General features: G+C 39.9%; 18 protein-coding genes across 51 annotated transcripts in view; 9 read left to right on the plus strand and 9 right to left on the minus strand.

Annotated features, from left to right (window-relative positions):
• Positions 1-7,154: 7,154 nt before the first annotated feature.
• On the plus strand, positions 7,155-304,704 carry RELN (reelin). Of its 2 annotated transcripts, none has more exons than XM_075081418.1 (64): positions 7,155-7,648; positions 55,984-56,094; positions 89,201-89,336; positions 127,450-127,520; positions 137,381-137,413; positions 138,618-138,696; positions 146,549-146,645; positions 151,968-152,019; positions 167,818-167,914; positions 170,695-170,935; positions 184,579-184,724; positions 188,989-189,140; positions 192,146-192,258; positions 193,798-194,006; positions 197,477-197,605; positions 198,746-198,855; positions 201,837-201,903; positions 202,837-203,070; positions 203,658-203,819; positions 208,047-208,283; positions 213,978-214,170; positions 216,810-216,922; positions 224,362-224,499; positions 225,077-225,263; positions 229,362-229,567; positions 231,243-231,414; positions 231,795-231,995; positions 234,115-234,350; positions 236,429-236,586; positions 237,466-237,673; positions 243,250-243,326; positions 244,836-244,994; positions 246,910-247,098; positions 247,325-247,598; positions 249,043-249,183; positions 249,279-249,456; positions 250,933-251,017; positions 254,400-254,582; positions 256,003-256,174; positions 256,260-256,362; positions 258,903-259,132; positions 261,917-262,137; positions 263,156-263,303; positions 267,121-267,379; positions 268,626-268,875; positions 271,055-271,223; positions 275,405-275,545; positions 276,909-277,086; positions 278,318-278,511; positions 279,595-279,851; positions 280,586-280,740; positions 282,441-282,655; positions 283,334-283,511; positions 284,854-285,029; positions 286,333-286,439; positions 286,850-287,092; positions 287,616-287,791; positions 289,389-289,462; positions 290,271-290,432; positions 290,770-290,927; positions 291,761-291,980; positions 292,987-293,184; positions 293,585-293,683; positions 303,566-304,704. In XM_075081418.1, the coding sequence occupies exons 1-64, from the start codon at positions 7,420-7,422 to the stop codon at positions 303,660-303,662; spliced, it is 10,383 nt and encodes a 3,460-aa protein (XP_074937519.1). In that variant the 5' UTR covers positions 7,155-7,419; the 3' UTR covers positions 303,663-304,704. The 2 variants fall into 2 exon arrangements, with proteins under 2 accessions (XP_074937519.1, XP_074937520.1); XM_075081419.1 differs by lacking the exon at positions 303,566-304,704 and adding an exon at positions 298,536-298,680 and having other exon boundaries at positions 7,330-7,648.
• An 11,846-nt stretch (positions 304,705-316,550) lies between these two features.
• SLC26A5 (solute carrier family 26 member 5) lies at positions 316,551-356,022 on the plus strand. 10 transcript variants are annotated; one of them, XM_075081420.1, is made up of 22 exons: positions 316,551-316,640; positions 317,344-317,431; positions 317,882-317,921; positions 330,379-330,604; positions 330,967-331,180; positions 332,933-333,072; positions 338,383-338,493; positions 339,022-339,203; positions 339,742-339,906; positions 342,690-342,842; positions 344,085-344,167; positions 344,262-344,409; positions 346,149-346,262; positions 346,575-346,652; positions 347,533-347,628; positions 348,411-348,517; positions 349,704-349,773; positions 351,126-351,218; positions 352,161-352,283; positions 353,144-353,356; positions 353,624-353,678; positions 354,225-356,022. In XM_075081420.1, exons 4-22 carry the CDS (start codon positions 330,589-330,591, stop codon positions 354,365-354,367), a joined length of 2,304 nt encoding a protein of 767 aa, XP_074937521.1. In that variant the 5' UTR covers positions 316,551-316,640; positions 317,344-317,431; positions 317,882-317,921; positions 330,379-330,588; the 3' UTR covers positions 354,368-356,022. The 10 variants fall into 10 exon arrangements, with proteins under 10 accessions (XP_074937521.1, XP_074937532.1, XP_074937531.1 ...); XM_075081431.1 differs by lacking the exon at positions 330,379-330,604 and having other exon boundaries at positions 317,882-317,955; XM_075081430.1 differs by lacking the exon at positions 330,379-330,604.
• A 3,389-nt stretch (positions 356,023-359,411) lies between these two features.
• PSMC2 (proteasome 26S subunit, ATPase 2) lies at positions 359,412-368,762 on the minus strand. The gene is made up of 12 exons (XM_075081438.1): positions 368,400-368,762; positions 366,208-366,245; positions 364,879-364,960; positions 363,720-363,819; positions 363,278-363,409; positions 362,586-362,658; positions 362,361-362,456; positions 361,939-362,103; positions 361,371-361,458; positions 360,392-360,594; positions 359,778-359,874; positions 359,412-359,691 (listed from the first exon to the last, which is right to left on the minus strand). The coding sequence occupies exons 1-12, from the start codon at positions 368,467-368,469 to the stop codon at positions 359,534-359,536; spliced, it is 1,302 nt and encodes a 433-aa protein (XP_074937539.1). The 5' UTR covers positions 368,470-368,762; the 3' UTR covers positions 359,412-359,533.
• On the plus strand, positions 368,746-386,001 carry DNAJC2 (DnaJ heat shock protein family (Hsp40) member C2). 2 transcript variants are annotated; one of them, XM_075081433.1, is made up of 17 exons: positions 368,746-369,031; positions 369,790-369,891; positions 370,501-370,576; positions 372,781-372,879; positions 375,160-375,301; positions 376,524-376,604; positions 377,338-377,403; positions 379,103-379,194; positions 379,297-379,418; positions 380,289-380,438; positions 380,736-380,824; positions 380,911-380,980; positions 382,557-382,741; positions 383,498-383,598; positions 384,390-384,497; positions 385,236-385,390; positions 385,881-386,001. In XM_075081433.1, the coding sequence occupies exons 2-17, from the start codon at positions 369,859-369,861 to the stop codon at positions 385,953-385,955; spliced, it is 1,644 nt and encodes a 547-aa protein (XP_074937534.1). In that variant the 5' UTR covers positions 368,746-369,031; positions 369,790-369,858; the 3' UTR covers positions 385,956-386,001. The 2 variants fall into 2 exon arrangements, with proteins under 2 accessions (XP_074937534.1, XP_074937533.1); XM_075081432.1 differs by having other exon boundaries at positions 368,848-369,031; positions 369,701-369,891.
• PMPCB (peptidase, mitochondrial processing subunit beta) lies at positions 385,953-396,155 on the minus strand. Of its 4 annotated transcripts, none has more exons than XM_075081435.1 (13): positions 395,762-396,155; positions 392,837-392,977; positions 392,422-392,508; positions 391,819-391,948; positions 391,227-391,425; positions 390,478-390,557; positions 389,775-389,887; positions 388,957-389,100; positions 388,230-388,390; positions 386,785-386,870; positions 386,620-386,708; positions 386,332-386,407; positions 385,953-386,238 (listed from the first exon to the last, which is right to left on the minus strand). In XM_075081435.1, exons 1-13 carry the CDS (start codon positions 395,849-395,851, stop codon positions 386,174-386,176), a joined length of 1,461 nt encoding a protein of 486 aa, XP_074937536.1. In that variant the 5' UTR covers positions 395,852-396,155; the 3' UTR covers positions 385,953-386,173. The 4 variants fall into 4 exon arrangements, with proteins under 4 accessions (XP_074937536.1, XP_074937535.1, XP_074937538.1 ...); XM_075081434.1 differs by having other exon boundaries at positions 388,230-388,393; positions 395,762-395,914; XM_075081437.1 differs by lacking the exon at positions 392,422-392,508 and having other exon boundaries at positions 395,762-395,914.
• Positions 396,156-414,860: 18,705 nt separating this feature from the next.
• NAPEPLD (N-acyl phosphatidylethanolamine phospholipase D) lies at positions 414,861-438,051 on the plus strand. 7 transcript variants are annotated; one of them, XM_075081444.1, is made up of 6 exons: positions 415,477-415,533; positions 422,481-422,600; positions 426,877-427,189; positions 433,828-434,474; positions 435,516-435,630; positions 436,892-438,051. In XM_075081444.1, exons 3-6 carry the CDS (start codon positions 426,893-426,895, stop codon positions 437,015-437,017), a joined length of 1,185 nt encoding a protein of 394 aa, XP_074937545.1. In that variant the 5' UTR covers positions 415,477-415,533; positions 422,481-422,600; positions 426,877-426,892; the 3' UTR covers positions 437,018-438,051. The 7 variants fall into 7 exon arrangements, with proteins under 7 accessions (XP_074937540.1, XP_074937545.1, XP_074937547.1 ...); XM_075081443.1 differs by lacking the exon at positions 415,477-415,533 and adding an exon at positions 419,575-419,716; XM_075081440.1 differs by lacking the exons at positions 415,477-415,533; positions 422,481-422,600 and adding exons at positions 419,627-419,716; positions 423,364-423,553.
• A 1,402-nt stretch (positions 438,052-439,453) lies between these two features.
• Positions 439,454-448,265, minus strand: ARMC10 (armadillo repeat containing 10). Of its 2 annotated transcripts, none has more exons than XM_075081448.1 (6): positions 448,133-448,265; positions 446,449-446,594; positions 445,243-445,377; positions 443,753-443,929; positions 442,619-442,690; positions 439,454-441,337 (listed from the first exon to the last, which is right to left on the minus strand). In XM_075081448.1, exons 1-6 carry the CDS (start codon positions 448,248-448,250, stop codon positions 441,083-441,085), a joined length of 903 nt encoding a protein of 300 aa, XP_074937549.1. In that variant the 5' UTR covers positions 448,251-448,265; the 3' UTR covers positions 439,454-441,082. The 2 variants fall into 2 exon arrangements, with proteins under 2 accessions (XP_074937549.1, XP_074937548.1); XM_075081447.1 differs by lacking the exon at positions 448,133-448,265 and adding an exon at positions 447,813-447,981.
• Positions 448,266-449,247: 982 nt separating this feature from the next.
• Positions 449,248-542,451, plus strand: FBXL13 (F-box and leucine rich repeat protein 13). The gene is given in 22 exon segments (XM_075092549.1): positions 449,248-449,366; positions 455,736-455,839; positions 458,467-458,560; positions 459,951-460,018; positions 462,711-462,865; positions 465,442-465,551; positions 466,858-466,953; positions 475,523-475,618; positions 478,184-478,319; positions 494,590-494,642; positions 498,732-498,832; positions 502,192-502,318; positions 511,243-511,341; positions 511,933-512,050; positions 512,190-512,352; positions 517,230-517,349; positions 518,472-518,598; positions 525,853-525,936; positions 531,702-531,836; positions 535,202-535,365; positions 542,297-542,393; positions 542,395-542,451. Coding segments are annotated over 22 exon segments (2,379 nt in total). The 5' UTR covers positions 449,248-449,291.
• On the minus strand, positions 485,335-502,349 carry LRRC17 (leucine rich repeat containing 17). Its single transcript, XM_075081455.1, has 4 exons — positions 502,259-502,349; positions 490,692-491,566; positions 487,496-487,651; positions 485,335-486,262 (listed from the first exon to the last, which is right to left on the minus strand). Exons 2-4 carry the CDS (start codon positions 491,446-491,448, stop codon positions 485,859-485,861), a joined length of 1,317 nt encoding a protein of 438 aa, XP_074937556.1. The 5' UTR covers positions 491,449-491,566; positions 502,259-502,349; the 3' UTR covers positions 485,335-485,858.
• A 2,334-nt stretch (positions 542,452-544,785) lies between the features above and the next one.
• FAM185A (family with sequence similarity 185 member A) lies at positions 544,786-593,047 on the minus strand. Its single transcript, XM_075081454.1, has 8 exons — positions 592,520-593,047; positions 583,169-583,278; positions 577,877-577,969; positions 571,800-571,938; positions 567,003-567,044; positions 556,959-557,054; positions 553,916-554,050; positions 544,786-545,399 (listed from the first exon to the last, which is right to left on the minus strand). Exons 1-8 carry the CDS (start codon positions 592,917-592,919, stop codon positions 545,284-545,286), a joined length of 1,131 nt encoding a protein of 376 aa, XP_074937555.1. The 5' UTR covers positions 592,920-593,047; the 3' UTR covers positions 544,786-545,283.
• A 128-nt stretch (positions 593,048-593,175) lies between these two features.
• On the plus strand, positions 593,176-675,259 carry CCDC146 (coiled-coil domain containing 146). The gene is made up of 19 exons (XM_075081451.1): positions 593,176-593,269; positions 603,317-603,483; positions 634,530-634,612; positions 639,460-639,669; positions 647,920-647,977; positions 648,522-648,698; positions 649,305-649,378; positions 651,432-651,659; positions 652,592-652,778; positions 656,505-656,600; positions 657,760-657,930; positions 659,267-659,355; positions 659,475-659,639; positions 662,043-662,267; positions 662,905-663,133; positions 669,530-669,658; positions 671,138-671,275; positions 672,687-672,935; positions 674,141-675,259. Exons 1-19 carry the CDS (start codon positions 593,245-593,247, stop codon positions 674,342-674,344), a joined length of 2,904 nt encoding a protein of 967 aa, XP_074937552.1. The 5' UTR covers positions 593,176-593,244; the 3' UTR covers positions 674,345-675,259.
• Positions 613,259-619,285, minus strand: FGL2 (fibrinogen like 2). The gene is made up of 2 exons (XM_075081449.1): positions 618,538-619,285; positions 613,259-616,265 (listed from the first exon to the last, which is right to left on the minus strand). Exons 1-2 carry the CDS (start codon positions 619,283-619,285, stop codon positions 615,559-615,561), a joined length of 1,455 nt encoding a protein of 484 aa, XP_074937550.1. The 3' UTR covers positions 613,259-615,558.
• A 372-nt stretch (positions 675,260-675,631) lies between the features above and the next one.
• GSAP (gamma-secretase activating protein) lies at positions 675,632-724,835 on the minus strand. 2 transcript variants are annotated; one of them, XM_075081452.1, is made up of 31 exons: positions 724,657-724,835; positions 719,973-720,046; positions 715,469-715,525; positions 714,703-714,772; positions 714,235-714,291; positions 714,014-714,102; positions 713,531-713,600; positions 712,382-712,428; positions 710,976-711,080; positions 710,000-710,059; positions 709,274-709,317; positions 707,586-707,671; positions 702,907-702,984; positions 700,573-700,650; positions 700,005-700,097; positions 698,499-698,716; positions 698,144-698,213; positions 696,429-696,511; positions 695,706-695,759; positions 691,662-691,787; positions 691,184-691,239; positions 690,719-690,750; positions 689,015-689,076; positions 687,375-687,470; positions 682,765-682,835; positions 682,084-682,178; positions 680,842-680,961; positions 679,622-679,683; positions 677,449-677,553; positions 677,220-677,313; positions 675,632-676,192 (listed from the first exon to the last, which is right to left on the minus strand). In XM_075081452.1, the coding sequence occupies exons 1-31, from the start codon at positions 724,739-724,741 to the stop codon at positions 676,092-676,094; spliced, it is 2,538 nt and encodes an 845-aa protein (XP_074937553.1). In that variant the 5' UTR covers positions 724,742-724,835; the 3' UTR covers positions 675,632-676,091. The 2 variants fall into 2 exon arrangements, with proteins under 2 accessions (XP_074937553.1, XP_074937554.1); XM_075081453.1 differs by lacking the exons at positions 714,703-714,772; positions 715,469-715,525; positions 719,973-720,046; positions 724,657-724,835 and having other exon boundaries at positions 714,257-714,285.
• Positions 724,836-760,516: 35,681 nt separating this feature from the next.
• Positions 760,517-843,583, plus strand: PTPN12 (protein tyrosine phosphatase non-receptor type 12). Its single transcript, XM_075081456.1, has 18 exons — positions 760,517-760,736; positions 794,869-794,977; positions 798,637-798,713; positions 799,681-799,776; positions 800,809-800,847; positions 801,639-801,710; positions 805,537-805,596; positions 809,079-809,221; positions 810,691-810,757; positions 811,391-811,468; positions 811,568-811,666; positions 822,730-822,815; positions 833,207-834,171; positions 837,749-837,826; positions 839,165-839,244; positions 840,223-840,253; positions 841,627-841,743; positions 842,281-843,583. The coding sequence occupies exons 1-18, from the start codon at positions 760,638-760,640 to the stop codon at positions 842,340-842,342; spliced, it is 2,358 nt and encodes a 785-aa protein (XP_074937557.1). The 5' UTR covers positions 760,517-760,637; the 3' UTR covers positions 842,343-843,583.
• Positions 843,584-863,100: 19,517 nt separating this feature from the next.
• On the plus strand, positions 863,101-915,933 carry RSBN1L (round spermatid basic protein 1 like). 2 transcript variants are annotated; one of them, XM_075081458.1, is made up of 9 exons: positions 863,101-863,781; positions 877,213-877,326; positions 890,844-891,104; positions 891,423-891,487; positions 901,098-901,235; positions 901,433-901,575; positions 904,682-904,849; positions 911,291-911,399; positions 911,482-915,933. In XM_075081458.1, the coding sequence occupies exons 1-9, from the start codon at positions 863,157-863,159 to the stop codon at positions 912,136-912,138; spliced, it is 2,280 nt and encodes a 759-aa protein (XP_074937559.1). In that variant the 5' UTR covers positions 863,101-863,156; the 3' UTR covers positions 912,139-915,933. The 2 variants fall into 2 exon arrangements, with proteins under 2 accessions (XP_074937559.1, XP_074937558.1); XM_075081457.1 differs by having other exon boundaries at positions 890,844-891,487.
• A 5,643-nt stretch (positions 915,934-921,576) lies between these two features.
• On the minus strand, positions 921,577-925,300 carry TMEM60 (transmembrane protein 60). 2 transcript variants are annotated; one of them, XM_075081460.1, is made up of 2 exons: positions 925,162-925,300; positions 921,577-922,242 (listed from the first exon to the last, which is right to left on the minus strand). In XM_075081460.1, the coding sequence occupies exon 2, from the start codon at positions 922,198-922,200 to the stop codon at positions 921,796-921,798; it is 405 nt and encodes a 134-aa protein (XP_074937561.1). In that variant the 5' UTR covers positions 922,201-922,242; positions 925,162-925,300; the 3' UTR covers positions 921,577-921,795. The 2 variants fall into 2 exon arrangements, with proteins under 2 accessions (XP_074937561.1, XP_074937562.1); XM_075081461.1 differs by lacking the exon at positions 925,162-925,300 and adding an exon at positions 924,447-924,549.
• Positions 925,301-925,704: 404 nt separating this feature from the next.
• PHTF2 (putative homeodomain transcription factor 2) lies at positions 925,705-1,001,110 on the plus strand. 5 transcript variants are annotated; one of them, XM_075081462.1, is made up of 18 exons: positions 925,705-925,902; positions 942,741-942,817; positions 958,311-958,367; positions 962,100-962,169; positions 964,731-964,889; positions 969,943-970,108; positions 970,801-970,965; positions 976,015-976,216; positions 977,773-977,931; positions 981,432-981,650; positions 983,949-984,077; positions 985,245-985,517; positions 986,541-986,672; positions 989,203-989,289; positions 990,344-990,499; positions 993,936-994,031; positions 997,876-998,001; positions 998,769-1,001,110. In XM_075081462.1, exons 2-18 carry the CDS (start codon positions 942,773-942,775, stop codon positions 998,787-998,789), a joined length of 2,262 nt encoding a protein of 753 aa, XP_074937563.1. In that variant the 5' UTR covers positions 925,705-925,902; positions 942,741-942,772; the 3' UTR covers positions 998,790-1,001,110. The 5 variants fall into 5 exon arrangements, with proteins under 5 accessions (XP_074937563.1, XP_074937566.1, XP_074937567.1 ...); XM_075081464.1 differs by lacking the exon at positions 925,705-925,902 and adding an exon at positions 926,066-926,304; XM_075081463.1 differs by lacking the exon at positions 925,705-925,902 and adding an exon at positions 933,560-933,709.
• A 32,535-nt stretch (positions 1,001,111-1,033,645) lies between these two features.
• MAGI2 (membrane associated guanylate kinase, WW and PDZ domain containing 2) overlaps positions 1,033,646-1,153,433 on the minus strand; it is a 762,823-nt gene continuing 643,035 nt past the window's right edge. For 2 of the 6 annotated variants that reach the window (XM_075081468.1, XM_075081470.1), the window contains 11 exons: positions 1,126,103-1,126,134; positions 1,121,005-1,121,194; positions 1,104,955-1,105,046; positions 1,098,986-1,099,178; positions 1,095,606-1,095,854; positions 1,083,623-1,083,808; positions 1,080,695-1,080,869; positions 1,077,520-1,077,760; positions 1,075,667-1,075,810; positions 1,056,811-1,056,949; positions 1,033,646-1,036,635 (listed from right to left, as the gene is read on the minus strand). In XM_075081468.1, the coding sequence (XP_074937569.1) occupies positions 1,035,836-1,036,635; positions 1,056,811-1,056,949; positions 1,075,667-1,075,810; positions 1,077,520-1,077,760; positions 1,080,695-1,080,869; positions 1,083,623-1,083,808; positions 1,095,606-1,095,854; positions 1,098,986-1,099,178; positions 1,104,955-1,105,046; positions 1,121,005-1,121,194; positions 1,126,103-1,126,134 (2,441 nt within the window). In that variant the 3' untranslated portion in view covers positions 1,033,646-1,035,835. Of the gene's footprint in view, positions 1,036,636-1,056,810; positions 1,056,950-1,075,666; positions 1,075,811-1,077,519; positions 1,077,761-1,080,694; positions 1,080,885-1,083,622; positions 1,083,809-1,095,605; positions 1,095,855-1,097,862; positions 1,097,950-1,098,985; positions 1,099,179-1,104,954; positions 1,105,047-1,110,523; positions 1,110,566-1,121,004; positions 1,121,195-1,126,102; positions 1,126,135-1,153,433 lie in introns of all 6 variants that reach the window. The other 4 variants (XM_075081471.1, XM_075081469.1, XM_075081472.1 and 1 more) reach the window with 4 other exon arrangements.

A 1,153,433-nucleotide genomic window follows, 5' to 3' on the forward strand; every position in this document is an offset into this window, starting at 1 on the left:
AAAAGAAAATAATAAAAAAAAAAAAAGAAAGAAAAAAGAAAAAGGAAAAAGAATTTAATGTAGTGCATAAATGCAGTGACTCAGTGAGGGTGGCCAATGCATTAACCCCTATGTTGATGGGCTGAAAAAATGAATCTGAGCGTCTGGTGGCCCCGGTGCCTGGGTCTCACATAAGTTACAAGCTTTGACACCCCTATGTACATGCCGCGCTGGGCTGGGGGTCAGGGAGCATGGGGGTGGTGGGACAGATCCTGCAGCCTGGTCACTGCCCAGGGATGCCCTCCTCCTGCATGCCCCAGCCTGTCGGTGGGGTCCCAGCTTACCCTCATGGTTTGCACAAATCTGCGGGTATTTTAAATAGCTTTGATGCAACCACCGTTCAGTTTTTTGCTCGGATCATATTTGCACCAGCAGCTAGAAGGTTTCTGCAGTAGATGGTAGGCAAACAGAATATATCCTTGCAACGTGCTTGCGGCCCCGCGGGCTGCAGTTGTGTGCCTTAGATAAAAGTGTTGAATCTTGGATCTCCGTGCACAGGTCCACTGGCACTTAATCACACAAGTTGTATATTTTAGACATGTTTTAAATGCAGAGATGATAAGAGAAAACTCTCAAAACCTGCAGTAAAATGTATTTCCAGGTCTCTGCAAGTTTAGTGATCATTAAATAAAAAAGAAGGAATATCTTTTCCAGATCTGTGAAAGTTTAGTGATCATTAAATAAAACAGAAGGGATATCTTTCATAGACTTCCTCAGGATTTACATCCTGCTTTCCTTCACAAAGTAAACTGTTAAAACTGTCCTGGCCTGTTAGCCCTGTATACTTTGGGCCCTTGGGGTTATTCAAGTTAGAATAGTGAAGTGGAGAGATAAATTAGGTTGTAAAATGGACTAAGCATTTCTTTTGTGGCCACTGACATTTAAAAAATTCTTCAGATAAAGGCTACCCATGATAAATATTTGCAAGTTAATGAAAGCCTTGGAAACTTGAGTATGCAGATGTAACACGGGTAAATACCCAGCATTTCTTCATGGAAATCCAGAGCAGTGAATGGATAGTAGGAAACAATAATCATGGGCATGAACTCTTGTTGCAGGAGATGCCTCTTTATATAAGACATGTTTATTTAAAGTACGTTGAAAATGAGATTTACAAAACAAGATTGAACATTAGAATTGTAAATAACAGGAGTCAAGTGGAATTTCCTTAAATATACTTAGGTACGCTCCTCATGCGGTGCTAATAGGGCACAGCAGGAAAGTGGATCAGAAACAGAAAAAAGTATATTCTTATGCCTGTGTTGCATCCAAAATCATACATTAAAGGAAAGATCATCCAAATTAGGTACATATAAAAGTGACAACCATAATGGCTGTTGTGTATTTGTCTTCAGCAATTTTTATTTTTATGAATAATAGATATTCAGAATAATTTTAAGTTTAATGCCTTCCCACTACCTTCTTTTCTAAGCATAAGCATAGTTTATTGGCATTGGAGATTTAAATCTTTAAAGCAATTTCATAAAAATAAAATATATAAGGTATCAAAGCATAAAATCTTTCTACCCTTTGAAAGTATTCGCCCTTAAATTCTGTTATTAAGCCAGACCATAGAAAGTTGTTAATACTCGTTCTCTGGTCTGGAGGTTTTTTTAACCTTATATTCTTTTTTAACGGCTAAAGATCAATAGTATATTTAAGGGTTTAGGCTCACCTATTTGATAGCATCAACAGTGTTTGTAAAGAAATGCCTTTCTGAAAAAGAAAAGACTTTTAATATTCTCTTTTATTTTCATACCTCATTAAAGTTAATAAGCAATAAATAAAGTTTAAACCCATTTGAATGAAATGCAATGTAAGAGAGAGAAAAATGTGTACAGTTAAACACTCTATTTTCAGACAAAATGATGAGATGTCAGTTTACAGAAGATGCATATTGTGCCAGACCCCTGGAAAACGGAGCAGCCAAACAGCTGCTATTGTTCCTACCCTAGAAAAATTAAAATCTCGTAATAACATAGGCATGGAAGTTGCCTATAATTTCACATTTAGGCCTTTGTTTAGAAATGACTTGGGCTTTACTTACGAGCAAAGTTCATGTAACTGGCAAGGCAAGACTGCATTATTATCTGACTGTGACAAGTCCTGTGCACAAAAAAGGGATTCATCCCAAAGGGTTATTTGGCATGGCCCAGGCAGCTCTGGAGCGTCAGTTCTCTCTGGTAAGTCACTGCATAAATTGGAGAAGAAAACAAGGAGGCTTCATGAACAGAAGACACTGTTTTGGAAGAAGAGGCGAGATCAATTAGCTACTAATTGCTTCTGACTTTCCTGTCCAGCATTCACAGGGCAGATGCTTCAACTTTGCTTAAGGCAAACTTTACTGACACTGAAGCAACAACTTCACTGACAGCCCCAAGACATGCAGTTCATCTCACTTTGGCATGGCCAGACCCATCCTCCCCATTTATTTCCCTGATTGGGATTATGAAGAGACCCTGTACAACTTGTGATGACTGAGGAAGGGCCTTCAAGCCTGCAGCTGAAGTGCATCAATGGTGTTGATGGCCCACATATTGGGGTGGGCAGAAGAGGTCCACCTCAACAATTTGTATTTTTTCTAGTCTACATGTGGGACAAGAACATATAGGGTAGGATGGGATGGGATGGGGTGGGACACTGGCCCCAAGTAGCTCAGTCTGGTTGTGTGCTGCAGTTTCAGTGCAAGTATTTGCTGAAGACCTTCTGTTCCCCATCTCTAGAACACCAGCTGCTGGGCAGGTAAACTCATCCCTTATGTGTCAGGATGACAAAAACATGCCTGAGTTACAGTGCCTGCTGGGCCCAGGGGTAACACTACCACCAGTAACGTGGCAATGCTTCTTCAAGGGTGAAGTCATGGGCAATTCATCCCTTTTATCAGCTGCAAAGATTGTTTCTTCTGCACATCTGTCACATCATTCTCCTCTGGTCTGCTTTCTGTGTCTGTCTGAAGCTCAAGAGGAAACACATACAGAGAAAACACTGTGTGCTTGCATGGATCAGCAGGAAATAAACACACTTGGTGGAAATATCTCACTTTGGAAAGTCCACTTTATAGTCTTTATTAATGCAAGAAAGTCAAAAGTGTTTAACTTGCTGTCCTGTTTTCAGATGTTACATGCTATACCACAGTCACTAAGTAGTACTTACAACGTGGTGCTCCATAGCTCTCTTATTTGCACATGATTATGCAGAAGGTCTAGGCAGTTTCCTGAAATTTTGTAATAGAAAGTTGCTAAAAGCTGGGAAAAGATGTGTATCAGGACTCTCCACATGGTGGTGGTGACACAAGTGTTTTTCTACATTCTTCCATGAAAGCCTTTACCCAGACCCAAGGAGCTTGGGCAAAGCTCCTTATTGCCTACCCTGACCCTTGCAAAATCAACTGCTGTGGCCACATTAATAAAGCAACTACTCACCTTTTAATGTGCTTTTCAACTCTACTATTGGGATGGGAGCTTTCTTCCTGAATGAAGTGAGCAGCTCCACTGCCAGAATAATCACTGCCATAAATTAATATGGACTGCAGCCACATCCATCTGTGCTGTGATTTCGCTCCACCACCCATGCTTGGAAGGGGCCTGTACCTCCTAAGTAATTCTTTACATTCCACTTACTGCATTCTCCATTGCAGTCTGTACTAATTTCTCATCTTGTTTTACTCCCTGTTGTCTTCTGTGTTAAAAAAATATTGCACAAGGGCTGAAAACCTGTGGTAACCTCTGTACTGCAGCGTTAGGTGCTTTCTGCCTTTAACAGGGAATAGTTGTAACTTACATGAAGAATCTTGGATCAGAGGACTGTGAAAATAGAGATTATTATGATTTTTACAAGCTTTTATTTGGATACAGGCAGGTTGGTCTTAGTCACTTTTCTTAAATAAGCTCGTTTGTTGTTATTAATAATAATATCTTGGCCTTGCTGTCAGTGGGAGAAGGATGAATGAGAAATCCTGGCCAAAGACATTGCATAAACCCATCATCTTAAAACACCAGGTACCGTATTTACCCAGAGCAGCAAGGAGATATGAAGGCAATGCAAAAACCCACCCAGGGACCGGCACATGCCTGTGGGTGGCTGGTGGCCCCCTGCAAGCCAGTGGGGACAGCCTGGTGGGAGGCTCCCTCCTCGCCCTGCCGCACTGGAGGCTGCTCACAGGCAGGGGCAGGGAATGCTCCTGGTCGTAACAAAACCTTTCAGACCAGATAAGGTTTGGGGTGAGTTATGGGTAAAACATGCTTGTATGAGTGAGACCATACAGGAGCTGGGACCAGGAAGAAATTTTCGTTTAGGCAAAGACTGGCTGGAACTGGAAGCTTCTTTTCCTTCCTTCCCTCTAAGGTGTGGGTCTTGGTCATCGCCTTGGCTCCCTGCAAATATATTCAGTCTCCCTGCTGTTGTAGGGACATGCAAAATTGTAGGTTTTGTGTTTTTTTAAATACTCTGGGTCCCCCTGTTTTGCTGATGGGCACCATTAGCATCGCTCTTCTATGCAAAGATGAGCCTGAAATGTGCAGAAGAGTTTTGGGAAGCACATTTTGACCTAGATGGGTAGGGTCCGAGAAGGTGGGTATCTTGTCTGGACTAAAAGTCTATTACACTATTTCTGGTGGGTGCAAGAAATGGGGTTTGAGGTCCCAAACGGTCCCTTTGAGTCCTGTGTCTTTGAATATCTACTGTCTGGTGTCTCTGCTGGATTCCCCGCCAACAGAGTCTGGATGGGGTGGCAGGCCATGACTGTGGGACTTCCCTATGAAGAAGAGGTTAGAGGTCTTGTGAAAGAGTAAGAAACAAAGGAGACAGAGAGGCATGACAAGCGTAAGAGAAAGAAATGGAAGAAGGAGGTGACTAAGGTCAGGCTTCCAAGTGGAGACATTACCTTTTTTGCTGTCCTTTACTGCATGTCCCCTTGTTGGTAAGTGACACACACAGCTTGTAGAGGAAAGGCGTGCACTGGCTGCACTAACAGTCCTGGCTGCTCTGGATACTAAGCAGCTGGAAACAAAGAAAATTGCCTAAAATTCACCAGCATGGTCCCTATCCAAATCCCAGCAACTTCAGAGCATGCTAGCCTGAGGCCCGAAATCCACTGACAGATTAGCTACCCCTACACTCCCAAGCTTATTTAGGGAATTATCTCTTGGAGATTAAAAAAGTGAAGAGGCACTGCTGGCAACTGGTACAGCAGCAAGGCAGCAGAGGCAGCCGGCATCCCCTCCTCTCACAGTGGTGGGAGCCCATCACCCCCTTCCCCTGCCACCTTCTTTCTTCTAAAGTAAGAGAGCTGGCTACATCTGGCAGCCCCCCAAAACCAACTGGCTGACTTTCCATGGATGCTGGGCAGAGGAGGCATGAGCCGAGGTGTGTTTGCTCCTCCAAAGCCCCTCTGGCACGGCTGGCGAGCTCTCCATGAAGGGAAGCAGGAGCGCATGTCCTGTTGGCAGCAGTTTTGCCAGCGAGCCTGCACAGCTTTTGCCTGCATGAGATTTTGGCATGAGGGAATTATATTATTAGTTCGTCACTTTTACAAGCACTGAAATTTATGGAGGAGGCACAGATGTTAAAAAAACCCAAAACAAACAAATATCCAAAGCTGAAAAATAAATAACCCAGCTAAAAAGGAAGCCTTGGAGCCAGACTGACTCCTCGGCAGCCGCTGCGGAGCTCAGTTTCCACAGCAGTGGTGCAGGATCCCGCCAGCCGGAGTGACGGTGGGAGCTGCCCTGTCCCCCATGCCACGCACCGCTGATCCCTTTCGTCTTTACAGCAGGATCATGTCACCGTACGTCTCTCCATCGAAGCCAATGAGGGACATGGCCTCGTTCCACCCCTAGTGAGGCACAACCCAGTAACACGGGACACTGCAGCAAAGTTTTGCTGGTGGCAGTGAATTCGGGCTCGGTGCAGAGCCAGTGGAAAAGGCAGGTTGGGCAGATGGCAAGGATGTCCCCTGGGCCACCACGCACGGGCTCTCTGTCAGCTGGGTGGGAGGTGGGCCAGCAAAGCAGCCTGCACAGACATAGGGCAGCTGCGTGGTGCCGTCCATGTGGCTCACACCTCCATGGAGGGAACCTTTCCCTCTGGCACTGAAACCAATCCAGGAGGGAGCCCCTGGACAGTGCCAGTTTTGCACTTCAAAAATGCTGGCAGGTAGGCTCTGCTTTCTGATTACATCATGTCACTACCGCTCACTGGGGCCGTCTCTGAGCATTGGTTGGGATCCAGCAGCAGCGTGGTAGATGCTTTAAACCCTGGTAGATTTGCTCCTGTCTCCTGAGGCTTTGGTCCCTCTGCCAGACCTGCTTTGTTAAAAATGTATGTTTTTATGAATTATTCTACTTTCCAGTGTTGAGTGTTCAGCTGCTTGTTCCCCTTGTGATCCTCACTGAGTTTGCTCCTCTTTCTGGGGTGAAGGATCTGAGCACACACTCCTGGGAGGATGAAGTCCCCTCCTAGGGACCTGCCCTCCCCAGGGACCCTCACACTGTCCTCCCTAAGCTGCAGAACCCACCTCCATAGAGTACACACAGAGGTGTGTGCATGTGTATTGTTTTGAAGATGGTGGAGGAGAAGGTTTAAGTAAAAATCTCACTTTTCCCCAGCAGTAGTTGCAGGTAGAGCAGAGGCAGGGACCAGGTCAGAGGGGTAGGGTCTGGGGCAAAAGGGCAGGGGCTGGAGCAGAGGGACAGAGGGATGGGGCAAAAGGATGGATGGAGCGATAGAAGCAGCGCGACAAGGACTGGGGCCGAGGGACGGAGGGAGCAGGGGCAGGGACTCAGGTGTTGGGGCGGGGAGCGGGAGCCGGGGCCGGCACAGTGGCAGTGGCAGGGGCTGGGGCCCGGGAGCAGGGACAAGGGTAGTAGCCCTGGCGAGGACGCAGGGGCAGGGACGCGGCAGGGGTCGGGAGCCGGCGGCAGACAAAGGGCGGGCGGCAGAGCCCCGCTCGCCGCCCGCGTCCCCGCAGCGGCAGCACCGCACCCCGGCGCGCAGAGCGACGAGCGGGAGGAGCGGGCGGCGGCGGCGGAGGAGGCGGAGGAGGAGGAGGAGGGGAGGGACCTTCCCCTCCCTCCCACCCCGACACCGGGGGAAATAAATTATTCCCAGCCCTCGCACTCCCAGCTCCGTGCCCCGCACCCCGGCAGCGGCAGGCGGGGACGGCGCAGCCTTCGGCGGGCGCGGAGGGGCCGCCCCTGCCCGCGCTCGCCCCGCTCCGCGCCCCGCGCCCGCCTCCCCACGAACTCCCGCGGGCCGCGGCGGGGGGCAGCGCCCGCCCCGGCCCGTCCCGCCCCGGCCCGCCCCGTCCCGCGCGGAGCGGAGCGGAGCGGCGCGGCGGCCCCGCCGTGCCCTGGATGCCCCAGCGGCGCCGGCGGCAGCAGCATGGAGCGGCGGCGGGGCGTCCCCGGGGGCTGGCCCTGCCTGCTGGCCGCCCTGGGTGCCCTGCTGGCGGCGGGCCGGGCGGCCGCCCCCCGCGCCCGCTTCTCGCCCTTCTTCTTCCTCTGCACCCACCACGGCGAGCTGGAGGGCGACGGCGAGCAGGGCGAGGTGCTCATCGCCCTGCACATCGCGGGCAGCCCCGCCGCCTACGTGCCCGGCCAGGAGTACCACGGTAGGTGCAGCTGCCCCGCCGTGCTCGGCGCTGCGCTTCCCGCTGCGGCTGGCGGCCCCGGGCGCGGGGCGAGGGGCGGGGGGGGGGGGGGGTCCCACACCCCAGAGCGGCACCGGGGCCCCGCAGCCGCGCAGGGAGCGGGGCCGGGGGCGGGGAGCGCCCCTGGACGGGGAAGCGCGCGGCCGTGTGCCGTGCCCCAGGCCGTCCGCCCCGGCGAAGGGCTCCTCGGGGCTCCCCGGCCGTGCGGGACCGCCCGCACCTGCCCCGGGGTCGGGGAGCCCTGCAGACCCCTGCCCGGCGCGGCTCCTGCGGGGCGCAGCCCCGAGCCGGAGAAAATTCCGAGTCCCCTCTCCTTAACGGGCCCGGGGCCGGACCCAGAACCTCCCAAGTTGCGGAAAGTCCGCCCCTTTCCCGCTCCATCGGCTTTCGGAGCCGGCTGGCAGCGAGCGCATCCCCCGCTCCTGGGCGGCCGTGGGGTGCCGCAGCTGGCGGCTGCCGCTGCCAGCAAGACGCGTCCCCGCAAGGCCGGGCCGGGCCGGGCCGCCGGCACAGCCGCTCCCCGCGGGGGGACGGGGGAGCCGCGACGGGAGCGTGGGCCAGGCGCTCGCAGGCGGCCTTGAGGGTGGGAAGGTCGTGCCCAGAAATAAGAAACCACCTGCTTTCTGTAAACGCCCAGGCTGACGAGAATTAAACGGGGTAGGCGAAGTTGTTCACGCAGGTAGGGGCTTCGCCTTCGTGCTGTGTTGGGCGACGGGCACGGCCCAGGGCTCGCCGCGGCCTCGCGGGCAGGTGCGGGGCTCCTGCCGTGGGAAAGAAACCGCGTCCGGCTGCGGAGTGCCCCTGTAAACCAGCAACCGTGTGTTCCACAGCCTTATCACCATTCCTCTGCATAGAAAACTTTCATGTGTGAAACATTTTTAAATTCATCACCGTGGAAGACCACTTAAAGGTATATTCACTAACCCTTCTCTCTTTGTGTCTGCTTCAAGTTTCGCGGTGCTACGTAGTAACAGCTAATTCTGCAGTAAACATTAAAAAGTCAGGAAAATTAGAAAGAAATATTATTTAAGCACCTTGCTCGCAAAAAGACTCTATGTAACGGTCCCTGGCTAAAGATGGAATTAAATTTCAGACTTTGATACATTCCAGCTCAGAATTTAAGTTTTAGGTAAATCATAGAATCGTTGAGTCCATGTGAATATTCTGATTGTTTTTTAGTTATAAAGACAGCAAAAACCAAACGCATCAAATATTCATTTTCACAAGGTCTAAGGGGTGCTGAAGTTTTTGTCTATGTAAAACCTTTAACAATGTAGTTTTACCAAATTCATATGAAAGTTTTGTTTTCAAAAGATTCGTGTCATTTTTAACAAAGCATATATGTAAATTGTATGACTTGACCAGATGAATTTTTTTCCTTAGAGCCCCATATCTTCCGGCCTGTAATACATGCCCAGATCAGTTAAATTGCGTTCAACCTGCTGAACCACAAATCTGCAGAGGAAAAAGAGAAGCTGGAATTTCCATCTTGCACAATTTTAAATGCTGGATTTTTAAAAATATGGTTCAGACTCATAAATAACAGAATCGCCCCCTTTCCTCGCTGCTGCCGCGTTTTCCAGCCTGCAGCCAGTGTTTAAGCCCCGTTGCTGGTCTGGAGAGAGGGGGTTGTGGTGGGCGCGGGAGGGCTGCGGGCGGGCTGCGGGCAGGGCTGCCCGGCTGCCTCTGTCCTGCAGGGTGAGGAGCAGAGGGGTGTGCGTTTCTCCGGGGATGCTCCTCTGCCTCTCGCCCTCTAAAAATGGTTTTTGAACTTTAATATATCAACCTGCAGAGCAACACCCCAGATGCGCGCCAGACCTTCCCGGTAGCCACGGGTGGATTTTCCGTCGCTGTTTTTGCACCTGACAGAGCAAACCGCCGGGCTTTGAATATACCTCTGTGCCTCGTGGGTTCTTTTTTACCTACCCGCTCTCACGGGGCGCCCGCAGATTTTGGCGGAGCCGCTGCCGCCCCTGCGCCCCCGCGCAGCCGCTGCGCGCTGCGGAGTCCCCCTGCGCTCTTCCCCGCCGCCAGCCCGCTCAGGAAGGTTGAGGTGGGCGGCGGCGGCCCGGCGGGCTCGCCCGGGCGCCGCGGGCAGCTCCATCGACCCCGGTGGCTCTGTTGGTCCCCCCGCCCGTCTGAAATTTGCAGCGCGGTCGCGCTTTTCCGCCTGGAAGCAGGCAGGGTCGGCACGGCTCTGCCCCCAGCACCGCCGCCGACAGAGGCCGGCATCAGCCCCGGGGGGTGCAAGCAGCGCTTTGCGGGGTGCCTCTTAAAGCCACTAAGTTAGGAAAGAATAAACAAACCGGACGCATTCAAAGGCCCGTACTAATTTTTAGGAACGCAGAAGAAAGTCTACAGGCTGAACCTGAAAACTGATTTGTTTACGCAGTGCAAGGTGTAGGTACACCCCGGCGCGAGCCTGCCTCGTATCTTATTTCTACCTTGCAATGGTAATTTTTTTTTCAGTTTTGTGCATTGATTAAACACTTACCTGTGCCAAAACAAGGCAAGAAGCACTGCCTGTTTGCTATGCACGGCGCGGCAGGCATCGCTTGAGCTAAGCACACTTACTCAGTCAGATATTTTGAAATATCTCATTTGAATATTTTAAAATGACAATTACCAATATTAAATATAGCACAAGAAAAAACCCAAAGTATACAATCTAAAGAAATAATTTGAAGCAACCTGGACTTTCACAAAGTGCAGTTGAATGTTACTAAAAAATGCCAGTCTGCACTGGTTGAGCATTTATCGTTTAAAAATCAAACTTTAAAGGTGGTCTTGTGGGGACACAGAGGTGGAGATTTGAGTTGCAGTACCGGAGCACAGGACAAAGGGAGATCTGCATATGTACCATGCCAAGTCACCTGCTCAGAGAGCATATTAAAATACACTGCTCCAACTCTTCACAAGTTCCAATGAGGCCCTGTTTTACACTCACTGCCCCTTCACTCAACAGGGACAGGTGACAGCTGCATCCAAGAGCATCAAATTCAAACAGGAGTGAATTGGACGAAACTGTACGCCAAGGGCTGGACGGGAAAAAAATCTTGATTAAAAAACCCCAGCCAGCAACTTTCTGTCAATTTAACTGTTTCTTTGGACTCTCAGGGTGGGAATCAAACCGCTGCACAGCCAGTGGAGCTGTGACACTGGTTCTCAACTGTTCGCCCAACTGTCCCTTGCACTGCCCTGCACCCCAGAAGGGTGGTATCTGGTGCAAAAGACATTTGCCTGGGAAACAGTCGAGCACAGGAGCTTCTGCAAGTGGCTTCTCTGACACACTGGATCTGGCACTTTATTTCCCTGTGCCTCTGAATTTCATAAGAAGTAAAATGAAGGCAATAATATTCCCTACTTTGCATAGTTAAATTAGATACTTTGGAATTTAGCACTTCTTCCCTAACCCTTGAAAATACTCCAGATTTGGCCCTATTCCTGCAATCAGTAAATATTTAAAAATGCATTCACTGATTGAATAGGACCAGACCTACACTGCATATAAATATGCTCTTTTATACACAGGACTGACTTGATAAATTGGTAAACAATTTTATTACCTTTGGCAGACTTTTATTCCTTGAATTAGCTTATTTCAAATTTAATTAAGTCCTTGAGCTGGCAAAGCACTTAAGCACTTGCTCAAATGCAAACTGACAAAGTGTGCACTGGTTTAATGTAGGCACCTGCTCAGCTTCCTTCCAGCCAAGCGGCGGTCGTGTGTTTGGAGAGCTGCTTGGCTTGCTTGTAGCTATGCTGCTAGATAGCACTGATCCCGTTTTGTTTTTCTCCTGGGCTTTCCACTGTAATTTCTCCAGGAAAAAACTCCAACAACAGTATATATAGAATTTTTTTGGTGTAAGTTCTTTTGGGTTTATTTCCAATCTGCGGTCAGTTTCGATGATCCATGCCAACTCGCCTTCAGTGCTGAGAGCATGTACTATCATTTATGGGCAGATAAGTACACTGGAAAGGCATAAAGAAAGTACACGTCTAAAGGATAAACTTGTCTGAACATTGAGTCTTCGCTGCCCTGAATCACAAAAAACCCTAGAAATGGTCAGGTTTGTAGTGTTTATAAAATACAAACGGATTACCTTCATGCCATATTTTTTCCTACCCCTCAAACCTGTTTTTGCTGCCACTGCAAACAGTGCCTTTTTCCCAAGGTTTCAAATTTAGATCTTTTAGGAACAAGTCTGAACTGTTTTCCCATGATTGATGTTAAAACTCATAATTCTGCCCTTAAAATAGTTTTCTTTAATGAGACTTGAGTTTCTATTTCACTCTCCATTGTTCCTTTTTTTTTTTTTCCAGAACAGATTAACCTTCAGTCCCCAAATGTTATCAGTTTCCACCAATAACTGTTACTATTCTTAGATATACTGTATATTGTCTGGGACCATTGCTTTGATAGGTTGTAAAAAAAAAAAGTTTTCAACTATTTTAAGTGGTAGTTACACACTCTTTCAGCACTGATAAAAAGTCATTTAAAGTCTGGCCAATTCCACCTTCGTTATTAACCACTGTTAAGAAATACAGGTTGTGACATAGTATCTATTTTCATTAGGGTTACTTACATTTCTGGTACCTGCTTGGTCTGGTGGGTATTTTCATTGTAAATTCTTATTCAGAGTAATTAAAAATAAAAAAGTGTTGAAGATCAAAGCGAGGGAGGGGAAGAGAGAAAATAACTGGAGAGTAGGTAGTGATGCTGCCTGAGGTATAAACAGCATTACAACAGAGTCGCAGAAACGCAGTTACGGAGGCTTCCTCCACCAGGTATGCTGAAGTGTAGAAAGCTTTTTGTGAGCCAGTAGAAGTAAAGAGTGCACAAGAGGTGATGTTAATGCTGGTTGGTGGATTGGTGACAGAAGAGCTGATTTCAGTCTGTGTTTTCCAGCATCAGCCTGCGAAGCAGGTCAGCTTCTTGAGTCTCTTGCAGGGTATTCCCTCAAAAACTTTCATCACTTATGTCCTCCTCTGATCTTTCAAAGAATGGAGACTTCCATAATTTTTTGTTTTAAATTAAAGAGGTGTGTAAAGACTTTTGCTCATGGGGGTCTGGTTAGCTCCAGGGATTATTCTATAACTCTTAAGGGACACTTAAATTAAAAATGTGAGGCTGGCAGTAGGTAGCAATGCAGAGGGAGTTATTAAGAATGGGGAAGACCCTTGGTCTTCAAGTCTCCTCTTTCCTCTGTGGTCCCTAGCAATAACTTGCAGCTGCATAAGGGTTTCCTAGCACACAAAAATTTCATCTGGGCTCAGCATTTGCTAAAAATGTCCTCATCCACCAAAGCCACCAGAGTGCACCCTGACTGTTCTCTGCTGTATTTAGGATTTTCTTGCATAAACTGAACTTTGCAAAAGCAAGGCTGATTTCTGAATACTGTGGCCTGTTCTTTAGATGGCCTGTTTGAATTTGTCAGAGCTGGGCCTTACATAGTGCATTTTTGAGTGATGTGTGTTTCTAAATCTTGATGTTGGCCAATGGATCGTCTATATTTCTGAAGCTCTTGTCTGGCCCCAGAGTTCATGTGGTCTGTCTTTGCAAATTTTAAAAACTTATGCTTTTAAGATCTCTTGACCAGAAACTGATGAAGGATGCCAACCTTAAAAGAAAAGGGTAGGCAAGGTCACAGCTGACAGCCTCTTAAAAACCATGTTTTGCTAGGGATGATGTTAAATTTCCATGGGTTCAGCTGTCATCACTCTAATGCGTGGGCCAAATAAGCAGTCAGCAGATGGCTCAGCCAAAGATATGGTCAGGCATAGGATTGATGAAAGGAGGTAGAGGTCCACAAAAGCCTAAATGAGCCTTTCTTGCAAATTTGCAGAAGAGATGTAATCTCTGGTTAAATCCTTTCTCCCCCCATCAGGGGGCCGGTCCCCCCTGCAAAGGAGACTTGATTGCCCCAAATAACAGAAATCAAAGTCAGCACGGCGTGCTGGCATGACCCACATTTGTCAGGTGACATCTGACTGTAGGACAGAAACGGTATTGTTGGTATTATGGGTCTGTGTAGGGCAGACTATGCTGGGCTTGTCTGTATACATTAAAAAATTGATCTCTGCCTCAGTGAGTTCACTGGCCAAGGCCCAGAGCTCAGTGTGGGGGCTGGTGTGCATGCACAGACCTTTCCCATAGCACATCAGCCAGTACTGAAGTCAAGGAGGAAAAGAAGCCTATAAATGGTGAAAGGGTGCAAAAACACTGTTTCAGTGGGAATATTGCACATATTTCCTGCTTTCTGAGTTTAACTGAGATATTTTTTAATATCTATAATTTATCTGTGGAATTCATTGCTAAAATCTGTCCATACTAACTCTTTTTAAGTAGAAATTTAAAAAAAAAGAGATTTTTTTCTTATAAATAATTAATAGTTGTAATTAGGTACATATATATATATATATATGTAAAACAAGACATAAACCCTGTGCTTCAAGACCTAAGGTGACCAGTAAATGATTTGTAAGTAGGTTACTATGCCATGGTAGCATGTAGTATGTTTCTCCAATGTTTCCCACATTGATTATTCCACCAAATCTGTGTTGGTTCATTAAGTAGAACAGGGCGAGACTGTCAGACCGGTGACATTTCTCATTTTCCTTGTTGTTCCCTTGATCTCGATTTTTGAAGGCCACTGCTTTTGAAATAGCATTTTATTATGGTACAATACTACAATATTTGCATATTGACTGGTTGAAATATGATTTTCAATCTGGTAATAGCTGTGGTGATACAACTGAGATGGAGTCGGATGCAACCTTTATTTGCTTTGTGTCTCATGCCCTACAGCTGTAGTTTAGATTTGTCATGAGTGTTTGCTGCATGGAGAGGGAAGGAAATGGCACTGTCTTACCTCTGAGAATAAGCAACCTTTCATACCAGCCCTTGTTATGAAAATTTCAATAGTCTCTGATGAAAGGTTCAGTCTCTTTAACATGCTTCCTTTCTTTGTGTTAACATTTCCTGCTTTTTCATCGGGCATGAAAGGTGCACAGAGTGCAAATGTGTCTGGAATATTTGTGTAATTGCCACTTTTTTCCCCCCAGTTGTGACTAGTCTCTGGGATAAACATAAGACAAACTCTGACAGTGCAACTTTTAACATCTGTCAAAGCCCAAGAACAGATTGCTTGTGGAACAGACCTTCCCAGTTTGTCAAATGATGCCTTCTTGTTAGGCGAGTGTTCTTCCTCCATTCCCCCTCCCCTCAGGTCACTCCTGGAAAATGGAAGTCATAGCATGTGTCTGTCATGCAGTTTGTGCAGCGCAAGCTGGGCTGTGCCAGTGGGCGGTGGTGTCATGGGGCGGAGATCCCCCTGGTCCATGGCTGGGGGACCTTGTCCGGGTCCCTCCTGGTGCTCAGATTCCTCCCACAGGTGACACTTTTTTTACTGTTTTCCTAAAGGGAAGAGCAGGGTCATGGAGGTGGGTTTCTATGAAGACTCTGTTTTGTTTGAATATATCTTTCACTAAGCATTTGTCTTAAATAAGCAATGTCAGAGAAGTGTACATCCTGCTTGGAGTGGGAGAACCGGGGTTTGTGAGGGGCATTAGGGTTTGTGCTCATTTATTCCACAGTCCAGGACCAGGCATTGCTCTGTCCTGCAGCTGGAGAGGTCCTGGCTGGGGCTGGAGGCAGCACCCAACGGCCGGGCACGGGGCCACAGGCTCCCTGCCATCATCTCCTGCAGCCGTCTGGAGCTGATGTCTCTGGGGCACCACAGCATTTCCCGGGCAGCTGGGTTCAGCTTAGTTCCAGGCAGAGGCACCTGTGAGCTTGTTCTCCATCCCTGTGTGTCTCCAAACTCCCTTTGGTGCAGCTGTTGTCTATTCTCCCTTGTCCTGCTGCTGCCAGTATGGCTTTCTGTTTGGGGAGACTGGTTGGTGTATGTGGTTTTTGCATGCTGGTAGCAACCTCCAGAAAGCTCCTCTCCTCCACCCCAGTGGGATCCTTGGTCTTCCTGGGGAATCAGGACATCCCTGACTGCTACTTTGTAGAGTTTCCTCGTGACCTCTTGTAGGCAATGCCCGTTATGTGAACATCTCGGGCTAGAAAGCAGGAGGTGTCTGGGGGGCTGGATGCAAGTGGCTTGTGAAAGTGGCAGGGGAGCAGGTGAGGAGTTCAGACGCTTTCCCAAAGGCTTTTATTGCAAAGAGGAGGCTGGTTTTTGCAGTCTTTGTAAGCCCTCCCTTGCCATAGTTTTTCATCCTAGGAACAAAACAGAGGAGGCTGTTCCCTGGTCCTCTCTAGGCACTTTGATATTAATATTGGTTGTGAGTTTCACAAGAGTCTCCTCAGGGGGTGAAATCAATGGCGCTTTTTCAGCCCACATCTGTTGAAGTTCAAACTGCAAGAGCCCTGAGTGGCAGCGGGCGACAAATCCATCTTCCTTCAGGTGCAACCTTCACCCTGCACTACTCTAAGTTTTAAAAAAACCCCCTTCTTTCAGACTTCTACATTGACCTTCTTCCTAAAACTGTGTGTGCTGCAGGTTTCTCTCCAACCTGTGCAAGTGCTTCAGTGCTGTGTCCAAGTGTTGCCCCAGTTTCCCATGTCCCAGGGTGACAAACCCCACAGGGTGTATCCTGTCCTGCAGTGGGACCGGTGAACCCCACAGACCCTCTCTGGGGGGATGCCTTGCCCTGCTCCCTGAGAGGGAGGTTGTGTGCTAACCGGGGGGACAGCCTGTCCCCACCTCCTTGATGAAGGGCTGGGTGCCAGCAGAGGAGGAGCATCAGATGGATGGTGGCCCCACATGGTCCCGGCCCCGGCCCCTCCTCCTCTTCTCCTCTCTGCCTACTCAGAGGAGGGAGCAGCTCCAGGGGAGAGTTCAGAGTATTTGACTGAGGTGCCCGGAGTAAAATTTTATTTAGGTTTTGTGGATGAGAAGTCTTATTAATAAGCCCAGCCTTCTGGGTGTAGGGGTTCACTAGGTGTTGGAAATATTTGTGAAGCCGAGTGTAAAACTATCGCTGTGTCTCCTCCTGAGGCAGAAGCCTTAGGACATGCAAAAGTGCAGGGTGGTCACTGGTTTGTCTCTTTGGTTTTGCAAGACAAAGCACAGGGGGAACTGGCAGTGCCCTGGCTCTCATTTAGTCAGAGTGAGCAGATTAATCATCAGAGGTGGGCTGCACATCTGCGTGTGTTCCCCCAATGTCACCTACTCACATGCACATGACTGTGGCTGCTTGTTTCCCACAGGAGGCAAGGTTGTACACGTCAGGCTGAGTGGATCAAGTTATAAACCAGACCAAGACGAAACGCTAAAAGCTCTTACACCACACTTAGCAAAATCATGATTGCCTCAGATTAGCCAGAGTTATTTATTCCTCCCCATGTCTGCTTGAAAGATGGTTTTGTAAATAAAAGGGTATGAGCTCACAGAGCCGAAAGACAAGAAAAGGGTCTGCCTGCCAACCCCAGCTCCGGCTGTAGCTGTGCCTCCTACTGTCTGGCTCATCATGCCTTGCAGCCATGGGTGGTTGGACGCTGGCAACCCATCCTTTGGCACTCTCCAGCACCTGGATGTTGTGTGGCTGAATGCAGAGTGGTCCAGCTGGTGAAAAACACACAGTGTAAGGGGCCTCACCTTTTCCCTCTTTCCATTCCCCTGGTTGCCATTTTTGAGAGTGCAGTTAGATGATCAAAAGTTGGCAAAGAGAAAAAACCCCAGTTCACAGAGGGAAATCCATCAAGTAAGCTCCCTTTCATGCACAGGCTTACATCCAGGAGCAAATGCTGTTTTCCCCTCCTCATCCTGCCACATCGCATCTACAGGCTGTTCCTGGTCTGCCCCAGCTTGGGTTTGAAGCGATTTGTATGCTGGTTGCCCATGGGTAGCATAGCTAGGATGTCCCCTGTTGAACATATGGGGAGATTGTGAAAGTTGATGGTCTGTCTATATGTTGTGCACGTCGTAACAGAGAGGAGGGAAGGAAAAGGGAAAAGAGAGAGCACACAACAATTGCTATCCAGAAGACTTAGAGAAATCTGGGAATATTCTTCCCTCTGTGGCTGAGAGGTACTTCATGATCACAGCATTCAATCTGTCTGGAAGAATATTCATAAATGTGTTAGCAAGGACATAGAAAATAGTTTTCCTGTGCTCTTGCAGAGGAATACCTTATAGCAAAGCTGGGTCTGACCATGCAGGTCCTGCACTGGGACAGCTCTGCCTGCACTAGGAATGAAAGCAATGAGTAGGTGATCGGCCTTTTTAACATCTGAAAACAGCAGCACGACCCTCTGTGGCCTCTCTTCGTGTCAGGCCCTGGGATGTGAGAAGTCATTCATCACATCATGGGGTTTGGCAAGGTTTTTGCCATTTGCCTTCCACTTTTCCCACTGCTTCCCAGGACAATACAATTGATAGGGAAGAACAAGAAATATAGATAATATTTATCTTTCTGGCTAAACAAGCTGTGGTTTCCAGGCCACATTAACCTTTCAGTGTTCCTATCTTGTGGGGGAAATGCACTGCTAGAAAAAAACAACCCTCCTTCCAGAATTAGACTCATTCGTCTGGACGCTGGATGATATTATTATCAATACCAAGAACTGCAGAGACAAACAAAACAGCACAAGTGGCCAAGGCAAAGATCCTGGTTTAACAATGTGCTGGCCAGCCTTTCAGTGAAGCAGTTTGTGGGGATACCAGGCACTGAAATTAAAGAATCAGCACTGTAAAGTGATGTAAAAATACCCCTTCCTAGTACATTTGAAAGTAGGGATCTCTGGCTAAACATTTTTGTAAAGCAATTCTGACTCTGGCCCAAAAAGTCTGTAGCCTTCAGAACTTCATTCTGGTTAGTACCAAGATCAAAAACCTCTGGCAAATATTTTTATGCTTTCCAATTATTATAGTCGATTTGCTGATGACTGATACCCCATCAGGTAGGTTTTCAAGTGGATAGTATTCCTGCACGGGACACAGGACTTTATAATTGATTCAGCTGGAGTTGCCATGTTTGTAGTGAATTCATTTAAAATCTGGCTTTGTGAAGGAAAAAAACTGATCATGTATTTGAGTAGGACTTGGTAAATGTTTTAATGGAAAATGGGAGAAAGTGAAGCATTTGAAATATGCTACTGATATTTCCAAAACAAAGTTTTGATTCTTGTTTTTGAAAAGTATCTTAATTGTGAAACTGACTGTGAAAAAAAAAAGTTAGCTGCATGATGAGAAAATGAAATGAGACTTTTCTGCTTGAACAAAATTCTTTATCTAATTTTTTGGGTTCATTGAAGATTTTCATATTGACCTAACCGATATTTTAATTTATTTTTTTGTGCTAAACCCCTCAGTACTTCTCCTTTTATGTTAACCCAAGCTGATCTCTTTTTCTTTCTTTTTCTTTTCATTTTGGTCACTGAACCAAAAATCGAACAGTTCTACTTCTGACAAGTTGACCATTTAATTTCCGGCCACTGAACAGATCTGATTCAGACAAGTAACCCTCACCACTCTCCTCGCGTTTGTTCCCAAAGTAAATTACAGAATAATAATTCGCTCTTTAAGGCACAAAAGTGCAGTTTGTAGCAATACTGACATTTCCAAGGTAACAAACTCATGTTTTCTATAATGACACCTGTGGTTGCTCTGCGGCCTCTGATGTATACGTTGATCACATTTTCCTTTACATCTAGTCATTGATCAGTTTTCTTTTTCAGCAGAAATCTTTTCCCTGTTTCAGTGTTCAGTAAAAAAGACTTACAGGAGATCTGTGACTTGGCTTCTTTTGGGTGTGTACAGTTAAAGGATATTTCTGCTTCCAGACTTGAAAACCTGTTGTAGTGCATCTATAGAATTGGCATTCATTTATAGACAGATAGGCCCTCATGTCTCTAGAATTATAATTCTTTTTTCAAGGAATAATATTTACAGGGCTGCCCACCTGAAATAGAAAGGAACTGCTCACAGCAGATGTGGAAATTGGCTTTGAGAGATGCGGGTTCAGGGAAATGATCCCCTATGTTCTTCATTGCTGTGCTTTTCCTTCAACATAGAGTTAATGCAGAGTGAAAATTATGGAGTTTCAGCAGAGCTGTGATGTTTGCAGTATTTTCCTCAACAAGTGGAGATAAAAAGGTACGGGTTTGGTCGGGGCTGGCAGCACCAGTCCCTCCCCAGCCTCAGGCAGCCCAGATTACTCCAGTGAGCATCTGTGGGCCTTTTCACTCAAAGAGATGTAAGTTTTGTTTCATCAAGTGGTAGCAGATGCTAGGGAGCTTTCATGCCATTCATCACTGAGGGAAAGCCAATGCGATGGCATCTGGCTGTTTTCTTAGTACAAATTGTTATTTTAAACTCTAAACTGTCTTTGAGCAGAGGTGGTGGTGTATTATACCCTGGCTCCTCTTCTTCTGGGGCCTTGCCTGAAACCCCAATGTCTAGCTCCCCCTAAGCGCCTTTTTCCCAATTAGTGAGATTACAGCAAAGAACAAATTCTACTGCTATTTGCAACATTTTCCATTTGAGAAAACACATTGTAAAATTAATTGCAGTACAATATTTCTTCTGACTGCACATCACAAACTGCTAAGAAACACTACTGAGTGACTTGCACTGTAATGATTAACTTTTCATTCCAGATTTACAAAGCCTGCACTTGTTGCAGTTACCAAGTATTCTCTATGTGCAAACAGTCAGAAACAGGGAACACTTTTTTTTCTAATTGACACATTTTCTCTAGAGCATGTAGATTTTTTGTGAGGTGCAGAACTCATACAGGCACTAGTACGCATAGTACCTTGAATCTTTAGGCTGGCTGAATCACTGACAAAACAAAAATTGCATGTTCTGTCTGACACCTTGGAGCACTCTAGTTTTTAATGCGCCAGGGAGGAGAAGAACTATGGTCCCCATGAAAGAGGATCAGTGCCAGCAAAGCCCATAGCTCCTTGGTGCATCGTGTCATACCAGTGATGAGACAAGACCTTTGGGCAACAGGACAATCTTTAACTCTACTCTCTTCTTGAAAATTTTACTAATTTACTCCTCAAGATGAACACCTGGATGGCAGTTTCCATCCCTCTTGGGGCAGCGCTGCGTCGGGGCAAGCCCGACCCCAGCGTGCAGAAAGGTGAGGCAGAAGGGATGACCATGCATGAGGGAGCAGTCAGAGTTTCAGTTTACCAGACTATTCCCCTCTTCCATGCTTTTCAAAGGGCTGAGCTCATTGCTTGGAGAACATAGCCGGATCGACAGCTTCTGTCTAGGAACTTCCCCCAAAACTGCTAGGGAGATGTATCGGTAGGAAAAGAATGCCCCAGTCAAATGATCTGGATGATGTTCCAGCTGTGTGCCAGTTCAGTTTTCATCTCTTCTGCTGAGTTTAACATGTGCTTATTATGTTTAGCATGCAGAGTGGTTGTAATGAATTTGAATTAGAGGGGAATCATCTTCTTTGAGCTTTTTTTATGTTAAGAACACTGTGCTCTGGTATAAAGAGAGATTGATGCCTTTGTAATTAGCTTACCAGAATGTGATGGCTTTTTTAGTTTTGAGTTTTACTTGCTGGTACCTTGTATAGGTATTTACCATTGAGGCAAACCAGAAGTTAATATAATAACACATTATATTTCCTCTATTCCTCTTGAACAACTTGTAAATGTTTAGATATAATGAAAGTATAATAATAAATTTATTTTAGTTATACACTTACGAGCGTATTCCATGATATCCTTTGTTACATACCTGGCTGTTTTGTTGCTTCTGGAGGTTTTCTGTTGCAGGGAATCAGATTGCTGCTGGGATAAATAGTTATGCATGTTGGGTGGCTAATCATTTAATGTGCTCTTAAGAATCAGAAGAGGTGCAACAAGGAAATATATGTGAGTGGGTTGGCAGAGAACTTAATATATATTCCAGGATCCTGGGTATTTAGAAGCTATTTATTATGCTTACGGTCTGTGTCATGACAGGCCTAATGTAATTCCTATCGTATGCCAAAAGATAGCCCAACTGCCTGGTGTCTTGAAAATCCCCTTTTAATATCTCCCAGGAAGACCACATTTCTGTGGCTTAGATCTGGCTTAGGTTTTGTATTGGCAGAAGCACCTTTTATGTGGTACAAAGCTGGTAATATATTGGGCAGGAATTAGGAATTACTGGGAGATCGCCCCGTTCTGCTTAAAGAAAAGAAGGAGTCCTGTGATATGCTTAAATATAAACTTACTTAAATGCACCCAAAGACTCAGGCTTATTCTTAGTTTCCAAGAACACAAAGCTGTGGAAGGACGCAAACAATTTAAGTTTTTGTGACTTGTTCACTGTAGGGAATACCTTTTGTTGAATTTGTAGCCTGCAATATCCTGTGTTATTTAAAAAGCTACAAACTGGAACATTTCCCTGTGAGAAATGGAGGAAGAAAGAAATGTTTCTCAAACTTAAAGCAGGATTTTTACATATTAACTATAAATATCTTGCAACTGTATAATTTGCTTTTAAATAAAATAAAGCCGCTTGCTGTCTCTGCAGAAATGAATTGGGGAAAGGGATTTATCCTGGTTAATTCAGTCAGATGAATGGAGAGATATGTCCATCACCACTAGCGTGATGGTTATTCCTTCTAAATATAAACTGATAATATTGTATATTAGAGGCTTGATTATACCGTTAAGAAGATTAGTACATTTAAACATAAAATAAAGGCTTATGTGTCCTAAATGTGAAACTAAAAGGAGAGGGTTTTATATGGCAGTATCACAGCATTCAGTACTTTTGAACAAGGTATTTTCCCCATGAAAATACTTGTAAGGAATAATCACTGCAAGCTGCCTCTGGGAACACGTGGGCTGCCTTAAATCTAATCTCTTTCAAAGTGGTAATTTAAACATATGCAGGTATTAATCATGGCATATTTGGGTGTGTTTATTGGAGTAGGCATAATGATTGCATGCAATCATGTCCACAAGGACGGTTTTCCGGCTCATCCGTTTCTATAAATGTTTGGGCCATCTTTTAATCGCAGAAACTGTGGCACATCTATAAAAGAATGTGATGGGGAAAAAGTGGTTGATGATGCCTCTGTGATATTTCTGTGAATCAGACCTATGAATTTAAAATATTTAACACATATTAAAGATTTCAGTGTCTTTTAATATTGTACTTGACTTACACAGTACCGTCGCTAAGGACATACTAGCTGAATCTTTTGATGGTATTGAATTTATGACATTGAATTTAAGACTTTTGTGCTCATGTCATGAAGCTTGTTAGGTAGTGTTTAACATGTCTCCTTTTTCATTTTTATTTTTTGAAATTCTTGTTCTTTATAGCCTAGTAGTTCTTCTCAGTGAAAGATTTATGGCGAGGATGGGGGAAGACCTGATCCTTTTACAGTTATCTTTCTGATAGATAGCATTCCTTGATTTCCTTTTATGTACCTCTCAAATTAGATATTCTGCACCTTAATCACAACACCATCTTACTTTATATTTTAAGAGTGAAAACGTTACGATTATAAATTAACTCAGAAATATTATAAGATCTTCTGCCTCAAGGCTTGTCTTTTTTTCCGACCCAAGTGTTGCTCCCTGGCCAAGTCCTGTTCAGAGAAAAAAGCCCCTTAATTGAACCTAGTGGAGGCTGCAGTGTGAAACGGCTGGTCTGTCCTGAGGCAGAGCTTGAGCTGGTGTTAGCCCACAGCATGTTCCTGACATGGGCTGGACACGGGCTAACTCCACAAGAGCCTGCGGCCGTGCCAGTGGTGCAAGGTACCACACAGGCACCAAAAGTGCTGTGCAGGTCAAAATTAAATGCTTGCACTTCAGAGGGCAAATCAAGGAGATATGGACACCCATGTATGTTGAGTGTTGGCTTTTCCACCCAATGGTTTCTCAGGATGTCATGCAGAGGGGTACCAGTCCCCCTGAGCCTGTCTGGCCACAGATAGCGTGCCCACATGCCTGGCGCTGACAATGCTTGCTCTGGAAGGGGAGGTCGGGTCTGGGCTGGGCTGAAGTGCTCTGAATTTTCTGCCCTGCTTCCCCATTGAGCTGGTCAGAGCCACAAGGAAGGGCTGCTTGGCTACCCCTCTCCTAGGGGACAGGCTGGGGACACAGCCTTGCCTGTCCCTCCTTCAGGGCTGGAAGATCAATGTACAACCTGGCCCTTCCTGGGGCTGTGTATGCTTTTTGCACTACCCAGTTAAATTCTTCAAACCCATGTTCTCTAAAATATATATATATATAAAGAACTTTCCTAGCTTTTACATATCTGCAAAAGCTGCCATTCTTTAGATACCTAAACTTCACTTTACTTATGTTATTAGGTCCACTGCATAGTAATGTCCATAATATTAAAATCTCCCTATGTATTTATTGCTTCTGTTTCTTTGGTGCTATTTTCATTGGCAAGCAAGTCGTGGTAGACCAATATGCTAAATAAATGTTCTTCACGTTGCTGTGGTGTGGTTGCCTTTTCTGCATCTTATGCTTGAAAATAAATGTATTTGTCCCTGAAGCAAATGTATGTGAAAAGGCTCTTTCTCAGGCACTCTCAGTACACCGTCTGTCCTCCTTTTTGAACGTGTAGGTTAACTTCAATTAAAAGTAACATAGGGATACAGGTCTCAAAGATGCTAAATACCTGAAAGCTTGATGGAAATCAGGAGCCAGCAGAGGGAAAAGACCCAGGGTAATGCCTTCACCGAAACTGAAGACGGTCAGGTAAGCTCAGCTATTTATTAACCCCAGGAGAACTCATGCAGAGAGGGACCTTGCACATGCCTCAGGCACAGAAATGCCTCATTAAGACTCTACTATACCCCACAGATACTGGGAGATTTAGCGGTGAGGCACTGGTCCCCAACAAACCCAGTTTTTATGTCCCTGCTGAAAATAAAGAACTACTCTACTACAGCACCTCCTGTGGATCCCAGCGATGGGTATGTAGGCCATCAGGGTCTGGCTGTCCTGGGGGTTGGTTCATGTTCCAGATGGCCCGGGGGCTCCTGAGCTGTGTGGTCCTGTCCAGGCTGAGCAGAAGTTGGCAGTGATGGGGAGAGAGGCCCCCTCCATTAGGGTGGCCATGGATGAAGGACATTGGGGGTCCTTGGGTAGGTGGGGGTGCCCCAGCACAGGGCTGCCTCTGCACCCACCCTTGCAGCAAAGCCCTTTGGAACAGCAGGTTTTAGGTTTCTAGTCATATCTGGGAGATAATTTGTTGGCATGGACACATAACTGGTTCTTCTGGTGGCTGTCAGAAGTCAGTGGCTCTTAAGCCAAAGGTTAGTCTAGTCTCTGAAGTTCTAATTTGGCTCCCGATTAAAGAGGAGCTTTCTGTAAAGGGCAGCCTCTGCAGCTGCAAAGAAAGGGTGTGGTGGTCCCCATGGGAATAAAGTCTCAGAAGAAATAGGATGAAGGCTGTAACACAAACCCTCTGGAGACCTGTAGAGCCAAACTGTAGTTTGGTGTGTGTAAGATGGGTGGAAGGTCGCTGAGGGTGCTTGTTTGTCCCCTTGTCTGAAGCCATCCCTGGGGCAAAGCCCTTCCTGGGCACTGGCCCCGGCAGAGGCGAGTCTGGGGCCGGGTACAGTGAGACATGGGGGAATCGCAGCCATAAATAGGTTATTTCTTTGCTTTCAATGAGATTTTTATTTTTGTTAGGAAAATTCTTCCTGCTAGGTCTTAACTTTTGTGCTGTGCTCTACCCAACTGCATTTAAATACTAAGTGATTTATTTCTATATTTTCATTTGTCCTCCATGGGAATAACAAGGGTTTTAATGTAGTACAGAAAATTCTTTGAGATCTTCAAATTAGAAAAGCCCTACTGAAGTAGAGAGTCCTTTTTTTAAAACACAAAATGATTTGTTTATGACTATAATTGATTATATGCTTATGAATTGAATCCCTGAGTTAAATAAAGTGAATCAGGTAAACAGAGTACTTAGTCTTGCTCTTATGCATTCTTGCAAAAACAGAGTGAAACATGCCTGTAAAGTAATTAATCTTAATTAGTTTTACCAAAAAGAAACACTTTACTGGAATACATTATTTAAACTTTGTGTATCATCCTGGAATCACTTTACATTTAATTTAATTTTCGCATGAAATTTGCATTTGGGTCATATCCTGTCCTGGCGGAAATGGGATCATGACTCCAATGGGTGAAATGTTATCAAAATGGTCCTGATGAGTGGAGAATTTGGCCTTCAATCGAGTCGTTATGATATCAGGCAACACCTAATGCAATTGTAACAGTATTTTTAGGCCAAAGAAGTGATACCACAGAAGCACGCTGGCTTAGGTAATATTGAATACTTCAAGTCCAATGCTGATCAAGACACCACTTTCCAATTTCTCTTCCTGCAATCTGCCTGCCCTCTGCCAACCACTGGTGTGTGATTAATTGACTGACACGAAGTCTGTTATTTACATTGCAGATATATTGTAAGTAGACTCCAGGTGAAGCTCACAGCATGCTGCATATTTACCACCATATGTTCAGGAGGTTGTGAACAGAAAAAAGTAAGTCTAAAGCCAGAGGAGGTATTAGAGGACACAATAGAAAAGCTAATTATAAAAGCCTTCAAAAGCAGTCCCTGCTTCACGGTTTGATGTCCCAATATGTAATTACAGAGAACTAGGAAATAAGGGAAGATAATAAAAGGAAGATAATAAAGGGAAGATATAAAAAACAGGACATGGTAGTTTGTGAGGGAAGAGGAAAACAGAGCTTCTAACCCATTTCTTCTTCTTTAGCTGTTGGAAATGAGGGAAGGTTGTAAAAAGGGTATGGAGATGGCAGCTGTCCTGGTCAGTATGGACAGGGGAGGTGTGAGCTCAGGGGGAATGGGCAAACTTTGTCAGTGCCGTTTTTCCAGTACAGACTGATGTTTCACCTTCCTGAGGGGACTTTTCACCAGGTCGGATGGCCAGAAAGGGAGCACTGAAGGTGGCAGCAGTATCGTCCCTATTGGCAAGCAATAATTTCCTCCCTTCAAGCAAGCACAGCATGGGATGAAACCACCCCACAGTACACCACCCTTATTTTAAATCCCCTAGTGGGCTGCTTGGGCAAGTAGAAACTCCCTCCATTTGTTACTCTAGTCAGCATCAATGTATGTATTTTCCTTGCTATTTATATCACTTGTGAGTTAGGCTTCCTCTATGAGAATCACAGTGTGTCTCCTGTTGTTTTATAGAGTGGCTGGTAAGAGTAGTTTAGTGAGGGTTATAATTGTCAATAAAATAGAAGAAAAATATGTATCTACATCTTAGCTTCAAATCTACATGTATACTAAATCAATATTTCTTAGAAAGATAAAAGCACCCTGCTATTCTGTTAGCTACACACGCAGTAGGGAGTTGGGAGGTCAGGATACTCTTGGGCAAACAAAGCAGCTTCTGGCTGGCTGGTGCAGGGAGGTGCAGGCAACGTGGGGGGCTGGAAATGACAGCTCTAATTTTGCTTTGGGGCTGGAGAGAGGATGTCTTCACTCATGCCTCAAAGGGCCTTCCCCAACACACAGCTCAATTATTTGGACGGTAAGCTGATTAGAGGATTTGAAACCAATCATCCAAAAATGGTTGACGCCAACCTCCAACTGACACATCAACTTATTCTCAGTGAGGGCTGTGTGCAAAGATGAGATACATTTCAAATTACGATTCTGTATAAGTGTTTAAAAACATCTTCAGAAGGTGTTATGCAGCAAACTGGGTGGGCAGTTGGCAAATGGCTCTTTAATATACCTTTGCATCTGTTCAAGTTGATGTTGGAGGCTCGCATGGTGCCAAGTGGTGCTTGTGTGCTGAGCCTGCTCACACGCTGTCCTGGTGTGTAGCTGGGCTCGGGGGGCTGGAGCCCCATAGCTCCCGTGGGACAGCACGGCTGCAGCTCTCCTGTGCAGGAGGGAAGAAAGGTGTTCATTTGGGAAGAGAAATTGGAAAAGTGGATCATGTTGGCTCAATGAGAGGACAACTTGGAAAAGGTGCCAAGAATATTGGACACTTAGAGTATCTACTCATCTACTCCCTGCTTTCCTTTAAAGAAACCCCCAACATTTGCAACTAAAAAAATTCCAAATTGCCTTTTCAAAACCTAATTCTTTGCAAAATTTCAGTTTCTTAGCAAATTTCCAGCCTGACTTTGCAACAATGATTTTCACAAGTAATCGTGGATTTTACTGAAGCAACTAGAGTCAATAAGGTTGACATGTGAATAGAAATTCACAGAACCTAAAACATAAAAATTCCACAACTTTTTTTTATAGCATTATGCTCTGAACCATTACCAGATGATTACATATATATTTGTCCACGGTACATGGACAGATTAATGTTTAAAGCATATATGTACATTTCCTTACATTTATAATTACATTCTTAATGGCAAATTTGCATTGATAAAATCTTATTTAAATGTATCCACTATTGCTGAAATTAATATGCGTATTATTTTATTTATTGCCCAGTAAACTTCAAAAGCATTTTTCAATTGTTAACAAAGATGCGTTAGAGAAAGCACATAAAACTGCAAAGGCTACAAAAAGGCTAGCCATGAGGAGAAGGGCTCAAGTCAGCAGCCTGGTACCCCTCAGCCCAGCCACAGAGGTGGTTGGTTTGGAGACAAAGAGCTCTTTCGCTTACTGCTAGCAAGGTGCTAAGCACTTACGTATGCAGTTATCCATTTCTGCTTTAACCTTGCAAAAAGCTGTGGTTCAGCTTCCTTCTCTGTTCCTGCAGGGAGTGATCCATTTCCTAGACCCCAGTCTGTGTAAAAGTGCCGGGTGATCTGCACTGCCTCAGATTTTAAACGTCCATCACATGGGATGACAACATATTAAAAGGTTTCCAGCATACACAAGTGCAGATGAAGTTAATGGTGCTCAAAATCTTGGCAAAGTTCAGATTTTAGATATTTCTAGATGGAGACTTAAAAGTTACAGCCCTGAAGATGGAAAACAATTTATAGAATGTAGATCCTAATTTCTCCTGCCTTTGCATACAGCACACACTGAGAAAGTGTTTGTAACAGACCTCTGCTCTTCTTATATGAAAGCAGTTTCAGCTGCCACTGTGTTTTGATTGAACTCAGCTTCCGTAAGACACAGTGTTTTCTGTAAATACAGTAACTCTCCATTCACCTCAGTGAAGTTTTCCTACATCTCAGTTGTTTCATAAACACATTATTACAAGTCTGTGGAGTCTATTTTATAATGGCAAGTTCAGCATGGAAAGCAGTGCCGTACGTTTAAATTCAGGTGCCTTAGAAACATTACAAAGTCAAATGCAAGAAAACTACAACAGCTTAAGTCTGTACAGACTTTGTTACAAATACAAAATGAACATGGTGCGTGATATATCACCATTTAGAGGCTGAAGAAGTTAAGCCAAAACCCAGGGACAGCGAGATAAACCCAGTGTAGTAAGACATGCTACGTTGCTCACTCCTGCACCCAGGAATTGTACCCACTGCAGCAGAACCAGAATATAAAAAGCAGCTAAAATACATTCATAAAAACTGTATTTCACAATGTAGGTGTCTGTGCTTTCCTTCCAACTGCGTTGCAATCTGCAGGGCACCTTCCAATCTGCCTTGTAGGATGGAGGGTTTATATGGATTTGTTGTGACCTAAAACTTAGTGAACAAGGAAACAACAAAGAATCTCAAGGTGTAAAAAAGGGGCACAAATCTTGTGCCATCACGCCAGGGGCTTCCTCATCTTCCTTGGATTGTGGGTTGAGGAGAGAGATTTAATTCACACAGAGAACTTCTAGGGGATGCTGGAAACCTGCTGGTGGGTGAAGTACCAGCAATGTCTGATACAGCAGGAGCTGTAATTTTGAGACCCCTCAGGTAGTTTTTATTTTCTTTAGATCCACTTATGGGCAGGAACCTTCTGTTTACAGGAAAAAAAAATATTTTTTTGAGTATTCTTCTCAGAAAGCTCCACTGCTGCTTGCGGTTCTTCCTCCCTTCTGAGGGAGGAGACTGATAGTATGTGAATTTCTCCTAGAATTTCCGTAAATGCTTCTGACCTACAATGGGATGAAAGTCAAAAGATGACTCACTTTTACATCAGAATAAAACCTCTGATCTAGAGAATCCTGAATGTACAGCTGAGACCTGCATGGGCCTAACCTGCTCCAGGAGACCTCTTGCAACATGGGGTACATTCCACACCTCCTTTCTCTTTTATTCCAATCCCTGTCTTCTTGATGATGCAGTGGGGTTTTTATTACATATAGTACCTACATAATTTGAGCTTTTATCCTTTTTGGGATGAGAAAGTATTTGCAAGGCACAGCATAAATTTGTGGATTTTTCCCCCAGAAATTAGAATACAATTTTATTTGTGAACAACAACAACAAAAACTTGTACTTGCTTCTATTCACAGTATTATTATTACTTTTAAAGAATAGCCCATGTTTGCCTAGATAGTTTCATGTATGATATTCATAACTGTGTAGAATAGTGAGTTCTTAAGTGTTTATGTCAGGATGCTACTGGTTAAAGCAAAGGGTTGTCCATTACCAACAAAAAGAAAAATTGGAAACAACCCCACAAACTGCCCCCTTCTCCCGGCAGTCCACTGAGGGGAACTTAAGAGGTTGGTTCCCTGTGGCTTTGTGTCTTGAGCTGGGATTAGTCGGCCTCTGATAAGGCACAAGCTGTGAACGGGGCTTTTCCTGCAGCTGGAGCACACATAATGTCTTGTGCCATGTGGGTTGTCTGGTGTCTACTAATGTGGCTGTGACAACCTTCCCCTCCCTGGGGAATGAAGGTGACGACGTGCCTTTCTTGCATCACTGACTTTTCAGGAGATTTACAGAAGCACAGTACTTTTTGGATGTTTACCCTTTTGTCATATTTAGTAAAAATCAGCTAGTGGGATCAACAGTTAGTGAGAGAGGTGTCGGGGAAACACACTTGGGGTTCTGTTATGATGTTTTCTGAATGGAAGTCAGACTTACCCAGTACGAAATGTTCCTTGCTTGACTCCCTTCTCTTAAATGAGAGGAAGCAGAATAGGAGTGGAAAAAACTCACGTTCAGATCTAGAAGGAAGCTACAAGGGTAGGTAAATAAAACAGCCAATTTCAAATATGAATGTGTTCTGATGGAACATACAGAAAGCTAAGGTTGGGCAAGGAAAGAGGAAGAAAAACATGTGATCTACAAATTACCTTGAAGCCAATAGATACATAAAGAGAGATGTTAAAGACCTTAATGAAAATCTGTGTCCCAAAGTATAACTTGTATAACTTTTACTTGTGCATCTCACAGGAGGGCACTGACGTAATTTGCTATATTGCTAAACATTTAGTTGTCTGGTGGGAGTAAATGGAAGAGCAAGGTCATTCTATCAGAAAAATTGCCATGAAAATTTGCCAGCTCAGATAGAAAATCTACCTCCCTTGTCCTTTACCATGATGACTTATGGTAATGAAAAAACTAATAATATTTTGCTCAGCTGTCAAATGACCCTGGGCAAGTGGCTGAGTAGAGCTTTACGGGCCTGGGTAGAGAATACTGAAAAGCAACAACTCTTTCATATAAGAAGCAAAACTATGATCATCGGCGGGGGTGGGGGAAAGAGAGAGAGAGACCAGGGGAGAAAAAGAGGATGAGAATTTGGCCATACAGGATGGCTTTATATATTTAAATGTGTTCTCTGAGGTGCCTGTGTGCCTGTAGTGTGATGGATATATTTACTAGTAAAATTGTGGTTATAATAACTGCCCTTCATAAAAAACTGACTGAGCTACCTGGTATTTTAAAATGTATTGAGGCCATTTTAGGACACTTCTCCACATTTTGTAAAACTATATTCTGAGCACTTGTACCAGAGTGCAAATAATTCCACATCCATTGGAATTATTATTTATTTCAGTATGAAACTTTTAAAGTGCATTTTAGTTTTAACATTGACTTGTCTGAATTTTAGAGGCACTTCGTCCTTAGAAGTAGCTAAACTGGTAAACCAGTTAACTGCAGGTGGTTACATTTGCTAATCAGATGGGTAATTATTATACACTGGTAAAAGAAAGACAGCTGCAATTGCTATAAAAGATTGTTAGGAGTTTTTTAGCATAACAATGAGCTGCAGCACCTGCCTTTCCAATATGCTTTATAATTACACTACAAGTATTATTTCCTTGACCCCCCCCCCCCCAATAGCACAGAAGGATCTATGCTTCTAGCTTTAGCTAGAAGACAGTTTAATTTCAAATGTCTCTTTGGATTTGTTTATAACTTTCCAATAACCTTACCTTTTTCATCAATGTTTTTTAAGCGTTTGCTTTCATTAAAATGGTGCACAGATGTTTGGCAGGCTTGTGTATGGCTATTTTATAATTACTGCTTGATTTAAAAAGATATTAACTTGCTGAAAGAAAAACAGGTTTCAAATCACTATTTTAAATTTGTGCAGTTTTCAACTCCGTTCTGCGCATGTGTAACTTACAGACTCCCTGTTGGGGCCTGCAGGTTTCCTCCCTTTTATGATTAGATCTATGATAAATTCGAAGGAATTTGGTTCGCAAGCAAGACACTTAGTTATGTATAAATCACTAGAATGGCATAGGTATGTCTTTGTCTTGCTATGTATGTGGTACTTATTTCCATATTTGACTTATATATGTGCACATCAGACTCTTCCCATTCTCCCTTAATTTAATTTCTGCTGATCCCTGCCTTAGGATATCCTCTAGATACAGCAATCTAGCCAAGAAATGCTGCTTGTGTCACCCCTCACACATGGCAGGTGTAAAGCAACATCTGTCAATGCAAATTGGTGAGGATTTGTCTGTGAAAGCTGTGCTTTCCTTGCTGTTTGGATCTAATTCCAGTGGCTGTTTACCATTCTTCAGGTCAATTTGGAGAAAGTGCACTGAACATGCTGTAATACCCAGGGTATTTACCCATGTTAAAAGGTAAGAAGCCTTTAAAGTATATTCATTTAGCTCTCTGTGCTTCACAGAAAGCTGATTCTCCATACTTCTTCTCTACAGCTTATCAGTGTGGTGTGATTGATGCAATATAGTTTCTTATTTACGATTCTTGGTTTGGAGAGTGAATCCTGATGCTCACAGAAAACTACCTGCTGCTTCTTGCTTAAATGTAAAACCACTAGGCTGGGACAAGTGCATGAGAGGTCTGACACCCTGCTTTGTCCTTACAGCTTTCCCACACTAGCATTTCCTACATCCACTCTTTTACCTTTACAACCACAATTCCCATTTTTATTATCTGTAGTTTTTCAGCAACAGTTTGCAAATGCATGGACTGCTGTCTCAAATGCACTGAAATTTTAGCAGCTAAAATTACCCTGAGATCCTGGGCCTCTGAAGATGGTTTAGCCACTCCTTACCCTTCTCTTGCTGCCTTTATGTTTCTGCCTGGGGAAGCACAAGACCACTGCTCACAACAGCCAATTGCTTAAGGGTCTTGAGGAGCTACATCTCAACACAATTTACTTTTAATACATTTGGCTTTTATTCTCATATAAGGATTTGGTGGAGTTTTTGCCATCAAACCTGAACAGGCTATTAGATGTGCCCTTTCTTAACTGTCTGAATCTTTTTCTCAGACTCTTATTGGTTCAAATCAAATCCTGTTTTCCCACATTTCAAGGAGACAAGTAATCTCCCCAGCATTGTCAGCAACATACACAGCCAATTAGGGGTTCACTTTCCAGCTTTTTTCCTCTGTCTATTGAAACAATACAGATGTCCATGCCAGTATCCACCATTCTTTCATTTGTAGTCCATATTACATACTGGAAAACTTCCTTTCTCTGATATTGGTCTGCAAGTCCAAGTTCACCTGTGTAGATTCAAGTGTTGTTCCATAATAATTTGGTTTTTGACTCCATATTTATGCTCTGATACACCAGGAACAGAACTTTCTTCAGGCTGTCTGTAATGCACAACTGCTATTTTCTTTTCCTCTCCTCCTACTGCTGGACTGTGTCTGGCCAACTCAGACTGGTGGCCTTCTAGGACTTGTGTGGGGGTACTGATATTCACATCCACATGTGGCACACTGTCCAGAGAAACATGTACCTAAGAAACACAACGAAATTCATATCCAGGGTTCTTTTTTCCTAACACAACCACTTCTGGGGTTCTGGAAATTTTGTTTATCTTTTCACATGTAGACATTCTTTTGAATGGATCCAAACTGATCTGAGCTCATGGGCTTCCCACTAAAGATTATTCTATAATTTATATGGGATACCCAGAGATTTCCATTCTGGGGCAGCTGCATGTGCAGTCAGGGAAGAAAAATGTGGTGGATGTATACTGTTAGAGAAATCTTTGGTTGATCCAACTCAGCACCTAGGTGGCTGGTGTCCTTGTGGTTTGTAATTCTTTCATCTTTTTCTCAAAATGGTTGCTCATCTCTTCAGGTCTGCATTAGAGTTTTTCTTAGTATATTCCAAGTTAGTCCACGTTTTCCTACCCTCCTGTTTTTGGGAAAAACTTAGTCTGTGCAGACAGGTCAAGCTGCTAATTGGTTAATTAATTCACCATTCTGATCTGAAAATGTGTTTCCCCCAGTCTGGTATGGCTGTTTCAGTAAGAATCTCATCTATCTTCAAGGCATTCCCTGACTTTTCTGGAAAAAAATCAGAAGTTTCTAGAAATTCTTTTATGACAGTTTTGGTTCATCATTTTGATTTGGTTTTAAACTCTCTCTGAACTCTTGGTCACGGTCACTTTCACGTCACGTATCCCTCTGTGAACGTTATGACTCATCTGTTACTTCCACCTTTTTGATGCAATGGTAGTAACACCTCTGCATTGATAGTAGATCTCACTGAGGTTACCTCTTTTCATGATCATATGAATCACTTGCAGGAGAAAAAAAAGTTGGTAACTCCCATTTTTCCTTTGATAAGCTCCTCCTTACTCTAATGAAGTCTTGTTTCCTTGAGTGCAGGGGGACATGAGATGGTCTCAGAATTATTTCCTTGGCAACCTGAAGGAGTCTGGCCTTTCCATCAGCTGAGTAAGTGTGTTGGTCTCATGGCTGTGCTCAGCACAGTTGTTCAGATTGTGTCCTTGCATTTTCTTTCATGCCATTTCTCTTACCTCCCCCATACCTCTGTTCTTCATAGAAACGCAACACTTCACAAAGCAACAGCCAGCAGTACTGTTTCACATGTGTACGTCTGCCCTTGGACAATGATGTTCAGCATTGGGAATGAAGGACCCGCTTTTGTTTTAACTGGTCTGTAAAGGACCCTGGATGCTGCTTAGAAGCATCTCATTAGAGGACAGACTTATTGCTATTTTTTCAGTTCACTTGCCAGAAATATTGTGAAAGTAGCAAAGGGTAATCTCAGAGGCAGGGGTTTTTGTGTGTGGAAGCTTTGGTTGTTTGAGGTCTCTGGGTGTGACTGTGGGTTAGCAGGAGCAGAGAGTGATGCAAGGACTGAAGTGGAGCTCTTCTGTTTCATCTGCCCCGTGTAAACGTTTCTGGCAGATGTGGTTACTAGAAGGAATGATGTTAAAGGATGGTGTTTATTTTTCCTCAAAGATAAATGGAGAATAAAGGTTTGAGATCTCTTCTTAATTTTGTTTTTTGGTTGTTTTTGGGGGATGTTTTATTGAGTTTGTTGTTTTTAACAATAGCTGATATGGGGGGCTGGCTGTGTCTTGGCTAATGACCTACATATACTGATTTTTACGAGTTATAGCTCCAGTGATAGGGTATTCCTGATAGGTATGGTTCTCTCTGAACTTACCAGTAGTATTAGGTTTATAGTATGGTAATTTCAGTTTTGTGGTCTATAATGAAAATGCAGGCAAATCCAGGTAGAACGATAGCTATATATTGAATTTACACTGACTGACAGGGGGCAAAGAGATGTTGCAGGAGTTCAGGTGTTGCAGAATCTGAACTCCAAGCTGTCAGTCCAAGTGTTTTGAAACTGAGCATATGTTCACAGCATTGGCTTTACACTTTTTGTTCTCCTCTTACAATTTCCACTAAACTACAACTGTTTTGTAGTGTTGTTTTTGTAGTGTTTTATCTAGGAATTTTCCAAGGAATTTTTACTTCATTCAGAAGTAATAAAGTAGAGGATCTCAGAAATATATTTATAATCAAAGCAAGAAATATATTTATAATCAAGTAATAATGGAATCAGCATCATATATGACTTGTTCTCTTCTAAAGAATGCCTTTGTGTCTTCGTTTTCAACTTTACTGTGTTTTGAAACACTGTATTTTAAAAGTACTCATAAATGACTATAACGGTTCTTATACATTAAATTTAAAATTACCATTACTGGCAGCAGTGAGGGCAAATTTCAGTGTTTGCTTTTTAAACTGAAGGAATTTCTGGACAGATGAATATCTATATGTCTATATATTTTTGCTTACCACAGCTGGTGTTTTGGGGAAGATTTACTATACTAACACACTAACACTAATACGCTATGGTATCTAAAATGCCTTTGGCATGCCATTTACACTCATCTGAGAGATTTCATGAAAGTATGATATTAGTAAGCCTTCATGAGTAATCCATCATGCCTAGGAGACTTAATCAGATTGCACATGTACTTACCCCTGGCTTAATAATTGTTATTTTCATTATTACTGTCCTTATTCCTGTTTCATGTGTGGTGAAAATGTTGAGAATTTCAGTTATAGTTCAATACATTATAATCATGGTTGTCCACAAAACACAGCCCAGCACAAAACCTACAGCCACAATTCAAATGTTATGTGTAGTAAAATCTCTTGCTATTCCTTTTAAAGGACTGTACAAAAGTTTAATATTTCTGCAGGACTGTTAAGGTAGCAGCATTAAATATTAAAACTTTTAAATGTGCAGAACTGATTAATTCAGAGTATATCAGAGCTGCTCATAAATGTTTAATATTTGTATTTTGCCTGATTGGATATAATTTAAGCTATGTGCTTCTTCCAGCACTGTAGGACCAGATACTCATCTTTTATTTCTAGGAATGGTTTAAACATGATTCCTTTTATTACAGGTTAATATTAATGCCTGGACCTTCCGCTGTTATTGTTCATTCTTTCATAAAACCCACTTCAGAATTAATCACTTAAAGTCTATCTGAGAGCAACTGTTAAAGTTCTTTTTAAGTGTACCTTCCACAAAAATACAGTTCAGTTAAAATTAGTACAAACTCAGTAGGTTGAAAGCTGAAATTTTGTCTTTGCTTAACTTACACATTTCCTTAGAAATGCAGAAATATTCTGGGGGGGGATTGGGACTAATCGTGTCCTGGATTTAGGTGAAGTTAAACTTGGATCAGTTTGGAGTTGTGTTATTTCACAGTGAATAAATGGCACTAAAAATTGAAGAATGAACCTTAGTATCTTGGGGGGAGGCAGGATAGACCTGGCAGGCAGGTTGGCATGTGGCGCTGAACCCCAAATAGATTAAAAAAAATTGCTGTAGAGGTGAGCAAGCCAAAGGATTGATGGTGGAGAAAGAGTTTCTTTTTTAAGACTTTGAAAAAGTTCAAAACTTTCTAACAAGATGCTCTTCATTAAGTCTGGTTATGCCTATGGCCTATGCCTAGAAAAGCTCCCCTCCTGTGTTCCACAAAATTCACATCAGATCCCAAAAGAAACAACTTTACCACATGCAGAGACCACATTCCCACATTCCCACATGGGAAAGGCACCCTAAGTACAGCACTGCCAGCTGGTAGGGCTGAAAGTGGCATCAGTCAGGTTGGGTTTAGCTTTATAAAGCTGTAAATTGTTTACTGTTGAAGTTTCCGTTGAATTGTCCACCTTGTTGGGTCATTCTTTGGCAGGACAAACGGCAGCAGAAGTCAGCAGGGGGATGTGGAGAATACACTCCCCCCCACTGGTCCTGGGTTTGACGGTCCTTGTCCTTCCTGGCCTGCAAGGGCCCAGAGTTATTAACTGCTTCCCAATGCTTCATCCTGTGTTAGCAGCACTCTATGTTGTCCATCTACATGTTTCTTTCCTGAGACTTCTCTTCTGCAGCGTAACAGCTCAGACAGCTTCATTCATTTAAGTGTGGTGTATGGAAGGTAAAGATCTATATGGAAGGCTATAGATCTATTTGAAATTTAGCTCTAAGCCCAGTCTGACCCCCCCAGATGCCTGTATCATTCATCTTCCAATTTACTACCTTAGTGCTCTTAAAACTTACAGCAAATGAATCAGCAAATCCCTTACAGGCAAACTCTTGACCACATGTTTTTATTCCCCCCAAAGCTACTTTCTGCAGCAATGCTCTGCCTGGAAGTGTTTCCTCCACTGGGGCTGGTATAATGAGGAAGGAGGGATGGACCTCATCTTCTAGCCGTTCATTCTGCTGTAACATGGCAGGGCCTCCTCCAGGGCAGTGGTCCACCAGGCCGGAAGAAAAACAAAACCCTGTAGGAGCATCTGTCCCAAGGCATATATGGTCCTCCAGCACTCAACAGGAAGCACACTTAGCATAGAGCATTGCTAATGCCTTTTCATTTTCTTGCTTAACATGTTTTAAATTATCTTCATTGCATTTAGTGCTTTATCCTGATCTCTCTGAAGTTAATAGCTAAAGCTCCATTGCCTGTAATGAGGCCCAGCTGCCTGAGAATGCCTCGAGTATAATAACAGGCTAGACAAGCAATTTGCTGTGGTCCAAGGTAGAAATCTTGCTTTGATGCAGTCCTTTTCTCTTTTGAAGAGTGCTTCTCTACAGCATGATACATAATTCTTCTTGCTGCAAAAAGCAAACCTGAAGCTCAACGGAGAAGAGAATGAGCACAGCAGTGCTACAGGTTATCACATTGGTGTGCATTCATAAATACCAGTTCCAAGAGAGTTTGCTTGAATTAAACCTATCTTGAATTTTTTGCTCTCTAACTTTCTGAGGTAGTTAGATGCAGTCTGCCCCTGTAGCATGTATTTCTCCTTGCCCTTGGAGAACTGTGGGAACATGAAGGAGAGGAGGTTACGCACTCTCCATCTCATTACCAGGATGAAGGTTCAAGCCCTTGGGAGTTGTCCTTGGATGAAAGTTGAAGCCTAAAACCAGTGTAAATCACATAAAATTACCTTTTGCTAGGGATTTTGGAGGGAAATTGTGTCTTGAACTCTGAGGCATGTCCTGAAGCTCTATGCTAGTCTGCTCAGAGACGTTGCCTAGTGACAGCTTAGTTTCATTTTGACTTTGTTCTTTGGGACTTGAGAAAGTGCCAAGTTCTCCCTGTTTTCAACAGGTTAATATAAACAGCAAAATAAATACATTGCCCCACCTACTTTTGCATGCAAGTTCACAGGAAAACTGTGTTTAGTCATGTTTATTTCAGTGTTGGCAATAAGGAAAAATATGTCAGATGTAAAAAAGAAAAAAAATCATAAGGAAGCATTACAATACATTCGGGAGAGGCAAAGTATACCTTTGCTCTTCAGGAAATGGAATAAAAACAGTTATAGAAGGAATGATTTATAATAGAAAACATGGCTTTTGTAGAATGAAAACTTTTCTTGGAAAAAATCCTCTACTTTTCTTGACACTTTTTAAATTTGGAAAACAAAATCTTTTAAGGAGGGGGTGACTCTAGTAAAAACAGTTTTTGCATTTTTTTTTCCAAATTCATTTAACACATTTTGTTCTTTGTCACCTCAAGATTAAATTGCATTTTCTTGTTTTGGTATGTAGTGTCACAAAGTCTGTGGTTAGGATCTTACTGCCTTTACTCTGTCAGTAGGTTGGATGTGTTAATTAGGCTGTGAAACCTGAAGCATAATGAAGTGCCCCACTCCTGGGTGAAGGGAGTACCCAGCACAAAGTGTTTGGGAAGGACACTTAAATGTTAATGTAAATAAAAATTAAACTTTTTGATTCAGTTCAACAAAATGGACTGAAGTATTCAATTCTAAGCTGAAACGACACTTGGGAAGATGAAAGTATTTTTTTTTCGTTGAAAAAAGACATAGTATGAATGTTTTATCCTTTATGAATTTTTAAGCATTTCAGTCTCCTAAAATCCCTTCATTATTTCACCTTTTCATATTTGAGATAACCATAAATGTTCAAATAATATTGGCACTGCACTAATTATTGCTAATATTCATGGAAAAGTCTTATTTAGCAAAAGTGCAAAGTCCAAGTTTCTTAGGATTTTGGGTTGGAGAATGTGCATTTACCTCTGAGCCAATGTGGTGAAAGATGTACAGAAGTGGATTCCTAGAACTTTTTTTTTTTTAACGTATTTCAGTGCAGTCTTGTTAAATTCTATCTATGAAATACTTTGCAAGTGTACTGTACAGTGCATCCCAACAGATGCCTAGACCACACTCATATACTCGAGGTATATCTTTCTGTACCAACCTCTGCTTATCTGATTCTCCTTACTCATTCTTCCATGTGCAACACTGAGAGGATTAGACAGATGTCAGAGTCATTCTTTGAATCAACTGTAGAATTTCAAAGACTGAAGTGCAAGAGAGTATTGAATATATGGTTTCCCAGATGCATGTAACTTATATTTATCAATACCTAATTAATTCCTTTATAGATAGATCTTTATGACGTATGAAGTGGCATGACTACTTTTAATGGTGTCTGGCCATTCCTCTGCGCTTTAATTATTAAATTCAAGGAAGACATTAAAGATTAACCAGAGACTTCTGCCATTTTTTCTCAAAAGGCGTGACTGCTCAAAGAGTCCAACTTCAAACATCTGCAGTTAAACCAAAGTAGAGTTGTCACCTAAGTAGAAAGTTTCTCTGATTTTACTCAAGGTAGTACAGATTCAGAATGACCTTGCTTGGTGAGTCAGGACTGGGCAGAATGGTAGATGTTTCTCTTCCACATTCAGGCACATGTTTCTTCTCACCAGTTGCTCAGAATTTGCTTCCCAGTATGGGCATCTGCTGGTGATAACACAGTGGAGTATTTTCTCCTGCTAGTTGTTCTGAGGGAAGGGATGTTGGGATTTAGACCCGTCACTGCATATTGGTGACACTTCTACCTTGACCTTAGTAATCCCTGACGAGAAGCTGATTGAAGTGCCTTTATTTTTGCACTGGAACAGGGGCTTGGAAGGAAAGCTTAAACATTTAGGTAAGATGTGGACCAGCTATGCTTGCAGTAACAGCCTATCTTATTATGGGTGGCTGGTGTCCCTGGGAGCTTATTTGATAACCCAAGTTATTCAGAAGAGATGCCACAGAACAGGGGACAGAATGACTGATCAGGTTCTATGGACTGAACCGCATTCCCAGTGTTATGTTGTGTTTGTCCAGTCCATGATCTTTGCCCGACTGTTGACTAACTTTGCCACTTTGCCACATAGTAACAGAAGATGCCACATGATATCCTACCCATCTGCCATATTTGTCTCAGTCCTCTTCAAACCCTTTACTGCCAAAGAGCACAAGTTTAATGCTCCCAGCAGCAAGGCCCTTAAATATGAGTATGCCATAGCTCCATTCCACCCAACTGACTCATGTCCCTGCCTAAGGGGTATCTGCTCTGAGCACTATCACTATGACATGAAGTTGCTCTGCTTATTCCTTGCATGGAAACTATCAAGGCTACATTGAAACATTAGGGTTAGCGTATTTACCGTTTTAGCCCTTGCCACCCTCCTATAATAATATGAGGAACATCAGTTACTCTGGAGGTACTTCTTAGTAATTGTCTCCTGTGGGACATGAAGACCTCTGTGACACAACAGCTCTCACAACATGGGGAGCCATAGGCTTGCAGCAAATGAAGGCAGGCGGCAGGGGGATTTTTTTTCCAGAGAGCCAAGTGCCTGTTTCTGTTCTAACAAGATATGAGTCATAGCAGGGACATGTCTGTGAATACTTATCTCTTTCACTGGGATATGCAGAGCAGAAAGAATTTCAGCATGGAAAGAGGACATGAACTGATTTGTTAAAAATCTGTTAGTTGCTTGGGGAATTTGTACTGGTATTATCTGGGATAGTTGTGCACACCAGGGACAAGAACCATCCTGTTCTGGTTTGTTTTTTTTTTTTTTTTTAACAACAGAAAGTGACTCTTTGGGAATTAGCTGTGTATATAAAGTATTTAACAAGCAACTGAATGATAAGGACAAGTTCATCCAACAAAAGTCGTTGTGCTGCAGTTATTTTTTTTCTGTGTGTGCATGTCTTGTTGCTTTATCAGAATGTTGGGCTCAGATTTTTTGTGAGCGTTTAAAGGTGGCAAAGCATCTGTTAGGAAGTGTCTAGAAACAGAGGTCTGGAAGGGACCCTTGTTATCTTCAGATCCAACTCTTTGCCCAAGCAAAATAGAGAGAAGGCACTTTGTGGATTTTCCCCCAGAGCCCTGCCAAATGTTTCCTAATCACAACCTGCCGCAGTCCTGCTGTTCCAGCTCTCGGTCTTTCTTGCTCAGTAGCTCACCATTATAACAAACCTAACAAAAAGAGCAAACCGCTCACCATAGAATGATATACCTGCAGTCAAACCCTTAGTGAGGTAGCCATCAATTACTTGGCGTGCTTAGCCTTTACAAACCACACCGTAAAGAATTACAATGTAAAGGATAAGCATATGTATTTTATTACTGTGACCATCTCTGGCTCTGACCCATTTAGCCACATATCCATAAAGACAACACAAACAAATAAGACTGAGCTTTAATATTGCTCTTATTTTAGGAATTTCTTTCTTAAGCACATTGTTTTCATTACTTTGACTCAATTTTCATTAGGTGTGTTTTTTAAATGTCAAGGGACTAGTGAATGTTCTTACATTTTTTCAGATTCTTTTCCATGTTATTCTGGTTTGAACATTCAGAAATAAGGATTTTTCATTGATTAGACCTTGCTATATTGATATACCATGTATGGTCAAAGGACTGTATTAACATTTGTTACAGCCCAGTCATCATTCCTATGCCAGAATTCAGTATAAATACTACTTTATATTTACAATAAACCCTACTATATTTTTCCCATATGAATCCTCATTTGCTCTATCCTGTCTACTTTAACTTAAAATGTCAGTCAATCTCTAGGCTATTTTGTACTTTTGTTCCAATTTATAGTTGTGGGTTGTCTAGCTTTTTTTTAATAATAGCATTCTGCACTAACTAAATAAGGGACTGTGCTTAAGCAGAATTATTTTGTTGCATGAATCACACATACAAAATGAAATCTCATTTTTAAACCCTTGTGCCCTGTTCCCATAATAAACAGCATCATGTATTTTGGTCCTACTCCTTCTGCTCATGGTACTCGACAATTCTCAGTGCATTTCAGTCTTTTTTTTTCTGTACTCATTTGCTTTACTTTCACCGTTCTAATCAGGACTCTTGTGCACTCTCAGCCCCTTGCTCCCCAGGGAGCTATAGCCAGCTCTCCCAGAACCTGACTCGGTATCTACTTTGGGGCTGGACAGGCTGCGACACAGATACTGCTGACTCTGCTGGGTAGATCTCTTGTATAGAAAGGACTCTAGGGCGAGCAGTTTAGGTGACGAGGATGATGTTCTGCACACTTATGTCCAGGCAGATGAATCCCCAGTCTGGTATTTAAATAAAAAATCTGCGTGTCCAATGTGCAGCTGCTATATTGGATTGCTAATGACTTAGACTGCAAAGCACCAGGTTATTTAAGGTCTCTTATTACTGCAGTCCATTAAGCAATCATGTTAAGCTCTGGTTTAAGGAAGACAAGCACAAATATTTTAAAAATAAATGGAGTCAGAAACTTTATTGCTCACTCTTGTTCATGATCTAAACTATAAGAGTATGCCAGCCTCCACCCGAATTATACCACACAAGGAATCTACTGCAAGGAGGGAGGCCTGAGGTGGATGCAGAATTGTCATTGTCATGACTTGATGCCTGAAGTTAACAGTGGTCAAAATGATCATGGGGGCTTAACAGCAAGGTAACAACATCATATACCATCCTGTTCGAAGTAGTCAAATATAAGGCTAACTGTGTTACTATTAAAAAGAAGTGGGGGGGGGGGTGTGTGTCTGTAGAAACACAAGGAAAAATAGTGCAGAATGGGTGGGACAGGATATTAGGAGTGAATCTCAAAATATATCATCTCAATGCTAAGCATGAGTCAAAAAAAAAGGTCAAATTGAACCTTAGGAATTACTGGGAAAGGACTGAAGAGTAAAATGGCCAGCATCATTTTGCCACTGGGTGTGCAGTACAATGATATGCCCAGATTTCAGGGTTATGGGCAGATCTGATTGGCTCTGCTTGGAAAACTCATAGAAAAAGTAGGTAATGAGAGAGGAGAAACGCCTCCCTGTGTTTCGGGAAACTTACTTTAGTTTGCTCAAGTGGGAAAATGAATGCTGTTAGTAAAGCAAAAATGTTTCACCGTTACTTAAAATGCAAGAATTTACAGAAAAGACAACTTAAAAAATAAAGGGAAAACAACTTCACAGATTATATCATTAAATCATGGAGCTCCTTGCCACCTGAAGCTGTAAAAGTACAAATACAATTATTTAAATGAGCACTTAATGGTTCACTGATGATTATTATATGCCACAACTCAGCGCACCTAGAAATGAGAGCTTACGCAGAGGGGATATGGGGCTCATTCACTGCACACCCCATTTCCTGTACTCTCAAAGCATCTGCAGCTGGCTCTGGTCAGGACAGCTAGGCTGAAAGGGACTTTTGGCCAGCTCAATGGGATAGTTCAGTTACCTAAATACATATGTAAGAAGTGCTGTTTGTAATAGTGTACAGCATCCCTGGCTCCTGCCTGCCAGTCCACACGGGTGGGAGCTTGCCACTTGTCACTTGTCACTTGGCTTGTGCTGTACCTGCTGCCTTCCTGTGTTCTCCTCTGAGTGCCCCAAGAGGCACTTGTCTTTAAGCAGCCGAAGTGAATTTTAGCATCTGAACTCTTGTACTTCACACTAGCTAAAGATGCTCAGCAATTCAGAATTTCTGCTCTCTAGAACATGTTAAAAGAATCCAGTGTTGAAAGCTTTTGAAAGTAGTCAACACAGGTTGCGTGCATTTGCAACCACTGTCACACTTGCACTGGTGCTGGAAAGCAGGTATTAAATTTTATAATGTACCAATATACTTGCAGTACATTAAGACTTGGATAAACATTATTTAAATACTTTGAGAGTAACAAGCAGGCCTTCAGTGGGCTGTGTTTAAGGTCTCAACATGTTTCTAGGGCAAATTAAAGAAGTTCTAAAGCAAGGAAGAAGCTAGCCTGTTTTATTGTTTTTTAATCTGTAAAAATGTATTTGGAGGATACAAGCTGTAGGACGTTTCTTTCAGGATGTTTAGGAAAAGCTAGACCTATTGTCTTATATTTATCTAGGGCTATATTTTACATTCCAGATGAGCCGTTATGGAAGAACCCTGCATGTGTGTATTTTGATTTGAAGATGTTTTCCTGTTCTCCAGTATCACTCAAACTCATACACTTCACTATATTTGCTTATCATAATCATAATGTATGTGTCTATAAGAGGATTTGGTTTTTAGCCTGAGATAAACATGTTCAACAGCCTGGTTTTAGTTGGTGTGCTTCTGTAGCTAAAATTAAGACAAAAGCTCTTGCAAATATTTAGATAATACTATTATAACAACAAACTTCCAGTAGATAATGATACTCTCTTCCAAGCCAGCCTTCATTTTATTTTTTAATGCTACTGTTAGTTGGGTATTGAGTAGTTGTTTGTCTTTTGAAGACAGCAGAATAAAAGGATCTACCAAAGTCTCCTGAAAATCTGAACACTACAGAAATATTCAGACCTTCTAAATAATTTACTGAGAGCACAGCCAAAAATATGAAATTTTCATGTATGGGTATCAAACAGGCAACCTCACATAAACTTGAAAGGCATGAAAAATAAGGTTAGGCTTCCAAATGGAGGTCAATATTCTCAGACTTAGCGTAATATAAGGGTAATCACAATAATTTTTAATCTGTTTTTAAGAAAAACCTTATGTTGGTGTATTTCATAGAACCATGACAAAATTCGAATTTCAAACTTAATAAGGTTGGCCGTTGCTGAGTAAGTACACAAAACTGTTCCAACATAGAGCAGCAACCAGGCTTGCTTCATACCCTTTGTAGCTGGTGAGGTCTAGGAATGACCCTGGTACTCTTCCCATCTGCTTCTGGGGATTTGGATAAAAGAAATAATATACTATGACTGGCAAAACATGTTTCACTATCTTTTAAGTCTAACCATCATGTACATACTGTTAAAGCATATGTTGCCAGCTGTTATGTTATGCTACTAACTCTTGTACTAAAAATATTTTGTTGCACAGAGGTGAAATTTAACAAATTACATGATTGGGTTTGTGTTACATAAACTGAAACTATAAGTGGCCATCCTCATTATTCATTGTAGGAAATAGTGATCATTCTTGTTTTGGCTATAGTATGCAATATAATTCAGCAGTTGAATTTTGACTGTTGGCGGCTTCTGCTAGGCACCATTTTTAGAGGCATAGCTTAAAATTAGTTTATGCTGTTCAGGGCTCTGTGAGTTAACAAATGGAGCAACAGACATTTCTTGATATCCTTTGGAGCTTCTCGGTACTACAACAGTGCTCGCTAAGTTGCTAATGATATATTTGGCATGGCACAAGAAAGAAGATAAAGATAGTCATTGCCTCTAATGTCCTTGGGTGAGCTCTGGGTGCCGGGATGTTTAATTCCTGCTCAGCTCCCTCTGATGTGGGTAATAGTTGAACATCTAAATAGAAGCTGGATAATTAAGTTATTATCTTTGTGTGGCTTTTGGTGGGATTCACCTCAGTTTGGACATCTTCAGTGTTGACTTCTACAGCTGAGCTTTACAGTCTAGGCTCCCTTTATTATCAGTGGGGACAATCAGGCATTTCTTGAGTGTGATTCATCTGGCCTGTTTTAGACATCAACTTTAGGGTGAGATTTACAGGCTAAATGGGGTGACATAAATAGTTATGATGTTCCCAGGAGCTTTATATAGCAGTAGCACATATTCACTGGGCCACTGACTGAAACCTTCATCTCCTCCTTCCAAGAAGGCTGCCCCAGCCACGGGAACAGAGAACAAGTCCCTCTCCGTGCTATCTGGTATCACTTTACCCGTACAAATGCAGTGCCTGCAGCTGAGAGACAGTGGCCGGGACACACAGACACTGGGGTTGAAAACATTTTGGGATACTTGCTTGGGAAATTCAGGTTTGAATACTCTAACGTAGATGAGAGCCTTAATTACCCATCTGTTGATCAGGAAGCAGGCTGCTATGACAGGGGCCGGTCCTAACCCTCCTCTGTCAGGTCTCTGGGCTGTGCCAGCATGTTTGGTGATGCCAGCTGGAATGAAGTACTTCGCTGCTCAACGTGGCCAAGTTTCCGGTGGCTTTGGGTATGGTCAGAAACATGTTTAAGTTACAGATTTTGATGCATGAGAAGTCAAGCTCTTGGGTCTAATTTTGGAATCATGCACCTGTTTTAGGTGGCTGAGTCTGTTCACAGATCTAAGCATTGGACTGTTCAATTTTAGTGAGATGCAGGCTCTGAAGCATCTCAGAGCTTATTAAAAAATGTGACCAATCCTTTGTAGTTTAGGAATATAAGAATAAACCTTGGTTATATTGCTGCTGATGTCATTATCACTGTCTTGTTACGGACTTTCAAAAAGATGTTATAAGTAGTGTCTCTGCAAATGGTTCTTTTACAAGGCTGATAGGCTACTCTCTGCATCAATGACAAATGATGTCTCTGTATATCATATTACTGACATCTTGCCACACATCTGCAATCTATTTTCAGTTCTCTGCTGCTCATTACCAATTTAGGAAAGGAACTGAAAAGCTATGGAGACAAAGAGATTTGATGGAGCATGGGGCAGAACCACTGAAACTAGTACTGTAACGCAAAGCAACACCAGATCTGATTTTATGCCGTCTAGAGCAAGGTTCAAAACTTGTACTTTTTAACTTCCCTCCTCCCAAGAGCTATTGGTAAATGGAGTTACTGGTGAAGGCATCACAGCGTAGAGACTGTGCTGTTCAACGTGCCATCAGTCTTCCTGCAAGAAAAGTTCACCAATGTGCTGTTTTGAGTCTAGTGCTTTGGTGTGGGCTTTAGAAAACCATTACTCAAGTGAGAACATTTTCAGTTGTAAGAGAGCTGTCATTTGCCCATGTCTGTGTGTTCAACCATGCTGAAATGTCTTTAATTTTTGTTTTCTCCAGCCTACCTAAGGAAAATCAAACCCAGTATGATTAAGAATCCCATGGATTTTCTGCTTTTGTTTTTGCTGGATGAGGTGTAGACCTGCAATTCACACAGTTCTTGGGTGTCTGTCTGACATTTGCCCTTGAAATTGCTGCATAACTATGAATTCCTGGATTTTGGTTTCTTCTGGAAGCAAAATGTTTCTGTGAGCAGCAAATGTTAGTTTGATGTCAACATGTATGTTACTATTTCTTAAAAATTCCTTCTTTTTTACTAATAATGTTCTGCGTGCAATTAAGTGTATACAGTTTCTGTATTCTTGTAACAACAGGCACTCCACCATTAATTTACAAATACATTTATCAGCACACTATTTTGGATGCATACCTCTAAAACTCTCTTTGGGTATTTATAGATTGCCTGTCACTGTGGTGTCTAAACAGTGCACCTTTAAATAAAGCATCAACACTTATTCTCTTCTTACTAGTGATTTCACCTGTAGTTGGCATTTCAGGGGTGATGGGGTATTTTAAGGATTTGGGCTTAGTATTATCTGTGCCCTGTAAGACAACACTACCTGCCAGGATGGTTTTACACTTGGGCCACTTACATTTGGTGTTGCATGATGGTAGCATAAGGACACCATTGCCTAAAAGAGGGGACCAGTTTGGGAAGGAATGAAGAACATCTTCCATGTGTTGGTTCAGCTTTTCCACAAACCCTTCCCAACTTGCTGGGACTGCAGGTAATGAGTCCAGAAATCTACTCTGGGGACACCACTTCATGTCTATTTTTAAAGCCTACGTGGGCAAAGCCAGAGGGGGAAAATTCAGAACAGAAGGGGCCCAGTGCAGGCTTTTGATCAGGTCATGTTGGCCAAGAGATGCTGAGATCCAGACGGCCATGGCACTTGCCCCTGCTGGAGCTCCTTGTGCTCGCTGGTCTGCTGTTTGGTCCCCCATCCCAGCTCCATCTCTGGGCCAGCAAGGATGGTGCTGGGGCAGCGTGAGATCCTATTGAGGGGTGACCTCTCACCAGTTCTGGTGGTGTGGTGGCAATGGCAGAGGTGTCTCTGCTCTGCCTACTGCAATGAGCTGGTCTCTCTCTCGGCTGCGAAGAGAATGTACAGGTGAGAATTCTGGCACGAGCACACTATATACCAGGTGTTTTTGAACAGTAGCTGTGACCACTTCCAGCTGCTAGTCAGAGATGATGTTTAGGAGAAGATGTATTAGCCCTGGTGTGCCTGTTGTCATCCTCCTGGCATGCCGTGTGCCCAGTGTCTACAGGAATAACATGGGTAGACTTTAACCAGACTCAGTATTTTACGATGAGGCAACAGAAAATGAGACTCAGAGGATGGACTGTCTCTGTGCTGGTGTCCTGGGCGAATTTATTCAGGAGTGAGTTCTTCCTGATCTTCTGAGCTGTATAAGGGAAGTCAGTGTTTGCACACAAGCATGTGAGCTTGGGTGGTCCCAAGTCCACTGTCTTTGCATTGCATTCCCACTGCTGGCTGTTTTAAGGAGTGTTAAGCTTTGCTGGCTCTGAATGTAGTGTGATGTTAATAGCCTTTGCTGTATTTGATGTTAGTCTCCATTTCTTCTAGCAGTCTCCTGTGAAAGCTATAATGCTGTGAAGGAACATAGGCCTCTCTGACCAGTGCTGTTGAACACCTGACTTGCATTGCTTAGAGACTGATATATTTTTTGAGGAGTCAAGCAAAAAAAACCCCAAATGACTTCAGTATAAGTAATTTGTGTCCTAAAAGGAAGGTTTCCAGCTATGGCTCAGGTGTGCAATGATGCAATGTTATGGTATTACAAGGAACTGGCTTCAAACTTGAGAAGAACCTAAAAAAATGCCTGTCCTTGCTTTGATGCAGGAAAATCTCATTTTGGGAAGTTTGCTGTCTGTGCAAATGTACCCATTTCATGTACCAAACTTATCTGCTATTTTCTCCATGGTATACAAAAGTGCACTTTTACACTGTCATTATTTGTCTTGACTCACATAAACAGTATATAGGGCTTAAAAGATTTTTGCCTTTATTAATCATTTCTTGAACTCTGTTAAATCTCTACTGCTGTTTCATGTGTCATAGCTGTATCTCTACATTAAGTTTTTTGACTTGGTGTCATCAACAGCAGCTGTAAATTCCATGGAATTTTTGTATATATCAGCACTCTTGGTGATATTTACCTGATGCTGAAGAGCAGCCAGATTTGGTAAGACCTGTCAGTGGCAAGTATCTCCTGAGATGATCCTCTTCGTCCACCTGGCAGTTTTTCTGCCTTTACAGTTTAGATGCGGGAACTGTACTGCTTTGACTATTTCGAGTATCAGTCAAAATGCAGTTGTCTTTTCAGAGGGTAAATCAGTCCTTCAAGAGAACATAAGGTAAATTTTATGCAATTACTTACACAGATTAATGGATTTCTATAACATTGTATATATTGTACGTAGCATGTAACACTGGAAACAGTGAAAATGATGTTCATAAGAATAGCATGAGTTTCTCAGAAATATCTGAAAATAACTACAGTTCAAAACCTATTTTTCTGTTATGCTGCTACCTCCACCTTCAGCAGCATCCTTGCCATTGTCCTTCTTCCCAACCCGCTTCCTCCTCCTTGAGGTGTGTCAGCTCCCAGCGTCATCCCATGGGAGGCATCAACTCCCGGGCTCTCACAAAAACCTGTCCTGGGAAGCGTGAATCGTCTCTGAAGAGAGGCTGCCACATCCCCTCTGTTCCACAAGGAAATAACACCAAAGCTCCCTGGAGATGCATGGCATTGGCAGGATGAAGCCAGCCTGCCTGCTCGCTTAGCCGGTCTCTGTAGTGACTCGAGGCGAGCACAACAGTGTGCACGCGCTAAGCGTGCAGGGAGCTGCAGCCAGCAACTCTCCACATTTGTTTTTTTGGGGGGCAGAGATGGGACGGGACAGGATGGGAACTGAACTGAACTGATGGTTCTCAGAAATACAGTTGTTTCAAAAAGGTTTATGGGTCCACAACCATTGTACAGAAAGAAGGGTAGGGCAAAGTGGCTTTGGAGGCTACTTCTGTGGTATTTCCCAGCCCTGATACAATTTTTATCATGGAGCCATTTCCTAGGCTTTTACAAAGTTATCCACCTAACACATTTATTCATATTGTCATGATTTGTGGAGAGGAAGGTTTCACATCCGTCATGGAAACACTGTTCACTTGATTCAGAAGGTGGAGTAAGAGATCATAGTGGGTTGCTATCTGGATGTCAATCAGCATGTGAGGATGACCCAAACTTTGCTGTTGTCTTTTACAGGTGCTTTTGCACCTAGTCTCTCTCCCTGGTCACTGTGCGAGTCCCTTGTACTGAATATCTCCTCCAGGGTTCCCAGCTGTACATCCTGTCTCCTCCTTTCCATCACCTTCTATCTGCTGCTTTGCCCAGGGTAGCCTCCTCTTCCCCATTGCTTCCCAGTTCTTCTCCAAAAAGTCTCTCTTCCCCTATTCATTGTATTGGTTTCAGTGTCACTACCTTCCCCATCCCAGTTCACTCACTGTCCCCTTGCCCTCAGATCTGCTTCTGTGTCTCCTCGTTTTAAGTCATTGGGGTGGTGTTGGTCAAATTTTAGGAGCAACTTCATTTTTGTGACATTTTGCACATTTTGCAGCTTTTTGAGAATTGAGATTCTGCTGGACTGATGTTTTCTCATCAGAAGGCTTAGACACTTGACTAAGATCCATTCCCTTCCAACCAGCAGACATGACTTCCTGCTTTGAAACACTGAGAAACTTCCCAGATCAAAGCATAATCAGGACTGATATCTCCGTGAAGCACTTCTGCTCAGGAAAGTGGTATAGCTGGCCTAAAACATAGTTCATGGGACTTTTTTCAGTAAGCTCTATTTGTCAGAGAGTGCTCTAAGAGTGCTAAACGAGGACAGAATCCCCGGAAATATTTAGTTGCTAAAAATTAAAATCTCTGTTGAGTATGTGTGAACTCTGTTGGTTTTTTTTTTTTATTATTTTATTTTTGTGTGTCTATATATACACACACATAATAAAATTTGTCCAAACTTGGTGGACAGCTCTCACACTTCAGAGTGGAAGAGCTGTTGAAAGCAAAAAACACTGGAATTTTTCAGCCAGGGCAACACAACATGTTCCTTTAACCTCATCTCAGAAATGAATGAAGTGTTTTGACTGAAATTCCTTCTTCCTTAAATAATTAAATCAGTCTGAGGCAGACAGTATGAAAAAAAGAAACCCTAAACCAAAAAAAACCAAGAGTGTAAAAATTGTCAAAGATCTCAGGAACTGAAAATAGAAAGAAATGTTAGGCAACTTTTAAAGTAGCTGTAATATTTGCAACATGCTGTTGCCTGATCAGTAGGTTGTTCCCAGTGCAGCCCTCCTGCGTTTCTTGGGAAGAAGTTCTCAGTCCCTCTCGCTCGACTATTTCAATGCAGCTGAGGGTTTCCTACTTACTGTGCCATGGCCTCCCTTCTCCCACAGGCTGTCTCACAAGCTACCTTACCACCCCCAGCATGAGGGGTGACACAAGGTAAGCCGGGGCTCCCCACTTGCCCCAGTGCAGCATCCAGAAGGGCTGGCCATGGGGTGCTGCTCTGTGGGGGGTGGCAGGGTCCCGTATCCCACCTGCCCAGCTGAGCAGTCCTCAGGGCTGGGAAGGACTCCTCCCTTCTTCGCTCACCCAAATTCTCCTCCCAGGGAAGGGTGTTGCGGAGGATGGAGCAGAGCCTGGTTAGACTTGTTGTAGATGAGATTCACTGCTGTGTTGCCCATTGGTTGCCGCGGGGCAGGTGGTGGGTCTGTGCCAGGGCCCCCCTTTCCTGCCCAGCCCTGGGTGCTACATGCAGCTGTGCCCCTCCAGATGTTTTCCAAGGTTCAGGTGGGTCTTGGCTTCAGCCCTCACTCCTGAAGCTTTGGATCTTTGGCATCAATTGCATATGGCATGAGCCAGTGTAAAGGCAGACACAAAGCCTGGCAGAGGGGCTCTTGGAAGATTCTTATTGGAAGGGGAAGCTGAGAGCCATCAGTAACCAGCCCTAGTCCCAGCAAAAAATCACAGTCCTGTTGCTGGGCTGTCCATTAGCACAGCTTTCCTGTTCTTGGTCATTAACACTTGGCATGGTGTGTGTTTTCTTCTATTTTATGGGGATTTGATGTATTTCACCACTGGATAGAGAAAAAAATAATCACTGAGAATGTCATGATTAATTTTTTTCCTCTTGAAGAACTATGAAATTATTCTGAAATGTATGACACGTGTATAATAACAGCCCAGTGCTCTGTTTTTAAAAAAATGTGCTAGAGGCATTGTGCAGTTTCCCAGAGGCTTAATGAGGGAGCCATACTGTGTTGGAAATTTTTCAACAATAAAAATTCATCTATTACATGCTCATGTAAAACGAGGGTTGACAATCACACAAATATGTCCAAAATCAAATACAGGCATTGTAAAATATCACTTCTTTCCCAGAGAGAAACTGGTCACCTGTTCACAGTAGGATTTTGCATTATATCCTATTCAGTAAAGAATAAGATGCTTCCCCACAGGGAAAAAAAATGGCAGCACAGTACTGGCCCAGTGCCCTTCTATCAATGCTTTTCACTGACTGTTTTGCCAAGTCTTCAAAAATAACACATAGGCATATTTTTTCAACATATGTTTTGCCTCTTTGTTGTTTTAAAAGCACAAAGGGAAGAAAAGGTTCTGCGTTACTCGTTATTTCATCATCAAATGCAGGAAGTATTCATTGGTTGCTTTTTTGATTTTCTTTTTCTCTCCATAATTCTTATTTTATTTTTAAAAAACCTTGTCTCTTTTGCTGTTCTTTTAAGATATATCCCAGAAGCAGCTTCCTCTTAAAAATTGAGCATATGACTCTGAACCTGCGGCTGTATTCAGGGAAATGTCTATTGCAAAACACTGAAACTTGGAGCCGTGGGAGTAGAAAAGTTGGATTTAGGAATTATTCAGTATACTATTGAATAATCAAAGAAAGGAAGATGATTAAAGAGTTGAAGAATTAATTAAACATGTAAATATTGCTCCTCTGCACAGAACAGATTAAGCCACTGTCAAAGTTTGCATGTTCTTTAGATATTTCATAGTAAGTTTAAGCCAATGTGTACCCCAGATGAAACAAAGAATGACTGTTGGGATTAAAAAAAAACCCCAACTGTTTCAGGGCTGAATGTGTATCACCGGTGAATGTACCAGTAGTCACCTTGCAGTACCTTGCTTCAGTTCCATGGCCAGTCACTGGCTCATGATGTTTCCAGCAAGGGAGAGCAAATATGAGGAGGTGGAACATGATGCAGGAGAGATCAGAGTTTATCAGCAATCCCTGTCAAGCACGGATCTCTATGTGTGAAGAGGGTGGAAAAGAGGATTAAAGTATGAAAACAGAACCAGTGTGGTAACTAAGGCCTTGATTAATCTTCAGTGTATGAGACTACAGGTATTGAGACTCTTCTTCAGCAGGGAGATATTTTTGTGTGGATCTCCTTGCAGGTTCTTTGCTCTTCATAATGCAGTTTAAAAAAAAGAAAAAAAAAAGTTGTATATGGTAAGCCATAGATTTGCAATGCAGTTTATCCACATTTAAATAAATATGGGCAAAGATTGTAGAAAAGGATTATATTAGACAGACATTAGATGTAAAAAAGGATGATATTAGACAGACAAAGGTGAGGAGAGAAAGAGAAGAAAATTTACCTCATTGTAAAGCTAATTCATTCATTTTTTACAAAATTTCCTAGTTATGATTTTTAATTCAGAGGTATACAACCTAATGTTAGAATATTAAATTAAAAAAATGGACAGGAGATTATTATGGAGCAAAGAAGGTTTCATGCAGCTGTAGGATTAAAGAAGTCATTCCAGCCATAGAGGATATTGCATTTATATAATGGGAGAAACCTAAACCTGTCACTTAATAATTTAGGTCTTTCCAAGGTAGGACCACTGAAGCTGATGATAAGCATACAGTGATACAATCTGAAAGACACCAAAGTAAAAATGTGAGAATTAGTGTTTGTAAGAAGTAAATAAATATTATAAGATTTGTCAATTCTAATAGAGAATATATAGATTTCAGTGTTATTTGTAGTCACTATTTGGATTATCACTTTACTGTTAACATCTAAGAATCTCTTAAAAATACATTAATGAGTTGTTTAAATACATATAATCTGTAATGACCCAGCTGCCCATATAACTTAAGTGTATAATACTGTAATATGGATTGTAGGGGAATAGACAGGGATCGGCGACCGGAAGATCACGGGATGTGACGGAAAGGTAGACTCCTCCCCGTAGGAGTGGCAGGAACAGGAAGCGCAAGAGCTATATACGCGTGTGACCCAGCTAAATAAACGGACATTTTGTATCCATCACATTGATGTCTGTGCATCACTGTCCCCAGGGTGGGTAGAGCCCTGTGTCCCGGAGATATGCGGCCCAAGATAAGTTCTCCCGTAGAAGCGTACAGCAACAATGGATGATGACCATAACCTAGCACTCTGTTCAAGTCCAGAAAGGACAATAGCATAATCCTGGTTATTTCACCACTTTTACTATGTTCTAATGTACTGACAATTACTCACAAGCCATATATTTCAATGCTACTGTTGACTAATTCATTGTGCATTTAGTGTATAGCATAGTTTTGTGCTTCTAGCAAAGGCATCTTCCCAAGCAGAGATGGCCATGACCACCTTTTTGATGTTTGTTTCAGATCCTGTTGTAATGCTCAATTTGTGTCTGGTACATGGCTTATGATTCATTTAGGAATAGAAGCTGAGTCAAACACCAATAAATGGCAGTTGTTTACCTCGAAAACAGTCCATTTTCTTTAAGTAAACCCTGAGGAAGTTCTACAGGCACAAATTGAAACTTGGCACACACATCTTGAACACTGAACAGGTTGTTTGGGGAAATTACATGGGAAAGCCAATTTCAAGTCACTGAAGTATCAAATGTATTAGGGGAATTCAGAGGAATTCACTGTACTGAATGATGGGATCTCACTCAAGTGCAACAGTCTACTCTTGTATAGGATCTCCTGTATAGTATATAGGATCTTATGTACTGCTTATAAATGATTACAGGTATTTTATTCTCTAATTTCAGTGACTATTTCAACAAGTACCTTCTTTGATGGCTTACTGGTAACTGGGCTCTACACCTCTACCAGTGTGCAGGCTTCCCAGAGCGTTGGTGGTTCCAGTGCTTTTGGATTTGGTAAGTCCAGTGTAATTTAAGTTCTGCAACCCAGGGTAATGAATACTTGGTTGTACAGAGGACATCAATAAGAACACAGTTATTGAAACAGGTTAATTTATGCTGAGTAATCAACAATACATGGAAGTCAGTGGAAGTCAACGAGTTAAGGCAGTGGTGGCTTTTAGACAGCTTTTATTTCCTCCTCCACTTTCTTGTCTTTGGTCAGCCTGGTATTGGTATACTGAATTATATGAATTTTAAGAGAGAAAAGCCTCAGCAACAAAATTGATTAAAATAGCCAGTTCTAAATGGTGTGACATTCAGTATAAACTAAAGCATTCAGTCAAAGGCATCTAACTGTTCTTGGGCTGAAAAACAGATTCCTTTGAGCTTATGTCAACCTTCTTTTTCCATTCACTTAACAATGGTGAATTCCTTAAAACCAGTGGTTAAGGTATTTTATATAACCAATTATAACCAGAATTGTAGTAAAAGGGGTAGGACAGGTTTTGCAGAATTATTGTATATTTCAAGTTCTGCTGTTGCATTCAGCAATAACAGCCAAGCCAGCTGTGATAAGGACAAGTGCTTTTGAAAAGTCTTTTCTAAATTTGTGCAAATAATCTACAGCTATATCTTCTGCAGTTTGTTATTTGGTAGAATTTTTTATATCCTTACAAATAATTCTAAGAATTTTGTTCCTCCAACTGGAGGAACTCAGTGAACCCTAACAAGCAACCTGAAGTGAAGGTACAGAAATAGGTACCAGTTGTATGGGACACCAGCTGCAATGCATTTGCAGCAGCATGTTGAAATGTTCATTTGTCTGTTAGGGTTAAATTTCAGTACTTTCTTCACAATAATCTTTCGTAGTAATTATCTCTGTTATAATGCGTGTGAAACTCAAGTGTCCTGGGCCTGTAAATGTCATACAGCAGACATACTTTGGCTGGTAAATGAAATAATGCAACATAAATAGCACAATATTTAAAACCATACTGAGGAATAATTTGAGAAGGACTTTGCTTCTGTGCATAGTCCCACCGATTGACTGCAAACCTTTTGCTCGGTCTTTCAAAGGGAAGAGTGCAGCTGCTGCAGGTATTTCATGTTTTACATAAAATGCACCGAAAGATCCACTTTTCTGGAAGAGGTAATACTGTAGTTTCTCCTCTCCCACTGAACTCGTTACAAGATGAACAGGATCTGATGGAGTGAGAATCAATGTGAATTTTTTTGAATGTTCAAGTTACTGGCAAGCTATTTTCCTGCCATAAAATAGGTGTTTGTATCATGTCATTGGTGAGATCATGGCCCCGTACGGCAAGCTCACTGGGCAAAGTATACAAGCCATGTTTAATCACATCTAAATATTTAAAAATGGAAATTAAGCAAAATTTTAAGATCATGAATAGCTTTCTGCATTTACAAAGTATGTCTGTATTTTTTGCTAGATTTATATCTTCATCTATAGAACCGGGCTGGTATGGTGGATGTCTCACTGAGTCAGATGTTAAGGTGAGACGTTTGACAGGAAAAAAGACGTGGCCTTTTTTTACTTGCCAAAGGTCATTTTCTACCTCTTGATGTGCTACTTTGACCATTCAGTTGCTGGTAAGATAACCAATGATTAAACTGGTGACACATGCATTCTGTAGACAAAAACAAGAGCCAAGCCTACAGGCTGGGAAAATACAGAAGCCAAAGAGATGCAAAAGCAGTCACGCATGGTTGGAGCTACCTCATTTTGCTTGTCAATACGAATTCTCAAACGTCGTGCCCAGGGGAGGCCTTCTGCTCTGTCTCTAGCATGCCTCCATCCATGTCAGAGAGAAACTGCTGCCATCTATGACCTTTCTTTTGAACTTTCTGCAGGCAAACTGTAGGGCCAGTTGTGTTACGGTTGTTAGTTATGCAACATTTTAAATAAAAATCTAATTTTGCTGGGGTTTTTTTTGCTAACTCCTAAGCTTGCATATAGATTGAAAAAAAACAATCTGAATGATTCAGAAGAGCTCTCGTGCAGTGTCTTTGCAGTCACAGTAAAATGTAAACAGTGAAGGAAAAATGGCAATGGCTTTTAAACTTAATTTTATATGAATACTCAATGATGTATTGATGATTCCCAGGACGAGGACTACACAAACATTTCTGTTCTCTACTCCGCAGTGAGACATGAGAAGGCTGGCCTCTTTCAAAGATCATTTAACATGTGAATGATATACTTTTTAAAATAATTTGGTAGTTTTAAAAATTAGCAATATTTAAAAATCTACAATCTGCAGTAGAAAAAGAGACTAGTCTCCACAGTATTTAGTGTATTGTTTAATAAAATAGTAGATGGGAATGGCATTGTTTTGTTTTCTGAATAAAACATAAAGTGCTTTCTTCAGAAACCCTGGATCCATCTGTTGTGTCATCATTTCCGTTTAGCAAAGAAGGTGCTCCTCCTTTTCACAAGTAGTGCCATTCAGGTTAGATTTAGCTTGCTGGAAATTATTGCTTTAAAAATGTCAAGGACTATGTCAGGTTCAGAGAACTCCATTCAAAGATTTATGTGGTTTATCATGGAATAGATGGGGGGGCAAAACTGGGCCTTTAAAACCTGAAGATAGCAATATTCTGAAATTGTGTTGATAGTGGTTGCCTATGAAGCAGGGAAGAATATTTTTTTCTCCCTTGCAATATTACCATTGAAATGCTCTTGTCTGCAACACATAGGGTGTCACGCTAGATTATCATAATCTTCCAGTCTGCCCCGACAATATGAAGTCTTCCCAACATAAACATATCTGTCTTTTGTGCCATAAGTTACTGTATTGTGGCTACAACCATCTTTTAGTTACCCAGTTTAGGAGGTCACTTCATGGAGACATAATCATTTTCAGTTATCACAGCTAGTTAAACATGTCAAGAAGAAGAAAAAAGATAAAATATGTTAGTGATAACAGAGTTAATTCTAAGGGTTATGTTTTCTTTCTTTTTCAGTATGTATCATGTAGCCAAAGAAATAGTTCCTGGTTTCCTTTGTGGAATGTTAGAGACATGAAACTTGCTGAAATTTTTATTGGGAAACCTAACATTTTTAGGGAGAAATGAGTGAGCTTTAGGGGATTAAACTTAATAGTGGTTGTAAAGAGTCTTCTTTTGTCCCAGGCTGAACCATCGTCTGCGTTCAGATAAAGTTAAAACTAAAACTGTAAAGCTAAAATTAGAACTGGGATAAAACATAAATGTGTACTTGAAACCTCACTAAGCACGCTGTGAGGATCCTTTAGCAAAGAATAATACTTAAATTGAGCTTTGAAGAATAGCTTTGTAATAGCCCATTATACAATGATACCCTAAGTTGCATCCCTCCAGTATCATTTCCACTCTCCTTTCCTGACAAGTGCAGTGCATACCTGGGACTCATTTCCACATCCTTCAGCATTGCCTGCTGAAGGCTGAAGAGTAATCCCGCTCTTCATCTCCCCCTTTCTCAAGCCACACTAATACCCCACAGTGTCATTCACAGCCCATTTCCTGGAGATGCGTTTTGGACTCCCACGGGATCTCTGCAACCCCCTGTGTCCTTTGCTTCTTCTGCTTTTCATTCTTAGGGTCATTGTCAGCATTTGACATCTTTTTGATAGCTTGGGGCATCTGCTGGCCATGCTCTGGGGTTTATCAGCCCACCAAGGATACCCTCCCATACAGCCAGGATTTACATGTGGTTATTTAGGTGCTCTCACTCCTTGACTTATTCTGAATATGTGGAAGAAAAGTGAGAGACAGAAGTACTAAAAAAACATGTTAGAAAGTTACAAATGTGGTGGAGGGTTTGATGGGAATGATGTCTTGCAAATGAGTTTGGTGGGTGGTAGGGGTACCAGCCTGTAACTTGGGATAAGTAGGAAGATCCAGCTCAGCTCCTCCAAAGCCATGTGCACTGGAAAGCAAGAAACACAGTACCATTTCTGCAATTAAAGGAGAAGATTACAGCGTAATCCCTCAGCAGCGATAAGAAGTGCTGTGTGCTGAGGACCTGAATCTGTCTCATTACACGGGATCGTCCTGGCTGACAGGCTGGTTGAGCAGACAGACATGCTGGGCTGTGCACATCAAAGCCTGCCTTTGACCTGCCAGTCATAGTGCATCTCCATGCATTCGGACTCTTCCCAAAGCTTTCTGGCTCTCCAGTAGATTTTCACATCATGCATACATGACAAATTATTTAAAATTTAAGTTTGGCATAATTAGTTTCTTACAAACTACAGCGGAAAATGTAAGCCTTTATAATTAAGCCCCCCCCCCCCCAGTTTTATGCAAAATCATAACTATTCCACTGGCATTTACCTTTTAATAAATGCAGAATAAACAAGTAGTTTCATTATAATAATTGTATATTCATTAACCTTTCAACCTAAATTGAAAGGTCCTTTTGAAAGTCCATAGGTTCTATTATGGTAGAGACAGTGGATTCAAAGCTCTCATCACACTGGAAATTATTGCCATGGGTCTAATTGGCTAACAGAAAATTTTTGGTTTATTTTGTGTGTAGGCTTATACAACTTGTTATTTACTATCCTTTAAAACAGATGTCTCCTTTCTACTGTGAGGTCGTAAACTGCTGGTGAATTTTAGGTTTTGTTTAACTCTGTGGGCTACTTTGCAAGAAGCTATGAGAGTGATGTTACCTGGAAACATTTTAGTGCCTGAACAGGGGAATTGCATCTGCTAGAAAGCAAAAGATAGAATATGGAAGATCATCTTGCAGTCTTTCCTCTTTTGCAATTCTTTTTTTCTATACCATGAAGGTGATCATACCTACTGTAATACACTGAGTCTCTGGGATTTAAAATATTAATAGTTACAAATATTCCTTAAAATGTGGTGAATAATAAATTTCCTAGAGGAAATCCTGGGAAGAGCAATCACCAGAAATAATTTTCTTGGCATTACATCTTATCTTATACTCTTTTCTTTTTAAATTACTATATTTCCTTTTGACAGGATTAAGGCAGCCTTCACATAATCCTCTGCACGGTATTTTGGTTACATACGTGTTTGCATAGCAGACCAAAGCCAAAAACCCCTTTCAATTTATAGATGAAGGATCATTTTGATCTGGTTCTGTATGAGTTGGGAACTGTGGAAAAGGATAAAAGCAGTCTTAGGGCAGATTGAATGTAGGTGGATGTCATTGGTGATGCTGCTGGTTTCATCCCCAGAGGAAGAAGGGCAAAGCGGGTGCCTGGGTGGCTGAAGGGCATCCACAGTGTTGTCGCCAAGAGAGTACTGCAAAAAATGCTCTGGTTGTGCTCCCTAGCTCTGCTGGTGCATTGGTCTGGATAGAGCATTGGAGGCACACGAAGCTCCCGCCGCTCCTGGATGGGGCATGTGGTTTTGAGCCCTCAGAGGCTTGGTTTTAGCATCAGTTTATGCTCAAACACTGATGGTTCTGAGGTAATGTTTTGCTTTCAGATTTTGACAGATAAAGGGAAAATATCCCCCACTAACTTTGTGAGATGGAAAAAGGCCAACTGTTGGATTTTTATTGTTAGGTGAGCCTATAAAATTGATCCCTCCTGCTCAGTCTTTGCCTCGCTGTGGCAAAGCTTGTTCACAGCTTTAAAAAGTAAGGAATAACTGGTAAATGCCAACTCTTAAATAAAAGTTTTCAGCTATGTATATGCTACCACTCTTGAAGTGCAGTTTTGTAACTTACTGAAATTGCTGTAGATCCCTGCTTTACTTTGTGACAAGCCAAATGGGCTCCAGGACCCTCCCTTCACACCAGAGATATTTGCCAGAAACCAAACAGATGGTAAACTAGGAAGAAATGACCCTCGGCATTCTCATTAGAACAGTTGGGGAAATTTTAATAGGCCCCCATTTGCCTTGTGCTGTATCTAATACCCTTTGAACTGCCACTTTTTTTTTTGTTTGTTTGCTACAAGTCAACTACTGCCATGTAATTTTAATAGGGATTATCAAATACAATTTGCCCAGAAGATGTACCAGCCCTCTGCTGCTAATTAGCAAAGTTTAAATAATCACTGAGTTCTGGAATAATTGGAAAGAAACACTGTTTTTCCTGCCAATGCATAATTACCAATTAACAGGAAGATAAAATATCTGTATAGCAGTCATATCTTGGAGAACTTGTTAACAGTCAATTAAATAGTGAGTTGGTACCAAACTGACATTGGTCAAGAAAGTTTATATTTGAGTTTAGTTTTAAGATACCTCCCCCTGCAAATGGTATGTAACAAAGCCATAATGATGGCAAAATTTTCAGTTTGTGTGTCATAATGTTTAATTACTACTTAAATGTCTTTATGGCCAGAAGTTGACTGTTCTACAGGTGGTTGACTATCATATATGCCTTAGAGAAAGGGTTTCAGTTTCATTAATACAACACCTTTTCGTTATCATGGCATAGACAGTAATTACCCAGGCTTACCCAACAAGGAACTGTCCCCTCCAAGTATTTTACCTGCTGAGGAGGAAAATTCCCCACATTTAACTGGGTAATGCCCCAAGGCTGGAGGAAGAAGCTAGCCACAGATGGTGCCTACACAGAAAACACTTAAACTGGCCTAGTTTGAGTCTAGCTTGACCCAGTCCCGTAAGCCTGAACATTTTCACCTATTTCTGCAAGTAATCTTGTACTTGTCAGGTTTACCTTTACCTGACCCTCTGCTCCGCTCTGGTGAGACCCCACCTGCAGTGCTGCGTCCAGCTCTGGAGCCCTCAGCACAGCAAGGACATGGACCTGTTGGAGCGGGTCCAGAGGAGGCCACAAAAATGGTCCGAGGGCTGGAACACCTCTCCTATGAGGACAGGCTGAGAGAGTTGGGGCTGTTCAGCCTGGAGAAGAGAAGGCTGCGGGGAGACCTTATTGTGGCCTTCCAGTACTTGAAGGGGGACTATAGGAAGGATGGGGGCAACCTCTTTAGCAGGGTCTGTTGTGACAGGACAAGGATTAATGGTTTTAAACTAAAGGAGGGCAGATTTAGACTGGATATAATGAAGAAATACTTTTACGATGACGGTGGTGAAACACTGGGACAGGTTACCCAGAGAGGTGGCAGATGCCCCATCCCTGGAAACATTCAAGGTCAGGTTGGACAGGGCTCTGAGCAACCTGATCTAGTTGAAGATGTCCCTGCTCAGTGCAGGGGGGTTGGGCTAGGTGGCCTCTAAAGGTCCCTTCCAACCCAAAGCATTCTATGATTCTGCCATAAGACCCTGTCACAGCAGCAGCAGCTCTTGGACATCAAAATCCAATTTTACCTAATCTGCTGAGAAGCCCTGAGTTACTCCACAATTTAACATTCATAAAAGTGAGTGATGGTGTCTGCTCCATAATTTATTTCAAACCTCTCTGGAGCATTATAAAGATGTCAGTAACATAACTCAGGCTTTTGACCTTTCAAATAAACCTGTAGCTCCTGCTAGTATCGGTGTGGTCAAGGTTGAAAAGGAGAATGAACCTCTGTAGAAGTGTGGCACATGTAACATTGCTTGTATTTGTTAATTCTGAATAGTGGATGTAGGTAGGTGTTTAATGCTAAAGGCAACACTTAACGCTTTGTGGATGAGATGAGAGGTGGTCACTGCACTGGAGATGCAGAGGAATATTTTCCAGTGTGGCAGTGCTTGTAAAGGGGCCCTGGAGTTTTTAAACAAGAAAATTCCTTTAGACACAATTTTACATAGCCAAAACCAAAGTGCTAATTGATGTGTTGGGACCAAATTTGTCCAATTTAGTAAGTACATTTATCCAGTAGTGATGTTTTTTTCTCATCTTATATACATCTGTTTTTTTCCCCTGGGTGGCCAGAAAATGGTATGGGGAAAAATTAGAGCATAACTGAATTTTAATGTGATTTTTAAAATTGCATTTTAATTTTTAATAGAATGCATGTAGTAGAAAAACTGATATAAAGCTTTGTGAACTGACCAGATCAGGTTTTTTGCTACCTCATACCTCTGAGAGGATTCTGATCCCAATAAGGATTTCACTAAAAATATATTAAGAGATTAAAGTATTCATTGTGACATGCTAGTAACTTTTATCTATACTAATACTTACTGAAAGTAGTAGGTAATGTTTTCTGAAGTGTGCAAATTTAGGTAATTTTAATAATGGAAAATAATGTTTATATAAATGTATGTATTTGTTCCTCACTCTCCTTTTTTTCATCCTAATTTCAAATACTATGTTCAGTTGGTGCACTTTGAATGCTGTTAACCAGCATATTCAAAATTTTTATTTTTTGTAAAAAGCATATACAGTAGGGCTTGTGGCATTATGTCCATTTTACCAACAGTAAATTAGAACTAATGCTTGAGACCAGAAGTATCCCACAAGTTTGGTATCCACTTTGAGAAGCCTGTAAGCTGACTTTCAGAGCACTGCATAGCAATTTGTATGTTGAAAATCTCCTGTTAATGCTGTTGTGGGTTGAGCATGCTCAGCCTTTCCACATATATGCCCCTATGTAATAAAAATTGCACCTGGAAAATGAGAGAGACCTCAGTGGTGACCATGTGGAAAAACATGGTACCTAAATTCTGCTGTGACCAAGAGACAGGCAAGTAGCCCCAGCATAACTGCTAGAACCTGTTCTACCAGATTCGCTGGAGTTCTCTTAATACAGCACTGAATTCTGTAAAAATCAGACAAACAAAAGACAGTTGGAAGAGAAGGACATGGAGGATAACCAGATACATGGAGTTGGTCTGACTATTTTCTTGCATAATAGACTGGCAATTAAAATACTTGTAGAGTCTGAGGCCTTAAACTGCCCGCTCTTCTACCCCAGGAGGCCCTGAAGGGAGTAGCCAGGACGCAAGCCATGTACCTCTGACTGATTCTCCATGGTGCCCTCTGTGAGTGGGGAAGTGTGTGGAAGTTTGCTGAGCTGCTTGTTCTCACTGAAATCTTACCTTAAAATCCATCTTCTCTTTTTTATGGGTAAATCATTCCTGGTTGCCATCGGCTAGAGAAATGTCAATGTATGACTAAATTATCTTTTGTTATTCTTTTATTTTCTTATTCGTCTTATTTGATCACCAGTTAGAGCATGATCTCTAAAGCAAGGACTTTCTTCTTTATTATTCTGTAGAGACATGCTGGCACAATAAAACATGATCTTTAACTGCTCATGACTGTTATTATAATGTGTATAATAGTGCAAAAAATTCAAGGAAAAATTAATTAAGCCTTCATTGATAGGGGCAACGATAACGAAATACTCTCCCTTTTAAAAGACGGCGTCATTTTGCTTTGAGAGCTACATTCAGCGGGATTGACAAGCTGAAGTTGCATGGTAATTCGTAGTAACAGAGAAGTATCTTTAATAAAGTAGGGGAAAAAAGGCCCTCATCTAGAAATTTAGGGACATCTTAAAATTTCGTTCTGTGTATGTGCCTCAAGAATATATTAAGCAAATGTTCCCATGGCTGCATGAACTTCACACTGCCAATGTGCCTGCCTGTGTTGCTTCTTATCCCGAGCCTGTTTCCGTGATGCCTGATTGTCATGTGTTGTGCTGCGACAGTCAGTCGGAGCCCCTCTCCACAACTTTCCCGTTGTGCCAGGCCTATTATTTTCCTTGCATTTTGTGTTTATCAGGATGTGATCGCATATTCAGGCTGAAATTACTGGGCTCTTGGACTTCATCAATTAAGATGCATTGAAGCCTCTTGCAAATGCGGAATGATATTGGGAAACAGTTATTATTGTAATTTCGAAGACAAGTTTGTAAACTAATTTCTGGCATATTATGACAAACAAATGTTGTGATCAGACTGCTTCCCCCATATCTGCCAATTTGTTATACTTCAAAGTGGAGTTGATTATATGTGGTGAAAAATCAGGCTTATAGGAAAACGGAGCTCAAGGGCCCTCTGTCAAGATCCTGATCATCACCTGTCCAACCAGTTGATTTCACTGTTTGCTTGCCTGTCATCAGTGTTGTGACTGATAATCATTTGCCTGTTTTCAGAGATGGTTCACAAGAAAAATCTGCTCCAGGTCTTGTAAAATGAATAATCCAATCTTCAAGAATATACCAATGAAAGTGAATTGCTGTTTGTAGGGAATGACTGGTGTAGTTGCATCTTTATCAGATGCTAAAATACATGAACTAGAGAAAGCTATCAGCCCATTCTGCTGTGCGGCATGGTAGGAGCAAGGCCAGCTCCCTGCTCTCTTGGTGCACAAAGGGAAGGGTAGAGAGTGTACGTGCTGTTCCCACTCAGCTGTCGCCAGCAGTGTTAGGAGGAGAGAAGAGATTATGCCTTTGCATGGGCACAAGTTCATGCTCACAGTTTATGCCACAGCAAAAAGAGGTTTTTACTGATTACAGTATGTTGCTGACTGTACTGAAATGAGAAAATCTGAGGTTAGACTGAGGTGAAAATTGTGAAGTTACTAAAAGGCACTTCTTCATATGTGACATCACAACGCAAGAGCCTGAGTCAGTCCTAGTGGTTTCAGTCTGCTCATTCTTGCTACAAAATCCTCAGCAAGGAAAAGTGCAGTCCTTCACATGAAGTACTTACTCCTTGAGGTAGGGTTGTTCCTCAGTTCTGATCAGCTGGATTTTATTACTGAATGAAATTGGTTATTCCAGGGTTATCAGGTCAATCCAGTGGTGACTTGGCACCTTATTTTATAAAGTTCTTGAAAGTGAAGGAGAAAGAATGATGATATTTAGTTTATTTAACAAAAGATATGTGTTCACATTTTATTAGTTTATCAGCTGCTTGAGTTTGATTACTTTTGGTGACCTACTGGACCTACTGTCATATGAACACTGACTTTTACCTCTGAAAAGGAAGAAAGTATGCCTTTTACTTCAAAACTATAACCACAAGATATTAAAAGCCTTAAACCAGGGTTTTTCTACATTTATCAAATGGATCAATATACTGTAATTCTTGCCTCATTTCAACCCTTAGGAAAAATAATATAATTACTAAAATCAGTGCAGTTTGTAACCAAAGCAGTTGTCTTTTCATAAGCCTAATCTTGAGTTGGTTCAGTGCTTGAAGGAAACAAACCTTCAGGAGAAATCCAGGTGATACATAAGTACAATATGAAACCTCATTGGAGGAAAGTAAAGATGCTTTACAGCTGTGTGAGAATGTGGGTTTTTTTCTGGATAACAGCAAATTAAATAGCTGAATGTTGAAAGACCTTGTGGTGTTTTAGGAAGATGTGACATTGGTCGAAACACCCTAGCTGACTTCTAGTTTATTTAAATAACACTATTTAAATAATTACTTGACAATGCTGTTTTGGCAGCATTACAGGAAGACGAAACATTTTACATAGGAGATTATTAATAAAGTCAGTATTTTGCTCCTCTAACACTCTGAGATTTGCTATATGTCTGTTTCTGGATAAACAACTGACACAAATATTTTGTAACACTAAAATTATACCCCAGTCATATGGCATCACAGCCACCTTGATGTTCTCTGACATGCTGGAAAGATGATGTAATTATTAAAAGTCTGAATCAATAAATGCTGACAGCATTAGCTGTTAAGATGAAGAATATGACCATTAATGAAGTCTAGATTAAAAAAAAAATCTTTAAAAGCTGTTTTATCTTAACTTTTAGGAAGATTAAGTTTATTTTTTCAATTTTTATATAAATAGTGAATTTTTTGAAATATGCCATCTGCTTACTAAGCATGTGTATACATTGAGCTCATTATTTTCTCCCTCTTAATGAAACTTTACTATTTTTAGATTCCATAATAAAGGTCTTGGTAGAGATTTCTCCTTATTAACTACCTACTTAAATTTATCACTGAACATGTACTAAGTAGTATCACAGGCAGTAGTGACCACCCAGTAGTCATAATTCACTCAAACAGGCAGCTTTGTGATAACCTTTGCTTAAGGGCAAAGATGTAATGAACTCTTTAAAAAAAATCTTTAGTCATAATCTGCCATAAATTCAGCCAAAATAAACTGAGATGTTCTTTAGCTGCGGTTTTCCCTGAGACTATCAGAGGTGTATGCTAGCTTCTAATCAAAGTTTGGCTAAAGAATTAGCATGAATACAGAGTTCAGATTTGCTGTGAAGAATTTATCAAATATGTGTGATAATCTAAAGGACATTTTGCTTAGCATGGAACAAACAAATGTTTATTTATTCTTCACTGGAATATGCTGGGCAAGATAAGTAAAATTCAAGAACATTTTCTATCCTGAGAAATATTTCTGAGGAATTGAGTTACTGAATTTTTCACTTTTTTAAAACCAGGAACGTGTAGGGTTTTCTTCTGTGTTTTGCTCCTAGATGGATCTCTTAATCTTATTTCTGAGGATCCTTTCATTAGGTACCTCATCTTTGCTGTGCATAACATGGGGAACTTGGCTGGCTGGCTGAGGCATTCACACACAGATGTGCCTTGAGGTGCCCTGTTTTCCAAGGACCGACACTGAAATGCAAAGTATTGCGGAAGATGTCATTTTCTGACACTTGCTGCTGTTCATCCAGAAGAATTTTGAAAGATGTCTGTCATATTCAGTTATGGTGGGAGGTTGTGGCCAGCAGCTCAGCTGGTCCCCCTCCTTCCTGCTCTAGGGAGAGAGACTGGCACTTTGGGGACATAGGTCATCTTACCCTGTAGTAGCCATCTGAACTAGTCAGATGACTTGTCTTCAGAACTACTGATTTCTTCATGCTGATTTTACTAGGAACAAGGTGAGTAGCTTAGCTCTGGACCTCAACACAAAAAGTTATGGATCCCATTTTCTTCTTTATTTGATGGAACAATATAAGACTATAAAACATATAAAGCATGGGTAATGCAAGTGCTGCAAGGACAACTATAGACTATTACAACATGGTATCAAGTTCAATAGTCCACTGGAAAAAAGCTGTCTACTTCAAGTAGGTTACAAGAATATTAAAGGTTTAATCCAGAGGAGTCAGTGGCAAAGTGTCTCTGGCCCATAGCAGAGGATTTCCACCTGGTAAATTTACTTTGATTAATATACAAAGCATAAATTTACAAATCAGCCAGAAGAAATGGACTATGGTGTTTGTCCTTTAAATAAAATGCCAACAAAACTCTGACCCTCTTGTAAGAGCCCTTCCTATTCTTTCCCCAAAAATGAGGTAAGGTTAGCTTACAGCTGGTTAATTTTCTTTGGCTTCTCTGTGACTGAGCTTTACAACATTGTCATTTGTCAGTAAAACATGGAGAATTAAACTGTGTTTTTATGAAAAATTGCTTAGGGAATTTTGGTATAGTTCCAACTTAGATTAATTTGAGTGTAAAGCAATCATTGAAATACAGATTTTCGCACTTAAAAAGAAAATACAGAATTTTGTCTTCTGAGATAAACTATTTGCAAACAAAAATGTTGGGACTTGTACAAACTCCTGATCTCTTCCCTTTCAGCCTTGTCTTTAGCAAGGTGGATACTGCCTAATTACAGTCCCAAGCAAAAATGTCACCATAGAGAGATTTAAAAATGCTGGCTGGGCCAGGATGTACATTCACACACCTCAGAGTAGGAATATCCACTGCAGCCCCCTTTATGCTCAGTCTAGGGCCAGATTCAGCTGCCCATACCTGGACACCTAGAACAAGTCGAGGTTCCCTTAGCCATCACTCAGCTTCCAGCACCTGCCAGAGGTGGTCCCCATTAGGTCTTGTATCTTTGGCATGCCTCAAGCATCTCAGGTGTCATTAGACATCACTGTGCAGTTGATACAGCCAGTGACATGTAGGCAGTTAGTGTCCTAAGGCAGACGGGTGTCCCACGTCCTGGGCTGACCAGACCACCACTGGCTGCAAGGAGCCGAGACTCCTCACTCATGCGCAGGCACGTCTACGTTGTCTCCATATGGAGCCGAGTCCCACCCTGGCTTTTCTCCTTCAGAGACTCAGGGTATTGTCTGGTTTTGGTAACAAGCCACTTCATAGTTCAGCCTGGGTAATAGCTGAAGTGCAGCTATGGTTTCCTTTAAGCATAGCTTAAAAATTACAGAAAGCAACTGTTTTTATTTAATAAGTAAATTAATTTAAGTGCAATTCTATCTAATTTCACCTTGCTGGTACAGGGTAAGAAAAAGGGAGAAAGGTTACTGTTAACAGAGTCTGGTTTTACCCTGGCTGTGGAATTTGTGCTATTGCAAACTCTCTGAAGTGCTTTCTCAAAAGCTGGTGTAGAAGACTCTTGCCAGGACAAGTGGTTTTTCATGCATTGTTTTATTGACTCACATTTGATGGTTTCCCATGTGTATTTAAAGGCTGAATTCCAGTCCCTAGTGAATGACTCAGAAAACATTTAATTTTGAGCTGAATTCATTTGCAATTTCCAATAGAGGCATCTACTGACCAGTTATGAGAGGGTACAGGTTCTTGAGTCCTACCTATTGTAATCTTGTGGCATGTTTTATTTTAAGCCTTCTGCGCTTATCCTAGATATTTCTTTATAAATGAGTGAAATGAAATATAATTAGCTTCAAAAAACAATGCCAGTTATTTTAAAAATCCCACTTATATCAAAACATGTTAAAATCTCATTCAGCTAGTGCTTGCTTTCATGAATCACAGTCTGACACAAGAATGTGTGTCTTTATCTTCATTGTCTCTTTTACTTGACAAAATTTTTCCTCCTTGTTTTACTAGTAAAAGAAAATGTACAGTATTCCCTCTACCGTATTTGTCACAAAACAAAATGAAACATCTTCAAGGCAGGTAGTTGTACCACAGAAAAAAACATGAATTCTGGAACTGATAAAAATGGGATACTGTCAAGTGGATATTTTCAGGGGAAATAATCATAGGCATAGTTTTGTGAGTTCCACAAGCCACAAGAAAAAAAATACCTTGTTTCACAAAGCTTTAATAATTCTAAACATGGAGGGACTTGCACTTTAACATTAAATCGTCATCCATTTTATTTGCAGTCTGTTTCTTGAGGTATTTTAAAAAATGTATAGTTCTACTGTTTTCAGAATAACAAAGTGAGAAACTATCAATCTAATTAGAGCAGCCATGGCATTCAAGAAAGAAAAACCAATAACAAGGTAGGAAGCTATAAGTAGTTTAAAAATTATTCTAATCAAGGGAAAAGAGCTTGGAGTCTTCATAAGCAGATTTTGTATTTTTTTGTGCCCTGAGGACAAATAATAAATCTGAAGTGTTTCAGGAAGCCAATGTAATGAAATGACCTTTTTTAAAAAACTGAGTTTTCTGGGAGAAAATATATGATCATACTGCAGCTAGATTGCTAGTCAAGTAAAGCACTGCTTCACCACTTCATATGCAACAAGAAAGGTACCTGCAGCAACATTTATTTAATAGAGTCAGACAACATTACATTGAGCTACTGTTAATAAATGGTAATCTGCCTTTTAGTGGCTGAAGCAGTGCTTCCTACTCCTGTGAAGTACAAGAGAAATAGTGAATTTGTTGGATATCCAGGTAATTCTTATTTCTGGCAGCCTGATTTAAAAACTACTTATCTGTACGTGAACCTTGGTATGAGTCCATTTAACCATTTAACCATTTGAGCTTTGCTTGAAAAAAATAAATGAATGATTAGTGCAAGTTTCTAAAAGTGAATTTCTGACATTGACAAACAGCCTGGAAACTATGCTGCTTTTAAGATATAATTTTCTTTTTTTGAGAGAAGTTAGTAAGATAGGACTTATCAAAATTTAAGCTCAATGCTTGTTTCAGCAGGCCCTGCAGTTTTTGGGTAGTTGGCCTGTTTTGACACCTGACCCCTGTGGTGCTGGTGAACCAATCCCAGGAAAGGACCTTTCACTTTGGCCGTCCGGTGCTGTAGGAGCCCTGACAATGATGCTGTAGCTTGAACGGATGTGGATTTAAGCTCTGTCTTAAATCTGGTTAGAGTCGTTTATCTCCCAAATTCCTATTGCAAAATTGTTTCAATGCTTCATTTGCCTAGTGATTAAAAAGGATCTAAATTACAGTAAATTTATTCAAGTCCAGTTTCCACCCTTTGTTCTTATACCATCATTGTCCTTTGGCTTAAAATGCTCCTTTACAACCCTGTTATATTTAGCGATAGCAGTCATCCTCTCACTAAACAAGACAAGCTTTTTCCCTCTCTTTTTATGACATATTTTATATTCTTCTCATTATCCTAGTAGTCCTGCTCTGCAGCTGCTCCAGCCTAAGTTAATCTTTTCTGAACACAAGCGTTCATAATTGCGCCCAATAATTGATGTCTTAGCAATGCTTTACCAGTACAATACTAATACTTCCTCTATCGTTACTAGAAATAATTGATACATTCTAGGGCAGTGTTTGCGTTTTTTCACATCGGTAGCTTGTTGTCAGACTGTGATTGATTCATGTGGATTGAGCTTTCTCCTCGGTCATTTCTAGCTTAAAGCTGAAAGTTTCTTGTTATTATCTAAAGTGCCTGACCTTACACTTTCTACAAGAGGCAAAGAATCCACTTTGTATACTTTTTTCCAGTTGTTATTCATAGTCTGTCTAAAACAGTGCATATTTTCTAATTTTAATGTGTCTCGTTTGAACTTCCAGAGGTTGGTTCTTGCTATGCCTTTTATGGTGTGTCTGAAACTCCTTTAACAGGTGATATTTTCTTTGTCAGGACACATCTGCAGAAATTAAATCACTTCTCAATTTCAAGAAATAAATTATAACCTATAGATATTGAACACTAAATTTTTAGTGTAAGGAATCTTTTTTTATATGTAAGCAGAAGGTATAAGGCATATTAGCTTTCCTCCAGACTGTAGCAATTTTCAGCTTCCTTCTAAAAATGTGAACCCCAGCAACAGGTATTCTTGTAGCCTCAAATCCTTGTCCCTACAGGACTGTGGGGTATCTGTTTTGGTTTGCTTTTTTTTTTTAAGGTAGACTTGCTTTACCAAAGACTCTGTTTATCATATTCTATATGACTAACCTGACTCAGGATTTGTTCCCACTTGGCCAACGTTTGTATCACACAGTGTGTCGCACTTGGTGATTTCATATCTGCTTCCAGGTGACTGATGAAAATGCTGACTAACAGCAACACTCATGAAAGTGCTATTTAATGGTGATTGATAAGGGACAGCTGGCCTAAGTGATTCAAGCAGCTAATGCCATAAATGTATGGTATGATATTGTTTTGGACTATTTTTGAACATAGGGATATTGCGTTTTTTAAATAAAATGCCTCAGGAAAAACTAAAAATGGTACTCTGAAACTAAGTGAATCAGAGTTGACAATTAAAATAAAAAGTTTCAGAATATTCTGGATACAAAAGTATTTTTTCAATTAAAACAGATTCCATCATTTTCCTATTATGCTAATTAACAATGGGGAAGAGTAGTTATTATGTGAAATTCAGGCAGTTCAACAAAAATTCACTTGATTAATACATGCAGAATAATACATGTTAGTCAAATGCTGTTTTCCTCTGAGATCCCATTAAAAATTTGATCAAAGTTTAATTACAACATAGGCCAGTTATGTTTAGATGACACTGAAAACATCAAGGCCCTTCAAATAATGGGAATGAAACAAAGGGAACCAACAATTGTCATGAACCAAACTGGAAGTCTGCAGATTTCATTTTCAGCCAAATGGCGGCACAATATAGAGAAGAGTGCTCTTTCAGTGGTGGCACATTGCAGTGAAAGGATATCTTTCGTTATTTGTGGGTAATTTTAGCTCCAGAAGTTGCCTGAGGATTTGACAGGCATGTACAGGAGCTCTTGGGTTTTGTGAGCACACCGTTCTGAGGAGACTGGTGACAGAGAAACCCCTGACCCATGTACACTGGATTTCATGAGCCTCGATGGTTTGCTTTGGAATTAGCTGTTTGATATTTTCTTAGGTCTACTTCGTCTCAAGAAAGAATGTGAAGATAGCACCGTTCTGCAGGTCTTTAGTGAGGATTATCATCTGAGCGCTACTTTAGGAAATAGGTTGAAGGGATGGGTTGTAGAGCCTATCCAAACAGGGATATTTGAGGTCTACAGAAAGTGCGGATGCAGGTAGAGTAGGAAGAACGGGATGGTGGAGAGGTTGACCAGGAGGTTTGCTGAAGCAATGGGAGTGAGGGAGAAGTAAGCGTGAGAACAGAGGAACTAACAAAGATGAAGCTGTTCAAATCAAAGTGTATCTGCTTCTTCCTTGTGAAAAAATTAATCCAAGAACTCAGATATTGGGTTAGGGGGAGTCAGAACAAAAGATTTGTACAAAATGCATGAAAGAGTGTAAGTTAGCCTTCAATTCAGGGTCAACATAGGAATTCCTGGAATGTGCTGCAATATGTGGCATAACTGTGTTTTTAAATTTAACGTAACACAATCCATTGGTGGTCCTTCAGGAAGGAGTGAAGAATGGGATGTTCTTTCTTTGAGTAGTTATGGGGAAGAACCACATAACCACATCATAGCTCAGTAAAGCTCCATGGGAAAAATATAAGCCTCAACACAGAAGTACTGCTATTCCTGCTTAGGACATCAGACCAAAGAAAGGCTTTCCTTCAGGAAACCTCATCTGGACAGAAGTCACAGAAGCTCTAAAATAAGGTTTTCTATGACATACTGGATTTTAAGACGTATTTTGCACACAAAAAATTGTACTGATGTAACAACAGGAGCTCTAGGAAGGGAGCTATGTTCAAACTGGTATATTCTCTAGCAGAGATCCAATTCTAACAGCATAAAGATGTCTTGTCCTGTAGTAGCTTATACATTTTCCCTGCAGAAGGACCTATACTGGTATGAAGCCACATATCTACAGCTATATTTGTAGAGATGTGGTTATTTAACTAGTACTTTCTTGTTCAAATGCTCTGAGGCATTTCAGGATCCTCTTTTAATACAGCCATACATTCATTTTTATGAATAATGCATCACATTAAAAAGATCCACTTTAGCAGCAAAGATTTGTTTCATAGGGTATTTGTCTTAAAGATTATTTTCAGCTTTTCTGTATTAATACAGAATCTTTTGTTACCTTCACGATTTCAAAGTAACCTAGAGACAGCACCAAAAGACCCTGCCTCACTCATCACTACTTCTCGAAAATTTATGATGACCTCTCTTCACTTCAGCCTTTTTTTGCTGTCTTTAATGTTCTTCTTTAAACAATCCTTCAGTAACTCTTACTTTTTTCCTACTTCAAAAAGTGAGGTAGCTTTCCCTAATAGTATGATTCTCCTAAAAGGATCCACCCATATTACATGTCTCTGAAAATTGCCATTTGCACAGGGTGAGAAGAATTAGCTATAAAAAGATTTCAAATCTCTGAATGCCATGTCTGCAGTGAATACTGGGAATTGTTTTGGCTCATAGACAGTGATCCTTAACAAAAGTCTTTTTTTTTTTTTTATATAGTTGGTGCAAAAGAAAAGGTGCCTGCTAGCAAGAAAAAGATTTCTTCATTTTATTGGAAATAGCTGTATTGTAGGGCTAGCTAAGGGGAATCACAATCTCTTTTTGTTGCATATTTTTTTTTTGTGCTCCATAATCCTTATTATCAAGCAATGCTTGAAATTTTTGTACAACTGAATGGGACACAAGTTATAGGTAGCTTTGTGTGGAACCCATCACAGGCACCTATCTCTCCATGTTGTTTATAAAAGGAGTGTAATCATTTACTGTGTGATGACTGGCTCATTAAGCATCGGTTCAAGTGGTCTGGACCATTCCTGTGGGAGTTATCACAGGCTAACCTCCCAAGTGTTTACTCAGTTTTTGTAAAAGTTTTTCAACTTTATATATTCTTATCAGTAGCTGACTTAGGCAGCTGAAAGCTAATTTGGAGATGTCCACATAAGTCTAATTATTCAGAGAAGTGATCTCAGCATAGCCAAACTTAATAGTAAGACAGGTCATGTGGTACAAGTTGCTGATATGGATTGGATAGATCTAGGCTTAGGTCACACAATGTGAGGGTCTGTGTATTTGCGTGCAAAAAAATGCTTTACTTCCCTTATTTAGTATTAAAAAAAATCTTAGATGCATAATTTAAGAAGAAACAAGGAAAAAAGAAGCTTTCAAAAGTTTGAAAATAATATTGCATGGTTTTGGTCTTTCCATTGTTATTATTTCTGTATGGCTATCAAAATATGGCTATCTATTTTAAGCTTAGATGTAATTTCTGAGGAGCTATCTGTACTTTGTACTACACTGCATGGAGCTGTGTAAGTAATAACAACCTGCATGTATCTCCAAAAAAAGAAATCCCCTATACACCTATAGGGAGAGTATTGACAGCCCTTGAGCTTTTGACATATTGCTAGGACAACCCGCAGCTCTAGTTGTGCACTGCTGGCATTTCAAAATATTTACAGGAAAATAAATGGAAAACTAATTATGGAAATTATTTCAAAGTGAAATATGGTGATTCACTGAGATAAATTGCAACATAAAGATCAGGAAGTGTTATAAACATAGAGTATATAAGATTTATTACAGATGTAATTAGTGATCACAAATGTTCTACCATGAATATTTTTTGAACAATTGGGGCACAGGGACATTCCCCACTCCCCCATGTCTTTGCTCACTTGTAGACATGGAGCAGCTTCCCCAGGAGGCCTCTGTGGTGCTGTCTTCAGCCTCACTCCAGAATGGCTCTGTCGCTGTTTGGATTCACTCTTATGGAAGTAGGATCCAATCTACCCAAGAATCAGCATATTCAATATGATCTCCTTCCTCAATGAGGATTTGGGCACTGCACTAAATAATACTCTGTTAGCCAGCTTTAGGCCCCCCCCGTTTTTCCAGGTCAGACTGTCTGGCATGTTTGTAGATCAGTTGGAAACTCTTGAATCTACTCAGATTTGGCAGGGTTTATCTATCAATGGTGAACAAGATCCTGAAGCACTAACTCAACTCATAAATTAATAGACCTCTTCCAACAAAAGCATCAGTATCAGAATAGAGAACACGGACATGTGGAGAAGGGCTGATATTTGTGAGAGCTGATGTTATAATGTGAGACAGCAAAGTTACAACTGCAAAGTATCTGGAAGTCCTAGCAAGAAAACAATTCGCATACATGGCAGGGCTGAGATTAATGTAAATTAGGAAACCTACTCATTTTCTGAAATGCTAATCTGCCTTGAAAAGAAAAAATATAGTTCAGGCCTAGAGAAGGAAAGTCAAATTTCTCCCTTTGTGACACACACAGTTTCCTATTGATTTTGTCGTATTGCAAAATGATAACGAAGGGGGGAACTTCACTGTAGGGATGCAGCTCTTTGAGATATTTTTCTTTTTAGGACAGATTAGCAGGTCAAAAACCAGAGCCATGTTTTGATCTTCATATTTTCAGCCTTCTTTTTATATGTTAATGGGACTGCTGTTCCCTGGTCTAAGTCCCTTGGGTCTTACTTTGACTTATCGTATTTTTTAAACTCTTTTTCAAACTGCAGTAAAATCTTGGAACGTTTATCCTTCTACAGCCACAGTGGGGGTTGTTTGCTCAGAGAGGCAGGCTTTCAGCTAAGTGTCCATTCATGGAACTGAATCAAGCAAATTTTAAGATTAAGTTCAAGCATCTGCTTTGAATACCAGCAGCAGGAGCACCCAGGATGTTCTGCTCCCACTCCCCACATGTCACAGCCTGGAGCCCAAATATTTTTCCCACTTCTGTTGCAGATCCTGAAATGCAGCTCAGACCTCTTACAGGTGATCATTTGCTTGTTTTTTACCTCATATTGCAATAGCTCTGGATAAAGCTTTCTTCTTTCCAGCAAAGCTGTGGGTCGGTTTGGAGGCCATGTAGTGGAGCCCCCCCATTTCTGTAGCGCACACATTTTTGCACACATTGTGGCATTAGTTGCTATCACATGAACACTGACCAGGCTTCAGATGTGAATATTGGTTTCTGATTTAATTTTTTTTCCCCATAAGTGCATTGGACACCAACCACAGAGGGGGCTGAAGCTTGCCCAGGTCCGTGGAGCAGTGTGTGCTGTCCTGGGGGATATGGCTCAGCCCTGCAACTGCACCAACTCAACAACAGCTTCATTGCAGCACTCCCAGGACAATATTTTAAGATCCTGTATTGAACATGAAATGACTGCAGAAGATTAGCCTTTAAGATTTAGTCATAAAGTGCTCTTTCAAGGACAAAGACTTCAATAACAGCAGTCTTTTTTCCCCAGATTACTGTTTACATTGACTGATAGTTTACAAGAGGGTTACTGTTCTTGGTAGCTTGCTTTTATTTGCCTTTCTTATATCTGATCTGGAAGTGCTGTTGCATATTTGGGATTGATAATGTTTTGTCTAGAAGAAGTAAGTTTCAGGCAAAGGAATGAAATGCAGAATTACTGTGTTCTCTGCTTTCTTGCAACTCTCAACTGACAGTATGTGTTGTCAGATAGAAATAAAAGTGTGGTGTTACAATTTTGTGTCTGTGGTATGTAAGTCTTAATATATACCATATGGCTGGGGGGAATTGCAGCAGATTTTTCTCATGAGTGATTTTTTTCTCACTAGTTAAAAGTAGTAATATGGAAATGAATGAGTAAAATAATTTGCTCTCCCTCTGGGCTTGTTGGCTGTGATTATTCTTGCTTATTTTGGTGCATAAAGTTTTGTATTTAGTTTCCTGAAAGTTTTGCTGCTGTTCATGTTTATTAGCTTGTAATGTGTTTTCTGAAGAGTTTTCTTCTTACTGGGTACCGTTCATTGGGCAGAAATTCAGACTGCTGGGCATGCTGCTTTTCTCTTTAGTAACTGCTTAGTGAAACACCTCAGCATTATAGTCTGCTGCTGGTTAGTGGGGGAGATGCAGCATGAATTTGCAAAGAGTAGGATCATTGTGGTATTTAAGATAGAACAGGAGGCAAAGTAAACTATTGCCCATTTCACAAGGGAAAGGGAACAACTGCCAAACTTTGCAGTGACCAAGTTCCAGTTCTTTGTTTTGTTTTGTAGTAATCATAAAAACAAGATGTTAAAGATGCATAAAGAATTGCTTTTTGGGTTGCAAAAAAAAAAAAAAAGCTGGGAAACTGTTTGGGTGTTCATAGAAAAGGAATTTTTCTTTTTTGTCAAAAATACCACAGAAGTCTGCAAATTGCAACTGATATTTCTGCTTTGGTGATGAAAGAAAGTGTGAGATGTGTAACAGGGAAACACTTTGATTTTCAAACTCCAGCTTTACAGAGTACCTGAATACCCCCATCTCCCATCTCACTGTTGGTACACAGCACCTGCCTGAGCACAAGCGCACCCTCAAAGGGATGCTTTAATCCCAGGCCTAAAGTCTTGTCACCACTGCCAGCCTGCCAGCCAGAGCATCCCCAGTTCAGTTCTGCTATGCTATAAAAGCTGTAAACATAATAGATTTGTGGTTACAGAGAAGGCAAATCCAGCAGGTTTTATCCTGATACACCAGAACATCTGTGGAGCATACAGGCGCAGTGTACAGGACTGTGCTTCCATCCACCACTCATGTAATCTGGACAGAGATACTGGTCGTTTTTAGCAAGTGGTGTTGAATTTCAGCATAGTTTCAAAAAAAGGACTTCTCAAGATTGAAGATTTAATTGCAATTCCTCCATTCAACCCACAAAACTATTTTTCCTTCCCCACTTTTCCCTTACCTCTCCCACCAACTTGTTTGGTAGTTTCTCAGCTCCCTTCGTCCCTTTGCAGAGGCTGAGAATGACCATGGTGCCCATAAAACAGCTTTACTTACAGTTCTAAGTTTTTTATATTTATGAATCCTGATGAATTTGAAACTCTTTCCTCAACTCCCAAAAAGGCAAACCAGTGCTCCTGTGACACCAGTATCAACTGCCGAAAAAATGCAAAAATCTTCACTCCTGAACACAGTGCTACAGACACTATAACTAGTGTTTACAAACTGCACATGTTGTAGTGGCTGGCCATGTTTAAATGCATGAAGATAAAACCGTGTTCTGTCATTGCCACAGCTGGCTTTTCCCTCACAGATGCGTAGCTCCTGCACGCAATCTTGTCTGACCAGATAGGAAAGGCTTTTATGAGACACCCCTGCCCCAGAAATCTCCCAGAGGCTCTGGGACTGGCCGTGCTGCAGGTCAGTTCAGTGTCCCAGCAAGGGAACATGGGGCCATAGGAGGCCTTACGCAGCTCACCTAAACACAGGCATCACTGAGGCTGCTGTAAGCTTAGCCATGGGGAGGGCATCAGGAGACCTGGGGCACCTCCAGAACTGCTCCTCTGGATAGAAACTGCCTCCTGTCTCCAGTCCTGTGGATACGTTGCAGCCGGCACTGGTGAGGGACAAACCGCGGCTTCTGTACACAATACATGGTTTCATAGTTGGCTTTCAGATCATCTGAGGTAAGGAATTAGGGAATAGGACAGAATAACTTTCATAACAGCATCACTCCAACACAGGAAGAGGTGTCTGTAAATGATAAATGATTCATCTGGAAAAAGATTTCCATGCAAGTCCCTCTGGTTTCATTATATAGTCATCCTTATTGATTGGTTTGACTGACTTAATTTGCTTTGGAGGAAACCATCAATTTTGAAACATCAGAGTTCACCAATAATGTCTACAACAGAGATTTTAAGTATAATTAGGGACAGTGGAAGTTCAAGGAAGATACCAGGTGCTAAGTGCACCCTTCAGTGACTGAGGCAGTGACGGCAATGCGGGCAAATGCAAAATACGTCTGCAGGCGAAGGATCAAACTAGAGGAAATGTGTTACAAGGCAGACTGCTGCCAGAAACCATTAAGTTCATTTAAAATAAATTAAAGAGAGACTTAGGGTTTTGTAGGTAAAGCCTTGAAGCCGTTTTCCCAATTAGTCATACTAGGCTATAGAAGAGCAAACAGGATATCGGGACATATCACCAGTGCCAGTATAGCCAAGAAGGGGTGTTGTCAGTACGCAAACCACTCAGCCAGCACAGCTAGAGTCTGGGCTGGAGATCAGTTAATTAAAAAAATTGTTTTGGAAGCTAGTGCCTTGGAAAGGATACTTTATAGGTCCAATCAGGATGTATGTATGTTACAGATGAGTATTGGACAGTTACAATTTTATTGGGCTGTGTCGTTGTTTTCTAGTTTTTGCACAGCAATGTTTCATTTGATGTTACTTGTGCTGGTAGGCAGGGAGGTTGGTTTGGTTCATGGCTCTGTTTAATTGAGCAGGTCAGTATGGATTTGTCAGCTAATACTGCTGGTTTGCAGTTTCACCTCTACCAAAGCAAATTCAGGGCAATTCCAGGGGCTCCAGTGCTGCCTTGGTGAATTGTCACTGCCGTAAGAAGGAGGATGTAGCTACTGCTGGCCTGAGAATGAGTCTGGTGGAAGCAGACATCTGGTATGGTACAGGATGGTCCTTTGTCACATTTGTCACTGGTATAAAACCTATCAAGCAGTGTGTCCTATGTTTGGCTCCTGGGACACGTATCAAGGTTTGTGAAGTGGAAAGATTCAGAACAATGCAATATTTTTGGGAAGTTGTACAAGAGTTGCTCCTATGGATGAGACACTCACCAGCCAAGTACAATAACAGTAAAAAAAAAAAAATAGGTAAGTAAATGCAAACCAGGGACATATGCTTTTCTGCAAGAGAGTAGACTGGCATGCATTGCAAAAGTAGACCTATGAAAAGCTAATACAGAATGAAGGCATCAGCCTAACAGGTTTCTATAAAGAAAAATATATAAATTGCTATTATATAACATTCTGGGGCTGTTAGGAAAACATTTAACATGGATTTTGGCTCAAGCCTTTGAAAATAAATTTTTTTCTGCTTCTATATTTCAGCAACAGAGTACCTTATTAGCATTTTCTATTTATATTACTGCTGGTCCCTCTTCACTGTTACTAAATCTACTTGCCTTGCAGCACTTAGTGACATGTTGCTCTCTATGGATCACTTAGACTTCAGCTGTAAATTGTCCTCTCATCCTTCCTGACAATGGCCACCCTAAAACCACCAACACACTGCAGACCAGGGTCTCACCACCCCCATCCCCCTGACTCATACAGCCATATCACACATTACACAAGGGGCTCATTCAGTGTCTTGGGGAATTATGCAAATGAAAGGGGATATTCTCCTCCCCATGCACCACAATTTCCATATGTGTAACTCCTGTTAGGTTTAATGAGACCGGCACTCATAAATCCCCGAGATGAAATTATACCCCTAAGTGGGTTGTAACAAAAGGCTGCTCAAAAGTTTTGATTAACAATCCCTTAAAAGTAGAACATTAAAAGAGAGATTAAGCAAAAAATTATTCTCTTTTTCAGAGCTAATTTTCATAAATCTGTACATTAGGCGTTCATTCCTGCAAACCTGTATTTCTAGTGAAGTGCTTGCTTTAATAAGTATTCAAAAAATGTGAACATAAAGCACCACTCTTGTTAGCCCCTAAATGCCCTAACCTGACCTGCTTCATACCTGGATCCCAAACTGTAAATATAATTCAAATGTGAACTTGCAATAAAGTGTTGTTTTCAGAACTATAAAGAAAACACATCTGAATTTTATATATGTTGCAGAAGTCTATAAAACCTGTACTTCTTGTCCCAAGTCTGAGTCACTTCAGCACAGCGGGTACCCCCACAGGAATCAGACTGCTGTATTCAGGCTCTAGTTGGCTCCTGAACACAAAAGGAGTTGTGGATTTTAGTGACAGACTTTATTAAGTCGTTATACACTTATCTGTTCTTTTTCTACAGTTCTTATTAGGCTGTAGATGATATTTTCCCCAATATTGCATAAGCTGAAAGGATCTATTATTTAATAATGAAGCTGTAATAATAATAGTGAAGCAAACACATGGCTTCAAGAAGGATAAAGGTAATATATTGTTGGGTGGGAGAATGTATCTGATAGTTGCTGGTGTTTTCTTTCTTCATACTATTTAATAATTTATCAAACTGTCCTGACCCTTAATTGATCACAAGGGCCACCAAGTGCTTTAGCAGTCTGTTACATTCTATCAAAGAAGATGTGTTTTTCCTGTGAAGCAGAATGAAATCATCCCCCCAAAATCAATCAGGAGCAGCTTATTTTAGCTGGGTGGATGCAGTTCACTTAGGGCCAGATTCTGCACCTTTACTCACTTTGAAAGGAACTTGCAAGGGTAATTCAGTTGCCCTTAACTGGCTACTTGCTTGAGTAGAAACTGCACGAGCTCATAATTGTACATCTGTGTTTGTGTTTTAGAAATGATAGTTACCAGCTCCCAATATTTCTTTACTTCCAACAGTCCTTTTTAACACAGTCTACTGACGTTTTTCTTAAACATATATCTGTTGTTTTTTTGGGGAAAAAAAACCACAAAGAGAAAGAAACTTAATTTTCTTCCTACCACTAGTTCTCCTCAGAATTTTGACTTACATTTCAGAGTCCTGAGAGGGGTTCATAACAGTTTGAGGATGTTGCTCAAATATTCTTCCAGTAACTAAAAATAAACCATTATTTCACTCCCTATAGCATTCAGGGCAAACATGTATTTCATTTTTATACGTGCTTACAGATAATGCTCAAAAAGGTTCTTTAAATGTCCGAAGAGACCTAGGACAAAGGGAGGTGCCTAGCTCTGAAAATGTGGTCTGAAAGCTGCAGCTCCAGCACCTGTAAAATGCACTTGGTGTCTATATACATTCAGTGAATAGATTTTAGCCTAAAAACTTCCTTAAAGCCTGCACTTGGATTTCTGTGAATTCATATCTTGCCTGCTACCTGCCCAACTGTGCCACAGCTTCTGCTGCTCCTCAAGCAATGTGGGGAGGCACATTGCTTTCCCTTAACTTGCTGGAGATCTGTCCTACAGGGACTTTACTAAAAAAGCCAGGCTCCTTATTAGTAGCCACCAAGCTATGTCACATGTCCCAGCACTCTGGCATCTGAGTAATGTGGTCTTATATGCAACAGGAGAGTGGGAGTACCTCTATATACAATCTTCAACTTCATAGAAAGGATATGCTTCTGAGAAGAAGAGACTGTGGACATAAGCTCTCTGCCAAAGTGATTGCTTTAAATGATAGATTATTATAAAAAATGTGACTAACAGCATCTCTCAGTTTTGAAAAGAATGAATTGTCCTACTTCCGCTCTCAGAACTAGTCCCTGGTACTGCATGGGAGAAGCAAGCTGCAGGCTTTGGTTTGGCCACTTTAGTGTGGGATTCAGCATGGGAGGTGTGTTCTGGCACAGTCCCATTTGCATCACTCCCTGCTTTGTAACACTAGGCAGAACTGTGCTTAGTTTGTGGGTTTTTGAATCATGCCTTGGGATGCTAAAGCCTCAGTGGAGAACATAGATTCCCAGCTCTGTTTCCTAAGGGAAAAGACTGTTCCTAGGGCTAGGTTCTTCATTTTAACATAATGGAAAATCTAATTTGAAGTTGTCTGTTTCTGACTTGAATTTATTACCTACTAATGAGGAATGATTACTTTCCCAAAAATGCCAGAGTAATTTGGTTACTTACAGCTTTATTTTATTGGTATTTTATCAATATTTTATGTCTGGCATCTTGCTGACACTCATGCACAACTTTGAATATGGAAGCATGTAGCAGATAATCACTTTACAGGCAGCAAAACCAAAATGTGGTCATTCATTTTACACCCGTATTTAACATTAACCCTCTCCTTTAACATCATACTCAATTAATACAATAAATAGGAAATGGTAGACCACCTACCAACTGGTTCAGTGCTGGAAAGTCTATTGAGACTTAGCATCGATGAAGGATTTACCGAGGACCTTGGTGTGCAGATGAGCTCTTTGTATAAAACTATGGTTTAGGAAACTGTTTTCTAAGGAGGATAAATAAGGACGAGACATCATGCTGTAATAAGGAATATTATGTAGTTACCATGTGTAAGTTAGGACTATTACAGATCCACATTTCTCAGACTGAGAAAGCAGAAGATGATGTGAATCCTACTGCATTTATCCACACCATTAAATGCTTCCCAAGCTCTGCCAGTAGAAAATATCACCTTTCGCCTTCCAGGGGCCCAGCTGGGAGAATAGTTCCTATCCTCTATAGCTCTCCCTTTTGGAGAAGTTACACAATGAGGTGAAAGTAATAAGGAGTTCAGGAACTGCACTTGCGCTTGGCCATTCATGGACCACCTAAACCAGCATCTTCAGATCTCGCTTGCCTTCCTGTATGCCACCTTATAAAAGAGTCAAAATATTTCCCTGCATTAGCTGCTACACCCCTATTAGTGATTCTGATTATCATTAAACATAATTTTCCACATGTAAAGATTGAAGCTATGTATTTGTCATCTGATGTTACCTAAGATTTTCCATTCGATAACTTTTCTCTATCCCTGGATTTCTTGTACTTGATCTATCTCTTGAAATCTACCTCTTTACATAGAAGCTATTTGATTCAGTGACTATATATAGTGCATGGAATAGGACTAAGCACCTTTTAAAAAGTTTACACAACAAAAACAGGTGCTGAGGTAAATCTTGTGAGGGAGTGAGCATGTCTATGCCCTCTCCTAGCAGTGCTGCTGGCAGGTACAAAGCATATATGGGACTTGAATGATTAAACTCAGACTCCTAAAGCGTTAGAAATTTTAGAGCATGGAGAATCTAGAAAGTGCAGGTGCCTGAAACATGTCAGTATGATGAGTGCACAGTGCAAAAAACAAGAGGCAAGTAGTTCAGGGAGATACTAATGGCATCTTTGCATGTAGCATATTTTAGGGCTGTGGATGTGCAGCTGTCAGACCTTTGAACATTTCAGTATTCAGTAAGTCACATGGAAAAACTTGATTATTAGCAAAAATACAAAGACACATCTTAAAATTTTACCTTAAGATTATTACTTTTGTAAACACTAGACCTGAACATATATAGTTGCACTGGTCTGCAGGACATGAGAGGGGAGGCCTGTAGAACAATGTTGACTTAAGCCAAGCATCTGAAACGAAGGCATGCTCTGTCTTTGAAGCTGTCTGAGGTACATACAGGATACAATTTTGTTCTGAGAGCTGCTATATATTGTATTCATTTTATTTTTTGCAACAGAATGCTGTTTCACATTTGTCCTTCAATTTGTTATGGGGCAAACATTCAGTCCGGGAAGCAGCTTTCCAGGTCGGAGAGGGGATGGTAGAGAAGGGAAGAGTTGCCTGCCATAGTAGGGGACTGCAAAAAGCCTGGAAGCAAGAGGGGGAAACAACATTCTTTATCCTTAACTTAGTGAGTTCTTAGTATCAGTTGCATTGCTCCATTTTTTGGCAATTTTATTATTTTTATGTTCACATTTTCATTAGAAAACTTTGGGGTTAAGCATCATAAAGTCTTTTTTAATACCACTATCACTCACTGGACTTTCAGTACTTAATTATTGTGAAACATTCCGAAGACTCTGAACTCCAAAATGGAGTTGATGTACCTAGTAAAGGTCCAGCAGGATGAGAAGTGGTTGTCTTTTTTGTAAAAAATCAAAATAATTTATTAATAAAATATAAAGATATAATGGTTATAAAATTATAAAATGGGAATTTTGAATATTCTCTGTGTAATTCATTGACTCTTTTCTGCAAAAAAATTGAATGAGTTATTTTTTTCATTGTTTAGAATTTATTCTAGTCACTGCAAAGTTGTTCTTTTTTAAAAATGTAAATCAAAGGAAAAAGAAATTCTCCACAGATGTTGTATGTGTTTGATGTATTAGACACATTTTTGCTGTCTACCGCCTGAAACCTAGGGAATTCATTAACTCACAAGCTGCTGCCAGGGAGGGAAGCGGTCACACTTCCCAGGCTGGCATGCCTGTCCCCTGGCTGGGGCATGTGGTAGGGCAGCCTTTGTCCTGCCTTGTATTTGGCTGGCTGTGAAGAAAGGGAGATTTCTTCAAACTGAAGGGCTGTTCCTGTTTCTCCCATGACAGTGTCTGTTATTTCATTAACCTGATAAAGTCTGTAGCTCACTCTGTTTCCCACTGTGCAGCCAGAGATTATGACAGATGAGAGCTGGTGGTCCACATCAGTCCCAGAGAACCCCATCCCACATCACTGAAGTCACTGGCTTTAGCACAAACTTCAAAGAGAGAGGGACAAGACCCACAACTTGGGGAAAGACTTTCACCCTCAGCAAAGCAAAGCTGTTGCCTACATACCACTCACCCTGCAAGAGACCTCTCTGGGCGTATTTTTCAACATATCTGTCTCAGCAGGGCACCACTGGGTAGCAGTGAGACCAGGGCAGCGAGCCTGGACACTGGTCAAGTAGGTTTCTTTGAGGATGTCAATGCCATCCCTCCCAATTAGCCAAGGAAGGCAAAAAAAGACTTAAAATGACAGTACAGCATGGCAAGAGATGGCCAAACCTCATCTGCATCTAGTGTCTTGCAATAAACAAGTCAGTAAAATACCATCTCCCTGGATTTCCCTACTACTGCTCCCCAGAAAAGAGGCTCCACCCGGGGGACCCTGAGCCTTCTCTGTGGCCATCCTGGCCCAACAGGATTTAGCATTGCTTGGGGAGTCAAGCTGAAAGGTGTAACTGTGCTGGAAAAAAAACCCTTGTGTATGCTTCAGTGGGGAACTAAGTGGAAAACCCTGAATGAGAAGGTTGTGGTTGTTTGTAAAAGATACAGGCATCACTGCCATCCCCCACTGCCTCTTGTCATTCCTGGGATAGATTCCTTAAACCCACCATGTCTTCATTCTCCTCCCAAAAACTGGAAGCTGGTTTAGAGTTTAATAACCCTCGGCATAAATAACTTATAAATAACCCTGAGCTATAGTCTGTGATCCTTACTAGTACCTGAATGGCATTTCAGATGTTGCTTTTGATCTATAAATACTAAATGGTTTGCTTGTGAGAGGGCCCCCTCCCTGCACCGTGCTGCTGGCATGGCAGTCCCTGGAGAGGCACCAGGTTGAGCAGCATGTTTGCATCAGAAAGGATTCGTCCCCTCCTTACTGGAAATCTCTGGCTGGCAAACTCCTTCCACCTCTGGACCAGTGAGGGGTTAAGAGAGATTGCTGGGTTCACATTTCAGAAGAATTGCTGTCAAAAACAGTTGTAGAGGATTCTGAGAGGCAGAGATAGGTTTTATTTCTCTGTTGTTGTTTGAATTGCAATAAGTAAATATAAGAAATATCAACCACTATAAATTTTCTGAGATACAATCACCTAACAACTAACAGTGACCTTGTTGAGCACAGAGGTACCTGTTACCCTTTCCTTTTCCTTGTGATCCTCTTAGTAATGTTTCAGCCCATGTCACTGTTTTCTGAACTGAAGGTTCAATATTTGAAGTAACCTGGAACAAGGCATTTCCTCCTGATAAGCACATTGAATAGTTTCAACATTTACTGTTTAATGTACTAGGATTAAAGGTGTAGTAATCCACTCAAGTAAGATTGCCTTACTTTAAGCCTAAAGGTGTTAAACAAACAACCCAGTTTACACTAATTTGTAGGAAACTACTGAGGGGACGTTATAGGGGAGAAGGCTGCTGTCTGATATTGGTTTTTTGTTAAAAGATAGAGTTCTTTTGTCTAATGATGAACTGCAGTGAATTCCAGAGGGAGGGATTAATAGGTGACATTTACGTTTCTCCATGTAATAAAGGCTGATTCAAAAAAAATCAAAGGAATGTATACTGGTAAAACTGCTGAAGGTTGCCGCTTTTATTTAACATCAGAAGAAGAGTTCGTGAATCCAAAGCTCATCTGCTTTTGCAAGTAGATGTGCCTGTCTACTAGAAAATAACACCTTTCTCTAAAAGCTTCATTTTGCCTCTTAAAACAGCATTTTTCCTTCAGGTTTTATTTTCTTTTAGGTCTGTAATGGGTGTAAATCACATAATGGAATATCACTGATTTAGAGCAGCTGTGATCCAGCTGCCTCTTTAAAAATGCAAATAATTCCTCTGGTATTGGTCTCATGAAGGGTAACGGTAGTAAATACATGGAGCCTTGTAGTAAACACAAAGTCAGCTTTGGCTCAAGCAGAGGCCAGCTCCAGTGTTTTCACTGGCATTAATTCTAATTACTCAGTGGTATACTCTTGGGCTTTTTCACTCTCTGTTGCCATCATGAAACACATGGCAGACGTATTTCTCTGTTAGCACCTTGCAGTGAGCCATTAACATGTGTTACTGTTTATCTCCCCTGTGTCTTTCTTGTAGGAATTATGTCTGACCACCAGTTTGGAAACCAGTTTATGTGCAGCGTGGTTGCATCACACGTGAGCCATCTCCCGACTACAAACCTCAGTTTTGTTTGGATTGCTCCACCTGCGGGGACAGGCTGTGTCAACTTCATGTACGTATATGTGCAATGCCTATGTGAAGATAATCATTATGGACATAATGAAATGATCTAACCTGCTTGCACTAGGACCTCATGGATCAAGGAGTCAGTCTTGCAAAGTGAGGGTTTTAATAAGAAGTGAGAATATTGCATTCTTCCTGGCTGAAGAGTTTATGCGCATGCGTGCATGTTAGGACTTTATATTTCATAGTATGTAAGAAGGAGGTAGTGTTCTGTAATGAAGCATGCCATCAGAGAAATAATGTACAAATGCATCAAGCCCAGCATTTCAGGAGAAATTGACTCCTTTTAGAAATTAATCTTATCATTGATCCTTTCAGTGTACAGCACGTTTGCACTGACCTGATTTTTTATCTGTTGCATTTAATAAGTAGAACATCACACAGACATATTATTCAGATTGTAAGCATCAAGACAAAATACAGCTGTTCAAGAGTAGTCATACTCAAATATTTACTCTTCCTAATAATAAACACTTAACTTGTGCTTAATTCAGCTGGTTTACAACCTAGAAAAAGCCAGGAGGTTATTCTTACAGTTTTTCTGGTAATTTGTTTTAAAGACTTAAGTCATCATTTGATTATTTAGTACCGTATAAGTTGCCAACAAAATACACAGCTCAACGTAGGTTATTAGAATATATATTACCATATTTTACCTTAAAGTTATTTCTAATTATTTGTCCCAAAATTTTGGTACATCAGTTTTGAGAGAGAAAATACACCTAGAGTGGAGTTAAAAGTAGAAAATATATCAAGTTTGACTCATTCATGGAAAAAACAGCCAGACTGCTCCCTAGTTACATACGTGAACTGTTGCAAGATTTCTGTGTGAGATCTTTCTAGTGTTCCTGTGACTCTCCTGTTTGTCAAAACAAATTTTGCTCTGGGTATTATTCCCTTTCTGTCTATACTGGGGAGCTGCAGGTAAGTGCCCTACATAATCAAGTTGTTTTACTGTTTAACATGTTGTAAAAAGTAAAAAGAGTGTGACTGATGTCTTTGAGAATACAGGTTGCTGATTGTGAACATGGTACCTGTTGATTGACTGATCTGTGTCGTTAATATTGCCCTTTTCCTATATAAGGCACATTTTTTGTGCTAATACTGTTACAATACATTACTTATGAGCTGCAAAGACTATGTCAACACATTTTTATTTCTAGCTCTCTCTTTCTTCTACATGTGTAACAGAAAATTGGGGAAAAAATAGTTTTCGGGAGTGGTAACTAACTTCTGAGAGTGTATTTGTTTCTCGTTAACTTCTACAATGTACCAGAGAAGCTGTTTACAATATTTAAGATTCCTATTCACTATTTGACAAAGGTCAAATCTGATTAAGTTTTTGAGGAAATACTGCCACAGTTTTATTAAATTCTGTGTCAGAAAAGTTAGCCTCACAAAGTAGTTGTATATACCTTGAGGAAATCTGTGAACTCTGTTTTTTCTGTGGAAAATCTATGAATTTTACACTTCTTTTAATTCCTCTCTAAAAATTGTGGATCAAGTTGTACCAGCTAAATTTTGTTCTTTGAGCGGCCAGAGAAAAATGAGATACAAGATACTGTGTTCCAGATCTTCTCTGCATACTCTTGCTCACTCCCTTTCTTTCTCGGATTTTTGTTTTTCCTGGTATTCAAGAAATAATTGTTGTCTTAGTTTGCACAGTGACTGTGAAGGTATTTATTTATATGAGACATGAACCTCCACTGTGAGTTCTGAGGTCAGTTTATAAACAATTAATTTTCCTGTGACTGATTTTTTTTGTCTGTGGTTTTGTATTGTGTTTTTTTGTTCATGTTTGTCATTATTGAAGAAGAGCTGACAAACAGCTCTATAGAAATACAAATACTACTATGACTGCTGATTACCATTTAAGTGAAATTAAAGGGACATTTTCTAAGGGAGTGAGTGCTTGCCTATCTTGAAATCAATGGAATGTTCATCATTGGCTCCAGTGGAAACACAGGTAGGGCAGCACCAAACTATTTTGGAAATCCAACCTGTAATTCCCTGTTTCTATAAGCCATAATGTGCATTAGCACCTCTTCACAAATGGTGTTGTTTGCACTATGTTAGTAAAGCCCTTAGCCATGCTGCAGTGTGCAGAACATACATAGCAGAAATCTGAATTTATTCTTGTCTATGTAATCTGCTGCATGGATGTGTACCTACGTAAGTCAGTAGTCCAGGTGCAGAGACACCAAAACTGTATTTCCTTGCCACCCATGAAACTGGCAGGCCTGAGAGATCTGATCCTGCACTGACAAGCCCAGTAGCAGAGCTGCTGCCAGGGCCCCTGGCCCAGGTGTCCATCAGTCTCAGTGGCTTTACAGACTACCGCACCCTATGGTATAAGGATGCTCCATGGGTGATGCTCGTTCATCTTTGAGGATGAGCAAACCAGTGCAGTTTATATGAACTTGGTGTCCTGTAGGACAAATTTAGACAAGAGCAGAAAGGCTCAGCTTCTCTGAAGTCTGTGTTTACTCTAAAATCGCACTTGGCTGCAGGACTTCTGGGGAAATGTGATCATCAGATAAAGGATCTTCTTCCTCAATTTTTCCTCAGCTTCCCACACTTTCTTGCCTCAGCTGTTGTTTCCCCTGCCTACTAATTCACAAGTTGCAGCAAACAAAGCTATTTTTTTGGTGCAGTGTTAGTCTGCCTGCCTTACCCAGTTCTCCAGCTTCAGGATTTCCAGAGAGTTGACTCTACCTTGTTCATCTCCATTTGCTGCTCTATAGCAAATAATTAACTTAAACAAGATTTTTTTTACACTTGAGACTAACTACCAGTCTACTTTAAATTTAATATAAATTAAAGTTTTTTAAGTTTAATTTAATATAAATTAAAAATATTTACAAAACGTAGCTGAATTTATAGACTCTGTCAACAGTGCAACAGAGATAAGAGTTTCCTACACTGTTACCAGTGTGCCTGTGATTCAGATCAGCTCATTAGTCTTTGACCTCTCTGGGGATGGATAATAAGGTTATTAATTAGCACCAGCTTCGGTGGTGCAATTTTTGCAGTGTTGATACCTCTCCCTGGACACTTCTCAGGAGGGACTGGGCAAGGGTCACCAGGCAGATTCCTCACAGGACACTGCATGGCTAGCTTCTATTAACTGCTCATACTATTGACCTGCTTATTCTTCTGGGAGCATGGACATGAAACACAGAAGTCATGGCCCCGTAGATGTCATGGACTAAATTCCCTTTCACTTCATCTGTGTGTTTTGGTGTGCTCTTTCAGAGTTCAGTCCTGAAAAAGACTGAACCCATAAGAACGAGATTTGTGTGGTCATGCTGTCAGTCCATCCTCCCCATAGCTCTTATATGCATTGGTAACAAAGCAAACATGGCAAAGGGGTTGAGATGTCAAGATACTAAGTTTCATAAAAATCAGCAGCCAGGTAGAGCATTTATACCAGTAAATTTGGGCATTCCCAGCAACAGTCCTTCTTGCTACATCATGATTGTCTATAAACTGCCAGAAATTTTCCTGGAATAAATTTGGCAGTTTTCAGCTACCAGCCCACCATGCATTTCCCAAGCATGGCTAAGGAGGGAGGATGGCTCCTGGCCATGTTTATTTATTGGCACAGCCAGCCATGGACACCCAAAGTATTGCTGCTGTTGCTGCTGTGGGAAAGGACGGTAGTGAATCTTTCATACTCTGAGATGAGGGGAACTGGGCATGCTGTGGGGAGGGACGTGGGGGTCTGTCCTGCAGGGGGTCCTGCAAGGAAGATGGGCTTATTCCTGGGGGTGGGAGATGCAGTGATGCAGCAAACAGGGATTCACACCTTGTACAGCAGCTTGCCAGCACAGCACTCAGTTTCTTTCCTTCCTCACTGGAAAATTCCTCATCTCTACAATTTGATGTAGTCCAGTTATTGATGTTGTACACAGCACTGTGTCACTGCTGAATCTAAATAACATTTTGCCTGATAAAGCCACGCATTTTTCCTTGGCTCGGTATTTCATTTGGCAAGCTCCCTCCCCAGTTTCACCAGGGCAAGGGATGGTGAAGAGCCCTGTGTTCCATGGAGGAAGGCTGCTGGAGCCAACCTGCCTATATGCAAAATCAGGCAACAGCCATTTTTTTACACTGACTGTGTGCAAACTGTTGCTTGTTGTCTTCCTTTTTTTTTTTTTTTTGTCCAGGTACCTTACTATGGCTAATAAATAAATATTTAGAACCACCCTTTTATAAAATACCCTTCTAAGAGAAAACCAGAAAGCCACTGCTGTCCCTGTAGTACATCTCAGTGTAGTCCTTCAGTATTTTTTCACCATTGATATGTCAAGATGATCTGAGGAAATAAAAGCTAAAATGCATCATTTATTGCAGAATAGTTTTCTTAGCAGTAACTTAGGTCTGTTTTAAACAAGGTGTTGAGCACCATGAGCTCCTATGCAAATTTCAGGATCTGTAAATGCTGTTTACCACCAAAAATTGCAGCTCCTCCTTTACGCTAATGAGTTGTTTCTCTGATTGTGTGCAAATATTTAAAACATTATCTTCATAATCCTTCAGCTGTGTTTCACTTTTGTAATTTCTGCTCTAAGCTCATACTATCCTGGTTAAAGCTCAGCCCATCAGTGGGACAATAATGGATCTTAAGCAGGGTGGCATACTGAGATCTAAGCTTGTTAAGCCTGTAGTTTTATAGATGGCTTAACTTACTGGTTTATAAAAGTGATAAAGCTGCCCTAAATTGCAGAAGCATATTGTGTTTTGACTGTCAGCACGGTTTATTGCAGAAGTTCCAGTTATAAAATAGGTTGCTACAGAAATGACTTTGGAAAATAGGTATTTTTCTTATAGAGCAATTTTTGCTAGTCATAGAACGGGTGTCCTGCAATTCTGATTGTGACTGTTCATATATGCACTATAAGCTCTATTAATAGTGGACAGATTTCAAAATACATTTATCAGTTTGCAACGTTTTAATTCTGCACTGTATAATTATTTAGGTATTTTCTGATCATTAAAACACTGTTTAAAGGCTGCTTATCAAAGCTGGACTGGACTTCTGTAATGCTGTCTGCCTGAGTCTGTAGGCAGTGTCTAATAACCCATGTAAGAGATGTGACCCATCACAACTGATCTTAAAATTCTGTACATTGAGAAGTCTTTGAAAGTACTAAAAGGCCTAATTGTGTATTATCTGACACCTAATTAGCAATTATCACAGTTTATGGTACAAATGGCTAAAGGGGGACAGGAATAGCTGTGGTCGTGTCACCCTATGAAGACAAAGGTAAGAGAGCTGTAGTTGCTGAGGCAGGGCACTGGTGCATCACTTCTCCTGAAGCAGGAGCAACTGGTTCCCAGCACCGCTCCTGGAAAAAGTTTGGGGCTGAATGCTGAGGCAGACAGCTGGGTGACTGAAAGACACTTGGAAGAAACTTTCAAGAAAGGAGATGTGTTTTTCACTGAGAGTATGCCTTTTACCATGATCACCTAATGATACAGTGCCTTTCTGGGAAATTTGAAGTACTGTGTTCCAGAACTGGTCTTTTCATGCCCATGCACTTAAGCCTGTTTCTAGGAACTGGCAACAGTGTTAATGTATGAACTTGAAATATCATGCTGTATGAACACTACAAACCATAAAGACTGTGATTGAGAGGCTTGGTTACCTATTTAAAACATTTATAGAAAACCCATGATAAGAATTATGGAAATATTGAATAAACATCCAACAAGATCACATGGTATGCTATATTAGTCCTCCAGTCAGGGTGGGAAAGGGCTATATTGTCTGAAGGAACCACATTCCCCTGGTAAACCACTTAGCTAAACTGTCATTTAAGACACTGTTTGCTGGTTTTTTTTCATTTGTTTGAAAGAAATATAGAGGAATAGCTTCAAGATTAAGTACACAATTATATTTACTCTATACACAATGATAATACACACAAATATTGAAACTGGAAACTAAACAGAAACTAGCAAATATCAAAACTAAGGTCCCTTGGGTGCCTGGTATTTATATATAATTACTCAGCTCCTAATTATATGGTCATACAAGTTTTTATCCCTCATGTTCTTACAATGAAACAGAATTGAACAATGAAATAAATTGTTGTTTGTAGCACCCTAGCTGGTGCTATGATTTGCAGTTTTTGCAATTGGTTGAAGAGTGTGGCACACGGAACCATTGATGTGTGGACAGGCTTGGCTTTGGGCTTCTGGGAAGCACCAGGTCCCTGCTGCAGTTAGGTGCTGCCCTTCTCTTCCTACTCTTTATTGCAAGGGAAGAGTGAAGCAGGATATTTCTTATTATTGGTGTGAACTCTGAGACAACGGCTGTAAAGGCACCAAATAAGATGTGGTCCTTGTTTACAGTCAGGGTTGTTCTGGCATTAGCCCACTGTTGCAGTCATTTTATTTTTCCCTATTGCTTATAACTTACGCCTTGTGAAAAAAAAATCATTAGTAATTGTTCTTTGTTGGTGTGCCTGTTTAAAGGAACGACGAAGAAAAATTACTCCTTTGCTTCGTTTCCCACTTCCCTGGGTAGAGGCATTGTTGTACTGTCAATCAGCATTATGTGTAACATTCTGAAAATCATGAGCCAATATTTGATTCAGATCTTGGCTCTGCTCTCATGTCCCATTTTGGTGTGGTGCCCAGATTGCCTCCTTCGCCTTCTGTGTTTGTTAATTTTCCAGTGAACTGCAAACACCGTGCACAGAATCATTGTGGCTCCTCTAAGTATGACCCCAAGCAGCATAGACTCAAATGACTCTGCTGTTAATTTTGTCTTAGTTTTGTGTATTTTGACTGGTCGTAAAGCAAACAGAGATGACCAATGAGGAATTCTGGGTGTTTTCTGAAACATTGTTAGCAGAAGATGGTAGCACAAAATGTACTGTGATGGCAGAATATTCAGGAATGTTCAGAGCAAAGGAAGAAAGCCATGAGGAAGGATGGAAGTCGATTGTACCTGATTTTCCACTCCTCAAAGGGATTTTAAGTTGATTTCAACTGGAGATAGGATATGCAGATACCTCCAGGTAGGTATTTATGTGTGAGCTATGAGCCCGTAAACTCCCTTGAGAGTTAATGGGGGTGCAGTCTGGTTCTATAGACATCTAGGGCCTGACATTCAATTCTACATCTAGAGAGAGGTATCTGCAGGTCTAGAAGGTCTCTGTAGCTCTACTGGTTTCCTCAGGACATTCAAAATTATTTTAGATATATTTTTGCAGCTGAATCAAACCCTAGGTCTCCACTGACCAAAGTGGATCCCTAGCTAACTAGTTCCCATGTAGACCTTTATATAGGCACCTATTTTAAGCTTTTTAAACTCTGGATCTGAATCCCACCCAGACAGACTCAGGTGCCTAAACATAAGCACCATGTGCCAAATCATGAAAATGAATTTTTCATTCCCACCACCCTCAACAGTCAGTAGCTTTGTCTGTGTCAAGACTTTCCAATGAGCGGGCTGCTCAACAGTTGAAATTTGCTGAAGGGTGTGACTAAAAAAGGCAACTTTCTAAAGTTGATAAAATCTTGCAATTTTTTTTTCCTTTTTCCTTTGAGGTAAAGCCTGTTGTCCAATATTCTCTTAGACATCTGATACTCCTACTAAAAGCCCAGTTTAATGAGAGGAATGTTCAGTTTTTAATGTTTTCTCCGAGTTTGCAGGCAACAGGCCATTTGCTATTTTAGGCTCCTCATGCTGTGTAGGTGCAAGAAAAGCAGAACCAACAAAGCCAGGAAGAACGGGTGTGTGAACATTCATTAACAGTAAAAGCACATCAAAATTCTATTGATAAGTTAGTTGGACTTAATTCAAAAGATGAGCAAAAAGCATAACTTTTGTCAACATTGTGTAACGCCAGAATAGGAGCTGCAAGATGATACAATATTAGGACAGTTTCTTTTCTTTGCATGGTACAAACTTAATATATCACATAGCAGAAGGCAGCTCAATATAGCCTTTGGCTACTCTGTTAAGATCTTGGCATGGTTCCATATAGGACTCTGGCACCTCCTGCATGAAATAAAATGAAATTCAGTCATTATCAACTGGTATTATCTAAATAATAAAACAATCATGGTGAGAATTACTTCCGTTCTTACAAATGTTCATTTGGCAATTCTAGAAGCAGAGATTAGGTTTTACTTTCTTCCATTTCTGAGCAATGTACTCATTATTTTTGTGCATGAGACCATCAATTCACAATCTGCAGTACAGTTAGTAGTAGTTATGTTTAAAATTCCTTGACTTTGTCTTTCTCTCTCTGAAATTTAACCTCAGGGTTATTTTTCAGGGCATATTTTAGTTCATCAGCAGCATAAATCTTTGTTTCATTCAAAGAGGTGCTTTGTATTCCCCTTTTCCCAAGACGGCTTAATTTTGAAAACATGACTAGATTATAAAATTTATTACACACACTCCAACAGTTTGATTCCACGAGGAGGTTTTCCTGTGTCACAGAGGAATTGAACGAAATATCTTTTGGCTTCTAATAATTGCTCGATAACAAACCTCTCAAAATGACATCCTAGAAGAACTATGCTTAATGAAATATGCATGAAATAGGTTTTGTGAATCCTTTTTTGAAGTGTTGGTTATATGAAGAGTAAGCAATAAATACACATGGAACCATTCTGTAGGGGTAAACGTATAGGACATAAGAACACTAGTACAAGCAAAGGCAGAGGACAATCGTAAGAGATGTTTTCGGAGGCTAAATTTCACCACTGCAGACAGACAACTGGACATTGTCTCCACATGGAAGCCCTTTGTAGCTCTGGAATGTTCCCCTGGTTGACTGAGAGAGTCTAATCATTTCAGTGCCGTCTCCCAAGTGGATAATACAACAAGTGTCCAGTGCATGAATGAGTTTGAGATAAGTGTATTGTCTGTATACTTCTTTGGGAAGCACTTCACTTCTTGCAAGGGGCTACTACTAAATAACTTTGTGAAGAGCTCAGAACTACAGGATGCTGAGCACTGACTGGCCTTGATCCAGTAGGGCAATCATGCGCGTCCACACTGTCACCAAAAGCACAGGCAACACTCCTTGTATTTTTTAAAATTCATGCCTTCAGATCTCTTGTTTGAAATTTTGCTTTGTTTGTGTACTCAGACGAGGACATGCAAGGATGCTTTGTCCATATTCTCAGTTCACACAAGTTAACTTACTTTTCTTGCCTGGTTTGTTTGGATGAACTTTAATAGAGTGATCTGCAAAGTATTACATAGACATGCAGTAATATTCAGCAAGACTTCATGTATGTGTATAAAATGTGAAAACTTAGTTGTGATGAATGTGAAAATCCAATAAGAGAAAAAAATCTCCCTTTTTCTCTACTAAGATGGTCTCCTCACATCTAGTTCTAGCAAAAGTTTAAAAACAAAAGAGAAAGAAATCTTATACTTGAAGATATAAAAAACATTAGATCAACTTTTGCTGCCCACATGCTGGGAAAATTTGGATTTGCGTATTCAGAATGACCATGACCTCAAACTAGCTGACAGAGTGAACTCTAAAACATCTCTCATAATTACTGTTTAAACTGTACTTAACAGTAGGGTGTATCCTTCCCTTGTCAGTTTGAGAAACTCAAATCTATTATTAATATTTAGCTAATTATAATCTGTGGATATAGAATTAAATATAATTTAATATGTTTATAATTATAAATTATAAAATATCATAATAGTATTATATAAAAAACATTACATAATAAATAAAACATAATAATCCTTCTATAACGTCAGTATATACATTATACAAATATAATCAGAATGAAATTGTGCTAGGAAAATATTTGGTAATATCTGTCTTTATCTGATTGTTTTACAGTATTCACAAATGACAGTTAATTCTTTTGATGTATTTCAGAATACAAACATTGCTTATATGCAGTGGTCTGTATATGATCATATTGTGGTCTATATGTGTTCATGAGTGCTGTCCGGCAGAACCAAAGACCCCTGAGGTCAAGAGAGTTCCAAAGCTTGCAGAGGATTCTAGCACAATCATTGTTTGGCAGGTAAAAGAGAAAATACATTGAAGTAAATGAAATAGTAAATAATAATTATTTCTTTTTTTTTTCCTCCATTCTTGACAATAGAGACATTTAAAACAGAATCTTTTAATAGCTCTCTCTTTTTTTTCTCCATTGTCTTGCACTATTTGTCCTCTGGAAAAATGGGAGTCATTCCTGCATGACTCCTGAGTGGGAGACTCATTCCTGAATCCAGTGTGGCACATCTGTCTTGTCTCCTGTTCTCTTATGGCCAGGAATATACCCTTTTTTGAAAATCCCTTAATAAGTGGCACCATCATCAGATGCACACAGCCATCTCCCAGCTGAGCACCCTCCCTCCTCTACCATGGCAGCATGGCTCCTTCAGTCAGTAGCCCACATGGCGTCAATCTGTGTGATGAGAGTGCCATCAGATTTTAATGGGTGTCTACTGCTAACCCGTACAACAGTGCACTGGAAAATTCTGTCCATTGTGGAAGTAAAAACGGTAATCCAGAAGAGAGATGCACAACACTGACTTTCAGAATTAATAAACGGTGCATCCATTTCCCAAGTCATCTGTCTTAATCGCCTTGTTAAAAGGTCAGGATGGCAATATTAGTGTGTTACATTATTTGCATCTTACTAGGTGTGATTACTTAGACTGTGGCTGTGATATATTGGGGGCCTGTGAGCTGTTTGGGGCAGGGACAGCACCTCAGCAGGAGGTTTTAGTCCAGCCAACATTCGCACATTGGCTGCTCAGCAGTTCCTGGTGGGCAGCAGCTCAGTCATGGGAGCAGAAGTCTCAGAGAGGTATCAGGATGGTACCTGCTCTCATAATGATGACACAGTGATGTTGTAATGGTGGATGCCATAATGACATCGTGATAACAGGATCATCATCACAGCAGTTCTCAGTGAGAGCTCTGTTCTGTTCTGTTGTGATACAGAAGTTATCACCTAGGAGAAGGCTTGGAGATCCTACACTAATTCAGATAATCGTAAATAACATTTTAAAAGCAAATTATTGGAGTATTTCACATGCCATTTTCTGGCCTTTGTTTCTGATTAATGGCTGTTCCCATAACATATATTTTAAAGATACAATACCACCATAGCGTTATGAAATAGGGTTTTCCCAACATGGCATAGTTTTCCTTATTGCTCTCGGGCAGCTTGGATCTTTTAGTTCTTATTAAAAATGTAAGAAATACAACATTTTTTCTTACAGCCTTCTAAATATCCCTCTTAGCTCAACATAAGCTGTTTAACCCAAGTAGTAATGTATATTTACTTGAGACATTTTCTGTGAAAAATGCATTTTTGAAGTCTTAAACACTAAGCTCCAGCAATCTCTATGATTTCGCACCCATGTAGGGAAGAGTTCAAAACTGCAAGTTTGAAGAAATGAATAAGGGAAGAAAGTCAAACACTCTGTCTTCGTTTTTCAGTACTTCACTAGTCTGAGGTCAAATTCTGCCCACATATGACACATCAGTTGCAGTCAGGAGCCAAAAACATACTCCATAAACTCACCCAGCTCCTATTAGCATTAGTGTTTATGCAAAGGATTATAACTGATATGAACAAATCACTTTGTAGAACCTACTTACAGATTCAAAAAGCAGTGTCCTAAACATCCTAGAATACAAAAGATAAACAGTAGAAATGCTTCCAATCAATATCACAGACTGTTTTGCAAAACAGTGAAGATGTTAGTGCCATAGTTTTAATAAGCAAATAGAGAGAGAATATGTATGGTGAGTTAAGCTGCATAAAGCCTTTCTTCTAAATCCAGATGTAGGCATTAACTCGCATATTTGAGATGGCATGCTTATTTGCTAAGTGCAAAGATGGTTAGAAAAAGGCTTTCCTGACTGAAGATAAAAGCTGGAGTACTCCTTAATTTTGGTTACTGCCAAGCTTATTTCAACAACCACAATAGTTTCTTGGCTTCATACCAAAAAGTGGCTATACAGTACTTACATGTCTATGGATCAAAATTAGATGAAAAATTGCTGTTTCTCATCTCCAAAGCCATTTGCCGCACATTTTATAGGCCTCAAGATGCCTTTTGTAATACGTGATAACAGAGCCAACTGAGGCATCTGCCTGGGAAGAGATTACTTTAATTATGGACTCAATGTCCTATTTTCTGCAAGTGTTCCCCAGAGAATTTCTTACTGCTGGATGAGAGGTGTTATGATGCACATTAAAACCTACAAGTCAAACAAAAGAGGTTGTAAAAGTGAGACGAGGACACCCATAAAGTCTCCAGTCTTGTATTCAGTGGCGAAAAAATATCCCTGAATTCTGTGAAGACAGCTTTTAAAATAATTTAACACCTGTTAAGACAAATTTCCAATAATGCAGAGAAAAAAAAGAATGTTAAAAAAAACTTATCCTTTTTCCCTAATCCTATTATATTGTAAATTGATCTATAAAAGTCTTTAAAATTCTCATGTTTTCCTTTTCATTTTTCAACATAGTAATAGTTACTAATGATGTAATTTGAAAAATGCAGCAGAGAGGTTTCTTGTTAGCTTCTATTTTTGTAACATGCCAAGTTTGTCATTAAGAATTCATTTGCTTTCTGCTGTAGTATCATTGATCACAATTAACTCACTTGATATTAAAGTGGATGTGCTGTATGCTCCTATAGAAATTCTGTGTAAATCACCATTGATTTAGCACAGTTTACTGGCTACTTAAAATATTTGTCATTTTCTCTTTATCAGTTAGAAGAAAGACTAGAGATCTTCATTAGCAGCTGTGCAATGATGAGCTAAAAGTTTTTCTTTACACAAAATATGATGGAAGAGCTGTAAAGATGGCTTGAAAGTGCTGTGACAGCATGTGAGATACTGGGAAACTTCCCTGAATTTTGTAAGATTGCCAAAATTAAAAGAGAAAATGACATGTCCAGGAAATACTGAAGTTTTGGGTTTTTTTTAAAAGAAACCTATTTGAAGTGCATTTAAATCAGAGAGCCATATCCAATAGCATTTGAGAATACTGCCTCTTCAGTCCTGTACAACTCTTAGAGAGGTTTACTCTCATAAAATAGTAGAGTAAAAGCAAAGCTCATCCTCTGTAAATAACATCAACTAACATTAGGGATTTTTCAGTTTGCTAATCTTACAGTAACTGTCTTTACTGAAGCAAAATCAAGTCTGAAAAGGGTGTTACATAGTCAGTACGTCCCTGTCTGAGTGAAGGTAGTATGGAGATTTCATAGCTTAGCAAATGGAAGAATTTAGCTGGCCATGCAGCCTCCAGACCCCAGAGGAGCTCCTTTCTGAGGGGAACTGAGCATGTTGGGTAGGGATCACATGTGTCTCTACATGGTTTCTAACACCTTATCAGGTGCCTGGGGAATACCTGCCCCAAGCTTGGTCTCTGCTGTCACATAGCCTAAGCTTGTAAACCTGGTCACGGCATGACGTGCTGATGAGCGTGGCTCAGAGATACCTGGTCTGCATCTGCTGGATTGAGTCTGGGTTCGGAGGTGGTAGCACCTGTTCTGTCTGGGCTGTGGGTATAGTCATTAATTCACACAGCATAAACCTGAGGCAGTGGATGGAGAAAGCTGAAATACTGAAGGTGACTTTTCATGGAGCTATCCTGAGCTAGGAGGAGCTCAGCTCTCTGCTGTGTATGACATGGCCTGACGTCTTGAAGTCTGTGGGCTGGAACAGGTGCCTGCGCAGAGACATATGGACTCCAACCCCATGGAATAATTAAGGGTTAAAACTCAGATCCCTTGTCTATCTGTTAGGCTCGTCCTTACTAATCTTTTTCTGACTCCTTCCTCTGGCTTTAAGAAGCTGCACAGCATCAAGGTTTAATGGAAGTTTTTAGCTTATAAGTGAGAGAGGAAAGCTCTGTGAAGGGAGATCCTTGGACCAAGGTGGGAACTGAGGTAGTATCAACCATTTCCAGGCTCACTGCTTTGCCTTTTGGTCTGTTACTGAAAAGATGGAGGGAAGGGTCTCTAACATCCATGGTTTACTGAAAGTGACTGAGGCCACGTCTCTTGGAGCTGGATTCAGGATGTTGTTGAGAGGTAGATGTGCAGGAGCATGTCTGGTCAGACACCGATGTCCCTTCTGGGAGTTTGGGAGAGACCCTCAGCCTTCATCAGGCTGTGGGTCATGTGCCTGACTCCATATGCCTGTGAAACTTTCGTTGAGGCACCCTGGTGCATCTGGACCTAGGGTCCCTGGGCAGCTCTCCCAGGGTCTTGTGCCCTACCAGATCCCCATGCGGCATTCAAGTAATGCTGAAAGTCATGCAAAAAATTTCAACTGTGATGACTGCAAAGGCAAACATTTCAGCTGTGACACTTTTCCTTGCCAGCAGCCATGAAATCTGTTTGGGTATTTTCCTGCTTGCCAGGGAGAGCTGACCTTTTCTTTGGGTGAAGTGCTCTGCTTTGGAGCTACTGTCCCTGTGCTCCCAGAGCTGACACTGCTCTGTGGGTCACCAATGGTTTTAGCCAGAGCTTTGTGTTTTAAATAGTATGGGCAATTGCAATTAGGTCCTCATTCCAATTATCTATGTACAAATTTTTGTCTTTTTTTTGTTTTAAGGAGTCTATTTTGGAATGACCTCCACACAAAAAAGGTTCCAAGAGGCTGGACATCCATTGTTACTTAACATGATGAAAACATCCTTACTTTCGAGAATGGGGTTGTGTCTCTCAGTGGCTTTGTTTGAACAATGGATTTCTTACTCTGTGGAGCCTTTCACTTAGGAGACTGGGTTTTTTTTCTGGTTGTTCTCAGCAAACAAGAGCCCTAGAGTCAAGTGAATCAAGGAATGGAAAAGACAGCTCTGTTTCTGACTCACTCTTTGCACTATTGGTTAATGTTGTTGGCTGTAGCTCATGTCCCTGTCCTGCTCACTTAGCCTGCCTGTGACGGTCACTGCTGGGAGGTCTTTGTCCATATGGACAGGAGGTAATAACTGCGCTGTGGTGGCTCCTGCATCCTCCACCAGCAGAGATCTGCAGCTTGGAGTGCCAGGGAAGGGGAGGAAACAGTGTCCCAATCTCCTGTCGTACCTTGCAAAGCCATGTGATGTGTCTCTTGACTGGGTACAACTAGCCTAGCGCTGTAAGCAGTAGTCTCTGACAGATGAGCAACATCAGCTTTATTTCTTACGGGGGGAAGAGCAAATAGATCTGAAATCAGTGATGACTCTGTCTTTGTTCTGAAGAAAACTGAGAATACATTTTATTTTTTCAAGCGCATGCAAGGATTTCAGTACCTTTTACTGGGGAATACGAAATGTGTTCTTGCAAATATTTCTCTCTATGTGGTGTTTTCCTTAATGTATAATTTTTCCTCCCCCACCCACAAATAGTGGACAGATAATCCTTCTCAGCCTTTTCTCCTTCTTAGGAGGCTCATTTGTAGATCTCCTGTGATAGCAACATATCTGGCAATAGTGGAAAATTTCACAATCCTAGCAGAGCATTGTGGTCACTGGAAGTCATGCTTCAGAAAAGCGCATAGTTTTTAATGTTACCTTTCTGAAAATGGATACATTCCTCATGTGTCTATTATTACATTTATTTGTGCCTTTAAAGAGATGATCATTGTGATATTGAAGACAAATTTAAATCTTACTTTGCAGTGCCATATGGCACAACCTGTAGACACTAAGACTGGGTGTTCATGTGTTAGATTGCCAGACTGTTGTGGTGGATAAGTAGATTGTCATAAAAGTCATTAGTTTCAGCACATATTGATTGCACTTGGCCTTTTTTGTAGTTAAGCTTTTAAGGGTTGATCTTTTAATGCTTTGTTGTGATGCAGAAACAAAGCATCTCAGGAGGACACTTTATGGTGACGAGTTGTTAGTATGTTTTAGCTGAATGAAATAAAAATAACAAAAAGATGTCAATCTTGCTAGTGTTTAGGATATGTCAGGAATGTTTGTTTATCTTTGTAAGGATATTTCCATAGTTGATTTGTAACCCACCAGGGATCTAACTAGTAGCTAGGATTACTGTTTGTGACTATATTCATAGCTCTGGAATTCTTTTGGCCACAAGTGGACTAGAGAAATAAGTAAATAAAATCATAAGCAAGTATTTCTGAGGTTGACAGATGTTCTGTAATGGGATATAGATGACTACTGGATGACTACTACATTTGTCAGTAAAATTATCACAGAATCACACAGAATCACAGAATCACAGGTTGGAAGGGACCTCAGGGATCATCTAGTCCAACCTTTCTAGGAAGAGCACAGTCTAGACAAGATGGCCCAGCACCCTGTCCAGACGACTCTTGAAGGTGTCCAACATGGCCGAGTCAACCACTTCCCTGGGGAGATTATTCCAATGGTGACTGTCCTCACTGTGAAAAATTTCCCTCTGGTGTCCAATCAGAGTGTCCTCAAGAGCAACTTGTGCCCATTCCCCCTTGTCCTCTCCATGGGACTCCATGTATAAAGGGAGTCTCCATCATCTTTGTAGCTACCCCTTAAGTACTGGTACATGGTGATGAGGTCCCCTCTGAGCCTCCTTTCCTCAAGGCTGAACAGACCCAGGTCTCCCAGCCTACCCTCATATGGCAGCTTCCCAGTCCTTTGACCATCTTGGTGGCCTTTCTCTGGACCCCTCCCAGCCTGTCCACATCTTTTTTGTGTATTGGGGACCAGAACTGCACACAGTACTCCAGGTGTGGCCTGACAAGTGCTGAGTTTAGTTCCAGTAGTTCAGTTTGGTAAAGGTAGTTTATTTGCATCAGCAACTCACAGCTGTCAATCTGCATCTGTCCTAGGTAGTTAAGCTGGATTTTAGATCTGGGTTTTTGTCCCATTTTTGGCAGCAAGACTTTTCTGTGACTTGTGAATTCCCAGCTAAAGCTATCAAGGAGTGCCAAACCCTGGAGAGAGTAGTTAACCCTTCCCAAGGATGATCCCTTTTACCTGGGAGCCAGTGCTGGAGCCGCACACAAGGGCTGTGGCATGTGTCTTTGGGCTCTCAGCTGCATGGAGGTTTTGGTGTGTAGCTAGTAGGTTCAGGAGCTCTGAACGCTCGGTGACAGAGGGAAAGGGGGCAAATCAAACCTCAGCCAAAACACAAACATTAAGCCAAGTGTCTGAAGTTTTCACTAGCTTCATTAGGTTTTCAGATAGTAACAAAATCATAAGGCAAGAGAAACTCAGCATTTGACAGTGCTGGAAGATTTGTATTACTCTGTTTAGCAGTGTTTTAATAATACTGGTAAACTTTCGGATTATATTTGAAAAATGAATACATAGACTTTTAATAAACCTTGTTTCCTTTTTAATTTAAATTGGCAAAATAATAATGTCATTAGGACTTATTCTTTGTGTGAAAGTGTGAGTGCAGAATACATTTCATGGTTGATTTATGAGCCCCTTGAAAATATGGTTTATAATGAAATTCTAACAGACCCTTAACAAAATTAGCATAACAAATAGCAATGTAATAATACCTTTCATGCCTGTGCATTCCTGCAAATTCATTCTCACTAAGTACTTGCCAAAGGCTGAGAGCACTTCCAGCCAGGGCTGGGCAGCACACCGCGGAGAATGCACCCCCTGAAAGCTGACTGCCTTCTGCACGTATGTGAAGTTATGCATTCAGGGAGTCTGCATGGGTGAAGTTAAATCAGCAGTAGTGTTACCAAAATAGCATCAAACTAAGAATAGCTGCCTTCAGCTACAGAGTGATTGCTGGTCTACTAAGGCAAAACATGAAAAGTGTAACTTCTGCTGCTGGCAGTACTTAATTTTAGGGTTTTGCTGGAATGAGGAAATATAGCTGAAATAGTAGCTAGAAAAACTATAATGACTTGGGCTGTCATTGTACATATAAGAAGTCTATATTTATCTTTATATTTTAAAGCTTTATTTTCATTAATTTTACAGCTGAGCCAGGTGTCTACAGAATGAACTCCTTATGCTTTGCCCTTATCTAATGCTTGCAATATATGAGATTAGATTCTGCTGCTATGTTTCTTTGGGAACATTTTCTTTTGTATAGAATAACCTGTGCCAAAGTGGGATAACTGGGTCAGAGTCAGGATTTTATACGTGGAAAAGCCTGGGCTATGGCCATCTCAGATTTAATGTACATAACACCAGCGGTTTGCCACCAGGAATTTTGAGGGCATTACACTGACCTCAATCTGCTCACGCAATCACTGAAACAAATTAAAGACCAAAAATACTATGCAGCTGTTAGTATGTAAAGGGCTGTTGGAGGTAGTTGAGATAATAAGCAAGGGGAAGAGCTACAGCAGATAGCATAATCTTTGGTCTCCCAGTAACTGATACACAGTTTAGGATGGATGAAGCTAAATTTTAGCATTGAAGTTCATGTATGTAGAGTATAATTACATTTTTATTCTAAAAACAGCTAAAACAATGTTAGACTAAGTGGTTTCTTTTCAAAGGGAAAGTTGAAATGGGAGATATAATTCCAGATGGGATAGTTAGAAAGAACTGTTCACTGTGTTTCCCATTGGCAAATCGTTAGGGTTATTTTGGGAAATACAAAAATGGGCAGGAACAGAAAAAACAGCTTGTGGTGAGACCGTGAAGCTCATGGTGGTGCAGGCTAACTCAGTCCTTGGAAGAATCTGTGCAGAAAGAGCACCCTGCCTACAGAAATTTTGGAAGAAGTAGAAACCATTGAGTGACTACTTCCTTCTTCTTCCAGAGCTGTGTGGTTTTTTTAGTTTTGCTGGCATGTCTGTGCCTATCGCAGTCCTCAAATCTCCACTATCAAAATGTCAGATCCTGAGGTAACTCAGTACTGGTTTACTGAGGTGAGGAGCAGAGATGGAGGAGCCAGAACAGTTTGGGGAAGCCTAAACCAAGGCTCAATACAGACCCTGTTTTACTGATCTCAACACAGAGCTCAATACAGCCTGTTCTAATAATTCAAGCAATTTTATTTCCCTTTTTTTTAAGCACTGTTTGGTAACTAAGGTAAAAAGTGATCATGAAAAGATTTTATCATAACCTGTATGAAATGGGGACAGTGTCCATCTCCTGCACTCAGCCTCATCCCTCAGCTTCCTCACTGTGATTTTTAACAGCGGAATTTGTCCTTTGTGTTAACAGACTTACGAAGGAGTAAAACAGCCGCCCTGAGTGCAATAGCATACAAATTGTCAGACTGCTATTTTTCCCTTTTTTGTCTAGCCAGGCTAAGTATCCTGAAAGAGCTATATTTGGGCTTCAGCCAGCGTAGTGGGATGCATGGTCCATTAACCAGATTTCTTAGGCTTACAATCTTGCTCTTTTGAGCACAAATACTTTTTTCTGGTTGTGTCCTCTGTAGCAGATCCAAAAAGGAGGGAGAACTGTTTGTGCACAATTTTATAAGACGGGCTTCCCTGTTGGTGTCATGCATCAGGACTATGCTGCTGTTTCTAGGGAAGTAAACTTCTTTTGTGGTTGTTATATCCATGACACTACTCATGACCTACACAACGGGGTCATAATCCAGCTTTACAGTTGCTACCTCACAAATTGTACAGCATATGAAATTGGATCTCTAAAGGATTAAAAAACTTATAACTAATAAGTATAATTGGAGGTCGTTTAACTATTTAGCAGACACAGACAAAAAGATATATAACTTATGCTGAGTAATTGCAGAAAAGCCAACACTTGAAATTAAATTCCCCAAAATACTAGAAAGTAAGCCATAAGAAACAAATTAGCTGGTTTCCCTGCCAAAGACTCTCAACCTTAACAACTCTTAACTATCTTTATGCCAGATGATTTGTAAATTAATCATTCATTGCCCTCTATTAATTTTCTTAAGGAAAATGTTTCCTAATCTCTGCCAGACCAGATTCTTCTATTTTAAATCATATGGTACAGGATGGTACTGCATGAGTAGTGAGCCTCACTAAGCGTAGTGTGAGTATTGGCATACACAAGCGACATGAGATCTTCTCATGAGATAAGGTGCTGGTAAGGTGAGTGAGCTGTCAGGACCTGGCTCTTTGTACTTAACTGAAGAGCTGCACCAGCACTACTAGTAGTTGGGGTAGATGCCTACACAGTCAAGTCAGTTACTCGTAGAAGCAGGTGGATAATTCAGAAATGCAGATATTGGAAGTGGTCTGGCACACGGGGTTGTTGGAATGTATATAACATCAAGGACGACATAGCTGAAATATTTTCTTTACCATTTGCTTCTTGTTTTAAAGAAATAAGGTCTAAGCCAAAAATTAATCCGGAGTCTGATGTGATTTGATAAAATGTCTTGGTCAGAAGTTTCAAATTTTTACCAGAAATGGCAGGTATTTATAATTTGTTGCACAACTAGTTTAAGTATTTTAGCATAATTTAGAGTGAACTAATGGCTTGTTATTTATTGCCTAATGCAATAAATCATATAAATCACTCATAGGAGTGATTTATAAAGCCATGCTCTGCACTGCTTGTTACTTTGTATTCTCTGTGTTAGAGGTATCATCAATATCATTAAATGAATTCACAGTGACATTGCTCTGGAACTATGGTTTTTGATACAAGGGTAACTGAACATAAATCAAGAATTATGTTTAATTCATAAGAGGCACCAGTCTCTCATTTGGGTGTAGGCTGGGCTGGAAGGTGTCAAAAATATGCTTTACAATGCCTCTTCTGATTGCATTTCAGCCTCTCTCTATATGCCCTTATGTTCTGTGTGAGAATAATATATAGCAATACAGTGCAGTTTGTCAAGTGAATAACATTTGTGTTTTTATTTATTTGGGTACAAATGGTATCATTATTTTTACCACAAGCCAAAAAGGAATATATTTACATGAATATACTTAAAATGGTTCTTAAGGGAATCTATAAATTTAAAGATAAGTCTTGCTTATTCTGTGCAATAAATACTATTGTTGATTATTTAAACTACACTTTAAAATCTTTCTAGTATTTCTTACAGTTATTTTTACTTTTCTCCCTGCAGAAATATAAATAAACCCTCTCTTCATTTTAGTCTTTATCTTCTTACATCTCTAAATTCCTCTTGAATTAGTGCATTGAAATCCAGAGCATCAAAAAGCCTATATGAATATTTATCTAGTATCTGTTCACTTTTTATTAATTGTCTGTAAATATTTCTGTCCCCTTTAGCTTTTGTAAAAAAATTATTCTTACAAATCCTAAATTTAGGATCAGCACTGACTTGAAAATGTGCTTTTACCTCAATATTATTCCGAGTGTATATGAACTCTTGACAGTATCATTCACATATAATATTAATTTTGAAGCAAGAAGATTTAACTCTTCGTGCTGCTGATGCAGTTTATTGGAAGTGTTAATTATGCAAGATCAATGGATGACTCCAGGGCTGTCATTCGCTACAAGTTTGTTCACTGCCTAGCTGTAAGAAGCGGGACATGTCTTATTTGACATTTCTTGGAGTTACCAAAACAGTCATCATGTATTTTAAATGTATGCCTGAAAGGAGTTACATTCATGGGAGAATAGTAATGTTTACACCTAAATCAAAACTAGAAAAAAACACGTTTTGTGAAAATGAAGGAATACTTCTTGTTCACTATTTTAAACTTTTGTTCTCAGTGGAAACAAAGTACTATAAAACAAATAGCATATCACTGGACAGAGTGAAAAATCAGACTTCAGGCTTCTTATGTCACAGTTTTCAAGGCCTCTCCTGTGTGAATATAAATTTGGAATAAGCATGGGTCGGTGCGGAAAAGAGTTATATCCCCTGTATTCCTCGCCGCAGCTTGCTATCACAGCTGCCTGTCCTTGGGTTGGAGCGGTGGAGGCAGGACACATCCCATGGCCCTTCTGCCCCACTGACGCTAGGGCTGTGCTGCCCATGCCGTGGGGACAGCAGTTCTCTTCCCTGCAGCCCTGGGGCGAATGGCAAACAGAAGCAGAGTGGCAGTAGGAAGTCTGAGAAGATGGTTATATTTTTCCTCCCTAAATGACTTTTCTTTTTAAAATTATCACAAAGTATATCCTACGTTGTAATGAAAGACATGAAAATTCAAATAAAATATTTTATTTGCTTTAAGTCATGCTTTTATTGTTTCATTTGGTGAAAATTTCAGAGTGTCTGGATTTCTTTCTGAGATGCAAAGGAAGCACATTTCAGAGTCCTGACATGCCTCCCAAAGTGGGGATTTCTTTCTTTTTTCAGGCCCAGCTAAAAGGCTAGGGCCACAAAGAATCAAAAGCTAAAATCTTTATTAACAGACAATATTTGACCTTTCACTAAGATTAGAAGAACATTTGTGTTAGAATGAGGGAAAAATCAATTTAAATATATGATAAAATTTTGTACACAAATCCAGAAGAGATTTTTTTTTTTTATTTTCACTTATATGCTGGAAGGGAATGTTTTGGCTTAATATTATCTTTTTACCTCAGTTTTGCAATTCAAAATTTTATCCAATTTGTAAACAAGACTTAGACACTCCTCTAGGACAAAAAGCATCTATATGTGAAAATCAGAAATTCCCTTTAGTATTTTATTGGTCCCAAATCTTAAAAAAAATCTTTATCCTGAACACCTCATGAGCTCATCCTCCCCTCTGCAACGATGGCTTGTTGGCCACCTGACAGCTAGCAGCCTTTCCTCTCACCAGGGGCTGGGTGATGTTAAGGATGTGATTGGTGAGGTCTGGGAAGATCTATGAACCCTTAAGGATCTCCTGGTCTCACACGTGGTTGTGGCCCACAGATTTCCAGGTCTTCCTTACAGCACCCTGGGCATCCCTCCCACCTCTGCTGGCAGCCAGCACCCAAACTACAGGAGACCAGTTTGGGGCATCTTCTCCTCAGTTTTGCAAAGAAAACGGATGTCCTCTTAGTTGTGGCATCCTTAGGCAGAGCATAACGGTGCTCCGTAAAGAGCTATCATGTACCTACTTAATGACTTTAATGTGTTCAAGACCACGGAGCTCCTTTAGGATCAGAGGTTAACAGTGCAATAACTAACTGCAAGCTCATTTAATCTTCTAGTAGTTCTGAAATAACAGTGACTAGGGTAATTTTTCTTCATTATGTTGTGTGTCCTTTGATTAGGAAGGTTATGTTTTAAAATGGGTAACTGCTGTGCATGGTGACATAGTACAGACCCATTTCCTGGGCAACTGTCCAGTTTTCAGACAGTCACTGAGTAATATTAAAGTTTTCTGTCACCAGCGTTAAAAGGTGCCTGTGCCAGCTAAACACAAGAAGAGAAAACGTGCAGGGAAATTCAGTTTAATTTAGCCTAAGATATATTCCCGGAGTGATAAAGCTGTCTGTCCATCCCTTTTTCACCCTACACTAATTATTTTTGAACTTGCAGGTCTATTCCAATGAAAGCTGGCCACAGCTTAAGTGTCTTAAGTATATTATCTTGGGTGTTTGAATATAGAGGACCATGCTGAAGGAAACAATGAGCAAGGATTATTATATACAAGAGGATCACAGGGAGAAAATTTGCGGCAGCTCATGCTTGGCAAGGAGCTCCAGCTGGGCACAGGTTTTATCAAACTCCTCCTCAGCCAGAAGGATTTTGAGTTGAGAGACCAAGAGAAAGACGATACTAATTCAGCTCCAAGTGATGAGCTTTCTGTGGCTTAGAAATCACTGCTCCTTACTTCAGCTGGGGAATGGCTGTGTGCACACTCCCAATGCATGGCAGTGCGCTGGCAAACACAATACGTTAAACCGCTACCCAATAAACTCATCGTAAAATCACAAAGCAATGTGGTATGGCATACCTGGCATCAGGAATGCAGCTGTGGGTTTCTGACTTCAGGAATGCAAGGCTTTGAACAGGATCTTTTTTTTTAAAGTGAGTTCTCAAAAATTAAAGTGGGATTTTCAAATATTTTACAAATCAAATGTGTTTTGATACACATTCCAGAGTGTTAATCCACATAAATATTTTTTCAAAGCATGAATAGAGTGTAAAGTAGACTGTTAAGAAATACAGGTGCAGTTCCTTTAAAATATAATTCAACAGGGCCAATATTTATGCTCTAGAAAATAAACCTTAGCATTTGAAAAACAAATACTTTCTGAAATTTAATGTATTTTGTTGTGCATAATGAAGCAAATGAAGTAGTCTAGAGGAAAAAAAGAGCAGTTTCAGTCATGCTTCCTAAAACCAACAGATCAAAATTATTTACAATGTTCTTACTGGTAAACTCTTTGAAAGACCAAATATCAGTTTGGAAAATATTGAAGAACAATTTTCCACAACACTACTAACAGCAGCATAAAAATAAGGTATTTTCCTACAGCTAGACAACATGACAATTTTTGTAGCAAGTGTAGATGAAAAGGTTTGTGAATGGAAACTTGGATAAGTTCATGTTCTGGTTGACTAAATGTATCTAACATATTTATGACGTCTTCTATTTCTCTTAGTTCAGGAATTCAGATAATTTTTCATAAAATTTTATACACAGTCAGTAATAGAGGCAGAACAATGTTTAGGTGCAATATATATTGAGAAATAGAAATAAATAGATCACTTGAAATTCTAAAGCTAAAAGGTACATGTGAACATGTGTCCATTGAGTATTATTAATATATTAACCCAGATCTTCAGTTTAAATGCAAGGGATTGGCCTCAGGTCAACAAAATAACAAAGGAGATGAGCAGCAATGTCATGCAAGTAATCCAAACTTATTATGAGCTGTTTGATTGAGTGGTCCTCAGAAATGGATACACCTGGAAGCGAACAGAATAGATCAACAGATGTATTTTAAAACATTTTATTTGTTGTTTGCAATATATTGTTTTTCACAGTCTTCCTACTAGAATAACATAGCAGAGTTGTCTTTGCCACTGAATGAAGTCTGCCTGTTTCCTCAGCATGTGCCAAACAAGTGGTACTGCATAGTTAGTGCTGCTATTTTTACAGCATTGTTTTTAGATGCTGTTCTCGGTTATGTCTTATTTTCTTCTAAATTGGTAATTGTATCTCTGTCATCCATACGCCTTTACCAGTCAACAGTTTACTTCTATTCCTTCCCTCTGTCTGATGGGTCTTACTTCAAGTCTTTTGACTCACAGACACATCCATCCCATCCATAGGGACAAGGTACCTTCTAGCTTGTGGTGTATTGGTTTTTCACTGTAGTTTTTCAAGATTTCAGCCATCCTCTGTGCAGACATGGGACTTTTTTTTTTTCCCCAGAGGTAAACAGGTGTTTGGTGACCATTCAAAATGGGAAACTGCCATTTAAAATGGGAAATAATCATGGTACCCTTATGTGACTTTCCATCAAATGTGGTATCTGTTATGCATCCATCTGTAACAGTGATGCTCAGACATCTGGCCAGTTTTACATAGAGTGCAAGGGATGATTTATCTTAGGGATGGGATGTCACTACTTTCCATTGCCAGGGGACTCTGTCTGGAGCCACTACTTTGGATATTTTTGCCAAAGGCAGTGCTCAGAAGGACCAAGATTTTAGAAAACCTCTCTGATTTACCCTGACACACTCCTGAATTTATCCTGAGCAGCTTATGGGAACTGTCTCTTCCCTAATGGTACAGGGTACTAAATGCAGTTCCTTAGTTGAAGAGGAAAGATTCACAAGAACAAACTCACACTTTTTGTTGTTTATTTGATGTAGTTTTTAAAAAAATCTTAAAAACTGTGACACTCTGAAAACTCCATTAGAATACCAGTTTTGAAGAGAGGTCTTCTTTTATCATTGTTAGCTCAAATTTGCCATTTTATTAATCAACCATAAACTTCCTAACTATACAAACTACAGATGAATTTGCCTAATTTCCAGCACCACTCTACTGTGTAAATCACCAGATGTGCAAGCCTCCAATGAATGCCTTCACCTGGAATACTTGGTATTTGGGATTCCAGACATGGGAATTTGAGCTCCCAAGCAATATTTCATGTAACAGAGCAATAATTATTTGTGTGTATTTGAAAAGTTCACCTTTCTGGAAACATCACTGAACTGAATTCCCAATGTAGTCCTTTCGATTGGAAACTGTCATTAGTAAATAAATGGAGTCAAAATCTGGTTACATTTCACCCAATTCTGCCATTTTTTTCTTCATTGGGACCGAGGGAGTCCAGTGTTGGGACTGTGCTAAAGAGTCTGAGAACATCAGTAGGATATTTTCCTAGAAAGATTCATTCTAGTGTTGTTCTCATTCTGCCAAAGATTTCTGAAAACGAGTCTGTGCTTAGAGGAAAAATGAATCAGTAACAAAGAATTGAGACCAACCATCTATCCTGGAAGTACTTACATTATTGCTTAGATTCTCTGTTACTTTGGTTTCTTTCAAGGCTGTAGTTATAAATCTCTTCATTAATACTTTACTTTAAGAGAAGAGTTTTTATAGTTTGATTTTTTTTAATAATAGGCTTAAAGAATTATTATCAACACAGTGTCAAAAGGAGATATTATGGCAATGTAGCTTAGTGGGTAATTTTTTTCTGAGCGAGATAAATCACGGATTGTTTCCTAGTGAGAAACATGGGTTCAAACTCATTATTGTTGGAACAGTATATTATATGGGAGGCTCCTGTCCAAATGAGTTGTAAATTGAGAGTATTTATGCCTGTGTCAAGTGGCTGATCAATTCAAGCTAAAGTTCACACAGCAGTTTTTGTTTAACATAATCTTGATAACCCTAGCAGTATTTTATTACGCAAAATCATTCACAGATACCAGAACTGTGAGCCTGGACAAGCTGTTGGGCAACGTGGCAAAAGGCATAGCAGGGCTGTATGTGTTTGATTAGTGTAGCTGACCCTGCTTTGAGCAGGAGGTTGATCTGAAGACCTCCTGAGGTCCCTTCCAACCTGGATTTTCTTGTGATCCTATGAGTCTCTCTGGGGTGTGAAGAGAAGTCTGTGTGGGCAGGCCATGGTATCCTGGGTGGAGGAAGAAAAAATTCTGCCTGTGGCTCTGAAACAGCTGAATTCACCCATTTTGGAGCTGGCAGCTGGGGGAGAAGTTGGTTCCTGACCACAGCTTCCAGCTCGCAGAAGCAGAGCTCCCATCCACCACACAAGTGGAGGCCAGCACTGAGGGATGCTGGGCCATTGCTAACACCCTGCAAGGGGAGCACAGGGGCTTTGCTCAGCCCTAACAGCTCAGCCCTCAGCTGAAAGTTGCTAGTTTGGAAAGCAGGGCTGAAGGACAGGACCTATAGTGGAAGGACACAGAGAACAGATTGTTCTCTTTTAAATTTGTTTTTATTTGATGTCTCTGACTAAAGTGGGAGAGGTTGGATACAATTTAGCTAATTCAAGTCTCTGAGTGTCTCTTAATCCAAACCTTAAGACATTACTCAAGTGAGTATCTCTGAAACAAACCTCTTTGTTGAAGAAATGCCTAACTATGCCGTGAGCAGCGGGATCCATGAAGCTGTTTCCTACATCTTTGGGCAGTAGGTCACCATAGCACCCACACCACAGTACTCCCAGGTGCCCTCACACCACGTCTCAGCCTTGCCTGCAATACCTCCAGGCTCCTGAATAGCCTCCTACCCTTCCCCAGTACATCCAGCTCCTGCTATTGATGCCAGACCTCCTCACCACGGTCTCTCCAGTTTATGTCATGTTCCTGATGCTGTTCCACCTGCTTCTTTTGGCTGGAGTTCTGTGATACTTAACAAATTTGTCATTTTTTTCCGTGGCTGATGGAATTAATTATTCTTCTAAGGAAATATTTCACTTGCCTATTTCTATTTGTAGCCTGGTATGGTCTTAAGGGATATATGTTTTCTTCCAACACATAAATCTGGCTGAAATTAAAAGCCATGCAGGAGAAATAACTGTCCCTTGTATGACTGGTGACCCTGCATATTTTTTCAAGAGGATCACCGTGTTCCCAGCATGCAGGAGGCAAGTGAGAATGGGGAGAGCATTGCAGTTCTTTAGTAACAATTGTAGCAAGCTCTTCCTTAGTTTCATTTTTTATCAGTCTGTGAAAGGTTTGTATACTTAATTTGTCTTTCAGTCCTCTGAAAGTGTTTAGGACAGTGGGAAGAGTACAAAGAAACATTAAACAAGGAGTGTAATATTTCAGTGTTCAGTGAAGCCTTAGGAAGCAGAAACCTGCCCCATGTGCTCTGGGGTGCAGCCTGTGGATATTTTGGTATTTGGTGGAATATTTTCTATCTTCAGACTAAAGAGACAGTTTTTATCTTTTCTTTGTAAGCTGCTTTTCACATTGTGGCTGCACCAGTAGCATCTCTGTAATTAATATTGAAATGAGTATTTGTAAAGAAATAGGGTTAATTTGGCTATTTGAGGATTTCTCTGTGCTGATAGTAAAGCAAATACAGGGGATGAGGCTGCAGATTCTCATATAGCCCACCTCATCCACAGCTGCTGGCAACATTCTTTGGGAAAAGAGTGGGCAGCTAAAGCAGGTTAGCAGGCTGCTCAAATCTTAACTGGGAAAAAAACAGCGATACAGATGGCATGAGAGCAGTGAACTGAAAAGGTGGCCTTAAAGTCATCATTTTCTGTTATTTACAAACTTGTAAAAGTAATGTTGTTTTCACCATAGGATGTTATATGCTGTTTCAGATTTTACTCTTTTAGATTTTAAGTGGTTTTGAGTTTCCACTGCACTAAACAATAGCTGGATTTTATGTACAAATTTATCACATCAGAAAACCCAGAGCATCAACTACCTGGAAACTCTTGATTTTCTGGAATCATGCAAACCCCTTGGCACTTCCGGAAGATATTCTGAAATGCACAGCCATAAACTCAAAGACAGGGAAAATCAATATTACAGTATGTACACAACTTGTTGGACATAATGAACTGGTTAATTCTATGCTATGAAAAGCAGTTCTCAATAAGTGTTGGTTAATCTGATTAGATGCAAACCTTGCTTTCCTTTCTTTGCTTTTACCTGACATGCAGAACCTTAGAATCATGGGACTGCAGGATAATGCAGACTGTAAGGGACCTCAGGAGGTCTCTAGTCCAACATCCTGCTCAAAGCAGGGTCAGACCAGGTTGCTCAGGGCTTTAATCCAGTTGGGTCTTGACATACAGCAGCAACAGAAAGGTACTGCACAACCTCCCTTGGCTGGCTGCTGTCAGGTCCGCCCAGAGTTATCTCTCCCCCAGGCTGAATGAGCCCTAGTCCCTCAGCCTGTCCTCGCAGGGACCAGCCCCAACCACCTCAGTGCCCCTTGCTGAACTCACCCCAACTGCTCAGCAGTGTCAAACTTGATTAGTATGCATTGTTAAGAAAAGGACCATACTCATTGTAGAAGCATGTAGGAAATAACTATGTCCTGCAGGTCCATTTACTTAATACCTGTATTAGAGGTATTCAGGTAATTTGAAAACCCACAGTAAGCTGTAATATTTTTTTCTGTGATCCAGGCAAAGACAAAGACTTTTTTATTCTTGAAGGATAATCTAGGTGATTGAATGACTTCTTGATTGAATATAGGGTTTAGAAGACTACACAAGCAAAATTTGGGAAAACAGTATTTTTTATATATAAAAAAAGATGTAATAAATTCATTAGCTTAGGGCTAAATATAGATTATAAATACTCAATACATTAAAAACCTGAAATCCATACAATCGATGTTTCGCTAGATAATAAACTGCAATAGACTGCAACCTAAGACAAGGGCAGCACCCTCTCCCAAACATTGAAAAAGGTGCAAAACAGAGACCTAGTTGTTGGCACTTTGTCAGTACAGAGACAATGGATGCTTGTTCTATTATTTATATGAGCTGACTGCTTGGCAGATGCCACTGCAATAACCCTTTATTTAAACTGTAGAAAAAAGAGAATTTGCTTTCCTTTATAATCACACAATGTAAAATACTAATGAAAATGTTGGATTTCCTCTAGCTGAGAAGAATCTGCCTTCAGTCAGCAAGAAGCTCTAATCATTCTAGTCACATAAAACTATACAGAATTTTTTTAAAAAAGGACAAACAAACCAAAAGATCATTTTTATTCTCTGATACAAGGGAAAGGAGGGTGAAAATGTTTATCTACAGTTTAAAATGGTAATTCTTACTTTTTTCATTTTTCATAGTGCATATTTACTGTTCTATTTCATCCCTGTTTTGTAATCACACCTTGTAACCAAATAAAAGTTTGGTGGCTTTTAAGACTACAAAAGAAAGTTCTTACAAAACTGTAAAGTTTAGGGGCCAGAGCTGCCTGTGCACCCTTCTGCTTCCAGTGCTGTAGACCCATTCTCTGTAATACAGGCTACAGTTATATGTTCATCTTATTTATTTTTCTAATTGAGGACATTTGTGTTATTCAGATCTTGGTTAAATAAAGCACTTACATGGGTGCTTAAGTCAATCCCTAATTAGACCAGCACTTCCTAAGGGTACACAGCCATAAAACCTTAAATCCGTTTCACCTTGGGCTGACATTAACATTTAACATTCCTCCTCTTATGTCTACCCCAAATCATCATAGTGTCTCTCAAGTATATATTTTTTTAAAATGCCAAAGAGCAACAACAAAATCTGTCTTATGTCTTATAAGTGTCTTGTAATTGTGCGCTGGACCATGTATACAGTTGAAAATGTACACATCAGGCCAATACACAGGAGTGTGCACGGACCACTGGACACATTATAAGTGCATCGTTTGAAGTGGGGTTGGAGTTGTAGGTTTAAAAATAGATGTTTTGCATGGGTTGCACTGAATGAGATAAAAGTTCTGCAAAACCAGATGGATGTAGGTTGGGTCTAGCAACACTGAAAGAGTTACAGTTAGCATTTTAGAGTGCATAGATCGTGTGTAGGAGGGAGAAATAGCCCATATCTGCACATAGCATGTTTTATCCCAACCCAGTGACAGCTTCTTCCAGCCCTGTCAATGTTTTGGTACACGCTTCATCAATGGCATTGTGGTCTCAGGGAGAGCTAGTCGATATGGGTACACATGCGCTCACTTCCAGAAGGCAGAAATGCACACATATGGTTTTAAATGTTGGTTTAATACTAAAGATATTTGCAAAAGGAGACTTTGATTTCTTTCCTTGGGGCTTATTGGCTTTTCACAGAATCATAGAACTGTTAAGGTTGGAAAAGACCCTTAAGATCATGGAGTCCAACTGCTAACCTATCACTGCCAAGCCCACCACTGAACCACATCCTCAAGCACCACATCTACCCTTCTTTTAAATAACTCCAGGGATGGAGACTCCACCACCTCCCTGGGCAGCCTGTTCCAGTGCTTGACAACCCTTTTTGTGAAGAAGATTCTTCTAATGTCCAACCTAAACTTCCCCTGGCGCAGCTTGAGGCCATTTCCTCTCATCCTATCGCTTGTTACTAGGGAGAAGAGACCAACGCCTGCCTCGCTACAACCTCCTTTCAGGTAGCTGTAGAGAGCAATAAGGTCTCCCCTCAGCCTCCTCTTCTCTCTTTTGCTGAGAAGGCTTTTGACATTGGCTCTGCATTTTCTGTCTCTAAGACTTTATTATTATTTTCAAAAAAATTTTAAACAAAATTTTAATTTTAATATGGCTATTCAGCATGCCCTTAGGTTGACTTTTGAGTACCTTTCCCGACATGGGCAGTCCCCAGGATACATTCAGAGGTGAGAGTAAGTGAGGTGTCTCTTATTTCTCTTGCATTTATTCTAGATGAAGGCAAAGGAGTCTTAACTCACCCATGAAATAAGTCAGGAGCAGAGTTTATAGTTTATAATTTATAGTTTGGCACAAACTTTAGCCCGGGACAGCTGCCCCAAATTAAGTGATTGCTCTTTGCCCTCTAATCCATACCCTATCTTTTTCTGGCCATTTTAATCCTTTCCCTCTGAAGTCTTTTCACCTCTGATTGAGGCTTTTAGGGCAAGCGTGCTAATTCCAGTCTCCTGAACAAATATTACATAAATAATTACACCTTACTTGCCAAATTTGCCTGGCAGTTTCAGCTGAATATGGTCAAGACAGATGACTGAAACTGAAAAAACGACATAGAGGCATTTAACCAGTACATGAAAACCTTCCACCCAAGCACCTACCTTCTGGACCAACAGCCACAAGTGCTCTGTGCATTTTCCCTGCTGGCCCTGATGCCAATGCTGTCTCCCGGTCAGGTTTAATAAGTTGGTCTTGGCTGCTGTTGGAAGAAATTGTCACTGGAGGTTTCAGCCACGGTAAGAGACACAGGCTGAAATGCATGCCAGCCTGGCCTCTCCTCCCGCTGCGCACAGTAAATGGTCGATAAACAGCATTTGCAGATTAATGTGTTTCACACTCCCACCAAGAAGGACTGGACACACCTGCCCTGTGCACCTAATCTCCAGAAGGCTTATTCCTCATCTTGCTTTTGAATTTATTTTATTTGGAGTCCTCTTAACTAGACAGTATTTGGGAGGTGGTGGTGTATTTTTTTTAAAAAAAGACAGCAAATAATCCAGGACAAGCAGAGATGTTCATACAGATTTAATAATGCATTAAAGCCCACGTAGTTTGTTTGCCTAAAGAGGGCAGATATCTACCCTGGTGTGCTGGTTTTGTCTGGGATAGAGTTAATTCTCTTCAATGTAGCTGGTAAAGTGCCAACAGCATATTGATGCTTTAGTTGCTGTTAAGTAGCGGCTCAGTGTCGCTTCCCCTGCTCTGCCACGTGGGCAGGAGGCCGGGAGGGGCGGGGCCACGGCTGGGACAGCTGACCCCGACTGGCCAATGGGGTGTTCCTTCCGCACCATGTGACACCATGACAACAACAGTCGTGGCTTGGGGACTGATGGTGTTGGGTTGGTGGGTGGCTGCATTATGTGCTGTTGGTTTTGGTTGTTCATTCCCCTTTGCCCCTGGCCTGGGTTTCACCTCTCTCTTGTTATTCTCCTTTTCATTACATTACTGTTGTTGTTATTATTGTTTTATTTTAATTATTAAACTGTCTTTTTCTCAACCTAAGAGCTTTCTCACTTTTACCTTTCTGATCCTCTCCCTCATCCTGCTGGTGGGGGAGTGAGCGAGTGGCTGTGTGGGGCTGAGTTGCTGGCTAAACCACAACACCTGGCCTCCAGACAGTGCTGCTGTGCATCCTTTGCACATGGGGTGCAGGCAGCACACGCTGCGTCCATGAGTGTCTCAGTCCCATGTACCCTCCTGCCCTGCTGTGCTCTCCCAAGTGGACCACTTGCTTTAATATGCAGCTTGTTATTTCAAGTGTGTTAGCAATGCATGTGATTCCAATGTGAAATACAAAATACCTCAATATAAAGCCATGCAGGAATTACTGGGTGTGCATTGCTTTGTTTTCCATTGCAGTCCAGGCTCGTCAGATGCCCAGCATCGATCATCTCCCCTGCAGTGGCAGGGAGGGCGCACAGTCTGTGCTGTCTGTGGATCAGACCTGGTTTGGGGAGACAGATCTATGGGGTTTGGGAGGAACAATCTCAGCTTAGTATAGTCAGTCACTGATTTCCCTGGAGCTGGCATTGTGGATGCCACCCTAAATTTCCTCCAGTGGAAGCAGTCACAAACCATTGCATACACATATGCAGTGCAGCTGCAAGCAGCAGGTACAGGGTTAAACTCTGCTAGTGCAAGTAAAAAATAACTTAGTTTTCCTTGGTCCTGTTGAAAACCTCTTTGGAGATGTCATGAGATGGGGTATTTTACTGTAGGAAACTCGAGTCTTTTCCCAGCTCCCTCCCAAATGAATTTGCCCCAGTGCCTTCCCTTCCCAGGGAAAGGCACAGATATCAAACACCCCTGTAAGGGCAGAGTGAGGGTCAGGTGTGTGAATCCCAGAGCACAACCACATGTTGACAACTTCAGGGGAAGACGCAGGACAGGTCCTCTGCTCCTGGGAGCACAGCTCAGCATGCTGCATCTAATCAACAGGAGGCTGGAGGGATCTCTGTCTACAGGTTCATGAATGTATGCAAGTGTCTCTGCATTTTTTTTTCCAAATCACCTGGAACAATCTGTGTCATCACATAGGACAAATTGATGCTACATAGGCTATGTTCAGAGGAGTAGGCAGCACTGCACTCGAATAAAGCGTTTTAAAGCTTGTTAGTATTTGAGCAGGGTGGCACTTCAAGTCCTCTTTCACAGGTGAGAGATTATATATATTTAGAGAATCAGTAAGTTGTATTTCTTTTTTTGCTTTTCAGTGACAGACAATCTAAAAGTCCTTATTGGCACCCGATTTCAACTTGAATACTTGTGGTTTAGGAAGGAAAACTCTTTAAAGAATTGCTGTAATTGAAATGTGGAGATAGTAATGCCTTGAACTGACAGTGAGATATAATAACCTGATATAATCTTCTTGTGTTCAGACCCCTTTCTTCTTCTGTCAGCAGTTTATCTCCTCTCGCTATGTTTAAAAACACATTTTCCTCTCTTGCATAGCCCCAAGTGGACAAACGCATCTAGGCTAATAAAAGTGTGAAGTTAATATAAAGAGGAACCTTATTACCTCTAAGTTGTGCTTCCTTCCAAGGTCTCACTTACCATGTCAGGATTTTCCTGTTCCCTCCGATTTTTCTTTTATTTCTCACCCCTTTGGAAAGATTAGTTCCTAGTGAGGAATTACCTCTGGGGACACACAGACCATACATCTTACCTTTTGGCTGACTGACAGGTTAGATTTGATTAGTCACTTGCCCTTTATCTGGAAATAAATAGCATACAACGACAGAGTGGGACTATAGACTGGTGTGGAGTAACACTGATGAATAGTTAGTAAGTAGCCCCCACCTAAGCAATATTTAACTACATTAAAGACTGTACAGAAACTTTTGAAAAACAGCACAGATATCAGCTAATGAATATACAGGTCAATTCTGTTTCTCTAGTACAGTCTTTTTCAGGCATTGCCAATATTATTTTTATTACAATTACCATAAATATAATGTAGTTTTTGTACTTGAGCGTCAACATAGGGATGGATATATTCCTAGATATGCTACATATTTTTAAAAGAGAAAAATCCAAATTCACGATCCTATTCCATTAATCTCACCTGTTAGGTAGGAACAGCACCAACAATGTTCAATACCAAAAAGGTATATTTTGCACTTCTTTCTAAAAGTAGCTTAGCTCATGCATAATTGCACTGCATTATTGTCACTTTCTCCATGAATAAAGCATAAATATAGAGAGAAAACCAAGCAGATACTGGTAAACTGACAGTAGCGATACCCTTCATGATTCTCTGAAGCTGCAACGGCCAGTGCAGAACTCATGCAAATGTCCATTGCAAAACCCATGCTAATGTGAGCATATGCTGTAGGAAGCGGCGCCCTTACTGTACAGCACTGCTGTCTCCAGGGCGCAGAGCGCTCCTGCTATGGAGCAGCAATATTTGGCTCCTAGTCTGCATTATCAAGCAAGAGATGACAGACACAGGAAGATGCAGATCATTCAGCTGGCTGCTGGCTCTCTCCCCAAATCCCCCTTTTCTCACACGCATGCAGAGATCCAGTAAACAGTACACAGTTTGGTATTATTGGTATTACTTGGTCTTTGTTTGCATTCAGACATATACTTCAGCTGCCCTCTGCATGTGGTCCATGTTTTGAGAGTTTGCTCCTATCTGCCTGATAAAGGAATTTTTCGTTGCCATCGTTGTTGCGCACATCCTGAATTGTACCCTGCGCTGTTGCATAAACAGCACCTCTGAGGTCCCAGTCCACTGCTAACATAAGTTTTCCTTCTCGCTGTCTGCAAAGAGCTTTCCCTTCCACCCTGCCAGTCTGGGGAGGGGTATAAATGCTGTACAAAATACCTTCTGTGCCTTAGGTGTGGTGTTTTCTTATATGTGCCCACGACCATGGTGAGCCAGGTTTTTGCTGAAAACACGGAATTTCCACAATGGAACGTATTTGAAAAACATGTCTGTTGGTGCTGCCTTGGACCCAAAGGTGGCTGAGGGATCACCTGCCATTTCTTCTGCTGGAGGAAGTCACCAAATCTGGACCTTTTAAAGAGGCTTGGGCATGTGTTTGATTTTGGAGATTGCTTGGTCCCATTCTGACTTGTGTGCCCACATATGCCTGTAAGGAAATTTGCAGAAACCTATGTATTGATCATGGTTTCTCGCATATCCACCACAAGAGAGCTTTAAGAAATATTTTAGTTCATACTTTTAAATGAGACTTAAAGTCTCCACTGTCCTGCCTTTCTTTATGCACTGTGGCAATGTAGTTGTTTTTATGTTACTTTGTACTCAGTTTGGTCACTGGCCATGACAGCAGATGAAGAAATGCAAATGAAGAACTGTGGCATGAAGTTTTGCTGTATTTACAGAAATGTTGGAAATCCTAAAATAGTTTCCATGATGCACGTGGTAGGGACTACAAGCAAAACCTCACACTAGTAACGTGATCCTGGGACTGTGGCAAAAATACTATCACTACCAGGTGAGGCAAGGCTCCAGATTTATGTATACCTCTGAAAGTCCAAGAAGATGGAGAAAGCAACACAGCTGCTTTTCCGCAAACAGAGGAAGGGAGTGTCCTAAAAGCCCTAGGAGCATCAGGTGGCCATAGTTTTGCATTTCTGGACACACACATTGGTGTAAATAGATCTTTTCTAAATGAGCATGAAGCAAATTAGATCCCAGAGAAGTCTTAATTTACTCGTGTTTGTACTCTGACAGTTTGCAGATGGATTTTACCTTGAGGAGCCTCCATATATGAAAAATTTAATATTAGATGGTCTAGCAGCCAAGAAAAAAATTATATAATTTGACTTACAGACCATTCCTTTCTGATCTTTCCTGTCGTTTTCATAAGTAAATGAGGCATCATCCATCAGAGAGGGCACACAGCTGGCTGAAAAAACACACTCATAAAGTAGCTTTCAATGTCATACTGTTGAACTGAGAGGCTATTTCAAGGAGTTCATAGCGATCTACCTTGAGCCCATTAATACTAATTATTTTCATTACTGACTTGGAGAAAGGGTATAGAACCCTTACAAAGAGTGTGTATGGATCTAGACAGATATTCGAAGAACTTTGGCTGCAAGAATTCAGACTTCAACGGCAACGCTGGCAAATACTGAAAGATTTTGAAATCTCTGAGATAAAACTGAAGTTGTGAAGTACCACACTTAGAAAAGGGGGAAGAAATGAGCAATTTGGAATAAAGAATAACTAGCACTGTTAGCATGTCAGCTCTGTAAGGGAAAAACAAATCAAATTGCATTGTATTTGTAGCTGATTATCAGAACACAAAATGACAAATCTTTCTCCATGGTACATTAGCTGCTTTGTTAGCTGTGTGTCATTAATGGGAAATAATTATTCTTTAGACAAATCTGGTGAGACCTCAAGTATAGAAACTCTATGTACAGCTATAGGCATATCAACTCCTCAGACTGAGACCAGAGGGGACCAAGAAAACAGTACATTGGTCAGAAAGTGAATGGTTCGAAGACAGGTAATGTTAAGCTACTGAGCTTCTTACTTTGAGGGGAAAAAAAAAAAGAGAGAGAGAATTATGATTTTTTAAAAAAGAAAAAAAAAGAGAGAAGGTGATCTACTTCAGCTTGTCTGGACAATAAGTGAAATAAAAAGAATGACTTAATTGGCAGCAAACCCCAATGCAGCATACAAAGAAATTTTGTAGGGTCTCTTTTTTTTTGAGATGTTTGACAGGGGTCTGGGGCAGAGAGTTTATTTGTCTTTCCCTTTGTTTCCAGAGAGGATTTCTGGACACCCATTCAAGCTCTACATTTCTATCAGTAGCATTTAACAGTACTGTCATTGCTATGGCCTATTGGATTGTGTGACTATTAATTTCACAGAGCAGCAGCTCTGCAACCATTTCTTCTGTTCTGCACTGAGACAGGTATGCTTTCTCAGGCAGAGTGATGTGCTTGGCTTACTTTTCCTCATGGCCTTCACTGATTCCCTGTGCCAGTGCTTTTTATTACCAACTGAGCCATTTTGGTTTAGGACCTTTTCTTTTGCTATGCAGAGGAACAATGCCTACAAATTATTCTATGAATTTAAAAGAGCGTAGAAAGAAGAACACAGGAAGAAACAGAATGGGACTTCTGATTTGATTAGTCATGCATATAGATGTACATATGCATATATAAATCAGTACACTACATTATTTATTGTTGTCTTTTTTATGTTCACAGGGCTACAGCTACTCACAGGGGCCAAGTTATATTCAAGGATGCCTTAGCACAACAGCTGTGTGAACAGGGAGGTAAGACCCACCATCATATTAAAAATATCTGGCAAATGTGGATGTCCATTGTACTAGCACGCCAATGCTGCTCATCACAAAAGCTATTTTGTAGAAAACATAGTACCAGGATCTTATTTATATTCTTAAAACTGGTACTTTCTTTGGTTTCATACTTCCCATTAGCTATCTGGGAAGCTGTTCTGTCCTCTCTGCTAAACATTGGGGAACATATAAAAGTAAGAGAAAATCCTGTTGTGTTATACACTTACCTGAAATCACCCTGTAACAACAAACATTTGCTTTTTGTCAAAACCAGAAGCTGAGTTTTAACTCTCAATGTATTAACTATAAGCAAAAAATGCAATATGCCTTCAGCAAAAGCTTTGTTTGCCATCTAGCTCACACATATCTCTGTGACAAACCTGCCTTCCCATTTTTTGAAAGTAGGCCATCAAATTTTTTCCTATCACCTGCAACATTTGATCATTTTTATAGCTAAACAAAATGTTTGACTTACACAAACTTTAAAAACCTAATTGTTTCCACAGCTTATCATATATATCCTTTTGATGAATAACCTAAAAATAAATGTCCTGTTGTCAGCTGTTGTCTACAAACAGTATGCTGCTTTGAACCTGCTTCATTAAAACAGTGGGAAGTAGAGAAGGTATCCATCATTTTTGCTACAGGAGAGAAAGGAATTTCTGTGCTGATCCAGTTTTCTCTGCAGAATTCCAGTGATATTTCCATGTGAAAAGAGACATGGGCCAAACAGTCTAAAATAATTATTTCAGTATTAACAAACAAAAGAATATCCCCCAAAATACATCTTTTTGGGACATTAGAACTACAGGGTTTTTTTCCTATGAGTTGGGAGTATCTGTGCAATGGCTTTTGCAACTAGAAGCGGTTGAGCATTATGTCAGGGGCATATATTGTTATTCATATAAGGTATGAATAGTGCCTCCATGATAATAAGGGAAAAGTATTTAATTTTCTCATTTCAGTATTTGAGTTTTCAGTATTTTAAAATTTCAGTGGAAAGTAGGAAGGGGGATGCAGAGAGTTCCCTGAAGGTGTTACCTAGCAAGCTAGGAAGTTAGTTATATTTTGAATTAAGTAGAAAATCAGAAGGGAGTCTTATAATGACCTGGATGGAAGGTGATTGGGCCAGGCATGTATCAGTATTTTTGCTCTATAGAAGTCAAAAACATTTGGAGAAATTACCAAAATGCATTTTGTATTCAGAACAGGAGATAAATTGTACCCCCATAATGTGGGTGTGGAAGAGTAGTGTTTTGGTGACTGGTATAGGCAGTTTGGGAACAGAAGTACTGTCAGGAACACCGTTTGGGATGTTCTAAGGAGGATGGTGAGGATATCTCACACAGGCTACTCACTGGATGGACACAGGTCAAGAATGGAAAAATCAATATGCAGAGTCATCAGCATAAAATGGGAAAAAGCTGCATAAGCAGATGAAACTCTCCAAAGCATGGCTGCGTGGTGAGCGCACCACGGCCAAAGGCAGTCTGTGGTGGCCAGAACAGGCAAGGAAAGGAGAAGGAAGTAAAAGATATATTGATGACAGAGTGATAGAGAGCCAGGCAGCTGGCAGTGACCAGCCCAATGAAAGCTACATGCAAGCAAGCTGAAAAGAAATATATGACTATCAGTGTCAGAACTGGCAGCATGGTCAAGGAGAATATGGGCAAAGCAACAAGATTTCTCCATGCTAGAAGAACATACCTTGATAAGCAGAGACTAGTGAGTAGAAATCCATCCATACAGTCCTTTCTTCAGACATGCTGTACCAGGATTTCTTAGTAGGATACTTGGCAGCAGGAATTGTAGTTCTTTCACCCTTTTCTCCTTTACATTTCTCCAACTTCGGAGCGTAAGCTAACCTCAAATCACCATTTTAGCAATACTTATGTTGGTTAGACCAAAAAGTCATTATGCTACTGTGTGCTATTCCTGAGTTCACAGGGACTCTAAGAAAATGGCATTTGTGTATCAGTTGTGTGTAGAGAATAAAAGGCTCTGAGATGTGCCACCCCTGGGCCTTCACTGGCTGCTCAGCCATGACAGTCCCTTTGCCTTCTCCTCCCACTCAACCACTGATAGCCACGTCCTGCACTGCTTCCCTGAAATGACTTCCAGCTTCCCCACCTTGTTGCAGTCTCCTGTATCCTCATGACTTTTGTGTTACCTGTGATTGTCCCATCAGTTGTCTTTGCTTTATACAGTCAATTCAGACTTTGTGGATTTGTGTCTTCTAAAATATTTGATGTCATTGTGGTAACTCTGCAAACATCAGGTTTGACTTAGTCAAGGATCAAGAGGTACTGTTTTATAAGCAGTTCACAGTGTATGACAACCATGTAATTAATCATCATATTTCCCTATAATACTGATGTGCAAGCTTCTCAGAGGCTCTCTTGGTCCTTCTCTGTGCTTTACTGTGTTCAGTTTTGGGTCCCTCAGTACAAGAAGGACATTGAGGTGTTGGAGTGTGTCCAGAGAAGGGCAACAAAGCTGGTGAAGGGTCTGGAGCACAAGTCTGATGAGGAGCGGCTGAGGGAAGTGGGTTTGTTTAGCCTGGAGAAAAGGATGCTGAGGGGAGACCTTATCGTGCTCTACAGCTACCTGAAAGGTTGTAGTGAGGTGGATGTTGGTCTCTTCTCCCAAGTAACAAGTGACAGGACAAACGGAAATGGCCTCAAGGTGTGCCACAGGAGGTTTAGATTGGATATTAGGAAAAATTTCTTCACCAGAAGGGTTGTCAAGCACTGGAACAGGCTGCCCAGGGAAGTGGTTGAGTCACCATCCCTGGAGGTATTTTAAAGATGTAGATGTGGCGCTTGAGGATATGGTTTAGTGGGTGACTTGGCAATGCTACATTAACGGTTGGACTTGATGACCTTAAAGGTCTTTTCCAACCTAAATGATTCTATGATTCTGTGATTCTCCCAGATTTTTATCCTCAACAAGGCTTCTCTCCCCTTAGTTTCCTAGATTGGCCGCAGTTTTCCTGACCCAGATAGTCAACCACTCTATTGCCTATTGCCCTTCGTCCTGTCCATTCCAGCACCAGGCTCTCCTCTGCCCTTTTGTTCTTATTTCTTCAGCAGACAATGTGCATTGCGTTACTCCCCCTAACCAGTGCGTACTATTATAGCTCTTATACTGTTAGGATTAATTTTCCTATTCAAATAAAAGATGCTTTCTTGAAGCAAACCTCACTTTTATTCCATGAAGACAATCACAGTTTCATCAATACTATTAATGTAAACAAAGGATTCTTTCAGAAAGAATTAGTGAATGTATTTAGGAGTAAATATCATATTAAGATATACACAAAAGAGCAAGACAGATTGACATACATGAGGTTTTATGGTCTGTTTATAGCCCTAAATATCACTATACTGAAATACTATGGTAAATGATGTGACATATTAAGTAAAGAAAATAAAACCACAGGGCAACTTCATAGATTTATTACAGGATATCTTTTTATTAAGTATATTAACTGGAGATGATATCAGACTTCATAATAACTAGTACAAAGGATATACATGGAGCAAGGAATCTCAGAAATCATATTCACTGTGGCTGTCCACCCTCAGATGTGTATTAGTAAATCCTAATAGAGTTAATGGGATCTGTGAAGTGAAAGGAAAGTGTAGTTCTTATTTTGAAAAGAATTAGAGGATGATGAAGGGCAGCATTAAGGGATGGCAATGCCAAACAAGCAGCCCTATGTATAATGTAATGGAATAAGGAATGATGCCATAGGGAAAGACCAAGGAAAGTAAAATAATTGCTCCAAAAGCTGTGTGTTCAGCATATAATAAATATTTTAGGAAGTTAGAGAGATCCGTGAGAATTTAGGTAAACTTTAAAATTTATAAGAATTTTATTTGATATTGAAGAAAGGAGACAAAGTTATCATCCAGCATAACTAGCCAAGAAAACAGAAACTGTATAAACTAAGAGAGAAAAAATAGATGTCTTATAGATACTTTTAAGGACAAATAAAGATGTTAATGACTGATGGTATTCTTGCCATTAATATCTTTAATTAGCAATATCTTTAACTTGTTGACTTAATAGCAAAATAAATGGAAAATAAGGTAAACTTATTATTGTGCAGATTGATTCATGTTTATTCCTGGCTTGAGTAGAACTAAAATCATACATTAATAAACAGTAGCATACTTGAAATGGAGCTGGCAGACCCAGCTGCATTGCACTGTAGAACTCAAGAGTTTAGCTTTGTATGAAAACAGCAATGCTGCTGGGAGGAACAGCTCGTGGTGCAGCTGACACTCATGTCTCACAACCCCGCCTGCCTTTACTGCATCAAGTAGTTTTAAAGGGTTAAAGAGACCATGTTCCTGGTACATTCTGTAACTTTGGACCAGTGCTAATGTTCTTTGGAATAAAGACCATACTGGGAGATTTGTGAGCACGTAATCTGGTTCTGACTGACCCGAGAAGAATCTCTGAACAGTAAAACCTAAGAGACGGAAAAGATGAAGGATATTGTTCCCTCATAATGCAAAATCATTCCTTCAGCATAGTTCCCAGAATTTTATATCATCTCATACTCAATGCCACAAATTATAGTATTTGGATTCCTTTCTTAAGAAACCACTCTATGGTCTGACAGATGTCTCCGTATGAAAATTCCTCAGAATTGGCCCAGTCTCTCTTTTATTTGATAGCTTCTGCCCAAATGTTTGTGGAAGACCTTTTATGCGTATTTTATACCTTGTAAATGTGGATTTAAGACCACTCTGAAAAAAATGCAAAACAGATTGCAGGCTCTCAGGCTTGAGCAGAGCAGTATTTTACAGAACAGAAGACTGGAGTTCAGAGCTGACGTATTGTTCCCTGGCTTATGTGTCAGTGAGAATAATGCAGCCCTCGGGCAACACACTGCCTCTCTCTAGGGGGATGTTCAGCCTCTATCATTCAATAGCAATTTTGTTTACTCATATAAAGAAAGTATTGGCAGGAGTCTAAATAAAAGCATTAATTTTCTTTTTCATCTTCATCTGGCTGCTAATGACAAGGAGATTAGACTTTTTCATAATCTGCAAAATAGAATATACCTCTCTCCACATCTCATTTGCAATGAATTGATGAGCAACAGCTAATGGATGCTGGCTGTTGAACTCTGAGCAAGGTGTTTGTCTGGAAGCATTTGAGCATTTGTGTTTCTGTAATTCAGTTTTCCTTTATATTAAAAAAAAAGTTCAGAGTTCTGAGAAGAAAAGAAAAACTAGTCTATTTATTTTCCAGTGCATTTTAAGAATATTTTCTTATGCTGTATTCCCTACCTATCCCTGTACACTGGCTTGACTCCACAGATCTATGGAATATGGGTGTTATGCTTGCATTATGCTAGCTCTTTTTAACTGAATGGAGACTAGTTTTGCTTAACAGTTAACTACTACCATGCTTAATGATTTTGGTTCTTATTTTCCCACTGACATCAGGACCATCACCAAATCTTGTTTCCCTCCTCATATTCCAGCTCCTCTATCTGAAGATGACATTCCCTTCCCACTTCTCTCGTATTTCCCTCCCTTCCAGTTTAATCAAAATGGCATATTTTTCTATTGGTTTAACCTTTCAGTAGCCTTACTTCATCCACAGAAAATTTTAACCTTTTACTCCAAAAGATGCCTTCATTCTCCCTCATCCCATTGACACAGAGGCCCACAATGACCCCATTGACTTCTGAATTCCCTATTACTTTCCTCAAGTTTCTCACGCTTCCAGTTTGACTGTGGCCTTTCTCTCTCTGAATTACTCTGTATTGTGTACTTTATTCTGTGCTTTTTCTTACCAAAGGGATTGCCTTGTCTTACAAGGCAAGCATCCTACATTTCCTTACATTTTCTCGTATTGTATTTGCTCATGCCTCTTAGATGGTGAACTCTGTTGAGCTCTGTTTCCATTCTTTGCTTAGTACAATTTATCTCTTGTAAGGCTCTATATACCCAGGGTGCTAGTTAAAAAATCAAAAAATAAATTCATTTAATTTACTTCTTTAAAAATAAATTACATTCTTATTCAAGCTACAATGCATTTTGGAGCCTCACAAATACTGATTTTAAATTTAAAACCATCCCAACCAGTGCCTAAGGAACATCTAAGAAAGTGAACCATAGTTTAAATATGAACGAAGATGGCCTTTTTTTTCCCCTCTTACTCTGAAGTTTTGTATAATTCTTTTTAATTGTAAATGTTTTATATCTTTCCCTTGTATAGCTACTCTGCAGCATAACTTTTTTTTAACTTTACCATGTTATGCAAGGAAGCTTTGTTTGACTTCAGCCATACTGTATGGCCTACAGTACAATTCATATTGTCTTAAAACAAGTAGTTCTGTAAATTGATAAAAAAGGTACATCTGAAAATATTTCAAAACTGCTGAAGTTGTTTTCATGTGATGTTCTAAATTTCTATTATTTCTATTATTCTGGGGACCTTAACCACAATACTTGAAGATCAACACAGGGCTGTTTTGCAATGAAATATAAAATGTGATACAGAGATTATACATAAGAAGATTAAAGTCTAGGTTTGTCACTTATTAAATGGTACCTTCACAGTCTTTTGTCATATTCAGCTGTGGAATTTGAATTACAAAATTAGATTAAGGAATACCTGAGGCAAAAATGCTTGGGCTTCTCAGATCCTATAGAGATTTGGGAAACATAACCCCTCCTCAACATAAAGTCTTTATTTATAAGAACAACCTTTTGTCCAAAATTAAGTGTTTGCTTAAGTCCACCTTTAGTATTTTTAAAATGAGTGATCAGTAGCACTAGTATGTATCTTAGAATCACAGAATCATAGAATAGTTTAGGTTGGAAGGCACCTTTAGAGGCCACCTAGTCCAACCCCCCTGCTGTGAGCAGGGACATCTTCAACTAGATCAGGTTGCTCGGAGCCCCGTCCAACCTGACCTTGAATGTTTCCAGGGTTGGGGCATCTGCCACCTCTCTGGGCAACCTGTGCCAGTGTTTCACCACCCTCATTGTAAAAAATTTCTTCCTTATATCTAGTCTGAATCAATCTTTTTTCAGTTTAAAACCATTACCCCTTGTCCTATCAAAACAGGTCCTACTAAAACTTTTGTCTCCATCTTTATTATAAGTCCCCTTCAAGTACTGAAAGGCTGCAGTAAGGTCTCCCTGGTATCTGCACAATTTCCTTCATTTCAGTCCATTGGTAAGCAGCTTTGCTTTGCACAACACCATGCATACAACTGAAGAGGTGTTTTAGGAAAAATTCTTGGATCCCAATTTCCTTTAATCAAATAAACAGCTGTTATATAAAAAATGTTGAAGTCAAAGGAGTCTGCAAATTTAAAGACTCCAAGTTTGTGCTATACCTGTGCCTTTTGGCTGAATGCTGAAATTTTGCATAAAAACTTCAGAAAGTATCATTAGTGATTGTGTGTATCCTGGGCTGGACTGCCTTCCACAGAAATCCTCTTCCACAGAGCAATGCCAAGTGACCTGGGAGGAACGACAATCTTGTCTTTTGTTTTCATTTCAGTCCTGAACTGCTCCTGTTGGAGAGGAAGGTCTCTTTCAGTTGAGTTACTTTCAAGGGCTAATGAACTTTGCTTGGCAAACTAATGAGTCTGCCCATGGTGTGGCCTGACGTGACCATCGTCCTCATAGATGAGCACTAGACAAGTGGCTTTCAGCCACACCTGTCCTTGCAGCGGGTCATCCCTTAGTGATGATCTGGAGCTAACAAAAAGGGGTAATGCAGAGCAACAGAGACAAATGTCTTATTTTAAGCTTAACCTCTTTCGACACCAGGAATATTTCAAATCCCATGCCATAATGTACTTCTCCTACAGGCAAAATCCAGAACAACCTGCATTGCTTGATCTGGGAAACAATTCAGTTAATACAACTTAATCCATTTCTTCTGTGCAAGGAGTCTGTAAAAGTCTTCTAGAGAAATTTATACAAGCCTCCATAAAGAAAAACAATGCTTGGACTGCAAGGGACAAATGCAGTCTTTCCCTGTGTAGTACCCACCAGTGCAGCCCAGCGTTATCCTGGATGCAGTGCCAAGCTTGATGTGCAACTGGAGTTGTATTACTCCAGATTTGGTACTGTCATGATGAGAGGCCTTGGCCATTGCTTAAGTCATTATTGGCATTTCTTCTGGGGAAGACAAGACGGCATTGGTAAGTTTCTTGTATGAAAATGCAGCAAGTTAGCTACATAAAGAAAAAAAAACCATTTAATATTTCTGCATGTCTGAAATATCTATTTAGCATCAAACTCTCGAGAGTGCCTTTGCTCTTTGCTGCAGTAAAGTTTTCAGTGGTTCTGTGGTTGTTTTCGGTGTTGTCTATATATGTATAAGGTTACTGGATGGAGTAAAAGCTGATAGTTTTCTAAATTGTAAGTCAGTTAAATTAAAGGTTCCTGTCTAAGCTAAATCCAGACTGCTTGCCATTCTTTTCTGTTCTGTAGATACCTCAGTTGTTTCTTGCTCAGTCTTTTTAATCACCAACTTCCCCATGAAACACTGCAGTTTCATTACAGAATGTCATGCCTCCATGCAAACCCAGTGCTAAAGGAGACAGCAGGAAGAGAAAAACTAAAGTCTTGAGATTTGTGTTGGACTTTCTATTCAAATGACTATGTGTGAGGGCTCTACACAGATTGCTGCATTCATTTTTATGTTTATTTTTAATCTATTTTTCGTTTGTCAGATGTTATGACAGAAATTGCAGTACTTCAGCAATTTTTTGCGAATATGCTGAAGAAATCAGGAGTACTTATACAATTTAGGTCACTGCCCAACAAGAAACACAGAATCATCAAAAGAATCCTAGCTTAAAAAATTCTCTTTTTTTGGTCTTCTATTTACTAAAGTAAAAAATACAGCTAGAAATATAGCTGCACAGGTAATGTACTGAGAGGAAGAAGAGGTAGCTGTTCCCCAGGAGCTTACTTAAATGCACTCTTTTTGCCTCTGTGAACAAAGTGTAACTTACTCTGGATTTAAGATCAGGCAAGGCTATGGATGTGGTAGCTACCATGGACTATCTAGCGTACTGTGTAGCTTCCTGCTAGGCTTCCCCATATTTCTTATGTAGCTGGGCCCTTTCAGATCCATTCTGTTTTCATTTGTGTAATGTTACACTGAGACTCCTGTTGCAAAGTGTTAGGAGAAGACTATTTAATAAAGATTTTTCATTTCACACACATGCCCCTCATGCTTTGTCATTACAATATTCTACTGTTTCTTGGAAGACAAAGACCTACTGGGGAATTGATTCAGCAATGCGTGTAAAAACGTGCTTTAGAATAAGTGTTTGATTCAGTGATTTGTGGAGTCAATCTGTTACTTGTTGCCCTTGGAATATTAGGATTTTTTTTCTCCCAACAATATACCCAGTAAAATGTTGTCCAGTGCAGTATAAATGGTCAAAATGTGGCTTTTTTGCCTCACCTAGACTATTTCTTTTGTTCAGCCTAATTCCGACTGTCTGTCAATCACTGAATTACTGAATCTTAATCCAAATAATTTCTCATAATATCTCATAATCTTAGGCTAGAAGTAATCTTTCTTACCTGGCTGTACAGCCATTTCTGTCTTTCATTTATTATTGATGCTTATTTTAATTAAAGAATTTTTTTTTTCTTTCCTATTATATTTGTATAACTTTCAGTGTGTATCACAGTTTTCCTATTATCTGTAGGGATAGTTAACTAAGAGAACATGTACTGTACAATCTGTTTTATGCTGAATCGATTTTTAATGCTGCAGTTAAGCCCTGATCATCAAGATATTCATGCATTGTGTGTCTTTGTTCTCCGCAGCCCCGACAGAAGCTCCCTTACATCCTCACCTAGGTAGGTGATTTGTCATTTTTATTACTAAAACTCAGAATCACTAACTTTATTATAATATAAACAATCTATAAGGCCATATGAAACTAGCTCTGGGGAATTCAAATAAAAATGAGACTCATATAAAATGAATCAAATTATGTCTAATTCTGATTAGTTGTTTTTCAATTGTGATTTTTATTGCTGTTTATTTATTACCTTTGAGCCCTTGCAGTGTGGGTATATCATGCTGCGGAGCTTTTCTTCCTAGCTATGTATTAGAGCATCTGTTTGCACGAGGACCTGTAACCCCCAGAGAAGGACAGCACCGTCACACCAGTGCTGAATTGCTGGGAGGAAGGTTTTGTCCCAGTGCACCTCTAAGACACACCCAGGAGCAGGGCACTGCTCCAGCTCTCCAAGCTGGGCACGGAGCAAGCAGCAAAGCCCCAGCCCTGCACCCACCAACCCATGCGTTGCAAGTTGATTAGTCCAGAACAGATTCTGGCATCTTTGCCTAATTTGAATAGCAGGTGGCAGTCACTGCGCTCATTTAAAGGAAGTATCTGTAGAGAAGGTCTAATACAAACGCAGGTGCCAAAGTTTTGGGATTTGGGTTTCTTTTGGTCCTCGTACATGAAAGATACAGCAAGTCTTCGTGGAAAGTTGGATTCCAGAGCTTGCAGACCAGTGGTTAAAAACATTTGTATAACATAACTCACAGTTTGTATTCCTTAAATGAGCTGGCCTTTACTAACAGCTCCACTGATAGCAGCAGAGAAGTTCCAATGAGCTCATGGATTTTTGCTTTTGAGTTATCCAAATGAACCCCCTGACTGGTACACTCACTAGGGCATCTCATCCCTCCTTGGGCCAGTGCTTCCAAAATCTGGATTTGGAGGGATTTTTTTCTGAACGCTCAGAGCAACGAACAAGGTGGAACAAAATATCTTAAAACATTTAGGATGTACTCGATGACTGCATCTTTTCGTAGCCATCACATTTTGGTAACAGATTAGGAGGTAGCTTAATTTTATGTAGTACTATGATCCAGAGTAAGCAAAAAAAGCCGTCACTGAGAAAACCCTGCTTTTGTAACTAGAACACTTTAAAAAGCTGATTTCCCCATTTTACAATGCATTATTTTAGCTTTAGGTGAGGCAACACTTAGAAAGCCCTGGATGATTACACTGGATTTTTTTCATATAATGCTTTCTTTTCTTTGTAGCTGAAATGCACAGTGACAGCATTATCCTACGAGATGACTTTGACTCTTACCATCAGCAAGAATTGAATCCTACCATGTGGTGAGTTTCAGACTTCTGCTTTCCCTTATATACATTTGAGCAAATTAAAACATTTTGGTTATTATAGTGAAGCATTTGTATTATATTAATTCCTAGACACCTCAGCTCACATTGGTGTAAGCTTATGTGTGTCTTTGCTCCATTAGGACCTGAATATATTCATTTATTAATTAATTGATTAATGAGTGATTGAGAAATTCTAATCCCATTGAATGACAAATTCTCATTTATTTCAGATTTTGAATTCATCAAAAAATAGAAAGTCAGAATAAAACTAGAATTAAATACTTCCATCTAATTTTCAGCTGCTGAAAATGTTTATGGTTGAATTTTTTCTTTTTTTTATAGAAGGCAAATTTTCAAAACTTTTGTATTGTATAGGAAAGAAAACCCTTTCCTTCCCAGCTTTGCACAGCAACTCCCAATTGCTAGGTTTTTCTCATTCAACAGGATCCCTGAGTAGGGTCGTTCGTATTATCACAGTTTATGTCTGAAACAGCAAGCACAGGTTGTTATCATTCTTTAACTGGTTGATGCTGTTGGAGAAGCTCAGGACACCACATGCATAATAGGCAAGTACGATTTAGGATAGGTCAGGCTGAAGATTTATTAACTATGACCATGGTGAGAGAGCACTTGGACAGCATCTCCCCCTTTGCTCCTACGTTCTCTGCCAAGTGATTGCGGAGGTCCAACCCATACACTGTTTCAGAAAAGAAAGAAAGAGGGGAGGTTAAACAATAATTTCAAAGTTAATAAAGCCAAGTACCCATCCTTGGGAGGGATGGACTCCTGAAGCTGCTGCCACAGTTCCAAGGACTCCAACAGTAAATAAAAGGACAATATGGAGAGATGGCTGTTGGTGGAGCCTATGGGAGTGGCACACCCACTGTTACCTTAGCTCAGAAGTGGGGAGTCGGAAGACTCCAACAGACTGTTAGCTTTTAGTCAAAAAGAATGTTCTTTTAGCAAAGACAGCCGTTAGCCAGACCTCTCAGTCTTAAATATTAATAATTTTACTACCACAACGATCACAATGATAGATTACCATTTCATATGATATATATATGTACATCACAAAAGAGGAAGTCATAGGTCTCTTGTACAAACTGATTCTGTTCTGTACAGTTCTGTACAGAACATTTCTACTGGTCATACTGTACCCAGATAAACACATCTATCAGTCTTAACATGAAGTTTTGAAGGTTGGAGTCTCCTTTTTTTTATATATGTTTGTTACTGAGTTTTCTATTCCTTCCAATCCTATTTCAAAAATATAACTGATTTTATTGACTTAATTCATACAAGACAGAAATATTTTACTGCATTAGTTTATCTTGTTCAAACAAATTCTTGATGAGCATTTAGCAGTTACCTGCATTTTTTTTTGTTAGGAATACACACATTATGTGAAATCTGACTTAATTTTCCTTTTTATTAAGGCCTGTCACAGTTTTCCATCTGTGCAAGTCTTTCACAGTTTCACAATCTTACATAAAAAGATTATGGTTTATGGAATTTTATGGATATTTTTCTTTTGCACATACTTACTGTAATATGTGCCTACTATTTCTCCTCCTTTTGTTCCTTCTGTATCATCTCTTTAAATGTTTTTCTGGATGGATGCATTAAGGACCTGGAATACTGTTATATTAAAAAAACCTCTTTCTTTATGGGAATGAATAGATCAAGGACTCTTAATGGGTTACAGAATAGCTGCCAAGGTAGATAGCTTTAGCAGCAGTGTGTTAAATGGACTTGAGTGGAAAGAAATGAGAGGAGGCATTATTTCTCTGCAGATGACTCATAACTCACAGAGGGCCTGTCTGCTGGGAGCCTCCGTAATTTATTTATCCATTGCTCTGTTATCTTTAAATTCATCCTTGCTTTATAGAAGTCTCAAAGAGGAATTTCAGACTAAAAGAGCCTCCAGTTTCTTGCTCCTTTTGTCCCCAAGATTTGGATTTGGTCCCCCTGGAATAACTTTGACCCACCTTGGTTGGTGGGTCAGTGCACTGAGGTGTGTACTGGGAGAGGAAGTCCCAAAACTGACCGCACCCAGATTTTCCTGTAATAGCAGCAGAAAGCCGATATCTTCAGCAACGCTAAATAAAAGTGGAGCACAATAATGAGGTGTCATGAGCTTTTCTGCATAAAGTATTTCTACAGTAGCTCTGCCTCCAGTGAAGACACACTTAGTGACAGAAAGCTCATTCTCATTTGATTGTCAAGTGGGAGTTAAATCAGGGATTAATAGCAGTTTACGCCATCCACCCTAAAATTGCATTTTTTCCCCTGGCAGCTGCTAAAATCCCATCTTTACCACAAACAATTGTGGTAACTGATAGAGCAATATTTCCAGCCCTGCTCAGTCGCTGGTCTGCTGTGCTCAGAGTGTGCGGTAGCAGCTGCCTTGTGTGCACCGATACTCCAGCAGTGCTGTGTCACCAGGGGCCAGTTAGACTAAGCCACTCTAAATAATTTCTGAAATAATTATTTCTGTAAAGATGAAAAGAGAAGTGTTTGCATTTTTCTATGATCTTTTCTTCCCAAATCCTATATAACTCTGGCTTGGATGTGATTAGCATTGTCCCACGCCTCCTGATCCCCTTTCTGGCATGTGCAGCTCTGGCAGAGACGTACAGTCCAAGTGCACAAGCAAAGCATTTTATAGCTTCTGTGTGTGTCTAATGTTATGAGTCTCAGCAGAGCCCATGTGTCACTCCATTGCTGGGAGAGGCCTCACATCAAATAACTATTTTGCACAAGGGCACTGTATGATTTCGAGAGCAACTGCCTGGTTTTTATGGATTTCTGCTCTTTCAAATGCATTAAAAGACACATCCTACCCAGCAACCATCTGTTTCTTTGGAGGCTCAGGAGCAGGGAAGGAGTGGCTACGAGTGTTTCTGGAGCTGCAAGGAAAGAGAAAGGGAAGGTTGGGCTGGGGTTTTTTGTAAACAGAAAAATCACAGCGCCTGGGAATGGGTTTCTGACCTAAATCACAGTTTGGTGATCAAAAGGAAACAGGAGAAAATGCTAAAGTGGGAAAGGACAAGGAAAGGAGAAGGCAGCAGGAGAGGTCATAAATGGAGAAGGAAACAGGGAGGATTTCTGTGCTGGGAATGCAGGAATGGGAGCACGTGTCAGCTCTCTTATTTTCTTGGGACTCAGCTACCATGCTGATTTTCTTGTGTGGTGTGTCCAACTAATTTTTATATTCTTTTCTTCCAGCATCCAACCATGTCAGAATATGACTATTTCCAAAGTCCCCACCTCTTAGGTGCAAGCCTGCTTACTTAAGCAAAGATTTCTTCATTTCTTGGGTCTCATTTGTTACCAACTTTACAAAGATCTCTTTGGCTTGTGAAATAAATATGCTTCACACATTCATAAATGTCCAATGTATTTTATGTCTAACATGTATTAGCTGTGGTCATTAAGGTAGGTAAGTGGCTCCCACTCCATGGTAAAGGTAGCACCAATGGCCGAGCTAAGCGGTTCACAGCTGACTTGCGGAACTAATTAGACAGTAATGTTTTGTTTAGTGCATTTTTCAATTACAAGTCTAATGGCACAAGCGATTGGTGGTCCATGAGACTTGCTGAAAACTGGCAGGAGTATGTATGTTCAGAAAGTTCAGGGACTATGGAAGTAATTGATTTCCTCTGTAGGGAAGGGGAATCTGCACCATGTACTCCTTGCCAGGGAAGGGCCAGGGAACAGCTGGATGAAAGAGGTCCAATATGGGTGGTGTCTGGAAGACTGTCTAGGTCATTGAGGACCTGTATCTGTGACCAACTTGTTTGGATGTAATCTCATAGAATTGCAGAGGAGAGTATAAAAAAGGTGCTGTGTAAGAACTAAAACAGGTCAAATAAGAACAAATCTAGAAAAAATATTTTGTTTAATCCTATGATAAATGATTTAACATTGAGACAAAAAGGAGGGAAAAAGAAGATGCATAAATTAGTGAAGAAGAGATGCTGGCATTAATGTATGTTTCTATATTAAAAACTTACTTTAACAGTACAGCTGTAGAAAACAGGGGATTCAGTACATTTAAAAAAGAAAGACTCTGTACAGAAGCTTGTTTGATGGCTAAACTCTTCTTCCCAACTTGATGCCATGTTTCACCTCAAAGCCTATCAGCAGTCCAAACAGCAGTCATTTACAGAAGTCATACACTTCAAAGATGACATGAAGAAAAGCTGAGCACATAAAATCAATCAATAAGAAACAGGTTCCATCACTTCTTCATGGCATATGAGAAATGAAGAGGTACAGTGATATTTCCAGTGGCAAAGAGGTGGAGGAAAGCTTTGTGACAGGAGAGAGAAGTCCTAAAGTGGTTTCAAAATTGCACTAAAACTGTGGGATTAAACTTCAGAAAGATTTATGTTTAAAAATCTCTTGGCAGCTTGAGATGTTTATCTTCTTTGTAGTCCAGACATCACAAAAGACATCAGTCAATATAATGTCCACAAACTCAGGTATAGTAGAGGGAAATGAGATGACAAATAGTGATGAGGAAACAGCAGATGTTTCCCCTTCAGCAAAGTGAAGAACAATAGCAGAGAGAGGTGGGAATCTCTAAGCCAGAGATGAGAACGATGGCAGGTCTGCAGAGAAGACATCTAGATGAATATGACACACATCAACAGTGGCAGTGAGTACCAGCTGTGAAGAGAAAACTGAAGTGATTTTAATGTGCAAAGATTTTAGACCAGGCAGGTGAGAAAGATAATGTAAAAGGCTGCATGCAGCCAGGGCAATTAATACTGTCTTCTGTTTGTATAAATGGAAAAGAAATTAACCTTCCTGCCTGCACCAGGAATGGAACAAATTGGATCATTTCTAAACATGTAGTACTACGTTGATGATCTGAGGAACAGCAGATCAATTATCCTACTCTTCATGCATTCCTGTCAAGCTAGTGAGCAATTTATTGTCAGAGGTAATGCATTTCAAAGAGACTACAAAGGTTTGAATCAGGATTACCAACAGCCATCCAATTTCTTATGAGAGGAGTCATCCTAGAAAAGAGGAGTGATGATGAAACAGCTGTATTAGGACAGTGTTTCTGGATTTCCAGACAGTATTTCATAGACCACATTATAGAATTATAATAGACGAACAGCTGAATCACTTTGTATTCATTGAACTATGAGAACTACAAAATTAAAATATCCCTTGGATGATGTAGCCTGACCTTTCACGAGGGACTAAGTGGTCCTTATGTAGTATTTACAGGCCTGCCATATCTGTCTCTCCCTGCATGTGTCAGGGGTTCAGGCAGATACTCCACTATAAAACTCCAAAATGTAGGGGAAGATAATGAAAATAACGCTCTTAAACACCCAGAATCCTACACAATTCCAGGTATTCTTCTAGTTCTTGTCCCTCTGTTCTTCAGCTGTCAGAGTTTAGGGGACAAGCAAAATTTAGATAGCAACAAAACATGTCCTTCATGAACTCTGTTTCTTTACTTTCTCTTAAAGTACAATTTTGTTTACTCACATGCTCTCTTCTTGCCTTACATTGAGAAATAAAATTATGGACTGACTGTGGCTTCTATAAGTAAATATTAACTCACTGAAGTCAATAGGAACTACATTATTTTATTAGAAGATTCAATTTTGCTGCTTAAATTCAAAATTCTAAATGCTATTGATGTGAATTGCTGAACTACTCTATCAACATGCTCATACAGGAAAAAAACTCTAGGATTTCTTATGTCTGACTTTGTTTCAGGAAGTGGAGCTGAAACTGACCTTTAATAAAATCTCAGAATGAGTGAGAGATCTGGAAAGTAGGAACAAAGCATTCATCTTTGACTTCTTTAATGGACTTGGGCATAAGAAAGCCAGTCCTGTGCTGAATTCACCCAGGACCAACTGAAAAGATCTAAAATAACAAGTACAATCAATTATTCACCACATCTATGCATCTGAAAACCTAACATCTATTGCTCAGCTGAGCTTAGCACTCACAGACCTGCAGGGTATTGTGCAGGGCGTCGTACGCTGCCCAGAGTTAACACATTCTGCCGAAAGTTACCCACACTTTGCTGCCCTGGGAAGCCAAGGGAGTGGTGAGGAGCCCCAGCCTGCTGCAGGAGCAGACCAGGTGGTAGCTCCATTTAGTTAAACAAGTACTTTAAGAATTATTTTAAACATTATTTCTAATCACTACCTAGCTTCACAGCAGCCCATCCTCCCTTGCTCACACCTTTTGGATGCATGGCCTCTGCAGGGAAAAGCTGTCCCAGCCTCTTCCTTGCAATGCAGCTGGAGATTTCATTTGCCCTGTCCAGGACCATGGTGGGTTGATGGTTTTCAGATACTCAGGAATAGAAAAATCCTGCTCCAAGCCATTTACAGGAAGACTTGAAGAGTTTTAACACAACACTTATTGATGAAAAGATAAACAAGCAACATAAATTAGGAAAAGAGATGAAAAAAACCCAAGGAAATTCGTATAGGAATCTACTATACATTGATAACATGTATCAATTATCTATGAACAACTACAATCGTTGAAAACTCTGTCATATATGTTGACAGCAAGTCCCTATCTCCTTGGGATTTCTTCCTTTCCATCTGATTTCCTGTGAGATCTGCCATCCAGAAATTAGTTGGAAAATGAAAAAAAAAAACAAAACAGAAGAGAACCAAACCTTTTCATGCTACTAAACTAGATCTGGGCTGTGTATACGGGAATGTGTATTTTGGTGGCATCATACATCAGAAAGGGTTGCCAAATCTGAGGCACTCTGTGTGAGAGAAGACAAAGAAAAAACAGCCTAAACCCCCCTTACATATAAGTCCATTGCACTTAAAACTCTAAAAATACTAGTTATCAAAGTACAGACAAAAATCACAAAAAATTAAGGTTTGGAGTGATTTCACCCTTGCTTACAATAGAGTTGCTCCAGGAGCAAAAGGTTGCCTGTAGGTTTGATGTTAAAGCTGAGCTTTGGATGCCCAAAGGCAATGTTGGTCAGCCCCATCACAGGCAGTTTGTCGGGGGCTGGGAGCATCTCCAAACTCTTTTTTAAAAATCTGCTGCTCATGCCAGGAGCCGATACCATGACCCTTGAAGGTGAGGGAGAGGCACCTTTCCCTCTGCTCCGCAGTCAGGTGCCCACAAAGTCTTTTATATTAAATTAAGAAATATCTGGACAGGTGCTATTAGTTGGCTCAGCAGCACTTACCAGGCTCTCTGAGACTTTCTTCATACTTTTTCCCCTAAAAGGTGAACAGAGTGGCAACTCCGTTACTAGGATCATGGGATATGACAAATACAGATAGAAAGCAACAGCAAGACCCATGTTACAGCAGCTGGGCTTAGGAGCCTCTTAGTGCTCAGTTTTGGGTAGGGTCTTCAGCCTTGAGTCTGCCCTTTGGTGTAAATAACTGTGGACTGGAGGGGTGCTGGTGCTATTCTGAGCTGTTCTGTACGGGAACTCCATGATGGTGGGTTAATATATGGTATCTCAAACGTGCAGTAAGGATTTTGGAAGAAGAGTAACTTTAGGGTAAATTATAAATGTAAGAGTTCAGCTTGGTTTCCCATGGTGTGACGTTTTGCAGTCGATGAGCAGGGACACTCCTTTTGCAGGGGCGCAGTGTGCAGAGCGCAAGTACTTATTCGCAGGGGGCTTTTTCCAGAGGCAGCACTAGTGCATCATATGTACAGTTGCTCTTTACATTCAGCACCATGATAACAAAACAGTCCAATCTGTCTAAGCACCAATATATAATGGTCTTATTTTACAGTTTACAAGCCCGATGAGGTCTCAAATGAATGGTTCCTTTTCCACTTTGAACATGATGTGTTCTTCCTGTAGGTCTGAATGCAGTAGCTGCGAGGTTGGAGAGCAGTGCGGTGTGATAATGCATGGCAATGCCGTCACTTTCTGTGAGCCATATGGTCCCAGAGAACTGGTAAGTGAAAGCTGGCTCATCTGCCGGGGCTGGGACTGCAGGCTATGAATCGAGGCTGCCTCAGCTGCAGAGACGTCGGTGTGCTTTGAAAGTTTAGTGTTCAGTGGAGAGGCTGTTAAGCAAGGCAATAGGGCCAAAGAGCACCCCAGGAACATCCCAATGTTTTGAACTATAGATGCTAAGCAAAGGTTATTGCAATAGCTTGCAAGGGAGTCTTATGATCTGGTGTGCATCCAAGTTATTTAAAGTATCTATAAAGACTGGAAAGGCAAGGAAATAGAACTGTGTTGTCAAACTGGCATCATTCTCTTTTTATTTCTGACAATGAAAAATAGACAAGGTTCATTTTTCTTCTTCTATTTTATTAGCTGTGTCCTCTTTTTTCTGTTTGCTGTTGACAAATGTTAATTTGGTTGTAAACATGACTTGTGAACAATGCATCTTAAAGACTTAAATGCAGCCTGGAGCAAGCACCTGCCAGTCTCAGGAAAGTGTACGTAACAGAGTCATGATGAAGGTGACAGAATTCATTTCACTGGGGAGTAGTTCGGTCATAAAATTGCTGTAAGAAACAACATGCTGCAATTTGCATTAACTTGGGATCACCTGGGTGTGGAAAATGAACGGAAAGATATTTAACCAATGCCCACATGCTGACGCTGGGCTAGCTAGCTTTAACGATATACATAAAATGGGAATTTTGGAAAGAACCAAAAAACTGAAAGACCAACTCAAAGCCTGTGTAATTCAAAATCAATTTTTCATGTTTTCAACAGTCTTCTGAGTGGAGGGAGAGGCTGATTAGAGCTATTCGAAGAGCATAATTGGAAGAGGGCCATAAAACAGAAGTGGTTTTGGCCAGGCATCTTCTTTTCATTTTAGACACTGACAATTCTTTTAACAGGGTTAATTTTACATCCTTAACTGAGACCAGGATTCCATAAATGCAGTGTAGATATTGGTGGTGTGGTGACTGAAAGTCATAAACTCTAATAAAACTTATTCAGAGGATTTACAGATAAAGGAGAATTTCAGTCATTTCCCTCACAGCCAGCTCCAGCCTCAGAATCCTGACAGGGATGCTAAATTGCCTCTCTGCTACTTTGAATCCTATTCGGACGTACCATGCTTCATTAACTGCCTTGAGAGAGATGCATGGTTTTATGTCCTGTGCAAAAATGAAGTCACACCACTAGGATATTCTTCCCCTTTTTTAAACTCATTTTTGGTTGCAGTATTGAGCATAGGTAACACTCCTTGAAAAACAATCCATTTATGACATTTAGCAAACCCAGAGCCCCAGCTATGTGGGTTTTGAAATGTCATTAATGAGCTGCCTTCTCCCTGCTGATATGTAATTTAGACTATCCTTAGTAATCAGACATTGGCTTCAAAATGCAGTGTTGGATTGTATTTGTCATTTTACCATGTGGTAAAATATGACTAGCATGGCATCAGGAACTTGGAAAAATTGATCATAATGCCAAAGCGGTGTGATTAAATAATCAGCTGAAAAAAATCATCATGCTTATAAAGAGTTAGCAGCTTAATAATGAAAGTGTTTATAAATATTATGGTAGTGTTACAGAAAGATCAAAATCTTAAGAAGGAACGTGCTAAGGTTTACCATTTTGGATGAGCACAGGCTAGTGTCCATGCCAGAGGTCGGAGTTAGCTTTAATTTTGAATTTGGATATAGATTTAAATCCCTACTTTCTGAGAACCCACCGGTTTCTGATTTGTAGTCATGTTTAGGTGACTTCATAACATATCTTCTTGTCACAAATTTTAAAACCTCTTTATTTTCTCCAACCATTATGCATTTTTATTCTATCACTTTTACTATTTGAATCCTATTCTGTCCCTGCTTGAAATGGCCTTTGAAATCTCTATTTCTGTGCCTGACTCCTAGTGCCACAGTATTGCTTTGAAATACTTTGTCAAGGATAGTTTAATTTGCAAAATGTATTGCATCAACAGCGGTGACAGTTGCTGGTTTGCTTCCTTGACCTCCCTCTCTCCTCCTGACTCCTAGCAGCTGCCTGTTACTGCAGGCAGAGGGTTTTTTAATGCCAACTGTCTATGTCTACTGGTGAGAATTTATAACTGACAAATTCCTGGAAAGATGTATAGCGTCAGAGATGTTGCAAGCAAAGGAAAATAGCTACTAAAGGCTCTGTACCAGCCTCTCTGCAGCATCTGAACTTAGTAGTCCTTTGCAGAACTTTGCAAAAAGTTTTTAGCATGTCTAGCACTTTTTTTAAAGCATTACTGAAATTACTTACAACATAGTTTATTTTAAGTCTACGTGAATACCTCTTCTGTGATAACTGATACATTTAATTTCTTGGTGATATGGGCCACGGAATATTGATAAAGGGTTTCGTTTTCAAATTAGAACTTACATAACATAATTAATTAAATATAAACTAATAGAATACATATCATAACTCAAGTCAGAAAGCACTTAATTATTTGGCATGATAAATGTGATACTTAATACTGAGTTGATCCTGATAGAATGGAATTAAATAAGGGTGTGACTGTATTTTTAAAGGAGTTATACAAATGCAGCTGATCTGTTGTTGTTTAAAGAGTAAAATTACCTCTTAGGAATGTTCCAAAGAGAGGAAAACTGTATTTTAAGTAACTCTTTTGTACAGAAACTGCTACATTTTCAGGTAGCTTTAAAGTTGCTGTTTGAGATGATCATGAAGCCTTGGGAATCTGCCCCACTGAAACTGTCTTAATTCACAGAGCATTAATAGCTGTGATAAATTTCCTAAATTCCCATGCACCCTCCTAAAGCACATGTAGTCTTATTATCAGCTAATCTTCAGTGCATTTCAGTGAAGATCCCATTCTTTAATATTTATAAGAAGTTCCTCTCCATATGTAACATGTATGTAGGAAAGAAACAAAACACACCAAAAATTCATGCCAACTCATGCAGGTCTCCACCTATTATTTTCAAAGGCATAATTTCACTAATAACTCAACATGCCTGGAAGAAGGCCGGTCCCTTTTGCTCTTCTGCACAATTGCCTGTCCCCTCCCACTGGGGCAGGAAGAGGGTATCTGTACGAGCATTGGTGGGCTGCGTGGGGAACCACACCTAGCAAATGAATGCAGATTAAAACTAACTTGCAAAGGAAAAATACTAATAGTTTAACAGAAGTCAGCTATCTGAGCTGATTGAGCATGCAGCTACCCAAAAGCTGATCTTAGGTCATGGACGGGAGTGGAGGGAGCTCTCACCTAGGAATTTGTTAATCATATACATTTGCAAATGCGTATATATTCTGAATATGCATTTGCAAAGAGATGGAAATACCTTTCATAGTCTCTAAAGAGAGAAAAGCCAATACAGGTGACTGAGAGATAACATTTGATCTGTGTCAATGGAGTCCTAAATAACAGTCAGAAAACATCTGCATTTAGGACTTGCTTTTGTTCAGTGTCATGCAGTGGTGCACAGGGCAATAAGGGACATGAAAGAGATCTCTCTCACCAGTTTTCATGTTTATCTGCATAGCAGATAATTAAAAAGCACAAGAATACCTGATAACATAAGAATCTCTGCTTTTACCATGTTACTCAGGGAAATTATGCAGAAGTTGTACTGTTTATCATTTTAAAATGCTAATAAAATTGCCTTTGTAATGCTGCCATAATTAATGGGTGCTTGAAAGAATGTAGTATCTTCCAAGTCATTGAGTCTAAGCTTTACTTGGGTACTGGCTTTTTTAGAAAATGACAGTTTAGTGTCCATGAGCTCAAATGTTTCTCTATATTTTGCTTTTTTTCATTTCACTTTTTTCCATTCTTATACCATTTGGTTTCCTCTACATCACTCATACAAACAAAGCAGGAGGATCATTCAAGTCCTCCAGGTGCCCCACTTGGAGCTGCCTCCCTGCAGATTCCCAGCTGGGCTCTGGAAGCCAAAGCCTAGTAGCCCTAGGACCTTACTTCTGGGGCTGAATTTGCTCAGAAGTTTGACTTCTTTGTGGCATATCTACAATATGACATGGTGTATGGATGCAGATCACAAGGAGCACACCCAATGGAAGAGTCTGTTACTGTTCTCATGTGAAATTAGATGAATTATTGGTGCATAGGGTCTGACGTGGGAGGACAATTCCAAGGTCTTGAAATCTAGGATGCAAGCATCACTGGCAACAATATCAGATGAATTTCTTTGTGTTTGCTGTCCCTGTTCTTCTGATTAGATTACTTTTATGATTGTGTAAACTTACTGTATGGCCAGACCATACCTTTTAACATTTTCTCTTTTGATCTAATGTTGCCATTGTCTTTCAGCTTGTACATTTCTCCTTCTTCAATGTAGCCTCTAAAATCTGCTTATAATGATAAATTATATCTTTGTTGGGTCTTTTGCTAAAGTGAATGAACCCAACTTTGAGTCTCCTCTTTCTGGGGTGACCCACTGCTTGGTCTTTGTGCTTGCTAAACCGGTGCAATGGTTTTTCAGATCTTTGACAAAATAGCTAGATCAGGCAGTGTTTTTAGGCAGTGCTTCTGCCTTGCTTGTTATGTAGCAGTATTCTTTGATCTAACTTTCAAAATGAATTGAAAATAAATAGATGTCCTTCACAACGCTCTTTTCTCTTACAGCATTTTCAGGAAAATAGTCCTAATTTGACCTACTGAGATATGGGGACATTGAAAGAAGGGAGAAAGGAAGGCATCAAAAGAGGGTGGTGTGCTGAATACAGAGCAAGCTCCTCAGTGTTTTCTGCCTGTTTCTAGGTCTTAGCTGGATGTCAAAATTGTGTAGCTATTACTACAAAATTTTGTTGTAAATATTATGCAGTATCACCGAGGGTTTTTAAAATTTGCTGTTATTCCCTCCTAATATTTTATTTTATTATTTTAGTTTTAATTATTGTTATTATTTATTTATCATCATTTTTGGTTCTTGTTCTGTGCTGGGAGAAGTAAGTGAAAACCATTCTGTATGTACAGATTTATACTAAGCTGACCATAGACCACAGGGTTCACTTTTTCAATCTCCTAAACACTGGTCAAGTGCCAGTGTTTCATATAAATGTGCTCAGCTTGCAGACTTTAATACAGAAAAAGAAAAAAAATCCAGCTTTGGCATAAGAGGTGATACCAATAATCAAAATGACATAACAGAAATGTCCGTGATCGATCAACCTGAAAGGGTTGGTGATTAATAATTTTATCCACTAGAGATCTAGGTATCCAGACAGTTTCCATGCTTTCAAAGAAAAACAAGTGATGAATGTATTGTTTTGCTGATCTAATACAACCTCTTTGCTTTTCTTCCTGTAGACCACCACTGGCCTTAACACAACTACTGCATCTGTCCTTCAATTTTCCCTTGGTAAGTTTAGCTCACTCTTTCACCTGAGAAAGTGTAAAAAGTCATTGCTGCAAAGGAAAGCAGCCCTTGAGTTCAGGTTTAGCTTTCTGGTTGATGTCCCACTCCACATGAGGGATTAAAAAAATATATTAAAAACTGCAGCACATTTATTCATCTCCTTATCTAGAGCTCCGAATCTAAACTTTGGAAAGGAGTGACTCCAGTGGATACTCTGATGATGGAAGGTGTAGTCATGTTTGGGTTTTGGTTTTTCCCACTTATTTTATAACCTGATGGATAACATTATAATCTCTTGCTCTTTCTCCGAAGTGTGATTAGTTTTTCTAAAAAATGAACTTTTTAAACATTTTAAACCCTTGATATACTCCAAGTTACAGCCAGGTAGTGCTGTTTTTAACACATCTGTACAAACAGAATAGATAGGGCAGACTAAAACTAAATGCTATTTAGTTTCTATTATCAACAGTGTGGTTGTACTCTGTGTTACTTACAATACCTGTTGTAAGTTATTGCACATTTTCACTGTGTTGTTGTGGCTATAAGTTATGGCAGAAGTTGTAGCTGGGGCTGAGGGCGTATTGGGAACACACTTAATTTGTTAACTCATGTCTCAGTGTTCAAAATATGAAGGAAAAATCATTCTATGATACAAATGGTTCAGTAAAAAGAGCAAACAGGAAATGTAGCCTGCTTCCTCTGCGGACCTCTGGATATGTGTTTCTAAATCGTATTCCTATTTTTAAAAAAGTAATTCTCCAAAAGTATCTCAGCAGAGGTGTGATTAAACTCTGGAAATCTCAGCTAGAAATAAAAGCTATCAGGTAGCTTGGCAAGCAGCTTGGTTTTTTTAAAGGATCAGGAACCAAAACCCTAGAAGGCTCAGAAATATGTAATTTAAATTTATTTTTACCTGAAGTTGTCCATTTGACTATCTGAGGTCATCATCTGTCATCCTGCAATTGACTGCAATGTTTATAGTTCTAAGGATCGGTATTTATCCTTTTATTTTGAATTACTGTTTTTAAAAAGCCAGCAAAATGTATCCAGCCCTAAACTGAATTATTGCGTATGTATTGGCCACCTCCAAAGAAAACCAGCCTGGAGCTACCCTGCAATTTCGTTCAGCCAGCAAAAGGGGGACAGCTCACTTGATCTGCTAGGACGTGTCGCTCACCCGCAGAAGCCCTCCCACCCTTGGCTGTGCCCGAGGATAGGTGACTTCTATAATGCTGCAAGTCTGTGACAATGGAGGAATTTTGTTTCTCAGAAAAATTTACAATAATCTACAGATTATTCTCACAGTGACCGAGTGGTTAACGGCCATATAACCTGAAGGTATTGGTAGGTAAACATTTGCTGTCATACTCGGTGGCTGGTGTCTGCTGCAGGTGAAGCGAAGAAGGGTGCAGGCTCCCAGAAGTTTCAGAATTAGACTTCAGATTTCACTAGTAGCCTTTATTCCTATCATCTGGGGAAGGTCAAAAAAAAAAAAAAAAGGGTAAGAACAGGCCGAGTAGGAAATACTCTATATGACAGTGAGAATACCTTAACCTGTACCAGTAGGAACCAGAACGAGAAAGGTGGATGCACATCTGAGTAAATCAAATTACAGCCTGAAGTTCAAAATGTATCACATTTCCCCATGTGCCTATGTTAGGCTTGAAATACAGTGCAGATTGGTTTTGTGACTGATAAAAACTGGTGTGAGCCGGGGGACTGCTGCTGAGCTCAGCATTACTTGGCTTTTGAATCATAAATCTAAACTAGGCATTTGCCAGTTTTCACCTTATTCCCAAATGTCTGATTTAATCATAACCCTATTTAGAGATTCATCCAAGGGAATTGCCTTCTTTTAAAGAATGTTTAAGGCTTTCTATTGACCGCGGAATAGCTTAAGCTGTAATCTTTTGGGGATATCTTTATATTAAATTCATCACCTAGCTTTGGCCCCATTAAAGTACATATCCTTTGATTTCTCTCACCACTGATTATCAGATGGAATTTTGTATTTGCAGGTATGTAAGTAGATGAGCATTGTGAAATGAACCAAAAAAATGGTCCTGATTTCACCATAAATCCCAGATCCTTTTAAACTGTGCCGTCAGGAAGGGTAACAACCTAAAGAATTTTTCATTAGTTGATATTCTGTGTAGTTTCCTTCATGTACCAGCTATTTGGTAGTCTTGCCCTTTAAAGGGCAACAGGGTTGAAAAGGAGCACTTACGATAAGGCTTAATTAGGAAAAGAGGTAATTAGTGAGGCATATTCAGCACATAGGACAACATTAATGGGCAGTATCCTTTCCGAGTGAGAGCAGCTTGCCTGCCATGCAGCATTCACTCGGAGCCACCTGGAGCTGGGGGCATTGCCTTTTGATCCAGGGCTGGGGTGATGTTTACATTCATGCACTCTGCCCAGATGTCCAGCAAATGTCATTTACTTCAGATGTCTTAATCATCCATGACTACATTTCTCCAAGACCAAACACTGACATGTGAAAGACAAAGTCTAGCAGTTTTTATAATGTTCAGTGGGATTGTTAATTGAGATATTTAAAGCAATGCCTTTGGGCTCTCTCAGGCCAGAACATATAATTCAATAGCTTGGGATTGCAGGATATTGCACAAAAGCCTCCGGACTCAGCTGCCACACAGTGTTATTCTGATTCATTAGCTGAAATATTCTGTTTCTCACTCCAAAGCTCAAGCTTTTCCCCTTAGCTAGATCCCTGAACTTCTCCAGGGATGAACATGATCTGTCATTTGCATAGGCCACTATGATGGAAGGTGACTCACAGTACTGAGAGATTAGCAACTGAGCTAAGCACAGGAAGAAAGAGACCCATGAAACCCCATAAAGAGAAGAGGAAAGGCTTTAAGGGAGCAATGCCAAGGCATGAGGTGTGCAAGCAGTTCTGCTTATGTGTTGGTCCTTGGGTGTTCTCTTCAAGCATATGCTCCCATGGCTGTGGTGTATGTGGGTTGTGCATGCTCTGTGTGGGGCGTTCAGCATTGGCAGGCTCTTTCCATCCCTCCTTCCTCCACAGTGCCTCTGAATCAAACACCAAGATGAAGCCGAAGGCACTGTGATCAGCACCAACACTCAGCCTGGCCTCCAGGGCAGGTGCTCCTCGGAGCGGTGTATGTCACAACGTGAAAATGGGTAATGGAAAATACTACATTACCTTGAAAAACTTTGTTTCATAGCTCTCTCCTTACATCTTAATATTGCTAGATCACTTTCAGATGTTAAACAATATTTGAAAATAGGAATAACTTGACAAGGAAAGCTCCCACTCTTCAGCTTTGCTGTGTAAAATTCTTCAACACTCCTCTGAGAGCAGGATGACTTTGAGAGTATCGCGTACTGGATAAATACAAAATGCTTGATAGGCCGGATACTACTTTAAAATCGCTTTCCCTTCAACTTCTATGCCATTATCACAAAGATCCTCTGTGATTACTACAGCAAATTAGCAATTCTCTCCCCCCCTCATTTTCTAAACAAAAATCTAAACCCTCTACTATTTTATATGGAACCAAAATTTATTTTGGGGGGAAAAGCTTTCTTTTAGGTTAAAAAATATCTTCTGAGAGGGAACATGTCTTCAAATATTTCTAAGATTTGTCACTTCAGCTCCATTTTTTTAAAGATCAAGCCATCCATCTTGCAAACAAAGAACTAGCCAAAGGTCCAAAAGGTTTTTTTTTTTGCTTTATTTGGAGAAAAAGCTTGGGCTTGGACTCTCCCTTCCAAAAAGCCATAATAAAGAACTTTTGGGAAAGTTGAGTTCCCAAATCTGATTTTACTTTGATTTAGAAAGTAGGATTAACCCCTACTTTCAGTCAACCCCAAAACTACCTTTCTAGGCAAATATGTGATTTGCAATATTTTCAATTTGGTTTAATCATAAACCATCTTTTCCTAATTGATTTTAGCTGAGTTATGGTCATTTCATACATGTATTATAGGCTTTGACTTCATGCAAAAGAGAATTTGAAATGAAATGCAAAGGGTGCCACTTAATATGGTACTAAAAGAAAAAAAATTACATGAATGCCTAAGAATGAAACCTCTCTTCACCTCACTGTTATCGGTTCTGCGCACTGCTGTCTGATACACAGGACAGCACATTTTGACACGAGTGATTTGCTTTCTTATTCATTGCGATCTTGTGATGGAATTGCTACTTTTATATAAGCATCATTTAGTTATCCTACAAAGTACTACAGTGAACTTAAGATACAGCTAATATAAAAAGGAAATTGTAGAAGTATGTAAAATCTTATTTAGAAATGAAGAAATGTGAGGTAAAACTTGAAATCCATCAGTGCCCATGCCTGTGCCATATCAAGAAAAGTTAACTGAAATCTTTCTTTTGTTTTATGTTTAATGCAGTCTTCTAAAAAGCCTTTCTGTTATCTTAGTGGTGATCATGCCAGAATTGCTGGTGTGAAGAAAAGGATATAAAGTCTGTGACAGCTACCTGTTGTCTAGGACTTGCCACAATTTTTATACTTCAGATTTAAAGTGGCAAGACCATGCCATCCTTTGAAAAGTTGGAGTGTATGTTCACCCTGGCAAATGAAACATCTTATAAGAAACTCAGTATGATGCAGAATAACTCTGCCTGCAATAAATAAAATAATAAAACTCTGTCCCTAAAGTTCTGGTGGGCACTGAGAGTACTACTCAGCTGGCAAAGAAGGTGTCTCTCTCTTAGAGCATTATTCACTGTAAACATGAAAGACTTGGAAGATGCAGGATGCCTGAGCAAAGGTGATGTTCAGTGCCCAGGCAACTAACAGTCTTGACACTGGAAATTCCTTAGGTATTTTTGCTGGATCATATGGTTAGTCCCTGCTATTGCTAGAAAGCAGACTTGGCATGAGGCAAACATGATCTAGCACATCAATCTTCACTAAAACCACAGTTTTCAGTGTGGGGTTTTAGTAGTGGGTATTAATCTGGGAGAGTGCTTTCTGATTTTGCCAGATGGATTCTGTCTGTCCTGTCAGGAAAATCCCGGTAGGTATTATGCAAAAGATGGGTCATTAATGTTATGACCTACACATTGGTCTGGAACCAGAAGCATTTGGACCTTACTCATAGAGTAGGAATGACCCTTTTCTCCTGCTGCTTCTGGGTAGCTTCTTTGCATTGCTTACTCACTTCTCTGCCATGTGTTGCTATTGCCCCTTCCAATTTTTTCCAGCTTATTTGTCTAAACATCCATCAGACGACCAAGTTTAATGATGATTTACCTTACAATATTTAACAGGGATAAAACCTACAGGGGCCCATATGGATAAAACTAATTTAATACAGTCACAAAAAATACTTACCTGCAGTTTATCAATCTCCTTTAATATCTTTCTAATGGAACCCTATAGCAAGGGTAAATGTGCGTACCTATTGTTTTAATACGGTTGAAGTATTATTGAAAAAAGATTATTATTGGTATTCAACTGTTCAGGACTTTTCACTAAGAACAAACCCCCACTAATTCAGGGTGCAGAGCCATTACTCAGGTGATCTTCTTTCAGTGGTACCCCCTTTGTCCCTATATTCTATCTTCCCCAAAAAGAAGTATGCTAAACTTTCTGCTTTTACATGCATAAATATTTATTTTACAATCTTATCATATAATCATTAAAACCAGTGACAAAACGAATAATTTCTCCAACCTTGTTCAACACACTTTCCACTCTTACAACTTTGTTTTCTGATTGAGTAATCACCCCTATCTTCACTTCACTTTCTTGAGCTTTCTAAATCTATCAGATGATCAGCTGTACTTAACTGAAGAGTAATTGTATTACCTGTGATGACTTCATATTTATAGTGTCATTGTTTTTAAGAGGTGAGGTGCATGTGCAATGCACATACCAGCTTCCTTGTGTCTTAGTTTATTTACAGTCTTTTCTTAATGCTGGCTGACTCCACAGTCCTCTGTAAGTGTAATGGAGAAAATTATTTAAAATATGTTATTGATTCCTCTTGATTAACATATGGGTCATTGATATGGATGCAGTTCTTTAACATAATGGTTCCAAAAGGGTTTTCATGTCATGCCGTGCCTCATCCTAAGACATCAGGTTAGTGAATCATTAATCCAGCAGTCTCTATTACTCTTCCTGAACTACCAAGGTCGCTAGGGTTTTCATGAGAGCTGTTTTACTCAGCAAATGTGTGGGCTAAGGGTCTCTGATGTTTGTTGAAGACAAAGCATAGGTAGTGTTTATCACTTTTAGCAAAAAAAATGTATATTTTTCAGGCTTAAGTTTTTCCCTTCATTTTTCTAGTGGCAACTTGACTTTGTTACCAGTGTGTCTTACAGAATTAAATTATAAAATGCAATTGGTTGTGTAGATAATTGAAATATTTCTTTTTTTCCTGATGCATATTCAAACTACAGATTGTTATGGTGGTGGTGGTGGTGGTGGTGTTAATCAGAATTGTTGAATGTGCCCTTTGGGTTAGTCCTTACCTGCCAAGTTTCTATGCTTCAGAAAATATATTTACTTCCCTATTAACCTCAGCAAAGTCCTTGATGGACAAAAAATATCTTACAAAAATTACCTAATTGTATAAATAGTGCACCTGATTCACTGACCTCCATGTATTTCTGTGGAGGAAACAGCAGTCTTTCTGGGCCGTCCTCTAGAGCAGCATCTGGAGAGTTCTGCAGAGCATCTGCATGGGACAGCATTCCTTCTCCTTCCCACCAGGAACATCCCAGCTGCACTTGTCTCAGCTGCATGAACAACAATGACTGCATTTGACCCCATGCAACTGTCTGAAGACACTTATCATTTATGTTTTTATCATGCTTTAATTCAGTTCTGGTGGCAGCTGTTCTATACACAGTCGTCTATTTATCCTCTGGATTCAGACCACTTGATAGAAATTCACACATCCAACTCGGCCATAGCTTTGGCTGAGAGGAACCATTGCTGATCATTTTCTCTTAATCTCCAATTTTGTTTAGTCAGTTTTACAATTAGCAGAATCTATCAGATGACTGACAAATGCTATAACAGCCATTTCATGAGCTATCACTGGGCTTGCCCGCAGCAGAACAGGACAGAGATGAGCAATTCCCTTCAGAATTGCTATGGAAATTCACTCATGTGTCTCTAGAGAAATACCAAAGTGAAAAATAAGCCTCTTCTGAATTCAGCATGGAAGAGTATTTGATCTTTTAAGTCCCTCACTATCTTGTTAGCTGAACACAAAACCACTCATGGAAGAAACAGTGGTATCAAATGTTTTGGGCTTGTTGAGCTACCTCCTTCACTTTAGTGTCCTGCATGGATGATTTCCTTCAGTCACCCAGATTTCTCTGGCTCAGATGCCTTCCAGGAAGCACCAGGTTTACTGTGAGGGTGTGGCACATCCATAAAGTTGTGTTGATATTGGTACCAACAGGGAAGAGGCTGGCCAGTTCTGGCGGCCTGGTGGCCACAGGACAGATACTGTCTTGCATTAGGCAAATGTGGAGCACTTTTGGGCTGGCATGAGGTTCTGAAGGATTTTATTGCCAGGAAACTGGCTAATAAAATTGTGTTAGAACCCTGCCTGAACTGAGCTTAAAAATCGCATAAAACCAGTTTTTACAAAAGGTAATTCAAAGCAATAATATCCATAAGAAATTAAGATTATGACATGAAGCTTGATAGTTGCTATATGCATATCCAGTCCATTCTAAGCAACGAGAACAGAGCACTGAGTGTATCTGAACCCCCAAGCTGTTTTGTCCAAATTTATTTCCTATACATTTGGGAAAAGCTTGAGAATTTTATATGATTAAATGCCAAAATTGGTGTAATTCACCATTCTGCATTTCTTCTACTTGCTTCATTTCCCATTTTCCCCCTGACAAAACAATATTAACATTTTTGACTGTCCACCCAAATTGCTGTTGCCTGACATCAAATCTACTAGTTTCACCTTCCTGGCAGAGAAGTCCTTTGTGTAGATGCATAGGTTATATATTATATCTAATGTGAAAGAATAAGACAGGTAAGTAACATCATCTAGCACACTTCACATAGCATGTGGAAATGTTAGGTGGTGTTTATTGATTTTGCTGAGTTATACAAGAGGAATTGCCCAGATAATGCCTAGATTGAAACCAGGGTTTAAAGTTAATGCTGTATTTGAAAGACATTTTAATGGCCTTGGGGCGAAATGATTTGTGTTGTTTTGGCTAGCCCAAGGTTACAATGAAATACTGTCTTTATTACTTCCATACCAGGGCTTCTTTGCCATAGTTAGGAATTAAAATGTGAGCCTTACAGATTTACTATACAGAGAAAAGCAGAAAAGATAAAGAGAGCCTCAGGATTCAGAGCCAGGGCAGGTGGCTGAGCCACCGCCTCACAGTCGAACGCAGGCCATAACTGAATTGCTTGCTGCAAATAATAAATGCTGGATTACAGACTGACTTTCATCTTAATCCTGCTCATATCATTGTATGAGGATAACACTTTTGTATGATTAAAATTGTCCATTTTTGAATTAACTCAGACAACAAAGCATCTGTATTTCCCAGGGCAGGGGGGAAACAGAGAAGCCCCCAGCTCAGCAAAACACTCCTGGGTCTCCCTCCAGTTGGGGAGGGAGGGAGTTTCCATGAAAGCAAAAGCAGATAAAAATAGACAAGTCCATCAGAAATTACAAACAAAAGCTTTTGCCAAATCAATTATTATCTACCCACATATAAAGTTAAAGGCAGGCAATCAGTTTTATAGGGTGGTTTCAGAAACGAGGGACACCTCAGCTCAGGTCTTGGCTTCAGAAAAGGTATTTCCCAGATTTTCTTGGTGATGGGAATTTCACTAAAGCAGGCAAGGAGACTACTTTCAAATCTTCATATTCAAGATATCCCCTTTTACACAGCAGTTCTTGGGACCAGTGTGTGTTTTCTGTATTGCCTCTCTAGAATGGACTGGCTGTAGCGATCTAAGTAAAACATCATTTAACTTCCTGCAGTATTTTGATACCCTTATCAGCACCTTATGGTGTTCATTTTCTTGATTACTGACCTTCACAGCTGACCCAGGCTGCTAAACAGAGCAAACAAAATATCTCTGTCTACTTATCAATACAGATTACTGTACTACTGTACTACTGAACTACTTTAAGTTTAAAATGTTATAATTTAAATCTTACCCAGCTTCATTTTAAGGTCACCTTCTCACTCAGAGGATCTTCACATAATCTGAATTAAGCATTTAATGGCAATAACGTTGAAGCGTACAATATGAGTATACAAGTAGAAAACGCTTACTGAGCACAGGGCCTACTACTTGGTCAGACATTCAAGAACCACTCTAAGAGTATTTCTGGGGTGTTAATGATATTATTGTTTCAGTAGCTGTAATTACTGGGTGTCACTCCCTTCTCCCTCAACAAGGCACACTTAAGAATGTGGTTAAATTTAGAAGCATCATTTAATTGTTTATTTGGCAACAGACACATTACCGAAGCACACACCTGCTGGCTATATCTCAGAAAGATATACTATAAATAGCTGAGCATATTTACATCAGAATAAATTGGAAACGGCATAAGGGAAATACAGTTTTCTGCCTGGTATATTTTTCTCTCTTTAATGTTTTCAGCACAAAAAGAAATATGAATTGTGACCTGATCTTGTTCTTAGAAAAGAACAAATTTGTGTGGGTGCAGGAAGCCCATCATATCTTTGAATATAAAAAGACTAAGAGGAAGTTAAGTCAGATAAGTATTTCCTCAGAATTTACTTCCCACCTAAAGGAAATTAGCTGCATTAATTCATAAAAATTAGTTCACTGATATTGGGATTCCCAGAAGGAGGTGGGTGAGAAGCGACCACGGGAGGTGACCTGTTCAGCCAGTGCTTCCTGCCATGCTCCAACCAGGACCACCCTCTGGGCAAGGGCAGCTTGCTCAGGGCCCTGTCCACTTGTGGACTGACCTCCAATTAATTTTTAGAACTTCAATTCTGAAGACCTTCTGATTAATTTTTATCAAATGCATTTACTAATTATTCTTCTCATCTTTTACAGTTTTGTGATGGAGGATTTTAGCATGCTTGACAACTCTTTATTTTTTTTTACACATAACTTCCCAGTATTTCCAAAATGGAACAGCATAAAGCTGCCAGTGGAAAAAAGTTATCTGCTCTCTGAAACCTGCTGAAAATAAACAGTTGAGACTTTGCATTTCAAAATTCATAATTCTCACTAAAACTGGGGTTGAACTGATTTTTACCAAAGGCAAATACCAATGACATTTTTGTCTTCTAGTGTCAGGTATTTATTTCAGATTGTTTGTCAGAACATATACAGGGGTGTAGATACCCAAAATGCTCTTCTCACAAGGGAGAAAAACGCAGCCAGCAATAAAAATATTTAATCCTTCCCATAAAAAGGTAGACTGAAATTACAAAATAGAATACAATTCTTATATTTTTTAATTTGAAGATTTTTTACACTTAAAAGACTAATTTATACTCTGACCTTGCTCTATAAACAAAGACAAACTAAAAAAAAAGTCTAAAGATCTAAAATGTGTCATAATTAAAAATCATACTTGTAACTAAATTCAAAGTTGGGGCTTCAAGGAAAAATTAAAATGCTTTTGTGATCTTCTCTTGAGGAAGTTTTCAGAGGCAGAATGGGAGGAACAGTGAGCATCACATTTTTGTACCAGTGCTTCTGGCATATCCAGCACAAACTATTCCATGTTTTAACATGGTTAAAATCATCTGATTCTTGATTAAAAGCCATTATAAATATACACCTAAAAAAACTAGGATCTGCAGAGCGTTCATTATACCAGACCGTATAGTTCATTACTTTGGAAAAAAACTATTAGCAAGCCAGCCAAATTTGACCACTAGTAATTTATACTGTCCAGTTTGGCTTAATTCAAATGATACCAGCAAATCGTAATCCTTAGCAAACCCTAACCATTATTCATCACATTAGCGAAACGAATCAAAGCAATCTTCTAGCATTAGATAAACACAATTCTTTTCAGCTCCCTTTGTTTTTCAGGCCACAGTCAGGGTGCAATTCAAACCCTTCTACAATTTTTTAATGTGAATTTTTCTTGCACAGTTCCACATTAGGCTCATTCTTCTTAAAGCCAGCATTAGATATCTCATCTGCTTATCCACGGAAGCACTTGCAGGAACTATCAAGAGGTTGTCAAGAGGCGGAGGACGTCACAGTCTATAAGGAGCAAAATATTGCTTCCCTTGCAGATGGCTCCCAGTTTTATCTCAGCAAAACACCAGCTTCTAATCAATGTTGTTAAGAAATCTTAGACACGAACAGCCATATGACTTGGGTTTCTGTAAATCTGACACAGTTGGAGGCAAAGCCATAGTGAGAATTAATTTTGCCTGCCATTGTCAGCCTTGATACAAATAACTGAATACCTGGATACAAATACCTGAAATGAAGTGCCTTCATAACATCTCTCCTGAAATACTGTGCTCTTAGTACTTCTACCTACACGATATTTTAAAAAATCAGGTGTAAAATAGTCATTAGTGTTTTAGATGACATTTAAAGAAACCAAGATCAGCTTAATGAGACTTACAAAAAATGGTAAAAAAGTCATGACCATCTCAGCTGGCCATGTGGCGGCTGGTCAGTGCTGGTCAGGTCCTGGCTATGGGTTATCAATCCTCCAAAACAAGCAGCAAAAAAATTGAGAAATGTAATTTTGTTTCCTTTTTCTATTATTCCTGTTCAGTTTAAGTAGAATTAACAAAGCAGCAGTCAGAGCTGTTTAGCATTCCCACACATTGCAAGTCAGAACCCTCCCCTATTAGCACTGGTGTCTGGATTCAACTTGGAGCAAATTTTATTTTATTGAAATTTGCCTTGGGGCAAAATCCAAGCACGTAAAGCAGAAACCAAATAAATTAATGTTCCAGAACAGTCAGTATATGAAAACAGCTGGGTTTTATAACATAAGCTGCTCATTGTTTTTGATAACAGATCAAATTGCTGTTTGAGCTTCAAATGTATAATTTAAAATTAAGCCCGTGAAGGTTGCCTCTACTTCAGCTTTTTTTCAAAAATTTTAGAAGTCTATGAACTTCTAGCTAGAAGTCTATGAGAAGGAGTAAAATAACTCCAAAGGAGAAAAGTACTTTGTTCCTGAAACCCAAGGACAAGCTTGACTCTATATATGTAGAGAAAAATATTAGGCTATTCTTGCTTGGGGGGTGGTTTTGTCCACCTTCTCCCCCTCCCCTGCCCAAATAGATAATTACACATGCAAGCCCTTAATACTGAAAGTATAATCCTAACTCTTAGTCAGACTTAGCTAGTAGTAACCTCACCAAGGCATCAGGTTTGCTGTGACATACTCAGCTTAAGGAAGAAAGAGCATTTTTCTCTAATGCAGTAACCTACTAATGTAGACTTCTTTATGGTAATCATTGGGCATGCTTTATTACCCATTTTCACAGCTAATTCAAAGCCTGGGCACTCTTGATATAAAACAAGCCTATTCTAATCTCATTCAAAAGGTTTTTATGTCACCTTGTACGCTTTTTCTTTGGAGGATGGGAGGGTATGAAGATTTACAGCATGACATCCTGCCCCTGCTGCTCTGCTCCGAGCTGTTTATTACCATCTCTGGAAGCAGGGTGAAGGACACCTCCCTTCCCAGGCTGAATCTGCCCTCAGTTCCTCCTGTGCTACTGCCTGAATTTTGATCATCTAATTTTTTTGCAAAGTCAGAGTATAGCTTTGCTGGTCAAGGTAGAGACAAACACCCAAACTGCTGGTTTCTATTTTAAATAATCCTAGTTTAGGATTACTGAAATAATAGTAATATGGAGTAATAGCAATAGTATTAAGTAAAAATAATATTGAAAGTAATACTGAAGATTGTATTGAAAGCCAGTGGCTTTCAATACCATCTCAGTAAACCCTGTCCTGGAGTGCAGTTGTATGTTGACCTTCCTCCCTTTTCTTGGGAAGAAACTCTTAATGTAAGCTAGGATGAATATTGGTTTTGTGAAAGACACAAGCACCAGATCCATGTGCTTCTTGTATATCTAAAAAAGGTTATTCAAATGGCAAAGAATAATGCCTGGACCTTTTTGATGAATTTTTCAAGTAGTTGAATTTCATTCTTTCGTCTTTTTTGTCGATTCAATTTTTACAGACTTAGATACTTAGCAAGTTTATAATTTATCTTATGATTTTGAGTCAAGAACACAAAACCACATTTCTCATCACAGCCAGTAACTGCTACTTACGCTGACCTTGAGGACTTTCCCAAAATAAGTCTTAATACAACCTGTCCTGCTTATTAAAATAATACTAAAACCCGGCACTTGTCTCTCCCCTTTTCATTCTGTCTCCACCACTATCTCTCCAATAACACAAGTGAAATACCATTTCTACTTTGCAAAGCCCTTTTTGTGGCTCCATTTCTTTTAAGCAATAACTTTGATCTTCATTGCATAGTTTGAGGGTGTTCAAATTCAACAGACAACATTTTTCATATTGATTGTACTGGCAGGGAACACTCATTTCCTATCGTCTTTACAGTATGGGGAGAAAATATCATCTTCTCCAATGTTTTAGCAGCATATTTGGACTTGGTTTTGCTTAAAAGTACTGTACCAAAAGTTGATGGTAACACTAACCAAAATGGCATGTGTTATAAAGTCTATATTGCTGGTTGTTTTTACTGTTTATGTTCCTTTAATTTCTGTCTAACAGAAAACTCAGTATGTTGCTGTTCTGCCTCACAGCCTCTGGTCAGCCAAAGTGGTTAAACTGGCTGAAGTTCACTGATTTTTTAACTGAATTCCCCTGAAATAAAATGAACAAGTGTGATTAAGGGTTGGAACTCCTAAATGCCAGAGAAGTAAGAACTGACAGCAGATGTCACTCGGTGAAGTAGACCATCTCAGCAGATGGGCAAAAATGAAACATAAAGGCTTTTTCTGACATCATTGGGGTTTAATATGATAGAAATAAAATGCCTTGTCAGTAAAATACAACCAGACAGTTGCTTTGTAGTCATTTGGGGTACGTGGCTGGTAATTCAAAAGTCTGCTGCCTTTGCAGTATTAATTACTCTGTGCCTCGTTACAGCAAAGAATACATGTCAGACCAGCTGAACGTGCCACACGCAGCTGGAGTGGCTCAGAAGTATCTGTTCCTCTATTTACAATTTAATATTAGTAAAAGATACAACAAAACAACTTTGTGGGTCATTTCCAGGATGCTAGCGGATGTACCAGGCAAAATTATAGAGACAGGATTTCATCCCATGTTTTGGGGTGTTTTTCCCCCTGCAGAGGTATGTGATGTGTATCTCAGAGTAGAAAAACAGTTCTGTAGAGCCGAGAGCTGTGAACATGAGCTGCCTCAGGGGAGCTGCGGCTGCAGCAGTGTACTTAATGACATATGTTCCCATTAAAATGTGTAAGCTGTTCTCTTGTACAAGTGGTTAACACCTTTTTAATCAGGCCATTTATTTCATTACAAAAATAAGTACCCTGAGTTGGAAAATGATAGTATTTTATAGTCAGCAGTTTCCACATCTATGTATATATATTTACACACACACACACACACACATATATGTATATACACAGTTATTAGCGTGACTGAACATATCTGAAGCACACATAAACATAACATTTTACTCCTTACACACATAATACAGACTCCTACTCTGAGCAAAGCTGTGGTACTCAGTAGTATCCTGATGCCAGCAGAGGTGCTGTTTAATTGAGAGCTGCTTCCCTTAAATATGGAAGGTAACTGATGTCTGCTGCTTCGAATCTCATATTTCAACCTAATTATGAAGTAGAAATTTTGATCTTTGGAACATAGGTTAGGATTTTTCTGTTTCACTGGGTGTTCACTTCTCTGAGATGGGTGAATTAGCTGGTGTCTGAGGAAAAATAGTATTTTTAGTGTATTTAATTATCACTAAGGTTGTTTATCATGTTTTCTAGGTTGAATTTTTCAGCCCTGGTATCTGTTATTTTGACTGTCTCCTTTATTAATTGTTAAGTTCATCTAATCTTTTGTGATAACACCCAGAAGGCACCCTTCTATAAATCAAAAGTAAATATATTACCCTACCTTGCAGGGTGCCAGAAGGCTCAATTAGTTCACTTTTGTAAAGTGTTCGGAGATTCCCAGATCAGCATCAAATGTTTATTATTAATTATAGGGTCTAGTGAGTATACTGGATGATTTCTTGATTTAATTCTCTTCAGGTGTCCTTAAAATAACTAATTTTGTAATATCTTTCTTCTTTTAAATTCCTAAAGTATATTTGCTCTTGGTTCAAGTAATTCCATATATATTTTCCTATCACTCGCTGTTTTTTTAGTTCTGGATTTTTTTTTTCTGCATACTAATATGAAAAAGTCTTTTACTCTTTCCCTATCAATTCTGTTATGTGGATTGTTCTCTAATAAGAAGGTTTTGTTTAAACATTATATGGTGGTTGGTTTTTTTTCCTGCAGTGGGGCGTGTTAAGTAATTTACTTGGCCTCCCTTGGGAAATTTGCAGAGATTACACAGCACTGCTGTGATTTATCATTTCTACTTTATTTCTGACTCATAAAGCAGGCATTATATTGTGTTTACCTTCAGCAACAGATCACAGGAAATTTCATCATCAATCAAAGCACTTTAAAATCAGGAGAAGGGATGATGTGACAAAGGCACAGTCAGCAACTGCGGTTATTGGAGGATCATTTATTGCTTCATTGTGTCGTAACACTTCTCATTTTATTGCTTTTCCCAGGATCAGGTTCATGCCGCTTCAGTTACTCAGATCCCAAGATCACTGTGTCCTACAGTAAGAACAGCTCTGCAGATTGGACTCAGCTGGAGAAAATTAGGTTTGTTACAGCTTTTTAATAATTTTCATGGTTTCTGACTGAGCAGGTGGTGTTTAAACCTAGCTTTTTAAAACTTGTTTTAATTGTTAACTTTTCAGTTCTCACTTCTTCATACAGGTTAAAAGATGAGGGGTGAAATTATGGTCACTAAAGCTAAATGCAGAACTGCCTCTGGTTTTGGCAAATTACAGTTTCATCTACTGATTATGTGGGAAGTAAGGAAGAAAATTACTTAAGAGTTAAAATACAACTCCAATAACCAACAGGTTCAGGTGCCTGAAAAACCAAAACTTTGATGACTTTTGCACTTTAGCACCTCCTCTAATGTCAGCAAGAGCCATAATTTATATTGTTACAAGTTTCTACTTTAGTAGAATAAAAAGGTTCAATAAATATAGTTTATAGTTTGATATGAACACTTGGCCCTTAATACTCTTATAGTAACAACATTATGGTGAATTATGCTTTTTTTTTAAGCAAACTGGTTTATATGAAAGCATGAAATATTATGACTGGGGATTTTGAAATATTTTATTGCAATATGCACACCTCAAGGCAGAATCAGTATCGGGAACGGATTTTTCTAACAGAGCAGACCAACATTTTATTAAATAATATTGGGAAAGATATTTTGTTCATTGGCATGTGTACCAAGTTATAGAAGTACAACTGGGGAAGAAAAAAATGTTATTTATTTGTGGTGTCCTCATAGTGTCTCAGTCTGCCTTCCTGCATTACCTTAGTGTCTCTGGCATATGGGTGATTTGCGTGAGCCTATCTTCACTCCATTGAGACAATTTGCAGAGCAAAAGGCCACTTAATTTCTGATAAGTAAGCAAAACTCTAGCTGCAGGGCTGTGGATTTCAGTATCTTATCCTCCCGCTCCTTGTGGGAGTGGGATTACAATTTCATTGACAAAGGTACCAATTATGAACAATTTTAGTAAATCAAATAGTGCTAATTCTTTTCTCAGAAAAATATAAAGCAAGGGTAACTTCACTGCAGCCACTGGAGTTGCCTCACAGTAACCATACAATACCTTTTTTTTTCTCTCCCATTGATGCAAAATTGTATGCCTAGTTCAGTTACCTTCATAGCTCCACAAGACACTAAACTCAAGAGTTGTGATGGTACAAACACAAGCCCTTGAAACCCAAATTTTTTTGAAGTTAATGCATATACAGTTTGTCTGTGCTGCTTTAACTTTGCTGGAGCCAGCAATAGAAAACAGGTGGTTAGAGCAATGTGGTACAAAGCAGAGAGGATGAATTATGAAAGGATGCTCGTTTCTCCTGTGAACCATATGACTTAGAGTGTTTATTTCAATGTGCTTAAGTGGCTTTCACTGTGCTATGTGCAGCTCCAGGGAACAGTGGGAGAAGGGGGAGAGGGGGGACCGGAGGGCAGCTGTGAAGGGGAGGTGTTCTGTCGGTGGGTGTTGCATCAGTGGGATTTCAGGTTTGAACTCCTGGGGAGGGAGGGGAAGGATGTCTCTTGGGGAAGCCAGGTGCTCTGTGTGGGCTCAGGGAGAAGCGAGGCCAACATCTCAGAGCAGCATTACACTGGACTGTGAAAGACATAACATTTAGTAAGTGCAGGGTGATTTGTGGGTGCAGGTTCTGGGTGTGAATATGGGCCAAATACAATTGCTTTTTCAACATTTCACTACACACTAATATTTTGCTTTACATAAAGAAGGTCCTCTATATTCTCCCATAGAAGCAAACTATTCATGCCTTTTTTCCCTAAAAGCTCTGGATTGTCTCTGACAAACTATTAACCCACCAAAGCATCATTACTAAGGCAGCGGCAAGGTTGAATACCTGACATCTTGCAAATCCCAATTTTGTACCTCCTTGCAGCCTGAGGTTTTAATGTAGCTAATTCTCTTGCTGGATGATTAATAAAACAAAAATAATAATTCTAAGCACCCCTTCCTTGCACACAGAGCTCAATCCTTTCATTGCTAGTAGCAATGTAAGGACGTTCACCCAGGGCTCAGGGTGAACCTCAGCCCTGTCACAGCTCTGAGAACAGCTCTGGGAAGCAGAGCTCAAGGCCCTGATCATTGCCTAATATTAACACTCCAGGTCTGCCTCTCCTCCTCATATTTTCCATTTTCAGCAGCAAGAGAGAGGAAAAATGGGTCATTTCTTCTGTATTGTTCTTGAAGCAGAACATGGGAAGAAAGGCAGCCTGGCCCTCCGCATCCACAGAATTATCCTGACAGCATGGGGGTGGGATTGGAAGGATATGTTTGTCAGAGAAACTTCCCAGCTTTTCCCTCTGGCCATTCTGCTCTATCCAGATCTATGAGGGAGTGAGGCACCAGAAGTCAGGAGTTTCTTTTGGTGAAAGCTTATGCAAAAATCACATTGTGGGAGACCTTTTTTTGTAAAGTGTGTTCTTAACATTTCCTTTTGGCCATACCTGCAAAATACCTGACAAAGCCCAGTTACCTAGGATCTGTGACCAGCATAGAGTATGAATGTTGCCCTGCTCTTTCTTCCTGCTCTCAAAACATCTGCATTGATCTGTTATTTATTGCCTTAGCTTGCACTTTCTTTGAAGCAAGGCTGTCTGTTCAGCCTGTATGTGCACCGCCTGGCACAGTGGGACTCTGCCTCAGGGCAGGTATTTTCTGATCTCCATAGAATATTTATCAGCATGCAAGGGGCATCAGCACAACTGTGTCACACCTAGTAAATGTGTTAAATGAGGGGAAAGTGTTTCCAGCTATGGCTTAATTTTGGTCTAACTCCACATCATTGTTTTTCAGCGCCCCTTCCAATGTCAGCACAATCATCCACATCTTGTACCTTCCCGAGGATGCTAAAGGGGAGAACATGCATTTTCAGTGGAAACAGGATTATGTTCATGCTGGTGATGTGTATGAAGCCTGTTGGGCATTGGACAACATCCTGATCATAAATGCTGCTCACAGAAAAGTTGTGTTAGAGGATAATCTTGATCCTGTGGATACTGGCAACTGGCTTTTCTTTCCCGGAGCCACAGTTAAGGTTAGTCTGATTTCCTGTGGTTTAATGTTATTATTACTCTTGTATGTGGAAGACAGTAACATCTAACCAAACTATGAACACACATGAGTGTTTAGGCCACTCCATCTGCTTCTAGAATTGGGCTTTTTTTCACTTTGTTTTTACTTTATCTCTGTCCCGTCAGGGCTTTGTAGAGCAACACAACTTCTCTGCCATGACCAAAACCAAATGACAGTTTATACTGTCATGTCAAAGATCATGCAACAGAAAATGTGAAACAGCTTCCTTTTAACAAAACAGTACAATATTTTTGAAACAAATTTAAGTCTTTCTGTTGGATATTTTGAAATCTACCTGCTTGTTTATCTTGGTGCGCTTTGGCTACCACTACTCGCTTCATCACAAACCATCACAAAAAACTATGCTTTCCCACTTTTTCTGACGGTGAATGTCACATCTCTGTTGCAGCATGTATTCAGGTAGTGGCTGCTCCTTAAGAGTCTCTTTTTCATTAAGATCCTGTTTTAATATATGAGAATCCAGCAAGATCGTACAACCTTGGGAAAAACTCTAAGGAGCCCTACAAGATCTCTGTGCACAAAGTTCCTTCAAATGCAGAGTTGTTCAACATCTGGAAATCAGTTGGATTCTTGCTTTCTATGTTTCCAAGCCGTGAGAAACAGAACAGCAAATGACTTTTTGTTTCCATCCTATTTTTCATTCACAAAAAAAAGGCAGTTTTGATGTCAAGGTTCATTTATTATGCTGGTAATGATTTTGGCAATTGCACAGGAAACAGGTGTAGAATACTGAGGGCAGTAAGAGGTTGGTTATGGCCTGATCCTTTTCGCACAGAACCCGATATGAATGGCTTCAGATTAATCTTTTTAGAAATAAATACTCCCACTAATCTACCGTAGTACCTGCATATTGACTTTTTTTACTCCATTAAGACCATTTAAACTACAAAGTTTTTCTGTGAGATTTTAGAATCAAATAATGTCGTGTGTATTTAATGAAGTAATTTTCTGTGATCAGTTCACATTTGTTGTGTCGTCAGTCCTACCTCTGGATTTTAAAATCCAGCCCGCTCATGTGACGGTGTGAAAGCGAACCAAGGATGTGCCATAGGCGCAGTTACTTCTCAGCTGGCCAAGCCTAAACACTGCTTGGTCCTTCTGAAACATGTACAAATGGCATCTAAACTTTAGCAAGTAAACCTCTTTTTTTCTTTTTTCTTCTTTTTTTTTCTATTTTAACTATGGTTACATGTAAGATGAGTGAGCTAAGCACAGCGATCGCTTAGTGTTTCTAGACAGAAATCCTTTTCAAGATCAAGCCTTATACGAGACACGAGTGAGGATTCACCAACCTGACATTCCTCCAAGGTTGTCTTCTGTTTTAGGGACAAGTGAAATGTTCATCTGTCTGTTCCCAGCTGACATTTAGCTATGTGTAGCCACTTACACCATGTTAAGGGAAAGTGAAGGGCTGTGGTGTAGCCACACTGGATTAAGGATATGAGTGACGCAGGGCTTTTATTATTCATGGAACCCTGTAGTAATTTCAGACAGTTTTAGTGTATCTAGTTAGTTTTTAGTGCACTCTTTTACTCAAATTTCATTTTTAAGGGGTTTGCTCCAGTTTTTCTCAAATTTTCAGGAACAATCTTGCCAAATATGATTTGAACACGTTTTGCAATGCGAATTTCATGTTATGTCAAAAGTAAAATTATAAATTGGGTCAAGATTTACATCAGATTCAGCATAGACCCTGTCGTAGCATTATAATGCCAAGAACAATTTTTTTGACAAAGTTTTTATGCTTTTCAGGATTGGAACATTATATAAAACGTCACAACTTCCAATATTTTATTTAAAACATTTAGCATATGTCTATTCTCAGTTCATCACAAACACACTATTCTGTAAAAGTAGAAAGGCGAGAATCATTGTGCTAATGACATTACATCACATTTTAAATGTAACCACATCAGTCAACTCTGTTTCAAGCAACATTTCACAGCAGTCAGATAACTTAGCCGGTATAATGGCAGAATGACAGCAGCAAGGGGTGGTATGTCTTCACAGGATTCCCAATATTGTTAATGCTTTCAGGCTGCAAGCATTCATAGACAGTGGGGGAATCTTTTAGGAGATTTCTCTATCACAGCCAAAGGCATTGGTGTGCCAAATAATGTTGGAGAAAACCTGACAGTGCTACAGGGATAGCTTGCATCAAAGATAATGAGACCTTTACTCTGCCATCCAAGCCTGTTTGTGCCATACAGGTTTCAATTCATATCCTCATGTCCTTTGTCAATTAGTATTTCAGATAAACTGACCTTAAAAATCTTTCTTGAAATTTGTGTTAACTTCTTCACTGGCTTCCTTCAGTGCTTTTCCTTATGAGTTTCCCTGACAATGCCAATGAACAGTCACATTTCTGGATGTTATTTGTTGCTAACTTAGTTTTGATTAGTATCTACAAAACTGTAAGTCTTTTCCTAAATTGTGCCATAAAGATAAGTATTTTTATTCAACCAAGGGAATGAAATATTAATAAAAACTAAAAGAAAACAAAAATTAGCTTTCTAAATTTCTTCCATTTACTGGGGTTATTTTCTGTATTTACCCTTTCTTGCTCACCACCTTTCACCACCCAGAATGATTGGGTATTGCATATTTCTTGGGTGGAAGGGCAGTGCCAGTCTGAGATAGCTCATCCAGCTGGCAGTCAGAACTGAAAGAAGAGGAAAAAAATACATACTTATTTCTGGTATAAAAAGAAGTAGAAACAGTCTTTCTTTAAGTGTTTACTTTTTCTCTAAGTATTTACTTCTGGATCACTCCAGCAGGTGTTGCTTAGCTGGTGAAACCTTCTCCTTGAAGGCCCTGTGGCACATCAGGGTAGCGAATGAAGCAAACAAGGGTACAAACATAAGCCCATGATCTTGCACGCCTTAGTTTTTACAACAATCCCCTTGCTTGGCTTTGGTTTGTGGAATCTCCCAGGCATTATCTTCAAGGGTTGTACCCTTATGTATGGACCTGAGACTGTTTCCAGTAAACCTCAGGGATGACACCACTCTCCTAGGAGGAGAGAGATTGCCCAGGTGAATGCAAACTCTGCTGTGTAATTTGCTGTCGAGGCCAGAGAATGGTCCCTAGCCTAATTAGGTTACCATTATCGTCCTAGCACATTAGAACTTCCCATCCCACCCATCCCTTCAGCCACCCCAAATCTTTTAAGGGAATTCTCATTAAATACCATTTTGTTGCCTTAGTCGGTTACTCTGTTAGTAAAGACAGGGATTAAGATACAGTCTGTTGGTAATTTAGAATAAATGTTGCTGTTGCTCACATAGTTAGATGTGGTTCAGCAAGTTCTTGCCCAACATTTGCTCAGGAGGTGACTTTTAGAATTGCTCATTATACCTGGTACATGCTCTTGTTGGATGCTTATCACGTTGCAAAGAAAGTATATTTTTTTCTGTAGAATGTTTACTTTGGTAGTACTTGAGGCCTACTAAAATAAATAGCAAAAATTACAAATCCAGGAGTTTTGCTGGTGAAAGTGCTCAGATTAATAGCTGCTTAGATTAATAAGGTAAAAAGACAGCTGAAACAAAGAAAAGTACTACCATGAAGACTGTCGTCTGGGTCCTGGATTAGATTCTGTGGTGGATTCAATCACTGGAGTGGACAATGCAAGCATTAATGGTAATTATGCACCGATGCCTTCACTTCAGTTTGGTGGATTTGGACAGCGTGTTCTCAATAAGAACTTGCAGGAACTTCCCTGTGCCCAGCTTGGGAAGCGATTTCTCCTCCTCTCCCAGTCTGCTTTTGCTTGGACCAGGAATTTCATTAAGTTTCTTGCTGCGCTCAGGAGCAGTTGCTACTCATTTGAAAGCACATGGCTCGTTGCAGACGCAGCTGGAGCTGGCTACTGAGATGGGAAGCAAGCTGAGAGATAAGCCACTGAATTTGTGTGTTTTGGTTCCAAAGAAGAGAGCAAAAGACAAGAAAGACGCTGTTAGCAAGGCCAAGCAACCCTTAGGAGATTAATTGGATCCACTGGAACATATTTATCTGTGTTGGACTGTGTAGAGGGGTGTTGAACAGGATAAATTTCTGACTGCATTTCAATATTTCCAGTGACAGCTCTGAGTGTGAGCACAGCCTTGCAATCGAGCATAGTTAGGATGTTGCACTGGTGGTTGAGATTGCTGAAACACATGAAGCAGTGCTATGGTCTGAGAGCTGTTAAAGGTCTGTGAACCTGAAGACTTCATAGCTAATTGGGGAGAAAGATGAAATCTTACTTCAGTAATGCTTCTTGGATCCCTACTCCTATAGAAAAGAAAAGTTATCTCATCTTTCAGAGGACACTTCATATGTCTTGTGTATTTGACCAGAAATCGTTGTGTTCAGAGTACAACATCCGCCAAGTTTTTTAGTTTTCTCTGATTGCCCTGGTCCAAGATTGAATGCACAAGCTCAAAGCCTGAGGTTGAGAAGGGAGACAACCTCAGCAGTTCATGTCTCTGCAGTTCTTTGATTACATAAAAATAACATCGAGACCAAACCACTTGCCTCTGGAATTTTTCCACAACTGGACAAAAACAGTATAGGACATTACAGACACTAGAGCGGTGATGTACACAGTCATGATGTGTTAACCCAGTGATGCTTCTCACCTTTGAGAAGAGTCCAGTTAGAGAATTGCTGTCTCACAGTAGTTGCAGCTGCTCTTCACTTGGTGGCTGAAGATCGCAGTCCAGATGGTCAGCGTTGTTTGGTCTGCAGGACGTGGGGACTACACCTGAGCTTATTTGTGCTGCCAAGCTCTAAGCATGCAGCCTGGCATAGCGTGGGATGGGGCAAGGAGGAAAGGTCTGTGCCAGCCTCACTGAGCAGCTGGGTTTAGGATCCGGGAATGGTACCTGATGCATGTTATTCACTGCTCTGGAAATGACCAATAAATCCTGAAAATATCCCGATCCCAATATCCTGATACAATAAGACCCTTAAGTTAATAGTTCATCACCATCCAGCTCATTTTCATTTCCCCGAAATGCATGACAGCTTAGCAGAAGAGAAAGCTATATAAGTAGAGATTGGGAGAACTGTCCACACACACTCAGAAAAAATATGCTGAAAATGTGTCTGTAAAACTCCATGACCTTTAACCACACCCTGAGCAGAGCAGGGCTATGCACATCCTAGATCTGCGAGTCCTTCCTGAACCTGTGTTGTTGTGTGTCACTGAGCAGAGACGACATGCACGCAGGCCTAGGAATTTGGCAAAAAGAAAGGCTGATTAAGCTATTCCACCTGTCCCAGTTCCAGAGCAGATTTCCAAATCTCTGAATACTCTGTTAATTAGTAGGAATGGCATTGGATAGTCTTCTTTCAAAACAAACATCCTGACATTCCATATATATCTTTGTCAGATTTAATTGTTTTTGCTGAAATGAATAAATTTTTTGCCATTTTTTGGTTTTAAATATTTGTTTAAAAATGGTTGAGGTACCCATTGTCTGAATCAGATCAAATATATTTGTTTGCAGGAGGAAAGGTGATGCTCTAGGTATGCCAGTGAGAAAAGGGCAGTCTGAAATTGCTATGACCTTATAATGTACAAAATTACACAGATATAGATGCTTCTGACAAGACTTTTGTTTTTTGAATAAGATATAGCAAGGCAGTATTTGGTCTGTGGGCCAAACCCAGCCTTCTAGCCAGCTGCATTGCCTCGCAGGAGCCCTTATCCACCACATCGTCCTGGGAAGAGGTGAGCAGGCTTCCTGCTGTACCTCATCTGAGAGCCAAGCATGCTTCTCTGTGGGTGGAAGGGATAGTGTGAGAGGGGAGGAGAGGTGAAGGAAGTGGAGCAGGGTGTGGAGAACCCGTTGATCGGCTCCCTTTAGTGAGAATGTGGGCACTCTGAGCTGTGCCCATGAGGAGGTATCTGTATATCCGTAGGGCTGGATCTAGCCCATGCATGGAATTGCTTTTGCTTTTTTTTTTTTTTGTTAATAATCGCAATTTCAGTTAAAATAATAATACTTAGTTACAATGCCTAGGGGGTCATTGGAACTGATAGGTGGTTGACTGTGGTGCAGTGAGTTGTTTGGGCAGCTGAGAATTGCTGTCAGGCAGCAATGCTGAACCTGCACCTTTCTCCATGCCAATTCCCCATGGCTCGGAAGTGTGGTGGGGTGTGGCAGGGAGCCAGTGCTAGCTCTGAGCTGGTGTCAAAGCACCAGGGGTCTTTCCTGCCTCCTAGTAGTAAAGAGTCTTTGCAGGTCACTGTGAGATGCACATTAATAAAAACAACATGAATTGACCCATTAGATGCCAAAGAGTAGAAACTACTTTGGTTGACTCTTTCTCACTCCAATTTTATAGTGGTGTAAATACACATAATTACTTTCAGAAGAACAGATGAGGTTTAATCATGTTCACTGCAGAGTACTAGAAACATCAATAGTTCCCAATAACATAGAGGAATAGTTCAGTTCATGCCAGTGAATGACTCATTAAGGAAATTGGTCATCGCCAGAATGACTGATGTTGTACAAACAACATGAAATGTGCTAGAAAATTAAAAACCATACAAATCACTCATAAACAAAGTGTTTTGAGCACTAGCCTTTGAATAACAGTCTAAAATGGGAAATGATGAGTGAAAACACACTTTATAAACTGTTACTGTGTCATAGGACAAGTTTCATCCCATTGTTTTGGAAAGGGAAGGTGCACTATAACCCTCCGTGCACCTGGCCTGCTTGCGCAGCCAAGGTTTTCGTTCTGTAACCTACATTAAATGATGTAAAAATGTAGCACGTGGGAAATATTAAAACCCCATTTATCTCATGGGAAAGTATTCTAGTTACATTGTGGTTTTCCCTTTGGTTAAAGAAGGACTTCAGGCCAGAAGTATCAACAGCCAAATCCACGGAATTTAGAATTTAGGATCTTTCCAAAATTCTGTCATCGTACCTTTGCTGGCTAAGACATTGCTTATAGAATATGATTTTATCAAGACTGAATCTATCCTTGTACCTGCTATCATGTCAAAATCTAAACATTTTTAAAACCTGTGTGACTCATTCCCAGAAAGACACAATATCTAATTTATGGCTCCATTGACAATGCTGCTTTAATTAATTTTCTTCATCTTTTTTCTTGTTCCACTGCTTCTCCTATCTCATCTGTTTGCATTGCCTAGATTTTAATTAAAAAAACCTCTCCTCTCTAAGGAGCAATCTGAAGTGGCAAAAATAATCACTTAAAATATTACAGTCATTAAAAAATTGGCTGCGGTCAAAGCCATGCATTTTCAATTTGCCGACAAACGATATTTTCATTTCCTTTTAAAGTGCATTTTGTATTTGAATAGCATACGCCAGCCAGCCTGACTATCAGAGATGCTCCTCCAGCTGGGTGGGCTGCGTGACAACTCCTTAATGGGGGAAATTGATGGCCCTCTGCTTGTGTAGAGGTGAAGGCATACTGGGCAGATTTCTTTCCATCTGCCATCAGCCCTTTGCAAGCTGGCACTGCCCAAATGCCCAACACATTCATTCCAATGCAAGAAATGATGCCAAAAAAAAAAAAAATTGTGAGGCTACAGCTGTCTGAAAGAATCATCGGGGCCATTAGGCCCAGGAGAGATAATATGAAGAAGTGCATCAGTGTTCGTCTCTGATAAAAAACTAATTAAATGATGGTAAAGATGACTGTGGGTACTTTAAAGGCACAGAGGTGAACAACATTTTCACGGGGAGTGTGGGGATGAACCTCGGGAAGATGATATGCAGCACCTCAGCCAAAAATCTGTTACACTGAGGAATTTCACACTACTGTTTCCTGTTGATGCTTCTCTGAATGGCACAGTTGCATCATCTAGTTGCCCCCTGTTCTGCTCTCCAAGTAAAGAAATCCCATACTGTAAAGCCAAGACGTATTTATTGATTCACAAGTTTGACTTGAACAACTGGGACAGAAGCTGGTTTAGATGAACTTCAGTGCTTCTGTTTACATTCCCAATCTTTGTCCTTTGAGCTTCTAAAAATCTTCAGGGCTGTGTCCTTAGCTGCAACTGTGGCATAGGCTGATCTAGTTGACGCTTCTCTACCTCACATGGCAGGGTGAATGAGAGACCTCCAGAGGTCCCTCCCAGCCAAGATGTCATGCTGATGGTAGCAGATGTCTCCTCATGTGGTGTTCTCATGTAAGTCTCTAAAAATACAGAGATTGTTCAAGCATGCTACAAGATGTAGGATCCCAGATTTTACTTGGGAGTCTTAAGCCATTTAAATGCTATGGAAAGTTTGTCATTATTTATTTATGAAAACATAAATAGGTCCAGTTGAAAAGTACATGCTTCACCAAATCTGGTTTCCCTGCTTTTGCTGACCAATGGTTTTGAGCAGTCCTAAGTGAAACCCTCCTGCATCTCAGATGGTCGAGAAGCTTTCCTAAAAGTACCTGCCAATAAAAGGTGAACGCTGTAGGTAGAAGATGTAAAACATAAAGAGTATAGAGTAGGACAAAGAGAGTGAAAGAATCCTGACAAAAGTTTGATTCTGAAACCATGCACTACTCTCTCCCATAGTCTGTATCTTCAAATTATTAGCTAATGCCCTCATAATGTACAACAGAAAGCTCACCTGAATTAATAAGACTTGCTGGCTGTCATAGACAACTTGGCTAAGAACTGTACTCATAGACTAGAAATACTCATAGATAACAGCAATTTTAGCATTAAAATGTATTTTTTGTAGCAGTGGTACCATTGTATCATCAAAGAGCCCTGAGCAAGGAAGGCAGCACTGCTGCATCTTCAGGCACAAACCAAAAACATAGCCTGTGTTCCAGGAAATTGCCATCCTTTTATAAAACAGGAGATAAGCTGGGGCTGGGGAGGTGTGGGTGTGAAAGGAAATACTGCAAGAAGGGAGAGTGCTCGTCTTGGTAAGCAGTGCATTCTTCAGTGTAACCAGTGACAAGGCTTGTTGAGAGAAGCACTAAGTGTCTGAGGGACATCATCTTAGGGGGAATTTGCCAAGCATGGTGGGCAGAATGGGCAAGGGCATGCAAATTTGGTCATCTCACCAGCAGACGTAGTAGCAAGCACTGGCAGCCAAGGAAAAGCAAGCTATGAGATGGTGCATATGGGAGATGGTGGCAGCAGGTGAGGATGAGCCATACAGGGCCTTGAAAGTAGTGAAAAAGCAGTGATACGATAACTGTAGATAAACTTCAGAAAGAAAATTCAGAGAGAAGATTAGACTGAAAGCAAATCCAAGCATGCTCAGATATGGGAATGCATCTGGCCAATTTTCATTTTGCCCTATTCATGCAAACCAATAGCTTAACAATTGCAGCTAGTGAATAATGGTATCGGTAGTGCCAGATTAAATTAAACTGGGTTTTTTTTTCCCTTTGCGATGACCAAAGTCTTTGAACGGAACGTGGCTTCTTTCCATTTGGCAACAAGCAGGGGTTGTTTACTTAGGAATACAACAGTTTACCTACGGCAGGCTTATAGTTCCACTCCAGTTTCAAACAATGGGAAATAGCTACTGTTGGGAAGTGGCTCCATTCAAGTGCCTGCAAGTGTCCTATGATCTATTATGTAGCTGATTTGGGAGAAAACTTTGTTATCAGATTTGTCAAAGGATTTATTCTCTAAATTATTTTTTTCTCACAAATTAGTTAACTTTTCAGTGTTGTAATTGGTGCAAGGACACACTAAATGTTCCACAGGCTTTTAATCCCCTTTAAATAAAATGAAACTCTGCTTTAGTTCCAGACGTACAGCTTATGATTCCATGGTAACAAGGAGAAATATCCTACAAGTTGCTGTCATTTGGCCTTTTTAGTTACAAAATTTGCACAACAAGTTGATTTGGTCTTATATTATAAATCATTTAAGTGTAAATAAAAATGAAACAGAGAACATATTTAATCTGGAATTTGTAAAAGAGAACTCTACATCTACATGAAGAGATCTGCAGTATCTCCAGTTTAGGGATAACTTAGTCCAGTTAGCTTCAAAACACAGTGCATACTCATTCCACATTTTTTATCACTTTAGAATGACCAAAAAACCAAAGAGCTGTAAAATTCAGTCCTTAAATACTGGAAGTATATAGACTCCCACTGCAAGTGTAAAGTCTTTAATTTGAGCAAGAGGCACCACAGTACATAAATTGCACTTTAGTTCTTTGTTTCCGAAGGCTTGGATTTGAATCCTGGGTTGAACCTAAGAGAAAACGAGTCTGATGGTTTCAATTCAGTCTCTAATCTGTTCAAGACCTGTTACAAAACCACAAAATAATTCAACACAGTCAGCAGCCTCCTGGATGTTGAACAAGACTGACAAGGGGGTGATGCTGGTGAGGGACCATCTCCTGTGGAGCTTCTTTTGCTCCTGGAAAATTTGGCTGAGTGCTCTTTGGGGTTATTCACCCCTCAGCAGCCCACCAGATTAAAAAAAAAAAAGCAGTAAAAGCAGAGACAGATAGCAACCACTTGGAAATTGAAAAGAAAAATATGGAAGCTAAGTGTGAACTGGGGGTGATGATTATACAGGCGAGGGAAATGTGGCAGGGGAGAGGACAAGATCATGAGCACAGGAGCCCTGGCCCTTGCTGGGGCAGCATGGCTTATGCAAATGGGGCTAGTCCTCATATGCTTCTCCCATGGGCATGTGTCCAGGGTCCCAAACAGTGGCACTGGGGGAAAAAGGTACCAGAAAATTATGGTCCTCCCTCAGAACTTCTTTAAAAGCTGTACCTGTGTGTTTTGAGTATCTTTCTTACTCTCTTAAAGATAATGAGCTTCTATTACTGGTTTCATAGCTATGTAGAATAACAGAAGGAGTTAAATCCCAGTCTGAACTTCTGCAAAGCTGTTTCACATGAGATTCAAAGCTAACATGAGCAGAGGTTGATTTGAGCCATACGTTGTGTGGTTCATTAACACATAAAATATGCATGAAATACATATTCATAGATACTGTGTAGCTGTGTACAAAAGCATAAGGATAGTTTTCTAGAACTAATGAAATAAATTATGCTTTTGAGCTTTCCTAAAGCGTTGATCATACACACTGTATACATAATTATTTATTCACCCCATCGCCATTTATTTATCTTGACAACCTAAATGGAAACTCCGTCAGATGTACTTCAGTAAATATTCTGTTAGACAGCAGAAGGACATACAAATGTTAAATGATAATGGGGTTGTATCTAGTCCATGTTTATTTTAATAGGTGACTTTCATCAGGCAAGAGACTACTAATTACATACCTCACTGTAAAGTATATACTTACCTATAACTTAGCACCTGAGAAATAAGGAAAGCTTATAAAGGATTTTCCAAAGCTTTTATGCAATTGTAATAACTAGCTCAGTAGGATCTATGTGTCTATTTGTTTCCTAAGAGATGAAAGGTTACATATAAATTTCAATTCAGTTTTAGACAGAATATTTATTTTTAGTGTATTTACTCGACTGCCTGCAGATGATGGGAGTTTTGTGACAGACTGATTGACACATAAAGGATACTTCAATTCTGTTCAGCAAATGAAGAAAATGCTGAAAAGCAAGAAGCAAAATAAGCAAATTACTCTTAAAATTTTGATGTTAGCAATACCTGTGAGCATGAAGGATAAAATCAGTGAAGAAAAGCCATTTCTCAGTCAATTACAAACAGTACAAACAGTGTTTTCCAAAGAGAAGGAAAATATAAAACTGCTTCATTAATTTCTGCAAGTTATACAATATTTTATGTGTAAATTATTCTGCCTTTTCAGTGGCAGTGGCTGCATATATGGTGTCCTGCATATATGGTGCATTAAGAGAGCAAGGAGACTTGTGACAAAATATCTTTAATTTCTTTGATAAATTACCAACACTTCAGAATCTTTCTATTGCTTTGACCTTTCTTTGGAAGAAAAACACTTTAACAGCAATTTGTTTATTTTAGAAGTTGAAACATTCTTTACATTTTTATACTGTTTATTTCTTTGTGTGATATTTAATCAACATTAATAAGCATAGAGCTGTTGTCATTAACTATAGATCAGAAAGACTCTATACAAAAATCAGGCTTCAGGTACTCAGACTTCTTCTAACAATGTGTAGGCACCTCTAGAAACGTAGTCACAAATTACATTCCTAAATATAAATTAATTGCTAAGTTATTGGTAACCGTACTTGAATATCATCAACAAAAGAACTTCTATTATGTCTTTTTTTAATTATTATTATTACACTGATAAATTAAGGAAGAGTTGTAGAATATGACAAAATGTGTTATTTTGTACTTTGCTAATAAAATCCCATCAACAAAGATGTACTGGACAGTTTTCATTTCTTGCCACATCCTCCTTTTTACAAAAAATTTAATTATTCACTTCTATGGCACTACCATGACCTTTTTAAATGCAGAAGAGGTGATTGCCATACTTTCCCTTGGCACGTTATGAACAGGTTCAGAGACAAGAGGGCACTACATAGATGGTACTGAAAAGGTCAATGCAATTTGGCATTATTGTGTCTCTTTTTCAGATGTTGAACTGTGGGAAGAATGCAGAATTATTCTAATTATTCATTTCTTATTTCAGCTTTCACTTTTAATACAACCAATATTTTTTTTAAAAAGTGTTTGAGCTAATTATTACTCTTATCAATATTTGTTTTAATATGAACAATCCAATAAAATGCCAAGTTATCAATTTGCGTTAAGGCCAGGTAGATATTCTTTAGAAGCTTAGACTATCTGCTTCAGCCACACAGTTTTTGCAGACTTTTGCCATTTTATCAGACACACAAGAGGTCAAAAGCAGGATGGGAGAAAGAAGAAAACCTGTACTGTAACCTCCATGTGCTCCTCACAGACAACTCTTTCCAGGTCGATGTGCCTGGAAAGTCATGATAGTTGAGGCACGTTGGGGCAGATACGTGGCTTCATTTAATGCTGCTGAGGTGATATATACAGAAATGCAATAGGAAAAGCAGACATGTTGGGTGTGGGGGCAGTATCAGGAGCCCTGAGACTGCTGTATCACAAGAGCTAGTGGCCTATAGAGTTATTTGTTATGTTATTTGAATTAAATATAACAAATAGCATTTTCACTCATACGCTTCAGGCCCAAAGCTTACTGTAGTGCAATGCATGGCAATTTTAAACACAAACACCCCTGCTGGCAAAAATTCAGGCATGGAAATCTGATGTGTTTCACAGCATGAAACTCTTATGCCGACAAAGTATCTATAGCAATATTTGATATACCACTAGAGTTATTTGCACACACAGTCGTGTATGTGCCAGACATAATGGCAATACTTTAAAATAGAAATAAACACACAAAGGTATAGTACATATCTTTTCCATGAAAACACAGTTTTGCAACATTCTGAAGTACATTTGTAAGGAAGCAGGTACAAGACTAGGACATAATAATCGCTGGGGTGCTCCGAGGAAGATAAAAGACGACCATCCATTTTTTATTTTTATTTTGTTTCAGGCATCTGTGAGTCGTTAGATAACACGGAGCTCATACTGAGCTCTGCTGGCGCATGCGCAGGACAACTGCCCTTGCAAACCCAATGTAATGTCACCTCCTTTTGTCCACAGCATAGCTGCCAGTCAGATGGAAACTCCATCTACTTCCACGGGACGGAAGGCAGCGAGTTCAATTTCGCCACAACCCGGGATGTGGACCTCTCCACGGAGGACGCCCAGGAGCAGTGGGCAGAAGAATTTGAGAACCAGCCTAAAGGGTGAGTGCCCCTGCACCTAAGCAGGCGTGCAGCATCATGCCAAGGACCAGGAAACTGGGTAAACAGAGATCTGCATTTTGTCTTTGCTGTGCTGTCAGGGAAGACTGTGACTGGGATAAATAGCAATACAATAAATAACAGGCAATTGCAGATTTTAGGAAGGAGCAGGTCCAGAGCTCAGGAGGAGCAGTCTGTCTCCAGACCATTCTGTCACCAAAGCTTTTAATAAAAAAAGTTGTGCTTGTAAATTATATAGTCATTCTGAAGAAACAAGTGATGTTGATTTTTTTTTCATTCTGTCACACTTGAGTATTTTTAACAAACTCATATCCATATGAAATCAAATTCCTTGAAAAATTCATCCCCCTCTGGATCCCTGCTGTGAGCCACGCTTTGCCATGAGAGGGCTCCTGCTTGTGCAGAAGGCTGCAGGTGCCAGAGCAGGAGGAGGTGGAGGCAGGACAGCTGAATCAGTAGCCTGCTCTTACCTTCCAGCACCAAGAGCACAGCCATACCTGCCATGCCAGAGCTGAGGATCTGGCTGATAATTTACTATTTTTACTTTAAATATATAGAGGAATTCAAAGAGTATCTGTAAAGCTAGATCCAGCAGGGACTGCTGCAATGGCAAAGAAAGTAAAGAAACCAGGAAAATTACTGCTCTTACAAAAAAAAAAAAAAAGTGTCCTGGTAAAGAAGTATCATTTTGTATAACTCAGTGTATAAATGCTGACAAAAAGAAAATAACCAACAATGTGGCCTTCGTTCTTTTTTATTAAAAAAAAAAACAACAACAAACAAACCAAAAACAAACCCAAAGAATTTCATTAGTTGCTGTAACCCCAGGGAAATGAGAAACATACACTGTTAATTTATGGGCCTCTACTGAATGTTTATTTTAACCTACAAAGTGCTTCAGATCATTAGCAACTGATTCAAATGCTGCCTATGCTGTTCTGAAGATAAAGAGCATCTCTTAAGAAATACATGCTAATGTGTCCTGTGGACACGTGGTTTATTCGGGGCTTACAGAAAAAATACTCATTGTGAACTCTGTCCCAGTTTGAATAATCAACCCATGGCATAGCGGGTACTCTTTCAGACAAAGGAAAGAAAATGAGTGTGTGTGTGTTGTGTGCTAGGTGACCATGTGGGATACATTTGAGATGTTCTCATAGTCTCCTTTCCATCCTGAAAAAACAGGATGGGAGTGTTACCTGGGGACGTCTGTCCCGTCTGTAGATCCTGTCTCTGCTGGACCAGGTGTTTAGTTGAGCTAAGTCAGGCCAGACCCCGCATCGTCAGCTGTTCTAATCCGGACACCTCCTTCTTAGATAATGAGTAAACTCTTAAAAAATAATTACAATAGTAAACGCTGCAGTGAGTAAGACTATGGACATAAAATGCTTATACCATACCCTGGTTCGCAAATGCACAATTTCTTCTGAATGAGGAACATTACATTTTCACTGTCACACAGCATCTAACTCCAATCTGCAGGAGCTAGGAGCGAGGCAGGGTGCAGGCAGCAGGTGCACTTTGCACTCCCATCCTGCGTGCAGTCCCAGGAACCAGGTCCTGATCTGCCCGCCGCATGTAAAATCTTGGTGGTGCAGCAGCCTGCCCTAGCAGGGGGTAACTTCGCTTTCCAAGGCACTAAGCGGCCAGCCCACACCCTCATAGCTTTTTCTTTTTTTGTTGTTTTATTTTTTTGCTTTTCAGATTTTATACTGTGTTAGAAACTTCCTGCTTTGAATTGTTGCTACAAGAATGGAGGTTTGAATTGCATGCAGCTGTGAATACCCACTGAGCTTGGGTGATGTTATGGACTACCTCTCCATCATATAAAATTGTTACCACCAATATCCCTTAGCAACATTTCTGTGGATCTTTGCTTTGGGAATTGTATGCAACTGCAAATAGATGAGCTTCCTTAATTCCTTCTCAGAGAAATGTTTTTGAATTTTATTTGAACTATATTTGAACTATTGTTTTACTGTATTCAAAGAGCCACAGAAACACTTTATACCTGAGGCAGAGTTTGCAGGAAGTTCTCAGGCTCCCCTTTGCAACATCAGATGGAGCTGGTCAGCTCTCAGGAAAGGCAAAAGCCTCCTTCATAAGGAAGAGCAACAGGAAGCTCACACGTAGGGGTCACTGTCACCTTCCTCTGTGCCAAATCCTCTCGGAGGTGAGGCGTCTGAATGAACTCAACAGTGAAGGCAGAGGAGGTTCTGGTTGTTCACAATAAGCAGTTTATTGGTAATTTTCCAATGTCCCACCTGGAGCTGCTAGCTGCATGGATAGGGGTTCCTGCTGTTAGTACCACGCGTCTTCCCACTGTCATTCTATTTCTCTTTAATTGCATAAATTTGTGCCTGAGCCTAAAAGTGATCCTCACATCAGGCTGCCTCTGGCCTCTCTAGCAGATACACTGCAGCTTTGGGCCTCCATGTCCAGTAGACGTAATTTAGATCCATATGTCATTCTATCATCTGTTTTGTAAAGAAGAATTTTAAGAGTGTGAGGGATAAATGAATCCAAATGTAATGTTTAATCAAGAATATCTACATCTCTGTCATGACGTCACCCAGGTTCCTTATCTATTTATCCTTACAGACAGTGTTTTGATGCATTTTTGTTAAAGTGACAGTTTTTTAATGTTGAAGAACTTTCTGGTTTTCATTTCTAATGCTGCCTAAAAGGAGAGAATCCCTGGAAACATCCATGATCTGCATCATTCATGACTCTGGAGTTGTTTTGTGGGTCGCTACAGAGAGTGTTTTAATTGAGCTAAATAGAGCATACAAAAGATCAATGGAGCATTGTGAGATTTTGTTGTGTAAGTTAAAGCAGGCACAACTGCTTAATTCAGTACTTGCTTTCAACCCAAAAGACACATTTTCAAAATTGTATTTTGATTATATTGCACATTACCTTTAAAAAGTCTGCACAACTAAAATACTTCCCTCAGAATTAGGGTTAGGTTAAACCTTGCTTCCATTAACATACTTGTATTTATATCAAAAAAAGCTTTTCAGTGATGCTAAGCTTGCTAATTCCTGTGTAAAAAGCTAACAATTTTAAAGCAGGATTTCCAAACAGGCACATTCCTGGTCTGTCACAGCTTACGTCAATAGGGAAACTGGCAGCTTTTAAGAAGATCCTAGAAATTAATTTTGAAATAGTTGGAATGGTTAAACTGATAAATCGACCGTTAAGTTCTTGAAATGACAGTTTTTGAAATTGTCATACAGCACATCGCTGCTACAGATTGTTTCTGTTGGAAGTGGTCAGGAAAAGGCTCTGCCTTCCCTCAAAGGTTTCTGAACTTCAGTGTTTTCTCATTCATCCTGAATCATGCTGGCTAGTTAAATGATTGGATTATCATGACTTAATGATTCTAAATAATTTCATTGCTTTATCAGCCTTATATTTTTAAAATACTGTATTATGAATTAATTAAGACTTCAGCACGAATAATAATGTATCAGACCAAAACAATGTACGAGTTTTCAACAGTTTTTAATCTTTCAAAATATTTTAATCAACTTTTGAAGAAGCCAGTGCTTTCATGATGAAAACATATTTTCAATAAAAATATTTAATTGAAAATTCTGCAACAGCTCTTTTAATTAGCACTGAATAAAAAATAAGAGAAAATGTTGCACAGAAAAACTGAGAAAGATTGTATCATCACATATTAAAAACACAGCAGTCTTTTTTCATACTCTGTGTGTTAGTTAAAAACTGTTATCCTAAATGCTCACAAAGATGAAAAGAGAGCATTTACAGCTATTACCTACATAGTTAATGAAGGTATAGCAGATATGGTGGACATGCAGCTTTTCAAGTTTCATTGATCTCTAAACCTTAGATTATATTAAATGAAAGAGAATGCAATTATATTTTAAACATTTTTATGCCAGAAAGATAATGAAGGTGATACAACAACACAACATTAAATATTTGGTAATAGCACTCATTAAAAGCCTAATTTTTTTAATAATACATGCTTTTCTGCCAATGTATTTAAAACATTTATGTTTAATTTGCTTTATTTGAGCCAACAGAGTTTAAAAACTAGTATTGAATATGTAAGTAGTGTCTTGGGAACCATATTTGAAGCACTGCATTTTGTTGCCCTCTGTAAGAGTAGCAGCAGTTACTTCTGTATGTACAAATGAACTTCTAGAACCTGTTTTGTATAAATTTATTAGTAACGTGCCTCTGCACATTCTCTGCTCACTGTTGAACTCTCCAGGTGGGACATATTTGGAGCCGTCATTGGTACTGAATGTGGGACACTGGAATCTGGTTCAGCTATGGTATTTCTCAGAGACGGAGAAAGAAAAATATGCACTCCCTACATGGACACCACAGGTTATGGGAACTTAAGATTTTATTTCAGTATGGGTGAGTATATATTCCTAATATAATACAACATATGGAGCATGTGAGATTTAAACTGCGCAGTGTTCATATAACTATTTTAAATACTCCTCAGAAGAGGATAGCGCTGATTCGTGGCTGTGACACCTATGAGGATGTAAGACTGACTGCTCTCAGTCAGATCAAGAGTCCACCCTTCTGGGTGACCACACAGGTGTACAAACATGGTGGGCACATAAATAGGCCTCCCAGAAATATTGTCCCAGATAGCACTGACTTGCAGATTAAAATCTTTTTGAACCAAATAGGGCATTCTGGGTTTAGTAGCGCTTGGTGGGCATTGCTCCCATGGATTTATCCAGCCTTTTTTTTTTTTTGGCTGATATAAACATTTAGCCCCAGGTTAAAACAGTTTAATATAGAAGGTACATGAAGGTGTATCCATATAAGGTTCATGTCTAAACTTCCCTTATAGAAAGAGGAGTTGTGTTCAGTACCATTGCTGGAAAAACCCATTCAGCTCACCCTGAGGTACCTGTGCTAGACCAGCTGAGCAGCTCCCTGGACTCCACTGACAGCATGGATTAGATCTCCTGGTATAAAGGAAGGTTAAGCACCTGGTGCACACATAGGTGTGGGTTCACTCTTGATCAGTCCTCAGGCAAGGTTCATTACAGAAGCACAGGTCCTTGTTGCCGCTTGAGGTGTCCAAGCATATCAGCACAAGACTATCAGATATAACCCAGGGTTTGTGGAAGTGGCACAGCCTGCTGGAGTAGCGGATAGGCCAGGCAAGTCCCTCTACAGTGTCTAAAATAAACCTTGGTACTAGTTTTTATCAACTGAACCCACCTGCTGTGCCCATAAGACCCTGTGGCCACTCCACAGTTAAACAGTTCTTCATGTGAAGTATCTCATCTTGTACCTTCTAATTTCATTCAATGCCCCTTGCTTCTTATATTAGAAGAGATGGTCATATCTTTGTCATCCTCACCACACCATAGACCTTTTTTTCAGGTACCTGACATCTCCTCCTACCGTCATATTCATGTGGAACCTGGTGTTAATCCACCAGAGTGAACAGAGTTGCATCCAAGGATGAAAGAGTAGCACAGAGGTGGGACTGCCTTACTTGGCTGGACCGACAGAATAGTTTCTGCTCAAAAGCTCTTATTATATTCATAAACATTTTCCTCTGCTAATGTATTGGCCCAGGGTGAGATTCACACAGAGTATGCTACAGTGTGCTACAGTCTTGGAGGAGGTATGGCCTACAAATGGCATCCCTAGTGAAAAGCACTGATGTGGTGTTAGCATCATCTGTGGACCTTCCCTGCTGGGACAAAGTGCAATCTCAGTGATTTACCAGAGCTAAGAAAGCAGCCAAGAACAAACCTGTCCTGCCACTTCCCCTCCCCACTGCTGTTGTCAGTGCAACTGCATTAGTTTGGTGTTGCAACAGACTAAAATTCCTATAAACATCGTGGTTATCATGCAGCAGCTCACAGTGTTTTTCCAGAGCTTTTAATTTGCACATAAAGGAAATTGCATGAGGTTATTCTCTCAACACCAGGTTTAGAGGAGGTGAGGGGTTTTGCTTAAAAGTAGAGAATAGAATAATAAAGGAGGAAGCAGAGACTAAACTTGTGACCTCCACAAGCAACCTTCTGAATCAACAAGAAATAACACCTTTTATTTAATGAGTGGAAGACCTCATGTTGTTGTCCTAAATTGTCACACATCTCCTCCGTGTTACATGAATTACCAATAAAGCACAGGAAAAAGAGGATGCTTTTTCCCAGTTCTTCCAAGCATTACACCACCTGCAAGAGAAACAGGAAAGAAATTTGTTTAACCTTCTGAACTTAGGGGAGAAGTTGTCAACACATGCAGGCACAGAGGACAGTGGGATATCACTTGAAAAATTTATTCTGTACATACTTGAAAATTGAATAAATAATAATTTCAATATTCAGGCAAGCAGAAGATTTGAAAGGACACAGGGGTGTTCCTTATTACAGTATAATACACATCAAAGATGCACATCCTATTAGCTCTCTGGACTGCTTTGCCTATTTCATTCCAAGAACCAGCCATCTGTAGTGAAAATAGCAGAGAAAGTGTTTCATATATGCAACCTTTCTACCTTACAGACTTTTCAAAGAAGCTTCCTCATCCTGTTTTCTTCTGGGTTTGTTGGGTTTTTTTTTTAATACCTGCAATACCCATAGTGTACAGGGAAGCAATATTTCCTGTTTCATTACAACTACTTTGTTTTAAAAACTTTTTCCAGAAAGCCAAACTAATGTGATGATGTCCATCTCATAACTATATGCAGAGCTTAATGCTCAAATTTGCCAATAAGTCTGCTCTCTTGGAGAAGGTTAATAAGTATTTTGGGTTCTACCAATATGAAGATATTTCAAATGCTGCCCTATTCCAGTGAGGCAACTACGACACATGTTTTGTGCAATACAAGAGACTCCATCCATCCCTTTTATGGTATGGTGTAGACACCAGAAGAAGCAGCACAATGAAAAAGGTACACAGCAGCCTTCCTCATTTCCTACTAAGAGCAAATTCTCAGCTGCCAAACTATCACCTGAGAAGTATTTAAGAGGTCCTCACATATGATCTGCGTGGCTGCACAGAGCATGACTACTAAATAGCAGTTTGCTGATGAGATCTCAAAAAGCAGAGCATTTCTATGTAAATAGGATTTAAAGGATACAGATGGAAGTATTGCTTTGGGCACAGCATTTTGTATTAAAATTATTTTGATAAGTTGATTAAGAGAGTTACTTCTGGTTTTCATAATTGTCAACCCCCTTGATCTCTGGCACTGTGTATCCGATCAAATAGTTCATATACATCGTACCCTTAGGGCTGGTGTTCTTTTGCTTCATATCGTAAGTTAAATAGCATCTGGTTGCAATTATTTTTGTAATTATGGCTGCATAATACGATTCCACTTTCCAATAACAAGGACTTCAATTAATTTTTTTCTCTCTCAAATGTGTGTTATACAGGGGGAACTTGTGATTCTGGAGAATCCCATGAAAATGATGTCATACTTTATGCCAAGGTTGAAGGCAGGAGGGAACACATACCTCTTGATACTCTGACCTATGCTGCTTACAAGGTAAATCGTCTTAGACAAAGTAGGTGGATGGGATGGGTAGATCAATCTATTTTTAAGTCATCACAACAATGTTGTATATTGCATTCCACAGGGGCAGTCAAACATGATCTTCCCAAGCACATAAATCATGTGCAGATTTCAAAATGATAGGGTGCCTTTGTGACATGACTCTGCAGTTATTGCTGATTACTCCACCCCAGAGCAGGACTGTGGCATTGGCTAGTGTTAGGATAACAGGCAAATGGACAGCAGGCAAAAATTTTCAGCCATCGACTGAAAACTTTGGTAATAATGCCTCCTCACAAATAATTACTCCTGGCTCCAGCCAAGCTCCTGCTAGCCATGGTTTGATACTCAGAAGCTATGAACTCAGTCATAGGATGTTGTTGCTGGCAGCGTGCGCAGGCAGCTTCTCCTCTGCTGTTAGTGCAGCCTCCTTCCAACTACATCTAACACCCAGGCAGAACAATAAGGACCTCGAGCTTGCTGTCAGGATCCTTCCTGTCTAGGGCAAGGAAGCACTTAGACCACATCTACCCTGAGTAACCCAGCCCTAAGGCGTCCTTACTCTGCTGCTGTAAAAAAGAGCAAAAATTGATACATAATACATATACACACAGATGCATTAGAGATTGAAATGCAGTACGCTTATACAGTATGTAGGAAATTTGGTGGTAAAGATGCAGCTGATTTCAAGCACAGGTCTGTGTGCATTTTCACTGTAGCTATCATTCAGAGAGCAAATATTTACAGTTGAGTTTGGCCTGGGTTTGGTTGAGTCACTTGCATTGTTTCATTGTGCATGGCTTCCCCCTCTCGCCTGCTTCTGTGTGAAAGATGGGGTAGAACTTTTTTAAAACTAAGGAAACTGTAATTGTAAAATAATAAAAAATTAATTGGGGAATGCAGAGAGAGATAGGATCTGAAATTACACTGACTTCATTGTGGAGTTTTTTTTTTAAACAAGCAATTTTAAAGCTGACATCCTTTTTTGACATAATAAAGGTCTAATGACGTTGCTCTAGGACAAAGGCTAAGCTTTGTAAAGCAGTGTTTTCATTTATTTCCACAACATAACATCCTCCCTATATATGCCTGTGAACTTGTGCTGTTATTCCATTCTCATGTATTCAAACTAGACATACCATTACCTTGTTTCTGTGAGCTGAAAGGCTGCAGGACAAATACCGTCTTCCATTACCAACTGAGCACTGACAAAATAAATTAGTATTTTTCAGAATGCAAAGGTACAGTCTTTTCTACAGTGTCTTTACAATGAACCAAACTGATCCCACTAAGGTGGTAAGCAGCACTGGTATCCAGAGTGTTAATAATAATGCACATAATATGAAATATTTTTATTTGGGATCTTCTGTGGAAAAAGGTGGCTAAAAAAATTTAACAGACTTGAAACAAGGAGAGAGAAAAGTACATGTTTGATTCAGCACATTTGAAGTTGCATTTCTATTTTAAATAGTTCCTTGTGACCTTTTAAAATATTATCTGTTTTATTTAAGCCTGATTTAATTTCTTTTAAAGGTTCCATCTTTGGTTTCTGTTGTCATTGGTCCGGACCTGCAGACTCCAGCAACCAAGTTTTGCCTGAAGCAAAAGAGTCACCAAGGCCACAACAGGAACGTCTGGGCTGTAGATTACTTCCACGTCCTTCCAGTGCTCCCTTCCACGGTCACTCACATGATCCAGTTTTCCATCAACTTGGGTTGTGGAACTTATCAACCTGGTAACAGGTACAACAGACGAGGTTTCTCTTTTGATTATCAGCTTTCTAGCACATTTTGGTTTATAACATCTATACAAGTATTTTTTTTTTCTCAGAAAGAATGAAAAGGATTAGTAATGACAGATAAAAGCTGCTCAAAAGCTAATGTTTCTCCTGATCTCCAGAGGCCCAGGTTCATATACCTGATATGCAATAAGGAGTCTATTAAATAGCTTTCCAGGTCAAAACTTGCTTTTCTTAGTCCGTCATTCTGAAATATGCTCATGATTTCAGAGTGACTTTTGTTCCTGTTTCTGATGGATATGAGATTTACCTTTTAATACTGTGTAAAGGGGAAAGTATTAAAGGCAGTGGCAGAAACCAGCCCTACCGACGTCCCAAGATTACTGATGCCAAAAGCATAACTAATTCTTGTGAGACTGGTGATAAATGGCCCTCATCTTGATGACCACCAATGTGAGTACTTCACTGCCTGTACACTGACCACAGAACTCTTTTGCTGGCTTCACTTCATTGGGACATTCAACATTATATTTTCCATGGAGTTAAGGGGGAGAAAAAGGGAAGAAGGGAGTCATTTTCTCCTCCACATTTTGCAGAATATTAGAAATGTTGGTTGGAAGGGACCTTCAGAGGTTATCTAGTGAAACCTGTTGCTGCAGGTGGGGTTGTTAGCAGCATAAGTCAGGTCAGACACGCCTTTACCTATCCATGACTTGAAAACCTCCATGGACAGAGGTTGTGTTACCTCTCTGGGTGACCTGGTCAAGTGAAGAAGTGTTTCCTAACGTGCAGTCCAAAACTCTGAAGCCATGTCTTTGTGGCCATTGCCCTTTCTACTGTGGGCAGTACTGAGAAGAGTTTGGTTCTGCCCCACTTGTGAGTGCCCTCTGCACCATCACAGGCTGCCATAGCTCACCCCACCTCACCAGGCTGAGCAAGCTGGCTCCCCAGCCCCTCCTAGATCAGTGCTTGAGGCCATGGACATCTTGGTCATCCTCTGCCCCACCTCTCCAGTTTCTTAACATCCTTCTTCAAATAGGGAACCCAAAACAAAACTGTCCACAGTCCCTCTTTCCTTATGTACAAATGAGACTGTTTACCCTGATATTTTATGAGGATTAAGCTACTTTATATTTTTTGAGAGTCAAGAGGTTAAAATAAGAGACTGTAAATGCTTCCACATCCACGTTCTGTGGCATCTACTTCCAACTGGAAAGAGTTGCATTAGCACTGACAGTCCTAGCAGCCATGCTAGGCAGCGGAATTCAAGGGGCTGCAAAAATCAAGGAAGGGAAGGCAGCAACATTTTTTTTACATGGAAAGTGAAAACTGCCTGTAATCATTCCTGGCATGTAAACATGTGTTACGTAAATTCTCTGTCTCGGTCTGTTATCTGATGGGGCTTAGTACATATTTTGAAAGATTAATATTCTTCCTTCATGTAAACTATTTCTGAAGCAGAAGTCAGCTTCTTCATAACAAAAGAAGCACTAGGTCCCCATTACCCCTATTTGTATCTCCCAAATACAGCAGCATTTCCCATCTCCTGGTCTACAGCATTATTCATAATGCTTTCATTACGGCAAATGTGAAAGCCTCACACTGAATATCACAGAATCACAGAATCCCAGGTTGGAAGGGACCTCAGGGATCATCTAGTCCAACCTTTCTAGGAAGAGCAGAGTCTAAACAAGATGGCCCAGCACCCTGTCCAGACGACTCTTGAAGGTGTCCAACGTGGCCGAGTCAACCACTTCCCATGGGAGATTATTCCAATGGTTGACTGGCCTCACTGTGAAAAATTTCCCTCTTGTGTCCAATCAGAACGTCCCCAAGAGCAACTTGTGCCCATTCCCCCTTGTCCTCTCCATGGGACTCCATGTAAAAAGGGAGTCTCCATCTTCTTTGTAACTACCCCTTAAGTACTGGTACATGGTGATGAGATCCCCTCTGAGCCTCCTTTTCTCAAGGCTGAACAAACCCAGCTCTCCCAGCCTACCCTCATATGGCAGGCTTCCCAGTCCTTTGACCATCTTGGTGGCCCTTCTCTGGATCCCTTCCAGCCTGTCCACATCCTTTTTGTATAGTGGGGACCAGAACTGCACACAGTACTCCAGGTGTGGCCTGACAAGCGCTGAGTAGAGTGGGAACAAGCACGGAGTAGAGTGGGAAATATATGCAGTAAATATGATCCTCCAAGGTATCAGTACAGTTATATCTGAAATAAATTAGTCAAAACCTCCATAAACCATTTTAATACACATTTACAATATCACAGGGATGGTACATTTAAATAAAGTAATATTGTCAGCAAATTATACTAAGTAATATTGTCAGCAAATTATAATGAAAAGAAAAAGTTATAATCCAATAATTTAGTATTGAGGTGATGAATTATGACTTCTATAATGTTCCATTGATGTTACTTAAAGTAAAACAGAATATTACAAGTTAATTTTATGGAGGTATTTACAAGAGTATTTCAGTAAAGTACTAAGTCCTTAATAAATCAAGCACTTTCTATATTAAATTTTCAAGGTCCTCAGAATGTAAAAGATCTAAGGATCTTACACTCTTAGATTATAAACAGTGTTTTTTTAACTATGCAGTGAAACAAGGAAGGAAAAAATTCTAGTAATAGCTAGACTCAGTGGATAATCTCATAGAGTTTCAGTTCTCTTATGTCACTATCTGCACATGGATGGTATAGTTTACCTCTAGTCAATTAAACCAGAGAAGAGCAACCTTTTTCCAGGCAAATCTGAGTTTTTGCATATGGTTATGTCCCTACAACTCACAAAATTCACCACGGAGCACTCCAGGCTCTGTGAAGTGGGTGGAAGCCTCCAAAGACCACCATGGCTGGGCAGCACAGAGACTCCCATGGCTCCAGGGGACTCTGCCTGCTACAGGGGCTCTCTGAAGGGCGCCCTTCCCCAGATACCCTGCACCCACTGCAGTCCTCAGTGGGGGCTGGACATTTTCACTGTTCCGTAGTGGGTTTCTGATCTCCATTTAGGCACAATGGGTGGAGGAGGCAGACGACTGAGGAGTCCAATAGCTGGCAGTTATAAGTGTCCTCTGCTCACATGATGCTGTACAGCTCTGATGAATCCAGGTTTTCTCCTCATTATTTTTGAAACCATTTCTAGCTGAAATACAAGAATAATATCAGCTCATTTAACAGCAACAGCATAAAAACGCCAGCTAGATGGTGGCCAAAGAAGGACTAGGTGTTTAGATAATCCTCAGTCTATAGGCTACCCTTTGGGTTTTTAAACACTCAGATTTGTTTCATGTTTGTGTTTTCAGGACTTTTTGTATTCAGAGTCTGCTTAAAATTATTTCATGTTTCAGCATCAGTTATTAGGAATAACAGATTTGGTGGTTTCTCAGCGTTGGTACTTCTACATTCATATCTATGCCAGGTAGGCTCATGGTGTCTTTCTCCTTTCTTTCCTTCACTGTTATCAGCGTCAGCTTGGAGTTTTCAACCAACCATGGTCGCTCCTGGTCCCTACTCCACACCGAGTGTTTGCCTGAGATATGTGCTGGGCCTCACCTCCCCCACAGCACTGTCTATGCCTCTGAAAATTACAGCGGGTGAGTGTTCTCTGCAAAGCTAACTGAGATGCAAGATTAGAGAACTGAATTATAGGTGACAGAAGAAAGCAGCAAAGCACACAACCCTGTGTCATCTTTTATTTTTTACTAGCTAAGGACAGCAAGGAAGGAGTGTTCTGGTCTCCCTGGCTGCCCAGTAATGAAATCTGAAATATATGGGGCTGCCTCTGCGGTATAATATTATTTGTTTGATTTTAAAGATAAATTACAAAAAAAATACATGTGGACAGCATGCTGGTAATTAAAAGAAAATATATACCTTGTCAAAGCCACAAAAAATTTCTTCTTAGTCAGAAGAACCATCAGTCAAAGCCATATTTACAACCTCAGACACTTTTACATGCTTGGACTCCCAATATTGGGTTACAATGAAGCACATCCTCTGTATTTCTGCAGATGGAGATGGTTGTTACTGTCACGTTCTTATATCAGCCCTTCTCTTTATTAAGTCTCTTCAGTACTGTTCTGACCATAAAATGAATGGTGATATCTTGTGGCATAAAGGAAATCCCATGGCTCTGTATCCCGCTGTATCTGTATCCCACAGACACTTCAGAGCAGCAGGTGTGACCATGGGAAGAGAGGGTGGTTGAAGCATTGCTATGATCTGGTGATCCCCATTTCCGTACTATTGTCATAGGAACTATTACCCCGGTGCGTAGCCACCACGGATGACATGAGAATGATGGCCCAGACAACAGCAGGCCAAATCCTCTGTGCCCCTCTTCTTACCCCCAAGGGTTTCCACCAAACAGAGCTCAGTCATACTGAAAGGTTTAATGCAGTATGCAATTATATTCACTGTGATGGAGGAGCTGCTGTAGCAAAGCAGGTTAAGATCTTTGCTGACTTCATGCACTCATACAGGGAAAAAAAATGGCTGTGTTTTATAATGGAATAATTAACATTCATATATTGTATGAAAATATCATGGGCCATGTTCTTTTTTCTTCATTTATATTTTCAAAAGCTGCAGTAAATTCACTGCTTAATTTCAGCAGATTTTAGAATCAAAACTTCTCACGAAGCTTCCAGGATATGTAAGCACATCTGCAAAACATACAGTTGCTTAACAACTATCAGTTTAAAATGTTAGTATTTGTGTTATATGTGTTTCAGGTGGAACCGAATAACTATTCCCCTTCCTAATGCGGCGTTAACAAGTGACACCAGGATTCGATGGAGGCAAACAGGACCAATCCTTGGAAATATGTGGGCAATCGATAATAGTTAGTATTCTTATCCATTATCATGATACGTCAGAAGAGTAAATATTTTATGCTGCCCCAATTAAATGTATTTTCCAGAGGTCAAAGGATTTGCAGTTTGTTAAATTCTTTTTCTTCATATCTGCACTTGGTAGCAAGTGCATTTTGAAGCTAGAGAGGAATTCTGTCATTTGAAAAGACTATAGCCTAGTAGATTACTCCTTTTTTTTTCTTTTTAAGTGAACACTTTCCAGGAAAATATATTGGTGGCAAGGGCTTAATATAACATTTCCTCTCACTGCTTAGTCCTAATTACATAAATAGGTACCACACTGCGCTGTTAAGGACAGGTACTGCACCAGCCTCAGCAACAGTTACAGTATCTGGGACATAGTTTTCCTTCTGGACATAGAAGACCTTCATAAAGCAATGCTGCTACCGAACACTAACAAAACTTTCACATTGTTTACAATATCTTCAGGGAGGAAGTACCATCTGTTTCAGGGAACTATTCTTTTAGGAATTTCTTTTTCACCTACCTGTTCCTTAAATGGATGTGAAAAACTGGGAGAAGCTTATACTGACTCGTATAATTATAAAACTTAGTGCAGGGGATAACCAGAGCCAGTCTTGAAAGGAAATACTTTAAAGCACAGAAAAAAAAAATATTTAAGAACACAGGATAAAATAGATATATGGTATGAAATGCAGAAATAAATATGATTGAAAGGGCTAACTATGAGAAGGTGCAAATTTTTTAGCTTTGCTCATTAGTCTTAGATGTTTTGGGACTAAGTAAACTACATGCAGAATTCTTTTTGTTAGATATATGAAGTATGTAATTTAAAGGTTTACAGTGATGTAAATTTTGTAGTGATTCCTAGTAAGGTTTGATATGGAACCTGGGAATGGTAAATAGTTACATTTTGCAAAATTCTTAAAATAGATTACTGCCTAGTTTTGAAAAGAAGCTTCTTCATGGTGTCTTGATAGTGTAATGCTGCAAATGAAAGTTTTTCACAAAACGTTATGGAAATAGGTCTCTTAAGTAGCATCACCTTGACATTCTGGATAGAACATTCATGCTTGTCTTTAAAGATGATGGTTTGCCTCAAAAAGGAAGTAAAATTAAGGGAAAATTGGGTATATATACATAAGAAGATGTCTGAGAGTATCTGCAAAGATGAGTTGTTACCTAGCAAAATGCAGACTGTATGTGTTGGAGATGCTTACAGAAGTCCACAGAAATAAGAGCAAGGTAAAATCAATGCAAGGATCCAAATTCTTTACAACAGAACAAAACAACAAGATTTTGAAAATTAATGGACAATTCATATATCTAGCCTACCTTTGCAACTATGATTGCAAATTGCAACCACTGCGCCTTAGTACAATTTCATCAAAGGATGCTGCATGCTTCACTCTTTACCATCTCAAAAGCAATTTTACCAATCCTCTGTCTAAAAACTGCCTGTTCTGAAATTTGTTTGAGGCGTAGAACGGTGACATGGGAATCAAGTCTTAAAGGTGAATGTGTTTACAAGGTTTTGTATGCCTCCTTTGTTAGATACTAGTGGAACTGAAGCTTTGCACTTCAGTATTGTGGGGAAAGACTTATAAATATTGGCAAGCCACTTGAATTCTTGAAGAGAGGAAGATTTTCAAGGATTCAACACTCTGACTTTTAGCTTCACAACTGTTTCTTATGTGAATTAATTTTTAAATGAAATCTGGAAGCTGGCCATCTTTTAGAAACACTGGAAAACTGCCAATTTTCATAAAGTTTTTTTCATTTTGAATGACATCATTATATCTTTAACCCTTCTACTTTTAGCACCCCTCAAAAAGGCCTCGAAAGAAACAAATAAATCAAACAGGCAGAACAGAATTTTTGCACTCTGAAAAGTGAGAAAACCTAGAAATCACATGAAGTCCGACTGGGAGTTAGTTACAGGGAATAGCTAACAGGGGTTTAGAGTGTGTCTGCCAGGGAGTACTGACACACTGCTACGATGGGCAACATCATAAAACTAAGAGAGGGAATGAGTACTGCTTGTTACAGATTATTTCAAATTGGTGCTACTTGGATGATATTCCAAAAGTCACAGTGCAAGTGGATAACTCCAAGTAATAGACATTCTTTATCAGAAAAGATGACACTATTCATGGTTGAGGCATGTTTATCATATTGTGTTCAAAGAACATTGCCCACAGACTTTGGGCTACGCTCGGATTAATGCATTTGGTCGATACCCAGATTAACGATTTTCTTTACAGTAGTGCAATGACATGTAGATTATACTAAGATTTGCTCATCTTCCCATCGTTCATATCCTTCACAAAATATCAACAATGTCACTTAGGAGTCACTGGAGAAAGATGAAGTAAAGTAGCAAAACAACTCTTGGGTATTTTTGAGTGCATATTATTTGGAGTTTTGTTCCTTTTGAATGAATCAGTGAAATTGTACAATATTTAATAGTTACTTAAGACATATCAAGGAAGATTCTAATTCCAATAAGTCCAGTGAAGTTAAATATGTGGATTTCACTGAGAAAAGCAGCAATACATTATAAAAATCTACAAGACTGCTATTGGAATGTACTAATATATATATTGAATTACATCTCTGAAATAAGGTGAAGAAAAGGGAAGGCAAGAAAATGGTCAATGCATAGCAAATCATCTGATCTCATTCACAGTCTTAGGAAAATCAGGTACATTAATTAAAACATCACTAGTGTCTCAAGCCACAGATAGATATTACCCATTAAATAATAAATTATCCATGGCTGTCTTTGACACAGAGCAAAACTCCATTACTCAGTTCTACAGAAGGATACATTTAAATGCATTTTATCGTTTTGTAGATGTCTTCCAGCTAGTCAGATTAAGATAAATACAATAACTGTATGATCAGGTCTATATACTTTCTTTTATTTGTTATATTCTGTTTATCAATTACCACAACCCTTCATTTAACTGATTTCTTTTCTCTGCAGTTTATATTGGTCCGTCTTGCCTCAAATTCTGCTCAGGGAGAGGACAGTGTACTAGAAATGGCTGCAAGTAAGAGTTATAATTCAGTACTTGTATTCAATTTCTGTCACATAGTTCACTTGATGATCTGAAAGTTGAAGTGATTTTCATTTCAGCCCTTGCTTTTTGAGATGACTAAATATAAAACTAGCGTAGCCCCCAGAATGCATAAAGCTCACTGGAGAGCTAAAGATCAATCTTTCTAAACAGCAGCATATTTAATATTTTTCTAGAATTTTCTTTTGGGAGAGCATCTTCCAGTTCATCTTAAAATGTGCTACAGAGCACACTGAAATGTCAGTGATGCATGCTTTATACTGGTTTTAGAGGTGACTTGGGACTGTATCACTTCATATTAGATTTTGGGAAAGAATCACAATTTTCATAGTTCTAATATCCCATAGCCTAACACATGTCAAGGACAGAAGGTCAGCGCTCTACTTCTTCTGAAAGGCTGGCTTGTTAAAAGTATTCCAGCCTAAGAAGGTACTTACTCAAAATCAGTAAGCACATTCAAAATATTGGTGTAACTATTCTTAGGTATTAACAAGAACATGACCCAGGGGTGTTCTGTTTCGTTACTCAATTTCTTGTAATCACATCTGTCGTACTACAGATAAAAAAAAGTAATAATTTTACATATGAACATCTGCAAATTATGTTGGCAGTATTTTTGTTCCAAAAACAAATAAAAACATTTCTGTATTGGGTGTCATATGTAGATTGGTGGGGTGTTCATAACTATGATTTTTTTAAACTGGAAAAATAAGTACTAGCTAAAAGAAAGTCATTGGCTATGCAATACTTAAATAAAGTTTAAAGATGTTCTTGGTCCTTAGATTTGGGAGAGACTTTGTAGGCATCGTCAGTTCAAGAGCAACTGCAGCCACTATGTTGGTTTGCCAACCAACCACAGGAGAAGATGGGTCATTAATTACACTGTTCAATCTTCCTCACCCGCAGGTGTGACCCCGGCTTTTCAGGGCCGGCGTGTGAGATGGCATCGCAGACCTTCCCCATGTTCATCTCAGAGAGCTTCACCAGCTCCCGCCTCTCCTCCTACCACAATTTTTACTCCATCCGAGGGGCTGAGGTCAGCTTTGGCTGCGGGGTCCTGGCCAGTGGCAAGGCCCTGGTCTTCAACAAGGATGGGAGGCGCCAGCTTATCACCTCCTTCCTTGACAGCTCCCAGTCCAGGTGAGACGGAGAGAGCAGTAATGTGAGGCAAAGAAATTGGACCCCTCCCCTTCCATCTACAACATTGTGTGTTATTAAGGCAATTGGTTTAGCAGGAGGAAATGTTGTTTTAAAGAACTCCTAGTCCATACTTGAATGGTGATTTCCTAGCCTTGCCTTTTTGCCTCCTGCTTTGTAAACAAAAGAACCCAAAACAGACAGGAGGGAAGTTATTGTACATCTTGGATGGAAAATATGAAATGTTAATATCAAACCTGAGTGCCAAAGCCAAGTGCTAATTAATTATTTATAAGGTTGTGTTTATTTGACAGCTAGTGGCAGCTGATTAGATCCATTCACTATCTCTCCCTCCCCTTCAGTGCCTAATAAATAATTAAATGCTGTAATGATTGGCATTTTTTAACTGGATATGCCACATTGCATTACTTGACAGTAAAAACAAATTGCACGTACAAACCCCCTTAACTGATACTTATCAAAATTTGTCTAGATTGAGAAGATCTGAAAACAAACTGGTTAGGGAAAAAAAACACAACAAACCACTATGCATATGGTACCCTATAAATATTTGTATAATCCTGATCCAGGTTCCTGCAGTTCACACTACGCCTGGGCAGCAAGTCAGTGCTGAGCACTTGCAAAGCACCTGACCAGCCCGGGGAAGGAGTGCTGCTGCACTACTCCTACGACAACGGGATTACCTGGAAACTACTGGAACACTATTCTTATCTCAACTACCACGAGCCAAGGTATATGCATAAATATTAGGAGGAATGTTGTCTGCATGCAGTTGATGCTGGTAGTGTTAGTCACTGCAATGCAGAGGGTAAGTACATCTGCCCACGTGGTATGGGAGTGAGTGAAGATCTTTTACTGCACACTGAAAGTTACCACTTTTCCTTAAAATTTTGCAGCTGTTCTGGGCACTTCCCATTTTTGCCTGCCTCTGTGAAAATGAACACATGGATTTAATGGCATCTGAGTCTCAGGTGATGTGACAGAACAAGCCAAGGCAGTGCAGGACAAGCGGGAAAAAATATACTTGTGGGAAATAGGGGCATGTCTCTTCCCATGGAAGCAGCCAATTGTAAAGATAAATTAACATAAATTACTTGTAGCTTTGAAGCCACAGATACCTTCACTACACCATCCTCTGAGATTAGGCATTTGCAGGCAGTGCAGAACAGCTGAGACAAAATCTGACCGTGAGGTTCTCTCCGGGTCAGCAGGGAAGTTGCGCCTGCTCCTGCTATGAAGGGGATTACACGATTTTGTGTGCCCGTGGGCTGGACTCTGGGAAGTTCTGCCAGTGACCACGCCTCAGAGTCGTGCAAATCTTGAAGAAGCTGAACAAATAGCTCATCTCGTCTAGCAGCACCTGTGTTTGGTGTCAGCTTAGAGATGAATGTATCTGATATATTTAGAGAAGAAGGTATTACTTACTGTTACATTTGTGAGACCATCCACCAATTTTAATAAAGCACATGCAAAATCAGGGGTCTCCATGAGCACACCTATATCGCAACCCAGAACAATCCGGGCTGCCTCTGTGCAAACCCTCTCAGACCTGGAAGCATCCACCTTCCCAGGGTGCTGAAGCTGAACCAATAAATCCTGATCAAAGGAGATACTCTGTGAGGGGGCACACGAGAGGCAGAGCTGACGGTAGCATCGCGGGTCCCGTCCCAGCTGGTCCATTTCTGCTCAAGGGTGGCTTTGCCCTGTATCCTCTTCTCTGCCCCTCCATCCAACTCCAGGATAATGGCTGAGTCAGCCCCAGGGGTGGGACTATAGGTACATCTGCAAGTCACTTTAGCTACATATAACTTTCATGATTTATAGATATTGAGCAGAGCTTATTTAAAAACAAAAATTAGATTTCCTCGTCTTGTTAATAACTCAATACAAAATTACAATACACAAAAATGTTTAAGAATATTCTAATGGAAAAAAAAACTTGTAACATTACATATATTTCCTCAGAACTTTAAGAAATACTCAAAAATCTGAGAGGAATAGCTGTACCTGGTAGAAGTATACTGCATGTGGGCTTTAATTTCCAAAGCTTTGAATGTTTCCAAAGGAAAGATCCTATGAACTGGAACACTCATAAGTCTTCTTCAAAACTTCCTTCCCTGTCCTTTATTATAGTCACATATATATTTTATACGGCCCTGTTTCTAACTCAAGATTACCACTGTAGGAATTGTATTTCCATAAAGGTTTTTAATATATAGCACTATGAAATTTTTATAACAAAAAGGAAAATACACATTCTGGTGACTGATTTTAATGAAGTTTAAGATAGAAATGCTGTAAATTATACTGATGCCAGAGATCTTTTTTTGCTTTTTGAGATTAAGTATGAAACACTTAATTTCTGTTGTTCTGACAGGGCAAAGAGCTAAGCACAACATACACAGGTTAGAAAGGTTTTGCCATGGGATATGTATACTCCATTCTGGGTAGATAGAAAAATGATAGACATACAAACCTGAAGACAATGCTGGCAATAATTATGATGAAGAACATGAAGAAAGCTTCACCTTTTCATATTATGTTGTCTGAAAATATCAGCGTTTTTGGTAACATAGATGGACTGCTGCAAAGTTTGGCAATCAATCTGTATCCAGAAATTTAATTAATCTTCAGTCATACAAAAAATAATTACACATTTAATGTTCTGCTGAAAAGGTGCATTTAATCTGCTAACATTTGACAGCTGCATTTTTCTTCTGAGCAGAACAGCGGTGGCTTTTCAATATTAGGTATGCGCATAGCTTGAAAGAATGAGATCAGAGCAAAGGTCTCCCAGCTGGTTTTTAAGAAATCTAATGGTAGCTGGTAATATTAGTAGGAACACTTTTCTTTTCTGCAGCAGAAAAGTCATTAGCAAGAATCTCCCTCCCTCTCCATCTATCTCGAGCAAATCAAAGCCAGACAGGAGAAGCTGTTATAACTGGAGATGTAGTCAGGTTCTGCATACTAACGTAGGTGCCATATACAGTGGTTTACACCAATGTTTTTAAATTGTGTTTGCTTAATCCTCTGGGATGAGAAATTTATTCTAACATGTGTTAAATACTTTTACATCCAATAGATGTATCAGTGGTGTATGTCATGATTTAGGATTTTCTGTAAATTACTGTCAGTGAGAATTAGTGTCCACATGGCCAAGCTCATGAGAGTTAAGAGTAAAAGGGAAGGTGCAGGCATCAGAGACAGCCACCAGCAGATAAATATGCCCAGGATTATAATAGAGCATTAGCTCACACAAGTGCATAATCTGGATGCAGTTCTCCTCCTAGCCAGGCTACCAGCTTTCCTCAGGTTCGCCCTAGTGAACCATGGAAGACCACTGCTGCCTTTTAGCATCACTAGTGATTTTGTGGCATTTTTGCCTTTAAAAATTGACCCAAAAAGTTGTAGAGTTGATGCTTATTAGGGAACCTTTGGTAGAAAGAAAGTCCTTGCAGTTTATTCACGTGCCAGAGAGTAATGGAGCTTGGTCTTTCTCTTAGAAGAGCATGAGATCATTCAAGCATGTTTATTTGAGCAGAAAAAGAAACGTATCTGCCATATATAGTACTGCTGGTCCCTTGCCACAGGGACACAGCAGCCATCACCTCTGGCTGTCCCTCGATGCTGCTTTCTCCAGCCTGTGATAGGCAGAAAGAGGCTCCTAGAAATGCCAGCCAGGACTTTTTAAGTGCTTCCCCCTTGTTTAGCCAAGCTGTTTGACTTTTTCTTGCTAATGGATTAATATACTCTTATTTAAAATTAATTGACATTAAACAGCAGTATTATAGATTTACACTTTACAAGGACAGTTTGGCAAGTCATTTTTAAGAGTGTGGTTTTGCACTGAGTGCTGCTAGCAGAAGACTGTTTCATACACACAGAACAAAACATTACAGCAGGCAGCTTAGAAAGCCTTAAATCTGGAAAAAAAACCTTGGTGCTAAAGTATAAAATGATGTTTCCAGTTTACCTGATTTGTTATTTTATCCACATTTCCTCTAAGAGAGAAAGAAAAATATTAGCTACATAATGAGCTTGCTGAAAACTCTTCTGCCAGCCAGTAGTTGTACACCAATGGAGACAAATGTCCCTGTTGTCAGTCTGTTTCACAGCTCACGTGTGTTGCGTGGGGCACCATGGTCCTGGTGATTTATGGAGCTTTCAAGAAAGTGGTGTTGCTGTGGCAATTAATGCATGCTCCCTGCTGCTGTAAATGATAATTGCTCCTGGTAATTAGATATTGCTCTTGATTTTTTTTGCAGTTTGCCAATTATAGCTTTGTTGACGTAGCTGCCATGACAAATCAGGTGACCTTGCATACCAGGAGAGGTGCCTGGGACCCACCTCCAGTTGCATCTCTATGCAATGGCAGAAGTGTGTGCCATAAGACACTGCACATAATCTCTCTGTCTGACAAGATGAATCTTTCCCACTTTGAACGTGGCAATTTAGAAGGATGGGTCCTTCTAGAACAAGAGCAACACGGGCATGATGTCAGAGCTGTGCAGAAACAAGCACAGATGATAAGATGCAGCTCCAGATCAGGATAAAATTCACTGAGTTTGACAAAGTGGAGCTGGAATTTGTAAATCTTTGTCAGCTGATCATCCCTTTGGCAGTCTAAGCCCCTGGCCTACAGCTGGGTTTCAGATGGAGAGCATTCAGGTTTCTTCTGGCAAGCAAAAGCAACTATAAAATTTACCGAGAGCTCCACAGTAGCAGCAAAGTTTACAATAATGGTGCCTTTTGCACACAACTGTCTTTCAATAAATACATTGACTATTCCCATGTCCCTGTCACTGGTACAAGCTATACCAGTAAGTGCTAAGGTATTTGTGGGCTGAATTTAGCCCATGATTTTTAGGATCAGTAAGAAAAAGATAACCATAAAATACATACCTGTGGAATTATACAAACAGTGGAACTTTCAATAATAATTTTGTTTTGTTTTCCAGGATAATTTCAGTGGAGCTGCCTGAAGACGCAAGACAGATTGGCATTCAGTTCAGATGGTGGCAACCGTATCACTCTTCTCAAGGCGAAGACGTGTGGGCGATCGATGAAATTATCATGACCTCTGTGCTTTTCAATAGCATCAGTCTGGACTTCACCAACCTAGTTGAAGTCACACAGTCTCTGGGATTCTACCTGGGAAATGTTCAGCCCTACTGTGGACATGACTGGACTCTTTGGTGAGAAACATGTATTGATTTCTGTTCTACTTTTATTTTCTTTGTCTATTCATCCTCCTACGAGCCAAGTGATTTCTGCAAATGAGTCTTTCTGGCAGCTATTCAGAATAACTGTGTCTCTTCCTCACATTATGAACAAAAATACAGTCACTAATCTAATTGCAATTAGCAGTAAGTTTTTACACCCCACTGCACAGAGATTCTTTCCCCAGAAAATATTTAAAGAATACCCTAATAGAAACAATTTAGAAAATGTTCATAATCTTCACTTAAAATTCAGTCAGGTTAATATGGGTATACAGGTTATGAAATAATCTGTTAAGTAGAGACTGAATATTTTGTAAGTGATGTTCCGTTCTGTTTACATAGCATTAGATTACACTCCAAAAGGGAAAGGCAGCAGAATGTTGGTAGAACAATATTAGTCATTTGTAGTTATTTTGCCTGGGACTGTATCCATTTAGTCATTTACACCATGATCAGCATTATAACATACTGCAATTATGCCTAAAATGTGCTGTGTATTTAGAAACAAAAGCAAGAAAACATCACTGGCCCCAAAGCAAAAAAAAAAAAAAAAGGCAAGAAAAGAAAAATAAGTGGAAAAAAAAGAAAAATAAAATTTTGTTAGGACTGTGTAGAAATAAGCTCTTTTAGTAAAATGTTAACCTGCTTCAAAAAAGTTAAATTCTGGGGTACATAAGTGTAACATTTGGAATTAATACAAGGGAAGATCAATTTAATCTCTATGTTTTGATTAAAACTAAATAACAGTTTCACAGTAGTCTGATCAACGTATAAACCCAGTATGGCTTTAATTGGCATAGATATATTTATTTGGAGAAAGTACAATCACAGTAATTATAGAAAACCTCAAGAAAATATAAATAATTTTAGCGTCCCCATGGGCACTCAGAGAAACACTGCTGGAATTTTATTAACAAGTATCTCTGAGCAACCTGATTTGACTTTCTGATCATCTGTCAAACTAAAAGGAGTTGGCTTAGCGGTAGGAACAACACCAAATGTGTTCTAGTGGTGATAATGAGGCACTAGAAGCACCATTAACCACTTTAATAAGGACAAGGAAGGTACTCGCTGCTCATTAAAATGAGACAACATGTTAGGGCTCAGAGTGTTTGCATCTTCTTCATCAAAGAGTTGGAATGAAAGCTCTTTAATGACATTTTTTTCCCTCTGTTCTTGCAGGACCAGTTTATCATGGGGAGGCAGGTAGATTATTTAAGATAGCAGAGGTTCCTCTTTTCCTATGACTTCAGACCAGGATCAAAATAATAAACACTAAGCTAAATTCTTCATCCCATATATTGGCCAGGATTTGTAGTTATAGTACAAATGTTGAACTTTCCATGCATCAAATAAAGAACTGAAGCCTTTGAAATATTTCCTTGCTATTTATGTGTAAGTATTTTTCATTATCACTGGAAGACATGAACTCTATCCTTCACTGACCTTGTTTCTCTCAAGGGAAATTTTTAAACTTACACAAAGTCTGTACAAATGGCTGCTAGTTAAATTAATTATTGTTGGCTTTTCCCAGCTGTGAGTCCATTTGGTTCTCATTTTCTAACTCATGACTTTCTATGAGCAGAGTTTCCAGTAGCACTGACACCATCCTCTTGAGAGAAGCCTGACAACTGCTTTTTCATTAGTAGAACTATGGTAACTATGCTATAAATCATTTTACAGGGTGTCATCCCAAGGCCCATTTTCACTGAATTGCCTTTAATTGTCTATTAGGCCTCCATTTCTGCCTCAGAATCTGAAATATTTATCCTTAAAATTGGGGAAAACTGATGAAGGAGATTTTTATTTTTGAAGAAGGATGTTGTTCTTTCCAATATCTGACTACATTAAGAAAAGAGAGGTTTGTTGACATACATATGTTTTGAGTTAAGGTGGTTTTTGAGTGGCTCATAATAGTCTATATCAGGAACAGTCACTTGATTTGATTGTAATCATCAACATTTGGTTTCAGATTGGTTCTTAAACTTTATTACAGCAAGTCTATTGAGTATACTGAAAGGACTGCAGAACACTTTTTAAAGGAAGTGTTTGATGATGTACTTTAATTCATCACTTCTCCAAAACGCTCATACACAGGCAAGGTTTTGACCCACATGCTTCCGGAGTGCTATTTACAGCCACTTGCTGAAATGCATTTAAGTATTGATAAGGACACTAAAACTTTTTTCTTTTAAATATTCATCTGGACACAAATAAAAGAGCGTTATATAAATAAACTGTCTTCAGTCAGATTATGACATTATGATCTAACTGAATGTTACGGACAATAGTGTCCTACTGTTCCTGGAGCAGCCTGGGGGAAGACTGTAAATTTGGCACATAACAAACTATACTTATGGAGCAATATAACAGTTGCCCTACATCAGCTTGATAGTTTACCCATGCTTATAAAATGTTTTATCTTTTAGTTTAATTATTACTCTGTATCATGCAGAAAGTTTCTTTCAGGTAATTGACTTAATTAAAATTTATTAATATGTTTAGGAATTATTTACTGAAGTAGGTATGATGTGATGTATAAAGACATAAACATCCTGCCTTTGATGGAAGTGGAGCTGGGGCTGGCATGAGCGTTTGGCCATCACATCAATATTCTCAATCAATGCAACATCACAAAATTGTCTGCATCCATGTGGCTTTTCAGTATTCCTGAATGTACCGGCCTTGAAAACATGGTAACTCTGGGGATCCCAGAGCAGTTTGGAGCAGCGCATATTGGCTGACTTTGGCTGTGATATCATTCCCAGAAGTACCAATTAGCTGGCAGTGCTTAGAGGGAGAGCGATTGTTCTGAGGGCACCTATGGGTATTGTGTTCCTGCGCCTCTGCAGGTCTAATTATATATGCGGTAGAAACCAGCTCACAGCTACGTATTTATACAAAAATGTAGCCTTTGCATTCTCATTTCTGAAGATTTTTTAGTTAATTATTGTTATGCCAGGGACATTAGTCTGTCTTTTAAAAAATCTGGAAACATATTCCTGATGCGTGACTCCCAGAACAAAGAAAATATTTGGTATTCCACGAGAAGAGCATACCCCTAAACCACATACACAGGAGAGCTGGAAAGTGAAGAAGGAGCAAGGAAGGTGGAGCCCCCACCTTTAATGCTACCCTTGTTCAGCTGGAGGCAATTTGTGGACGATAAAGGATTTTGTGAACCCATAATGTGATTTCCTCCCCTTAAAAGAGTTTCTTATGGAGCATCACAGATCATCTTCATCTCCTCACTAGCTTCCTTTTTCACATTTCTTTAATATCCATTTTAAAGAGCTGTTTTGACTTTAAAACAATGCTTGTTTAATGTACTGTGTACAATATCCAGTGGCTAAGTTATTAGATGAAAATGAATACTAAAAGTGTTTTAATCATGACCTGAATGCCATCAGTAAAAAAGATCTGAGCTTAAGATTCTTTCTGATTTTACACCAGTAATATTGAAAAGAGGGAAATTTTGTGGAGACAAAGGCAGAATGAAACATTCAATTCTTTGCACATACGCTGAGCACCAGTCCTTCACTTTTCTTCCATCACTTTGGGGAAGACATCTTCTGGGCATATGCTTCATCAGACTGTTTATTTTCAATTCTTTTATTCTGTTCAGATGAGCTTTAGGTAACTGTGATGTGTTGTGCCTGGGTTTCTGTGTGCAATGCCAAATCATTTCCAAATCATTGCTTCCTATAACTTTCAGCTGATTATACTGCACATGGCTGACTGATACCTGAAGAGCCTAGTTATACTGGCACAGATTTCCCAAGAGGGCTTCAGTAAAACTTTGATTTCCCACATCAGCCTTGAAATTTCAAGCTACATTGCAGAAATTAAAACTACGTTAAACCAAGTCAGCTTTAACTTTTAAATTCGCTGGGTTTTGTAATTTTGAAAAGTACAAGATAAAGTTTGGGAGAAAAATAAATTTGGACATTATCCAAACAAATTCTTCTGAGGTGCATTCAGTTCTAATCATGAAGCCACAAACTGACTGCTGACAAGTGTACATTATACCCTCTGCTCAACTTAAAATTATCCTTCCCATTGAGAAGAAAAACACTGACAGCAGTGACTGAAAGAGCAAACAGCTGAGATACATTTTTCCAAAGCAATGTGCTGCCTTCTGGTCCAGTTGTCCATGACAGTGCCCCAGCAGCAAAGGGAATGTCCATCCACAGTCTGTTCATGGTGCTGATTGACATAGACTAGGTAGTTTCATATGGTGCCATGAGTTGGATCATCCCTTAGGAAATGAAGTCACAGAGAGCAAGGTCAGAGAGTAAAAAGGAGCCTGGACCTTAACTTGTGCCAAGTAACAGCAATATGATGTTAGCTTTCAGTAATTTCTTCTAAAGCTTTAAGGTAGGATGCTGAAATTTATAGCTTAACTGCTCTCTCTGGAAAGGACACTGTAGAAGACAGTGTGGGTCAGGGAATTAATTTAAAAGCGTGCTAAGTAGCATTGACTTGTATTCCTAGTCCTTCCAGTGACTTCATCATGACCTTGAATTTTACAGGTGTAGAAGCTAATGTGTTTTATTGTAGAGTATTGAAAGATTAGGATTTCTTATGATGATAAACTGTAACTCCCTTGACCATAAGGGCAACCTTGAACTAGATTATTCTCTTCATCACCACTGTACTGAATGTAGCTTTTTATTTTTGCATGATTTGCAGTGATTCTCTTTAAAAAGATGCAACCCCTATCCTAAATTGTTCACATTTAAGAACAGTCTTAGCAAATGTTGAAGCTGAAAGGACTATAGTACTTCTGAAGACACTAACTAAACATCTCAAACTAAGGAGAGGGAGGCAATTTTCATGCTACGTGAACTTTAAAACATTCTGCTTTGAAAGCTGGTGTGCAGGATTCAAAGTTTAAGCTGTTATTACTTTCTCCTTATACCTCTCCTGAATTTGATTTTTTTTCCTTTTGAATATTGCATAGAAGAAAAACCTGCATTTTAACTGAAAGAACCTTGTAATTTCAGACTATATATTGTGTTACCATGTATGTGATAACTGGGTACCTTGTATCATATATGAAGATTGGTGTGTTCCAAACATTAACACTGATTAAACTATCTTCTCCAGTCCACTGGATAATATAACTCTTATATCAGTACATCCTGCAGAAAAGAAGCTGAGGATAGGCGATATAAATTCTGAAACAGTCAAAAGTCAGTGAATGCATTGCATATAGAATCACTTGAAAAATCAATGGAATGAAAAGTAACAAGAATATTTTAAACTAAATGCAGTGTATCTTTACTGTCCAGTGTTTGAATGAAATTACAGCTGTTACTGTGACATGACCTTAGGCAATGGACACACCTGGGGGATGAACCTTCTTTTTATTGTTTTTTTTCCTGTGTTATCCTTTGCTTGATCCTATCGTGATCCTTAATACAAAGAGTATATAGTAAGAACTAACAGAATAATTCAGTGTTTCACACTCTGAGATACTTCAAGGCCTTCCTGGTAATTTGCAGATGTACCAAGAGAAAGATGCTTCTGTGCATGGTCTCATCCCATGTGCTGATCTGCAGAACAGAGAAAGAAGCATCACTGTATTTAACCCAGAACCATTCATAACATTCCTTTCTGAGTTGTTCTGGGGATGGATCCTGATTCTTTCCTTACATTTCTCAGTTTTACAGGAGATTCAAAGTTAGCGTCTAGCATGCGCTATGTGGAGACTCAGTCTATGCAGATCGGAGCTTCATATATGATACAGTTCAACTTGGTGATGGGCTGCGGTCAGGCATTTACTCCTCATATGGACAACCAGGTGAAACTGGACTACTCCACCAACCATGGCCTCACGTGGCATCTTGTTCAGGAGGTGAGACTGGCAGCGAGGACTTTTGTCTTCCATAAACTCTGTTCATACAAAGATCATCTGAGATATACTTGTGACATTGGACAAAGGTGGATGTTTTCCTCATTCCCGTTTCTATAAATTAATTCTCAGTTGGAATCAGTCAAAATGGCAAATAGAAGTATTTAAACTGTTTTTCATTATATTTGGAAGAAAGGTATCTGAGACCCTGAAACAGAAAATTGTGACAGGAATGGACCAAGTCTGAGAAAAGAACTGGGGCACAGTTAGACAGAGCTAGAGAGTAATGGCTGAGATCTTTCCTGTGCTATTGCTTTGTTTTTCAAAGCAAAATGCGTCTACTGTTTCCTGGCATTTAAATGGATAGAAATTCTTTCTGCCCTTGTGCGCAGCCATTTCATAAATGGAAAGTGCATTCCTCTGGGGGTTTGTAATGTAGAGCCTTTCATCTCCCATCCCTGGTTCAAACACAGTCCAGGGCTGTAATGACTAGCTGTTTCCCCGTCTCTGCTAGAAGTGCAAATAGCAGTGTTGGCTGCTATTTCCCCACGTGGCTCAGCCCTGTCTCAGCACAAATGCGAATAGCACGTTTGGCCGTAATTTGTGCTTTTGTTTTCCCTCTTGGATGGCAAGCTGGACTTCCCCTGGCCTCAGGGTGAACTAACCAAGGTCCTTTGTCTGCCTCCAAGCAGGTTCAGAGGGAGTCAGGGAACTTGCCCTGGTGCCTTTTCATTGCCTGCTCTGTAGGTTCTCAGATGGATTTGAAAATCCAGTCCCGCATCTTCTATGAGCAATGAAAGTATTGCCCTCTTACCTTTTGCCATGTTGTGTTTCACCATGTTTACTTTGGTGGGCAGAGTAGAGAAATAGCAATAACTGAATTCTTAAACTGTACAAATCCAAGTAATGCTTTCTTTACCTTAAACAGAATTCAGAGGAAAGCTATAAATACTGTATTTCAAATGATGTTCATGTCTTTTATATCTAGCAGGCATCATCATGGTGTCCAAGAATAGTTCCTAGTGGTGGGTGCTTGGGGTTTGTCAGTCAGTGGAAGATCAGTTGACTTCCGATTTTAGTGCTCCTTTCCGTTCTCCGTGGAGCTGAGTTCAGAAAGAAGAACTTGCAGCCAAATGATTTTTCTTACACCACCCATGTTGCTGTGATAAAAGAGCAATAGAGGTTATTTGTAGTATATTTCAAGGATGTAATCTGGCAAATACACAAAACTTTGATTAAAATGTTTGAAAGTTTTGTTTGCTTCTCATGGACTGATCAGATCCCATTTTATAAAATCTTTTGGGGGAGATGAATCTATGAAAAATGCTTGAAAACTGCTGGAAAGAAATTAAGCTTTTAGAAAATCTACTGAAAAAAATAAAACTGAATAAGCTATCAGATTTTCATTTAATATTCTTAGATATTTGAGCAATAAATTTCTCTGTAAAATAATATATTCTGCCCTTCCTATTTAATATATAACTATTACTACATAATTTAAGTATATTAATATTCTTAGTTGTTTTAACTACTGTATAGTATCAATGCTTTATTTTAGTTTCATCGCAGTCAAAATATGCTACTTGCATGGGCAAGTGTCTGTCCCAAAGGTCCCCCATGTGCCTGACAATCTAGATGGGGATGAGCACAGCAGTGAACACCAAAAGACTCTTGGAGAGGTGGGGACAGTCAGTCGGAGCCATGTTGGGGCATTAGTGGCAGAAGGGACTCTCTGAATGGGTAGCTAGAAAAGGAACGTATAGGTTGGTATTAATGTTCAAGCTCTTTACTAATACCTTATTAAAACCATGGCACAGAAGTTTTGGGTGCTCTTCGAGCAATATATAAATAAATGAATGGAGTATTGCAAAAAATGGAGTAACATGGGAAAGGCAGGTCCAGAAAACTGTATGAGGCTGGGAAAATGGACTGTGTTTGTATTTAATATAAAAATGTGACAACAATCAGATTTTCTGAAAAGAAAAAAAGAAAATTTTGGGAATAGACTTCTCTAGGAATCTGAGTTAAATACAGGAAGAATCACAGAAGCAGGAAGGAGGAATCTACACCACTTGCTGTAGGTGTCAAAGGTAGTACAGCTGCAGAGCATAGTAAGGGCCTCTGGAGGCAACTTCAGTAGACCGTGTTTGGGTGCTCCTGCATGGCTCTGGCCATTCCTACTGCTGCTCCCCACTGCAGATGGAGGGAGTGGGGAGAGCCAACACCCCCAGGCCTCACAAGTAGTTCTTTAAAATTACTGGTATAATGGTCTGGAGGTCACTTTTTTAGACTTATTCCTCAGTGGCCTTGTAGACTTACTCCATAGTCAGCACTAGATTCTGGGGTGAGAACAGTAAAAGAATGAGCTAGACATCCTCATGGAGGGCAACAAAAAATTACTAGTCACTAATGCCAAACATACCTCTTTAAATGAGTCATATGGTTTTCTCCTATCCTGAATTGTACTACTGTTAGTTTTCTGAGAAAGTTTTTTGATCATACCAGGGTTTTTCTGCTTCTGGGTCTTTTACTGCAACATCTGGACCTAGGTGAGCTCCTGGTTCCATGAATGTTTAACTCTCACTTCTGTTCCCAGCTTTGCCTCAACATTAAATCTGTTTTCTGAAATATTTTACTTCAAGGAATGTCTTCCCAGTATGCCAAGCTGTCAGGAGTTTACATCAGCAAGTATTTACCACTCCAGTGAATTTATTCAGTGGAGGAGAATCACCGTCCTTTTACCACAGAAGACTTGGTGAGCAATTTTTTTATTTTTTTTTAGGGTGCAGATAGTTCATCTACTTTGATATTACTATGACAGAGATCAAGTCCTCTGTAGAGGACTCTGTACTCAAGCCAGTTGGTGAGGGGTGCCAGCATACCGGGGCTGACCCAGTTGCAGGTATTTAACATAAGAGGCCTACCTTACATAACTAGAGAGTAAAATGTTGGTGAAGTCACCAGAAACTATTGTTTAGGATTGTTTTTAATACACTCTGTGACTCTTCTAATAAAGTTCAGACCTTTTCAAAAATAGTGGTGCTTGTCTGTAAATGGCCCACTGGAGGAAGCCTTTATTTGGATTGTTAATTTTTATTTTGCACATTCCTTATTGTTTACATCTTCAGACCAAAGCCTTGTATAAACAATAACTAGTGATTCATTTCTGGGAATTTTTTACCTCTTGTTTCTTTTTATAGCATGTCTTCAAAAATAACATTCTCTTCTGCAAAAAACAGCAACAAAAATTATCAGAAAGCACTACCCTATTCATCTTATTCTAATCAAACTTGTTTTGCCTGCCCTAACATTTTTTACTAGATTATTTCTTCCATTGTTTATTTTAAAAGCTTTATTATAACATACAAATAAAGAGTCGTCATAAATCTCAAGAATCTTAAGGGCTTCCTTCATTTTAGAATTAAAGTTTTCCAATTAGAGTTACACCTTGCTTATGTTTGACCTGAATCCATCACAGCAACTGCAATGAAAGCTTGCTCAGATTAACTTATCATTGTATTTTCCTGACTTTCTTCATTTTTCTGCACTCTCCATGGCTTCAACACAACCTGTTTCTATCAAACACCTCAGGATCATACCTTCTTGCAACATACTGGCCATTTTTACTGTACAGACAATATTGAGAATTTCATATTTCCAGGCAAAATATCGGGGCAGATATTGAATCCTTAAAGTGTATCAGGTCAGATAATACCAAATGGCACAAGTAAGTCTATGAATAGCTGCTTTGTAGTTAGATTATAATGTACTAAATGCCGTTATGTGCCACCAGCTGTAAAAGCTGTGTCTTACAGAGGCACTTAGGAGCTTAAAAAGCGTCTACAGTTTTGCAGGATATACTCCAAAGTAGGCTGTTATTTTAAAATTTATTTATAAGATATATACTGTATTCAAAATTATTATTATACACTGTATAAATTATGTTAATACCAATTTGTGGGGTTTTTTTTCTTTAGGGTCTAATAATTTTCCTCAGCATATGAGGTGACAGAAGCAAATAATTCCATTTTAATGTAGGAGACTGTGGGGAAAAATTATGATGAAATAATAACTGGGTTCCTGTTTTATGCTGTGCACAAATCGTAAATATTTCCCAATCTTGTATCTGAAGGGATTCCCGTCTGTTAGCAGAGTTTTGTTTGCAATTAAGGCACAAATTATCACTGAACATTACTTTGCTCTGCATAAAACACTTCTTCAGTATGACTGTGTAGCGCTGCAGAATAATTGGGGTGAAGAGGAAGGATGGCTGCATGTTCCCCTCCAAAAGCAATCCAACACACCACACATCTCAGCTGCTCTCCTTCTTTTTTCCCCTTTCCACCAGCGAGGAGCAGACTGAGAGCTCAGTCGCTCCTTTGGGTTGAGATTGGGAGGGGATTTTTTTCACATTTTTAAAGCACACATACCAATAGGGGGCAAGTTTCTGCCTTTAGAAACCTGGGGGTTACTGGTGAACATTTGACATGCAGAGCTCCTCCCCCGGGCTGGCCACACAGAGGGGATCATCCTGGGGGCTGGTAGCAAGTATGGTCCATAGGGCTCCTCCCTCCCTCACCCACACTGTGCTGCAACAATCACCCATGGGTGAAAACTTAGTAATGACCAGGAAAACCAATGCAGAGGGTGAGAGGCAGGTCTGCCTTCCCAAAACCAGGGTGAGGGGTAGGGCACTCCGGGGCCCTTCCTTCTGACTCAGCCCCACAAGACAAGGGCTGCCAAAAATACAGCCCACCTTGAACTTAGAGCTCAGGGAAACAAACCACTTAAACGAGGACTCAGGACCAGGGCCTGAGGGCTTGTTAGACTTGCTCTGGCCCTTGGTAGCCTCAACATGCCCTCACACCCCTGCACACCCGTGTTAGGATTGCCAGAGCTTTTATCCCTGCGTGCACAGCCCTTTGCTGAGGGTTTGCACCTTGGGTGCATAGGTAGTGGCAGGCTGTATTACTGTGCTCATGCAGCCAAAAAATTGTTCATAACAGCACCTATTTCTCTTGTAAAACTTTCTGGGTGTGCTGGTATTTCTGCACATCTGTAGACGATCTGCATCTGGCAAGCATGAGTATACAAGATCCCTGTGTTATCAGGATTTGGGGTGTTAGGAAATATGCTGCAACAGTGAGACTTGTATTGGAGAAATGAAATGTATGCACCTGCTTGCTGAAATTGTATTGTACTTGAACTGAACATTCCTAACACTGATGAAAATTAATTTCAATTTTATGGGAGTCATTTACATATGAACAGGCCTTAATGAGATACAAGCAGCTGTCAGTTGCTGACTTCATAAACAAATCAACACCTAATGACTGAATAAGAGTTTCAGGATAATTGGGTAAATGTAATTATGGTAACTCAGAAAGTAGCAAATATAATTTTATCAGCTACAAATTTGCATTAGATCGTTAGGTTTTTTAATAGCAGGAGAGAAGAAAATGATTTTATTTTAAATCACATATCTGAAAAATTTTATAACAGAAGGAACATCATTTAACTCACTGTACATCTGGGACTCACCATGATTTCCTTGTGCTTATATAAAATGTCACAGAACAACAGTGACTTTTATTTGACATCAACCTGACTTAGATATAATGTGATCAGAAAGCCAGATTGCCTTCCAGTAGCATAAAAAGAAAGGAAGAAATACAAGGAACTGGGGAGGTTTATTTTGCTTCTAGTAAAACAGTTTGATAACTCCTTGATACTGCACTTCCCATTTGACTAGATGTCCAAATGGTGACTGTCCAGAAAGCCAGTATTTTATCACTGAGAATGCAGCTGACACTCAGCTCCTTATTCTCTTTTCTTAATTAACATGGCTTTTTAAAATTGTTGATTACCATTTTTAACAGCATAATCCTCTTAAGCTGTTGTTACCTTGAGGTGCAGAGCAGCCTTGGAAAGCTTTCAAAAACAGCAAGCAGGACTGGCTCTTCAGTGGTGTTGCTTTTGCAATTGCAAATTCAGCCTAAGTTGCATTTTCCCTCACCCAGAGAGGAATCTGAATCTAAAAGGAATCACAGGTGGTTGCCTGACGCCGTGTGATAGTGGCCCCGTTTTCCACATGCCCACCATGACCTCTCTGACGGGTGGGAAGGCGAGGGCAGCCCCTCGCCCTGCTGCAGCTCAGGGGGCGTGGGATTCCCACAGCAGCAAAGCTGTCCCCAGGGGAGAGATCTCATTGTATTCAGCTGAAAATAACCCTGCCTGCTAGGATGTGGCTCCCTGGGGACTGTCCCCAGCCGTCCGGCTGATGCACACACCTCCGTTTTAGCCGCATGTTCATCTTCTGTCGGCAATGCGGCTCCTCCCTTCCTCCCCTCCCCTTAAATGAGGGAAACAAATCTCCTGCCATCACTGCATTCATCTGGGGAAGCTTCTAAGTAACAAGCGGAGCTGAGGTCACCCTTAGCTTGACATGCAGCCAACATCTGAAACTCAAGGAGGAAGACGGAGCTGCCCCAGCAGCATGCAGCTCTGTGCTCTGCTGCTTGCAGGGTGACAGTCCTTCACAGCCAGGCAGCTCCCTGCATCAGGAGGAGGACGATGAGCTTATCCAGGGAAATATTTTGCTCAGGTGGAACCCATGCAAGCCCCTGTGTCAGCTCTGTGCCTTGCAGTGTGGGCCCAGCCCTGGGAACAGCCCCACAGCAGTGCTGCAAGGGAGTCTTCTCAGCAGGGTTTCAGGTGCAGTGCTCCCCTGGGCAGAGAGGTGTACCTTGTTAGTACCCAGGGGTGGGCTCTCCCCACTGTTTGTGTAGGGTGGGTGTGAGCCCCATGCCCCAAAACCAGCTGTGATGCACCCACACGGCAGCTCTGCAGGGATGTTTGCACCCAGTAGTGGTTGGGGAAATGTCCAAGCAGCACCAGGAGTTGTGCTCAGGGGGCACCACCACTTGTTGGGCACCAAGGGACTTCCACGGGATGTCCAAATGTCCCCTGTATCACTGTAAATCCCCCCCTAATTTGCTGTAAACACCCCTGGAGCTGCAGACTCGCACACCTCACCTCTACCCACACACCTCTCTAACAAAAACCATAGCAGCCTGGTCGTGATGCTTTCCCTCCTGTCACCTGGACAAACAACATGACACAATTTTATTGTGCTGAGAGGTCATGGGGGTTTTTTTGTCTGCTATAAAAGCTTTCCTTGGTTTCACTATTGTTATTTTCCTCAGTGCACATGAGAGTTAACACCAGTCATTACTGTTTTTCTGAAGCACACAGTCTGTCAGGGTTCTCTGTGGTGCCATTGATGCTCTGTAGCGAACGTGAACACCACCACTGAGGTGATGCGCTGGCTTCAGAGCACTCAGAAAATAAACAGTAAATAATTGTGGTGAATTGTGATAGGCACTGTCCATTGTGCCTATGCGAAGTCTGCGTGCAGATTACTGGCATTGTGCACTTCTAATGGATAATTCATAGCTCTTGTAATATAACCCATCAATACATTATATCCTCAGGGAGTATTTAATCGGCAGATCTGCCCCCACAGATTAGTTCTGCATGCTGTAAAAATGCTTACAGTATTTTCAATATAAAGCAGATATTTAAAACAGACAACAAGGATCATTTCAATTAAAAATCAATTCCTTAGGCAGCGTCACTTGTTTTTTTAAAGAAATTAAAAATTGCTATTCTAAAAATTTCTCCAAGCATGTGCTAAACCAAACTTTGTATGCTTGCAGCATGCAACTGGATGTTTAAGTGCACTGCTGTACTGTCCATTTTAGCTGCACAGACCATCTCTATACATTTTTCCACTTCCATACATGTGAGCAGGTGGCTCAGCCACCTTTACAGTATTCATTTTAAGAGGTCATTCTACAATTTTTTGGAGGGGAAGGATTGTTTCTTAAATTAGAGTAATAGCATTTTATCCCATGCTATCGTACTGTAGCCATGTGGCTCAGAAACAAGCTCCTACTTCTTGTAGCCACCTCCTGCTTCTCATCCTTAGCCCACCCAGATGGCCCTTGGCCAGGCACAGATCTGCCCCAGTTTAACACCTGATTTTTAATTCTCTGCAGTCAGCCTTGCTTTCCCTGTCCATCCCCTCCACAGCTCTGTGACCCAGCCTCAGTGCCCACATTGCCCACACCACCCCTTTGCTCCCAGACTCGTCACCCAGCCGACACAGCATCTTTTGCTCCAGCGCAATTAATGATTTCTTTGTTTCACTTCACATGCAGTATTTTTTTCTTAATCTTATTCTAGCATGAGCATGGAGTGGAGGGTCCCTGCGCCCACGAGCTGGGTGCTGCCACTAGCCCACGCCTGTAACCTGTTGGATGTGCATGGGTTACAGGGCAGCTTGGAAAGGCTGGACAGTGACAAAAATTATTCTTCTCATGATTCAGTTTCTTCTTGGGCCTTGCTTTCTGAATGTGGTAGATGTCAGGCTAGGTTTGGCTAGCAGGAGTCACTCAGCATGGACAATGTCGATATCACATTGGACAATCTCCTAGAGGGTCAACATCAAGCAATTTTTTAATAGATAATGTTACCTGACCCCACCATAATAAAGAAAAATAAAGCTGTTGAAGAGGAACTAACTAACTGACTAGAAAGGAGAAACTACAGCAAGGTTTTCTGCTTGAAGAATATTACAAACACTGAAGACTATTACAATCGAGGTTTAACAAGGCCAAGTGCCGCGTCCTGCACTTGGGTCACAACAACCCCATGCAACGCTACAGGCTTGGGGAAGAGTGGCTGGAGAGCTGTCTGGAGGAAAAGGACCAGGGGGTGCTGGCTGACAGCTGCTGAACATGAGCCAGCAGTGTGCCCAGGTGGCCAAGAAGGCCAACAGCATCATGGCTTGTATCAGGAATAGTGTGGCCAGCAGGAGCAGGGCAGTGATCGTGCCCATGTATTCGGCACTGGTGAGGCCACACCTCAAATATTGTGTTCAGTTTTGGGCCCCTCACTACAAGAAGGACATTGAGGGGCTGCAGCGTGTCCAGAGAAGGGCAATGAAGATGGTGAAGGGTCTGGAGAGCAGGTCTGATGAGGAACAGCTGAGGGAGATGTGGTTGTTTAGTTTGGCAAGGAGGAGGCTGAGGGGAGACCTTATTGCTCCCTACAACTACCTGAAAGGAGGTTGTAGTGAGGTGGGTGTTGGTCTCTTCTCCCAAGTGACAAGCGATAGGATGAGAGGAAATGGCCTCAAGGTGTACCAGGGGAGGTTTAGTTTGGATATTAGGAAAGATTTATTTGCTGAAAGAGTGGTCAGGCATTGGAACAGGCTGCCCAGGGAGACTCCCGGTGGTGGACTTGCCATTCCTGGAGGTGTTCCAAAAACATGTAGATGTGGCACTTCAGGGCATGGTTTAGGAGACATGGTGGTGGTGTGTTGATGGTTGGACTTGATCTTAGAGGTTTTTTTCCAACCTTAATGAGTCTATATCCAGAGCTTATTTATCTATAGGTAAGTAATCTAATCCAATGATTCCCTGCCACAAACCTTGGGTGTTATGGATTTTGTCTGAGTAGCTGGCCAAGAGCAAGTTATTTGCAATATGGGAAGAAATAGGTGCTATGAAACAGGATCTTTGTCAAAAACTGATGATCTTAATGTCACCAGTGATATGTAAGCAAAATCTATTTTAGAATCATCCTGACAAAAACAAATTTCTGTATCCAGAAAAACCCAGTCACCTACTGAATGCAAATAACCAGTATTCAAAGGGGAGAAATGCTTACTCTCAAGAACTTTATTTTAATAGAATTGACTTTTTAAAATAATAAATATCAGAAGAAAGTTTTTTACACAACTTATAGCCTGTTAACTGTGACCAAAATATAAAAATCAAAGTCACACTGTAGGGCCATCTTTCTAGTTTTCCATCCTTGCATCCTCAAAGACTTGGCACACAATAAAAATCTAATAATATACATTGCAGTTTATCTTAAAATAATGCACTAAGTCCCTGTAACACCCCTGCAGCCTTCCTCATAAATGTCATTAATGACTGGAAAGTCCATTATATAGCCCTGTGCACCTAGTGGCATCATCTAGAAAGTTAATTTGGTTGTGACAGTCTTTGCAGGCTGGCCTGTGATTGTGGTATCAACTTGCTTTATTTTTTACAGTTACATTTGATCTTTTTTCTTACAGTTGTGTAAAGAACCATAAATTAAAGCATTGTTATTGGTTTTAAGGTCCAGTGCCACACGTTTCCGCTGGAGTCAGTGCTACTACACAGCCCAGGATGAATGGGCTTTAGACAACATCTACATCGGACAGCAGTGTCCCAACATGTGCAGCGGACACGGCTGGTGCGACCATGGTGTTTGCAGGTATAAAGCATTTGCCAGTTCCTCTTAAAAATGGTCTTCCAATACCTCAGGTATCCTATTATTCTGCACACTATTTTTTTCTGTTGTTCTTATTTTTAGATTAAACATTAAAAAATAAAAGCTCTGTGAGGGGTTAGGCCATTCAAGCAACATTAAGAGCCGGTTGCTCCACACCTCTCTGTGGGTGAATCCATACCCCTGGCAGATCCAGGCACAGGAAGAGCTTTCAGTGGCACAGAGCTGCCCTGCTGCAGGTGTCCTGGTGGGCCCTCCAGGCCTTTGCACAAGGACCCAGGGACCCAGTCAGCACTGCTTGGCACCTGCTGATTAGGGGTAATGCCAAGGGCACAGACTACTGCCTGCCAGCTTTCTGGACACCACAGGGTTTTTTCAGAAATAAGATATAGCTTTTTTCCATTATCCAGTTATTCGAATTTGTTTCCAGGATCCAAAAATTCCAATCCCAGAATGATTTGTTATTTCACATCTAATTTTAAAAGGTCAGTGCACCACCTTAAGTAATTGCCTGTGTCAAATAATGCCTTTAAAAGCTTGTTATGTTTATGCTTCCTTCCAGGTGTGACTCAGGGTTTCGGGGTACTGAATGTCAGCCTGAAAATCCCCTTCCTTCGACTGTCATGTCTGATTTTGAAAACCCAGACAGCCTGAAAACAGAGTGGCAGGAAATTATTGGGGGAGAGATCGTCAAGCCTGAAGAAGGCTGTGGGGTCATCTCATCTGGCTCCTCACTCTACTTCAGCAAGGTACTAATGAGGGATGGGAGACTGAGAAAGGCACGTAATGTGGGCTTGAATGGAGCATGATGTAGTTACACGGCAAAGAAAAGGAAGGTGGCAGAAAGCAGCACACAGTGTAAGTGCATTAAACTGCACAGCTGTGCTCCGCAGGTAAATAACAAAGCAATCAAAAGACCTACGGAGGGACACATGCATTATGTATTCAAGGAATATGAGCTGAAATAGAAGGAAGTAAATCGCCAGTGTGCTGGGAAGTGTGTACCTTCATACTGTCTTAATTGTGCATTTTCTGTTTTGAGACTCTGTTCTTTCTCAGCAATCTCCAGTTCTTATTTGTTTGTTCTGTACTGTTCTCTGTGAGGGATGGAGAAAGGTCGGCTTTCCAGGGGACAAGCAGCTTAATTTGAGGTCACAGGACAAAAACTAGTGAAAATCCCTCCAGACTTTTATAAAGTGGTTAGCCTGTGGGAGGATACTCTTTTGTATAAATTGGATACTCTGCAGACAAAAATAATAGAGCAGGGAAAAGATATAGGGAATTCTGCTAATTAATAGCAATTATAACTAAAATAAAAAGAGATCTTTATGACCAGATGTAAGATTATGGGTTGTAATCACAGATTTTTTTATTATTATTGTTGCTCCTCATGTCCAGTACTGGGTTTTGTTTTCTTCTTAATTGGAAGGAATAGTATAAATGCAGCTATGTGCTTCTCTTTTAAAGGTTTGATCAAACTGCCACTGCTGTCATGAGAGCCAGATTAGTCCCAGAAGAATAACTCAATATGCAACGCTGTGTAATTGTGTGTTGTTTACCTCATTACAAAAATCTAACCCATCAAATAATTTTCAGCACTCCTACATAGTCTCACATCCAGCTCCCCTGGAAATGCAGCTCTGCACTGAAAATTTCATAATAGACTAATCAGTATAACTAGCTAATTGTGATAATTGGATTTTTTTATATAATTGTCTTCTCTGTTCTTTCCTTCTGGCTCAGTACCTTATGCCAAGTTTCTCAAAGTAGTTTGCTAAATTAGAATTAACCTGCTATGATCTTTCTTCTGATTTCTGCTAAGGAGGAGTGAAAACCTAATTTAGAAATTCTTAGCTTCTTTCCATTGATCTCTAAGGGTTAGGTTATCATTCATTTCTTGAGTAGAAGCAGTCTGCGTGCCATCAACAGAAGGTGACTTATTTAATTTCTGTTCAGATCTTTTTCAAGGCATCTAGTGGCCATGCTGCTAGGAAATAAAAAATTATTTTTATAGTTGCCCAACAGTTCTGTATTGTTTTGGGAGCTCATATTCACAGGCTCAATTTCTATGCATTTGCTCAAATAGCCACTTTTTATTTGGATGTCTGATGTTTACTGCCATAATCAATTACTACTGCCAGAATTAATGTCGGCTTTATTCTGCCAACCCTCTATCTTTTGGTTTACAACTCATTTTAATCAATTGTAGGTGTGTTTGCAATACAGAGAGCTTTCAATTACCCCCTGCAGTTCCTCTGGGGTTTTATGTCACTCATGTCCTTTCTCAATTAACCTGGTTCTGTAGTTAACCCTTTGGCAGGCACAGCTGCTGTGGGGTGGAGGCACGGAAAACCTACCTGGAACAGTTTTACAGTCAGACCTTGATCCACTGTGGGTCAGTATGTTGGGTATCCTCAGCCAGACAGGACCTACCTGCCCCTGGGACACCAAGAGTGTTTGCAACTTTATTATCCATTACTACTTTGATTTGATGATCATCATTTAAAATTGCTGTGGTCTCCAAAAGAAGCTGTGGAAACAAACTGCCAAGAGATTATCAGTGTCACCCTGGCCAGAATTATCCATGTGGGGCTGCACTGGGAAGCTTGGGGCTGCACCCAAGACTGAGCCCATCTCACTGTCACAGCACCTTCCAGGAGGGCTTTACTTGGCTGGGGACAAACTAACAAATAAACCAAAACAGCAGGCATAATTCAATAGGACTCTAACCTAAGTGAGATTTTTGAGGGTCAAAGGTTCATGTATCATCTTACTAAAAAAGATAGATCATATTTTAAATTTCAGCTCATAAATCTTGATACTTATGTCCAATTAGATCATGCCACTTGCTTATCTCAAATTTGTCTGGAAGTTTGTCAGGAGGATTGTGGATGTACAAGTGAGAGACAGGGAAAAACATAAATTTTACTTAAAACATAAGCATCATTTTATAACTTAGCCAACGTTTTTCTTTTTGATACATTTTTTGCTTGGAGGTGGTCAGAAACCCATGACATTTTAGGGAATTAAAACCAGTAGGTGTGGTGCCAGTTCTGCTCCATTTTGGGGGGCGGTGCCAGATTGCAGCTACTTTTAATGAATGCAGAGGTATGATTCATGCGTTCCCTCTCCAGCTGCACTTATGTGGCTTTGCCCTACCTATAACAGCACGGCGCTGTGCTGGGGCAGGGCTGTGCCAGGCATGGGACACGTGGGTCACCTCTGCGGGGACACTGCTCTCGCCCCATGTCCTGCCTTGCTGCAGGCAGCTTCATATCACATATCAGCATCTTGTAGGCTTGTTGATGTGCAAGCCCACAAGCTTGGCCTCAAGCAGCAGGACACACTGGGAAGAGGGGAATAGGATAATTCCAATTACAATAAAAGGCTCCTAAACCTTAAAACTTTTTTTAGCTGAATATGCTCCGCCTTCCTTTGCCAACATGCACAAAGTGACCATGTTACCCACAGTGTCAGAGTCCAAGAGCTCTTTCCTTCTAGAAAGCGAAAACATCCTTTGAAAAGGTGTTCACTAAATTTTATAAAGCTATTTTTTTCTCTCAGCCATGCTCAGGCAAACATGAAACCAAATCCTCAGGTTTTAGCTGAGAGACTCCTGATTTACAAGGCTTACTAGAAAAAGAGGATAGTATTGTGTAGAAACAAATCCTATTCAGGTGAGGTATGAAAGGAAAATGCCTCTCCCTTGTTCTCATGTAGGAGATGGGCTTCAAGCAACAGGTATTATAGGGGCAATAATTTCAGATGACCAGGAAACCCTACACAGTGCAAGATTTGACTGGGGAAATGAGACATCAGAAATGTCTTTTTGCTGCTTTATGCTTTATCATTAAAAAGCTGAATGCTTAACAACTTAGCCCCAGCTGGTTCTGGATACCCAGAGTCTGCTCTTTGCCTTCCAAAGGTGCTTGGCACTTGAAGGAATGAGATTAAATAGTAGTGTTGAAACTGTGCTGTGAAGTAACACTGTGTGTTGAAATGTAGTAATAAAACTGCTTGTGGAATCACACCAGAGTGATTATGACATAAAATATGGACAAGCAAAATCACTGAAAGACAAAAAAAGTCATGTTAACACAACATTTGACGTCCTCCATGTTGTGCAATTTTCTACGCAATATTCATCTGTGCTTGACTTTATGTCTATTCATAGTGAAGGTGTCATAATGAAGTCCAACAGCATCATGGCTTGTATCAGGAATAGTGTGGCCAGCAGGAGCAGGGCAGTGACCATGCCCATGTATTCGGCACTGGTGAGGCCACACCTCAAATATTGTGTTCAGTTTTGGGCCCCTCACTACAAGAAGGACATTGAGGGGCTGCAGCGTGTGCAGAGAAGGGCAATGAAGATGGTGAAGGGTCTGGGGAGCAGGTCTGATGAGGAACAGCTGAGGGAGATGTGGTTGTTTAGTTTGGCAAGGAGGAGGCTGAGGGGAGGCCTTATTGCTCCCTACAACTACCTGAAAGGAGGTTGTAGTGAGGTGGGTGTTGGTCTCTTCTCCCAAGTGACAAGCGATAGGATGAGAGGAAATGGCCTCAAGGTGTACCAGGGGAGGTTTAGATTGGATATTAGGAAAAATTTCTTTACTTGAAAGGGTTGTCAGGCATTGGAACAGGCTGCCCAGGGAGACTCCCGGTGGAGTCACCATCTCTGGAGGTATTTAAAAGACATTTGGATGTGGTGCTTAGGGACACAGTTTAGTGGTGGACTTGGAAGTGCTAGGTTAATGGTTGGACTCAATGATCTTAAAGGTCTTCTCCAACCTAAATATTTCTGTGATTCTATATTTAATATTATTTTCCCCCCTCTGTTCTTTGTATTGTAGGCTGGAAAAAGACAGTTGGTAAGCTGGGATTTGGACACTACTTGGGTGGATTTTGTCCAGTTTTACATCCAGATAGGAGGAGACAGTTCTTCATGCAATAAACCAGACAGCAGAGAAGAAGGTGTGCTGCTGCAGTACAGCAATAATGGCGGTATCAACTGGCAGCTACTAGCAGAAATGTATTTCTCTGACTTCAGCAAACCCAGGTATAATTTTGGTCTAAATTAAATCCATACTGCATCAGCTCTTTAAAGGAAACTATTTCTCAATTTATGAAAACATGAATAATATTTTCAAGTTATAATACTTAAAAGCCATCATTACGTGGAAGCTTTTCCAGGCTGCTACAGTAAACCTCTGTCACCAGGAATGAAAAATCTAGTGAAAGCAAGCCTTGAAAAAACTGCAGAAAAATATAAAGTTTCCAATCACTCACCTCCCATGTGAAACATGACAAAAATGCACAAAAGATGAGCAAGCAAACACAGAACTTGTGCAAAAGAGATGTAGATATCTGCCATTTCCTCTGACTCTTGTTTCAGACCTGATGTCACACACAATGAAAACTCCTTTAAAGAAATTTTTAAGGAGAAGAAATCATGTTCAGCATCTCATATTTGCTGCAAGATAGCTTGTTAGTGAAAAGTTTAATTACATTTGTCTGCATAGGTATTAACATGATTTCTATTACCTGCAGTTCATGTCTTTCTATATGTAAATAATTTTATCTTCCCATCTTGTCATTTTTTGCATTGCAATGAACAACATTTTCAGAAGGACTTCTGTAACTCAGCAAACTGTCCTTTTCTGAAGGTGATCTAAGCACTTGAAAGTATAAAGACATTGAACTTTGTTTAGCCTCTACTTTGTAAAAATTACAGGACATATCCAACAAAGAAGCTACATTCTGATGAAGCTACAGCTTCATCACTGGGACGATCTAATACATTATTTTTAGACAAAACATTTGCCTTTCTGAGTAACCAAGAGTGATGATCCTTACTGAATACGGTCCAGATCTTATTTTCCAATTCCTTATTTTCCAACACATAGATCTAGGAATCCTCTGGAAAAGAAGGTTCCCTGTAGCCCTGAACAATTCCTCCACCTCTCTCTGCCTAACCAGCAAGTGAAGCAGGGTCTGTGGTACAAAACACGTGGTATAAAGAAAGAGTACACAAAGAAATATATGCATAAATGCATACATGTAAGATGCCTGAAATAGGACTGAACCAGTAACTAAATATTGTTCTTTTTAGCATAAGTATGATTAGGTTTGAAACTTTAACTTTTATTTAACATCATTTTTGTAAGGTGTTTCCTAAGTTGAACACAAAGCAAACTATCTGAGAAGACCTGAAGTTCTTTTATGAAGATCCATAGATGCGAGGGCTGAAATATTTTTATCCACAGCAGAAAACTCTGCTACAGAATCTATGGCATTGTAATAGAAGGATGCTTTTGTCTACAAATAAGACCAACCAGCAGAAGAGAATGAGAAATTAATTTTGCCAGCATATTTCACTATTACTTGCTGGCATCCGAAGAACATTAAGACTTGCTGAACATGGATCAGCTGAACAGCTTAATTCAAAGCTGAAGAGTTCAAATCAGTTCCTTATTGTGCTAGGCAATATACTAATAGAGAGTAAAAATAGTCATTGTCTTAAAGAGTTTACATTCTCCACAGACAAGAAGGACAAAGAAGGCTTCTTGATATGCAGTGTATAAATAGGTATCCAGATACGTAGAGGATTTCTGAGAACTTCTACATGTACGATAGATACTGGCTTTCCTGCCTCTTTTGCCTGTTCAGGGGCATTTCTCCCATTTCTCCACAAACTGTGTTCCCTAAAGTTCTTCTGAATTTCTGTTTTTCAGGTTTGTCTATCTGGAGCTGCCAGCTGCAGCCAGGACACCTTGCACAAGGTTTCGCTGGTGGCAGCCTGTGTTTTCAGGGGAAGGGTATGATCAGTGGGCCATTGATGACATCATCATTTTGTCAGAGAAGCAGAAGCACATCATTCCCATTGTTAATCCCACTTTACCACAGGTAATAACAAAAGCAAGCTGTGGCCATCCCCCCCCAAAACAGGAACCATCCTCTCTGTTAGTAGACTTTTCTTTGAATGTAATTTTCTTTGAAAATATTGCATGCATTTAAAGAAACACCTGTAGTGTTTGTAGCTGTGCCTCTCTGGGTGGGGATAACCTGGATCTTATCACAAAACCATCAGGCTCCTAATCTTTGTGACAGAGGATGTAATTATGTATCTCCTCAAAAAGTCAAGACAGAAATTTTGGAAATTACATTTTTTTGAAAATGACAGAAAATACAATTTACAACATTTGAAAGTTGATAGTTTTGGAAATTATTCTGAAGTCACACTTCAAGGTGATAGTACTTGTTGTTTTTCTTTTCCTTTCTAACAGAACTTTTATGAAAAGCCAGCATTTGATTACCCTATGAACCAGCTGAGTGTGTGGTTAATGTTGGCCAATGAAGGGATGGCCAAAAATGAAAGTTTCTGCTCTGCCACCCCCTCCGCCATGCTCTTTGGTAAATCAGATGGAGACCGGTTTGCAGTGACTCGAGACTTAACTCTGAAGCCTGGATACGTCCTGCAGTTCAAGGTATTCCTTAAAGATAAATCCCTGCAGAATATCACTAAAACTGCCCTTTGTTAATGCTTGCAAGATATCACTGGGGTCATGGTTCAAAACAAGGTGATAAATTATGCATAAAAATATGTGAAAAGCAGAAGTGTGAATTCATACAGCATAAAATATCATAGTGCTTTCTAAAAGGAGAGCCAAAACCTTGGTACAGGTGAGTCTTTTTTACCCCTCTGGATATATTTTAAAGCTTGTTGTTCTTCAGCGCATTTCAGAAGTGGGTTGAAGTGACTGTCATTATATTCAAGTCGGTACTAGGAAATGCTACTGCACCGTCAAGACAAAAAGGATTTATCCCATCTGGGGCTCTGTGACTACAAAAGCTCCGATGTGGTTTCTGTACATTTTTTGTATTTTAAACTATTTAAGGACTTACAAGCTGCTCGGTACTCCAGTGTGAGTTTTTCATATAATTTACTTTTATTGTGTCAATGAATATAGGCTCCAATTAGCATTCCCTTCTTTAAAAGGCTTACAAAAATTTCAGTGGTCTGACAATACATCAGAATATGGGCTCCAAAGAAAGTGTATTTGCTTTGACAAGCTCTTGTTTCTGAACCCTAATCAAAATTTTATTGAGTTTATAATGAAATCCCATTGGTGAATTCTGGAGGTTGGTTGCAATGCAATTTTAATGAGCTCACCACAAATACATGGTCCTTACGTAATTGGTGGATACAGACACTGAATAATTTACAAGTGGAATTATTAAAGAGATCAGATGTTTACAGGCAGCTTTTCCAATATAATTCCCACAGTTCTATAAATAGGAAAGTTAGTTAGAAATAATGGGATTTGTAAAATATTCTCATTTCATCTAAAAGTTATGCTAATGAAATGCTATACAAACTGAGGGATTGCAGTACAATTTCTGAGTGAGTGCTGATTGTAGTTTTGTACTTTAAACTGTCTAAAACCCCAAAATATTTCAATATATAAATACCATTTAGCCTGGACAAGATGCTATTTGCCTCTTGACCACTTCCCTCTACTTCAGTGACTCAGTCTCCACTCTGTAGGTCTGATGATCAACAGCATTTCAAAAATTGTTTAGTCTAAAAAAGCAGTACTTAAAAGTATTTCATACACCTTCCACCTCTGAAACACTTGGCAATGTAACATAAATACACAAAACACAAACAATATGTATCAGAGAACAGTGAGTTCTTCTTTATAAAGTCTGTTATTTAAGGCCCGATTTTATACTCCTTTCTTTTTTGGAAAGCTTTTAAACTGGCCTGCGCATAAATGTATTATTCCTATTTGTACGCTTTAATTTTAAACATATGGTTAAATACTTTCCTGAGTTTGTGAAATTTCCATTTTAAATAGCTGCCTGGAATAATTTCGCATTGATAAACTCAAAGACAGCAATTTGTCAAAATTATTTCATTTTACATGAATTAATTTGGTTTACATTTTACATTCTACAGCTCAAGTAGAATATCTGCAATAAAATAATGAAAACTAACATTTCTTTGATAGCTTGAAAAATGAAACTGAAAACCTCAAATCAACAGTTGATTTTTGTCTCGGTTACATTCTCATTTCACATTTTAACATGCATTTTTCTACTTCATCCCATTTTGCTCTATTCTGGAGGCCCAAACTGCAGTGCCAACTCCCAGATATCATTCCTGGGAGGTCAGAGCTGTGGTCAGAGCTTGCAGCCCAGGGCAGGGGGGACGTGGGAGTCAGGCTGATCCTCTGGGCACATTAGAGTGGACTGTAGAAGGGATGGGTCTCAGAGGATACAGCTCTTCTCACTCCTCCTGGGCATGAAGGTGCCTGCACAGTTTGCTGTTTGTGGCCTGCTGTGCACCAAGATCTTTGAAAAGTTCTTTACACATCTTGGTGTGCTGAAACCAGCAGCCTCAATGAAGGGATAGTGGGAATTTTTACTGAGAAATGTCATATACACGTAGGAAACGTACTCCAAGCATCAGTCACTGTTTGCCAGCAGGGTTCAAAGCAAGAGTTCACAGTGCTAAGCCTCCCAACCTGAAAAGTCAAAGGTGGTTTGCAGCTGATGAGTACCAATAACAGCACTTGTATCTGTTGCTCTGGTTTTTTGCAGCTGAACATTGGTTGCACTAGCCAGTACAGCAGCTCTGCTCCCGTTCTGCTCCAGTACTCTCACGATGCTGGGCTCTTCTGGTCACTCGTGAAGGAGGGCTGCTACCCTGCGTCTCCGGGCACGAAAGGATGTGAGGGAAGCTCCCGGGAGCTGAGTGAGCCGACTGTGTATCACACAGGAGACTTTGAGGACTGGACAAGAATTACTATTGTTATCCCCAGGTCACTTGCAGCCAGGTACTGTACATTGTAAACCAGTGATGCCAGTGGTACCTGTGAATTAGCTGCCTCTTCTTTGACTCTACGTTAGGAAAAAATTACAAGCTGTGAATAAAAGTGGTGTTAAAAATGGGCAGATCTGGGGAAAATATATTGTGCTCTCAAAAAGAGGGAGAAACTTTCCATTTTAAAGGTGTCAGAATGGTCTATAAAATTAAATTACAAAGCAACAAAGAACCCAGAACATTTTGACATCAATTCCTTCATCACGGAGCTCTCTGTCTTTACACATATCAGTAAGGTCAGAGGCACTGGCAAGAGAGTAGTAAGTCACTTGAATCAAATAAGCCATTCAAACAGGATTAATTTTAGGGTTACCACTGGGCAAAGAAACCCTAGAATGGTATTTGAGCTGCTGCGCAATGTGCTGTGTCACTGAAGGCAGCCAGGACAGCCGAAGTCAAAGGCGGGAGGAACGATAGGTGTGCTCCTCTGTGAACGCAACCTCAGCATTGGGTTAATACAGTGAGAATCAGATGGTGGAAGATGCAAATAAGCCTTGAAATCAGGAGGGTTTTCTCAGTCTTACTGGGATTTGGATGAAGTTTCTCACTCCCCTTGCTTGCAGTCTCACACTGTCAGTACACCTCCCTGGTCTGATTTGCTGCCTGCACCAAGCTCTGCCAGCACAGCCGGCAGTCTTCTCCCCCTCTGAGCCCCTGGCTGTGCCCCTGCTGCCTCCTGCCTCTCTCCCCCCAGGCAGCCGCTCTAGTGCTGCCCCCGGGTTTCAGTTCCATCCTCCTGCTGCAGGGTCTTCATCCTCAAGCCCCAGCACAGATTTTGAGTATGTGGCATATTGTGTAGCCGGGGAGCTGGTGCCTTTGCTGCAAGGAGCTGAAATAGCAGCATGTACCCTAACAAGTTTGTCTTTTCTTCAGTAATTAGCCAATAAAAGTAGGTGCCAAATTGCACAGATCTGACACCAGCTGATTTGATTTACCCAAAACAAGCAATGCAGAATCAATATCAGCAATCTGTTTGGCATTATGTTCAGTTATGTGTTCAGGAGTAAGAAGCTCATGCTAATACATTAAAAATGTAAGTATTGTGAGTATGATGAGAGTCTCAGCGTTGTGGGTCTCTAGAAATTATGGTTCATGGGTTATCTGGAGAACAACAAAGCAGTAGCACGATGATCACCTACTTACCAAATCCCAGTGCATAGCAGAAAAAAAAGCAATAGGTTTATTACAAGGAGGATCCTAGTTAATCCACTGGATTGGCAATGGGATTTTAAATTCATTCCCCCTTCTGGAGCTCCTATAAAACATACAGAATCACAGGTTGGAAGGGACCTCAGGGATCATCTAGTCCAAACAATTCAGCTAAAAGTTAAAGACTGAAAATTAAAAACCAAAATATTTTTTCTTCAACAGATTTGCTATGCTGTGGGTCAGCTGGAATAATTTAGTGCAGGCTCACCAAAGTCCCCAGAGCAGTTTCGGTTATCCAGGCTAAGGATTAGATCACTGTTTTCCAGGAATTTCATGTTACCATCCAAGAATAAAAACTTTGTATTTCCGTCCACATCTCCTGTAGGATGCATTATTTGCCATTGTTTTTATGCAGTGGATGATTTTTCTTGTATCCAAATTACTTGAAAGTTTTTTACTCAGAATTACACGATCCTATAATAAACTCTGCATCCCTGCCATATATAAGTACCATAAGAAATAGACTTCTAGGATTTTAAAATTGAATTAGCCATTCAGGTTGAACTGAGTAGTGAAAGGTGTCTTCAGAGTCATGTCTAATCATTCATTCTGGTTGATAAAACCGTGTATCTGTACTTTGCATCACACCAATGGATATGGGCCAGAGAATTCAAAATACATTAAAAAAAAAAATCCATAAGTGAAGTCGCACAAACTGTAGGATGTCAGAAATATTTTCTGGGCACCCATTTGCATCTTATTTGCAAACGGCTAATTTAGGAAAAGCTCCTTTTATTCTTAAACAAAGAGCACATAAAGTATACAGTAGGTATTGAAGCTGGCAATGGTAATATTGTGCCTTTTGCCATTGTCTCTCTACAGCAAGACTCGATTCCGCTGGATCCAGGAGAGCAGCTCCCACAAGAGCGTGCCTCCTTTCGGCTTAGATGGTGTTTACATTTCTGAGCCTTGCCCCAACTACTGCAACGGTCATGGGGACTGTGTCTCGGGGGTCTGCTTCTGTGATCTGGGCTACACAGGTAAGATAGGTGGGATTACAGAAAGTGTTGGCTCAGTTAAAGCTGTAAAACTAGCATCTTGGTTTTCTGGAAAAATATATGATGACATAAATTTCTTGGGCTGCCAGCAAGAATCTTTTCATTTTGTTAAATAAAATTCAGCACAGGCAGAACAGAGCAGCTGAAGGCAGCTGACACTGGTGATGTTTCTGGCAACTGCAGTCTTTGAACATCACCGTCTGTATGAACGGGGAAGGGACTAGTGATAGAAGAGAAAACAAAATAAAATATTATAAACTAAAAAGTCTGCTTAAAAGCCTTTGGATCATCTTCAAAAGAATTGCTGCTGGTTTTGAGTCTCCTGGCCATCAGATGGCATGGGACCAGGAGGGAACATATGTTCTGACAGGCCCTTCTGTGGAAAATTCTGCTCACTTGTGGTTTCAAGGGCTTTTATGCTGAAAGAAAAAGAAAAAACCCAAACCCAAAGAAAAAAAACCCAGTGATTGACACAACCAGTTGCATGCTGCACTCTTCAACCCTCTATACCAACAAAGCAATAAGCTAACATCTTTTGTTCAATTTGTTTAAAATGAAATAAAAGGATGGAATATTTCTGTTCACATAAAATGCCTTATCAGTTTAAAGCACGGCCGATTTTCACCTAGTGAAATAAGCCAGTTTAGAGTTTAGAGGAAGAAGGCTTATTCTGCCTATGAAAATTTATAAAGAGTGTTAAAAAAGGTACAATTCTGTCATCAGGGTATTCTCTTAGAAAAGCCCGGTACTTTCTAATATGTGATGCAACAAAACCGTCAGCCAATGTACTGTATCTGACCTTCACTCTGTTCAGCACAGTTTCACCAAAGCATCTCCCATATATTTTGTTTTTCCCTCAAGCATCACATGGAACCTGTGTGTCTAATGTGCCTAATCACAGTGAGATGTTCGACAGGTTTGAGAGGAAGCTAAGCCCTCTCTGGTACAAGATAACAGGAGGTCAGGTTGGGACAGGCTGTGGTGTGCTCAGTGACGGAAAATCTCTGTACTTCAATGGACCTGGCAAAAGGGAGGCAAGGACCGTTCCCCTGGACACCACAAATATCAGGTCAGTTCTCAGTGCTGCTTCTCACAACTTTCTGTGTATTCATGTTGTCTCCTCTCTGCTATGACAACTGTAGATGTGAGGAGGTGTGAAATGTTCTTCTGGTAATCACAACTTATATAAGAAATCTTAAAGCCAGATAAATTACTTTTTTGTTCATTGTGGTGTACTACCTCATTTTTTGAGAGGGAATATTTACATTAGAAAAGAAATAGAATAGCAGGATAGGAAATATGAACTGCTTATCTTCTGAGAAGATGGTTTGCATTGTATTCTAGATGGACAGGCAGAAGATGTGTTCTTGGGACTGCACAAAACTTAAGATTCTGCCCATAGCTGGACAGAAAAACTCCCCTTCCCCTGACTGAGCTGAATTGCAGGCACACCGATGGTGTAGCAATGAGCTGTTGCTTACTTGACAGATGTTGTAAATTAGTCCACTTGTCAGAAGTGCAAAAAAACAGAATGTGAATTGCTTCTGTGTAGTCAAGACGCTAACAAGCCTTCACCTCTTTCCCCACTACCACTGAATCTTGCTCTGCTGGTAGCAATTATCCTATTTCTCTAAAATTGTCTAATTGATTAATGTAATTAGGGTAAACAAAGGGCTGTTAATTCTAACCATTTTTTAGCCTGGAGTTTGCTGCTGCCTTGTCCAGTCTCATGAGTGATCACGCACCTGAAACCTTGTCTACCCCACAGTTATATCAGTTAGCTTAATAAAATATATTTCTCCTGACAAATACCACTCCAAAAGTAAGTAATGCTATGATGTGCTGCATTAATTAATTTGTGGGATTATTCAGCAAAGATTGGCCACATGTTACCACTACTGCCCTCCAGCTCAGGCAAGTGGTGCTCCTTAGGGCAGTGTGGGTGCTGCAGGTTTTGGGGCTTCCTTAGCTGCTCCCTGCACTGAGCAGCACGTGCCTTTCCTCTGTCCCCTGCATGTCTGACATACTCTCCTCTGACAAATATGTGAATCATTTATATAATTATGTAAATTACTTAATAATTAAAGTAATTAATTGTTTGACAAATATGCTTTAGACAAGTGCGTGTTTTGCACTGGAACTCTGGGAAACTATGAACACTTCCTTTCTGTTCCACCATCTTTTTAAATCTCATGTTATTAATCCTGTGAAGCATAATATTGGAAGTAACCACCTTATCAAGAGGTCTGTGTTCTAAATGGTATTTCTGAGCTCTTCCTTCTTTCCTGGAGAAATCTTTTTATAAAAGACAAGGATTTTCCTTAGCTTTAAGATTACTTTGAAACCACTTTTAACACCAGATATACATATTTATAACTTCCAATTTTTATAGAGTTTGAACCATTCTAAAAGCTAAAATAAGTTTTAAAATACCGAGCAGTGCTCTTTCTTGACTTTTTAACTCTATCACTACTTCAGTTTTACGAGAAAACATGGTCATCTAATGTCTCAAAACTGCCCCAAGAATGTCAATGGCCAGAGGGACAGCTGATATAGAGCAACTAAGAGCCCTCTTCTGACCATGTGCTCACCATGTGAGCCACTCTCCTGCTGCGACTGACCATTTTGTCAGAAAAAAACAGCACTGATTTTTTTTTATAAGCATCACAGTGAGCAGTTCAACTTCCTTGAACAAGTGAAGTTTGACACCACATTCCTGGGCTGTCTGCTAAACAGGGCAAAAGCACCGGTCATCTCAAACACAAACGGAACTAGCATGGATTTTTTCCGTTTCTTCAGCCACACATCTGCTGAAGGATAGGATTCTTCTCATGCAGCTTGACCAGAACATGGACTCATTAGACTACAGCAATTACTCAGGCTGCTTTTATGCTCAAAGGAAAGGAATAACTACCTCAAAAGGGCAAGGCAACTCATCTTAAAGGAAGGTTAGCTAAGGCCAGTGCTTTGTCACCTGGAAACATGTATTTTTGTCATTAATTATAAGGGAATCTGGGTTGATCATGTAAGACTTAGACACCCAGCCTTCAGACACTTTGCTTAGAACAGGTGCACCTCACTTTAATGTTTGAGACCATCTGTAACAATAACTGGGTCCTTCTTCCTGGGAGCAAAGGCAGACGACATTTGTGAGAGCCTGAAGGGTTAACTGAAAGACCCATACCCTAAAAAGAAAATAATTCCTCAGCTAGAATTTTTTTTCCATTATTGGAGCTGAAACTAATGTCACTTGAAAAAGGAGATTAGAGGGAAGCACTTTTTCCCATTTTGGTGTTATTTTTTGCATTCAGTAATGCTTTGCATAGAATTCAGTTATCTTATTAGGGGTCATCTTACTCCCTGCACAGTTATCTTTTATTTGTGCATGAGTTCTTTGGTTGGGGTTTTTTGGTGACTGAGTAAACAGCAGGAAAATATGCCTTGAAAGACATACTGTTAGATATGTGGATTGAGGGTTGTGAATAGGAAGGCTGAAACTCCTGCAGTAGATTTTTAAGCTTCTTATTTTTCAGGTTAATAATGTTTTCCCAGACCTTTTAAGATGTTGTTTCATTAAATCAGGCATGGAATAGCAAAAAACCTGAAAAATATTGCAAGATATTAAAGTTATATTTTCATTCTGAATTCCTGCAGATCTACCTGTGCATATTCTGTATCATCTTGCTTCAGTTACAGCTTTTTGTATGTAAAGTGTAAATTTTACATACGGAATGTAAAGAAATTTTGTTCTTTTTTGTAAGAAGCACAAAGACCCTTCTCCTCCCCACCTTCCCCTCCCAGAGGAGCGGGGTCTGTGTTTTCCCAGTCTCTCCTGGTTCGTTCTGCTCCGAAGGGGTTGAGATTTACCAGCCCAAGATTCGTGGTGCTGCTCAGGGAAACAGCCCAACAGGGCACTGCCAAACTCAAGTTTCATGTTTAGACCATTTAAAACTAACGCTTGCTCCCTGAAGCCAATGACTGTAAACAAGCACTCAATGTTTAGCATGTACATTAAGTGCAATCATGGTCTTAGCTTTGTTTGTCCTATCGTCTCCTCATTCCTTTATATGATTTACACTTTTTTTCACAGACATTAGGAGAACGTCTCATAGCACTAAGAGAGCTGTAAGTGTCAAAATTCATCTCACCCAAACCATTTTTTGTCCTACACTTCAGAAACCCCCTGGAGTCTCTCAATTTCTTCCCTTTTTTATGACCCAGTGCGCCAAAAGCACAATTTCACCTCCTGACTGACAATACAAAACCTGGATGCATTTTGGTTACTGATGAGCTACTGCCTCCCGTTTTGATGGCATGTCCCTTATGACACTCTTCACTATCTGTTCAGGGAGAGCATTTGCACACAGTGCCCTACCTGGCAGCTAGATAAAAATCACAGAATATATATATTTTTTTCCAAGTGGTGACATCTGGCTTGTTAGCTGACTTGGCTCCCGTCTGCATTACAGACTCCATTGCTAATGACTGTGCAACCATCCCAGAGAGCTGTTCTGGGTCCAACGTTTATGGATTAGATAGGATGATTCTCCCTTCTGCAGAGAGGGGGTTTATTGTCTTTTGTTTCTGCTTTTTACGGATCTTTACATTTGGCAAGCATAAAAGATAATTTCATCACGGACCTGTAAATCTTTTCACCTCTGAGACCACTGCCTAGTGTTTTATTGCCTGAATATTGTCTCAGACACCAGAGCTGCAGCAAATAATAGGACCTACCTGGCTAAATAGTATAATACTGTTGGCCTATCTATTCTTGAGCCATCTATGGAGTTATATTAGGAATGAGACTGATGAGTATATTCTGGCTTGTCCTAGTCCCTATGGATATACAAAACATCTCAGATAGGAGATACCGATTTTGATAACAGAACTGAAGTTGGTTGGAACTGGTTGGTTTTAGAATCAGCAGAGGATCATGAAATTGTCTGTGTAGCAGTGAGTGAGGGAAATTTGAGTCCTATCTGTGTTGTACTGGCTCTGGCTCTAGTCCTGTGGCTTGTCTGTGATTTTACTGATGCCACTACAAATTAGGACCAAATCACCTAAAAGGAAAAAAAATTATCCTTGTGGGTAGTTATTTGAGTAACAAATCAAGCCTTGTTTCTTCACACAGAGACAAAAATTCATCTCAAAAATAAGTATATATAATAAAAAATGTTATCTACAAGCAGTAAAATTAATGAAGCCTGGTTTCCCTTAGATTTGTATTCTTTTTTCCTCCAAAACCTCTGCTTGGCAATGACCCCATCTCTCCCTATGCATGCCACGAGGACAGCCACAGCACAAGGGCACAAGGGACAAGCAGTTGCTTCCCAAAAACATCACATCAGCGAGTACTCCAATAGTTGTAACACAACAGGCAGGAATGATCCTAAGTCAAAAATTGGCTAGGAAACAAGGAAAATGGCATTGCCAACTTTCAGTATGCAAAAGCTCGGTGCAGAGACAAGTCCAGGTTCCCCGCTCTGTTCAGACGCAGTTTTGGGTGTGCATTGCAGGCAATCTGTGCAGAAGTCATAGATGAGGGGGCAATGGCATTCTCAGTCATCTCAGTGATCACGATGTTAGTTATGACCAGATAAGACTGAGACAAATGTCAGAGACATGCAATGAAATTTGGTGAATGAGCAGCAGGATATTAATTAAAACAAATTGCTCTTACATAGCACAATAGTATACATCTTAAGAAGAAATGTAAACTACTCTGGTGTCACAAAGTCACAATGAAAAATATCAGTTCAGCAAGGGTATCAGGGCATCACTGTACATTGGGGAAAAAAATTGACAGTATTTTGGAGCACAAGGATGGGAAAATTATTAATTCAAATATAGCTAGATAGGGATGTTGCAGGCTTAGCCAAAGTTCTGTCAATAAAACCAGCAACACTGTCTCAAAGGGATGTTGCAGCTTTAGAAGGGTTGCAGAAAATGGTTACTGGAAAAATCAAGGGCATAGGAAAACTTTCTATGGTTTACCATAGAAAGGAGGAGGAGAAGGTAGGAAAGCGATAAAAGGACCAACTACAGCGAAGGTTGCAAGAAAGGAAGATCAGGAACATCTTTTTCCCCATCTCATGACATAAGAGCAAAAGGATGTTCGATGAAATCAAAATGTATAGGTTCAAAATCGAAGGTTCTACTTCACAAAATGTCCCATGAACCCTTTTCACTAAAAATTGTTTACATCAAGAACCTAAGGACCAAAAAGGGATTAGCGGTTTACTGAGGATAAAATAATTTTATTAAAACTCTAATATTGTATTTTAAAGCTTAAACCAATTTCCAGTTACAAGAGACCAAGGTCAGATCTGATGTAAGGAGTGCATTTGCCTGCTTTGGAGTTTTGCATCTTTCTATGAAAGAAGGAACTGCTAAATCTGCTGCTCAGTCCAACAGTACATTTATTAGGCACAGGATCAATAAACCACATCACCTTCTTCTGTCTTTGGTCCTCCACTGTTTACTATGGCAATGCTTGATTTCACTGGGAACATTACCTGATCAGTAAGTCTGGAATAATGACCTAATTGAAAATGCCACATTAGTTAAGAAAGGAGAGTCATCCTAACTGATCTTGTGCTATCAGAAGATAATTACACTTCTCTTCTACCCTGATTTTTTTAACAGGCTAGTTCAATTTTATATACAAATTGGAAGCAAGGCTATTGGTAACTCCTGCAATAGACCAAGGGCCAGGAATGAAGGTAAAGACTATTTTCCTTATAATGAGCTTTTTGTATTATGGGTCTTCTACAGTGTTTTTGCCTTTTACTGCTGTTACAAAATCAAAGATTGTTTTATTTTTAACATAAATCGATTACCTCTTCAGCTTTCATAAATGGTGAAGAAAACTGTTTACTTTTGTTCTACATTTGTATTTATACTTATTTCCACCAAACCTAATGGCGATCTCTCAGTAGGGGTAAATTTGTTGGACCTGTGATGGTTTAAGACAACATTTACAAGAAGCAGTGTAATAGCTTTTATTAAAGTACTTCATAGTGATGGAAAACAGGTAAATTTACAAGTACAGAGGACTTTCTTCAGGTCTAAAATAAAAGGAATAAACTCAAGTTCAGGATAAAGTGGGCAACCTCCATTTATGACCTGAAGAAGAGTTGTGTGCCTGAAAACTTGTTCAGCTTCTCAGCTGCACCAGTGGGTCTAACTAAAGAATGTCTTCCAACCAAGCTCATGCATGATTTACCTGAAATGGAAAATTATAAAGCTGCAGCTGAAAATATATTTAGTCTAAATAAATTAATATGTCCTCTCTTATTTTACACACATGCTTAGAGTTATTGGGGTAGGGGGCTGATACTTGTGTCTGGGAAGGATTGGCAGAGTTTTGAGAGCAGAATCCCCACGTAACATGGTCTAGTTGCATGAAGACAGATCACTGACATCTGATAGATGAGAAAACCTCATTTTCCTCTCAGTATAAATCATTTAACATCAGTGGACTCTTTCCTGATGCGTGGCATTTACATTGATACTGACTCAGAACTATCATCTTTCAGCAACAATTACACTGAGGGTTTGATTCTCCTCTCATTGGCACCAGTATAAGACACAAGAAAATCCATTATCTTTGAATGTACTCCAGTACAAAAGAGTTTTAAGAAATACACGAGAAGTGCTTCTTTCTTCTATTATTCCCTGTGATGAGCTTATAAGTGACTTCACAATTCTGCTATGTCGTAATATTTGTCATTCTGTGTGTAAGATAAGAAGACTATTTTAAATTATCTAAATGTTATGATAATTAACTTTTAAGGATGCTGTGAGCTTACATAGGTAGCATGAGCATTGTGAACTACCCATATTGGGTATCAGAATTACAACTTAGTGTCCCACACAAACTGCAAGGATATCCAATATGAAATAAGTACTGACTATATTAAGAAAGTCACATTATTTGTATGGTTTCTGTGGTACAACCAGTAGTTTCGCTGAGGTGGTAAAAGATTTGATCCTCTGAGTTTGGTGAAGACATGCAAGATAATGTGTGGGAGCTGGTGAGCCCTTGTCACCTTTGCAATAGGACTTTGTCCACAAAATCCTCCTGGACCAGGACATGCCAAAAGGATTGGGGAGATGCCACAAGCGGTGTACACTGGGTTGGGGTTGGCAGCTCCTGAGTACAGGCTGAAGAGTTGCCCCTCTTCAATCTGTACAGTCAGACTAACTGCCTTTCTTAATTTTAAACACAGGGCTTGTCGTTCAATACACAAACGATAACGGGATCACCTGGCATTTGCTGCGAGAGCTGGACTTCATGTCATACCTGGAGCCCCAGGTTATTTCGATAGACTTACCTCGGGAGGCCAAAACCCCTGCCACCACTTTCCGCTGGTGGCAGCCACAGCACGGTAAGCAATGCCATCCTAAAAATCCATTAAGCAGCTTTACACAACCCACATGTCAGTGCTTCTCAGTATGGACATGTTCTGCAGAAACCTCAGCTTACCAAAAATACAGTATGGTGAACAGTTTGGGTGCTGTAAGAGCATATTTAAGCTTTCCTCAGTCACACTGCAGACATGATTTTCTTTTATAGCACCAAGCGGAATAGTGGGCATAAGAGTAAATTTGTTTAAGAGCTAAGTTTGAACCCGAGATGCTGAGAGATAAGAGAGGGAAGGGGAAAAGAATATTAGATAAAAGAAGCCTAAATAAGATTAGAGGATTTACCCGAGTACAGAGTGACCTGGGATGCAAAATGGCTTACAAATTTTATCTCACTTTTTCTGTGTTTTGGAGAGGAGGCATAACTTGGCCTTGACTCTGCCTACCTGGTAGCTCCCATCTCACTATTTCAATATCTCCACACTCCAAAACAGGACCCCCACCTTCTGCCATTCCTGGTGTCCCAGCACCCTGCTTCTCTTCTGCCTGTCTTCTGCTGCACCTCCAAAGCCCACTCAGCCACTTCCTACATCCTCAGCTGAAAGTAAAACCCTGGTGCTGATTGATGCCTACAGCCACTGTGAGAGCTCCCACCCTGTGGGGGGGCACGTTACCATGATTAGAAGTGTCCTGATTAAGTGTCTTGTCTTTGTGCAAGGCAGCAGCTCCTGTATCTAGGCAGGAAATGTAAGGTGATATTCAGAAATATAGCGAAGTACATTTTAACAGCAATTCCCTGGGGAGGAAAGCACACAGCTTACATTCAGGTAATTACTGTATGCAGCTTCTTGGATATCATTTATCATTTTGATGGCTGTTTTTTATTTGTACACTTTCTTACAATGTATGTGCTGGTGTTAATTGTCCTTACTAAGCAAGAGAGTAGACAAGGCAAGAGGGGTGTGATTTAGTTAAGAAGCCAGTTCATTTGGGAAAAATGCCAAGCAGCACCTGGTGCACCACTGACCATCATTCTACCATGGTCGTTCGTACTGGTGAGTGGTGCGATGTCAGAGCTGTTGCTCCCTATCTGTGTCCTGCCTGTGGCCGCTCACTCTGGGGGACACCTGGATGACACCTGTCCCTGCTGAGAATGGTCACTCTAAGACTACCTGATTGCAGACCTGTGGCTCCCAGTAAGAGGAAGAGTTTATCACTGGAGGTTGAAATACCACCTTCCATACCAGCATCCATAGGTGACAACCGCTCCTCATTACAGATATTACAGATACAGTCATTACAGACTCCTTTATAGACTGTCCTCTGTCTGCCATAGCTCAGTGAAGAGTGGCCCTCTTCACTGGCCATGACCCACGTTCCTCGTTAGTGGCAAGACGAAAGTCCTGGCACATCACTGTGAGCTCACAATTTATTGTTGAGACTTTCCTTCCTCTGTGAGGGCAGTGATTGTACAGTAAGGTGACATTTTCAGCATGCCAGTAGAAAGGTGAATTGAAAAAAAGGGCTGGAGAAATGGGCTGCGAGATGATGGTGATTTGTGTACTATACTCTTCCATACAAAAGGTACTTCGGGAACAAGACAGAGAGCTTTCTGATTTAGTGTGGGGAATGGCAGGAAGGCTGTGACCCATAAAATGAAAATCCCCAATTAGGGGTGCAGGGAGTGTCTCATTCAAACACAGGGAAGGCATATGATGACGAAGGCACTGAAGCTTGAGAAATTAAGAGGGAAATACCTGTGTTTATCTGAAATAAAAACATACTCTAGAGTCCAGGTTCATCCTTGAGCAATGTTTTAGTCTTGTTTATAGTTCTCAGTCTACATGACTGCGCACTGCTCACTGGGTGATCGCAGAATGTGGGCATTAAAAATAACTGACACGGACTCCACTAATCTGCATGTTCTGCTTTTTACAGGGAAGCATTCAGCTCAGTGGGCTTTGGACGATGTCCTTATAGGGATGAATGACAGCTCTCAGACGGGCTTCCAGGATAAATTTGATGGAACTGTGGATTTACAAGCAAGCTGGTACAGAATACAAGGAGGTCAAGTGGACATCGACTGCCTGTCTATGGATACAGCTCTGATGTTCGGAGAAAACATTGGTATGTGTCACCAAACATTGCTACACTTGTATGTGCCCATTTTAGAATTTACTTATGGGTCAAGTTTTTACAAGATGGGAGGTATACACAAATTCAAGTATATAATAATGTCCAGGGAAGAGAAGGCTGAAAAAAGGTGAAAATATGGATAAAATGTTTGAATGACAGTAGTGAAAATACATGCATAAGGTATACTTTTTGTTGTTGTTTTTCTCTCTTTTCTTAGGAAAACCTCGTTATGCTGAGACTTGGGACTTCCATGTATCAGCTTCCACCTTCTTGCAGTTTGAGCTGAGCATGGGTTGCAGCAAGCCATACAGCAATTCCCATAGCATTCACCTGCAGTATTCTTTAAACAACGGGAGAGACTGGCACCTGGTGATGGAGGAGTGCGTCCCTCCAACCATCGGCTGTCAGCACTACACCGAGAGCTCCATCTACACTTCAGAAAGATTCCAAAACTGGAAGAGAGTTACAGTCTACCTCCCACCCTCAACCAAGTGAGCACTGCTCTTCTGGCTGTTTAGCGTGATATAGATTTTGCTGATCTAATTTGAGTAAACATCCCCCACCTTGGGAATTTTCTGCATGTCTTTTAAATTATTAAATGTGTGTTGTCACGCCACTGGAATTTTAGATTTCACTTCAAAATATTTCATCAGATATAATGTGAACTGCAGGAACTGAAGGAAGTAACATCTTCAGATGAGTGAATTCTTAAGTCTTGCCTATAATCTATGGCAGCAAGACCAGGAATGCTAAACCAACCTTTTCTAACTTTTACCCAATAAAAAGCAATAATTAATGACACTCACCCATCTTTTCATATAAAAGTATTTTCTGTCATTGCACATGTTATTTGTCATCCAAGATTTAGGCATGTTAATTACAATATTCAGCAAGCCAAAACATATGTTACTGGATGTGCTACCTTCACCCTTTTGACCAGGAGGAGAGTTCTGCCTGCCTCCTAGTGATATCACATGGTTGTAAATGGATGTGGCAGGTATGCTGGCATCCATTTCTCTGAATAAAACCATGCCCTAATTTAGAAATAGTAGATGCCAATGATATTGCTTATTATGAATAGTTCTGTAATTCATCAAAGCACCCTACACAGTACCTCTGTGAATTCCATCACCCAGAATATACAGTGGTAAAAATGGACACACAGTAAATGAATTAGGATTGGGGTTCACATCTTGGTTACTAATTCCATAGTTCCCTCCAGAGGACCATGTATCTTCTTCCAAAGAATTTTCTTCAAAAATATAATGATATCCTGATTTTGTCAAAGTCAGACAGCAATTCTCTGCAGTTTTCCAGGATGGGCTCCACAGTACATTCCCTACCTGAACAAATCCAAGATCATCTAACCAAAAGCATCTTGACAGATTTTGTTTTCCAAAATACTTTCCTCACCTGAGGATAACAAGGCAGTCAGCAATTACAGCACTGTGTATATATGTGCATGTTTGTACGTACATAGTCAAACACTGTTGTACTTATATATACTGACATATGTAATCATTGTTTTTTCTTTATGCAACACTTAGTATAAATGAACTTCCATTACTTCTTAGCTTACTGAAGAAGTTATACTGTTTTAACTCGCTGGCAACACATGGAGCTGTTGAATGCTAATGTAGCTAATAGCTTCTGCTCAACTACTTTGCTGACCAGCAAGAGTCACAGCAATGTTGACTTTCTTGGTTTTCACTTTGGGCACCTTCCTTTAGAGTCTGCTGGAATTTTGCCTGAAAACTATCCTGAGAAATTGAAATTTAAAGTTTCAGCTGGAATATGAGTCTTTTCCAAATACAGACAGTCATGCTTATTAATATGCTCTTGTTCTCCTGAAGTCTATGGGATTTTCTTTATTATTTAGCACTTTGTGGAGCAGACATTTTGAACCCTAAAATACATTCACTCTGTTTTTTCTAGCTCTCCCAGAACACGGTTCAGATGGATTCAGTACAACTATGCTTCTGGTGTTGATTCTTGGGCTATTGATAATGTGGTCCTGGCTACAGGGTGCCCCTGGATGTGCTCAGGCCATGGCATCTGTGATGCAGGTCGTTGTGTGTAAGTAGCAACCTGACTAACCTGCTTTGTAAAAAGGATGTTGTGCTTTACCTAGGCCATACGGATAACACCTTTTCCTCCCAATTTGTTGCCAGGTGTGACAGAGGCTTTGGTGGTCCATACTGTGTCCCTGTCATTCCTCTGCCATCTGTCTTGAAGGATGATTTCAACGGTAACTTGCATCCAGACCTTTGGCCTGAGGTTTATGGTGCTGAGAGGGGAAACCTGAATGGTGACACCATCAAGTCTGGAACAGCTCTCATTTTTAAAGGGGTCAGAGATTACTTACATTGAAAAAAAATAATAACAACCAGTACAGTTAAAAACAGAAAGTAAATTTTTTGTTGTGTCCCCCCCATGTGTTTATGTCGAAGTCTTTAGGCTAAAATTTGACATTTTCATTTTTCTTGTATTTTCCTGCCCTAAATATGCACCATGTTTGTCACAGTTGATTTGCATGAACCAACGGGTTTTGTCTGTTTGTTGGCTATTACTTTCCTTTGTGGTATAAATTCCTCCCTAACCACCAAAGGAAAAGAATGAAACCCTGTGCTGAGATTCTTGAGGCCAAGTGAGTGATTGGAAATATGGTACACATTACAGTGAATGGGGTTTGTGTCTTGGAATTCCCTGATTGGCTTTTGAGTATTTTGAATAATACAGATTAGACAGGACTGTAGTCTATGTAATCAATGTTTATGTAGTTAGCTTGTGTTTTACTTAATTCTATCATTTCAAAGTTTTCTAGCTCTTTAAGGATTTTTTATTGTTGTTAATTACAGGTTTAAAAAGGCCAGGAAATATAATTTTTTCTGAATTTCTCAATTCTTCAACAAAACACATAAATAGGAAGACTTTTGTTCACAGAAGCACATAAATTTTAGGGTCATACATGAGGCTTAATTTGACACTGTGAATTCAGGTGCCCTGAAAAAGCAAAGTTTAATAACTTTGGGTATAGAAATTAATTCTTTAGAAATAGTTCTTTACAAAACCTTGACTCCAGTTCAAGCTCATTAGATCATCTAAATTACAAATCACAGAATGTGAACTGTCTAAAATTTGGATTGGTTGTTCCTGCAGGTTGTTCCCCTAGGGGAATGGGTCTGAGAAAGAGGGAAGCTCTGTGAGATGGATTTTGCCTGACCTCTGCAGAATGGGGACCGTCTCTGGCCCCAGGATCCACACAACATTGGCCTCGTCTATAGAGATGGACAGGATCTGAGGGGTCAATATGAGATTTCCTGTCTGCTCCCCTTCCATACTGCTCTAAGTCAAGAGGTTGCCCCAGAAGAGGATATTAGTACAAAATATTTTTTGAGGCACAGAAAAAAGCTCCTAGAGAGGAGTCTTTGTGTCTGCAAATTAGGGTGCTTGGCTACCATACAATTTGCCAAAAAAATGGCTATACTAGCTTGGATTCAATATCTGAGTAAGTCAGCTACAGTGCTTGCAGATCAGTTCACATCCCAGTGGTTCAGATCATGAACTGAGTAAGTTGTACCTGCGTCTGCACCTGATCATGTAGCTGTGCCCCTGGTGGTGACACCCCCCCACACCTAGACCTTTCCATTACTATGGCTCACTTTGCCAAGGCTATCACTATCCCCATTTTCTGCCTGGGAGGAGGTGTGGGACAGAGAGCAACCTCTCACACTGCCACCGGCAGTCAGTAACAGACAACAGTAAGCTGCAGAGCATCTTCGATAATGGGAACTGAGATTCACATTAAGTGTTCTGTATTTGCAGGAAGGACTGAGAATGCTTGTTTCAAGAGATCTAGATTGCACTAATACCGTGTACATCCAGTTTTCATTTAAATTTCTTGCCAAAGGTAAGATGATTATTTATTTCCTATTACTTCTCTAGCTTTATTCATACATAGTAGCATCACAGAAAAGAATATGGATTTACATTTTCAACTTCAGTGTACATGATCATCAGTTTATGATAGATAATATGGGGACTTGTTTGAGATTCTGCATTACCCCTACCTTGCTACCAGTCTACATGGTTGTCTGTGCAGCAGAAGAGTAAACTGTGGTGATACTGAAAACAGCAGAGCTAGTACAGTCTTTGAGCAGGAGAGAAACAAAATAGCTCAAGATTTTTAGAGATTTTGCCGTATGTTGAGGAAAATTAATTTGCCAGGTTTTAAAGCCATAAAATGGTGTCTATAGTAGATTACTTATGGGACAGATAAGGAACTACAGAGTTTTTCATTTTCAAGTTTCAGTCCACTGCATTAAAAGCTCTTACTATTTGGCTTTCTAGTAGGTATCATAGATGTGAATAAAACCCCATAATTCTATTTAACCGTGTATGAAGAGTACTCAGACTTTTCAAGCCAAGTTTACCAGTTGGGGTAACAAGCCCGAGACAGTCTCTCTAGTATGAGCATGTTCAAGCCAATGATATGTTCTTACCCTGCTCCAAGCCCCCACCATCTCTGGCCTTGCAAAATAATTTTATCCCAGTCAGGAGTGACATGGTGGAGAAACGCTAATCTGGTTGAACATTTGAGTCACTCCCATGCAGTCTCAGAAGTTTTTCCCATCATTGCTTGTAGAAATGGTGCTTCAAGACTGAACTTTTAACATGCAAAAAAACCCCTCCCTTTGGTGGAGGGTTTTTATAGCTTCTGCAGGAAGCTCAGCACTCTGGTACTGGACTTGCTATTTGCCAAAGGACAGCATAAAAATAGTTTTGATAAATATCTTAGCCAGATCTCTGTATGGGCAAGTAAAAATGTAGCTCTTTCTGAATTAAGTTTGATCCCCTCTAATAGGCATTTAATTACATATATTTGGCTATTTATTACTATTGTTTAAATACTTTATGGATAAGAGAGAAAACAGTAACAGCCAAAAACGTAACATGCCCAAAAAAAATAACATGTCCAATACTTCATGTTTAAAAGCAAGATCTTTGTGAAGACTTCTTTTATAAAACTATGCCTTGGAAATATTTCTACATATGATCCTTGCCAAAATATTAAAAAATATGATGAGTAAAAATATCATTCTGAAAGGTAGGAATAGCTGAAGGCTCAAGGCTGGATTTTGATACCTGCCCGAAAAGAGGTAAAACAGTGAAACTCCAGAAGAAATCTCTTTTCATTAAATCTATATACCTTGCTAGCTGTAGGTCTGGATCCAGAACTTAATCCCAACAAACTCCCTAATGTTGAATGCAAATTAACATAGACAAGCACATCTCACCTGTAAGCATTAAGAGCAGTGTGTTCTTTACTGTTACTTGCCACAGATAAGCTGAAATCAGCTCTTGACTGCAAATGTCTCCTCCCTGCCCTGTTCCACGTGGTAGTTGAAAAGAGACTTGTTGCTGGAGCAGAGTAGTGCAGCAGTATGCACAGCAGGTGCCTTTGCTTCTGCAAATTTGGTTAATTTAAGAGCAGGACATGGGAGAAACATGCGCAGTAATGCACAGTGAGATAGGGATTAAGAAACTGTCCCTTAGCCCTTCTCTGCTGCTAGTTCCTGCCCTCATAATGAGTTTTTGGGGAACTGCCATCACTGTTCCTGTGTTATGAGGAGAGTGGAGACTGTAATTTTGTCTGAGTGAGAACCCAGCTCAGAGATACCATCACTCATAGAATCATAGAATCATTAAGGTTGGAAAAGGCCTCTAGGATCATCAAGTCCAACTGTCAACCCGGCACTACCATGTCTCCTAAACCATGCCCTGAAGTGCCACGTCTACACGTGTTTTAAATACCTCCAGGGATGGCAAATCTACCACCTCTCTGGGCAGCCTGTTCCAATGTCTGACCACTCTTTCAGTGAAGAAATTTTTCCTAATATGCTATCTAAACCTCCCCTGGTACACCTTGAGGCTGTTTCCTCTTGTTCTATCACTAGTGACCTGGGAGAAGAGACCAACACGCACCTCGCTACAACCTCCTCTCAGGTGGTTGTAGAGAGTGATAAGGTCTCCCCTCAGCCTCCTCTTCTCCACACTAAACAAACCCACTTCCGTCAACTGCTCCTCATCAGACCTGCTCTCCAGACCCTTTACCATCTTCATTGCCCTTCTCTGGACATGCTGCAGCCCCTCAATGTCCTTCTTGTAGTGAGGGGCCCAAAGCTGAACACAGTATTCGAGGTGCGGCCTCACCAGTGCCGAGTACAGGGGCACAGTCACTGCCCTGCTCCTGCTGGCCTCACTATTCCTGATACAAGCCACGATGCTGTTGGCCTTCTTGGCCACCTGGGCACACTGCTGGCTCATGTTCAGCCGGCTGTAGACCAACACTTCCAGATCCTTTTCCACCAGGCAGCTCTCCAGCCGCTCCTCCCCAAGCCTGTAGCATTGCATGGGGTTGTTGTGACCCAAGTGCAGGACCCAGCACTTGGCCTTGTTAAACCAAAGACGCTGATGTTTCTGTTCAGCAGGTCAGGCACAGGCCAAACACACACTGGGGATAGAGCTTGTGCAAGGTAACCAGCGTTAAGTGCTTGTGCAGGGCTCTAATCAGCATATGTTAATACATAGGGCTGTATAGAACCTTTATTGACTCTTTAAAGCTTTAAGTAAAATAGGAGGAACTGTTAGCCAGAAAATGTAAATTTTACTCTCAGTTCCACTACCAATTTTTAGTCCCAGTTTAAAGCACAGATTATTGCTTTGCTGTTGTTGTTAAAACTCGCTAACAAAGATCTTCAGCGCTTTACACCAAATTATATGATTTCTGGGCATGAATACGCTCATCTCAGTGTCTGCAGAGCCATGGACTATAAATTTGTGAGGATAAGGACTGTCTCTTTATCTGTGGGTGCTACAGATGATGATGATAATGTCTGGTACCTGGGAACAACAAGCAAATAAATACTGAATTACTGAAAGTGTCTGTGGTAGAAGAAGCTGGCTTATTCTCGTCTAAATAATCATAACACTGAGATAGCTTCTCATCTAAGTAAATTAACTGTGACCATATATATAATGAACAGCAATGTGAATTTAGTCCCTAATTTATTAGCATTTTGCAGACAGACAAGCAAGGGAAAGCACAGGAGGATGTATATGTATAGTACACATATAACCTTTCAACAGCTTAAGTTGTTGTTAAAGCAAGCCCATACTCTGTAATAGATGTCAAAGTAACCTAATTGTATTTACACTTGAAGAACTGGTTCTGAGCTAGTGATTTTAAAAAACATTATAATGAACGTAAATGCATGTCATCTCTGCTCTAGGCACCCCTGAGAGGTCTCATTCCATCCTGCTGCAATATTCTGTCAACGGTGGCATCACTTGGCACCTGATAGATGAGTTTTACTTCACGCAGACGACGGATGTCCTCTTTATTAACGTTCCTCTGCCCTACGCAGCCCAAAGCAATGCCACGCGGTTCAGGCTCTGGCAACCTTACAACAATGGTAAGGAAAAGACACCCATGGGACTCCAGGTGCACACTTGCACAGCTCTGCATCTGTAAGACACTAGATTTTTGAATTCAACAATAATAGAGACTTTTAAATCATGTCGTCTTATATTTGAACTCCTTCAATTAAAATTATCACAGGATCATGTTTACTGCTCTTACAAAGCTGCTGTATGCTTTAAAGTGAAACTGCCTTAACGTAATACCCCTTGGCTGCGTGCAGAAGACTATAAGCTTTGGTCCTGGAGGAACTGGGAAATCAAGCAACACTGATCAAGTTAACTTCACTCAGGTTCTTCTCATTATTTTTAATGGACCTGGTTCTCGTTTACACTGAGGCCCCATTAGAATGCTCCAATTATACAAAAGTGTCCCAAGTGTAAATGGGAACTGGGCCTACCTTGCTCAGAATTAACTAGGCATTAAAAACCCATTTAGAAAGAGTATGTAGGGAGCAGTTAATCTTTTGATTAAATAGTAAGGGACTGTAGAAAACCACAAGGGAAATGCAGCTCTTTCCTCCTGATTACAGATATGCCAGCTGAAGAAAGCTCTCCTCTGCTCAGATACTCTGAGCACATCTCTTGCAGGAGCTGACATTAAGGGTTCTAAAGAATTCCAGTGATCATTTAGACACAGTGATACAGCAAAGATTTTTTCCACACAGGCAAGTAAGTGCCTAGTGCACCTCTAATGAAAAAGTAAATTCAAATCCAGTCCTAAGAATCCAGTTCCAGTTCATTATTATGATGGGTCCTGCCAAAAACATTTAACAACTTTTCTTGCAGACTTTATCCTTAAGTAGGAATTTCATTTAAAAGAAGCCATTTAACTTTCTCTGATCAACACAAAGGCTTTTAGATAGATTAAAAAAGCAGTTACACAAGAGATGTGGCAATCTAATCCTTCCTCTGCAGTTCAAAAGCACCATTTTTGCGACACATTTGAATTCATAATCCATTGGAGAGGAGGTCACTCAGAGTTTCCTTCTCTCTCAACGAACTTCTGCCAGGCAAACACAGGCTGCTGAGTGCAAGGAAAAAGGTGCAGAATGAAATAATACCGTTAGGCTGCTTGGGCTTTACAGTAACTGTTCATTTAGATGATTCTTAATTAAAGAAGACATTGATGCTAGAGTTTCAAACTAAATGTGATTTAAACAGAAGATACTTGTTCAACACAGATTTTTTACTCTTCCTTTTGCTGTGACTTCTGTAAATTTTAGAGGAATAAAAGTTAATTCTGTAGAGCCAGACTGCAGAACAGTATGGGTACTATTTTAATGGAAAACAAAGATAGTGAAGCCACTCTTTCAGCACCATCTTCTCAGTGTAATCCATAAATACTGGCTACTATTCTGCTCTCTCATAGTGATATATTAGGTCTTAATAGGAACGTTTCCCTTTTCTTTGCAGGCAAAAAAGAAGAAATCTGGATTATTGATGACTTCATAATTGATGGGCATAACCTGAAGAATCCCACAATACTTTTGGACACGTTTGACTTTGGTCCCAAAGAGGACAACTGGTTTTTCTATCCTGGTGGAAACATTGGGCTTTATTGCCCATATTCATCTAAGGGAGCCCCGTAAGCATCTCTCAGCAATACATTAGAAAAAAAGTGACTGTGTAATAAACTGAGTCTAAAGTACCTCTTTCTCTTTTTTTTACAGGGAAGAAGATTCAGCTATGGTATTTGTTTCAAATGAAGTTGGAGAACACTCCATCACGACTAGGGACCTGAGTGTAAACGAAAACACTATAATCCAGTTTGAGGTACTTGTCCTCAGAAAGTTACTTTGCCTTTTGCTTGGAGAGTTCTGTTCTTTCAGGTTCTGCTCTTTGGTATATTAGCCCAGCTGTTACAATTGCCAAGCAGAGAAGCCTGTCTAATTGCCCCTGTAATTGCTTTGATATTACTTTCCCCCATGTGGGTGTATCAGGAAGATTTTAACACAGAGATAAGGGAAATTTCTGCTTCAAAGTCTTCTATGTTCTTGCGTAGATTACTACTTTGCCCATTCATATATTCTTGCACTGAAAGCATTAAAGCCCATGTCCTATGAGTTGGAGAGTCACCACTGGCAGACAAGATGATAAGCACCAAAATATAATGAAGGTCTAGATTGTCACTTCACAACCTGCTCAGGACAACTGTGCATCATTTGCACAAGCTGATGCAGTGGAGAGCTATGACTTCACCTGTGACAACAGAGATTCATTTTTCCTGCATGCTGGCTTAACTGCCCTGGTTGTACTTTCTGAGAGCACCAAGGCTCTGCTTTCCTTTTTCATCTGCCCATGCTTTTATAGAGGCTCTAGTGGAAGCTGTTCTTTGCCCATGATGGCCTGAATTCATCCCATCTTAGGGAGTTATCTAAAGCTCATGCATAAGGAGCGCATTTTTTTTGTACTCCTCAAATAGTCAGTGGAAACAGGAACCCCAATGACAACACATACTCTAAACTAAACTGTGTTTCTCGTTCATCTGCAAATCTAAACTGTGCATTGGCTAGGGCAGCTACTGATGGGAGTAACCATTTAGCCTAGTATGTATTAGTATAGAGGGATCATTATATTGTCATTAAGAAATTGTAAAGGAATCTTTCATGTCAGTTGCCATGCCACAAGTACCAGGCTGCTTTTAACAAAGATATAGCATACTGTAGCATTAAACAGCAAATGATACTGGTTTATAAAACAGTTACTCAAATGATACTAGGGTTTTCCAAGAAAACTAGGTTTAGCTGTGTACTCATGCATGCTTCAGTTTGTCATGCAACTAATTCATAAATTATTGAATGCAAACCATTTTCTGTTTTAAAATATAGATTACACCCTGTAGAACAAAAATGTTTGAGGTCACTTTAAGATACTCATAAGCCTTCAGAGCATTAACCTCATAAAATCTACATGCTTACTTCCATATGTGGCAAGAACATTGTTTTCAGCTCACGTTTTTGAGGACATCAGTATAAATGAAGAAGTTATGTATAATGCAGTGGAGTTTCTCTCTGTGTCTCAAGAGTCAAAAACTATATTGGGTCAAGCATCTCTCTAAGCTTCCAGAAGAGTAGACAACCCTTCTAGTCAAATGTAGGTTGATGAGACTCATGTGCACTGAAGAGTGATGAAGAAAATTTGACATAGGATACATTTTCAACATTCATGCACAGTTCTAAGTATTACTGGGTTTTAGAAATAAATAGATTTTCATTACAGAAAGGTATGTGGGAAAGACACTTATTTTCCACTACAAAGATATGTAAAAACCCAAAAATGTTTCATGGTTTTAGTACAGGCTTTGTGTTTCATTGGTAATGCGTTTTTATTTATTGCATAGTAAGTACAGTACATCTTATTTTATATGACAGAGTCATCCTGTAAGGGAAGTAATTCCTATTCCTTTATATAAGCAATATGAAACTAAAAGAACACTTTAATATCAGTGAGAAAGAAAAGCAGACTAATTTGCACCTGGAGCATGCAAAAAATATGTCTTAAGAGGTCTCAGAGTCTGTACAAAACACAATTTCATGCTTTTTTCAGCAGTAGAACTGCTGTTCATTTAGGTTTTCTGCCTTTTCTACTGTGCTCTACATCAGCAATCTTGAAAGAACACCTTGATAAGTTTGACATTGCCAGACTATGTTTTGGTGTGAGGTTGGATCTAAATCCAATCCAGCTATGATATACTCTTACTGCTGTCTCCTCAGGCTTTGCCACTATATGTGAGCAAATGGGTAGTGAGTATGAAAGGTGAAGAACATATTGAAGTGATACAACACGCACCTTGTGGCATAAGCTTTTTTGGGGGGGAAGTGTAACATAAAAGAGGACCATAGTGCAGCTGAGCAATTTAACAGGAATTTTGTTTGCACATTTTGGTTTAATATTTCTGGTTTTAAAAATGCATAATTTTTTGGTGCTGTGACTACTTCAGTCCCTGCCAGACGACTGCAAAAACGGATGCATTTTCTCCAGCAACATTAGCAACTCTCCTTTGGGATTTTGTCTGATTAATTTTACAATTTTCTCTTAGAGAAGTAGTTAGGGGTTTCATATTATATTAATCTTGTGATAAGCCAGAGTGTGATATGCCCATGGATAGGTAGGGCAATGTGCGTGTTCACATTCATGTTCACGTGCATGTCCTGAGTACATCATCCCAGGTCTTAAGTGAGTTCCCAGATCACCATTTTCCTGGGCTAATTAAATACCATACTAAATGGGGCAGCCTGACTAAGATGAAGAGTGATTAGGTGTCCCACAGCCTGCCCTATCTCATCTTCTGCATTTCATGTCTTGGCCCCCAGATCAATATCGGCTGCACCACTGATAGCTCCTCTGCTGACCCGGTAAAGCTGGAGTTCTCACGAGATCTGGGGGCAACCTGGCACCTGCTGCTCCCCTTGTGCTACAGCAGCAGCAGCCACCTCAGCTCCCTGTGCTCCACTGAGCATCACCCAAGTAGCACCTACTATGCAGGCACCACCCAGGGCTGGAGAAGGGAGGTTATTCACTTTGGAAAACTGCACCTCTGTGGGTAAGTGTCCCACTCCTATTCCTGCCCAGCTGCTTGTTTGTTTGTTTTCATTTCTGTTTTCCACCCAAAATGTTCTCCCAGCACAAGAGTAGCCTGTAAGGACTGTGGCACTAGAGCAGACCAGATGAGTAGTTTTTCTCTGCTTTTTGTCCAGAGTGTCAGTTAGTGTTCAGATGATTCCCAAAAATACATTGTGCCTAGTGCTAATGTAGAATAACACAGATAATTTCCTATTTATCCATATATCTAATCAGTGACATTTTTATGGAAGTGGGTTGCATAGTAAAATGAATGCAAATCTTACTATTGTTAAAGCTCCTTCAATGCTCTTTATGGCAGTGCATTAGCCATTTGAATTCATCAGGGATATTCTTGCATGAAACTTGACATTCATCAGAAAATGCAGTAAAATGTGAGTTAGTATAAACTTGATTCTGCTTCATTGTAAGGAAATGGACTGATCTAAATACTGAAGGTCTCTTGTAGATGCAAAGTTCCCTCATTGTAAGAAATTAACTGCTGCAGTCACTCAAACTTAAAGCTTGTGGAACAAATCAGGTCAGATGATAACAGATACATATAATAGAAAACTAGTATATGCTAGCTGGCATAATAATATGTAACTTTTTGAAGTATAAAACAGTACTGCTTACTTTTTCAGGGAAAACTGTCTCCTAGCATAAACTCAGTTTATATAAAAGATCACATCATGAGGGATGTAGCACATATGAATGAAAATGAGCTATGCAACTATGAGACTTTATGAGTATATGCAACTATGAGACTGAGTATTTATGAAACTACTGCACGCAATAAGCCCTCCACTAAGTGGCCCCATATGTGCCTCTAAAAGTATGAAAAGACCTGTATAAAGATGAGAACCAAGTCTGGAAAGCATGGATGTTTAATAATTTAAGAATATGTTTCAATTTTAAACTTTAATTTTCTGGTTTATGACAGTTAATATTTCAAGCATGGAACAGGTAACCCATCACCTGCAGCAGCTCATTTGTCCTTCTGGTTTTGTCCAAAAGAATTATTTGACCCTTTACCCAACTATCAATGCATCCCTCCAAATGAAAATTTTGATTACGCAGACTCCTAAATTCATTAAAACTTTACAGTTATTTCAATTCAGTCCTCTGTTCCTGAGTGTTTCTGTCCCATTTGTCTGCTTTCACTCCTATTCCTTCCCCAACACACAAGGCCAGAAGCCAATTGCTGATAGCCAGCCAAACTCAGCATGCAGAGCAGCTTCCATGGAGCATTTGGTGCCATGAAATTCTTAGGCCAGAGGGGTGAAGGGGGATTTTCTCCACCAGAATCCACTGGAATACCAAGAAAAAAGCTCCAAGCCTGACTTCTTGTGTAATTCTAAAAAAAAAAAAAAAAAACCAGCCTTTTTGTCCCCAGAGTGTCAAGTGATTATATTTAAATGAAGACATTTTTAGTTATTTCCACTATGTATGTTATTTTTGAATTTAATATATGTTCTCAGCAGGTAGCTGTAACTTCAAATTAGTATTCCAGTTATTTTCTGAAGGAAAAGCCCAGGGCCTGTTAAGTCAGTGTAAAAACACCTACCGACTTCAGCAGGTATTTCACCCTGCTTCAGACACCAGTCACACTTCACCCACGCCTGAGAGAAGGAGCTGACGTGCCACAGGGGTGGAATGAATCCTACCCGTGGGGCTCCTCTGATGAGCTTACAGCACCTCCAGCCTCACACTTGTGCCCTTCACCTCAGGACACACTAAAAATCAATGTCTTTGACTTCCAGCAGGACTCTAATTCTTAGGTATCTTTCTTGAAACTGTTAGTAGTGTCCCCACCCATCAGCTATACATGATAACCTGAATCCCCTCTTAAAAATTCCTTTTTAGCAAATCAAGATGAAAAAACTTGTCATCTACCTGTGCTATTGATTCACCTGCTTCATTTAGATATCTCTAACAAGACACATTAAACATGCAATGCAATTAAGTCACTTTCGCCTTCTCATTCTTCTGGTTTCCTTCCTCATTTAAACATTAAGTGTTAAAATGTTTATAATTTTTTCTCATTGGGGAATAAAATCAATCTCTCAAGTGTTTTTCCCCTGCTTGGTTTGTTTTCAGTTCCTCTTTACATGTAGCATTGATGCAAGTAGCACTTAGGAAACAAATTAAAAGTGACAGGACAGCACCCAAAAAGGAATATAGTTTAAATTAACAACATGAAATATCAGCCTGCTTTAAAATTAAGCCACCTGAAAGCAAGCTGAATACCTGGCAACATGGCAGATAATGTTTTATTCCCACGTAACTGAGGGTGAGATCTTACCACCCCAGTTCCACAGGCGGTCTCCCTGGGGGCAGGGTGGAAACCTGAAGCAGGATTTCACTCTCCAGAAGAGGGAGAAAGTGGTCTGGTCTGACCCAGACACTGCACACTAAAGCAGAAGGAAATCCATCAGACCACAGCCATTCATCCTCCTCACAAACAATGGAGAGAAAAGTGGTTAGATTTCAATTCCTATTTTCAAGTCCATCATTCAGGTTTGGTATTACAACTAACGAATAGTGTTATTTTTATTTCTGTCAGTACTTGGGCTGAATGTCAGCATAAAGGCACCTGAGTTACTGAAGGAATTAGATATAGCAGTCAGTTTCTAGAATTAAGCTATTTATCAAGCCAATTCCAACAAAAAGTGTACACTATATATACATAGTATGGTGTATATATATGGAACACAAAAAAGATGGAACTATTCTTTAAGGTAAGTACACTTTACACCTTTTCCAGGTTGGCAAGGTTCAGATGGTACCAAGGATTTTACCCTGCTGGATCCCAGCCTGTGACTTGGGCCATTGACAACGTGTACATCGGCCCGCAGTGCGAGGAGATGTGCAGTGGGCACGGCAGCTGTATCAATGGCACAAAGTGCATCTGCGACCCCGGGTACTCTGGGCCAACCTGCAGAATAAGTACCAAGAACTCTGACTTCCTTAAGGATGATTTTGAAGGTATCTCTTCCCTTTTTTTGGTCTAAATTCTGCCTGTCCATCTTAGTAGAACCCAGGGCTCAAGGGATGAAACTGCAAAGTCTTCCTCACCTCTACAGCTTCCAAATTTAATTTATGCTGTGGGACTATTCCCATGAACCAAGTAGTTTAGATTTCATTTTCAAGCATGGCTTGTGAATGTCTGATGCCATCAGTTGTCTGGTTTGGAGTGTCTGACTCTGTGAAGTTGTTAATGCTGGAATACAAAATCTTCACCAAAATAGAATTTCCTGAAACTGCATGTAGAAAATAATTTTGGAAGAAAATGGTGGTTTGATGGTAGTTTGACTTCAGCAAAGACAGAATGCATGCGAGGCAAACAACAGAGGGCTTTAAGGCTGTGTCATTTCTCACCACAAGGGAAATCTAAGTGGCCTTACTACAGCAAATATCATTTCAGAGCAGACCGTGTGTCTCAGTGGTGAGGGCCGCCGCTCAGCAGTCACGGCAGGTCCCAGGCGGGCGATGCCAGGAGGGAACTCAAAGCCTGGGCACACACAGCATCCGCACACACAACTCCAAAACCACCTCCAGGTTCCCCCAGCTAGTAAGCATGGCAAGAAGAGCACATTTTGAACAAAGATAAATAAAATTTAAAACACCTGTGAAGCAAACTCATCCCTTCATAGGTGCTGCTGTTCATTTTAAATTTTGCCAGCCCTTGCTACATGCTACAACATGGCTCTCAAAGTTTCTTTACAGAACTGGGTACTTTGTTGTTATCTTAAGAAAAATGAAGAAAAGTGGAAAATCCTGTGAATAACTGGAGACTAGGATCCCAAATTTCATACTTATGGATTTATTTTGTTTATTTTGTTTTGATTCATGACAGTGTTCTAAAAGGCATTGCATTGGAAACACTGAATATTTATTTACTCTGCATGTAATGTTTAATTTAGCTCTCTTCCTCTGGAAATAGTACTCTTGTAGTAGAAACACTTCGGAGTAAATCATAAATATGTATTTACTATGTATTCAGGTCAGCTGGAGTCTAATAGATTCCTACTTGTGAGTGGTGGAAAGCCATCAAGGAAATGTGGCATCATGTCTGGAGGAAACAACCTTTTCTTTAACGAAGAAGGCTTACGTATGCTGATGACTCGAGATCTAGACTTGTCACAAGCCAGGTAATATGGTTTGAAAGTTCTTTCAGGATTTCACTGAAGAAATAATATACTGAAGAATAATACATATTTGATACTTCTGTGGTAAAGGCAAACTGATATATTCTGTGGTCCTTACTATAGCAAATATTCCGTTTTAACCAGTGTTACCAATTTAAATGAAATGTAACTTGAACTTTAATGGGATTAACCATTCCAATGTTACTTTTTTTCCTTGAACTAGAAGTTCAGGATCTGATGCCTCACCTTCAGTAGTTTATACTAGTTTTTATTTCTTAAACGCATAAAATGAGAAATCGATTGCACGCCACATGCTCTGTTTGTCTTACAGTTTCATGTATTATGAGCCATTGCTGAAACAGAAGTACCTGCTGCCAGTATAACTCTTACATTCATCATCTCATAATTCTTTCATTTCTTATTGTGCTCATTTGTTTCCAATAATTTACTGAGAAATTCCCATCAAGCTGTCACCAGCTACACTGAGCACAGCAATTGAAAACCAAATATTTTTAGTGTATTTAGAGATTATGTTGTATCATTACAGCCTGCAGAGGAGATACTTGATAAGTGAGACATGCTAAGCAAGGCACATTAAAGAAATTTATACTAATATAAATTCAACCACATCCTAACTGCATGCATGCTAACAAATAGGTAGTGTTTTCTAACTTGTTTGGTATCTTAGCTTATATCCTTATATTATTACTTTGGAGACATTGCATTTTCTCCAAGACTTTTCTCCGCAGGTCTCTTGTAAACACCCTACTCCTCTCTAATGCTCTCTGGGAAATGCTTTAATAGGCACTTTATCTCTTTTTGACTTGTCTTCATTAGCATTGTATCTTTAAATAACAGTTTAATTGCAGAGCATCATAGTCAATGGAGATGCCTAATTTCTAACCATTGAATTTTTTAGATAAAAAAATCGGTTAGCCCTCAGTGAGGCGTAATATTAGAGGTTCTGGTACTGAATTTGTGAGATTATTCACAGCAAACTTTTTTCAGAACTTTCAATACTCTTCACTAATTTGATTTCCTAGACTGTTCTGAAATTAAAAGATTGCTTAACAAAGATACAAGAGATCTTGTAAGTTGCTCCATTAGACTAAATGACATGTTTTCCTTATTGCTTATGTTCAAAGAACCATCATTTATCTCTTCTCCATGGTAGTCTGTAGATGGATTTGCATATATTGACCTCCAGGTGTTATATGGAGATAAATGACTTCTGTCTTAGTAAAAGGAAAACAAAGCAGTGCGTTTAATTTCTTATATATGCTTATGAAAAATAACTGTTATCAACAAATAACTGTGTGCTCTCTTCTGAACAGCAATGCAGACTGCAACAGTGTTGCTGGGGACTGCTTTTTAGCAACCTAAAGTTATTGCAATGGGATTTTCTTAATTTCCAGGCTGACTCTATCAGCCACCTGCAAAGCTCAACAGATCTGGGGAGAGGTTTCAATTTATGCCAGGAATCATGAGAACCAGCATTTCTAATAGATCTTTTAAAGGGTAGTACACCCAGTAGCGATACCGAAACCTCCCCTTTTCTTCTGAGACCCCCTGAAGTACGAAGGCAAGCAGGTGCTGCAAGCCACACTTAGGACCTGGGGATTGTAAGTGCACTCTGCAATCCACTCTCCACTCCTGTCACATCTATATTTTAAAGAAATTAACACAGGGAACAGTATACTGGTGGGGCTGCACCTCAAATACTGTTTTGGGCCCCTCACTACAAGAAGGACATTGAGGTGCTGGAGCGTGTCCAGAGAAGGGCAACGAATCTGGTGAAGGGTCTGGAGAACAAGTCCTATGAGGAGCGGCTGAGGGAACTGGGGTTGTTTAGTGTGGAGAAGAGGAGGCTGAGGGGAGACCTTATCACTCTCTACAACTACCTGAAAGGAGGTTGCAGCGAGGTGAGTGTTGGTCTCCCCTCCCAAGTGACAAGTGACAGGATGAGAGGAAATGGCTTCAAGCTGCGTCAGGGGAGGTTCAGATTGGATATTATGAAAAATTTTTTTACTTGAAAGGGTTGTCAAGCATTGGAACAGGCTGCCCAGGGAGGTGGTGGAGTCTCCATCCCTGGAGGTATTTAAAAGACGTTTGGATGTGGTGCTTAGGGACACAGTTTAGTGGTGGACTTGGAAGTGCTAGGTTAATGGTTGGACTTGATTATCTTAAAGGCCTTTTTCAAACCTGAATGATTCTATGATTCTGTGATCATGGTGATACTGGTAGCTGAAACTCCACAGCAGGAAATACCAGTAGGCACTGCATATTTTAGGTATTGCATCTGATAAAATACTTTCAATTCTGAATTACTAGAAAAATATCCACACATTTTAGTGTTACTAGATCTACAAGAAAATTTTATTTTTCCATTTCAAAATAGGCAGAGCCTTTGCAAAGTATCTGTGGGGTGAGAAGAGAGATATTTAAAATTACTTAATGTTTTAATCTGCTAGACATTATGCTACCTATATTTGAGTGGGTTATTACTATATTAGTAAAAATTCAGATAAAAGAAGAGCAATCCACAGAGAGCAGATTCCACAGAGACAAGGTCACCCGGGCTGATTTCTTTTGAATTATGTGGTGAATGTTGGAGTAAATCTGAGGAGGCACAAAGACTTGCCAGCAGTGGATCCAATCCATTACAGTTGATATGTTGGTCCATCAGGGTCCCCCAGTGCCCCCTTACAGCACGAGCAATATTTTATGTCTGGGATGTGGAGGTGGATGTAATCTATAGTGAAAGAAGTTATATATATAGTAGCAAGAGGAACTGTGAGTCACAGCGAGGACTAGAATTAATTGACTTGCAGGTCTGATGTTTTATTGAAGCTTTGTCTGCCCAGCACCTCTGCAGCCTCCACTCCCAGTGGATCTACCTGCAGATCAAACCAGAGCAAGACTTTTGATACAAAATTTCTTTTGCATGGTTTCATTTAACCATGAGCCAGGCAGCCCTAATGCAATAATAATTAGAACAGATACGACACTTTAAAGCTGTGCAAAAGCTGTGCAAACATGAATTAATACTTGTAATATCCCTGCAAGTCCCATAGGTAAATATCATTACAGCAGCAGTTCCCTCCACTCCAAGTGCCTAGTAGAGCTATTTATAAGCATCGGCTAACAGGAAGAATTTCACAGTTTGATCCAAGTCTATTGTGCTGCTTTGGAGAAGCCAATTAAATAGGGGATGAAAGCGCTGGTATCCCTGGGTGGCTTGGGCTGGCTTCAGGAAAGCCAGCACATTTAAGTGGTGTGATTTAGACAAATTTCCTAGGCTGACTAAATGGACAAAATGATCCCTGAAAGTGAAACACACTTTGTTCTCCTGTCCAGATTTTCCCTAGTCTATACCAATGGAAAACCAGGATGCATATTTTGAATTTAAGCATTTCAGCAAATTCATAGCAAATTATGATCTACTTAGGGCACTGTTGCTTTTCTGCCACTAGAATCTCTACTCATGGGCTACAGGGATAAATATTTCACCAAGGATTATGTTTCTGATATTTGCAACACCATCTGCTATGCAGACAAAAGCTCCAAATATAAATGACCAGCTTTGTTCAGCCTCTTCTGGCTGGCAAACTACCTCACAGTCAAAATGAATTTTTGTCATCTCACCTGTCTGTCTACTTATATTCTGGAGGCTTTGAAAAGGAAATCATAAGATCTCCTTAAAGCTGACTCTTAAAGCAAGAAATCATAGGGCTAGTCAATAGACAAAGTCCAGGTCTCTCTAGTTGCTTATGTAGGGTGTTGCAGAAAATAAATCTTTCCAGTAATTTCTCCCCGTTAGATTTGTGCAGTTCTTCATGAGACTGGGATGTGGCAAGGGGGTGCCAGACCCCAGGAGCCAGCCTGTGCTGCTGCAGTATTCGCTCAATGGAGGCCTCACATGGAACCTTCTCCAGGAGTTCCTCTTCAGTAATTCCAGCAATGTGGGACGATACATTGCCCTGGAAATTCCCTTGAAGGCCCGTTCCAGCTCCACTCGGCTTCGCTGGTGGCAACCATCTGAGAATGGGCATTTCTATAGTCCCTGGGTAATCGACCAGGTAAGGAATCCTCTGGGTTTGTTTTTTTTAATGGAACTTTGGTCTGTTTCCAGTCATAATGTTTCCCTTTTGTTGGCATATGTCATTTCACTGAGTCAAGCAAAAATGTTTTATATAAAGAAATTCCAGAATTATAATAATCTAACAAAATAATAGAGTACAATCACTGTTTGCCAATCTTGTGGTTTTAATGCACCGTTTCCATACGGGGTACTGAACTCCCACTTTGGAGCCAGGAAAGTCCCATACATGAGTAGAACCACATGTTCATATTGCTGAAGGCCTCACCATGTAACATGAAAGTCTGAGTTCAAACCTCAAAAACCTTCATTTAAAATCTATCCCAATATGTAATTGGCTTGGTAGAACGTAATAGGAAAAACATTGATCTATATCCGTCTTCTAATTTTGAAAACAAAGTTTTGTTTCAGATTTGGGATTTGCTTCTACAAAGATTATTATATGGCTTTGTATGACTTGGTATAACTCTCAAGAAGCCCCACTAAAGTGATTGCACTCTAAGTAGTGTTACTGGGCTGTCTAAGTTTAACTTGCTTAAATATTTATTAAAGTTTTTTTACAGGAGTTAGTTCAGGTCCTTAAGAGAAACCCAGAAACCAAACTACCAAGCCATGTTTAATGATGTGGTTACAAAATTTTACTTCCTCTCCCACCATTTAAAAATGAAAAAATCCTCATTCTTTCATTCCTATACCTTCATTGAATGTAGTTACATTAGTTCAGAACAATCAGCAACTGAATTCAGAATCACAAATGAAAATTAACCCTACCTTGCTTGCTGATGAATAGTAAAATGCTGATGCCTTACAGTCATTGGCAAAACAGAGACTATGTCTCCAGTTCTATCAGAGGATACAATCTGATAGTAGTGCACCAATTTATAGTAGAGCTGAACAGTCAGTAGGAAAAATGACAGTGTAATCACTTTTCTCCTGCCAACATTTATTTTTGTGAGCAGTTTTACTTCATCCAGGATGGAGTTCACCTCCTTGAACTTTGCATAGCTGAGCCGATCTTTTTAGGACCCCTTTATAGGAAAAAGATATTCCTCTTCCTCATAACCTAAGCTCTTTACAAAGTAGTTTGTCCATTTTGGACCAGCAGAATATATATGCATAGATCAGTAAATCTCTTCCTCCTCCAGGATGCTATGTCACATGTATGTTTATGAAGACTTCTAGACATTTTTTTCTTTTCAATAACAATTTTTTTCCTAATGTTCCAGATTCTTATTGGAGGAAACATCTCTGGCAATACAGTATTAGAAGATGATTTCACCACACTGGATAGCAGAAAGTGGCTGCTCCATCCTGGTGGAACAAAGATGCCAGTCTGTGGCTCCACCGGGGATGCTCTAGTGTTCATTGAGAAAGCTAGCACCCGCTATGTTGTCACCACTGACATTGTTGTCAATGAAGACTCTTTCTTGCAAATAGATTTTGCAGCATCCTGCTCTGTCACAGACTCCTGTTATGGTAATGACTTCTTAGTAAATCTTGCCATTCCTCTTCCTCTCCTGTACAGGAACATTCATTTGTTTTCTGGTTCCATTATTCATCGTAACAAGAACTGAGAAAGAAAAGAAAGCTTCATGTCTCTGTTAGGAATTCTAATATCAGCTTTTTCATTCTAGGTGTCTGAAGCCTAAGATAAACTAAAGTATATTATTCCCTCTGAACACTTAAGCTACAGTTCAATTAATTTAAGAAAAAGACTAACAACTGTCTTACCATATACTGGTAAATGGATTTGAGTATCCACTGCATAGGATGATGCTGTGGTTCTAATAATAAGCAGCTAGGTGTTTCCAGCATGTTTCTTGGTCTGTGGTTTTGCATTTTTGGTGAAGTAAGTCTCAGTTCAGACCTCACTTGCACCTGTATAACTGAGAAATCATTTCTATCAGTATACATCTGACACATGCTAAGTCCACATCAACTGCAAAAATTCATATCGTCCATATGAAATAATCAACATGCAGATATATGTGTGTATGTATGCCTGTAGGAACGTGTACATAGATATATGATACAATTTTTAATCACCTAGCTTCCTTTTTTTCCATATGATGTGTATTCAGTGCAGAGCATGCTTTTATGTGTGTGTATGTACGTACACACAGACATATACACATATAAATAAAAGCATGCTCTGCATTCAATACACATCGCATGGAAATTAAAAATTGGTTCGTTATGTGAATTCTAAGATGCACAAGAAATAGGTCTTCCTAACTTCTGAATGCTTTTTTATACATCTTAAATTACATTCTTTTAGTGTAGGGTTTTGGGGTATAGATGGTTTTTATGAGGAGGAGAATACAATATGTTGCAGCATGTAGCATGTGATAATTGACTGGGTTGCTGACTATTCCTCTAGAATTTTGTATAAAAATGGAAGAAGATTTTACAGGAAGTCCCAGAAGTGGCTTCTGTGACTTTGCTATTCTGAAGCCAATGGAAGTAACTGAAATATTTTATTCACATGCTTAACAATATTTTTTTCTTTCGGTATTAGAAAGACTGCGGCATCCTAAGAACATGTCTTACAAGTTTGTGTTTTAGCAGTTTAGCTATATATATTGGCAAAGAAACAGTTCCTTTTTTTGTTTCTTTGTCTCCTACGCTTGCCATTATCTTAACTTAGTATTAAATGAGCAAAGAATTTCATTTTGGTGATGGAGATTTAAAACTAAAAACTCACTCTTGTGTGTATCCACTTGTCCTTGTATTTCTATAGCACTGTCTTCTGTGCTTAGACATCAGGTGGGACTGATTGGGTGATTAAGGATCATTCTCTGTGCTTGAGGGCAGGAGAAATGGGTCTGTAGTAATCAAAAGACCACAGATTTACCGCCCCTGTCACTGCAGCCACGCTCCATGTTTTACACAGCCAGAATGCCTGGCAGCTGGAACATTTATTTCAAGTTACAGTTCTGTGCCTATTATTATTTACTTTTTAATGACTGCATAAAAGTTTAACTTGAAGTATTTAGTGAGCTTGACTAACCTTTACTGTTCATAATAAAAGTTTATAAGCCATAAACATCAAAACAATTAAATTGCTGATTTTTGCTGAGAAATGAATACGTTAGTTTAATGTGGCTAGACTGTGTTTGAACAAAAACAAGCTCTTCGACTAACAAACTCATTTTAAAATTGTTTATGCTGGATAATGAAATGAGCTGGTCTGGAGCAGGGGGAATAGTGACTAAACCATCTTGTGACAGAGCCAAAAGTTTGAATTTGAGTGTTGCTCTGCCTTATACAACAATTACATCTGGCTGAATCTCATCCTTCAGCCTGAAAAAAAAAGTTGCTGGTCATGATGCTGTCACATCACTTTCTTACATGCTGCACCTACAGAAATTGGCTTGACTTAATCCTGGCAACTTGACAGGTAACTCTGTCTTCGCACCTGTGGTCCCTTGAGTCAGGTGGCAGATGCAGAGGTGTACTGCAGCCTTCTCCTGAGCTATACCTGCTCAGCAACAGGTAACATATCCCCCAGCACTGCCACCAAGTGAAGCTTTGTGCTTCTGACACAAGGGTTTGAAAAGTTTTGAGTGGTTATTTTGTCAGCGTAGACTTGTGACACTACTGTAGACCTATAGATGTAAGTCTCTAAATTAACTAACTCTCTTTCCACCCTTAGCTATTGAACTGGAATATTCAGTGGACCTTGGGCTGACCTGGCATCCGATTTTGAGAGACTGTCTTCCCACTAATGTGGAATGCAACAAGTACCATCTCCAAAGGATTCTCATTTCAGACACTTTCAACAAGTGGACCCGTGTTACTTTGCCTCTGCCTCCCTATACTAGGTATATCCCTCTGCTTTTCTGCAGAATAAATCTAAATGCATAACTATGTATTGATGCATGATACCTTATAGCGTTAAAATAATTGTACCTTGCGTTTTTGTTTGGTTCATGCATATAATGATAAATAAGTGTAAATAAATGAAACACCATCCTGTGCATAAAAATGGCAAAGCTCCTATGTACATTTACTTATCTTAGTTATTCAAAGAAAGGAAATTCTTGTCCATCTTGTCCCACGGAGAGACAGGGAGAATGTTTTAAGGAATCTCATGTTATCATTTGCCTCACTAAATTCTGGTTGTTTTGGTGGCTGATTGGACTGGCTGAATCCCCACTGCACCTTCTGCTTTCTGTTGTTGGCTATGAGTTAGTGTTTTAAATGTAGTGCTTTTCAGGCTTCTTGTTTTTCTGTGCATTCTTTGTACACTTTGTCTCTCTCTCAGCTTTGATGCTCTCATCCTTGTTTCTACATATGCCCCATTTTCACCTCCTCTTCCTTTTCCTACATTCTTTTGTCTCTGAGGGAAGCAAAATTGTGGGATTTGTTGGGAGGTTGCAGTGAAAGGAGCTGTTTGGTACTGACAGTGCCATTGGGAGCGCTGCCATACAGTTCTCTACAATGCCCTGAAAACTGCTGGATTTTTATTTTGTTTGTCAAAAAGATCCATCTAGGGACAGCTGGGTAGTTCAGCCTTCCAGTTTGTGTCCTTCTTGATGTGCTGTTTTGCAGGGATAGCTCTGACTGTCCCCTGTGCAGTCATACCTGATAAAGCCGGCGTAGACCTAGCCCACAGTAAAGCCCTGCAAACACAGGCAGCGTGGACATCAGGCGCTCAGCACAACTTGACTCTACAGCTTTTCCCCTATTGCAGAGCCCAGTCTCCTCACACAGGCATAGCTAACTGCAGGCACACGAGTACCACAGCACAGGCAGAGCCTATGCCTGTTTGAGAAGGTTGTTATGAAATATGCCAGCTAATGCACATATGACTTTGAAAACAGAAACCTTTAGTTTCTAGCAATTGTGCTGAGAGCACCTATACAGTTGCCACACATTTTGAAACTAGTAGTGGAAAAGTCCATGTTCTATTACTAATGATTTGGGGCATCTAGACTCTTCCCTATCTTTAGTGCATTACTTCATTACTTCATATCAAATAATAGTACTTTTTATGACTTATTTTCAGCATTGATATCCTCTGCTTCCTCTTTTGTACTGCTTCACTACGTATTGTCTGTAAAATCCGTTACCCCAACAGTTCTTGTATAAAGTCCATAAATTTGTGTTCAGGAGAGGTTTTCTGGGGCTGAATAGGATAAATCAGGACTGGTTTTGATGCTCCAAACCAATTGAATTTGGACCTGAAAGGAACCTACCATCCAAGATAAACTCAGGTTTATAAATAACTGTTATTTTAAGACTGAAGTTTTTTGAGCAATATATATCAAAAGAAGTCTGATGCCCTACTGAGGCAGAGATTCCTCTTCTGTCCTATCCAATAACTATATTTGTTGGCTTAAGTAATATAATTTCCCAAAGATATTAAGATAGGGATTACATGAGAGAGTTTATTATAACCTTAGCTCACAAGCAAAGGAGATGTTAAGCTTTAGAATAAGGAATAGGGCAGCTAATAGGCCTTTTAGTCTAGATGTGATATAAATTTTATGCTGCTTTATTATTTCAAGCTGAGTAAAAGCAAGTGTGTGTCTCCAATTGTTTGTGCCTGTAAGCTTTAGGAACATGGAGGCTACTTAGTCAACAGCTTGGCCTAGCGCACAGCACTTACACTGACATAGTCTTTTAGGGTTTGCGTACCCCAGAGTGCTATCTAACCTCTGGCCTGTAGAAGGACATGAAGTTTTAACTTAGAGATTATTTTAAAAAGCAAATGCAAATACCAAGCTTCTCCCAGGAGCATCAGCTCCATAAACTGTTAATGAAGTGCCAAACCTAAAGCAGGCAGTGTAAGATATGGATGTTTGTCTTCCTAAAGGACTTCCTCACAATTTATGCATTTCTTTTTAAAAAATGCTATTTGCTGAGAAGCTAGACAGCACAGCAGTAGATTTCTCTTCGGATAAACTTGTTATTCATTCACTTCATGTAACATGTTTATCAAGAAAAATTCACAGGATAACATTGACCTTACCATAAAAGGTCTATCTTTACACTGAATAAATGTGGGGAATTTTGCTGTTTATTTGTTTTGGTGTTTACAGCAACTGTGATTTCTCTGAGTTTCAAAAGAACACAGACTACACAAAGTTCAATGCTGCCATCTAGTGCTGTATAGCATAACACGGACCAGCTTGAATTTAAAATGGTGTTTTTGATAAGTTACACAAATTCATCTACTCACAGCTATTCATATATAGGTGTCTACTGCTGCATGAGCTGAACAGCTATTTGGTGTCCTCTGACTGTTTCATCTAGGTTTTCATCATTTATCTTGGGAGCTGAGACACTTAACTCACATATAGCTACATGAAAGCACGGTGTTGAATAGGGAGCTAAGCCAGCTTTAATGAATAAAATGAAAATTATATATCGAAAGGAGCTAGAAACACACCATAGATCATTTCTTAACATTTCCAGCCAAGCCCTGGATGGAGGAGAGGGAGGAAACTGCAAAACCAGGGTCACACCGCAAGCCCTGCATGGGTGCTCTCACCTTGTCATCTGTAGATTTATAAATAGCAGCACCTTGCCTAGGAGCCAGCCCACTCCTGAGAGCTGCTCTTAGTTAAGTGTAGTTGGAAGAATTCATAGAGAAAAAGTTGAGTTAGTTTGTTGACTTGGACTGAAGCAATAAATCTCAGGCTCAGTGTGAAACTTGGATTTAGAATCATAGAATTATTAAAGTTGGAAAAGACCTCTAGGATCATCAAGTCCAACTGTCAACCCAGCACTACCATGTCTCCTAAACCATGCCCTGAAGTGCCACGTCTACACGTGTTTTAAATACCTCCAGGGATGGCAAATCTACCACCTCTCTGGGCAGCCTGTTCCAATGTCTGAGCCCTCAGCAAAGAAATTTTTCCTAATATCCAATCTAAACCTCCCCTGATGCAGCTTGAAGCCGTTTCCTCTTGTTCTATCGCTAGTGACCTGGGAGAAGACCAACCCCCACCTCACTACAACCTACTTCCATGTAGTTGTAGAGAGCGATAAGGTCTCCCCTCAGCCTCCTCTTCTCCACACTAAACAAACCCACTTCCCTCAGCTGCTCCTCGTAAGACCTGCTCTCCAGACCCTTCACCATCTTCATTGCCCTTCTCTGGACACACTCCAGCACCTCAGTGTCCTTCTTGCAGTGAGGGGCCCAAAACTGAACACAATATTTGAGGTGCGGCCTCACCAGTGCCGAGTACAGGGGCACGATCACCTTCCTACTGCTGCCGGCCACACGATTTCTGATACAAGCCACGAGGCTGTTGGCCTTCTTGGCCACCTGGGCACACTGCTGGCTCATGTTGAGCAGGCTGTCAAACAACACCCCCAGGTCCTTCTCCAACCAGGCACCTTTCCAGCCGCTCCTCCCCAAGCCTGCAGCGTTGCATGGGGTTGTTGTGACCCAAGTGCAGGACCTCGCACTTGGCCTTGTTGAGCCTTGTATAATTGGCCTTGGCCCATTGATCCAGCCTGTGCAGGTCCCTCTGCAGAGCCTTCCTGCCCTCGAGCAGATCAACACTCCCGCCCAACTTCATGTCGTCTGCAAACTTACTAAGGGTGCACTAGATCCCCTCATCCAGATCATTGATAAAGATTTGGGTGATTGTGGCCTGATCCAGCTCCCAGCTATCCGTCAAGTTTGGATTTGTGCTGGGATGTGGTTATGACTGGTCTGAGCTTCCCTTTGGGCGTACCACCTTCTTCCTACCCTCTTCTCCACTGCACCAACCACAGCCCACTTCCTTTGCTCTTACTGGCAATCCCTTTCCCACCTCCCACACTCTCAGCATGCTATTGAGTACCTGTGCTCTGTCCTGCTCTCAAAATGTGGGCACCCTGTTCTTGGCTTTCCAGGGACCTTGTCAGGAATCAGCCCTGGGTTGTGCTGACATCAAACAAATCTTCCAGTATCAATCTAGTGTCAAGACTGATATTTCCTATCAGTCAAAATAAAGATTAGTCTAACTAGAAATATTACCTTTCTGTTTTTCTTTCTCTTCCAAAGGTCTCAAGCAACTCGTTTCCGCTGGCATCAGCCTGCTCCTTTCGATAAGCAGCAAACATGGGCAATCGATAACGTCTACATTGGGGATGGTTGCATAGACATGTGCAGTGGTCATGGGAAGTGCACACAAGACAACTGTGTGTAAGTGCCATTTGTTCCCTGTCCTGCCCAGCACTGTAACATTTCACTCCTCCTCTGTCTTTTAATGAGCTTTCAGGAAAGACTTTGATACAACTTTTAAAAGGAAGGTAGATTTTGCTGTTAAAACTGAGCAGGGCATCGGGATCATTTGGGAATAGAAATAATAAGATGGAGAGTAAGTGTGGGGGCTGCCTCTGCTAGACCTCTGCTTGTTCACACATCGTGGGCATTGCTGCCAGTCCTTTCCTCAGTGGCAATGCATCGCCTCTGCTGTTGCCTGTGCTGCATCTTGGCTCCCCTCCCACCTGGCAGGGAAAAGGGACCCCTTGAGTTTATATACCCTTCTAGGGACATACACTCATGGAACTTCCAAGAAGATGTCATCCTTATTCCCAAGGGTTTTCATGCCATGTCCCTGTGCCCTCATCCTGGCACTGGGTCCAGAGGACCTGGGCTGGAAGTGGGACATATCCACAACCAGAAGGATACACGCCAGTTCTTCACAAGGCCATATTTTGCCTGGGGACAGGTGTTGGCTTGATGCCTCTGCTCTGTGGTACGGTTTGCTGGTGGAGGCAGACTGGCTTGAACCTTAAACTGTCTGTATAACAGCCCACATACAGCCATGCAAAGCCAACAGACAACAACCAGATCTCCCCAGATTTGTCTGTCTGGCAACAGAGAATACCTTCCAGATGGATGTATTGCTTTTTTCCAGCCACAAATGGCAACAAAAATAGGAGAATGGTTGTATAATTGGCCTGTGACTATGTTTGTTAGAAATATATTCCTCTGCAGAATAGACATATTATTGTGTTGTCCTCTATCCTGACAGCACTGAAGTACCAAGGCACGATGTCCCTGGTGAAATCTGCATAGTAGCAGAACACATTTCCATGCTGTTATCCAATCTTTGACACATATAAGAAGGTTTTTCAGAGGAGAAAAAAAAGGAGGGGACACTATATAAAGAAACAACAGGGAAGTACCCATCCACTAAAAATTTACAGAAACTTACTTAAAATTCGACATTAGCAGGACGTTCTTAGGCTCAGAACATTCTCTTAGGCTTACCTACCCAAGCACAATGTATTTTACTGATTTTACTCTGTGCTGGAGTGTACTCCATATTAGCAGCTTGAATGATATATAATACTACCCTTCCTAAAGTCATTTTTGTTTCCTATTAACTACAAAAAGTGGCAGATGTTGAAACCCCCATACACTAGTTGTGCACTAATAAATGATGCAGACAGCCTCTACACAGCATAAGATGGCATATTAATGTGGAATAACACGGCACTGACTAATCCTCCATGCAGAGCCTTTGCCAGCTGAATTTTGCATTTGTTTTCCTCTGCAGCTGCGATGAGCACTGGGGTGGGCTGTACTGCGACGAGCCAGAGACCCCACTTCCGACACAACTGAAAGATAACTTCAATCGCTCGCCATCGAACCAGAACTGGCTGACAGTGAATGGGGGCAAACTGAGCACAGTCTGCGGGGCGGTAGCCTCTGGGATGGCTCTTCACTTCAGTGGGGTGTGTGTTCAGCATGGGGGCCAACTCACTCCAGTATAAATGGGACTGATATCAGCATAACATATTAAACATATAACACATAAAAAAAACTTACATCCTTTGCCTAGCTGAAGGTCAAAGTCAGACAGGTCCTACAGACTAGGGCCAGCCAGAAACACTCCGGGAAAGCAGATACCATGTTCCTGGCTATGCTGTAGCCAGTAAAGTGAGATATAGTGTGTGTGCCTCCTGGAGGGAGCCGTAGAGGGGCCTTTGGAGGTGGAGCGGATAAAGCACAGCCCAAGTATGTAGCCATTCAGTTCCACTCACTCATAATAGCCTCCTCAGAGCACTTAGAACTTCCAGAAACCAGAGTTTGGTGTGGCTTCTAATCAGACCACAGAGGTAAATTAGTAACTAGGTATTGGCATGTGTATAACGTGCACTTGGTCCTTGAAAATACATCCATGTGTAGCCTCATCCTTCAGATAGTTCATTGTTGCATTTTTTCAGAGTAAGCAGAGTAAAATTTCTTGGTTTAGCTACATACATAGGCAGGTAATCCAGATTGCTTCTGAATTACAGTTTGCTTACAACCTCAGGATTATAAAAATGACAAAACATGATTTTAGAAACATATGAAACTTATGCCTGTCAGTCTCCACCATGCAGATTTATAACTAGGTTCAAACTGATGCAAGTTTTCTAAAATAAACTAACAGAAGCATTAGCATTATATTTCCACTTCTTTCCAGTAGGACTAAGTAGGCTCCACTAAATAATAGGCTAAACAATGTGAAATATGTAAGGGATTATGGGAAAACACACATATTAAAATTGCTGTGCCGTTTGATGGCTTGCATTAATTCTTAATGAATTAATTCATTAATTCTGCCTGGAAAACCTCATGTGTTACACTGGAGGTATGGATTTTTGTAACTCTTGTATTCAGAAGAAAGGTGAGTACAATTCTTGATACTGAATGTTGTAAAGCTGTAGATACAAGTAGCAACGTGTATGAATACATAACAGGAATTTTTAAGATGAAACATAACTGAAATTATGTCCTCAGGGAAGAACATTTACTGTTCTGTTGTAGCTTCACCTTTGTTATAATTAGTATAATTTTGTACAATTTTGAAGGTTTTACAACATGAAGTTATATTAACAGTGACTGCATAGTCTAACACTTTTTACGTTCATAAGTTTTGCAAGCCAACACCAGCCAACTTATTTTTTCATTGATTTTAAGGGCTGCAGCCGTATGTTAGTTACAGTGGACTTGAACCTCACCAGTGCAGAATTCATCCAGTTTTATTTCATGTATGGATGTCTGATAACTCCTAATAACCGCAACCAAGGAGTGCTGCTGGAGTATTCTGTGAATGGTGGAATCACCTGGAGTCTCTTAATGGAAATTTTCTATGATCAGTTCAGCAAGCCTGGGTTTGTAGATACCTTCTTCTGCCTATATAGTTTCCTGTACTAAAGTAAGGTGGTCTTGAATGTTTTATAAAAACCTGTGGGACGTATTACTGCTGTGGTTTGGATGTCAGATCTTTAAGAGTTCAGCCTGTCCAGTCCTGCAAGCATTTATGAATGGCCTTAATGCATGTGCTTGAGCATCAGCATTTGTGCAGCTCCTAGGCCAGAAATACAAGGGTAGTAAGGAGCCTGTAGCAGTCTGGTAGATTTGTAAATGGTTGCAGGAAGATAAATGAATAGATACTGTAATGATGTCCATCTTGTTCTTTAAGACACTTTCATTTGCGATCTAGTTTCTTACGGATAAGAGCAGAAAGTCACTGCTTGAACTAGTTAGAAAATGGTGTGTAGAGGAGAAACTGAATTTCTGCAGATATCCATCAAAAGGATGGATTCACTCAAGCGTCATTTTCAGATATTTGTGACATTCAAATCATGTGTAGATATGGATGGACCTTTTCCTTACTGGCTAATTTAAAAGATCTATAGAAAATGGGGCTGGGAGGTACCTGTTATTTGTTATTTCATTTGAACACATGAAGAAATCACTAGCACTTTCATTGGATAAGACATTTAAGTGTACTATCATCTACTGTTGTAATGGAATAAGAAAATTGTACTAGAACATTGCTATCTGCTGAATGGCTCCAGGTTGAAATTAGCAATTTTAATTTTACCTCAACATTCTCATTCTTAACACTTCCCTCAGTTAGGACCTTATGGTCATACCCTGCTAGCCTAGACCATTGCATCTGCACAGTTAGAGAATGTGAGTTTGCTCAAACCATGCCACAGTCTGGCTACTGGTCTTTCCCACCTCACTCTGAGCCCCTGTCCCACTGGGAGTGGCCAGGAAGGTTTTTGTTTCAGCAGTCTCCCATGGGGAAACATAAGCTAGATCACCCAGTCTTCTCCTTCTTTCCCAACTTCCACATACTCTAGGAAACCATGGGAGTGGACCTGGTCAAAGCACCCGGCACAGCGCATTGAGAAGCGTCTTCCTCCTGTGGCTCTCCTACAATTAATTTCCACTTTTTCTTTCAGCTTTGTGAACATCCTCCTTCCTTACGATGCCAAAACTATTGGGACACGCTTCCGCTGGTGGCAGCCTAAACATGATGGCCTGGACCAGAATGACTGGGCTATCGACAACGTGTTGATCTCTGGCTCAGCTGACCAGCGGACTGTGATGCTCGACACCTTCAGCAGTGCTCCCCTGCCACAGCATGAGCGCTCCCCTGCCGACGCAGGGCCCACCGGGAGGATCGCCTACGACATGTTCATGGAAGACAAAACTACAGGTAAAGGTTTCGGGTGGATCAGAATTAAAGAGCAAGAAATCAGTGCAGCGATTTCCAAATCCTGCTGAGCCTCTGAATCTTCATCTCACTGTGATGGATATCACAGCCAATCTCATAACTATAGGGGTCTTGTCCTTTGGTTTTAGAGTTTTTTTACTGCATGAATTTACTTAGAAGATTAATTTCTTTTCGAAGAAAGAAAAAAAGATTAAAAGTGCCAGGTTATTCTAAGCAGATTTCTTAACCTGAGTATCTGTTTCCTATTTCCTAACTTTTAAAAACATTCTTTAGTGAAGTTAAGTTACATTTTACAATTAAACTTTGTAGAGGATGCATTTCTGGATGTCTACAAGGCTTAACAGCTAACAGTGCTGGGGTACCATTTCTGCAGATATGTAGGCCACACCAATTAAAAAGTTCTCCCATAATGTCCAGTGCAACAGAAGTTTATATTTTGTGTAAGTCTCAGATCCTTACCTCTTGAACATTGAAAAAGAATGCTATAATACTTACATAAAAGAGTAGTAAGAGGTGCTTTGAGCAATAAATATGACAAATATAAGAAATATGTACATGGGAAAGATGGGCTACTGATATTCTCAGGAGCAATACTAAATAATTCTCATGTAGGCTGAAAAATAAACCATGGATCATCTTTAGTGGTTAACACTAATCCCTGTTTTCTTTAATTTATATTTTCATTGTATATTACTGACAAACCATTTATTTTCAAGTGAATGAACACTGGTTATTCCATGACGATTGCTTGATTGAGAGGTTTTGTGATTCTCCTGATGGCGTCATGATCTGTGGGAGCCATGATGGAAGAGAGGTCTACGCAGTCACCCATGACCTGACTCCTACAGAAGGGTGGATTATGCAGTTCAAGGTAAAATCTCTGTCTGAAATATAATTATTCAATTTTGCTCCAGGTCTAAGTAGATTTTCAGGAGGTAGGTTGATGTATAGGCCTACACATAAGCCATTTCCTGCAGGGAAAAGTGTTGTTATTAGGCCATCCTAATTTTTCTCACCTACTTCGTATTGGTCAGCTTTAATACCACAGGTTGTTCTCAGAGGTGACATGCTCTCCTCTTCCAGCACAGCAGTTGCATGGAGATCATGTAGTAAGGATATTACACAAATACGAGGTGCCTATTTTGTTGCAGCTGCTTGGTGAGGGAAAAGCAGTTTACAAAGTAGTCCACACCACTCCTGTGTTGTCATGTATTTGCATCAAACCTGTACCTAAACTGCCCTTCATAGACCCCTTCATCTAAATTAAACAAGTAAGCCAGTGTTGCTGTACGCTTCTATGGGAGAACTTATCTTGGGCCGCATATCTCCGGGACACAGGGCTCTACCCACCCTAGGGACAGTGATGCACAGACATCAATGTGATGGATACAAAATGTCTGTTTATTTAGCTGCGTCACACGCTTATATAGCTCTTGCGCTTCCTGTTCCTGCCACTCCTATGGGGAGGAGTCTATCTTTCCGTCACATCCCGTGATCTTCCGGTCACCGATCCCTGTCTATTCCCCTACAAGACAGCAATATATGGAAGTTGTACAAGCCCTTTGCACGTCTTTCATAAAGACAGTCCACCTAACATAACCAAGCTGGGTGGCCCCCTCTGAAATATTCAAATCTTAGGTTGTGTGGGAGAAGAGATTATTAGTTATGGGGTACTGGAGTACAAGGCACATGTGTCAAAACCTGTAAATCTAGAAATGTGAGCTAACTGGAAGAAAATGAAGCTCAGAATATGGTTCCTGTTCTTCGTCTTGGAAATATTGATGAGATCTGCAGATGACAGCATTGATACTGAGGTTCTTACAAACAAACTAGTCACGACAACTAATGATCTAAACAAATTAGAACATCCTTTACAATCTTCTCTTTCAGCTCTGGGAAACAACCAATGGCTTTTATCAGATAGATTGCCTTAGTGGGGAAAGGTAAATGAGAAAGACCACCAGTTGATTACAGATGCACTTGGTGCCGCCCAAAATAATGCTTCTCTAGCTCTTAGTTGTACCCAAGCTCAACTGTGGATAGAATCTATAGTTTCTGCAATTGTACGAGAAGGTGAGAGAGGCACTCTGCGCACTGAAATTCGAAAGATAATTTGGTCACCAAAAGGACGGCAAAAGTATGATGGATGGTTAGCCCTGGGTAGCAAATATGTAGCATACCAGCTCCATGATACCTCGAGTTCTCACTTATCACAGAGCCTGGAAGCGATGCCTCCACACCGCTCCACCCTCCGGACAACTCCTCTTAGAGTCAGTATGCCAAGTTCTCCTGGTATTGCCGACATCTAAGGTTACTAGGGAACTTCCATGGAATGGACTCCTCACGTATCAGCTGCACTTCACCCTGACAGCTTCTTCAATGCTGTACCTTTTCTAAAAACATAAGTTTAATTTCTAAGTCACCTCCAGCGATTATTCCACACCATGCAAGCACTGTTACTGCCACTATTTGAAGCAAAATTCTGCAGTCAGTTTTCAGGTTCAAATATTTTTTAAACTCTAACCACCACCACAATTAATTCTAATTTACTTATGCTTTCTTCTTTATTAGGTTTCTGTTGGATGTAAAACCTCAGAAAAACTTGCACAAAATCAGGTCCACGTGCAGTATTCCACTGACTTTGGCGTTAGCTGGAGCTACTTAGTACCTCAGTGTTTACCAGCTGATCCGAAGTGTTCTGGGGGTGTTTCGCAGCCATCTGTCTTCTTTCCCACAAAAGGATGGAAAAGAGTAACTTACTCACTGCCTGAAAACCTTGTGGGCAAGTAAGTATGAATTTGCTACTCATTTTGTCTTGGATTCAGTACCTTCTGAGAAACACAACAGGGGATACATCTGCCTATTCATTTTCTTTCAAGGAAAGTGCAGACTAGCAGTGTTCACATTGATTACATACGCTGCATAATTTTATTTCCTATCAGTCAAGACTGACCATGACTTCTAGTCTGAACAACCAGCAAAGTTATCCTTGTTTCTTTGCAGTCTGCTCCAGTACAGCATGTTCTGCTCTGTTCAGGCAGCTGTGATCAATTAGAGAGTAGATTTATGATGTTACTGAGTGGAAAAGTTGCCCTTATTGTCTGCAGTAGTCCACACATATGCAAACCATTTGTCGCCTTCTGCAAAACTAAAATCTCTTATATTCTTGGAGTAATCTGCTCAGGAAGTATAACCGAAATTGGAATTCTCTTCCAAGAAGCCAGAATAGCTTCTTCTGGCTCCAGCAGTGTCTGGAATCCATCCGTATATCATACGTAGTATATATGTGAAGAAGATACAGATATGCATAAAATCCATTTCAACAGATGCTGCCAGATATTAATTACTTTTGGAAGCTTGGAGGATAGTAGAGTCATAAGTATATTGTGTTTCACCCACCTTTTTTCAGTTCAGCAAAGTTGTTTTATACATATGTCTGTTTTTCTTCATTCCCTTATATCTAGTCCTGTGAGGTTTCGGTTCTACCAGAAATACTCAGATATGCAGTGGGCCATCGATAATTTCTATCTGGGCCCTGGTTGTCTAGAAAACTGTAGAGGTCATGGAGACTGCCTGAATGAGCAATGCATCTGTGATCCTGGGTATTCGGGACCAAACTGCTATCTGACCCAAACACTGAAGGTAATTATACTGCATGTTTTAAAGCATTAATTTTGCCATGCATTTGGCTGGGAAAGAGAGAGAGAGAGAGAGAAGAAGATCAATCCCTCTGGAAATTTAGCTTTGATTCCTGTCAGCCTGAAGATACTCAAATCCATTTTCAGCCCTATTATCATTTTTCAAAAAAATTATTACTGCAGTATCCAAGAACAATTGTGTTCCTTTGCAAATAACACTGCCCAATAAAGCTGTGAAGTTCACTGTTCATCCTTAGATCATCATTATATGATCTAAATCACCCTTGCACATATGATTATATTTGATCAAGACCTGTAGAAAGATTGTCTTTATCATGAAAGAGCTTACTGAAGTAGGGAATACAAGAAAATTACATAAAATTACATTAAGTTAATTCACCTAGGTGTTGTTAGTGTTACCCTATAAAAAGTGAGTGAAATATAGATACATATTGCTAATTTAAAAGTTAAAATATTTTTAAAACTTAACATATTTAGAAAAGAATATGTAAGGAACCCCAAATTAGTTTAAAATGCAGCATTTATCATCCCTTCTTTTTCTACATAAAATAAGAACAGAATAAGTATGTGCTCCACAGAAACAAGAGGTTAAGAAGCATTCTGTCTAAAGAGAATATAACTAACTTTTCAGTTATCATGTCATTTGAATTATTATAAGCTTCTGTTTTTCATCTGAGATACTAATTACATGAACAAATATCATTATCTGTTTGCAATTTTTAATTAGTAATGTATTCTTCACATTAAGGACATTTGGGATAAAATCCTAGCAATTTTAGGGGAGTTTTGCTACTGTGTAATGCCAGGAATTCAACCATGGCATTGCTTTCACTGCACACCTGTATGTAAGTGGAAATCAGAGATATATTCTAGATGGTTTTCTCTACAACTATTTGTGCAGACAGCTGCATAAATACATATTCACTACAATAAAATTAAAATTTCATTGCAGTACTGGTTTTGCTGGGAAAAAATATGGACTAGCATTTTCTGCCATACACACTAGATATGTACTGGAGTGGTGTTACACAGTCTTAAATAACCAGTTATGAATCAGACCCATTCATTTGCACAAGTTTTAGTGTGCTGGATTACCTCTCAAGTATGTTAAAATCTAGCCCTAACATATTTTCACATTTAGCCAAGTCAGTTCAAGTGGCTAAATGTTCAGCCAAAAGTGATTATGTTCAGTCACCCTGAAAAAAAATTTTTATAATGTTCATGAGCCCTGAAAACCTGTTTAGGTCAGTTCCAGATATGGTCATCAGAAAGGCTTAATTAACATCATAATTACCTGTACTTTATATTAAACACCTTACTTACAGACTTTCCTGAAAGAGCGCTTTGACAATGAAGAAATTAAACCAGATTTATGGATGTCCTTAGAAGGTGGAAATACCTGTACTGAGTGTGGGATTCTCGCAGAAGACACAACTCTGTATTTTGGAGGTGCAACTGTGAGGCAGGCTGTCACTCAAGATCTGGACTTGCGGGGGGCAAAGTAGGTCATGATCCATGTCATTTTAATGTGGAACGCTGTTAAATGCTGACAAAGAAGCAGATGACATAGCTTGTAGCTCAGGGAATTCCTAGGTCCTCACATGCATAGCGTTATCTCAGGTAGACACTAATTAGATTACGATTCTCAAGGCACCGATGCTTTCACATGAGTCGCAGATAGGAAGGTTCATCCTAGCACAGTGGAAGGGGTCTGCCATGCCTTGGTGAAGCAGCAGGTCTCCTTCCATAGGAATGTCCTGAAGTCAGCAACAGCTGTCCTGCAAAGAGGTGAGATACTGCAGTCTCCTGGGCACCACTGTCTCTACCCTGGAGGCACCAGCTGTGTCTTCTACTGAGATCAGAACATAACCTCTGCTGGTTGTCCTCCCATGGGTGCCCGTACAAGACACACTCCACTCACATGCTGTAGAAAAGGATGACTTAACTGGAGAGCAATGGAATTATGTCAATTTAGACAAGCTAAGGACATGATGTAGACGACAACTTCACCATCATTTCCCTTGGGTGTATGGCTTTAATAAAGCCACACACTCTCACTTCTGTAATTCAGCAAGAGTTTACTGAATCACACAACCTTTCAGGAAGGAAGGGGCCTCAAGGAGTCTCTAGTCCAACCTCATGCTCAAAGCCAGCTCAACACTGAATTCAGACCAGGTTGCTCAGGGCTTTAACTCATTGCATCCTGAAAACCTCCTGGAACAGAGATCCCACAGTCTCTCTGGACAGCTTGTTCCACTGTTGAGTTATCCTTACAGTGAGTTTTTTTCCCCTCCTGTTATATCCAGTCAGAACTTCCCTTGTTTCAATTTATGACCACTGTCTCCCAGTCCCTGCCATCTTCTCCAGGCTGAACCAGCCCTGGTCCCTCAACCACTCCTCGCAGGTCACGTGCTGCAGACCCAACCATTTCAGTGGCCTCCACCCACCTTGCCTCAGTTTATCAACTTCTTTTATGTCCTTTACTGCTGCGAGGGCACCTTGTTAACTCATGTTAACCCCCTTTCCACCAGGACTCTTAGCAAAGTGGCTCCCAGCCAGTCAGTCCCCAGCTGGTACAATTGCAAGGGGTTAGTCCCTCCCAGGGGCAGGACTTTGCTGAATTTCATGAGATTCCCACGGGAAGTACTAGGTAATGCTTCTGGAAACCTTTGTTTTACTTGTACATTGACGTTACTTGCTTAAAAATGCTGGCATTTTGAACATTTGCACATCTCCTAACAGAAAGCAAACGTCTCAATTTGTGCAGATCTTTAACAGATGTAAACTTACACATTTACTCTTAGATTTCTACAGTACTGGGGAAGAATTGGGAGTGAAAACAACATGACAACATGTCACAGACCAACTTGCAGAAAGGAAGGAGTGCTGCTAGACTATTCCATTGATGGAGGCAAGTACACCTTGTAGTTTCAGCTAAGCTACAGCCTTGTTCCATATTCAAGCACCATGAATACCTGAGAAGTTGTCAGAGAGATCAAAAATAATACGAGAATTTTTAATTGTTAAGTTATTTTTGTCCTTGTAAAGTTTTTTCCCCACCTAAAATTTCCATCTATTGCTCAGGAGTTTTCCATAATCCTCCTGCCTGATTTCAGTAATGAGTGGCTTCCAGCCAATTTGATTCCTTTATAGGATTATAAGATTACTCTTGCAATGAGAAGCAGTTGCCAACTACCCTTAGATTTGTCTATCAGAAGAGCATAGCTATTATTTTTTGTTTCCTATTATCTCCCTTTAATCTTTTAGACTATTCTACCATATGCTTGTTTTTATTACTAAACCTGCATCTTTTCATTCTAGGGATATCCTGGACTTTGCTTCATGAGATGGATTACCAAAAATACATCTCAGTCAGGCATGACTACATCCTCCTCCCCGAACGTGCTCTGACCAATACAACCCGCTTGCGCTGGTGGCAACCTTTTTCCATCAGCAACGGGATTGTGGTTTCAGGCCCCGACCGGGCGCAGTGGGCGCTAGATAACATCCTGATCGGAGGAGCAGAGATCAACCCCAGCCAGCTGGTAGATACATTTGATGACGGTAAGGCAGGCTGTGACAGCTAATATGTTGTCTGGTGTTATCTCAGCGAAGATAAGCCCTGTGAGCTTGCAAGCACAATTTTTCTTTTTTTTAACTCAGCAAGTTTTTCACTTTGTAGAGTAATGCTGTTTATATATTATTCTTCATGCTACTAATCAGGGTGTGTAAATATATATACACATGTATATTCAGGTATGTATGTATGTCTGTATATATAGGTATATACCTATAAGAAAGACAAAAATTTTATTTCAGTCCAACCCATTTCATTTAAATTCCTGTGTAGGAAAGTTTTATTTAATCATATTTTTTAAAAATACTATTATTTAAACATTTTAATTATGTCTCTGGAGATAATGTTTTTATTATGTCTGTTAGTAGCTTATGTATTGTGTCATGACAGATAGCATCACTTCAGTGCTTATATCACTAAAACACTGTATCTAGTGATTCTGTGGATTCATTACTAAGCCTTGATGTTTACTGAGACAATGCAGTAATTGTATTCAACTCATCTTAATAGAAGGCACCTCTCATGAAGAAAACTGGAGTTTTTACCCTAATGCAGTCAGGACTGCAGGGTTCTGTGGAAATCCATCATTCCATCTCTACTGGCCAAATAAGAAAAAGGACAAAACACACAACATCCTGTCCTCCAGGGAGCTCATTATACAGCCAGGATACATGATGCAGTTTAAAGTAAGAAATGTTCTCTCTCTCCAAAGTAAAGTATGCAATGAAAAATCATCTAATGTGTCTCCAGAAATTTGTCTTCTTCCAACCAGGATGCCCAATTGGATGAATAATTAATAATGACTTTTTATTAGAATTTAAAGGAAATTCTGAAATGTAGGGAATAGGAAGGTTGCATGAATGTTAAAGTCAAGTAAATCTGACTATGCTTTGGGAGTTACTGAGAAGGATCAAAGTCTAATCCCTTTCTCATGAAACTACTGGGTCATCAGATACAGTAGGAATGCAGGAATATCAGATATAGTGAGAATACAGGGGAAGCAGAATATGCCATTTCCTCCTACCCAATGAATATGCAGAAAAGGCAAGGTAGAGGCAAGCTGGAGAAGAGTGGCATCTTGACGATGCAAGTGGTCAAGTAGAAATACCCCTTCTACTTACCTGTGCCATGGCAAACTATCTAAATAGTCAGAGAAATATTTCTGAATGTTTTATTTTGTTTTAAGGTAGAACTATGCATGGGCCAGAGACAACATGCAGTTGTTGCCTAGAAATGTTCTAGGCCTTTTCCCAAGCACCACATCTTAAAAGCTTGAACTAATATGAAAGCCAGGTTATCAAAATGGCCATCTATTTTCTTGTTATGGTTTTTTTCTTGCTCTTCTGTTTGACAAGACAGCTCCAGAATTTTCCATTTTCCACTAATCAATATTTTCATCTTTTCTCAACATCATTGTCTATTTTGTATTGACTGTCTAATATGGTCCCTCAAAGCACTGCTTCCCCGACTCACACAGCATGCCATCTCTGAAGAAATTACATGAGGAGTCAGACATGCTTTTTACTACTGAATCCAAGACCCCCCAGACTATCTTCTAACTTGTTCCTCAATTTTAAGGGCAGAAACTATGATAACCCTTCAGCATTTAATAGTTCATATTACTAAGCTCTCATTGCAAAGGGTTTTTTCTTCTCTCTCCTCCTTTTTCTTCATTGGTCACAGCAAAGATTTTATTTCTAAACTAAGAACTCAGCTCTAGTGCATGGCTGCCATTTGGTTTTGAAGCTCTTAAATTTTAGCTTTCTATTACCTACTCAGTAGTGTACATTGGGTACTGTAACCTTTCCACTCTAACATGACACAAAAATGCTTATTGTTTAAAATATTCAGAATAATTCTGTTTTTAAACTGGATTGACTTCAAGTTTATACCCACATTTTTATTATTACAAAGTATAAATTTCATAGGAAATTAACAGAGTCAGGTACTTCACTTTCTGAAATTCCAAGGAGCTACCACATCTTCATGTTTCAGAAACAATGCTTGTTTAGCTATTTAATTTGAACATTAGGCACTTAGTGTTAGGATTCTGTTTGAAAATAACAATAGCAATGAAGTAAAATTCATTAAGTAAAACCAGTATCTGAAAACAGTGTCGTTTGTTTTCCATCCACTTTTGATGGATTTTGTCCAAGATCTAAGTTGGCAATCTCTTTTACACACCCTGTAAAGAAAAAAAAAAAAGGAGAGCAAGACTTCATTTTATCTCACATTAAATGTTCACCTGACTTGTTATAGCAGCCAATTTTATTTGTGCTATAGATCGTGGTGGGCTGTGAGGCAACTTCTTGTGGAGACCTCCACTCTGTGATGCTGGAGTATACAAAGGATGCCAGGTAAATGACAGCAGAATACATAGACCTAAAAAACAGTATGATATTAAAAACGTAGAGAGCTTTTATTCATTAAAGAAATTACTTTGATATTCATCTTGAAACAGGATCTGAACAAAGCCCATTTGCAAGCACTGAGAGTTATCTACATAACTCCCATAAATTCTCTCTATAATTTATCCCAGATGTTGACAAATTCATGGCATTGAGCTTGCAGTTACAGTCATGAGCATGCTCCTTGTAAAATGTGCTCACAGAAAACCACATTCACAGTAAACTGTTATCTTAGTACAATAGAAGACTGTTTAGGACTAAGCTGTAATGAAGTGGAGGTTACTTAATTCCGATTTGGTCTTTAACTAGCAAACAATAACACTGTGTCCTGTGCTGCAGTATAGTAGTGCGTTACAATTTGTAAAAGTGAAGGTATATTCTGTCCTCATATGACTGTGGGTAAACATGGAGTAAATAATGTTAGACTCTTTTCTGAACACTGTAAGAGAGAGATTAAGGAGCAGACACCTAAGTAAGTACTTCTGTCACGCCAGCCCAGAGGAGCTCTGGGTTGGACTCCGTACCACCACCAAGGGATTCACGGCACTCAAACCTGGTGCCAGAAAGTCCTCTCTGTGGCACCAGGGTTTCAGTCTCTCACCTCTTGTCTCTCTGTGGCTACAGAGCATGGCAACTATTGCTGACAATCTCTTGGGTTTCCTTATTAAGACAGGCAATGCTATGACCCTTAGAAATCACCTGTTTCCCTTTCATTATTCTTTCAGTTGTTCTAAAACACTTTTTCTGTTTCCCATAGGACAGATTCATGGCAGCTCGTCCAGACTCACTGTCTTCCTTCCTCATCTAATAGCATTGGCTGCTCCCCATTTCAGTTCCACGAAGCTACCATCTATAACTCTGTCAACAGCTCCATGTGGAGAAGAATAACTATCCAGCTGCCTGATCACATCTCATCCAGGTAGGTTACCAAAAGATCAGCTCACTGTGGGCCTATAAAATGTCAGCTGTCTTGCTGGCACTGTTCATTTGGAACAACTGATGAATTAAAAAGGCTTCTTTATTGCTGGATTTAGATATGATACGTAATTAATGTTTTTCAGAAAGCTTTTTGTTAATAGAAGTGGCTGCTGTTGATGACGTAGCAGCCACTCATTCAGGGTGGGTATTTCCAGTTATTGACATCACAACCCCTTCATAGCACATTACATCTACTGCTGGCGTATTTGAACATCACTGTACAGACGTGTTCAATTGCTAGATGTTGTAATATGGTGTTCGGATTTTGATATTTACAGTGCAACTCAGTTCAGGTGGATTCAGAAGGGAGAAGAGCTAGAGAAGCAAAGCTGGGCCATTGACCACGTGTACATTGGGGAAGCATGTCCTAAGCTCTGCAGTGGTCATGGATATTGCACGACCGGAGCCATTTGCATTTGTGATGAAGGATACCAAGGTTTGTTTTCTTCTTATACATCTCCTGCAGTCTAATCTAGCTCAAGATTAAACAAAAAGATAAAGACAGAGTGACGTAACATGTCTAAATTCATCATTGGAATGCTTGAGTAACAGCTTATAAATTAATAATTTGACAGAGCTGCATATAACAGCTCTTCCCTCCCGTTACTCTTTCTGGATTGAATCAGTAGCCTCTGCTATCTGGCACTGTTTGTAAAGCCCATTCAACATTCACTGAAGGCAGAACATAACTACCTGCTTACCCAGAAAGTGCTTCCACCCCTGTACTCCTTCCAAGGGCGCACCCACTCCCAGGGATGTGTAACATGGCATCCAGATGTTGGTGACTGGCCCCAGGACAGAGTGCTCTGCTCTAATCCCACAATGCAGCTAAGCACATGCCTAATGGTACCTGAGCACCCTTGTGAATTTTAAGTGCCAAATTTAAGTGGAGCCAGTGTTTGATGTCCTCCAGGACAGAGTCTCATAATTTCATAACTCATAACTTCATAAGATCAGATCCCTTCCCTGTTTTAGACACATTTCCCTTCAGCCGGCAATTTGAGGTTTCTCCTATTGGCATCAGTGCAAAATAGGACAAACTGTATTGTTATACTGCTGTAAAAAATAAGACTTGCAGCCTCAATTTTCTAAAAATGAATGCTGTACAGCAATGTGCACATTATTAATGGATCTGCTGAAATATATTCAGCCTGTAGTGACCCTGTATATTAGGCTACAACCTTGAAAGGAATTACAATGAACTGTAACTCAATTTTCTAAATTCTTTTCATTTTTGCATGGTTTTTGACTTCACTGTGTCATTTCTAGGTGATGACTGCTCTGTTTTTAGCCATGACCTCCCCAGTTATATTAAAGATAATTTTGAATCTGAAAGAGTCACTGAAATAAACTGGGAAACCATTCAGGGGGGAGTGATAGGGAATGGATGTGGACAGCTGGCACCCTACGCCCATGGAGATTCGCTGTATTTTAATGGATGTCAAATACGACAAGCTGTGACTAAGCCTCTGGATCTCACCCGAGCAAGGTAATACTTTGAGCCTAAAATGCTCCTTTAGCAGCTCATGAGAAAGGAAATTTTTCAAATGTACGTGCAGCTATGTGGGCCAGTATCGATCAGGATGGACTGACCTGGCTCTACTATGCAGTCAGATGTGGCTGGCAGATAAACATTAGGGTTGGCAAAACGCTTTGTGACTTCCATTTGGGAGACAGAGAGTGAGGAGGAAGCAATGTCAGATGAAAAGGTCAGATGTTTTTGTCATGCCCAACAGAGCACTCTCTAGTAAGCCAGCACTGACAATGAAGCCGTTGGCAAAGACTGGACACCAGACTGTCTGGACCAGTGCCTGATCTGATAAGACAAATCCCATGCCTGTATGTGCCTCCACGATGGTCATGACTAAAGATGCTATTAGTAATTACAGACTCATTTTCCTGTTTCTGTTGTCAAATAGAATTATATTCACCTGGCAATGAACAGGAGTATCTTTTTCATCTATTGAGCCTCTTTGGCCATGGAAAAATTAATGCAACCAGCCTGTGCTGGCTGTTAACAGAATGACAGCTTTCTGGACTCGTTTGTGTGTAGTTGTTCTGAAGCAAGATTAGAAACAGGATGAATTGGCAAATGGGCCAGATATAAATCAGCCTTGCTCTTTCTTATTTGAACACCCAGGGAGAACATGATAAACCTTTTATGCACTATATTATATTCAACCTTTATTTGCCCTTTTTTAGCTTTTCATATGCTCATTTGCATGTTTATATTGCTTATGTATCTCAGGTTTGTGCAGATACATTGTAAAATTGGGTCTGTTGCTTCCAACTATATAGGGATATGTTATACATAGTAAACTATTACTTTGAAAGGGGAGCTGTGTTTTAGAGATGTGAGGACAGTTTATTTTGCATGTTAAAAGTAGTGATTCTTGAAGATGCTCAAAGGTAACTGCAATAAACCTGGAAATGTTATTGTTCCTGTTTGAATACTTTTTGCATATTGAAATACCTTTTCTCTCTGTGTTTTACAGCAAAATCATGTTTGTTTTGCAAATTGGAAGTATTTCACAAACAGACAGTTGCAATACCAATCTGAGTGATCCTAACACTGTAGACAAGGCAGTCCTCCTCCAGTACAGTGTAAATAATGGAATTACATGGCAAGTAATTGCACAGCATCAGCCAAAGGACTTTATACAAGCCCAAAGAGTGTCTTATAATGTTCCTCTGTGAGTACTCAGTCACATTTCATTACCTCTAAGTTCACAAGATATATTTCTGCTAAGAAAGAATCTGATTTTGCATCACTGTGGAAGAAAACAGGCTGATGAGAGGGCAAGCAAAGAAGAAAACTTAAGGGGAAGGGCTATTAAGAAATTCCAGCCTAGTGTTTATCAATATACTTGAAAGAAAAACAGGATACTTATTATAAAGATATGAGGGGAAAAAAATTTCTCCTTATCTGTGCTCATTTTTCACCATTAAACGTTTTGCACATACGGTGTGCTGATGTTCAGGGCTGTAGAAATAACTCTGACTTTGCTCTCAGTTCCTGTTGGGGGATAGATAGGGATGCGCAAACGAACGACAGTCTGGAGCTCTCATAGGCTCTTGCATTTGTAATGACAGGGAGGCACGAATGAAAGGAGTCTTACTGCGCTGGTGGCAGCCCCGTCACAATGGAACAGGTCATGATCAGTGGGCTTTGGACCACGTAGAAGTCGTCCTGTGAGTATCAGCTTCACCTCATCCCACCCCATCTCAGAAAGCACTGAAATTCCTCCAGCATGGCACGAGTATTAAGCTCAGCAGGAAGCGTTGTGGCCCAGGGATACCTTTGAGAACCAGTCTTTCCTAATGCTCTGCCCTGACTGCAACCATCAGCGGTTAAGACGGCCATGAAATAAGTGGCAGAGCAGGGGTATGTGTTGTGCATCATGGAAAAACACAGGAGGGAAAGCGGGGCTTTATCACCACCGAGCATTGGTGAGGTCCTGTCATGCAGCAATGCCTGCAAAATGTATTGTGCTGGGACTTAAAGGATACTTCTGTTGGGCACTGTGCTGTCATGTAAGGCTGATTTATATCCTTTCAACGATACAAAAGACTCTGCTGTATTGCTCTTTGCACAAAGTAATGTTGTTGTGCCTCTGAAAAAATTGTGTTAGCAACTAATGCCTTATTCATTTCCTTTTTTTAGTAAGAAGGATACTGTTCAGAAACAGGGTTCACTATATCAGGTTCCTATGGTCCAAGCTGTATATTCATCCCCTTGTCAAGATTTTACCAAGTGTCTGCACCCTCCTGATTCTCCCATTCTTGACATGGGTTTCACTGGCAGCTAACCCATTTGTCCTGTGTTACATCACGAAGAGATGACCTGCTTTTTCTCTAGCAATTTAGTTCCAGTAGAAGTGAAATGCTAGTGGCTTCACAGGCGGGAACTCATCGCTGGCAGTGGTTGGCAGAGAGAGGTGTGCCTGCTCCATAGATAGGTTCAAACATTCCTTTTATTGAACAATTTAAAAAACAGCAATGAAGAAATTAGGCTTGGATAACCTCTAGACTGTGTAATTATAACCATGAGGTTTCTGAATTAGCAGAGACACTGCAAGTAATGTTTTGTAATGGTAGCAAAGTGAATTAACTGATTGCTAGTTAGCCCTGTTCTTTCCAACGAGAAGCACCACCTTGCATGGCACTCATCAACACCACAACAAATTGGTCCCAACGCTAAGTAACTGTACACGCTCTGCTGCTTTTACACACCTTGCTGAGCTCTGCTTCCATAACATTAAGCTTAAAGCTTGAAGGAACAGAGGGACAGATGTGATTCCTGGCTTAGTTAATCAATGGTATACAATGCTGCATCGGGAAAAATATAAAGACTATGAACCTGCAGGAGGTTCACAGTGTTTAGGAAACCATGGAAAAGGGAACTGGTAGTTCTGAAATATTCCCATGTCTTTCTGCCTTGCAATTAAAAAAATAAAAAAGAAAAAGAAAAAATCAGTCAGGAAAAAAAATAGCATAATATAATCTGTCAATCCAAGCATTGAATTAGTAAGTATAAGTCGGAATAATAAAGACAGATCTTTTAAAATGGATTCTTAGGCTGAATTATGGAGAACTTCCTTGACAATGAGATCTGCCAGGTTTTAGATTAGACACAGAAGTTGAGTCGTGACAAGTCAGTTGTATGAGATATGTTATACTAGAATAGAGACAGCAATAGGAATGCTACAGCAAGTAATCACACCTTGCCTAGAGAAGGAACCTGATGGACAGACAACACTTTTTCCCTTCTCTTCTTTTTCTCCTGTTAACAAAGCTTTAAAGCTCTTCTGAATATTGGCCAAAATTTCAAGCTAGAGACAGACAGTTTCCATCCTGTTCAACTGACACTTAGAATCATTGAATCATAGAATCATTTAGGTTGGAAAAGACCTGGTACAACCCACAGAGGAAGACAGACCAAACCAGACAGATTTCTCCCTTACCAAGTACTGTGAAATGCAGTGCCATGGCAGCATACTTCCCAAAGGACCGATGGGGAGTTCCAGCCCCTGCTACCTACAACACATGAGATGTGCTGCTCTCAGGAAAGGCAGAATTACATGCTGCGGCGCATCTGGTTCATATGCCGGCATGTGCTCCGACCTGACTGGTGGCTTTGACCCTGATGTTTTGCTTAAGTTCTATCTGCACCTTCTAATTCATCAAAATATTCTGTAAGCTTTTTAAATTTTATTTGCAAGCAACCCACAGAGGGTTCAATAAGGCGTTTGGAAGGCTTTCTGAAGGGAAGCATGCTGTTCCTGGTCAATAGATACTCCTACCTGGGTTTTCCTTTAGCTCTGCTGTTTCAGTCTGCCACTTCACACGGGTCCCTTTGCCCTCCAGCACTTCAGTTTCTTCACCTGTAAAATGATGAAAACACTCGGTCACCTCCACAGAGTGCTTCCAGGCATACAGAATTCCTGGGTCAATGTCTGTTAGCACTAACCCTGGATAATCTTGCACACAGCATGGCTACCAGGATTCATACCATGAATACTAGGGATAGGACTTAGCTTTAATTCTTAGTATTCGTTCATGTTCCAATGAAGGGCACAGAAACCCTGCCTGCCCCTGGGGAGAGCAAGCCACCTTGCCCGGGCAGCTCTCCAGTGAGTGGCAAGGAGGCAGTGTCCCTCGGGTGCTCTGGCCCTCCACTGAGATTGCCAGAGGAGAGCTCTGCGGGCGATAGCCACTCCAGGCTCTCTGGCACAGCTGCAGAGAGGCATGGCCTGAACTAAAACGGTTCACCAGAGTGCTGTCATTACCTCTTCCCATTAATTCTATATTCACTGGAGAATATATTCATTGGAGAATTGGAGTCATTGGAGAGTCAGCAGGCCTCTGCCTGGCTTATTCCCTAGTCTGTGTCTAATGCAGTCTGTGCTTGGTCCTCTTATAACCCTGCTCTCCACCACCCACCTTAATGAGACTCCCTACACCCCCATGGGCACCATCAAAATTATCCCCACTGGCCGTGGTTCACATCCTAGATTTTCATGTTTGTTTGTGATCTGTGTACCCACGTTGCTGCAGCAGGCAAGTCCCTAGCTTGTGAGGTGTTACAGCAAGAAGCCAACCTATACTACAAGGTGTGGCTTGGGATGTACAGAAATTCCTGCCTTTCCACACATCTCGTCTTGTGTTTCCTCCACTACCCTGTGGGCTGACAAAGAGACCTGATTTTCCCAAATGCCCTAGGTGTTGGCTTGGCTGCCTGCAGCCCCAGGTGTGCACCTAGGTGCTGTGCCAGCTTTTCCTCAGCCCCTGGGCAAGTGAGCCATGCTCTCTTTGAGCAGACTAAGGGCTGGAGGAAGAGGGCAAGCAGGGAAAGCACCTGTGTGCAGGGAGAGCTGGTCTGTAGGGAGGTAGCACAACAAAGGATTTTCTTGATTTTATTTCCCATCCAACATGGGGGATGTCCCTGTTCCTCCTTACAGTGCTCACCCCAGGGACAAAACTGTGAATATCTGCTTTCGTGGCTCAACTCTTCCCAGCAATCCAAAGATGTGAAATTAATTCTGTCACAGGCCCAGCTGCCAAGTCATAGCGCAGATACCACTTACAGCTGATGCACAGTCAGTGTCATGACACTCTGTTCAGTCTAATTGATTTCTGAGTGAAGGGCCATCACCCTCTTGCCAGCAAACACATTTTCAGGATGCAATTTCTTTGCTTCCTTTTTGCTCCCGAGACAGTTTTCTGGGGAAAAAAATTAACCTGCAGATTATATTGCATGCAAAATACCTGATGGTGATAAGAAAGGCCAAAGGCGGATGTTTTCGTATGTTACTTAGGATCATTCCATTTCTGAATGGATTATTTGAATCACTCATTGAAAAGCAGTACTGTTAAGGCTGTGATGCAGCTGCAAATGGCACTCAAACTCAGCACCTCTTTCAAACAGGTGAAATGCAATACCTGCTTTGAATATGTTATACATTAAATTGCTCTTGCAACTTGCCAACTTATTTTAACAATGGTTGACATCTGTCCTGTGGTGGGGAGAGGATATTAGTTATCAGGTTGTCCAGTTCCTTTTAAAGCTAGCGCTGATTATTCCTCATTAGTGCAGCATTTTTTCTCTCCGTTCATAAAGAAAGCTTTGGGCACAACTCCCACATGTTCCACGTGGCTCTTCTTAGGATGAAAAAGTATTTTACCCCAGACCTAAGTAAGAGCGCTTTTTGGTGCCCATGTACTTCTTCTGCCCTAAGAAGAGCCCATGTCCAACCCAGCATTTCATTTGCACATTGTTTTTTCTTGAAGCACAGCTCTCAGCCTGTCTGCTGCACAGACACCACGCACTTCTTTGCATGTGCATTTGGAACTGCCATTTTTTTGTGTAGAGGGCAGGCCCTTATTGACCTCTTATAAACTCAATCCTGGTCAAAGGTATTGAGAAATAAAGGGCAATGATAAGGTGAACACTAAGGGTCTGATGTTGCTTTCTTTGCACCCCAAAACTCGTCATGTGGTCCAAGGGAATTTAAGTTGTGCAAGATTTGCAAGAAATATTATCCCCACCTACTATATTATGGTTAACTGTTGGATAACAGAACAAATCCCTCCATAGCCATCACTCCATGCTCTTCATTGTCAAGATATTCTCATGTTTTTGGCACAAATGATTTAGTGAGAACTTATGTTCCATTTGGTACAAAGAATGTTCATCCTTTTGCAACATTAAAATACAAAATATATATTGCATCTCTAACAAAGAGTGCTCATGTGGAAAAGCACTTTCATCTGCTTCATTTTTTTAGTAAAAAGCAACGATTTGAAAAATGCACTTCAATTCAAGTATCAATATATTTATAATAAAGAACAGAAATAGTTCAAACATTAGGTAATTATCTGAATTTCATGACATTTATGCCAAATTTAATATGATGCAGTCTGTGCTTTTACGACATTTGTATTATGTTTCTTAAAAGTGCATGCTGAATTTTATAGAAAATAAAATTATAAACATTGATTTGAAATATCAGGAAATAATTTTTTCAATTTTTATTTTCAAAAGAGATGAAAAGTCCTATATTGCCTCTAAACCTCATCAGGGTTTTATGACTAATCACAGTGCTGCATGCATTGAAAGGCATTTTCTAACTTGTGTTGTATTTCATTGTTTGCTGTCACTGGTTTTACACTAGAATAAGGTAAGTACTTTCCCTTAATCAATATTGACTGTATGTTGCTGTTACAGCTACAGTTCTTGCACAATTTTGTCAATAATGGGTCAGTGGAAAATTGTTTGTACTCTCTGAGATGTTCTACGTAGCTCTTGAGGGTCCTGATCCTGCAGCTCTTCCCCAGACAGCATTGGGAGAACTTAAACTTAGCAGGAAGTGTCTGGCGGCTCACCCTGTACCACAGTGGGAATTTCACTGAGGCTGCGGGGAGAAGGGCTTCTCCTTCTTCTGCAGTGCAATGAGACCTGCCAATGGAGGGCACCCAGCATGTTGCATGGGTGATCTCTCAGCTCCAAGGGGGAATTCCCTCTTTCTTCTGTAATTAATGACCACAGAGCTGAACCCGCAGCCACAGTGTATGTCAGGGAATCTGCATGGTGTCATAGCCACGCATGGCCCTTACACATGCAGCGTCTCCCGGGTAGTTCTTTTGTTTCTTGTAACTCTGCTGTTTTGCACTGTCGCAGTTATTAGATACCACTAACCAACATAGTTACTGAGCTCTGGGGTTAAACCTTGACCTCATTGGAGCCAAAGAACGTTTATCATTGAGATGAGCCATCAGGACTTCAGTCAGAGACCATCACTTTTCTCATTATAGTACCTAGTGCCTAACAAAGCATTTGTAAGTCAGCCTCAAAATTTACCCCAAGCCTAGTCCTGAGAGACATGCCATTGTCGTTTTCTAAGGCTTTGTTCATGCTTCATTTTGCTACCCAAATATTTTTGTTTTTATCTGGTTCCTATTGTGCCCTGTCAATTAAAAATAAGACCACAGAAATAATGAATGACATTAGTATACTGGGGGGGTGTGTGTGTGTGTGTGTGTGTGTGTGTTACTGCATATTTTTCATTCCATTTGGCTGTGTTCTATTTTCATAAATTTTAAATTGCAGACTTCTTGTTCAAACTGTGCTTTAGGAAACCTGAAATAGCCAGAATCCTCTATTAAAGACTAAATGCTCTATTAAAGACTAAAGAACGGGGCGGGGCATCTATTCCTAATATAGCTTGATGCTGTCTGGCACATTTTGGGTCCTCCAAACAAAAAAAACAAAACAACAGCAAAAGTATGGTAAAGCCTTTTATCAGTCTGTAATAATACGAATGAAATTTGTTATTAATAGTACTGAAAGCATTCTTAAACCCACCAAATGCAAGAAATACATAAGTACTCTGCAAAATATATTATATAATCCTCATTGTGATCTTATAAAGCACTATTGGTCTCTATTATACAGTGCTTACCTCCTACCAATATACAGAATTAATTCAGAAAACTAAATATAGACCTATTCTCATCTTGTGGATACCAGACTACACATACTATACAATATGATATGATACTATAATATACAGGATGTACCTACTGACCTATATCAAGAGTTAAAATCATACCATTTTCTATAGCAGGCATGAAGTTTTTCTTTACGAGGGTTTTTTTGGCGTCCAAACAGCAGTTGAAAATCCCATATCAGACATCGGTGAGAACAAGTTTGAACCATGTCAGTGCAAGTTAAAAAAAAAAAGCATCTAGTTCTTAGGAATTCAGATTTCTCTTATTTTTGACACACTGCGCTGCTCTGGTGTTCAGTGTAAGATAGGGAATATATGTATTTTCTTTGTAACACCCTGACCATCTTATAAGATAACAAAACAAAATGATATACATATAAAATAAGAAAATCCCTTCTAAGTTATTAGGGAACCCCTTCTTTGTTCCTTTTTCCAATTCTTTTTCCTTTCTTTTTCTCCCCCCCCCCCCCCTTTTTTTTCATTGTTTTAAACATCAGTTTTAATGGCAGATAGAAAATGGTTCAAGTGACCTTTGAAGTGAAATACAGGCCTAGCAACGTCCAAAACAGGTCCTGAAAATCTCTGCCAAACTGCTGCTGAATATGAGCAGACCAAAGGCAGGAGGGAGACGGGAACATGAAGGCCCCCAGGCCAAGAACTGCAGCTCAGCATGTGCCCTGGCTGCCCAACTCATGCCCAAGCTGAGGATCTCACAGCCAAGCTCAGTCCTAAATTTAACCAGGTGCAGAAACAGCAATTTTTTCAGCCAAACATATTGACATGGTCCCATGTAGCTAGAGTGAGGCCACTCGGAGTTGGGTAGTGCTTTCTCCCAGGCCCCCATCTCCTGCATTTTGGCTGCAGAGCAGCCTTCTCCCAGCACAGGGTGCTCCATCCTCACTTCATGGTTAGGATGCTCTCCTGAGAGATGGGATGTTGCCTTGAAGGCCTTGTGTCTAAGGAACCACCCACTTCCCAGGCAATAAGGGAAGGAAAGATAAGACCTCCTTCAAGCCTCATGACCAACAGCAGCCACTTTCAGGAGTGGGTTTGGGGGTCGTGATTTCCCTCCTGCCTTCCTCAGTGAGGCACTTGGCATTGCAGTGAGGGTGATGTTCCAGAGATGAGTAAGGGACCAGATTAAAGACGGATCTTCAATGCTTCTCTGCACTTGAGCTACCAAGTGGCATTAAAACTATATAGACTCACCGCTGTTATGCTCTCACATAAAGCTCCTACAAATTAGCACAGACCTTTTCACTAGAAGAAATCTGGATGAATCAGTCTCAAATATCAACTCCTCTCCTACTTGCCAAATGCTCTAGAGTGCTGTTTTACTCTGAAAGCACCAAAAGTTGCGCTGGGTCTAGATCTGTTTGCATTCATTGTCACCAGGAGCTGGATTTTATTTCATTCATGCATGCACATCCCAGGGCGTGGGGGGGGAAGAAGTAATTTTTCTGTAAAATTGGGTGAAGAAATTTGCAAAGCCTTGGAAAACTAGTTGGGAATTAACTTGGACTTGCTTAGGGGTTACATCCTATATTTTGACACAACTGCTTTTATTCGATTTAGTCAATCACATTCTGGATCAGCTGTTGAAAAGGGTGTAGTTTTGTTATACACATTTTTTTAGATGAAGTTAATATACTACAGCAAAAGCTATCTTTCCCTCTGGAGGATCATACATATTTTGCAAAGCATGCAATTACTTCTTTTTCCTAAGGGCCACATTCACTAAAAATAAGCTTATGCACTAGAGAGGAAAGTGTGACTGATTCAGTATGAGTATTTACAGTTTACTCACAGAGAAAACTCACAATTGAAAACCGGCCCTGGGAGATTTGTTGACTGTAATGTCTACTGCAGGCCTTTACTTCACAGATCACCTTTAAAATCTGATGGACTTCTTGGTTTGGAGGCTCCTGGTAACATTCAGTCCTTTGAAATAAAGGCACTTAGGCCACGCATCCTTCTTCCACTTCAGGAAGAAGCTAGAAAGCACAAGGTCCTAAGTGGACAGGGAGGATTAGGAGAAGGACTCGGCCTGAGACCACATAGATTCACTGACTTTGCAGCAACTTTCCCCTGGAAACCAAAAATTTGGCCACACAGTCACCAGCAGTTCTTCCTGGGTGAAGCTCTTTATGTCTGTTGGAGTTGCCCTCAGGGTCTGCATGGTTAATGCTGTGCTCCAATTCTTAAAGAAACTGCAACTTCTGACTGCATCCATGGGGGTATTTTGTATGCCATTTTTGCATGCAGAGAGAGGGGCTTGCAGGTGGTTCTAAAATCTAGTCTGGCTGCAGTATGTGATACTATTTTTATTTTTAAAAGTAGTTCTCCAATCAAAAGGTCTTTCCCATACCTGGGGACTCTACAGACCAGTGTGCAAGACTGACTGACTGTCTCTCTTATAGCCACATCTCAGCTGCTCTATATGGCTGGCCAAGTGCTCTACAAGTAGTAGATCTGAGAGGAGACATTCTGTGCCAGAACTACAGAGTACACAAATCTTTTCATTCTTATGTAATTCTGAATGTCATTTGGCTGTAGCTTTGTGTAGACCTGTATTTGTGTGTATGCACCAGGGGTACGGATATGTATATAAAGGGACCAAAAAGAGGCATGGCCAGACGAAGCTCTGTGGCTCTTCTGCAGTCCCCTGCCACAGCAGAGGCAGTAGGATGTAGAGGCTTTGTGGTGCTGCACATGTAGTTCTGTGCCATGAGTAGGCTCACAAGGATGCACCACAGATGTTACAGCTCCATTTCCAAAGCTGCTGAAATTTGGAAACTGAAGGTGGGATCCAGCCCTTAGGAGTTAGATGAGTTTCAGGTACCAAAGTCCCATACAGCCATCTTGTCCACTGCTGCCCTTTCATGATTCTTTCTTCCCTCAATGAAAGAAGTAGAAACCTATGTTAGGTGGGATTGGTCTTGTCCGCCAGGTAGGTCTTCCAAACAAGTGTCCCTTCTATTAATGAGTCTGCAGTCAGGTTGCCTCTTGACTGGTCTCCTCCCAGATGTGATGATGCTTTTTTCCTAGATATTCCTTTAATTTTGGGTGGGAGTGTATAGGGGAAGAAAATGTTAAGTCTGCGTAAGTGTTGTACTTCACTTCCTATATAGTAAAAGTGGAAGGTAAAGAAGTGGAGTAAAGCTTTTCTTCTGTTCTCAAGATAAAGCAGTTAATGATCTAAGACAGAAGGATAACTAGGGTATAAAACCACTGTAGAGAAATGCCCTATATTGAGAGGGTATGAAGTGCATACAGCTTTAGTGAATCTGGTCCTAGGCAGCACAAGTTTCCATTAGCTGAAAGCTCTTAACCTTTCCATAAGATAATAAATTGTAAATAAAAGCAAAGTGGGACAGATTCTCAATTGCCTTGCACCTTGCTGCTGTCCAAAGGGTGCAATACACATCACTTTATGTGGGGTTGAAAGGCCGTGCAAGGAAAAAGGAGACTCTGTCCCACTAACTCACTGCTCTGAAAGACTTTAAACTACATATAAAAAACTGACACTCTTCTCTTCCTCCCCCCAACCCTTTGATTTTAACAGCACTCGCAAACAAAATTACATGATGAATTTTTCACGGCAACATGGGCTCAGGCATTTCTACAACAGAAGACGAAGGTCACTTAGACGATATCCATGAAGAAACGAGAAATTTATTTTTTTTTCCTCCCAACATGTGATGTGTTGCTTTCCATTCTTTAAAACTAGCACTGCATCTGGTATCAGGACTTTTCTGCAACTGGCTTGATGAATAACTGAAAGCCTTTCTCAAGACAGAGTGTACACCACTTTTTTCGCACTGTGAACTAATGAGAAGTGACTTATTTTCTCATAGGTAAATGTTTCAATGTTGATGTGTCTGTGAAAATTGTGATCTGTTGTAATATCAGTTACAGTGGCAGTATTGGAAGTAAGAAACTAATTATGTTTAACAGGAGAAAAAGTTTAAGCACAAAGACTTTTCAGATTTCATGTTTAAAAAAACCTACGTACTAAGTACAGAATTTAACATTCTTTGTCACATAGATATTTAAGTGCACTGTATTTCAGCTCTGTGTCATTTTATATGATTAAGTTATCATTCTTTGTCCTCTTTGTATTCTCTTCTACAACATGACACATTGGCACTGTATTTACTTGTTTTGTTGTTGTAATATTTTTGCTGCTGATTTTTGGGCTATTTACCTTCTGACAACATGCATTAAAAAAAATCAAAGTACCTAATTAAGAAGATAATTGCAAAAGTAGTTGTAAAGCCGTTTATATCCTTCAGTCTTATTCTTTGATATGTCTGTTGGTTAGCATTGTTTTGTGGATAAGAAAGAATGCTTGACATTAAACTTTTTTCTACTAAGCAATTGTGGATGAAGCCCCAAACAGAAGTTCCCAATTCCCTGTCTAAATGTAGTCAGTTCTCTGCAACTGATTTACTTACAGTAACTGCCATTTGGTGTCTGTAGTAATGAAGTGATTTGTAAACAGTGAACGTTTCATGGTGTTCTCTTTGGTGTTTGATTCTATTGCGGGTCATGTTTGTATCTTCTGACAAAGTTGTATCTACACCAGCAACGTTATAATGCCCTTATAGCCCTAAACTGTCTATTATCGTAAATAAAATGCTTCACCTTATGGTGAACCAAGCTAAAGATCAATGCTTCAATAAAAATAATGTCAACAAACAATTCTGACGTTAGACTTTTCAAGCCATGCAGGCTTTATATGAAACCATAAACCAAATTCTTTTACTAAATACTTAGATTCTAATGCAAACATCAATGGTATTTTTTAACATTTAGTACACCACACTTAACAGCATTTTGCAAAGAAAACAAAGAGATCTTCCCATTCCCACCTGTGGGCATAACATGGTTGTTGGAACAGGTCCTGGTGCAAGGAATGAAACAATGGAACAGGACCACAGACCAACGCACACTCTCACTTGTCTTTATCTGCAAACCCAATATGCAAAGTGCGAATCAGCATTTCCAAGCTCTGAGGACTACGGTGCATCACATAAGGAACCTGGTTCAAAACAGAGAAAGTTGCTAATTCTTAGAATCATAGAATCATTTAGGTTGAAAAAGACCTTTAAGATCATTAAGTCCAACCATTAACCTAGCACTGCCAAGTCCACCACTAAACCATGTCCCTAAGCACCACATCCAAATGTCTTTTAAATGCCTCCAGGGATGGTGACTCCACCGCTTCCCTGGGCAGCCTGTTCCAATGCCTGACAACCCTTTCGGTGAAGAAATTTTTCCTAATATCCAATCTAAACCTGCCCTGGTACACCTTGAGGCCATTTCCTCTCATCCTATCGCTTGTCACTTGGGAGAAGAGACCAACACCCACCTTGCTACAACCTCCTTCCATGTAGTTGCAGAGAGCAATAAGGTCTCTCCTCAGCCTACTTTTCTCCAGGCTAAACAACCACAGTTCCCTCAGCCACTCCTCATCAGAGAGAATTATCATATATACCTGCTATGCTCTTACATCATGCACATCTGCTTCTGACACTATACTGGTCTAAACCAGAATGGTGTTTGTTACACATCCATGCTCAGCCACCTAAAAAGTGTTTAATTTTTAAGACGTTTTTAAGCAAAGGTACCTGAGCATTGCAGGAAGAAAGGACATCATTTAGTGACTAACTAGTCAAAACCTTGGCTTGGTCAAAATTACGCAACAGACCTTTGACAGACTTGGAAACTTACTGCAACAGCCCAGCCTCCTGCAGCTGCAAACTCAACTGTACTGTTCCAGAGAGCAGTGTGTGCCCTTTCAATCCTTGAAACAAGATAAAGGATCTATTCAGAGAAAGACCAGGAAGAAGAAAAATGATGTTATTAATGAATATAATAACTTAATGTTTGGGCAAGAGATTTTAAAATATTTTAATAGACGTTTTGCCCATTGAACAAACAAAAATGTAAGATATAAACATTCCTATTTTTAAAGATAATTTTATTTACCCTAATATGTTAATAGATGGGTGATATTTCAATCTAAAATGTGTGTGCAGCTAGTATGTTGCTAAGGAATTAATTTATTTTAAAGTCTTTAGACACAATGAGGCACTTAATCTGACTTCTTTTTCCAGGTAAGAGACCAGCATAATCAGAGAAGCTGCTTTTCACATTTGTGAGGGTCCTTGAAATACCCTCTCCTGAGGTAGTCTATGCCAAGGATGCACGGAGCCTCTGGGCCAGTCACAATGGGGTGCTTCTGCCACTCATTGCCAGTTAGGCTCACTTCGGCCTCCAATACAGTTAGCTCTTGGGATCCCCCTGTCACTCCAGCAATGCTGACGGGTTCTGCCCCTATATACTTTGATGGCACTAAGGTGCACTGTGCGCCGGTGTCCACTAAAGCTTTATACTCCTGTGGGTCAGATGTGCCGGGCCATCGGATCCACACAGTCCAGTAAACCCGGTTATCCCTTTCCTCCACCTGGCTGGAGGCAGGGCCCCCCTAGTCCTGATCATAGTATTCGTTACTCACTTCCGGTAAATATGAATCACAAGTGTCTCTGTTAAGATCAGAAATAAAATCAGTGCCTCTACTCTTCTGTCTGGGGAATTGCTTACTGGAAACTAGAGCAGCAGCTTTCCTGGAGGAACCCCCTTGAGTGATTGTTTTTCCTTGCAGCTCACGTACCTGTGCCTCTAGGGTCAAGGTAAGTTTTCCATTCCACTTCCTCATGTCCTCTCCGTGGTCATGCAGGTAACACCATAGGGTGCCCCGTCGTGTGTATTCTTTCTCTTGAGCAAAGGGACTCTTACTCCTAATGGCTGAGATACCGGTCCGTACTGGTGGGGAGTAGGACATATCTTCTTTGAATTGCTGGAACTCCCGGGACAGTTTCTCCACAGCTGAGACAAGGAATGAAGAGAGATTTGCTTTGTAATCCCGGAGTCTATCAATCACCTCCGCCACCGTTGGTGCCTCGTCATCTTTCCAGGACATTATTGCCAATGAGTTCCCATGTGTCGATGGTGCGCTCCATACAAACTTCTGCCACATAGGTCGTGTGCACTCGGCTTCACCTGGATCTTTGGATGACTGTTGATCATCCAGGTCACTATAAATCACCTCAAGCGCGGCTAGTTCCCTCAGGTACTGGATACCTTTCTCCATGGTCATCCATTTCCCTAGGTGATATACAATATCTTCCTTGAAGGGATACCTTTCTCTCACACTGGACAGGAGTCACCTCCAGAGGCTGAGGGCTTGTGTTTGTTTTCCAATTGCTTTGTCAATGCCCCCTTCCCTAGGAAGGGATCCCAGTTGTTCGGCTTCCTTCCCCTCTAATTCCAGACTGCTGGTCCCTTTATCCCAGCATCGGAGCAGCCAGGTGACAGTGTGCTCACCTGAACGACGGCCAGAATCTTTTCTTATATTCCACTACTCACTGAAGGATAGGGATCAGGTGGTCCCGTTTCTTCTACAAGTTCTTCCTCTTCCTCCTCCTCTCCTCATGGTGGCCCTGATCTTCCATCATCTCTTTCTAAACAAGTTGACTTTCTCTTCCAAGATTTCTTCTTGTGTATAGGGGCAACTGATACTGGCACAGGTTGGTCCTCTGATTCAGCTGCAACACTTGTCACCGGGGTTGCAGTAGCTGCAGCATCTGTCACAGGGGTTTGAGTGGCTGCAGTGCTTCTCGCTTTCCTTGTCCTTTTAGATCCAGAGGCCTTCTCTTTCCCTTGGGGGTACTGAATAGTGTAAAAAAGGGATTGGTAGGTATGGGCCAGGCCCCAGCACATTGCAGTGATTTGTATCTCTCTGGAATTGCCAGGGTGACAACATACTTCCTCCAAATATTCTACTAATTTTTCAGGATTCTGCACTTGTTCAGGGGTGAAGTCCCACAACACTGGGGGTGCCCACTGTCTTAGGCATTTGCCCATACTCTCCCACATACCCTGCCACACAAAGCTATTGAGCCTTGGGGCAGATCTCTGGGTGATATTCTTAAACTGCTTATTAACCTTAGACAGAACTGAAATCGTCTGCCAAAGCAATACCAACAGATGTATCTTAACTACCCAAGGATGTTCAAGATACTGAAAAGTTGTTGTAATGAAGGAGAAGGCATTATATAAGATGGAAGCTAAGGTGCCACTCTGTATTTCCTCCATAAAAAAACTCTCAGAGGAGGAGGTATAATTGCTAATTGTCTCCATGAGGTGGTACCTGAAGTACAGTAAAGGCTTCCACAGAAGACCCAAATAACCAATAACTCTCAAGGCCAGAGTTTTAATAACAAATCTCCGAGGCAAAACATCTCTAATCACTGCAGAGCACAGCAAACTACAAAAACTAACAGCAATTTTTAACGTGTACTTCAAAATCAGCATGGTGTAGATTGGACAAACTAATATTGAGAACAGATGAATCAATGCTGTGACCAGCAACTGTTATTATCTCAAACCCTTTGTGCCCCACGTTGGGTGCCAAAAAGGAGTGTCATGGTTCAGCCCCAGTCGGCAACTAAGCACCAGACAGCCGCTCACTCCCTCCACCCACCCCTGTGGGATGTGGGAGAGAATCAGAAGAGCATAAGAAAAAAAAAAAACACTTGTGGGTTGAGATAAGAAGAGTTTAATAATGAAAATAAATTTATAATTATAATAATAATGATTATGTTAATAATAACAATAATGATAATATAGTAAAAAAGTAAAAGGGAAAAAGGGGAAAAAAACCAAAAACACAAACGATACAATGGCTCACCACACACCGACCGACACTGCCGGTCCCCAAGCTGTGATTGCCACTTCCCTCCCCCGGGCAGCTCCTCCCAGTTAACATACTGGGCATGACGTTACATGATATGGATTGTCCCTTTGGCCAGTTTGAATCTGCTCTCTTAGCTGTGCCCCCTCCCCTCCCGGCTTCTTGTGCACCCGGCAGAGCATGGGAAGCTAGAAGAGCCCTTGACTAGTACAAACACTACCCAGCAACAACTAAAACATCTGTGTGTTATCTCAACATTATTTTCATACTAAGTCCAAAGCACAGCACTATGCCAGCTGCAGTGAAGAAAATTAACTCTATCCCAGCTAAAACCTTGACAATAATGCATGCGGTTATGACTACTGAGGAATTCCCTGAGGCATTTCACCAGAACTCACTACAAACTGGGTGCAGGCTTTTCTCAAGAAAATCATCTTTGCTGGTAGATTTCCAAGTGATCTTATCATTTTCTCATCCAGATTCCAGGAACCTCTTCCTTACATTTTTTCCATTCCTACAGCACACAAGGTAGTGTACATATATGGCATGCTCAGGGTACATACTGTTTTATTTTTCCTCCCATATGACTGAAAACAATGAGTCATCTGACATTAAATAGTTGTTAAAATAGCAAAGGGGACACAGCACATAATCAATGGCAATAAAACAGTGACAGTGCTATAAAACGTACTAAGCTTATCTACCGGTATAAAACTTTGGGAGGCATAACTATTGAAACTGATGCTTTTAGTATACCTTATATCTTCCTCATTGGTCCTATCAGCTAACTAACCCATGTTCCAGTAGAATAAGGAGAACATAAAAGAAATGAAATAAAAATACAGGAATACAAAGCTCTGACCTGCTGGAGTTCCTGGAACAACGAACACCTGAAGTTCGCACAGTTTTGCCTGAATGTTCTTCTCTTAGCTTGCTTCATCCACAGGTGATTATCTCAGTGAGAGGAAGTGAGTGTAGCACAAGTATTTTGAAGGACCAAATTAGGCTTTGCATAGAAATGAAATAACACAGCAAATACACTAAAGGACAAGGCATCGTCAAAGAGCAAGGTACCAGCACACAAAGTGGGTAAATATCTGGCTAGGCAGCAAAACCATAGGAAGAGAATCAACAGCATAAAGCCTTTTAAAAACCTGCCATTTTGCATTATATCAATAGAAGTGTTTATGGTAAAACACGGTAAATATATATATACAGCTGTCAGTGGTGGTAAAGTAGAGGGCAGTTGTCAGCTGTTGAGCCCTTCGCTTAAATGCAGAAGTAAACAAGTTAGAGAGATTGCAGAGTACACCAGCAAAAACAAGACTCTTAAAACAATGAGCTTCCAAGGAGAGTTAGTTTGTTTAGTCTAGATAGGAAAACATTTGGAAAGAGACATGACAACAGCCATAAACATGGACCTATGTTTCATTAACATGCTAACCCTTCAGGGCAAATGTCACTGGGTGGAAATGCTGCCACAGCATCACCTCATCGTTTATCCATCAGTGGGGAATGAGGTTTGGTTATTATCCAAGCAGGATGCCAGTACAAGGCTCTGTAAGCCCCGCTGATGGATGCGCAAAGGGCCACACACAAGTAGCAGGGTACAACAGATAAACCCTGTTCAATTCAGCTCTGTAGCAAGGCTTAACTTAGCACAACTCAACACTGGAGTAACAGGAACAAGGTAGCTGTAGAGGGGAGCTCTCTTAATCCTGAGCTGGTGAGGGAGCCCCAAAACCAACCTGATCAGCAAAAGGGTTTGTCTACCCTAAGCATGACCCTGAAGAGCTCTTTGAGGGCTGTTAGCAATCTGGAGCAGCTGAGACCATGCGACCACTCGCAGCACATCTCCTGTGAGGGAGCAGATGGAGCATCTACCATCTGCAGGCAGCGCCTTTGCTCCTGGAAGAAACGACAGTGAGATATGAGGCTGCAAAAGTTGTATAGGTGACACATGGATGAACTGCCTAGTGTTCTCCTGTGTTACTGATGCTTTATCACTGTTGCCTTTGTCTTCCTCATGCCTTCTTGATTCAGCTGAAGGGAGCAACGTGGCAGCAAGCCTAAGGACTTTGGCACATGCATGGCTAATTATCCCAGAGCCTTATGGGGAAAGTTTGAGCCAGCACCCAGCAAGGCAGGGCCCAGTAAAAATGGTATTCCAGGGATGGAGTACTGTGCCGGAGGGCACTGATTAATGCTGGGTTTATAGTTTGAATCTGTACTTGTTTTGAAAGAAAACAAGTTTGTTAAGCTTTAGGAAAAAAGAAGAGTATGTGGTTGTGCTTTTGAGCTGTACTGCTCAGGGAAGATCTGTGGAAGAGTTAGTGGCAAAGAAGCTATTTCAGATGGCTCAGCTGCTTCCTTGATTGCCTCTGGGCCAAAGGTGGGACTGAGGGAGGTACTGGACAGTACACACAGTACACACAGGTTTTGGGGCCGCTTCTGCATTAGGATGCTATTGCTGATACCATGAGAGCTGGTTGATAGCCCCAGGTCCCTTTTTCCCTGTACACTGACTGTGCACATACACATGAGCCTTCTGCTGATACCATATTGCTCCAGGTGTGCTAGAAACAGCATGTGCAAAGCCATTCGACTGGTTTATATTCATGACTGAACACCCAACTTAGCTCATTTAAAATCACACTCTTTCCAAGGGACATTTTAAAAGATTTGAGTTCAACAGCTTTCAAGGAACTTCACATGGTAAAAAGGAAAATGTCCCAATGTTTGGACCTGAGCTAGAATAATTGTGCTATATGGACAATAATAAAGCTTGACATAACTAGTGTATCTGTATAGGATGTGAGTAGTAACTTATTAACAGGAGCAATTTGAGAACCAAGCCACTGAAATCAGTGGGAAAATCCCTGCAAATTTAAACACTTTTCACTTCAATCTGGAAATGTCCACCTCAGCTTTACTAACTTGGCTGGTTTAACGCGTCTTAGGACAGGGTCTAGGTCAAGGCTCCATGTTCAAATACATTCAGGGGTTTTTTTCTGCCTTAGAAAACTGTTTCACTGTTAAGAGAACTCTAAGTGTAGTTAGGGAGCAGCTGGGAGTGACTAGTGATGGAGCCCATCCAACACAGTTTGCTAATTTGGGAAGTCCCATATGGGATGTCCACACCAATGAGACAACCAGAAGCATCAGCAGTCTCCCCACTCCCCAGTCCCTCAGCTAGCTTCTGTGCCCATACTCACTCTCAGCGGTTGTTTGAGGAAGTTGAGAACTAAACAGCCTGACAACTGGAGCTCTAACCAGCTAGTGAGTACCAGATCTGGCCTTTGATTGTGCCTCACAGCTTTTCTTATGCTGCTGGGGAGCAATGGCTTCTGTTGCTCCATCCCCCATGAGCCAGATGAGCTCTCAAGGCTCACGCTGGGCTCTCTGTCAGCACACAGTTCCAGCGGTGTATGTGCCATTAACTAATTTCCCCCAATTATTCTCCAAAGGAGTCTTTTTAGTCTTTCCATTGTCCATATTGTTTATTCTTTACTAACTTCCCCTCCCTTTTTTTGTTTTGACCAAAAATCCTCTTTTCATCTTGTTCCTACTGAGTTCAGCACTATATTAATCCCTACCCTCCTCTCAGAGCTGAAGAACTGAAGCATCTTTTACCATTTTAGACAATGCTGGAAAGAAGCAATAAAAAGAACTATTAACCTCCCCAGTAGGTCATGCTAAAATGTACACCAGAAATTAAAAACAGCTTCAGTTCATGTATTTAAATGCAACCATTGTCACAATTAGTGTAACATAATCCACAGTGTGGATTACTGTAACATTCAAAATGATTTATACCTTTGTGGATTTTTCTAGCAGGAAATCTGCTATTCACCTGTTTGTTTCAGGCTTTCTCCTCTCCCTCCTCTTTGTGCAGGGTGTAAAAGCAGAGCTCTGCCTGTGGTATGTTACTGCAATACACACTTTGCTGGTAATAAAGCATTTCAGAATTTCAGTCTGTCAGAGGTGACACAACACTTTCATAAGGTGATTGGTTCTAACACAAGCTACAGATGCCCAAGTTCAGAAAAAAATAGCTTTTTGGATAAATAAATATGAATCAAAAAAGACGTCTTTCCCAAAGTATTTCAATTTACCCAGTTCTGTATAACACTGGTATCCAGTACCGTTGCACATGAGGTTTGATGTATGTGGTGTATCTAATATATCACTCTGAAATTGTTCATCAGAATGCCTTTTTGCCTATTTTGGCTAAAACCAGTTATAACAAACCTCTTATTAAAAATGCAACTTTTTAAATGTTTTGACCCTGAAATTTCTCAGTTTGACAACACTGGAATTTTAAGTACTGTATTTCAGCTTGAATTATTTTAAATTTTATTTAAATCACTCTTAATTACTCTTAAATTACTCTTAAACACAAGATGGGGACCGGGGGGGTAAAGCCCCTCCCACTGTAAGGGAAGACCAGGTTCGTGACCACCTCAGGAACCTGGACATACACAAGTCTATGGAACCTGACGAGATGCATCCCAGAGTCCTGAGGGAATTGGCTGATGTAGTTGCCAAGCCACTCTCTGCGATACTTGAAAAGTCATGGCAGTCAGATGAAGTCCCTGGGGACTGGAAGAAGGGAAATGTTGTGCTCATCTTTAAAAAGGGTAGAAAGGAGGACCCAGGGAACTACTGACCCATCAGGCTCACCTCTGTGCCTGGGAAGATCATGGAACAGATCCTCCTAGAAGCTGTGCTAAGGCACATGGAGGGGAGGGAGGTGCTTTGAGTCAGCCCGCATGGCTTCACCAAGGGCAAGTCCTGCCTCACCAACCTAGTGGCCTTCTATGATGGAGTGTCTGCATCAGTGGACAAGGGAAGAGCAACAGATGTCATCTGTCTGGACTTCTGTAAGGCCTTTGACACAGTCCCCCACAGCACCCTTCTCTCTAAATTGGGGAGATACAGATTTGATGGGTGGACAGTTCAGTGGATAAGGAATTGGTTGGATAGTCGCATCCAGATGGTAGTGGTCAATGGCTCAATGTCCACATGGAGACCGGTGACAAGTGGTGTCCCTCAGGGGTCCGTATTGGGACCAGTGTTGTTTAATATCTTCATCAATGACTTAGACAGCAATACCATGTGCACCCTCAGCAAGTCTGCAGACAACACCAAGCTGAGCGGTGCAGTTGACACACCAGAAGGACAGGATGTCATCCAGAGAGACCTGGACAAGCTGGAGAGACAAGCCTGTGAGAACCTCATGAGGTTCAACAAGGCCAAGTGCAAGGTCCTGCACCTGGGTCGGGGCAACCCCTGATACCAATACAGGCTGTGGGATGAAGGGAATGAGAGCAGCCCTGCAGAGAAGGACTTGGGGGTACTGGTGAACAAAAACCTGGACGTGAGTCAGCAATGTGTGCTTGCAGCCCAGAAGGTCAACTGTATCCTGGGCTGCATCACAAGAAGTAGGTCGAGGGAGGTTATTCTGCCCCTCTGCTCCGCTGTGGTGAGACCCCACCTGCAGTGCTGTGTCCAGCTCTGGGGTCCTCAACTCAGAAAAGACATGGACGTATTGGAGCGGGTCCAGAGGAGGCCACAAAAATGATCCAAGGGCTGGAGCACCTCTCCTACGAGGACAGGCTGAGAGAGTTGGGGTTGTCCAGCCTGGAGAAGAGAAGGCTGCAGGGAGACCTTATTGTGGCCTTCCAGTACTTGAAGGGGGACTATAGGAAAGATGAGGGCAACCTCTTTGGCAAGGCCTGTTTTGACAGGACAAGGATTAATGGTTTTAAACTAAAGGAGGGTAGATTTAGACTGGATATAAGGAAGAAATTTTTATGATGAGGGTGGTGAAACACTGGGACAGGTTGCCCAGAGAGGTGTCAGATGCCCCATCCCTGGAAACATTTAAGGTCAGGTTGGACGGGGCTCTGAGCAACCTGATCTAGTTGAAGATGTCCCTACTCACTGCAGGGGGGTTGTACTAGATGGCCTCTAAAGGTCCCTTCCAACCCAAACCATTCTATGATTCTGTGATTCTAGAAAAAAAAAACCCCAAACCTCTAACAAGGGCTAACTTGTCAAGGAATCATTTTCCAGTTTTCAAAATAATAAATTCCAGTAGACACCAGTTTTAAAATGCTTTCATCATCTCAGTGAGTAAGAATTTTGTATGTTTCTTTCCTACCAGTTCTAAATACAAAAACAAATCTCTAAGAATCTGAGAGTCGGGAAAACATTTTCTCCTGGGCAAGAGAGAGAGATACTGTTATTGTCATGGTTTAGCCCCAGCCGGCAACTCAGCCCCACACAGTCACTCACTCACTCCCCCCCATGGGATGGGGGAAAGAATCAGAAGGGTTAAAGTGAGAAAACCTGTGGGTTGAGATAAAGACAGTTTCGTAGGTAAAGCAAAACAGTAATGGTAATAATAACAATAACAATATAATGAAAAGGAAAAGCAAAACCGTGCACACAAGCAAAGCAAAACAAGGCATTCATTCACTCCTTCCCATGGGCAGGCAGGTGCTCAGCCATCTCCAGGAAAGCCGGGCTCCATCACACCTAACAGTTACCTGGGAAGACAAACGCCGTAATTCCAAATGTCTCCCCCTTCCTTCTTCTTCCCCAGCTTTATATGCTGAGCATGGTGTCATTTGGTGTGGGATATCCCTTGGGTCAGTTGGGGTCAGCTGTCCCGGCTGTGCCCCCTCCCCTCCTGGCTTCTTGTGAAACAGAGCACGGGAAGCTGGAAAAGTCCTTGACTAGTATAGGCACTACTCAGGGACTCTTAGCCACTACTTAACAACAACTAAAACATCAGTATGCTGTCAGCACTATTCTCATACCAAATCCAAAACACACTATACCAGCTACAGCGGAGAAAATTAACTCTATCCCAGCCAAAACCAGCACAGTTATGTTGGAAAACATTTATAAATCAAGAACTGAAAGCTGTATTAAGACATTTCGCTACTAATTCCTGCACATTCACAAGGAAATTGATACCTACGTATCCTTTGCCTCCCTAAATAGGAAACTACATCATCACTTGTGTGACCAACCACTCCCAGGCCCAGGCTGACAAGTGTGTTTCTCAGACAGCAGAGGTGACAAAAATATGCACCTCATTATAAAAGAAAAAAAAATTATTTTAAGTAAGGCTCTTGTGGTGTTCAATCAGCTAAATCTTTCAGAAACTTGGATTTTTAGGCATATGTCCATGTCTGACGCCGGCTGTACATATACCACATTTCTTCAAGGACAGAGCATTGATGCATACTTTTTCAAACTAATTTTAGACACTAAATCCTGAGGCTTCTTCACTGGCATTCCGGGACAACCCAACCGGGGTTTATTTAACAAACACCAGGCTTACCGCCGCACTGTGCACACCAGCGCGACAGAGGCAACCGGGCCCTGCCCTGCATATCGCGTCGCTGCTAGCCAGTGCCCTCCCCAGCTCCCAGGTGTATGTCTATAATTAAATTAGAAATGGCGTACATTTATGTGATAATTTTATATTTCGTGAGTGCGCCTAGGCACCCGCCCCCCCGGGCGGCGGCGCGCAGCGGGGCCGCGCACCAGTCCTGAGCACACGCGCGCCGGGCGAGCTGCCCCGCGGCATTCTGGGACTTGTAGGCGGCGGCGGGTGCGCGCCCGGCGGGTGTTGCGGGGGGGACTACGAGTCCCAGCCGCGCCCGCGCCCGCGCCCGCCCGCGGCCGGCGGGGGAGGGAGGGGGGGAGGGAGGAGGCGGGGGCTGGCGGCCCGCCGCCGCCGCCGCCGCCCGCCCCGCACCCCCGGCGCTCACCTTGACCGCGAAGGGGAGGGGAGGGGAGAGGTGTGCGGCTGTCGTCGTGGGTGACTCGCCGCCGTGCTGGAAAGAGGCAGCCCCTGGAGGTGAGCGGAGCGCGGCTTGCGGGGCCGGCCGTGGAGGGGTCCCTGCTGAGGGGGGGCGAGCCTCGCCCTGCGGAGCGCCGGGCGGCGGTCGCGCTCTCCCGGTGCCCGCGGCTCTCGCTCGGCCATCCTGGGGCGGCGGCTGGTCTGGGCCGGGGTGGTCTCTCGCGGTGCTCCCGCTTCTCCCCGCGCCTTCCCCGCTCCCTTCGCCCCCTCTCCCCGCCTCCCCCGCCGCCTCCCCCCGCGCCCACCCTGCCGGCCCTCGGCGGCGCTGCCGGAGCTTCGTGGGCGACGGGAGCGGTGTAAAAGGCACTTGTCGCGGGCGCGGTGCTGCCCCGGCGGCGGCTCACCGCGCCCCCCGGAGCCCGCGGGCTGCCCGGGCACCCGCGCTGCTCCCAGCTGCGGGGTACGCGCAAGGCACCCGGGCTAGCTTGCAACGTTAAAATGAAAGGGGAAACCAGAGGAAGGCTGAGAGATCAGTCATTTCCTCACCTAGTGACTGCAACCCTCTGGTTTAACCTACGGGCTGGCAGTTTAGGTCAGAGCGACTGCAGACAGTCTTGTAATAACAAGAAATAACCGGTTTGCGCTTTGTTGCTAGCTTCAACCCAAAGATCTTCGAAACCTTTCAAAAACCTTGATTGAACTGTTCCCCCTGCTGCGAGTTTTCTGGCAAAGAGTAAGATTGTGGATTTCCCTGTGTCAGTGTTTTTCAACTTCTGGTCAACTGTGGGAACATTTTGAACTCCTCAGAAGGGATCAGTGAAAGCAACAAGGAAAAGCCAGCCAAAAAAGTAAGTAGGCTTAAATTTGCCGTGCTGATGCCCATACTGCTATTGCAAAACTTTTGGTTGTCTGAACGTTGAAATATAGTTGAAAGCTGTTTTCAGGATGCTTCAACATTTCAGATAACTCAAATGGCTGTTGCAGCAGGCATTTAGAGATACTCCAGTAGTAAGAAAAAGGAAAAAAAAATGTTAAAAGTTACTGCCATTATTTCTGCTGATGACTCAGCAGAAGGTACATTCATAGTTCGTCATATCTATCCTAGTAACATAGTTGCACAGTATTTGTTTGGGTGGGGATGACTGACAGTCTTAACAAAGGTCTGGCCACTGGAATTTTTTTGGCCAAAGCTTTCGCAAAGGAAGACTAAAATTTTCAGACAGACTTGTAAAATGTCTTCTACTACATGTGCAAGAGAATGTATTCTGGATTAACAGGTATCTTGATTTATATTATAGATTTTCCCTAAGTGAGATGCTGTAGAAATGGGAAATTAAGGTAATTAACTGTACAGTGTCAGAAGGAATCACAGGTAGGTGACTTGCACTGAATTAACACTCTGTGGGGATGACCTCTCACATTGGCTTTCCTCACTTTGAAATACTTGGTTTATGGCAATTCCAGGCCTTTTCAGGACACGATAGGTGTTCCAGGTCTGCATTTAGCAGTATTCCTGAACTGAAGTATTACTTGTCTTGCAATGTACTGTGAAATACCTCTGAAATGGAATGGGGAAAGGGTATATGTAGGAAGAGAACAGTTTCACCCAGGCAAAGCTGCAGCTGGTAGCTGATAAAGCATATTCGTTTCTGATAGCATATACTCCCTCGTATAGACATGAGGGCCTTAAACTCAGCAGTCTCATGTGAAAAGCTTCCCTGTGCTTAAAGGTATGTTTGTGGGTGGAGCTGGGACAATATTGAGTTATAACCAGAATCGCATATCAGTGAAGGAAAGCTCTAAGTCCAACAAGAAAAAACCTGCTGCTACTTCCAGGCTTGGGTTCTGATGAGCAAACTGTATTTCCTCTGCCTAAGTAATCTGTCCAGAGTTGATGTGTTTTTTTGATGGTACTGTACAAACTGCGTGTAGGGTAACAGTTTGCCTAAAGCCTGACGTACTTGAAATTGTGAAGTGAGGATGGCTGAGCGTGATCCTGGGACAAAGGACCTAAGGCAAGGCAAAGGCTTTAGCCTCTGCCACAAACTGAGTCCAGTTTTCTGAGCTGAGTGCTTCCTGAAGTGCTCTGTTGGGTTTAGCCATCAGATCTTAAGACTTGGGGCACTATTTTTGTGGTTTCTAGACCATTACGGTAGTTCAAATTATATCTTTAGCACATGGCTCTTCATAGGTATAGTAGTCTGTCCCCAAGGAGGCAGTGTTTTTAGACCTTAAATATTCCAAAACCACATGGAAATTTAGTTATTATTTAACATGACACTAAAAGCATGCAATCCAGCACATGGCTGCAACACCCTTGTTCTTTTGCTAGCAACTTAAGAAGAATTGAGCGTGTGCTTATCTGCTTTGCCTATTATTATAGTATAGGCAGACTGTCACTGTCTTCAGCAACAGTCCAAATAAATAGTAGTTTTAGCCTCTGTAAATGTGACCAACACTTTTGTGCAGCCCATGGGTTGCCTAGAGAAGCACAGAGTCCTTTGAGCTCCTCTGCCTTTCTTGGTTTGGCTGATCATCTGCTAAAGTCAACCTTGTTGGGGAGCTACAAGGGAATTTGTCACTCTGGACCCTGCTGCTTTTCTTGTGTCTTGAGGAAGTTTCTGCCTGGAGAAGACAAGCCTCCACTCTGTGTTTTGGTGGGGTTTTTTTGTTCCGTTTTCTCTGTGTCAGCCCTCCCCTATGCAGGCTGTCCTAGCCCTTCTGGTTTGCTCAGCTTTAACTTTGGTTACGCCAGTTGTTACCAAGCTAGAGGTCGGTGTGGTAGTAGCAGCTACAAGTAAGGTTGTAAACTTGACAGGATTGGGCTGCAGCCAGAAATAATTAGGCCCAGACTGTGTCTGATTTAATAGGCAGCTGGCAAGGCTTAATGTATCATTGTCCCCTAGTTCCCAGTTTGAATGCACACGGACTGAAGCATTTACATTATGGTAACTATCCTAGCAACTTCTTAAAGGTATCCAGTTTCTCAAATCGTTGTCCTACATGGTAGCATCAGACATCTAGGCTGAATAATGGAAGGACAGCAGATCTCAGAGAATAATGAAATTACAATGACACTGTATCTGTGCATGTACATTAGAAGTCAAGCTGATAATTAAAACAGTGTGCTAAATTCCTAAGAGCTGGTGTTACCTCAGCTAACATGTGCTACCATTAGCACATGGGAGAAAGCCAGAAAGTCATTCATTCTTGTCTACTAATTATGCCATCTTCTCCAACATTGAAACGGGTTGCTTTAATTCGCAACTTGAGGTTCAGTAGTTTTTGTGGGTTCCTCGTTTCTTCATACTGGTCACTTTTTTTTCTGACTAGCTTTACACAAGTGTCTTTTGGCATCTGTCAGGCACTTCCCCAAGATCCAGCACTTACTTCCTTCTGCATCTGATGAAGATGAACTGCTGACTGCTATTTTTTCTTCTGTTTCATTGCTTGTATAAATTTTCTGTAAGAACTGGTTTTCTAAAGCATGTGTCCTTCTGTCTTGATTATTTGGTAGATCTATAACTTTTAGCCCAAGAAGACCATGATGAAGCTAAAATTCTCAAGTTCAAATTAGCCTATTGATTTCCCAGTTAAGTTTAATTAAATGCCTTCCTCATCCCGGTGTATTTCCTTCGCTAGATCTGTTAGCCAGCATAATGTTGTCCTGCTGGATGGTATTTCTTGATTGTCCTTCTGGATAATATTAATATGGCTACAAGACTTGCCAGTGCTATTATTTTATAGGTAGTTAACGTTTTGCTCTTCAGAAGTATAAGCAGCAGCAAAGTCCAGGTCTTGTAGTTATTTTCCATGTGCCCACGTAATGAGAAAGCTACAGACAGGCAATGTCAGGTATTTGCATAGGTATGAAGATATGGCCGTAAGTTTGCACAGGCAGTTGAAAGGGTTTTTTAAGTCAGTTGCATTGTTAAGATTTAGATTTTATTAATGATCATAAGAGTACATATATTAATAACTGGCCTATGCAGGAGCTGGGGTTACTATTCTCAAATTAACTGTTTCTTCTGGTTTTTGCAGTAGCAAGCTGGGAAGATCTTCTATGTGACAAACAAGTGTGATTGCATTTTGGGTGTTCTTTGACAATGAATCTGTATTTTCACTGGCTGGGTGGAGTCCCTCCAGTCTTCACGGAAGAATTCTTACCAGTTTGGCATAGGCAGTGGATCAATTTTTGCTGCTCTGCTTTTGACTGTTGCCTGCCATTTTGTATGTGTAATTCTGTTTGCGTTCCTGTGTTGTTCTGGGTTCTTTGGGGTTGTGGTTTTGGTTTGTTTTTTTAGCTAATTAAATATATTTTAATCTATTAATTGAAAACCTGAGATTCTGATACCTAGAGCTAAGGTCAAATTGTTCACTTCCATTTATTTTATGGTAATCAGGTCCTGAGGCAGGGCTGGGACTTTTGAGAACTCTCATAACTAAAACATGGACAGAATTTTCCAGTCCAAATCAAAGATTGCAGTGTCTGTCATTTGAAACATCCTTGTTGGAGTTCAGTCTAGTAGGGCCAGATCAAATTAAGGATTGAGCTGATTAGGCATTACGAAACTTCAATTTTGGGCACCAGGTTTTCATGGAGCAGAATGCAAAACTCCGTATACCATCTAGGAGAGAACTTGGATTGCTACTCAGAGGTGCCCACAGGGAACTGCCTGTTACTGTTCACACAGAGCCTGCTAAGCTTGGGCATGTCTGAAGAGTAGAGTCAGGAGCAAAACCACAGATCTTTCATAGATACAGGCATCTGTAATATCTTCTCTGAATACTGAAGTTTTGCTGCTGCTGTCATAACTTTATGGTGTAACATGGTTAAAGTCCTTTCCCAGAGAAAGCTAGATGTGAGTTCACTTACCATTTCAGTGTGTTGGGATTTAACCCTGCATCTCCTGCTTTACTGGGATAGTGCCAGAGCTACACAGCTTTGCCACAACATTGTTTTCTAAGCCCTTTCTCTTTCTTTCTGGTTTACTGTTTCTTTATCTTCTGTCTCTGGTCCATTTAATTGTTCAGTTTGGAATTTTGCACTAGTTTTCTTGCTTTCAATTCTGTATTATGTGTTTCTGGTTTTATTTCTTTGCCAGTTTCATGTTTAGAATTGATGCTTAAGATCTTTTTTCACTGTGGCATTGCAATGCTGTAGATGATGCTGTATTTGTGTCCCTATAGCTGAACAGGTGACCTGAGTCTTTAACTTACTACAGATGTAGTGAGTCTGATTTTCTTTTCCCTACTTTCTGGTGACATTTGTTTCTTTTGCATACATGTTTCTGAGGAAGGAAGGTTCTTGCAAGAAGTAGTCCCCAGAATATTACTCAATGAACCTTTCTCCATTTAATTTGATGATCCTCAGCCCAGACACCCTTGTGCCTCTCCTTCATTATGGCACCCTGTTTTATCATCAGCTGTTGCAGGACTCCATTCATACTGGGTTGTTCTGCCAAACACACTTGAAGAGTCAGTTGGAGAACTCTTTGCTCCTACAGACCTGTTTGAACTAAACTCTGTGACTGACATCTTTACAAATCTGGTATAGATGATGTTTTGGTAGATGGATTCTTAGCTTTACTGCATGCTTGGATGATGAACACCACTACTCTCTTAGAGCTTTTCACAGAATATACTTCAGTTCTACCTAATAAATGTCACTGATTTATGAAGAACAGACCAACAAATCTGAAAGTCCTCTGCTTCAGTAGGCTAGTAAAAGTAAAGTATAACTGAAAGGACATGAGCCTGGTAGGTTGTTTTATCATTCCTACTCTGTAGCACAGAACCTTCAATGTATGAACATGTTCAGCACCAACCGGTAACTAGTGTCAGTCCAAAGCAATTTCAGTATATTCTCCATCTTGATTGCTCTGTTTGGGATTGTGGATTCATTTCTTTAGCTGTATGAAGGTTAATCTTTTTACCTGTGTAGTTAAGAACAGACACAGGGCTGTCTCACGTTAAGATGTGAGTTCTGCCACAGAAGAGATACAAAGCCATGAAGTGAATCTGTGAATAAAGCAGGGGGTTGCTGTGAAATACTTATCAGAGAAACTCCTCTACATGTTCATTTTGCTTCCTATGAATTTTAAATGTTTCAAGGAAAAGCAGTATTGGCCTGGGTTTGCTGCTCACTCAAGGCCTTTATGTGTAACCTCATCATCAAGATGTTGAGGAAGGTCATTCCCACTGGCTGGCAATCACCTTCAGAACATGAAGCAACACCCTTAAGTACACAGGATACAGGAAAACACTATTGCTTGGATGGTATAATCTTAACCAAGCAGCAGTTGCATAAATGGAGACAGGATCTGTCACAAGTCCTATCCTACTCACTGCTCATGTAGGATTTGGTTTAATGCCAAACACACAGAAGACGTGTGTTATAAAGTAGCTGCCAAGAACTAAATGTTTTTTCCAAATGTAGATCCTAACATGGAAAGGGAAGTTGAACTTCTCTCTCAAAACTAGCAGGAGGAGACTTGCAGCTTCGATAAATAGTTACTGTTACTACCTTCCTAGAGAGTGTCTGCCCTATGCTGACAGAAGCAACAGTTCTTCAGGAATTTCTTCAGGCACATCAATGGCTGTAGCCTGTCCTGCAGAGGGGCAAATCCTTTCTGAAGCTGGTAGGAAGAGAGCCTTGCAAAGGATCCTTAGAGGCATTTCAAAACCTCATATTGGTTAAGTAAGGTAATTACTTCATACCTTGTTTTCAGGAGGGAAACTGGAATATAAATTTATAATCCCATCCTAAACCCCCTCTTCTTCCTTCCCCCTACCCCAGTCATTTCTCCCTGTGATCACACTGTGTTTTACTATCCTTCAGCTTCCCGTGTGGCTTGAGAGGTTTGCACTGGAAACGTGATGACTGAAGTGACTCTAGTTATAAGTAACCTTCTGCTTTTTTTTGTTTTGTTTATTTTTAGCTTGATGCAGCACTTGAGAGGCTAGTGATGTGTGTGAACAGGGTTGATGAAGCATATACTCTTTTGGTGGCCTCTCTGCTGAGGGAAGTGCTTCCCCCTTTTGCAGAGGCACTTGTTTGATGTCCGCTTGTTCCACTTTGCCAGAAAAGATGAACCAGCTGCTGGAGGTCGTTGGTGCACTGAGATCACATGAACTCCTAGAAATTATTCGGAGTTAGCTTGGTGAATGTGCATGATCTTATGTTCTCTCCTCTGGTCATCAACTGGAGCTTTACGATGAAGACTGCTCCAGAAAAGTTTTTGGCAGTGGATTGCCTCTGGAAAAATGAAGCTAGCTAATGATTATCTGTCTCTGAGGGGATGTACGTCCTTATCAGTTGGCTTAAGCATGACAAAGGGGTCAGCAGCCATGGTACCATTCTGATTAACTTATCTGATTCCACTATCACTAGCTACTGGTTTTGGATTTCAGAAGGGGTGAGGATGGCAGATTCAGACCCAGGGTCACTAAAGCCACAGAAAGCAGGAATAAGAATGATCATATTTCCATGGTTTTCGTGGTCATTAGTGTGTTTACACTGGAAACAGAAGCCATCTCTTATCTGTATCTGAGAGGGAAGGAGACCAATGTTCTGCTGTTCAAAGTGCTCCAGGTATTTGTTTTGTGTGGAATTGATTGGACAGCTCAATCATCATAATGGGTTCCTGAAAGATTGCCTTGTTGAAAACAAACATAAGATTACTGGTTGATAAGAGATACCATTAAGAGATTAATGAATTCATAGTCCATGGAGTAAATCTTTAGATGCTAAAGTATTTTTAGCAAGGGGTATTTCATATTCCTTATTAATTACATAATATTTTCTTTAATGCAGGTCTAATTTGTTAACATTTTCTGAGTCGAGGATCTCTGTGCCTCACATGTTGCTATTATGCTCTTTTCAGTGGATAAGAACAGTTTATTAGAGGAAAATACATCATACTGAATACATCAGCCTGAGGAAGGCAAGGCTGCTGCTGCTGCTCCATATCCCCAGGTCCTACCAGTATCAAGGCTGAAGATGTGTGCTATCAGGGGGACACACAGAGAACATATATACACAACATATTTACATATATACATGGCAAGTCACACAAATTAGGCAACACCAGCAGTCTCATCTTCCTGCTCTCTGGCTAGGCAGGACGGAAGTCCAATAGTGAGAATATACATACATATATAGAGATACACACACATATGTATGTACAAGGTGGATCCCTCCAGCAACTAGGCTCAGGCACTTAATCTGCCCAGTAGCTAGCTTCTGCATCCCAGTCTCGCCAGTTGCTGGCAGCGGGGCGTATAAGCCTTCAAGGCTGTAGCCCCATTCCAGTTACTGGTAGAGACCATCACATGCGTGCACACATGGCTGGCCAGGACTTCCCAGGTCCCAGCAGCTGCCCCCTCTTAGAGATATGGCTCTTAGAGATACGTAGATGCTCTCACACCCAGGGCTGGCAGGGACTCCCGTGGTCCCGTAGCTGACCCTCCTGTGCTGCTCTGAACTGCCGGAGATGAGCCTTTGACAGGCTGACGACTCCTGTGACGGACCTGGGAGTAGCCCAGCAAGGTATTATCCAGGCTCTCCGTCCTGCCATTGTCCCTCTGAGTAACTCTGTGAATGTGCGAGGGGCTTTTATCACACAATCCAACACAGTTTATGTAGCCATCTCACCTGTCTATGTGGAGCAGAGTAGAAATTTTACCTGTCTAAAAGCTATATAGGAATTCAAGGTCCTGATTTTTTTATTTTTATTTTTTTTTCCCCAGAAGTTCACTCCTGAAATGCATTTCCTAGCTTAGGACCCACACAAGGAAAATTGTTTGCTTAACAAGTTATTTCTAAATCTGCAAAGCTTCACGTGAAGGCTACAGGTGGATTTAGTGGGAGTAGTGAAGGAGGAATGAGGATGATAAGCACAGTCCAAGAAAACTAAAGCTCATACCTTGTGACCCCACCCAGTCATTTTACACCTTAGTCCTTGTTTTAAAAAACCTTCTGTTCCGGCTTGGTCTACTTTTATACATATCACTCAAGTTGATAAGTGGAAGGGCATAGGGCACTGGGGAATGAGGCCAGAGAGGAAAGAAATGAGAGGACATGTGGTTCCTAAAATTGCCTCAGATTTTGTGTGTAGCCTCTGCAGACAATAGGAACAGACCTTGCAATAAGTCTGCTTTTCAGTGTACATTTGGGAGAACATATTTTGCATAGAGTGGCAGTATTTCTACTAGCCCTTTGACTGATGGTAGTCACCAGTATTTGTAAGCTTAAAGATGTAAAATACTTTGTAGACTTTGCAGTTCATGATCAGACTTGGAATTCCCCAGCACAGATGTGTGTCTCTACTATAATGCTGTGCTAGTACTGTCCACCTGTTCTTTTCCACTATTTAAAGCAACTCTGTGCTTATCTGCCAGAAGAAGGGTTTTCTGCTCTTTTAAAACAGGCAAGTCAATGGATCTGTCCCTGACCCCTCACTGTTACATTAGGTAGTTCAGATACATTCGGTTAGATACATAAACCTAGGAGCAGAAGTGCCTAATTTTGTAACTATAAGCCTATTATTAGTCACACAGGATGATATTCTTCATGTCTCCAGCTTTCCCCCCCCCCCATAGTCATATTTTGAATCTAAGGAACAGCAGCCAAATCACGATCCTTATAAATTTTATGGCTGCATCCTAGTTCATGTGGATTGGATCAAAAATGATTGACCTCTACAAGAATCAGTGTAGGTGGCTTGACAGCCCTCCTTTATCGTCTAAGATTGCAAAGAAAAAGTACTTAATTATTAGTGATAGTGTTATAAAGTGATGTTTGCATCACTTTTTTTTTTTTATTTAGCACCTTTGATTTGATAATAGCAGTAAAGGCATAAGACAGGCCTTTATCAGTCCGATAAAGAATTGCCAACTCTTAAGTTTTTTGCATACAGCTTTTAAGTACTTCAGCTCAACTCTTATCTGGCTGATAAGATTAATGGCAGTGTTTCTTATAGATTTTTAATTATATTCTTGCCATGAAGTTCAAAGGTTGTCCGAGAGCAGTATTCCACTATTAATTAAGACTCAGATGCCCAGAGATTGCTTTTCTCTTCCTTTGGATAAAGGTCTGGGAATTCTCAACAATCATAGCAGTAAGCTTTGTCCCTATGAAAATGACAGTATACCTGCTTTTGCTGCTCCTTGAGCATGCTCTGAGTGAAGGGCAAGGCTGAATTTCCAAGCCTTGGATATCTCTGGCAGTTTGTCATACTGCTGTTCAGCAAAACACTTGGAGAGACACTTCAACCAGTCACGAAATGCTGGTATTTTGCTACTCTGTGGACAACGCGTATCATCTGTTGTAAACACAAGCATCTCAATCCTTGCCCTGCGTGTGTTTTTGAAAAACAGATGGATTATATTAAGGACTTTCATCTTTATTGTTTTATCTACAGCTTAGTGTTCAAAATGATCATCAGAGAACATGGTTATGTAGGGCTGTTAAGATGAAGTTGGTAACATGACATGGAATACAGAAATTTATGCATCCAGCTTTGGGGGTAGATTTGTTCCCTGTGTTCTGGTATCCACTGTGAATCATAGCTAAACCCAAGATCCTATTGTATCCTCCCTTAGGTTTACTCTTGTGTTAGGTGGTTCTTGTGATTCAGTGCAGTATAACTTCCTTGTTCGAACAGAATCAGAAATGCTCTATCTACAGTTTAAAGCCCTTCAGACTTAGTGATGGCGAAACCTGGGTTGTGACATCTGGCAATATTTCAGACTAACACTTGCCATCATCTGAATAACTGATTTAGAGTTGAGTCCTGTTCAGTTAGTCAAATACATCTGTGTCATTTATTTCACCATGACAAACAGAGGCAAGACTGAACTTCTGTTGTTCTCTGCATAGTACCTGAAAGAATCTAGCATGTGTACAGAGATGAGAAAGGAACTGGAGATCTTAAGACCTCTCCATGTCTAGATTTACATTACAAACCTGTGTGGCTCTTCCAAATATTAACCAATCTACCTGAAGCTTAACAAACCTCAATGTGGAAAGTATGTATCCCAATCAGGGCCTGAGTTGTTTGGGGTTAGCAAGGGGCTGTTTTGTGTTGCAGTGTTTTTTGGAACAGGAAGAAGGGGTGCATGTTTTTAAAACCTTAGGTAGCAACGTTTTTATATTCTGTTCTCATTTTATTGGAACAGTTTGGCCAAAACCAAGCCTCTGAACTGATGCCTTTTGCATGCAGCTGTAATTTTTGTTTGTTCTGATTTGTTTTAGTGGGTTTTCTGTTTAAGACTGACTAGAAATACTTCTTAATTTGTAAATGAGTCTGAAGTTGCCAGAACACACCAATTAATTGCCAGAAAACATACATTCTATGTGTATAATGACATAAGGGACCATTATGGAATCACAGAATGATCTCCAGAGGTCCCTTCAAGCCTCAACCAGAGTACCACCCCCCTGCTCAAGCAGGGTCACCTAGATCAGGTTGCCCAAAACTGTGCCTAGTCAGCTTATGAATATCTCCAAGGATGGAAACTCCACAGCCTCTGTGGGCAACCTGTTCCAGTGTTTGATCGTGCTTGCAGTAACTTTTTCCTTATATTTAATCAGAATTTCTTGTATTTCAGTTTGTGCCCATTGCCTATTTACTCCCTGCTGCATCAGGTGTTTATATCTGTTGATAAAATTTCCCCACCCTCTCCTCTCCAGGCTGAACAATCACAGCTTTCTCAGCCACTCCTCATATGTCAGGTGCTCCAATTTCTTAACCATCTTTGTGGCCCTTTGCTAGATCCTCTCCAGAATGCTTTCCAGGATTCCCATGTCTTTCTAGCACTGAACTGGACCCAGCACAAGTGCCTCACCAGTGCTGAGGAGAGGGGAAGAATCACCTCCCCCAGCCTGCTGGCTTTGCTCTGTGTAACGCAGCCTAGGATGCCGCTCACCACCTTTGCCAGAAGGGCATGTTGCTGGCTTATGTTCAAATTTTTGGTCCACAGACCCACAGGTCTTTTTCTAGACAGCCGCTTTCTGGAAGATTGAACCCCTCTCTTCCTGCATCATCTGTCCTTGCTGCCACCTCTTAAATGCTTCTTTTTCATGTATGAATTTTCTTGGGAGCTCCTTGTTAATCTTCACAGGCCTCTTACCACTCTTCATTGAATTCCTGTTACTTAGGTGGACCATTCTTGAGTCTGGAGGTAGTTCTTGAAAATCAGCCAGCTCTCCTGGACCCTTCTTCTCTTCAGGACCATATCCCATGGGATTCTTCTGAACAGGTCCCTGAACAGGCTAAAGTCGGCTTTCCTGACGTCTGGGATTGTAAGCCTGCTACGTGTTTTGTTTCTCTCAGGATCCTGAACTCCACCCTCTCATGGTCACTGCAGCCACCCAAGCTTCATATTCCTGACCAGATCTTCCTTGTTGATAAGTATCAGCTCCAGAAGAGCATGTCTCCCTGTCAGGTCCACCATCGCCTGTGACAGGAAGCTATCCTCACTGCACCTCAGAAGGCTCCTGAATTGCTTGTGCCCTGCTGTGCTGCCCTTCCAGCAGACGCTAGGGTAGTTAAAGTTTCAGTTTCACTGAGCAGAAGTTAATACGCTAGGATTCATGGGTAGCTCACTGTCTGTGACAGGGCAAGCTGTGAAGTAGGAAGTAGTATTTGTGGGGAGGTCAATGTTGATGTGGAAAAAAATGTGCTACAGACGTTAGTGGCCAAACATACATCTTGGAGTGGATGGCATTGTTATAAATATGAAATAAGATACCTGTGATAATATGGAGGTCTGAAAAAAGCCAGAGGGCTGTTCAGATTGGAAATGCTGATAGAACAATCCTATTCTAATGTTGACTGGATCAAAATCTGCAGGTAGGGGAAAAAGATTGTAATGCTGAGAGTTACAATTTGCTAAACAATAACATGAGAAAACAGTTCATAAAATGCCATTCAGGTTTCTCGGTGAATCGAAACTATGGAAAGATGTAAAAGAAGCTTCAGATGTGTTTCAGGAGTACAGAGGTAACGAGCTCTGATAGCACCCTTGATACTGTTCTTACAAGTTTTAGATATCTTATTACATGCGATAAAGCTGAAGTAAGTCTTGAATGTGATGTAATTAAAAAAACTATAATTTTGGTAAAAATATCCTTTTATGACTGGCTATGTAGAAAAAAAATGTTGCTTACAAAATAATGAGAACTGAAAAGGTGCTAGGCTGTGTCTGTCGTAGGAGATAAAGGACTGCGAGCCCCGAGTGGAAAATTTCAGCACCTTCATCAGACTGAAGACTTATGTGGCAATACTTTGCTTCTGGGCAGACTGTATTTGCTGGATCAGAACATCGGACCAATCATGGTTAGCTTTGTCTGAGTGTTTAGGTAGCAGTTTGTTTAATTTCTGCATCGTAACCCTTTCCTAGAAAAGTACTGTACAGCTGAAAACTAAACACCTCTGGGTTAGCTCCCTTGGTTGAAGGCAAACACATGCTTAAGTGACTTGCTGGACTTGAGCCCAAAGGCCTTGTTCACAATTATGGCTCTGTTTCCCATTGCACTCATGTTCTGTCATCAAATGTAGCGCTAGCCAGCATCTCTGCTTAACGATACAGCAATCCTGTCATTTTGCTCATAATTTGGAGTTATGTTTCTTGCCCCATATTTCTAGAAGTAGCCAACACAGGGCAAAGGAATTAAGAGAGTATCTCCTAAACATGTTAAGATGTTTATGGCAATGACTCAGAGGAAATGATGTTTAGAAACCTTCTGGCTAGTTTTAAAATTGTCTGTATCTCCTGACTCTTGTTTTAGTGGGCACAGGACTGAGAATAGCAGGAAGTGGCATATCCTTTGAAAGAAGAGCTTTTTGAAAGTAGTGAATTGTGCACCCTTGCGATGCTGTGTGGAAAAAGAAGCCTCTGAAATGGATGAGAAAGCAGGTGGATGGATGCAGGAAGGAACTGGCTATTTGGGTGAAAGAAGTGTCTTTCTCTGTTTAAATCGGAGTTCTGCCTTTTGGAGATGGATGTGACGGGTTGTGAGTAAGAAGGAAGTAACTCAGCAATAAAGTAATCTCCCTTCTACACTGACATTTCCTTTAGAAACTGAGGAGGGAAAACCGAGATAAGCATTACTATAACCTTCCAATTTGTTTCTGCAATTATTTACAAAGTAATTAATGCAAAAGCTGTCTTTACCTAAGAGAAGCATAGATTAGTGGCTTCCATACGGTGAAGATTGTGAGTGTGGTTTATTTACTTACTGCTGTTACAGACAGACTAATTGGTGCTTTTAAACTGCATTCACAGTTCTTGTCTCTAGCTTGTCAAAATACATTCTTTGAAAGGAAATGCCAGGTCCAAGGTTAAAAAATAACCAAACCTATTTTGTCTGCAACAGGTTTTTCAGTGGAGACTGTGGAACTGTTCTTCCTTGGCTCCTGCTCTGTGAGATCAACTATGGAACACGCTCAAGAACATGAAGCATGTCTTGAGCAAATCCAGAGGTATTGTGTGGAGAGACCAATATATAACCAAGAGCTCTTGCAAGGACAGCTGCACAGGCGAGAGAGAACACCTCAAACTTTAAGGCAGAAGATTTCACATTCTTGTCGGTAGGGTTTTTTGTCTCATTTTATTGCTTAGAAATATTCTAATTCTTAATTGATTCATGCACATAGCTGATAATCGCTTCCAAGAAACCTAAGAGATAAAAGCACTAGTTCTGCTTGATTATTCAGCAAGATTGTGATGAAGTTGTATGTGCGTTTTTATATGTTGATACATAACTGTATTACAAAATGTTGGATAAATTAGTAGAATTGCCTTCATCAAAGTGCAAAGGAAAAATATACAGCATAGGAATGCGAAGTGTTAGCCAAATCATGTGACATGAATTCATAAGACCCAGAAAAATATCTGTCCTTCTTACATGGAAATATTTATGGCCAAATTTGTCTTCACATGATCCTTTCACAGAAGAAGAATGGAGATGTACGACAGCTGTGTAGGAATCTAAATGATTAGTCTAATAAGGACTTGACAGAGGCGTTCTGTAGCTTTTAAGTAACTGCCTTGGAATCTAAGTAGCATCTGATTAGATAGGAAATGTCTTTAACTGTGTAACTCTTGCTCTGTGGTACCAGAGGATAGTGAAGAGAAACTTAGTCTAGTTAAGTTCTCATTAGCTTTACACTTATCCATGCTTCACTTGCAGATTTGATTCAATTTCTTGCTAGAACCTTGTTCTGCAAGACAACATATGATTTCTACCTTACTGATTGTCTGTGAAATATTCCTGTTCACATGATTTGACAGTTGGAGACTTGCTTTGGTTAATGGAATGACCGTTCTAATGGTCATGGCACCTAATTCCACCTCAAACTTTATCTGCCCTGAGTAAAAGATATGTGGATCAAAACCCTCCTGAGTTATGACTACTTGTGAGTCAATCTGCTTAAGCATGGAGAAATGTGGATGACTCTAGTTCCTCTCTCACTTGTAGCGATAAGCTTCTTCACTATGCAATTTATTCCCATGAGAATTCAGAAATGTTAACAAATCTCTGTAGTTTTTTTGTGGTTCCTGCACATAGAAAAGCATTTATATAATCCCAGTGTTACATTTTTGCCCAAGGTTAAGCTTTCTTACCACAGTACAACCAAAGCATGATGCGTGGCAATACTGCATAGAGATATTTATTTCGTGGCTCTACTCATTTGTCATGAGTCAGGGTTTCAAAAGGTTAATAACTCTGTTAAGAGACACAAGGATCAGTGTTGCTGGCTTCAGTATCTTTCCTTTCAGGGTAGATAAGGGTTATGTTCTCAAATAGCATTAAAGTTAGCCTATCAGTACCAGTGATAGTAAAAAGCATTAGTAAGGTAATAGTTTAAAAAAAAAAGCATAACAATATAAAATGTTATCATCAAAAAAGTGTAAAGCATGCAAATAGTAAATAAAAGTAGGAGAAAACATTGCAAAGTACTTAGAGTGAAAACCACTATCAGAAAGCAAGTTATCCTCAGGGCATTGTTACTAGGAATGATCTCGGCAAATTGTTGTGTGACTGCGCAATCACCCATGGACTTGAACAGTTTCACCTCCCACTGACCTCCAGCCTCACAAGACACTGATTCTCTTCTCCAGTTCTGTAAGGCTTGTGAACAGTAACTAGCATGTGATAAAGGGCTAAATTAACTGGAGTTGTAGTTATTTGTGCTTAAGCTTTGTCCAGAAATTACTGTCACCAGGGTCTGAGCCTGCCTTTAATGGAGCTGTTTCCCTGTGTAGGGATGAAGGGCAATTTTTTAAACCTGTATTCCCCTGCTAGTGTCTAACTTTTTCTTTCTGCTTTGTATTTTCAGTTGTTCATCTAAGAAAGCCAAGTCTCATCTTTACAGTTTATTACCAATTTTAAAATGGCTTCCCCGTTACCCAGTGAAGGAATACTTATTAGGAGACATCATCTCAGGTATAAGCACTGGGGTTATGCAGCTTCCTCAAGGTGAGTGTCTCTCTGGATTTATTTATCCTCCTCTTTGCTTTTTCTGTGTGTGCTTTTATGGTAGTGCCTGGCTTCTTGAACAGGTGCTCATGAGAATAGGATGTGTATTTCAGGTGTGTGTGTGGAGGTCAGTACAGCATTCTGCAGGCCCTTAAGATGATTCCTTTAAAACTGCAAGTCAGTGATATGCAGCAGACTCTGAAAGAAGCTTACCTCTCTGATCAATGCCAACAGCTCTCAATGACAGAACAACTTTTCCCAGTTGAAGTGCATGTCTAAACCTTTGCTGAATGCACCCAATTATTTTTTGATCTCGTCATCCTGAAAGTTGTAGCAAATTTCCTACAGAGGTAGCAGTGTTCAACAGACACGAGACAAGCTTCCTACCCTGGCACGGCCCTCAGATTACTATGCAGTATTGATTTTTCAGGTAGGCAGCGATGAAGTTGCAACAAGAAGTCCAAGGGCAATCAAGAGAGACTTCAGGGCCTTTGGATGGTTGGTTAGGGGATCAAGAGCACAAGTAGTGTTCTCCTCAATCCTTCCATTTGCAGAAAATGATGAGGGAAGAAACAGGAAGAGCCAGCAGATCAATACCTGACTCTGAGCCTGGTGTCACGAGCAGAATTTTGGGTTTTTTGATCATGGTCCGGTCTATGCAACACAAGGCCTGCTGGCAACAGGTGGGGTATACCTGTCTCAAAGGGGGAAGAGTGTCTTTGCACAGGAGTTAGAAGGGCAAATCTAGTTTAAAGCTCTTTAAATTAGAAAGGGAAAAGAGATAAAACCAGGCTCACTAGAGATAAGCCTGGGGGCAGCACACCAGTGTTTAAGGGACAGTGTGATAGTGAGGTCCTTTGGTCTGCCGTCTCAGTGGAGGTAGGCAATGGAGATCCATGCAGCCACAAAGACACAAGGCTTATGGATGTGTTAGAAACCATGAAGCACCCGAGAATGGTCACATAGGAATTAGGGTTTCTCCTCTCAAAAAGGTGGCAGGATCAATAGCCGAACTGAAGGGCGTCTACACCAACACACACAGCATGGGCAACAAACAGGAAGAGCTGAAATCCGTGGTGCAGCAGGAAAATTGTGATATAGTTGCCATCACAGAAACATGGTGACATGTCTCGCACAACTGAAGTGCTGCAGTGGATGGCTATAAATTCTTCAGAAGGAATAGGCAAGGAAGGAGAGGCAGTGGGTAGCTCTGTATGTGCCATCACACAGCACATACAGGACAACCAGGTGACCAGACCCAGTCAGCATGGGTTTATAAAAGGCAGGTCCTGCTTGACCAACCTGATCTCCTTCTATGACAAGGTGACCCACATAGTGAATGAGGGGAAGGCTGTGGATGTTGTCTACCTAGACTTTAGTAAACCCTTTGACACTATTTCCCGCAGCATTCTTCTGGAGAAACTGGCTGCTCATGGCTTGGATGGGCATACTCTGCACTGGGTAAAACACTGGCTGGGTGGCCAAGCCCAGAGAGTTGTGGTGAGTGGAGTTAAATGCAGTTGGTGGCCAGTCACAAGTGGTGTTCTCCAGGGCTCAGTTTTGGGGCCAGTCTTGTTTAATGTCTTTATCAATGATCTGGATGAGGGGATATAGTGCACCCTTAGTAAGTTTGCAGATGACACCAAATTGGGCGGGAGTGTTGATCTGCTCGAGGGCAGGAAGGCCCTACAGAGGGACCTGCACAGGCTGGATCAATGGGCTGAGGCCAGCTGTATGAGATTCAACGAGGCCAAGTGCTGGGTCCTGCACTTGGGTCACAACAACCCCATGCAATGCTACAGGCTTGGGGAGGAGTGGCTGGAGAGCTGCCCGGTGGAGAAGGACCTGGGGGTGTTCGTTGACAGCCAGCTGAACATGAGCCAGCAGTGTGCCCAGGTGGCCAAGAAGGCCAACAGCATCCTGGCTTGTATCAGGAATAGTGTGGCCGGCAGGAGCAGGGCAGTGATTGTGCCCCTGTACTCGGCACTGGTGAGGCCGCACCTCAAACACTGTGTTCAGCTTTGGGCCCCTCACTACAAGAAGGACATTGAGGGGCTGGCGTGTGTCCAGAGAAGGGCAATGAAGCTGGTGAAGGGTCTGGAGAGCAGGTCTTACGAGGAGCGGTTGAGGGAAGTAGGTTGGTTTAGTGTGGAGAAGAGGAGGCTGAGGGGAGACCTTATTGCTCCCTACAACCACCTGAGAAGAGGTTGTAGTGAGGTGGGGGTTGGTCTCTTCTCCCAGGTCACTAGCGATAGGATGAGAGGAAATGGCCTCAGGTTGCACCAGGGGAGGTTTAGATTGGATATTAGGAAAGATTTCTTCACCGAAAGGGTTGTCAAGCACTGGAACAGGCTGCCCAGAGAGGTGGTGGAGTCACCATCCCTTGAGGTCTTTAAAACACGTGTAGATATGGTGCTTAGGGACATGGTTTAGTGGTTGACTTGACAGCGCTAGGTTAATGGTTGGACTTGATCTTAAAGGTCTTTTCCAACCTAAACAATTCTATGATTCTGTAATGTTTCAGGATAGCAACTGTTGCAAAGAAATGACACTAAATTCAACCAGACAAGAATGTGCATGAAATCAGAGACCGATCCCTGTTTTTCTCTTAAGGCTAGAATTCACCAGTTTAAGCTGGAACCATAGTAGTGGACAGTGGCTTGGTGGAAATAAATCAAAAGTATCTTCTATAGCAAGAATGAAAATCTGGAGTTTCTATTAAATTACTTGGAAGTTTCACCCCAGGTGGAGCCTGGCCCTGAAGCAGGAGCAGGTTCTGTGGAAGATGAAGAGAAAGCCAGTGTTCACTGTTCTGGTCAGCTCTTGGTGACATAACCAGTGGAATATTTTGTTCAGCCTGACACCTTACAATCAGTGATTTCATAACTGCTGTGGGGTTAGAAAGTGACAGCATTTTTACAGCAGTATCGTGGAGTGCCATCACTGCTCTGAAAATGGCAGCTTCACGACAGCCGCCACAGTTCCAGTAGATTTCCCCAGGAGGTCTTGGAGTAGAGGGAGTTCTTGAATTTGTGCAGAGCCTAGTCCATAGAAGTCCTCATGCTAAGGTTAATGTAATTAAGTACCTGTAAGTCTACTTGCATTTGGGCTTATTTCATATTTCCACCTCACTCGTTCCACTTTAGTCTGATTTAATCTGTGAATTCAAGAAGCCTGGATTTTAATAGGCTGTAACATACTAAAGCAATGGAATATCCTATCTTAGTCTGTGCAGTTGACTTTATTTCTGTAGTTTCCCAGTTTTGTGCAATTTTTTATAATTAAGGATATATTTTCTTACACAAATATATACATCAGCTTATCTTAAACTGGTAAGTAATGTGGTTAACTGTCAGGCAAATTTGTCATATACTAGACACAAACATGACCAGATAAGGACGCTAAATTTTAAGTGGTCAGCAGTGAACTTTATACTTGATTTTGTGACTTTGTTTTAAACTAAATATTATTCTTTCCTTCAGTGACTGCAGACAAGCTCTTAACTGCTCCTTTCTAAAAAGACAGAAGTTGAACTTGTGTTTTTCTGGAATAGATGTAGTTATAGCAAGCATGAGTTCAAAGAAGCCTGGGAATCATTCCAGAAAGAACTACAGTGACCAGGGTGTTGAAGCCGTGAACTCCTGTCATGTCAATATCTCCTTATTTCCTTGGCACTGACAACCTTTAAAAATGCTGCCAGTGCAAATCAAAAGGAATAAAAGGGTATTCAGGACAGAAACTTCACACAGACCCACCCTTCCATTTTTGAAACCATTGAATTTTAGTTCTGGCCACTTGTACTGTTACGTTCATCACTGTATTTAAGGCCAGGCTGTAATAGCACAGGATGTTCTGCTGATACTCTTGGCCTGAGAGGTAGCCCCTGAGGCAGAGAATATATGTGGGATGAGTTTCAGAAGTACTTAATGAAAAGCTCATTGCTGCAGTACACTAAACCATATCATCAGTCCAGGTCTGACAGGAATATGAATTCTTGGTTAGGACTCGCTCATGCCCTAAGCAATGTCTAAGGCAAGGCCGTGTGAGCTATTACACTGCGCAAGAGTGCTTGGGTAACACAGAAGTTCCCGTCCTGTTTTTGTTCTTTTGTTGTAGCCTGATGCTTTTCTCTCAATTTAAAAATAAATTAATAGGGAGAGGTGTTTTCAAGTATCACTAGCTCTCCATGGTGGGTTAACCATTGCTTCCTTTTGTAATTTGCACTGGACCGTTAAGCTTTTCAGTCCTAACTTGGACCAGTTTGCCCAAGTGCAATAATGACACACAGCTTCCTCAGGTGCCGTGAGTCTGCACTTGTGAAGGTGAATTGGAGAACCAAGACAAGCCAGGATACAGTGTTTTCTTCTCGAGGCCCATTTGTTCAGTGCTGGTGTTTAATTCTCATTAATGCAAGACATGTAGAACTGTTGATTTTGCTGGAACCGCTGGGGACAGTTGTGCACCACATCACATGGCGCACACGATCTGCTTGTGAGCCTGGTCCCATGATAAGCACACGCTCAGTCACACAGAGGGGGAGGACCACAGGAGGTGTCCCTGCCTGGCATCCCTTAGAGCTGTTCCCCACAGCTCCATTGCCATGTTTGCCAGCCCCCCCCTACAAACAGGAATGGTGTGGATTGCAATTCCACTGCGTGGAACTGACAAGGCTTAATAACAAAAAGGACTTCGTTTATGGGAAGAATATCAGACTGCATAAACTCTATGACCTTACAGATTGTAAGCAATGATTCTCTGCTTATTTTACATTTTGGAGCATGTTTTGCAGAAATGTAAACTGTTATGCCATCCCACTCATTCTGGGGTGAGGGAGGAGGGAAGTGTTTAATCAGTCATAGACTACCATGAAGATTGTGTCTGATGAGGCAAGAAGGAGAAAAATCAAGTGTGTCCCACTGGTTATGGCATTTTGGATGTTTCTAATTACATTCTCTGACAGATGAAAACAAAAGCAACAAAAAGTCTTGGCTATTAAGAATTACTTCCAGCCACAAAGGCAAAAGAGGAGTGCACAGATGTACATGCAAACATGTGCGTGCACACCTACAGTGCCTGTAACTAAAGACCTCTGGTTTTCTGACTCAAACTGTCAGGTTTCTAGGCACTGCCCTAGAGTATTATACATGTTGAAGAGTATTTCCTGCAAGACTTCTTGTATTTTTTTTAAAACCTGTGATATGTCACTAGATTTCATATTAGGTGAGTTCAATTTTAGTAGGCTTAAATCAACTTGGTTCAGATGGCTTCTTTGTTGTTTACCTAACATAAATATTTGTGTCTGCTTTCTAGGTTTAGCCTATGCTTTGCTGGCAGCCGTTCCCCCAGTGTTTGGCCTATATTCTTCATTTTATCCTGTCTTTCTATATACATTTTTTGGAACCTCCAAGCACATATCAATAGGTATATCTGTATGGATAACTGAAAGTCTGTGTGTGTGTGGTTAATAAAGTTGTAAAAAATAAAACTGGAGAAATAGAAAGTGTAGTTGTTTTCCATAAATTCAGATTTAAGTGAATAGGAGAAACACAATTGTGTCAAACATTAACAGTAATTTTTATTGTTAATTTATCCATCCTACTTAGGAAGGGCATCTTTTATCGGATTAGGTCTAGAAATGTGTGCTGTGAAGTCCTGAACTGTAATTTCATCACTGCAGTCAACTATCCTTGTGGCCAGGATGAATCTTTAAGTTGCATAATAGAAACTGAGATAGAAGAAAATTATGGTGTTTACTTACTGTAGAGGTGTATGTTCACCATCGAACTGGCTTTAATGGTGCTGAGTACTGGAGCAGATTTTGGGACTAAAAAATACAATATTTAGAAAACTATTATAGTTTAAGTCCACATATCTCTTAATAAGAGCCACTCCTAATAAAACAACCTGTGAGGATTTAAACCAATTATTTTTGTTTCCCTCTTATTTCAGGCACCTTTGCTGTCATTAGTATGATGGTTGGCGGTGTTGCTGTGAGACAAGTGCCTGAAGAAATTATTTCTGTAGGCTATAATTCTACTAATATTACAGACTCCCTTGAATATTACCACGCTAGGGATACCAAGAGGGTACAGGTAGCTGTGACCCTCGCTTTTCTTTCAGGAATTATCCAGGTACGTACTTGCAGTTTGCTGTAAGGGCAACTTCAGATGCTGCTGTTAGACTTGCAGTTGCGAGGGGCGCTGGGTCATGGTGGATACCCCATCAATAGACTTGTGCTTCAGCACTGCATCACGTAGAATACAGGCTGCTTTGGGGCAGCCACGTAACAGGAGTGGGGGGGGATACATTGGAGGCAGGTCTTTGTCTGGCATCTTGGCTTGACTGGGAAATATGGGACCTCCCTCCTTTCATTTTTTTTTTTCCAATCCCATCAGACAATCTCAACCTGATGTTCTCTAATCTGTCCATAAATACATACAAACACATATGTTTACCCCTAACCCACATTGCACCTGCCAGCAGCATCAAAGAGTTGGTGCATTGATGGCTGCTTACTGAACTGTGGCTTTAGAAAGGCCAAGTTCAGGTTTGCCTGATCTGGCTTGGGCATTGAGGTAAGAAGGGGTGTCCTGTGGCCTGTCTTCTATATGGTGCTTATGTTCAGGCTACAGTGGGAATCACATGGTTATAATTTCTCTTCTTTGTTAGTTGTGTTTAGGTCTCCTTCGATTTGGATTTGTAGCCATCTACCTAACAGAGCCTCTGGTGCGAGGATTTACTACTGCTGCTGCAGTTCATGTCTTTACTTCTCAATTAAAGTATCTCCTTGGCATTAAGACTAACCGATACAGCGGACCCCTCTCAGTTGTATACGTGAGTAACCGCATGTAATAAACATGCAAATTCTGCATTGTCTGGATCTAGTACTTATGCCTGTTTGGGTTTTTTTTGACACTGGGTATGAGCTCTGTCACAATCCATTGTTGGGTTGAAGAGTTTGGCAGATGTTAAACCCCCTTGCTTTCCAACCGACCTCAGATAATTCTGGGAGGTTGGGGGTGGCTGGGCTTAACTTCTGATTAACTCCAATGTGTTATCGTGACTAGGTTCCTTTTACATTCTCGGAAACAGAATTAAGACTCAAAACAGAGTCAAGTGCCAAGTCACTTTATTTGGCCAGAAACAGATACAGGAGAGAAAAGCAAAGAGAGAGAGAAGAAAGGTGAAAAAGGGAACGAGTGGGAGAGAGGGAGGGAGAGAGGGGGACTGTAGCAATAGCTATCACCACGGATCTGTGGCAGTTCGTCCAGTCGGGGGGTGGGGGGGTGTGGAGTCTGGGTCTGATGCATCTTTGAAGCCGGTGGAGGGGGAGATGTTCCAGAACACGCATCTGTTGTCTCCGCTGGTTTCCCCTTTTATAAGGTTGCTCTCTTGCGTAGTCAATAACTGTTCTGCATACCCCTGCCTCCCACTCAGTGGTGGGGCGCATGCCCAGTACTGTCACTAGAGGGTGCTTGAAAGTTCTAGAAGGTTTGAGCCTCCCCCCTCTATATGTTGCCTGTCGGCCTTGAGCCCAGGCATATGCGTGGAGGATGTGTACCCTGAGATAAGGGGCACACATTCCTGTCGGGTCGACCTTGGTGATTAAACTGTTCCGTCCGGCTGCCATAGTGATCAGGCTTTGGTAGTGAAACTTGCCTGCCAACAACGTTGAGACAAGTTTCTAGTCCCTGACAAGGCTTTTAAGTGCCATAGCAATATATGAGCATCTTCAAGTGCAGTCTGGATGCGACTTGATAGATCAGCATGGTCTGAGATGGGTGGATTTCAGGATTCTGATAAATGTAGTTCTGTAATATGAATAGATAATGTTCATTGAAGCAAGTCTCTTGTACATTGTGGGAAAGTGGGCTATGAGAATGCTTCACTTGTAGACCAGACATATTTTGGAAAGCTAGGAAATGTTATTCTCAGAACCTTGCCCGGTCTGTATTTCTTTAATTTCACACACAATTCCTGATGGGAATATTCTTCATTTCCTGTTTGTAAGCTGTTTTGTAGTGTGGTTGGACACAAAGTGCTGTGTCATCATAAACGACCTGTTCTTTAGAGTAGTGGGGAAAAACTAGTTTGAAATAAGGACACACAGTGTAAAACACCACTATTGATCAAAGACCCTAAGCATTAAAACATTGTTCAGAGCGTGTAGGGATGCAGTATTTGGCATAGCTCATAACCTAATCTTCCATTCACCTTCTAACACACAGAGATGTGAGAAGACAAAAGAAAAACCATGCAGTGTAAAGCTATGATTTGATTAGTATGGCTTATGTAAAACCAAAAGTTCTTGCTTACTGGAACTTAAAATTGACAGTTGTGCTCTGAAAAAAAGTAATGGATACCATGCAGCGAATTACTTGTTTAAAGGGACATTTCTAATTGAAATCACAACCAAAGCTTTTAAATTTTTTATGAGCATTACTTTTCTTGCTGTTATGAACAAGCAGAGTTGAAATGCATCTGAATCTGATTAGCCTGCCAGTCTAGGAAGCCCCGAGTTGTTATCACAAAATCAATGCTCTGATTTTGCAGAATAGATCTCCTGAGTGGAAGAATGGGGAAGATCTCAGATACCTGAAAACCCAAGCTTTTGGGCAGATTGATGGCTCAGCAATAATGAAGTTTCAGGATTTTGACTACATGGAGGCTATAGAAAAATACTTTGTGGGAATCTTTCTTGTGTATTGGTGCAGATATAACAAACCTTTTGGAAACAAGGCTGCGCTATTGATTAATTCCTAAATTTGCTGTTTAGTTCACTAATCCAGAAAGCAGACATCCTGACTACCAGTCAAATAGGAGGGAAGGTATACATTCAAGATGTACTGCCAGGACAGCTTGGATGTATAATATCCTGATAGTTGCTGTAATTTTTCTTCAGTCTAAAGAAGGGTATGTACACCTTCTTTCAAATACCTCTGCAGAGGTCATTTATTTATTTCTATTTTTTTAAATGCAGTGGAAGGAGGAGAAGTAATTGGTAGGGAAATCATTTACCATCTAGCAACCTGTGTGTTCCAGCAAGCTTTCTTTTCTGACACCCTTTTAATAACATTTTCAACTAAAAGATCTTTGGAAGAATGGCCAGTTCAGCAGTGTTGCAAGATCACTGTTATTTAATCATATTGCGATGGTAACCTTAATGGTTGTATCAGCAGCTTTATCGTTTTAGAGTGGTTGATACAGCTTTAAGTAGATGTGACTTGCCAAAGAATATATTAAGGTATTAGAGGGAGTTTGCATTTGTTGCTTTCAGGTAGCTGCCAGCATGAAATATGTTTGAAAATGTTGCGGATAAGAGGTGTGGTTTAGTTTAGAATTTTTTCCCCATTATAGTTTTTTCTCCAAAGTTTTGCCCCATTTGAGGAAGACTGATATTGTAAATGGTTGCAAGTGCATCTCCCTCACTGAAATACTCTGAACTTCTGTGTTTTGTGGGAACAATGGGGAATTTGGTGAGGCACTGATTCACTGTGGTTATAAATGCAGAATAAAAGCACAGCTGAATGGCAGTGTATAATTTCCTCTTTTGTAGCAAATCTTCATGAAGATTGTATTTTCTTTGGAATAATTGTGATACTTCTGTTGTGTTACAGAGCATAGCTGCTGTGCTTTCAAAAATAACAACGACCAATATTGCTGCATTGATTGTTGGATTAACATGCATTGTTCTATTGTTGATTGGCAAGGAAATCAATGTCCGGTTTAAGAAGAAACTCCCAGTTCCTATTCCTATGGAGATCATTGTGGTAAGCCAGTTGTGAAATTCTATGGCTAGATTATATAACTACTCTAAAGCTGTAGAAACTATCTCATTTTCTATCAAGTCTTACTGAGCTTTAGAATAACTTATGTTGAACATTATTCATTTGAGTCTTGATCCAGTTGACGGTTTGGATACTCACAAGGTTAGGGACTGACATGCCCAAGTTTTAGGCGTGAAGTCCCAAAGGAGAATTGAAAACCCAGTTAAACACTCATAGTCCGGTATGGCAATGGGTAGGTAGCGATTTGTTGTAAAACCCACTCTGTCCTGGAGTTTTGGTATCTGAATGATCCTCTGCAAGGCATGCCTCTGAGTGGTGTTCCCCACCTGGAGTCCAAGAGCTCAGAACCCCCTCCTGAAGGAAGGTGCTCACAGATACCTGTTTCAGAGGTTCTGCAGGGCTTGCTTGCTTTTTAAAATGCAGTGGTAGAAAGAAGAGCAGGAACCAGTGGGACTTACTACTTAACCTTCCTTTCTCTGTTTCTGAGACTGACTGCAGCATTGATTCTGTTTCAAATGACTACTCTGAAATACATGGATAAAAAAGACTATCGTAATACACAAAAAGCCCACATCTCAGATAACCTTTCACCTTTAAAAGTGGTTGGATTTAAAAATGAGTTATCAGTTAACTAAAGCTCTCAAACAACCTGCACAAAATCAGAGCCAAGGAAGGGAATAACTGAAGGTATGGGTACAGTCTAGGTAGAAGGAACAAAGAAAGGGGATGCCGTTGAGGGATGATGGGAGGCAGTGTAATAGGGTATTTGATAGTAAGGCAATAGCAAAACTATCTTACACCTGTTCCTTTCACTGCTGCTGCACCAGTTCTGTTTACAAATAGCACACAGGTTAAGGACATGAAAATAAGGCAGTGCAAACATCCTTGGCCTGTCCTTGTATTTAATTTCCCAGTACGCTATGCTGCCTGAGATTGGGTCCAGCAAAGGGAATTTGGGATATTCAGATCATACCATAGCATGTTGCATCTAACTGTTCCCAAGAAAAAATAATAAAACCAGTGGAGGTTGAACATGATCAAGGGAAAATTGTGATACTTCCTCCTTTTTATCTGCTTCTTTACCCCCTAACTCTTACAAAAACTTACTGACAAATAAAGTAATCCCTTGTGTGTTTTATTCATAATCAGCTAACTATTGTTAGTCCTTCAGGTGGCTTCATCTCTTTCTAGCTGATGTTCACAAATGTGTTTGTGGTTTTTTAGGTAATTATTGGCACAGGAGTTTCAGCTGGAATGAATCTGAGTGAGTCATACAAAGTGGATATTGTTGGGAATATTCCTCAAGGGTAGGGATGATTTATTCTTATTCAAACTATACCTTTTCCTTATGGTATGTAGCTTTTATTATAGTAACTTGTAAATATTTATTTCATCTCCAAGGTTGTGTGCACCTGCAGTTCCTGAGATTCAGCTCATCCCAGCAATATTTGTAGATGCAATAGCAATAGCAATAGTTGGATTTTCAATGGCTGTATCAATGGCCAAGATCTTTGCCCTTAAACACGGTTACACCATTGACGGGAATCAGGTAAAAGTATTGGGGTTGCTTTGCTAAATAGTCTCAGTAGCACCTTTGTTACATTGTTAAAGTAGAATGGGATATTGGGCAAAAACGAGTTTTTCTTTTGTAGCGGAATCAGTATCAGGGTTTTGACAGCCTACCCATTTAAATGGCAAGAATTATTTTAAGTTTTTCTTCTGGCTGTGTTTTAATAACCAATTGCACTTTTAGCTTCATTTTGGGAAACTTGCTTCTGTTAGGCTTGGACATATGCATGACTATTAATTGTTGGGGCAGACGTTACTTAGCCTACTGTCCTGATGGGCAGCTACTTTATCTCCGCTTTCTGTAACAGAGCAAAGCATAGAGTTCCGATATGATAAATACAATGCCTTATGTGTCAAAGAACTATTATCTAAGGTTTAGAAATCCCAATTATGTTTTATAGTTTCTTTTTATTCCCACCCATTGCGAATAGGCAGCTCATCATTTTCTAGGGCAGCAATTGGCCCTGTCCGTGGTTAGCATTCTGATGATTATTTGAGTGATAAAGGCTGTGGTTAGGGACTCTCTAAAACTAAAATGATATGTCATCCTCACCTCCTCTGTCCTTCCTGTGCAGTTTAGACTCAATATTGCAATTAGATTATTGGCTGATATCATTGTGGTGTTAAGGGAGACAGAGTTCATATGCTGTAACTCATTTCCTACAGCAAGCATCTGACAGGGCACAGATCAGCTATTCCCTCTTCTCAAATGACTGTCTCACTCTAAGAGTAAATGGAGTTTAAATTACTTTTACCTACAGACTGTTACATCTAGTCAGACGAACCTCATCCTTCACATTGTTTTCTGTTACCCAAAAGAGAAGAGGACAAATCCGTAGCTGCATGAATGGAATCAGCACTATTTACGTTAGTTAAAGTCATCACCATGGACCTGAGTTAAGCATCTAGAGCTTTTTCCTCAGGAGGTGCCAGATGCCTCTTCACCTAGATGTTAAACTCCCTGTCACCTGATGCAACGCATGCTGAGCGTTTAAATGAATCAAAAAAAGGATTGTACAAATGCAAAGAGAAAAAAGTAATTGAGAACTATTGAAAAACGTATAAATCAAATCGCTTTAGTTACAAGTAGTAGGGTGCAGAGTAATCTGGGGAGGCTTCATTACAAACAAATACTTTCTTAGGTGTCAGAAACACAGAACGGAGGCAGATGGAGCTCTGATCACACTCACAATAACAGTTCTCGTGGGATCTTCCTGACAAAACAGTGGGCACACATTGTTTTTTTCATGTATAGCAAGGGATTACCACCCATGGAAACACAGCAAAAGCTGCTTTTGCTTCTAATAGTACGAAATTGATAGTTTAGAGTGGGAAGCAAAGAACAGTATTTGTATGAGAAACCATTTTCCATGTATATTCAGTGTTAAAATTCAAGTTATCCTGAGGCTGAAGAAATCTTCAAAACAAGCAATGCTGTCATTCATTTTAGTTTTCAGTGTGACTCATTACAGTAACATTTAAGGATGGGAAATGTCTCAAAGTATCTGATGAAGTGTTCAACAGATGATTTAACATGCATCATCTTGCACGTGTGTGAGAACCAGAAGTATAAGCTACAATAAGGTTGCTTACTCTCTACGATAAGGTTCCTAGAAAGCACTGTAAATAAGATGTGGTTATTAACATGTATGGATAGCTCCAGCTTTGTACAGTTGCTAGGTATAACTGCCTTTTGTTTCACTCTGTTGTTTAATGCAGGAACTTATTGCCTTGGGAATATGCAACTCTGTGGGGTCATTTTTCCAAAGCTTTTCAATCACTTGCTCTATGTCTCGGAGTCTTGTTCAGGAAAGCACCGGTGGGAAAACTCAGGTATGTAAACCCAAATTTTGAGTCAAAGCATGCTTTTTGGAGCTCCAAAGCTGAAGTCTGAAGCCTCACTAGATTGCGAGATTTCTCTGCCTGGGCCAGAAGGAATAACTGGAGTTTCCCATGTTCAAATCCAGGTTGGGCCAGGATAGCAGACTGCGAGACAGTAAAAATGATGAACTGAGTGGGAGAGATCAAAAGCCACTTGTGCTTTCCACAAGGCTGGTTGTTCAAGAGGGGTTAGCTAATCAGTAGTATTGCCTGTTGGGGGCACTTGTTGATGCTCTGACATCATTTCTTGCTGCTTTTGTTCAGATTGCAGGTGCACTCTCTTCAATTATTGTTCTGTTGGTACTTGTGGCTATTGGATACCTCTTTGAACCACTTCCACAGGTAAGGGAGTTTTGCTTGGCAGGCATTGCATCATCAGTGAACAGAGGCCAGTGAGTATTGTTTAAAATGGAGATTGCAGAATCATTAGTAAACAAACAGGCCTTGATCCTGAAACCTTTAAATTTTGTATGCATTTTTGCTGTAAGTTAGACTAGAAATTCATAATATTTTGAAGGATCTCCATGCTTTGTTGTTGTTGTTTTTAATAATGGGCATTCTGGACTCTGTCTTTGGAACGTTAAAATGATACCTTCAGACAATTCCCCTTTGCAGCATAGGAATTATGGGAAGAGGTTAAAAAGTTACTTTCTCTTAAAGTAACAGCTCAGCTGGGAAAGGCTAGTTGATGGCTCAGCAGGGGTTGGTTTTGGTGCACTTTTACTTGTATAAAAATATATTTACATGAATAAACATATTCTCACTTTAAAAGAAAAAAAGGTTGGTTGTGGGGCATGCATAGGATGATATGCAATTCCTGAGTGGTTTTTTTTATAGGAGATGTACCTTGGGTTACACCTATATGACACTTGAGGAAATGTTGCAGGATATTGTAGAGGAACTTGAATACGAGATTATAGCCGAGCCGCTTCAGGCACTACAGGCACTGTAATTGCATGGAGTTCAGGAATATGTGATTTCTCTTGGCCAGGAAAGAGAAGTCAAACTGTACTGGCTCTGGCTTGCCATTTCTGCAGCTCCAGTAAAAGCATATCTCCACTGAACTACTTGAAAGGTTCATGTTCTAAGTGGACCATCTGTTCAGTAGACTTATATCGGTTACACAAAGCACAGAAGTATGGTTATTTGTGATGATTTGAAGTTTTTATATGGCACTGGATTTATTTTGCCTCTGAAAATTGTATTTGTGTAATATTCCTAGACAGTGCTAGCTGCAATTGTAATGGTGAACCTGAAAGGAATGTTTAAACAGTTTGGAGATGTCGCGCACTTCTGGAGAACCAGTAAGATTGAACTGGTGAGTAATACACAGCTCGGTTTGTATATTTTACTGTATTAAATTCGCTGTTCCTCTTCTTCCTAACCCCCAAAACAGGGTGGAAACTTATCAAGGAGTTATAAATTGGGTGTTGCATTGCAGATGAACAGAAGACACAGACCTGTAAGTACCCTAGGAGAGTGATCTGTGGCAGACCAGAATGTTTTTGTTGTTGTTGAACAACCTTTAACTCAGGTCAGAAGTAGTTTGGTTGCAGTAAAAGCAAAGCTTTTGCAGTGTTGCTATAGGAACTGCACTGGAGACTGTGGGAATGTCTGAGAAGAATTTGAAATACAGAGTAACAAAGGAAACTACTTGAAGGTATTTGCCATCTTTAAGACAATCCAAAAACCTGGCTGGAGTGGGCCGGAACTAAGAGAGTATTGCAGGGAACAATTTAGTGGCATTTTTTTCCTGGATAAACTGGCTAATGAAGTAGGAGAGAGCTGCTTACAGGCCTTGCTTTTTTTTTGTTTTGTTTTTAATCCTAAGGTATTCGGAGTCCGATAGTTACGTAGGATTCCTTGGAGAACAGGACCTAAGATGTTACTACGTGATAGTTTGTCAGATGTTATGTTAGCGCTCCTTGAGCTCTTATGCCCTTCTGAAAGGTTAAGGCAATTACAGTCTGCAGTCATGATGGATTACATTATAGCCTATTCCTGAACAGAAGTGATACATAGGTTTTAAGGCTGAATTATGCTGGTTTTGCTGTTAACTGAAGAGGATGCATAATAATTCAGAGCTTTTCTTTGTTTTAGGCCATCTGGGTGGTAGCTTTTGTGGCTTCTCTTTTCCTGGGACTAGACTACGGTTTGCTTACTGCAGTAGCATTTGCGATGATAACCATTATTTACAGAACACAAAGGTCAGATTTCTTTTTTATCATATTAGTATTTGCTGATCTTCTATGTGGTTTTGTTTGTTTAAAGGCTGCAAATAAGCAGGAGACCTTTCTAACCTCTTCAACTGCATGCAGTATAGAATCTGCTTCATAATGTAGATCATGCCCTGTGGCTCTGATCCAGGGTTCACATTTCATTTTTCTGAGAACAAAATTTCTAGATCGCATGAAGCTTGGAATTCCAACAGTAAACAGAAGAATCCCAATTTCTTATTGGTTAATCTTGTTTACTTTTTTTAATGCCTAGAGTTCAGAAATTCAAATCCGTTTGATGGTTTCACTAAATGATTACATTTTGTGCGCACTAATTGTCACAGTCAAGCAGAAGCTTTGTTAGGTTATCACTGGATGAATGTTTAGGTATTTTATAAGAAAGTTCTAATTCATCAGGAAATTTTGCCTGCCCTTCTAGTTTTTCAAATCACTTCTCACCTCTCCCCATTCAAATTGACAAAGTTTTTACTGTGAAGGTTTCCAGTTCTACAGCAAAATGATTTCTTGCATGTGTGGATAGGGCTATTATGTGAGGCTTCTAGGCTCAAGGTCTGGGATAGCTTGGTGGAAAATATATAAAAGTGCTGGTTTCAGTCTGCATTGGAATGAAACCAAATTCTGAGATCTCCGCTTTGCATAAATAAGAGTATTTTTCTGCCATCTCTATACGGTTTTGTTCTTGCAAACAGAAACGTAATGTACTTTGCTGTCATGCTGCTTGTGAGTTTGGAATATTCATCTTCTCAGGCACTGTCTGGGGAGGAGAGCAGCTCTTTGAAATTGCAGCATGTTTTCTGCTGGTATGAGTTTCCATATTTGCAAGATGGTTGATGGAGTTGCACAAGTTCATGCCAAAGAGAACTTGCCCTGTACCTTTGCATGCTTTGGCCCATGCTTTTCAGAAAATGATGTTACAGTGCTAAGTTTCTGTGTTGTTTTTTGCACCAACATAAGCAAACTTGTCTAGTCACTACATGGCCCCTTTATCATGCTCCTGCCACAAAACTGCCCACTGTATTTGACCACATTTAGACAAGCCTGTACCAGATGAGCACTGCAGAATGACCATTTAAAATAAGTTTCAATCTGTACTGAGTACTCACTTTTCCACTTTACAAGGGATAATACTGTAACATTTGCTTCCACTTCTCTGTAGCCCTCAATACAGAATCCTGGGTCAGATTCCTGACACTGACATCTACTGTGACGTGGAAGAGTATGAAGAGGTAGGAGTGTATTCCTCTTCACTGAAGAGTTTTATGTAGTATAGCAAAGACAACAGTGGCATTTTGCTGCTTAGCCCTACCATTCTGCACATACAGTGCTGCCTGCCTGGCATTCACCTGTGCTGAAGGGGAGGAAAATAAATTTAATTTTAGTAGTAAAAGCTATTGTGTTCAAAATGCTAGCTTTTTATACTGCACATATATTTGACAAGGATGTATCAAAAGTAACCTTTATACTAGTTTATACAAGTGCATGCAAGGCGACCTTCTTTACTTGTGTGGCAGTATTGCATGAAATCCATGGAACCTAGAACCCAGACTGATCTCCTCTTCAGAACTGCACAAACAGTTCATAATAGCATCTCCCTGCCTCCACCCATTCTCCCACTCGTTAAATATACATGATTAATGGCCCAATTGCTCACCATGCACTTAGCTCCTTATAAATGCCATTTCGTTCAACCAAGAGTCAGTGAAAGCAGTACATTTTGTCAATATAATGGATTCTAAATGTGCTATATTTATTCACAAACAGCAACTACAATTTTCTGCGCTCTCTGCCATGTTCTCAGAGCCTGCTTCAGCTGCCCTGAAGGCCTCATCCCTCTTTACTAAGGAACCAGTCTGTAAAAATCTGTGTGAAAGCATTCTCTCACCAGCAGCTCTGCTTTGAATATGATACAAAGCAGAAGTATATGTGAGCATGTTTATAGCTGTATGCAAAGAAGAGGAGACTCCATTTTCGTTATACTGAATGCAGTTAGCATTTCCTCCTCCTGTATAAAGATGGGGTTGGCAGCATATGGCAGGCTGGGTGTCTGCTGCTGGCCGGGTCATGTGCATGTAAAATGTCAGAGTGCACCCTGTTTAAAGGCGACTTCACTTAAAGTGAAGAAGTGATATTGAGACCTTACTGAAGGCCTTTTAAAAATGGAAGAAAAGAAAGCAGAGACAAGAAAGAGAGAAGTCAGTCATACCTGTAGGAAGGGAGCGTAAAAGGAAGCATTCCTAGATCTCCATGATTTCCTAATGTTAACGCGAGCTGCAGATAGCAACATCAGTGAACTGCAAATATTTAATTCCTTTTTATGGCTGTACGTGTCATTGTTATAAAGAAGGAAAAATGTTACATGGCATTGATTGTGTGCAACATTACACTGGGAAAGGTGGAAGTTCTGATCTTCTGATTGTCTTTGCTCACAACAGTGCCGACCTTCTTTGTTTGACACATGCTGATAGCCATTCAGGGTTGGCTGTTGGGCTGCATGTTCATGTGTCTTGTGATCACACGGGTGCTTTTCTTCTGGTGCAGGCAATACTTAACTGTGCACACCCAATATTCTTTTCCTTAGGTTAAAGAGTATCCCGGAATAAAAATATTCCAAGCTAACGCATCACTTTATTTTGCCAATAGTGAGTCATATACAAGTGCACTGAAGAAAAAGGTGAGTCAAGTGAATTCTTTAATGTCTGTGTCTTGCAAATTCAGACTGGCTTCTGAAATATGCTCATCTTTCAGCCCCTTGAGAGCAGCCCCTAGCACAGTGTTTCTCACCCTGTGTCCCCTGGTGATCACTAAAATATGAGGAAGTGACCCTCCAGCAAACTGCAAATCATCTGAGGAAGCAACAACGTGGTGGGAGGGAATAAATGGACAAAGTGTAGCTTAATACTAACCGCTTGTGAATGGACGGTGTGGTGGTCGCAGAGCACAAACTGGTCAAACACATTGGTTTTTCAGAAGGAAATAAGTAGTTGCTGAACTGAAAACAAAATGTCTGGGAGTAAAAGCTATCTTCTTGGGTGACAAACTTTACTGGAGTGTAAGACTGTAGAATACTGTGGGCACTTAACGCCTCTCATGAGCAACAAATTACCTGCACACGGAGTATGCCTCACCTCCTGTCTAACCCATGTTTGACTGGGTGGGAAGGGCAATAACAGAACTAGCTAAGGGCAGAACATCCTGACCCAGTAGTGACTGCACCCTTACTAACTTCTGAAAAATTTTTCTGTAGCTCCCATGGTGAGTTTTATACTAAACAGGTGGGTGGTACTTATCTTCACAAAGCCAGAGGTAGTCGTGATTTATGTCCAAATGCACTTCTCTCCCCTTTGTTCTCTGCACTCGAATCAGCATTCAGTTGAAACATGGCACACTGATTTCAAGAAAATATTGTGATGCATCTCTTCCTCATCTTGTTAACACAGTGCTTGCCAAGATTATTCCTTCTTACTTTACACTGTTCTCACCCCCACCAATGGAAGCTGAACAATGCAGGCTTGCGTTTTAAATTTACGACAGTGATGAATTCAGTGCTAACAGGATGACATTGCAGGACCAAACAAGCTGAATCTCCTCTGACCATGCTTTCTTTTCATGACAGACTGGAGTGGACCCTTGTGCCATCTTAGCAGCAAGGAGAAAAGCTGAGAAGAGGCATGCCAGGGAAATAAAGGCAGCAAATGAACTCAGAAAGAAAGCTGTACTGAAACTAGTGAATTCTTCGGTAAATATTTACCTCTGCTTTATCAGCTAACATGCTGCATTCTGGTGTTACCCTTCTTGTTTATACAAGGTGCAGAGTGCTACTCGGGTAGGAAGGCTTAGGGAGCAAGTGCCGTGCAGTGTGGTCAGGCTACTGAGAGAATAGCGTTATGGATCAGAGGCTCGTGGCTGGACTGGGTCATTGTGTTGAACCTTGATTACATTCAGGTAGTGCAGAGCCTTTCCACGCTGTCTCAGCAGTGGTGTAGGCAGAAATTGGAGGGAACCTACCTCTCTACCCCTCCTCACACTCGTGGAATAATCATGCAGAAATAGGATATAAAAAAGTTAATTCAAATTAGCAGGTCCTGTAGTAAAAAGGTGCCATCTGCACTGCTCGTCCTGGGGTGGTTAGGTGAGGGTTGTTTGAAACGTGCTTGTGCTTTTGTGCACGTTTGAATTCACTCCCATGTTGGGAGCTGATGTGTGTTTTTTACCACGGGGAACCAATCAAACGCCTAGCCAAAGAGCCCGATTGCTTCTTTTGAATATATAGGCCTTGACAGGATCAGCAGGGGTAAGGCAAGGAAATGGAAGAAAAAGCATATGAACAGGTGTCAGTGTTTGAAGGAAATGGGTAATTCCCTCCTCAGATAATGGCTTTAAGCTGCCTGCATGTGACTGTAGAAAGGCTGGGCATAAGAGAATAAACCTTCATGTACATAAGACATAGAAGTATGTGTGCATGTAAAGCCAGTTTCTGTAGTGCGTGGGAGCTGTACACCTTTTACAGGCTAAAAGAACAGATGAGTATGGGGAGGAAGGGGTTCTACACTAAAAAAGCTTTAGCTGTCATTAAGCTTTATTTATGTTCTCTCCCAGACTAACGATGTGGAAGCAAGTGTAAAACACGAGATAGCAAGTGATGAGCTATCTGTAAATGGAAAATTTGCATCTGCAGATGCTAGTGTACAAGACATGTCTCCTGATGAGCATGAACACTTTGTGGAGCCCAAAACAAACATCCACTCTTTAATTCTGGATTTCACCCCAGTGAACTTCGTGGATTCAGTTGGAGCAAAAACGTTAAAATCAGTAAGTAGGGCTTTTTCCCAAAAAAAACCCCATAGAAAACTTGTGAGATACCTAATAGGGAACCTGTTGGACGAGACATAAATGCCAGCTCAAATACAGTCCAGTATCTGACCTAATCATGGTTTTAATTCTGCAGCTCTGTAAGTTTTAACTGAATACTGGGGAGTGTGGACTGTGCAGCTTTCACAGTAATTGGCTTGCGTATTCCAGAACTGCGATGTGTACAATGATATACCTGTGTTTAACTTCAGTTTAACTCTGTTGCAGATTATAAAAGAATACAAAGAAGTTGGTGTTCGTGTCTGTATTGCCAGCTGTAGTGGTGAGTTGAGGGTTTGGGGGTTTTTTGTGACCTTTATGGGAGAGACTGTGTTTTATCTCTTTCCCTCTAGCCCCAAGCTTTCTGCTGCCAGGTGCCTCAGTAGTATCAGCATAAAGTACTTCACTTAAAACTGGATTTGAGGAAAAGCAAGCCCATGTACATTAGAGCCTTCATTTTAGTGAAAGTAGAGCACCGATGTAAAGAGTTCTGTGAGGACTAGATCCTGCCCTCATTAATTCCAGCTAGCAAATTGTAAATGCCACATCAAACTTCCTGTCTTGAAATTGCTACAAAATGTAGTAAGGAGAAAAGCCTGCAATGTTCCAAGTTTCTGATGTTAGGGATTGTAGCATCTTCTGCCAAGAACAGGCCTCTCTGTACGCCTGCATAAGAGGATTACCCGTTTGGAGTAGAAGTAGCATGTGATCCACCTGGCTATTTTAAATGTTTTAAGAGAACAAGTTGTCATCTTCCTGAGATATCGTTGTCTTCCATCTTTGTGCTTTACTTTATGCTCTGATACCATGTTTGGGTTTTATTTTGTAGGCCCTGTTATGAATGAGCTGACAAGACTGAATTTTTTTGATAACACGGTAACGAGAGAGTTGCTGTTTCACGGTGTTCATGATGCTGTCCTTGCTTGCCAAGCGGAAGATGGGTCTGCTTCACAGACCAACTTGGACCTCTGAAGAGTGGCATCAAGCAGAATGGGAGCCAGATTTATGCTGGTGGAGACTTTTTCTGAATATTTAATTTGCACAGTTTAAAGAGAACCTGAGGCTATTTGTATCTACGGGTACAGGGTAGTGCTTATTTTCGGTAGGAAGAGTGGATGAGGAACTGGAAGCCTTCATGCTCTTGAATTTTTCCCTTCAATCAGGGTATGGCCTCCCAGCACCATACAAGCACAAAATTATGCAAGACAAGAAAATTCAGTGTATTCTGCTACAGTTGGAATCTGATAGGCAAAGTGACATTCCTATTCCTGTTGAGAAAATGGGCACTTTAACTCACTACGAGGTGAGATCTTGCAGGAAATAGCTCTTCTGCAATTTCAGTGCACTGTACCAGTGTCTTTAAAGAACTTTCTTAGATGACATTTAACGCCTGATGTCAACATCCGCATACAACAGTCACATAAATTATAATCTGCCAGCTGGATTAATGAATTCACACTGGTGGCATTTAGCTGCTGCTCTTTTTAAGCCTGGATGGTACAGTTATTTTTTTAATATATCTAAACTGTCTCAACTATACTCAACTCTCCATTGCCTGAACATTTTCACTCTCAGTGAACCTCAAATTAGAAACTCATTGTTTAATTATTGCATTATCAATATGTACTAGCTATGTCTTCTGGAAAAGAATATGGTTGATTTTGAGCTGAGATCAATTTAGCTTCAAAGTCTGAAGACAAAACTGGTTTAAGGCAGGAGTAAAGCATATTAAAATTAAGAACTGCTGGCCTATATGCAGTCTCTTTAAGCTGCAATAAAAATGTAGACAAGATCTAAAGTCTCAGTGGTCAAAAAACATGTACTTTTCTATTGCCCAAGAGATCTTCCTACCAGCAGTGCTGCTTCTGCTCAGCTTTTAAATGCTTTGAGAAATAGATTTCAGTAAAATTTAAAAATGTTGTGTTTGGGCTTTTTCAAAAGAAACACTGTTGCAGGCTTTTTTTCTCTTGTCTTTGCTTAACTTCAGGTGTGTGACAGAAACTGTGGAAATGTAGTTCAAGCAAAAGAATAAAATCTTCAATGCCTGTATTTCCCTAACAGCAATCACTAACGATCTGAGCAGAAGTAGGAACCTAAAATGTCTCTGTGGGTCATTTTGACAGCACAGGAGACGTAGAGCATCAGTGACATTTCATTTGGTGCCCTCAAATCAAAGGTCCTGTGCATAAGGGTATTCAAATTATTTTTTTTCTCTTCTGTATGCAGAACTTGATACTTTAATTTTGCCTCAAGCTCTGTTGCCACTGGGGCTTGCTTCAGGTAAACCAAGTTTCCCAAGGGCTGGGGCCAGTCGGGGAAGATGTTTCCCTTCCACAGGCTCCCCTGCCAATAGGGGTAGGAAGCTTTCTGCATCAGAAATTAGCACATAGCTGGAGCTCAAAGGATGAACTGAATACACGTTAACACATTGTGCGTGTTTGTGTAAACAACTTTTGGTACATTTTGTAACGTTAACTAGTTTAGCAAGGCTTTCTATCTACATACAGTATATTTTTCTACTTTCAGCTTGTTGCAGCTTTGGTTTTTAACTATGTAGTCTCCCCAGTTCACGTCAGAATACTGTCAGCTTCTGAAATAAAGTGATGATTATGACTTGTTGAAATTTTCCACTTTGTCATGGTGAGACTCTGTATGTGGGACAAGCGAAGGTCCCTGATGGAAGTGTCTGTGCCAAGGGCTGGTCTGGGAAAGGTGACCACCTCTGTGGAGGTCCTTTCTGCTGCTCAAGTTCCTGCTCCTCGCCCTCCTGGCCTCCCCACCTGCATGAAGCCCTTTCCATGCCAGGCCTCACAGTGGTGGAATTAATGCTGTGCTTCCCATCCTGGCAGCAACAGCTGCACTTCCTGTGGAGCTGCTGAAATGCTGGAGTGACAGCCTTTGCCCAAGAAAGCCCTAGATCCCAGCCTGTGTGGCACTAGGGCTGTGCAGCCTGCTCCTGGGCACTACCAGCGCAGCTGGTAACTAACTCATACAGACCAATAAAATCCAGCAGCTTTTGACCAGCCTTTTCCTGTGCTTTGCTGCCACCAGCTGAAGCTCTGCTTGTTCCTCCCCAGCCTAGGTTATCTACTGAAAAGTAAACTGACTTCCTCTTCTGACTGCTATCTAAACATTTAAATCCTACCTTAGGCTTGTCAGTGCTAGATTAAACAAACCCGCCCCCTTTAAACTCTTAACAGGGCTCATCTCCTTCCCCTCTCCAGTTTGGCTGCACTGACTGGGTAGCGCCTCTACCCCCTCGCTGTTGAAGTCCCACCGCAGCATGTGTGGGTAGCCTAAGCCCAGTTGGAAACCCCTTAATGATCAGGATAGCATTCCTCTCTGCCTCTTTTGCAAAAGCACTGGTGAAAATTCAGGATACCTGTAAGATCCAAACTCTTTTTACATATTTCAGCTATCCTTCTGAAGTAAAAGGTACGCTTCAAGTGCTGCAATCAGTAAATACAGAGATGCTCTGTCAGTGCTGCTTTCTGGACTCAAAATGAAAAAACAACTGTCCCACCAATAAACTCACATCCCTCCCCAAAATGTTCTTACCAAAATAAGATCAGTTTTTCAAGCCCGTGTGGGCAAAAACATGGGATTGCCTGAATCTTGCTTATTAAGAGCCTGGCCCTGGCCAAAATCCTACCAAAGCTTGTGTGCCACCCACACGCTTTCCCTATGCCTTCAAGCTCTTCCCCCCCCAGTTTAGAAAAGAACAGGCTGCTGCTTTTCCTTGACCAAACCACCCAGCTCTGTAGGAACGCATTAGATGAATGAAGAGCAACCTTAATTTCATGTTGCCTGCTGCCAACAACTTGACTCCTGCCCAACAACAGCGCATCAGGACCCTAGCAGGGTCATCCTCTCTGCATAGTAGCAGCTTGGACAAGGAATACGATGTATCAAAGTGCTCACTAGTGGACTTTTAGACTGATGTCAAACAATGTTTTTTAGAGCAGGAACAGGAGAAAGGAGTCTCCCTTCCCTTAGTGCTTAGAAATTACACATACTTCTTCCTCCCTCTTGACCCACTTACTTACATTTCGTTAACAAAGATCTCATCAAAAGGTATGAATAAAAACCACTGAAGAAAAAAACCAAGTTATGGTACCAAAGCATCTGCCCAGGGAGAGAACACATATCAATGACCTGGATGAGGGGATCAAGTGTGCCCTCAGTAAGTTTGCAGATGACACCAAATTGGGCAGTAGTGTCACTCTGCTGGAGGCCAGGAAGGCCCTGCAGAGGGACCTGCACAGGCTGGATCAATCGGCCGAGGCCAGCTGTATGAGATTCAACAAGGCCAAGTGCCGGGTCCTGCCCTTGGGTCACAACAACCCCATGCAATGCTACAGGCTTGGGGAGGAGTGGCTGGAGAGCTGCCTGGAGGAAAAGGACCAGGGGGTGTTGGCTGGCAGCCGGCTGAACATGAACCAGCAGTATGCTCAGGTAGCCAAGAAGGCCAACAACATCCTGGCTTGTATCAGGAATAGTGTGGGCAGCAGGAGCAGGGCAGTGACTGTGCCCCTGTACTCGGCACTGGTGAGGCAGCACCTCAGATCCTGTGTTCAGCTTTGGGCCCCTCACTACAAGAAGGACATTGAGGGGCTGGCGTGTGTCCAGAGAAGGGCAACGAAGATGGTGAAGGGTCTGGAGAGCAGGTCTTATGGGGAGAGGTTGAGGGAGCTGGGGTTGTTTAGTCTGGAGGAGGCTGAGGGGAGACCTTATCACTCCCTACAACCACCTGAGAAGAGGTTGTAGTGAGGTGGGTGTTGGTCTCTTCTTCCAGGTCACTGGCAATAGACCAAAAAGAAACAGCCTCAAGGTGTACCAGGGGAGGTTTAGATTGGATATTAGGAAAAATTTCTTCACTGAAAGAGTGGTCAGGTGTTGGAACAGGCTGCCCAGAGAGGTGGTGGAATCCCCATCTCTGGAGGTATTTAAAAGACATGTAGACGCAGCACTTCAGGGCACAGTTTAGGAGACATGGTGGTGGTGTGTTGACGGTTGGACTTGATCCTAGAGGTCTTTTCCAACCTTAATGATTCTATGATTCCCTAAGCTGGGCAGGAACTCACCCCAGCAGGCACCTGCGCGCAGCTACATACGCCTCCTCCACAGTGCTTTTCCCCTGCGGTTCCTGAGTTTTCTTGGGACACACCTACACCTTGCTGCTGAGCGTCACACAAGTACCTCTGAGCACACCCAGAAACCCTGCAGGCACCTAGGGAATCTTGCAGCACCTCCACAGCCGAGATGGTACGTTTTGGGGTGTACATGGTGACTAGGGATATGAACTTGGGATTTCTAACATTGCCCAGGTTATCTGATTGTCCTGGTTTCAGCTGGGTTAATTTTCTTCATAGTGGCCAGTATGGGACCATGTTTTGGATTTGTGCTGGAAAAAGTGTTGGTAATACAGGGATGGTTTAGTTGCTGAGCAGGGCTTACGCAGGTCAAGGACTTCTTCAGCTTCCCATGCTCTGCTGGGTGCACAAGGAGCTGGGAGGGGACACGGCAGGGACAGCCGACCCCAACGACCCAAGGGATATCCCACACCATATGATGTCATGTTCAGCATATAAAGCTGGGGGAAGAAGAAGGAAGTGGGGGACGTTCAGAGTTACAGCATTTTGTCTTCCCAAGTAACGGTTACGTGTGATGGAGCCCGGCTTTCCTGGAGATGGCTGAGCACCTGCCTGCCCATGGGAAGGAGTGAATGAATTCCTTGGTTTTCTTTGCTTATGCTCGCAGCTTTTGCTTTACCTGTTAAACTGTCTTTATCCCAACCCATGAATTGTCTCACTTTTACTCCTCCAATTCTCTCCCCCCTCCCATCATGGGGGAGTCAGCAAGGGGCTGTGTGGGGCCGAGTTGCCAGCTGGGGCTAAACCACAGCACTGATTTTAAAATATCTCCCTGGTTTAGGCTGTGTTATTAGAACCTCACTGAGACTTCTTTCCTACAGCAGCAATGTTCCACTAGTACAGAACACACTCACAATGAACTCGCACCCCGTTTGGAATACTCCATTTATTTCTAGCTTCCGAGAGCAAGGCCTGAAATACTACACTTGGATTTTTGTTTCACAGGAAGTTTTAACAACAGGAGCAGGAAAAACATTCCAGGATATTAGTTGTAGGTCATGTAGCGAGGGGTAGCACTGAATTTTGCGTACGATTTAATGACTTTGTTCACTGCTTCTAAGAAGTCTTTCTCTGTTGCGATTTTTCGACGTGCTCGGATAGCAAACATGCCTGCCTCTGTGCAGACACTGCGAATCTCAGCACCTTTAAAAGAATGGGATAAACGAATTCAGCACTGACCACCAGTGGAGACGAAGTGTACACAGTATTGTTTAAAAAAATCAGCTTACCTGTGCTATTAGGACACAGGCGAGCCAACAGCTCAAATCTTATGTCTCTTTCGACACTCATCGAACGAGCGTGTATCTTGAATATGTGAGTTCGCCCCTGAAAAGAGAGCGGAGGATAGAAGTGTTCATGCTATGAAAGAGGTGATGACTCTCAGAGTGCAGCTGTCTGCATCCAGAGCAAGGGCAGATGGAAAATAAACCCTTTATTTGCTGCCCAGCTATGATTTCCTAGGTCTGGACTGGCATGTTTCTGTGAGAAAATAACTTTCAAAAGAGCTCTAATGGTAGAAGTACCTTAAGAGATCTCTCTCAAAAGAACCAAACAAAACACATTCCAACTTAAGAACTAAATCACAGATCTGGTTAAAGGATTCTTTATCTGTTGAGTCAGGAATATACAGTGAATATGGGTCTCTACCACAGCCAGGGACAGAATCTGTGTCATGTGGGAAAACCTTTTTGGCACATCCAAACCCCAAGTTTCCATGTAGTTTCACGTAAGTCAAGAGTGCTGCTTTTGTTAACTCTCCTAAACCGCTTCCAGATAACAGTGCCCTAACTGGAGAAGCACTCCAGTATCAGAATATACTTGCTGTGAAAGAAAGCATTCTCACCTCAAGATCAGGCAAGCTAAACTCTATCTTCCTGTCCAGCCTGCCAGGCCTCATCAGGGCTGGATCCAGCGTATCGGGTCTGTTTGTAGCCATCAGCACTTTGATGTTGCCTCGCGGATCAAAACCATCCAACTGGTTGATCAGCTCCAGCATAGTACGTTGCACTTCGTTGTCACCCCCGGCCCCATCATCGAAGCGAGCACCTGGAGAAAGGAGACATGCATGTTTCACAAAGTGAGAGAGGGCCCTTCCCAGCACGGAGGAGGGGTTACAGCTGCTACACAGAGGACATCTGGAAAAATAATTTTAAATTATACACAAATATTTGTGTTGAGTTTAAAAAACGTGTGCGGGGGTTGGGGGTGGGCTGTGTGTATTTGAAAATTACACAGTTCAAAAAACGACTGAGTGCTGCTGTCTGTTGGTTACAGGAAGCACTGTATCTTCAGTCTTAGCATGAAAGGGCCTGTCTCCCTGCCTAGTAGCTGGCCAAGCTGCTGAAATTTATAAATGTTGTTTGTCTGGTTGGTTGTTTTGCCTCCCCTCAACAAAAATCTGCCCCTCAACCCTTATCTGTGTAAAAACTGTTCTGCTTTCAAAGAACCCAAGTACTTCCTTTGGGGGAAAAACATCATTTAGTTTTCAGGCAGTAATAAAGATGTAGTATGTAGTCCAGAAGCTGATGGCGGTTTAACAGTTACTTTTTGCAAACACAATACAGAGATTCTTCACTAAAGTTCAAATAATCTGGGTGTTGCATACATGCAAAAATGACTTCTCATCTGGGCTAAGTATGTTCAGATTATATAAACCACTTCTTGGTAGCTTCCCGGGCGTGGGACGTGCTGGTAGTCGTTTTGCTCAATAGGTATTTACAAGCACATTTCCTGAAATGCAGCAACCCACATAAGGAATTACAACCTGGTAAGAACCCGAAAGTTCTCATATGAGATCAGAGCTACACATACTACAAACATACCTCCAATGGCATCAATTTCATCAAAGAATATAAGACAAGCTTTTTTAGTTCTGGCCATTTCAAAGAGTTCACGAACCATTCGAGCTCCCTGAAAGCAAAAATCATTATTTTGTTGAAGATTCAAGACACATTAAAGACAAACGATCACAATTAAACTTTCTGTGCTTCCAAACACTTCTAAGTTTACAATGATAAAACTCTTTTATTTGTATGCATATATATAACAGAACATTCATAAATCTAAAAGCAATTTATAAAGGAGAGACAAATAACTACCCTTAAAATCAGAAGTACAGGTGAAGACATTTGCCTCAGGGCCAAGTGAAAATAAGTGGCAGAGCTGGGAACAGAATCCTGACTCTGCACTGCAAAATCCATTTCACCAACAACAGCACAGTGCAGATCTTACAACCGACTGCCTGATCTGCAGGGATTTCTTTGGCTGTTCCTCCCCTCTCCTCATACCTCCAGCACACAAGCACACCACCCACCAGACCCACTACAGCACCTGGTCCCCACAACTGAAATCTGCAAATTGCTCCACACTCCATCACCTCTTTGCTCTCACCTCTCCCACATACTTCTGCACCAATTCAGATCCAATTACTCTGATGAAGCAGGCATCCGTCCGGTTAGCAACAGCTCGGGCACAAAGTGTTTTGCCTGTACCAGGTGGCCCAAACAAAAGTACTCCTTTGGGAGGCTCAATTCCAAGGTTAACAAATCTTTCAGGCTGTAACAGTAGGAAACAGAAGGGAAGGTTACGTGCAAATTAAAGATTACATGCATCAAAGAGTATATGCAAATTAAGAAAATAATCAGTGAAGAGCGATACAAACCAGGCTAGGCTGGATTTCACTTGTTAAAACTAGACCTCCCTCGCTTAGGTGTTCACATTCAGCTACATTACCGTTTCTTGTTTTTTCAAATGCTAACAGATGACCAGAATACTTTCAAAATAGTAGAAGTTTCAATCTGGAGGTTACTTACATGAAGCAGAGGGGTTTCGACCACCTCCCTCAGCTTTTCAATCTGCTCTTTACAACCACCAACATCACTGTAAGTGACGTCTGGTTTTTCTTCTACCTGCACAACAAAAAGGTGAGCGAGCAGTTAACAGCCCGATGCTGCATCTCCCTCCAGGCTCTCAGGAGCCCAGAACAAAATCTGGCCAAAGTAATTGCAATTACAAGACAAAGCAATGTCAGTTCTCACTTGCATCATGGTGACTGTGGGATCAATCTTTGGAGGCAAGGGGATATGGATTTGGTACTTGTTTCTGTCCACCCTGGTGAGAAAGCACGAAGACTATTATTTTAACACCAGTTAATTAAGCTGTCATGTAGCAACAACTCTGTAAATTAGAAGCTGAATTCTGAAACTGTTCTTTCCTCTGGCATCAAGACAGCCCAGCCCTGAAAGCTAATAATCAGATGGACTAGAACTGGAACTCTTTCCACAGAGAAGTTTAAGGTTTCCAAAAATATGAATTCCAAAGTATTTTGAAAACCAAACTTCAAAACATCCTGACAAAATATTGATTCTAAAAGTAACTGGCTTCACCTCCTCGGTGAACATTTCCTGTCGCCACTGTGTGTGTAACTGTGCAGGCTGCCAAAGAGGGAGGGAGCAGGCCACACAGGCTTCCTGAAACCTGGGACTGCTGGGAACCAAACTGGAAGGTTTCAGTCCGTGAGGTGTGGTTCTCATCAGAATGACATCAAAATCAAAAGATTCCAGGAGAGTGTCCAGGTGAGTTACGGTCTTCCAACAGAAAGGCATTAGCGTTATAATTTCAACTACCACAAATATATGAACCAATGGTTGTTGACCTGTCAAACTAACGGATTGGATGAGAAAGCTTCAGCCTGCTGGAAAACTCGTAAGAACATAAAGATTTTGCTTACCCAACTCTCATGCCCTCTTCTATGTCAGTAGGTGCCACCTGGTCACTGAGATCCACCACAAATTTGGCAAACTGCTTGACGTTGATGATGTACTTGGGATCCTCCGAGTCCGCATTGATTATCTTTGTACACCTAATACAGAACACAGTTAACACCACCGGGCAGACAAACGCACCGGCCTGCTAGCTGATAAGCTTCAAGATGAGAGTCATATTTTCCAGATGCACTGAAACAGCTGTTGTATTTGTGATTCTATTACTATGCATCCTACAATCATTACAGGAATAAGTACAAGCATCGCCAAGCAGAGCACAGTTCCTCTCTGACACAATGGCGAAAAGCACTTTCAACAGGCACAACAAGTGAACCTTATTTTGTAAAAAGATCTACACCTAAGCTATAAATCACATTTTTACACTAATCAGCCCCACTGCACACCCACCTTGCAACTTGTAATGGTTGCTCGCTTTGGAGAGTTTGCTTATCCGCAGCCAGATCCCACAGGGCCGGAGGAGCCAGGCCAGTGTCGGATTCCTTGATCCCTATGGACAACACAGCCAAGCTGAGGGGAAGCAGCTGACTGGTACGTCAGCAATCCTTCACACACCAAGAACCTCACACGTCAGCCTGCAGGAAGCTTGCTGAGATCTCTAAAGCACATGCACACACACACCTTTGATGGAATTCCTAAAAAGCAAGTTTCCTAAATAAATGAGGCCTATGTGACTGCACCAGCTAAACAGGCAAACACCAGCCCAGCCATCCTGGAATATGGCTGTGCAATCTGTGGACAATTACAATGAAGCTTGACAGAGATATCAGAGATAAGCAATTTTCTAAAAGTTTCAGGAAAGGAGCAAAACTCTGCAAGTGCTTTCACTGAGGGAAAGCTTTAGCTCAAGAGATCAGAAGCTAAGGGATTCACAGAGGTGAAAAACCTTATAGATCTTCCAAAACATGGATATAAAAAGTACCATCTCCATGACATATTTGAAAGAATCAAGGATTTTACTGGAAAAGAGAAGCTGTTCCTGGCAGAACTGAGGGCCACGAGAGGATTAGCAACAGGGCAACAAACATATATCAGTGAAACAAACAAAGCAAAATTAGGGAACAAATCAATTCTTATTGTAACTGCCATAACTGGCCAGCTGATTTGAAATGCTAACTGCTCTGATACGCACTGCTTCATTTTACAAGGACTGGTACTGCTATTCCATGATAATGCATTAGGTTTTTGCAGTCTACGGAAGTTCACTCACTATTCAAATGCAGCTCGACACAAATCACAACAAATGGTCTGGTGGCAGAAAGGGGCATTTGTTTCATGCCACTGTAATATATATAAAAATTAGAGTTTTGAATAAAAATGTGTTAAACTACAAAATTACATAATCCTATGCACAGACTAGCCCTGCCCAATCAAAAAGACCATCACGTACCAAGCAAAAATCTCAAGTTACCAAATAAAGAATTGTATTATTTTGAGAAAAATAACAGTAATAAACCAATGCAGAAGTCATTTAAAACCAGCTTCTTAAAACACTCATTTTGGTGTATGTGGCTCTTCTATCAAAAGTTATCTTAAAAAAGAAAGATACCTGTGAGCTCATTGATTTTCTTAAGCAGTTGTTGAATATCATCTTCTACTTGCTTGATCTGCCTTGAGTATGTGCTCTGCCCCTGGAAAAGAAATATCACATAGATTTTGTAACTCAAATGATTTTCTGTTTGGGAAAAAATGCCAATAGCCGCTGAGCATCAAGATGTTCAATAGGTGGTCTCAGTGTAACAGCCAACTATTGATCACAGCCAAAAAGGACAGTATTAAGTTCCAGTAACAATATTTCTGGTCACAAAAACAAGAGTGCAGCTACACACAACTGACCAATTGCGTAAGTGGAAGTTTTTCACATTTGTAAACCTCAAGGATTTGTTTTTCTTTTAAACCTATTCAGCCTTACGTTTTTAAACTCTTTTTTTCCCTAAGGTTTAAAAAAAAAGACTTAGTAAAAATTATAAACAGACAGAATTCTGTATACATTGTCTGAAAATCGTCTGTACGAGTACTTTAAATACCTTACCCACCCTTTCTATCATCCACAGAAGACAGCAGAAAGATCACGCGGCAAATCAGAAGCTAGATTATGGCTTGTGATAAAACGCTTCGCTACCTTGCCCTGCCTAACGCGGACAGATCTGGATCTGGATTTCCTTTATGAGATCTCCTTCATATCAACTTGGCAACAAAAAAGAAGCTGCAGTGGGCATGAGCCATATTTCAGACCTTCATAAAGGAGTCTCAGTGTTAACAAAATTCAGGCTTCTGGCAAACGTATCCAAAGCCAGTCGTACGCCAAGCTGCAGGTTTCACTTCTCAAGAGCTCTTTCACAGACCCTCTCTGCGTTCTGGAGGAGAGGGGAGACTGGCATTTTAGGCCATATTGTCCACAGAAAACCCCTCCTGAGATTACATCCTTTTTGAAAACGTCCATGTATCCCTCGCTACTAGTTTTTTAACATGATCACTAAAAGCAAGTAAATTTGATGGGAGAAGGGGTCTTAAAGTTATTGTTCTTTATAAAGCAAAACTGGTTAGTGAAAAGGCCCTAGCAGAGCCCTAGCTGTTAGACCACTATGACAATCAGCTATGACATACAGAACAAAAACAGAGGGAAAAGAACACCCAAACCACCTTCACTACTTTCAAGCTAACAAAGCTACTGGATTGTCTTTAGGGTTGTGGGTTGGGTTTGGGGCTTTCTCGTTGGAAGGCAGAAAGGGAGTGAAGATTTTGGCAGGAGAGAAAACCATTAGGAGAAGCAGGTTTACTAACTACTCACTAGGTACACATCCCTCTACCCTTGCACTCAATTCCTAACAGGACTTGCTTTTTGACTTTAACACTCTTGTATACATATGCTACTTACATATGTTTTCAGCAAGGCAATATCTCCTTCATCCAGAGCTGAAACAAGACAGGAAAGACTTAGCTTCCAATATTAAAAACAAAACCATCAGAATCAATTCCGCTTCTAAAAGATGAAAACAAATATTTTAAAGGGATCCTTTTGAGTTTCTACTTTTTCACTAAACCAAAGTAGAACAAAAGAGCATCAGACATTCAAGAAAAACAAAACAGCATCTCCAGCTACTCTCTGCTGGAGGAAGGCACTGAAGATGGCAAAATTCCTCTTTTTAACTTTTTGTTTCTGAACGTTTAAGAAAACATCAATGAAAAACTGCCACCATCAGTGATGTCTCTTTCCAAAATGCCCGGCATGAGCAGGGAACAGCAACCAAATCTAAGCTGGTCTCAGTAACAAAAAACTACCATAAACTATAAACAGCCTGGAATTGATAACTAATATAATGGTGAGTTTTAATACTGTGAAACAGAAAACACAGGAATGGTCGTACTAGAGGAGATGAACAGCTAGGTCCAATGTCCCTTCTCCAACAGGAAGGTCTATGGACATGGCAAACACAGAGAGTTCCCACTCCTGGGTCACACCTTTTTATTAACAGCCCTTACAAAATTTTCCTGATGTAATACTTGTGTCAGTTTTCTGAATCCCTGAAAGCTTTCAACACCTTTAAGCAAAACACGCAGGGAGGAAGCGCCCAATTTAAATCAGCATTACGCTTCCCTTTACTTGACACAAACTTGGAATCTAAAAATTGTACTTGGGCCTCAGAACTAAGAAAAATGTAACAGTCCATCACCCCTTCTTTACTTGCACATCACTTGTCATTTAACAGAACTTTAACATTCCCTATCCCTTCCCCCAAAAGCTATCTCTTTTCCCAACCAAATGAATCTCCACCTTAAGCATCCCTGGCCCTCTGTTTGTCTCTCTTTTGTAATTCCACTGTATCTTTTTACGATAGAGGGACCCCAAACCACACGGTATTAAAGATCTGGGTGCAGCATGTATTACATGGTATTTTGAGAGGATTTTTTTTTGTGTCGATCTTTATTTCTTTCCTGATTATTTGTATTACCCTGTTGATCCTCTGATGTCTACTAAACATACTAGACTTCAGCCTGGAGAAGAGGAGGCTGAGGGGAGACCTTATCACTCTCTACAACTGCCTGAAAGGAGGTTGTAGTGAGGTGGGTGTTCGACTCTTCTCCCAAGTAACAAGCAATAGGACAAGAGGAAATGGCCTCAAGCTGTGACACGGGAGGTTCAGACTGGATATTAGGAAAATCGTCGTTACTGAGTGGTCAGGCACTGGAACATGCTGCCCAGAGAGGTGCTTGTGTCACCATCCCTGGAGGTGTTCAAAACAAGATAAGGCACTTCAGCACATGCTTTAGGAGACATGGCGGTATTGGGTTGACGGTTGGACTTGGTGATCCTAGAGGTCTTTTCCAACTTTAATAATGCTGTGATTCTATGAAATTCTATGGCGTTGTAACTAAAAAAATCTTTCTTGAGTGTGAACGGTTCAAAGTCCATCACTGGTTGCACGCAGTACTGATTTTGTCTCCAGATGCATTATTTAGCACTCACTAGCACGACGCAGCGGCAAGCGCAGCCCGCCCGTGCGGAGCGGGGACGTTCACCCTGCGCCGGCGCCACACGGGCCGCTCGCCCCCGCGCGCTGCGGCTCCCGCTGAGGCGGCGACAGGCGGGCTTGGACAGCCGCCTCCGCGGGAGGGAAGGGGAGCGATCGGGCGCCAGGCGGCCGATCTTCCAAGTAACCATTAAACCGCGAAAGGCCTTCCGTGTTACGAAAAGCAGGCCGGGCTTCTGGGGAGCCTTGTGCGAGAGAACCCCGCGGGGCCCATGCGGCGTCCGTCGCCCACCCCCCGGCCAGCCCTGCCTCGGCGTGACTTTCCTCAGTTTTCGCTCAAAATCTGCTAAAACCGGGCCGATGTTCACGTCTGACGACCACCCCCACCGCGGGCCGCCCCCGCCGGGGCCGCCGAGCCGAGCCCACGGCCGGGCCCGGGCCCCGTCCGAAGCCGCGCCCCAGCCGGTTTTAACTCCTTTTTTTTGTTGTTTTTCCTCCTCCAGCCGCGCTCCCGCCGCCCCCGGCCGAGGCGCTGCCCGGGCCGGTTCGCCGTCACGGACCGAGGGTCCGAGGCGGCCTCGCCCGCAGCGCCTCTCACCACGGATGGGTTTATCCTCCTTCTCCTCTTCCTTGGTCTTCCTCTGATCGGCGCCCAGGTAGTCCGGCATCCCGGCGAGCCGCTCCGACCGACCCGGCACGACCCGGACGCGTTACGCAGCACCGAAAGCGGCTTCCGGCGGGGGCGGGCCGGGGGGACAGCAAAGGAGGGTGCACCGCCCCGTGTGCTCCGCAGCCCCCGCGCAACCGGCATCTCCTTCCCTCCCGGCACCACTACCGCCGCTGAAAGAGTTCCGCCCGCCACAGCGCGCAGGTTGAACCCGCGCCGCCCTGATCCGCGGCCCCGGGCTCGGTCGTGATCTGCCTCTGGGGCCGGCTGGGCCCCACCGCCGGCGCCGGCCCCGGTGCGGGGAGGCGGGGCGGAGCGGGCAGCTGGGCGGCGGCGGCGAGTGGTGTCCAGGCCCCGCCGGGCCGCTTATCCCGCCGCACGCTGCCGCCGCCCCGGAAGCGCTGTGCGGGCGCCTCCATGCGCCGGGTGGCGGCCAGCGGCGGGGAGAGGCGAGGCGAGCCCGGCGGGCAGGCCCCAGGCGCGCTCCGGGCCGCCGCCCGCCGCCATGCTGCGGGGGGCTCGGGACGGGGAGGCCACGGCCCTCGCCAGGCCACTCTCTGCCGGTAGGTACCGACCGGCCGCGGGACGCGGGGGGGTGAATACGGGAGAGCAGGGCGCGGGTGGCGGGGCCCCCGGGGCTGGGGGCTCCCCCCGGGGCTTCCCGGGTTTGAGCGGGGACGGACCGGGGCGGGCAGCCCGCCCCCCGCACCACCGGCGGCGGCGGGCCCGGGAAGCCCTCTGGTTGCGTTCGACCTCGGCGCCGTCTCGCCGCCGGCTGCTCCTGCCGCCGAGCCTGTCCCCGGCGGGCGGGCGAGCAACAGCCCGGGCTTCGCCGCTGCCGGCGGGGGGCGGGGCGCGGAGGGGAGCGGCCCCGTTCGGTGCTTCTGCCGCTGTTCGTTGTCTCCTCCGTTACCGGAGCGAGGGAGGCGTTAAGCGCCGTTTAGCGCGTGCGCTGCCGTAACGTGCAAGCACCTGCCGAGGTCTGAGGACAAGAGCGAAGCCTCTGGAGGATCCCGCCCGACGGGCGCGCGCTCCGGTCCCGCAGCAGTTTGGGGCTTCTGGAGCCAACTACGAGACGCGGCAACGCGTAGCCCTGAGGGGGTGCGGGACTCCTGAGGGCTCTGGTGGGTTTAATTTAAAAAAAAAACCAAACCCAAGCAAAAGACCGAAAAAAAAGAAAAACCACAGTAAGTCACAGAAGATGAAGAATGCTTTTATGTTTTTGCTTATAGCATCAGTACTCTGTCAAGTGGAACCTGTGGGAAGATGGTTTGAAGCATTTATTAAGAGGAGAAACATAAATGTTTCTGCCTCTTTCCAGGAGCTAGAAGATGAGAAGGAACTTTCTGAAGAATCAGGGGATGAAGAATTGCAGCTTGAAGAATTTCCTATGTTGAAAACCCTTGACCCAAAGGACTGGAAGGTATGCACTTGATACAGACCGGCGTTAATTATTTTTGCTGGAAATCTCCTGTGAAAGTTATCTGCTGTTCCCAGTCACTAAAGATCCTCTTCCTCCTCCCCTCCCACCCCCACCTGCACGGGTTTGCGTCCCTTGGTGCTGTACCTGGGTTTGTATTTTCCACCCATAACCAGTTGAGGAGGGCAAGCTCAAACACACATCAGGACAAGACCTTAGTCCTGAACTGCTGGTTTCTGTGTTCCTGCCTGTAGGCCCTAAAAGTGTCTCTTCTCCCTGTTACTGCCTCCTTTATTCTGGAATTTCATTAGTGGTCTTAATATTGAAGACAGCAATTCAATTTTCTAGTAATTGAACTTTCGAGGATTCAGTACTTTAATCTAGATCAAGCTACTTGAATGTCTATGACAGTGGCTTAATTTAGTGATATTTGGGTATTCAGTAATTATGGCCTTTGTGACAATTGTTCTTTTTCTAATGTTTAGTGAGAGAGGGAAGAGTTCTGCCTCTTGCTTTTAAAAAATGGGGAGGAGAACTGTTTTTCTGCATGTGTTGTGGCTTTTTAGGTCACATTTATCAGTGTTTATTAGGGTTCTTTTTTTGTCTTCTCAGAATCAAGACCATTATGCAGTTCTTGGGCTAGGAAATATACGATACAGGGCTACTCAGAAACAAATCAAAGCAGCTCGTAAGTACCTTTCCTTCATAAGCGTACCTTTCTTTCAGATGTACATAATGGTTTTCCACATGAGAACATGTACATGTCATGAACAAGCTTTTTACTGTTTCACAGACCTACAAACACCCCCTCTTTGATTTGTGTTACCTACCAGCCTTCTAAATTCACATCACAGCTCCAAAATCCACAGGCCTAAAGCTAGGGAATTCAAAAATTTCACCAAGTTCACATCTCGGCTTTCTCGCCTGTGTTCTTTGTCAACAATCTTGAGACTGTACCTGCACCTTTCTGCGTTTTTGAGTCTGTAGCCAGGCTCAGTGAAAGGCAGACAAATACAACTAGCCCTGCCCTGTGTGTTTCAACAGGCTGGTGCTGGGAAGCCCCTTACAAGGGGTAGCTGCCACATTAAGGCTAGTGACTAAGAAGTGCGCTGCTGTTATCATTCTGATTAGACTGAGCATTGCCCAGGAACGGAGCCATAGCTGTTGAATTTTCAGTTGTTCAAGTAACTAAAGTTACTTCGGCCACCAAGAAGCTTGGGTTTGCTCGTCTTTGGTCATTTTACCGTGTGAAAACTGTAGAGTTCTTGTGGCTGGATCTCTGGGATGTTACCATGCCATTAAAAATGTTGTCTTGTGAGGTTAAGTTTCCGTGACGTTTTGGGTAAGTAAATGATAGAAGTTAAACTACCACTGCGCTGCTTAATGATGTCGTGGGCCTGTGTCTTAAATCATGGCGTGGTTCAGAAGTACATACGGGTTGACTAGGGGTCTCTTATGGTACTTGCATATGAAGCAACAACATGTTGCACTTAGAACTTTTTTCCTAGAAAGCAATGAGACCAAGAGTTGACTTTGCAAGAAGGATGCCAGTATTCAGTGGAGAAAGATTTAAAAAGTACTCTGAAGTTTGTTTGGTAGCCTTTATGAAATAAGCTGATGGTTTTGTGAATTGACCTTGCAAGCAATTGCCTGTGTAACTGAACTGGTGTGAGTAAAATTGCTGTCCCCAGTAAAACCACAGATTAAGCTTAAATTACTCCCAAGTGAAAATGGGTTTAAACTAGCAAATTACCAGTTTGCAGAGGAAATTGTGTTGCCTCAGGTACGCGTCGCTTAGCAGCGCCATTGCGGCGCACATGCTAATACAGCACAGAGCAGCACCTGCTCCGGTGATGATTAGTGGTCTCACTAATCTTGTTGAGCAAGAACTGGGGCACCTCTCCAGGTTCCTAACAGCATGCTATTCTTACATGGTGGTATAGAGACATGAGTCTTCCTCACCAGTATATACTGTGCTTTTCCTGTTTTTAACAAGGATTCTGATTTGTTTCTCAAAAGGCAGGCTGCTGTGACTACTTGATTGGTATCTTCTCTCTGGAATTTTTTAGTGAGCCAAGAAGGCACATCTTACGTTGTGTGACAATATGGCTAGACCTTTTAGCAAAGAAGTCAGTTTAAAATCTGGTTTTACTGTTTAAACACTAAGACAACCTTGGGAGCAACTTTAGGAGATACTCTGTGTGTGCTAGTTAAATCTTAGGATTTAAGGGCTAAGTAGAGAGAGAGCGCTGGCCACAAAGCCTGTGCGCATGCTTAATGTTATCCGTGGGTAAGTGCAGCGGTCTTCACAGGCTTGTGGCTGTAGTTCCCTTGTGACATTTAATTTTGGGTTGTGTTCAGACCTTGAGTAAAGGGATAGAACACAGTTTTTATTTTATCTCAACTAATTTGCTTTTCATTAGAAATAACAACTAAAACGACATTGATTATTTTTCTTTATTTTTTCAGTATGATTGCACAGGGAATTGTACAATCTTGCACCGTTCAGGTCCTGAAACTGCATTATGCTCAAACTGTGCACGTAGAGTTACCAAAGTGCTTTGCTATATGTAATGTTAGAGTGAGTCCCAGAAAATCAGTGCTGCTTCAGCTGATGAAGGTGGAATAGAGTTTCTGAGTTGTGATTATTTTGTGACCCAGCAAAGATGAAATAACTTTAATTCTGACAATAGTGTTAAATCAAAGAAAGTTCATGAACTTGTATCTGTTTTCTTTTTTCTTCCCAATGTTTTGGGGGGTTTGTTATTCCTAATTTATTTTAAGTATCTATTTAGAGGAATGTCAGTTGGAATTATTGCATTACTTTGTAGTTTGTGAGTAATAAATTGTTGATGATGAAGCATTTCTAAACCTAATGCATCTATTTTCTAGATAAATCCATGGTTTTGAAACATCATCCAGACAAGCGAAAAGCTGCAGGGGAACAGATAGGAGAAGGTGATAATGATTATTTTACGTGCATAACTAAAGGTAAGCAATTGATCTCTTTTTATTAGATACTCTCTCAATCTACTTGATTATCTGAAACATATTTGTGGTGCTTTATTGGGCTTTTCAGGAATTGCCAGTTAGTAAAAAGCCAGAGGAGTTCTTTTGCATTTTAGAAAACTGCCTTAATAAACAGAGATTGCATTAATATAACTTCCCTCTAGGTAGAAGCAGGATGGGAGTGCAACGGACAGACGTTAGTCTGCTGTGCCTATTGGCGATAAAATGCGAACGCTTGTAGCAGCACGTGCTGAACCACTAGAGGTAGCCACATACCTGGGATAAACTGGTGTGCTATCGAGTAGTTTCCCTGAGGCATCAACGGCTATTGGAAAATCTGAATTCTAGTGCACTTATGCTGCCAGCAGAGCATCTGTTGATTTGAGGCAGGACATCAGTTTCTTCAACTGCCCTTTTTTTTGCCCAGAGATGACTAAACGAACTCAATTGAGTAACATTTCCTTTCTTGCCTGTGGTGACCCAGAACACCGCTGCTGGCCGATTCCAGAACCAGAGGGAGTGTTCTAGGTCTGACTTATGTCTTTAGGCATGCTTTGGAGTTTGGCTTTTTTGTTCACTTTAAACAATTTTTTTTGACTCAGTAAGGTTGGGGCAGGGAAGAAATCTTGGAATTTGCATGTTCTGAACTTTCTTCTTTTGGGTGTCTTCTTACAACACTAGATAAAATGTTAGGTGATACGTTAGAGAAGCTAATGATGTTTTCAGCCTCCCTTAGAGTTGCCAAAAGGAAAAAAGTTGCCAAAGGAATTTTTTTTCCCATAGTTGCAGTCCTGTCAGAAACTGGCAAGTATTTATAATAAAACAACTTGCACCTGAATTCAGGAATATGCTCTGTGTTCTATACACGAGGAGCAAAATATCTTTCCCCTGAACTGCGTACAATCTAAGTTTAAGCATAAACAGAAAGGAAGGAACAAAGTGGCGTGGAAGAGGGGTAATGCTTCCAGGCGGCACCCTGGAGGAAGGAAATGCAGTGGTAGGGAAGGGGGATCTGGAGTAGGAGCAAGAGGTAATGGAAGGGAAGGAAGAAACTTGGAAAGGCAGGAGTATGTAGGTGGGACTCAGAGCCAGGTATGACAAAGGAATGGGTGGGAGATACAGTGCCGGGGGAACGGAGTATGTGAAGTAGAAATGGGGATCTGTACGGAAGGGATATCTCTTAAGCAGAAGAGGAACCAACGGATGTGCACAGAATTTCTTGCATCAGGAAAATGGTATAAGGGTTACCGAAGCTCCCAGCTTGCAATGTAGAGGATAACAGGGATCACTCAGAGTATTGGCAGAGGGAAGTGCTTTCCCAGAGGGAAGAGAGGACTGGCAGGCAGCAGCTCGGTGGTGGTCCCTTGCATTCCTTCCTCTCTGCATTAACATCTGCAGTGAGATGAGTTTACAGAACCAGAGTGCCATGGTCTCCTCCAGCTTATCACCTTCTAGATCTGACCTTCCTGGTGCAGTGATCTCTGCCCAGGGGTGCAGTCAGAGAAGCCCACAAATGATGGCAACATGGATTTGATTCCTTTGATGACTTTTCACTCTTATTGAAAAATAGTGGGTATTGTAGAACTGACAGACAAAATAATTCTACACTTCCTTGAGAGAAAACAAGAGTTTACTGAAGCTACAGTGTCTGTGTGATTTCCAGGGTATAAGATTCAGTAATGTGGTGCTCCCCAGCTGCACGGCTGTAAGAACAGGGAGACTGGGAGCGGGAGCGTGTGCATGTTTTGGCTAGTAGCTATGTGGTGTTTTATACTCTTCCCAAGTCTCAGTATATCATGAGCGGCAAAAATTCTGATGAATGGCTCCTGTTCTGGACAGTTCTGACATGTTATTAACTCGGGGACCATTTTTACTCTGTGATTGTCTTTGTAGACTGGTTTTTGTCAATTTATCTGCAAGGATCAGGTGTAGGACAAAAGCCTGAAGATGTCATGCCCAAACTCCCAGTGCCTGACCGAACGTACTGCTATAAAATTATTTTAAATATAATCTGGTTTGTTACATCGTAATGGTTAAACGTCTTGTTTTTCATAAACATTTTCCTTCTACTTAGTTTATGAGGAGTTGACAGCAACGCTATTGGTGTCACTTAAATAATTCAGTATCAAGCTGTACAGAGTGATAGATCCAACACAGATCTGAGAGCATCTTTTTGAACATTTGGAACCTTCCCTATAACATTCCCACCTTCTGGGGAAGACTCGCTTTAGTCTCACATTTTGTCTGGTAACTTTTTTTCAGCTTATGAAATATTATCTGACCCTGTGAAACGACGAGCATTTAACAGCATAGATCCTACTTTTGATAACTCTGTACCTTCCAAAAGTGAAGCAAAAGAAAACTTCTTTGAAGTTTTTTCACCAGTTTTTGAAAGAAATGCCAGGTAAGCGATGTCAGACTGCCTTTGCTGTTGCGGGAGAATCAGCGTTTGCGAATTCTTAGGGAAGTGTGTTTGTAACAGGTGTGATTTTCAGGGATGCTGGGAGATGCATTAATTTGCTAGAAATGTATTACAAGTGAAACAGGGCATTCTCCATTATTCCATATTAAAATAATCTGAAGTGTCACACTGGTGGCATTGAGTTTTACCCATGAGATTTTAAAAATAAAATTTAAAAGTTTGTTTTCAGCTCCATATTATTTACTGTCCTTGTTGCACAACACATTGTTTCATCTTCAAATTACTTACTATAACAAGTGTGTGTATGCTACCGACTAAAAATTCCTTTTTCTGTGATTTTCTTATGGGGGTGAGACATTGACAGAAGACAGTAGTTATGTTTCACAATTTAGCTGGTTAAAAGAGAAGATAAATGTAACTACCGTAACTACCAATATTTGGTGGTTCTCTCTTAAGGTGTGTGACACTTTTTCTGCATTTGATTCATGCTTGCCAATTAACTTTGTGTTAAGGCTGTCACTATAGAAGTCTACTTCGCTTTTTACCTGTATGAAAGAAGTCTTTTGTCGCGTGAGGCACTTTACAACATATTCTGAACAACCCGCTGATTATTTAAAGTAGATTTATTGAATCTTTTACTGAGTATTCGAGCACCTCAGACCCAGATCTATGGTTGTCAGATGGGTTGTTCCCTTCTCAGTTTGGAAACGGATGCTGTGTCGTGGAGTAACAAATTCTAGAGCCTATGGAAGGTTTCCCTCTTTGTAGGGAAAAAAGGGCATGGAGGCAGATCATGCATCATTCCTTCGTACTCCATTAGAATACATGGGAAACGTCCTGTAGCCTACTACAGAGCCGAGTTATTCACAGAGCACCTTCTTTCTGCTTTCTGTAAGCTTCTCCAATGGAGACTGTGTGTGGAGAATTGAACATCTTCAAAGATAACTTGTGCTCTATCAGGTCTCCTTGCAAGCATGCCAAACTTGGGCAGGAGGAGTTTGCTTTTCTGGAGGAGCTCCCCAGAAAAGGCCCATCTGGAGGATGTTTAGAAGGAACTCTCTTGTTCTTGTCCTCTTCCCTGGTGCCTCTCTGTGTTGGAAGGAGGGAGCCTCTGATTTGGTATTTTGATTCTGTACCTAAGAAGTGCCATGTTATGAAGTAAGATTATATATGTCATTTCTTCAATATATCCATTTATTTTCAGGTGGTCAAATAAGAAAAATGTTCCTAAACTTGGGGACATGAACTCATCATTTGAAGAGGTAGACGCATTCTATTCATTTTGGTAAGTTAGCTGGTACCTCCGTTTCTAGTCACAGTGTTCAAGCTGTGCGATATAAAGGGCTTGCAGACTCTTTTGCACGTAGGTTGTTGGCTGTGGTCTGTTCTGACCTAGTGGTGTCACAAAATTACCCCACAGCTGTTTGGTGCCTTCCACGAACTGAGCTGGCTTTCTCCTAGCTAATGCATCCACGTTGTGAATTCACAGTTAGAGCAGGAGCTTCTAACAGTTCTGTGACCACAGTGGCTGCAAACCGAGTTGACCCACAGACTAGAGGTGGGATTCATCTCACCCAGCTTGTGTTTTCAGTGGAGGTGCCTACTAGGTATTGAAGCTCCCCTAGTTAAAGGAGGTCTCTCTAGTCTAATAAAGTCAGTAGAGTTTATGGCTTGACTCATCTGCTAAATGTGGATGCTTACATAAAGATTAAACTAAATTTCTCTCTGAACTCTACAGACTGCACTACATCTCCACCACTGTAGACATTTAGAGATGGTGAGGCTGGTACCTTCCTGAAATACACTCTGTCCTACAGTGCAGATAGATGTAAACTGTTACTTTCAATAGCATCTTGCATTTTGACTTAATACGGTGGAATCATTGTAGGTGCAGTATAGTTGTAAATTATGTATTATTAACTGTAAATAACAGTATAATTGCCTACAAAAACTTAATAGTAAAAAAGGTAAATTATTTGTAATAGTTTTGCTGATTTCTTATTTATTTTTTACTTTAGGTATAATTTTGATTCCTGGAGAGAGTTTTCCTATTTAGACGAAGAGGAAAAAGAAAAAGCAGAATGGTATGTAATTAAAAATAATTTGACAGGAGACCAAGAGATAGAGCAAAATTTTCCAACTTTCTGTTAGACTGTAAGTCATAGGAAGAATGGTAGCCTAAGACCAAATTCCACTCTTCCAGCTTAGCAGTCAGTCACTGACTTGAACTGGACTGACTGTGGGCGCCTCTTTGCCTTATTTGCATAATTGGAACAGTTCTTGCTTGCATCACAGAGATGTTTCTGAGGTGGTTTGAAACATGTGTTCGTTTATGTTCAGACTTGCAGTTCCAGCAAGTCCCAAACCCAGGTTGAACCTGGAGCCGGCACAGAGTGGATGAGTAAGCAGGTATCTTTTCTCTCTCTCCAACTCTTTATTAAACTGTACTGAGACAAGTGATACTTTCTAGAATGTAGAAAGAATAGTTCTGATGGCTTGATGTTAATAAAAATTGTGTATTTGTTGATGTAGTGATAGTGGCTGAATTACTCGGAACATGTTGCCATTGGAAAATATGCTCTATTTTTCTCCTTCCTACAGTTATAAACACAAAATGTTGATGTTAGAGCATCGAACCATTTAGTCTAGCACTTATTTCACAGGACACAACCTTTTACTTAGTCATCCTTGTATAACTGTAACTGGCACTGTATGAACCTCCTCTTCCAAGTTTGAATAGAAATCGATTTTGTAGTTAGATTCAGTGGTTAGCTTGCTTTGTGGCTAAAAACTGTGCTGTATTTAGGCTGTAGCTAGGCACTTGTTCTTCGTCTCTTATGCCTTTTCCCGCTATTAAATTTTTTGAGCTTCTCTGGACCCAGTGTTCTCTCTCCTGTGAAGTTTCTCTGAAGGCACTGTAATCAATTCCATATCACTTGTATTTCTGATAAATTACACAGATTGAGCCCTAGCCTCTTCAATTATTTGTGTAGCAATTTTTTGTCGTTCTTCCTGTCGTTTGTCTCCTTTTAAAAAAAAAAAAAAAGCATTTCAGTGAGTGGTACACAGTATGCTCTACTTCAGAGAGAGAACTGTTCCAGCTTCTGTTCAGATGGTCATGATTCTTGTTATCCCTTCTTGACATTGCTTGTGTTTTAAACTTTCAGTCTACTTGTAGTAGTTTCCTCCTCTGTTTTGGGGATCATCTTGTCTGTTCTGAGGAATATTGTTCTGCATTTGGTTGTGTGGATGAGGATATAGACCCCCACTAAAAATTTGCCTTTCTTGACAGCACTGACAAATACTTTGAGATTATTCAGTCAGCCAATTTTTAATCTATTTAACCTGAGCTGTATTTTACTGGAGTAAATCCAGTGTGATTTCAGTGGAGTGTCATGGTACTTCAAACAGTGATCTTTCTGTGCAGGTGATCTATGTTCTGTAAAATGGAGATAATTTACATTGATTATATTGCTGCTTTTTAATTAAATTATATTGCAGTGTTTCAGTTGTTTTGCTTGGATTTAATGTTAGGTTAACAAGTGGATTGCATTGTAAAAATGAAGTCCATGATCTCATTCCCTGCAATGACAGAGGGGCAGCTTGTTTTGTCAGGTGTTTTGAAGGTTTATGTAATTGTGTAATTTGAAGTCTGGTTTTTGAGGTATTCGGAGAAGAACATCTGTGTGGGGAAACTTTTTTTAAAAAAGTTTGTCGTTGAATTTCTAACAGGCTGACACTGTAGAGTATTAGCACTGAACTAACTGTGCTTTCCCTTTTTAGTCGAGATGAAAGGAGGTGGATTGAAAAGCAGAACAGAGCTGCCAGAGCATTGAGAAAAAAAGAAGAAATGAACAGAATTAGGACACTTGTTGGTGAGCATGCAAACTGCTGGGTTTTTAAAGAGATTTGTTAACTAACAGTGGAAACCTCCTCCTGTTTTTCTTCTGTACATGATGCATCCTTTCTTCTGCCAGATAATGCATACAGCTGTGATCCTAGGATAAAGAAATTTAAGGAGGAAGAAAAGGCAAAGAAAGAAGCAGAGAAGAAAGCAAAGGTAGAAGCAAAACGAAAAGAACAGGAGGCAAAAGAAAAAGTAAGTTAACTACTTCATTTGGGATGAAAAGCCCTGGTTCATTCACACCTGATCCATGGCTTCAGCGTCTAGGTGTGTCAGAAAGCTACTGTTAGAATTATATTGGGGTTTAAAGACGTGTTTGTTGTCTTTGATCCCTGTGTGACAGGCAGTGCAAGACTGACAGCCTTTTGAGAATAACATGAAAACAAGGAGCACTGAACTGGAACAAAAAACCTTCTAAAATTGTGTTCTGTTGTTGCATACACTTCCTCTGGTTTAGAGGCAGTCGCTAAGTTCTGTGGCCTACCTCCCTTTTTCATAAAATGGATACAGCCGTTTGCCGTGTGCGTACAGTCTGAGAGTGGCTGGTTGATATGAAACACTGAGGTGACATATTTGATTAATATCAACAGTTTGGGAAAGGTGGCTCTGAAAAAAATACCAGGAATGAAAGGGAACTGTAAGGTGCTAAAAAGTGACTTAAAGGACAATTCTGGAGCACTGCAAGATATTATGTTAGTAACGATGCAGGAGAAATATTGGACCACTGCATTTTTCCAAGCTTATACTCTTGGGGCAGGCATAGGAAATCTCATACAGTTTTGTATCTTCCTTGTAAAGGAAGTCAGGATTTATAAACTAGAGGTCCTCACAGTGAGTATGTGAATTAATGCCAACTGGTATATCCTTCATCACCTCCCTCAGAATTCTTGGAAAACCAAACATTAAAGTACTGGGGGGGGGGGGGGGGGGGGGGCCGGGACACGACACCAACCAAAAAACCAAAACCACCACCAAACCCAGAAACAGCACATTTTAATACTGAATGACCCAATAACAGTGTGACTTTGAGGTTTTTTGGTCTGTTTTTTTTCTTTTTGATTGCAGCAAAGACAAGCAGAATTAGAAGCAGCACGGATAGCAAAAGAAAAGGAAGAAGAAGAAGTCAGGCAACAAGCATTAGTAGCAAAAAGGGAAAAAGAGATACAGAAAAAAGCAATCAAGAAAGAAAGGCAAAAACTGAGAACGACATGCAAGGTATTTGAATATTATTACAGTGAAATACAAGTTACATCAGTGGTATTACTGTGTTGGCTTAGATCAGACCCTATCACATGCTTGTTCTTATGGCTGGAGATGGGTACAGAAAGTGGGTTTACTAAAAAGCAAAATACTAAAACACACACTTATCGTATGGTTTTGAGCTATGAGTAAAGCTGACCAAATAGGTCCAAAAACAACAGTGGCTGAAGAATGCTGTGTGTTAAGCCTTTGTCTGAAGGAACAGGACAATCAAGTTCAAGAACTTTGTAGAACATGTATTTCTGCTTCCAGAACTGGAATTACTTTTCTGATAATGAGGCAGATTGTGTTAAAATGATGGAGGAGGTGGAAAAGCTTTGTGATCGTCTTGAGCTAGCAAGGTAAGTCTTCCTGCTGCTGAATTCTGCTCGCTTTGATACCCATCTTTCTACTAGCTATCCGTTGTAACTTAATAATTTATTTTTAGTCTGCAATGCTTGAATGAAGCACTTACATCCACAACAAGGGAAGGAGGAAAGGCGGCTGTAGTAAAACAGGTAATTATGCTGAGCGTCAAATCAAAATAACAGAATAACTTGATTTGTGAAATCTACATGACTGAATTGAAGTAAGATAACGACATAGCTGCTGTGGAATCCCGCCTGTTAGACCTGAGTTTCAAAGTCCCCAGGCAGACGTGATCTGCTCCATTTTACATAGTGCAGTTCATGGCTGGTGAAAGGCCAGCTGAGAAAAAATATACACCTTTTTAATTAGTAAAGGACACAAAACCTACCATTAGTACACTATACAGAAACAGTAGAGGAATTTAATTTTGCCCAGCAATGGGTAGCAGTTACCTGGAGGAGTAGGAGAGCAGTCTTAATCTATTCTGTTACTCAAGAAAAATCCTAGTCTAGGATCTGTGACCTGGGGCCAGATCCACATAAGGACTTCAGTAGGTACAGCCTGCAGCATTTGAAGGGCCAGTGGGTTGGATACCAAAGTATGAGAAAAGCAAGACACTTGTGATCCAGATATACAAAACTCAGCAAGGATCTGCCTAAATCTGGCAGCAGGGAAAAGCCATTTGTACTAATAAGGCACATCCTGCAGTGAGAACTTTCTCTCATGTGCTTTGCATTCACAGCTGTGAACTTTCTTTCCTGCCAGGAAAGATGATCTGTCCCCATCCCAGGGGCAGGTTTACTCATCAGACAACTTAAGACTCAAATCCCTCATGTTCTACAATCTCCCAGTCTCCAGGAGGGTGTTCCAAACACAGGACAGTCACCTTTCTGTTTCTGTGTTAAAACTGTTCCACTTTTGCATTAATAAAAAATATCTGTCAGATAACTTCCCTTTTCCCAGGAAGATTTTTATTATGAGATAGACAGCAAGAAACCTATTTTGAGCATCCTGCCAACAGGTGCAAGTGCATAGCTTTTTTTGTATTGCCAAGACTGGACTGGGCATACTCAGAAGCAAATATGTTAAAGATACATCACACCACAGTCTCAAGACGTGATTACAGTTCACAGAGATGTGTGATGGATAACTTAAGTTCTGCGGAATTGCTTGCTAACAAACTACACATGGCCATCTAACCCTTAGTTACTAAGTGAACTGAAGTCTGGGTTGTTGCAGTTAATGCTACCTTAGTGCAACCATAGTAACTGAGAATTTCTGGCATAACCAGGCTCAGGTAGCAGTTAAATTGGAAAATTTGGGAATCAGCATATCTACATGGATGTTTAACTGCCCTGACTAGTCACTTTAGGTTCCTAATACTTTTGTGGATCTGTCCCTATAAGTCAGGGGTTAGTCTGGACATACACACTGAATTCAGAGGTTTTGCCTTAATCCTGGGAGTGTTCATTTAATTTCCTAGTGAACTTGTGATGGCTTCTTGCTGTAGCTCCTAATCTGGGATGGCCAAATTTACACAGGGGATGAGGGGAAATAATGCTGGAGCAGATGAGCTCCTCCATTTCCTTATGTGTAATGTACAGAACAGAAACTAAGGAAAACTCAAGGCTCAAAGCAATTCCAGACAGAGGGGTTGTGTCACCGTAAAACATAAAAAAAAAACCCCACCAAACAAATAAATAATGCTTGTTTACAATCCTCCAGATAGAAGAAATAAATGAACAAATAAGGCGAGAGAAAGAAGAGGCAGAAGCTCGTATGCGCCAAGCAACAAAGAGTTCAGAAAAGTCAACCACTGGTGGTGGAGGGGGAAGCAAAAATTGGCCAGAAGACGATTTACAGTTGTTAATTAAAGCTGTGAACCTCTTCCCAGCAGGGACTAACTCAAGGTACTTCTCAGGTTTGGTGTTAAAAGCTCTACAAACAATTTTTAATAACAAGCATAATACAGCTTGTTTTCAGACCATCTTAAGTATGATGTCAGTATAAGGGCTCCCTAAACTTCTTCCTTTTCCTTGACTGCTGAGCAGCCTGTGGTTTGTCTTCTCTTAGTACAATGTTCTACATGTCCTGGAGTTAACTCTGGCCCCGTATCTTGTTTCCCCCCAGACTTGGGACTCAGTCCATCAGCAGTATTGAGCCAAGGTGCACATTTGCACAGGGCTTACTACAGGATAGGCTCCAGTCATTAAAGCAGAGAACAGAACTGGAACAGTGACTAGGATGGAGCTGGGTAGGAATACAAGCATGTAAGCTACTTCCAGTAGCTCCGCAATGAATGTGAGGCTGGTTTCTCCTCTACACAGTAGGATGAAAGCAGCCACAGATAGGAATTAAGCGCCCTAGCTCTCTTTAGGGGAGAGCCGGGGGAAAGCTGAGCTTCACAGAAAGCAGCGCTGGCAGTCCTCCTTCTGTATCAGAAGCCATATGTCAGCTCACCTAAGCTAACTAAATTATTAGCAGGAACTTGTTCAGTTAGTGACTGAAAGCTTTCCAGGATAGCTACCATGACAGTTTATATGCATTAAAGTATTATTAGACTGACTTAGGAGTTTATATAAATGTGTACCAGAGCTTGTAAGTAACTTGTATGAAGGTAAGCTATTATCTGATATGCTGGTTTACCCTTTCTGTTCTTGTTTCAGGTGGGAAGTTATTGCCAATTACATGAACTTGCACTCTACTACTGGAATAAAACGAACAGCAAAAGATGTCATCAATAAAGCAAAGAGCCTCCAAAAGCTTGGTATCTATATTATTTTTGTAATAATATGGTCTACATGCTTCTCTTCAGCTTGATTTTTCTTTGAGTGGCGTTATGTTTCTATTATGAGAAAATCCTCTCTGTGTAACCTCAGTATATCCCCAAAAGAAATATAGTTCAGATGGCAGATTTAGAGGAGCATTTATGTGACTCGGTATTTTCAGCCTAATAGCTATTGCATAAGTCACCACCTCATGAGTGAATCTCAGGAATTCTTTTAATCTAACTTGATATGCAGATGTCAAGACGACAGGCATTGCCTAGGCTTCTCTACACTCAGAAACAAACTGGCCTCTGAAAAAGCTCTCTACAAAGTAAGGCATCTAGAAAAATGAAATTCATGAAGCTACAGAGGTACTTCAGAAAGATGAATGGGATTCATCAGCAGACTCGGACACCTGAATTCATGTGGCTCACCTGCTCTTGTTGTAAATGGAGCCTAGAGAGCTGGGATACTGAGAGGAGGCTCTTGAGCAAGTTCTTAATGAAAATCAAAAGCCTCAAAAAAAAAAAAAACCCAAAGTTTAAGAAATTTTTCCATTCCAATACATGCACAAGAAGGACCCAGGCTTTGCTGGTGTTCCTGACTGCCCCTCAGACACACTGGTACTCTGGGTAATATGCAATTAAGCTCTTTACCATCATTTTAAAGTAAATAAGAATTAGGTCTTTTGATTCTGTGATTATTAGTTTACAATAATTGCTACACGATGTTTTTATCCAGCTTTAATTTTGTTGCAATAATTATTCTATTCAATGTCTGTTGCTCATAGACCCTCATCAAAAAGATGATATAAACAAGAAAGCGTTTGACAAATTTAAAAAAGAACACGGTGTGGTGCCTCAGATGGACAGTGCTGCCCCCTCGGAACGATTTGAAGGTAAAGGTGAAAAGGGAGCCCTCCTTGCAAAGTTGTCTCCCCTGTGCATCTTAGTACAAAAGTAATCCAGAACGTGAGTGAGTTTGTAAGCAAGTCCTAGGTGGCAAGAAGGTGATCCAGGCTCTGTTAGTGGATTTGAGGGTTTCTGGAACACTCGGTACAAACGACAGTTTAACTACATAGTGACAATTTGAAGTCCTTCCTGGTGAGGCAACAGGTGAAGTCTGATGCTGAGATTACCTGTTCCTCAGAGGGGTGCTACATTTTCGATAAGAGTAGGCCTGAGGGGATGTGCTTGAGATCCAGCATCACCCTGCAGTTAAGCTTTGGTCTCCTGTTAAACCCCAAACACCAAATTTTGCACGCACTTGCAGGAGGCTTTGTTTCCCTACAAAGTGTTCCTTACTGAAATGCAAAAGAAAAAGCTACATTGCTGCCCTAGCACTGTGGCTTCAAGGGTGGCTAGTGATCTGACACCCAGCTGACAACAAAAGATGTTACCTTCTAACTTCTCTGTCCTTTAGTTAAGCACCCCAAGGGACCTTGTCCAGTCAGTTTCAGGGTTGGATCTTTTTTGGCTTTCAGGTTTTTAGTACTGGGTAGCCCTTAGGTCAGACTAGTTCTATCACAAAACTGCAAGGATAATAAATCAACTATAATAGACTTTAACATTTAATAAGGAGTCCGTGAGAAACTTAGAAAATATGGTATTTTCTTAATTTTTGCATTTAAAAACAGGATCAGCTTTAGATTTGTCCCCTTGGACTACAGAAGAACAAAAGCTTTTAGAACAAGCACTGAAGACTTATCCTGTAAATACTCCTGAAAGATGGGAGAAAATAGCAGCAGCTGTTCCAGGCCGGTCAAAAAAAGACTGCATGAAGCGATATAAGGTACCTCACCTCCTTCTAGTACTGTAATTAGACCAGGTCTTATTAGAATCCTTTGCTTTTACTCTTGCTTTCCCTGCCAGAGACAGTATCTGACAAGAGCAAACTAGCACAAGATGGAGCCTTATGGAGAAACTTTTTTTGTGTGTGTGTAACTCAACCCCAAAAGAGCAGTAAGGACTAAGCTTTCCTCAGTGAAAGTAGCAGCTCTGGAAGCTGGGAAGGGAAGTCTGTCTCATGAAATCTGCCTTACAATTTCACAGCAAGCTCTTGTAGATGGTAAAGTTCCTCCTACAGGGACAGTAGATGAGCACTGATCTTCCATTAATTTATTTGTTTCTAAGAAAAGTTGTTTTAGGGTATTAAACTGTAGATTTCTCACTAGTTCTCAACATAGAGTGTTTCAGGCTGCATATATGTAGTGTTTGAAACCACAGCATTGTTAACAAGTTCCACATTTAGATAAGTATCCTTTTTTCCCCCAACCCTCCAGGAACTCGTTGAAATGGTCAAGGCCAAGAAAGCTGCTCAAGAACAAGTGATGAATGCTACTAAAGTCAAGAAATGACTCTTACTGACAATCTTTGTTTTATAATAAAAATGCAAATACTGTACATGTTTTCATTCCTTAATTATACAGATACACAGGACTGGCTGGTTCTTGAGTTTTAATCTTCTCAAATGCACTTCTCCAACTCTAAAGCTTTCAACAGGGGTGTAGTAGGTTTTTTCTCTTTTTGTTTTGCTTTTTAAAAGCTCAAGCATACTGAAAGTTCTTATTATTCACTACTCACAAAGCCAATACATGCCACTGCAGATTTTTTTATACTCTGGAAGTTGTTCAACTGGACCTGGAAGTTAAAGAAAGTTGGCCATGACACATGCTAAACTGATACCAATTGGCATGGAGGGGGTATGGGAGGGCAGGGAAACATACAACGTACCCACAGCAGCAACTGCAGGATGCTTATCACAGATGTACTTTGCGCAAACTTCTCTAATAGTCTGGGCATCAATAGCCTAAAAAGGGTAAAGAGACATCTGTTACCAATCCCATCTAAAAAAGTGTTAAGAGCCAGTGATCTTGATTTTGTATAACCCAGGGGAAAAGGCAACAAAACAGTTGCAAGTTTTCTCAGTTGGAAACAGTCTGACTTTGGTATTGTTATTTCCCATAACAATTAAATCCCTTGAGGACTGAATTTAAAAGTTGCAACATGACTGCCACTTACCTCAATCCGTGCCTCAAGTTCTGGAATTGGGATTCGGCGCTTATAACACAGCATTTGTCTTCCAATGTCTTCACAGATTGGTGTGGACCCTGAAATAGGGGAAAATATGCTTCAGTTATCAGCACACAACTCCACTAAGAATAAAATGCTCTCGTTAAGTCTCACCATCAAGTTGTAGCAGCATATTGGTCTTCAGTAGATTTTTTGCTCGAGCTACTTCATTTTCTGTAACACTTGTGCAAAGTCTTGTCCTGAAAAATAGTTTCAATCCAAAGGCATTAAATAGTGGTAACCTGTAGCACACAAGATTGCCTGTGATGAAGAGGTGCATATACATTAGTACACCCACCAGGCATGTCTTTTCCATAGATGGAGCCGGTAGGAGAATTTGGTGTGGAAACAAGCCACAGGATGCAAAGGAGCAGCACAAGAGTAGGGTTTTTTGGAAGCATATCAATATACCCAAGAGCAAGTTTTTCCCCTTAGAAGAGCTGTATTTCATTTTATTAAAGGAATATTTTGAGCCAAGTGTAGTCCATACTTGCTCTCTGGAGAATAGCTGTTGCTCAGATAGTGGGAGCCAAACAATTAGAGGTAATTAGCCCAGAAAGCAATCCATTATGTCCTGGCTCTCGGTGAGATGATGATTCACCACACTGCTTAAGGAACATTTCACTAGGACAGGGGGATGCATTATGTATCTTAACATATCCTTGTCACAGGAATGGTTCATATCTTTGCCGGTGCCAAGCTGCAGCAAATGGACAGCTAAAATGACACCATTTTTCTCCACAAGTCCTTTACAAAGACCTCACAGAATAATGGTATATGAGAAGCAATCTACCTGATTACAGAAACTCATTTTCAAGTTTTCTTTCAACTTCTGTTTCAACTTCACCCACTTCAAATCAGTGCTCTTAAATCACATATGTGATTTGTTTCTAATCACGTCTGCAGTTCAAACATGAGTTGCACCTATGGACATCTTTTCGATTTAGATGTAAGCCTTAGATGAATTAATATTATCTAGAATCACAGGCTTCAAAATTCCATATATAAGAGCTCACCTACCTTACATTTCATTTCCCCATGTACTCACTAAAGCTCTACATACCACTACAAACTGGATAACTACTAACAGTGTTAGTAGGTCACTGCATATTTGTTATTCTCATTCATGAATATTTACTCTTTCAGTTGGCAACCATGCAGTTCCTGGGCACAGTATACTGACTTAATAGTATTCTGAAAGGTCTGACACATTTTCATAACTCCTGCTGCTTGCAAGTCAAAAGAAAACAAAACAAAAAACACTGCCTTATTTTCTTGTACAAGAAATGCTATTATATTAACTACAGTTACTATTTATTCTTCCAGGGCAGAAAAAGAAAACCAAACGTAAATCTTAAGCTATTCACTCCAAGTAAGGCTGCCAGAAACTGGCTGTTGGGACTCTGCATTGAACATCAAAGTTTAGAACCTGAGGCATTTGTTTCTTCCAGGCAAGCCAAAGCAGAGAAACAAAAATATTCTCTTTAAATGATTGCTATTTTTAAAATTGTATTCCTCCCCTGAAAATACTCCTTTTAGAGGAACAGTTGTTAGCTTACCATTCTGTCTGAACAAAGTGCACCATGTCCTGTATAGTGGATGGCTCACAGACCATATAGATTCCCCACAGCCCTGTATCAGTGTAGCAGGTGTTGAAGGACTGGAAACTGTGACACAGGTTACCGTGGCAGGCAATCTGAGCAAGTTTACTGGATAAATTCTGCTAAGGCAAAAGAAAAATATGAAGTTTTTTGAAAGCCTACTAGTCACCTCCATGGTCTCCTGTTTTCATTTCAATGACAGAACTTGCAGTAGTATTACAGGCTCCAGCAGAAGCTACAAGGTTAATGATCAGCTCTTCATCTCAACAGTTTCTTTCCTTGCACACAATCTCACATTTCCAAGTAACAGCCCAGATTTAAGCCAAAATCAGAAAGCTACTTAGGTTCAAGAAAGGGACAGTTACTGATACCCACAGGTTCTGATGACATACAGGTATGAAACATCCTACTTTCCACGAGGGCTGGCAGACCTCATGTCACCTCTACTTTGGTGGCTTAGAACCACTTCCTAAGATTTTCCTAGATCTTGGGCAACAAATTCTGTCAGACTCACGACTGGATCCTTCTCCCACTCCAAAAACGGGCCATCAGAAATAGCCATGAAGTAGCAGTACCGCCATCAGATAGGTTTGAATGGGTCTGTACTGGCAGTACCCGAGTCAGAGAGATCTCACCAGCCCACCAGCCTCACTGAGAGCAGGAAGGTGCTTGCAGGTTCACTCACCATGCCTCCTCCAAAGGAACGATCCCAGTTACCTATCAGAGTATTCGCTACCATAAGTGGGATTGTATCTGGGTGCGACCAGCCAGCTGCTTCAACAGCTATCGCAATGTGTGCCAAGGGCATCTTGTCATCTCTAATACGAATCTGAGGGAACATAACAAAAGCAGCTGTAGTACAACCTGTACACGGTAATGTGTATGGCAATTTAAATATCAGGAAACAGACATTTCCATCATATCTGGATCATAAAGTATGCACAGAGAGAACCAAAAATTAAAGCATATGAAGCTTTATTTAACATAGGCCTTAACAAGTCTTCCCTGTGGCAATCTCAGAGCACACTGCCAACAGCAAGCCTAATGCCAGGATGCCAGGTACACAGGGCATTACAAGTCATTTTAAGACAAACCACAGCAGAGAAAGCTGGTGACTTTTTCAAAACCTGGACAGAGCTGGAAGCAGAACACAGATGTCTTGGTTCTCTGCCATACCCTTTAAATTAGCGATTCCCAACAAGTGGAAATGCTCCAACGCTGTAGGCAAAGGGACAAAAGGAAAGCAGCAGCAGGGGTAAGGGAGATATTCCTCCAGCAACTGATGATGAGGCAGAAAAAGTGGCAGCAGTAAGGCTTGTCCAAGAAAGGTTGAGAAGTACTGCTTTGGAAAGCAGCTGCTCCACTGTCTTCACTGGGGGCAAGAAACCTTTTAACCTGCTGAGTCTGTGGCTGGGAAGCCATCTCTCCTCAGCAGAGAGCGTGTCAGTTGTGCTCACAGGGTATGATCAAAAGGCCAGTGCAAAAAGCCATCTAACAGTTTACCTCACTGCCTGTGAATCTACAAGGTGGCAGGGGTGGCAGTCCTCCTTCCGGAGCAGATGGCAAGTTACCGAAGTGGCACTTTGCTAGGTCAAGTAGCTCATCATGAGAGACCCCTGAACAAAGATATTTCACATACTTCGTAATTTAAATTGCTGTGCAGTTTAAAGACTCAGCCAAGCAATAATTTATTGTTCCCCACCTTTAATGCCACACTTTCAGATTCCTCACATCTCCCCATTATACAAAGCAAGATCATCATTATTGCCCTCCTTAATTCTCTTCAATAGCCTTCTATTAGTATTACACCAAATCAAGCTGTTTGCTCTCAATTTCAAGCCACAATGTTATTTCTCCTTCCCGACTTTCCTTGCCACTCCCCTTTGCACACTGAACCCTTTCTAGGCCCCTCTTTTCCTGCCCACATGAAAGAACGACCTTGGCATCCAATGTACTTCTAGTTACTGGTTTAAGAATGTTTCTGGAATGTTACTATTCTGGAATATTATTATTCTGGAAAAGGAAACAAATGTTCAAAGGGTATGAAGGCACAAAACACTCAGGGCTAACAATGAATTTCCAGAACCTACTGAACAACAGGTAATTCAGCGTGCTCTTCCCAGAAACTCAGCATGTTCGTCCCAGAAACAAGACCATGGTTTTAAGCACAGTTTCACATGAGCCAGGGTGGATATCTCATACTAACCTCCAGCAGCAGCCAGGACCATTCTGGGTCCTTTGTAATGTGTTGTTATGTATTCCACTAAGTCGTTACGGTTTATGGATCTAGAAACAGTGAAGCAAACATCGCTACTGTGTCAGTACAGTTTATTACAGTGAGAAGAGCTAAATGTATAGAACTATACAATACAACATAATTTTAAGTTCTACCAATGCATAGAGCTGTGCATAGAGGCAGAAAGATAAAACAAAGGTGACTTCCTAAAAAGAAAATAGGAACTTGACACATTTTGCCTTTCAAAGCTCTGCTAGCTTCCTGAGAAGGAATAAGAATTACAACTCAGTCAGGTGGAGACAGGATCCACTGATGATCTCATGCCAATTTGAAAACAGCACTTTTAGCAGTCTCCTGGTCTGCACTGGTACAAATGCTGCAAGAGCAGTGCAGACACAGTTGTATTTACAATAATGCCCAACACCTGATGAATGGGAAAAAGGAGCATTTCCAATTTTGTGTCAGATGAATTTTACAAACAGGAGAAAAATATAGCAAATAATGAAGACACGCAGTGGACATCTGAAGTTCACGTACCCTTTGATGCCTGCATACAGGGGAATTGAGGCAATAAGGGAATTCTTACTATTATGTCCAGTGCAATTTCAGCTACCTTCCAGATAAAAACAAAAACTGATGCTGTTCCCTACAGCTTCAGATGAGTCTTTTCAATATGTAAGTTACCACACAATTAAAGACAGCCACAAATTTGGACATACTTGATGTTTTCAGTGGGTCCTAAAATTGTCCGTCCTAGGGCTGTCTTCTGATAGGCTGTAGCATGGAGGTAATCAAAGACAACTTCTTGCAAATTGGTTTCAACCTCTTGCATCTCTCGAAGTATAACTCCTCGCTCACGCTCAATCTCTGCTTCTCCCAGGGTACTGTTCTGAATTATGTCAGCAAGAATTTCCACAGCTAATTGAAAACAGAGGTGGGAATGCAAAGCGTAATTTCAGACTACCAGAAAAATCTAGTTCCAAAAGTAAAACCCACCCCAAAGATCAAGTGGCTCAAAATTTGCTAATAAGATTAACCAGGGGACAAAATACTTGGCTCTGCAGAAAGGGAGAAGTCCAAGAGGTATTTTTGGGGGGGAATCTAGAGACAAAAATGTTTCAAATACCAGTTTCCCTGCTCGCACTCTCCTCTCCAAACATGCATTCTCACATTCCTGTGAAGTTCAAGAAAGGACTTTTCACCCAGGAAGGAAGGGACTGTTACACTGCAAAAGCATCATTCTGTGTTTCTCATCAGGAGCGCCATAAGCACTTCATTTTTTGCTGCTTTTCTGATTAATGAAAGCATTACCTCTTGGTAAGTCTTTTGAAAAAGCCTTTGCATAATACACGGTTTGTTCTCTGGATGTATACGCATTCAGATGAGCTCCCATGTTCTCAATCTCTAGTTCAAGGTCTAACTGAGATCTCTTTTTTGTTCCCTGAAATAAAACAATATGGAAATCAAATTAGACCCTTTAATTTACCCACTCATCATTACTACTTCTTGTCTGGAAAAGTCAAGGGCAAGAGAAAGTGTCTTCTGGAAGGAAAACTGGCATACTGATCTCTCCAAGCTTGAAAGTCAGATATAAATCCTACTGTGCTCCCACACAAAAATAAAAAGCTGGCAAACAATGGACTATGTGTCTTCTAAGACTATTACAAGAAGTTAAAGGTGAGTTAAAATTAGACCCGTGTTACTAATCTATAGTTGTGTGTCAGAATCACAGAACTGGGACTTTAGCTCTGTTTTCTGATGGAAACCATAGTCTTAAATTGTCCACTTTTTCTCCGCCCTACCTTGATTTGGAAAACCTATTTCTAGAATTCTGACAAAGTTCTTATCATTGATCTTTAAAGATAAAAAACTTATAAATCCATTGTAAACCTCTGCATCAATACTGAAACTCACCTTGAAAGCCATATGCTCAAGGAAGTGAGCAGTTCCATTGTTCTTCTCATTTTCATACCTGCTTCCAGCATCAATCCAAAGTCCAACCTCATGGGGGGGGGGTGGAGGAGAAAAAAGTTATTTTACCAGCTAACAATGCAGCTTTGCTGGTTTTATGTATGAACTACACTTGGATCTTCAAGACCAATTTTAAATGGCTTTTCCCTTAAACAAAGCAGGTTTTCAAGAAAAATTAAGTTTTGATCTTCACAAAAAAATCTAATCACAAATCACTTACAAAAGCCTTAATACTTCTACTGACTAGCTTAAGTTTCAAGAACAACTGTTAATAAATATTGAAAGAATGCATTTTAGTTCCACAAGGAAATGAACACACATGAACAGTCACCAAAAAAACCCTTTACAGGTTACCTACTGTGCATGTTGAGAGTCCAGAGTCTTCAGAAGCTACTTGCAAGCCGTTTTCCAGAGGACTCACCCTAGTTTCAGGAACATTTAAGATTACTTCTGTTGCTGCTTTGGAAGCTCTGAGCCTGCCTGTTCCAACATGAACACACTGTAAGGAAAAAGCATCAGTCACACTCGGATTGTCAAATTATATCCTAGTATGCTCTGCTGAAAAATATATTCCTGAATATCAATATTAAACTTTGTGGATCTTTTTTAAAGCATGCATTTAAACAGAAAAAATTCAGCACTGATTTATTCACCACTACTTCACATCAGGGATGCATTAACCTGACTCAGAAGAAAAATGTGAAGCATGTCCAGAGAAAGGCAACGAAGCCGGTGAAAGGTCTGGAACACAAGTCCTATGAGGAGAGGTTGAGGGAACTGGGGTTGTTTAGTCTGGAGAAAAGGAGACTCAGGGGAGACCTTATCGCTCTCTACAACTACACAGAAGGAGGTTGTAGCGAGGTGGGTGTTGGTCTCTTCTCCCAAGTTAACAAGCAGAAATGGTCTCAGGTTGCACCAGGGGAGGTTTAGATTGGATATTAGCAAAGATTTCTTCACTGAAAGGGTTGTCAAGCATTGGAACACGTTGCCCAGGGAAGTGGTTGAGGAGGTATTTCATGGTATCCCTGGAGGTATTTAGAAGACATGTAGATGTGGTGCTTAGGGACACGGTTTATTGGTGGACTTGGCAGTGTTAGGTTAACGGTTGAACTTGATGATCCTAAAGGTCTTTTCCAACCTGAACAATTCTATGACATGATCTGACAGAAAAAGCATGTTACTATCATCAGCCAGCCACCCCGAGAGCCACACTAGTTTCCCAGTTCTATCATCAAGAGCCTGCAGGATCTTGAATATATCACTTAAGATCCAGAATTCTTTTGGGTACCTGCTGTCTAAAGTGAAGGGAGATAAAGTCTGAGGGCCTCTGTCCAGGACTGCAAGTCACAGTCACCCATTGTTCAGAACAGGGACAGATATTGAAATGGCCACCTTTTATACAATAATCTGGCAGTTAAAGGACATTAAATCAGAATGGGGTAGAAAAGAAGGGAAGATGGAGGTTAAAAAATCATTAAATCAGAATGGGGTAGAAAAGAAGGGAAGATGGAGGTTAAAAAATCATTAAATCAGAATGGGGTAGAAAAGAAGGGAAGACGGAGGTTAAAAAATAAAAGGTTTATTGCACTTTTTCAACATCAAGAAATTTAAGTATGTATCCCAAATGCATGCTTTGAGCAATAAGTGATTCCAAAATTTTTAAATATATCAAATAAACAAAAGATTTCTCTCACCATGTGACTGCCCTAAACATTAAAGTACAAAATCCAGCTCTCATCTGCTCTCCTCCTGGAATACCAATAGGTTGGATCTCTCAAAATTCATGTATTTTAGGATCATAGCACAATTCAAGTTTGAAGGGACCTCAGGAGGTCTCTAGTCCAACCTCATGCTACAAGCAGGATCAGCTGTGGGGTCAGAATAGTTTGCCCAGGATGGTGAGAAACTGCACAGCCCCTCTGGGCAGCCTGCTCCACTGCTTGACTGCCTCATGGGAGAAAAAGCTTTTCATATGTCCGTTTTGCCTCTCTTATTTCAGCTTATGCCCATTGCTCCCTCATTCTGCCACCATGTCACACTGTGAAGAGCCTGACTCTGTCTTCCTGACAACCTTCTCACAACTAGCAAGTTGCTGTTAGGTCCAACCAAAGGTGTGTCTTCTCTGGGCTGAGCAAGTCCCAGACCCTCAGCCTCTCCTCATAGGGCACATCCTCCAGCCCACAAACATCTTGCTGGCCCTCTGCTGAACACACTCCAGTTCACTAACATCCTCCTTACACTGAGGAGCCCAAAACCAGCTGTCATACTCTAACCACCTGACAAGGGCAAACTGATCACTTCCTTTGATCTACAGCCGTGCTCCTGTTTGTTCAGCCCAGGCTGCTGCTGGCCTGCTCAGCTGCCAGACACACAGCTTGCCCTCACGCTGGCTGCTGTCCTCTGTAGTCCCAGGCCTCTTCCATAGCTGCTCCCCTGACACTCAGACCCTGACCCGGGTTGTTGCAAGGGCTCATTTTCACTGCTAGTCTGCATTACAGGGAAAGAAAAAAACTGTTTTTGAAAATAAAATCTCCCTCTCCTGTTTTCAGGCAGAAAAGCTTAGGTTCTAAACTGGGAGGCTGGGGAAAAGGACAGAAGGGGAGTGCTCTGGGATCAGGGCCTCCGGGCAACCCCCAGCCAACCACGGGAGTGAACTAGGGTTTGTCTTTCTCCGAGCTCCCCTGGGGTGAGCACGACAGGCCCTGGCCGGGCTGGAGACTGCTGCCGCCCCTCCCCGAGGCATCACGCCCCATCCTCACACTGCACCGCTCCGCTCCCGGAAGCCGCACCAGTGCCGAGCCTCGGCACAGCGCAGCGGGGGGACGATGTGGGGTGACAGCGGCCCCAGGAGCTGGCTGCAAACCCCGGGCCCTGCGGCACCGTGGCTCGTCCCTAGATCGCCGCGTCCCGCCGAGGGGTGGCCGCCGCCTTCCCTTAGCCGGGTAGAGACTACAACTGCCGCCATGCACCGCGGCGTGCACCGCGCCGCCGGCCCCCCCTCACCCCCACCCCATGGCGGCAGCTCGGGCTCCCCGCAGCCCCCATCCCATCCCATCCCTTCCCATCCCATCCCATCCCATCCCATCCCTTCCCATCCCATCCCTTCCCATCCCATCCCTTCCCATCCCATCCCTTCCCATCCCATCCCTTCCCATCCCATCCCTTCCCATCCCATCCCTTCCCATCCCTTCCCATCCCTTCCCATCCCTTCCCATCCCTTCCCATCCCTTCCCATCCCTTCCCATCCCTTCCCATCCCTTCCCATCCCTTCCCCGCCACATACCCGGCCCCCCGAGCCGGACACTCGCGCCAGGCGAGTAGACCAAGGCAGGAATAGCCGCCGTGCCGCTAAACGAGCCGCAGGCGCTGCCATCTTGACGAGTGGGTGGGCGGGGCGATGCTGACTTCCGGCGCGCTGCGCGCAGGCGCAGAGACGATGCCGCGCCGCTACGTTCTTCCCGCTTCAGGGCGGGCGGCTCCCGGCGGTCCCCCCCCAGCCCCGGCGCTGACCCTGGAGCTGCCCACTGGCCGCTGCCCCCTGAGGAAAAGGCGTCACCAGCCGCCGCGGTAGCCTCTCCTCCGGAGCGCCTTGCGGTGCTGCCGCTGTCCGAGGCCTCGGGAGGGGGTTGACCCGTCGGTGGAGAAACACCGGGGCCTTGGCCAAGCTTCAGCGGCGTGGGCGGGCCCAGCAGTGGGAGCGAGGCCCCGAACCTGGTCGGGGCTGTGGAAAGTTCATATTCCTCACAAACCGCTGCTCCCCCTGTAACTCGTGTTTTCAGTGAGGTGCTCCAACAAACCACAGTCAAACCGAGGTATTCCGGAGCTGGCTAATTATAAACTGCAAAACAGGTCTAGGTTTTAATCACCCTGCTGTCCGAACTGCTCCCGGGAATGCTGCAATTCAGCAAAGCCAGCTTTCCTCTCAATAAACCATTATTGCCAGTTTCAGTAACCACGAAGTCCTGCATTTCTTCAGTCAGTTTGTGAATGGCTGCGGGCAGAGCTGCTCACCCACTGAGGCTCTTTTGGCCGTGTGTTTTCACGCAGTGCTGAAATAGGGTATTTTGGCACTGGTAGTTGAGGGCACCGTGCTTCCTGTGAGACAGAACCACCCCAACTGGGGAAATCACGAGACTGAAACAAGACAATAATCTAAAATCTTGTTTTAAGAAGCATTCTGAGCACCTGCAACGCATCTAAGAGACTGGGCTGTTAGGGGTAGGAAGGCTTCATCCACACCAGTAAATTCAATGCTCCACTGCAGCCAGCTGGCAGGGAACTGCCCGTGCCAACTTTGGGGAACTCCCTCAGCTCCCAGCACAGGATGGCCCTGTGCAAACCACTGGGAACAGTCCCTCCCAGCTGCCAGGGGCTGGGAAAGGCTTGCAGGAATGGTGCTTGATGAAAGCCAAATTTGGGCTGGCAAAAGTTCTGGCAAGATACCAGTACAGGCAACTTCCTTTCGGTGCCAAAGATTCCTGAGCATGTTTGGAGTGTGTGGCTGTAGATAAATAGGTATAGACATGCAGAAAACAGAGCTGTCAGTTTTTACTTCCTGTTCAAAATTTTTACTTTTTTTCCTGGAGTTAGAAGCTTTTCACTTGGCTAATGAAGTATTATCTCAAAAATGAGGGAAAATCAGAGGTGAAATTCTATTATCTGACCAAGTCCAACAGTGTGTTAACTGTGACAGAATACAAAGAAACAAAATGCTATTTTAAAAAATCTGTACTACATATGCTGAAGGGAAGTCACGGGGTTTTGGCATTTGTTATTTTCCTAACACAGTAACTCCCCTCTGCCTCAGACTGTAGCACAGTACTTCTGGCATCCTCTGCCTCAATACAGATACTACAAATCTTCCTGCTTGCTGCCTTGCTGTGCTCCAAAAAGAGGGAAAGCTGGGCTCTCAGCAGATGATCAGAAGGAAGAGGCTTTTGGGCCCCAGATGTGGTATCGGCTTTTCCCCAGGCCCTTAAGCACCTGCCTTCTGTGCCCCCCATGCCTTCCTTTTTAATAGGTACAGCCAGTTTCAGAAGGAGCTCAGTGCTGAGTTGATGAGTACCTTCAGTCGCTCCATCTCTTGCTCTGGGCTTTGCTTCCACGCTGGATCTTGAAAATGGTGGGAATTGAGAATCCTTCTGCTCAGTGTGAGCTGCCTCCTACAGCTGCCAACATCCTGTTACTCAGAGTTGATTCACAAAAGCTGTCAGAACTGGTGCTCCCTTCCCCAAAAAATGTTATCAGTCACAAAGAGATTTTATGTGACAAAACTACTGTGACTCACAAATGACAGTGACTGTTGGTAGAAGTTCCTGAGCTGTCTCAGAGCTTTGTGTGTGTAGGCAAGTTGTTATTCCCCTTGGAGTTCAGAATGAAAATGTACTGACTGCCCTAAAAAGTTTGCAGTGCCTCTCCATCTGCTGTGTGCTTAAACAGCAGCTTTAATCCTGCAGCAGGGCCTGTCCAGTTTCTGTCGCAAGGACTGTAATCGCACAAAAATAGTAAACCACAAAAGCATGATATACCGCATACACTTAAAAATAAAAGAGGAAACTGTTGTTAACACAGTAGTTAAAATACAAACCCAAATGCCAAGAAACCATATGCTACCTCATTTGACAAGGACTCCTTGACTGCATATGTAACCATAGATCTCTGTGACTGAAATTATTGTTACTTTTATTTTGCTGCCTGTACTATTTTAGTGCCCATATAACCTATGCAAAAAGCATCTTATAGCTGCAAAGTAGGCACATCCTTTCACCAGAAAATTTACATTGGAGGCAAATTAGTTTCTGTGGAATAGAAAATCTAATCTTACATGAAGATAGATACTTCTCTTTTTTTTTTTTTTAGTTTAGTTTCTCCCTTTTAGCTTTTGCATATTCAAAAGATCAATCCAGTTCCAGCATTTGTAATTTCAGATATATCTCTGTCAAGTTGTAAACTAAAAAAACAAAGCACCAAACTGTGCATTTGAAAATTAAAATCAAGCTTCTCTTCCATTTTACAGTTAGATCTAACTGATCTCATTATGCTGGGATTTATCTCAAAGATGTTTTACCAGACTTCACTAAGCCATTAGCCATTCTCCATCCTAGAAATTTGAATCCTTGCTAGACAGAGAATTACAGCTTAAGATAAACTGATTATCCTTGTAATATGTCTCCTACTTAACAAAATAGCAGTGTCTCATATGTAAATGTGATCTAGAATTTAGCGTTCAACAAAGGTCATTAGAGAAATGCAACTTTAAATCAAAAAATGTTATTATTCAGCTAAAAAATGCAGTAAAATAAAACAAATACTGGTGTTCTAACAGTACGAGCTGGATATATAAACATTCACCACTAAACTCTTACGAAACACTACTTTTTAGATGGTCTTAACAATCTCTTTTTACAATGAGGCTATTATAACAATGAATGCTTCCAATATCCCTCTGGTTTAGGTAAACAGTATTATCTGCAGTTTCCAGATAGAGAAAATGAGACCTTTCTTCATAGTTCTTACGGGCCCAGTCTCAAGTGACAAAGAAGTAGAAGGGCCAGGATTAGTGGGGAGGAGAGTTGTACATAAACAATGTCCTTGTCATTTATCCTGCAGTCATCAGCATGATACATAAATAGTTGCCTGCCAAGTTCAGGATGCCACGGAGCCTATTGAAATGGGTAGATGATATAGGTGAGATTATCAGGATGGCAATCTGGTTCCTTCAAATCCAGACTCCAGATTTCACCCTAAGTATGGAGAGCTTTGTATTTTACACTAAGTAGCAATTTTAGATTAGCGTCCCTGGTAAACAGGTTTCTGGAAAATGACCAAATGGCATTTTTGGTTTTTAAGCAGGCTTTACCCTTCAAACTCACCAGGAACTCCACCAAAAGCAGCAGTAATATAGAGTCTGAGTTATACAATCCCAACTGGTTTTCTGAGGAAATGAGGTTTCCATGCTCATTACTGTACAACATCAACGAAGCTTGACACAGAGATAAGGGCATTCCTATGTCTCATGAAAATGAGCAGCCAGGAACCACCGGCTGAGAAGGTGGCTGCGGTATCAGCTCACACACTTGGGCAGAGACTCTACAAATACCCAATATGAAACAAGATTCAGCTGGTTCCAGCACTCATAGATCTAGCTGGTTGCTTCCAGAGTAACACTTCTACTTTATAAAACAATTCCACAGAGTAGCAGTGAAAGTGATATAAATTAGAAATCTGCATGTACACACCTGATGCGTATATAGCCATGTGTCAGCGTAGGGGCTGAACACAATACTTCAAAATCAGCACTTCTGTAACCTGGAACTAGAATGACAATCTTGATATGAGCAAAGAAAGCACAATCACATTGAAAGGTTTTTCTTTCCATTGTATAGATAAAATATTTCTTCTGAAATAAAGAAAAAGTTCCTATCAGCAAGACACACGATCATGATCGGGTTACTACAGAAATAGTCTGGAAAAGCTGTTCTGAATTACGGGTTGATTCAACCCCAGACAAGAGGCCGCAGCAACCGAGCATCAGAACAGCACTACTCAGGAAAAAGACCTTCAAAACTGCTGAAAGCAGCACACAGTAAAAGCATTAACAATTTAAATTGCCTTCGGCTAAACTACTGTTTAGTGCTGTGTTGGCTTTTTGTAGAGTCATTGTGTTTGCTGCTTACTTACAATCCACTACGTTTTTAAAGCAATGATATAGTATTGCACTTAATGAATATGCCGAAATCCTGCTGCCAGGAATTGGCTTTAGCTTAGCCAAGCAAGCATAATTCAAATGAGTCTAAAAACATGGGCTCAAGAAATCATACTTTTTTTTTCAGAGGAGCATTTTTTTGTGAATAAAGCTGTCTTGAGAATACAAACCAAACTTTATGGACACTGCATTGTCCAATTTTCACGCCAGCTGCTCACTGGCATCTAGCTGCTTGTTTTTATCAGTATTACCTATAGGTTATCCTCCAGCTAATTAAATTGCAGATAGCTTTTCTTTTCCATAGTTAATCACTGGGCAGCAACTGCAAAGGCCTACAGGCCACTGACACTGGTCTTTTGTACTGTTGAGCTGCAAGGAAGACTGTCTAAATTAAACATAAAGGCTGTTGGCTGAATTTATAACATTGCAGTTGCTCATCAACAGAGCACTCTTTTGAAGCTGCTGATTAAAAACATTCTTCAGGGAATATTATAGTATTCTGTCTGCATGCGGTTCTTTTTCTCATAGGTATTTGTGCACTGAACTGAGAAAGAGGGACCTGCCGGTAAGTCCCAAACAATTTATTACCTGACTTCTGAAGACTTTTCTCAGAAAGATAGGTGGAAGAAGTTTGGGTAGTTCATAACAATTTTCGAGAAGATGCAGTAACTCAATAGCAAATTCCTGTGGGCAAGTTCATCTGATCTAGCAAACAGATAGGTTTCTCCTGTCTTCTGGTAGGCTTACTACAGAACAAGGATCTTAGAAACTGGTCCTTTTTATTGCTTTTGTTGGCATTCAATACAAGTGTCATTTCCATATCTTCCTTTGACTATAACCATATACAGGTGTGTTGTTTTATATTATTATTCTGATCTGATGGTGGATGAGTTCCCAAAACTGCAACATTTACTTCAAACTTTGGCTCATTTTAAGAAGAGGTCACTTTAGCAAAATATTTTCTCCAGAAAATAATTCAAAGGTCACCCAAGTCTCTAGTATAATTCAATAGAAAGTAACACAGTTAGTGAAAACTGAAATTAATGCAGTTACTGAAAATATTAGAATTTGGCATCTGATCAGGCAGCCAAGACAGATTCTTTGATGCTGTGATTCATTCTTCCTCTGTTCAGACATTGTTCAGGTAGCAATGTTGTGAGCAGCTTTTCTTAACAATCTACGGAAGGAGAGTAAATCTTTCATCACACAAAAATGCTGTTAATGCTACTTGTCTCAGCTTATAATATAGTAAATGTACAGTTACCTGCTATTCTAATATCCAGAGAACTGAGTTTTATCTCCCCTCTTAAACCCTGTTTTCTCAATCTCTAATTCCTATGATCTCAGTAATGCTTAAGTAAGCATTAGCAAACACAAACCACAGACCATGTTGTTTTATACAGATATTAGTACAGTGTGAGCATAGACTTACCCAAAATAGTCATTGATCCAGGGCATTTTTTGTTCAGCTACCATGGTTCCCCACTGCAGTTTAACTGTGGAGGCAATGTACACAAGCATTCAGCTCTACAGCTCTATCCGGCTGCTTAGCTGGTTTTATAGCCTGGACTGACTGCCATGATGTTGTAGACTCTTCAGGTCTGCTATTACAAACTGGCCAAATTCAAGTCCTGGCACATCTCTGTGTGCTGTAGGCCTAGCTGTGCTCAAGGTACTAAAATGGTAGCACTCATCACACTTAGAGTATAAAACTAGTTCTCTGCACTCTTTCAATAGTCAGCAGAGGGAAAGAGGCACCTTCAAAACATGAGTTATCTGTTGTACTCTGGACACCTCTCTTAGCATGATTACTAAGGAGTGTCTCCTCGTAGTACTTCTCTGTCCCAGTGAATGCAGAGGAACAAATGAGTAGTTTGGCAGACTAAAGATACCCAACTTACAGGCAACTACCTTCAGGCAAGACAAGTGTTATCACAGAATCACAGAATCACAGAGTGGTCGGGGTTGGAAGGGACCTCTGGAGGGGATCTCGTCCCACCCCCCTGCTTGAGCAGGGACACCCAGAGCAGGGGCACAGGAACGCGTCAAGGGGGAGTTTTGAATGTCTCAAGGGAAGGAGACTCCACAACCTCTCTTGGCAGCCTGTTCCGCTGCTCTGTCCTGAGCTTCAGGATAGTAGCTCATCCCAGGCTTCCCTTATCTAAAGATCAGATCCATATATTTTAGAGGATATTACACAGATTATAAATGCATTTACTCAAAGGCACAATAAGTGGATCTTATATCCTGTGAGGACCGCCAGCATTTTAATGCAACAGCCTGGAAATTCTGCAGTGTCTTTACTTAAATACTGAATTCTTGTCATTAATTAAATACAAATAAAGCAATCATTTGAGTATTCCTTGTATTATTGTAAGTTTATTTTTTCATGGTTGAACATATTCAGAGTTCAAGACTCTGTAGCAACTGTATTTTGTGCTGATTTTTCTGCAACAAATGGCCACACTGTAGAACTTATCAAGGGAAAGGCTAGGAACATTGACAGATGGCTGGCAAAGAGAAAGTTGGGGATGTGATAAACTGAGAAACCAGCAGAAGGAGTTTGGGAATGTGGAGTAACACTAGTTGGATATTTCTGCTCACATAAGCAGCTAACTTGTGAAAGTTGATATTTAAACTTTTGAATTTCAAGTTAACAATCTGATTGCACTGAGTTTAGTGGTGCATATCACTAAAGATCTTTTTTCAGACTGATTTCAGATTCACTGGCCTTTTTTTATAGTCCTCTGAATGAAACAATTTCTGGAGTTTCTCAAACCCACTGTGTTCCATGACCCAGACTGATGCCTTTCTCAAATCCTATTATAGCCCAGAGTGCCAGACCTACCTTTTTTTTTTTTTTTTGTGGGAGACAGCTGCTTTTGCTGGTCATTTTCTTCCCTACCACTTTTCTACATTTTTCTACTAACTTCCAGATGTTTGGCAGCTAGTGCAGAGCAGTAACTCCAGGCAGGCTGCCCAACACCTACTAATCCCAAACACTGTGCATGCACAGGTCTTCTCTGTAATTGATTTGCACTGTGATGCTTCTCCTTCACAAAAGCCAAGCAACTCAAGCCACGTATGCTCAGAAAATCATCAGGTTTGCAATGCAAGAATTTCAGTGCATACACATTAATGAGTTGGACTGTAAACAAGCAGTAAGTTTGAAATGTCCAGAACACATTCAAGTTGACATGCACGCATCTGGATCTTTATCCAGTATGCCTTAAACATGTTTGCTTCCACATTTGACTCTGGAACTTCATATACCGACAGGGGGGCATGAGAATACCTGTGTACCTTTGGAATATATATATTTTTTTCTTTGAAAATCCCATTTAACTAAGTATATACGGAAGAACTGGGTTAATATGAGGGGCTTAAGAGATCTACCTAAGAGGCATTTTCAAACACGACGTGGTCTTCATAGCAGATGAGCTGTAGTATGTCAAACGAAAGGAGGTTTGGAATAGGAATCCAAGTCACTACTACTAAGTAGATTCAACAGAATTAGGGGATGGGCAGTTACTCTCCAGCTGGTTGCAGTTAGTACATCGATGGTATTGCATAGCGGTTGCACTACTTCCAGCATTAGCCATAATCTCATGTGTTTCTAGCTGTGCTTATCAGTCATCCTGCCAGTCTATTAATGCTGGCAGATCTGCTTTTTGTACTGTGTAATGTATTTATTTTATCCTGAAATATTTTTCCCAAATCAGGTATAAAAAATAAAACCAGAAAGCTTCAGAACTTACTGCCAGCTGCACAATGCACAAATCTCACAGCTATTCCTTTTGACTTTCCCACTTTTTTGGTTTGGTTTTGGTTTGGTTTTATTTTTGTTGGTTGGGTTGGTTGTTTTTTGTGGGTCTTTTTTTGAGGAGTTGCTATAATAACCTGTATTTTCTAGTCTTGGCTTTCTACCAGTGAAATTATTTACATCTCAGTCTTTTCTTTTTGAATTACAATTTAAGCACTAGGAGTAATGTATAGTATCATTATACACATAAATTGATCATGAGAGGTTGATAGAGAAATTCTAAACTCCCCAAAGCTTCTTGAAACTATCCCTTTTTACTGTTTTTCAAAGTTTTCAGCAACCTCTGGATAAATACAAGAAAGAATATGTGACATTTACCTGCAATTTTTATTTCATCCATGTAAGGTCCTGATAAATTTCTCAGAAATGTATGGATTGACTCTCTCTGCCTACATACAATCTATCCCAAATCATGTATATTTGAATAAAGAAAACCCATCTACACAGTTTGCAATAAAGCAGCAGGAACTATGTGTGTAGTTAAGACTTGCTATCTGATCTTTACAAGCAAAGACTCTAAAAGCCTGAATCAAAGTTCAGCACAGTCAACGAGACACTCTGATTTAATCAAAGTACCTGTCTTCAAAAAGCTGACTTGAGTTGCATGAAATGGTGGCTGCCACTCACAAGCAGAATAGGGAATGGAATGGAACGGAATGGAATGGAATGGAACGGAACGGAATGGAATGGAATGGAACAGAATGGAACGGAATAGAATGGAATATTTCAGTTGTAAGGGACCTACAATGATCATCTAGTCCAACTGCCTGACCACTTCAGGGCTGACCAAAAGTTGAAGCATGTTGTTAAGGGCACTGTCCAAATACCTCTTAAACACTGGCAGGCTTGGGGCATCGACCAGCTTTCCAGGAAACCTGTTCCAGGGTTTGACCACCCTCTTGGTAAATAAATGTTTCCTAATGTCTCTTTTTTTACCTCCTTGCTTTGACTTCTGCAAATCATAGAATCATAGAATAGTTTGGGTTGGAAGGGACCTTAAAGATCATGTAGTTCCAACCCTGCTGCTCTGTCAGGGGCACCTTCCACTAGACCAGGTTGCTCAAAGCCCCATCCAACCTGGCCTTGAACACTTCCAGGGATGGGGCATCCATAACTTATGATGCCTTGCTTTGAATTGTAAATTAGAGAAGGGAATAAAACTTCCAGATAGAAAGGGGAAAGAACAGATAAAGACAACTTAGATATATTAAATATTCTGAATTGTGTCAGCCTGATATAACTCCCTTAACCATTTTCTACTAGTTCTCAAAAGTAACTGCTTAATTCCCTCTCTAAATAGGGAATGTGTAAGTTAAATGAGAAAGGAAATGGTCAAGCATACAAATGGAAAAAAGGCAGAATCCAAAACTCAGGAATTCAGGAAAGGCAATGTTTTGCCTTTTAGTTCCTTTTGTCAAATAATAGAAAAAAATTAAGTATTCCTAAGCATCTATGCAAAAGCAAAGAGAAGATTATCAAGAAGATGGAGCCAGACTCTTCAAAGAGCTTTGTGGTGGGAGGATGACAGGTGATGGGCGTAAGTTGAAATGAGAGGTTCAAACTGGATTTAAGGGAAAACATTTTAACCATGAGGCAGTCAAGCTATGGAACTGATTGCCCAGAGAGCTTGTGAAGTCTACACTCTTGCAGGTTTTCAAAATCCAACAGGATAAAGTCTGATCTGAACTCAGCTGACCCTGCTTTGAGCAGGGGGTTGGACTGGAGACCTCCTGAGGTCTCTTTCCAACTAAATTATCCTGTAATCCTATGGCGATAAGAAACAGGTAATGTGGTTTTAGGAGAAAACAACCTATTAAAAGCAACATTCCAGAACTAGGACATAGGCCTTCAGATTAAGGAGAAGCAATAGATGCTTCATATGTTGACTGTAATAAGGCTCTTAACTCTGGACCTATCTAGGGACCAGATTAAATTCTCTATGGAAGTTCCCCTCTCTTGCCCTATTCACCTTCTTCTTTTCCTGAGTGCCACACGGAAGTGGGCAGGGAGTGGTCATGGCATGCATAAATTGTGCTAGTTCTGCCCCATGACACTTTCCTAAAGGAGGGGTGCATGGCCTTTCCTCAGGAGAGAGGAAAGTGAATCTGTCACGTGGTCTTAATGCAGTGGCCTAAGCAGTATGAGTGCACATGTACACCCTGCCATAGGATAAACATCAGAATAAAAAATGGTAACAAACCAGAGAAATGGTCTGAAAAAATAGGATGTTGTTTAAGATGGAAGGATGTCAGGTATTCATTTTAAGAATAATCAGCTGCACAGGAAGGTGATGGAGTGTTATTTGTAAGTAGTACACCCCTCAGAAAAGCATCTAGGGGTAGTATTGCATCATAAACTGCACAAGCCAGTGCTGTCATACTGCTGCAAAATAAACAGACTTCACACTGGGGTGTATAAACAGCTCAATAAAAGACACATGAAGCAAGGTTCTGTTCAAATCAGCACCGATAAGACCTCAGCTGGAGAACAACATCCATTTTTGGGTACCTCACCTGAAGAAAGACCAATAAAGAAACCATGGTAGAGCCACATAATTTTCAGTCGTATAGAAAATGTGACCAATGAGGTAAGATTGAAACAATTCATTTGTTTAGTCTAGCAATGAGAGGATTGAGGGAAGATATGTCAGTTCTCAAACACATGAAAAGTATTGCAGAGATACAAACTGTTCTTCGTGTCTACTGGTACGGCAAGAAGTAATAGCCTTAAACTGCAACTTGAAGATTTAAGTTGTATTTTACAAAAAGTTTTTGAAAGGTAAGGAACATTATGCCGTAGCTCACTGTGGAGAGGTCTGCAGAATCAGCATGACTGCAAATTTTCAAGGTCAGGTTGAACAAATATCTGTCAGAAGCTCATTAGATAGAGTGGATTCTGATCTGAAGCAGGAGGATGAACTGGAAAACCCTTTCAGATCTTTTTTTTTAATCATGTCTAAAGAAGCAACTCATTACTAAATTGGCATGGAAAAGGAGAAAAAAAATGTACCGGTGTCACCTCTCCAAGTTTTCTTAAGTTATGCCAAGTGGTTTTTTTCCTACTTGTTAAATTAGGGTACCTCTGGTAGAAGAACACTACAGCATACATGAAACTGGAAAATTATTTTTATTAAGGTTGTTCTATTTTGTGTTTTGTAAATACTTTTTAAACTTAAATCATGTGAGTAGCTGGGATAAAAGAACCCTTTGATTTGTAACTGCTCATTTTGTTTAAATGACAAGAATGGCAGGGACAAGAGAAGAACTCTTTGTTTAGCTTTATCAGTGACAGAGAACATGTCTTGCAATTGCTCTGTAAACCACCATTTTGTCTATGTCTTTTTTACACTGACTTTCTAAACTCCCCAAAGTTATCCTAGTGACACAGGCAGACAGACACCAAGACCTTTCAGCTACGCTTGAAAACATGCTCATGATCAAACGTTTTCATTTCAACTCTGAAGAAACTTACTCCTACCTTTGTAGAGGTCATGGAGAAACTAGGGGAATCCCACTTGACATTTCCACGAATTCTATGACTAAACAGAAACAGTGGTGTTAAACATCAAGTAAGAGAACACCAATCCCTCACTTCATTTGCTGCAAAGGAGCAAGTCACTTGTTCTTTATCTACCCGAAAATCCATAAAAGTTGTGGTTTCTAAAAGCTTCTATCCCAGGAAGCAGGAAGCTTAGATGCAAATTTCTTTTTTTTTTTCATTTTAGAGGTAGTTTTATCCTCTGCTTATGTTAAGTACTTTTAATAACAATTATCTTTTATTAATTAACACCATTATGTTGTTATCTGACTCCAAAAGCATTTTCTATGGAAGAAGCTTACCACTGTGAAGCGCTGTGCTGTACGCTTGAGTCATCTATCGTTATTATTTCTTTGAAGAAAAACTATCTATAACAGAATACTTTAAAAAGCATCAGTCATTTCCCAAGTTATAAATAGCATACATGATAATTACGTCCCCTTTGAAAAAGACAATGACACTAATAGTTACCTTGAAAAAAATCTTTTTTACCTTCATAGAGTTTACATTGTCAATAAACCACCATTAACAATTATTTATGCGTTTTAAGTAACAGTTGTGCAGTTCTGCTTTAGTTTTTCGAAAATGAAGGCTCAGTTCAGATGCGTCTGTTTTCCAGTGACATCTACGCTTGGTTTCTTTCCTTGAACCAGCTGTGTTGACTGATGTCTGAGAAATCAAGTCCACTCCCAGAATAATTCCATTGTAGTCAATTTAGTTGCAGCAAGGACCAATTTGACCCATGGAGCTCAGTATATTCTAGAAGGTCATGCAGCCTGTCAGTAGCTCAGACAGGATTTAATAGAGGATCCTCATGAATCCCAATTCAAATGAGCCTCTTTTGACATCATCACGGCGTCTATACATTCAAAGTGACATTTTGTCAAATGCTACTTGGAGCATTGCTCATCTGTTGGCATACTAAAAAGTGACCTTCACGGCTTTAGTCACATGCCCTCATTCTTTATTTCCATTTATTTATAACTCTTTCATCTATTCAGTGCCAGCTGTTAAAACCAAAGTGGATTTCCTTTCCCTCTCCCTCCCGGGAGCTGTGGATGAAGAAGAGGTTTCAGGCTCATTTCAGGAGGGTGGTAGCAGGGTGCTGAGGTCAGCCTGGGAACCCAGCAGTTTCCATTAGTGCCAGAGCAGCAGCTTAGCAGCTGCAAGCAGCTTCATGCAGCACCCAGCATGCCTGCATGGGTGCCGACAGTTACAATAATACTCCGATTATGAAATACCCTCACTGAATGCAGCGGTTTGGACTGCGGGATTCCTTAAAGCCCCTTCTAGCCCTGCACTTCTATTATCCTTGTATAATAAAGCTACAAAAACAGTTTGTGCAGGCAAAGAAAAGGATGGTACATGATTCTGAATATTTACAATCAATCACAAGGAGGCTCTGACTTACCTCGTTGTTATGTACCTTCTTTCTTATTCATTACTATTTCCCTATGGTAACTTTACCTGATTTAAAAAGGCATTATTTTTTCTTGTTTTTCATTTCAAAATGCATTTTTCATTGTAATCTAAAAACTAACTTATTTGAAATTATGCAGAAGTTCTTGTTTACAATACCACCAGCATTATCTGATTTTCACAAGGTTTCTTGGGAAACCATGCTCTGTGCCTTTCTGTCAAACTAATCAGATATTTGAAAGAAGGAAAGAAATTTCAAGGCCTTTCTGTGGATTAGGAAATCTTAGAGCATTCCCCCATTTCTCAGTAAAGGTGGACAGCTCAGCTACATCCCAGTTCACACTGTAAAGAAACCTGGGTATGCATCTGTCCTTTTCCCTGCAGCCTGGTTTTCACAGGAAGTAAACATTAAAAATTTGTGTTTGATGGTATCTAAATGATGCTCCAAAGGCATCTGTGCTGGTCAGTCAAGGGACCAAGGCCTCGGAGCATGTAATAGCACACGCCTGAAGTAAGCCTAATACAGCCCAAAGTAATTAAGTCCCTATAATTATTTTTAACACCAGTATCTGGATATAGGAAGGAGACTCAAATTAGTTCCCCAAGTATGGGAAAAAAAGGTAGAACATGGCAGCATGTATTTCCTTAGCATGAGGCAGTGGGCAGTGGATATGTGCATTTGCTGGCCAGTCTGCATGCACATACAACTAACTGGATTAACCACAGCACACGCTGGCTCATGCCCAAACAGGTGTTATGGAAGGCATGGAGAGAAGTGGGCTTGGATTATCATGCTGGGAGGGTGAAACTACAGAGCAGTGAATAGAAATGATCAGGACACCAAGCTTGCTTAGTTTCATCCTTTCTGAAAGAGCCTATTTATATATGATTGTGTGTTTCTTATGTGGCATTGTCTTTCCATATGCACTCTGAAAGTATAGGAGTAAACAACAGCCCCAGTTCTTCCCTGAGCATTGCTGGTTTTATTCTGCATTGTTGTCAGAGGTATTACGACCAACTTTAAGTTCAAAAACGAGACAGACCATGAATTCAAATAAGTTTTTCCAATCCTAGGACCTCCGAAAGGGTATGTCCCTGTTTAACAGGAAATAAACAGCTATGAACCTCCAACATTGTCTGTCTGTAAGACTTCAAAGGTGTTATGTTCAAACATGAGAAGGAAGAGACGGTTTTAACACTCTGCAGCTTTATAGACAGCTCCTATAAAGCATGTAGAATAAATAGTTGAGCTGGCCTGTAACACTCCCATGATCAGCTCATCACTATATTGGTATACCCCCAAAATCATTCAGAGAGCAACCTATTTGGGACACTGCTGGTGAAAACCCAGGCCTGTGCACCCTTTCAGCATCCTCTTCAGGCAGCCTAGATACTCCTGCAGATGTATGCAGCCCAGAAGATCCCCAGCCAGCATATTCCACCGTGAAGTACTTAAGAGTATGTTCTTCCATACTCTCAACCATGCCTCCTTCCCATTTTACGGAGCTGAGTCTTGTCCCTCTCCAAGCACTCTGTAGTACTGCCAGTGCAGCAGCCCTCTCATTTTGCAGGCTGACCGTATGCCAAACAAGCAAGCCGTGTCTTGGCAGGATGAATTTTCCTCCCACATTCCAGAGGACTCACAACAGGCATTCCCTGCTGAAGGGCCATTCACTGCCATGAAGGCAGCCAGACCACCTTAAAGACCCACTAAGATGCAGCATTGGGGTTCTCAGATGAGGCGTGTCTGCCTCACAGTAACCCACTTGCTCTGTGGTGAATAAAAGTACAGAGTTGGGGCCAAATACTTCTTCAAACCACAAAGAATGAAACCACAGAGATATAAATGGCATGTGAATAACGTTCATTACATATACAGACAGCGATCTGGTCATATCAGAAATTGAACTAGAGGGTATAGTTAGGATCTTAGCAATTGCCAAAGTTCACATCCAAGCCATGGCACTATGTGTAAGAAATGCTCCCTTAAATAAAGGATAGTCACAAATATGATCCCTTTTAGTATACGTCTAAAATTATTGTTAGAGGGACACATTTCAGTAATTCATTTAGACACAAAGAAACGGTTTGTCGTCAACTTGCCTGCAGTGAAAGCAGCACAATGTTCTACCGTTTCTAATTCACAATTAAAGATCAAGACACAACAACCTAACCATGTTAGGAGATGCCCTACATATTATTTTTTTCTCCTTTGTACATGCAGAATGTCTTTTTCCTATTTAGTAAACCTGTTACTGTATCTTGTGCCCAATTACAAACTCAATTGCAAAAGGGCAGGGATTTTTCTTTCTACACAGTGCCACTCACAAAGGAACCTGGGTCTGATCAGGCCTTTTAGACACTGTAATCTAATTTCCTAAATAAATCTTAATGATAGTAATTTTGTAAAACGTTATGCAATATTACAATACATAATCAGGTACTGACTGTAACAGCATCATCTCACAGTAATGCTTGTTCACAAAAACACTGCCAAGCGTCACTGATTTTGGAAACAAACGTAACAACTTTAATTTCCCCTGAGATCCATGGTTAACTCTCAGAATCAGGTGTTGTCCAAGGCTAGATGCGTTCCAGTGAACAAGCATGCTGTGGGACTAGCACGGGTCAGGGAAGACTTCCAACAGCAATTTTGATACAGCCACCTGCTCTTCAGGGCTAGGAAGGTTTATCTGTATGAAAATACATACATTTACAATTCGGTGTCAGGGCTGGAGAATGCTCGTGGCCCCTTACTGGTACAAAAGAGCCTAAATGTCCCCGTTATGGTTCCTGTTTATTGTCTCCCCCAATTTTGTCCCCTAAGTAGAGGTTAAAGAGATACCAGCTAGGCACCAGCGAGTATTTAACATAATATTTAGACGCACATTTTGGTTTGTTTTAACTGTAGTTCATAAGTTCCTTCTTTGTAGTCCCAAAGACTGTAAAATTCTTTATCATGTAAGAGGTTTGGATTAGTAATGTAAACATTATATTTACAGTCATTTCATTAAGTACTGTATATTGATTATATATCAATTTTGTAATGAAGGCAATTTAATGTTTTGATTAAACATTACTGTGAAGCATTTTGTACCTATATATATATATAATCTATATTAGCTGGTTGTGTAAACCTCTTTCACAGGGTAACTTAACATCCAACATGATTTGAAACTCTGCTTGCCTCTGCCTGCAACAGGTGCCAAAAAACTTTTCTCCCTTGACTTCTTTCCAAAGCAGTGTGGATACCATAAGGTGGTTTACTCTCCAAGCTGTAATTAGAAGGCTAGGTTAGGCTTTTTTGTTATGTCCCAACATGGGCCGATTTTGCCAGAGAGGCTTTTAATAGCCTAGCAGAATTTCTTTTGGTGCAAAATCTGTATACTAGTAAAAATTTCAGTATGGTTAATATTAGAGCAGTGAAAAACTTCTTTGCTAGGATAGTTTATTTCACTCAGAGATCCAGCACAAACTGTTCCAGCAAGCATGCGTTTTTGCTGTGATAAACTGCACCTGCACTATAGCAGTAAGCATTGCCTAGTATATAGCAGGGCTAAGCTTAAAGGGATTTTGGACTATGGCTTGATATTCTAAGATGGCATGAGAGATGGTATAACATTTTCCTATTTTGTTACCTAGAAGGATTTTCAATCAAGTTAAAACAGCTCAGTTATAAAGCTATAAAGATTTTAACTATCAGAATTTTTACTTTTTCCTACTTTAGATGGTGCTTCAGTTACTGCCCAAGACAATGAGTATCTTGCTCTGATACAGCTCATGTCAACCGACTAAATGAAACTTTGTGAAAAAGATATTCTATACTTTAGAGATCTAAACAAAATGCTGATAAACTTTAATTGCACAGAAGGCTAAATCCTTTATCAAAAGAAGTTGTATAATCAAGCTAGTTGAGCTGTCCTGTCCATGATTAATGCACACGCTATCTCCAAGGGAAAGACACCACTGTGGATACAATTCATGAAACACTAACTGTGTGATTCTAATTAAGATGTAGGTTGTTGCATTAATTAGATTAAGCTACATTAAGGAACTCATCCTTCCAAGTGGTTAATGAAATGGCATACCCCAAAAACTTCTCCAGTAAAAAAGGATTCTGTTTCAGCTGTTAAATTTTACTGTGAGGAAATAAAATGGTCTGACCCCAAAATAACCCCGCGTTGCTATTCCTCAGTGTCTGTGCCTCTCTGCAGTACAAAGAAGCTCCCAAATATTTTCATTTCCATATATTGTGGACAATATATAGGGCCAGTCTGAGTGGTAAAAATGCCAGGAACGCATGCCACTGAATAAAATAAAATTATTAAAACTCCCTTTCTTAGGTCTAGGTGCCAAGCAAAAAAACTATTACCTCTTGGACAGATGGCTGGTATCTTCCCATCTGTTAGTAACTTTGGGCCTCCAACTTCTCCAGGATCCTAACATCAGTCCTCTAAGCATATTAGCATGTCTGGGGTCTATTAAGAGTCAGAGATCTCTGGTATGGGTTTACACAACTATTTGAGCACAGATGTCCCATTGGGACTTTTCCTCAGTTTAAATGTGTTTGTGTGCCTAAGGCATTGAAAGATCAAAACCTACCCAAAGCACTAGGACTAGGTTGAGATCTTAGTTGGCTCATGGGAATGCTGAAACAGGAAACTAATTTAAAAATCCGGTTCAGTTGAAGAGCACCTCTGAAGTTGAATTTTCTCATGTTGTGCACACTGGCGTGGCAGAGTAGATAATAGGTGCTCATACAGACTTCCAGCAGCATCAGAAATTACTTGAAAAACCATATAATTCTTCACCAGTTGTTATACTAGTAAAGATGTTTCCCTTTCAAACTGAAAACTGCATGCTGCACAGATTCCAGTTGTCTTTACTTACAGCCTCCAAATATTGACATCTATATTTGTAGTACAGACAAAATGCATTTACTAAAGCAAAGCCTCCTGAACTGTGGCTTTTGCAGCACTGGTGACATACAAACTACTTCCAAATGACATGTGGAGGCAGGTCAGCCTACCAGGAGATACTCTGAAGTGTAGGATGAGCATCTCAAATCCACTACTGTTGGCAATCAGTTACTGCCAGCCAGGAGGCCCTTAGCTAGCGGCTTATACAAATTTCTATACATAGGCACTAATAATTACTAACTGTTAATGGGCATTGGTCAGAGCTATAGAGAGCAGCTTTATTATCTAATTCATTTAGTAGGTCTTAGATTCCATACAGTAATAGTAGAAATAACTTAGATCAATATAGATTTGTGTTTACTAATGTATAAGTAAAAGTCAGTGCTACTATAAGGCCAATTTAGCATTAGATTTAGCATTAGATGTACTGATGGGAGAAATGATCAGGAAATGTCAAATGAGAAGAAATAAATTAGGATTTTCTGCTGGGAAAGGTCAGCAAGTCTGCCTGACAATAAGCAACCAATACATACCAGTCTTCCCTCGTATGGAAAAAGACGACTTGGTAATATTATCCTTCCTCTGCCTTACAGAGGATAAGAGAATGACAGATTAATGATAGGAAGAGTAAGGCTCATGTTTCTAGCCTCACAAGACCTACTCTGAGAGCTCGGCCTCTGAATACCAGTAAGGTTTCTTCACTAATACACTGGACATCCATTCCTGAGCTTCAAGATAAAATGTACATAAATGCATTATCAGAGCTCCAAATAGTCTTAGATTTAATGTTGCTGCTATATAGGACTTTTTTTCTTTTTTTCATATCACAGCTGCATAGCTTCGTTCTTTATCTTCCGTTGTATTATGTGCTTTGCGAGGTAAGGGAAGATTTAAAAACTACATATTTATTTCTGAGGACCTAATTTGTCTAGATGGGGTGCCCCGAAACCGCTCACTTCCCAGCCCGTTGGTTGGAGTCGCCTGTGAGCTGCCCACGGGCAGTGCGGAGGCCATGGCTGCAGTCCAGCACGTGAGGGAATCTGGGCACGCGTTTTACCCTCCTAACGCGGGGGAAGTGCCCGCGGGGTGCTGGGGCCGGGCGGTGGCCGCGCACCTGCCGGTGCCCCCGGCCGTGGCGGCACCGCTGCGGGTCCCTCAGAAAACCGACTCAGGGAAACTTTCCGCCGCAGCATCCGGTGGCGGGAGCCGGCTCGTACTCTGGATCGGGACTGCGGGCACCGTTTAGCAGCCACCGGAGCCAGACGAGAGCAGAACTAAGTGCTTCCCGTCCCCCGTGACGTCCAACAGCAGCCTCGGCGCTGCCCGTCCGCGCCCCCGGGCCCCAGGGCGTCCGCCCGCCGACGCTCCCTCAGCGGCGGCCCCCCCGCGCCGCCATCTTGCGAAGGCGCCGCCAGGCGGGCTGCCGCCGCTGCGAGGCCGCGCCGCGCCATGGTGAGGAGCAGGGCGCTGTGGAGCTGCTGCCTGCAGCTCGCCGCGCTCCCCTCGGCGGCGGGCCGGTCAGGTGGAAAGCCGCAGCCGTTCAACGGCTCCTGCTGGAGAGCCGCGGAGCCGCCGCGGAGGGGGTGGAGCGGCACCATGGAGATGGAGGAGGAGGAGGACGAGACGACTCAGGGGCAGCAGCCGCCCGGGAGGTGAGCGGCTCTCTGGCGCAGGCAGCGCTGCGGGAGCGGGGGTCGCTGCCCCCGCGCCTTGCTCTGGGCAGGGAGGGGCCGAAGCGAGCGCCGGCACCTGCCCGACCTGCCGCCTAGCAAAGCCCGGCTTGGCGGCTGGGAGCTGGAGCAGCGCGGCGCCGCGCACCGGCTCTGAGCGCGGTAGCGGGTCTCTCTAGGCGTACGGTACCGGGGTCCCGACAGGGGTGAGCGGGCTCAGGCGCTGCGGGAGGCGGTGGGGAGCGGGGCCGGGGCGAGAGCCCCGCCGGCGGCAGCGGGGCAGGGAAAACGCGGCCGTCCGCTCGGAGAAGTTCGGGGGTGGGCGAGGTGCAGGGGCGGCGGAGCCTGGCCGGCGGGAAGCGGAGCGGTGCGAGGCGGCACCGTCCGGCGCCCGCCGGGCTCCCAGGCGGGCGTCGTGTGGCCGCGGGGCCGGGGCTGCCGCTGCCCCGGGGGACGCCGATGTCGCGGTGGGCAGCGGCAAATCGCGGCTGGTGCCGGCTCCAGAAACGGTCGGGATGGGGCGATGCGTTCGTGCCGGTGACAGAAATCCTGGAAGGAAAAGTCCTGCCGCCTCCCCTCGCAGCAGCAACGCTTCCGTTTCCCCGAAGTTGTCAGTAGAACGTGCTGCAGGAGGGCTGGACGGAGACGAGTTACACAACCGCCTGTAGAAAACCCGCTTGACGGCGTTGACGGTTCAGTGGATGCAGGGGAGGCACGAACGGATGTTTATCCGCCAGCGTTTCTCTTGCGTTCCGCAATGTCAATGCGAAGTGGAAGGTATTAGCAAAGTCGCTTAATGTAATTAGTTCAGTCAAATATTCCCAAGGATCGGCAATTACCTCTAGTAAGGATTTAGGGGAAGCGTTTGTTGAATGTCTTGACGGCATGCAGTTAAGTTCGTATTAAACTTCTGCAGAAATAGCTTTTCTAGTGATGATTATGGTTTCTTACTCTTCCATTTGCCAAATGGTGATTATGAAGCAAGTTTTCGATTTTAAATGAAAGTAGTATTTGTACTTAGGTATCTCTTCTTTATTTGTCAAACTACGCCGACTAAAGTGACATCGAAAACCAAGGATAGTGACAGGAAAATCACCTCAGTTTTCTGGCAAAGATCCTTGAAGAGGCTCATGTATGTTTAATTCATAGTAGCAGCTTTATCAGTTAATAAAGTAAGAAGCCTGATTCATTTTATAGGTAAGATTTTCAGGAAGATGAGAAGAAATAAATTTTTTATCTTATTAATGCAAGAATTATTGCAATAGTTGTTTTAGAAATGCCCAAAATGATCTGAAATTGAAATACCTATTATAAAAAGATAATTGGAATTCTGAATACGTGGAGATTGGAAAACCCTGTGTGATTCACTTGTGATGGACAGGATGAAGTAAGGGAGGGTAGTGAAATTGTTCAAATATAAGTACCAGTTAATTGGGCTTCAGCTTGGTCCAAATCAAGAGAGATCTGCAGCCTTTTAAAAGGGAAGCAATCAATTATTATTATCAGTTGTATTAATTAGGTAGATTTGAGGAATTACCTCAGCAGAAAATCTGATATTTCCTCAGCCTTCATAAAATCAAGATTGAACCAAACCTGCTAATTCTCTATTCAGAAATAGCTTTTAAGTGTGGTTTTTTTCTGCAAATGGGAAAGCAATTGTTTTGTCTGTGATGAGAAAAATTGACATGTTGCCATATTACTTAGTGTAATATGTACCTGCTGTGAAAATATTTTTTTCCTTTGGTCAAATCTATAAATCCCTTCCTGATCTCACTTTTTTTTTTTTCAGTCAATTGCTGCAAGTTTGTAGCTTGCAGTATGATGGCTAGCACTGGAATCAGTGCTAGCTTCTTCTAGTTCGCTTCTGCTTAGCATACTTCTAATATGCTCAGAGCCAGGGCCGTGGTAAATCACTTGGTCATCTTGTGTCTAAACGCAGCTTTGAGTAAAAAGGATTTTTCTGTAAATGAAATGTTGCACTTGGCTTGAATATTCTTAGAAAATCTAGGGAAGAAATTACATTTTATTTACTCTTTGCTTGTAGTATCTTAGTATTTAGCAGCTGTGTAAAGAAGGGATGATTTGGGTTTGAATAGCATACAACTGTGCTCAAGTAGATAAACCTTACAAAGCTGTTCATTGCCAAGTGACGCTATGAAAACATTTTGCTGCCATTGTGTCCCTACCCTGAAAAACAGGGTTCAATAAGACATTGTGCAAGTGAAAAGTCAAGTGGTAGAGAATGTATATGAAGATGTATATCAAGAGATTTTTCTTGTGTAAGACCTGTTGCCATGGTTGGAGCTGGTAGCGCTACTGTCTGCTGAGTAAGACTTATAATAAGATTTCAGTTTTTATTGCTTATAATATTTGGAAATAGTTTCAGTTAGGTGGAAATCTCTGATGCTGTGGACTGGTTTTTGAGAGAGGGTTTCAGAGAGGTTCAGCCGTTTCTGATAATGAGATTGTGGCAGTAACAAGTTGTATGTGTCTGTTCAGGTGTGTTTCATTTAAACACTTTGTCTCCTTAAAACACCTACATATTTAGGATGGTGCCTCGAAAATAACTAGATGGCTCACATTTGTGTTGGAAATGTGCCTTGACTCTTCCATAAGAAAAAAACAAACCAAACAACTTTAATATTAACACTTTTGTTGTTGACTAACAACCAAAGCACTTTGCATTTCATTTAGAGTACATGAAGAGACATCATCATCTAGAGTCGTGGGGGTAGAGTAGAAGGCTGGTTATATGTAGGAAAAAGAGTTGTCATGAAAAATGTTTATGTGTTGTGATGGTTCCAGTTTCCTTGGATATTTGTGTTTTGCTGTGTCTGGCGTTCTACCATTTGTAATTTCTTTTAATGGTTGTGTTTCAGTTAAAGAACCATAAGGGTGCTGTATCGCATATGCTTTCTGGCTTTCCAGAATGAAGTTTTGGAGAGTCAAAACTTTTATATTCAGAAAGGCTGATAATTTTCTAGCTTAACTCGTGTGAAAGATGATTTTTGAACTGTTGCATTCAAGAAAAACACTTTTTCAACAAAGAGAAATGGCTGTTTTCCTTGTCTTAACTGATATGGAAATTATTTTTTTTTATTTTGATACATTTGAGGTCAAATGTTATAAACAGTTCTATAAAATCCATATATGTATGTGGGGTGTACATACACAGAGAGAGAAAATGTTGGGACAAACAAAAGTTGAGCTTATGTTGAAATCTAAGGAGATTTAGAAAGAATTTAGGGAACTCTATTGCAGAGAAATCACATTGGGTCCTGTGTGCTTGGACTTTGAACTGAAGAAAGGACATCAAATAGAAAAGCATTTCAGTATGTATATAAACGAAATTGTACGACTGCTTATTAAGTTAAAAACTAGTTTAGTGCTTGGGTATTGCTGCACTTCCTGGACAACTGAGGTTTTGTAGGGTTTTAAAGGATTACTCTCGGTGTGAGTCTAGAGAAAGTTTGCATAGGAGTTTGTTCCTTTCTGGCACAGAGACAAAAGGAAAAAGAAAATTAAAAGGCTTAGTAAATGAGGTGGAGATAGCAATTGCGCAGTTGCAGACATGAAAGTGCCAGAGTTGTTTATAAATGAAATGCATCAGATCCTGCTTTGCCACGTGGATCCTACGGATCAAGGTTTTAACATTTCTATCCATTTTATGAAAACAGTTCTCACCTTGCCTCTATGGCTGTGTGCTACAACGGAAGTCAGATTTCTACCATAGTACGTTCAAGTGGAGCCTTAGTTTCATTATGTGTAGTAGTATTTATTTTTAGTGACACCTGACTGATGTAAGATATTAGGTGGGAAGCCTTTACCCTCAGGACAGAGTGCAAGCTTGTAATACTTTAAAACTTCATTTTAGTTTAGAAAAAACTGCGCTAACAGCTTCACTGTTGCATAAAAACTTAAAATACTACACCCAAGATGCATAGGCTGTTAATGCATGGGAGTGGCTAAAGTGTGTTTGTAAATGATAACCTGTAAAGTTTGTTTTTTCTAACAGTAAGCCCCATCCTGGAAAGGTTTGGCTCTTATTAACTCTAGTCACATCAGTAGCCCAACTGAAACTAATGAATTACTTGTTTGCATAAATACTTACAGGAGTGGAGCTGGTGCCAGAACACTGAAGTTGGGGTCCAGATCCTGTAGCTGGGTTGGTACAAGTTTTGTGTTTGCTCTTTTGGAAAAGGCTTATTAAAATTCTGTACAAGTGTGAAGGGCCATTCATGGAGATTATTGTTGCTGTTGGAATCCACTGTTTATCTGTCCAGCTGTGTGCATGTGTTATCTTCTCATATTTTTCTGTTGGTTTTAAAAACTGTCTGCATTTGATTTGTAATGCAGTTATTCTCATGTGTACCGTAACGCAGCTGTAATGCACAAACCTTGCTTCTGTACGTTGTCAGCCTGAGTCCTGCAGAGCAGGTGAGAAAACTCTCATCCCAGCTCTTGTGCTTTCAGCATTCTTCCCTACACATGAAGTAGTTGTATGAAATTAGTTGTTTAGGGAGAGCAAAGGAAAGCACTTCCCGCTCTGCTGTATGGAAAATTGACTCCTGCTTTCCTTTGGTGACTGTTTCAGCAACAGCACAGAATGACACTGCTCTTGTGCTTAATCATAATGATAGTCTAGGCTGCTCTTTTAAATGTGATGGCCACATTAGCCAACTTTTGGATACTTTTATTCAAGACTGCAGTAAAAGATGAGGGTAGAGAGGGAGATAACTTACCTTAAAGGGCTGTGTAGCTAAAGAAATTGGCTACTGGGTCTGTCATCTCTGTTAATATGCATGGCTTCTATGGACAACTACTGTCATAATGGGGATCATAGTCTAAACAGATTATGCATGCAACAGAAGACTTCTGTAATATTAAATACAGTTCATAAACATGTTTGGGGATTACAGAGTGCTTGTATTGGACAGGGACAGTCAGCTGGGGAGCATGGAAGCAAAGGGAAAATAGTTATATATTGTCCCAGTTCCAGGAAGAGGCATCTTTATGCAGTTGATATAATGCTCATAGCTGATCAGGTTTAACTCTGGGTTGAGAAATAGCTGGCTCCAGGTACTACTGATGGAGCTGACTCTAAAGGCCGTTTGCGTTTGTATCCAGAGACCTATACAGGTGTAGCTGACAGGCACTCCAAATGACTAGGAATAACTTTCTGTTGGTTTAGTTCCCCTAATGAAGGCCAGGAAAGTAGAGGTCAGAATGTGTAGTAAGGGGAGCAGGCTGCCCTTTGGGTGGTAGGCAGCTATTGAATTTGCTTGGTTATAATATGAAACATCACTCTTGAAGGAGGCAGCCAGAGAGTTTAAGCAGCATCAGTAGTTAAGTGCAAAACCTTGGATGGGGAATACATCAAAAATGAAGTCTTTTAGGGGTAGGAGGAATCACTGAACCTGACTTGGTTGTGTATGTAACTGAGCTACCCTGAGATAATGGAAGGTATTTAATAAATTACTTTTTTGCTAGCAGCACTGGCATAAGCAGGTTTTGTTTACAACAGTATATTCCTGTTCTCATCCTTCCCTGTCCTAGCCAGTTTGTTGGTGTAAACACTTGCGTGGTTACACAGTGATGCAGGTGAAAAATAAGTACCTATCTAGGGGATGGGAAGGTAAGAAGGGACTATCGGCTAGATCAGTTTCTTGAGCTAATTCACCACGTGGACACAAATGTTTATTTTGGCAAGCCTGGGGGAGTAATGAGGGCAGAAATGGGTTGGCTCATGGTGATGGTTGCTTAAGTAATACAGCTGTTGGAAGAATATGCCTAACAACAGATGACTGTGGGTAGATGCTTCAGAGTTGTTTTATTTGTAACTGAAACTTTTATTTAGATACCAAGAGAAAAAAATTTGCATTGTTTTTCTGTTGATCCTCAAAACTAGATAAGAATGGCAAAGCATCCATCCTAATCCTATGAGGTTGTTTTTGGAGAAAGCTATTTCTGTTTCTGTTATCAATTCAGTGAATCATCTTTCTTTAACAGTAAACAAGATCACTGTAGAGTCAGGAAACTTACAGATCTGTTGAGAACAAATTTGTAACTGGGCTGGCAACTGATAGCTGTGCTATGAAATGGTTGCATCCAAGAATGGAAGAAGGCTGTATTAGCATGGATTTTTTTGCTTTGTGGATGCTTGGAAAATATGGAAATAGGACATCACACAGAATCCCAAGCTGGCTGTTAAAATATCAAATAATTTGAATGAAAATTTCTGCACCGCTTGTTCCTGCTTGCAACTTCTAATGGGGAATCTCAAATAATAAAAGTATTTATAGATCAGCTAGTTGCAAACTTGAGAGATCTTCTTTGTGTGAAATCCTAAGGCCAAGAGTGTCTGGAATAATTGCTGCTGCAACTGCCGTTCCAGTCATAAAAAAATGATGTATAGTGAAAGAAAACTTCCAAGTTGCGTAGCAGTATACAGTTTGCAGAAAGCTCAGGTTCTTGCTTGGATAAGGCTACAGTGATATGATGAACAGCCTGAAGTACTGCACAATAAAAGTTTAAATGCATACAGAATTTTCCAGTCTCAAACTGTTCATTAATTAAAGCAGACAATTTCAGACCTGAAGGAAAAATAAAAGCACAGCCAAAACTTAGCTGGCAGTTGTTTGATAGTTGAGTGGGCGGGAAGCTTTTTTCAAAAAAGTACTTTATGCTCCCTAGTGTTTGCAAATATCTTACCTTTCAGCTGAAATCCTTTTTTTAATTTTGTTAAGTTTCAAGTCAAAAGGTGTGCTTTGTGCAGTCTCAAAAAATATGTATGTTGGAAGAAAACTTCTGAGTTGTGTAGCTGTACGTGTCTTGCAGAAAGCTCAGATTCATGCTTTGATAAGGCTACAGTGGCACGATGAAGCACAAACCAAATGAGTTTGCTAGGAATTGTGTGCTGTCCCTTTTAGGTGATATGTAGTGGAGCCAGTTCTGGATGTAGTCTATACAGAGACACAGCAGTTAGAAATGAACCAAACTCATTGCTTCAAAAATAGAGAAAACTAAGGATATTTGGAAAGCTGTAGAAGGTAAGTGTGAAGCTTTGTGAACATTCTTGGGATCCAGTAAACTGTAGCTTCATAGTAACTCTTTCTTAAACTTTCTGGCTTATGAATTTGTTAAATAAGGACCACATTTCTGTGTAGGAAAGAACGATAAATCTGTTCTGGCAGACCTCACAGTTAGTAGCATGGCTCTACGTTTAGTATGGAGAACTACATCCATTTCAGTTGTGGAGTAGCTGGTTGTTAGAGGAGACTGGGTAGAAAAGGTGACAACTCACACAACAGATTTTATGTCGATGCATTTCTTCAAATAAAGTTAAAATAATTAGGCTTGAAGCTCTGCTGTGTTTAAAAGACTATTTGAAAAAAAAAAGAGTGCTACTTGTGATGTTAATGCATCCTGTTTTCAACCTTCTTTTGGAACAGGAGAAGGACTAAAATGTTTAACTAAAATTTTGATTATTTTCCTAAGTAAACAAAAGACTCAAGGCCAAAATGTTTGTATCCCAGTTTTCAGTTGTATAAGCAATGCTAAGATAAACAGTTGACCCTAAACCTATTGTCCTAAGGGCTGTATCTGGTTTACAGGTGTAAGCCTGTTTACCGTGACATAAGACATGGTTTTCCATGCCATGTCCTGCCTGATCTACAACTTCTCTCATGCTTTGTAGATTGCTAGGGGCCTCTTAGTATTTGGTGCTGGAAAACCAGTTCTGTGAGCTCTGTGTTTTGACTCATGTTAGGCTTCATCCTATTCATCAGAGTGGTGTTCTTCCCCTCTGTCTAGAGTACCTTCTGCCCTCATGGATTCGGCATGACTAATGGTATCCTTTACTGGTTTGTCTATCTTGGTCCATTTCCTTTTCTGAACTCAGTTGGAGCAGTAAAGCACCTCTGAGTGTGGAGAGGATGGTTGCATTGCGCCTTGCCTGAACCCCTCTTATGGATGGTGACAATCCACTTGCCCTTATTTGTGGGTAAGTCACCTCATCCTGAAGGATGGATTCTATTTGTTAAGAAAGCAGTTTAATGCTTTTAAGTAGAATAGTAGTTTTCCTTCTTTATTAAAAAGTGCGGAAAATAGAAGATTTCTTGTGGAAACTTACAATAATGAATATTCACTGAGGATGTGACCCCTTCCCCCTGCGCCTCCCAGGTGAACACAACTCTACTCCGGTTTGATTTTTGGTGTCTCTATCACTCATAATTTGGCCGGCAATCCGGTGCTTAAATTTATTTCTCAAGTGTCAAACTATTATTTTTCTTCGGGAAGACTTCAGGAAAGCTGAATGAAAAATCATCTCCTTTCTGATGGGGTATTTTGTAATATTTAAAATATACATGCCAAATCTCCTTGTCTGTAGAGGCTTTCTTTTGCAGAAGGGTAAGAATCTCCTTAGACTAATAACTGGTTGAGTTTTAGTTTAAGCTAATGATTGCTGGCTTTCAAGAAGTGATCATCTACCCTTTTTTTAAGTAAGAAAATTAGATTTCTTTCACAGTATTCCATGAATATTCTAGGATATATGTTACCAGTTTAAATGGATCAGAAATGAACTGGCAAGATGGATACTTCAAAGGAATCTACATTTCATCAGGGATACTTCCTCAGTTAATTGTTTGCAAATGTGTCCCTTTCTTATGCATGTAAAAAGTATTCTGTGAGCACCAAGGTCTTTTTTTGCTTTCAGCTGCTTATGGAATACTAATGAAAGTAATGTATGCACATCATGTGGAAAATATGTTGGCAGACAGATACCTGCAGTGCCTAAATGCTTTGGCATTGTCTTTCTTTAATCAGCATAGCTGATCCCTACTTCCCCTAGAGGTTTATACTTTCAGAATAAGATCAAAGGTTTGTATGAAAATTTAAGCAAAAGCAGAATTGACCTATTTTAGAGATGAATGACTAGATAAACAGAAGCTTAAAAATAAAACCTTAGGCACTCTGGTCTCTAATATAAAATGTCTTGTAGGAACAATAATTACAGTAGTCATATATATTTAAAAATCAGACATCTGAGATGTTAACAGAAGAATTTCCTTGACTTAAGTACCTATCTGATTAAACTTTTGTGATTTATTTTCATGATGCTTTCTAGAAGAGTAGATGTTTTATGCCCTGTCTGTGTGCTTTGCTAAGTTAATAAGCTGACTTGGCATTGAAAATGCTCTTTGAGGAATGCCAAAAAAACCCAAACCCTCTTACGTTAAAGTAACATTTAAAATATCCATTACAATTTTTTGGGTATCCTGTCTGACTTTTCATGGCACTGATTCTTTTTGTTACCATTTATATCTGCTTAAATTGGTATAGAGCAAGTTGGGTGGCTGTTCCATTGGAGGCTGATGCCAGTAAATGTTTAGTGGAATAGAGAAAAAAGCCTAGGATTATCAACAGTTCAATTACAATTATGATGCGGATGGGGTATATTATTGCTAAATAGAAAATACATAAATGGAGTGGTTTCCGTAAAACTATAGGGAAACTAGAATACAAAGCAATTACATTAAACAAGGTTATGACCAATGGTAGTATTTATCAAAAAATTATATCAGCAATGTTTTCTGAATATTGTTCATGCTTCTTTATCAGACATGAATTTTGACATGTTAATATTTTATCCCTACTGTATGGCAAAATAATGGTTATTTTGTTACGAAAAATTCACAATATTTATAAATTTTCGTATCTTTCAACTGACACCACACTTTCTGTTTAGTTATCGGTTGCTGCTGAAATAGCAGGAACGGACTTTGCATTTGAAGTTAGAGCATCACCAGTCAATGCATTTGGGTTCAATTTGATGACACTTATATTTCTGTAAAATCTTAGCTGTAATGTTGCAGTGACAATATTTTTTTTTCCCCTGTAATTCTGAGCTTATGAGGGGCATGGTGAGTTATGCATACCCAGCTACTTAGAAAATATCTCATTTAACAAGTAATTTCTAAGAGAACTGAGGGCTTTAAACCTGTTCTGAAACTGAGTGGACTGGGTTTGGTACATCAGCCCAGTGCTTCCCATATGAGTTTACAGCTAAAGTTTGAGTATCTGAGTAAATGAAATAGTAGATAGTCTAAAACATGTGGTGGAGAGTTTTCCACAGGACGAACTTCAAAATTTTTAATTAAAAAAATTATTGCTGCACCTAAGCAGTTTATCATGCTCTCTGTTCATTACTGGTTATCTACCAGTTTTTTTCAGTTAGAGCTTATAAGTACCAGAAAGTTGTGCACTCTTGAGAATAGCAACCTATTTAAAAAAAAAACAACAAACTGTCAGAACAGTATATTTGCTTTCTACTGAAATGTTGAAAGTAAATATAGAAACTGAAGCATTTAGCTTCAACTGAATTCCTTTGGCAACTTTTAAAATAAAATAGGCATATTTGTCTTTTTTCTACCTCGCATATAATGAGATCACTATGACTCCATATTCCTAAGCTCTGCCACACTTTCGTGCAGTTTGGAATAAGACACTCTGACTTCTGAGTTTGCAGTTTTCTGAGAAATGTGCCAGAATGTTGACTTTATAGAAATAAGCTTGTCTTAGTTATTTTCTCACTTTTTTTTACGTTTCACAGTGGAATTAAGAACAGACATTGCAGCCCTGATTTATTTGTGACACTCCAATTTTCTGTGGCCTTTCATTAGTCAGTTCAGTTAAATTTGTATGAAAATTGTGTTTGAAACTGTTCCTTCTACTGTTATTACAATAGGCTTTTCCTTTATATTGGACAAAATAGGAAATAGGACCAAATATCTTCTGTGTCTGACTTTTCTGCATGTATGTGCAGCTGGTCAGTAGAAGTAATGTGTTATGAATGCTACATGAGGCTGCTGCTCTTACTACAAAAAAAAGTTACTATATAGGCAAATCCTAAGGTACCGTATAGTTCCAGTAGCTCTTGGTCAGGTTTGCAGGATCCTATTACATCAGGTGCTAAATCTCGTAAGTTTCAGGAGGAACTCCCTACTCTTCCAAAATGTAAATTAAGTAACCCTTCCCCCTCACTCTTGCAGTTGGTAGATAATAGTGTTAGTATCTGAAGCTGTGCATACCGGGGAGTAAAATTCTGCCTGAACTACAAAGAGATCTCATGTCTACTTGCCACAGCATGTTTTTTTAAGTCCTTTGTGTAATAGCAACTTTAAAAGCATATTTTGTTGAGGAAAAAATACAGTAGATTATAAAATGACAGGGGCAGGCTTATTTCTAATGCATGTGAGAACATTCAATCTTCTGTATGTTCATGTTAGTCCAAGAAAAGATTGATTAATTTAAAATTTATTTTAGTTCTCCTCAAAAAGATATGGATAAGAAAATGGGTGAAGAGCAGCCTTTGACTGTGTGTAGTCAGTACCCTAAAGAAGCAGTGAGGAAACGTCAGAACTCGGGTCGAGGTTCTCGGGGCAGCGATTCTTCCAGGACCTCCAGGAAGAGCTTCAGGCTGGACTACAGATTAGAAGAGGACGTCACTAAATCAAAGAGGGGCAAAGATGGGAAATTTGTCAACCCGTGGCCAACATGGAAATCACCAACCTTGCCAAATATTTTGAAATGGTCTCTCATGGAAAAAAATAACAGCAACGTGCCATGCTCAAAGCAGGTAAATACTTGCATGTTTTCTGTTCTTGATTTAGACTGCTTTTACTTCTGCTCTAATCAATAAAATAGGAGAGTTTCTACCTAATACGTATTAGGTGTCTTTTGGAGATTTTTCTAAGTGTTATTTTTCTGATTTTTTCATTATCACTTTGTTCTTTTTAAAAGGAGGGTTACTACTTTCTGCCTCTCTAATTTTTTTTCGCCTTTCTCTTAGTTCCACACCCTTTGATTTATAAAGCTTGGTTTATATTTACAAAAACAACAAAAATAGTCCCTTAGCTCAGTCATAAACTATAGTTGCACTCTTTCCTTTTTAAAAGGAGTTGTCTTATGAAGCATGCTGCTAATATTACTAATATTGAATGAAACAGCCATGGAATATCTAATTTTTAAAATTTTGCCTTTTTTTTTTTCCAGACCACCAGACAACATTACATCTTTTTCATAAAAATATAATAAGTAGTTGCTGCCATTCACTTATGAAAGTGTTTGCAAATCTATGTATTTCTGTTCCAGTACACCAGGATAAAAAACGGCATATGTTAAAACTAACCTGAGCAAGTATTTGTACTGAAATACTAAAGGTCCAGTGCCAGTTTACTGGGAAGCACCATTATTTGTTCTTGGTGTATTGCTTCTGTCAGATATTGTATATAAAGGAAGAGGTAGGGAAAGCAACTTCTCAGTTTACTTCAGATTACTTCTCAGTGTGTTTTCTAATGTGTTGACTGCACTGGAGAAAAGCTGTGCTGAAGGGTGCACAACCAGGGAAAGCGTTTTTGAACAAATAGGTGTTAGTAATGCTTTTAAGCATCTAAGAAGGCAAGCGTAAGCTATAAATCTCACAGTATTTAGCAAAGAGCTTATGCTTTTCATTTTTACCTTATGTGAATTAACTGTGAAGGAGCGAATTCAATCAGCTTTACAGACAGGAAGGCTGTGTTACTTCTTAACACACGATGGCCAGAAGTTTGGGGTGTTTTTTTTTTAAGGATGTGTGTCATGGAATAAATTTAAGGGAGAAATAATCTTGGCTGTAATTTTTGTATAATAATAAGAGTTTGACTTCAGAAGGAAGTGCAACAACAAACCTATTTTGGTCTTGGGATCCCTTCCAGCAATTTACTGTTTTAAATTTGGTGTCTTGCTTCTAGACATTGTCTGCACCTTGTAGTAGTTAACAGTGGTTGTGTTTCCGTACGTACAGCTTTCTAAGCCGTGTGCTGCATTATGATACTTTGGCCACGTTTTGTGTGAAATTCACATCTTTGCTTTTTCAATTGCCTTTGACCAGTGCCCCATTCTGTGTGTGTACAGTAGGCTTCTTATTTTGCCAGAAAGTCAGTTAGTGACCAAAGTACCTAGTGGTAAGTGCTAAGGTGTATTAGAGAGTACAGAATATAGAGCTCTGATGGCAGTGGAGAACTACAGCACTCCCCTGTAATTTACAGATTATCCCTGCAATAAAGGATGATTACAAAGAAATCTACACTGTATCAGTTGTAAAGCTCTCTTTACCAAGCTCTCCCCAAATCAGCTGGGATTCATGTTGGACTAATTTTATTGCTTTGTATCTGAAACTTTTTAATTAAGTGCCTGCAATTATGCAGCAGCTCAGTGAAATGAATCGGAAATAGAAGAACCTAGGTGGGGATCAATGAAATGCACTTCTTGGGGCCTTAGTCATTTTGGTGCTTGTTCCAGCTATGTTTGCTCCACACCTAAATCAACCTGTAAAGCACTCTGCGCTTGTTCCAAATTCAAACTAAGGGCTCCATACTTTATTTAGCACTGCTAGATAGCTTATCCTTCGAGCAGACTCCTACTTCAGTTTCCACATTGAGGGTGCCTAGTGATGCCCTACTGCACTGGGTAGGTTCAGTTTATCTCTACCAAGTGCTTTGCATACACAACAAAAGCGTATTATCCAGGATAGGTACTTGATGGTGTAAAAGCTATATGTGTTATAATCATGCCTTCACAACAAGGCTCCACCATTATCCAGAATGCATAGACTTCTCAAGCTTTCATTACAGGTTTTATTAACAACTTTTTTTCAGTGCTGTTGAAGTGTCTTTCATTGATGGATCAACAATTCCAATTGTTCTCATTTCTGTAAAATCCAGTGGTATTCCAGTATGTACTAAGCGCCAAAAATCCTAAGCTAATTAGTTAGTCTTACCAAAGCCCATCATGTGTTTCTCCTTGCTTTGCATTAGGAAGGAAAGAAGAATGTGGGAGGGGGGAAGGGGCACAGCAGGAGGAATTTTTGTGTTACTCCAGTGACAAAGATAAGACAATATTAGGCACATTTTGCTTATGTTGGTAGCTGATTTGACATTAATGCCATATTTCAAAGATGTTATAATTCTTGTAGTATTAATGTTTCTGGTTAGTCTGACAGAGAACAAAATGTACTATAGCAGGATAAAGGTTCCATAAGATTGTGTGTGTCGTTCATTATGTTGTTTTATCCTGTTTTATGAGTTTTAGGAATTTCATATGACACATACTGCCAGTAGACCTTGTGTTGTAGTTTGAAATCTTATGAGTTGAGTAATGAGTCCTTATTGCTTTAAAAGGTAGTTTGGGGGATTTTAATGTACTTTTGTAAAATATTTAAAAAAACCCAAACCAACAAATGCAAAACCACAAAAAAAACCCCAAACCCCCTGCACTGAGAAGTAATTGTGATTTACTAAGTGAGTCCATGGGAGATGAGATGTAAATCACTGATTTGGATCAGATGTCTGTGTATCACAAACCTGTAGATCTCATAGAGAGTCAGTGCTTTCCAGGTTACATTGCCTTTGTGCTCTTGGTTTGCCTTGAAGTTTTGTTCACAGAATTTTGTTTAAAGAAGTTAGGGTACTAGTTGTTTGAACTGTGCTACCCTTTATCAATCTTCCTGTCTGTATGTCCTTTACGAATGCCTTTTATAGTCATTAGTTTCACCTTTAAATCAACCGTTCAAAATATTTAATAGTGTCTGTCCTAGTGACATCCCTGTAAAGCCTTTAATAGGGCAAATGTGTCATGGTTTAACCCCACCCGGCAACTCAGCCCCACACAGCCGCTCGCTCACTCACTCACCCCTGGTGGGATGGGGAGAGAATCGGAAGAGTAAAAGTGAGAGAACTTGTGGGTTGAGATAAACACAGTTTAATAGGTAAAGCAAAAACCACTCATGTAAGCAAAGCAAAACAAGGAATTCATTCACTCCTTCCCAAGGGCAGGCAGGTGTTCAGCCATCTCCAGGAAAGCAGGGCTCCAACATGCAGAATGGTTACTTGGGAAGACAAAATGCCATCATTCTGAATGTCCCCCCCTTCCTTCCTTCTTCCCTCAGCTTTATATGCTGAACAGGATGTCACATGGTGTGGGATATCCCTTGGGTCGGTTGGAGGGAACACAGCCGGGACAGCTGACCCCCAGCTTCTCATGCACCCCCAGCTTACTGGCTTTGACGCTGTGTAAGCACTGTTCAGCAATACATAAAACATCAGTCTGTTATCAACACCGCTTTGGTCACAAATCCAAAATGTGGCACCATATTGAGCTACTGGGAATAAAATTAACTCTATCCCAGCCAAAACCAATACAATATGTTTCAATCCCAGTTAAGAACTCATTGTTCACATTTCCAATTAGCTGGTCCTTAATCTATTTAGTATTGTTTGTTAATGTTGCATGATACTAACTTTGAAAACTATTTTGTGTCAAATGTTGGCAAAAATAAAGTGGATTCCTTTAGAGTTCTCAGAATAATTTGTAGTCTACCTTTATCAACAACTACTTAAAAGAGCTTTTTCCATTTAAAAAAATGTACTTACTGACATAAATTGAATTACGACAATTAATTATCAAATTCAGTATCTGAGTTTAACTTCCTTGAAATAATCTGATTTGTTGACTTAACCACATGTAATTTGGTGGGTTGTCCTAATTTCCATTTTTGAGTATTTTGTTAGTTTTGTGGGTGGTCTTTTTAAAAATTTTTAAAATTGAATTTTATTCAGTTGAATTATTTTAAATAAAGTATTGAATTTTAATTGAAGTGTCACAATATAAAACACTCTGGTTCAGATTTCTCCTGTCAGTGGCGTTCCCATGTCCTTAGAATGAAATAGAGATAAGAAAGTGATGTTTCCTTCTTGGAGAAGAAGCAATTAGGCTCAGTCTAATAATCACAGAATAACAGGCTGGAAGGGACCTCAGAGATCATCTAGTCCAACCTTTCTAGGAAGAGCAGAGTCTAAACAAGATGGCCCAGCACCCCGTCCAGATGACTCTTGAAGGTGTCCAACATGGCCGAGTCAACCCCTTCCCTGGGGAGATTATTCCAATGGTTGACTGTCCTCACTGTGAAAAATTTCCCTCTGGTGTCCAATCGGAATCTCCCCAAGAGCAACTTGTGTCCATTCCCCCTTGTCCTCTCCATGTGACTCCGTGTAAAAAGGGAGTCTCCATCTTCTTTGTAGCTACCCCTTAAGTACTGGTACATGGTGATGAGATCCCCTCTGAGCCTCCTTTTCTCAAGGCTGAACAAACCCAGCTCTCCCAGCCTACCCTCATATGGCAGCTTCCCAGTCCTTTGAACATCTTGGTGGCCCTTCTCTGGACCCCTTCCAGCCTGTCCACATCCTTTTTGTATAGCGGGGACCAGAACTGCACACAGTACTCCAGGTGTGGCCTGACAAGCACTGAGTAGAGTGGGCTGATGACTTCTTTCTCTCTGCTGGCGATGCCCTTTTTGATGCAACCCAGCATCCTGTTGGCCTTCTTGGCCATACTCCTACTTTTGTTCTTGTCTGAATTAAGGGATTGTATTGTACTAATGTTATATTCAGCTTTATAGAAGGTTATCTCTTTCCTGGAGGCAGTAATGAAACTTTTTCAGTAGTCATATCTTGTCCATTAGCTCTCAGAAGAAGCACTTTCATTAATATTTTATTATTCAGAGTAGGATTGCAAGGGTGTGGGGGTGTTTTTTCCCAGTATATGCCCTCCAAATCAATAAAATATTGTGGAGAAAGTAACTTTCCTGAAGGTGTCAGGACTGTTTTAGCAAGGGAAATCCTAGATTCCTCAACTGTCACAGCATCAGCTGGGCTTTTAAGGGAGCAGGAGGTTAGCTCTGTCTAAGGTCACTGATAGCACTAATCTGCTATCCTAGACCTAGAGAATGAGAGCAGCAACCATGATAGGGAGACTCTGACTAGGAACCAGAAGTACTGGGACATCCATGATTACCAGGGAGAGAAGAGTGTCAGGAGTCTGTAGAAGGTGCCTAACAGAAAAATTCTTCTGAAGTGATGTGAGGAATTCAGACCAGAACTGTTTGTGAGGAGCGCTTTAGCCACACTGTGGCAGAGCTGGAGATGGTCTGGAGTCCTGAGAAGACTTGTTGGTTGGTTGGTTTTTTAATAGGAAGACTCTTTATTACAAAAAAAAAAAAAAAAAACCAAACCACAAACTTCTGCAGAAGCATCTCAACCAAACTGCAGTGAAGAACGTATTTCCTGTTCAAAATGAGCGAACGAGCAGTGGTTTGATGATGTGTTTCAGCAGATAATGTACAGCCATGGCCTCCTTTGTGCCAGCTGTCCTCTTGAGGCTGCACATAGGGTCAAATTTGGAAGCCAATCAAGCCGAAAGCTGTTTTCCTCCTCTGGATTAATGTTCGGCTTTTCAGAAAAGTTCTTTGACTTGCAGACTTGAGTGGGGACTGCAGAAGCATTGAGGCTGGAATAAGAGGGCAGGTGGGGGAAAGTTCCCATAACTTTGTTACACACAGAAGCATGGGATTTAGGTCGATTTAAGTCGTTCTTGGGATGGCATCCTGAACATACAGAGATCAGTATTGTGACTTTTTCAGTAATAATTAAACTTCAATTACCTGGAAGGCTTCAATAAAACATCACAAGAAGCATAGCTAAGTGCCTAAAGGACCATCTTAAAAATGAGATCTGAGTTTTAGTTTGTGTTTTATGAATGTTCATTGAATTATTGGCAGGATGGAAAGAGAGAATGGTAAAAGCTACCATTAGTCAATGAGGTTAACCTCCATGTGCTGCTTCTATACGTAATGGGAGAGAGGGTCTGCTAAAGGCAAATAGAGCTTTTGCGGAATGCTGTTGGGAACACCGCATTCTCTTTCATTTGAGGATCTGTGACTTATTTGTATTAAGACTTAGGGGATGCTTCATTTAGTTGCACAAGCTAAACCTGAGCATTTGCTACAGTCCAGGGTGTGTACATATTCTTTTCTGGGTCAGGAAGATGATCGCAAAGCATTTCCCAGGATGTTAGTCCTTGCTGTGCTTTCATTGCAATGCTTTCAGACTTTCTTTCTCTTGCTCAGGTAGGTCTCCTGGCCTCATGGGATACTCTGGAGCTCTCCTCTCTCTTGACAGAGAAGTGAAAATGTAATAAAAACGTAAGATGAAATTAGGAAGAAGTAGCTGGGGAAGATGGTAATTTAAAAGGCATCCGTTCCATGTTGCAGTTTTCTGGTCACCTAGAAATATAACCAAACCCAAGTCTTGACTGTCATGATTTGTGCCTTGTATGCAATTTTTGTTCTGCGGCCAAGTACATTCTGAAATCTCTCATGTGTATTGTGTTTTTTTTTGCTAGGAACTCGATAAAGAGCTTCCAGTGTTAAAACCTTACTTTGTTCAAAAGCCGGAACTTGCTGGGAAGACGGGAACTGGTATGCGAGTCACATGGTTAGGACATGCCTCCGTTATGGTGGAAATGGATGAACTTATATTTCTCACTGACCCGATCTTCAGCCAGCGAGCTTCCCCTACTCAGCTGGTGGGTCCCAAGCGCTTCCGAGGACCTCCGTGCACAGTAGAGCAGCTCCCCAAAATAGATGCAGTCGTGATCAGCCACACCCATTATGATCATTTGGACTACAACACTGTAATGAGTTTAAACGAACGCTTTGGGAGTGAACTGCGCTGGTTTGTGCCTCTGGGGCTCTTGGACTGGATGCAGAGATGTGGTTGTGAGAATGTGATTGAACTGGATTGGTGGGAAGAGAACTGTGTCCCTGGTCATGATGCAGTAACTTTTGTCTTCACCCCTTCTCAACATTGGTGCAAAAGGACTGCGACAGACGATAACAAGGTTCTTTGGGGCAGCTGGTCTGTCTTGGGACCTTGCAATAGGTTTTTCTTTTCAGGAGATACTGGATACTGTGTTGCTTTTGAACAGATAGGAAAAAGGTTTGGACCTTTTGATCTTGCAGCCATCCCCATTGGAGCTTATGAGCCAAGGTATGAAAATCAAAGTTTGATCAAAATACATAAAAGAAATTATATTCTGATGACCAAAAAATGCACCCAAAAGCAAAAACTGTAGGTATAGTAAGATTTTACAACAGAACACAGAGGTGTAAGAAGGGAATTGCTGAATGACAAAAAAAAGAAAAGCAGGCAGACGGACGATGGAGCTGAAGTGTCTGGGATACTTGCCCGTGTATGTGTGGTGTTCTTGGGGTTTGGTTTTTTTTTTCTTCAGCCTTAAGCACAGCAAGGATGACTTGTCTTACTTTCTTCCATGAAAAATGTAGAATTACTTTGTGCTTTTTCTTTTAAGTAGCGTCACTTAATCCAACCCATTTAGATGTGTGCAGTTTGCAGCATTTTTCTCTTGCTTCAGTCCTTATGCTGTTTTTGCAACTTATCTGGAGATAAAGATGAATCCTTTGTAGAGTGTGAAAGATCTGTTTGTTTAAGTACCTGTATCCTACTTATGAGAGGCTATCTTAACTTTTAGATGGTAACACTCGTGTAACGCTGGAAGCAGAGCATGTATAGACTAGGAAAAGAACATAGAATAACGTGGTAACAATCCGGTATCTTTCAGGAATTGCCAGACTCTCTCTCTGCTTTACCCCTGGTTCCCCCAGGCTATCTTCTGGAGCACACACTTCGTGGTTGTATGCTGCTAGCGTGAATTTTTTTCAGGGATGGATTTAAATCTATGGCTTTAATGCCTCAAGGCACCAGTAATACATCCTTATATTATACTAAGAAAAAAATGTTTGAAAAGAGAGGCGAAATACATGAACTGCTGTTTTGTGGGCGTGTTGGTATATTCCAGCTTGCTGCTTTTTGAGTGTTCTGTATGTTGTTCAGGCATAGATGCTTCATAATTTTTTTAAATTAGGTGAGCATTTTGGGTTTGGTTTTTTTGGGTGGTTTGTGGGCTTTTTTTTTTTTTTTTTAAGATTCTTTGCAGCTAACCCAATGAAAGTAAAGAAGTCTTGCACTGAATTAGGTGACACAGAAACATTTACTTTTGTGTTTTGGCAGGTGGTTTATGAAATACCAGCACGTGGATCCTGAAGAAGCAGTAAGAATCCATATTGATGTTCAGGCAAAGAAGTCTGTAGCAATTCACTGGGGGACCTTTGCTTTAGCAAATGAGGTAAATTTCACCACTGTACCTGAGTTCAGATTTCCTGAGCACACAGTCAGTAATGAAGCTTTGCTCTTGCAGTTTAACCTACATATTTGTACCTGTATACTTAAAATGTAAACTTTATATAACTGAAAAGTTGTTACTATCTATACTCCAGTTAAAAACAATGCTTAGCTTTTCATAACCAATTACATAAAATATTGAACATCAGAGTTATTGAAACAAACGTGGAGGATTTCCGATATCCAAAAGTTGAGGAACCTGAAAAGTCGGGACTCGTGCAATAATAAAAGTAAACTCAGCAGAGCTTCACTTGGAGACAGTAAGAATTGCGTGCTTGTAGGTCAGTACAGTATTTATTAATCTGTCTAGTAAAAAAATTGAACAGTATTTTTCATAGTTGGTTCATAGTTGAATACCAGCAACAATATGAAAAACTGAGTTATTCCGAGTTGCTGATTTTTTGTTTATTTTCTTTATACCTCCTCCTCCCCCTGCCAAGTCCACAGCTCTAATGAGGTTACCCAGGTACCTTAGTAGGGACGAAAAATTCAGCAAAAGGGAAGTAGCTACATCTACCTTGATACTCCTTGTCCGATAGCTGTTTTTCAACTTTACCTTTGCATCAGTTGCACCACTTTATCTTACAACTCAGTCCTGATGCTGTTAGCTATGTTCACCTGATATGCCATGTTTTCTTCAACTTGCATATAACATTTTCTATCCATGATGCTTCTAATAAGTTGTGTCACTAGTGCCCATGGTACAAATGCTGTTGTGTATTTAGCAGCACAAAAAGATGGATGATTTCTCCCTGATGATGCCTTTTGTGAAATGTAACAAATACATTGATGTAATTTCGGGGGACCTCACTGAAATGGCACTAGTTTTTAAGCATTAAAGCTGACAACTATGTTTTACTAAATGAGATAAAGCGCCATCTGCTGACCTGCTAACCCTTGCTCCTCAGTGCTAGCGGTAAGGAATCATCTGATTTCTGCTTCTGAGAGATCTGGTTCAATACATTGAAGACGACTGGCTTCTGGGTGATAGCTTGTGCCTTGCTAGTTACTCTGCAACTGTAAATCAGCATTCTTACTGCTTAAAAACTGAGAATGAAACAAAAGATTTTAATTTGATAAACATATTCCCCTCTTCTTAGATAACGTTTAAAAAGCAAATAATTTCTTGTTTAGAGCAATGATAATCTTTTTTCTCCCAAATGCTGCAGTGGTATCTTTTCCCTCATATTGTTCTTATTTTCCAGTATTACTTGGATCCTCCAGCTAAACTGAATGAGGCTCTTGAAAGATACGGCTTGAAAAAAGATGACTTCTTCGTCTTAAACCATGGAGAATCACGGGACTTGAGTACCAATGATGCATTTGAATAATGAAACAGTAGGAGTTCCTTGTAAGCCTCATTTGGTTTGAACTAGCAATTAATGTTACAGATATTAATATGATGTACTTACAAAGTAGAGTGGATTTTTAGATGCCAGGTTTGTCAGTTTCAGAACTAAAACCTGCATACCAATTTCACGATAAATTTACTAGTTATGTGGTTTATAAATTTTGAGAGGTGACCTAAAAACTGGTTAGTATATAAGCTATTGTCTGGGAATAACTTGCTGCTTCCACTCTTATGTACACACACCACTGACAAATTACTGTGGTTTTTTTTGTTTTTTGGCTTTTTTTAAACTCTTCATCTTTCCTGCAACAGCAATAATAACCTCAGCACAGGACATATTCTTAAAATTAATGGCTGACTTGAATTCATCATTGTTAAAATGTCATCTCCCACGTTTTAGTCATTAATCTTCAGGTTATGCCCTGTACCTTGAAAGCTTCACTGTGTTTTGTGGTGTGGAGTCTTCCAACAAAGCTGTGTTGTTAAAGCACAAGCACAGTAAAATAATTATTTTACTCAGTGCTGCTACATCTTCATATATAGATGAACCACAAAAGCTGAATTTTACAATGATCTAAAGAAATGTGCCTTTTAAAGAGAGAGATAATTTAATATTGCATCAGTGATGTGTAAAATTTACTGCTGGCCAGAGTATCTGCACAATTGCATTGTTTTGTCAGTATTTTTAAGTTAGGCCTGAATGTGTCTAAAATAACCTTCTTGTCAAATGCAGTACATGAAATTGAAGAGTCCTTCAATAGCGCTTGTCTTTGCATTGACTCAGTATATTATTAAGTACTTTTTGTTTTGTTTTTTTTAAGTGAAAAGTCTTAAGCAAGGGCTGTGGTATTTTTTTCTTATAGCTTCCCTATAATTTTAAAGTTGAATGAGAGATTACAACATTGTTCAGTATTGTAAAACTTGGCTAAATATATCTGTATCAAGTTGCCATGCTAATTTACAGAATTAAAGCCTATTGTTGCCAATAAAATGGGTTGTTATTCTCCTTCATAATTCATTGGCAAATCTTTTTGTTGTTGTTGTTCATGATTTGTTTTGGTCTAAGGGATACATGTATTTTTTTTTGCTTTTGCTGTGCTTTACATTTTATGTTCATACTCCATGAAGATAAATAACACACACACCCCTCATTACTTCCCTGCAATTTAAAGACATGAACTTCTGGCAACTAATTAAAACCACTTAATGAGATTTCATGCTAGGAATGAACTGAAGTAATCTTTGAACTGTTGACAGTTATCTTTTAAAAATCTGTGTCAGTAGGTCCTAGAAGTCTTAAAGGTCTTAACATCAACAAAGAACAGCACAAAAAGGCTAAGATTAGTTAGTCCAAGTTCATGCTGAGGAAGGGTTCTGGGACAGAGGATTATACTTACATGTAAGAAAAAAGTAGCTTCCATTCCTTTGGTAGGATTCATATTTGACAAAGATTTCTTACAATTCTAGTATGGTCTAGATGTATTCACTAGAATGTATTCAAAACCAGTTTAAATCTACTCTCAGTCATTCCGTGTTGATTTTGGGGAGGGTATTTCAGATGAAGTCTCTGTTGGGCCTCATTTTTACACAATAGCTTCAGTAACGATTTTGATAACATAATGCATATTACACATCCATAACATTGTGGAGGACACCAAGCTGCAGGATGTTTTGAGTACTTTGAAGGACATGGTTGAAACTGAAATTGGGTTTGAGGTGGTTTTTTTTAGCTTTCAAAATCATCAATAGACTCTTCAGTAAAATTCTGTACTTTAGAAAGAGTGAAACTGAAATACAGACTACCTAGATAAGCAGCTGTGCAGCAGAGAAGTACTGACTTGCAACGATCAGAGACTACGTGTCAGTAATGGCATACGTTTTGTTTTGGATCTATTAATTCACAGCATTTGTGTATCGAAGGGTGACTGTTACGCTTTACTCTGATGATAAGATTCCATCTAGGGTGTGGGATAAAAAAAATTACACACTTGTGTGAGGACACTTGAGAGTCTCTCATGATTTCAAAACATCTCAATAGCATTGCTCTATGATGGAAGCATTTAAAAACAGCTCTTTCTAGACCAGAAGATGACTGAACACACTGTAACAAGTTTTCAAGTATTTTTAGAAAAGGGGACAATGGTTATTTGTTTCTGTCAGCTATCAAAGGGTAAGAGATCAACTTCAATTATAAAAAAGATTATGTTTGAAAAGCTTATTTTTAGGTTGGAGAACATGGATGGGGACATCTAGAATCTCCATTGCTGAGATTAAGAAAACATATCTCTCTCTGATAGACTACGCTGTTCTAGGTGTAAGTTCTGTTGAAAGAGGAAGGTAAATTCTTAAGTGTCTGACCTAACCTTTATTTTTCTTTGTTAAATACAGAAGCAGAAAAAACTTGATCTACAAAAAGTGGCAAAACATTAAGTGATTTTAATGTAATTTGCTTATTACAAAATGAACAGTGGCTTTGGAACAGTGGGAAGGAGAAAGGGAAGTTCACTGTCAATATAGTTGTTGTCAGGGTTCTGACTGGGAATCATGCCATCTTCTATTTCTGCCTTAATTGCATTCCTGAGGTGTTAAAACTAACTATGTAGAGAAATTAGATACATGTAGCTTTACCCTGGTATTGATCAGGGGTATTGTATTGTTGCATTTTCAAGCCTGCATTTTTCTTGCAGTTGTAGCTATTTGCAAAGTTGCCTACTGAAAATAAGTATCTCTTGAATTACAGAAAGGGAAGAGTGTACTATTTTATTAAGAGTGGGTATGTTAAAAAGATGAAACATCTGATAACAGTTTAGGTAATACAGCTGTCTTATATGGTATAAGGTGGAAAACTTTTTCTAACCTTTACATCTGGTGCTTTTTTTACTTTCTCTATGATGCAGTGTTCAGGAAGTTTTAGTAGTCTCATTTTAGTGTATAAAGTGTTTTCTACTATGTTTTATATTAATCGGTGAAGCTTCCTTCAGGTTTTTTACAACGATGTTTGTATGTATTCCATTTCATTTTGAATTAACGCTGCATTGTTGACTAAAACTGTACAGGGCTAACTCAACAGAAGCACTTATTCCAATGACATCCCAGTTGCAGAGGAAAAGGAGCAAAGCTCTCCAATCAAAGCAGGCTCGAGGGCTGCTACAGAACAGGAAGCCTTTGTAAAAATGTGGATGATACTGCTCTTGTAGACCTTATAAAAAAAAGATGAGGATGTTGAGCTGTAGTTGCAGCAAATCTTTGACTCATAATAAAATACTTTGAAAAATACATATGCTTTCCTTAAAGTGACAATTTTAAAGCAAGATAAAAAAATATTTTTTTTTTCAAGTTTGGAAACTTTGCATGGTTGTGGTTAACTGCACGGCAGTTTGGCTACATGGAATACATGTATTAAGCGTATGATAATGTGATTTTAGAACATATTCTGTGCAGGTGAAAAAACATAGGCTGGGTAACTTCAATATGCAGCTCTCATTGGAAATACCGATTTTGTAGAAAGCCAGTAACAGTTTGGTATTGTTTTTATTTAATATTTTCTAAGATTTGGCTGCACCCATTTAGCAGGTATCAGATTAATAAATGTAAATGCCTAAACTCTAATTCCTAAACCTTCAATGCACCATTCTATAGAGTTATTTATTCAACAGCTGTAAATATTTAAAGTAACAAAAGTTCTTTGATATTGAGAAGAATATTTCAGTTGACTTAATTGGATGAGTGAAAGTGTTCACACATGAAAGTTTTCATGTTTTAAACTATTCCTCCCCGTTTGTGTACAGGTACCAGTGGTACAGTGGTTTCTCAGTACTAATTAAGCTATTGCTTTTATCTTGCTTGTAAACGAAATCTGTTATGCCCTCTATATTTAATACATTGCATTCTCTTTTGTAGGAACTGATTTGTGCCTAGTCATATGGTAGTAGCCAGCAATTTTTGGTTGGTTTTTTTGGTTGGTTGGTGGGGTTTTTTTTAGCATAGCATTCTTAAGATCAGATATTTTCATCAGGTCAGTCTGTTTATTTTTTTAAAAAAATCACTATTGTGTTAGTATTCTCACAACTTGCTCTTTCACTTCTCTATCGGGGTGGTGCAATAAAGATGCCAGTTTCCAAGCAAACTGGGGAGAGTCACTGCAGAGCGTAAAGAAAATGGAGTCTTCACTATATTGGTCCTGAATCATGGTGACGTCTTCATTGTTCATGTTCTTTTTTAAGTTTGCTGCAAATGCCAGGGCTCTAAGCAGAATATCTCTGTTTATACAGGTGTCAAAAAGTAACAGTATCGATGGCACCTAGGATAATAAAGAAATAATCCATCCTTAATCACCTGCAGTAAGTACATGTAACTAAATTTAACTTAAAAAAAAAAGGGGGGGGGAGGGGGAAAGCTGCACCTACCCCCCTAAAACAGAAACCCTATGAAATACCAGACCTCGGTATGCTGTGAAAGCATGCTAGAAACTGCACAGCATGCACATTTCTGCTTCAGAAAAGACTGGCTTGTGCATTACAGGCCAATAAATGCTTTGTACTTTCAGTCTCCAAAATGTGGCTGTCTGGAAAATTCCCATTTGGAAGAGAGGGTCTGCTTTCCTTCTCAGTAGTGTTGCTTTTGCCCTCTGCACTGATCTGAATGGTATGTTACCACCTCTGATAAACAAGAAAGGGATACACTTTTAACAGAGAACTGAATATTTAGCTACCCTAATCTTGTTTTAATAATGATAAGCCAACAAAATCTAGACTAGCTTTGCTCATGGCATGTAGCTCAAAAATAAAAGCTGCTGCATGTTTTAAGAAACTTCATTTGGGGAGGGGGAGGAGAATGCAGGACCACTCTAGTCCCCAACTCTTTGTTGTGGTGTGAGGAAAGGATATGACCAAAATAAACCTGTATGCCAAGGCCAGCAACAGCAAATGTCCAGTGAAGTTCTCCACGAAGATGTAAGTAAATGCACAGGGAAAGTTCACTTGTAGGCCTGAGACACAACAGTTTTATGGCTGCATTTGAGTAAAGGGGTGGGGATTGCAGTGGCACTTGGTCATCTTGGGTACAGTATGTTAGCTATAGAAACAGCTGTTGAGAATGATCATTTACAGTACTGATTGTATCTGATGTTTGTACCTGGTCTTCAATCTATGTACTGACTGCGTGTCTGGAAATGAGGCTTTGGGATTGGTTTTGAAACTTATCGGGGTACCTTATATATGTTACATACAAAAGTCCACAGTACTACCCAGTTGGTGGAAAGGGAAGGTGGGAACAGGCTTCTGCAAGTTGCCACTGATTATGTGGAACAGTACATAGGAAGTATGGCCAACTGTCTTCAAGGGCACAGGCCCTGTGACTCTCCCTCTCCAAGTACGGTGTCTATATTACACTACGCTCTGGAAGAAAGCTAGCCTTTGAAAGAATGTACACTTCTAGCTACTGATTTTTAACCAGGTACTGCCTAGAATTTTACTCTGGAGTTGCATACATACTTCTAACACATTAGATTTCTTCTAATGCATGCACGTATCTACACACACGTATAAATGCTAAAAATGTAATGAAAGAGCAAGAACCTTACTTGAGCTCTGAGAAGATGTCTTGTCATGGCTGGATTTGCAGACAAATTCACAAGTACTTTCAAAACTTGAATCTGAAATGAGGAACACACAAGTTCATTGCAAGCTCCAAAACAGTAAGTACAGCAGAAACGGGCATCAATAATGTCAGTGCTGACTTGGAGAGGAAAAGGTCAACTAACATCTTGAGTTGTGCACTCCAGTCTTTGGTGTAGGAAAAGCCAGAGCTTGTGGAGTCACTAGCATGTATGTACTAAGTATAGATATTTTAGAAGCAAGTTCAGTTTACCTTAAACATCAAAATAAGGCAATATCTGTATACAACTCGCAGTAGGCAGAATACAGAACAATTTTTAAATATACAGATGTACTGTATTTAAAATGTGATCATACAGAAATAGCATTAAAAAATACACCTTTGTACTTTCCTGGACCTTGTGACACTAATCTTTTAACTAAACACTAAGAAAAGACCAAATGCTGTTTATTGTACTTAAGTAAAATAGGTCTGCTAAGTTTAGTGGAAATTTGTGTTTTCGAAAACTAGTTTCAATCTGTTAAGAGCAACCGAGTACAGTGCTATTGATGGCACTGTGATGTCTTGTAAAAACACTCAATTTGGTGCCCATTTGAAGCTTTTCTCTTCTTTCAACATTACAGTAACTACAAAAGAGCACAATTTCCCATTGTAGTCACTAGCACTGCAAGAGATGCAATAAGCACAAGGGACCACAAATCTGTAACTGCAGTTATCACTGCTTGGCATGTTTCCCTAGAGAGATTCATGCATCAGTAAAGCCTTTCACAGGCAGATCCTCCTTGCTCTGTGATGCAGCAGCAATGTTCAGCAAGCAGAAGAGAATTCTGGAGTTGCTACAGCAAAGGCCTAGGACAATAGCAGTGCAAACATCACTGGCCTGGTGGAGTTCTAGCCTGATGGTCCAATATCCCTTCCTCACCTCTTTCTGAATTTATATTGAGAAAGTAATACAGATCCATATTTTTACATATTTTATGCACTACCTGCTATCATTAATGAATATTTGATTTTCTAAGCACAGCCTAAACTATTTTAGAGAAACAGGAAAAAGGAGGTGAGCTTCATAAATGGTTTGTAACCATACGCTACCCAGTACCTGTGTCCTTTCAGTCCCTTCTGAAAGCAAATGAAGAAAGCATGGAATTGAGTTTATCATCTTATGGTGGTAGTCACTGGTAACAGACATATTTGTCAACAGCCTGAGCCCAGCTAGCTGTAGATCAGAGTTCTGGGGAGCTGACTCAATGTTCCTACAGACTTGAGTAATATATACCTGGGGGGAAAAGAGAAGGAGATAGAAAGAGAAGACATTTTTTGATACAAGCAGATCTTCTATTCACAAATAGTATTGATGGCCCAGCCACAGTGGCGTAAATACCTCTTGAACACTGCTGGCTGAATACGTAACCTGATCGATGTTCCTGGAAACAAGTACTTTTTTGTTCTGTTTTGAATATATTCAAACACTCTATTGGCATAATAGAAGCAGAGGTTACAGAGTTATGCTCACTAACCTTCCTGACACATAAATTGCTCTGGAAACCCAAATTGCTTTGACTCCATCTCAGAAGTAGCACATTTGCTTTAAGGAGTTATTTAAAAAAAACCAAACACAAAAAAACCTTACAGCAACTGACATTGTCTTAGATGTAGAGAATAAACTAAGGACAAGTCTTGGAACGAAAACTTTTCTTCCAACCATGTGGCCCATTCATTGTAGTACTCAGGAACAGTGATGACAACTGACATGAGCAACTATTTTGTACCAAATTTTCTTCTGGATGTCAGGGTACAACAAATCTTGGAGAACTAACTGAGAAAAAAATTACTTTGCCTTTACCAAAAGAGTTCTACCTATATGCCTATATAAATACCTGCTGTTGGCAAGCACTACTTTAAAAAAAGTTGCTTAGTGCTAAAGATGCTGCAAATTACCACGTACAGTCAAACTGCCTTTTTATCAAGCTAATGAAAAAAAGTAGTAAAAATCTTCAAATCTGCGTCAGCTCACTGCTCGGACACTTCTTGAGCTATTGATTAATCTGATCATTTCAAAAGTGGCTGCTCTTTTGATGGTTGGTCCTTTCACATCCGTACCATCTACTCTTGTTATCATTATTACAGACTCTTAAGATTAAAGTATCACCCTGAAAAATTGGTCTCGTACAAACGCAGGGGATCAATTACTGTTTTTTCTCCCTTGCCTAAGTCATGCTGAGTTCAGCCTGCAATCCTATTAAACAACCACTGCTGATGTTCTAGACATGTTTGGAAATCATCTTGCCTCTGATAATTTCACTATAAATTTAGCAGCACTATCTGTGTTTAATAGCATTTGGTAGAAACTGAGCACAAACTGCCTGGCTTCCTAACTGCTTTTTACAAAAAAAAGTGTCTGTGATGCAGCGCCTTTTTAAGTTATCCTTTCAGCCTTGGGATGCACAGATCATCTAGGTCTGTCTGCTCACTCTTATGTCCAACCTCAAAACATTTTGGCATCCTGACTTGTATTTGACAAATAGGCTGAAAGCCCTGGACTCTCTTCAGTGTCTCGATTACTTTGATTTTTCCCTTTAAGAAACTTACCTGTATCTCTTCCTGATTTTTAATATTCATACTCAAATTATTAAGTGCATTTAGTGCTTTTTCTTTAACTTTGGGAACACAGTCTGACAGCATCCCTCCAATAACAGAAAGACCATCCAAATTGCAGATTATATCCTGAAATATAAAACAAGATATTTAATAAAATTATTAAAAAATTAAATGCTGAAGGCTTTCCTCCTTTCCATTTTAATTTCCATTTTAATGCACATGGAATGTGTGAATGAAGGCTTCTGGAGCAGACTACTCTGTTAGCAGGTATTGCTTTATTGCTTCCACTGAAATTAAGAATAGTCCTGTTTAGGGCCAAAGTATTATTTGCCATTACTTGACAATGGCGCACCACCTTTACTTTTAAAATTTGGCCTCCAAGGCATGCTTAAAGCATTTTAGATTATAAAGAATCAAAGGTAATTATTGCATAATCAGTTTATAGAATAGCTGAACTGGGTCACAGTACCTAAAACTCCTGACTGAACAGAACACAATTTCAAGATGCAGCTTTATATTGTTATGAGCGGAAGTTCTAAAACTTTATCTTTCTTTCCATTGCACTTGATTTTTTTAAAAAATCTTTTCTCACTTAGACTCTAACCATCAACAAAAACCCAATGTACTGTTTTCAAGAAAATGAAAAATGGGGCCATGGGCCTTGGGATTCAGTTACATACTGTTCTGAGAGATTTATATTAAGGAAACAGCTTTGAGAAGCTGGAATAGGCAGCTGTTGTAAGTACCATACTAAAAGGAAAAGGAAAAAAAAAAAAAAGGATCCTGGAGGTTAAACCTTTACACAGGCATAAAAATCTGCATCCAGCTCAAAGTTTTTCTGTTTAAATTATCTCAGTAAATTTCAGATCTGAGCCTGAAAGTATGTAACCCTTCTCCAGTTCAACCCTTTCACTAACATTACATAACTGTAAGCAAGAAAAGATATATTTACAGCACTTTGAACATACAGAACTCTGTACAGACTTTAAGTTGCACAAACATTAAGCTTAGATAAATTTTGTGAGGCTGGTAAATTATTTGGGCTAGCAGAAATTAAAGCATAAACATAAGATGGATTTTAGAACACAAGGTGTAGTAGCTGTCAGTCCTGTGTCAGCACCCCTTCCTCAGCAAAACAGCACCTCTCCGCACTGACTGGTATTGAAACACTGTTGTTTTCTACAGAACAATACTCACTTGATTTACAGAGAAGGCAGCACTGTTGCTGAGAGTGATTAAAGCTTGCTCTTGAATTAATGGATCATCTGTGGCCTGGAGCAAATGAATAAGTTTCTGCAGAGCATCCGCATCCATGGTATGGGCTGCCACTGGAGGACTGTTCTCTGTCAGTGTTTAAAAATGAAATACTTGATACCAAGTTTGAGACATTTCACTTAGTTACCACTTAACGTTTTATACAGAGCTGAGGCTTAGCTCTCAGTTTTAGGACACACTGTTTTTAAGTTTGATTGTACCCAGCCATTGTATGGCAAAAAGATTGTGTTTTACAACGGCCAGACTGCAGTCCTTTTACCCCGAGTCCTCCGACTACCTCATTTCCAAGAAGAAAATACAAGGAATACATAATAAGAGCTTGGGGTACGTTACTATTTGGTTAACCAACGACAAACATCCCCTTCAAAATTATTAGGAATATTCACCCAACATGGTAACCTTTTTCCCTGAAATCCATTGCCTGAAATGAAGCGTGGAAATCTATCTGGATGCTGTAGGAAAAGAAAACAAAACTGCCGACTCTCAGACTACTGCTTCCAGAAATTATAATAATGTTTTGCTGGTACCTTTGACAAACTAACAGCCACAATGTTAAGAACAGCATCATGCGGCCAACTGAGGAAAGCTGTTTCTGAGTCAGAATGATGTTATGGAGTACCTGGCTTTCATAAAAGGGTGACACAAATACCATCCAAGACTATTTTTGGCCTGGTTGGAGGCAGAACTATTTAGCTAGCTGAATAGCCTAAAGACCTAATCTGTGACTACTGGACTGGTCATAGATGACTCAAAATTACTTTTGAGAAGCTAACCAGTCCTTTATAATTCCACCTGTTTGCTGCCACCAGCCAAATGCCACAGTATTCTTTGGGGGGTGGGGGTGGGGAGGGGTGTCGAAGTTAATTATGATAATCCAAGGGCTTGAAAACCAAAATTGCTTTCTATCTTGCTCTCACCGTCACCTGAACTCTCTTTAGCTTTGACGGACGGGAACATAAATAACTGTCATAGAATAATAGTAAATCGGCCCATTAAGTAAATAGACTCATTGGACATATGATTTAGGGGCCTTAAAACCGCAACAGGCTTTTTTTTAAAAATGAAACCTGCTCTAGAGCCATTTAGAACCGCCGGAGGGCTCCGGCCCGGCCGCCTCGGGGGCAGCGGGAGCAGCTGCCCCTCGCAGGCCACAGGCGGCCGCGGCCGCGCTCCAGAAGGGCTGGAGACCCCCCAGCGGGGGCTGGAATCCGCCTCGGGCCCCGCCGCTGCCGTGCTGGGCCTCCCCCGCCTTCCCTCGGCATGCAGCCTCCCCGCCCGCGCCTCACCTGCGGGCGGGCCCGGGGCGGCCCCGGCCGCGGCGCGCTGCCCCCGCCGCCATCGCGCCGCCGCCAGCCGCCATAGGCAGTAGCAGGCGCCCGCCCCGAGCAGCACCACCGCCGCTCTCACCGCCGCCCCCCTCCGCTCCCCCATTTCGGCTGCCCGCGGAAGCCCCCGCCCCATCCGGCGCCGCTCCGCGCCTGCCTCTTCCCGCCGGCAGCCGGGCCCTGGTGAGGGACGGCAGGGGGTGCCGAGCCCGGCGCCGCTGTGCCCGGCACGGGGGCGGGGGTTCCTCGGCCCGCCGGGGCGCAGCCCAGCGCGAACCTACCTGGCGACGACGCCGTGCAGTTCTGCTGATAAAGGGCAGAAATAGCCCGCGTCCCTAAGGCAGCCTGGGCAGCTGCGCCCGCTCCCAGCCGGGCTTCCCCTTCGGGAGGGCTGCACATACATACGCATTCAACTGTGTGAATACCTTGTAGCGTCTCGGTGGGGTGTGCTAGCTTTGTGGAGCTACCACCTAGCACCCATCTTTGCGCAAAAATGAATAAGGCACCTGCACTCTGTGTGTAGTTTGGCGTTTTGCACACTGGGTGAACGAACCTGCTTTTTGGGAAGACTGCCCTTTCGGGCACCTGCGGTCTGCAAACATGCCGGGCCTCGGCAGTGTGCGCTGGTGGCGGCAGCAAACAGCGGCAGCGCTTGGCTTGGCCAAAAACCAGGGTAGGGTGGATAGCTGAAGTGTGGGCAAGGACATCCACAGGAGGGACACAAAAATGATCCGAGGGCTGGAGCACCTCTCCTACGAGGACAGGCTGAGAGAGTTGGGGTTGTTCAGCCTGGAGAAGAGAAGGCTGCGGGGAGACCTTATTGCGGCCTTCCAGTGCTTAAAGAGGGACTATAGGAAAGATGGGGACAACTTCTTTGGGAAGGCCTGTTGTGACAGGACAAGGATTAATGGTTTTAAACTAAAGGAGGGTAGATTTAGACTGGATATAAGGAAGACATTTTTTACAATGAGGGTGGTGAAACACTGGGACAGGTTGCCCAGAGAGGTGGTAGGTGCCCCATCCCTGGAAACATTTAAGGTCAGGTTGCACGGGGCTCTGAGCAACCTGATCTAGTTGGAGATGTCCCTGCTCAGTGCAGGGGCTTGGACTAGGTGGCTTCTAAAGGTCGCTTCCAACCTAAACCATTCTATGATCCCATGATCCCGGCGGTGCAGGGCTGGGGGGGCTCCCTGGGACCCCTCAGCAGTAACCGGCGGGTGCTCTTCTCTGCCTCGCCGAACGTGCGAGTCCTTCCACCGCTCCGTGCCCGCCCGGCGGGGGCGCGGGAGCCGGCCGGGGCGGGAGCTGCCCGGGGAGCCGGGCCCGGGCGCCTGCCCCCGCCGGCCGCAGGAGCGGGGGCGGCGGCACCTCGGCCCGGGCGGCTGCGGGCCGCGGGCCCGTTGCTACGCGACGGCCGCCGTAGCCGGGCCCGTTGCCGCCATGGCGTCCGTCCGGGCCGCCAGCCCCGAGCTCCGAGATTACTTCAGCCGCCACAACCTCCTCGGCGTCTACGAGGTAACGGCGGCAGAGCCCGCGAAGGCGGCACCGCCGTCCGTCGCTACAGCGAGCGGAGGGAACCGCCACCTCCCGGGCCCCCGTCACCAGGCCGGCCGTCCAGCTGGCCGGCAGCCGGCTCCCCGCCGCCTGGAGCCGGGGGACCGCGGGCTCCCTCGGGAGCATCCGTGGGAGGGAGGCGACCCGCCCCCGCCCCGCGAAGGGCCTCCCTCTGCCCTCAGCCGCGCCCCGGTATCGGCTCGCTGGGTCCCTCAGCGGTGCCGGGGCGTTTCACACCCCTAACGCTGTCGTCTGTTGGTGCGGGGCGCGTCTTTGTTCTCATTTCGGTAATAGCTTGCTTCAAGCAATTGATGAAAACTTTAGAAACCAGATGGAACAAGGTAATTCTGCTTCTTAATCCGCATTTAAACGATGACTGAAATGAAGGCAGGCGAGTGAACTGCTCCGGCACCTTCCCTAGGTTTGCTCAAGTCCTTCAGTTCTGATCACAGAAGTACCTCTAGATCTCATCCGGACATCTCCCTCCTTCCTGAGCGCTGCGGGTACAATCTGTCGTTTTTAATGGCCTGTCAAAGGTAGAGGTGGTGGTGGGCCACGTTTCACATATTGGTGCATTAGTTATTTATTAGCCCAAGAGTAAATAAACTTCCACGAAACGTTAGAGTGTAACACTGTCACAACGTGAAGGACTTGGCGGTGGGGAGACAGAGTTGGTGGGTTTGCCTTTAGGATTCTTACCTGATTTTCTAAATTTCTTTAGTTTCCTCCCTGTTTATCTCTGTCATATTCACCTCTGCCTGTTTCAAAATCTGCGGCAGCTGCTTTTCAATTTCCTTGAAACAAAGACAGGCACAGTGCACAAATACAAGTTTAAGGCACATCCCGATACTTTTAAACTACCAAAAATAGGCCCCATTTGCAAGCAGCTATTACAGCCAGGATTTCTATGGAAACACCAATACAGAAATCTTGAGCCAATTAGAATAATTATAGAGCCGCACTGCCACGCAGACTGAGTACCTCTCCTGGCAGCCTGTCTCTTGATCATTCTCTGGTTTTTTTAAGTGCAGAAAAACAAAAGGTAAGATGTATCTTCACGAGGTGTATTTCTTGATTCAGCACTTCAAAAATAACTCATATTTACATTTCCAAGCAAAAGTTATAAATGCCTGTATAGCAACAGTGGCATTAAATTAATAAGCTAAAGATGAAACAGTTAAGGTTAAGATTAAAGGGAGTTTCTTAAAAGAAAACCAGTTAAAAATTAGCCTGTGTAAGATTTTTTTTTCCTTGTTTCTTAGAGGTTGGCGTTTGCTGATATCTAGACATATTTTTTATTTCATTTGATTAGATTTTAATTTCTTTATGAAATTACAGTATGCTTGGTGTGAAGATAAATGAGATGATACTGGTCCCTGTATTAAGGAATATCAAAGCTAAGCCGAGACCTATGAACATTTATACACATTTTCTCAAAAGTAAGGATATAGAGTCCTAAAATGGTCATTTGCTTAAGTCTTTTTATGATTGGGTTGTGGTTTGGACATGGTCCAAACACAGCTGGAATCCAAATCATTGTGTCCAAATAATTCGGGATTCCCTGCTGCGTCTGAGTCTTTCATTCCTGTCTGATTTCTCTCTTTCAGTTCCCATCCTGTACTTCAAAACAGCATCCATAAAAAGTCAGGCAAACTGTAATCCTGCAAACACTCTGCGTATGATGACTTTCACTGCTGTTAGTATCCATATTCTTACAATGTTAAAATTAATTATGGATGCAGAGCTAGCTTAAGATTTTTCTGCTGTATGACCCAAATGAGTTTTGCCTAACGTGGTAGGAACAGGAATGGGGTTATGGCTGGAAGAGAGAAGCCTTTGAGAGAAGCGGGCTTTCTACTCTGGGTTAGCGGTAGGCTGAAACTCATGGCCAGTCCTGGCCTCATTATGTGTTTTGCACACCCACCTCTTTTCCTCCTCTCCATCTCACAGGAATAGCAGCAGCAGACCAGACTTTCTGGGTTTCCAGAAGAGACAAAACTGAGAAGTGTTTTGTCACTGTTTTGCGTCAGTTTTGTTATCAGTGTTAATTGGCTGCTTTGGGCTGCTGCCCGCCTTGCTCTAACTCCTCCTGGGGATGGCAGGCTTTTACTGTCTTTGCAAAATGCATCTGGTTTTAGGGTATAGTCTCTTACTGAGGGTAGACATGAAATAATATTTCATATTTATAACACTGCATTGGCATTTAAGCAAGGTGTTGTGGAACAGCTAAAATGTATAAGCAGTAATGTAATTTGAATATACAGCGAATGGCACATCTTCAGCACTGGGAGCACGAGGCTGGGAAATAACACACATTTGTAGCAACAAATCAAGACAACAAAATTTGTATTTTTCTTAGTAAATTTTTTTTGTATATTGATCTCATACTACTTCTTGTAATAGTTGTCATCATCGTAATTCTTAGAAACAGGTAATGACTCAGGACATTGTGCTAGGTGCTGTACATTTATCAAAAGATGTTCCCTGCCCGAGTGCCTCATAAGCTGATGCGAATCAGCAAATGGACATAAGAAGCACAAATGGGCATGAAAAACACAAAGACACAGTGAGATTTTTATGGGTGAGCAGGGAAAGGCAGTAGTCACAATACATCAAAACCAACCATGGTCAAGGGCTTTTATTCAAGCTTCACAGAAAAGAGAGTCTTTGTGGAACCTATTTGGTTCATGTTTTGATATTTCACAGGAAAACATACAGTCCTTTGATTTTAGTAGATGCTTCTGGAAAAGCACTGCACATTATGCGGGTTTGCAAGAAAACAACAGGAGTTTTTAACAAAACTACATCAGGCATCTACTGATTCTGGATAGCTTATGGGGTTTGGGAGAATCATTAAGGTTACAGCTTGTTATATCTCTAATAAATTACTATTGGGTAGTTAATTTAGGTGTTGATTTGTCCGGGAATAGGAGTAAGGAAAAATGATGAAAATATACCACTGTTAAGATTTTTTGGTAAAAATGGGTGTGTTGTGTTTAGATTACCTGATTTTTGAGGCATAGAACTTAGATCTTGAAACCTTTTGCTTTTGAAAACTTTATAGACAAGACATGGATGTTTCTTCATCCTGTTAGGGAATATTTTTTAGGTCACAGCTAATCATCATCATCCATGCCACCCAGTCATGCTGTCTATTTGATGTTGGAAATTAATGGAAGTTACTGTTTAGAAGACCACTGTTAACATCAACAAAACTATTGCTCTGTGTACTGAGGTCATTTCAATGATGAAAAAATGTTATAGCTGAAGAGTCTGAAAAATTTGTTGGATATCAGTATCAAATATTTTATTTTATTCACACGAATATGCTGGTTCTCAGGAGCTCTCTTTCACACATGAATAAGGAATAAGAATATACATATATGTAGGTATGCATGTATTTTTAACAGTTCCTAAATACACACAAGAAGGGAGGCTAAAAATGGTTCTTCCGTTACTGAGCTTTAAACTGAATGCTTCATGATTTTAAGACTTTTCCTCTGTGAACTTTTAAACAACAGATGGGCTTTCTCAGATTGATGAATAGAAGCAGTTCATATAAAAGCCGACCTAAATATTTAATTCTAGCCCGATAACTTAGTTGCACTGTAGCAGTTCTGTTGATTTTTTTTTTTTAATACTTGCTTGGTAGTTGGTTAGTTGGGGGTTGTGATGAAATGTGACTAATGATCACTTGGTGTGTGAGTGCACTTTTAGTTGTTTAATGTTATGAATAAATAAAATTTATAGGCTGAGAAAAATTGTAGGTGGACTCTTTTCCGACTGCTGAGACTCTTGTAGAAGTCTAATAGAAATAGCCAGACTTGTACAGATTCAGCTTAATTGTTTTGGCTTTTACACCTGGCCCAAGCATCACTGAAGAGTGCCTGAATGAGGACTGTAATACCAGGTGTTACAATTCCTTCCTTATTTAAGTTTTATAAAGGAATTCTCAAATGTTAACCAGAGGCCTTGCACTCCAGTATATGGTTGTACAGTTTGGAATTCCTATGCTGGAGACCTTTCAGAACATCCAAAGGAAAAAGAAGTTGTTTGTGTTTGTTTGAAACGGGGGGTGGGGTGGGGGTAATAAAACTTGAAATAATAAGAAATGGCATTAATGTGGCAGACACATACGAGCTTAATCCAGCAGAGGGAGTAGCCGACCAATGTTGGGATTGGCTTTGGGAAATCTGTCCATAGGAAAATTTGTGATGAAAGCCACTTAGATGCCTGTGAATTATTTAAAATTACATTATTTTTCAGGACTTAAAATGATAAGTGATGGTTTTATATTTTCTTAAGATTGTCAACCATCAAGCTATACCTTGCAAATTACATTTTTGTTAATAAGATTGAGGAGGTGCCAAGGCTGGAATCAGAGTGTTCATTAGTGTTACAAATACTCAAAAAGTCTGAACTGAAGACAGTTGCCTTTTGTTGTGTCTGTGCATAAGGAAATATTTTTCTTTGCATTTTCATATTGATCTTAACTTAGAATCAAAGAATCATGGAATCATAGAATGGTTTGGGTTGGAAGGAACCATCAAAGTTTGTCTAGTCCAGCCCCCCTGCCATGGCCAGGGACATCTTTCACTAGATCACGTTACTCAAAGTCCTGTCCAGCCTGACTTTGAACACTTCCAATGACAGGGCACCCACAACTTCTGTTCAACAACCTTCAGACATCCCTTCCAATTTACATTATTGCCTGATTCTGTTTCTACATAGCATACTGATTAGCATGTGGAAGGCCTCTCTAGCGTGCAGAAGTTCCCAGGCTGCTCCCTGTACCCGCCTGCCTTGTTCTCTGCCTCTGCAGACTGAGGGCCCACTTCACAGCATGCCTTTTCTTGCCTCTGTGTTGCGTGTGGCTTTGCTCTGTATCCATATCATGGCTTTGATTCAGAACCTTCCTCTTTTCCCTTGTCCTCCCACCATGCTTCCTGAAAAGGATTCAAGTACAGGCTCCACATTAATTTAATAATTGCAAGAGGCCATGTCTTGAAAAAAAAAGTACTATTGCATCATTTGAGTTTGTACAGTGAGTAAACCATTATATTCTTGTATTGTCTCGATCCATCAAACATGTAGCAGTTGCTTCAGATATTTCCTTGTTTTAAAATTTAGTTCTATATCTATATAGATCGGTGATATTACAGTAATAGCAAGTCAGAATCAATATGGATGTTAGAAAATGAAGAAAGTATTTCTACCCACAGAGTGCATAGGTGAAAGGCCATAGTCTGGGAAAATTAAACATAAGTGGATGGTGAGATTGCATACTCAGAATTCTGGTGATGAGCTTACAGAAGCCACAGCAGACTCTGAATGGCAAAATTCAGACATCCAGCTGCACTGTGGAGAGTGGTGGTAGTGAAAAGTGGGCAGAGGCAAAGAAAAACAGGTCTCTAAGTGTCAGGGTTGGAAGAAAATCTAAAAACTCAGATGTTGTTTTTGTGATGACTAATAAAAACTAGTTTCTTTATAACAGACAGAAATATAAGCAAGAGAGCGTGTCCCAGGACAGCATCTTTTGCATTAATATAGATTAACATCTAGTTAAAGATACACAGTCATCTTTTGAAATTTTTACGAGGCACAAAAACTTCTAGTTTATAGTTTCCAATAAATATTCACTTAAATAACCGCAATTTGCCTATATACTTTTACAACATACTTTGGACATTCTTGCTGTATGTGAGCTCACAATCCAAAAATAAATGATCTATGTCCTCTAGGTGAAGACGGCTAAAGGACAAATAAGAAAAATGGTTCATTAGTTATTGTGCATTATTATTATAAGATAGTCATGATAACAAAGTAGTGTGGTAAAGTGTGATAGCAAAGTAGTGTGATTACAAAGTAATGTGATAACACAATCCTGAAAAGCAGATATTTTTTTAAACTGCATTTTGTTTTCAGTACTGGCCATGCTTCCCATTCAACACACTCTTTACTACACAGGATTAATCTTGTTTTAAATTCTGGTTTTCATTAAGTAAACAAGATTATCCAGTCTTCTCTATATTCTTTCTTTAATGCACATTAAAAGCAATTAAATTCTTCATCAGAATTGTTAAAGAAATACCACACATTTTATTACTATCCTAAACCCAGTGCTTTGAAGTCTAGCAATTGAAATACACTGATACATACAATATTATCTTTAAAAATTGAATGAAAGGGAAGGTAAGTGATAAAAAGAAATGCCTCTATTTTACAGTAGTTTAAAAGATTCTGGTAAATTTTTGTTTATTTTAACAGTTTTATATCTAGATACTACTTTGTTTTAACACAAAGGCATTAATTTGCAGTTTCTTTTTGCAGGTGCTGCTTTGTGGTATAATTGTTATTCATCCAGAAGATCCACTTACATTTTTAGAAGAAAAGCTCAGAGAAATAATGGAAAAGGGATTAGATGCTGTCTTATGGTACATTTTAAATGTTTGTGTGTGTGCTATGTGGTTTTTAATACTGAACTTGAACTTTTGAAACATGCTAACAGCACAGCATCTACTGTGTAGACTGCAAGTTAAATGTTAATATTGCTTTTTTGCAAATATCAATGGCATATATTGCAACTACAGTAAGACAATATCTTGTAAAAACACAGAAAATATTTTTCTTTTGATATCTATGGAGTTTTTTTGCCTACAGAATATCTGATGAATATAACCTTTGCTGAATGAACCTCTTTGTTAAATTAATATATTAAACCCTTACTTTTGTGGCAATCAAAACTGAGGTAGTGTTACTCATTATAATGTCATTGCTGTCCATGGTACATTTACCTATGTGAACCAAGGATGCGTCCTTCAATGACTGAATCATTAATTGTAGTTTTTCTCATTTTTAATCTTCTCTGTGTGTTCTTTCACCCTTTGAAGTCATCACAACGTGAGATAAAAAAGACTTAGGATTTAGTTCTGTTTCCACTGGGATCTTAGAGAATACTGTGATTGACTTAAATGGGAGCAGGCTTTGGTCTTTAATATATGTGCAACTTCTATAGGCTAAAAGTGCCATCTGAATTTTTAAAAATAAGTTTCACAGCAAGTGCTTTCTCTTGTTAGTGCTTTTTACCCACTGTTAGAAAAAAAAGCCCTTGATTAATTTATAGTTAGTCGGTACCTGACAAAAGAGAGAAAGTGTGTATGTGTATTCTTAGCTTATTGTGCAGGAAACAAGATGCAGGGTTTTGCCCTGGTCTTGAATATTGTGAGATCATATGTTCTTGCCTTATTCTAAAGCATTTTCATTACTGTTGGTGCAGCTCCTGTAAAAGTTACTTCCTCTCCTGCTTTAACTTGCACATATAATTAAGTGATTTCATGGTTCAGGTATGTTTCAGAAAAGCTGGGTTTTGTAAATACGCCATCTTTGAGGTTTATAAAGTCTGGTCCACTGAAGGTTTTGAATATCAGGAAGAAAACTTCAGCTGGGGCAGGGAGAAGAGCAACAAGCTGTAATGGTATTTGCATTGACATGAATCCCTAAGAAGATGGAGTACCCTCTTTTTTTTACTCGCTGGACAATCCAAGAATGTAGTTTCATTTGTAGCTGTCACAGGTGTGCAATAATCAAGCCTGATGTCTTAGGATATCATCAGGATTAAGCTGCAAGAAAACTTTAAATATTGAGAAGAACTTCTGCTGAGATCATAGTGTAAGGGAATAAGAAGGTAAGAAAAAAGAACAACAAAACTTCATAACAATAAGGATGTCTGGAAGCAAAAACTCTACTGGGGAGTGAAAGAACTTCATACAGGAAGGAGGTGGAAAGTGTTAATTCAATATGAATTAAATTGTGTGTTACGATTAAAGTCTATACAATATTATTTTTTAGAGTTCAGGTTAAGTAGGTGTGCTGTCACTGGTACAACTTTTTAGTAAGAGACTGTTCAGCTGAGATACTGAGCTCTGTATAATGCCTCATTGTTGTCAGAAAATTGCCGTGTTCATCACAGGATTAGAACTGACCTCAAAAGACGCTACTGATCTATTTAGACAGGAGCTAGAAAAACCTAGAGAATGAGAGTTGGAAAAAAGAGGGAAGAGAATATAATGGACAAAGTTGTGGTTAATGCCAGGAAAATAGGCATCTTTTGCAATGTGAAGAAGCTGTCATTTCAAAGGACTAGCCAGGGAGGTACTTACCTCCTTTCATATTCTGTACAATTGTCACTTCTGACTGAAGTAGGAGGTGCATAATAAATCCTTAATCTTTGGACCCGCTCAAGCAGAGACCTCCGGAGGTGTCTGGGCCCCCAGACACTCTGGATGCACTCATAGACTGACGTAGGTACATTGTGGTAGCACGTAGGGTCATTACAGTGGGTGATGCAGATTTGTGCCTTTATGGTGTCCTTTCCCTGGGGTTCTCCATGGGATAACACAGTTCCTCATATCATGGGGTACACAAACAGCCTGAACCATAATGATGAGATTTTATTATTTTACATTATTTATTATGTCTTTCCTAGAAGTTGAAACTGACTTGATTTCTCTTTCGATTTTGGCTCTCTTAGATACTTTTTATTTCCATATTTTTCATGGAAGCATAATGCAGCATAGTCTTTTCTGATTTATTTGGCTCTTGTAGTGTGTCTGTTTTTTTTTTTTTTTGTAATGAAAACAAAACAGCATACCTACCTCAACATGGCATGGCCTATCTGCAACAGCAGCAAACATTGCTCCATCTACTGAAAATTTTAAATGGCTGTTCAGTCAATATTAAGATGAGAAACAAAATAGTATAATCTGATAGGAAATGTCCGAGACAGATACTACATGGAATGTATCAAACATAGATGTACACAGTATTTCAACATAGCTCTAAGAGTCACAATAAAACATGATAATCTGTTTTCATATTTTGCAAACACATTTAAAAAATGGCTGCTGTAGGTATTTGTAATGAAAGTGATATAGGTCGTAATCTTTTAATAAAAACATTATAATACCATAACATGTAACTATAATCTATTTGGTACAGAGAAAAGATGCATTTTCTTTTGGGGATGCTAATATGGTTAATATAATTTACTTCTCTTTTAAAGGTCTATGTGTATTGATCTGTCTTTACACCCAAAATTAAAGAAGATTTCAGAAACTTACCTGAACACTCTTTTCGGACTAGATGGTGAACAACTGGTAAAAATCATTGAACATTTGCATTAACTATATGCTGTGAACAAATCTTCTAATACAGAATACTCATATTCTCTTTTTAAAGTTTTGTCATGTTACTCTTCTATAGCTAATGTGAGGAATATGATACTTTGCAATTCTTTCTGTTGATACTGATTTGCATCCAAAAACTAACGTCATCAGAGGTGATCATAACACTGAGGTGTATGGTAGGGAACAAGTAGTTCCTGATTCATATTTGGTCATAATTTTAAATAGAGTTCCACATGAATATGAATCAGTTTCAATAACATATTTTTCTATGCATTATTTAGTTTTACTTAGGCTGATTCCTAAAATTACACTTAAACCGATAAATTTTCAAAGTGCTATCAATGCTAATAATAGTTGCAGTTGAATGCAGTATTAATGTGCTTAAAACAATAAGGAGGTAAACATTTTGGTTTTACTGATCAAAAAAAGTCACCTTAGAGAAGAAAAACTGTTATTTAAACCATTCAGAGAAGGAGAAAGTTGCTGTTTGACCATGTGAGGAAGCAGTCTGAGCAATTTTGTCAGGAAGCTGGCATGCCATGTGACCAGATTTTTTTCTTAGTCACCTCTGTATAACTGTGCTCAATTTTGTCTTCTCTCAGTACATTGTACTGAGTGTTTAATGCAATTTCATTTTGGCTGTTTCCTCTTTTACCAACCACTCAAATATTATATTAATCAGTCTGAAAGTGGAATGGTTGATTTATACAGTATATGTATAAATATACAAATATGTTGCCATCAAATCCTCTCATAGATTTTCTTAGGAGTAAGAACAATAAATGAGATATAAAAATAGTATTTTCTAAGGCCCAATTGCTCTTTGCACATTCAAAGGACCATATTTTCTTTTACAGGGACATTCTTAGCCTGTAGTCCTACACAATTTTGATTTAGTACAAGTTCAAAGAGGTTTATTAAAATACCTATGAATTAGAAGTGTGTGATGAATGGTTTACATAGTAATGGGTCATGAAAAGATTTTTGCAAAGAGTAACTAAAGTATTTGTTTAGTATGCTTAATTGCTGGATACAGCTGATCAATAAAAGAGCAGATATGAGGGGTAAAAACTGCATTTCAGTTATTGAGCTTTACCTCAAGCATGCATATTTGTTCTGTTTCATATGCTAATTTAGGTTTCCCTTTAACTTCTGTGTGTAAAACAGAGGTTTAATTTGGTAGTAAAGTACTTCTCACTATACACAGAAAATTACACTTGAAGATATGTCTCTTTAAAATAGATACTTTAATTTGCAGCAATGCACATGGAAAAGAAAAAATTTAATATTTTTGTCTGATTTTTAAATATTCATAATACAGACCTGTTTTGTGTACTAATGTCATAAATAATTTGTTTAGGTGACTGAAGAATTATGTACCAAAGCATGGGACTTTTACAGCAGAAACTTAATGAAGCTGTATTTTGGGTAAGTATATGCATTTTATATATGCCTCAGGAATATCTTAGGGAAAATCTTTTACCAAACCAATATTTATGTAGTTCCTTTGAGGGAGGAAGGAGTTTTCATTTTAATAGAACAATGTGAAGAAAGGTTAGAAACTTACATTTGGCTTTATTTTTCTTCAGTGATGTTATTCTATGTTAAAACTAGTCAGTTCTGAGTTTCTCCCTGTTCCAGACTTGAACAAAGTCCTTTGACATTTCTGTACTTTAATGAGCTCTGTTTGCCAGGAATATGTTAGTATACACAGGAAAAAAAGGATAATTTGCACTTGGGTCTGAAAGTAAAAGATCTGGGTTCTCCTCTGCGCTTTCTTTGGTTTCCTTTATGCTTGGGATTAGGTAACATACTTTACGTAATCCAACTTCTCCTTTTAAAAATGGGGATAATATGTATATATGTTTTAAAATATGATAATCACAATGAACAAACATGTTCACTGATTTCTTTGTTATAAGCATGTGTCCCAAAATGTAATGATCCTCCATTTAGAGTAGATAAGTTTGGGCTATTTTGTTATGAAAAGCATACAATGCTAATTACGTAGGAGGTACAACTCTGTTAGGAACACTGGTGTAAATCCTTACTAAGAATCACAGGATTGGTAGGTAGGTGAAGATGGTAGTGGTCAATGGCTCAATGTCCAGATGGAGACCAGTGATGAGTGGTGTCCCTCAGGGGTCTGTACTGGAACTGGTACTATTTAGTATCTTCATCAATGACACAGACAGCGGGATCGAGTGCACCCTCAGCAAGTCTGCAGATGACACCAAGCTGAGCGGTGCAGTTGACACACCAGAAGGACGGGATGTCATCCAGAGAGACCTGGACAAGCTGGAGAGACAAGCCTGTGAGAACCTCATGAGGTTCAACAAGGCCAAGTGCAAGGTCCTGCACCCGATACCAATACAGGCTGTGGGATGAAGGGAATGAGAGCAGCCCTGCAGAGAAGGACTTGGGGGTACTGGTGAACAAAAACCTGGACATGAGTCAGCAATGTGTGCTTGCAGCCCAGAAGGTCAACTGTATCCTGGGCTGCATCACAAGAAGTAGGTCGAGGGAGGTTATTCTGCCCCTCTGCTCCGCTGTGGTGAGACCCCACCTGCAGTGCTGTGTCCAGCTCTGGGGTCCTCAACTCAGAAAAGACATGGACGTATTGGAGCGGGTCCAGAGGAGGCCACAAAAATGATCCAAGGGCTGGAGCACCTCTCCTACGAGGACAGGCTGAGAGAGTTGGGGTTGTCCAGCCTGGAGAAGAGAAGGCTGCAGGGAGACCTTATTGTGGCCTTCCAGTACTTGAAGGGGGACTATAGGAAAGATGGGGCAGCCTCTTTGGGAAGGCCTGTTGTGACAGGACAAGGATTAATGGTTTTAAACTAAAGGAGGGTAGATTTAGACTGGATATAAGGAAGACATTTTTTACAATGAGGGTGGTGAAACACTGGGACAGGTTGCCCAGAGAGGTGGTAGGTGCCCCATCCCTGGAAACATTTAAGGTCAGGTTGGACGGGGCTCTGAGCAACCTGATCTAGTTGAAGATGTCCCTGCTCAGTGCAGGGGGGTTGGACTAGGTGGCTTCTAAAGGTCGCTTCCAACCCCCACCATGATTCTATGATTTCCAAGCTATACTGTGGTTAGCTGGGGTGAATATTTGTCTAGGCTGTTTTTATTCATCTTAAAATCGCAGGTGTTGGAGACATGACAGTCTCTGCAGGCAGTTTATTCTAATGCTTCATAATTCTTTCTACTAGAAATATTTTCCTAATACCTAAGTCTTGCTTGCTGCAAGAGAAACCCATTTTTTTTCTTTTTGTCTTATACACCAGAGACATGGAAGATTATTCCTTTGTCCTTTACAACAGCATTTTGAAAATTGTCTGAACTAACAGTTTTGTTTAATTTTCACAGAAGTTGGACTGGAACACTAGAATGTTCCATTTATAATTGCTCCCAACTATATGAAATGAAATTCTTTTTTTTTGTTTATTATTTGAAATGAGAGATTTTAGTAAATTAAAATAGTAATATAAAGTCTAATTTATTCAGTAGTCTTTCCAGCAAATCAGAATCAGAGAGATAGTATATTTTGATATATCAGCAACATATGATTAATTTGAAATACATTTTTTGTTCTGAACCTAATTATTTCTTATTACTTAGCTTAGAAGAGAAATAGTATTTTTAAAGGGTAAAATTGTTAAGATATAAATTGAATTTGTATTCTATTATATTAATTTTATTTGTATTGCCAAGAAATTTTAAATAGCGCTTAGGTAAATGCATGCATCTAGCACTTCTAAGTTATTTTGTATAAACACTCAAATGTTTTTCCATAAATACAGATCTGTACACTGAAGTATAGCTGACAGCAGCAGGCATATATGATGATGGAATAGAGCAAGTTTTTATTGCTCAATACTGTAGAATAGTAAGAACAAGTAGAAATTTTGTTAAAATGAGTGAATGAATTACTACTGAAAATTTTATCAATGCATATATTATTTAAATGACAAGTAATGAACATCAGTTCTATTCAGAAATTTATATTGTTGAGCTTGACTGCTTTCTATTTTACAGTAAATTGCAGAGTTTTATAGTTTTTACTTCACTCAGGTTGGGAACCATATTAAATTACTCATTCTATTTTAAAATTCAGAGGATGGATAAAATATAATCTGCTGAGAAAGGACAAGAGAAAAAAGGCAAAGCAGAAGATGGATCTAGCAGTCATCCATTATAATATCCAAATATTAAGAGTAATTATACAGAAGTGGAGCATGTGGGTGCAGATTCACAAGGAAAAAATTACATGTAAGTCTATATAGCTGCTTTGCATAAGACAAAAAATACATGTTATATAAAAGAAAATTATGCTGTATAAATTAAATATGCTTGCTCCAACAGTTTATCTAGCTATCTTTTTTGCAGGATGCCATTCATTGGTTGACCCGTGGCAACCTGGTACCATGAATACTGTGAGAGGCAGTTCCCTATATTCTTTGCTAGGACAGATGGTGCTGGTAATCTTCTCTAAAGACTGTGCAGTGATGCTGATGCAAAGCAGGCCTGGGAGGTGTTAGGGAAATGGAGTGTATGTCAGAAGTACACGGTAGAGTGAGTTGGGATGCTTTTCTGGGAGATGAAGAGTAAAGTGATAGGGATAAACAGGAGGGATCACAGAGTTGGAGTCTTGGCTTCCGTTAGAGGGAATGCATGGTGAGAGGTGAGGAAGGAGTGAAGATCAAAATAAAATTCAAAAAGTCAGAAGACAGAAAAAATAAATACTTTGTTCATTATGTCTGAGACTCTGTGTTCCTGTGGGTGTAGGTTTTTTTAAATGTCTCCATACAGCAGCAGCTGTGAACATAGACTTTGTTAACCTGAGTCTACCCAGACAGAAGTTTCATAAAAGTAAAGAATGGGCCAAAAGCATTACCTATAGCTTTGAGTTTGAGCTCAGGAGGTTATGTATGACTCAGACATTGCTCTTACAGAGCTAGACGCCCAAGCTGTTGTCTCACTCCCCTAGGCAGTTTTCAGAGACTTCCCGTTCTTTTTTATTACTTACTGTTATATTCTCTTCTAAATTTTACTTTCAGCCAAGACAACTTTTGTTAATCTTAAATTCAGAGAAGCAGAGGAGGAGACACCTGGAAGGCACAGTTACACAATGTATTTCCTTCCATGACAAAGCTGGCATATGGAGAAGCGCCATTCAGTCATTCTTGGCTGTGTGACTCTGTTTCTTGACTCTTGTTAGTACCAGTGTAACTGTTTGTGGGATTGCACTGTATATAATGTTGCTGGAATGATTGAGAGTTAAAAAAAAAGAAAAAAAGGCTTTTTTTTCTTAAATAAAATATGATGACTTTGGGGATCTGCTTATCATAGAATTGTACTATGAACAAACCCATGAAGGAACGATCTGTGGAAAAACTTCAAGAACAGAGCGTTGCAAAAAAGAATTAAAGGGGCAGGACAGTGGGCTGTTAGATCCTGATTGATGAAAGTCAGAGCAAATTAATGTAGATGCAGTTTAGACTTTTCTTGCAATCCTGCGAGTTTTTGCCTTCCTCCCTGTGTCTTTTGGGCAATGAAAATGTGGCATTATTTTGTAGGCATTAGCTTTGCAAATATTTCTAGTTTCTGTACCTGACTGGTTTTAGAGACTACAAAGTTGTTAAAGTTTGTAATTAAAGTGTGAAGTGTACACTTATTATAAGTGTATAATTAAGTAATATCACACAATATGTTTCCTAGAACACATAGTGTTTGAGCATGACTCAGGTAACAGAAAACAAACTTAGGTGTATACTGGCAATATTGCATCTCTTGCCAGATTTGAGACACATGGATTTTTTTTCACAAACAAGAATGAATCTTAAATGTACCTTTATGATAATTTATTTCAGTTTAATTTCAAGACACCTTATAGTTAAAAAAACAGTAGATAAGTGATTCTATAGCATGCATTTAATATATCAAAATTTACATTTTAATCCTTTTGATAATGAAGACTGCATGTCACACTAATCAAGCTTAATCCTTGTCTATGAGGTAGGATTATATAGGGCTAAGCTACTTAAACAGCTGTATGTTTTTGAAAGTCACAAGAAGTCTTTCAGCCCCCTTTGTAGCTTATTGCAGTTTTTTTACAAAGTTAACGGACAAAAAAATTTGAATGGTAACTTAAGTTTTTATAGAAATTTGCATTTATTTCCTCCTGTTTTTATTTCAGTGGCTGTGAAGAGTGTTTTATTTTGATTGCATTTGTAACACCTTTTACTTGTAGAAGGACAGTTATGGTATTCCCCATGCTTTTTCTGTGCTGCACTAAAGAGAATTAAATTCCTTCAAACATTTGTTAAAAGTAATTTTTTTTAATGTTTATGTTAATTCATAACAAACATGATCTTTCATAAGTGGCTTTACTGTTCTTTCTACACTTAACACTGGTGTAACACTCAGCACTTGACTTTACTGAATTTATTCTTATGACTTCTGACTTCTATGCCACCTGAAACATTGTTCAAGTTTTGTTATTGTATTTTATTTCACTGAGGTCTGTATACATCTTGCAGCTCCAAGCTCTGTGAAATTATGGGTAATTTAGTAGATCAAACTGTAGATCAGTAATATCTTATGTGCAACTGATAAATTGGAAATATGTCATGTTTATGCCTTGCCTGCTAACTTGAAATCCTGTTGCAATGGTCTTAATTATATCTATTGTACAAAGTTGTTATTTATTTCCTCAGAGAAGCTGTATTGAATAGCTATTTTATAGAAGTGTAATTTGATAGACAGTCATTCATCTAAAGCATTTAAATGAGACACTTGTTCTTACTTGTGGTCTTCAAATTGGTTAAAATGCTGTTTATTTTCAGTGGCAGCGAAGAGACTGCAACAGATCTTTAACAAAATATATTTAAATGCCGTTATGAAAGCTTGGCATGCAGAGGCCCTCAGTTCTTTGAAAACCAAAGCATATTTTGAGGTATGCAGTATAATACTTTAAATATAGTAAGCTCCATGATTAACTCCATTAATTCCAACTGTTATGGAAAAACAGCTCTATCAATATTAAAAGGAGTATTTTAGCATACTACTACTAATACTGCTATTTAGTACTTATGGTGTTAGGGGAAGCAGATCATTGTCTCTATATTCTACAAGTAAAAGTTTGGTCCTTTCTTAAGCAGCAAAAGGGGTTGAGTGTTATTGCGTATTATCAGTGATCTAGCTGGCTTGGATCAGGTGGCCGATGTCTTAGGGGTAGTATTACTAGCTGAGATGATAATCTAAAGATGGTGCCCCTGATCCCTACCACCAGAACCCAAGAGGTGTAGATTCCTGCAGAGTGAGGAGAAGCCTCAGCAACCTCCTCTCCTCCCCAAAAGTGTGGGATAACCAAAACTGTTATCACCTGAGAGTAGGTAACACATGGACAGCCCCATAACCCCCACTGCCAGCAGCCCTGTCTGGTCTCACTGTGAAAAACAGGGCACTTCTCATTTCTGGGAAAGTTTCTCCTGCCAAGGAAGAGAATGCCATAGCTTGGTGGGATGCTCATATTCTTAAATTCTTCCCATTCTTAATAGCAGTTGCAAGGATTGGTTTGACTTCCATAATTAGATTAGAATACATATAGCAAAGCGTAAAACTGAATAATTTTTTGATTGCGTACTTCTGTAATGTGTACTCTTTTGTAGTGCATTTTGGGTGCAACTAAGTCACCTAAATATAGGTTTCTGGTGTAAGTCAGAATGCCTTGGGATATCTCAGGCAAGGCTAGACAAGACAGGCCTCCAGTTTAAAGCTCAAGAAGTGCAAGAATCATCTGCCAGTCCCATGTTGTATCTGCCAGTCTTTTGTTGATATCTTGGATAATCCAAGGCATCTGAGATGACATTGATTGATTTTAAAATGCAGAATTAAACCGTCAATGATTATAATATGTAATAAACTTAACAGGCTGGAAGAACTTGCATTGCTACAGTATGTTTCTGTCATGTTGAGTGCACAAACTAGTGTACACAGTGTTTTAGTTTGGAAATGCAGATGGTCTCCTATGCTTCTATGTTGTATTGTTACTATGCAAATCATGAGACGCACCCTAAAACTAAGACTATTCTCAGTAATAGCAGTGACAAATGTTCATAGATGTGTAACTACATGGGGATTTGAAAATACCTAGTTAAGTTTAGCAAATTTTATTTAATTTTTTGAATATTTAATGTATTTGAAACTTCAAACCTGCAGTTAAGATAAAATTGTACTTCTCTTGAACCATCTTTTTTCAGAGTTTGGCAAAGGAAAGTGAGAAAGGCTTTTGTGAATCAAATGATCTTACTGTCAGACATAAGACATCCCATTTACGAGAAGAGGCTTTGTTACAGGTTTGTGATAGTTGGCATTCTTCCTAATTTTTAATATGTATATTTCATAAATGGTATATATCATGTTTTGTTGAAAAGGACATGTTGGTGTGATGGAAAGGACGGTTCCTGATGGCATTATTCACTATGAGGCAGGTGGAATCCTTTGAAGGATGGTAATGCTATTCCTTCCTTCAGTGGCACCTGGTCATATTCTGCATGCCCTAACCTGACATCCAGAAGCTTCTCCGAGCTGAGACTGAGGGAGAAAGAGGGAGGCTCAAAAACGGAGAACAAGAAATTAGGAAATACGTAGGATAAGTAAAGAGTGGAACTCCTGAAAGAAGTGAAGGGGTTTGCTTGCAGTGAATAGAAGCTCATAAGCCAAGTCCCAAACGTGATAGGTAGCAGTTTAATTTTCTTAAAAATATAGAGACGACTGTTTGGTCATTATGCAGCTCCTTAAGACAGAAGAAACTGCTAGGCCAGAAAGCAAGAGGAGAGGAGGAGAGGAATATACAGCAAGGGCACAGTGGGAAGGGAGAGGTTTCTTTCCAAACATTTTTATTCCATTTGTTTAAATTTATTTGCTTGTTTAAAAGGTTGCTTTGTTCTGGTATTTTTGTATCCTTACAAAATATAACTCTAGAGAGTGTATGCTTGTTAATATGCTAACTTCTAGAAGAGAAGGTAGTTGTACCCAGAAGCAGGAAGATTTGTCTGAGGCAGTATTTTAGAAAAAGAACAGATTTTTTTAAACTACTGGTTGTGAGGCCTGCAGTTGTAGAGGCCAGTTTAACTAAATCATAGGTTGGTTACTGAAAATAATTGCCATTGAGGGATACATTGGAACTACTGCTAAATTTTTTTTCATTTATCTTCTTATTTTTAAGCTTTAATTTGTCCTATTATGTTTTTCCATTAATTTCACCATTGCAACGTTAAAGTGGTATTTCAGAAAAACATGGTGTGTTTTTTTTTTAAATATATGGACTATAGTAAACACAAAATTCAGCTTTGGTCCAATGAAGTCTAAAACCCAAATGCAGATACTTAATTTTAAGCATGTGCATAATACCACTGACATCACAGGAAACTTGAATGTGTACGCTAAATCACGTACATAGTTTACAGACCTTACTCACTAAAAATACAGCATGCTTTAATTCTTCTTGATGTTATCTATAGGGATTCCACTGATGGTGCAAACAGTCTTCATGGATGTGAGACTGGTTTATTTTGACCTAGGTCCATCAGTGGAGTTTAGTCCGTGCTGTTTTCTTAATACTGGCTCATGCAGTAACCAGAGAACTTCTGCCATCAAATGATTCAGATATGGGCCCCTTGCAGCAGCAGTAGTATCTCTCCTAAAGGATTTGGGAGTCACAATACTCATACCTCTGATTACTAAGTCATTGATACAAGTCAAGGAAGAATCTCTGGTATGAACCTCTTCTTCAAAAGTGCACTCAAAAGAAAATGTTCTTCCCATACAAGTGTAAACACCACTAAAACAGAGAGAGATATTAATTTACTGTATGAGTAAAGTGAGTATCAGTGAAGAAATTTTTCCTAATATCTAATGTAAACCTCCCCTGATGCAGCTTGAAGCCGTTTCCTCTTGTTCTATCGCTAGTAACTTGGGAGAAGAGACCGAACCCACATTGCTACAATGTCCTTTCAGGAAGTTGTAGAGAGTGATAAGGTCTCCCCTCAGCCTCCTCTTCTCCACACTAAACAACCTCAGTTCTCTCAACCTCTCCTCATCAGACCTGCTCTCCAGACCCTTCACCAGCTTCATTGCCCTCCTCTGGACACGCTGCAGCACCTCAATGTCCTTCTTGTAGTGAGGGACCCAAAACTGAACACTGTATTCAAGGTGCAGCCTCACCAGTGCTGAGTACAGGGGCACAGTCACTGCCCTGCTCTAACTTGTTGTACCTATAAATAAATAATAATTCAAGTTTTCAGGAATCATGATGTCTGTACTAGCATCTTTTCTTCATTAAAAACCCTGAAATAGCACAATCTTTCTGGTAGTTCTATAACAAAAATATTGACAGTATAATTCCTTTTTTGTAGCTTGGGACAAATCTGTTTATTTATCTTAATCCATTAGCCTTGTTTTTTGGACATCCAAACCATGAGCTCAAACTGTAGTGATATTTTAAGCTATCCTCGTAGGCTGCCCTTTTTCGAGGTCACATCGAAAGTTACACGTGCCACTGTCACAAAGAATCAGATCTCACATACATAAAGACTATGCATGTGAAAACCAGAATCCAGCTATTAACATCTCAAAAAGAATGACAGCTGTTCTGATGTATGTAGCCATAATTTTTGATTAAGGCTACAGAGCAGCTGTAAAAATACATAATATAATTTTTCTTTTCTGTTTATATAGAAACATAATTTTATAGCCTATATAAATCAAATATACTGTCAAGTTCTACTTTAGTGGCTTAGCAGAAAACATTAATTTCTTCCATTTCTAGAGCAATTCCAACTCTGAGGTCTGGAGCTGAAAAGCAAGGTAGTTTGCCAGTTTAGACTTGGGTCCCATCATAATGTATATTTTAATGTGCATTTATGAGGAGAATGAAGTAGGAAGTGAGAATTCTACTGATTTGAACAGGAAATAATAACCTAAAGAATAAGAAAGAAGAAAATTGCATAATCAACACAGATTTCAAGCCATATTTCTGAAATCCATATATAAATATGTCATTGTAGGAAGATAATTTTTTTTCTCTTTATTTAAATAGCATTTGCATATCTAAAATCCAACTACAAAAGCTAGAGCTAAGGAAATTGTATGTCATTAAAGAAATCAAAACTAATTATATCACTGCAGTGAAACAACCTAAGAGGTAATAAAATGAAAGCCAACAATAGGGTAAGGTGAATATGTTAGGGAATGTTTTTCAAAACTCCATTGTAGTAATGACGATGTTGAGTTTTTCACCAGAGAGTGATCCATATCTGTTGGATTTTCAGGAAACAATAAATAACAATAACATTTTCTGAATATTTTCAAATCTGCTGATTAATGAAAAAGATGTTTAACTAGGAGTATGCCCATTCAGGAATATACCTTTTTCTGTCATAGTTCTTTTCTTCTGACTGAGCACACAAGTGAAAATAAAGAAATGTAAAGATCCTGCATCTTAAGCAGTATATGTATTGTATAGCTTTGTATTCCTAAAGACAAGTTGTACAAACCAGTTTCTGTACACCTTTTCTTGTGTTCCTATAGGGGATATCTGCCTGTTCACTAAACTGAACTCAATGTAGTTTTCTTATTCTTATTTATATGTAGTAAATACTTTTAAAATATTTTTTTTTTCAGTCCTGTTTTCTTATGGTTGAGCCCCGTTATTTCCCCTTCTTTACAGCACAGGAAAATAAAAAGCTTTTAATATGTAACAAAATATTCTTTCTGGGAGGAACCTATGCTCCAGTTCACTAAAGGACTTAAAAACGTAAAATGAGCTTAGGCAGCAGTTTATCACCAAGATCTAAAATAGAGATCCTTAAAATGATCATTCAGTATCGTTTCACTGTGCAAATGCTGAAGGTTTCAATATTCAAGTTCCTCACTACCTGAAGTTTTGCTGAGGATCTTGGACTCACACTTTAATTGGAGGGAAGCTGTCCCAACTTTCCTATTATTCCCACTTGACCCAGTACTGTTCTCCCCTTCATGTTCATTCCAGTAATTTATATGAAACACATCAGGGAGAAGATCTGTCTGAAAACTTTTCTTCCATTTTCTTCTTTTACTGAATTGGTTGACAGTTGGATCAATTCCTTAACTCAGCTCATTGTGTGGCTGCACAAAGAGTTATTTGGGTACAGAGGAGGAGATGGAGAACATGTGGGGGAGGTGGGTGAAGCAAGAGTGGATCTGACTGATTTTGCAGGTGTAGGTTGTTCACTGAACTACAGTGCCTCAAGGCTAAGCTTGTTGGGATCTGTCAGTGAAACAGGTCTCGGCCTTTCTAGCCTGAGAATCCACAGGCAGTTTTAGAGCATACAGGCTGTAGCAGGTGCCATTGTTTTTCTTCAAAGTGTCATCGGGAAAGGAAATATTGCTGCCTTCCTTTTAGGCATAATATAAAGTGTTGGTCCTTTTACCATCTGTGGGGAGATGTGAGTTAAATTCTCACCTTTACCAAAGAGGTTCAAACCCGTCACTGCTCTGAAGGCTGCGCTGGCCACAGAGCTGTAAGCTGGCTGTTTTCACGTGGAGAGTAAGGAGGAGGTAGGAGCAGGTCTTTCTGGGAAGCCTCCTCATACACTCTAGGAGGAGAAATAAGCCTCCCCAGAATTTCATCCAGTCCATCCTGTCCCCTCTTTTCTTGCTGGTTCCCTCCCACTGCCCGCCCTACCCCCCGCCAGCCCCCCCACCCCCCAAAAAAAAACCAAAACAGAGTTCCGTCTTTAACAGAATGAATAGGATAACATTATTTTGAGAGAGTGAGGCCAGAGGTTTGGGATATAGATGAAGTCAGTAGCCCAGACAAGAAGAGAGGGTTTTTGTGCTTAACTGTCTGGTGTACTAGATGGTGTTTGCCACCTCCCTTCTTTTTTTGTGTGCAGTGGTGAGGCAAACTGAGCTGTGGAGGGGTGTGCTGTGGTTGCTGTCATGCATGGGGGTGCAGCATGTTTTCCTAGGGACCTATCCCAAGAGAGGTTGGGCCGCAGGGGATGGGAGCTGATTCTCTTGGGTTATGTTGGGGTAGGAAGGGTTGAGGACTTCGATCAATAAAAAGATGAGAGCAGCAGTGCAGGGATTTGGAGGGGGCGGTGCATGGAGGGGCATGGAAGTGTGTGGGGCTGGGGAGCAGTGCATGGAGGGTCTCCTTCAGGGCAAGTGACAGAGAACAGCCTGAACCAGCTGTACCAAAAGTATTTCTGCAAGTATTTTTTGTGTATGTAGGATAAGTTGTAAAAGTTATTACATATGTGGGCTGGAAGCTAGAGCTGTGGATCCTTGGGGCAAGCCAGAAAATAATGACTTTATTTATGTGTAAAGTGCGGAGGGAAAAAAAAAAATCATTGCAGACAAGCAGGAAGCCTCCTGAAATGCTTCCATTTCATATTTAAAAAGAATGCAGCTCCCTTGATCCAGAGAGAAGTGCAAATCCGTGTGGCTGTCACCTGGTTTCTTTTTCTTGAGCTGTCACTATTTTAATCAGTACAGAAAGAGCACTTCTGTTTACTGGCACAGAGCAGAGCCTCCCAGTAGCTGAGTGCCTAATCATTTGCTGCAGAAAGACAGAGCTTTCTTCCTTTCCTTCTTCCTCTCTTGCTTTCTCACTTTCTCGCTTCCTTTCTCTTTTCCTTCCCCTCTGCAAACCCTTATGCTCTTTTTGGTGGATCTGGTATGTAGATACAATCTTCTTCAACAGAAGATAGTTACTGGGTGCTGTCTCCTCTAGGCTCTATGTTTGCTCTGAGCATTCACAGACTGTGGAAGATAAGGCATGCCTGGGCTTCTCAAAGTTTTGGAACTTATGATAAGGAACCTTCATTGTCTCTGGCACTGTAGATGATATTTGGCAGTGGATCATTCCAAAATCACAGGATATTTAGTAAATATCATTATTAGTATGCTATCATTTATCACAGCTTTCTGTTCTGCTCCTGTGCAAAAATGTATCTGTCAGTTTGACAAGATCTGTCCTCAGGGCCAGCTGGAAACCATTTGCTTTGTAAATTACAGTTTACTAAAAAAGTCAGTGATGCCACAGTACCCTAATGTTGAGTTACTGACAGAAAATTATGTCTGTGCTTTAAAGCTGGCTACTGTGGTCTTGACCTAACATGAAATAAATGTTTCAACAGACCTTTTCAGAACTGAAAATTCAAAAGGTTACTAGCAAGAGAGTGTCAAATTAAAAGCCTTGCTTTTGTTCTTCTAATATGAGACTAAACCCTATTAATGAATAATAATACAGTCAACATTTTCTTTCTCATTCTAACAAGTCATATGGTTCCATTTATTCAAATGCTTTTTGTGAGTTGTGCCAAAATTCCTTAGTTTTTTTAAATTAGATTGAGTTTTGAAGTTGAGGAAATAATCCACATGTCCAAATTAAACAGACTTTTGGTTAGAGAAGCCTGTGATGGATCCAACTAGAATTATCATGGGACACAAGCCTTTGAAGGGATGGGGTGTACAGAAGGAATTTTCTATTAAAAAGGGTCTACACATTTCTGTACTTTAGAAAATCTTTGTAAGTCCCCAACTGCATTCTGAACTACCTAAATATCTTTAAAATGAGAAATGAAAAATATTGCTATAGCAAGATCCCAACATTCCAGAATAAAAACATAAAGCCAGAAAACCTGATTTTTAAAAATTGTTTTAAGTAGTGTATATGAAGTGAATACAGACAGCCTGTCAGCAGCATATTTTGAGGAGCAGGCAAATTGGTTGAATGTATTACCTATGTGATTAAATGCTAGTGGTAAAAGCACATTATCAATGATTTTCCTAGGTAATTTGTCCTTTTCTTGCTGAAGAAATTATAGCCTTTGGACAGTTTCTATAGGTTGAAACAGAAAATCTTTATGAATCTTGGTAGAATACTCTTGATATTTCTGCTTGTTTCTTTGAACTGAACTTTGTCTGATAAAAATGGGTTCTAGTCAATATGTTATCCAATCCTGTTCGTTTCAGTAGAACTGCACAGAGTATAAATCAGGATAAAAGTTTCTCTTAAGGAAGGAATATTTCCTTTAGTGAAACATCTTTTTTATTAGAACATCCCTTTCTGATTCTAACAGGGTTTTTTTTAGCGACTTTATTATAAAGCATATTTCAGTATAACCAAGATCACCTGCACTTTGGTAATCCACACATTCTACACTTACACAGGTAGTCACTCTTTCTTCACTTCTTACCTATGTTGATTACCGGAAGTGAAACAAAATTTGCCATTATTTCCATACTTTTACAAAGGTTTTTCATGTATTGCTTCCAAGTACAACACTCATTTCAGTTTCAAAGCCTCTATTTGACTCAAGATTTCTCTTGTGCCTGTGTAGTTCGAGCAAGCTGGGTACTATGTATACATTAATTTTTCTGGAGCATATTTCAAATCATACTCATATAACGCTATAATGAAGAACAGGTTTTATTGTATACATTATTGTATGGAAACTTGAATAACTAATATGGAAATACTCTTCCTTAAAACACACTGGCATCTTTGCTATGTTTTCACTCTGACATCTTTCTATTAAGGTACATACCTTAAGTGCTAAGCTCTTTGAAAATGTATATTAATAAGAAAAATTTCTTTCAGTGACAGGTTATGGACTAAAATTGGAAAGTTCTTTTTGTATTTTTGCTATCATCCAATTACCATAGCAGGTTTAAACCATTGCCATTGGTGTATTATTGTGCAGTTAGGAAAGTAATTACATTAAAAGCATAAAGTTTTTGTTATATAAAAGTTGCTTTAGGAAGAATTATGGGGGATTTTATTAACTCTCTTCCTTTCAGCTGGTTTCTTTTTCATACTTAGAACCACACACTTTAAGTGTTGCATTCCATATCAGGTATTTATATTTCAGCGTAAGATGTAGTAATTCAGTTTTGCAAATGATTATGGCTATGGGAGTTTTTTGTATGTAAATAATCCAGCTGTCTTATATAAAATTCTGCATATGCTCTTTGTCTTTGAGTCTTAAATGCATCTTATATTTTCAGATGGTTATAATAAGTGTATTTGCTTCTATAGCAAAGACAGTAAATTTCACCATATTTTCCCTCATTTCATTTTACCAACTTTCTTCTAAGATGAAACAGCATTCCGTTGGCAGAAATACTGTTTGACACTTGGTCACAAAAATGGCAGGTGAGGAGCGATGGCAGAAGCTTGCCAAATGTTATCTTCGTTCATTCTCTTACTTTTATGGCCTGAGATTGCTGTATCTACAGTTATTTACCAGGACACGATATTTTTGGAATGCTATAATTTAATTTTTTCAAAATGTTGGTTTCTGGTAGCAGTATATTTTAAAAAATTTAACTTTATAAAATGAACTATCGGTATAGCTTTCATATTTTTCTACCATAATACAACACATTGACTTTAATATTCTGATATTAAAGATTTATAGATAAATTTAGCAAATTAAAATAGTTAAATTAAAAAGAACTCTGAGGTAGAAAGGACAAAAACCTCTTAATAGGTAATTTTCAGTGGAATTTAAAAGTACTATATTTAATCTACAAACCTTTAGGTTTAGGAGAGGTGTTTTAACAAGGGGTGTTTTAATATAGGTGAAATGAAACTCTTCATAGTGCATGAAGAACGTTCAGTTTTGAAACATAGCTGTAATTCTCCATCACAGCTTGAATTTATGAGCTTTTAAGCAAAGCCATCTTGTCATACTCTCTGTTAAGAATGTTAATAATTATTGACATTCTGCTATAAAAGGTGTGTTCAAACTTCTAAGAAGTATTTGATTTGAAAATAGCTCTTCTTAAGACAGTGAATATGTACCATTTAATACAGCAATGCTTCTTATTGAATCGTTTTTAATATCATGTATGTCTATTTTTCTGACATAGGTTTTCCATTATGTAAATTTAGTTGATCTGGCAAGATGTGCTCAGGTTAGCCAAACATGGATGCTACTAACTCAGAACAGTTCATTATGGAGTGATGTAAGTAAGATAATAAATTTCAGGTTTTTTTTCAATTTTATTTATTTAAAACAAGAAGAGAGGCAGGGAGGTAAGTTACTTTAAGAATGCTAAATATCTGGGATAAAAGTTTTATCCCAGAATGTGACGTGTTCTACTCAGCTACATGAATAAAAAAAAAAAGAGCAACTCAAATGAAGTTGTCTGAGGTATATCATTATAATATCAGTGGAACTGGAAGAGAATTGGCCACTAAGACTTGGCTATAGCTCACTAAATTTAAACAGTTAAGTGAGGTGTCTTAGTCTCCCTCTGTAATCTAAACAGGCACTATATGACAGCTGAGGAAGGAGAACATAAACTCAATTACAGATACTCTGAGACTACTTGTATTTGCTCTAGGGAGACTCCTGTCATCCCTGGAATAAGTGGTGCAGACCAGCTCAATTCCAACTCATGAACTCTCAGAGTTGTTGAGGTGGTCACTGTGTCTCCAGAGCACGTATCAGTGTCCAGGGTACTGCGTTGCTTCTTCTACCCGAGCAGCCCAATTCCCTAGTGCATGCATTTTGGTCAACTTGCCTTCTAATGCACTATTGTGTGACCAAGGTAGTGTGGTCTGTTTGGGGCCACACCAGAAATAGTTACTCCTGTCTTTGCCTTGAACTTAAAAATACAATCACACTGCTCATTGCTAGTGTCTTCAGAGGTGCTGATGAGGCTTCAGGTGTGAAGGACTACCTCAAGGCTCCCGAGGCAGTGGCTTAAGACTAGCCATGGCACCTCAACCAGTATCACTGTTGCTTCTGTATTGTTGCCTCACCTGTAGCTGTTTATCTGCAGTACAAAGAAAAAGTAAGGCCAAATTTTTAAGAGTGTGGTCACTTCAAACATGGTATAGTCATATTTTAGGCCTTCACATCTGAAACTGCAATCCAAAATACTCTGTGCATCTTCTGCATAATCCTGGAGATGTCTAACCTGATAAGCATGTCCTTTTTGGACATAAAAGTTCATGATGATCATGGTGATGAAGAAGGTGATTGTTTTTCTCTTGTCTCCAAGAACTGCATGACCTGGGGATCTTAGTATGAGGAAGCAGCAGGGCTGTTCTACAAGGCAAGGTGAGCTGGGAGCCAAAGGTGCTCAAAGGGCAGGCTGGGGCAGTGCCCCCCCACTGACAAGGAGCACGGTCCCCCAGGACCTGAGCAATAAAAGCAGAGTGGGTCCAGGTACAGTAACCAGGGTCAGACGCCCACCAGAGACTGCCAGTCAGCCCTGTTGTGAAGAGGCATCTCCAAGGTCTAGTCAGGAAGTGAAGTCCATGAGTAAGGTTCAGGGTGAGCCAGGCACGTGGCTGGACACAGACATGCCTAGAATGTGGTTCAAGCAAAGACTCAGGGCAAGGGCATAAACTTAAAGGCAGCTCATGACCCAGGAGGGGAAACCCCTAATGAGGCTTCTCCAGCTCTTTCACACGATGGACTGGCTTTGCAGCGGTCTTACCCAGGGTCATTTTGCTGCAACATTTGGGAGCTGACCTTGGACTCTGGGACCTTTCCCTGGGGAAGGAAGAGGTTGCAGAGCCTGTTGGTGTACCCAGGGCCCTGACACTAGGCACCTCTCTCCCATTTAAGGAGATCCATTTGAGGTCTGGAAGGTGAACAGAGTTGTGCCTTGTGAGGCTGAGGAGAGATCTGAACTTGGATCTACCAAATACACTGTTCTGTCCCTTGAGTGGGACACAGGCTCTAGTTCTCAGGTAGCTGGAGGCCTATATCTGCCTTCCCAACTGAGGTAAAGAAGTTCTGGACGGCTCAACAATGCTGCAAACATGTCCTACTGTCTGGTGCTAGGCAGCTGCCTGTTCTCTGTGCGAGTGTCTTTAAATTGACCTTCTGATGTACTTAGCTGTCACGTACTTTTGTAGAGTCTCTGCTCAGATCTGAGTTGTGGAATCTACCCTGGGCACCAACACCTAGAAGACACTGCAATGCTCAGCTTGTAGGTGCCTGGAACCTTCATTTTAACAGATACTAAGAAAAATAATATTTTTAGTCAAAGATCTAGGTATCCCCAGCCTGCAGCTTAAATCACTTAAGGATTCTTCTACTAAAGCTAAGACGGTAGGTTACTTATTCTGGCTATCTTGAAGTATCATTGGTCCATTAATTAGGGGAAAAAAAATCTTTAGCAACTTCAGGATTTTATAAATCTTAAAGTGAAAAAAAAAATATTAAAGTCTGACAATGTTCTTTGTACATAATATTCTGACATGTCATATTTTCATAGTTCAAGGCTTGCCTCAGCTCCATAAATACTGTAGGCACATGCTTCCTCTACATCTAAGTATTTTTAGTCTAAATTTTTATTTTAATAACAATTTTTATTTTAAAATTTTTATTTATCCAGCTGCCTAAAATTTGTATAGATGTAATATACAGACACTTCTGTGTTTCCCAGACTATTGATTCAGTGTTTACATAGAACTTCATATATTTGCTAGTTATTTTCATAATGATGTGTATTTTGTATGTACTACCTATTTTTAGTATTGAACTATGTATCAATTGTTTAAATTTTTAGATAAATTTTTCATCAGTAAAGCATAAAGTTCAGGACCAAATAGCAGTAAATATTTTGCAGAAGTGGCGTCCATATGTATTGCGGTTGAATCTGAGAGGTTGCTATTCTCTTCACTGGCCTAGCTTTAAAAGTATCAGTAAGTATTACATGTATTTTTAAAATTTTAGTTCTCTCTTTAAACTGTGTATTCACTTTGTGCTTCGCTATTGTCCCATTTTACTGCCAAAATCCTTCTCTATATGTCCAGCCATAATGAAGCAATGTGAGTATGACATCTGTAAAATTACTTTAAATGTGGCCCCCTCTTCCTTCATTCCTCCAGGCCCAGCGATATCCATATGACTGAACATTGTTAGAATGCCATAGAATGGTTTATATTATGTGTGAAATGCTGTAATATGACAAATAAGATTGGAATGCAAACATGTGCTTAAATATAGCGGAATGCCAGAATCCAACTCTACTGAGATAATTATCACAGAATCACAGAATGGTTGAGGTGGGAAGGGACATCTGGAATTCATCTGGTCCAACCCCCCTGCTTGAGCAGGGCCACCTAGAGCTGGCTGGCCAGGACCATGTCCAGATGGCTTCTGAATATCTTCAAGGAGGGAGACTCCACAGCCTTCCTGGGCTGCCTGTGCTCAGTCACCCTCATAGTGAGAAAGTGTTCCCTGATGTTCAGACAGCACCTCCTGTGTTTCAGTTTGTCCCTGTTGCCTTTTGTTCTGTCTGTCACTGGGCATCACTGAAAAAGCCTGGCACCATCTTCTGTGCACCTGCCCTTCGGGTATTTATATACCTTGGTAAGAGCCCCCTGAGCTTTCTCTTCCCCAGCTGAACATTCCCAGCTCTCTCAGCTGTTCGTAATAGGAAATATGTTCCAGTCCCTTAATCATCTCTTTGCCCTTTGTTGGACTCTCTCCAGTATGTCCATGTCTCTCTTGTACAGGGGAGCCCAGAACTGGACATGGTACTCCAGGTGTGGCCTCACTAGTGCTAAGTAGAGGGGAAAGATCACCTCCCTTGAACTTCTGGCAACACTCCTGCTAATGCAGTCCACCTCCTTTGTGGTAAAGGGCATGTCACTGGCACATGTTCAACCTGGTGTCCACTAGGACCACCAGGTCCTTTTCTGCCAAGCTGCTTTCCAGCTGGGCTGCCCCCAGCATGTATTGGCACCTGGGGATGTTCCTCCCCAGGTGCAGGATTTTGCAGTTCACCTTGTTGAACTTCATGGGATTCTTGCAAGCCCATTTCTCCAGCCTGTCAAGGCCCCTCTGGATGGCAGCACGACCCTCTGGTGTATCAGCCGCTGCTCCCAGTTTGGTGTTATCTGCAAACTTGCTGAGGGTACACTCTATCTCATAGTCCAGATCATTAATGAAGATGTTAAACAGGACTGGACCCAGTACTGACCCTGGAATTTGCCACTCGTTACTGGCCTCCAACAAGAGGCTCACAGAGAAGAAAAAAGAAAAAGAAAGAGACAATCCAAGTATGGTACAAGATATTAATGTGGTGTTCAAATGTTTGCACAAATAATAGGTACTTGATTCTACTCTACTGCCAAAGCAGAGTCTCTCTGGATGTAGAAAAGCATCTTAGTCCTTCCGGATAATATGTGTGAAAGTACATGTGACCATGTGATCAGAGGTTAATTCCCTTTGTGACAGCATTTTGCAATAGTTTCAGGTCAGTCATCTTTTTCACAATGCAATTGTATGCTGAATGAACCAGAGAAGTGGGCAGGAAAAATGAAATCCTTTATGATCAGTGTTAGAGGTTCGGTGCTACTCTGAAAGTGTACTTGATTTGTTAGGAATTACCTGCATCCTAACTGTTATTCAGCCATTTTATCATGAAGAGTGTTAAAACTTCTTGGTACTGTTTTCATGAGAAAAAACTCTTCTGCTACAACTAGGCAAGATCCCAAGAAATGTTTTTGATTCCTGGCACAGCTTGATTTCAGTATTTCTCAAGCAGGAGAACATTACTGATTGACTCTTTTCTAGCCTACACTTTAATTGAATGCATGTGCATAAAAAGGAAAAGGAAAATATTTTATTTTCCAAATAAAAAGTATATTTTGATATTTTGAGACTCTAATGCATTTACTATTTAATCAGATAATACATGATTGAAATTGTTCATGCAGGTTATCGATTTCAGTGTCTTTTGTTTTAGAAAGTGACTGTGTAGTTATGGGTGAGAACAATTTGCTCTCTAGAGTGGTGACGGAAAAGAACAATTGGCCAAGAATAAAAAGTATATTTGGTCATGGTCTTGGCTTTTAAATCACAGGATAAGATAACATTCTCAGTGATATCAGCAAGTTGTTTAGTGAAATAATTTAATTTAATACTTTAATGGACTTTGGCAGCTAATAAAGAAAGCAAGCCAAAATAAATCATACACAGCCACGTCGCTTCCATTATGGGGCCTGTACTTAGACATGTTAAATCCTTTATGATTTTTTTTCCTATGTATTTGAGTACAAAACTAAAACCACAGTAATGTTTATTGTGTTTAAACCTAAACACATGTAAAGAACATGTAAAGAACATAGAATTAAATTTTATATATACAGCGCCTTTTCTATCAGATTGTTTAACTGATTTGTATCTAGCTAAAATAATTTAACTTAGAAGTATCAGCATGTTGGTTTTATCAGCTGGAATATCAGTATGTTGGTTGCCACCCATTTCCATTTATCTTGCATATCAAAGACATTAAATTCAATCTGTGTATCTACAATCTATATATTTTCCATTTTTTCTGACAATCTATGTTTTCCGTAGGCTCAAAATAAAAGATTTTGTCCATCTACCCAGTGCTATTAATTTTAAACTAATTGTGATGAATAATGTATGATGGGCCACAGGGGCTTTTAGAAAACATTGATTTATAAAGCTGTTTCTTCTAATTTTGAAGATGTCCAGTAATTCTTTTTAAGAACGAAACACGTTTATGTCAGTGTTTGCTATTTAGCAAACACTTCTATTTGTCTTTTATTTGTCTGTTAAAACTCATTGATAATGAACATACAGCTTCCTTGTGGCATTCTTTTGAAGCTCTGGTGGATGGTTTAAAATTGCTGCAAAACTATTTCTCTATCTTTTTTTAGCGATTGAAAATCATATTGAAATTCTCTCCCTTTGACATTTCTTCAGCTAACAAACTGCGTTGAACTGTCTGTTCAGTTACAGGCTACAGATGTGATGAACCTTTCCATTCAAATCTCCCTGAGCTACAGTTCTGACCTCATCTTTCCAAATAAATCCAATATTACAAAGGTTTTGGCAACACTCTTTTATTGTTAGTGGTAAAACAACAATGATATTAACTGGGGTTGAGGTCTGTTTGACTGGCTAATAGTGTTAGTATTTTTTTGTAAATGAATTAGCTGCAGTTTTTAAAAATTATTTTTATGTACTGCAACTTTGGTATGTGGTGTATGCATGAAATAGTAGTCATTTGATGTCTACATACAAATGTTATATGATTCCAGCTCAGACTGTCTTTGGCAAATGAATGTGTTACTGTGCCAAAGAAAAATGAGTATATGAGATGCATGGATTACAGCTCAGCTGTTTGTGGTATTAGTCCACCCACTCAATGATCTTAGAGAATCATTTGACTTCCATGTGTGACTGGGAATTGCATTTAAAAGCTGCTGTTCATATTCATAGTGCAGGAGCTAAAATTTCCTCAGAAGCTTTTGAAGTGTTTTATTCCCAGTAGTTGTCACAGTTTTGACAGACCTGTCCATTTTTCCTGCACGCTGTCATGGCAAAACATGGCACAAAATAATCTTTCCTGTGTTTCATGCAGAGAGGGGCACTGCTTCTATAGAGTACTGTAGTTTATTCCTTAAGACAGCACTCCTAGTACATGTATTGCAGATTGGGAAGAAAATGCACTGTCATGCAATTATTTCCTGGATATGGACAGAGAAAGAAGGGGAATCAAGAGAGAAATTACTGAAAGAAAGGACTTAAAAAGCATATAAAGGAAGAGGAAGGCCCACGATTTTCTTTTAGGCATGGAAGTGCTTCTGGGACTTCTGTGATTAAATAGTACAGAAACAAAGAAATGTCAACATTAAGTTGTGGTTTGTGGCTGTGGTGTTTCATAGAGGGTGTACTTTAGCTTGCAGTACATTTTGGAGCAGCTCAGAGAAATAGCAATTTACCCTGTAATGCTGAAGTTTTTATCAACTGTTAGTCATTTCCCCCATATGTGTGTTTTTCAAACATATTTTTGTATTTTTCTTGGGCTGCCTCCTTCTTCATTGTTCCTGTATGCTTTTCCTGCTGATACGGTCTTTTCTCGAATTTGCTGCTAGGCACTGTCAGGAGAACATACTAGCCTGTATTACCCTTGTGCCAGTCTAGTATTTCCATTCTTGTGTTATATTATTTGTAATTGCAGTTACTGTCTATTCTGCCACATCCACAGTATGGGTGTCTGAAAATGCCAACATGCAGAAAACCCCAATGGCTTCCGGATAGTTTTTCAAGGAGGGCTTCTCCCTCACACCTTTTTTTTTTTTAATTATAGGAAACTAAATCACCACTTGAATACTCCTATAACTATTTTAAAACGAGTCTCTAGTACTGTTGCAAAAACTGAAATACACAATAGCTTTAGACAGTAAGGAATAAAGTTATAGTACATTGTAGTTAAAAGAACAGAACTTCTAGCTACTCCTTAGAAGCTCCATAGGCCATCTAAGGAAAACAGTAGCAAGGACAATCCAGCATTCAAAACTTCAGTCTGTTCTCTTGACTGCTAGAAGTCTTTTCATTTGTTGATTCTCAGAGGTTTAGACACATCTGCTCTTATATTTCGTTTTGGTGTTATTGCACAAGTGTTTCTTTCATGAAGGTGCTGAGATGACACTGGTGTCAGAAGTTCACACTGAAACCTGTATTTGCAGGATAGTTGTTGAACCTTGTTCCTCTAGAGTGTCCTTGTTGTTATGTCCCTCACTTACAGATTTCACACTTAATAGCTGTCACCAAACAGCTTGTGCTGTGAGATACAGGCAGCGTGTTCATCTTATCAACCCCCTTGAACCTTCAGCAGATGCAACACTTTCTGGTGCCACTCTTTGAAAACCCTTGGTGATCACACACCCCCCTCCTTAACTCTGGCTTCTACTGAGCAATTGTCCTATTTATCACTGCAACCCCCAGGTTTTAGCCTTCACCCTTTGAGGGCCATTTTGTGATCTGTTTAGGAATCCCCAGGGCCTTTCAACTTGTTATTTACAACAACTAGGCCACAGCTTGTGGTCCTCAGTCTTATTCCACTGCTTTTGCAAATGGTAACCTTTTGCTGACCGCAGTGATCAGAGACCTCTCACCCAGCTTTTATCCTATATTCCTTTCCTGGACTTTCTTTTCTACCCAGACTTTAGCCTACCTCAAGCTAGTTTTTTTTCTTAACACTGACTTTTTGCAGAAATTAACCTAACATGGTTTACAAATTCATTTTTTCCTACTCAGCTTTTCTCCATTGGCTGTGCTGCCAATAACAGATGTTCTGCTGTGGTTCCATTGTCTGTCCTTTTCAATCATTCCCAGTAGTTCCATTCTGTACTGAAAGAATCCTCCAGAATTTTAGAGGAGGAGGAGTACTTCACATAATGCTGGCTACTACTAATGGCAGATTTTTTTTTCTTACAGCACTTCTAAGTTTCTAGAAAATGCCCTCTTTAGTGAATATCACTGGCTGGATGGGATTTTCATCTGTGTTCCAACTTATCAGGATTAACCTTTAATAATTAAGATAATGCTTAAGATATTCCCAGAAGCATGGGTCAGTCAGATACTGTTGCATTTGCTAGAAAGTTTTAAAAAGATTTTGTGGAAGAAATGGCTAAATTATTCGGTTTATCAGTAAAGCACCATTAAATATATTCATAATCTGAACAATGGAGGACATGAAGGAATGCACTTAATAGCAGGATGTGTTTTCTTAAGGATTCTTTGGCATTCCTAGCACCCTTAATAATTTCTGAATTTCTCCTTTATGTTGTTCTTTTATTTCATGTTAGCATAAAAGTGCTGAGTGCTTTGTAGTGCACTTCTAAAACAAAATGTGTGACCTTTTGGGCTTGTGGCTAAAGCACCAGAGGAATCCGGAAACACTGTAACTGTGTGCAGATCTTTAAGGGAGAAAATTTTCTCCCTGGGGATGTTCCAGAACTTCTTCCATGATAGCCAAAACGTATTTAAAGTTTTATTCCTGAATCTGTATCCTGCACATGTGTGTTTCTGACTGATCTAAGAGCAGGAGGTTGGTCTAGGGCTTGAGCTGGGAATACTGAAGTTTTAACCCAGCATCTCCTACTTGTCCACCATATGAGCTTGGGGAGTTACTTATCCTTTCTGTGTGTAAAAAAGGGTTTTTAATATCTTTCTTTAAGAGGCACTAGTTCTGCTAGTTCAATATTAACTGATGCAGAAATTAAAAAATCAAAACTATTATGTAAAAGCTAAGAATAGTCATTCAGTAAAACCATCTTTTTTGTAAAAGAACTTTTAGCCAGTATATTACATAGCAAGTAGTTTTATATTTAGAGGTATTGTGTACTTAGCTTGGGCATTTGTACGGCTCTGTTACCATAGTATTAGAATAATCACAGTTTTAGTGAATGCATATTCATACAGACAGTTGTGTGATAAGGAGGTGCTATAATGTGTGGTTTACAAATGAGCTGGGGGAAAGGCATTTGAGAATGTCCCACCCTTTTAGTGCGCACTCAAAAGCATACTTACCTTCAGCTGGGATGGGCACTGGCAGGTAGGGTGCAGACTACAGCAGCCTTCATGTGGTCCTCTTCACCTAGAAGTGATGCCATGTAGTCTGTGTCAGTCTGACACGGTAACCTGAAATACGTCCTAGAAAGACTTCAGCTCTGCCTACTGCAAAAACCAAACAAGGCAAATATGAGCATGTGGAGCTGGATCTTGGGAACCAACCGTGGCTTGGCTACTCAGGCAGCTCAGGTACGGAACAGGCAGAGGCTGAGTTATTCACTCAAGACTGAGCAGGAACAGTGGTAGTAGACACGACAGTACACAGCAAGTAGAACCCAACTTCTGGGTTTGAATCCTAATTGGTATAACAACTGCCATTCCTGTTTTTCTAGAACTGTATTTAAGGTTAGTCTTCAGTTTGATTTTTTCGTATACAATAAAGCAACAGGAAGCTGATACAAAAATCTTAGAAATGTTTTCTGGGAATATTTCAGGAAACTCATAGATACAGAGAACTGTCAATACATTCAAGAAAAATGTGTCTTGGTCACAATCCTGCAGAAAGTTCCATGTAAACACATAAGCTGTGTTCATACATAAAACAGCTCCTCCCCACCACATTATGTACATTTTTGTCTATTGATTTCTACTGTATAGTTTCAAATATTTGCCAAAATATTTCACAAGAATGTCCAGAACAAATTGTCGGAAACAATTACTTGATGAAGGATGCTGTATAACTAATGCCATTCTGTAATTATTAGCGGCAATAAACAGAAATCTTTGTAGGCAGATCGTCCTACAATCACTATAATTAACAGAAAATGTAAACAGCATGTTTTCCTTTGTCAAAGTATCAAATATTTGAATGTACTAAAAAAAAGGGGGGGGGGGGGATTCCCTTACTAGCCTATCACAGTGACAATTACACCGTGCTTCTTTACTGTTTGAACTGATTGTTCTTTGTGTCGTTCCCATTCCTCATCATCTTTGTCAAGATCAAAAGTTTCTGGATAAATGGGCAGCTTGTCTTTTGGGCACTCCTCATAATAACTTCGAACATATTTTCCAACAGACCATCCTTTGTATTCCTCAGGCGTTTTGCATTCTAGGCCATTGTAGTGAACATTGTAATGATGCTTCAACCAGTAGAAAAGATAATGAATGTTGTAATCGCATCTCCAAGGATTCTCTCTCAGCCACAGTATTTTCAGAAAGTAAAGATCTTCCAGTACTCCATATTCAAAATTCTGCAAGCTGTTGTTTGATAGATCCAGCTCCTCTAAGTTATTGAGGCTTGCGAAAGCAGCTGGTCAACAGAAAAATAGTTATTGGTACCTTATAAAGGTAAGTTAGTAAAAAACCATGCGTATCTGAGATGGGAAAACCTTTTTCATAATTATACATTTATTAATCTTTTTTGGCTAAAGGCTATAAAAAAGATGTTTCAAAAACCGAACTTTAAAGTATGGCTTGTGCCTTGAGAAGTGACATATTGGTATAAATATGTCGACATTAGAGGAGTTGTACTGCTGGTAAAGTTATAAAACACTTAATTAGCATGCATGAGTGTAGAATAGGGACAGTGAAGGTGAATGAATGCTTGATTTGCTCATACATGTCGACTGTTATTGCCATGATACAGAAGTAGAAATATGGAAATTGATTATGTATTAGACAATGTGCAGAGCTAGTAGTTTCTGTATGTATATATGTATGTGTGTGTGTCTGTATAGAACCTTTAAATATCTTAAGATATGGCAGAAAATAAAAATGGAGCTTCATAATAATGCTTCTGAGTCACATCTCTGAGAGTAGTTAATGCTTTTTGCAAGTATTCTGTTTTATTTAACACCAGAACTCTTAATTTAAATAAACCTGCTATGTGTAATGTTAAACCAGGTAAGTATCATGTTACTGATATTACCACTTTCTACTGCTGTTTAACTTCGAAGATGCTACAAGAGAAGGCTCTTTTTGCTTCATACTTTCCATCTCTCTCTCCTTGTGTCTGCTTTTGTAATTAAAACCCAAATACACATAGGCGATAAGCAAATTGCCAACAAGGCCACTTGAGTTCTAATAATATATAACTTAAGAGCAATTATATGTAGTGATTTTCAACCCAAGAGAGTATAAATCCTTTTGGTTTGTCTATTACTTTGTTGTCCAATATAATTTAAAAGCAGCCTTATTATATGACAAGTTTTCTTAGATTTGGTAAAGATATTTAGAAAATCATTAAACTTTTTAGCATTTTGGGAAACGATTAGCCTTCAGTCTGCAGAATTAAATTTTTGCACTTCATTGGTTTAGTATTAAGAAAGGGCAGCTGAAATCAGACTCTCTTCATTGACTTCCATGATGAACACATTTGAGTGCAAACCTTTAAGAATTGAGTGGTACAAAAGGTAAAATTTGCACCAACTTCTAGATTTTTAAATCCTTTTCCCCCATGTTTATATCTGACAGAGATATTATCAAAGTTTACAATTAATAAAACACAAATCACTTTAAAATGAATATTTAAAATTGTTCTTACCAGGATCAATGTAAGCTATTCCATTACTGTTTAGGTTTAATATCTTCAGTTCACTGACATCTTCAAACTCTTTGGCTCGTAGTTGTCTAATTTTGTTGTTGGACAAATCAAGTTTAACTATATCTGGAGGTATGTTACCTGGAACTTTCTTTAAATCTTAAAAAATGAAAAAGACATAGCTTGTGTCAGCTTTAGATTATTCTTACTGCTTAGATATCACAGTTGCGTACCACCAAGAGTTTTGTCAGTCTAGCATTGTTTTTTTCTTTCCTGTTTGTCCCCACTACTAGCGTCAACATGTTTTTTCAACTTCTGAATTTCATTGCTTTGTTCACTTGTATCTTTACATTTCATGTGAAAATTGCTCTCTTCATTAGTGCTTATTCTAATGCCTCTTGCTGTGTTTTATATTTTTATTTTAATAGAACTGTACTATTCATTCACATAGGGATACAGTAGGAAGTGAAAGGCTTGATCATTAAAAGAAGCAAATCATAGTAACTATAAAAAAAAAAAGTTCATTGGTATGTGAACATCTTCCACAATCAAATTTTAATCAAATTATAGAGTGCTGTCTTACATCCTTTGTTTTGTGTTGCCAAAAGTTGAAACGTTCCAAATTTCATTAGCCATAAAAATGCTAGTTGGTATAATATTTGTAGTAAAATATATAGTTATAATTATAGTTCTGTAGTTACAGTTATGTAGTGTTTTAGTAATATTTAAGACTCTATATTTGTTACGATACTTACAGTTATTTTATGTCCAGGCAGCACAGTGGCATTCTGCCTTTCTACCTCTCTGTCTTACTTGTATCACTGGCATTACCAAAGTAGCCACGCACCTCTTGGTCATCTGTGTACGTATCCTTACAACGTTCCTTGCAAGAGTTCCAGAAAGAACAGCTTCTAGTCTAGTAGTAAGGGCACAATCTTGAGAAGTGCAAACCGTAGTTTGAATCCTCTCAGGATAATGTTAATAAACCTGCTCTCCAGGATTATGTTTACTTGATGAGTGTTCTGATCCTGAGCTGTTCTTACAAGAAAATGAGCGGTATCTCTTATATTTGACCATCTTTGAATGAAAGCAGGTAGTTTCTGTATCTGTGCTGAAATCTCGGTTGTCAGTGTACTTCTGAAGTTCTGAAGGTGTCTAACGCTTCAGGTGTTCTTGAGACTAAGGCAACATATCAGAGTCTGCCTGCCTTATATCTGATTTTGAGCATAACTTTGGTGTGATAAATACATAAATATTATAACTACTCCAGCCTTTCTGGTTGGAGTGCTTCCTGCCTGTGCAGATGTCAAAGTTTCAGGGCCTATTTATCACTAAATGAATGCAAAAAATGCTTGGATTGAGACTCTTGGAGAGTTTGGCTGTACTAGAAAGCAGATTTTTTCAACTGCTCTTGCAAATACAAATTTTTTTGTGGAAAAGTCCCTGTACCCTCTAGTACAGTCATGTAAAGGTTGAAGTAACTTTATTCCTTCATTATTAGTACTAAAGACAGTAAACCTTTTTTTTTAATACCATAAAAGCCTGTGAAACTCCCATGAAGAGCAGACCACATTGAATATTTCTGTGAACTTAGAGAAAAAAGTAAAATTTTTCTTGCCAAATGTTTTTGAGTATATTCATGTATTTAGCTCATCTCTTTGGTACCACTAAATGGGGAGAGTTGGAAAGTCAGTCTTTCTTATATTAAGATTTATAATATATGCCTGGGTTTTTTTTTCAGTAGCACAGTTTAATGGTGTCATAAGATAATAATGATATAATTAAAATCCTATGAAGGATAATTAAGATTGTAATCTGTAATCTAATATTAAGAGCCTATCTACAAGGAAAGGTAAGGTATGTGAAGGTTAAGGAATTAATAAATGTTAGCCAGTAAAAAAGCATAAATCATTAATAAAAAAGACGTAGTAGCTGCATGGTAAAGCAGAAAAAAGAGAAAAGTGAGCCATAGGAAGAAGAAAGGTATTTAACAGGGTGGAAAAAACCAAAAATGTTTACCATTTTTTATGCCATACATAGTAGATAAACCAGGTAATCAAATACTGAAATTGTTATTTCTTTATATTTAGGTTATCATATCCTTATACTGACTTCTGAGCTTGTCTTTTGCATTAACATCCAAGAATAAGGGCACACAGAGTTGCTGCATAAATTTAAGTCACTGTTAAAGCAAATAGAAGTTTAGCAAACACATTGCAAGGTACAAGTGGGCAAAACACGCTGCAGTGGTCTGATATTGCAGGCTATGCTTCGCAGTAGTTGGGAAAAAGTCCTCCTAATTTTGGCTACTTCTAGTAATGCTTTTTATGTCAGATTTGTAATGTTAAAGAATTACTCCCTTCTGATTTGTTTTGTTGTTTGCTTTGTATCATCATAGGATAAAATATGGGAAATATAAAGCACAAATAAATGTGCACTTTTGTGTTGATATGTGCCCCAGCTGGTTTACCCTTAAGGCTTAACTGTGGCTTTTAGGAGCCTGAGAAAGATTTAGGAATGGAATGGATCCAAGTGTCTGAAAAACACTTCTTGAAAGCCCTTCTACTTTGAAATGTTTGCTGGGTGCTGGGGGGAAGAAGGCAGAAGATGTATTTCTTTATGAACAAAGGCATACAATTTCTTTCCTGAGTAGAAGAAATCTTGCTCAGAAAATGTGAGGATTCAATGGCTCTCCTTTGCAGTTGGGTTCCTTTGGGCATTGTAAGCACAGCTGGCTGCTCCAGTCCTGCTTCACAGCTCGCTTTTGTCAAAGTTGTTGCTATCTTTGTGTTTGTATACGGTAAAGAGGACAAGACACACTGTGCTTTTCTCTATCAGTACAACAATTTCAGCACTGCTGTAATTTGACTGATCAGTATGTTTATAGTTGTAAAATCGGACTAGTGAGGTGCTGGTCCTTCAGTTAAGCATGTACTTAATTTTATTCCTGTTGATTTTTGTTTGATATCTTGTAGTAGAGCACTAAAGAAAATCTGTAGAATTGAGGCTGCAGGGTAGAGGCAAAATGCAGAAGGAATTCCTACTTATTGCTTGTAGTTATGAGAGAAAAATATTAACAGTATTAGGTAAAGCAAGGCAAGTACTGGTATGATACTCGTTTTCTATAAAATGTGAAGAAATGTAGTAAGGGAGCTAGAATATTAAAATAATTAATTCATTTATATGGACATATACAAACCTTTCCTTCTGCAATTCAGAGTTGGTACAGGAAACACATACATGTGGCACAAAGAGGAATCAAATTCTGGTTTGGCAGCTTCAGGCTTCTCCTGTTTTATATTTTGGGGGTCCTGTCTGTCCTCTTCACCACATAGCTGTTCAGCTTTTATCTGCTTTAGCTTCTGATTTTTCAGTTCTATTGGGTGCACACACTTGGCATAATTTCCCAAATTCCTGTTTGTTGGAACCTGAAGCATTGTAACAAAAGTTTCTAGTTCACAGTTGCAATGCCAGGGATTATCATAAAGACGTAGGTAGTTTAGACTGGGCATATAAATAAAAATCTCCTCAGATAAACTCTTAATTTGGTTATGCTGAAGTAAGAGTGTGGTAAGCTTATTCAAACCAAAAAAAGCCTCGCTCTCAATTTTTGATATATCATTCTGTTGTAAATCCAGACTTTTCAGTACTTTGTACTTGGAAAACATATTATTCTTCAATTTACGAATCCTGTTTCTTGCTAGCAGCATGTGTTTTAAATCCTCAGGCCAATCAGGTGCCACAAAAATCAATTTTCTTTCCTGACAATCTAGGTATTTCTCATGAAGATAAGTGTATATATCACATGGTAGGCTTTGGGCATTCCGCTTAACAGTGCTAGATGCTTTCCTTAAGATGTTTTCCCTCTCATTGTTTCTCAAACTCCTATTCCTTGTCTTCCTACAGTCAGATGTCTTACAAAGAAGAAGTAGTAGTATAATAGTAACTACTTGCATCCTGTCATTCAGCTGGCCCCAGTTATTTCCTGTGACAGCTGGAACAGTTGAAATTTTTGGATAGTCTTAATCAGTGTTGTACAGATCTGAGGAGGTGCAGCTGGGCTATGTGGAATCCCTGTGTTGGAAGAAAAGTAAAACATTAGAACAGATGTAACAGGCATTTTCATGGAGGCGTGTACATCCAGTCAAGTACTCAATCATCACACTACTCAGAGCTTCACAAATACTTTGAAGGCTTAATGTCCTATCTTTTTTTTGTTGTTTTTACAGTCTCTGGTCTACTGTTCATTTTGATTAAGTGTGAGAAACTATATGGGCCAATTTCTAACTGGTCTTTGTTAGAAGGTTCTCATGTATTCAGGAAAACGGCATCAGGCTGAATCGTCTTTGAATTTAAGTTCATCTTGGAAGCTCAGCTTGAAAAAGGAGTTTGAAGCTGATATTTTCCAGCTTTCTGGGTGTTGCCCCACTACAACACATACAGAGCCAGACCAAGAAAAGTCATCCAGTGCCTATCAAACCCCCAGCTTTAGACTGTGCTCAAGTGTGGACTTGTTTTCAGGTTAATTCCCAATTTATCAAAACTAGTCCTGCTACTACCAGGTGCTTCACATGGCCCATGACATGTAGACAAATCTGGCTGGACTGCTCCGAGAAGGATAAAAAATATAATCTTTTGCAAGAGCCCATGAGGCTGTCATTTTGAGTGTAAGGCAGAATGCAAAGAGAACCTGGCCATGGCCTGCTTCAAACCACTTCCAGGTCCGGCCACCTGAGGAGGTAAGCCAAGAGCTTTTGCCTTTCCAAGAAAGCCCAACATTATCATTAGGAATTATTATTAGGGGAAGACAAGGACTCATCCCTGCAACCATGTCCAAAATTGCCTGAGTATATTCAGTAATTTTTTGGCCTGTGTTCCCTCTTGAATATCCCATAGTACTCCTGTGAACTGCCCTTTTCCCTCATTTCCAGTGAAGTTTGGCTACAAGGTTGCATTTCCTTAGCAACATTTTAACCCCTCAGGTTTTTGTATTTTCTAACTTTTTTCCACCTTACAAATTTCCTAGTTTTGCTAGTCAGTATCATTCTTTCTGAAACTTTAAAAAAAATTTTTCACTGTTTGGCTTAAATACTTTTTCTCTATGACTGTGGACATCTTTGCGTTATCCTCAGTCCTTTTTGAACTTAGCACCTGGGAAGGTGTTGAATCCCAATTCTGAGTGCAGATCATTGCACTGATGTTCTGTTTCTAAAACACCATTGTTTTGGGCTCAAAAACCTTGTTTTTTTCTAGAGGAAAGTTGGTGCAATAAATCAACTAATACCATGTTGAATAAATCAAACTAATACAAAAAATTCTTTTGAAAACAAAGAAATTTTTCATTTTTAAACAAATTGGTAGATCAGTTTAAGCCACATCTTGGCTGTAGGGCATTCTCAGTATTCGTACAGTTCTTACTCACTAGAGAGATGGAGCGGTCCTGTCTATGCATCCCTCTAATCCGTGTGGCCAGTTGTTAATATTACCTTTGAAAATGGATTCACTGGTTTCTCCGTTTTGTTCCTGTAGGTGCCAGTTGTCTCTCTGCATTCAGATTCTGTTAGTTGACAGTGTGAATGAATGTTTGCATTGGCAACTTTACCCCTTACATGAAAAATGTAATTTTATTTGCTACTTTTCGGCGGCTATATGCTAGTTAGTGTAAAATGATCACTTGTTTTAATAACTTGAATCAACCGGGTTCCTCTCTGTTGTTTTGAACTGTTCACCGTCCTCATAATGTGATAGCTCATTCTATTCAGGAGAGTTCAGAAATAGAAAAAGAACTTGGGGGAGGAAAGGTAATAAACAATTACAGAGATGTTATTTCCTCTTCCTTTCCATCTCCTGGGTCTGAACTGGGATTTTTTACTAGTATTACATTCTGTCTGCTAACTAAATTATACTCAGCTGTAATACCAAAATGAACAGCTGCTTTCAGTAGCATGTACAGGTTCACCTGTAAAATTATAACTGTGCCTCATTGAGTTCTAGGGCAAAAAACATATCAGTACATATTTTCTTTGGCATAGCCAACTTAAGGATGATTTTAATTGATTAAGTTCTTTTGAGTTGTGCAATCCCTCTCAGTATTGTCCCACTCTTCAAAAAGGCAATGAGTTAGATGGAATTACAGGATATCAGTGAAGTCACAGTCCCTGTAGAAAAGAATGTACAGATCTGTTGTACTAATGCTTGATTGCAATTGAAAACATATATTTGGCTTACCATGTGAAAATGTGTTTTTAAAGATTTTAAAAATGTATTTCTTTTAACTATATAAACCTTTCATACTGTATTTTCCATATTAAGTATCTGTATCAGGCCTATTTTTTCCATTTCAGTTTAGACAGATCAGTTATTTTTGAAGATTAGATTAAGGCAAAAAGTATTACTATGTTTAATAGGAGTTTTTGCATCTTTACCTTGGAGGATAGACTTAACATTTGGCAGAAGAGTGGCTGAAGGGATGTGTAGGTGTTGCTTCTAGTGCCAGATATCTATCTTTCATTATTTTGTAAGAATTGCAACAACCTCTGCAAAATAGGAGTTTCTAAAAATAATAGATTATATGCACACAGAAGAGACTGTTTCAGGCAGCTAAATTTTCTGAAATTCCATACCTGCAGAAGATAATCAGGGCTTTTCCTACAGTTGGTCTGATTGCTGTACTTCTACTTTCAGAGGGAAAAAATTGTTCATGTACATAATTAGATACTGATGTCATAATATATGAGTGGGAGGGACAGATAACCCTATGTGGAAAACTGAATTCTGGCATTTCCTAACACCAATTGCTTAATTAGGTTAATTTCTTGTCCTTTGGTAACATAAGACAGAAAACAGCTTGATTCCTAAACCAGCCATTCATTGATGAAGTGTAAGAAGAGACATTTCGTCAGGACATCTTACTTCACCTTTGTATTCTGCTTTTGGTTTTTCATGCTTTCTTCTCAGTAATATGCTGTGGCCATTGTTTCAGGGAGGATATTGGCCTAGATGGACCGAACCTGTCATATGAATTCTTACGTTTGTGCTGTACACTGAGAATTTGAACTGTTTGCCTTTAGTATGACATTTTAAAAATTATTTTTTAGGTGAATGTAGGAATTTGCAAGACTTAAATCTCTCGGAATGCCAGGGATTAAATGTAAGTACTACAGACTTTTTCCATGAACTCTAACTTATACCAAGAAGGAAGCCTAAGACGTGCTATGGTTATTTGGGAACACAAATCTTCCTGACAAAAAGTAGAGACTTGTTTTTCTTAAGTGCTTTGAAAATGGAGTTTAGTAGGAATCAGAGACACTCAGTGAAGTTCTCATTTGTTTTCTACAGCGCCAGGGTAAAATGATATATTCAATCTCAATGATTTTAATCAACAGGCTTCAAAACTTCACCAGTATGGGGAGAGGTTTTTTATTATTTTAAGTTTGGAGTTGTCAACAATACGTTTTAATCCTGTATTGTTTCCAAGTTCCTTTAGTCCTTCATTCGGTAGTACATCTGGGCTCTAAAAATGTCTCACTAAATTTCTAGATATTTGTGAGAGTCGTTATTTGAAAGGTGTCTAAGTATGCATTTGTCCATTCTTTTTCCTTTAACATTTTCAGTTTTATCTTGCTTCCATTAATTCTCTTTAATGTTTTTTTTCATTGCTCTTCTCTGATGGAAAAACAATGTTTGTCTCTGCTTTAATTAATAATTTCTTAGAAATGACACTGATATGTGCAAATTTTTCTAATAGTGAAGTCTAAAATAAAATTTTTTTTTTTAGAAATTATGGTTCTTAATAGATTCATATATTGTATACATCCATTTATACACTATTTATAGTGTTACAAATATAAACAAATAATTCGTTATAGTTAGTTGTCTTCAGAGTGAAGTGTACATCCAAGGGTCTAGCTGAGACACATGCCAATATTTACACACAATGTTTCAAAAATTAACATGGATAAACTACAGCTTATGAACTTCATACAAAAATGGCATATGATGATGGCTGAGTCAGAGAGGCAAGAGCTGCAGAGAATCATGAGGTTCTAATTTATAATACTCTGTTTTGGTTCTGCTTTGCATATATCATCATCTTTGCCCTGTATTGATGTTAGCTTTATTGCCTAATATCTTGTTCTCACCATTCTCACAGTTTATATAATTTTCTTTGCTCTACCAGCTACAAGGAAGGGATAAAGGTATATTATACTCTGTTATGAAGTTCCTTGAGTAACACCGTAGAATCATCTTGCTACATAACATAATACTTGCTATATGGCATTATAATTACAGTGTAATATTAGAGGTTGTATGCTTCTCAAGGGTTGTGTTGATTGTAGGTTCCTGCATGAAGGCAATGTTAAAGAGGGCCAGGGCTTGCTAAATTGTAGGCTCAAACACTGTTTCACAACTGTCTGTTCTGTTTGGTTGTTAGCATGCTTGCTAATACACATTTGGTATGTACCAGCAAGCACATCACTAGGTGATGCCAGGGCCTGGTTCATGGGATAGCAGGGACTTGCTGATTACACTGTTGTCAACACAGCCTACTATGCAGTTGGCCACCTTTTTCATAAGAGCACCCTGTTGACGTACACTGAAATTTTTATTGACCAGGACTCTCAGGTCAGCGTGTTTGATAGCTGCTTTCTGTCCAGTGTCTAGACTGTACTGATGCATGGGGTTATTCCATCCCAGATGCAGGACTTTGCATTTGCCTTTATTGAACTTCATGGGGTTTCTGTAAGCCCTTTTTTCCAGACTAAATCTCTCTAAATAGCAGTTCTAGCCTCCAGTGTATTGACATTCCCCCCGGTTTGGAATAATCTGTGAATTTGCTGAGAATGTACTTTGTTCCTATCATCCCAACCATTTATAAAGGCATTTAACAGTGCTGGCCCCAATATTGACCCTTGAGCAATGCCACCACAAAAAGGATACTGTAGCCTGTGTGGAAGGCCTTGCTGAATTCAAGATACGCAACAGCCACTCTTCTCCCTGTATCCATAGATCCAGTAATTTCATCATAAAAAACTATCACCTTAGTGAGGAATGCTTTGCCCTTGCTAAATCCACACTGGCTGTTCACTATCACTTTTTCATCCTTCATGTGCGTGGACAGGAGTATTTGCTACATAACCTTCCTAGGGACTCGGGTGAGGCTGGCTGGCCTGTAGTTTCATGGATCCTCCTTATTCCATTTCCTGAAAATGGATGTGACATTTCCTGTCTTCCAGTCATCAGGAATCTCCTCTGATTGCCATGACCTTTCAAAAATGAGTGAGGCCTCTCAGTGAAAGGAGCCGGCTTTCTTAGTACTCTTGGATGCATCCTTTCTTGTCCCATTTCCTCAGGTGCTCCCTGACATTTTCTTCTTCTACCATGGGTATGCTTCACTCCCACAGAGTCTGCTAGTAGGCTCCCAGAAGGCACCTGGGAAGCCTTAAGGCAAGGCTTAGCAGGAAAAACTGAGGCAAAAGTCACTGAGTACCTTGGCCTTGAAGATCAACCAGCTCTCCTGGGTCCCTTTGCCCTCCAGGGCTGTCTACCATGAAATCCTGTTAAGCAGATTCTTAAACAAGCCAAAATCTGCTCTCAAGTTCAGGCTTTTTCTTTAGAATTTGTCCAATTTTCTTCTCTCAGGATTTTAAACTCCTCATTTTCATGGTTGCAAGAACCAAAGCCACTCTAGTTCTTCATATCCTTGACGAGTTTTTCCTTGTTTGTGAAATGAGTCCAGAAGAACATGTTCCTTAGACCACTCATCAGTCACCTGAATCACAAATTGTCTTCTGCACACTCTAGAAGTCTCCTGGATTGTTTCTGCCCAGCCATATTGTTCTTCCAGCTGATAGCAGAATGGTTAAAGTCTCTCATGAGTAACTAGGATAGGCAGCTGTAAGGCTTCCTTCAGCTGCCTAAAGAAGGTTCCATCTACCTTCTTTTCTTGATCAAGCAGTCTGTAGCAGATACCTACCACAATGTAATCCTAATAGGTCTAATCTCTAATCCTTTCAAATAAGCTCTTGACTAACTTGTCGCCCATTCCAATGCAAAGGTCCATGCATTTAAGCATACCTTTGCATAGAGTGAAACCTGTCCTTACCTTCCTGGGCTGTTATTCCTAAGTATTCTATAACCATTCATTGCAGCCCTCCAGTTGTGTGTGCTACTCCTTTGCATCTCTGGAATCCCAATGAAATCATAGCTCTGCGCCTGTGTGTGGACTTTGAACCCTGCTGATTGGTTCCCTTGCTATAAGTGTTTGCATTCAGACACTTGAGATAGACCCTGGTTGTGCTGCTTTCACATGGAAGGTTTCAGAGTTTTCTGTAACATGCTATCCCCGCAACGCTTTCTCACCACTCCCTATGCCTTCAGTTTTCTTCAGGTTCTGGTTGTCTTCTGTCACCATACCTATTTTTACTGATATCACCTCTCTCAAATCCTTTGTTGCAGGAATATATTCCAAAACCACAAACTGTCCTCTTTAAAGTTTATTAGTATTGAATTTCCAGCTATCTTGATGGTCCTGTTGTGTGATAACTGAAATAGTAAAAAGGTGACCACAATATGGAAAAAGATACACACTCAACTATTACATTTCCATGTATAGGTGCTGACTTTTTGCCTTTCTAATATACTGGCATTTATTGTGAAACATTCTTCATACTGAGAGATTTGTTCCCATTTTATTCTATTGGAATGATCTATAGAACAATATAGGTAGTACCACTTTTGCAGGTCAATAAAACATGGAAGCCCTATAATTACTCAAATCTAATGTTCTACCTAGAGGGTAGAACTAAACAGGAAGCATTTTGTAAATTATATTACTGGTTAGAGAAGCGTACCAGAGTTTATGGAGAAAATTCACCAGTGGTTTTCGATACCAGGACTGGCTAGCAAGAATCTTGGTTTAGCAAAGTACGTAAACATGTGCTAACCTTCAATCACATGAAAAGTGCCCCGTGCTTTGTAGAACTGTGTAGTGTATAATGTTTCCTTGAACTGGAATGTTAACATTACCCTACTTCAGGTGAGCAAGAGCAGCATCATGTGTGTCTCTCAGTATTCTACTTTGAGGCTTCCAAAGAAACTGGCTTTGATGTATAAAAGCTAATATGATGATTTAAAGATACTTGTTCATTGTTTTTTCCTGTTACTCTGTATAAAAATGTAAGATAAATTAATACAAATATAATTTTAATGTACTTCTGCGATTATTTTTGTTTTTCAGGACGAATCGATGAGACTCATATCAGGAGGTTGCAGAGCTCTTCTCTATTTAAATTTGTCATATACAGATATTACTAATGGAACACTACGACTATTGTCAAGGTAAAATGGAACAGAAATACAAAAGTGTGTTTGTTTTATCTTGCAGAAAGTTTAGAAAGTTACAGGATTCTGTCTGCTATACAAAATGAAAAAAATGCCCCATACATTTGACTTAGGAGTTCTTTTCTCTGATTCACTTTTTAGTAGGATTTAAAATATACACTAGATTACCCTATATATTCCACAGAGTTTTACAGAAACTTTTAAAAGAACATGCTAGCATGTCCAGTTACTTATGATGATGCAAGAAGTTTGCAAGTTAGATGTGTTCTTAAAAATATTTTTTTGCAAGAGAAGATTATGGATAGGTGTGTTGTGTGAGCCAAGTCCTTGTGACAAATGCAAAAGAAAGAGTTATTCCAAACTCTTATTTGGAATATCAGTGAGCTGGAGGCAGAGAATGTACATTCTTACAGGCGTCTGCCATTCCTGTTTTAGATGTATCCCTCCATGAGACTCAAAGTCTGCCTGGTAGGTAGAATTGCTGCGTTAAAAGCTGCCATGAAGGAAAAGAGGCATGCTGGTCCAAGATAGCAGCCATCACAAAGATGTATATGGATTTGAAGATAGCTGTACATTATTTCTCTCTCCCATGAGGAAAACTAATATCTTCTTTTCAACAGCAGCCCCACAAAGTCCAGAAACATGTTTTTCTTTGGCATTTTCCTAATACATTTCTACTTTGGTTTTTCTTAGTCTGTAATGCCATATCCTCATATTACTAACATTTGTTTTGGCAAAGTTTTCCATTTAGTGTCTCCAATCTTACAGCCCATCTCTTCATCAGTATTATTCTTATAATAATCTGTGTTTTCTCCATGTTGGCTGATATTTTGTCTTTTTAAATTTCCATATATTTATGTTGGAGTTTGGAACAGCTGTTCTATAGGTAATCTCAGCATATGTTGTTCTGGTTACTTGAGCATCCTGTTCCCACCAGAAGTCAGAATCATTCATATCTTTTGATGCATAAATAACACTTACTCAATAAAGAATTCTCCGGAGTAGGCGAAGCTTTCAATGCAATAAAATGTTTAAAACAAAAAGAAAAATTACTACTGACAAAATATATTTTGCAGTTAACTTGTACCTCATTAATAAGAATTTTTCCCAGTCACACATGATGCTTCTGATTTAAAACCATAAGATACCCCTGTTTTTATTGACAATTTTTGGACAAAAAGCAAAGCTCATTGTTTCTGAGATTACAAGGGTATACAAAAAGTTGCTGTCCTGTGAAGACTTTGATAGCAGACAAATTTCATAAACATTTCACACGCCACCTCAAATGCATTAGCTCACCACAGGTCCTGTGTAAGAAGGTAACTAATTCAAAGTTCTTAGAGGTGGCAGTATTGTGTTTCGTAATACTTCACATGAAGTTTGCTATTGTGTAGCAGATGTCTGTTATTGGAATGAGGAGCAAGTGAAGTGTAGGCTGAGTGTGCTCAAAGCTGTTTGGTCATTTTTTATTCTCTCCTGCCATTGCACACAAGCTTTTTAACCTCTGTATTATACAACACAGATCATCAGCTACAATTTCCATCTGAAATGTTCTGTTGCATGTGGCAGAATGAATATTGTCTATCAGGAATAAATGTCAGAAGGTCATCTTTTCAGGTTGCTTTAAAACAATGATCTTGAGATTGCTGATGCCAAAATTAATTGAAAAATCAGTATGACAGAATTCCTGCAGAATTTAGCTGCAACACGAAACAAGGATTTTTAGTAGTCTGTGTGCTCAAGCCTAAGTTTTAAGAAAGCTGTCACTTCAAAAATGGCAGAAGAAAACGTGTTAAAATTCTCAGATCACAAAAATGGGTCATATGACCTGTAAAGAAAACCAGTGCCTCTTCAAGAGTGTTGGAAGGTTTCGAGCACAGTCTTCAAAATGTAGTGACAGGCTTTCCTGTGTCTTAAGTTGTGCAACCTTGGAGTAACATATACTTTAAAAAGACTCAGAACTGCCGAAGTTTAAAAAAATCTCTTAATTTATTATCTATTTTGTCAGATAAGTTTGGAACTGTACTCTCTCTGAGTTTGATTTCCCCACTCATTTCTGTGGAATATGTCACTAAAATGCGAAAGGCTTATGCTTCTACGAAGAAGGGTACTTATGTTTCTGTATTTAATATTAATTAAATGTTTCCATTTTAAAAAATATACCACGGACACATGCCCTTATATGCTAATATCTGGTTCTAATGCACGTTATCTGCCTTTTATTTCCCCCCTGAAACGTAATCTTATGTTTAATGTCTTAATATTTTTTTGTTATCCTTTTTTAATGATAACATTCTTTTCCAGCTTCCTATCCCTTCTTTTTTTTTTGGTGTTCAGTTCAAATTAGCGTGTTTCCCCACTCTATATTGAAAGTGTAAAGTCAGTTCCAAAAATGTATGCCACTCCTTAAGTAGTCAACTCCTCAGTGGGTGTTCCCATCTTTCTTCAAAATGCCTACATTTGCTGACTTGCAGAACTGCATGACTATAGCCCTACAACTAAATGTCTACCAGAGCAGTAGGTCCTAATTCTAGGTTTTTATTTTCTGCATGCTTTCATTTGTGGTGCTTGTGGCAATTGTTATTTATTCCAGTTAGAAATGTAGTTCAGTAAAATGAATAGTTTTCAGTATGTTATAAACCAAAGCTGCAGATGGAAAATTAAGTATATTCAGAGTATAGATTCTTGCTTTTACAGAGTGCTGTTGATTAACATTTTCCATTTATAGTGTTTGCTTTCTTTTAACTAATATTTAGAATAAAGAAATATTTTCCAAAAGAACTGATCAAAACCTAAAATTGGATGGTTCACTTTTAGATAATTCCCTATTGTATTTCTTTCAATTTTTCAGATTCTTTTTATAGTACTCTTCTAAATAATGATATGACCAGAGAAACTCTAACTGTACCTTTATGCTTTTAACGTCCTTTGATAGAGTTCTGGTTTTCATTTCCAGCAGGCACTGCTTGTAAAATCAATGGCAAAGGCAGTCCAGCAAACTTATACTGAAAAGTCTATTAGCTTTCAAAGTATGCACACAAAAATCCCAGTTAGTTAAAAAAGTATGCCTTTGCAGTTATTCGAAATAACTTTAAAATGATACTGTTTTCATATGGTAAAATACAGTCTGTGCTAGTGCTATTCCCCAGTAATTTGCAATGCAAGGAGCAGAGGAAAAAGTGCAGCAGAAGAAAGGGACTTTCAAACTTCAGCAAGGAGACAATTCTATTTCATGTCTAACTCTAACATCTTTTCTTTACAGTGATTTTCAGAATACTTAACTATGGTACTTTATGTTCTTTTGATTCTTTAACATACCCTTATAATATTTGGTCTCTGTTTTTTTTGCAAAGCAGCTTCCCCAATTTACAGTATCTGAGCTTAGCTCACTGCAGAAAATTCACAGACAAAGGTTTACTGTACCTGGGCTCTGGAAAAGGCTGTCACAAGCTCATCTATTTGGACCTTTCAGGTTGCATTCAGGTTTGTAGTTCACGTCTTTCTCTCATTCTGTGAAGAAGAGAATCCTTTATATGACTGGCTGCATCCTGCATTCATGGTATACTGAAGTAGAACAAGCACTGCAGCAGACTTCCAGGGTTTTGAATTACATGACTACAGCTGTTTAAATTTTACTAAGGAATAATAGCACTATAGGTTTGGATCACTGCCAACAAACTGTCAGATCTGTAAACAGCTAGTACTTACTGCATAATGAGAACAAGGCTTGCTTTTTGTAGCCATAAATAGACTAATTCTATGTCATGATTAGTTAGGATTTTAAATCAGGACCTTTGAAAATGCAGTTTTTACTAAGATACCGAAAAACATAGATGCCACTCTGCACTATAAAAATACGATTTTACACTTGGTTTCCTGAGAAACAAATTAGTTAAAAAGTGGACCTTTGTTACTATTTTATATTAGTTTAAAATATAAATTGAAGTAGTATTTATATCTGCAATCTAAAAATAGTTAATGTTTTGGATTATTTTAGTCTCCTACTAAACTTCTAAAGAAAATCAAGGTTTTAGAATCTGGTACTATTTTAGAAACTTTCAAAAATATATGTATCTTGAAACATACTTCAAAAGCAATATGAAGTATTATTGCCAAAATATGAGGCAATAAAAGTCTGCCAATGTTTTAATAAAGTCTCCCACATATATTTCTTTATACACTGAGAAGATTCTCCAAATTACAAAATACATGTGAAATGATAAAGACATTGAATTTGAGGAATAATGGTTTAACTTTCCACCTAACAAAACCTTTTCAGAATCCAGGATGAAAGCAGGTAGGGCAACAGTCTTGTTCTGACTGCTCTTTACTGTGAGCATCTGTTTCTTATTCCTGAGAATCATGCTGAGACTCTTGTGCGGTGACAGTGTGAAATTTGAAATGAGGGCTGAGGTTAGAGGAAAGTTAAGAACTACCTACCTCTGAGTTACTTTTTCAAAATGCCAGTAATTGATTACTTTTTCCAAAAGCAACATTCCTGCTTGTTCAGAGAAGTAATCATGAGCTGTAAGGGTCTGCCTTTAGAAAGCATGATCTAATAGCAGTCAGAGAGAAGTGATCATCATCAAACTGGGAAAACCACAATCCTCCCCTTTCCAGAGGAAATGGGGTTTGCTCACCAGTGTATTTGAGAGCTCTTAAAGGGATTCCACAGCTTCCTTCATTTTGGGTTTCCCCACGATTCTGGAACAGTGCTTAATGATTATGACTGAGTACTTAAGTAAACGGTTAAAACCAAAAAGAGCATCAAATTGCATCACTGTTGCAGTAAGCATTTTAATACAGTAGAATTCTTTTTTGTTTCCCTCATTGGATGAACTAAACCAAAGGGAACTTCTGTAAGGCTAATGTTTCAGAATTAATTAGAAAAATGTAGTAAAACTATAGTATAAACATTCAAATTATGCTAAAAAGTGTTCTATAGAACAGGATATATATTCTAAAGAATACATACTTTTCCTGGTTTTTACTTAATTTTAACATTACAGTTCTTTTTATATGAGTTCTTGTATTACCATTACTACTGTCGGATTTGAATGTCTATTTAGAAAGTCCATCTGTAAAATGGGTGATTATGCTAATGATTTTGCGAGTGGCGACTTGAGAACCAGGGCATTTAAACAGCTTGTTTGTGTAAAACATAGGCAGAAAACTGGGAATTAAGCACACTTTTTCTAGGCTGTTGTCATAAAGCAAGGCAGTCTTTCCTTTGACTGCTATATTAATACGTGGTAATAATACTGGATGAATTGTAGGTATGGCTCTTTTGCATAAAATCTCAGTGATTAATGTTTTATTTTTATGACACGGTAAGTATTTTCATTACTGAGTTTCAAGATATTTTCATAAATATATAGAGATTCTCTTGTGTCCTGCTTAAAAGGTGTTCTATCACACCATTGATATTCTCAGAGAATTACCTAGAAAGCATAAAATTTCTTTGTTCTGCTTCTGAACCTGAACAGTATAGGTGGAAAATTTTCTGATTTTAGACACAAAACTGAAAAGACAGAAGGGTATAAAGCAATTGCATGTCATTTACCAACATATTTAATTGAGATTATACTACTAGAACAGTTTGGTGAGAGATATTTTCAGGTAAATTAGAAACATGGAGATTTTTAAAGAAATTGACTTTTTATTTTTGGTGCCAACATTTATGGCTGATTTTTGGACTGGAACTACTCTGGCCCCAGATGTAATAGAGACATCTATCAATTGCTGTAGTTTGCAACAGCTGAATAAGAGATCACACACAAGCCCCGGGAAAAAGAAATCTGACCCTTTCATTTCTTGATGTTCTGCAGTGTTTGTGGGGATGTCAGAGAAGCTATTGGCAAATGTGTAGGCTTCACCAGTTTTCACCATCAGAGTTCCTCCTGCTCTGGCTTCATTGGGAGAATTGGCAGCTACTGTCAAATTCTGGCATCTTCAGGTGTATCAAGCAGCAAAAAGGGGCCATCACCTGGGGAGAAAATCTGACCCATGTGCCTTATTTATTGAAGAAGAGGAGTCATTGCTTACATTTCCTGAGTACAAACTCATGTAACTGAAGAATACTTTATTATAAGTTACACACGCACTATTCTGTATTTTTAGAAATACAGGAGTATGTTAATACAAAGTTTTTTTGGGCAGTGGAAAATGAAAAGGAAAATAACATGTGGAGGCAAGCCATCAATGTAATGTGCCAAACATCTGAAAGGATGTCACAATTCATATTATCATTCTTGACACACAGAATAATAAAAAAAAGACAGCCCCTTGTGCACCACAAGAGTACTTTCTCAATCCTGAACACTGATTTTCAAGTTTCTGCACTCACAGTGCATTGACAATACTAGAATCATAGAAAAGTGTTTCAAAATCCCTTCTGTGCTGTAGGCAGCATTCTGCCTTGCAGGGTGGATTCCACATTGGTTCAGGGGGAGAAAGAAGGAATTTGAAAGCAGCAGTGTATGTGTAGCAAGTAAGCTGTAAATCTGAATAAAAATTCTGTGTATTTTTACATTTTTACAAGCATTTCATAATTTCACTACATTTATTGTCTAAATCTATGGGGACAAATCTTTGGCTGTGGCTTGCACCATGTTTGCTCTGATGCACTTTCATTTCAGATCACAGTATACTAGCATACAGTTAAGAAAAAAACCAGATCAGTCACATACATATTAGACTGAAAGTTCCTCACAGTCAGGGAATTATATTTTATATATGATCATTGCATTGACTTCTGATCCTGTACATACAAGCGAATAATACATTTATAAAATGACCTTACTGAGTCATGCAGGAAAAGTCTGGTTTGCAGAATTTTATACGATCTAAGGCTCATAATAACCTCCAAAGTATCCTCCCTCACAATTGATTTGAAGAAGGAGGTTTAAGTAGGATTTTACTGATCCAGGGCAAAGAATGCAGTATGAAATTCCATATGTATCATAACATTGATTCTCAGGTCAAGCTGTTTGCTCTTGAGGCAATCTATTAAACACTGAAATTCCAAGTTAAGAAAGCAATTGTTTTACTAAAATGTGCACAAAATTTCTGCACCTTATCATCAAGAGTACCTGAAGTTTCACAGATAATCCATAGGGGCTTAGAAAAGAAATTAAAGATGAAGATTTATTGTTCTAGGAGTAAAGAAAAATAAGACAAATACATATGATATTGCAGCAGCATCTAAATGTTGACTAACTTAGTTGAATCTTATGTGAACACGTTTCACACTGAAACTCTCTCAGCCTGATATCCATATCCAGCTTTAAGTTAAAAAACAGTTCACATGAAAAAATTTTGAAACAATTTGTGCAGGAGTATTATTAGCTTTTTTCAGTATAATTGTTTTTGGCTTGCATGGAGGAAAACACTAAATTGCTGTTAGTTGTGGTATCAAATGTCTATGTTAAGCAAACTGTTTTTCCAGACAAAGATATTAAAAGTCCTTTAGACTGCAGTTAACATTATGCAATCATTACTGAATTCCAGAAACAGATATGCTACTTCTGTCCCCCAACACTGTTGAGTTTGATCGTATGACCTGCTACCTACTATCTACCCTTTTGAGAATGGGATTTTAAATTAATTTTAGGCATCTAACCTAAGGTAGCACCTAGAAAATTACCTTAATTTATCTGTATACCAGTTAGAGAGGGAGAGAGGTCTCTAGAGGTGATTCAGACTTTTTCAGGTCTGACATGTCTTGGGATCATTCTTGCTCTTTGTTTGCTATATGGAGATGCCAGTTTTCATAATTGTCTAACATAGACACCTCAGTTATATTCCTAATTTCAGTGGAGTAAACAAAGGCTTTAGTATTTGCAGTCTATTTTGTTAAATCATCGTCATCAATATTATTGGCACTTTCTTGACTTAGCATTTTTCCTACCTGTTTCCCTGATTTTAAAGTTCTCTTAACTGTGATTCCTCTTCTACAATTATCAGAACAACCTGTAATTCTCACAAGTATTTATCTTACTGCTCAGTTAAATGGCTAACATTTGCAAAGTCGGGAGCTTAAAACTAGGCTCCTGAGTCTGCATTTAGTTTTTTCAGTGATATTTTTTAAATCTTGGCCAAAGCAACAAGTAATATAACTAAGATCCATCATTTAATTGTATTTGCATCTGAATTTTAGGTACCTAGACATGAGGTATATTCCTACTCTCTGTATCTAACTGTGATCACCAGTCTAGGTTGGTACTCTTAACAGTTAGCAATGTGTTCATGATAAAAAAAAAGTACCAAGAATAATTGGCAGCAGGCCCCATGAAGCCCCATACTTTTCATTGATTAGCAGTCACAGGAGTGAGTTGGAGTTGGTTACGACTGATGCCTGCATTTGAACTGAGTCTTACAGCATAGACTCACAGAATCACAGAATGGTAGAGGCTGGAAGGGACCTCTGGAGATCATCTGGTCCACCCCGCCACTTGAGCAGGCACACCCAGAGCAGGGGGCACAGGAATGCATTGAGGCAGGTTTTAAATGTCTCCAGGGAAGGAGACTCCACAACTCCTCTGGGCAGCCTGTGCCATTGCTCTGCCACCTTCAGAGTAAGAAATTTTTTCCCATGTTTAGCTGGAACTTCCTGTGTTCCAACCTGTGCCCATTGCCCCTTGTCCTGTCATTGGGCACCACTGAAAAGAGTCCAGTCCCATTGTCCTGACACCCACCCTTCAGATATTTATAAGTACTGATGACATCCTGCCTCAGTCTTCTCTTCTCCAGGCTGAACAAACCCAGGTCTCTCAGCCTTTCCTCATAAGGGAGATGCTCCAGCCCCCTGATCATCTTGGTAGCTCTCCGCTGGACTTGCTCAAGGAGTTCCACATCCTTCTTAATCTGGGGGACCCAAAACTGGACACAGTACTCCAGATATGGTCTCACTAGGGCAGAGTAGAGGGGGAGGATAACCTCCCTTGATCTGCTGGCCACACTCCTTTTAATGCATCCCAGGATATTGTTGTCCTTCCTGGCCACAAGGGCACATTGCTGGCCCATGGTTGGCTTGCTGCCCACCAGCACTCCCAGGTCCTTCTCAACAGAGCCACTTTCCAGTAGTTCAGCCCCCAGCCTGTACTGGTGCATCGGGTTGTTCCTCCTCCGGTGCAGGGCCTTGCACTTGCTCTTGTTGAATTTCATGAGGGTCCCCTCGGCCCAGCTCTCCAGCCTGTCCACATTTGAACAATAAGCATAGCTGAATACAGCATGTTCTGCATGACCTCAGCCTTTGAGTGACTGTTCCCTGGGAGCAGAGTTATTCCTTCTCATTACAGCAGATCTGCTCAGCAGTTACAAGGGGAATTCCTACTGTCATAACAGCTAAAGCATACTCAAACTGCTTAACAAACTGGTTGATTTTTTAGCGGAGTGGAAACCTCAGCCTTCTTTTGAAAAGGCATCATGTTCAGATTATAATGGACAGTGTTACTAGCATGTATTACAACAAACTGTATGATGTAACATACCCTCCCTTTCTTGGGAATGGTTTGCTCTTTGTAGTATATGGACCAAGAACAAGATTTAATTACCAGAAATTCACCTCTCAAACTGAAAATTCTAGGGGGTAATTTGTTTCACTTTAACATATTAAACTACTTGGTGTGTGTTGTAGAAATGTGCTGTCTTCTATTGTTGTGCTGCTTCAGAGCCAACAATGAGGAGCCCTGGTGCAGGGTTAGGTAAACTCTTACTTGAATGAATTGGTCATGCCATGTTAAAGCAATTAGTGCTTCCTGACTGCCAGAGAATGGAGATTTGCCAATACCTCCCTCAGGCGGCTCCTTGCGTGATGTTCACAATTTAAACTAATCCCTTTCATACAGACTGAAGGTTTTGAGCTGAGGAAACTGGAGATGGGATTACATTGTCCTACATTACACATACCAATAGTGAGTACAAAACTGTAGAATTTGGACAATTGGATTTCATATTCTGTCCTGAGAACTAGCACCCATCTTTCCATGCCGACATTTTACCTTCTGGTGATCGCTACCAGTTGAAAAGAGGATTGCCTTTGCCATAGTAGCCCTACAGTAGTACTTACAGTAGTACTGGTTGTTTTGCAGTCTTTTGGAGTGGGCAAATTCAACCTCTCCATGATGACAGGTGAGATCTGCAGTACTATCTTCAGATCCTCACTGATGTGTTTCTCACATCACTGACGTTCCCAAAGTCATGGTGTCCTTTTGTCCAGCAGATGTGTCTCAGCTGGAGGGTGTGTGAGAGCCTGGAGTGCACCAAAAGGCTCTACATGCTCTGACTAGCTCATGCTTACAAGATAGTTATCTTTCTGTATAATCCTTTTCTGCATCCTTCCCTCCTGCCTCCCAAGGTTTTGCTCTTTTCCTTCTTCAGCTTTTTCTTACAGTATAACTGTTTTCAGAGAAGCCTGATCCAGGGTTACACAGCTTCACCATATCAGACCTGACCTTGAACACAGGCAGCTGACAGAGGGTAGCTGATGGGATTTATATTGCCGTGCATTACCTGTAAAATGCTTCCTATAGTTGTTTTGATGGTAAGGTTTTCACTCTGTCATTTTGCAGGCTTTTACAGACCTACTTTAGGAAAAACATTCATGCTGCACTTGTCCTGAGCTTGCAACACATTGGACTGTTTGCATCCACAGTGCTAACAGTGCCAGTGAGTGTCATGAACCACACCAGTTTCTGTCTGTGCGGACATGAGACCTGCACAAACACTTTAAGCCTAAGAACACATGTGACAGACACGTAGCCAGTTCCCCTCTCACCCCCCTGCACAAGGGAAAAAGTGCAATGAGTGCCACAGTCCCTTATGAAGGAGAGACAAGACATTTAACATCAAAATATTTAGAACAATTTATAAAGAATTTGTTTAAAAGGTCACTCCAGCCTGAAAATAGAGTGCCATAAGATAAAAGGTTGGGCATTATGCCAGAAAAGAAAAGACAGTCTGCCTCGGTTACAACTGAAAGTCAGATACTCCATACCTGAAACAAAATCGCACATGCAAAAAAACCCCAAAGGTTAAGTTTGTAAAAAGAAGAGGCTGAAACCCAATGTGTTAACCCCCTCACTCAATGCTGGAGTGGAAGGAAATCAGACTCGAGCCGTGTTTCCACTGATAAGTAGTTGTGGTGAGCAGTCAGGGGTGCTACAAAGGCTGGAGGCTGCAAGTGCATCTTCTGCTACCATACTGATGGGCGATTAGCTGCTTTTTAGTTTCTGGCTTGCTTTTCTTTGAGTATCTCCTGTCTGCTAACAGTGTCCCCTGTAAGACAACATATATACCCTAAGCAAAGCCTGTGTTTTACACTGCTGCTCCCCTTGAGCAAGGTAATTAAGCAAATCAGGCTTCTGCAACAGCTGGAGAGGTGGGGCACAGCAAGGTTCCCTCCCTGTATTCTTTGTCTTCCAAGTTTTCCCCTGTGGATTCCTGTCTCTACAGGCCTTATTTGGTACCCAAGAGGACATGCCAGACTGATTTTTTTTTCTAGGATGTTTTGCAAACGAATTTCTATGCAGAGCGTGCCTGTAGTCTGAGCTGCCCAAGATTATTATATTATACAACTTCAAAAACCTGGGAAATAGTGAGATCTCTACATGCAAATATCAGGGGGAACTATTTCATGGGGAGGAATGGTTCACATCCATGTTGTCTGTAGAACATGGAGCTAAAAGAAAACTGTCCTTTACTTTACACAGGATTTATATGTCGAAGGAACTACTTTGTATGTCCAAGAGAAAACTGACATCTACTGAATTTGGGCAGTTGAAGAACTGACTCCCTGGAGTGAAAAAGGGAATAAACTGAATTGACAGATCCATCTGTCCATTCATAATTTCACTGAATATTGCTCTGTTAGAGTACGCAGAGTAGGTGATGCGGGCCTACATGAAGGATTCTGTAAATGAGCTCTATGTTATCATGATTGTACAGGGTCTTTCTTTGTATCCTGCCTGAATGCAACACATTTAACTATGGATCTGGAAAAAACAATGAAGATATTTTACTACATTCAAACCTTGCGTCAAGCTTGATGTGAGCATGTGCTGTCTGTGAATACCTCATAAGGTTGGGAAAACAACAGTAGAAGGATGTGACAATGACACTCGGCTACTCCCATAAGTGGTGTTGACTGTAGAAATTGTCGTGCCTTATGCTTGCTTGCTTAGTAGACACATTTTTGGAACAGATCCTGGATTTGGATTGTGTTGTTAAAATTTCAGAATAATATGTATACCTCATGGGTCTGTTTTTCTTTTAATGGGATTAATGCATTTCTTGTTATAGTGATCATCTAGGTACATATGATTTTAAAGTATTGAAAAGATCTCAAGCCTTTCCTGTAATGTTTTTGTTAGGCTTGCTAAGACATAAATATTTTATTTCTTACTTAGATTTCAGTTGATGGCTTCAGAAATATTGCCAATGGCTGCAGTGGGATTCAAGATTTGCTAATCAACAAAATGCCAACTCTTACAGACAGATGTATTCAAGTAAGAAATTGAAATCTGTACTTTGAGAAACTTTCTGATGTTGGAACCGGGTTATCCTCTCAACTGACTTTGAATAAAGTTATACAGATACCGTTTAAGAGGGAAATTTCTCCCCAAAATTTTTTTAAAAAACTATTATCTTATTATGTTTATAAATCTTGCTCACTTGCAGTCACTTTCAGAAACTTCCAATTGTCTTCTTTTGCTGCATGGGTATGGCGGAATTATGGTCTTCCAGTTTATAAATGAGAGTTATTCAGTTTTTTCACAGTTAAAGCAAATATGGGAACAGCATTCTCCTACTGATTTTGCCCATCAAAAAAAAATAATTTTCAGGCCTCTGCAAAAGTGATTGTTAATTAGATCACTGTCTGGGGTGTCTGCCATGCTTCATGTCTCCGGTCGCTTCTTTCTGAATTTGAATTGGAGCGGTTATGTACTACTCACTTTCTAGAAGTTGCTGTTAAAACAGATTATAACTATTTGTTTGAAATTGTACCATTTGGTATTATACGCAGAATATTTACGGATCTTATGTTACGTGACAGCATAGGTATATGAATATTTTAATTCACCTTTTTCTCTTTGAAGGCTCTGGTTGAAAAATGCCAACAGATAATGTCTGTTGTCTTTCTTGACTCTCCACATCTTTCTGATACAACTTTTAAAGCCCTTGCTGAATGTAAACTTGTCAAGGTCAGCATCGAAGGTTAGTATAATAATTCACAAAATTATTAGGTATATGTATTTTTAAAATTCATCCAGATAATTTGAAATAAATCTTTCAGCTGATTTCAGCCCTTAATGTATGTCAGATGTGTAACCCATATCTTTATATATTTCAACAGGGAATAACCAAATTACTGATTTAAGTTTCAAGTTGATGGGTAAATGCTGCCCATACCTCAGGCACATTCATATGGCTGATTGCCAGAAGATTACAGATGCTGGTCTTAAGATGATTTCACCATTGAAGCATATTCATGTACTGAATGTAGCAGACTGCGTAAGGTACTATGTCACATCCAGATTTCTATAAACCATTGCAAAGGAATTTTAGTAAAGTTAATTATAATAAGTCCTGCTAACACATCTTCAGTTTTAAAAATAAATTTTTAGAACGTTAATACGTCTCTTAATATTTTAGAAAATATTTTATACAAGTAGGTTTTTTTGTTGCTGAATCGTGTTTTCAAAAATCCATTCATTATTACTCAGTTCAAGAAAAGAAATTAATTGTAGATGTAATACTACTTAACAGCCATGGCATATTTTAGTGCTGGAATGTGGCTATGAAGAAGATGAAAATGATAACCAAAGACAATTCCAGTTCCACAAGTCACAACTCTATTAAAATTTTGATATTGATTAATTTTGTGAATATTAAAATAATACTTTATTTTAACTATCTAGTACTAAGTTATAAACAGAACTATCAATTTTTTACAATTACTGAGACAACACTGTAATTTATGTAGTAGAGTAAGGATATATTTTATCCGAAGACTGCTTTCCACTTCAGGTGTGTCACGTATCAATAGGAACAGAGACAAATGAAAGGACTTCCAAAGTTGCACACTTGTTCCCTGTTTTGTGGCATGGTGATGGAGTCAAGGGTGGGAGGGCACAGGGAAGGCAAAACCTCCAAATATTTCAAAATCAACAGACCTATAAAATAATACAAAGAAGCTAGAATTGCTGATTATCTTAAAATTTCTGACACCGTGTGAAGTTTTAGGGATTCTGCTTTAATATAACTGAAGTACTTTTTGTGCCTCTTGATGTTGTATAAAAATCTGATAACATTGCATAGAGATGGACTGAGAATGCTGGAGTAATACCATGTCTTCATGCTGGTAGCTCAGCTGGGCGGATGGGACAGCTGTCTGCATTTTCTGCTTGAACATTTAAAAGGCTGGATTTTCCAGTCTGTTAGCCAAATCTTGGGCTGTGAGTGTGTTTGCACATGTTTCTACTGTCTCTACTGCTGAAGAATTGCTGAATTACCTTAACAAAACTTTTTAATCAGTTGTAAAGCTATTGTGAAATGCTGTACTTATTTTATTGCTTTTGCAGACACTTGTAAAATTTTCAGCATTAACAAAGCTATAGACTGTAACACATCTAAGCTTGTGTGGTGGGTTGGCCCTGGCTGGATGCCAGGTGCCCACCAAAGCTGCTCTATCGCTCCCCTCCTCAGCTGGACAGGGGGAGAAATATAATGAAAGGCTCATGGGTTGAGATGAGGACAGGGAGAGATCACTCAGCAGTTACTGTCGCATGCAAAACAGACTTGACTCAAGGAAATTAATTTTTTACCACTCAAATCAGAGTAGGATAATGAGAAATAAAAACTAAAACTAAAACTAAACCTTCCCCCCACCCTTCCTTTCTTCCCAGGCTCAACTTCACTCCCAATTTCTCTACCTCCTCCCTGCAAGCGGCTCAGGGGGATGGGGAATGGGGGTTGTGGTCAGTTAATCACACCTTTCTGCCGCTCCTTCCTTCTCACGGGGAGGGCTCCTCACACTCTTCCCCAGCTCCAGCGTGGGGTCCCTCCCATGGGAGACAGTCCTCCATGAACTTCTCCAGTGTGGGTCCTTCCCATGGGCTGCAGTTCTTCACAAACTGCTCCAGGGTGGGCCCCTTCCCCTGGGTGCCGTCCTTCAGGAACAGACTGCTCCTGCGTGGGTCCCCCATGGGGCCACAGGTCCTGCCAGAAAACCTGCTCCAGCATGGGCTACACCCTCTCTCTGTAGGTCCACAGGTCCTGCCAGGAGCCTCTTCCAGCATGGGCTTCCCACGGGATCACAGACTCCTTTGGGCATTGACCTGCTCTGGTGTGGGTCCACCAGGGGCTGCAGGTGGTATCTGCTCCACCGTAACCTCCATGGGATGCAGGGGACAGCCTGCCTCACCATGGTCTTCACCAGGGGCTGCAGGGGAATCTCTGCTCCGGTGCCTGGAGCACCTCCTCCTCCTCCTTCTTCACTGACCTTGGTGTCTGCAGTGTTGTTCCTCTCACATATTCTCGCTCCTGTCTGGCTGCTGTTGCTCTTGCACAGGAACTTTTTCCCCTTCTTAAATATGTTATCCCAGAGGCCCTACCATCGTTGCTGAGGGGCTCAGCCTTGGCCAGCAGCAGGTCCATCGTGGAACTCTATGGGACACAGGGGAAGTTTCTAGCAGCTTCTCACAGAAGGCACCCTATAGCCCCCCACTACAAAAACCTTGCCATGCAAATCCAACGTAACTTGGTAAAGAGTTTCTGTCAAGAGATATGAAACAACAAATGGGGAATTGTTAGAATTTAGGTTTCTCTTATATGAACAGTGTATTGCTATAAAAGTCCATGTTATAAGTTCAAAATATTTTGGGATTTCTCATAGATTCAAGGGGAGTGCCATGCTTGTGGTAGAATCTTAACAGGTTTTGAAATGCTTAGCCATCTCAGTGCTATTAATCAGTTTCCTTTTTTCATTGACCTTTTTGCTTAGTCTAAGAGTCCGAGTTTTTATAACTTAATTATATGGACAATTTTTAGAGAAATGAAAAGGGCAGAAAGGCAAATCTAACAATTCAGAATTCTTAAATTACAGGAAGTATTTGACTACATGTGCAAAATGAGGAAAGAAAATTAACTGATCATGATTTTTAGAATTAGAAATAATAGAGACGTGAGTAAAAAAGTGGCTAAAAACGTACACAGGCAATGTGGTCGCTCATACCCTTGGCATATTTTTCCAGTTTACTGTTTTCATGCATGATAAAGCAGTGTGTGGCCTGTGTTCCTATACACTTAATCAGCTGACTAGAGAAACTTAGCATGTGTATTCACAGCACAATTATTTAAAAAGTTATAAGGTGGCTATTTCAGCCTCAGCCTCCCTGCTGAGGGAGCTGGCGGATGTTCTTGCCAAACCACTCTCCATCAACTTTGAAAGGTCATGGAGGGCCCCAGAGGTGCCCAAGGACTGGAGGGTAGCCAGTGTCACTCCAATCTTCAAAAAGGGCAAGAAGGAGAACCTGGGGAACTATAGGCCAGTCAGCCTCACCTCCATCCCCGGAAAGGTGATGGAGCAGTTCATCCTGGAGGTCATCTCCAGGCATGTAGAGGAAAAGAAGGTTATCAGAAACAGTCAACATAGATTCACCAAGGGAAGATCGTGCCTGACCAACCTGATAGCCTTCTACGATGCATTAAAAGGAGTGTGGCCAGCCAGTCAAGGCAGGTTATCCTCCCCCTCTACTCTGCCCTAGTGAGACCATATCTGGAGTGCTGTGTTCAGTTTAAGAAGGACAGGGAACTGCTTAAGCAAGTCCAGCAGAGAGGTACCAAGATGATCAGGGGACTGGAGCATCTCCCTTATGAGGAAAGGCTGAGACACCTGGGTTTGCTCAGCCTGGAGAAGAGAAGACTGAAGCAGGATGTCATCAATACTTATAAATATCTGAAGGGTGGGTGTCAGGATGATGGGACTGGACTCTTTTCAGTGGTGCCCAATGACAGGACAAGGGGCAATGGGCACAAGTTTCCTGTGAGGGTGCCAGAGCAGTGGCACAGGCTGCCCAGGGGGGATGTGGAGTCTCCTTCCCTGGAGACATTCAAAAGCCACCTGGACACGTTCCTGTGCCCCCTCTCTGGGTGTGCCTGCTCAAGCAGGGGGTTGGGCAAGATGATCTCCAGAGGTCCCTTCCAACCCCTGCCATTCTGTGATTCTGTGATTCTGTAAAGCCCAGTGTGGTTACAGAATATCGTTTTTTTTTTTCCTTTTTTTTTTAAATTCAGTTGCCTATATTGCCAGGCTCTGTATTCCTTACAGACTGTGTAAGTTAATTATTCTGAAGATCTATTTCTTAGATTTATCTATCTTGAATGAAAAACAACTGAACTGTGAAATAACACCAAAACTACCACAGTGTTTGAATTATTGCAGAATGATTGCTTTAACACTTTATGATTTATAGCTTTATGTGTAATTTGTGGTCACACAATGAGGCTCTGTTCAGGTTATCGTTTTATTTGTAGTACTATCCTTACCCATATGTTTCTGGGACTTTGGAGTTTGCAGTGATTCTTTGTGCTGCAACAAACTGTACAAGGCAAAATAGGATTCTGTTCTACAGAATTCTGGGAATAATTTTTCATTCATCAGGGAACACAAAAGAAATACTGGGAATGCACTGGAAAGCTAAGTGTACAGTAATGTTAAACATACCAGAGATTTGAATTGTACCGAACACCCGAGTTGTAGTCAGCTCTCCAACTCTTCTCAACTTGGCTGAAAGATTTTCTACTTACTTAATTTTTATAACCTTTGTGTATATTATAAGTTCACGATTAATGTGTGAGATATTAAATTCATTAAGTGAAATGCTCTAAGGAAGAACTCAGGTTAACTCTTCATGCAGGTGTACAGAACAGCTACTGCATACATATACCACCTATGACTTTTGCTTTGTGCTAGAAGATAATTTTTCCTTTAAATTATTTCAGTTCCTTAAATTAACAAAGATAGTAATACAAATGTTTAAATTATTTATACAAATGTTTAAACAGGTTTGGATACTTTCTAATGTGCTTTCCAAGCTGTGTCTTTTGGCATGCTATCATACCTGAGTGTTGGAACTAATGGAAGTTCTTATAACCACCGACAGATTTTTTTTTTTCCAGAAAGTTCTGGGTTTCAACATTTCCAAAAAGGAGCATCTTTCTGATTGAGGCATTAATTATTCTGCCACCTTCTGGGGTTTAAAATGCTATTTAAAAAATACCATTATTAATTTCTGCTTATCTGCAATGTAGGCTGCTGAATGCAAACTGTATAGTGACTTGTATGGAGTAGGAAAGATATGTATTAAAAGTATCACCTACGTTTCTCTTTTAGAATCAGTGATGGAGGTATAAGGCCATTTGTACAAGGTTCTTCAGGAGCTAAGCTAAGAGAGCTGAATCTGACTAATTGTGTTCATGTCACTGATGCTTCTGTCACAGAAATAGCACAAAGGTACCGCTGTCCAGTACAACATTTTTCTAGTGTGGTTAGACTTGCCGTAAGTTTCTAATGTTAAAGTTCTTAATGTGTTAATAAATGGGTAAAATTATACAGGCAATTGTATATAGAAAATGATATTAGATAAATGACTAGTCCCTTTTGACACAGTGAATCTCTTAAAAAACCTGAGAAGTCTTAATGTTAGGAGGGAAAAAGTGCTTAAATTATGATTGTCAGTGACAAAACTGCATTAAAAGATTAGTATGTATAAGTCACGCTTTGTAAACTCAGTAAACACCCATGTCTGCATAAACAAAAAGGACTCTATTGCTAAACTACTTCAATTCCAGTTCTTTAGAAGGCGTATTGGTATTGACAATCAAAAGATAATTTTCAAATGTCCAGAGAAGACTGGAGTCAGTCTGTCCACTCCTTACTAGGTCTCTTAGCAGGCTCCTCTTTATGCTTTTGTAAGAGTAGCTGTGAATAATTGTAGCATGCTTGCTGGTAAGCTAGGGAATGCCTTCTGTGTTTTAATGATGGAATGTTACCCACTGAGGCCTGAGCATGGATGTGCTGCTTTAGGAGTCACATTTCTTAGGTCTTCTGGTTTGGTTATGGGAAGATGCGGTTTATGGTGCTTACTTACGCAGTAAAATTCAGTTTTCCATGTACGGTCAGAGTGCTGATTTGCAGAACCTGGCAATGTCTTCACCTGCTGCGTACTGTTATTTGTATAGCTGTAGCTGGCAATAGGTACAGCCATGGGGTCCTGAATTCTGTTGTTCCAGTGAGTTTTGAAGTTCTGGTGTAAGATAGAGGACATTTGGAGATGGGGAAAAGCCAAGGATGAAATTAATTTAAAATTATTTTAATGCAAAACAGCTCCTTGATTTCCATATTTTGATTTCATTTGATTGCCGTTCATGATTTGAAACATTTGTGATGCTTATGCGTTAAGAGTGGAATCCTTGGAAGTGTCTACGTAAGCTAGGTATCAAAAGTCTAGAGTGCGTATTTTCATAGATCCTCTGAAAAAACCTTAGTAATGGTGATTACAAAAATGTACTTGCTATACAACATTTCTGTAACAGAAGTGGGAAACTGACAGTTCTGGTTTTTTATTTAATTTAGATGTCATGAACTGACCTACCTAAATCTGCGTCACTGTGAAAATGTGACTGATGCTGGAATTGAAGCCTTGGGAAATATGTCGTCATTGATATCTGTCGATATCTCTGGAACCAGCGTCTCAGATACGGTATATATATGATTAAAGAATAAAGAATGTGTTTACTATTTATCTGTGCTTTCTGAAAAATGCATTAAAAATCCATTCATTTAAAAACCTGCATGGATATGAAGCAGTGGAATTGCAGAGGTGTTAAAACATATTTTAGAAATGTGTATAGTTCCGTATTAGCCCATGTATAGGCAGTAACAAATAAAAGGTAATTCTTAAGTTGAACAATTCTTACATTTGAAAGAGAGAAACAGGAAGTGTGGCTGCTGTGCAGCTGATCTGAAAAGAATGTTTATTAAGCAGAATTTTTTTTGCTCCAGGATTATTAGGCCTGAGGAAAAGTGAAAAAATAGTGAGCGTAGGAGCCAGGTTAAACACCGCAGCCTCGACATTAGGTGTTCTCAGGAGGTCCTGCCTTGTGTGCAGGGTTCAGAGCTGGTTCTATTTCTTTTACTTTTGGGACAAACTCTTTTCACTGAACACAGAAATCTAGGAGAAACCTCGTCAAGAAAACTTGCCATAGAGACTATTCACCCAGTCACTGTTCAAACAGAATTCTGAACAAGAACTTTATTTGGCTAACACAGAGTTTGTACAAAAGTACTTAAAATGTGAAAAAGTAATTAAATTGCTGGTATCTTTTATGGAGGCCTGAAAATAAAAAGCAAAATTAAGCTAAATAAAAAGGGTTGGGAAATCCAAGAAGAATTCATTTAATGTGATAATTTAAAATATAATAAAATTATATCTGAATGAAATTTATGCTGCCTTGAATTACAGTCCCACAATGTTTCAACATAAATGTTTTCTTTCTCCTTGCCTGCCACAGCTATTCTTTTCAAATGCTGTTTTGCTTCTTACTCTAGTTTTCACTTAGCACAGCCCATGACCTCGGCAATAAGCCAAGCTCCTTTGCTTACACTGCATTTCTAAGGATTTCAGTTTCCTCTCTCCTACAAGACAGATAAATCAACCCAGAAATTGACCATTTATTATTTTTGCAATTTCTGATCTGATTGCTAATACTAGCTACAAAGCTGTTATGGGTTTTGCTCTATTTAAGTATATAACATTCATGCATGTATAATAAATACATTTTTTAGTCTCAAACATTATTTAATAAAGGAAAATCTAGCAGTCTGCTTTGTAACAAGCTACTATTTGTATGCTTTGACTTTATATTATGCATTTTATTGGCATGTAGAGGAAGTTAAGTGTTAAGATCTCTTTCATTTTAGACTTTGTATGTATTGCTTTAAAAATGTAGCAGGGTGCACAATGTTTTATGAGCAGTAATAAACACCATTACACTGTGCTTATAAATAAAAATTTCAAGGCTCATATGCTTTCTGCAGTCCGTGCAGTAGATCTCTGTTGCTTTTGCTGTCTTTCTATTTAGTGGAAAAATGTAGATTGTGCAACATAGATTTGCACTATGCAAGAGAATTTTCCTTTCTGTTTTTTCAAATGACAGCAGACTCGTTCTGCTTATCAAAGCAGAGCAGAATTTACTGCAATAAGGATGACAAATACTTAAGGGAAGGATAGGGGAGAAAAGATACAGTAAGTCAGATTTTCTTACAGATTTGGGTCTCAGCTATGACTGACTTAATCAAAATGGAATTTTTTTCCACTGTTGGTGCCTTCCTCTTCTGTAGTTACTCTGATGCCAAAAGTGAATGTTCCTGTTGTGAGCTGTCTTTCATTCAGGGAAATTGTTGCATTTGGAAGAAATATATTGACTCTTAGAATTGCCCCTGACGAGAGATCTTGTTAATAAAAAAATAAAATTACAGTACCCTGTAGACTCACAGAAATTAAAAAATGTAGTGCTAATAAGGAATACATTAAAAGTCTCTCTCAGGTTTGGAGAGGTTTTCCTGAGTTGATTCCTCAACAGAAAGACTGGAAATTCAATAGAAATAATCATTGCATATATTCAGATTTTGGTAGTGTATAGGAACTTATGCATTTTACATAGAGAGAAGATGCCTAGGCAAACTTCTAAACACAGGCTTGAATAAGGCAAGTAATTCATCGCATGACATATTTAAGTTGAATGTAAGTGTCTTGCTAAGTAAGTCAAAGACCATTGATTAACAAAACTAAATACCATCCAATGAAGAGGATGCCAACTTGATGCATATGAGAAACTCGTGGCATATCAAAGAAGTTACTGTACTTTTCTCATTAGGGCTTTGACTATTGCTCACTCTCATAAAATATATAGCATTAACTAACAGCCCCCCAATTACATTTTAAATATTATTTTATTCACTCGTCATTTTAGCATTCATCCTTTCACATTTCAGAAAAAAATTTCCTTCTTCATTCAAAATTTATTTTTTTAAAACAATGCACATATTTAAGCCTCAATAATATTTTTTAATACTGGGAAGGACATTTGTTCTGTTCTTGTCATTCTTGAAGTACTAGAAATTGGTTTCTTGGAGTTATAAACTTAAAAGAGACCTAGAAATGAGAACATTTGCAACTTAGTGACAGCATTTTTTTTTTTAATCCCACAATGGCAGAGCGAAGATGTTGAGTTCTTGGAAAAAACTCCCTTTACTTTCTTGCTAGCCTCCCATCCCTCATTGTTTCCCCTCATGTTTTGCTCTTCTAAACTCCCTGGAATAGAGACTGTAGTGTTTTAAATTGTGAGTATGGAGAACATGTTCATAAATGCACAGATAATATCACAAGTCGTTTTTGATATCATTGTAAAGGTATTTACAATATATGTAAGGTTTTTAAGCTTCTATTATGGAGCTGGAAACATTAGCATTTAGGACTAAAACCTATTTGTCTTCCTTATAAAAGCAGACTCAGTGGAAATGCTTCCAGAAGTTAGAGAAGCAGTTTTTAGCTCTAAGCTTTAGTCTCATACTCTCCATATTTTTGCCTTGAACTTTTCCTGGTGTCTATACCACACAGCTTTGGCAGCTTTGCTCCAAGTGTGAGAGTCTGAAAGCATGCAGCTGCCTAGCTTTTCTTATTCTGACACAAGCTGCTGATGCATATGGCCTGGACCACCCATCTTCTTGGACATAAAACAAAATAAGTATAGAAGTGTCAGGACATTTGAAGAAAGTGTCTTAAGTCAAGCAGGATTTAGACAGAAAAAGCATAGCACAGAATAATAAAAGAAATTGTTAAAGAAATGCAGCGTAACAATGAGGGAGAAAAAATAGCCTAAAACAAAAAATATGTAAAATACTTTAAAAATGGGAAGAACCTTGATAGACTCCTGAAATCAAAGACAAAAAGGAAATATAAAGTATACAGAGAAATATTCTCTGCATCTGCACTTTCTTCTGCAATGGCTGTCATGCATGAAATTTTCTTTCATAAGAATCTAAAGCCCCATTCTCTCTTCTGGCTGAAATGCCTCCTCAAGAATTATCTGTGGCATCAAGTCAGCTAATCAGTCACAGATTTTTTGCATGCTATGTGTAGGTAGTCATGAAAGATGAGGATAATTTGTAATCATTGGGAACTCTGGAGCAGTGGTTATATGGATGTATAAACAGTTAGCTCAACTTTCTTTTCTTACGTGTTTGTACTTAGTCATCTTCAGATCCTGGCTGGTCCTGAAGGCCAGGCTGCAATGTAAATATTTACTAATATTTTAATCATAAATTTCTTAATGGGGGAAAAAAAAACCCAAAAGTGGCATTTTGTCTTTCCACAGTGATCTAGAGTAACTTCTTTGCACTATTAGTGGGATTCTGAATCTACGGTGACTTGAATCCATGGCCCAGCTCCACATGTTGTTCTGTTAGAATATTAGGCCAGCAGGACAGAGGAAGAACTTGTAAATGTTAAGAAAAAAATATTATCAGGTCTAGTAGGTATAACCAGCAACGGACTGCAAATAAATTAGTTGCATTTGATTTCCAACAGAAAGGACGTATCAGATCACATGCATTCCCAAGGCAGGGAAAAGGGAATGTTACCATATATTGAAGTGGCTCCAAATTCGACGTTAGCGCTCCAGTTTGCTTGGGAGAAGAGAGAAAGAGAGCACTTGACCTGGAGGCTTAGAAACCTAATTCTGCATAGAAATAGCAAAAACTAACACAGGGAGTCATTATAATTGATGCCAGATGTGCTAGCACCTCGAGTCCCAGTGCAAATCAGTACGAATTAAAGGTATTTAGCAATGTTGAAAATTGGGCTTGATATTTTTACAGGACATTTTGTTACAATGGAGGCCCTGTCGTCTGGATTTAGTGTCAGAAACATTGGCAACTGTATTTCATAAGCTATGATGTGCTCTAAATGCAAATGGTATTAGGTACAGAAATTAAATTTTATGGCTTGCATTATACATGTTCATACAGGGGGACATCCACAGTGCAAGAAAAATGTCACTAACATTCCTGTAAACAGATCTGACCCACCTTTATATTAGCTCAGGTATTGGAAACAGTGTGGCTACGTTGGCTTAAGAACTTCCCAATTTTCCAGAAGTTATTTGCTATCTGAAACTGAACTTTGTTCTGCCACATGTGTATCATTATTAGCAAAATGAGACTGCATGATAGGAGTTAAATTCTCCTCTTCTACTAAGTGTTTTATCCATGAAACTGGTGCCTGACTGGCCAATCTGTGCAGAAATCCGAGCTTTTTAGAGGCTAAACTGAGTCATTTAATATTAAATGACTCAGAAACGGAAGGTGGGAGATACCTCTTAAGAGCTGTCTTCCTTCCAAGATTGGAGTCACTTTGAGGTCAATCTGGTTTGGGGTATGAACAGGAAGTAACATCTGTATATCTCTGGAACATAAAGATACACTACAGATGCTGACCTTTAAGGTTACAAAGAGATAAGTGAACAGAAATCTCCGAAGAAGTTGAAAATAGCGTAGCACATGGTTGTTATTAGAGACGGTACATTCATTGCAGCCTGCAGTTGAAAGGCAGAGACTTGCAGCTTGTGAATATAAATAATAAAAGAGTTGTCTTTGGTATGCCATAGCCTCGGATGACTTTTGTCTCTAGCAAGAGAATACCATCACCAGCTGGTACAGTCAATACTTATTGTCTCATCTACAAAAGCCTTGGTGAAATAATAATAAATGATGTTCTGCAACTGTGTGTAGGCCTCACATAATGAAGTAAATGAAACAGAGCAAAAATGTAAAAATTGCTTGAAAAGAACAGCTGTTGGAGAAAAATAGCAAGTTTCTTTTAAAGTTGATTTCTAAATGGAAATGGTAATATACAGGCTATACAAGAGATGCAGGACAAAGTCTTCCCTTTTTCCATGGCAACAGAAGGTTGTTCCAAGATACATGGGGTGATTTCTTTATGTTAAAGGATAAATATGTTTTTGGAAACATGTAGAGTGGGTGAGCCTAGCCTGTATGCTGCACAGTATCTGTTTTGCTAGCATCTATTTCCAGGAGTTCCAATATCTTTCAAAAATGTCTGGAGGCTTAGTATAGAACATAAAAGTCTCTAGAAATAGGTTAGTATCCTGTATGGGGATCTCTGATGTTATTTATCAGGGAATACTAGTGAATAAAACAAAGTCTTATAAAACTAGTGATAACTCGCTCATTTGTATATATGTTAGATACAAAAATAAGTTAAAAATTTCATATAGATTAGACTTCCTGTGTAGAGCTTGTTTGAAGCGGTTTAGTTTTGGAAACATACAGGTTTTGTAGTTTTCCTATGTAATAGATATTTCCTAATGACATTCCTTGTCTTCCATGTCTTCACTCTTTCCCTTCTCAAATCTGGAATTATTAATGAAACACCTCAAAGCTGACCTTGACTTTCACTGAAAAAAAAAAATTGTTCTGTGATTCAATGTCACTCTAGTCATATAAAATGATTACAAATATTCTTTGAAGTCATAGCATCATTAGTTGTCATGTAGCAGAAAAATATCTGTAATATTCTTTAGTATTTCATTAACAAGTACCTTAAAGTGGTGCCACTTTTAAATAAAGGAAAATGCAAGAAGAATTATGTCCATAAGGTCACACCTATGGCTGTCAGTCTCTGGTGTAAGGAATTCCAGATCTGACATGAACCTGGTTTTGGTTTAAGTACATAATTGGTTTTTGTCTTGAATAGGAGTGCTCTGGTCAACAAAAATTCGAAATCTGTAAATTTTCATGAAGCTGTTGAAAGTAATGGTCACCCCATAACTGCGTCTGCTGAGAAAAATGCAAATTTCTTTATTTTCCTAAGTAGCCAGGATTGGAAATCTCTTTCATTGTTCCATTTTTTGTTTCTATTCAGCCTGTGAGATTTCAGGAATTTGCAAAATTTGCACTCCAGCCGCACTCTTCCAGCATTATCATGACAGCGTCCACATCTGGATTCCAGACACTATTTGCATGTGCTTGTTTTTTCAAGATGATATTTCCTCTATGTGCAGTGCTGTTTGCTGCCTAATTGTAGATAATATATTAACCATATGGAACAAAGAGATAACTTTGTTTTTCAGTAAAGTTTACTTTATTGATATGAAGCACAGAGATATTCTGTTGTGACTATCAAAATACATTTTACAAAACCAGCATTTAAGTTTCCTTCAGATTAGAGAGTTTAGGATGAGAACATGGTCCTGTTCCCTGGTGTACAAGCAGTAAAAATCACAAAGCATCTTTGGATCCTTTTGCACTCCTAAAATAGGAATTTACCAAAGTTTTCACCTCCCTGTTGTCTTGAATATGTCAAGAATATGTCTTGAATATGAGTATGCACCTTTGAGTGTGACTGCACCATTTCAAATGTTGTGTTGTACCATAGCTGTAGCCATAAAACCCTTTCTGGTAAGCAAATCATAAAGGCAGCAATTTTAACATATTATTTGGTTGTAGGAAACAGTGTTTTGTTCTTCCAACAAAAAAAATTGTAAAAAGTTCTTTCAAAACCAAATTTGGAGGGAGAGCTGTAAATGTCTGTTGCTTTATGAGTCCTGGCCTGTGTCCTGTGTTAGTATTTCACATCACGCTGCTTTTATCTTCAGTTTCTTTCTTTCTGAACAGGTAGGAATATCTAATTTTTTTTGCTCTCTCAATTGAATTATTTCTGCAAAGAATTCTTAACCCTTGTACCTCAAGCAAAAATCAGAGGATAAACTATATGCATTCTGCTGAAGAGAATGTCTTAAAAGGTGCTGTAATTCTTAGACAGAAGCTTTAATATACAGACATTGGATATTAGTGACCACCTTAATGTATTAAATGTAATTACATATAACTGCATGTATTGATTTTTAAGATTAATTTTTCTGGAATTTTATAGGGCTTGAGAGCCCTTGGCCGCCATGGAAGAATAAAGGAACTTTCTATATCAGAATGCAAAACCATCAGTGATACTGGGATTCAGGTAAAACTTCACCTCTTTTCTTGGTGTTTCTTGGAAGCCTCTCTATTTCTTCAAATTAACCATGTCCAAAACTGATCTTATTTTACTCTGGATGTCATCATTCATCCTTCATTACACCATTCTACACTCTCACTCTTATAAATTATTCTCCCCTTTTATTCCTTTCCATTTTTTCTTTTTTTCATTCCTTCCATGAATTTTAATGAGTCTTGAATTCTGCCCTCTGTTTGACTCTGAAATTCACTCCACAAGAGCATTATTTTCTACTGAATTGTACTGTGCAAACTGCAATCTAAATTGCTGGTACTTTTATTTCTTCCTTGCTCTACAAATCTTTCACCAATTTCTATCAAAAACATACTTTTCCCATTGTAAGTGTGGGCTTTCAGGTCTTGCTTTCTGCTTCTTTAGTCAGTCATTTGTTAAATGTCATATTTAGATGACTTAGCATGCCTAGCTCAATGGAAAAGTTTAATTTCTTTTAGTCTGTTACACTTGGTTCCTCATGTGCTGCTGATATATTGCTACATATCGTTATCTCTTAGTGACACAAAAATATGTCTCAATATACCTCTAAATGCATATTCCTTAACAGTGTAAATGATACGATTAGAAATAACAAATTATATTTCATTAAGTACTGCATGTGCATCTTTTCCAGACTGTATAGATGCCTTAGCTGGTTTATGGAGAAAACAGCACAAATAGCACTGTGTCTTTATTTGAACAAAACCTTTAAAAATGTCCTATGAAAACATCAAATGCATAATTTATACCTATCTAATGATGAAACTAATTTGCTAGAAAATGGACTAAATGTATTTTAAGCTGGATGTTTGAAATACTGACTTCTTAGTCTAAAGATCTCATTGCGCTCACAGCAAGGCATCTATTGAATTGCACTGAACTTCGTTTTTTCCATTGTTTTTCTTTTTTAAATTATTATTATTATATACTTTGGTTTTGAAATTTAAGTATTGGATTTGGGCAATATAGAGCTAGATAGTCTTCTTAAAATAAAAAAACTAGGTTAAAACATTTATTGTTTAGTGTTCTGATCTCAAACTTAGCCTACGAACTTAGAAATTTGCCAGGGTCAATAATCTTTATAAAGTAATCAGAGAGGAAATTATTTAATTTGTAGAAAGACAACTTACAAATTGAAGTTGCCACAAAGGCAGTTATTTACATTGATGATAAGTTATGAAGTTACACAGTGAGAAACTACTTTCTCTTTTGAATAATCAGCAATTATCATAGAAATATTCATGCTAATACAGTATTTATATTTCAGTTTGCAATGCTTATAATTTTTTTATCTTTATGATTTACTGACTCTTGCTTTTTTTCATGAATGTCAGCAATGACACTTGCCATCCAAATATTTATTAGACTTACACTATCATCACAGCAGTAACTAGATAATGAATTCTGATTTGTTAGTACTCATTGTCTTGTTTTGGTAAAATCAGTTACTTGGTATTACTTTTTATGGGTAAAGCATTGCAATGGAAACTGGAAAAGATTCAGAGAATTCAGAGAGGGTAATAGGGATGATCAGAGGTATAGAACCATCTCCATAAAAGGAACAGATAAGTAAGCAAGGAACCTACAGTCTGGAAAGGAGATGGCTGAGGGTGTATGACGGCAATCTGTTCAACCGCAAGTGGCATGAAAAGGATGGATTAGAGTCAACTTTTAGCTGTTTACTTCCACACATAATCTAGTGAGCGTGAAATGAACCTAGGTTGAAATTTCAGAATGAAGAAAAGAAGATGACTGTTTCCAAAATGTATAGTTAAACTGTGAAATTCCTTATCACAGGTTGCTTGACGTTTACCTAAGTCCTTGTGGAAATTGGACAAATTCAACATGATTGCATTTACCGTTTTGTGTTTCAGAACAATTTTAGAAAAAAACACTAGTTGGTAACTTTACCGTAGAAAAAAGAACCATCCATCCTGTTAGGGAGGAGAGAGTATTTACATCCAAATAAGAGCACATTTTTCTGTAACTGAGCATTGTTTCTAACCATATGTAACAGAAATGCTTAAATCATGTTTTCTAATGGAATCAGTTTCATGCCCATAAAGAGTTGCAGATCGTAAGGCTGCAGGTAAAGGCAATGCCATCACGTAATCCCAGTCTTCAGCTTCTACATTTTTTCCATTATAAAGCTCCAACATCCATAATTTTATAGCCATATATTGTAAGAATGAGTCAGTTGTTGCTGTACCACAAGGGATGCATCTGGATTGAATCATGTTAGCCAACATACACGTCAGGCCATTAGGATTTGCTTCTTTAGGAAAAATTCTGACTTGTCTTTCATGAATGTTCTGTGTGAAGATCCATGTTTGTAACCAAAACAATGGCCGAGTATGTACATCTCGTGTACCTCACGGAGAGTCACGTAGTGCCAGTGCTGCTGCTTCCAGAGGAGAATATTCCCTCCTGCCTTGTGCAGAACTGGCTAAGAAGCTATTTCAGTTGTCTCACTACACAGAGTAAGCTCAAAAAAGACTGTGAAGAAAGAAGTGTTTATGCTTTCCTTGTCTGCCATATGAATTTGAACTTTTTGAGGAAGAAGGCAGTAGCAGGGAGTACACATAGGAGCTACAGAAACCATGTTATCATGGATCTAGGGAGGGCAGGAGAAAAAAGAGGTAACGTAGTAACCCATAATGAAACGGCAAGTCCTTTTTTGTAAGTTGAATCTAAGGGTATTATGGAAACTTTGTAGAGGGTAACCTAATTGCATGCCACACATCTTGGTTATCTTTGATTACATAAAGTATTTTTAAATTATGTGAAAACAAAATAGGTATTAAGAGGGCTTTACTAACACTGCTAAGGTAAATTGCTGAAAGTTAACAAAAGCCAAAAATAATGTGACTGTACAGTTTAATTCATTTACTTATTCCCAGGCTTTATAACAGTATGTAAATGCTTATGTGATCACGTATTTTATGAATAGGATCTTTGCTCATTCATAACTCAGATGATGCTCACTTAATGAGCAGCAGTTTAGTCTTTTATGTTTTCATTGATGCTTGTGTGTGTCCTCAGGTCTTATTTACACAGAATTAAAATTGTGCAAATAAGTTAGGAAATGATATTTCCTTCGTATGGTATTCAATTCTTTGTCGTGTCTAAGTGTTTTGCAAACATTATTTGTCTTTACAACCTCTTCTGTTATTTTCTTTCTAGGCATAGCACCAGGGATACAGAGATGAAGAGAGCAAACAAAGCTCCATTTCTGTTGATTGCAAATATAATTTTAGTGCTATTTGCAAAATAATATAGGGGTAGACATAAAGTTATGAGCAAATTCAGAACCTAATTTTGAAGGATATTTTAAATATGTATGTAGATAAACTATGCCAGTAAAAACAAGATAGTGGTATCTCACAGGCGTTGAAAACTTGGCTTCAGCTTGTGCTACATACCCTAGCTGAGAATGTAGTGATTAAGTCATCACATCTGAGGCCTAATCCTGATGGGGGTGCAGTTTCTCCTACACACAGATCAAAAACATTCAGTTACTGGGTTTAGAATATTTCTGTATTGCAGGTAACAGCCTGTAAAGCTAGGACCGAAACAGGAAAGGTACAGAAGTAAATTTTTATAAATTCTGAATTGTCCACTCTAACCAGTCCCAAGTTAAAGCATTTGCATCCTGATATGTGTAAAATAAAACAAGCCCAAGAAGCACTGCCTTGCTACAGCCGTACTGATAGATAGAAAAGATAGAGTGAGGACACAGAAAAAAATTCTAAAAATCTGATCTATGAAACAAATTTCAGACTTAATAAGCCTATTTTCATCTGTTTAGGTAAGACATGAAAATCACACAAAATCACATACCTTTTGGTCATCAGAGAGCTAACGTTTACCAGCGATCAACCATATGTTAGTGCCTTAGTTCCTGTTTTACATAAGGAAAAACAGCTATGTGTCAAAGGCAATAGGCTGATTGCCATGGATTTTTTTCAGAATGATAAATGTGTAATATTTGTACATGATAAATATGTGCATTTGTGTGTTTCTGTGCGCATGCACATGTGCTATTTCTCCATGTAGCCTTTAGTCTGTTTATGTCAGGACTGATTATTGAAAGTTTTGAAAAGCTTCATGCAACCAGTGTTTTTTATTCAATCTACTACATAAGTATTTCCTTATTTCCCTGCAGAGGTAGAATTTCCATTCCAGTAAATGACAGATTACACTGGCCTTAGGCCAAGATAGCAGATCTGGAAGATCAGCTCAAATTTAAGACATCTCACCATGATTCTGGGCTGGGCATCACAGAAGATGAGAGATTCTCACTGAAGCTAAAGCTTTGCTTGAGCCACAAAATATTCTGTGATGCTCGTATCATGGGCACCATTAGGTGAAGAAATGCGATTTTAGTTTGTTTGGTTCCTGAGTTAAAAAATCTGCAGGCTCTTCAAGAGAAGGTTTCTGCAAACACAAATTATGGTCTACCTTCTCCTTCTCTTTGTAGGCCTAGAAGTGATATTTTCAAGTTTGAAAAAGATTCAGGCCAAAAGGTAAACAAAGTTTTAGAGTGCAAAGGAGAAAAGTATATTTTATGAATCTATGTGACCTTTCATAGGAGTTTCACTGCAGACAATAAATGTGCACGGTATGCCAAAATTGTAACTACCCATGTTCCATGAGAAACAAAGTTTTATGTGGGGTTCTCTGATGCTATTTAAAATATACACTTTAACATGTATATTGCAAAAAAAATTTCATTCATACGATCACCTGCCAGAGGTGCAAGTATCAAATATAAGACAAAAAATACATGAACACATTGAGTTGGTCAAATTGTCCCTTTGGTCATTTCAATTGGCTTTGTAGAAGAGAACATGGGAAAGGCATGCATGCAAAAATTAAAAACCTCATGTAGAAGCTGGAATGTCTTGATAGTAATAGTAGTAATAATAATACCTTACACCTCTTTATCACTTGCCATCTGTAGGTCACCAAAATGTTTCGTAAAGTGCTCCTGCATTTTCGTAATGTGTGAAGTTAGCTCCACTCCATTTTATAAGCTGGTTTTGGTCTGTTATTTTCCAGAATGATCTGTTTTACAGGGTGTATGAAAAAGCTAATACCTGAGTTACGAAGGTGCTGGAACTGAAGTCAGTAGGATCTGCAGGTGCTTATTTGTTCTAAAAATGAGGATAGAAATCGTAGTAAAGAGGTATCACAGCAGGAATTACATGGCACTTCAGCCACAGTTAACTGGTCTGAGCTACACAGAGCAAATCAGAACCCAGAACTCCCAAGTGACAGTCCTGAGATTCTTACCCATTCCTTTCCAAGAAAATAATGTAATTTATACATATACATTAGTTTGTTCATTTTTGGAAAAAAAAATAAAAGTTAATACACACAAAAACAGGCATTTGCAGAGAGTAGAGGAATAAATGTATTTGGGGCTGCTCCTTTAAGCACAAACCTTTAGGTTCTGGATTGTGTTCAATTCAAAGAACTCCAATTCAACATATTTTAATATATACAGTGGAACTTACATGAATGTTAGTCTAACGAACACACAGTATAATAGTATAAGCAATGGAAAATAGCCTCTTAATGCACCACAGCTGAATGACTTCACTACTAATAAAGGATACCTAGAAAACTGAAGTGCCTGAAGTGGATCAAAGGATTGATGCAAATGTATCATGAACTGAGAAAAACAGAGTATGCGTGTCACCTCAGAATGACTGTTATGTTTGTCGCTCTTTCAGGAGTTCTGCAAGGGCACAAAACCCCTGGAATACTGCCACGTCTCTTACTGCCCTCAGCTGACGGATGAAGCTGTGAAAGCAATGGCATTTCACTGCCACACACTGACATCTGTCAACATAGCGGGTTGCCCAAAGGTTTGTATAAGAAATGGGGCAATAGTTCTGGGATTCCTATTGCAAAGAAGTGCTTAGTATTTCATTCAGAAATTTGACCTGCTGGCATCTGTGTCTTGTCACAATTCTACAACATGCTCAACTAGTTTAGAAATCAGAGCTTAAGTTCAGCTGACTTCCATGAGTTTTAAGTTCTGAGACTTGGCTCTTGAGAGTGTTTGGTGTTCCTCTGATGGTTGCAGTTACAGCATAAAGGTGCCCATGCTGGATCAGGTAAAAGGTTGTCTCTCTGGGGTTGATGTTTAGGGAAGGGTGAAGAGAGAAGGGCTTTTAGCAATACTTCCTGCAAATACTCTCTCGGCTTCTGGTGTTTTGGGTGCTTGCAAAGGGTGGTGTCTTTGTTTTAATAACTCCTGTTTTCATTCATGGAAAAAAGTTGTTATAGTGTTGTTCCATCACTGTCAAGTGCACTATACTAATCTATTACTATTTTTGGGAAAGTTCATCTTGAACTACCCTTTAAAAGTTCATCATACTTCTTGGACCAGTTTCCCCCTTTTTTCCTACTGAAGTGCCTATGTCCTATTTCCTTCCACAGTCAGTCTGCAGCCACCGCTTGTCCCTGCCTTCCTCCTCTCCAACACCCACCTCCATAACCCTTCACTATCCTTTCAGCCCTCCACACAGTCCTCACGAACTCTTACTCGCTGCAGTGGCTGCACACCTTAGCCTCTTGGCCAGCTAGTTTGAGCTGACCCACCCCTAAATTATATATATTCTGATTTGTTCATTAGCCTTCCAAAAGTTCATAAGTTTCTCAGCCTCTAGGCCGAAACGCACAGGCTGTCTCTCATCTATGGCAGGCCAAGGAAGTTGCTCTGTGTCTTGTAATAGCCCTTGATTTATATCTTACAGATACCTACTCTAAAGCATTAATTAGTATATACATACATGGGTCTCAGTCTCCTGTATCCTTTGCTTTTAGACAGATATTAAGCTATTTTTCCATAATAACAGTGATAATAGAAATTATGCATGGAGATCTTCCCAATGTAGCTGAAGTTAAGTAGTTTTGCAATAAGTCTTCTCTGCCATGCTTTCCACTACACCTTATAGACTACTACAAGAAAAAAAATCAAACCAAACCAAACCAAACAAAAAAACACAAAACAAACAAAAAAAAACCCCAAACCCTATCAAATGGCAGGCTGGAAATTGGGAGAGTGTTTCTGATTAGCAGAGCAATGAATTGTAAAACAGCATCCTGGGAAGGGAGACAGGGTTAAAGTATTAAGAAATGTTAGGATGGCTCTCGATAAGGGAATGAACTGGGTCATATTTTGCAGTTCCTTCAAATGGGAACAAGTAGATTCAGTGACCTAGTAATCCCCTTCCAACGCTTTGTTCCTAGATGGTATCTTTTCTTTAAACAGTTATAAAGCCAATCTGTTAACTGCTAATACCCTACTATTTTCAGAAAAGAACATCAAGACTCTTTCAAATAAACCTACCCATAAGTTTACAAGTCTTTTTTTTGCCTTGAATCCAACTTGTAACTCCATAAAATGAGATGGGTACACCTGTGGATGTTAAAACTAATGCGTCTTTCAAATCCTTTGGCAATGTCTAGTGTAAATTGAGGGGATCCAGCTGCTAAGTAAGGAAATATTTTCCACTCAGACACTCTTTAAAAGTTGTCCAGAGATTAAAGTAAGAATGAACCTGTTCCAAAGGATATATGTTCATATGTCTGACAGTCAAGTCCATCAGCTATATTATATATAATATTATATATAATGTTATATATAAAAAAAAAGAATTTAAAAAAATCATAGCAAGAGAACATGGGAAAAACCAATATACAAATACACGTCCATTAAGAATGTTTTGGCCTGTGCTATGCAGGTTACTCTAAAATTACAAGAGCTTATCACTTTAATCATATCTACCAGTGCAAATGAATTGTCTTTGAACAAACCCCACTGGCTTCAGTGAAAGTGCAGTGAGCCTCCCTGTCACAGTTCCGTATGCCTAGGACAGGTACAGGTCATTTTGCAAATGCTAATACTAAAATATTCAGCAGTGCAGTTCTGAGTCTTACTCAAGGAATGAGCCTGATTCAAGCGTAATTCTTATTTCATAGGAAAAAAATGAAGTTGCTGTGGGAAACATATCCTACCCATGAAAAAATACAGCAAGAACTGAAAAGAAATCTCTGGTTAAATGAATGAATCAGTTGCTTAAATAGCAAAGTTCTGAAGACATGGTTCAATGGTAAATGAATTCTGTAATTCAGTCCTCTAAAGGGAATAGGATTGAGTGTATGATGAATGTAGATCTCTCTTGAATGCATCTGCTATCGATTACTGAGTTCAGTCAGCAACTTTGGTTTCTTTCAATACTCTCAATTTACTAATATTTTACTTTAGTTATTAAACTATTATGGATCTAATACTGAGCATATGGCTAAATCTGGAATAAGCAAAGCACAGAATTACCTCTATAGTGCAGGAGCACTCTATCCTGAGATAGTGTGCTAATTTTCTGTTCTAGAACCCAAGGTCCCAGCTTCATCTTGCCTACTTGTCCCTTTTAGATTTTCATGAGATCAGCTTTTTAGTACAAGTGAAACCCTCATCTCTCTTTCCACCACCCCACTCCACTGATTTTAATAAAGTGTCTTTTGTCCCGTCTTGATTTTTGGTCCCGACTGAACAATATAATTAAAGTATGTATATAATTGGTTCTTGACTACTTCCACTGAAGACAGCGGGGCAATTAAGTAGCTTGCATGACTGCTTATGTACCTTAAAGACTCTGTCTCATGTGTTTCTCAAATGCAACATCCAGCATTAATGGGAATGATTTCTAGTTTAGAAAAATGGAATTGTGGGGTGGAACTAAGCAGCTCTACTTCAGAGCTAAAGAAAAAGAACTATACATTAAAAAGGTCTTGGTGTGAGACACTCGTGTAATAGAGAGCAGAGCCACAAAACTGATATAACTAAACCGTAAGTGCAGACTAATAGTTTGGAGAGAACAATGCAATCACAGGTCAGGCTAAAGGCTTATATGTGCTACATACAGAATTATGAGGTTGGGAAAGTTAAACCATTCTGATTAGGTGAAAACAATCCCACAATACTTTAGACTGTACTGGAATCACAGTTAACGAATATCTAATATGTTCCTGATATTTAAGTGATGGTTCCTGTAGAGCTTCTTGTGGAGACTGAGAATTCTGCTGTGCCAGAAATTTTACTTCCATGAAGTATTTTATAATATGGCTTTCCCACAAATCAGACACTAAAATTGTGCTCTGTGTTTTTTATTTCAACTATTCAATAACCTTCTAACTTCTGTGTGTCTTGTTGCTTCATTTACAGATAACTGATACCTCTATCCAGTACCTGGCTGCAGCCTGCCGTTATCTCCACTTTTTGGATGTCTCAGGTTGCATTCATCTTACTGACAAAGCACTGAAATATCTTTGGAAAGGTTGTAAGCAGCTCCAGATTCTCAAGATGTTGTACTGTAGAAATATTACCAGGTAAGAGGATATTTCCTAATCTTAATTCAGAGATGGCTGTAAACCCCAAAACATGAGGGTTTTTTTCTTCACTGGCATCACGTTGCCGTGCTAGGTATCTGGCTTGAGCCATGTTGCTCCTGTATCTAGGGGATGTCCACATTGCTGCCTCAGGATTCCTCTAGCTCGGTGTGAGTATCTACATATTCCAGCATCAGATGGAAATGAAGGGAAATAGGGACTGCATCTATCTTTATGGCGGATAATGTCCTGGTAGGGAAATCTCTGCAGACACAGAATATCACCTCAAAGGCATGTGGGAACACGAGGGAGGAAAACAGACGGCCTAATGCTCTCAGCCATCGCACTGTGTACTTGAGCTCACTCTGAGGCTTTGTGGGAGCCTGTTTCCCAGGTACTGCAAGTCAGTATATGGCAGAAGCAGATCTGGGCATCGATGTGGGCCTGTGCTCAGCATGGTTACAGCAAATGAGTCAAGGTATCATAAGCATAGTTTCATGAAGTACAAGGGAAGCGTACTTGTATATCTACAGTTGGAAAAAACCAGGTCATATACCACAAAGTAATCCAACTTCCCTACTGGTGTAAATGGACCCAGCCTCTTGATTCCCCATGGCATTTAAAAGCCAGTCAGTTCTGGCCAGGTTTAGAGCTGAGTTTTTAGCTCTGTGTCTCCGAGATGCAGATCCAATGTCTGTCACCCTTCCATGGGGGTTCAAAGCATCCCAGACCAGGCACTGCACACCTAGAACTGCACAGTGGCCAGACACACCACAGGGACTGAAGCTGTTTGAAAAAGAACTAAAGTTTAAGCGTGGTTGATATATCTGAGTACATAACTTAACCAAACTTTATTACTTCTGTAGGAGTGAGAAATATATAATACTATACTGTATAGAGAGTATCCATACTAGGAGAGCTCTAACACCACTCTAACAGGACCACTGTAGAACAGCGCACTCTTCGCTAAATCATTCCAGGCTTTAACAGTTGCTTTAGAGACCACAAGACCAATGCAGATGCTTAGTAACTTAAAAGATATTTCCAGTGTGCTTCATGTTTTCCAAACCCTCCTTGGTTTACTTCCCTCTAACTGTCTCACCACAAGCAATTCTGCTGTCATTATTTTTATTTTCTTTACTGCTCTCTGACTTAGTTTTCTTAATGTCATCTCAGAACTTCCATCTCAAAACCTCTACTTCTAATTAAACACTTGTTAGATACAGAAAGTGTTTTCAAGGACTGGTATGCAAGAGTATGAACTGAAAACAATATTCTAAATAAACTACACAGTTCATTCTGAAAAAAAGATATTTCAAATATGATTAGTTTCCTCATAACTTTCTGATTTAGAGTTTTCTCATATTAAGCCTCAAGGGATTTTCTCCTACCCCTGAATTACTGTTGTTGACTTGCTTTTTCTGTGCCTTTGTATCTCTGTTTAGAGCACTGAACAGTCTGTCATGCCTTTTGGGCTCTGGTTGCTTACACATCTTCCCGTAGAAGTGAGATGTAGTAGGAACAGAAACTTGGGTTGAGTTCCAATTTATGTTGGAGTAGCCATGATCAAAGAGCTGAACTCTGACTTCTCAGAGAACCATCTGCATTATTGTAGCCTTTGCAGGACGACCCAGGATTACGCCTCTGCCTCAGAGTCCCGTATGCTATGGGTTCTCCAAACATCTTTGTTAAAATCTTCTGACTCAGCCAAAGAATTTCCCAACCAGTTATTTTTTACTGTAAAGAAAGCCCTGGAGACTTATAGATCTTTACAAAACAAAAAAGCAACTGAGACACACATCTCCACCCAGTGTTATCTTTGCCCTTTTTGTGATCTTTAGACCTATGCAAACTGCCAATTTTACTTTCTTGAGCCTGATTTTCTGGTATGCAACAGTGGATGGCTCTTTTCTTTGCCAGCCGCAGACTCCAACCCTTTGTACCATATGTTCAATGATAGGAAACTCTTACCCCGTGCCATTTGAGTCAGGGACAAATGCCATCAGGTGGATCGATCTTGTAGAACAATTCAGCACTACAGATTTTTTGCTTGTTCTTTCCAAGACATCTGAAGAGCCTCCCTGGACCTGGGCAGGCTGCAGAACAGACTGACCACATCAAGATCACAGTGGTTTTTCAATGCAGCCTCTAAAATTGTCATTAGATAGATGATATTCAGAAAATAAAGATGTTCACAGCTAGATTCAGATACATTCTGCATCCTGTATTTGTTCAAAGAATGTTCTTTATTGTAGTTTAAGGCCAATATTGCAAAGATGATAAAAAACATTTGTTTTTCTGCCAATAACTACATCAAAAGCACAGAAAAATATGGCAGTGATGCTACACTGTTAGTCATCTTGCAGCAGATTTGCAGTAATGACATCAAAAGCAATGACAGTACTGTCACTTGTATGTCACAATATTTTTTGATAGAACTATGTCTTTCATTCACAACCTGTATGTTTTTAGTAATAAATAATAAGCAACAGATTGACAGAAAAATGAACAGGGCCTCGTTCTTTGTTTTCAGACTAACTCTTACAACCTTATTTAGGTTCCAAGATTTTCATATAACGTAGAGGAAAAGGCTGTAATTTACATTCTACTGGGTGTGAAACACACATTTCAGAGACATTTAATTCCCCGACTAAGGAGATGGAAGAGGACATCTATGTAAAAGTCAGATTAATCTGGAGAACTAAGCATGCTAGCGACTTAGGTTCTAAATAAGCAATAGATGAAATATGGTTTTAGTTTAAAGTTGCCCTACGAAATCTATAAATCATGTATTTTGCCAAAGGAATTCCCCATTATTTATTATGAAACACTAACCAGTCCTAGCAGACGTCTCTTAGTAGACTGAGCTTTGCAAATATTGAGGCATATCTCTTGTATTGTGTCACACTCTTTTTCAAAGTTTTATTTTTACTGTTTTGTTAGATTAAAATAGAAAACATATGGAGCCACAAAGTTCTTCAAGCCTCAGTCCAATGCAGCTTCATAGGAAACAGTTATGAGCATATAAATTGTCCATTCTTTCCAGTATCAGGTAGCATTCAAGACTGTATTTGCCAACATACTAGCCTGGTTCCAGGTTTATTAAATGTTAGAAGAAAAAAAAAATCTATGGCCTGATCTCTTGCTGCATATTTCTGTATCCAGAGGCTAATCACCTTTCAACTAATCCTGTTTCTAAATGCCATAAAGAATCATCGATAACCTACCTGTGGGAGTAAATGGCCCTGGCACAATTGATTTCTTCTACCAGAGGAAAAGAAAGCGAACTAACTGCTTTTTAAAATGTGGCTTCTGTAGGAAAAGGTTGTATCAGTTGTGATTCACTTGGGACTAATCGTACAAGAAATAACGCACTGGCATCCTTAGAGAAACTCTTCTGTTCCCTGTAAAACGTATTCCTTAAACTTCAAAGGACAAATACCATTTGAAGTCAGCTGCAGTGCTGAGGAAGGTGTGGCGCTCTGTTACCATTTCTGGGTGCAAAACGAGACAGGCAATCTGCCATTGCCCGAGGAGGCAGCCAGCCGCGTGCCCTCACCAAACCGCATCTCGTCTGTAACAGTTTGGTTCCACCAAAAGCTGTTCCTTGAGAGCAAAATTAAATGCTTCCTTCTTTCTTGTCTGCACTAATAAGAAACCAGTTACATTTCTTTTAAACTCTGAGTACTCTGTTAACAAGTGATTCATCAACAAATACTATTACGATTTTTGCCTTTTATATGGAAATTACATTGGGTCTCAACAGCTACAATACATCTGACATTTGGAGAACATTCTAATCTCGGGGGTTTTTGTTTGGTTGGTTTGGGGTTTTTTGTTGTTGTTGTGTTTTCTGATGGTTGCTTTTCGCTAGAAAAGAGATTGCAAGCACTCTGTTTTCTTGAAGAAGCAGAATTTCTTAGGTATTATCCAAATATTTAGGTCTCAAGGCAGGAAGGATTTGGGAGTCCCAACACACATGTAATCAGGAATGAAGACAGCCTACACATGATTTGGTGAAGGACTAAGGGTAATTCTCTTAAGTTTTCTCTTGAAGAAACAACAAAAACTTCATGGTACTGTCTTTTCACTGACTGTAAATCGCTCTTCAGAAGTGACATGGAGGCTCCTGGAGTGCCATGTTTCAGCTGTCATGTTCACTTGAACTGGATGCCATAAAATGATGCAACTACTGCAGGTGACATAGAGCTCAGAACACTTCAGATTTTATGTAGTCTTATCACTGTTTGTAAACTGGAGCAGGTTGCTTGCAGGATGCTTTCTGCTTTTCCCATTAGCTGCCCACTTGCCCCTTCGGCTTAATTTCCCCTGCATTTGCACTATAAACATTTCTCCCATGTTTAAGATGTTATTTTCCATCACTTTTTACTCTGGATTGCTTGTTTGTAACCTCATCTCAAAGAGTCTTTTACAAAAACCTCTGCTTTTTATTATGATGGACCCAGTCAAACATTTCTGAATTTTGGAATGGCTCAGGATTCAGGCCGTGATGCAGAACCGTATTTCCTAGCTACCCCCTTCTAGTAAAAGGGATTGAAACTTTGGGTAAGGAGTCAATTATATATTCCAGTGCTGCTCAAGCCATGTGTTTGGGCCAGTACTTTTGTCTGACTTATATCAAGAAATACTTGCTTTGCCAAAGATAATTGTAATTATTTGCTGAAATGCTTTTATTCATCAATGTGCTCATTTAAGATACTATAAATAAGTGCCTCTATCGTAGTACAGTATATCTTAAATAAATGATCTATTTTGCCATGTGTTGATGATTAATGAATGGCTCTTTCTGGCAAACTAATCAACTGTAGCTCCAGGCATGGGACAGCATAAATTTCCAAAAACATAGTAACAGCTCCCCTTATACATGCTTCAGACAGCCGCCATACATTGAGTTTCCATGAAAAACAGGAATTTGGACTTGGATGAGTTGATTTTTATTTTATAGCTTAGAGCTTATAGCTCATATAAATTGCGCACACATTCCTCAACAGCACAGGCCTCCCTAATATAAAAACAGACACAGCCTTGTGTTCATGTGGTTCATACAGTGTGTCAGTGTTAGGTTTTAAAAAAAAGTACCCCACACTGGTTGAAAAGCTCTCCTTGCTTCACTAATTTCTTGCTTCACTAATTTTGCCCCTCTTCCACCCTTCCCTGCTTCCCCTTTCTTGCTGTGGTGGCACAAGCATTACAGCTGTGCATGTCTGACTCTTTTGAAACCCTCTTCAGCACTTTCACTTTGGGAAAGAAAGTACTGCAGTAGCATTACTGGCAGATAACAGACTGCTTTTATTTGAATTTTTTCCTAGTATTGCCTAGATGCCACATCTTATCTTGTTACAGAGCTTAGGAAATTGTCCAGCAGGGAGAAAGGCTACCTTGCTGTGGCTGCGACACACCAGATCAGGTTGAATCTTCTGAAGAGGATGGGAGATGTCAAGAGCTGGCTCTTCCCCAACGAGCACATGAGCACGCTCAGCCCAGAGGGGCTTTCTGGAGCACAAGAGCCAGCGATGGGGGGAGGCGGCTGCTCTGCGCAGCTGGGAGCGGGCTGGCAGCCAAGTCGCAGAAGTGATGGAAAGAAAGAGACATTCAAAAGACTGAAAGTGGCGCATTAAATTTCTTCAGCTCAGGAAGGCAATGAAAGTTGCTGGACTGATGCTGCCTGGGAAGGAGGGAGAGGAGAGAGTTGCTCATCCACTTCTTTTCAGGGTGTCTCAGTCAGCAGGCCTGATGGACTACTATTTCTGTGTCATTTTGCTCTAGTTCATTGTTTTTGTGTTCTAATGCGGCAAAGGGGCAGCAGCCACAAAATGCCAAGGAGATCACAGGGATCGCAGGTGGTTTTGGACATCATAAGCAATTCTCTTCTGGTTCAGCTATCACAGAAGCTGCAAAAAACAGCCTTGGGACGAGCTTGGGGCCAGTGCACGTAACAGTAAGGCTCTGTAACACTGCCCGTTGCATATTCAGCTCAGTTTCAGAAGAAATACACTTTTAAAAAGAGGTGGGTGACAGAAGGTAACTACAAGTGGAGAGGTTAGGCCAAAAGAAAGCAGAAGGTGTATCAGGGAGGGGTAAAAATACAAAAAAAACCCAAAAAAACCCAAAGAGATAAGGACCTGCACAGTTACTGTAGCCTTCCTATATAGCTATGAAAAACTACTCTGGAGACTCTGTGATATCCTTTGATGGAACTGCTTTATTTGCCTTGTTTGGTGTTACGTTTTCTTCCAAACCCAATGCTTTTACTCCAATGGCATCGCCTGCTCAGTCCCAAGGATCTGTGTTTTAGGCTCCCCAGCCAAGACAGACACTGAGACACTAGAGCGAGTGCAGACGAGGGGGACCATGACCATTAGAGGGCTGGAGCATGTGATGTGTAAAGAGAGGCTGAAAGAAGTACTTTGCTCAGTCCCAAGAAGAGAGGGCTCAGGCTGGGGGAGACCTTATTGCTGTCTACAACTCTGATCAGAGAATACAGAAGAGAAGGCATGGCCAGTCTTTCCTCAAAGGTAAACTGACAGGACAAGCGGCATATGTAAAGTCCTGATTACATACAAGGAAACTATTTTTTTATCAGGAGGCTGGTCAAACACTTGAACAGGATCCCAGAGAGGTTCTGCAATCTTCATCCCTAGAGATATTCAGAACTCAGCTGGCAAATCCATTTAGAGCAAGACCAGGATTAAATGATCTCCAGAGGCCCAACCTAATTTATTCTGTGACTCTATGGCCTAACCAATTATTTTCTTTTTTAATTTCCACAACACCTCTTATAATGCTGATAGCTTCAGTGAAAACAAGGAACTTTCACTCATTAAACAGCTTTTAGCATTCTTTGTAGAATCAGCCTCTGCCCATTTTTTTTACTTTTGTCTTTTTTTTTTTTTTTTAACTCTTGTTGCAGACAAGCTGTCTTGAAATACACAGCCAAACTGGAGAAACAAGAACATAATGACGCTGACCCTCCTTCCTGGCTTGGATATGACCAGGATGGTAACATACTCACCTTCATCAAAAAACACACATCAGAGCCTGAATAAACAAATTCTTCAAAAATAAAAGATGAAGAAATTGCACAACATCTTCTACAGTTCAAGGGTTTTTCACTAGAGCATAAAAAGAACACTATATTGTTTTTCTTAAAAGTAATCATACTTTAAAAGGCTGTTTGTTGAACTTGTAAGGCAGCATTATGAATCTCTCTCACAGGAGCGTGTACACCTTCAAGCAAGACAGCCGCACTGAAACAACATTGCTGACTTTCAGATCTTGATTCAGGCTGCCTTCATCTTCCAATAATGAAGAGTTTGTGTAGTCCCATGCAGAGTAAGCAATAAATAAATCTGCGTATGTTTGGGGTTCTTGTTTGCCATGAAGGCCCCCTCTAGGACGTAAACATTCTGACTTCCCACAGAACTTAACACTCAACACGGCTAGTACTCATCAAGCCCATTGTTACTGAGCAACAAAGAACGGGGACTAGGTAGTGACTGCCGATTCCTTAGCACACAGCTATCCTTGCACATGTAAGCACAGCTCTCTACTGCTCAACAGTCACTTGTGCACCCAGAGCCCCAGTGCTCGTATAAGCCTCTCGGGCTGAATTCAACTCTCTAAGCAAGCTGATGTTTACATTTGCAGATCCGACCTGCGGGCTAGCTGGCAGCTGACAGAGTCAGGAGAAGCAAATGAAAAGAAGCACAGATGAGAAAAGTGTTAAAGGACACATTTTCTTATAAGAATGTGTCTTCTCATCAAATGGACAAAAAAAAAAAGCACACATGGGATTTGTCATTCAAGTCCTAATTACTGATAACCCACTAATCTTTCCTTGTCTAGAGAAAAATATAAAGTTTCACCTCATTGTAGCAGAACAAGACATGACTCAAATGCCTTTGGGGAAACTCCCAAATACTTGTCTGTCTTCAGCTCACTCTTGACCTTTATGTTAAAGTTTTAGCAGGCCTCAACATTTATTAGCTTAGAGAGAATATAATCAAAGTAGCTTTAGTGGTAGCACAATTTTTCTGATCACTTATTTAAACTTCTTTAAGCAAATTACTACCAATCCTAATATTTAATTCCAGCTAGGTTTAGAATGTGAATGCCTTAGCTTGCTTACTTTTGAACATGTAAGAAAAAACATGTTTTCTTACCCTAGCCTCCCTTAAATTGCTGATGCAGCAGTTCCAAAAAGCATGACCTTCATCACAGAGGCTGACAGGCTTTGTAGTCCGAGTGAGTAATGGAACCATTAAATGGACTCAGTTCTGTGAAATATCTACTACACTTTTTATTTTCAATGCAGCGTGAATTTAGAGGTGCTTCTTTCACTTTGTCTGCAGCAGTACAGACATCATGAGCTTCAACAATTTTTCAGGAAATCTAAAACTATTACACATTTATTGTCTCTTTTAAAAGTAGTAGAATAATAATAAGTAGTAATATCATATTGCTTTCAGTAATAATATTCGTAATGTTTTATATTTTAGTGTTTATATTAAAAAATATATATAATTTGGACACATCAGTGTCCACCTCATCCAAACAAACAGTACACACAATGGCAAAAAGAATGTGAGGTTTTTAACCACCCTGAATTATAGTAAAAATGCTGCCCTTGACTACTGAAGTCCATTAGCCAAGGGCAATTATAGCTCTTGGGGAATTCTGTGGGAAAAGTTCATTTCATAAGGTACCTAAAGTACATAAGCACATACACACAACTTAAAACCTGAGCTGACACTGAACTCTTCTTTGCTACTCTCCATCTACTCATTTGGCAGGAATTCTTACATGTTGGTTACAAGACACAGATTTCTGTCCTTTTTTTTATAAAAGGGTATATCTATATATCTATATATGGAAAGGTTTTTAAAAGCTCCATTTATTTTACTGTGTGTTTATATTACGGTAACCTAAAATCCTCCACAAAAATAATGTATGCCCTTGCGCAGGGCTCACACATTTCCCTCATCGCCCTCCTCCACCTTTCTGCCTCAAAGAGTTTACAGTCCTGTCATGCAAGGCTGACAGTAAGTCACTGGAAATGCAGAAAATAAACAGATCACAGTTCTCATTCATTAGGCCAATACTTCCATTCTTTGGTAGCTTTTACTTTAGGGGAATGCTCATGTGGACCCCAGCTGGTGGAATGTTCCTCCTTGAAATCAGCCAGACCCATTGCACTTTTGAGTATTTATTTTAAAAGCTCTTCTTTGCAGATGAACAGTGGTAGACAGAGCTAGAGTTGTTACTTCTATCCATAAATAAGTGGAGGATGACATGGAGCAAGTTCTGTCATTTCATAAGTGGTTTCACACATACGGTACCCATTGACAAGGCAGAAACTGAGTAGGGGTCAAACAGCAAATGAGAAGATCAAATAAGAACTATAGTTCTGAAAGTGGTTTTATCCTCTCCACAATACAATTTGGCTGAAGAAAATTCTCTGCATTTTGCACAAGCCAGCAGAATTCCCACAGTACTGAGACATTGAATTTAAAAACACAAAATAGCTTGCAAAGCATGTAATCTTGGAACAAAATTTTCATATTTTCAAATACCAGATGTGGAAAATGCTTTTTATTTTTAAATGACAGCTCCAAACATTTGTTTGAAAGTTACCAGGTTTTAAAATGACAGGGTAAGTGCGCAAAGGTATACAAATTCTGAATATGTAAGATCTTGTTGTTCCTAAAAGGCACTAAAAGTAAACCCGACCTGTTAAGCACCAGCCACTGTCACTTGCAAATCTTGGGTTAAAACACCCTCATCATTTTTAATATTGCTTCTCTCTTATATTAAGAATATGCATCAACAAAGTTTCATAATTTTACAGAAATGTTGCTTTACAATTTCTTGATTTAATCTCTTTGGCCTATTTCACCTTTAAGAACTCTTCAGCTTGACAGACTGGATCCAGCTTTGGCTTTTAAGACTCACTTTGCCATTTTGTGTGTCAGCCTTAATCCATTTGTCAGTTTCATTCCTCTGATTCATGTGACCTGGAAAAGAGAGTTCTGCTTAGTTTAGTTTGACACACAGTAAGCATATCATCTTCACACTGCCTTTTTCCTAGCTCCCTGGAAATACATATAAGACTTATTTGGTAGAGTTTATATGTTTTAAACAGGGGCTTCTGACATTTCATTCTTGATAGTTTTTTGCATTGATCTCATTCCCCATAATATGCTATTACAATAAAGTTGTTGGTTTTTATTATTTAGTACCATAGTTTTTATTATAGGCTAGGAAATACATCTACATTAGACATTAATCTGGCTAAGTGATTTGAAGAGTTTTAATCTTTATTGTAAACATGGAAAAGAGACACGGGTAAGACCTGATTTTCCAGCTGACCAGACATGTTGCTACTATTACTCCTTTCTTATGATGGACTTAAAAAAACCCAACAACAACAACAAAAAAAACAACAAACCCCACCCTGATATGTCTGTCTTCTTACATGTTTCATGTAAACTTAGTTCATTGTGTAACAGACAGCAGAGAAAGTTCAACTCACCCTCATTTAACAATTAAGAAAGTGAGGCCAAGAGAGACTAAGTGACCTTCCAAATTTATACAGAAGATTTATGACCAAATTGGGAATTCAACTGGGATCCTTCAAGTCCCAAACAGTGCCTTTGTCACAAGATCAACCTTCACTTTGGTTAATCTCTACAAAGCATCTTTTATTATTACTTTAGTGTTCGTGTGACCAACTGAGTTCTAAGTTTAGAACTAATCTGAGCCTGGAATAGCACGAGGGATGGCAGGGAAGCAGATTCTGAAGCAACTTTGCAAACATGCTCTGCTCTGACCTGTAACACAGCTGAAGTTAAATTTTGGCCACGTCAAAAACTGTGGCGAAACTCCAGCTGACATCACTGCGTCGGTTTCCACAACTCAAGACTATGTGCCAGAACTTTTCAATAGCATTTCAGCATTTTGGTACTTCTAAATGGGATTAATTTAAGGATATGGGCCAAACCCATAGCAATTCACTAGCAGGCTGAGGTACTGTTTAGAAGTACAGGATTTGCAGAGGAGTCCAACACTGACGAGTTCTCCCACTGAATGAAGAGGTATTTTGGTGTCCTTATCAGACTACAACATCACTTCACAGATCTCCTTGTGGATGTCCGAGTACAATTTATGCACTCCTGATTGCTCCAGGCAGCAGTCCCCATCAACCTCAGTCTCAATATCATTCCTACTGTAAGGCAGAATCCAGAGTTCTGCTCCCCATCTAACTTAAATCTATGATGATCATCACGAAGTTGGGCAAACGAGTTGTACTTGAAATCTGTTAAAATCTGAAACTTCCATTCCTCAGAAAGCTTTCCTGAATCATTGATTTGCAACAGTATTGTATCAGAGAATACAGAACAGAAATGAAAACAAAGTCTATCTTTTAAGTTGAGGCAGCCCTTACAACATCAGATCAGTCTGAATTTTAAACAGGTAATAGCCTCCAGGTGTCAAAAAAATGAACCGACAAAGTAGTGTAAAGGAAAATGTCAGTTGATCCCTTAACAGAATTGTAGAGCACTGAAAAATACAACTTTTTTCCTAAGGGGAGAGGACACAATGAACGTAGGGCAGAGATATATTTCCAGACAGTGCGTACTGGAGTGCTTGGTCCCAGTTCCTCTCTTATGTTTTTGTCACTATGGCTTGTACTTCTGTAGAAGGAACAGCCGCTGAAGCACAGAATCAGCCCCGTAAATGAAGAGTTGCGTGCGCTGCTTACTCCTTGCTACACTTTTGCTAAAAAGTTAAAGACGAGTTTTGAAGAAACACAGAAAATAATTAACGAGAGTTATTTTAAAGCTCTGTTGTTTTCTGAGCTGTTTCTCATTTTGCATTTGCTATGTGAACTTCAAAAAATGTTTTGATCCCTATGCTTCTTTTGGAGATTTGCCTGTGAAGGGAATGCAGAAAATATCAAACTGCCCGCAGGAAAGTGAGTGTCAAGTTCCACTCCCTAGGGATAGAGATCTTCAAACTATTTTAAGGCTATTGAGCCTATCACCAGTAGCAGGTTCAAATCAAGCTTAAGATATTTAAATAGCTTTGTGTATGAGGCACTAATCAAGCAACAAGGTTTAGTTGGAGACCTTTTGATGATAGTTTGGTCTTAACTGTACTCACTGCCTGTACTCTGAATACTGTGGGAACATAAGTGGATTTTGAGGATGACTTTGCTAGTCTGATTAAATCACAAAAGCCAACAGCCTGCTGAATTGAGAATAAGGAAAGGAGGGGGAAAAAATAATTTTCATTTCAAAACCCACCAGTCAAGAAAACAACATGAGCTCAGGAGAAGGCAGATGCACCAGTATGCTCTATGGCCACTTTTTCAATATAATGCCCAGGAAAAAGTTTCTTTCCCATGTGCGTCTAAAGGCAGAGAACACCTCTGCAGAACATTATGCAGTGAAGTACTGACTGTTTAACTTCTCCAGCCTCCAGGAAGGCAAGTGAAGAGAGCTCTATGCGATCATAAAACACATGAAGATGAGCCTATTTCAAATGTTTTTCACTGGTATTGCTAGGACTGTGGTGTATCTCAAAAAGGCTGTGAACAGCTTGAGTTAAATGCAAGCTGAAACCAATTAAATCTGTAGGATAGCATCTCATCTAATGTGTTTTATAGAAGTTGGATGAACTTTCTATTTAACTTGAAGGAATGTAATCTTTTCCAGATACAACCTGGGTCTTTGTTTATTTTTTGAAATACTGCTGAAGGATCAAGGCTTCACAGAGGGACAGTGTTTACAGGGACACTGTAAAACTGTAAACTAAAGCTCTTCTAGTGGCAAAGAGTCAATAAAAATTGCTTCTAGGAAGAAGGAAAGTTTTGAAGAAGTGCCTTGAGAACAGACAAAACAGGGAGGGACACAGCAGTGGATAGTGTAACTCCTGGGATCAGAACTGTAACTCTGAATGCAACAGACCCAGGTCAGCTCCTCAGGGGTACGAGGGGTGCTATACTCAGGCAGCTGTTAAATTTCAGAAGAAACTTAAGTTTCAGCAGACTTCCATAATAGAAGGTCTTTCAGTTATTTCCCTTTTAAAGGCAAGTTGCTTGCCTCACATTATTCAGTGCCCCTTCAGCTGTGTTTGTGTTTAACCCTGGAACTCCATGCAGCTAAAACCACAGAAATGACCTTAAAGTAAACAATACAGAATTTCTGATAACAAAAGCAGTTAAACACACCCGTAAAGCCGTGTACGCAGCGTATGAGCCTCCTGCAGTCAGCTCTCTCCTTTCACACTGGCTCTGAAGCAATCCCACAGGGTAAGTCCCCAGCACCTCATAGGCCGCCCTCCCAGTACTACTGGATGAGGAGCGGACACTGAGGTAGGGAACACCTACCTAAATCCCCTATGTTCCAGAGGGGAATCCAGATCTAACCTCATGCAGACATGAAAGCCTTCTGATTTCAGTGCACGCCTGAGCAAATGATTGTTGTAAGGAGAAAGGTGCTTCTCACCAGAATCTACTTGGAGAACCAAACAGTGAAAAGACTTGAAGCTACCAAAAGAAACCCAGAAAATCAGAGATAGGACAGTGGTATCAATGCCCATGTTTTCAAGGGAATCTGATAATTAGACAGGCTGACTCTCTCCAGAGGCACATGAGGAAAAAGGCCATCTAAGGATTTCAAGTGATCAAAAGAATAATTGGATGCTGGATCAACTCAAAAGGTAGAGACAACATCTATTTGGAAACTTTCACAGGAAAAAGAGGGTTAGAGGAGACAACAGAAGACTCCTCTCCATCCCCAGGTCAGATATCTGAGGGAAGGTGTAAGTTAACATGAAAGACAGCACCCTATTACCTGTGTGCATGGTCACCAGAAGACATAGCTCTGAGAGGAACACTGTTCAGATGTGGCTTAGCAACGCCTAGTGCTGTAGATGGGGTGGATTAGTACCAAAGGCTGAAAATCCTGTTAACTGCTGCAACTGTTGTCACGCTGGATGAAATAGGGGCAGGAGTGTCTTGACTTGGAAGAAGACAATCATTCCCAAAGGGTATGTTCTTTGTGAGAGGATGGAAAAATATGAAGACATTGGTTTGTGAACTTGAGAAATTAAGAATAGGGAGACAAAATAACCTACAAAGACAAACATCCACAACCTCTGAGAAGCACCTGTGACACTGTGGGACTTTTACCAAGAAAACTCAGGCAAGCTGAAAACCAGATGAAGTAAGTGACTGCCAAAGTTAAAAGCTCACTCGGCACCAAGCAGATGGATGGCATCAGGTCAAAGGTTGCAGCTGAATATGAATTTAGCACTAGAACTGGGGCCAGGGATGGAGAAAGATCTGAACTCAGATGAGTCCCTGGCACCACTCAGAGGTAGAAGGTTTACATGTTTGGGTTTTTTTTTTTCTTTTTTTAAAAGGGGTGTGTGTGTGTGTTGTTTTATTCCAGACAATTAGATTTGGAAATTGGCACCATCAGCTGCATGGATCCAAAGAAAGTCTCTGAATAATTGCACGACTTTTTCCAGCAAGCTTACAGTTGTCAGCACGCAAGCTGGCAATGGAAGTGGGTGGAAGCGTGCCCACTGGCTGCATTCGTTTAGTCCCCAAATTTATCCATCCACATGTCTCATAACCTTCCTTTGGAGTGGGTGGGTGCAGATGGTCACATCAACTTAAGACAAGAGAAAACAGGGCTGAAAGCAACCTCCCTAGGACACGCTGTATTTAACCTGACATGCTTGCCTAGCAGGTCCTTCACAATCTGCAGTATTGACAGCCCTATGGCCTCACCAGACAAGTCCTTACTACCAGAAAGTTTATCTTACTATTTAGCTAAGTTTTCTTTACCATAAGGTCAAATCATAATTTCAAGTCCTATCACCAGTGGACATAGAACAATTTTTCTTTCATCTCTGCATCAATTTCTTATGTACTGGAAAAATGCATCTCATCCTCTCTCAGCCTTTTCTTTAGACAAAACCACTTTTTTCAGTCTTCCCTCATAAATAATTTTTTTAGGCCTTTGATCACGTATTCTCCTTCAGAGTTTCTACGGTTGTGCACATCCTTTTTGAAGCACAGTACTCAAAACTGGACACCTTCCAGCAAAGTATTACTAATGCCATGTAAAGCCAAGGGATTATTTTGAGTTTTACAGAACAGTTATGTTAATACACTGTTTATTTTTTGCAAGTGTGTAACATTATTGCTTCCTGCTTACTGATGTTTTTATTGAAATACTCCTCCTTGAACTTAAAAGGACTTATTGGAAAAAATGGCCTAAAAAGCATATAAATCAAGATTATTTGAATTTTAACCCTGCCCTTCAACATGTTTGTAACTCCTTTGGTATGACAGTCTCCTAAGCTCCTTTCATGCTTGAAAATTCGACACTTTTTAGCCTGGTACCCCTCCTCTTACCATACATAGTTCCAGATACAGTTAGTAATCTCTACAGGCTTGTTAAATCAGCTGATTTAAGAATACAGGCAGACCTGGAAACACACAGAAGGCACAAACATTGAGCAGCAAGGGCTAAGCAGAATTCTCTCTTCCAACCCCCTTTGCCATGGAAAGGAAAAGAATGCCTTGACATGATGGCCATCAGAAATTACCGGAGTTACTCAAGCACTCTCAAACTGGACAGCCAAACACTTTTGCAGATGGAAGCTGGACCAGTGCTTAGCATGAAAAGTCTGGGTTTTGTAACAGATTTCATTATATCATACATACTACTTCTAAGAGTGCCTACTGATGTCAATGGAAGCAGATGTCTTATCCCTGCAAATTACTCTGAAGAGTAAACTTGCTGGCACTGCTCTCTAGTTCCTTCCCTTTGTCAGGAAGTGTCCCAATTTTGCAGGAAAGTCCCTTCCTCTTCTAAAAGAGCAAAACACCTTTTCACACTCTCATCACTCTGCCTTTAGAGCACTCACTCCAGGCTTTCATCTTCTTGCTTTGATTAAATCCCACTCTATTCCTTGGCTAACTTGTAAAAGCTTGGATGTGACTGCTTGTGGGACTGTAGTGTACTGACTTCCTCACTCAGCATGGCAGTGTGAGCCATGAAGCAAGGCGATGATGTACATCATAGCTCCTGTAACGGCAGTTGGGAAGGCTTGCCTAGAGCAGGTGACAGATCAGGTGCATGTTTAACCGAGTCACAGAACTCTACCCTGTCCTCCCACTGGAGAGCTTCCCCTCTAACATCTCTCACAATATTCTCAGAGGCAAGTAAAGCTTCCTAAAAGCAGCCGGTTCCTCTGTTATGCGCATGAGAACTGGCTGGTTTCTGAAAAATCATCTATTTTTAAACTAACCTTTGAGCTCAGAAGCATAAAAACCTAAACTTCCATGCTCTTGTGATACAGAGTTTTCTTCCACTTGGCAAAACTCCTCTTTTCCCTCCATTTTACATTTCTTTAGCTGCAGCAGAAGGACAGCTATAGACTCCGTACCTAAAACTTCAACAGTGGATAAAGTTTTCATGATATGGAAACAGTATTAAATGATTTTTAATTATTTCAGAATCTATTTGTACAAGAAAATTCTCAATTATCAACTTTAAGAAGAAGAGATTGTTGAGAATGAGGGGACAAGTGCTTGGCCTGCAGAAAGAAAACATTGTCCCCATGGGATAAGGTAAAGAGAAGGAGAAGCAGGAGGCATCTCCTATGCCATGCCAAAGGAATTTTACTGACTTGGCAAAGAAAGGGACAGCGCCATTTTCACAAGGGTAAGAAAATGAGCAATGCACAGGTTAAAACCAATGACTTCATCTCCCTTTAGGTTTGTTGCTTCTTAATCACCAGTGAAGAAGAGGGAGGAGAGAGCTGCTATAAATCATTGGTTACATTATGTGAGAAAACAGTCAAAGCTAAATGCCAGGTAAAAAGACAGATATGTTACTCTGGGCCAGCAGTAGTTTAGCTGAATTGTATCCTGCAGAAAATCCATTCCAGGGTATATTTTTCATTCACCTGTACTATGATCAATTTAGATCTAGGTTAATAAATTTATTGTGCAATGCTGTAACCTCTTTAAACAATTGATAATTAGCAGCCTAATGCTGTTGCCTGTGCATAATTCTTGCTGATTTCCATTACTTTGGGATACGTGTATTTGAGGGTTAACTAATTAGAGCTGCTTTTGGCCTCAACTGCCAAGATCACTTCCATACAGAATGGTGGATTGAAAAATTGCTTCTGCTTCAGTGATGACTGTCCTACATAAACACTGACCGGGCTGCGAAACCAGAGAAGCCATTCAGCTGCGTATATTCGAAACACCATTCTTATCTTTAATGTTGCCAGAATAACAAGATGATTGACCGGCCAGTGTTCCTCCCTCACTGGGACACGTGTTGTTTCACTGCCTCAGGCAATTCATTCCACAGAGCCTTGCTGGAATCTGGGGTCCCTCCACAGTTTTCTAGCATGAGAACTTCTAACCATGTTTTTTTTAAAAATTGTATTTAATAACCACTAGTATATTTAAATTATAGTTACTGTTCAAGACAGGAAGAGATACACCTATACATTTCAAGACTACTATTTTATATTTGCAGGCTACATATTAGAATTATGTACATACACTTCTAACATTTCCTGACTGAGATTACCATCTTACGTGGGGGAGGAAAAGAAGTTTTGTGCATATTTTCTTAGGCTTAAAACCAAAGAGAAACTCAAAGCCTCACCCGGTCTGCTATCATAGCAGGTCATACTGACATAACACACTCAAAAACAAAGCTGGAGCCTTCAGACACATTACATTAATGTTTCCTCTTGAGCAAACTGAGTAATCGGTAACAGCAACAGCCTTAACTTCTAGATAGACACATCTGGAAAGGAGGAGAGAAATACACACCCTGACAATGAATTGTACAACTGTCTTCTAAAGCAGGAAACAGCAAGACTTGGGATTCCCGAGTTCAATTTTAAATGCATTAAAAGTTTTTTCCAGTAATTGCAGGCACCTTTCCATGTACTGTCTTCGTCCATGCTCCAGCTTCCTCTGCTCTTCTTCTAGCTACCTCCCACCCACCATTTCTCAGCCTACCCTTCACTGTAACATTTACACGGTACATTTATAAATATGCCATATACCCTTTTTACTTCCCCCTCCCACCCACCCAACAGAGACACACAGAGAAAACTTTTCATTACGTTTCTAACAGACATTCCCTCACAATTTATTGTATGTGACTGTCTAAGCCAACAAAGCAATGGGTCAAATTCAGCCCTGGATTACCTCCCACAAATTCACTGGAATAATGCTGAGAACATGCTTGGCTCTAAGACTTTTGTTAGAGAAGCAGTTGTTTGCATTCACAAGTCATTTACCAAACAAAATTAAAAAGTCACCTAGTGACATGGGGAGTACAATGGCACAAGCAGATATTTGAACCTGAAACAGATGAAACAAGAAGCCAAGGACAATAAACTCATAAGGAAACGTGGATGCCTTTGACTAAGGCCAGACAGACATTTATTGGAAGCCAAGATTAGTAAGCCTTACCACTTATAGTTACGTGATCATCTTTGGAGGCACTCTGTGTTTCTTTTAACTGGATCTCTGAGCTCACATCCACTTTTCTTCCAGACAACTGTAAATAGGCTTTGAGAGAGGCAGGTACCTTGACTGTTATAGAACCTGGTTTAAATTTAAATGAAAACTAGTTAGTTTAACATTGAGATCAAAGCACGAAACAGGCAATTATTTAGCTAACTTGATCCACATCATTGTTTGGGTTTGTTTGCTGTTGTGTTTTTTGCCTTTTTTTTTTTTTTTTTAAGAGCCTTCAGACACAGGAACCTCTGAAAGGAAAAATCAGGATATCTTCATTTATCATAACCAGAATACTGTATGTTGCAGTATTTCCTTGGCCAACATGAAAATTAACATTGACATACACTGCTAGCAATGGCTCTTGGTAGGGGATCTTATTAAAGGAATAATCCAGGGAAGCAAATCTAATAGATCTCACAAGTATTATAACTTTAGTTTCATCTTCTAGTTGCACATTTACACTCCAAAGCAAGGACAGGAGATCGGATTTGATGATTAATCTAGCCACTGCATGACACATTATGAAAGAACTGCACCTCTAGAATGATGAGATGCTGCTTACATACTCTTAACATTAGCAATTGTCTTTGCTTTACTGCATAGGGCCAGCTGTTCCCATCCTCAAACAGATGCAGTCTCAAAAATGACTAATCAGTTTAGACTAGCGTGCTGGTTTTGGCTGGGATAGAGTTAATTTTCCTCGTAGTAACTGGTATGAGGTCATGTTTTGGATTTGTGCTGGAAACAGTGTTGATAACACAGGGATGTGTTAGTTACTGCTGAGCTGGGCTTACGCAGAGTCAAGACCTTTTCTGCCTCTCACCCCACCCCACCCCACCAGTGAGTGGGCTGGGGCTGCAAAAGGAGCTGGGAGGGGACATGGCTGGGACAGCTGACCCCAACTGGCCCAAGGGTTGTCCCACACCATATGATGTCATGCTCAGCATATAGAGCTGGGGGAAGAAGAAGGAAGTGGGGGGCATTCAGAGTGATGGCATTTGTCTTCCCAAGTAACTGTTACACGTGATGGAGCCCTGCTTTCCTAGAGATGGCTGAGCACCCACCTGCCCATGGGAAGGTGTGAATGAATTCCTTGTTTTGCTTTGCTTGTGAGTGCGGCTTTTGCTTTACCAATAGGTAAACTGTCTTTATCTCAACCCACAGGTTTTTTCACTTTTACTCCTCTGATTCTCTCCCCCATCCCATCATGGGGGCTGAGTTGCTGGCTGGGGTTAAACCACAACAACTATGTATCACTAAAATGTAAACTACTAGCAAAGTTCCAGCTTTGGTGGCCTGAATAATTCTATCCTTGTTTTCTCTGAAACAGATAACAGCCTGCCCCGGTTACCTCTCATAATGGAGTCGCTTGGGATTAAAAACAGAAATTCTGACTTCTGCTTCCCCTAAATATATATTTCTATGCATCAGACTAAAGGCAGGTGATGGGCCCCCAACATGCCCATATTAGTCATATTTGGAATTACTCAGTCATGATGTTTAAAAGCTGCACCCTACCCATTAAAACAAAAACCTACCAAAATTCATATCTGTATACGTGCTCCTTAGTTTTTGCCCAATTCCAGCATTCACTTTAGAAAAAAACATATAGAAGTTTCTTTAAATACAGCCCAAAAGCTGAAGCAGCACGCAATAAGAAAACTGATGTTATAACAACTAAGTAACAGTCAGAAAGCAACCCTAGCTATGCAATTTAAATTCAGCAGAACCACTTGCCTGTGATAGTCCTGATGAACAAATAACTGTCAGTATAATTTAGGCCTAAATTTTGCTGGATTCACAAAAGCCTTAGGATAAGAAAGGGAACCGATCTTCATCTCTGGGTGCTCCTTGGGGAGTTGCTCAGTGATGTGACTCATAAAATCCAACACACATGCAGCTAATTTATCACGAATGGGACATTTTCTACACTGCAGCTGTCAGCAGTTGCTCTGAATTTATGGGGTAAATAAAAACAGAACTTCATCAACTTTGCCTTTACTAAACTGTGCTGCCAGAAGAGATGTCAGGCAATGTTTTGAAAATAACATAAATTAGCTTTTATTGAATACATTCCTCTTTGCTACTAATTCAAAGAGACCTAACTTAATACTAAGTGATTCAAAAGGTAACTAGGAAATAATATAAAAATAAATTTATTTGCACCAATGGAACCAGAATAGCTTGTAGAAAGAGAATGGCACACAAGTGATTTCAATGCAGTTCCTTCATTATTCCCCCCTTCTGAGTAACTGCTAGGTTTTAACAGGGCACAGGCATTGTCTCATAGTCAAGAGAAGGATACCAAATACCACATTCATTTAAACCACCTGAAGTGCCTGACATGATGTTAAAGTCAACTATAGAAATGCTGTAGCAGGTTTTTTTGCAAAACTAGAACTACAAAGACGTATTCAGGGCTTTGATATTTGCCATACAGAAGACATGATACTGAAAAACTATTAATCCAACTTTAGGAGTGAGCTTTTAATTAAGAAGTGAAATTCTAGTGAGTAATCAGGAGAAAAAAGGAAGAATGGTAGTGTAAGGCCCTCTCATCTTTGTTTTTCTGCCCTCCAGTTTCAATGATTGGACATTTCACCAGAAAAAGACAGGAAAAAAATGTAAACGTGTGATGGGTGTCACTCTGTACATACATACACAGCAGCATGGAGCGAACTGTGCTCAAGGCAGAGTAAGACTGTAATCGAAGTCAATTCAGCAGAATTCTGCTGGGTAGATTGCCAGGAAAAGGAAGAAAGTATTGAAAAATAAAAAATATCTGTAATCTATTTTAACTATCATTGCCCCTTATGGAGTTGACTGTGTTGTAAGTATTTATACACATTTTCTAACAATGAGGTAAAAAAGAATGTGGATAACCAACAACCATAAACTCATTTTTTCCACACAGATAAACAAAAAAACCCCTTACCCCCTTTTCTTTTACATCATAAGCTGCCACAAAAATTATTTGTTTTAGTTTGCTAACCTTTCTGGGATTTCAGATCCACTTTTCTTAACTGACTGACATAAACATCTATTGACCCATGATGTGTAGAAGCTTTTAGACTTCCATCCGATGAATCTAAAAAAGAAAAAAAGAAAAAGAAAATATAAGAACTTGATGTATCATTCACTTTTAAAAAATAAAAATTTGCTAGTCCCTTTCTTTGTACTTCAAACTGATTTTACAATTTCTTTTGTGTTTGAGAAGTATCTTATATTAATTTACTGAATATCAGACTTCTCTTATCAAAAACAGGTTTCTGAACAAAACTTCCTCCACAGTCCAGAACTGCGGCATACACTGCTGCCAAGGCCATAGCCCTGCAGTTGTTACTGGACTTGCAGCATCTGCAAGGCCTCAACAACACTCTCTTCTTTCTGCAAGGATGAAGTCATCTCCATGCAAAGATCAAGCACGAAATTTAACACTAAGATCTATTTTAGTTTACGAAAGGGTTCATTTGCTCTGACTCTGCAGAGGGAGAACTTTACCCAGGAAAGCTACCCCATGCATACAACAAGCAGTTGTGCATTGAAACATATTGTTGCACAGAACTGTGTTATCAGGCTTCGTAAAGTCTGATACGCTACATCAGGATTTTAAACAAATGTTTGAGATAACTATTGCACTTTAATATACATAGGAAAACAGCATTCATTCTTTGCCCTGGAATAGAGACACCTACATTTTCTTCTATACCTTATTAGCTGAAATTTGTGATAACAAAACTTTCTGAAGAAACCTTTTTACAAATAGAAAACCTTTAAGAAGCCTTAATTGTATACTTCAAAAGTAGTCGTTAATTATTTGCAGTGCATTCCAGTTTTAAATACATGAATTTCCACAATATTGCAGTGAAGTCCTAGAGAGCTAACTTTTGAACCACTGAAGAGACCTATAGCTCATAAAAATTGCAAAGAAATTATGAAGCAACTTAAGAAGCATAAAAAAATTTACATATGTACATATGCATAAGGCAGCTAGTGAAATGTCTTTTTAAATATACTACTAGAAATGAAAGTATTGGCAAGAAATCTTGAAATACTGATAGAGACTGATTTTCTTAGTTTCTGGATGTGCACAGAAAAAGAAACACAGTCAAACTTTCAGAACTAGCTAAAATAACAAAAACAAACCCAAATGAAACTTCTTAGTTTAAAAGTAAAAACATTAATGAGAGAATGAGTTGATTAATCATAACAAGGATGTCTAGCATTAATGCCTTAAGCTTACCATACAGTTTTAGCTTTAAATACACTCATCTGGAGCTTTTCTGATGGCAGATCTCAAGCACAGATGTGGAAGATCAGTGTATTACATACAGAAGTAAAAACATAGAAAGGGATTATTATCCCACAGCTAAAACTAATTTCTTTGGAGAGGAAAGTAATTAAAAAAAAAAAAAGTAGCCAATCCATATTAGTCAGCTGAGAAGATGAGACTGTCTTTGACTAACAAGAAAACAGTAATGACTAGAACTGGATGAGAATGTTTTTCCCATCTCAGTAGACTGAGTTAAAGAAGTTCTGTTCCAAATCTGAAGGAAAAAAATGAACTCTTCGTTAACTGAGATTAATGAACTGGGAAAAAAGTTTTTGCTTACGTAAGTCACAACGAAACATTTTACTGATAACTTCTTAAAACGTTCGTAAGTTTGAAAACGAAAGTCATTGAAACAGAAGAGTTTTATATGAATCAATCTTTCTCATGAATTTTTTTTGTAGTGATTAAACAACATTTTCATGTAAAAGCTATTTTTGCAGATACACCAAATCAAATTTAGTAACAGCCAATCACTGAGACTCCACATAGCCTTGACAGAGATTTTGTTGGCCACAGATAAGGAAATATCCAGCCTCTGACTCTTCTGCTTTAAACAAAACATGCAATTAGTTCCTTTATCTGCACCAGGAAGAAAGAAGAGTCTCCTGTGATACAGCAGCCCTCTCCAGGGAGAACAATTGCTAACAGTCTATACAACACCACCAGCTGAGGGTACTTCACAGGGACCAATGTTTATTCAGTGAAGCCTTCCTCTTCCCACTCTTCAAATGCAAAAGCAGCTCTCCTGAGGTTCTTCACAGTGCAAAGATGCCTTTTGCAAATCTATTTGCCCCACTTCAGGACCGAACAGAGAGTTCCTTTCTCGATTTTCAGTTTTATACATATGTACGTATATATGTAAAAAAACCCAAACCTCTAATTTCTTGAGAGAGACCAGATTCTGTTTGCAGAAGGCATAAACAGAATAAAGGAAGCAGGAAGAGGGCAGTAGGCATAGCTTCACCAAGGCACAGATTTACCTGGAAAGTTAAAAAAAACAACCAACAAAAAACCCCAAACAAGCCAAAAAACAAACCCCCCAAAAAACCACCAAACCAAAACCAAAAAACAACCACAAAAACGCAACTTGAATAAAAGTGGAACTCTGGGGAGGATGACTTGCCAAATTTTGACTCCTGGAGTACACCACTGAACAGAAGCTTCTCACAGCAGAAGAAAATACAGCAAAGTTTCAAAAACACTGATAACCTCGGCAGCACTAACCCAACACTCAAGCTGACATTACAATACCTGTTTAGTTTTGATCTATGGAAATAACATGAAATACATTTTATAGAAACAGCTTAATATAATTTATGGAAAGAGTTTTATGGATATATTAAATACAAATGCTTAGATACAAATAAGAATGCCAAGAGACTTAAAGTTGTTAATCACTTCTGCAAAGTCCATTAAAGACCCTGTTTAAGTTTTGCGTCTCTAACTCTAAACAAATGAGAATGGGGAAAAGTGGAAATGGATTAAAAACAGCAAAGATGAGGTTATATAACCAAAAAGGCCAAATATAAACAGGAGTTGGACTCAATGATCCTTGCGGGTCCCTTCCCACTCAGGACATTCTATGATTCTATGAAATAAATATTTCAACAAGAAAAAATTACCCTATATTAAGTAACACAATCTGGTAGGACAAAATACATAACTGAAATAATAATGGAGACAATACACGTTTTACAGTTCTACCAGAACAAAACTAAGGCAATTTATTTTTAAATATACACTCAGTGTTAGCTGAGATCAATGTGAATAACCAAAGGTAAAACCAAGAAAAAAGTGCATAGTTTAAATTCAGCATTTGCTAAGGACTGACAGCTCAGGGGGAAATACAGGATGAGTTGTTCAACTGGAAACAGAACAGATGGTCACTCTTGAGCAACTTCAGCTATTTAAGAATTTACTAGTACAGAAAAAATAAAGGCTGGAGGAAGCAGTGAAGGAAGATGTCCTTGACAGAGTTTTTGTTAAGAATTTTCAAAAATAAGTACAGCTTGAAGAATAAGACCTAAGTCACATAACTTGAGAAAGACTGTACAAGTGAAGATCACTGAAAGGCCCACAAAGGTGACAAAACTGAGACATCATTCGTAACATGTAGTATTTCTTCTTGCTTCATTTTATAAAGCCAAGTGATAAAGGATTAAATGTAAGTGTTCTCTCCTTAAGTCTAAGCAAAAAATCTTTATTTTCCTAATAGCACGACTGACGTTGCTCATGTTAAAATCAGTGACAAAACTGATTTCAATAGGAAAACACAAAATATTTACTAAGATTAGGTTAAAGATAGGAGGAAGTATAAGATTTGAACATATCTGAAGTGTAGGGGGATATTTAATTCCTACTTGACTGGCAATTGTTTCGTTTGTTGATAAAGAATAGTCAGTTTTCTTGTTTAAGTACATTGTTCTAAAACTGTCACATGAAAAATATAATGTATGCATTTCAGTTTCTCATAAAATAGACTAATTGCACATACTATTACAAAAATCATTAGCAGTCCTTACCATACTTACCATCCAGACCTGGCAAAACAAATTATGTAACACAGAAAGCAAAGAAATCTCTCAGTAAAACGATTCCTTTGCTAACTGAATTGTCCAGATTATCCTTTACCTCTAAATGATCTATTTTCTACCTAGATTTTACAGCTATATTCATTGGTTTTAAAGGCCGTAGTCTCTTTTGGGTAAATTAGAACCATAGAATGCCCTGAGTGGAAGGGACCTGTAAGGATCATTGAGTCCAACTTATTCTGTTCCAAAAAAAAAAATCATTACATGCCTTAGTCCTCCACCATAATACAATGTGCCAAGTACAACTTCACCTTGGCAAGCCTCTGACCCTACTGTCGATCAAATGGTATCTCCCTCTTAGAATACCTTTCCACACTGTCCGTATCTATGCATCTTCTTCCACAAACTATACCATACTGTGTTAATCATCACTGCAAACCAATTAGCTATAGATCTCTACTACCTTAAATGTTTAAGAGACTAATGGGATAGAAGCAACTTCTGAAAAGATATTTGTATCTAGTCAGGAATGTGATTGTTAATAATACAAAATCCCACAAAACCTCCTGTGGGAGTTTTAATAAATTATGTAAACCTGCTCATCTGTGAGTCTTGAGTTGGAGGCCAGCTGGAAAGCAGTTTGGCAGAAAAGGACGTGAGGGTCCTGGTGGACACCAGGTTGAACATCAACCAGCAATGTGCCTGCGCCGCAAAGGCGGCAAATGGTGTCCGGGCTGCATTAGACAAATTGTTGCCCGCAGGTCAAGGAAGGTGATCCTTCCCCTTTATTCAGCACTGCTGAGGCCACACCTGGAGTATTGTGGTGAGTTCCAGGCTCCCCAGTAAAAGAGAGACATGGACATACTGGAGAGAGTCCAACAAAAGGCACAAAAATGATTATGAGCCTGGAACCTCTCCTACGAGGAAAGGATGAGACAGCTGGGACTGCTCAGCCTGGAGAAGAGAAGGCTCAGGGGGAGGATCTTGTATGTACCTTGGTATACTGCCATATCCTTGGAGATATTCAAAAGCTGTCTAGCCAATGTGCTGGGCAACCTAGTCTAGCTGATGCTGCTTGGAGGGAGGACCAGATAACCTCCAGAGGTCATGCTGATTAAACACTATGCAGTCTTTTCTAGGACTTACTTTTTATTACAGATCAAAACATAACTGCCTCTTTTAACATAATTTCAGGATTTCGTTTTCACAGGTTCAAAATTCATAGCTTATAACACTTGTAAAGGAGTAGTAAGAAAATGTTAGCCTTCATTTTAGTATGTTTAAGGAGAATGCTGACCTACCAAGGAAAAAAATCCTCAAAGTAGAGAGTGATTTATTCAGCATAAATGGTACTTTATCCCAACAGGAAAAGCACCGTGGGTTTTGCATTCCAGATCTAATAAATAAATAAATAAATAAATAAATAAATACTATTCTACAATACTAAACACAGCCCTGTATTTTAATATGCATGAGACGTGCAGTTCTGATATCACTGCTGCTTCTCTCCAAGACGGACGAACACAATCTAGCTCTGCATAGATTCAGACTTTCAGATTTGTTCTCTTGATGTAAATCCATGGAAATTATATCCTCACCTACAAAAATTTGGCTAATGAAGAGTGGCACACATGGGAAACATGTTTGAATTATAACAAACAAGCTTGATATTTATAGGATACATTAGGCACATTTTAAGAAAGGTAGGATATCAAATATTAGTGATAGTACTTAAGGACCCGTAAGAGTATTTTGGATTCCATTATCAAGAGCTTTCAGTGCACCTCATCTAGTAAGGGAAGGAAACAATTTTTCAGAAAAATCAATTATTTTTCTACTTGTGGCATCCTATGAAAGACTTTCAGACATCCTATCTGTAGGAAAATAGTGCCTGTTATAAGTTATTAGAATTGGATCATACTTGGATGTCTAATTGTATTTCTACTGTCTGGAATGTTGACTGCTTAGCTCTATACTGGAACGGAAGTATCCATTTGTGGATTAAATGGGTGGTATAGACCTTTATTTTTCTGCTACAAACAACTAGGTATTGACAACTGTAGCAAGATATACAGTCTACAAGTATACAAATATATATCTTATCAAGAGTAAAAAAAGAATTGCTCCAAAACCTATATAAACTTAAGTACTACTGTAACATCCAGAATCTTCAGCACCGTTATATGAGATGCTATAAAACACACATCATGTAACATCACCAAAATTGTTTATTGCCTAATAGAACATGCACAGAAGTAAAAAAAAGTTTATTTGTTTAAGCTGAAAGGGAAACCCTATTGTTCTCAGGCAGCAGCTTCTTTTTCAGTATGGTCCAATTCTAGTCAGTTTCTCCAGGACATAAGCTCTGTCCAGAACACGATATAATCTATGTTCAGAGGGACACAAAGAGAGGGAAGGAGAGCCTGGAAACAAAGACTGATGATACAACCAGGTAGTAACTCAGTAGATATTAACTCATAGTGGACTACTTTTAAAAAACTTTTATTTCTCATAACCTGACATCTGAGGGATAAGAAAAAGCAGCTGATTCCAACATGCCCAGAGAGCACACATACCCTTAGTATTGGATGGTGTGGAAGAAAGCATGGGAACAATTGGAAAAAGCATTACAGGTCTGTCATCAGCAGAATGCAGAAGGTGGTCAAGTTCTGAGATACAAGGGTGGAAGATTAAGAACACTTAAAATGAGAGCCAGAACATTAACATACTTCAGGCAGCTGACAAAGACTAGATCAATACAACTAATTGCTATTAAGAGACAAGTTGAGTGCACGGGTATATTTTTTTTTTAAGTACTTAAGAGCTGTACTTTAAGAAGTACAATAAGTGCCTTCAATGGAATTCAGAAACGTTTTTAATTTAAAAATTCCCTAGATCATGTATTAAAAGCTGAACCCTCAAGACAAAACTCACATATGCAGCATTACTCCGTATTACACCAAGTTGCTTATTGTTTTATTTTGTAGTTATCCAAAACTATCTTAAATACCATAATTGTTTTTCATAACTGATTCCCTTCTTAAAATAAAACGTTGATGTTTTGTCTCAGTACTAGCAAATTGCCTTATGACAACACTCTTTCATCACCACAGAGAATCTCAGACACCTCAGTTCACTGTCATGTCAAGACCATACTAGAATTTATGGTTTTGAGAAAGTTGAAAATGTTCTTAATTGTTAGGTTTCAGTTGATTTAAGACAGTGAGCATCACAGCAGGTCACCTGAAGCCTCTAGGTCACCTAGTGTGGGTTACTGAAGAAAGAAATTAGCAGAATAAGGCAAACTGACACTGACATATTTACAACAACAAAAGAGTTTCTTGGATCTCAGAGTTTTCCTTGCCAGAATAAGTCCCTGCTGCACGTAAGCTGGTTAAGGTTGTTTCCTCCCCTCTGACTGAAACAAAACGACCACCATAAGCTTTGTAATTTCTGACTATACCAAACACATAACATTCATTTCTTCAGTGAGTAACTGGGTTAAACGTAAGTAATTCAGTAAGGAAAAACAATTTTTTTTTTTTTTTGAGCTGGTAGGGGAAAATTTGGCTTGGCTGCAGAGCAGAGAATACATAACCAGACCATACCAATAACATTGAAAAAGCAAATTATAGCAGGACTGAACATAAGCCAGCAGTGTGCCCTGGCAGAAAAGAAGTCCAACAGTATCCTTGGCAGTATTAACTGGAGCACGGCCATCAAGGGAAGAGATTAACTCCCCTCTACTCAGCGCTCATTAGAGCACACCTAGAATCCAGCATCAAGTGTTTGGGCTCCCAAGAGAAGGGAGATATCAATAAACTGGAGTGAATTCAGCAAAGAAGCACCAAGATAGTCAGAACATGGAACACCTTCCCCATCAGGAGAGGCTGAGGGATGAGGGCTTGCTCAGCCTGGAGAACAGACTGCTTCAGGACCTGACAGCAGACCCCTAGTATCTGCAAGGAGGTGATCAAGACAACAAAGCCAGGCTCTTCAGAGTGGCGCATGATGAGAGCACAACAGATAACAGACATAAGTTGGAAAAAAGAGAGAGTTTCAGTCTGGATAGAAGGAGAACATTTTTCACCCTGAGGACAGTCAAGTAGTGGAACAGTTTGCCCAGAGAGGCCGGACAGTCTGTATCCTTGGAGGTTTTCAGTACCACAGGATAAAACCCTGAGCAACCTCACAGCTGGCATAGCTTTGAGCAGGAAGTTGGAGACCAGAGACTGCTTGAGCAGGGGGCTGGACAAGATGACCTCCAGAAGTCGCTTCCAACCTCAAACATTCTGTGATTCTGCAACTTCCCAAGGTCTCTTCCAACCTGAGTTTTCCTATGGATTTACTGAACAAAAATTTAAAAGATTAAGCGAGTTGTAAAACCAAAGTACTCCATTACTTCTCCCTCATAAGATTATTCAGATTTCTAATGACTATTTTAAGTAATAACTTAAACTAGAAATAAAAATAGGTCTGGCTGGTTTAATAAGTCATTCAAACCCCATAGAACATCGGTTAGAAGTAGGAAGCTTCTAGTATAGGGTTGGAAAACAATTTGTTGGTGACTAACAAAGCTCACAATATAGGAAAAAAAGGGAGTAATCCCTACTTTCATATTTTAACAATGTCAGTGTGAAACACTGCCACATTGCAGACACTTAAAATCAGACTGAATTTTGGATAGTGTTCAAAAAACAAATAGATTTACACAAAGAAATAACAAAATAAAAAAAAAAAACAAATAAAACTATTCTATAAATAATTAAAAAACCCAGAAAATTAAAGGGACGAGAGACATCAGCAGTGGTTTCCTGCTTTAATGCAGAATTATACAAGAATAAGAAACCATCAATACAGTTGCTTATATTTTCCCAAAAATATTTTGGAAAAAATCCAGCTTTCTCAACTATGCTTTAGTTTGACTTGTAAATATACCTCTCAAAAGCCAAGGATACATCCCCAAAACTTAGAGATGAGTGCATTTTTTTTAGTTAGCTGATAAAATTCTGCCTCCAGTGGAATAACTACATCCCTATGAAAATGCAGTAATAAGTTGGAAGATCTGAGTTGTTCTTCATATTTCCATCAGCAAATCCATGTCAGGTCTCTGGCAATCCAAACAACTATCCTGTGGTGTAAATTTCTCATATGCAAAAACCTTTCACTTAAGACTTTACATTTTCTTTCTCAACTTTTTAGACTTGAACCACTGGATCTTAAAAGTCATTTGCCTTTGGAAAAATCCATTAAAGTCTAAAGGATGTTTAATGATCTTTAGGAAAAGATTAAGTCTAACCACTGCTTTCAGAATGGGAATCTGAAAAATAAATTTTATTCAAATGTAAGATGTCTTTAATGTTTAAGCTGAACCTGGTTAATTAAGGAAAATAATCATCGTCTGTTGCTGGGAAAAAAGCTGCCTCCTGTGTTAAAAAAACCTTTATTTCAACACTCTTCAAATCCTATGAGTTTATTTAACAAAGGAAAAACAGACTAGCAAGCTTAATTTAATTCTGTGGTTTAATGACTAATAAGAATGTGTATTGCATTTATTTTCCAGGAATGTTAATATAGATCGTTTAGACACATAAGAAGAGTTGTAACAGCACAGCTCATCCCTGAACAATGCTCAGTGAGTGACTGTGGTTACTACCATTAGCAGAAGTCTTTGAGATTTGGGCCTGTAACTAAGTTTATTTACAGATGGGAAAATCCTTCTATGTACATTCAAGAGACGCTGAGCCTTATCTATGATTTTGTTACTTCAATCTTCTGCCATATAAAGTAAGCAGAATCTGAGTTTCTTACTTTTGTGTTGATGTACTATAAAAAAGTCAAAAAAGGGGCCCTAATATTTTCCTAGAATAGTGCAACTGATACAATGTGTACCGTAACTGATAACTCTGAGTTACCCTGCTGTATAAAAGCTCAGGTTCCTGAAAGAAAATTTATGCGCTTTTTTTATTTCTGAAGCTAGACAGCGTGCCTTGCCAGTCAAAAAGAAGAAAAGATCTGCTTCAGCTACACAGCTATCAGTCCTACTCCTGAAGAGGGCGGAAACATCTGTGAGAAATCACCCCCTTTGTACTTTCTCTGCAAATATTTAGCTTTTAGAAAGAAAATGGGAAGAGTGAGAAGAGAGATGTGTCAGTGAGAAGGTAGAACCTACCTACTGTGATACTCCCTGTTTTGGTCTGAAGGCTGGTGTTACCTGTTAGGAAAAGAAAAGGGGAAAAACATGGTAAAAGCATATTCTTTAACTGGTTTCTGAAATCATAACAAAGACTAAAGTAATGTGATCCTATACAAGAGCATTATAGCTGTAGTAATATATATAATTTGCATATAAAAGCAAAATAGAATAAAACCCACTTATATTGCTTGAATATTACCACTTTACAAACAAATATCCCAACACATGGGTAATAATGAAGTGATTCCAGAGAAGAAGAACACTGAGTAAAGCTTAAAGGCACAGACTGGATGTTGGGGGGTGGACAGGGAAGCAGAGGTATTGCAAGGCCAAAGCACAAGATTTTCTTACTTTATTTTGGGCCAAATTTTTAATTTTTTAAATTGTTCTGATGCCTGCAACATCACTATGGATGATTTAAGTAGTTCAGTAGGATGAGCCACAAAAGCTGTTTCTATTTTCCTTTTTTATATACATACATATGTACATGCCCCTTCCCTCTGGAGGTTTTTTTTCCTTTATGCTCAAAGGCTACTTCCTGGACAATTGCTTAAAAAAAAAAAATGAAAAAAAAATCACTGAACATTATCTAGTCCCTCCAAGCTTATTCTTATGTGCATGATGACCCATTGCCAAGTTTTCATTGGATTCACCAAGATCTGAGTGTGTTGGGCAAACTGGAGAATACCAGACAGTGTATAAAGCATAAGACATAGAATGGTCTCCTACTGACCCTGCATTACTTTGAACAGGTACTGGTGTTTTATCCTTAAATCTCAAAACACATACTCTTCCCCATTACCTATGGTATCAAGAAAATCTGGAAGGAGGACTGACGTACCTCGTAACAGAAAAGCCGTCTATGCTGCTAACAGTCTAACAAAGTTGGTAGAAAATTCCATAGTTCTATGTATGTTACATGTAGAATTGACTCCCAAAAAATGATTTAAATTAAAAAACTAAACCACAACATGTCATTCCTGCCACTCCTTCATTCTCCCAGGAGTATAACAAATTGAAAAATATGGTTGATCACAGTAATTTAGTAATACACAGTATTCACAATAACTTTCAGGTTTTTTGGGAGGGGCCTTTAAAATTTGCAAATGGATCAAGATCTGCTCCCATCTTCTGTAATTACACAGCAGTGAGCAGCCGTTAGGGCAGGATGCATTCCACTGAGTATGACCTGTAGTGTTTTTCTTAGCAGTCCATGAGCTGAAAGCTAGGAAAGAAGCCTACCATCAACAGTCTTAAATCCATCATTTCAAGCACATACTGCACAAAAATACTTAGGGGTTCTGAAAATCAGAGTTGAAACAAACCCATAATTCAATGAGCTTGAAAGACGTTTGGCTTTACTGTTTGCTGTTTTTAAAAGGCATACTATAATTATTCCCCCCTTTTCCCCATTTTATCACGATTAATACTTATTCTTGTACAAGCTACAAAAAAAGCCTAGGGTTCTGTCAGGTAGCAACTCCGATGGAGCTGAAGCTAGATTATACTCTGTCTGAATATGGCCCCTGGGACTTGTGGATTTACTGGTCTGTTCTTTGTTTTTCTGGAGTTTTTCTTTTCTGTTTGCTAGGAAGGTCCTTGAAAAATATTAAACATTAAGAAATCAGACTCCTATTAACCACAAACTTATATGGCAGATACAACTAATGTTGTGTAATGCAAACATACTAGTGTGATAGGCTCACTTCAAACATTTAGCTAGAACAAAATTGCTTTTAAAGCAGACAGGAATGTCCCACTGTGTTGTGACCTGCACTGTCTACAGACAGTGCACAGAAGTGTACTTTTGGTAATGTACTTCTTCCATGAAGGCCAACAATTAATGTACAGTTTTTAAGTTAGCCAAGGGCAAAGAGAGAAAGACTTGACTAGAGGTAATCACTAGGTCAACTAGAAAGCTCAATGACACCTGACAGCTGTAATGCCAGTGACAGAAACTGATTAAAATGACTCAAAACCAATTTCTTCAAATTAATGCATTATTAATTTGCCATAAAACAATGAATCATGCAGAAGAGCAATTAAGAATTCCTACATGCATATCCTCTTACCTTTACCTTTTTTTAATTTGCAAGACTGGTTAGATTCAATAAGGATCATTTACTCCCTTCCCTTCAGTCGTGGGTTGGACTACAGAAAAAATCGTGTTTACCCACTGGTATTTCCATAGGGATCTTAATCCCCCATTCCAAAGGCATCTTAAATATTTTAGTGACTTCAGATACATACAGTGGGATCAGCCCAGTTCTGGACATTTCAATCTAGCTGTCTTATCAGATCTATGAATTACTTAGATTTTACATTAAAAGGTGCCTGCAAAATGCAAGCTATTCTGTTATTTTAAGACAGCATTTCTCAAATTTCCTTTAGTGTGAGTAAAATTTACACCTTTTCAGAGATAGTATTTTTTAATATGAAAATGTTTAAGAAAGATACCTTTAAGTAAAATCTTAAACTCTATCTATTAAGTTTTTAAATTACTCGTAAAGTAGAAACACAACATTATGCACTGAAAGGAATTAAATCTAGACAACATTAAAAAGTGATATAAACTCAAGTTAAATTAAGTATCAAATATTCAAACTACCACTGCTATTCGCCCTGCTAACACTGACACAGGTGTTCTATTAAAAAAAAGCATGACAGTAATTTTTATTTCATAACAAAAATAGCAGTTTCAACGACATTAAATACATGGTGCACATAATATACACTCACCTTCTTTAAAAATAAAAGGATCAGACAATCTTTTGTCTTTTGCTTAAGGACTGCAGTACAGAATCGCTACAGTGTTCTACACAGTCAGTTTTAGTCTTTCAGGTCCTGATTTTAATTCCATTCAGGCCCTTCCTGAGCCAAGTTTGCACTCAAGCCTGGGCACTGACAGTGTTGGAATCGTACAGCCCAAGTTCAACTACAAAATGGGTCTCAGGAAGGTTTGTAAAGTTTGTGTTGCCCTGAGTTCAAAGTTCTCTGTGCAAAAGCAATGAGGTCTAGCTCAGTTTTGTGCACAGATGTGCTGATTTTATGCCAACTGTCATAACAGCATACCGTCAGCTATAGCAAAATAGTGGGCTTAATTGCCCAAGAAACAATCTGTCCAAGTGTTTACAAATAAAGCTACTACTAAAATTGAGCTACCTCATAAGCAAAGACTAGAAGTGAAAGCGACCAACTTTCTTCTAACATAAAATTATAATCCGAGTTTATATTTTCTACTTTTGTGTGTGTACACAATAAAATAATTTAAAAGACTTGAAAATGTATTTGCTTTTACTATCAAAACATGACTGAGCATGATATTTTGCAGAAAATATTTTTCTGAAAAAACAGAATACAAGGATCAAGCAAACGTTAACGTGCAATTGTTTTTAAAAGAAACAGCTAAAGTAATGTCAGAGGTGTTCCAGTCCCATTTAGTAGAGAGCTCATGAAAATAACCCTGAAGTAACATAAGAAGTGTCTGTGTAATCTGGATACAATTCTATTTGTTTTCACATTGTTCTTCAGCTAAGCGATAATGAGGCATTACTAAGGAAGAAAGTCACTAACCTCAGCAGTTATCATTTCATTTTTTTTTCCCAAGAAAACAAAAATAAACTTTTGGATGTGCACAGAGGCAAGAACATGCTTATAAACTGGTCCTTCCATAGTATCATCATATCAGGTTGAAGTTTGGGGGGGAAAAAAAACCCAACTGAAACAAAACAGCTTATCAGACAGAAGTACCAGTAACAAGTCTACATGTTAGAAGAATACAATAACAAGAAGAAGAAGAATTAAAAAAAAACCCCAAACTTACTTCAGCCTATGCATGCTGAAGTGAACCTTACCTAACAGGTTTAGAAACCAGTCTTAAATTTACTATAAATGGACAAAGGACTTGCTCCTTTAAGGAAGAAACGAGAGTCATTTCTCAAGCAAGATGACATGACACCACAGAATTAGTAAGAAATTTCAGAAAATTGTTTATAAGGCATATGGCTAGAAATCTAGAACTTTGACTGTCCTGAGTGTAATCTTCACTCTTTGTACATCCTCCAGTTTGTTTTACTCAAGGTCAAATCACCACAAACTCATTACAGCACAGTCAGAATTCAGTGGGAATTTTGTTAAAATAGAAATGCACAACAGATTCCAGCCCTGACTGCTGTTTATATAAAACACACTCAGGTTAATTAGTTTTAGTTCTAGGCAAAGGACACTAAAGGGTGGATGGATTAGAGACTTTTTTTCCCAATCAAAGAAGAGAAACTGTCACCACTCTATTAGCACAGGGTGCCAACACACACACAGAGACCATTTTTACTGAAGACTTGAAAATATGGTCAAGTTCTACCATAGTTCTTAGTAGGTGCTGTAAGAGTTAACTTCTCCTGTGAAGAAAATAAAGGGTGAGGAGAGGGGAAGAGAAGCTTTTTTATTACTTTTAGTATAATTTTTATTGCTGAATTTTAAAATATTTTGACAACCTTAGTATGTGTGATATGTATCTTTCCTATAATATATACTTGTCACTATTTCACAAGTGCACTTATAAAATTGTTTTTAAAAACACAGTATGCTATATGGCAAGTTAATTCTCATCAATTCGGCCTCTAACAAATACAGAACAGTTTTGCTCATATACTGTGCGCAGTTGATTTAGTGACAGTCTATAACATGAGTCCATTTGTTGCTGTGAACATTATGTATACTTTCAAAGCACTAAAACTTTTGTTTCCCTAACCATGTGACAGTATTTCTTCTTACCATGAATACTTCCCAGCAGAATATCACCAGCAACTGAAGACAGAGATGATGATTCTGCATAGAGATACTTAGTTTTCAGCAGCCCATCTTCAGTAGATATGTTGATGGATGTCCCCTGCAGCTTCTCTATATTCACACTCTAAGAGAAATAAACTTAAATAAGCATAACAGAAAACTTGTCATCACAGTTTGAAAAGGCAGAAGGAAACAACACTATTAAGAGGCAAAACAAATGGAAAGCAGTTGTTGGTGCAGAACAAGCAGAATCAAGTTCTTAGTTAAAAGCTACACAAGACAGAACAAAAAACTTGTTCATCCAAGAGCTCTGACCAACAAGTTAATAATTCTTTGCAACATTCCTATGATTCATTACATCCATCATACAGGTGAAGACCCCAAGTAATCAAGCAGTTGAAAGAAAAATTTATTTTTAAAAACCAAGATAAAGCATTTTGAAAAGAAAAAAGATGAGTTTTAATAGTGAAGACTTAACTTTCATATGGCATGATGACACTTTCATATGGCATTATGACACTTGAATCATTGATACCACCAGATACATAAACACCCACTGTCTTGGTTACATACAGCTATTTATGCAGATTTTTAATTGGCTCACTTTGTAGACACAGCTTTGGTGAAGATTTGGAAAAACCACAGTTGCTCTTTTTCTCCGTATAATTGTTCCTATCACCTCAGCTATTCAGGCCTCTATTCTTGAACTTAAGTCTCAAGCTCTACAAAGCCTTGGAACACGAGGGATAAGATCTCCATTTCTACTTCTTTCCAATAGAAATGGAGAGAAATGGTAAGATTTGAAAAGTTGCACTACGGATAGATTTGGGGAATAAGAGGTGATAGATGAGATTATCTACATACAAGTAACCAGCCGTGTGACACAAACTATGACTACCTGAACAAAAAACAGAACAAATCACATGCTTGCACAACTACCACATGAATTTAATTCTATTCTTCCTCAGTTAAACTTGATTTATGATGGAATCATGCAATAGCTCATACTTTACCCCCATTCAATTTGGTTTTATTTTGCTTACGCAGACTTTAAGTAAATTACACAAAATCCTTATTCATTACATGAAATGATATACGGCCTTCTAGAACAAACTGTGCCTTATGTCAATTTATCTTTAAATCCACTTTTTCATTTTAACGTTGTCATCTTGTGGAAAAAAGTTAATACAAGAAAATAAGCCTGCTGACCCTTCCAGTGTTATATTACATAAAGAATAATCTATGGATGAAGTAAGAGGTATTCTGACAAACAGCAGCTAGTGTTGCACAAACTCCATGCTTACGTCCCAAGAAGGAAGCTGAAGAGGCTGGTTCAGTATGGACTATATGACAGTGTCATGGTTTTAGCTGGGATAGAGTTAATTTTCTTCACTGCAGCTGGCATAGTGCTGTGCTTTGGACTTAGTATGAAAATAATGTTGAGATAACACACAGATGTTTTAGTTGTTGCTGGGTAGTGTTTGTACTAGTCAAGGGCTCTTCTAGCTTCCCATGCTCTGCCGGGTGCACAAGAAGCCGGGAGGGGAGGGGGCACAGCTAAGAGAGCAGATTCAAATTGGCCAAAGGGACAATCCATATCATGTAACGCCATGCCCAGTATGTTAACTGGGAGGAACTGGCCGGGGGAGGGAAGCAGCAATCGTAGCTCAGGGACCGGCAGCATTGGTAGGCGGGTGGTGAGTGGTTGTATTGTTTGTGGTTTTGTTTTTTTTCCCTTTTTCCCTTTTCCTTTTTATTATACTATTGTTACTGTAATTATAATAAAATAATTATTACTATAATAATAATTATTTTATTTAAATTATTAAACTGTTCTTATCTCAACCCACAAGTGTTTTCCTTTTTGCTTTTGCTCTTCCAATTCTCTCCCCCATCCCAGAGGGGTGGGGGAAGTGAGCAAGCGGCTCCTTGGTGTTTAGTTGCTGACAGACAGGCAAATTATACTGTGCCTTTACCAATCCACACATACTGAGCTTTACATCAGATTTACACCTGAAGTCATAAGATTACAGAATGGACTCTTGTCTTAAGACTTTTGACATGATGCTACACTACACAGTAGGTCTCCAAGTCTGTAACAAGATACATTAACCTTTAAGACAATCTGGTGATCAAAGCGCTGTGCTAGAATTAGAGATATGGGACAGTCAATACCTACAACCTGCACATGATGCTGCTTAGAACTATGCTACAGAATCTAAGCACCAACAGCAAACAAAACCAATGATATTAGGGCATAATTTGTCACTACCAAAAGTGACAGCAGTTCAGCTTTTCAGTGCTTCTAAAAAAAACTCTGACAAACAGAGACCTTAATAAATATGTCTACATTGCATCTGTCCTAGCAATGTTTCCCGCAGAGTACTCCACTACTCCCTCACCCAGGAGGGCAAAGCGTAAACCTGCTGTGGCACATGGCCAAAGCAACAAGAGAAAAGCCACTGTCATTTTAGGGTCTATGACCTAAACCTGAATTGTATTAAATTAATTGAATTAAATGACTTGCAGACATTTCCAGTTTTAGCAGGGCCATCATTGCTATCAGCACAATGAAAACAGAGGGAGGTACACTTTAACGGGGGGAATAAAATAAAAATATCTGCATAGTTTGGATGCAAACTGGCTGCCTTGTGGCATTCCTGAATGGTAAAATAAAAGCCCAAAGAGCACACCATAGTAACAGATGTAGCAAGTTTTGACTCTGTTTAGATATTTATCTTATTTAAATATTATGAAGCGCTTTATTATAAACAAGCTCACATACCAACTCATTTTATTTATCAGCCTCAATTACCTCTCCTAAAAATGCATAGCAATAGCGTTGTCTCAGCACATGATAAAATACTTAGTCAGCTAGTTACTATAAAAAAATAAAATGAAAACTACCAATACAATGCACATTTGTTTCAGAATAACCCAAATTGCAGGGTGGAGAGTCAGGCTGCTCAAGTATAAGACTGAAAAAGGTATCCTAGATAGGAAAAGCATGAAGGAAAAAAATAGGATTGTTTTTTACTGAGACTAAGTAGGTTTTCAGTCCCAAATTGTTTTGGGACTCTCATGAACTTTTGGCAGAACATAGATGTTTGGCTCTGCTAAATAAGTGTTATAGAAGAAGCCCCATGGCACAGATTATCTAATGACTCCCCAGTCAAACGAATTTATTTTTGTCCATTGAACCACCAGGTTTTCTGGAAAAATTCCCTCCCTTGAGAGTAGAACGTTGGGAGTCACAGTTACTGAGACTGACCACATGCTCAAGTTCCATCAGCTTCCTACACTTTAAAGCAAAAACATCAGTCTATCTTTGTAAATCAGACTGAGAATGTTTTTGCACCTGAACACATTTTCAATACAAAAACTAACACCTTGCTATGTTTAAATACGAGATAAATGACTCCTTCCCCACACATTCCTCCTCTTGTCCTTCCTTTTTGTGCTATCCTTGCTCAAATGTTTTACGAGCGTCTTCTCCATCTTCCCCCTTTAAAAATATTCTGTGTTTCTCAAGTGCCTAGTGCCTTTTACCAGAGCCTTTCCCTCCCCACCTCCAGGAGGCGGCTGGAAATGCTGACAGAGCCATAATTACATAATGATGACCACAACTGATGGAAGAAACATCTCATACAAATACACACAGGAGATGTAAGGCTGATGTAACAGAAGTGGCCAACTGAGAAATCTCACACTGTCCTTCCTAACTACACAGCAAAGTTTAAAGAGTATTTCAGTAACATAAGCCAAAATATTGTTCCATAGCTGTAAATTTCTGTTAAAATGACCCACTTTACTCAAGGTACTACAGCTCTACAACTGAAAGAGTGGCTTCTAGCAACATTACAAACTACAAAAATATTGATGTTCATAAAGAAGTACTTCAACTTAATCTGCATGAAGTTTGTTTTGTTATTTCAGAAGGACAGTGTCTGAAAAAAAGTGAGATTTTTAATCAGCATTTAAAGACTCAAAGCAAAACAATTATTTCATTAATGATATTTTCACATAGATATAAATGTAATTATTTTTCTACCATCCATGTGTTTTGATCAACACCAGCAAGATGCTAGCTGAAATGAACACCATGGACTGCACTGGTGTAGCAAACTAGTTTGGGAGCAGCACAACTCTGAAGACCACCATGTTGTGCACAGCAGGAATTCACAGCAGTCAAAGCACTTCCTAAACTGCACTCAATCTTCTTCACTGGTAGAAGGCAAGGATTCGTTTTCAGATCCTTCCAAAAGAAGCCCTCTGCAGGAAGACAGATGACATATCAAGAAAGCTGTAAACTACCTCCGCCCCGTTCTGCTCCCTGTGGCTGCTAGTGCCTTAGGATGGACCCTAACTCCACTAACAGTCCCAAGGGAACTGCCAATTGATTAGCACTGATCATGCAACTGTGGCATTAACAGAGCATGTCACAGTCAGACCTTAACCATTCTGCTTTATGCTGGGAGGTCTTGCTGGGGTAAAATAAAGTCCATGAAGAAATATCAGTCATAGAAACATTTAGGTTGGAAAAGACCTTTAAGATCATCGAATCCAACTGTTAACCTAGCACTGCCAAGCCCACCACTAAACCATGTTCTTAAGCACCACATCTATATGTATTTTAAAGGCCTCCAGGGACGGTGACTCAACCACTTCCCTGGGCAGCTTGTTCCAGTGCTTGTCAACCCTTTTGGTGAAGAATTTTTTCCTGATATCCAACCTAAACCTCCCTCGGTGCATTTTGAGGCCACTTCCTCTCATCATATTGCTTGTTACTTGGGAGAAGAGATTGACACCTGCCTCACTACAACCCATTTTCAGGTAGTTGTAGAGAGCAATAAGGCCTCCTCTCTGCCTCCTTTTCTTCAGCCTAAACAACCCCCAACAATAGGACAGCTACAGCAGCCTCTGGGCTCTTTTGTACACAAAAGGCAGGCTAGGATCCACTACAAAGAAATGCAGGTAATTTAATGTTGACAGGTTTTGGAAAAATCCAGTGGCATGTTGCTTAGTTTACAGCAGGACATTAAGAACAGCTCACAGCTGACTATGTAAGTGAACATATACACCTTGTAGATTGGGTTCTGACGTAACAGTGCCAAATGGCACTTCACAGGGGTGATTTTGTACTTGTAGAACTTAATAGCTCAGTCTCAATTCTGTTCTTGGCTAGGGAGAGCTACCTGCACTCTTTCTGATTCTTCCAAGTGCTGCTGGTTTTAAGGGTACCTAATGATTCTGATAGAGTACTGCATGCATCCAAGCTATATCCAGTCTTGGCTTCGCTCCCCATGTTCATATAGCAATGATTCAGCTCTAATGGAGCCTAATGCAACCAGTTGCATGGACATTATGATGCCTAAACATTCAAGCTGAGCCTAAAAATCAGACTGGGTGTGAGAAGTGTAGTATTATGTAAGGGAGCCTAGCTCTACATTATTTTAAATAATGGAGAATGGAGTATGGCAAAAACAAAACTAGATTAGAGTAGTGTGATGTCTGTCTCATACTGCCACCTGCTGAAAAAAAGCAAGCTACTTCTCTAGGAAACTAATCTTGTTATGACATGTAATTATATTTCCTCAGATACAAGGAAACCCACAAAACCTTCTACTCTTCCATTCTCACAATCATATTACGCTGGAAGTGTACAGCATGTACAGATATCAAGCCACTATTCATGAGACACTAAAACTCATGGGTCTATTGCAGAATCCAGGATATCTTAGATATCAGCCAAGTAAGAAGTTTAAGTGTGTTGTGAAGGTCTACACAGGTAAAGCTAACAAGCTGTATCAGCTAACACAACCTTTGTGCTGATGGAATGATCGTGTGCTTATTACTGCTCTTTCTGTGGACCTAGTTTACTAATCCAAATCAAGCATAAGATAAGATAGTTTAATTAAACAGACAAGTATAAGTTAACAGTGAATTGACAATTGACCAATGAGGGTCATTCAATATTCTTCAGCACATTCTTCAAAATTTAGTCATTTTTCAACAGACAAGCTGAATAAGCCATTTAAGAGAAAGTTTTATTTCTTACTTACACCCTTCTCCATTGCACATATATCTGTGTTTCCATAAAGTGTTCCAAGACCAATTACTTTGCCACCATCTGTCCGTATATCAATTTTATGACTCTGAAAAAAAGGTTTAAAAATCATATGGTTAGGATAATCATAATTAGAAAACAAGGTACCTTGTTCTTCAGGCTGTACCACAATAACCACCTTGGATGACAAACTTCCATTTTACTGTGCAGAATTCTTCCCAAGATATTGCCAAATGTGCTGTTTTGAGTTTGACTCCACTGGAAATAAACAAGTCACCTTTCTTTGTAACCAGAAACACAAGGGAAAATGACGAAAAGAAACCCTTTATTCTCAATACAGGTGGAGGGTTTTTTGTTTTGTTGTGGTTTTTTTTTTTAAACTAGAAAAACATTCATTCAGTGTATATTAAAATGAGCAGCAGGGAAAGACGGATCTTTGTGTTTCATTTATGCTCCATCCAGAAACCAAGGTATGCATATACCTGGTGCTGCAGCAGATGAGGAACACAAGCTGGCAGTGAGAAATGAACTTGCAAACTGGAGCCTTTCAGTGACTGGAAAACTACAGCGTCACTGAAGTCTGTAGGATAACCATATATATACACACATGAACACACCACAGAGCTACTTATGCTTGGAGTAGTATGTATAGCCATGAACTTCCGTGGATGGATACCAGTACATACCTTAGGTCTACAAGTAGAATGAGATCTACAGTATTTCACTCCAATCAGATTCAAATTCAAATTAGGAATTTTGCACACATCTGCATTACAGTCTTAAGTTTTTCACAAAGAAACCAGGTTTCAAGTAAAAAAAATGCTATAGCCCTTATACCTTTCAGCTGCTGCTGCATACAACTCACAAGAATGTACAGAAATACACACAAACTAATCTTAGAAAGACAAAAATAATAATAAAAAAACAGGCCTTGAGAGTAAAAACCAACCATTAGTATGAGGGGAGATGGGAAAAAAAATTTAAAATCAGATTTAAATAATGAAAATGTATTCATAAGCTGCAACATCAACAAATCTGACTTTAAGAAGTCTACAGATCTCAACAGCAAAGCTCTTTTGTTTAATTTCACTAGCATGAACATTGGAATAACGCTGAATTAAAAAAATATTCTGCATTTTTTATACTTAAAGCTAGATAAGCTTCCCGCACACACATTCCCCCGCCTTCATTTTCCCATACCACCACCTCCATTTTCAGATATACTTGTTTCTGTTGCAAAGAGTATTATTCCTGCAGATGGTATTTAATTTAGGATGCCATCCATTATATTTGACAATCAAGCATATAAGAAATATTCAAGATCTTTAGATTAAACACCTGTCTGGATAAGCCATAATAAATTGCATTAGCTAGATCTAATCAGATGGCAACAAGATTAAGGAGTTTTTAGAATATATATATATTCATTCTAAAAAAATACATGAAATCAAGTTTCCTATATGGAAAACATGGACTCATACTGCTCTGACACATTTCTGATGAAACATCAAGAACCAGAAGTTTCATGGGGTTTCATAACACAGGAGGACCTCTAGAGCAGTGTTTCTTAATTTGTGTCCCAAGTCTTCCTTTCTCCTCTTCGTTTAAGAGACACCCCCACAGTAAAATGCAATGCCCGTAGCTTGAGACTACAGTAGTGCCTCAGACCTTATAAAGGTTGTAAATAACTCGGCTGTTCAGTTAAGCTTCTACACAAATATAGTAGACGATTCTCTCCAGATACAGTAAACAGGATTACAGGATTAAGTTAAATTAGATGCTTCAGCCAGACATTACAGTTCCTCTGAGGCAGCTACATTAGGTACGTTATCAGAATAATGGTTGAAGAGGAAATCCTCCAAGCGTATAACTTGAGGAAAATACCACAACTCATATGATTAGAAGAATTAATGTATAGCAATGACTGACTTACCAGCATTGCTACTGATAGTTAAGTAAAATAAAACCATGACATACAGACTTATTTCCTCAATCTTTTTTTTACTCTATCATTTTTGAGATAGAAAAATCTTTGATAAGACACAGGTCCCTCAACTTTTTTCCCCAGAATTATTAGACTATCCCTACCCTCTTAAAAAACAGCCTTTAAGAGGTAGGTATCAATAGAGGCATCTAACAGACCGCAGCATTTGCTGAGAGAGGAAGCAAGTTATAGTGGTCAAGTAGCTTTTTCATTAAGCAGGAATATTCCACTAGCTGAAAGAAAGAAGCACCAGTTTGTCATAGGGCTTCTTCTAGCAAGGAAGAAAGGTTTGAGTAAGGAAAAGGTAAAAGGCTGTCAAGGCCATGACAGATGCTAAAAGAAAAACAGAAGAATGTGTTCAGTTCAAAGAAAGGAAGGACAGTGGTACAGGACTTTTAACAGAACAGACTCAGACATGGTGTGTCATTAGGAAGCGTGGCAGGTCTTCCACTGATTGTGCATGAGACAACTGGAAATTCTTGTTATCACTGGCACAGTCAAGGAGTCAGAAGTAATCATTGAGCATAGAAAGAAAATGAAAGGACCTTCTTGGTCCCACTGCTAAGTTGATGAACTGTAGTAAGAAGCGGGGGAAAAAAATTAAAAAGAAGCAGCACTGCTTTCTCAATAAAGAATTTGGGAATAATTTATGATCTGAAGAAGACCTAGAAGCCATAAATGTATTTTGGAATTACTGCTGCTATCTGTTGACCTAGAGACTTGGAAGAAGAACAACCACCACCAAAAAAAATATAGATCTCAGTAAAACAGCCCTCAAGACATCTCACTGGCTGGGTAATGCCTACCACACCAAAAGTGCCAGTCAAAATCCATTAAAAACACTCATGGAATACTCTGTTCAATTACTAGCATGCATGATTAAGGAAAGTAGGCGTCAAATTTCTAGGTGTTCTGTAAAGACACCATATAATATACCAAAAATCTGCAAGTCTCTTGAATTACAAGTTATCCAAACAACTTCTTGCAGTCTGTGGCAAGTTAAAAGAATTAGCAGTTGTGAAGCTGTTTGCTGGTGCTCTTGAATAACCCCCACATGACCACATTTTTTTATTTATTTAAAGCCATTGATCAACAATCTTTTGCTCTCTCCTCTAAAGAAAGGGTCTCCTGCTTTGCTTGTCAATGAGGTTTGTGGACAGCATGACAGTGAAGTAACATTAAACAGCTCTTTAATCTATCCAGGGGAGGGCAGTATCACTTCAGTTTGCTCAGTAAAGCACATTCCCTAAAGGGGAATCAGCTCCTGTGCTGCACTACAGAATCTAGTCTGTAAGATGTTCAGCAGCTTTGAAAAAACCCAAAAGGTTAATAGTTCTGCTTCTCTGCTAATACAGATTATAATTCCTGAACCTATATTAGAAAAGTTGAGTTACACCTGCCTTACTAGAACTACAGTGCTTCTTAAAAACAACATTAGACTAAAAACTGATTGTACGGCTAAGAGATACTGTAACTGAACAATTGTTTGCTCTTGCAAACACATACATCACTGGTAATTTCAATTCAAAACCTTCATCTCACTACTTCAGAGTCAACAAAACCAAGAGTGGTAACATACTTTTTCTAATACTGTAATGTAGAAGCCATCACAGAAACCAGAATAAAGACAAACAATCACCACTCACAACCCAAAAGAATACTTAATGTAACTATTTTGATTAAAAAAAGCCAAAGCTTTATAATCTACCAAAGCTTTGTTTTAACAGGAGTTTCATTTGAAATCTGCAGTTCCTTCTGGATACTTAAAATTTTAAATGCCTTCTGGGACAAGGCCACTCCTCATCTGAGGCTTAAGGGAGCAAAGAAGCTTCCTGTCACCACCAACGTAGTGGACACACTGAGACACGTGCACAAGGAAAGGATCATCTTTTATACTTGTAGTTTTCCTGACATTTTTTGTCAATCAGACAAGGCTCAAAGTTGACAGAGGAAAAAAGCAACACCAAGCTCTTCTAAATTATGATGAGGCTGTGGAGGAGTTGGTCTCAGAGGCCCTAAACTGGTGATTTTCAGCTGCCTTTTCAGTTCATTAGAGAGTACTGTTTCATTGCTACTTGAAATCTCAAGGAAAATAGAACTTTTTCCCTTTTAAAATGCAACATTTTCACATCTCAGATTGTATATGACAAAAAAATGCCCACAAAATAAGTTAGCCGTCTTTCCTCAAAATCCTCTTTTTCCATGACATCACAAAAAATTCTTGACAATCGTGATGGCATGCTGTGATTACTGTCACTATTGTTGGCCCAAACTACCTTGTTTTCTCATATGATGTAGTTTCTCATGTACTGCTGTTATTATTACATGAGTAATTTTTAACCAAAGCTTTAGACATCAGTAACACATATAGTAGTTAACTTTGTCAGATTTTTAGTTACCTTTTTAAGAGTAATACGGTCAATTACACAGAATGTGGAAGACACAACTTGTCTGTAGTTCACTGAACATGGAGTAAACTTACCTATATTGTATATTAAATGTCCCTTTCAGTTCAGTTTCCCATATGTGCACTATAAAATTTTCTCCTACCATGGTAGAGAAAAATGTTGAAAGATTTTTCATACCTCAAAAGTGCTCAAACTTAGGAATTACCCTATTTGAAAAGCCCTCCTTTTGAACTTTGACCAATTCCTGCAGGTATAATCCCAATTGTTCAAGTGAATTTGATTCTAAACAGCACCTCAGATATACTTTGATTATTTCTACAAAAGCCTAAGTCAGCAAACCTGAAGCCTTAAGACTGAAAGAACAAGGTCATGACCATGATATATACACTATTTATCAGATATATTTCAGTCAGGTATTTTGGACATGTAATGTGTAATTTACAATTGAAAATTAACCTAAAGAGTTTGTTAACAGCACTGATAGATTAGAATTATTTAAAAAAAAAAACAAACCACAGGAAAAACCATGAGCAGCGTACTGCAAAGTACTGACTGAGCAAGCATAACTATTAACCTTGACAGAAAATCCCAGTCTGGTTTTTGGGGTTTTTTTTGAGGGGTGGGAAGGGCAGATATCAGGCTTACTGCTGTCATTGTTTCTGCTGGCTTTGGCTATCATCAAAGGTACCTGGACTTCTGACTCCACATTATTTAGTGTATTGACTTTGTGTCATAACTGTATGCAATAAATAAAGGTGAGATGCTACACACATAGTAACACTTAGAAATATCAGAGTACTTCTCACCTCCAGAACTAGTATTTAAACTTCTATACTATATTCCACCACACAATCCCTTTTATAACATTGATGGAGTGAGGGAGGGTTCTTTGTACCTTTATTGACTGCAAGACACTAGTCCCCTTCTCCGTTTCTACGTTGCAGTTGTCACATTCTATTTTCTGAATCTTCACACAGCCAGTCCCTGATGTTTTGATATCCAAATCTGGAATTAAAAGATTTTTATTAATAACAAAATGAGAAGAGTCAGATCTATTTAACATAGTACTTGATCACTTTATTTAGTGGCTACATATAGTAGGGAGAAAAAGCTTCTTTGTCATTAAAGAACCCTCTTGCAAAGTTTGGACACATACTTTCAATTGCATGACCAGTCAACATCAAGAATTGACACTGAAAATTTTGTAAGTCTGTGTATAGTCATCCAGCTTCAGGAGAGAACATTAAATGGCAGCAAAGTGACTGTGACATCTGGCAAGGAATCAGCAGGGTGTGGTCCTTTAGTGAAGTTTTGGGTTGGGTTTTTTTTTGGGGGGGATGGGATGGGGGGACAGGATGGGACACACAGACACTGGTTTTTTTTGTTTTTTAAACCCTCTCCCAAACTGCACCTCCATCTCAACGCCACCCGAGTCATCAATTTTGTTAGCAATTCTACTGAGACATTTGGGTGCCCTGACATGGGTATTGGGGTGGAAAGGTTGGCAGGTTGTTTGAGGCCACACATAGAGTAATAAGATTCAACAGGACAAATAGAGAGGTCTTGCTTAGACCTATGCTGCTTCAGCTAGCAAGAAGTGTAACACAAAAACAGGAACACAAGAGCTTGCATGTGTCATTCTTCCCTAGTCTTCTGGAAGGCCTGACTTACTCCCCTGGCATGAAGAAGCATGTTTGCCTCAAGTATCACCTCACCTTATTACTGTCCATAGGCTCCTGCAAAGAAATGTGACTAGGTCTTATAGATAACTTATCAAGGGAGTAATTTGTGGGCTCATAGCGCTTCACGCAGGAGCAGCAAAAGCATTTTTCTGCCACTTGAGTTCACCCAACTTCCAAAAAAAAGGTATCGTGAACAAGATTTTAATCAAACCATATGTTTCTTAAATTTAAGTAAACTCTAAGATAGGTTTTGAGGCATGTAAAAGCGCAAACACAGTTGGTGACTATCATCAGAGGCCTGAGAGCCAGCATCACAAGGTTTTATGTTGGTAAAGCTTAGACAGTTTCACCAGACTAAAAATATCTGAGTGGTATCTGAGCTATTTCAGTTTGATCGATGCTGATCGACAGGTTCTGAAGTCAAGACAAAACTTTTCCATAAAGTTTTACTTCTCAGGGAGCAGTTGGATTATTTAAATGTAGTTCCCAGAGAGACACAAATAGAGGCATTCTCCAAACATCTATGTCTGAAACAGTATGTCCCTGCACAGCACAAACCTGGAGAGTTCAAAAAGAAAGCAATATTTTTGAATACAAGCTGTCTTGCTCAAAACTGCTCAATTCACCCACTGGAAAACTGCATTGTCCTTGAGAGGATCTACATCCAAGACTTCTGCTATTTTCCCTTCTGAGAAGGGAAACCAGGGCACTAAAGCAAGCTTCTGGCCAACAGAACCTGGTCCTGATGGGTGACTTCAACTACCCAGACATCTGCTGGAAGAATAATATGGCAGCTCACAATGTCATCCATCAAGTTCCTGGAATGTATAGAGGACTGTTTCCTGATACAAATGTTAGATGTGCCAACCAGAAATGAGGCACTGCTGGACTTGCTATTCACAAACTGAGAAAACCTGCTTTGTAATATCTCGGTTAGTGATAGCCTTGGCTGCAGTGACCACAACATTGTGGAGTTCGGGATCCTGGTGACTGTGCTGAAGGTGACCTCTAAAACAAGGGTTCTGGATTTTAGAAGAGCAAACTTCAGCTCATTCAGGACTCAGTTGGGAGGGATTCGATGGGAAGCTTCCATGCGAGACAAAGGAGCTAGTGAGAGCTGGCAGTTCTTCAAGAACTCTCTATTGGAAGCACAACGCCAGTTTATCTCCTACAAAGGAAAGGGAAGTAAGGAGAGCAAGAGGCCCCCTTAGCTCAACCATGACCTCCTGGGTCTACTCAAATACAAAAGGGAAGCATACCAGAGGTGGAGAAGTGGAGGATTATCCATCGAGAGCTACAAGGGCATTGCCAGAGCGTGCAGAGATGCAGTTAGAAAAGCAAAAGCTCAGCTCGAATTGAAACTGGCTGTAGATGTCAAAAATAACAAGAAAGGTTTCTTCAGGTATGTCAACCATAAGCAGAAAAAGAAGGAAAACATAGGCCCACTGTTAAATAGAAAAGGAGAGTCAATCACCAATGATGTTGAAAAGGCAGAGGTCCTCAACACCTTCTTCACCTCTGTCTTTACCAGCACTGTTGGGTCGCAGGTTTTGGGAACAAAATTGCCGGTTGATCCAAACACCGACCCACCATCAATGAAGGAAGAGTTAGTACATGAATCACTACAGGAGCTTGACTCCTACAAATCAATGGGCCCTGATGCCATCCACCCAAGGGTGTTGAGAGAGCTGGCTGACATCATTGCAAGGCCACTCTCCATAATCTTTGAGAAGTCATGGAGAACGGGGGATGTCCCACAGGACTGGAGGAAAGCAAATGTTACCCCTATCTGTAAGAAAGGCTCGAGGGAGGATCCAGGTAACTATAGGCCCATCAGCCTTACTTCAATCCCTGGGAAAGTTATGGAACAAATCCTCCTGGGGGCCATCAAAAGTCAAATGGAGCACATGATTGGGAAAAGCCAACATGGCTTCACTAAAGGCAGATCGTACTTGACAAACCTGGTGGCCTTCTATGACAAAGTGACTTGCCTGGCTGACATGGGGCGGGCGGTGGACATTGTCTACCTGGACTTCTCCAAGGCCTTTGATACTGTCCCCCACAGTCTCCTCCTGGAGAAATTACTGTGTTGTGGCCTAGACAAGTGGTCTGTGCAGTGGGTGGGGAACTGGCTGACAGGCCACACCCAAAGGGTGGTGGTAAATAGCTCCTTTTCTAACTGGCAACCTGTCACTAGTGGAGTCCCCCAGGGATCGATATTGGGCCCAATGTTATTCAATATCTTTATAAGTGATCTGGATAATGGCATCAAGTGTAGCCTGATGAAGTTTGCTGATGACAGCAAGTTGAGTGGGGAAGTAGACACTCCAGAAGGGAGAGCTGCTCTGCATGGAGATCTGGATAGGCTGGAGTAGGCCAGCAAGAACCTTATGAAGTTCAACAAGGACAAGTGTAAGGTCATGCACCTGGGAAAACATAACCCGGGAGTGCAGTACAGACTGGGATCCACCTGGCTGGAGAGCAGCTCTGTCAAAAGGGACCTGGGGGTCCTGGTGGACAGGAAGCTCAACATGAGCGAACAGTGTGCTGCTACGGCCAAGAAGGCCAACAGGATGCTGGGCTGCATCAAAAAGGGCATCATCAGCAGAGATGAAGAAGTCATTATCCCCATCTACTCAGCGCTTGTCAGGCCACACCTGGAGTACTGTGTGCAGTTCTGGTCCCCACTGTACAAAAAGGATGTGGACAGGCTGGAAGGGGGCCAGAGAAGGGTCACCAAGATGATCAAAGGACTGGGAAGCTGCCATACAAGGATAGGCTGGGAGAACTGGGTTTGTTCAGCCTTGAGAAAAGGAGGCTCAGAGGGGATCTCATCACCATGTACCAGTACTTAAGGGGTAGTTACAAAGAAGATGGAGACTCCTTTTTTACAAGGAGTCCCATGGAGAGGACAAGGGGGAATGGACACAAGTTGCTCTTGGGGACATTCTGGTTGGACATGAGAGGGAAATTTTTCACAGTAAGGATAGTCACCATTGGAATAATCTCCCCAGGGAACTGGTTGACTCGGCCACGTTGGACACCTTCAAGAGTCGTCTGGACAGGGTGCTGGGCCATCTTGTTTAGACTCTACTCTTCCTAGAAAGGTTGGACTAGATGATCCCTGAGGTCCCTTCCAACCTGTGATTCTGTGTGTGATTTATAAGAATAACGTTACTAAAAACTTCTGATCCTGTAGGGCATATTATAGCCATCATTTGAAAGACAGATTAGTAGTGCAATCCTAGCTGTATCAAAGACGGGTGCCAAAAGAGGACACAGAAGCCTGGGGATTCATGAGCATGCTGCTGAGAAATACCAGGGATTCCTGGAAATATACTTTGTGTCTTGATCCTCTGCAGTCACAGCGCTTTGCTAGCCTTGTTATATCGAAAATTAGTGGGCAAGGAATGGAGCCCCTCTGTCTTACAAATAGGCTTCCTGAAGCAAGAATAAATGACTCCACAAAGAGACAGGCCAAAAGCTGGATTACATTGCTAACAAAACTTCAACAAGGAAGGAGGGACAGGATACAATCTGTTTCAGTGCCAAAGCTCCAAAAATAGCTAGTTTGATTCCTCCTTAGCAAAGATGAGGGCTGAAGCCAACTTCGGCCACAAAAACCTCGAAGAATGCATGAAGATCTTTGAGGTGCAAAGGCCCTGTACTGGAAATAAAGGTACATAGGGAAAAATAACTTTGGTATCAGAATGTAGGCAGGGGTACCACAGAAACATCACGTTAAGCTATATTTGAAATAGACTGAAAAATTACTTCTTTTAAAGTGACTCAGCAGCCCTGAACTTCATGATGATCCACTTCTCTGCTTGTAGAGGAAGCTTACCAGTAAGTGAGTATGAATGTAAAATGATTCAGTCCAGGAAAAGCTATTTATTGAGGGCATCAGACTATAGTATTTTCTACTCTGAGGCTGTAAGTCTGCCACACTTAGGAGTAGACATTGATGATCTTTTTTCCAACTTGTTAACATGCTAACACTTCAGAAAACTACACTGTTGAAAACATTCACATTTGCTTCCCACTAATATTTAAGAAAAATAAGAAGCAGAAACAGGCAGTTCATGAGGTTAGGTTCTCCCCTCATATAAGCAGGCAGAAAAATTGTTTAAGAAAAATTATGATTTTGGTAATTCATAGAAACATTCAAGACCCATACATTCATTCAGTTTGCTTAGTTAGTTCCACAAGAATCTACAGTATTTAGCCAAAAAGCTAAGTGATCTCATGGACTTAAATAAGATTAATATGGAAGAGTTAAGTTTGCCCAAGGAGAGAACAGATAATAAAATCAAACAAATAAAAAATTAAAAAATCCATCCTGACTTACAAGTGGGCCTAGACCAGGAGTGCTTGATCCTGCATCAGACGGGACAGAGCTTTCGTATTCTACTCTGTGATGCTTGGCTACCATTTCAACAGTCATGGTTCTCCTCCTTGACTTTGGCATAGAAGCCTCTGCTCTTTTCACCAGAGTATAACACGAAAAAAAAGCATTGGAAGAGTTGGCCGAAGGAGGTTGTGTAGTCTTCCTTCTTGGACGTTTTTGAAACCAGACTGGATAAAGCCCCGAGCAGCCTCCTCTGACCTTGGAGTTGTCCCTGCTTTGAGCAGGAGGTTGAACTAGAAACTTTCTGAGGTCCCCTCCAACCCACATTATCCTATGTTTCTAACATAATATGTACGCACTAAAGCAAAATATAAGAACCACATGGTAAGACAGGACAGATGAGTCTCAAATTCTGGTTATGCAAGACCTCTGTTGTGTTTACTTCTGAGTACTCAGTCAATGTACAGTAACCAAAAATTGGAGAGCTGGTTTCAGGTTTAGTTAGCCACACGTGGTTTGACAGGCCGAGACACAGGGTTCTCCTTATGTGCTGAGCAGACTCCAAACCTATAGCCATATGCCTACACCATCCCTGGAATAAATAGTTATCGTATACGTATGACCTGAAAGAAAAATAAAGAAGCTAGAGAAATTCATTGACATCCATAATCTATGAAGGTTAAATGTATCACAGAGGATTATCAGATTGTGTATGATATTTAAAGACTACAGCATGAAACTAGACACATTAAGACAGAAATAGAGGATCCTTTAGCACTTGCCCTACTGGGCTGCTTACAAGTTGCCTTTGGTTTAAAATGCATTCTTAAGCTCATCATCTAGCATCTGCTGCACATGCTCTTCAGGGTCTAAGGAGTTTTAGCCAACTTGGAGCTTCCTGGATAAGCTCCAACCTATACTGCGAAAGCTGTTATGAAATGTCACAGCTTCCAAAACCAAGAAAGAACCTAGAATACTGTAAAGACATTCACATCAACTTCTCAACTTCTTACAGCTAAGTGACAGAAAGAGAGTTCAGATAAAACAATCTAAGCAGAACAGAGTTAATACCCTCCTCATGCATTTGAGGAAGGCCAGAAAAAAGCCAAAGTGCTTGAAGAGCAACAACAGTTTCTTTCTGGTTTGAGATGTATTTTTACGAAGGATAAGATCTTTTGCTTATGCAGTGATGTTTAATAGCTAATTTTTTCTTAAGTAAAGAAAAGGAACAACCCAAACACAAACTACTACTCAGAGAACCCAAAAACCAAACCAGAGCTGAAAGGACACTTACCGTAGAACCTCACTGGCAAGTAGCAATTCTACCCAAGTACAAAAAAATATTTATGTTTTAGGAAATGTATCTCTGGATATGCCTGGATAACAGTATGAACAGAAAATACTAACATCACGCTAATTATGGGGTGACAAACAGCAACTAATGGAAGGGGATTATAATCCACAGGCTGTCCAAGGAACCTGAATTGCATGAGCTTACCACAAACCCAAGTGGAACATCTTAGAAACCTACCAACTAATAAAACCTATTTCAAGAAGCAAGGCTATAAGGCAGTCTGCAGGGTTGTCTGATATTCAGAATATAATAAGAATCTCAAGGACAGGACAAAAGCTAAATTATTTTTTGTCCATCAATCAGGATTCATTATTGAGACCTTTAGGAAGGTTCCCCACATTGAAACTCTTTATAAAGGTTGAGATTCTACAGATATTAATACAATGAATTCTACCCCCCAGAGCATAACCAAGTCTGGAATAACAACAATAGTCACTCATGAGGTCCTGGAGAAACCGAAATATTAAATTACTAACAGCTACAGTAAACAGACACACCTGGTACCAGAGCAGTGAAGGGTAATAAATGGGATACTGGGTTTCAGTTTGACTGCTTGCAGTCCTGGGATGGACTCTGTGAATGTATGAGCCAAAGTAATCTTTGCACTTGCCAAACAGGAAAAAAAAACCACAAACCTGTAATAATACAACTGACAATTCTTAGGGAGGAGTCAAAACTACAAAAGTCTCTTGGAGAAGACAGTCCTGGTAAAGTTCAGTGAAAGAGTCAATTAATATACAGGCAACAGCTGATCTCTGTAAGAGAATTAACTTGAATTTTCAGATGTCTTAGACAATAACCGCAGTCCTGTACTGTCTTTTAGCTATAAACTATGCATCATCTTTACCACTACATGAATTTGGAAATCAGCACAAATACCAAGGTTGAAAGGTTTCATCAATGACACTGAGTTATTCAGACTAGTTTAAAACTCACTGACAAATTGCAGAAAGATCTTGGAATACTGCATACTCAGATGATAAAATAACAGGAAATTGAATGGATGGTATGTCTTGTGGGACTCTTTGCCAATAGTCATGGAGTTTGCCAGGAAGCTCTCACCCTGGAACTGCTTACACGTGTAAGTGGACACTCAGAAGACAGACCCACTGAGGGGCTGAGCTGTGTCAGGCTCAGAAAATCCCACGAGCTGAAAACAGCTGACAGCTAAGAGAACACTTAGATGAAATATCATTTATGTTTGTCCTGTTCTTACTGTTCCCTGAGCACCTGTTTACGACTACTGCTAGAGACAGGGCGGTAGGCTAGCTGCACTCATGGTACAAATCAGTATGCCATTCTAACAAAGTAAAGCACACTGAGGGCAGGTAGGGCGAGAAGCCCCTGGTTTTATTTACAGGATGTTTGCCTCTATAGTAGTTGTTAGGAAACAAAAGAGATTGTAAGTTTTTGTAAAAATATTTAAGAAACACCCCTTCAGTTTTCAACAGTGTTCCAAGAAAATTAAAAAAAAGTAAAATATAGGGATGAGTCTGACTAGAAAATGAAGAGAATGCTGCTACAATAAATCCTCAGCACTTCTTCATTTTTGAATGGTATACAGTCCAGGTCCTTCTAAATGAAAACAAGAGCAGAAAAAAACCCAAAACCCAGGCACAGCAGAATTCAAGACACAGGGGAAAAAAGAAAAAAACATAAGAGAAGATAAAGGGTGCAGAATGTCTTTGCTGTAAGGGTTTGAAAAAGTGGTAACCATGAGACTATAACACTGTGCTCTATAAAAGTCACAGATGACATGTATGAAGCATAAGTAGAATGAGATTATTCACCATTTCTCATACCACAATTGTGGCAGAGCATCAAATGAAATAAAGCAGCAGTCTTGAACGACAACTCGAAGCAAACCAAAGGACCGGATTTTTTGTACACTGAAGTTTTTCCAGCATGGTGAAGCTTACTCTGCACTGTATAGGCAACTGCACAAATCTATAGGAGAAAAACCGTAACAATGACTAAAGACAATTCTCACTGGGTCAGGTACTCCCTACACCTCAGCTCACTGAGGGCAATTAGCCTAGCAAGCTTGCCTTTCTCCTTCCGGAAGCTTAGAGTCACTGCCTGTATTTCAGTACAGCACAGATGTTTATTGGTTTCAGCCACTACCACTGCTCTCCTAAGATGTTTGTAGGTTCCGTACCAGAAATCCTGCACAGATTTTTGCCTTGTGCCAAAAAAGATAATGCAAGACTTGTACTAGACAGGGGAGCCCTTCTCAGCATTTCACCTGTATTGTTACCTTCCAGACTTTTTTGAGCCCTGTGGATGGCCACTCAGTGTAACAACTGCTAATGGAGCTGGTAGGAGGTGGTGGATCCCACAAGCGTACAGGCAACAACCCCTGAGCTGCAGGTGAGCACAGCACATGCCAAGGACTGTTGTCTCCCAGCTGAGATGCAGTTATGTGTTTTCTGGAACGCCAGCTGTCAGAGCAAAAGTAAAAGCATGCATTGCAGCCACCACTTAATAGCGTAACTTCCAGCGATAACTATTGCTGACGAACAGGTCAGGGAAAAGTCTTGTATCCAAACACCCAGGAAATCAGGCAACACGGCAAAACCAGGACGTTTTGAGGCTCCTTGACGAGAGGGGGCACGATGCCGTGTCCGAACGCCCGCGGCCAGCGGCAGCAGCGCCAGCAGAGTCCCCGGTGAGCGGGTGATCCCGCCGCCCTCGGGCTCCGTCGGGACAGAGGGCGGGCGGGCGGGCGGGCGGGCGGGCGGGGGGGCGGGCGGGCGGGGGGGTGGGCCGGCGGGCGGGCGGGCGGGCGGGCGGGGGGGTGGGCCGGCGGCCGGGCCTGCAGCCGCCCAGGGCGCGAGGGGACCCCGTCCCCGCTGCACCCACCGAACTTCACCGGCGTCCTGACTTCCACGGCGGCCTTGCTGTCCACGCCGTCCGCGACGATCGCCACCTGCCCCAGCGCCTCGTCGTACTCCACCCGCAGGGGGTCCCGCTGCCGGCCGCGGGGCTGGGGGCTGCCGCCGGCGCCACTAAGGGCCACCAGCACGCGGTCGGCGCTCGGGTAGCGCTGCGGGTCCAGCGGGCGGACACTCACCTGGCAGGGCAGCCGCACCCGCAGCCGCCCCCGCGGGCTGACAGCCAGCGCCCACTCCCGGAGCGGCCGCGGGCCGCCGGCCTCGGCAGAGCCGCTGCAGCCGCGGCGGGGGGCGGGCGGCCGCAAACACAGCCACCCGCCCGCCGCCCGCGCCGCCAGGGGCCCCCAGCGCGGGGGCAGCGCCCTCATGCCGCCCGGCGGGGCCGCCGGCCCCGGGAGCCGCGGAAGGAGCCCCGCGAGGCGGGGCGGGACGGGACGGGACACGGAGCCGCTCCTCGCGGCGGACGGCTATTACCCCCACCGGGTCACGTGCCGCGGCTGCACGCGCGCCGAGGCGGCGGGGCGGCTGGTAAACAGGCGGCGGCCGCTGGCGCGCGCCCTGGCAGCGACGGGCGGCGGCCCCGCCCAGCCCCGCCGCAGAGTCTCCTGGGAGCCGTAGTTCGCCAGCGCCAGGAAGGAACTACAGCCGGGCAGAGTGTTTCTGTGATCTGCTCCTATTGGGCGGCGGGGCGGTATGCCAGAGCCAATTAGAGGCGATGGTGAGGCCCGAGGGCAGCTGTGGTAGGCCGAAGGAGGGTGGGCCAGCGTCGCCATGGGAACGGTGTACGCCGCGGGGCGGGGCAGGGCGAGGCCGGCGGTGGCCCGGAGGGACTTGCGGCGGCTGGGAGCGGGGCTGGGGGAGGTAGGGTCTAGGCCCCAGCGTGGAGGTGGGAAGGGAGCCCTGCGGCGCCGGGGCCGCCTCCGCCCCGTCGGAGGAGCGCCGGGTGTGCTGGGTCCGGCTTCTCCGCCCGCCGCCCCGGGCGCCGGGGCCTCCCGCCTCCTGTCCCCGGCGGTACCGTCGCCTGCGTGACCCAGCCAGGTACCCCGCAGCGACACGGCCCCTCCCGCGTCCCCCAGGACGGCCGCACTGCAGCGGGCGTTGGGCTCCGATGGCGGAGCCGCATGGGCTGGCGTTCCGCCCGCTCAGCTCCCTGGTGCTGTGGCCTCTGCAGCCGCAGGACCCAACACCTGCGGGCGGGGGGAGGAGAGGAGCGAGTGGGAGGGGGAGCGGCGGGGCTTTGGGGGCAGCCTGGTCTTCGTTACGCTTAAGCCTGCAGTGGGACTGCACGTGTTGAAAAGTCCTCGGTCAGGGGGTAACGAAGCGGTTTGGCAGGTGTGCTGGAAAAAGTTTTGTCACAAGTGGTATTGCGGAGCTCCAAGGTTGCTCTCTGTCAGGTGGCTTGGCTGGTGCGTTATTTAGCGTGGCTGTTCTCTAGCCGTTAACATTCAGCCTAGCAGTTCTAAAGCCAGCTGAAGAAATACTTTCCCGAGTTCTGTACAAATCTGTCGTGAGACAGTTGTCCTTACTGGGTTTACAAACAAGTGAGGAATTCAGTTACAAAGACTTTTATGGACTTCACGGCCCCCATTATCATTGTATTATCATTAAAAAAATGAGATGGGGGTTGTGAGCAGGGATATGTGAAGTCAGGGGCTGCATTCTTGTCATAGATGTAGTTTACTGCCAATAATGAGAGTGAAACCTGCCTAGAAAGGTGCATTGTTTTAGCTACATTGCAGCACAAGAAACAGTGACATCTGGGGCTGTTACTTTATTGGTTTTCTCCCTTTTGCACTCCATGTGGATTTTTTCTTCCTTTCCAAAAATAACTGTGCAATCCACATGATATATTTGGTCATCAAGCTCTTTTCATCTCATTAGCCTCATTTCCATTTTTATTGCTGTCTGGCACTGATTATTTGTGAATCTGAAATGAGGTCTGAGTGTCCAAGAGGAAAGAAGATGGCCCTAGCTTTTTGGTCTGTCTGACTTTCACCGTGGGAAGTTTGATAAAGGTTCATATTTATCAATAAAGCCCTTCAAGTTAAATTATTTCTTTGGTTTACATTATTCAATCTCAAAAATCACAGTGAACCACAAAAAGGGGCCAGCCTGCCATATGATAGTTTAGCATAGAAAAAAAAGAGTTCTAGAAAGACAAAAATGTATCAAGAAATACCTTGGGACATGATGGAAGGTAGGAGTTATTTTTTTTCAAGTCTTCAGAAATAGTTGATTTTGGGAAAAAAACTATAAAATTCTTACTCTTGAGACCAAATACCAAAATTAAATGTTACATAATTTGTCAGGGAACCAGTTACAGACCTGTAAGAAGTGTGCTGCAATGTGCTATATTTCCGCTAGATGACAGCCAATTCAACAAATAACTCTGTTAACCACTGCTCAAAGGGAATGCCATCTGTGGATAGGTGGGGCTTACTGCTGCCACCCCTTTCCCCCTGAAGTCAGTGTTGCTGTTCCTTCTTGTCCTCTCCTACCTCCTCTTAAAGGCTAGTGCTGCTTTCCCACTGCCCGCTTTTCCTCCAGCGTCTTAGTATTTGATGCTCCTCGGGTAGGCAGAGGTTTATCAGGTTGGGCTTTGTACTATGCTATGCATCATCTTTAATATTGTTGAATTTTATGTAATTGAGAACTTTGTTCAACAAACCATTCAAAGATGCTTAAGTCATAGCTATGTATATATTTCATTGTGTTGCTTTCTCATTAGATACAATCTAAGCATGCTTATTTGGTTAAAAATACTGAAGAAACCAGATAAAAAGTAATTGCTAGGAAGAAGTTCTTCTTTCTCCATACATATGATACCTCGTGTTTTTAATGTTTTACTTATGCCATCTATATTTTGGCTATAATATTGATTCAGTTTCATTGTCATGCCCTTGATTGAATTCCAGCTGATCCCATATCAGCTGGTATGGCACGTAGCAGAGTCCAACAGTAAAATCAGATTTATTTTCATCTTTAATTTTCTGACTTGTCACTTGCAGGAAAAGAAAACTATATCAAATTTATAAATGAAGATTTAATTACAGCTCCATTTTCAAGATGCCTGCGTGATTCCTTAGTGAATTACAATGCTTATTAGCCGTTTTGCCAGATATTTCCTTACAGCGTTGTTGTAAGCCAAAGAACATTCTGTATTTCATGCAAAATATTACAAAAGCTAGACCTCATAAAGTGATATAAAATAGATTTAAAAGCCAAAGCATTACTAGAGGTGCTTTTAGGCTAAGGTAAGTGAGTGAGAGACGTCAAGGGAAGAGGAGTTAAATAAAAAGGTTATACACGAAAGGCTGTAGGAAGGATAAATTTTTCTAACTTTTGTATTTGGAATTAACCACAGAATAGAATCACACTGCTTCAGGTACCCGCAGGGTATAAACTTAGTCTGCCTGGGCAGGGTTAAGTTCACCCATTTGCAGTAATTGTAGTAAAAAAATGATGTGACTTCACTGCTCAGAAAAACAGGGCCTCCCTGCGGGAGTGTTCTTGCTGGTGTTACGCTCATGCTGAGGCTCCTGCCTACAGGTGCAAGAACACGTCTTTTCAAGTTAACATCCAGCGTCTGGGCAAGGTTCACTGCACACAGGGCTAGCTTCTTATCAGTGTTCCTCCGTATCATAAGGCTTAAGAACTTTGTGGTCAGGATATTTTTTCCAAGCATATTAAAATTTCTTATGTGTTTCTATTATGAAATAGCTGTATTACATTATTTTCGTTCCTTTATTTGTATTTTGTAATTTGTATTTTTTCAGTGATATATTTCTAAACTGCTTCCTTGAGCCTTCTTAGTTCTCAAGGCGTGTCTAGATTTCAGTGGGTAGGCAAAGCATGTTTTGTTTGTTTTCCCCTTGGTGTTTTTGTGTGTGTGTAGTGATGGTAACCATTTCGTCTTGGAGGTGGCAGAGAGAGACAGTCTCCAAAGCACACAATGGTTTCGATTTCAGGGATTTTTTTGTTTGTCATGCTACTAGAAATTTTCTGAGGAAATTTAATTCCTCATGGAAACCACATGAAAAGGGAGTGGCAAATCTGATCATTCAAATTCTCCTATCTCAGCCATATCTAATTAGAACTCCAGCAGATAAAGTCTGTGTGTGGCTCAGGGTGATTCCATCCCAAACAGGAGAGACTTGAAAACAAGGGGAAACAACAGAACTTATAACAGAAGTTGTTGAGCAGTTTAGGTATGCAGTGAGCTCTTGTTTCCCTGAAGTTGGAGTCAGCTAGTTGTCTATGAGGTTGTACAGCCTAATCAAACAAACCATTCTGAATTACATGCATATTATAATGCCCTATTGTACATTATGTAATTTTAATTTTAATGATGATTTAATGTTGGCATAGCTTTGTTGTTTAAAGACACATCCCTTCATGCTGAAACACAAGCTCTGCCCAGTTAAAACAGAAGGTATGCTGCTTACAAGACTGTAAGCTTAAACTTTAGGAAAGAAGCATTAGGAAATAGAATTTTAGGGGATGAAAAAATGATTACTGTGTGATTGAATAAATCCATGGTACTCCTATGTTGTTAATACTAGCTGTAGCTCTCATCTCTTCCCTTCTCCTTGAAGATGGTATGGCAGAACTGGAAAAGTTTTGGAGAAGGATGAGGACAGTGGGAAGCAGAGAAGGGCTTTCATGCCAGTGACAGCAAATAGATTGGCTTCTTCAGCCTAGAAGAAGGATTATCAAATGAAGATACAGCATTAGAAAAAACCTAGTGGCATAGGACGGTTGTGATTATTCAGTGGCTGTTCCAGTAAAGAAACTAGGTGGCATCAAGCAGCCAGATTCAAACTCACAAAACCCACTGGTTACCCACGTCATGCAGAGATAAGATGAAAATCTCCATTCCCCTGGATTTTGCAGATACTGAAAATTTTGCATGAGTTCAAGGGGAGAGGGATGGGTTCAGGGAAGCATCACCACACTGTGATTCTTCTGTCCCTCCCCAGGCACCTGGTGTTGGCTGGAAGTATACAGAGCATACATGCAGACCGAAATTACTCAGACTTCCATAGCTGATTTTGCCTGAGAAAGTAGTCATAAAGCTGTTCCTCTTGCAGATCAGTGTTGAGGAGGAAGGTATCTCCTCTGCAAGAGAAGGAAATAATACATAGCATACATGGATGCAGTGAAAGGAGATCTATGTCTATGGCCTCAGCTCAACTTAATGTGAATTTATACCTATTTGTTTAAACTTGGCTAAACCTTAGACTTGTGTTGTATAAAACAAGAAAATCTTTTGTGAGTTGGAGCATTTACATGTCAGTTTACATCAGTTTAACTAAGCCAGCTTTAACTGAAACAGATCAGATTTGTGTGGCAACAAAGAATGAGGGAGAGAATGTATGAGACACTGATAATTTCCATCAGGAAGGAAGGTAACACATGTCAATGTATAATGTACCATCTATAAATCCAGTTGTGAACCTGCACGTAATACTAGTAATTAGCTACTTCCATAAATATTTCCACTAGAGTTAATCAGACTACTTACACAAATAACTGCTCATTGTTTTAATTTACTTCACAAACTTCCCAGTCTGGCCTGATGTTATCATACTGAAATTATAAATTACTTGGACTCTACATTCTACAAAAATTTTAATAAAATAATTGATAATATATTGTTTTAACACATACTTTTCAACATAGAATAGTTTTTGCCTCAAGAAATAGCAGTGTATATAGTTTAATATTATTCTAACAATGAATTAATATCTTCAATTCTGTAACAATGGCAAAGAAGAATAATATGCTTAATGATATTTTTCCCCCCTTTGTGCTTAAAATTAAAAAAGCATGTTCAAATTGGACTTAAAAAACAAGACTGTATAACTGGTATCAAAATCTTACTGACACTTCTCTGAACCTGAATCTTTTTCTAATTATTGGCTCAGTATTGGGGCCAGTTCTCTTTAATAGCTTTATCAATGATCTGGACAAGTGGATCGAGTACACCGTCAGTAAGTTTGCACATTACACCAAATTGGGCAGGAGTGTTGATCTGCTCAAGTTTAGGAAGGCCCTGCAGAGGGACCTGCACAGGCTGGTTCAATGGGCCAAGGCCAACTGTATGACGTTCAACAAGGCCAAGTGTCGGGTCCTGCACTTGGGTCACAACAACCCCATGCAACACTACAGGCTTGGGGAGGAGTGACTGGAGAGCTGCCTGGAGGAAAAGGAACTAGGGGTGTTGACTGACAGCTGGCTGGACATGAGCCAGCAGTGTGCCCAGGTGGCCAAGAAGGCCAATGGCATCCTGGCTTGTATCAGGAATAGTGTGGGCAGCAGGAGCAGGGCAGTGATTGTGCCCCTGTACTCGGCACTGGTGAGGCCGCACCTCGAATCCTGTGTTCAGTTTTGGGCCCCTCACTACAAGAAGGACATTGAGGTGCTGGAGTGTGTCCAGAGAAGGGCAATGAAGCTGGTGAAGGGTCTGGAGAGCAGGTCTTATGGGGAGAGGTTGAGGGAAGTGGGTTTGTTTAGTGTGGAGAAGAGGAGGCTGAGGGGAGACCTTATCGCTCTCTACAACTACCTGAAAGGAGGTTGTAGTGAGGTGGGGGTCAGACTCTTCTCCAAAGTAACAAGTAATAGGACAAGAGGAAAAGGCCTTAAGCTGTGCCAGGGGAAGTTTAGGTTGGATATTAGGAAAAACTTATTCACTGAAAGGGTTGTCAAGCCCTGGCACAGGCTGCCTAGGGAAGTGGTGGAGTCTCCATCCCTGGAGGTCTTTAAAAGACATGTAGATGTGGTGCTTAGGGACACAGTTTATTGGTGGACTTGGCAGTGTTAGGTTAATGGTTGGAATTGATGATCTTAAAGGCCTTTTCCAACCTAAATGATTCTGTGGTTTTTTTATTTTATAAATATAAGGGATTAAGATGAAGTTTAAAGGGGTTCATCAGTATATGTTAATGAAGTTGATCACTTGAAGTGTAATTCCTTCAACAGAGATTTTTATAATTAATCTAATTGATGCATCTTCATACTTGGAGCTTCATCTCTTCATGTTCATAATGAAATTTTACTACTTTTTGCTTCTGTCACCCTGGAAAGAGTGAATGCAGCTAAGTGTCACCTATTTGGATTCTGGACTGTCTTGTTTATGAACATTGCTGTTTGCTAGAGAGATATTGAAGTAAAGGTGCTGGCTTTAGTCTTTGGAATCTGAGTTCAGACTTTTATTATTATTGCTGTCCTTAAGCTCTTTCACAAGACCGTTCTCAGCCTGATTTGGCCCAGGTTCCAAAACAGACTTGTAATTCCCTTTCTCTGCAATTCTGTGTGTTGGATCAAGGCTATGATATTATTTGCAGTTCTACAGCTTGAAAACATTCATATTTGTTGAACTAGTCTGTAAATTTAGAAATCATGCCAACTTTCATTTCTATTTGAACTAGACTATTTATCAAATACTGCAAAAATACAAATTTTCCACTTTGCTTTTTGAACTTTATATATCCAATTTTGTATAAGCTGAATTTATAACTTAATTTTGTAGGAGGTAATTGAAGAATGCTAAACTTATTTTAAAATCCCATAATAATACGTATCTTTTGTTACATTCTGTCCCTTTCCCTCTTACAAAGGGGTGGAGGATAGTGCTTATCACACTAGATAAGGCTGTCTAATTGTTTTCGTCTGTCTCAGCTGTCTATAGTTGTGTCTTAACATAAGATTATAAATTTTTCAGATTCAGAAGGTTGTTTTTGATCCCTCCCTGCCTAGCAAATTGGATTCTTGGTGAGGACTCTTTTTTTACTACCATACTGAAAGGAAGTGTATTTTTTGACTGCCTTCCACTGTATGTTTCACATACAAGTATCGACAAAAATGTCTACACCTATGAAGCTCTCAGGTTTTGGCATTGTTCTGCTTGGAGTTTCTGCCACTGCGCTTTTTCCTCTCTAAATTCTTCCAATATGTTTAGAGGAACAAATAAAGCAGCAGCAGCAGCCACAGCCATAAACATGAAATGCATTTGGTTAAATATTCAGCAGTTCTTTATAGATGAAAAATTGCTCTCTATTTATAAATGTGTATACATATTTATGTACAGTATTTCAGAGTTTATTGCTTGGCCTCTATGATGTTTACAGTTGTTTCACAATGTTTTGACTCCTCCAGGAGAGATCATGAAATTGCTTTTTTTTATCATCAGCAAATATAGCTGCTGAAATCTCTCTAAAAGTCAAAATGTTCCTGAAGGAATTCCAGACAGCACTGAAGAAAGTCATAACCTTGCCAGTTTACATTTCACCACCTTTATAGACAAGTTACTTTTCAAAAGGTGGATACACACAACACAACATTTCTATATCCATTTTCCCACCACAATTATAAAAAGAAATTATATTTTTCTTAACTCTCAGCTTTCTGGCCTTGGAATGCAAAATTGGTCTGGTTGTTTCATTGGAGAAATCTGGTATATACTATCGAAGTATTCTCAAAATTTCTCAGTTTTATTGCAGTTTTAATTTTGATTGTCCTTGATGTATAATAAAAAGTGCTCTTTTAAAAGAGAAAGGTCTCCCATATATTACATGAAAGGCTGAATGATGTCAAGAATGACTGATTTGAGGTGGATTTTGCATCTTTGGCAGCTGATATGGGGTTTATAATGATTTTTGTCCTATAGCAGAATACAATGTTCTCTGCATAATAGTTATACTGCATAATAATTAATCTGCTGGTGTCAGGTGAATGCCTGCAGAAGTTGGCAATATTTCTCTCCTATTTGAGCTAAAACAGTGTGATACTCATCTGTCTATTCATTTCATCTACAGCCAACTTCAGTGACCTTGTGAAGGAATTCTTGAATTCCTTCACGTGTGCTCCATCTCCACTTTCTGCTGTGCTTTGCTCTGCAAATGCTCTATGGCTCTCCTATCTCACTATGTCTTGGCAAGATTTCTGTGGGCCTCAGAAGTCCTTCTTCCCTGCTCCTCCCTTTGTAAGATGCTTATTGCATCTCTTTAATCATCCCATCTCTCTCATATCTTCCTCCTGAAATGTTTGTCTTGTTTCATGCTGCCTTCATGCAAAAGGTCAATATTTTGAAACTCTTTGAATATACAACATTCCTAAGATGCTGTTATGCCAGAAGATGTTTTTGGCAGCTATTAATTTGCGTTTGATGTAATGACAAGTACAAACCTGATGGACATTGCTGGGGACCATTGATGGACCCCATTGCTTATCACGGTACCAGGAGCATTGTATCCCCTTGTATTCCACCTCCTGTTTCCCTCTTCCATCTCGGCATTTTCACAGACGTCAGACAGTTCTGATGATTGATGCCTGGGAACATAATTCTCAAGTGCTGGACTGAGATAGCAGAGACAAAGTTACATGAAGTTGTAGTAACTTGATGACATTAGGTCTCATCTTGCTCAGAAGCAATTATTAAATGTCCTTGATCTAGCTGTTGCTAACGCAAGATTCTTAGAGGTTTCTATTCCTAAATGAGAGATATGAAAGTGGGATTTTCTCAGGTATAATTGGAGGAAAGTTACCTTTTCCCACAACCCTACTTTTTCCAGCTTTCTTTTATTTCTCTCTTTGTGTATTTATCAAAAAACTGTGTTTCCTGGTTTGAAAAAGAGCTTTCTTCAGGGTAAAGCTTATACCAAGTTATGACTGTAAAAATTGGATTTTAGCCTCTTTTAAAGCTCCTTCTTTTGGAGAAGTTAAAAAAAGGGATTCCTCTACTGTACTAGGGATCAAAATACAGTGTGAATCCTGTCAGTTTTATTATTACTCTTGAATTGGTTCACTTAGATATTTTTCAGGGTCATATTATTTTAGCAGAGGTCACAGATACTAAAAATGTAACCTGGTACATAACTGAAATGTTATTACTACATAGGAGCTCTGTTATGAGGAGATCTCAGAATAATTATTTTTTCCCATATTTTTCTACCTCATGTTCTCAGATTTTATGTGATGTTTTCTCATTTTGTATGGTTTCGGGTTTTATTTGTTTGGTCTGGGTTTTTTTAAGTATGGCCATGCAATGACTTACAGACATGAATAACTTTAACGATGTTACTCACACAAGTTAAACCAGTTCTTGTGCTCAGGATCTCTATGTTCTGTGAAGGGCTTCTTTTTCTATGTAATTACAAGCAAGGTCAAGGGGCACTGTGAAGGGTGGGTTTATGTTGCATGGAGAGAAGGGTAACATGTTCTTGGATTAGTACTGTGGAAAAGACAGAGAAAAGTTCATTGCAGGTATACCCATCCACTTGGGGATTTCCTTTATAAGGACCTGTCTGGAGGCAATGGCTGGCATCCCCAGCTTAACAGATTTTTAAAACTCATCTGGTCCAAGCCCTAATCAAGTCAGCTTAGTTTTGAAGTTAGCCGTGCTTTGAGCAGGAGATTGAACTAGATGACCCCAGAGGCCTTTTCAAGCTTAAATCTGTTATTCAATTACTGTTCTTCAAGAAATATTGTTTTACATGTTGCCTAACATTTACATGGTGGCAACATAGCCAGCTATTAGAGGATTTTAAAAATACTCAAACAATGACAGAGTGAGAGTGCAACCTCTTATAAGTCTTTCATGAAGTTGTAACTGTAGACCCACCTAGTTTGCTCACATTGTGACTTTTATTGTTTGAACGTGGGTCTTACATGTCAATATGTTCTTTACACTACACATTTATCTTGCACAGTCAAATATATCCCTGGATCTAAATAACTGTATCTTGGTATTTTTGTTACTTCCTAGAACTTCAAACAATGAGTCAGTCTGGTGAAGAAAGTTCCAGTGCCAGTGACACAGAATTGGAAATTGAGAAGGAGCAACCTATCTGTGCTCTAGCTCCAACAGTTCAGAGCCAAGATGAGGGATCCACTGATGTAACAGCAAGTCCTGCATTTCAGTGTTTAGATGAGGTACCATGTACCCCAGCTTTCTCTGTCTATAACAGTGCATATTGTGTCCAAATCAATTAGTCTGAAACGTATATTTTGTTGTTAGTATTTGATGGTTGTTACCATAGGCTATCTGTAGCTTCCTTATTTCTTCTCTGATTTTTTTTTCTAACTGGTAAGAATATTTTGTGAAGCAGAAACATATATGGGGCATATTCTTACTGGGGATGGTGTGCTTAATAGATAACCACATTATTTTTTTAAGTGATCACGGCCTTAAGGGGAATGAGAATAAAGAGGTCTTGTTTTTGTAGTATTCCAGCTGTAGAGGTAATTGCATCATGACTTTTAGAAAGGCTCAATAGCTGCAGGAAAAATCCAAGGTAAGTGTCTCCTGAGGCACTAATAACTGATGATGGTAGAAGAAACAGTTTCTTTTGCAGAATTTTCTGTCTAAAGGAAACTTTTAGAATACTAGGAATATTTTAGACTTTAAGATATCAAACACATATCAAATGGAATCCTTAAAAATGTAATGCCGGAAGAGATGGTACAACATCATCTAGTCTAAAATTTACATCTAAGTAGATTGTCTGCAGGTATTTGTCTAATTTGTTCTTTAAAACTTTAATTGATGGAGATAGCTATTTGGGTATCCTTTTCCAGCATTTCATCATTGCTGAAGCTTAAAAAAAAATTTTTTTCCTAAATCCCAGTTTAAATTTTATTTGGAGTGAATAATGCCACTTTCTTCTAGGCTTTTCCACATTGACAATGTACCTCTCTCTCACATCCTAAGCAGGCTTTGTTAATATTTCTCATTTTTCTTAAAGTTCTTAAATTAAGTTTCTTTACCGTGGGCTCTTTCCAGTTTTGATCTGTCAGATAGGTTTGCTAGTGCAGCTCTCTCTGCCTTGGACCTAAGGTCAGTAGAAAGGAAGGGTCGAGAATTTGTAGTGGAGAGGCAAATAGGACTGCTCCTTTCCTATCCCACTATTAGATCATACTGAACATTAGCATGAAGTGTCACAGTCAGTCTCTCTCTAACTTCTTGTGCTTTCAAGTGAAGAATACAGGAGACAGAGAGATTCTCACTTTCAGTCCAGTGCCAGTATAAGGTGAGCCCACAGCTTCCATTATTGTTGTAGCACAAAAACCTTTTCTTCTCAATCCAAGGCAGCTGCAGAAGCCCAGGACAGCTCAACTCTCAAAGAGTTGACCTCTCACCTTAGAGAAATGCTCCTGTCTAATGAAAGTTTAAAAGCTGCACTTTGGAGTTCTCTATTTTCCAGCTAGATTTTCGGTTTTGGTAGAATTTTTGATATGTCAACAAGAAGTATACGCCTAGTACAAGATGTCTTTACCCCTCACTCTTCCCCAAATAAAATAAAACTGAAATATATAACATTCAAAAATATATTCTACATTTCTGCTTTATTTTCCTTATTTTTAATCATGGTAAAAACTTATTTTTCTAGACTTATTCTAGAAAATGATCAGATAATTTGAGTGTTTTGGTTTTTTCCCCCCCCTCCACAAGATCTTTCCAAAGAGGTTTTTCTGCATGTCAAATTTAAGGCCAACTTGTTTAACTCTGATAACATTGTAAATCATTGATGGGATATGTAGAGAAACCTCTAGAAGTTGTTCCCAACTCAGGAAAAAAACATGCGGTGGAAAACGGAAGTAAGCGATTTGCATAAGATTTCATAAATTAGGTCTTTCAGTCATTTTGTCAGTTTTTGAAAGGGAACTATGACTCATTTATTCTTACTATAATTTTTAACAGTTTGTACTTGTACTTTATGGGTCAATTTGATTTTCAGCACTTATTCATATTTCTCCTCTTCCACTGACGTGTTTGTTTTCCTTTGTTGAATGTTATGCATAATTCAGAGATAAATATATGACCGGTCACCGTAGAGGTCGTTGCATTGACACTGGCTTCAGCTTTCTGGAATAGCTTTCAGAATTTTTCCACAGAATTGTATTATATTACCTCTGGTTTACTGGCTAGTCATTTATGCCTGCATAGCAGCAAATACTTATCAGAAGAGACACCTTTTGCTATTATAAGGTTTATTGGAGAACAGATATATCCCTTCTAGCAGTAAACCTTCCAGTCAAGCCAGTCTTGCTTTTCTCATGTAAACAGCAGACAGTCATATAATAGCAAGAAGTCAAACATGCACACTCTCCTTCATTTTTAATAACTCATAGTAACATTGTTGAGCCTTGTGGGTCAGATAAAAATATCAAAAACTGGACAGAGGTTTGAACAAAAGCCACTCAGTCCATCATGACTTGCTTCTTTTCACCAAGTGGTTTTATTTATTACCAAGTTGACATCAGCCTAACTCAGTACTTCCACTGCTGTTGGTTAGAGGACTGTCATACGTTCACAAAATGAACTTTCCGTTTCTTTTGTCCTTTGTTATGTCTTTGAAATAAAGGCCTTTGCTCTAACACTTCTAAATGAATTTCTTGACTTGTGAATCTTTCCTCATATCCTGTTCTCTTCTAGTGTATGCCGTTAGAAATAAATCAATCTATCTGCATCATGTTAATAACTTCCATGGAAAACTACATAGTCTAGTACCTGTGTGATGAGATAAATATTACTTGGGTAAATGCTACATTAAGTTGCAATAAATTCGTCTGTTTTCTTTTTTAATTTAGTGCATTATAGACCATCTATGTGATTTGATTCTTAAAAGGCAGCAAAAAAATTAATTTAATGTGATGGATGTTATCTAGATTTCAAGAGCTATCAATTTTATAGAATGAATATTTTACTAGTAGCTAGCTTCAGCAAAATGGTATGAATTTACACTCACCTTTTGCATACAACTTTATGATTTTTTTTGCAACAGATGGCAATATAATACATTTTACCTCTCCCTTTATCCTTATATCATACTTGTTACAGCACTACTATTACTACTACAGCAGCACAGGACATACTGAAATTGCCATTTGAATAGAAAAACAACAGAACATGACATGATAATGAATTAAATGCTCAAAGTGACAAGATTAGGCAGAATGAAAAAAAAGAAAAGACCAATTAACAAATTAGCTCCTGCCCACTCTCATCATTTTTGTACCCGTAATTTTTCCCTTTCTCTGCACTGTATAGTAGCATTCTTCCCCTCTGGACACTCAAGTTTTTCTTTCCTTTCGTCCTCTGATCTAGGCTTTCCCATTTTAATAGGAACATAAATAAATAAAATATCAGTTGTCATACTGATGCTGTTGTTTATTTTGTTATCTATTATAGTCTTCAAATCCTTTTCTGTTGCTTAATTTTTGTTTTGTTACCCAAATCACAATTAATCCCAGACACAAAAAATACCCCTACTCTATACATCTGTCCACTTTGACAGTGAACCATTAACCGCTACGCTCCAGGAACAGTTTTCCATCCACTTTATCTTAGCAAATTTTTGAAGATTTAATAGGTTGATGAATTGCTCACAGAATCTATTGGTTCATCGCTTTGATTCAAGAGACTATCCAAAAACTAGTATTGTTCAGGTTCTTTCAGTTAGAAGGAGAAACCAGACGTGGAGCCTAGTATCTTTTTATTCTGTTTGCTTAGTTCTGTTTGTGTATAAATTAGGTACAAGCTCTTCTTTTTTCTGGGGAAAAAAAAGGAAAAATCAAATGGTGGGAGGGTGGCTTCTCCCAGTTTGAGGTCTTTTTAGTTAGTATTATATTAGGAGTTCTTGTTAGGCTTTACTCAAGAGTGATGTCTCTGAGCTTTTCTATGCTGTGCTTTTTCTTTCTTTTCCTTTTGTTAGTATGTTCTTGGGTTAGAAGGATCCTTGTTAGTTGATTCAAATGTGTACATCTATTTTTAAAACAATACCAGAAAAAGGATTCAGCAACTTTTTTCTTGCATGTCTTTGTAGTGGATGCTAATAGAAGGAGCTATTAATTCCATCAAATAGTGCACGTGTGAATGAAAAGTGCTTTACTGTTTATGAGATTCAGTGAGCGGGTACCTTGTTTGGAAGGTACCATAATAACCCCTTTCTGCTAATGAACATTGTCGTTTATGTGTTAAATCTAAACCTGAAGAAGCATAAACTCCTTTGGGAGATTTCTCTGATTGGTCTAATGCAGACAGTTGCTCTCTGTATCCTATAAGATAAAATGGACTGTGCCCCCTACCTGATACCAGCACCAAATCTTTCATTTGCACTGCCTTTTTTTTTTTTTTTTTTTTTTTGAATGGAAATTGTCACTATCATGCTACATTTCTTTTTGCTGGTGTCCAAGCATCCTGTTGCCACCATCCATCAGGAAGCAGAAAGAACCTTTCATGAATATTTTTCTTGACATTTTTGAAACTTGGAGTCTTCCTGAGTTTAGTGAACTTCTTACCCTTGACTGCCAAAAGTGTTTGAACTGCTAATAAATGTTAACCGAAATCCTGGTTCTACTGGAAATACAGAGCAAAATTTCCATGTTTACCAAAAAACGAACAGTATAGTGGCAGACACTTCTCAAGCAAATTTCACTTCTGCTGGTCTGACGCTGATTCATGTGGTTATGTTAGCTGTAAAAGCTTTAAAGTCATGGAGTGATGCATGTGTCCTGTGTCTGAGTGTGGTTTAAGGAAAGGTACTTCTCATTTTTCTCTTTTTTCTCATCTGCACTGCAAGAAAGAAGAGAAAGTCACATAAAGGTTGGCTACAGCTTTCATATATGAATACTAAGAATCAGTATTTCATATATTTCTTCAGTGGCATTCGGGCATCTAACAATGCCACTTTAGAAAATATAGCCTTTTCCAATTTCTTTTGCTGACAAGCAGTTTTTATTTCTCTCCAAAATAAGGCTAAATGGTAGGTGTAAACCACTTTACTTTTTTTTTTTTAAAAAAAGTTGATACATCTTTAAATGAAAACGTCCCTAGAAAAGCTAGCTCGGTAGACTGAGCTAGAAATTTAATTTTTTTAGATGAGCACCAATTTAATTTCTGTTCACCTATATATACTGTAGTGTGCTTTCTACTCTTATAAAGTATGATCATCAGTATATTTTTGCATGGTAACCATAGCAGTGGACAATTTGTTTCAGTACTCTCCAAACATGTATATCCTCTATCAAAGATGTAAAAATCTTAACAGAGCTGTTGAGTGCAAATAACATTTTCAAACTTAAGCTGAAACCAACACGCTCCACATTACACACTTAAAAGGCTCCTGCACAACAAAAAAGCTGAATAAATCTGTTGGCACAAGACAGCAAAGACAGATGTTGCCTCTACCTCCACCCATAGGAATCTGACTGCTAGTTAAATAAACCTTTTTTAACTTTGTTGATGCGGTCATTTGGGAAGTCAGCTAGGGATGATAATGTGTCTGTAAGCCAGAGTCTGGTTTTTTTTGCAAAAGCTTTCAGCAAGCAAGCAAGCAGGAGTTTGCATAGTGAATATTAAACCGATGGGTCATTGCAATATGTAAGTTGATTGTTCTAATTGGTGGTACCTCCTATAAAAAGCTGTAGAGGAGTGGGGTGATTTTACAGATGCTTTAAACAGCAGGAGTGGGAATGGAGCCAGTGTAATATGCTCTTTCTATTGAGAGATTCTTTTTACCACTTGCAGGTGACATTGTGAGGAAACAAGGCCAGGAAGCTGTTGCATGTGTGCATATTACCACAAATCAGGTGGTATTTCTGTTTATTTCTGAAAAGCATGTTTGAAAGCATTTATAAGATGTTATTTCTTCTATGCTGTTACAAAGTGAAGTGTATATTTCATGCCACACAGAGGAAACTCAGGTGCCTAAAGCTGCAAGACTAGGAGAAGGAATAATCTTTAACTGCAGCATCTTCTTGCATTTTGGCCCTTTCTCAACAATTTCTGAGACTTAAAAAGACGAGCATATTGCTGTCTTATGTTCTAGAGCTATCTCCCTCTTCCCCTTTTCTCACCCAAAATATGTATTTGAGATCTGATATTCCAAAACAGGGTGATCTTGAACTAAAATTGTGAGTTTACCTGGCCTTGGCTTATGATGTTACCATCAGCCACAACCATGGGGTGAGGAAGCCAGAGCGTTGTTAACCAAACATATATTTGATAAAAATGTCCAGTAGTGGAGGATCATCTGTTACACAGATTAGGTTACTTTAAATGTTAAAAGGTGATTTCTGGTTTCCTATTCAAAAATCCTGTGTCCAAATACTCCTTAATGAACAGATTCTTAAAGGTTTGCATGAGAGAGAATCCTTGTCATTGGGTTTAGCATATAGAGGTTGAGCTGCAGAGGTAAGCAGAGGGCCTTTTATATTATGTCCCAAGAGAGAATTTCTGTTTCTCAGAGTGGATCCTACTTCTCCATAAATATCATTGACTCCGTGTAATTGCTTAAAAATAAGTGTGTAAAACATACTTACTATTTTCTACTCTATCATTCTAAATGTTGGTGTAGTATTTCAGTAGAGGTGTGATATTAATTAGACTTACAGTGTGTCTTGATTATATGAACATAATCAGGTAACTGGGCATATTTTTTCCAGTTATTTTCCAAATGGGTTATTTTTTTACTGAGATCAGAACAATTAATGAACGGGGACATCAGCAGTGAAAGGAAGGCTGGGGATACAGTGGGCCCACTGCTGAACAAGGAAGGGGCCCTGGCTACGCAGGATGCAGAGAAGGCAGAGTCACTGAATGCCTTCTTTGCCTTGGTCTTTACTGCTAAGGCTGGCCCTCAGGCACCCCAGCCCCCAGAGAAAAGAGGAAAAATATGGAGAAAGGAAGACTTACCATCAGTTGAGAAGGATTGGGTAGAGATCACATATGCAAACTGGATCCTTGCAAATCCACGGGCCCCGGTGGGATGGACCTGCGAGTGCTGAGAGAGCTGGTGGATGTTCTTGCTAAGCCACTCTCCATCATCTTTGAAAGGTCATGGAGGACCCCAGAGGTGCCCGAGGACTGAAGGAAAGCAAATGTCACTACAATCTTCAAAAAGGGCGAGAGGGAGGACCTGGGGAACTATAGGCCAGTCAGCCTCACCTCCATCCCCAGAAAGGTGTTGGAGTAGATCATCCTGGAGGTCATCTCCAGGCATGTAGAGGAAAAGAAGGTTATCAAAAACAGTCAACATAGATTCACCAAGGAAAGATCATGCTTGACCAACCTGATAGCCTTCTACAATGGCATGACTGGCTGGGTAGATGAAGGGAGGGCAATGGGTGTTGTCTGTCTTGACTTCAGTAAGGCATTCAACACTGTCTCCCATAAGATCCTCATGGGTAAGCTTAGAAAGTGTGGGTTGGATGAGTGGACAGTGAGGTGGATAGAGAACTGGCTCAACAACAGAACTCAGAGGGTTGTGATCAATGGAGCAGAGTCTGGATGGAGGCCTGTCACCAGTGGTGTTCCCCAGGGGCCTGTGCTGGGTCCAGTCCTGTTCAACATATTCATCAATGACCTGGATGATGGGATAGAGTGTAACCTCAGCAAGTTCACTGATGATACAAAGCTGGGAGGAGTGGCTGATACACCAGAAGGCTGTGCTGCCATGTAACAAGACCCAGACAGGCTGGAGAGCTGGGCTGAGGGGAACCTGGTGAAATTCAGCAAGAGCAAGTGCAAGGCCCTGCACCAGGGGAGGAACAACCCGATGCACCAGTTCAGGCTGGGGGCTGAACTACTGGAAAGTGGCTCTGTTGAGAAGGACCTGGGAGTGCTGGTGGGCAGCAAGCCAACCATGGGCCAGCAATGTGCCCTTGTGGCCAGGAAGGACAACAATATCCTGGGATGCATTAAAAGGAGTGTGGCCAGCAGGGCAAGGGAGGTTATCCTCCCCCTCTACTCTGCCCTAGTGAGACCATATCTGGAGTACTGTGTCCAGTTTTGGGTCCCCCAGATTAAGAAGGATGTGGAACTCCTTGAGCAAGTCCAGCGGAGAGCTACCAAGATGATCAGGGGGCTGGAGCATCTCCCTTATGAGGAAAGGCTGAGAGACTTGGGTTTGTTCAGCCTGGAGAAGAGAAGACTGAGGGGGGATTTCATAAATACCTACAAATATCTAAAGGGTGGGTGTCAGCATGATGGGACTGGACTCTTTTCAATAGTGCCCAATGACAGGACAAGGGCCAACGGGTACAAGTTGGAACACAGGAAGTTCCACCTCAATATGAGAAAAAAATTCTTCCCTCTGAAGGTGACAGAGCAGTGGAATAGGCTGCGGAGTCTCCTTCCCTGGAGACATTCAAAACCCACCTGGACGCGTTCCTGTGCCCCCTCTCTGGGTGTGCCTGCTCAAGCAGGCGGGTTGGGCAAGATGATCTCCAGCGGTCCCTTCCAACCCCTACCATTCTGTGATTCTAAGACTTAAAAAATCATATCCTGTTCTCATGACTTGTGTGACGGTTGGATTTGACACATCATCTTAAAACATTGTTTTCTGGTTTTGGTTACCGTTGAGGGTGACGGCCAAATTCACTTCTGGCAGAAGTATTTTAACTCCATAAAAGCTTCATAAAAGCTGTAAATGAAATAGATCAGTTTACTAAGTGGAATGTTTGCATTTAGCAGGGCTGTGTATGGTATTGCTCAGCCATTTTTCTTTGAAACTTATGTCAATGTCTTCAGGCCCATATACACCATATTATTTTTCTCTTATCTCTTGAAAAAAGAGCACAGAATGCGTTTATAAACATACATTTCAAATCTCTTTCTTGGTAGGCCAGTATTTAGTTCTTATCTTTTTTCTCTGTGAAAACTTGAAGTCACATCCTTCCTGTTTTGTTTTTCTTATGACATGTAAGTCACAGAAACTAAGGAAATTTGGCATGGTCTTTTTGTTTGATTTTGGTTTAAGTTATAAACACAGTGTTCTAAGTATGGAGTAAGAACCATCTTAATTTCCTTTGAAAATAATCACATAAACGCCAGTTTATTTTCCACCAAATTGTCAAACTACCTGTTGTTCACCAGTCACTCTCTGAGTTTGACTGCAGTGTTTCCCAAAAAACACCATAAAGGAAACAGATATTTGCATTTAAAAGGGAAGAAAAAAATCAAGAATTATTGCTTTCAGACCTTCTTTTCATGTCTTCTCTGGTTTTTTTCTGATTTTTTTTTTTTTGTCTAAGCAATGCATAGAAGCCAAGACATTACAGTCTGTTTGGCTGATCACGTTGGACAGATGGGTTTGTGCCTTTACTTTTTGGAAACAACCCATAGGAATTTTGCTAGCAAACCTGCTGTTAGTAATCTTCTTCACTAAAATGCACAATTTAAATATTATCAAGATAAAACCACAAGTGTTTTCATATGATAATCAGTGTTACGGAGATGTTTTCTGTAAATTGAAAGGCATGTTTTGAATTATTAAGCCTTAAGCAGAGACCAAATGCTTTAGTTTGTATAAAAAATTGTATGCTTTAATTTGGGGTATTATTTCTATTCACATGCTTTGATGAAACTTGAATGTGATCTGAAAGGTTATGTGTAATACAAAAAACAGAGGAGTTTGTTTCTCCTCTTTCATGTTAAAGTTGCAGGTTGTGTAAACTCTTCCAAAATATGAATAGTTTCAAAAAGATGTCTGAGATTTCAGCCTTGGTATTATCTGGCAGCTGAAGTGTCATAAAATGGATTTCTTAATAGCTATCATTACTAGCAGTTACTCTCCGGGCTCGTCTTTTGTTGGCCATCTCAAGTTATCTGTGTTTTCTTGTTGCTTCACTTTTTACAGAAAATAAATAAAGCAATTTATGAGAATTTTTTTATAGTCCCCATAAGCATCTATGACATTAGTACAGCTTTAACAGTGTCACTTAATTTTATTACACCAAGGAAAAACAAAAATAATGCTTGCAACAAGTAGATAGGGTTACACTTTGTAAAACTAGTACATATTGATAGAGATTCAGCTACAACAGTTCCAGGCAGGTAACATTCAGATTTGTGTAACAACATTCCACATTCTTTTTCCTTTTTCTTTTTTCTTTTTTTTTTTCTTTAAGACATCAGTCGAGGCTTTTGTAGGTGATACTAGTCACATTTGCTTATCCTGTTAAAATTTCTGTGTTTTACAAAGTTCCCTTTAAACAGGGTTAAAAAAGGACCGTTTCTCTTCTAACAACTTAGCAGGAAAGAGACATTTTCAAGTAGAAGCTTGTAGATACTGTAAGTCATACTTAGCTAGTTACTGTGTAACAAATAGGAGCAAATTGTGCATTTAATGCAAAATGATTAAATATACTCATATGCAATTAGTATTTGCTCTTCTAACCAATATTTCATAAGTTGCTTTTTTTTTGTTTAGACAATCCTTTTATTATCCCAAAATAAATATTCTATAGCTTCAAAACATGTTCTCAAGCAAAGATTATACATCTTGCAATCAAAATTTTCCATTACTCTTTAAAATTGAAATAAAATAAACCAAATTACACTTCACACTGAAATATCTTTCAAAGTATATACTTCTTTAAAATATATATTAATATTTTACAATTTAGCAATTGCCACTGTTGCTCATTTGCATAACTTGTAACCATAATAGTTATCATTATCACTTTAAAAAACAGTAAAGGTCATATTTGTAAAGTTTAAGTCAGGTGTATACTTGGGGTTTTTTTTGGTATGACTCTTTTAACCAAAAAGGCTATGCCAGCAAAGGCCACACTTCATACAGTCATAGTATAGTTTATCTGCATCTCAAGATTGGCATAAGCAATATAGCAAAATAGCCTCTTGCTAAGATAAACTCCATCTCTGCTCAGAATGTTAGTCACCGTAATTATAGAGACATGGCCTTTCTAGGGTGGGCAATACATACGTGTAGTCAAATTTGTGCTTGCTATCTACAGTATGAGCTTTAATAGTAGTATCTCTAATTTGCACTTCCTGAAGTATTTGAAAATTTGATTGTTTCGTTTGTTACATTTTAGAAGAAAAGTCTTTCATGTATTCTTTTTTCTGTTTATAATTGCCAGTGGGTTGTTCAGGTTTCTGTGGCCACAAAAGGGGTACTCAGAAAATGGGGAGAACAGAGTCTTTCTGTGTCTTACAAAATATTAATAATCTTTCTTATAATTTTAAGATCTAATGGTACCTAGAGTGAGAAGTAGTTAAATGAGAGCTTGAGCCTCTACAAGAGTCATCTTGTAACATTTGGCTTACCTATAAGATTCAGGAGAAAGCAAAATGGTGCTGGAAACTCTTTTTGCATATATGTAGACGCATTTAAGCAAAGACATGGATTCTTCTTGATGTGTCTTGTTCCTGTCTGTCTACCTGCCTATATAAATGTGCAAGAAGCTACATAATGGCACCTTTCTCCCACAAATGACAAATAGGACCTTGAGCTTGAATGGAGGAACCCAAGTAAGCAAGAAATAGTCTTTCATTACACGCTCTCTACATTTTTCCCACTTGCTTTTATTCAATTCCTTCAGCAACTTCTTAGAATAATCTTTGATAAAGGGGATAAGATTTGAGGAGTCATCTTCATTTTCAAAGTCTTCTTCAAGGCTTTTTTGTGTCTTAGGGCAAACCATGTGGCCCTCTGTTTCCTAGTACTTTAAAAATAATAATTTGTAGTACATTTCCTAATTTATGTTGATATTGCCATGGTCTACCTTTGAAGTTCTGAAGGATAGATGATACAAAAAGTCAGGCTGTTTCAGGGAGACTAATTTTCATTCTAAGTGTTGACAAATTTATATGTTATCAGTTATACTTCACATTTATTTTCAGGTTAAAATGTAGGTATTCATTCAGACACAATTTGTAGCCCATTTAAAATTTTTAACTCATAAAATCTGGTGTATCACAGTCAGTAAAAGCACCAAAAGCAATGTTTAGAATATTTACATAATGATACCAAGACTTAACGTGTGCTAAGTTTTAGCAATGGCTATTCAGAAACATTCATGCTGTTTTTAATATATTATATGGGTCAAACCACATCTGAAAATTTATGTGGAAGTGTGCTGTTTTGTCTAGAACTATTTTATGCCAAACATAACTGAATACTTGCATTCTGAGTATAATACTGAGTAAGTATGATTTTGAGTGCAATCCAAATGCAAACTAGTTAAGAGAAAGGTGCAGAATTACTGCACAAAACTTTTGGGTCTGATCATAATTTTTACTGATTTAAAGGCTTGCCTATATCCACTGGGAATACCATCAGAAATACCATGCCATGTACCCCAGAAAATGCCATTGCGAACACCTTTGTATTTCTTGTGGTAATACTTGCCATTGAGGTTGGCAGACAAGCATGCGTCAAACCACCAGCCAGAGCTGTAGTATGCTCCACAGTTTCCTGAAGGGTACCTGTCATTGTCCTTGTCCGGAGTTGTAAAGAACTTTTGATCGTGGTTGTAATGCCTGCTGTAGTGAAGGGCATCTCCTGCTGTGCCACTATAGCCATGAACACTTAGACGGTACTTTAGATATTCGTTGGCCACGTAGAAGTGTTCATATTTTGCATACTCTCTGATGCCATTGAAATCTTCAAGTTCAATTCTCAGTTGCATTTCCTGGCTCTTTGTCAGGAGGTGAATTTTGTCATTCCCTAGCCAAAACTCCCTGCTGAGGTTTCCAAAGCCATTTTTGTAGTCGTTCCAGGTTCTGTTAAAGTTAGTGCTACCATCCTGACGCCGTTGCAGCACTGTCCAGCCGCCTCCATGTGTTTGCATGTCACAGTAAACTTCAAAGCTATCGTTTCTGGGGTCAGGCCTAATCCTGTAGATTCCATTACTCCTTTTGCCTGCTGTGTAATGGTCAGCACAGTCTCTCTGCATTATTTGTATAACTGATGGAAGAACAGATAGTGTTAGAATAAACATAATTTCACTTTAGAAATAAAATTTTTAGCCAGACTGGTGTAACATACAGAACTGGCTCAGAAAGGCTTCTACATAGGAAACTGTTATAGCAATTTCAGCTCTAGGGAGAAACGGTTTTTTTCGTCAGGTTTACTCTATAATAGATGCCACCTAGGAGCTCTGCATCAGATAGCTGTCCAAAACAACCCCATTTAAATGACTCTTTATATCAAACCTGCCTAATATAGGGGCATTTTGGTCGTCTATTTTCCCTTTTCTCCTTTTCTCTACTCTTCAGTTTATCCTTTCATTAACTTCAGTAAATTCAACCTGATTTCTTCAGTCCATATTTCTAATGCTTCGTGTTTACACACTTGCTGCTTTTTGTATTTAAATATATACCATCACACCCTGTCTATAATTTAAATCTTCACCTGGCAGTATTTCTGAGAAAAGTCTTTGTCCATATGGGAATGACTTTAGCCTGGCTATTGTTCTGGTGACATCGTTTGATACAGAACATAACATCATTAGGGAAGTTTCCTGTGTTCATGTTGACTGTACTTTAGGAAGCAGGAAAAAAGTAATAAAATTGTCTCATCTATTGTAGTAATACTCTGATTCCTAGAAAGATGAAGCTAGAAAAGTGACAATGCTTTCCTGTGTATATGGCACTGTTGGCTTTACAGTAAGGAAAAGTTTTAGCATCTACCGTTAACACAGCTTTTTCCCACCGATGGGTGATGTATGTTATTCAGAAGAAAACTACCCCCAGATTTTTCCTGCAGAGTGAAAATCTGTTTTTCATTCACAATGTCACCCAGTTAATGACATTGTGTTAACAGCATGATATTATAATTCCATGTTATTAAGTGATACAGAGAGCTCTCAGAAGTTCTGAATTAAGAGTCAAAATCATAATGTTCATTCCTACTGCAGATTTGAATTTATGGGCATGTTCATTTGCAGGCTTGAATTGCATATTTTTCCTAGAAAATTCTAAACAATTAAACTACTTCTTGGAGGGGGGGAGTGTTCTCAGGCTGCAGCAGGCAATAAGACTCAGGACTCCTTGTCTGCCAGGAAACTGGACATCTATGAAAGCACAAACTATAGGAATCAAAGGCTTAAAAGCCAAACCTAAAGCCAGACTTAAGCTGATTGTTGATATGGTAAAAGCATTACCTTTATTATTATTCATTTGATCATTTCACACCTTCAAGAATCTCAGCTGTACACACACTGTACCGTCTGCAGATCCTTCAGTTTTCAATATGGGTAGTCAGAAGAACAGTTTTATTTCAAACTTGAATGCTGAGCAACAGAGCCTTAAAAACTGTATTGCAGCCTGATCTGTCTCTGCTTTAGCTCTAGAAAGCCCTGTCTTCATACGTATGAGTGGTAGAATACACTGACAATCTAGTGAATATTTCTTGTTTTCAAAGATTCATATATGTAATATAAAAACTTTACGACTTTAAAAAAAACCACTTCAATCTTCCCTTAGTAACAGTCAATATTAGAAAGAAATTATTAGTTCTATTTCTTGATTTTAATTAGGACAATTAAAGTTTTAAAAAAGTATTTGCCAGTGATAACACCTATTTCCTGTTTCACATTGTATATTAGATTCATGCTAAGGGTTTAGTATTAAAATTATGTACATCTCTTACCCACTTGAGAAGTACTGTTAATAAGCTTTTTTAGCTGAGCCTTTCAGATGTTTGTTGTGATGATAGAAAAATTAGTTTATTATCTATCTGTTAAAAATAAGCATTTTACTAGATTCACTTGATGTTTAACAATGTCTTGTGGACGTTTTTAGAATAGTTGCCATTTCACATTGAAAAAAACTATGCAGTTTTCTAAGGCTCACCTAGAGAAAATTTACCCCTTCTCATCCAAGGAGAAAATATATGTAGCTCACTGATACTTAATATCCTTAATGAAGGGTAGTATGGTGTAAAATAAGGTTAATATTTCATGTTTACTAATTGAATTGCAAAAAGAAGTCCTGTGAAGATTCATGTTTTAAATCCCAATATGAAGTCCAATTCTAGGACTGAACACCTGCAGCTCTCAGTAACCCTCTAGTGGTGGATGAAGTTTTACAGGAGTATAAATAAACAGTAAAAGAGCAAATACTTGTGAAGTTAACAACATAGCTATTTCGTTAAAATATGCTTAAAATTGATAAGCTAACATTTGTAAAATGCACAGAAAGCTTATACTGGCAGTAAAAATTAACAGGTTACATACCAGGTCTTGGCTGCATTGCTGGACATTTAGAAGAACATTTGTTATCAAGGCTGTTCACAACAAACGTCAAATTAGCAACTTTGCTGTCAACATAATGTTCTACATTGTTCATATTTATGAGGCTCATCTTCTCTAAACGACCCTGCAGTGTCTGAATCTGGCTTTTTGCATTTTTTAAGCTGGTTGCCATTCTGTTAACTTTGCTTTGCAGTTCCTTTACTCTGTTATCTTGGATTTTGCTGTTTTCTTCTGGAGTTTCTGCTTTAGGTAGCAGGAATTCATTACTGCTGTCTCTTTCTTGGTTGTCATCTGCCTGCAGCTTGCAATCTTGGCAGCATTTCTTCAGCTTGTTTACTGCTTCTTTAAGGGTCTGTACTTCTTTGACAGTCTTCTCAAGGAGTCTGAATTCTTTGGGTAACTGGATGGTCATCACAGGCAGATTTATCTGATATGGACAATCCTCTCCTTCATCACATTTCTTATTAGTTTTGAGCTTTACAGGACAAGTGTCAGTAACTTTTTCTTCTTTAGCATCCTCTTTATCTTCTAACACAACTGCAAAGACATTTGTTAAAGTGAGGAGACATGTCTTCAGCAAGACTAAGTAAACAAGCAGCTTCATCTTCTCAGAGAAACTAGCAGTATGAGGAAGTATGCAAAAGTGTAGCAACCTTATAAGGGCAGCTTGAAGTCTGTGAGTTATTAGACTGCCTACACTGTTCTCAGAAATGGGTGGGAGTGCTTGCATCACGAGTGATTGATAGCAGAGCAAAGTAGGTAGTGCTTGCAAGGGTGGCATGTTTCAGTGTATTCCTGACTGAGAACTAGTGTATGTAAGCAAAATGCTGAAATGCATGTGTGCTGATCACTTATGCAGTTTAATTTCATTCCTTGTTGTACGTGGATTTTCTTTCTGGGGAAAAAATCACTTAGCTTTGCATTATAATAGTCTACTATCATCTGTTTCTTAACATTTGAGTGTTCTAAAACTGCTTTTGAAAACCAGACTATAGTTTTACCACAACAGGTGGAAAAGGTGAAAAACAGTCCCTTTCCCAGTTTGAGGTTTATCACATACCTTCACTCACACTCAGTCCCTTTCTTCCTAAAACTTTTTAACTGAATAGATGAATTCATAAAAATTATTTAAATCCCAAAGCATATTTGAAACACACATACAGTTTTCATTCCAAACATTTTTCAGGATAGAGTCATAAACTAAGGAGGGCAAGCATGACCTTTCTTCTTCCTATTTTGCCTAGCACTGCTGGAATATTCATGATTTCTATGGCACATCACAGTTAAAATTCACTGTTATCTGATTCTGAGTACTTTACTGAACCTTTCTAAGTGAAGGGAAGGGAACTTAAGGACTCCCCCCGCAACACTTCAGTGCATGGGATGCTAACTGTTGGATTGGTTGCCCAGAAAACCCAAAGGAAAGCCTGGTGTTCTGAATAATGTCCTGAATTCTAAATCTAAAGCAAGTCAGGGAGCTAGGGAAGAAGCTCTCATGGGACCATCAGTTTGAGGTATCTTTTCCGTATTCCTAATTTTTGGTTCCTGCTTTTCTTTTTATTGTGCCTTGTATCAGCCTTAAAAGTTAATCATGTACTTTGCAGCTAATCACACCAAATGGAATACTTCAGCTCTAGGTGACAATTGCCATGTACTTCCTCACTTTTATTCTACAGCCACCTTTGCCATTCTCACGTGGTGCCTATGTAGTTTTAATGACCTGTGTCATTTTCCGTGTGCCCCAAAGCAAGGCCACGTGGGCGTGTCTTTGTGCATACGCGGCTCAGTCCAGAGCCACATAACATGCATGAGTAAAGGATTTTTACACCAGTTCTTGTTTAATTAGTCCAATCTGAACAATTTATTCCCCTAAACCCTATTTGAAATTACTCATAATACAGATTAAACATTAAACAGACATTAGTCACACACGTACTCCATAAACTCGTGGTCTCTGGAATGTTACTAGCTTTTGCAGAGACCACAGGCTTGTATTGATAGTACAGCTTGGTTAAAAACTTACTTGTCTAACCTGCTGCAATAATTCCTTCAGATTCCTGCATAGCACAATGGTCTGGGCACTTTCTTGGGAAATGGGTTTTGAATCTACCTTTCCCATACTCTAAATGAACACCCCAGAAACTGCCATGGTGCTTTTATTTATGTAGCAAAACTGTGTATCCCTTCCTTTCAGATCATGATAGTTCCCCAGCAATGAGGTGAAGGACCCTCCCCCAGACTGCAACTTGTCTGTAAGACATTGACATCACTTTGGTTTGTTAAAAATGCATCAAGACTGAAATGTTTGTAACAGATGAGATGTATGATTTTAATTTGTGAGTAAAATTTTAATTTTTTTTCATTTGATTAATAGGATCCTAAATTTTTTTTCTGTCGGTCTAGTATAAGGTGTTTACAGTAGCGCCTTGTCCTCCTGTATGGCTGCCTTGTTTGAGGGGCTTTAAAATATAGTAGAGTTCCTAAATCCTTGTTATTTGGGAAGCCACATTCCCCCCACACTGTTGTTTGTTCAGTTTACAAGGAACTCTGCTATCTGCTTTGTGAATTTTGATTGGACAAAATATTCTATATCTTTAAAATTAATAATAATTATCCTTGGTAGACCTCATCTTGTGAATTGCCTTGAAACATTCAAATGCATATCAAATGTTGTTATAATTCTTTGCTGTTGTGCTGCATTGAAAGCCTAAACTATCATTAGAACTGAGTGACTTCAAGAAGGGCAGAAATTTCTAGTAATGCTGAATGTCAAAGAAAAGAAAGTGCAGAGAGTAACATGAGCTTTTTAGGAATTTATTTTTCCTTCTGTGGAATGAAGAGCTATCTTAATCTTACAGACATATCTTCCTAAAGATAAAGGAAATAACTGAGAGCAATGATATTCTTAAATTCTACAGAAGATTTTAATTCTGTTCCCAGAACTACCCAGTGGTTGCAAGGTTAAAGAAGTAATATGTTTTGGTTTAGCAGACTTGTCTTAGGACTGTTTATTCGAAGTTTATCAAAAGCAGCATGAACGATTTCCCATGATTTTTTAGAGCAAGGGGTTTTTTTCTGGCAGATAATGGAATGTAGGTCAAAGAAAAAAAACAAAGTTAAGACTGTAGGCAGATGTTAACTAGTGACTATGGCAATTTAAAACACAACAGCTTGCCCACTCTTTGATTTCTGGCTTTGTGCTGGGAGTTAACATCTCCTGCAGCAGACTTGCTGCAAAACATCCAGGTTTGTGTAAGCAGTTTGAATGGTTGGTATGAACAAACCTGAAGCACATCTGGACTCATTCATGTAAACCATTCTGGTGGCAGAGGTGGGATGTGTTCAGATTCAACTGCTGCAGTAATACTTTTGATGTTTCCGTAGACTTCACTGATTCTGTTATGTTTTGGCTGAGAAAGTGGTCGAAAAGTAATTAGATTAATCTTCAGTTTTTCCCACACTGTGGAATATGTACCAAAAGTCCATACTAGAACCAAAGTCTGATTTAGGATTCTTTTCGATTAATTCAATTGTTTTCTTTTTTAATTCAGTAGTCATTCTTCATGCAGTCTTTATGTTGTCCGCTGGATCATGGGACTGCCAGTTCAATTTCCTCATGTGTCTATGATTCTATATAGGAGCACAAAAAGGAAGGCAGTCCTATTCCATTTGATTTTAATTGTTAATATTCTTACTGAGATACAGATTACATAGAACTAGTAGCCATGTGGATTCCCTATCTGTTTAAATTGGTCTGTGCTTTATTTATAAATTCTGACAACAGGTGGAAAGGCAACACTGACATAGAGCATATAAGTAGTAGATAACATATTTAAATAAGCAATTGTAAATGTAATATATATTACAAAATTCTTGTGGTCAAAGAATATCACTGCTGTTGAGGTGAGGGCCATATTTGTAAAGAGAGAGATCAATGAAACTAAGTTCCTATTCGTTCTGTTTCTCCCATGACATCTGAAGATCTGCCTGCTCAAAATCTAGAATTTACTGCTGAATATTTCCTTTATCTACAGCCACAGAAGGGCCTGTAGTTGTCCAAGAACATGGAAAAAATAAGCCAGAATGCACACGTAAGAACGACAACATACCAAATGCAAAAGCCTCTCCCTCCTATGTCTTTTTGGGAAAATTCCTTTTTGATTCCTGCAAACCCTGCTCCATTGAAACCAGCTGGTGAAAGACTACTGGATATTCAGTATCCTCCTTTCGAGGTTCATGGCCAAACAGGTGATAGCAGGAAAGCCGAAATTCCTATCTTACCGATCTCTTAGCCCTGTTTTTACTGAGCCATGCAAGACACAATTGGCTGCCAGATGCAGTATTTTCCTACCCATTGTATCATCCTGATGGTGGCTGATTTTGATAATTTCCATGTAGGGACTGCTTTTTCCTATGACCTGGGGGACAAATCTGCAGTTATGAACTATTATGTCTTGGGAAAGAATTAATGATATTATTTTTTCTAGTTGTTATTTGTTAGTTTTAGAAAGCTTTCAACAGTTTATTTTTCATTAAAGAGTGCCTAGCCGATCCATCTGTAATTAAAAAAGTAAAATTGTAGAAATTCTGCATAAGGCAATATAGTGCTGGATCTCCTGTAAGGAGGTAGATTAATGTTTCTCATGTATGCCTTTACTTTACCCCCACTCTCAGTTTTGTCTTGTTTATGAAGCATCATCTGCACATAGCTTTTTTATGTGAAATACTTTGTAGTAGTCTATGACTTTCAGTGGTATATAGGTATAAAAGACTCCATATCAAAATAAAGAGAATAGATATTAATAATTCTTCTGGCTAATTTTTTTAGTGTTTTACTTTTGTCTTCTGAGTTACTGGCTTGTTGTGTGTGGAACCAATGCAGCCAAGTCACTTTCCTTTAGACAGCAAAGTTCAAGGAACCATACACCTTATGCCCTCACTTTGTGAAATAATGATATGCTGTATTTAAAAAGTGCATGCTGTCTTCTTATTTATTATACTTATGGTTTTCTTGGAATAGGAAAGAGGGCAAAATAATTTGTGAAGCACTTCATGAAATACAGAAAATCTCTTTGTTAAATTATTTATTTTAGCTTCCAAATAGAAATGGCTTAGAAAGGTGATTTTTTTCCCCTGTAAAAATAGCACTTTTAAGGGGAAACCAATTTACATAAATATGTGTTTTTATACAAATGTACTTGTTACTTTGTTTTAATTTTGCTCACCACAAACATCAGCAGAGGAATGACTGACTGCATGTGTGCAACCAACAGCCACGTGGTTTCAGGTATATTTGTTTATCACCTAAATTAAAAATTGAGAAAACTCAGTGACAAGTATTTTTCTGCTTGAAAGGCTAATAAACAGGCTTTTCCTGGGGACTTCCCATGCTTATCCTAAACAATCTGTTGCCTATCAGTGTGCATGTAGTTACAGATGAGAGATTCTACTGTATTGGTTAACTGCAATGACAGCATTAATTTAAAAATCATACCACATTTTTCTTTACCTTCTACCGTCATAGCCTTCCTCTGGATTAATGACTTATTACTTAAACAAGGTATATCCTTTCCTAAATATCTGCAGTGTAGCTATTCCTGTCTGTACTTTAAACGTTTCCCAGTCTACAAAACGGAATGCAGAATTGCACTGGAATACTGATAAATACAGTTTATGATGTAACTAAATATTTAGAGTATTACTGTAGTGATTTTTATCTTCTTGTCTTAAAATACTTTGAACTATGTGCTGAAGCCTGAAATATTGTTGAGTAGAAAAATCTGAGATGACTTTAGAAGTGTTAGTCTTCTATAACTCTGTATAAATAATTGAGGCATGTTGAAAAACGAGAGATGTAAATGACTGAATAAAAAGTGTAATGAAAACTCTGGAAAATGCAAAGAATTACCACTTTTTAGTATGTCGGGACTCTGCACAGATTAGAGGAAAAAAAGAGATTGAAGTAATTGTTTTCATTCTTTGCCATTTAAACTTTACAAATGACCTGGAATTTATGTGGAAAAATCCTACCCTATATGGCAAAATAGCCTGTTACACTATTTACTCTACCCAGAAAACTGTCGTCTAATTTGGTATGATTTGAAAAGACTTTGACGTCAACTTTGTGTTGCAGAAGAATATTTCGGGAGAAATCCTAGCCTAGCTGAAAGGGAACAGATTTCCTTATAGAAGTTCAGGAAAATTTTCACTGTGTTTTCCTAAACTGGACCAAATTTCATTGTTGTAAAAAGTAAGGCCGTTTGGTAAATAGATGTAGTCTAATTTACATTAGTCTTTATCCATCTTCCTAAATTGAGTTATAAAACAAAAAGCTTGGAAGGTTTAATGGGAACAATTCCAGTTGGTTTTTAATCTATTTTTTAATTTAGCAAGCCTTGAAATAATTATATTCATTTGTTTGTCAACAGCATTCAGAGCTAAGTGGTTCTGGCTCTAACTGACTTAGGGCTCATCCCTATTCCAAAGTAAGTGGGAATTTTCTCACTGGCTGACTCCAGTAATGTTTTGTGTTCTAAGAAATTGTCGCATCTTATGGTATTGAAGTGCATGCTTCAAACCCTGTAGCAAATGTGGTGAAAAAAGTAAAAACTGTCCTGTGTATTGTTTGGGAAACCAGATTAAATTGTCACAGAAGTCCTTAAGACCATTAAATTCTCTGGCATCAGGACTGGTAGTTTTTAGAGCAGTTTTTTGGTTGTTTTTTCCCTTTTTTTTTAGATAAATCCATTGCTACGCAGATTATAAATACTGCCTCTGTAGGTTTTTAATTGTTGTTCCTTCATTTTTGTGTGTCCCATCTTGATGTAGCCAGGACATGACCTTCAGATGTAATAAGTCATAGAAATTCTCAGAAATTGAGAACAATGTAAACCATTATATTTAGCCACTTAGAAGCCAAGTTAGTATACTGTATTTTTCTTCATTTTACTGTTAGCATATCACTCTCAGTTCTGGTTGATGGCACCAGTGATGCTAAGGACCTGGAGCAGATGCTCCTTGTTTTCCATTTCTGGGTAGACAGTCCTGCACTCTTCTAGCAAAAGTGCAAGCTCAGTTATGAACTGAGTTATGAACTCAGCAGTGGGCTGAACTTGAGGAGAAAGTGGCAGTTCCCTTAGTGCATTATCATGGGTCCAAACTTTCAAGCCAAACACCAGCAGATATCCCTAGCTCACCTCTTCTAAAGGATGAAAGGGATTCTGTGGAGTCTTACAGCCAGCAATACGGATAGAAATGCAAGAGTCACAGCATGGGTTCAGCATGCTTGCACCTGTTGCCTCCTTGCAATGTACACATAACCCTTGAAAAGTCAACACGAGATGGTGTTGGCTTGTCCCTGGACTAAGAAGCACTTGAGCTGTGTGGTAAGTGTCCAAACAGTGTGGACACAGTAAGGGTTTTCCCAGAAGATACAGAGCTTTCTGTTCAAAGAGAAGCATTTATTCTTTTTCTTCGCTGAATGTTTAAACATTTGAATATTATCCAGAAGAGGTTAGAAAACCTTTTCAAATAAACAGAGAAAATTACAAACCTCACATAGCAGACTGACCAGAAGAGCCATTTGCCAAGTGGCTAATACTATACTGAAATCTTGAGTATATACAAACTATGAAATATATTAATGCCTTGATATTTTTCTGTTGTCTCCTATTATGAGACAAAAGAGTTGTTGGATGAGACCTTTCAGATGTTTGAAATAAGCAACATTAATATAAAACGTTGGATTAGTCTATGTGTTAAAATAACATTAAGTGTAGCCACAATGTCTTATAATTACAAAACCTACAGCTTAGAATGATGATGTGGAAAGTTATTATTCCATTCGAGCTTAGAACACATTTTAGTTACTTTGCAGTATCTGCAAACATAATTAGAAACACATGTCAGCTCCATCATTCCTCCAGAATGCAGAGATTCTAGGAACTGTTGAAATTAAGTCTTTCATAGGAAGCCTTCAAAAGTCTCATAGTGGTTATGAGTAATTGATGTTAATCAGGTTTTTTTTTTTGTGGTGGCTATATATATATCTTCCATGCTTTTATTGATGCTTTTTATCAAAAGAATGTGAGGAGTTCATCCAATATTCAGATTGCATCATCTTTTTAAGTTTAAAATTTGGCTTAGTTTTATTCATTTCTGGAGAGTATCGAAAGAAGCCTTAAAATCCTTAAAATTCAAAATGGGGAATGTCAAAGTTCTTAGAGTTCTTATTTACATCACATTTGAGTTACAGAAAACTTGTTTTGAAATTCCAGATGAGTCACTTAGTGTATTGCTTTGAGCTGACTGTCAGAAAGGATTGAATATAGTCTGTTAAAATGGAGAATGTAAAAGCAGACTGCACTTAACCCTTGGGTGAGGAGGTGTTGCTGTGGTTAGGGCCAGATTTCACTAGTTTTGCTCACATGGAAAAGTATCTTATTTATGAGGTGGGTCCTTCATGGTTTTAATTCCCATTCGTATTCTGACATCATCTCTTTCTTACCAACATCTCATCTACATCCACCTTCCAGCCTCAGAGAAACTACTGTGGTCCAATGTCAAGGGGCTAGTGGACCTGCAGTCAAGCTGGAAGGATATACAAGAGTATAACCTCAGATTGTGCTCACTTTTTCTTGGTATTTTCTTCAGGAGATTTTGAAGAGAGCTCTGATGGGGAGCTGTTGGTAGCAAGTGAATATGAATTTATTACTGGTATGGGTATAGAGAAAAGTTATGCAGGTGTACCAAACACCTATCTGAGCATAAGTATTCTTCTGTTTTACTCATTGATTCCTATATTTAAAAAGTTCCTGCCCAGAGCCAGAAAATCCACCTTTTCCTGCTAGAAAAATATGAAGGATATGCCCTTCCCTTCCCCCTTTTCAGCAAAATCTTCCTCCACAGTCTTTATCATAGGACAGGATTATCTAGTACTTTATTTCATGGGACTTTTCACTGACTGAAGGAAACAAATTTGCTTTGGAATTTAGGTTTGGGTTTGGGTTTGGTTTGGTTTTGTTATGTTTTGTTTTTCTGGTAGAATAGCCAAGCTTCAGATAGCAAGGTAAAATGAAAAAATGTGAGAAAGTTAGAAAATTACACTCATGTTAATCACTTAAAGATGAGTGTAAAGTAGAAGAAAGGGTAACTTAATAGCATAAAATAAACATAACAGAAATTTTAAATTAAAAGGGAAAGATACAAGTAAATCTAGTAATGACACATACTTCCATACTTTTAAAGTAATTACATTTATGGGAGTACAGGGAAAAAGAAAGCAAAAAGTTGCCAAGCAACCATCCGTTACCAGCCAAATCTTCATCCAACTTTCCAGTAATTCTCCATTTAGATAAGGAAAATTTATTTTAGTTTATTCAGATGATCTATGAATTTTGAGTGTGTTTAAAAGTATATAGTGTCCCAGTTCATTGTATAATGAGAAAGAAAAGCTGAAAAAAGCAAAATATAGTTAAGTAAAAATGACATGGAAAGGGACTGGAAGACTTAACAGTTTAAGAAAATTTACCCAATTTGTGACTGCCTGTATAACAAAAAGATCTTGGTTCTTTCCAGGGCTTATAGTTAACACAGGACTGAAAAAAGGCAACTTCAGTTGCTATTCACAAGCTATTTTTTTTTCCCCTCACCATCTCCTTACTCATTCTTTTCAGTGTAACAACATAATTAGTTGAACTAAGGAGAACTACCATTTTACTTACCCTAGCAGTGTGAGAGCATCCAAGCAATAAAATGAACTATGAGTGCGTCTTGCAGGGAATGGGGAGGAGTGAAATGTAACTTCTCCTTTAAACTTGGGATATCAGTCTTGTACATGGATTTTTTAATAGAAATGTGGCTAATACAGATCCAATGGACCAGAAGAAAATTATCACAAGTCTTCATTTACAATTGCTAAGTTTGTGTGTGTATACATATGTAAATACTGTTGGCTATTTTATCATAAGTTGTTTTATATGTGTGTTCTTGGATGATGACTTTTCTTGAACCAACTTGCAAGCTTACTTCCTTAAGGTTGAAATTTGGAAGCTCTAATACTCATTATAGTCACTGCTGCCAAAGTATACTGTTTTTCGAATTAACCCAGAGCTTGCTCAAACATATGTTGCTTAAACGTGAGTGTTTTTACCAGTAATAAACCAAGTTAGTGAGTGAGCCAACTAGTGAAGGCACCCCACTGGACCTGTTGATTGTGAACAGAGGACTTTTGGGTGATGTGACAGTTGGAGGCCATCTTGGGCATAGCGATCATGAAATGGCAGAGTTTTTGTTTCTCAGAGAAGTAAGGAGGAGGGTCAGCAGAACTGCCATCTTGGACTTCCAGAGGGCAGAGTTCAGCCTGTTTAGGAGACTGGTTGACAGAGAGTGCACCATCAGTAAGTTTGCACATTACACCAAATTGGGCAGGAGTGTTGATCTGCTCAAGTTTAGGAAGGCCCTGCAGAGGGACCTGCACAGGCTGGTTCAATGGGCCAAGGCCAACTGTATGATGTTCAACAAGGCCAAGTGTCGGGTCCTGCACTTGGGTCACAACAACCCCATGCAACACTACAGGCTTGGGGAGGAGTGACTGGAAAGCTGCCTGGAGGAAAAGGAACTGGGGGTGTTGATTGACAGCTGGCTGGACATGAGCCAGCAGTGTGCCCAGGTGGCCAAGAAGGCCAATGGCATCCTGGCTTGTATCAGGAATAGTGTGGGCAGCAGGAGCAGGGCAGTGATTGTGCCCCTGTACTCGGCACTGGTGAGGCCGCACCTCAGATCCTGTGTTCAGTTTTGGGCCCCTCACTACAAGAAGGACATTGAGGTGCTGGAGTGTGTCCAGAGAAGGGCAATGAAGCTGGTGAAGGGTCTGGAGAGCAGGTCTTATGGGGAGAGGTTGAGGGAAGTGGGTTTGTTTAGTGTGGAGAAGAGGAGGCTGAGGGGAGACCTTATCGCTCTCTACAACTACCTGAAAGGAGGTTGTAGTGAGGTGGGGGTCAGACTCTTCTCCAAAGTAACAAGTAATAGGACAAGAGGAAAAGGCCTTAAGCTGTGCCAGGGGAAGTTTAGGTTGGATATTAGGAAAAACTTATTCACTGAAAGGGTTGTCAAGCCCTGGCACAGGCTGCCTAGGGAAGTAGTTGAGTCTCCATCCCTGGAGGTCTTTAAAAGACATGTAGACGTGGTGCTTAGGGACACAGTTTATTGGTGGACTTGGCAGTGTTAGGTTAATGGTTGGACTTGATGATCTTAAAGGCCTTTTTCCAACCTAAATGATTCTATGATGCTGTAAGTTAGGACTATTGTCTATTGCTCACTTTGGATTTCCATGTTACAATTTTTAGGAATTAGAGTATCTCGCATTAATCAGTAGAGTCTTGTTTGACATGTGCAAGATGGGCCATTTTGGGGTTTGTTTTTTGGGGGTTTTTTTGAGTGATCTTTGCGAGACTCTTGGCACTGGACTTCATAGTAATCTACTGACCCTTATACAGACATTAATGATCTCTGGCAAGCATCTCTTCTGAAGGTCTGAGGTACCTTGTACAAGATATCTCCTTCCATACAGCCTTCTGTCATGCATATTTATAATATGCCTGCAAAATCAAATTTGTTCTGGAAGAGGTGAAAAGCATCAACCTAATTCAAATTAGACAGAAGCTCAAAGGAAAATATGACTCATCTATTGTGCACGTTCAGAAATAGAGGTAAAAAGAAATATTTATGAATTCCAGTTCCAATTTAGCCTGTGATATTTATAAAAAGAAATCTAATACTGAACTTGAGTAATAAAGCTGTATTAGTGTTTTATATCATGGCATCTGGTTACAAAAAATTTTATATACTTCTCTGTTAAATCTGACATCCAAATGCAAAAAACCTGTAGTTTAGAGATGCAACTGGCATCGAGAAATTCAATATACATGTTTAATGTTCCTCGTTGATTTTTCACTGTTTACACCAATGTAAGTGACTTAGGAATAATTATTATAATATACTATAGTGCTTTATAGGTCCTATTAGAAATATTACCTATTTCCCTAATTTCAGAATAGACCTAAGTCTGTGAGCCCATAGAAGGAGGACTATTTAGTTGCTGGAGCATGTCCAAAGAAGGGCAACAAAGCTGGTGAAGGGTATATAGAGCAAGTATTATGAGAAGTTGAGAGAACTGGGGTTGTTTAGCCTGGAGAAGAGGAGGCTGAGGGGAGACGTTATTACTCTCTACAGCTACCTGAAAGGAGGTTGTAGCGAGGTGGGGGTCGGTCTCTTCTCCCAGGTCACTAGTGATAGAACGAGAGGAAATGGCTTCAAGCTGCAGAGGGGAGGTTTAGATTGGTTATTAGGAAAAACTTCTTTACTGAAAGAGTGGCCAGACATTGGAACAGGCTGCCCAGAGAGGTGGTAGAGCCACAGTCCCTGGAGGTATTTAAAAGACGTGTAGATGTGGCACTTCATAGGAGACATGGTAGTGTTGGGTTGCTTGTTGGACTTGATGATCCTGGAGGTCTTTTCCAACCTTAATGATTCTATGATTCTATGATTTACACCACATTAACATGTAGATAAGAGCATATCGGGACTTAAGGCATTGCCTATAATGTATTTCTTATAGTCGTATACTGGCTAAGCAGTTCAGAACCTTACATTTCAGCTAAATTAGTCTAATTAATTTTTCACTGTTGATAACTGTATTAGCTATAACAGATATTTTTAAAAATGGGTAAATAGACCCAGAATCCCCATTAGATAGTATCTACCATTCAGGACAAAATTCATTGTAAGCACAGACACATAAAATCATTGACAAGGTTTCATTTCTGATTCCAACAGATTCTTCTAAAGTCAAATAGTGGTAAACAAAAACAGCAAAAGGTGAATTACTATGTGTTTTGCTCTGAAGGTTGTATGGTAAAGCTTAATGTTTCAGCCATTCGTTAAGGAAATAATGCTCATTCTTGCAACTATCCCTATTTAAATCAGTTTATATAAATGAAAAATTATCCTCATGAGTAAAGATTTGTTCTGGATTGTTGCCCTTAGATTACAGTTTTCCCGATGCTATTTTGATGGCTAAAGGGAAACTGAGTAGCTAATATTGTTCTCCACCAGAAGATGTTTGTCCTTGTAAACAAAAATATATAAAAGGTATGTGAGGAGATGATCTGGAAAGGAACATCAGAGGCAGAAGCATATCTTCATGGATAGGGGATAGGCAAGGCTACAAGCTAAGAAGGCTGAATGTGCTTATTTCCACGCTATGGAATAAAGTGTAAAATATTCTGAGGAGAGACTATACAAGAAAAATAGTTTAAATAGTTGCTGTAATTTGCCATTGAGCTGGAGGTTGTCCATGGTCACAAGAGGTGGTTTGCTTCAGGACTGTGAATAGCTTTTTCAGAAGATGGAAGGACAATCAATTTCTTGGCTTTAATTCCATTCTAGATAGTTGTAAGAACCAAAGTCATCTCAGCTGGAAAACTCTTTACTTCTCAGCCCACCTGATGGCAAAGAAGACAGACTCTGTCCTTTATACTGTCCACTAACTAGCGGCTCTAAAAGAAGGTAACCCCTACCCATTTTCAGTATCTTTTGCAAAAAGCTGTTACTCCTTTTCTGCTGACTGTGCACAACCATAGTTCCAGGTCCAAGTGGGTACCTACTGTCATTCCAGTCCAATCCCTTATTTTTGTTGTCAATAAGCAGTGTATTCAGGGACTGGAAATCTGCTATTCTTCAGCGTGATATAAGTGTGTAAGGAAAACCATTGCTGGCACTGTTCTAGGCATTCAGTGAGTTTCTTGGAAGCATCATTTGATTAAGTTAACATAGCTTCTGAGGTTCACTTCATTTACACATCACCCAGTATCACATATGTGGGAAAGGCAGCCTTGAAAGCATTATATATCTGTAAATTAGGGGCATCATACCTCATCTGGTTTTATGACCACAAATAATACAATATTTCTACAGTATGCTCATGCTTTTCCTCCCTTCTTCCACAACTATCTATTTCTTCCCCTCAAGCTGTTGCCTCTTTCCCTTCTTTCCCTTCTGCTTTCCCAAGGATCTTGGACGAAACAGTGTGCTGGGCTTTAATAACAAATCATGGGATCAGGGTACCCCAGTGCTGATTCTCTGATGGCTCTCCAAATAAAGTTGCAGTAACAGGAACTATCTGGTGATGATACCTTTCACAGAAGTCTCGCTCCCTTTGACATGCTGGTTATACTATCTGTACAGTCTGTCTTATGTAATCCTCAAAGCTACATGTCTTCACATTATATAGAACCAGCCTCATTGAAATAGAGCTCTTAGCTCTGAACTGAACTGAGAAATTCAGTGTAAAATGTGTAAAAACCTTATGGATATAAAGAAGAAGACATAGTCTCCAGGACAAATAAGTTTATTTCTGCAGAAACATTGTCAAACATGGCCTAGGTCTGCAGTGATAAGCTAAGTAGGTATAGATCAGACAAGCAGGGAGAAAGGACAATAGTGAGGTACCGCCCAAACAGGACAGCTATACTTACATATGAGGCTAAGAAATAAATGGGTTGAAATAGGGAAATATTTTCTTTCCCACAGAAGAGCTAGTTGGTATTGTGAACTTAAGTGAACAGTATCTTTGGATCATAGAGGATGCCAAAATAAATATTTGACAGCTGCTTATCTTTAATCTTATGCAAACAAATGAAAGACAGATCTACTTTCCTTTTTTCAGGGCTGCAGACAACAAAGGTTGTCTTTGCTACTATGAAATAATTTGCAGCGGATCTTAAAAAAATATACATAAATCAAACAGCTATCCACAAAATGTATGCTTCCTTTGGCATATTCACTTGGGTTCTGCTTCTTGACCTATGACTGGTTCTGGATGGTTTCTCCTGGATATTCAAGAAAGGGGCATCTACAGAATAACGCACATATGAATCTCTTAAATGACCCTTAGTTCAGCTTAGAGAAAGGCCTTTCCCTGGAGGCTTGTCAAACATAATGGTTGAAGTATGACTTCTGGGATTTTCCTGGTGCTCTAGAAATTTTGTACTTATTTCAGGAGATATGCACAACCACATTTCTTGGCAGGTTCCCATAAAAGATGCAGATTTGACTTGCTGCCACAGAAGGCTAGATATGGACTTTTATCAGTCCAGATCACCTTACATTTTTTACCTGGATTTAAGCTGGGAGTCCTCACCTGTAACCAAAAGAGGGGAAGAAAATATTTTCTAAAGAAATATCCCAGGAGATACTATTGTATTACTGCTGTGATATTTCCCAGTGGCAAAATTTGGCTCCTGGTCCTATTTCCTATTTATATTAAGAGGTACTGGCTCATTTCCCCAAATTACTGCCCTCAGGACACCTGAGGAGTCACCCAATAGATGGGTACGCTGCGTCACACACATACGGGTTTTTTAGTACTGAATACATGGAGTGGTTTGCTCTTGGTGTTTGCCAAAGGGCTGCCCAGGCATGTAAGGTAATGTGTTTTGTGGCCGGGAGATGATCTAGCTTGACCCCAGCTCCTCTTTTTTGCAACCATATGCCTGCGGACACAACACTTTAGCACAAGCTGGACTTCAAGCATCAGTTTCATCAGGACAGCTGCTATGTACCAAAACTGAACCAGTTAACCAATGTGGAAAACAGGTGACTCAGCATGAGTTCGAAGTCAAGACAGAATTATCACGAAATATTAAAACACACAGAAAATCAGAGAAGAAATGGTGGTGCAGGTACCACTGTAGCTGTGACAGACACATTCTTCATATTCTTATATTTATGCTTTGAATTGTTATGTAAATAACCATTTTTTCTTCTGTATATTTGATTTTATTCTGTATTTTATTTGGTACATTACCAAAGACTGTATAAACTAAAAGGCTGCCACTTATAGTTATAAAAAGTTGCAACAGAATGAAAATATTAGTGCTTAGGAGATTTCTTAACTGTCTGTTTCCCGTCCATAGCTATTTTCTGCTGGAAAAATCACAGGCACCAGAGTAGCTGAGCTGAAGGGAAAGTATACCCTGCTGCATAAGACTGTGATAAGGTACAATATTGCTTTTTAGACTTTGTTTAAGTAGCCAAAGCATTACATATTTAGAGTAATCATCTGCTGATGCTGAAGCCTAATTATCATTTAAGGCTTTCTTATAGTTATTATTCATGAAGAGGAAGCAAGAATGCAAGGTTGAAAACCAGTATTATTTAATAGGAAGTTTCAAGGTAACTTGGGATATTTAAATACTTGTTTGAACAACTTTGTTTTTAATATAAACATAACAATAATGACAATGGAGGGAAGGACAAACCGCAAAAGACAATATACAAGTTTAAAATAAAGATATATTTGAAGATCATGTAGCCAGAATTTTAACATATGAAAACACTCTGACCTGCTGAGCTAACATGATAGAGGGCAGCTCCAGAAACTAAAAACTCATTTCTAGGAAGGAAAATGAGAGTCTATCACACCTAAATAGGCATGAATTTTACCCTCAGAGAATATTCACAGTCACATTAGACAGGACTGCTAATAAATTTAGAAGGTTAGAACCTTAAGCTTTGAAGTAAAAAACTTGAAAGTTAGGCGTAGTAGTTGTGAGTGCCCTGCTCTGGTACTTGCTGGAGGAGAGAGAAGAGATCTTGCTTATAGCCCAATGCAGGTTTGAGCAGGGCAAGTGTGACTGGAAGGAAGATAAAATGGAGGGACAAAGTGGGACGAGAGTACAGTTGTACTGAGTGAACAGCGTGTCACAGAACAGAGCAGACCTATTGCAAATATTTCAATACTACATTAGTATTTGAGACTAATAATTCTGATATTACTTATGGTATACCCATAATTATCAGTAAAATCAGCATCATAATACTCCTGTTACATTTCTGCAATAGGTATCATAATATCCACCAGATTAACAATACTTTTGCCCAATTTCCCTGACAGTCCACATCAAAACCTTTATGGCAGTTCTGCTTATAAGAGAACCATGGCTGTTCCGTCCCTGAAGCTAATGCCTAATTTGAGGATTGTAAAACTTACTCAAGTCATACCTGCTTCCTGGGCTTATGCTGGAATTTGGTGTGCCGCTTGGCAATCTGAAGAGCAGTAAGTGCTAAGTAATGTAAAGTCATTTGAAAAGGGGTTCCCAAAGTCCTGAAAACACAGTTTTTCTTGGGGTTAGCTGAGTCTTCTAGTTTCATCTTAATAAAATGGGGAGTAAGAACATGGCCCGTACTCGGTAAAAAGTCACCTGACTTTATTCAGATTACTGCATAGCAAATATTTTTGGGAAGCAAAATTAAAAACAGCACTCCTAAAACAGTTCAACTCCCTAGAAGATGCAAGCACCATTCTCTTAATGCTCAGAACTCAACATATTACGTGGGTTTTGGATTAATTGATGGAGAAGGCTTCTACCACATTGATGTTCACTGAACTGAAGTAGAAATCCAGTACCTGCTAAACTTGATTGACTTTTAACTGGTGTTGGTTTGAAACCAGTCTTTGGTTGGAAAAATACAAGCATATTATAACATATTTTTTATATAGCATTTTTGCTATACATATTTATATAGCATTCTTTTATATAGAACATTCTTTTATGTAAAGGCAATTCCTTTGTATGTATAATAAGTGGAATTTGGCCTGAGAGAAAACAGGACTCAGCTGTCTCTTCTGTCACAGATAAAACTACTGTAAATACCATGTACCAAAAGCATGAAAATGTCAGATGGTAGATTACATCTCTCATTCTTTCCGTGGTTCTCGTAGGAGTACAAAATTGCCATACTACTGTAAGAAAGTCAATTGGAGAGAATCATGTCACATTCTTTACGTCATGTGTCATGTAGATGTAGTCATGTGTCAAAGCAAAATGCCAACGTGTGAACAAGTACTAATTCCCACAGATAAATTTCTCTTACTGCTAAAAGAAAGCAAGGGGAATTAATTATAAAAATTGATTGTGATCTCCAGTATACTTTACAGACTTTTCAGACATCAGAAGTGGGATTCACCTGTGCATATGTTACCATCATGGGCATGCATGTCTAAACTAGGTATCTAGAGTCCCTTAATAGTCAATACAAAGAAATAGGGACCACCTCCTTATACGGACATCTGCCAGCATCTGGTTTTCTCTGTTGGCTATAAGGAGAGTCCTGATGATAGGTTCACTGCATGTGTATACTCTTTTCCTGCAATGAACTATTGACAGAATCAATACCATGTTTTAATTTTTAGTTCTTCACTCTTACATGTGCAGTACAGTTCTGTGGATCAAGAACTTATTTTTTCACTTATTACAGTTGAATTTAATCTCTTTCCCAACTAATCCCTATCTGTCCCAGTGCTGTTACAATGCCACGTGGAAAAAAATGACACTGGATGAGGTCTTCAAGCTGTGTGTGTTCTTTCCTTTAGTTGCATACAAAAATCTCAAGGGGAAAGTCTTATGCATCTTAAGCAGCGTAGATCCCTGTGACAGCTATGCCAAACAATTGCAATTGATCTCTCTGATATGCAGTAAAAATCTGTTTAATAGGATGATTGTAACTAGTCTGTATGCAGATAATTTCCAAGGCTGTTGCTAAACTACACAGGGTTATAAGTTTATAGTGGGGTCCTCTGTTTAGTGATAAATACTCCTTTACTTCTTGGTTTCACTTTTGCTCAACCTGGCATTCTGGAAAGCTGAGAGATTGTCACCTGGCAGATAACATCTTCGATACATTTCTTCAAAGCATTATGCAATTTTAAATTTATGTTTCCTGCGCAGCTGCAATTCTGGGTGCAGGCTGTCAGCCCATTCTGGTGCTGTCTCACCCATCCACTTTGGAGTGAGGCTGCACCTAAAGCTGATGTATCCGAGTTCATATTTGGCCCCTGAAAACCCATCTGGTCACACAATCATGTAGCCAGATTGTAAATATTTATTTTTATTATCTCAATTTAGGAACCTAACATGAATATTCTGATACACCAAGCTGTAAGAAAATCAGGTAATAATGATAGTTCACTGACCATTTGGGAATCTTGTCTACTTAAGTCTATGTTAAATTATTAATAACTTCACAAATTAAAAAACTGCCACATCAGACTTGGCAAGCCTACTGTTGCACTCATGTGATTCTAGATGTGTACATTGTATAGATGTCCAGTTATTTCTTCATTGTCTTTAAGTAAATTTAAATGTTCACATGAAAAAATTACTGTTGGCAACTATAGTGAGCAAGAGCTGGTCTAGACTCAACACTCAGTTCTTGTTTCTATTTTTATCTTTTTATTATCTTCAAAAAATCAATACCAAGAATTTAGGTTTTATGGAAAGACTTACGTTTTTATGCAATTTTATGTAAAATTTATGTTTTATGTAACAATTATGTTTGAAATGAATGTGTATTACTGCAACCAATTATATTTTCTCCTAAAACAGCATACATTCCGTTGGACTTAAAGAAGATCTAAATATTGTATAGGATCTTGGATCAATAAGTCAATTTATTTTTCCCTTAAAAAGTTATGATGTAAATACATCACACATGAAGTTATTTGTTCGTGATAAAAGCACGCTCTTGTTTCCTGTTAATGTCTGTGATTTTCTCACTTTCTGGTTTAAAAAGGAAGTGGTTATCTAAGTAGAATTTTTACATAAAACAAAATAACTTCTGCTCCATTATTTCAGCTATGTTTATGCAGTATAGTCAGTTGTATATTTTGTTTCTATAGTTACTATATCAACTCTATTCCTCACTGTGATATATACTTTTTTTTGTTGCTAAGCCATAAATGTCACCTTTGAGCTAATATTTATGTATAGATTTCTTCAATATGGCAGATTCTAAATTCCTTTGTTTTAAAAATATTAAATGCATTACATTTTTAATTAATAAAAGCAAGTGATGATAGTTCTTTATTCTTCCACATCATTTATGGCTAATTTTAGTATACCATTATAGAAAAGTTATAATGCAGTAATATTGAGAAGGCATACACAATGATTTCTATAGCATAAATAATAGGTTTATATGTTGTGCATTGTATATGATTTTCATACTATAATTCCCTTTAAAACTTTTCCGTAACGATCAATGTATTTTACTAACAGCCCTTAAGAACTGTTATTCAGCTATCACCATGTAGGTTCCTAAGCATATTATGAATACCAGTCTCTTAACATTGACAGAATATTACAGGTCATTGTTTCTGTGAAGCTAGACTTTGGTGATACAAGTCAGATCAGATAATTATTCATGTCTACAAGCCTTATAATAAGCTTCCACAGAAGTTCACAAATGTATTTTCAGCTTGTGTATCATTATATGAGTTACTTCACATACTGGTAACACTACAGCAATAGCAACATGCAAATCACCACTGGGTAGGTGTCCTGGTATTTACTAAGAACTTAAAGGTGTCATATAGCCCACACTGGGCCTTGTCTTGGTGAATACTTCCCTGTTACTTGTCCCCACACTGATTCATATCTAGCCTTCGGCACTTCTTAGGATAAAATGGATTCCCTGTCTTTTCAATGGTTCTAGAAGGTACTAGACAAATAAATTAGACTAACTAACCATCTTTCATCTTATTAAAATTAGATGAGATGAATCCCACTCCAACTCTACATAGGCAGAAAAAAACCCTCACATCAGATTCTACTGCTTTCATGGTATCATAGGATCATTCAGGTTTGGACAGACCTCAGGAGGTCTCTGGTCCAACCTCCTGTTCAAGGCAGGGTCAACTAAGAGGTCAGACCAGATTATTCAGGAGTAAATCTCATCTCATCTCATCTCGAAAACCTTGAATTAAATATTATAGGTAGGTAAAGAAGTATAATACAAAGCTTATGCTTCTCATTGCCTAGTTCTAATTTTTTCTATTTAATGTAGTTTACAGGAATCTGAGATCCATCTGTTGCAGGAAGCCAAACGCCTCAGTGTAGAACTGGAACAACAGCAACATGAACTGGAAAAAGCAGAACAGTTCCCTGAAGAATCTTCCAGTGAAGTTTCCCGAATAAGGCAACAACTTCTTAGTTGCCAAAATGAATACAATGCTATTAAAGAAAGAGAGTATGAAGTTCAATTCAAGATGGAATGGTAGGTGATAGTGGTCAAACGCTGCTAATCTTATCATAGCTTATCTAAAAGATAATAACATAGAATATAATTCAATCTCCTGTCTGTCTTACATGGACACATTTCCTGATGGCTGTTGTTAAACAAATTCCTACAAACTTTCCCTAGTAGCAGCAACATTTCACTGATGAATAAAAATGCCCTGGTGCGAGATTTGTAAATTATTTTCGTATTAGAACATGTGTCGTGTCGTTCGAAATGTTGTTTAAAATTTGCTACATTGTATGATTGATGTTTAGGTAGGCAAAATTAACAGGAACAATTCTAGTCTAAGACACCTTTAATACAAATTCTTAAAGTGTCTCAGAGACCCAGTGACTGGGATTTTATGGAAACAGTGTCATAAATAGACCCAATGCTATTTTTAACATCAGAAGCACAGTTTATTCAAGTTTTTCTGTTCAGGTATTTAAAGGAGGAGAAGTACTTGTATGCTCTCATGTCAGAAAAATGAGAAATTTGCTGTGAAAGGAGTGACTACTTGCCATTTGTATAAAAGGAAAAAAGCCCAGAATAAGCTTGATATTGTATAATTTTTAATTATCTGCATATATGAGTGTATTGTACTTCGAAGCTTTTATAGTAAAATTACCTATTGCATTTTAAAAAATACTATTGCATTTTAAAAAATAGGTACCTATGGAAACATACCACATTTTTGTTTTGTGGGGTGCTTGCTATTTTTACCCATCTTCAGTCCAGCTGTAGTGTAGTTGGTGTATATAAATCCAAATACAGAATGTCAGCAGCTCAGCAGTTAAAACTATTTTTCTGCAAGGAGAGCAGGGGCACTGTACAAACTGCATAGAGCAGATTTTTCTGGCAGTTCTTTCTTGATTTTTTTTTAGAGCCAAATGTTTGCTCTAAGAGACAAAGAAACTTGAGAAAGAAGCAAATTGGGAGTGGGAGAAATAAAGAAACATGGAAAGCATCTGGAAAAAATTATTTGCTATGAGATAACTAAGCAACATGAAGTTTCCTGAAATAATTATTAAATACAGAATATATTACAATTTCCGAGCAATCCAGAAATGGGCTCTTCAATATATCATGCTTGTTACCCATTTGTCCTCATATCTTACGAACATTTTTCACTGATTTGGCATCACTTTTCCAAAAATGGATGGGGTTTTGTATATTATGGGGATATTTACTCATACTCTATTTTCTACCTAAGCCAAAAGGAGGTTTCTATCCTACACAAAATGCAGTTTAGGTATTGTTTCGATTACCCTTGCATATTTACTGCATTAATAATTATATATAGATTGAATATCCTATCTTGCAGATTAAAAAGACACTTTTTGCATCAGTCATGCTGTGAAAAATGTTCTTTCACTTTAATAAGACACTTCCTCTGTTTGGTCTTATGTATTGCATGAGATCAAAACCAGCTGTACAGTATGACCAGAGGTCCATATGGCGCAGTATCTAACGACAACCAGAAATGCAGTCCACAGCCATTTGTGATGCAGCGATTTCATGAGCCAAATAGAGTCCTCTGTACTTAGGAATCCTCAGCTGACCCCTCTCATGAGAAGTTGAACTTTTCCTGTCTCCTCCTCAACTATATAAACTTCTGGCACTGCAACACCCTGGGCAACGAGTTCCACAGATTAACTACACATGAACTGCCACCTCCTTTCTTTTTTGAATCTGACTCCTACCAGCTTCATTTCATGCCCTGGAGTTCTTGTATTGAATGAGATAGTGAACATTTGATGCTCTCTTCATTTTCACTGCTGCAGGATGGTTTGATAGATCTCTTCTGTATCCTCCTCCCTTAGTTTGTCAACTTTATAAATTGAAGAGCTACAGATTATTTAATTGTTCCTTGTTTGGAATCTGTTTCATGTCTGGTGGTAGCATTGGGTCTTATGTGTGTTGTGGGTGTGGAGTGAGGAGGATGTGCCTTGGCTATGTATGGATTTGTTTACTGGGAGAGAAGATACTGCTTTCCAGAAATGAGAAGGAATTTAATGTTGGAGTAGTGTAGCATGAACAGGACTGGCAGAATACTTATTTATGTGGGGAACGGAGGCGTGAATGTAGTGGGGAAATGAAGAATGAGCTATGAAGAAAAACAGATAATGGATGTGAATACACACATATGAAGAAGGGATCGGTTTGGTGCCTGTGGAAGGCAGTGAGAATGAATGTCCAGAAAAGAGTTGTGAGTAGCAGGTGATCTAATAGTAATACCGATGTAAAATGGAGATCTGTATGCCTGATGGCTTTATACAAATAATAAAGCAATGTCTTCTGAAATATCTGTGTGCACGGGCAGTGTCACAGACAGAGGGGAAGCTGCATCAAAGGTATTACAAGTTCGCTGTTAGGTGACTGCTTGGTTTCCTTCATTTCCCAGAAGTTCCAACCTCTCTTGGCCCTTGATCTCTCTGGAGCAGTTTCCCTTGTTGTCCAACTGTGTTAATACAGTCCCAGCTGTGCTTGGCACTTACAAGTAAACTTCTCTTTGGGAAATATGACTAATGGCTGTTTAGTCTGAAAACAAACATAATGCTTATTTACCTTCTTATGTATAGCAGGCGGGGAACTTGGAGGGGAAAAGCTTTTGAAGGGACTATCTGTGTCTCTTATCTACTGCTTTATCCTTTTCTTAGAAGTCTTGGATCTTGTCTTACTCAGAAATACTGCTCAGCTGGAAGTGAGAGAGAGCCTCTGCAGATCTGCTTCCCTGTTTCTGTAAGCCTTTCGTTCTCTGAAGCATCTCGTGCCTTTAATTCCTGCCTCAATTCACTTTGATAGCTAAGGGGCCTTAGTACCCTTTTGACACTCAGATTCAAATCTGACAACAGTAAACTTTTTCTCTGGAAGAGTCATATAGGTATACCATAACATTAGTAAAGTTATTTTTTGTCTCAAGGAGACTTAGTATGCTATGCTTTCTTTTCCATATTTAATTTTCTTTTTGCTTGCCTCTGTAAACAATTTTTTTTCCAGATCAGATACCATTTTCATCAGCTGAAGGTGATAATTAATCTTCTGTTTTAATTCTTTATTGTTCCAATGAGTATTCTACATTCCAATAGTAAATTTAAATTGCTTTCAGCACTATAGAATCAGCAGGTTTTCAGAAATTTTGTGACTTATTTCATAGCACGAATAGGTACATGAGGTATTCAGAAGCAGCTCTGATGCACTTTAGCTGTCAGGGAAGTCACCCTGAGGGTGGCTGCATGGGCGTGGTGTACCCCCACTGTCGGTGTGTCCTTCCTCTCTGGTTTGTATTTCTGTTTGTTGGACAGTTGTGCTGGGTTCATTGCTAGTGCATCTGCCCGAGTGCTCAGCACAGAGGGGAGCAACAGTTGGAAGGATTTTACTGAGGTTATAATGTTTGAGTCACTGCCCTGAAGTCAGGGCTGACTCCAGGAGTATTCTTCCTCTCAAAAATTATTAGGCAAGTGTAATAAAGTAAGAGGAAAAACAGTGATCCCAATTCAGTTCTGGTACAATTGCATTCAGAGCCATGAAGTTTCTTCTTATAACTGGGACTGAATGTGCCTCAGTAAATAAGAATATAGATCAAAAAATCAGATCAGTACAAGAACAAGGAAAGGGTCAACGTGGTCAGCAAGGAGTTGTTCTTGCTTGAGGGAACTTTTAATTTTGATGTCCATGTGAGGCTTAGAGTCCTGGTTTGTGAGACAAAATACAGAAGAGCTGCTTTTCTTTATCAGGCAATAGTATGGACAATAGTTTATTATTGAGAAATAATAAATGTATCGTCTAAATTAATTTATCATCTAAACTATATATTTTAAAGTAAGCAATTATTTGAAATGAAATTATCTATAGCAAGACTTCGTGAGGTTAAAGGTGCCTGATTCTTGAAAACAATTATGTTTTAAAGCCTAGGTCCAATCTACAGCCCTTACAGTCATTTGTGCAGGTAGCAAAATGGCTATTCACTGAAGCAGTACATGCTATTGCATGCAAATTAGGATTGCAAAACCAAGTTTGTCCTTGTAGAAGCATTGCAAATATGGAAAATTATTTCAATGCTTCTAATTATTTCAGGATTAGTCACTTGATAATTAAAAAGTGAAAAGTTGAGCTTTTGTCCATAGTTTTTCTAATAAAGAATTACAAGTCATAAGTAAAATAAACTGAATTACAGTTGAAGCTGTTATCAGCTAGACTCGTGACTGCGTTCTCCAGTACATGCAAATGAAGCACAGCGAAGAGCCTTACAGGAATCTCATGCTGGCAGCTTGTCAGCTGTGGTATCTTCCACTTGTGGTCACTAGATTTTAGTTGTGACGTGCTGAACACCTTCTATGGATTCCTCAGTAATCCCAGCTATGTGTCAGAGTAGCTGAAGGAGTTTGCTTTCTTGCATGATGGGATTCATAATGATAACAGCATTCTGGCTATTTTGCAAGCTGAGGACCTGAAATGGACCTCTGTTGACAACTACCACTACATTTCTTAATCTCTCTGACTTAATTTTTTTATTTCTGTGTCAGTTTGCAGCTGTAGACATCTCTCAGGGAAAAGTCTGGAATGCATTTTTCATTAATGGTCCGATTTTCCAAGTCCTTTTTTTTTTAACTCATTATATCTGCAACCATGACAGCTTTTCATGTACTGCTATAAATAAATAAGTAAATATATTTATAATTATAAATAAATAAGTAAAGCAATGTGAGAAACATTTACAATCACTAATGCTTAAACTTAAGAGTTTCTTCTTTTCATTATTTATGTTGTTACAGGTATAATAATGATACTCATAAAAACCACAGGATGTTGAAAAGATACTCATTAAAGAAGGGCTATAAAACAATGGGGGTTATAAGTGCCTAATAACAATTGCTGCTATTTTGTTAGTTGTTGTGATTGATGTCTAAGTATTTTATAGGCAGTCTTAGGCTGATGTCCATATATCACAGATTACAAGATTCAAATGCTAAGTAGAAAGACCAGATTTTCTCTGCTTACCTTACATTAAGCTTCTGTGTGCATATAGCTATTAAATCAGAGACTGAACTTAAAATCTTTGGAAAATCTTATTTGATTTCTTAATCTGAGTTAATCATCCCAGTCTCCCTTTCCAGTCAATGGAAAGAAATATGTTATCTTCAACCAGTAATTTATCGCTTCCTAAAATAGATACCTGGGATGTCAGGTGACCTGCCCTTTGGTGGTTCTTGTTTTTAGCCCTGACAGTAAGAAAGCCTGGTGAAGTTAGCACAGGGGTATCTGTCTGTCCAATTTTTGGATATGGGCAGCTGGACCAAACTCATTGCTCAAAAGGGAGAGATTTAATTTCTTTCTTTTATCCCCTTTATCTTTTCACACTTTCACTGATTTTTGTGTGGGAGTAGTTGGTCTGCCAGCTCTTAAGGTAACTTAACTTGGTGCTTGCCGTTCAGTGTTGCCTTTGTTTATGTCACAGAAAATGAGGTGTTCAAATCGCTTTACAAGTCTTTGATGTGAAACTGGAATGGTTCCACAGGAATCTGTCCTCATGAGTGAGGAATGTGACTAAAGAAAAACAGTGTCAACTTTGTTCTCCCTCCTGATTTTTGGGATTGCTCTTTTGATTGTCTGGCATGATATTAACGAGGACACAGCACGGACTGATGACAAGCAATGTAGTAACTCTTTAATGTTGCATAGGACTTTATCTGTTTTTGTGGCAGTCAAACAGTTATGGGTATTTGTGCTTGGATTCATTGTGCTTGGCGTGGATTCATTAAAATTAGTCTGGTTACGCCAGTTCCAAGGAGGTCAACTAGGAATCCTGCCAAAATGTTTTGGGAATATGAATTGTCCTTATTAACTTATTTATACATTCAGATAACCTGTTAAAAGAGAAAATACTTTGTTTGACCTGCATGTCATTCCAACACAATATATTAGGACTCAGTTGTAGCTTATGGGCACTGTACACAGGAGCAGACCAAAGCTGCTATCACCGAATCAAAGTAGCTCAGTTTTCAGTGCAGTTCAATCCATGTGCTCTCTCTCATTGACTTTAAACATTGGAATATAAAAGGAGTAGTTCCTGAGCACCATCACAGCAAAGATGAAATCACTTTATGGTGTTTCCTTCTACTCAGATGCACTTGTACTGTACACCTGCAAAATAGTCCTGTGCCTGTGTTCACTCTTCTGTGCAATTTCTGAAGTTATAATAGATTTTGCAATAGAACTTTTTTTATATAATTAATTTTACTGGTTTTTGAGGAAGGCTGATCTAAATTCAGCTTTTTTCTGTGAAAGAATTTTTGTACACTCATTTACTTTGTGAGTGTTCAAACACTCTGACATTCAAATTAAATTTTAGACTTACCCGTTCCCATAGACACATACTTGTTGTCTGCCCGTATAAATATACATACATGCTGTAGATCAACATCTACTCTGTGCCTTTATTTTGTCTTTGTTGTTCATCAGAGCCAGAGCTTATTCTTCATGACTTTTGGGGTTGGTTTGGTTTTTTTTTTTTTGATTGCAACACCACCAACCCAGTTATCTTTTTTGACTGTTTTCTTCCTTTGACTGGAAAGATGTCACCTGAGGCTTCCAGGTGTAAGCTTTGCTCCTTTTGTTAGAGGACAAGAAACAATTTATTGGAGGGGGGAGGAACCTTAAATCAGCACTGATAAAGAATTGAGCACAAGATCCTAGGGAGGATCCTCCATGAGGCTGGCTGATAGGAGACTGATCTCGCTCTTTCTCCATGAACACCACCTTCTGAAACCTGAACCACCACCATGCGAAGTCTTAGGCTGCCACTGAAAACTTTCAGATAAAAAAAAAATCAATCAGCTGCCTCTCTTCTGTATCAACCACATTCAGACACAACTGTAATAGCTGCTTTGGGTAGGTGGAGCTGCCCGAGGACTCCCTTGCTGTAGTTTATAGCTCTGACACAGCTATTTCATGAAAGCCTGTCGTCTTCTGTTAATACTCCCCTTATTTAGAGTTTTTTATTCTAACAAACCACCCTGAGTCTCAAGGAAGCCTGACCAGCACATCCTCAGCTGGAGTTACAAACACAGAATTCATTGCTGAAGTTGATTGTTTGCTATATCTGGGACAGAGGATTTGGCTGTTCCACCCATTCCCTAGCTGCAGTCGTTACTCCTTTATAGCCTGAGACTCAGAAGTGTCATCATAGGTACTAATTACATTGCAAGAACCTGCCTCCTTGTTCCCTATCAATAGCACAAGGACTTTAAGTTCAGTTTGGTTGTGACGGCATGCAGGCTGCAGTAACCTATTTACCTCCTATAGGCGCAGAATTGTTCTGTGCATGCACTGGGGAAGTATTGTTGCATTTGTTCACTAGGGTGAATTTTTTATATCTGGCAGTATTTATCTACCTGCTACCAAGAAGCTCCCTATGGTAAATCTAACAAGCTTGTTGGTTCAGCTTCTCTTTTGTAGTCACTCCTTCATCTTTCTCAGGGGAACATTACTAAAAATACACCCAGCAGATTTAAGAGCTTTCCTATTTTTTCCTTTTCTTCTCCTTCCCTCCTTTGGCCTCAGACTCTATTGTTGCCTGAAATTAAATTGCAACATAGTTTTGGATATAGGTTAAGATCAACACGGCTATTTGGTTTAGTTTTCTGCTGTACCCCATTGACTTAGTCTACATCCCCTGTCACATTTCAGGAGGTTTTTTCCACAGGAATCTGTTCAGATTTGAGGAGCTCCCTTACCGTTGTTTACAGTGTGAATGTGTGCATGAGCAATCACTCAGAGGAAGAAGAAAGTTTCTCACTGGCAACTGCACTTTCTTTGATGTGTGATGGGTGTCTGGGTATTTATAACCTGCATCCTCTTTCCTTTTGCCTCAGTTCCACGTTAAAATTTTGTTTTCTGAGGTTGGGAGGAGCTGTGGGTGTAGGGTGCTGTATAAAGACAGGGGTGAATGAGGCATAAATGCATCCCTGCAGGAGGTGGTAAAACTATACAGAACCAGGTTCAAAAGTTTAAATACATGCACTGTAGAAAAAACCTGCATATGTAAGGCCTGTCTTTCAGGACTTCCAGTTACTAGCCAGCAACCTTTCTTTAAATGTAGACACCTTTCAGTTGTCCCTTGTGATAATTCACCATATATTCTAGTGTAACACAAGATAGGCTTCTGTACTTTTTTACCATTTACTATAGTATAGTAATATTCATTATATTACTAATATATTTAATTCTGTTTTGATTTTCCTGGAGTTTGCAAGAAGAAAAAAGGCTTCTGGAAAATGAATATGAAAGAATTCCAAAACAGAGGGTAAGTACAAAACGTGAGGAAAGACATGTTTTATGTTCTGTCAGCTAACATATAAAAACATCAATGAAAATGTTTTCACAGTGTGTAGCTCTAGAGTTTATTTAAAATCTGGGATACATAGAAAAGCCAAGAGGCAGATTTTATAGGAAAGGCTATGTTATATCATTCAGGTTTGATAACTCTAGGGCAAGCAATGAATAACTGATTCAGAAAAGATCTGGATTTTCTTCAGTTTACTCAAGAACTTTTTTTAGTGCAAATGGCTACTGCATGCAAAGATAGATGCAGGGTTTTTTTGTTCTAGGATGTGAGTATGGAAATATATTTAAAGTCATAAATCCTGATGAATGTATGTGGTTTTGTTGGAAATAAAATTCTGCAGGTCATTGATAGAAGAAACACACAGCTGGTAAAAAATCATAGTTCATACCTTGTTGTAAAATTGTTTATCATCATTCAATGTTAATGATGCTGTAATATCACAAGCTTGCAAAATATAAAAGGGAAAATAAAATTAATCTGATCTTTTGCTTCATTTTTAAAGGAATCAGATAAGAAAATTAAACAGCTGAAAGAAAACTGTGATGAGCTCTGCAAAGAAGTAATCCAAAGGAAAGCAGAAATTAATGCAATGAAAGAAGATATTTCATCCAAGCAAAAGCTTAAATTAATAGATAAGAAGGAAATGGAAAGACTTCTGGAGAAGCAGGCTAATTTAAAAGTAATACAAAATTAATTGTGTGTATGTATATCTCTGTGTGTGTGTGCATATATGTGTATATGGGTACCTGCTTTGTCCAAGGAAACACTGAATCTTCTGGATGTTGTTTGTTGTTTCAAATTTATTAGATGGCATTACATTATTACGTTATTTTTCAATAGGTGTGAAACATGCTATGCCATACCATTATTATTCCTTTAGGAAATAATAGTTATGGTTTTGATTTAAAAATCGTTTCTATAATGACACGGTTGCTATGTTGTGTTATTGTAGGCTGTTCTAACATATGCTCAGACCCGAGTTAATACAGATTTATGCTGAGAATTAAAAAAACATGCCCAGGTCTTCTCCACTTTTCTTTCCATGATATAGGTAGCATACTCAGATTAATAATATTCAAGCATAATTTTAATCTTGCAGACATAATGAAATGGTAATTATCAATATTTAGTTTCAAAGTAGCAGCTACAATTCCCTGGGACAAGCTCAAGTAACTCAAAAATATGTTTCCTGCCCATTTTCACAGCAGTTCTAGGTGAATATTACTTCTATGAAATCTCACCAGATTTTAAGGCTATTAATCTAACCTTTCTGTTTTGTCGCTAGGATGAGCTAGTTAAGATCCTTGGTGTTCCGGCACAACTTGGAAAAGAAACTGAGAAGATGAATTGGAAAAAAATGTATGTTTTTAATAAATAATTAATTTTTTTATATATCTCCCTATAACTTATTTTCATCCATTTGTTACAGAGACAGTTTAGTGTAGTTGTTGATTAAAATTAGGATCAACAATTTAAAAAGCATCTATAATCCACTTAAAATCCATGCACTGTACTGAGAAATATATTATATGCAGTGAAACATTGTAAATTTAAGTACAACAAAGAAAAATTTAGAAGAAAACTTGTTAAAAAATTGCTTAACCATCTTACTGTGCTGCGTTACTATATATCATCAGATCTACTTAGTAAGTTTTTAATGGAAAATAGTCTTACTGTGTAATCTAATGATGAGGCTTTTTTACAGTTTCTAGTCCTCAGTGACTGTGTATTAGCCTGTCGGCCTCAGTGAAACTAGCAGCTTCCACAGCTAACAGTCTGGCCTGAGCTAAACAGTCATTCTCCCTTGATGCTTCTGTCCCAGTTTTTTAGTCAGAGGTGCTTTGCTGTAAGCTCCTCATGTGAATTCTGGGCTCTAATATTTCAGCTGGGAAAACGTAAGCCAGTAGCCAGCCTTTTCTTTCTCTGTTTTGCATAGCTGGGTTTTTACTTCCCTGAAGCATGAATTGCTGCTTTCTGATTGTGCAAAATCTAATTACCACCTTGCAGTTTTAGCCAAGTCACAGATCCAAGTGCCTTCCAGATGAATGATGGTGCTTTTGTACCCTATTCAGGCACAGGGTTTCACTGAAGTTTCTGTGTCTCCTGCTTGCAGTCCCTATTTGCAATATAGAAATTACAGAGAATCACAGAATCACGGGTTGGAAGGGACCTCAGGGATCATCTAGTCCAACCTTTCTGGGAAGAGCAGAGTCTAAACAAGATGGCCCAGCACCCTGTCCAGATGACTCTTGAAGGTGTCCAACGTGGCCGAGTCAACCACTTCCCTGGGGAGATTATTCCAATGGTGACTGTCCTCACTGTGAAAAATTTCCCTCTCGTGTTCAACCAGAATCTCCCCAAGAGCAACTTGTGTCCATTGCCCCTTGTCCTCTCCATGGGACTCCTTGTAAAAAGGGAGTCTCCATCTTCTTTGTAACTACCCCTTAAGTACTGGTACATGGTGATGAGATCCCCTCTGAGCCTCCTTTTCTCAAGGCTGAACAAACCCAGCCTATCCTCATATGGCAGCTTCCCAGTCCTTTGATCATCTTGGTGGCCCTTCTCTGGACCCCTTCCAGCCTGTCCACATCCTTTTTGTATAGCGGGGACCAGAACTGCACACAGTACTCCAGGTGTGGCCTGACAAGCGCTGAGTAGATGGGGATAATGACTTCTTTCTCTCTGCTGGCGATGCCCTTTTTGATGCAGCCCAGCACCCTGTTGGCCTTCTTGGCTGCAGCAGCACACTGTTCGCTCATGTTGAGCTTCCTGTCCACCAGGACCCCCAGGTCCCTTTTGACAGAGCTGCTCTCCAGCCAGGTGGATCCCAGTCTGTGCTGCACTCCCGGGTTATGTTTTCCCAGGTGCATGACCTTACACTTGTCCTTGCTGAACTTCATAAGGTTGTTTGACTATGTTAAATTTCTCTATTTTAAAACCTATATAATGGTTGCCTTCTACGTTTTCCTCACTGCTCTGCTCAATGCAACTCAGCTATTATAAATATAAGAAGTTTCTCCGATAGTGTTACAGAGAAACAATTTTAAAAAGCTACTACATTGTATAGGTTATTATTAATGAAGCATGTAAATGAGTCTTTCTACTTGTGTTGCTTTGCCGTATGACTAACTAGAGTTTCCAGCCTTGGGACTAATATTTAGAAGTGTCATACCCATGTACCTAGTAATTTGACAGAAATCAGTTTACTAGAAGTCTTTCCAATACTGTCACGGTGCTAAGCTCCCTGTTAGTCCCATGGCCATTTTCAATTTTATTGCTGAACTACTAGAGTAGGTAGTTATGGGGTTAAAATGGTTTTGTGTGTCCATGGAAACTAGCAACTTATATTTTGCCATTTAAATATGCATGTGGAAATGTGAACCCCTACTCTTTTATTAAAATATATCCACAGTGATGCAGAGAAGAAGAAAGAGGCCCTTAATGACCAAATAGAAGACTTGAATGGTACACTGAAAGCCATTGAAAAAAGGACTGAAGAGATTTTGCAAGAAAAAGAAGATGTAATGAAGGAATTGGATGGGAAACAAATTTTGCTAGAAAGCAAAGAACGAGAATGCATTACTTTGACAAAACTACTAGAAATTAGCAGAGAGAAAGAATCAGCAGTCCTATCAGAAAGGTTAGAGTAGAAGACATAAACCATGAGTATGCGTGAACAATTCTCTTCTTTTTTCTGCTGTATCGCTTATGTTTTCAAGTTTTAAACTGCAACCAGTGCGGATTAGAAATTATCAGGCTTGGTTTGGACTTTTAAATTGTTTATATAAACTGCTGGAATCTAGGATCTGGCTTCAAGAAGAACATCAAAAATCATAAGCATTTCATAAAATCCTGGGAGAGTGAAAATTGATTTTGCTCTGAAAGGGAAATCTTTTAGAGGGTTTCTCTCTCCAGTGAACATACATTTTTTTTCTGTGTAACCCACAGAAAGTAAACGGAGCAGGAAAAAAGTATATCGGTATTTTCATTTTCAAATGGGCATCATAGATTTCTGTGCCCATGTACTCCTGAATTTCAGTGGGGACTGGTTATTAATCTCTTTAATATTCCCCTGAATTATGAGCTTATATATACTTGGTAAAGTAAAATGAACTGTTAGGTTGATTGCAAACTTTAAATGATTCTTTCTTTGCAGAGGAAGATATATAGTTGTAATTGTGGCCATACGCTCAGCAGCACTGCTTTTGCCTTTAAAGTTTTGTATTAAAGGATAGTGGCACTTTAAGTTGAAATATTTGAGTGAAACAAACATATAAATATTTCCTCATACTAAAAAATGTGCATTGTTCTTAAAAGTAATAATTTCTCTGGAATTTTTAGCATATTTAGAACAGACTGTGAGACCTCATTGTCATCATTAGGAATATTAAAATTGATTCAAGTAATAAAAATGCTACCGTTCTAGGTAATTTGTGTCAGTAGTCTATGAGTTTGTCTTGCTGCTTAGCCATAATGATGCAGTACTCAAAACCCATTTAAAGGATCATGTCTGTTTGCATACATATCTTGGTCAAGTTACCTGTTTCTAAAATTCTCTGTCTATCTATATAGAGAAGCTCTGGAAGATAATTTAAATGAATGTGTCTTGGAGAAAAAAAAGCAACATGATATTCTCATTCACAAGCAAACACAGAAGGATAAAGAACTGAGAAATTTTAAAAAGATGGAGTTACAACTGAGTATGATTTACCATTCCTTGGAACAAGAGAAGTCACAGCATAACAGACTCAAACTAGAGGTCTGTATGAATACATTGATCATAAGAATTTTAAATTTTCTTGTAAGAAATCTGTCTATGAAATCTTTTGACTGGTCCTGAAAGGGGGAAGGGGAGAAAAGTGTCAACAAACCTACAACTAACAAAGAAACCTCGAGGTGCTCTGGCTGTAATAAAAATACTGCATCAAGATATATTTGGGCTATTCTTAAGAAATGGATTTTAGGGTAGGAGCATCCTATCAAGGAGAACTGGGAGATTATATTGACACTGTGGCATCATGTCTTCCTTTAAAGCACTGTGGGATTGTGGTCATTTTATGAGTGACATAATATAGCGACTTGCCCATTGGCACCAAAGAGATTTGTAGCAGACAGTAAAGCCACGTGCTGCCTGACTCTCAGATGATGAAAAGATATATCTTTTTAAAATTCGAAGGTTGGTTGTGCATTACTGTAAACAATTTATATAGTATTTAATTTATTCCAGGGGACAGGAAACCAGCATTACATAAAGTTTGGTAATGAATGATATGACATAATTCCCTATGGTCTCTTCTGTTCCACTCAAATTTCATCTTCCTCATTTCCTCCCTGCATTGGTATTTCACCCATTCCTCCTTCCATACTGATTTAATCTTTTCTGTTTTATTTGTGCCTTTTGCTATGCTGATTTCAAAGGGCAGTCTAATTCTGCTTGTTTATTCAAAACATTTCCTTTCTTTTCTCCTTCCGAATATCTCTTAACAATTTACTTTGTCTATAACTTTTTGGTATTCTCTTCATCTCATCACTGGTTCTTCCATTCTCTCTTTCTTAAGCTTTTCTCCTATACTAGATCCTTACTTAGTCTAAGTTGCAAGTCAGTGTTATAAAATTAATCTTGCTTCATCAGGTGAATATTTTTTCACAGGAGAATATCCATTATGTAAGTTAAAAGCACAAGGACTTGATGTTTCCTACCTAGATACACAGTGTCATTGACATTTCTCTTGGTCCTTCTAGGCAATTCAGGGCAGAAAAGAAGTCTTATTTATATTACTGTAAAGTGTTAAAAAATAACTATCTGATATCAAAACCCACACATACTTAGCTTTACTATTTAAACAACTCTAAACATTACTCAATATTTAATATTATTAAGTCATAGAAATTTTTTTTCTCTCTCCTGTGAAATTCCTCCTGAATTCACATGTGTATTAATTACCCGGTAATATAAGCCCACCTGGGAGGAGTGAGGAAAGCTTTATAGCTACACAGAAAACTTATAGATTGAATTTCCTGAAATACTGATTAAAGCACTGGCTCATATTCCAGACTTTGATCTTAAAGTTCCTACTGACTTTCTGTTCAGTATCAGCTAAGAGAATCTGGGAAACGGTATTTTTTTCCTGTGTTCCTATTGAAGAAATATGCCTGACGGGAGAATCACAATAGTTCTAAAATCAAATGCCATAACTCACTGACAGCTCTGGTTAGAGTTCACTGTAGAGTCTCACTGTTTGGTGAGATCCAAACCCAGCCCAACCCAACCCCTTTACACTGTGTGAAAGGGTAAGAGACCTGTTATGAGACCCTTAAAGTTTAAGGTGCGTTGCAAAATATTCCCTCAGTGCTAACACTAGGTTGTCCTATAGGCTTGTATGTGTCCTGCAAGTAGCATCATCATGAGGAGTGGGGGAAAGGGAATGCCAGCAGAGATAGTAGTGAAATTCTATGCAGGATTTTATTTCAGAAGTTGCAGGATGCTATCCTAACACAAACAGGCCATGGCAAGATAGTTGTTTTAGCCTGTCCTCCCATGCTCTGTTTTTTCTCTGATTGCATTCTTGACTCTTTTAGAAAAGCAAATGTGAAATCACCACTTCTCTGCAGCATGGTCCATTCAAATGCAGCACAGGAGTGGCAAGCTTGATTCTGCTTGGCTTTTGGTGTCTTGAGGCTATTTTAATTTGGAAGACTTAGGAGCACACCTAAGAAAAGTTATATTATTTTAAGTAGTTAAAGTTCCTTGAACTACTTAAGAAGCCAGATTTTTATTTATTCAGTGTGATTCCAAGTGAAAAAAATCACAATAATTAATTGCTAGTGCAAAAATGCTATTGCAGAAGCAGCAGTACATCAATGTGTGTCCCCAGATTTCTCCTACTTTAAGCCAAGTTCTAAGCAGCACGACTGTTTTGTAGAACAAGGAAGTTACAGGAACACTTCCTTCAAACGTGTTTTCCTTCTTAATAAGTTGTGAAAGGTCAGCTATTGCTAAACACCAACATTCTGTGTGAAAGAGAACTGGCTGCTCCAGCTACTGCCAGCCCAGAGCAGGACTGCTGTTCCTCTGCATGCATGCCTTCGTTTTGGTCAGGCCAATGCAGAGGTGGCCAAAAGTGCCTAAGTTTAGTCATGGCTTATGTGAACAAAAGTCCTTAATAGATTAAAGAAAGATGTTTATATGAGCTTTCTACTTTTAGACTCTAGAACTTGATGGCATCTTTAGAATCCCATCTTCAAAATGTGGAAATGCCTACTTACAGCCACTACAGCCTTTTACACAGCAGAAGTGGTAACTAATATTTGCTCCACATAAAGGCTGTGTTTGCCTCTTCTACAACAGTGAAAGCAACTGGCTAAGAATAGGTTTTATTGCCCTTTTAACAAATCTGAGTCAAACCAAATCAGAGTTGGCAGCTGAAACCAAAGTAACTCCAAAGGTTGGTCTTTACTGTGCCTCTTGTTTTCCTTTCCCTTAATGCACGTAAACAACATCTAATTTTATAACAGTATCACAGAAGTGAAAACCATAAGTGCAACATCTCATTATTTATATTGAGGTATAGTGTTTTGAACTCTAACATCTGGTTGAGATCTGAGGGAGATACCAGGGGGTTGCATGTTTTATCTTTGAATAGCTTCCAGATGTGTCATTCAATGTCATTTTTCCCCCCACCTGTATGAATTCCAGTTAGGGACAAGTAACATATGCCTGCATAGTTAGCCTGCTGTATTTATTTCTTACTTACTTATAAGCATAAAGAATTTTTAAGTCACTGTGAGGCCAAGACAATGTTTCACCTCATCAGTTATATCACACAAGTAGTTGTAGTGGGATTGTTCAGATATATTTTAATCAGAAAGTAGTTTCTAATGTATCTTCCTTCACACATTTTAATTTTAAAATCTGACTGAATAAACAAATTTTCCCATATCGTACAGGAAAAAATAATACATAACTGTTGTTGTTAGTTTTGACTTTCTAGAGCCTAAGGAGGAAAAAAAAATCTTACTTTAATAACTAAAAGCAAAAACTATGATATCAAATGTACACAGATGTGAAATATTGACCCTATTAAAATCAGCGGTAAATCTGTTTTTTCCTTCACTAAGGTCAGAATTTAACTCAGAAAATCTTTTGTGCATTTAGAAGGTGTGACATCTTTGCATAGTCCCTCTTTGGGATTATTTTTTTTAATGATGGTTTAGTTGCTCAAAAACATAACCCTTATAAACTCAGTACTTAAACAGGACTCTGTAAAGTTTAGTGTTTACAGTTAAATTCTTAAAAGATAAACTTGAGAAACTTGAACATGTTGCTGAGGAGCTCTACTCAGCAAAGAACTCTTGGACTAGCTTTTGTAACAAGACAGAAAATTCATTTCTTAATGTGTGTAACTACTTCAAGTAGATTATCTGCAGTTTACATTTTTCACATCACTTGTTTGCATCACTGAATGTGCTTGGTTTATTTTTGTAGGCAGAAGCCATCCCTAAAAGTAATAGAGTATTATTAGAAAGACGACGAGAACTGCAGAAGGAAATTGAAATGATCAAGAGAAGTTTAGCTGAACAGGTGCTGAATTCTGCTTTCTCATACTTTTTCATTATAGTAGTTGGTTTTCAATCATGAGAATAAAGGGACCGTTTGAAGAAAATATGTTGGGAGCTTCTAGTTGCAGCTTTCTGGTGACAAAACATGCGATAGTAATTTTTTCCATTTTAAAGACCACTTGTCATATTTTAAAAAATTGTTTTGGTGTTACTGGTCACATATTGGAAAGCAGAAAGCAAATCTACTTTCTAGATTAAGTCTTTCTGAGTATCATTAACTGCATTACAGCTAGAAAAATGATGCGTATAAATTTCCTTTGGGTATGGCACAGTGTCTTCTTGAAACAAGGACAATTCAGCATTTGTACATAATTTTTCATCTTCATGGTTTTGTCATTTGTGGATGTGTGTCTGTACTCAGCACAGCCATACATAGTGTGGAAATGCAGGTCTCAGTTATTAGAGCATTAGTACTTGCTACTATATAAATGACTTCATATGAAGCAGTTTATTTCTTCAGATCATACCTCCTTATCTTCTTACCCTTAGATCCTTTCTCTTTTTGTGCTGTCTTTGCATTTGTTAGCATTATCAGGTGGGATTCAGCTTGTGTCTGAATACATATATGTTCAGTATTTACATGTCACTATTTGTGTATGGGATATGTATCTAACGTGCCACGATCATCAATAACAATCTAGTCGTATTCAGTGGAGCCTAGGAAGCCATCTATCCACCTCCTCCTAAAGAGGTGAGCCTACGCTCGGTAGATCAAATAGCTCTTTAAAGGTCACTGACTGTATTGACTGAATCTCCAACAAGTCTAGGCTATTAGATACTTTGCTCCATTTTAAATGTCTAAATTTGGTTTCTTAATGTGAAAGCTCAGTGTCTTCCATCGATGTGAAGACCTGACAGTAAACTTATTTAAAGATTATATGGCTATAAGGAACCATTCTGCCCAGTGGGCAATAGCTGAAAGACATGCTAGACTGAGGAACAGAAATGCTTCTAGGTGATAAAATATTTTCATGTGTTATTATAGGGATCGTTCATGGTGTTTCAGCTGGTCTTTTAAAGCAATATTTTCTTTTTAATCCATGTAGTGTGTATATATGTGTATTTGCAGCTTTGGGTTTCCCAACACTGATGCACGAGGAATTGAATTTAATTTTCTTTAGGAAATGATGTCAGGTATGGATGCCCACATATTAGAAGAATGTATCGCTGAAGAAGGCCGGCTTTTCAAAGAACAGGAAAAATGCAGAGATGAGTTATCCAGACTTGTACATCTGACTTGGCTCAAAGTTGAAGAGAGGGAACAGAAATCTAGGGATGTTCAGAAAGCCCAGGTAAAAAAAGATCTCATATAATTGGAAGACTCTTCTAGAGTCAAAGCTGATATATGGAGGAACTAAATTACTAGTGAGGAGAGCCTTATGGACCCTCATTTCCCACATTACTTTAAAGTTCCATCATAGCACAGGTAGCTCACAATACTGTGTAGTTTTATTACAAATTAAGGTACAGCACAATAGTATATTAAAGTATCATGCCACAATTGAAACAAGGCATTTGAAAGGACATTTTCTTTCAAGCCTATGGAATAAAGAGGCAGAAAAGCAGATAGCTTCAACTGAGATTCTTGGAAATACAGCTGTTTTATTTTACAAATATATGGGCATTCAAAGATAAACAGAACTGCCACTCATTCCAAGGAGAGGCAGTGATTTTTGTTTCCCTGACACATTTCCAGGTGTAAATTGTTATATTACTGTGAAGAGAGATGGAAAGAAAACTCTTCCTATGGTCACAGAAACTAGGACTATTCATTGGATTTGCTGCTTGCAGTTTGCTGGCATTATAATATCATATATGTGCTGTGATGTTGCACAGTTTATACTAACTACTGGGTTTGTATATGGGGACAAACCATTTATGCTTCCACAATGTATGTCTGTATTCAAATAAATTATATAAGCTAGCCTTCTATCACTTTGGGAAACTTTGTCTATAAAAATTGGGGTAAACAAACCTGTCAGGCTTTACACCTTCAGTAAAAATCAGTCCATAAACAGTACAAAGTAATGAACACACACATGCCCAGAGTTGCAACCCAACATCCATCAGCTTTTTTAATACCAGTCTCCTGCTCCTGATACCAATGGGAGGTGAGAAAAGGCCTGTTCATTGGAGGTTAATGACACAGGCTATTAAAGACTGAACATGACTGAAATCAAAAGGTCCAGAGCCATAACAAAATGTAAATGTATCATTCCACTCAAGCATCAGTGATTGCTTAAAATCCAGACAAGAGTAAAAAGAAAATTTTATTTGAAAAGGTACAATTTCAGTGGTGCATATGCCAAATAATTATATAGAGATTGAACCAAGAGGCTGATTAATAGAAACTGTAGAACTCCAGCTACAAGGGAACAAGCATTTTAAGATGCAGCATCAAATCATCTACATTAATAACGGTTGTTGTAAGCTTAATATACATAGAAAGGCTGTGTTTTTTAATGTTGTTAGAGTAAAAGCATTTCATTGTAATTAGAATAAATTCTTAGAATAATCTCTCTTCACTGTCTTTTCCTCATGTAAGAGGAATAGCTGTTCTGAGTCATTTATTTGAAGATACTTCTTTGATTTACCTGAAGTGCTCACTGAATTCTATTTCAATTTCAGATACAACTCCAAAATATTGTTAAAGAGATAAAAAGAAAGGATCTTGAAATAAGAGAGCATAAAAAGAGGAAAAGAGAAATCCAAAACCAGTAAGAAAACAATAATAAGAATATATTAGCTAAAAAATGCTTTTTAAAACAATTTTTATCCAAGTAATGTATGCATCAAATTATAATAATTATTTCTTTCACACTTGTCGTTTTTTCAGACTCCAAAGGTTTGCTAAAATGTATGATGTTATCCAAAAGGAAAGGAATAAATGTATAAATTTGGTGCATGCTGCTCAGCAGAAAGCAAGTGAAATTAAAAACCGGGTAAAATTGCTAGGAAATGAAATAGAAAATTTAAGGAATACTCTTATAACCAAGGAAAGGTGAGTTTTAAGTAAGCTGTAGATCACAATTATAGAAATGTAAGATTACAAAGAATCTTGACAATGTAGTCCAATTTCAACTATGCCTATATCATCCTTGATCATCCTGATTTAAAAATAATCCTGATTTTAAAAACCTGATTCAAAGGCCTTTAGCAACAGCCTTATATAATCTGTTCCAATTTCCTGGCACCCTAACCCTTCAAAATTATCTCGAGCATCACTGCTTGGCATTAAGCGTTCTTGATGTTTGTCTGGCTACTCTCTCACTTTCCTGTCCTTTGAAGAGATAAATTGTCATTACATTTCCTTTATATCACAGTCCTCAAGCTTCTAGTATCTGCATTATCATGCTGTTTCTTTCAATATGAACAACACTGTTGTACTCACACTTGCTTATCCTCAGACAGAAAGAGGTCCAACACATATGTGATTCCACAAGAGACTAGTGCATGGTACTGTTAAATGAGTCACTAGCTAGTAGTGCGGCTGTCTAATTATTAAATTAGAACAAACTGGGTTTCTTAGTTCAAACTCAAATTGAAGTTTATTGGGTAACATTTTTTTCAGATTAAACAAAACATGGTTTCAATTTCCAGGCAATCCTAGTCTAAACGAAAGGTAACAGTCACATCAAAGAGGATGAGACAGAAAGTGGATGCAAGTGGCTCTTTTTTTCTCCAGACCATTATTCAGTGGCAATGTCTTTTGGCCATCTTTTTTTCACCCTAGTGATGATATTCTGCAATATAGGGAGGACAACAATGTCTCTGAAATCAGTTGTCAGGAAAGTAGGAAGCTAGTGAACAGTTAACTGTGTATGCAAAATTGCACAGCCAAAACTGGGCAGTTTAAAAATAATTTGATTTCCACAAACCTTATTTTTTTGGGTGCCAAAAAATTGCACAGCCAGGCTGAAGAATGCATTCAGGATACATTCACTCAAACTCTATTGTGAATCTCCAAGTAGCTTGATTTCAAAGTCATGCTGGAGGTAGCTAGAAAAGAAGGGGAACTTCAGTGATTTAAGTTATTCTGTCAAGATGCACAAGCTGACTTTGTGCTAACATTTTTGAGGCCTTCCCTATTAATTACTGGTGAAAGGAGGGGGGAAAAGGCTGACTGTTACATATTTCCTGGATAACTCCTAGTCTAGAAACATCTAAGTATGTCAATGACCCTACTCCAGTAAAGATCCAACAGGCATTTTGATCTCTGCAAACCTAGATTTAAAACTAGCAAGAGGGACTGAGTTATCAGTAACTCTTTTGCCTATGGAAAATATTTTTAATCCCAGTAGTAGACCTTAGTATCATGGTATCACTGACTTAACTGCAACCTACACAATTTGGAGGACAGACAGAGTATCAGTCCAAATAAGAGAAAGGTTTTTCAGAAAATATTTAATAACGCATTGCATTTCTGCAATACTGTCATGCTTTCAGTCTGAAACTTGTTTTACAGAAGCTTAATGCAAGTCAGTAACACCCTGTGGATCTGGAAAGTGTTAGACACATGGGGGAAATGAACCGGAAAGAAACTCACCGCTTTGTCCAGAGCAATTCAGCAATGCACTGGTGGAGCCCAGGAGGGGAGGCAGGATATTTCATCTGCAGTTCTGTATTTTAACAGGAGACTCTGCTTCTTCTTTCACTACCCCTTTTGTACATTGACATGAATGTCTGCCCAGTGTAGATAAAGTAGCGATACTTGATCAAGAAGTGATACTTACCACAATCAAATGCTGTAACTCTAAGTTCCGTGTTGTGAGCAAATGAAAGATCCATGTGGCAACAAGAATTTGTACTTTAAGTGAGGGACCATCATCCAGTGGCCAGCAAGGTCGCTGGAAATAATGAGTTGTGTTCTTCACTTTCACGGGTCCATAACATGATCTTATCACTAACCTTTCACTGTGATTTTTTTTTCTCGTCTGTCGAACAGGGAAACTGATAATTTTCTCTCTTCTGTGAACACTGTGATACATGGTTTTATAAACAAGACCTTTGAATTGTAACCACAAGATTATTTAAATTGGCTCTTTTAAATAGAAGGGCAGGATTTCAACACATTAAGACCTTGCATCCCAATTTATGCTTCTGCTCTTGAACTTTTCTTGTTATGTTGCCTTGGGCTACCCAGTGGAGAAGAAAAGAGCTGTAGTGCAGTGCTCCATTTATAGCATTTTTGGGGGCCATAACCCAGTTCTTTTCAAGCTGGAAAGAGCTTGCAGAGAGAAGCTCTTCTCAGAGAACTTTCTACTTGTAATGCTTTTGTGAAGCAGAGTGACATAGAAGATCCTTTGTGTATTTGAGGAATTAGTTTAAACTCTGCTTTTAGTTGCTGAAATTGCTTTCAAATTGAAAGGACTAAGAATTTTCCTACTTTTCTGTTATCTTAAAGAAAATTGCAGAAACAACATTTGAAGAATACAAATAATGTAGCGATTACAGAGAGTCTCAAAAATGATTATTGCAAAATTGTACAAATCGTGCATGAGATGAAAGAAAAGAAAAAGCAACGGTGTCTTGATCTTGAGAAGCTTACCAATATGGTCACCTGCATTGAAGAGGAAACTCTGCAGCTACACAAAAAATATGAAAGGGCTATTCAGCAACAAAATGAGAGGTATTCTATTCCTGTAAATTTGATCAAATATAGTGTTTAATTCTGAAATTCATGAATCAACGGTGTTTTTCAACTTAGGAGCACTAGAAGTTAGGAATACTAAAAGGCTGCCTCTCTACAATGTTTCACTAAACAGGCTGCCTCACTGCAATGTAATGCTTTGCACTACACAGATGTATTTTTCCATTGATGAAGTTGTTAATTCTTCAGAACTGTTATTAAAAAAATATGGTGGATTGGCTAGTGAATGCCTTGAGAGCTTCCTTTCAAGCTTTCTGCTCTGTTTGTGCTTTGTGAGCATAGAATGCAGAAGATGAAATCCAGCAATATGGAAGATGTAAAGCTCCCTGATCATGGTACTCCATTTTTAAACGAATGCTGTGGAAGGCCAGAAGAGCTTTTAAAATTAAATGAGAGACTAGATCAACCTTTGCAATTGTTTGTTCTCTGATTTTCACATTGTAATTATTTTCTTACCTATTTAAAATGTTGTCATGTTTTTAAAATAATATTTGTTAGATCTCTGTACGTTTTCCCAGATTATTTCAAGCCTGCCAGATATGTTCTTGAATGGAATACACTGAATATAAGTAAATTTTTAAAAAAATGTTACATTTTCATTTTGGGTTTATTGCAGTGGTCTTATGCTAAGAAATCGAGAAGAAGAACTATGCATTTTATATGAAAAAATAAACATGCAAGAGATGTTGTGTAGAAATGGAGATATTGAGATGCAAGTTATGGATGAAAAGATCAGATTTCTGAAGCTGAAGGTAGCTGAGAAAAAGAGACAGATTAAACTGTGGTTGAAAGCACTCCCAGTAAAGAATGCCTTGGACGCACATCTGGTAGTACTTCAGATACAGGTTGGTGGGGAAGCAAGCTGGTTTTTTGTTCGTATTGCTCTGTATTTTAAAACTTAAGGTAATTTTATAGGAGAAAAAAATGTCTGCATGTATAAGGTTTGTTAAAACAGAAAGTTCAGTAGCACACCTCTCTAACAAGGCACTGATGTTTGTAACTTCAGATATGTGAGTTTCTATGCTTTTGTGTTAATGGCTGGTACACTTGGATATGCACATGCCAAATATTTCCTGGATATGGAATCCCAGCTAACCTTCGCCTTAGCCTGAAATGTCAGTATGACTAAACTGGAGAATGGGAGTCATGGGGGAAAAATGGGAACGTAGATAAAATTTGTTAAAACTGTATTGATGGAGGTAGGTGGAGGGGTGGGAGATATACTTAGCTCTTCAAATTTCTAAAATAATAACTCAATTCACAGTTGACCCTGAGCCTACTCTGGAAACTCTGCTGCCTACAGTGATATAATCCACATACATTTTCTTCTACACAAATACAGTGTAAGTTTTAGTTCTAGTTACAACATGACATTAAACAACTAACAAACTGCAGTGTTCATCGTTGTTTGGGACATTCTTTCCTTGCTTTCTGAAATGGCTTATTTACTTTTGACCTTATCTCCAGATGGTAATTTTTTCCGTACATACTCTCTTAGTGTCTGCACAAAATCATAAATTAGGGTGTACCATTGGCATTTGTAATTGCATCGATGGGAGCCGTGACTCACTGTTAAATAGTGCTTGCACTTTTCTGTTACTTCTGGTCTTTTAAAGAAATTGCATGCTCTGCTAAAAGAATAAAATGTTGCATGATACCTTATGCAAATTGTACCCCGAAGAACTTTACCATGCTGTTAAAGGTTTAATTCATGAACAGAGGGAGTATGAAAAAAAGATGATAGACTAAAAGGGAAAAAAAGATATTTTCAGGTCAGATTTAGAGTGAGACTGAAAGTCACTGAGTCAAATACAGTAACAAAATGCAGATGATTTTTGTGAACTGACAGAGTTCACAAAACTGACATGAAACTTTGATTTTTCTGTTCTGCATTTCAAAAACTTTCTTCTTAGTGATGGTGGGTCACGTGAAGCCTGAAGTCACCACTAAAGGGAGGCTATTTTTACAGGTATTTTGAATCTTTTTTCAATATTGACATAAAATTAAAAAGTAGGAAAATACAGAGTGGCGTGATATTACACATGGCATAATCTTAATAAATGTTCCCAAGTCAGAGATTTTCCAGTGAACAATGGCAAATAACCTGTTATCAGCCTTTAAAACGTAACTAGATACTGTGATTATCGAATATTATATAGTTCAAACTGGCCGTTAACCCAGCCATCTCCTTAAGCTCAACCGTTCTAGCATTAATACTCTTCCTTCCACTGCCAATAGCCATTATGTCTAGTGAGGAACAGTTTCAAATTGTTTGGCTTTATCTTTATAATTTAAATGAAAGCCGTAAGACTGCGTCTGAATTCTGGTGTTGGTTGCCAAATTCAGAATGCTAATTCCCATACCAGTTACAAATCTGGCCCAATGTTGAAATCCGACCCCACATCTGTTCAGTTATGCAAAGGATCTTACAATAATGATCATTTGCACAAGACTTTGACTTGAGGTGGTGAATACAGACCTAAATCACTTGTGTTGTCTGTGAAACCAGCCTCTGACACCAACCTGAAGTCTGAAGAGGTGGTACCAGGAGCCGCCTTTTGACTACCATTCGTCAATCTTTCAATTTAGATAATTATAAATGTTCAGAGAGAGGATCAGTGCACCACAGGACTGTGAACCCCTGATTTCTATCAGAGACCCTTAGACCTCCTGTAATGGAGCCTGTAAATCTCTCCTGTGGGTTTTTATTTCTTCATTCTGTTTCATTTTCATTTCTTCATTCTGTTGTGCCCTTGTGGAGCCTTGTAGGAGCCAGCGTGCTCAACCTTAATTTCCTGTTAGGAGCCCACAGAACAAATGTAGTGGTACCCAAGTGGTACCCATTGGGAAGGGGAAAGCACAGGTCAGGGCTGTGTGCCAATTCAGGAAGAACAAAAAATTCACCTGAGTCTCCTATACTCCTGTACTCCCCTAATCTGACAGAAAAAAATACCTGGTGAGAATCTAAGGTGGTTTCTCCTGGGCATAAAACTACGTAACTTTTAATTGGGCCAGCACCTGAAGGGACTGTTGCCGCTGACTGAAATGACCCATGAAAACTAAGCTGCCTTCATGCATCAATGAGAAATACTTAGCATTAATCATTAATTAGTCCAACACGTAGACCTGCTGAGCTGTCAAGATGCTGTAGGTGCGACTGCCATGCCTCAGAGTTCAACTAACATAACAGGGACCGACAGTTTCGTTGAGGCATTTGGCATCAACTTTTTTCCAGGTTTTAACATAATCCCATGAAATCTCCAGACTACATCATCACGGTCATAGAAAAATGGGGCTTGTAGAGAGGCAGGGTTTATCTAGGCAGTCCTGTGCCTACTCCAGCACAGGACTACCTGTTGTTCCTGAAAGGGCTAAGCTGTGCTTTAAAACTGCCACTGGGAATCTCCAGTTTCCCCAGCAAGCACTCCGACAGCTTCCTTAACAGCGGGAAGATTTTCTTAACGTTAGCCTGCATATTTCTTGCTGCAGTGTAAGCCTATTGATTTGTATTCTGGCCACCAGGGACATGACAAACAGATCATTCTCTTCCTCCCTGCAACAACATTTCGTGTTACTGGAAGACAGTTAACCATGTTCCTCTCCCATTCTTTTGCTAGGCTACACAACCCTGTTCTTTAATTCAGCCCTTACAGATTTTTCTTAGATCATTCTTTTTTTGCATTTCTTTTATTTCTGGCAACTTGGTGTTTATTTTTCCTGAGGCGCAGTGCCTCAGGTCAGTGGCTGAGAGTGAAAGGATTAATTCAGAAATCTTGCAGGTTACATTCCTGCTTATGTGTCCAGGTACGATGGTAGCCTTTGTTGCAACATGACATATTGATTCATCTGCGTGTAAATTTGTGTAACAACCAGCCCCTTTTTAAAGAAAGAGTATCAGTTGACCTTGATTCTGTATTTGTACAGGTAAATTTTCCTGTCCACATGTAGCACCTTGCACTTTTGTTCAGACGTTTTTTCAGATCAAGGTAATTTTGAATTTGAATCTTCTCCTCCAAAAAGTATTTGCAGTCTCTCTGAGCTTAACCTCATTCTACTGATGTAGTACTTACCTTATGTTTTCATCAAGACTCTGTTTCCTTAGCTTGTTTATGAGAATATCATCTGAAAGTATATCGAAGCCATGTAAAAACCAGTATGTGTGATACCTACTATTTGTCAGCCACACAAATGTTAAATTATCATAGTAGGAAATTGGGCTGGTTTGGCATTACTCAACACGCAACACAATAATTGGCTGTTAGTCACACCCTTTATCTTTTCTAGCTACCTACAAAAAAACCCCTTAATCATTTCTTCCAGATTTATTCTTCAGAAAGTGAAGATTAGTTATCTATAGTTTGATAGCTCCTTTTCCCCCATTTTTAAAAATAGGTATGATATTTGCCTTTTTCCAGTGTGTTATGTACCTTGTCTACCTTCTTTGACATTTCCAAAGTAAGCAGCAGGCCTCCCCTTGTTCAGACCGGTCCCTTTGTCTGGGCACGTGTTCCCTCTCAGCTGTTCACCCTTCCACACTTCCTCCTGACTGTTTACAATCAAATGTAGAGAAGCCTCTTTTGTAGAGCCTCTTCCTATCCCCTGTATCAAATCCACTCCAAGAAGGGGTTCTTTTTAGTTTTAAGACTCAGGATCTCTCAGAACTCAATTAAACACTGCAAATTAGGAGGAAATAAACATGCCTATAGTCACATCACTTCAGCAAACACACACACAGCGTGTTTATTTCTAAACGTGCTTTGTTTTCCACACTTTTGGATTAGCCTGCATCTAATCACTCCCAATTCATATTACATTTAAAAGTAAGTCAAGTATTTAACATGAAACTTTTCATGGATTTTTTTTTTTCTGGTTCAGACAGTGTTTTTTCTGCTAGTCCTTCTTCTTTAAGGTAAAAATTCAAACCTGCAAAATTTTCCTTGGTGAGCTGCTTCCTAATCTCTTTAAGGTACCACTGCCTCCAACAAGACATTTTCACCTGAGTTAGTGTTTGAGACATTTGGCCCCAGAGCTGAACCATTACTGGAAGCATGGCTGCATCCTGTTTGTGCTGGTCCTGCTCTTACATTCTTCCGCTCTGTGTATTATCGGGATTGCGTTTTAGTTGTTTATGATTAAAATAAGTAAATCTTTCAGTACCCCTGAAACTAGTTACGCACTGAATGGCATTCATTTTAAACTGAATCATGACTTGAGAAAGAAATTGTTCATTACAGTTATTTAAGGTTTTTACTTTGCCAGCTCTCAGACAAAGTGCAAAAGAAAGAGTTGCATGATGCTGTTTTTTTAATGAGAAAAAGAAGTGTTTAAGACAAATATTCTGGTAATGTTCCATTATCACCCAAGATCTGTCAGTTTTCCTTTTTCCAGTTAAACATGACTTGTTAAATTCCAGTGAACAAACCCCACCCCTGTAGCAACATCTAAACATTTACGTTGTCTTTTTGCTGACTGTTCACAACTTTAAGAGCCAGTGACCACTTATTTCCATAATAATATCATCACCAGCAATTGCTAGTTAGCATTTATAGCAACCTACCTGGGTTATGTTACATCAGTGCTAATAGATCAAGGTTGGGGAGACAATGCGCTGATGGATGGCCAGGTGCATAAAAAAGCACAAAACCCCAACACTGTCAGTCCTGATTAAATGGTGATTTTATGGTGATTAAATGGTCCCAGTCACTCCTTCAGTGATTATTTATGGGAAGCACAGATGTCCATCTAGTGTATTCTCGGAAGTGTTATTCCATGGAAAGGTCTCACATTGAAAAGGTCAGGGAACACCTGCCTCTGTGGGTTCCCGGGGCACCACATTGCTCAGTGTCACCACTGAGTCACTTCAGGACAGTCACAGAACATAGAAAACTTGGATGCCTACAGCAATGAGACCTTCAGCGCTAACCAGTGGGAAGAAGGACTTTCAGATTTAACTTGCAACCAAACTGTCAGGCACTTGCATCCTTCCTACGTCCCTAAATGGATCCTGCAGGTCAAACAGAAGATTGTAGGAGAAGATAAAGGAAGACCTCCCACCTCAAAAGTTTGGTGTATTCCTGAGGATAAAAAAGGTATCCTGAAGACAAAGCAGCAGGTGGGACCCAGTTTCTGGCAGACAGCAGGGTTTGCTTCCACCCTGCAACTGTCACACCCTTGCCTCCTTAAAAAAAAAATATTTAAAAAAAATTAAAGTGGTTCATAATCCTTAGCATTAACCCTCTCTGCTCCAGCACAAGGAAACCTTGTCTGTTAGCACTAAGTATGTCTGCGAGATCAAACTCTAAGGGGTGAGATAGGCAGGGACGTGCTCTGGCGGTGAGTCCCAGAGGAGCCCCAGGCGCCCACCGCTGCCCCAGCACAGCCACAGGAGGTGCCAGCTCGGCCAGGCTGCAGAGACCTGGGCAGGGGCGAAGGAAGTGGGCACCAGTGGGGGCTCCCACCCTTCCTGGTGCTCCTCTTCCTCCTCAGGACAGAGGCGCAGCTGTGACAGGTCTCAGCAGCTGTACTCCATCCCCCCACCTGCTAACAGCAGCTCTAGAGGGTGGCCCTGAGCCCACCTCACTGGGGCCCACAGGACGTGATTTGGTACAAACCACCTGCAGCTTTTCCTCCAGGCCAAGAGGGAAACCGAAGAGGGTATTGGCCCATGGGACAGCCTCATGCTGACTTTCCAAACGTGATGAAAATTATCTTCCAGCCAGGGCTCTTGTCGAGGTACCTGGTGGCTCAGAGAAAAAGCCTCTTGCATGTGGCAGCACTATGTATACACAGTTTCAGGTGGTTGTGTTGCATGTAGAGAAGGAGCCAAGGGAACAGGCATTCAAGACAGTTAAACCATTAATAAGATGAAGCTGATTTGTATTTGTACATTATAGGGATGACCTTCTGCGACACAATCTACTGTTTTTTCAAATTCCCGCGCATTAGCAATAGAACAGGAGAATGACGTACGTCCACCTCTGGTTTCGTACAGCAATGTTTCTGTGTTTGACCAGCATGGTTTTGCTTAGTCTTACGCCACCCGAGCATCCCAAACATCTCCCAGCAAGGCCGGAGACTTGCTTTGATGCACAGGAGTTGGCAGTGCAGCCACCCCAGCCGCTTTAGTGCAGTTCCCCTGGTGTAACGAGACACTGAGACCTTCCACCTCTGGTCATCTAGTAATAATGGGGCTTTTGGCGTCTTGTGTGCAAAAATAACCATTGCGGAATTTTGTTTGCTAGTATTCCCAGTGCAAGGACAGGATTAAACAGATGGAGGAAATCTTTGCTGACCCTTTGAATGAGAGTAGAAAGCGAGAGTTGGGAGGGAAGGACCCATCTCCACCTGAGCTGCTAAAAAAGATTGAGCAGGTAACATCACTTCTCACCTCTCAAGCTCTCACGCTATGATTGACCTCATTTCTAAAAAGCAGATGGTATCTTTTCTTTTTAAAATAAACTTTGTGTAAAAGGAATTAGGTTAATTCTGATTGGCTAATGGGAACCCCAGCCCAGCATCCACCTTCTAAGACAACTGGGTATGGGACGTCTTGACTTCTTCCAGCAGAGGCTGGTGAGCAGGAGCAAAACACGGGCTCCATGCAGTAAACCTGGCTCTGCAGCATCCACTGCTAGCTGGTCCCTTCGCATCGTTGGCGCTTCAATGCAGACCGTCCTGCTTCACTGCGGGAAGGCACAGAACAGGCAGCAGAGCAAAATAAATGCAAAATAATAACAAACTTGTTCCTCTGGAACTGGCTCAGGCTGCGAGCCGGCGGCAGTCTCACCACCCTCTTAACAAAGTCTGCGTACGGGACATAGGATCAAGCAAACATCCTTCTCGGGCTTTGGATTTGCTGCTTAATTTTCATGCTAAGCAGGGAGCTGCAGAACAGATCTTCATGGAAGAGGCAGCCCAGCCAGAGGAGGCTTCAAAATGAAGCATTAGGTCCAATATAAAAGCCTATTTCAGGGCACCTCCTGTACGGTGTATGGGGCAGAGGTAAAGGAACGGAATGAGCAACCATGATGTTTTCTTAGATATTTTTACCTGTTCCATTTACAGGGGCACAAACCTCCCCCACTGTATTTAGTGCCTGGGGAGGATTCACATGGGGCTGTGAAGGTATTAGGGTCGGGGTGAGCTCAGAGGAGTACACGCCTATGTCCTCCTTTTGAAATCAAGTTTGTAAGGATTTACCATGAACACTTCTGTGTGAATTACTTCAGCTTTTTGCTTTACTGTCCCACATTCTTTTGCAGGAGGGAGCTCTGCATAGCCAAGCAGGCTAGAACACAGCCTGCTACTACCAACCCGTGCATTAGAAAGCTCGATTTCTTGGGGTTGTGAGATAAGTTTAAATGTTCTTTTTCAGTCTCCTTGTGATTTTAAAGTGCTTTTAGTTGCACAGTACTTTCTTTCTTAGTCTTTGGAGCCCCTGCTTTTGGGTTTTTTTAGCAGCAGGAGGGAAAAGGCATTTAAAAGCAAGAGCTGAAACCTCATTATGGCATAACTTAAGGAACTAGAAGATTAAAAAAAAAATTCACTAGAAAACCCCCATTGTTTTCAAGAAAAGCACAGCAAGGCGGTAATAAATGTTGTAACCCCCTGCCCCCAAAAGGGCCCAGTCTGACATGGAAGGACTGCATGACTGACAGCAACCAACCGAACCAACTTTGGCCTGATACTTGGCAGAAAGGGTGAAAATTTTGAGAAAACTAATGATGAAGTGATTATTTATGGCTGTTCACTGGTATTATTTCAGCAGCTCTCAAAGCAATCACAGCAACACCTTGTGTTGCAACTTCCCCGTCATTTACCTACACCCTGTGTACTCCTTCTCGCTGCAGCTAGAGGTAGAGCTGGTGCAGAAGGAGGAGAAGTTGCTGGAGACAGACTTTCTCTACAAGCACGTTTCCCGGCTGATGGACAGAATCCGTGCCGTGGCTGAGAACGAGAAGCAGGACACATTGCTTTTAGCTAAAAGGGTAAGAAGGGCATTGCACGCTTTGCTTGCTGGCCCAAACAAAATGAATCATATCTGGGCAAGAGGTAAGATGACTCACTTGCAAATTACAAAACTAGTGGCTGGAAATATTGGTAGGCAAATCATACGTTAGACTTCAGAAATTGTAGACATTTAGTAATAACAGTAATAGAGACATAGCAAGAGCTTTAGGTGACCGTACTTTCTTTTTGAAAGAAAGTTGCATCATTAATGGTACCTTTCACCAAAATATAGGATAAGTTATTTTTCGGCTTGAGTGCTTATTAACTTGGGACAATCCTCCTTTTGCGTGTGTACTTCACAGCCCTTCCACCACGAACACGTTATGGATAAAAAGAAATAGGGAAAAGCCAGGTGAGTTCTATATCCCTCCAACACAGAAAAAGATAAACTCAATAGCTGGCTCAAAGTTTCTTTTTTATTTAGGTAGGGAGAACCACACACAAAAGAAATATCATTTTCAGTACAGTTACTGCTATACAGTTACAGCTATTTCCTTTTAACTGCCAGTAATATTGTTTGGGGAAGAGCAAAAATCTCCTCACCCCTGCCTCCTTAATGAAAGAGCTCCAAATAGAGCAGAGCTGAGTGAAAGACAGAAAAAAAATGCTAAGCAATTAATGTAAAACACGGGCAGGGTTGATTTTTTCCCCTTAGGCACTAGGTTTGGCACTCAGAAAGGCTTAAAACAGAACACATCTTTATAGCAAATCTTCAATTTTCCACAGAGAAATAACATGGCTGTTATTTGGGTTTGTGAAATCATAGCCATGGGCTAATAAACTATGGTAAAAATGGCAGCGTGCCAGAAGTTACGTTCAAATGCTCTGACTCTCCCAACTCCCTGTTAGGCACTTAAAAAAGAGTATTTGAGTTTTGTTGGGTATTTGAGGTTTTTTTGTTTAAATCATCCCCAGTCAGACTCAAGGATTCCTGTCCCGTTCCTTTTCTGTTCGTCCCCCTGCCAAGGATAACTTCACAACTCGCAGCCCCACTGTGTCCACGTTATCACTTAATTATCTGGTAAGGATCGGGCCTATTACACCGTTACTACAAAGCTCATTGTGCACAAGGTCACCGAGAATCAGGGCACCAGGCCTTTGAGGGCAGTGGGAGCTTTGCTGCTCAGCTGAAAAGGGAGGAGGTAATTACAAACCTGCTTTTCGGGATCTTGGAGTAAATGCGACTTTTTACATTGCCAGTTTCTGTAGTTCCGAGTGTACACAGAAACACACGTCCTGTTTCATTAAGTCATTTTCAAGTACAGAACTATTTTTTAAAACCGAGCCAAGCTGGACTTGTTGTCAGGTAACTAATGCTTACCTAAGTGTCACACCCAGCAAGTGTTTAAAGGGAAGCCCTAACTAAAATGTAGTTTTTACTTATTCCAGACAAACGAACTGCAGAAGATGATAAAGGACAGAACCCAGAAGATGATGGCTCTTGTTGCAGAGCTATCCATGAAGCAAGCGCTTGCCATTAAACTCCAGCAGGAAATGAGAGACAAAGAACGATTTTTGATGACTGTTTCATCAAGGGTTGATCAAGGCCTTCCCCCTCCCAAAGAAACAGAAAATGAATGGTTGAAGGTATTGCGCAATGAGAAGATGCAAAAAGCAGCAGCTGAAGCCAGAGCTAAAGTAAGTTTTTGCGTATGCTGCAATTAGATCTTCAGCCCCATCTTCCCACTGCTCTAGCTTGTCTTTCGGGAAGAGCCGTGCTGGCTCACTGCGCAGCTCTTCGCTCCAGGAGGCAGTGGAGACGATAGTGCAGCTACTAAAGCAGTACGCTGCGGGGTGGTGGAGCTTTAACTGCAGCCTGGCACGCCGCTTAGAAGCGGTCATTGAATCTTAGGCAGAGAGCACATTACACTAGAAGGAAGACTTACCTTCAATTATTAAAGTAAGTTGTGTGACCATGTTTGGGGATGACGGGTAGGATAGCCCTCGGTGAGGTATTGCTTTCCATCTCATTTCAGGGAAAACTGCAGAAGATGGGGTGTGGGGTTCAGCAAAAATAAGTTTAGCACCTTCCACATACCAGATGCAGCAAATATCAGATCAGAATTAGCATGAAATCAGATTGCTGGGCAAGGCAGCCTCAAATAGTGCTTCAAACTCTACCCTGTGGGATACTATGCCTCCTTAGTTGAGACCATCAGCAAGCCCCGAGCAGAGAGCTCCCAGAGAAGCAAAAGTAATATAAAAATGAGCTTTGTAGACTGAGGGAACTCTTGCTGATGGGAAATAAACTTTGCTACATGAATGTTTTAGTTGATCACTCCAAGGGAATCTGAAAGGAGCACAAAGCTGGGAGAGGAACACACTGTGCATACACTTGAAGAACTTGAAGTCACTCAGAAGTGCTGCAGCAAACCTGGTTTAGAAAAAGAAACTTCTCTGTCACTAACACTTCTCCTCATGCTATGACTCAGTTTCCTTTCAGTGCTACAGATACAAGCCCACTGCAGTAACTGTATTCTTGAACAGCTGCTGCCAGCATAAATACAGCTATGTTCTGAAGCATCAGAACAATTATCCCGTTCCCGAGATGTTCTGTGCACACTTACTACAACTTTTTTAAGTTCATCTAATCTGTTTTCTTCACACATAACATGAGCATTACAGTCTCAGCTGTATGTTATTTAAAAGGACAAACTCACAGCTATGTGGTCAGTAACATGCTTTTCTTTCAGTGAACACATAGTACCCCTCTGGGCTTCCTGATCTGCAAAGGATTAGACCAACGGTGCTTCCGCTGTTAGGCATCTGTACGCTGGCTCAGGAGTGTACTGGAGTTCTAAAGCATGTAAGCACTATGTGTTCAAAATGCATTTCCTTCACAGCGTGCTGCCGAGGAGGAACACGCTGCAGCGCCCGGCTGTGTGCACACGACAGCTGAACAACGCCCGACCGCCTATGTCCCAGACGACGAGCACAGTCTCCCCTTGCCACGGCCCTACGGCGCTCTGGCTCCTTTCAAACCAAGTGAACCCGGTTCAAACATGAGACATTTCAGAAAACCTGCTGTAAAGCCAATTGAAATCTGAACAGACAGCACCTAAAGCAGGAGAAGCTGTTACCGGTTGCTGAATCGTGAGAGTCAACAGCACCGAAGGAACACCCGTTCACGTTTAGCCGAATTCCATATAGAAAACAAATAGTTGTTAATGCCAGAAGCGTAGCTAAGTAGCCAGTGATACAAGTTCCCTCCTCCTGGCTAGGAGGGGCTGGGTATCCCAAATGCAGTGCAGTATTTTAAACTGTTAAGAAAAATAAGTCATCACCATCCTACACTTTTGTTTTCAAGGTAAAGTTTTATTGCATCTGATTATATTTTATAATACATTTCATGAAAAGGCTAGAAAATCTTCTTGTTATTAATATAATACAAAGTCCCCACAGCTTATACAAATACACCAGCAGAGCTTTCTGCAGTCTGGGACTGGGGTTGATGCTTGCCAGACAAGTTTTAATTATATTGAGAAAAATGTTCCTTCCCTCCGTGCAGTTACTGAGAAAGCTAAATCTCTTGCTGCACTGATGGCAATGACAAGGGAATGGCCGCGACCTTGCCAAGCCACTCCTGAGAATCAGATCTTTTTGACTCACTGGGTGGGAACAGGAAGCATCAGTGGGAACTGCTCAGAGAGAATATCAGAGGCTGCTGTTGAAAACCTCCAAAATCTATCAAATTGTCAATGAGTTTCACTAGTTTAATAGTCTGAAACTTTGACAGACTTGTTTTTAAATCCAATAGACTGCAGAAATCCTCCACGTCCAAACTTGAGATTTCCTCTGCATAACAAATCACTATATTAAATTAATGTCACAGTTGAGAACCTAAAAAAGAAAAAACCAAACCAACCAAAACAAAACAAAAAACCCAAACTAAAACAAAAAAACCCCACCCAAACCAAATAACACTGGTTCAGTTATATATAAATAAATGTTGAAAATGAAGGAAAACCAACGCTCATAATTTCTTTCTGAAGGTGAGGTTTGAACTGTAACACTAACAGCTGTAAGGAAAGGTTTAAGTAAAACTCTGTCCAAGTCACCGTTAAGGTAAATTTCTAAAGAACTTTTTTCTTATCCTGTGTTGCTTACAATATATTATATGTATCTTAAAAAAAAAAGGAACAAAACCCTGTCACATGCACTTTAAGAAGATTATATTTTGGACTAATTACAGAACCAAATGTATTAGAATCCGACTCCAAAGGCAGAAGCACGTAAGATAACACCTGACCACCACAAGGCATTACTGATGCATTATATACAGAGACTGATTCATCATTTGTTATTCTTACCTGCTTTACATAAACACAAAAAGAAATCCTTTCATTAATCTAAATGAGTAAACAGTTACTGGTTTCTTGTTACAGTACAATACAGCTGGACTACCTCTTTCAGGATTGCCTATCTTGTTAAAAGAATTTACATTAATACCAATTTTCACAGTGTGTTTTGATACCCGCTGTAGTTCCAGTTATTTGACCACTTCAACATGAAACAACGAAACCACAGATACCTTCCATCAGAAACCTGGGTTTGTGTCAGACAAATTTCTCTAGGATTTATCTAGAAGTCAGTGATTTCAGCTTTAACACGTTGCACCAAACACTATTTTGAGCAGCTTATGTCAGTAACGGTGGCTACACAAAACTGCAGGTTATTTTGGAAACAACATGACATTTAAGTTTCAAGCAAAGACAGAAAACAAGCTGCTTGCACACTTCTGTGTGAATACTTTTATGTAAGAGCACCAGTTAGCTTCTTCAACATCACATTATTTCAGGAATATTTGAGGCCCAAAAGCGTCACAGTGTGTTTGAGTGCTGTTTCCTCTACAAATCTTACATTAACATGATCTTGTTTTTCATATGGATGCACACCTAGGAAAAAATTGCGAGGAAGTTAGTACTGACAAAGTCATAAGTGTTCTTCTACGCTTAGTCCCGCAGTCTACTAAACATCTTCATCTACGATACTGGAAGGTAAGGTAATAGATGGAACTGTGTTTTCATTTACATAAAATATCTGCAGCTTTCAGTGGAGTAATTTAGATGCTCATCCATGGCAGAAACTCTCCCGTTAGTGGGACATAAGTAAACGACAGACCATCTCTGGAGGCCACTAGGGATTTCCATAGTAATTCTACACTGGAGATCCAAAGCAAGATTCAAGCACAGTGGCTGTTTGTGCTAGTACATAAAATGCACCACAGCACATTCTTGTATGCTTCTTTATGCTTAAACTCTTTTTCCTCCCTGAATGGGATGAAATCCATACATGGACAATCCTGGTTTAGCATTCAGGTCCTTATCCTGACTTTGTTTTGTTTATTAGTGTAGGCATAGCCAGTAATGTTAAAAAGTTTAACGCTTCCTTTAATGCACCTTGCTCTTTCAGTGGAATTCAAAATCTTCAGATGCTTGGGGTCACTGTATGAAGGAAGGGCCCTAAAAAATTTGAATTTAATTTCAAAAAAAGGATAAGTGTTGCAATTTTAAAAAGTGCCTGTTACTTCAGAGCACCTTCTAACACGTTTCTGAGGTGGAAGATCTGATTCTGGTTGCCTCTTAAGCCACCACACTGTATAAATAAGGAACGAGCCCTTCTCCCCATTCAAATACAGAATAACAGCTACCACCATGCTGTCATGAACCATGTTTCACTACATGTGTTCTGAAAAATTCAAGTTTGCCAACTGGGTTCAAGACAGAAAGGGTTTGGATTAAAGGATGTGCAGTGAAGAAGCCCCCTGACAATTCCCCTCAGCAGAAAAGATGAACCAACCTGTGTGTTCAGCCATCACTGGAGTTTTAGAACTCAGTTATGTCAATATAGTCAGGATACAGTGGAGCGTGACCATCAAAGGGTAACAATTACTGGTCTTCCAAAGTACAGAATTAACATTACCTTGATTCTCTATCTCTGCCAGCGTGTTAGTCAGGTAGTTAAGTGGCAAAAACTCTACGGGGACTGAGTGTCTCTCAGGGATAGGCCTGCTACACTGTAAGGGAGAATATTTCAGGTTAGTTCACAAAGTCGCACAGTGCCAAGTTTCAGTGGCACAGTCTACAGAAAGGTCAGGAATTTCAACACTGTCAAAGCAAAAGATTTAGAAAAACGGCCTGCGCGCTCTTACCTGCCTGTTCCCCAGCTTCTCAAGCAAAAGCTTCACATATTTCCGTGCAATGAAATTAGCATTTATTGGATGATCCCAAAACTGGCGGACCTTTCGACCAAGAGCCTAGTAATCAAAAAACAAAACCCCAAAAGCTGAGAACATAAACACAGGACAGTGGAAACTTAGGTGGGGGAAAGGAGGAAAAAAAACAGAAACAAAATCCAGGCTGTAACATAGAGTGCTTTGCTTTCACACACTTTCTGATGACAGAAGCTAAGATGTCATTATTTTTAGCCACGGAGCCTTCCTTTAATAGCCAGTAACTAAGAGATTACAATATGCCCCCAAAACATGGGAAGCAATCAAAACCTTGCTGCTCAGTACCTGCTGAGCTACTCAGTAAGTCTCTATCGATCAGTCTGTCCCCTTACCTCTGTCCCGCTTTGTATGTATACTTAAATATTAATTGAGGCTTAAAATGACCGTTTATCCTTTATGTGACTCTTTGGTTTAGATCCATTCTTCTTCCAAAGAATAAGACAGACGCCCCATTTCTCAATGCTCCATTCAGAACAGGGCTTCCCTCAGGCCCAGCCTAAGGAACCTCACCAAAGCAGAATGCCAACAAAGGGGAGGTACTCGGAATGCAATTTGCATCCCATTATTTAGGACATCGTCCTGGGAATCTATAACATTGATTCACATTCCCAAAGGCAAGAGAGATTCAAACGTGGGGATTGTCCTATGCAGGGGCAGGAGTTGGACTCAATGATCCTTGTGGGTCCCTTCCAACACAGGACGTTCTATGATTCTATGAAACCCAGATGCCCCAAAGCTTCCAATCCTAACCAATAAGCAAGCAAAAATGAACACACTGTGAAATTAGCTCCACCTTCTGCTATTTTCCTTGTCTAGATCTTTTTCCCTCTCTTCGCTTTCAGCTGCATTGCAATACAGACTACTGAAAGAGTTCATTTAGGAAATGCTGGACAGTTTCAATGGTGCTTAAATACTTGCTTCTGATGCCACTGAAGTCATCTAGTGAATGTAACCTGCTCAAAATAGTCCAAGTCACCCCAAAGTGTCCTTTCTGCCAAACTAACTGTTCTCTGCATTTTTTTCCAAAGCTGTAAATAGACACAATAAGGCACTGAGGCTACTGTGCGTAACTAGCAGTACACGTCCCCTAAAGCACTCGCAGCTCAGCCCCTCACGTCAAAGCGCAGTTGGAATGGTGTTCCCCACCCACCAGGCCTGGGCCTGACAGCTCAGAGAGGCCCCGGGCTGACCCCACTCACCAACCCATGCCCAAAACAAGATACAGAGGACAAAGAACACCCTGTGGAGTTCTCCTTCCCTACCCCTTCTCAAAACTGCTGCCAAATAAAGAAGCCCTTGTTAGAGGAAAACCAGAGCGGCACTTCTGGCCATTTGAACTATGCGTAACAGCTCATAATGAGCAAACAATAAGCAAGTTATGTTCAGAAAAGCCCGTACCACAGCAAGGCAATCCCCAAGGGGGGGATCCCTGGTTTTCCTCTGATCCCTGAGACATTGTGCTTCCTCTGCAGTACTGTGGTATGTGGCAATAACAAACGGGGAAAAGGAGAAGTTGGTCTCCCATTCTGTTGGGCCTGTTAATGGAGCATCAGTAATTAGTTCCAGCATGTGGCTTAATGAGTCACCTCCCAGTGGGCAAGGCTGGGAGACTTCACAGAGGGGGAGATCTAATTCAATCCCTGCCACAGAGTTGTGATATGATCAGATTTAACAGCTTTTACTGTACCAGCTTTTGAACATAAAATGAATAAAACCAGATGCAGAGGTCACAAGTGAGAAAGGCTTCTGTGGATGCTATAAAACACACACACACAAATAAATCCTCTTTAAACCCATAAAACCATTATTGCTTTATGCAGATGAGTACTCAACAGAACAGTGTCAGTCTTGTCTATTTGATTCCTGCAGGGTACTGGAGGCACTGGAAAACACTATGGACAAATCTATAATTTAAGTTTTCGGGGTACCCCACAGGTCATGAGCAGCAGATGGAGAAATCGTGGAGGTTCAGGTTCTATCTGTGCCCTATTTGAATCCTGGCTAAGTCTTCCATTGGCTTGATCCTATGCACAAGGAGGAATTTCCTATCAATTCCAAAATCCGGGAAATTACATCCGAAGTTATTAGTTACCTCTGGAAGCCTCATGACAATACTGAATTTCAACTTTTCATTCTTCTCAGTGTCATCCAGATCTACAAGGAAAAAACCAAACCAAACCAAACCCCACCATTAGTGGTAAGCAAATAACTAAAACTTTTAGCTTTCACTTAAGACATACTAAATAAATATCATAAATTTCAACTTCAGGTAAGGGCTTTTAGAAGTGTTAGTTGTATTTATACTGTTTATATAAATATTTTCTGTATATTTGTACATAGCTTCACCATTTTATGTAACAATTTACACAGTAATTCAAACATGTTTTGAGTAAGTAGAACTCCACATATTTATATTTCATTTACCAAGACCAGGCACAGACTAATACTGCATATTGTCCCTTTTCTTGAACATTGGAGAAATAGCACATTACAAGGGAACGTGGTTGCAGCTGTGGTGAAATGCATTACTCTTGGAGAGTTGTATCACCGTGCCGCTGTATCCCAGGAAACTTATGCTACAGTTCTCTCTTCCTCCATTCTGATCTCGAAAAGGCAATTAACATGGGTGTGATGCTAGCTGTGCCTGCAACTGCCAATTTGCCCCACTCCCCGTTGCACTCCCAAGCCTTAGGCCCGTCTTGATGACTATATGGGTTCATACAGAACTGATTTTAACTCCCACCTTTAGATATCCTTATGATATATTTAGAAGAAATTCACAACCTCAATATTCACTAAAAACATTGGGATGCTGGTTCAGGTAGGCTTTTGTTTACTTAGTTTGAATTTTTACTTCCTAGCACCAAATTTCTAGCCATTTGCTAATGCCAGCACTAGGATCATCTTGCTCCAAACATAATTGAAGCAGAAGCTGAGGGCTAGATAGCAGATTAACCTCCTTACACATAGGTGTGCCCTTTCATAGAGTCACAGAAATCCCCTCAACAAATTCTATGATGGTCTTTAGTATTCACTTTTCTAAGAAATCCCAAGTGGAAAAATTATAAACTCAAATTCTTCCCAAACAGCTATTTCTTTGTCTACTACGGTAAGGCTCAATCATATAGTCCGAGACCTAGTTTTCTCCTTTCAGCTGGGCAACATCAGCCTCAGCCCTCACTGAAAACACACTCTGGAAGAAGAGCTGAGTCTCCTGGGCAGTAAATCCTGTGTCTGAGTTTGAACAGGTGAAAGGACATCCCTCTCAATTAGCTGGCCGGTAACAAATGAAACACATGAAGCTCACTGCACCTTTCAGCAATTTCCTGACACATGTTTCTGTCAAATGCAAGACTCCATTATCAATATAGTGCAGGAGGGTGTGCAGAGGGAGACATCGAACACCAAGCCCCAAGTGCAGAGTGTGAAAACCTACGAAAGAGAAACAAACTTGTTTGGTACAACAATATATATTTTTTTCTAAGTCTGTATTAGAGACTGGCGTTACTCCAGCTAAAGCCACCACTCTCCTTAACTTCTGACTGATTCTAATTGGTGAGGAAATCAATTTATCAAAACTATTTGTCATGCAGTCTTATTTAGGCATTCTTTAAGTCCTCTCAAGTACAATCCTGTCAGAAAGAGGAAAGCCGAGAGGACTGAAACCACTCACTATAGTCATACACAGTCATTAAACATCTCCCAGCTGTTGCCTTTTATCTGAATCTTGCTATTAATTTGTCTTTTACCTCCTCTTTCCTCCCAATTAATAAAAAACTGAGGCTTCACCACCCTCAGTATGTGGCTGCCTCCCACACATTCCCACAGGCAGCATTAAGTTTCTCACTTAACATCAGCCAGATGCTCGTCTTGCATCACGTGGCAGCATTTGCGGCCACACAGCATAAGTTTGAGGGACAACCTCATAGCAAAAACAGTTTCAAAGACTGAAGACAGATCAGAAAATACAAACTAGAAAGATTCAAACAGGATCAGAAAGCATTAAGTTAAGAAGTCTTTCCCTAACAAAAATAAGCAAGTGCTTTGAATGGACTCTAAGCGATTGTGAGGAGCTCTAGGAAATTAAAGTCTACTATCAAGATCAGCTCTTCCATCAGGGCTGGAGGTAATCCTTTCAGGATAAACTGGAAAATATTAGCAGGGAAACACCGTGAGAAAAACTTTTTTTTTTTCCTCCAAGATAGGATTTTCCCTTGTAGCCCATGACACTGAAGTACAGCTGTCTAAGAAAAATATCTACATGAAAGAAGTCTAAATTTTAGTTCTGAGCTAAGACTGTTCAAACATTCCACTGGAAGCTAAAAACAGAGAACTAAACCTCTGATTTGTTGTCTATATTTGCAGTAGCTATTCAGCTCTCTTTCATTTCAGTTGCATGTGTTTATGGAGGGTCTTTCCCTCTGTAACTGTCTTGAATAGATTTCAGTACTGCCAAAGCTAACTTGACACGTGCTGCAACTAGTGCTCTTCTGGGAGGAAGTCATAGCACTGCTCTCCTCACTTATGATTAAAACAGCAAAACATAGGACTTACCAGGAGGTAAAGGCATGCACATGCCATTTGCAGCTTCCAGAATCCGACTCATGATGTGGAACACTGCAAACTCTTCTGTACTTCCTCTCTCATCACTGTATTGAACAAAGCAGCAACATATTAGGAACCTGAGATGCCCACACTCTCCTGGATATATGGTCGATTTGTTGTACTACACGTGCACTAAATGCATGCATCTTGGGTGAATTGCCATGGGATGCTACCTCGTTTGCCTAGGTGTGTCTCACCTAACAGGATTAGCTGTTCATCTAAATGCTGACGCATAATGTCTCTACGGTGCCCCTTTCTCCTTCCCCCACTACTGTATTTTCACAAGTCTCTCAGCAGTACCTGGTATTAACAGCAACAAGTGAAATATTTTGAGTGCTGGTATAAGTGGCCTGGCTTTTATAGGTGTTCAGTACCGGCTACCCAGCTCGCGACCACTGTGAACTCAGCAACTTTGAACTCCAGCTGTAAAACTGCCTACATGGCTAACATTCATGTCAGCTTAGAGAGGGCCATTAGAGAGGATCATGAAAAAGAGTACATGACAGTCATACTGACATTCACAGTAGAGTAAGCACTGACTGTTCAAGCAAGTAGTATTGTTGAAGACCAAAACTATTACACCCATATTTTAAAAGGCAGGCTGAAAACTTTAACAAATTACTTGCTCACAAGCAGAAGACGCAGGAATGGAGCTGGTATCTCCTCCAAACTTCTTTCATTATTCGATGCACCAGATCCAGCTAAAACAAAAAAGACTGAATGTTTCTATGAGCCTATGTACAGCAGGCCCTTGACCTTCATTCATTTCACACACCAGCTGATGTTAAAAACTTATCATGAGGCTACTGCTAAGACTTCAGTATTTATCTTTTTTTTTTTCCCTAAGGGCTTAAAAAGTAAAACTGATTAAAATTTTAATTGTAACTGAATTGTCCCATTCCAGAAGTTCCAAGTAAATGCTTAGAGCTCATCAAACCATTGTGCAAAACACACAGCATCTTAACACATTGTGCTTCTTGGGGATCAACTGATCTCATGCCCTTGCATCAAATTCTCAAAGATCCATTTGCCATGAAAGCAAAATCTGCATGTCCAAGTGGCTGAGCATTTGGCAAGGAAAGGTCCCTAGGGCCCAGACAAAACTGGATGATGCTGAAGACAATGGAATACTCGGTCTGCTGAAAAAAGTCTGCAGAAGGAATCATAAATCTAGTCCAGGCAAGGAGGAAAGATGAGACAAGCAAATGCCTCTCCTCCTCTACTGAGTTTCCTTTTTGTCCACAGTGAACTACAACAATCCCCTGCCCCATATTGTTCCTTCTTTGCGCTCCCAGGCTGGCCTCCAGTACAGACTGTCAGCATACAAAAGCCACAAGCCCTGTTCTCACTTGGGCCTTCTAAGCTTCTGCAACAGAAAAGAGAGAAACCATGCATGAAAGAGTTGAAATAACTTCCTCTGGTGAGCCTCTCATGGTTGTCACGTGTAACCACTTCCATATCTCAGTAACAGAACTGAGACACTTCCTCTACGCCTTTTATCTATGGGCCTCTAAATGCACTAATCAATCAATGCCAGGAAACTCCCGGGAAGCCAGTCTGACACCTCTTTTGCAGAAAGGTGTCACGAGAAGTTACAAATCGTTTTCCCCCCCAAGACAGCCAGAATCCAGGAGTCCTTTTCCCCCACTCTCTTTCCTCCTCATAGGCTCTGCCCCCTCCACCCTCTAACTTGTCACAGGCTCTGAGCAAGAGAGAAACAGGATACACAGGAGATATTCATATGCAAAGGCCAGAACAGGAATATTGGTCTTCCGTAACACTCCCAAATACTCTTCACTGTACCCTGGCCAAGGTACCTCTACAAGGTAACACCTTTTCCCTCCCCCACCCCATCCAGCCTTGCACAGCTACCTGACGCAGAATAACCACCTAATGCTTTCCATCTTCATACTTTCTAGATGCAGTGGAAAGCTCCAGTTTAGTCTCTCTGGAGTATGGCAAGTTTTCTCCACTCGTTTTCCAGGAGATGAGTGATTTCCAGTTTTCAGAGAAGGGTCACAAGAACCACATCTGCTGCCAGAATGACTTTCATCTCTGGCCAGCACACAGTGTGCAGCTAAGGCCTCTGCATCAGGAGCTACAGCTGAAGATCAGTGCTGAGGTGAAGGGAAGCTGGAAGAAGCTCTTCTTACAAACTCCAGAATCACCCCTTATTATTTGTGCAACAAAAATAATTTTCATGGGTATGATACTCCAGAATCAATATTCTTTGCTTACCAATACAGCAAACTGTATGGCTTTCACGGTATAGAAAGAGAACAACTTCTTAAGTCAATGTCAACCTAGCTATCACAATGTACTTAAATACATGCATGCTTGTGGCATGACACCCTCACCAACAGCATTACTCACTTCGGAGATCAGCCACAATGGACACTGTAGAAAATACATACAGAAAGAGAAGCCATGTCTCAAACTTTGTTCAGTATATAACACACAGGACAACGTTCATGAGAGAAAGGAAACATTATCTGTTTTGTAGAGGGAGTACAAGCAGCTTCCTCTCCAAGGCTAGCAGTGGGTCTCTGGGGGAACCACATTAAGAGCTAAACTGATACCTTCACCGCAAAGCCATTTTTCATTTAGTAACAGACATACAATATGAGGTTTTTCTGCGCAAGTATCAGAGCCTGTTTCCCTTAGAGTGCTCTAGTGACAGAAAACATCAACGGTGACACAGTGCATGCAGTAGGGTCTAGGCTGACATTTGCAAAGCACCTTGCTGTCTTGAAACATCTACAATTCCAGGCAAAGGTGCTGAGTAGACTGAAGTTCCATTTAAGTAATTTGGAACAACAAATGCTTAGCTCCTGTGGCTGTTTCTACAGGAAAGACATGGAAGCTGCCAAAGAAAAGAATCAGGAGCAAAGCAGAAAAGGGAGAAAGACAGGGTCTTGCTGTCTTCCAAATTCTCTCCTGCGCAGGGGATATGAGGCACTCCCCCTCCTAAGGAAACTCAAATCCAAATGGTGTCTGTCTTCTATTCCTCCGCAGGTGAGACCACATCAGATGATAGCTAGCCACAGACATCAGCCAAAAAGGTGCAGCCACTGCAGCAACTTTCAGAGAAATTTCAAGTTTATTCTGGTCTGCCTCTTCCTTGTGCCACAGGCTGTTGGTTCCCTCTGCCTCCTCTTCCATTTGCTGTCAGGGCAGCAAATGTCACACTGCTTCTGTAAGTTATTTCCTCCCTTCCCTGCCCTGCTGAAATTAAAAGAATGAGCTTTACTCTGCATCTGTTTCGCCAAGATAAAGACCTTGCAGGGGAGAGAGAATATGGACATACAAACAATTACTGCAGGCTAGGTGGCCTGTGAACCGGTAACCAGACATACTCATGCTCTGCAGACCTCCTTGGGAAACAAGGGAATTCCCACTGAGACATCTCACTCACACTTCCCCAGGTTACTTCTCTGTATACAAATACACACAGTCCTCTGACAGCAACCAGCCACTAGCCTGCTGTTTTACAAGGAACTGTTAACGCTCCCATGTCTTAGCTACTTTGACTTCCGGTGCACTTGATTTATACAGTGGCTACACACCACAGAGCCCTATTCTCAGCCACTCTTTTGCTCCTGAATGTAATAAAAAATATTTTATGAAAGCAGACAAGCAAATCATTGCACTCTTTCATTAGTTTCAGTAGCTCAGCTACATGCTGCTGATGCTACAGAAAACTGTTGGAAGAATCAAAACAATTCATTCCCCTGAAGAACTTCCTAACATTAAGGGTATAGAAAGATTTAAGATTGAAGAGTTTCTGACTAGGATGAGAGGAAACCCATGCCTGACAGTGAAATAATTTGTAAAGATTTCCAAACAGCACCCAAGATGCACCAGCCTGGGGGCGGAAGCAATTTTTAGAGACATATTATCTTTGTTTATAGTAGTTTTTCCAAGAACGAGAAGTCTGTAAATTGAGCGGACAGAATTCTTGCTTTTGGTGATGTTAAAAAAAACAACCCAAGAGCTAAGAGTTTGCTGATGGGGAGAGCTGAGATTTGTTTTGATTGTAAGATTTAGTCTACAATAATTTTGTCTTGCAGATCAAAGCTGCAAAGGTGCTTTCAGAATTTTTAATCTTAGTTTATATTAAGAATGAACAAATGATAACTGGAAAACTAATGAAAGGAGAACAAAAATTTCACTTTGCTTCTTTCAGCACTGTTTTCAGGTGCAAAGCTTTGGTTCATGCTGTACTGTTTCTATTTTAATCAGTCACTAGTTTTTCTTCCCTTCCTGTGAAGATACAGACAACAGACTGACGATTACCGGCAAAACAACTTGTCAAGCTATAAAGCAAGGCCTGAAAAGAAGAGTCAATAACCTCAGAGGAAGCTGCAGCGCTTCAGAGACATTGTGACATCGACAGCACAACTGATTTGCACAGGACTTCAGAAAAGATGCAGGCACCAGTAGCCTCAGGAAAGTTTCCTGGGACTTCCATCCCTTGAAAACAGCACTATGGGGAGTTTCTGCTGAATGGGTGACAGGGCTAGCACAAAGACAAAAAACATGATTTACTAGTTGCCATGCAAGCTCTTGTGGACTCTGCGTTCCATGCTTTAAAGCATTTAATGTTGAGACAGAAAAAACCAGGTAAGATAATTTCTGTGCACAACACAGCATGTTTTTTTGAAGTTTCTCTTAAGAGGATGAAAGACACAAAATTAAGAATTTGGAAACCAAGTTTTCACCGTAGTTTGTATAGATTTCTTCAGGCAAAAGTCTGTCTCCTGTTACACTCACAAAAAGCCCAAAGTCAGTATGTAGGAGTAGTGATGATTTACTTAGGCCATATTGGAGAGAAACATTTTTTTTCTTAATTTGTATTTTCCCTGATGGCACTTTCATTATTCAATGCATGCAGCAATGTATTCTACAGGGAACAAAAAGGATCTAAAGACCATTCTTTCAACTTTCATGCTGAGTTCACATTTTCACTTCTGGGAGTAGGCCATATTTGTACAACCTGTAAAGGGAACTGTTTCTTCTGTGTTCTGAGTGACCAATACAACTCCTCTTAATATTATTTGAGTTTTATTATTATGTCCTTTATTGATGTAAACAATATGAACCAGCAAAATATTGTTAAACATCCTAAAAACAATCTCCTCCTACCAAGCATATGCTATATAAATGCAATACCTACCCAAGACCCTCCCCCCCGACGAGTATATGCTTGCTTACAACAGCGACTATGAAATCAGACTAACCAGGTTTGCAACATAATCCAAAACTATTTGGTCAATCTTCTTTTTTCCCACATACCGCAGATGTCTCATAAGGTGATCCTTTAGCTGAGCAACCATCTAGGAAAAAAAGCCAACAATTCAGTGTCATTACAGCATCTTCAGAAAGATGCAAAGCCTCCACTACGTGCATCACAAAGCTCCAGTTCAGAGTGAGATCCCAAGCTACCATACAAGTCCACCAAATTCAACAGTGCATCGGAATATTCAGAATGGTCATTTGGTGCAAATTCAGCAAAATGAGTGCTAAATTAAACTTTCAATGGCAATTAATAGAATAAGCTTACAGTTCTTACATCTCTCTGGGTCAAGCCAAGTGAACAGGGTAAAAGAAGGATTTTAAAATGAACATTGAATCCTGAGAATATAGGTATTTATTACATACAAATAAACCTGAGGAATTTTACGACAGAGAAAACCAGCAGAAGTACAGTTTGTGGTAGTAGCCAAGAACCTAAGAACCCGAGTGACTAATGGCGACTATAGGTTAAACATTAATTGTGAAGTCGTTAAAATCAGGTGTTTGTTATCATACAGTCCATGCCACTCCCTACCCTCTCCTTTCTGAAATATTCTCTGACCTCATGTAGCTTCTGATTGCAACTTAAGTCCACGCTAGTTCTTTGCTGAGAATTGCTATGAAGCATTATTTGTTTTGAAGCTCAGAGGAAAACTGAGGCAAATAAAATATGTCTCTCTCTCAGTTTACAAAGAGATTAATCTCAATATGTCAGGACAGCAACGCAGGTATTAGGAAAGCATAGACAAAGGACAGTCGTGACCTGCTTTTTGGATCTGTCTGAATAAACTGCAGGGAAGGAATGCAGAGAAGCTTCAGAGATGAGAGGTAGAACTTGCAAACAAGGGGGCAAGACTGCAAAGAATTAAAATTTGCCTTAGATTTGGACAGATGGGACAGAGGCAGTGCTGAGACCTTCAAGTGCATGTTGAAAAGTTTTATTTGGTTTTAATTGTAAGAGAAGAAGAGATAAGCAAAGATGGGTATTTAGACAGAGGGAGGACAGGTAGGGACTTGAGATAGGATTTATTACCCAGAAGCATAAGGATGGTAGATCATCCGTGGAGATCATCAGTAAAAACAGTGCAAAAGAGAAAGGGACCTCAGAATAGCCATAGTAGTCCCAGAAGTGAGGTAGATGTAAAAGGACAGTAATCAAAGGTGTTAAACTGAGGAGCAAGAAGATCTGTGATCTTCTCTTTGAGGGAAGCAGTGGATGGGGAATTAACCTATACATGTTTTAAGGATGTAAAGCAGCCCAAAAATGCCTGACAGATTAAGATGAACTCCAGGAGGATGGAATAGCAGTTTCTAGCCAAAGAAAAGTTGTATGCAAAAAGTTGTATGCAGAAAGCATTTTGATGAATCAACTATTTATTGCTGGCTTTCCCTGATGCCTTATGGTATCATGACCTGTTAAGATGATATGATATCATGACTATGAACTCCGAAACTTAGGAAATACCATGTTTTTCCCATAGCTTCTTTGAGTGAGCTTCTACTCATCACTGGAACTTATAAGCTTACTCTTTACATTTGTTGAGAATGTGCGTCCTCTAGTGCACACTGTGACAAAAGCACATACCAGTCCCATTAGTAACTGCTGCTGATAATCTTCCTCTTGAAAGAGAGGTACTAGCCTTTCCTCTGAAATAAACAAAGCAAGAATCATTCAAGGACATGACGCCACAGAAATACCACGAGAATTCAACCAGCTTCAAAAGTACTTAGAAAGATACAGAAACAAACAGAAGCTGTGGTTTGATCTGCTCACCTACAGAACTAAGATAGTGAAGAATCAAGGACTGTGTAAGAAAACTGAGGAATGGAAAATAACCCTGTACCTGCCATATTCTCCCTCAAGTGCTTATCACTGAGCATAGAGGAATACATCTGTTACATTTCATTTGCATTACTCTTTTCTTTGATATTTAAGGGAGAGTTATCCCATTGTCATGATCCAGTAGAGCAAAGAGGCTCAGAGAACCTTCTGGTAACATCAACGCAAAAGCATATGCTATTTAGAACTTGTCATTTACAAACAAACAAGCCAAAGCAGCTACATGGGTTTTCCAAGAAAAAGACTAAACATAAAGTAAATACTCCACAGATTCACCACCCACTTTCCTGGTTCCCTCCCATGGTCTGGCTGCTTCTGTTATTCAGACTTGCAGACCACTATGTAGAAGAACACATTTTTTCTAACTAAATGGAAGGAGGTTATAGTACCCACTGAAGTTCAATACCTTGTATTTCCTAAGCAGTGCTTCCTGTCTACTAGCAAAGGAAGAAAAACAATCCCCTATTTCATCATGTAGCATAAAATCAAGTCAACATTTTACAGATCCAAGTGCTAAATTTTTACAAAGTTCTTTCCAGCCATCTTTGCTCACCTCAAGATACATTTATTGCACCACTTAGGAGCACAAAGATCTATGTTGCTTGATTTTAAGGGACCTGAAGATACGCTACATAGCTGACAGCCAATAATAAGCATCAGTCTAGAAATTCTCTAGTTACAGTTAAACATCTGTCTTCCTTATCAATAAGCACCTTTGGAAAACACGAACCTGAGGCTAGCAAAGTTGATACAAGGTCCCTCAAAATCAGAGCCCATAGCAATAACCAGCAGTGGTGCAGATGGCTGGTGTTAGGGGCTGGAAATGAATGCACTGAAAATTCTTTGTAATAAAAGGAGCGAGCAGCACTTACATCAGCGTCATTCAACAGCACACAGGGGCAGGGCACACAGAAGGCACTAATGTATGAACAGCAGGAACATAATTTACTAGTCAATTCAGTTTTACTTATTTGTGACAGAGGAACTGAGCAACACAAAATCTCATGTGTTCCAGGCTCCAGGAAATTCAGTACGTCTGCTTTCTCTACACCATGATATTTCACCAGCCATAATCTCTTACTGTACACAAGTTCTAGAGTTGCAAAGGCAGCTAGAAGTGGACAAGAGTCAACAGTAACATGGTGTCATTGATACTCTGCTGCAGGAGAAAAATCCTGAAGAACAAATCCTGAGACAGACAAAGGTTTACTGCTTATGTTAGATCTGATACAAACTAGGGACCTTATTTTCAAAGGTTTCTTAGCCAGTATATGATCCTACCACTACTGTCAAAGTTTTCCTCTAATTTAATAAAAGCTCACCTTAATGCCTTGTACTTTTCAGTGCTGAAAACACACACAGCAATTTATTTTTAGCCCACAACAGCTAGATGAAAATATTCTAATAAACCTTACTGCTAAGGCCTACATCAAGACAAGTTTTACTTACCAGAGTCCCAGGTGTCCAGATGAGAAAGCACCCTGGGGTTTGAAATAAAAATCAGCTTCTTTCATATGCATTACTCTGAACTATTTCATAAGGACATTAAAAAGCTTAAACGACCCTTTGGTCTTTCAAAGATGGCTAAAGAAATCCAAGAACTGTACATGTGACTACATTTAGTAAAGATATTAAATAGCATTTAAAAAAAAAATTAAAAAAAAAAAAAATCTATCTGGGTTACACAAGAATAACATTTCGTGTCTACCATAAATTCCCTAGCTCTAGAGGCCTGGCTATTTCAGATCGTGCTGTAGTGATTACAAGGATTCCAATAATTGATTTTCAGCTGGATAATCTTCTTTAAAGTAAGATATCTAATCAGATACCTAATCAAATACTGAAATAGCACATTAAATCCTTCAACATACTTCAAAAAAAGAAAAGGTAAATATAATAGAAAATGGTACCTACTTTTTGGCATTTTCAAAAATAGTCCTCAAATATGCTGTGGTTCTTCTCTCCTCTCTCTGGTTTGTAAACAAACAAAAATCACCAAATGAACAAACTAGAAGGCCAATTAAAATACTCCCTGATAAAATGCAGATGTAAATGAAGCTGGTTCTCCCTCTGGATAGAAATAATGCACAGCAGGGCTTCAACCCACCTTCCAACCACCCATGCACGTATCTAACCTACATGAAAATGCAGGTACGTGCAAACTCTGCTTTTGTTTAGTTTCTCACATTATTTTAACAGGGTAAGACTTTCAGGCAATCACCTTATAAGTAAAATGACTGCAAGTCTTTGCACTTCTCATAATCATATTCCCATTTCTTTACCTGCAACCCCCCCTCCAGAAAAAAAAAAGCTAACTCTTCCGTGTTTGGCTTTAAAACATCCACTTCGGAAGCAGCTCTGGAGACTGTTTCATCAGCGCACACGTATTTACCTCTTCAGAAAGGTTGCGCCATTCCCTCCTGAGCACATTATTGTGGTAATGTAAGTGTGGCTCTGCATACTTCACGCTCTCCAAGTTTGAGTTGAGTTTCTCCCAGAAGCCTTTGGAGTTTTGGAACTGCAAAGTGTTGCAGGGAGAGCATGACTAGCAGGCTGCACTGTTAAAGAAACACCTAATCACCCTCCCACTGAGTGACTGGAAAAAACTGTGATTAATATAGCTTCATAACAATCTAAGTGAAAAAAGTTAAACAGAAGCAGTTACACCATTTTTTCCAGTACTTTACCTTCCTTGATTTGACAGCAGGGGTAACACTCACTTAAACGTGAGGTCAAGATTTGATGACTGTAATGCTATACTTTGCCACCTTAGGATCCTTTTAAGTCACTGGGAAGAAGAAAGTACTTCTAGGTCATCATTCGTCTGACCTATTTCAGATGTTTGGGATGGGACGGGAAGAACTGCACCACACACTACAGTGGCCATATTATCTAGATGTCTGCTAACTGTAAAAGGAACCTTAGGCAACTGACTTAGATGTAAATGTTTACATTTGGTCAAATGAACCCTATTTGGGTTTCTAGTAGCTCCAAATAGAGGAACACCCCCATGACCCCAGCAGCTGCAGGCTGCCCCTATTTTCAAGCTGCATTAATACTTAGATTGCAGACATCCATTTGCCAACATCAAGTAACAGTGCCTCATCCCAGAAAAGAAACAAAATCCAAACATTTCCATAGCAATTCTAAAGATTTTGACTCTAATACTGAAATTAAATTAAACTCAGCTGTGAACAGACAGGAGGAAAAAAAACCAAACACACACACACTGGTTTCCTGAGCTAGTTCTTGGACTGGGTATAAAGATTTGAAGCCACTGTTTATAAAAGGGGAGTGATGTGATTGTTGCTGAGGAAGAGATGAGATTAAGACAATTCTTTTTGGCAGTTTTAAGAAACAAGAGATAGTACTAGCTGTTCTTGCCCTTCTTTATATACATTTACCTTCCCATACAGACATTACAGTAGTGGCATTTGAAGGAAAGTAAGTTTGAATTCACAATATTCCTCCATCTTGCATTAACGTGTCTGATTTTGCTCTTGCTCCCCTACTTCTCTACAATAACTTTAGAAGAAAACATCAGAAGCCTTTAAAACCACTTCCTACTATAAATTACGATTTGCTGAGGCAAATAAATTGCAGACTCAATCCTGCCAGCCACTTCCCTCTTGCTGCCAGTGCTGATTGTTGCTTTATTGTTGTAGCTTCAGCAGGGAAAAATAAATCTCCTTTTTGCTTCTTGTTAGTTATATTTAGCAGCTGGAAACTAGGACTGCATATGGTACCATATGTTCACCCTGCTGGAGCTAACTAACAGTATCTGCAACCTACTACTGCAGTATGTTGCCTAAATGTTACCAATATGAAATCAGAGAAATTCCAAGACTATAGCATAAGGGTATCATCTAGTGACCAATTTATGTAACTGCGACAGCACCACCACTGCAAAATTGCATCCAGGCCACACTGGATTTTGTTTGATATGTGGCGGGGAGGGGCGGGGGAAGCAAGACAGAGAGCTTCTTTCATATAGTGAGTCTGTAACAGGAAGTGGTAGACTTTGGAATGAAACACAGACACCCCTGAAAACCTGCACTGTATTAGATCTCATTAAAAAGTTGAAAGTTGAAAATAAAGGATTATTTTAATTAAATCTGTTATTTCTTGAGGATCATCAGGGCAAGGACTAGAAAGAGAAGGCTGCTTTGTCTTAGGTGGCGTTTATTCTGCAGACATTTCTAGAGAGTCAGGAATACCTAAGCACGAACATCTAAAAGACATTGTGTTACCAGAAGTCTAAGCAAGACCTGACCAGGTTGCAATCCATGAAAAGCTCCCATGAAGCCTTCCATAAGTAGTGTTGTTTTAACTGAAGACAAAGAGAGCTCTCTCTGCTGTAGCACTCTGAAAGGATGCTGGGTGCCAATGACCTTTAAGAGGCACATGTGCTCTCCCTGGGAACTGTAGTGCTACATCTCGCAGCAGCAAAGGTACTCAGAGAGCCATGTAACTAACTATGTAGCTGCACAGGCAGCTGCACTCCTTACCCAGTGGCTTAGCACAGCATGAGGGAGAGGCTGCCTTTTCCTGTGCTGATCCTCTCTAACAACTGCTCATACTACACAACTTCATGCTTCTCCTGGAGCACCTCCTATTTTCTTCCCTTCTTCCTCCTACCCCTTCCTTCTCCCCTTCTGATCAAGCCTATTCGCACCCCTTCAAGTTTGGTTTCTGTGTTTAAAAAGGAAAAAAAATCAGACACTTATTAATTACAATCCTTATGTAAAGCTTTTTGACAACTGGACTCTGACTGTTCCTCCTTTTTCACAGACTCTCTCACTATCTCTTGCTGAACAGTTCAGCGATAAAATGCACCTGTTACCCAAATAGCACAATTTTTTGTGAATATGGACATAACTCTCCCAAAGGTTCTCAACAATTCATGGCCTTGAGAACTCCAAAAAGCTTCTCAAATCAACAATTCACTGTTGTTTCTGTGAAACACCATAAAACCTTTGCAAAAGAAATACTAATTGTAGGACCAGATTTGTCACCAGGGTCTGACTTGTGATGTCAACAACACACATCAACCGAAACCCCAACTGACCAGCTGAACTCAAGCTATGGTGGGTTTGTGTCACTGGAGTGGTACAAAGGAGGCCAACCACTAAACCTTACTGTATATTACCATTTTTGTCCTCACTTAAGAGTCAGAACACTTTGCGTCAAAAGTAGCAGGAAATATGTGTCTTTAGTTCAACTCTGACCTTTTCAATCTGTTTAGGTTTCAGACAGAAATAGGAAATGAGTTCCACAATCAGGAAGTATAGCTGCTGAAGGCATTTGCCCCCAGGGGTTTGAGGTTCAATCTCAGACAAAATAAAGGCCTGCAAATTTTGACCTCCATGAATTACAGGGATTATCTCACAACAAATTTTCTCAAGATGTAATTTTGCCAGGTGTCCCAGCTCTCAGGGCAGCCTTCCCATGCAAAGCCTGATTCCGTGACAGCAGTCACGTGAATCTCTAGCAGCACAGCTGAGATGCAGAGTTGCAGAGTGAGTGAGGAGTGGGTAATTTAATAGATTTTAAAAGATTTTGTGAACGCTGAAGCTTTATGAGCTAATCATAAGCACTGGGGAGGAAACAGACGCTCACCTCTTTAAAGTGCTACGTGAAACAATATTGTCATGTACTCAGAGTCTACTCCCATGTGTTGCTGGTACTGTTTGGTTCAAGCTCTGACTCTTCACATTAGCCCTCCACAACAAGCTGTTTATTAAAAGCCTCTTTCAGATTTTGTAGGGGAACACTTAGGAAAATTTCAAGTATTTCTCTAAACTGGAGCTGAGGGAGTGGAAGGGAAGATGGGAAGAATCATTCATGGTGCTTTCAATGGAAAGTACAATTTCCTACCCAAACAGCATGTGCTCTCCCCATCCAGCTCACCGCCTTTTCCAGGCTGTGCAGGAATTTGTCTAGATTTAGGTAGCCAAAGCCCTGACATCAGTGCAATCACAGCATACTCTGGACAAAACAAAGCAAGAGGGTCATGAACCACTGGTACCAATGGCAGCACAATGAAACATTCCTCAAAGTGGGTCTATGTAGAGATATGTAGGAATCCTACACGTCTGTCATGCCAAGTTTACCTCCAGGCAATGAAGTCACAAAATGAAGAGTTTATCAATCAAATCTAACAAGAATTAATTCTCGGAGGACCGTCTCTGCTGAATGGAAGAATTCTTTTCAGAAAAGGGAAAAAAATACATCTTTGAGCTAGCAAATATCAGTCTGAATAGCTGGTATTTTAGTAAATGCATAAGACATGTCAAACGGCAATTTTCTGTTCTCCCCTATGTTTGGACAGGGCTGTGGGGACACTGCTTCATCAGTATTTAGCACACCCTCACCCCATGAAAAGAAAAAGGCTCCTAACCTGCAAATATGAATGTGGTTTTATACTGGAACTTACCTCTAATACAGGTAGAGAAATAATGTCTGTTGCACATGTTACTCCAGGAATAATCTATAAATACAGACAAATCAGAAGAATATAAATAATTTAGAATAAAACATGGGGCTGTTTGAGTATCTAAGTGACTCTCCATTACCCATTTCCTTTGCGAAACTATCTAGCTAGCCAAAATTGTACATTCATTTTTGCCAAAAAGAAACACGGAAGATGTTTCTCTCATTCATCTCATTTTAAAAAAAGACAACATATTAGAATGGTGTCAGATCAGAGAAATTAAAACAAGCTATTTGCCCTAACTGTAGGGTCTTGTCTGAAGTTATATTACTTCTGCAAACTTACCCATAAATCTTAACCCTACTGATACTGTTTGCCTTGGAAATAACTGCAAGATTTTGCTGGTTAAATATATTTTGTATTCATTATAAACCTCATATGATAAGTAATAAATTAATACCTCATTATGAAAACTGAGCTATTTAATAATCTGTTCCATTATAGCAGCTGTTCTTGTTTTATAAATGCTTTTATTTTTTGACATAAAAGAGGTCTCATGGAAAACACCACTAAGGTTGCGGTGACAAAATAAAATGGGCATAAAGCACAGATATGGATTTAGAGCATGTTTATGAAGAAGTAAGGCATTCAAGTTAAAGGTTGCATTAAAGGAGAAAAAAGTAGACTCCCTCTAGCTATTAATTAAAGTACCAGCTGTTATCTTACCCCAATCCAGTCAAGCAGTGATGTGTATGGCAAAAGTTTATCCAGGTTGAGAGTTTCTGGACACATTCTGCAGTACAGGGAGGCTGAATGCAATGTAAAAAGATTTATAAGGGCAAGATTGTATAAACCATCACTTACACAAGAGTAGGCTTCACAGTCAATTCCTTATCTAACACTTTTAGGGACACATCCTGCTGCTGTCTCTGAAAAAGCTTCCTCCATGGTGGAACTGGTCCCATTCTGTGCACAAAAGCAGGAAGAGAAGCCCAGATGGCTGCAGGGCCAGGTCAGCTACTTGGCTACAGCTCAGCACTGCAGGGGTCCTTTGTACAAAGGCTCAGGGCACAGCACTGACTAGGCTGAGGAATCAGCTATTAGAAAAGCATATCATGATATGCCAAATCCTCATAAAAAATTGGTTTGGGCTGGGCCAGAGGAGGCATGTTCCTCTGCTCCAATCTCAATTATTTATATCCCAGATATCCAAGACAGGAGCCAGATAGAGAATTTGCTTTCCAGTGACCAAAAATCCAAAAAGCGTATTTTACAACTGAGGCACAGCAACCCTGCATATACATACAGAATGGGGAACAAAAGGCTGGAGAGAAACCCCACAGAGAGAGGTCTGGGGGTTCTGATCAACAGCAAGTTGAACATGAGCCAACAGCGTGCCCTGGCAGCCAAGAGGGCCAACCGTGCCCTGGGGGGCATCAAGCCCTGCATTGCAGCCGGGCGAGGGAGGGGACTGTCCTGCTCTGCTCTGCGCTGGGGCGGCCTCACCTCGAGTGCTGTGGGCAGTGTTGGGCACCACAGTGCATTAAGGATGTAAAGCTACTAGAGTGTGTCCAGAGAAGGGCCACAAAGTTGGTGAAGGGTTTAGGGGAGAAACTGTATGAGGAGCAGCTAAAGTCACTTGGTTTGTTCAGCCTGGAAGAGAGGAGGCCGAGGGCAGCCCTCATCGCGGCCTGCAGCTCCCTCCCAAGGGGAGGAGGAGGGACAGGCGCTGAACTCTTCTCTCATGTGACCGATGATAGGACCCGAGGGAATGGCAAGAGGATGTGTCAGGGAAGGGTTAGGTTGGGTATTAGGAAAAGTTTCTTCTCCCAGAGGGTGGTGGAGCCCTGGAACAGGCTCCCCAGGGAGGCATCACAGCACCAAGCCTGACGCTACCCAAGAAGCACTTGGACAACACCCTCAGAGACATGGTGTGAATTTGTGGTTGTCCTGTGCAGGGACAGGAGTTGAACTCTATGATTCTTGTGGGTCCCTTCCAACTCAGGGCATTCTATGATTCTATGAAACATACCAATACATCTATTTGTCCTACTAGACAGAAGAATTCTTTTGAAAAGTTTTACTGCCAATCTGATGTTGAGAGATCTATAGACCTATAGATCTATTATCTATATTTGCCCAGAGAGGAGGTGGAGTCACCATCCCTAGAGGTGTTCAAAAAACATGTAGACGTGGCACTTCAGGGCATGGTTTAGGAGACATGGTGGTGTTGGGTTGACGGTTGGACTTGATGATCCTAGAGGTCTTTTCCAACCTTAATGATTCTATGTATCTCCTAAACTACTGATACTGTCTCTAACACCACAAAATGCAGGTGACTTAACATAAAATCATAACCAAAAAGTTTGGAAAGAGAGTCAGTTTGTGGCTTTGCCTTAAGTCACAGCCAGGGTATGCAGGAAAAAAAAAGAAACACCTACCAATGATAAATTCTTGAATGGGGTCAAAAGAATGACATGTTGACAGATTCTCAGAAATCCACCAAATAACCTGTCAGAATGAGAACAGAGAAGTTTTGTCACATCTCTCTGTTTAAGCACGTGTTTTAAGAGACTATAGAACCTTTGTTTTTGGTAGTAACACTTTGCATGAAGTAGTGATACAGAGAGAAATGTTTTCAGGACAGCCTTGACCAATAAAGCAGTTTGGGCAGCCCAGCTGAGGAGCCTCTTGCACTGCCAAAACGTTTATCGGGACTTTTCTTCTTTGGCTGATACCATTCATGCCCTAACCCTGCTTTGTATAGGACATCAATCACTGAAAAACTTTTCCCACCTGCATTTCCAAGTCTTCCATATGTCGGAAGTGCAACAGAGCACAATGTAGAGCTGCTAGTCTCTCGCTGTCTCGTTTGCTGTTCTGCAGGAACTGTAGTAAGGCACTGTCACTGATGCTCATGGCATACATACTTCCTACGTGGCAATCCAAGACTGTTGATGTGACCGGGGATCGGATGGAGCAGTTTTGCAACTTGTCAATTCTTGCAGCCTCACCTGAAGAACATTGGTTTGAGAATAAAAAGGACTAAGAAGAAAAAATTTGGCTACTACCAGTATTTCTCTTAAGACACCCAGGTCCCCAGCAGTAAGAAACAGTCTGCCTCTTGTACTAGCTGCCCTGGTATTACGCTGAAGAGGAGGAGGAATGGTGCTGGCTGGATAAAGGAAGTAAATGAGGAACTGAGTTCACACTCCGTTCTCTCCTTCCGTACTGCTAAAGCAGAGAAGGTGTACGGATTTGAGGCTCACAATGCCGTCATAGGACAAATCAGAGTATACATGACAGAACAGAGAAGGGCATAAGCTAGTAAGAGAGATTCAACACTAGAATTAGAACCTAAGCACACTGGTACTGTTCAGAACTGCTCACATGCAGAATCATAATACAAACTTGTATTGGTGGATCTCTTACCATCAACCCCAGTCACCAGAATGGCAAGGTTCTGCTCTATGATTACTTATTGAAGCATCAGATCAAAATCCCTGTATTTATGCTAGTACTAAGGTTCACCACCACAGTTCAGCAGGATTCCAGACCCTTTGCATCAGAGAATTCAGGCCCACCAAACAGCAGTGATGCTTTCCACTCATTTCTAGCAGAACAGTATTTCATTATGTATATACAACAGGTATTAGCTTCCTGTGACGCTGCCTCTGCACCAGTTCCCACTACTTACCTCTCCTTCACCCAGTCAGAAGAACAGATTTTTGTTTTCAAACAAAGGCCCCCCACTTCCAAAAATAACCCACTTCCCATAAAGACATGTTTGTTGGAAAAGAAATAACATGCCTCTCAGATGAGACTCTAAATCAAATTGCATCAGCCTGATCAGGTGAAGGAAACACAGATTTCCTCTCCCCACACCCTCCAAACACACACATTTAGAGCAACTCAATTGGAGGAAGGAAATGTAAAATCAAATTTACATCTCCATGTGAAATTTGAGAACAGTGGAGGACGGAGAAACACGTGCAAAGATGGGGGAAAGAAAACTATGAAACCAAGGCAGAGAATTTCAAATTCAGTGAAAGGTCTTTTTTCCATTTCGTAACAAGATAGAAATACGTAACAGATGAAGTATGAAGTGTCACTTCAGATACTTTTTTTAAAATGGAAATGGAAAGTGTCAAAAAATGCCATTCCTATTTTCTCAATCTCTCTCTCTTCTTCAGAACACTGTGCAATAAATCAAACTTTGAGAAATACAACTTTCACGTAAAGAGATTTGAACAAGTTTTCACTACAATAATAAAATTACTTCAAGCAGCAGTCTTACTATACCTGTCAGAAATAAACTATAGCACAGCAGGTCAGGATGCTGAATATTCAGGAGGTGCAGGAACTGGCCAGGCAAATAAGCAGCCACATAATAGTCTATTTAAAGAAAAAACAGTGGTCAGTTTAGCACTTGTTCACTTATTTGCTTTAAAAGGCTGTTTCACATGATTCTCATCTTGGCCTACTTCTCTCTGATGGAATTGATTATATCTAGGAAGTATAAAAGGAGTTAATTAAAAGCTGCTGTTGTATTAACACAGGAAACACTAGCAATACGTTTGACTTTCCAGGGGAGGATTCAAGAGGCTTGAGACACTCATGAACTCAGCAGCTGATCTCCAGATCAGATTCTGAGGCAATTTCAGAGGAAGTTGCTTACTAATAGTGAGGTCTTGCAGTATCAAATGCCAAATATAGAAGTTAAGGGGAAAAAAAAAAAGGCAGCAAAATAACACAACTACTTAAAGTCAAGAAAAAAAAACCCTTTCCTTCTAGAGAAGGGTTAGCCGTTTGTCTTCCTACAGGGGACAGAGAATGGCAGTCACTCAGGGAAGTAACACAAGTAACCTACCAAGATTCATAAAAGCCACTTCCTTCAATTGATGAGATTCTGTTCTTTCTAGAGAAACTTTAAAAGTTTTGCTGTAACCTGGGGAAAAATAATACTTTTTAAAATCCCAAACAATAAACACCATCTGTTACAAGCCAAATATGACTTCACAGCTAGGAACTTCAGCAGTGCCAATACACCCAACCAGGGATATGTTACACTGTTTTACGGGCCTGTCTGCACAGACAGATTTACTTCACCCTAAACAGAGTTGCTGCATACTAAGTAGACCTGCACCCACACAATGCAGTTCTTTAGTATGCGGAAACTGGCCATGCACTGCACAGCCTATGTTTGTGTTTAAAGAAGCATTCCATCCCAGAGCAAGCTTGTGTAAAAACACCTCCCCCCAAAGAAAAAAATAAAATACAGACACAAATCCTTTATGTAGCTGTGCTTCACACTTTGGTGGTCTTTCAACTGCTTTAAAGAATTTCCAGTTTGTTTATCTGCATGCCCTATTCCTGTAATTTAGTTCAGCTCCGTTTAAACATAGGCTAATTTCAGATCTGCTGTGTTTGCATGGGCTTTGCATCAGCACAGCTGTTATTTTATTCTAGACTTGCACCATACTTCTTCTAGCATCCAGTCAGAATGACACAGAGCCCTCATACTTCCTCAATCGCTGAGAAAAGCTGAAGATTAAAATAACTAAGGAGACAATGATCAGCCTCCAAATGCCCATGTTGCAGTAGCCTAAAAGCTGAATGGTGTCATGGTCAGAATGCTACTTAATACTGCATGAAAATTCAAGATAAGACAATAGATCCACAATTTACAGGACCACCAACAAAAAACAGTAGAACATGAGCCACTCATCCAGGACTTTGATAACTGACCCTAGCAGAGCGGTATGATTTATCCATGCTGCAAAAAGAGAAAAATTAGACTTCCAAGACCAACAGGACCACTACAGATGAAGGAGTAGCTAAACCAAATAGTTTTTCACACAAGATACTGACTGAAGTTTGCTTGTAATGAGTCAGTATACTCATCATCGCCACCCTGCTACGTGCTAATGCAAACACACACAAGCTAATACCAGCACTGTAGAGTATACCTGCAACATCATGACTTTTGTGTTTATGCTACATCAAGTGACTGCTTTAACAGGGGGCAGGAAGCTTCCTTCCAAGTTTACAGATGCCGCAGCACAGACTGAACTCCTTATATGTGTCCAAAATGTGGCTTATGGACCTGATATACCGCTGCTTCTGTAAGTCATCTCAGGACCAGTCTTAGAATTCTCTTGTATGACTGATGAATCTTACACGAATCCACAACCAGCTTTGCACCAAACAACTCCATTCCATGGTCATTTCAGATGCAGCTGGTCAATATTACCATATTTACCCTCACTTTCTTCCTGGTGCAGATAGGGATGTACAAGGGCCATGGTTGGCTCCAAGCAGCAAAGCACCCTTCAGCTGCACATCAAGTATATCTGGGGAAATCAGCCCTTCATGGCAGTACAATGCAGAATGCTGCCACACCTAGAACAGACTTCTCCAATTTGTTAGTGCCTTCAAGAGCACAAAAATTCAGTTCATTCAATCCAACAATGTTCCAGCAGCAAAGCAACAAGTTAGTGCAGCTCTGACATATGAAAAGTTTCCTGACACAAGAAAGCAAACACTTAAAAAAGGTATGTTGTCCACTCGAGCACGGTTACTCCATACGATGCAGATTCTCAACTGAGAAAGAATTTGCCTCCCTCCTCCATGTATCAAACAAGAAAGATCTTGCTAATGACAAATTTTATTCTGATCAGAATAGTGTTCTTTATTCTTTCCAAGAAAAAAAACATATGTCTTAATTTAAGAGCCGGAGCACCACTTACACAGCAACTATTCCTACAGTCAGTGGGTGTTGCACCTCTCCTGCTGTGAAAATGACATGTAGAACTGAATCTCTAAATGACATTCAAGCTAAGAGCTGTTGGCTCTATTTCCCATAAAAATTCCTGAATGCGTAAGTACAACACACCTGCAAGCTCCCACAGATTTCACTGATGTTTGTGCTCAGCATGCCGGAAAGTCTGGCTAGAAATATGGGACCAAACTAATAGCCACACACGAGGCCAGTGGTTTGAAGCTACTCCTTCAGCGTCAGGCAGGAAGTCTACAACAGGAAAGTCAAATTTGCAGCTAAAGGCAGCTGCTGTCTTTAAACACCAGCCACAGTAGTTTATTGTCTGCAGACTTCGGTATTTATTTGTTTTGCAAGGCATTCGGTGACTCTTTCAGCAAAGTGACATTCTCCAAAATAAAGCATAACTTAACAGGTTAATCTTACCTTTATGTAAAAAATATATGGAGTACATTATTTCATCAGGAATATCAGAAGCTAGACTATAACACACACACAAGCCTCCTAAAAAGACAAAAAAGGAAAAGAAAATTCACTTGTCCACCTGAATACCTAGACATCTTTATACTGCACAAAACTAAAGCAAGACTGTGTCAAATTAGTAACTAAAAATAATCTCTCAAAAAAGTTAAATGTTACAGAAATATGTATTACATATCTCTAACCATCATTTGCCTAGTCAAACCAAAAGAGAGACCAGAGGAGGTTATGTTGCACAATGGAAACCTGAGTTCTGACACAGCCAGTTCTTCTCTTCAGGAGAAGTACATTTTTAGCCTTTCCCAGTAGAAATCATGCTAGCAGCCAGGAAACTGATCAAGCTTTTCTCTCCAGAGACTGCCTCAATCTCTAGATATCTTCTGTTCAGGGACAGTCAAATCCGCACAGAACAACAAAGCAGAATGCAGTTTGTTTGCTTTCTAAGTAATTTCATATTGGCAGCAGCACGATGCACTACTAGAGCTTTCTCACGCTAGAAATGATAAATGATAGTCACTTCTCCCCTTTCCCACCCAAAGAGCTGTTAATTCCTTTTTTAGGAGAAAAGTCAGTCCTTGGCACAAGCTTATTTCAACCAAGGTACTCTGTGCTCCCCGCCCCCAGCCTCATTCTAAATCAGACTGATACTGTTTTGACTCCACTGGACGATAGACCTCCCTCCATCTCTTACAAAAACTTTAATCCACTTACTCTGATGCTTTGGCAAGCTGCTTTGGCATTCACGTTAGAAACAGCTTCCAAAGCACATTATCCCACTACAGTTGGGAAATCTGGGCCACAACTATGACCATTCACCTTTTACCTTTATTGAAAGTTTACCACTTCAAAAAAATATAATATTAATACAGATACTGTTCTATAAAAACGTAAAGGTTTAGGTAGACCAGGTATACAAAAAAAGGCACAAAATAAAGGTTTATGTACACAAGGTACAGAAAAGAAGGCACAGTGTTGAAAAAGCACAAGTACAAAAAAAGCACATCTACCAAGGTATTTTACTTGGTTAAGGGCCTTGTACCTCAGACCACAAGGCTGACCCATAGCTGTGATACAGATATGGCCGAGGCATTTCACACTTCGGGGAAAGGTAAACGTTTTCTTTTGAGATGCAAATTTTTTTCTGCTTATTCTTAGCTGATTGAATGTTGTTTGCTACACTTTTTTTTTTATATTTGAGTCATTTAGACAACAGACAGGGCATTTTGCCAGAGCACTTGGCATCTTTCAGAGCACACATAATTTTTAAAGTAGCAGCATCAGGACTCATGCGGAAGACTGGAAAAGCTCCAGCAACCCACAATGCTGTTTTATTATCAACTGCTCCCTTCCAAAACTGCAAATTTCGTCCTTGTATGCTGGAGGCTAGTATATACACTGTTCTGTAAATACGCAACATGCAAGTGAGTCTGTTCAGACTGAAGTGTCAGTGGGTAACATATGCAAGCCGATCATGAAAACAGTGTTATGGGGGACTATTAATAGGATGTGCCTCTTTCAAGTTTAGGATGCTGGCACAAATGTCAAACTGAACTATGAATAACATATCATTATCAAATTGTGTTCAACTTGATTGGGATCAATTGATTTCAATTGATATTGAAAATATCGAATGGTGCTGCATTAATACAGCTAGAAACATGACAGTCTCTGATCAGCAAGTGTCCAAGCAATGTTGCATCTGATACCATCTTGGCAATTCCATTAAAGCAGCCAGAGACTGAGAATATAGGACAAATTCCTTTCCTACCCTTACCAGCGCTCTCTGCAAATTAGATCTGGGTTGTGCTGATGAAGGGAAAGCTTGTAACCCTACTGCACCTAACTGGTGTTTCATGTGGAGGCAGAACCAGGTCTTCGACACTGTCCATTTCAAAATCGTTTGCAAACAGTAAGAGCTGTAGCTAAATGCCACAAGGTGAGAAGATTCACATGAAGATATACTTGGATGGACTCCTACCTTTTCAGAAATGAAAGAGAAAAAAGATCTCAACCACAACAAAGTAAAAAAAGGAAGCATTTAAAACTAAGTTCTACTCATACAGGGTAACAGCGAGTTTCTACTTTCAGCAGAAATAGGGGAACAACAATTACAACTCTGTCACTTGATAAATAAAAATCATAATACTGAAATTTTAAGAGTCATTTATGAATACATGAAGTTTTCACTAGGAAACTTTAAGTTCAAATTCCTCCTTTCTGTTCATGCAGAAGCACAAGACGTAAGGCTGTGCCTACACCTCACCACGGCATCTGAGTGTCACAATTCAAATACAGCATTGCACCAGGGCATTTTGTCTAGTTGTACTGGCTTAAGAGCAACTTGCCTCACGTAACTTCAGCCATCCAAACACCTCTCATTTAGACACCTATACAGCAAATGAAGAATTACGCATAGAAGCAATCATCCTCTGGAGATGTCTATTTCTATAAATATAGTCCAGATTAACTTTTAGGCCGGTAAAATTAGGTGATGGTAATCCAGGGTTTATGTCATCTCACTGCCTGCATTTTTTTAATACTGAGCAAATTTAACTGAAAAGTACTTCTAAAGTGCTAAGAAAACCTAACAGTCCGGTGTTGTTTAAATAACCACTGAATTCTGGACATGCAAAGTTAATTCTGAGACTATAACTACTTGATCTCAGCTAATTTAGAAGTACATAGGGGTTTTTATCTGGAGGCATTTTGTCTCTGCTGAGTATAAGGAACAGGGCTACTTTTCTTCTACTGCGGAAGCTTGAGAAAGGAAGAGTGATTTCATCCAGACTTCAGATTGGCAGTAGTCAATAACAGTTTTATTAAATGGGAAGTTGCATGGAATATTCCATTTTGAAGTGATGCCAATTATTCTTTGCCAGAGATGTCCGAATGGTACAAATAGGGATATCTGCATTAATATTTCAAGCATGCCAACAGTTCCACAGAAGGCACAGTCTGTGCCCCAAAGAGCTTGTAGTCCAGTTTTGTAAATCACCACAAACAAGAGGCACAAAAGAGAACTTTAGTGTGATTACCCACAGTGTTCTCTGACAACTAAATATGGTCTCAGTGCCAAAACCATTTGCTCCAAACTGTTAGTTACTCAAAACAGGTTGTGCAAAGTAATCCTCAGTTTCAAACAACATTCAGTGAAAAGCCACATACTATAATCTCATTTAGTAAGTTTAATCATCAAATTATGTGTTTTACATTAAGCGCAATGAAAAGTGCATGTGAAAGGTTCCACACCAAACTTAAACACTGTGTTGCCAGATGGAAAAGAACATTTTACCTCAGGGTAACTGAACAACAGTCTTGTTGGAGAAAGACTGAATTTCATCCTGAAGTAAAAGGAGGTGATTCAATCTGAACAAACCCTAGAGAAGTATATGTTTAAAAGGATATATATATATACAAATCAATAGTATTTTCCATTATTGGACAGGCTGTTTGTATAAGTAGCCGTCTGTCTTGTTAACAGAGAAAAAGTAGCCTAATCTACATTTGGTAGATAGAAACTTCACTTTCTTTTATTTCTAATTCTCTAATTCTTTCCCTCTGTGAGCTGTCTGCTTTGGTAAGAAAAAAAATCCATGTAAGGAAACTGTATTTCACTTGATTTACATTAATGGTCATTTCAACACAACTGGCAAAAACCTCAGCAATTCACCTGTGTGCATACAGCACACCTGAAGAAGTGACATGTAAAGCCACTTCTGCAAAAGATTATATCCCTCTACAACTCTGTAGACTATTCAAAGGTTAATCAGATAACATCTCTGCTTGGCAGTATGGTCTAATTTAGAAGCTGAAAATGCAGGCATCTCTGATGAACAGATGCTTCTTGAGACCAGTTTTTAATTAAAAAAAAAAATCTCATGGCATGCATTAGGATACAGGGAGACTCCTAAATCCTAAAGGTTTAAGGAACATTTTTGGTTTAAGTTTAAGGAATTATACATATACTAAACACTTAAGTATCACATACTCGGACCTTCCAGGTATCACATACTAACACCAATAATGAAGCTTTTAGAATCTGTATTGCACATGCTCCACTTACACATGTCCGCTCTGTAATACAATTATACACTGTCAGATGCCCAGACAACAGACCTAGCCAAAACCTTCCTTGAATTTACTTTCTAACACATTTTTGTTCAGCTTTAACACTAAATTGCTTTAATGTAACACACAACCATGCTTTGGTACCACCTGTGTTCTGAAACCAGCAGAAAATGCTACAGTGTGCTTAGACTGAGATATTTCACCGCATGAGTGCATGATACCATTTCTCTGAAGTTGGGCTACCAGAAAATTTCTGGGTGACTGATTTATTGTTGGTGTTGATATATAAAACCCTAGGTACTCTTCAGCTTAACTTGGAATGCAGCTTTCAGAGGGTAAAAAAACTTAATATGAAAAATAGTGCCTTCTCCCTCTCCTCACAGTCACCTGACAAATATTCTAAAGGAATAAAAGTCTTACACTAATACAAAAAAATGAACCACACAAAAAGTACAAATATATATGTCTTAAGAAGAAATTTAATAATGAGTTATGGCTGCACTGCATGGTAATTACTAGTGGAGATGATTTTGACAATACTTGTATTTATTCATTACCTTCTTTACTTGTAAAAACCTGAAGATTCAAATATTTAGATGCAACATCTTGGTCTTGACAGTAATCATATCCAAAATTCACAAGCCTATGAGCAAATAAAGATCACTTAATAAATCACTTCATCTACAGAGATTCATCACAACACAAAGATCATGAGAACAGTCACTATGTAATCAAAACATACTAATTAAATTACAATCAAATGTTCTGTAATGCAAATTAAATTAGGTGTTAACCAATCTGTCAATGCTGTCAGAAATTAAAATTCCAAGACTACACATTGTTACCAGAAACCAACAGTCCTGATTACACTGCAAACTTCATATTCACTTACAGCAGCATAGCCCAACTACACCTATATTTAAAGTGAAAGTAAGCTCTGATGAAGTACTGAAAATCCAAACATTCATCATACCTGAGAACTCAAAGGCTTTGTAGTCTAACTCTACCATTCCTATGTCTATAAAGCCACATTATAATCTGCAACTAGGCACGCTAATTTCAGCGGAAATACTTGAAAAGGAAAGCACAAAAATCACACTCGCATGGAACTTGTTTACCATGACATTCTTTTTCAGTGTCATGCTGCCTGTGTTTTAATGGTTTTACATCTCTTTAAAATCTACAAGTCCTATTTTTGACAGGCAGAACATGCAACAGAAGATTGCAGTCCGTCTGCATTGGCCTTTTTGTGATTGGGCTTTTTTTCCAGAAAGCAATTTGATCCTGTAGGAATTTTCCCCTAGGTCCTCTGCAATAATTTTAAAAAAAAAAAAAAAAAAAAAAGCATTGAAGCTCTTACAAGAGTTGGACTTTTTCAGTACTAACTGCAAGAGTATACACTGTCCATTTAGGGCAACCTGCACATGCAGGAGCACCACACTGAGCCTTCTGCATAGCACTAAGACTCTGTGAGAGCCACATTCTGGGCAGGGCGGAACTCAACTGCTTTCAGTTATCGGTATCTGACAGATAGGCTTTGGCCTCCCTTTTTATTCACAAAGAGAAACAGGCCCTTTTGGAATGTAAATTCAACTTACTGTAGATAGATGAGGATGAAATGAATTATGACAGAGAGTCAGGCCATCCTGACTATTTTTTCCTCAATTATTAGGGAGCCTTAAGGACACAGGCTCAGATGCAGTCATGTACACAGTAGATACAGATAAAAATCACATGAATCTTAGCCTTTGAAAGTGCAGGCTGCCTGGAAATAGGATGCTGGAGGAGAAAAGGGTACAGGCAGTGTCTCATAGACTATAAAAAGGAGCTACTGACCCGGTTAACTGCCCAGTAAAACATGTAACAGCAATTAAAAATTGAGAGCTTCCCTCAATAGGAATTTTGACATCACCACTACAACATGCCCAAGATTAAAACACATTAATTTAAATAGGTACAGAATACTCAGAGGAAGGATGGTTTAATCTATAGCTAGCTCTTCAGACAAATAATTTTTTAAAATGGCACCAAAAAGCAGTCAAGGATTAAATTACATTTTACAGTTGACCCTGATGAAAATTAAACAAACTGGAGGTTTGGACACTATGTTCAGATTAATCTTATGTTCCAGTACCATGTAGGCAACTGAAAACAAAGATACTGTGGTTTGGACAAGTGTCACTTAGGTTTGTAAAACATTATCCTATATATTAAAAGGAAAGCAAAACAAATCATTAAAACTTACTTTAATTGTGTGTCATTTACAGAAATATCCAGGTGTGATTCCAGCTGTTAACCAAAACAAAAAACAAACCTATTACTTAGTGACTTAATATTTCAGACTAGTAAAATGTGTCAAACTCACATTTCACCAGATTCAACATTTTAACAGTTTATCTATCCTCTTCTAATCCTTACACAGTCACCCAAAAAAAAAAACATAAAATAGCTTCTTTAAAAAAAAAAGAAAAGAAATCACAATATGTTTAACCCTGCATTAGAGTAAATTTCAGTCACTGGGACAAAAGTCTAATAACAATTACATGTTCAACAGTTGTAATTTTTTGTTCTCTGTATTTTGGATGCAACAGATTTTCCTGTCTCACTTAAAACTGACATAAAATCAGTACATGGCTTCTTTGTCTAGTGCATTTGATAACCCTGCTTTTCAATATTTGAGTATAAGATCAGTATAATGTTATGAACTATGAACATCACGTACTTCTAGGTCAATATCTGTGCAATTCCACAGAAGTTACCTTACCATGGCACAAGCTGAATCTGAATATATTCTTTAAAAGAATACCATGAAAAAAAAAAAAAAAAACCCCGAACAGAAAAACAAAACCTAGTTTACCTCTGCAAAAATTCCGGTAATAAAAGACACTGAAACAGATCTCTGTATCAGTGCCTGGAACACATAATTACACCCCACACAAAACCATTGTATAATAAAATACTCATGACTTACTACTGAGTTAAAATTTTCATCAGGATAAAACTGGACACATTTTAAAGTACTCGTTGATTCCTGGAATTAAGAGGATGTGTTTTGTAACTGGTAAAATAGAAAGCATATCATATAGACTGAAAAGTACTGGATACTTCACACCGTTCTCCACCCTCAACCTGCTTTGCTAACAGATATGCAGAAGTTAGGGGACAAAAGACAACTTTAAAAACCACATATAACCCCCCACAATAGCACCATGACATGCTTCCTTCCTGTCCCAGAACATTATCTGCCAATCATCTATAATTGCGTGGGCCCTCACTTGAAGCACAGCATTACATGTCACACATACACACACACATTTCAGAAAGTTAAAAAATCATTTTCATAACTAACTACCTGTATGGCAAAAGGAATTGTATCTTATTTTGGTCAGTTCAGAAAGGGTATCTCAGAAACAAAAACAGGATTATGTTTCTCCATCACAGTTCACTTCCTGTTATTTCCTAACACTCATATTTTTTTGGTGGCTAAGAAGAGTTAAGAAAAATCAGTTTTCTTTTACGTAGAATACATCAAGTGCAAATAGTCCCTCAGACAAAAAAAAAGCCAAACACAGAGTTTCAGCATTTCTAGCCAAGAACCTGCCCTCATTTGGTCACTCGGTAAGTCTGTGTACAACATACTTTCTAGGTGTGAATTCTCATGACAGTTTTTTGTAGATTTAGATCCTTTTGAATAAAAGAACTTTTTACAGCCAGAAAACCTAACAAACCCACCCTTTTTTACAGAAAGCACTAAGACCACCAGCCATCTTCCACTTTACTATGCGTAAACAGCAGTTACGGCAAGTCTGGCTTTTGCTTTAGGTTATTTGAGGTAGGAACAAGACAGACTACTATAATGGGAAACGCTATTATTACCCCACACACTCAAAACTTTACTGTCATGAGACAGTCAGGAACAAAAACTACTCGAGTGACTTTCATCTCACCTTTGGAACAATGTAGAAGAGCCTTTGTTCCATCATATCCCATTGTGCCCAAATGAGATCATCTGCAACTCTGGCTCTTGGAAGCTGACCTGAGTTTTGAATCACCTCAAGGGAAAGAACATTAGAAGTTGTCAAAGAAGGTTATATAACAATTAGGCACAGTCTGTGCTTTAAAGAGAAAAGCAATAACAGAAGAGGTACAAATACTGAGATGCTCGGAGGGAATATGCTGTTAGCTGCACCAAGTCCACCTTTGTTGTGTGCAGGGTGCTCAGTTTAAAGAGATCAGAAGCACAGTTTTCAGGGTACGCTTAGTATCAAATATTTTGTTTGAGATTTCCTTGCTTGCAAGAAATCCACCACTTAAGCTGCTCAAAGTGAACACAGCAAAACAGATGGCACTATTCATCATAGAGAAGGGGAGAGGAGTGAAATACCACAGACAGTTCAGAACCAGCTACATGAACTACTGAAGGAAAATGCGTTTGTTCCAAAAAAAGATTTCTGTCCAAAGTCTCAGACACATGATGGAGGGTACCAGCAGCAGGGAAAGGACTAGAATTGTGGAAAACTCTTGGAATTGTATTAATTCACTCTTAAAAGACGGAAGGAGATTTCATGTCAACCAAAACAAATCTGTTCGTCCAAAGGACATCAATTTGATCTGGTTTTTTCTGATTACACTCTTAGTCTTTACTCCACTGCTGTAGTCTAGCATCTAAAACCCATCTGCTTTAAAATCAATTACAAACTTTGAGAAAGCCACGAAAGATTTTAAAGTGACTGAGAATCAGGACCTTAACTCTTTCATTCCAGGCCTACATTTGTCTCCATAAAGCAAAACCCTGGCTTTCGTGACGCAATTCTTTACTATATTAGATGTATGTTTATTAACAGTAAGTCTACATCTACAATTTACATCTACAATTTATTGAAGACAAATTCATGTTAAAAATAGGAAGAAGAGATGAGCGGAAAAGGAGATTGGAACATTCACAGCACTTGGAGTGTACCTTAGTTTTGTGTCTTTTGTTTGTTTGCTTGTTTTTAAAATGAATCCTTTACTGAGAGACACACACTCCCAAAAGGCAAAGTTAGGAAGGTGACTCTGCAAATATTTTAAATGGCTTAAAAATGTATATACACTGTTTACTTCTAACATAGAGACATATTCAGCAACAAACAAAAAACAATAAATGAAGTAACTTTCCTCACTGATTACACGGTATACAGGTTTTTCTATCAGCTTTGTGGTTAGCTGCATGACTTGCTCTACTATCAATACTTTCTTCAATATATTTTGTGTCGCCCACATGTAAAACTAAAAAACAGTAATTAAAATTAGAGATGTTTAAATTTTCAATTAAAGCAAAAAAACTCAATACCCAAGGTTTTTCAAGCCTTACCATTTTGTCGTCTTCTGCAACCACATGAACGTCAAATTGTTCAATATCTTTAAAATAGATCAAAAAGTCATTACAAACATACATTTTTATGTGCTTTTATACACCTTATTAAACAATCTCACCTCTTCGAATGCTGTAAGAACACATTACGGCCAGGAAAGTTCAACTCGGTATAAGAGGAAATCTGTGATATACAAACACAGGTGCCTGTGCAAAGGCCTGGACTCTCTTCCTTTCCTGAGCCGAGGGTAGCCTCAGCCATACCACCTTGTGGAAGCAGTTCTCTGCCCACATCAGTGCAGCAGCGACAGGAAAAGCGCTAACTGAAACGTGCCAAGGAGCACACTTACAAAGAAAGTAACACAGATCTGCATGTCTGTGCCCAAGACTACACCCTAGCCCTGTTTCACTTCCTAGCATGAATACCACCTCGCAGTCCTTTTCCACACACAATTTGTAAAAATTATCGGTAGTTTGTCTGTGCGAAGGGTGCAAGATTCACCCAGCAGATGTTGTTAGTGTTTCTGATATAGTTCACAGCACTGCAAATGTATTAGGAGGTGAACTATGCTCACTTAAACCCAGCTACCTAAAGGTCAGTCTCTAGCTTTAGCAGAGAAGATAGGCCTTTCCAAAAAAGATGGAAAAAGCAATCTCATTCTAAGACTGAAAGTCAAGAGGGGTAAATAGTTTTTTCCATGTGTTCACCTCTATCCATGTGTTCACCTCTATCTGTTCCCTCCCATTAGATTAGGCTGAACATGCAAAATTAGCTGAATCCAAGGAACTACTGTCCTATTCTTACCCCACTCGTCACTCATAAAATCACAACCCATCTTCCATAGTCAATTGATCTGCTCTGAATTTACATAGGCAGCTATAAAAGTCTATTTCTAAAAAAGCTAAAATAAAGATAACTGATGAATTCATGAACTAAGCAAATAATTGCAGTCAAAGCTGACCATTCTGCTAACATCGAAAAAAATCCCATTGAATTATACAGTTTTTGAAAGAAGTTTGGAATACCTAGAATAGGTCATACCCTTTTTTTGCCTGGTTTTTTTCCAATAAAAGTCTACCAAAAATATGATCTATAACGATCATCTTAAAGTAAAAGAATTACAATGTACTTTTAAAATATCAACTCACATTTATCTTCTGAAACTAGCAAGAGGCGACTTTCTGTAGAAGTATTTCTGCCTTCAGCTGGATAAAGAAACTATACAGAAAGTTTCACAAAAGTAAGTAAATAACCAAAGTAGTTTAGAACACTTATCTAAAATGGGGTTTTTTAGCTGGATATTTAAATATTTTTAAATTAAGACAGGCACACTAACGATATTCAATTAATAAAAATAGCTGTTATTACAGACTAGTAGTCACCAACCACTATAATTGCAAGCTTCAGGGGACTGAACAGAAACAAAAAAGTAGCCTTCATGTCAGAGAAATATTCTACATCAAACATTTTATGAAGTTTCCCATTTTTTTCTTCCGTTCTGTGAAAAAACACAGGCACACTATCTCTGTAACAATTGCAATATAACATGAGATATTCCTGCACTCAACCACTTTTTCTCTCTAGCACAGTGGATTAAAAAGGTTTATATTTAGATTAGTTGAACAATTTACCTGTACTCGAACACAGCTATCCACAGCCTTTAGGACTCTCACGTTATTAATGGGATGAATTTCAATTAGCAAGGCTAAATACTTGGATACTGCAAAAAGAACATGTTTTAGATAATATACTTTTTTATACACAGTTTTGTTTTCTAAACAGAAATTACGTAGGGAAAAAAGCAAAAGTGTACAATATTTCTAACAGTATTAAAACAATCCACTTGTAGTACCTGACTGTAACAGCTGACTTACTCTTTCTTCCTCTGTATATTGACAGAAGCTGACCGCTAAGGGAAAAAAAACACACAACACAATCACAGTGAGCATGTATATTTGGTATTATTCTTATTAAACATTCTTGAGAGCAAGCATCACAAATTTTTTTACCAAAAACATGTACAGTAAAGGAACCACAGAAGCTCTTCTAGATGTAGGAGACATGTATAAATGCAGAAGGGGGAAGTGAACAAAGGGTCAGTGTGTATTAGATTTGTTTTACTAAAACAGCAATATCATTACAGCTGTGTCTTTAAGTTGTCACCTACATTATTTGGTGATGGTTCCACTGAAATGCATAGACTGCTATGGGCAACATATGGGTCAAAATAGATTTAAGTAATTCTAGACCCAAATGTATCATCCTACTAAACCATCTTTACCATGACACAAAGATATTTAATGATAAAACACATATTTACCCAATAACGTCCTTTCATTGTTGACCGAACAACTGATTATGCGTAGATCCTTCTCAAACATATAGAGGTGCTATAGAGAAACACATTAATGCTAATACTTTTTGTAGACTGCATAAAGAATACTATCTAATTACTCCTCCTTAGGAAACCACAGTTGACTAGTACACCATTTTTATTTTTAAAGCAAATCATTTCAGGGCCAGAAGAACCATATTTCAAGCCTCAGTTGTACCACTTCTCCTTTTTCTCAGTTGTTTGTTTCTTACTGGTTCTTTTGAGCTCTGTGCTGCCACTAGAGCAGCACAGCAGACCTTTATGTAAATACGAAATTTCACCTGTTACAGGGACACTTGCAAAGGCCCATTATCATGATTCCAGCTACTGAATTGAAGTACATTCAGTTTTAGAATTTCTTACAAATGGTAGCACCAAACAGGCTGAGGATGCACACATAACAAAAAAAACCCAAAACATTTACTTCTTAGCACACATGTTCAGTGTGAAGACGAGTGGAAAGGGCTTGAATTTCTTGTTTAGAAATAAAGATTGCAGACATGATGCTTCACTACTCCCAAGTCATTCAGATGCTCTGTAATAGTCTGCATCTTAATACCGCTGAGCATCATTCAGATACCTTCTCTCGTCTCTCTTCTGTTTCAAACAAGCATATACTCCTTAAGGACATAACACACTGTGTTGCAAGGCATCAAAATCTGGAACACTACAGCACTGTCTTCACCAGGGAGAAGCCTGGTATTGCTCTCACCTCATTCTGTTTAGTTTGAAGATCATACAATCCAATGTGAGTGTTTCTCTGATTTCCCTATGGATGAAAACAAATTAGCACTGGCAATGTAAACATATACGAAGTTAAACATTGTTTTTATTTTTTTTCCTACCTCTCTCTCCTCTTCCCCCTGCCCCTCAACACACATCTCACTTCCCTGTCCTATAAACAGGCAGTTAATTATCTAATTCCAAGAAAAGCGAGGCAAGAAAGAGAACAATTTTTTTTCCTTTTAGAACTAACACATGGGATAAAGCTGAAATGTGGCCAATCCACAGCCCACAAGCCACTGCATAAGCCAAGTGCCTCTCTCTCACTTTGGTTCTGAGTTGGTTTTAATTATAGGCAGTAGTGCCAGGAAGAGAGATGTCTGTACAAGAATGACTGGTGATGCTATGGCCCCTGGAAGATTTAAGGCTGGTATTCCAAATTTCACCAACTTGGTGGGTCACTGCTCCAAAAGGGAGCACAGAAACATCAAACATCACCAAACAGAGCTTCCAGTGATCTGGTTGCAGGCTGGAAAAAGGATTTCAGCTCTGCCTTAGGAAATGATTGTTTGAAGGCTAAATATATTTCACACACTCAGATGACACCATTAGCCTGCTGCCTTTAAAAGGAAACATAATACACATCCTTTCTAGCTTATTGATCATAATGTGTAATGATATTGTTTGGGGCACTTCTAAGACTATATAAGTCAAAAGTTTTCTTGGTAATTTTTACCAAGCTTTAAATTTTCAAAATATTTTAAAAAATTAAATTCTGATTGGCAGCATACATTGTATATCAAATCAGGCTGAAGTCCATTCATGTACACTAGGTATAGGCACTAAATTACTAAACTGCTGAAATTAAATCCAGCCACATGGGCTTGTACTCAAACAGTGAGCATCATTGTTTTTAACTACAGCTTGGGGGGAGAGGGGAGAAATCTGTGGTTATTTACAAAGTTACGGCATCTTGCTTTGTGAAGTTAAAACAAAAGCCTGAGTATTCTCTTCCTAAGGGGTCTGTTTCTGAGTGTCTCATTATTGTTGGCAATGACAAAAGTCTTTGACTTCTGATTTACACAAGGAAAACAAAATGTCTTTATATTAAGACACAGGCTTCAGGCTTCCTAATTTAAGATTAAGCAAGTGCTTTCACAAATAACTCTTCTTTCCAAGTGTGTCTGAAAAGCTACATCCTCTGTAGCTACTGAAAAATATACTTTACAAGACCTGTAACAGGAGTACATCAGCGCCCATAACTGTGCATGAGCTAAGATGCTTGTTTTCATGTTTACTCCAAAGATTCTTGTATTGCCTTGCAAAATAGAAGCGCTGACACTAGACTTCATTAAGTGTCTTCCTCTACACCAACTATCAATGTCACGAAAGACAGACACTGTCAAAATTACAGTGCAATGCAATACTCTAAAATAAGCTTGAAAATAAAAGTTCATTCTCCACCTTCCCCTGATTTCATGCAGGATGCACTTGATTTTCTTCCACTTAGCAGACAAAGGTTGTTTTCTATTTGTTTCTATTAGGAAACAAGGCAGGGCAGCTCAGTGTAGTTTACATCCTTGTTTGTGCACTTTCCTCACTGACAACGTCACAGGTAAAGTTTGCTGCTATAAAACCCACAGGAAAGGCCCACAGACATATAGCTGTGTCTTGCAAAAGTGGTAACTCGTTATAAGTAGTTTATCATGAAGGAGGGAGAGAGGGAGAAAAGAGAGCGATTAAACTGCCTTAACAACTCAGTAAGTTCTGTAGTTTTTAGAAGCTGTAATTACATCGTGATTTTTCCAATGTAAGTTTAAGGAAACAGAAGGACCAGATGCAGACACTTAAAGCAGTCTGTTTTCCCCAGGTAAGCTTTCCAGTGTGTTGATGTATATTAGCAGAACAGAATAGCAAACAGCAAGGAATACTTATATTTTAGAACAAGTTTGTAAAAATTTAAAAGAAGTGTCAATTGGGGCCTAGAACTACTTGTCATTTGATAAGATGCATACAGCAAGACTCTTTTCTTGTATGTAAATCTGAATGGATACTCCTCTTAAAAGGTTTGCAGTAAACTCCAAAACCAGAGAACTATACCCGTACGTTGTCAATGGACTCTTTCAGAAAAAGAAACATTTGGACTGAATCCCTGTTAAGTCAATAGCAAAGTGCAAAAAGACAGACAGACACACAATCCTCTCCAACACTTGTTGTGTTTTAGCATTCTACTCTTGAGAAAGAGGAAGAAAAAAATTCAGTCCTGCTAGGTATGGTAGTCCCAAGGTATGACTGCAGCTGACACAGACATAACTAATGTAACAAAAGCATGGCCATCAGGAAAGGCACAGCATTAGCAGCTCAGAATCCAGCCTGTACAGAACACTGCGTGAGTGCTATGCAGCTTCAGCCTGGGCCACCATGTGCTCCCACCAATATACAAACCACCTAGGCTAACATGAGCTTTGGGCAGACGTACCCACATTTCTTATCATGGATGCAGACGAGCGTATAAGTATTGACTCCCATTGACATCAATGCACCTAAGTGGATAACAGCGCTTCCAGTTGATGAGCAGAAATTTTGTTGAACCAAGAAAGAAATGTGTACCACACACTATGAACAACTTCGCTCTCAGAGAAGCATCATATATTTAATGCAATACCACCTTAAGATGTATTTGTTCTTTGTGAGAAAACTCCAGGAAGTATCTTCCAGTTTGCCCATTAGCAAGTAAAAAACACTTACAGTAGAAGCAAACAAAATATGTCAGCATCCTTCCCAACAGAATAAATAGATGCTGGTTCTTCAGCAGGCTGACTCACTCAGGAGAAGAGGATCAGACTACTTTATCGCGCTAAGAGGAAAATAAAAGCAGCATCTCCTTCGGGGTGGCATTTGAGACGTGAAAACTGCAGCACAGCTGTGCAGTTTGCTAGTTCCAGTTCTCAGGCTTTGTCATCCAGCCATTTCTACCACACACGCTGCAGAGGTCACTTTATTCCCAAAATTAGGGAAGAGAAAGCGCAGCGAACATTTTCACTGACTTTCCTATGCAGCCTTACCTCTAGGTTCAGGGAAATAAGCCCAGGTGCTTAAATCCTCCTGAGAGTCACTGGCCTACTCAGTCAATGGAGTCTGGTGGGCATCGGTCCACCTCCTCCACCCCATGCTCCCCCTCCCAAAATACAGGCCACAAGTGGCCAGTTCTCTAAACTCCACCAACTGTTCTGGCCAGATCACTACTGACTACAGTGGGAGCCGACACCTGGCATCCAGGCAGACACCTACGCTCAGATGTGTGAACCTCGAGATACAACTCACCCCTTATGCCAGCTACAAGAGCCTGAACAACATACAAGGCAGTTGGAGTCTGCTGTCAGAAGCCCAAAAAAGCTTAGTGTGAGATTCCATAGATGCTAAAAAGCAGCAACATCACACATACGCAGTACCAGATCTCCTGTTGGGAGCTGGATGGGTTACTTTCATTAAAACCTTCCACAGTCTTGAGCAATGCAAAAAAAACATGACTCATTCTTTAGTGTTGTTTTTGTAGTTACAGTTGTCTTATACAGGCTCCCCTCCCTATGCTTGTACTAAAGGAAACATCCAGCGACAGTTAAAGTGTATTATACCTTGATGAAGGCCTCACCTCTTCCCTTAACTTTAGGGAAGCTGGAGAGTTTTAGCATTTTGAGCAGGAGGGGAACAAGAGGCAGCCCTATTCTACTGGAGTCTGCTATCTCCAATCTGTACTCTTCAAAAGCTCCTCCAGAACCCAGCTGGGTCTACAGATTTCTCCACGATGCACAGAAAAGAGCCACAGCTTGTCTCATCAAAGGGAAACCTTCTCAAGCCATTTTTAAATCCCTTGGAACTTCATGTGTTTCAACCTAAAAGCTATACATATGCCATGGAGAGCAGAATCCTATGCTAAAAAGGATAGCTCCATCCACTTTAAGACATCGAATAGAAAATGGTTACTTCAGACTACTTGCAATAAAGTGCTATAGATGCATCTTCAAGTAACAAAGAAGAAAGGCAAAAGCAGAGTTAGTGTTAAGATGAATGGCCTCTTAACATATATATTGGTAGGAGGAAACATATTTAACTAAAGCAGTGCACATAAATTTAATAGTCAGACTTCCCTGAGAAATTCTGAGGGTGAAAGAATATGCTGCTTATGAAGAGCTTACCTATTAAAGAAATGGCATCTCATTCAGGGTGAGATTCTGCCCTCCCAAAAAATCAACATCAAAACCCCCATGGACTTAATCAGGTCAGTACTTTATTCTCCATTTCATCATTCTTAACCTTTGAAGTGGAGATGGGCATTTTCCCATTGCCCAACCCCACAAGTTGTAATCAGTCAATTTTTCATGTTCTAACCCTCACTGCAAAAAAAATTTTAAACAACAGGACTCAATTAGGCATAGATACACACATAGAGTTATTCTCTGCTGTATCTTTATTAAGTTCCAAGACAGACTTACCTTCCAGGTATAAATAATTTTTCCATTTCTTTCAACGTTTATGACGCAGAGCGCTGATGAATTCTCAGAGGTATCTGAAATTATAAGTATCAAAAGGCACAGGATTTTCATTTGAGCTGGTTCATTGTACAATTTACACACACTTTAAGCAAAGATAATAAATACATTTTTGCACATAAATACTTCTTTGTACTTGCCAGAATTACTCTGTTCTGGCAAGAGAGAGAGAATATTTCTTATACCATGATTTAAATCTGATCAACACAAAATAGTCAAGGGGTTTCAAAGGACAGAGAAAAGAATTATTTACATAAACTCCTAACTTTTCATTATAACTGTGATTCTAATAGCCATTACCTTTTGTGATGAAAATGGAATGTGCTTTTTTACTATCTTCTATTCATAGGAAAAAAAAAAAAAAAAAGCAAATTGCATTTATCCTTTAAACACAACATGGGGTTCAAACAGTTAAATTGCATTCCAGTCCCCAGAACACTACAAGGAGACAGAATTAGCCTGAGGAAAAGCATCACTTGCTCCTACCTGCCCCTTCAACATCCCAAAGAAATGCCTGGAAATAAACATCTTCAGGGATTAGCTCTACAAAAGCATCCCCTGGCCCCCCAAACCTCCCAAAACCCAAGAACCACAGGATTAAGGACCATATATATATGCAATATACCTACAGGTACAAGGGAATTAAGCAATGCAGGATGAGAGATATGATGTGGGGTGTGAATGAAAGAGAAGGATTAAAAAGAGAAACAGATTAGGAGGAAGACAGGATGGACACAGAAGAAGAAAAGCACACCTGGACAAAGCAGGGCCAAAGAAAAAGGAAAACACTAGAAAACAATATAAAACATCATAGTCAAGATGACAAACACACGTGCTTTCCTGATGCTGCTTTTCTGCTCTTTAATCGCTGCAGCCACCAAAAATGTTTTTATCCCAGACGGAACTTTCACAAGAAATGGAAAATTTGCCCTTATTAAAGTCGACAGCCCTAGGTGGAAAGTTTGCCCTTATTAAGGTTGGCCCTAGTTTTAAGAGAAGGGTATCCTGTGATTCACTAAGCATCAACAAAAAGAATTCCCCACAACTCTGGCCAAGCATTTAGTCAAGTTCGACACTACGTACTTTGCAGTTATCACAAGGCGTTGACAGAAGGAAGACATGTGAAACTTAGTTTCACAAGCCTGAAACCGTGAACTGGATTGTACAGCTTGCAGTGATGAGAAAAAACTTTTAACAAGTATTACCAGAAGGAAATAAATTTTGTAGTTTGTTGTGCGAGGACAATGACAAACCTTAGTGTACATTCAACAACATATCACTTCCTTCTGGTTTCAGAGCACTCAAAGTATACTACAATACCACTACATTAGGGCTAGCCAATGACACCTGAAAAAGTCTCACATAACCCTGTATCTGCTCTTCCTTTAGTGGAAACTTCCCCAAATTTAACCCCATCTCAAACTTTCAAGATGAGCACTACAGTCTCCACACTTCTCTCTCATACAATACTTCCTCAGAACAGAGTTTAGCTAGAGAAGGTGGTCCACAAGAAACCTCCATGTCAATTTCTCTATCACCTATCTCAGACACAGAGATCTTAAAGGTGTTAAAAAAGTTGCATGTCAGAAGTGAGTTTCATGTCACTGCACATTGTCAGTTGGAATATGGAGCCAAAGAAGTGGCAATCATTCCTGCCCTTGGAAAATCCTGCAGTAAAATTCCGCATGTAGAATTACCACTTCTTCCTCAGCCCCACAGCTGAGACCAGCATATGAAGGGCTGCAAAAGAACCAACCCAAGCTGCCTGCCCAGCAAGGACTCTTATCAACATACTCAGGAGAATGCAGAGTTTGATTTCCTGAAGGCCATTCTATGCAGCACATACAAAAACAAGTGGTGTAAAGAGAACAAGGCTGGTTCTCTTCACTTGCCACACCCCTCCCATCATCATAGCTACTTCCAGCTCTCATACAATTGGAAATTCTCACATGCTATCAAGGGCTTTCAAGTCCTCAGGAAAGAAAATAAATATTAATAACTATAATCTGAAACCACTGACACAAAAGTACTGTAACTCCTAAAAGTTACTTGCTTTCTGTGAATAGGTATTTCTTTGATGTTTAAATGAATCTTTCCAAATTCCTACCTCCCACCTTCACATTCCTAATACAACAGCACTACATCAGAGGAAAAACTATACACAGACAAAAGCTAAAAAGCAATTTAGGTATACAATTGCACTGGTATTGGCAATGCTGGTATCTGATCAGATGCACCTTCCAGAATTCTTCTGACTCTGCATGACCAGGGGCATATACTGAACAAAGAGTCTGTATTACATTTTAAAAAGCTAAACAGAGTTGTCCCTTTCCCAAACACAAGTCAGCACCATTTTGGGATCATTATGACATAAATGCATAGATTAATTGACTCATTGAATTCATAGAAACAAAGAATCATAGAATTGTTAAGGTTGGAAAAGATCCTTAAGATCATCGAGTCCAACTGCTAACCTATCACTGCCAAGCCCACCACTAAACCATATCCTCAAGCACCACATCTACCCTTCTTTTCAATACCTCCAGGGATGGAGACTCCACCACTTCCCTGGGCAGCCTGTTCCAATGCTTGACAACCCTTTCAGTGAATAAGTTTTTCCTAATATCCAACCTAAACTTCCCCTGGTGCAGCTTAACGCCTTTTCCTCTTGTCCTATCGCTTGTTATTTGGGAGAAGAGTCTGACCCCCACCTCACTACAACCTCCTTTCAGGTAGTTGTAGAGAGCGATAAGGTCTCCCCTCAGCCTCCTCTTCTCCACACTAAACAAACCCACTTCCCTCAACCTCTCCCCATAAGACCTGCTCTCCAGACCCTTCACCATCTTCGTTGCCCTTCTCTGGACACGCTCCAGCACCTCAATGTCCTTCTTGTAGTGAGGGGCCCAAAGCTGAACACAGGATCTGAGGTGCTGCCCCACCAGAGCTGAGTACAGGGGCACAGTCACTGCCCTGCTCCTGCTGGCCACACTATCCCTGATACAAGCCAGGATGCCATTGGCCTTCTTGGCCGCCTGGGCACACTGCTGGCTCATGTCCAGCCGGCCGTTAACCAACACCCCCAGGTCCTTTTCCTCCAGGCAGCTCTCCAGCCACTCTTCCCCAAGCCTGTAGCATTGCATGGGGTTGTTGTGACCCAAGTGCAGGACGCGGCACTTGGCCTTGTTGAATCTCATACTGTTGGCTCCAGCCCATCGATCCAGCCTGTCCAGGTCCCTCAGTAGGGCTTTCCTGCCCTCCAGCAGATCGACACTTCCACCCAGCTTGGTGTCATCTGCAAACTTACTGAGGGTGCACTCAATCCCCTCATCCAGATCATCAATGAAGATATTGAACAGGACCAGCCCCAACACTGAGCCCTAGGGAACACCACTCGTGACTGGCCACCAACTGGATTTGACTCCACTCACCACCACTCTCTGGGCTCGGCCGTCCAGCCAGTTTTTAACTCTCACAGATAAACTGATAAATTCATAGATGAATCCATTATATGTAGAGAACCTCAGAATTTTACCTCAGACCCCTTTAATACGCCATTGAACAGTTGTTCACTAAACTAGCTAGCATATGTGTAATAATTTTTAACTGATGTCTTGGTAAATAATTGTCTTTTGTAAAACCAAAAAAAGCTGCTACTTTCTGGCTCACATCCAAACAAGTTCTTATGAAGCTATCTGATAACCGCCCCTCAAGGTGGGATGCAAGGCAAATATTTTGAGTTAAAAGCAACCACAGGAGCTGAGGTTTCACATTCATCACACAGTGCATCAACAGCCACCTATTTCTACTGAAGTAATAATTATTAGTGTTGGGTTTTTTTGGTTTATTGGTTTGGTTTTTTTAACTAAGGTTTCCATCAGCTTTTGAAAAGCAGAACTGAGCCATCTGCCCTGCAAATGAATAAAGAACAAACACAAGCAAAAAACCACATGGCCAAGAATACAGTGGGGTCATTCTTTTTTTCCAACCACTACAACAAGCACTCGCTACACTAGCTATCGCACACTGCTGTGGCAGCTAACGCTTTTTAATTTTAACTAGCACTCATTTATCACATACACAGAAGTGTTTGAGGCTTGGGGTTTTTCTTCGCCCCAGAAAGGGAAGCAGCGTGGGATAAGGGGTCGTGCTGAAAGTCTTGTTGGGGAGGGAAGACAAGACGCAAGTGTGAAGCAGGAGGAGACTAGCTGTGGCGCGCGGCGGACGCGGAGAGGTGCCTTCGGCAAGTCGGCAGCTCCCTGAAGGCACCAAACGTGCCCGCCTCAGGCGCCCCGGCCCCGGGCAGCGAGGGACCGGGACCAGCCTCCCGTGGCCGGCGGCCCGGGCAGGCGCAGCTCACTCCACCAGGGACCGTCCGGGGCACCTCGCGGCCGCCATCACTCCCGGGGCCGCCACCGGCGGGGGCGGCGCGGCCCTGACGGGAAGGCGCGGCCCAGGGCGCAGCGCCGCGGGGAGCTGCAGGCGGAGGCCCTGCCTCACGCCCGGCTCCTCCGCCCGCGGCAAGGGCACCGCAGGGGGGCGGGGGGCGGCTCTCCGCGGCCCTCCCCGCCGAGCGCGGAGCGGGCGGCCCCGGCGCAGCGAGGCCCGGCACCACCCGCCGCGGCGTTACCTAGAGCCGCGGCCCAGCCCCGCGCCGCCAGCCAGGGGACCACGTCCCTCTGCAGATCAAACTCGGCCACCAAGTGAAGCAGCATAGCACCCTCCGCTCGGCTCGGACCGCCGAGGACGCAGACAACCCCGCTCCGCTCCGGCCCCGCAGCTCCTCACCCCACCGCACCGGCTCCTGCGGGGCGGCCGCCGCCGAGGGCCCGCCCGCTCGGGCCGCCTCGGCGCCCATTGGGCCTGGCGGGTGTCACTCAGCTGGCGGCGGCGCGGAGTGGCCGGGCAGGCTCCCGCCCCCCTCGGCCGGTGGCGGGCGGGGCGGGGCGGGGCGGGGCGGGGCGGGCTGGGCTGGGTTTGGTGAGGTGGTCGCGCCGCGCCGGCCCCGTTCCTAGCAGCGGCGCTCTCTCGCTTCTCACTGCGGGACAGGAGCAGCGGGAGCAGCGTCCCAGAGCCCCGCGGCGGCGGGCAGCCTGCGCCCCGGTGACCGCGGGACTTAGGTGGGCTCGAAGGCCGTCGTTCGGCCGCTGGAGCTGGCGTCCAGGCTCCCTGCGGTGCTCGCTGGGGGAAGGGGGCTCCTTTCTGAGGTGTCACTCACAGCCTGACTGAGCGTGATTTAGGCAGTTGCCTGCGGGTGAGACCTGGTGCCAAGCTTCAGCAGCCCAGTGTCGGCTGATCGGAAGGCCCCAGCCATGTTACCCTGCTTTTCTTTCCCCTGGGAGCATTAGGTGTTTTCCGTAATTCCCAGCTGCACCCCTGTTTTCTGAGGTGATGCACTCTCCAAGTGCTGGTTGAACAGACGGGCTCTCTCTGTGCAAACTGCTTTTCAGAGCTCAGGATGTCCCCTCAGACTAGGCCTGGCCTGACCCTGCTTTTCATCTGTCTGCTAGCAAAGGAGGTAAAGCTTAGTGTAATCTTAGGGGCGGGTTGTGGTTTGCTTAGTTGGGGTTTTTTTTAGCTTTTGAAAATATTTGTAGTGCTGATAAGATGCTACTCCATGGCTATCTATAGCCTGCCTGTAATTACCATTTCCCTTCTGACATGCACTGGCTGATGTCAGCCAGCTAAAAGTGGCATAAAAGTGGATAGGCTGTATGGGCACGCACCAAGACAGATGTATGCTGAGCACGGAACAGCTTGAGCCAGTTCTAAGAGGTAATCCAGTACAAAGTTTTTTCTCCTCACTGCGAAGATTTGGAGCTCTATAAAGACCAGATAAGAATCAGGTACATCTGCAATGTGCAGATGAAAGGCAAGCTGATAATCGAAATGCAAAGCAGACATATGCCTTCTCTTGAATTCCATATCGCCAACTTTTACAATTGTATCACAAGTTTCATAATCAGCATTCTTCTTAAAGGCCCTTGGATCGAGTGGTTGTGCAAGAATTTCAGCTTATATCTTCACTGTTGTGAAATAAAGCTCGAAAATGTGACTGGAATGTTTATTTCAGAGGCAAAAGTAGAAAACAGACAAAAGGTCCCAAATGGATGCATTTTTTGAAGAGATGAGGTGGGGCTAGTTCATGATGAGTATTTGGGAATGACACAACCAGAGAGGCAAGCAGAAGAGGGAGATGGAGCCAACAAAGTGACTGATTCTGTAAGTATGTGCAAAAAGGGAAATTTTCACTTGAGGAAACTCTCCTGTGCCCAGAGCTGTGGAGTGCATTTAAGGCCAGGAGGAGGGCAACTGGCAGAATTTTTGCTTCTGCTGTAAAGCAAAACAAAAAGAAATGTGGAGATGGGTAACAGAGAGTCCCCCTATAACAGCAGGTACTCCATATTCAAAAGGAAAAGAAAGAAAAATTACATGTAGCTGCCTAGTTTGATGGTTCTGCATTAAAAAAAAAAAAAAAAAACAACTGTCGCTGTTCTTTTGTTTCAAAATCAACCATGTCACTTCTTGAAAGAAAGCCCACATAACTGATGAATTTTTCTCAAATATTTACAGACTGAGAATCATATGACAATACTGTTGTTCTAGATTATTTTACACAATATGTGAAATGCATTTTGGACAGCAGGAGCTGCCTGGAGTTAACCAGAGTAACTGCTGTGTCTGCCATAGAGCTCAAGCTGGTTAACACGATTAAAGGAAATTGGAAATGTTCTTAGACAATGAGTAGCTATGCAGGCAAGTGGGTGTGAGGGAGATTCATTCACTTGTGGCCTGTGCATTCCACAGTCTTTATTTGGGGAAGGACTGAAAGAGTTTGTACAAGTTGCAGGAAGAGTTTGTACAAGTAAAGACTTTGTGGTCAGATGTGCAGTAGGAAAAACCTTTCTTGTTGAGGAAATAGTTAACAACAAAATTTCCCCTCAGACTGTGTTTTCACTGCAAAGGACTCTTAATGATTTTTGTATGCCCAATATGTTTGCATTGTCTCACTGAGGTTTATAACTATGCTTTCTCAAGAGTCTCGGCACAGAGTGGGACCTCACCTCCAGTCCACCATCCTGGGAACTGGAAGCTTCTGTGATGTTAGTCCCTGAAACTGAGGCAAGAGAAATTCTCTCAGAAGTTTCCCTGTCTTCTCAGTGAGAAGACAGATATGGTAGCTTGACAGATGAAAAGATCTGAGAAACAGGAAGGGACGAGGCGATTCATGATGACTGTCAGGGTTTAGAGATACAAAACATGAGAAGAGCAACCACCCAGAGCTGGGGAAGATGGTACCAGGTGGAGCTGAAGGAGTTGGTAAGAGCAAGGATCCAGAACAGAAGAGCATGGAAAGAGAAGGCAAAGGTTTATAATCTGTATAGATCTGAAGTCAGAATTCCCAGAATTTAAGTTAGGATTCCTAAGTTTCTCTGTTGTCCAACAAATTATTTGAAATCCACTATTTTCCAGTGGCTTATCCATAAAAAAAAGATATTATTTCTGCCAGTTTCTTTGGTTCAAGTGGTAAAGGTTTCTTTGTGACTCTTAAAGTGAGTCCAACACTGCTGATGACCCGTGGGAATGTCATTATGATTCCATGGTGTAATTATCTGTGCTTTCTCAAAAAATCAAAAACAATTATGTAGAAAAATTACAATAAACCCACTTCTGGTTTAGATAACAGCCTCATTTGTTGCATCCTCTTTAATTTCTAAAATGTAATCCATGCTATGTACAAAATCAAAGGGGAGTCTTAAGGAAGATAGACTGTATACTACAAGGTGAATGATATTTCGAAGAGAACTAATTAAGCTTGTACAAACTATGCTTTTTTGTCAATTTCTTATTTTTGAGAGCTTAATTTACTCTCATGATACAAATTAGAAATACATTTATCTGCATACAGTTGCCAAAACTATATTTAAGAGAAAGTAGATTGTTTGCCTGCCTGTGTGTTTGTATAGTACAGAGGAAATACTTCCAGTCAAATAAATGAGATTCACAGTAAATGGAGAAACTGATGCAGTTCCTGAATCGATTAACTTTAGCAGTCAGACTTTTTGAATTATCAGAAGAAACATAAAATACTGACAATTGATGTCAACATTAACCTTAAAATAGAACTCAGAGTGCCTACCTACCAAAATGTATAAGATACCCCATCTTTCAAGAAACAACAGATAACTGCAGATTTGGGGCTGCACAGTCCTACATTTGGGGTACAAGCAAATGGTCTCACATAAGAATTTGCAATGCCACAAAGAAAACTTATTCCACTGCTGCTCTTTCTCCTCAAGATACCACTGTCTGTTTGCTACAGCCGCTGTCACTTGAATAGCACCTAATACTTTGAAGTGGGATGCGGTTTCTTCTTTCTCTTCCTGTGTTCCCATTGTCATCTGCTGGTTTTATTTTCTCACTTCTAACTTTAATATCTATTTCCTTTGCAACTGTAAAAAATAATTTGCTGACTTAGAGGTCATTTTGTGAAACTCCTTATTCCCTCAGCTGTCAGCCTGGCTGTGCACATTAGAGGCCATATCCACAGGCCCAGAGATCCAGGTTGAATTCCTAGAAGCACAAGGCATTCCTCAGAAACCACAAAGCTGACTCATTCACAGCACATCAAGTAATAACTCAGTATAGTGTAGCGTGCCACCTCAACCCTGATACATAAAATTAAAAGCTTGATGGAAAAGCCATAAGCAGCTAAAAAAACCCTTACACTTTCTTCAGCAGGCTTTACATTAAGACAGAGGGCAATTCTCAGCTTTGCTAGATGGAGAAAGGAGCTCTTGGTTTAAAATAAAGCCCAGCTCAAATACTTATCTCTGCCAAGTGAAATTAATGTTACAACCAATTTCTGACTTTTGCTTCCTTTTTGCTTGCATCATGAAACCAAATCGTGATTTTCACTTTCTGTTTATACTCAGTTTCCCTTTCTGGTTATCATGCTCCGTTAGTTTGGGTTTCTAGAGCCAGGCTGAAGCTAAGCTGTGTGCAGACACAGAGGCTGATGCCTATGGAGCAGCTTCTGGAACAGGGATGTGAAACTAAAGCTTTTAGAAAAAAAATGACAGATTTAATTTTTCTATCCTTTTTTTTTTTTAAAACAGGAATCTGTTCCTGCCTTAGTAATTGGAGGAACTCCCTTGAATTCTTAGTGGGTCTTGACCATAGTGAGGCAAATCGTCAGACAGCAGTAGTGGTCCTACTGATTACACTGTAACCAGCATCAGCATTTTTTACCACTAACAACAATTTTTATGCTAATCACGTATGTGCCTCTCATCCCTTTTCAAACAGTTCATGTGGCAGGAATTACAAAATCATGCCATGAAACAAGTGTTGGGCTGATGAGGCATTGCCCACCGTCCTGCTGGCATTGACAGGTGTTACATACCTTTCAGCTCTCTCAACAGAATAAAGCTTCATTCATGGAAAAAAACATACGGAGCCATAAATCATCTATGTGTTCTGCATCAGGAAATTATACTTAAGACTTCTTATGAAGAATTAATACCTGAAATAATTATTTAAACACATGACATCCTGGCAAACGGCTTATGACTTCTTTGGGAAGTACTGCTTACTGAGGGCAACCTCTTTTCCCGCCATTCTAGCAACAGAGAGTTTATTGTCATCGTGTCTAGACAGTTGTTTCCTTGAAGAGTGTTTTCAGCCAGTCAAACACAAAATACATAAATAAATTGTTTTCCTCAAGGAGGTGGTCAATATGTTTATTAAGCCCTCCAGGAAATGCAAATAAAATGTCTTTAGAAATCAGTATTTTGGTTGTAAAAATAAAAGCTACGATTCAAGGGTGGTAATGTAAAATAATTTTATTTCAGTGTGTGAGAATAAGTTTTTCAGCATCTTTAATCACAGAATATCAATGTAAATCAGAGTAGTTTCACTGAAGTCAGTCAGTATCTGTTACAGATGCCAGTGTTTCATGGACGTGTTTTTCTATGCTTTGTTCAATAATTAATCATAGAAAATAGTCTTTTAACTACTCAGGAAAAAATCCGTCTTGCTATTTATGTGCATATTGAACAGCACCTTCTTCTTTTAGATAGCTTCACTGAAGTCAATAACACACTCAAGCCAATAACACACTCAAGCCAATAACAAATTTCAAGCCAATGAGGCTTCTGAAACAATTAAGGTATTCCTCAAAACGAGGGAGAGGAGGTGAGCAGGACCTAACGAAGTCCCTGACTATCATCCAAGTGGCCTTTTTGTTTCACCCTGGTCTCCCTCCATGGCCCAGGCTCTGAGGCTCCTTTGTTCTTTCCTCAGAGTATCCCCTGCTAGCGCGATGGAAGCTCTGTGAGCACACACTGTCTCAACAGCTGTCGAAGGATCTCTTTGCTCTGTGTTTATTCTTCCAGCTACAGCCTCATTAGGACTCATCAGTAGTGTTTAGAAACTTGCCCTTTTTCCCTTTGTGATCCTTTTGTTTTGACTTCATTTTGCACTGCTAGAGGACAGCGTCCGTACTCTGCAACAGACTTGCAACTCTTTTGGGAACAAATACAATAATGCATTTATCAGCAGATTAGTTCCAATTTCTTTCATTTTTTAGGTGTCTTTTCATTGTAATTTTTATTATAAAATATAAAATAAATACTTAGCACAAATGCATTCCTTCGAAATGTAAGGCTACAGCATGGTAGTGTGGAGATTACAGACAAGGACAGCACAGGTTGAACACATCAGTTGGACATTGTCTCATTGAGCTTCAGCTGTTTTGAAACCAGCGTTCTAGTCTGAGTTCTTTGCCTAGGCTCCTTCAGGTTAATGCAGAAAGATAAGAACTCCAGGGGCAATTGATACGACCTGGTTTACCACTTATTTTAGGGTGCATTTTGCATAATCCAACCCAGTTCTAGATGCTGGGTTTCCTGTCCCCTCCCACCTGCTGTCATGCCTACCAGGAATGTGCAGCTGGAGACCTGGAGGAAAGCAGGTCTGTCCCTTTCTGTGTCTGCCTGCAACTAGATCACATGAAAGGTAATATGGAATGGGGCCCTGAGGGTGTGGTTTGGTGAGCAGCCGATCTAACAGCTCATGACTGTTGAAAGGGTGGTCCCAGACTTCCTTCTCTTCTCATTTCTTTGCTTTCTACCCTCATCCCCAGGTCATCCAGCCTCTTTGTTTGCCAGCTCTGCTGCACATCTGACACCTGCCTCTGTGATCCAGCTCTACTTGCTAACCCACTAAAATCTATTTACTTTTTTTTTAATGGCTTAATTTTCTGCCAGGTTACAAAGGTGCCTCCGGTCGCAGAAGGCTGTTATGAGTGCCACAGCCATTGCAAAGGGAAATGGTGGTAGCCTGCAGCTGGCAGCACGGACAGGAGCAGAAGAACAGAAGATGACCTCCCTGCTTTGGCAGCGGTGAAGTGTCAGACCTGCATGGTCAATTCGGAGCCTTTGCCTGAATTTAATTGACTGCCTTTACCTTAATCTAACTCTCAGATTGAAAGAAACAGTCGTTTTGGCCCAGCATTCCTCCTGTCCATTGCCCAGCCACCACTGGCATAGGTTCCAGACCAGGGAACTGAAAAATAACCTTGAGGGGAGAAAGGACAAGGTGGGAGGGGCTGGTTTCAGTAATATCACCCATCAAGTTTACTGAACCCTAATACCAACAAAAATGAAGATGGAATAGAATAGTTCTATTGGAAGGGACCTACAATGATCATCTAGATATTTTGCAGAACTGGGAACAACCCACTCATACTGGGCAAAGGGCCTTGGGGACTGCTTTTCCTGCTGTTGGTGCTCAGTTAGGCCAGTTTAAGTTTGTGCCAGACTACAGCCTTAATATGGGGTTAATTGTCCATGGAAGCACCGGTTTTGCTCAACTTACAGTAAAAGGAGTCTAGGTATTATCTCTTAGCTGAAATAAGTCAGACAAGTAAATCCCATTCTTACCGTCCTTGGCCTGGTTTCCTGTTTCCATCAGAATCAATAGAAACCCCTAGTTTTTCATACCTTATTTGTATGCTGTAACAACCATTCCTTTGATACAGTGCAACTCTTTAAATCCATTCAAATTAGTTTCTCAAAATCTGAATACATTTCCCTGGCACATCCTAAAAATATCTTTTATTTATTATATGTGTTGATTCCAAACAAATATCACATTAATAAGCAGAGAGGGTTGGGTAGGCGTACGTCATTAGTCACGCAGTGGTTTCTTTTTCCAAAATACTTCCAGAATTCAATCTGACCTCTTTTAACAATGAACTATTTATAGGATTCATAAGGGCCTTATCCTCCAACCCTGACTCAGCCAAAACTCACCGCGACCTTGACCTCCTGGAGTCTATTCTTATAGCCTTACTCATGTGAGGAGCTTTTATTCGCTGACCTGACTTGGGTAGTGTATTCTCATGAGTATGATTTTGCAGGCTTGGTTCCCGGCTCAGTGGGTCTTGGTAAATGTCACAGAATCAAGTCTGAAGGATGCATATATTATTTTTAAAATTTTATAAATAAAAAAAAAAACAACAGGGAAAAATATGCAGCTAAGTTCTGCTTCCAGTACCACGACAATAAATTGAGTGTAATTACATTAGGTTTTTATAGCTACGAATGAAAGCATTGAATTCTCCGTATTTTGGAAGAGAGTGCATATATTTTTAGAAGAAAGCAGTCACTAAGTTTCTGAATCATAACAATTATTACTAAATAAAGTAGTTGATTTTTCTCAACAAGATATAATTGTTTTTAAGTAGAATATTGTTGCGGTGTTAGGTGATTACATTAACACAGTATGACAATGGCAAATTTTTCTGTATTTTTTTGCATCTTCTGTAACATCTAAAAAACTCTTAATCTATAACTAGTGTCAATGACCCTAATTTCTACTTTTCATTCTGATAGAGGATGATACATTTTCAGAAGCTAATATATTGTCATAAGTGGAGCTGGGTAACAAGATATGCTGTTTGTATATAAAAAAAAATACTCCTAGCAATCTATTATCTTTCAGTTTCTTCGAATGACTCTTCCAATTATAAAGATTATAAACAGGTATTCTTGGTGTGTCTTCTTTCCAACATACATTGTGTTATGTATCTGTTTTATTTCCTTTCTTGTTTTCTCACTTTGAAGTGGAAAGGTCCAAATTTTTAGGTGGTTTTGTAAGCCCCCAGTGCTTTTTTTTTGTTCACATCTGATCCACTTCTTTTAATTTACCTATATTTTATTGGATGTGGTGAAAGTATATTTATTATATACTTGGTTCATTGGTATATTGTATGGTCGTCTTTTGTAGCTCCTGTATTTTATTTGTTCTTTTGAATATAAGCATGCAATGAACAGGTGTCTTCAGCTAGCTGTCTACTATGATGCCTAGGCCTTTTTCTTGAGTAGTTACAGTAAAGGTGGAATCCATTATGTTTATCAGCAATTGAGGGAATTCCTTCCAATCAGCACTGCCATGCATTTATCAGCATTTGACTTTATCTGGCTGTGTTGCCAGTTAGCCTAGCTTCACCAGCCTTTGGAGCATTTAATATTCTTTTATAGTTCTAACTGAACTTTGTAAAAAAAGTTGGTAACCTGCAAATGTTGCCAAGGTACAACATATTTATTTTCCAGATATTCTGAAGTATAGATAGGTACCTCCCCAAAGCTAAGTGGTAGCATTTCATTCTACAGTAGTTGCCTTCCTCTAGACACTTAGTGAGACATACTTCATCATTGTGACAGTAGTGCACCTTCTTCGAGGTTTGCTTGAAGGCCATGTAGAAGGTGCCTACAGGACATACAGAGTTTAGCATCCTTCTCCTCTTGTTTCTTTTCCCAGCTTCTTCACACCGTGAGTGTAATGGCCACAACTCACTGTTAAAAAAATGTCTCAGAGGCATATACTTCCTTCCTTGCTTCTGAAGACCCACAAACAGCAGGGGCACAGGCAGAAGGGAGTTGCCCTTTATCAGCCATGGCAGAAGCTGAGGGTCAGCTTTTTTTCTTTCCCAAGACCAGGCCAAGGCCATGGTGGAAAGCAGACTAGGTCTGCCCTATCTGTTCCATTACCAGCACCAGAGGGGACAGTTCTGCTACTGGACCCCAGGACAATTCTTGTCAGATAGGTCAATATGTACAAGCAGTATCTACAAGGGAACTTGCTTGCTAATTTGTTGTATGAAGGCTCCACATGGATGAACACTATTCTTCGACCTGGGTTCAGCTCTTCTATCCGTTCCAGCTCCTTCATGTTGCCCTCATGTTTAATGACCTAATGTCCTACAAGCAGCAGTCTTCGTGCCTTGTAATTTCTTTTTTTCTAAGGCCTCCAGCTTCCCTCCTTTCCCTCCAAAACACAGCTGCCATAGATATCTGTGCCAAGTTCCCTATAAGCACATACAGACAAGCCTCCTCTTCCATTTTTTCCTCTATGCACTCCTTTCCTTTAACCCCAATCAGCAAACACAAGCGTTGAAATCATCATATCTGACATGCTTACAGCTGCCCTGGTGTTTAACCAAAAGCCTTTTTTTTATTTATTTCCTCTTTCTTTCTCATTTCAGGCTACTGGCTCTTCCTTCCACTACAAATGCCACTGGTCCCAAATGGAGGAATGCTGCAGCTGGGCTTGATTCTGCCTCTTCCCACAGGACTACTTAATTGTTCTTGTCATGGCAGGAGTACAGAAATTGAAAATGTATTTAAAATCGCATATGGAATGGATTGTTGTACCTTCAGAAGTGGTCAATTTCAAGTGCTCCCAAGAAAGGTGCAAGAAGCCATGCAGTTGTCCTCTAAAGATGTTCTGCACCTGTCTTGGATCTTAGGTTTCACTCCGATCTCTAATAGTCAGACTGATTTATGCCTCAAAGTCTAACATTTAATATTCCAGGGTATTCAGATTAATTAAAACTCTGCATATTCTTGAAATCCATAGACATATTTAATTCCTTTTTAACTTTTGGGCTCAGTGACCTTTTTTATCCACAGTCTAATTACAGGGTACATGAGAAGTAAGAGAGAAGTAAGAAAGAGAATTATTTAAGAAACTGCCGTCATTTAATTGCTTTGAATTAAGCTCAAACTCCTCCTCTATCTTCCCTATAGCACTTTTTAGTCTTCTGTGCTCTTTCCTAAGTTAATCACAATTAATCTTTTAAATTTGTCTTCAGAGAAGATGCTTTCCACGGCTCTGGATCATTCTTATAGTCTTTCCTGAACATCTTCTGAAGAGGGACTCTGAAAAACTTTTGTTAAAAAACAGAAATAAGCTATATGCACTTGTTCTTCCATTTTGTCAGCATGCTTAGACGATAAGGAGTATGATTTTCCTTTACATGGGCAGAGCTGTTTGTACTATCGTGCTCATGACGTCATGACTATGATTCTGTGGTCACTACTTGCCTAACCCATTTTCTTACCTGCTTCTTGCCTGGCAGGAAGAGAGTGGTCACACAAAACGACAGTGCCATGCAGCTGCAGTAGGGTTTGCATGTTCACACATTCCTGGTGGGGACTGTGGGTAAAGAAATGGGCAGGGTGGTGCTGGGCACGCAAGCCGTGGGACCATGGTTCCTGGTTCTCTGATAGGAACAAGACCCTTGCTTAGTTTTCATGCTCTGAACTGTTTAAGGACCTTGAATTAGATGCTCTGAATTGCTTTCAGGACTGAGAGCCTAAGGACATTAGCTAAGGAGTTGTATGTCCCATATTGTGCAGAGTGAATGTTTCTACACAATTTTATTTTACGAACTCCATGAATAATAGCCTTGAGTGGTATTCTCAGGCTGGGAAATAATATTTATGTCAAAAATGTAAATATGGCTTTAAAAAAAAGTTTTAATTATTTAGGAGCTAAATGCACCAAAGAATGCCTTAATTCTAATTGTCTGATTGCTGTGTGACTTCCCTCTGAAGCGTGGTTACAGTTGTTTAGGTACCTTAAGGACACATTGCTGTTTTAACTCATTGTATTTCTGCTATATCTAACCTGAACTCTGAATGTTCTGGGCTTCAGAAAACATTTCCTTTTCTTAATTACCATAGTGTTATTCTTTATTCTATGCTTTAATTACTGGTATGTACTCTGTATCAATGTTAGTCTCCTTTTCTCACAATGCTGAAATAGTATTTTTGGCTCCAAATGTAAAGGTCAGCTTCATAGGTCATTTTAAATATCAGTACATCTCAGATTGCCTGAACTAAAGCCAGTGAAGTCAGTGGAAAGTAATACAGCCTGCTGCTGATCTGCTTTTTGTCATTTCTGGAAAGGTTTGAAGTTGTTTAATGTATGGAAGGTTTGCAAAAGAGCAACCTTTCTTAAAACCTAGGTGGAGTTAGAAAATTTGCTATTGTCTCCACAAAACAACCCGATGAAGTAATCGTCAACCTCACTGAGAAGGGCAGGCAGCATCCTGCAGAAACACTTCCAGCTCACTGGTCGGGCTTTGTTCATGCAACTGAGAAATGCGTTGAGGAGCAGCGTACGAATGCACAACATGCAAATCTCACCAGTGGTTGTACTTTTTGTGGTTCTCACATGACTAAGAAGCTAACGATCATGAGTTAGTTACTTCAGCCTTTTACCCTATGTCTTGTTATCTAAAGATGGGATCCCCAAGACATCACCTCCCCCAAACAGCGGAGTACACAGAGCACTTATTTATAGAGATCATCTCAGTGCTTTATTTTCAGATGTGTCAGCCTCTAAAGCCACCAGTTCTCCAGCACAGCTAATGGGCTCACCAGCCATGCACGGTTTACTTCTCACTTTCAAACAATTGGTGTAAGTACATCCATTTCAGTGGGCAGCAAACACTGTCAGAGTAGCTCTTCTCATGTCTGCAAACTTTTGTTTTGTTCAGGGCTGCAGCCCCACTGTAATGACTGATCTCTGACCACACTTTCAATAAGAGTTGTCACAAGCAGGGGAAGATAAGTGTTTTGAAACATGCTGTTGTTCCTGGAATACCAGTTCAATCAGAGCAAAATGGTCCTTTCAGGTGAAATGGCATTAATTCACTTATAGGTCCTAGATGCACAAGATTTGGAGTAACTATGTGACTACTTCAGAGAGTGCAGTAGGAGTCATCCCCATGAATGAAGGCGATGAGGAGAGCTGGAAGGCTTTATCTTCTCCAGTGGGGGCTACAAAGTTTCAAAACATAGCCAAAGGCTAATGAAAACATCCAAGTCCTTGAGAATTACCTAAGAAACAGAACTTGTGAAACTATTTATCCAGCGGAGGAAGAAGGGATGGAGTTGTTCCCCCCCCCAGGTGCTTTGCAACTATCAATCCTGTAATACAAAAGCCATGCAAGCAATGTGTAAGAATAATGAATTCAACTAGCAAAACAATTGTGACCGCAAGCTCGGCCTCCTACTAAGCTAAATTGGGTTTGCTGGGATAGGACTAGGTAGGGGTATAAATGTTGCAGAAGCAGAAGAGCACAGGAGTTACTGCTGGGCATGAAAGATAGAGTTTAAATTCTAGCACAATTGTGCACATGTAAGGCATGTATCATTTTTACTTAAAATGGGGTATCTTTAAACATTAAAAAGTAGATTTGTTAGGGTCTGTAAGTACCACAGTAAGTGTCTTCTATTTTTATTTGCCCAACAGAAAAGAGAATATAATTGTACGTTAACTGGTTTACTGGTCCTAGACTGTCCCAGATGCTAGATTCATATTTCAGCTGCTGTTACCCCACGAGTATATAGTTGAAGCTACTAGGACTTACATTTTACAGCATACTTTCTAAACACCATAATCTAATCTTTGCTTAGGTTTCCACCTCTCCCAATCTATCTAGAATACAGAATAAATGCAAAGAGAGTTAGAGGCAGATATTAAAGTCTTGGAAATAAAACTAATAAATATAAAAGCTGGGAAAAAATTCTGTGCAGCAAAAATGAATTAACATGATTAGCATAACATCTTTAAACTTTCTTTTTTTAATTGAAACTGTTCCAGAATTAAAGCCACTTAAGGCTTGTCTTCAGGCCAGACTGACTGGAAAATGTTTCAATTTCAATAAACCACTGTTTGGTTTAGTCTAAAACTGGTAGGACGTGAAAAACTTCAACAAGACCTCATTTAAATATAGTAATGCCCAATTTCGGTAATGTAACATGTATAAACAAGATGTCCATCAGTTTAGTTGGCAATTTTGAAAGATTTCCACTAAATACTCTGCAATCGTCTGAAGTATTTGAGAACCACAGATACTATGCACTTATTTTGCCTGCCATTTAGAGAATAAATGTAGCTTACTTTCTACTGTTATTTTATGCTAGTATTTTTTATTCCCACTTCCGTGTGGTTGGTGCAGTAAAGCTTTTGCTCAGACCTCAGCTAGTGTCTTTTATTCTCTTGACTACTGGTTGTGCCTTTGACCTGCACTGGGGATTTACTGGGGCAAAACAGGAACATAATTAGGTTTTGGTTTGGACCAGAATTTGATGTAATGTTTGTATCATTTGCATTCCATTTGCATCTTTACAGATTATACTCACAGACAAGGTATGGGTGCACATTTGAAAATCAAGTATTAGCTTTCTAGACACTAGCTAGACAGGTAATTTTTCTGGTGGGAATAAAATCAGGATTTAAGGGGAACATCAGTGAAGTTTATCTGCTGCTTTTTTTTGTTTGTTTGTTTCGTTTCCTCTACTATTAATTAGAATCACTATATTTTCAAAGGTGTCATTTCAGGTTTCTGTTTCTATTTTACAGTATTAGATGGTCCAGACTGCATTCAGGTCAGAGTTCGGATTTTTACAGAGAAATGCAATTTGTATCATGAAACGTACTTGTGAGAATTCAAGTCACAAATTTGCTAAAATTGAAGAAAGCAAAAGTCAGGTTTATACACATCAAAGGAGTTACACCAGCAAAGAATTTGGTTCAGAGGCTGAGCTCTGGCTACTCAAAAGGATTTGCCCTCTCTAAAGGGGTGATGCAGACAATGACTGCACCAGGGCGTTAGTTTTCAGTTTGGTTCATTTAAACTATTTCTTTACCAGAAGTGCAGGCAGTTAGTCATGAAAGTGGCCAAACCAGGAATGTATTGTTCTAAAGTTTATGCAGTGAAGAAAACCCAAGCAAAAACCCTTCAGCCATTCTGTCCCACTTTATCAACTCTTCCAAAGTCTTGCAAAGTCAGGGTGATATGAAATATGTCTCATTTACAATAAAATGTTCCCAGAGAAAACTCTGAGGGCATAAGCCACATTTCTGAAAATTGCAATGACTCAAGTGACCTCTTGTTCTGACAACTGCAATTTTAAGCCTCTACTATTCTGATCTGTAATCAAGATAGGGAAAAAGAAACAGTGATGTGGGCAACACAGACAGGACTAGATTGCGTCAGAATATGGTATTTGTTTTCTTGGCTGACCCAATATAATATATAACTTTGAGATAAAGAGTAGTAAGAAAACTACTGTAAGGACATTTCCTTTCTCTTACATTTATTTGGTTGTACAATAGTTTCAGGTTGGTTATTTGCTTTCAGGATTGTTTGCACTGCAGCAGTCTAAGGGCAGTCCTGCCCCTCTGGAATCGTAGTACTGAAAAGCTGGATAGGATTTCAAGAGATCAGTGGTCCATTCCCCTACACTGAGCTGGTCAGGTGTATCCTAGACTATCCTCAATAAAAGTATGCCTAACTGTTCTTAAAACTTCCAGTTTCCTAAAGCCTTCCCAGTCTATGGCCTTCTGATCTAACCTATTTTAGTGCTTAACAATTCTTTAGGTTGGAAAGCGTTTTCCTAATGTCTATGCTAAATCTCCTGTGCTACAAATGAAGGCAGTTATTTCTTGGTTTTCCTCTTGTGGCCATGAATAAGAATCAACCATCTGCTCCTCATTTAAGGAGAGATTGTTTCATTTTTCAAAATCTACAATTATTTAAATAAATTTCTAATATGATAAAATGCAATAATACTGGTAGGATGAGGATTCACTGTATTTGACCTAGTTAGTGGTCTGTAGGCTCTCTCTCCTTTCTCTGTGCCAGCCTACAAGCGTTGCTTTGCAATAAGAGGAACCCTCCCTTCTGCCAGATGAATGCCTGCCTGTGTCTACATGCACCGGCGTAGCCACGAGTAAATTCAGTAACATCTTGCCCTGCTCTGAATTTTTACACTTGTAGGTCAGATGTAGCAAGGACCTAAGGTGTTGTCAAATACCTGTGTTCAGTGAATTTGTCTCAGGTATAAATTTTATCCCACAAACACAGTAACCCCTTACACAAGCTTAACCTCAAAATGGGTAGATCCTGCCATTGCTTCTAACAATGGAATCCTATAAGACCACAGCAATGGCTTTGCAGATCAGGACAAAATTTGATTCAATGTTTTAACCTCTTTAAAATATTTGTAAACATTAAAAGCCGAACGGTATTATCATATAAAGCTGGAGAAACTGTGTTCCGCTGAGTTAATCCTGAGTAATACTGCTGCCCATAAAAAAAGTTTGACCTCAGTGTGTATGACAGACAAGATTAATCGATTTCAAATGTTTTCAGTATTTCAGAAACACAAAATGCTGTGCAAATGGTAAATATTAATTTATCTACATAATGTGTTTTTAGTTGACAATAGAAACAATTATTTACCCCAGTGACCAACATTTGGTCTCAGGTAAGGTACAAATTGTACCTCTGCAGAGGGCTTGTGATCATCCTGCTTCTACTCTGGGCTTTGTAGAGGAAACTTAGTGCAAGCATAGTAAATGGAGATAGTAAAAAGCTCAGGATAGTAAAAGCTTAAGAGCAGCTCAGCAGAGCAAAACCCTAAGAAACAAGAAGTATGTTTCAGCAGGTCCCTTTACATCTGTCCCCCAGCATGCTTTGAAACAGTATTGTTACATACACAGACTGCGCGGTGGGTCTGTGTCATTTAAAGGGGCATTTATGGGGCCTACCAACAAATTCAGACTGTCCAGAACTTCAGGAATCATTAACAAAAAGGGATTTTTTTTTTACCTTATAGTTATGGAAAAATGTCAAATGTGAACCACGTTGTCCAGGCTGCAGAACCGATACCATACTATCTTATTCAATTTGTGGAGATACAAGAGACTTCCAAAGTGTGAATACTTCTGCTTTTCTTTAGGTCTTGTGACACTTTTATAATACTTCTGTAGCAATACCATCTAACTGCTTAAATGCTGGCCAGATTCTACCCTTGACCATTGTGCAAATCATCCTCTGGTATTAATTGAGAAGTAACTAGGGCAGGTGTGAAGTACAGGCTTGGAAATTCTGTGTTCCCGTAGCCTTTCTGCAGCTCCAAACATTGCTGCTGAGATCCAACATTGTATTCCTGACTGCAGACTAATGATGATAGCTTCCCCAAAAGCATCCAGGCAACAGAGTCTTACTCATCAGTTTTGTACAGTTTCATAAAACGCAAAGTATTCTGTTTAAAATTTAATGGGATTTTTCCAGAAAATTCAAAGTAAGCAGGTATTTCCTTTTGGGTTAGAACAGAAGCAACACAAAAATGAAAATAACTCCCCATCTTGCTCCCAGTACTCCAATGGAAAGCCCAAGCACTCAGTTTCCCAGTAGAACTTGTCAGTGCTGATTTTCATGTAAACAAACTACTGCTTAGAGTGCTAATGTGTCTTTGCTATGACTTGTGAGACGTGTTTCACTGTTTGATGGTATTGTTTTGTAGGTGCAATAACAATCTATTGCCTACATAAGATTACATTTTCAAAATGCAGTCTTTTTAATGTACGTACCATTGTTCTGGCAATCTGAATTGCATATAAAAATTAGTATGAAATTTTGCATTGTAAATTGGCTTTTAATGTGCAAATTATAGTGCATGCGCAAAAGTTTTTAGTCAACACATTGGGAAAATAAACATAAAATGCTTTTTTTTTAATGAACTGATAAGGAGTTATGTGGAATATGCAAAAGTATGTAAGAAAAGGAGGAAGGGTAGATGAAATGTCAGCCTTGACATTTTTGTCACTGCTTATTTACATTTTTCACAAATGAAATACAGTCCAATAAAATGCGAAATCAGCTTTTCTTTTCCTTACTTTGAAGCAGCATTTTTAATAGTTAAGGTTAGACATTTACTATCTGAGGCAGAACTGGTCTTCTGTAGTCCTAGCTTTAAGCTATTATGTTCAGTGAAAGGTTTCTAGAGTAAAGACTTCAAGATTTGGTTGTCCCAAAACATGGCATAAAGTCATGGAAAAATTCCTTCTGCTTGAAACGGGCTCTGCTTCTCAAAACAAAGAAGCAATGGGATGGCTTAGCTTTATTCTGTGCTCAGTGCCTTCAGTCAGAAATCTTCTACGGAACAGCATCACCCTCACAGGGAACACTATAACCAGTAATAAGCATTGTTTGCAGCAGATTTTGATTGCAAATATTTCTTTGCACCAAACATTCAGTCACTGAACAGTCTAAATGCAGTAGAGCTCTTTGGAGTTGCAAAAAGACTCAAGTGGGCTTTGAATTAGTTCCAAAGGGCCTTCAGGCCTGTCTCTACAGTTAAGCTTGTCTTTGGAGCTCTGCAAATGCACTGTATTGATTTTTTTATTAAACTTCTCTCGACTTGTGCATACAATACAAACAATGAAAAGATGTTTTAACAATATAACTACAGATGTCTGAATGATAATTAAATATTAATAATCTCTTTCATTTATTTTTGCAATTGATAGGGGCTAGGGAAATGAAGCCTTCCAGGTGCTGTTCTAAAACAGAAAGGCCATATGAGGAGAAAGTCTCTATGAGTAGATTGACAGAAACTCTACAAAATTATACCAAAAAGTAAAGAGTTTGTTCAGATTGATATTTGGAGAAAAATCAACAAAACCTCTGTAGATGATGTGGTATTTTATACAGTTATTAGAGATGTTACAGGTCAAAGGGGTAAGGGTCACCCAGCATTTATGTTTTACTTATGTTTTCAAGTTTTTTAAAAGCTTATGACCCTGACCAAAGTCTTTGAAATAAGTGGAGGTATCATATAATAAAAGGTAAAGTCCTCTCCAGGCTTCTTGGCTTCACAATGAAGGATGTTATGAGCAGTCTCTGAAAGTATCTGTACTGAGATGAATACTACTCAATCAATTAGGCATAAACAATCTTGGATAAACAGAGAAGATCCCAGTGATCAATTTGAAAATGGTGAAGAATTATTCAAGATTGAATAACTGAATAAGATGACAGCTGAAAACTGCAAATGTTGAGCAGCTAGAACAGGTTCTGTATGAAGAAAGCCAAAGTAGATTGGGACTCACCAGCTTACAAATGAAAATTTAAGCAGAGATTTGAGAGAGAACTCTGAACCTGTGAACACAAGGAAGGCTAGTCATTGTTTTCCGTGATACGAAGAGTTAGGTGGAATTAGATGAAATCTTATCAGGCAGCAGATTTAAAATGACCAACGGGATGTACTTTTTCACATAACATATAATTACATTGTGGAGCTCAATACCACAGAATGTTTCGGTCATGAAATACATAGTGTCAAGAACAAGGGCTGGTAAATTCACAGATACTGTTTGGTAACTGTAGCACAGGACGGTCAATACATAAACTAGTTCAGGATCTCCTTCAGCGGCTAAGTGCCAGTGCCTCTGGAGGACCGCTCTATGGACGTGTCATCTCTTGCATTCATTCCCTTAGCATCCACTGTTGGCCTCTTTAGAGACAGGTTACAGGGGCACATGGGCCCGGATGGACTGTGATCTGACCTACCACGACCAAAAAAAAAAAAAAAGTTGTAATACTTTCTTCACTGAAATTTTGGAAAGAAACACAATTAAATAAGTTTGCTGAAATTCACTCTCTGACCTCTGTGTACACCAAATACCAGTATAAAAAATTAAGAGGCATAAAAATAGACAAATTGTTAATGTTAGGGCTTTTAGGGAATGTCACTGAGTGGCCATTAACTGACCATTACGGTGGGAGACCATTACCTACAGACTGTCCACCTGTTGAATTGGAGGGGAGAGGGAAATGGGGAAGGATTTTTATGTATGTTACTAGGAGTTACATGCACACTAGTATGTCAGGTACATTCAACAGACCTATACTTTCTACACTCAATTCCTAATCCTTAGAATTTTGTCCTATTTCAATGCACATTGTTGGAAAAACTCCTTTTCTGTTGAATTACTTCTCTTGATAGTGAAATTGACCTGAAAATATTCTCTGAACCTGTCTCACAAACAGATGTAGAAAGTAGAATGTAGACAGTAAGATGTGCTGAATTTTTAAAGCCTGAGTCATGAATCTTTCACATTCAACTCTACTAGAAATTAAAGCCTCAGTGAGTAGAAATCTATATTTAGTAACCATCTTCCATAATCTATTATGAATGATAAACTCAAAAGACGACAAGAAAATAATAACTGAAAATGTATTACCGTAAACATTTCTGGGAGGTAAGTTCTGTGGAAAACAACTGAGATCACTGGGAGGCCAAAATGAAGAAGCTTGCATTGGACAAGTGTGTGATGACAAAAAAAATGACAACAAAAGGTGTGACAGGATTAGGTATTTGGCATTCATAGGACGTAATCTACACCCAAATAAATTATAAAGTAATAATATTAAAAAATAATTACCTGACCTTTAGAGAGCTATTTTAAAAACCCAGGTTTTTGAGACATGTTTCACAGTTTTTCATGCAGAAGCTGAAAATATTTTAAAATGTTAAATCTGCTATGTGCATGTTTTGCCAAGATAGAGTACGATATTTATGAGATTAGTTTTGTTTCTGCCTTTGCAAATTATTGCTAATGACAGAATAAAAGTGCACATCAGAATCCCCTAATATTAATGTTCTAAGCTTAAGTCTAAGTCTTCATTTCTTGTGGCCTCACCACAAAGAAGAGATTAAGAAATCAGCAGCTACCGATAAACGCTAAACAAACAACTGCGAAAGCCTGTGCCAACTAGACTCCAGCAATGCTCTCAGTAATTCCCCGTGCCCTTTTTCCTGTGGTTGACCTGAACGAGTGTTCATGCCGGCTACCTCCATTCCTCCCCCCAGAGTGTGTGGAACGAGAAGTCTAAGGAGGGCTTGTCTCCTCTGACAGAAGCACTGGATGGTACAAAAGGCCACAAACATTTGCTCCCACATCATCCCCTCTCCCCTGGCAGGCTGTTGCCTGCATAGGCAGCTCCTGCAGAAACTGGATTGCAGTTGATGCTGGGGGTGTTTGCAATCAACACGTGTTGTCATTTGGGACATCTTCCAGCTTAAAATATGACTCTGTGTAAAGTATAAACTAGGCTGTTCATTATTGATGAATTACATTTGCTTAAGCCTTTAGGAGATGAAATGAGAAAAATCTGTAATAAATATCTATACCCATGTGTAACATTTCCTTTCAGAAAAGCCAAGCAGTGAAATCAATGGATGCTCCAGCTTTTTGGTGATTGACCGCTTCTGCTGAGCTGACTGCTGAAAGCAGAGTGTGAGCTGGAAAGCCTGATAATTCCTGAACATGCGGAAAGCAAGGCAAAATGCTACAGGTTTATAAGCTGCTTCATATGCAGCCCTTGGAGCAGCCTTGTGGCAGGAATGGAGCAAATGGAGAACACTGATGCTGAGGTAGCAGAATTATGCTCAAGCAGAAAAAGAATTAGTTCACATTGTCACTAGATATCAGAAAGTTTATCTGTGGTCATTCGGCAACAGTCAAAAGCACCAACCTCCCTCCAGTAGAAAGTCACATTAGTACAGTAAGAAAACATTCCGTGTTTTGTTGTGAGACATGTGAAAATCAAAATGCATCTATGAGAACTTTGAAGTGAGACATAATGATAGGGACAGCACGGATAACAGTCTGGACAAGCTCTGTGTAGGTGAATTGTATAAATAATTCCTAGAAAATGTTCTTAAGGGAGGTTTGATGTCTCCACTGCCAGCTTGTCAGTGAGAAATCTTAGAAGATGGAAAAATATAGCTTGTAATTTAATGTAAGCCTGGGGGAGAATTTTGACAAACTGGTCTCACTTACTCTATTTCAGAGTATGAGAAGATATAAAAGTTGTAAAACCAAGCAAAACAAGAGCAGAGTACACTTACCATAATCTACAAATGATCTATCATAGACAGAAGCAACGCTTTTAAAGAAACAAAAAACCTTTGGGATGGCTGGTAGAAAACTTCATCAGTTCTTACAGACACCTACAGAGCTGACTATTGCACTAGTTTTATTACAGAAATTCAGCTTAGTAATTCATTAGTCAGCACGGAAATGAATCACAACAGGGCAGCATTAGCCAACAACATCTATGATAAAGTTGTTTCAGATAACAGAACACATTAATACCTCTGGAATTTCAAATATTTGAAAGGTATGGAGGTTTCATAGACACACTTGCAGCCTATACTATTCAGAGGTCAATGGACTTTGAAAACTATGTTGAAACAGCAAAGCAAACGCTAAGGCAAATGAGGATGATTAAGACCCTATCTTGATTTACTTCACTACAAAGCCACACCTCTGCAATTGAGAGCCTCATTCACATGTATAATACGGACCAGGAAGATCAGTTTTGCAAAAACGCAGACATTTGAGGGTGTTCCCATGAAGTCAACCACTTCTTATTATGAGAGTGTAACTTGTGACAACAAAAATGATGAGGATAAAGAAAAGTAACTGTCTCACAAACCCTTGGATCCTACCACCAAGCAGAGGCAAAAAGGCAGCTCATTTGCAGACAATGAAAACAAGAACCGCCAAATGACATAAAACCTGTCTTTCAAGTCAGAGAAGCCAAATTCACTCCAGATAAAAGAGGATATTCCAAGCAGGACTACCATCCTTCTGTTTTCTCATGAATACGTCTTCTTTCTCACTTAGAAATCTTGTCTGGCAGGATATAGAGCAATTCTGTATTTGTCTAAGATTTTGAGGTATGCAGCAGCCCTTTTCCTGGTAAATCTGATGGTTTTGCAATGACAATGAGTAAGCACAGCTGTGAGTGGAGGCTTGGCATAGTTTTGCAAACCCTGGACTTGCACAGCACATTGGAGATTGTGGCTTTATGTGTACAGTATGTTTGATGTTTCCCTGGAAAGTGCAACATTATGATGGCCCTGCCCAGAAATTCCAGGCTCATTCTGCAGGTCCAGCACAGAAGACTTTCATTGTGCACACTGATTCCGCACTGACACTGCATAACCCCAATTCAAACCTGAATAATAGCAATGCATATAAGATCAGAGTTTCCTCTAGCTCTGCAACCTTGTCTCCAACAGTGACCACCAAGTGAGCATCACAGGAAGATTATAAGGACCCTCTAGAGACCCTTCCCAAAACATTTTTTGCATATACAGGGATCAGTTATTCTAGGGCTTCCTAAACTAGATGCTGTGGTTTTGTATTGAATAGACCTTGGTGTCCTTTTCTTCCATGAATTTATCAAAATCTTTGAATTCATGGAACATTTTCAGCATCCACAATGTCCTGTCACAAGTCCTACTGGTTAATTATGTGATGAGTGAAAACACAGCTTCTTTTTTTCACCTGGAGGCTGGCATCATCTGATTTCATTTGATGTCTTCCAGGTTTTGTATTGAAAGAAACAGTTACTTCCTATTCACCTTGCCCAGGCCATTCCTGATTTTACTGTTCTCTAGCATATGTCTTCTTAGTGCTTTTCACAACAAAAACGTTCACCTATTTTATTGTTCTTCATCCTGTAACCACTCCATTTCTTTAACCATTCTTGCTGCACTTACATTTATCTTTTACAGTACTTCTATATCGAAGATGTGGATGTGTCATGTATTTATTCAACAGCAAAAGGATATTTTATGTTCTTGATTCCTTTTGGAGCGATTTCTAGCATTGTTTGCCTTCATTTTACATTTCTCTACAGTGAATTTTTTTTGCCTAGTCATGTGGTAGAAGGTTCTTCTGTGAGTCTGCAATCAGCTATAGTCTATATCACCCTGACTAATTCAGTGTCATCATTTTCATCCTTTTTCAACACTGTTTTCTGATCACTTGTGATCTGTGTTGAGCAATGCAGACTTCAGCACAGAGCCATGTGGGACTCCATGTGTGACCTCCTGCTGTGAAAGGCAACTATTAGTTCCTCTCCCTTCTTCCTATCTTCTGAATATTTCTTCATATCTGATCAGCTTCCTCAAGAGCCTCGAGGGAGGCAACTTTTCGAGTGCCTTCTGGAAATCCGGGCAGATGGTATCAAACAGATCTGTGTTGCCATGTTTTATTGACTCTGTCAGAGGACGTTGGTAGATAAGTGAAGCACCACTTCCCTTTACAAAAGCTGTGTTGACTCTTCTTCACTGTATCGTATTTATCCTGATGTCTACTAATTCTATTGTTTATTATTGTTTCTTCTGGTTTATCAAGTACAGGTTATTAGTTCAGAGTATTGAAGAACTACCTTGGAGTCCTGCTTAAAAAATGCTATATCAGGATCATAAGCACTAAGTTTAGCAATGGCTTCTCTGAGATGTCTTTTATGGGAGGTGTATTAAATGCATGCAGGTAGGCAGCTGGAGCTCTGTCCCTTTAAAACACGTGCAGGAGACAGCTCCAGGATGCTGTGTCCATGCCACAGCATGGGTTGAGCAGTGCTGCTGGGAACACCATGTTTGAGAAGCCTCCTAACAAAAATCCTGCTGAGTGCTTGCTCTCATGTGTGGATCTCTATTTCTGCGAGCAATACAGAAGATGGCCGTTCATGTTTTATTGAAAATGAAACAAGGCTTTAAAAAAAAAAGCTTAGGCAGCATCTAGGTTTAAGTTTAACCTTAATCAGGATTTTCAGGATTGGCAAATTTTGCTGAGCCTATTAAAAGACTATTTGGTTCTACTAGTTTCACAATACTGAGATTATTGACTTCACTGGATTTGTATAATGGAAGTAAAGGCTAAAATGAAAAGCAGGTTTAACCCGTGAGTACAGCTAACTTTGTGAGCATTCTACCTTAGCAGTTGTGTGTGAACCTAAGAGTAGTTTGGTTTTCTCTATTTTTCTATTTAGTATTCAAAGCATTCAGCCATGATATTACCTACTCATTGACTTTGCCAGAAAGACTATGGAAAAAAGTAAGTGGTTTATTGTGTTACAGGCTCTTGTGTTCTCAGTTGTTTGGGAGAAAAATAATGTAAACCAAAGAGTTTCTAATGGATTCTGCAGGTATTTCCAATAAGACAACCTGTATGTATATACAGCAGATTTGATCTATTAAATGTTTGTTAATTATGATGTGTCTTATTTTGGTAGATTTCCTGGCCACTTCTTCAGTGGGTATATCCTTCCAACACACAGACACCATAGTAATTTGTAAAAAATATCAACTGTGCCAGCAGTGTGTCTATCATAGGGCATGTGCTATAACTTTAGAAAACATTCATGGAATGGATTTACCTCTTATTTTTTTTGTACATTGCTTGTGATTATTGCTATCATAAATTAGAAGTACTCAAGTGAGTTCTCCATCATGCACACTTTCAGTTTGGCTTTGTTGTTTCCTTGACATATGACAAGATGCTGTCTGTAATGAAAGGCACAACTTTATCCTTTGCTGCCCTGCCCCCATGCTTATGCTGTCTTTCTCTTTCTTGATATTAATAATTTTGATCCATTTACATTCTTTGAAACATAGTGCTTTGAAAATGCTTAGTATATGCTATAATACTCAATGATTATTTATATCTTGCTTATTTAGTGCATGAAATTACATCAATAGAGGAGGGAAAGCCATTTGCAATTTGTAAACACAAAGTCTCCGGACAGTATAACCATCCAGATGGCAGTGAGCATGAATTTTGCATTTTGATTGAGATGGTTAATATTGATGTGAAAACAACAAAAACCCCTCATGTTGGCAGAAAATTCCCTGCTGACTATGCATCTGGCAATGTATCAGGTACATCATTTATTCCAAGTACAGAAAAAGTTGCGCTTAGAAAACATCACCAAGTACAGTGGTTTTGAAAACATCATCAAGTATAATGCTTTCTGACCATAATCAAGTAGATTTTCTTCTGCGATGAATGGAAATCAAGGTGTTCCCTATCTGCAGAAAGTATAAATTGGTACAAAAACCAGTAAGAAAAAAGCAATGAATTGTTTTAGAGTTAGAAAATTTAACCAAAACTTGTATATGCAATCCATAATGCAACCAAGTTAGGTTAGTGCTGAAGTCTTAGCACTTTCAAGAGTGCATGCTCAAAAACAATAGCCAAACGCATGTTCAAAATACTTTTACGACTGATTTATTTAAGCAATTACTGCATTTTTGTACGTAAGAGCTAAATAAAAGGAGGAAAAGAGATAATTTTAAAAGAACTTCATTACTTTTCTTCCATGAGTGATATTGAAATGTAACAGCTGCGTTGTATGCTACCCTCATTCTTTGTGCAAATTTCCTTTTATCATGACTGAATCATTTTTTTCTTCCTCTTTCTATTTTAGTTCATAAATTTATAGATTTTTACCATCCACTTCAGTTTGCTATGAAACTAAGAAGCCCAAAGCCTGTACTACGAAAATGGAACAGTATTTAACTACTGAACATTGTATGCTAATATTTTTTATTCTCTGGATTCTTTTGTTCCATCAAATTTAATTCAATAAATGTCAATATAGGTGCCAGCAGACAGAAATCAGCTTTTTTAAAAGGAATATTCCATCATAATAGCCTGGTTAGAGGCTGTATGCCAATGTTTTGTAAAATGATCACATATGTTGGTATCCAGCTTCAATTATGGTATTTTTTTTTTCTTTACAAAACAAAAACAAAGAAAAATGAGTAAATCTAACATTAAAAACAGTCAGGCAATGCTTACAAGTGGCTAGTTATGGTAAGCAGATGGGGATCAGTTCAGGAATTGTAAGGTAAATATGAAACCATCTAAAGCAAAGAGTGAGCTGCCCTTGCAAGATGATCTTCTGGGTCGCTACTTGCAAGTGGAATTTCTCAGAATTCTGTCTTGGGCACAGTATCATTCAATGGTTCTATTAATTGCCTTCATTAATGATCAAAAATAAGAATATACTAATGAAGTTTCTGGTGTCAGAAGGCTGAAGTATGTCAAAAAAGAAGAAACACCTCCTTGAGAACGTGAGGATTAGGAAAAGGGTGGAAGTTAGAGTGAACTCCATTGCACTGGAGGGCAGCTCCTTTACAGGCCTTTGTCATAGAGTCTGTGTTTACATCTTGTAATCATCTTGTCATCTTCTAGATTGTGTAAAAATCCTTCCCCTTCAGGGCTTGCACATGAATGAGAACATGCACCACCTCTATTACACTGTGATTCCACTTTCTCATGGCAGCCACCTAAATTCTGTCCCTGCCATCTAGGACGTCCTTCGTGAGCCTCTAGGAAGCCAGGCCCACCATCCCTCAAGGCAACTTTAGAACTGTGACTCCTGAACTAAGACTTGCAGCTCATGGCCGGATCTGATTGGGCATTGCTCCTTCCACAGCCTCCAGGTTTCTAAGAAATTCTACATGCAGGGGGAGAAAATACTGGGCACTTTATTTATTATCCAGCATTTCCAGCTGACCTGAGGAGACAAGGCTGAATTGCATGAACTGTTTTGTGAAGAGCCCTCCTTGAATGCTGGATGAGTTGACTTACTTAGTTTCTAGGTTCTATGTCCTTGTCACAAATCCCATGGCAATGCCACTGCCTTGATTAGCCATTAATAGAGTGTGCCATGAATGTCTATGGCTTATTGGTATCTGCGTTGTATTCCTAGTGCAATATATTGCGGGAATAATGACAGCTACCCATTAGGGTACCTTTGGCCATTCCTTGCTGCTGTTCTTTGGCAGCAAGCATAGATCCTATACGTGACATGCTGGTCTGCTCTTGCTTATCACTAAGCAGCGAGACTCTAACTAAAAGCTTTTTCCTGGGTTTGCTTCTTTTCCCTCAGAATTGCACCTACTCATTGTGCCTTTTACCCTTCATCCCTGGCAAGCAGACCCAGATGTCAGGGAAGTTTTTCAATAATCTGGAACTTGGCACATATCTAATTTGTCTTATCCAAGAAAAGATTGATTCATCTTAAAGAATTAACTTGATTCTCAAGCTATGGAGAAGATCTGTTCGAAATTATTTTAAGTTTATGGCATAAGAGGAGAGCAAAAGTGTAATTTCTCTAATATTGTAAGACAAAGATGATTGCAATGAAGAGATATTTTGCACAGGAAAAAATATCATTGAAAAATTGAGGTTGGAAATAAGAAAAATCTCCCAACATTGTAGTAGTGAGGTTTTGGAACAGTTTTCTCATGTGTCCAGCAGAGGCAAACAATGTGATTTATTTTGATATGAAGTTTGACAGTGTCATTAATCAGTTTATACCCAGGTTTATATATAATGGCAGGAGCTTGGACTTTGTGACTTTTGCTACTGTTTTCCAGTTCTTACCTTATGTTCATCTGTTCCTAAAGTTAGGGGACAGTTATGCCCACAGATTTCAGCTATACGTGAGGCTATTATGCCTTTTTTTGCCTTGTCACTAATAGTTTGTTGTGCTCCAAGTCTGTAGTATGGCATCTGGCATATCTGATGGAGATGGTGAAGTAACAAAGGGTAAATGAATTCCCACATTTTTTCTACATGTTCATTAAGAACACGATATGCATCAAATCACAATATTTAGAACAGTACTGCAAAGAGATTTCTGCAGAAGGGAAACTTAATTAACAGTATTTGTATAATGTGTATGTCTCACGTCACCTAAATAATTCTGAAGAATTCCTCATTTTCTGAAAGGCTTTCCTTCTGAGATAGATGCGGTCAACAGTCAGAGAATTTATGAGGAACTGAGGACTGCAGGGGATCTCCCAGGTGAACTCCACATGATGGTCTTGAAGGCAACAGCATTAGGTAGTTCTCTTACAGAAAAACAGCCCATCCTCGTCACTCTGCAAAGGCTGCTTGAGAACTCAAAGATGCTTAATCATATCTAGAGTTCACAGTCTGTATTTATTTATTCTTATGACAATGTTGTCTTTTAGCTTAAGTAGAACTTCTTTCCCTTGGTTTTTCTTAATCCCTTGATATATTTATAGAGTAGTCATGTCCCTTTTCAACATTCATCTCCAAGTCCTTATTAGTCTCCAGAAAAAGAGACTTTCCATTCTCCTTTTCATGCTACTAGACCCTTTGGATGTGACAGCAATCTCATTACAGACATATTGATAAAGCTACACAAAAACCCATTTTATTTGAATTTTTTCTATTAGATCTTGAAAAATTAAAGTTGAAAAATGAGTTTACAGAGAGAATTGGCTTTCCTACCTCTACTCAACCTGTTTATTTTTAGCTAAGAATTACTGAATATGGAAGCAGTCCAGTTTACATCCTGGCTTGATTTCCTGTTTACATGAGCCAGTCTGGTGTCACCATCATATTTCTGGACCACTCTGGAAGCCTGTGTGCAGCCTTCCTTCCACCTCTGAGGAGAGCTGCCCTACACAATAGAACTATTGTTGTGCTCTCCGATAACAAAATACGAATATTGTTGAACACAGTATATGTTGGGTTTATGTAACTTTGTTAAATGTGCACGAAGTGTTATAGACCAGATGTAACATCAAAACTCTCACAGAAATGTGGGAGAAAACTCACATTACAGAGTAAAGTCAGAACTGTACCCATATTTGTTTGAAGTTAATATAAAAACAGACCTGGTCACATATAGTACATATAGTACAATTTTCATGGACTTGAGTGGGAGGGGAGTCTTTAGTTTTCTTTTTTGGTTTTTTTTTCCCTGCCTGGTTTCGTTTCCCAAGCTGTAAAGCTCACTATTTCCCTTAAGAGACTATTAAATTATTCTTTTTTTTAAAATCTACAAAATAGTCAAGAATCTGAACTGGCCATGATGACTATTGATGGTCATCCTCCTGCAGGCATTGCAGGAGGAAATCTTCAGGAGTTCAGTTTCACCAGCATATCTAATGCATTGGTAGCAGCAGTCTCAGTCCTTGTTACTATTATTTTACTAGGATTTTCAGAATAAAATGGAATAGTACATGTGCCCAGAGAATGCTAATGCCAGGTAAAAGAGCAGTGTTTAATCATTTTGGCTTAGATTTTGTCTAATCATTTTTAGTTTTATTTTCAGTAAAGATGGGTTTTAGCGAAGTGGAAGTATTTTAATTTGTATTGATTAATATAAAACTAAAGACAAACATTAGCCTGAGGTTTGTTTAAGGTTAATACAAATATTGCTACACTAATGGATAAGAACCTTGAAATAGAACTAATAACAGATTAAGTCTCTCATTCTTGAGGCCGATATACAAAAACTAAACACGATAAATGATGCGAAGCTCATTCAGTTTTTACATATCTTTCAGATTCATTGATGCAACATTTTAGTACTAAGGTTTTTTTTAATAGGGATACTGCAAACTTAATTTTTGTTCAATTACCTGTTTTCAAAATCCAATTTTGCATGAGTGCCTCCCATTAGAAAATCCACATTCTTCCCTTACCTCTTTTAAACATGCTGATTTTTTTAAATTATGCTTTTTCTGATACTTGCAGGCCAAGATTTGAGAGCACAAATACCTAACATGCCCTGTGCACAGGCTTACCTTCTGTGGCTGGTATTTCCATTTCAGATGTGCTGCTGCCGTGTCTGGGGAATACCCTCGACAAAAGCTTTGTCACAAGGAGGCAAATGAGGTTCCCCCAAAGCAGCCCACCATAGTGCTGCAGCTGGCTGCTGGCCGGCAGCAAGCTAGACCTGTGTGATATTGTGTCAAATGTATGGCGTAGTCACAAGATAGAAACACTCCCCCTCTATAAATCATACATCCAATTTTAATAAGGTCAAAAGATACAGATGGAAGATGGCTCCTGATTTTCCTGATCTTGCATCCAATGGTGTGAAGCAGGTATCCTACTGAAATCCTCATTCCTACATTCGAGTGACATGTAAATAACAGTCATCAGGCCTCTCGGTGATTTACAATGAACTATCGAAAAGTAGCTATCAAAGGGGTACACAGCAATTTATTTGGGGCCCACATGATATTTATCTTAATACTGTTAAAATCTTGCAGAAAACTATCAATTGTGTTCTGAAAAAACCCACCCTTTTTTACATTCAGAAAAATTAAACAAAATATCTCAGTTAGTAGAGTGTATCTATATGAATTTTTTTTTAAGTTAAGCAGAAACTTTTTAAGCCTGGACAGTATTTCACAGCTGTTTTCTTTTTAGAACTGGTCATGGTAGAGGGTTATATTGATGATCATAATGCACACACTTATTTTTGTTTCAGCTGCATGTTAGCAATACCTAAAAAACACTTTAAACCTGAATGCTGCTACAGTAAGTACAGCAGCAGGAACGGAGTTTCTTCTATGTATGGAAACTGCGCATATGCGGGGTGTGTGTATGTTACAGTTAGAGAGGGAATCCAAATTATGCACTAATTATGAAACTTAGTAATTATGATCTAAAATATTTCTTAGCTGTATAAGAAATGTCACATTTGAAGTGTTTTAACAATATTGTACAATGAATCCCAGAAGAGCTAAAGTAAAGATGATAACTAAATAAATAAAAACTAAGCAAGCCAGGTAATCCTAAACTGTAGTAGCAGTATTTTCAGAGGAGTCTGTCATTGCCTAACTGAGAGTAATAAAGGCAAATATCAAGAAATCCAGCAGTCACATGGCGCTGAATTAGTATGAATGGAACATATTATACAGACGCTGATCAGGTCTTTATGACTCATTTAAAGTGAGATTAGTTTCGGGTTTAAACCAGAAATTCAAAATACTCGTATAGAAAGCATACAATGCATCTTCCTCAGATTTATCTTCCACAATGTCCTTTGTGTTCAAATTGAATATTTTGAGAACCCAAGAGGATTCCTGATTGCTAGCTTGTTACTTATAATCTAAGTGGTCAAATTGTAACTGAAGATCTGCCAGAAAAGCCAATATGATTATTTTTATCTTCTTCGGAAACAAAAGTGACTAAATACCTGAACGTTTTGAGGGTTAGGGTATACAAAAAGTACTTGATGCTGATATTCCTGAATGTTTCATTTAACTATTTTCAACCACCACGAAACACTTTGACATTTGTGGAAAGACACATTGCATTTCAGTTTCTCATATCAAAGACAAATGTTTCATTTGGACTTACTTTTTACGCGTACCCTTGAGCTGTTCAACAGTGTCCTGTCATTTACACTCCATGCTCCAGTTCTTTCATGTGCTGGGCCCCTATCCCAACTAATACTGTCTTCAACTGTAAAGACATTTCTGCATCTCTAAGTGTAATAGTGCATTGTTTTTGTCAGAACGCAGAAAAACTTTGGCAAAATTGTTTCCTGTGGAATATTTAACTTTTACGGAAACAGCATTTTCCATTGAAACACCACATTTTTAAAAAACTTCCAACCAACTGCACTTAAAATATATTTCAGGAGTATTATTTTAAAATCTATGAATGCTAACATCTATTTTGTATCCTAAACTATCTAGATTACAAAAACTTTTCAGACTCTCAGTATAGATAAAATTAATTGGGTTTTCAGGTGCAGGATATACTGATCATGATTTAATTATAGTTACAGTAATATGTTAATAATTACACACCACTGTAACAAATATGTTACTCCAAACAGGTAGTTAAAATCTAAGAGATTATAGATTATTACAAAGGAGGGGAGAAATTGGTGACAAAGTGAGCTGTCATTGTAATGTAGTCACACTAAATGACAAAGAACGCACAAAGTCTTGTCTTGCTCCACAAGGGAGGAATCAAACCATAGGAGACGATGCCCTTAGTCAGAGCTGTAGGGTTCTTTCAGCCTTTCCTCCCACCGCAGTTCTTTGATTTCCTTCTGGAACACAGTTTTGGGTAGATTTGCACCACACAGACATTGCAGCCAAACAGCTTTGAGGTGAGCCTGTGCTCCATCTGTCTTCAGGGAAACCCCTGAAGCTTGGTAAACTAGGACATTCGGTACTCTCACCTGTTGACTGGGCATAAGCATGGTATGTATGCTGGGAAACACATCTACCAGTTAACACATGCTTACCTTGTGAGAACTTGAGAAGCTACCTTTGAACAGAAAAAACTGGCTGTCTTCCTTTCCTGCAGCAGCTGGAGTAGCGCACAGCCAGGCAGAATGAACTTAATAGCAGAAAACATGCAGGTGATCTACTTGCATTTCTCCAAGGACCATATTCATATGGATTGTTAAGACACAACCACTATTTTCTTCTACAAATTTTGGTTGCAACTTCCTGTTCTATCTATAGGGTGAGTAATTTGCCCTGCGTCTCTCTCTCTTTTTCCGCCTCTCTCCTGCAGCTACGTAAATACACACTCATGCACACATGCTAGGTTGGTCAGATGTCTGGGCTTAACCCAGCCCGTTTGAGTGTCAGGTCAAAAGTCTCAGTTAAAGCACTGCTTTTGCTGCTGAAAGTTTAGGCTTCTGTGTTCACAGCACAGAGATGAGACAGCCTCATGCAACATTAGCAGGGCTGAGAGAGATAAAACTGGTGCTATCGGGTTTGTGCTCAGGGCTGTCTGGCAGCTCTCACAGGTACGCGTGCATATGCAAACAATGCTGAGCAAAGTTCTCCACCCAAAGAAAGAAATATTTCTTATTTCTTTGCTTCTTACATGCCTTTGTTTTGGCTAGTGACACATGCCTTCTTTGGGGGGCTTTTTTTTGCCTTCTGAGGTTGTATATCCTTCTCATCAGTTAACCCAAATGAAAGGTCACTGCTACACTTGCTAGTCTGCAACAGTTTATTACAATGCAGCAATAGGTTATTAACCGGGCCAGGCTAATAACTGGGTCCTTTCAATGTGAGGCAGTAATGACAGGACATTCAAATGCAATAAATCGTGATCTTTCCTCTTCTCCTAATCAAGTCCTCTGTAACTCCGTGTATAAATGAGCAGAGTGGAGAAAACCATACCACATTCAAGATTTCATCAATCGGTTGCTTAGTCCTGGGTATCACTTCTCTAAAGTTACATGCCATCTGACACTGGGAGCACGTTTGCTGGGGCAACTGGTGAGCAAATTAAGCAACCTTCCCGAGGCAGATGGAAATCAATCAAAATGGTATGAAAAGATGACGATCCAACTCACAGTTATCCTTGGTGATCGCTGTGCCCTATCTATCTATCTATCTATCTATCTAGTTTCTGTATTTCCCCTTAGCACTGCATTTTGGTAGGGGAGAAAGAACAGGCTTGGAGAAGGAAACAGAGAAAGAAGACAGTGATTAAAGCAGGAGACGCAGGCATCTTTGTGGCTTTTCAGGGCTGACTGATTACCTTACTTATGGAGGCTGGTGTAAAGGACATGAAGAGAAGACTGAGCTCTGCCAGCTGATGTGCTTGTGTGGGGTGCTCAGGCCTCAATATTCGTGTGCAGCGGGAGTTCTTTAAGCCTCACTACCTCAGCACAGAAGAACTGATGCCCTTTCCCAGTTCCTTGATCTGTCCTTATGTCTGCTGTACGCTAGGCTCCAGGAACATCAACTGCTAAAAGAATAATCCCTTTAGAAGATGCTGAAGACTGCAGCAAATCATGCAAGAATGTTAACCCTCTTAATTTTCCAACCTGCCCCTCTGCCAGAGATGACTGCTTCTGCAGCAGTTGCAGGAGAATGAAACATGTGGCCACGCACCAGCAGCTACTGTTCAGGGTGCTACATTATAGCTCCAAACTTGCCTTCATTAGGAAGATGCTGCGTTGATGGACATCGAATTGGGCTGAGGGTGGTAACATGCCATTTTGCTAATTCTGGTACAGCGGTGGTAATCTTTAGTAGTCATCTAAACCAGTAATATCTTACGCCACCACAGGAAGACCAAGCTTTTATGTAGGTTTGTTTGGGTAGCAAAGCCAGCTTGACTGAATCATCTGAGAAGAAAAAACAGTTTTTCTATGTGCTTATATTGCAGTTCCCTGAGCTGGTTCGATGTATTCTCCAACAAGCAGTTGTGCTGGTGTGACCGCAAGTGCAACATGCTACAGTGGGTGGGAGTGAGCAGGAGAAAATGGGCAATTTCAATTTGGTAGGACTGCCTTAACTGGGTCATGCTTCTCTGCACAGACCTTTATCATTAGTCTGTGTAACAAAGTTTTGTTAGATCAACTCCATCAATAAAGGCCGTGTAGTTTTTAACGAATAATAAGACTTTGCTTATTATATTTATTATACTATATGACTGTAGATACATACACTTCTAAAATTATTTTGCTTTGCTAAAGCAGAAGTTAAAAACGTAATCAGGACACCAGGCATGAAGATGTTTTAACGTTTTCACATAAAAGAAAGGCAGAAATAGCACCCTCTTTATCTTGCCGGCTCAATGCTTTGACGTTGCCAGAACATCCTTTTTTTTATCCTGCCAGGAAGGCCGGAGGTGCCCGAGGACCCCGGCCACAGGCAGCGCTGGGGGGCCCGGGACCCTCTCCCTGCCAGGACGCTCCGCACCAGCCCCGTACGGCCCTCCCAGCAGCCGCCTGCCGCACCAGAACCGGCCCACAGCCCCTCACAGCCACCGGCGGGCAGCGCTTCCCCGTGCGGACATTTTTATTAAGTGCATAGACACAGACACACACGCGGCGGGGGGGCAGCAGTCCCCGGCGAGGAGCCGGCGCCCGCCCCGCCACCTCCCCCTGCCCGCCCGCCATCTTCCCACCGCCCACTGTTTACCACAGCACCGGCGCCGCCCGCGGCCCTGCCCCGTGCCGAGCCCTTCGCCCCGCCTCGGTCACCGCCACCACCGGCAAGCCCTGGGCACTTCCCCCCGAGGAGGGAACCTCCTTTCCTCCGGGCCGGGCCTTTCAGCGGGGACGCTCCGTGAGGAAGCGACAACCCCGCCGAGCGCGGGGACGCGGCGCCCGCGCGACTACATGTCCCGACATGCCGCGGCACCGGCCGCTGCCTCCCGGCCCGCGGCTACAGGCACCCACCGCCGCCCTATTGTCCTCCAGCCAGAGAAAACCGCACTTCGTCCTGCTCGGCCTCCCCCCTCCCCGCTTTCCTAGTGGTCCCTTCCAGGGCTCCGCTCGGCGGCTTTCGGAAGGTCCCATCCGTGGGAACCGGGAGGGGCTGGCAGGGCGGAGCCAGCTGGAGGGCGCAGCGAGACTTTCCCTCGAGGCTGGGCCAGCTGGTGATTGGCGTGCGCGACGGCCAGTAGGACGAGGCGGCCACTAGAGGAGCCAATGGACGCGATGCGGGGCGGCCCGGCTCCCGAGGAGGGGCGGGCGTAGGAAGCGGCGGTGGAGCGGGGGCCGCGCCTGCGCGTCGGGGGGGGGGGGGGGGGGGGGGAGAGGCGGGGACTTCGTCGTGTCCCTGTGTCGGCGGCGGCGGCGCCCAGGGAGGGTCGGGCGGAGGGAGGGGAGGATGGAGCGGGCGGCCGGGCGGCCGTGAGCGGGGTGGGGAGCCGCGCCGCGCCAGCAGGCCGCGGGGAGGCCCGGGGTGGGAGAAGCGCGGCGAGGCAGGGCAGGGCAGGCAGCCGGGTGACGGGCTTGTGCGGCGGAGGGGGCTCGAGGCGGAGAGCGGGCGGGCGGCCGGGGCTAGGGCTCCCGCTCCGCAGGGCGGCCGGCGGGGCAGGATGAGCCAGGAGGAGATCCTGAGGAAATTCATTAAGCGAGTCCAGGCCATGAAGGACACGGACCACAATGGGGAGGACAACTTCGCCAGCGACTTCATGGTGAGGGGCGGTGGCGCTTTGGGGGGGGCGGGCAGGGCTCCGGCTCCCCTCATGGCCGGGGGGAGGGGGTCCCGCCAGGGGGGCCGGGACGCCGGCTGCCCTTGCAGCCCCTTCCCCAGCGCCCTGCGAGGTTGGGAGGGAGCGTCGGGGGAAGCACCGCTTCCCCGTCAGGGACCTGCTATTGTGTAGCCCCGGAGCTCGGCCGGCCCCCCCCCCCCCCCCCCCGTGCTCCCCCACCGCGTTCTGAGCCGGGGGGGTGCGGGGAGGTGGCCGCCTTAATTTACCTTTCTTCCTGCTCCCACCCCCGGGAGGTTTGCCACTGCAGCCCCCTGCCCGGCCCTTCACCCCTCCCGGGGAGACGGGAGTGATCGGCTGCTGCAAAATTAAACGGGAGCCTCCCCCCCCCCGCCCCCCCTTCCTTCCCCGAGCAGATAAAGGGGCCAGAGGCAGCTCGGGGAGGGCTGCGGGCGCTTCCTCCCCCCCCGCAGCCCCTTTCTCCGCAGGGCTGCCCTCTGTCATGTCGTCTGGGGATAACCGGGCACCCCTTCCCTCCTTCCCCCTTGATCTGCCCCTCTGGCCGCCTGCTCGAGACGTCTCTTCTTCCCGAGGAGATGTGTTAAATGTATTGGGTAGTCCTTGGAGGAATATTCATCTTCCCTTCCCTAACATCTCCCTCCGCTCCCCATCCCCCACGCAGCCGTGCCCGTATCCCTCGTCCTTTCTTCCTTCCAGATCAGTTCGCTGTCAGCCTTTGGTTAACGCGTGTGCTCGGGGAAAGAATTTGTTGCAGAATTAGCTCTTTTCCCGGTTTATTTGAGCTGTTTAATCGGGCTGTTAAAATGTTTGTGGGGATTTATCTTTCGAATAGACGGTCTGAGCTGTGAACAATAATTTTGACTGGGCAGATGTCGCTGGCACTTTTCAATATTGTTTAAACACTTAATATCAAAATACAGTTTGACCGCAGAAGAGCTGACGATGAGTGGGTTAGCGACCTCTGTATACAAGCTCTTTGTAGCTCGTTTTATTATCTGGTGCTATTTGGGATTAAAACCACATTGTTAGCCCTTTAAGCTGTCAGTCCTTGCTGGTGGTCTGGGAACAAAAAAGCCACCCCAAAACCTCAATATAAGTGTCACATCAGGGATTGTCTGAAATATGGGGAGGAGGCTGTGGATGTTGCGCAAGGCGGAGGGGCATTGGGAGCCCTGGCAGGTCCAGGGGTGGAAGAGGAAGTGGAGTGGACTTTGGGAAGTAACGAGTTCATCCAGGGTGGGGTGGGAGCCCGTGGGAAATCGGCCATGCTCTTTGGGCAGGATTTTGCAAATACTGAAAGTATGCTGCTGAAACATCTGAGCGTGTGGGAAAGGAAGAGAGAAAAACATAAAATGAAGAACGCCGTTGGAGCACTAGGACACTTCTCAATCTATTTCACTGAATAGAGCATCTTTGCATGAGAATTTAAAGGTTAAATACTTTGGCTGAACCGTTTTGTTAAGTGATAGTTTTAGTAATATAATTGCTATTAAACACAAGTTGACATTTTGTCTTGTACTGATGAGTCCGTCTTGCTTACCTAAGCTACATGTATTTTACAGAAAGGGTGGCCTAGACTAGTGGAAAATGTGGGATTTTTTTAATAGCCTTCATGTTAAATAATTTGTAGTAGATCTCCTAACCCAGTTGTACCGTTTCATATCTGACAAATAGCCTAATGTTTTAGCTTTCTTATAGTTGAATGGCATAAATAGTTTTGTCACACTTTCTTCTAAGTAGTAGCACCTGTGTACGGGTAAAAATAGCTTTTGTTTCAATTTCTCTACTTGACAGCGTGTTGTTTCTATAGCTTTCAACTGTATAGCTGGGAAAACAGGACTGTAGGAACTAGTTGGCAAGGCATTTCAGGAGAAAGATGTATTACCTGAAGCAGTGTTAAATGCTTTGGAAAAAATTGCATTCAAAATTTCTTTTACTTTCAAACTTTAACATTAAAGTTTTGCATAATAAATTAAAAGAAAACCAGGAAACTAGGATGCTGATCTTTGGCCTTAGTATTCACATTAGTCTCAATATTCACCTCCATGTACTAAAGCAGATATAGATTAGTATGGCGACAAGAATCATAATTACAGATTTACTTATTTTTTCACTGTGTTGGGGCATTTTGTTGGGTTTTGGGTGTGTTTTTTTAACAGAGCCATGCTTAGATGCTCTGTGAAATTATTGAAGATGGAGAAGAAAAGAGAGGTGAAGGGGATAAAAAACTTCAGTGTTCTGTTTTCTCTAATATTTAGTGGAGATTTTTCAGGGGCATGGAGGGAGGAAGTTGTATTTTCTCATTTAAGTGCAGGATGTTGCTGCTAAGCAGTGGCAAATTTGTGGAATAGGAATTGCTGTTACTCATCGCTTCATTTCCAAGTCAAAATGGAATCTAAAAATAGGCCTGGAATAGTGGGTGAACGCAATTGAAAACAATTCTGTATTTTCACATCTTTATTGCCTTTGAATGTGTTCAGTAATAGGCTTACAGAATTATATTTAGGCCTGAGTGAATGAACTAAAAGTAGTTGATAGGCAGGTTCCAGGGAGTGATGGAAGAGAGGGTGGAGAAGCTGAGAGTTGTGCGCAGGTAGACTGATTAGTCTGGCTGAATGTTATTGGAAGTCCATAGTGTAGATGACCAGGCTGATATTTAATAATGCCATTGACGTGCCTGAACCCATACTCCACTTGGAAGGTGGAAAGGTGATATTTTTTTAATATCCGTAATCCCCCCCCTGAGAAATTGTATAAGCTAAGCACCAACAGCAAGATTGTTGCTGGAATTCATATATATTTAATTTTATTTAGTTTGCTCTAGAAGGTAAGCAGGACTTACTAGTAGATCACTTCAGTACTGTGGGTGTGCACAATTAGGTTTAAATGAAGCAAAGCGTTTGAAAACAGTATAGTCTTGCTTGTGTGCTTTGCCAATAAGCATGTATCTGGGGATATAGGTACGAGTGGGCTTTTTCCTAAAATAAGGTAGGTTAGGATTTTACTAGTATGGTTACAGTGCATCCAACAGTATACTTTTTCCTTGTTTTCTGCTGACATTGCTATTTGGGCAAAAGGAAGTTAAGTATAGATTGCTTCCTTTTGGTGTTTCATGTTGTACAAATACAGCCACCCTGGTCTAGATTCCGATTTTCTATAGTGAACATGTATCTTAAATCAAACGAGGGTTGAAAATTAAAGCTTCATATGGAGGTAAAGAGAACAGGTTTTCTAGATTTTAGAAAGACCTCAATAAGTATTTTCTGATGGTTTTGATTTAATTTATCTACAACAACACGCTTTTCTTATGCAACAGTCTTGCCAAAAGCATTCTGATGCTCTCGTTCCTATAGTTTGTCTGATGCAGATTGCCATTGTTACTGGAGGACTGAAATACGAATGGTGTAAGGCTTTAACTTAAAAATTCAGGTGTTATATTTCAAATGTTTTGTGGTATTTGATGGTCTTGCTTAATCTTTTGGGTTATATTGCTGGCTAATCTGTTGTCATGGAACACAGAGAATGCATGAAAGCGTGTGTGGTTTTTGCAGTGGGTACTGTGTAGGGGACCCTCAGCTGCTGTTTGAAGGTAGTGGTGTCAGAATGATCCTGTCTTTGATAATCAGTTTAACACTGATTTTTAACAACTTTGCAAGGAGTTACTAGGTACCTACATCTGGTGTCAGATCTTTATATACCTTGCATTGAAGAGGACACTGGTAACTAATACAACCGAATTTTTGGTGTCTGTGTTCTGTACAGTCTATCTAAGCTAAAACTCTTTGGTTTGGAGAGAGTAAAGAACTCAATGACCTGCCTTCTAAAGTATGAAAGGGGGTTTGAATGGGTCATTGATTGGAAACAGGTAAAAAGGTTGTTCCTATGTTTTTAACCTCTCAATGGTTTTATTTTCGAAATTTTTATTTTTAAGTACTTCTGCTTCATTGTTCTGTGAAAATCCTATTTAAAAAAACGGGAGGTGGAATGTGCTTGACTTCTAAGGATAAAAGCTAAGCTGATCATCTGCAGTGCTACACCAGATGTTATAAAACTTGCCTTCCCTGGGTTTTTTTTTTGGTGGTGTTTTTTTTTTTTTCTTCAAGGAAGTGCATCTTTTGTAAAATGCTTAAGACTACTAAAAATGAATTAGTAATCTAGACTATTCTAAATCACTGGTCAAGACTACTAAGTTGCATAGTGAAAGTCCGTATACTAATGGAAATCATGACATTGATTTTGTTCTATTTCCTGTACGTTCTGAAATAGCATTAAAGATCTCACAAAAAACCATAGCACTCGCGAAGCACCCTTCTTAAAAGCTCATCTGAGTATTAATATGCATTTGTGTAAACCTTTCTGATTCAGATACCATTAATGCACCTCTTGAGGATCTGTGAAGGTATTTTTCAAATTTATAAGGCAAGCATATAATCTGGATACTTGGCAAAGAAAGATAAGAGTATTATATCTCTGTGTTGTTATTTTTAAGTTTTAAAATATTGCCATTTTGGAAATAATTTTTCCAGTATTTATTTACTTAATGAGTTTCATGCTGGTAGCGTATAGTTTGAAGCATGAACTCTCAACTTATGCTTTATCATATACATTATAAAATACATGCTGTTAAGGCTAAACTAGAAAGAACGCTTTGGTAGAATAAGCTAGATGGTAAACTGTTTCTTGAAACTTCAAAAAAAAAAGATTTAATTGATGTGAATATAGGCTTGCATAAAATTCTTGTAAACTGGGGGCTTTTGGATGAACATCAACACTTCTGAGCACTTCTCTTCCCTTAAGTGTGATAGAAGGAGTGATTACCTTGAAAGTGAGCCGTAAGTATGTCGTACAGCTGATCTGTTATAAGATGCTCTGCTCTTACAGATGTGCAGGTAGGCCATAGACAACTGTCACTTTAGATATGCTTTGAGCCTTTTTATAATTTCAGAGTAAAAAATGGGTCTGTTACTACTCCCTTCCATATTTTGCTTTAATTTGAGTGTTAATGTATTTTTGAAGTTTTATTTCCGTTTACTGTATTTCAGATAGATGCTGTTAATTTGATTTGGGGGACACACATCCCAACAGATTACTTCGTGAGAAGTGATAGTCATCCAGACCATTCATAAAGCTTTGTTTACATAGGCTACATCTGGTTGGAGCAATATGTCTGAATAGCAATTTCAGTAACACTTAGCTTCAGCAGCTTCTGAAATTTTGTGAAATACCGGTCTTTAAATGTAATACAAAAATACAACTTTCTGTGAACAACTGTTCAGTTTCAATATTCAGCTTTTTTGTCCCCTTCTGAGAAAGTGAGTCCTGTTTCAAAGATGCCATGCTGAATTTTCATAGGGGCAGTTGAATATAACCACAAAGCTGCTATAGTGACCCTGGGGTATAAGAACTTGCAAACTCTGCCTAAAATTGCAGTAGTTCTTTTGGGCAAATGAAATGAAATAAGTCAGTTAGGCAGTGCTCTGGGTTGTGTCAAATAGCTTGCGTGGTAGTAAGTTCGGTTGGCTCAGTCTCCAAAGACAGTGGCATGTACGTCTACTGTTCTTATGGAGTACAGGTTTGTGTCCTGATTTTGCTGAATATTACAGAATTGTTCAGGAGGAGCAAGCGGTAATCTTGAGCTTGCCACTCATGGCACACTACATGCACTCCAAATAATTTAAACAGCATGTCAAATACATACTTTGCTTTTATTCTGATCTCAGGCCTACAGTGCCTTTTGTTGAATATTTTATACATATATAGAGATAGATACGTGTAGCTAGGCACGTAAATACCTGTATATAGATGTCTCATTTGACCATAGTTCATCAACCCTAGACCCTGATCTATAGTTCTGTGATCTATGTACATGCAGAGATACATGCCATATACATATATATGGATATATCTGGATGTATGCTTATATACTGCTCTGTATAGATCTGTCACTGGTAGCTATAGTAAGAATTTCTTGCTTTGGAGTGTACATAATTTACCTTAAAACTGCAATAGGTTCAGACTATTTTTCCTTTATATTATTACAGCTAAATAGAAGTTATGAGCTCTGCAAGTAGTGAAAGGTTAATCTGAATATCTGCTTATCTAACCTGTGTACCTTTGTTAATAGTAAGTGTAACAAAAGTCTGAGGCTTTTAAAATTCATCTTAAAGCCTTTGATTTGTAATAAACAGAAATCCTCTTTGATTTCCTTCACTGTTAGTATTTAAGATGTGTGGTTTCTCTGTTGTGTACTGGTACACTTGTACTGTAACATGCTTAGCACTCAGGAAATTTTGGCATAGAGAAAAGAGTAGCGCAGTTGTTAGCAGTGGGAAAAGATGAAACTATCGTATACCTTGTTCACATTTGTAGAACCCAAGTCAGAAGCTAGATGATGTTTTTCTTCTTGGTCTTATAAAACAGCTCCCATTTAGGGAGAGGTGCCAGTGTTAAAGGTCAGATATGGAACTAACGCGTAAGTTAATTGGGTAGAGCAGCAGCTCTTTGTGCCCTGAGGAAGTGTGGTGTTTGCATCCTGGTATTTGCATCCTGGTGTTTTCCTCAGGCTGTTGTACTCCACAATTGCTACAGTTATGCCAGTGTAGGCTTGGGTAACCTAGCCATGTATATTTGCCCTAAATGAAGCATGGATATGCATTTCTGTTCCTGTTAGCTAGTATGCAAATGTTGCAAAGAGATTAAGCTCTTTGTTTTCCTGATTCATGTGGCAAAAAACCTTGCCACTATAAACTTAACTAATTAATTATTTGTTCAAATTTGAATAGTCAGAATGTGTTCATGGAAGAAGAGCACTCTGTTGCATTTTTGATCCAGAGCTGGGAGCCCCAGAGAGTGGCTGTATTGTTAGAGTACTGTCTCGAGTCCTTCTACAGCTTCAAGAAACAAAATTACATTCAGACCCAATACCGCTGAGACAGTACAAATATAAAGCTGATAGCTTTACTAGGGAAGCTGAGAGCAGAGCAGCAAGGTAAGGAAGGAGTTGTAAGAGGATAAGAGCACAAGAAAGTCCGTCAGACTTCAGGAGCATTGTTCCGGGTTGGGAACCATTGTTTTACAGTATCTTTGAATAGTGGTGTCAGGGTGTTCAAGTCACTGCAAGGTTTGCATAGGAAAGTTACTGCTTGTATCTCGGAGGCCCTTATTCTAGCTATCCTTTTGCCATCAGCTTTAGAATGAAAAAAATGTTACACACCTAAAAAGATGAAGTAGAGAAATAAGTTTCCCAAAAGGTACCAGACAAACAGAGGTATAAATGGGTGACCTAGTTTGGTTGACCTAATTTTTCCTCCTATCTATCCTCCTACAAACTGATACTTTTAATTTCTTGAAAAGGTAATTTTATTGGTGGTAATCAATTTCTGGAAAGACTTAAAAGCAGTATTGCTCTAATGGAAGTGTCTTGAAAGAAAAGCCTAGAAGAATTGAATTATCAGCTGTAAAAAGTATCAAGCTGATATAGCCAGTTACTTCAATAGGGAAAAATATCTAGCTATTATAAGAAGGCTGAAGCTATGAATGATGTTACCTTGTGGGCTAGATGTGTCATTAGGAACAAAAGCAAATAAAGATACATGTTTCATTCATTCAGATTTCTAGAAGGAAGCGTCAGTAATTCTGAAGGAAATCCTACTGTGATCCTTCTGACAGTTCTTTAATTTATTTTACTTCTGAGCTCTCGTAGTCCAGTAAAAAGAATTTAATTACCTAGTGTTAAGAATGTGCCAAGAGCCACTACATTACATTAGTAGACTAAAAGTTGTAAGTGCTGTATGGAACAGTTGGCTTGTTCAGGTTTTAATATCACAGAATCACAGGCTGGAAGGGACCTCAGGGATCATCTAGTCCAACCTTTCTGGGAAGAGCAGAGTCTAAACAAGATGGCCCAGCACCCCGTCCAGATGACTCTTGAAGGTGTCCAACGTGGCCGAGTCAACCACTTCCCTGGGGAGATTATTCCAATGGCTGACTGTCCTCACTGTGAAAAATTTCCCTCTGGTGTCCAATCGGAATGTCCCCAAGAGCAACTTGTGTCCATTGCCCCTTGTCCTCTCCATGGGACTCCTTGTAAAAAGGGAGTCTCCATCATCTTTGTAGCTACCCCTTAAGTACTGGTACATGGTGATGAGATCCCCTCTGAGCCTCCTTTTGTCAAGGCTGAACAAACCCAGTTCTCCCAGCCTATCCTCGTATGGCAGGCTTCCCAGTCCTTTGATCATCTTGGTGGCCCTTCTCTGGACCCCTTCCAGCCTGTCCACATCCTTTTTGTATAGCGGGGACCAGAACTGCACACAGTACTCCAGGTGTGGCCTGACAAGCGCTGAGTAGAGTGGGCTGATGATTTCTTTCTCTCTGCTGGCGATGCCCTTTTTGATGCAGCCCAGCACCCTGTTGGCCTTCTTGGCTGCAGCAGCACACTGTTCGCTCATGTTGAGCTTCCTGTCCACCCAGGACCCCCAGGTTCCTTTTGACAGAGCTGCTCTCCAGCCAGGTGGATCCCAGTCTGTACTGCACTCCCGGGTTATGTTTTCCCAGGTGCATGACCTTACACTTGTCCTTGTTGAACTTCATAAGGTTCTTGTTAGCCCACTGTTCCAGCCTATCCAGATCTCCATGCAGAGCAGCTCTCCCTTCTGGAGTGTCTACTTCCCCACTCAACTTGGTGTCATCAGCAAACTTCATTAGGCTACACTTGATGCCATTATCCAGATCAGTTATAAAGATATTGAATAACATTGGGCCCAATATCGATCCCTGGGGGACTCCATTTGTGACAGGTTGCCACTTGGAAAAGGAGCTATTTACCACCACCCTTTGGGTGCGGCCTGTCAGCCAGTTCCCCACCCACTGCACAGACCACTTGTCTAGGCCACAACACAGTAATTTCTCCAGGAGGAGACTGTGGGGGACTGTATCAAAGGCCTTGGATTTGCTATGATTTGCAGAAATCCTAACACAGTTGTTAAGTGTTTGTAAGCATAGCCATATAACTTAGGCTCCTTTCTCTTTGGAGGAAGGGCTATACTTTCTTTATGTGTTGGAGGGCAGGCTTTGATTCTTAAACATTATTGAAATATATTGGTTTTAAGTGTACGATATTAGCTATGAATTTTAGTGTCTAAAGTCATGTGTTGGAAAGCATCAGTCTCTAAAGGGAAGTTAGTTAAAATTGTATTGCTTTAAAGAACGTATGTGCTACTTCAGTCTTTTGTGATAATACTGAACTTGTCAATTTTAAACAAACTTTTTCACATTAACTTCCTTCTTTTGTAGACTTGTAAATTGTAGCCGGTTTTGTTTGTTTTTCTAAGGTCAGAGTACAGTGGTGTCCTCTTGAACAATTCTGCATCTCGCTGCATTTGTGTCTTGCTGTCTTGTCATTCTGACTGCCTCATGTGGGTGACATCTGCGTTTTGTTTTTCATCTGAAAACACAGATGTTTTGTACTCTTTCTGAGTACAGGAAGAGTAGCTTCTACGTGGATCAGTAAGATTGAGAGCAGTTCTTTCTTTGGTTCTGGAGAGGTAGATGACCATCTTTCAGCTGTGCAGCTGGGCTACAGTGAAAACAAGGGGCCAAGACGTTTTCTTCTAGACAGCTAATAAAGGACAATCAATGGGAGGCTGAAAAGGATGTAGTACATGAGTGGCATTGTCTCATCTTCCTGCTTTTATTGAGGCTGGGCAGTTAGCACCTCTGCTATCATTGCTCTTTCATATCTGCCTTAGGGTCAATATCACGGATGAGGAATCCCTTTCTTGTGCTGAGCTGCATGTCTGCAGCTGTTTAGACAAGGTTCTAGTTCACTCAGAGTTTGGCTGAACTTCAGAGACCGGTAGGCGTGATTCCCAGCTACTCACCACACTTAAGAGTTTCAGGGGCTGTTGATCCAGAATTTTCATATTGTTTTCCATAGTTTATTTTTTTAATAGATGTTGTCTTTCATTTATGTTAGTATGGCATTATTCCTCTGATAGTTATTGGAGAATGGCTATCTTTGAACAACTGGGTTCCTAATTTAAAGGATGCTATATGGGTTTCCTGTCCTAAAGTGTTCAAGGGTCTTACCCAGTGTAGACTATGCATCATGTTGAAATGACTGACTTCTGTGGAAACTGCACAGCTCTTAAGAAGCCTGAGTGGTGTTCCATTCTGTCCTAAATGCTTCATTTCTTACATGACTATATTTGATTCTCTAATGCGTAACCCTGTCGTGGAGAGCGTCTTTTTTCCCTCAAGGCACTCAGTGTTCTGGTAGCAAATACGGTGCTTGGGTATAGCTTCCTGCTTAGACAGATTTTCTTACTGGATTAATTGTCCGGTGTTTGCACAGTCTTACTGCACAAGTGCGAGAAATTAATTAACATAAAAAGCAGAACAAACAAAGCAAAAGAAGTGATATGAATAGTGTGCTGCACTTTGGCTGTGGATAGGTTAGGTTTGTAAGTTGATGACTAGCTGCTCTGTAAGTGAGTAAAACTGATCATGGGGATGCCTCAGTGGTAAATGTGTTGTCCTGCATTTTTGCAGTGCATAGCGCTCTTTTTTTTTTTCACTGCTTTTCCACATCTAGAAAATAAGTCCTAAATCTTCCTTCATTTTCTACTTCAGTCTTTGCCTTCCTGCATAGGAAGCAGGATTATAACTGGAAGCTATGCTTTCATTATTAGTTACTCCCTCATGTATATTCTGATAATTTCAGCAAATAGGTAATTGTTAACTGAAATGAATATAGTTGTCCAGTAGGAGTACTCAAGGGAATCATTAAGCCCAAAATAAAGCTGGAAAATGAAACACTACTCTGGAGGGAAGGGCATATGTAGGTTAGTTTAACTGCTTCAAAAACCTGAGAATTCCTGCAGAAATGAATTCATTATAAATTGCCTATAGGGCAGCACCCCTATTGCACAAACTGTTAAAGGAAGGAGATAATCTCTTAGATGGTGTGAGTCTCCCCACATAGCTCTAAGTATATGACAGTTTCTTCTAAGGCTTCCATTTTCAGTAGCATAGGTGGTTACACAAAGCTGCGTTGATTTTTATTATGACCAAATTAAAATGTAAAACTAATTTTAACTCATTTCCTGTGAGGTTGCGTAAACACAATTGTGTATAAGTATTGATGGACAATATAAGGAACTATAAGTAAATGGAGAAAAACCACTATGATTTTAGGCAGGTGGAAGGATCTTGGAAAAGTACTTCAGGCACTCACTAGAATTTTTTTTTAGTAAAGAAATACTCTGTTTTGTAGATACTTTATTTTATTGTTATTTCTACTTCATGAAGAGTAGGCCCAGAATGGAGAAGTGTAACTTCATTTGTTTCCTGTAATAGCTTTTTGCTATAAAACTGGAACACAGGAGCTTTGCACTTGAAGCTTTGGAAACAAGTCTGTTTTTTAAACTGAATGTTCTGAAGTAAGTTGTCATTAAGCTGCATGTTAAGCCATATAGTCACTCACAAATCAATCACAACCTTTTATATTTTCCTTATAAACAGAAGAACTTTTCCAAAGGCTATTCCATAGAACTGCTGTGGGAATTGCCCTGATGCTCTGTAATAACATTGCTCCAGTTGCTTCTTCAATTGGTGCCAGATATTTTCTTAATATTTTGATTAAGGTGATGAAATTTGAGCTTTCATTTCTTTTCTTTGTTTTTTTCTTACAGTGAAAATGCAGCCTGCAAGTTGTTTAGGATGCCAGCTTCCTATTTTTCTTGTTCTGAAAAGAACAGGTAGAAACTTGAATACATGAAACTGCGGCAGAGAGAAGCATAGTTGTATTTCTTACAAATTACAGAAATCTGTAGCCTGTTAATAAAAGATATAAATAGAGAGACCAATAACACTGAAAAAATGTGTCAGCAAGCTGTTGCCATAAATCCATGTATAAACTGTGATTTCCTAAAGGGAAATAATATTTACTGCTAAAATGCTAGCTAATCCCACAACTAATTCTAATACAGGATAGCCAGAATGAGAGCTTACATTTAGTAATTTATAAATTATTAAACACTATAACATTTTTGGTGCAAAGCTATAGCAGTGTATCTTTCTGGCACAGCATTTTAAAAAGCATTAGCGCTGTTTAAATTGGTGATTGTGTGAAAATGAAGCCAGCTTACTGTTTGTACAGTCTTATAGCATACATAATAGGCTTCCCTTCCTGTATTCATAGAAAAAAAATATTCTGTTTCTTGTAAGATAAGGCAATATGATCATCCAATGGAGAAACTATGTGAATATAAAAGCCTTGGCAATGATATTTTTAGCTCTTATGGATGAAGATAACTTCCAGACATCATAAGTGTGCATCAGGTGAGGATGTGTTTAGAACTGAGAAAAGTAGCAATGAAGTGAAAAGGGAATTGAGGCAGGGGTATAATTAAGTAGCGAACTGATTTATTTCTGGAGAGACAGTACCTTTGAACTAAACACGACTATGATTTTAGTCAGGTAAAGGACCTTGTATGGCATGTCAGGGAGTCACTGGAATTTGCTTTAGTAAATAAATGCAAAAATGAGTTCCTTCTAGTCTTGCATTTAAGTGCCACGTCCTTTAGACTTTATGGGGTCATTGTATTACCACTTTAAAACCTCCAGACCTTGATCCTGAAGGCAGGAATTTGCTGAATCATGTACTGATGGGGTAGATTTTCAGGTGTCATTCTTTGTGAACTATTCCAAGACAAGTGATAATAACACAGCAGACAATATTTACTTGTAAGATTTGTATGGGTTTTTTCGTTTCCCTGTTAACATGTTCTTGCAAGTGAGGTATTGGAATTTAGCATTAATTGGAAACAACTGAGAGCATCTGTTCGGAGGAACATAGTTCAAGCATATAAAATTGGTAAACTGAAGATTTGGGTAGAGATCACAATCTTCTTTCCTTTCTGTGGTAGGTCAGCTTAATGAGTATATAATTGTCGTATTGTATGGAAAATTAGAGTATATAAAACCTTTTAACTTATGAACTGGGCTTGGGAAAAGCTCTAGAAAGTTGAGGAACTTCGCTTATGCAAGGTGTATTGTGATTTTTTTTAAGGTATCTCAAATGCCATGGAGGAAGGATTTTTGCAGAAGACAAAATAGAAGAAATGCTCGCTGGTGTGAGCTTCCTTTTGCGTTCATACTTCTGTCTTTTGATTTGTCATTAGTTTGTTGGATCTAGCTTTTGGACATTGTAGAAGCAAGATACCCTTTAGGAATTCTGCATTTATGTCAGCTAGTCATTGAATCATCCCTGCAAAGTGTGTAGTTTTCCACTGGGCATAGTACTTTTGTCAGATCTTATGCAAATTGCAACATGTATTTTTTGATAGATCAATGTTGATATGTGCTCAATCTTGGATATTTTATTTTAATTTTGCTTCTCTCTCTTTATGGTTGTGGGGGTTTTTTTTCCTTTTTCTTTCTTCCCTCCCTTTTACTCCTGTGCTTGTGCTAGCTTATCCTTGTACTGCTAGAATGATTTCCTTATTTTTTAAATCATCAGTTGTTACTGATTTTGGAAGACAGAGGCCATTTTGCATGGTGATTAGAACCATGTGTATAAATTACATATCTTCCTTCAGCTTTGTCTTTGCCTTGCTTTTAGGCTGGGAGCTCTTTAGGACTAGGATTAGCTTTACACAGGTTTTTACGGATTTAATGGACTGAAGGCAAATGATTGCCTATAGCTTAGTTTGTTACCCTTTTAAGCTGTGCAGGCATTGATTGATTGGTCAATTGTTGGGTTACAATAAGAGGTAAGGTGTATGGGTGGATTTTTTCTGTTGGGTTTTTAGTTTGTTTTGCTTTAATTCAATGGTCAAAGTAGAGCTGGCTGGTCTATTTGAGTCTGGTTTTAAATTCAGAACAGAATAGCTTAGCCACACGGTTTATTGGCTCTTATCCTCTTAAAGAGAAAGTTATGCTCGCAAATGTTACCTGGTCTGATAATCAACATTTTTTTAAATATGTAAATATCATAGAAGTTCGTTAGCTCTGGACAGTGGGGCACGAAGCCTGGGAAGAAGGACAGTGAGGCTTAACCAGACTGGCTAAAAGCAACTGCAGGTATTGAAAGGGTTTCTGCAAAGCTGTTTTGACTGTAACAGGCTGTTTTCTCTGCATGTCTGAAAGTTGGACTTCTTTGATTCTCTTTGGAAATGGCCTTTGTAAGACTTATCATGCAAACTGTTCCCTATGAATTTTCACATTATTGTTTGTTCAGTTTACCAGGCTTAATATTCCAGGGTTAGTGCTGGACCAGGTAATATTGCTTATGGATCCCTCTCCTCAAAAGAGAAACTGTAGTATTGAAGTATTGTCTAAGTTTGGTTATTACAGAGATTCCTGGAGACCAAAGCCTAACTTGAGTATCTTGAAATAAATGTTGAGTACTGACAGCTACAAGGGATACAGTCAATATTCAGAGAGAATAGCAGTGCAGCTTCCATTGGGGTCATGATGCAATTTTCTAGTAAATAGTGTGCACTTCAGCATTCTCACATAATGTACTATTCACCATAATGCACCTATAAGAAGCACTTGCATCCTGATAAGACATTGTGATACTTCACTACTCCAGTGAATGAATTCACTTTGGCTGTAGAGTATGTATTTCTGTATTTTGAATTTTAAAGCCAGGACTTAGCAGTCCTGTATGTCTCATCCTATTACTTGTCATGCTGTTACTGTCTTTTTAGAACAAACATGTATTCCTGTCTGGGCTTATTAGCATTAATAGCTGTTCTGGTTACCCAGTGGAATACTGATGCACAATGCTAGCAACTGGGAATGAGAAGAAAGTAGCCTTTAAGGGAAGACACAATGCAAGGATTAAAGAGGGCATTGCTTTAGAAAAATGCTGCTGTTCCTTAAAGTCAAACTGCAGCAGAGATTAGGGTTGAGGTTAAACTTAACTGACGCATTGAAAATAAATTGATATCTTTTAAAGCTATTGATGATGTTTGGAATGCTGCCACTTCCATCAAGGGAAAAATCAGATTGAGAAACTTGGCTTATGTCTTACTTAGTGTGCTTAAGTAGTTGTCTTCTCAGTAAGGGTGGGGAGTTCTGATATTTGGAAAGGGTCATTGTTTCTCCCCAACCCAAACTGCATGAAATACCTAGCCTATTTCATAACTAGAACTACCGCAATAAGCAGTCTTCCACATCTGTAGCAATTTAGAAGTTTTGGTTTTTTTCTGAGTAACAGCGGATCTGTTTCCACACTGAAAAGCAAGTCATGTAGTTTTCATGGCTGTAAGGAGCAGTACAACCTGTTCCTCTTAGGTTGTTCAGTGCTATGTAACCTCACTTTCCCAGTTCTTCATTCTGAAGAGGTGTGAGTAGCCGTTTCACAAACTTCCATTTCCATTATCTGAAGGTGTAATTAAGTGTTGATTCTCCAATTTTAGATCTGCAAGTTCAATACTCAGTAAAATGCTATAAAGTGTAATTTTTCTCAAGGGAGGCAAAAAACCATATTGATGGAGAAGGAAGCAGTGAAGAGTAAAAGTTAGGAGGAAGTTATTCAAAAACCAGGAGTTTCTTTGTGAAGATTACATTACATTCCTGTGAGCTAAAACAGGAAGGTATTTGTAGCTTATTTGTGTGCAGGTTAGCAGCCTGCTGCTCTCTTGGTGAGTAATGTATGTTGAGCAATATACTGAGTTGAAAGAGACAGCAAAAATGTGGAAGAAGTTCTGCTTGTGCCAGGAACTGTCACCAGTATTTTACAGTCAAAGAAGGCCTGACTCTGGTCTCTGCAGGCAGTGGGCTTTGTGATGCTAATCTACCCGCTGCCCCTCTCCTGATGTGTCCACTGTCAGAGCGTCTCACCAAGTCACCTTCTTAATTCTGTGGCTTTGCTGCAATGGCTTCCTGTTTTCTAGAATTAGAATGTGAATTTGACCACAACTGTAGTATGTTCTCAGATTTTTTTCAATGTATCTGTAAAGAGAAAAGAGGAATACTTCATTTAGTGTTGAGCAACTTTCCTGTTCCTAGATGGGCAAGTGTGGGCTGTAGCCAGCATCAGTAGCAAGTTGCCATAAAGACAGTGTTTGCACTGATATGGGGAAGGAATGGCAATAAAGGAGATTGGTGGTTTACAGAATAAGATTAAAAGAAATAAAGTAAGGAACAGGAGGTGAAAAACTGTTAAACTTGGTGCAGTGGTTAAATGAAATCTCAATATATAAATAGCTATTGTCATTTATGTGAACTATTGCCTTCAGTACAGTAAAATGGCCCAGCTAACCCTTGTCTATAGGGGTGGATATGAAACTCTGTCCTGGTGATACTTCATTGTACCAGAAGTTGAAGTCTTGCACTGATGAAGCAGCATGGCTCATACTAAACTTAAAAAATCCCAAAGGTACAGAAGTAGGATGTCCCTCTATCCATATCTTATAATTATGTAGATCATCAAAAACTGTCCTTTCCTGTATTCCATGTGTTAGCTTCTATAACATATGATGGAAAGAAGCAGATGAATAGCAGCTTATGCACTTACAGCTAGAGGAAAACTTAAGTACGCCATAGTTACAGTTACTTAAAAAGAGAAGGACCGGCAAGCACAGTGTTCCTGTAATGCGTGTATGCACATGGGAAGAAAAACCTGGAGTTATTTCCATACTGAGGGCAGTCTTTCTGAGACTTCTCCAGGTTCACAGCATAAGAGCAAAAGGGTAAAACTGTCTGAGATTTTCTCAGGCAAATAGAAGCTGGGTAGAAGACAGGCAGTCCCTTAAAAATAGCTTGGTTATAAAACAATGAATAGTTAAAGTGATCATAACTACAGTTGTGGTGTTCAGGACAAAGCAATAAAATGAATGAGATTTTTTTATCCTTTCCAGGCAGTGTAATACAACCTGCTGTACAAGGTGCAATAGGCATATTCTTGACTGGGCGGAAGATGGGTAGTAAATTTTAGGATCGTATGATACTCCATGGTTTCTTCAGAATATTAAAAAATGCTGTAATGTGTCAAATCAAATGTACACCTAGTCTAATACTTTATTCCGACTGGTGGATACTGGGAGAAAGAATGTAAGAAAGGAAATTGAGCCGTCCTCCCAGTTTCTTTCAGTGGCGGATTCTGAGTAGCAGCTCCCAGACTGTGGACACGGAGCAGCAGGCTGGTGATCACAGGGCACCAGGACCCATTGCTGCTGTATTGGCAGCCAGGGTAGCAGCAGGTGCTGCTACCTGGCACGTTTAAACATGGCACTGTGCTGCTTGCAAATGTTTTACTTTTTTAGCTCTGTATAATTTCCTTTCATTCAACTTCCTCTTTTTTTTTTAAGTTCCTATTTCTAAAGGAAAAAGTTGCGGTGATTTTTTTTTTTTAGCCTTTTCCTGTCTGGCAAGGATACCAGATGTAAGCATGCAGTAACTATAAGTGGTTCTTCTGGAGCTGTGACTTTAGCCAGGTCCTGTGCTTGCTCAAATCTGCTTCAAGGTAGTTTTTCTTGTTGGGGGATCAAATGAGAGAGCTCTCTGGCAAATTGATCTAATATCTTTAGAAAGAAAGAAATCTGTACTTTGTACCCCATCCAAAATTCTTAGTTTCTTATTTTTCAGCTTCATAACCTTCCTAATCTCCTCCACGAGAACCACCATATTTCTTGTGTGTGCTTACCACTACTGTGATTGCTTCCTGGATAGTGTAGGTCTTATACAATCCTGGATACATTAAAATATGTTACAGAAAACTTAGCTTGATTTTTCTCACCTTCCTCTTGTTTGTCTGTCTGCTTTTGTAATGCATGGTGCTGCTTTGCCTCTGGCATGACCTTGCCTGTCAGCCCTCCATAATTTGTAGAGTGGCATTAATTTCCCAGTATGTGGTCCTGCTGTCAAGTTTAAGACTCCTTTTATATTGGTATTCTCCTTTTAGTCTCAAATTTAGACAACCCTGAAGTGGTCAGGCAGTTGGACAAGGTGATCGTTGTAGGTACCTTCTAACTTAAATATTCTATTCTAGATTTATTGTTTATCAATACCTAGATTTCATGCAGGTGAGTAGAAACACCTACCTATTTCTTCCTGCAACAAGCACTTAATGTGCCTGAACTTTGACTTCTGCTCAGCCCTTTATTTAGGGTGTGGTGCTTTCACGCCTACCACAGAGGATCCCATGCTGTGCTATAATAATTTATTCTGTTGCTTCTGAGTCTAAGCCTCTTAAGTTTTGATTGAATTTTGGTAGATGTAGAGACCATTCTTGTAGCTAATATTTTAATTTTTTTGTCCAAAAGTGTTGTTTTGTGTTTTGGGGTATTTTAGGAAATAAGAAACAAATACTTTTATCTTGCAGCCTTTTTAATCACACATTTTTCAGTGCTTTAGTATTTATTGACCAATGTGCTCTACTTTTAATCAGCAATGTTGCATGAAACAACTCTTGGCCTTTAGCCTCTGACCTTACTGGCTAAACTTTGTGTTGAGGACTATATTTGTTCTGTGTCTGGTACCACAAATGGTACTGTTGCTGGCTGCTTCTGTAGTGGCCCAGGTGATGCCCAGGGATGCTTTATAAGAATGTCCTCCTTTACAGTTGACCTGATATCAAAGGACTATCAGCTGCTTTCTATTCCTTGGGATCCAAGGTTTTCCTCTGCCAAAGAGGACACTGACATCTAGTGGATGGGTTCCACAGACACAGGGCAAGCAAATTGTTGCTTTAAGGCTGTCTGTCTGCTGGACTCTTACCTAAATTTTGCTTTCGTTTAGATCCTCAGGGTTGTTTGGAAGAAGGAGTAAAAAAAATAGCCTAGCCAGTTTTGTGTAACTTCTGGCATATAAGGATTAGATTAAGGGTTGTACTGTCAAGCTGGTTGGGTTTTTTTGTTGGTGGTTGGGGTTTTTTTGCTCTGTCAAGATGTAGATGTGAGCCTCAGATGTTTGTAATAAAATGATTTAAGATATTGCATTCCCCAGTTGTCCTCCCAGCCTGTGAAGAGGATAAGTTACCTGTGTGGCACAGCAAGAAGAGGCAGATGTTCTAGCTTTTACCTCTGAGACAGATTGTGCCCCTAAGTTGCCTTCAGTTCTGGGTCTATCCTTTCAAGGAAACTTGAAGCGTAATAACACATGGCAGTGTTGCTTTGCAGCTTGTCTCAGACATCTATTAGTTTAACTGGGATCCAAGTAGCAGGAAATCTTAATAAAAACACATTTTTTCTAGGAATGTTCCTAAGCAGAGAACAGTGCTTAGAAATAAACCTTTCTGAAAATGTTCATCAAAACACTAGTATTGCTTTAAAGACAAAAATAGGCTTTCTGGTTAAATTAATAAAATCCAGATTTCTTTATCAAAGAAGATAAATGCCGCATAAAACTTGATAGTTCAGTAGTTAAGTATGGCACCTTCTGCTATCAGAGACAGTTGATGTGGACTGAGTAAATCATTGTGCCTGTGAGCACTTAACATCATTGCTGCAGAGTATTGTTTGATCTCTGAGGGTTTAAGTCATTCTGCACTAGTGTTCATTAAACAATAATGTACTGGTTTTGGATTTGTTGACCATCTAGTAACTTTCTAAATGAGGTTATAACAAGAGACAGTTTCAAAGCACTTAACATTATGGCTTAAAATCAGAAGCAGCCTTTCAGGCCCCACTTAACAGTGGAAGGGTCAGAGAAAGTATAGACTGACAGTGCTTAGGATAAGGGTATTTGACTTAAATGTTTGGTGATGGCCTTAAAAAGGAAAATACTGCTTCCTTGTCCAGAGAAGACATAGAATCTTCCAGCAAAAAATTCCATGGTTATGTTACTGTTTGCTAGCATTCTTTGGTTACAGCAAAACTATTCTCAAGTAGAACCAGACTATCACAACCGAAAACATTAACATGAAATACCAGAAAACAAAATATAAAAGGTTACGAACACTTTCTTTGTGCTAATGGGCGCTTATGCAATGCAAGCTATAGATAAAGTAGAACCATGAATCTTTTAGTCCTAAGAGGAAAATTTCAGTAATTCCAGATTGAATCAGTTTTATTAATATCAGACCAGGAAGAAAAGAAAGAACATATAATCCCTAAAAGAAGCAAAATCACAGCCTCAACTGACCCATCATTTTAATAAGAAAGAAAGAAGAAAAATTGCTTTTATCTCCTCTTGCTTCTTGAGAATTTATATTGTCTCATCTCTAAAAATATCCCAGCATGCTGGACTTACTGCTGAATACAGCCTGTGTATCAGTAAATATCCTGTGTCTTTATTACCTCAATGACTACTGTAAACGTGTCGAGTTGTCATTTGTGATGATTTGCATGCGCGTCTCCTCCATTGTCAGCTTCTAGTATACAACTTTATTTGGCATTTTTTTAAGATTAGTCTCTTTTACACTGAAAGTATGTCTGCTTACTTTATGTAATATTCCCATCTTCCCCTCCTATTGATTGTCATCAAACATCTGTTAGTGTGCACTGCTTTTCATGAGAATTCATGAAGAAAAATGCCTGATTGGCCTGGGAAGTTTTTGAGAAACTCCACTTTTGAAATTCCTCCAGTCAGGTGATTTTTTTTTCAATTTTTTTCCTTTTGGAAACAGTCTAGAAAAACTCGTCTTGCCTGAATTCTTATAAAAATTCACATACTCTTCTCTTGAATTGGCACCATATCAAGTACTTATTTGAAGCTCAGATTAGAACTGCTTCCTTTCCTGAGAAAGGAAGTGGAGTCTTACTACTTTGTCAGTTATTCCACATAGATGAGAAATATAGATAAGCATCTTGAGGCTGGATCTGAAGGTATTCCTGTGGATTTCTGAAATACCTGGAGTAAATCTATCATCCAGAACCTGGGGGTGTTAAATAAAGTTTGTGTTTCAGATAGAAAAAACTTAATGAGGGTTCTCTATTGTTTACCAAACAAACTACCTACTTCTACGTTCTGGATTGTAAATATTCGGCTTTTTAAAGTGATGACAGTTGAGGGTTATTTTAAATTTATCAGCAGCTTGATTGACAAGGCACTTGCCTGAACCAGATTCGTTTTACCAGTTGACTTTAGTACCTTTTTATTTGTTGAAATAGGTCACTGTAGGACTGTACTTAGCAAATTAGCTGTCTAACAAACATAGCCTGCAGGGTACAAACATCAATGAGAGGCTACTTTAGAAACCTTTATGTGATTGAGTGTATACTTCAGATGAGGTAGACATTGCTCTGCTCTTCAAAATAGAAGAATTTCAGAAATAATTACATTATAAATGTAATAAAGGTGTCGTACACACTGTTTGGAAATTAAAGTTTGACTTGCAGCTTTGGTGCATGAAAGGCAATAAAATATATGTAAAAGCTTCATAGAACTCTCAGGGATTTAGGTTCTCAACACTAGTTTTAAAAGAGGATGTACACCATAAGATTGGTACTTGATCCTTTAGTTTGATGTAAGCTTTTTCAAGTCTTCAGAATTAAAAATTTCCTTTAAAATGTTCAGGATTTAAAAATGTTAAAGTTCAAACCATTTGAGTAAAATAGTTTTTTCATTTATGTTTTAGTAACTTTGCTGTAGTATTCTTGTCTCTGGGTGTTCCAATGAAATCGTGATACAGGGCTGCAGAAGGGGCAACTATTTCTTTTGTTAGTCACTTCTGGGTTTGCATGGCCTGAGAATATTTGTGATTAAAGTTACAATGAAACTCAAAGTGTTAATGGTATGTCAAACAATATATTTGAAGTTGTTATATTTGAGAAAACTTGCAGCCTCTTCCTTTTTTTTTTTTTTTAAAGCTTGTTGAACAAAATATGAGGAAAGAAAGAAGCATTTTCTGTATGAGTGGTAGTACTATAAGGTCATGGAAAATGCTGCGTATATGCCTACGTTACTTTTGTAGAAGAGAATTGGATACAATATTGCATGTGGAGAAGGTTTAAGGAATTTTTTAATCCAGCAGAAAAAACCTAAATGGTAGAGTTCATATTGTTCAGGCATTTAACGGTTACTTCCAACTCTTGAATGTTCAGCCATTAAAACAAAAACTTTAATGGAGAGAAATAATCTAAAATCGTACTTGTGAATAACTTATTGTCCAGATTTGTTGTTTCTGTACTAGCCATTTCTGCTTTGGTTTCATTTCAGTGGTTGCTTTATGGCACTTTCTACTGGAACTATGAGAATTTTGTTGGCCATTGCATTCCCTGTTCTCTTTCTGAAACCAGAAGTGGCAGAACCTGGAAGGTGTGTGCTTTTAAACTGGTGTGGACATATTTGTTAGGCAAAAATTGACAGATTCTACAAATATAAACAATTATGACATTAAATTCCTTTGCCTATCCATAAATATTGTGCTGTTTATTAGCCAGGGTTATTACAGTTGAAATCTTCATGCAAGTTTGTATCCTTAACAAGGCTACTTCTTTCTGGCTCTTAAAATGCTATTGAACTCTGTCATAAATGGCCTCTTTATAACTAGCACATTCCTTGGCTTCCAGACACAGCCTCAAAGAAGGGGTGAAAATAGTTGTAAGCATGTTTTCTCCAGTTAGTAGAAATGTATCTTCTATTTAATACCTTCTCTTTCCCTTTACACTCTCTTATATAGTCCCTGTGTATATATTACTGCATGGAAGTACTGTTTCAGTGCTTGTCAAAAGTTTTCTTTTTCACGTTTATGTCTGGGAAGGTTTTAGATTGCATTTTTTTTGGAGGAGGAATAGTTGTTAAAAACCTTGTGGGTGTTCTACTTGCCAATGATAAACTAACATAAACTATATTAGCAGTATCCTTATTTTGCCTGCTGAATACTGGGGGTTCTAAACTACTGAAAGTGTCTACAGATACTGTATTTCTATACAAGGTTTGAGCCTGCTTCTGAAAAAAAAAGACTTCTGGGAAAAGATAAAACAGGTTTATTTTTGTTGGAATTTCTCACCTGTCCAACATCAGCCTATTTAACAGTGAACTTATGTCATCACATAGTGATTCAACTGTATGTTAAAAGGATGTTCCATAACAGAAAGGAACAGCTCCTCTGAGTTCTAGAGATGTTTCAATAAGGCCATTTGGACCCCAAACCAGATCCCAGTTGCAATGTTTCTTGACTACACAAACAGCTGTGCTTTTTGTCCAGAGCATTTGTTAGGCTCCAGCTTTTCAGCTTGAAGTCATTCTTGGTGAACGTCTTACAGGGCAGGATCTCTGTCTCAGACAAATTGTTGAGATGTAGCTGTAAAAAATCCCTGATGCCTTTTTGGAAGGCAGGAGATAACAGCTATAGCAGAACTTCCGTTGTGGTGTGCAGATTTATTAAAAGCCTTTAAGACTACTCTCCTATGGTTTTATTATGCCAGCTTTGGTAATGGGAGACCAGCAGGTAGGAAATTCTAGTTTACTTCTATTGGAGTGAAAGCTCAGTGTTTCCTGTTTCAGCTGTGGTGCTTTTTTTCCCCACCTACTATGAACTGGGCTGAAAACAAACACTAACCTCAAGGAAATGTGTTCTAAGGCGTGGGAAAGGCGGAAGAGTGTTGCATCTTGTGAAGGAAGAAGGATAAGAACTTCAGGGATTTTTTTGTTGCTTTTCTTTTTTTAGTACTGAGCAAAAGCAAAATATATTCTCCTGGAGTTTAATGCTCCATTCCACATACTATGACATCACAAGTAAGGATGGTAAAGACTGGGGAGAATAAAGTTTTGATGGTAAGAGGTTATGAAATTCCTCAGGGAGGGTTGACATGGTTAAACAAACTACATATTCTTCAAAGACAGAGGCTTAGCTGATACATATTTAGATCCTTACACTGCGTATTTGTATTAATTGTAACCGACCTGTATTGGCTGTACTGCTCTTCCTTTGAATGCTTGTCACAGGGTGCTTTTGACTGTTTAAGGATCTTGTGGCTGTTAAGGCATGAGCACTGAATCTGAAGAGCTGTAGAGTCATAACCAATGGTGATGGGCCCAGCCCCTCTCATGTGGCCCTGAAAAAAGCATAGCTTACGTTCCTTTTAGCTGCCTGATGGAGCTGGAATAAAACCACTTGCCTTTGGGGTGTTCTTTGTGGAAAAAGTCTCAACTTGCCTTTAGGTAGTTGCTTCTAAGCTTCCATGGGCTGGTCCTGGGGATGCTGCTACTTTGGTAGCTGTTCTTACTACATCACAGCTATTTGGTTTTGATTTCCCTGAGAAATTTTAAGTCTGGTGTAAGGGAGGTAGGACAAGTATGTACTTTCATCTCTATTTTGGGTGAAGGGCATGCTCTGAAAAAGGCTTTGCCCAATTCAGATGTTGCACTGACAGTGTCTGTCACATCCAGGATGTGAAAGTTTGTTTGACTTCAGAGCTTGTCTGTCTAGATAGAGTGGGCTGTAGTGTGGTCACCTCTCCTGGATGAGTCAAAGGGTGGCTTTTGAGAGGAAGCTTACCTGGACCTATAAGGAGTTTTTGATTTAAAACACACAAACAAAACCCACTTCCAGCATCTGAATGGCAGGTTCATCCCACCTGTCTCATACTTGCTTCTGGCAAGGCTTTTCAGCAGAGCTCTGCTATGGCAGTGTTGGTGTTGCAGGTTTACTTCTGCTTGCTTCTGCAGACCAGGGTGAGAGATGAGGTGGCTACTTAAACTGTTCTCTACATCTCTTCATTTAAGGCTGAATCTCTGCTTAATATTAGTGATTCCACTTCTGGTTACTGTCTTACTGAACAGCTCAAATCATTGGGACCATAACAAGACTGAACAATCTTCCTCTTGGTTTTGGATGCCTTACAGCAAGACACTTTGGATTCAAGGTGTTCGTGCACACCCCCACTTGACTTGTGGTGGTGTTGAATTCCCACAGAGATTCCGAAGGTTGTCATGGTCTAGGGTGAGATAGTCAGTTTTGATTTGCTTACACTGTAAATGCCTGCACTGACTACATGTATAGATGGTGTCTTGGAGAATAGCTACAAGACATAACCTTTCCTCTTGTCCCCCACACATGCCTAAATGCTATTCTCTAGGATGCTGCTGAAGGTGGAAGGGTTATGTGTCTTTGTACTCCTGTTATGTGATGGTACAGTAGTTCCCTGCTACAAAGGAAATATGTATGAAGTGAAAAGTGGGCCAAGTTTGACAATTCGTTTTGCAAGTTATTTATAGCCATCATATGACAAGACCTTAAATTTCTGACTCTGACCTGAATGCAGATTCAACCTAAATGGGGCATAAATATGCATCCGTCAGTTTCCTAAAGAAATCAGTAAAACTGGTGAAATGCTGGCAGTAAAATTTTACAAGAACTGCTAATACAGTTGATACTTACAAGGTTGTGACAAAAAGGTCTGGAGGTGGGGAAATCTGTCTTTTGTTTCCTGTTTTGTTTCCTGTTTTGTATTCAGTAGATTGGCATGCATAGTTATTCTGCAAGTGTTAAGAGTTTAAAAATTTTTACATATTAGTAATTTTTTTACATAAGAAACAATCATAGTTCATTTGCCCTAAAATGAATAGTGTTTGTTGGTCTTGAAAAATTGCGGAAAATTGTATGAAGGACAGCTCAAGCCTTTAGTTACCATCCTGACTTCAAAGTTCAACTACTTGTGAAGAATCAGTCAGTGAGGAGATTGGTATAGAAGGCTTAAATATGAAGATGGCATATTTTGTGTGTTAACCAAAATTTTTTTACTGCATTCAGTAGCTGTTTTCTTCAGTAACAAGCTGCTGTATTTTTTTCAGATATGTTGATTCCATTGAAACATTTCATCAGCTAAGGTGTTTTTAAAACATTCTCTTAAAAACTATTCGCCATAGCTTTCTTCAGGAGCATCTTCCCTTTTAATTGCATAGCAAGGCAAGATGAATAAGAGCTGTATATATTCAAAGAAAGACTTAAAGTGAAAATCAAGACTAAATGTGATTTTTTTTAAAATACTTGTGCTGTCAATATGCACAGAACCACCAAAACCTAGGACTGAAGGAAGAGGAGGAAAACAGTGAATCCAGTAACTGGGAAATTATGCTTTCAAGCAGGAGGCATTCCCTGGTTATGAGTTTTGTTTCCTTGTTCATTTAAGTGCTTTGCTTCCTTATGCTGTTTGTATTGTTGGGTCTGAAAATCATCTTGTTGCAAAATATCTGAGGCATATTTCTGTTTTTAATTATCAAGAATTGTTCCTGAATTGCTTTAACACTGTTAAGAAGCCTGTTATTTGTAGTGTGTGCTAATTTTAAATGCCTTTTCTATTTTAGCATCAAGACATGCTTCCCACCCTTCAACCCAAAGCAATTTTCTAATCACATGGTTTCAGACTAACAGAAATTTTCATGTTCTTCACTTATAGCCTATAACTAATAGTCAGTGCTGTGTTGTCCTGCCTGTTTTCACTTCATGTAATGTGTTCATAGTAGTCTCTGCAATAAATTGTGTGCGCTAAGGAAACAGTGTGCTTCAGAGATAGAAAGGCATAATACCAATTCCTGCATGTGAAATGACTATACTGCAGAGCTTTCTAAAATATCTTAGAACATATGTTAGCAACTTATTAACTAAAACTTGATTTTGCTTTAGTAACTGAATATTTTGCTTTGTCTGCTTATTTACTTGCTCATCAATAGACCACAAATATATTTAGTCTTCTCCGTCCTTGTAAAACTAGCCCATTACTGACAGTAGGTATGTTGCTTAACTATTATGCTGAACATAAATTAACTGCTACTGCAATTGGTAGTACTGTTAATTTAGGCTGAGATTAATGTGCAGATACTATAAAAATAGTTTCAGAAATGAGGAAAAGACTCCTTTTGAAACAGTCAGCCCACATTTTGATAATATGCCTGTGTAAAGTTATCTTCAGTTATTAGCACTGTGGGAGACATGCCTGGTTTGAACACTTTTGTTAGGGAAAATATAGATTTAGAAAGATGAACATGGTGGTCTTACTCTGGCAGTACCTAATTCTTGAAAGCATGCTGGGGTTTTTGGTGTTTGTTCAGTATCACATGAAAACTGGGAACAGGTTAAAAAAAAACCAACAAAGTAGGATGTACTCCTTAACTGAACTGTACTGTCATTTGGCCTTCTCTGCATAAGGACCGAACAGCATTGTCTTCATTGACTGATGTTTTTATTGGATATAAATCTCCAATTAATGCAATAACCTGAATTCCCCTCTTCCCTGAGAAAATACAGAGTTAAGATGTTATAGAATACACTATGCAATCTAATACTGAAATGATGCTGTTCTCAGTTCCCTGCATAATTCTGGAGGGATTTTTCTTTCATGTGGTTCACACAAGCTTCCTGGAACACAGTGGGGTTTTTTGACCCGTCATTGTCCTGCTATGAAACATGGAAGAAAGAGCTCCCAAGGGACTGTAGTTATCAGGCTTGTCTATTAATCACTTCAGCAGAGATTCCCTTGGAGCACCTAGAGCTTGAAAGTTAGTAGGTGTTGCTAGAAGAGAATACCAAGGTAGTGAAAGTTCCTCCTTCATGTATTTCATTCCTTCTATCAGTTCAGCGTGCAATCTCCTTTCAGGGATTTATTTCAGAGAAGTAGGTTAAATCCAGGCTGCTAGGCTGTTCTTTGCAGCTAAAGGCATCTGCGAATGTTGAGATATAGCGAAGTTTTTCTTTTACAGAACCAGAACATTTTCCTTTCATTGTTTGTGCTTGGCTAGTGTTTGGGAAGGCTTTTTCCTTCCATCATGTGGGCTAGGAATTCTTAAGAGTAGTTGTTTGAAAGCTGACAAGAGTAATTGGGGAAAGATTGACATGTTCCACAACTGTATGCTGTTTTTCAAATACTCCTAAGGCAAAGTGGCAAGAGGGATACTCTCAAAAGTTAGTTGTATCTGTAATTTCATATGTATGTACTAAGTATTAGTATGATAATTTTAATTGTCCGCTTAGACTCTGGACATTATCTTGCATGTAGGTCTTTTCAGGTTTTCATGCTGTGTTTATTTGCAACAACAGATGCAAGTTATTTAATGTACGAGTGTGAACTGCAGAGGTAGTTGGGAGACTTAAGTGCAAGTATGACACCTGAAACTATATTAAACTCTGTTATTTGTGCTACTTAACAGGGGAATGAGGTAACTAGTGATTCCCAGTGTGGGACAGTTGAGTGTTGATTCAGCCCAACTGGACTTGACTTCCCCAGAAACTTTGGGCCAAGCTGCACTGTGCCTCGTTCTCCCCACGCAGCTCTTGTTCTGGCAGAGTCACTAAAGGAACCCAGCTCACTGTGTTCACTTATTCCATGCTATTGCAACCCCAACCTGCAGAGGCACCCCTGACTCAGAATAGTCCACACTCCAGCCAGGTTTGTTAGCATCAGCTTGTCTTGGTGTTTCCCAGAGCCCTTAGAGATAAAGCGGTATAGGGAACCTCCAGTAGGATTTGCAGGGACTTTATAAAACTGCTTTGGTTCCAGAAGTATTTTAGCTTAAAAGTCAGAGCCCCATTTGAGCAGTGATATATCTGAGTCTGCACTTGAGCTGTCTTTTGACAAAGGCATGTCTGGCATCTCTGTGTGCATAGTATAGGGGCAGAATCTGAAACCTGTGTGATCTGACCATAGATAACCAGAAGATGGTAATTTTGAAATTTTTTGTATGTAGTTTGGTTCACATTACTCCTTACAGGTACATTTTTCTTACTGTATAAAGTACTAGGAAATTTATTCTGCCCTAATAATGTTTATTTAAATTATTACGAAGAAAGCACAGCTGAACATAATTAAAAGAATTTTTCTTCCCCTGATGCTAGTAAGAACAATGCAATGTCAGACTTATCATAGAATCATAGAAATAGCTGTCTTATTTCATGAAATCACAGAATCCCAGGTTGGAAGGGACCTCAGGGATCATCTAGTCCAACCTTTCTGGGAAGAGCAGAGTCTAAACAAGATGGCCCAGCACCCCATCCAGACGACTCTTGAATGTGTCCAACGTGGCTGAGTCAACCACTTCCCTGGGGAGATTATTCCAATGGTTGACTGTCCTCAGTGTGAAAAACTTCCCTCTGGTGTCCAATCGGAATGTCCCCAAGAGCAACTTGTGTCCATTGCCCCTTGTCCTCTCCATGGGACTCCTTGTAAAAAGGGAGTCTCCATCATCTTTGTAGCTACCCCTTAAGTACTGGTACATGGTGATGAGATCCCCTCTGAGCCTCCTTTTGTCAAGGCTGAACAAACCCAGTTCTCCCAGCCTATCCTCGTATGGCAGGCTTCCCAGTCCTTTGATCATCTTGGTGGCCCTTCTCTGGACCCCTTCCAGCCTGTCCACATCCTTTTTGTATAGCGGGGACCAGAACTGCACACAGTACTCCAGGTGTGGCCTGACAAGCGCTGAGTAGAGTGGGCTGATGATTTCTTTCTCTCTGCTGGCGGTGCCCTTTTTGATGCAGCCCAGCACCCTGTTGGCCTTCTTGGCTGCAGCAGCACACTGTTCGCTCATGTTGAGCTTCCTGTCCACCCAGGACCCCCAGGTCCCTTTTGACAGAGCTGCTCTCCAGCCAGGTGGATCCCAGTCTGTACTGCACTCCCGGGTTATGTTTTCCCAGGTGCATGACCTTACACTTGTCCTTGTTGAACTTCATAAGGTTCTTGTTAGCCCACTGTTCCAGCCTATCCAGATCTCCATGCAGAGCAGCTCTCCCTTCTAGAGTGTCTACTTCCCCACTCAACTTGGTGTCATCAGCAAACTTCATTAGGCTACACTTGATGCCATTATCCAGATCAGTTATAAAGATATTGATTAACATTGGGCCCAATATCGATCCCTGGGGGACTCCATTTGTGACAGGTTGCCACTTGGAAAAGGAGCTATTTACCACCACCCTTTGGGTGCGGCCTGTCAGCCAGTTCCCCACCCACTGCACAGACCACTTGCCTAGGCCACAACACAGTAATTTCTCCAGGAGGAGACTGTGGGGGACTGTATCAAAGGCCTTGGAGAAGTCCAGGTAAACAATGTCCACCACCTGCCCCATGTCAGCCAGGCAAGTCACTACATAGATTTTTTGAAGTGTTTCCTACTATCTTTTATGTTTGATTTTTAAGGTAACTTTTATGGAAGCTTTTCTTTAATTTTCAGTTCTTTTAGTGAACTTTTCAGTTCTTAATGCACTGAAGCAAATTTTGCAAAACAAAATATGTTCTTAGGTGATTGGTATTATCTCTTGACTCTGCTGCCATAGCTGCCCATGTCGAGCTTCCTAAGCCTGTCACTGTTGCCACGTAGGAAGTGAACCATGGGTACTGTGGAGCATTCAAGCAGCTGACGTTTGGCACTATATGTACTGCTTCTCAGGTATGGTCAAAAAGGAGGTTCAAGAGAACATCACTGCTTTACCAACTGATGTTTTGACCACTGGAAATGTCAGATAAGGCTTAGGAGACAATTTGAGGACTTCAAATAAGTGAAACCCTGGGGAAATATTTGTCACGCTTTCTTTGAAAAGAAGCCCGGAAAGGAGTCACAAGAACTTTTGAACAAGGTTCAGGCTTTTAAAGTGAGTTCTTCAAATATCAATAGGCAGTATAAATATTTTCTTTAATCTACAGACAACATTTTGTGGTTTTAAGCAGTGTGAAGCTTTCTGAAGTGTTAAATAGATGAAATAGGGTGACTGCAAAAGTGTTTCCTGAACTGATTCGACTAAGTTCTTTAACTTGGGGAATCCTACCATATTGGGTTTGAAAAGCTGGTTTGTCTTTTTTTTTTTTGTAAAAACACAGAAGTAGATTTGTAGTGCAGGCTGCAAAACCACTGTGGAAGTTGGAAGTATGCTTCTGAAATTCAAATTGTTTCAAAGGCTCATCTCCCCACTGTCACATGTGGTAACTGTTTGTCACCATCCCACAAACCACTTCTGTCACGCAGTGAATAAGCAGAATTAAACTCAAGCTTTTCTAATGAGAATGGAACTTAAGGCCTTGTGAATGTAGTTCTTTAAGTATGATGAATCATGAATATACACTCACTTTTTCACCGTTTTGTTCTCAAAAATATATGAATGAAGAATTTTTGGGGGGGAACCAGAATAGCAGTTCCAGTGAATATGCAAGTGTCGCGGAAGCATCCACTGTTATTTGCAGAGGCACCAGGCTGGATCTCTAACATCCCTGCTGTTGGCATCAGAGTATCCTCTGGGAAGTGATTTGGCAGTTTACTGACTTAACCCAAATGAGTGCTGCTTTGTACTGTAGACAGTTGTTTATTATGAATTAGCATGAATCTGGACTGTGACGGATCTTACTGACTATCTTGTCATCAACTTACCATAGTCTGAACAAAATTCTTTCTTCTTCTGCCCTGTCACTACCCCCGTTCTGCTGTTGAGTACATTCTCTTCCTTCTGGTCACTCCAGGCTGTAACCTAGGAAGCACTGAAAGTCTCTTATCCTACAGCAGTGTGTGTATGTGCACACTGCAATAGCTTTCTGCAGAAATCTTCTGTTGCGTGAGGGGCGAAATCTTCTGCTGAGTCTGGCACTTTTCCATTCCTATGGCAGTTTGTTCAAAGCTCAGTTTTTAGAATTCTTTCCTTACCCTTTAGTCGATTCTTTCTCTTCCAAAGTGTGAAGTAGATACTAATCTATGTAGCAGATACTACTACAAGTCATAGAGAGTACTACTTAGTCTTTTTGATTGCTCTTGAGACTGTACTTACCTTCTATTACTCTCAGAACAGCTGACAAACATGCATTGAAAGCATGGATCCTAAAGTATTTTAGGAACAGATGTGTGTTTAAATACAGGTTGATTTTATTTCCAGTCTTTGCCTTGGAGCTGCACTATGCTAATCCTACTTTCTCATCTGTTTAGCAGACTGTACAGCTATTGAATGATGCAGGGGAGATGGCTCTGCTGAATTCTTACAGCATCACTTTCTAGAAAATGAAAGTTGGTACTAGTCACTCCAGCCTTTTTGGCTTTTGATAGTTCCAAGTTGTACCCATGAAAGTGTTTTTTCTTGCATGCCTTTAAAATGGGCTAAAGCCAAAAGGATCACCTTCCTAGTGTGCTTTTTTGATACCTAACGTTTTTCCTGTATCACTTCCTCAAGTAACTTCTGGTTCTAGTCATGGTTTTTAGAGTTCTTTTTTTTCTCTAAACTTCTTTCTGTTACTTTTTCTAAGCAGATTCATGGCATTTGTCCTATAAAAATCAGTAAGATGGGGGGAAAAAACCAAACCCAAAACTCAAAACCAGGCTAAGATGTGGAAAAATAGACAAAACCATATTAGTAGCTGTGCTTGCAAAGTATAATTGTTTCTCTTTGCTTTTTTTTTCTTTTCTGAATTGGAGGCTTATAGCCTATTTCAAGCTATTTCTCAGTCCTGCAATTCTGAGCTGATATAGCTAAATTATGTGTGTTTATTTTGCTACTTCCAGACTCCTGGTTATGTCCAGTCTTAGCACAGGCAGTATGTTTTATTTTGGCATGGGAAAGGGCAGTGGTGACATAGGACAATGTCTCCCATGTGCAGTGGTATTCTTCATGTCTGTACTGTGTTAAAACCAGGTTTCTCTGCCTGCTGTATGTACAGGTTATGTTGCAAATTTGCTTAGTGTTGTGAAGATGCATGGAAGCTTCCTGTAACTCTTTGCATGTCTTTTCAAGAATTGAAGCTTCCTGTTCTTCATTGTAGCAATGTTTTCAGATAATATATTTAGCACTTCAATCACTATGTGGTCAGAGACTTACTGTCCCATCTCCAAATATTTACTGGTTTTTGTCTTTGACTAACATTGCAAGGTTTTAAAGAGCAATGCACTTTAAGGAAAAAAAACAAACCTGCATGCTAGTTCTGTTTCTCTTTTTAGTGTTCAGTGATTTAAGCTGTGATAAGGTTCTCTGAGAAGAGGGGAGGAAAAAAAAAGTGTGAAAACTGGTACTACTTGTTTTGCCTTTTTTTAATTTTACCTTGCCATTGTTTTTCCTCTGTAAATGCCACTTCTGTGGATTATTGGATGCATATTCTTCAAATAAATTAAGGCAAATTTTTATCCACATTTGCATATAAAATTTGCTGGTTCTTTACTATATCCAGGCAAATTTTATAGAAGTGTTTTTCTGTATGTAGCAGAAATACTATATTTTGTGTGTGTTTTTCTTTTCCTCTTGATCATCTTATATGCCATTGCCATGTCAGTGGCAATAGAACGTCTGGTTTTGCACCACCTAGCTTTAGCTTGAGATGAGAGTTAACTGAGTTCTTCAGGTTCTTTTTTTAGATTTGGATGTCTACACAGTTTAAAATAACAAGCACTGCTGACTCCTCTTGTATTTTTTTTTTTTCCCCAAAGAGAATTTACACTCTTTTCTTCCCCCTCAGTTTTACGGTAGCGAAGGCCTAATCTGTGTGGGATGACAGAAGCCATATTACTCTTGTTATTTCCTAGGTTGCTGGAAGGCATAAGATGGATTTCGTTATTAGAGGGTTTGACTGTTTGAAATTTCTAGGGTTTGAAATAGGTGGAGGGGAAAAAACGTCATATTGTGAATACAGCAGACCTCCTGTCACTCATCTTAATTGCTAATACCTTGTACCTGAGAGGCAGGGACCTTCTTTCCTTGGGTGTGCTTGAAACTCAACAGGAGTTGGGTGATATGAGTTGATGCTTGTTAAAAGTGAGATTTTGCTTTCTGTTCAGTCAGCAGTGTGTCGGAAGCCATGTGTTTCAGAGCAAAGTACCAGCTGCTAACAGCTGGTCCTGAGCCAGCCTTCTCTGTGTTCTTCCTCCAGGTATTCTGAGCAACAACAGATTTTTCTGTTTCTCACAGCTATTCTTAATGCAGTTGTTACCCCCTAACGGAGCAGTGTTATTTCCTAAATAAAAATATAGCTGTATTCCGTGCTGCTGCTGCAGTAGCTTTTCCCAGGTTCCATGTCTCATGATGTATACAGCTGGTTTCAACTTGGTTGTAAACTGCTGATGAGCCAAAAGTACTGGATAATCAGATTTTTAAACTTCATATAAAAACTTCATAAAGTCTATGTATAAATTAGTGTTGTAAAAGGAGAGAAGAGATATTTTTGAGTGATCTTCTTATACTTCATCAATTAAGCTAATACCTACTGATTGTTATCTTGAGACTTGAAAATATAACACAAATGTTTCATTTCAGAGGTTAAGAAGATTATCAACAAAATACAGAACAGAGAAGATCTACCCAACAGCCACTGGAGAAAAAGAAGAAAATGTTAAAAAGAATAGATACAAGGATATATTGCCATGTAAGTCTGATTTACATGTTAATAGAAGACAAAGACAGGTTCTTGTTATTCTTAATGTATTTTGAATTTTACTATTTAGCTATTAGTGCAAGACAAAATTGGAGATAATTTACTGAAAGATAACTTTCATAAAATTTTTATTATTAACTTGGAAGGCATAGTAATGTTCACTTCCTTTGCACTTACTATTTTATTAGGAGAGTTATGACCTAAAGATAAAATGTGTGCTAAGTCCCAGGCCCTATCAAACTGACATTTTTACTTTAGCTTCAATAGTTTAGAACTTTACTAGGTGCTTAACTGTTCGGGTTTTTTTTTTTTTCCTTAGGAGCATGTATTTCATGGTAGAAAATAACAAACGTCAGCATAAATTCTAAATGAAATTTAAGGAGCCTTAAGGAACTTGGCTTTGTGGTTTGAAGTAATATAGATCTTCTCTGCTTGTTTGTATCCTACAGTGTCAGAGAACTTTGAGTGCTGCATTATCTTTTGGTTTGTATTTTGCTAAAGCCCAAATGAAATTCTGCTTAATGTGTGAACACAGATGAGTCAGAACAGAATTTAAATTTTAAAACCACCAATGTGTGGATATAACAGATCAGTGATTGCTTATGACAAGATTTCCTGTTACAGGCTCACTTCGAATAGCTCATGAGGCCATGTATTTCAGCAGCTTTTACTGTGCTTCTCAATATGAACAGCTGACAGATTAAAGGATGGTTGTCTGACAAATGCCAATTTTCATATCCCAGAAGATTAGCAACAGATACGTTTAATTCTGCTTAGCTTTCTTAGAAGTGTTTAGGAGGTTTGAAAGCAATTTGAAGTTGAAAATGGTCTTAGGCATCGTTAGTTTTCATTTTTAAAATGTGTTCTAGTAATAAACTTCAGGGAATTACTGTGTGCTCTGTTTTTTCCAGTGCTAGAATTCTTACTGTTTATCAGTGCTTGGAGCTACACTTCCAGTAGTAGACTTTGCCCTAAAGCCATAGGCCCTAGATTGTTTAACAGGGTGGGCATAGTGCTTGCTGCCACAAGAAAGGACAGGCACATGTATTCAAATTTTACTGGAGGATATATGTGTAACGTACATTGTGTGTGGTACCAAGCTCAGCTGCAGCAAAGTAGTTAAATATCATTGGGGTTTTTGTGTTTGTTTTGGTTTTTTTAGTTGGGAGGAAATGTTTAATGGATGGAGTGAGAAAGAGTGGGGAAGCTGTTGTTATCGTCTTACTATTAAGAGGAGTTATACCCTTTTTCTATGCTGGCATTTTGGTAGATCACGAACAATATAACAAAATCTTGGTAGCACCTAGGCTGAGTTGATGAAACATTTAAAAGCTAGTACAGTGGTGAATCACTGCAACTAGAGTGGTAGATGTCTCTTTCTTTCATTTACGTTAAAAAAATCCCTGAGTCACTGGGATCTGAAGGGGTACACAGATCACAGTGGGGAAAATGAACAAAACTCAAAGCTGACATTGAGGAAGATTTAAAGGTATGTTTTCATTTAAAGCGAGAATATCTTCAAATATCCAAAGGTTCCAGCAATAAAGTGATGGGAGACCAGCTTGGCAGAAATGAAAGCCAGGAGATGTCTTGGAGGAGGAAGGGGAATGATACCTTTATAAATCCAGAAAAGATCTTAGAAATATAACTTAATTGGAGATCCATGCTCTATTTATCGGAAATTGCTACTGCTACCAGAGAGATCAGTACCTTAATAGTAATTTAGTACTGGCTTCAGAGTAAAAGCGTGTGTGTTGATGTTACAGTTTACGAAGTCATCCTAAATGATAGTTAAATGAAACATGGTGTTCACTGGTTACCCGAAGACACCAACTAGTAATTGTGAACTGAGCCTTTAAGCTATGCATAAATATCCAAGCACTTGCTCTTCTGAACCTGGAACCTGCCATGGAATTTTTCTTGGAGAATTCTGTTCCAGACCTAAAACCCTGAAAGAGCTGACCTGTGGCAGATACAGGCAGACTAGAAATGTCATTTGAAAACTGCTCTAGAATTTTGAATCTACTGTGCTGGGAAGATAGGAGCCCTCATTAGCCTACCACTTAAGTCTGATCTGCCATTTAAAAGTACTTTTTAGTATTAAGCCTGAGACGACATTGCATGCTTATGAAACTTTTTTGCTTTTAAATTATGAGTATGTAATATGTTATAAGGGTTTCTCTAGGCCTTTATGTGAGAGTGTGTTGTCTTTAGATCTGTGATCTAAATGTCTTGTAATCTACGCTTGTGCTTTTTTAGGAAGCATTACATGGGAACACAAACATCTTTTGCATGTTATCAGGACACTGGCAGAATATTTCACAATCCTGGAAGCAAGCATCTTGGAAGCTTTTTGGAAGAGCTTTCTGTATAGAAATAACTCTTAGCATGTGCTTCTTGTGTTCTCTCTTTTATTACCAATCGTGTTTTGACCAAAAGAAAAAAAACACAAAAGAACCCCACAAAACAACAACAAAACCAAAAACAAAACAAAAAAACCCAACATCCACCCAACCATATTTCCTCTTTTTACATAGTTTCATTTTTTTGTTTTTTCTTGAACTTAGCTCTAATAAGTTTTAGCAGCTGTTCTGTGGTTGAGGAATTGACCCTGGGAGCAGAAAGTAACAGAAATTGCTTGATCAGATGCTGTTTGTGCAGATACATCTGTTCCCCAGTTCAAAGATTTTTTTTTTTTAATTTGGATTTCCATTTATTGCAACACTAAATAAAATAAAATATCCTATATTGTAGAGACGGTTTGAATGATTTTTACATGCTAGGTAAAAAGCATTGGTATTAACAAGAGCTGGAAGGACTGGAGAACCTGCCAACAACCTACCATCCTTCCTAGTAATAATCACCAAGTTGTTAAAGATGCACTTGGTATTTTTTTTTTACGCCAAAAAGAATTCCAAGATGTTTAGTGTATTCTGTTGACAAATAGTAAAGGCTGTTTTTAAGACTGCTGAGGATTTTGGTCTCCAACATCTGTTGTTTTTATAAGAAGCTTTCTCAGAGACAGTAATAATTGAGGCAGAAACTTGAAATGTCAAAACCCCCAAAATGAAGGAATCTGCTGCTTCTAGTTTAGAGGTGCCCCAGCAAAGTGCTTAGCCCAGGGTTTGGGGAGGGAGGTCAATCTGCCTGAGCAATAAACCCCACTGCATGTTTCATGTTGTGATACTTGATGGACTTCTCCTTGGCAGGGAGTTTTAAGACCTGCCAGCTGCTTCAACTATGCACTGGTGTTTTATTCTTTCTGCTTTCTATAAATGGACCCAATAAATGTGCCTTTAACTCTGGCCATAATGATCTGTGTTAATCTTGTGTAACTATAATTTTGATTACTTCTGATCAATTGAATTTTGCCTCTTTAATGAATTGCTCTTGGAATTCCAGTAGTTGGTACTCTCTAAACTTGAGCATCAGAAACACATAGCAGTAGAAGCTACTCTGCTTATCTCTACCTGAGTTGGTCTACCATAAATTGAATTGACTGATTTTCTTGTGAGACTTATTTTTGGGAAACATTACTTAATGATCAATTTCTTCTATACATATTATAGGTACTATCTATATATTGTATTTACTGTTACATATTGATTTGTGTGTTGTAATTATTGTTTAAACAAAAATTTTTCTTTTAGTTGATCATAGCCGAGTTAAACTGACGTTAAAAACTCCTCCACAAGATTCAGACTACATCAATGCAAACTTTATTAAGGTATGTATTACTATTGTAAAAGTTCTTATAAAATTCTTCAGTTTTTATTTCATGTCAGTGCAGTTTTAATATTCTAGTCTAAGACAAGAATTTAAAGCTGTGAGGGAAGATTCTGAAGTTTTAATATTACTCTAAGTGTAAGTATAATATAAAATACTTCATTTTTAAGTGGCAGGCAGCCAAATTGGAACTTTATACCATAGGAAAATTCAGATATGATTTTTTCAACAGTACCAACTCTTAAAAATACCAGATTTTGAGAAGCTGTTTTTAGGGATAAGAAATGAGGCATTTGCAAACTGTGTATGTTAATATGCACTTCTTGCTATTCATGGTAGAAGTATGCAATGGAGTTACATCTAACGATCTTAGGGAAGCCAGAATGTGGCTAAAAACCTGGGACACTTCTGTTTCAAAGTGTGACTATCTTGGGTTTTCCTTGTAGCCTTAATCTGACCTTGCTTCTACACAGTAATGTTTATTCAGAAACAGATGTTCCTATAAATCTCACTTCTTGAATGTTTAGCTTGAAAATCTGAATGTAAATGTCTTCAAGCTTTATATAAAACAAATTTTAAAACTTTGGGTCTTTGAAATGTGGTATTACGGGGGGGGGATTTAAATTTGTTCAATGGGATGCTTTTTGGCAGAAAGACTTTCAATTTTTCATCATTAGATGTTTGAGTAATAAAGAAAATGCAGACTTAAAGGGAATCTTCAGAATCTGAACATGTTAATATTGTCTGTTACAGTCTCTGGCAGCACAGTGGCTGTTATAATCTTGGGCCCCCTTGAAGTCACTGGCAAAATTTATTGATAATGTAAATGGGACTCATTTCCTGTTCACCCTTCCTGTTGGATCAAAAGAATATATTATAATTCTATGTGATTATAACCAAAAGCCTTTTTTATTCAGTGCAGGTAAACTTTCTTTGTAAACACTAATAGTTCCTTTGTGTGATCATAGGGAGTGCATGGGCCGAAAGCGTATGTTGCTACCCAGGGACCATTAGCAAATACAGTAATAGACTTCTGGAGGATGATATGGGAATACAATGTTGCCGTAAGTACCTGCGTAAAAACCAAAATTGGGTATTATCTTATTTCATGGCACAGGGACTGTGCATCTTTTGCCTGAGCTGGCTATTATTATTAACAATGTTGACAGTGATTTAGTCCATTTACTTTTCAGATCTTGTTTTTGTAGTTTAAATGGCATTCAATATATCATTATTTATTCAATTTAATAATGTAAATGCAAAGTAATAATTTTATTCAATGAATATGAAATCAAGCACATTAATGAATAGGTTGGTGCTTTGGTACATCTGTCCTGTAGGAGACCTTACAACTCTGACTTCCTGGGGACTGACAAAATCAGGTGCAGAAACAGCATGTAAAACAAAGAAATGAAAGCCTACCTTTCTATTTTGCTAATTTTGAGTTACTTTTTGGTTTATATATTCTACATATGTTTAAACAGCTACTGTCAGGAGTTAACTTTTAAGTACGTTTAAAATTGGATATGTTCAACAAATTATTTCTGAAAATATTTTTTTGCTTGATTGGACACTTAAATCATGGTTACTGACTGTAACAAATAGTTTATCTGTTGGTGCATTTTTATTGTGCTATTCACATTGATGCATCTGAAATAGCTTCACCTGAGAAATCTGATTCTTGTTTTTTTAAGTAGGTTTTTGCACCTCTTTTAAGCAGTCTGTGTCATTTTAAGCAAATATAGCTATGTTTCTTCCAGTTGGCGAATGGTTCTGTATTTTTATGATTAAGTTGAGACTTTACAGTCAGGCTGGATAAGTAAGGTATTTTTGTAGGATTACAGCAAATTCAAATTAAGTAGCCTTCAAATATTGTATAAGTGTTGTAAATTATTTTGTGCCAGACAAAACTTGAGTACTATTTTAGAATTAAAAGAGCATGCATCCGCAGGTAGGAAAATAGTATTAATTAGTCTCTTCAGTAGTAACCAATTAATGAGTATCAGTATCTGCCCAGATAGAAGGAAGCAGTAAAGTGTGGGTGAATTTGCTTCAAGCAATTTCAGGTAAATTGGAGCATCTTTTTTTCTTTTCAGATAATTGTAATGGCCTGTCGAGAATTTGAAATGGGAAGGGTATGTATACTAAATACAAAACTAAATAAGCATTGCCCATGCAGGGTGATATGCTAATATCTGTGAAGTTTCATATGCCAAATCCATAACTATAAAAATAATCTGCCAGATTGGATGAGAATGCCTATATTTATATCTGCATGCATAGGAAATAATGACTGTGACTGCCTTTTCTTTGCTCCATTTATAGTGTTGTTATTTAGGAGTCATTTCAGTGGAATATAGATGTTTGTATACAGAACTGTAGCAATGGTCTGTTTTCTAGTCATGCCACTATGGGGAAAAAAATCTTGCTCTTCGTGGGATGTAGGCCAACTATCAAAATCATGAGTCCTTCAGAATTTCTTGTCAATTGATACAGCTGCAGAAACAATCTCTTTTAAATCTTTGCTATGTTCTTACGACCTGAGAGAGAGAAAAAAACAGGTGGTCCAGAATTGTGAACTCCCAACTTTAACAAAAACTAAATTAGCTGTCATTGGTTCTCTCTGTATGATGCACGCTTGCAGATATGTAGGCAGTCATGAAGTTCATGAATTTACAAAGTGTCTTTTGGCTGTATTTATTGGCCATCTGGGTTTTTTGTTTTGTTTTCTTTTGGTATCCAAAAGAAAGACATTTTAATATCTTAAAAGAAGTCCAGCAAGGCACCAGTAGACTGATGTTAAGCAAAAGCACCGAATAAGGGAGAGAGCAAGGCATTTGAGATTATAATTTTGTCTGCTCTACTTCTGTTAATTATCCTTTTCAGCACTACACGTGAATTAAATTAGGATTTTTTGCTTTAACAGAAAAAATGTGAACGCTACTGGCCTCTGTATGGAGAAGCAGCTGTAACTTTTGGACCATTTCGTGTTTCTTGTGTAAGTACAAAACTCTATAAATTAATTTTAAAGGATATAATGCTTTTGTAACTTCAAATTGTTTGCTCAACAGTTATTTTTACCACAAAACAAATACTTTTTAAACTGTTTGGCACCAAATTTTACAAAAAGACTCTCAAAGGAATGCAATGGAAAACAATGTGTGTATCTGAGCTGTGTGACTTTTTGAATCCTCCGTGATTTTTTTTTCCGAAAGAGGGGAAGTTCCTTGGTCTTGTATCCTTTTATGTATAATTTCTTTAGCTTTAAATGTTGCAGTTTTGGATGTCTGTGCCATGCTCTAGAAAGCATGCAGTTGTTTCTCTCAGTTATGACTTGTGTGTTCTGGAGGTTCATAAGAAATGAAAGTAATATTGGAATAGGTTATTTTCTCTAAGTTATGTAAAGTTAATTAGCATGAATAAAGAAAATGGAGACTAAACTCCTAACTTTTTTTAAACTTGTTTCTGTTGGTAACAGGTACAGGTTTGTTTGAAAATACTTCCTTTGCTTCTATTATTGCTTTTAAAATCAAAACAAAAATGAGTAGCAGATCACTGTGAGGTAGGAATCTTTTCCTGGAGAATTTCCGGCGGGTAACTGTCAAGTGAGCTATGATTCCAGAAAGATGCAGGAAACCTGGATGTTTCTATTACATGTTGTGTCAGTGTTATCAGGAGCTCCAATCTCTAAGAATCACTACTACAGCCTCTTCCAGTTTTGCTACTTGCTCATAAAATGGTAATGTAAGGATTTCAGGCAGATTAATAGGCAGAATCACAGGCTGGAAGGGACCTCAGGGATCATCTAGTCCAACCTTTCTAGGAATAGCACAGTCTAGACAAGATGGCCCAGCACCCTGTTCAGACGACTCTTGAAGGTGCCCAACATGGCTGAGTTAACCACTTCCCTGGGGAGATTAGATTCTGTGATTTAAACATTACTTTAATCACAGATGGAAACCAGTAAATGTATTGTTCCAAGTCATTGTGAGTCCTTTAAGACAACTAGAAAAAGATACCTCAAGGGTTTCTTTTCATCAATATAATCTAAAAAAAGAAGTTCAGAAAAACCTGTGGTGCAATAAGCTGTCAAAATTCTGAACAGAAAGTCAGCATGGCTCCTGGCCTGGGCCTAATTCTGGTGTCCCCTACGATTTGAAGTAGTCCAGGTCTGCACCGCAGTCCACACAGATGCACCTTTGCACCCTTGCCTATGGCTCCAACGCCCACCACTATAATGGTGAGGCACCTGTCATAAAACTGGACCAAATCATGGCCTTACTATGTCTGCCTATGAAGGGCTGTGGGGCTATGATCATAAGAACAATAAGAACAACAACAATAATAAAAATATGGTTGTGGACAAAGTCAATCTTCATTTTGCTGTCATAAAACTCCAAAACTCTTGCTAGAGCATTACATTTTGCTAATAGAAAGTAGTACTTCATCTGTTTTCCACACACTGACACCATTTAACTCACTTCCACATTTAATCCTGTATCTTTCCCTACTATTTTGTATTCTATCACTGAAAATGTTTTTTCTCCAGCAAATCTGTGGTGAAGAAGAATGTAAATTCTGCAGCAGCAGTAGCAGCAGCAAGTAAATTAAAACATGGAAAGTTTTATTAATTAAATATGAAACTGGCTAATGTGGCAGAAAGAGGGACTGTGGATATCTCCTACACCAAGTAGAGCAGGGAATTGAAAGTAATCATTCTTTTGGCACCTGTCATCTCAGCATCACACGAGTGTACCTCAGTGAGTTTTTGCAATCATCTTTCCTTGGTGGAGAAAGCTGGATAGTGAAAGAAGTCGTGGTGCAATTACCATTTCCCAAAAGGGGACTGCCTACATAGCAGAAGTTCCTCATTAATGGTGAGGTTTTCAGCGTGTGGGAACATAGCCACCAAAATCAATATGATCAGCGTTCCTCAGATATGGGATAGTATCCAGTTGCCTTTGTATAAACGTGTTAATGTATCTTAATTCCTTCTGGCTTTAAATGCATTTGTGGCAACTTGTCCAACTACTTGTCCAACTTCTAGCTCTTGGAGTTGTGATTGCGTAGCCTTCACTTCTAGATGATGGCGAGGGCCATCCAGCCTATCGCATTGTGGTCAATGACAGCCTAATTACTTACAGGAAGGGAGCAGAAGATAAGCCCCGTATAGATGATCCTTCTCCTTGGACTGATTGTCAGCTTCTAGCAATGGACTAGCAGGACTTCCTTAATTGGGTCTTGCCCCTGGATTATCAATATTTTTATAATCCAGTGGATGACGAATTTGTCAACTTTTTTTGGTTTGGGTTTTGTTTTTGTCACGTTCTTTCTAACATTCACATCATTTTGTTATTGAAAGAAAATGCTTCCTCATGTCATTAGTTTTAATCTTGCCACCTCATAGTTTAATCAGGTTGTGTTATGTTTTATTAGTTACTATCAGGGTATAAATGAAACCTGGCATTAAAGTGTTGAGTAAACTGTTGTTGGTATAAATGATCTTACTGTGAACTTTTTACACTGGAATTCATAATTGGTGTTAGCTGTTCACTTCTAAAACAGTTGAATTGATCCATTTCTCATTGATCTCAGAACTGGGTTTTTTCATCTCCTTAACTCAATATTACTTGGATTTGGAGTGGGATTGCTGCTATTTGCTAGTTGAAGTGCTTTAAGTTGTTCAGAAAGAGCTCGCATGCCAGTTTATTGAGCTACTATTAATCCTACTTTGAAATAGTCTACCAGGAATTAAGTACACTCCAAGTTCACCTTGTCAGGAAAGCATATATGTACAAATCTTAGTCTATAAGGAATCTGAGTAGTCTTCTGCTACCTTAAATTTATTTAGAAGTTGGCTTGTGGGTTTGGTTTTTTCACGGATTTTTCTCCACACACCCCCCCCCCCCACCCAGTGGGTGATGGTCACACACCTGGCAAGTATTTGTGGAAAGGGATTATGTGTATGTTGTAGTTGACTTCTCAGCTACAGCTGAGAATGTGTTACCTTTGGGTACAGGGGTGTATATGGGCTCCATTGCTGCTAGCTATGTGCTATTTCCTATAAACTTGCAAGGTGTTGCAATTGTTTTCCTGATGGAAAATGGTCAATTCCCACTAGCAGATAGGAACACATTAAAGCATATAAACAGTCTCCTAAATTCATTGTGGGAAGCTGTAATGCTAAGCTTTTAAAGGCATCTTCAAATTGTGGTGTTACTGATAGTTTAAGTACAGTAATGCTGTTTGGTGTCTGCAGTATAAACTTTTCCTTGATGTTCCAAAGGCAGATTTGAAAATTCTGGAAGCCTAGAAGCTATGCTTTTGGCCACCACCAAGATAATTGCAACGATCCATTCAGATGCACCCTTAATTGCAAATAATAGAAGGGTAAAAAATTAAAGGAGATGTCACAGGATAGAGTGATAAGAGGCTGAAGTTTATACAGCAGAAGTGTTATGGAAGGATGGCTGTGGGAGGCAATCTGTAAATTAAATAAATGGAGAAATAAAGCAAAAGCAGTACTTCAAAATACTCTTACACGGTTTATTGATGGTTTCAGGAGCAGGCTAGACACTTATTGGTTTGAAAACTCACATTTTTATTTTAAGTAAGAGTAACATCTTTGACAGATCTTGTGTAGCAAACTAAGTTGCTGCTGTTTTAAAATCTGTCTTGATTGCCCATCTTTTGGGGACATCATAGATATAAAACCAGAAAACTAAAAAAAAGACACCCAAGTTTAGAGTTTGGGTTTTTAGGTGTATCCTGTATGCTGCATATTGATCTCTTTTGCCAATTCATTACTTTTTTCTCATGTTTAGGAAGCTGAGCAAGCAAGAACAGATTACTTCATTAGAACATTATTACTTGAATTTCAAAATGTAAGTATATGATCATTTCTGGTCTCAACTTTAATGATTGTTCAAAGGTCTCTAAAATGATACAATGGAGGAAACTCATGAAAATATCTTCACTTTTTTAGGTGCTGACTCTGTATGTATGTAAATCATCAACTTTAGAAGTGATGTTAAAAGCTTAGTATATAAGAAAAGAGTAGTGAAACTCTTTACTTCTCTTTTATGTATGTTCTTGGTTAGCAAAGGTGTGCGATGGTCTTGAGTAGCACATGTTAACAACTGGAGAGCTTCTGTCATTCTGGAATTTCACTGTTTACCCCAACTGAAAATATGATGACAAACAATCAAATTTGTCAAAAAAAAAAAAAAAAACTCACAAAAAATAACCCACCCAAAACAAAAACAAAACCCTGTTACCCAAAAAGGAGCTAAGTAGAGGAAAAGTATGTATACTTGTTAGAATTTGCCCTATACTTTCATTTATTGTCAAGAGGGTTTTACAATGTTAAAAGATATTTCTGATGCCCATCTATATACTTGTATTGCCAAATAAAAATAAAGCTAGAATGACAACAACTTAGTGATTTATTTTTTTCCCCAAGGTTTCTCACTCTGGCTTGTAAAAAGTTACTCTTTTTGGAATTGAAATAGATATGAAAAATATGGAATATTCTTGATTAAGTTGAATTGTGTTGTCTTTTTGTTTGGAGAACTTCCGCATGGGGGAATTGTATGTAATATATTCAAGGGTCAAGACAAAAGTGTACTTTTAAAAGTGAGCTCAAGACTTCAGGTTTCTTGAAGATTTGATATCCTAGTGTTTAAGATGTAGAATTGGCTTTACTAGACAAGTGTTCTGGTAAACCAACTCATTTACACTATTTGGTAAGTTGGCAACTGTAAATGGTTACAATTAGTCTCTTTATGGAAATATTTGAGTTCATTCATCTTAGTGAAAGTTTGACACAAACTACTGTAAAACATGAGATCTACTTCATAAACAGAGTATGTTATGTTAATTGTGGAAATTGTTATGTTTTCAGTGAAATAAAAGCACTTGCGTTCTCATAAGTGTTAAGAATGAATGATTTAAGTATAAGTTTGCAAGAAAGTATTAAGTGTCAGATTTGAGGTGACTTTATTCTTCTGAAAAGCAGCTGTTGGTAAATAAGTGTAGAGCTGTCCTGCAAAACCATGGAGACTGACAGTGTATTTTACAGAATACCTGCCATTTTAATTGGCGTCCTGTATTAAGAAATTATTTATTCCAGGTTAGTCTCACTTATAGCTATGTTTCCTTTAGCAATGCCTTGTTCCACTTGAACAACTGATATCACAACAGTTACAAAAACTGTTTAATTGTGAGGGGGCTAATTTTAGGGGGTATTTTTTGTCTGCAGTAGCTTGCTAGGTGCTTGCAGTGGGATGCATGAACAGAATCAGTTTGTTTCTGTTAGTGTATTCTGAATGCTCATAACTGGCTGTGCTATGAAACTTTTTAGATAGCAGAAATTAACTGCATAGTAACTGGTGTATGCAACATTTTTTTGAAATGGTGCACTTAAAACTGAAAAGATATCAAAAACCCCAAAGCAGAACCTACATTACTTTTAACACCTGAATATGATGAGAACTGGTTACTTCAGAACCTGTAGCTAATTTATATTTTGCTTGCATATACTATACATGCAAATCATGTTTAGCTACTTGACTTGCATGAGGTCTGTTCCAGTTAGTTTTTATAGGATGCCTGTGTACTACATCAAAACAAAGTAGTAACAAAAAGGTATGGTTTGCACTATGCTTTTGATCTTAACAAAGAGCCCAAAGTTTGCATTCCTTTAAGGAGTAATGTAACTGAAAGGATTAATAATATATGTTGATATTCAACCTATGCAGCTGATGAAATGATCTTCAGACTTACCTAGCAAATTTGCCTCGGGATTTCTGTGAGCACACATTTTGGTAATGAATTACAGACTTTTCATCTTCTTTTGAAGAATTCTAAGTGTAGCCTTGAACAAGGGAGGAAAATACATATTTGTGGTGTAAAGTAATATCCTTTTAAGTTCATTTTCTGGTTTACCAGAATAATGAAAAGCTTTGTCACTTCTGTACAATTTTCAATGGAGTATCATACAAAATCTGTGCAAAATAATTTAAAATTCATATAAATGTACAACGTTATTCTAATTTCTTGGAGGAAAACCAGTTTGACTGAAACTTGAAGATTATTTTAAGCTAAGACACCAGGTTTGTTCTTAAAAAGTGGCAGTAAAAAAAGGACTATGAAGGTTCCTTTTCATTTTTAGTTTCCATATGAAGAGCATAAATTCAGTAGGTTGTTTTTTTTTTTTCCCTGACAGTTCTGCTATGTGAAAAATCACTGGGTTGGTCTCTTGAAGTATAACTAAGTGGAAGTTCTTGGTGGACCTTAATAGGCAGCTGTAACTTTTCTTTCTCCTTACTGATGACCTTGGTATTACATAAGGAGTTGGATTTTTAATATTTCTTTTCTTAGGCTGGATTTTCTCTTGTTTTTACTAGCTGCAGTGCTTCCACATGTCTGGCAAAAGTAAAGCATCAAAAATACTTGGTTCAATTGGAATATATAAATGTCCATGTTCGAGGCGCACTGTATTGCTTCTCAGATAACTGAACAGAAGGTAGCATAGGTCCTGAAATGTGTCAACTGTAACTTTGATCAAAAAAAAATCATATGCCTCTCTAGTGCATTCTTTTGAGGGTATACTAGAATCCAGAGGTGTGACAAAAGCTTGGAAAGGTGCAGTAGAACTAGCTATACTGCAGATGGCTTAGATAATGATGAGAAAGAGGATTTGGTTGATCAGGGGTTCCAGGTACCTGAGTAACTAGGGTGTTCTAAAGCCTGCTTCTTACTTTATCTTTAGTACTACTGTAGCATGAGCTAACTAGAATAAAAGTGTACCTACAGTTGTTGCAAGTATGATCCATATTTAGATACGGCCTGAACTATTTCTCTCATTTTCTTAATTTCCCTCTGCATGTGTGTGCACATGCACGCTTAATTTTGTAATACGACCAAAAAAAAAAAAACCACGCACCCATTTTTTTTTTCCAATGTAAGTTACTGGAGTATGATGGGAAAGAGAACCTTTCATGGTTGACTTTCCCGTTCTTTTCTCCCTTTTAAAGTTTGAGACTTTAAGGACAGAAAATCTTTTAACACAGTGCAATGTTGTGCGTCCTTTAACCCATGTATTATAAAGAGGGGCTTCTGCGAGCTGCCCCACAGTGTTTTCTCCCATGCTTTAGCAGCACTCAGAATACTACTTCAGGATTTCCCTTCTGTTTTTGTAAGTGGTATAAGCTGTAGGGGTTTTTTTAATAGAGTAAATGGCTTTGCTCGTCCATGCTCAATTGTGCAAAAAGTGAAGATTCGTAGAACTAATTATTTCATATAAAATCCTGAAATATGTATTTATGTATTATCATTAATACCTTTCTCTCTCCCTCTCCCATAGGAGACTCGAAGTGTCTATCAATTTCATTATGTTAACTGGCCTGACCATGATGTTCCTTCGTCTTTCGATTCTATTCTGGACATGATTAGCTTGATGAGAGAATACCAGGAACATGATGATGTACCAATTTGCATACACTGCAGGTATCAAATACCTATTTAAGTTTATATAAATTTTAATTTTTTTGAAGTCTAGACTTCTGGGATGAGATGTGCTAGTTAGATTCTAAATCAGAATTTATTTGTTTATTTTAGTTTTCTGAAAAGGAATATTTCCTCATGTCGAAACTCTCCTCAAAATCATAGTCTTCGTTGTCTTAAAACTCATGCCACAGTGAGATTTTGCTTATATTTCAGTTTAAGATATAATATCAATCAGAAAAGGATTAGTCTTTGAAAGGGAAACCGTTTTGTGGTTCTTAACGCATTTAAATCCTCATTAGGACAAAATATACTTTGAAGATCATTGCAAATCAGATATTGGAGCGAAGGCTCCATTCTCAATAGGAGAGGCTGCATAGCAGGTGCATCACTACCTAAGAACTTTTCTGTCTGTTTTCTAATATGACAGAAGAGATCTCTAATCAGCAGACCGTAGTTCCTGGTTGGTAAGTCTTTGCTTCTGAGCAGCAGTTTCATCTTTGACCTGAAATTTGACTATCAGAAGGAATGTTGAAAGTAAACTGCCATAAAAATGTTTTGGTGAATTGACAGTTTCAGACAATTTCTCTGGAAAGTTCTTGCCTATGATATTTGATACTTTTTAAAGCTACAAAAGTTAATGTATTATAGGTCAGAAAAACTGAGTTCAGATTTATAAGCCAGGAAATGTTAAATTGTTGGGGCTTATTAACTCTTTAGAGCTTGGTTATTCTCTTAAAGTGTACAGAAATCTGCTGTCTTTAGCTGCATTCTTTTTTTATCTTGTCACTTTAAGTAATTGAAGTCCAAAGCCATAAAAAACTTGCTTAGCACTGAAATCCATTTCACTTTGTCCTGTTTCTCTTGAATGTCAATTCAGTTGTGAAAGTTGGTTCATTACAACAGGGTAATTATAATGTAATAAATGCATGTGCTATAACTCTTTATGTGTAAAATAGAGAAATTAGTACTATTAGGAAGAATAAATGTGATAGTTTACTGTCATTTTTTTATAACTTCCAGACTCAAGGGGGTTTATTAGGTAAAAAAGCCAAAAATACAGGTGTGGTACTAAATAAAAATGTGGGGAGTCTTTAAACATATTCTGTTCTGCCATTTAATATATCTGTCATTAACTTGGACAAAATCCCTACTGTTGGCAGTAGTGGTAACTAGGAATAGTGTGATGAAAGAGGCAATAAAAATGTCAGCATTGAAGCATCTTTCGTGATTGCGATTCCGACTGGCTGTGAAAAACTTGTATTAAAAACTTCAGTGCTCCATTTTGCATTTTGCAGTGCTGTTTTTTTTGTTTTTAAGGTACTATAGGGTCAGATTGAGTGAGCTTAAAATGATAGTTGAGGACTTCTGATATATTTTTATTTTGCTTGGACTCTGGAAATATAAAGCTTATAGTGTGTTTTCAACAAATTGAAATAATTTCTAACACACCTAACTGTTTATGTTCATAGTGCAGGGTGTGGAAGAACAGGAGCCATCTGTGCCATAGATTATACATGGAATTTGCTTAAAGCTGGGGTAAGGAATCTTAAAAGAAGAAATTTTGTGGCATTCTGTCATTTCATAAGAGTGATTGATTGAGCTCCCCAATGTTCTAAAATAGTGAAATATTTAAGACTTTCCAGAACTGTTCTGACAGGTTGGATGTTTAGTTTCATTGCATTCATGCTTTAGTATGAACTTGCTTTCCTTTGATAGCAAGTTTTTATCTAAAAAAAAGTAACTGTAAAATTATAATTATTTTTAAAATATATTGCAATTTAAAGTTATTTTGAATTCAACTTTTTCGATGTCTCTGCTTAATCTTGCAGCTCCTAAAGCCTGTTATTTTACAGGGTTAACATTCTGGGGTTTTTAGGTTATGAAGCATCATTTATGTTGCAGTGTTGTATTAATCCTTTCATTGGATGTCTCATTTTCAAAATGCTTGAAATGGTCTCATCTGGTCAGAATCCAATGTTTAAAACGAGTTCTGGAGAGAAATTGCTTTTTTTTAAAAAAAAAATAAATAAATTTGAATAGCTGCAATGTGGAGAGAACAGATTGGCTTTACCTATGAAAGTAAACATACTTTTGAGTGTCTAACAGCTTTTGTATTGGAGTTTTGACAAACAGTTGTGTCAACGTAAATGACTTCATTTTATGTTTCAGAAAATACCTGAAGAATTCAATGTATTTAATTTAATACAGGAAATGAGAACACAAAGGCATTCTGCAGTACAGACAAAGGTATAGTTTGTTTTAAAATGCAACTTCATCATATGATAATATAACATCATTCTTTGTAATGGTCTGGTACACTAATTTTTGTCTGGTAACCTACTATAGGAGCAGTATGAACTTGTCCATCGAGCCATAGCACAGCTGTTTGAAAAGCAACTGCAAAAATACGAAAGTTGTGCAGACTGGAAGATTGCAGATGGAGTGGTATGTGTCTTTTTCGTATGAGTTTCAGTCAGATGTAGCTGTTAGCTTCTGATCAAGATTTTCCTGTAAAGTCTATTTTTTTAAACTTGAGTGTTCAGTGATGTTAAGGCACATACAGAACTTGTTTGGACTACAAGTGGATTTTGCTGAGTAGGGAGAGCTAGCCTGTACTCAGCTTACACTGAGGACTTGGTGGTAGAAGTTGAGACATGTAATTAAAGGAATATTTACCATGACTACCAAATGCAGTGGCAGTGGGGAAGCAATAGAAAAAATTCTAGTATAGATGAAATGCAGGACTCTAACTCAATATTTAAATTGCAAAATACCTTACCTTGATGAGGTGACAGTAGTTGACAGCTGATCTGTTGCTTTGATTGGCGCTCCTTACCGCAATTCTGATATATTGACAGCAAATTAAATTTTGTCTAAGCCTGACCTTCTACAAATTACCTATTAAATAGTATGATAAAGAGCAAGCTGAAAATAAAACTCCAGCCTACATATACATATATTTATATATAAATAAAAATAAATATACATATGTGTATATAGATGAATCCTATCTGATCTGTGTTTAGGTTAAACTCTTGAAAGGGAAAAATCTCATTGAAGTTGTCTTTTCTTTCTTTGCCCAATGCGGTGTTGGGCCCAATTTTAAACTACTAGATAAGCACTGATCTGGCTCTTCAGCTGAGACTTGGATATTACATGCTGTTGCGTACTGCCTTGGTCTTGGCCCAACACAGCCTTGATGTAGTTGAGCAGGACTGTCAGTGAATGATCTTAAGTTCTCATATTGTGTTGCAGTACTGTTTGCCCTGGAACTGATGGGGGAAAGAAAAATAACTTTAAAATGCCTTCGTCAGGAAGCTTCATACTCCAACCTTTCAACAAGGGGGAAAAATAAAAACCTTGGAAAAATAATATTCTTCATTGGTAATCACAGTATTTGAGGATTTTTCTGTCTTTCTGTCCTTCCGCTTTAAATTTCATGTCCCCTAGGCTTATTCCCCTTTTTTAATGTTCAGATCTATTTTCTTGGCTACTACTGGGCACTATATGAAAAATGGCTTTTTGGACCAATATATCCTTTCTCTGCCCCACAGTCCAGACCTGAGTACCACCCTTTCTCCTTGGACTGTGTTTTGTTTGTTCAGTCATTTTATCTGTCCCTTAAGTACCTAATTGGTATAGGCTCTATAGCTCTCTAGGGGGGAGTATGAGTAGTAGTATCTTCAGGACCCTTTGAAATATCTGGAAGCAATTTTAGATCTGCCTTATTAATAAGTATCCCTTTAATTTCAGGAGTTTAGCTATTATATTCAGAATGTTTAGAAAAGCATTCTGAAGTATTTTTTGTTCTTGGAAAAAAGGTATATACCCTTCAGTTAACAAACTCCTAAGAATTCATATCAGTTCCATGCAATAGTTCTGAGGTCTTTAGTCATTACAAGACTTGATTTTTAGTCATGATAAGGTGGGCTGCTTTAATTGGCTACAGGTTTGATATCCAGCCTAGGTGGTCTGTCCATTTTCATAGAATCCTAGAATGCCCTGAGGTAGAAGGGACCCACAAGGATCATCAAGTGCAGCTCCTGTCCCTACACAGGACAACCACAAATTCACACCATGTCTCTGAGGGCGTTGTCCAAGCGCTTCTTGGGTAGCGTCAGGCTTGGTGCCGTGATGCCTCCCTGGGGAGCCTGTGCCAGGGCTCCACCGCCCGCTGGGGGCGGAACCTTTTCCTAATACCCAACCTAAACCTCCCCTGGCACATCTTCCTGCCATTCCCTCAGGTCCTGTCATTGGAATGAGCATTATGGGGTTTGGAATGTGCGGTTTTATTAGCTTTGTACAGAAGTGACTCCTAATTACTTGAGGTTTGGTCATAAAATAATAGGCAGATCAGGCTACTGTATCTTCTGGTTATTTAAATTTGATCTGACTAGTGTCTGCACTCTTACATAGAATCAAAATGTCTCTTATTTACATGTATGCCAGAACATCTGAATAAGGAGGTGACACAGTATGCTGATGCCGTGTCTGTAAACAAAGGCAAGTGCTGTCTGTACCACATCTTATGAGGTTTGAGTGACTTGAGGAATAAAACAATATGAACTTGGTTGTAACCGATAAGTTGTAAAGGAAATTGAATTTTAGCAATTACTTGGAAACTAATAAGAGCAGGGAACATAATGTCATGGTGTGGATACCTTGCAACTTGGAGACTGCAGATCTGGTCTCCTTATCTCAAAAGCGTATTACAGAATTCAAGAATTAAAAAGTGGGACAAGGAACAAAGGTGTCAGAAGGCTCCATCTAAAGAACAACCAGATTGAGCTGGAAAAGAAATGGCTAAAGATATGATAGAGGTTAAGTAACAGTGAAAAGCTTACTTCTATTAGCCTTTTCTAAAGGGTATCAGTGAGACCTGGCAGACTTAATATAAAAGGAGAGAGTTCTTCATGCAACATGAAACTGCAGAGCTCCTTGCAGCTGAAAGCCTGTAGCTTTGAGGTGAATACCTCATCATCTTGGAATCTTCTTCTGTGAATTTGCCCAACCTCTGACCTGCGAAATTCCAGAGTTGCAAACTGTTGGAGAACACCCTAGGGAAGCACCCCTGCATGCCTGCTCTGTCCTTATTCTTCCTTGTAAGTTTCCTTTCCGTCACTGCTGGAAACAGGGCAAAAAGAATCTTCCAGTCTGACTAGGTGCAGCCTTTATTGTGGTAGGAAATGATGCTTCTTCGTATTGTAGCTTGAACATTTCTGCAGGAGGGTTGAGGAAGGAAGTCTCATAAGTGAAGAGTTTCCTCTAACTAAAAATTTGGTACTTACAAATAGTAGCAAACTTGTTTTTATGTTAGTTGGGAAATTTGCCTTCAGGGAATGAAGCGGTATAGGCTTTCTTCTGTTTTGGCTTTAAGATAGTCTTCGGCCTCACATATCCGGTTAAATATCTGCTTGTAGTTTTAACCTGATTCTCAGAACTTTGAAGCTCACTTGAGACAGTGCTTTTGCTATTCTGGAAAAGCTCCTCTTTTTTCCTCTAAGGGTATTATGTAGCATCTGTTGTATGTAACATCTGTTTTCCACAGAAGTGTTCTAGTTAGTTTAGCTAAGATAAATCCCAGAATGTTTGTTTGGTTTTTTAAAAGGAAACAAACTCTGATGCAGAAAATTTTCAGGACACTTTATTAAATGTAATGTAATATCCTAAGATTCCTTCTCAGATCTTATTCTGCCTGCAGATGCTACAGCAACTGTGGAATCGTGTACATGTGAAGGCTTTTAATTATGTTCAGTGAAGCAATTCCAAATGAAAGAATGTGCCTACTTTGGATACAATACTGTTAGTATGTAGGAAATACTACTGAACCGAAGAGGAAATTTTCTTTCATCGTTCATTTATTATATTTTTATAGTACTCTGAAGAGTTGGAGTACTCTGTACGTTGGGGTTGGTGTCATGGTTTTGTCATCCTATGGCTTTTCCCATTTCAGCAGTGTTTGAAATGAATTGAGTTACCTAAGCTTTGTAAGCAGTGTTTGCCAGTAACATCACAGTAAAAAGTTAATCTGATTGGCAACGAGTAGCAGTATTCATAGGGAAGTAGCTTAGACGCAATCCTGAACGTGTGTTCCTGTGAACTTGCCAGCTTTGCCGTGCTGGAAACAATACTGTAAAAAGTCAACAAAAAAACCCACATGCAGTGTTTGAAAATACACTTATAATAGAGTTAGAATGTCTATTAGAATTTGATAGAAGGATTCAAAACCATGTAGAAAATGCACATAAAAGTATAATGTAGTGATTGTATACTGTTACCATACATGTATGCATATTGTGAATGTATGGAACTAGAAATGTGCTTAAAATAATACTAAGTATGTAAACAAAATTATATTAAAAGCTTTCTTCAGATACCAGATAGAGTACTTTCAACAGTCCCCATAGTAGCCATATTTCAGGGTAAAGTTGGAATTGCTGCTTAGAAGCAATTTTCTTGTGACAAGAAAGACTCAGGTGCTAGACTTGATAATCAGAACTAATTTTTTTCCACTCTCCCCTCCCCACCCCTCCTTGAGTTGCAGGACTTCTAAATTATCAAACAGTTAAATTAGAACAGAGTCTTGGAGGTAGCTCTCTTCCTACTGAAACTCTGATCATATTGTCATCTATTTGGAGCCATTAACTGTGCTTCTCTCCATCATTGGTTTTGTTAGTACTGCTGTGGAAATAGTACACTTGGTTTTGTGTTTGGAAGCTTTGAAACATATGTGAGCTGGTTAGTCTTGATCATCTGGTAAGATCAGTCAGATTTGTATCAGTAGAATATTTTGTGAGTTACTTGAGCCATCTCCATGATCTGAAGTGAACCATGGTTGTCTTGGAAAGTCTGAAATATGAAATAGATGGAATTCTGTCAAGTTGGATGCTCTGTATGTAGAAAACGGAAAGCAGATTAAAAAACAAACAATAGGAGGTTTACTATCTTTTTTAAAATATTTCATGTTGAATTTTGTCTCTTGACGATAACAAGCATGTTACAGTACCGCAAGTCCTTGCTTTACCCTTATCCACTAATAGAGGCTTGTTTTAATAAACCCTTTCTCCAAAATACAGCATTGCTACTACTGTCAAGTATCTCTTGCATTTCTTCCTGTAAAAGTGAAAGAATTCTGTTGCTGCAGTTGCTTGCACTCCTGGAAGCTGTGGAGGAATCGGCTGCTATAAGAAGAATGTTGATATTCAAAATGTTAGTGGCTTGGAAAGTCTAAGTGAAAACACTTTGCTGTTCAAATTCTCTTTGTTGTTTTGCAGCTTGGAAAGAGATTTTTGGCCACTGTAGCATTCTAAAAAATCATGTATGTCTTGAGAGACTTATCTTGTTTGTCTGTGTTTTGGAAAGTTTTATTTAATCTGAATCATTTGAGTGTATCATTTCAGTCTGAAGTATTTCTCTCTTTATCTACTATGCTCTGTGGTTCCCCTGCTGCTTTATGATAAGGGCAAAAGGAATGCCTCAATTCCTTTTAAGGGAAACCATGCGATTACTTCTGGAAGAGTCTTTGCAGTAAATTTGCTAGTACTTTACCAGCACAAAAGCTTCTGAATGACATTAAATGTTTCCACTGCAACTTCCAAAAGAAAATTATGTATTGCAATTCCTGGGGAAAAGGTTTTGAATTGTAGGCAATGTGTGTAAAATTCGGTCTACGCTGTGATTTGCTCAAAGTTAGAGACAGCTCGGTTTGGTGATTCAGCCAATGGAGGAAGTAGGTGGGGAAAAGACCCACCCTTGGGAGATGATAGCACAGTTTAGGTCACCTTAGTAAGCTGAATTCAGACGCTGCATCTGCCATGAGAATTCCTTGTTCCTCTGCATTACCACAGGAATGTGAGCTACTCTGTTGTAGACTAGATTTAATCTGTGCTTCTAAGTATTTGACTTTATGGTCTTTTTCATTTGTTAATGTAGTTGCTCATAGATAGATATACACACATGTCATATATGTATATGTAATTTAACAGAACACCTAGCAGTTTCTCACGATGAGCATGTCACTTGATTTGAGTACCTGCTCCCTCAAATCAACAGGAAAGTTGCAACTGTTGAGATGTTCAGCGGTAGATGCATATAGAGGCAAAGGTTGAGGAAAGCTCCTATTCTTTTGTTTACCCACATATTGTTAATGCTTCTGTGTTCTTATAGTGAGATGCCTGCCAGAATAGGATAGATATCTTCTGTAAGAAAGCAGGCTGCTGCACTGAACATTTACTTCATTGACTGAATTACACATTTGTTAAGACATTAAAAAAAAAAAAAATCTATATGATGACCCTTGTGAACTACATATGTTGTCCTGGTTTTTCTAAGCTGATAATATAAAATTGTTTTCTGCCTGAGAATGTAACATCTGTGTAGAGAAGCAAGAGAGTTGACTGATGCCAATAAGCTGTGATTAGGAAGGCTGGGAGGCTTTTTCTTAATGCTGCCATCTGCTCTTGTCGATGGATGAGGTCATCCCAGTGAGGTACCCTACATTCACTTTTACAGTTGAGCTTCCACTGTTCTGCTCCATGATAGTTGTTCTACATGTTTGCGAATTCACTTATCTTGATATATGGCAGAAGGGGAAATCTGAGTTGTTATCACTCAGGGTTGCTCCAAACACCAGTTAAGTATCTCTTGTGACACAGGACTGAGAACAAGTAACAGACTTGCTCTGAGGGTTCAGCAAGCAGTATTTCATCAGTTTAAAACAAGAAGAGATCCAGTAGTAACTGAGCACTTAAAAATGCTGCAGCAGCATGAAGTTGATATGAGCACTGTTTTCTTTCCTGCATTGGTTAGTGCATTTGGTTACTGCTTTAAACTTTTATTGTCTTCAACCTTTCACCTACCGAGGATGAATTGTCTAAAAGTAAATGAAGCCTTCACAGAAACATCAGTCCTTGAGCTAATTACACCAAACAGCAAAGTACCTCTTCTTGGTGACAATAATTCCTGTAACATTCTTTCTCCTGATTTAATGTGAACCGAACACAGCAAACTGATCCTGATTTTAACCTTTAAGCTTTTGAACACACATCTGCCTGAAGCCTTCCCAGTGTATGAAGCTGGGTTAACCACTGACTTGTCTTCTGGGGTTGAATTTAAAAGTACCATTTTGTGTGTGTTTAGTTGTTTGTTTTAGGGGGTGTGTATTTTTTTTAAGGAATTGTTTTTGTAATATCTCTGTAGCTGCGTATGTGCCTCAGACATTTTGAGTTTATACACATTTTTGCAAGGTACGTACATACATTTTATTAGTAGTAGCAAAAATGGCAGTGCCTCTTCAGCTACTTCTGCCTGTCTCAGCTAGAAAGAGCAGCTTACTGTATATGTAAAGTTTAAAAAGACTTTGACATATGCTAGCTTTTCTAATAGGCTTTTTCTTCCACCTGGGAGGAAAGCATATCTCAGGAAACATCCTGTTCACAAACGCTTCACTTTACAAACGTAGAAGGATGGGGATGCAGCTGCTGGTTTGTTCTCTGGACAAGTTAGTCTACACCACAGCCAACAGTCACGCCCTTTCCCTTGCCAGTACCTTTTAGAAAAATGAGTGCATGAATAAGAAATCTGTTCCCCAACTTATGTGCTGGCAGAACTGAACTGGAATAATTTTCTCATCTGTTGTAGGATGGAGAAGTTGGTGGTAAGGGGAAGGAACTCCTGTGTAGTCTCACTCTTTCTAATATCTCTCTGCCTTATGCAACTTGGATGCACTGTGGTGCTGAAACAAGGCAAACAGCCTGCTCTGTTCTCAGGATGCAGTTGCATTAGTTTCTGACTGTAGTTGATAGGCCTCCCTTAATCGTAAGTATTTTTTGGCAGAATATCAATACATCTAGTACTATCCATAGTAATGACTACATATGGGAGAGATTCAGAGTTTACTTTGCACAGCTCAGGGAAGTGGGGAGGAACATGACACAACCATTGAGCAGGGAACTGAATTGCTGCTGTTGGATACTGTGAGCCTCAGCATCTTTGGCACCAACCTTGAGAACGGTACTCTGCCTGAATGAGGACAATGAAATTAATTTTCTTGTATGTTAAGGGCCTGTATGGTCACCTGATGTCAAAAAGCTGGAAATTGCTTTTCTGCATATTTGAGCAGAGGCTGGTAGAGGGGTTGGATGTCCATGTCCTATGGTAATGTTTCATTCTATCAATGACTAGAAAAAAATTACTGTTTGTTTTTTTAATTAGCATGTCTGCGTTAGTTTGCAGCTAGATTTTAAAAGTTCTTTGAGCCCTTAATGTTTTTCAGTAAGCGATGGAAAACTGGCCAAGGACTTAAAACGATACCTTTGTTCCTAGATAAAATAATGGGATCCTGCATTCAGTTTACAGATCAAGCATAGCATTCATAATACTTCTTTTATATATCTCATTACCTGTTTTTGTCATTCTACTTCTTTGTACAGTGACTTTTTGGACACTGTCTTGATGACAGCACTTCTTGCTGAGAATGTTTAAGGTAGTGCTGATGCAAGAAATCTCTGAAGGTGTTTGACTTGCAACCAATGTTGTTTGTTAAGAAGCTAGAATGATACAAAACCTAATACATGGAATGCATTAAAACCTAGCTCACAGTACACCTCACTCTGAGAGCCGCCAATGGATGATAATCCTATTTCAGTAAGGTACGACATGATCAGTCAACCTGATATGGCTATTAGTTTTTAATGCATTACCCCAGGAAAACAAAAAATAATTCTGAATAGAAGTAACAGACTTAAACAATGTATTATGACATAAATACAAAAAAATCATGTGGGCTATTTAGCAAGTTGAGCAAGAGTCTGCTTTAATGTTGCAAAATGTAAAAGCTTAGACCGGGAAACAAAAAAGGGCAGAATTTGGTTTGAAACAGAGGCTTTGCATGTGGTCTATGTGTCTAAGCTCCAAATGTAGTCAGTGGGGCTAATTTATCTATTACCTTCACGCCCAGCTTACTGTCTGGTTGCTTACTGGTAGATGAAAAGCTGGACATGAGTCAGCAATGTGTGCTTGCAGCCCAGAAAGCCAACCATACCCTGGGCTGCATCACGAGAAACGTGGCCAGCAGGTTGAGGGAGGTGATTCTGCCCCTCTGCTGGGCTCTGGTGAGACCCCACTGCAGTGCTGCATCCATCTCTGGGGTTCTCAGCACAAGAAGGACATGGACCTGTTGGAGCGGGTCCAGAGGAGGCCACAAAAATGATCCGAGGGCTGGAGCACCTCTCCTACGAGGACAGGCTGAGCGAGTTGGGATTGTCCGGCCTGGAGAAGAGAAGGCTGCGGGGAGACCTTATTGCAGCCTTTCAGTACTGAAAATGGGACTATAGGAAAGATGGGGACAACCTCTTTGGCAAGGCCTGTTCTGACAGGACAAGGATTAATGGTTTTAAACTAAAGGAGGGTAGATTTAGACTGGATATAAGGAAGAAACTTTTACGATGAGGGTGGTGAAACACTGGGATGGGTTGCCCAGAGAGGTGGCAGATGCCCCACCCCTGGAAACATTCAAGGTCAGGTTGGATGGGACTCTGAGCAACCTGATCTAGTTGGAGATGTCCCTGCTCAGTGTAGGGGGGTTGGACTAGATGGCTTCTAAAGGTCCCTTCCTTCCCAAACTATTCTATCATTCTGTGAAAACCAGCCAACCTTGGTTGACTGCAATGGGACCTTCAGTTATGGTCATCTAAATGTTAAGGGGCTTTTATCTGCCAATTGAATCTTACTCCAAAAAGAACTTGATAGTTACAGCCAGTGGTCAGCAGGACAATGAACTCCCTGTGCAATTTGTCTGAAAGGGCTTAAGACAAGCTATTGAGGCAGGAACAATAGGGTGGTTTTGCTGGAGTACTTTTGGACTATTGTATTGGACAGCCAGTCAGTGGGGGAGGTTAGTGAAGAACAATAAGTAAGATTAAAAGATTTGGATTTTTTTTTTCACAGGAAATGCTTCACTTAATACATGAAGAATAGAATCTGATAACAGACTCTTTGCTAGCAGACAGTGATACAGCAACTGTTTTAAGAGGAGTAATGGAAATTAAGAACATGTAACTTGTTAATCTAAATTTAAGTGAGGGTAGTTAGCTGTTGAGATAACTTAGTTATGTTTTATTTTCCAAAGCTGAAAATGCTTACCAAAATATCTTTTGGGTAGAATACATGTTAAACTCAAGATGACACAAAGGTGGTCCTTGGTTTTGTTGGATCTTTGGCTGTGGCAAGCGTATAGAAATGGTATGTCAGCTTTAGACTCTTGCATTTTTATTCTTATACATTTATACATATTTACTGAGTTGGCTGGGTTGGAGTTAATATTCTTCATAGAGCAGCTATGAAGAATAGGTGCTGCGTTCTAGATCTGTGGCCAAAACAATGCTGATGACACACTAATATTCCAGCTATTGCTGAACAGCATTTGTACAGTGTCAGCGCCGCCTCTGTTTCTTACCTTGCCCTCCCAGTGAATAGGCTTGTGGGGTGGGGGGGGTGGGCAGGAGGTTGGGAGGGGGCACAATCAGGCAGATGGCCCGAACTAACCAAAAAGCTATTCCATAACACCATATAGCACCATGCTCAGCAACAAAGAGGGGGGGCTTTAGTGAGGTCAGCCCTCTTCTGCTCAGGAGCTGGCTGAACATAGGTCACCTGTGGGAGGTGGTGAGTGATTGTTTTCGCATCACTTGTTTGTTTTCTTTCTCTCTTCTCCCTCTTCTCCTTTGCTTACTGAACAATTTTATCTTGACCCACAAGTTTCTTGCCTTTCCTTTTCCCCCTTCTGGGGTTGAGGGGGGTGGGAGAGAAGTGAGAGACTGAGTGGCTCTGTGGTGCTTAGCCGCCTACCAGGGTTAATCCACAATAATATTTTAGATGTATATGCGTATAAATGTGTATGGATACATATATTTATTAAAAATATATATGATGTATATTTCTCATTTACGGTCCTCCTAAAATGTTCATGCTTTGCTGAGTAAGTTAAACTTCATGGTATGCAAATGGGAGGTGATTTGAAAGTGATTTAGAACAATGATTTAAATCTTATCCGCTTGCCATTTTACAGCAGCTGAAACTCTCATTTTCTTACTGCATTGTAGATTAGTCTTATCTTCAATGGACTGATTGTACAAGTTAAAGTTAATGAGCTGACAGAAAAATAAAAGCTTTCAATATGAACAACTTGGAGGGCTTAAGGGAGCTTGCTTACTACTAATCTGAAAGGTTATCTTTTGAGATTTTTCCCTAGTGGATTGTACAATTACATGAAAACAATGTTAAGTCAGAAAAAATTCAGGTTGGATACACAAAATATAAAATGATTTGTGAAATTAGAGTAGAACTTAATCTGTATGTAATTTTGAAAGTGATCTCTATGTATTAGCCAAAACTATGTAATATTGTCATATGTTATTTTCGAGTATCATTATGGATTTTTGGACCTTACAGTTTAAGTATTGTGTGTATCAGCCTTACAGCCATGAACAAAAACTTTTTCTTTTAATCAGGATGAAAATAATACAGAGAATGCTGTCAGTTCTTCAGATGCTGAGAAACAGGATTCTCCTCCACCAAAGCCTCCACGGACCCGCAGGTAGTTAACTGTGTTAATATACTATTTCAAGCTGACAGATTGTGCTTCATAAATAAAAAGTAGAATAAAACACCTGATACTATAAAGACTTTAAAGATGCAATTCCTTCTATTTATAAATAGAAATACACATAATACAAATAGAAGTCTTGTAACTGGCTCTGTAAATACAAGCTTTAATGTCTCTGTGAAGTATGTGTTTGAAGATGCCAGTCTTGCAATGGCTACAGGTGACTAGACAAGCATACCCCATCAGTAGTTAGGTCTACTTGTGCTCTAATTCTGCTTGGTGATAGCAAAGCATACTTCAAAATAGGCTCAAATAATGACTGAACTCTAATTTTTAGAGGCAAAACCACAATGAAAAATACCCATTTATTCAAGAGAATGTTGCCTCACAGCAAGTACTGCTATTGACTAAAGTATGCCAACAAAATGCTTTTCTTATTGAGAGGAAAAATTGGTCTCCATATCTTAAAATACATATACCTGACTTTAAGGAAGCCAAAAGTAAATCTGAACTAACAGATTCGTCTGCTTAAAGTGGGTACCCAACCTGAGCGTTAGATAGCTAAAGAAGCAACTCTTATGAAGTAAGCACCAAGTTCGCTAGCTGGATTCTGGGAGGCTGATAGGACGTTTGGCCATTGATCTTTCCTACGCTACATTGCCTGTAGTTAAATAGACATTTAAGGTAAGCATGTGGGTTTCCTAAAGTTGTAGAACAACATAAGAAACCACCAGCCAGTTAATACTCTTGCATAACTTTTAGTCATATAAAGAAAGTAATTTTACTACTTTAAAATACAATCAAACTGGAGTAGTGCAAGGTGGGCTTGGTAGTGGGAATTCTTATTTATTTGGTACTTTAATGGTTAAAGGTAGAAGGTGAGAATTAAACCCTTTTTTCCACTACTCCGTTCCATTTGTCAGGGTACAAATGATGTGGTAAAGTAAGCCCATTTTTGAGGGGCTAGCAAGATGAGAGCAGTGATTTTTTACAATAAAATTAATTCTAAATCCTAAAATATTCTAGGTTTGGTAAAGCAGGAAGTTTAAGTATGTGCATATGTATATAGAAAATTTAATTGGACCTGAAAAGCCATTTCAAAATTGGTGACTCAGAAGGAGTAGCAGTGTGGGTGTATATTCAGTATTACAACATCATTTTCTTGTCACAGGAATAAACGTACTTTAAAACTCGATATGGAAGTGTTCCACTTTGCTGTCAGGTAGTAATTTGAACCAGATCTGGAATATTGCATGTGATTCTAACCCCCATTCTAATGAGGATATCAGAGAACTACCATAAATGGATCTATTGCTCTACTTCTTTAGTGGCCCTGGGGATAGTATTTCAATAAGATAACTTTGGAAATAATATATGATAACAACCATTAATGATACAGTAAGATAAGAATATGAGTAGCTGTTGTAGTTAGCATTAGCTATGTCAAGCAGAAGTTAGAGGAGAATACAATGTTGAAAGAGAGAGATGGAAATTAATTGGGGCTTTTCAAACGTTTGTGTTATGCAGGTAATGTAATTTTTACGTTTTGTAGATTGACGGTAATGTGATTGTATTAAATTCTGTAGATTAAGATGATGGCAGGTCTGTTAACCTGTGCTCATGATGAGTTCCAAGCTCTTCTTGAAACTTAGTCACTGAAATTAGATACGATTTCTGTCCAATAGGTCATTTCCTTATTAGTGTTCCTTGAAATAATCTTAGGTGTGTACCTAGGTTTTTATCACACTTACATATTAATTTAATAATCATATATGCATAATTTGTGTTTTAGCACACACCTCTTCTGTCTTATATGCATTGCACTGTTCTTTACTTGCTGCATTATTAAGTGAAAATCTTTTTAATCTCTCTTACAAAACCTGGTCTTTTTTGGGCCTGCTTCCATAAACTCGTACTTTCCCATCTGCCAGTGCTGGCAGGAAGATTGGTTCCTTAGAGGTGAATAAACGGAAGCTTTTAGCAAAGCTGTTGTCTCTTTCAAATGGAGGTTATTTCTGAAAAACAATTAATTACACCCCTCATGGAAGATGCTTCTGAGGAAAGCCTTCATTTGCTATTAGTCACATCTGTTCAGAATACCCACTAATGAGCACGTTTATTATTGATGTAGGAGGTAATTTTTAAAATCCGCAGCCTGATTCATTCAGGACTTTGAGCCAGGTTTTGCATATTGTGGATGTTCTGGCATAGGTTGACATCCTTTTCCTGGGGAGGAGGGAGAGCAGAATCTGTGAAAGATTCTAATTTAATCCCCATATGGAGGAGGAAACTGTTAAACATGATACATCTCTTCATTGCATCTGTAGCTTTTTTTTCCCCAAACCATTCTCTTACCACTGTTTTCCATGTCCCTTCTTTTTTTTCTCCATATTGCTGTGACTAAAAATATCTTGGTATAACTATTTTGCCTACACCTTTTCTGTTGTGAATGTTTTCAAGTGGTGTCTAAGAGTCATTGTCTTTACAGGCAAGTTCATATTCAGTAGGTACTCTGGAATAATCTAGTTTAACCCACATTTTTAGTTTGATTTATAATTTTCTCTGGGAACTTGATTAAAATGTTTTGTTCGGTGACATTTTTAGGTTGCCAGCCAAATATGTACTTGAGTTGTACATGCTCTGAAGAAGTTACAAGCAAGTTGCTGAAGTTAATATTATTTTAAAAGGAATAAGGCTTTTAAATTTTTTATACGCTGTGTTGTAGTTGGCTCTAGAATGTATAATTCAAAAAGCAAGTTGCCTTTCTTTTTTAAGGGAAGGTTTAATGGTTGCTTTTTTCTAAAGCAAAAAGGTCTACGGTGACTAGTACTGCACAGTACTGTGTGCCAGCTTGGTTTCAGGTGAATTTGCCTGAGATTATCCTGACCAAGCAGGAGGAAAATTGGTTTACATCTCTTGCCCTCAGGATTCTTGTCTTCCATATGGCTATCAGACCAAGCTATATTTGCTTAGATGGTAATGATTTTGATTCCTGTTAGTTGTTTTCTGACAGCTCTGAGGCCGCTTGCTGGATGAGATGGTGACGACATCTCTACAGAGCTTTTCAGTGACTAACCACTCAGTATGTTGTAGAGTTTTTTTCTGTATAGGTGGCTTTCTCACCTGTCTCTTCTCTTGTTTGTGACAGGATCATAGGACAGGTAATCCCTGTATTATCTTTAAATTTGTAGTTGTCTTCTTCTTGGAAGTGTAGCTAGTACCAAGTTAATGCTCGTGTCTGTAGTAAGGATGAGATGCCACAAAAACTTTTGCCATGTAAGTTTGGGAGCTTACTCGGGGAGGCGTAGTTAACCCTGTTAGTACTTGCTTTGGCTTGGGATTGTCTTGGGGAGGGAGTGCTACAAAGTGTAATTTCTAATTGTACTTTTCTGGATTTCTTTTATGTCTGCCTCTTCTTGGAAGTTACAAGTATCTTTAGGCTATTGATATTAAATGAATATTAAAATAGAATCTTCTTTACTTTTATTAACTCACCATGAAGCATCTATCTGTGCTTATTTGCAGAGGTCTGGAGTTGTATTGCTTTCCAACCTTTTATCACCTTGTAATGTGTTACTGTAATTCACATTTGCTGTACAGTATGTGTATGTAGTCATTTAGGTTAACATTTATCTGCATTTTATTTCAACATTTTAAAAATTTCAAATAATACTATTACAAAGGTAAATAAGAACAACTCATGAGTGCATACATCAGCACCTTATTCTAGAAATTGCTTGGCTTTGCAGTTTACGATGACTTCTGGTGAAAGTCACCTTGAACTCTTATATCTATGTTAAATTTGTCTGGAGGACTTGGTGGGTAGAAAGCATTCTTTGTTAGACATGTTTAACTATTTTTTCAGGTTAAGGCAGGGAGAGGGCACAAGTAAGTTTTTACTTCATTGTTAGATGTAAGCCTGTAAAGAACCAAAGTTTTAAATTTCCAATTTAGGACCATACATTAATTTACATGACTGTACAACTGGACCTTTTCCTTCAAGTCTAGAAGCAGTGATTGCTACCTCAGAATTCAGAGCGAGCATCTCAACACCTTTTTAAGGAACAGTCCTTGAAATATTTGTGTTTAGTAGTTCATTCTAAAGTATTTGGAAAAGGGTTTTTTTTATTTTAATTAGGCTTGGTTACAGAAAACTCTTTATTTTCAAGTTCAAATGCAATTTGAAAGAAATGGAGAAACTGAGACATAAACTCACAGAAAGAAAAGATGAGGTAAAAGCTTTTTTGTATGCAGTGTTATGAAAAGCTACGTGCTGAAGGAAAAGTATAATACTGTAGCAGTTTGAAGTCCAAGCATAATTTGAAGAAAAGTTAATCTAATGACATTAAAATACATTTCAAGGGTTACGTGGAATCCTGTTTCATATTAAGCCTGGCAGAAGCCTCTCTTTGCATGTTCTGTAAAGCTAAGATAAAAACCATTGATTGGTGTTCCATGCTAGTTAGCATTCTCTGATTTGTTTGCCACAATTAAAACCCAAAAAAGCCTCATGTAACAAAATTTTACAGAAATAATTCACTGGTTGATTATTTTTATTAATTCTTTATATTTTATATAAATTATCTGTAGTACAGCTTGTGACAGCTTCACTGAACTGCAGCTTTTCTTCCACATGGATGGCAGTGATTTAATGCTTAAGTAGAATAATGTGGTTGTCTAGCTTCAGCCTCCTTACATTGAGTTTAATTTTCCTATTTTAATTATGAGGGAGGATGTAGAGCTTGGTATCTATTTTTGGTTAATCACAGCAGCTGCATTCCATGACCTTGGCATCACTATCTTCTAATTTGAAAATAAAACCTTACAGTATGCTGCATAGAATAACTATGGAGTACTTAAGGGTTTGGGTTTCTTTTTTTTTTCTTTTGAACACTGGCCAAGATTCATTTAAATCTGAACCCATGGTGTCCTGTTTTAATACTATAGCTCTTTTCCATTAAGGCTAGAATGGCTTAGATTTTAACACATTCTAAAAATTTAGACTATATTGCAGAAAAAGTAAAAATAGTGTTGCCATTGTTTCATTTTGGTTTTTTTTCCCATGAGTACATTTTTGGTGGAAAGTTTTGGGAGGGCTTTTTTGACAAACTTATTCTACTTTTGACAAATTATAATTAATTTTTATTATGACAAGTAATTAAAAAAATTTTTATCACCTAATGCATGGTTTAGGTCTGATAGCTGTGAAGCTATTAACTTTGAGGTCTTTGGCACTAAGGCAGTGCATCAACTGCTCAGGTTATGTGGCAATAAAAGCATATGAAAAAGCTGCCTTGATCACCTAGGGAAATTCCCTGTACAGTTATGTATGAGGGATTACTGAGGTAGTGGAATTACAAGATAATTGGTAGCAGTAGTATATGAAGAAACACTGTCAAGGCTGCGTTATGAGAAGGCTTTCTATTTTTTATTGCACAGTGTGATTTTTACAAATGTACTTGAGAAAACACTTGCTTTTGCAATGTATAAAAGCGATGCAGGGTTAACCTAAAGGGCTAATACAGGAAAGCTTACTTCTCTTTCTCAAATGGTCTGACATTCTTTGGTTCACTGACTTTTGTTTCTCAACACCCTCTTTCATGAGCTTTCTATTAGTTTCCCGGTAATTTAAGTCAAGCTGTTTTTACTATACCATCTCCTGTTGTTTGGAATAATATTAGCAGCTCATCTTCAGATAATTTTCTGCCTCTGGGGGAGAAGTGTCTATAGAGCACAGCTGCTGGAGGAAGTGCCCAAAGAAAGCATTATGCAGCAGCTCAATATGCCCCATGATTTTCTAAAACTCTTTCCAGAAAAAGCTACTGCCAACAAAGACCTTTTAAAGGTACACATATCCTAATATTTCTGAAACAAAAACATTGTTTGCAATGCAGAACATGGGAAATAATACTATGATGTCAGTAAGATGAAAAAATTGTTACATATTCAGAGAAAACAAGTAAATCCTTGGTGGCATCTATTTCCTTTAAAAAAAATTACTTCAGAATGCTATTTGGGCATCTCATTTTCTGAGGATGGATACTCTTCAATATTAATATAGCAAAGAACGATTTTTGATAGAGAATTTCTCATTTGGTCACTGTAAGCTCTCATTTAAGAGTGAAGGAATGAAATTTAACTTCAAATATAATGGGGAACTCTTTAATAGCTCTCTTTAGCTGTGCACAAGGAAGATCAGCAGCTTGGGTTGCTGACTCGTGCAGTATTTCCTGTATAATCAGTTCTATGCATACCTCTGAGGGGGCTGTTTGTATACATGTGGGGTTCTGTTTACTAGTGAATCAAATGGGAGAGTGATTTCACTAAACAGCAATCAGTGAAGAACTTAATGAATTTTGACTGGTATTATGGACCTATAGTCTTGTCATATCTAGTTGAATGCTATTTTGCTTCTTTAGCTAATTGTAATGCTTAATGGTATGACTGTACCAGATAAAAAGTTAGTGTTGCTGATTGTCTGTATGACTCTGGGTCAGGAAAATGAGGTAAGGGAAAAACCTCATTTTCAGCAGGAGGGTTTAGTGGACGTTACTGATGAGCATCACTGCTGGTAAAGGGGATATATAACCATTTGTGCAAGTGAACTCCCTCTGTCCCTCTCTTCCACCTCCTGCTCTCCCCTGGAACAGAGGAAATCCAAAGGAAATTCTCCTGCCCTCATTAGAGTGTATTAAGTTGGAGCAAGACTGACTCTTTTTTTTCTCTCCCCTCTTGGCTTATCTTTACTAATTCAAGCAAACAACTTATTCTCAAGCTTGTTCTTTTTTCAAGAACATCTAAAGGCAAAACAATTTACAGATTACTTTAAAGTTGTTTGGATGTGGTTTGTATTCCTCCTAACTTAATGTAAAGCAAAATAACAGTATACAAGCACAGGTTGGGGAGCAATTTGAGGCCCAGCCCTTCGACAGGAGTCAAACAGGCAGAGAATAGAAGGAGGCACGTGGGAGAACTGCAGGGGGTTCTGGGGTTATCCAGATACAAAGATACACTAACTTGAAGATAATTTGGAAGCTGGGGAGCTTGCAAGTACTTCAGTGGGTGGGGATGTTCACAATCTGAAAGTCCAAACAGTCCTCTTCAGTTTGGAATCCCTTATATAAGGAGTTTGGTTATCCATCCCATACTGCTATAGCTTGGAGCTAATAAAACCACAAGGATGAAACTTATGCTGTAGTTTGTCCCAGGACAGAAATCCTTTCAGTATTGTGGAAGATTCAAGTGTGGGGCAGTCTTTTTTTAATATAGGTTACAACAGTCTCAAGAATTTGCACTGGCTGAGTCCTTTTCAGGCCTTGCCTGTAAGTACAGGAGCTAATAGTATTGCTCTGATTTTGTTTGTGATGTGACATGCAGACAAGTAATGAGAGCCTGCCTGCCCCTCACTTGTGAACAGAGAGTCAGGATTTCTTGTACAATTGTGTGGTCTTTAGCCCTATTCCCTATAACTCGTAAAAGTGAGCCCACCGTTGGCTTTATTGCAGTGTAATGGAAAAACATGTTTGATACTTAACACTTTTTTGTGTTTCACTTAAATAATGCACTTGGAGAAGAAGTAGCAGTTCAGTTTTGTAGCTGTCGGGTTTTTTTGTCTGCTGTCTTCTCCAGTAATCTTTCTGAAAATATGATCAAGATTTCTGAATCATTCTTGGTTCCTCTCTTGCTGTCTGACAAAGATAAGTTGGCATATGTGAGCATTATGAGAAGAAACCTCTCCAGGGATTGCCAGGTAATGCAATACTGAAAAGGTACAGAGCGTAATTGGGTACTTTGCATTATTCTTACAAGCTTTTCTACTTTTTTTTTTTTAATTATTACTTTCTTATTGTATGTTGGCTGAGAAGGTGGAAAATTCTTTGGCCCACAGAGCTATGTTACTAGCCCAGGTTCTCTCAAGTAAAAAGGCTTTTTCGGACTTAATAGGAGCAACAAGAGGAAGATGGAGACTTGTCTTGGAAAGCCAAATCCCTTAATTAACAAGTCCAGGAGAGTGATGCTAGCTTTTGTCAATCTACAAAGTGATTGATTTATCAACTTTTGGAATGTCTGTTGCAAAGTATTTCTGTTTTATAGTCAGCCACAATGTGATATTAATAGCAAGCCTTTTCTTTGGTCTCATCTCTAAACAGTCTTGTTAACGTTTTGCCAGTAGTGACACCCTTTCTCTGTCTAGGTAGTTGTCCAATTAAAAAGGCGTTTGAAAGACACGCATCTTATTTCTGATGATCTTACATGTGTAACCAACTGTGATGATCCAGCTGAGATTTCTTGAAGCTCCCCTGCAGTGGCCGAAATTTATTAGGCCTATGTTAAACTCCTGATTTCAGACTGGGCTCCCTCTGTCAAAGACTTGTAGGAGCAAGACAGATGGTAGACTTGGACGCGTTCTCACTGTTCCAAGTTGAATGGCAACCTGTATTTGGATGCCAGACTTCACCTACGAGCTCTGAAGGTGTGGTTTGATTATGTAACCAATGGCTCATTGTGAGATTTCTTTTTCTTCCACAGAATCTGTCAGGTCTCTAAAATACAAATACTTTCTCATTCTCATTCTTCATCTGAGTTAGTAATGCATGATTAACTACTACTGCTATCATGGAAGTTCCATTTGAATAGCCTGAAAGCACAGGGCCTGGGGAATATACTCTGCATATCATCCTGCTGGTCCTTACAATATGGGAGTTACTGCTGGCACACCTTCCAGACCTGCCAGATATGCTGTGTTCTCCCAGTTTTTACACAAATGCAGCAGGAGAGTGCTGTCACAGTGGTCTGTCATCTAGCAGGTGGTAAGAGTGTTTGCTTTTTTTGGAAGTCACTGCTTTCTGGCTTTTGAAGTGTAGCCTTGAATTAATTTGCAAATAAATTCTATTCCATAAGAGTACTGTGAACATTCTTCCAAAGAGATTCAGTTCTTCAGGATGTTGGATTGTAAAAGGAAGGTACAGTCCAAGGTCTACTGGTGGCTCCATTTTCAAGGGAAGAGAATGTCCTGCTATAACCTTATCTCCAAGGGAATGTTCCAAGTCTCCTGCTGCAGAGCTGGGTTTGTGTGATTTATGGTGCCTCTGACATAGATTATACAAAAAAACCTAGAGGTATACAAACAAGGATTTGGCTGACTCCTGCTTGTACAGGTTATTTTGGTGCTGGGACCACCTGAACTTGTCAGTAACAACTCTCTGACCCTGGGAACTGTCTGTTCCCCTGACATGGTGGGGGAATGGGAGCATCTGTCTTCTAAATATCATGAACTTGGACATTATGTGCTAGCCTGTATAGAGCGTTTATTATTTCCCCATGAAGGACATCTCTGCCAGCACTAGGAAGTGATCTGAGCTTTGTGCATAAAATGGTCTGGTTTGTCAGCTCAAGCATATGACCAAATCACAGTCCTTTGCAAACCGTAGTCCATTGTGCTTTATCTGTCTGGATTGAAAGTATAATTTCTTCAAATTATTTCATTGTATTTCTGTTCATGTCACACATTTGTTTTGCACTTCAGTTGTTACTCTGTTACTACTTTTACATAATGAAAGGAAATATTTTTAAAGGCTCTGCATGAAAATGCCTGATTCTTGTTTGTAGACAAGACCTTAGTCACTGGTGCAAAATGTTTGTAGTCAAATATTCTGTGTCTAATCTGAAAGTGACTTAACCATATGCTTGAAGAGCTTCTCCTTTAAAGTAGCTTAAGATGAACTGTAGTAAGTGTTGTGGGGTCACTAATATGCACTGTAATTTGGATCATATATTCTACTGTGAACAGTTTTTATACAGTGTGCAGCTCATGTCAGCTAAATTTGGTCTGCATCGTTAGCCTTACACCTATGGAGAAACTACTAAATACACAAATATAAAAATAAAATCCTCCTGGTCATGTGCAGAAAAATAAAAATCAAGGAAGGTATTTGGTATTAAGCAGGCTGTAAGGGTTTTTTTTTAAGATTTTTTTCTTGCCTTCATTGAAGATTGATTTCTTTATGTCAAGTCCCTCTGAGTCACTACTTAAGAAAGCAAGCAGAAAAGTACTGAAATCCTGCCACAAGAGGGCCTTTCTCACAGAGCCTTTGAAAAAATGCTTCTGGGAAAGGATGTGAACAATCTTTGAACTATCAATGAGGATTAGTTGTAGCCTGAATGCATGTCTTTGTGATACTCTGAAAGATGTTTTGAGTGTGTTGACTTCGTTCTTGCCTACCCCATTAGTCAGATTTTGTAACCATTGTCTGTATGCAGTGGAAGCTCTGCTTGGAGTTCAGTATTGGTATGAAAGCATTACTGCTGCAGAGATGGATAGATATTTAAAATATTGTCAAAATACAGACAACTTACACAATTGTGCTTTGGGTTTTTTGCAGTTGCCTTGTAGAAGGAGATGCTAAAGAAGAAATCTTGCAGCCTCCAGAGCCTCAGCCAGTACCACCAATCTTAACACCATCTCCCCCATCAGCTTATCCAACAGTCACTACTGTGTGGCAGGACAATGACAGATACCATCCAAAGCCAGTTTTGCACGTGGTTTCGTCAGAGCATTCAACAGACCTCAATGAGAATTATAATAAGTCAACAGAACATTCAGGGAAGAATGAACCCAGTGAACGTGCAGAGAAAAGGCTGGAGCGCAACCTAAGTTTTGAAATCAAGAAGGTACCTCTTCAGGAGGGACCACGAAGCTTTGATGGGAACTCCCTGTTGAACAGGGGACATGCAATTAAAATTAAGCCTCTGCCATCCTGTGTAATTGATAAGAGCTTTAAGCCACAGGAACAGATTTCAGGGGATTCATTTGTAGATGCTTCTCAAAACTCATGTATGGAACACAGCGTGCCACAGTCTAGCACAGCCTTAATACCTGCACCAGAAAGTCTGCAGAGTCACCAGGTTGCTGATACTCCACCAAGGCCAGATCGTCTGCCTCTGACAGAAAAGGGACATGCCACATGGTCACTGCATGGGCCTGAAAATGCACTGCGTACATCAGTGTCTGAAGACATGTCTTCAGACATCTTATGTCATGGTGTTAAAACACTCTCTCTGGTATCAAACACCACAGTTGAACATCCTTCCAGTGATAATGTTGATCATACTGCTATCTCTGTTCGAGCACCCCTCTGTTTTACTAATCCTCTTCATTCAGATGATTCTGACACAGATGAGATGAACTTTGACGGAGCCATGAGCAAAAGCGCATCTAATGTTTCAACCGCAAGTGCCACAGTTTCTGCTGCCACTAATACTGAAAACATGTCTGCCAGAAAAGTATTGCCAATGTCTATTGCTAGGCAAGACTTAACAGCTGTAACATTTCCTGAAGATAGCAAAGGTAGGTTCCATTGTGGTTCAGAAGCACTACTCTAACCTGGTTGCATCTTTAGAGTTGGACAACGTAAATTTCTTTACAGTGCAGTTTTGTAAACGTAAGTTTAAACCGTGTGGCATGGCAGCTTCAGAAAGCGTGTAGCTCTTTCTCCCAGTTTTCGGTTTGCGTGTATGCTATGTCTGTTACACTGTTGCTGCTACAGACCTTGATAAGCTGCTTCAAAAGCTTTATCGCGATGTGTGAATGCATTCTTAATTGCAGGTTTCTGTCTTAGTGGTTGGCCCTTTTTTTTTTCCCATGTCCTATTTCATGGAAGTGCCTATAAAAACGGTAGCTTTGAGTAGTCTGAGTTTTAAACGGGCTTGTCCAAACACACATCACATTCATGCTTACTGGTTGATGTGCTGGTCCTAAAAAAGTAGATGTAACCTCTATTACTGTATCAGTCCTTGAAGTCGCTCATGATACTGTCGGTGGTTGGATTTGGTGATATTAGAGGTCTTTACCTTAATGGTTCTGTGATTTGGCTCCTGCATTTCAATAGCATTGTAACTATTTAGCTCTGCTTTCCTCTTTTGCTGTACATGGCCAGGGGGACAAAGTAATATTGCTGTTCATCTAAAGTCCAAGTTCTCTTTTAGTAGTGCTTAGAAAATTATTCAGTTGCACTTAATCTTTTACTGCTTTTTGGAATTTTTTGAGCAAGGAAAGTTTGCAAGACTGCTTCTGCAAAAAGTTACAACAGCACTTATGGAAGGCAAAAGGGTCCTAAAATGTGCAGTTTCAGATTTGTCAGGCTGGCACACTTAGGTCAGATGGAGGACGTAGCTGGGAAGAACAAATTAGGCCTCGGCAACCGCCTGTGCAAAGTCCAACGCAGTGTGTAGTAAGGCTGTGGAGCTGAAAGGAGGACGTGAGCTTCTGTATTTAGATCAGATCCTTGTGCTAGGAGCTCCTTGCAGTGATGGCCTCGCTTGAGGAGCGCACAGACTACGTGACTTGCTGAGGTGAAATGGGGCAGAGCGTACGATGCAAGATGCAGAACCTGCTGTACTGAAAATACTGCTTTGTGAACCAGGTTTTCACCAAAAGTCATATTCAGAAATGTGAACTGTTTTGCAGCTTTAAAAACTACCTGTTTCTATAGATTTTGTCATATTATGTATATGCACAAAACAGTACTTGCACATACATGTGTGTGTTTAACCCTGTGACACTTCAAAAATGCTCTGCATAGCAAAGACAGACCTTTATGACGTAATTACTTCAATATTTATATCAAGCACCCTCCTTGGATTTGTTTTTGGTAGATTTGCATGCTGTAGTACTTTTCCAGCACTGCTTTTAGCCAGGCTTTTTTCCTTCTTTCCCAGGGCAATCATCGTTTATCAGTGTTCGAAAATCGTTAACTCTCTACACATCTCTCTATATAGATGTTTTAAGAACATGCAAATAAAAGAAGTGATATGTCATAAATATGATAAAGAATGGGAGAAATGTGGCTCAAGAATTTGTTTCATGTAACTGCATATCAGAAACATCCTGAAATAACAGTACAGCCTTTGTGCTGCCCTTATGTTGCTGGTTTCACAGGAATGGCTTAAAATGTTAAATTTTTTTGTATTTTATCTTTTGTTATCGGGGGTGTATCTGTTCCCTTTTGTATGAGAGTGAACACTTCCCATTTTATATTCAGCTTGTAGGTCTTGTAATCTATCTTGGACTCAAGAATATAGGGTTGGATCGCTCTGCACCAGTGTTTTACAGTGGCTTTTCCATTTTCATACTTGTTCGGGACTCTTTTCCCTGAAGCCAGGAATGTACAATCATCAGTGAAGCTTGCCTGTGAACTTACCAGCACCCCGGTTGCTTAACCGTAACTGTTGGTGTGCATGATCTTACCACATAATTAAATCCTTTTTAATTCAAATGAAGTGAAAAGTAAGTTGTACCCTGAGGTTAAAAAAAATCCAAAACGACAACCGCACAACAACAAACCCCAAACTAAAATAAAACCCAAAAAACCCCCTTTCAGTTAGCCCATACTCCATAGTGACTTTATTTGCTGATTTTACAGAGACTGTTTCAATAAAGGAAGGTTTTCTTATGCTGTGTAGTAAACTTGAGATGGAGCAGGCCTCAGCGAAGTCACTTTGAACAGTGACTTGTAAAATGTGATGGAGTTAGTCTGCCCCTGCTGCTGGCACGTTGGCAGGGCAAGCTTCATGGCTTCAGTAGTTGAAACATGTCTTAATCTCTTTATGAATCTTGTGTAGGATACAGTTGTCAGATGAGACTTCTTAGGGCAGCAGCTACTTTGAATTGTTTTAAACCTTTAATTTCTACTCCAAATGCCTTAGCAGGCAGGAGTGGGGCTTTTGCTGCCAGAGCAGCTTGTGTTAGTACACTCTTGAGAGGCATGGGGGAGTGGACCGGGCACAGGGTGTATTACTGGCAACAAAGGTAGCCATCTCCTCTGGCTCCTATTTACCCTTCTGGCTGGTAAACAGTCTAGTGCAAGGTTTAACTGGTGTGAGAGCTGGCCTGGTGGGCCCGGAGATGGATTTGGGAAGGAAAACTGAGACTTAGGGCTTTAGAGAAGTGGTTCGTGTGGAGCTTCCCTGGAACTTACTGTTGCATTATGCAGTCCTGAAAAGCAATGTACGGAGAAATATAGGATAGTTTGGGTTGGAAGGGACCTTTAAAGGCCACCTAGTCCAACGGCCCCCGCAGTGAGCAGGGACATCTTCAACAAGATCAGGTTGCTCAGAGCCTTGTCCAGCTTCACCTTGAATGTTTCCTTGCACGTTTCCAGGAATTGCTTAATGCCCTTGCACCATGCAATCTAGCTCTGCTGTACTGACTTCAGAAGTAAGTATGTTTAGAGCCACTTGGGAAAAAATAAAAATCGCCTCTCATCAGCAGTAAGTTACTTCTGTTAGCACAGCTGAAGATCTCATACATATGTTCAACAAGCTTCTTACCATGGTTTGGGAGCTTCGTTAGTGGTTCCGATAGTAGGCACCAACTTTGTATAGTTTCCAGTATCTGCAGAAGAGTTCAAGACTCCAGTGTGTTGTAATGATCTTAACTATGCCTTGTAGTGGCTGCATACAGACAGGTAATTAACTGCAATTAAATTACAATAACTACTGTGGGTACAGTTACTGGCAAGTTACTTGTTCAAGAAGCAAATGATACCTCTCCAGTGCAGGCTGTTAATCCTGCTTATACTCTGGAAGAGTCTTCATTCTGAAAGAATGAAGAAAAAGTATTCACTGGAGTTGGTGAGGATTTTTCTCCAAATGATTTAGACTGAAAATGTGTTCTACTTTCCTTTCTTCCATCACATACAAACTGGTTCTTAGCCCCCTTCATGTGAAAATAGTGTTGTTAGCATGGAGTTGCTCCCAAGGCATTAGCATGGTAAAACAAAATGGTTTGTAACATTTAGACCAAATTCTCCTTTTGCTTTAAATTTCATACAAAGTTTAGGATGATCTCATGTATCAAAAGATCAACTACTAAAAATCTAGGAGGAGAACGTGTGTTTTTAACTTACATGTCTTATTTGATTTAGATGCTGATACTAGTGAAGATTCCTCTCCCCCGCTCCCAGAAAGAACACCAGAATCATTTGTATTAGCAAGTGAACAGAGTGAGTTTTTCATGTTTTGTGTTAACTGGGAGGAATATGTGAAATACATTCCAGTGTTGTATTTGAATGCCCCTGCTTTTTGGTTGATCTTAGTGTTGGAGCCAATTGTAAAGTGGAATGAAATCTAGCGTGTGTAATGGCTTATTTTGAGGTTTAACTTTCACAAGCCCTTGTACACAGTCAAATTATTGCTCATTTCCTGACTAAGCATGCTGTTACATGATATCTAATTATATTGGAGACTTCAGTATTGATTTTAGTGGAGCTGGTTTTCAATATGAAGGGTATGGAAATGAGATACAATGGGGAAATGCAATACAGTTAGGGGATTCCCCAGCTATTTTAGGTAGTTTCCTGCTGCTCCCAGGTAGGGAATAGGAAAAACACTTGAATAGTGCGTATCTGATTCTTCTGTCCTGGGCAAAGGAAAGATGATGACACCTCATTCTGTACTGCATCTAGTGAACAAGCCCAGTTCATTTAAGTTTAACATACTTGACTCTTTGCCTGTATCAAAAGGTTAACTAAAAATGAAAACTGAACCTTACAAATGATGTGCTTATATCTTCATATTTCATTCTTTAAGCCAGGAATGACAGAATACAAAAATGATTAATTGAAGTGATAAATTAGGTCAATGTTTGGTATCTTCCAAAAAACCTAGTGTGGTGTATTTACTGAGGCTTTTGTTTAGTGTCACTTTGTGAACTTACAAAAATGTTTGGCCAAAGTAGTATGGATATTTTCAGCATAAAAACATTGAAGTTTTGTAAATATGTCCCTTGAGCATCATAAGCCTAGGTAGCTCAGAGTCAAAGTGATCCTTTCTTTGGATATTATGCACTTGCAGCTTCTTCTGTGAGAATGTAAGAATCCAAGACTTTTTTTTCTTGGGAAGAAAAAAAACCACTGGAAAAATATCTTTGGGACTGGAATCACTGAAAGCACTTCACTTTTGATTGTGTTTTTGCATCATGTCAGTAAAGGACAGGTATGGCTGTCCTGACTTGTGTTTTCTTTACTTAGTATGTCTTTTTCAGATCTATTCTTATTGCACAGCTGTTATAACAAAATTTGAAAAACATTATTGAAAAAGCTAATTCTCCTATTGGTTAGGAACGCCCCAAATGAAGGAAAGGAGTGTCCACAATGGAAACACTGCAGTCTTGTGTTTTGAATTATGTTGTGGAGTCTTCCCTTATCTTGAAAGCTCTTCCTGTAAAAAAGATTCATATTATTACAAGCACTTCATTTAAAAAAAGTTACTTTATAGCACATTTCTAATGCTGCATCATGGAGAGAACTCAAGTATGTTGAGTTTGACTTAATTTTCCCTAGGCACACCCTTGCCGAAGCCAGTTATGATTGCACAGTCTGAATGGAGCATATTGCGTGATCAGCATCGCCCTGAACAAGCAGTAAGTATAGAAGACAAGTCTGTACTAATCAGTCATATCTAGTTCAGTTGGGAGCTACAAGAAAAAGCAAAATACATACTTGTGAAAAGTTACAGCTGTTGATCATCTACAGCTAGCCAGTTTTTCCTGCGCCTGAGCTGCTGAACTGATGTTAAGGGCATTTTTTAATTTCCTAGAAAACTATCTAGTTTTCTAAGTTCAGCAATACTTTTATCTTAAATATATCTTAAATTATGGCTTTTAAATATGCTGTTTTTATGGAGCTTGCTGTCTGCCCGTAGTAGTTGATCATAGGCTGATTCAAGCAGGAGGAGAATTGCAGTCTCTAGTCTAACCTGCCGCATGAAGCAGGGTCTCAGACCAGGCTGCTCCCGGCTTTATCCAGTTGGGTCTTGAAAACATCCAGAAATGGAGATTTCATATCCTCTGTGGGCAACCTGTTTCACTGCCTGATAAAAATTTTTCCTTATCCATATTTTAAACAAACCCTTTTTTCTGCCCCTCAGATTTCAGTTTTCACATCATTCTCCTATATGCTCAAGTCATCTGGCATAAACAGCTGGCAAAACTTCAAAAGCATATAAATCCTCTTTACACGCACGCCTCTTTTCATGCACCCCAAGACACTTTACAGCCACAATTACACACCACTTAAAAAATTGACAGAAAAAAGATAGATGTGAATTTTCAGCGACTGTAAATTTAGCATGGGAACTAAACACCGAATTTTGCAAATAATTTGTAATTTGACAATTTTAACTTTTTATTAAATATTAAGTAAGGTTCTGATAGTAAATTCTTAACTACTGTAGCATTTTTTGCCAGTGTTACAGCAAGTCAGAAATGCAGTAGCAAGTAGATATTTCCACAGATGGTGTATATTTTTTTGAAGATGTTTTTATCATCATAAATTTCTGGTGTTCTTTTAGTATTTTGGAAGCATTTTACAGAACTATTTTAAATACTTCTCGTTAACAGGGTTTGAAAACAACTTCACCTGTACTACCTGGTAAGCGATGGAAAAGATTTTTTTTAATTTTTATTTTTTTAAAATATGAGAAGGGGTGGGTTTTTGCACTTGTTAATCTGTCCAATAACCCCGTAAGAGTGGCAAGTTCAAGTAACCATACCATTTGAACTGATAATGTCTTTTGGGAGTATTTTTATTAGAAGATTAGAAAATACCAAGGAGAAATTTTTCTCCTGGAAATTCAGAAACATTTCATGATCTAACCTTGAAATCAATATATACATATGATTACTTCAAAAGCCACTTCCAACTCACGATGCTTTAATTTCAGTGGCAAGTCTCTAAGAACTACAGTAGTCTTGCAACAAGCCCATCTCTTACTGCAGAATGTTTTTTCTATTGAACAAAAATTTGTCTAAACTTGGCTTTTGCTCTGAAGATATCTAAGTATATTGTCAAAGCACTGGCATTTCTGAAAAGGCATTTCTGAAAAGGCCTTCTGGTTTTGAAGCTTCTAAGGTTTTTCTGAGGAAGCAAGTTACAAATCTAATATAAAAATTCATATAAAACTTTGGGTATGCTAAAATATTGAAGACCAAAAATACTGACTTTAAATGCATATTACAGTAAAAATATTCAGCATAATTAGAACTTCCCATGTTATTGCAATAGAAATTGTAAAAGTTAGTGAATTAATTTCTGTAATGTCATAAAAACAGGAGTAAACATGAAAAGTACAGCAGTTATGTGTGTGAGTGTATACATATGTATATGTATTCCTGTTGCATATTTACCGAAGTAATTAATTTTTGATTATCTAAAAAGCCTTCAGTAAGAAGGGTAGATCAGCTGATGTTTAACTTTGCAGGAATCTGCTTCAGCTGTAAGCTTATGTCTGCCTTGTATCTTCTGTGTATGCTTGAACGGGCTTGTACAGTCCATTCGGAGCTGCATGTTAAATACCTGGTAGATTTTTTTTTAAATAAATCAGTTTTCAGAAATACTACAGATACGCTAGTACAGTGATTATACAAGTAACGCAACACGTAGTTACTTAAGTCTTCTTAAGCACCTTTAGTTTAGAAAGAACATGAACAGATGCATTTATAGGGATATATTAAATGGTACTGTGAGCTCTTGCTATAAATAGGTGCTACATGGGATTTTAAATATCCATAAGAACTTTTAAAAAAAAAATCATATTTGGTGAACAGGAATGTGTCACTGTTATTGAACATCAGCTTCATAAACAATTTTGAAGCATATTTTTTAAGAAATGAGAAATTGGCTTTAAATTTTGTAAAAGATATTCGATGCAAGTTGTGTTCTGGACTGAGCTGTACTTAAAAGTAGCGTTCACACAGTGCTGACTAAATGAGCGTTACAGTAACAGATGTGTATGTGTTTTCCAGATTGTCCTGAAAGGAGCAACAAAACACCAACTGACCTTTTACCTCAGATTTCTTTTTCTGGTTCCACTGATGCAAGAGGTCAAATTACAGAATTTCCTGCAGAAGTAACAGATATCGGTAATGACAGTTCATTCAAAACATAATCACTAGATATTTAAACAGAAGGTTCATTAACAGTACTAGTCTGGATAGCTGCTGCTACTATCTCCCTGCAACTCGCTGAGGTGCAGAACCCAGTTCATTCTTCACTTTGTTTTACAGAGTGTATGAATTAGAGAATTAGTCAAATGGGATAGAATTTCTGTAGAGCACTGAAAACTTTCAGGAATAATACCTGAGAAAACTGCATTGCTGCACAGAGAAGGAAAAAAATCAATAAATGATAACAAATACTGTGTTTACTAAGAGGTACTTTCCCAGTGAGGTTTTAAACAGTGAACTATAATTACATACAAATTCTTCATGTTTGCATTTGCTATGGCCATAATGCCTTTAGAACTCCTAATGCTACAAAGCTGTTTTTCTAGCCCTGAGAATAAAGCTATTCCGTAAGAGCTGGAGCATGTCTCTCAGCGATTCTTGTGACTGCTGCCAACATCTGTGAGACTGCGTTGTCCAAGGGGACAGAAGTATTAAATACAATTCTTTCCTTAGGTTTTGGCAACCGCTGTGGAAAGCCCAGAGGACCAAGAGAGCCGCCTTCAGAATGGACATGATCCAAGAACCAATGGACATACTATCAATAAATTATACTGGAAAACTCAAGTGCCACTGAGAACTAGAAAAATAGTATTCCACTTTTCTGGGGGGCGACTAACACAACAGTGTAGATCTAACTACCAAATGGTACACTCTCACAGTACATCCCATGCAAAATCTTAAACATTGTTCACAACAGTGGATTCCAGTATTACAACTTAACTTTTTGCTGGGGCCATCTACCTGCCTTATTACACTTAGGAGAAAGTATTACATATGGTTTATTTTGTAACTTCAAGTATTATTGCCTTAATGTCTTCTAACCCTGTTACACGCTGCTTGTAGACATATGTTAATATAGTAATACTTTTGACAGATTGTGTTTATGGACTACTTTTTGCTAATGTTTGATTACCATGTATGCGTTATTTTGTATATGTACAGGGCAAGTATATAATTTGATAAAGTTGCAATCATAAAATATTAACAGAAGATGTAAGAAATCTCTGCATGATCTAAATTTTTGTGTACCTTATTTGTAAATTATTTGCCCTGAAGTTTTAGAAAATAGTTTCTGGGGTTTTTTACAAAAATTGCTGGACACACACAGCCAGAATTGCAGGTTAGCAGAGATAAAGATTGTAATACATTTTGTAAATTGTAAGCAAAAGGTTATTTTTATATTATATACAGTTTAATTGTCAGACCTGATTTGTTCTGGTTTTCATCTAGTCATGGAGATTCAGTAAGTGCCTTGGAACAGTATTGAATTCTTTTAGCCTGTGTATGTTACTTCAGTGTTTTGAGTTCATCTGGAATTAGGTTATCAAAAATATTTGTATGTTTCTAGTATATTTGACCTGCCAGTAAAAGAGAAACCGTTCTACATAATCGACACTCCTTAGTTTTCATTTTAATGTTTCATCAGTTGCAATCTTTAGAAAATTCATCTCTATTGACTTTCTGTATAATAGGGGTTTACAGTTTTAATATGGCATGTTTCTAATTTGGGAAAACCAGAACACACTGGTAAAAGGACTGTTTAAATACCACTGTCTTCTCTTACAAATGGTAAAGACCATTTTTGCTGTTCAGCGACTGTGTATGTAAGAAAGCAACTTATATGAAGGTTCACATAGAGCCCTTGCAGCTACACTGTATCTTGGCAATATATTATGTCAAGAGTTAATCCTTATAAGGATTCCTTACTTAAACTTTTCTGTAATACAATCTTTAAATTAAAGAAAGTCAAAATCTCGCTATGGGTGTTTTTACTCTTAGGGAAAAAACTGTATTCAGAAGCAAACTAGAGTGAAGGACGGCACCGTGGCTTAGCTTATAGATCTCGTACTTGAACAAAATAGTGACCCTCAGGACCTTACTTGTCATAACTGTTTTAAAAGCTAGCAATAATGCCAGAGAAGTGAAGAAGAATGTTTAGAGGAAAAACGTTTATTTTAGGTAATGAAACTATCTACTAAGCTGAACTTTAGCCATGGAGGCATTAGGTCTAATTTACTAGTTGTACCTTCAGGGCCTCTCTGCTAAAAGAGAGCTAATGCCCAGAGAGCAGCCCTGTTATAGCTTCCGAAAGGTATGTAGCTTGCAATTACTGTCTCTGACTGTGGATTAATCGCCATGCGTTTGGTACACATGACAGGCTGCCTAGCTGGGGAGCTCTTTCAAAGAACTGTATGCACTATATCTATGGGAAGTTAGGATAAATATTTATAGCTTTGCAATTATTTGTTTAAAAATAAATAATTCAATGATGTATGCCATTTGGGATAACCTATATCAGCTAGATTCCTGCATTGTAAACAGTTCAGACAGCTGGAATGTCTTGCAGTTGGCAGAATAAAGTTGGCCTGAACTTTGTTCCCCTTCCCTTGCATTGAAGATGATTAGCTTAGACTTTCACTCCTGCAGACCTCGTGTGGTTTTTGTAATGCACAACGGGCTGTCATTGCTGCTGGACAGTCCAAATCGTTGTAACTTTTTGAAAAGACTGTTAAATAAGAAAACTTCCAAATAGTTTTGGGTATACTTTTTAAGAATTATTTCCATATTTCTCTACCAACACATAGGACTGGGCAGATTGTAGGTTTTCTGCTTTCCATGTTTGAATTTCACTTAGAACGAGGCTGACAAAAATCTGTGTACTACATACAGGCCACCTGGTAATGTTTAATTAAAGTGCATCCAGTTTCATACTTTTTCCCTTAGATTTGCATGGATTTGGATGGTATTCCAGACTGAGTTAATCACAGAAAGTTCTTGGCCTTTCTTTGCTTTAGCAATATGAAACTCCAGTTGTCCTGTCTGGTTTTCTGTATCCTTTGACAGACCTGTTTTACAGCTCTCTGTTGTCTGCTTACATTCATCTGAGTGTTCTATTTCCACCTATTTTATTTCAGGTAAATTGACAGTTTTAAGTGCAAGGCAAAACCTGCCCGATGTCATTACCTTCTGTATCCACACTTGTGGGTGGTACAGAGATAAGCACACGGTTGGGCGCTGCAAGCTGGGTAGTTTCACATCATAACTTTGAAATGTTTTCCAGTCTAACAGCTTCTTCAAAAAACAAGACCTTTCTTTGCTGTGGTTTATTTGAAATTGAAACTAAAGGGGTTTATAATATTGCACTAGTTTGCAGATTATCAGCGAATATAGATCTATCCATATAAAATCACTTGGTCTATATTGAAATAAATCATGAGACAGTCATTCCTTTCATTTAGCTCCAGTCTTCACATATTTTCTGAAAGCAGTCTTCAACTTGAGTCTCTGAAGTGCAGCTTTTATCAGCCATACAGTTGACTTGATCGCTATAGCAGGGAGCCAGTAACACCATTCAGCCCAGCTGTTCTTATTAATAACCACTGCATTGGCTTGCTTGTTCCTACGGTATTCTTCTAATATTCCATTTATTAAATTGTCCTAAATGTATTAATATTGAACAAATAATGAGTTCTCCATGTTTTAGAAGTGTAAATACTGTGGAGTCTCAGAAGAAAGCTGACCTCGACTAGTATCATTGCTCATCTCTATTATGCAGCATGTTTTAGGTTTTGTATTGATTTGGCAGGTAGCTTTCTACTTTTTTAGTGATGAGAGCATTACTTTAGCGTTTTTATTTCTTATTTATCTGTTAGGAAAGCCTGCTGCATTTACATGTAAATTTCCTTGAAGTTTCTAACTTGGAAACTGCAGAACAGTGAAAAATCTCAAAGAATCACCTCTAGGATTTTGTATGTTGAAATCTTGGATTGGGTTTCTTTGGAGACAGATTTTGCAAAGAATGAATGCAGGCCAAGTGCAACACAGTGACCAGGGCAGCGTGATAACGCCATGCTGCTGCAGTAGTTGCTTTTAGCTGTAGATCATACTGTCTTTAAACAGTCTTCTGACAATTGAACACTTAAATATTTGTGGTTGAGGATTAAACTGTGTGTTTCAGGTTGTAATTCCCACTGTGCCACATAGCACTTGGTATGAAGTGGTGACTTACACTGTAGTACATCCTAAATACAACTTCTGTGCTTCTAATGGAGTAGTGTTACCTTACCACTGCTGGTCTGTCTCAAGGTCACTTAATAATATATCTCATCTATTTCATTGTGCTTTTCACATACTTGATAATAATGTCACCAACAGTGCAGTACTATCTGGTGGATGTGGAAGGAGTGTCGTACAGCAATTAAAGCCACTTTCATCAAAGTCGAGCAGAGGCTTTGGGTTGCAAAGGAAGAGCTGGGCCATGACTGTGTCTTCGGTATACCTGAGGATTGAGAAGATGGTTCTAAGGAGGGGTGGTAAGGATTGATAAAGAAGGTTAAGAGGGTGGTTGTGAGGCAGAGTTGAGACTAGGGAAGCTTTGTGTAGCCTGGACACTTCTGGGACTCTGGCCCACTGCCAGGCAGACCACTATCCAGCTGCAGCCATTCATAATTTAATCAACTCCTGATTAACGCATCTGCTTAATGTAAGATGGTTAGGATGTTCTGATGACAATTGGTCAGAAGAGTTATGACTGTTGAAGCAAGGGAATAAACCTGGTGAAAAGTGAAGATCGTGAGTGGCATCCAGGAAGAAAACAATATAAAAGTTGCTTTTTCATTTTTATTATTTGCAGTCTGAAAACATTTTTTTCTGCTCCTAGATCACAGAAGAAATGAGAGCTAAGCTTTAGACTTTCTGGCTGGAAGGAGGAGGGAATGGATTGTCGGCGTTAAGCAGGTGATAAGCCTTGGACCACACAGAGCACACTGCAAACAAGACACTTTCTCCCGGTCTGATCTGGCAGTTCAGCTGGGTTAAGAAAAGCTTGCAAACACTGGCAAGGATATCCTAAGGTATAATGACCCAGGCATAAAGGCTTTGTTGTTATTTTTGTCTGTGCTGATTTGTACTTACAGCAGGGGAATAAAAGAATAAAGAACTTTGAAAATGTAATTTGAGTTTAGTAACTGACTTGCTGGCTTTCAGAGCACTGGAGTGAAAGGGCTTATGAGTCGCAAAGGCAACAGAGGAGCAGTGGTAAGGGTGGAAGAGTATCTCTGAGATCTAGTCAGCGTAGTTGGGTGGCACTTCTGAGTGGGAAGGATGGAAAGGCAGGACTGCTGCCTGTGCCGTGTGTTCAGGAGAGAACACAAGGGGCACTAAAGATCAGTTTTAACCTTAAAAAACAAAGTTTGAACAAGTCACAGTAAGTAGTTATGGATGCACACTGGCTTTGTAATACAGCAAGTTACTTGAAATTGATGAACTTAAGTTTTAATACAGAGTATTTCCACAGTGAATACTACCCAGAGGCAAACCAGTGTCTTTTAGGCAATAATAAATGCACAGCTCTAACTGAATTTGTCTGAGTAGTTGAATAACTATGTATTTATGTTGATATATTTAACAGAAAGTATTTTCTTCTTCCTCTCCCATAACAGGAATGTTTGCAGGTCAATAGACTGTATTGGTAACAATCATACCTCAAGTATACAGTGCCTGATGGAATGCTCACCCGATTTATGTAACCTGTTACAGGAGCATATGAAGCCACGTAGCCCTGTCGTCTTGCCTGGGGGGGGGGGGGGGTGGTGGTAACGCACGGTCAGAGGCTGGGTTTGTGCCGCTCTGGCTGGCTGCTTGCAGGACTGCGCCAGGAGCTGCCCCTGCCCCACTGCTGCTTCCTCCATGGATGTTCCTGGCTCTTCCTCCCACCTCCTCTCTTGACTCAGCATTTTCTTCTAATTCACTTATTTCCAACTACCATGAGAACAGTACCTTTTTTTCTAATAGTTTTCTTGATTTTAGTTGTTGGGTATTTTGCTGTGCCAAATCTTATTTTGACTAAATCTTGCATCTTCATTTGTGTTCTCTTTCTTTCAGCCACCTGGTCTTGGTACTGAGCCTTGGTGGCCAGGTTAGTAACTCTTATTTAGACAACGATGGGTGAAAATGGATCAAATTCAAAAGTGCAAATGCTTTCTTCTACCAAACCTAACCTTGCAAAGAGTCCCACCTGGAATCCTCCCTTTCGCTGGCCCCATAGGCTAGATCTCTAGCTTAGAATTGGTATGGGAACATGACTCAGACTTTTAGAGGGTTGACATTTAGGTTGTGAGAATATACTGTATTTTGTGTGTAATATAATATCAAGTCAACAGATAAATACTATGAAATGAGTTAAATAGAAAATTTGCACTCTGTATCCTAACAGCATTTATTTTTTTATTTTTTTTCCCCCAACCATTATTTCTCACTCAGGCAGCTCTAAACTGGAGAGAGCAGAGAGCGCCTTCTCCTAAACGATGTTTAAGTACAAAGTGTAAATACCTGAAATGATCATGCAGTGACTTTTTTCTTATTCTCTTGTTTTTATTCTCTTGTTTTTCCAGTGTATCAAGTTAACCTAAAAATGAATTTATTTGGCTTATGGGCCAAGAAGTTGCATGTGAATCCTAGGTAGAAGGCAGCTGATGGAAAGCTGCATGTTTTCCCAAAGCAACTGTTTTTGGTTTGAACACACTTCTCTTGGCTGGGGTATAAATGTGGGCTGATCTAACTTCAGTTAGGTGTCAGTCTGCTGTTTCTCATCTCCCATATGACATCAAGTATGTCTGGCAAAACAGTTGTTCTTATTTAGCTGCACTAAAGAGCAGTTTCTCTGCCCTTACTAGTAAATCAGTAAAGCAGTGGTGGGCAGGAAGGTCAAATGTGAGCAGGGGAGACAGTGGAGGAGCGCTGGATGTTTAGAAACCAGCAATCTTGCAGTAGGGGAGATTACGGTTTTTAAGTAAATACACTTGAGCCATGACCATAGAATTATTTGTCATATGGGTGAGGAATATACCTTCAGTCCAAACTTGGCACTTCTGAACTGAGAGCGTGACACTCCCTCCTGGGGAAGGCACCTTGCCTTGGCTGGCAGCGGAATTCTGGGCCCACCGCCTCACGGAAAACACCTGTCGGCTGCTGTGTTGGTGACCAGCACAGGTTAGTTATTAAATTCCTCAAGCTGAGGTAACTTTTGTGCTACTCACTCCTTATCTTCTCTCTAAAATATTTGTCCATCAGTTGCATATATATTCTTTATACTTGCCCTTCTCATGTAGGACCTAGAAATTGTGCAAGGTGTTTGCATATGGTGTTGATTACTCCTTGGGTTAGGGGACTGCACTAAAATCTATCAGGCTTCTAACCAGGACCCATTGCGCTAGAGGCTGTACAAAGCGAAAAGGACATGGGTTTCCCCCACCCTGAGTTACGGACGGGAGTGAAAGGAACCTGTAATAGCACTCTGGGATAGGAAATAAAAATGACTCATGCAATCCAAACAAGATTGTGTTGTATCTCAATCAAGGAAAATTCTTAGAGAAGGAATATAAATAGTGAAATGGATCTGGAAGGATTGAAGGAAACTTGAAAGCTTGAGGGGCATCATGGAAGAAAGTATAAAGTTGGCCTTAAAACTGTGGCTGGCATGACAGGTCAGTCGTGTGAAAGTAGATCTCAACAGCATGAAGGGCAAACGTAAGGGTGTGGAGAACACTGAGGCTGAAAACAAGTAGTTCTGTTAAGTGTGATGGAAAACGGCAGAGCAAGAGGTGAGATGAGGATAAATGATACTCTTGGCAAAAGTCTGCTGGGCAGCTGTTCTCTTATGGGTATAAGCAAGACATTTTGTTTGTGAAGGTGAAATGAGATGTGAGATGGACAAGAACTCTGGGAAGATAAGATCTTACATGTCAGCAGGAAAGACCTGCAAGATCTGACTAGCCTAAATCAGAGCACCTGGAGAAAAGTCCAGGTGGAAGGGAATAGGCATCAGTGATGGTTGGGATGGTGGCAGTAAGCACAACGATGAGAAATGTGGGTAGGAGGAAAACAGGAGAAAAGGTCTGATTAAGCCAAAAGGAGCTTCAGCTGATGGCCAGGTGTCTATAAAAGGAAAAGAAATTGTGCAACACCTTTGTGCAGGAGGAGACAAATCAGGAGTATAAAAGCACACCTATGTGATATTAGAATTTGTTAGGAATAAGAAGCAAGCATGGGGATTAAAACAAAACAAGTACTAAACATTTTGGGAGGCAAAACTCTCAAGCATTGCATTCACCCATGTGCACATGCCCACACAGGGACTAAAGAGCGTACTGTGAGGGAAAAGAATAGCTTTAAGGGGAAGGGCAAAAGACAACAGCAAGATGGAGATCAAGGTTAGGGTGGAACTGAGGGCAAGCAGAAGAACTTGAGGAGAAAAGACAAAAGCATGCATTTGATGGTAGAAAGGTGAGAAGTGAAAGAGGTAAATCAGTGGGAGAAAATGGTGCAGTTAGAGGTTCCCTGCAGTTAACAGATGGCAGAAGTCGAAGAGAATATGAGGAGCTGAATCAGAGGTATTTCAGCTTCTACAAGGGGACCCCTCACCTGTTGTCATTGTTTGTGTGCAAAGCTCACTTCCACATTATTCCTTAGAGCTGTGCATGTGAAGGTTTAAGACACTGCAAAAGTGTACTTCCCTTTCGAGGATGAGCATGTGTATAGATCCTCAGTGAAAATACCTCAAACGCAGATAAAGAAAAATCCTCTAGCTCAAAGCTGCTTCACCCCTGCTCCCAGCTGAACTACAAAACACAACTGATTTTGACCTCTGAGCCTTGCTTGGGATGTTACCACTAAGATACGTGTATGGAAGCTCTGGCACACTCTTTTGCAAAGGTTTATCATAATCTTTGCTGTGAAAAACATGCACATAATGTGCAATTTTGTATACATGTTCATTGCAGCCACTATCTCGACGCGCATAGAACTGGACAACAATGTCCTAGTTGGCTCAGACTGAATTGAAGGGTACGGGAATCAGAGCGGAAAAATGTGATGTGACATTGGTGTATAGAGGCTCAAAGACAAGATTTACTCTTTGTGGGCTTTTTATAGCAACCTAAGTGCAAACCACTTTAAAATTATCTAAATTGATAAAGCATAAGCGGAAACTTTCTAATAAGCTGTATAGAAGTAGATCCCCTATATCGTAGGGTTCTCTGCAGGTACAGGCTGGAAATAAGGGCATAGCTTTTCTCAAAGTTGGGTGTTAAGCGTTGTCAGGGTTCCACTTTGTTAGCAGAGTTGTAATTCAGTCTGAAAGTCTTAAAAGCTGCACTTGACACTGAATGTACCTGTCTGTACATACTGTGCAATCACTAGTGCTCTGATGCAGCTGTGTTTTAACAGCCTGCTTCTGTCATGTCCTCTGTACCAAACTGCAAAACTAGCCTCACTCAGCTGCAGGCTCTAGGGTATGCCGTTTGTTTGGATTCGGAGCCTTTTCTTGCTTTCTGAGTAACTTTTTACCTCCAAGCATGAAAAGCAGTGCTAAAGAGGCAGCGCTCAAACTCTACTACTGGGGTTTTATTGCTGCTGCTGCCATAGGTGTGATTTGGTAGAGAAAGCTCAAATCCTGTTGGATGATACGAATGTATGTGGGTGTGCTCGGGGGGCAGGCTGAATCCTGGTAGCCAGTCAGGTCAGTACAGCTTCAGGCACTGTGCAGTCCCAGTTGCCTTCCTACGCAACTGGGGTTTGCCCACAGCATTGGGGAGCTTCTAACTATAAAGGTTTTGCCTGCAGCATAACCCCTGCACACTGCAGCCAGAAAGAGAAAACCAAGCAAGAGAAGGCTGGACTAGAGAAATACCAGAAATGAAAATCACCTTGAAAGGGGTGTCTGAGGAGGAACAAGGCATTAAGGACTTAGGACAATGCAGGTTTCATGCAACTGAGCAAATTTGCAAGCGTGTACAATTGCATGCAACTACGACTGAGAGTTTTCTCGGTGCTTGAGGGAGAAGTAACATCTCAGCAGTATAAACAAGCTGCAATTACTGCAGACCTTCAGCAAAGAAGGGCTTTCCACATGATCTCAAAATGCTCTTCAAAATGAGGAGCTGAAATGGCTTTGGTGGAAGGTTAGGCCGTGTGGCCTAAAAAGCAGGGTGAAATGCAAAGAACACATTAAATTAGGACATGGTGTGGTCAGGGCAAGCCAGTGCAACACACCAACTGGGCTCCTGGAACCCTCAGCATATTCTGAGCCTGTTAAGTTAGAAAGTTAGCCTGATAGTTAAAAGATCTGCAGAGTGGTTAGTAACAATCTTGGTAACATCCAGTAACAGCCAGGCTCTCTCTGACATGACTTCTGACCATTTCAATTCATACACTTAATCAAAATATGGGTTTGTTGAGTGTTGGGCCATCAGCTAGAGCTAGAAAAGAGTTTTCTCTATTGCAGCGTGTAGTATCCCCGGTCACCCCACCCTCAAGATCTGTACCAAATGCTGAACGTCATCACCTCTAACACTGTACGTGGCAAAAGCTTGGTATTCATAGTCTTAAAAGAGTGTGTGAATAAAATCTTGTTTTCTTGTGTGCTCAAATCTCACAGCCTGAACTTCTGGAGTAAACAGTCTTCTCTTGAAGAGACTTCGTTGAAAACACCTTCTGTTTTGATCTATAAAATTGTTGCTGTAACAGTTGATTTCTTTAACCACTTGACTCTCGCCTCTGAAAATGTAGTGTGTCTGTATGAAGAACTTACTGTGGTGAAGCCAAGGAAAGAAATTAGTTTTGCATTTTGGCTTAAATCCTGTGAACAGTTACGTGAGTAACTTATGCATGTAAACAGCCATAGTGAGCTCAATGAGGCTATTCATCTGCAGAGTTAAGCATGCGTGTAAATGTTTGCAGCTCTGGGGCTCTCGTAAGGAGAGCGGTTAGCTCTGTCTTCGGCAGCACGACTGAGCTCCACGGATTTCAGCGAGTCAAGTGGAAGTTGTCTTTCACATCTGCAGCTCCCACTTTGATCCACAGTTACAGTCCTGAGTGTGAAAGATCACAGGCATGTAAGAAAATTGATCTTTTGGGTAAGTAGGGCCAAAGTCCCATGAAGAGCTTGACTGTCAAGTCAAATGAAGAGCTGGACTTGGTTCAAAGAGGATCCATCCCAGTGTTGAAACATGGAATATCAAAGACTCTGCTGAGCTTTTCTGCTCTCTGACTGCTCACTCTTCACCAGATGGTCTGGTGCGGGGTTCCATCCCAGCACGTACTCCACCTGCTGTATCTCTGGCCTAATGTCAAAAGGACCAAAAAAATCAGGTTCATGAATCTGAGGTTTTTTTAGATCTTATGCTACACTTGTTCAAATTTTTTAGCGCTCTTTCTCTCCTCCTGTTTTTACTTTAAAAAAGTGATGTATTCATTGTTCAGGTGAGCCTGGAGGCCTGGAGAAGTTGGTAGGAAGAAAACAAAAATCTTACAAGAAAACATGGTGTCCATTGGCAGTAGCTGCTCTCCTTTGACTTGCTGCTCCTCCAAAATAGTTTCATCATTCACTGCATATGCTTTACTGTGAATATAACTTTGAAATATCACTTAAGCCTAGTACTTTTTCTAGGATTTCACTCTTACTGAACTTCCATCTTGCCTGCACCAAACAGAATTATTTTGCTCTAAGTGAAGGAAGGTTGGGTCTGGTACCATTGAATGCCACATTACTCTGAGCACAGTTGAAGCCACCAGTGACAGGCTGGCAGTTTTCTTAAAAAATAGTAATGTAGCTTCTGATCGGTATTTCACTAGACACACTTAAGAACTAAAATAGCCATCACTGTGAGCTCTGGTGAGGAAGCCAGGACGACATTTCCCATTGAAGTGAACAGTCCATACCATCAGGGGTTTTCTGAGAAAGCACTTGCAAGTTGGTTTTCATAAAAGTTAATTAAAAAATTACTCATAACTCAGTTCACAGGATCTGTGGGGAGTAATTTGTGAACACTTCAAAAGCAAAGCAAGCTGCCTGGATAGAGGACCTGATCCAAAACACGTTCATGTAACATATCATGGTTTCTGCTTGGTGTGTGGTAAGAAGAGAGTGTGGCAGGGTTGGGAAAAATGCGGAGCGCGTAGCTTGGGAGGAGATGGGAACAGCTGAACTGCAGCAAGTACAAGGAGGAAACTGACTTTGCCTGTGGGTAATAAAAGGCTGAAGTGAACTTGCCAAGCAGGTTCCCAGTTTTGTAAGATACTTAGAAGAGCAGGAGAGGTGTGGTTGGCTAGCAGGAATGCAGCACAAGGAAGACGCTTCTTTAAACAAATTGGTGGGGTTTGAGTTCCTACAAACCGTGCAATCTTGTACCAGCATTTTTGGTTTTGCCTGGGAAAGATTACTTCTCAGGGTGGGAGAAAAAAATCGGTGGTGGGACCTAATAAGGATAAAGTGATCCTTGAAATGTCCTGGGGTGGGGGGAGAGGTGGAGGAATGAAGAATGACAAGTTTAGAAAGCAATCCGTTTTCACGTGTAGATTTTTGAGACCTCAAAGTGACACCTGAAGTGGCATTTTATGATACCATGCCATGTAATGAATACACATTTATCTGAATCTCTATTGTATGTAATCCTCTGATAAGAAGGAAGCAATGCAAGCAATTATTTAGATAATGTAAATCAACCTTTATTACATTTTACAGCTAGGTGGACAATTAACAGTTCTGAAAAGTGCTGCGGAGCAGCTCTTTCCCCTTCTGTGTCCTCAGACAGCAAACTGATATGAGTTTAGTGATGCTGGAAAGAACTGAAATAGATTTTTTTTTTTTTAAAAATCCACCCTTTTTGGAAATAAATTGTCAGACCCTACGAAGTATTTCTAGAGATAAATGAGTTCTTTACAGTTTGGAAAGGGTGTTGTGGTCAAGGTTGTCCTGAATTTACTTCTCTGTCATTTCTGCCTTCCACATTTTCCATTTAGAACTGAACTCCCACTCAGGCAGCTCTTCCACAACAGAAGGGTGGCTTCAGCTGCCTTGATTCATAAGGCATGGGCTTTCTATTCATATAATTAAAAAAATGACAGCAGTCAGGCCTTTTCTGGACCTCAGGCACCTGCCAGCCTTCTCTGGGTGCCAAAGTTGGAATGGCTGCATAAGTCAAAAAGGGTTCTCTCTTATAGCTGCCGATTAGGCTACAAGATCCAGCTCAGCCTGCCCCCAGGAGGGGGTTGGCTCCTCCACAGGTAGCTCTTCTCTTGGGCCTATCCGCAGCCCCAGGATCACGTGAAAAGTATTTCAGAAGGGACCAGCATCTGTCACTAAACCGAAAGCTTTGTTTTGGCAATTCAGGGCTCCTCTCCTCACCTCTTCTGGAGCATGTGACGTGCTCTAGGGACTCACAGAATGTACAGGTGCTGTCACAGACCACATCACGTGCCTATCGAAACTTGTATTTAAAACAATGAAACAAATCCTTGCTTTGCTAGGGGACAAAATATACATAACGGTAAGATCCAGAGAGAGGGTGCCAGGGTATGTGACTTATTGTGAACTCGCACACTTCAGTTACATGATTCAGGAGCCTGGCTGGAGTCAATTTTTGTCTCATTGGTATTTATGCAGATTTATTAAGCAACCACTTTTCAATGTTTCTTCTTTCAGCGATTAAGATCCATTTGATATGTGAAGGATTTTTGCATCTCTTTCTCCTTCTCCCTCCCCATTATCTCCAAGCATCGGAAACGACCAGCACAAGGGAGCTCCCTTGGAGCAGCCTCTGGGCCAGAGCCTGTGGTGAGATGACAAATCCTTTCTGCACGTTTACTGGAATTTGGGGCTATCCATCACGTACACTTAGCATTCCTGCCTCTAAGCCAGGGCAAGATCGTACAAGTAACAACGTATGGTACAACTGCGATTTTACATGAACAGGCTGGGAGAAGCCAGGTTATCTCCCATGTTCAAGACAGCGATCCCAGGCTGATAGTGACGTGTTAGATTTACGTTAACATTATTCATTCCATCACAAGTGGACCCCAAAGCCCTTAACTGCCATCCAGTACATACATTTAAACATTTTTTGGGTGACCTTATTTAATGTAAATATGTTCTAATGAGAAGTAAGTACAGGATCTTCTGCTTAAACCTTGCCTGCAGTCTCTGCAAGATGCTTTCCTAATTCCATGGTGTAGAAACTTCAGGTACAATTATCTTCCAGTTATGCTGATACACTTGAGAAAATCTAATGACGTTATGGCAAATGTGTTTTTACTTGCAGCAGTTTGTCTTGAGTTAACTGTTTCCCAGAATCACCCAGGCCACTGATCTGAAGAGCTGCTTGCTTCTAATTTGGAATAAAATTTGTGAATAGACAGAAAGCTCTTTACTGTGGATTTTTCCATGTAGATGTTGTTTATATGAGTGAGAAGCTGAGGTGAGCAGTGAGAGATTAGCTGCTGCTTATAAGTAGCCATTTACTTTATATATACACACACCCACACACACTTTTATAAACTGCTACTTTATAAGTAAGTGCCAGTCTCTAAGACACAAGACCTGAATTCCCTAGAGCTAAATGTGCTCCAGAGAACTGTCTCTGAACAGCTTAGCTTACAAGTGTCTCAGGATAGGGGAACAAAAACCATCAGGAAATCCATTTGGATTTCGGTTTTTAAAATAAACTACGCCAACCTATTAAGAAATACCTCACTGTTTCCATTGCAAAAAGTGCCAGAAATAGAGGGAAGAAAGCAGCATTTAAGCCAGTTGTTGCAGGGGGTTGCCTTCGTTCCCTTCTAGATGCGCGTGAATTTGTCTGGCCAGCCGTGTGTACTATTTCCCTACCTGGACACCCCTCGTAAAGGCAGGATGACTCCCAGTGACCATGCACAGGTCCTGTGTGTCCCTGTGGTTGAGAAGGAAGCCCATGGTCTGTGAATTAGTCCTTCACTTTTGCCATTGACTTGAACTCTGGCAACAATAGGGGTATGCATAACTCATGGAAATTGCTTGCTAAGGAATAAGTATTCTTTTCGAGTTTAGTTTGGGAGAGTCTTTCCTTTCGTAGAATCACAGAATGGTTTGGTTTGGAAGGGACCCTAAAAATCACCCAGTTCCAACCCCCTGCCATGGGCAGGGACGCTTCCAGGAATGGAGCACCCACAGCTTCTCTGGGCAACCTGTCCTAGTGCCTCACCACCCTCACAGTAAAGAATTTCTCCCTAATATCTCATCTAAATCTACCCTCTTTCAGTTTAAAAGTGTTACCTCTCCTCCTATCACTACATACCCGCATAAAGAGTCCCTCCCCATTTTTCCTGTAGGCCCCATTTAAGTACTGGAAGTTTGCTGTAAGGTCTCCCAGGAGCCTTCTCTTCTCTCTTCTCTCCTCTCCTCTCCCAGCTCCCTCAGCCTGTCCTCATCAGGTAGGTGTGGCAGCCCCCTGATCATCTTCATGGCCTTCCTCTGGATCTGCTCCAGCAGGTCCATGTCCTTCTTATGCTGGGGGCTCCAGACCATAATGGATTTTTAGCTCTATATTGCCATTAGAGTGGACTCATTTGAAACGGTTATTTCCAAGTCTCTCCAGCATTCCCTCATGTCAGTCGTTGCTTTGGAGGCGTAGGCTTTAAAACAGCTTTGATTAGCAGCAAATATGCAATTAATACGCTTTTTTCCCCCCCCTGAAAGGATGTTAAAAACCAGAGTTTTGGTTATGATGCCTGTTTAGACACAATTCTTGTACTATTAGTTACTGTCTTTTCCCTTGAGAAAATACCCCCGCACACTCCTGCCCTAGAGGACTTTTCTAAGCTGGAGAACATCTGGCTCCAAAATCAACATTTCTCTTGGTCCAGCTCGAGCTCCTGTTGCATTTGTTTTGTACTGGGGATGGGGGAAGGAGGTCAGAGGCTCCCTGAAACTGAAAAGTGATGGAAATGCTGGGCTCATAGATGTTGCACTCCTACCTGTGCATGGCTACCGCGCTCCAGCTCTAGCAGACAGTACAGTGAGTTTGCTGCTAGTTTCATCGTCCTGTTAGCATCAATGGGTTTTAGTACTTGTGATCACACAGATTTGAAACTGTCTTATTTGCGTCTCCAACAGATGTTATGCACAGCTCTAAAAGTTACCTCAACGATATTGATGGCTGCCGATTTTTTTCTCAACTTTTTATTTAGAGGGGACTTTGACAATACTGCCACTAGAATTTTAGCTTGTGTCCCCAAAGCCATAGCATCACGGACAATCACAGATAATCGCCAAGGGATTCCTCCCCTGGACTGCATGGGTTGAAGGCATCTTGGATTTAATGTGGACGAAGACAGATCTCTCAGGATATTATTACTCTGGTAGCTCACTCTGTGGCCTTCAGATTATACTTGTGAAGCTTGCCTTACTGCAGTCACCTCCTTCAGTGCTACCTGTCCTCGATAGCAGCAGTCCTTTCCTGGTTGTTCAGCTGGTTCACTCTGAGTTGTCCACATAACCTGAAAATTGTCATCTGTTGTCATCCCCTGAAATAGTACTTTGTTCAAGTGGCTTTAACTTTTCTAAAATCTGCAGCGGGGAGCAAGGGATATTCTAGAATTTAGCTCAAGAACATCCAGAAATCACTGTATAGATTTGACATTATCAGTGGTTTTCTTTTTTACTTTTACACTATGTAACACTCGTGTCACTTTCAAAGATCTACATGAGCAAGTGTGTGCTACAGTCTCTAGAAGACCAAATATTCGACATGTCTATTAGCATATTTTAGGACACACCTGGTGCTAGACCTACTGGGTAGTGCTTCTGTATGTAGGAAAAAATTTTTACAACAGTTGGAATGAAAATGAAGCTATTTGAAAAAAAAGTTAAACAAGAAACAATTACTGCAGGTCCTCTCTGAAGCGTAACTCCCTTTTGTTGTTGTTATGGATTCTACAAAGTGCTGGCAGATGAACAGTGTCATAAAAACCACTGCTGTCCCCAGTTGTCTGCTCTGCCCCCTTCCACCCATCTAAGCCGCTAACCCCGAGCAGCCAGAAAAGAGACATCAGCTGCTTCTGTGAAAAACAGCTTTTTAGCACAAACCCGGCTTTGTCACCTGTTTCATCGAAGACGCTGGGCTACACATTCACATTGCTTAGGCACGGGGATACTGTCCCTTGCCAAGTGCAACGGTGGGTGGAAATTCTTACCCCCCTGCAGCAAGGCTCGTCACGCTGTCAGCAGCTCCTGGTTATGAACTAAGTTGGCCCCAACTGCCTCATTTAGTTCAGCTGTTTGGGTGGTAATTACAGAAGAATTTGGATATGCCATTGGTTGTTCTGAAAACTTTGACTATGGAAAACAGGGCTTTTCTATGCTTTTCTAAAATAAATTAGACTTTTACATGATGAAACTGCCTTTGTTAGCACATTCTGTGCAGGTAAGAAGGCTAGTTTTCATCTCTGCTTCCAAAGGTGAATACATTTACTTTTAATGAATTGTAAGAAAAAATGAATAGCAGTAAAAGTTACATTTAGCTAATTTTGCAGGCAAAAACCAGCATAAAGATGTCTAACTGTTATCAAATGATTTCAATTTACTCTTGGCACAATTATTTCCCTTCTTGAATTAGAAACTGAACAGATGCCAAACCAAGGAAGTAAGCGCATGGAAAGCAAACTGTTGAAACTATAAAGAGATTAAATAGCATTTCCGAAAATTGTATTTCTATTTGGAGATTTGAGCAAGGTTCCAGAGCACCACCTGGGTAGGCAGCTAAGAGCATAAAGCCAAAACAATGTAACTCAGTCTGTGTACCGTGCTTACCTATAGCTTTTATTTTATTGAGGATGTCTGGAATTTGGCAAAGTTATACACTAACTTGTTTAGCTTCCTTAGTTACTGAAACAAAACAGGTATTCAAACAAATGTATTGATTAATAACCAACTATATCAGCATTTCATAATTATTCTAACTAGAATGGCAACACATTTGTAACAAGCAGGCCAATACACTGGTAAGCTTATCCTTAATGTGCGTTGGATACTGGACTGATACGTGCCTGGCATTTTTACTCTTATGGTTTTGCCTCTTCTGGGTTTTCACGGTCTAGAAAATATTCACAGATTTCCCTCAGTGCATATAAAATTATAGAGAAAATTACACTGAGATAGTTTCCATAATCAGTTTAAAGCCTTCTGCTAAAACAGATAGGCTTCTTTCATTTCTGTTGATGGATTCTGTACTGTGCTGGAGTGGCTCCAAGGGCCAATCCCCACAAAAGCTCTCTGAGTTCCTAAATCTCTGTGGGGGACTGGAGTTACGGCATGAGACGCTGCTCTATTTCTCTGTAACGGTTTGGGGAGGGGCGATGCTTTTCGATAGTGTGTCTTGAGATTACATTGTTTTCTTATAAGCTTATATATGCTGCTGATTCTAATTAACATCAGAACAAATCTGTGATTCTAACCTGTATTTTATGCAGGGTATATTGCTTGTATTTACCCTTGTTTTTTCAAAGCCACTTTTCATTCTGAAGCACTTTTGGTGTTTCTAATTTTATCTGTGGGACGCGCACAAGTCAGTGGTGTATGTGCCAGCAACCAGAGGTTTAATTAAAGTAAAAAAAGAAGTAGAAAGGAAGGTGCACTGATATTTGTTTAAGTATTTTGGAATGCTTGCTCACCATAGGTACATCGTAGCACTTCAATGCATCCGTGTGATCGGTGACAAAACAAGCAACAGGGACAACGCCTATTCCTCTAGCGCGCCCGGCAGGGATCGTGGGATCTGAAACACAGAGGTGGCTCCTGAATTTCAAGCATCCTATAATTTTCCTTGGTGACAAATGGGTATGAGATAGCAGCAGCAAACCTCCAACCATTAGTCACACTGCTTTCCAACAAGCAACAATTACACCTAGCCAGGTACCCTGTCATCTTGCTTCAGTTGAATTTTCGAAAGAATTCACTCATAAAAACTTGGCTTCTGCTTACAAGCACGATACGACTTCAAAAAGCAAAGGAAACAATAGCTTGCCTGAAGCTTAGTAGCATAGTCAGCAGTCTGTTACTTTGCTGCACATCTATTAGTTTAGATGTCAACATTTACATCTAGTTTGGCCTATCACTCTCCCCCCTCCTCCAGTTCTATCTTCATATCTATTTTCACTTTAATATGTTGCATTATGATTCAGTGCATTTTTTAGACAGCGCGCATGTCCAACAAGTTCAGAAATATGAAAATTTGTCTTATTACCTGTACTAATGTCAGTGCACATTTGAAGATATTCAGCTATTTACATAGCTATCTAGTCTAATTAGCCAAATAAATCTTGCTAAGCTTGCCGCATGGGGAAAAGTGCTGTTGTACTCCTAGGCAACTCCAGCATTTCACAGAGGTGGTAGTGAAGTTTGTTAGACCAAAAGCACGCCCTAGTTAAAGATCAGAGCCCTTGGGGAAACGCTGCTGTTCTGTTTTTTTCAAAGCCCCAAAAATGAGTGTGAAAATGTAGTTGTGGCTTATCTGAAGTGTGAGTTTACTGAATGAACTTCATATACTGTTGATTTGGAATCAATACCAGCATAGTAGTAAGATGAAATGGGTTGTAAAGCCTGCAAGGTTAAGAGAGTGCCACAAGGTGCATAAAATTTCTCATTCTGGAACTATTAAAATGCATAGGTTTTTCTCACCTACTGATAGAAGTAATAGATTTCTGTGGGACCTGAAGATGACCTTCATACTTACAGGCCTATTCTAGTTATACCAGCCTATGTACATACAGGCAGATTTGTACCTGGATTTCAGCCTGGGGTATGATGTTAGCTAATTAGTGCTCAAATACATGCTGTGAAATGTTCTTCCTGTGCTTTGATGCAGGTGCCATTTTCCCCATTGGGCCCTGAAATACAGTGTGAGGATATGCTCTCACTGTAGTAAAACTTGATTCACCTGAGGAAAAATCCTTTAAGCAGAGCTGGCTGGATATAGAAAATTTACTTTTCACTGCTGTTGAGATGAACATTGAGCCAAATTCAGTCCGGTTTGCAGTATGCAAAAAAATGTAACGAAGAAAGACAGAGCCAGAGTGCTAGGAGCAAGCTTATTCTGAGGCTGATCAGCTGCAGCTCGAATGAAAAGTTTGTGAAGCAAAAAAAATCTAATCTCAAAACCTTGTTTGTCTACTAATACATCATATACAAAACTTCACAGAGCAATTTGATTTGGCAGCAGTCTGCCAGATAAAGTTTATTGTGGTAGCTACTCTGTTCTTTCTACTGCCACAAGGAGACTTGAAGGTGTGACTGACCACAGCCGGAGACAGGCAATCCAAATACTCCAGGAAACAAGAGCTCACCTTCTGTTTATTTCTGTGACTGCTTCCTGCTTATACCAGATCTTGGGAGGATTTCAGCCTGCACCTGAACAGCGGCTATGGCAGCCGTAGATGCCAAAGGCACGGCCGGGGGGACTGTTTGTCACAATGGACTCCGTGTTATAGGCAATGCTGCCTTTTGCTTTGGAGGAAGCCGCAGCGCAATCTCTTCACTGAAGCACAGCGGTTGACGTGATCTTGCTGATGGGAAACAATACTCCGGCGGGACGGCATCGCACGCGGCAGCAAACCTTTGCAGCGTTTGCCTTTCTCCCATCAGCCCCACGAGAGCTCCCAGGCCTTCAGCTGACTTCCTCCGACGGTCTGAGAGAGCGGGGAACCCCGGGTTCGGCCAGACACGCCGCCGGGACCCCAGCGCGGTGCCTGGCCTCCATCGGGACGAGCCCCCCCCGGCCCCGGGGCAGGCGGCCTGTGCCGGGCGCCGCGGCAGCCGCTGCCTGGGGGACGGGACCGCAGCACCTCGCGGGCTGGGCAGGCGCCACGCCAAACTTCCGTGATTTCTTACCGAAAGCCCTTCTCACGACAAGGCACGCGGAAGGGGGTGTGCGGTGCTGCAGGGGGCCCCCCGCATCGGCAGCGAGCGGCACCGCCAGCATCCCGAACCTCGGGAGTTAAGGGAGAGCCGCCCCTGCCCCGCCGGCGCCCCCAGGGCCCGCCGGAACGCGCCGGGGCCCGACCGCCCGGAGCCCGAGAAGTGGCTCCGAGTGACGCGGCCCCTCAGGCCGGGCCTCCCCCTCCGCCTGCCCCGGCCCGGCCCCGTCCGCCACCGCTCAGGGCGGCAGCCAGCCTTGCCCTGCCCCCGCCTGGCGGAGCGCGCCCGGCGCGACGGGCGATCCCGACACACCCGCCGAGGCTGGGGACCAGGACGGAGGCAAGCGTCCCGTTCCGCTGCGCCCGCCCTGCCGGTGTCAGCGTTCCCTCCTTCCCCTCCCCTCGTCCCCGCTCTCCGACTGCGCACTCAGCCGAGCCCGCCGCCCCAATCCCCTCAGAACCCGCCCCCCTCTCGTCCTGCCATTGGCCGATCTCGCCGTCTCTCCGGCGCCTCCCCTGCCCATTGGGCGAAGCGGGGAGGCCCCCCCCACCCCTCCCGGTTCTGTCGGTTGAGGCGAGCTGAGAGTAAATAGAAGCAGGAGCCCAAAATGGCGGAGTTGCCGAGTCCTGTTCGTGGCGCGGCGTCGCCCGAGCAGGAGCCGTTTGGTGCCAGGCCGGCTCCGGACGCGAAGGCTTCCCGTGGGTCCCAGCCAGCCGCCAAGAAGATGAAGGGAGCCGATGAGAGGAGCCTGAAGGGCACCAAGCGCGTCAACGGTGAAGGGGGCGGCGGCGGCGGGAGCGGGAAGCAGGCGCTGCCGCTGCCGGCGGTCGTGCCGAGCTACAGCAACCCCGCGGCGTGGGGCTTCCCCGCGCTCCCCTCTGGCCCCTCCGCGGGCGCGGGGGGCTTCGCTTTCCCTTCTCAGCTGCCCCGGAAGCTGCTGTCGCCCGCCGTTCTGCTGCCGCCGCCCGCCTCCCCCTCCTCCTCCTTCCAGCAGCACCAGCACCGCCACCACCGGCACCGCCTGGCTCCGGCCGCCGAGGCGGGAGGCTGCGGCAGCGGCGGGGCGGCCGGCGGCGGGAGCGCCAAGCCGAAGAGGCCGAAGGAAAAGCGGGACAAGGAGAGGAGGAAGCACGGGGCGCTGCCCGTGGTCGCGGCGGTGGGAGATGGCGGCGGGGGCCTGAGCGCGGCGGCCCGGGAGGAGAACGGAGAGGTGAAGCTGCTGCTGCCCAAAGGTGAGGGGTGGGCGCCGTGGCGGTGCGGGGGGCCGCTCGCCGCTCGCAGCTGCAGGGGCGAGAGGAGGGCGGCGAGGGCCGGCGGATGGTGGAAGGGGCAGCGAGCCTGGGGCGGGCACGGTGCTGTACGTGACGGTGCCCGGAGCCGCTGTGAGGGAGCAGGAAATGGTCGCGGTGCGCAGGTCGAGCTGTGGGCACGGCCGCCCGGCCCGGCGGCGGGGCTCCGCGGGGCCGCACCTGCCCGCCTGGCCCCCTGAGCCGGGGCGGCCCCGGGGGCTGCACCCCGCTGGGGACCGCCGGGCGCGGGCGGGCTGCGGGAGGGCAGCGGCGGCTGAGCCTGCCGTCAATCCTGTCAAAAAAGGGGGTGTGGAGTTGGCGATGGCGTCAGCTAGAAGCTGCCAGAGGCCTTAGGTTTTCTTACCTATTAGGGAAATAAGGGTGCCTCGTAATGTACTAGAGAGCTGCGAACAAAACTGAATTTCTGGCTTTGCTGTGGGGGGAGAAACGCAGAAGACTGCATGTCTCAGTCCCTAACTCTAAAAATTAAAATTAAAATTTAAAATTAAAAAATCCCTAACTCTAAAATTAAATTCCAAATAATGTCGTTTATTAGGCTGTTAATTTTTACTGGCAAAGCCATTGAGTACTAGAGAGCATGCACTTAAAACTTTAAGTACTTAGACTTTTGACATTTTATTTAGCTGCTTCTTCAGGTTTGCTTTATTTCCTGAAGATATCTGGGCTAAAATCTTCCAATAAATGGTGGAGGCCATCAGGAGAAGGGGAGAAATGCTGGGTTAGTTTATTAATGGGGCTGGGCAAAAATACCAGCTAAGACAAGATATTAGGCTAGATTCTTGCTTAGATCCTTGCTGACTGTGATCAGCAGTAGATACGTAGGCAGTAAAAGGCTGTAGGAAGACTATAAGCTTTTACTTCCTGTGTATGCTTTCCCAGTCTCCAGTGACCTTAAAACAGATGTTGATGCTTTTGCATTTACATGGAAATATGAAGAGCTTGAAACACTCACTCCGTTACCTAGTTTAAGCAAGGTGGCATTCTTTCAAAAGAAAGATAAACTATAGCTGTTATGTAGGCCTAGGTTATTTTGATTATGGTCTGCATTTCTACTTAGAGGATGAGCTAAGCTTGCAGGGAACGATTATTATTATCAGTGTACCTTTTTGTCTGTTGATTGCGTTTTCCACTAGTATCTTAGTCTCTGATTCACTTACCTTGAGGTTATTTTTATTAATGAATTGTTCTTTTTGGTCAGCATGTTGCTTGTATCTTTTTGTTCTTGGGATCTCGATTGCTAGTGTACAAGTGGGCTTTAGGTATGTCATTTCAATGCTTTCAAGTATTTCATTTTAGGGTTTTTTTGCTTGTTGTTGTCCAAAAGCTGACTTAGGAGAAGTCTTTGGAAATTATACTCAGTACATGTTTGGTGTTGGTGGAGCCTTCTCGTTTTCAAGGATGGCTGCTAAGAAACTCTTTCAATATCTTTCTAGCAAAGCTATGGGAATAACCATATTCACTCAGGTTGTCGTAGTGTCTTACCAGTGTCTCACAATCACATTAATAAATCTTCAAGAACAATATTACAGTAACAGGATGAAATGTTCTTTGCACATTGGTAAAAGAACCTATGACAGTGATGGTGTCAACTGAATAATTTTTAATTGAACCGGCCTGGAAGCAGTGATTTGTCTTTGAAAAGGAGATTCTGGACCTTGTATCTGGAAAGGATATTTTCTAAGAAATTCTATACTGACAGGCACAAGTACTTGGCATTTTAGTTGCTGTTCGCTCAGAACAGATCATTTTACCTTTCATATATTTCTTGAAGTCCTAAGTACAGGCAACAAATAACCCTTTCCAAGGCAAATGATGCCTGTATGGCATCTCCAGATTTCTGTTTAGAGGAACTGGTTTCTATAGATAAAATTTTGTGGCATAGTTTCTTATATAAATGAAAAACTTCACATTAATTAAACTGTGTATTTTTGCAGAGAAGGCCATAAGAAAGTGAGGGGTGCACTGAATCTTCTGCTGACAGCAATTGGCCTTTTAAAAATGGTTCTGTATTTGACTGTAGATTAAAGAATGGGTTTGTGCTCTTAATCCTGTGAATAATTTACTTTTCAGAGAGGAAAGGAGAAATGCAGTTAGAAGAAAATGACTGGTTGGGGGGCATACAGTATCCTAAGTATAGAGGAAAACTAAATGATATATTAGGGTGGGATAGTGGAATAGGCAGAAGAAGATACTGTAGGGATTCTGGTTGCAGCAGTGAACGTGGAATGAGTGAATTTAAGATGCTGACAAAAACGAGGGAGTAAATAACATGCAAAAGCTGTGTAAGAGGGAAACAATTCTGTGCTTTGGGATGAAAGACGTGTAATGAGGTGAATTCACAGAAGCTGTCATATGTGCAGCTGGTAATACTTTCTGAAAAATCAACCTTATGCAGGCAAGTGCAGTCTCCTTTTCCTTGAGTCTGCAGTTAGAGAACCTTTTTGCTTATGGTGCTATGGAAAATGAACAGCAACATGGTATTGACTGTATTGATTGTTCTTCCTCTTATAGCATTCAGAACTGATACGCATGAGTGTTGCACCCGCAGATGAGACCAGAGGTGCAGAAGTCTTTAAAACAGGCAAAATGAGCAAAAGATAAGCAGACGGGATGGGTGAGATTTCTTTGACTGCTTTGAGGCTCTGAAGATGGAAGAACTCCATCTTCCTCTTCACAGCCAAAGTGGAGATGTATTGCACGTGGGTACACAGGATGGAGTGGAATTCCCAGTTGCACTTTGTACCGCTAAGTGTGCTGGTGTCTTTGAAGTGGGAGGAGTCACATTTCTATCGGTGAGTTGTGTGTGTACTCTGTGAAATATAACAGTTATGATGCTTGGAGAAAAAGCTTTACCCTGGTGAAGAGAGAGGGAGGGCCTGCACAGACCTTGGTACTGGAGAAAATGAGGAATGAAGCTAGGGGAATTGGGGAAGGCTGGCAAAATTTGTCTCTTGGGATTTCTGGGACTGCAGAGTAGACAAGATAGTACAGGGAATCAGGGTGTGCAGTGATGCGGAGTGAACGAATGTGAGATCTGACTTGGGAAGCTGTCATCACAGGACTTGGAGTAGATCCAATAGCATTTTCCTAATTCTAGTTTACTGTGATGATGATGATGGGAGAAAATTGTGAGCAGATTTTTCACTTACCATTTGAAAAAGCTGATTATAGGAACTGATGCTTGTCCTTTGCTTGCAATAGCGATTGCTAGGTAAGACAGCCTAGTTTTGAGGCACCTTTCTTTCTGAAGTGATAGGAAGATGTCAAACTTGGTTATAGCCAAGATGGATGATGTGTTTAAAGCTCTTTAAAATTTTTTGTATGTTCTTCCTTGAACAAGTCTTCATTTACAGATTTCTCTGGTCTTCTAATTCATTGGTAAGACCTTTAAATTGCAGAGTCATAACCAGGCCTTACAGCTTGTGTTTCAATTAAATGAATGGAGTTGAGTGAACCTTTCTGAGATGGTGATCTAGCATGCAGAGAACTTGGAAGAGCATTTTGCCATATGCATGGTTTATTCTGCAGATACAAGGTTTAGGCTGTTTAAAATAAGCTTAAATTTCACTTGTCAAGTACATTCTGATAGTGGAATTAGAAACTGTGTAACTAATTTTGTGTTAAAACGTGTGAGTCTGACGGAAACAATTGCTGTTCCAGTTTATGACTATACTGATTCAGTTAGTCATTTAACTGATACACTGTTCTGGCACTTCATAGTTGAAATTGTTTTAACAGTGCAAAGCTCGATTCAGACACTCCCCACTTCATCAGATGATGCATGCCCAAAGTTTTTTGTTTTGGTCCATAGACTTGCTGTAAGGTGTGATCCAGATGCATGAACCGTCTTTTTCTATGGTGCTTTTTTGGTCATTTCTTTGTAAAATTTCCCTTTCCCTCTATTTTTTTTTTATTTTCTTCCATGATCCATTAGTTGGTAAGCTTACCTTAGTGTGCAAGCAATTACAGAATGAGACTGGCGCTTTAACTTGTGGATGGGGATTCCCCACATGAGCATGAAAGCTGAACATGGTACTGTAGCTGTTGGTTTTACTTCCAGCCGTCTCCTCCCGCCCCTGCCCTTTCTGTCTCCCACTGTCTTTGAGTGAGAGATTAGATTAGATTTCAGGTGGGTGTTTACCAGTAATTCTTCTGATACCTGGGTTGCTTTGGGCTGTGTGACGCTTCTGGGTTTTAAGCTTTCAAGAAATTGCAGTTTTCATGCTTGTTAAGTTTGGTTTGCATCTAGAGGGGTGCTCATTTCATAGTCTGACTTACTGAAGTAAGTTGGAGAAAGTTTTGGATCATCTTTTCCCCTCCTTTAGAGCTGGGACCATGCATCTTGCTAGTTAGGTTGTCTTTTTTTTTTTTTCTGCTAAACATTTCCTTTTTCTATTTACTTTTATTTCCTTTGCCTTTTTTTTTGTACGGTGTAGCTTGACTCATTCCCCCTCCCCCCTGCTGAATGCCTTAAATTCAGCAGTCAATTTTCATGCTTGTGAGGCCTCTTGATCACGCTTTTCTGAATTCTTTTATATATTTCTGTTTAGATACCCCACTGTAATCAGCAATGTCTAGAAAGTGTTTGAAGTGTGATATACAAGAGGAAGAGGGACTTCTCAAATTTCTTTGGGTATTCAAGATTTATATGCAGTTTATGTTTGAGAGCTGATAGTGACATTAATGTAAGCATCCAATGTTGAGATGAATTTGGAGGAGTGTGTCTTTCTCCTGAGGGACCCTATCCCTGTTTTGTTTCTGTGAAATAACCATGAAGCTTTGCTACACAGCGCAAAATCTTTCATCTTCTAACAAAGCCCCTCCTGTACCCCAGAATCCAGTTCTGTGCGTAATTTGTGCAGCAGAAACTTGTTCTGGTGTAGAATAAGAAATACCCTTTTTTTTTTTTAGTTGAAACAAGATCAGTAAGCTGAAATAACAGATCTGAAACCTTTTGTAGAGGCCTTGTTTGCAGCTGTCACATTCTCCACTACTGATTTCTGATGCAACTCCCCAGTGCCTGAGCTTAAACTTGGCTCACTCAGTTCTGCATGTAGAAGATCTCCTTTAGAAATGCAAAGATTAGAGGAATTGCAAAGACTAGATTTAAATTTCTTGGAAGTGTTTTGATTCTGAAAGGGGTCTGTCTTCCTTCCCATTCACTGGAGGGCTTGGGGAAATGTTGTTGCCTGGTAAGGAGGGGATTTTTAGTAATTTCTTGGATTTTAAACTTTAGTTACTGAAAGGAATGTCAGCCAAGTATTCCTGGTTATTGGAATGAGAAGGCTATAATGATTTTTTGGTGGTGTTTTTTTCCCCTTCCCTCTTTTCCCTCAGAAATACTGTATGGGTTTTTTCATATTCATGAAGTCAGGAAGCCTGCTATCCAGCATACCTTGTATGGCTTAATAAAAGTGCAGGTGTCAAAACCGTTAACATAGTGGTGTTAAATGTACTTCATGTATCTGCATAACCGGATAAACGTGGCTTCTTGAGGTTTTATTTTTATGGGTTTTTGTATAAAGGGAGGAGAGTGCTGGTGGAAGAAATAGTGACTGATGTCCTTGTACTCCCCTCCTCCTGCCCCTTCCCTTCAGTTACAGTACTGTTGGTGTTAACCATCTTGATGGTGTCCGTTAGCAGTAGTTTGTAAATATTTTGCCTGGTGTGCAGTGACAGCCCTTAAATCAAAGGCAGGAGAGAGAGGCAGACTACTTTGAACATAATCTATGACTGACTAATGTGGGTTACCATCTGGAAAACTGATGCAAAGCAGCTGCAACTTTTGGCATCTGACAAGGTTGTAAAGCTCGTCTCTTTCAGTGCTGAAATGGACTTGCTTGAGCTCCTGCATGGGCCTCAGGGTGAGAATTTCACAGTGTGACAGTGACCACGTTGCTTGTAATCTACTACAGGGTATTTCCCTCTTGACTCGTTCTCTATGCACTGGATTTACCTTTTTGTCTGTAGAAAGCTTGCAGTAGAGGCAAAGATCGGATTAAACTTCTGAAATATGAATGGTGTTGTCTGTGAATTTGTGTTCCTTTACTACTTTGAGAATAACTGCAACTGTTATGAGAAGGTGTCTGCCTAGTTAGGAAACAGAAAACTTTTTTAATAGCCTTTAGTTGTAAATGGCTGTTTCCCTTATAAGTACAGTGCATATTCCATTTCTTTCATTTATGTACTTAGCCCAACATCCAGAAAAAGTAGAAGCTTTTGGATCTGAGGAGGAAGTTTGCATATCACAGGATGGTAGGGGGTTGGAAGGGACCTCTGGAGATCATCTCGTCCCACTCCCCTGCTTGAGCAGGCACACCCAGAGCAGGAGGCACAAGAATGCGTCCAGGTGGGGTTTGAATGTCTCTAGGGAAGGAGACTCCACAGCCTCCCTGGGCAGCCTGTGCCACTGCTCTGGCACCCGCACAGGAAAGAATTTTTTTTTCTCATATTGAGGTGGAACTTCCTGTGTTCCAACTTGTGCCTGTTGGCCCTTGTCCTGTCATTGGGCACTATTGAAAAGAGTCCAGTCCCATCATGCTGACACCCACCCTTTAGATATTTGTAGGTATTTATGAAATCCCCCCTCAGTCTTCTCTTCTCCAGGCTGAACAAACACAAGTCTCTCAGCCTTTCCTCATAAGGGAGATGCTGCAGCCCCCTGATCATCTTGGTAGCTCTCCGCTGGACTGTCTCCAATAGCTCCCTGTCTTTCTTAAACTGGGGAGCACAGAACTGGACACTACTCCAGATGTGGCCTCAGTAGGGCAAAGTAGAGGAGGAGGAGGATAACCTCCCTTGATCTGCTGGCCACACTCCTTTTAATGCATCCCAGGATACCATTGGCCTTCTTGGCCACAATGGCACATTGGTGGCTCATGGTCACCTTGTTGTCCACCAGCACTCCCAGGTCCTTCTCAACGGGGCTGCTAACATGTACTGTTCAGCCCCCAGCCTGTACTGGTACATGGGGTTGTTCCTCCTCAGGTGCAGGACCCTGCACTTGCTCTTGTTGAATTTCATGAGGTTCCCCTCAGCGCAGCTCTCCACCCTCTCCAGGTCTCATTGGATGGCAGCACAGCCTTCTGGTGTATCAGCCACTCCTCCCAGCTTGGTATCGTCAGTGAACTTGATGAGGTTACACTCTGTCCCTTTGTCCTGTCATTAATTAATATATTGAACAGGACTGGACCCAGCACAGACCCCTGGGGAACACCACTAGTTACGGGAATCACTCTGAATTAATTCAGTTAATCATGTGGGTTCACTGTAAAGTGAAAACATTCTTCAGATGCCGTTGAGGAAGGTTAGGTGGAACGCTTCTTCATAACGGACTTCTTCCTGTCTGTATGTAGCACTTTTTTTAATACACTGCTGTTGCTGCATTTAATTAAAGGGTGTAGTGTTTCTGTGACATTAAACCAAAGAGTATGGACTTTGAGGTGACACTTGTATTGTAAACTTGAATGGGACATCTAGAAAGCTCTTCATTCCTTGGTTGTTGTATGCCCTCCAAACAGGAATACTTATCCTACAGAACTCTGTATTTTAAAGTTTACACATGGCATTGGCTTATTTAGTAGAGTAAAAAGTAACTTTATAACAATGGAGGCTTTTTTTCTTGAGACAGCAGAGCTTGAAAGTTAAGGAGTGAGCTTAATTCTTACCGGACCTTCCACAGCTGATTCCTACTGTGCTTGGAAGCTTGGAATTTATTTTTTTTTTTTAACCGTAGTAGGGAGTATTCACAAACTCTGTTTAGTCTGTGACCAGTTATTTCCTGAGCTGTATGTTTCTATGTCAAAAGCATGTAAAGCAAAAGTGCATTTTAATAGTGGAAAAACTTCACTAAAAGATACAGGGTTCTTCCATCTTTGTCCTGAGATATAAATTACTTCAAACTTTTGGCTTTTAGTTTTAGTGTATTTAGAGGTATGTAAAGGAATAGGAAGTCTCTGTGTGTGCAGGAAGAGCACGTAGTACAATGAGCAATGATGTGAGAAGACTCTAAGGGTTACTGTGCTACAGTAATGTTTATATGTAACAATTACTGGGTTTTAGTCATAATTGACCTTAATGTAGTTGTTAAAAAAACACAGTGGAGAATATGGATTAATGTGAAGAGACCTGAATATATCATCTGCTCTTCGGAGCTAGTCCCTAAAATTAATCAGATGAACAATAAGATAATGTTTTGAGGACCACTGACTTCTTTGGGTGTTGAATGTCACAAGGAAGCTATTGCAGCAGTAATAAATACTGGGCTAAGGAGAAATAGCTGTTGTTGGCTGCCTCAGTACAATATAGTGAATAGAAACAGCGACATCAGTCATCCAGCTGTCTTCTGGCCAAGTTGAGACCTAGTGCATTGCTTGGGGTTTCAGATGATTTTAAGATTAAAGATTTTGGTATGAGTGATTTGCTGATAAAACAGCAAGTGTTAATTTAAATCTGTAGTAGAGGAACTGGTATTTTCCCAGAGAGACTTGTTTCATTGCATCCTTTGTTGGTATCTTATGTTGCTATTAAGTGTTCTTTTCTGTCACTTCAGATGTGATCTATGGCATCGCGATTGACTTTTTCTTCTGTTGGAACTTTTAAGATTTGGTATTTTCTTCCTTTTCAAAGGAGAACAGACATAAGAGGAATTTTTTCTGACTATTTTAATCCAATAAAAAAAATTGCCCGCAAAATATCCCAAGCAAACAGATTAAATGTTAGACAAATCCTTATATTCAGTGTCTGACTAATCTTTTGATTATCCCTTACCAGAACGAGTTTGTTAAGAGTGATGCCAAATAACTCAGCTTCCATAAAACTGAAGTTTATATTGCTGGAATGTGGTGGGTTTTTTGTTTTTTGTAATATCTGGTGAAATGGAAAAACAGTTATTGAAATGTAAATATGCGTAGGTGGCTTCATTTTAAAATACTGTATAATGTTGATGAATTTTTAAAAGATTACTGTAAGCATCTTTGTGATTTCCTGCAGAACATATGCTTTGCCTATTCCTTTTTTTAATTAACCTTTTATTTAGACTAGGACTTTTTAAAAAATCCCATTCCCCCCCTCCCCCTGCTCCAAACCCACCACCAAACAAACAAACAAAAACAAAATACCCACACCCTTGTGGAAAAAGTTCCAGTAATGGACCACAACTATTTGGTAAGTTGTTCCTGTGACTAACTTGTGCCTTTGTTTACAAAAAAAAAAAAAGGAACAGTAATATGATAATTTACGGACTAGGGATGTCAGACGTCAGCTTCTAGTCACTGGTACATCCATATGTGTTGGGTTTTCTTTCAATGAAGACCTTTTTATTACAACTTGTCTTCCCTGTTTGAGTCAAATTATCCTTTCACATTACTTTGACCTCAAATTATCTCATTAGTATATGAAACTTAAATTTGTTAATTGCTTTTCTGAAGCTTCAGTTTTTCATCATTGTGAAAATCGAAACTATTCGAACGGTAGCTGCAATGCTGTGACATAGCCAGGTAATAGCTGTTGGTACTTGATCTTCTCTTGTCCTGATCACTGACCATTTGGGTTACGTTATTTCCCTGGGGACTCATTTCATCCTGTTACCTCAGCAGCTCAAGCTTTTTTTTTTTTTTGGTCTTTTTTTCCAATTTGTTAGGAGTAACTTTGGTGAAAGCTAATTACAGAATATTGTGTGGACATGGAAAGATTAGTATAAACATCACTTCACCTTTTACTGCTTTGAGATGCTGTTGCCCTACAAATGAAGCGGAGACCTAAGGATTTGGATCAGCAGTAGCTCTTACTGGTGAACCTCAAAACTATACAGGAGTGTTCCAAGTTTTCTTAGGTTGTTAAACAGAACAAGTTTTGTCTTGTTTTCCCTTGCCAACTTCACTTACTGGTTGTTTATTCTACGGCATGTAGATTGTAAATTGCTTAATGTTGGAGGCATTTGTTTTAAAGCTGTATTTTTGTGAAGGATTTTCAAGTTTCTTGGTTGAAAAAGTGAGACTTGAACTGAAATTATGTATGGCTGGAGGGGATTGATGTCTTGTATTAGAGAAAGACTCGGAGATACTGATTTTTGGCAAGTCCCAAAGAACTAGCCTGTATTGAACTGTATTGACTTTATTGGGCAGCATCATATGGTGGCAGCAGTTGGTGTGGAGGCTGTACTTGGAGAATTGCTCTTGCCCTTCCTTGTTAGATATCTGTGCCATAGGCATATTAATCATATTGATTGGCTGTATTGACTATTGTGCTTCTAAATGCCAACTTTGCAGAGCTGGAGTAGCTAAATTGCAATAGATTTTGTAGTAAACTCCATCTTAAAATAATTGGGTTGATTTTTATCACTGCATCCTATTGACAGCTGTGAAATAGAATATCACTGAGGAGGACAGTCTGCAGAATTTTGTTTGAGAATTGTGTTTTGAGTTCTGCCTTGAGAAAATACTTACTTTTACTGGTAAACTGAAGACATTTGAACTGAGAATTAAGATCCAAGTGTTAATCCATGGAATGACTCTCATTTTGACATAGGTTTTTTTTTTTATTGTTATGGTTTCATCTTTATTTCGATATGTATTTATGCTTTTTTGCCTTTCTTTTTAAGGAGAACTCTACTATCTATTACTTCTGTGGGCTTTGAGGAAGGAGACCTGAGAACTTGTATATTAAAGTTGGTATTCTCAACTGTTCTTCACTTGCCTCAGGCTGAACATTGGTTTTATTATAGTATTGTGATTTCTAAAAGGGAAATAATGAAGCTTAATTTACTTCAAACCTGCCTCGGTTGCATTTACTTTGTATTTGCAATGGCCTCAGGTATGATTTGCTTGTGGCTTTTGCTGGAGGAGGTCACAGGACACTTTGTTTCTTTTGTCTGGAAGGTCTCACCATTGACTCTGCTAATTGCTTCTGGATGTGAAAATAGACTACAGCCTCTTCAAAAGGTTTCATCTTGTTCTCTGCCTGTACTTCTGTGTTGCTTCTGACAAAACTGGAAGATTCATTGGCCTGTGATGCTATTCATGAGCCTGCAATAAAGGATTCTTTCAGTCTTTCTCTTGTCCTCTTTCAACAAGGCTCAGCATTTGTATATGCTCTTCAATCTTTCTTTGATTCATAAGTGATAGCAGAAGTCAACTGTACCTCTTAACAGTATGCAAATGTTGAGATAAGAATCTACATTTTCCCATGGTAATTATACTCCTGGCTGAGCTGACCATTCAGTGCAGGTTACAAATCAAGCCTGGCGTTACTGCCTACTTGCTGTATGAGTGTTCTCTTTCAGAGTGTTACTTCAGCTCCTGTTACGGAATTTATTTCCTATTTCATATTTCTTAAGTTGCAGGGGATTTACAATTTAGGTATTTCTTCTGGGGGAGAAGCAAGCTGGAGAGGAAGACTCATGTCTGCTTAACCTAATCCTACAAAGTACAGATTTGTGTGGTTTAGGAGAAATTGTTTGAATTCCATGGTCTGCTGTACAGATGAATCTGCTTTGTCATCTCTTCTTACTGAACCGTTAGAAGACTGTTCTCGGACGTGAGTGTTTCAGTCATGTAGCTGTACGCTTCTACGGGAGAACTTATCTTGGGCCGCATATCTCCGGGACACAGGGCTCTACCCACCCTGGGGACAGTGATGCACAGACATCAATGTGATGGATACAAAATATCCGTTTATTTAGCTGCGTCACACGCTTATATAGCTCTTGCGCTTCCTGTTCCTGCCACTCCTATGGGGAGGAGTCTATATTTCCGTCACATCCCGTGATCTTCCGGTCGCCGATCCCTGTCTATTCCCCTACACAGTCACTTAGAACTGAGACTTCCAGGTGGTGTTAAGCACAGCTACCTTATTCCTTATTATTTTTGTGCCAGCATAGTTTCTGTTCTTTCCCCACTGCTTATCTTGACCTATGGATAGAAAACAGAGATATCTCAATTGTCGTCTCTTAGTTTTTATTTTCTTTCTTAGGCTCTTCCCAAAAAAGTTCTTCATCCTAACAGCTGCTAGGGTTGAAGTTACTTAGCCTTACTAGAAAACTCCTGAAAGGAAAGATAGGAATGCTGTGGAGTCATTGTTACAGTATCCTTTTATGTGGATTACTGTCAACCTTTTGCACCTTTTGTTGAACTATTAACATGCTTCATAAACAGTTTGGTTACGGGATGCTCTATATTGTCTTCTAGAATTGAAGGTTTTCTTGGCTTGGTTCTGAGGAATATTTTTGATTTGTTAGTAGTGGAGGTACCTGCTGCTTCTATTTTACGTGAATGCTTGAGGAAAAGTAATTGGATTTCTCTTTGCTCCCACATGGGGTTTATAATGCAAGTATCATAAATAAAACATCAGGATTGTCTCTCAGCTGTATTATTGAGAAAGTATTCTGAAGCATAACATTATGTAGAAGCTTGAAATCAGATTTACTCTTTCCCTGTGGAGGTTAAAAAGCTCAGTAAACTCTTGGAGCAGGTACCTGGCTTCAGGCCAAGAAACTAGGCATGAAGTGCTGGCTGTAGTGCATCTAAGCCTAGTAAAATGAATTCTCTAAATCCTTGGCCTCAGAAGTAAATCTAAACTTGGCTTGAAAAGGTTACTCCTTGAAATTATGAATTTCTCTGGGTCTAGTATTTTTCATGTAGAAAACGTGCCTAAAGGCTCTGCTTTTGTATGACAATGGTTTAAAAACTTGGAGTGACTTGATGAGAAAGTAGATGAATAATGAACGCTCAGGTAAGCTGTTGCTGACTGTAGGTAAGCTAGGGAGGCACCAGCGCATTATATCTGCTGTGTAAATACAGCACACTTCATGTGTTTCTATTAATTACACCTTACTGCTCTTGAGGCATTAGTGTAGCCTGTGAACTTAATGTGAAAGATTTTGCAGCAAATAAGCCTTCATTCCAAGCTACTTGCAAAAGCCTTTAAATTTAGACTACGTGAAGATACTTATGTGAGGCTTCTAGTGTGTATGCGCACCCAGGAAAATACAAACTGTAGTCGTTTTCCCTGTTTCTCATCTAATGCATGTAATTTGAATCTCAAGAAATAAGAGCCAACTATGGATGCAAAATAAGAGCAGAAGGTAGTAGGAATAAGCAGAAGTGAACTGTATACAGTTAACATGCTGGGTTGTTGCATACAGTTCTAACATAACAGAAATAAAACTTGTCTGAGTTAAATAAGCTTATGTTGGATTATGCAACAGCTAAATATTAGCTTTTCATGTTATAAATACTGGGATTTCCTTGTAACTTCTCCTTTTATCCTCTTAGAGCTTACATTAGAGTAATATGAAACATGCATGTGACAATTAGTTTTCCATTCCTACTTAATTGTAAAATATTTGCATTTCAGCTCAAATCAAAGACAAAATTAAAGAAAGGGAAAAGAAGCAAAAAGAGAAGAAGAAGCACAAAATAATGAATGAAATCAAGAAAGAAAACGGAGAGGTCAAATTATTGCAGAAAGGTAAGTTCAAACTACATAGTAGTATTTAATTCTAGTGCTTTAAAATCTTTGGATTGGATACTGAGTTTTAATTATGTTTTTCGTTTAACTTAAATGTCATTTTCCCTGATTAGTTGGTATGGGGATTGCAAATTAGAATTTAACTATAAATGCTAATTTTTCTGTCAGCTGTGTTACGTACTGGAGATCAAAAATATAACTACCACCATAGTGTTGCTTATACAGTAGTAGTAAAGACTAGTACTTCAAGGAATAATATTGATCATCTACATCTTCTCTGAAGTTACTGAAGGAGGTTACCGTTTTATATATTGTGGAAAAGAAAAATGAATCCATGTCACATCTTCTATCTAACATTAAATGCACAAAACTGAATAACTAAGGAGTTATAATTGAGGAACTCTTTCACATGCTAAAAAATCACGTGCAACATGCAGTCTTAATTTTGGCTAGTTTTTTCAACTTCATTTACTCTAATTGGATATAATTAAAATAATGTTCTCACAGTTGCTTGTACATCCACTGAATCTTAGAACTGTACAGTAGTTGAGGTTGGAAGGGACCTAGTCCAGAGCTACTGTTCAAAGTAGGGTCAGCTAGAGCAGGCTGCCCAGGACTGTCAGACTGTGTAACTGCAAGGGTGGAGTCTCCACGATATCTCTGGACAACCAGTGTCAGTATTTGACCACTTTTGTAGTAAAAAGTGATGTCTTTATGTTTAGAAGTAAGTTCTTTTATTTGAGTTTGTATCTTTTACCTCTTGTTCTGTCACTGAATACCTCTGAGAATAGCCCAGCACCTGGGGAAAAATAACCGCAAGCACTGGTACATACTGGGGAGTGACCAGCTAGAAAGCAGCTTTACTGAGAAAGACCTTGGAGCTCTGGCAGACAAGCTGATCATGAGCCAGCAGTGCACCTTCAAGGCAAAAAAAGGCCAACGTGTTGCCAGCAGGATGAGAGACGTCATCCTTCTCCTCTTCTCAGCACTCCTGAGGCTGCATCTGGAGTACCGAGTCCAGCTGTGGGCTCCCCAGTACAAGAAAGATATGGACTTCATATGAGTCCATCATACGGAGAAGGTGCTGAAAGGACTGGAGCATCTAGTAGGACAAGGGGTAATGGTTTTAAACCAAAAGAGGATAGATTCGGACTAGATGTAAGGAAGAAATTTTTTACGATGAGGGTGATAAAACATTAGAACAGGTTTCCCAGAGAGGCAGCAGATGCCCCACCCCTGGAGACATTCAAGGTCAGGTTGGACGGGGCTCTGAGCAACCTGATCTAGTTTCTAGCTGGAGATGTCCCTGCGGACTGCGGGGGGGGGTTGGACTGGACGGCCTTTAAAGGTCCCTTCCAACCCAAACCATCCTATGATTCTGTTCTATGACCTTTCCTATGAGGAAAGGCTGAGACAGCTGTCACTGATCAGCCTGGAGGAGGCTCAAGAGGAATCTCATCAATGTGTATACACCTGATGGAAGGGCATGAAGATGATGGAGTCAGGCTTTTCTCAGCAAGTGATCAGTGACAGGACAGGAGGCAGTGGACACACATAAAAAACCACAAAATTCTGGTTGAATGTAAGGAGAAAAAAAAAAAAAGAAAAACCAACCTCTTTACTGTGAAGATGGTTGAGTATTGGCACAGGTTGCATACAGAGGTTGTTAAACCTGACTGGACACAGTCCTGGGCAACCTGCTTTAGGTGATTGTGCTTGAGCAGGGGGATTGGACTAAATGACATGAAGAGATCCTTTCCAGCCTCAGTGCCTTAGTGAGCCTGGCTACATCTTTATACCCTCTCATCAGGTATTTGTACACACTGCTAAAATTCCTCTTACCCCCCAGCTTTGTTTTCTCTGTGCTGAACAATTCAGTGCTCTCAGCCTCTCCTTGTGTGAGTGATGCTCTGCTCCTTTAGTAATTTTAAGGTCCTTTGCTGCACTTGCTCCAGTATGCCCATGTCTGTCTTGGACTGGCAAGCCCAGAACTGGACATGAGAGTCCAGATGTGTCTCACCAGTGATGAGCAGAGGGGAACAATCTCCCCCCTCAGCCCGCTGGCAGTGATCTTCCCAATGCTGCCCAGCAGGCTGCTGGCCTGCTTTGCCACAAAGAGGCACCAATGCCTTATGGTCAACCTGTCATCTGCCAGGACCCCCAAGTCCTCCTCTGTCGGGCTGCTGTGCAGCCAGATGGGCCCCAGCCTGTACTGGCACATTCCTCTTAGGAGCTGGGCTTTGCACATCCCTGTGCTTATGTCCTGAGCCCACAGAGTTGGCCTGTTTCTCCTGGTCCCTCTAACTGGCAGCAAAACCCTGTGGTGCATCAACCACTCCTTCCAGTTTTGTATCACCTGCAAACCTGTGGAGGGTGTGCTCTGTCCCATGGTGCCCCCTGCTAATGAAGGTGTTGAACAGTATTGGCACAAGTTATCAATGCCTGGGTTACTCCAGAGGTGACTGTCCTCCAGCTAGACTTTGGGCTGCTGATTGGTTCTTTAAGCATGGCAGTTAAGCTGTTTCTTGATCCACCTCACTGTTCAGTTTTCTCCTGCATCAGTTTTTCTGTGAGGATGTTGCTTATTTAAGTAGACAAAATATTTTTTATCTCTTCTTATCAGGATCTACTTTTGAAGTTAGGGGAAAATTCCTGATACATTTTCTGGTATCTTATCTGCTGTAGGAGTTAATTTACAAACAAAAACCTGAAACCTCCAAACCAAAACGTTATCTTCAACACGTTCATATAAGGCCAGAGGCACAGAACCCTGTAATTACTACATCAGATATTATACTCTAAGCACAGCTCCAAGTAACTGTTTTAGCAACTAGACAGCATAAAACCTGTGTTGATCAGATCTCAAGGTATCAGCTTAGACCATGAGGAATTCGTACGCTGGTGACTTCCTGTGAAAAGAACAGATGTGGCTTCTCTTTGCCTAGCATGAAAGGAAGTTGCTGTTTGATATACTGGGTGACACTTAACTGCCTCAATAGGGAGGTTCTTCAGATTTTGTTTCTGTACTGGCCTCTTTTTTTTTTTTCACCCTGTGTAAGACAGCAAATCTTGTTACACAGATCTAATACATGATACCTAATGGGAGTATTGGGCCTCAAATGGTGCTTTGCTTTCAACTTAATATTAAAAAAAAAAGCGTATACACAGGGACTGTGTTAGGACACCTCTGCAGTTCTGAGCTAGCTGAGTAGTGCGCTGGTTATTCTCACAGAGAACAGTGCTACAGGTGCGTTAGGTGCCTTATCCCTATGTAATATATCTGATAATGTTACCAGTCAAGTATCAGGTTTTCTTTAAGATGTTGGCGGGAGGTGTTTTGGAGAGGCTATGTTTGTTTTGCCAGTGTACTGCAAAATTGACTCCTATTTCAGGGAAACAAGGGGGTGTGTCAGGAGAGCAGTTACAGAGAGCAGACAGATCCTCTTGACTGGGTTTGTATCCTGTTCAGAATAGTAGCTCTGGATGTCTTCTGTGGGCCTCCAAAATCTGCCTGGATGTGCTTGTATGTGCTGTGAAGTTTCTGGCAAATTTCCTGTTCCTTCTGCTGGTCTAGCATTACGTCCTGGAAGCTGAAGACAAAAGAGCAAAGGCAAAAGTGCTTTAAGATGCAACTTCTTGCCTGTATCAGCAGTCAGTGCCGCTGTGACCATCACAAACATAATTAACTCCTTGTCTAAGGATATCTTCTTCCTGTGGAACAAAAGTTAAGCTCCAAGCCCTTTTATTCTCAGCTCAGAATTCACTGTGTGGGCTTAGGAACAAAGGCTTGGAAGTAGTCTACTTCCCTTCTCTTTGGGTTTTTGGTTTTGTTGTTGGTTTTTTACGTGTGTGAGTTAAGAGACTACAGTGCTGTTCTCTAAAGACAGCTTATTTCCTTCTTCTAGGCATCGGATCTGTATCTTGTAAGATGTTACTCTGACGGTCTGCTGAATGCTTTTCTTGTCTTGGGAATATCATTAGTGGTTTGCGTTTTGTCTTTTTTTTTTTTCTTTTCTCTTCTGTTTGTGACTTGACTTTCATTGAGGGGGTGGAGGTAATAGCCTACCTGACTCCAGACAGTTAAACTAGCTGTACAAGATAAAAGGTGGATAGTTGTGGAAGAGGAAGGTAGTACTGAGGAACTGATGCCTTTTGAGGCAGAGTTGGTGCATAAGCCTGATTTTGGCGCCTTCAGCTGAATGTGGAAGAGTTTACTTACATTAGGAAGCTTAGGGATGCAAGCTGTTTGTCTGCCTAAACAGACAGGTTGCTGTTCTTTTGAAAGCAATGATAAAACTTGCCCACCTTGGAGAAGGGCAACTCTTAAAAAAAGTATTTTTGCAGTCCCTGAGGCTTCTAAGGGAGATGTGTTTGGCTTTTTCAGAGAGCCTGATGGCTGTTCTTATGCATCTAGAATGAAAAAGTGTTTTGTCATCCTTTTGCACTTGCAGATATATTCCCTGTAGAATAAGGCTACATAATTTCCCCTTTTTCTCGGAATCCATTATGTGGAAGGAAGAGCTCAGTTCTTGGGGGGGTGGAAAAAAAGCTGCTTTGCACATGTATATTTTTAAAAATTCAGGAAATACAAGCGATTCACACTTGCTTTTCAAGAAATCTGCATAATGAAAAAGTTACCATTTTAGAAATCGCAAGTTTCCTACAAAAAACATTTACACCGATGTGACATGGCTGAGGGTTACTGGAGGTCCTGCAAAGAGAAGAAGGATTAATAAGCTTATTTGTAAACAGCCCCACTTGTGATTTTCCTTTTAAAAAAAGTCCTATTTTTCTAATTATTTAAATCAGAGCACAGCAATTTCTAGAAGTGCAGTAGGAAAAATTCTTAGTGTGTATTTCTGCAAGATGAAATGCCTTGGTTTATGGAATGCTAAAACACAGGGAAGAAGGGAGAATGAACACCTTTATCGTGCTGGTATGAACATCTGCAAGTACAAATTGTTTTCTAAAGCTTTTTTATTCTTTTGGGAGAAAGGATATTTAATTCAAATGTACGTTCTTATGCTTTTAAAGTTCTTTATGGCTAGGTTTGCACAGAAGTAATTGTAAACTTCCTATATGTAAGACAAGACCCACCTCTGAATCATACTGCATGTTTTTTTCCCATCCACTATATTTTGTCTTTGTGTGCCTTTAGGGAAAATGTTGAAGGATTTTTATGCAGTGCGCTTTAGTTGATGGGACATTGAGGGCATGGGAATGGCGCACAACCTACTGCACTGATTTGCTTGTAATACTGATCTTGCTTCGCAGTCCTTATGGACTAAGTTATCAACTTTTACCAATGAAATATATAAGGTGAAACACAGATGTCAAATACAGGTAGGATATATGTGATGAGATCCCTAAAAGCAGAGCTCTTCTAAGTTCCAGCGGACCTCAAACATTTTTCAGAAAGAATCTTAAATCGTTTGCTTACCTTTTGTGTAGCCGGTGGTTCACTGTTTTCCAGGCTTTCTGGAGATGTCTTTGCTGCTGCTTGCCCTTGGTTCCTTCCCATCCTTTTACATTCATTTCTACCCCTAAAGTTGCTGCAGCCTCCATTACTCCTGTTCAGCTAGTGCATTCAGTTGCCTACGCTAATCTCTGAGAACCTAAAAGGAACCGTCAGTGGTAGACTTGAGCAGTCCCTGCTGTTGTCCAGGTAGGGTGAGACACTGTCAGCACATGCTGCTTTGGGGTGGAGCAGGTGGCAGCTGGAGGGAGAGCAGTGCTCTAACAGCTTTGAAATGTGTCTTGCTGGAGGAGGGGGGCTGGAGCTGGAAACAAAGACTTCTGGTACATCAATGAAAAGCAAAAGTTGAGTCTTTACTACCACTGCCTGCAAAGCCTATGTAGGTTAAAAGGTTTCCATGCAACTTTTTGGTTGGAATAGATCAGAAATACTGGTCTGAAGGCTGTGGGTACGAATTATGATTGGATGTAGCATATGCACATGTACTATTTGGAACTACTTCTCACAGTGAAGACTGTGGAAATAATTGTAGTTTTTAATTACTTTATTTCAGAGATGAGGAAATAAAAGATAGTTCAGAGAGAATTGCAGTGCTGTCACATTAGAGGAGCTCTTCCTTTGAGAACAGTGTTTCTAACTCCAGGTTATTGCTGGTAAATGTCTTGTTGCTAGGCTGGGTACAGAGAAGATACTTTCCTTTTGCTCTGTGATTGTATTGTATATGTAAAATGGGTGTCAGTTCTAATTTCCATGCCATAGGTTAGTTAGAATACTGTTATGGTCAGCTCAGAAAAGAGGTCTGGTTACCCTACTGTCTTTAAAGTTTTTCCATAACAGCATGAAAAATGCTGGTAGTGGAGTGCATTTGCTGCCTCTGATGCTTGAAGTGGAAGGCTTCATTGAATCAAGATGATTAAATCAGCACTTTTTCACCCTATAGTGTATTTTAAGATACATACAGACACAATGAACTGTACAATAATTTTGTCCTGCATGATTCCTCTTAGAGATTCTCATTCTCCCATGCAGACCTATATTTTTGAACAGAAATCTTCTGTTATACTTTCCCCCTCCAAAAGTTTCTGTCCTTGCTTCCAGTCTGTGTGGAATTTCTGTTATGGTTTTTATTTTGGATGTTGATTTATTTAGCGAGTAGAGAATTAGAAGTATGGAAGGAATAATAGGTTGCTGCTTTTTAAAATACTATTTATAATATACATAAAATAGTTAATCTGTAATTTTATTTATATATATTTACTGCTGTAACTTGGGTGACCATACTCCAGAGGCTGTTTGCAAGTTTTGTAGTTTTAGACTGTTCATTGTAGAAGAATTAACTGAAAATATTTTAGAGCTTTATAATTTTTATTCATCACTATAAATCTCTGCTTATCTTAGAACATACTATTGAAGCTTTCATAAGTGCAGCTGTTGGAAAATGTATAGGAGGAAGCATGTTAAGATCTTCCTGTGTGGCTCTGATGGGTAACAGTTATCTTAATGAACTAAATGTAGTAGAAGTCAATGTACATCCCTGTAGCAACTTTTATCATATCCTGTGCCTGTATGCCTCTAAGCTGGTCACTTTCAGAAAATATTGAATAGCTGTTCTCAAGGTGGACGTGACTATTCAACTTCCAGGAGGGCTGACACAACATGAAGTAGGATTATTTTAAGTATTTTAGGCTTGACTCTTCCAATGTTTAAAATTCAAGCTTTCAAGCTTATAAATAGATGAGATAGCTGTAAGTTCTCCGGTGTACTCCTGCTGTTTGGTTTGCTTCCTGGGCTGTGTACTGAGTCACCTTGAATTTATGTTTGTTTTCAGCACATGGTCTATTAGTTTTTCAACATTTCGACAGTTGATCTTGGTCATTCGTATTTGCAAGTGACTATGTGCATTTTGTGTCTGTTCAGAATTCCATGTGCATGGGCTAACTGTTAGGAAGTCAGCTGTTCTAGTAGTTTTGAACTATTTTGTATTATGTTTTTAATTAACTCATCACATTATTATAGACAATTATACTTAATGAAAAAATATATAAAATATTATGTTAAAATAAATGTAAAATTCTGTCACTTATTTAACTATCTGGCTGGTACAAATGTGAGGGTTTTTTTAGGATCTAAAAGACTTCTCATGGTTTTTCTTGCCCTTTTAAAAATTTCTTCACTTTTTTTTTTTTGCTATTGTAAGTGGCAGTGCTTCCAAGAATGCTTGTACTCTATGACTACATATTTTATTTATTTACTGGTTGATGAATGGTGTCTTGGCTGCTCCTGTTTTAAGCTATTTTTTAGTTATTTGTGGTTATGAACTTAACTCATTGGAAGATACAGGGGACACTTCTGTGGTTTGAACTGGGATTTCTGTGTTGACTATTTAAAGACTCAGCCTGAAGAGCTTTAGCAGAGCTAAGTCATCATAAATTTCTAATATGTCAGTAGCTTTAGTTTGAATTGTAGTGAGAATGCTAGAAAACGCTTGAGTCATTTGGCCATGTGAGACTATGGGAAGAAAGTGAAGATCATTAATTGGAGGTTACTGCTTACCTATCCCCTTACCAGAGAGTACTAGGGAGAATGTCTTGTAGTATTGCAGTAGGAGACCCTGGTTCAGGACCAAGCCAAAGACTTAGTTTTACAGCTGATAATGGGACCAGCCAGGCTGATCTCTCTCTGCAGAACTAGTAGTATACCTGCAGCTGCTTGATATTGCTGTGACTTTTCACATGCTATAAAATGAGGAGTAAGATGATGTGTTTCAGGCCTTCAGCTGAAAAATCTAGGAAATGTGGTCCCTGTTCAGGCTCCTCGGTATTGATGCTTTTTCCTCTGTGCTCCTGCCTCCCACCAAGTGGTCCTCAGCTCTGTTAAATTTCAGGGACTGAGTTCTGAAGTGGGGAGGTCAAACTGACTGTAATTAGTGACTGCAGTTAAAAATGTTTGTCCCTTCCTGCTACTAGCTGTCAGCTAGGAAACTGTGGCAAAGAACAATTTAGCATAGTTGTTAATATTTTTTCTCTTTAAACTTTTAAAGTTCCCCCCCTAATAATTTTGGGGGCTGTGACCTCGAAGTTGAGAAAAACTGCTCAAGTTGAAATAATTGAATGAAGTAAAAGCTTTGTGGCCTCTGCTTACGTGACATTTCAGATCAAATGATCTCATGGACAAAACACAACATAAAATAAACTTCAGGTAACTTCTGAGTGTTCTTCTTATAAAAGCTCATGCTTGGGAGGAGGTCAGGCTGCCTAGCATCAGTTTAAATTACAAGTACCTATCATCTAGTACTAACAGAGCATTGGTTATTTGCATAAAATTCAAACAGTTCTGAATCTCAGTCCTCAGTAATAGGTCCTGTGCTGTCAGTGACAGGGATATGTGGCACAAGAAATAAATTTACCTTGAAAGATCTACCTATCACGTAGATGTATGCAGCGGCAGAAGTATTGGTGGTATGTAAGGCCTGACTTGCCTAGAGGGTGGATAAACGTTAAGAGGTAGTTCTCTTTATTGCTGAGTATGTGCATGCACGAACAGAATAAATATGGATTTCCATTCTTCTAATTTCATTAAAAATACAATGCAAGTTTTATAACTCCTTCTTTGTGCAAATAGTGCTAGCCAAATAAGAACAGAAGCAAAATTAAAATCTTGGTGTTCTTTGGTATTTTACACTCCAGTAAAGTGGGAGCTCAGTCTGCTTTTTAACATCAGATCAAGGGGAAAGTTCCTGTAAGCATCTCTGGGTGCTGAGGGGTTTTCTCCCCACCCTCCACCTCATTTATTCCTTGTTCTTGGAGTCCCAAAGCACTTCTCTGACTCACCTTAACTAAAAGACTTTCTTAATACAAGTGAAAGTTCTTACTTCTGTCTCGTGTTTCTGAATCATGTAGTGGGAAACGGCTTTTGTTTTGTTTATAGGTGTTTCAGTAGCTGAGCTTGTCTAAATGCATCTCAGAACACCTAGAGACAGAATATGCCATGCACTTGAAAATGGCTACTGTCTTGGCTGAAATCAGATTCCAGCAGTTGTAGGTACATGTATGTATGCACCCTTATTGTGATTGCTGGTGAAGATGCTCTGGAACACCTGTCTTGAAGGTTTTGGATTGTGAGGGTGTGCCTCAATCATAACTACTTGAGAGGTGAAATAAGTTAGCTTGCATCAAGCACTGCATTGCTGCTGCAAAATCTTGCTTAAAACAAAGCTAGTTTGGGTATCTCAGTCCTAGAGTGTTTGGAGACTTATTCTGCCTTTTGGGTTGCTTGCTTATGTTTTCACCAAATTCTGTATTTTTGCTCTGAGGCAGCCTGATTACTGCCCTAGGGAGACCTTGAAGGCAGCTGTTCTTTTTTGGTGTCTGTTAGCCAAGTGTCAAAGCAGCATTACTGGTTTTGGAAGAAACAGCATGTTTTGCTTTAAAGTATTTTGATATAGGCACCAGAGGAGTGACAGAATGGGTGTGCTTCTGCTTTTCTCTACAGTAATGCAAAAGAAGAATAGGATGAAAGTACTTTATTGGGCATTGCTGACAGCAATCCTGGTATTTCAGCAAAGTAGTTCCTTTTGCCTTTGAAGCCTTTGCAACTTCTGAGCAGCTTTAAACACCTACTTCAGAGTGGGTCTTGGAAATTCAGTGGAGCAGAAGCCTTAGGCTAGAAATGTGCCGCCTCCTTGTACTGTGAAATTCTATTCAAGCTTTGCTGAGAAATGCTACTTCTAGAAATGTTTTCCATTTTGTTTGTATTTCTCAGGAAAACTTTGGCCATATACTAAAGTAACGGAATACAAGTATTCAATATTTGTAATATTCGGTTACAAATCAATAATTGAACATTTTGTGAACAAATACAAATCAATAATTCGACACAAATAACTGAGCACATATATGTTGAAGTCCAAGCGGTATTGGGAAGAAGCACTATACAGCACCTCACACACACTCACTGTAAGAAAGGACAGAGGGAAGAAATTGTAGTCTGATCCATATTACAGTTCAATGTACTAGAATGTTGCCTTCAAAAAGGTGAATTGTATGACTTCAGTGTTAAATTTAAAAGTGCAAGCTTTGGGTTAGGAAACTTTCTGTTAAGGTTTGCTAGGAGCTTGGTCCTATCTCATACATGTGTGGAGGTAATGGGAGGTGTGGCAGGGGGATTTTTTTTTTAACCCTTAAAAATTCAGCTTTGTTCAGTGCTGGGGGTGGACAGATGAAGGTGTGGTAGGCAGCATACCTAAGCAGATCAAGTGGTTTGCTGCCACTGGTGAGGGAGGGGTCAACTCACTTGTTCTCAAACGGAGCTCAGATTTTTGCAGGGATAGTCACTCAGATCTGGGACTTCAGACATGGCAGGGAAAGGGTGGAAACTTGTATTCACTGGGGTACAATCAGCAGCAATAGAACTGGCAACAAATACAACTACTTCTAAGCTTAAAGCAAGAAGCTCTTTCCTATGGCAAGAGCCAAATTGTTCACTTGTACAAAAAAAACCCAAACCAAAACAAAAAAACCACACACCACTTTTAAGTTTACAAAACTACTAAACTACAGAACAGGCTTCCTGGAGAGGTGGTCGATGCCCCAAGCCTGTCAGTGTTTAAGAGGCATTCGGACAGTGCCCTTAAAAACATGCTTCAACTTTTGGTCAGCCCTGAAGTGGTCAGGCAGTTGGACTAGATGATCATGTAGGTCCCATCCAACTGAAATATTCTGTTGTATTCTAATCATCAGTAAATAGCACTCAAAAGAGCAAAGTCATGGTCTGAAAGGCAACGGTGCTCTTAAGACAAATACCCACTTCCCCCGCCTTGCCTTGCTGCAGCATTCATTGCTCTAATTCCACATTTTCTATATTCAAACTAATATAATATCTGGAAATGGTTGACTTCTTTGATATCTGTCAGTATAGCAACAAATTTTCATATTTAGAGTGAAACAATTTTAAAATGGTAAGCTAAAGCATTTTTAGGAGTTTGAAATACCTCTAGACTCTTGAATGCTCTCGAGTTGTATATTCCTGTGGTCAGAAAGAGGAGAAAAAATTGTCTATTCTGTAGTCCATATTTGGAGGTTTGGATTGGGACTGTAATCTGGAACTTCCCCTTGTAATAAGCCATTTATTTATTTTTATTTCCTCCCAAATGGAACTGGTGCCCTGATGACACCATTACAATACCCCCAGAATGTGAGCAGTCGGTAATTTTTGTCAGGTGATGACATTTCACTCAAGTACCGTGGCACCTTTGATGAACTATTTTCAAGACTCCTCAACGGTTGACGTAGTTGGTTGTACATGTGTTGCTGTTCTTTCCAGTCTTTCCACGCCCACTGAATTTAAAGACTCTTGTGGCAGAACAAGATGTTAACAAAGTAGTGGTGAATATTGGATCTACCAGCTGAAGCAGTCCTGTAGCAGAGGCCCATGCTGGTTTTGCATTGAGTTTAGTGTAATGAAAAGACAGATTTTCATGAGGATACTGTGCCTTTTGGCAGTTGAACATGGTTAGCTAAAAGCGAAATTGTGCTCATAGTATATGCTGCGTTAAATCTGATTTAGAGCGAAAGGAGTCTTTGTAGCTCTTAACTGTGTGGGCTAGGTTAAGAAATCCTAGAGCCGGCTTCCTTGTTGGGTGAAGAAAGAAATCAGTGACCTCAGGGCACTTCTTCCCCCATACAAGGTGAGAAAATAGAAGATGGAGGGATAACAAGCTTGCCTGCCTCCCCTTCAGAAATCCCAGAGGTATGTAGCTGCTGCCATAATACCTCAAGAGGCTCAGAGGCAAGTGTCTTAATTGCTTGTTCTCCTTTCCAGTATCTGCACCTTCCATATCCAAACCTCTTAATTATCGGCAAGAATGTGTGATTCCATGCACTAACAATTGTGATTTTTTTTTTTTTTTTTTAAGGACTCTTGTCCTTTAAAAAGAATTACTTGGGCTGAGGATTGCAAGTTAGATAGTTGGTCTCTACTACTATGCTGTAGCAGACCGACTTAACTCTTGGGAATTTGAGGTGACTTAGAAATTGTGTGTTTCATTGCAAGACTAAACTTCCAGACTTCTGAACCTGCTGATCTTGAAGCACTTGTTGTGATCATAATTTTGTGCTTTAACGTTCCCAGTAATTTGATTTATGAAATCATGAGATGATTTCAACTGCTAGACTTTAGGGCAGTGTAGTGACAGAAGTGTGTGGGGTGTGTGTGTGTTTTGTGGTTTTGGGTTTGTTTTTTTTTTTTGCTACCATCTTCATTACTTGTGAAAAAAACCCCAAAAGCAGTTGAGGAAAACTGCTTTAAAACAAAGGAGAGTTACCTTGGGAATCACTCGAACACATTATCCCTGAATGAGTACTTTTGGCTTTAGGCTTGCATATTATACAAACTCGAAGCTAATTTCTGCTTCGTGAAGTTTTGGGTTTTGGTGGTTGGTTGGGGCTGGTTTTGTTGTTTGGTTTGGTTTTGTTTTGTTTAAATAATAATAATTAAGAAGTATGGAGTCAGTTTTTAGATATTTCCACATGTCTTTCAATAAATTTTACTTAGTTCTGGAAGAATGACCTTGTAGAACTACCTGCCAAGGTAGGTTGTGGCAGTGGCATGTTGTGAAGAGCTTGCTGATGATGGTTGGTATTCACAGACTGTTAGTAAAACCTTCTTTGGCAACATTTGACAGCTGCTGTATCACGTCTCCGAACTTTCTGGTATAGTAATTGCTGATAACCAGTTAAATGGTATGATTGTTACTCATCATGAAAGTTGCCTTGGGAAACCTGAGTTTTTGTGATTTTTTTTTTTGTTTGTTTGTTTGTTTTTTCCTCTCCCTTCCCCCAGCTTATTTGTGATATAATATGAAAATGGCAGGTGTCTTTTACTAATAATTTTAAGTAAGATACACATTGTGACCCTTGCTATTAATCTCTGGTCTTTGTGTGCTGCAGTGAGTGTGTTGGTAACTTTGAATCCTGATCTTTAAATATGTGTTTTGTATATGAAGATACTTATGAGATCTTCATTCTATTCTTCCTCTCAACAGGTGGGAAGGAGAAACCAAAAACCAATGCAGAAGAGCTACAGATTAAAAAAGTTAAGAAGAAAAAGAAAAAGAAACATAAAGAGAACGAGAAGAGGAAGCGCCCAAAAATGTACAGCAAATCAATTCAGACCATTTGCTCAGGATTGGTTTCTGATATTGAGGATCAAGAAGCCAAAGGCATCATAGATGATCATCTTAAGGATTTCAATGGGAAAAATATGGATCCCAAGAAGGACTGTGAGTCCAAGATACCAGAGAACAGTGAGTTTCCATTTGTCTCGTTAAAGGAGCCACGGGTTCAAAATAAACTCAAAAGGTTGGACACATTGGAGTTCAAACAGCTGATTCATATTGAGCACCAGCCTAACGGAGGTGCATCAGTTATCCATGCCTACAGTAATGAACTCTCCCACTTATCTCCTGTGGAGATGGAGAGATTTGCAGAAGAGTTTGTGGGTCTGGTTTTTAGTGAAAATGAAAACTGTGCAGCTTACTATGTAATGGGTATTGTTCATGGGGCAGCTACTTATTTACCTGACTTTTTAGACTACTTTTCGTTTAATTTTCCCAATTCACCAGTGAAAATGGAGATTTTGGGAAAGAAAGATATAGAGACAACGACTATGTCAAATTTTCATGCTCAGGTAAGAGGTTATACATTTTACTTTCTAAAGTCATATAATGGTTTCAAACAATTGTGAATGGGTTTTTTTAGAATACGGTTACTATTAGCTGTGCTGTGTGGATGACGCAGGAGACTAGAAACAAGGGAATTCTTTAAGTTAGTTCTGCAGTATTAAAGATAAGGCACCTGTTAATTGAGACGTGAAGGTGGATTTTATGGGGGAGGGGAAGTGTTTGCATGCATGTGCGTCTGTAGGTTTCTTTGGATTTGTTTCTGTAGCTGAAGCTTAACTATGAGTTTTGGAGGGTTAAAATGGTTTAGCTGCAGCTATCTGGGCATCTGAACTGTAGTGTATCTGTATGAACTTCTTCATAAAACAGAAATGCTTTAATACACTAAAACAATGTTATACATAAAACCTGTGTAAGGCACAGTTAATGAGTTGCGTTTGTAGTTTGAGGCTTCTAAATCATCCTTAAAGGAGAACTCAGTGGTGGTTAACATAGCTACTAATTTGATCTTTACCCCTTCATGTTTCCCCCCAGCTGGTTGTATTCTCTTGAAAGCTGTTAAGTTATATGGTAAAATGGCAGGCAGCTTTTGACTTTTTTTTATTTATTTTTTTTCTATTGTCTGGAGAGAAGTGACTGAATAATCTTTTAACAACAGCTAGTGATTAAACATCACCTCTGCTATTTATTAACTTGCTGTAGAAGGTAAATTACAGTTGCATATAAATTATTTATATTTCCAGTCTTTTAAGTTCAGGGGAAGAAAATTATTATTTTCTTATCCTCATCACCAAGGTAGTAATCTATTATGTAAAGCCCATACAGATATTGTGTAACAATTTATGAAGAAACTCAATCCTGTTTTTCATTATATCAGTTGTATCACAGTTGCCTGTTTAACTCCATTTTTATGAATGTAGATGTTGTATGGAATACCTTTAGACTATTTTAGTCTTCACTTTTTAGACAGTTATAAAGAATTCAAGTGTAAGTTATACTGTCATCTTCTTGATGAAAAAATGCTTTTTTTTTTCTTCAGCTACATAAACACTTGCGTGGAACACTCGCATTTATTGACAAATTTCAGGTGTGCGTTATCCACAAGGATACACAGAACTGAAATGCTGCTGCAAGGGAACGTTTGCAGTGCTGGTGAAAAGAACATCCACTGCCATATTCTGTGAAATATATTAACTTTTTTTTTTCTGTATGTAAACCTGAATCATTACTTCAGTACTAAAAATCACAGAACATATTATGGGCAGCTACCCAGAGCTGCTCTGTCTTAGGTAATTTATATAAAAACGCTGGTTCTGTCCTTGTAAGTATGTTCTTAAAGTCCAACCTGTTGTCCTGGGCAGCTATGCGAGCATAGCTGTGTGCTAGTGTTTGCCCTAAAGAAGTCATTAATAAAAGTCCATATTTTATTTTTGTGAATTATAGTGGAATTATTTTACTGTGCTTCAGTATTGTCCCAGAGGCACTTTCTTAGTATGGGTGAAGTAAAATGCTGAGCAATACCCAGCAATTCCTGTGCTTCAGGACAAGATTGACTATTTTTAAGCTATACCTGATGAATGCTAGTCTGATGTGTTTGCTGGAGATCTCTAGGTGATTCCACACTTCCCGGAGAAATGCTGAAAAAACATATTTTTTTCCCCTCTTTTTTGTCCTCTTATCTTAATCTTCCTGGCAGTCATTTTATTCTGGTCTTTAGTGGTCAAGGTGAACAGTTTATGATTTTCTTTGTGTTCTCTGTATTTGAAGATTGCATAACAGCTCTTTTCCCCTCCTAGATTCAGTAATTTGAGCTATTTCAGTCTACCGTTACATGTTACATCCTTATCGGTCTTACTGCTCTCCCCTTATGCTCTCTTCAGTCATCCTTGTTTTTCTTAAAATACACTACTGAAAAAGGACAGCATCCGCCTGGTGTATTGTTGTCAAGCAGTATGAGAAGACTGCTTCAAGTGACTTGCAAATTATTGCTTTGTTATCTATTCCTGCCTTTTTCAGAGCAGTTTGTGATCTGTTGTAGCAGCAGCTCCTGCTGAGCGTGAGCGAGTCATTCTGCTTTCCATGTTTATGCAGTTAACTATCTATATCTGAGTGTGTTCTTTGCTTTTATTCAAATTTAATTGTCCTGTGTATTCATACCCCTTCTTCCCCTTTTACAGTTTATCAAAGATCTTGTTAGTTTTGATCCTTTCCTATAGTACACTTGTAGCTTTGTGTTACCTGCAGATTTCATAAGCATACACTGTGTTCGAAGGAGAGACCCTTCCTCTGTGCCACAAAATCGGTCCTTTCGTATTGATAGTTATGTGAACACAGACCAGTTAAAAGTGCCCACTGTTCGCTGTTACTAGACTGTTTCTGCAGCAGTTTTGAGAACATAATGCAAATGTCAGGGTGTGTACTGGTCCTCTGAAAAAACCTGCCCTGTCATAGACAGAAAAGGAAGTTTGACTTTGTCCATATTTGTTAGCTTTTACCATCTCATTTTCTAGGTGCTTAAGACAGGAGTATCTAGCGAACTTTTTTCTGGAAGCTGAAACCAGGCTAAATGATGTCGAAGTCTTCTGCATCTTGCTTGTCTTGACACCTCTTTCTTTAAGATGGTATATTTATCTTCTTCCAGCTTTGAAGAATGGTTTGTGTTTTGAGTTCTCACTGATTTATGAAGGCCTTGTTTCCTTTTAGCTTACTCCCTTGGTACTGTAGGGTATGTGAGTATACCCATCATTAAGCCTCTTACTTTTAAGAAAAGTCACTTGTATTTTACACTTCTCAGTGGCTCCAACGATTTGTCTAACTGCACAATCTAGCACCTGTTGCTGCTAAAAGAGGATGCCCTCCTTGCTACTTTCCTCCCAGTGGCATGTTCTTGTGCCAAGCTGTGGTGCTTCTCGAACTGGTGAGCCAGTTTGTTTTGTTAATCCATCAGAAAGCTTAACCTACTCCCAAGTGATTGGTTTTCTTACTGAGCCAGCAAATTTTTAGCTTACTGTGCCAGAGGTAGCTCAAGGATGGGTGTGGGACTACGCAGTCAGCCCCGTTCCATAACAGCAGGCAGTTTGTATCTTCAGAGAAATTATTTTTGTTTTTTTTTTCCCAGTCTGAAGTAATTTATTCCATGTGGCCTGTGTGAACTGTGATGGACATGGGATATTCAGATAGGATAGAGAATTACATAAGTATTTTAGGGGAAGAAATGCAATAGTAATGACAGTTCATGTGTGTTGTGACTTTTCAAATGAGTGATTGTCCTCACCTCTTAGAGTTCTGGACACAGAGCTTTTCATTCCAGTTCTCTCTTAGCCCCTTTTAACTGATGTCCTCCAACTTTTAAGAGCTAAACAAGATTTTTTGCAGAGAGGTTTTGCTGTTTATTCCTTCTCTAATTTGTGAAATCCTGCTTGAAAATATTTGTTCTTCTAGTATTTGAGGGGAATTGCTGAAAATATTTTTCTTTAAAGAAAATCTTAAATTATTGGTTAGTCTTTCATTTTCTTATAATTAGACTTGTACAGCATTTTTCCATATATTATGCTATTTTTCTGTGTTCTGGAAAAAATTCTTTATATTGGAACTATGTGTCTCTTCAGTTGTGTTTCAGTAGCGTTCAGCAGAATTTGATTTCAGTAGAATTCGCTCCTTGATTTTTAAGGTTTTTGAATGTTTGGTTATTAAAAAGTTTTAGCGGTGTTTAGCAACTGTGTGCTGTTACGCAGGCTCCCCAAAGCACAGTCCCCTCCCCCGTCCCCCGATGATGAAAAATTGAATTTTAGCTCTTTTAAAGTGTATGTACTGACATGTTCTTTTCTATCAAATAATCTGTAAGACTGTGTGTAAGAGACTTTTCTGATAGATTATGGCAGCCTATTGGCCTCTAAGCAAAAAAAAACCAAACCACCCACCACCAAAAAACCCACGATTGAACAAAGTATCAGTTCACGAGGAATTACATTAGAAATCTGCAGCACATGCTCATTGGTTTTCTTCAGAGAAAATAGTTACCTTTCCAGATTGCTTCTTGACAGTTTCAACTAATAAATATGAAATGACAGTCATATGTTGTTCTTTTTGGTCACATATTCTTTAGTAACGAAAACCAAGCCTAAACCAAACCCTAGAGGTTTGTACTGGCAGCTTGGACAGGATCTGAGACTCAACCTTGTCATAGATCTTCCTGAGTTACAAGAGCATAACAGCTACTTGGCTTTCACAAGATCATTTTCTATGAAGGTATCAAATCGGTGCTATTCTTAAATTTTTTTCTTTAATACTTTATTCACTGCTTCACACTTTTTTTGTGTCACTGGAATTCAGAATAATAGGTCGTCTTGCTTTTAAAAATGTCTGTTCATCCCTTGTATTATTTGAGGATTTCAGCTGCAAGGTGAAACGTGAAGTGATAAATGACGGTGGTAAAAGGATACTATGGTGGAACTATACTGCAGTAAAAATCTTGGGACTGCATTTCCAGAAAGTTCTAGCTGGGAAATGGTGTATTTGTTGAAATTAAAGCTTTAATGAATATGGATCACCTTTGAGTAATGCTAGAACTGTCAAGGCAAAAGTTATTGTGATACCAAAACCCTGACTGAGGGAAAAAAAAAAAAGCGGGGGGGGAGGAGTAGTATCATCAAGTACATGTGGTCTAAAAGTAGAAAGTAGCAAAGTAGATTTGCAAGTGTTTTTAAACCCAGAGCAATTTTGATGAATATTTGTTCAGTGAAATTTTGATACTTCAGTATTGGTTCCCATTTGGAACTGAAAATATACGTAAGCATTTAAAGATTTGGAAAGAGTTGGTAAGGAACAGAAAACCTTTTGGGCACTTTTGCAAAATGTACCAAATAAAGAATGCTGCAATGCTTCTTCATGACCTTAGCGTTTGAGATGACGGATTTAGAGGAACTATAGTGAATGTGAAGCTGGATGTTTTCAGTTCTAAGATACAAATGTGTAAGTGCTCGTGCGCTTGTGTAGTGAAGTGGAAACCTGCTCTTCCCTCTGATCTCCCAGCATATTTTCATGGCTGTTTAATGTTTTTGTTGGTCTTAGTGGGGCCTTCTTTGTGGGTTTCTTGAAATTATTTTGGGTTCAGTGGGTTTGTTATTCTGGGTTGGTTTTTGTTTTTGGTTTTTTTTTTTTTTTTAGTTCTGAGGACTGCTTTTCCAGACTTCTGGTTTTAAAGCTGAAAAACTGAAAGAAATTTAAATCTTTTAAATTCTTGCAGGAAAATGTTAGAACTTCAACTGGGGAAAAAAACCAACCCATCCTATATTAAAAATAGGAATTTGGTTGTAACTTGACCAAGTTTAGATTTTTTTTTTTAAATTAATCTCTTTAAATTCTTGGCTTCTCCAGACTGTTCCTTCCAGTTTGTGTATTTTTGAAACAGGAAATGGAAACATCTTTAACATATAGTGTCTAAAATGTTTCCTATTTGTAGGATGATAATGCTGAAATATATTGTTGTCACTATTTTTATGTACGTATGCAGATTTAGTCCTCAGATGCTTTTAGATGCCAAAATGTTTATGCCAAAATGTACTTTTTAGAGCTCCTTACTTAAAACTGAGCAAGTTTGGTTACATTAAAAATATCAGTTGATGCCATATTAGTCACAGAAGCAGATAATTCTCAAGTTTTACTAATTCTGAATTCAGTGGTGGTTTTACTGTCATGATGTTCTGTTACCGTAATGCAAGAGAATGACACAGTCTCCTTTTGTGTGTTTTTAGGTGGCATCCTTCAAATTTAAGCTACATGAGAAGAAGGAAGTTAGGCTTTATGTCGTATTTATTCAGTTATTCGTTTCTATTTTACCTGTTGATTGTATTGTACTGCATTTAATTGGTGATTTTTTTTTTGTATATGTGTATTGATTCTGATCATGTTGACCACATGCTAGAAGAACTGCATGTCATTGATTCCTTCTTTTATTCTGGATTTAGATTGTTCCAGCTATTTATTTGAGCAATTTGTAACATTCTAAAAACATAGTCACATTTTAACCTGTAAAATTACATTCAGGAATATACCTCATAAAAGGTGTATAATATTTGATTTGTGGCCAGTGCACAATTTATGTTTAGAAATCAATGAAGTACTGGTTTTAGTAATGATCATTGTTTTTGTGAGTTTAGAAATACATAGATGAGTCTCTTTCTCTTTGTATGAATAAACCAGCCAAAGGATACTGACAGGAAAATTAGAATGTTGCTGTTATCTAATATGCCATAGGTTATATTTATTTTGTTGTTGTCTTTAAGAGGATTGATTTTATTTTTGTCATTGGCCAAACATCAATGGAAGGTTTTTAGTGTTTTCACACTATTACTTGGGAGCAGTCTAATTTTGGAGTGAGTGAAAATTACTTTTGTTTGCTAGCTAGTTCTTCCCTCTAAGAATGACCTCACCTTTTTATATATTTTTTTCTAGTTCTTTAGCCTAATCTAAGATAATGCCATTTAAATAGCAACCCCTGACCTGAGTCCGGAGTTTAGGATGCTGTAATCCAGTCTTTGGAGGAGATGAGGTACATGTCACTTTTCACTGCCAACAGCTGCCTCCTCTTCCAGATTCCCTCTTGTTCTTTCTGGGCAGGCATTAGTCTTTATGGCCTATGTCTTTTATTTAACTCTTATATGTATAATTTCTAAAATAAAAAAAGAAATTCTTCAGGTAATTTGTGGATTAAAATCAGATCAGTTCCCTAAGTTGGCTACCTGTCCATTCGGAAGACCTAATGATAGCAGGAAAGAAGGGAAAAAGACAGAAGATCTTCCTCTCTCATCACCAGCCTGGTTTTATTTTCTGTTTATACTGCCTCTGGATGGGTTAGAGTTGATTTTCTTCATAGCAGCCTATTATGGGGCTGTATTTTGGATGTGATAATACACTGGTGTTCTGGCTATTGCTGAACAGCACTTGTACGATGTCAAGGCTTTCTGTTTTACCCTGTACTGGACCCCTGGTGAGTATGCTGGGGTGGGCAAGAAGTTAGGAGGGGACATGGCTGGGACAGCTGACCCAAACTGACTTGCAAGGATATCCCATGCCATGTAACATTGTGATCAGCAATAAACACCTGAGGGGGCCGGGGGAGGTGTTGGTGTGGAAGGTAGCTATTGCTCGGAGCTTGGCTGAGCATTGATTTGCTTGCTGGGAGGTGGTGAGTGGTGAAAAATACTGGTTGGTGGTTTTTTCCCCTCTCTTCTTCATTTATTAAATTGTCTCTATCTGGACCCATGTGTTTCCTTACTTTTTGTGTTCTCTCCCATGTCTCTCACCACTAAGTGGGGGTGTGAGAGAGCAAGGGGCTGTGAGGTACTGAGCGGCTATCTGGGGATAACCCACCACAGACTTAAACACGCAGATGTTTCACTGGAAATCCACAGAATGATAATGACTCTGAATATGGTCCCAGACGAAACCGCTCATCATTTGTAACTTTGACATTATGTTAGCATTATTTTTGATATTTCACCTCTCCCAAGCTGCATCTTGAAAAGGAATCTTCTGCCTGGTGGATGAGGGGAACATAATTGATCAGGAGAGCTAGGAATGAATTGGGATGTATCAATAATATTTTAAAAAGTTGAGTTGACATTTCAGTTCTAGCTCTCAGTGATAACGTCTTTTTGGGAATATGTAAGTCCATCCACCTAAAGTAAGGATTATGTACCACTTAAACTCTTTGACTTTGTGCTTCCCTGCCAACACCTAGTGGTTCATAAGCCAGACAGGTGGGTTGATTGGCTGAAAGCTTCACAGCCTCTCCATTCTTCAGCTGAGTTAGTACTTTTTGAGGAAGTTGTGGAGCTACTGCAACTGAAAGCTCTACAAGAAGTTTATCATATGCTTTGTGAATGGTAGTGGTAGCAGAGGGAAGCTGGGAAAAGGGCAGAAAAATAATTCCTTTTAATCGGGTGTGGATGCAAAAAACAACAGCTTAGTATTGTGGCCTGGAATGGTGGCATACCACGCTATTTATACCAGTGGAAGAACTATCCTTTTGCATGTTAGGTTTATCAATAAACTGAGTAACAGATTTGTGACTAGCTGTAACTTCAGAAAGTGGGTTAGGCTACTTTGGCTTACTGGATAGGCCAATTCCAATAATAGCAAGTGAGTGTCCCTTCCTTGTCCCTGTGCTTTAGTTGTGTGAGCTCCTGGTGCTATGTGCCAGTGCAGATGCAGCTGAGGATGGAGCTGATGCAGATTCAGCAGGAATGAATGTTTTCTGATGCTTTATCACCAAATCACCAGGTGTCAGTGCAAAAAAGGTGTGGGAATATATAACTAAGTGTTTGGGGAATAGGGGAGTACTACTGTCTAGCAGTACTGCTCTTTTCAGTATGGTTGTGACAGCTTGCCATTACATTAGCTCAGACATTTTGTAAAATCCTACTTTTAGTCAGCCCTCCATTTCCTGGGTGTATATAATTGACATGAACTAAAGACGAGTATTCGGTTCTGCACTTCTGGAATGCATCTGGTTACATCAGTCTGGCTTCTCAGAAGGGCAAAATATTGTTCCATCTTGTATGATTCAGTAATGTTTTCAAGAACTGCTGCTAATTCTCCTCTGCACTGCCATAATTACTAGGAATTGTAATGGTCCGTTTGGGTGAGGACCCATAGCTAAGCAGTACTTCATTAACGGTTTCCCATGCACCTTTTTTTCTTGTCATGCTTTTGGATGCAGAGTGTCTAGAGATGCAGTGCAAGAGCCTTATTTGGTTTGTGCAGTAATCCATCTGCTCTCCCCTCTGTTCTGGTCTGGTCATGTTTCATCTAATAATACCACTGTGTCTTTCAGCCTGTTAAATAGGAGATCGGAAGCTTAAAGGGAAGCGATCCTCATCAGTTTCATTCCTAAGTATTTGCTTGATGTAACACGACAGATCAGGTCATGGAAAAAAAAACCCTTATAAGAATATGAATTTCTGTTAAAGTTCAAAATAAAAGATTTTTCATGAGGAGTGAATGTTACAGCCCTTAAAATTTTGGGAGCACAAGACATGTTAGCATAGTGCAGGAAAAATGAAGGAATAACTATCATTCTCTTTCTGTACTAACTCCTTATGTACCTTGTCTTTTCTGTGATAATTAGCTCCAGTTAAAGTGCTCACATAGAGGCCATACTGGAGATGATGGTTAGCAGAGGAAATGTTTAGAATTTAATTAGTTGTAACTCAGGGTTCTGCCTAACTGTTGCAGGAAAAAGGTAAAAATTCAGCTAGACTTGAGTAATCCAGGTAAGAATGCTTATTTATTAGTTATTGAGCAGAACTACATTAATAGCTTTTCACAGTTACTACTTTGGAATGTTATTTTCTTGAAAGGCAATAAATAGTTACTCAATCTTACCTTCAGGCTTTAAAATAAATAAAATACAAGTTGTCATGTATCTTTAATAAGAACTTCTGACTTTAGTGATAAGTTCATAGTGATTGACTTCATAATAATCTTAAGTATACTGGAGACTGTAAGACTAATATCAATCAGAAAACATAAACGTGGAGATTAAAGGTGTGTATTGAATGTAGACTGAGCGGTAGTGGACTTGGTATAACTTTTGCTGTCATATTCTACTTGTAGGTAAAAAGAACATACTCTCATGGTACATATAGAGCTGGCCCAATGAGACAGATCAGCCTGGTTGGAGCAGTTGATGAGGAAGTGGGGGATTACTTCCCTGAATTTCTTGATATGTTGGAAGAATCACCCTTCTTAAAAGTAAGGACAGAAGGGAAATGGGTTGGGAGAAGGGGGATGATACACTGTCTGGTACCGCTATAATAATGCGAGAGTATGTGATACTCGCTTAGATAATTCGGTGGTCTAATAAAAGTTTTCATTGTGACAAATGAAGGCTGCTTTTTAAAGTTTTTAAAATAACTCACTTCAAAACTGTGGCTTGTATTTCCCATTAGTGTACACTGCCGTGGGGAACACTTTCTAGTTTAAAATTAGAGAGTCGTAAAGACAGTGATGATGGTCCCATTATGTGGGTACGTCCAGGAGAGCAGATGATCCCTGTGGCTGACATGCCAAAGTCACCTTTCAAAAGGAAGAGGTATGTTGAATTATTCTGCATGATGAATGTCTGGTTAGTATTCTTTCCCTACAAATTCACTTTATCACAAACCTTTTATTGGTTCATACTACATCTTAGTATAAATTTCTGTAAATCTTCATCTCAAAATACACTTTTAGGTTGCTTTGTTTTATAAGGATGTGGATTTTTTTTTTTAATTGTTTACTGTCTGGCTAAGGAAGGTGCTGGTCCTTTTTGGAACTTTAGTAGGAATTTAAAGTGAAAATTGCAGGGAAATGTGGACAGGCATACAACTACTGATATATGCCAGGAAAGTAGAATTAATACCCCTGTTCTTAAATGTGAGTGGATGTTTAAAGAGAGAAACACTTGTCCCTTGAGGTCTTACTTGAAAGGTAACACCTCCAACATTAAATGACATCGTTAAGCTTTGCTGTGGTTCTGTGTATAATCACCAGCTTAAGAGTAGGGATATCCTCTGTAAGGCTCAAATATTAAGTACCATGAGAAATTATCTCTTTGGAGTTCTCTTGTTTAAAACTCAGCCATACAAAAAGAAATAAAAAGAAATGGAAGCAGGGTCAGGTGGCTCAGAAGGAGTGCAGTTAAAGCCAAAGACCATCTGGAGTTGAATGTGGCAAGGGATGTGAAGGGCAACAAGAAGGACTTCTACAGACACATGAGGGGCAAAAGAGAGACTAGGGAAAATATAAGGCATCTGCTGAATGGGGCAAAGGGCCTGGAGACAAGAAGGGGCATGAAAAAGGCCAAGATACTCCCTGCTTACTTTGTCTTTGTCTTTACTGGTGAGATTTACCTTCAGGAATGCCAGGTCCCAGAGACAGTAGGAATGTCTGGGGCAAGGACTACTTGCCTTCAGTGGAGGAGAATCAGGTTAAGCAACATATTAGACATACAGACTAGACAGACATGAGCCCATGGGATCTGATGAGATGTACCCAGAAGTGCTGTGGGAGCTGGCCAATATAATTGAAAGGCCACTTTTGATTGTTTTTGAAAGGTCATAGCAATTGGCAAAGGTTCCTCAGGACTGGGGGAAAGCAAATGTCACTCTAGTCATTTGGAAGGGTAGGAAGCAGGACCTGGGGAACTGCAGGCCAGTCAGCCCTTGCCTTTGTCCTGGGGAGGAGGATGCCATTTCAAACATGAGGGACAAGATGATCGTTGGGAGTAACAAGTATTGGTTTACAGAGGGGAAGTCATGCTCTAGTCACCTGACACCATTCTGCAACATAAGGACTGGCTCATAGGGTGAGAGGAGTGCCAGGGATGTTGTTCATCTTGACTTCAGCAAGGGTTTCCACACTAGATACCTCTCTCCTGTTACATCCTAGTAGACAAATTAACGAAGGGCAAACTAGACTGATGGACAGTGAAGTGGTTCAAGAACTGGCTTAACTGCTGTGCTCAAGCGGAGGACAGTCACCTCTGGAGTAACCCAGGCATTGATAACTTGTGCCGATACTGTTCAACACGTTCATTAGCAGCGGGCGTCATGGGACAGAGCACACCCTCCACAGGTTTGCAGGTGATACAAAACTGGAAGGAGTGGTTGATGCACCACAGGGTTTTGCTGCCAGTAAGAGGGACCAGGAGAAACAGGCCAACTCTGTGGGCTCAGGACATAAGCACAGGGATGTGCAAAGCCCAGCTCCTAAGAGGCCAGCAGCCTGCCGGGCAGCATTGGGAAGATCACTGCCAGCGGGCTGAGGGGGGAGATTGTTCCCCTCTGCTCATCACTGGTGAGATACATCTGGACTCTCATGTCCAGTTCTGGGATTGCCAGTCTAAGACCAGCATACTGGAGCAGGTCTGGTGACATGAAAGGTAGGCATGGGAGAACTGGGCTTTACCCTAAGAGAAGGCTCAGTGAGATCATATCAATGTGTATGAGCATCTGATGGGATGTTGTAAGAAGGACTTTTGTCAGCACTGCCCGGTGATGTGAGCAGAAGTAACAGGAGCAAAATGAATTATTAGAAATTCCATTTAAAATAAGGAGAGAGAAAAAGTTTACTGTGTGGGTGGTTGAACACTAGGAGAGGTTGCCCAGAGAGCTTGTGGAGTCTTTTGTCTTTGGAGTCCCTCAGAACTTGGCACATTCCTGAGCAACCTGCTCTAGCTGAGTGGGAGAAGTTGGACTACACAGTTTTCAGATGTCCCTTCCAACCTTAGCTATCCTATGATTATAAGCAACTCTTGGGGAAAATGGGCACACAATGTTGGCTCCAGGTGGCCAAGAAAATGGTCTTGTGGCTCTATTCCCTCTCTGCAGTGTTTCCTCCACTTCCATTAAACCCTGAAGAAATAACCTTTTGCTGCTTCTCATTCCCAGTTCTACAACATGGAACTAAATACACATACACACTTCCCAGAGGTGTGGTAGAAAAATGAATGTTGAAGAATGACTTCAGGGACAATTGAAATGGATACCTAATAGTCAGGAAGCAGCAAAGGCTGGCAGTCCCCTGCCAGGGGCTGATCACGGTAGGGCCCAGCCTCATGGTGGCTGAGGGAGGCAGGTAGGGCAGATCTGGGGCTTGGGGGGGAGATTCAGCCCACACTCCAGTGTGTCAGGCAAGTGTGTGGCCATGGGCAGGACTGAGGTCAAGCCAGGAAGTCAGTCTGCAAGTGAGGAACATGTCCAGTTACTGCTGGGTAGGTCCATCATGACAAAGCCGTCCTGAGGTCAACTGGGAAGCAACTCTGTGGCCCAGCACACCTCTGTTCCTGCAGCATGGCTCAGGCCAGGACTGAAGGCCCAGGCCTGAGCTTAGAGAGCTTTTGGGGGCTTTGTCTGGGTTTGTGGGTGGAGACTGCAGGTGAGGCTGTTCAGTCATTAGGGCCTTTTAGTGTACTCAGGGCCTTGACACTGTGGTGGTGGTTTGGGTTTTTTGTTGGGGTGTTTTTGCCTTTCTTGTTGCATAGGTGGTCTGATTTTTTTGCATAGCTTATTATATTTTTTTAAATTTGTCCTAAGTGTTACTGTTCTCATTTGACTATATGTTCTCACTGAAGGGAGACAACCAATGCTATTGGCTATGGTGGTAATTAGGTAATTAAGAGAAATTTCTATATCGCTAATATGATTTTTCTTATACAGAACTACCAATGAAATAAAAAACTTGCAGTACCTACCTCGAACCAGTGAACCCCGTGAAATGCTATTTGAAGACCGGACACGAGCCCATGCAGATCACATAGGACAAGGTTTTGAACGCCAGACTACAGCAGCTGTGGGAGTATTGAAGGCTGTGCACTGTGGAGAGTGGTATGTGTTGAGTGACTTATTCATGTAGGTGTTTGAAAAATATTTGCTTGAATTTCTATTTAACCTATTCTGTGCTCCTTCTACCAACTACAATCTAGTATTAGAGATTTAATGAAGACTTAGTAGATATTGGACTTCTTTTCCCCCCTCTGTGCACTAGATGTGTTTTCCCTCTGCTAGATTGGGTGCAGTTTTGCTGTGTGGCTGAAACCAGAAAGGTGCCTTGCAATGACAGTTTAGTAGCTATAACTGAGTTGCTGTAACAGAGTTAACGTTAGATGTAAGAACACTTCATGCTTTATTTTGCTTAGAATAGTGCATATGGACAGGTTAGGAAGATCACTGCCAGCGGGCTGAGGGGGATGATTCTTCCCCTCTGCTCGTCACTGGTGAGAGACAACTGCAGTCTCACATCCAGTCTGGGCTTGTCAGTTCAAGACAGACATGGGCATACTGGAGCAGGTCTGGTGACTTGAAAGGCGGTCGTGGGAAAACTGGGATTTACGCTTGAGAAAAGAAGGCTCAGTGGGATCATATCAGTGTGTATGAGCATCTGATGGGAGGCTGTAAGAAGGACTTTTGTCAGCACTGCCCGGTGATGTGAGCAGGGGTGTGCATGAAGACCTTTTGGCAACTCTTCATGTTGTCTGGAGGTGAGCAGAATGTTTATGCTTCTGCTTCAAAATCATGGCTGTTACGACCTTGGTTTAGTTATGGTGGATCACCTAGGAAGAATCCTGTTGTATGAGGCTGTGTGATTTTCTTTGGTGTCTGTCTTTGGAATTCCCATATGAGACTTGGGAAATGCATGTATCTCATTTGAAGCTGTACACATTTTAGCCAAATAAGAAGCCCATAATCATGTGGACTTCCTGGCCCAGATCTAAGCAGCATTTTCAGGATCTTCTGACCTTGGTTTGGGAGAATGACCTTAGTTTTGGAGGTTACCTTTGCATATGTAAACACTGAAAATACCCTTTGCTCTTTATATGTGTCTAAAATTTAGAAGAGGGAGTTCCCTTTGGATGAGGTGATGCAAATTTGTGTTACAGTGCATGAGTTCATTGAGATAGAAAATTGTAAAATTGCTGTTGGAGAAGAACTGGATTGTTCAGATGTTAACGTGTTTTTATTTTGGGCTCTGAGGTTTTGCAGTTTACTTTCTCTTCATGTTGATGATAGCTGGAGCCTTAACCTTCTTGCTAGCTTTGTGAGAAGCTGGAGTGAACTCAGACTAAGCAGTGGTAGCAGGGCAAGAGCTGAGATACCGTGTAGATCTGATTTATTTTAAATTACACTTCACGCATATGAGAGGGAGACAGAGACTCAAAGCTTCATTATAAAGGTAAAACAACAAAACAACCCCAAACCAACAAACTACCCCATCCCCAAACTTGCATGCCTGTGGAAATTAATAAGAACCTAAGTTGATAGTGATTTAAATGTCTGTCGGAACTTCCCATTCTCACTCTGTACCTTCATAACAAGATCCTCCGCCCTTGGAAGTCTTACCATGTTCATCCGCATTCTAAAAATAAGTTTTCTTGCTTTTCAGATCTAAACTATCATCTGCTCTCGTATGTTGGCTTTTGTAAAAAAGGGTCTCTATTCAACCTGCATTAAAACTCCTTTTAAACTTGGAAAAATGAATTAGGCAAAATAAAAAATGTGTTGATCAAAAAGTGATCTGAAAATAGGCAAAACTGCCCAACAAACTTGAAAGTACTTCCGGGGGTGGGGGGGGGAAGGAGGGGGAGGAGGAAAGTAACTATTAGTGTTTCACTTCAGCGTAAGGACTGAAAATGTATCTTTTAATACAGAATAAGAAATTTGGGGTTCACATATGTAGAGGAGGAAAATACATATCACGATCAATACAGTAAAAGTGGTGTATTTCAAGCTTGATTTGACCTCAATGATTTCTCCTTTCCCCTTCCACTTTTTTGTATAATTTTGAAAAGCCACTTCACTGTACTTTCAAGAAGAGAACTAATCAGGGCTTACGATAATGAAGCATCATTAATTAATGTAACACATTAATATAATTTCAGGAATTAGCTTTACCATAATTTGTAAGATGCGGGTAGATTTATTTTAAAGGGAACAACATGCATGGAAATTTTTAAAAATCTGGGTGTGGTTGTTTTTTTTTTTTAAAAAAAATGTTTGAAGAGTTAAACAAAACCGGAAGTCGGACAGATTCCAGGGGCGATTAGAGCACTATGGCAGTAAAAATGCACATGTTTTAATGCTGAGATACCATATATAAAATTCATATTTTCCTTGAGGATGAAATAAGGCAATTCCTAGACTTGCTGAACTGAGTTGTTAGTTTGTGTTCAGTTCGTATAAAAGTGAATTGGCTGTGCAAAAAAGGCTTTGTAATCAAGAAGGTGCTGTGGATTTAGAGAAAGTGGGATATATTCAGTAGTTTCAGAACAGAGAGGAACAGTACTGTTGAAAAGCAAAAGCAGCTTTGGAGGATAGAGGACAGAACTAGAAAGAAAATAGTTTTTGGAAGAACAAAAAATAATTTTTGCTTTCCCAAATGTGACAGGCTTTTGATTTGAGACTTTTTGTAAAAACTACTAGATTGTGATTTTTTTTTTTTTTTTAAATTTCTGTGACTATTTACAAATTGTAGAAGAGCTCTGGCTATTGCTAGCAAACATTTTCAAGGGATGCCCTGCATTGAAGTCTAATAAACGCTGGTGTAGTGATCATGCTGATTACTTAATGCCATTTTCATAGGTGATACCAAGTGTGCTTTAGAATTTAAGAAATGCAAGTGAAATTTTAAATTACAGAAAATTTGAAGATTTACTTGGGACACTTGGGTGGGTTTTTACAGGGACAGCAAAAGACCCTTCATGGTGGTGTTGGCAAAATTAAACCCTGTCCTGTGCTTCAGTGCAAGCAGCTCTCAAGTCTGTGTTCCAGAGCATGAAGTTGTTAGTGCTTTTCTATATGATCATAGGAATTTGTTATATATTGCCAGACTTCATGCATTAGGTAAGAAATGTTCATGGTAAAACCTGTAATCTTGAATCTGTTTTGAAAAGCTACAGCAAAGAGTCCAGCCTTTCTGAAGAATGAGGTTAAAGAAAAAAAATTGCCAAAAATAGTTCTAGTAGTGCTCTGATAGGGTCTTAAATGGATTTTTCTGAAGTCGTCTTACAGTTCTGTTTGGATTTAATGTCTTTTTGGACGCTGCTACTATTTTGCTTGGTGGGGGGGGATACCCCCTAAACGTCAGGTTTTACAAAATACAGTCTCCAAGTTGTGCTAAATATCAAATCTGCAAATGCAGAATTAAAGATAATCTGGCAATTTTTCCTTTCTTGCATTTGTAAAAGCAATGTCATGTTTTGTGATAGAACTGCAGCACAGATTTGGTAATGCATACTGTTGCATATATATAGGGACTGAGAAAATGAATAATTTAAAAAAATCATTAGCTATAATTTGTCCTGTGTAATGTGTAAAAACAGAGTAGACACTGGTGTGAAAACATTGCTTTGAATTAAGGTTCTTTTGGTATGCAGATATTCTTTGTATTTTAATTCTGAACTTCACTTACAAATATGAACTCCAGATGCAGATATATATTCTTAAAAAGATAAAAAACATAACTGCATTATAAAAAGTAGGTTGTAGCTTATTTTTTTATACCACTGACTAGAGATGTTTATGTAAACTTTTTGCTTTCAGTGCTTAAATCTTCTTCAGGAGCATATGGACCAAAATAGAGAGACATTTTCATCTTTGCAATATTGGAAGTAAAATACACTGTCTGAAAATTCTCCCTAGTGTACTTTCAGTAGTTGATCTGGGATTTTTCCCCCCCTGAAAATAGCCTCATAACTGTAGTTTGGTTTTTCTTTATTGAGATCATGACCTAAATAAAATAAACATGCCTCATCTGTTTAAAAAGCCCAATAAACTGTACATCATTGCCTGCTTCTTAGTATGTAAATAAAGCCATATACATATATAAATAAGAAGATTGGTTACTATCTTGCTTTTTAAAAAGTGCTGGAACATCCATTCAGTAAATTCTGAAACATATCAAACTGTTTTGCTCTGCCAGCTCCTTCCCCAGGCCCCAGCAAATCGACCCCGGTGGAGGTGGCTGGAGTGGGGTGGAGGGGGTGGCTGCCGGGGGGGGTGGCAGAGGCCAGGCCTGCTGGCAGGTGTCAGAGGCAGGAGGACACCCTTGTGTTCGTGGTTCTGCCCGTGGTTCCTCTTGGCAGTGCCTGGACCCAGCCTGTGCAGGAACAGCGCATAGCAGCCCGCTGCGGGGAAGGGTGCTCACTCCTCTCAGCACTGGCAGGGCTCCACAGGGGAACGAAGGAAGAAAGTCATCAACCGGGGTCTTTCTAGCTGATATATTTTCCTTGCAAAACTACTCCAGTGTGAGTTTTATCCTGTGTGAATGAAGTCTTCGTATCACCATGCATCTTAAAAAACCCTTTTAAAAACCAAATGTCCCTCAAAAGCAAACACAGAACTTAGTTTTATGTTACCATTGAAGAACTGTGTTTGGCTTTTAGATCAGAAAAGTGGTAAGAATTGTAGCTGGCTTTGCCTTTTGTTAGCTATTTCTGGTTAATGTCTCTAGAAGAATTATATAAATGGTGTGTTTCTTTGCAGGATATGTTGTGGGACAAGAGGTGAATTCTCCTGATAGTTTGAATACGGAGACAAACCTACTTCAGATTTTGCTCTTCTGCAGCTCTCTAGTGAGCATAAATAGGACTGTATTTTTAAGGGGTGTTCTGTGGAGGATGCCAGTAGTTTGTGCTTAGTAGCATTGTGGCAACTTGATGTAGATTCAGCTTCCCTACTAACTCTGGACAAGGTGCTTAAAGCTCAGATACTAAGTGATGTTTCATAGAATCATAGAATGGTTTGGGTTGGAAGGGACCTTTAGAGGCCATCTAATCCAACCCCCCCTGCACTGAGCAGGGACATCTCCAACTAGATCAGGTTGCTCGGAGCCCCGTCCAACCTGACCTTAAATGTTTCCAGGGATGGGCATCTGCCACCTCTCTGGGCAACCTGTCCCAGTGTTTCACCACCCTCATCGTAAAAGTTTCTTCCTTTTATCCAGTCTAAATCTACCCTCCTTTAGTTTAAAACCATTAATCCTTGTCCTGTCAGAACAGGCCTTGCCAAAGAGGTTGTCCCCATCTTTCCTATAGTCCCATTTTCAGTACTGAAAGGCTGCAATCAGGTCTCCCTGCAGCCTTCTCTTTTCCAGGCTGGACAACCCCAACTCGCTCAGCCTGTCCTCATAGGAGAGGTGCTCCAGCCCTCTGATCATTTTTGTGGCCTCCTCTGGACCCGCTCCAACAGCTCCATGTCCTTCTTGTGCTGAGGACCCCAGAGCCGGACGCAGCACTGCAGTGGGGTCTCACCAGAGCGGAGCAGAGGGGCAGAATCACCTCCCTCGACCTGCTGGCCCCGCTTCTTGTGATGCAGCCCAGGGTATGGTTGGCTTTCCGGGCTGCAAGCACACATTGCTGGCTCATGTCCAGCTTTTCATCCACCAGTACCCCCAAGTCCTTCTCTGCAGGGCTGCTCTCATTCCCTTCATCCCACAGCCTGTATTGGTATCAGGGGTTGCCCCGACCCATGTGCAGGACCTTGCACTTGGCCTTGTTGAACCTCATGAGGTTCTCACAGGCTTGTCTCTCCAGCTTGTCCAGGTCTCTCTGGATGACATCCCGTCCTTCTGGTGTATCAACTGCACCGCTCAGCTTGGTGTTGTCTGCAGACTTGCTGAGGGTGCACATGGTATTGCTGTCTAAGTCATTGATGAAGATACTAAACAGTACTGGTCCCAATATGGACCCCTGAGGGACACCACTTGTCACCAGAGTTTGCCATAGTACTAGTCAGACTGCTGCATACTTGGAGGTACCTGACAGATGTATCATAGTAGAGTGTTGACAGTGTAAGCCCAATGTAGCTGGGGCATCTGTCTTCCAGCATCAAGGCAGGCAGAGGTCAATTAAAAATAAAAATAGTTTTGTTGCTCTTTCACTGCTGCTTTTACTGCCATTTGTAAAGAAATTGTGGTTAATTCATTTAACCACTTTAATGAGATTGTGTTTGAGAATTAGCCATTTTAGTCAACGTTTTTTCTTCAAAATTTAGGTTACATTAGAATTGTTGCTTTTTTTTATCATTGGCTTTATCCTTGCTTGCAGATTTTCTCTATTATTCTGAGTAGCATGTTAAGTTTCAGCCTCTGACCGTGCAATTCTCACTCTTCTGCAGGTCTGAGGAGTCTTGTATAAACAAAGATGTAATTGGTTTTCATCTTTATCCTTTTTTTATCATTGGCTTTATCCTTGCTTGCAGATTTTTTCTCTATTATTCTGCATAGCATGTTAAGTTCCAGCCTCTGACTGTGCAATTCTCACTCTTCTGCAGGTCTGAGCAGCCTCGTATAACCAAAGATGTAATTTGTTTTCATGCTGAAGACTTCTTGGAGGTAGTTCAGCGAATGCAGTTAGATTTGCATGAGCCTCCACTCTCACAGGTAAGTAAGCTGCGATCTCTTGATCATTTGTCCTCTGAGTCCTAAATGAGAGTTTTCACCCTTTTTCTCTTTCTTCCTCCAGTGTGTCCAGTGGGTTGATGATGCAAAACTTAATCAGCTGCGAAGGGAAGGCATTCGATATGCCAGAATTCAGTTATTCGATAATGACATTTATTTTATCCCAAGGAATGTTGTGCACCAGTTCAAAACAGTTTCAGCTGTGTGCAGTTTGGCTTGGCACATCAGGCTCAAGCTGTATCATTCAGAGGAAGAACTTTCTCAAAATACAAGTACTGTTGAAGCAGAGACCTCTGCAGACCTCAAGTCTTCGGTTATCGGACTTCAGACTGACAGTGGAATTTGTACAATGAGCAAAAATACCTCCGAAGACACCAAATTTTCAGATGCTCTGCAGACAAAGTATCTGCAGCAGGAATTTCTGCCGATAAAACACGAACCTATTGCATCTCACCGAATAAAAGAAGAGCCCATGAATGTTGATCTTACTGAAAAGATAGCGGCAGCCAATGATGTCGGGGCCCAGAACGTTCAGACTAGGTTGGATCACATTGAATTGACGGCATTTAAGTTGGAAGTGGATTCTAAATGTGAACCTGGCACCAAGGACTTACAAGGCAAGTTATGCCCTGGAGGTCACGTACATCCAGATGATACAAGACAACATAGTTCATCATACCCGAAACTGCATGGACAAAGAGAGGATGATTTTTTGTGCTAAATTTGTATATACGGTTTTAAATTCCTTTTTAAATTTAATGATGTAATAATGTAAAGATTCATAAATTCTGTGAGGTAAGTTTGTGACTTGCCTTCACATCTGTTACAGAAATAGTTATGTAGCTTTGTAACATTCCTCAGTGCCTGTCCATAACTGTGAAGTATCAAAGCACTTAGGGCCAGATGCACTGTAAACACTGCAGGTTTAACATAAAGAAGTCTTTAAATAATTTTGAGTTGTAGGTTTTAGAGTAGAGCTGACATTTAACATATATATTTTTTGTAAGATGAGCCAGAATTCTTTTTGACAATTCCAGGCTTTTCCATAGAGCTTATTTATACCAATTTTTTCATTTTAAATGTGTCAGCGCTGTAGTGTAAATATCTTTTTTAAAAATCTTTTTAGTGTGATTTATACTGAAATGTGAGCCACTTAATAAAGGTTCATAATAACAGATTGGTTTTATTTTTGGGTCTGCAAAAAATAATTCAGTTAAACTGCCTCTCTACATGGTTATGTTTCTACCTGCACTAAGACATAGGATGCCCTTACGCCGTTGTGGGGTGAGGAGCTGTAGTGAGCTGAGGCATTCTTTGTAAATCAGGATTAGTCAGGATGTGAAATCGGTCCTCCCTGCGCAGGATTCCTTACAGTTGCTCACTGAGGGCCCTGCCCTACTCCTGCTGTCAGATGCTGAGGTGGAACTGAGAGGCTAAGCTTGCCCTGCCGTGGAGGGCGGCTGGGCACCCCGGGGGCTCCCGTAACTGCACGCATCTCTCTGGATGAGCTGGTGCGAAGGAGCAAGCTCCCCTCTGTGCTTGCCTCTTCCCCCTGCTCAAGCCACAGTGAAGACAGTTCCATTTCACATTAAAAACAGCAGCAGCAACCACCCCCTTGACTTAAATCAGTTATCTGACTAAAATTTAAACAAAGGCTATTTAAGTGGTTACTTACCAAGCTATAAAGGCCTCAGCTTTAGCAGTGACCTGTAATTCACTGAGACACATCTGGATTTGAATTGCTCCCTGTACTTGACAGTGCCAGGCAACAAAGATACTTGCCAGTGTGTCTAGTAGGAAGATTCCTCACAAGTCCCACTTCAGAAGCAAGAGTTGTTTCATTAAGAAAATAAGAGTGGTATCCAAGTTAACCGTTCTCCTCTCTCTCTGCCTATGGAACGCCTGAATTCTCTGAAGCTGTGTTCTGAGGGAAGAGGATTTCAAGGCTAGGTAGCATCTGGTGTGGTGATGGCAAAAACTCTGTCATTTAACTTATTTAATTCTTTGTGTAACATATTGCTGTATAGTTCAAACACATCTGAATGATATTTTTTTTTTCAGGTAGCTACAGATACAGATAGCAGTAAACTGCCGTACAGCCTGTCCTTCAATTAAGTATTTAAAACTTAAGAGCCTAGGTCTGGTGTTATTTCCGAAGCCCTCTGTGTTGCTGAGTTTTTGTTTGGGATTTTTATTTTTATTTTTCCCTATAACTTTCTGAGAGCTGTACATCCATACCTCCCCAGTTTATAACCTTTTGATGCACTTAGTGATCACTTTGGCTTCATTTGTAGCAATAGGACAATGTGATTTGCAGGTGATGTCTAATTTGGTTACCCAAGGCCCTTCTGTTGAAAACATTTTTTGCTTATAGGTTTTTAAAATTCAAAATGTTACTGCGTACTTGGCACTAAAATCAGCCACCTAATGGATGAGTGCCCTGATTTGTTTAAATTTAAAATAGGTCTGTCAAGGAATTATTAATTAAATCAGTATTTGAATTGCTAAATGTTACTCCTATATAGCCATAATGATGTATTAGAGGAGCAATAGAAACATGAATCTCTTGGATGTGGCTAACATGTCCTCAAGTCTTACTGCTATTTTCTTTCATGCTGACTAAGAGATTCCTACCAGTTTGGCACCCTCAGGGATCTTGCTTTCCCCTCACACCTTGAGCAAATGATTCATGTGTGACGTGGTAAGTTACTACTCTAGCAGGTTCTGATTTGAAAAAGTAATCAGTTCATGTAAGAATTTGAGCCTTCCTGACAGAAGCGTGGTCTCTGCTACCTTTGTGTTTTCTGGATTATCTGGAAACTTCCACCCGTAATCTCTTTGGCTTTATGAACATCCGTACACAACTATGGAGCCTTCTACCCCCTTCTCGGTGCCAGCCCTTGGAGAGCAGTAAAAGAGAAGAGCTGCAGGTGTTAGTTTGCACCAAGCATGCAGCTTTCTGAGCGGGTTAGCGAAAGGCTCCAGCTTTATCAAAACCAGCCTTGCCAGATACTGCTTTAAAAAAAAAATTAAAAAAAAAATTAAAACCCCCTATTTAGTGTATGTAGAAAAAAAATCATCTTATTTGTGTGCTGGTGCTTGTGTGCTGATCGTTCATTCTGGTTCAAGTAGTTTTTTCTAAATTTGCCAGATTTTAGTAAAGTGTATGCATCCCCCCTGACAGCAAACAACTTTCTGCACCATAGACCCTGTCCAGACTGAAAAAATAAATCTTAGAAGATGGTTTAGCAAACATGACTTTATACTTAAGAGTAGAACTTTGCTTCCTTTTGAAGACCTGCTCAGTGGTCTTGGCTGATGTGGCCTCGAAGTTCTGCTCAGGTAGGTCTTCTAAACTGCTTCCATCTTCGACCTATTTTTTCTTTTTTTTTTTTTTTAATCACTTTCAGGATGTTAGAGATTAAAAGTAAATGGCAGTTTTTGCAACTTTTATGCATCCTTTATTCTTGATTTTTGAGATAGACTAGATTCTCCTTTTTAGACAGAATATGAGGAAAGCCACGGGCAATCCCGGCAATCAGAACTCCCTTTGCATTCAAAGGTGGGAGCAGGCTGAGCGACTGGCTGTATTAGCATATGCCTCTTGCTGTGCTTTTTTTAAAGAAAAAGAAAAAAAAAAAAAGCTGTTGTCCTCTGCCTGCGGTGTATTCCTTTTGATGTGGTTGCTCTTTAAGAGGGGAGTGTCTTTTCTGAGAACTTCAGCTCCCAAATTGTTCGTTAGTCTGACAAAGGTCTCGCTTTGGTTTCATGTGGTCTGTGCTATAACCTTTATTCCTGCCGCATACAACTTCGTATTCAGACTTTTGCTTCAGCAATAAATCTTTCATGCCTTCTGATGTACTGGATCTAGTCTTTGCTTATTGCTCCCCGCCCCCTTCCTGGATTTCAGTGATATATAAATCTTTCTGTTATTTCGGCTGAAATCTCCAGTGTTTTAGTTGTCTCTCTTGGCCCTTGTTCTTCTGCAGATTGGAAAAATCTGCTCAAGGCCTGTCGCCCGCACTGCAGTGGTATCGGCGTCCGTGCGTTTGCAGCGGTGCTCCACTTAATGACGTGATGTGCAGAAATTCAGACATGTTTTCCTAGACACTGGTACCGTATCTGTGGGTAGCAAAGCATTGCATTGTTACTGTCACCGCCAATAGCTTTCAACATGGTAGCTACATTTTTTTTTTTTTAATTAAATTAGTGGATCTTTTGCATTTCACTGGCAACTGACTTCATGTGTTACATACAAGTGTTACGCAGTGTTGTGTCATCCCCCAGCCCTCCAAATGCCTGCGAATTGACTCTGAAACAGCATTTTCATTACAGGTACTGCTAGCATGCAGATTTTTCCTTCCTTGTTACTATAGTGAATATTTCAATACTACTTTAACTGAAATATTAATTCTATTTAGTATTAGAAATAAAGTATTATTTCAGAGGGTGATGATTTAAGTATTCATCTGTGAAAGAATTCCTTGGTGATAAATAAAATTGATTTTTAACCAGATATACATGTGCGCAGTAAATTAGTTGGCATTGCAAATGATGTAGGAAATGGAAACATAAAATCGTAGAATGCTGTGAAACTGATCCAAACCATTTGGAAAATTGAATAAGTCTGTCAAGGACCACAGGACTGGTGTTCACTGATCAAAATGACTGTCTGCTCGTATCCGCGTGTGAATAAGGATGCTGAATTGATTGAAATAAATCCATGTTTTCTCCATGCTCATTGGCAAAGTGATGTGTTGTGAGATAGCAGACTACCACCTGACCCTGCTAGGATGAGAACTGTACTGATTCTGACCGAGGGAGAAGAGAACTGTGCAGGCTTCTCAGGTGTAACTGTATCCGTGTTTCCTAGTGGTCGGGTAGGTAGCGACGCTTGCCTGTAGGCAGGCCGGCGCCTGCTACCTGACCGTGAATGTATACGGGTTGCGAGGGACTCGCGTTTGCTGACCTGCGCTTCGCTGTGAATGACGCTGCTGAGAATGTGTTCTTTGATTGTGAGTCGCTGTGTTCAACTGGTGTTGTGTTACTTTCTCAAGCGGATGAAATGCACTTTACGAACTGTATAATAGCTGATACCGAGACTTTGTGCAGATCCCACCGAGTCTGCAGCATATGTGGGAAAATCTGGGACGCTTATCATCAGCCACTCATTTCATTTTTCTTAGAAATGCAGATTATTTTGTGCTCTGTTCAGAAGCAGCGATTAACTTCACAATGTCCAGGTTGCTATTTCTATTAGAATCATCAGGGATACTGACTTGGCAAATTTAGTGTATTATATTCTAACCACTGTTTTTTCTCTGTGCTATGTTGCTAATATTTCCTCTGCTTTGGAGCTGTCCTGTACTTGAGTCCCAGCTAAACACTGAGCTTCTCGTGTTCTGGTCATGCTGGTAGATAAGCCTACTGATGAGGGCGTTAGTCCTAAATAGTCCTTTAATATTTGGTGTACAGTTATGATAATCTGATACAATCGTTGATTAAAACAGCAGTTTAAACTTCTATTTTTATCAAGTTTTATTTTTCAATAACTTCTGATATTATGTTTTCTCTTACCAATTAATTTCCGCACCACCTGAATGAAAGTGCAATGTTCGGTAGAGCTTAGGTCTGTGTTCCCAGGGCTGTGCTTTCTATGGCAGCTCTTTTATCTGCTTGTACAGAGACAAAATAGGGCAGTTAGCCGAGAAAGCTGTTCTGTAAGTGTCTCAAGAAGAAATAATCCCTGAGAATTAGACCTGTGTGTATAAGAGTAATGGTACAAAAGTCAAGACTGCTAAAGCTACACCTGAAGCATGCAGTAACGCTCAGGTTCTTACCTGTCTAATCGATGCAGTTGAGAGCTTTTGTTAATCTCAGAGATGAAATTTTAGATACAAAACATCTTTTAGCAGCGATTTCTTTATGAACTTCAACAGGAACACTGAGATAAAACCACAGATAAAATTAGCTCGGGTTCTCATTTCTCCTGTTTCTGGCTCTTACACTGTCATTCTGCGCTGTATGTGGACTCTTCCTACATTTGCCTGCTTGTGGTGAGGGTTTTATTAGAAACGGCAGACCAAAGGAAAGAGTGTTACCAAGTTGCAGATTTTTCTACTCTTTATCCAACTTCAGTACAAGAACAAGGAGAAAATGTCGAATTAATATTGAGTAGCACTGTAGTGGTCCCACTCCACTCCTTAAATTGCCTTAGTCCACAAAGCTGGTGCTTTTCAGCAGCTAGCTGATACCCAGGGCTGTTCAGGTAGGCCAGGCTCATATGGGAGACTAAATCCATCCAAACCTTAAACAAATAAAGGTACAATGAAAAGGTACAAACACTTTTTCCAACTTGGCGTAGTTATTTGTACGTCAACTAGAAAAAAAAAAAAAAAAAGTGTGATGTGGGACACGGCAGCGCTATGCTTTCCATGCTAATGAATTCAAAGAACTCAATTCTGAGGACACAGTTACTCAGGAGTGTTATTACTGAAAAGCAGCTTTCTTTGTTCCCAAAATACAATGGTGTTAAAATAAGTAACGCCTAATGCTGTTAGAGTTCTCAGTTCCTGGAGCCTCATAAATTTAACTTCCATCAGTACCTTTGTGTCACCCAGCTTTTAAACTGGGCAAATGGGCAAATTTCCATGAGGTTGCTCTAGGATTTTGTTTCTGTACTACTGTGAGATAGGTCAGAAAATACTGGTGCTTCCATCTCTTAAACCACTGTGTAACTTAGGCTAGCTTATGTGCTAGCTTATTTTTTAATACTGCCCCCATGCCTAGCAGTGCATTTGGGACGCCGGGTACACGCGCCCGCGGAGCACTCAGGTTGAAGTTTGTTGGAGGTGGGGATGTCACACGGTTGTATTTTTCAAGCATAGAAAGAGCAGAAAACTGGGCGCTGCTCTAAAATGGTGACAAACCACGAACAGCAGTATGAATGGGCTACTGAAGACCCTAGCTTCATCACGTTCCACACACGTGCATTGCTTCCCTTAATCAGAGGAACACAGGTACTCACCTACAGTGCACGCTGAAGTGTTCAGGCTTGTGTAAATGATTCAAAGAGAAATAAATGATGGAGAATATAGATCTCCATATACAATACATATAATTTCTCCCTATGTAACGTATGTATCATCAATATACAATAAATACTTCCAGTTTCATTTCAGAACAGCAAGCTTCTGAATTGCATTTTACAACAGAGCCGCTGAAGGCGACCTTCTCCCCTCCGTGCCCCGCGTTAGCTGCTGCAGGAGCCTCGGGTGAGGTGTGCTGTAGTGCGCCGCGTCCCTGCATCGTCATTTCCTTCTGCCCGTTTCTCACAGATCGGTACGGGCCATCTCGGCATCGACTTCCCCTTTTCCCTGCCAGCTGCTTCAACGCCGCCTTTCACTCATTTAGTTCTATTTAATGAAGATCAGTTGATCGGTCTGTAAATTCAAGAAAGGGTGTGAGGAGACCTCACTCCATGTCGAAGCGGTGAAGGGCGCCTTTGAGAACAGGGTAATTATGAAGAGAGGCAACTCGTGCAACAGCTTCTGGAGCTGGCTACAGCGTACCTTGTATCGTAAACCCTTTTGAACGAAGTTCTGGTATCACCAAAAAGCAAGACCATGTGTACAAAGGTGTTGGCACAGTTTAGGTCAGTTAAACCTGATACAAAATACAAAGTCAAAAGGGATTGCTGTCATTTATTTCAAGGTTTGTAAACCTTTAAAAAAAAAAAAGAACACACACCAAAAAAGAAAACAAACACCAAAACAAAACCTCAAACCCTGCAATTTTTGGTCTTTTACTATTGAATTTAATTAATTAAGAGAAGATTTGGAACAACTGTGTTTAAGTCTAGTGAATTAGAGATGCCAAACTTCCAGATAATTGTTGCATCTGTAGAATAGAAGGGGTTTATTAAGGGGGCAGAGTCACCATTTGTGGCCCATCGTGCTAATAACACACCAAGTCCTAATGAGGCTCGTTCTTATTCTCCCATCATTTGTTGTGTTAAGTTATAATGATCCATTAGCATCATCAGCTGGGCTGAGAAAGCTGCGCTGCTCTGCTAAGCAGTGTGGGCTCTTTTGGCATCGCTTGAACAAGGCTTTTTTGCTTTTTATTCTGTGATAATTGCCAGATGGGGACAGACTCTGGGCACTGCGTTTTATGCTCAGTGCCACAACATAACTTACCGAACAGGGATGAGTGTGGGTGCATGTATCTGTTTGTCGTGTCTAAAGTGCTTAAATGCTTGTTAGGTATTTGTGGCAATGTTTGTTAAGGGGTTCATAAAAGTTTACCTTACTTGGAGGTAGGTCTTCAGCCACTTTCTTTTTTGCCCTAAATTTTTAAAACATCTGATAAAAATTCCACGAGGTCTAGCTTGTGTGCCACAGGCCATACCTGAAATATTGCATCCTGCAAAGCTCAGTGACCCTAGTTTCCATTTGACCACTGAAGAACTGCTAGAGAGATCTAAACTGGATGTACAAATCAAGCATATGCTCTATACCACATACACACACACACACGTATACTTAAATAGAGCATGTAAATGTCATGGTCACTCTCACGTCTCCTATATGCAGCAGGCCCACGAGCATGTATGGAGACGGATGTTCTCCCCCCTCCTCATCAAAAGCGCCATTTTAACTTAAAAAGTCCCAAAGGCAGAGAAGGAAGCCCATTCTTCACGGGAGCCTTGTATGAGCAGGCAAAAAATCTCTCAAACACAGCAAGGTCCTTCCATGAAGTGTTCAGAACTCAGTCAGGTGTGAATACACACCTCCAAAAAAACTGTTCCTGATAAGCACTGAAGGGGAAGGAGATTTCTAAATGGTAGTACAGCTCCCCATAAACTATGTGATGCTTATCACCTGGGGCCGAGTACACAGATTTGCTTTGTGAAAGCTGATACATTATTTTTAATGTAATAAAGGTGTTCTAAATAGTTTGCATTTTTAACAGCTAATAACCAGAGTTTTTGTCATTCCTTGGTTTCTCCTTTAGCAAGGTAGGATGTCAACCACCCTGCAGCAAACATGACTGAAATTCTTTTTAAAGATCATTTGTTACCTGATGTTCTGAACTGAGATCCATTGCCTTAGACTGGAACAGGCTCTTTTCTTAGGTCAAGCCCTTTCAGCAGTCTCTGACATGGTTCCCATGTGTTTATGCCCCCATCTGTGTGACTGAACAGCAAGAGACAATCCAAATGCTTCAGGAAGGAGGTTTGTTTTTTTTTTTTTTAAGGACAGCTGGATGTACATAATTAAAGTTCTATTTGTGAGACACTTTGATCTAGTCACCCATTGCCTTAGATTGCTTTTCCTGGGCTCTTCTCATTCACCATTCTTTTGTACCTAGGAACTGGAAATGCATCAGTATCTTCAGCACATGTGTTATTAATGTCCTAGACAACACTAACATTTGAATTTGGTGTTACCATAGCTCCTGTAAGAACACATTCAGTCCATAAATATGCTTATGGTTCCAGCTCTTCCCACAAATCCCCTTCACTGCATTTGTTACTTGAAATCAGGGTCATTTACTCACATCTGAGCTGCCAGTCCTCCACAAAGCCAAGGCTTCACCCCCAGAGATTTAATGTACTAGGGTGTTAGAAAACATTTTCCTTGTCCACTGCCCACAGGTACAAAGACATTACAGCACTCGCCCCCGGCATCAGTCTTCACTTCTGATTTCTCCCTTGCAAAGCTCATCACCATTGTCTCCCTCTTCTCTGGATCTCAGACTGCTGGCACAGTTCAGCTACAAACTTTTTTCCCCTTGGTGAACAGACTGGTCAGTGTCTGTTTCAGCAGCTCAAAAAAAGTACTTATTTTTAAACCCTGAGAGTGGAAGTGGATTCTCAGTGTCAAAAAGAAAAGGCTGAGTCACTTTCTTCTGTTTTTGCTCTTACTTGGCAGCTATTGATTGTACCGATTCTTAAATCAAATTTAGCCCTTTACAGAAATTACTGTTAACTGGTTATTTGTCAAGTGACAGCAGAAGTAGTAGAAATCTTAAATGCTCTTTCCAAGGACTGCCCAATGTGCTGAACACTCAGGGGTAGAACATCTGTGGTTCCTTCAAGATCTTCTGCCTGCATCTTATTCCATGTAACAAATAACAATAATCATATTAGAACAGCTTATGTTGAACAAATACTTTTATTTACAAGGGCATATGTGACAGTTTTAGAATTAAAAAAAATGGAACAAGTCTACTTCCAGTCTTCAGCCTGGTTTAGATAAAGTCTCCAGTCTGATTTCTTACTTGGCATTCTACTTTGGAGATGAAGTTTGTGGCAGAACTATAATAATACAGTACTTTGGTACCACCCTTAGCACTGAAAACCACTTCTCAGAGCTTAGTCTCTTCGTACGTAGAAGATATTATATCCAAGTTCAACCATACCCCCAATAAGCAAGGCCCACAGAGGGATAAACACATAGGCTAGTTTCATTGTAGTAAATCGTTGCAGTTTCGCACAGAGGGCAAGGCAGAAGGCTAACTTAAGCAGCATTGCAATGAGATACCAGGCTTTTTTCTTGATGTTTTGGGAGCCATTGCGAGGGTCAAAGCCAGACTTGCAACGTCCAGCCATTTTCACAATTAACATAACTAGAAGAATAGTATCAAATATCCAGACCGGAATAAAAATGAGAAACCAGTTCCATGGGGCTTTCTCATCCAACTTCAGCACCAGCATTATCAGGAAAAGTAACGTAAAAAGCCATGTCAGTAGTACTCTTTGCGCCAGGGACATTCTCATTTAAACAGCTTGGAGAGGAAGCCTGTCACTGCCAGCAACAACCTAACAGAAACAGAAGAGGGGGGGAAGGCATCAAAAAACGTCACTGCATAGCCATTCAGCATATCCCCTTAAAGGCGGCTCAGCTCTTGTTCTTTCTTTCCCACCCCTTCTAACCGCACCTACGTACCGTTTCCTAGCATTTCTTTTATAGCTACCACCCTCAGTGAAGCACTCTGTTTTCCTCCTGCCCGCTATTCAAGTGCCTTAAGCCAGCTGTGGAAACTGCCTTAATCTAAATTTCTTCTGTGAAAAAAATTATGCTTTAATCCTAAACTAGCCCTCAGACTCATTTAGGGATTTTTGTATGTTAAGAGTATGTTTAGACCCATTTTCCTCCAGTACTGAGGCTCTCACAGTTAACACTTGAAAATAAACCAAGCAGTTCTGTCTAACAAAACAATCACAGTAAAATGTAAACTGACTAACAAGCCCAAGTAACAAACCATCTGAAAGATCCCATAGTCTGCAGAGCTGCAGCTGAGATGACCCAGGCTGAAAGTGAGCTGGTAAGCACAACTACCACTTTCTGTCAAGCAGTAATTTTAAAACTAAAAGCTCTGGATAATGTTTGCTTTCTGGTAGGTAGCTAAAGAACACAGACACTGGCTGCCAGGAACACTATTCAGGTTCATTGGCTTGGTGGTACATTTAAAATTCTGTGTAGCCATGACAGAAGAAAAACAGGGACACGTACATCTGCCACTACAGTCATAAAAGTTAGTTTTCATATTCCAAATTTGACTGAGTGGACAGCGGTGGGATTCCTCTTATGGAAAATATCCAGTTTAGTCAAAAATAATTTACATTGGAGTTACTGTCAGTGCACCCCTTCCCTTGTATGATCCAGAGCAGGCCAGCAACTTGAGCTGAACTAGCAAAAAAAAAAAAAAGAGTAAGTTTAAAATAGAGTATTTGTAGTTTGCTTTTTCATGTCTCAGTTCTGCTCGGATCACCAAAGGGTCTGGTGAAAGCTGGTTACTGGCAGGATGAAACTGAGAGCCCTCCTTCGGGAAGGGGTGAAGCTTAGCAGCGACCTTCAACCTAAGAGCTAATTGCTAAGCAGACAAACAATTGGAGGAGGTTTAGATAGCATTGCTCCTTTCTCCTTACAGACACATACCTAAACCAGCTGGCAGGTGCAGAGGTTTACAGAACAATTACTATGAGCTGCCTGAAGTATCTCCAGTATTTTGAAAACATTCCCAATGTTCTCAAGTGCAAGTCTGTGGCTAAAGTGAAGAGTAGCGATCTGAAGTCTCAACATTCCTTTAATGAGAATGTTTTTGAAAATGAGTTCTAAAAATCAATGCCACAGATACTACAAGAAGGAGAATCTCTTCTTAGCAAGCTAGAGAAAGCAGAAACCAAAGAAACACGCTGGAAACTCAGGCCTGAAAGGAAGAAAGGAATTCAACACTGTTACAAGTATCAGGTTATCAAATACTCGAGGAAGGTGCTATGAATCGTCCTGGAGGAAATGGAAAGCTACTGAAGATGTATTAGATCGGGCTACTCAGTTTGAAGTTGCTCACTTGATGAAAAGATTTTCAGTTTTCCCAAGCGTTCAGAACCACTTTGTAACAATTTTAAAAAGCACAGGCAGAAAACTGAGCATGGGACCTTACACTGCCTTTCTTTTATCTAATTAAGAGATGTAACTGCAGGAGTAGGCAGGACTGCAAGGCTCCATTCAATTTTAGATGCTTTTTTTGATGAAAACTCAAGAAAATCCAAGTACTTCTGAGATCTTGTAGTCCTATAGTCCAAGTAAAGGAAGGCACCAAATTTTAAAGACTGACAGCTGGGGATACAGCTGATGTAAGGATGAAGGGTTTGATTACATGGAGCACTTGCCCATCTCTCATTAGGAAAGAAAGATCATCATCAGATTCTCTGGTAGAGGCAAGCTATTGCAACAAGATGGTTAACGCTGGAAAAAGGATGCAGATATGGTCCAAGTCTGAACTAGCTCTTCCGTAGAAGCACTGGAGGAATGTCAAAGGCAGAGTGTAATAATAGTAGTAAAAAAGCTCTCAACTCCTTATAGGACTCATCTAATTAGTGGGAAGGCAAAATTTTCAGTAATGAGAAACACTATCTAAGTAGACATTATTGACCTTGGTCGGGTGAGCTACATAATTAGAATGCTATGACAGCTACTTACGTGCTGTTTAGAAGGAAAAAAAAAAAAAAAGGAAGCTTACACATGCTATTTGGCTCAGTATTAAAGGTAACATTGATCTATACATTTAGATTTAAACGTCGATCGTTGCCTAACAAAGTTCAGATGACGATACGATACTAAAACCAAGTGAAACAGAACTCTAGCTTGATTAAATGACGTTCCGAAGCCGACTCAGAGGTGCGAGTGTGACGGCGCACCCAGGAAGAAACGCTCCGGCAGCCCCGTTTTAAAACCCGGCGTCAGGCGGCCCGCGCGGAGCCCAGGCTGGGCGCTCGGCCGCTCCCTTGCCCCGGGGCGTTCCACCCTCAGGCGCTCTGGGCAGATTTAAAAGCGTACAGTCAAACAACAACGTCCCCTTAACCGGAGCGCTTGTTTTACTGCTTTCCAGCGAAAGAGAGCCCCCGAGTGCTGCATTAGGCTGGAAAAAGAAAATCAATTCAGAACTATTCAGAGGGACGGGGGCCGTCGGCACACGGGCCGAGGGCGCCGGCTCCGCAGCCTCTCGCCGCCCTCAGAGGGCTGCCTCCGGCCCCGGCCGGCCCAGCCCAGCGGCTACGGCGCTGCCCTCGCCCCCCGCCCGGCCTCCCCACCGCCCCGCTCTTGCCCCCACCCTCCCCGGTCCCCACTCGGCCGAGCCGGCCTCCCCCGCCGCCCCGCTTTCCCTGCCGCGGCGGCGGCCCTTTCCGGGCCCGGCGCGGGAGCCTGAAGTGAGAGCCCTCTCCCTCCCCACCTACCGCCCGGCCGCGGGCCGCCCCGCGCCGCCGCCACCCTCGCAGGGACCCGCAGCCCTCGCCCGGCCCCGGGGCGCCGGCGCATCGCCCTCCCGCCCGGCGCTGAGGGGCCGGGCCCTCCCCGCCCGCTCCGCCACAGGCAGCTACCACCTTCCCCGCCCAGCTATTGGGCGGCGCGGACACACGTCCTACCGCGCCTCCCTGTCACTGGGTAGCAGCCGCGTCGCTCAAGTTAATCCCCGACTTCCCCCCGCAGTTAGTCGGTCGTAGCGACGCCCATCAAGGTCTGCCAGCCCACCTGGCAGCCGTTAGCCCTTGGGCGCCCCCCCCACCCATTGTCTTTGCCGCCAATTCGTGCGAGGGGCTGCCTGTCACACCAGCCCCGCCTCTGTCCTGGGAACTGTCCGTCAAGCACAGCCCCACCCCCCCTCCCGCTCTCGTTAGACAGCGCCGCCGCCAGTCGCGCCTTGGCCTCTTCTCCCGCAGGGGGAGGGGAGGCTGTTGCTTGTCGACTCGCGCCCGGCCCCGCCCCCGGCTCGGCGGCGCGCGCCCTGCAGGGTGGCGCGCTGTTGCTGCCGCCACTCGGGCGCGCGCCACCTCCTCCTCCCCCCGCCACCTTCCCCCCCCCCCAGCTGTTGCCTGGCGCGCGCCCGCCCGCTGCCTCCTCGCCCGCCGTCTCGCGGTCCCCTCGCCGCCGTTGTCTGCAGCGCGCGCCGGCCCGCTCCGCGCGGCACCGGGCGGCCGGTAAGGTCGGGACCCGCCTGGGCGGGCGGGGGAGGGGGGAGAAGTGGGGCGCTGGGGCCCCTGCGTGGGTGGGGAGGGGGGGCCGGGACGGCTTCGGCTGAGGAGCCGCGGCCGGGGCGGGGCGGGGGTGCCGGCTCGGTGAGGGGCGGCGGGGCGCATCACCGGCGCGGCGGGGCCATCTGCCGCGTCTGCCCTGGCCCCGGGCCGGGCGGCGAGAGCGGCTCCGCTGCCGGCCCGCTGCCGCCGGCCCCCGGCGGAGCCCGGCCGCGGGAGGGGTGGGCGGCCCGCCGCCTCCGCGGAACCCAGGTCCCCGTCCGGCCGGAGCAATCACCGGTGCCCTCCCGCGGGGCGGCGGGGTCCGGAGGCGGCGCGGCGCCGGCCGTTCCCGCCACGCCGCATCAGGTACGGTGCGGTGCGTCCGCTGGAGGGGGGCCGCCCGCTCCGGGGGCCCGCCGTGCCCCGGCTCCTCGGTCCCGGCCGCAGGCTGTCGCGGGCGCCGCGTGCGCGCCTGCGGCCGCCTCCGTGCGAGTTCTCGCCGCTCGCGGGGTCTGACCCCTGCCGCAGCGCGCCGTTCCCTGGGGGGTCGCTTTAACGCATCCCGAGCCGCTTTAGTGCCTGATTCGGGCAATGGGGCTTCTTTCCCCTTTCCTTTAAAGGTCCTCGATTTCGGTGTCTTCGCCTTCGTCTCTGGTCTCGGCTCTGTCTGTATTCTTGTATTTTACACCCCCTCCTCTTCTTTCGGCGCTTCCTTTCTTTCCTATTCCTCATCCCGGTGTTCTGCCCTTCCCGCCCTAACCTGATGACGACCTGTCTACAGTTTATGTGGTGTCTTGTCCTTCCTCTTCAGTTTGGAAACCTAAATGTTGGGCTACTTCCCGCGAGTTACAATTTCTTCTGTCGTACTCATTCCCCTGGTGTTTTATTCGCTGTGAGAAACAGAGCAGAGACCAGTGGGGCGAAATAATTACGCAGTAGTAGAAGTATCCAGCTGTTTGCTTCTTACGCTCTGGTTTTTCGTACGCACTCCCTGAGCGCTGTGACCCAGGTCTATGGGAGTCAGTGACAGCTTCAGTCCATATTCTCAAGCTCCGTGCTTGGTATTTTGTCTTTTACTGCCTTGACGTGTTATTGGTCACTTGAAAAGTAATGTTGCTGAGTCTTGCGTTTTGTCCCAAATTTGCCAGTGTCGTATCCATCTGTCATATAATTAACTGCAAAAATTAATTAATTGGAAAACCTGACTTGTTGAAAGTACTTTAATTAACAATCTGAAATTCTTTGTGATGAAACATTCCTCCAGAAAATACAGCTGGTTTTACAATTTTGACACACGAGTTCTTCAGTAGTAATGAGACTAAACACAACGTGTCATCAGTAATTTGCCCGCTTATACCTTCTTGCTGATGCTGTTAAACAGATGGTGCATCTGTTTTATCAGGGAGAAGTGAAGCACTTGAAATAACCTGTTAATCCTCGTAAGTGAATTCTGGTATCTGCTCTTGGAGTGGTCACTGAGCAGTGGAAGGATATATTTCTGTTGTATACATTAGTGCTTGGCATGAGATGTTTTGGTTTTCCTGGAGTGAGAGGGTGAGAGTGTTCTGTGAATAAATCTCTGGGATATAAATAGCTGTATGTATTTGGCTATTTCTGTACCTCTGCAGGTTTTGGTGATGATCTTTGATTTGCCTTTTTGTGACTCCATGGAAAGGATAGTCCTTTTCTCAGAAGTCTTATTTTTGTTTCAGTAAGGAACCATGCTTCTTCCAGCTTTGACTTCCCCCCCTTCAAGCTCTACTTTACAATATTTGCAAAAACTTTTCATTACTGAAGCCGAAGGTTGAGAGCGATACTTGGAGCGGTGTGTTTAAGATCCTGATCTCCATTTGAAGTGGAATGTTTGTGCAGTTGAATTTTCTGTTGCTATGTTTTGCTGCCAGTGTATGTTTGTACTCTGGATATAAATATTATAAAGGATAAAACAAGCCTGAGTCATGTGAAAAAGAATTTGGAAACCTAGTTTTAATTCAATGCTTGTAGTAGAATTTTTTCCTCTTGTATTGTGTGGAATGTGACATACAACTAAATTGCCAGTATCTGTTGGGTACTCCACGGAGCATTCCAAGTGTTCTGGTAGTACTGGGTTTCTCCCAAAGCAGAGTCAGCTCAGCTTGTCTCAGACAGTTGGTCCCAGCTGTAGCCATAGCCGCCTAATATCAGTGCGAGTGCTGGGAGAACTCAAAATTCTGTAGGCTTTGAAATAGGAAACAGAGCCTTGATGATGCATTCGAAGGGAGGCATAGGCGCATCGAAAAGACTTCCAGTCAACTTCGTTCAAGGCGGTTAACCAGGCAGCGAAGGGTGGAGTGGTTCTTGGAGTTGAACAGTGCTGTTCCTGTCACAGCTGGCAGGGGTCACTGGAAATCAGTGGACATGACTTCTTCCCCAGTTCTCCAAAGTTACATATACTGTTGTTTCAGGCTTCTTCTAAATACTGTATCTTCTACTTGTTTATAGCAGAAACTTTGTTAAAGAAATAAAAACATATGTTTTTTTCCTTCTCTCAGGACCCCTGTGAGTGAGAGTGGTGACAGTCATAGGGTTTTGTTTTGTTTTGTTTTTTTTGTCTGTGAGGAAGTTCTTTTCATAATAAGCAGCATGCTCTACGGATTCATCACTGAACAGTTTATGTGAATTTTTAGCTAGGCTTACTAAGGACACAAAACGTGTACAATTACTTTCCTTGTCTTCTCCCGTTTGAGTAACATCTTTAGTCAGTCAGATGACGAAGCCTAATTTAATGGCAAATAAAAGACATAAAGTACTTACAGAGTGACAAATTTTTATAAAACTTTTGACAGGTAGTGACCCACATTAATATTCCCACCCAGAGAAAGGCAGTTATAATTGGGTCCCTTTCTTCAGGAAGAGAGCAACTGCTGGCCAGCATATGTGCGAAGCTCTGAGTTGTCGCGCTGGTGCGTACTGCTGCTGGCCCAGCCAGATAGTTGGGGCAGTTGGTAATGTGGGTAGGGGGCAGGAAAAAAGTGTTGGGTGAGGTGGAGGGGGACATTAGAGAGCCATGGTACACTGGTAAAAACAGACTGACTTAATTGCTTCTGCCCACTGAACAAGGTAGGCCTGTTCTTTCTGTAATGTTTTTTTTTTGTTGTTTGTTTTACAAAGGAAACAAAACTCTTCTAGGATACCTCTGTCAGAGGTACTGCTCCTTCTGGCTGTTCGAGGATAGTTGACCACTACTTACTCTAAGATATGTAGTGGCATGAAAAATAAGACTTTGAAAGCTCTAAATACTATGTTTTTTCCCTTGAGTTTATTGTGCTGTTATTCATGAAGGCCCTTCTCTTGCTGGGTACAGAGGAAATGGTTAACTACCTGGAGAAAGTATATCCAAATTTTTAAGGAGAATACAAAGAGCTTAATAAATTGCCTATAGGGGGGAAAAAAAAGAGTTAATAGTAATTAGGGCTATAATATAGTACTGTATAATGTTTGGCTATGCTCTACAAGTAATCATAGAATAATTTAGGTTGAAAGGGGTCACTGGAAGTCATCTCTCTGGTCCAACCCCATCTCAAAACAGGGCCAGCTTCAAAGTTAGAGCAACGTATACATACATAGAGATACCCATTATGTTGTCAAGAAACTTGGAAATATAGCTTACGTTTGTAGGTTTTGGGTTTTTTTTAATAGTTGAGGGGAGGATATCAGAGAGTTCATAGAACTATTCTCTTGTTTCTTAATTTAAATGTGTAAAGGGGATTTTTTCCAAATTCACTTTTGCTCAGTATTTAATTCTTTGTTCATTTGAGGTGGTCTTGGTAGACGTACTCCAGAGAGACTAGATAGCTTCCTGGAATGAGTCCAAGCATTGGATTGAACTCCTACTTGTGAATATATTTGTGGATTTTTTCTTTTTCTTCAAAAATAAAATACAGTTGCAAAGTAGGAGAAAAAATTTAAGCAATATAGCGTCAAATATGCAGTCATGCAAGCCTTACGTTTTGGAAGTCGGCCAATGCCAGATGCTTTTGAGAGTTAGGTGGTTGGCAGATGCCAGCCTGGCAGCTAAACACTCTTCGTGTTCAGCTGTCTTAAGGGACAGTTTGTTCTATGCTTTCCATGTTGCTCATACGCTTTCCGTGGTGTTTGCTGCTGGCCATTGTGGGGTTGGGTTAGGTAGAGGGTTTGTATGGCCAAATACAGCCTGGTGATCTCTTTGGATGTTTTCTTGCATTCTGAGTCATGAAGCTTGAGATTTTTCTTATTATTGTGTGTTTAAGTAGCTGCTTTCTTTTTGAAACTGAGTAAAATCTTGGCTTCATTGACTTCCTGTGTTACTGAGTATAACAGTCTAATTATGTGTTGTAATATAATATTTCTCTGTTAAAAGTTTGGCTTTGCTATTCTCTAAGCTTGGTTAATGAATGAAGCTCCCTGTGTTATTGGAAGCTCTTGTTTTCTTGGCTATATTTTCTGTATATTTCTTAAAGTCTCATTTCATTTATAATTCCTTATTTTTCTGTTTGTACTTGCCTGTTTCTCAGGAGACATTTTCAAATGGTTGCTCATTCATAGCCTTTCTCAGAACACCTCCCCCCTCCCGCAGAATTTTAATATTATTTTTCAAATAAAGTACATGTATTCCAGGTCAGATTGCACAGCTGATCAACAGAGCTGTACTGCAGTGTTTTCCTTGTTGTTTCTCTTTTATTCAGGTGTCTCTGTGCTCTCCCTGACTATAGGATATTGAATGGAAGAGCTCTCTCAGCTGCCAAATTTCCTTTCTGGATTTGAGATACCTGATTTTAAAGCTCCCTGCCGCCACCCCTCAGCCTTATGGATATACTTTGCATTACCTGTACTAAATTTTGTTTATGTTGCCTATTCGTTGTTAAAGTTGATTCATCTTTTTAAGCTTTGCTAATGTAAGGTTAATTGTAATCTGGAAATGTTACTCCTTCAGGTTTTCTTTTCTTCTCTGATGTATAAAAAATAAATATAGTGAACACTGCTGGACCTGTTTACAGAAGCTTGAGATTTGGAGTAATAGGGCAGGGCCCCACACCATTGTTTCATAAAAACTCTAGGCTACTAGTCTAAATGGGGAGGAGGAGAGGGGAAACAATCTTAATTAGTCCAGCTTAACTCTGTTAATGGTATGTCTGAAGGCTTGCAGGTGGAGATCCAGAGTGTTCAAGTTGGCTTTGGTCAGAGCTGTGTCGCTAGTGGCAACGGCATTAATGCTCCCCTTATTCTGTGGTCCATAGATCTGTGGAGCTAATTCAGGCAAAAACTGCTCATTGACTTAGTAATGGTAGTCAGATCCTTGAAGCTGTCTCCTGTGGGATGGGCTCCAATGCTGGTAAAAAGGGGATGGAAGCTGGTGACTGAGGAGGAGGGTGGACTGTGGTAATACTGGTTTAGAGTGGTTAAAACAGTTGTGAAGCCTTGCTAGGCCGCCCTGACCTTCTCCATCGGCTCTGTGTGGACCTACGTGTCTATAGTGAGTGATTTCTTCTGCTGAAAGTTCCCTCTTAAGAGCCCCGGGAATGAGCGGGAATGTGGGTCATCTCTTATTTATTTGTAAGCTAACATTAGCTGTCAGCGCCTGGTGAAACAGTGACGTGATGAGTGTCTGTGTTCATCTTTCTTGTAGAAGTCCTTCACAGAGAAGCATCCTAATCCTGAACATCAAACCTCTGGGAAGAGCCAGCCACCAGGTTACGTGTATGCTGAACGAGACCCTGAATGCTTGCCTCTGTCACTATGGGGTGTTCAGGTGTGTGAAAGCTAGAGGAACATAAAGCAGACTAGGAAGATTTAGTCTGAGTTTAGTTTTGGGATTAGGATGCTTCTCTGTGAAGGAAAACAGGGGTTCCCAGATGAGCTGCGTAGGATTTGTGTGCACTTTGCCTTGGACTGACACTGAATGGAAGTGCTAGCAGATTGGCCATGTGTAATCCAAGGAGCTTCTACGCACCTGAGCAGGCAATAAATAGGTTGTTTTATTCAGACTGGATGCTGCTATTAATCTTCATTATCCAATTAGCCTATCGCATGGAATAACGTTGACCTCAAAATTTTGTTCGCTTTTCTGGCTGGTTTTTGATCAATGGCAATGCTTGCTTCTCACAAACAGCAGTCTGTTCAGAAATCTTTGACATCCTTCCAGAGGTTCTTTGAAAGTCCACGTATGACTTGCTCTTGTTTATCGTTAGTTTGACATGTTCAGAAATACTGATAGACTAAGACATGATCTTCCTTTGCAGAAACTGCTGATTAGACCCTATCAGATAGTCTGTCTGGTATAATGGTGTTCTATTTTTAATGACTGTTTTGAGGAGCTTGCCAGATACACATGTAAGGCTTGTTACCTTGCAATTCCTTGCTTGGATCACTCCAGAGACTTTTTAAAAAATACAGGCTCAGCATTTGCTACTATGTTCCTACAGAACAGTGGCTGTTAGAAGAGGCTTCTTCTGATAGCTCAGCCACTTCATGCCTCAGCTGCTTCAAAAACTTGCTGGATAACTATTTGTAGAACATGATGCAAACTTGGTCATTTAGGAGTGGTTTTCGACTTCCTGACTGCGCTCATCGAGAAGCCACAACTCTGCTGTGCATTGCCTGGTGACAGATAAACACATCTTCCTAAACACCAAGTCAGTATTTTCCGTGAGCAAGATTTGTTGTTGCAGGAAATTACTGCTGTGTTTAGAATCACAAGGAGGAGGAAAGGAGCGTAGCATTTTATTTCAGGGTGGCCACTGTATTTTGGGGTGGGTTTGGTTTTTTTTTTTGAGTGTTAAGAATACTGCATGTCCAAATGGAAAACATAGTATTTACAGAAATTCTGTTCCTTAGTAAAGTCATTACAGTTCTAAGAGCAGATGTATACATGCACTATTTCAGGGATTTCTCATTATAAGTTTGTAAATATGTTTAATAGGATCTATATGTATGTGTGTAGTATTCAGTGCAAAACCCAGGAATTAAAAAGAGCGGAACTTGAGCTTGAACATATATTGTATTTTATTTATTGATTTATTTACAGATGCAGCACCTTCAGAAATCTCTTGGCCTGTAGATCTAGGACACTGGCAGCAATTACTGCATTTGGATTAACAGGAACTTTGTAACTAACATCTCTTATAGAAGATGAGAGGCAAAATTGACTTCCTGGTAGTGTCCTTTAAGGGCTTGAATTTTTTCCACTTAAACAGTAAAATATGTTTAAATATTGGGAGCTTTTTGCTGATTAATAAACACTGTAGCTGGCTCAGGAGTAAATGATGAGAGGTGTAGAATCCTGGACTTCTCAGTGCAGAGTCCTTCTCCCCAATTTTTACAAGTATGGTAACTATGAAATTGTGTCATGTCCGTTCAAATGGAGCCATGAACAGTCACCAGTTATGTAACAAAATTAGGAAATTTGCACAGACCTTAAGGCTGAGGGCACAGATTCCAGAAATGGCTGCAGCGTTGCAACAAGTGCACGCAATGTTCTTTTCCCAGAACCTGAAATAAATCTCAGAAATTCTGACGCTCAACATTTTGCTACTATTTCAGACAGTTGTGTAATTCACTGGCAAAACAAGTATTCCTTGGGAGACAGTTGTTTTCTGTGGCACTTCCTTGCTAGTTTGCCCTTCAGATATTGGTGTTTTTACTGTGGAAGTGAAGATGGTTAAGTCGAGCCTACTTCCCATCAGAAGCTGAAAAGTGATTCTTGCCATGTGCTCTACACTGCAGCTGCAACCGTGAGAGCTTCCTGCTTGGGATGGTAAGTGATAAAGGGAATGAGCTTATAAGGAAGAATAAATATGCAGTGGCAGAAATGGGATCAGATACCATGGTTTGTGGGCAAAATACAGAGGCCTGAGAAAGTATCTGTTTGTCAGTAACCGACATCTTACCAGGGGCATAGGCAGGTATGGGCGTGCTGCCAGATGGCTGTGTGTGTCATGAAATATCATGTTCTGTGTTCGTAAAGAACAAGGCTTAACACACAGCAGCAGCATAGGGTCTGATTCATATTTTATTGTTCCTGTTGTTGGCCTGATAAACTCACAACAAAGCTCCCCAAACAGGTATCTAGTGATGTTCAGTGGATTTTTTTTGCCAGTTGTTTGGGGGTGATTGTTTTTTGGGTTTTGAGGTATTTGGGATGTTTTTTGAGATGGAATGAAGGACAAAGAAAATTAATTCTCTGTTGCGAGCAGTGTCTTAGAACGCTGGTATCCAAATTTAGCAGAGTTGATGGTGTTCTTTGGGGGAAGCAAGTATGTTAATTCCTTTTTATTTACAAACTATCATGCTGTTCCTTTGGGAAAGCAAGTATGTTAATTCCTTTTTATTTACAAACTATCATGACCTTGGATTGCAAAGCAACAACCTGGGAGGGCCTTGGCTGGCATGGCAGCAAGGCTTTTCATGCTGGCTGCTGGATATGGTCCTTAGGTTAGCAGTGTCTGATTTTTTAAATTTTGGGTTTTTTTTTTCCCTTCCTTTTGGCTGCTTCAGATTTTCTTAAGGCTAGTAGCTGAAGGAAGCGTGATAAAACTTCCACTGAAAGGTGTGAACCTGGGAGTGACAAGTTTCTCATTTGCTTGTATACAATTTGCAATTCTGAAATGCTGTCTTGAGAACAGTGATGCATAGATAAAGTACTTAAACAGAACACTGAGTGCATTATATAGTATTTGATATCCCTTTTAAAAATGGAAATGTAGGATTAATGGTTTATTTGTAATGCACATGAAAAGAATGTGTTTTTTGAAACACTGCTTCAAGGGTTTAATCCTGTTCTTGGTGGCAGTGGCAGAACTCCTGTGTAAGAAGGACAACTCCTGGTAAGTTCTAGTTGTGTATCTGCATCACATACTTGTGCTGGTTTGTTTTGTCATGGCAGAAGCAGCTTTTCATTCACAGCAGATGCCTGGTATGACTAAGCTGTTATTGGGCTCGTTTAAATATAACTTATGATATCAAATAATGTCAACAATTTGATGATAATGCTAACTTCTGTTTTGGTATCAAACTTGAAAAATGAGGGTTATTTTCTCATTAAAGTGATTTTCTAGCTGTGCATCAGCAGGTAAAATGTTTTACTTTTAAGTGAGTTTGCATGATACAAATATTGCTGCAAAACTAGTAGTTTAGGCCGCAGGCTGTACTATTCTGATTCGGTGTATCTTCTTACTCTTCGTAACAGGAAATCTTAGTGAAATTATGTCTGTGATTGTGAAACTCTAATACGGAGGATCTAACATAATAGTAAAACTGTTTTACTGTAGAAAGCAGTTGGCATGAAGTTCTAGTATTCTCATGGCTTTATGCAGTAAGTTTTTCAAAACTACCCTTAATTTGCTGGTACAATAAGTTCTTCTGAAGGTAAAAAAAGTTGATGGAGTTTTTAAAAAAAACATTTGAGACAAACGCTACAGCTCTGCAATTTTACTCATAATAATGTCTAGTGAACCTGCCAACTTCATCGTTCCATGGTCTTAATGAGTTGAGAAGGACATTGAAGTCTTGACTCAACAGCTGAATGGTATCCTGACCATTGCCGTTAGGATTGGTATAAAGGAAACAGGTTTCTTGAAATATTTAGTGATTCACAGTGTTTACAGGCAAGGAGAGCAACTATTTGCCTGTGCTTCCTTGCTTGTGTTGTAGTTTTAATTATGTCCTTTTGCTAGTTGACACTGCTTAGACTTCTCTATTCTTCAAAAAATTGTAATTTTTTTGCCTTTGTCACTATGACAAGCACAGTTTTATTCTGAACTTCTGTCAGAGTTCAGAATAGATTTTATTTTCTGTAGACTGTCATTCAGAAATTACATTTCGTTTCAGTCAGACATTTTTGTCTGACCTGGGTCACCAAAATCTTGTGGATATAAGTAAAATTTTTAAATAAACTTACTTCAAATTTATTTAAATCTGTAGTATAGTATCTAATCCTGTCTTACACAGTAGGCACTGGACTTTTTAAATGAGCGCTGAACTACCTGAAAACATTTAAATATAGATTCCTGTGGCTTTTGAAAAACTGCTCATTTGATTGCAAGGTGTAGTGTGTACTTACTTAAAATGGAATATGATTATGCTCTGAAATGGAAAAGGAATAGCTAAGAAACCCTGCTTCTGAAAAGGGATCACCAAGGTAGTAATCTATTTTTAGCTTTAGGGAAGTAATGAAGTTTTGATCATAAAATGTTGCTTGCTATTCGTAGTATTAACTGTGAGTTTGATGGAAATGTAATGAATGGCTCTGATGAATGTCACAGAGATGTGATCAAGCTTCTCTGTTTGGATGTTCTGTCTAATCTCTGAAATTGGCAGTATTTTTTGTGTTGCTCTTAATTCTGCAACTAGTTAATCTGAACTTAATCTTGCTGTAGTTACTCTCCATGGGACGTTGTACAACTGAGTGCAGAAGCTGATCCCTGTCCCAGCTGCAGGTATTTGACGCAGGTATTTGAAAAGAGTCCAGGCCCATCATGCTGACACCCACCCTTTAGATATTTGTAGGTATTTATGAAATCCCCCCTCAGTCTTCTCTTCTCCAGGCCGAACAAACCCAAGTCTCTCAGCCTTTCCTCATAAGCGAGATGCTCCAGCCCCCTGATCATCTTGGTAGCTCTCCGCTGGACTGTCTCCAATAGTTCCCTGTCTTTCTTAAACTGGGGAGCACAGAACTGGACACTACTCCAGATGTGGCCTCAGTAGGGCATAGTAGAGGAGGAGGAGGATAACCTCCCTTGATCTGCTGGCCACACTCCTTTTAATGCATCCCAGGATACCATTGGCCTTCTTGGCCACAATGGCACATTGGTGGCTCATGGTCACCTTGTTGTCCACCAGCACTCCCAGGTCCTTCTCAACAGGGCTGCTAACATGTACTGTTCAGCCCCCAACCTGTACTGGTACATGGGGTTGTTCCTCCCCAGGTGCAGGACCTTGCACTTGCTCTTGTTGAATTTCATGAGGTTCTCCTCGGCCCAGCTCTCCAGCCTGTCTGGGTCTTGTTGCATGGCAGCACAGCCTTCTGGTGTGTCAGCCACTCCTCCCAGCTTGGTATCATCAGTGAGCTTGCTGAGGTTACACTCTATCCCATCATCCAGGTCATTGATGAATGTATTAAACAGGACTGGACCCAGCACAGACCCCTGGGGAACACCACTAGTGACAGGCCTCCATCCAGACTCTGCTCTGCTCCATTGATCACAACCCTCTGAGTTCTGTTGTTGAGCCAGTTCTCTATCCACCTCACTGTCCACTCATCCAACCCACACTTTCTAAGCTTACCCATGAGGATCTTATGGGAGACAGCATCAAAAGCCTTACTAAAGTTGAGATAAACATCCACTGCTTTCCCTTCATCTACCCAGCCAGTCGTGCCATCATAGAAGGCTATCAGGTTGGTCAAGCATGATCTCCCCTTGGTGAATCCATGTTGACTACTTCTGATAACCTTCTTTTCCTCTACATGCCTGGAGATGACCTCCAGGATGATCTGCTCCATCACGTTTCCAGGGATGGAGGTGAGGCTGACTGGCCTATAGGTCCCCAGGTCCTCCCTCTCGCCCTTTTTGAAGATTGGAGTGACATTGGCTACCCTCCAGTCTGTGGCCACCTCTCCTGTCCTCCATGACCATTCAAAGATGATGGAGGGTGGCTCAGCAAGAACTATTTGACACAGTTGGAAGTCTTGGATTCATAAATTAGTGTTGGTTTCCTGAAAAATCGTTGACCTTGAGAGAGTGAGAGAGATATCAAGTTAATGTAACTGTTGAGGGAAATGGTTCTGTGCAGGTTCAACAGTTAGTTCTTTACTGCCGATAATATGTTTCGCCAACCTTTTTCTCATCCTGTAATTATGGTGTTAGGAAGTGGGGTATATTTTATGTGAGAAGGATGTTGGTTTGTGACAAATGAGAAGGAGTTAAAGGTCCTCCAAGATGAACTCAGAAAGGAGGGGAAGCCAAGGGGAGCAAGTGTGATTGAAATCTGTATGGCATCCTTCCTACGTTGGCGCCTCCGTAAGTAGCGGTGGGACTGCTCTTGCTGTGACTGTGCGATGTAGGTCACGTTGTGTGTGGAGGGTTTGGTGAAGGGTTTTATGTAACTTTGAGTCTATAGTCCAGTGTAGCAAATAATTTTAAATTTAAGTTTACTTAAACAGGTTTTCAAAGAAGAAAGCAAATCCTATTTTAAGCTTTTTATGGGTGAGAAAGAGGGGTAACCAGGCTGTGTAATATGCCAAGCTATATCAAAGTCTCTGTTGGGCTCCATGCTTTATGTGATAGAAATATTTTTACATTTATTGTGCCAATGAATTCTTAATAACTGATAGTTGCTCGTAGAAAAACTGCTGCTATTATCAAAAACAAATAGGTCAGAAACAATTACAGATGTTGACACAGTCATGGCTGCCAGCTTTAACTGACTTGATGTGACTTACACAATCATATTATCAACAGTGGAAAAATTGCAGCGTTCGTTTGCTCAGCTGCACCAAAAGTCAGTGTCCTGATATTTCTGAAATCTGTTAATGGCTCTGTAAGCTCTCTGAGACATTTCTTTCCATTGTGTTGTAGTTTTATCTGAAGTTGTGCAAAGGATATTGGAGTTACACTGTTAAAAATCTTAAATGTAGTTCCTTTTTTGTATTTGCTTCTCTTTTTTGGAAAAGCTTTGTGAAACATGAAAATGTATGGCATTATGTTTCTTAGAAATCCTCAGGAGCTGGTATAAAATTTTTGAGGGTTTGTACTATAGTGTATGTGATACCTATCCAAACTAACTAAATACAGTGTCTTTTAAGTAATGCACTGTGTATGGACAGACTTGTATTTTACATGAGTCAGGGAAGACTGAATAAACAGGTGTCAGTGCAGAACTGAGTCTTTTGGAGGGTCTTCTTTTCTCTCCCGGAAATGTCTTGGAAGATGGTAGTGTTGATAGGGCTTTTGTAGATGGAGTGTTTGTGATCTTTCATACAAACAGCTGTTACGATCAGGTAATCTAGTCTCTGTTGTTTTTTTTTAAAATCGGAAATTTTTGGTGATGAACAATTTATAATAAAGTATCATAAGTTATTCTAATGCTTAGGCATTTCATAAAGACACTTTTTAAAATCTATTGCATAATGTCAGTTTCCATCCTGTCTGTTGGACATTGTATTTTTATTTGCCTTTCTTATCTGTGCAAATGCTGTAAACAAATGTCTTATCTTTGTCTTTAAAACAAAGAGAAAGATCTTTCACTGTAAAAACTGCCTACAGTTTAACAATTCCTGTTTCCTTTTAAAGCAGAGACATGAGGTGCAATATTATTGTTGATATTATAGAATCATAGAATCATTAAGGTTGGAAAAGACCTCTAGGATCATCAAGTCCAACCGTCAACCCAACACTACCATGTCTCCTAAACCATGCCCTGAAGTGCTGCGTCTACATGTTTTTTTAAATGCCTCCAGTGATGGTGACTCCAGCACCACTCTAGGCAGCCTGTTCCAGTGCCTGACCATTCTTTCAGTAAAGAAATTTTTTTCCAATACCCAATCTAAACCTCCCCTGATGCAGCTTTAGGCCGTTTCCTCTCATCCTATCACTAATAACTTGAGAGAAGAGACCAACGCACACCTCACTACAACCTCCTCAAGTAGTTGCAGAGAGCAATAAGTTCTCCCCTCAGCCTCCTATTCCCCAGGTTAAACAACCCCACTTCCCTCAACCTCTCCTCATAGGACTTGTGCTCTAGACCCTTCACCAGGTTCATTGCCCTTCTTTGGACACGCTCCAGCGACTCAATGTCCTTCTTGTGTTCAGTTTTGAGCCCCTCAGTACAATATTTGAGGTGCGGCCTCGCCAGTGTCAAGTACAGGGGGACAATCACTTCCCTACTCCTGCTGGCCACACTATTCCTGATAGCAGCCAGGATACTGTTGGCCTTCTTGGCCACCTGGGCACACTGCTGGCTCCTGTTCAGCTGGCTGTCAATCAACACCCCCAGGTCCTTTTCCTCCAGGCAGCTCTCCAGCTGCTCCTCCCCAAGCCTGTAGCGTTGCATGGGGTTGTTGTGACCCAAGTGCAGGACCCAACACTTGGTCTTGTTAAACCTCATACAGTTGGCCTTGGCCCATTGATCCAGCCTGTCCATGTCCCTCTGTAGAGCCCTCCCACCCTCAGGCAGATCGACGTTCCCACCCAGTTTGGTGTCATCTGCAAATTTACTGAGGGTGCATTAGGTCCCCTCATCCAGATCATTGATAAAGATATTAAACAAGACTGGCCCCAAAACTGAGCCCTGGGGAGCCCCGCTTGTGACTGGCTGCCAACTGGATTTGACTCCATTCACCACCACTCTCTGGGCTTGGCCATCCACCAGTTTTTACCCAGCAAAGAGCACACCCATCCAAGCCATGAGCCACCAGCTTCTCCAGGAGAATGCTGTGGGAGACAGTGTCAAAGGCTTTGCTAAAGTCCAGGTAGACAACATCCAGAGCCTTTCCCTCATCCACTAGGTGGGTCACCTGGTCATAGAAGGAGATCAGGTTGGTCAGGCAGGACCTGCCTTTCATGAAGCCAGGCTGGCTGGGCCTGATCCTGTGGTTGTCCTGCACTTGCCTTGACAATGCTATGGTTGACAGTGTTATGATAGGTGTGATGTTTTTATCAGAAATATATCCCTTAATCACATTTTTTTTCTGAGATAGATCAATCTTGGAAGAACGCTTGATGGATAGTTTGATGTTTGGGGGCTAAACTACCTCTCCTACTCCTCGCCACTGGTGAGGCCACACCTTGGGTGCTGGGTCTAGTTCTGGTCTACTCAGTACAAGAGAGACACAGACACGCTGGAGAGAGTCCAACAAAGGGCTACAGAGATGGGGAAGGGACTGGAGCATCTCTCCTGTGAGGGAAGGCTGAGGGAGCTGGCACTGTTCAACATGGGAAAGAGAAGGCTCAGGGGGATCTTATCAATGTATATAAACACCAAAAGGGAGGGTGCAAAGAGGATGGAGCCAGGCTCCTTCCAGTGGTGCCCAGTGACAGGACCAGAGGCAGTGGGTGCAAGCTGAAACACAGGAGGTTCCCTCTGAACATCAGGAAACATTTTCTTACTGGGAGGGTGACTGAGCACTGGCACAGACTGCCCAGGGAGGCTGTGGACTCTCCATCCTTGGAGATGCTCAAAAGCCACGTGGACATGATCCTGAACAACCAGCTCTAGCTGGCCCTGCTTGAGCAGGGGGGTTGGACTGGGCAACCTCCAGAGGTACCTGCCAACCTCAGCCATCTGTGAAACTGTGATGGCGAAGGGTTCTTTTTTTTGAGATCCTCCTACGTTGATTTTTACCAATTATGCTTGATCCTGGAATCATTCAGATAGTATGTCTGGAAACCATTTTTAATATTTTGATGTTACTTATACTAACTTTTTCAAAGTGTTTTGCATAATTTGTTAGGAATTTATAGCTTTAAGGAATAAAATAGGAATTTCCTTGTGCATTAAATGCTTAGTGGAGTTATATACAAATAACAAACTTTTTTGTAAACATAGGAAGGATGCTGAATGTTAGGTGGAGCTGAAAACTTAAGCTTTTACCAACTGATGTTAAAAATTCACACTTAGTATAGTGTGCCGCGTTGACTTTTTTTTTTAACTGGGCTCGAGTATGACATATTTGTTTACATACGTATATTTTCAAAGGGAATCAGTGAGATGAGATTATTAAACACAAAAGAATACAGATTTTTTTGGCAAATATTTTAGCAGGTTTTTCAATTGCTTCTTCCTTTCTTCTGGCCACTTCCTACCTTAAGTAACAGTTTGAAACGTAGGTACTAAACTAATTTAATTGTTATTAGTCTGTTAATGTCTGAAGTAATCTATTCGTGAAGTATTGGGGTATGGTTTTAATGATAATACGTTCATATCTGAAAGAATGTGCATATTATAATAAAATATCTGGAAAGGATTCTATAATTTTCACCTAAACTTTACTTTGATTTTACAGAGCGCCCAGCACGAGAGAATACATGCAATTTTGTAGAAAGTCAGTAATTCTAAGTCTGAAGGCTTTTTAATGTTTATTTTCTTTATTCTTGCCTTTTTTTTTTCCGAACTAACTCTGGCTGACTGATTACATGAAAGAAAACTTTTTAAATTAGTTTTCAAGGTAGGAATGTTTTATGTAGCCTGAAAGGTTTTGGTTTTTTTTTCCACATTGAAACTAACAACAGTGACATCAAAGATTAACTAATACTACTGCTATTTGCTACCATTAAAACAAACTTACCGCTCTTCCTTGTTTTTTTCCTTTTGACTTAGTGTATTAATTTTATGATTAGTGGAGTTTTAGCACTGATTATTTTTTCTCAAAAAATATCTAATAGTCTGTATGAAATTTTCTTGCATTTTATAACACAGTTATTCCTGGACTTCAGGATACTGTGCTGTGGTAATAACTACAGGTTGCTTAATTTATCAGAAAAAAATTGTCTGCATTTAATATAACTCTCATGAGGTTCTCATGAGACAATAACAGATTACCTCTGTGCTACCTGTGTTTTACTCGGGAGGATGGACAGAACTGAGGCTTCTGATGTCCTGTAGCAGCAGATTTGTAGTTTTTTGTTTACTTAGAGGAGAAAACCCAAACTCTTAATAAAATAGTAACGAGACAAGGTGTAAAGTAAATATAGCTGTTTGGTGCTTTGCAGGTAATGGGAGTGTTTCAGCATTCCCTATGTTGGCCTTCGTAGGGAAGGTGGAAGTAAAGTTCTGTCTTTTTCTGTTAACAGCCTAAAATGACTGTGTGAATTCAGTGGAATAAATGGCGTCCAAAGTAACTGATGCTATAGTTTGGTACCAGAAGAAGGTAAGCTTTCTATTTGTTTTTATGGTGGCTTTAAAAAATAAACACCTTGGCTTATTGTTCTTTATGTGTAAAGTATAATAAATATAAAATACTCCTGTGTTATTGGTTAGTGCTGTATGAGAGTGAGTAGCTTGAAACTTTTCTTCCAAAAGTAAATACATATTTGGTGACTGTATCTAATGAAATGGAATAGCTTTTGGTCTGTGTTGAAAAGTCCTCGCTCCCTTGGCTACTTGTGCTATGGAAGAAAGGAAAGGGAATTTTTGTTCTCAGTAGCATGTTAGTTAATGTACAGGAGAATGTTTCTATAGCACAGAAGTGAATCCTTGTATTTAAGTAGAAAATAAGAATTGAAACAGATTTTCTGTCAGTAACAAGGAACTATTTAATTCATACCCAAAAGAGATAAGCAAGGGCTTTTTAGAAGTTAATTAAAAAAGAAATTATTGGGAGGGGAAGAGGCAAAGGTCTCATTTGGAGATACATAGTTCCAGTATTGTCTGATACTGTATCTTTTGATTCATGTTTGCACACAGAAATGCTGATGTCTCTTTCCAATTTATTATTTTGACAATTTCAAATCATCATATCCTCTTGACATTAGTATGCCGGTTGTCTTATTCAGTTAAATTGCTTTTAAAAAGCTGAAAACTTTGCTAAATTTTGAGATGTGCTTCTTTACTAAGATATAAGTAAGGTGTAATGATAAATTGTTTTTTTCATGACTCTCCATGGTTTAGTAAGCTTCTATGAGTATCATTTCCCTTGGGCGTATGGCTGTCTTCTTGAGAGTATGCAACTTGTCTTTAGGAGATGCATGGCAACAGTCTTCAAAACAGAAATTCTGGTTAACTCCTAGCTAAGCAGTAGTTAATTTTTAGAAATAAGATAATACTGGTATGCTTTACTGAGAACTTTACAACTGTGAATTAAAGGTACACTTGGAAAAGCAGGAAAATTAATTTTGCTGACTTAATTCATATTCAGCGTATAATTATTAAAATATTGAAAATAATTCAGAATTTAGTAAGGATTTTTTGCTTTCTTTTGTACTGTGTACTCTCTTCCTTCTCTTAATTAAGCTTTACAAAAAGTATTTTTGTAAATATATCAGTGGAATTACACTGTGGTTTTGAAGCGTTTCTCAATTGCATGTCCAATCCCATTTTTTTAAAGATTTGGAAGATGCCTTGTAGAAGACCGTGTAACAAAATTCAGTGCACGATCTTGTGGAAAGGGAAAGTGATGCTGCTTTTACCTGATTCCACTCATTCTCTCATAAATTTCGTTCACTCATGCTGTCATACTGATAATACAAGCACCAAGTACCTCTTTTGCGCAATATAAGAGATGCTGGCTGTAAGATCCTCATCACATCTCTGAGTTTTTTTCACTGGTGATGAAGAATTAGTCTCTGGACAGATCTTCTATGGTATTCAGCTTTATATATAAATGGTCCTTTGATGCAAGAAACAGTCTGAAGTCTCCGTAAATCTTCAATGAAGTTGATGCTTGTCATCTGTTTTGGTTTTTTTTTTTTTTTTAAAAACATGTCTTTTTTCCTGTCAGTCATACAGGAAAAGGAATGCCATATGTTATATGCTGCAACTTTCCATCCTCCTGGCGTTAGGAATGCAGCATCTTCTGCTGATGCATCGCTGTGCAGTGATGTTACAGGCAGCAGGCCTTCTGGTCTTGATATAAACAACCCATTCCTCAGTTTTACTTTCCCAGCACACTGCCCCTAACAGGATTACTCATTATCAGTCCAAGTAATTTGTTTAACTCTTGTGAAATCACTAGGAAAAAAATGACAGAACGTGTTTCTTGGCATCATCCTGACACCCACCCTTTAGATATTTGTAGGTATTTATGAAATCCCCCCTCAGTCTTCTCTTCTCCAGGCCGAACAAACCCAAGTCTCTCAGCCTTTCCTCATAAGCGAGATGCTCCAGCCCCCGATCATCTTGGTAGCTCTCCGCTGGACTGTCTCCAATAGTTCCCTGTCTTTCTTAAACTGGGGAGCACAGAACTGGACACTACTCCAGATGTGGCCTCAGTAGGGCATAGTAGAGGAGGAGGAGGATAACCTCCCTTGATCTGCTGGCCACACTCCTTTTAATGCATCCCAGGATACCATTGGCCTTCTTGGCCACAATGGCACATTGGTGGCTCATGGTCACCTTGTTGTCCACCAGCACTCCCAGGTCCTTCTCAACAGGGCTGCTAACATGTACTGTTCAGCCCCCAACCTGTACTGGTACATGGGGTTGTTCCTCCCCAGGTGCAGGACCTTGCACTTGCTCTTGTTGAATTTCATGAGGTTCTCCTCGGCCCAGCTCTCCAGCCTGTCTGGGTCTTGTTGCATGGCAGCACAGCCTTCTGGTGTGTCAGCCACTCCTCCCAGCTTGGTATCATCAGTGAGCTTGCTGAGGTTACACTCTATCCCATCATCCAGGTCATTGATGAATGTATTAAACAGGACTGGACCCAGCACAGACCCCTGGGGAACACCACTAGTGACAGGCCTCCATCCAGACTCTGCTCTGCTCCATTGATCACAACCCTCTGAGTTCTGTTGTTGAGCCAGTTCTCTATCCACCTCACTGTCCACTCATCCAACCCACACTTTCTAAGCTTACCCATGAGGATCTTATGGGAGACAGCATCAAAAGCCTTACTAAAGTTGAGATAAACATCCACTGCTTTCCCTTCATCTACCCAGCCAGTCGTGCCATCATAGAAGGCTATCAGGTTGGTCAAGCATGATCTCCCCTTGGTGAATCCATGTTGACTACTTCTGATAACCTTCTTTTCCTCTACATGCCTGGAGATGACCTCCAGGATGATCTGCTCCATCACGTTTCCAGGGATGGAGGTGAGGCTGACTGGCCTATAGGTCCCCAGGTCCTCCCTCTCGCCCTTTTTGAAGATTGGAGTGACATTGGCTACCCTCCAGTCTGTGGCCACCTCTCCTGTCCTCCATGACCATTCAAAGATGATGGAGGGTGGCTTAACAACAGTATCCGCCAGCTCCCTCAGCACTCATGGCTGCATCCCTTTGGGGCCCATGGATTTGGAGGATCCAGTTTGCCTAAATGATCTCTAACACAGTCCTCTTCAACCAAGGGGAAGTCTTGCTTCCTCCAGATTTTCTCTCTCACCTCTGGGGTTGGGATGCCTGAGGGCCAGCCTTAGTAGTAAAGAATAAAGTAAATAAAGTAAAGAGAAGGCATTCAGTAACTGCCTTCTCTGCATCCTGCATCACCAGGGCACCCACCTCATTCAGTAGCGGGCCCACAATTTCCCCAGTCTTTCTTTTACTACTGATGTATTTGAAGAAACCCTTGTTATCCTTGACAACCCTCACCAGATTTAGTTCTAAGTGGGCCTTGGCCATCCTTGTCACACCTCTGCGTACCCTGACAACATTCCTATATGCCTCCCAAGTGGCCAGTCCGTTTTTCCACATACTGTAAACCTCCTTCTTCCATCTGAGTTTTTCTAGAAGCTCTTTGCTCATCCATGTGGGTCTCCTGGCTCATTTGCTTGACTTCTTCCTCACAAGGATGCACAGATCTTGAGCTCCAAGGAAGTGGTACTTGAATACAGTCCAGTTCTCTTCGACCCCCTGCCTTCCAGAGCCCTAGCCCATGGGATTCCTCCTAGCAGGTCTTTGAAGAGGTCAAAATTAGCTCTCTTGAAGTCCAGGGTTGTAATCCTACTTGTTGCCCTGCTTCTAACATGCAGGATCCTGAACTCCACCATCTTATGGTCACCACAGCCAAGGCCTCACACCCTCACATCTTCAGCCAGACCTTCTTTGTTTGTTAGGATAAGGACCAGCAGCACATCTCACCTCGTTGGCTTTTCCACCATCTGTGTGAAAAAGTTGTCCTCGATGTTCTGCAGGAACCTCCTGGATCGTGCATGGCTCATGGTGTTGCTTTTCCAGCAAATATCAGGGTGGTTTAAGTCCCCCATAAGGACCGGGGCCTGTGATTGCGAGGCTACTTCCAGCTATCTGTAGAAGGCTTCATCAACTTCCTTTTCTTGATCAGGTGGCCTGTAGCAAACACCCACAAGAGTGTCACCCATATTTGCCTGCCCCTTAATTTTTACCCGTAAGCTCTCAACTCAGTCTTCCTCCATCCCTAGGCAGAGCTCAATACATTCCAGTTGCTCCTTCACATAGAGAGCAACTCCCCCACCTTGCTTTGCTGGCCTGTCTTTCCTAAAAAGTATGTAGTGGTCCATGACACCATTCCAGTCATGTGAGCTATCCCACATGTCTCTGTAACTGCAGTGAAATTGTGGCCTTGTGACCGCACACAGATCACTAGTTCTTCCTGTTTATTCCCCATGCTGAGTGTTTTGGTATACAGGCATTTCAGAGAGGTAACTGAGGATGCAGGTTTCCCTGGAGGGGTGTGTGAGGGCCTGCTACAGCTGTGCATGCTCTTGAGGCGGTTGGTCTCCTGGCTGTCATCTCGTGAGGCAGCTAAGGCACTGTTGTTGCTGCTCTGGTTGGCCTGGCTTATTCCCCTGTTGGATGTGATGGCAATAGCATTGCCTCTTTGGACCCCGCCCTCAGAGTTGCTCAGTATCATCCTTTACTGGGAGCGTCTAGGCGTTCACCAAGGTCCTTTATTCTCTGCCTCTCTCTCTGCCTCTCTCTTTCCCCCATGGATTGTTGTTTGCACCAAAGATTTCAAATTGGGGAACAGGAAGAGCTGTGCTAGTGGTTAGTGGGTACCAGCCATCTTTTTGTCCATTCTGATACATTTCTATTATTTGTTTGCATATGATGGCAAGATCCTGAACGCTGTGTGCTAGTGGTTGCGGTCAGGTTTAAATTTTTATTTCAGAGTTGTCAAAGTTTTCCCACTTACCTTACTTTTTAGATCTGCTGATTCCTCACAACAGTAACTGAAATTGAAAGTAAGGACGGATCAAAACTTAGCACATTCTGGCAGTAAAACATTGTTTTTGAGGCAACAGAGAATGGGGGTTGCAGTCAGTATCGATCAAACTGATATGACTTGCCTATGTGATAAAATGAGGAAAATAAAGTGTTATTTTGGGGAGGTATTTTCAGATTAATGAATTGAAGTGTGAGTGCCCTAAAAAAGAACATGAAGAACTTCTGATATTTATAGTCATACATAAAGAAGAAAAATATATTTGAGTAGAGGGTGGCAATGTAAGAAGTATTTAACAGATAACTTGCTCCTTGTGTTCCTTTATTTTCAATTGTAATGTGTTTTTTGGATGTATTTTTGATGTGTGTATTATATCTCTCTACTGAGTTTCAAAGGTCTGTTGGTTTCTCAAAAGTAAGGTGTTTTTGTATTTCTTTAATGGAAGGAGTTAAGCAATTGAGCTCTTCCAACCCTTCTTTGGCCAAGTTTTCCAAACACCAAGTTTACTCCTATGACTCATACTATTGTCTGAAATTGAGCTCCTCACGGGAGGATGATTTAGTAATGCACTTTAATAGTTTAAAAGGTCAGACCTTTTATTATGTAAACTTGGGTTTTGTTGTTGCAGTAGATTCACTCTGCTTTTAGTGCATTGGAGCTCTTGATTACTGTCTTGTAAAAATGCAGTAATCGATTCTTAATTATTTTAGGTTGGATCGTAAGTTTTCAGATAGTGTATTATACCAGCTTGTTGTTTGAGATATAAGATTGCATGAACATAGCTTTACTGCTTCAAGTGGTAGCTTGTGTTTCCCAGCTGGTACAAATACTTTTTTGCAAGGCATGAAATCTGAACAGATAAATCCTGCTAGACAGAGCTTGCCTCTGCAGAAAGCAAAAATAAATTAAACCTCTGCTGTGTTCCTGGATGCACCAGGGAGTGCAGGGCTGAGATATTTGTGTCCCAGACAGGGTTTGCCTGGCTTGTTTTCAACACTTTCTGCTGCACTGGTTCTTGCGATAAAAGGGTGTGGCAGGGCATCTGCATTGCTATCTGGAATTGTTCGTTACTTTGGTCCCAGACAGCTGCTGAGCTAATATTCACGTATATGCACTTTGTCAGTTAATATCCTTAGGATTATTTGTATTTACCATAATACTGAACTTGCTTCAGATTGGTAATTGATTAATTTTAGGGAGAAAACTGTCATAATGTTTCATCTGAAAAAATCTGACACCCCCACAATTATTTTAAACAATTTCAGTATCTGATGATGTACCTGACACCGATTCTTTATGCATACTTGCAGTATTGCCTCAGTAACAGTAACTGATGTTCAAAATAATAAAATTGCTAGCAGTCTAAAGTATTACTTGTATTGCTTGTAACTTAAGCTTTTTGCATTTATTTCTTATAATACTTTCAAGTTTTACAGATAATAACAGATGTGCAATTTTTGTCTGGTTTCCAGTTTGGAGACGATATGTAAATTTACCGTAACAACTTTCTGATTTTCAGTCCTCACAGAAACCTTGCTGCTAAAATGGAGAACTTTATATAAATTTGTCGATGGTATTGCAGGAGAGAATGATGTTGTTCCTTCTCCTGGGGATGGTTGTAGGGGAAGGCAGAATGGAACTTAATGAATTGAACCTGAATCCTGCACCTGATTGCATATCAGTTAACTTTGCCAATGCAGCTTTCTGCTGTTCTGGGTGTCCCTCAGGCATGGCTGTTAAAGGGCACAGTAAAACAAATGAGATTCTCTCTCATGGCTCTGAAGGACAAAATTAGAGTTCTAATTGCATTGCTTTAAGATCTGTAATATTCAGTGTTTTACAGCTCATTAGCCCAAGATTATACTTGCCAAGTTAATAAAGGAGGAAATAAAACAAAAGTTATGCCATTCCATAAACCACCTGATTTCTTTCTTGGCACTGAATTCATGTGATGCATTGGTGACCCTGGCACCAAAGCCAGTTTTGGCCAAACAGTCAGGCTGTATGGCTGTATTACCTAAAACTCTGGAAGCTGAAACTGCATCGGTTCAGAAACGTCTGCCTTCAAGTGCCAAAACTTGGCAAGTGTTGGAGCTGGCTATTTGTTGGGGGTGGGGTGGGAAGTATATTTAGAAGAGTTTCCTTCCACACAGTGCTGGGATTCAGTACTTAAGTTGTCAAATTGTGAAATGTGGCCAAATAGCAGGGATTACATTCAGCACCTTGTTTCGGTGAGACAAAATGCAAGTTTCTGAATCTTGTGCAAAAGATCACTCAAAAATTGGTGCTGTGGCTGAACAAAGCAGGCTTGCATTTGCCTGGCTCTTGGTTCCCATGCCTGCTTTGCCCTCCTACAGACTTTCATGCACTTGTCTGGTGAATTTGGTCAGGGGACTAATCGAGTTAAAACTAGACTTGTGAAATCTATAAGGAGGTGAGCCTAACTAATGGGGGTGGGGTGGGGTGGGGTGGGGGGGCAGAGTGAAGAGCTGAAATCCCTCTGTCTTGAGAGGGATTCTCTGATTCTTGAATTGTTTCATTGTGCCTTGTGAAACTATAACCTACCATTTTCTTTTCTCTTCCTGAGTGATCTGATTGATCTTTCAGCCACCCAGATGAATGTGCTTGCACATGGAAGGTGTGCCATGGGTACTGGAAATGATCAGGGGTGTAAAGGCAGTGCTGTTTTAAAATCCTAGTTACAGTGCTGGTAAAACTGCTGGATTTTCAGTGGTCTTCAGGGAATTACACTGAATAATGAGGATCTCTGAGTTGTTTTCTTTTCCCAGTTATGTCTTGAGGCTGCTTTGTTTTGTGCAAGTATATAATCATTAAAAAAAACAAACCACAAAGTGTTGTAGAGGTCTTAAATCCTTCACACAGCTGGGCTGTGTTAGCAATAGTGTAGTCAGTGCATTAAGGGAAGGGATTTTTCCCCTCTGAATGTGCATGTGAGACAAGCATCTAGGGTGCTGTGTCCAGCTTTGGCCTGTCTAGTACAAGAAGGGCACTGGCATTCCTTGGCAAGCCCAGTGGAGGGCCACCAAGATTATTGTGGGGCCGAAGCATGGGACATAGAGAGACTTTGAGAGATCTTGGTTTGCTTAGTCTTAAGAAGAGAAGGCAAAGAGGAGAGCTTACTGCTATCACAACTACTGCTATGGAGGCTGTGGAGAGGATGGGGCCAGGCTGTTCTCAGAGGTGCACAGGGATTGCATGAGAGGCAATAAACACAAGGTGAAATGTGGGAAATTCTGATTAGGTATAAGGATAAAAATATTTAATGTGAGATTTGCCAGCATTGAGACAGGACCCCAGCGTGGCTGTGAAATGTCTGATCTTGGGAGATGTTTGGATCTCCACTGGAAAAGTCCTTGAGCAGCCTGCTGTAACTGGACCTGCTTTGCACAGGAGGTTGGGTTAGATGACCCCCAGAGGTTCCAACCGGTATGATTCTGTGACGACTTTAGTTTTAAATTTGAAGAGGAGTAAACATTACCAGAAGGGATTGTGCTTAATTGCAATTAATGACAGAGATGGAATCTCATTCAGCTTGTGCTTCTTTTTAGGTTTTGCTCTATAGTCCACTTAAGCCAAAGAAATGGTACTTGAGGTTACCGCTAGTGTCCAGTTCATGTCTCTAGGAAATGGCTTAGAGTAGATGTTGGTTGTTCCTGTACTCTCATTTAGTTTAACTTGCAAACTGTTTGTAACTATTCTTATGTATATAATTTTCCTTTATGTTTAATTGTCTGATGAAAAAAGATGTTCCGTGATTTTAGTAGATATGCTAAAATCTGTAAACCATTATTCAGGCAATAAGTAGGGCTGACTGATGTTACCAGGAATTGATCTATGAAGAATGATACAGAAAAACTACTAATACATAGTTAATAAATGTTTAATTATGTATTGTCATACTCTGAAAGAGATGGTATCTTTGAAGTAAGCTTTGGTAAAATTACTGTTCAGTGAAATGACAGTAAGTCCAGTGCTGTTGCAGTTATTGCCAGATTTTAAGCAGGTCATTAGTTGGCAATTCAAACAGTTAAGAATAAATAACTTAGTTTTGAATTGCTTCATTTTACTCTAAATAGCTGGTTTCAACTCTCCCTCTGGGGCTGGGAGAGGGGAGGGGAATCCCAGAATCTGTTAGTAATCAGAGGTAACAATTCAGCAGTCATAAATCCAAAGCTCTGCACTTCAGGATACACAGCTTTAATCCCTTAATTGTCCTTCTCCATTTGACTAGAAGTTACTAAGCTCTTCACTAGTAGCAGACAGCATACAACTGTTACATAGTGATTTCTGTCTGTGGTTTATTACCTAGTTTGTCTTAGCTTAGCTTGTCTGTTCCACATATAGAGAACAGACTTTATGTCTGTTCCACATAAAGAGAGCTGAAAAAACCTCACCACCCCGATAATGAAAAACATCCTGAAAAAAAAAAATCATCCTAACGGTAGAAATCTACGCCAACAGAGATAATTATACAGCTGAGCTACTAGATTATTGCCTTTGCTGCTGTGGGGATCAGTTAATGTAAGAAGTAAAATGGAGTTTAAAATAACGTTTAATAATCCTGTTCCCAGTTTTGAGGAAATGAGAAATTATTTGTCCAGTATCTGAAACTGTATACTTAAACATGCACTAAATGTGAAGCACTTTTGAAGATTTTAAATGAATAATATTACATGTATAAAAATTATTTATAGATATCTTAATATTAAAATTGATATATAAAATCATATAGTTTTTAAAAGAATGTTGGACTGTAAAAGTTAATAAAGCATATTAGCTAATATTTTTAACACTAAATATTATAATAAGGTGTTAAACTCTTAGTTTCCTTGGTAGACAGTCCAACTTTGTATGAAGCAACTTTGTTTTTATTTACCAAGCTCTGTATCTTGTATCTTTTGGATTTGTAATACTATTGTGATGTTGCTTGTAAAAGTGTTTAGAGGTTTTAAAGAGCAAAGCTTAGCATGTAGGCTTCATTACTATAAACATTAAAGTTTTAAGATCCAGCAGGAAATACCATGTATTCTTAGGATTATAATCTTTGCTAGTCTGCTTGGTCATAAATTATAAATGCCTCCTGAAATATTGATTGATTCCATTAGAATCAGAAGGTCTTGTGAGTATTGGGCTACAGGTTGATACCATCACTACATTAGCTTAAAGTGAATATCAGTGTCATTCACAAAGCTCAAATTCGATTTTGATGCACACGTGGCTTATTATGAGAAAGGCACTGGGAAGAAATATTATGCAGTGCAGAAACCCTTCACACTGGGCTTTATTTGAAGTAAAAATTAGCTCTGTTTTCAGTAGCTTAACTTTTTACTTAGGCTAATTGCTGTTAATGTTATAAAACAAACTGTACAGGTGCCAAAAAAATTTTAGTTATATAAAGAAATGTGATCAAATGCTTTCTGAGGTATTTGATTGGGAAGGAGTAAGTGCAGCTATTTTAGGTAATTTTAAGAAGTGCACATATCACTTAAAACCAGAAAACATTATGAAGAGCCTGCACTTAAAAAGGATCTCAAATTTATTTAATCCTTCAGTAAAGAGCTAGCTTTGTCAGGTGAGTTTAGTTTAGTTTTGTCAAATGTGTAATTGTATAACTTAATGTCCATGCCAAGTCACATACATGTTAATAATTTCTTTTGACAATTAATTACTTGTGAGGAGCAATTTTTTTTATTATTTCTGTTTTTAGGAAACCTATTTGAAAGTTTATTACGCTTAGTTGATTTAGGATGCTGAACACGCACTTTTCCACTGTGAAAGAAGACTGGCATAGTTTTTAGTCTTTTGCATGTAATCCCTTATATGCTGAAAATTTTAATAGCTGCTTGAAGAATAGTTGTTAATTCTGAAAATACATAATGGAACAGAATTGCTGTTATCTTCTTTAGTCAGAGTTTATTGAGGCACAGTATCTTGAGAACTGAACATTTTAGAGGTAACTGATTTGGATAGACTGGATAGAATCTTGGCACTGAGGAAGCCTGGGACGCATGATTTAAACTAAATGTGTAGAAAATAACACCTACTAGTTTATCTAGTTCTGCTACAGGTAGGTTTTACCACAATTTTTTTATGCCTATGACATATTACTGACAAATTTCCTACAGCAGAGTAGTGTTGCTATTGGTGCTTGGTGATGAAATTTAAAAATTATAAGATAGGCTTGTTATCTAACCTTAATTAACAACTAATTAAAAAAAGGTCAAGGGAGATTTTTGGTGTTATTTTCTGCCAAATCTTAAGAAATAAATAAACAAGTGCTATAGAATACAAACTTCAGATCCTCTTCAATTAGGTGTTTTTTAAATGATTTGTCACAGGTATTTATTCTAAGATTAAAATTGGGATATTGTGTTGTATAGTTTGCTAGTAAAAAGTCTATTGCCAGTTGTAGACTGGACTGATGGACTGAACACATCAGTGACAAGCTATTATACAAAGTCTTACACTAAGTCTTGAAGAGATTTTAAAAGCATTACTTATTGTTGCATACTTAAAAATTAGACAATTTTTGGACCCTTGTATTTTGTACTTTAAATTTTCTTTGAAGGATACTGCAGAACTTGCAGCTGTAATGGGTGAGATTCCAGGTAGAGTGGGTGGGTTCAGAAGTATATAGGTGCTTTTGTTGATTGGGGTCTTCTTGTTGGCCTCACAGTTCCAGTCATGGGAAGTTTGAACACCTGCGGAGGAGCCCTGGGGACAGTTGCATATTGAGGGAAAGCTTGCTTTGATCAAGCTTTGTGTGCATTTAAATTCTTCAGTTTGGAAACATTAATGATCTTATCTCTAGAAGGTTATTCCTTCATTTTATTTGCCTTTAGAGCTTAATTTCTTTGGCATAGCTTGATGTTAGGCTTCTTTTCAGTGTCCTGCAGGTATGTACAGTTTTAAAGGACTGTATGAATAGCCAAGAGCTAGAGCCTACATGCAATCATTTGACAACTTAAATATTTAGATTTAACATAAAATATAATTTAGATGCAAATACTTGTAAATCAGAACTCTCTGAAGATGGAACTGACTGGTGCTCTCAATTATTTAAAACTGGGAAGGTTTGCTAGTATTAACTTACATTCTTGAATTTGATTCATAGAGGTGTCTAGCATCTCTGGGAATCATTATATGTTATAATTTAGCTTGTTGTCCATGAAAAACGCTTTTCAATGAATTCTGCAAGATATGTTTCACAAACTGTAAATGTGTTTTCCTGACATAAGGTAGAAGAGAAAAAAACCTTAATGCCTGTGTTTTTTACTTGCCTTGTTTCAGTAACACTAGTTCTACCTGTTTTTGTTTAATGTGGGAAATGAAGTGTGCCAGTATGCTACTTTATAACGATACCTTTGTTTTCCTGTCTTTCCTTGTGACACACTTGCAAGAGAAGTATAGAGGGATGCTTACGCAGACGGAGAAGGGAAATTGAGTATTAGGTCTAAATTTGATGTGCTGAGCACCTATGCCTGCTCCCTGAAATGCTTCTAATACATTCTTAAAACACAAAGAGGTGAAACTAGGTAGATTAAAAAAATAAAAAAAAATTGTGAGTGACTGTAATGATACTTGCTGTCTGCAACTATCCCTTTAACTCTTTTCAGTTTGCAACAGTATGCCTTTACTTAATAGCCCTGTGCTCAGATTTTAATAATTAAAGTTGATCAGAGGTGATTGGCCAGATCCACTAGTCTTAATAAAACAGTTGTAAAAGACCATCTCCCTTAAAGTTGTTTTGTCTCTCATTTTACCTCCTGCTGGAAGAATTACTTTGTAGGGCAATGCTAAAAGAAACACATGAATGGCAAAATCCCTACTTCTTGTCTTTTTGTGGAGCCAGAAGCTGCTACCTAGCTTTGAGGGAGAAGAAATATTTGTAGGAAAATATGAATAAGTCAAATTTTATATCAGTTAACTTCCTTGCCTCAAATGTTTTCTGGAATTTGTGTTTCCCAGAATTCCTTTAACAAATGGTCTGGTTTTTGTCAGTAAGAAGAATGCTCTTTTAAAGACTCTTTCAACCCCAGAGCAGTTTCAGCTATGAATGGAATTAGGAATACAGAGTTTGCTTTACAGCTTTATCAGCACAAAGGTTTCCTTCCGTATTTGTGTCTTGCATAATCAAGAGGGACACAGACTTGCATCCCTTTTTCTGTCTGTAGAAAGAAATCTGTTTTGGAAATGAAGAGGGGAGGACACAATATTATGCAGCACAAAAACCTCACTTGGGGCTCTTCTCAGTAAATTTCATGAAAAATAGGAAGACCTGAAATTTCATTTAAAATGTATTTAGAGAAAAAGCTAGAACAATTGGATATAAATGTCTGGGTGGAGTGGTTATTCAAGATACTGACTTTTTAATTGCTGGCTGTTATCCAGGTGGAGTTAGCTCTTAAACTTCCTTTGGTTTAATTACTTGAATTGTAGCAAGTGCTTAATTCTGCCCAGTACAGTGCCTGACTCCCTATTATTTTCCACAGCCTACATTTTTTTCCAGATGAGAGATGCAAAGTATTTATTATTATTTCCAAAAAGCCAGGAGATTTTTTTTTGTCTAGAGTTTTAAGGTAGCAAACTATAGAAATTGTTTGGGTGCTTAGCTCTTGTGAATGGGAAATATTATTTAAAATTGAGAATAGGTAATTCACTAATTCAATTCACTGTTCTCACTTTCAATTTTAAATATGCTTTGGAATTTACTGCTATAAATTTGATTTTTTTTTTTCTTTTTTGACCCTGATGGGTCAGGTTTAGAGGCACAGAAGATGCCTCTAGATTTTTTTTTTTTTTGTTAATGGGTGTGTTTGCCTGTTGGTTTCCCTGGATATCTTTTTACCTTTATGTTGGATCCTTGGTTAAAAGATCCTTTTTAACCAAGAATGCCTTTTTTTTTTTTTTTTTTTTTGTAAAACTAAAAATGAACACTGAAGACTGAAATTTTCTATTTCAGTCTTTGAATTGTCTTTGAAAAAGACAAATCAGAACAATGGTTTCTGGTTTAAGGTGTATGCACTCATGCTTGGGCCTTTTATGCTTGTTGCAGTTTGCCAACTGGAACGAGAAGTCATACTCTTGCAGTAAGATTTAATTTAAGCAGGTTCGCTCAAATGACAGGGATTTCTCTTGCCTCTCTGTTAGGTGTCTGGACTAAGCTGCTTGTATCACCTCTCTGCACAGACAGTAAAGGGACCCTGAATCTCAGAAGTGCGTTTGCCTCTCCCTCGTGACCTAAAAGCGATGTTGCACTTAACTGCTCCGAGTTTGTGGTGTGAATCAAAACGTGGCAGCGTGTGTGCACATGCGTGTGGACACGTGTGCATATGCCTAGGTAGAGCTGCTGGGATGGAAAGGTTTTAAAATTGACATAGTAAAAGAGATCATTATTGAATGTTATCTGGAAATACTATTTGTGCAGAATCCAAAGCAACCTGATGACCTTTGATAACTTCTTAGAAAACTTGGATATATTGTCTCATATATTGACTTGTTCTTGTCACTATCTTACACCTGAATTTCCTGAAGTTTAAGGTTGCCCTTCCTCAAAATATCTGACAGTCATAGAGTGGCTTTCTTGTATAAACAAGTACACAGTAATTTCTTAAATTAACTGTAGCTGATATAACCAATGGATATTTCAAATGGCAGGACTCAGTGAAAACTGGTCTTAGCGCTACGATTTTAATAAGTGCTTGCGGGATCAACCTTTAGTCATTATGTGGTTCTGCTCTTAGAGATAAATACACAGTTTTCTACAATGCTGTGGTGAGGTTAGAGTCTGGGAGAAAACAATTCCTTTTTACTCCAATTTTTTAACTAAAACTTGTTCACATTTAGGCAAAACTAAGGTTTTTAGAAGAGTTTCATTAATAACTAGACTAGTGGCTTAATGAGAGTGAACAACTGTGGGAACAGGTCTACTAGGAACATTATTTCATCAGTGCTTCAGTGGGAAAAAGTGCTGTTTCCTGATATTCTTTGTGTTTTCCCTGGCCTGTGATTTAGTTGATTATCAGCCTGATCAACTATTTTGTTGCTGTGCAATCTTAAGAGCTAAAGGTGAAGACAATGCAGCTGTAAAAGTGGGTGGAATGGAATGAGAAATACCGAGGGAGATGGCTTAAAAAATAATAAATTAATTGAAGGGATGAGTTCAACTAGATGTGAATGGTATTTTCTCTAAAGTTAACTGCAAGACGGTGTCACTGTTCCTGCCGTAGGTCTGATCTCTGCTGGTATGGAGGCTGGAATCCCGACCTGAATTAGGAGGTGGTCTGGTGTTCCCTGGCCTCTGACTGCACAAGTCATGTGCTGAGGCTGAGGCTCCCTGCTTGCCTCTCCCCTCGGTCACAACTCATTTACAGGCTAGGTAGATCCAGTCCAGCCAAGATGGAATAGAGAAGATAAAGGTTTCTTTGCAAATAAGCGTCCCCAAGGAAATAACCTGCTGTCTCCATGCTTGTCTCGTTAAAGATTGGTTTTGTTTGATCAGTGTCTTTTAAAAGCTAATGTAGATTTTTTTTTTTGTGTGTTCCCTTTAGATTGGGGCATATGATCAACAAATATGGGAAAAATCAGTAGAGCAAAGAGAAATCAAGGTAATAATATTACAGCATTTCACTTTTATTTTTTTTGGCCAGTTATCAGCAGTGCTGTCTCTGGCTGTGTACGCTGATGTAATTTACAATGAATGCGATGGTATTTAATACTGGTAAAGTAAAACCAGGCTTCTGGAGTGTAACCAAATGTAACCGGCATACTATGCTCTATTTATTTTACATAATTAACAACTCTACAGCATTTAAAGTGCTGCATCTTTCTGTATGTCAGTACATAGTTTTTTTTTTTCTTTTCAGTTATCTTAAGCCAGGGCTTAGTTCTTTTAGCACCTCTGTCTTTTGCTTTTCTTTGTGATGAATTCTAACATCAGTTATCTGAGCTCTCTTTACTTTCAGTTAGTTACCTTATACCTGCAGTTTACTTTTCCTCCTTTATGATGCTGTCATTGTTTTGTACAGTTTATTAGACTGGTAAGTACTTCAGGCTTTGTTTCTCTGAACAAGCAGTTTAACAGCATTCCTTGCATTTTGGTTTAACTAACAGTGCCATCAGTGTCTGCCGCATTGCTAAATTGTTTTGCAGAAAAAGAAATCAATCCTATATGTAATAGTTTTGTGGATTGTATATGATGCCATACGCCATGATGTTAAGGTTAATTGAATTAACGTTTTCTTGCAATTAACCTTTTTTCTTCAAATACCGCGCACAAGTAGTATGGTAGTATTGCATGAGTTCCAGGGCATTGCTAATTCTTAATGTTAGCAAAATGTATGTTGCTTCAGTTTCCCTGTGGGTGGGGGTTCCCCCCCCACCCAGTGCTTTCATAGCTGACCGAAGTGTGCTGGGGGGACTTGTTTGCATCATGTGGAAACTGTTCCTGACCTGAACTACAGAGTTCCCCAATTTATGTACCAAAAAAATCTACGAATTAACTTTTAGGTCAGGGCTGATGGTATTTTTAGAAGTGCTTCCAAACCCGATGCCTGGATCTTTGCCATGCTCCAAGGCCCTGTGCAGCCTGCCCCTTCCGCGGTGCCCTGCCCTGGGTTGGGGCCTGCAGGCCACGCCCCTTGCCACGCCCCCCGCCACGCCCCAGGGTGCTCGGGGCAGCTCGGGTTACTCGGGGGAGCCCGGTGGGTGTTCAAGGGAGCATGCTTCCCTTGAAGGGTGACGGCTGTTGGTGCAGGCAGGAGCCTCGTGGTGCTGTCTGTCTGACGGGTGCTTTCAAAATGTTCCTGACAATCAGTGCGACTAATTTCAAACCGAGACCCTGGCCTGGCACTTGTTTTCAGGGTCCTTTCCATGACCCCAGTCGCCATTACGAAGTTCTTGTAACTAATGTATAATAGGATGTTATTAAAATAATTTATTGCAAATAATGCCTTGTGCTTATTCAAAATGCATCTCATTTGGCTCGGGAGTCCAATAGCTAACAAACTAATGACGGTGTCTCTATGAGTTTGTGTTGACTGAATTTAGTGTAATAATGGTTACACACTACTAACAGACTACTGAGTTCAAGTATTGCACGATAGCACTTTAATCTCAAAGCTACTACAGTACTGTTTATAAATTAACTTTACTAAAAATCTGAAATATTATTACTTTTTAGTAGAAAACCTCTTGTGCAAAAGAATTTTTACAGTAATAGCAACTATTTTAAAGCATTTTTATTTCAAGTTTAATTTTCCTGTTAGCTAACTGAAATGTGTTTGGTGTGAAATAGAAAATACGTGAACTAACTGGAGGGATCTGAACAGTATGAACCAGTATGAATACTTTTCTTTAATTAACCCTAGTTTGAAACACTGCTGTTTTCCACATATATTATGGATATTTGTGATGCATTAAGAGAATGAAGAAGTTGCATCTTAATAAATGGCTTCTTTCACTGCGTGTGGCAAAAAGTAGAAGAACCAATTCAGTGTAATCCATGGACACTGAAACCGTTTAAGGCTTGATCAGTGGAATTTTCAAAGAACGTGTCACCACTTCTTTTCCTATGAAAGATGCATCAAGTTATACGGTTGACTTATTTTTTTCAGAATTCTTTCTTTAAATTGAAAACATAATTTTAACCACGGTGCTAAATTTTTCCTAGAAATGTGCATGTGTTTCTAAGACACACATAAATCTTTATTTAGACTTTCAAGTAAAATCTTGTGGCCCGTAAGCAGTAATACATTTGAAAATTATTATATCATTTAGGATTTTGTTTTTAAGCATTAGATCTTTTTATGAAATAGAGTGGCTCACTTATGCAAGATTTCACAAGAATCTGTAGCTGGTTCTAGAATTATAATAATTTCCAATTCTAATTATGGGTTTGTTTTCTTATTCCACATAAAATTACTGCAGTTTTAAGACTGCTGTTCTGTAAAAATCTTGCATGTAAAGCTCTATGCAGTGCTTAAGTCTACAATACGACTGGTTTTGTGTATTCATCATCTTCAGAGCACATTTTGTCCTATCCGTGTTTCAGCTCTATGTATTAATTTTCTTTCCTTTCAAGCAAACCCTAATTTTTCTAATAGACACATCAGGTGACGACTATATATCTAGTTCATTGTGAACAGTTTGGTGTGTTTTTCTTTATTTTTTCTTTCAGCGTGAAAAATAAATCCAGTTGAATTTAGATGTGAGAAATATTATGAGTTGCAGTTACCTATTTGAACAATTTGCTTGATATTGTTCTTATGAAGATCACCATGACCAGATTTCACTGATCTTTCTCTCTTGGAGAATCATTTCACTTTTATGCTTTCATCTGAATTGGATATTTACATTTAAGTAATAAATGTTTTTGTGTGTGGATAAAGTATGACAGTGGTGGAAATCTACAGTTCACCAGTGAATTTAACTGCTTTTTGAATGAAAACAGTTAAACCACTTCCATCATAATTACATTTGTATGTGAAAATTTTTTTAAATGCAGTATTTTACTCTCTATGAATTTTACTCTGTGGAATCATTATTGGCTGGTGTGGCCAAGAGCCTAATCTAAAGGGATCAGAATAAACTCATAGCTCTCTGAGTCTTGAGAGTGTACCATCACATTTCAGAATTAAAAACAAAATTGAAGGTTTTGCAAGATAGTGTGGCCCTTCAGCGAAAGAAGGTACTGTTTCTAAAAGACAAAATAAGATTAATTTTTTTCTCCTGCTTCTTTCCTGTTATGTGGGCTTTCCCCCTCATCTTTTTAATAGACTAATCCAAATGCACTATTAAGAAAAAAATCAATACTTTTCTATAATTTGGATTTCTGACAGCGGAACTTGCTGATTAGTGGCTCTTACATTACAACATGATTCACTATCTAAATTTGGGATTAAGGAGTTGCAATGTAAGCATTTTGTGAAGTTTAATTAGTCATCTAAGGAGAAAAGAGATTCAGGGAAGTAATTTGTTGCAACAGTTCTGAAAACCTCCTATAAATGCGTTACTAATTCTTGCAAGCGTGTGCATATGTCTGCATAATCCCAAGCCATGGGAGATGAGTGCTCAGTGCTTAACTATGTTTGAAAAATTACCTAATGGGTCAGTAATTGGTTGGGTTTTGTTTAGATTGTAAAGTGTGCAAAAGGCATTTATTATGCCTTGTTCCTTGGAATGTTTATTTTATAGTGCTTTAAATCTATGAAGTTGACACATTTGACTGAATTTTCAGTAACAGTATAGGTTAAATACAATTACTGACCACATTCATATTTTTTCTTTCATAATATCTCTCATCTGCATGAATGCATTTTGATAGTATTTGCCTATTGCAGGGTTTGAGAAACAAACCAAAGAAAACAGGACACGTGAAACCAGACCTCATAGATGTTGATCTTGTAAGAGGTAGGTCCTGAGCTAGAAAAAGCTGAATTTCTCAGTATAAAAATAACTGCCATCAGTGTCTTGTAACAAAAGTGTATTAGGAAGTATTAAAAAACAACAAAAAACCCCGAAAACCAACCAAAAAACCCACAGAACCCAAACAAACAGACAAAAACCCCAAACAAACAAAAACCAACCAACCCTACATAACTCCTCTCTAAAAAAGATGGATGAGAAATATTAAAAGAAGACCTCTTAGTTAAAATGAAGGCTTAAAAACTTGATTTAAATTCTGTTGTATAATTTAGACTTCAAAAGAAACATATGGATTGTCATGGATTAAAGTTTTTGAGTTATTAGTTCAGAAATCTCCTATTACCATGCATTCAGACTTCTTCCAAATCTTATGACATCTAGAGGAAAGGTTATGTTGAAATTTCTGGAGAGCAAAAATTGTATAGGCCTTGAATATTGCTCGCCTGTTTAAAATAACAAAACAGCAACAGAAGGTTAGATGATGTGAGACTTTTGAAAAGTCTTCTTTTAGTCTAAATTTATTTTATCTTTAATTTCCCACACACCTGGTAAAGGCTAGGAAAAATATTATTTAGCATTTTTTCCCATGAGCTCAGCAGCCAGCATGGTCTCCTGAATCCATTCCAGGTAGTGGTCTTTGAATTCAGCCTTGAATTAACTGAAGCACCCTGCTGTGCACTCACCCTTAGAGATACACAGGCACCCTCACACCCAGAGCTGGCCTTTAGAGACCCTCTCACCCCCTTGCTCCCAGGATGCTTCACCCCTTCACCAGTTAGTCTGGCTTGATCTTTGCTAGCACCAGCATGCTCACTCGCACACCTGCACTCGCTCAGGTTGCTGGTACCCGGCCCCCCGCCTCATGCTCTGACGCCTGAGTGCCGGTACTGGCACTCAGCCCCCCATGTGCATGCATGCGCACAGAACAGACTGCCCCTCGCCCAGGAGGGAGTTAGAGGAATTTAATAAGAAGATGGGACAGACTGCACTGATCAGGTGCGTGGCACGGCCAGACAAGCAGCGTACTGACCAGCAGCTATGTACACGTAACTGGCCCTTTTTATCCCGACCTCTCAATTGCCCCGCATTTGTTCCCCCCAAATCACCTAAACCCCTCCTTTCTCCCACCCTTGATTCCCTAAACATCCCATAGTAAGCCCTATGCAATCTGAGCTCCTTTCCCCCTGCATCCCACACCCCTGGGGAGCAACCTCCTTCAGCTGAAAGGTGATCGGGAGAGCTTCTCCCCATGGCTCATGGTGATGGTTTGGGCTCTTTCTGCTGGGAGAGCCCTGGGAGGGGCCTAGTCAAGGTTTTCCTTCCTTGATTTGGATTCCCACCTGCCCTTGTGCCTCCGTCCTGCTCTGGCCTTCTGGAGATGGCCCTGTGATGGGCTGATGGCTCCAGGATTGGTCTAGAAGAACCCCAGCAGGGTATTATTTGGGCTCGCCCTCCTGTCATTGTCTCTTTGAGCTCCTCTGAGGGTGTGCAGGCGAGCTTTTATCACATCACTTAACAATATAGCTTTTTAAAAATGGGAATGTGAGAGAGAAAAATGAGATCAAATAACATTTGAACTTTAAAGAAGCAGAACTGAAAACTAAATGTTTGTAGGAATTAAGCAGCAGTGGACCACTTCGATATAGTCATATACATGAATAACATTTAAATGACTGCTCTGCCTGGATGTCTAAGTTGTCATTCAAGTAGTTCCAATACTGGCAGTGTTTTACCTGTGCCAGCACAGAACTTGCTAATGCAGGTTCTGCTTATGAACAAGGTGGAGATGGTGTAACAGCACACAGTAGTTGCTCTTTCCAAGCACTAACCTTGGCATAATTTAAGTCACAGCCCCATTAAATAAATGTTACACAATTTTCTAGCTGCCAGAGAAGTGGGAAATTTTAGGAAGAAAAAGAAATGGAGGGATATGAGAAAGGATATTTCAATGAGCGAGATGAAAAATGGTCTAGAAGCAGAGACAAAGATAAATTATTCTTTGGGTGGCTTCCCTGCTCCTGGGGCTAGTCCTTAGTTGGCCAGATACTCCTCTATTCTTCTCAACCTTATTCCATTTTCCCAAATGGCATGGCTGGAGCAATTTACAGATGTTGATATTTTAGACCCCTTTGCTGTGTTGGGAAAAGGGTCTGCTGTGCCTGCACGGGCATGTGGAGTTTTTATATGACTTTCTGTTGCTTCATATCAAGTTTCTGATACCTCAGAGAAACAGAATAATTTCTTAATAACTTATTTTTAAATAATTTTAATATAGTAAGAAATGGCAACATCTTGTTACTCACACATTCCAAAATCTGGGTGTTTGTAGAAGTTCCTGATAATGGCAGTCAAGAGTGCACCAACAATTTGTGCAAATTTTGGATTGAGGAGATAGTTATTTAATTGGGCAATTATTAAAGGTAATTTTTTAAATAAATCTCATACTTCTACCATTTCACTATCTTAACTACTCTGCTGTTGAACAGCTAGTTATTATTAGCCATAACAATGAAATATATAAATTGTTTTTTTTCTTTTTTTTAAAGGATCTGCTTTTGCTAAAGCAAAACCTGAAAGTCCTTGGACATCTCTGACCCGCAAAGGAATCGTGAGAGTTGTTTTCTTTCCATTCTTCTACAGGTGGTGGCTACAAGTGACATCAAGGGTCATCTTTTTCTGGCTGCTGGTTCTTTACCTTCTTCAAGGTAGAGTTGGATTACAGGATCAGCTTCAACTGAGTGCCTTATTTTAACCATATGGAAGCTGCTGTATGTTACATGGTTCACTTTATGCTGTTAAGGTTCATGCCAATATTTCAGAAAAGCAGTCCCAAGCATGTGTCTTTTGATTAACTTTTTTTTTTTTGCATATATAAAGGGGGCATACTGAAAATTTAAGGATTTACTGACAGGCTTTCTTCAGCATTTAGCACACGTTAGTTTGTCATCTCTGTGTATAATTTAGGTTTCCAGGACTATCTAACTTAGTTCAGGACTGAGCAATATCAAAAAAACCCTTTGGCATAGGCAGTGCATTTTGTCTTGGGCTTTTGGTCTTGCTGGTACTTGTGCAGATCAGGAGCCCTGATCAAGAAGCAAAGAAGGCCAAACGTGCCAAGGTGCAGCCTGGTAGGATGATCTGTTCGACTGGTTTCCAGTTGTCCTTCCATGTGTTATTTTGTCACGTCAGTGGCAGTGAACTTCTAGTTTATACTTTAGTCAGAGCTCAGCCGTGCTCTTGAATGACTGACAAATGGGAGCTTATTGTCCTATGTCCTTCTGCTATCTTTTCCATTGCAATGGGGAGACTATGCATCTTAATTTTCTATTTCCTAGATTATAGAAGGACTTTTGTACAACTGGTAACAAACAGAAGGCAATTCACAGCTTTTGGGATGCTCAGTCTCGAGTTCTAGTAATCTGACTTTGTGATTCTCTCGATTATATGTAAAGTATATTAGAGGAAAATTAGAAAGGGAAGAAGATAATGTAGTGAGTCAGTATCTAACAGTGTGAAAGTCACCAAAAGAATAAGTGTATCAAAAGCACGTGCAACAGAAATGGAACAGAAGGTTAATGAAAGTTGGGAGCAATTTAAGTATCCTGAGAAGCTGGCTGATAAGTTTTCCACTGAAATCCAATTAAAATGCAATATTACTTTTTCAATTTTGCCATCTGTCTGTGCAGTTGTGAATCACTGTATTATTTAGAAATTGTATTTAAAACAAGAAATGGAGGTAAAAAAAAAAGGCAGCGCCTCTTGTCTGATGATGCTAGCATCTATAAAATGAGTTTCACAGTGCCAGTGCCCCCAAATTTGAAATACTGATAAATATTCATGTGGTCTCCTATCAGAACTCCTTATGCCCATGTCCAAGATAGGTGCTTAAGAAGTATTGTTTGTTACATTAGCATTTGTGTATACTATGGTAAGTGATCCCAAAGTGTTAGTAATTTTAATCTCATTTATAATAATACAGGTAGTAAAATACATAAGTTATAGTTTCTTTGTTACCATGTTTATAGGTGGCTTATTCTGAGAAACACCATTATAGTAATTTTTATGTTCCCATTCTTAAATTTATTTAAAGAATATACCCACCCTTAATTTATGGAGCCTTCATAAGACTCTAAAAGCAGCAACATAGTAAGACAGTGCAGGTTCTGGGTGCAAGCAAGTTTTTTAGAACATCAATTACAGAGCTATCTTGTAATTTACTCTTTTTTTTCGCTCAGATTTCTTGGGATCTATGATTTACTAAAGTTGTGGTCGGAATGCATAATTTCCCTAATCCATATACTCTGTAATGTGACAAAATATTTCTGAGGTTGTGAATTAACAAATACTGGAAAAGAATTAATAGTATTCCATACTACACTATAATCCAACTGTTTGAAATACTTGTAATTTAATCTGTGCTGAATTAATTGCAGAGTTTTTGAAGGTTTTTGAAATCAGTTGAAAGATTTATAATGTAGACATAAGTGAAATTAAATTGACAAAATTTTTTATAGGAAACTTATTTCAAAGAACCTCCCACAAGCCTCTCCTTCTAGCATTTCTATATAAATTTTGCTTATATTTTACTCAGGTGTGCCCAGTTATTAATTTTGTACAAAATCGGTAAGGTAGCACCAAAATGTCAAGAATCTATTATGAAAGCTTACCAGCAGAACATTCAAATTCCAGTGTCCGTATTTCTGCCCTGAATCTGAATTTTGTGTTGTAGCTCGGAATTTTGTCATCGTGACAGCTTCTCACTGACGCTGTTGTAAAATGGTCTGACTATATTTTGTTTATGTATGTTTAGTTAAATTATTTTATTTAATTATGTATTTTCTATAGATTTATGATCTGCATTACTTGGTATTATTGCTTTGACCTTGATTAGCTTTAGCAGGATACTTGCGAGCACTTATGTAAGTCTACAGAAAAGAATTCTTTCCTCGGCTGTAGATTTAAACTCCAGTTTTTATTTGTATTGGTTTCCTTCAGTATAAAGTATGATTAGCAAAATGTGTGATAAGAGAACTACTGGAAAACGTTTTTTGTCCAAGGTCACGGAACAGGCCAATGAAATAAGGTAGAAGTAAAACCTTTTTCTTCTGACTCCTAATCCATTTAGTTTATAGCATTACCTCATTTTTACTTAAAAATGTTTCTATATTCTAATAGGAAAATGAATTGTGAAATTAAAGTGTATCTCTATTGTGTGTTTCTTCCGTATGAAACAAGAAACTTTAATAGTGATATAATGATTGTTTATTGTGGTGAGATACATATATATGTATGTATGCGTTTTTAAACTTCGTAATACAAATATTTCAAAGCTTTAAATGCTATAAAAATAAATATTTGTTGGTCTCTGAAATGTACAGTTGCTTTCTTTGATACAGCTTTTTGCTCTATGTGATATAATTTTTTCTGTTTCACAAAATAAACCACTGTAATTTAGAAAAATACAAGTCCAAATACTATAAATAAGTAAAGAAATTATTAAAAGTGGTGTGAGAAATTCTGTTCTGAGACCTAGCAGTTGGTAGCAGCAATTCTAGGATGATCTGAACTATAGTGTATTCACACACCATGCAGAAAGAAGTTCTTGGATTTCCCTCCCATCCTTCTGAAAAGATCAGGAGATTGGTAACATCTTAAATCTGTGTGAAACTTCATGGTGGGAACCTGCAGTCTACAGATTTGTATCTTCTGAAAGATGATTTCTTCTATATCACTCTGCTTTGCTGAATGTTTTTTAAGTAGCAGAAGAAATTTTGTAGTGAAGTTTGAAATTATTTTGTGGAGGCCTACTCCTGCAAATCATTTCATGTGGATCTGTGGAGCTCTGTGTTCTCAGAAGTATATGTTTATCCAAATCGTATGGTAGGAGTCAAAATTGGCTACTTATTTACACTTTTATGCCTTATGAAGCTAATTGTATGTATGAGAAACTCAGATATGCTCGTTTAGAAAGAGGTAATACTATCTGCACCTTTTACTCTCTGTAAATTTTTTGTTTTTTAATAAGGTGGATTTCTGATTGATGCATATTTCTTTCTGAGAAACCTCATACAGCAGAATCTTGGTCCACGTATAGTAATAAAAGATACCCTGTGTGTTCTGCATAAGACTTCTGTGCTGTAATTTAGGAAAAAGACTGATGGGAAATCTAGAAATAGATCACCACAATCAAAAATAATTCCACTGTTTTGTACATTCATCGTGTTTCTAATGCTGGTTGCTTTGTTAAAGGTTATTTCATGAAAAACATATCTAATCTTTTTGGTGGAAAACATCACATCCAGGTATCTGCTGTGTTAGGCATGGCTTCATGTGATATATTTTAGGTGTTTGAATGTGACACATAAATTTGCATGTGGCTGTAATTTTTTTCAATTAATTTTGGTAGAGAACTGGTGAAAGCTGTTGACCTTGTACTGTGTATTTCTTGTGCTAGGAGTAGGTCTAATATATGGGACTTCCACTTCTTAGTCGTACAAGAACAAACCCAAGTCGCTATGGGATGTGCAGATGTTAGGCACAGAGAATTATTCCCATTTTGTGCCTGAGTTGTCTCTTGGAGTTTCTGGGCTTTTTTCTTGATAGCTTCTCTCAGCTGAGTTACAGAATGCAGCACTTCAAGCCATAGTGGCAGAGCAACAAGGACATACAATAAGCAGAGAAAAGAGATAGATGGATTGCCTCTTCTGCCTGCCCCGTGCCTTGTTGAATGTGTTTCGTTTGACCTGAGGCCTGTAAAGACATTTCTGAGTTGTAGAAGTGGTTGGGCTCTGGGTACAGGAGCAAGAAGAGGTGCCTGTGTGTTGGCTATATATGAAAAGCTGTTTTATAGGGTTACAGAATTAACAGTTAACTAGGAAATTGGAAGCTGGTCCTTTTCCAACCACAAGTGCTAGTTAGAGTCCCCGACACTTCAGCTGGACTACCTCATAATTTACATGGTTTGTCTTTGATCTTTCCTTATTACTGGCAGATATACACAGAAGGATATATGAAATGTATACAGGGTTGCACTTACGCATGTCTGTCTATCCATATGGGCAATTTTGTCCTTTGACTGAATATGGAATTTAGTCTCAAGTCTGTTGGTCCTTACAGTGTCAAAATGGTTCCATAGAATCCCAGGCTAGTTGAGGTTGGCAGGGACTTCTGGAGATAGTCTAGTCCAAAGGCAGGGTCAGCTAGAACAGGTTGCTCAGGGCTGTGTCCAGTCAGGGTTTGAATATCTCCAAGGATGGAGAGACTTCAACCTGTCTGGACAGCCTGCTCCTGGTTTGATGAGTCCTGCACTCACCTAACTTGTTGGATTGTGCCGCATCATTATAGATGATACAGAATTAAATTTATCTGGATTGCTTTAAGGATGACATTTGCTTTGTGTTTTTGTCTCCTACTGAAGTTTCACCTTAATTTAAAGTTGTTTCGTGACAGATTTAGCTTTCCAAATGCGTTTTTTCTCCCCCTTGCTTCATTCGGCTGCCTGTTTTTTGAGAACAGCTATAATATCACAAGTGTGAGAGAAGAGATGGATAATAAGACAGTAGGCAACTGATTAGACCTTTATTAGGGCCTATTTCATTGCAATTATAATTCCTTCCTCTCAGAATTACATGGATTGGTTTAAAATGCAGGTAAAGGACTACATCTGACTGTTTCTTCTTTTAACAAAAGCCATGTAGTGAATTGGCCATTTCAGACGTTCCAAATATTGAACTCAACTTCATTTCCCTTCTTTTCCAGTTGCTGCTGTAGTGTTATTCTATACAGCCCAAAGCCCACATAATATACCTCTGACTGAAGTAATCGGGCCGATATGGCTAATGTTGCTACTTGGAACTGTGCATTGTCAGATTGTTTCAACGCGAACTCCTAAGCCACCTCCCAGCACAGGGGGTAAAAGAAGAAGGTATAGTCTATGTTAAAGTACTTATTTAGGATTGTTAAACTATTCTAAAGAATATGCATGAAAAAATGTAGGGGTTCACAGTCTCTGCTTTGCAAGAGATGAGAAATTGGTACTCTGCTTTTATCTGAAATTTTAAAATGGGTACTTAATTTGTGCTCTTTAACTTTTATGCATTGACTAATTTGTTCCTTTTTTAAAAATTTTAATGCATTGAATCTTCCATTTTGCCTCAAAACAGTTTGTATCTGAATAGTGGTGGGGTGACAGTATTTATATTACTGCAAATTTAGTTTTAGAACTCTGTGCACTGCTGACTAATGAACTCTGGGAAACATACATTAAAGGAGATGCTGTCAGAAGCGTGAAACTTAAGTCTTCCAGCACTTCACCGAGTATGGTTTGCTACAGTGAATTGTCCATTTCCCATTAAAAGGAAAACCTGCAGTAGAGAGTTTTGCAGGTCTAAGCCTGTGATGATGAGATGAAATGTATTTTGGGTTTAAGTGTTATGATAATGAAAAGTATTATGCTTAGTTTTATTAAATGGAGTTTATTAAATTGACATGATAAAGCTTTAGCAAAATATTTTGAAATCTTGCTTGTTTTTGCATGCTTAAACTGCTGAACACATTATAGGACTAGTAGATTGCACTTATAAAGCTACCTTCCAATTTTAATCTCTTCTGATGAAGGAAATTAAGGAAAGCAGCACATTTGGAAGTACATAGGGAAGGAGATGGCTCTAGTACCACAGATAACACACAGGAGGGAACAGTGCAGAGCTACGGTACAAGCACCTCTTGCAGTATTGGCGCTGTCTTCAGAGATATCTGGCATGCTGCTTTCTTTTTATCAGGGTTTGTATTTATTCAAGGCTTACATATGTGTCAGAAACGCAGTATCCCTTTTCTAAATAAATAAACATTGTTGTAATGATTAAACTTTTGTTGATCTAGTTTTTGTTCTTAATAGTAAACTCATCTCAGTATTTGAACATGTACTAATGTGTTGTTTCTTGACTTTTGCAAATGCTGATGCAATGATTTTGAAAAGACATTGAATTAACTTTAAGATAAATTATATTTTGATGTAGGAGTACTCTGTGTGGGCTATCAGGAATGAACCAACTCAGTTTCTCAATTTTAATCCAATGAGAAAATTTGGCTCTTGAATTTTACTTTATTACATTAGCTGCTTACTACTCTGAGAGAATGCTTATTTAACTCTTATCACCATCATCAATTCACACACTTTTTCTGAAGGAAAGGCCTTCAGGATTCAAATAGGCACAGCGTTTAGTTTATAAATAAACATTGAAGATACATTTTCTAATGATTGGAAGATACATCTAACCCTGTTACATTCCAGAGCTGTTTTGCAAATGATCGATCTGCTAATGCAGTGCTCTGGGCAATTACAAAGTTTTTTTTTTTAAAAAAACAACATTCTGTAGCAGTCTGTGTTCAAGATATGCTATATACGCAGCATTGAGTGCTATATATCAACATTTATTAACAAGAGAAAATATGCTCATAAAATAGTGTGAAATTGAATAAAGGGATACTGCAAGTTATTATACTGATATTTTGTTGTGCATGTGGCATCTTAAATATGGCAACACTAACACATCTGTCATAGTTGTGATATGTGCTCTTAACCACTGGAAAAGCTTATGTTATGTTACATTCTGGGAATATCTAGTTGAAACTTTGGAGAAGTTTTAAAAATGTTTAAAGATATTGCAAGAGGAGAGTTCATTTGACTTTTTCCTGTGTAGATGAAGTTGACAAACTATAAGTCACAGTAATAGACACCACTGCTGTTCTTTGGATCTGTAGGCATTGCTTTCTGGTATGTTTGGAGTGTAATCTTGTAAATTTTTGAATGTTTTCCATTCATTGAAGATGCTGATCTACAATAAGAGGAGAAGTGTTGGAACATTCATTTTTTCCTTACCTTCCCTTGTACTAGGCTCAGAGAGTTTTCAGTTGAGAAGGACTGTATGGGACTTGCTAAGGACTTGTTTAAACCATTTAATGAGAGGTAGTGTGGGTGTATATATAGATATTAAGCCTCAGTGATGACTACTTAGTATACGCAGTATCTTCAAAGGATAAAGAACACAGAGAGACTGAGAATGCTGTAATAGCCCTTAGTCATTTGTTACCACTTCAATTGCAGAGGCAAGTTGTTTGTATGTCTGGAGCCATACAAACCGTATCAGGAACATGTCCAACTGAAGAATATCCTTTTTTCCCCAGGAGATCATGCAGATCACTTTCTTCATGTAATTTCTTTCATGGTAATGCAAACAGTTTTGTCAGCACAGTGGGATGGCAGAATGGGGCTGGGAATGAGTAAGCAGGAGCGCAGCGTGGAGTACTTTACTTGGTGATTTTGCTGGAGAAGGTCTTATGAAATCTCAGTGCAGGGAAGCTGTATAGTGACATCTGTCCTGTTTCTTAAGACATATTTTGAAGCTCTTTAGAAAGCAGATTAGAATGTCTCAGTAGTGTTTATTTACAGCACTTTTTCCACATATGTTAAGCTTTGAGATACCATTTTCTGGAGTTTTAAATATAGGTTTTAAACACATGGTTTCAAAATTAACCTCAGAAATTATGTTCTTTGCTTTAAGGCAGGACCCTGTGTACCTGGACCATTTTCCTATGCTCAGGTCGTTGGCAACCTGGAACTGTGTATTCAGTAAACATTCTTTTGAATGGCAGAACTCAGTCTGACTAATAAAATATAATTCTAAACTTTAATTCAGCAGAAGGGCAATTTATAAAATACTGATTACTAGTTTCATTGGAAAGAAGGGCAATATCCAAATAGGTAGTTTATTAAAAATATAGTACTGATTTGGGACTTTGCTCTCTTACTCAAATTATGGACACCTTACAATTGTAACTTCTTTAAAAGTTTTGCAGCATGAACAGGAAGAAGAGGGATTTTTTGACTAACCCCAGTGAATATAATGGGAGTAGAATACTTGACAGTGAAAATGTACAGATTTTCTTTATTAAAATCTTCCTCAGTATTTTCTCTAGCTAAGATATGAGTAAGACTGAAAGTAATTATTGACGTAGCTTTTGCCATATGTTCAAGCTTTTTAAGAGTTTGGATTTATTCATGGTGTTGTCCTGTCTTGCTCTTAAATACTTTTAATTCTAGTACTAAATTCTAAAAGTTGATTAATGATCTTATATATGTAGTAATTCTAGGAAACTATACATTTCTTTCAGCTTAGGGAAGTATTGTTGATGTTAGTTACTGTTGTTTTTTCGTTTAACTCAGTATAATGCATGAAAGCCTAACCTGAAGCCCAAATTTATGCTTTTCTGGCTTGAGGCTTATACTTAAACTTAGTGATTCTTACAAAAAAACCCCTTTGGTTTCTACATTAGGAACAAGTTACCTGTTTTTCAAAATGAGCCTTGGTTGTTATCAGACTAGTATTTGTCTTGCAGTTTTAGCACTTAAACATTACTTGAGTAGTGAAGGTCTATTTGAAAAAAACACACATACATACATTCTGTTTTTCTCTTTTCCTACTCAACTGTTTGAGGCTACTTCTTCCTATTAGTTTTCAGGTTTCATGTGAGATGTATAAAACCTTCTCAAATCAAGCTTGGAAGGGTTGTCCTGTTACTCTACTCATACAGCTTAGTAACTTGTGGAGTAAGCCCCTCTTGACTGGATGTGCATATATATGTATGTGGTGAGAACTGCATTCCCTTTTGCACTGTTAAAAAAATTTTTAAAAAGTGCCAAAAGTATTTTTAATGCATTAAAAATTGGCCTCTCTGGGTTTCTGCTTATTGCAGATAATTTAATATTAGTGCTTCTTCCTTAGCGCTCACAGCTGAGCTCACTGAAACTTATTATTTTACAATGAGTTGCCACTGAAAGGCTGATACTCACTTTATTCCAGAAGGGGAACAGCAAATTTTCCCATTAATTAATAAGCTAAGCTTTCTCTTCCTTCATTTGTCTTATATTAATTAACTTAGTTGAACAATAACATTATGGAATGGCACAGAAATTAAGTTCTAACATGTTTACTGTTGACAGTTTGACCTTTTTGTCCAAAGCCTCAATAATGTTTTAGATGATCCTCTTAGTAGACTTAAAAATTAAAACTCTGTATGTGAGCTAGCACATTGGTAATGTGCAAACAGGAGGCTTAATAACTGCTTTTTCCACCACAAAACACATGCTAAAGCATCTTGCTGTGTGTTTATCTTTGTAAGCTTATAATAAAATTAATCCATGCAAATATATAATAACTACAGAAAGTGTTTCTTTTGGTTTTGTAGTCATTTAGAAATAAAGTTGACTCAGGTTTTTGGGAATAGTTCAGGGAATAGTAGGTGAGTTCTACAGCTTCCTACAAGAGAAGTGGAACAGCAGTTACTTTGGTTTAAAAAAAAATACAAATGCTGTTAGTCTTTTGCCGGGAAGATGTGAGGGATGGTGGAATGAGATTAAAGATGGGAAGGGAGGATAAAACACCTTAGTAACATTGTCTCTTCTCTTCATTATTTCGTCTGCCTTCCAACAAATGAATGGTTCCTTTTTGGATTTTTCCATTTTATACAGCTCTCCTTAGCCATTTTTTTGTGTTCAGGTCTCCCTTGTATATGTGGAATACCTTATCTTGGGAGGAATGTGAGGCGACTATCCCAATTCTCTTGATTCATTCAATGTATATATTAATGAGGAATTTGATCTTCTGCTGTGTAATCCAAGCTCTCACAGAATGCCTCACTCCTTAAAGGCAGTGCATATTCCCTCACAGGGGCACAAGACCAATCGAACAGATTCTTGATAGTTTAATGACCTATGTCCAGTGTTCTACTTATAATAAAAATAAAAAATCTGGAAACCTGATTTATAACACTCTTTTTTTCTTTCCCCACAAGTGGTCTGTGAATCTAACAAACAAAATCTAATAAATCCAAGACATTAATAGCTTTTTTGATTATTTTTTTCCATGTCATTTACTTTGAGAATACAGAAGCTTAAGTGAAGACTTAAAATAGTCTTTATTGTAAGGTAGCAAGCTGCTATTCCTTTTCATTCCTTCATCGACTGTGCTTTCTAATTTGGAAGCGTAATCATCCAAACGTTTGCTTTGAGGAAGCCTTTTTCGGGCATTAGATATTCTTGCTGCTACATCTATTGACTAGTTAAGGGCGTTGATATCTAGAGAATATTACAAAATCTGTTAATCAGTATGAATAGTCTTAAGAATAATACCAAAGTGTAATTCACGAACTTATTTTGGTATTTGAAAACACGCTTAATTAGTGTTTGTAAGATATATTGAAATATGTTGTTGAGGTGTTACTAGATAATATGAAAAAGGATAAATCACCTTCTGTTTAGTAGAGTTTTCAATAAGCAGAATGTATTTAAAACAACAACAAGAAAAAAATCTGTGTACAGAGTACTAAACAGCATGCTTGTTTGCAGCTTCAGGAAATGGCATACTTGCTTTGAATGAATAACACTTAAAGAAACTTTTAACATACCTTTTTTTTTTTTTTGTTAAGATGGAATAGAGAAGTTTCTCATTTACATTTGAGGCTGTGGTTCTTCTATTGCCAAAGTTGCTCTGGAGTTTTAGTTTTAAAACATAGGTTTCCTTTTCTTTCAGTAGCTAATGATATAATTTTCTTTCAGACACTGACAGTTTATTTTGTAACAATTTTAGGAAAAGATAATGGGTATTATTTAGAAGATGAAATAGTTACAAATATTGCCTCAGATGTTAATATTATTAGCTTGTGGTCGTCTTAGTAGTAAAATGAAAACATGTTTTGAGAGGGATAAGCAGGATTTGGACTGGGGAAAAAAATTGAGAGAATCATTAATACATATATTTGTTTCAACTATAGATCTAAAAAAGCAAAAAACTCAATAGATAAATCCACTGAGACTGATAATGGCTACGTGTCCCTTGATGGGAAAAAGACGGGTAAAAGCAGTGAAGAATGTATTCAGGCCCATGAACGCCGATGTGAAGTGATTAAGCCAGAAGAGTCAGGGTGGAGCACTGCAACAGTGAGAGATGTCTTCAACAATCACAGTCATCACAAAGTAAGTGCGCTTTCTTGCTTTCAAAGCAGGATTATTAATTTTTCAAATTATAGGTGTATTTTTATGATGCTTTTGATGCACTCTTATCTACTTTATCTTTAAAAATGTTTTAAAAATGAAATTAGGCTTAGGGTCCTGGGACCAAAAATTGTCATCATCTTTGTGGTTCATCCTTATATTCGTAGCCTTTCCTTTTTCTTGTAGGAGTGTCCTTGCTGACATCTAAACATTCTTTGCCATTCTTATTTCAGTGCACCAATTTGGGTGCTGTCTTTTGTCTGTGGGTTTTTTCCAGACCAGCTAAACACACTGTACCTTTTCCTGCCTCTTTGATACTCTGGGCACAGGTCTGTCTCTATTGTAAAATGGAAGAAATTTGGGATTACTGACAATTTGTAATGTTGAGGTCATTCTGAGCATTTGCCTGTGAATCATCTTCCTTTTCTTTTTTTTTTTTTTTTTAACGATCTCTGTAGAAGATGAGGAAAGCATAATTTCCCTCCCAATGAAGTAGGCACATTAAATAGAAGTTGGCAGAGGCTCAAATAGTGTCCTCTTTTCTTTCCTTCTTCTCATCTCTTCCTCCAAAGACAATCAATACATTTCAGTGCCACTGCAAAAGGTAGTAGATAAGACACCCCAGACTGTTCTGCCTGCCCCTCTTTCTCTATGCAATTCAGCTGTTAAAAAAGTGAAATGGCCTGACCTTGAAGCATCCCAGAAAACAGAGTTCATCATGGAAGAGAGAATGATGTCTGAGTTGTGGGGGGGGGGGGGGGGGGGGGAAGGATTAGTTGTATTTGTGGAGAATATCTTCACTATTTTTGTCCTTTTAGCATTTCACTGATGAAATGAAGACTCCAAAGGAAACTTTACAGGGTCCTATCTGGTGATCTCATAATAAACGAGAATATATAAAAAAAGTTTTGACAGCTGAGTGATCATTTGCTGCCCTTTTTTTTTCTTTCTGTTACTGTCTGGGCTACTTAAACTTTAGTTTAAAACCAGGGAAATGGGAAGTTAAATTAACGATCTGAGTAGTCTACATGCAATCTGTAGCACTTTGTCATTGGAAGAAGAGGTAAATGTTAACTTTGTACTGTATGTGTTGATAACTCAATGTTACAGTGTCTGCTATCACAATTTTGGTGGGGTTTTTTTGGTTGGTTAGCGTTTGTTGTTTGTTTTTGTTGTTGTGGGTGTGTTGGTGTTTTTTTGTTGTTTTGGGTTTTTTCCCAAAAGTTCTGGATATATTGCCTCTAAGCCTTTCTTGGTTGGTAGGTAGACAAAATTGCATTTAAAGAACGAACATCAGAATCGTTCTTAAGTATAATATAAACTAGCCCTTCATTATCTGAGAAATGTTTATTTTGATATTAAAATTTCTATTTTATAATTTCTGCTGTACCACTTGATTTTGACAATTGGAAAGACATTAATATAGGATTTAACTGAGCAGAGATAATGTTGAAGAAAGAAATTTTATTTCAGTAATTGAGAACAAGGCCTAGTAAGTATGAGAGTTTGTCTCACTAATACTGTATTTCTTGCACTAGGAAACTCACAGGACTGTGACAAATTTATCAGATGAAGTTTCTAGTGAGGAAGGAGTTGAAACTGGATATTCTTTCCGTCGCAATGTAGAACGCACTTCTAGTGATTGTACACTTCGAAACAGAAAATCTCACCATTATAAGAAACACTATCCTCTGGAGGTATGTTCTTTTCCGTTGCTTCTTTTCTTGGTTTGTTATTGAGTAGATATATTTTCCTCAAACCTTTTTCTCCTATATTGGATTTCAGAAGTCTGTTAATTGGAAGTCATGCTCGTGGGGGACAGGGTTTTTTTCTTTTTTTCTTTTTTTCTTTTTTTCTTTTTTTCTTTTTTTCTTTTTTCTTTTTTCTTTTTTCTTTTTTTCTTTTTTTCTTTTTTTCTTTTTTCTTTTTTCTTTTTTCTTTTTTCTTTTTTCTTTTTTCTTTTTTCTTTTTTCTTTTTTCTTTTTTCTTTTTTCTTTTTTTCTTTTTTCTTTTTTTCTTTTTTCTTTTTTTCTTTTTTTCTTTTTTCTTTTTTTCTTTTTTTCTTTTTTCTTTTTTTCTTTTTTTCTTTTTTTCTTTTTTTCTTTTTTTCTTTTTTTCTTTTTTTCTTTTTTTCTTTTTTCTTTTTCAGCAATTTGGAATTAAGAGGTAAAGATTTTTATTTCATTGGTTTGAGCTTAATCCTATTTTTCAATTTGTTGTAGGGAGCCTAAAATATAATCTGTGAGTCTTGCATCAGGTATGGCCAACTGCTGCTGTCTTTTGACACCAGTTATCTCCTCTGGAAACTTGATTTGTTACAGCAACAGCAGTAATTTGCAATATGCAAATTTTCATGCTAGTGCTGCTGTTTCTCTCCATTTAGTTAGTATTTTGGATTCACTAGCCTGCTTGTGGAGAAGTCTGACTCTTATCTCTGAGTTTTCGTTCCTTCATGTTTATTGAAGCAACTGTTTAAAATATTGTCATAAAAACTCAGCAAAATTGTTAATGCATAAAAATACTGAAATGTTAAAAGACTGGATGACATCATAGCTTAGAAGGGGGGAATTAATGGATTCCATATTAGCATAGTCCTTAATTTTAAGGATTCATACATTGAAAGAGAAAGGGATACATTATCGTGTTATTTATTTATAATTTTAAAGACATGATGCTCCTTTTTGCTAATGGTATGAAAGTTCAGAGAGATATAGAATATGTTTTTAAAAAGCCGTATTGCCATTTTTATTTGAGGACTGTGAGAAAAGAGTGTAAAGAGTAATTTGAGCTCTAACTAAAGTCCACTTACAGATGGGTTTAATAGGCATTGCCTCATGAGTAAGCTTTCTACTTGCTATAAGAAACATCTCCTTAGAAGGGTTCAGAAACTGCTTTCTCTGATAACAATTGCAAAGCTTTGAAGTTGATGCTTTGCATAAAAACAGTATGAGAAAACCTTCTATTCTTTCATTCATTTCTCACAGGCTTTGGTTAAAAAGATCCAGAGGCTAATTGATATGAGCGTTTAATGCCTTTTGCATGTTTGATTTAGGGTAACTGAACAGGTCGATACTTGGAAGTGTTTGTTTCGTATTACAGAAGATGTCTCTTGGCTATATACTTGGGCATCTGGTAGTGCTTGACAAGAGGAAGCAGAAAGACATGAGTACAGTCAATTTTTTATCAGCTTAAATATATTTTCTCTTGCATAGAGTGCTTCACAGCTAGGGAAGACTGCGCAGACGTCTTCAGAAACTGAAGAGACTAAATTTGCTCTGTGTGTAGCTTTGGCAGTAATATTTCACACTTGTTCCCCGTTTCCTTACCCGACTGATGCCATGAAAGAGGAAGCCTGTCTTTGTTGTTACCAACTCGCCTCCCCCACACGATTACAAAGGAAATGAAACAATAGTTTTCAAATCTGTGAAAGCTTTCTTTGTATTTAAAAAAAAAATATTAGTGAAGTCAGCGGATATACTCTCAACTTCTGTCCTACATTTTCTTTTATCTTCATGTTTACTTGTCAACTTAATTGTTGTTTGAGCAAGCTTTTTAAATGTTCTTTCTTTATTAGCTTCAAGACTCAATGGTACCCAGTAGTTACTGCCTTCTATAAATAGGGCTTTTTTAAGAAAAAAGAAATAGTTCAGACTATTTCTGCATTGATATTATCTCTTATTGTGTAAAAGAAAGGGAAAGAGTTCAGACCAAATTTTTTCTAAATATTTCTTTACAAAATTTCTTACATAAAATGCATTAAACGTGATTTTCAGGAAGAACAAAGAACATTTTTTCAGATAGTGATGCATTACAAATCATACTAAACTAGTAGGTCTGCTGAAATGTTTTTTTTTTTTTTAGTGTAAAATATTGTGTATATTCTCGAGAGAAACTAGTAGAAAGAAAAAAATTCTCTGTTAGGAGGGAACGGAATCTGCCTGAGGATGGTGATGAGTAGGAGAGTACTGCATTTAAGACTACCTACCTGTCTTGCAGGAAATAGAGTCTGCCTACTGTAGACAGGAGTTTAAAGCTCTGAATTCTTGTTCTTAAGACAACATTAGATTGTTTCATGTGTATGCATGGGGAGATTTGAATGTGCCAAACTTAATATTTTTCTTTCTTCATCTAATATATAAGTAAAATCTGAACAAAATAAGGCATGCTTGTTTCTCAAGTAGTTTGTTGAAAATAACTAAATTTTAGGTGTGACTATATAGATTACACATACACCTAGCATTAGCTATGTATACTCTTGCTTGTTTTTCCTCTCTACACCTGACGCAGAACTGTCTTCAAACAAGCTCATTCTGTCTTTGAGAAAGTAAGTTAGTAGTAATGATGGGGGAATGTGATTTGTCAGGGACTTTGAGAGTTGATTCCGATTTTATTATAGGCTTTTACAATTAGAAATGTGATTCTGGAACCTATTAAGCTTTCTTTTAAAACTGCTTAAATTGTGTCCACACTGCTTGCTTGAAGGACTGTTTGAGAGCCTCAGGTCTTGGATAACTAGAAATATCTGTTCATTCTTCCTCCAGGGCCTTGCCCTTTCTAGAGAAAGGATTCCTTTCTGAATGGAGAAGTTAATAAGTAGCTGAAGTACTTCAGCTCAAACAACTAGAGACAGAAAATCCAAATGTCAAATTAATTAAAAATATTTTGTGAATGATGCTTTTCTCACTCTCAGTCACATTTCTGTATTACAATTTCAGTCCAGTGTAGATGGCTTTAAGCCTCACTCGTGTCTCACATTTTCACTAAAATTATAAAGCTGTAAAGTGTTTTAAAAGAGGCTTAATTTATAGCTTATAAAATCAGAAGTTTGAGACATAGTTGGAGTTTGAGGCTTGATAAGTGCTGTTAAAGTCTAAATTAATGAGCTTTAAAAAAAAAATCTTTAAAATAGTTATTTCATTTTAATAGTTAATATAATTTGATTCTTCATTATATGACTCCCTCCCCAACAAAGCAGGGACCATGGACTGTTACTTGTTTTTACAGTGTCTAAAAATGTGCAACCTCTTGGATACTCCTTCAACAAACATATCATTATTTCTGATGAGAAAGATAATGAATTGGATCGTAAAAACCAGATAAGCACAAATTAACTAATTTGAACTTTATGACTATTTTGTCAGGAAACACTGTAAAATCAAAAAAGCTGCATTAATTCCAATGCATGTTCTAATTTCAGGATACACCTAAATCAGGTACTAGCTGCAGTTCTCGGTGTTCAAGCTCCAGACAAGATTCTGAGAGTGCGAGGCCAGAATCGGAAACTGAAGATGTGCTGTGGGAGGACCTCTTACACTGTGCAGAGTGCCACTCTTCCTGTTCCAGTGAGACAGATGTAGAAAGCCCTCAAGTGAATCCATGTGTGAAGAAAGAATACAGGGATGACCCATTTCATCAGGTTGGTATCCACCAATTCTGATATTTTTTTTTTTTTTTACACTGCACACAAGTTCAGTAGTACCAACTTTATCATATCTCAGGAGGCCTGGGAGAAAGAACTCTATATTAAAGAAAAATAACAAAGCCAAAGTGATTTGATAGGATTAAAACAAGGAAAATTCGATTTCTGCTACTCAGTCATTCATGGGTCAAATACAGAGGATATGAAAATATACTGAAATAGCCTGCAGAATATTTGAGTGTTTGAATCTTAGTTCTTAATCAGAACAAGTGCTGATTGATTTAAATTTCCTCTGTGGTAGATGGTTCTGTTTTGTTTGTTGTTTGGTTTTTTTCCTCTAGTGGAATTACTTTTTTTTGTGAGTACATATCAGACATCTTTATTATTGTGTATATATAAAAAAAGAAACAGAAAGATAACATACATAATATCTAATGTTATATATATGTATATATATGATGCTACATGTGTATTTTTATATATATACTAAATGTAATATGTAATATTTTTCTTTTTACCTTAAAGCTAATAATTTTATTTCCCTTCTTTAATGCTATTCTGTAGCAAGATATAGGCAGTCATTTCTGAAAATTTTAGTGTGTGTTTGGGCAACACTTCAGTTGCAGCCTGCCTTGGGTTAATGTTGGACAGATTCCATTGTTAATACTTTATAAAATCCATTCAAATATCGCAGTGCCCATTATATTTGCAGTACAAGTCTTATCTTTAAATTGTGTGTTAATTGCATTGCTAATTTGGACTATTTAAGTAAAAAGGTGGAGAGAATGTGAAACATTCTTCTGGGTAAGCATGTTGTATGCGTTGGTAGTGCATCATCAATACTAAGGAATGCCATGCAAGAGATGGTGCTAATGCTAGCGAAGGAAAAGAATTTCAAAAGACAGACTGTTCACTCATAACTAGAATTGAAAATGATGTATTTGTTGATTTAAAAAAAAATTCCCCAATCTCACACCACCCCCCATCCCCCCACCCCCCAAAAAAAAAACCCAACCAAACCAACGCGAAGGGATAGTAATTTGGCATGCGGTCTTTACTTTTTTTTTTATTTATTTTTAGTTCTTCTTGCTTACATTCTATATAAAAACTAAAATGGAAGCTTTACAATAGGGAGTTGAATTGCATTGCATGCATTGGCTTTGTTTTTCTGCAGTTGAGCGTTTTTCTGTTTGATTGTAGATAGTGAATTTTTCAGCTCCTGGTGTTGATACTCCCTCTAGAGGGAGACCTTGGAAATCGATGGTTAAGAAAGTCTTGCAACTAATGTTTGCATTGTTTTAATAGTATAAATCGATTTTTTTTCATGCAATGGAAAAAAAAGGGAGGTGACTGGGTACTTAGCAGAATACAAAGATTTCAGATAAGTACTGATAAAGCAAGTAATAAAATAAAAGCTTTACTTTTAATTAATGATGAATTTTAAAAATAATATCATGCCCCTCCCCCTGCCCCTCAGCACCGCCACATCCAGTAGTTTGATGCACATAGTGCTAGGTGGCCAGGCATCGTTGAGAGCAATTTAAATCACCTGAATGGCAGAGGAGTGAGACAGGGCTGAGGGAAGTCACGAAATGGCTGCAGCAGAACTGGTTGCCTCAACATTTTTCTGGATCCTTCAGTTGTCACTTGGCTCTCTGTTTAGAGTAAAGGTGCCTCAGCCCATAGGTACATTCAGGAGATTAGGCTGGGATTGCTTGGCTCTTGGAGCAGCGTATATTGATTAGGCTCCTGCCACTTTCTCTGAGCCTTGCCAGATACAGGTAGCATAGGGGTGCCTTTATCCATAACAAGGATTGTGAAGTACACAAATATCATTAAAATCAAAACAATAAAAAATGTTGGCCTTGGGATTAACCTGAGAAGAGTACTTTTCAGAATGGTAGGGGAAAAATAATAATCAGAAAAATAAAATATTCCATTAAACATGTGGCAAAATTAAAGATGGCTTATAAGTAGACCTTTTTTTTCATACCTCTCCTTTGATATGGTTGAGCAAAAAAGTAGTCAATTAATCCTCAACCACAATAACTCAACACTGTTAAAAAATGAAGTATGGTGAAGGAGAGACCTCTGTACTCACAGCTTTTTCTTGGAAAAGAAGTGGGTGATTTTGAGGAATGTGGTTAACATATTTTTATATAGCATTTACTTCTACTATATGTTACTATATTTGTGTCAGTCTACAGCATTTTTGTCAGTATATTGCTGACAAAGGCATATTGACATGACAATAGATTTTTATCTCTGATAAAATATATTCCTTTTCTTCCCCAGAGTCATTTGCCTTGGATCCACAGTTTGAATCCAGGACTAGAAAAAATAAGTGCAATTGTATGGGAGGGTAATGACTGCAAGAAAGCAGATATGTCTGTGCTTGAAATCAGTGGTATGATAATGAACAGAGTGAGTATTCTTTTTACTTTATGCAAATATTATATTTAGGAGTCTAAGTGCTACCAAAACTAAGCTTGGTTTATGTTTGGGTTTTTGGGTTTTGTTTTGGGTGTTGGTTTTTTTTTTAAATTATCTGTATTGGCATTATTGTTCCATGGCTTACATCACTTTGATTTACTTGGTACTAGCAGATAAAAGAGCTACCAACTCTTAATTGTTGGGACAATAAAATGTGCTTGCATTGTTAGGCGCTTACTAACATAGCCAACCCCTTTTATTGTTCCAAAGCGATATATGCTGTGAATATTCTTGTTCATCGGAATCAAGGAGATAAATAATATGTTGATGTAGGAATATACAGATCTGAGTATCTGGATGCTGAAGTTAAGATTGGAAAAGAAAGCTTTCCTCTTTTGGAAACAAACATCTAAGAGGATGAGTGGGACATCTTCCCTTCTTTTTCCTAGTACTCCTCTTCAGGAAACAGTTGGAAAAGCATTTAATTTATGTTGTACTCTTTTTCAATACAGTCAGCGTAGGCATTTTGTAGAGTTGAACATAAAATCCCGGCATAGCTTAAGAAAACTATCACTAATTCTGACAAGTTGATACTTACCATCTCCAACTTGTAAAGAAGCAATGTATTCACAAACTTAGTTCAGATATCTGTACCTGACTCGGAGACAATACAGTTTTGGGTGCAATCCACAGTAGAAGTAAACTTACAAAGCCATAGCCAGCACAATAGAAGTCCAATCCTGTCTGTGCTGTGAACATTTTGATTCCTTTAAAAAACATACAGCCTAAAAGCAAAACACAAATGGGAGCAACATACAGGATGTAAGCAACACAGTCTGATTGGCGTATCCTGCTAATTCAGCGTTGAATGAATTTTTAATATAAGAATATGCACTGGAGTCTCTTAACTGCAATGTTATATTGTTGGGTTTTTAAATGACTTGTCATATTTGGTTCCTGTGCATTAAGTGCTCTTCAAGGGCTTCCTTTTTCTTAGTAGTAAATTGTGAAGCTGTTTGGTTGAAGGTTTGATATAACTTATCAGGTTATATGGTGTTCTTTGTGATAGCAAGACAGTAACATTAATGATTTATTTATCGACTTAATTCCAAATTAATTCCAAAGTTACAAATATACCTTGTTTTGTTTTGATTTTAGGTGAACAGCTATATACCAGGAATTGGTTATCAGATTTTTGGAAACGTCATATCTTTAATCTTGGGTTTAATGCCATTTGTCTTTCGACTTTCCCAAGCTAAAGATCTGGAACAACTAGCTACACATTCTGCCACTGAACTTTGTGTGACTGCATTTGGATCAAATGGAGACATTCTGGTTCTCTCAATGGTCATTATAAGTTTTGTGGTCCGTGTGTCTCTAGTGTGGATTTTCTTTTTTCTGCTATGTGTAGCAGAGAGGACATATAAACAGGTATGAACAGCAAACCAAGAGGCTTCATCCAAAGCAAATCAAGGTTTAATGTTTGCATTTTTTGACATTGTGGATATTTTAAACCTGTTTTCTTCAGCACACTGTGATTCATAGGTCAATGATGACAAGTACTTCAGTGGGCTTACAGTTTAGGAGATGTCTCAGTTGCAATGGACTGAAGTCTCTGTACAGTCTCTGTAGATAAATCTTTTTTCCTGGAGAGCATTTCTGAGGGAAAACTTTTTAATCTTTTATTTCAGATTTCTTGCTCAATGCAGTCATTCAGCTCTTAGTTTGTCTCAGTTGTCCCCAAGGAGTTTTAATAAAAGAACTCTATAAATTTCCAGTTTGTTTTACTGGTGTGTTTCATTCAAAACCTTCAGTTTAATTCAAAACAGTTCAGTCCAGACCCTAGCCAAGAGCCCTGCCTGCTTTGCTGGTAGATCAGTCCCACGCTGGCAACCATGAGAGCTGCTGTCTGAAGTAATACACCTGTTAATTTATTGCTTGTTATTGCAATGTAAACTTTTAAGGGAGTTTTGATATTGCTTACTAGCTGCAGAGTACAGATAATTCTGGTCTGCAAAAGGAAAATTTTTTTACTTTTCTCAAATTATAGCCAAAATATGTGATTTCATACAGTAGAACAGAATTAACCTGCTTCTAATAATAATTTCTGTTGGAAGGAACTTCTGTGATACAGGCAATCCCTAATGCAAATGATTGGCAGGTTTGATTTTCTCCCAAATTTTAAGAGCACAGCGTATCTGTTGACTGAAGTTTGAAGGAAGGAACTCAAAGCGTAGCTAAATTTTGTTTATCATTAGAATATGAAGACTTCTAAGCCTTGTTAATGTATCTCCTCTTTTTAGTAACATGCCACTGTGATTTCTGCACTATATGAACATAATTTACGTTGATACGTTGTGCATTACTTTGACATATTAAGTGAAGCCTTTTCTCTATTTTCTTTTAGTGCCCTTGAAAATCAGTTAACAAAGTGGTTTTTCTTTTTCTTTGCAGAGGCTACTTTTTGCCAAACTTTTTGGTCATCTAACATCTGCCAGAAGGGCAAGAAAATCAGAGGTTCCTCACTTCCGCTTGAAGAAAGTACAGAATATAAAAATGTGGCTTTCTCTCAGGTCCTATCTAAAGGTAAAATAATATATGTTTTTGCTACCACTTTAATATAAAATATCTCATATGCTGTTGATGGAAGGTTGGTGTTCTAGTCTGAATTTTTCCTCCTGTGCACTTACTCCTGTTGGTGTACATGTGCTTTATACACTTCACTTTAGTGACTCTAGGCCAGCAGTGTCTGCAGTCAGCCAGATTGTGAGACAGAAAATGTCCGGTTTTTACCGTGGAGTAAGTATGAGTGTGTTCAGAGTTGGAGTCTTGTCTTACTAATGCGAGCAGAAAAATCTCTCGGGTGAATATGTTGGGTAAAAATAACCACTTGTTGCATAATACAGACAATACCCTATTGTAAGAACCCCACAATTAGTGTCATTAACACAGAAGGAATTTATGAATTAGACAGTTTATGCACATATTTGTGCTGTGAGTGTACACGTGCCAGGTGAAGCTAGAAATTATGCCCAAGTATTACCTGTAAGACATCCCAATCCCTCTATTGTATGTTCAGCTCATATTTGAGTGATCTCCTTAACTCTCTAATGATCTTTTCGAACCAGAGCATTTTGATGATTCTTTGTGAAAGGATCCATATTATCTAACTCAGGGTTGGCTTTTTGTCTGTCTGTTGTGTCCCTGTCCTGTCATGTCCGCCCCGCCATGTCCTCCCCACCCCCGCTTTTTTTCTATTTTTCTCTCTGCATTAGGTAATTCAACTCAGATGAAGCCAGTTTTTTTTTTCCCCTGGCTTCTTTCTGTAGAACCAGTTTATTGGTGAACAGCACCCGACAGTCTCTTGTTAGTGGTGGTAATCCCCATATTTGCATTTATGTTTCTTTCCGACAGCAATAAGAAAGGTTAGATGGAATCTGCTGAGAGTAGTTTTTAGAAGTAGGTAAACATAAAGAAGTTATGGTGTGGAGACTGGGGAGTGTGGAAAGCAGGCAAAATTATTTTTAATGTAATGCACAATCTTACATTTGAAAGATGCATTTTTTCGAGAGGAATTGGGGCGATTCATTTACAACACCCCATGTGTTATGGAAGCATCTGTAGGGAGGTTGTAAAAAAGAGATACCCTTCCTTCAAACTTTACATTTGAGAGACTTATATTTTTTCCTTGTAGTCTGTAATGTGTTGCTGGATGGGAGGAAAGGAGGGTAATATCACTTAGACAATAGATGTACTTTTGATGATTTAAAGACTGCATATGGTAGCGCTGTTGTGGAGAGAGTGTCTTGCCTTCTTTCCTCACAACCACATCTATATATTCCATCATTTCTTGTGCCACCAGAAACATCTGTGTAATTATGTGTCTAAGAAAAAAGCAGTCAGACAGTGGTCAGAGGCAGGTGCATAGGAAACCAACCCAACTGAAAAACAACCAGTCAAGAACAGTAGTTTTCGCCTCCATCTGTTGCTTTAGTGGTTCACCGGACAGCTCTGCAATGCCTGTGCTAGCACAAAGAAAGGAATGGATGCAAGCAGCTAAGGAGCAGGGCTGCCTTCTTGCACTGGTGCTGCTGGCATGTACTGGCCTAGCATTTGTCCAAAATACACTTGCATATTACCTGTCTGTATATGCGTCCACCTGTGAAGACACAAGCTGGGGTATATACACATTTCAAGCCTCACACAGGCAAAACACTGGCTCAGTATAGAAATAGTGCATGCATGCCTGCAGTAGTAATTTGCACTCAATTTTTTTTACTTGTTAAGCTTCCTATCTCTTTCTCCAAGTTCCAAGGTTATATCTTGCGTATGTACACCTCCCATTCTTCTCATGTTTATACAATTAGTAGCAAGTCTGGAGACCAAAGTTGAGAAATAAATGTGTATGATAACTTGTACGTGTTTCAGTGCAGCACAAGATGTTTAATTCTTTAATTAAAAAAAAAAAACAAAACCACAAAACAGGGAAAAGCTCAGTGGGTAGAAACATTTCATTGTACCAGTAAGCAAGAAAAAAAATAACTGAAAACAGTGAGGTTGCACCTTTCAAGACAAGTATGTTTGTTCCCCAGTTTTCCTTCGTGTTCGGGGGGAGAGAATTGTATTATTGCACCTATTACAATTGGAGAGTGATTTACAGCTACAATTTTTGTGTGTCAAAAAAAGGCAAGTAATGGAAAATACCAACCATGTGAAATCATATATTAGTATGCTCCTGCGATCTGGTGTCCAAAAATCTTTTGCCAGCACTGGTTTGGTACTTGGGGTTAAAGCTCAGTGACGTACTGAGTTTGTTATGTGAGGGAGTGCTGCCTAAATGAAAGTTACTTCACATCATGAAGGAGCTGACTGAACAAGTGGCGAATGTTTTCCTTTCTCATAGTTTCTGTAAATGCTTGCATCTGAATTAATCTCACATGCCTTTAGGGGTATTCAAATGTAGTGATATTAAGATCTAATATGGTGTTTGGAAATTTGCCGAGTTGCGAGCCGTGATGAAACATAGGTTCAAGGTGTGAATCTAACAGGATATGCTAAGTATCAACACTGATTGGGTAGGCTTTCACTCACCTATATGCGTATCCTTTATTTTCAGCGTCGAGGTCCTCAACGCTCAGTCGATGTAATAGTTTCATCTGCCTTCCTACTGACTATCTCAGTTGTGTTTATCTGTTGCGCACAGGTGAGAAAATCTTACATGTATGGAAACATCCACAACTTAAATAGTTTTAAAAATAATTTTGAGTGCCTTTTGCATGCTGATTCCTACTAAGTTAAAAGACCACAGTGAAAAATCAGTAACAGCTGTTACAGCTTTTCAGAAGATTAAGCTCCATTTTGTATTGTTCATTTTATCTACTTTAGAAGATTTTTCTGTAAGAGCTAAAGCAATTTATTGATAGCATAATTCCTAACATGACATTATTTTTAAAATCTGTCCTCTTTCATTTTCCATCATGGATTTTGAAACACAGTTTGGTCCCCCCTGTCCCCGTCCCCACCCCCACAAATTTGCATCAAAGCACACTTTTGCACACACAGTCGAGTGACCTTGGTTGATGATTTTTGTGAGAAACAAAATTGTTGGCTATATTAGCCTGCCCTCTAGTGGAATATCTTTTAGCAACCAAATCTATGTTTAAAGATGACTTTTATTGCTTAAGATTTTTCCTTGAACTTCTGTTTCAGAATACAGGGAATCTTCTGAATGGCTTCTGGTTTTCTGGTTGTATTTCTTATGCCACTTTCTTCCCTAGTTAACACTAATGTGTTTTCCTGGTAGCTAACTCTAAATAATATAAATTACTATATGTATGTATATTATATGAATATATAAATTAGCAGTAACTCTACTTGGATTCAGTCATCTATATAATTCAGTACATTTGAGAATAGATTTTGGTTTTTATGCCATATAGTGTCTTTGCAAGTTTGATCATGAGGTTAAAATTTTCTTAGCATGTATTTAATTTTCTGTTGTTTTAGGGATATGAAAAAAAGATGTGTCTAAATTCCGATTGACCCTTTCAAAGTATATCTTTTCTCAAACTTCATATATTAGACACAGTGATTTTAAATTATGATTCAAAAATCTTCTATGCCTAAAACCAATCCATATGCTTATTACTGTGAAATTATTCTTGGAGTTGGGAAATACATAATTGTTTTCTTATGTTGCAGTGTAATTATTACTTTGAACTGGATTTTTATTTTTTCCCCCCCTCTTTTGTTTTCAGCTGCTTCACATGCATGAGATCTTCCTTGATTGTCACTACAATTGGGAACTCGTAATTTGGTGCATTTCACTAACTCTTTTTCTCTTAAGATTTGTTACTCTTGGATCTGAAACCAGTAAAAAGTACAGCAATACCTCAATATTACTTACTGAGCAGGTGAGAATTTGTATAGACCTATATTCTTATATCTAAACAAGTAATTCGTCTGGTAGGTCTCAGGCATGCATTTTAGATGAATTAAAATAGCCTGGATTAGGGAGTTAATTATAGTGTAGTGAAACAACACTTTACAACCTGAAGTTCAGTTTCTGTGGAACTGTGTGACTTTGTTTAAAAGTTGTGTGGAACATTAAGATGACCATATCCTAACTTCTCTAAGTGAGCAGGCTTAGAGATACCAGTATATGTCATTTGATATAATTAAAGATCTAAGAGAACACAAACATAAAGCTTTTAAACACTAAAAAGAAGCCTGAACTCTCAATGTGTTGGATGGGGGAGTACAAGATTTGAAAACAAACTTATCCTCTACAAAGTTGGTCACTGTTTCCAATCCAAAATTTTTGACTGCTAAGTTGCGTGGATTACGTATAGTCTCCTCTGGACTCCTTGGAAACTTTTTCTTTCAGTCAACTGTCAAGCTTGGCTTTGGATCTACCTACTTTTCTTCTCAGGAATGTTCTAATCAGTATTTATACTTGCAAACTTCCCCCTCTGCTCTGCCTGGCACTGCTGATAGTTTTCCAAGCTAAGCATCTTCACTTAGTGTTTGAGCAGAAAGAGATTGCTTCTTACCTGAGAGGTTTCACACTGGTGCAAAATCAGGACATGGTAAATAGGCAGTTCGAGAAATCTTCACAGGTTTCCTACAGGAAATGTGTTCAAGTTGGAGAATAAAATCTTCCAAACTGAGTCTCTCAAAGCCAGGATGTGAAGCTTTTGACAGGTGATATAAATGCTTACATATTTTGCTTAATGAGAATTCATTCTGTCTTTAGTAAAGATTACACTGAGAAGACAGACTGCCTGTTTAGCTTGTCCTGAATGCTGCATTTCGCACCAGCGTGAAACCCCTCAGAGTTTCTGAGCCCAGAGAGCTTTGCATTGTTCTGTTGATCCTCAGAGTATTAATAGCCTAATGTCTCAGTGAAGTTTGTGTCATCTGTTTCTGGAATGAAAATGGAGGGAAATGCTTGGAATAAGGAATGGAAAAAAAATGCCGAGAACAAGGTGAGAGAGAGAGAGAATGTCAAGCCTGTTTGCTTTCATAGGTTTCTATGCTATGCTCTTCATGAGAGTCAGTGTTTGAACATTTTAAGCCAGCATGGACACTGAAAGAAGCACTCTCTGTATGTCCCCAGAACTTTAAAAACAACAACAACAAATAAATCAGAAAGTGCTTTGTCATCAGACACTTACTTTTGTATTGAATGCAGCTTAACCTGCTGTAAGTCATTTCCCTCAAAGAAGCCTGAGAGCTTCATGAAGTGAAAACCAAAACAGAATTCACAATTGTTTCTGAGAAAATAAAAAGGATGCGCGTCACTCTGGGTAAACTAATTTTGGACTGGTTTCACATACTAGCGGGATACCACAGCATATTTAGAGTGTTCTTGAGATAGACTTATGAAAGTCTGACATTTTGGCCTTTCATGAGAGGTCAAGCCTAAACAATTGACTAACACTAATTTGGTCTATAAAAGCACATCTGAACTGGTGTCCTTGAAAATCGTATACTAGTGTTATAGGCTTACTGAGGAGACAATAAAGCTTTAACACAAACAAACAAGAAACTACAACAAAAAACCCAAAAGGACAAACAAACCTCAACTCCCAGATTCAATTTGAATGCTTCACGGGTAAGATGAAATTGCAAATTCTACTTTCTGACAGCAAAGTTCCAGCCATTCCTGTGTGCTTAATATTCAACTTATGAATTTCATGGTTAGGAGTCATGGGAAACTAAAAGATCAATCATTTTACATCAAGGGATTTCTTTAACTGTATGCTGTTTGCCTGTAATTTTTCAAGTCCTTCTGAAAGTGGTTTTAATCAGTCTTGTAAATTAAGTGCCTGAGTCATTCCGTGTTGAGTAAAATACAATGTATGGTCTGATCAAAGTTGTTGTCTTGCCCGTTTCAAGTTTCAGAATAGGTGTGGTAGGTGGCTGTACATATACACATTCAAACTTCCCTCCTGATTCAAAGTTTGTTGTTGAATGTTGGTTTGGGTTTTTTTTCATAAATTAATGAAATCATAGTAACTGTTAAAGGAGATTTGAACCTTCCTAGGGTTTAGTAACTACCATTTTTTTCAGAGTTGCTAAATAGAGCCTTTATTCTTAGTTTTCCTCTTTATAAATGCTTGAATTGTTGAAATAGGTATTATTACATTTAAAGGCTGGAATTTCTTTGCCTCTAAAAGCATAATTTTAGAGACAACTTTAAAATGAAGTTGATAGTTCAGGAGCTTAATATGCCTTGGAATATATTAGGGATAGTTTTTGATTTTTAACTTGTATAAGAAACTTACAGTGACCTTTTAAGGGAGATCTGATAATATTCAGTTACTTTGTTTAGATGCCTGTGGCCCTTATTTCAATTAACCACCTTACAACAAGGTGGTTAAATATATCATAGTATCATGTAGCATCGCTTCCTTTCTGCAGCTTTGTTTCTGTAGCTTGGTAAGAGTCTCTTGTCATCTGAAGGACTACTTCAGCATATTGCTAAATTGATCATTTTTTATTTTGTTGAAGGTCATCATCCTAAAATAAAGAGTTCACAGCTTTTCAAGATATTTTTCCTTTGATTTGCTTGTGTTATACATTAAAAAAGAAAAACTAACCTTTGCCTGGTCTAGGATATCAAAGATAGGTCATTTGCGAATGAAAGCTGATGTTTCAAAATTGCTAGAAGGCCAAAAGAGAGCTAATTTGTACTTTTTTTAGGTCAAAACAATGACCTAAAAAAGTCTGGATCTCAGAAGTGTTGAAATGATCAATATACTGTTCTTCTACAGCAATAGAGAGTTTAATAATTTTTCAAATATTTCAAGGCACTGGAAAGATTGATTTTTCTGCACTCGAGGTAGTCATGAAGTACTCAATTATACCAAAATCTTTCAAAAGAATTTACATTTTAGCAGAATTAGGTTTTAGCATTTCAGTCTGTTCAATAACATTTGGGGATGTTAAGCCTTGTAAGGTCTGCATACTAGTATAAAAACCTGGAAATCAATTGACAAACCTTAGGCAATTATTGAAGGAGGAAAAATAAATTATGCAAACCTTACATATGTGGTGGTTTTTCTTGCCTAATTTGTAGATTACACTAAACTTTGAAGTTGTTGCTTTAATAGTGTCAAATGTATTTTGTTATATAGTAAAACATTGTATTTTCCAATGGTGCTAAGCCAGTATTTGTTCTTAAATATTAAAAAGGAAGCAAAAAAATTTGCTTGCTTGCAGAAATGTCATTACTGTTCTATCATATGGCTGCTGAGTAATCACTTCATTTTATTATTAAATATTTCTAAACGAATTCCTTTAAATTCTGAACAAGTGGTGATACTCGTATTTTATTTAAATCAGATAAACTTGTACTTGAAAATGGAGAAAAAGCCTAATAAGAAGGAGGAACTGACACTAGTGAACAATGTTTTAAAACTTGCTACTAAGTTATTGAAGGTAAGAACTAAAATAGTATTACACTATTATATATAACTAAGAAGCAGAATAGATTGCTTAATGCGTCACTTTTGTTACTTCTGCAGGCAGTACAGTATGCTTTGGTTTAAATCTGCTCTGTAACTTCCACAGCGATGCTACTTGTTCATACACTACAGTCTGTTATGTCGCTATCATTGTGGATTACAAATTGTTATTATTATATACATTAAATTTTATTCTTTAACAGTATATGAGCAGCATGAGAGCAGGTACTTTGAGATGGGCAGGATGATGAACACTTGGGAAATAAATGATGCAGTTTTGTTGTCTGCTTTTAGTGTCAATATCCGTTTCTAGTAATAAGCTGCTGGAGGATTTGTATTCTTCCACAAAAATAATTCCTCTAAAAAACTGTCAGTAAGTTAGTGTTTCAGATTAAAACTCCATTATACCTGATGTCTTCTTCACTTACTGTCATAGAGGAATCCTTTTGGAAGACAGAGAGAAATTGTTACATAGGTCCATTTGTAAGTGAATTAAAGATATGGATTTCATTTAATGTAATTCAGATATTTAAGTCAGCTGTGCCTTTGAACTATTACTTAAATCTTTTTGCATAGAATTTTGCTGATTAGTAGAAAATATTTTGCTTATGCAGAATTATCTTTTTTGCCAGCTAACTATATTTGGTGGGTAGAAGACACTTCTTGGTGAGAGAACATGAATGTTTTTATTACTTCCCATTTCTAGAATTCTGCAGAAGAAAAATCATCTTACTATCAGTCATCTGGAGCTAGAGCATGGACATGCTTAGGGCTTTTAAAAATGTGTTATTGTTGCTGTTGTTATTAACAAAGCAGTGGTTGAGGTTCTCAGGAAGACACATTTGATCCTAAGTTGCCTCTGCGGAGTTCTTCGGTTCTTTCAAACTTGGAGATCTGTCATAATTTGGGAAACAAGCTGTTTTGTTCTTTTGATTGTCTTGGAGCTTAATTCTTGCCCCAGAAATGTTTAGCCTAAAGGAGAATGAGACATTTTCCTAATCCAAAACTTCCTTAAGGGTTACCTGAATACCAAATAAGAGTGATAAATTTAACACTTGAAAATCTTTTTTTATTTTAGGTTTGGCTTTTATGAACAAATAAAATCAACTAGATTTAGTATTTCGTATGGTTTTTTACACTAAAATTAAAGTATATAACTTACAATTGACTATAGTGGGCTTTCAAAGAGGAAGCCGGTCCTGATACTGCAAAAAACAAATTCATGACTTGCCTCCCCACCTCTCTTGGTGTGGTGTTTCAGTGCTTAATCACTTCTGCTGTTGTGTAAACCGTATCAAATTAAATTTGTCTAGCTTCAGCTTTCATAATTCAGACCTTGTTTTATATTCTGCTGCTATGGTGAAGTTCCTATTTGCTATTATTGGGTTCAGAAGTAAGGTAACTACAGTATTTTGATTTCTCCTTCAGGGAATCAACTTCTTCATTTAGTCCAAGATAGAGTGGTCGTGTAGAACAGTTCCCAAGGAATGACTGGCAAACGTAAAAGTATTTTCTTCCCCCTGAGTTAAATTTCCTTCCACACACCCCTCCCACCATTCTTGAGTATAACACAACTGATAGTACATGCGGTGATCCCTATCAGCAGAGGGAATAGCTGGATTATCATAGAGTGAAGCTGAACCATATCCTTCAATGTCTCTATACCTTTCCTCTGCAGTCAGGAAAATTCAAGCCTATTGAGAAACAATTGGGTTTTTTTGCATATAGTGGTGCTTTAAGACCTTGCTGCCGCATTCTACCACCCACTGAATTCTGGTCACTTACCCCATTGATTCCTGTGTGCCAAGGAGCATTTCTTAAAATGAAGCTAAACTCTGTTTAATCTAGCCAGCTAGTAACTGAGATGGTGGAGTATTTCTTCTAGTCATCTGAGAAATTCTCCCCACCAGCACACCTTAAACATTTTGTGTGGTCCCCTCATCTCAAAAACAGTGTGCAGCACTTTCCATGAGAGGACTGAGAGAGTCAGCAAGGACTCAAAGCTGACAAAGCAACACCTTGAGAGTTAGGGTACAGTGATATGGAGAGCCTGGGTAAGTCAGTTATCGAACAGCTCGTGGTATAAGAATAAGGGACCACAAAGCCTTTAGTACCTGGTTTTGGAACAAACAAAAGCAAGTATTCTCTGTGCATCAGGTGGCAGGCTTGTGAAACTGTTGGCCAAAGGACACTATGGATGCAGAAAGGTTATCTGGATGCAAGGAAAGACTGGACAGGTAGACTAGACAAAGCATAACAGATTCAGAGTATCTCATGAAATGTTTGTGTGCCTTGAGAAAGTAGGTAGGGTGAGAAGTAGCTGCTGTTGGTGGCAGGATGCTGATCAACTCCTGATCTGATTCGCTTCAGTCTTTTTTCATGTTTTCCCAAGTGTTTTCAAAATAATGTTCATGTTTTACTCTTTCCAGAAATGTATCAGCTCACATGGCCTTTCCAACAGGGGACTTGGCTTTTGTGGCACAAATCCCAGACCCAGGCCATCACTTAATTACTGTGAGAACAGCTAGTATGAGCTTTAAATGAATTCTTGGTAGCTAGTGATCGACACAATTATGTATTTCATGCCTAATAGATGAAAGGACTTTGGGCTTTTTTTTTGTTATTGCTGTTTTTGGTTGTTGGGTTTTTTCCTTAATTTGGTTTTGGATGTTTTTGATCACTATGCTTGTACTGAAGACTTATTATGTTGAATATTCTTACTATTTTCTTACTCCCAAAATTGGTAAGACAACTCCAAAATCTAAGAACTTTTTCTTTAAAGAATTTCTCTGCTTTTCTTCTTGGAATCATGTCTTTTATATCTTCTGTACTTGTGGCACAGTTTTATACCACATTACATCTAAATGGAAAGGTTGTTCATTCTTATTTCACCTCTTTTAAAAGAAGAGTCAGAGCTCTGAAATTCTTCTTCATTAAAAAAGGGTTTATAAGGCCTTGTTCAAGGCCCAGGATGTAATGCAGGAAAGGGATGAAGGTGAATTTAAAGCTGGAAAATGTAAATGACCAAAGCAGTAATAGTTGTTATACTTTATATAATCCACTCTTTGTGTTGTAAAGCTCTTTTTTTCTTCCTTTATTTGACGTATTTCTAAGCCAGAAAAGTTTAAGTGACTTTAAGTAGTGTTGGGTTGACAGTTGGACTTGATGATCCTAGGGGTCTTTTCCAACCTTTATGATTCTATGATTTATTTACACACCAATAATTGAAAATTGGTGAAATAGCCTCTTTGTTCAAGTTGTGTTGCAGATCAATTTTGGCTAATTTTTTGATCCTTCCAATTAAAACAAAAAAAGTAAAATAATGGCAGTTAAATGGCTACTAGTATTTTTTTCCTTTATCTTCTTTTTTTTTTGGCTATGTTCATCATTAATTCTCAAAATTGATGGAAAAGGAGGGGAAATGCATTAGGAAAGACATTTTTGTTATTTTTTCATAGTAGTGAGGTAGCCTTCTGTCGCTGTGGAAAATCTTTCTTTTCTTGTTTTGCGTGGTTCTGCTGCCTGTCAGTTCTTTTAACACTGAAGGTGATTTCTGGCTCCATGAGCAAATTGGTAGATGCTCTAGATAGGTAGCCTCCAACTTTTTGAAAGGTTATTTATACACCATCAGTCGATAGTCAGTTAATGTGATGGGTATTTTCTTGCACTTTTTTTTTTTTTAATATGCAGAAGAATGTTTTACTTCACTGAGACTTGAAGACTTCCCAAACTATCTAATATCACTCAGTACATATGTGAACAAAACCCTGCTTGTGTAATTTTTGCTTTTTAACGATGTCATTGTTTTGCATTACTAGGAACTGGACAGTCCCTTTAGGTTGTATGGGCTTACAATGAATCCTCTGCTTTATAATATCACCCAAGTTGTCATCCTGTCAGCTGTTTCTGGTGTCATCAGTGACTTGCTTGGATTTAATCTAAAGGTAACTAATAAGCATTGTGTTTTTTTCCACCATGGTGTTCAGAATGTTATGATAGATGGATCATACATTGTAGCCTAATGAATTCTTAACTGTATTAACTAGAAGATTTATGATTTGAAAATGGTTGTGAAATTTAAGCTGTAGTGATGTATTTGTCAAAGCAGCCATTTTAACTTTTCTCCTTTTTTTGCATTTTGTGGCTTTGTAACTTCATTTAGGGCACATAATTACCAAGAATTCTTAAATGTAAATGGAGAGACATGCGTACACAAAAGTACAAGACCTTATTTAACTTTCCTTCGTATCCCAGATCTGATTTGTCTTGAATTCCCCTTTGTAGCTCTTTAAGGGATGCAGAAAGATGCAAGCTATCCTTGTCTTGCACTGTACTGTAGTATTATAGTAGATACAGTATTACCATGACCGATCTTACACAGTGTCATTTCGTCATGGCTGAAGGGCTATCTTGTTAGGTCCCATTCTCTGTCCCCCTCTGAACTAACAATGCTGGAAACTATTTCAAGATTCAGGTTGTGAGGCACCTTAGTTTCCACAAGCTTGTAGCACAAAGCCCTTAACTGGCCATTGAGTTTGCTTACGTCTACCTATTTTTTTCCTGTTAGAAGTAAACAAATGTAAAATTTATTTTGTGTATCCTAGAATATGCAGCAAATGCAATATGAAAGGGAATGTGGTGGTATTGTGTTACGGGTAAACAGAAAACTGAGACGAGAAGTAATATTAATTTACTGCTTTAACTTTTCCAGCTCTGGAAGATCAAATCTTGACAATATATAAAGAAGATGAGATAACACAGTGTTACAGAAAATCTCATTGATTGACAAAACTGCCTCAAAGCAGCCACTGAACCTGTATTTCCGATGCTACAACCTCTTCAAGGATGTCGTTTTGAAAATTGAAGTGTTTACATCTGACTGTCTTGTGCAATCTTAGTATTTATTTCATCTTCTCACTTTTATATGTTCATTTTAGTTGACATTTATATTTTATTTTCAAACTTACTTGTTCAGCTTTGGAAAAGGTCACATTTTGGAAGGGTCAAAACTGTGTGTCTGAGAACTTGAAATCCTGGAAATTGATTACACTAAATTACTATATCTGTTGTTAAAGCTGAGGCTGATGCCGAACATTTTTAGTTACAGTAACGCTATATGGAAGTCATTTGATTTTGACAGTGTGGTAAATTTGCTTAGAGTATTTCATTTGCACCCATCATTTATGAGGACAACATAACATCAATAGATGTTTGGTTGCAATAGGAAAGCGAGACATATACAAAAAATAAAGTACTGACAATACAGTATGACAGGTAGCAGAAATATTTTATATTACTATTCAAAGCAAGTGGGAATTTTTAATATTTTGAGTAATTCCAGGATCTAAACTTGTATAGGCTGCAGTTTAATACCCTGGGATATTAATAAGGTATTATATAACAAGTCAACAAGTGCTCTTTGATAACACTTTTATTAGAGCAATAATTGTAAATGGTTACCATGCTGTATGATATTTTGATAAAATTAAATATTGTATTTATTTGAAATACTGGGCTGTTCTGCGCAGCTCTGACTGTGCATGCTCAATATGTGCACTTTTTATTGTTACTTCTAATGAGAAACTTTATATATATACATATAAATGTATATTGATTGGAATATATTATAGTGAACTATGGAGCAGTATATATTTTATGTTGAAGTTGAATATTTAAACAAGCAAAAGATTTACTGGTGAAAGGAATGCTATGAACGACTGAGCATTAGATAGATAGATGGATGCTCTCCTCTTGTACACTATAGTATATGCCATTCATACCACATTGAAGTTTAAGAACAGTTAAACACAGAGGACAAGTTCCTCTGGTGAGCAGCAGAACTCATGAAGCCTGGTATTCGACAAATTTGTGTCTTCAAATAATCTCCTTTCCTCCCATTTCTCCCCAGCAGGGGTCATTCCATAGCGCTTTCCCAGCTGCCGTTCTCCAGCCTTGGGTTTCCCACCGTTCTCTCTGCCTTCTACCCCTGCCTCCCACATGGACCAGTCATATTGACTCATGGTTCTTCAGTGTGACTGTGTAAAATTAAGTTACACGGAGCAAGCTTCCTATCTACAAATTATTGTGGGAGGATTACTATCAGCAGGCAAAAGTATTCTTACATTTTATGTTTCTAAAATGATGGCTTCATATTGAAAAATGACAAGTAATTAGGTGGCAAGAGTCTGGACATTGCACTATGTTTGCTGATCTTCAAAATCTTGAAAGATTTAAAGTAATGTATCTTAAACTTATGTGGTATAAAAATATTTTTATATATAAAGCAACACAAACAAGCATTTTGTATTTTATTTGCCTCTGTACTAATGTTTAATAATGACCAAAGTGCATTCTGGTTTTTGAAAGAATGTATTACTGGAGCTTTAAGAACATACTATATTTAGTTTCTCATGTGAAAACTTCAGCTGCATCTGATCTGTTTCTTCTTTCTCTGTTGTTTGATGTTGGGATTGTTTTTAAAAATTAAGTACATTTTATACACAGTTTTTTCCAAATTATGGTACAGACCTACACAGAACTTAATTTTGCACAAAATATATTTTAAGAAAAAAAAGCGCAGCAGGAGTTCTATGGGTGATAAAAGATAAGGCTATTGTTTCTTATAGCCTGTCACTATTACAAAACCATTCTTTTACTCTAGAATGGAATTATTTTTAGAAATAGTGACTATACAGCCTTCATTACCTTTTACAAAAAAAAAAAAAGGAGGGAAGATGTGGCGATTTCGGTTGAAGATGAAATTAGTTTAACCATGTATACCTCAGCAACTAGCACTGTGCTGGATTGGTGCACTAACAAATGGCGGCTTGGGGAGAGTAAAAGATTTGTGAAATGAAATTTAAAAACCTTTATTTGCTACCATTAGGTATATTCATTATGTTAAAAATATGGAAAGTCCAGTATGAGAAGAGGCAAGTAGAAATATGGCAGATCTTGCGTGTTAACTGTTATTTTTTGCCACGTTTTGTAACTGAAAGTGTGATCCGGCTTGGAATAAAGCTTTCTATGGTTGATGGTTAAAAAAAAAACAAACCGATGCGGTGAGCTATATCTTTTAGTAATACCCAGCATATTTCTGAGTCTGCCTATTTTTCATTTAACTCCGTATATTCTATTTAAATTAAAGCATATTTGGGAGAGAAATCCTGCAGATGGAATGCAAATGATGGTTGTCAAAATTGCACTTTATTGCAAGAACACAAACTTTCAGACACTTCCAGTTATGCAAAGTAGTTTAATTTTATTAAGACTACTGAACATACAGCTTCCAAATAACTGTTTATATTTGAAAAATATTGAAATGGAATTCAGTCCTATTTCACCAGAATTCTGGCTCAGGAGTTAGCAGGCCTCACAGAGAGCTTTAAATGAGATGCGAAGGGGGAAGGGGATAAACCCAGGCTTGCTAGGGATGAGCCTAGGGGTGGTGTGCCTGTGTTGGAGAAGAGATCAGTAGCTCAACTGAAGTGCATTTACACCAATGCACGCAGCCTGGGCAATAAGCAGGAGGAGCTGGAAGCCATTGTGTGCCAGGGAGACTATGATGTGGTTGCCATCACGGAAACATGGTGGGATGACTCACACAACTGGAGTGCTGCAATGGATGGCTATAAGCTCTTTAGAGGGACAGGCAAGGAAGGAGAGGTGGAGGGGTAGCCTTGTGTGTTAGAGAGTGTTTTGACTGTCTAGAACTCAATGATGGTAATGATAAAGTTGAGTTCTTACGGGTAAGGATCGGGGGAAGTCTAATAAGGCAGATGTCCTGGTGGGAGCCTGTTACAGACCACCCAACCAGGATGAGGAGACAGACGGAGTACTCTACAAGTGGTTAGCTGTAGTCTCACAATCTCTAGACCTTGTTCTCCCGGGAGACTTCAACTTACCAGATATCTGCTTGGAAATACAACACAGCAGAGAGAAAGCAGTCTCGGAGGTTCCTGGAGTGTGGGGGACATAACTTCCTGCCGCAGCTAGTAAGCGAGCCAACCAGGGGAGGTGCCCCGCTGGACCTGCTGTTTAGGAACAGAGAAGGCCTGGTGGGTGATGTGGTGGTTTGAGGCTGTCTTGGGCTCAGCAACCATGACGTGATAGTTTTCAGTTCTTAGAGAAGTAAGGAAGGGGGTCAGCAAAACTGCTACCCTGGACTTTAGAAGGGCAGACTTCAGATTGTTAAGGAGTCTGGTTAACAGAGTCCCTTGGGAGGCAGTCCTGAAGGGCAAAGGAGTACAGGAAGACTAGATGTTATTAATGAAGGAAGTCTCAAAGGCACAGGAGCAGGCTGTCCCAGCATGCCGTGAGTCGAGCAGGTGGGGGAGATGACCGGCTTGGCTGAGTTAGGGAGCTTTGGCTGGAACTCAAAAAAAAGAAGAGCTTACTGCCTTTGGAAAAAGGGGCAGGTGGCTCAGGAGGACTACAAGGATGTTGTGAGGTTATGCAGGGAAAAGATTAGAAAGGCAAAGGCCCAGCTGGAACTTAAACTGGCCGCCACTGTTAAAGATAAAAATGTTTTTATAAATACATCAGTGACAGAAGGAGGGCCAGGGAGAATCTTCCTCCTTTGTTGGAGGTGGGTGATAACCTTGACGCAAAAGATGAGGAGAAGGCTGCAGTATTTAATGCTTCCTTTGCCTCAGTCTTTAATAGTCAGACTGGTCATCCTTGGGGTTGTCAGGCCCCTGTGCTGGGAGCCGGAGACAGTATGTAGAATGAAGTCCCAGTTGTTGAAGAGGTAGCTGTTACTGACCTGCTCCTTCACCTGGATGTTCACAAGTCCATGGGGCCGGGTGGGATCCACCTGAGAGTATTGAGGGAGCTGACAGAGGAGCTTGCCAAGACACTCTGTCATTTATCAGCAGTCCTGGTTAACAGGGGAGGTCCCAGATGACTGGAAGCTAGCAAATGTGACGCCCCTCTACAAGAAGGGTCGGAGGGAGGATCCGGGGAACTACAGGCCTGTCAGCCTGACCTCAGTGCGGGGAAAGGTCACGGAGCAGATCATCTTGAATGCCATTATGCAGCACGTGCGGGACAACCAGAGGATCAGGCCCAGCCAGCCTGGTTTCATGAAAGGCAGGTTCTGCCTGACCAACCTGGTCTCCTTCTATGATAATGTGACCTGCTTAGTGGATGAGGGGAAGGCTGTGGACGTTGTCTACTTGGACTTCAGTAAGGCCTTTGGCACTGTCTCCCACAGCATCCTCCTGGAGAAGCTGGCTGCTCACGGCTTGGACAAACGCACTCTGCACTGAGTTAAAAACTGGCTGGACGGCCGAGCCCAGAGAGTGGTGGTGAATGGAGTCAAATCCAGTTGGCGGCTGGTCACGAGTGGTGTTCCCTAGGGCTCAATTCTGGGGCCAGCCTTGTTTAATATCTTTATCAATGATCTGGATGAGGAGATTGAGTGCACCCTCAGTAAGTTTGCAGATGACACCAAGCTGGGTGGAAGTGTCGATCTGCTGGAGGGCAGGAAGGCCCTACAGAGGGACCTGGACAGGCTGGATCGTTGGGCTGGAGCCAACGGTATGAGATCAACAAGGCCAAGTGCCGCGTCCTGCACTTGGGTCACAACAACCCCATGCAACGCTACAGGCTTGGGGAGGAGTGGCTGGAGAGCTGCCTGGAGGAAAAGGACCTGGGGTTGCTGGTCGACAGCTGGTTGAACATGAACCAGCAGTATGCTCAGGCGGCCAAGAAGGCCAACAATATCCTGGCTTGTATCAGGGATAGTGTGACCGGCAGGAGCAGGGAAGTGATCATCCCTCTATACTCGGCACTGGTGAGGCCGCACCTCGAATATTGTGTTCAGCTTTGGGCCCCTCACTACAAGAAGGACATTTGGTTGCTGGAGTGTGACCAGAGAAGGGCAATGAAGCTGGTGAAGGGTCTGGAGCGCAAGTCTTATGAGGAGCAGCTGAGGGAGTTGGGGTTGTTTAACCTGGGGAATAGGAGGCTGAGGGGAGACCTTATTGCTCTCTACAACTACCTGAGAGGAGGTTGTAGCGAGGTGGGGGTTGGTCTCTTCTCCCTAGTAACAAGCCATAGGACGAGGGGAAATGTCCTCAACTTTGCCAGGGGAAGTTCAGGTTGGACATTAGAAGAAAATTCTTCGTTTAAAGGGCTGTCAAATACTGGAACAGGCTGCCCAGGGAAGCGGTTGAGTCCCCATCCCTGGAGGTATTTAAAAGAAGGGGTCAATTTAAATCACCATTTTGACTGTTTTGTTCTTTCACAAGATACTTCCATAGAAATACCAAAATACAAGCAAACTAAAGTACTTATAGAAATCAAAGTGAAATGTTTCAATAACATGTTATGGAATATGTGGACAGAAATAATGTGTGATAACTTATGTATTTTGTCAATTTGTTTACTGATTAGTGAAATACTTTCTAACAGAAAACTGTTCTGTTAACAGCTCTCAAACATCCATTTTTATTAGTTTAATTTTGGCTTTTCCAAAGCTTAGTCGTCAGACTTTCAACATATTCTGCTAGTGGTAACTCCATGACCAGTGATTACTGGGCCGTAGGTTACACTCCACACTTGTGTTTATTTGCTTACTTTTTAAATTTACTCCAAACACAGGCCATTTAAAATTTAATATTTCTTTTGATGGTTGTGAAAGACATCACATACACTGAGAAATGAACATCATCCGAGAGTCCTTCTTTTTAATATCCATCTCTAGGTGACACCTTAGTGTGCCGGAATTCTCAGATATTGCCAGAAAATGTTATGCACAGTGCAAGTTTCCTTAGTCCAGACCCCATCTATGCCTAAGTCCCTTCTAAAACAGTTATGGAGCTGAAGATGATTGGATCTGACTGATGCATTGTTGCTTACTGGTTGCTTCTGATCGTGTCCCTTTTTTATCAGTCCTGACCTTCTTAAACCATCCCATCCAATAGGAAATCCCACATGGAATCTAAGCAGCTGCCGGTCATCAGGCACAAATTCAGCATATCCTGAAGATATCCTGTGTCTTGCACTGCTTGTTATGATTTGGAAATCCTGGTACCTCCTAGAGAGGGTTGTATTTCTACAGTTTAGCATGGAGCTAAGTTTGCATGTATCCTCCTGAGTGCCACATTTGGAATTTGAAGGGATGCAAGACCTTTCAGGAAACCATAGTAGTGAGTTTTAAGAGGTTTTATCTGTCTGCTGCTTGCAAACCTATTTGTAAACCTACTGTCTCTGGTAGGCTTCAGTGAACCATCCAGTGTGTAGGTTACATATATTGCAAAAAGAAAAAAAATAATTTTACAACCCTTTACTTGCAAAGGTGCAATGTCACATCAGCCTGGTATATGCCAGAATAGAACAGCATAAGTTAAAACAAAGTACACACGAAATGCAGAAAGATACTTTAATAGTTTGATTAGTCCTTCATGTTATCTTCTGTGGATGGGACCTTTAAAGCCCTTTGGTAGATATCAAATGTAGTAACTTCCAAAAGCTTCCTGGATTGCGAGTATATTTCATTCCAGGTAATGCTTAAGAATATTACTGGTTCAGACCTCAAAGATCCATCTTTGGCATCCAGCAGTATACAGTAGAGAGACTTCTCTGTTTTCTACAGATGGTGATAGTGGGCTGCTGCTGCTGTCTTTACTGGGTACTTCAAACCCAAACGCATCCTACTTAGATGTCTGTCAGAGGGAAAAGGAGGAAAAAGGCTGTTGGTACTGCTGTTGGTATATGCCCTGTTGCCTCCTTAGCTGGACTTTTCTTAGCAGTTTCTCAGTAGTGAATTTCCTGCAACATAAAAGAGGTCTTTGGAGAAGGAGGAATGCATGATTCTTTTTTCTTAGTCCATAGAGCAATCTCATTTTTATTGCATGACTGCACAAAATATATCTGTATTGTTACAGGAGATGGGGAAGTAAACCCTTCAGTCATAAATAGCAACAAACAAACCGTATGGGAAAAACAGTCATCTTTTCTTTCAGTGTCATTACTTGCAAGGTAACAGAGGAAATAATCTCAAGAAGGTGCCCATGTTATTTGTTTTGCTTTGGTTTAAAAAAAAAAAAAAAAACAAACCAAAAAACCCCAGCACAACAGCGTTCACTTGTACTGTGGCTTTCCTCTCAAATGTTGCCTTCTTACCTTGTCAGTCTTAGGAAAACGAATCAGTCCGTGCTGGGCTGTTGGGATTCTGCTTTGCTGACACTTTCTTTTCCTGAAAATCATTGTCTTGTCATCCATGATGGATGGAGACTGGAGACGTCCTTTGAAGTTCCTGTATGAGGTGTGCTCAGCCAGGGGGTGATTTTTAGCAGTTCTGCTGGGCATTTGGGAGTGTCTGGCCCAGGAGTCAAAAAGTGTGTTGCAAAATTCTGCAAGATACCTGAACTGCCAAAATTCATGGCTTGGCTGATAGATGTGTTTGCGGTAATACCTCCTCATTTTATCTACTCATTTTGCTATTGCCTTGCTAATTGACCAGGTAGACCCCAGTGGTGATAGCAACTACACAGTTCTCCTGGGAAGGGGGAAATGGGTTGCATGGACAGTTTGTGGTAAGGGTAACTTGGGAAAGGAAGGGAGTGGGGTTCCTGGACCTGCTGCACCCTGACCTGGTGACAATTCTACTGTCAGAGTTGGATATCTACATTATTAAATACAAACCATGAACCCAGCATTGCCTGGGGCTTGGTTGAGAGAGGTTTCCTCTTTACTGCCTCAGGCAGTCAGTCACTGCTAACCTTGAATCTGGCATGTGGTGCGTGTTCTCTAGACATACATTTAGCCTTGAGAAAGGACTTCTTGTGAAACCTTCTCTATTAAAGATTCCATGATCTTCCCCATAGTGCGCTTTTAGTTCCCTTGATTAGGACTGAGACAGAACTTGCCATGGATGGCAATGGACAATTCAGTGATAATAACAAAACTACAGGAATCACCAAGGAGGCTGCAGCTGTGAGTCTGATCCCTTGTCCGCTGGTCTTGCTGTGGATGCAAGATGGTCATCTTGCAGGCTGAAAACTGTTGTTGGCCAATGGCTGTAGATACTGTGGCTTACCCGACTCGTCTTGGGGAGGCTAAATAATGTGGAGGGATGGGTTCTAAATGTGGAACATCCTCATGTCCTGCAACCAGTGTCAAAGCTGGTCAGCTACTACCACCAGGTGTTTGTCCCCTTTGGTTATTTTGATCCTCATGAATACTGTACCCCATGGACTTTAATAGGAATGGGCAACTACAGTAGTCTTGAGGATGCTGTAGACTATTGCTTAATATTGGATGTTTGGTAGGGGGGATGTTCCAAGTGAAGGAAAACTTGCCAATTGTCTTCTGGCTTTATCAGCAGTTGGATCTGCTCCTCCAGCCCGAGGCCAGTCCCTTGCAGAGAGCTCTACTTGAGGCCAGTGGTGGAGCACACTGCTACTGCCACAGCAGCCTGGACACTTTGCAAGCTGTTCTGCGCTTGAGCTTGATCCTATATCTGGTTTAAGGCAGATAGGACTTCCTGGCAACAAGGTGTCAGCAGGTCTTGCTTTAGTGCTGTCATACCAAAAACGCAATGGAATTTTATCTAAGCAGGTATGTAAGACCACGGATTTTAATTGCTCAGGCCAGAATCTGAGTCCCATCTTGGTTTCACCAGGGAAAGCTTGCAGCGTGGCGCTAGGAAGAAGTGGGAAAAGACAAAGAAAACCATTTGGTGAATGCTGGCTGCATTAACCGTTAGGTTGCTAGTATGAGCTCATCATCTGAGAACTTCTCATTGTTACCTTTGTACACGTGCTTATGGAACGTCTTAATTCTGCAAGTGTAAAATATCCATATAGAGTTAGTTTAGATTAAATGTTGAGGAGTTGATACATAACCTCAACATATTAAAAATAACTCTCCCAAAACATTATTATGAAATAATATAAAATTAATTTTAAAATTTTAAAATTTTACTTTTCCCTTTCCTATTCTTTTCCACTCCTTAAACATTTTACACTTGAGCTGACACTTTCCATCTTTAAACAAAATTTCAGAAATCTGAAATGACTGCAGATGGGGTTTCATGATAGAAAGTCAGTTCTCTGGGCTGTAAGCAATGCCATGTCTCCTGCTATCAGTAACGGGATTCTCTGGAGAGAGAAATCAAGACAGATTGTCTTTTCCTTTCTACCTCTTGAGAGATGAAGCTACAGCCTTCGGTATGGACACAAGCACTGGTGATAAAATAAACAGCACTGATTGCTGGTCAGATTTAATTTTTCCAGTACAAGTTTGTATAAGTTTGTTATCTGGAGTAAGAAATGAGGTCATGCTGCAGAAAGATTTGTCCTTTTTACTTCCTTTTTTCATATGTTTAGCCAATAAATTCAAGCCAAAGAGAGCACATGCTGTTTATGGACAAGCTTCCAAACTAATTTCATTTGTTACTCATTTAATTTCATTTAATACTTCAGTCTTTATGTTTAAAATGACAGTACTTTATGTTTAGGCACACTTGCATTCTTGAGCACCCACCCAATCAAATTTTCACTTCTAGCCCTTAGAACCAGCTCCTGCCCATTAGGCATGATCTTATTGGTAATGAAATTTGTCAAGGATTAGGTGGCTGCCTCCTGACAATGCCATGATCCAAGCCTGAGTCTCTAGACACGTGGTTGTAAATTAAATGAAATCTTTTGCTTTTGCTCTGTCTCATGCATGTGAATGGATAGGAAGTGAATTACATGGCTAAATTAAAAATGCAGTTAAACAAATAGAACCTAAGTGGTAGATGGCACTAAATCAGTGAGTTTTAGTGAACTAGTTGTTTTACTTTGGTGTATCAAGGAGTGCTCTAAGATTTTATTAAGCCATCTCTACAATAGTGCTGTTTGGCATCAAAGACAACTAAAGCAGCCTAGGGGTAAGGGTTTGACCCTGATGAAAGGTCACTCTCCAACAGGTCTGCAATCTCTGCTCACCATACCTATGGCCATAGTCACACACTTTGCATAGGGTTCATTGATCTGAGCTTCAGATGTCTAAAAGTCAGATGCTGAAGTGACCCAAGGCTTCCTTTGCAATCCCTAGAAACACACGTTTACCTTCAAAGGGGGGAATTCATTCAGATGATCTTTGACACTAATTTTAGTGATCCTTTGAGAGATATCTCTTGAGTGTAAAAGCAAAATAGTGTGGATAATTTAGAATTGGATATGAAACTTTTAGCCACCTAAATAAGGGCAGATTGTTCCCACTTTGCTGTTTTGTTCTGCAGCGAAGCCATCAGTGTTTGCAGCTGCATAATTAGTTCAGCTGCCACTGGAAAGGAAGACATATTTTTCTTTTCTTATTTTATTTTATTGGTTTGCTCTTAGACAAAAAGATTTCAAAATGCAAATTCCATAATCCTGCACCAGCACTCAGAAAGTCGCTAACTCCAGCTGATGAACTGCCCACCTCTGCACAGCTTGCGGCTCCGCAGCCTGGAGACAGCACAGTGCAGGCATAGCAACAGCACCGAAAATAGTTACAGACAGCACTGGACCAACACGCAAGTGTACCTGAAGAGATCTGTTTCTTTATTACTAGAATGTGTAACTTGAAGGCTGGATAAGATCAGCTCTAAACCCGACGCATTCATGGGGAAACACTGCTCCAGTTGTTTCAAGGGAGTTGTAGGGGTAACGCCGCTTCCGTTCTTTGCCTGTTATGTTGAAAATCCCTTATGGCAACGCTGCTGCCAGATGTAAAGATGTGATGCCATCGAGCTCTAAAACCCATCCAGAAACACAGAGCCCTTCCTGCTTGGCAAAGATCCTCTGTGCAGGGCGGACACTGGGATGTGCTTCCTCCTGGCAGCTGGAATCAAGGGTACCCTGTGCCCAAAAGGAGGTGACAGAGGCAAGGCTTTCCAAATGCCTCCTACATTATCTTTGGGCTTTAGTTTTGCAGCTGAGTTAGATACTCCTAGCAGGCCTTCGCTGGCTCTCCAGGCGATGTTTGCAGGGCAGATAAAAATAGTACAAAATATCTCCAGCTTGCAGAGGGGGAACCACCGACATTTTACCCCTGTCCTCCAGCAAGGTGTCCTGATTTCAGTCTTTTTTAAACCCATGCTATGATGTTAGACTGCTTCCAAGTGTTTTTAGTTAAGTTATTTACTCACCTGGCCTATGTGGATAGCAGGAATAACCCTATGATGACAACTGGAGCCTGACACTGCAGCCCTGTTTCTGTAACAGGCTGTGGCCCCGTTACTGTGCAGGCAAACACAGCAGGAAGATCAAAGTACAATATTTAACCTGCATTTCTCACCTCTCCTTTGTTCGTTGCCTTTTAAAGTAATAGCTCTTGATAGCAGATAACCAGCACTGAACGTAATGAGGTGAACCTATCCCTAGTCTTATGAACGTGAATGCTACCATGGGACACGGTCTCTGGTCGGTCTTTCAACTTCTGTGCTGTTGAGGGGTCTGACTGGTCGCAGCTCTTGCTAGTTTGTGCTACACCTTGTTTTCACCGCTCAGGAAGCTGGCTTAAGCAATTCCTTCCTCTCCTGGGTGGGGCTGCATACTTTTGCTACCATGCTGTTCACTACTCCAACCCAGCTGCATTTTTTTTTAACACGATTTATTTCAGTGGTGTTTGTACTATGAGCGTCGGTACAGATACAGCTGCACAAGGCGGGTATGTGGGTAGAAACCTGAAGCTGGCTTTTTGGCTGCAGAAAGTGTATTATGTAGCTACACACAATAGTGATCACTGGCATCAACCTTGGAATAAATAGGAGCCATTGAGGCTATTGAAATGAGATTAATTCCCATTGTGTATAGAGTGGAATTAATACAGTGAATGCAAATAATGTAGACGGCCAGCGGTTTTGGCCTTGAGGTGTCATAACGCCACAGTTAGAGACTACCATTATTTCCTATTCTTCTTTCCCATGCATTGTGCATTTCAGTTGCACCACAAACCCTGGCTTTCTAGATGAAAATTAAAAAATCAGAAATTCAAAGTATGCAGAAGAATAATTTTGAAATAATTGTTATAACTTGGGGAAGCAACAGATGTTTCACTTGTTGCTGGAACTCTCTGAAGGAGAGCTCATTTTCCAAGCGTATCGAGTACATGCTAATCAGAAATGTTTTTCTTTATGCAGCAGCATAATGATATTCCTCAAAATATTCTTGGTGTTAGCTTAATAATGCACAGCCAAAGGATGCACTGCTGGGACTAGTGTAGCAGGTTTTGCCACTACCTTTCTATTTTGTTTCTTTCAAATTTTCTCAACTAGGCCAGAAACCTTTCTTGAAATAAAAGGCAAAATACATTATTAACGCTTGAAAATAGCATTAAAAGAAACCCAAGACCTAGTTTCACTGAAGCTAAGGTTGGTGCCTTGGTGAAGTTGCTACTGATAATGTCAATTTAACACCTGGAGCTCGCAGGTGGGGAACATACTGAGAAACACAATGCTCTTTTCTCCAGATCTGATGTTTTGAACCAGCTCTTTCTAACAACAGCTGTGACTTCTACTCAAGATACTAGCCCGACTCTAAAAAACTAAGCTGTCATTGCAGTACAAGAAAAGTATGTAGATTAGATAGCTTGGATAATGGTTATGGTATCAAACATTAAAAAATGTCTACTAACCTTAGATGTGGACAGACTGGAGAGGAACTAAGAGAGGGCCATGAAGATGATCAAACCTCTATCCAAACCTGCCCTATGAGGAAAGTCTGAAGGAGTTAGGTCTCTTCTCCCTGAGAAGGCTCAGGAGGGCCTCATTACAGTTTTTCAGTACTTAGAGGGTGGCTGCAAATAGGATAGAGGTTCTCTCTTCACAAGGACCCACATAGAGAAGACAAGGGGCAACAGGTGCAAATTGCCTATCTGAGCCACAGAAGACTTCCTTGCATACACAGATCTATGCTCTAAATATGGAAAGACTTTCATTTTATCAGAATACAAAGTAAAACAAGAGATGAAAACCAATAAAGATCAATAAGCAAGACTGCAAGACTGTAAATTCCCTGCGATGCTCCTTATCAAATGCAACTATTATTTAGGAAAACATTTCCAGAGCCTTTGGGATATTGTTGTGAGTGTAAGCCCAGGCAGCCCACTCCTCTGGCTGGGGCTGCTGCTGGCTGAGTGCAGGGCGTTCTGAGGTTGTGCAGACTCTGCAGAATGATCACCTGGGAGCACCATTTCTTCTTGTTCTTTAGGATTGTCCTATGCTCTACTAGTGTACTTTGTTTAATACCAGCAGCAGGATTATCTCGTTAACATGCCTCTGATATTACTATTTTCAGTTGATAAGGCAGAGGGAAAAATCTTAGTATTACAATCAGGTTGGACTGTTTATAGAAAATTTTCACTTAAAAGTATGTTGAAATCCTGCCTTTCTAGCTTAAGATGTCAATTAGATTTCAGCAGCAGTAAATTACTGAATGTTTGACTACAGGAAAACACCATTAGTGTCCCAAAACTTTAGCAGCTATGATTTTGCAAATAGTTTTAACCAGCATCAATATAATCAAACTGAAAAGAACAGAGATATCCTGTGTGCAAGTGTCTGCTGCCTGATTTAAACCAGGATGCCCTGAGGTTTGACAACAGTTTGGGTGAGTGGTGTATCAGGCAAAGATAACAGTGGTAAGTGTATGAGGTTGTACAGGCCTTTTAGATGCTCCACTCAATAATATGAGGATTATTTTCGACATTTTTAGAAATTTTGAGATTCTACACCATCCTTTGTATTAGCCATCATCAGCTGACTGTTTCTTTAAGATTTGCCGGGGATGTTGGTTTTATGATGGAGCAATGTCTTGTTCACGTGTGAATGAACTTGGGAGAAAAGACAGAGGAATCATGACATGGCTGGGAGGAGCAGACAAATGGGTCGCTGAGATGTGGGGAAGGAGAGCAGTGTGTGCTGAGTGCAGGGGGGGAGATGACAGACTTAGGACAAAATCGAGAATTACCAGCTAGGGTCTTGAGGAGAACACACTTTCCCTATACAAACATGGCATTGCCTTATTAGTTCAAGGCTGAGTTCATGGAAAGTTGTTGTTTAGACTAACCATAGAAACTGGTAGCAAGGTTGCACAAAAGCACTGTTCTGCCCATACTGCATGTAACCTTTGCATGGGGTAGGGAGGCAAAGGGGAAGGAGAGGAAAGATGTCCAGCTGAATGGAGCACACGTGGTTTCTTCTGAGTCTAGGTGCCCAGGATTTCTTCCCATGTTTCACAGCGGGTGGGAGGGCCAGGGGGATGTCTGTCCCTGGGTCTTTTCTCCATGCAAGGTTGAGGTAGCTGCAGTGCATTCCTGGACATGGATGGTGGTAAATCATAGAATATCAGGATTTGGAAGGGACCCATAATAAAGATCATTGAGTCCAAGTCCCTGCTCCTTACAGGACAACCTAAAATTGAACCATAGGAGTAAGAGCGTCATCCAGACACTCCTTGAACTCTGACACAGTTGGTGTCATGACCACTTCCCTGGGGAGCCTGTTCCAGTGACCGACCACCCTCTCAGTGAAGAACCTTTTCCTGCCCAGTCTGAACTTCCCCTTCCCCAGCTTCATTCAATTTCCTTGTGTCCTATCGTGGTCACCAGAGACAGGAGGTCAGCACTGCCTCCTGTGAGGAAGTTGTAGACTGCAGTAAGGGCACCCCTCAGCCTCTCCAAGCTGAACAAACCAAGGGACCTCAGATGCTCCTTGTTAGTGTTGTTCTCAAGGTCTTTCACCATGCTAGTTGCCCTCCTCTGGATACACTCTAATAGTCTGATGTTTTTCTGATAGTGAAATGCCCAAAACCGCACACAGTACTTGAGGTGGGTCCACACCAGTGCAGTGTGGAGTGGGACAATCACCTCCCTCGACCGGCTACCTATGCTGTGCTTGGTCTACCCCAGACCTCGGTTGGCCCTTTTGCCTGCCAGGGCACACTGTTGGCTCATGTTCAACTTACCATTGACCAGAACCCCCAGATCTCTTTCTGAGGTCCCAGGGCCCTGGGAGTCAGGGAGAGCTCACATGGCTACAAGAATGGAGAAGGAGAAGATAACCATGTAGCGGCTTGGTATTTGTTTAAAAAACAACCCTGCGATGCTCCACCCTCTTGTTAGTGTATCAGAGGGACATGGGCGGCATTTCTTGCTTTTTTATATTTGCAGTGTTAGCAGTAGCACATCTCTGGGTACTCATGCCATGTACTAAAACATATGGCAAATTACTTGCCCATACGGGTTCGAAGAGTGATCTGTGTTCGGCAGATTAAATCCCAGAACAATCAGAAAATGAGCTTTGCATTCCAAACTGGAGAGCATGGCAATCATCTCACATTGTCTAGACTTTCCTCTCTCTGTCATTTTTACATATTTTGCAGCGATTACGTTCATTTCCTCTGACTTCCTTTCTGCCAAGATCCATCTGCAACTTAGAATCGGTTAAGATTTTCATTATTCATGGTATTAGTCACTGTGAGCATATTTGGAGCAAGCACTTCTGATGTTCCCATCCATTTTTGTTACAGTAAATCAATCCTGTTCTGGGAGGATGATAGAAACTGGTTTTTTTCTAATTTATATATGCAGAAATAAATGAAATGGAAAAAAAATCATGAAGCCAGTGTTTTAATATAATGATTAATCTCATTTTTCTTAGAAGATATATTATCAGACAGATATGATAGAGAAAACTCATTACTTTGGCTGTAAAAATGTATTAATTAAAGGACTGTATCTCACCAAGAAATGAAGACAAACTTATTATAGAGTAATTTTCATTAGAAACTAGTGAAAGTGGAGTTCTTGACTAGCTGGAATTAGGGGTTAATATTGCCCTTTTCAGTTTGCTGATGTTGACGGGATTTAAAATGACTTTTGACAAGTTTGAGTAATATTGCATATATTAGCAAGCTGTCCATCAGCAGGTGAAGGAGAGTGCTCAGATAACAGTGAAACATCCTAACACAAGGAAGGGCTGGAAGGTGGACTTTAATCAAAACCTCCAGATTCCTCTTGCTTCCTCAGCTAAAGGGAATATTCTCTTTACCTGAAAGTACTGATTGAGTTGTACTTTCCTTTCGCCTTGGGCTGAAGCTAAAAACCTTGCTCTCAACCACAGCTTTCCAAAGTAGGGAGCGAGGAAAATTTGCCTTTAAGATTTTACCACCTTAGGGTTTGGGCACCAGTTTATCAAGCAGACAAAATTTTTGGTATAGGCAGGAGCTTGGTGGTTATTCACGTTTGAGGGAGCGGTGAGCCACTGTACAGGTGTTATGGAGCTCCCAGCTCAACTGCTCACACATCTCTCCCCAAATTCATCATGTGCATAGCCCTTTCCTTGGGTGGGAAATCTGGGAATTGATCTGGTTTTGCTCATGCAATCGATACATGTGTTGCTGTCTGAGCAGGTAGTTCGCTTTCTTCTTTCAGCTGTCACGAAATTCCAGTTTGCCGTGAGCCTTGGGAAGCTGCTGTGGCTTGGGGGATGTTTTGGGTCACTGGAGCAAGGTGCCAGCCTGAGCACTCGATGCAGTCCCTCAGTTTCTGCAGGGCTTTGCCCTGCTCTTCTCTGCATCCCTAGTGCTGCCCCGAAGTGTTACACACTGCCACTCACGTGCCTGCTCTGCCCCATGTGCACAAATGTGATAGGGGTGTATAGCTTTTTTCTCCTTAATTTTAAAATTATTACTTTCTGCCATTTTACCAAAATAGGTGTGTATGCATATTGCAAGCCTATACTTAAACCTCAGCCTGACCCTCTGGCAGAACGGCAGAACAACTGCCCATTTACAGCCACATAAGACCAGACCCCTAAACAGTTGGCTGGTAGGTGATTAAGTGATGAATGGTGTATGAGATTTTGTCTGCAGATCACTGCCATGACTTGCACAGCAGAGCTGTTCTTCATCCCACACTGCAGTGCTGTGGCTCTACCCCAGCTCAGCCCAGTGCCGCACAGCTCTGGGACCAGTTCATCCCAGCGCCCCCCAGCCTGGCTGAGGTGCTGAGCTGCTCTGCTCCATCCTGCCTGCAGATGGGGACTGAAAACTACATTTTGAAGGCACAGCTCTGCTGAGTGCTGCAGCTCACTTCCAGAAGGCAATTATTCATCCCCTGCAAGCCAGGCTCTGCCTCCTCCTGAGACCTTCATTTCTTGAAGAGGGGAGCACAGTGTTTAAAGAGCAACAGTCCTTCCCCCTGAGCTGACTTCCCAGGTTCTCTCCTGAAAAACAGAAGGAACCAGAAGGACCAGCAATAAATATAATTTATCAGTGCAGACCGCTGTAAGAAATAGGCTCAAATGTGTGTAACTGCATACAAATATACACACAGGCACATACGCATTTAGTGTGCTTTGATTTATATATCAGATAGAAAATGCTAGATAAACAAAACCATGGCCAAAGTGTCTTTCATGTTACCTATGCTGGAACATGAAGCAGCAGGGAAAGGCAGCTTGGCAAGCCTGCTTTTGATTCTCTGCAAATGGGTTATTTGGACTGCAGATGATCCAGCTTGCATTTGTTACACTGACAATCAGAGAAGGCTGCTGTACATCACGATTCTTAGCTGAGGTATAGTGCCATGTGACCGTGGTTATGCATATTCCCAGGCCAGCTCATCTTTGGAGATAACGTGGCAATGCACGACCAAGTGCCCCTGCAGCGAGTGTTTTGCTTTGTATGGAGAAAATCTAGGTATCTGCATTCCAGAATGGGCTGAAATCTTCCGTGATATGTAAGAATTACTCATAATTTTGGAGAGAGCCAAAGCAGGGGACTCAGCACCAGGTCTTTGGCTTTTACGTTACCTGTAGAAGGTTTGAAGTGTTCAAGTAGCCCAGTACTCAGCTGGGGGTGCTTCTCCCTGCACTGTAATAAACAGGGCATAACAGCTGACTTCTCTTCCAGGTGTTATGTGAAATTTTGTCCACCCTGAAATCAGAGGTTCATGTTTGGTTTCAGTGGAGCCAAGCTTTCATTTTTATTTCACAGGGACTTTGCTCTGATTTATATGATTAAGAGTTTTATAAAACTTATTATTCTTGTAAGGATACATTTTTTTGTCCCTTTAGAATCTTTCTAAGTGTGGAGGGACAGGCATACCCACGAATTCTCTCTCTAAGATGAGGGTATTTTTGTGACTGTGAGCAGTGATATCAATAAACAGGGAGAAAACTGTGACAGCACTATGCTGCCTTGCACCCCCCAGTAGGAAGAGCCTAAAGAGCAAATACACGAACAAGAACATGCTCAGAAAAACATGAACACCTCAAATTTAGCAGCCCAGTATAACTTCCATGTGAGGAGGGAGGTGTGTGAAACAGCTTAATGCCACTCTGAATTTTCTTCTCTGTCTTAAAATGGCCCTTATGCTTTCGTCCTCCAGATTTTCAGATTGAAGGCTTATAAACACTGCTTGTTTATACTTGCAGATCTTTGGTATATAGGTAATATAAAAAAATTCAGATGCATTACAACTCGGTTTTGTGTTCATGTTAAAGAAGACCACAGAATGAGAGACGTTGGAACTTTGCATCAGCTTCCACAAAGAGCAGCTGCAGGACCGTGGCATTAACATACTGGTGCTGCAGCTGCCCTCAGGTTCCTTAGCAAGACAGAAACCCCATGTTTATCACTGGTGTGCTAAGGTTTGTGGGTCTTGGCTTTACTATACACCATATGTGCTTGTGTTGCAGGATGCAGGTTTCCAAACTCTGGTGGTGTCAACTGTTCTCCTTCTGGGGTAATGGTATTACAGAGGAGCTCTGCTGAGACACAGGCTGCCACAACTCATCCCAGCTCATGAACATCGATCTTGTGACTTACCCTAAAGTCTCTTCCTTCCCCTCCTATCTCCTTGGGGTCTCTGAGTTCCCACCTGCATCACCCATGCTGGGATTTACAAGCTTACAATGTCTTTTGTTAAATATTGAAACTTTTTCCATCACTTTGTTAAATTTTACACGTTCCTGACTGTGCAGGTTTTGGCTGGGATAGAGTTAAGTTTCTTCTTAGTAGCTGGTATGGGGTCATGTTTTGGATTTGTGCTGGAAACAGTGTTGATAACACAGGGATGTTTTCATTACTGCTGAGCCGGGCTTACACAGAGTCAAAACCTTTTCTGCCTCTCACCCCAACCCACAGCGAGTGGGCGGGGGATGCAGCAGGAGGTGGGAGGGGGCACAGCTGGGACAGCTGACCCCAACTGACCGAAGGGATACCCCACACCACATGATGTCATGCTCAGCATGTAAAGCTGAGGGAAGAAGGAGGAAGGAGGGGATGTTTGGAGTGATGGTGTTTGCCTTCCCAAGTAACCATTACGCGTGATGGAACCCAGCTTTCCTGGAGATGGCTGAACACCTGCCGGCCCGTGGAAGTGGTGAATGAATTCTTTCTTTTGCTTTGCTTGTGAGTGCGGCTTTTCCTTTACTTATTAACCTGTCTGAATAGAATAGAATAGAATAGAATAGAATAGAATAGAATAGAATAGAATAGAATAGAATAGAATAGAATAGAATAGAATAAAGTGTGAGCGGGAGACAGAGTGGTGGAGCCACACCCTGCCGTCCCTGAGGCCAAGGCAGCAGGTAGAGGCTCCACAAGAAGCAGAGGGTCCCCTACCTCTTGCCACCAAGCAGGAGGGGACCTAAGAGATGGGGTGGAATGGAAACAGGTCCCTGCTTGGGGTGGCAGGTGAATCCCCTCCTGGCCTCCCTCACCTTCCCAGCTGCCCTTACACAACCGATATGGGGCTCTGGAACTTGAGGGCCAGGCAAATGAGGATGTAGGTGAAGGTCTGTCTGGGGGGTTGCCTAGGGACAGTCAGTCAGCCCCGCGCATTATGACCGCCTCAGTCAAGAAGAAAAGGAGGGTAATTGTAGGCGATTCCCTTCTGAGGGGGACAGAGGGGCCAATATGCCGTCCAGACCCATCCCACAGGGAAGTCTGCTGCCTCCCTGGGGCTCGGGTCAGAGATGTTACTAGGAAACTCCCTGGTCTGGCACGACCCTCTGATTACTACCCGCTATTGGTTGTGCAGGTGGGCAGTGTTGAGGTTGTGGAGAGACGCCCAGGAGCGATCAAAAGGGACTTCAGGGCACTGGGACGATTGGTTGAAGGATCGGGAGCGCAGGTAGTGTTTTCCTCAATCCCACCAGTGGCAGGGAAGAATAATACTGAAAGGAACAGGAAAATTCACCTGATTAACACGTGGCTCCGAGGCTGGTGCCATCGGCAGAATTTTGGTGTTTTTGATCACGGGGAGGTTTACACGGCACCCACCCTGCTGGTGGCAGATGGAGTTCAGCTGTCTCAAAGGAGAAAAAGAATTCTTGCACATGAGTTGGCAGGGCTCATTGAGAGGGCTTTAAATTAGGTTTGAAGGGGTAAGAGGATGAAGCCAGGCCCACCAGAGAGGAGACTAGGGGAAGGGTTCTGAGGTTGGGGGTGAAATCGATAGCCCGGCTCAAGTACATCTACACCAATGCACGCAGCATGGGCAACAAACAGGAGGGACTGGAAGCCATTGTGCAGATGAGGAAGCTATGACACAGTTGCCATCACAGAGACATGGTGGGATGATTTTACAACTGGAGTGCTGCAAAGGATGGCTACAAGCTCTTCAGAAGGGATAGGCAAGGAAGGAGAGGTGGTGGGGTAGCTCTGTATGTTAGGGGGTGTTTCAATTGTATAGAGCTCAACAGTTGTGATTATAAGGTTGAGTGCTTATGGGTAAGGATAAGGGGGAAGGCCAGCAAGGCAGATATCCTGCTGGGGGTCTGTTATAGACCGCCCAACCAGGATGAAGAGGTAGATGAAATGTTCTACAAGCAGCTGGTGGAAGTCTCACAATTGGTTGCCCTTGTTCTCATGGGAGACTTCAGCTTACCAGATGTCTGCTGGAAATACAACATAGCAGAAAGGAAACAGTCTAGGAGGTTCCTGAAGTGTGTGGAAGATAACTTCCTCACACAGCTGGTAAGTGACCAGCTACCAGGTGAGGTGCCTCACTTGACCTCCTGTTTACAGAGGAGGACTGATGGGAGGTGTGGCGTTGGAGGCCGTCTCGGGCTTAGTGACCATGATATGACAGAGTTCTTGATTCTTGGTTAAGTAAGAAGGGGGGCCAGCAAAAACACTACCATGGACTTCCAGAGGCAGACTTTGGCTTATTCAGGGCATTGGTTGGGAGAGTCCCTCGGGAGGCAGCCCTGAAGGGACTCCAGGAGGGAGTCCAGGAAGGCTGGGCATTCTTCAAGAAGGAAGTCTTGTAGGTGCAGGAGCAGGCTGTCCCAGCATGCCATAAGATGAACTGGCAGGGAAGATGACCACCCTGGCTGAACAGGGAGCTTTTGCTGGGACTCAGGGAAAAAAGGAGAGTCTACCACTTTTGGAAGAAAGGGCAGGCAGCTCAGGAAGAGTACAGGGATCTCCTTAGCTCATGCAGAGAAAATTAGAAAGGCAAAGGCCCAGCTAGAATTCAATCAGGCCACTGCTGTAAGGGAGAATAAAAAATGTTTTTACAAGTACATTAACATCAAGAAGAGAACCAAAGAGAAGCTTCATCCTCTATTGAATGCAGAGGGGAACATTGCCACTAAGGATGAGGAGAAGGCTGAGGTACTTAACACCTACTTTGCTTCAGTCTTTAACAGTCAGATCGGTTACCCCAGGGTATTCAGCCCCCTGTGCTGATAGGCAGGGATGGATCGAAGAATAAACCCCCATAATCCAGGAGGAAGCAGTTTACAACCGGCTGAGCGACCTGGAGACTCACAAGTCCATGGGGCCGGGTGGGATCCACCTGAGAGTATCGAGGGAGCTGACGGAAGAGCTTGCCAAGACACTCTGTCATTTATCAGCAGTCCTGGTTAACAGGGGAGGTCCCAGATGACTGGAAGCTAGCAAATGTAACACCCCTCTACAAGAAGGGTCGGAGGGAGGATCCGGGGAACTACAGGCCTGTCAGCCTGACCTCGGTGCGGGGAAAGGTCACGGAGCAGATCATCTTGAATGCCATTATGCAGCACGTGCGGGACAACCAGAGGATCAGGCCCAGCCAGCCTGGTTTCATGAAAGGCAGGTTCTGCCTGACCAACCTGGTCTCCTTCTGGTCTCCTTCTGGTCTCCTTCTATGATAATGTGACCTGCTTAGTGGATGAGGGGAAGGCTGTGGACGTTGTCTACTTGGACTTCAGTAAGGCCGTTGTCTCTGTCTCCCACAGCATCCTCCTGGAGAAGCTGGCTGCTCATGGCTTGGACAAATGCACTCTGCACTGAGTTAAAAACTGGCTGGACGGCCGAGCCCAGAGAGTGGTGGTGAATGGAGTCAAATCCAGTTGGCGGCTGGTCACGAGTGGTGTTCCCTAGGGCTCAATTCTGGGGCCAGCCTTGTTTAATATCTTTATCAATGATCTGGATGAGGAGATTGAGTGCACCCTCAGTAAGTTTGCAGATGACACCAAGCTGGGTGGAAGTGTCGATCTGCTGGAGGGCAGGAAGGCCCTACAGAGGGACCTGGACAGGCTGGATCGTTGGGCTGGAGCCAACGGTATGAGATTCAACAAGGCCAAGTGCCGCGTCCTGCACTTGGGTCACAACAACCCCATGCAACGCTACAGGCTTGGGGAGGAGTGGCTGGAGAGCTGCCTGGAGGAAAAGGACCTGGGGTTGCTGGTCGACAGCTGGTTGAACATGAACCAGCAGTATGCTCAGGCGGCCAAGAAGGCCAACAATATCCTGGCTTGTATTAGGGATAGTGTGACCGGCAGGAGCAGGGAAGTGATCATCCCTCTATACTCGGCACTGGTGAGGCCGCACCTTGAATATTGTGTTCAGCTTTGGGCCCCTCACTACAAGAAGGACATTTGGTTGCTGGAGTGTGTCCAGAGAAGGGCAATGAAGCTGGTGAAGGGTCTGGAGCGCAAGTCTTATGAGGAGCAGCTGAGGGAGTTGGGGTTGTTTAACCTGGGGAATAGGAGGCTGAGGGGAGACCTTATTGCTCTCTACAACTACCTGAGAGGAGGTTGTAGCGAGGTGGGGTTGGTCACTTCTCTCAAGTTGCTAGTGATAGGATGAGAGGAAACGGCCTCAAGTTGCATCAGGGGAAGTTTAGGTTGTATATTGGCAAAAATTTCTTAATGAAAGAGTGGTCAGGCACTGGAACAGGCTGCCTAGAGAGGTGGCGGAGTCACCATCCCTGGTGGTGTTCAAAAAACATGTAGACGTGGCACTTCAGGACATGGTTTAGGAGACATGGTGGTGTTGGGTTGACAGCTGGACTTGACGATCTTAGAGGTCTTTTCTTAACGATTCTATTCTGTTTATCTCAACACATGAGTGTTCTCACTTTTACCCTTCTGATTCTTTCTCCCATCCCACCATAGGGAGTGAGTGAGCGGCTGTGTGGGGCTTAGTTGCTAGCTGGGGTTAAACCACGACACTGAAAGATGGAATTTCCAAAGCTTTTGGAAATTGGTTTGAACTTTTTGGTTTGAGTTTTATTCTAGAACAAGGTTTCTGTTGAACTGCCCAAACTTTAAGTGCCAGCTCTCTCTACAACTTGTAGTCTCACTCCGCCAGCAGTTACAGCCTTTGATCATCAAAATTTCTATTATGCTACTTGATTAAAGGTATTCAGAACTCAAGGTGAGAGCAGACAGAGATTTACATTTGAAGTGATTTATTAACCTGCTGTAATTTAAGGTCATGCTAGTTTCAGAATATTGTTAGTCCTTAATTTCTGTCTCTCTTTGTGCTAGCCAGTAATAGAAAACTAACGTTAGTTTAATTCAAAGGGGTTTTTGCTTCCTTGGAGGAAATATTAGAAGAAAACAAAAATTCTGTAGTTGGTAAAAGGGATTAGGAAAAAAAGTAGTTTTGAATTCCCATTCTCAAAATCCCTAGGCTACAAACACAACTGATTAAGGTATCACCGAGGTAAGAAATAAAAGCTTACCTGCATTGTGTCCCAACTTGTACAGTACCCTTTATGTCACCTACTTAGTGCAATGGAGTGTCAAACTGAGCTGTGAATGGTGTGAATATACTGTAACTACAGTCATTGCTTGGTAGTGCTACAGTCTCCTTTTGCTTATGATATGAAAAATCCTGGACGGGTTAACTCTCAAACAGACAAACATAGTTCAGCTATGGTGTTCAGCCTATCATGACTGTGATATCCTACTCTTCTACCAATGCCACTGTATGGTGCAGGGGCGATAACAGTTTTAGTCACTTTGTCTGATCACCATCCCCCAACCATCCTTCAGAACACTGAGGAAGTTAAGGAGTATCTTGGGATTCAGGCGTGGTACAGATGGTGTCTGCTAAGCAATCTCACTTCAGTGTTTTCATATGGGCCACCTTTTCTTTCCTTGAGAATGCCATAATGATTTGATATACATAAATATGTGATTAACCTAAGAAAAATAATGTCAAATGCAAAATTCATGTTTCATGATAGAAAGCCAAAATGATCCTAGTATGAGAAAGATTCAGGCCTGAATATACCTACACAGGCTTTACTGGCAAAACTCTGACTAAGCAGGGCTGCTTGTGCAAATGTTGGGATGTGTTTTTGTGAGTATGTGTGTGCATGTGTGCATGTATAGATCCTCTTTGCCATGCCCTGTTTGGGCAGGAAAGTTCTGCCTCATTTTCTGTTCCTACCAATCATACCACACATACAATGAGGTATAAAAAATTTCTGATTCTGTGTCCCCAAAGGAAGAAGGAAGTACCCATGTATTGATATCCTCCATATTCTGTAAGAACCTGTTCCTATTTCTTTGAGAGGCTTGGGCTTAGATTTTTAAAATATCTAGTATTCTTTTAAAACAGAAACAAAATCATAAGGACAATTTATGGGGGAAAAAAGCAGACTAAACAAAACAAATAATTCAAGAGGTCTGCAAAAAGCAAAGGTAAACAAGTCTGAGGTAGCTGTGATGTGGACACTGTGTCAGGCAGAGGTGCATATATGGGTTCTAGGCAGAAGAAAGGACCTGTGATGACCCAAGCAGGAATTGCACTCTGAGGGAAACTGTGTGCATGGTCTGTTAGAAACATGCATTTTTCTGAACAGCTGTTACAAACCTTGAACCTGAACTGCTGTCTCTAGGCACTTGAATGCACATCATGGTGAAAAGCAGTGTCATCTTGTTGGGAAGAGAATGTAGGGTCTGCAATGCAAATGTGAACTTTGGAAAGAGAGGCTTTAAATTACCAACATGGCACCTTTTCAAACACAGAAGTAATTACCTGCTAGTTATATGCACTGCAAAATATTTGTTCTTATAAACCCGTGACATCCACAGTTATTCACTTTTGTGTTACTTTCTGAGCACTGCATGCGTGTTCTGAGGAGGCAGTGGCCACACAGGCAGCACAGGGAGGGCAATAACAGACACTGGCCATTTTGGTTTCAGCAGCACTCCCTGGGTAGGGAGGTCCTGATTCTCAGAAAAGCCTGGTCACCTTCCTGCCTCATTATTGCTGGTGGCAATCCTCTAGGTTGCCCCAGGTTGGCAGAGTTGCAGCTCAGCTACCTCCTAACTGGCTGTGGGACCGAGTCCCTGTGTTAACTGTGGGCACCTGTGTGGAGGTGTTGCACACAGATAATACAACTAGTAGCTCCGGCTGAACCCTCAGGGTTTCCCTGCTTATCTTCTTCATGCAGCTTGATCCTATAGATAGGCTCAGGACATGGCTGAAAATGAAGGCATCTGGGAACATTTTAGTAGGGACTTATCTATCCTGACTTCAGAAATAGAGATGCCAGACATGACTCAGAGCTTGTAAACCTGCACGCTCTTCCCAGTCAATGGAAAGATTTAGATGCTTCTGCAGAACAACTAATTTCATCCTAAAGGTGTTGGACAAATCTCTTTCTAAAGGTGCGTATTGGTCTTCTTTGTAAAAAACCTAGAATGAATAACAATAATGTAGCTATCTAAACTTGGATGACATGCTCTGCATTCGTATCCCATTAGTCTCCGGAGCAGGGACTGAACCTGGGACACTAACATTCATCTTCCTTACCATTGAACTACTGAGTATTCTCAGTCTCACTTGCTCTACATTGTATAAATGTTTACAGCGAGTGAGGACTTGCCTTGAATCCATAATGACTAATTGCGCATCTGAGCACTGCAGCATCACAAAGTCATTGAGGAAAGCTGGAGCAGAAAGCACATGCACACACACACACACACACACACAGCTCTTAAAATCCTGGTTTCCTTTACCCAGTGACACAGTAAAAGATCACCTTATATAGATGACTGCTGAGCTGCAGTGGCAGAATAGGGCAAGTGGGAAATCCAATGGCAGAGCTCTTTCTCTGCTGGAGGTGACGGAAGAACTGCTACAGATATGCAGAAATGTTAACCATGTGTAATCTTTAACCAAGGGAGATGGTGCTGGAACAATTCCTTTCTCTCTTTTTCCTTTGATCCTGGTCTTGAAGGGTCCATGACTGTCTTTTGTACCCCCTTGCTACCTTGTTTGTTCTGTCACCCTATGCAGGATGTTTCACATTATGTTTTTTGCCATGTTCTTCCCAGCTTTTGAGGTCACGTTCCTTTTGGGACCACTAATAGGAAACGGTGCTTTGTGTTCATGACATTGGCACCCCAATGTCATCCTGTTCCTGTAATGCATCTTCTGAGGAGTTCCTCTGCTGCCATCCCACATTTGTGCTTTCAGAGCTCCTTGCTATACAGTATAGACGTATCCATTGATTACCAATTCTCAATATTGGTTAAGGCTATGTGTCCTTTGAGTTCTTGACAGTGACCCACTACACAATAGTTGTCACGCTGGAAGAAATAGGAAAACTCCAAAAAGTCTGTTTCAAAGTGGAAAACTCACTAAAAAGACATTGCATAATAAACAAACAGAGAAGAAATTACAGATCATCTTGGCTGAAAAGTCTTATTCTTGTGAAGCTGACCCCAACTGGTATTAGGCTGACCAGGTACCAGGTGGATACCAGAGTAAGGGAGGATATTTCCTCTACCAAAGACTCAGTGTTTTACTGTTTTTTTTAATAACTTGATTTTTTTCATATTGTATTTGTAAATTTATGTAGTTGTAGTTTTATCTACTGTTTATAGATTATATCCATTGGGTTACTTAGGTTGTAGGTCAGTCTATGTGTTGCTATGGTATCAGTTCTTATGAATTGGTAGTTTATTCTGTGTCATTTTTATTCAGTGTTTTCATGTCCTGAGTCCATTAGACATCATAAAATACCTGGTAGTTCCCCAACGTTGCATACTTACATGATAATTTACAATTCTTTTTTAAAAATGACATGATAGCTGTTAATTATAAGAATTCTATGACTACGTACCCAATTTATGACTTAAAGGACAAAACATTTATTATGCTGGTGAATCACTTTTCTACTGAAAGACCTTAGTAGAAAGTGTGATGTTTGCATTTTCTACTAATGCTTTCTGCTAAAGCTTGAATGACCAACACTGGGTTACAGAGTCTATTTTCTCTTGCCTGTAAATACTTCTGTATAGAGAGTAGAAGAGCTTTAGCAGGGTCATGCCAGCTGTGCATGCTGGAGTGCATGGCTGCCGTGGGCTGGAGTGGCAATGAAGATCACATGTCAGAGCTGTCCTTTCCCAGCGGAGGCTGCGAGGAAGAGTCAGCACCAGCAACAGAGCTGCCTGCTCCTCTCCGCTTTGGATGCATGTGTGTACGTGTGCACACGTGTGTTGTGTTCAAGGGCACGGAACAACAGCAGCAGCAGCCTACTTCATCTAACTTTCCCCTCCTTCCCCACAGAGCAGCTCCCACCTTTCCTGTATCCTATAGAAGCTGGACATGGATGGCTCTTTGACATACAAAGGCTGTCTCTTGCTGCAAGAAAAGGGAGTAAGAAATGCTGCTAAAATGAGTGGGTCAATTCGTACTTCATATTTCATATGCTACTACTGCCTTTTTGCTTTTTTATCCATTACTTCAATACAATCTTTTATAAAAAAAGATGTAAGAGTTCCTTACTGTCCCTCAGGCTATGCTGGCTGAGGTTTCTGTGCTTGGCAGCTTGATGTGAGAGTAATTGCTGCTGTTGTATAGTGACAGCTCATACCACCCCGCTTTGACTCATGGGGCCCATTTATTCCACCTAAGACTGCAATGTTTTCATGGCCAGTCCTGGATCAGAGGTCCCAAACCACTTTTCTATGTTGTCTGAGTCACCAGGAGGCAATCCAGACCAGGATGGTGAAAATCAGCATCTGATTCTGCAGGGTAGGTTACCCCAGGCAAGCTTGCTCTTGGGCTGATGGTGGCAGAGCTGTATGCTGCTGTGCATGTTATTTACTGTGTCCTGGTGTGAGGAAAATGCCTGAAATGAATGGGGAAATCGCGTGATTTGTCATTAAGTTGGTCCATCATTTACTCCCTTTGGACTTCAGCAGCTGTGTAAGCAAAGAGGAGTGATGGGTCCTGCAGAGCAGAGCATGGACACCTAAGTGGGAAGGTCTGACAAATAGCTGAGAGCTCTGGTGGCATCCAGGCCCAACAGACTTGGCACCTTGTCACCTCCAGTCCCACTGCTGGGGTGCTTGGTGGCATTTTGCCCCAGCTAATGAAGCTCAGGGATGCTAGGGCTTATAAAAGGGGCTGAAATATGAATAACTTCTATGTAATTTGCAAAACACTTTAACAATCAGTCTTAAAAACACTAGCTATCAAACCTTCTGAATTTATTTAAAAGCCATTTAGTCTGGGAACGAGCTGCTAATCAAAGAACATAATGGACCTATAAAACTGTGAAGTAGAGACCTACTTGTTAACCTCAGGGGACTGAAGGTATGGAGGGGATCAATTCAGGCTGCATTTGCATTTGTATGCCAGCATAAAAAACTTTCAACATAAAGAGAACAGGATGAGAAATGAGAGTGGGGAATTGGGCAGAGGCTGCTTGAGAAGTCTTCCCACAGGGAGTGGGGTCGCTGATCCTCCAGAGATGCTTTACGAGCAGAGCCTGGGGCCGGGGTCTTTCAGTTTTGTTAAATGTGAACCCTATCTTGTACTGGGATGTGAAGTCAGGGCAGAAGCACTGCTGAAACTGCTCTCTCTCAGGCAATCCATAAGGCAAATGAATAAGCAGCCAGGTTAAGGGGGCTGTATGCCCCAAAACAGGGTCTCAGTTGCAGTCTTTTTCCCTAACTGTTGTAGTTGTGCAAAGAGCTTTTGCTCCTTGACACAAGGCTAGTTAGGGGGCTTGTACTGCAGGGTGCTAGTTGTTGGGAGGTGCCACAAGGTAAGATGTAGTGCTGCGTGCCCAGGGCTGCAGAGCTCTTCGTACAGCCCCTTGGCCCAGGGTTGTGACCCCCCTCTCAGCTGGATGCCATGCAGGATGTTTCTCCGTGCAGGGGGGATGCAGTAGAGCTGGTGTGCAAGCTGGGTGGGAACGTGTCTCCAAAAAGTTTTGTGACCTTCTGAAGCTGCCATGGCATGGTGGCACTTCGGCATGTCTCCACCAGCAACCACCCTGAAAAGCTATGCAGTACCAGGGATGTGGGAGACAGAAGTCGTTCAAAAAGAGGCACATACTTGCATTTATCTTTACTGGGGTGATACAAAAGAGTAATCAACTGGTATTTTTTGTGATGTTTGAGGTTTGAGAGGTACTCTGAAATATTCTGTACTAACAAGTTATAGTGCTCCATATTGCTTGCTGGACTTATTTTTTAAAAACTCCTGGAGTGAATGAAGTGCCATTTGGAATAGGTGTTTTGTACATGGTGAGCTTTGTGGACTATGCAGGGAAAGGTCTGATTTTCTTCTTGAATAAATAGGTACCTATATGTAGCTCTTTGTACTTGCTGGTTTACAGACAGGGTGAACAATTTTCTTGTTTATGGACTGCAATTCTTTAAATACTTTAGTTAAAGCTCTTGGCATAGGTTTTAATAACTCTGGGAAACTACAAACACCAAAATTCATTAATTTCATACATATGTATGAACAGAAACTTCAGAGTCAAGGGCAGCCCTGCTGCCTGGTAATGACAGGAGAGAGTGTTTTGGACTGGTTTGGCTGCCTGTTGTGTTTCACTACAAGCAAAGGGCAATCCAGGAAGAAAAACGTAGAGATTTTTTTTTTTGTAGCGTATTAGAAAAGCAGTGGAAAAATACAGGTGGTTTCAGTGACAACAATGGCCCAATTTACTGGGAGGGGAGGGATAGAAGGTTGCCAGGGCCCTGGTCTCACTCCTGCTGGGTGTCCTGCTGTATCTATGGCTCTGTGGTTGCTCAGATCCTTTCTTCCAACTTAGAACTGCACAGGGGCTCTCACCGTAGATCTGGTTTTGGCTTTCATGTTTTAGTTAGTCCTCCTACCCCTTCCACATCTAGAACATCTTTGTGTGGGCACAGGGCTGACCCTTGGTGGTACGCAGCAGTTCTGGGGCACAGAGGTAAGAAGAAATGTCACAGGGGTTGGATTCTTGACCTTTCTACATTGTAGGCAAGTAATTGCTGCTGCCACCTCTCACTGCAGTGCCGGCATGTTGCTGAGGCTCATCACCATGGCTGCAAGCTCTGGAGAAACTGGGGGATTAGTCTGTGTCAGAAGAGCCTGTCAGCACCCCAGGATTGCACCTGGAGGGCAGGGGACAATATGCTCTCCTCCCCTCTGGCACCATCCCTCTCCTTGTGTTTAACCAGGCTTTTTACTTAAATAAATTATTTTTTTTCAGAATTGCAATCACTAAATACCCTTTCTTGCTGTGCCCAAAACTTGCAGTGTTTTGTTGCAGCATTTGTCGTGTTTGATAGGTCATCTTGTTTCATTTTTAAGCTTCAAGAAGTTGAAAATAGAGCACATCAGCAAGCAGCCACATCACAGAAGCCCTGTCACTCCTCTTTCTCCCCACATTCTTTCTTGCTTTTTTTTTTTTTTTTTTAAATCTATTTTCCAGTTTAAATACCTTTTACCTTTAAAACATTTACAACAGTTCATCCATGGAAGAACGATATATTTCTGGATCCGCCTGCATCCTCATGTGGGTCTTTTTCTGAGAGGGACAGCCACCCATCTCAGGCACGGACACTTGGGAAGTTCCTGAACGGGAGTTCCAGGCCTGTGTGTGCGAGTCGGAGAGGGTATCTGTGCACTGGTGTTCCCCCGGCTGTTTAAAGGAGATATATTTGCACCTTGTAAGCAAAACTCCCCTTATTGATTAATTGAACCAGCAGAGTCACTTACTGGCATAGAGGCGCTAAAGGCAGGAAAGGACAGAACATCATTTTTAGATTGACTATAATTCAGAGATATTGCTTGTGTTACTGTGTCCTGACAATATATTTTTTAAAAATATTGCTCTAAGCTTAGGTACCAGGTACAGAGATAAATGTGCAATTATGTCAGTGCTGTTAGAAATACTGAGAAAAATATTCTGGGACCCTGAAGGCTGCACTGAGCATGCCTGCGCTGGCTCCAGGAAGGTGACGGTCTACACAGAGCCTACGGGTACTTATTTGGGCATTGGGGCGAGGCCAGTCCTGGGTGCTGAGCAGGGGACCTGAGGGCTGTCCAGTGAGGAGCTTGGGGCATAGGTGACATTTGAGTCCTGGCTCCTCCTGAAGCACAGCTGTTTCTGTCCAGATGGTGCACTGGATTTTCCTTTGGGAGTAATGGCAAATTAAAAAGGCTCACTGTTTTGATGGCAGCTGTGAAGGTGAAGGAAATGTTTGGCTCTGACATGATAGATGGAGAAACAGCTTTGGGAGTCCTTGAGTCTAATAGATGTGGGGGGGTTGGAGCCCTACGTGACACAGCATGGAAATTCTCTCCAAGTCCTCTATTAGTCATGGGACTAGGCAGCCTGCCTTGCCTGGGTGGCCTTTTTAGCAACAATTACAGAAAATATTCTAGGCGTCAAGGTGACAAAAGAGGAAAAGGACTCTTTCAGAGCCTTACAGAGTGAACTGTGAAGTAAATCCCTAATGAGATCAGTCATCCCTGGGCAAGTCCAAAGCCTTCTCTAACTTTGAGCTCCATGGCAGTGTACCAAGAAACTTCTCCCCTTCACACCAAAGCTTCCCTCCAAGCAAGGAGAAATGTGGAGGGCAACATCCTCATTAGCTGAGGTGTGCTCTTATACTTATGCCTTTGCAGTTCTGGCCCTGGTTTCTGCTGCAGCACTGGTGTACAGAAAGAGCATAGTGGCTAAGACAGAAATGTGCCTGTGGCTTTGCCTGTCCTTGCTTTTGTAAAATTAATTTGGAGACTTCCAGTAGGGATCATAGCACGTTGCGGCCACAAAACCTGGCCTGAATGCTTGGATCATTATCAGTACAGACATTTAGCTGTAATAGCATTGAAGAAAAAAATATTATTTATACTTGCAAAGGGAGTTACTGGCTGCATGTAGAGTTAGTATGTCTAATCAGTAACTGCTGCTACTTTCTGGAGGCCAAGGCAGAAAGGGTTGGGCTTCTGTTCAAGGTGTTGGGTATGTCTATGTGTTTATATGACACCCACTAATGACTTGTCCAGTGTGAGTAACCGGTCATCACAACTCTCAGCAGAGGTGTCTAGCATGGAGCTGCTGAGACATGTAAGGTAGAGGTTGAGAGTGGCAAGTGATGTAAACTGGTGAGAGAGCCAAAAGGAAAGAGGAAAAAAGAGGAAGACAAAATTTTGAGGGATAGAAAGGGAAAACAGAATGGGAGATTCAATCCACTGAAAGACAGCAACACTTATCTCAGAAGTAGAATTAGGAACAAGAGCGGTGGGGAGCTGTGAAGGAAAAGAAGAGATTCAGGATAGATTTGGTGGTGCTGAAGGTACCTGGCATGTAGAGGAGGCTAAGCATGAGATGTTCATATTCAGCAGAGGCGGCGCAAATAAGACTGAAGCTGATCTTCAATGGAGATGAGTTCTTGGCAATGGTAGTTGGCTGCACTTTCAGATGGGAGACAAAAAATATCAGAGAAGAAATGGGGCCATGCTAGAACTTCTGCATCAATTCCTAGCAGACAGCTATCCACACTGGTGCTAAATTGTTGGCACTCTTATCACTGAGTGGAGTGGGTAGATATATGGGCTGCAAATGTCCCTCCTGTTTAGGGGAGGATAGTGTAGCTAAATCAGTGCAGCCTGTGCTCTGTTGTACTTATATGAAGAGTGCTGTCAGTCCAGGAGCTTTCTGGAAGAAAAGATGACATCTTTAGCAAGACCTTATGGGAGTTGTTAAATTTTCTGGCTTTTTTATTAAACTTGTTTGAAAATCTGCTCTTCCTGGCTCTGAGGTTTGTGTGGACTTCCTAAAGCTACTGAGCAGAGAAATACCTGGAGAGAGATAGAGCCTCAGAGTCAACATTTGCCCCCGTTTAGGAAAAGGGCTGCACCAACATCTGCCTATGAAGTTTTACCAAAACTCCTCCCCAAATGTGCATTGCTGAACACATGCAGGCAAGATTACTTACACCAATGCACTGGAGTTTGGAGCAGTGAATCTGCATCAAAATAAACATCCGATTTCCTGTGTTATTGTGTAGGTATGAAAAAGTAGATTAAAAGGGGTCATAAGAATGGCAATGCAATGCAAATGCTGTACTACTATGTTTAAAAGAGAAAGAACATGGTATTAACAGAAAATTAGACTGGGTGGGGCTATACAGCTTCAGCATGCTTCCCTGTCGTACCTCTGCGTGTGAATCAGGCCCATACTCAGATTTCCAACCATAAAAATGGTGGCTATTTAAATAGCAGCAAATATTTTTTTGAGGTGCTTCAAATTTGTTATGTGCTTATGGTAACGAAAAATTATGTTATTAATTCAGCTGGTTGAAATTTTTTATGTGGAACATTAATCTTCTGAAAAACGAGCTTCGGCAGAAAGTGACTCAGGGTACATGAAGGCAAATTATTATTATTATTTTTAAGAAAATGATATTTTAAGGAAAAAGGAATTATTTATTTTAAAAAAGTCACTTTTTGTGAAAAATATCAATAGTTTTCCAGCCAGCACATCTTACAGTCCCTACAGTCTGTAATCTGGTGATTTGTTTTGCCTAACTGAAGGTAAGGGGCTTTTTTCTGTTCTGTTCAATGGGGGATGGATCAGGCCCCAGAAGAGGCTGTCTTGTTACTGTTTTTACAGCATTATGATGTTTTCTGAGACATTATTTCTGTAAAGTAAACTGGAAATCAAATTATGCCCCCTTCAGTCAGCTTGTAAACAAACCTTCCTAGGGCTACCCGATGCCTTTTGTATGTATGGTGTATGCTCAGAAGTTATCTCTCACTGCTGGGAGTGTGGCCACCTGATCCTGTGTCTCCTGGGACTGGAAAGAGACTAAAAGTTCAGGCTTCTCCATCAAGAGATTTCTCTGTGTCTGTGCAGCCTCATACACCTTAACTTGCCTATAAGGAATTTGTTTGGTCACCTACATATATATTCAAAATTGTATCCCTCTTTGGAGTAAGAAATCAAAATGGAGTGTCCCCTTTTTTATAACGCAGTTGTTAATTAATTCTACTCATATGCATGTAAATGATTGTTGGTGCAACGCTGAACCCTGTCACTCAAAATTAACACAGACTATGTGCAATTAAAAAAAAAGATTTTTGGATATATATTTTATTTGACAGTGGTTTAGAATATCATACAGTAAACAAGATTTCTGTAAAAGTTAATTTATCCATAGTGGTGCGTTTCATAAAAATAGTTGCTCACTTACAGCCTTTCTGTGACTATTAATACATGGAATTATATTTATAGAGATAGAGCTGTACAGGGTAAATTCACAGCTAACACTACACAGAAATATTATTTGGAATGGGGTTTAGATGATGTGCTGTCTTCACAGGTTATCGATTACAGCCGCATAAAGCAATTACTGCACAAGGAGTAGCTGTGAACTGTGCAAATTAGAGTTTATGCAAGCATAATCTCAACTGTTTTTCAGATTTCATTGTTTGCTTTCTTTATACATAAAAATAAGATACTGGGACGTGCATCTACACTACAGAAGCATTGTCCAAAATCAGATTAAATAAATTAATGGCAAATTATATTGGATTCTAGTTCAGGGGGTAAAGATTTTTTTTTCGTTAAATAAGAGTTTTATAAACAGCTACAAGGACTTGTGCTTTTTTAGAAATTATAAATGAATTTTTCTTTCTAAAAAAAATTGTTTGAAAGCTGCAAAATCCTTGACTTGAGGCTTTTCAAATAATTGGACAGGAAGAAACATGCCTATAAATTTCTCAGTCCAGTGCAATGTTTGAGACATACAGTAATGTGCTAATTTATTGGAACAAAGCCAATCTCAATCTAATTTTTCAGCAGAGCATGTGAGGAACTAAGATTGCTAGAGGACATTAGTTTTTAAATATGAATTTTTGACAGTACTTAGCTTTATGATTTTTTTAATTACCAATGCATTATTGCCCAGGATTTTGTTTTAATTTTGACAGACAAATAAGCATATGCACACTTACACAGACACACACACATCTTTTTGAAACAAGATAATGACTGATTGACTGAACTTGGAGTTATTTCCTGTGAAGGCAGACTGGAATGTTTACCTGGCACTTAAGGCTTGAAATTCAAAACAGAGAAGCTAGAAAGATAAAAATGAAAAGGACAAAAAAAAAAAAAAAAAAAGAAAAACGAGGTAGGGAAAAAACTATAAAATGGAAACCATTTTATAAATGGAAATATATCGAATTTACTGAATGAAGACACCAACAACTGTATTTCAGAAACCAGTCTAATTATTGTTAACATGTGCCTTAGAGGCACCTGCTCTGCCAAACTGAGGGGATGAAAGGTGAGAGTGTCCTAACTAAATGTAGATGGGTATGAAACATAGCACTGTAGATAAGTGAAGCTCTCGTTTTCTGCAGGAGGGAAAGGCCTTTCCTTAAGGAAACTGCAGCTTTTTCTCTGTAGCACTCTTCCTTTCATTGCAAGGGCCTTGCAGACATCTGGCCTGACCAATTGGTTTGTGTGCTACCTCGCAGGATTTGGGGAACCTGTAATAAATCGCTTTTGAGAATAATTTGCAAGTACAACTCCACCCTAACTCCTTTCCAATGTACAGAAACATGTTTTGTTCACAAAAATGGCAGTAGAAATGGTATCACAGAAACTAATCCACTGGATTCCCCACTCCTCCCGTAGCGCCCAGTGAACTATGCTACAGGGTATCACGTGGACTATCCCAAAGCGTTAACAGTGGAGACGTGTCATGGGTGTACAGTTCCAACGATGCTTCAAAGAAACCCTTTAACCCCTGTCTAGATATGTCGAGAACAATTTATTTACAACATTTTAGCTCCATGAAAAAATCCTCTCTCGGTTTCAGCTTGCTCCGTGCAGTTTTATTTAAGGCGATGTTCCAGTTTGTGATTGCTCTAACTTGTTCCAGTTTCTTGATATAAAGTTTGAATGAAATCCAAGTCCTTCATGCAGTGGGAAAAAAAAATGCTAAAGCTACACTGCACTATCCTTCTCTGATGTACTGTCCTTCATATTGTTTTGGTTTCTTCCATAGCTGCCAAAGTCCCTAAAATGGAACTGGGACTTTAGGGTCGATTTTAAATCTCCGTGTTGACTATATGCTTTTGAACTTATTAGATACTGTGCACATTGTCATGGAATTACACACTAATGTTTTCATTCCTCAATGCTTTGTGTATATGTGTGATAGTTAAAATAAATTAAAACAAACCAATGTGAGACAAAAACTAAGAAGAATGTTCTGCGTCAGTTTGAGACAGTTAGAGGGCAACAGTCCCTTGCTTATCTGCTCATGGCAGAAGTACCAGACTTCAGGACGCTAGGTAGCTTATCCGAGCCAGGGATTTTCCATGGCCCTGGGGAGACCGTTGCCTTTCGAACTGTGGTGTTGGTGCTGCGAGTGCTAATGGAGTGGAGATGTCCCTTCCTGGGGAACTCGCTGGGTTTCCCGTCAGGGTCCCTCTGGCTGTGGTCCATATCAATTCCAGGTGAGCTGCAGCGGTTGCTACTGTACGTCTTGGTAGCACCTGTATCAAGTTTGACATGGTCGGATGCTGCAGCTGACTTCTTCTCACTGGTATTTGTGGATTTGTGATCATCTTTTTTGCTAAGAGAGCCTCCTCTCTTGCTTTCTGGCTTCCTCAGCCTCCCAAACTGTTCATCACTGGTTCCAGCACACACGTGCTCTCTCACACCAGCCTCGATCATTATGCTGTGTCCCACCACTTTGCTTTCTGAGGTGGGCCTGCCACCATCAGTGGTCTTATTTTTGCCTTCTGAATATCCTTTCCAAGAAGCCTCTTCATGCTTTGACCTGTCTACCTTTTTAGGACTTGCTGACCTTTCTCTTTGTTCTCCTAACCTTTTCTTTTTGTGACCGTTCACCGAAAGCTCCTTTGGTTTCCTTACATCATGTTCCCTCTTGATATCCCATGTTGGCTCTGGGCTTATCTGGTGAGAAGGGTCAGAGGGTGGGGCTATGTGTGATGAAGATAATGGTGAGATTATGTCCTCAAGGGAAAGAGCTACTTCCGGCAGACCTGGGGAGGTGGCAGAGGGAGCACTCCAGGAGTTTGGTTCGTCTGTTGTAACAATAAAGAGAAGGGAGTTAAGGGCATGTTCAGCAGCACAGAGTGTGTATTGCACAGCCATATGTATTCTAAGCAACATCAACACCGAAACCATATAGCAGACTTAAACTCCTCTGTCTTAGGTGAGGTGAAACTCCCAGGGGAGTCAATGGAGAGGAAAACAAAAATAATCTCCCTCCCCGCCAAAAAAAGTGTTCAGGAGAAGGAAGAACCACAGGGCTGGTAACTGCAATGCTGGAAACCCCAGTCTTTTTTCACACAGATTCTGCTTTCCTCTGTCTATGTTAAATTATTCTTAAAATAATAAAGGCACGTGCTCATGAAATCAAATTGCCTCTTTCGTAGCTGTGTAATGGATTTCTTAGCTGGGCAATATCAGTGCTGTCTCTGAGGACAAATGAGAAGGACTTACTGTCATCTGTTAAACATGTCCCTACAAGCATATAATAATTGACAAGAATTTGTAGCTCAGATAAGGTCATCATTGAATTTTGTCTCATATTTTTTCTAAACAGATATAATATTGCAGTGTTTATGGCCGCACAATTCTTACAGGGTACTTACAAAGCTCTGCCTTTGTATCACCGCATCAGCTGCTGAGTCGCTTGGCTGTGCATTTTGAATTTCTCCTGGTTACTTAGCCTCAACACAATATGGCTGGATTGTGCAGATCCTGTTTAATTTAGCTAAATAGACATCTCCTTTGCTGAATCATGATGATTTTCCTAATCCATTGGTGCAAAAAAGAATATTCTGAGATGTCTTTCTCTTGCATACATGATTTCTTTTGATTAACGCTCCAGCAGACAATGAATCCATCATGACTAATGACAGCACGACTCCTATTCTTACCTGTCTGCATAGAGGTTAGAGAAATCACTGAACTTGGCTAATGTCATTCTCTATTTAGCACCATTACCTGGCTCTGAATGGTATGAGCAATAATCTGTCAGCAATGAAGGACTATCTCAGGGATCCATGGAAACGAGGTGGAACTCATGGCAAGAGCCATGTATTTCATGGGGGGAGAAAATGTAACCTTTTAGCTGAAAACCAAGCATGGACTTCTATGGGTCAGGACTAGTATCTCTCATTCGTATCAGCTGTCCGTTAAAAGATACCTTTATTTTTCTCAGTGCTACGCATGCATTCAAATTACTGTGAAGATGTACATCATCTCAAAAAAGGGAATGGGTTTCACTGCCCAGCCTGGGATCTGCAGCTTGCTTGACTGAGATGGCACTTTTAAGTTAATAGCTTGATTGAGTGATTGCTGTCTTGCAGATAAAAATAGGAGAGACAATAGTGAGGTGGGTGACATGAAGGGAGGGAGCAGGGTGGTTAGCTGAGGAGCTATTTATTTTCCCAGATGGTGTTTGTCATATGCTTTTGCATAATGAGCATATGTGTGGAGAGGATTAGTATTTGAGAGGGGAGAAAGTACAAGTTCTGTGTAAGACAAATAAACTTTGAGCTGGGAATCTAAATGGGCTGAGGGTCTCAACTGAATTAAAAAAAAAAAAAAATCACACTTTCTTACCCTCCAGTTAGGGCTGAGTAATGTACCATCTGCTCCCTGCTTGGCACTTGAGCAAGAAAAAATAAAAGTCTCATGCATGTAGAGAGATCAGCTCTTAGGAGCTTGCCTACAAAAAGCATCTGCTTCAGCGGGCTGCTTTTTTACTCCTGCTCTTCAGCGCCGCCCCCGCAGTACAGGTCTGCAGGCTGTGCCTGGTGGGGGAAGCGCAGACCCTATGCTGGCTCTTTTTAGATCTGAGATCCAGGGGATCCTATTTTGGTTAACACTTGAATCAAGGACTATGCATGGGCTCCAGGTCACTTTGCCTGTTCTCTAAAACTATCCCAGGACTTTGCTGAGAGGCATGAAGCTGCCTTTGTGCACCAGCAAGGTACCTGAGCTAGCACAAAACAAGCCACTTTGGGCCTTAGAAAATTAAGTTTGTGCTTTTTACGGCATTGTCACACTTCCCTGGGGTAGAGGTGGTGTCGAGCGTTGGCCTGCCCAGCGTATTTGACTTAGCTACGGTATTTTTTCCCAGTTGTCCACAAGATGTTTTTCACTGAGTGGCAGTGAAGAGCAGTGGGCCACTACCAGATCTCGTGCAAAGCTCTGAGAGCATCTGAAGTTACAGAAATAGCTTGTTACTTTGGGAAGCACCAGCTGCGCACCAGTAAAAACATCAAATGGCCTAGAGCGCAAGACACTTTCAGGTAACAAGATTGCCTCTGTGCAGAATGTGCCACTATGCTCAAATTAGCTGTTTCTCATCCAGGAGGACAAGCCAGGTGGCCACCATTTGAAACCAAGGTGGCAAACACCTCTTGCAGCTCCTCTGAGGCACAAACGGCGATATTTTGCCTGTTATTTGTGGGACACGTGGGGGAGGAGACCTGGGGATGAGTGGCCTGCTGTTTTATTCCCTAGAGATGAGAGAACTAATTTACTAATGGACTGTCACCCTGGCCAATTTTCTTTTTTTTTTTTTTTTCCTATTTTCTTTTTTGGAGGGGAGGAAAAAACCACCAAATGTTGCAGTGAGAAATTGTAGCGGGCTAGAAGCTACTTCAAAAAAAGTGAATCAATGTATTTGTAACATGTAGTGATATATAAATATAGATATCTATAAACTAGGACATGGAATATTATATGCATGTCTGGATTTCTGCCTCTCCCACAGAAAACCCTAAGAAAAAGACAACTTGGCCAACTAAGCAAGAAGACTTCTAGCTGCAGCTTAAAGGGAAGTTGGGCTGTGGGAGAACCCAAGGTGGGCCACTGGCTGCAGTTTGTTTAAAATACTGTGCCTGGCCTTCTTGCTGGGGAGGCACCTCTAGGCTGTATTTCCAGTGGCTGGGGGGAAAAGCTGCCATGAAATAAAACTATCATTCATATTCTGTGGCAATATAGTACTTGCAGGTAAGAACTTGAGAAAAAGACTTTCTATAAGGTTTAAGTACTATCAATCTGAGACAGCCAAAACCCAATCTAACCTGCTTTTTCTTTTAAAGGAAATGAAATTATGTAGAAAGTCATCCTCAGACTTGGTAGAAATTAATGTCAACAAGCCATTGTTGCAATATGTCACTGGCTAGTGAGGACACCACTGATGTGCGGGTGTTATAACCAACTTCCCTCTAACGTTTGAACATTATGGGAAAATTTCAAAACTGGTAGAGTAGAGCAAAATGCAGTAATGTAATTTGTTGCTCAAAAGGAAAACCTTTTAAAGAGCTGTGTTCAAGCCATAAGGGTTCATTTGGACTTGTTCAACCAGCACTAAAATGATTACTTTTCTATAACAAATATAAACAGGAGAAAAACGCACAATTTTATTCTGTAGAGCAACTAAAGTAATGATTTGTCTTAATGCTTATTCTGAGGTTATAGCTGCATTTTGGAGAGAGTTATTAATATTTATGAATAAATATTTTTTCTGTAGTTCTTAAGCTTTACATAAAACCTATGTGTTAAGTGTGAACATAATCTACTTTTACTGTCTGTTATTACAAAATATCTCAAAATATTTTGCAAACATACTAAATCAGAGACAGAGCAACAATTTTACTTTTTTCTCCTTTCACCTCTGGGAGGAACTGAAGACAGTATTTGTTTAATAGAGCATGAACTACTAACACCCAAACAACTTAAAAGCAGAAGCAAAAGGCATCTCATTTGGTTGAAACTGCTGGAGAGTTTTAGGGATGATGTAGTTTTAAATTTATTTCTGACTTTGTCACTATAGATACCAACCTTACTGTGGAAGAAATTGTTTTTTGAAGGTATACATCTCACTGAAGGCTAATGGATGCCTTTCTCTTTTCTTTGAAGGGAGAAAATCTCCCTTGACCTACTAATTTAGACCAAATAAATGAGCAGGGAGAGGCACTATAATCTGTTACTGTGATGGCATTTGATTTGGTATAATTTAGTAGGTGTTTCCTGGGTGGCTTTAGCTTCCACAAGCCTCTGTCATGCAGGCTGGCGGCACTTCTCCATGGGATGTGTAAGAATGACTCACCTATGACCTGTTTCGCATAACTCCCAGGCAAGGAGTAAATTGCTAACTGAGTAAGAGACACCACAGACACAAGACTTGAGTGTGTAGGAGGACAAGTAGGAGACGAACACAGCCATTTTGGAGGAAGAGTGACAAGGAGAAAACATCAGGAGCACAAGTTTTCTGTCTAGAGGCTTTTTGGTTTGAGGTAGAGCAGCCATTACATGAATTGTTTGCTTTGTTACATTAGCTTACACACATTCAATGCAGTGGAAATGAGGGTACTACTCCCATGTATCTCTTGCTCCTTTCTTAACTAAAGCCTAGTCTTCTACCTGGATCTAGTGCTTGCTGATGGCTTACATCTGAATCACTAGCAAAACAATCCTGGCTTAACTGCTAATGGAGGAGAGAGGTGTGCCTGTCTTACTTTCTGAGCATTGCCTAGGTACTAAGTCAGAGGAAAGAGCTCAGCCTACTGATGAGTTTATTTACTTTCCTGCAATACCTGTGGTTTTTTACAGGTTGCTCTTTTAAGATTCTGTTAGGTCTAGTCTTGCTATGCTTATCTCCTCTGTGAAGATGTCAGGTCAAGAGAGATTAGACATCGGATTTGTTTCTAGGTTCTCCTTTCACATCAAAATATTTTAATAATTGCTTTGTAGTTTATCAAGAATGTGGGATTTTACATCAGATAAAATTAACCATAAAGTACAAATATTAATTTATTTAATATTTAATCGTAAAAATGACATATTACTTAAGTGCAATAAAATGTCAATGCTTTTTTAATTTTCAAATTATGTGAATAATGAAAAATATATTAATGCTTTCAATAGTCTGAATGAAACATTTCCTGAAATGTCTAGGCAGCTGTTTTCGTATCTTCCTAGAATTATTCTCCTAGGGAATCAAAGAGTTTTTGATTAAACAAAAAATATGGTGCTTTATTTTTTCCCCCACTTTTTTTCTGAAATTATGTATTGCCAGAAGATGGCAAACAGTTCTTACAGATGCTGCTAATAATGAAAAATGGGACAAATTGTCTCCTGGTGAGTGGCCACGAATGTTGGCAGTATTACACCAGGAATGCATTTGGCTCTTTCTCATTATAGCTTGACATGTCTGTGATGTTCCTGATTGCATTGGTCTCCTGCAGCTTGCCTTTAATGCTCTCTAAAGAGGGATATTTCAGAATATTTAAAGAATCTTTAATCTTTCATCCTGGAGCTTCCACAACCCAGACATACAGCACCCTTTGTCTCCTGAGATAAATGATTTGCTGAGGTTTTGATGGCTAGAAAAGCTCTTGGTGCCTTCTGTCCAGCTGTCAGTCTCATGCAAACATGACATGATACATGACCCTTTCCTCCAGCCTCTTCTGGATAGTGAGTGGTAATGGGCTCTGCCCCCACATTACAGGCTCCCCATACTTCTGGCTATAAACTTACACTTCTTGTTAATTTTTTCAGTAGTGCTATGCAAATGTTTTCTCACAAATTACACTTTGCTTGGCTCCCCTTCTAGTGCTTTTATCTGTGTTCAAAACCCTCAACACCAGTCGCTCTGGAAATAAACATCAATGGATTTAGGCGCCTTTTGCTGTGATATGGTCCTTTGTTTGGTCTGTTACCATGGGCACATCCAGGTGGGATAGCATCGTTCGCATTGCCCTTACACTTTTTTTTCTAAACTATGATGTCAGTGTGCTATGGGTGCAAAATGTTGATTCTATGTACAAAAATGACATACATGCCATATAAATTTACAAAAATAAATCCAGGTTGTACTCAGTAATTTTGAAGTACTTCTTTCCTACACATGCAGTTAAGTGATCTGTTTGGTGTTGTGAAGTCTGTTTCTGATGCAATGAAAACCTCGTTGCTGTCTTGCTATCTTAACGTAACCACATTTGTTATACTCAGTAATGTTGTACTCACTGTACTCGTACTCAGTAATGTCATGGTGACTCTGAATGTTTATAGTAGCTTGTAAATGTAACTTTGCTTAAGAGTGGAATATTTCTGCTTTCTAGCAAGTTGGTTTTTTGGCTTTGGACATCTGTTTTTGCAAAGATTGAGGATGGTTGGTCACGGTATCCAGAGTGAGTTAACAAAGTCATGAAAGATTACAGGAAAACAAACATGCACCTGAGTTCCTTCATCTTTTACTTCTGAATTTTGTGCTCAGTGTTTTCAGAAAAGAATGATTCATTAAGAAAGACTGATGTTCGGAGTATGAAACAATGTCAGTCTAGTTTCTCTGCCACCAAAGGTATTGTGCATTTCTTTTTTTGTCACTGGTATAATATTGGAAGAGGGGGGCACTACTACTACTGGGAGCTATCGGTGGCATGGCTTCTGCAGACGTCCACAAGAAATGAAGGGATGTGACTGTAAATGTAGGGTAGATGAGGAATAGTTCTATCATCTCCTCTATAAACTTCAAAGGTTTAATTTTTACATGCAGAAAATCCAGAAGATTCAGTCATTGACCTATTCCAGCACCAGGAAGCACAGCTTTACTCCTGCTTTATTCACTTCCTGGTGTCGTTTATACTCTGACGCCCTACTTCTTTTCATGTTACTAATCATTACTGATGAGCAACAGTTTAGTTCCTTTGGGTTTATTATATCCATCTTGCATGGTATTCTTTACCTAGATATTAAATGGAAGATGCCCCAAATATTTTTACAGCACAGAAGGTTTCATAGAGTCCTTGCAAGGGCCATCTGATGAGTCTTCAAATGATCTCAACTCAGGCAAAATTAACTTTCAACACCATTTCTGTACTCTGCATGGAGGCTTGTTTGAAAAAGTGCTTTAACGTTCAGAGATCTAATTTGAGAATTATTGAAACACAGTTCAGAAAGAGCAGATTATTAGTTACACTTGGAAGACCAAATCTGCAGAAGCTCAGGAAATTATATTGCTTGTTTTTGGAGCTAGGGGAACTAAGGGAAGGAAGAGAAAGGGAAAATTTAAACTTGGTGCAGAGAGGGCAAAACTGCATATTGTGAGGAAAAAATTTAAAAGCCCATTAGAAAAATGCTGAATGTTTTCTTGAAACAAGAAAATCACACAAGATTTGTGTTGGCTTTAATCTGTAGAAAGTGCTATATATGAAAGCACTTTTAAATTTTTTATATAATGTATTCTTTAAGGAGGGCTACTAAGGGACCATGGGAAGTGATTGATATGACTTGGAGAGTTCTTGTTCTTATTCTGCACTGTTTTTCATCCTACACCATGCTCAGTAAACCCCTTTTCCTGAGTTAGTTCTTTAATTACGGCACTGCTTCACCAGTATTTTACTGTCCTACTCACTTGAGATAGACTTGTCCTACTCACTCAGAGAAAGAGGTGTCTCAGAAGACGTCTGGAAATAGATATCTGCTCTTCTACTGAACATGTACACAACCAATGTTTGGGAGCTCCTTCTGGGAAGCCCTTTGGAGGCTGTGGATCAAAGCTGAGTGGCTGCACAAGGAGATCTATACCAATCATCCCACATCAGGCCCTTTTTAGCAAGCATGGGTCACTACAGATAAGTGGCCTGGGACCTTTCAGAGTAATACAGGAGATAACTAATGAATTCAGAAACACTCAGGGTTTCTGCCCTGGAGAGCAGGTGGCGTGGATTGTCTCCAGGACTTGGATGATCTTGGGATGCAGCATGTAACTTTAGCCCTCTCCTGGTTACCATGCCATTGTTCACCCCTTAAATATAAAACACGTCCATAAGCAATTCAGTGTGATTTTGTAATAATGCCTAAGTACTGCATCATTTGACTCTCTCCTACATCAGTCACACCTTACAACAGGACCAAGATCATTTTAACACTGCTCTTATATTGCAGGAATAGAACAAGGTAATTTTTCTGCACAGGAGAAAAATACCTAATGTACAGAATGGGAGAGGGACAAATAATCAAGAGCCACACTTACAAAAAAGTTATATTTCAGACCTGAAACAGGTAAATTAATTTAGTAAATCAATTTACTAATTTACTGTAATAGCCTTCTGGCTGTGAATCTTAAGGCCAGATGATTATGAATACACAGTTTATCACTCATTCCAGGATACGTTGTAGCCTGTTCAATAGATACAGATGTAGCAAATGGTCTTATCCATTACATATTTAAACGAATGATCAAGCTGCTGCCTATACAGTGCAAGTTGCAGCCTGTATGGTACTTGTATCCTCCACAGCAAGCTCCTTACTGCTGCATCAGTGTTAAGTCTATGGACAGCCTGAGTGCTAATCCTGAGTGATGTTGCTCTAACTGCACATTATCATTCACTAGGTCCTTCAGGCGGTTTGGTACCCTTTTTGAAGTGCTGAGCATCTCACATATCTATCAGATCAGAGCTACTCAGACAAAAGAACCTTATCCCTTCAGTAAAGAAGTTTTTAGTTTTTCTGTGTGGTCAGGCAATAGAGTAGAAGCTGCAGAAACCTCAGCAGTTCTCTTCCAGAGCCATGCTGGAGCTGGAAAATCTACATTGCAAGTTACAGCATAATTAAAAAAGATAATGACTTTAAAAGTAGTTTTTATTAATAGAATTAAGCCACATTAAGTCATAAAGGGTGTTAATAAAACATTAATAGAATGTGTGGTATTAATGAAAAAGATTCTGCAGAGACTGAATAATTTAAGAATTGGATATTATACAATTAAACTTAAATATTAAAATTATTAATTATCACAGCTAAAATGAGCATTAACAGTAGGCATCACATCCTGTCTGGTCAATAAACAGCTGTCATTATTAAAAATATGTATGTAATATATAAAATTTATTTTATAAGTGAGGAATTGAGAGCATTTTGACTGTATGTGGAAAGCCCCTAGAAAGTTGTTTCTGGCAGGCGTTGAGTGTTGGCAGTTCTTACTAAGATCTCAGCAGGATCTTAAGCAAAACACATAACTTGGTTTGAATGCATCCTTATTTACAAAGCTCATGAATAAGTATTCCTGTTCTGCTTAGGGTAGAAGCTGCAGAATTAGTTTAGTCTCTCTTTAGCAAACTCTTTTCAGGCTTGAGGCAGCTGGGCACTGAAGGTGCAGAGCTGACCTGGGACCACGCTTGCTGTCAGGGCTGTGGTTGTGATATCTGATATCTTTTGGATGCTGGGACAATTTTCTCTGAAAACTGTATAATGAGATGGAAGTGCATGAATAAATGAATGTCACATTGTAATATTTATCTCCTAATGAGTAAACATAAACTACATGTTAGAAAACCCAGGTGTTTAAAATTCTGGGTTGCATATGTGTTGCTATACCTCAACAAAATATAACAGGCTCTATGGTTATGTTCGTTAAGCATTGGTTGGAGAGTGACAGTTACCTCATGTTGTCAAAATAAGAAAAAAAAGCATTTCATTTTCTGAGGGTTTTTTCCCAAGCTAGAAGTAACACGCTATAAGAAATCTGACAGAGGCCATGAGCTCTGCTAACACCTCCCTGTGGTTGGGCCACAAAGCCTCAGCCAGGAATTGTACCATGGGACTGCGGAGCAAGAAGGGCAGAGGCAGGACCAGCTGTAAGTCCCTGTACGGGCAAAGCTTCCCTTGTAATGGTTAGAATAACATCTTTTTAATATCACTCTCTGTGTGACCATTTAGACTCATTAAATTTCAGATGCCAATGACTAGAGTCATAAAAGGCTCTGTTAGTTTAATTTACTTCTGGGTATCATAGCACCAGGCCGCTGGCAAGGCTTTTCCGATACAGCTTGATTGCCTCTTAGACTTTTATATAACTTTTCACGCTTTCATGGCTGTGCTTTTGGCCCTGAAAGAGCTGATGTCTGTTTACGGATTCTTCAAAGCAAGGTAAAAATCCAGACTTTCTACAACTGGATAATCACAGATCGATTAAAAAAATCCATGTAAATCAGATCAAAGCCACTGTATCTGAAGTTCAGCTGATATTCTTAGACATGGAGTCTTTGTTGGGAGGTACAAAGATAAGATGTTCTTGTTCCTGTCAAGTCAGACACACAATAGTTTCCAGGTGCTTCTAAAGGGTATGAAGCTTGATCCCTCCAAATCACTATTCACTTAAAAATGTAGGTGAGTGGCTCTGCTCTCCTTTGGGGAAACGCATACCTTTACAGAAAACTGACTGTGCTGAAGAGATGTGGAACCAGTTTTAGATGCCCTGAAGCCTGGCCATTGAAGCCGTTATTGCACAGCCTTCATGATGAGAATTATTGGGCCAGGCCACAGAAATAACAGTTTGTGCCTTCGTACTATCCCCTTTGATATGGAGCTTTATATAGGAAGGATACCATCATCGGTGTCTAGGGAAGCTAACTCTGATTAAAAACAAGTTGGAGCAACGTAGTCTTGCTATTAACTGGGGACCCTTTGCAAATTTGAAAATGAGAGGGATTGTGAAATGAGCTGCAGGAGATGGATTTTAGGGGATGTTACGCTGTAACAGCAGAAGACTGGGCTTAATCCTACGGCAAATTTCAAGGAGAATCCTACTGAATTCTCGATTTTCCTATTTTGCTGGATTACATGAAGAAAGGAAAAACTGATGCTGTGGAGACAGAGGCGTGGCTGTGTTCTTTCAGGCCCTGTATTGTGGGTGCTTATCTTCTAATATCCTCAGCTGGGTGGAAATACAGGAAGACAGCAAAAAAAGTTAGTAAAAGATTTGTAGGTGTGACTTTTCCCTTCTTTGGCTCATAAATCTGCTTGCCAATTTATGTGAACCAAACCAGGAGTAATGTTTGTTCATCTGTTTTATTCACTGCAGTTTAGCTGTAATTATCTATACTTTACACCATATTAGTAAATCTACTCCAGAATACTGTATTGTAATAATTAAGCCTTGGTAATAAAAGAACTTGCTCAACAGCCTTATTATTAAATCTTTGCTCAGATGTGGGGGACACTGCCAATTTTGGTGTGGATTATAATGTGTGTGGATTAGTGAGGTTCTGCTTTAATAAGGATACTGAGTAGTCGACTAGGAATTTTAATCTTTAAAGTGCTTTTCAAGCATTAAATAATTAATCCCGATAACACTCCCATGAGAGGTAAGGAAATATTTCTATCCCTGTTACACTGATGGAGGAAGCATGGGTTAGAGAATTCAGCTGGACTGTCCAAAGCCACTGCGAGTGTAATTGCCAAAGCTATGTTTAGGACTATGGAAAGGACTCAGTATTTTTGCATTTAAAAAGTAAGGAAAAGGTATTGCTTCTCTGAAAGCTCAAAAACGTTGCCACAAAGCTGAAGAAGTCTTTCCAAGTGTCCTTCTTTCTTTCAAAACCATGTTTTCTATTTCTATATCAAGGGATACCTATGTAAAAGGTTGACATATCTCTTAAAATAGAAATTTGCTGTAAGACAGAAATAGCTATACACGCCCACATATACACATACATACACTGTTATTTAACAGAAGGATGCTCTACTTTCCTGCCAGCTGCTACATATTTATTAAATGCTAAAGATGTGTTTGTAAAGCAAATTTTAATATTCAGTTTTGTCCTTGAATAGTTTTTACCTATAGCGATAGAACAGCTAGAACCTTTGGGAGCCCATATTCAGATTGGCTGATGGTTTTAGACCAATTTTATTAACCAGTATATTGATTCATTTAGTTAGTCCTTTTTATTTTTTTTTTTTTACACACCACAGGTTCCTGAAATTAAGTTGGTATTGCTAGAAATAAGAAGGTAGTATTGGAAATGCAGCAGGAATATGAATGAATGCTTGCTGTTCCACCAAGGTGGTCACAGAAGGAAAGGGCGCTTTTCTGAAATGACTATTGATTTTTGCACTCTCATCAGACAAATGATATATGGGTTAGTTCAAGTTTCGAATAACACCCAACCTCAGCTCTAGAGATTTATAAAATGAGCATTAAAAATTGGATGAATTGGATTATCTGATCACTACTCTGAACAGGTAGGAGTATCTGGCTTAAATGTACAGGCCAAGATGCTTTAGCCATTTATTATACAAGCATAACATCTTCAGACATACTAAAAGTTAAAGAACTAGAAAAATGCAGTTTGCAGCCGACTGGAGATCTCTGAAGCATCTAGCTCTATTCAAACAATAAAAACACAGTATAAGCTCCCAGTTTTTCATGTATTTTTGCAAATATAAATGCAGTAGGTCACTAGTAAGGACTACCAAACCCATGGTGCAAGAAAGCACGGGCATGTATCACTTGATCTGGATGTACTTTCTAAACCACCTTCTAGCACCTGCATCTCTCCTGTGCTATATCTAACGTCAAGTAACCCTGCTGATCATCTTCCATAAGTGAGTGTTTATACAAAATGGAACAATACCTGTGGGAGACACATAGACTCATAACAGACTGCACTATGGTGTTATGGTAGGGACCTCTCCTAAGACACGCTAGAATGGTCGATGTATCTGTTCTGCATTAGGAAATTTGACTTAGACCTTTGGTCAGTGCTCTAATAAATGGTAACACATCCACAGTTTGGTTGGGAAAAGCCCCATTGCAAAACTGCCTCTTTAGGAAAAACCTCCCCCTCAAAACTCTTTCATTAAAAACACCTGAAATTGAAACACTTTATAACACACATATTTTTGTTTGACCTGATATTAGTCTTTTTACCAATCAAATATTTTGCTTTTGGTGTCCAAACTAAATTGCTTTTGATTTCCTGGATATATTTTACTGGGAAAAAAATTCTGTCCTAACACTTTCTGCCAAATAAATAATCAGAACCATTTGTGGCTAAGTGACTGTGCAAAACTAACTTTAGCTGTATTTCTAGAGGATTTATGTTTCTTCTAATCTCAGGAGAAAGACTTATTTCCTGTGTCTGTTATGCTATAGGAAGAAAAATAAAGACAATGCATAGAAAGTTACGGTTATAAATATCTAACTTTTGTGGTGGAACGGCAGTTCACTGAACTTCCTACACCTGAAAGCTGAGGCTTGTAAAATGGCCCTAAAGCCAGCCTGGATTTTTTAACCTCATGATCTCTCTAAACTATTTTCCCTGAAGTGCCAGGGAGAACAAAGCACAAGTAAGGTGAGAATGACTGCAAGGAATGGTGCAATTCAGATTTCTGCACGGTGCAGAAACTTCTTCGTTGCTAGGAGGTCTCCCGTGGTGACATATACACTTGAACAACACAGGTACAATTTTCAAATGGTTTCTAGATGTGTCCAGCTCTGCACAAGCAAAGTATAGGGACATGTCTGTGTTCAAAAAATTCTTATGTATTGGAAATAAACGATAAGTCGAAACACATGCAAACGATCAATTAGATTACCCAGATTTGCCTGCACAAGACTTACACCGTAAGCACAGCTTAGTGCCTGGGTGCTGGGAGCATGAATCCTGTGGGCATCACACTGGAGGAGCTGCTCAAAGCTCAAAGGCTAGGAGGACACCTTTAGGTATAACTCCCTTTCTATTTCCAGTCTCTCTACTTCAAGACTGTAAGACTGGCTGTATAATTTTAGCAAATATACTACATTGCGCAAAGTCTACAGCAGATAAACTGAATGCATCTGACCACTTCTGCGTGTTCTGTGATGACAGCAATCAATAAAAAATAGGAAAAATAAGTTCTTCTTTCCTTTGCTCTCCAGTTATTATTTCTGGGCAATGACTCTGTATTACAAATTTGATATAGCTGAACAACCTGCACAGTTGGATCTGATTTATGAAGAAAATAGCTTGAAATCAAGTGCAAAATGCTATGTGTAAATTCTGCTAGCCACTGGGTTTAAAAAACGAGTATTGCCTTACAGCATGTTACAAAAATTCTTCAGTTTTATGTTAGTTATTTCTTTAAGAGGCTGCATACAAATACTGTTTGAGATCATAATCTAACTTCCACCTTCACATTAGTAATATTCTTGAAAGCCAAGTACCACCAGAAAGGGGAAAATTATGGCTTTGGTTCCAAAAGTTTAAGATTTTCTACCTCAAAAGTCATATTCAGGGGATAAATTTCTGTCATGAGAAAAAGCAGATATATGGCTGTGTTTCTTGCACTAGCAGCAGTGTAACATGAAGAATCAGTTATCTAGGATATTAAAAGACATTTGTAAAATGCATAGCTGCTTTGGTATCTAAGATAATCAGTTATGAAAGGAAAGTCGAATCCTGTAGAAATTACTAAGCGAGCTAGCATGTGAGAAAAAGTTGGAAAAGAATCTATTAACAGTTGTGAGAAACAAAAGAGTATTAGAGAAAGATAATATACATGCAGAGTTTACAAACCGTGTCTTTAGGGTGGCCCAATAAGTAGAAATATGGGGACCCATGCTTGTCACTTTTCATGCACATGGAGAGACTGGAAGGTACCATTCCTAAAGGAAGGGGAGGAACAGCCTAGGACCAATCATTAGAATTAACAGAACCAGTGACATACAGATATTGTATTATTGTTAGAGCAGAGAATTCTTAGTAAGTTTAGAATAACTGAGTAAAAAGCTTATATGTAACAGGAAAGTAGCATTTCTGTAAAGCCAAGACAAATAGGCATGCTGTAAATCTAAATATTAGTGGATGATTGAAACTACTGTGCATATATATTCAGGATATAGATTCACCTGGACTATGGAAATAGAGTACATCTTGAGGTGCTTTTTGAAGGAATAAAGAGCAAAGGCTTTAATGCGTTTCAGAACTGTGCCAATTTATTTGTATGAAAAATCCTTGTATTGGTATCAACTCTTGACATTTTTTGGTTTTGTTGCTGGGGTAGTGCTGACACATAAGCTGGGAATTTCTTCGAGACTCTTCCAAAATTACTTACTGCTAAATACCGTCTACCTTTATCTGCTAACTGGCATGTTTTTGTGTATACTGAAACTTTACATTTTACATACAGAACTCTTCCCTTAAGTAGCCAAAAATGAATCTAAACTCTGGTTCAGTACAATCACCTGACTGTCACGAAGCCATGGGGTGAGTTTTGTATGAAATTCAGCACCACGTGAAACAACAGAATTTCCAAAAATGTGCAGTGCAACCCCAGGACACGTCTTTTCACAAAGTCAAACAATGGGGAAGAGAAATAACCACTGTTGTGTACATCCATCACGTGTCAACCAGCCCTGAGGCACAGACTCTTTGTTCACGAAACCTCATTGATTCTGGTTCTTGTGGCTCTGTGTGTGTAAGTGCCACCCCCTGACCCAGCACGCTTAGGGCCAGATCCATATTTCCAAGACAGGGCAATGGAAATATTTTCCAAAACCTCAGTGCGAACAGGCTGGAGTCTCTGAAACATAAGTCTTTCTGCAGGACCTCTTAAACAATGTAAAACTAAGTGAAAAACTGCCAAGCTTGATAGAAAGTATGATGTTGAAGTCCTGATGTGAAAGTGGGAAGGAAAATGGATTAGCTTTCTTCAGAATGTTCCTCATGGGTGAAGTTCAGTGTTTCTGCTCCCTCCGCAGTGCCAGGCAGAAAGCACCTGGGGAAGGAGGTTTTGTCTTGCTGGAGGGATGGAGTCCACCTACAAGTGTTAATCATGCCTCGGCGTCCTCCACCTTTATGCCCTGTTTACAACTTGATTATAAGACTCATTGCTTTCAGGTACTTCTAGGAACTTTTCTTCTAATGTAGCTTTGAGTAATGAAAGCTCCAGTTGGGAAATGCTACGAGCAGTAAGCCAGAAGAAGCAAGCTGCCAGGACTGCTGGGACTGAGAATGAAACGTCCCAGGCTTTCCTAGGGACCTTCTTCCATATTTAGAGAAAACAGTGGTTGTTCTGAGAGAAGACTGTAGCTTTCTGGGGCTGATCCATCATTAGAATTAACTTGCTTCTTGCAGAGCTATATGGAGGGGCTGCGATTTGTTAGTTTTACTTAATCTTTAATGTTACTATTTTGGGATTTGGTGAACAGTTTTTCCACATTTTCCCTTTAGGGATGCCTCTTCTTCCCAATGCTTGGCTGCACAATGTAGATGTCTTTCTGAAGGTGCTTACACAGCCATGGCTATGGTCTGAAAAATACGAGCATCTGTAATTAGTCCCCCCACAGAGCTGACAGATTTTTAGAAGTGCTGCGCACTCAGTTGCTCCCGCTGAAGTCAATAACCTCTTAGGTAGATGCATACACAGGGAATTAGGCAGCCATTACAACAAAAATCTGAGTCTGACATTTTATTTAAATTGTATTTAATGCAAGGCTGAAAAGTGCTCAGTGCTACAGTGATGACTGTGAGTTATTGTGTCCTGTAGTGTGTATGAAACCTCACACTCCCGCCATCCGGACTCCCCAGGCATTAAGTATGTTTTGGGATCAGGATTCCCAGCAGTACTTCTAGTCTTTCTTGCACAGTAATACATTTTCTCACTATGACTTGGTTCTTTGGAGAACACGGCTGGCAGACTATTTCTTATGAAGCATGATGCTGACATTCTTTGGGTTCGGATGAGCTGTGATAATTCACCTTCAGTGGAAGCACAGTTCCTCTGGCTATCCTTATCCTCAGCAAACATGTTCTGAGATGCTGGGTGATAAAACATCTGTTTTCTAAGCTTCTTTTGTTGCACCCTGCTGTGAAATCAGCTACCATTTTGGAACATTAATCATATCCATGCTCCTTCCCATATATTTTGATGGTACCATGCATGCTACAAGGGAGTTTCTCTCCCTGAAGAGCTCTGGGATCTTTGGCATTTATTTTCAAGCAAAATCAGCAGCTGGCGTTGCGGTAAATGATGCATTTGCAACACACTTTATTTCTTCCCCTAGGTTTGAATAGTGCTTCAGCTCAGCCAGAATTTTCTGGGATGTACTTGTAGGGACAGATTTCCAGTCAGCATAAACTGACATAACTGATTCAGGAGCTTTACATTCTCCCAGGAGCTTCTTTGTTTCTTCACTGAGTGCTATCTTCCTTTCAATATGCATTTTTTTCTTTCACAGATCACTTTCTTACCATTGATGATTTTTTCCTTAAAACTGCTTTTACTCATGTCAATCACATCGTCATTCAAACACTGATATTTCTTGCACTTAAATATATACTGCCATATTTTGTACTAACAGAAACATGGCTCTGGAATTTAAAAAGCACTGATTATATTGCACAAGGGAAATGAAAAAGAGAGAGAATAATGTGCTGGTTTTTGGCTGGTTGTTTAGGTTGTTCTAGGTAAGCTTTCTTCTTTTTAATGCTGTGAGTCTGAATGCCACTGTTGTTGGAAAGATCTTTAAATGCAGCGTTACTTCAACTGACTTGGGAAGTCCCTGACCATTTTGCTTGCCAGAGACTGAGAGAGAATAACCAGGAAAAGACCCTGCTGCACTTGATCTGATTTTATTTCTCCCTGGGCTTCTGCTGTACACCACTGTTGCAATGCAGGTACCAGCTCAGTCCTCCAGCCTTGCATTTTTTTATACTCAGCCAAGTGTTGTTTCCCACTGATGGTCTCCAGAGCTGGACCCTGATGAGAATATTTCTGACATCTACTTGCTTAAAAAAAAGGGGCTGATTATCTCAGTAAAAAAGCTCCAATTAATCTTGCTACATCTAGCTGTGCAGTTCTGGTGGGAAGAAGAAGGAACTACTAAATATTGACTAGTTTGTCTACTGTCCTCAGGACCACAAGCTCACTGTTACAATCTTCTCGGCATTCAGTTTTCCATTATTTGGAATGGACAGTCTTTTCTGGGGGTCTCTGTCATTAATACTCTGACAGATGTTCTTTGCAGCCTGATGACTGACTTACCCTTGAGATTCTGGCTTTCTTTAGACTTGCCCTCTGGTTTTAATAATTTCTGTTTGTTAAGTTCTGTTTTTAACTTCCTAAGCAGGCTGCTCTTGATTTTTATGTGCACCTTCTGTTTGTTCTTAGAATATTTCTCATTGCTTTGGGAAATGACCTAGGGAGGATTTTAATATTTCAGTTAATTTCAACAGGCATCTTGTTTTTTCTCTTCCATGAAGCCTGCAGGCTGGATACAGCCCTAACATTTCTTTGCCTGTGTAACGCACATATTAGGAACTGCAGACATGTGGATGTTATCCTTTGCTGTGATGCTTTCTGTAGGTTGTTTGTACATTACAAAGTAATCCCTGAACACTTTTACTGCTTTCAAGCACAGCTACTTGGTTCTCCTCCTGTACGGAGCTGTAAGCTGGGGATGCAACTAGGAAAATTGTCCGATTAAACAGCACTTCTTTGTAGCAACTTTTATATTATACTAAGCTGTGTTTTTACACAACTAATGCTAAGCATTCCAAATGCCTTTCTGAATGGTGATCATGGCTTTAAACGGTCCTGTGAAGTTGCCTTGTTTCTTTCTGTTAGCACTATAAACTGTGTCTGGATTTGTAGTGTTTTATGCATGTTTTCTACTCAAGTTTTTCTAGGGAAGGGAAGGCTTGTGCACATTGACACCTTTCAGGGGATTTGTTTTCCCAAAGCAATGCTGTTTACACTGAATTTTTTTCACATGTACTTACATTTTCTTATGATTCTAGAATAAGGTACAGATTTATGATTATATAAATCCAGAAATTTATTTTGGATCTCCCATAAACTTAGGTTTAAGGGCCATCCAGAACCAGGATCTTAAGAAAGTCAGATTTGGAATGGGTCTGAACTGTAATAGGTTCTTTGCTCATAGCAGTCTCCTGTGACCCCGCCTTAGATCAAATTGTTTTCTGAGGAACCAGAGAACTGCCAGTATATGGTTCTGCTAATTGAGAAGGATTACTACTGCTATGTCAGTCCTGGATGTTTGTTTGTTCTTTCATTAAAATTGATGCACCTTCCCCTACAAAAGAGTTTTGGAGGTGATCTTAATCTCTCTTGGAGGTCTCTCTGAAAGGACTATATTCTGGTTAAAATTGACATTAAATATGTTACTACCCATTTATTATAATCCCTGAATGCCATTTTGGCTTTGTTCCTACTCACCAAAAGTATAAATCACTAACTTTATCACCAGATGAGTGGGATGTGGCCCTCTCCTTATTCAGAAGCTCTTGAAAACTGGAAAAAATGCAACAAGCACTATCCCAAGTATTTCTTCAAGCCACAGGGTTGGCTATAGTTTAGAGAAGAAAATGGTGTGATTATCATGTATACTGACAGCCAGTGAAGTGCTGACTTTCAGTGGAGCTGAAGTCTCCAACAGAGGTAACAAAGGCTGTCCTGAACCTACATTTAAGCCTCAGTATTACTTTCATATGTTACTGCAGTTTCTGATTGTAATTGGAAATGATGGTGGCACTTCAAAAGTAACATTAGAAAAGTTTAATAGACTTTTGGACCTCTCAGCATAAGGAAGTTAAAGGAATTTTCATTTAAAAAAACCTTTTCCTGTGAGATTTCAGGCCCAGCTGTGCACATGATAGAACTTATGTAAATATATGACATTGTCGTGCCGTTCTTTAAGTCAGAGTAAGCCCTGACTTCAATTTAATGAAAGAGCTTTTTTCTCTTTGAATTACCTTTGGATAATTTATTTTTACTTCTTGTCATTTCAATAGTGAAATAAGGTTTCTATATTGTCTAAATGACTCACACTTTTTGAAATACTCAAAAAAGTCCTAGAAGTCCCTCTGAATCAAACATGAGAATAATGGTTCCTGTTTTCTCACGACAATGAGCAAGGTCTACTTTTTTATTCAGAGCTGGCTTCTACTTGATCATCCATGTATATTTTCAGAGATAATATAATGGGTGAGGTTGTCAAAGAAAGAACTACATTCTTGTTAATGCTTTGAGTTTAAACCCGAATGACTGAATTGCATGGCAACAAGATTGCTGTGATTCAAAATGTGCAGAGAAATACCAATAGAGGAAAAAACGTACAGTTTATGGGCAAATCAACAACTCCCAGCACACTCAGAGATGTCCCCTAAAGAGTTCAAAGTGCTTCCTCTAATACGCATCTGATAAGCCATTGCCTGTGACGGGAGGGCACCAGACGACCGTGATGTACACACATGTATGGTCTTGAGCCAAGGAAGCACTTGAACATATGAATAAGTCCACCTGTACTCAGGTAAGCACTTAAGCCCCCACTTAATGTGCCCTAGGACATTACAATATATAAACATCTGCAATTGCTACTTAACTCAAAAGCAATATAATTAATTTATATAAGTTCATGCACATAGGAAAATATAAAGATGAAAACCCACCATATTCTGGGACCTGGCCTGTTCCACGTTTCAACAACAGTCGCACTCTCCTGCCACCAGACTTGATTAGCTCTATTGCTCTGGCATGTGTCATGTCCCTTGTGCTTTCTCCATTGATTTCAATTATTTGATCTCCTACCTGTCAGGTAAGAAGAATATTGAGTCAGACAGAATTGCAGTAAAATGAGCGTTTCAGAAAGAGACATATTCAATGGATCACAGGTGACTTGAATGACAGACAGACACGTCAAGGTAAATTTGTTCCTGTCTGACTGAGGGATATTACTGGCAGATTAAATAACCTCCAGAGTGGATTCTGAATGTGGTGTATCAAATGCTGCTCATCTTCTGCCGAAATCAGTGTAATGCATTTGTAACTTGCTTCATGTCTTCTACACATAAGAGGTTTTTCTGAACTGCTTGATATGTTGGAATCACTGGAAACATTATGTGTGTTACACTTTAACTTGTAGTGTTGTATGGGCCTGAGAACACCTTTGCTGCATTTAACTTGCTGTCTTCATAGAGAAAAAAGAGGTTCAAAGACCAAATACAAAGATCCATAATTTGAATATCCAAATCTTGGTAGCAAAGTTTCGCACCAAATTAAGAGATGTTATGAAGCAAGCTATTAAACAAAGAAAAGTTAGTGGCTGTGGTACAGGTCACAGATTTGCTGGAGTTCTTACAAGAGCATGCTTTGAACTCTTTATCCACAGAAGGTTTTTGCTCGGCATTATCACAGGACATGGCTGAGCTGCCTAGTTAGAGTGGCAGGCTCCAGGGCTCTGATTACAGATTCCTGCAAAGCATCCCCTTGCTGGCTTTCCAGTCAGAGTAAGCTTCATTATTATTTTTCTGCCTCTATTTCTACATTTTCAAAATGGGACACTGATGTCTGTGTCTCCCATCCATCCCGATCTCCCTCCCAGCTTTGCTGGGATGTTTTGATTCTGCTCTTCTCTCCTTCCTGCACCATGGTGCTGGTAGAGGTGCCAGTCCAGGTGCCAGGCAGCCTAGAGGGGTCTCAGTTGAGTGGGTTCAGCAAACTAATTTATCAGTGCCAGAGGAGCACATCTGCTTGGCAGGATCAGACTTGTCTTGGTCTGCGCCTACGGCTTCCTCGCCATGCATATCCACTACACTAAAATAGCAAAGCTGCATGCATCCTAGAGAGGGCTTTAAGGAGACTATACAGATTTCAAGATGATGGGCACTTCCTTTTCCTCTTACAAGCTTGTCTTGACAAAACCAGCCCTTTGCTGGCCTTGGACATTGAAACGTTTTCTGGTTTAAATGTTTTCTTTGCTACTATTGTATTTCTGTCAACTAAAAGTATAATCCTTCACAAGTTTCCTTCCTTCCTGACTCTAAAATATAGTATTTACCAAATAAATGTGCATAAAATGAAATGTCAACAAGACTCCAAGCATATAAGAAAACTGAAAGGGATGTCAAGAAGTTATCTAGTCCCTACTTTTGTTCAGAGACAGAAAGAATGCCACTAAAAGCACTACAGCAGTGTTTCTCAATAGGAAATCATATCTTGTGAATAGAAGTTGCAGCCTATTTTAAGAACTTTCCCAGGATCCTGTACACAATCTATGCCAGTACTTTACTTAACTAAAAAGCCATTGATCCAAATAAAACCTCTCAACCTTGCTATCACACTTTGTAATGCTGCAGACTGAGCAGTGGGGGAAAAAAATGAGGATTATTTTCTGCAGAAAGGCCTTAGTTCTGCAGTGCAAATTTCTTCTAGTGGATTTTCTCTGTTAGGAGGAATGCGTTTGGTTGTACCATGCAGTAGACATTATTTTAGACACTTCTGATGACCTCCAGGCCACAGCGACAGTGCAGGTGGTCTCTGGATCCTGGAGTGATCTCCCCTGGGTTTGGCCATGCAGAGCTGTTTGCATCATCCTGATTTTTGGAGCAGTTTGTGGGATGTAGTTGCTGCACACACTCAGAGCAAAAATTTTAACACTTCTGTAACACAGACAGAAGATGGATTTGTAGCATCCCTACAAGGATACTAGTCAGGCTAAATACAGACGAATTCAACCGGTTCAGGAAAACCTGTTTCTAAATGTCAAGAAACAATTAAACTCTGGTAGAAATCCTATAAAAGTAAACTCAGATTTTCCAAAAGCCTTAAAGGCAGCTCTTTTTTGTGTCATGTTGCCTGGATAGACCATGTTTTGCAGAAGGTATTTAAAATGATCTTGTTATCATGTTTTGAGAGAACTGCCAGATTAGATTAAATGAAGGAGGTGTTTTTAACACTCCTTGATAAATAGCCGTTAAAATGAGTACTGATGAAAGCTGTTCAGAGCACGCACAGTCCTTCAGATAAAATTCTCTGCACTCCGGAGCAGAAAGAAAGAAAGAGATTTTAATACAGTTTAATATGTAAAAAGCTTAAGTTAATATCACATTTTTCCCTGCTGTTTGCCTTTCTTCTGTTCTCATTGGTCAATATGCAGGAACTATCCTGTATTAACATAGCCTTTTCTGAATTTCAGTGGATTAAAATATTTCTTTATCTGTAGGCAGCATGTAGCTGATTTTATAGTTCCTGCTTTTAATATGAAATCTTATGTTAAAATAACTTGGGAAAGCTTAGAAAAGGCCAGCATCTTGGTTACGTGACTGAAGGAGGGGAGAGAAACAACTTCGTGAAAATTAGGTACTCGGAAGTTTACATCAGAAGGTGTGAGACCAGAGTTAAAATGAATAGCTGCAGGAGCAGCAGGTTAATTTTGTTCCATGCATTTGTGTCTTGTGGCTGACTGATGCATTACTGAATTATACTGCCTTTGCAGCACAAGTCCAGCTCTGATTAGATAAGAAAAAGAACACAGAAGAGAAAAGTTGCCAACACTCTTACCCTGAGAAAAGCTTCAGTTAGACTTTACACTCATATCTGGGGAATTCATACAAAAGAGAAAACCTTGTCTGACGAGTGGTTCCCCATGTGTCTAATAGGGTATGAAGTCCTATTCTTATTTTTCCTAGCGTTAAAAATTTATAACCTCCCCTTCCTTCCTCTGGCTGATGTAGATTCTCTGATGTCTGATATGTGAGGAAACCACGCTGTATGCTTTCTTTCTGTCCAGGCATTCAAATGTGCTCACTCTCTCCTCTTTTCTATTGTGGAATAGATTTTTATATATTGTGGGGCTATTTCTGTCTTCTTTAAATCCAGTGACTAAGTGGAGCTCAGATATACCCACAAATTGAAGATACACCAAGGTGAGGCCAGAGGTGATGGTAAGCATAGAAACAGGTCCGAAAAGAACCCAGTGCCTATTACATGGGTTCCTCATTACTCTCTTTTCAAGATCAAATGTTTTATATCACACATGACATTTATCTATACATCTCTTCTGGATCCTTCCAAGTCTGTCCGCAGTCTCCAAACTGGAGAAATTAGTAAGCTGGGGAGTAGGCAGAACAGATCAAAATGATAACATTCTTCCCATGTAGGAGAAATACTTAATAATGTTCCCAGAACAAGACCTTTGCCTTTTTGTAACATCAGATTCGCGAGTCATGGTTAGTTGGATTCCAAGACAGTTTCCCAGCAGTACTGTCTAGACAGTTATCCCCCATTTTACATTGTGCAACTCATTTCTCTGCCCTAGACCGAGCACAGTGCACCTCAGTGACTTTTATCAGATTGACTGTTTTAGTCTAAAATTTTCATTTTGAAATCTAAGTCAGTTCCTCAAAAACCTTTTAAACCCTCTATGACTAGTGACATCTTGGCATGAGCAAATTTTATTTTATTATTTTTTCAATAGGTCTCCCACTATTAATAAAATTATCAAATCAAGCTGGTTTCATCCCAGACCCCTCAGAACCACACTTGTAATTACTATTCAGGAGCAAACCATTCAGAGCAGTCTTTGTGAGGGATTATTTTCAGTAACCACATTACCATGATTCCACCTAAAGTATAATTCCCCATCCTGTTTCTGTGAACTTCATGCAAGGTGGTGTTGAAATGTGAAAAGATGCCTCATACATTCTCCTTCCCCTTTTTCCACAAAGAAATCAAAATAAAATTCAGAAATAAGAAATGAAAATTGGACTGATATGACAACATTTGCTTTCCACGATTTACATGGTGGATTTTTTCAACTTTTTGATAACTTGTCACAGATTATTTCTGAGAATGAAAGTTAAAGGAACTTTTCTCTATTATTTGACTTTGCAAATAGGGAACATGCTTTCCTTTCTCTAGTCTGCTACTAACTTTCTTGTCCCCCATGAATTCTAGGATGTAATTGCTAACAGTCTAGAAATTACTTTCTCTTAGTTACTGAGCTTACACGAACATCAGCAGGGTCAGTTGTCTTGAATCTAAGCATGTTTTAAGCAGTTTTCTCCTTATTCTGATTTATACTAATTCCTCTGTTGAAGCTGATGTAGTAGGTTTACAGCCCTTCTGAACATCTCAGTGAAGACTGATACAAAGAAAGCACTGGATATTTCAGCCTTCTTCACATTCTCAGCAAGCAATGGACCTCTCTTTTTTTCCTGTTCTTCATATTTCTTTTAATATATTTATGTCACCTTTTCTTGTTACCTTTTATACTTTCCTTGCAGACTGTGGCGATATCATTCTGACACATTTAATCTTCCCTCTGCATCTAGTGGGACACCAGCCATGTAACAGGTGTTGCAGCATCAAGCTTTGAGTGTCTAAATGTTTTATTTGGTATGACCCTGTGGCATTAGCTCCTTTCATGGAAAGTGACATATTTGAATATCAGATCATTATTTTTAAAAGGCATTTCAGAGAGTTGCTTTCTGTAGAGATACAAAGCTTTTCAGATGAAACACCAGAATATTTCAAAAGATAAGCTTCAATGTAGCAACATCATAATTTTGCATGGCATTTAAGTCCTCTGTCGTTTTACACTTTATGGATTTAATTTTTGTCAGGAAATCAACAGGAAAAACAATTCCCCAAATCTGGAGAGTTAGCCATCCCTAAAACAATACCGTCAGCTCCCATGCCATTCAGGTACCATTTTTGCCTGACAGCCTGAGAGGATGCATGCATCCTAATAACCAAGTTTTAAATCCACAAATAGCAGGGAAAAGGTTTGAGAGTGCAGCCCTTGAAATTCAATATTTTAATCTCACAAAGCCAAAGACCGCCTTCAGCTCAAGGTGTCTTTACACGGGATCTGTGCACAGGGCTGTAATGAATGCATCCCTTTGCAAGGCTGGCAGCTGCTTGGTGGCCAGTCATGCGAAACGAACTGATGGACCCCTTCCCACTCCCAACAGGCAGGCCCTGCATCGCGAGACACCCCCTGAACTGGCATCAGCTCTGATTTGTAACCTTCCTGGCAGTCTTCAGCAAAGACTACAAAGCTGGAGTGATCGGCCTCCGCACCCTCCAGACGTTCCCACCAGCTTAAGGTTGAAGCGTGTTGGCAAGCCAGCCTGGCAAGCTTGCACGGCTGCTGCCTAAGCTGTAGTAATTCTGAAGAAACATGCTCTTTGCAGCTATGAATCTGGCAATTTTACACTCATTGATTTTGCGTTGTGTTTCTTTCTTCCTACAGAACATGGCCCTGCCTGAATTTCCATGCTGTTTGGGAAAATGCCTACCCCAACGCACCGGTTCTGCTCCTGATCTAATGGCATTTGATAAAGAGAATGCTTCTTTATTATATTCTTACAATGTGCAAGCACAAAATAAACACTGAATACTTCTCCCCCCTTAATGTTTTTGAAGTTGAATATTAATGATTTAAATGTAATTATGAAAGTAGTTTGTGTGTATGGGAAATGTCTCTTAAAAAAATCTGTTTCAGTTCAAGTTAATTCAGATGCTCCATCCATGCGTAAGAACAACTGAGCTATAAAATTGGGCAGCGTGCTTTCTGGCAATAATGAGAAGATAATATTCCTAAGGACTGTTTAAGTGACATCACTATTGATAGGTTAATTAGAAAGAAAATTGTAAAACTTCTCCAAATCATTAGAATAAAGTGACTTTAGCACATGTGAGTTTAGCTGCGGAGTCTTTGTTCTGGCTATATTTTATAGTAATTATTACCTGTCTTGTTAAAAAGCCAGCCATACATATAAACAGAATTTCGGAAGCAGACTAAATCAGAAGGAAATACAAATAGGTTTAATGTACTAAAGAGGTTTTTCCTTGCTCAAATGTACTTTTAAACTCCTGATGATAGCCTTGTGTACATTTGCCTCTGTCACTGTGCAAGGAACAGTCTCTAAGCAGGTGTATAGTTCCCTGTTGCACGAAATGAAATTAATTGTGTATGCAAATTTTCATTCTATGTTAAATGAGGAAATCTAGTGATAAAAGCAGCCTCCAATGATTTGTGCAGAGGGCAATGCTATCTGTCATTTTATTAATGCTTTTTATAATTAAACCTCAGGAAAGAGACTAATTACACTTAATTCCTTTTATATGGGCACTATTTTTATAACTGAAGCATTTTTTACATATTATTTGTGGCTGTTGTTAATGTTAATGAGTCCAAAAAGCTGAGAGACTGTCTGTACTTGGAGACTGAATAGGAACTCCAGAATATCTATTTTGGTGACTTTCCAAGTGCTGACAAGCCCTAATATCATTGCCTGGAATTAGGCAGCGCCTGGATTTGCACAGGCTGTGTAAATTTCCTTAAGGCAGAGAATCTGTACTGCCTGGAAATCCCAGGTGTAATGTGTGGCCTGAGCAAAGCTGTGGGATATTTCTAGTCTTGGACTCCTGCCAGTGCATTTTAGGTATGTGAGCTTGGGTCTCTCAGTAAAACACATGGCATTTCTCTTTGGAGGAATTACGCTAATGTAACTTTTGCTACTTTTGAAGCAACCACCCATGAAGGTTTAGAGTCAAAAACTCTTTTTTTCTGTGGCCAGCCAGCTGTTTAAGTAGCTGTGCTTCTTTCTCCTGGAAATGCCCGGCTCCTTGTTCCTGCAGAAAGCTGTTCTTGCCTCCTGCCCAGAAGGGGAGGGCATGCTGCGGGGAAGAGAGGGGCCGTAGCACATGGACCGAGCTGGTGCAGAGCACAAAATGGCTTTCACACCACTCCTCAGCAGGTGCTCTAACTTTTTTTTCTTTTCTCTTTTTCACCTTTTCCTGAGAGAAGATGTTACAGAAAGAAAGATTGGAAAGTGGAAAATGTGCGTGACTGAGAGTCTGCAGAGAATGGGGAGTGCAGGAGAGAGGAATGGAGTTTGCAGTGGTGGGTGTCTAACACGACAGCAAAGTGGACTTCTGGTACTACAGTAGACTTGATGTCTTCTGCAGCATTGCTGCAAAATAATCCAGGTATGTGTGAATTAAAGGTGTCAAAGATAAAAGGAAAATTCATTATCCTACTGGAGTTAATTGATATGCCATTACTTTTTAAAAATAGAGCTAGGATGACTCAGTGTAGTATAATATAACGTTTATAGCGTGTACTTCACCACTACAATCATGGATGGGAACCAGAGACCGTTAAAAAGGACAGAGAAAATTTCCTGGTATCTTCTTGATCGTCTCAGGCAGTTCCCATTAGGCAAAAGCAAAGCAAATTCAAGATCTGACAAGCCAATTTCATAGATCCTACACAGAAGCCTGGGCATGAAAGTTCATGGAGACTGCTTCATCCACAGTTGCATCCAAACAGCAAACCATAAAAGAACATAGTCTCTGACAAGTGAAATATAAAGCCACAAAAAGATTTTCAGGAGGAAAAATGCTAAAATGTAAGAGCTAATAATATACTTTCAAACTTACCAAAGGTGTGGATCCTGCTGTAGAACCAAGATCTCATAAGATAGTTTGGGTGCAAGGTAGAAAAGACCGTAAAAAAAGTTTAGCTGTATTCCTTGTGTCAATGTTCACTAAAGAGGAGGTCAGCAAAAACCCTGCAGAGGGTCTGCCACAGGGAGGATGAGGAGCTGACTCCAACAGCAGGGTCAGTGGCAAAAATTTTAGAACAAACTGATGAAATGAGTAGTAAGAAACCACCGGAAGTAGATGACATTCATCCTCGACTCTAAGGGAGTTTGGATATGAAGCTGCTGAACTAGTAGCTACAGGATGCATGTAATCTACTGCCTAAAGCAGTAAATTGCTGAGTAGCAGAGGAATGGGAAGTGGCAAGTGTGACACCAGTCTTTAAGGACAGTCCTGGAAAGTAACCAAGTGAGTCTCATGTTCAATTGAGCAGATGGAGGGAAGCAATAAGGTTGGTGAGGGTTAGTTGGCACATGGATAATGATGATATAGTGGGAAAGGGTCAGTGTGGCTATCATAGAGGCAAGCCATTCCTCACAGATCTATTGCAGGTCACTGGAGCTGTCAATTACTATATAGATAAATGTGATCTGGTTAGTATACTGACATTTTCAGAAAGCTTTTAACAGTAAAGCCTTCAGTAAAGGCTCTGCTGTGGGATGAGAAAGAATAGGGTGTTCTAGGTGAGAGATTACATTCTAGGAAAAAAATGCTTTAAATAAGTGGTCAAATTTCACAATCAAAAGACCTTACCATAGTGATTATTCTGTTCTGCAAATTTATAAATTGCATGGTGAAGAAGTTGAAGATTGGGCGATAAGATTTGAAGGTAACACAATACCATGCAGGATCGTCAAATCTAAATTTAAAGTTAAAAGACTATAAAAAATAGCACAATACTGTGTGCTAAAGCAGCAGGTGAAGTTCAGTGGTGCTAAGGTGCTAAACGCTAAGTACAGTACATGTGCAAAACTGCATACACAATGACTCTAAATTAACCATTACCTCTGAGGAGGCAGATCTCATAGTCCTTGTGGTTAGCTCACTGAAAATGTCAGCCCAGTCGAAAAAGCAAACAGAATATTAACCTTTAGGTTAGAGAGTAAAGGAGAAACCATCATTACATCATTCAGGAGCACCAGTATCTTGAAAATGACAGATTGTTCTGGTGCTTCTATCTCTAAGTGAATGTGAATGACTGAGAAATGATTTGGAGGAGACCAATGAGGATGGTCAAGGGTAAAGGGGAAAGACCAGCTTCCTTATGAGGCAAGGTAGAATTGACTGGTAAGCTTCATTGGGACCACGGTGAATATGATGTAGGTCAATAGAATAAGAAATGATATGGAGAATGAGGAAGAAATCATATGAGGGAGATATTATGTTGCAGCTACAAACAAAATAAGGATTTTTTTCAGTCGATGCAAGCATTTAGCTTTGGAATCCATTGATATAGTAGATTGGGAATGTCAAAAGCAGAGCGAATTCAAATAAATGGTTAAAAAATAATCCTAGACACTAAATATGAAAATTCCAGCATAAAAAAAAAATATCTGTGAACTGCTGCTTGCCAGGGGCTTGGATGTCGTTATACCCAGTGAAGAATCATTTCATACTTGTCCTATATTCCTTTCCTAGGCATCTTCTACTTGTCCTTGTTGGAGTGAGGATACTGGGCTGGGTCAGCTATAGGAATGGGTCTAATATCTGTATCCTTGTATCTTTATAGGTGATCTATCCCTATTTCTACTTGTTGTGTTTTGGGAAAAAACAGAAGCTGCCTCTGTCATTCCGGTTGCTGGACAAAATATTTCATTTAGCAGCATCATTTAGTGCGTATATTTTTTTCTAACATTCTTGATTGTTAATTTTTTAAGGGCTAATTATTTCTTTTTTGACCAGAAAACCTTTATAAAACTTTCATGAAATACAGATTTATATATGGTGCCTGCCTGCCAACTAAGTATTTTATTCTTAAAATTTCATACTAAACTTTTTTAGCAAGATTATTATCTTGTTCTTTTTCATAGTTGGCTTGAAGGATTTTGCTATTAGGCATAGGGTTACAAGGACACTTTGAATGTGTCAAATTGAGTACATTTTTGCAAGAATGATGTTAATTAATATGTGTGAGAGGAATATTCTTTCTCCTTACCTTTCTGCAAACAAATTCTGAAAAACATACACAGCTTTTTTGAGAAATGTTGAATAACAGTTTACTTGCAGTTAATTCACTCTTGATTTATTAAGCTTTTGCACTGTCAAAATATATTCAGAATCCCTGAGGACCTCAGTTTGCATTTCTTTGTTGTGCAGATACAAGAATGTTCATCAGCTTTATGTCTGCATGTCAATATATTCTTCCTTGAGTTCTGTCAGTTACACTAACCTGGCATTGAGCCCCTCTTGCCACAGGCTGGCATACAGCTCATATGCTCGAGTATCCCAGTTGAATTCCTGGAGTTCAGATTAATCACACCCAGTCTCACTACAAGTGAGATTGGACAGTGATGTATGTAGCTGGGAATTGGCGTGTGAATGAGATTACCCCAAAGGGACATGCAATTCGGTGGGAAAGCATAGCTAACATCTTCCTGTACTGTTCAGATGGATCACAAATCACAGAATAAATGGATGAGACTAAGAATATCTTTGTCTTTGTGCTCCATTGTAATGGCAGTGTTGACATTCACTGAACACTTACTATGAAGGCAAGATTTATATTACAGCATAAAGTAAGCCAGGTATGCCGGAGGTTTTAAGAGTAAGTGCTACTTATGTAGAAAAGATTGGCTACTTAACTGGCATGAATCACTCTGTAGGCATTTGTCTTTCAGATGTGTGCACAAGAACTGAGTCAAACAGAGGCTGGTGGAGCACTGTATGCTCCTGGAACATTCTTCTGTCCTCTATGTGTGGGCATAACACCATTATTTTATATCTAATATTAGTGACTTTTCACTGAGGTTTCTGATGGTCTTCTCAAGCCTTCACTCATGTCAAGTGCTCAGCAGCTGACTCCCTACTGCTCCCAGCCCACCACGTAGGGAAGACCTTTTTGGCTTTTAGGACCTACGACTGCTCTTTCCACTTTTATGCTTGCTGTGACTAAAGCAAACTTGCAAGAATGTTTCCAACAGCAATATCTACTTTTCTCCAATATTCTGAACATAGGACTTCACTGCCTTTTAAGACCTGGACATTTGCACAAGTCATTCAGCAGTATATTTCAAAGTCTTCAGCTTTGTTTCTGATCCAAAATAGGAGTCCAAAGTTTGCTATGGCAAAAAATTTTGGATTACACTGGCCAAAACTTTGTTTATTTTTGGACACAGTGATTGCCCTAAATGTTTGTAAGAAGGTCATGACGGATCAAGCCATTCTTACCTTCTTCCCATTTCCTTGCTGCAGCTTTCTTCATTGCGTAAAGAAACTTCTGTATCTGTCATCTACTATCTCTACTGTGTGACAACTGCTTGCCTCCTATTTTAATATTTTTTGCTCTAATCACCATCAAGCTGAGCTGAGCTACTTCTTGCTTGCTGTACTTACTGACTGAAACCTCAGGTATATTCCACTGCAGACTGTAAGAAATAACCATTTGATGTGGGGTTAATCAATAATGGAGCATCCCAAACAGATGCTCTATTCTCCATTAACAAGAAATCAGGAGAGGCTTTATACCAGTAAGGAGCCAGTACAAATTGTGGGGTCTGCACAGCAACATGCTCTTAAAGATTTCCATTTACTGTAGAGTAAGAAATCATTCATTCTTCCTTTTGAGCTTTTACTGGATAGTTTCTGATAGGAAACAATCAGTCTTGTCAACAATCAGCGCTTTTTCATATTTACCCCTTTCCTTTGGCAACGGGACTACAAAAAGCTGAGATAACCCTGCAGAGACTCTGTTCTGAAAGGATTAAAGAATTATAGCAGTAATGCCTGGAGAGCAGAATCACAAAGATTAGGGGATGGTCCTTGTGTGTGAAGCTAGAGGAACTGTATGTGATTTCTGGTGCAAAATTTGGCCATGGAATGGGACTCCCACAAAACAGTGTATGAGGCAGCCCAGCCATTTCTACTTGGATTTTGTCTTCTGTGAGATTCAAGAAAACAGCTGCTAAAAATACATTTTAAAAAAACCTGATAATACTTTACTCATGATGATATGGACTTAAAAGAAGTGTCTGTGGAAGCTGTATTACAGGCAAGCCTCAGACAGGGAATGATTCCTTAATTGCTGGAAACGGATGACTTTGATCTTTTAAAACCCTAGAAATCAAGGCCTGCTAAAAATGGCTACAGTGATAAAGTGACTAGATGAACACCAAGCTAAATGTGTGTAACAACAAGCAATCAAGAAAGCTGAAATGGAAAATCCCATGATGAACACAGAAGGAAAAGACTTCTGCTTTGTGTGGTATAAAAGCCTTTCCAGAAACTGTAGGGACATAATTAACTAAAGCTGCTCTAAACTTTTCCTGCTTTTCAGCTCGGCCTATCCACTGAACCCAGAATAGTTCAAGTGATTTCTGGGTGCCCAACTTGAGACGTTCAGGAGGGCCCTGTTCCAGGGAGATAGGTCTATATTCCCTTGTTAAACTCCACTGTTACACAGTTTACAGAGCCCAGGTAGATAGTTGCCTACATACAGTCTATTTCTTTGAGAAGCCTGAAGAGTTAGTTTTGATCCTAATTAATTTCTTCTGGCATACATAGTTAGCAATAGCCAACTATTACATGATACTCTACTGTTTAAAAGCCTGGCCTCTAGACTTCTCAAAGGGGACTTAAAATTGTGTCTCCTATGGCTCAAGAGAGGGCTTTAGTATCGGGGGATGCATTTCATAGGCACTCTGTCCCTCTTATTGCAAACATGAATGTGCAAGTCATGTTGTCAAAAGGAAAACAAAAAAACCAGAACAAGTTGCCTGTCCTTGTATTTAGGACACTTACAAAGAGGCAAATGTCAGTTTTGAATGCTGTCAAATGCTCATATATGGGTTTTAACAGCAGTTTCAAATGTAATGATTATGCCTTCCATGATTTGAAACTTTAGTTCTGTTTCCTTCCAAATAAGAGAGAGGCTCCCTCTTGTCTGCCTGCCTTATTTGTTCCTTTGCTCTTGAATACTGAATTCTTTCTTTTTGCTAGGAATAATTCTTGGTGTAGGTGGATGGATGAAGTTTCCTGAATAACCACAAATAAGGTTGGTGTGAACTCTGTTATCATGGGAAAGGACGAAATACACAAATTGTGCTAGTTTGCAGAATGCCTTGAACCTGTCCACAGCATAGGTTTGTTGCTGTTGTGAGTCTCACTGTGCTGCTCACTCAGCAAGCTAGAACAGATCAAGCAAGGCCACACAGATTCCTATGCAACAACAACACAGAAGATCATAACTGACACTGTAGGAGCTTCCTACCCCTTATGTCTATTTTTATCTCCAACCATGTACAACTGAAACAGAGAGAGAGGCACAGACTGCAGGAAAAGCAACAAAGGATTGAAGAGTCAAAGGAGGACTGCAAAGCGGGAAAGAGCTAAAATTCTGCAGTGCCTGTATTTCAGATGTCTGTTCTGCAAATATATAAGAAAAATCTACTAACAAATGAGAAAACTAAAGTAGTATTAGGAGATATGAGGAAGCTAGAGATAGGGCTAACTGGTGTACATAGACTGAGAAAAATGAGTTGACAAGACGATGAAACTAGAAATGTCAGAGATGAGAAGTATGACTTTCATGGAAGATGTGATAAAAGGATGCAACTCAAAAAGTGACAAAATGACACAGATGCACATTGTGTATAAAAAAGCACATTTTGCCCTCATTCTTCATGAATTTCGCATTCACTAAACCCATTTGTGCAAGATACTCTGTATCTTAGGGAGCCACAGGCTCTTTATTTGATGCTGGTTTCAGTAAACATGCTGGATGCAGAAGATATCATTCAAGGCAATAAGAGATCTGCTGATCATATCTCACACAACTAGCAATCACTATGACCATCCTTAACAATTCTCCTGAGAGCAGTCAGTAGTTCCCCATTTCTAAGGAAGGAAGGGATAGAGATCTGCAGGCACAGCTCTGCTGATCATTGTCCTCAATATGAGACAAGAATAAAATATGAATTATCATAAGCCTTATCTAAATAGACCTGTAAAATTGTTGCCAGTAGTGTTTGACTCTTCAGAGGCTGTGGGGACTGTGCTCTGTTTTGGCTGTGTTATGTCCTTCATCTCTGGTGGCCGATTCAACTCAATACTACTATCACTGATAGTGCATGTGCCATATTCTTGCCCTACTTTGACACTAGGCCTTGCAGCTTTATTTTGCAATATCGTCATCACCAACTAGTTTCAATTTTTTTCCTGATGTTAAGATTACTTGACAAATGGAGTCCTGATATGCTCGGAACCCTGCCAGTTCAGGATAAGATATCAAAGGCATTAATAATTCTCCAAATATTTCTCATGGTTCTTTTAATACATCCTTGTCTTATGCAGCACAGACGTGATCCTGTTCGGTCCTTTTTTTGCCATGGTGTGGACAGAGTCTTATATTTCTGGCACTCCCTTATCCTGAAGAAGAAAGGAGGATGGAGATAAATTTTTAGATCTCTGAGCTCTCAGTCTATCTGCCATTTAAAGTTTTGGATAGTTGCATTTTCTTTTATAGTCTTTCCCTTAGATCTAATGAAACTTTTCTTTGTTACTCCTAATTTGTAAGATATTTTACTCTTTGCAAAAATCCACTTAATTTACTGGAAGTATTTTGAGCCACATGTTTCAAGTTTTGTAAACACTTGCTGTGGTAGGCTTTTCAGAATAGACCATTGTAGCTTGCTCTCTGCTCAGCTATCGGAATTAAGAGGGATCTATATTTACTGCCAGTGTAGTGATAAGGCTCCCCCCTACAAAGTTCTTCTGCAATGAATCTGCATATGTCTTATCCATGAATTGCAGTAAAATCCTGCCAAAGTTAATTGTGGTATATGACCTGACATATGGTTTTATATGAAGTTACACAATTATGGCTGTGGCTCTCCAACACTGGTTGAGAATAGTTTACCAACCATGCAGGCAGAGGACACATGTGAAGAAACACCTCTTCCTGTAGACCTCTGGGTCCTTTGACAGTTATTTCCTTCCCATGTCCAGTGACAGAGGAATCCAAGTTAAACCAGGATGTATGCTTGGGCTTTCTGCAGAAGCCAAGTCTATGACCCCAAATAAAAGTCTCAGTGCATGTAGAAGTGCCACGACTAAGAACAGTGTAATAAACCTGTGAAAATTTTAAAACTTTTTTTAAGGGAATAATTTGTTGAACCTTAAGACACACTGCAGTGTCTGTATAGGTTGGCAGAAAGGGATCCTTGTGTAGAAAAGCAATATGCTGGAAAGACTGATGAACCCAGTATGACATCAAATCACTAGTCTTCCACCTTTCTGGTTCCCAGAATAATTCCATAGAAAATCAAAGTAGAAACTCCATCAGTCATGAAGGGCAATTAAGGACTATTTTAGATCTCATAATCCTAAAATGGGGTGTTCCTCAGTAGACTTGTTTCCAATAAAAACACCAAGTACCTAGCATGCCATTCCCAGCAGGAACGAAGACCAGGACTTCTGACTGGAAATGGTGATGTGATAACAAACTTCATGAAAATGTTTTCCCCTTCCATCAGCCTTTTCAGATCTGGACAGTTCTGTCAGAGGCAGTGGAAGACCATCACTTCCAGTGCTTGCTCTATGAGTCTATTCTCTCATCTACTCCCAGGCTTCATAAAAGCCTGGAGTTCATAAAATCCTGAAAATCAAACGGAGTGTCATGAGGATGCCCCAATTTTGGTGTCACTCCCTTCACGTGGTTTCATCATTGCCTTTTTGTTGAATTTCTCTTTGCTCCTATTATTGGTATATTGTATTCCTTTCATACTTCCCTTCCTCAGTAATGGATCTACTCTATTTTTTTTTAAAAGAGGTAGTTCGATACCGTTTCTTTATTTACATCTGATTTCCTATAGTCTGAGCTTTTACTTCTTTATATTTATACTCTGCATCTGTAATGCATAGCACTTTTATATGTACTTAGACCTGAGAATCTTTTGAATGTGTGCTGATAAAGTTTCACATTTTTTAGCACCCGTCCAAGTGGAATATAGCTGTTGGGCTCTTCCCGTCACTATGGTTTTGCAGTGCCCACTAATAGTACAACACATAGACGTTGACTTGCCTATCTAGCGCTATCTTCAGTTAGAGATTGCATTGCTTTGATTATACATATTTACAAATCCACTAGTATAGATGTGGCTCTATTACTTTAAAGTACTTTACATTCTTTTATTTATTTCTGTAAAGTAGGGAGATTTACATCAATATGAATGAGCCTTTTCAGGGCTTTTGCTGGCTATAACTAGACAACAAAATATTATTCGTGGAATATGTTTACTTATTACATCTAAATGCTTTACAGGTAACATGCTTCATTATATGATCTGGTTTTTTTGCAACAGCTTAGCTGGTTTAATTTTTCTTGGCTTTGTGAGTGGGAATAATGGTAATGTGCATTATTTCTTTCTGTAAGAATGATCTGCACCTTTTATTATCTGCTTCATGTTTTTCTGTAAGGATTCAGTTAAATCAAAGAAGGCTTTTCAAGGAGGAGGAAACAGGAAGCAAAACAAGAGTGGAGATAAGTAGATCATGAGAACTATTAGCTGGAAAGTGCTCCGGATAAGATCTTACCCCATGAGCATGGTTTATTATCCCCAGCACTGAAAGCCTAGGATCAGAGAATCTGATCTTTAAAGACGATGGTACGTGAAGTGAGAAGCACTGAACAGATTTTTGCATATTTTACTATGGAGATGCATCTGTGAAACAGAAAGACACAGAACTGCCGCAAGCAGGCTGGTGGTCCCAGCCAAGAAATGGGAATGAACCTGCATTATTGACAGCAGATGTAAACTTAGGAAAGGAGATATGGTACAGAACTCTGCTTCCTTTGCTCATCTTCCTATATGCTCTATTATTTCAGGAATTATTATTTTTTGTTTTGTTTTTCTAGTTTTGTTTTGAAGAAGTTTTTTCTCAAACTTTTGCTGTCCATTGGTTACAGGTCACTGGAGACAAAAGTATTGCAAATTCCAAACCCATTTGGGTCTGTTGGGTTAAAATGGCTGTTAAACAGAAGAATACACGACAAGACTCGGTGTCAAAGCTGGAGGGTAAAACTGATTCCAGAAAATAATGCTTTTAAAGGGGAGAAAAAAACCCAATCAGTTACACCTGTCTGGCTGGAAAAAAACTTTGCTGTGTGTTGTGGCCACATGAACAAAAAGCTTTAAAATAAGTTATTTCAGAAAATATATTAACACTTTTCACTATAAGATACCGGACTTATAGATACCTAATGAAATTGAAAAAAGCTGTGTGTTTGTTGTACACACTTTGTATATTTAGACTATTCACAGAGTGGATAGTCTAACTTTATTCTGTGGTTCTGGCCAGTTTATTCGGATGATACACACATTTTAATTGGTTAGTTTTCTGCCTAATACAGATTATTATTTGAAGTGAACCCTCTCTAAAGGTGTTGTTCTTCTGTTAGTCTGTAATCTTAGCCATATGTTTCCAAATATATGATTCCAGAGCTTATTACAAGCACAACTTTTTCCTCATCATTAATCATATTATGTATGATAATCTACACCTCACAGCTTTTCATTAACAACTGACTGTGATAGTGCTACAGCAAAGGAAGGAATGAAAATACTCACCAGAGAAGGTATTCTTGAGTTAAAGTTCTAGCTGCTGCATTAATTTACTTATATTTCACACAACAATTATTGTGGGAGTATTTCTCCCTTACCAGTTGGTTGCCTGCCTGGCTTCCTCATCACGGGGCTTCTTATGCCATTGCTCCCTTATGCAAGCTCCCAGTGCCAAGGGCTTGCACTGCATGGTACAACTGAGGACCAACTGACTTCTAAAATTCTACAAAGTGGGCAAGTTAAGAGTGATTTGAAGCATACTAAAACTCCTGAGTTATATATAGGAGGTCTCTGATTGTATGTTTAGACTGATGACAATGTTCTTTCAGTATGAAGTCAAACTTGATGAGATTGTTAGGGTCATGAAACAGAGTCTGTGTAACAGTCATGACATTTGCAAAATCTACTGTTACTACTGCACAGAACACAATTTCCATTGACCATCTTTATAATTAAATATTGGTTCAACAAGGCTGCACTAATTAGACAGATAAACACATTTTTTATGTTGACTTTTGGTAGTCTCTTTCATCAATGTTTTCTCCTTTTTGTATGCTCACTATTCTGCGATGTGTTAGCAGCCCTTGATGAGTTTATGCCTCTTCTTTAGTGCAACTAGACAGATTAAAACCATCTGTTTTTATTAGGTTATTTTTCCTACACAGAACATGTACCTTTTTTTTTTTTTTTTAATAATGGAATTTCATAAGAGAATGCTTTTAGATTCAGTATCTGGATGTGTTGTTATTATAGTTTCTACCAATACAGGACTCAAATGCACTAAGACCTACTCAGACAAATAGTGAAAACTGATTCCTACAGACATGATTGAATAATATCAATAAACAAAATCAGCAAACACTTTGCAGACAACTTGATTAAATTAGTAAAATAACACAGACCAGTTCTTAGGTTTCATAACTATCATTTTGCTGTTGTGATTAGACGGATAACTGTTAATTATGTTGATATTATTATCAAAGAAATACCAAATTCTTTGTAGGAGATTTTTAAGTTGCTTAGATATGAGTGAAAGAATAAGGAGAAAAATATATTACACAGTAAAAGCTACTATCAACAAGAAGTAATACATTTATTCCACAAAGAAACTACACAGACCTACTATATTTTTCAAATAATTTCTTCAGCTCTTCCAGGACAAGTTTATATTATTAGAGGTGTTTGGCACTGGTTCTTAAAACCTGATCAGAGATGAAGAAAACTGCTTTCTCTTTGACCCCATCAGCAAACATGTCTGTAAAGGCTGAAAAAAATTGCTACAATGCATTTTACTTACCCTCATCCTTCCATTTCTTATTGCTGGTCCATCTTCCGCTAACCTCAACACATACAAATCCATTTTGTACTCCCTTCCTCCTCGAATACTAAATCCAAACCCTTTGGCTCCTTTCTCCAAATCAACGGTGAAATAATCAAAGTCCTGTATATTCAAATACAAAATGAAAAACAATTAATCATATAAATGACACGGTATATTTTAAAGAAAACTTTAAAATACATCTCCTCAAAAGTGCTTCTATCCAACTGATATAAACAAAGGGACTTTCAAAGTAGATTTCTGCACTGACAGACTTTGGCCATGTCTGAAAAGAGACTTTAGCAAAATGTAAATGCCTCAGGCTAAACCGCCCTGAAAGATACTCAGCAATTGGTAACCAGCAGGTACCAAAAGCTCTCTAGATGGTTTCTACATTCACCCTCAATACTTTCATGGTAACCAAGTATAAGTGTTTATGTCTGTGCAAGAAGTGCTGATTTGGCAAGCGAGGTAGCAGGCAGTTCCTGTATGAGCATCGTCACAAATAAAAATTAATAGGAGACACCTCCTGAATTCCCAGCAGAACTTAACATGATCAGCAGACTGGACTGCACAGAGTCACAAAGTACAGCAACTCTCATCACTTCAATTAAAACATGTTCCTGAAAGAGGAGGTGGGAAGTAGGAGATCTGAGCACCACCCTGTCTGTGTCCTGCAGAGACTGGGATTCATCTTTCCAGTTTTTCCGCGGTGGACGCTAACTACCAGCCCTATAGAATGGTTTGGGGAGAACTTGCTCTGTTGCTTCTGATCCATTGGCAGCCAGGACTGCAAGAGCCATGGGAGCAGGAGGAAAACAAGACCAAGTGTGGGTTGTGCAGACCAGTGTTTAGAGAATTAAACTGGAGATGGTGAGAAACAGGTGGCTTAAGCATCTTCCTAGATACTAAGAAGCAACTTATAGGGTATGTTCATGGGGACAGGGATTTGCTATTTACATACTGAAATGCACAAAATTTTCAGAGGATTATCTGGATCCCATTTAAGAATTTGGATATTTTCACTGATGTTTTATGTGTGTGGCTTTGAAAATATGGACACAGAAACCATCTATATATGGTTCCAGCTCATAGTGTCCAGAAGTTTACATTCTTTTATTTAATATTTTTCTGACCTCTAGTTTTTTTCTGCATTTATGTAAGGAGAAAGGAGAATTTCTTTGAAAGTCTGAACTTTGGGCTAAATCTTCAAGCCTTCAGAGCTGTCAGTAAATATTTGTCATCAGCAGAGTTTTGTCCAAGGTAACATAGCACTTCATCTAAGGCTTATTTCTTTGAATTTGTAAGATCATGGCTGATGTCAGAGAAACTAGTTGCACAAGCTAGTTTCTCCTCCTCCAGACTATTACCTATAGAAATGTAATTTTATCAGTTGGGATTCACATTTATTTATTTATTCAGATTAGATAAAAATTTCATTTTCAACAGTGCTGTAGAAATGCAGTCTGACCTAAGTACATCCACTATTTGATGACTGTATTATGTTCCTAGGAATAAAAAGAAATTGCTCTGCTGATGCAAAGGTAGCTTATTTTAGAACCTTTATTTCAACTCTCCAGTACCTTAAAAATATCATTTATTTAACATTACAGTCACACAGTTATAAATGTAGTGTTACTTGGCAGATCACATAGTTCATTAATATTAATGGTTTTGAAGTAATTTCCTCTACAGAAAAATAGTAGCTCAGAGTAAAAACAATAAAGGTTCCTTTTTCTTCTATAATGTCATATTTTTTACCAATAAACGTGATCTCTTCTTAAAGACCTAATGCTTTCTGTTCTGGAGTGCTGTAAGTATTTTGGTTGTACCTGGGGCTGCCTGTACTCTGACAGAGGGTACTGCCTGGTGTCAGGCGAATGCTGCCTGTAATCTATCAAGGGTGGCTGTCTGTAGTCGAGAGGTGGTGGCTGCTGGTAATCCATCACCGGAGGATGCCTGTAGTCCAGCGGAGGCTGTCGGTAGTCCGTTGAGGACTGCCTGTAGTCTGTAAATGGAGGTTGCCGGATATCAGGTTTCACATCCTGTCTGGCTTTTACTTCTGACCTATAACTGAGAAAGGCAAAAAGACTTAGTTCCAGAAAGTGGTAAAACCTTAAGAATATGGATTGCATGCAATATTGAGGAGTGAAAGCAAACTGCCTGACTGCAAAATTGCATAAAACAAATTTTCATCGGGAAGCAAAACTTCTGATGGTAAATAGACGAGGCATCCAAAAACAGTGAGCGCTTTTGAAACATGAACATAAGCAATTTTCCCTCAGGTCATACTGTGCAGTTTTCCAGCTTGTATCAGTGAGATCAGGATTAGGCTCGAAGGGATGAGAACAGGAAAAGTGTCTTGAAGCCCACTTATCTTGCCTACAGGGAAGATGAAGCTGCATCCACCTGCATAGCTCCTCTGTTTCATTGATATAAGCTATTATTACGGTGAGCTTCTTAAGGTTAAAAAAGATATATTCTTTGTACTAGCTGTTATCTATTTAATGAGCGGTATTATTTGATATAACATCTGTTAATGTAGTGATTATTATTATTATTATTATTATTATTAATATTATTATTACCCAGTCCCTATAATACCATCAGGCTACAAGCCCATAGCAGGTCATATCAGTAGTTATGCACAGAAGTAACACAGTGTGAAAGGAAAACAAATTTGGTTAATGAGAAATTAATAACAAATAAAATATTGCTTTAACTGGTACCTGGTTACAGGAAGATGAATCCTAACATTTCAAAGAAAATGTGACTTTCTGTAGTACAGCAACTAGTAAATGAATTTACTCAGATGGGAAGGAGTGGCGCCCTTAGCACATGGAAATCAGTGCGTAATGGCATTTCACACTTCAGGGCGAAGTAACGAACGTTTCTTACTGCAAAACTCCATACCTCAGTCATGTAACGTCCTGAATGGGCACAAAGGAAGTCCCAAACCTTTTTGGCAAGCTAATTCTGTAACAGTGGTTTAAGTGAGATTTAACAAAAATTTTCACGTAGTGGATGTTTTTATATTCTTTTCCTATACAGGAAATATATATTTCAAACTCTGCTTTGATAATGGTCTGGAATTTTTCAGTAGACCAAGTGACCATGAAGGTACATGTATGTATGCAGATACCTGGACACATACAGACTGTGAAAGGGATTTTGAAATGTACTTATTGATTTAAAAAAATACATTCTGAAAAAATAAGAGCATTGTTTTTGATCATGTTAATTTATGTATGAAAAGATAACCTAAATAATCTAAACATTTAAAAATGTTTCAGATATGTTTCAAAACTTCATTTCTTTATTAGTACAATTACAGTAACAGTGTGGCGAATCTTCCTACACACTAGCTTTAATTAGCTAAATGTCTAACCAGACGCAAAAATATCAGAACTATTTCCCTTTGACTTTTCTGAGAAGATGAAAATAGCCTGCTGCCACATGTTGTTTTAAAATCTGTACGTGGCATCTATAATAAGTCCTACTTGTATACATGCTATCTTCTTACTTTCTTTACTCAGTATCATGATCATGTAAAAAGAAGATGGAGAACAAACAGGCTTACTGTGATACTAAGCCTTATTAATACCAGAAGTAAAAATACTAGTTAGTATTCCTAAGAGTTTTAAATACCTTATAGTATTTTGATACAGAAAAAATGTACACACCTATATAAGCAAGCTGTAATCTGAATTGTAATATCCTGTGAAAAATGATAGTGTATGAACTAGCAATAATGGACCTTTTTCTGGAATAGGAGTCATTCTTAGGCAGGTTCCCAATACACAACCACAGTTATATCCCAGAAGATGATGCTTTTATTTACAGTTGGAGGCACTGTAATTTTTGCTGAATATGTAAATGGTGACATGACCAATTATAGCTTATTCTTTCCAGTAAGACTATTACAGAATTTCTTTTTGTTATTTAACTAATATAGTTTACTGGTTCCCTCTGAAAATTCCCAGTTCAACAGGCATTTAATACTGACTGACAACTGCGCAGAGAGACTTTTGTAAAAGCTTTGCATTGGATTCTAGGAGGTGATCACTTTTGGAAGAAGTACTCAAGGAAATATAAGGCAAAGAAATCTGCTAAGTGTGACTAATTGAGAGAAAATTATTTTGGGCAAGTGAAAGTGCTACATCTGTTAAGCAAGGAGAATTAGAGGGCATACCTAAATCACAACTGAACTTAAACTTCCAGAAGCAAAAAGTTACAATCCTGTAACCAGCATCTACTATTTGGGGAAGAGAGTCTTGATGAGTATGTCGGTTACCGAAGATTAGCATAAAGGCAGTCAGTGTAATCAGCCTCATTTAACATGCCAAAAATTAATCCAAAGACTAAATAGTGTTGATTGGAGATCACAGAAACTTGTATCATCCCACAGCCTGAGCGTGCTTTTTATGTATACAGCTTTTAATACAGCTGGTCACAAAATTTCTATCCCCCTACCACTTCCATCACAGATAAATTTGTCAATGCCTATGCATAAATTACACATAATAAATTAGCTGGAAAATGCTACACCGTAGATAAAACCTGTTATAAAAATATCTTCCTGACTCCAGAACTCTAATAGAAGAAAAAAAGACATGTAAGATAATTAAAGGAAAAAGCCACCTCACGATCAGATACAAATATAACCCATACTTTGTAAGTTGTAGTGATATAAAAGTAGTATGTTAGCAATGAAATTATTAGCAAGGAATACTTCAGTGTTTAGTTCCTTGGCAAACATATGATCCTGATGGGTGTTTGGGGAAGGTTGGCTAGACCCTTGTTCATAATAACATGTTTCATACCTGAACAAGATTTACAGATCATCCTGGCATGCACAATTCATGCTCTGCGAGCACCATGTCGAGACTGTGGCTTCCCAGAGCCCCACAAGCGATGGCTCACAGCTGCTAGAAACAGCATGAAGACCCAGCACAATGGTGTCCTGTGGTCCTCCCAGGAGGCAGAGTCTGGAGGAGCCACTCTTACCTGTTTTCATGTCCCTGCAGCTGGAGGGGCTGTGGAGGCGGTGGCTGGGAGACGGGGCTGTGCTGGGCGACGGGGCTCTGCTGCGCCAGGGGACTCTGCTGGGCCATGGGGCTGTGCTGCTGGGCCATGGGGCTCTGCTTCTCCGAGCTGGGGGCCGAGGCTGGGCTGTTCAGCTCTGCATAATGGGAAGCTGGAGATTAAAGACCTGTCACCACATGGCATTTAATAAAGGGCAAAGGTAGACAATAATAATTTTTGGTCTCACGCTACCTCTGAAAATTTATGCTTTGTCGCTTTTACTCTCTTGGGTTATAATTAGATTTTAAGACATCTGAACTTAATGGGCTCCTTTTGATAGTCTGTGGGATCTGAAATCTTAGTCACTTCTATAACTCTGGTTGACACCTCCATTATTTAAAACGGAATTGAACAAGGCGAATGGCTTCTGTGTTTCATGTTTTCTTTTAAAGCCTAGAAATACTGATATTTGAAAACTTTTCATTTCGAAAGAATGAATGATTTTATTGCCTTCACCACTGTTATGGGATGACAGACTGTTGTCACAAAAGCTAAAACACTGGGGTGCTTGTGTTAGCTCCTGCTGTCTGAGCTCAACAATAGTTTCCTATCTTTTTTTTGAATCTTTGGGGACTGTGAACAGTAAAACCAATCTCAATAAATTCTGACTAACCAGCTACACCAATGTTTTATTTCACTGTATTGTGCCAAATGACCAGGGTTTCACATAGGAACACTGCAGAAAACCAGAATCCTTCTTTCCAAACAGCATAAAATTAAAAAAGACAGAGAGGTAGGAAATGTGGCCTCGTGGCCTTGTTACAAATAAGGGATGCCAATCTTCCTTCAGCCTTTCTGCTGCGCTTGTGGGAAGACACATTTGGCACTGAGCTCATAGTGAATATATTGCTCCCGACACACTGTCACAGTTATGTTGCTCATCATTTACCTATTAAGAAGTGTAAATGAGAGAGACTCCACCCACAGAGGACAGAGCACTGCAGAACTGCGGATGTATTATGAACAGCAAAGGTACACAGTGTATTCTTTTATTCCTGTTTGCAACAGAATGAGTGAGGCCAGTGTGGTGTGGTGCAAAGCATCCAGAATGAACATGTGTATAGCTGAACGTCCCTAACAGCAATAGCTATGCACCATCCAGCCCTTGCCTAGTTTTATATTTGAATCTAGTTTGAATTTTGAATGATTTTATCTTTTTCTTTTTTAGTTTTTAGTTTTTAACATGTGAGTTTGTCCCCTATGGCTGCACATTTCTAATGGCTCTCTATTTATTTAATTTATGCTCATAATTATTTTAAAAATTTTGGCTACTTTATTAAAAATCTTTTCAGTTTAGTCTTAATTGTCAAAAAAGCTTGTACATTTGCACTTAAAGCACTCCTCATGCAGGCATAAGTAATACTTATCTGTGTAATTACTATGCTTAAGGCTTTAATTGCCCATTTTGCATCTTTGAGACTCTTTTGTATTGCAAAGTTTCAGAGATGAAGATTGGGAGTATTGTCCCTAATTTCTACATTACCCACATAACTATGGATGAACTAGTCAAATCATAAGCTGCTTCAAAAACTGCTGTGCATTTATATAGAATTTTTTACCTGAAAGTACATTACAGAGGTTTTAGATTTTTTCCTAGTTGTATAAGCTGGGAAGCTGGTATCAGAAGGCAAATGAGGTATCCAGTGTCGCACAGTCACACAGGGAAGCCATGCCTTGGGCACAAATAGTTTCTCATCACTAGCACCCGGGAATATCTTGTACCACTGCCTCTCAGCTACACCTCCGCTTTCTTTCTAATTTAAGGTATCCATCTCTAACAGTGAACTATTAGCAATTTGCTAATATGAGTTAATCTGTGCACAATGGAGACCTAAATAAGCTGCGTGGACTGCACATAGCATCACACTTGTTTGTAGATGCTTGCAAAAGTGCCCTCCAGTGATTATACACCACAGATTTGCAGCTCTTGGTATGAATTCTGAACTCATGTATGTTTGGGTTTTTCCCTTCACTGAATTAATTTAACAAAGTAGATAAGTTCCTCTGATTGCAGTCCATGGTCAGTGTCAGACTATTTCCTTGTCCTGTTGCTGGATGCAGCAGCAGAAGGTAAAGGTCATCTAACTGGAGCATGGATCATTAAGTAATTACATTACTTGCTGTGTGACATTCCTAGCTCTAATGGTATTTGTTGCTGAGATATAAAGCCACAGCCTCATTAATACAGTACAATTCATATACCAATACAGCACATTGCTAACCTAAAAAAAAACCCCTGAAATCAACCCCCAAACCCATGAAATCAACATCAAAAGATCTTCACTGATTAGCTGTGGTAATGACCAGAATAATGAGTCTGTCCCCTTATCCTCACCTTACAAATGGGATAATTTAGGGTTCAGTTCTTTCCTGCCTTGTGCATTTATAGTGATGTATGTAGAGCTAACTACCAAATCTGAACTCTTCCTTCACATCACTTTGCAACGGGTAGCTGGTAGTTGAAGATGCCTCATGACAGAAATTGCAGTCTCTTGTGAGCCAAACTTTGGTTTATAGCAGGATATAAGCGAACAAACTCAATACCTGGCTCTCTTGGGGGGTGCTTTTCTATGTAGAAGACAATTCTTCCAAAAGACATTAAAACTGACTCGCTGGTACTCAGCTTGCTCTCAGGTTTCTCCATGCTTGCTTTAAATACCCTTTTCATAACTAGAAACCTTTTTAAGAATTCAGATATTATTCAGCTAGTTCTAAGGCTGTAATTTTGGTGTGCTGTACGTTACAGCTGAGAAAGCGAAACAAAAGACGTTCTTTCAAGAAGTGACATAATTCAAGCTAATTGGAGGCTACTTAAAATTTTCTTCATGTTTTTAAGGGCCATTGACTTACCCTCCTGAGGAATGATGCGAAGAGTTACACTGAGACCTGCATCTTTAATTAGCTTCACAATATCTGCATGAGGCATGTTAATAATAGACTGGCCATTCACAGCTAAGATCCGGTCTCCAACTTTAAGTTTTGCACAGCGATCTGCAGGACTTCCATCAATTATCCGCCCTATTTTATGGGGTACAGCTAGACAAGAAACAATAGATACAATTAACATATGCTGCAACAAGTGGTGATGTTCACAAGCAAAAAAGAATGAGTTCATTTGGAAGAAAGTTCAATATGAATTAAAAATCAGCTTGTGTATAAACATATAAGAATATAAACTCTTATACAGTGTCATTTGCATTAACAGAGTCCAGATTTCTCTAAAACTTCAGAATCTGGATGTGCATATATACATGACATATACACATGGAGTCCAAAATCAGTTTATGGTTCAGCTAGTTTGCAAACCTGGCAAGCAGCAACATAATAAACAGATCAGGAGAACAACAAGGCATTAAAACAGTGAAGGGGATAAATTTGCACAATAAGTAGTAGTCATAAATTTCCTCCCACCTCCTAGTTTACAGAATTCCTTTATTTGCATGTTGCAATAGAGGCACTACAAAGAGGATTTATTTTATATACAACTAGATGTTATTACTGCAAATGCTCAGGGTTCACTAAATTGTTCTCCTCCTTTCAAATATGTTAATTGATAAACAGAAATCATACTGAAGATTTATTGAGATGTGCAGCTTTCTAATTAGATACGTGCCAGCATGAATTTACAGTTAATTATGAGTGCATGGACACATTTACTACATCAAATAGACCCCCCCCCACACCCAATCTCAACACATTACAGATCAACTTTGCTTCTCCTTTTGCTCTTCTCTGTGGCTCTCCACCTTTCTGTGTACCCCATCCATTCCCTTGTTCTGTTTTTTCCCCTCATGTTCCACTGAGTTTTCTAAATATTACTCTTGATCTTTCTCCCAGTGTTTTTCTGCTTTTTAACTAAATGCATACACTATAGCTGACTATTCTTTCTACCTAGACTCCCCAAAAAGCATGGTATTTTTCTTTCTATTACTCATAAATATGCTTATCACAATTAAATTTGACTATATATTCTATTAATATCCTAATGGTATCTGGGTATCCCTCACCAATCCCCCATTTCAGTCTTGGCAAACAGCACAAAGCTGCTTGGCCTCACCATCCCCCTGCAACCGGTCTTTAAAAACAGTTGTGTTTCTTTTTCTTAAAATAACATATCCTTAAAATTGTAATATCTAAAAAGAACTTGGAAAAGGTGAAAGAAAAGATTAAACAAACATTTTTTTTGGAAATATCTAGGCTATCAATGCTCATATAAAACAAGGCTCTAACAGGAGATGTGTTCAGAATACTCCATCACTGAAGAACAAATTTGTCAGCCCTCTGATAAACGTTCCCTGAAGGTGATGGTGACAAACACAGATTCCACATCTCATGCGAAGTCACAATACACATACCTCAAAGCAACTTTTTTTCCTAGTATAGACGCGAGTGTTGCTTACAGTGTTAAAAATTAATTTACCACTATAGTTCAGGCAAAAATATAAATTAAATTATGGCTTTAGTAACACGAACACAACTAGTGTACTTCAGAAAAGTCTTGCTGCTTACAAAATAAGAACCTAAGTTATGTCACAATATCTAAACATTTCTATGCTTTAAAATATACTAAATATGAAAAGGCATGCTTTGTTCAAAACTGGCATTTATTTTGCCCTGTATGCAGATGTGTAACTGTCACGCATGCAGTGATACAGTAGCAGTACATAAACAAGTGAAAGTAACTTAGCACTGGAGCTTTTTACATTCACACAGTGCCTTTCACATCAAATCAATTCTTAAAGCATCACCAAGAATCACTTAAGCTAAGACTAAACCATGCCTGTTTCTGGTACACGTAGTACATGGTCTGTATGAAATTACTACACAGCAGTGGAGATCTGAGAACGAGACTGCCTTATAGGAAAGAACAAGAAGTTTAGTAGGAAGAAAGAAATGAAAGTATTATAGCCAAGATGCCATAGTTAAAATTCCCGTGCTTGCCATTGCTAACTCTAAAGAAGGTGTTTTTGCTAAGTGGAGATACCATTACAGTAGTGGGGGGTGGGTGGGAAATCCTATTAATTTGCCAGAACAATTTCTGTTGGACTTCTTACACTTGACAAGAGAATACAGCAGATGTCTGCATGTTTGTGATGTCTGCTAAAATCAAAGCTGGAGGTGGGAGAGCCATGAGAGTCTGATTCTGTTCCAAATCCTGAGAAAAGGTTAGGGAGGGAGAAAGAGGAGGAACTTTGTATTCCTTTTTTCTTTCTTTTAAGCCTAATGGCCTTTACCTTTCTGATAAATGTGTGTACTCTAGATGTTTTTGTATTGCTGCGCTCACTTAGTCCTGCCTTGCTATGAAAGGATCAACAGTAGGTGACCTTCAGAACAAAGCTTGTGTCTGTTGAATTATCTTTTCTACTGCACTTTGGTTTTTGAGGATTTAATGCTCCTCTTCTGAGGTTGCATTGGTGCAATGTGTTGTCATATGATGCTGCTGCAGGGTGGGGAGTGGAAAGATTTTGCAGAAGGAACCTGAATCTCTACCAGAGTCTGCAAAGGAGACTGCTGGTATGCTATATCACGGTTTTATGGGCAAATCCAGTGAATTACTAACGAAACTCATAGCCGTTCAGAAGCAGCTGGTTTCTGTACATTTCTAGATCTTATGAGGAGATGTTTGTCTCCTGGCTCCTTCTCTCCCAATAACATCTGGAGGACTTCCGGGTCTCTGCTTGCTCTTACTCAGTGGACTTCTGCCTGAGGTTTCTCCTAAGCCACAATATCCTGGCCACCATAGCCCCTGCTGCTGCCTTGGGAGGGGAGGATTTATTTAAGGATTTATTTACAAGCACAAGTGCTTTTAAGGGATGCAGGTTGTTTATGAAAATATGAACATGTTAGATTATATTAGAAAACTTTTAATTTTTAAGAGTGGTGGTAAAATACATTGTGAAGGGATAAGGAGATACTCTCATAGGGGATTAATTAGGCAAAAGCTAAGGAACAAAGGTAGAAATGAACTGTAAATTTCCATAATGGAGAATTTTTACCATCTAGAATGGTCATATCTAAAACAGTCATGGAAGAGCTGTAATACTTTCAGTACTGAGTGGGCTGAGTGAAGTGGCAGACAAGATCTCATGAAAAGAAAGGCAGGAGGATGCACATGAGGAAAAAATAACCCTGCCTAACCTTAATCAGGGATAGGCCTTCAATTAATTATTACCACTCAGGAGATCTTGAAATAAGCATGCCTACTTCTCTAAAAATGTAAACTTAGTAAAAGAGTAAAAAGTACTTTAAGATTTTTAGAAAAAGGATAGCAAATGAAACAAACGTTTGCTAGTTATTACTGTGCACCTGAAGTCTGAGTATTGCTGATAGTTCCAGTATCCCCACTCAAAAATCATAGCACTGAGCTAGCAAAGATTCAGAGAAGGACAGCATGGCAGCTGGGAGCAGAGAACAGCCTCTGTTCGAAGTCGTCCATGAGGTTGCTATCTGCACCTTGGAGGAGAGAAGGTGGGGCAAACTTCTGGAGGGCCAGAAGAATGAGAGGATTCAGAAAGGGATGAGACAACTTGACAGGGGTGGATCCACTGCTGATTAAATCAGAAAGTCATGGCTGTGAAAGCTGAGGAGATGCCTGGGAAAGGTCTCTGTCTGCTGTAGGTGCTGTCCTCTCTGCCACTGTTCACAACCAGGGACAGCACGGAGCTCTGCAGCAACTCAATCTCTCCCTGCATCACAGGTGTCTTCCCAGGAAGAAATGTCCAATATTTTGGCATTTAATTATGGCTTTCTTAACACATCATAATTTTTCTTAAATTGCACCTTCAATGCTTTATTTTTATCTAAGTAGAGCATTTAATAAAGGAACCTTTTAAAGGAAGCCTCAAATCACTTGACTGGTGATAAATGATTCCACATGCCCTTAAAAATTTTTACTAATCTATCCACACCTCTTTTAAGAATTCACCACAAGCTGTTCTCCAAACATATATACATTTTGAACAGTGGCAGCCCGTGCCCAGATTACATTCTGCAGAGAATTTGATCCACTTATTTCAAAACATAGGGCTACCTGAGCAGCATTTAATATTTGCAGGCTATACAGAAACACTTGGATTTCTGTTTTTTGTTTGTTTGTTTGTTTGTTTGTTTGTGTGGTTTTTTTTTGTTTTTTTTTCTTTCCCCCAGGAATCCCATTCTTCATGCTAAGAGTAAGCACAGAAAACAAGCTGCCCGTTTGCAGGACTAATTTCTTAGTTTTCTCAGACTACACAATGGATGACACTTTGAGGGAAAAAGATTATGGTAAACAGGGGTTTATACAGATATTTTTAACCGTTGAAACTATGGGAAACTAGTGAGATACAGTTCATATGTATATGAAACTTAAAGTCCTTCAAAACAGATATCTAGATTTTTTTCTCTAATACTATCAAATCATCCAAAATGTGATACTTAAGAGTGATATATATGGATATCTACCTTAAAAAAAATCCTTCCAAGGCAGAAATCATAATCCTAGACCCCCAAAAAACAAGGCTGAGAACAACAACGCTGCAGAAGCATTTCCTAACAATGGATCTTATGATGGGATCTAATTTTTCTGCAGTGTGCTTTATGAAAAGTTCATGACTTCAGAGGGATTTGAATCCTGAGAGCACCAAAGCTTCTAAGATATTTGAAGCCATCCATCTCTCCCCCTAAATCTCCCTCAGAGATTTACAGCATTTATGGCAGGAACACAAACTGACCCAGCACAGGCACCTAGCAGCTGATGCTTTCCCGGAAGGTAGTTAATGGTGCAATGATCAGCTCTAAGCTTATTATCAAAAGGCAACTTAAATTAAAAATTTAAGAGACAAATTATTTAAAAGATCTTTTTTGCATTTAGAAAGTGGGTAGGGTCTACTTTCAGTAACTTACTGATAACTACAAATTCACATCTTTATATTAATATATTTATTTTATAAAATTGCCCACTTTTACTCTTTATAATCCAAATTAACATCTTTCCCACACCTTCTTGTCATAGAAAAGAAAGAGTAAGTTCTGTGGCTTTACACCTGAGGGTCCATATGCTGCACACAAAGCCAGATCAGTTGCTGAATACAGATGCTGCTTCTAACACAATATATTTCTATCACCCCCTTGCTTTTTGGAAATAAAAATGATTTGTCCTCACCTGGGAGACCCATATGCTGGAAATAGCTGATTCTAATAAGATTTTGCCAACAAATAATGCTTTTCTGGTTTACAGCAAGGATTTTTTTTTTTACATTTATTTAGTACTTCTAGTCATAACAGTTGAGACTGTATTTTGTAGAAAGCAACTCTTCTGTTTTTTTCCCCTATATAGTAACTAAATGTCAAAAATGATCAGTTAAGAGGAACAAAATTGACCCTCTACTTTATCCGTTAAACCCTCTGGCAGATAAATTCCTGCAATCTTTTCTAATGTTAATGGATATGGATTGTAAACCAAGCAAATGAACCTTCCTGAGCCAGATGTCCTTCTCAATGTTATACAGCTGATCATATGAATATTTATTATATTCTCAATTCTCAAAAGGTGCAAGAGTTTTCATTCAACCAGTAGGCTCCAGCATAAGGGATTTTAATTGGGAGAATATATTAAATGTAAACATCTGTAATTTCATTGCCACTGAATAATCTAAAATTTGGGATGCTTGAATATGGTGGACTTTCTATCGGGGCTAATATTAGAATCAAGATAAAATATTTTCCTGAAATTGATGGGCTATTTTATGTGACACTTATTTAGAAAACAGAAACCTGTAGCATGCAGATTGCAGTAATCTCTTTTGTTTATAAGGTTAATGAACCTATGAATGGAAACATCCTATTGTGTATTGATAAGGAACATATTTACTTGCATAGCACGGGTAAGAAGCTAGGTGGGAAGGAGTGCATGTACCTTAGAAATCTGGAGATCTAAGAAAAAATTAATGGAACTTAGGTACTTTAATTCAGACTTCTCATGAAAGCAAAATGGGTCCCGTGGAATCATTAGAAAAACCTTTTTTCCCTTCCCAGGTTTGTGCCAAGAAAAGTCACAGAGTTTGTTCTTTGAAAACACAGAAGCAGCACCACTAGGTCCAAATGACCAATTTAGGAATGTACCGGAGGACAGAAGTCATCTAAATAGGGGAGTGATGTGGTCAAGCTCCTTCATGCTTTATTCTCCAAAAAAATATCAAATAGCCAGTTGAGTATTTTATGCCTGCAAACTGCAGCAATGCATCTTCAGTGACATTAAAAATCTCTTTCACTTCTTAAGGTTATTTCACTGTTATTAATTGCATATATTAATTTGAAAACTAACTCATGTAACAATTTCTTTTAGCTCCAAATTATTCTATCAGTTAAACAAGCTTAGAAAGTGTGTTTTTGTAGCTGAAGAGGCAGATGGACAGCTCAAACCTGAATATCAAAGCCAAGAAGAAATGAGAAATCCGATGCTTTGCCCACAAGCCGCAAGTATCTTCCGCAGGGGACTCACGCTACAGGTGAGTAGGCTCTGTTTCATCACTCTGTTCCAAACATCTCCAAGCTGGGGTAGAGAGACATCCTAATTTCCAAAGCTCTGTTTTCTTTCGAATTTGCAGGTTGGTCACAGAAAATTGTGTCCTCAGGCACTATCTTACGCAGGAAGAAGCATGGATGAAATTGCAGCACAAATAACTGTCTCACATCACAGTTATCACTGATCAATAAGCTATTTTTTTATCTCTAAACTCCAAGGAGTTCAAAGAAACTCTGGAGCTGAATGGGACTTATTTTAGAACACGGTCATTGGCGTGTGCAGTGTAGGGGCAAATTAAATCTACACGTCCACTTTGCTAAACAGGAGAAAGATCATAACAAATGTGCATAGTCATCTGCCTTTAAGTTTTTAAAAATTGTTTTTTGATTATGCTTGTATTTTCAGTTTGTTTAGACTTTATAGCTGTGCTAACTGACAGTACCCACTGCAGTAAAATTCACGGAAATATTGCCAATTTTCCAATTTCATTGGAGGTTGCCAGTTAACAAGATCCGTTTACAACACATGGTTTATTTCTGCAGAAATTAGGGTGTTAAGAGATTTGCAGGGTATTGCAAGTTCTCCCAGAAGAAGCTGCATCCCAAACACATGAAGTAAAAGGAGCAGGAAGGTATGAATTAGACAGGGACAAGTGTATTACATAAAGCTCTGGGACAAATTCATCCAGCAATCTCCTTTTGGCCATTTCCAGCTGGCTGCGAGTGCTTTTCCATGGGATGAAGACAGTCGACTTATCTTGATACCCTAAAAAGCTCCACAAGAATGGAGTTTTACCACAGAGGACTCATGCTACTGAGTGTTATCCTAAACGTAATGCAATGGGTAGATTAATTAATTCAATTTCAGTATTTTAGCTGTAATGTGACATTCAGTACTGTCGTGTGAGGCAATGCCACCCCAGGCACAGCTGCACCTCCACAGCCTCACATGTTGCTGCAGGATGCTGGGGACCTGGAGGGGACAGCCCCCAGATGAGCCCTTCCTCATAGAACCACATGCGCTACAGGTATTTTATTGGAGGAAGCATGAAGGTATTCCTCAGAACAGGACTTCAGAAATAGGTTGTAGTTTGGTTAGTTTAGCCACTTAACTTTGCTACTGAACCAGGGTATCTAAAAGATGTTCGTAACCTGGGGCAAAGGCAGTTGACTGGGAAGGTCTCCACAGAGCTGCGAGGCTATGTCAGTCCAGATCCACCCCAAACTAAAAGTGAAAACCTAGAGTTTGCTTCCAAGCATTCAGCTGGGAGCACGACACCGAGTCCTTTAAAGAAATACCACTGGAAATTACAACATTTTGATAAACCATGTGTAGCCTGCATAGCAAAAGAGAGCACAGAGTAAGGTCAAACAGAGGCGGCCTGTCTGGAGAAGGCATGGAAGCCAAAGCACCCTTCAGTGTTGGGACAGGGTCTGGGGGAAAGCATGACAATATGTTTTAGGAGCAGTGGAAGTTAATCCTTTCATTAGGACAGGTCAGGAGCCTGGCCAGGTGAATTTTCTTTATTTAACCTCTCAGCACTCTAAGATCCTCTGTGCTCTGTACTAGCCAAAATGACTTGCTCCTGGTTGTACCACCCAGAAGTCTTTATTTATCCACTTTATCTTCTTTTACTGATATAATTTTAAAGCATGGCTGACCTTGTCTACACCCCTGCTTTGCCCTGTGAAAGCTCTTCAATCCTTGTCACTTGTTTTCAATTCCTGATCTGCCCCACATCAGACCATAGCTTGGCACAAGATAATCCCCTGTGCTGGATTAGAGAACACACTAAGCAATGCTTTGACAAAGGGGAGACAAAATTTCTGCCATTATAGAACACAGGAATGTCACAAGAATTGGATGTCTAAGCAAGTACCAGTAAGACAAATTACATCCAGATGTAAAGGCTGGCTCCAAAATACTTCACAGTATTTTATTAAAATGACAGGTACTACAGTGCTGCCTACCACAAAAATGTGAAGAAATACTCTGTTCTCTAATTATGGCTGTAGTCTGACCTCACTCTGTGCCTGTACCAAGAGTAAAAAAAATGCACTTAGTATTTTGAAAATTGCTGCAAGGCAAAAGGAAGTCTGTAAATCAACAGTAACAATGAACCACTTGCAAAGCAAGCGGAGAGAAAAGTTGACCAAGACCTTAAGCCTCTTGGAACAAGAATGACATCCTCAGTTCTGGGAGCCCCTGAGCCTTTTGTGACTTTTCCTGGTCAGAGGGACCGTGAAGCACTTCTGGTAGGTTACGTGGGAGCAGCACAACACACGCCCCACCAGAGAGGGAGGGAAAGGGGTATGAGACTCAGCTGGAACACCGCTCTGACTTCATGGAGTGGTCCTACAGCTTCACAGCCACAGCTAGCTTTAACTCCCTTGGCAAACACCCAGAGGGTGAGTTTTTGGTAGCTTTGGGCCAACTGCAAAGCAGCAAACCCGTGAACATGCAGTTCTGAGGCTAGTAGAAACTCTGAACGATTACCTCAATTCTAATAACACTCAAAGCACAAGCACCCAGTGACAGAAGGTTCATGCTCCTGTACTGAGCTGTTGCAATTTGTTGGGTTGTAAAACATAGTGTATAAGTGTGATTTCAAGAAAGAGGAAAATACTTCCAGTGCACAACTAATTGCCTTCTTGAGTAGAAGTGATGATACGCTTACAAGTACTCAAGCAAGTACAAGTACAAGTACAAGAAAGTAGAGAGGGATATACAGTTATCAAAATAAACATTCTTAAATCAAAGGAACTCTTATTCACTTTGCCCTGAGTATGCTCCCAGTGAGACAATTTCTTAGGCTGTGCTATTCCTAGTGGTGTCTGACACTACAGGGTATTCCCTTTTCTGACCTGTTTTGCCCATTTTGATTCTTTCAGAGTTGCCTTGTTATTAATGCATAAACATATAACTGTGTATGTTTAGGGTATGTCTGCAGAACGTCATTCTGTGCCACGTGGGGATGCATGAGCTGGCAACAAGTGCACTGACTCTGAAGCCAGAAACACTGGAAATATAGTACAACGTTTCACCATATTAGCATATTACTGCTATGAAAAGTGAGTGACTACCACGGTGCTTCACATGGTGCCATGCAGATCAATATTTTGATACTGATGTAAGCTGTATTTTGGACATTACACCTCCTACATCCAGTTTATACTTTCCTACAGTTAATATGCTTTCTACCCCTGATTGTGCATTTTAATCAAAGGATTTCAGGTTATTTCAAGCTGGAAGGGACCTCAAGAGATCTCAGTGGCTGCTGCTGAAGTTTTTCTATTCTGTCTTCTACCAAAGGGCTCACAATTTGGATGCTGTATTCCAGACAGATCCTAATGAGTCCTGAGTAAAGGGGATAATAATTTCCCCTCAATCTACTGGCTATGCTCCTCTTAATATCACCCAAATTACATTGCCCAAATAAAAACTAGGAAATTGAACCTCCTTTAAACTATAAAACACCAATGATTTTTAGCCTGTTTTTATTACTGATGACAGAGTATGTAATTTTCAGCTTGTTTTTTCTACTATATTTTTGGAACAGAATTCACATAGAAAAGGTAATTTCTTCTCTGTTCTGTCACTGTCTGCAGCAAATGTAATTTTTTGGTTCATTACTGTTCTTCTAAACTTAGGATTTGGGTGCTTTTTGGGATCACCAAAATTTTATGCACGTATTTGAATAAATTTGCTTGTCACTTCCACAGCAGACTGTAATTTTCATTTACTATTGGAGGTGTTCAGCTGAGGTTCAGCAGTGGCTACATATGTAGCTTCTTGAGGAGAAAGAAAAGTACCTCAAGAACGTGCTGGGGGTAGGAGGCAAAGCAGGGTCCTGAACCTGGGTCTGTTGTCCTCAGCAGAATACTCTAGTCACAGAGCTTTTTGTTGCTTTGGCATTTGCTCTTTCTCTTTCTCTCCTCTTTCCCTCTCCATCTCCCCCAACCACAAGCCCTATCTGTGAAATAATTTTCTTGAAAAATTCATGATGACTTAACTGATTAATATATATGTATCTCAATGTCCTTAATGGATTTTTTTTCCTGTCCGATCTTCTGCAAAGAAATCCCAATTGGCTATTCTATTCAATAAAGTGAAAACTCAGAGTCCCAAGAGGCTAATTATCCATGGGTTTGTTACAGAATTAATAATTCTGGCAATCATGGAATTTTAAAATTCAGCTGAGGTAATATGAAAAGCAACTCTTTTAATAACTGCATGATCATGAAAGACTGCAAAGAAGTTTTCTGAGATAATTTGCTATTGTAAGACATGACTTTCCCAGTACTCTCTTAGTTGCTTTTCTGTTACAAATTTAGAAGGGTGAAGTTTAGCCCTAAAAGTTGCAATTGTTATTTCATTTTCTCAGGAAGCAGTTTTGGGCAAAAGAACAGTTCCTTCAAAACATATTTTAAACGCAGGGAAAGGACTGCATTAGGCTGCAACTTGCAAAATGACAAATGTTCTCACTTGTCTTGGTTTTTCAGCAGTGGTTAACATTCACAGTGTCAGAGCCATGGGGCTCAGCTCTCAGCTGGATAAATGCTGGGCCTGCAGCTGCCGCTACCAGAAGGTCTGAGTCTCCTGTGGGTCCCATGTCATGTCTGCCTGACCTCTCCCTAGAGGTACCTAGGACATCTCAAATGGCACCAGATGCCTATATTAAAGCAATAAAGTTGAACCTGCCCCAAAATTAGTTTTCTGGAGATAAAATTATCTATAATATTATAATCATTAAAGGCAGATCTTGTCACTATATTCACCATTTCCCTGTACTCAGCCATAACTTCTATGCTATGTATAGTCCAGCTAATTAAAAAAATCAGCCTCCCTGGACCGCTGTCTAACCAGTTTTCCCATTTTCCTCTTGCTTCTGCAGTGCCCTAACTGGACAGCTACTGCCATGGGGTTTGCTGTGATCTCAGCTTTTATTTCAAGTTCCCAAACTTCATCTTGATTGAAAAAAACCCCATATAATTCAGTTGTGTGTGTAGGAATAAGTTATTCACAGCACACTGGTAGCTACTTGCAGAGTGTCTTTTTGGGCTATAGGACAGAGGAAATATACTTTGTGGGAGAATCCTGTTGTACTCTAACAGTCAAATGAGTGTGTGAAGAACAGAACCTCGGAGGCCAGAAAAACCTTTGGTCTTGTCCAAGACGCAACAGGCAAACGGTGCCCCTAGAAGCAATCTTGAGAGTCCCTTCAGCTTTAATCTGTACAGTGATTAATTAGCAGGTGTCAGGTTTTAATTTTTTTTTTTTAATTAGGTGTGAACTTGGAAAAATATAAACTGACGAATGTGATTTACTTACTTATTGTGGACCCAGATTCAGGCCTGTTCAGGGAACTGATGATAACAAAGCCAAAGCCTTCATTCTCCTTGCGGTGGATCACAACGTCACTGGTTTGCAGGCTGTGAGAAGTGAAGCCCTCGGGGGGTGTAGCATTGCTACTAGAGACAGCATGATTACTGTTAGCATAAGTAGCATAGTCACTTCTTGGAGAACTGTGGTGTGTAGACACCGAGCCTGGGCTTCTGCCATTCTCTGGGCACGGTTCTCCTACAACATAAATCACACCAGTATTACAGTCTGACTTGCTCAGTGGCTTTGTGACTTACACTGCATTTGTGTGCATGAATACAGCTGACTGACTATATCCCAGGCTACTGCAAGTGTTAAACTAGGAGCTGTAATAGATCCAGAGAGACAGGAATCTACACAATTATGCAAAACATTCAGGGGCAATCAGGTAAGGCAAGCATGAACACTCACTGCTACGCTATCTAAAAGAGAGGAAAGGGAAGTAAGAAACAATGGCTATCTGGATTGCAAAAACATTAGCAAGCACTATTCCCTTGTCTGCTGGCTGATCTGTTGTCAAGAGGAAAATGTGACTGTCTAATCCAATATAAAATTATTTGTGTTTGGATTAAAAGAATTTAAGCAGGCAGCTAACATAGAGTAATTAGGATTAGCTGCATAATATTCTTCTTACAAGTTGATTAGCATGCTCAAAAGGTCTTCATGGAACAGGACAGCTATACAATGAAAAATAATCACAAATAATTTTTCTGTCAGTGTCATGCCAGAAGTACTGGTCATTTAAAGGTTTTGAAGATGCTCTTGTGTGGCAAGTTCAACAGGCAGAAGTGAAAATGGATCTGCACTTCAGTATTGCTTAATAGTAACAAGACCAGGGAACAAGTTAAATCTTGTAGGATTACACACTCTTTTAGTACAAGCATTTTGGCAATTGAAAACAGTAGAGTTACACTTCCAGATGGGAAAAGAGATTTCTATTTCTTGCACATCTAAGTTGTGTACGCAAATCAGCATTTACTGGCGGTTTTAATATAGAACTTTCAGACGAATGTAAGTAGTGTGTTTTCTGGTTGGAGCAATGAGGGCAGCAGAGTCATTCGACTGAACATGTGAAGAGCTTATGCATACACACATATGTCCTAGGAAGAGAGCTTGCAAATTAGACCTTCAGTGTGTATATATTAATAAAATAAACATCATCCAAGGACAAGCTGTTGTTTTCTCAATCAGGTGTGTCCTTTAGCAGTCCTTCTGCAACTATTAAACAGTGATTAGAGAGAATAAAGAGGAAGAAAAACAAACAATTATTATACTCCTGCATTAGAATTGAAAATCTCCAAGAGTTATTGAACCAAATCTGCAATTAAATGCCATAGTCAGTGACAAAAGTGATCTCATTTTCTGGCTGTCATGTTTCAGAAAGCTGAATATTGTTTATGTCAGTATTGCTGCAACAAAAAGGAAAGTATTTTACCCTGCAGAACGACCAAGAGCTGGTTTGGCCATAAAAGAATGCAACTGAATGCCATTAAGTACAGGAAAAGAAAGATAAAAGAGGGAAAGTTTAAATGGCTATTCGATTGTCAGCTGTGCAATAGCTATTCATCAGAAAAATTACATTTTGCTTCTGCCTGTGAAAAAATGGCACTTTAATCCACGTTGTTCTGAATATCAGATTTTCCTAATCAAATTGTTTTCCAGAGCTTGTGAATGGTGATTTTCTGTTCCAGATCTGGGTAAGTATCTGTGCAAAATGGCAATTCCAGGTGACGGATAAGATATGTACATCACCTATCAGGCAGTTAAGGAAAGCCCCAGATACCTCTGTTCTATATGAATTAGTGAGAAATTCATACGAAATTGATTGGCCTGATGTGTTGGTATAACATTTTTCAGTCGTGCCCAACATCAGTCATTTAAAAATTTTTCCACAAAGCTTATGTTGTAACATACCAAATTAAAATCCTGTTCAGCTTGTGAAATGCTTAAACATTAATGAGTTACACGCTATGCTCCCCGGTGTGGCACGCTCAAGGCCCAAGAATAACTCCAGGTGTTTTACCAGCTTGCTTCATTTTCTGTGCCAGGAGACCAGAGTGCCTAATAGACCCTTTTATTTAATATTTAACAAGCAGCAGTGAAGGCTGGCATCCGCTCTGTACTAACCCTCATGGTACTTTTGCCTACAGTCTGTACAGCTGGCTGACCTGGGAGAGGTGCTAATCACAAGCGCTCGGCGGATTACCTTGGTTATTGGCCATTTTCCTAGTGTTGGGGGAGCTGCGAGGGGGCGTCGCGCCGGGCGGAGGGGGACCTTTCTGGCTGGAGGACTCTGGAGTCAGTAACAGAAGAAAGTCAGTCCCGTGAGAGAGCGGCTGGCAGGGAGCTGCTGTGCCGCAGTGGGAGGGGGACTGCGAAGACGAAGGTGAGTGGGAGGGCGGCTTCTTGGCAGGGGAGTGAAGGGGAACAGCACAGGCAATGACAGCGGATCTAGGGCACGCGGAGGCAGAAGACAGGACAGGCTGAGAATGTGGTTTTGCTCATTTCTGGTACCTCAATGAAGTGTACTCACCACAATTTTTTTAAAAGTTCTTAAATAAACTTTTTTCCTTGAGTAAGCAAAGGTTGCAGTGGAACAGCAGAAAATTCTCCCATTAAAGCTTTAATGGATGCTGCCACGCATTTTTCCAGGTTCCAGCATTTTTCAATATTGAGACTGAGCTATTGTAAAGGTTTGATTTGCTTCAAATTCTTCATATTCTTTTAGGTTTATTTTCTCAATGCTTCTGCTTGAAGGGAGGATTCAACCCCGTTCCTAGGAACATGTAAGGCCGTACACATGTATGTGTATCTAGGAGAAGCACAACAACATAGCCTGTGCCATAAAGAAGGTTTCCAGCCAGCTTGCGTTGTAGTTGCAGGGTGAAATTCCAGGTGACATCAGTGAGACCAGAAATGGGCTTTAAACACATACAAGAGTGAAATGAATTCCTGCCTTAAACAGTTAACAGTCTTTGAGCCTTTCTTTGATTGGTTATTGACACAGTCAGCTTTAACAGCTTTTTAGGTGAACACTTTGTCCCAAAACTGGACAAGAGGAGACAGCACAGACCAAGACAGCATGGAGCAAATCCAGAGCACTCATGACCACCACACCAGGGTTGCCAATATTATTTCCACTTCCGAAGGAAACAACACTCAGCTCTAGTGTTTTTGTCACAGAAACAAGAGACATATTTACAATGATTCTTTCTTCAAAACGACATAAGCATTCACTTTGGTTTTAATTTTCTCTATTTTTTTAAACCTGTTTGTGTTGCAGGCATTGAGATCTGTTTTTCCTTTCACCTTTCCCAGCCTTCACTCACCCGTGGGTAGCACCTTTCTCCTCACAGTAAGATTCACTTGCCCATTTCGGGCAGCATTATGCATAAGATCAATCACATATCGGTGGGTTTTGCCGGCCACTGGAATCCCATCTACATACACCAGCTCATCACCAGGATGGAGACGACCATCTCGGTCTGCTGAGCCCATGGCAATTACTGCTCCGATGAGAATCTAGGCAACAAAGGAACAAAATCCCATCATATATACACTGAACCTCCAATTTAGTGCCATGAGCATTGCAGCGATTTCCCCTTTATTTCAAAACTAAGCTAGTGATTCAGTGTAGGTGAAGAGATCTGTGTATGTCTGAAAGCTGTGCTGGTCCTCTGTGGATATGACTGAAGATGCTTCCTTGCCTTTGGTAAGAAGGTAAGATATTTCCTACCTGCGTAGGTGTGATCTTGATCTAAGGATGATCTACCTGATATCTTCAAATGAAGACAAACTGTCTATAAGGAGTGTTGAGTTTATACAGACTACATTATGCAGAAGATCTAAGCAGCTTAATTCCACATAAGGGTCATTTTGACTTAAAATCAGTTAGCCTGCACTGCATATTCCTTATTGAAAGTTCCTCACTGCTGTGTGATGTAAGCACCTGGAGTAATATCCTTGAGGTCAGTAGTGGAAGTGACCCCACTACACAGACTTTTCTTTGGGACTCTTGAGAGGAAAAGAAATGTTATATCAAGTGTTGTTACTCATAATGAATAATTGCTCAGGTAGTGGTTGATTTACAAAATGGAAAAAGAGGAAAAATGTCAGCTTACTCTGGGCAGATGTTGTTTTCCTAAATTGACATTTAAATGTAATTTGTATGGGACATATAAACTAGCAAAAAATCTGTTCAAAACCTTTTAATGACTTTCTCCACTTTTTATGCACATAAATTCACATAATTTATTAGAAGAAGACATATATATATTCCCTGTGGAATAACGGGTAGAACAGTTGAGACTGATTCAAACAAAACCTGCTTTCTTTGAAAGAATATTAAAGCATTCACAGAGCGTGTTCCAAATTTTTCTTTCTCTTGTTCAGTGTGAGAGTGAGCACAGAATGATGGATATGACATGCCGTGTGACAATCCACTTTAAAAAATAGAAGATTAAAGCTCTCAAGTATTGCTTTTCATGATGAACTGCAAAGGCTAGATGTGGTAGTCACACAGGTGGTCTTGTGGTTTTTTGTGGTCTTAGCTGCAGAGTTGCAAGTATACCAGCATAGTGTTTAAATGAAACCCCATGTGGAGCCTGGAGAATTTTCCCCAGTTTATAGGCTCATTTTGACACAGTTTTGCTTTCAAAACTTAGCAAAAAGAGAACATGACGTGGTGTTTTCCTGCTTCCTGGTGTTCACTCGATCCTGTTGAGCAGTGCCAGGCTGAGTTGCCAGAGACACTCTTTCAGGTTGTCCATTCTGTTCTTCAAACAGTGGAAGAACTCAAAGCTTTGGAAAATACTTTGTGCAAAATCCAACTCTGAAATATGTATTTATGCTCCTTTAATGGACAGGAAAAAAGCTGTCCAAAGCTATGTTTATCTAGATCTCCACAAAGTATTCTTAAAAACTTTACATTTGGGCACCTCATATGAGTAAGAATTTTTTCTGAGTTATCTTGGGAAGAGATGGGTGATAACCCTCTGCAGCTTGGAAGATTGCAGGGACTGACTTCCTCCTTTGGTTTTAATGAGCATTTGCAGTTTCTTTAAAATTGGCTGCCAAAGTTTTGAACAATTTTTGCATCTATAACCTTTGGAGAAACACAAATGCAGCTCACAAAATGGTGGGTCACAAATATCTACAGCAAAGTGCAAAAACTTTTAAGCAATTAATTAAGGAATTATTGCTAATATTTCACATTTCCACAGTGGAATGTGACTGTATTACTCATCTCAGTGGTGGAACTGATTCCTAACATGAGCAGCAGAGTCCTTTAAACACTTCAGGTAAGTGTGTTGTCAGGGTGATGGCCTCCATGTCTATTATTAGGTATATTTAATAGCAAGAATAGCTTTAATTTCCTTCTTTTTAATTTTTGTTGTGTCTGTTTCTTATCCAGTATCTGTTCTCATCTCATGGCTGAGCAGTTTCCATAATACTTATAAATTCTACAAGCAAAACACAAATTGGAAAAATATTTATCAGGATTATATTTCCTCTGTCATGCAGTTTCATACTGGCATGAGATTTCTTTGGATGTGTGAGGAAAAGGATGATGACATGTAGGCAATAAAGAGTGTGTTGTAGAGGAAAGGGAAAGTTTCACCTATTGCTTGAGATTAAACATGTGAAACACGGGGATAGGGAAGATCGTGACAGGGCATAGTCTGAAATTGAAGCCTGGGTCTATTAACTCATGTATGCTAATGTGTTTTGATACTGAGGGTTTTTTTGTGATTCTGGTAATATTTGACTTTGTGTTTCAGTTTATCCAAATATAACATTGTAGCTTCACAGGCACATAGTAAGATTTAAGTAATACATGTAAATGGTGTGATTCATCTCACCTAATTTTAAGTGTCTGCGATGTCTAAATCCAAGATAATCATCTGAACTCTTTCTAATCACTGCTAAAAATAGGAGTTCCTAAGGCATGGTTTGCATTATCCTAATGTTTTCCTCTATGGACATCTGTTATGTCTTAGAAATGCCTGTTTCTTGGCACTGATCATAAAAGGAATATCAACATACATCTTGAAGGTATTTTTGAGAAGAATCTCAGTCAATCTGTGTGGAAAAGGTGAAACTCTCAGTGCAATTATGTATGTGTTCCTGTGATTTTGAGTTTGAGCTGAAAAAATGTATCCAAAATAATTCTCTGCTTTGGGACAGCAATTTGTGACTTCAGTGAAGTTCCAATTTATGCGTATTTGCAACCTTTCAGCAATATTATAATTCACTGCAATAGAGTCAGATTACCTCTAACTCCTCAAGTTACCGGGAGATGTGGTAAATACCTGTGGTGGTATGATCTCATGAGATTTGAGACGTGATCGGAACTGGCACAACACACAGTCCTGATATTTAATATTTCTCAATAAATTTAAGTCTTTCCTTTGGAAAGCAAGTTTATGCTCAGAAATATGGAAAGGGGAGTAGTCCAGTAGCACTTTTTCCTTCTAAGGTGCCAGAGAGCTGATATAAGTAGAAGGAAACTGAGCTACAGTCCCTCTATAGCAACAGTATTATGTTTCTAAAAAAAATCTCTATGTGGATTCTGCTTCTTTTAAAAATTTATTACCTTATGCTGAAGAATTCATATTCCTTTTTAGAAACCAAACCACAAAGACAAAAGGCAATGAAAGCTTCCTTTTATTCTGTGTTACCTGACTGCACAGCAGGAGAGCTGAAACAAACATTTCAAAGCATCTCAGTTCTTGTTTCATAGGAAATTCAGGGGTTTGGAGGACAGGCAGAAACTGCCTCTCCTTTTCTGGAGGTGGGAGGAATGGGAGACTGCAGGTGGGCTGTCCATGGGGGAGCAGGGAAGCAGTGAAGGAGAGAAAACAGAGTTAAGAAGTCTTGTATTTTGAATACAAAATAGATGGAAAGTAAAAAAAAGTGGAGTACATCTGTTGTTTTTATTAGTGATTAATTTGAGCAGTGAAAACAAGTAGGTGGGCAACAAAGAGGGAGTGAGAACTGAGAAGTTCAGCACTGCGACACCTAGCTTTAAGGAGGTGCCTTTTTGCCTCGTAGGATCCTCAGCCTAAGGATAATAAGCTAGGATCTTATTCATTCCTGAGGACTTCGAGACATGGTTTGTAGGGCGACATAAAGCCTGTTAGATTGATACATTTGGGAGAAAAATGCTGTTGTATTTTCAAGGCCTGAAATAGAGACAGCAACCTTGAGGCAAAATGCAGGCTGAGAGCCATTGTTCAGCAGGACAGTAAAGCATCTTAGAAGGTGGTTCACAGAAGGCAGCATTTTTGGTCCTGCTCTCCAAAAATAGCAAGGTGCTTATCTCTGCACCTGGTATCCAGCTACGGCTCTTTGACTTTGGACAGTAAAGCCAGGTCAGTCCGTTGCTGAAAAGAAGCTAGAAAGAGCTGCTTCCTCTGTAACAGTTCAGTGCATAATGTATGTAGCTGGGAGACAAAAGACTCCAAATTCCAAATTTCCAAATTCCCACTCTACTGGATTGTTGAGCAAAGACATAAATCCAGGTCTCCCACAACTCTGCATGCATTCTTAACCATGAGAATATTAGGTATTCTAAACCAGTTTTCTTGCAGCCCTTTAGGTTGAAATAATTCCATTTTATATAAATAATCATCTTTTAGATGAGGCATTTGAGCTGTACTTTTACCCACGAGAATGTTGTAAACCTCCAAACTGCAGAGCCAGTCAGACACTCAGTCTGTGACTACTTAAATATCCATTTGTAATGAAAAAAGCACTAAAGGAGACACCAAGATGGACTTTCCCAGAATACTGAGCAGCCTAGAAGCCAGGGACACTTTCCTCAGAGGTGGGAAATGCCACTGGGCACTACTGTTTGAAGCAGGTAGGGGGACATTTCCAATTCTTCCATTAGTGCCAATCCTTTACAGGATAAAATGATAAACTGGGACATTTCCTCTAGCTCCTAACAGATTTCCTTTTTGGCTTCACCCAGTAGGTGAGCTTTGAGTACCCATACTGGCTGAGCCACCCAGAAATGACAGGAAAAATGCTTAGCTGGAGAATGTGCAGATGATGGCTCAGTGGCCTCATTTTCTGTGTGCTGGGACATGCTTCATGGGAGAAAGTTAGATGCTAGAGGGGCTTCAGGCACACTGCAAGTGTAGATGATGGAACTGTTATTTTGGAGCTCTTCCATACAGCTACACCTTATTTAGCATTGAAAATACATTCCAAAACACTTATTCTAAAATAGAGCCTTTGCATTTCAAGCACCTTTTTTTACAATACAATGCATTTGCTTCTTTTTACAGGAGTCATCAGTAAACTATTAACATTTATCAGTACTTCGACAGATGATGACAATTTTAAAATAGAGGAGCTTCTTTGTTTCTCAGAGCCAGGTGTTGGTTAATGTTAATGCTTGAATGACAACTATATTATTCTGTATGAATTTGAATACAGAATATATAAATCTATCAACTAGCTATACATTGCCTCAGAAATATGGTAACACAGGACTTGGATAACACATAAGGTTTTGATAACAAAATATTATCATTATCAACTTGGGATTGGTCCTCGCTGACAAACCATAGTCACATCAAAGTTATTCTGAAGGAGTACTAATTCTGTCCACCTGCTCTCCCAAAATTATAGTATTTATACGTATCACTAATTTACCAAAATGTGTACATACTTCTTTTAAAAACTGTGTATATGTTTTATTTTATAATTTATTTCACCTGCAATGAATGTATCTTGGTTTTGTTACCTGTTATTTGGTTACAGGGTTGTCTCCCTCCTAATGGCATAAAGCTACCATTTTTATGCCTGATGCATCACATGAAGTTGCCATCTAACCTGGAACATGGACTGCAGTTCCCTGTTGGAGCTGTCTGTGTTTCTGAAAATAAACTGCATTGTCAACAGTATCTTTTAATCTTATGCGTATATATAGTCTGTTTGCATTGAACACAGTTATACATAGACTTACATAATCTGATTTTTAAAATCTTTGGCTTAAACTTGGTTTTGGAAAGTCAAGATCAAAAGATGACAGATCACACTGCATTAAAGGGTTGAGTGATGCACCATTTCTAACTTAATTCCTTCTGGTTCTAACTTAATTTACCGTAACATCTTTTAGGTATGGACAATGTGAGAGTCCTGTCTTTTTCTATGGTTGAATAAAAAAGCCATTTTACTTATAGCCTTAACATGGTGTTCATTTGGGTTCAGCTGTGTAATAATATTTTTCTGACCTTTACACAGATTTTAGAGTTATAAAAAGGGAAGTCAGGAAGAAATAACTCACAGGTTGTCCAGGCTCATCTCCTCCCAGGATTCTGAAGCCAAACCCAGACTCCATTCTCCGAAGGTGAACATCCAGCTCCTTGTAATCGGGACCTGGTTTAAAGGGAAATCCCACTGAGCAAAGCGTTTTGGCTTTGTCTTAAGAATTTTACCGTCTTCCCTCCCACCTTGTGTTCATTGCACATGACTAATGGCATCCTGGTTAGAGCTGGTGGAAACAAATGGGACACAATGTGTTGTACACAGACAAGGAGGAGGCTTGAAAATGTAGGCATCTCTTGGAGGATGATTATGTTCAGTAGAATACACTGAACCAGGCTAGAACACATTCGCAGGAGAACAATACTGGAAAAGTCTGTCCAAAACAGAGTTTATAAAGGTGCCTTCTTCCTGCAACTGACTGCGTAATATACTGCTGTTCATCCACCTCTGTATTTATTATGTGTTTTCCTTTCAGTTCATTAAAACCTAAAGAGAATAAACTGAAATGGGAGATAGAGATACATAGAAAAATTATTAGTCCAACTTACAAAAGACGAATAATAATTACAGGCCATTTTAGTTCCACATACAGATATAAAGCATTATGTCTTTTTACGTAATGTAGCTTTTACGTTCTCCACTTTCAGGTAATACCCTCAATAAAGAGTTTTGACTTATAATGATATCCGAGTTTAGGGTTTAAATTGAAAGCTAACATCATTAACTTGAACTCCTTAATGCTACTCAAAGTCTCAACAGCTTTATTAAGGTTGTGCTTCCGTATGCCTATGTAACTTTCCTGTAAACACATATTCTGCCCTGGAATATATCAGTTCATGAATGTAGTGGTTTTTTAAAAGTCAGTTATTTATAAAAATGTCTTCAGCTTCATTTGAAGGAGCCCACTGTTTTAAGTCCTGATGTCCTCAAAATATAAAAGAGAAATTTTGAATAAAATTTCAAATAAGTGAAAATGTAAGGAGTTAGACGACTAAGACATTGACTGTTTTGACTATTGCTTTGTCTGCATGTTCAGAGATGCTTCAGGCTCATCACCTAAAGCAGGACAGTGATTAACAGGAATGGTCTTTCATACAGATTACACTCTGGTCTATAAATAGTGACAACTTTTGGCCAGTGTCAGCTTGTTGCCAACCCCAACAGACAAAAGGGGATGAGTAGGTTTATTTCAGCAAACTGTTCATAGTGTCTCCAGTTGTGCCTTGTTTCTTCAAAAGGGGGGGGGCTATAGATGGCCGAAACATGGTACTTCAGTGACTCTCATTTACAGATTCTTGTCCCCCCCCAGAGCCACCAGTGGACACCTCACAAACTGCGGAGTTGGGCAGATCCCAGCTTTAGTCTGGGATTAAAGCCGATTCAGTTTCAGTCAGGACTTGCAAGGACAGACACAGAACTACATGCAGTGGCTCTATACTATGACCATGCAATAAAAATCCTCTCTAGACAGCAACATCGTGCATTATTGCAGCAATTTATATTGGTCTGCATAAGACTGAATCATAAGTTTTTTCAGTTGGTAAAATAAAAGTATTACCTTTCCCTACCAACTTGATTCTCTTGTATTTAGAAGACAAGCTCAAACAGATCCTAACAGCTTATTATCCTGATTTTTTCAATTTATTTGGTAAGTGCCTCAACAGTGAATAAAAGAACAAATGAAGTTTGTGTATTTCAGTAAGTTAACTTCATGCAAAGGTTGTTTCAAAGTTGCAAAAGGCAAAGGAATTTTAAGATGAAAGTGATACCTTATCTTTACTTGATTTGCTGTGCCTAAGTGTAACAAGGATGGGGCTTAGTACTAGGGAAAGGGTTTTGTAGATAAACATAGTAGGATCGCCATTTATAGCCCAGGTCTAACACTCAAAGGCACTGTTTCCAAAAGTCTGTCACAAACCAAGAACTGCCTTTATTTGCACACACATGAATGAATATGTACAGTTGGGAATACATTAAGAAAACGTAAGAACATCAGGTTGTGAAGAATACATGCTCTGCCAGACTGGGATGAAAATGGCCCTCAAACACATACATTGACAAAGCTGATCCAAACCAATGTTAGCACCAGACTCCAAAATAAGAGGTATTATATTTTTCAAAAGAGACTGGTTTTGTACCTGTTTAGAATGCAATAGCTAAGCCAGGTTGACCATGAAAAGGTTTAGGCTAAAAATACTGAATATGGACATACTTTTCTATGAGCTCTAACACAGTTCAGAAGCCTTTGGATTGATTAACTCATCACGCTTGCTCAGAAGAGACTTTCTTCCCAAATAGCTGGAAGTCTATGGAGCCCATTCTCTGCCAACTCTTACCAGGTCACTGAACACGGCTTTTAAAAAAATAATGTTCTTTTCTGTCCTACCAGGAGAACACAACATGGGGCTGGAAAGGCTCCCTGGGCCATCTAGTCCAGGTCCCTGTTATTGCAAGCCTCTGCAAGCAGACAGCACACAGATCTTACCAGTAAAGAAGACACTGGGCGCCTAAGCCTGTTTGTGGCCTTTGTCACTAAGTCACCTGCCTCATTCAGCATCTCACTGATGGATCGTACCCCATGATTTTACTTACTTATTCACAGTAATACCATATTATCTCCAGTGACTGACTAATATACTTAAGGAGCATTTCCTCCACTGCTGTTGCTGGTTGTTTCAGCTCTCATGCTTGGTATGATATGACTCTGTTAGCTGCACTGACCAGCTCTCCATTGGTCTGGAGACAACTACACCATAGATACCTGAAATTACATGTCTGAATGTGGACCTCATTTTCACCCTTAGTTTTTTTGCGTTGGTCATTGATGAAAATAACACAGAAGACTTATTGCGACGCTCTTCACTAATATTACCATTCCAGTCCAGAAACTGTTCTTCTAGTAGAATAGCTTGTCTTCTTTCTAGATGTTCCTTTTTACATTTTGTGTGAAACACTGTCTTCTCCAGGCTAACATGGAATTGCTTCAGTTAAAACTGGCATTTTGTAAAATGTCTAGTTGAAGTCTAGATTGATTAAACATGCATCGCTTGTTTGGTGCAAGAAGTCAGTTATGAGGTTAGTCTGACACAACCCATTTTTGGTAAACTCCTTTTGCATTAGGTCTCCAGTTTATCTCCATATCAGCAGTTAGTCTTTAATCAAAAATATGTTCTAAAGTCTTGCTGATGATGAAATCCCTTTTTTCCTGTTTCTCGAAGAAAGGTAAGTTGTTCACTACTATGTGTTTTTACTACGGGAGCTCAGGCTTTGTAGAGATTACTAAAAGCCCCTACTATTATGTCGCAGCCGTTTCAATATTCCTGAATGTAGATTGATCAAGTACTCTTACCCATATAAGTGATTACATTTCATCTGATATTTCTTCAGTGCTTGCTTCTCTAGGATTCTGGTACGTTTTTTTCCCTCACAAAGGATCATTACATAAACTGCATTTTGCCTTTTCTTGCTGGAGGAGATTTTCGGTTGATAATACAAAGAAAATTACCTATACTTATAGAAAAATGATGCTCCCATGCCTTGCAATAAACGTCCAACTGTTGGTTAATATAACTTCATTATGGAAAATGCACCCTTTTTTCCCCCCCTTTGTGAGCTAGATTAGTACCTTGCAGTTCATGCTAAGTAAGAAGAAATGATAGGTTTGCAGACATGGGAGTCAAGCCAAGACTGAATTAGTATAGTCTTTTGCGCAGTTTGCTGTTCCATCCAGTCAACTTAATACACTTGAATGTCCCATCTCCTACCAGTTTCATTGAAAGGAGAGTTTCAGTTTAAAGTCAGTATTTCTGATTGTATAATATGGGTATCCTGTGCAAGAATGACAATGTTCCCTGTTGTCCCTTGCCTTTCTGTATATTTATATTAGAAAAACTTTAGATTTGCCTGCTAGTAACTTCACTGTCTTTTTTATAGGTATAGCATTTTGTTTCTTCTTTCTGTGTAAAGAAAAATGTTCTTAACTGATCATTTGGCCTAGAAGAGAGAAAAAAATCACTTGGCTAGGTTATAAAACCAGCTGGCTCCCCCATGAATTTGAGAATGATATTGGACAAGCTGTGATCTGATCGTTGCTGCACAGTGAGGACGGTAAAGAGCATTGGGAAATTCTGCTTTCTGATTCCTGGAAGATGGGGAATTTGCTTTAAATGTAAAGGTACCAGAATAGATTGTTACTGAACAATAATAAAATCTCAAAGGTGAAGAGGTGATTATCAGCTCTCAGCTGCATGTCTGTACTGTATTCATTTGAATTCCTAGGTGACTTACACATTGATAAGTGTATATGCAATTGTTTCTTGAAAGTATGTAGAGAAAATATATCCCTGAGGATTAATTCATTTTCTGTATGAGTCAAGTTGCACAAGTGCTATGTGTTTTTTATAGGGATAAACCTGGTATTTAGGATGATGCTATAAATGTCGAAATGAATTTTTTTTAATTAAATCTCTTCTATATTGCAATTAAAACAAGGATAAAGAGCTTTGTTGTAATAATTTTACAGTCTTCCTGGGTATACTCAAATTTCCTGCTAAAAATAAAAATTAATTTGGACTCCTTTGCTGAAGATGGTGAAGCTATTTGTTCCCTACAAATCATTGCTGTGAATTGTGATTGATGCAAATCTACAATAACTTTTTATCTGAGTTTCAGATGCTCTTGAAAGTTGTAAAAAGCTTGAAAACAGTCATGGGGCTGCTGGTCTCCAATGTGAGCAGCTTTTAAAAAAACATACATATTTCCTCTTGATATTTACAGAGAGGAAAATAGAGACTTCAGTATAAATATCAGCAAAGCACGAAAAGAAAAAATAGAATTGGTGTGCTGACAGAGTTTTCAATGTATAACCCTACTGGGGTATGCAAAACCAGCCCAATATCATATTTAAATATTTAGTTTAGGATTGCTGCCCAACCTCTGTAGGACTAGCAAAGACTTTAATGGGATTGTCAAAACAGTCTTTTTTGTATGGGATTCCTGTTTTAACTATTCACTTAACATGATCACATTGGGAAATCAAATATTGCTGTTTTTTAAACAACTCCATTGCCACTTTACAAGCGCAATGTTAATTCAAACACCCAAAAAACTTCTATTTTTGAAGGTTTTTGTTTTTTGTTTTTTTACAGAACAAGATATATGTGTGGGAGCAGGGAATGCATGGATCTGCATAATACATCAATTCTGTTCTTCTGCAAATGAAGATAGAATTAATTTCAGTTCTACACAAAATATTGCTTAAGCTTAGATTTGGGCATGAGCTATAGAGGTACATTTTTATGTTAAAGAGTGAACACTAATGTATGAAAGTACACAGAAAACACTGGAAAACATACACAAAGCCTGGCTGAAGGAAAAAGAAATACTTTTTCCTCGCTCAAAATGCAAATCTATTATAAAAAGATTTAGAGTTAGCACTCTATAACCCCACAAAGGTCATACAAAAATAAAATGGTGACTACGCAGTCATAACTAGCCATTATCTAGAGAAATGATTAAAGAAAGAAGAATAAAACATGAAAATGAAGGACAACTAGTTTATAGAACAATGAAGGCTGAAGAATACTTGCCAGAGGAATCCACTCGAAAACCAGTCCTGGGCAGCACTTGCTCTGAATAGGAAAATGGGGAATTAAAGATGAAATACATTTCTCAAGTTATTTAAAGATGCAGCATCAGTTTCTTTGCCATTTTTTGAGTTAAGTCCAATTTCTACTTTTTATTGCAGCTTTTTTTCTCCTCCCCTCCTTCCTGACTTTCTAGGTGGTACATGTATGTAACCTGCTAGACGTAGACCTCCCTGTCCTTTTATATGCAAAGAGAAAGAGATGATAAGATGGTAATGTTCCTCCAGTATAACATAGGTTATGATGAAGGTAAAATTGTTAATGCGTTTAAAGTTGTGAAAATTAGTGACAATATTTGTACTTATTCAAGTACAGCAATAAAAGGGAAAGTTTAATGGGTTTAGATGGCTTGACCACTGCTTTTATTCAACTCAGTTGCAAAATGTCTTTTATCATGAAGAAGAGCAAGATTTTGCCAGAAGGATGTATGTTGCCAATAACAACTGGTGGTACATGAAGGCAAATGCAAGTAAACTCATTTAACCTACTTTTCGTGCAGGTAGTTTAAAAGTATTTACATTTCACTAGATGAAATGCAGCAAATAACAGTTGTTTTCATATGTAACTACTTTGCTGGCATTAGAGGAATCTAGAACAAGTCCATAGCTGAATTCACTGTCACACTTCCTTTGCTGATTTTGAATTGTTCTGACTAAGAACTTCTGTTTTATTATCTCTGCAGCATCCAGAGTGAATTCCAAATCATCCCAAACCAGAGGTGATTTCCATTGGCTTACCAACAACAAAAAGATAAATAAAGCACTAATGCATTCATGTGATTCTGAACCAGAATATTGTACCATGCGTATTTCATGCTATAAACAGGGTAAGGTCTGTCACATCAGCATCTGTAGGACAGTGATGCAACATATGAGTATATATTATCTTCCTGAGATAGAAGAAAGCAGCGGATTTAATACTGTAAGCAGGTAGCTCTAGGCAGAAAGAAGCCAGAGAATGCACTGGAAGCCAGCAATTTTGGCTAAGCCTTCTGGAGATATATGGATGTGTCTGTAAACATATGGATGTAGTAAAAGAAATAAGAAGAGAGTATGTGGGCAGCTCCTTACCACTTTGGAAGAATTTGGACTAAAGCTACCTGCCTTCTGGTGGACTGCTTCCTGAAGGCAGAATGGACTATAATGTAGCAGCTGAGTGATTTGTAGTTCATTTAAGTCAAAACTGAACTAATGCTCCAGGGCAAAGACATTTTCCCAAAAATGGAGATGGAAGCCACTGAATGTCTTATGACTTTTTTGGTAAGACTATTTACATACCAGCCATGGCCTGCTAAAATTCAGACGACACCTACCCTGCTTACCTAAAATACAGTCTAGAGATTTCACTGGATGGCAACATCCCCTTGGACTTGGTGTTTTTGTTGTATTTGTGTTCACTGGCTCTGTTAGGAATTGTGTCTGGCTATGGTGTTTTAGTTTGTAGGTGGCTGCACTCCTTTACTTCTGTGGCTAAAGGAGGTAACTCCTTCACACACTTCATATTTTGTAAAGATATTTGGGATCCTTCAAGATGAGAGGTGCTATCTAAATGTAAATTATTCCACCAGCACAACTCCTGAAGAGCAGAACCTTTGAAGCTGATGCTGCTCCACTGCAAACTTGGCGAAATGATTTTTTTACAATGTCCTTTAAAGACTCTAATGGAATTCTTAAAAGAGACAGAATGGTTTTAATATACAGAAAGCAATTTCATCTGGATAGTCTCAATAAGCTGTTAGGTTTGAAAGGATGTAAGCCTTTTCTCTTGGTCATCCAGCTCGAATTACTCTTTGGAGCTGCTTTAAGATTGGTTCATTCTGTGTTTCCATTTCTGCTTGCTGTCGCCCTAATATCCCCCAGACTTGGCCTCAAGCAGCAAAGTGAAAGATGTACAACCATGCTCAAACTGTGACAAATTAGGGAACAACTTGCAATGTTAAGACAGCCATATATTTTAAGTAAGTTGGAAGTATCTTTTTCGTAAATTATTGTTTGTAGTCTAACAAAAGTCCGTGCCAATGAGTTAGTTTTCTTCAAAGCTAATTTTGTTAAGTCTGATCTGCTTTTTCTTCTGAATAGGTGTCTTTTCTTTGCCTTGCGGAACTTCATATAGAGTCTCATGGTGTTAATTATCATCTCATAATCAACAGTTCAGCATGTGGCATTTATTTTAATTATAATTTAGGAATTCACACACGAAACTTGAAACTGTGCTATGCTCATGAAGGTTTTGAAGCCAGCCTTGAAGTTCTTAAATATATGATCACCAGAAAGATAAATCTAAGTGCAAACCTGTAGTTTTGGTAACTACAGCAAAGCAATGCTCATTTTAGGAAGAATCTGCTGTTAGCAGTCTGGGTCTGTGTGCAGCACAGTATATTTGTAATTATGTCACTGGCACCTTGAAGAATAGAAGATAACCTCTACATAGCCATGCTCATGTGACAGACAAACTGTTAGAAACTAGTAGAAAACCTCAAAAGAGGAAAGATCTGTGAAAAGCATCTAACATATTGCTTTATTAGCAATGTCTCCCTACATCAAATGCAGCGATGTAGGTATTTCTTTTCAAAACTCACATAGTTCTGGGCTCAAAGATCCTACAGAACAGCAACTTCCAAGAGGAAGGACTGCTGGGACAGGTCTTCAGCCAAGCAGAATGTACGTCATCTGTGCACATCCTGGTGTCTTGTATCTGCTAAGAACACACTGATTGAACTGGTAATTTTACCAGAATACTGAGAGACTTTAGCAAGCTTTGTTTTATAAAAACTTGTGTATCAGTTTTTATAGGAAACTAACCCTTACACAAGGCAATTTGAAACTTTCCATTTGCTTATTATTAAATTAATTTTGACATTTTCTAAACTTTTGCTATGTTAAACCTCTTGCCTCACCGCATAGGAAATGAGGCAGCAGAAGGCATGTTTTGAGAGGCCAGGACAAAGAAACCAGACTACCCAACACTGCTACCATGAACAGGCATTCAAAGCACAGAAGGTTTTAAAATGTTGACATTAGATTTCTGTGTTCTCCATATGAAGCCTTTTTGGTTGGACCTCTGCAGCTGCATTGCCACAAGTAGTTGTAGTCTTTTATGTGAAACAAGAATGAAATAATTACAAAGTAGAGCTTGAAAGAATAATAAAGTAATTAGTAAATTTGCTGCATTAATTTTTTTAGTTCAGCTAACCTGTCTCAGAAATAAGAATCAGGAAAGTAAAGCTAAGAAACCTTCTGAACTTCTACCTGTATACAACTGTAACTGAAATAAACCTCCACTATAAGGACTACTCTATGTGCTCCGGAGAATGAGGATGCAGCTGTGCATCTCTGAGTCTAGCTATGCATCAGGATTCCTTCCATATCGGATAAATGTCAAGCCAAGGTTAATTTTGGTATTAGAAGATAGAATAGTAAAAAGCTTGCACATCTGGCTTAATGATTAATCTAAAATAAATTACACTTATGGGTTCGAAACTGAAAGCTGCAAAATATTTGTGAAAATAGATAAACAGTAGACAAGACCTAGGACACAACCCTGACTTAACTGAAACCGATGGTGAAAATACCAGACATCTTTGCTCTAAAGATACAGCCCTAGGAGCACAGTTCACCTACAACATGACACAAGGGTATTCTTATTTGTACCAGTGGAGTCACAGGTATTCTCTGGAGGAAGAATTATGCTGAAGAAAGATAGGGATAATAATATTTATTGTCCATAGTACGTTATTTTGTGGATCATACTTTGCTGAATGCTAAATACATGGAACAAAACTAGCACTAGGAAACATTTATATTTCAGTATCTCAGTCCTAGTCATCCTTTAGGTAAACAGGAGTTTTACAAATAAGCAGGATGAATATGATCGTGCTGCAAAGTCCTCTCCAAAGCTGGGCAAGCAGCAGTTTCAAACAGCACGCAGGCAATGTTGCGGTCTCCTGCACCTGGGACCAATTTCCCAATGCTTACAAGTTAGTGTTCTTAAATTATTTGACTTCTGAAGTACAACCTACCACTTTGCAGATGCAAATCTATTTGTATACCTTTAGTAAAGTGTAAATTGTTCAAGAGAAAGGAATACTGCATCTTTAATACCGCCATCAGTTGTAAAACTGACATTTCATATTAACATAGGTCGTTTGGGATCTACTTTGCAATCCAGCAATCAAAATCACTTTACATCCACAGCACTGTGATGATCATATTCTCATAATTCCATTTGAAAATGCTTTCGGTTTCACTGTCAGTCCTTATAACCGACAAATCCATATTGTCATGGCGAGTAACTCTTTCTGCACTGATGAACAATACAAAATTATTTGACATTGGTCTGCCAAGTTTCCTCTCCTTTTGTTACTTATCATCTTCTATTAAAAAAGGAAGGGTTACATTACATTTGGTAATGTAAGTTCTTAGACCTTCTCTATGCTGTTGCTTGGCGTAGCAATAGATGCAAGGAAAACAACAACCTGTGCTGTTTGGAAGTTACTTTGAGAAATTAGCTTCCTATAACCCAATTGCTCATACTTTAGGTTAAGGAGTAGTTTGATGATAATACGTAATAATTGGTAATTTCCTAGTACTCTTTTGTTTACTAATACTAAGTGAAGATAGGCATGTCTTACTGATAAAAAGGGCAGTAACTGGTGAACAGAAATACTGAAAGATATGGCAAGCTGAGCTCGAGGAAGATTTGAAACTAGAACCTAATTTTCAGAATTTATCTTCCAAACACTTTACCCATACAAAACCTGCCTTTATATTTATCTAATACTTACGAAAACCATGTATTTAATGCTATCATAGTGCTACGTATATATACATATGCATACATATGTATATATCTTTTTAAAGCACCACAACCAAAATGTGTATTTTTTTAGACTGGAGATGAGCAAAAATGGGAAAAGTTGTTAGAGGCAAAATTTATGTCAGGAAAATACTGTCTGAAGAAATTGCAGTAACAATTACGTGAAATATATCCTTGAGTTTTTAAGGCTGTTACTGTGTAGGTCTTCAGCCAAGAAGCACTGACAAGAAAATTCTGCTTAGCTGTAGACTATGCCATAGAACTCCTCAGGTGATATAATACATTAGGTTCTATACACCTAATTATTTTTTTTCTTTTTTTAATGTTCCATGAGTATCAAATTTAAGAAACCCTGATGGCCTTAGTATTTTTCTGCATGAATGGTATTTTCAAAGTTACACATTATGAGTCAGTACAATGCTGTCTGACAAATCTTTGCTATCACTGATACTTTAATGCATATCTGTGCTGAATACTTGCAGTGATATTCCAGAGGAAAGGTAGCTTGTGAATATGTATTGAAATACTTCTCTGTGACCCTTAAAGGTAAGTATTCATAAGTCTGCATAAGAAAAAACCTTTCTTTTATGAAGGCAAATAATGCATTATGCTGATACATTTGCCATTTACATGCTTCACAGCTGTTGCTGGACTTCGCTTTTTGGTTCTTTTGCAATTTGCCTAACTCTCTGGCAGCAAAAAAAAAATTGCAGTGCATAAGACAGCTGACAGATTTGAAAGGAACTTGGGAAATTCCTAACACTGTGGTCAGATGAGAAAATAACATGGGAGATTTTGAAGGAAGGAACCTTTGTCCATCCAGGGAAAGGTGGAACTGTAATTGTTCAGATTTCACTTTTAATGAGAAATTATCACTGGCTTATCTCATTCTTCCTACTGGCATTTCTGTGTCACATCACCAGTCTTGGACTACCACACTAATTGAAGGACAAACATAACTTAAATACTGTAAAAAATTTTACCGCTTTCTTTAGAGGAATATAAAACCAAATTTCTATTATACACTTTATAGCTAGAGAAAAATTATAGCATTATGATTCCCAACAGCTTTGTGTCTCCTGTTTGACTAAAGTCTGCCTACACAGGCCTCTGAACAAAGTTTGTTATAAACTGTGTATTTACAATAAACAGAGTTCAATATGAAATGTAAGAGAAGATAAGAAGAATTTATAAAGGCAAAACTGTTAAATTCAGGAGAATGAATTCTCCCAGTGACAACTGTGGAGCTCCAGATACAGCTGTAAGAACTGGTACATATCAAGTCTTGTAATTTTTTTCATTAATAGGAAATTCCTCATCTGATGTTCCATTTTCTAGCTTCTGTACCTAAATTCCATGATTATCAGCAGAATCAAGCTGTCACTTAAACTGTAAGAGTTTTCATAGGGAGAAAGGAGTTAAAGGATTTGCCTAAAATTAATAGTTGAATGGAAAAAGGAAAAAGAACCCAGTTATTTGAGCAGGTCTTCTCGTCTGTTTCTGAGTTTTGCAAAATGTGACAGCAGAAAGCTAGGTAGATTCTCTTCACCAGGGAGAAGAAATAAAGGCAGAGGCGAGGGAACAGAGGGGAAAAAAAAAGAGGGGAAAAAAAGCCAAGAGGCAGAGACATGTAGCTGCAGAAAGGAAGGACAAAGAAATAAGAAAACAGTTTCCCTTCTTTTGCTTTTAGACAGCTGTTTTGGGTGATGTGGTAATCTTCATCAGTCTTTGGAAACGCTTTATGCTCCTTTTTGGCTCCTTGGAGCTATTGAGCACAGTTGATGGGTAACAGCAGAGGCAGGTGGCAAATAACAGGTAAGAGCTGACAGGTAACAGCTAACTCATGACAAGTTTCCAGGGAGCTAGGACTTACAAAACAGAGTTGCACTCTGCTTTTGTACTAATGCATCATTTGATTTGTCTCCAAGCTGTGTTGGTAGAGCTGCCTGTATGAAACTGTTCCCAGTGCAGAAGCGGTAGTCCTTTGTAACTCATACGTGATCATTAAAAACTGAAATCTCCTTATTGCACAGGGTCATGCAGGTCCTTCATGTTTCTAAGGTGGAAAAACATTCCTGTAGAATGAAAATCATCCTTTTTCATGGAGAATTCCCGCTTGAAGTCCCTTTCTTGCTAGCATTCAGCAGGGATGACCATACCCAACAGCTATAGCAAAAGCTTGTGAATCAGGTTCCTTCGGTCTAGTCCTTGCTCTGCTTTGAGCCATGTCACTTGTGCTCCTCACAGAACTACACTGTGATGCATAACTTGCACAACTCCCCAGTAGGGAATCAGGAGGCTTTGATGAGGCCCTGGTAAGTGCTGACTGTGGTGAGATCCTCTGATAAAAGGGTCGGCAGAAATTGAGACCTATATCAGTATGAAAATGAACTGTTTAGTAACAGAGTCTCACTGTGGGAGAAACAAAAATCTGGCACTGCCTCTTTCTTTTTGAGTTTTCCAGGTCATGATTGCCCATTTCTTTGCACTGTTTTTAGAAGATGAACATCCTTCTTTTCTGGTCTTGCTAGGCAATAAGGCAAACTTGCTTTGAGATAAGGAGTACTTTAAAAAGCACCCCAAAGTAGCTGAAATTTCCTGTGCACTTCAAAGGTATGTCCTTACCAAAGATAACCAGCCTGACACAGCCATATTGTAGGAAACTGCGGGTGTATTCTTTTGAAACTCTCCCTCCTATATACTCAATTTAGATGACAATTTCTTGACTTAGTAATGGATTTCCTGCCTGTTTTTTCTCTCTTCAGGAAACACTAGCACTATGAATAAAAGCAATCAAAGGCTTGACAAATTGAATTTACTAACATGTGTGCTTATGGCATTTAGGAAACAAAAATGTCAGGGAGAATGTTTGGAGGCAGTTATTTATGACCAAAGGGTGTGAATGAATGCAGAAGAGACCTGTTTGGGATCGGTGTAATCAAGGCTTAGAGAAAATGTTAAAAGGATACCAGTGTCGGAAGAGAACAAATTAAAGCTTTCAGGATTATCTGGAAGATCAGGACACCACTGGAAATTTGGGACTAGTGGTTACTGCAGTCTTGCTTTTCGTCCCTCACTTTCTTTTTTTGGGCCTAGCAGCTTTATGATTTTTAATTCTTATTTTGTCTAGATACTGGCTGAAAAAGGCTGGTATACAATTTCCCGTTGCCTCTTGGACAGAACTCAAATGCAATTAAGCCATTTAAACACAAGCTTTAGCATAACTCCAACCTCCAAGTTATCAGCTCTTCCCCTGTTGTAGCATATGCTCCTGCACACATAACATTATATCAGTAAAAGACTGGAGTTCATGTTGGTGAAGGAAGTCTGCAGAAAACTTGTAGAAGACATCCATGAATAAAAATGAATAATTTCATTCTTTGGTGTAATGTGTCATCTTTTGGGGTGTAAGCCAATCTTTGTAGCTGACATCAGATCTAGATTCCCACAGCTTTATGAAGGGCAAACATGGGTTGAGCCTATTTGCTTTAATTAAACTTTAGGGTAACTCTGTAAATATAGAGCTCTTCATATTGGAGATCAAGATGAAAGAAGATGCTGTATAACTATGTATGCCATATATACATATGGCGTGCAGAATTTTTTCTTAGTTGTCTTACAAAGATATTTGTTTCAATGCAGAAAGCTGTAATCTGTGCTTTTCCACTCTTGGCTTGAAGATGGTTTTAACTCTGCTGAATGGAAAGTGGAGATTTTTGCTAAAACACTTCAGCTCTAGAAACTACCCATATGGGAATCCATTGCTTGCAAAGGGTTTTCCTTTCCTTAAAGAAGTATATTAAGTCAAGAGTGTTTTCAGTAGAAAAGCTCGGTTCTAGTGCTGAACTAGATAAAACCCTTGTTAAATATGGAGTTGTTTCTTTTCCTTTTAATTTCTCTTTATAGTCCCAAAACCCAGCACTTTGGGGAATAGCATTTTAGCTTTGGCAAATCTTTTTATTTATTTGTCACTCGAGACCTTAGTGCACGAGGGAAAGAGAAAGATGTCTGAAAATTATTTCCAAAACTTGCTCCAAGCTAGTCCTACTTCTTTAAAACTTTTTGGCCTCCTCCACACTGATCTATACTTCAGAGAGTTTTAAATTTTCAAAAATTATAGTTTCTGTTTGTACACTGTCTTGACTACCCTGTCCAATCGAGAATAACATCTGGAGCAGAGTTTGTAAATACACTGGAAAACTTAGTTCCTACACCTAATAGTTTATAATTGAAGATCAAATACTTTTTGTAAGAAGGTCTAAAGTAAGTTGTTAAATCCATGTTTAGGGGGAATAAGATACTTGGTATTGCTGAAAAAAGCTAACGATTTATTTAAGTACTTAGATTTAAACTTGCAATTTTAATTTCAGGCACCTATTCAATAAACAAAAATATCCAAACAAACCCCTCCAAAAAAAGGTCTGGACTATGGGAAGTGAGTTTCATGGTGACAATCCCTACTGAAAGATGTTCCACTAAATGAACTGAGGAACCTGAGATGCAATTTAAAGTCTAAATTAGAGTTAATTTACAGCTGATGTAAAATGAACCCTGGTGTTCCTCCAGCTTATTCATCCTGCTGGAGGCTGGAAATACCAAAGCCAAACAGGAGATGCTGATGCTGTAACTAAAGTATAAGGGCCAAGGCAAGTAAAAGCAGCACCAGCCCAGTGTTTGGGACAATAATGCATTTCCTTCAGGCTACCCCTTCGCATGCTGGAGAAATCTGTACATTCCAGATCATGGATTATGATAGTATAGGTTTATCTCTACGTCTCTAGGCCCAAGTAGTATTAATGCTGCAGTGTAATATTTTATGTGTAATTTATAAAGTAATTTTATCTATAGGCTCATTATAAAATGAATTGAAAGGTGGCATGTGCAAGTAATAACTCCATGAAGGAGGTTTCAGTAAAAAAATAATCTATTTTGAAGATTTGATCTTAATAAGCACAAAAGCTCTGAACAATTTAAAATATTTTTAGCTAAAATATTCTTTATGACAAGTAGTAAATAAGTTTTTACTTTTATTGTGAAAAATATATGGTATATCTCCTAAAAACATGAGAAATAAAATCAAGATGGGTCAGTACTGTTTTGTATTGATCTTCAAACAGTACTTAGTGCTATGGGTTTGTTTCTAACTGCCAAGGACAATGTGAAAACTTGTCAAAGTAATTTTAATAAAAACAGATAAATTTGAAACTTCTTTAATAAACTTCACTTTAAAGTGAAAGTATGTGAAACATTTTTTATTGATAAATTCACATCTTCCTATTGGTTAACTATGAATAAAAATAGCACAGCAAAATGTTGTGGCATGTATACTGTTCTTCACTAAGGTATTGACAGTTAAAATGAGCAGAGAAAAAAATGTAAGGGAAAAAACCTTTGAAAGTTAAATTTCAGAATCAAGGCAAGATCTAGGAAAATACCTAAAAGTGTGGAATTTTTTGAATAATTTATAATTTCCTCTATTAACTGGGATTATAATTTCTTTCTTTAAATTACAAAAGATAATTACAGAAAATTATGTCAGCACTGACACATTCATAGGCAAAAGCTTAAAATATTAAATGGTCAGCAGGGTGAACAGGGCTTTCACTTACGCCTACTTTCATAAATAGCTCTTGATTTCTCATACAGCTCGTATGGGTCAGGTTTTCGTGGATCAAAGGCCTCTGTTGAATCGGGAAATGAACTCCTGTGAAGAGTGGGTGGATAGGGAATATTCTGTGGCATAGCTGGGGCAGACAGGCTTGTTTGAGGGCTGCCTTGATTCTCCCATCGTTCCATCATCTGGAATAAAAACACAGAGAATAAAGATGAAGTTCTGCAAAAACTGTGACTTCCACAATGAGACAGTGATTTCAGTTGAAGGTGTGTTTTGTAAAATTAGCAAATCCGTTTGCTGCCTTTTGAGATGAAAGGTGTGTGTTGTGCTGTTTATAAAATGACTTGGTTAAATTTACTTGTTAATTTGTTGCTTGTGGGAAGAAGTGGTTTTTCTCAGATAATATGATCCCGTGTGGATTTGGGCTCAGTGTTAACCCTGAAGCATGTTGAGTGCCTCTCATAGAATGCGCTGAGCTATTGGAAGTTATTCTGCTCAAGGTGGAATCTGTGGGTCTGTGAAGATACAATTATCAGATTCATCAAAACACATAACCGAAAGTAACGCTTAACAAAGAAGTGGCCAGACTGGGTAGCAACTGCATCATCTTAATACTGTATCTTTTGAGAATGCATGAAAATAGCTAGTTGCCCAGGGAGAAATATATTACTGTAACTGTGAGCAGAATTTACAGCTTCAATTGAAGAAAAAGAAAAAAAAACAAAGGGAAAATTGTTTCAGCCGGTATTTGAGCATCTAGTGATAGTCGAACATTCAGTGATAAAATACAGAACATGGTGAAAGAAATGCAGGCACTAGTCTGATAGAGTCTTTTTCATTTCTTACTGTTTCTTTCTTATATCAAAAATTACATTAGTGTCATCCAACCAAACTCCGATGCGCTGGATAAGCTTTTCAACTCTTCCAGACCATTTACAGGAAAGAACTACACAGCAGTGTATCGTCTATGCATGAAAGCCACCTCAGTCCATGCTGTCTCCAAGACTGCCCTTAGTGGTCTCAGAAGTACATCAGGCAGAAAGGAGATAATACAATAAACTGTGCAAAAGACTCAGGGATCTGCCTTTTTCTTTTTGAAGGAGTTGGCTACTAATTAAATTGCATTAACAAATATATTTGAAGAGGCTAAGTTAAACAAAACACAAAGTTTACTCCAGGAAATGAATATTTTGCTTTTCCTGTGACTCCTCCTGAAGCAAAGGGTGCTAAAGCCTCCAGAACAGTGTGCTTTAGCACATAACCCAACAGTCAGTTAATTACACAAAAAATGACTCCTGGAAACAAACCGAACTGTAATTAAATACCGCTGACTGCTAGTGTTGTATCGGCAGTACCTTATCAAAGATGATTGCAGGTTTACAGCAAGTTTGCTCTACAAATCCTGTGATTGTCATTTGCCTTTAGTTCATCAGTTTCAGAAGGTGTTTGGCTCAGCAGGTAGGCTTTGCTCTCTATTCTGATGATTAACAGCATCAGGCTTTTCCACACCAACTATGTGTGGACTACAGATGTTTTGGAGTCCTCCTGGTGAACATGCTGAGTAACTATCACTCTGCACATCCCAGGTGATCTGACAGTCTTAGCTTCATACTTCAAAATAAACAGAATATGGATATTGGTTATTTTAAGTTGTTGAGGACCTCAATCTTTATACCGAATAGTATTATAATTCAAGCTGTGCTTCTGTCAGTGTTTCAGCAGTAAGTAAGGCTGGTTCATTCGGAACAATGGAGAAAAGAAAGATCTGGGTACCTCAGTCAATCATAGAATGACTCTCATGCACTAGAATATGTTGGGTATGATATTTGAGTTGAGAAAGGGCACTATAAGTGCTATGAAGTGCTAATGATGAAGTTATGGAATACTGTATTCAATATTTGCCAGTGTTGTTCAAGAAAAACATTTCTTTTGGGTCAGATGCAAAAGACGGCAACTAGGATGTGACATAAGAGGGCACTGGCACTATAGGTATGTAGAACCTGTGCAATACAGTGACATATGGAGGTACCCAAGTTGTTATCGAAATAGCCTAGGTACAGGAAAGTAACTAGGGTACCATCAGGTACCCTTTATACCAAGATAAAGTTATCCTCTGTGTTGGGTAAATTAGGCTATGTGACAAGTCACATGAATGTCACAGTAATACTTCTGATAGTTCTTCTGGCTCTAAAGGTATTACCTTGGGTGTATATAAACATATACACATCATTGTATTATGGAAGTGTAAATTCAAAGGTCTCCAGAAATAAACCTGATTGTGACCCCTATGTCTAAATAGGAAAGGAGAACTGGGCTCAGTACAAGTTCCTTGTGATCGAGGAAAATAATGGAGAATTATATTTAGGTTTTACCTTCAGCAGAGAATCTAAAAAGAAATACACGTCAGTGAAACCAAACTAACTATCTTATCGCTATGAAGCAGAAAGACCTGTGGGACCTTGTCTATCTAGAAGCGAAAGTTTCCTAATTTCCTGGACAGTGCCAGAGAAATAGAACATGTACCTCTTTCAAAATGTGAAACTGAATAAAATTAAAATGTTTAAAGAAGGTTTTAAAAAGAGAAAGGAAAAGATAATTATTTTTGATGAGCAAACCTCCCCCTGGAGGAAGAACAGGAAACTGGAGATCAATTGGCAAAACCTTACTGGGTCCTACAGGTCTAATTCTTGCTTGCCAGATAGCTCTGAATCATCAAGTGTGAAGTTAAAAACCGAGCAAAACATTTTACTTGAGGGTAATACTGCTAACATAAATAGTTACATAAACAGATAAACACAAGGGGGATTGTATCTCCCAAACCTATATCAATTAGATAAAAAGTCACATAGTGTTTTGCAATGTGAGTTATCATAACGCTACCTCACAGATGAAGGTACTATTGGAAATGAGTAAGCATGGTACTGAGTGCAGGGCATCAGATCTAAGTCAGGGTGATGGTGTGGAGACATTGCTCAAGTTCAATTTGCGCTAATCAAAAGGTATTACATATGGTATATATGATATATGGACTATATACATAGAAACCACAGGAAATTTCTGTCAGCCCAGGTTACTCTGGGATGTTCAACACACTGAGGTGCAGTGCACACCATCCCTGAGCCTCTGCTTCAGGGAGAGGAGCTTGTCTCTTTTCCTCTTCCAGCCAGTGGCCTGTGGTCCCCTTTTTGCTGTGAAGAATGGTGGGTGCTCCTCCCCTGTGTGGCCAGAGAGGTAAAGGGGCAGCAGTAGTCACTCAAGAAGAAAAGAAACCTGGTTTTGGGCCAGCTACAGTTTTTCTTTCCTGCTACACACCTACTGGGCTGTGCTGTGCTGTTGGGAAGGCTTTCCCCCAGCGCTGGCCTTATTGCTTCATGCTGTCTGCAGGCACTCAGTGCTTCATGGACACTTGGTTTCAATTGTATCTTCACATCTTGGGCACTATAAATTTATGTCTGATTATTTCTGTAGTTAAAGTGGTGACAAACAGGGGAATGCACACTACCTTAACCTGGAAATCATTTGTAAACTCTCTTTCTGAGACTACCCCAAAACAGACTAGCTGTGAACGGTTAGCCTGCATGCAGGTACAGTATCTGCATGCAACGGTGTTAATACTACTCTATGAGCCCTTATTTCCTCAGACTGAAATCAGACATTTCAGATGCATGAAAAACAGCATCATTCATGTTGTTTCTCTAGATTCTGATTATTGGCAAGTGCTACTTGAGTATGAACTACTCTACCATTTATATAACAAAACTGTGCAATCATCAACAGCATGCTGATAATTATACATTTGATATGTACGTAAAAAGGGTGAGCACTGACAGTGTGAGGTCTTTGAATGTGGATGTTTAACAAGTTTCCAGTTCCCTATTTCACCACTTTTTACCTGCGATTAAAAGTTGAATGTCCCAGTCAGACAGGAACCTTAAACTGGTGAGAACAAGCTAGCTCTTAACAATCAGATTTATTTTGTCCTGCTACTTAGATGAATAAACAAACTCGTGCAATACTTATTCCAATGTATTACATCCAATCTCTAGCCTTTTACATCAAAACACCACAAGGTGAAGCAGTCTGATAGAGTTGCATCAGCTGAATTATTAATTTCTATTTGTACTTGAAAGGCTACAAAAATTATTTGGTATGCATTAAACTTGCCATGATCCAATATGAGAGGATGTGAACTTGTCCAGATTCAACATACACCCACCCCCCTCTGCCGCCTCTAAATAAGAAAGCTATAAATCCTTTAAAGATATTGTTATTGTTATTCCTAGTGTTCTTAGAAGCCTTCAGGCAGAGTCAGGGCTCTTTTTAACTCTACACACCTCTGATGAGAGATAAACACTACTTTAAGGTCTTTACAATCTCAATAAAAAAGTCAAATTAAAAAATAAATCAAAACAAGCCAGACAACCAAAAATAGTAGCCTATGATTTCTTTCTACACTGTGAATGTTGTCACAATTTAAAAAAATGATATAATGTGGGGTCAACAGAATACATATAGTCATTGTTTAGAGTCTTACAGTAGAAAAGGTCTTCATAACTTGGGATTTAATGTCATAATCATAGAAACACAGAAATGTTGGTTAGAAGGCACCTCAGTATATTATCTATTTCAAGCTCTCACTTCAAGCATGACTATTTCCAGCTCTAGATCTACTAATGCAAGAAAGAATAATAAACACTTTAAGAATGTTAAGCTCAAGCCACTTGTAAACTAGAAAAAATGCATGTTGTCCATTTCAAAGGGACACTAGAAGGCCAACTAGACTGGCCTCATTGCTGGGCCTTCTGCTGCCTTCTCCTCCTCATTTTTGAGCCACTGCATTTCTGTTTCTTGACACCCGTCTTAACATTGAGATGTTCCTTTCTGCAGACCACTGTTGGCAGAGTCCAAGTCAACAGATCTGCAGAGCTTATTAGTGAGGCCACCCTTCATGCTGTCCCACCTAGAGTTGGTGCACTGCTGAGAGGTGTCTCATGAACTGGGTACAGGAGGATTAGATGAAAGTCTACAGAAATTTGCTTTGAATGACGGTCATCTTATGAACTCAATGTGTATATTTTTGAAAGGGAACTTACAGGCTTTGGAGTTTTCCATGGAGAAAAGAAACCTGAAATAAACAAAAAATAACGTTAGCAGATTTTTCCGATGCATAGAGTGGAGGTTAAATGGCGTCTATGCTCCCGGTCTTATTCAGGTCTGCAGATAATATTGATAGATATGAAAATTCTCTACACACAAGGGGTGAAAACACAAATCACGGGGGATAATTTCTAAGAAGAATATATGCAAATATATATATATATGCATATATATATATATATGCAAGTGGAGCTATTGAGATCATTGCCGTACTTTACAAACAGCATGGGGTTAGGTTGAAATTAAAAGAACTAAACAAAAGGACTTCCAAATGTCTTGGTGGACATTGGATAAGACACCAAATGACCTGGTATTGATGTGTCAAATGCAGTCGCACCTTTAAGAAGAAGCAATTCAGAACATCCCATCAACAAAACCTAATAATACAAGAGATTTTTTTAGAACAAAAAAAACACCACTGTTTCATCAGTCTAGATAAGGTAGCCAGGTCTTGGGAGGGTAGCTTGTTTTGTTACCATCCTGTTTTTTTTGTCATAGTTAGCAAGTGGTCAGACATGACTACCTCTTCAACAACTAGTTATCTCCTCTTCCTTGGTTATTGACTGACTGATAACTTGCTTTAGTGACTGTCAGGAATTTCAACTGTTGTAGCTTACAAATGTTTAAAACGCCAGATATATCCTTTTCGTAAAAGGAAATAATTTGAAACACTAATTGTAAATGCTGTTCTTATTTTATGCAGCACAATGTTAAAAAAACTTACAAAACGTTAAACAAAAAGAAGCATTCTAAAGGATATTAGGTCACATTTTTTAAAATAACAGCTTTTAGCATAGCTTTCATTAAAAAAATTATTCTCAGTTTAATAGCAGGTAAAAAAAATTCTGTGGACCTTCCTAAGTAAGATTAAAAGTTAATAACAAAGAGTTCATTTGCTTTATCAGAAATAGAAATGGGGCTGAAACTGAGACATCTAATAGGAAGGCTGCTGTTTCATTCAAAAACTGAATTAAGCTGTAAGAGTAGTACCGACTTTGTTACTTCTTTTTCTAAGGTGAGTCTAGAAAAAAAATTAAAATAATAAAACATTAGGGCAAGTATCTTTCTTCAGTTAAATCACAACAGGAATTATATTTGTACGCAGTATTTAAGGTTCCTAGAATTCTGCAATAATGAGGTAATTTTTTCTGCCATGATATCTAATCCATTTATACTGAAAAAAAACTTTTAGTGAAAAAGCACTTGAGCTGTTTGCAGAGAAACACTGGCTGTTTTGTAATGCTGATGTATAAGGTGATAGTGCTTTTAAACAAAAAATATATTGGGAAAAGTAATCCTGGAAAGATTTATGTTTACTGACTACAGAGTGTGGATAAAACTGCTATATTAACAAGTAGACAGATTTCTTTCCATCTGCAAATTCAAGCTGGGATAACAGGCATTCTGTATAGATCTGGCTTGTACATCATCTTCAGTGTTAAAGATTCTGTAGTAGAAACTTATTTAATAACTACTTGGATAGAAGATGGCTACCTTTCTGTTACCTGCTATTGCTCTGTACACCTAATAAGAGTGAAAGTTAAAAAGCATATTTCCCTTCAGAGCTAAATATAAGAATTGAAACTTGCAAGAAGCTTTGCTGAAAGGTATCTCAAATCAACCTACTACCCTGATCTGGTGTTTGGAAAGTATCGGTAGAGGTAACACTCCCTCCCCATTGGTACTGGTGCACCTCCCATAACTTATTGCCAGCAAAAATTACTCCAGGTCAAAGTGAAAGGTCATTTTTTCCTGTTTATTCACTGTCTCCATCTAAAAATATGTTTTGCTCGTAAATGAGCACCACACAGTCGCTCGCCCACTCCCCTCAGTGGGATGGGGGAGAAATTGGAAGGGCGAAAGTAAAAAGAATTCTTGTGGGTTGACATAAGAACAGTTTAATAATTGAAATAAAATAAAATAGTAGTAATAATTATAAAAGAATATACAAAACAAGTGATGCCTGACTCAGTTGCTCACCACCTGGAAGCTGATGTCCAGCCAGTCCCCGAATAACAGCCCCCTGGCCAGTTTTACCTTAGTTTATATATACTGAGCATGATGCCATGTGGTATGGAATACCCCATTGGCCAGTTTGGGTCACCTGTCCTGGCTGTGCCCCCTCCCAGCCTCTTGTGCATCTCCAGCCTTCTCAGTCAGAAAAGCATGAGAAGCTGAAGAGTCCTTGACTTAGTGTAAGCACTGCTTAGCAACCACTAAAACATCAGTGTGTTATCAACATTATTGTCGTACTAAATGCAAAACACAGCACTATACCAGCTACTAGGAAGAAAACTAACTCTATCCCAGCTGAAACCAGGACACCATATATGTACAAAAGCATGTTAGAAGCTCAAATCTTTAAACGTAACAAACATTGGAACTAATATTAAAACCATTCTTCAGATTTAAATTAGACCAAGACCTATTCCCCACCAGAGACAATGGGACCCCACCTGAATGACAGCCACTGGCAGACTGGCATTGATTCAGTACTGATTTAGAGGCAAGACTGAAATTTGTTCTCCAAAGAGTGCAACTTTCAACTTCTGTTGTGTATTATTACAGTACTAATACTGCTTAACCTTCTAATCAACTCACATCTAGCTAGGCACACATACTGGATAAGCTCTTATAACCTCCTTATCCCACTCCCAGATTTCCACTTCTCCCTCCCCAAACTCCCAAACCCCTACTGTCCAGCTTGTGATGTCTTCTATAAAAACCTGAGTAGCTGAGAATATTATATACCTACATATACATATAAGCACCCCTCACCCCCACATTCACATACACTTTTAAAATTTGAAGTAATAAAAGCCAACTTAGATCCACCTAAAAATACTTCATGCAGCCTATTCTTCCCATGAGTGGCTTTCTGCTCACCCATATGCCTGACAACCATCCCTTCTCATAATAGCTTCACCAAATAAGTTGCGGCTCACTTTCTGGAGAGTCCCGTATCCTGCTGTTCATTTTACGTAAGTCTTTATTAACACTCCTTGTGAAAGCAGCAGTACACGTCTGAGTTCATTTTGGAAAGGAGAGTGGGGTTACTGGCTTCTGTCAAAGAGCAACCACCACCACTCGGCTAGATGCTAGCGGGAAAATACTATGATCAACATGTAATGTAATATAATATAACGTCTAGGCATGTGAGGATAAAACACATAACCTCATGTACTCTCCAAAGTTAGTTTTGAGAATACAGTGATTTATTTTTCAATGTCAACCACTTGAACTGTAACAAGGTACAGCAGCTGGTGGCCAACACCTTTATCAAAATTTTAATTTTTTAATTTTAAATAAATAAGCTGAGGTACAGTAACAACCATATGCTTTTTAAAAATCAGAATTACATTTTCTCCTAAAGCAGTGTAGAAAAATTATTTTTGACATTGCTTTTTAAATTACATTTACCACCTTCCAAAATGAGCCTTCTTGGAAATCAGAGCTGTGAAGGCTTCTATGTTGTAACTTCACTAAAAAATACCAGTAACAGAAAAGAGGTTTTGGATTCAAATGTATTTGGGGGGAAATTTTTTTTTTCTTTTTACAGATCAAGGCAAATTCCAGCTTCAGCTTACTGAACTTCAGTTCTCCTTTTTGACAAAGATATTCTATAACAAAAGACAAACCAATCTCACTCATTGTATCTATTCCTTCTTATACACAAATTTCAGTACACTTTTGTCAAAAAATATGCTTACAGATTTGACAGGCTTTACACTTCAGCCAGTATTTATTGTTGGAAAGTTTAGTTTTCTAAAAGCAGCTTATCAGACAGGACTTAGAGCATTCGCAAGACAGAGTCCTGATTTGTTGCTTTTTCTTTTTTTTTCAGTAAAAATCCTGAATTTGGCATATTCTGTAATGTCAGTAATACAAAACCAGCCTTTGGTTATTAGTCTGCTGCCATGTGGATGCTTTTTGCTACATTTCTATCTCCATTATTGTCCCTATTTTATATTGATTTCTGGAAAAGTTCTTTAAGACCTGTAAAACCACAAGTAACTACGTAGGTATTGCTAAACCACAAGACCTTTAATGATATTCACCTCTGTGGCAGACGTGTGTGTATAATTAAACCAAAGCCCAGGAGCTGTTTGATTTTTGCAGTAGTAGCGCTGCAGGGAGGAACTCAATGGCATCAAAGATAAAGCCTTTTAATCGAAAGCAATGTTCAGGGAACGTCAACTTCCCTGCATATCACTTGTCACAGTGATGATACAGCAAGTGTTTTGGCCATTAGCTTTCACTGGGCTTCTTGGGGTTTTTTGTGCTATAAAAGCCTTGTTTCATATGGCTTCCTGAGCAAAGCTGTCCCAAGTACTTCACAGAGCTTTCTCATGAAGATGCTTGGAAGTCAATGAACAGATGGCTGATGAGCACTCCCAGAGCATTAACTGACTCCATGGGCATCTTATCAACATCCATGTGACAACACTTCAGCAAAAGTTTTCCTTTCTAGAAAAGTTTCTGTATAAATTTACTGTAAAAGTAGATTTTTTCCCCCTGTGTTTTTCTTTTCTTTTACTGGGATCCCTGAGATGTCCATCAGTTGCCTACACTGGGGCCTCAGTTCCAGATGTGTCAAGCACCCATTAACTTCAAATGGATGTGACAATGGAGAACTTCTCTGAGAGTTCAGACTCATGGTGTACACCCTTAGCAGGATGCAGGGACCTGTTTCTTACCATTCACACTACATCTGGCTTCTTATTCTGTATGTTTACCTTTTGTGGAGCTATGCTAGCTGTGGCTGGATTAGGTGCACAGAACTCAAGCTGCTATTGGGCTCACTCATTAAGATGCAAAATACACTCCAGCTAAAATTAAAAAAAATCTGGTGGGAGACGTGATTTTTTTTTGCACACATAAAACACATATCTAGCATGAATTCAATTATTTTTCAAATATTTTCCCCTTTTCAGGGAAACAAACCTGATCAATAAGAACAAGTAAACTCAATTAATTTATATACTATAGCAAACAAAATCTAAAAGGAAGCAGTGAACTAAAATAGATGGAAATAGTATTTATGAAAACAAGCAGGTGACAAAAAGTTTGAATTGATCATGTAATATTTAAAATATCAGTCGATCTATAGCAAATGGCAATTAGTAGTTCCATTTCTAAGAAAATCAATCATTACCATGTAGCAGTTTTTCAAAGGTCCATCTTTTTCAAACATCTTTAAGTACTGAGCTCTTACTCCAGCAGCAACAAAAAGTTTATTTACCTTGAAATAAAGAGTAGGTGTAAGAAGACTGCGAGCTCTAGCTCTTCAGGTGTAATTAGCTACTCCTGTTGTCAGCTGTCCTTCGGAGTGATGGTGCCATGCTGTGGGGGACCCATTTAATCTTTTGTTGGCATGGCATCCGATGCAATGGGTTAAAAATCAACACGTCCCACATCAGAGGGAGATGAATGACCCATCATGTTTGATCAGGCCCACAACATTACATATGGTTAGACCCAGTGTCTTTTCCCTTGCAGTAGGATGCACACTGGCAACATGGCAAGTAACTGATGTAGCACTGAGATGAAGGCTGGTTACAGTCATCAGTTGTTAATCAAATGCAGGTTCAGATTAATAACACTGTGAAATAGCTGTGTCTTCTTTAGGGCTACATACACATGCCCAGATGTTATTAAATAGTTTTGCCTGAAAGAGACTCACAATGGTACAAACTGATCTTCAGCAGTTGCCTGTGGTGGCATTTTGGTTTATGCTCCACTGCTTCATTGCTCCTGATCTCAGCCTAAGTGAATGTGCTACAAAAGTAGTGCTCCAGACCAGATTAGCACTACTTTTCACTCTCTTCGGCCTACTACCCCTGTGAAAAGTGACTCCAAAGAATGAAAACATTCCTGCCCACAGATTAACACCATATGAAGGTGCAAGGCAAAGAGCAGGCACAGTTCACAGGACACTCATCTGGGTCTTTAGACCCTGCTGGGGTAGCATGTTTTGTGGCTTATCTCTTCTTGGGTGCATCATGAGTCCAAGTCTATATTTCTTCCCTTCAAACTTTCAGATTTCTTGATGAGCAGTGTTAAGCGCGAGACTGAGATGTTTATCAGAAGTGATGTGGAGGTAGAGGAGTACCTTGGGAAATTCAACCTGATCTCATCTCGCTGAAGTCTATAGAACTGATACAAAACCTTAACTGACTGCACGATCAGGTAGTAAATCAATATTCAGCTTTTTATATGTAGGAGCACTTTTTGTGCAGTTTATGAAGTTTCACTGACCTAGCCTTCTTGAGCAACAATTTTTCAATAATATTGAAATCTTCAGTATTAATTAGAAAAAGGGTAGCTATTCAAAGTCATGGATGATAGAAGTACTTGCTGCTCAAGCTGGGACGCTCATTGGTCACCTGCGTCTATGAGGAGTTTCTCTAAAATACACCAGAGAATCTCAAGCTACTATTAACTTTGCACTTTCATGAATAGCAAAGAGCCTTTGTTAGCAAGAATACAGCCATCAGAAAAGGTCAGAAGCTGGCACAGTAATGAGTTAATTTACATTCTAATGGACATACAGCTATTTATTTTGCTTGGCTTCTACAGCTCTGTGAATTGCTTATCAGTCAGAGATTTAAAATCATTTATGAAACTAGAAAAAAAACCCAACAAAAGAAATACCATCTCCTTCTAATCAACCTGGATGTGAAGCAGAGGATTTCTGGATCATAGCTAAAATAGTTCAGAGGCAAATGCAACATTGTCAGTGACAGTTTTTGATGCTTAAATATACTAGAGTTGGGAAAAATAAAAAAAATCTCTACAACAACTTCTGGAAATGAGAAATACATTTTTGGAACAAGCAGCTTTTTATGTGGTCAAGAAGAGTAGATTATTTTCTACAGACAGAGTCTGATACTAGACACCCATGGAATGTCTCACTGGGTGACACTTTTGTACAAACTTTCGTCTCTTTTCTGTCACCTATTACTGGAACAGTGTTACACTGTTACAGATTTATTTCCTTGTTGATAGCAAACCATATTATCTGAAGGACAGCCATGCCTTAGAATAGAGAAAATGCTGTTACATTACAATTCAAAACATATTTTACTGGGACAACTTGACCTGGAGTAGAAAAAGATTTCTTATAGAATGGAGGAAGACTGCCCTCTCTTGCCTTTTATTACATAATTTCCTACTAAAAATTCAAATCCTTAGGTCCATATCCTCGTTTATGATTTGCAATTGCAAGTAGCACTGGATGAATTATTATTTTCCTCACTGAGGTCTATAATATATGTATTTTATGCAAGTACTAACCCAATTAGCAAAAGTCTGAATGCTGAGGTACTCACACATAAGTGGCGAAAGAGATCTCATAAGTTGGCTCACATGCTGTAAACTCTACCATCACATTGAAAAGGTCAAGGTTATTTTTCTGTACAGACAAGAAAAACAAGCTTTTATGTGGCAGAAGGAAATTTTCCCTGAAGAATCTCCAGTTTTACTCATGTGAGTTGACCAATGACTGCTGCTAAAATCAGTGTTGCTAGTTCACATGTCCAGGCTAGGAATTAAGCTCTCTACTGTGCTGCTCTAATACTGCAAGTGCTAGTAATGTAAGTAATGCACCATCTTTGGCAAACGTATTGTTGCACGCAGCTCTCCCCGAGCAGAGCAGACACAGCAAGGTAAGAAGCCGGTATGTGTCACACAAACTGAATCAGCAACATAATTTAGATTATAAATTGAGCCTTCAGAGCCCTGACAGCTTGTGACTGTTGCTTTGAAAAGGGCCTGTGAGTGTTACCATACCCATAAAGACTGTTCGCTTGCTAAGAACAGGTCTGACAACTCAACCTGGCTTTACTGAAAGCTAATTTAAGCTTCAAAACTAACTTTTCAGGAATACTGCATCATATTTTCAGAGCTCTCTGACAGTCAGAAACTCTGCCTAACTATGCCAGTGTCTCTGCTCTTTCATGTGTTTAAAATCTGCTCCCATTTGAGCTTTTACACTTTCTAAGCACTTTAGAGACATCCCGGTTTAAATTATAGCATGTCACTTTGATGAATATCAAGACATGTTCCAAATATTTTCTATTAAAATGTAGATTGAGTATAAGTTGTTTGTACACAGTGTCCTAAAGTCCTTTTCATAAAAATACATCCACAAAAAGTCTTCAGTAAATGTAGGGGAAAATCATTCAATAATAAAGCCATTCCTTTGCTTATATGTAAGCTTTGTATTTATGCATACATGAAAAGGAGTCAGCAGATATTAAGTGCTGACATCTGTGCTGCCAGTTCCTCCTCTTCTAAACTCCTTCATTACATCCATGTTTTCTCTCAGCTACTCCCTTCTTCAGATGCTTGTTCCCAAACTCTCACAGAGTTCTTGTTCCCAGGATTTCCCTCTCTGTGTCCTGATGTGATTTGAAAACCACCTAATCCTATCCCTGAAACAGTGACCAGAAAAATCTCTAATAAAAGAATAAAAATAGATAAATGAAGGGAAATGCCCTTGGTGTCTGTGACTATTTCTGAATGGGTGACCTTGCAACAGGACCACTTTAATGGGAGACAGAAAAACAGCACATCGGAAGTAGTGGTGAATGATGCAACTGAGGTAGAACAGCTGAGAACCAAGTCTAGAAAAAGTCCAGCTAACCAGAGATGGCAACCTTGCAGTGTCCTGAAAAACTGTCTGGACTCTGTTGTTTGCACTGAATAGTTTTCCAGGTATCAGCTCAGCTGCGTCACCATGTAGTCTCCTTTGGGTTGAAATATGTATCCTCACGGCATTACCAGATCTGACAAGGGACCTATAGGTGGGAGGTGAGGTGGAATACCCAAGGGCATCTCAACTAGTATAGGATACCTACATTTATGCAGTTTACTGAAGTCCCCATCAATTATAATGGACACATAGACACCTGCATCAAATTTAGACACTGATATTTAGACAACTAAATTTTGATGTTGTAGTCTGTGAATTAGGAACTCGATGCAGATGCACAACATAGGTCTAGTATCAAGGGTGCCATACCTTATGCTACTCGGTAACATTGAGCCTGATTGGCAAATATGACACAGAGTCTGTGGGAGACTTCAGAGCTTCAGTCGTCATCCTGAACAATCTTGAGTCTCCCACTGACTCTGCCATTCCAGTGAAGATTTCTTGATACCCCAGTGCATCTTCAGATGGTCCTGGATGTCTGTCAGAGCTCAGAGTCTCACTCCTGATTTCTCTGAGGTTTGGGAGCATTGGACAAAAGTTAATCATAAAACAACAGATAAGTTACAGAGACTGAGAGAGCCTGCTGGTTTCACCTGACTGCCTTTCTGCCATAATTAAATTACATTGTAGTAACTTCAGAATTTTGTGTTTAATATGCATTAAGCTGTCAGTATGGTTCTGAATTTTATTGATTTGCCTTTGAAATCTCTTCTGTGACAATGGGAAGTGTCAGGAGCTCAGGTGTGTTAACTATAATTGGCTCATTTTCATACCACATGGCAGAATGATAAACACTTGATGGTGACATAATGCAAAGGTAATCATACCACTTGGCCACAGTGGTGGAAGCTGGAATAAGCAATAGCGTACTTATTTGATTCTTTGGATCCAGATGTTATTCTAAGTAATAATTTCTTTCCAATTTCCTGTTCCTTCACACCAGCTTGACAGACCAGATTATTCCTGGTTATAGAGATTCAGGCAGAACAGAATGATTGACAAACAGTGGGAGACTGTGAAAGAAAAGGCTAACAGGAGAAACAAAACTTATCACAAGATTAAAGTTTTACATGGTTGAGTCTTAGCTGTGAAAGTATATCATTTAGTGTAGGAAAGAATAGTTAGCAAGGGATGTTAGTGGAAGGCCAGTGCCCAAGGAGTAACAAAACTGTGAAGACAACAGTGAATTTCTAAACTCTCTGTTCCCTCGTTGAACATCTAAGTAATACACTTTGCCCTCAGCTGCTGAAGATTTGATACTGTCCATGACGACACGTACCTAGTTAGGATAAACCTCTTTGCTTTCATGTTTACCCAGTCAGGAGGTAATTCTCAGTATTCAACTTACTTATCAAGAAGAACAAAGCTGAATTAATGAAAGCTTTGCAGTGATATAAATTATAATGGTTAAAATGACATGAAGTTCAGAAGATTTAACATAAGACCATATAAGCCTGGAAAAAAAAAAAAAAAAAAGAGAGAGAAATAATGATTGATGGGCATGATACGATTGCAGTACAGAACACTAAAGAGTATAAAGCATGACAAATCGATCAAGATGACCTGGCTTGCAAAAAAAGGTTGAGAAATGTCAGATTTTTCTGAATTCCTGAAGGTTTGGAGATGAGCAATTAACATAAAGAAGAGCTGTATCCTTACGTCTAATGAAAGAACAGCATTGATGTGAATTTTATGATGTTTAGATGGTGTGGTGGTCACATGTAGTCCTGTGCAATACTTTAAAAAGTTAATGAGCAGAACACTAAAAAATGATGCTGATAAAAGATCTTGACAAGATAGTTGGGAAGTGATAAGTATTAAATGAATGTTTTACAAGGAAAAACAAGAAAAACTGTGAATAGGTAATTTTTTTCTCTGTGACAGTGCTCTGTCTCTCAGAGGAACATAAATTGATTTCAGACTGTTGAGATTTAGACAACATGTCTAACATAATGGAAATAACCCCTCAATACTGAGAAAACAGGAACAGTACATAAACATGGCAAGTTAAACAGAGAAGGTTTTGGTGCTGACAACCGTGAAGCACATTGTGGACCCCACAGCTGGCCTAAGCTTAAAAATGAGCATTTTTAAAAGACTTGCTAGGGTACCTAGCATGTATGTCCCTCCTTTTTCAAAAGCAGAAATTGATGCCTAAGAAAGTAAACTTGGACGTAGCCTTTGGATATATAAATCATCTTCTTCTTCCTCAGTATATACCCATATACCCCAGTATGCCCATATGACTACAGAAAAAACCTATGAATTTATGTTTGAAGACCATAGCTGGCCGAAAGAATCTGGATTAACAGTACAATTAATCAGTGATGGTCATCAAATCGGATGTGCTATGTAATTTGGAGTTTCCCAAAGAACAGGTAAATAACAAAACACTTGAGGTAGATCTGTATGCTCTTTACCCAGTCGCCATACAGTTTTGCTGGTGTATAATCCCAATCAGCTAGGATAGGAAATAGTTTGTAGGGGAATACGTCCCTGTTTTTCTGTTTTGTTTTTAACACTTATGAGCTAATGTATTAAAGTATAATTCATCTCATAGGGATCAACCAAGAAATGGCCTACTTCAGGGGAGAGGAAGGAAAAGGTTGATTCAGATTAGAGCTCTTCTGACAAAGGGAGTTTTCACTGGTGAATGGTGATTCACTAAAGCCACTTTTGTGAAAAGTAGCTGCCTTTGCAGAATGTATTGAAAATTTAATTGGTAAAAAAATAAATAAATCAGATTTCAGATTAAATTTCTAGTTAAGTTTTAAATAAAATACCTACTGACCATCTAATATTTAGCAGGACCATCTAATATTTAGCGAGCACTAAATATTAGATATTCATGATATCATGGAGCCTAAAGTAATTTATCCTATTATAAGCAGGCCTCTGTTTCTCATACGATAAGTAAGTTTTTTAATCTATGAGGAAATTGACAGTTCTAGACTAAATTGCTCTATTTTTCAGTGGATGTTCACTTCGGTGAAATTTTTTAAAAGGTCTAAGACTCAATCTTGATAGGAGGTATTTTAAAATTAATAATATTTCATAGGCTAAATGAAATGAATCACAGTCCCATTCTAGTTTCATCAAAATTATATGGCTAGCTACTTAGAATTTAATAATTTAGAAATTATTGCTGCAGTTTGAAAATATTAACAAACACACAACAGAAAGCAAACAAAAATATCTTCAGATGCTCCATTGAACAGCTTTTCCATGATGAATGTTTTGAAAATTGCATGTTCTGCTATACGAAGAAAGACCTTAAATAAGAGACATGATGAACATCTATAATTCTCCTTAATCTGGTAAAGACTTTTTTAGTGTTAATGAGAACTGAAAAAAACAGTATGCAAGTAGCTATCACATACTAATGAATAAAAGTGGGTACCTCTGTGCGCAAACACAAGTAATGCATTTTCATTCATCCTTTTCCCAGCATGAATGAGTTAGAAATGCAACTGAATTGCAACTTCTACACCAGCACGCTGCAATAGATGCATTTTTATTTAATGACAAAAATATGTATCTTCTTACACTGCAGCTCTTTAACTCTCAGATGATATAGGGGAGCAAAAAACCCCACACCTTGTGAATACTTCAATACTTCAGAATTAATACTCACTCTCTAGAGACTAGGTTTGATCCTTTACCTTGAAAATTTCAGAGGCATTAATTTTTCTTTCCTAAATTTGTTGGGTTGAATTTGCAATTTTAGTTCCAATATAGAAAATGAATGTTTCCTTACTTATTATATTGCATTCTAAACCACTATTATTTATTTTTTATTTCTATTATTCTTTGAGAACTGTGTATATTTCCATATAGAACCTTTGTAATTTTAAATAGCAAAAGGGAAAGTGGTAGCAGTGTATTTCGATTTGGGGTTCTTTTTCTGAATTCATAATTACAATGATGCATATTATTTTTGTGTTTTATCACCCCAAATTGTAAAACCGGTATAACAGAACTTTTCCCTTTTGTAAAAATCTCTCAGGTCCCTAGAATTCCCATGTAATTTTGTTTCTTCGTTACTGACTCACATTTAAATAGCTGCAGAAATGACGGCGAGTTACAGCTCAGGAGGAAAAGAATCATCAGTCCTTAGTTCCAGCATTTAAGCCTTTGATCTGTGGTGTGCAGAATATGCCAACCTGGGATGTTGGTGAAGAATTTACTTTTTATTTTGTGGCAATGTAGCTGGTTTTGTCTTGGTGTTTCCTTCCCACCTGAGATGAAATCTCAGGTTAGCCAGAGATTTAAGCTAGATCTGCCTAGACTCCTTCTTATAGACAGCTCCAAAGGCTTTTATATATAAATACATAAAACCAGACGAAACCCCAAAACACCAGGCTTCATTATAACTAAAATACATAAGTTTTCAAGTAAAGGAAATTTGAAATTATTAGCTAGAGAATATAGAAGCAAAGGGGTTTCTGAACAGCTTGCCCTGTTCACTATGTCCCTACGTTACAGGTCCTTGCTTCCAGTGAAATCAATGACTTCCTGAGTTATAGCGAGCTCTGTGTACTCCCTGCCAGTCCCCAGAAGATTTTCATCCCATTTCCTCTGAGGCCTATGTGTCTGCTCCTTGCTATTCTCAGCAGGCTCCTGGATTAAGCTGCAGATCTCCAGCTCTCTGCCCTGAGCCCTCTTCCACTTGCTCAGATCCCACAGCCACTGAAAATGTCTCTCCACAAGGGGGACCTCAGGGAGGAGTGATCTGCCTTCACTGCAGGAGGACCTGCCTGACTCAGGTATTTCTCAGAGGAGGGAAGGTAGCACACACACTTGGAAGAAAGAAAATAGATGCTCTACATCAGACTGCTATTATCTACTTGAAACAGAGGAAGGAAGGTAGCATACGCAATTGGAAGAAACAAAATAGGTGCGCTCCATTAGACTGCTATTATCTACTTGGTACAGAGGATGGTTGTAGCTGTTTTAAGTAAATAGATTTTCATGTTCACCGTAAATATCTTTCAAGCAGTTTTATAGCTAGTAGACTCTGGTAGCCAGAGTGCTGTAGGTCAGGGACTGTGCTTCCTCCCTGCCAAAAAAAAAAAAAAAAAAAAAAGAATTGTCCTACAACATGACTCCTTACAGAAGTGTTTACATGACCCAGAACATGTTTTCTGAATCCCTAACTCTTCACTATCTGGTTTCTATCCTTTCAGCTCTGTTTTAGACCACTTTTCCCAAGCCAGGTCCTTTTCTTCCATTTCTACAAGCTTTTAACAAACAACTGCTTGGAAGATTCCTCACAGGAAATAAATTCTGCAATTATATGCTTAATTGCCTGTACAGGAAATGAGACACATTATAGGAGCTGGGTTTCAAGGAAACATCTTTCCATCTACCTTGCACACAGATAACTGAATCAACTGTTACTTTTGCCAATGAAGTACTGTATGGAAAATCTTAGAGAAATCCCACATTTCAGGTCATTATTAACAATAATAGAAACTTTAGTTAAAGATAAGACTCCTACAGGAGGCTTGATCTTTGTATAGCATATGGAAGTGTGATGTAATAACTTTGAAGTAAACGTGGAAAATGGAACAAAAAATGGAAAACCAAATATGAACTTAAGAAGCAGGGAAAAGCAATCTTGAACAGGATCTCAGTGATTTTGTTAATATTAATAATAAATGCAATAAAATAGTTTACCGATGGCATCTTACTGAGAAATATATAAACAGTTAGTTTTATGTTAAAAATTGTGCTGAATTTGCCTTTTTTATTGTGATGCTATGCTCAGCTCATTATCCATAATGATTCAAAAGCACTTTGGCAAATTTGGGCTGCATGTTTTGTTCTGTGTTTCAGGAATTAATTTACACTGACTGCATAAAAATGCTTCTTGTTTGCTGATGCTTAATTTATTAAGTATTCCACATTGCTCTTTATCAGTAATGCATCATCTATCCAATGACATGGGCCAATCACTCTGCTATCTGCAAATTTCATCAGTACTGATTTTGTGTTTTCTACATGATCTTCATAAAAAGTGTAATATAGTCAAACCAAGAACTTGTCCTAGAGGAAGCTCATTAAAAATAAATTCCCTCACTGATTTCCTACTTATAATTATGTTAAAAGATCAATCAGTTAACCAATTTTTCAATTCAGTGTCAGCCATACTAATTTTACTTCTTTCTATTTGTAAATAAGAATCAGGGAAGTTGCATGTAAAGTCTTACAAAAGTCCATTATATAAAAACAATTAAATTTTATAATAAAATTTGTAATATTAAAATATATATTAATATATACTTAATCAGAAATAATATATTTTCTGTGACCCTGCATTATAACTTCCCTTTTATAAAGAAAACGAGATTACTTCATATGGTAGCATAAATGGGATTCTATATTTAGTGCGTGAGACAGATTCCACTTTTTGTAATAATACAAGGGGTTTTTTTTTAGTACCTTCAACTGTTCTATGCTTGCCTCTGGTGTGTGGGCAGGACTCATCTCATGCACCCTTGTCTGTCTGGCTGGTCAGCTAAGCTAAGGTCCTCAGCCAGACTCCTCTGTAATCAGTGGAGCATGATGACTGAATAAAATGACATGAGTCATCCTCTGCAGGTGCCTATTTTCCATCACTGACTGCAGGGGTAACTAGTTTGACTAGTGTAAACTAGAAATTTAACTTTTTTACAGTTAAGTTGGGATTCGTCTGACCAAATGTGAGTAGAAATTTAAATATGAAACTTTGGTAGGTGAGTTTTCAAGAACTTTAATAATCAACAGGGAAGAATAGGCTGTTTTAGAATACTATTCATTTCAGCTACTTTACGTGTTTAGAGTAGCTGAACGGCACCATAGAGATGCCTGTTTTCCTCATCATACAGGGATTCCTGCTTGCTGCCCAGCTCAGATGAGGAAGGATGCCCTGTAGCTGTCAACACAGGATCCCTGATATCAACAGCTGGGGTGAACATGGCTCTTCGTGATGCAAGGCAAGCCTGGGAAGATAGGCTGAATTATGTAGCATGTAAAACAGTTTCACCTTCTTTGCCTTTAAGGACATGTGAAAACGTACATTCACAATTAATTATCATGAGATGACTGTTTAAAAAGGGCCATTTTGACTGAAACTGTATATAACTGGTTCTTCTTTTAGTGCAATGCATCCTAACGTGCTTCTATTAGTATAAAGAGCTTGATAAAGTTGAAACTCTGGTATGCAATGAACAAGTTACAAGATAAACTTCTTTCTTAATTAAGATTAATTTAATGGAAATAATCGTTGTAGCTGATGTCCATCAGATGGATCCAGCTGTAGCTGGATCAGACCATCTAGCTGTTTGTATTCAAGAGCCAACCACACAAGCCATTGAGATCTCTCAGGAATGCTATATAATAAATAAATAAACACTGTGTAATTTTTCAGTTATAGTGTGAGAATAATTTGCTGTGTATGCAATCTCAATGAACTCATCTGGCAAGCTGAAAGCAAAAAGCATGTCTCCATTCTTTCTGTTTGCATAAATTTCTGAAGAACTTTCATATATAAACAAATATATATTTGTTTCATATAAATATATACATTTAATATGGTATAGTAAATAGACAATATAAAATAACTTCTCTTCCTCTCTGAGAAGTACTGTGGAAGAATTTAAAAATTATCCAGATGGTGATTTATTACATTCAGTCAGAGATCCTCTGTTTCAGCACCTTGGGCCCCCAAACATGAGAAAGGTGGAGAACCATAGAATAATATAAGTGTTCAGATTGGAAGGGACAGCTGGAGTTCATCTAATCCAACCTCCTACTCAAAGCAAGGCTAAGTTCAAAGACTGAGCTGACAATCAAGAATGACAGCTCCTCTGAATTGCTCAGATGAAGGAAAATGGAGCCAGGATGACAAGCAATAAACATACAGGCTGAGGAAGTACCTGGGTAATACATGGAAAAAGCTAGTAAAGAAGGGCAGAGGTGACTATTGTTGAGTCTACCATATTTGTTGGCTCTCACTGGCCACAGATCAAAGCCCCGTGGGCTTTTATTTTCCCCAGACTTCTCTCTGGACTGCTCTAGGTCCTTCTACTGATGTAATCATGGTTGAATTACTCTGCCAGCTTTTTTCCATCTTCTTTTAGTAGTTCTGATACTTATTCCTGAGAACATTACAGGTTAAATAGTGTGAGGCTTAAGAGCTGTGCAAAAGAGCAGCTGGGTCTTCTGATACACTATCCCTCTAGGAGCATATTTACAAAATAAAAAGGAAAAAAGTTTCTCCACCAGTCATTTTTTTCCTTAAGGAACAGATTAAGGTGTCTTCTGCACTATTTCAGAGATATGATAGTGGTTATACGGCAGTAGAGAGGCACTGCTTGGCCCCAGATGCCTAAAATAATCACATTTATTGAGAACAAGTTTAAAATACAGGAACTATTTCACATGGATAGTAAGAAAAATATGTTGACTTTGTATTGACAAATGTATTTAGTTAAGCTATTAGAATATACACAGATAATACTGCAGTATTTCCCATAATCAGCAAACCTTTCCTATGACGCCAACTAATCCCTGAAGTATTAGTTAATGACTTTTTTTATTCTTTAAGAAAAACTGTACTATTATTATTGTTATCATCATCATAATAGTTCAGCTTTTTAAAATATTAACAAACTTTCTGCTAGGGTAAAAACCAACTCATTGTAGAAATGGAAATTAATTAATAAAATGAATTTAAAGATCATTAAAGTATTTTCTAATTCAGAAGTTTTGAGTCTGTGCTTCTATTCATGCATATAGAGGCTTTTTTAAATTATCACAGAATCTCTAGAACACAGAAAATGCAGTAAAAATGCTTACATTAGAGAAAAAAATTCTAAAAAGTCCATTAAATATAATTTGCACCTAACTGAAATATAGACTAAAATTAAGGTGACCCTAGGAATGTGTGAATAGAAGGCTTGCCTTCTTTTAACTCATGGTAATAAAAGGTACAAAATAAATAAAAGTCAAGATTTTTCTCATTTACCAAACAGGAAAACTGCACAGTATGTTTCTTATACACTGGAATACTGTTCCAAGTTATGACAAATCTGGCTTTGGAAAGCAATTTATTTCTTTTAGAAATCTGTTTTGACACACTTGGGAGTCAACTTTCAGAGTTTGTGCCTGACAGCTTTGGCTTCCATGTCCTTGTTTATACTGTAATCTGAAGGTGACACTGCCAACGTGTATGTATCCTGGTGTTGGTTTTGATAGTGTTTGAATTATGAGTCACCCAAAGGCTTCCTGAGAAGGGCAGTGTTGTATTTAATAAATGTATGCTCTTGGTCGATAAAAAAAATGGTTGAGCATTACTCATAGAGGGCAAGTGTAGCCATTGTTAAAGTCTTTCCTTCTGTTTTTAAGAATGTAAAAGAAAATTGCTTAAAGAATTGTACAGGCGTAAATACCTCATCTAGAAGACTAATTTAGTTTCTGTGTTTTTACTGGATGGGCAAACTGTAGGAGCCAAGAGAGTTCTGTGGCTCTTGTAAATGGTTTAGGAAGTGCCTGAAAATCACGCCTTCCCGTCTCCCCAGTGCTGTGTCTCGTGTCTGTAGCACAATAGATAATGTACTCATTTGTTTCATAGTGTATTAGCTTACTTTATTACTATAAAATATTGCACTATATTACAAATCGCCACGTCACAACGTCTACACAATGTACTTTGACAACAGATTTGGAAACCCAACAAATGTTGTTTAATAGGACATTACATTATACTGAACCAACAGAAACATTGTTCAACACATTTAGACTAAACTTTAGACATGCCTCAGTACACAAGCACAGGTTGTATGATACTTTTTTGTGTTCGGCTCTGTAGTTCTCCCTCCTTAGGCTGAGATCTCCCAGATCTCCTCTGAGGAAGGCTAGATTCACTAAGAGCCTAGACTATGGGCAATTAGGAAAAAACCCAAGTTTCTTCATGCCCCAGTATTGCAGAAGGTTCTCCCATGTACCATGTTTGGGAGCTATTTGGCTTCAAAAGCTGCCATTATTCACTGAGATACAGAGTCCATCATAACCTGGCTAGTTTTCTGACAATATTGCGTGTAAGAACAGAGGAGAAACTTCTCTGGCTTGGCCAGATTCCAGTGTAGGCAGGCCAAAAAGTCTGTTTTCTCAAACAAACTGTTCTTCAATTAGTATTAATTGAAAAACTAATATCAGTAAGACTGAAATCAGTCTGCAGTGCTGCCAATAGAGGTCTTGGGTTCTAGCAGTGACGTGGGCTGCAGCTACCAGACACAAATGTGCCCTGCACTCCTCAGCAGGGACAAGTAGTTGCCTGTCCTTAAGGCAGAGTTCCTGCAGCTCTGCAAAAAGCCTAGGTGCATGGCAAGTCTCTGTGTAGATCTAATAATGATAATGTCTGACTGCTTTCTGTATGTAGCCTCATCTTGGGCATAAGAATTTAAAGGCAAAATAGCCATTGGAGCAATGCTAGTTACCTATTTATGACATGCAATGATGAGAATCTATGTCTATGCACTTGTATTTCTTTTTGCTAAAAGGTCTTCTAAAGGGACCTATTTCTCCAGTGTGCAAGCTAACTCCCCTTAACGTCTGCAAGAGTTAGGCACACACATCCCTGGGAGAAGTGTCCCCATAAGTTTTAATAGAGGCACTGTTCAAATTTAATACAGACCATATAAGCCTACATTAGAAAACAGTTTCACCAAAAGTAAAAGTACTTTTAAAACAAAATGTTTGCTAATAGTCATAAAAACCCTATGCAATATATGTAAAAAAGATTTATCTAATGCTTTGCAAAATTATCCACAAATGTACCACATAGTGCACAAACATTAATAAGAAAGAAGCAGCAAAACCATAACACTACCACTTTGAAAGGCAACACAATTAATACTACTTCCATTAATACAGTGTAATAGCTACTAATTATTATTGATGTCTATTTTTTCAAGAATCCATATTCATTAAGGATGTCTATGGCTACTTTTTCTTTTATTCGGAAATCTGGAAGCAATTGCACACTGTTTCACTGCTAATCTGAGCTATACAAGAAAATATATGAAAGTCTAATCAGTGTGAATTTTAGGATAACTGGTCTCCTGCCATGGCTCCCTCTGCTCAAATTTGTCATTCCCTGTACTACTGAGAGGTTACCATTTCTCTTACTAACAAGATTTAGATTGAATCCCTTCATAAACTAAGCTATATATGTAACTTTTTTTTAGTTTACCTGCTATAACATGTAAAATATTTATTAAAATACATTTTATACCAGATGATTACAACAAGATGCTTAAAAAATATTTCAAGTTAATCCAAAGTATAAAACATTTTCAGTGTGTAGGACAAAAAGGATGTAAATAATTTGAAGTTTACTAGGAGAGTACATATCTCACAGCTAAAAATACGATACTCTGTAAGGTGAGACATGCCTTGTAAAAATGATTTTGGAAGGCCATACTTCCAGGAGTTATGTTAATATAACAGCAGTATTTCTTGCATGGGAACAGTGTTTTCTAAAATCTTTCAGAGAATTTACTTCTGGAATTAACACAGGAAAGACAACTGCGCCTCTCACAAGGCTGTTATGAAACTACCTTGCACAAAATATTGATTTCTGTGTAGGGAAGGTAGGAAGGGACAAGTGGCCAAGCCTGGAGGTGGGGAAAAGGGCAACATGACATCTAACAGCAAAGTCAATGAAGTGGACAAGGTAGCATGCCTCATAACATTTTTGATCATTAAATATTTCTGGCATTACTAGATAAGAACAGCAACAAAAATGAGCAAAAAATGAAACAACTCAAAAGTCAGCATAAGAAGGATACATTTACAGGGAACTAATGCTGAGGAAACTGCTAAATTTAAGATGTCATATAAAAGCTCATAATTTTGAGATGGAAAGGAGAAAGGTCAGATATGAACCTTTGTTTTCCATCAGTTTTAAAGCAGACAGACCAAAGAACAACAGAGCACTCCATAGAGGGATGACAAGGCAAAATGGTGTGATAAATCAGAAAGAGAAAATTGAAGGAGGATATTTTAGCAGCATGTGGGACAGAAGTTGTTTATGTCATTGACTTCTAGGTATCAATGGTTCACATGGTTCCTGTCAAATGAGTCAGTGGCTCACTACTACGTTCATGTGCACATTCCCTTTGTGGAATCAGATGTCCCTTAAGCTCACAAACAAAAGATATATGTGCCATTTAAGAATACAGCAGGGATAAAAATGCAGATGTTGCCAAATGGATCTAAGTTCTTCTCAACATTAGAATACTCTCAAGAAATGGGAGAAAAGGAATCAGGAGCAAATGTACAGTTGGAGTAACTGTCTGGAGAGGAGAAAGTATGGCAGGAAGCAGGAGAACTATCAGACCTTGTATCTCCCAATATTTCTTCTCAGAGACAACAAAAGAAGCATAACTTGATGGACAAAGTAAACATGAACAGACTGTAATTAATTCAGGGTACCCATAGGAAGCAACTAAACCAAGAATGGGTTCCTTTAGGAAGAGACTGGAAGGAAAAAATTCACCAGTGTCTCAGGGATGTAAAAGACTAGAGACAGTAGGACGGTAGAAAACCTCCATAAGTCGCAAATCAAAAACCTACACTATCCTCCTAATAATTTTATTTCTTCAAACCCTCAGTACTGTTGGCTAGGAAGTCCTGAACTGGGGATGAGTAAGCCATGAGATACAGGGTCTCCAGTTCGCACCAGGTACTTTCTTAATATTTTGAATGAAGAACTGCAGAAGCAGAGTCAAAGCTCTGAAGACCTCAGAGGTGGGCTGAAGTCATGGACCCAGGAGATCAGAACTGCCTGGGCCAGACTAGAGTGATGGTGCTGCCTGCAGCTTTATGTTGTGCAGCTTTCCCAAGATAGAAGACAACTTGGAGAAAAAGAAGCACAAGCTTTCCTGATCAAAGGAAGTGAAAGACATCTTCTAGCAAGCCTGGACAAAAAAAATTCTCTGTGGTAGAGACGTAAATCTGAGATCAGTCCACAGAGGGGGCACCGAGACTGTAGTGTTCCTTCCATTGAAGTCTACTCATTTTGAGGAGCTGGAATATGCAGAGATTTTTTAATGAAATTTCTGGCTGTTTTGGAAATTGCTGATGCTTCGTGTGATGTACTGGTACCTGTTAGCAGTCTTAAGGAGTTATAAACTTCTGTTGGGGTTTATATAAAATCTGAGAAAGATACTCGGATATCCTTTTATTCTCACAGTTTACATCTACGCAGTTAAATTCTCCTTCCTCATCTTGACTGTTTGTGCAGTGCATGGGGCCCATGCTATATCCCATAGCGTGCCAGAGTAAAACTGGCTGCTGGCTTATTGCAGTCCTATGCCAGGAGTGGGCTAATAATTAACCAGTATGGACAGTACATCAGTCCTCTGGCTCTGTTTTCATAGAATCATAGAATCATAGAATTGTTAAGGTTGGAAAAGACCCTTAAGATCATCAAGTCCAACTGCTAACCTATCACTGCCAAGTCCATCACTAAACCATATCCTCAAGCACCACATCTACCCTTCTTTGAAATACCTCCAGGGATGGAGACTCCACCACTTCCCTGGGCAGCCTGTTCCAGTGCTTGACAACCCTTTCGGTGAAGAAGTTTTTCCTAATATCCAACCTAAACTTCCCCTGGTGCAGCTTAAGGCCATTTCCTCTCATCCGATCGCTTGTTACTAGGGAGAAGAGACTGACCCCCACCTTGCTACAACCTCCTTTCAGGTAGTTGTAGAGAGCAATAAGGTCTCCCCTCAGCCTCCTCTTCTCCACACTAAACAATCCAATTCCCTCAGCTGCTCCTCATAAGACCTGTTCTCCAGACCCTTCACCAACTTCGTTGCCCTTCTCTGGACACGCTCCAGCACCTCGATGTCCTTCTTGTAGTTGGGGGCCCAAAGCTGAACGCAGGATTTGAGGTGCTGCCTCACCAGTGCCGAGTACAGAGGCATGGTCACTGCCCTACTCCTGCTCACAACACTATTCCTGATACAAGCCACGATGCTGTTGGCCTTCTTGGCTGCCTGAGCACACTGCCAGCTCACGTTCAGCCGGCCGTCAACCAACACTTCCAGGTCCTTTTCCTCCAGGCAGCTCTCCAGCCACTCCTCCCCAAGCCTGTAGCGTTGCATGGGGTTGTTGTGACCCAAGTGCAGGACCCGGCATTTGGCCTTGTTGAATCTCATACTGTTGGCTCCAGCCCAACGATCCAGCCTGTCCAGGTCCCTCTGTAGGGCCTTCCTGCCCTCCAGCAGGTTGACACTTCCACCCAGCTTGGTGTCATCTGCAAGCTTACTGAGGGTGCACTCAACCCCCTCATCCAGATCATCAGTGAAGATATTGAACAGGAACGGCCCCAACACTGAGCCCTGGGGAACACCACTCATGACCGGCCACCAACTGGATTTGACTCCATTCACCACCATTCTCTGGGCTCGGCTGTCCATCCAGTTTTTAACTCAGTGCAGAGTGCACTTGTCTAAGCCGTGAGCAGCCAGCTTCTCCAGGAGGATGCTGTGGGAGACAGTGCCAAAGGCCTTACTAAAGTCCAAGTAGACAACGTCCGCAGCCTTCCCCTCATCCACTAAGCAGGTCACATTATCATAGAAGGAGACCAGGTTAGTGAGCCAGGACCTCCCTTTCATAAACCCATGCTGGCTGAGCCCAATCCCCTGGTTGTCCCACACATGCTGCGTAATGGCATTCAAAATGATCTGCTCCATGACCTTTCCCCGCACCGAGGTCAGGCTGACAGGCCTGTAGTTCCCTGGATCCTCCCTCCGACCCTTCTTGTAGAGGGGCGTCACATTTGCTAGCTTCCAGTCATCTGGGACCTCCCCGGTTGACCAGGACTGCTGATAAATGATGGAGAGTGGCTTGGTGAGCTCCTCTGCCAGCTCCCTCAGTATCCTTGGGTGGATCCCATCTGGCCCCATGGACTTGTGAATATCCAGGTGAAGGAGCAGGTCAGTGACTGCCACCTCTTCAACACCTGGGACTTCATTCTGCATACTATCTCCATCTCCCAGCACAGGGGCCTGACAACCCCGAGGATGACCAGTCTGACTATTAAAGACTGAGGCAAAGGAAGCATTAAGTACCTCATCTTTCCTGGCAAGGTTACTTTCCGCATCCAACAAAGGAGGATTAGTTTCATACTAACAGTCCCAGTTTCTCAGAACCTGTTTGGATTCCACCATTTTAAAATAACTGTCTAATGTAGGAACTTTGTCAGGATCCCACATCTTGCATTTAGTTTTAATGCTTCACCCACAGCACTTGTTTAGGTGTCGACATAGCTTCATTAGTCCTGGGTTGTCTTCAGGTTTCCTTAACAACAGTATTTCAGACATTGTCTTGATGGGTCTGCATTTGAATGTGTCAGTTCTTTTTTAGGCAGGAACACTTCTGGGGCTGGGCTCCTGTCTATAGGTTCATACGTTAAAACGGTACTTTCCAAAAGAGATGGCATATGTCAGGTACTTGGATAGCTCATTTAGTAGAACATGCCAAAAACAATTTTTGGTGTCCTTATTAGTGAATATTTTGCTCTACATAAATTTGGGACATACTGCTTCAACCACTTAGTGCTTTTTTCAGTGGTTCTAGACTAATGCAGAATGTCTACTCTATCAACATTCAGAAAGACTGATTTTTGAGAGCTCTTCCACACTATTCCAGCAGCCTATGCTCAATGCAGACTGCTGCAGAAGCTGAGGATGAAGTGTGAAGGCTGAAGCAAAGCTGGAAAGGGGTAAATCTGTTTGCGTGACAAACATTTTCATATCTTTTTCTTCCCTTCTTTTTTACTATTAATTTTTCCTTTTTTTTTAGGCAAAACTTTCCCAGAATCTTTTAATTTTATCTTTTTTTTTTCCCAATATGAACACTTCCATCATCTTATAGTAATCAATGGAAACTATATGGCAAAAAAACCCAACCTATCAGCAAAAACAGATGCAAAGAAATTGAACTAAGCAGTGCATCTGTGTTTAGCAAAGAACCTGATTAATAAACAGAAATAAGATTGTAAGATCTGTAGCCATAGCGTGTCATAGTTGTCATCTAAAAAAGTGCTGCCTAGTATTTTCTTCTTACAATGATATTATTTCAATGATTGTTTTTTAATGAGCAGGTAAATTACTACTTCTTCTTTAGAAGTTTTAAAACAAGTACACTACAAATTCAGTGGGACTTCTCCAGCTGGATGGTACCCTATGACAAGTCTCTGTTTGGTGTTGGTTCAGTTTTCTTTAGTGGCCGCTTTAAATTTGAGTACTGCTATTCCCTCCATATTTTTGAAACATGCAGGCCTTTCCTTGCCCTGCATACTCTGGCTGTTGACCTCCTAAGCTTGGGGGACAATGGCTTTTGAAATGCTGTAGAAGCATACTATATGCATGAGAGAGCATTTTTTCCTGTATAAGAATTTTTTTTCCTATAGTGAGAATACATCTCAGCCGATGTCGATCTGTTTCTTGTCTGCAATGTAGATAAGATTGCTGGATGAGAGAGAGAAATTAAGTCACTTACAAAAAAGGATTTTCCACAGTGAACTATGCAGTCAGGCCATATTCAAATCAGAGACAGAGTATGTTACAAGGCAACACATAACCTTATGCAAAACACAGCCTTCCTCCTCCACATGCAGGAATAGTACTTTGGTACTACCTCTTAAAAATGAAATGCTAAAGACAGGATGCATAGGGTAATGATGGAAAAGAATGGTATTATCCAAGTGTCATTACACATTAGAGATAATGAAATAAAAACTGGATCCATGAGTAAGAAGAAATTATGCCTGCTTCACCGGTGTCAGAGACTAAATATTTTAGAATCATAGCAGGTTTCTAAAAGCACTAGAATTTTGTTTTGTGTTCAGATTATCTCACACGACCAAATCTTATCATCTGTTTCTTATTCATAAAATGTGGGATAGACACATGCATGTGAATCAGTCATCCTCATTTCCCTTTATAGCCAGTCGAGTAGAATACATGCTTTCAGGATACATCTGACTTATTTGAAACATCTACATTGGAATGACATGAATTTCACCCCAGAAAGCCCTGTTTCTGCCCAAAGACTATAAAAGGAGACATGACGACCAGCATAGATATAATTACCTGCACTATAGTTGTACCTTTGGTCACATGGATTCCCTCTTCCTATGAAATTATGAAAAAAACCCCAGGTTGTCACCTTAAAACAGTTCTCATATTTCTGTTAACCTATGATTTAGCCATCTGTCAGGTAGAGTAGGTTTGTCTCATACACTGTATTTTTTATTTTCTTTTGAATCACTCAAACAAAAAAACCTTTTCTTTAATTTCAGAGTCTAACAACCTTGCATTAAGGTATATTCCTTATTTCTGATTTACAGAAATTTCTGATAGTAAACTTTCACTTGTTCTGTATCCCACCATTAAGTTTAATCACTCTGTAGAACTTCCAAAGAGTTGCCTTAGTCTTAGTCATTGTTTTACCATGAACAAAACATGCTTTCTTTCTCTTTGCATTCTCTACAGCAACCAACCACCCCCTGCCCCAGCAACAGAGGGTTAAGACTCAGGAACAGGTCACTGCATTTGGGCCTCGTATTTTGTGCCAGCTGAACTAGGGTAACTATCTGTACCTCAGTGTTTGGCTGGCAAAAGGCAAGATGGTGTAAATTTAAACTGCTTTTTTTGAGGGTTGAGCTCAATGCAGATTCTCCTATCTGCCATAATGATATGTAGGAAATAACCACAGTGCAGTTACTGTACCAGAACTTGTTAAACTATCAGGCTGATCAACTTGTTTTGATCATGAATCGATGCTCTAAGAAGAAATTATCTGAGACAGAGGAATTATTCTCATGGGCTTGAGTATGTTGCTGCTTCAGGGTTTTTTCTACTACTGTCCTGCACTGATTGCAGAAGTATCCATTTTCTCTCTATTGCTACCCAGGCTTCTTCAGCATACTGGATTTCACACTCCACTTCTCTCTGAAGATTGGTGTTCTGAATTGTTTTCCTCTAGAGGGGGATTAGCTTGCATTTTTCAAAATAAAATCCTGCCTTTTAGGGTTACATTAACCCTTCAAATCCCCTCTATACTCTTTTATTTTTACTATGCAATTCTCCCTAATTTGTAAGTATCTTCAGAAAAAATGTTGCTTACTCCAGTGTTCCAGTTTCTTAATGGATGTTAGATAAAACCAGATTTAATACCAACTAATATAGCTCTTCCGCAACAATTAACTTTCTCCAAGGTTATATACTATAGTGACACCAATTGACCTTTACTTATCACTCTTAATTTGGTTTCATTCCAAAGAAATGTCAGATTCTGTCTCTTATAAATCATTTTTTTAAATACAGATATGAAAAGTACTTTATTGACTATGTGAATCTACAGATATTTAAATCACCCTATGTTTATTATTTTTGCAATTTTATAAAATGTTACTATATTCCTTGTTCTAAGGATTTCTAGGTTTTCTAATGACTAACGTTTGGCATACACAAACACTAAAGCTTTTC

Source organism: Phalacrocorax aristotelis, chromosome 1, assembly GCF_949628215.1.
Source record: "Phalacrocorax aristotelis chromosome 1, bGulAri2.1, whole genome shotgun sequence".
NCBI lineage: Eukaryota > Metazoa > Chordata > Aves > Suliformes > Phalacrocoracidae > Phalacrocorax > Phalacrocorax aristotelis.

What these genes read in the sequence shown, in the direction of transcription:
- RELN (XM_075081419.1), top strand. Translation starts at nt 7,420, where the DNA reads ATGGAGCGGCGGCGGGGCGTCCCCGGGGGCTGGCCCTGCCTGCTGGCC. An exon ending in GGAAAACTGCACCTCTGTGG is followed by an intron (nt 259,133 to 261,916) that starts GTAAGTGTCCCA and finishes CACCTTTTCCAG; the next exon opens with GTTGGCAAGGTTCAGATGGT. An exon ending in ATCTGACCCAAACACTGAAG is followed by an intron (nt 283,512 to 284,853) that starts GTAATTATACTG and finishes CCTTACTTACAG; the next exon opens with ACTTTCCTGAAAGAGCGCTT.
- SLC26A5 (XM_075081420.1), top strand. An exon ending in ACGTGGAAGAGTATGAAGAG is followed by an intron (nt 349,774 to 351,125) that starts GTAGGAGTGTAT and finishes TCTTTTCCTTAG; the next exon opens with GTTAAAGAGTATCCCGGAAT. An exon ending in CTGTATTGCCAGCTGTAGTG is followed by an intron (nt 353,679 to 354,224) that starts GTGAGTTGAGGG and finishes TTTATTTTGTAG; the next exon opens with GCCCTGTTATGAATGAGCTG.
- PSMC2 (XM_075081438.1), bottom strand. Translation starts at nt 368,469, where the DNA reads ATGCCGGACTACCTGGGCGCCGATCAGAGGAAGACCAAGGAAGAGGAG. An exon ending in TCGAAACCCCTCTGCTTCAT is followed by an intron (nt 362,104 to 362,360) that starts GTAAGTAACCTC and finishes CTACTGTTACAG; the next exon opens with CCTGAAAGATTTGTTAACCT. An exon ending in TGCAGAAGTATGTGGGAGAG is followed by an intron (nt 361,459 to 361,938) that starts GTGAGAGCAAAG and finishes TTTTGCTTTCAG; the next exon opens with GGAGCTCGAATGGTTCGTGA.
- DNAJC2 (XM_075081432.1), top strand. Translation starts at nt 368,974, where the DNA reads ATGCTGCGGGGGGCTCGGGACGGGGAGGCCACGGCCCTCGCCAGGCCA. An exon ending in AACTGAGAACGACATGCAAG is followed by an intron (nt 380,439 to 380,735) that starts GTATTTGAATAT and finishes TTCTGCTTCCAG; the next exon opens with AACTGGAATTACTTTTCTGA. An exon ending in CCAGCAGGGACTAACTCAAG is followed by an intron (nt 382,742 to 383,497) that starts GTACTTCTCAGG and finishes TTCTTGTTTCAG; the next exon opens with GTGGGAAGTTATTGCCAATT.
- PMPCB (XM_075081434.1), bottom strand. Translation starts at nt 395,851, where the DNA reads ATGGCAGCGCCTGCGGCTCGTTTAGCGGCACGGCGGCTATTCCTGCCT. An exon ending in GGACCCACTGAAAACATCAA is followed by an intron (nt 390,558 to 391,226) that starts GTATGTCCAAAT and finishes CACTGTTTCTAG; the next exon opens with ATCCATAAACCGTAACGACT. An exon ending in TCCTGCAGTTGCTGCTGTGG is followed by an intron (nt 386,239 to 386,331) that starts GTACGTTGTATG and finishes TTTAACTTCCAG; the next exon opens with GTCCAGTTGAACAACTTCCA.
- NAPEPLD (XM_075081439.1), top strand. Translation starts at nt 415,331, where the DNA reads ATGGTGAGGAGCAGGGCGCTGTGGAGCTGCTGCCTGCAGCTCGCCGCG. An exon ending in GGGCAGCAGCCGCCCGGGAG is followed by an intron (nt 415,534 to 426,876) that starts GTGAGCGGCTCT and finishes AATTTATTTTAG; the next exon opens with TTCTCCTCAAAAAGATATGG. An exon ending in CCTTTGCTTTAGCAAATGAG is followed by an intron (nt 435,631 to 436,891) that starts GTAAATTTCACC and finishes CTTATTTTCCAG; the next exon opens with TATTACTTGGATCCTCCAGC.
- ARMC10 (XM_075081447.1), bottom strand. Translation starts at nt 447,957, where the DNA reads ATGGGGGAGCGGAGGGGGGCGGCGGTGAGAGCGGCGGTGGTGCTGCTC. An exon ending in CGCCCCGGGCCCGCCCGCAG is followed by an intron (nt 446,595 to 447,812) that starts GTGAGGCGCGGG and finishes AAACACTGACAG; the next exon opens with AGAACAGTCCTCCAGTGGCA. An exon ending in AAGGGACTGAAAGGACACAG is followed by an intron (nt 442,691 to 443,752) that starts GTACTGGGTAGC and finishes TCCTCATTTCAG; the next exon opens with ATTCAAGTTTTGAAAGTACT.
- LRRC17 (XM_075081455.1), bottom strand. Translation starts at nt 491,448, where the DNA reads ATGCAAGTAGTTACTATTATACTACTACTTCTTCTTTGTAAGACATCT. An exon ending in TCTGAATTGCAGAAGGAAAG is followed by an intron (nt 487,652 to 490,691) that starts GTTTGTATATGT and finishes TCATTTTTTAAG; the next exon opens with ATTTAAAGAAAGTTCCAGGT. An exon ending in AATAGCTTACATTGATCCTG is followed by an intron (nt 486,263 to 487,495) that starts GTAAGAACAATT and finishes TCTGTTGACCAG; the next exon opens with CTGCTTTCGCAAGCCTCAAT.
- FAM185A (XM_075081454.1), bottom strand. Translation starts at nt 592,919, where the DNA reads ATGAGGGCGCTGCCCCCGCGCTGGGGGCCCCTGGCGGCGCGGGCGGCG. An exon ending in AACAGGGAGTATCACAGTAG is followed by an intron (nt 557,055 to 567,002) that starts GTAGGTTCTACC and finishes TTTCTTTTTTAG; the next exon opens with ATTCATCGGATGGAAGTCTA. An exon ending in GGATCTGAAATCCCAGAAAG is followed by an intron (nt 554,051 to 556,958) that starts GTTAGCAAACTA and finishes AATTTAAACCAG; the next exon opens with GTTCTATAACAGTCAAGGTA.
- CCDC146 (XM_075081451.1), top strand. Translation starts at nt 593,245, where the DNA reads ATGCCAGAGCCAATTAGAGGCGATG. An exon ending in GTTCAATTCAAGATGGAATG is followed by an intron (nt 639,670 to 647,919) that starts GTAGGTGATAGT and finishes ATTTTCCTGGAG; the next exon opens with TTTGCAAGAAGAAAAAAGGC. An exon ending in TGGTAGTACTTCAGATACAG is followed by an intron (nt 663,134 to 669,529) that starts GTTGGTGGGGAA and finishes TTTGTTTGCTAG; the next exon opens with TATTCCCAGTGCAAGGACAG.
- FGL2 (XM_075081449.1), bottom strand. Translation starts at nt 619,285, where the DNA reads ATGCAAGCACTCCCACCCATTTCTGAGAACAGTGTAGGCAGTCTAATA. An exon ending in AGCAATGCAGCCAAGACCTG is followed by an intron (nt 616,266 to 618,537) that starts GTATGTAACCTG and finishes TTCTTCCATCAG; the next exon opens with TTATACAAATAATGCAGAGA.
- GSAP (XM_075081452.1), bottom strand. Translation starts at nt 724,741, where the DNA reads ATGCTGCTTCACTTGGTGGCCGAGTTTGATCTGCAGAGGGACGTGGTC. An exon ending in CATATATTTTTTACATAAAG is followed by an intron (nt 700,651 to 702,906) that starts GTAAGATTAACC and finishes ATTTTTCCCCAG; the next exon opens with GTTACAGCAAAACTTTTAAA. An exon ending in GGCGCAACCTTTCTGAAGAG is followed by an intron (nt 691,240 to 691,661) that starts GTAAATACGTGT and finishes TTTACAAACCAG; the next exon opens with AGAGAGGAGAGAAGAACCAC.
- PTPN12 (XM_075081456.1), top strand. Translation starts at nt 760,638, where the DNA reads ATGAGCCAGGAGGAGATCCTGAGGAAATTCATTAAGCGAGTCCAGGCC. An exon ending in ATTTCCTGAAGATAGCAAAG is followed by an intron (nt 834,172 to 837,748) that starts GTAGGTTCCATT and finishes TATTTGATTTAG; the next exon opens with ATGCTGATACTAGTGAAGAT. An exon ending in TGCAGAAGTAACAGATATCG is followed by an intron (nt 841,744 to 842,280) that starts GTAATGACAGTT and finishes TTCTTTCCTTAG; the next exon opens with GTTTTGGCAACCGCTGTGGA.
- RSBN1L (XM_075081457.1), top strand. Translation starts at nt 863,157, where the DNA reads ATGGCGGAGTTGCCGAGTCCTGTTCGTGGCGCGGCGTCGCCCGAGCAG. An exon ending in GGTCAAATTATTGCAGAAAG is followed by an intron (nt 877,327 to 890,843) that starts GTAAGTTCAAAC and finishes TCCTCTCAACAG; the next exon opens with GTGGGAAGGAGAAACCAAAA. An exon ending in TCACCTTTCAAAAGGAAGAG is followed by an intron (nt 901,576 to 904,681) that starts GTATGTTGAATT and finishes TTTCTTATACAG; the next exon opens with AACTACCAATGAAATAAAAA.
- TMEM60 (XM_075081460.1), bottom strand. Translation starts at nt 922,200, where the DNA reads ATGAGAATGTCCCTGGCGCAAAGAGTACTACTGACATGGCTTTTTACG.
- PHTF2 (XM_075081462.1), top strand. Translation starts at nt 942,773, where the DNA reads ATGGCGTCCAAAGTAACTGATGCTATAGTTTGGTACCAGAAGAAG. An exon ending in GCTGCTTTCTTTTTATCAGG is followed by an intron (nt 970,966 to 976,014) that starts GTTTGTATTTAT and finishes TTTCAACTATAG; the next exon opens with ATCTAAAAAAGCAAAAAACT. An exon ending in GTGGTATGATAATGAACAGA is followed by an intron (nt 984,078 to 985,244) that starts GTGAGTATTCTT and finishes TTTTGATTTTAG; the next exon opens with GTGAACAGCTATATACCAGG.